Here is a 1,131,557-nt window from a genome sequence, read left to right as displayed (position 1 = left end):
AATATAATACAATAAAGTTGTTCAATAAACTGTTACAAAATATTAAGGTGATTCCCATAAAAACTTTTAAAAGAGTGATAAAGAATATGCCAAATCAAAAAGCCTTTTATGTTAAAACTGAATTTTTAAATTTTGACATTTATAAATTCTATTTGAAAGTTTAAATTGTGTTGTTTTCATTCATTGCATTATTTCATAATTTTAAACGTCGGTCCGTTAATTCTTGCATGTTATACATGTAATATATGTTTTTTGGCATTAGTAAATAATAATGATAATAATTACTGTCGGCTGAATTATCCAAGTTCTAGACATCGTACATCAAATTATACGAGAAGTACGAAATGTTCATTTTCCTAGAAACAAAATATTTATTATACCCAGCTATCAGAAAGAGAAAACTACATAAGACAAGGCGCTCTTATTCAAAAATAACCATCCTAAATAAAACGCTAAATTGTATCTCGCATCCTAAGAAAACCATTAAGAGAGCAAAAATGGCACTCTGAAATACATTTCGCTGGTATAAATTTTGTGGCAGGAAATAATCAACGCTGACAATAAATTTTATATATTACGAGAGTAGTTTGTTATAGTGCAATAGGGAGAGCTTTAACAGAGTGCTTTGAATAGACCTACTATACATATTGAACTCTTCCTATAAATTGTTTGATAAATATGATGCATTTTCATTAATTCTCAATTTATTTGTGGTATTCTTTTAGGCCATTAAAATGTTTTAATGATTATCAGAGATATTTATAGAAAATTGTTACTAGTCTAAAAAAAATCCTAATTTTTTTAAATTTTATGTTCTCCTGTAACTACAGCCTCTTTTAGTTATTAAATAGTTTAACAATAGATTAAAAATATTTTAACACTGTAAAAGGTTTAACAAAAATCTAAATATTTTAAAAACTCATGCTTCAATTTCAGTTTTGTATTAAAGCTAATCTGTTATAATAATACTTTAAGAACACATCATTTCACGAGAAAGGGAGATGCCTAAAAATAAAATTCTATAGAAATGATTACGAAAATACGACAATTTTTCCGGAAATATTTGGATTTTTCTTAATCTTTAGACAAGATTTTAATAAGCATGAAATGATGCAACTTTTTTATAATTTAACCGATCTTCTTTCTTTTATAGTTTTCCAGACCTGAATGATTACCATTGACACATGACTTTGACATCTTGTGCATGCACGCTTTTGCATTAGAAATACCTAGTTATAACAGAGTGCTTTAACTTAAACATTTAATAATGATAGGCGATATTTACTTAAACAAGTTTATCTATGGTCATATAACTATTTCCATCCTATTATTTTTAGGACACTATTTATATAATTAGTTTTAGTACCTTCTAATCAATTTTAAATGGATTTATTTAAAACCGTTGCTGTGGAAAGCGCAGACAAAAATATATTTTTATTAGTTTATTTCAAATATTTTTCTATCAATAAATAAATATACATTAGTAGAGAAACAAAATTGTCACTTCTTAGCGCTATATAAGTGCATCATAATACATTTTTAAGGTTTTTAAAGTTCTTTTTGTTGTTCTTTAATTTTATTTTCCATGATTAATATACTAATTAGCTTGTAATTTAAATTTAAGGATTACCAACTGCTAATCCTTTAAATTACCTTGAAATAGCGCATCAACTGACACGCAGTTGAACAGAATATATAGATCTCGGTTCAAATTAAAGACATTTATGCCTGGACCTAATCCACCAACTTTAAACTGGATTAATTAAAACGAGGATTATCCGTATGGGCCCCGGAAAGTTTTAAACTGCTCCGCAACCACACGGGTATTTTCCATCGGCGACAAATTGGTTTACTAATTAGTAAGTCCGATGACCACATGTGGTGAGTTTAATTAGCTGACTTAATAACGATTTACTGCATTTGTAAATCGGTTTTGTGATCGTCTATTAATTTGTTTAATAAGATTTTATTTTGTTTGGTTTTTTTAAATATTTAAATATATTTATAGCAACTTTAACAATCTAGAGAACAAACGTTGATAAATACTTTAAGTTAAATAAAAAATTAAGGTACTATATTACGCTCGTTGCATAATACCCTTATGCAAGCTAAAAAAATTTTTTCTCTACTATTTTTTTTGTGCTTAATGCATATTATGTTCAATGCGTTATATGAAACTAGAAGCGTTACATATTTTCTTCATTGTGATATATAATCTTTTTGTTTTATAGCATATGCTAGTTAACTAAATCTATATTCTATTCTGGTTTATTTATCTTCTCTTATTATTTATATATTGGTCATAAAAATAATCATTTTAATATCCATTATAGATTTAACAGTTTCTTTTATAACAGCTGAGCTAGAGAGGTTGCGTAATCGATAAATGAATCATGAACCAGCAAACAAACAAACCAGCTGTAAACCAGTTTTAAATGTATGAATATGGAAATTTCATGATACAAAACATTAGCAGGACAAATATTTTAATACTATACTTTGGAGATCATAAAACTAAACAAGTCTCATTATGAAGATACCACTAGGAAAAGGCTACTGGTTATTGAGTAGTCGTGTTTCTGTTTATTAAAGATGTTTTAAATGAACTGCTAAAATTTCTAGTTAGTTCAGGAATCCATCGGTATCCATCGTTGATTGCTACTTAGGCTTTTAGTTCTAGTTATTGTGCAGCAGAGTATAAACTTTAAATGGGCCTTAGTGTTGACCCTTAAACAGTAATAGTCTCGTCTATCATAAGATAGAAAGCTTATGATAGACTACTTAATATTTAACTGTAGTATCCGGAAAATCAGGTTCTGATAATACCTAAGTTATTACTATCTCTACAAATGTCCAATGAGTGAGCTTAATATGCTGAAACTGAAAGGATGCTAAGGCTCACGAAATGGAATTATATCGGAATATTTTTGCTCTAACCATGAAAGCAAAGGATCACGAGTATTCTGACCAGAAGAACCGCATAGATGTTGAGCAACGCTTTTAGTTTAGTTGGATAAGCATAACATTAATATATGTTCTTTAATGTTATAAAACTAATTAATTAATTATAAACTAAACACAATAAAATAGTAAAAACATAGGAATATATTGAAAATAGAGAAACGTTAATTGAATATGAATGCTTATCGGGTCTACAGCTTTGCATTCGGATGAGGTTAGTAACCCTGATTTAAAAAATTAATTTAATTAAGCGGGTTAACCAGACATCGCTGAGTGAATAAATTGGAAAAAAATAATCATAAAAAAACAAAAAGGTCTATTAAAGATGTATTCAAATTATTAATAGACTTTAGTATTAATAATTTGAACACATGGCATAAGCTTTATATTTTATTTCCTTCCAACACTGTGATCAGCTATTCTTATACAGATATAATTTAAGCTTAAGCGACTTACCTGTAAGGAACTTCCCTCGTAATTATACGACTGGTCCGTTCCGTATAGAACACCCTGTAGTTACTGCAAAGCGCTGACAGTACACTAAGTTTAAAGAGAGAGAGAGAGAAGAAATGCGACACCATCTTCGGCGGCCACCCAGCCGTTTATTACGCTTCGTATAAATCAGAAAATCGCAGAAAAGGGTGGGAAATTTTTCAATTCTTGTAACAGTAGTAAGTGGAGGGTATGTTCTATATGGAACGGACAACAATTAGCTATTATATGAGTATCAAAATCAGACAAAAAATTATCCTGTTACAATTTTCACAATTACATATTTATCAATCATTTATCACCGTCTTTATTAATAGAAATATCCTGACTCCATACTTTTCATAATTGCATAATAGAAATTGTCCTATATATCCTTTTCTTAATATTGTTTTACTTACCTTTCATCATTTCTACTTCAGTTCTTCAACTTTTATATATTTTTTTCATTGCTGTTTTTTCTACTAGATCTTTCCTCTTTTACTTTAACCAACTGACTCCTGGTCGGTAATTATATATCACAATGAATATTCTCCGCTGTTCCTTTAAATTGTGATAATTCAAAGAAACAGCAAAACTGTGAAACTCTTAAAAGTGCCAACTCTTAAATTGTGATACATTTAGGATCATAATTATGCCCATTCACTTAAAACCCGTAAGTCAATATCTTGCTTTAAAATTATTGCATAATTATATTGTGGCTAATATTTACTTTTTTCTTTCGTAAATCTATGATTCCTATTAAATAAATAGTTTCTTTTTGTGTATATATTTAATCTTGCGTTAATTTATCAAATCCTAACAAAATGTAAAAATACTCAAACGACCAATGAATTTTATATTCAGAATTAAATTTTCGCAGATACATATTAAATAAAAATGTAAAATTCCAAATAAGCTACGGTTTGCAAAACACAATCTGATTTAGATAATACAGAATTCAAATATTCAGCTTCGCATTAAGTCCACTTTGCAAATTTCAAGCCATAAATGTCCACCTACATCGGTATGCAATAGGATGTGCTCAGGCAAGCATAAAACTAGATAGGAAATTAGATCAGCCTTCGGACCTTATTTGAAACATTTTAGGTAAATTCCTTTTTTTTTCAGGAGAAATGGGTTCTTAAAATTGGGTAAATAAAATTTGTATAACTTTAATATATTCAAGTAATAAAATTATATTTTTTATGCAATCATAAAGGTAAAATATTATACATTTTATTTATTTCTTAATTCAAACTTCACCCTGATACCGTCTCTCGATCTTATAATCATATCTTGACAGAGTGTTATGGTTTCGGGCGTATCCACTGGTTGCAATATAAACTTTCGTAAGACGCCACAGAAAAATGATTTCATTTCTAGCATGGCGAAACGTTGACCTAAAAATAAAAAAAAAATATTTTAATACTGGATTTATTTTGTAAACCTTTTACTTTTGATAAACGATGCAAACTAATTAAAGAAAATTTAAAAATTACTGAAGAATATGAACTTTGTGACCTTTGATTATTCATATCGTGCTCCAAAGTATATGAAGATAAGAGAATTTACTCAGGGAAATCCAAAAAAAATATGTTAATTTGCGGTGCAATAATTAGGTGATTTTTCAAACATAAATAATTTAGTAATTATACTAATTACACAAAATATAGTAAATATGGTCATTAACGAAAATAAATAAAAATATATATTTTATGAACTATATATGGCTATTGGCTTAGCTTAAAAATCTCCAAGAACCATAAATCAAAATTATTAATTAAATAACAATTTTCTTTTTTAATTTTATTATTTTAATTATTTTTACCGTAATTTTGAATATTAATTAAATAATAATTTTCGGTCTGTTGGTACCGAAGTTGAAACTTACTTTTTAGCTTATATAGCCATTTAAATCAAATTAAGGTTAAGGTACAATGAAAATCCTACACTTATTTATTAAACATTTAGTTATTTAAAATTCCCTACATGCTTTGGACATAGTGGTGTATCTATCATCAGGGTATAAAAGGTTTAAAATTGGTATTAGATAAACCTTTAAACATTTTATCCCGTGATGTTGGACACCACTGTGTCCGAAACATGTAGGGATTTTTAAATAACTAAATGGTTAATTAATAAGTGGAGGAAGACTGCAGGATTTTCATTTTACCTTAACCTACGACTCCACTGCAAGTATAGACTATTTCTTCACATCGCAAGTTAAGGTTATTACAAAAGATTTTAAAAAATTATCTTAAATAGCTAGCAACATAAATTTAATTGCCTTGTTCTCTATAGACTAACATTGTCTAAGTATGCCTATTTGTATCGAAAATTTCAATATATTTATATTATATTAATAGAATATGTCAATATAGTTTGTAATAATATAAAACAGTTAATTTGCAAAAAAGCTTGCCCTAGGCTAACTTAGAGAACAAAATTAGTAATGTGGCTGCTAATTTTCCTTTTAAAAATCTTAAATTAGGACTAATTTTACTTCATAACAAATAACCGTAATAACTTCTTTTGAATAAAATGTTTTATAAGCAGGAAGTAGTATTAGATGCTTATTTATTAAATCCATATCATACCTAAACTTAATTTTCTGATAAAGGTAATCAGGGCATTTTTTAAAGATAATTTTATTGAGGACAACCAGGCGACGAAGTTACCTCTTTTTTGTCATATTTAACCACTACATTGCGCTTATTTCACTAATTTCACCTTTGTCAATTTTTTTTTATTCCATTTATAAATCTTACGCAACCGCATTAAATACACTGAACTCTGAGTCTTGGATACTGAGTCTTGAATCACTTGCTAAGAGGCACGGACCATAAAAAACATTACAATAAGTAAAATGAGTATTACACATAAAACTTTTCTTGGATCTTTATTTTTTATTAAGGAGCAGCTTTTTACTATACAGATTGGCGAATGAATCACTACACAAGTTCCCAACAGGCGAGATGTTGCGACGCCGCTGGTGCGACAATACGAGGTTCGAGCTCGATTGTTTTAAATTTTATTTTAGTAAGCGTCTGACGTCGGTGGGGGCTGTATCTCTTGTAGCAAAATTTAAAATAATATTACGCAGCATTGGTATAATATTTTTCTAATGCAGGAATTACATAGGTAAAACTGGCATAAATTCTTAATTACAATTTTTTATGAGCTGCATTGCATATTGAAAATAAAAGTGTTGTTCTTATTAAAATAAAATATAAACTTTAATAAAAACAGAATGAAACATTATAAAAAAACTAAAAATAATAAACCTAACAAATAACTCTTTAAATAAGAGGCTCATAAAGACCTCCTTCTTTTGCTAAACAAAATGTTAGCCTATAGTAAAAGCTATTTCGAAGTTTTACTTCCAAATGAGTTTGATGTAAAACGGAATTGACAAATTCCAAAGCGAGAAGCTGTATTGCCATTTATAATGCCTATGTGTAGTCTTCTATTTGCAAATCTATATAGTAGTTTCAGGGTTAATAACGGTTTCTTTATACATTTATCAATAGGTTCACTAAATCTTATTTTAATTTTCGAAAATATTCCACAATGCTTAGCCACATTCCTAAATTTGATCAGTTGACTACATTAAACCGAAGAAATTTCTCGGAGGTATCCCTGGACTGCATCCTACCAAAAGAAAGAAGCTTATAGTTACTTCGGTTTAAATTTAGGCAAATAATTTAAGCCTTTGCGAATTAGTTAAGGTCACAATAGATATTTTATCATTAGCTTCCACCATGTTCTCAGAATAAAGTAAGAAATAAAATTGAGTATCATGGGTTATAGATGAACCGATGAGTTACTAACATTTTTACATAAATAAATACAGGTAAGACTTAAAGCAAATGATTCCATCCGATTAAGCTTCACTGATTGAGTGCGTCGGTAAAGTATTCTATGATTATGGAACTAGCGCTCACTCTAAACCCTAGACATATCAGTGTTGCCAGTAATAGATAATTTAATATATCAAAAGCCTTGAAATAATCGAGAAATGCCAAAATTACTAACTTAGCCAGATCAAATAGCAGGTAAAATAGCAAACCTATTTACATGTGATGTGATCTAACTCTTTAAGATTCTCTCTAGTATCTTTGAAATGCCAGGGAATATGTTGAAAGAAGTTCTCCATTTTTCAAACAGACCTAAATTCTAAAATCTAAACTACACAAAGTCTTGGTTTCAAAAAAAAAATTGTTTAATCAAAAAGTTGGTTACAAGTATTTCGCTCCTAAGAGCATCATCAGACCTTACAAATTTTTTAGGGTACAAACAATACAAAATGGTTTCAGGTGACATTAAATACACCTTAGTAGCGAAACACGTGTAACCAACTTTTTGAATTAAAAATTATTTTTTGAGACCGAGATTTGGTGTGGTTTAGATTTTAGGTAGAGAAGTACCCGTATGTTGAATGGATTAAGTTCAGACAGTTAATTAAAATCTTTACTATTTACAAAAATTTCAACTAAAATATTTTATTGCAAAAAGAAACAGCAAGAACTTAAAGAATTGTGAAAAAATATAAAACAAAGTTAATGCTTCAAACTATTTTACCAGAAAGTTTGAAACTTTGTAAGTTTGATGTTCCGCAGCGGATACAATTTATTTCAAGTTTGCGGATTTTTGGTAAATATATTACTCTAAAATAATTGGATAGGAAGCTATAATGTTTTTATCGTTTAAAATTTATTAATCCATGGCCATTTTCTTTTACATAATGTTTATTCATGTTGTTTATTTAGCAACTAGAATTTATTCGAGATAGTTTCCAGAAATTATGTTTTTATAAAAATCTTCAATTTAATGGAATGGCTTGTTTTTTTTTACAATCTTCGGAAATAAGTCGAGAGACCCTACGAGATTCCAGCATAAGTTTATGTCTGAAGGCTTATATAATTAGTGTTTATAAACTGAAATAAGACCCTATAATTTTATGTTATATTTTCACAAAAAAGGGAAAAAGATGAAAATTGACAGATACACATCTTTCGAAGTCTTGTATGAGCAAAAACAGATATTATTATTCCATAAAACAAACTATTCGTGCATAAGGTAGCAATAGCCCTAATAAAGGGGACTTATCTTTAAAATTAAAATATATTTTTCATATGTCTTATAAAGAAGGTAATTTGAAATATTCATGACATAATTTCAAAACGTACATCAAGGAAAAAACAGTAAGTCTTAGACTAAATATTGCCTATTACGCTCAAATATACTGGTACAGCTTTATATCATGGAAATGGCATACTTATTAAAATTAGTAGGGCCTAGCAGCAAATACTAAACTTGATTTATTAACAGTTTGCTGAAAAACCATCTGTCCCTACGAATTAATCGACAATTTCTGTTCTTCGCATTATTCATTTAATTTGCTAAGAGAAATAGGTTTTTATGATACTAAGACCATTCAGGAAAAAAACATGAAAGGAAAGAAGTGAGGCTGCTGAAATATATGATTTGGCAAATAAATTAAAATTTTAAAAGCTATATTTTAAGTATACATAGCAGTCACTCTCATGAAATAAATAAAAAGTGATTCTTATATGATTTATATTAAAAGACATCTATATATAGCGGGTAACATAACTAATGACTTTAATTTTAAGCGGTGATTTCTTGTTACTTTTTTAGTAAAAAATTCATATAAACATATGTCCAGAGATGCTTCTATTTCGAGATGTAGAGTGTTTACATTTTTGTGAATAAAACAATTAAAAATTGAACTGTTTTGACCCTTAAATTGTCTACATATCCTACTTCACTTAGAGAAAATAGTTGAAAATCATATCTGAGCACGTCCCTGGCCTCCATAAAAAAATTAAATGCTTGAAAATTGTTCTTATTTTGAATAATATGTACATGTATAAAAATAGTTGTGATAAGAAAATTCCGATGTTTCTACATTAACCTTTACCAGTTACTGCTAGGTGAAAGTGATTTAGTATGCAGATAACTATGAATAATGTTCAAGTGCATTTTATTTATAGGCTTCCAGATAGAAATGCTCTAGAAGTAGAAGTACGGCGACATTACCACGAATGCTTTCCCTATAGATTAATTCTATCAGAAAGGACTTTCAAAAGACTCCATGCTCGACTGGATCTCTAACTGCTAATGCTGATCGCGTTGGTAGACCGAGAATAATATTGACTCGGCAATTAGAAGAAGCAATTGTGCAAGCAGTGGAAGACGATCCGACAACTAGTACGCCAAGCTTATCTTTACAATTTGACATTAGCCACCAATGTCTTTGAAGGGTTTCGCACTCAAATTTACTTTAGAGTGCAATCACTGTTGCCAAGAGATTTACCTGCACGATTAAAGTTTTGCCTGTGGTTTTTTTTAAAAAGATCCGCAGAGTCCAAATTTAACGCCTCAAATTCTATTTACAGATGAATAGAATTAGGGTAAGTTTTTCATAAGAAGCCTTTAGAAACTACCACAATAATAATTTTTGGGACTACGAAAATTCCCATTCCATTTGAGAAAGTGAATTTTAACAGCAGTTTTCGATGAATGTGTGAGCAGAGATTCTTAGTGATCATTTTATTGGACCGCATTTTCTTTCTCCATGGTGACACTAGAAAAAACATTGCCAGGTCATAGGTATAAATGACCCCAGTCTGTTAGAAGAAGTACCACTAGCATCAAGAATTACAATGTGGTTTATGCACAACGGTACACCTGCTCATTTTAGTCTTGTCGCTCGAAACTATCTTAATAACACTTTTCCTCAGCAATGGATTGGTCGGGGAGGACCTCTGCTATGGCCAGCACGATCCCCAGACCTGAAACCTCTGGATTATTTCTTTTGGAGATATCTGGTTTATCCGACGGCAGTTGTGAATAGAAATGATTTAAGAAACAGAATTGAAGATTCTTCTAATGTCATTTGCAATATTCCAGGAATATTCCAACGTGGCGATAATCGATGGGAAGAAAATCGCATGCTTGTATTGATAATCGTGGTTCTCATTTTCAGCATTTGATTTATTAAAAATTTGATGATATTTTTAACTAGAGAAAGAAATATGAGAAAATAGAGAGAAAAAATATGGTAAATGTGTTTTGATAGATATTAATGAAAAATCGATTCAACAAAGAGTTTAACATCTTGCATCTCGAAAATGAAGCGTCTTCGGACATATGTTTATATGAACTTTTTTAATTGAAACATTATAAGGAATCATGCTTTAAAATTAAAGGTATCGGTTATGTTACACCATGTATATAAAGTATATACTAAATTAAAGCCACACTCAAATGCTTAAGTAAGTTTTCTTTTAAAACTAAATTATTAATTGTTCAATATCAATTATTAATAATTAATTATCAAATATTCGATTTGATGTAATCGGTCAGCAGTTGCAGTGAGCAGGTAATTAGGACATGAAGGCAATATAGACGACTATGTAAAAACTCAATTGTAACATGGGTGTCCATCAATATTAATAGATGATTAAATGGCTTAAAAACTTTTAGAGGTATAGACCTTTGGTTTTAGATCTAGAGCTAATTTTTTGAGATTTTTATTATATTTCAGAAGTAAGGCATAAACATACTGCTTATATTGTGCAAAAAGTGTTTCAGTAATATAGGTATAAAAAGATCAGCCTTGGTGATCCTTTAAGTACACATCATGGAGGTGTGGAACTGCAATGTACTACTATAAGAGGCAACATATGTAAAATCTCACAAATTTTAAATATAAAATATGCTATATGCACTTTGAAGCGCCCAACCAGATTCAGCCAACAGAAATCCTGCATATTGTTCAAAATATTGGAGAATTTTTGTAGCTCATATGCATATATTTTCTGTATACCAATTGTCATTGTCTATTGGTTTATTGTAAACCAGCATAATATAGCCACCTGGAAACAATCTAGAATACATAGATCTGGGGAACTAGATGGCCATGATTGAATCAGACGTATGTTCCTTATGCAGCATTTATCTGAAGAGACATATTATCCTCTTGTCATAAAGCGGGCTAATAAACCAGATCGCAGTAAAAATGATAAATCGAGCAAGTCGGTAAATTTTTAGTTTAGTTCATCTGGTTAAGTAGTCTCTATGTTTATATAGGACCTAATTTTGTTACTTGCATTATTTAATACGTATTATTACCCTATCATCAGTTTATCATCGAACAGTGGGTTAATTATAGTTTTTTATTATTAAGCGTTAGTTATTTAATAAATTAGTTGTGTCAATGAATGGACCTTTGGGACTAATAAATTATTATATAGATCATTAATATAATTATGGTTAATTAAATTTTATCAATATTATAGTAATAAGTGAATAAAAAATTAATAATGTCTCTCTCTTGCACACATAATATCTGAATTTATTTGGGAACTTACCTATACAATTCCTTGGTCCAGCACTAAATGGAATATACGAAAACGGATGCCTTCCTTTCGAATTTTCCGGTAAATGTCTGGAGGGATCAAATGTATCTGGATCTGGCCAGTGGTCGGGATTCCTATGAACATCATATACATGTGTAAACACGTATGCATCTTTAGGAATAATTCCGTATTTTGTTTCAATATCTTCGCTTGCCTTTCGTGCGATTAGTGGTACTGGAGGGTACAATCTAAGACCTTCCTTTATACACCTATATATTTAAAGTTAAACAATATTAATTTGAAATTGAATTTATATTCAATAATTAATAATACCTTTCTAATAAATGTAGTTGTTGTAGGTCAGAGTAGGAAGGCAAATTGTTCAAGTCTGGTCCCAAGATGCTAACAATTTCCTGATAAACTTCTTCCTGAATTTCCCTATGACAGGCCAATAACATTGTGGTAAAGTTAAGACACATTGCTGTGGTATCATGTCCCTAAAATATTTAATTATAGACCCAAATTTGTTAAATAAATTTAAAACTTACTTCAAACATAAATGTGTTAACTTCCTCTCTGATTCCCTGTTCATCTATGTTGTCCTTATTTTTAACGAAAGCATTTAACAGGACATCTAAAAGGGGGTGTTTCCTTTTTATAAAACTATTACCGAACTCCTCATTGAAAGTCTTAAAGTTTTCAGATCTTTTTTTAATAATTTGATTCGTAAAGTTATGTAAAGTTTTAACGGCAGAATATTCTTGTTTTCTGAATGACGTAAGGTCGAATATTGCATTATGCCACAACCAGGGAGATATTATTCTATAGTATAAAATAGATCCTAAGCTTGCTATCGCATTTTTGTACTTAAGACCCTCTTGGTGCTCCTCAAGCCTAGTGCCCATTGAAGTTTCTAAAATTAGTTTGATAATTTGGATATTCAATATAAGTACAATAACTTACCACTCATGGTCAATAGAGTAAAGTCAGAGATAAGAGGGACAATATTTACAGGCTGATTTAAATATTTGCTCTCAATTTGGTTAAGAAATTTATTAGTTTCGCTATTAAAAGTATCAACGAAATCCAGAAGAATGGAAAAATGAAAAGCTGGAGTTAATATTTTTCTTCTTTTCTGCCATTTAGATCCTATAAAGATAAAAAAATTGTTTAAGCGAAAACAGTAGAAAGTGAATTACTACACATACCCGAACTAGTTAAAAGTCCTTGTTCTAGCCATCGATGTAAAAAGTGGTATCCCTTAGACTTTTCCATGTGTTTCATTGACCCTATTACTTGCTATTAAAAAAAAGCGCCTTAAGATTAAATACACAAAAAACCAAAATTGACTTACCTCTAATTCGACTGGTCCAATTACAGCAACAAATACAGAAGCTGGTCCAAGGAACATAGTATACACTGGAGGTGCTTTTTGGCTCCATTCCCGGGCCATATTAAACCCTTCCTCTAAAATTACATTTTATTAACTTTAAAATAATCGTAGTATTTCAAGAATGTAATAATTGTTTTAAAGTATTTTCAATTTTAGCTGCACTTTGACTAGACGATCAAATATAACCACAACTGGTGTATCTTGAGACTGAATAGACTGGTGAATACGTTGAATTTGAGATAAGTGGAATAGGGTAAATTGTATCATCATCAGAGATTTTATCTTTATCCTTTTGATCTTCATCATCATGAATTTAAACTACTAAAGATAGAGAAGCGTCAATGACATTATTGTCAACCGAGAATAAAACTAAGTCATCACAAGTATTTCATAATGTCTCGATCAGAATTATTTCAGATGAACAATCAAATATATTAACATAAAAAGACCACAACTGAGGTATTTTGCGACTGAAGAAGGTGGCAAATATATTGACTCTGATGTGGATGGAAAAGAGATGAGTTGCGTCATCAGATATTTCATATATATTCTCATTGTTCTTGAACTACAGAAGATACTAGCAAAGCAATAACGGAATTATCATCATTTTCTTCTATTTCTTTATAATTTTAACACATATGAATATCATCAGATATTAAACTCATAAAAATACATAAAATATGATACCCAAAAATTATTGTATTGCTTTTTTGCCTTTCCTTTTTAGTGATGTACCCACTGTTGATTTACTTAATTCCATTTTCGTACAACCTCGTTCCAATCTTAAAAAATTACATCTCGGAAAATTTTACGAATATACCAAAAGATAAAGTTTGTCTGTGCGAAAGCGTAAAAGTTATAGCGCATTAATTTTATGCGAATACAATTACTTAATAGGACCTTGGTTTGTACTATTAGCTTTACTTAAAAAGTTAAAAAAATATTATATTAAATTTCAGTTTCACCAAATTACTAAAAAATAAATACTTAAGTACTAGAAAATAGATAAAAATATTTTCTAAAAACTAGAAACTCGTCCTCTTACAAAATGGATATGTAACATATATGTTATAATATTATAGTTGTACAAATAACAGTTATTTATTTGACCCATATATTTAAGAAAATCGTCTCATACGAGAAAACTGCTTATTTTTTAGGGAAATGAGTTAAAGGCATTATTAGAAGTTCCTGTAAACACTCCCGCACATTTCACTTGTTAGATCAAGTTATATTTGGACGAAGAGTTTTTAGGACTATGGATTGGTCGCGGTGATCCTATTAGTTGGCCTACAAGATCTGCAGACCTCACACCACTAGACTATTGTTGATGGGGCTAAAATGAGTTGTACCAGGTGAAAGTCGACACTCAGTTTTTATCAAAGAAAGACATGAATCACTGAATAGCAACCAGGGTTTTTTTTGCAGGCGAAGTAACATATGTTTAGAGGTTACCGAGAATCGCATAAGAATATATGAGTTTTTTTTTTAATTATTCTTGCGTGTACAATACTCATTTGGAGTTTGGTGCGTTCCTCCCGACTCACCCTATATATTAAAAAAATATATTAATAATACTAAAAAAATATCCAGAAATTTCTGATAACCCGAAGGATAAGGTTATTATCTAAATAAAATGCTTTGTGTAGATAAGAGTGTTTAAAAAACTAAGCAAATTAAATAATATTTATAAACAAAAATGTACTGATCACAATTTTAATTTTTGCTTAACATTTGACCATGATAATTATCGTTTAATGATAATAAGTGCAGGATTTCATTAATAAAATTAAAACCACTATTTGAAATTAAGTTTTTTGACAAATCTAAAAACTAAAGTTAACTATTGAATATAGCGAAACTAAGACAAACGTAATAAGGGCCATTGAATAAAGCGTTTAAGGGTTTGATTTGACCTAAACTATTAGTTGGATTTTTGGCAGGGCGTTCCTAATACATTATTATTATATACAGGGTGATTGATGACTGATGATACGTTAGACATATGGAAAAAAGAAGAAATAATTTATCCGCAAATTTTTTGCTTAAACTATGTACTTACCAAATATCAAAAAAAGTGAAATACTTTTAATTTTATATTTTGTTTTCATCTTTATTCAACTTTGTAAATTGTTGCAAAATAGCTATATAAAATAATATTATAGCTAAATTAAATAATGCGTGACTCTTGAATGAAGAAAAAAAGTTTTTTGTAATTTCATATTTATAAGCAGTTTTCAATACAAATTTAATCCCAATTGACGTCTCAATAAATAAAATTAAAGGCAATAACTTTCGAAAAATAAAATATTTTAAATGTCCTGGCGTATTTTCGGAGTATACGCAAACTTCTATTGGGAAAGCAATGGTAGATTTAGAATTACCATATTAGTTAAACATATTATATATTCTAACTTTAATGACTTTGACTGATTCTAATATTGTAAAAAAGATATAATTTGGAGAAACGAAGTATTAATTGTAGAAACAACCAATTTTAAATCAACACTGTTTTCTGACAAGTAGGTGGTTTAGAGGCATAGGACCATGGTTTGGGCCTACAAGATCGTCCGTTTCGACACAAATAATAACACATGAGACAAATTAAAGAAGATTAACATCAACAAGTTATTAATTGCAATAAAGAACTAGATACCAATTAGATCCAGTCCAGAATTTTATTTTGTTTGTACAAAGTTTGTGTTTAGTTAACAAGAAAATATTCATTGCATCTTGATCTTACTATTTGCCAATAGTAACATCAAATCTTCTACATAACGCTGAATGAAGATCTTGTAGATCAGTACTGTTATCCCAAGAGGGATAGCTGAAATTATCAATATTTGAGAGATATATTAAGAAAAGAAGAAAGCAAAAGAATGAGCTAAAGCCACAACCTTTATAACTGTAGAACTAAATAAATAAACTTTCATCTTTAGCCGTAATCATGATGTCAATTATCACATTCTATACATCTATTCAGCATAGAACAGGTTGTCCTTGGGACTACCCCACTTTAACCGGCAAATAAAATACACTATATGCCATATCCAACAAAGTAACTAGAAAAACTTTGATATCGTAATAATTATTTAGAATTTTAGTAAATTGTCCTAATTTGTATAAGCCTCTAAATATTATTCTGTTTTAGCTCAATCAAAGTTTTTTTCAATCTTTAGGTCTGAGTCCTTCAATAAGTAGTTTAAGTTAGTAGATTTAGTAGTAGTAGTAGTATTCAGTAATAATTAATTTTATTCAGGTTAAATCCGGAGCAAACAACTTTAAATCTAAAAAATCACAAGACACATTTTTGTTTCTGTTTCACCGAAAGTAGTTATAGCTTTGATATCCATGAAGTGTAAACAGGCAAAAAAAATATTTGATTTTTAAATAGCCGCCTTATATGGATAACATCTGCAGTGAGTAAAAATTTGTTTGAAAAACATACTTTTTGAATTATTGACGCTATTTTATAAGTAAAAGAACAGTAGATAATTTGGTTGAAATGCGAAAAAGTTATTAATTAGGAAAAGTATATAGAAAATATAATAAATTTATTTTTTAGGCTCAATCTCTTCATCCTTAATATCTAGCATTAATGCCCATGCTTTAAAGTTTGAAACTAAAAGGAGGAAACATACAAAGAACACTTGTTCGCATAAGAAAGGTTTAATGTTTAAAAACATTTTTATTTATCCTCAATAAAGAAAGCGTTTATAGTTCTAAGTTAAACAAACATTTTTTTGGATCCTGTAGAAAATAGACAGAAATATGACAATTACATAAAAGTTTTTAGCAAAAATTTCTAAAAGCACATTTTGTTATAAATAAGATTTTTTTTCAATAAAACTTGATATATTTAATATAATATAAGTAGCCTATTTCAATCTAAATTGCAAATTAATCAAATATTACCTACCTGGACGTTTCATAAAAAGTCTACCAGCATGTCCAAAGAAAAACTGCCTTCCATGTCCGGTAGGAAGTTTGTAAATAAGAATCCAGTATCTTACGAACTGTTTCAAAGACTTAAATAAATAAAAAAACAATATGAGTAAAAATACTATGATAAGAGCAGGTAGGAACAATGTTTCCGAATTTCGTAGATCCATCGTGAAATACGAAAATATTACTACTGCGTGCGATATGCGAATTGGTATTATTCTTATTTTTTAACAATTAGTAACCAAGAAAAAAGATAACAATGGTTATCATAATCCAGGGTCGAATCTGAGTTAATCGCAAATAAAGTGACCAATAATATTACTTAATTTGAACGAACCAAAGAAACATATTTTATGTACTTAAATTTATATTCGTAAGAATGTTATTCATTAAACCTCTAAAAATATTTCTTTATTCACCTTTGGCCTATAAGATTTCAGAATTATTTCGAAATTTTTTTAAAGTATAATTGACGTCCCCAAGCGTTTACGTATTTTAAATACTATTGATTTATGTTATAATAATTGAAATTTATAGGGTGTTTCAAATTGACAGGAATAATTTAACTAAAATGAAATAATTATAAGGAATGCAATTTCGGTTTGTTTTTGCCAAGATAAATTTCTAGCTCCATTAATTTTAGTAGCTAGTTTTGACGCCGTCATTGTACCTATGAATTTTAGCAACTTCTACACCTTGCTACATTTCCATAATTCTTGACTATGTAAGCTTTATTGCTGTAATATTAGACGGCATCTTCGAGTTTCCCTTTCAGATTTGCTGCATATTCTGCAATAATTCCAATGTGCCAATTTTGCTCCTATGGGAATTTTTGAAGATGCGAGTACCAATTTAGCGGCTTAAAGCAAGTGATATAGTTTTACTCTTAATTAGAGAAGGCTGAATTCATCTAGATTTTCCTTCTGGATGGGAAGATTACTATTTTTTGCGAATTAAGGGACATTTCGGACCATATCAGCCATCCAGCACCTTTTGGATGATTGACTTTTAGAAGCAAAATGAGGGTATCAAATATAATGAAAGACTGCACAGTTTTTTAGTGATCGAACGTAAGTATTCATTGGGTTTAATGGAAAAAGTTGATAAGTAATGAAGTTTTTATTCCCTTAGGGTATCTCGCCATTTTAGCATGCACGTTAGTACAACCTAGATTAGTTGTTATACTCCAGAAATAGCATTACATTCCCTGCATAATTTTAGACGTAAATATCAGATCTGTATCATGGTATCGCATGCCGGTGGCCATTTTAATATCAAATTGAAATTCACTTAGCGTCGTGTCCCCATGGCTTATCGACAGAGCTTCTGCTTTGGTATCAGATGCGGGTTACATTACAAAATTATCTTTTACATCCCAATCAATAAGTGTAGCGTGAGAAATAATATTCTGTGTAATATAATATTAGGGTTAATGATAAAAATTAAAAACAAAGCATTATCTATTAAAGTTTTAAAAACCTGGTTTTGTAATCATATATCCCCCATAAGTTTTTCTATTTTTTAACAACGTAAAGTCTTTAAAAAAAGGTGAGTTTAAAATAATTTATATTCCTTATAAATAAGGTAATTCTGTTTAAAGAGATAAAACACATGATGCATAATTTAAATGGACATTATTCATTCCGGTTTAAAACCTTAAGAATGTGGAATAAAAAATATGTTGTTTTACATTTGTAGCGTATGTGAGGTTTAAAAGAGTTGAGAATATTTTGTTTGGTTGTAAAAAAAAGCTTAAGGTATTCGGTTCAAAAAAAAATGTCGTATTTTGTATTTAGAACATTCCTTCGAAGAATATGTTGGAAAAATGTCCAAATAATTTTTGGGCGTAATTATTTTTGAATTTGTCTTTTACTTTATGCATACCATCTATTTACGCCGATATTTATAGTATTTGGCAAGGAGTGAATATTATGTTCTTTTTTTTCATTGTATTTATTTTTTTTAAAAAAGTTATAGTAAGGTATTGGTCCCATATTAGTATATACATTTATATATTATATTAAAAAAATTAAGTTGTTTTATTTTAATATTTTCTTACATTCTTTACTAATTTGCAAAAAAACGCTACCTAAAAATACACGACGAACAGACACCATTTTCTCATTATCATCAATAAATTCTACCTAATACAAGTCGAGCGCACTATGAACTACATAGTTTTCTACAAGGTCTATGCAAAGTAAAATACTAACCTGATCCTATCCTAAGTGAATTAACTGAACAGTATACCAACAATATGAACTTTCATGTTTTATGACGCATCTTATCCGCGCTTTGCCGCAAAAATTAAGTACACTCTAAACTTCTCTCTCTTTTCAGATATGGAATAATAATAAACAAAACAAAAATTATGTTTTTAGGTATTAAATTTGACATACACCACAAGCTGAGATATTTATTCTTGAGAAAGGTTACCTTTATATTTGTCAGATTTTTTGTCAGATGTAAGCTTAGAAAATAAGCACTAGAATAATCTTAGCTTCATTGAATAGTCGTTTACACAATTATTAACTATATCAGATTGTCCAGCAGTTTCACCCTCAATTATATTACGTATTTTAAGTAAAATAAGCTTTTAATAAATTTAAAGTTTTATCTTTAAACAACTTTTTTAAAATCTTTAGGTTCTCACTGCACGTACTTACGGCTGATTTTCTTAATCCCTCTTTCAACCAAACTTCGCTTTGTTTCTCACTTCATTGGAATCTTTTGATGTCATATTTACTATCTAGACCAAATGGTTTACGTGTTTTCCCTAAAATTACTTTACTTAAGATATGGAGGAATCCCTTATTTTCTTAGTAAAATATCCTGTCAAGTTAGTTATGACCGAAAAAATTATGGTAAAATATAAAGTTTCTTTTATACGAAAGTTATAATTGAGTTTGTTTTATGCGACAAAATTTACATGGTTTAATAAGACTTTGTTCCTGGTCTCGACTGATTCGCTTTAAACGAGGTTAGCCTCGTTAAACAAGAATAATTTTTTGTTTTTATAAGGAATTAATAATTCATAATAAATGCAGACAATTTATAATATTTTATGTTTAAAAATAGATGATTCTCGCAAAACTAAAATATTTATGAATAATTATTACATTTTCAATTTCATTGCAGTAGTTTTCATTCAGTTGCTGCATCAATTAAGAATCTTGTATTATAGCTTTTTAACATGAGCTACAATCACGTAAAATGACATGTTTCTTAACTTAAACACTAGAATCAAATTCATTGATATTTATCATTAAAAACTAATTAATTTATTATATTTGTTTGGTATAAAGCCCTAAGAATTAGGTTAAGTTCTCTCACAGGATAATAAATATATGAATTATATAAAAATAATGTTTCCCTAATTTTCTTTTTAGATTATTTTTCTGAATTCAGTATCATGCATTCTGCAGTCTATTTTTATATAAATCATTATTTATTTCTTAGATGATGCAACGCTTTTTAAACTAAAAAAAGGTTAAAGTCCAACCTATGTCTACTATGAAAAAAATCAACAAATAACAACATTAAAATATTAATTATGGTTTCACTTTAACTCATAATTATGTATTACCATATTTCGTTTATTGTTTTCCTTGAACTATGTGCCTCTTCATTATATGTGTAGAAGCAAGAATCGCCTTTAACCTGCGCAACTTTAAGATTAATTGTTTATATTTATATTTATATTTATTAGTCGCAAAATATTTAATCATGTTCCATTTTCGATTAGGACTGTTACAGACCTTAAAAAGTTTAGGAGAGAACTAAAGAAATTAATCTTACCAAAAGCTTACTGCAGCATTGAAGAGTATTTTAATGACTTATTTTAATATTTAAAATTAATTATATATCTGTTGATCAGATTTTTTTTATTATTCTTTTTTTATGTTGGTTCTTGCCTTTTCTTTTCTTATTTTTTGGTTTTTTCTTTGATTATATAAAATATGCTGCTATGTACAATCAAAATCGATTCTGTATTCTGTTTTTATTCTGTATCCTGTATAACCAAATAAATACTAGTATTATAAATTCTAGGATTAGGAAGCTTTTAGCACAAGTTTGTAAACTTAGCAAATAAAGTATTTGACATTTTTGACATTTGACATTAATTTTTTAAGTTTTTTTTTGATACACTGAGATCGTTGACTTGAGAAATATCTGAAGTGTGCAATACAATGGCTAAATTCACCATCCCAAGAAAACTCATCCAGATTACGAAAACATGTATGGAAGGCAAAAAAAACCTAGAGTGCGAATAAATAATAGTCTTTCGGATAGTTTTGGGATACGTAGCGGATTAAGACAGGGAAACGCCTTGTCATCTCTACTCTTTAATATAGCCCTAGAGAAAGCTACCAAGTCGGCAGAAATTCAAAGAGAACTCCTTAATTCCCGCGGACCGAAACTATTATTAGCATATGCAGATGACATTGACATCATTCGAGACTTCACACCCATAGTAAAAAAGGTCTTTAATTGCATAGAAAAAGCTACTCAAAGAGAAATAGGACTGAAAATGAATGAGAAGACCTATATTCACATATATTGTGAATAAATAGACATGGGCACAGCACTATCTCAAGAACCTTAAAGGTGAAAATATAAAACATCATTATACAGGTTGGCGAATAGAAGACTACACATAGGCATTTTTAATGGCAACACTGCTTCTCGCGTACTTTCTGATTAATAAGCGGCGCAGTGAATTCCGATCGTATGATTTGCTACTTTGGGCATGGCACAATCAGCAGACCTTATTTTGCTGTATGATCGGCAGTACAATGCAGGGATTTGTTCTCCGTAAATTTTTAAACTTGACCGCTTTCTTGTGCTAAAACTATTTTAAATATCAAATTTTGAGACATATTTTTGCCTCCAAGAGAATGTAGAAATTGTCACATGAAAGCTTATTAAAAAGGTCAAGGAGAACGGCGGGAAGCAGTGTTGCAGAGCAGAAGTGTTGGAGAGGAACTGGATATGCTCCGTAAAACTGTGACGAGTATTTGAAAGAAACATGAATACAAATGTTTTATGTATTCCAAAACTTAGGAGGTGTTTCCTGAAGACCAGTGGCGAAGAATGGCATATGTGAAATCATGATGGAAAACTAAAATTTCTTTGAAAATATTTTTTTGTTAGATCAATCCTCTTTTACATTGCATGGTAAATATAATAATTCTTTCTTTGTTTGTTACTGGTCTCACGAAAACGGGCACAGAAGTTTTTAGTTACGTACTTAGTACCCTCGAAAGTTAAATTTTTGGGCTGATATTTTAGGCGATCATATTATTGGGCCATTTTTCATTAATTCTTGATGGTACTATTGCATCAAAACAATGAACGTCAAAAAATACCTTAAGTTGTTACAAAACCAAGTTCTTACTGCCGTTCAACTCCTCCCTGATATAGACCTGGGATCAGTCTATTTTTAACAAGATGGAGCACCTGTTCATATTGTAGTTAGAGTAAAAGTATTTTTAACAAATAATTGTCCTAACCGCCTTATTAGTGGGACTGACAATATTAAATGGCCTCCAAGATTTCCCGATTTGTCACCAAATGACTTTTATTTGTAGGGTTATCTTAAGGAGAATATGTAGTTATAAACATCATAAAAGTAGGCCAACGAATTTAGAGGAGTTGAGAAACCAAATGTGCCAATTTAATTTTACCTAAAGCTCTTTTGGAAGTAAGAAACAGCTTTTACGGTACTGTTTAGCTAAAGAAGGAGTTATTTTTAAGCCTTTTATTTAATTATTTATTTGTTGAGTTTATTATTTTGAGAGTTTTATGTTCTGTTTTTTTATAATATTTATATTCGAGTTTATATTTTATTTTGATAAAAACAATGCTTTTACACATGTAATTCCTGCATTAGAAAAATATTATACCAATGCCGTGTAATATTTTTAAAAATGTTGCCGCAAGAGATACAGCTCCACCATCGCTTAGTAAAATAAAATTTAAAATAATCGAGCTCGAATCGAGCTCAAACCTCGAATACCAGCGTACCGTCGCGGCGGCGGCGTTGCAACATCTTACCAATTAGGAACTTTATATATATAGTGATTCATTCGCCAATCTGTATATAAAAGCATTATAAGGCCAATAATCAATTAGGGGTGCGATACATGGAGAATGTCTAAGGCTAATGAAGAAAAATACAGAAAGATATGAGTCAGATTTTTGGCGAAGGTAATATTGTCAAATAAGTCAACCTAAGATTGTACGGACATGTTCATAGACTACGAGATGACAGACATGAGAATGTGGAAATGGAGGGACAACATCAAGGCAGATCTCACAAAAATGAATAAGTATCACTTTGGACATGAATCTGATGGAGAACAAATGGAGTCAGCCAAGACCCACCGTGGGTTGTAAGCTACCTTGCATGTATGTATGCAAGGTAGTGTGGTCAATTTATCGAATAATCTGATATTTAAAAATTAACTAGAATTTAATATGAAGAAATTAATTATTTACTCTTATATTATTACTCATAATTTTTCCTGAAACAATTTTTCTAGTTATTTCTAAAAAAAGAACTTTTTAAGCCTTTTCAATTACTGTAATATATCCTACGAGATAAGCTGGAAGTGTCCGGAAACGCAAATTATTTACCACTGCGAATGTTCGTAATTTAAATTAAAACCCTTCAGCTCAACAAAAAATTATGGCTTTTTGAAAAAGGTTTTTGGAACACGTCCAGAATATTTATAAAAGCTTTGGCTATTCGTTTATATTAATAGCGGTAATATAATTTTTTTGGGATCTATAATTTAATGTCGGTCTACAAAAAAAAGAAAAAAAAAATCGTTTGAAATATGATGAGATGCATTGGGAGGCAGAAATGTCAAATTTGTTTATATAGAAAAACGTGTAACTATACTTATCTTTACCATTTTTCTCTTTAATAAATTTTATATAAAAAAATAGTCATTGCCGCAAAATTTGTGAAGAAATTTCTGATGGATAGGCTACCCAGGTACTCAAATACCAATAACCCTAAAAAGTTTAAAGCTCTAGTATAAGTAAAACCAACTTACGCACTCCTAAGGGGGATTATTAACAGGGCAGTTTTACCTTCGAGAACATCATAGAAAATTAAAAAAAAAATCAGGGAATGCAGTTTCTTCATGAAGGAAGGTTAAGCTCCGGAACATTTAGCTAGCTGAAAAACTAGGTGACAAACTGCTGAAAAATGTTTTAACAACTATGAAGCTCTAGAGAGGGATATGCTAGTCTTGGAACTATCGCAACATCTATCCTTTATTAAGATACTTGTACGAGGACTGTACGAGGTATTATAACTTAAAACTCTTGACTAAGAATTCAAAAAGTATCTTAAACCTGCCCATTACCTAAAATTAAAACTAGTAATAAAATAATGTCGAATACCATTAAACACTTCAATATAATAGCATTGCGGAGAAAAGTTATCAAAAAAAGGCGATAAATTCATGAGCCTTTGTCGGATTCCAGGCATCTTTGCCGTGTGAGCATAGTATATTGCAGCCAAAACAATCGAATGCCGGATAAACTGGATACCTTTGACTGCAGAACAATATTTTAACCGACGATTTTCTATTTTCTGGTCAGAACGCTTTAATCTTGTTAAGACGAATATACTTAATATTTATAAAATCAACGAGTGCTTGTAGCAATGCAGTTCTTTCTTAGATACCGGAAAATAATAGGGAAAGCCTTTTCGAGAGAGAACGGCAGTGCTTCAGCAATTTTCCGATTTATCACTTGGGATTACCGCTGAAACGGAAAGTTCAATACGTCGGTCTGAGCCACATTTAATTTGGGTCAAACACTAGTTGATAGAGAAGGAATCAAAAAAGAAATCGAAAAAAACAATGAAACGCTACCGTTCTCTTTTTAAGTTGTAATTTAGATTTGATATTGCAAGTTAATGTATTGGTTTTTGCACTCAAGACCTAAGTTAACCATCTTTCATTTAAAATCAACCAGCCATAAGAAAAGCCTGCCTAACCATTTCCGGTATTCAACAGTCACACAAGTGTGTATTTTTTTTGCATTTGCATAATATCTGCTAGGCTACTATTATAAATGTGATTATTTATTGGCGTCAATCAATATTATCGACAGCAATATTACAGCAATATTTTCGAGTAGTTAGGGCTTGATAATGTTTATTGTTCCTGTGTTTCCTAGTGTCCTTGTGTGTTTGTATGTTAATGTCCCAGTTATGTTTTGATTTTGTATCCGATTCGGTGCTCTAGGTTTTTCTAAGGAGGTCCAAGTTATGGGATTTGTTTACGTGTTTATATTCCGCAGTGATAATTCCGCATGAGTGGGTGCCTAGCGCGTTTAATGCTGCCGAACTCTATTAAAATTAAATCTTTAAATATTTTAGCAGCAGATTCCTTTTTAAAAAAAATTAAGTTAACTTAAGTTTACAATGTTTTTTTTTTAATTTTGACCATAAATTTAGCATTTACTTTTCGTTTTTAATAAAATTTGGACAATTTTTTTTTGTTTTATATGGAAAGATTTAAAATTGAACTTTTTTTTAAATTATGTCATAAAGGGCGTCTCCAGTAATATTTTGATTTTTTGAAAATTCCGTAATTTTTTTAGGCCTGGCATAATTTTATTTTTTATTTGAAATATATATTCCGCAAATAGTTTTGCTTAAAAAAGGTAGACTTTAAAAAGCTCGCTACGATTAACCATTTTCGAGATATTTAAATTCAAAGTTTTCAATTATAAATTATAGTTAAATAAAATTAAATTTTCCTACTTCAGGTTAAAATATTTGGTTAGTAGGCTGTGCCTGACAAGACGAATTATGAAAGATGTATTCGGAGGAGAAACTGCTGCTTGGCTTCTTCCCCAAATAGAGGAGGACACAATTGTTTAATTGTGCCACTGGAGAGTACTAGTGGACTGTACTTGTTTATTTTGTATGTTTATCGAAGGACCACAGCTTATTGACGATGAACCAATTAACTTAATAAATGAAACAAAACTTTACCAAAACAAAATATGCTTATTTATTAGATCCGAAGACAGGAAAATGGAACAGTTATTCATTAAAGTAGTTGTAAACTATGCATTTGTTCATATTGTGTTCATGTTCGTCTTTGCTGTCTTTGTGTATACTTAATTTTCCCTTATTTACGCTCACTTTGCTTTTTAGCAGGTAATCTCACTTAACTACTAACTATAACACTTAACTTACTAACTATTAACAATGGTGCTTTTACTCTAATTACAATGGGTTAATTACTTTAACCTATTGTATCAACACACGACGACCGAACTCATAACTAGCGACAATAATACAGGTAGTTTTAACTGGTTTTAAAGTATAAGGGTGCTTACGGACCTTTCTAGGTCACTAAAGGTGTAAAGAGAGAGAGAGAGAGAGAGAGAGCGAGAAAAAAGAGAAAAACCCGTCTTAGGTATTAGGGGTAATAGAGATAATAATGAAAACTTCCGTGAGCAACTTCTCACTCCGATCGCGACTACGACTCGCGACTCGATTCACACACTTCTTCTCGATGACAGTGCCTCAACTCGACTGTACACTGCAACTATTGGACTAGTATTTAGCCATCAAGAGTCTGGAGAGAGAGAGACCCATATTAGGATTTAAAGAGTAAAGGGTATACGGATAACTCGTGACTCAACCTGATTTCTACAACAACTCAGATCGACTGTATAACTTTTGACCGTGCGACCTTTTTTACCAGCTTGTGTTACTTAGTGGGTGTAAAGATGTGCAATAAGTGCATCTTTCATTAACAAGGGATGTGAAAACGGGCTTAAGACCAAAGAGTCTGATAGTTTTATGGCAATTTATGGGTATATTTGTTTTCTTTAAAAGTTTGAAACGTTTAAAAGTAACCACTTTGATTATTTTCTGACCTGTGGGAACCTTCTAGGAAACGATGATATCCTTAAAATTATGAACATAGACCAATTAAAAAATAAATACATCTCGATGACAGAAAAGGGTGTTGTTGGGTTATTTCCCAATAATTAGTATCAGGGTTTATGTTCTTGTCAGTTATTTTGAAAAGTGGTTATAAAAAATCAAAACACCTACAATTAGTAAGATTATCTATTACCTTTTATTGCATTTTTCTTGTTAGTTCTGTTAACTATTGTTACTTGTTGGGTATGACGTGGAAGTCGAAAACCTTAACCCGCACGTCGCCCAGAGTTAAACCCATTGGATTTTTTATATGGGGATAAAATTAATTGTTTACGAAAATAAACTCCCGGACAAAATTATCGCACCACTTGATTTTTAGAGATTTTTTTTAATAAAGATAAAAAAATAAGCAAACTTATAAGCACTGTTAACTATGCATTATTAATTAACAAAAACAATTATATACTATTTAACAAAACGAGATTTAAGTAACTAAATTCAATACAAGGAAAAGCATCGATTTTCACTAACTTCAATTTTGATACAAAAATAAAACAATAGACCCATAATGAATTCTTAATAACGTGTATTGCCACCTCTAGCTGCAATGACCGCTTGAACTCTTCGCAGCATTCCTCGTATCAAATTATGAAAACTTTCCTGCGGATGTATTCTCACTCCTCACGAGCAGCATGTTCCATGATAAAGCATAAACATAGTTTTTGTCCAGTTCTGCTTTTTATACGAGAAAAGATATTATAACTGTTTTAACTGATATTTATTTTTATTTAAATTTTCTTGACAAAATAATTAGTGGTGCGATAATTTTGTCCAGGAGTTTATATTCCGCAACTAGTTTTGCTTAAAAAAGGTATACTTTTAAAATCTCGCTACGATTAACCATTTTCGAGATATTTACATTTAAAATTTTCAACTCGTTTGAAGTAAAATTAAATTTTCCTACTTCAGGTTAAAATATTTGCTCAGTAGCCTGTACCTGACAAGACGAATTATTATAAATGTCATTATTAGTGCCAGGGTATATGTTCTTGTCAGTTATTTTGAAAAGTGGTTATAAAAAATCAAAACACGTACAATTAGTAACATTATCTATTACCTTTTATTGCATTTTGCTTGTTAGTTCTGTTAACTTTTGTTACTTGTTGCGTATGACGTGGAAGTCGGAACCCGCACGAAGTCCAGACTTTAACACATTGGATTTTTTATATGGGGATAAAATTAATTGCTTACGAAAATAAAATAGTCACAAGAAAGCAGTTAATAGTAAAAATATTAACTGTTACTGAGTCATTTCGAACTGAGCAATTATTTAGTAAGATTCGGCGATTTTTCAGAATTCTAAAATGTATTAAGACTAATAAAGATCGGGTCGGTCATTTACTGGCAAATATTCATAAGTTTTATTTTTTAACATTTTATCATTCACTTGAAGTGTAATAAAGCAATTTAAATAATTTATGAATGTCGTTTTTGTTGAGTTAATCGTAGCTCGATTTTTGAAGTGTACCTTTTCTAAGCAAAATTGTTTGAACAATACATATTTAAAAAAAAAATTAATTGGACCAAGCCTAAAAAAATTACGAAATTAAAAAAAAAATCAAAATATTGCTGGTGGCACCCTCTATGACATAATTAAAAAAAAAAGTTAATTTTTGTTAAAAATTAACAATAAATGCTAAATTTATGTCTAAAATTTAAAAAAAAATACGTTAAGTTTATCACCTTGTATCCGTTGCCTTTGACTTTCGGACTAGGAAAATTTAACTTAACCTCTTTTTTTTTCAAAAGAAATCTGCTGTTAAAATATTTACCATTATTGATAATACACCTTGTTTATTAATAATGGAAGATGCTGTATTTATAGAAACACTCAATTCTGGAAAACCGGGATTGTGTGGAACTAATAAATAAAAAATATATTTATGAAAACGTAAAATACCTTGTAGTTTAAATTATTTAGTTATGCTTATTTAGGGTTCTACTTACATTAAGTTTATTATTTTTACCTATTGTGTCTAGTTTTTAGTAGTTTATCTAGCTTGAGATTTACCAAATAGGTTGTTTAGATTATTTTATTCTAAATCCTTGTAGTTTAAATTATAGTACTCTCTTGGAATTATTCGTCTCTATCAGCAAAAACAATGTAGAAAATTGTAAACATTTCTAAATTGTTTCATGGATATTTAGAGATATAGACGACGGTCAACGCGAGTCAGGTTGACGTTGTTAATAAAAAGTGTGTTCCTGACACAAGAAAGTAAGTATTCCTGAAGTAAGTGTGCTCCAGAATTACAATAGAATATTATGTAGAAGAAATTTATTAATAAATTATCAAAAAATTATAAAACGAGGTTAAATTACATAATGCAAAAGCATCGTCTACTCTTGAAAGTAATGAAAAAAACTAATTTAATATTTTAAAAGTTTAACAAAATCAATATAATCAAGTTTCTAAATTTAAAAAAAAATAATATTTTTAAAATGTATAATAAATACTTAAACGGAAAAATAACTATGAGTGTTATTGATTATATATCATAATATCGGGTACTGGATAAGTTTAATTTAATTTTATTAATCCATACATTACAAATCATTATATAACTCTATATGTTTCAATAAGTTCATTTTCCTTATAAGTTGCAGCTAGATGTGGACATTCATAAGTGCCAACAGATAAGGAGTCTAACATAAAGAAATAATATTTTCTTACATTTTTTTCCTATACTATTTAGGAGGTTGTAACATTTAGGATCCAGATAAGTAACACATTGATGCAATTGATGCAAGCCTTAGATTACTGAAGGACACAAAGGTCTTATATACAGTGTTCGAATATGATAAATATTTTCGTAACAGAATAACAGATTAGTAGGGTAAAGTCCATTTTTCTAAATTGTATTTTTAGAATTGCTTTTTAAATAACATTAATTTACTGCAATAAATTGTTGCGCAGACCACCCCAGATTAAAAACCATAATTTAGTAAGGAATTTTTTATTTAGAAATTCTCGTAGCTGATAAAATGTATGTATAAAAGCTCTAACTTTTTTTGTTATAAGCAATGCGTATTCTTTTCATTTCAAGTGTTCGTCTATGAAAATTAATATTTTTGACGGCTGCTCTTTCTTCTTCAAAATTTTCTATTTTTGTACATAAATAATTTTTTTTTATATTTAGAGAGAGTTTCAGGGATTCTTATTTTGATTGTACTAATTCTCAATTTTCAAACTAGAATAAACCATGGAGAAAGACTACTATATCGCCAGCATATGATATAATTATACCGTTAAGGACAAAGTTCTGTGAGACAATTATTGTAAAGATTAAACGAAAGAGGTCCTAATGGTGCCTTGGGGTAATCGCTTCGCTCATCACATTACCTTTGCGAAAGTAATGGTACCGGCCTATAAAATAGCTTTTGAACACCTAAAAGAGATCCCTCAATATTCAATCTATTTAATATTTTAAGCAAACTATTGTGTCTGTGATATGTTGACACCGTATCAAAAAGCTTGCTCTTTCGCTAAGTCGAGGAAAACCGCTACATGACCGACACTTATCACCATTATTAAGCTTATATGTAACATTTTTTATTAATTCATATATAGAATCATTAGTACTGCGCTCAGCAATGAGACCAAATTGGGATGAGTCTATCCTTTATACATTTCTCCAGGTTATTTGAAAAGTGCATACGACTTATTGGTGGATATTATTTTTCTTATTTGCTCCTTTATGAATGTGCACCACGATACATTTTCAGAATTCGTTCGACCCACCAATTCCCAAAAAATTTATGAGTTGGTGAATGAGTAATTTACCAACTTTGCCCTTTTTTTTAACAATAACTAGAACAAATGGGACAAAAAGACATTATCGGTAAACTACATTTCCCACAACGCGAAATAAGTTTTAGCGCGCTTTTATTTCGCGTGTTTGGTGAAACATTTATTTTACCCACGTCACGTTTTAGCTCTTTCGTTTTATTCAGAATGCGTTAGGGGTAAGTTGTCGGAGACAGTTTGCGACACTTACGGGTTACTGAATTTTTATACTTCGTGATTTATAGCAGTATATTTTTAAATATTTTTCTAGATGAAAGCAAGATTTAATGCCGATTTGATTTGATTTTGTACATGTATGTCCAACACAATTTATACATTAAATGTAGTAAATCTTTAAATATGGTGTGTGCTATTTTGATGTATACTGACTTGAATTTTTTAATTAAATTTTATAGAAATAAAAGGGAAAATAATGCGGAGAGAAGTAATATATTGAAAGTAGATTTTGGCGTTAAGCTGCGGGGAATATTTAAATGAAAATCAGTCGTTGAACTAAAAAAATGCAAGAAAGTGATCAAAGCTTGTATATTCTTTGTAAACATCGTCATTTAAAACATTTAAGACAAGGATATTTAAATATTTAAACAGGTTGATCTTTTTATTGAAAAGAATTTAAAAGTTTGTTGTTTACTATACCAATATTATCACTATAATAGGTAGGTAAAAGTTTGTGACGGTATTATTCTCCTATAAATTGACTTTCTATAATAACATAGTAATAGAAATTACTATTATAGTAAGAAATTAGAAAAAAGTAAAAATGCTTGCTGTAGATTTTTTTGGAAAATAGAAAATATATAGATTAAAATAGATCTGTTAGGAAAAGACAAACTGCATCATTGACCCAAATATACACGTTGCTTTAGGGTAGAGCTAGCTTTGCAGCTTACAATAAGATCTTTAAAAAATGAAATGCTTTAGTAGGAAATAATCAAGTTCAGTTTGCTTATATACTTATCGTGTTTGTTTATTTATTTGATATAATTTTATGGTTATGTCAAATAACAAATAATGATGTCCAGCCAGACTTAACTTCGCCATGGTTTTTTCTAAAAAAATAAAGATATTAAATTCATTAATAATAATATTTTAAATATTAACATTACAGGTATGCTTTCCCCAATAGAATAAATTACTAACACAAGTTGGTCAGACAAAAATTGGTAATTAAGAAAATGTGTATTATGAAATAATTCTTGCAGCAATTGTCGACCTATGGTTTATCAAACACAAATACTGTTCAGACTATAGATTTTCAAATAAATAATAAATATATTTCATGTTAGTAGTTTCCTTTCTTTCTCAGTAAACGTTTATCTTCTTGCAGAAAAAGACCTTAATAATATAACAGTGGAAAAGCCTGGATTAAGAGATGATTTAATTACTTACCCTGTGACTTCCCAATTATATACTACATAAATCAGGTCAGCTAAAAATTGCAGAGTCTGCTTTTCTATTCTTCTACTAGAATCTAGATCAACACCAACATTTTTTACAACTTGTCCTTTAGTAACCCATATATGTTAATCAACAATGAGTGCTATTAAAAATGTTTTAATTATATACTCATAACGTTTATTGCCCATATCCACTTAACCGAAAATCGACAATTTTTTTTTATTCAGGCGCATTTACTTATACCATCGTGTTCATAACAATATCCAATATACAGGGTGTCCGGAAAAAAAGGGGGGCCAATCGGCCGGCCACATATAGGGTGGACCAAAATAATGCGACTTTCGTTATGCCATTTTTTAATTGGACGCTCGGTATTCAATATACAGGGCGCCAAACTGAGAATTATAAATCGTTTTTTTTAAGTAAGTCGATTGTTTCATAGCATTTAATACAATTAACATTTGGTGTGAGGGGGTTTTTTGGAACGCGAAATTAAAATCCTTCAACGGATTCGCTATACCTTGCAGAGCGCGGTGGCATATTGTAGCATATACCTGTGGCATATTGTATGTGTTAAAAATACCAAAGCTTTTTTGTACCCCTATATAATAAAGTTTTAGTAAAAAATTCTAATTATCGAATTTTTTCTTGTGAAAAAAGTATTCTTAGTAAACTTCGGTCTGAGAATCCATTTATTAGATATCGTAATTTTAAAATCTAAAAAATGGCATAATGAAAGAAAGTCGCATTAATTTGGTCCACCCTATATGTGGGTTAATAATAGACAAAAAAATATGTAAAAATAACTTCAAAACAGACATATCTAAATGATCCTTTTATCCCGCAAGCTCGGTTAATATAGACTTTTTTTCGTAAAACTCTTGGACATTTAGCCCCCAGCTGTGCTAACAAAAATGTGTGTGCTAATTCTTTTGTCTCGCTTGGTGGATTTAGTGGATTTGAAAACAATGGCGAAATTTACGGCGAGTGGAACTGAGCCAGCATAGAGATTAGAGTTTATATACACTGATAGCGTCAAGCTACAAATAGCTTATTTGCTCTTTGTGTAATTTTGTATTAGGCTCCCCTTATATTTTAAGTAATTGAAAAACTATAGTGATACATGCCACCACTATACCAAAAGAAAATATAAATGAATAAATAATAAAGTAAAAAAAGAAAAAACTAGAATGGGTTTTTTACTTCTTTTTTCCAGAGGGTCCAATTTTGTATGTAATATTTTTTCATCGACACCACTCTTGAATTACCTTCAAGACAAAAATGTAAATATTTTAATTCAAGAAAATGACGGCAGAGAGTTGGTTTCACTATTATGTATATAAACAATGTGACCTTCACAAGTTTGAAGCAGTATTTATATTAACTATCCTACTGTGTAGGAGAAAATATTCGCGAGTTCTCCTAAACCATAGATGTTTGGTTCCAGAAGCACTCTATTATCATGTAGTAAATACGAATGGGGTTAAACGTTATAATCATCAACTAAAAAGAGCCTCTCTGACCTTTAAACTACAAGGCAAATACTCTTTATTAGTCCATTATGTTCAACTACAAAAAATTAATATACAATAGATAGCCAATTTTGGACATCTAATGAATTACTGGTTTAGGACACCCATTTGTATTCCTATTGTTATCCTACGGAGAAACAATTTTGTATTTATTTCAAAATTTCAAAAAGAACTCAATGTAAACGCAGAAATAAGAGTTGCGAAAATATTTCTACTCTTATTAACTTATAGCTAACATTGAGGGACCATACCCTGTTATAATAGACCGACAAATATCGGACCACTCCTTTATGTCAATACTAAATGTAATTTGGAAATATCATTTACTTCATACGTCTTGCCGTTATAATATTGATTACTCGGTGGATGTTAAGAATTTGCATTTGGGATTGTTAAGAACATTGTCCGACTTTGTTTTACTGACTATTACTTTATTTATCTATGGGTGTATTTCCTGATTAACTCCTAAAAGTGAATTATAGTCGTATTAGTGAAAAGTGTGCCTAAATGCGAAAGGAACAGGCATAAAAAGGAATTCATTAATTCATAACAATTCAATCATCCAATATCTAATATAACTATGACCCAATAGTGTAAATAGCAAAATAAAGACTTAAATAATACATAAAAACCTTGAACCATTATTATGTTAACTCTAATTTCAACATGTATTCAATAAACCTTTATCGTATATTTTGTGCAAGATTTTTTTTGGTCAAATCACTTTTGAGAATTAAAACAATTTTTTATAATTATATGATCTAATATTATCATTGTTTTTTCAATTGGAATTGAAGATCTGCCTAACCAAAATAATAAAAGCAGTGATTAGGATCCTAGCATTTGTCAGCTCATAGGCCAACTAATGTAAAAGGGAAATTTAAGTTCACATGTTCGCTCTTTTAAGATAAAAATTGACAAATCCGTACAACTGTTTAAACCTTAACCTCATTTCAGGTGATTTTGCGCTCATATAGTAACTAAACTTTAATTGCCTCTGCATTATCCAAAAAAAGTAAAACAAAAAATCTAATGTTGTTGTTTTATTTTTCTAAAATATTTTTTTTTGCAATTTTTTTTATATTACCATTTTTTTATTTTACACAATATAGGTTTTTACTTATTGAGCTTTTATCTGATTTAAGTTTTTTTTTAGCTGCCTCTGAATAGCAAAGTGAACCGACAGTAAGGGCCGACAGAAAGCTAGCCGAGACAGCCATTTGAAAATATCGTCGACGCACTAATAAAAGATACCATTTAAAAAACGAATAATAATAAAGAATAAATTTGTTTTAGATATATATGTTTTTTAATATGGCAGCCCATTTATTTTCCCAGTTTTGGAGCCATTAAGAAAATGTCCCTTAAACTGATACAAATAAATGTCCATTATAGAATAAACAATGGATTCCAAATTAACGTCCAAGAGTGTGTCGTTCGATTGTCCTGAAAAACTTTTGCAGGTTCAAAAACCTGCGAATAACTTTTTTACTTCTATTTCAATTTTCAGGAAAGTGTATTTTTAGTCCTGCAGGTATAATACTGAATTTAAAGCTTTCTGCAAATATTTTACCTAAAGTGCTTTCATATTCGTCTCTCAAGTGACTACATATTGTAATATTTGTTTTCTATAAAGAACATGTAATGCGTCATTTTGTTTTTAATGCGGCATAAATTATATTTTTTAAATTCATAGTATGATTCCTAGTTGTGCAGGCATATTCTAGTAAACTTCTTATGTAGGCACAGTACAGCTGCCTCAAACCTTTATGATTTGTTTGTTAATTAATTATAATGAAGTATAAATGTTAATTAATTATCAAAAACTACTCGCAAATCAGTTACCTAATTGACGCGTTTACGCAATACTTTATTTAATTTATTTGAGTACATAGTACTATCTATTTTTTTGATAATATGAAATTATTATACATTTACCTATATTAAAGTATATTCTCAATTGACCAATTACTAGCACTATCTAAAACTTTTTGTAAATCCATCTTGCGTTCTTTTAAGGCGATGGAAATTTGAGAGCAAGTTTGATTTGAACCTTGTATTATGTGAGTGATTATTAGAGTATCATACATTCTAATTTTAATTTTTTTTACATATAATACATTTTCTTAGACGCAGATAGATGGTTATGTAAGAACTCGAAGATTAATGAAAAGCTCCTTTTAATCTCTATAGTCAGTCGAATGATTCGTATCGATATTCTCTGTAACTTAAAAGTTTCATCACCATGGGTGGCCCAAGTATCAAAATAGCATATAACAGTCTACTGCGAATAGGACAAAATAAGTTGATCTTAACATCCCCTTGATACACAAGTACTACCTGAGCCTATCTTAATAATCCTAAACCTAGATGAATTCCCAAAAATTCACAAACATTGTTTTGTGTGTTGATGTTATTTAGATCTCTAACTGTAAATATTATTTTACTTGTTTTGTTTTGATTTAAGTCAATGTCATTTGCTGCAAATCAAAAATTGGCTCTCTCCTACAGAGGTAGCCATAGCTTCGACTGCAGAACATGCAGAGGCTAAGATGGTGGTGTTATCGGCAAAAAATATAAGTTTTACAGTAGCATGTAATAATACATTCATAAAAATTAATAATAATAAGGGTCCAAGCACAGATCTCTGTATGCCCTCTTGCCGATGTATCAAATTTAAATTTTTTATTCATGTTATTAACTACAAAAGTAATGTACATACGTCAAAAATGTAAAACAAAAATCAGCTAAGACTAAAAACATGTTTACAATAAAAAACAGAAAATGTTAACATTACATACTATTATAATTAAAATAGGTCCATTTGCCACTCACATACATATACTTTAGGCACTGGACAATTTAAATAAAACATATTTTGACTACAACACATTTCAAAATATTCCTTATTTGAACAACATACATTATTTATCAAAAAGCGTTTATTTTTTCCCTTAAATCTATTTTCTTCTAAGAGTTTTATTTCATTTGGCAAGGAATTAAAATATTTAATTGCTCAGAAATCTGGACTATTCTGACACCTCTTCAAATGCCAGAAAGCCAGCATCAAGTTATTTTTATTTCGGGTTTAATGATTATGTAAATGAACATGAGAGGCAAATTTATTTAACTTGTTTCTGACAAACAATAGGCATTTCAGGATAAAGAGGGATGGTAATGTTAGTATTTCCAAATTTCGAAATACAGCTCTACAATCTTCCCTGAACCCCAGTCTACTCAAGATCCTAAGTGCCTTTCTGGCTATCCACTCAATGTGAAGATCCCATTGTACCTTTGCATTCATAATAGCACCAAGGAATTTAATCTGGGATACATGAGCATTAAGGCCATCAACACTCCTCAGATAAGAAACCATTCTCTCAATCTTGATCACGATCAACATCAGCCTGTTAAAAATGAACCACTTTTCTGCCACCTCCTGCGCTTCTAGGGAACCCAATAGAGAAGCTTCTAGTGTAGTCGAGATTGTAGTGTCATCGGTAAAGTGTGTATATTTTACATTTGGATCCACTAGTGGCAAATCATTAATATAAATTAAAAATAAAATTGACCCTAGAATTGAGCCCTGTGGGATATCAATTTTTATTTCCTGGTTTATGAACACTGCTCCCCTGCACCAGACTCTCTGGTACCTGCCTGTCAAGTATGATTCTAAAAATTTATTATGCTATTGTTATTAAAGTTATACGGTCGAAGCTTCCCTAAAAGGATTCAATGGTCAACATAGTCGAAGGCCTTGCTGAGATCACAAAACAATACTGTATCATAGCATCGCTCATTAAAAGCATCCATGACATAAATTATCATATTTAGTATACCCAGTGTTGTGCTTTTGTCCTTCCTGAACCTAAATTGACTCTTCCTGAATAGGTTATTTTCCTCAAAATACTAAATCTGATCTGACAGACCTTTTTCCAAAATTTTGGACATGATCGGAAGAAGAGAACTGGGTCTATAATTCCCAGCATCAATTGATTTTTTTTTAACATGGAAACTGCTAAAGCCTCTTTCATGCACTCTGAAAAACAGTTTTCTTTAATACAGGCATTTGTTATTTTTATCAAAGAAATGACAATTAAATCCTAAATAGATTTAAATATTTTACATTAAAGCCATACATGTCTCTGCTGATTTTATTTTTAAGCTGACTTATGACATCCCTAACTGTGGTAAAACTAACTTCTTTGGTGCTAAAATTTTCTAAAATATTAAGAGTGCTAGGAATCAACAAAGAATTTATTTCTGACTCAGGCATGCTTTGAACAATACTATCCGCCGCATTCAGAAAATAATCATTGAATTAATCTAAGGTAAGGTTATTTGATTTAGTTCCCTTATTTTTAGAATTTGCTGTGTTTTTATTTATAATCTGCCACATGCTTCTCATGGGATTACTAGAAGAAGCTATAATAGCATCATTTGCCGCAATTTTTGATTGACTTATGGCTTTTTTATATTAGAGATAGTAAAAATTATTTGCAACTGTATTGTATTGCTTACTAATACTACCTAACAACCTTGTGTTCGCTTAAGTGCTCCCGCATAAAGCGAAGTTCTGGACCAAACCATCCTATGTTATTTTTAGATTTCATGATGTACTGTTTCACAGGAAACCATTCAATATAACATTCATTTAAGACACTCATAAACCTCTCACATTTTTCATCTGCTGTTAAGTTTGGAAACCGTAAGAAATCTCATGTTACTTCAGAAACAGCACCATAAAACAATTATTAACACCCATAAAGCAACTTCATTAAACGATGCTAAAATGTATGAAGTAAGGTCAGTGTCAGCTATTACCAGACTGGTGCTCATAACCCTTCCAAAGCCAAATTCACATTGTAAGGTAATTCGTGTTAAAATAAGAAACAATTTGAGCGACAATCCTTTTTTTAATAATTTCAAGAAAATTGGTAACAGAGATATCGTTCTGTAATTCTCGAAAAGATTTACCAAAGAATATCTCTTTTAAAGATGGATGAAGATGTTGAAGGAAGTATGTTTTAAAAAATTAAATTATTAATACAATCATTTAATAGCTTCTTTAATAGGGTTGGAGCAATGGAAATTTGGTTTTTAACCGAATTTGTTTAAGCTACATTAAGTTCAAAGATCTTCTTACCGTTTTCGTTTTTAAGACTGTCAATAATATTCCTTACCTCATTAAAAGATACTTCTCTAAAAAGAAAAGTTTCCAAACGCAAAAGAGCAGGAATCAGATTGACTGGGCTTAAGTTAAGAGATTAATAAGTGTCATAGATGCTATAACTTCATAATTATTTGTATATTTTTTTCTCTCTATTTCATTTCACTGGTATTATTACGCTACTTTTTAACATAGCACAGAAAATATTTTAAAAATGTCATTATGGTTTTAATAGAGAGCAATTGTCGTTTTTGAGTCCAGGCCATATATATTATTTTCCTCCCTTATTTCCATTTTAAAAGCTTGGTATTTGCATTTATATCTGCTATTGTGAAACAAAGATCAGTAGAAAGGAATTTGCATTTTCTTTTAATTGCGTTAAAACACTGCTCGGAATAATAGTTGCAACTTACCTTTTATTTTAATAAAAAAAATTATTAAACTTATCATTAAATTTTAATAAAAGATCCGGTATCTCAAGTATATATTATTTTTTTTAAACTATAGTAAATGAAACTATTTTAGAATTGACTGAAATAAAAACAAAACCATTTAAGGTAAAATGAAATCTTTCACTGGATCAAAAAATTAGGACTTTGGAAAAGGATCATTTAAGAATTAAAAATGTAAATTCCAATTTTATCCCTTTTAAAATAGCGGCAAACTTTAATGCGACAAAAAAATTACCACCTCATATTTCGATAGAAATTTAACGTGTCTTTTCAACTTAAAAATAATCTTAATAAATGTTTACATAACTTGAACCTAATGATATAAAATAACCGGTTATTATTGCAGAAACTAAATCCTGTTTACTTTGTACTTAAACCGATAAAAATTATTTTTATATCAAAGTTGTTTATATTTGGATAACGACCTCTATATTATGGAAAAAAAATTAAATAGTGATTCATTGTTCGGTCATGAGTACCAAAAGATTATTTCACTGATCTTACCAAATATTAATAGCAGTTAAGATATGCTTTATAAAATATTTAAAATAATTTAACTATACTTTTAAATAAAGACAATTCATTCTTAAAGATAAGTATATTGCATTATAATATATGATAAGTAAAAATAAAAAGAAGATATTTGGTGGTACATCAGTGCTGTATGGAGCATGATATAACGTTTTAGCCAGTCCAACAGGGTAGTTGTTTCAGTTAATATGTAAGAGCTTGAACTGTCATGATGTCCAGATTAATCCTTCGTTGCCGCTATTTTTCCCATAATTCTTCAAGCACTTCATTATCTGCTTCGATAGGCTTAGCTGTCCAAGAATAACTTTTGTCGGATTTGGTTTCTTTTGAAAAAGGGTCTTCTAATGGTAAAATGATCATGGTGCCGCGGTACATTTCATTGATAGTTACATCTTCTCCTATCGTGTAAGATTTTTTTATAATTTTTAACCAATTTATGATAGATGGATGAACTTGCAATCAGCATAACTTGACTTTGTTAGGTTCATGATCAAAAATAGAAGAATACAACCGTCTACTATTCCTTATTTTTTTATCTTACTTTGGGATTATATGTCTCAATACTTGTTCTATAATAGAATTAGTTGTAGCCTTAAAATTCTAAAGCATATGCTGAAGGATTCCGATGAGTTGAGCTTTTAAAATATTTTTGCTTTCCTTTTCCCTTGTCTCATAAGCATCTATGATCCATTTATTATTACTATTTTTACCATATTAATTAAGATATTTTGCCTTACACCAAATAAATTTTCTAAAAAGTTATCACTAGAATTATGTTCAAATTCGCTCTTTGATTCGTGATACGTATACACTTCAACGTTCTTGTTTTCACTCCCGCTTTCACCAGCTTTTAAATATTCAACTCAACGTTCCCGCAAATTCTCCCAGTTTTCTACCAGTTATTGTAAGTCAGTTATAGCAGAAGGAGTGCGCAAATTTTCAAAATGATATTTGGCTATTTTTTTTTAATTGTAAACTTTGTGCTGAATAAATAGCAAATAATCAATATTTTCAAAAAAAAAAAAAAATTCTTAAATTCTTGTACGAATTTGGCAAAATGCTAAAATAGGTGTCCAACGAAATTGTCCATAGATTATGTGCACAAATTTTCCAACTAATATCTGGTTAATTTTCTGAGTTATGAACTTTATGTCGAATTAATAGAAAAAAAATTCTCAAATTCTTGTACGAATTTGGTAGAAAGCTAAAATAGGTATCCAAGGAACTTGTCCATGGATTATGTATTAAAAATTCCAAAATGATATCTGGTCAATTTTTTGAGTTATGAACTTTGTGTCGAATAAATAGAAAAAAAAATTAATAGTTTCTAAAAATATATATTTTTCTCAAATTCTTGTACGAATTGGGTAAAAAGCTGAAATAGTATCCAAAAAAATTATGCAGTTATTATATGTTTCAATTTTCAAAATGATATCTGGGTAGTCTTTTAAGTTATAAACTTTGTGCCAAATAAATATTTAAAAAAATTATTTTCGAAAAAAAAAATTCTCATTTTTGTACGAATTAGATAAAATGCAGAAATAGGTATCCAACGAAATTGTCCAAAAAATATGTATATAAATTTTCAGAATGATTTGTGGTAAATTTTTGAAGTTACGAATTTTTTTCTTAAATTCTTGTACGAATTAGGTGTTCAACAAAATTATCCGTAAATTATGTGAGGAAATTTTCAAAATGGCATCTGGTAAATTTTTTAAGTTATCAACTTTGTGTCGAATAAATAAAAAAAAATCAATATTTAATAGCAGAATATGGATGATTCTAAAAAAAAACACACATAAAAGAATAATTATCGATTATAAAATAAAAACTACTCAAATAAGCTTGATGCTACGGCTTAAAATAATACAATAAAATATATAATAGTCCAAAAAATGCCGTTAATTGTACTCTGGTAGTTTCACAAACAAAAGCAGAAAAATATCACAATCTACTAGAGTATAGTAAAAGTTATTATTAGCCTGCAAGATTCTAAAGCAGATACTGGAAAACTTTAAATTACTAAATGTTTTAATCTTTCGCTTTCGTTATTGGTGCTATTTATGATCACAATCATTGCCATGCAAAACCAATGCCGCCTTTACGAATAATTAACGCATGGTGAAAGTTTGACTTTCACCAGATGAATTTTCCAAAAGCCTATCACGAGACTCATAATAAATATTACTCCTTGATACATTAGCAATTAACATTTAAACGTTCTTTTCTTAAATGTCACTCTCATCAGTCATTCAAAAAATTTGATTATATGCATTCAGCTTCAAATTCCTTTACAATTTGATGTAAAATCGTAGCAGAGTTTTTATAGCTCTTTTATACCTACTTAAATAATAATCCTTTGTAGCGCCTACTAATACATAGCATCCGTCACATCAATATATTAATAGTCTTATGGTTGAAGCCTTTAATGCGATTGGTCAAATCTTGTTTGTGATTTAAACAAATATAATATTTTTTGCAACATATAGTAAATTTATATACCCTTTCTACCCTAAAATATTTGAACTAAAGAAACCCTGTTTCAATATCAAAAAAAAATAGGGCTGCGAGCAAAAAAATTAAATCAAATATATTCTTATGCTATATTAAAAGCAATATTTACTTAGGATTTCATCGCTAGATTTAACTCGGAATCAACTAAATTAAAAGCAGACTTCGGCCAAACCTTATTCTCAGATATAAATTGGGGATCAAGAAACTTTCACTGGAGAGCAAATGTTATTTCAAGAGGTTTCTCGATCATAAAAGCCATATAAATTTTAATAATAAACGCGACCACCCGTTTGCATTTATAGAGTGTATTATTTAGCTTTATATAATGCTGAAAAGCTTAAGTGGATAGTGTCAAGAAATGAGTTTATATAGACTGTAATAAAAAATTTTAAAAAGTACATACAGTACAGGGTGTCCCATTTTCGTATGTTTCATGGGGTTTCTTGCTTATGAAAAGAGATAGAAAGATACGGTTTTTCGCGACACTATGTTTATTTTTAATGAAACCGAAGATGCACCAATCAAATTTGCCATAGCTATCGTAGTTTTATGCTACAGGGTGATTTTAGAAAAAGAGAATTTTTAGTTATTTCTTGTAACTCTATTATTTTTAGACATATGAGAATAGTGAAAACTTGTTTTTATAAATTTTTGTATAGAATTCGGTAGTGTACTCAAACTTTCTTTAAAGGTCATATTTTTTCAGATATTGACATGACTTTTTTTTGAGATGAGGCCAAGAGCTTTTGAAAAATATAGCATAGTCTATATTTATTTCTATAAATAACGTAACAAAATGATTTTTTTTTATAATTTACATTGATAATAGTAGATAACCGTGGAAATCCATGGTGATGTAAAAAAATAAAATGACTAACGTTCTACCAATACTAAGGTATTTTATTTCGGAAAATTTTAAATAAATTACAAAAGACAAATAGCTAATACTCGTTTAGTAAATTTATTAAATTTACTAAAATTTATTACATTTTTTCAAGGATTATTTGCGTAATAGAGACAGTTGTGTTATGGTGGTTCGGCAGTCTGAAAAGCATTACTCAGAATTTACACCTTTTAACCAGGGAGTACCTCAAGGCTCTATAGTATCGCCGTTACTTTTCTCTATTTACGTGGCTGATATGTACAAAGTAATAAAACACGCCACTTTGCAACAATATGCCAATAATTCCCAAGTTTATATTCCAATTCACCTTAATAATATAAATCTATTCTATCAAAATTTTAATAGTGATTTAATTAGTCTACATAAATACGCAGAAAATCATAATCTTAAGCTTAATGCCACAAAATCTAAAATTCTTATTATGTGCTCCAACTTTAATATAAGGCAAAGGCTCGAACACAACTTATCCTTAAATCCTATATCTATTGATAATACTTCAATTCCTGTTGTTTCCGAGGCAAAAAATTTAGGCGTTATATTTGACAGCTCTCTCTCTTTTGAATTACACATAAAAAATAAAACGAAAACTGCTTATTTACGTTTAAAAAAACTTTTTAAGTTTAAGCGAAATTTATCGGCAAAACAAAAGTACTTATTGTGCGATAGTCTTATTTTGTCATTGTTTGATTATGGTGACGTAGTCTATGGAAATTCTTTATCTTCACAAAATAAAAAAAATATACAAAAAGTCCAAAATTCCTGTATGAGATTCTCTTATAGTATCCCCTACAGAAACCATATATCGCCTTATCTCAATAATAATAAAATATTAAATATGAACAATAGAAGAAAGCTACATATGTATAATTTTGTATATCGCATAGTAAATAATAATCAACCATTTAATTTAAGAAGTCAGTTTCAAGAATTCGAACATGCGCATGCCACACGAAATAACGTTTTTATCGTACCATTGCATAGAAGCGCAGCATTTCAACGTTCTTTTAAGTATGTAGCTGTTCAAATGTGGAATGGCTTAAACAATGACATAAAGCAAATGCCCTTGGGAGCTTTCTCTGGTCAAATAAAATCTAAACTACTTATGGAACAAATAATTGGCAATTAATTCAAGTAGGGTGATATATAAAATGTGATAATGCGTATAATAACATAATACAAGAAATAGTAACATGTAACAGAAGATATACATGTGTATATAATATGCTAATTTTCAGTGGAATGTTCGGAGATTATATTTTAAAATCCCGTTTTTAGTTTTATTCTTTCTTTTTCCGCAACATACATACGTATATTTTTTAATAGCCTAGGCCGATGCACGCATCTTGGGGTTATTTTTTGGGGTCTTTTTTCGCCTCGTCTGTCCTCTCTCCTTGCGCTCGTCCGTTGTCACACTGCCGCTGCCTGTCTTAAAATCTTAGGTTAATTAATTCTATATCTTACTTTGCATTCCTATATAAAAACGTTATTTTTATTTTTGTAAAATTGTTTCTGTAAATTGTAAAGGGCTTTTTCATCCCTTCTTTGCTTGTGCTAACAAGGGAAAACGGTTTTATAATCGAGAGAATAGTCCTATTTGTCAATGTAATTTTTTTTTCTTTGTAATTTTTATTGACCTATAAAACTGTACATTTTGACAAATAAACCATTTTTGATTTGATTTGATTTGATTTGATTAAAATATAACAAAAGACTATATAAATGTAAAAATCTTATATGGGAAAAACAATTTTGTAGCAACTTAATTTTTAAAAAATCACAAGTATTCTTCAAGTTGCAGACCGTTATATCTACGTAGATAGTTAAATATCTACCGATAGTTTAATTGGCTTTAGAGTAGGTAATAAAAATTACCAGCGTTCCTTTCATACAATTTAAGGGGTGTAAGTAAGCCAGATTTAGAACACTATCACTAATAATTGCTACAGGTCTTTATCAGGTTGTTTCTGCCTCAAGAGTACGCATATAGTTAAAAACAATTTTTAGAATTTCGATAGTTTCTTTTTTCACGTATAGCATTCATTGTATTTTTTATTGTGCCTTGCACTTGCCAGCGGTCTTAAACTCAATTCAGGAGTATGCTTTAATGTCGTATCAAACTCATACTATAACATTGCACTTTGGTGATCAAATTTAATAATTGTTTGTATCAGGCAGGGATGATACAAAGTTTTTAAGAGTTTTTCTCTATTTTTATCGCTCTTTAATTACTGCTTTTTAACATCTGACTTTAAATTGTCATCTTTGATTGTTTTAATCACATCAGCTTGTTCTCTGTGTAGTTCATTATTTTAATTTTTAATGTCGTTTTTTAGTTTTTATTAGAAATTTTTATTTTGAATTAGAAATTTTAATTGAAATTTTTGCTTTTTCTTTCTTGTTTTGCTTCTTTTTCCTGTTTCTCAAACTTTTTAAGCAGGACTTATTTTTTATCAGTCTCGATCTTATCCTGATTTGTGGTTAAAAGCATTTACTAAACTGAGCTATATGTCTAGATATTTTTTACCTTTAATATCAAATGTAATGCAGCTCTGCCTAAAGGAATACTATTATCAAAAACATAGTCTTTTATTATTAACTTCAATAGGTTATCACTTTCTACCCGTTAAATTGTTATCAAGATAAACAATAAAACTGTTTTAAACTATAAAACTGGAAAGATTTTATGAATTTACATAATATTCTCTCAGTGTAGTAGAGACACTTCCTCTTTGCCTATTTAAAAATGCAAAAGGCATAAACGATATAATTTGTGCCTTTTTTAGATATCTGCACAGATACGACCCTTTAATTTTCTTCCTTATTTATCGTCGAATATTAAATTTATAATTTATTATTTGAGAATATAATAATGTTTATATAAGACATCAGACTTAGAAGTACTGTAATATACAAATTTTTTGAATAAGAGGCTTGCAATAGTGAATGTACCCACTTCTACAAATATTTCTTTATTTCTTTATATCTTTATCACCACTTTCCTTTGTCGTGAAAAGGGAATACAAGGAGCTTCCTTTATGAAACTCTATGAAAGTGAATTTTTATATTTATTAAGATACATTTTTATATAAACTGGATCGATTGAAAAGAAACCTACACAAACTGAGAAATAGGCAGTGATATTCTTTGGAATGAAAAAATTGAGAAGTTAATGAGAGAAGTACTAATATTTAATGATAAGTATTTGAGCAAAAAATTATAAATAATAAGAGAGTTATGATTTGAAATAAGGTTAAGGTTGATCATGATAAGCTCCAATGAATTTTCAAATTGTCTTATGCTAATTTAAACTAAAACAATATATGTATATGTGGCGAGATTACGCATAGCTACATAATATATTATTTGTTAAATTAAACTGTTGCAATGGAAAAATTGAATCAGTTTATAAAATGAAGAAACAACCTTAATTTTAATAACCATGAATTAATAGACCTCTTGAGGTTTACCACTGCTGATTCCAACATAGTAACTGGCCATATTAAACTATAATACAGTGACCGCCTAAAGTTCCGCATAAATTCGATAAAAATTAGAGACATGTTTTTTTGAGAAAACGCTCGGACCCGTCGATTTTTATTTTAAGTTGCGCATTATTTCACATAAATTTTTGTATACAGGGTGGAACAAAAAGAAAAGATATGACGTCATCGGTAATTTTTTTAAATGGAAAGCTATATTTTTTATTGCATTCATGAAATAAAGGCGAAATTTTCGTATAACAAACCTTATCTCAAAAATCAACTGTTTCGGAAATATTTACATTTAAATAACAAGAAAACAAATAAGTACGTCTATTTACAAATTAAGCTAAAATCGAGGATAAAAATAATGTTATAAACACTGCCAATTGTTTCTATTTCCATGGTTGCACTTGTAAAGAATCTCCATTTTCGAATGTCACTATCAGAATAAATTAAGGCTAATTTAACGGAAATCCAACGAATTGAAATTTTGATGATGCTACGGTATGGGGATCGAGTGCGCACGCAAAAAGAAGTAAGTAAACTTTTTAATGCCAAATATACAAACCATCCTAGTTCTCAGTCAACAGTTAATAGAATAGAGCACAAAGTCATAACTTCAGGTCATGTTAGGGATTTGCCAAGATCAGATCATCCAAAAATTTCTGAAGAAACAAAATTAAACGTTCTGCTCTTCGTCGAAGAAAATCCAAATAATACAATTTCACAAATTTCAGTTCATAATAATATAGCCGGAATGTCAGTAAGACGTATCTTAAAAGCAAATGAATACCACCCTTATAACATTAGACTAATACATGAATTAGATGAGGACGATCCTGATCGAAGAAACCAATTTTGCGAGCAAATGATGAACATTTGCAATAATAATCGTCAGTTTTATGTTATGAGTTTTGTTTTTGGATAAAGCAAATGTTTGTTTAAACGGTGTCGTAAATCGGCAAAATTGTCGGTACTGGTCAGTGTCAAATCCACACTGGGCAACTGAGGCTCATACACAGTGCCGTAAATCTATTAATGTTTGGGCTGGTATCGTGGAAAATAAAGTAATAGGGCCATACTTTTTCGAAGAAAACTTAACAGGACAGCGCTATTTCAATTTTTTTCAAGGAGATCTTATCCTTGGTTGGGTGCCCTATACCCAGACGAACAAGATCCTGCTGTCCCAACAGATAATTTGTGGTTTCAGCAAGACGGCGCACCGCCACATTTCTTTCGAGATGTCCATAATTCCTTGGATACAGTAATCCCAGGAAGATGGATAGGACGAAGAGGGTTAATAGAGTAGCCGGCCAGGTCACCAAACCTAAATTCCTGCGACTATTTTCTATAGGGGTACCTGAAAAGTAAAGTTTATATTGAGAAGCCAAACAACGTAGAAGATTTGAAAAATAGAATTAGATATGAAATTAGACGTATCATATATATCACCCGAAATAATTGATAGTGTTTTACATGAGTTTGTAAACCGTCTTTCTGCTAAAAATAAATGGGGATCAGTTTGAACACTTGATACATTAATAAGAGTTTTCACAATTTATAACATTTTATCCTCCATTTTATCTTAGTTTGTGAATAGACGTACTTACTTGCTTTCTTGTTGGTTAAATGTAAATATTTCTGAAACAGTTGAGTTTTGAGATAAGGTGTGTTATACGAAACTTGCTTGGAATTTCGTCTATATTTCATAAATGCAATAAAAAATATAGCATTCCATAATAAAAAAATGACGGATGACGTCATATCTTTTTTTGTTCCACACTGTATACAAAAATTTATGTGAAATAATGCGCAACTTTAAATAAAAATCGAGTCTGAGTGTCTCGATTTTTATTTAAAGTCCGAGCGTTTTCTCAAAAAATCATATCTCACTCGGTCACTCACTGTATATATATAATTACTGTTAAAAAATAGACCAAACAATCGCAAAATTTTAATAACAATTTTTGTAATTTAGGTTTAATTTTCTTTCATTGTGATATAATTGTTGAAATTATTGTGATATTAAGTCATTAGTTTTATTAAATTTTTTATTTTCGTTTTTGTTTCATATTTTTATGGAGTCAGAATGTGTGCAAATGGCAAATCAAAGAAAAAAAACTTAAAGGGAATTTTTTGTTGAAAACTTAATAAGGATTCTAGAAATAGCTTTTGATACTAGAAAAAGCAGTGGCGCTTTTTTTTTAATTAAAATTTTCCAATGCTTTCCTATGCACGCCACTGGCTCTGGTGGTAGTAAAATAATAATTTTTGCATAAAAGGATGTGTCTTAATTATCTAACCAAACGTGCCAAATTTCATTTAAATATCTAAAGTAATTTTAAAAATATAATGAAATTTAAATATTTTAATTAAAACTTTTACATTTTGTATTTTTTGTAACGAAGCATTTTTCGAACTTAGTTTACATTACAAACTGATATTATTTTGAGATTTTCTATCTGCCATTTAAGTTTCCGCTTTCGAAACTAGACCACCCTGTATAAAGGGGATGTAAGCCATTATAATATTTAATCACAATAATTTTCTCGGTTTTTTTTGCATGCCTAAAATTTTCTTAGGAATTTTACTAAGAAAATATATTAACGACCTTTAAAATCCACATTGTCAAATTTTGCATTAATTTAAATAAAGTAACTGCTTAGCAGTTCAAATATAACATTTTAATGATGCAATTTTCCTTAAAATTATTTTCTAAAAATTCAAAATGAATAAAAAGAAATATCTTTTCTTCTCTTATAGAAAGGACTATATAATTCAGAAGTTTTGTACTTTTTCAAATAAATAATTACGCCATTTTCCCATATGCAGGTAAGAGATATATCTCTATTTAAGAACGTTTCTGGGACAGGACCTCTCGTCAATGTGAATTATTTAAACGGCCTTTCCAGATGCTTTTCTATTTTAGACGCTGCTGCATTTGTGAAAATTTAACTTCTTTCCTTTCTGATTTATAGTTAATCGATCTTTTATCACCTCAGCTCTCGGATGTTCGAGTACCATTTATTACTATTGAAAATGAAAAATTATTGATGGCAGCGTCGAGATAAATCAGTGTGATAAATTTTCCGTATTTTCCGTATGTAATATAATGGATTTAATATTAAATAAAAAGATTTTGGTATATGTTCAATCAATTTAATTGTTGATAGTGTATTTGGGCTTTAATAAACGCCTAATCTTTTTTTTCAATTACATCCATAAAATAATGCATCTTTTGTTAAGGGACGAGAAATTGTGTAAATTATTAACAGATAAGTATTCTTCAAGTACTATTTTTTAAATCTATTTGATGCCTTAAAAATGTATCAAATCTTGTTGATACTTAATAATTCTTATTTATTAATATGAAAAATAGAAAATTTAAACTCATCTGCATTGGAAAAGCATTACAGTATACTATTTTGTCTGTGGCTAAATACTTACCATCCTTTTGTATATATAAGTAGATTCTCTTGAAGTATATCAGCGTATTAGACCTAGCTACGTAAGCATATTATAATAACTTAGTATTAAAAACACGAAAAATTTATTCTTGCTTAATTATTATTTATTCGTATAAAGAATATATACAGAAATTGTTGCTAGAAAAGATAAATTTTGAATGAACTTACTAAGTGAGCAACATTAATCATTCAGTGATTAAAAAAGCTTCTTTTGTTCTTGCTTAAACGAGTGTGAAAGTTCAGTTCTTTTTGGTTTAGCTTAATATCCTGAATTATTTTAGTAGTTGTCTAATCAGATCAATTTAGATTAAATGTTAAGTTAAAAAGTCAGGCTTAGGTTAGATTTTGCTCTGCATGTGACATCGATACTAAATCACTCTGCTGTTGTTTATTTCAAATCTAATAATGTCAATTATATACAGGAAGGAGCCTGCTAAAAAATTAATATTATAAAGGACAAGTTTTCGGGGTTTCGAATCCGCTCACGTGTTTGGCTTCTTTAAGGCACAATAATCAGGAAACCAAAAGAAAAAAGGGGAAAACATACATAATACATGATACAGGATTTAATCAAATTTTTACACTTTTAAAACTATGTATCCTGAAATGTTTAATTTTTTTTTGGGCCGAGGGTAAAAATCTTTAAAAGAAAGAAGCCGATTTTATTTATAATTATATTTTAGCACTCGATATTTAATCGAGTGCTAAAATTTGCTTTGGTTTTAATTATTGCTTATTATTATATATTATTTACTATTTATTATACGCAGTGTGTGTCTGTGTTTGTCATTTTTCATGTCTGTGTTTTGTCATTTTTCAATAATCATTTACTGTAACAAATAAGGAAAATTGAATCCCTTTACTACTCAATTATTAATAAAAATTTAGTCTATGACGCAGGGTGAAATAATGGTGATCCTAGTAGCGAAGTTCGTCGGAGAAAATTTTATTTTCTTTGACAACACGGCTCAGATATTTATCTAAAAAATAATTCTCCGCCATTTTAGAAGCATTATCGTTTCAGACCTTCATAGTAGAAGGCTTAAGTCAGAGTTAGAAAAATACTTCAAACATATTATGTATTATTCTGGTAAACCACCTGTACTATTATCTACTCTCGGACATTTACATTTTATTACTCTCTACCTATTTGAAATATAGTATAATAAAAGATTTTTCAAAGAAAGATATAAGGCAATGATTTCCTATTATGTCAAGTAGGAATTTGGTCGGTAACACTATTAGAAAATCTATAAAATCAACATATTTTCATTTAAGGATAAGCAATAAAGAAATTTTACTCAGCATCTTAAGTTAGTATCATCTCTCCGCTCTTTAAAAAGTATATGAGAATATGTATTGATTAGCATTCTGATCTTTTACTTTAGTCAGAATCACAAAAGGCTCTGGTCCTGGTTGGTTGAAAAGTGCCGTTCCTGTTCCAAAGAATGGGCGGCCGAATTACCCTCAATATGGTTGTATTTCTTGATCCAGCGAACTCTTACTTTGTTTTGAAAAGAAGCTTTCTAAGTTTAATCTGAAGGGTTCTGAACAAGAACATACATGCCGTGCACCAAAACCTGCGAACCAACAAATCTCACATTTCAGCTGTATCAGAGACGGAAGTGAACTCGGAAACAACCTAGGTTGATGTAATGTATCCTGGATACGATCTCCACATCCGATTTAGGAACCACTTCGCTTCTTAGGTCCGTCTAACACCCTCACTAACTTGTACTGATTTACAAAATACATTGATATTAATTAGCCAACGTCTAATCACGTACAACAGCTCTCTCTTCTTTCTATCTTTCAAAGCGACTTGGTTGACTGACAGCCTAGGACACATCAGATCACAAATTAATAACCGCAACATGTGAACAAGAAATGCGAACACAGGATACATTTATGCCGCATAGAGTATAACATTATACATAGATCAGCCAATTGGAGACATCTAAAGCAGAACCTTTCTTTGTCTCCTCGAAATGATATCTGTTTTAGGACCAATGATCCTTCAGCATGTACGCGCAAGAGATTTTAGGGGTGATTTTACCAGATAAGGAAGCATATATTTCGAACACTTTGAAAAGCTCTTCAGACAGCAAACCGTGGTTCAATAAGAGTTGCACCAAGGCATTCAACAATAAAAATGTTGGTTTTCAATTGCCCAATCGGATAAAGATTCTCAATTAATTCCAGAGATAGTCTTATGTCACAGAGATCTTAAAAAAGTTCTCAACCGATAATGAAAAAATGGAAAAAAATGTTGCGTATTCATTACCGTCAGATTGCTTTAGTCCCGGCAATCGGCAAGGTAATAAAGATTTGTAAACCAGAAAATTTTCAAATTTCTAGAGTCAAAGAGCATCATTAGTGACCGTCACTATGGCTTTCGAAAACACAGGTCTACTGGCGATTTGTTGACTTATGTCCCGTAGGTTTAAACCGTGCCTATTGAGAAATATGAAAAACCTCGTACAATAGCTTTGGATATTTCAAAGGCATTTGATAAGGTCTGATATCATCACCTCCTAAACAAACGGTATTCTTATGGTTTGCCACCAACTCTCGTTAATTGGTTTGAAAGCTTCCTCAGGAACCGATCTATTCAGGTTGTCATGGATGGACACACCTTGCAGAGATTTCAAGTTAACACTGGTGTCCCTTAATGATACATCTGCCTGTTATATATCAACGACCTAGTCGACAATACTTTTAATCCAATTTACAGCTTTGCTGATGACAGTACATGAGTGTCTTTCTTTCAGTCGCCCAACAACATAGCTTCAGCCAAAACCCAGTGCCATAGGCTTTGCTAGGTAACAACTATTAATGCCAACTTTAACATAATCTTGAAGTAGGGTGAGTGTAATTGCAGTTCAGGCTGCTGCATTTACAAAGAAGGTTGCCTCTGCCGTTTCAAGTCTTATATGGAGTTCTGTACCTAAATACACCTTGAAACTGGTTTACTCCATCCAGAAGAGAGCCATACGTCTTATAAAAGATCCAGAGAAACCTAGAAGTTTGGACAAGTTGGCGCATTGAAGGAAGGTGGCGGACAGGAAGTCTGTGAAATTAATTTCTAAAGCACGACTTTCATAAACAATATAACTTACAGAATTTTAAGAAGCACTGGCTTTATAGCACTGGCGTTACTCGTGATACTCGAGTACCATATACTTTGTCCTTTTCTGCCAAAGTATTCCGAAAAAAAAAGGGTGCGGTGGCATTGCTGCAGTAATTTTGACGTATCTAGGCAGTGAACAAACTTTCTGTGAATCTTCTGTGTAAATATACACCGGTTTTCTGGTTAGGAGTAGTAGTAGTAGTACTAGTTGTAAGAATCACCCATCCTTACGCTTCCACTCCCAATGCACGGTCTTTACTGTGTCGGGTCCGTCTTCTTAATAAGACTTGCACGTTGTTCCAGTCCAAATCTTTAAGACCTTCCCGTTGGAGTGTCGTTGCTCCTAAAATTTTCCTTCTTAGTCGACTCATCTCACCATTTATCGCAAATACTTAATATGTGGTATGAAGTATCGTCCCACGTACCACAATTCGGAAAAAGCGGACTTTCTCTTATTCCAACAAGTTTAGATGCCTGTTTAGGCAGTTATACCTAATTAGGAGTCCTTTACTTTACAACCGTCATGATGTGGTATCATCTTCTTGGCCTGTCTACGTCCTTTTATCTATCTTGAAATTATCCTTGTTTTTTCTTCCAGACCAAATGATTAAGTTCTTACCTAATGGAAACTTGTCTTGCCAGTTCGTCAGCCCGTTTATTGCCCTCGACATCCTGATGTTCTGGGTCCCACCGTAGTCTTACTTCCTTGGAGCGTTGAGCTTGCTCTAGCTTTTTAGATCGCCTTAAGGGTAGCTTGACTATGAGTGTAAAAACAAATTTCCTTATTATCTGCCAATGCTTCCCGTTTATTTGCTACTTGAAGTATAGCAACACCTTTGCTTGGAAAACTGTGGTGTGTTTCTCTAACGGAAAGAACTGTGTTGGCTTCCATCCTGCACACTCCGGCTAAAATGGTGCTTTCACCCAAAAGCCTTTTTTTAGCCTTAGTTTACCACTCACTGTACTACATGGACTACTGGACGCTAGAATTGCTATGTTCTTACACAATCTGTAAGCGATCATCATATGGCCTTGTCCAGTTTGCTGCTTACTTTATAGGTGATTAATTGTTCTGCCGCTAGCGTTGTGCCACATATTTCTGGTAAAGAATAGGATACTTCCTCAGAAGGAAGTCTTTGATGAACAATCTTTTACTTTAATTCTAAGAAAGCATAAGCGAATTATTGTAAGTAAGATGACCTCATTGACATAGATATCCAATGGCATCACAAGGGCATAACAACGATAATTAAAATTTAAAACACCTATATCTGTCTAAAATTGAATAATTTAATACTTATGTGTCAATTTAAATTATCAAATTTTTAATACCTCCCGTCACTCTTTTTTATCTACCTTATACAGTACAACTCAAGCTAAGAGTTAAAATCCAGACTTTAATCAGAAATTTCAATTTCTGCCTCCTAATTAAGCTACCAAATCTGATATTTAAAGTAAAACTACGTGAAAATAGGTCCTACCGCCAACCCCTAATATCCCCAATTACTGATTCAATTATTCAGCAAGCACCAGAAGGAGCCTATCCCCTTGAAAGGGGTTTTACCATCCGACAGAGTGAAACAGATCCTCTCCTTACTCCCGTTCCGCTGAACTAGTGAACTTCAATCCTGCGGGCAATATGCGCGCAGTCTGGCTCTGTCGTTCGTCCGTGACGTTTGGAATTTTCGCGACTTTCGGGGAAACTCTTTCGTAATGAAGTTTTGTACATTTTGAAACGTTTTTTACAGAACTCAAGTCAGACCAAAAGTTAAAAGTTATTTATTTTTTTATTAATATTTTAGAGAGAATTTGTTTTAATTTAAATGTATAGGTATTAGATGTAAATAGGTCTCAACTACACGCTGGTACGAGGGTAACTATCCTAAAATTGATTTTCTTGTTGCTGCATATCTTAAGAGTGGTAAGTTTTGTAACACTTAATCATAGCTTCTAGGGTTATTTAGAAATTCTTATTATTTTTTAAGAATCATGTGTAATAAGAATATTATAAATTTTTTGTTTTGGTATTTAGAAGAACTAAATTTAAATTTAGATAGCTGTAAAATACCTACATAATTAATTTATGTTATTTCACATTAGAAAAATTATAAAATTTTACAAAAATAACATAAAAATATACATTGAAGATGATGTGGATGAATTGCCAAACCTCCTCTGCGGAAGCAAAAGTTTTTGGTGACATCTCCTTATCTAGCAAAATCATCTGAAATCAGTAACTCAAATTGCTCGAACGAATTTCCGAAATATTACAATTCCACAAAATGGCAGCACTTCAAAGTCAAAATATCGAATTATCCGTAAAAAAGTGGGACATTGTCTTTTTTTAAAAAGTTTTTGTTTAATCAAAAATCGTTCGATGAAGTACACAAGAATTATGTGTAGAATAATCCCTATAAATTTGAAATCGATTAGTACAATAGTTTTCGAATTATGTTTGTCACCAATTTGATAAGTATCGTTTCGAGAAAAACAAGTTTAAAGATAAAAGTACATTTGACTCAGAAAAAATTATTTCTTAAACTTACATCGAATCATCTATTTCTGACCCTTATGGAGATCCTTCTGAGGTGAAGGCCTTTTCGAAAAAAAATATCCGTTTTCAGCTGTCGTTTTATCTCTACTGCTTGGATCCGCTTCTTGTCCTCTGTGTCCACGAAGTCGCTAGCTAAATGAGCTGATTCTAGGACTCATTGGCATTTTGCGTAAAGCCATCATTACATCGTTCCACTAGAAAATCCTTGCTCAAATCCTCGTAAATAGGCCTTATTGCTGTTAGAATGTCTGGTGGTAATGGTGAATAATCAAGTTTGAATGACTCTAATTCGTATGATGTGTAAGCAAGCTGCCAAGCGCACTACGAGTCAGCTCTACTACAGTGATTATATATAGCCCATATTGTATTGAAATTTTCAAAGAATATTCTTAACCCATATAACCCTAAAACTTTTTTTGATTAAATACATAATTTTTTTGGCAAATTATTTTTAAGTAATTAAAATCATATACAATACAATAATATACATCGTATATAATAATCATATACAATAATTTCTTAATTTCTTTTTGTTTAAAGATAAGGGTTATATAGGGCGGGTTTTTAAATGAACGGTAGGTTCATATACTACTTTTTTTTTTAAATATAAACTTTATTTTCAAGGAAAGAGCATATTTTGATCAAGTTAGTAATTTACAAAATAACTAAGCTGTATAAAAATTAATAAAACAATTTTTTGGATGGAGACCAACATCACATTTTCTACAAACAAAATTTGAATATATAAAATGATCAATCTGATCATAGCGAGAAAATCCATGCAAATTTCTGGGGGGGTTTTGAGGGTCCTCTTTTAGCACTTCGACTAAGTGTTTCCAGCAACTCTGATGCCACTGACGTTCGAAAATTTAACTGATATACGGTTGTGCTGAGTACCATATGTATTGGTAAAATGCAGAATTTAGTCTATGACATCCAGATCGAAAAAAAATCGAAAAGTTCTTGCAGGCGAAAGATTGTTACGAATAATTTCAACTGGTTGTTTTTATTTCTTTTGATTTTTGCTCTACAAAGGCCAAAGGAGGTTTTTCGTCATCACTATTCCAATCTTCTGTCGATGGCTCTGGTACCGTTGGCTTTACCTCTACTGTTTTATATATATCTTATTTTATTATTCTGAGCTAAGGCCCGGGCATTTTATGTACATTCACTTCGTTTTTATCCCCTAAATCTTCGTCACCATCTCCGTTGGTATTTTCGAACGGGAAAATTGCTATGCTTTTTGGAATATCAGCGTCTTACTCAATGAGTTCAAGTAATTTAATCAAACTATTAAGCAGGAATTATTAAATATTGGACTGACTAATGATTATAATTAAAGAAAAGACCTCCGACGCGTCTACCCACAAGTCGCTTACATTAAAGTTTTTCCGGCTTTTTAAAAGGACGGCGTACCTTTTGCCACGTACTAATTAAAAAACAACAGAAAAGTAAGGTTATATATATAAATGGCGAAACAAAGGTTTATACTAAATAAAAAATGCATAAAAACTAAGAAAATATATTTGGTATAACGAACAAACTAACCTTCAATTATCCATTACAATTTCGTACCAACGAAATAACACCAAAAAGAGTAAAAAAAGCCACTTCCAAACTAAAAGAATTGCAAATCGCCGGCTGTTTCTGAACAGTACAGGTAGTCAAGTTTTATTGGCGCCATTTAGTTATTAATATTTCATAAAATGTTTTATTTTTTGTTAGAATGGTAGGTTTAAATGGGGTTAAACAGTACACATTAAAAATATATGATTTTTGAAAAATCGAAAATTTTAAGTTATGTTGAACAATTCGGTAACAAACTTGTAATCTCTCCTGCACTCCCTGTGAAATTTTGTTCTGTTTTTTATTATTGTGCAAAGAAGGTTACATATTTTTAAAAAATTAATTTATACTTTTAAGATTGATCGGAATGCTTAAATTTGCTCTAGCTCTTGATCTATATATGAACAAATTGTTGTGATTTTTAATGACCTTAAGTTAGTTATTTCCTCTATAAATATTAGATCAGTCGGATACAGCTTTGGCCTTTTTAAAGATAGTTTTTAGAAGATATTTATGAACAATATTAAGTTTATTCGGAGCATTAGAATATGAAACTGCCAAACCAATAAACCATACTTTAAAATAGATGCTACTAACAATTTACAGATAATACTAAGTTGTTTAATCTTTAAAAATGTTCTTCAACGTAAGGTTTGTATATTAGTTTTTTCAGTCGGGTGGCCAAATAATCAGTGTGTGCCTACCTACCATACCTACCATATTCTATACGCCATTTCATATTTTAATCAAAGAATATTCCTAGGTATTCTGTTTGTAATATATCCTTTATACAGTAGTTACTATCAATCGGAATATTCGTAAAATTAGGTTTAGGGGCTTGTGTAAGCCAATCAGCTTAGCAGCAAGTGTTTTCAGCTAATTGAGAGATCGATCAGCTGCATTAAATGCCTTGGCTAGGTCCCTAAACACCCCAAGACATTTTTTTACTGTTGCTTAGATTATTTGTGACTGCCGATATAAGTTTGTGTAAAGCGCCCTTAGTGCTACATCTTGGAACAAGCCCATATTGATTTTTTTATAGAATTTTTTTTCTTAATAAAAAGTTTAATAATCTATCTTTTAGAGATTTTTTCAAGATCTGTAATTCAAGCTGATTGATCAATAAGTACCTACGATGTTTTTAGGTCCTGCTTTATGGATAGAGCTAATTAAAAATTATATTGGCTAATTAAAAGCTAAAAGGTATTTTTTCTAATTCGTAGCTAGACAAGATTTTTTACATTTCATTTCTATTTAAATATTTAAAATTTATTCGCATAACTTAAATTGATAAGATTGTCATTTCTTTATTAGTGTAGAGCAGGCTCGAGAATGTCTACATGGTTGTCTTTAATTAGTTTCACAGATATACCGTCTTTACCAGTAGATTTTTTTAAAGCATGAATATATTTTATTAAATCGAATTTTTTTCGTCATCTCAATATCAATATTTTCTGTACAATGAACAAGTTAAGAAACATTTTTATTTTAGATGTATATAAGCCTTGTATAAAGGCGTCTAAGTTATAGTCATTGGAAAGAGGTACATCCAATCAAATTATAATTGGAGTAACATCATGGTTTTTTTTATTTTGTTAGCAATTTAAAAACAGTATTAGACACAAAAAACTTAGAGCTAAACATGGTCGTATTTAATACAATTTTATTTTTAAGCTGCGCTTACTTTTTTAGGTACGAGATAAAAAATAGGAAAATTCAGGGGAACACTTGAAGTTTTTCCAAAAGTTAATATTACTGAACTGTGTTTATATAAACTTTAAAAAAAAATCACTAGAAGCTACTGATAAAGTATTTATTGCACACTGTTTTCCAAATAACCTATATAAAATATGTTAAATGTCTTATAAATCCTCTTTTGTAATTTAAAAATAAAACTTTGGTATGTATATCCATATTTCTTACAAACTTCTTACTATATTTTCTCTCTAAACTTACCACAGCATGATAACGCGGAAACGATTACATATCAAATTTATACGATTTATAATAATGATAGTAATAAAACCGCAGGAAAATGTCAAACATTACTTTATCCATAAATAACTAACCAGCGCTTTCATAAACCACTGAAGTTTTTTAAAATTGTTTAAGCTCCGAGGAATTTATAAATAGTGCGTTCATATTAATCTTCTATACATTTATTGAAGGAATTGGGTTATCCTGTTAAAAGATTAATTTTTGGAAGTTAGTATAAATAGTAGCTATTTCATGAATAATTATTTGTAATGACTCGACTGCTGTTTAGTATTCATTTAAAAAAAATTATATATTTTTACGGACTTGGGCTCATAATATTTAAAGGATAAAGGAATAACTATGAAAAAGTATGAAAATTTTATTGATTTTACATTTTTTTAACATCAAAGGTACAACGTTACAATTACTAGTAGGAATAATATACAGATCAAAATAGTCTAAGGGAAAAACCATTTTATTTTTAGGCGAAAAAATTTGTTTTTAAGATAAACTGTGATATTCGCGGCGTTGTCAATATCACAGTATGATGAGGGTGGTATGAACATTTTAAAAAAGCACTATAGAAAGGCTGTGGTAGAAACTTAAAGAGACAAGTGATATAAGAGAAAGACATACCGGTCCCGCAAGAGCAAGAGAACTTATACAGGAAATGTTTATTCGCCCTCAGGCATTGTAAGACCTCAATATGCCTTACTCAAACAATTGTTCGGTGACATGAAAGTAACGATAGACGTCCCGTTAGAGCTCTAGTATTATTCCGTGGAAATTGCACAAGTAGATCAGTTGCTCAATGACCGAAGAACATTGGCAAGAGCGTGATGCATTTTCTCTAATGATTAATCAATGTTGGGTTTGCGTCCTGATTCAAGAACCTTGAGGTCTAGCGAACACCTGGCCATGCACCTCGTTTGCAAATCATTCCAGGGGCCGTATTTTTAAAACCATTCGACTTTGATTCGCATATGTAATTAGAGAATTTCGCACGAAAAATCGATATTCGTATTTTTGACCGCTTCGTATGCGAACATTTTCGCATGCGGTGTCTCGAATGGGTATATACTATTCGAATTTCAAAGTTCGTGTGCGATTTTCAATTTGATTCTGCCGCTTGTCTTGTTTTAATTTTAAACTAGCTGTATTTTTTTTTTAATTTGTGTGAGTTGGTTAAGTATTTTCGTAATGTTTTTTTGTTGTAACAATAATCAAATGGCAAGATTAAACAATCTTGTGCAAAGAAACGTCGTCGATGCACTGGAAGAGACTAAAACTCTGGCAGATAGAAGGAATAGGATGTACCTACTCTTCATTTCTTGACCCATTTGAAATGTATTCAGATGCTTAATTTAATAAATTATATAGATTAAGCAAGCCTGTTACGCTAGAATTGATGTGCTCTTTAAGTGCTGCAGACACTATATAATCTGTCCGCTACTTTTATCCATAAGGATTGTGCAGTTTTAGCTGAAAAATCTTGAGTGAATTTGCCCGACTTTAATTCTGGATGCTCTTCCGTAAATGAAGAAATTAGTTCTTTTTTTTGCTCACTCGAGACAAAACCGCAATATTTTTTATTTTTTGAATCTATCTTAATAAAAGTCAATTCGAAAAACCCAAGAAACTCCATGAAAAAACTTCAAAGTTCCCTGATGTTTTTAAACTTAAATTTTAGGTTAGGTTAAAAAATCTTTATCGTCTTCATCCCGTTTGACATGGCTTCCGATAGCACTCGATTTTGCTACGTTGCCATTACATTTCATGTTTGTATGCAAATGAAATTTCGAATGCTGTTCAAAAATGCACTTTTTAATTCGTATGCGAATTTTGCCGCTCGACTTTGTTCGCATTCGAAGATTTTCGCATGGTTTCGAAAATACGGCCCCAGAAGTTAATAGGAACCAAAACGGAACTTTGAAGGTTTGAGTCGGAGCTTCGATAGGGTTTAGGACTAATCTGATTCCTATTGAAGAGATTTTAACAGAAAATGAATGTCAGGATTAAATTCTGGAACTCATTGTTCATCCACGCCCTACAGAATTGTGTTATTATGTTCGCATATTGCAAGAACCGCTAGAAAATTTTTTGAAGCAGCACAATATTTAGATAATGCCATGACCTGCTCAAACCTCTGACTTAAATTCTATCAAAGACGTTAGGTATATGTTAAAAACACCTGTTTTAAGTTAAAGAATGGTGTTTAAGATAAGAGAGGAGTTTTTGAACTGTCTGCAAGCGCAATATCCAAACAAGTGTCAACCTTATTAACAACAGTTGAAAGGTTTATATGAACATGGATCAGCAACGGCTTTGTTTTCAAGAATATATTAACAGTAAAAGAATGATGATATTTTAAAGAATTGTAAAAGAATGGAACGTATTTTATTTTAATTACGTATAGCCTGTGATCAGACACCATGATTTACAGTCGATTTTAAGCGCTCCAGAAGCGTAGTTATGGAAAATGTTATCCAGCATTTTTTGAAAAAATAGCATGACATTGATGTGTTTTGATTATAAAATTTTTAGCATTGTACTTATTTATGAATTTAAGGCGTACGTGAAAACAATGGAATTAATTTACTTTACAACAGTTGTCAAATATTTGTTTTTCTCTGCTCTGATTGTAAGACTATTAAGAAAATGAAGCAATGATATAGAAAATAGTGGAAAAGTCGAATTCTCATTTATATATCACTATCTCAGTTTAAAAATTAGAAGAGGATTGGAATAAAGTGATGTTTTTCGAATATGATTGAATACATAACAGGAGAAAAACATTATTTCCAGGCGATCCAAACACTAATAAGAGAATGAAACAATGATATAGAAAAAGGTGAAAAAGTCGAATTCTCATTTATATATCCCTATATCAGTTTAAAAAATAAACGAGAATAGGAATAAAGTGATGTTTTTCGAGTATAATTAGACACTTTACGCTAGAAGAACACTAGTTCCAATCGATTTAAACACCATTAAGAAAATGAAACGATGATATAGAAAATAGTGGAAAAGTCGAATTCTCATTTATTATTGTACACAAACACAATTACAATTACAAAACACATTTATATTCTTAGTTTAAAAATTAAAAGAGGATGGATATAAAAGTATAGTTTTCGAGTATGATTAGACACTCTACGGGAGGAAAACACTATTGCCAGGCAATCCAAAAACTATTAAAAAAGTGAAACGATGATATAGATAATAGTGGAAAAGTCGAATTCTTATTTATATATCCCTATCTCAGTTTAAAAATTAGGAGAGGATGGCACAAAAGTAATGTTTTTTGAGTATGATTGGACACGTTACGGGAGAAAAACACTATTTATAGGCGATCCAAAGACTATTAAGAAAACAAAACGGTGATATAGAAAATAAAGGAAAACTCGAATTCTCATTTAAATCACTATCTTAGTTTAAAAATTAGAAGAAGATGGGAATAAAGTGATAGTTTTCTAGTATAATAAGACTCTTGATGCCAAAAAAACACTATTTTCAGTCGATCCAAATACTAGTAAGAAAATAAAATAATGATATAGAAAAAGGTGAAAAAGTCGAATTCTCATTCATATAATATCACTATCTTAATTTAAGAATTAGAAGAAGATGGAAAGAAAGTGATGTTTTTCGAGTATGATTAGACACTTATTGCCTCGAGATTTTGCTATAAGAGTTGTTTTTTGCAACTGGTTACGTGAAAAAATACCATTAAATAGAAATTGTCCATGTCGAATACTATTATCGGAGATAAAGCATGTTTTTTGTTAACAGCAAAAATCAATTTACATAAAAACCATGTGTAGTCTGAAAAAAATCGACAATACAACTTTTTGATAAATCATTTCATGATTCAGAAATTTCATTTCCTTCCTTTCAGACTTAGCGGCTAATTATTATTTTCATCCATTTTCATATTCAGCCTCAGAAACTTGGAAAACATGCAATATCGATTATAGGTTATATCTACTGTCCAATAAATACGTTTCATTAATATGGACGTACCTAGAACGTTACTCGCATTTCTTTATTGATAGTGCTCGTACTCAAAAACAACACTGTAAGTGACCCATATTCATATGAACATTTCTTGAAACTGACTAAGGATTTGAAATTTGTCTACATATTTTATTAACATCCTGTTTTTTACTAATAAATAATTAAAAAGAAAACACATAGCATACTTGTAAAGATTTACGTTTTTTAGTTTTACAAAAAATACATTTCAACATATAAATTACAAAAATTCGATAAAGTTACACACTGTTTCCCCAATCCATGTACTTTTTAAAGCTTCTTTCTAAAGTCCTTCACTGGAGTCTTTGATTCGGTTTTTCTTTGATAACATATGATAAACTCACGGCACTGCGACATAAAACCTTCAATTGTTATCGTGTCGATGCAGTCTTCTATAGGCGGAGTTAAACTGTTCCAAAAATATAAACGTTAGCACAGTGTGTGGGCCCAATCTGAAGTAATAGGGCATAAATCCCTTCCAGAGGGCTAAAATTCCTTCATCTTTGATAATAACAGTAAGTACGTCGAATAAGGCAGGTTGTTTTTGTCCTGCGGCGGCTTTGGCGTTTTGAATTCTGGTTTTGATTATGTCGACTGGTAAACTGGCTGCGGTGGTAATTAAACCTAGAACAATAATTACTTGTATTAAGTTGTATCTAAAAAGAAATTATTTGTAACATGCACGAATATTGATAAGATACATATTTTTATCTTAAATATGGTATTGGCATTTCATTTTTAATTTTACTCCTAGTTTGCATTGACAATACTCAATATCATACGACTTAATTTAAATATACGGAATATTTTATGTATTTTATTATTTAGCTAATTTTAATATTATATATGCTAATTACATACCGAGGACCAAAAGATAGTAATTTGCTCTTGAATAATTCAGTAGATCATCTTTCGATAGTAAGATTAAGTATATTAAAAAAAAAAGTAGTACTCGTAAAAGTAAAAGTTAGTCTCTCTTTTTCTATCTCTACTAACTCATATCTCTTTCTCAACTACCGTTCGCCTCGCCCGGTCACACTTTTCGTAACGCATTCACCAGCTTACTCTTATTTAAAATTAATTTTTAATTTGACAAATTTAATGTCTAGTAATATTTTAACATTAGCGGTAACTTTTTTCTTATACAACGGATATTTTTCACATTTATTTATTTTTCCTAATTCGAAAATATCCTTCAATCTCGCCATTTGATTGCTCTTTAACTAGTCCTATGGTTGGAGCCCTTGGTGTGACAGTTAAATCATAAAGTAATTTTATCACTAATCAAAACTTTTTATTTAATCCTCGACACGTATTTGGCTAATGATATTAGTATCTTCAGTTACAGTTATGATATTTGCTGCCATTGACAACATTACAAGTAAATATTATACACTCAATGTGTTTTAAAATTTTATATCTGAACAACATACTATCATATGAGATCAGTATGGGAAATAAAGAATAAAAGCCATTTTGTTTAAAATAAAGAAACCCTAAGAACCTTTTCTGAATCTTTTCTATTTCATTATCAAAATATTCTCTATGGTCTTCATATTCTAGGTGTGTTGTCAGAAAAGTATTAAAAGAGTTTTATAAGAATGGAAATTTGTCTAACATTTTTATTAAAAAAGGAATAATAAAACCTGAAACCCTTAAGCCACTTTAGTTATATGTGAATAGTGCAGTGTGACTCCAAGATGCAAACAGTTATCCCTAATTGCAAGTTGGTGATTTTCAATGTGGTGAGAATAACTAATTGAAATCAGAAGACCTGTGACAGTAATGAAAAAATACTTTTTTAAATTGACATTTCACCACATTGTTTAAGTCATTCTGAAGTTCTATGTTGTCATCTTCATAGAAGTACATTCTAAAATTTTTAAATTCATCAGGAAATAAGAGACCGTTAATACCGATAGGCAAATAATTAATAAAGATAAAAAAGGAGTGCTATATCGCTACCAGTTGATCCTCAAGTAAGCATCAAGTTAATATTTGTTGTACAAACCATGCTGCAGTAACCATTAATTAGCTACTGTAAAAGTACCTTTCATGAGGAATTGCTGATGTAAGATTTAATTATCTAAAGTGGTTTTGATTACTTGACAAATGATAAGTACTTTGGCTCAAGTGATTCAACAGATAAATAGGCCCACAATTCTCTAGCAAATTGTCTTGCCCTTTTGATGTAACAATAGAAGCCTTTAACTTATCGAGAAGTTTGCCCGATATTAAACAAAAATTAAAAAGAACCATAAATGATGAAATAGATATGAAAGGATGTAATCAGTAACAACTGACTTTTTAAATTTTCGTTCGTGTTCTCCTACATCATATCCTCAGTAATCTCAAGAAAATTAAAATGACACTGATTATCACAATAGAATTCGTTGAAAGAAAAAGTTTTTAAACTATCAAACTCATCAAAAACACTTTTAAAAAAGGAAAAAAAAAGTAATGGCCTTTAAGTTCACCTATGTAAGTTTTATCATTATACATAACCTCATTTCGGATTCCGTTCTTTTTAGTATTTATAAAGGCCCAAAAGCTAAAAAAATTAAGGTTGGCATTGTTTTCAACAGCTAATTGATAATTTATTTATATATTCCCTTTTTGTTTATTTTCGAATATCTTTAATTTTATTAAGTTACTTTAAGGTGGTCATTGGAGTGCTGTACAATATACTGAACCCAGTTTCTAATTTTATAGTTATGGCTTTGTTAAGACAGATAAGATAATCGGTTTAGAAAATTAAATTTTAAAAACGACAAAACATATTTTGGTTTTTAAGCTTTCGTCATTGACTATTAATGGACAGAAAACAGGACCTACATGGACTTTGTCAACTTACATCATTACAGATATTCTAAGGTTAATTTTGTTTTCTTGAAAAAAAGTTTCCTATACTAAGCGTTTTCCAAGTTAAATAATATAATATACGTATTTTTTTACCCTATTTTTAACGGGTTTACAAAAAATAATGTATATTATCATTTCTAATTCAATCCAATGGCTTATATTAATGGTCAAATAAGCAAAGGAAAGATTTAATTCAATTCAAAAATCATACACTTTATAAAAATAAAAGCTTTGTAAAAATATTTGATATAAGAGATCTTGAAGTTTGTGTATTTTTGGAGCAAGTTTAAAAAAAGTTTAATTTCCTTTTTCTTCAAAACATCTGGAAAACAGTCAGCAATGAGACAAAAACCTTTCATATAATGAAAGTTAGCTTCTTTTTCGGTATCAAATAACTACTATTTTATTTTTCTAAAATTCACTGTTTTTCAAATATAAAGCTTTCTCGAAATAAATGAAGCACCCTGAATATAAATAACATGATTTGAATTATTATACAGGGTGATTTTCAACCTATGCGCATAAACTTCGGAAATAATAGCTGATGAGTAATAATGAGTAATAACGAAAAAAAAATTAGTAAAATATTTTTAGTTTTGGAGATATTCTAATTTTAAAAAAAAAAACGTGTATTTTTTAACGTGTTTAATTTAAACTAATTTAAAGCAACTGTTCGAAGTTGTTTCCATTATTTTCGATACAGACTTGAGCTCGTCGAATCCATGAAGACGTACATGCACGGGCCAAACCAGGCTGTAGGCGAATTGCGTCACTGGCAGCGTTTATGCGATATCGTAGCTCTTGCTCAGTATCAACTTCGTTTACATACACCATTGTTTTCATATGACCCCACAAATAAAAGTCTAATGGATTAAGGTCAGGCGAGTGAGGGGGCCACCCAACTGGACCATCACGGCCTATCCATCGTCCGGGAAGCGTATTTACATACTATACTACAGCACAGAGCACCATAAAACTCGGCAGCTCTGCACTGCAGTATAATATGTAGTTGAGAAATGCTCTTATTTATCACTACATACTATATTACGCTACAGAGCATTAGAAAGAAAAATGTTTTTATGTAATTTGCTTGGTGCTGTAAAATTGGTAGTAACACAGTAAATAAATGTGAAATTATTTATATTATTATTTTTGGTTCTTTCATTTTTATTGGTGATTTTAATATACAAGCAGAGGCATGTTAAAATATTTAATGAATAAAATGCTACTTCATAAATTTACAAACAATGTTGGAAAGGTGTGTTGTATTCTGGGTTTTAGAATTTTGATAGTGCTTTGTTTATGTAATTGTTAAATTTTAATAAGGTGCTACCTATTTAGTTTAAATTTGAAATTTAAAGGGCCTAATGAATAAAAATAAAGCAATTAATTTTGCTTAAAATATGAAAGCAAAACCTCAAGATATTGCGGATTAGAAATGGTAGAATTAGAAGCATATATATACACCATTACACCACTGGTAATTAGTAAGAAAAAGCTGTAAGAATATCATCAATATTTTATTAGATCTATTTTATATAAAAAAAATATAAGAAATGATACCTAGTACTCATAACAAAAAGATTAAATTCAAATAATATAAGGATAAGATTCAAATAATATTTAAATTAGATAAAATTAAATTACGCGTACGTATTTAAAAGTTATATTTACGTACCTTTCAAAGCCCATAAGCTACTAATAAAATGTTTAAAATACAACACACCTTCACAACATTAAGTATTTATTTTTCCTATTTTTCAGTCGAATCATATTCATTAAATATTTAAACATCCTTTATCTTTTATATCGAAATCGCCAGCAAAAAAAAACAAAATTTAATAAAAACAACATAAATAATAACATAAGAATTAAATGTGTTACTACCAATTTTACAGTTACCAAACAAATCACATAAAACATTTTTTTTCTTCTTTAATCCTCTGTAGCGTAGTATAGTATGTAGTGATAAATAAGCGCATTTCTCAACTACATATTATACTGCAGTGCAGAGCTGCCGAGTTCTATGGTGCGCTGTGCTGTAGTATAATATGTAAATACGCGTCCGGGAAACACACGATCTAAATGTTGTCGCACTGGTCGTGAAAAATGTGGTGGAGCACCATCATGAAGAAACCACATGTTCCGCCTAACGTTGAGATTCACATTTTCAAGGAGCACTGGTAAATTGTTGCGCAAAAATTCTAAATACCGAGCACCAGTCAAACGATTTTCCAGAATAAAAGCTCCGATGAGCATCCCGTTCAGAATTCCAGCTCATACATTTACAGAAAAACGTTGTTGAAAGTATGTTTTCCGTGTAATATGCGGATTTTCCAAAGCCCAGTAATGAGTGTTATGAAAGTTGAAAATTCTATTGCGCGCAAAATTTCCCTAATCCGTAACTAAAATGTTCATGACAAAGTTTGGGCTTGACTGCTGGTGATGAAACAACCACTCACAAAAGTGTACTCGAAGCGGCAAATCTCTTGGAAGTAGAGCTTGTACCCTCTGCACATGAAATGGGTACTCGTACCTTAAAATTTGCCAACTTGTAGATTGCATATTCCAAATCGCGCTGCAATTGTCCTAGTGCTAATTCCAGGTTGTTCTTCGATAACTTTTAAAATATCCTCCTCCAAATTTAGAATGTGCCTAGGTCTAATAGCTCCTCCATCTTATCCTGGCCGCGGCCGCAAATTGCCAGTTTCTCTACCCCGCTGAATAACACGTAAGAAAGCCCCACGTCTCGGGTGATATCTTCAGGGAAATCTTTGGGCATACAGATCAACTGCTGCCACTGCATTCTGATGCGTTTCTCCGTAAACCAAAACCATGTCGATAAGTTCTTCGTTTGTAAAAATGTGCGCCATTACATTTGACGCTTTTATTTTGTTCGTGTGAAAATAACGATCGAAAACGATCACAGCCACCAACAAACTAATTGCTGCTAAAGATTCCAAACAACAAATTCCAAACATTATGACTTGTTTACTATCAGTTATTAATGAACAAAATAAGTTCGTCTGATACACGTTCTGTTGACATTTGTTTAACTTTACTTCGGAAACCAAAAATATTTTACTACATTTTTTTCTCGTTATTACTCATTATTGATCTTCATTTACCATTTTCCAAGTTTATGCGCATAGGTTGAAAATCACAATTCTTAACGTAAACTTTCTTTTAAAATTATGTTTTTTTTAATAAACAGCAGGAATAATTTTCTCGTTACAGTATACATAATTTTATCCTTATATATTATAATGACTCTAAGAACCATCGAATGAAAATACCCGAAGAGCAAATATACTCGTAATAAGATATTGTTAGTCTTATTAAAACATATTTTGAGAATAAAAATATCTGACTCTAAAAAAGTGTATGGTCTAAATATGCACAATTATATGGAATTTCAATACCTAAAGAAACTGAGCTTTCATTAAAACCCCTTTTATTAAGGGACTTTAAATACTAAATCCAAAATTTAATATATATTAACGGCTTAAGCTCAAAAAGGGTTCTGAGAATATTATTAAAAAGCGGATCCCTAACTGTATAAAAGAACTAATTAAATTTATATTAAAAATGAAATTAAATATACCCGACATTTTTATTAAAAATTAATATTAATTTTACCTGCAATCATAGAGGCAAAAAAATGGCAAATTATTCCCTCTTGAAAATGACCAGTTCCTATTAACCACTGCTTTGTTTGAGAGTAAGTTGCGAGTTGTGCTGCATTTACTACCTTAAAAGAAAATTAAAAATAATAGCAAATCAAAACGAATTATTTATAATATAAAAAAAGGCACCGATCATTGCTACTTCTAGTTAAACATACCGATCTATAATTTAATGTAAATCGGATTTTTGAAATTTTATGCAGATAACCACTTGTTTTACTGCAGTTTAAAAAGTTTTTATTGAAAATTCGTGTATTATATCGCTTTGTACAATGTTTTAATGTCATTTTAAAATTACACACAACCGCAATGTCTAGGGATATTTTGAATAAATTTGTATATATATTTTTTAATATGATCTTTTTTTTTAAATTTATTTGCAAGTTTAAGAGTAGTTTATAAGGTAATAAAAAAACCCAAAAAATTTTAAATAATTTATATTTTTTCTAAAAAAATGCAAAAAAATTAAAGTTGTTGAGAAACTAGGTTTTACAAAAATTTAATTCTTAATTTTAAATTAACAAAAAATAAACAAAAACAATATTCAATAACTTGTATGACCTCCACGACTGTTCACAACTGCTTGACATCGTCTGGGCATGCTTAGAATTAAATGATCAATATCATCTTGGGGTATCTCATTCCAGGCTTCTTGAAGTGTCAGAAACAAAGTTCTTCTATTGTCTCTTGGTCTTTCCATACGAAGAACTCTTCTTTGAAGCATATCCCACATGTGTTCAATGGGGTTTAGGTCCGGGGATTGAGGTGGCCATGGTAAGACATCGATATTATTCATTTCTAGAAACTCTCTAGCAACCCTTGAAGTGTGTGGTCTGGCATTGTCGTGCATGTAAACAAAGGTTTGACCAATTGCTGCTGCATACGGAATAACAACAGGTGCCAGTATCTGATCCACGTATAATCTGCCAGTTAAAAAGTTTTCTAATAAAATGAGGTCTGTTCTTCCTCCAATACTAATGCCTCCCCAAACCATGATGGTTCCGCCACGAAAAGAATGCACTTCCTGGACATTGCACAGGCGGTTTGCGTTTCCAGGCTCTCTCCACATGCGAACTCTTCTTGAGTCGGGGTAAATTCCAAACCGAGACTCATCAGTGAACAGCACATTTGCCCAACTTTCATTTTGCCACAACAAATGTTCTTCCGCCCACAAAAGTCGTACTCCTCGATTACCCCAGGACAACGGTTGCACCCTTAAAGGCCGACGACTACGTAGGTTGTTTTCATGCAAACGTCGGCGTACAGTATCGGCTGAAACCTCAACGTTATGCACTTGCTGTAGCATGATTTGCAATTCTGGTGCTGTTACAGTGGGGCGTCTTCGAGCATTTAAGTGTAAAAAGCGGTCCTGTAGAGGGGTTGTAATACGTAAGCGACCTCTATGCCTTTCCGCCACATCGCCTTCTTCTCGATACCGTGCATATAAGCGTGAAATTACGCTTTGAGTAGTGCCCATGTTCACTGCAACCTGTGCTTGCGTCATACCACCATCTAAAAGGCCCACCGCTCGTATCATTTCTTCTCTCGTTAAATGTCTGCGCTGCATGGTTAGCAAGAACTATACTGAGCTCTATGAACAAACTTTTTTCCAAAAAAACGCAAACACTTTTTTTTGGTAAAAGAATTCAAGACAATAAATAACGATATGTGTATTTGTTTATTTATTTGAGATAAATAAATTAAGTAGAAAAATGTACAGTGTGGTTTAAGCAGTCTAAAATAAGGATAAAGTCTAGATATTTTTATATTTATAGCAAGTAAATAAAATTTTAACAAATTAAAAAAAAAATTAAGAAAATTCTAAATTATCCCTAGACATTGCGGTTGTGTGTATATGAATATAATGTGAGAAGAAAATAGATTTGCTGTATAGAACTAAAAATATGTTTACCAAAATCTGCATATATGTTTTCAATATTAAGAGTATTTTGTGATCAAACCAATAATTAACCACATAAGTCTTTATCTCTTTCTGGAAGAAACTGTACATTTTGCTCTTCATTCCTTGGTTGTTAACTATCGGTTTTTTTCGATATTCGATTAAAAATCGTTCGAAAAAGTTTTTAAATAATGTAAAAAATACCAAGAGTTTACAAACTGCGAAGCTACTATTAATTAACTAAATTTCAAAGTCGGATTATTGGCTTGCCACGAAATTGTTAAAAAATTAATTGTTAGGCAACTTTGTAAAGAATTAACCTAAAATAATGACAAAGTAAAAAAAAGTATTGGACATTTAATTCAGATATCGATATCATATTTCAAAACTAATAGGAAACATTTTTTGGGAAAAAATGCCCCATAGAATTAGGTTGCATTCAACTTTTTTAATATCGACCAAAGTACTTCTCCTTACCTTCCTCTTAGCTCAGAGCTAGTTAGAGGAAGTTTTTCCAGTACTTGGTCTGATTAGCTCCCTCAATCTTCATCATGCTTTTTTAAAAATCTCCTCCAAGACCAAGGTAAACAATTTGCGAGAGATAGTATGTGCTTGTCTTACCTCTCTCTGTGTTGACCTGATTTGTTATTACATCATCAATTTTTACATGCAAGCTGAAGTGCTCATTATGTTCTTAATAATAAGAGTGTATTAAGAGTGTATCGAAACGTCTTTTGATAGTCGACAATGGCCAAAGGGAGCAACATACATACAACTGGGGTCTTCTCAATCAAATTTCACATAGTATATAAGTGATCCATTGTACCATATCCTTTTCTGAATCTAGCCTGTTCATTTGACATTGGTTACCCGTCTAGTTTTTGTGTTAACCTGTTAGTAATAACTCTTGTTAGAAGTTCGTATAAATGCGATGGCAGGCTAAGAGGACGATGTAGTTTTGGATATTTTTAAGGTCGCCCTTTTTAAATAGTAAGACTACTTCCCCGTTCTTATATGCGATCGGTATTCTTCCTTCTGAGGAGATATTGTTCAGAAGTATTTTTATCCTCTAGTATCCTTTTGCCTGTTGAACATGAGATCTTCCCCGGGGTCTTTGTTATTTTTTTATTTGTTTTAATGCGTATCTTATTAAGCCTGACGTAATTTCTGGTTTGTATTCCGATACTACGCTGAGAATGCATGTCGGCGACAAGATGTGGTCTAGTCTGCTTGAGGTTTATACATCCTGATAGAAACCTAGAATTTTTGACTAAATTTGTTGTCAATCTGATATAATTGATCCGTTACATCTAAAACAAATTAACAAATAAATAAATAAGAGGAAAAATTAAATGGCAATGGACAGGCCATATAGCAAGAACTGACATATTTAGATGGACATTAATACTAACTAGATGAAGACCAAGACAAACGAACAAAGAAACGCGTAGGGTAGATCTCAGAAGAGATTGCCTGATAAAGTAAAGAAAATTGCGGGTAGAAATTGGTTACAGATAGCATAGGACAGAAAGACATGAAAGAAAGTTGAAGAGGTTCAGAAGAAGAATTAATATAATGTTGATAAACGATTATTAATCCCTTACATACATTTTTATTATTATTATTTAATTGTTTACCTCAATACATCTTTTCATTTAATTTAAGTGAATCAAAGAATGTAATTTATATCAGATAAACTAAAATTTTGTCGTATAAGTAAATTTTGGATTTTTGTTAATTTTAAAGCCTTAGCTTGCAATCAAATATTGATCTCTTCTAAAAATATTTAACGTAAATATTTATTTAACTAGAGTAACTATTGATACATATTAATGTGTTTTGCATTTGTAGAATATTTTGGTTAAAGGTAAATATTTAAAATCCGGCAACGCTGTATATGTTACGTGCTTCGAAGTTAATTTATTATGAACTATGTTCAATAATATTTTATCACATTTTATTTTTTTTTTAATAAATATGTGTAATATTCATTTTATTTTAATTATTTTTTTAATTCTGAATATGTATACAGGGTGTTCCGAAATATAGTATCCACACTTTTACAGTGCATCTTGTATTTAAAATAAGCCTTAATTTTCTTTATAAATATATATCCAGAAAGACTCCGTTTTTGAAATACAGAGTGTTAAAATTTTGAGAAAAAAAATATTTTTTAGTCATAACTTTATTGTTGCTTAAAATTTGATGTACTACTTTGGGCTAGCAAAAGGCAATTTTTGACTTTAAAAAATTTTTATATTTTTAATTAGTGGTGTCCGTCCAGGATTTTTGATTGAATATTTTTGACAAAAATTCGGTACGCGGCTGTTTTTTCCTAAAAAAAAAATTAGTTCTATGTCTCTACTTAGTTTAAAGAAAATTTAATAATCTTTTTTTGTACAATAAAAACTATGTGTGTTATGCAAGGAAACTCTTTATTCTCTTCAGAGAAGGTTGATGTAAGCTTAAGCTCTTTACACCTAGTCCAAAACGTAAAGCCAAGATGACTCATTAGTATTTCCAAGTTCTGAGGCTCTACAGACGTGGAACCAAAGTGACTTATTTATCTTTTTAAGATCTTTTGTTTTTTATAATTCTTGGTGTGACTCCAAAAATCTATTAAGATTCTTAAGTGAATTTCTGGCCCTGTCAGTATCGATGAAATCCATTCATTAATCAGTCGTTTTTGGTGAAGGAACCCTGAGTTTCCTAGATTGCCTTTCAGGATTTTATTCAAGTTAGAATTTCCTTCGAGTTTGGATATTCTGTATGTAAATTCTTCATTCAATTTAGGGAAGGATGAGGGGAGTTATACATCCTATCGAATGAAATTAAAAATGTGAGGTTAGGTCATGAAATTTTTCTTTTTCTTATAACTCATTAAATATGACAGCTATGTAAAAATTTTATTAAGGAAAAAAAATAGTTTTTCGATTTTCTACCCGAAAGTTTTCAAGGATTTTTTTGTCAAAAATATACAGGGTGAGATATTAAATAAATAAAGTTAATTTTTCATATAATTTACCCTATATATATTTTAGTTAAAAAGCTTATAGGACCTTTCTGATAGAAAATTTAAAACTACGTTTTTTTTATCTCTTGTAAAACTTCCCTAGGATCATTATTTAAGGAGTTATTAAGCAAATTAAAAATGTGAGGTTAGGTCATAAAATTTTTCTTTTTCTTATAACTTATTAAATATGAGTGCTATGCAAAAATTTTATTAATAAAAAAAATTAGTTTTTTGATTCTCTACCAGAAAGCTTTTAAAGATTTTTTTGTCAAAAATATACAGGGTGATATATTTAACAAATAAAAATCATTTTTCACATAACTCACCTTTTTTGCGTAAAAATGATTAACAAATTAATTTCTTTGCCCAAAAATATAATACAGGGTTGTAAAAATAGTCATGAGCCTTCGAAAGTCATAAAACACACAATTTTTTGATTCCAGAGAGTTGAACTGTCCCATTTGCCTGGAATTCCAGGAAATTCATTTTCGAATTCCAGGACGTGGGAATTTCAATTGCTTGAAACTCTTGATACATGATTTTATTTTATTTATTTTATTAGATTCCCACTCCCTGGAATTCTCGATCCATGATCTCGTTTTATTTTATTCAATGATTCCAGGCAGTTGAATTGAACTCATTCGGTTGCCTGGAATTCCAGGATTCTTTTGTTAATTCCAAGCATTTGAGGTTATTCCGGAAACTGCCTGGAATTTTCGAATTCTATGATTTTGTTTTATTTTAATTTTTACCAATTTCCATACTCAAAAATCGGTATTATTTAGGAAATTATGCAGAAAGAAATATAAATCTTTGACACCGCGTATCTTGAAAACCAAGCATTTTAGACCGCACATGTTAAAGTAAAATAACCCTGTGAAACATTAGACACTTATTAAATAACACCCTGTATATAATGAAACGGCGATTTAGTTAATAATATATTGTTGTTAGGAGTCTTGCAGTAAAACGTACTATTTAAGTATATTAATGTACAAACACACAAGCTTGAATCGATCTTCTGAACATATGCCAATAATTACAAATTTTCTTTAATTAGTCTCTAAATCGTTGATGTAAACTTGATAAATTGGACCCCAAATACTAACGCAAATTTTTTTTTCGTGAAGCAAATTTCAATTGGTCATATCTCGGAAACCGTTTATCTGAAAATAATAATTTTGATGATTTTCGGTAGCTAATCATCCAGTCTTTATCTTTATTCATAATGGTCTTTACTATAGGTGGACTTTCAGAAGAGATATCAAAAATATTTGTCTCATGTCCTCATTAAGACATTTTGTATATCAACAAAAAATCTCTAGTAATATTTAGTTTAGAGCTTTAGCACTTGTAATAAAGATTTTAAAATAGATAACTATGAATCAAATGAAGTAATTTCTGTGATTTTACCTCAAAATCTATTTACGCTTTATAGCTCTGTTAAGGATAGGACATTTACAAGACAAGGACATTTCATTGGCTTTTCTTTAACTATTTTAGTGAAATTCCAGTGATCCATCATGAGTCTTTATGTAAGATGTTTTACATTTTGGTCCAAAGAGTACTTATCCTTTGATTTTTATTTTTATTACAAATGATTAAGGCCTTTAAATACAGCTAAAAATTCCAACATATCTAAGACATCCAGGAATTTTTTAAAATTCAGCTGGCTTCAGTAAAATTATAATAATTATTCCGATATTCAACCGTTTTCGCTTTGGTACAATCTTATAATGGATATAATTCATAATTGTTTTTAACAGTGTGAATTATGAGTTTTAGTCCCAGGATCATGAATACTATGCATTTCATCTCCAGTAATATTTTTCTCTGGGTAATGTAGATCTGCTGCAAAAAAACTCTGCATTTATATGTAAACTGACATAGAACCTGTAGGAGATTTTTATTTTTTTACTTGAAAACCTTGCATTGTACAAAAAAAGGTAGGGAATCAAATTTGCTTTAAACTAAGTGGGAATTCGAGAAATAGTTTTTGTTTTTAGAAGAAGCAAATCAAGAATAGAAACCACTGATAGAACTTTTTTCAAATCCTTTTTAATGTCAAAAACTGCTCTTTGTTACTCCAAAATAGTGGACAAATTGCATAAAAATATTTCAAGTAATAAAAAAAGTTACTACTAAAAAGCATTGATTTCATTAAAACTTTAACGTGTTTCGAAAACGAAGCGTTTATTTTTAATTAAGGCTTATTTTAAACACAAAGTCTCTGTTGAGGTTTAAACACTGCAATTCAAGACACCACAGTATTAAAATAATAGTAAGATTTTAGAAAATGTAGATGAAAAAATAGAAGATTCGACTTTGTTGTACCTTAAGTATACACTTTACACCTTGAATGGTGGATTAGCTTATCAATCATTTAATTTTCTTTACGCTTTGCTTTTTATTTAATAACTATTACTTACCAATGCTCTACCCATAGTAGGTACAGCACCTTTCCACCATGTAGTTATTCCCTCCTCTTTCCAGATTCGTAGCAAAGCATCAATTACGCTTTTGTAATTTCTTCGCTTATCAGGTGGAAGTCTACCATCAGAGGTCATTCTAATTAGGGCTACTTCTGCCGGGGTTCCTACAAAAGCTCCACACACTCCAGCTATCATTCCTATGGAAGCTTTTATTGCAAAATTTGGTGGTTTGCCATCAAATGTAAATAAATCGAATAGCCAAGTATAGATACCTAAAGGAATAAAGTTTTTTCTTTTGTATAATTGTAATTAATATTATGTACCAAGACGAGTTGTGGTATAAGTAGCTTGTCTTAATAGTCCAGCTGATAATCCATTATAAAGAGTAAAAACGCCTTCTTTTTGAATGATCGAGATTAATGCCTGTACGGATGAATTATATTCTTTTGCTTTTCCGCCTGCTCCGCTCATTTGCATACGATTTTTAAGAAGATCAAGAGGTTGTACAAAACAAGTAGCCATCATACCTAACATATATAGTTAATTTATTAATTTTTATCCTAATTAGAGTAATTTAACTATATTAATGTAGCCATTAATTACCTGCAGTTCCACCAAATAAGAACTTATAGCCATTGGGAATTGGTATAACTTTTTCAGCTTTATCTTGAGCCATTCTGGCGAAGGCTGTTCACTTGTAAATTTGGATATTATTTATTTGTATTTATTTTATAAAGGCATAGTTAGAATTTTGTTACTTTAATTTTGGTTTATAATGGATGATTTATTTTTTGAAATTTATGTTGTTCCTGAAATGATTGACAATTAATGTCAAACACTTTCAAAATATTCTTGACAAAATGGCACCTGTAGTGCACCTTTAAAAGGGTGTCCCAAAATACAGAATTTCTTAGAGTCTATTTTCAGATATCAGAGAGGAGACCGCCTTCATCTAAACTCTAAAGCTGAGCCTCCATGGTAGAGGAATAACGATTATGCACGTTTTGTTAAGCAACTATATGCTTTAAGCCTTCAGTAGGGGTTTCGTTATATCTAGACTCTGTCTTAGAGCCATCTGGCAATGCAATGGCTCTAGAATGAACGATAAGACTTGTGGTAGCCTCTGGGGGAGGTCACCTAAGACCAGAAGAGCTTAAACGCTAAGGGGACATGTTACATTTTTTCAAACTAATGAAAGCATTGTCTGTAAATACTTCTAGGAAATCTTAAATCGCAAACACCTTTACATCGTCGTCAATATCTACTCTGTCATCAAAGCTGAAGTGCTGTTTATAAATGTTCTACCTAGATGAACTGGTGAAGCAAATTTTGCAGTTTGCTCAGCGACAATAAACTACCTAAGTAGTGCCTTATGGCCCATAACTGCCACTGTACAACTTAAGCCATAAAAGTTTAGAGTGCACTGACACTTAAAAAAACGTCTTAATATTCATTTAAGAAGAGCTGCTCCGTCTTTTGCATTTAGATAAAATAATTGAAAAATTTGCGACAAGAAACTCGTGCAACGTTAAATTTGCAATCTTACTATTAAGATGTAAATCTTCTTAAAAACCTTTTCTAGTTATAAGTTTAATTTTTTGTTACTACCCAAGCTTAATGTAATATAATTACAAGTGAATATTATGCAAAGAAGTAATCTAAATTATTGAATTAGTCACAAGTGGCATGCAGAAAATACTTATAGCAAGTTAAAACCTTGCTAAGACTATATAAAAATATTATGCCCTTAGAAACATTTATTAACTATTAACTAAACCTAAATTCCTTAAGCTTTTCTCACTGTTCACTTGATTCACTGCTCCTAGATTATTGAAATATTTGTCCATATATGCTGTTCGTTTAGGTCTGAAATAAAACACTTGGTACACAAAAATAGTCAAATAATTTATTACACATGTATTCACTAAACACAATAACTTAAGACTACTAGAAATATTTATTTACACTGTATGTATTGCCAACTATTCATTTCGATTTAAAAATTGCGCCAATATTCGTACTTAAACTGGAACTGGCCTCCTCTCGGCCAGAGCTCCTTAAGGAGAGCGCCCACTGAATCGGATCGGCTCGGTCGGTTCGGCACGTTTGGTCCGTTCAGTCGGTAACGTTCGACGATTCGAGCATATAGAAGTATTGTGATTAAGCTCCCGTTTAAGCCTTTTTAAAAAAAAATTAGCAGTTCCTCAGATTCTGAAGAGGATATTATGATTGCAGTAGCCTATGCTGAAGTAGAAGCGGTAGAAAAGCGTAGGAGATTTTGGATTTTTTTTAAAGAAGATGGTTGTATCATTAAGTGAACTGCGCCTCAACGTTGGTATACTGTCAAATTTTAAAAATTTCTGAACTCTACTTTACGAGATATAGATAGCCGGCATTCGTTGTGGGACACAATGTATAGAGTCAAATAAAATAAATGATAAGATAACATTCCAACGTGTTTTTTGTGTATTTTTGTAAAAATATAAATTATATTCAAAGCAAGAGTTGTACACCACTTAACACTAAAACAAGAACTTTCACACTCGCATATTTCGCCGACCAAGTTGGCATCCTCAGATAATTAAAACTGACTTTTAAAATCTCCTGATGATGCCAACTTAATAAACAGTAAGTAACGAAAACACCGATTTAAGATATAATAAATGACACTTACCAGAATATCCAGTTAATTTGGATACCTCCTCCCAAGCGTTTTCTTTCCTTAAATTATCATGATAATATGTGTTTTGTTTGTCATACAATATTCTAAAACTGCGAACAGCTTCGATTAAAATTTCGTTTGACATATTTATTAAATCAACGGTTTTTAAAATTCTTTGAAACAGTTCCTCACTCTTTGCGAAAAAATGCTAAAATAGTCGCAGGCTTTCGATGCAATCGGCAAAAGTTGCCCTCCCCACAATATGAGATCGTCGCCGGAGAAAACCGAACCGACCGAACGTACCAAACCGATTCAGTGTGCGCGGCCTCATTTAAATACAGGTGAAGCAAATCCGGCCGATTGTACCAACCGTGCCGAGACGGTCGATGCCGATTCAGTGGGCACCGTGCTAGACCACTGTTATAGAACATTCGTCAAGTTTCGACGTATGTCCCGAAATGCCGCGAGGTGTGTTTGCCGCTCACGTCATCCTTATTGCACCTCTGGGTCTAGGCGAAGAGATGACACGAGGTACTTTCGCGGCTCTTTAAATCATTAAACTACTAAAAGAAAAGAGTTCAGATTGTGGTAAAGGTAAAGGATTACTTGCAACATTTATTTAAAATCTGGAGTGTTCAAACTACAGAATTTATAGTAATTTACTATAAAATAACCCAAACTGGGGTTCAAAAGGAGCCCTTAAACAAGGTAAACACTAGACTATAAAACAAACTAAATAGTAGACTATAAAACTAGGCGTAAGTTAAACTTTAAATATAAATTAGTTTTTTTTATCAATAAACAGGTCCCTATAAGAGGCAACTAATTCTTAGTGGAATTTTATGTGATGATGTGGAATTTCGCTTGCAAGTTTCACAATATTGTTTTTACACTAGACTTTAATATTTGCAAACATTATATATTTTTTAATTTCTGTTCTGATAAAATAAATTAAACGGCTGGCTGGAAAGGCGGGCCTCTGAGGAGCTCCATGAACACCTTGTAACAGAATGGTTTGAACTGAGTAGCCATAACGTCCAAGCTTCCGTAGCAGTATATAGGTCTTAATACTAAGTCATTCAAACGCTTTTGTCAAATCACAGAATACAGCCTCAGATATTTTTATATTAATCGTATATATGTATAAAATACATATAAGTATATAACACGAACACAAATTAGTTCAGGTTGACAAACGTCAATTGAATCATAAGTTGCCATTGAAAGAAAGTCATCGAAATAACCCTCATATGCCGTATTCGGATATTCCATCACCTTGTGTTGTACGCTTAGAACATTGAAAGGCTAGAAGTAGCATGCCGTGGAACTATGGGCAGGTTTGTTTGCTTGCAACATCTCTGATGCAATGATGCCAAATGCTTATAGAGAAATGGCAAAAATCACTTTATAATAGCATAAAAATTTTCAGTTGTTTCCGAAGGCACAAAACAATACTACTGCTCCCCTTTAATAAAATATCAAGCATTTATTTAAAATAAATTTGATAAGATATCGAATATATTGAAGTCAATATACGTTAAATAAATGAAAATAAAGTACGAAGAAACGAAAAAACGGTAATGGCATCGCAACGCCGCTCGATCGCATTGTTGATGTCACCGATACAAGCACTCTTTACCAGTGACGTCGTTAACAAATATTTACCTGATAAATTTTTATTAATTATTAAAGAGTTTGACTATAAGTAATATTACCATTTATGAGCTATTTATGTGTTTTTTTTTAACGGACTTCATTAGAGGAAGGTCCTAATAAAAGGCAGCATTTTTGTCAAAGCATTTTTATGGAAATTAAATATTTTATTAATATAATATTATAGATTTCTTAATAAATCATGTTTTAAGACACATATTTTTAACTTTTTGCAAAATTTTATTGTTATTGTTATATTGGACAAAACTCAGTTTTACATCACTTACTTATATAACATAATATATACTTCTATGGTGCTGACTTTTTCAAAGAGACAGTATTGCTTCAGCGGAAAAAGTTAAAACTACAAGGATGTTCAAATTGTGAAGGAGTTGCAGGTTTTTTGTAGGTTATAAGATTTTTATTATGAGTATTTAGCCTGTATAATGGTTTTGAGACATTTAATAGTGACCTATATAATACCTAATACCAATTATTATATTATATTAATTTATACTAAAAAACAAAGCTTACCTAAGAATAAAGACTATGTACAATAGATTAGATAGTTTATTAGTAGTAATATACAAACAAGTACTTTTACAAGTCAAATAAAATATGAAGTATGTTGCCCAACATTTTTCGAAAATCATGTTATTATTTCTTAAGTATTGACTTGAGATCTAATTCAATTTCTTTGGCGCAAATTTGTTTGTTGCAAGCTTCGAATTTTAATTTTCTTTATTTTTTTTTCTATAATTTGGTGACAAGTGATTTAGCTTTTAAAACGGTGGAATCATCAGTGCTTAGGTCCTCAGGATATCATTTTGATTTTACCCTAGAATAATATACATAAAAATATAGTATTACCAAAATTAAAAAAATGTATTATGATAATCCAATTGATCAATAAAATGTATGTTATTATAAAGAATCTTTGTAATATCATACATTTAATTAATATTAAATATTTTAATATTAAACAAATATAACACAATAAAATACTATATCACTTTTAAATAAGATATATAGAATAGGATAATACATGGCAAAAAACTAGTAGTCTATTTTGAGTGTATTTTTACCTTTTTCTTGGCAGAGTCAGGGAATGTGTACCAGTTAAACAAAAACGGCTTTGATGAGAAATAGTAATTGTTGACCTAGACCCCACGATTACTGTAGAACTATTAATCTCAGATGCAGTTATTGTTGATGATGAATGATCAGATCTGTAATTATACAAACTCTTCAGGAAAGCTGCCTCTGCAGCTTTGAAGGATAAATCACTTGGTAAATTAACTGAATTATCCGCTGCTGTGTTTTTAACCAGTGCATCAGAAATCCTAGTAAAAAAATAGTTTTACACACTTACCTAATTTAATTAGTATTAGTTATAAATAAAGCTTATATGAGTAACACTAATCCTTTTTGTGATGATTTTTTTATACTAGAAAAATATATTTAAAAAAAATTATCTTTGAGGTAGAGCTGATTTGTTTTATAGTCTGGCTAATGATAATATTATCTTCCTTATATAAGAAATCACTTCTAAGGATTTGATTTGAACAAACAAATATGTTCTGTTTAATTGTATTGATTTCCATTAATGAAATCCATTGTTCCCTTTGGGCATATATTAGGCAGTCTATAATAAGTATTTGATATTTAATCAAAAAGCAAAAAAAATTACAGTAATGAATTAATATGTGGTGCCAATTACTATATATATTATTGTAAGTTGCAATATGGTAAAACAAAAAAAAAATTATCGACCAAATTTTAGGGAAAGACAAAATTAACTTTATACATAGATATCAATATCTAAATAAATTTCAAAATTCTTTAAAGGCAATAAAAAATTAGTAATTTCATCTATCTACCTAATGTCTATATTAAAAAAACATAACTATACATAGATAGGTACATGGGTATTAGGTATGCCTTCTTTCTGCCAAAACAACAAAAAAGAACATAAAATCCTGCAATAAAACCAGGGACAAAATTCTAGTTTTATATTTTTTATAGCCTATTGATAGATGAATATGTTCAAAAAAATATTTAGATTTAAAAATATAAATATTTTGGTATTTTACGCACATTTTCACATTCAAGTTTTTATTAGGTTTATATCTATAAGATCCCCTATTCTACGTTTATGATGATGGTTACACCATGATGTGATGTTATGAAAGTATCGGTACTTACTTGTGAAAAGATCGGCTTGAATCACCTTTTCATCATGATGCGGCACAAGTGACACAAGTTTTTCCCATCCTAGCAATTTAAAAAAACACTAAAATGTGGCCTTTTTCTTTTTGAAACCGAAAATTAAAGAAAATACACGAATCCCGAAAATAAACAAAAAACCGTTTGACAGATGACACTACGCGTATGGCTCAGGCGCTTAAGCTCCGGTGTTGTCGCTTCAAATTTTTTAGAAGCAGTTTTAGGGATAAGAATGTTAATAATTTTGTTTTTTTTTTGCTTAAGGATATTATATTTATTCTTAAAATAGGTTAATTGTAGTACTTATACTTTTTATTTTAAATTTTCCTATAAAATACAACACAAATAAATTAAATTAACGTTATAATGGTTGTTAAAATATAGCTAAAAATTTCCTCCGTTGGAAATTTGCGTCGACTTGACAACAGAGAATCGGCAAATATGTTTGTAAACAAAACACCCCTCTTGCCCCTGTGCACATGTTGGACTCAAACAAAGATGTTGTTTACTAATTCTAGCCTTTCAATGTTCTAAGGTTGTACGGTTTGCTTTTCTGCCTTGTATTTACAACTTGTAAATTGCGCATATCCTGCATTGAGAGAAGCAGTTATCTGTTTATTTTTGCTCCTTGTAGTCTATTGGATTAAACTCCGTGGTGCGCGTTTCTTTAGCCGTTCTTATGATTGTAGTTTTGGATCGTACTCTGTTTCTGCATGATTTATCCGTATCCTGGTGTATGGGAAAGCTCGGATCGCCTTGTACCCGTTTATATTCTTGATGAAGAGCTGCTTTGAATTGGATATTTGGAGGGATTATATGGAACAGTATTAGCAGTTAGTTGGTGGGTATCAATCTTGGCATTCCGCTAACTATCCTCATAGTCTCATTCAGTTATATGTTCAATTTTTATTGTGGTGTGGCGTATTTTGCAGTTGGGTAAACCAGCCCAAGTACTGAGGTTCGTAAAATTTCAGCGGTAGAGCCTCAGGTAGTGCCGCGTAGCTTCTGAAGAATGTTATTCCGAGTTACACTTTCGCAGCCGTATTCTTATACGTAACTCTTATAGATTAGTATCCTGTTAGAGTGCCCCAAGATACTTCAAGTGTGTGTTGTGGTAAAGTACGGTATTCTTAAAGTAGACCTGGAGCTGCCTATTCGCTGTTCTTTTGGAAACATAAAAGCACGCCGTTTCTCTTTTATTGGGATTTGGCTTCAATCTCCATTTGCGGAAACATATTGCTAAGCTCGCCAAGTTTGAACAAAGGGCTCCTTTTGTTTCTTTGAAGAAATAGAAGCAATGTTGCGTGGCTAGTATTGAAGTTCCGAGATTTAGTTTCAGGCAAGTCAGAATAGTAGAGGTTGAACAATAGTAGGGGCAGGACAGACTCCTGAGGCAGAATGTCATTAGACGTTCCTAAACAACTCGTTTTGCAACTCAGTCTCACCCCAAATACTCTCCCTGTAAGCATGTTGCATGTTATACATGATGCAGAGTTTGTTTGCATGGAACTGATTAATAAAACTTATATAGTAATTCATGTCTTTAAACAGTGTCATAAGCTGCAGTGAGATCTATGTCGGATCAATGGACCATCTAGATCCCTGAGAAATGTCTTTAGGTGATTTTGAAAGACTTGTTTGATATGGGTCGTGAGTAACATAATCTGGTTTGTGCAGCTTCTCTCTGATCTAAAACCAGTCTACTCGATGGGACCGCTCTCCGGCATTTTGTTTCAAGTAGCTTATAAATTTTACTTAGCAGCACTATTAAACGGTAACTTTTCGGATCATCATTCGGCTTTCTCGGGTTTAAGGATACGGTGACTCTGGATTTTTCTTTTGCGCTCGGGGTAGTTCCCTTTTTCATGACGTTTGTGAAAAATTAACTTCTCCTCTAAAACTTCAGCAGTGAATCGCCACGAAAAACTCGGTTTCTTCCTAACTATTGGCTTTTAGGGCTTTAAGTTCCTGTTTAACGCGAGTTAAGCAAGCTTTATTCCAAAGTACTTTTGATGTAAACACAACGTGAAAAGCAATCCTATCTGGATGTACTTACATCATTTTTTGGGTCTTTGCCGAGTTTTCTTAAGAGTGGCGCTTTTCACCTAGATTTTTTTAAATTATAGGTTGTTGATTATTTCTGTTTACCGCCTTTGGACACGCTATATCCAGTTTGTGCAATAGTTCAACAGCTATTTCTCTGTATCCGCTCTCAAGAACTGTATTTTACTATTCCTGGCCCTCGTTATTCCAGCCCGATATGTATGTATCTTGGCCGTGGAAAGGATGTTATCAGTGGAATACTTATGTCTATCAAATTTAATATCCAGTCGGTATTGACTGTGAGGGAAATCTGCCAGAATTATGCAGGTTGCTCATACTCGTAGTAGTGTATCATCACTATGGCGCTAATAAACCAGACATCAGGGTTATATTCCTAATTCCAGACTGCTGATATAAAGAATCCTCCCTATTTAGCATCAAACACTAAGTATGTATTATTATGCCCTGCCGAGTTCATTTATAATTTGCTGTTCTTGTCTGTGTTCATGGATTTTTTAAGCGTGTGATGGTTGTTGAAGTCCACCCTATTCCACATGTACAATTGGGTGGGTTGAGGTGGGCAGACTATCACGTGACCAGAAGGTAACGGGAAGTTTATATATATTGCTAATGTTTTTGTTGTTTGAGCCAGATGTTTCGTTCAATCGTTGATCAAGCGTAAGTTGCGATTCCGTAGGCGTGGTTATGTGTTGCCCTAATAATTAGGTCTTTATTAGTTAGGCCTGGTTAGTTTTTTATCGTTATCCAGGATGCACGCTAACATTGTACCCCAATGCACAGCGGCAGAGATTAGCATAGATGTCCACTAAAACAATAGAATTCGAGTTTCTTTTGTTCAAACTTTGTTTCTAGTTTTTCCATAATCAATTTTTAAATTGAATAATTTTTTTTTAAATTGAGCTTGTGGTAAAATATTAAGTTTATAAAAAAATAATAAAAATTATTTTTACAATTTTCTATTATCTTGAAGTTTTTATAATGACTGTAAGCTTTCCTTTAAAGCCGCACTGTGATAAAGAATTTTATTTTTAAATTATAAGCAGGGCAGTGGAAACGTTGGAAATATAAATCACCGTATCTGGAAATAAATTTACTTCGTGACCTAAAGCATTTCAGATTGTGTAATGTTGGTTTACTCGTAATTTCATTAAAAAATCAATAAAACACACAGTGGCATATAAGCTAAAAGCTAAAATTAAAATAAAAAACAGTTAAATATAATAAATAATCTTAGAAAATATGTTTTTCATTTATTATCATTATACAAAAATAAACTTCTACTTTTAAAGTGAAATGTCTAACGTGAAATTTATAATTAATGATAATAAGCTTCTTGTACATAATGAGACCTACTTTTGAGAAGTCTAGAAAACAATTTAATTCATTTCAGCGTATGAACAAAATAGCTTTTGAAATGCATGAGCACATACGAGTTTTAAGCAAGGAGAGCACTTAACTTTCTCAACCTACTTGAGCTGAATTAATTAGCATTTTTGAATAAAAATTAAAATTCTATTCCGAACTTTTAATTTGATTTTAGTTTTCAAGTGGCAGTTGCCGGAGATAATAACTTTGACTGAATACCAATTTTATTGATAAAGTAGGCCACTGGAAATATTCATTGTTAGCGTACTACAAGTAATATAATATTTACTTGTATCTTATCCCGAACTTTTAATTTGATATGATAATATATTTAAAATTTGAATTAAGAATTTAAAAAAGCACAATAATTTAACTTTTTTTATTTTTAATTCAAGATGATTGAATGTTTGAATGAACTATGGCAAAATTTTACTTTATCCAGAATCAAATTTAATTTATTTATATTTTTTGGGAAAATGTAAATAACTGATCATAAATCAATTTTTATCTAGAACTAGCTATAAAATAGTCAAAAATTTGGAAAATTTTGAAAGTGCTTCCAGTATTGGCTTACTTATATTAACAGTTCATTTTGTACATACATAAATTATCCATTTCTATTATGTAATGAATCGTTTAGTTTTTTGCTACTTTTTTTTTATATACAGTGTGGACCAAATTGGGTGTACATGTATGGGTATCTTGGAAACTATAAGAGATAAAAAATTGGTTAAATGGGGAAAGTTATAGGGCATTTAGTTACCAATTAAATGCCGCTTTCAGAACTATTTTATCTTTTTCCGATTTTAAAATATTTGGAAAAAATCAAAAAGTTGCATTTTTGAAAAAGGGCTGTATTTTTTTATTTCAACGTATTTTTAAAATCTGTAAAAACATTATTAGGACAACTTTTTAAGGACAACGCAACAGACAACAGATGATGACTCAGATGATTCATTATGTATTGGCGAAAATTGTGAAAAAGTTCCGGATGTTTCTGATAATCCAGAGTGTTTGTTTTGTGGTGGAAAGCTTTTGGAAAGCAAAAAATCCTAGACAGTAGATACATAACAGTGGATACAGTGCAAATCCTGCAACTCATGGTGTCATTTGTAATGTACCTCATATGTATCTGGCATTTATATTTGCGATTTCTGCCAATAGATTTAGTATTTAGTTTAGTTTTCTAAATATTCCATATTTGTGACCCTATTTTTAAAAAAGGGAAATATTAATATTTTAGTTTTTTTATTACAATTTTTGAAACGTTTTTATTTTTTACAAATACAAGTTATAATAGCGCAATATAACATGCTTTTTAATTACTTTTAATATTTTTGTGTTAAAAAAATAAAAAAGTTCTCATAATTTTGCAGTTTAAAAAAAAAGTATTCCATATTTGTCGCCCTTACTCTAATAGTATGATGCCGCCCAAAACGAGAAAAATGTGCTGAACATCCGTCCAATTGGAAATGCATGGTCCACCTCACTTCCAATGTCAAATCTTCTATTAAAAAAGGCAAAATGTTTATTGAAAAATAAACAAAAGCATTACCGGTTAATGTGCCGTCAAAAAAATAAGGACCAATAAATTTCATTCCGATAATCCCACACTTCCAACTGAGATTTTCAGCCGAGCAATAATGCCTATCATACCTGACTTACCATCGCTACTAAAAGTAGCTTCATCGGTCCACAGAATCGGTGACACAAAATCCCTGTTTTCCCGAATCATTTCTAGCATCCGTTGACAAAAATCAATTCTGTTCTCAAAATCATGTTCGTTGCATGGTGTAGGATTAGGTATATACATGGTAGGGATCTAGCCTTAAAATAAAAAGAAATGTCTGTATACCTATTTGAGGAGAGATTGATATTAAAAAGGTGTATTAAAAAGTGTGTATATTTTTGGGATTCTTGTGGTGCCCCTGGTTGGGCTAAGATATTCCCAATATCGGATTAATAAAAAGGCTACTCAATTCTACAGTTTGCCTTTAATGGAAATGGTTTGAGTTACATGTTTGATTGTTTGTTATTCTTAAACTTAAGCGAACTAAAAAATACTTTTTCACAGCCTCTTCAGCCTCCCGTCGACTCGTCGCGATCGCGCAGGTTAAAGCGGAGAGCTTCGATTGGCCTGCCCGGTCACGTGACGCAAAAGTAGAGTACATATTGTCTCGTGTCCTTGTTTCTCGCATTATGCAATAAAGGATCGAGTAACGCAGGAATGATAAATTAAATTTAGTTTTTATACAGTGTCGCACCATTAAACAAATAACTTAAATTAAATAAAACTAATCATACCGCCACCCTTGAAAGTACCCGGAGTACCTTTCAATAAGCTAAAGCTCGAAATTTAATTAAAGAAAATGAATAAGTATAAGTTAAATTTAACAAATTAAACTAAGATATGACTTAAAGTTAAGATTCACAAGTTCAGTTAGAACAAACTAACAAAGGGTTTAGTCGGAAATTGGAAGAGGGCATACCTTAACGATACTTCGTTTTAAAATGTTTCCATTAGAAATCCGCACACTCACCACACGCACCACTCCATCCTTTCCGGGGTGAATATCAGTGATTCGACCAGCGGTCCACTTGGAAGGGGGGTTGCTGTCATCCTTGAGCAAAACCAATGCGCCAAGAAGGTTGGGACTTTCGCTTTTGAAGCGCCACTTGTGTCTCTCATGGAGGGTGTGGAGGTACTGCTCCGACCATCTCCGCCAGAAATGTTGAACCATAGACTGGAGCATTTGATATCTAGTAAGCCGATTCATTGGGGTCTCCTTGAAGTCAGCATCGGGAACCATATTGAGCGCATGTCCAATAAGGAAATGCCCGGGAGTTAAGGATTCAAGGTCTAGAGGATCGTTGCTGAGGGGCAGAATAGGACGGGAGTTCAATATTGCTTCTACCTGAACCACAAAGGTATAAAACTCTTCATAGGTTAAATGGTTATCCTCAGATAAAATACGCCGCAAATGGTGTTTAAATGATTTTACTACACCCTCCCATAAACCCCCAAAATGTGGTGATCTAGCAGGGTTAAAGTGAAAATTAATCATATTGTTTTTAAAATAAGCCTGAAACTCAGAAGTATCATAAAATTTGAATATTTCTTGTAATTCACTCTGTGCTCCAACGAAATTCGTTCCATTGTCAGAGTACAAATGTTTACACAACCCTCGTCTTGACACAAACCGTTTAAGCATAGCTATAAAGCCTTGAGAGGTTAGATCGCTGACTACCTCTAAGTGTACAGCCTTGGTAGCTAGACAGACAAAGACGCATAAGTAGGCCTTTATAAATCTGCGGTTTCTTAACTTCGATTCCTTCATAAGAAAAAATCCAGCATAATCTACGCCGGTGTGGAGGAATGGTTTAGAAGGGGTAACTCGGGGTTCAGGTAAGTCCCCATGAGGGTAGCTAAGGGCTTGGGATTTACTTTATAGCAAACTACGCATTTTCGAAGAATAGATTTTACGGCTGATTTTTCATGAAGAGGTCAAAAGGATTGCCTGACAAACGATAGTGTTGATTGTACTCCTGGGTGAAAGTTTCTTTTATGCTCATGAGTGATAATCAAACGGGTCAAAGGGTGATATTGTGGTAACAACATAGGATGTTTGGTTTGGTAATCGAGCAAAGAATTTTTTAATCGTCCACCGACACGCAGAATACCTTGACTATCTATAAATGGGTTCAAGGATTTTAGTTTACTTTGAGGTTTTACATTTCCCTTAACTTTAAGGTTTCGAATGTCGTCAGAAAAACATTCAACTTGGGCCATGATGACTAGAGTATTTAATGCATTCTGACGCTCTGTGGGCGTTAAATGTCCAATTTGACGAATGGTCTTGGGTGATTTTATATTCTGAACAAATCTAAGGCAATAGGCGGTTACGTTGACTAGCTTGTTGTAGTCTGAAAATTTGTCAAACAAAGAATTTCTTTCTATATGAGCTGAAGTAAGGATTATGGACTTTGGGTTCAATTCTAGGATGCCAGGATCGGGTGGTTTACGTTTAAAAATTCAAAATATTGGTATTCTTTGGCCAAAATTCTGTAAGCTTCGAAAGAAATGAAGGTCCATGCCACCATAAGGAACAAGATTTCAGATCTTGAGGATTGGTGCCTCTAGATATTATGTCTGCTGGATTTTCTGTTGAAGATATGTGGTGCCAACTGTTTATATTGGTAAGTTGCTGAATTTCAGAAACTCAGTTGCACACATAAGTCTTTAACTGGCGAGGTTCCAAAGAAATCCAACAGAGAACTATGGTAGAGTCGGTATAAAAATTTATTTTGTCTGGGTTGCAATCTAGGGCATTTAGAGCCTTCTTCATCAATCGTGATAAAACTAGAGCTCCGCAAAGCTCGAGATGGGGTAAGGTTGCAGCCTTTAGGGGAGCTACTCGACTTTTAGCACATAAGAGGTTGACTGCAATGTTGCCAAGTGGGTCGATTAAACGCACATAGATAGATGCTCCAAAGGCATTTATTGAGGAGTCACAAAATCCATGGAGCTCTAAGAAAATTGCATTTTTGATGGTTACTTGTCGAGGAATTCGAAAGTAGTCTACTAAAGATAGATGATAAGTAAAATTTTTCCAAGTTCGAAAAACATCTGTGGGAACAGGATCGTCCCAATCGACCTTGAGAAGCCATAACTTTTGTAAGAGCAGCTTTATTTGAACTATCATGGGACCTAAGAGGCCCAACGGGTCAAATATTTGAGAAATTAAGGAAAGAATGGTTCTTTTTGTTACTGGTTTAGAATTGGAGTTTATGGTTGAAGTGTATATAAATAAATCTTGTCTGGGATTCCAGGATATCCCAAGGGTTTTTGTACTATGCTCATCATTCAGAATAAAATGTGTGTCAAGAGATGCATTTGGGCTTAACTCTGATAACACTTCGGGGTCATTTGAGCAAAACTTTCTTAAGTCAAATCCAAATTTCTTAAGAAGAGCAACAAGATTCTTTCCAAGGACGATAAGCTCTTCTTTGGTATCAGTTCCTGACGCGATATCGTCAACGTAGCAGTCCGTACGTAACACTTGACTTTCATGGGGGTAGTTGTTTTTAGAACGATTAGAAATTTCCTTGAGACAGCGAGTAGCTAAATAGGAGGAACTTGCCATACCATAAGTGACAGTATTTAAGGTAAAATGTCGAATATTTTCGTTGGGGTTGTCCCGCCATATTATACGCTGAAGGTTGCGTTGACATGGTTCTAGTAAAACCTGGCGATACATCTTGGCGATGTCACCGATAAGAACATAATTGTGTTTACGGAATTTCACAATGATGGAGAACAAATCGTTTTGAATATTAGGACCTATTTTAAGGGTGTCGTTCAGGGATAGGCCCGTGCTTGAGACGCAAGAGGCATCAAAGACTACTCTTAAACGGGTTGTGGTGCTATCAACTTTTTCGACACAGTGGTGTGGAAGATAATAGCATGGATACTTAGAATCAATTGATTGATTAGGTTGTATTTCAGACATGTGGCCCAAAGAGATATATTCTTTAATAAAATCTATGTATAATTTTTTAATTTCTGGGTGCTTGTTAAATTTCTGCTCCAGAGAATAGAATCTCTTTAAAGCAGGCTGCAGAGAGTCACCTAGATTAAAAACATTGGGTTTAGTAGGTAATTTTACTATGAAGCGACCTGTTAAGTCCTGATGAGTGGTTTCTTGAAAATGATCTTCACATTCGAGCTCTTCTTTAGAGAGGACATGGGGTACTTGCTGAGTGGTTTCTTCTGTCAACCAAAATTTTTCAAGACAGCCTTGGAGGTCATTGGTGCAAAACAATGATTGGCTATGGGTTTTATACGATGATGCATAGGAAACATTTGCCAGTAAAGAAAGTGGTCCGCTTACTGCCCATCCAAGCTGGGTCTCCTGTAGAATGGGATTGCCATTGCCAGTTTTTATTTGCCTAGAGCAAAGTATATTATAAAATAAACCAGCTCCTATCAGAAGATGAACCTCCGAAGGGGTGTGAAAGCTTGAATCAGCAAGAATGATGTCAGCGGGTAGTTTTATGCTAGAAATGTCAATGGGAATTTGAGGTGTAAGCTCTGTGATTTTATTAATCACCAAAGCTGGGATTTTAGCCGAAAAATTATTGACCATGGACTTTATTTGTAACTGGACTCGTTTAGTGAGGTTTGTGACGTCAGGGCCTATGCCAGAGACTGACATATTCACAGATTGGTATGGTATATTTAATAGCTTGAATAATTTTTCACTAATAAAGTTTGATTGGCTACCATTATCCAAAATGGCTTTGCAAATAATGGGTTTGTGGTTTTTGTCATAAATACATAAGGATGCTGTAGAAAGAAGAACAAATGAGTTGGGATTTTGGCTGGCACAATACAGGTTTTGGGTTGCTTGGCTTGTACTGGGTAAATCTGAATACCCCGAATTATGGGAGAGGGGTACATTTGGGGTTTCACACATAAGACTATGATTGATTGTATTTTGTTGTTGGCTACCAGGACTAAAGGGTGCATGCTTCGATGCGGTTACATGAGATTGATGATTGGCGTTATTGCCTTGCATCATATGCTGTCCAGAATTGAAAGTACTTGTATAATTTGAGTTTGTTTCTCGTTTAGGCTGTAAAAGGTTAGGTTGCATATATCTTGATTGGGATTGATGAGGTTTACCAGTTAAGTGGATATTAGAATCGTAATTAGGATCCTGATTAGATTCTCTATGTAAGAGGGTATGATGCCTCGCTTGACATCTTCTACAACTGTTTGTTGAATGACATTCTCTATGTCTGTGGCCTGGACGCAAGCAGTTTGTGCATAGATTTGCTTTCCTTGCCTCAAAAAACCTACTTGATACAGACAACTCTAAAAACTTTTTGCATGAATAGATAAAATGTGTATCTTTACACATGGGACACACTACATTAGGGCATGAGCGTAGAGCATTTTGGGTTATTAAAGTTTTACGTTCATAGGATTTTTCAAACTTACTAGGAAACTTTTTATTATTTAGTTTAAAATCCAAAGATTCTAAAAAGCAACATCGCTGAGATAAGAATGTTAAAAAATCCTGGATTGTTGGGATTTCAATATCTTTAGTGAAAGTTTCCCATTCCTTTCGGGTTGAAAAATCTAGTTTTGAGTTCAACAGATATATGACAGGCGTGCACCATTGTTTTACTGTTTCCCCGAGGTTTTGTAAAGATTTAAAGTGGGTTTGGAATAGGTCTAAGAATTTTCGTAGCTGAATGTGGGATTCGTCTTTGATAACAGGCAATTCAAAAATGCATTTAATGTGGGAATGTATGATTGCCTTTTTATTTTCATATCTTTCTTGCAATAAAGACCATGCTGTAGCATAACTATGCTCGGTAGCTGCCAATGAGCTAATGATTTGAGCTGCCTCTCCCTGTAGGGTAGACTGTAAATAATAAAATTTTTCCACATTGTTAATTTGTGTACTTTTATCTATTAAAGAGAGAAATGTGTCCTTAAAGTTGGTCCATGCCTCATAAGAACCATTAAATTTAGGTAGGGGTATAGGGGGCAAACGAGGACCATATGGATATATTGATTGAAAGGTGGGTAAATGTGGGATTGAGCTTAAGTCTGGCTGCACACTTGCATTAATAATTTTATCAACTCTTTCTAGAGTTGCTTTGGCATTGGATACAGTTCCATAAAATAAATTTTCAAATTCAGTACGCTCTTGCTCTTGGCTATCTGATTCTTCGAAATCATTAGCCAAGCACAATTGCTCAATTTTTAGCTGAATAATTTTAAATTCACTAAGAATGGGCTCAATATTAGTTAAACGGGTGCTCAAATCTATTTTTAATATAGGGTTATCTCGAGGATTGTCTAAATCTATACATTTATTCTCTAAAAATGTTTGAAATCTACTTATTTCATTTGTTAGTGCATCGCGTTGAGCTACAAGAATATTATATTCCTCTACCTGAGCTTTAGACCGCTCCTGGGATGAGTCATTTAGACCGACATTACTTCTTTGCTTTTTGTTTGTCATTTTTATTATCTATGGTAGGCTTAATGAGGTTAATCAGAAAGGTAAAGGCTAGTAAACCAAAGAAGAAAAATATAAGTATTAAATTAAGTGAGTAAATCAGTTAATTGGATAGACTTAAGGCCTGTCTAAGGCGGGTTATAGGCAGCTATGCTTTATATTGTTTGAATTAAATAACATAACACATACCTAAACACTAAACTAGTAACATACCTCACTCGGTAGATTTGTTATTAAATAGTGGATCAGAATAAAACAAATAGGTATAAATTAAAAGAGGTGGTTCAAATGGTATTAATATTGCATTAAGGATAAGTGGGATGATGGAAAATGGACTAACCTTATTTTTCCTGGCTCTGAATTCGTCAGCTTCAATTGTATCAATTATTACAACATATTTCACAATGCAATGCTTCGCATTTTCGGGTTTTCACGGCGGCCATGTTTCCCGTTTGCAACTGGATCACTGGTTTACATGGCGGCTGCCGGCGTTATTTCTTGGTTATATCCGTCTACGAAGGACCATGTATATTTTTGGGATTCTTGTGGTGCCCCTGGTTGGGCTAAGATATTCCCAATATCGGATTAATAAAAAGGCTACTCAATTTTACAGTTTGCCTTTAATGGTAATGGTTTGAGTTACATGTTTGATTGTTTGTTATTCTTAAACTTAAGCGAACTAAAAAATACTTTTTCACAGCCTCTTCCCTTCGATTCTCCCGTCGACTCGTCGCGATCGCGCAGGTTAAAGCGGAGAGCTTCGATTGGCCTGCCCGGTCACGTGATGCAAAAGTAGAGTACATATTGTCTCGTGTCCTTGTTTCTCGCATTATGCAATAAAGGATCGAGTAACGCAGGAATGATAAATTAAATTTAGTTTTTATACAGTGTCGCACCATTAAACAAATAACTTAAATTAAATAAAACTAATCAAAGTGTCTATGGTCTTTTAGTATATTTCGAACAGTAGTTACATCTATTTCCAAATCTAAAGATAATGCTCGATTTCCAACATGCCTATTAAATTCTACGTAGGCCGTATAACGCCGTAATAATGTTTTCTTCCGTTCTTCCAGTAGAGCGATGGCTTCTAAATCTGAGCCCAATAAAACTCTCAATATCCTGTAGTCACTGTACCAAGTGCGGAAACATTCTTCTGCCATAATGACGGCGATCTGGATACCAAGTGGCATACTGTTTTTCAGCTATTGCTGCATTTTGAAGGAACTCAAAAAAACCGCAATCATATTAACAGCTTGATCATTTTTGTAAAGAGTATTTTACAAAAAATCGAGCAAAAGATATTCAGAAACCAAAATGACAAATAAACTAGGTCTAATGAATATGTGACGCTTCCTAACAGTATTATTTAAAAGTTTCTTTTGTTTTTGCTGCTTACTGTACGTTAATTAGACATTCTAAGGCCGAACGGTAGATGGCGGTACAGAAGTTTTAACTCGGTGCGTAATTAAACTTTAATTCGTTGTAACTTTATAACGAGCAAATATATTATCGTTTGGTTTTATTAGTACAGTAAATCTGTCGAAAAAAAAGGTCGTTTTAACGAAAAAGTACCTACACACTTTTTTTTGCGGAAATCGTTAAAAGAGCATTCAAAAAGCTTAACCTGAAATTTATGACCTCGACGCGTACCGGGCTTTTGAAAAAATTCAAAAGTTTTTTGGAGTTTATTTATCTCGAGAATGGTAGGTTTTTGGAAAAATTTTTAAGGACAAAAAGTGTCGGGGACATCATTTTCTACAACTTTTCTGCCTGAGTTCACTTGCTGCGATAAAAATTACAAAATTACAACAAAAGTTGATAGCGTCAAAGTACCCAAAAAGCGTTTTTTCGAGAAAAATTATTTATCGCAGCATTGTCAATGAAAAAGTTATTCGTCTCAAAAAAACCTACAAAATTCATTTAAAAAATTTTCTTAACGAATAAACCGTTCCTTAGTTATAGCGTCTCAAACCTGTCCCCGTAGAATTTCTATTGTAATCGAGTAACGGTAAATTTTTATTTTATTTTAATTTAACTACTATGTATTATTATCGCAAAAGGGTGATTTACATGTCAATGTATTTAATGAATAAATAAATAATTAAATAAACAATTGCACCTATTGTAAATGTGTGAAATAGTTAACAACATTTTTTTTCGTTATCCTTATCAAAGTGAGCAAGCATAATAATTTAAAAGTAAAAATTACAAACAACTTTAATTATCAAACATGAATTAATAAGTAATGACAGTTAATTTCACTGTAAATATAACCACATAATAGTGATAAGCGCAACAAACTGATAGAACAAGGATTAATGTAAGTACAAAACATTTTAAACGAAGATTATCATAAAAGAAACAACTTTCATCGAATTCTTTCACAGTTTACTAACAAGGAATATTTTAACAAAATAATTTATATTTTTTTTTTATTATGTTGTAATGTTATACGACTGCGCATGAAAATTTTTTTATATCTCTTTTGACCAATGAAGTTAATATTCATATACTATTTTCTTAAATAATCATATAATATTTTTCATTTTCTTATTATTGTTCATTATTTTTATTAATAATTTTCGAATTAAAAATATTTTTTCGTATTGTAAATATGGAAGAACATTTTTAAATATTTTGAGTATGAAAAAACTTAATTTCATCATACAAAGCAAAATGGCCGTAATTGTACACGGTATAACTAGGGAACGGTTTATCGTCCAAGAAAATTTTTTAAATGTATGTAGTTTTTTTTGAGATGAACAACATTTTCTTCAACATTGACAATGTTGCAATAAATAAATTTTTTCTACCCCAAAAAGCGAAAAAACACTTTTTTGGGTCATCTACTTTTTGTAATTTTCATCGCAGAAGTTTCATTGAAGAAGATGATGTCCCCGACATTTTTTGTTCTTACAAATTTTTTCAAAAACCATTCCCGAGATAAACGAAATCCAAAAAACTATTGAGTTTTTTCAAAAACCCGGTACGCGTTGAGGTCACAAATTTTAAGTTAAGCCTTTTGTATGCTCTTTTAACGATTTCCGCAAAAAAAGTGTATGGGTAATTTTTCGTCACAAATTTGACAGATTTACTGTACTATGTAATATTTTGCAAGATGTCAAGAATATACCGTTTAATTTCGACTTTTAGAGTAAGTTAAAAAAAAAGAATTATTACAGATTGAGACCTCCAGATCTTTTATTAGGAGCCATAGAGCAGTAATAAGATATGGACATTGTTACAGCTACATTGATCTTTTTGAAATTTTGAATTGCTAAAATCGAATAAGTGGTTTAGAAGTTACACCGATTTTAATGATTACACTTTCAATAGCTTTCCCCACTACTACAATCGTTCGTAGGGCTGATGAGCCTTAAACCAAAATAATAGGGAATTTTTAAGATTTTCTAACAATATTATTAAAAGTATAGATTAATGCATTTTATTTAACCCTTAGTCTCCCATGACCTTCAAATTGTTTATAACATTTACCAGGTGACGGTACTTTAAAGTCCCATGTTTATAAAAGCCCATAAAACCTCTTTACATGTAAAAAATGCTTTTAAATTCTAACGATCCTTTTAAGTACCTATTGGTAAATACAAAATTTAGGTTGCCACTACTTGCTTTGACATTTCATGCTTTCAGTTAGCAGCTGACCGTGACAGTGCGTGGTGTGATAAAATACTAATGTATTTTTAGGTCCATTAGCAGATGTATTTTCCAGTGACAATTCTGATAATCAAGCTGAAGAAATTTTACAAGATACAAATAAGATGATGAATAGTGAACAAAAAGAAGTTACAGAAGAGATAGACAGTGAAATCGATCTAGAAAATATAAATGACAATGAAACTGAAGGTGATCAAGAGGAAAACGACAAAAATGGCGAATCAACAATACAAAGAAAATGGGAAAGAAGATTAGCAACAGCCCCTGATTTGTCAGAATATAATCAACCAGCAGGAATTAATGAAAACGAGTTTATTGAATGTGATACGGCTCTTGGCGTTTTTCTAAAATTATTAGGTCCAGCTGTAGAAAAAATTGTTTTTCAGTCAAACCTTTATGCTGTGCAAAAAGGGAAGTCATTAAATTTAACAGAAAATGAATTTTTGTGCTTTCTTGGAATAAATTTCTTGATAAGCTACCATCAACTGCCCAGCCTATCATGTTACTGGAATACTAGTAGAGATCTCCATGTTGCTTTGGTAAGTGAGGCAATGTCAAGAAACCGCTTTCAAGAAATATTATCTTTCTTGCATGTTAATGACAACAGCCTTTTATCTAAGGAAAACAAAGATAAAGTGTATAAAGTCAGACCATTATTCAAAATTTTGAATAATCAATTTAAATTTCTTTATTATGGAAGTCGGGAGTTATCATTGGATGAATCTATTGTCAAATTTAAGGAGAGGAGCGTGCTAAAGTAGTATAACCCCATGAAACCAGTCAAACGTGGATATAAGCTTTGGTGCCTGTCAGATCAATATGGATTTATTAAAAAATTTGACATATACCAGGGAAAAAATTAGATAATACAGACAAAATATAAAGACTACACTTTGGGTGAGAGGGTAGTCTTACATATGACCGAGGAGGAAAGAGGTAAAAAAAAGTTGGTTTACTTCGATAACTATTAAACCACGATAAAGTTGTTGGATATCTTACGTGGTCAAGATATATTTGCGTGTGATACAATTAGAAATAATAGAAAGGATTACCTAAAAATATGAAGTCTGATAAGATGTTGGAACGAGGAGCAGCAGATATGATGGTATCTAATACCGATATCACATATTTTAAATGGAAGGATAATCGTGTTGTCCATGCGGCCTCAAATTTTCATGGCACAGAAGAAACCATCATACAGAGAAAAGATAAAACTGGAAAAAAATGTGAGATAAGTGCACCATGTGCAATAAAGGATTATAACAAATATATGGGAGGGGTTGATCATGCAGATCGATTGCGGTACTGTTATTCAATTGACAGACGATCAAAAAAATGGTGGCACCGTTTATTTTGGGCTATGTTTGAAATTACATTTGTTAACAGCTACAATGTATCTAAGCACTTTTTAGATTTAGGTTCTAGCAAAGATTTGCTCACATTTAGGAGAGATTTAACTATGGAGCTAATAAACATGTCTCTTTCACAAAAAATCAGGAAAAGATTGTCTGATGGATCATTAAATCCTACAAAAAGAAGAAAGTACAACTACAGTGTACCAGACAGTGTAAGGCTTGAAAACCTTGGTCGTCATTGGGTGCAGTTTCAAACAGGCCGTGGAAGATGTGAACAATGCAGTTCAAGAGGTATTCAATGAAAACCCTATTCGATTTGTTCAGCATGTAAAGTTTTCTTGTGTTGCAACGAAAAAAAACAATGTTTTACTTAATATCATGAAATTACTTGGCAATCAAATTTATTTTATTTTGACAACTGGAGTTTTTTTATTGTGGTAAATATCCCAACGGTACTTCTATGTACCACTAAAAAAAAATTAATAAGAAAATACAATTTTGCAAAAACTCATTTTGATAAGTGATAGCACTATATTTTTAAATCAGAATTACAAAAAACATTTAGTAAATCTAATAGATTTCTGGTCTTGGGATTTGAAGGTACCAGAATTTAGTGGTACTTACAAGTGCCGTGAGTAGATTAAGGCTTAATGCAAGTTTTCGGAAACTTAAAAATAATTTTCAGAATTTTCTCATAGCCACTTTTATAATTATAAAAAAAAATCCACTGTTGCCAGATGTATAGATCCTGTGATACAGCCGCTTATCTCGGTTATTCGCCCAACCTGTACAAACCTATACACGATAGAAGTCCAGTGGGTTAAAAGTGAAGCTGGACCTGAAAGAGTCTCCTGCGTATTAAAAAATAAGCGATCTTCACATTACTGTGAAGTAATGTGTACTCAAGACTCTTCCATCCACGATTCTAAGTTAAACATTCACTTTTTGTGAAAGTTAACTTTTATATTATTAAAGGAAACATTAGAAAAATAGCAGTTTAATTTTTTTTATTACAAATTAGTATTTAATTCAAGTTTACTTAGCAACTAATAAAGACAGAAATTAATATTAACTTTTTTCATGCAAATTTATTTTACTTTTCGAGTTAAAATTCTTCAGAAAAGAATTAAAAATGGAGGGTAGTTCAAATACCGCCCTTCAGCGAGGGCCACGAATGAAAATCAATATGGCTCCGCCATTATTTGCTTTCAACTACCAAACTTTCTTTCGTTAAATGAAACTGAGTTTATCAAATTCGTTTTATCGTTCATAGTCAATTTTGAGTTTTATGCGGATGATGTGGCATTTTATGTCAAGTTATTTAGATACACATCAAAATAGTTTTTAAAGGAAAAGTTATAAAGAAATCCGAAAAATATTTAGATGTACAGAACAGTTGCATTAACTGCATTAATATTAATATTTATTTATATATATAATTAGAGACAATTATTAAAAATTTGAGGCAATATATCATAACTTTCTTAGTACATAAATTAATATTTTTATAATATACAATAATATTATATTTATTGAACTATTTTAAATACTTAATTCCAAGCCATGCTCCCCCTTCAATTGACGCGAATATATCTTTGGTGAGTATTGGTGGAGTCATAGTTTTCTGGATTGTAACTATCTCACAATTTAGAAGAAGATAGAAAAACATTAATTTTACTTCTGTAAGTGACAAGCGATTTCCTATACAAATTCTGGGACCAATACCAAACGGTAAATATGAGTAAGGTACAATATTTTTTGCATTTTTTTCTGAAAACCTTTCAGGATCAAACTTTTGTGGATTTGGAAAATATTTTGGGTCATTTTGAATTGCACATGCCGGTATTTGTACTTCCTGGTGGAGTAATATAGGAATATCCTTTGAGTTTTTATCTAAGGCTTTAATTGTGTATGGTTTGGTACAAATGCGGTCGGTGACTGGAAAAGGCGGCCATTTTCTTAAGATTTCTAAAAAAATCAACCATGACATAATATATATTTTTTAAATCTTCGATAGTTTTACCAGATATCACCATATCCATGTATTTCATTTCCTGCAGGGTTTCGTAGCTCACTTTACCATCATTTGACACATTAGTTTTTATTTCTTCACGAAGTTTATCTTGAACATCTCTATTTGTTGCTAATTCATAAGCTCCAAAGGTCATGACATTAGCTACAGTTTCAAATCCACCAAAGAAAAATATACAAGCCTGGGACGTTATGTCTAAGTTTGTTATTGGATTACCTATAATAAATTTATAAAAGAAGTATTTTGTTGTATAGGATAATAAATCCATGGGCTGGGATATTATTTGCAGTCTAATCCATCATACAGATTAAACTGTTTGTTTAAAGTCTGATGACATTAACAGAAAACTTTATTTTAAATTTTTAAATATTTGTTAATACGCTTACCATCTATACTTTCTTGTTTCTTTCTTGCTTCAAGAAGAAGATCAATCATGTCATGCCTTTTTATTTGATTATTTTCCCTTTGTTTAACAGATTCATCTATAACTTCTGAGAAGAATTCTGCACTTTTGGCGTTAATAACTCGGAATCCACAAGCCTGTTAAAAACCAGGTTAAAAATTTAAAATGTTTGGAAAAAAACTTTACCTTACTTTAGCAAATTTAGGTAAAATTTGTCCAATTAAAAACCGGAATATATTTAAAAAACCTGAGAAATCGGTCATTTTCTTACCCATTAGGTAAAATGTATTATTAGGCTCTCTTACTGAATCTACTTGAACCCCAAATGCCGTGGTTGCAATTATATCATTGGTAAATCTAAAAATATTAATTTAAAGCAAATATGTTGTTTTGTTAAAAAAAAATTTTTAGATATTTTTTTTTTTTATTTTTCTCATGAAAGCGGCTCAATTCGTACCTAGTAAAAATATCTTTTACTTCTAGCTCAATAATACCTTCGTCTTTTCTTTCTTTAAAATAGGTAGCAAAATTCCTTGCAGCCTCTTCCATTGTAACGTAAATGGCCTTTATTTTGCTGCTTGTAAATGTAGGACTTAATAGACGCCTCATCTCTCTCCATTTGGCACCTTAAGTTACTTTCTGTTAATCATTTATTAAAAAAATATTGTAAAGAGTTAAACTTACCACTGAGGGATAAGAGATTTTTTGACCACAAAGGGTCTGCTTCTGGATCAATTAAGGGTGGATGATCAGCAAAATGTTCAAAATCTTTAATACCAATTTGTTTAATTAGCTCTGGATCTCTGAGTAATAACGTTGGCATAGTAAAGTTATAAAATCCTACAACCCTAAAGAATTATTTTAAATAATGAATTGGCGGAAAGTTGTGAAAGTATTTAAATTTAAATGAAAATTAATATTATGTAAAAAATACAAAGTGCAGATTACGACCAAATGAACAAACAATTTTAATGTTGTCAAGAAAATTGATTTTTTTTTTAAATAGTGTAATAATTCCAAATTAAATCTAGATATTACTAATTTAGCCCTACATTTACCTGGAACTGGTCCTAGACTTAAGATCTAACTAATGATTAATTGTTTTATTAAATTTCCATGGTTTCCATTTGTTTCAAATTCAAATTCAAATTCAAAAACTTTTTATTTTCCCAAAATAAATTACACTTCACTTTTAAATATAACAATTATCTCGGTTGATGATAAATAAAGGACTACCCTGCGATTAATAAACCGATTCACAAGTCTGGAACTTATTTTCAGAAATGTGTAGAGCGCCCCAAAAACTAAAACCTATTAAAAACTAAAACCTAAAGAAAAAAAAAATCACTATTTATACTTAACAATAAAGTTAATAATTTTCAGTTTATGACAATAATTTTGGTATCCGGTCAAGCACAAGAACCCCCCATAGGTCACTAGAAGAATAGCACTAATAATTCATTATTATTTATAAATTGGACTGACAGAGAACGCACAGATCTAGCCACAAATAGTCAGATAAATTCAACATTTTCTCACATTTTCATTAAATTGTACGTTGCTCTTGCAAAAGTTTATTTTTAATGTGTTTTGAAAATGTAGATATTGCTAAAGTTTTTTTTTCAATTGGAATATTGTTCCATATTTGAGGTGCAACAAAAGCAAAGGATTTTTGGAATTTTGCAGAACGGTTGCGATACAAGAAAATTGCCAGTATAGCGAGTTTGGTGATAGTTATAGTGATCTCTAGATATGAAAAGTTGATATAAATATGGCGGTTGCTTGGATTTTAAAACTCTATAAATAAAATTGGTTAAATGTAGCGTACGTCGATTAGCCATAGATAATATTGAGTGTTTATTTAAGTGTGGAGTAATATGATCTCTATACAAAATATTATATGAAAATCGCAGACACGCATTTTGCAACTTCTGAATAGATTTAGAAATTCTGTTAGTCAAAGAGCTGTGATAAATGATGTCACCATAATCCAACAAAGATAAAACAAGAGAGTTACATAAATAGTATTTTATTGTTGAGGGTAAAAATCTGCTTACTTGATATATTTTCTTCAATCTTAAATAGGCAATGCAAAGTTTCTTTTTTATATGCGTTTCGAAAGTTAATCTTGTGTTAAGGTAAACACCTAAATTCTTGACTTCTCTGACAACAGGCAACCTTTCATTATCTATCATAATATTTAAATGTTGATTAATATTTGCTATTCTGGCTTTGTTCTCTCTTAACAATATTACACATGATTTTGCAGCATTTAGCTTAAGATTATAATTATTTGCAAAACTTCGAATTTTTTTTAGGTCATCATTAAGATTTTTCTGAAAATGCTGCAATAGATCTTGATTAAATGAAATGTACAGTTGGGAATCATCAGCAAACTGTTGTATTTTGGAATTTATAACCTCTTTGTTCATATCTGCAACGTATAATGAAAACAATAATGGCCCTAATATCGACCCCTGTGGGACGCCCGTTGTCACCGGCATGTAATCAGATTTAATTAAAAGTCCTAATTAATTAAATATTTAATTAGAAGTCCAGATTGGCTAGACGGAATTATTTTTTTAGATTCGACAAATGAAACAATCTGTTGATAAATGTGCTTTTCCAAAATTTTTGATATAGCCGGCAAAATACTTATGGGTCGAAGTTCTTTAAAATCTCCTGGATTTGAAACTTTTGGTAATGGTAAAATAATAGATTTTTTCCATAAGTTCGGATAACTATTTTCTAGAATACAAGTATTAATAATATTTATTAAAGCATATTTACAATAAGGAAAGCATAATTTAATATCTCTTATTGATATATCGTCTTCGCCTGTGGCATTAGTGCTAATAGAATTTAAAATTTGGATTAATGCTTCTTCGTCTATCAGACCAAACCTTAACTCCTCGGTAAATGATTGATGCCTATTTTGTTTATAAAAATTAATCTTTTCATCTGAGGTAGTATATGTACTTGAATTAGAATTTACAAAATAATTATTTATTGCAGATGGATCTGGAATAGCTGAAAAATGTCATTGGTATTTTGAGTTTTGGTCAGATTTAACTTTTCAGCAGATTTCCAAAAATCCCTTCCAGACTTTGTAGAAAGAGATTGAAAGTAAGCTATTTTCTCACGGGCTATGGCATGTTTAGTCGTATTTCGAAGTTCCCTATAGTATTGCAGTTTGGCGTCGTTCTATGCTGTAGATATTTCTTGTGGGCCTTATCTCTTAATTTCATTAGCAACTTAATGTTATTCGTAATCCATGGTGTATATGGCTTATCCTTTTTTTTGTTTCAAGGGAGCATGCTTGTTAAGTAAAAACATGATAAACGAATTAAAAATGTTTAATTTATTATTAATATTAGTTATATAATAAATAATATCCCAATTTAGTGCTGGAGCGTCCCTCTCAAAGTCACCCACTGTAATATCGTTTTAATTTCTAAAAGAAACAAATTTTTGAAATGGCTTGTTTGAAATCAAATTAAAGCATGCAAAAGTTAAACAGTGATCAGATACACTTTCTGAAATAGGTACCATCTCACAACTTTCAGGGATGAATGTTTTACTTGTTATAATTTGATCTAATAAACTCGAGTTATCTCCAGTGTGACTAAGCCGAGTAGGGTTTTTAACATATTTCGATATCGGATAATATTAAATGATTATTTGTTTCCAATTATTCCACCCACAAATCAGTATAATCCCAGACTCGAAAAAAATTTTCATAGAATCCACTTCTGTGATCTCGAGAAAGTAATCTCAGACAAATTACATGAGTGGCCAATATTCGTTCGTTTTTATTTAGATTTAGTAAGCATAACCTATATTAATATCATTCGGGTGATGATTTAATTAACTATTTACTTGAATGCAATCAATCTAAACAGTTATAAATCAAATAGTAAATAGCTTACGTAAATTGGTTCGTTTTTCATTTTCAAACATTTCATTTAACTAGTATGGAATTTCATTTAGTACTATTTAAGCAATTAGAGGTTTAAAAGTATTTAAATGATTATCCAGTAAGATGTTATCATTGGACGCCGTGTGATTTTTATCGACAATTTAGCCTTAAGTAAGGCTTTAAAAATTAATATAAGATACATATTTTTTATATTAAAATAATTTGTTATAGAAACGAAATGTTATATAGAAATTCCTAAGGAACATTTCATTATTACCTTTCCGTGGGGTACAAATTGTATATGAATTCAACAAAATCCTTGGTATTCATAGTTCGAAATAATATTCTCCAACTATCACCAAAAAGTGGTATTGGATTAGTTTGTACAACTCCAAGCCTTTTCCAATACTGCATGGGTTTAAGTAAAAAATACCATATTAATAGGCCTAGAAATGCTGTTCCTAGTAATAACATCATCTTTTACTGTTCTGTTTATAGAGCTAAAAAAAATCATTTAAGAAAGCTTTTTGGAAATATTCTGTGGGATCTATGAAGTTCCTTGAAGTTTTGTGTAACCGACATTATTTCTAAAAAATCATCGTATAAATTATATGCATGACTTAATTTTAGTTTGTGTGTTTCTTGAGAATAACTTTTAAGAATAAATTACGAGATTATTCCTTATATCAATCAACCAAAATATTAATAGAGGTAAGTACACGTTAATTCCCAAATTTATTTTATATGAATTACTTGAAATATTTGTAAATAACTTTCTAAATGCAACACAAAAAAAACAATATAAAATAAAAGGTTACACAACATATATAAAACTAATATGATTCATAAACATTACTTACCCAAAAAAATTAATATTTCTACATCCACAATCACCACCAATTTAATAATATTATGTGAATCTAAAACGAAATTGTAGAGCATATAAATAAATCATTCTTATATATATTCCTTATATTGAATTAAGTTATTTATAACATAGATAATATAAGATAAGTCCTGCAGCGATGATTTATTTTTATTTCATACGTACTACATTTATTAATGATATTTTTGAATTCAGAAAAGTTTAATTTCAAGAAATTTCTTAAAAGCAAAATATTTGTTTAATTATAATTTTTTTAAATAGATCTGTATAAAAAATGCAACCCCATTAAACACAAGCTTAGGAAATCCAAGTGGTGGAATATGCACAATAAAAAGTTTTTTAAAATAATTAACCTAAGAACACCACCCTTATATATAGTATAACACGCAGACGTTTGAAATATTACTATTTGGTATAAAGAAAGGCACACCTCCTCTTCAGTTAATCGACACTTTCATTCAGATTTTTTCTTACCAGATTTCAAAAGTTATCTCTTACGCTACCCAATGTCACAATTGTGACTTCCTTATTTACTAGTGTTATAAGGATCAAAAAATGTTTAATCTGGGTAGAGAACCATGCGACATGATTGTGAATAGTGCATTTTATAGGTGTGCACACGCAAATCGTTTATTTTGCCGGGAGTGCATTCTTGTCATAACCTGAAAAGTTTCAGATTATTTTCAACAATGGCTCGTGCAGGTAAGTTATTATTTATTTATAGAATTTAGGGAAAAAAAGAAGTGCTTAACATTAAAAAGATATAATAAACTTCAATTAAGTGTATTGTTTTTAGAGATTGAAAAAAATCTTTAAAATTGTTGATTCCAAGAATGGTTTTGTTATGTATATCACAATTGTGAGCCATGGGAGTTAACGTGGTTTAGTTTTAATTAAGTTGGATACAATTAATCTTTTGTTACAGGAAGAAGTAAGGAAATTATTGATTTGGACCATCTAAGGGATGACGAGGAGGCATTGTTTCAACTTCTAGACGAAGTTGGGTCAGATTTAGAATCCGAGGATGAAGAAGATGAGTCTGAAATTTACGAAAAGATCCTAATTGTAGCACCAAATGAAGCTGATAGCTCTTCAGATTCAGAACATGATTTACCCCTCATATATTTCCAGACTCTCCAGTAGAAGCATGGAAACTTTAGAAGCAAGGATTTTCCTGTAAAAGAGGATTATACTCCATCCATCGTAAAAACTCCAAACGAATATTTTGCTAAATATTTGGATGATGATTTTTTTGAGTCAGCCGCAAATTTCACTTCGCAGTATTTCTTGCAACAAAATGCAAAAGAAAACAACTTTACCTCTCAACAAATAAAGAAATTTTTTAAAATGAATGCTTTGATGTGATGTATTAATCTTCCAAGAATACATATGTATTGAAATGAAATACATATATATGAAAATATAAGTTCCCATTAATTGATGGGCTCATGACCCGACAAAGGTTTTACATGATACGTGTAAATTTACATGTCGTTGACAATCTTAGCGTATCAGAAGAGGAACAAAAAAAGAATAGATTGTGGAGAATACAGCCGGTAATTGATTTGGTTCGCAATAGATGTAAAGCCATTGAAAGAAAAAAAGATAGCTTTTTCTCTTGACGAACAAATGATTTCTTTTTTGGAAAGATGTCCAGTTCGACAATTTGTTAAAAATAAACCAAGACCAGTGGGACTGAAAAATTTCGTTCTTACAACATCCGACGGCTGGTATTGGATTTTGAAATCTACCAGGGCAACACTATCCCACTAAAAGATAGGGACTTAGGCTTGGGACCCTCAATAATATTGCGTCTAGCAGAATCATTACCTCAAAATAGTTACCTGTATTTTGACAGATACTTTTCAACTATTGCTTTGATGAACAAATTGGCGAGTTTGAATATAGATGCAACTGCTACAATTATGTCCAACAGAGTAAAAGGGTTTGATTTTAAAAAATACAGTTTAATGAATAGAAGAGAGTCAGAAGAAGTTGTTAGAACCGATAATAAACTTTGCATTACAAAGTGGAAAGATAATAAATCTGTTTTAATGATATCCACACCTTTTGGAAGACAGCCGGAAACTGAGGTGCAAAGATGTGTTGAAATAAAAATGTTGGCTCCCTAGACACACAATTGTGTACTCTATCCCTCCCTTAACCCTTTCGAATATTTTTTAAAATAATTTTCGGTACCTTTTGACCCAACTTTATCGGCGTAAAATAAATATAAACCCCAAACTCAATTTTTTTTTTATCTCGGTACTGTAAGGGATATAAATAGCTTTCAAACTAATACCTAAAATACTTTAAACATTTGTTCTTTTAAAAAATGCAGTTTTAAGAAATTACTGCAATAACAATAAAACATTATTTGCTAGACGTTTCTTTGTAGGGCTTTGGAGATGATGAGAAAAGTTAATATAATAAACATTGGTAGTATAACATGGATGCGTATAACATGGCTGTATTGATCTTTTTGCTTTGTGATGTGTTTTGTTTTTGAAGTTTTATTTATTTATTTATTTATTTATTTCTTATGTAAACATAAATCCTTTCATTTATAAAGTTTTTATATCATTGCTCTATTATATTATAATCCTTAAGAGTTAAACCTACAAGTCATTTTCATACTTGATTGCACACTATATAAATAGGATTAAAGTAAATGATTTTACATTAACAGAAAAAACTTTTAAAGTAAACATTAAGCTGCTTCTCCTTGGTTAATTATGTGTATGAGTGAATTTTTTTAACGTTTTTGTCTATAATATTGTTCATAATTTTGTTCCTGAAAGGCTTTGAACGTTGCCATAAATCGTTATATAATTTTCCTTATCTTCCCTTTGCCTCATATTTTTTTTCATATCCTGATCCTCTTCCCATGCTCCCGTTAGATATGTTCTTTCTTTTTTCAGAAGAATATTTATTATTACATTTTTAAATTATTGTTTTTTAAAATTTTTTTTTTGGCCTCAACAGAATTCAGGGAGCCTTTTGTGTAAGGGATATCTCTGTAAATCTGCATATTATGGCCTATTGGTCATCTTGCTTTATTAGCTTTTTTTATTTAGTTACAAATTCTTCGATTTTTTTTTGTTATTGGTAAATGATGAAATACTCAATATTTAGTGGAATTTTGTAAAAGTTAGTATACCTACCTATTAGTTTTCTTTGTGCTTAATTGCTGTAATTTCTTGGTGACTAATAATAACATCAGAACAAGATTCTACTGGTTTAACCAAAAAACCCTTATGTTGGTTTGCTGATTGCTGAATAAAAATAAAATAAATATTTAATAGAAAACATAACAAAAACATTAAAATTTACATTTAAAATTTAAACGGATTCAAATTACTTCAACGTGGCGAGAATAAAAAACTAAACCAAAAAGTTGCATGAGAAAATGTTTCTATAAACATGGGTCCGGAAATGCACAGTTTTCAAGATACAGGGTGATGAATTTTTTTTTTTAATATAATTTTTTATTAATATATATTTATTTTAATATTTACTCGATTCTTTTGAAGTTTGGAAGTATTACTTGTTGTATTAAGAGGCTAATTTAGATTAAAATTATAAGGTCCAGTGGCGTCCCGGGAGACATATTATTGGAAAAAAATGTACGCCACTGCCTTTTTTTCAACTTTAGTATTAGTTGTTTGATTAAGCATTTAAAAATACAAATTTTTTGCCTGTTGTATTTTTTTTGTTTGTATCTCACTTCGTTTCCGACAAAAAAAAAAAATTAATACGGTTTTATTGCATGCCACTGGACAAAATTAGTTTATTCATTTTTGATAAAAAAATCACAGGTGCCTTGGAAAACAAAAAATCATTCCTGCATAAAGGTTTGATAATAAAAAGTGTCAGTTCTCCTAGAAAAATAATTAATATTAATAAAAAATTAATATTTGAAAAAAATGTATCACATTTCCGGACCCATGTTTTTAGAAACTTTTTCTCATATTTTTTAATAAGGAATCACCCATTTAAATATCTACGTCTATTTTTCGAACACCCTGTATATTAATTCACATTTCTTTTACTTATATAATTTTAAATCAATTAATTTTTTTATTCGTGATTGTGGTCCAGATACAAAGAAAAATTTGTAAATTTGTTTTATTACGAATACGTTTTGTCATCGCGGTAACTTTCATCAGATTTTTTTTGGTTAGCTTTTGTCAACGGACAAACATTTAAAACAGTTGCTATATAATAAATAAAAAACCACAAATTTTTGCTATGCTATTGAGCGACATTGGCTATTATTGGAAAAATAAAATTACGACTATAAAATAGACATTTGCAAATCTTAACCCAGATACCCCTACCGTCCGTTATAACAATCACCTAATAGTTCGCTGCAGATTTGAAACTCTGTCACTCCGCGTTAGGTTATTCGTTGTTAGAAACGCGTCTTTTAGCAAAATTTTATTTTCTAACCTCTTAAAGGGAGAGTTCTGTATGCGAGAAAGTGTTTGGAATAACAGGTGCTTAGTTTCTTATAAACAGTGGATAATTATAGGTAAATATACTGATAAACTATTCATATTATTTTTCCATCTTGTGAATAGGTAATTTTAGAAAACATCAACCTTATACTTGTAAACAAATAAGTTAAACATTTTCATCTCACCGGCAAAAATATAAGCTGAAATACCGATGTCCTTTATAACGGACAGTAATAAAATCCGGTATTATTCGATTTTTTTCCTTATATTTGCAGTTATTGGAAGCGGCTCTTGAAACTTCATGAACTCATGGCAGAAATTGAAAACCTTGATGACAATGAGTTGATTCCTGATGGTATTGTCGTTCTACCGCCAGTTAACGCAAATGAATATAACACTGATGAAGATTCCGGCGACGAAAATGAAGTGGATATAAACAACCTCTCTGGAAGTTAGCTGATGACTGAAGTTGATGTAATATTTGAAAACAAGGGATCTAACCAAACTACAGTTAAGAGTGATTTTGACAGCGACGATGACCTACCTTTGTCTACCTTTCTTACGAAAAAACGACCAAAATTATCGACCTCAAAACCAAATTACTCTTGGAAAAAAGGTGACAGCAACCAAGATTTTCCAGAATAAGTAAACGCAAGTGGTCCAAAAAATTCTTTTTCTTCTTTAGAACTATTTTTTCAGTTTATAGATGACGAAATTATTGGCTTGGTTGTAAAATATTCCAATTTGTATGCTATTCAGCATAATAGCCAAGGTGATATACATTCCAGCGAAATAAAATGTTTCGTTGGTGTTTTACTGCTCTCTGGATACAACTCATTTCCTCGACGGTCAATGTATTGGGAAAATAACAGTGACGCAGGAAATAAGTTAGTCTATTCGGCGATTTCTCGAGATCGCTTTAGTTTTATAATGCAGAATTTGCACCTGAATGATAACAACAATCTTGAAAATACCGATAAGTTTTCGAAACTGAGGCCTTTGTTTTCTACTCTGAATGAGAAATTTCAGTCATTTGCACCCCATTGAAGAGTGCCATAGCGTAGACGAGTCGATGGTACCCTATTACGGCGGTCATGGATCAAAACAGTTCATCCGAGGAAAGCCCATTCGTTGGGGTTATAAGGTATGGGTGAGAACAACTAAAAAGGGGTACATTGAATGGTTTGAGCCGTATCAAGGGTCCACAACTATTATTTCTGAAAAATATCGTCCTCTTGGCTTAGGGGCTAGTGTTGTACTTCAGTTTGCTGATATTATTCAGTCTCAATGTGACAAAGCTCCTTTCCATATCTTTTGTGACAATTTTTTTACGTCATTACGTCTGTTGGCTGAGCTGACCTCCAGGGGGCTCAAATGTACAGGAACTCTGCGAGAAAACAGACTATCAGATTGCCCGCTTGAAAAATCCAGTATGTTCAAGAAAAAATCCCGTGGTAGTTTTAATTATCTTTTAGAGGAGATCCAAAATAATACTGTATGTAAATGGAATGACAATAGTGTTGTTACAATCGCCTCAAATGTAACATCTCCTTTTCCAACACAACAAGTCAAACGCTTCTCTCAGAAAGAAAAGAAAATGATAACGAAAACATGGGCGGTGTTGATAGGGCTGACCAAAATATAAGCCTTTACCGCGTATGAATCAGAGGAAAGAAGTCGTATTTTTGCTTGTTTTCACATGCTTTGGATATGGCAGAACAAAATGCATGGCAACTTCATAAACATTCTGGCGAAAAAATGGACCATTTGCAGTTTAGGAGGTGTATTGCTGCGGCATTATTAGAAACATATAAGAAAGGAACAAAACGGGGGCCATCTAAACCAGGCAAATACCTGCATTATGAGTCCAGATATGATCGGATGGATCATCTTGTGAATTATCAGGAAAAGCAAACCTGCTGCGCATTTTGCCACAAACAAGCAGCATTCAGATGCCAGAAGTGTGATGTTGCACTTCATCCAAAAATGTGTTTTTTAAGTTACCATACTAAAAACTAATCAATTATTATTCGTTAAAAAAAATCTCGTTTCTAAATAAAGGTTTATAAGTTTATAAGAATAATTGAGTTTTAGTACCTTATATTGCTACTGTATGTTTAAACCGACGGCTTTTACAGAAAAACCTAAAAGCGGAACTAAAAAATTTTACAAGAAAAATATGTTTATTTTAACCCAATAAGTAGATTTACAAAAGTATATAACAAAAAACAAACGTTAAGAGTTTCAGGGTATCTGGGTTAAGTAAAGCTAAAAAGGCACTAGAAAATAAAATTCTATAGCTTTAGGTTAGTATTGGGCTCGCTCATATAAAATTAACAGTTTTAATTTTTATTTTCTAGTTAAAAACATACATTAATTTTCTTTGTAATACACAATATTATGATATCTATTAATCTATTTTAAATACTTAATTCCAAGCCATGTTCCACCTTTAATTGACACGAATAAATCTTTGGTGAGTATTGGTGGCGTTATAGTTTTCTGGACTGGAACTATCTCACAATTTAAAAGAAGATAGAAAAACATTAATTTTACTTCTGTAAGTGACAAGCGATTTCCTATACAAATTCTGGGACCAATACCAAAGGGCAAATATGAGTAAGGTACAATATTTTTCACATTTTCTTCTGAAAACCTTTCAGGGTCAAATTTTTCTGGATTTGGAAAATACTTTGGGTCATTTTGTATTGCACTTGTCGGTATTTGTAGTTTCTGGTGAAGTAATATCGGAATATCGTTTGAGTTTTTATCTAAAGCTTTAATTGTGTATGGTTTGGTACAAATGCGATCGGTTATTGGAAAAGGTGGCCATTTTATAAGAATTTCTACAAAAATAAATGATTAAATAACATATATTTTTAAATCATAGATTTTTTTACCAGATACCACCATATCCATGTACTTCATTTCCTGCAGGGTTTCGTAGCTCACTTTACCATCACTTGATACGTTAGCTTTTATTTCTTCACGAAGTTTATCTTGAACATATTTATTTATTGCTAGTTCATAAGCTCCAAAGGACATGACAGTGGCTATCGTTTCAAATCCACCAAAGAAAAATATAAAAGCCTGGGCAGTTATGTCTAAGTTTGTTATTTGATTACCTATAATAAATTTATAAAAGAAGTACTTGTAGTTAAGGATATTGATTTTATGTTAATATAAGAATAACATTTGCAGTCTAATCCATCTTTATTGTACATTTTTAAATAATTTAAAATACCCTTGCTATTTGTACTTGCTTGTTTCTTTCTTCCTTCAAGAAGACCGTCAATCATGTCCTGCCTTTTTATGTTATTCTTTTCCCTTTGCTTGAGGGTGTCATCTATGACTTTTGCGAAATATTCTGCGCTCTTGGCGTCGATGATTCGAATTCCACATGCCTGTTAGACACCAGGTTAAAAATTTAAAATATTTGAAGCAAAACGTACTTTAGCAAGTTTAGGAAAAATTTGTCCCATAAAGAACCGGAAGATATTTGAAAAACCTGTAACATCGGTCATTTTTTTACCCATTAAGTAAAAAGTATTATTGGACTCTCTTAGTGAATCCACTTGTATCCCAAATGCTGTGGTTGCAATAATATCATTGGTAAATCTGAAAATATTTATCACTTTTAAACATTTTATTTATTTTTTCTGGTTAATGAAAATGATTGGTTCTTACCTGGTAAAAAGATCTTTTACTTCTAACTCAATAATACCCTCTTCTTGTTTTTCCTTAAAATATGTAACAAAATTACGTGCAGCCTCTTCTATTGTAAGGTATATGGACTTTATTTTGCTACTTGTAAATGTAGGACTTAATAGACGCCTCATCTCTCTCCATTTGTCACCTAGAATAATTTGTCGTTAATTAATTGTTAAAGGATCTTGTAAAAGGTAAAACTGACCACTGAGTGATAAAAGATTTCTTGACCACAAAGGGTCTGCTTCTGGATCAATTAAGGGTGCATGATCAACAAAATGTTCAAAATCCTTAATACCGATTTGCTTAATTATCTCTGGATCTCTGAGGAATAAGGTTGGCACGCTAAAGTTATAGGATCCTACAACCCTATAAAAGTTTTTTAAAATATTTAGTTGGATATTAGACTCTAGCTAGAACGTTGTGAAATTATTAAAATTCAAATTTAAACTAATAAAGGATACCTAGCGCAGATTAGGGTATAGTTAATAATTCTTTAATAATTCGAGATTACATTGTGTAAGAATTTTTAAAAATTTCGAAGTTGTAAAAGTGTTAAACCGGTCCAAAAACTAAATCTAACTAAGAATTAATTATTTTATTGGATTGCAATGGCTTGTTTCGATATCAGATGTTAAACGAATAATTCTTTTCAATTCTCCCATACACAAATTTCTCTTACGCATGCGAAAGTCTAGTAAAAAAGAATCACAGACCCTACTTTTGTGACCTCAAAAAAAAAGAGTTTCAGACAAACAACATAATTGACATGTAGTACAAAATTATTTAATTAACTATTCATTTAATATCATATTTTTAATAAATTATATAGATACTGATGATTCTCATACGTAGAATCCAGTTACATATAGTAATGAATACAGATGCATAACGAAATAATAGCTTAATCTCTGTAAATGGGCGATTAGAGTGTTTAAATGATTATCTCCTAGATTATCCAAATAGGTCTTAAGATTTGACATCGTGTCATTCTTGTCGACGATTCGGCTTTAAATGAGGCTTTAAAAATTAACATATCGAAAATCTAATTCTAGATTAAAACAAAAAAAACAACTGCATCTAAATTTGTTGTGTTAATATACTTAAAATTAAGCAATAACGAATATAAATAAATTATTAAAAATCATTTTTCATTACCTTTCCTGGGGATATAAATTGTAAATATATTCAGCAAATTTCTTATTACTCATAGTCCGAAATAATATTCTCCAACTATCACCAAAAAGGGGGATTGGATTAGTTTGAAGAACGCCAAGCCTCTTCCAATACTGCATGGGTTTAAGAATAGAATACCATATTAATAGACCTAGAAGAGCTAGCTGTTCCTAGTATTAATATCATCTTATATTATTTTGTTTTAAGACCTAGAAGAAAAAAAAATTAAAAATGACAAGATAATAACACAGAAGAATTTACTAATTAAAATTTTAAGAAAGCCCCTTTAGGGCCTATCGGAAAGTGAAAGATTTTTAAATATTCGTTATGTGGTCCAAAATATGTATTTACCAGTAACGTTGGTAGCTTTGGAGCTAATCGATTGCGCTGAATTTCACTTATTAATTTTTTTATTATTTTCATTTATTATAATTTTGGCACCTTTAACCATTATAATTTTGGATGTAAAGTCGCGCACCCAAAAGGAAAACTATATAAAAATAAATTATATTCACTTAGGCTCATACACCTATAATGATAACACTAACTATAACTAAGTATAAACCAAATTACTCGTCTCATTTATACTAGTCATTGGAATTTAGAAAATCTAATTTTGTTGTTATGGCAACACTGTGTTGCTTATATTTCGTTAATGTCACAATATAGACATAGGCGTAGATGACTTTTTTCTAATACTTTTTCTGACTTTAAGTTTCGTACACAAATTTTCTTGTACGAACATCCGATATGCAAACTTGCTCATTTTTGATAAACGAAAGCCTTGTGGTGATTTAAATTTTACATTCAGAATCTTGTATAATTATTTGGGCTGGGATCTAAACGAACTATTTGAAAGAAATCGGGATATTAGACTTCGCGGTCACACTTTAAAATTAAAAAAAACAGATGTATAAAACAAAAACACGTCAAATGTAAATTTTGCCTAATAAAGTGTTTGATGTTTGGAATTAGTTACCCGTAGATGTCATAACTGCTCCTTCTGTAAACTATTTCAAGAATTGTCTGGATAGATTGGACATGTTTAGTGTTTAAATTTGAAAGCTGACATTTGAAGATTTATTCAAATATACATTGTATTGTAATGTCTACTTAGTTCATAGAGCTATACAGAATGTAAATTCTTGGCTTTTATCTAATAAAATAATAATAATATTAATAATATAAATAGCTGCGTCGTCTCGATTCGTTTTCGAGAAAATTAGAAAAATCTTTGTTTATCTTAATTTGTTCAGATAGAAAACAAAAACATAAAAATATCAAAATTCAAAATTGTCAAAATTGTTGCTGCCACTGGTATTTCATTAGGCTCTGTTCACACAGTTACCAAACTTTATAAATTTCATCCATTCAAAATGAAAATATTGCAAGAGTTAACCGAAGACGATTTCGATAGGCTAGTTGAGTTTTGTGAAAAAATTACTGAAGCGATTAATGATAATATTATTCATGTAAAGAATATCTGCTTCAGCGATGAATGCAAATTTTATCTAAATGGATTTGTTAATAAGCATAACTGTAGATATTGGAGCAATGAAAATCCTCATGCATTTGTAGAAGGGCATACCCAGTACCCTCAAAACATTAATGTATGGGCAGGCATTTTAGGAAATAAAGTGATTGGGCCCTTATTTATTAACGGAAATTTAAATGGAGACATTTATTTGGATATGTTGGAAAATACCATCAATCCGCTTATCACTGAATCCATTGAAAACCAAATCGATGATGATGGAAGCCCTATACTTGATGAGGCTGAAATATATATCCAGCAAGACGGCGCTCCTTCTCACTATGTTCTTCCCGTTCGGCAATGGCTAGACGACGAGTTTCCAGATAAATGGATAGGGCGAAGGGAGCCTATAGAATGGCCTGCTAGATCTCCTGATATAACGCCGTTAGACTTTTTTCTATGGGGTCATTTGAAATCTATTGTGTTTACTCCCCAACCTAAAAGTTTGGATGAACTTCGTCAACGCATCATCGACAGCTGACATGAGATCCCACAACATGTTTTTGAAAATGTGCGTCAGGAATTTGAGCATCGCCTATATCATTGTTTGGCCAAAAACGGGCAACATTTTATACACTTATTGAAATAAAAACTGATATTTTCATGTTTTTGTTTTCTATCTGAACAAATTAAGATAAACCAGGATTTTTCTAATTTTCTCGAAAACAAATCGACCGATTTAAAAAAATCAGACGTCAAAATAAAAACCTTATACTTCGATACCCCTTGCCATTTAAAATTTTTAAGAGAATGACCCTGGGGGGTAATGGGTGAAATGGGGTGAAGTCATTTTAGGTTAGAAAGTTGTCCTCCTTGACAAACCTTTTGACGTATTTCGGCGTTTTTTTTTAAACAGTGGTTTTCGATAAATTCGTAGTGGGAAGTTTTCAAATGAACACCCTGTATATATTTGTGTGTATGATTTTGTTTTATGTAAAAATGCTAAGTCCATCCTTGGTTATAAGCCTATATAGGTTCAATATTATAAGGTTATATAGGTTCGATATTTTTTCCGTACGATTTACAGTTTATCCAGAAAATCAATTTTGAGTTTCACAAAGAATGGCAAGGTAGAGCAATTTATATGTTTTGATAAGTTTTAAATTTTATAGTATATAAGTACATCTTATTTCATACATAGTCTTAGCAGGTTATTTTCTATTATGCATTTCTATGATATTTTCTTTAATCCTATACTTATCCCTGTCTCATGCATTTAAAAACCCGAAATTTTTAAAAAAGCACGACATCAAAAAATTATAATTTTCTTCTTCGCGTCGATTGTTTTGTAAAATTCTCATTTAATCAAAATAATTTCTTTATATCTTATTTTCTCTCAAAATAATATATTTACATGTAGTTTTTAAAGCTACGCTACGCAGTAACATCATAACTCACCAAATGGTACACTAAAGATTCACGTACTTTAATTGTATTTGAAACATCGTTCACACACGAATGCTTCCTACCAATATTTTGTACTAAAATAAAATCATACTAGCAAAAAGAAGCGACGGAGACAAAAATCGTTTAAGTTATTATTATGACCTGTTGGCGGTAATTACAACAATTATTTATTACATACGAGTATTATGCAACATAAAAACGTTATCTATTACCGCTTAGAACCGATTTAAAGCAAATTCAGATAGATAAAAATAGGTGCATATTATTCCTATTTGGTGATAGGTAGAGTCTATTCAATAAAAAATTTAAAAAATTGTTTACTATAAATAAATTATTTAATTGTAGATTTTTGTAACCGACATTACTTCTAAGAAAAATGGTATTGTTTATATACAGTAGTTAAGTTATTTTACTTAATTCATGAAAACTAGTGGTCATAATATAATAAAAAATAAATAGAATAAATAACGAAATCAAAGTAAGTATTAGTTATTCCTTATATCAAGCATCCAAAATAACATTTATGAACAAATAAGTACATTTATGAACTTACCAATAACTTGAAAAGTTTCTAAATAACTTTTTGTAAGTCAAAAAATGCACACAATATAGAATAGAAAAGTACACAAAATATATAAAGTTAATTTGAGTCATAAACTTACTTACACAATAAAATTATTATTCCGGCATTCACAGTAACCACTAATTTAATATGTATTACCATGTGTATACAAAATGGAATTGTAAGAAACTAAGTAAACCAGTCTTATATACTACTTATATTTAATTAAGTTGTTGTTAATCTATATTATTATAGTTAATAAAAGATAAGAACTGCGGTGATGAAGTATTTTTATTTCATACATGAAGTATAGAAAAAAATTTAAAGATTTTGAGTTTTATTGTGTAACTATTTTTTTTAATAGATAGTGGTTCTTGTGTTTAGAAAATGTTATTTGCTTTTTGTTGCCTTAATAAAATTATACCTAGATATAAGTATATATAACCCTAATTCATTAAGTTCTGTGAAGAAACTACCAATGCATATATGACATTTTCCTTTATTTGCAAATTAAAACCTTCTCCTATTAATTTAAGGACCAGTATAGCGGCTCCCCCATAAGGTTATTTAATGGTAAATTACCATCAATCAATAAATAATTCCGAAAACTTAATATGAATACACAGGTTGGGGAATCGATCATTACGCAGAGAGAGGTGCCTAAAGGCGAAATAAATAAATGAAACTATTACTTGTTTGCTTCTGCTATGTATTGCATAACGAAAATTAGGGCATTATTCTTACACAAAAAAAACTTTAAAAAATAAAGTTAACAAACATTTTTAGTTTTTTAAGTAAAAGACTCAAACACACCTCCTTTTTTGTGTTAATAAAATGTGTTAAAAAACCAGTAAGTTAGTCTAATAATGAGTTAATCTAAGAGTTTTTTGTCAAATTGAATTGGCACATTCAACAAATTTCTCTCATATACCTCCTTTAAATTTGATGACCTACTGAATACGTGTAATTTTTATTCTTAATAGTCTCCTTATATAACCCCAAAAATCAAAGTTATTTAAGGACAAATCTGGAGATCTAGGAGGCCATTTAATGTCGCCAGACCCACCAATAAAACAGTTTGAAAAAATATTTGTTAAAAATTCTTTTACTCTAACCGTAATAATAAAAGACCGATCCCAGATCTAGATCAAGAAAGATTTAAATAGCTGAAAGAACCTATACGGATTTATATAAAGCAATTCAAGATATTTTTGGGCCTTTAAAAGAGTATCAATAAACAATCTCCCTATAATGTAGTCGCCTAAAAATTTAATCTTTGGGGATACTTCGTACGGAATTAAAAACTTCTGTGCTTGTTTTTTTCAAACCAATATCAACAACATAAGGATTGTATTTTTCGTATAATGGAATAAAAGACTCATCTGAAAATTGAATCATTTGTAAAAAAACCTCATTTTCGTTTGCTTTTTCCATCATGGTTTTACAGAATTCCATTCCTCGCATTTGGTTTTCAAGAAATATCTCCTAAAATTGGAAATATTTGAAATATTTTTGTACCCATGTTTTTTATAAGGACCGGAAACAGTTTTATGACCAGACCCAGTTCCTCTCCAACACTTCTATTTGGTCATGTTGAATACGCTTCTAACCAGAGGAGCACAGATCTGTATTTTGTACGTACTTTTGTTGGGCGGAAGAATTTGTTTGGGAGAAAAAACAAAAATTTACAAGCAAAACACACGTATGTGTATAACACAAAAAAAGCAAAATTTAGATTAAAAAAAAACTTTTTAAACCAAATCTACGAACTGTTTTTATTTATTCTGTCATTTGTTCTTCACAGGCATTATGAAAAACATTTTTCAATATGGTTTGCACTTCCAATACCTTGCTTGTTAAAAAGTTAGATATTTTAATGTACTTGCTTATTAATTCACAGGAGTGCTGCTGAAAGAAGCACGGGAAAGCTGACTGAAAGAAGGATGTTCATTCTCATGTCTGTCGTTTGTCTCTAAAACTATCATCAATGTCAACTTTATGAAATCCATCATGTTGCCAATTACTTATTTAATAGTCAGTAGGGATAGCAAAAACACTGCATTGGTTTTGCGACCGATCTTGATCAATTATCATGATATACTCTCATTATCTATAGTTTTTAGATGTTCTGTAAATCATATAATTACTTTTCTACCATATCAACGTGTAAATTAACTGAACTATAGGTTATGTTAGTCCTTTGAAGAGCACCTCGATTTGGCAGTTTCACTCCATGCAAAGAAACATGAATATAGTGTTTCTCTGTTTATCCTAGTGAAATTGGGAATATTGAAAGTAGAACACGAGGTATCTAACAACGCGTATATCTAAAAAAAATCTTTCCTGGCATATCGGTTTGCTTGTTTTTTTTTGTGACCCCAAAATCTTTTATGCTTTGCTAAGTGAGTTGGAACTAGGTCAAATAAAACACAGCTAAAAGGTTTTTGATTTTAATACTGCTGACGTTTTGGCCTATATTAGGTCATCCTCAGGACGATAAAAAGTAAAAACCTTTTTAAGGGTGTTTTTTACGGAGACATTTAAATATCTCCCCACCACTTTATTTTAAGAAATACAGTAAAAACTGTCGAACAAAAAAGGTTCAGATTGTTCTCTACTTAAAAGATCAAGTACTTTTTTGTAAGGTTAATATATTCACAAAAAGTTTACTTTTTCAGATTGAAGATCGCAGTTACGCCGCCTACCGATCATTTTAGAAACTAAAAAAATATATTCCAGGTTTTTCTCTTGGCTGTTTTAGTAATATTATTTTTTAACACAAGCCTTTGATATGAGTACGTTCCGAGATACAGTACCTCGCATTCTTAGTTGGCCACCCTGTACATCTTAAGCAATGCTTGATGATGTGCATTGAATTTTATTTGGTTTAGTCTGTACAGTAATGGTGAGGTGTTAGTTGATACTTGATAACAATTTTAAACAAAACAATGCAAGTCCGGCAAAATCTAAATGTAACTAGTTGGTTAAAAACGATACCGTTGCAGAGGAAGTAAAGAACTCTTCGATTCATTCATAATTCATAGTATATGGCTTTAAACCACAAATTATCGTCCTGATCTAAAAAAATTCCAACCTAAGTGATATACTTGACCTTGCTGTAAAATCGGAAATTGTTTACTTTATTTAAAGATCGATTGATATAAATAGCGTAAATAAAGGGTCCAGGATTACAAAGCATTTCTTTTAAATTATTTAATGCATATCGCTGGTATTATGCGCTCTGTCTGCTATATATTGGGTTTGTGGCCACGTTGTTGAGGATAACAAAGGTACTGATGAGAAATTATTTCCTAGCATAACTAATATAGAAACATTCATAAATGAAACATTATTTTTACTTTATTTAAATATATTTATTATTGTTTCACTAGACTGGAAATAAAACCATTTTTATTCAAAGGTTATACTAAAAGTGCCTACGATAAAATTAATAAAAAGTAATTTTTTTTAATAATAAAAAGTAAAGTTTTACTGTTTTAATGAATGTGTATATTTTAAAGCATGTGCTATAATAAGTTTACTCACATCTGGACCATTGAAAGTATTATTATTTTGAATTAAATTTTTTTTACTCGATGTACTTTGTGAGTCAGTTATTTAATTATATAATTACTGCATTTTTTATTTTTAAATTCTGTTATATTCGGTAATTTTTTTTTTGTTTTCACTGCTTCTAAATACATAGTTTAGCCATAAAAATAGCATTTATATATAAGATCTATTTTTACAGTAATTTAATTAGTAAAACTATATCTCTATTTAACAAGGAACATACTTTCTTGAAGGGAAGTGTGTTCTCTTTAAAATAAATTGCCAATCTGGTTATAAGAATAATTTATTTAGATGAGAAAATATTTGTAATTAAAATAGAAATCAATTTAAAAGATCAGTACAAAATTTAAATTCTTTAAAAACACACCAACACTTTTTTCTGATTACAATCAATCAAAAACAAATATTAAAATTACGCAGAAGGTGCTGACATCTAATAATTTATATTTATACTGGCTAATCTTATACATTATTAAGGTAAAAGGGTTCCTACAGAGGAGCAGCTATTAAGCAATGAAACTCGAACCACTGGCGACTAATTAAATTCTATTAAGAAGGGAGGATTAAATGAAATCAAAATTAAAGGATTATGTTTTAGAGGAAAAGTCTTAAATTTAAGTATGCGATTGAGGGTTCAAAGAACTGAAAGAGTTAAAAACAATTATTTTCGAACATAATTTGTTCATTTATACAAATATAGTCATGTGATTTTATTGCCTTATTAATTTCCAGAATTTTCAAAAAATCCAATCCCAACCTCTTTCGACAAACATGCATTACCTCAAAATCCACTTTAAATTCAAACTATAGATGAATAATATGATTAGCGAAAGGAGCAGAAGTATTAGTAGTAAACCCATTTAAGTCGCAGGACCCACCGAAGATGGACTGAGTCCCCTGGTATGAGACAGGCCAAAGCGCACATAGGTGGGCTCTCTGCCTGTCTCACCAAAAATCTACTACGCCTAAAAAGACGCGAAATTCGGCTAGTGACAGGTCTCTTAACCGGTCACTGGCTCTTAAGAAGCCATCTCCATACTATCGGTATTGCGGACAACCCGGAATGCCGATGGTGCTGTGAGGAGGATGAAACCATTGACCATGTAGTCGGGGAGTGCCCAGCACTCACGCACGCCAGGTTCAAATACTTGGGTAACACTTTCAGTGTACCGAGTGACTTTAAGTCCTTCAGACCAGAGAGCCTTATCGGTTTCTCTAAGGCCGTTGGGCTCTGGTAAACCCCGGTGGGGCATGACGGGTCCATCAGGAGACCTATATGCACAACTGTCTTGGCAGCCCACTGTTTCGACAATCCAACCCATTTAAGTTGTTTTCCATTGATTTAGTATGTTCTTTTACACGAGTTTCAATTTTTCTTCCGCTTTTACCGATGTAGCACAAATTACAGTCAGAATGAGAACATTTTAGTCTGTAAACTTCAGATCTGTGAGTAACAGGAATCTTGTGTTTGGTATTGATAAGATGCTTTGACTCCAATACCCGTTTAATTTTCGACTATAATTTCTCTAAAAGCTTTTAGTCACATGATTAGATATTTCATCAAAAAACTTGATACTTTAGAGGCATTAGTGTCCCTGCTTAGACAATAATAAAAAGATAATAAAAAAAACAATCTTTACGCCAGACGTATTCCGTATCCCGCGGAAATCACGCAAGGCGATTCTAATGGGCCGAAGAATATCAGGATTGGCAAGAGCGTATATAAGCATCCATTTTTTATACCGGTAAACCAAGATTTCGCTTATTTCAGTTTTGAGTTAAAGCTGAGGATTTTCGTTTATTCAAATGACAGTTTCCTAAATATGTACTTACAAAATAGCCTTTGCTTAAAAAAAGTTAAAGCCCGCTACTTATTATATGCAACGATTTGTAAATCTGCATGCATAATGTCTTTAATGCGATGCGCCAATGCGATTTCTTGTGCGGCGATTTGGATGTAATATAAATCGGTTTTTGGGCGAACCATCAAAGAAAACATGGCAAATTGACGAATGGGTTTTAGATCTTACTTGTTATTAGTTTAATGATGTGAAAGTGCTGTGGGAAAGATAAATATAAAAACGTGCGTATGTACCTATTTTTTATTTAAGGCATAGACAACCCAGTTTAATTATTATTATGTTATAGTTGTTAATTTTAAGTTGTTTTAATTTAAATATTGTAGAATCGAGTAGAGCGATGAAAATATTTTAAATTTAAATAGAAAATTCAGTTATATCTATGCTTATGGAATCGTAGTAATAGAAATAGAAAAAGCAGACATAACGTGCTTGACGCCTTTAAAATTATAGCTGAAAAAATAAATACCAAGGATGTTATTGAACTAACGGAGGAAAAAGAAAACGTATTTCAAACATTCAACTTTCAACTACCGCAGGACAGTATTTCGTAAAAGTCTTTTTCTGACTCCATCTTAGAACTTACTGAAGTTTTATGACTACATCGTGGAGTAATCTATGAACTCATTAACAAATTGCATACAACTTGAAAAATAACATACAACTTATTTCTTAAACCCTACCACATTAATGAAGTTTTAGTTTTATATTTTTGTTCAAACAAAGTAGTTCTAAATAGAAATTACCGGGTCTACTCAACCGCGTACTAATGAAGCGATAAAAAATGTCGCCATCCTTTCCACTTTGTAAAAAATGTAAATCTAATTGCTTTGTGGTCTGCCCTTTTCTAATTTCTAGTTTGACATTTTATTCAATTTAATTTGGATTGGATTTGTTAGAGTTACATAACATAAATTTGAAAAAGCATTTGAAATGTAAAATAAAATTAAATTAGTTACGCTTATATTAATAGTGTCTTTTTTTTCAGGTAAGCCGTATGAACTACTGAAACTGAAAATTATTGGTAATGTATATAACTATTATCATTGCTATTTACTGTTTTGTTTCCTAAAACCCTCAAGAAGCTTTAGTCGTACGAACCCCCGGTATAATAATAACTTGCATAAAAAAATATCGTAGAAGTTCCAATGATGAAGTGAGATGACTTCTATTAATAATATTAAATACTATAAGCAAAAAATATAAAATCTTCCAAAGTGCAGCAAATATTGCATGTTTTTGCCTATGTACTTGGAAAATTTAAGAAACAGTAAGGTTAGATTAAGATATAAATTAAGATAAGCTAAGTCATTTTATCTCGATCTTTACTTGTGAAAAAGAAGGCAATTAACCAAAAACGTTTCGTGGCAACCACTACCATCATTTATCAAGTTTTGATAACGTCCTATTTTATTCTAGCTCTATCTCACTTAGAGTTTTTTAGACCCAAACTTGTACTTCGTAAATATGTAACTTAAAACTTGAAAAAAAAATGTCCCTAATAATATTTGTGTTAACTGAAAGGCATAGTAACAGCAATCAGTATTATTGCATTTACTTTATTTTAAATATTTTGAATTGATTAAAAACATAAAGAAAATATATTTTTACTCGAAAAATATCATATAAAGCATATTCTAATTAATAATTGATAACTAGTATAGTATACAGATGGATTGTAGGTAAATATTGAAACAGAAGCTGAAATATAAGTATTGAATATAAGATTCAAAAAATTTACATTAATAGAGCAAAAGGTCACAGTATTTGAAGGCAAGATTCATATAGTACAAAATTGCTCATGAAAACTTCACGAGAGGCTACATCACTACTGGATTTGTGCAGTCATTTAAATGCTCTTCTTATTCATTTGTTTATAATTGCTGCAACAGAAGCACTGCTGTAGGCAACAATATTGGAGGCTTTATTGCACTATTTAAATTAAATGACTATAAAAAACAATTCTAGTCTGTAACCTGTTATTTATATGACGAAATTCTCGGTGCATGGGTTCTTGACAAAGTTTGTTCTTAGGAAATGCATGGAAATAACAAGACTCAGCAAGAAAAAATTCAAAACAGTGACAAGATTACTAATCGGGCACTATACAGTGCATCCCAAAAAATTAATTGTACAAGATGAGTGTGTACCACAAAAAACCACTGTATAAACTCTACAAATAGAAATATGAGTCAGGAAAGAGCCACAGAAAAAAAAGATTTTTTATGAAATAAAAATGGAAATTATATACTGTGCTAGTAAATTCCTTAGTTGTACAATATAATTTAATTTTATATAATTTTGAACATATATTATTTTAGATGTAAGCGTAGTCAGATGATACTAGAATCTATTATAATTTTGATATTTAAATTAATCCCCTTACTGTAAAAAAATGTAAGAACCCCGATTGCGAAATTTATATTTGAGAACTATTTTAAATTATTTTAAAAGAAACTCGCTTTTAATTTGGGTCTCAAATTATAATTCGGCAACAAAACGAACCTGATTTAAAAAAAAAATTATTTTGGCACACGAGGCTAAATTTGCCATCTTAGAAATATTTAACAGCTAGAGAATTTCTCTTCAATAACATATCTATACCTGATCCATAGTACCATTTTTCTTTCATTAAATTAAAGCCATTTTAGAAGAATTTTCCTAAAAGAAAATCGAAATTTAATTTGGAAATGAAATCTCCTCCACATGTCACTAACGCTATAATAAATGGTTAGGAAATCAGTGCTTGGCCAGCCAATAGCCTTGATCTTTCAGACAATAGCCTGGTCAGAAATAAAAATAATCATTAAACTAGAGAAAATTGTTATTAAAATTAATAGAATTAATTAAAAAAACGAAATTATAACTAAGTCTAGAAAGGGATACCAAAGTTAGTTTGACAATATTAGACGATATATTTAAAGTATTATAAAATGATACTAGAAAACTTACCTTGTTGAAAATATTGCTGCAATATTATACGTGCTGGAACTTGACTATCACTTGTCATACAAAATGTTTATTCTTAGATATGACAACAACATAAAACCTATATTTTGGAGAAACGTGAGTTGTAAAGATTTCATCGATATATATATAAAATATGTATTTCGAAAATTTGTTGGTATTGTCAGAAAATATCAATAGCAGATATTCCAAAAATATTTCGTTTTGTCAACTAGGCACATTCACCCAAAATTCGGAATGTTCAAAAACTGATAAAATATTGGGTCAGTACTACCAGGGACTAACGTTACAGGAGAGACAAAAAGGATATAGCTGGAAATTTAGAGATTACTAAAAATTTACCCTTTTGCAAAGATAATCAATTATTTAACAAAAAATTATCAATTCAAGGCAAAATAGGAACCAGTATGATGGTCAAATATAATTCTATCTATATATATTCTATATAAACATTATTAATCAAGAATGAATATTATTAAATATCGTACCTTTTAAAATTTAACTTTGTATCTTTGTTTTCTCGTTGTGTTCTTGTTCATTTTAATGCCAATGCTTAGTAAGATGGTAAGATGGCCTTAATGTAATTAAATTATTTTTTTTTATAGAATGAAAATTAAGTCTAAATTATTTACTTTAAATTATTTGATAACTATTATAATATATTTTTAAATCCAAAATTAAAATATCCTTTAGGTTAACATCTTTTATTGTCAAACTTAATTTTGCTAATTAGATTCTCTATTAAACTACAAACGATTTTTGCGGTTATTATTATCACTGTGCGGGTCTGAAACCTCAACTTAATTAGAAAGTTTAAACTTCATCAAAGTTATGGTCTGGGATCTCGTCTCCCTCATATCAAATTTCATATAGAGCTCTATTTGCCAATGGGTTATGGATAACGAGTTTTAGCTGCGGGCTATAAAATAGGTGATCGATCGCATTGTTAGGTAAATTTTAAAAGATGAAACTGTAGTATAAAAAAGTTTGGAAACAAAAAGCAAATTCAAATTGCATTTTGCAATTATCCAATTAATGCAGCACGCATAACTGACTATAAACAAAACAATTATGCACTCTATTGCAAGCCGCTTTGCGGACATTGTTAAATAAAGCCCATTTTACTAGATGCAGGATGAAACTTATAATATTGATTTAAGCTACTATTATTGCATTGCAATCAGTAATTAAATTAAGCGTTTAAAGCGGGTTTGTTTAAGTTCCTTGTTTTTATTTTTTTTTAATAGCAAAATCAACTCTGGAACTATTGTTTAATTTGTTATAATACTTTTATATATGTACGTATGTATGCCATACATATTTACACACACAGGTTTTAAATCTAGATGCAATAATTTTTTTTTAGAACATTATCTTAAGAATTTACCTGAACATAATTATTCGTATAAATGGACTATCAGGTACTATCAAAAGTATTTAGGTATTAAACTTAACAGAAAATCCTATATCTAATTTTAAGTATGTATATGTATTTCTACTGGGAGTTTTAAAAAGTAAAAAAAAAAATTAATTGTAATAATTTTTTTTTATTAATTGAACTTAAAATTTTATCTTTATAGGTATCCAACATGATAGGATGCTTACTTCTAAAATGTGCAATCCCCCAAGCGGTTAACAGGTTAGCATAGAATTTTGATTTTAGATGTATATATCAAGGGGTGATAAATCGGGTAATTTCGGGGCGCTTCTTCTCCTCCTAATTCATTTATTACGAAACATTTTATCCTAGAACTCCTGGAAAAATTTATGCAGAATATAGAGGCGTTTTGTTGGTTTCTTCACGATAATCCTGGTTGTTTTCTCATATTCCGTTTGAATTTCTCAGTAAGAAAAGTTTTGGTGATATACTGTTATACTGTATTTCAAAAACGTAGAGAGTAATAAAATTTAAATATCCGAAAGTTTTATGGCCACCCATAGGCATAGGTAAATTTAGTACCTAGTTAATGAATTAAGGGAGAAAAAAAAGGTAGGGTTCGAACGGTATTAAAAGGGTATAGGTAGCTGCGATTTTTAAATATAACCCAGATTAGCATAGTATTTAATATACTAATGTGGCAGGTAATACAAACTTCATTCTGCTTTCGCCAGATGATCTGGCGGAAAAGAAAAACATAGAGTGTAAATATTACTTCAAAATTGTTTAACATGGTAGTATTTGCTGTTATACCGTAGAGTTATATATAACTTACAGATATATATAACACAGAAAAAATATGTAAAATTGGTCAGACGTTTACTCTAACAAAAAAAAAAAGTTCTAATAATACATTTACTACTCCTACTCCTTCATTGTCAGTCAATGAAAAAGTGATTGTTTTAAATGTGCATGATTGTGTAAAACACGACCACCCTAGTTTTACTGCAGATGAAGTTGGACATGAATGTTCCTGGAATAGGAACTACTATTTAAAGATTATTGCCGAAAAAGAAAAGAAAGACAAGTAGAATCTCCAAAGCATAGTACAGGAAGATCAGCCACAGTCTTTAATTAAGACCTTCAATGTGCAGTTAAAAGAAAAATTCGTTCTTTATATTTCAAAAAAGAAATACCAACTTTGGACAAACATTTAATGAAGTCTGCTCAGACGTAGATCAATTCTATTAAAAAGCAATGAAATTGACTAAATGAAATGACGAAAAAAAAACAATTTTTTAACGATTAAAAACATAATATGTATAATTATTTATATTTTTAAAAACTTTCAATAAAATTATAATACCTTATACTTGGTTTCATTTATGCAATAGTGGAAATGGCATGCATCATTGGAAGGTCACCCTGTACTCTTTTGGCATACTTAATAAGGTTTTTATTGCTCTCTAACTATTTAAAATAGACTATAGCTACGAACTTCATGGTAGAGAAATAAAATATCTAAAACGGCGCCTGAAAAAAAAAATTGGCTCACCACAACTTCAATATCAGACCACAAAAAATACACTGTATAAAAGCAACGCTTTCTCAGCTATCTAACATAAAAAAGACTAATATATTATTTAAAAGAAAATAAAAGCGGCTATTTTAAAACTTTATAAATGGGTAATAACTGTTAGGCAAATTAAATTATAAACTGTTAAGCGCTATTAAGCACATTATATAATAAAGTTTTAAACGTGCAAATGAGAAAGTACCTTTCTTTCTCTGTTTTAAATTTGTGATAATACTTGTCACTTATATTATATTATTAGGCTGCTTTCTTTTCACATATAATAAAGGCGCAAATAGAAATATCCCTTATATTCAAATTAATAATTCTTAGTCTGTTTAAAATTTAAGCTATTCGTGAATTGTTTTATTTTATCTACATATTATCACGCTCTGTAATATTTAAAAGTAGATAAAATAAAAACATTAAAAAAAAATTGCAAATATTCCTGGCGCAAAATTTAATTCTTTCATAATTAGCAATCAGTACATTTACTACCACGATTTATTCCAACTACATTAATGCAATTATGTCAAGCATATACCCATGACTCTAATTACACTGGAACCTTCCATAAAATATAGGGCCGTGCCAAAATATATTGACCAATTTGGAACGTTATTCACCCGATAATAATTGCGGTTTATCCGTAGTTGTTTGTTCAACACTTCCACGATGGAAATTTTAGAAATATAATTCAAGGAAAAAATTATTTTTCAATCTATGAAAAGTAGAATTTAGAATAATATTTTAAATATTAGAGAATATCTCCCTTTTTTTAAATTTTCATTTTTTTTACTTATTTATTTGATATAATAGTATTAATGTTTTCTCAATATGCTGATATGTATAAATTATCTCATGTATAGACTTGCATTTAATGTAATGCTTGGCACGCCATCTAATAGTCGTGCTTTAAAATATAAATTAAGGTTTCTAGAACCAAAAAAGTAAACTGAAAAAATGTATTACATAACTAGGCAGCAACGTTTAGTCCTATAAAAATTTAAAATTAAAAAATTAAATATGAATATATTGTATTTTAACAAATCGCATAATTACATAACGAACAAATGAAACCGTTGATGATGATGTGCCCTTTCAACTCATGCCATATATTCCCTTTATCTAAAATAATAAGGTTACCTCGCGTAGGGCAATACAAGTAATTATAAAATAAGAGCCTTTTATATAATAGACTTGACAAATTGTTTGCAATAGAATATAAACATTGCTAAAAAAATTAAAATATCTTTGTGTGCTATAGTATAACTTCATTTTAGAAATGCTTTTGTCACTTATTAATAAAATACAAAAATTCAAATAAAAGAAAGAATAAGCTTTCCTAGTAATGAACCTTTTATTGCTTCAGCGACTAGTTTCTTTCTACTACTAGTGTCAGTAAAATATAACCCATTCTAAGATATCATTAGTTAATGTCAAATTGATGTATTTGGTGTTTGCCTTCTTAACTATTGCTGTCAAAAGGCCCACTATTAACCTTAAGGGTTTGCACAAATAATGATCCCGAAAATTTATGTGTAAGGTAAAATAGCTTTCTCTTCACCAAATCATTCATTATAAACCGAATCATCAATGTAAAATTTATGGCTTTATGGAAATAGCAAGTAATTGGTTGAGGCTTTTACGACTTTCCTAAAATAGAAATCCCAGAAAAATTATTTTAATTTTTATTAACTTATTATTATTATCATTTAATACTACCTGGTATTATTTTACAATTTTATAATGAGACTAAAGTCATGAGCCGTATTCACTTACTGGGACATATGGAGTGCATCTTGGCTAAGGAATCTTCTTACGATGTTCCATCGTGATTTTTCAGAATTAGTTATTCTGAAAACATGTAACTGTATGTTTTCGTTTATCTGTTGTCAATGTTTGTATGCTTTAATATAGTGGTTATCAGTATGATTCCTACTACTGATGTTACATACTCCTTTTATTTCTTGGGCTAGTGGTAGATATTTCTGCATTTTTTAAGTATTTAACACGTAAATTTTCAATATTTGCTACAGCTATGTCTACAAGGTAGGTTTGATTTGTTTGATTTGTTTGATTTGTATAGGTTGTTTTGTATTAATACTTTGTGTAGTCTATTAGCTATTACTATTTTATCCATTAGTATTGATCTGTCATAGTACAGTGGCTGACTTTTGTTGGTGGATGTAATATGGTTTGTCCCTCGGCTCCAGTTTGCTCAGATATCAGATCGGTGGATGATCTACGCGACGTTTTTGTGTCTGTATATTGGGTGGCAGCAATTAGCTTACACCTAGATGTGATGTAGTCAATGGTCTCTGTAAATAGGTGATATATTCTGCATTTGTCTGTTGTTGTTATTATCTGGTATTTTATTTCCTGTAATTAAAAGTGCTGTATCTGTTCGGCGCGATGACTATAGTATATTTCTAAATACTTACTATTACGCACATAGCAATTAACAAAGCAATTAATGTCCTGTATAGCGAGTAGAAATATTTCTGTCTCTGGGTTTAGGCTTTTTTGTTGCAGCCATTTATAGCTGAGATCCATGTTAACGTCATCCTGGTGAATCATGTTATAGTGTCTGTCGTGTAGTTCCTTCCTGAATCAGCAGACTTCTTTTTCTCTTACTACTGTGTCTAAGTTAAGTGGGTTATTCGTCTACAGTACATATGGCAGTAGCAAGCAGTAAAGTAGAGTTTTTCTAATATTATTTAAATTAGTAGTTGTATGTCAATGAGACCTGCTCCTCCTCTTTTTGCTGATTGTGTTTCTTTCTGTGTATGAGTTTGGATGCAGCTTTATGTGATGTGTGAATTGTGTGCGGGTGAGTCTATTGATTGTTGTGTCCGTGTCCAGCATACCTACTATTCCAAACGAGTGTACTGTGTTTCGAGAAATGAGTTTTAATTGAACTATTACCTCCAGCCTTTTTTTATTGTGTTTCAACCTGTTATTTTCCTATTTAACGACCGATTCTTTATTTTGATTAATACCGAGGTATTTGTATGGTATGTCTTGGACTATCGTGGGTTCTGCTATTTCTTTGCTGCTTAAGACTCTATTTTTTTATGTCTGTCTATTTTTCTTTTTCTATGTGCACGCTTATGCATTTATGCAATTACTGAACAAGAGCCTGGGCAATAATCTCAAATCTCAAACAATCTTGGTGCAATGACAATCAGTATTTAAAAGACATTTTGGTCTACACTAAGGATTATACGCTACTTCGGGTCCTAAACAAGGATCACGTATGGATGACCTGTCTGAGTGCCATAATTGCTTTATTCCATACAACTACAAGGAGAAGAAGTGCAAGATTGAGTTCTTACGTTAGTGTAGGTGGGTATTGATACTGGTAGAGAATGAATAGATTGTAAAAATGGATCTCCCAGAAATCCTTTAATCAAGAAGCAGTGTAGTCACAAACTTGACATACAATATTTAAACAACAAAAATAACCTTGGACGCAAGGATCTTTGCAATGCGTGTCTAAGCACGCTTTGTTCAATTTATTGTTGGACAATTTATTAAGCATTCTAATTGATAACCAGCTTGAGAATTTCCATGGAAGTCAAGAATTCAATAGAAGGCAAGAACATGCGGCCCTAGTGCTAATCACTTAGCATAAGGTGTTTAATCCACAGGGGTTTGGCATTCGTATTAAGGAAGTTCAAAAGGAATTTATAATCATCCTATAATAGGCGTTCCAGTTAGGCTATGCCGACTGGTACACATGCGATGGTGCTTCTCTACTTTATAAACGGCGTTTAATCCGCAAGATCCTGGACAAAAATCCCTGCAACTATCTGCTATGCAGGCCTGGGGATCTTCATAGCTCTCGTCTATCATACATTCATATCTGGAAGACCCTCAAGGTCCCGTAGGATCTCCTCCTATACCATCCTACAAGAAGTAGGTAGAGCTTGATGTTTGTTGTGAATTCTACAGCAAGTATTGGAGTCTCCTATAAATCTTGAGCTACCCAAACATTGCTTTTCGTTGTTAGTATTGTAGCAGTCAGCGTTAGATCCGCAAGGACCAGGACTATATAAGCGCAGTGATTTGGAAATCTTTGCTAAAGGTTTCTATAATGTGGATGAGCTGTTGAAGTTGTGAGTTTGCACATATTTTTATGCTACTCATATAAGTGGTTTATTGTGAGTTTATCGCCTGAATGCTTGAGGGTGAATCCATATTTAGTGTCGTTTAGAGTATTTGATAATGGGTTTAGGCATAGACAAACCCACAGCGCACCGAGGGAATCACCTTGGAATAATACACTGTTAATGTTGATTTCTTTAGTTTATCAAGGTTTTGCATGGTGTATTATATAAAGTGAATTAGGGTGTCACTTATTTTGTATATTTTAAGGACCTGGATGAGCCAAGTATGTGGTACGGAGTCAAATGTCTTCTATGTAACAGACGTCGATGCTCTTTTCATTTTGCGGCTTAATATATGTTATTTTAGCGAGGAGCGTCAGTATCTTTTTTCGGTAAGATGGTGAGTATATATGTAACTATTTAGCTTTTTCTTCGATAATCTAGTTTGCAGATTTGGTTAGTATCTATATCTCAGGTTATCTATTTACCTTCTAACCATATGCTTTGCCAAAAATTATGTTATTTTTTCTTTACAGGATAGTTTTTTACTTTCTTCTACTTTTTGTTCTCTGTAGAATTCTTCCTAATTTTTGTTGAATGTTCTGTTTTCTATTTTTCTTCTTTCTGATTCACTGTATCTTTTTAATCTCGCTGAGTAAACTGCTAACTTTTACCTTAATTTATTGAAATATTTTTTTAGTGTTTTAGAATTTGTGTTTTTCTTTCCAGTCTTATCTTCCAGGTTTAATTTTTGACTTTTTTTTAATTTATTTTGCGTTTAGTGATTTGTTACCATGGTTACTATTTTTACACAGTAAACAAGTATTTGTACATCTTTTACTTTTGTGTGATTTCTACGCTTATTATTATTTAATAATATTAAAAGAAATTCTTAGTATAATTTTAATTTTCTAGATGCTTTTTTTCACTTACGCTCCTTAAATTTCAAATGATCTGGATAAACAACATTGTAAAGCTTTTAGCGTCCCTTTTAACATGAAAACTCTAAATCCCTCGATCCGCATGTGAACTTTCCAATCGCATCATTGACCGATCAAATGTGGTCTATTTATTTTTCCAATTTGGCCAAATGCATTAGTCACAATCGAACGGATAAAAATGTAATTATGGGGCAAATACGAAGAGCGATTTTAGCGAAAACTTGCAAAATTTAATTTTCTTTTCGATTTAATGTAGGACTGGGTGAAATTGCTTATTGAATTGAAGTCTTAAGTCTTGAAGGTACGTTTAAAAATAACTTATGGAATTTTATCGGAAGCACTAAAATCGTTGTTGCAATTATATTTAAAATACACCTTAGAAGTTGCATAAAATATTCTTAACTTTCGTAGTAATTTTCGTTTCATTTTTAAGTCCTAAAAGATAAAATTTTAAGTTTTTTTTTCATTTTTTAATAAATGTTTATTAAATAATTTAATTTCATAGCATCAGTTTCAGCGAATACTGGTCTTTCAGCCTCACTAATATTAATACGAAGTTTACTTTTACATCGCGTTTCATATTAATTATAATCAGAATTATTCTTATAGCTGGATATGTAATGACGACCGATTTTAAAATGCATTAAGCAAGCTAGTAATTGCTCTGATGCAGTACTTTGGATTCCGGGGATAACTGAAACATTAGTTGCGTAACATAAGACGCCATAAGAAGTGTGAGTAAAAATTGCCTTGGTAGGCAGAAAGGAAAGGAATAGAGTCTTCTTAAGTATATGGCTTTCGAATTACTAATTACAAAGGTCACACGTATATTTTATAATTTAAAAGCCTACAAATTTCATTTTTAAAAACTCCTTCATTAGTCTTTCGGTGAAACAGAGTCTCTGAAGTTTATTGACAGAAAATCGGATAATTATAGACGCCGTAAGACCAATCATTATTTTTAGCTGTATTCTGTACTGGTCTCATCTGCAAATATTTATATCTTTAAAATATCGGAAATAGTAAGGGAAATTAAACTGATCTTTGGGACTTCAAGTTTACCCCATGTTGATTTTTTCTTTTTACTGATCGGTTGTTTAGTTATAAAAGATACTGATAACGGTCCGAAAGAATTTTCTATTAAAACTGAACTAGTAGAATATAATAGAATATATTGAAAAGAGTTTGCAATAAATTTAAATAAAAATTTATTAAATTTGCTGATGATAAATTATACTTTCAAAGACATTTAACCTATATCTGAGCTGCAACCATTTTTTACAGGTAACTGTCAAATATGTCCGTTGAAGGAAACTATTACTATTTGAATATTTGCATTATATGTAAAGTCTGTACTTTTAAATATTATTTGTTTCGGATACTGTAACATTAATTAGTAACGGAGAGATGTCACGATTATTTATAATAAAAGCAGCCACTCTATAGTTAGAATTAGTTTTGCTAGAACCAGAATTAATGAAAGAATCGCTAACTACAATGATTACTACCATATTATAGTAAGGGACTTAAATATCATATTTATCTGCTTCTCTGAAGGTCTTGGTCAATGAACTATATCCGTTGTCATTGTTGAATTGCATCTTGGCATAAAAATTAAAGTTAACAGACGAAAAAGAGTTAATTCATATAATTAAAATTATGAAAATTGAAATTATCAATAACTAAAACTTTAGACATCCCAAGTATCATTTAAAATTTATAAAAAAAGAAATTTATCATCTGATAAATTTTTTACAACCTGATACTTTCCTATAGCACTAATTAATAATGTTTGCTTAAAAGTGGTTCTCATCATCTAAGCCTATTAGAGATTAAGACAGGCTATATCTTAGAAACAACAAGTTGTAGAAGTTCTTAAACATTTTAAGTAAAATGGCCATAAAAAAATATACTTTTGCATTTCGTATTTCGCTGCTATAATAGGGGATAATTGTAACTAAACCAATGAAAAGGAAACCAGCTCAAAGTGGCTTTCATCCAAGAATCCCTTTGAGTCGAGTTTATTACGGTTTTAAGTTTTGATGTAGATGGGCTATGTTAACTGAAATGGAAAAAGTCTGGCCGCAGGAAAATCGATGATTGGCAGGCGGTGATTAGGTTTTCACATTATCCCAGTTCCTTAATTTCGTGACAAGGTAATTTTCATCGCTACCCTCCTCTCTGCCTGGCCTACATACTATTCACATACTTTACCGCTTATACTTTTCCACAATCTATCTATTTTATTTTTTCTTTTAAATAATGGGTAATTAACGTAGTGGCTATTGTAAAAGCGATTTATGTGGTAATGGTATTAAAACTTTTAGAGAACTAATCGCTAGAGAAAGTAAGGCACTAATGAAAGCTGGGCTGTTTAACTTCATTTGTATTTAATTAGAAATTTAAAATACATTCCAGCATAATTTTTCATTTATCCATTACAACATGCAATTCCAATGCCTATATTTAGTTCTTTTATAACAAATTGATACGGTTTACTCGAGTTTAAGTACACAGAAGATATAAGAGAAAATTTGGTTAATATTATAAAACCAGTTTCAGAACCTATTTTATTTATTATTAGACTCGGTTCTAGTAACTTAATCAATGATAGTTCGGTATCGCACTCCAGTCAGTACTTTCACAGTATAATTAAAACTAAGCCAACGAATAGTTATTAATAACACTAAACATTTTTAGCAGTTGCAATATCTTGACTAATAAAAACAAAGGATCACTCGTTCATATTATTAGTTTAATTATTAATTCCGTTCATTCACTTTAAATATGCAGTATGGACATTTACTTTACCAGTTAATAAAGATGTAGAATCGTCAATCTACATCTTATTATACTTGTTTCGCTAGCCATGATAGTTCATTTGGCATATTTCTCTGAACTAGTGTATATTTCAGACATATTTAGCTATAGTAAATTTTTTTCACCTCACCATATTTGACATGTAAACCTTTAAACCTTTAAACTTATTATTAATTATTGATTTTATAGTTTTTAATATACATATATTTTTGGGTACAATAATAGCAATTTAACTCATAGATCCTTGATTTCTCTTAATTTAAAAGATCTTTTAGTTTAGCTAAGCTTTGATAGACCATTCTTATAACTCCATTGCACAAAAGCCTGTTGTTACAGGCGGATGGAGTTATTGGTTACGTGTCAAATTCCAATATATTTTATTATTGATTAAAAACGTATCTAAGAATAGTAGTTTATTGTTACTTAATATTTGATATAAAGGTCTGTCTAGTTCACATTTATTTTTATCAAAAACATCAACTAGCTATCGAGGCCTAACTGTTTGGAGTGTATTTGTTGTTTCCAATAAAGTGTTCACGAATTTTTAAGGTTTTCAACTCAAGTAGAACTTAAAAAACTTAAAATTTAAAAGTTTTACCTATTAAGTAATCATCAGTTCAAGTAAAGGCTGCCCTTTAAAACCTTGTAGTTGGTATTTTTTGTGATGAAATACTATTAACACAGTAGGAGCAACATTTTAAAAATCTTAATTTTTTAAAAAAATTATCAGTTGCATTATTGAAAAAAAAGGCACTAGATTAGTAAAAGTAGATAATTATAAATAATCTCCAACAAAGGATTTCAAACAAAAGACATCGGATAATGATGAACGGTAAATACAAATAATGTAAAAGTTTTTTTGCTCATAAAAAGCTATAGTTAATTCAAAAACAAATAAGTTCTTTAAGCACTTGATTAAGATAAGTAAAAGGGGCAGAAAAGTTGACGATATATATTATTTTAGAAGTTATTATAAAATATTCCGCTATCATAAATAATTTAAAAAAGAGAATGGAATTAGCAGCAGATATATTAAATGCTTTAGAAACAGAAGGTTGTATTTCAGTGCAATGGTATTTCTCTGATATTTAAATGAAGAGCATTTTGCCATATTATTGAGTATTAGTTGCCATTTTTCTATCTTATTTAGTAGTCGTTTTTGATGCAAGTCCGTGTGCAACTTCAGGATAAGATTAAAATCTAGTTTATACTGATGTATATAATTTGTTGATCATGCAAGGCTTTGGAGAGAATGTAAAAAAATGCTTATATTAAAAATTTAAAGAACTTGTTTATCGCTCTTTGGAAAGAGTTTGAAACAGCCTCGTGAAAAAAACTTTCAAGAAGCTAAGTATACAATAAGAGAAACACCTTTAAAAGTATTAGCTCTAAAAGAATATCACATTTATATCTCAAAAACTTACTAAACTCTGGTTATAAGAGAATATTCCTGAATTGTCTTAGGAATCAAACACAATTTAACGATAAAATAAGTGCTTTTTGGGCCAAATCAAACTAATTTTTTCAAACATAACCCGCCCACCAAAGTGGCGTGGCATGTAACATGGCAGTGACATAGCGCGGGTATGGCACTGGCGTGGCAGGTAGCGCACACTAAAGTAGCATGACATTAAAAAGGTTAGTTAAATTCAAAATGCGTCCTCTGAGGATGAAGTTATGCTAACGCTTTTAAACGTGAACAATATGAACAAAACTCGTCCGCAACGTCAGTTTTGTGTACACCCTTATTGGAAAGAGATGCAAGGACATAGTGGATTTAATGTATTTAAAGAATTAAATATGTATCCGGCGAAATTCCAATCCTTCTACAGAATGAGAAGAGAAACTTTTAAGCTATTACTGACAAAAATTGGTCCAATAATTTTTCGGACTTGTGTTGTCATAGATGCCTGGAAATTTCTCAATTAATGAAACAAAACGAATGTTAAATTATGGACAGTCTTCCATATTTAAATTTGGCAACAAACACACATACAAAATGCAAGTAGCACGTGGCAAAAAGTAGAACAAGCTCTATTTTTACCGACGTGGCGTAGCAAGCTGCATGATGCCACTGCCACTGTCATTTTGGTGTGCTCTGAATCATTCGTTGTCATGGGTTTCAGTTAAAGTAACATGCTAGACGCGCGCTACTTGCTACTTGTCACTTGTCACGTCACTTTGGTGGGCGCTCTCCCTTAGAGGACGACATTTTGAATTTAACTAACCTTTTTAATGTCATGCTACTTTAGTGTGCGCTACCTGCCACGCCAGTGCCATACCCGTGCTATGTCACTGCCATGTTACATACCACGCCACTTTGGCGGGCGCTCTCCCTTACACTAACAGTTACGCTGTAAAACGTGAATTAAGGTATCTATAGCCGAGAAGGTAAACTATTCTAATAAATATGAATTTTAAAGAAAATTAAACAAAACTAAATTGATAGTCGTATAAAAAGTACAATAGATAGCATAAATAAAGCGGAATTGGAAATTCTGTACTCACCGTTCCCTTCGCCTAATAACTCGGGCAACAAACCCCTCTACTCGTTTATAATTTTGATTAATCTACACGTGTTATAGAATTTATTATTTTACATTTCAAAGGATAAGCCCAATGACGTTACCCCATCCTATTAAACAAAATGTGTTCGTAAAAGAAATTATTCTGTTATAGAAACGGTTCTGTGACAAGCTAAGTTTTGGTTATTTAACTAGTTAATTTCTCATAGTTTTTTAAGATATTTCAAAAAATTTTGACAAACCGTTTGAGTATAAAATTTATAAATTTATTTGTACTATACATCCATGTGGGTAATCACAAATTTATTTTCCATAAAACCACAACTCTTTTGGATCCTTATGGAAAAGGCAATCTCTGTAATTTATCTTCACAAGTGGTATTATTTTATTTTCCAATGGTAATTTTGCGGGATATTTTAGACCTTCTACAGCCTTCCTATTTTTCTTTTTTGTTAAATTCGCACTGTTGAAATGGTCCAAGCTTTTACGATATTTTTGTGCGCTCAATTTTATACTACGTACCAAAAGTCAATTTTCATTTTTAAGCTGATTTACCGAAGAAAGATTAGTGCTGAAACCTGGCGCACAAATAGCTTTCAGCACAACAATGTCATGGGGCTTTTTTTTTTTTTCTTGACAAGGTGTTTGTGGTAAAACCCTTTTTGGAAAAACTCTGAATTTGGATTTCTGGCTAAACAGTAAGCCGTATACAAAAATGTATGAAATAAAATTAAGATAATTTTTAATTGGCCTTCTGAAAGGAAAGCTATATAATTAACGGGAACAAAAATATAAGGCGCCAATGTTGAAAAAAGTGAAAATCTATAAAAATGAGATTTAAACACAGGAAGAAATTTAAACACACAAAAAAACACCAACACTAATGACCAAGTTATTTTGCTGATTTTGATGCCCTCAAAATTATTACTCTCGGTTGTAAAAGTTCACATCTGAAAGGTAAATTGTAGAGCATTTAATTATCTTCACTTTTTAGTTTACAATTTTTTCTGTACAATTTTGTAAAGATGATGCATATGAAAGTGTTGTAAATCCTATTGCATTACATATAGCTAGTAACTAAGACCTGTCGATATACAGATTTTAGGTATCAAAAAAATTACGCACTAGCAAGCAAAAATTTGACACATCTTTTCAGACTACACTTTTTCTTTATTTTAATCAATTTTTTTAAAATTAATTCGTATCGTAAACTATGACTATTAGATAGCGGCGCCACGGTATAAAAGTAAAAGTCTAAAATTCTAAAAATAATTTAAAAAATAAAATATAATAAATATTGTGCTAATTATCCACATTTCATTTACTCTCCAGAAAAAAGCGGTTGATAATTTTTCCATTACTCTTGCTAATATTTACAGTATATCGAATAAAGAAAACTCAATCCTAATCCGTTAATAGTTCAATGAAGGAAAAATATCCTTTCATTATTACTACATTTTATACTATTTACTATTAAAATATACAAACTACATTCTATTATCGTATTTTTGAGCTTGGGAGTAAATCCAAATTATTAGCTTTTCTTATTCCACCTTTAAATTAAAAAATAAACACTTTACAAATTTGAATTCTGATTTATAACCAAGTTACCAATGAACAATATATAATTAAGCATTTTTGTCATATAAATTTACCAAGATCTGAAAATCTACAGCCATTGTTAATATCTCAAATATTCGGTAAAAGCCAAAAAAAAACATTTAGGTCCCCTTTTAACCTGTCAAACACAAACGCTGATACTCCGGCTTTCTACTGAACATTACGAATGGTCATTAGGAAAAGTGATATTTCCCTTGTAAACGATCGTTTTGTTGGAAACTCGAATTTTCTTTTTGTATTTTTCCCAAACAGTATATTTGTATTTAGGTCACTTTTGTCACAAAAGAAAATTTAATTCTTATGATACCGTTGATTGAAATATTTAAAGTGTAATGTTTCATTAAGCGATAAAATTAAATGTTGATCAGAATCATTGATTAGATATTCAGGGTGTCTTACGGCGACATATGTTTCTATAAATCTGTACCAGTTTTAAAAATTTTTTACTTGTTTTTCAATGTATTATACCCTACAAGTCTGGTCAACTTAGGTCTTAGGTGTGGAATTACATGTGATAACTTGCAATGGCAAGTCTAAGTCACCAGTTAAAAAGAAAACGACGGCATATTTCAAAGGTCACTTACTAAATTAGAATTCGACCTAAATTATATGTAGAGATTAAGCTAGAATTTTGTCGTGTGCGATTTTTACTACGCAGAAATACATTTTTCCTCTCAATGACCAGGGTAAACGGGAAAATCGAAAAAACGTCATGTCATCTCTTACTTAAGGATTTGCATATGATTTTTTGTTGCATGGGTATTTCGGCACTTAAAAAAAATTAAGACAGTCTTATGAACTTTATGAATAATTGATTAAGTAAAGTCAATTAATAATAAAGAAAACAAGCATAAATTGTCCCAATTTCTTTCATAGAGATTTGAGTTCCCCAGTCCGCCATAAGAGCCAAAAATGAATCTTAACTGTATATTTCTCGAAAGTAAGATTCTTCCACTTTTTCTATATTTTAAACCTAATATTTATATTTTGTCTTCCTTTTAATTTTAATTATTATTTCTTTTATTGGTATTAAATAATAATTACCAATTTGTCGTCACTTGTCAGAGCTACTTTCTACACTGTAACATTTGCGTTACGTGTAATATGCGAGTTACCTTTAATAGGCCATAAAGTCTGTATCGTTTATCGGAGTGTCACTAGATTAGTCATTAGCAGTTAATTGCGGACTTTTTATCTTATTTCCTTATTAATGTACCTTAATTTTCTACTGTATTAACATAACTTTTAAATGTTATCTTAGTCAGTTGTTCGTATTTCCATTAAAATTGCAAGCCCTATTTTCTATAGTTTCATTAAAGTTATGTTATTGTATAAGCCAATTTCAAAAAGTACTTGATTTTTTTCCAGTTGATTTTTTTCCAGGGAACAAATTAAATTTTTGTATATTTTATCATTTTTACCCGTTCGTTAGGTGTCAATTAAAACACTTGATGCATAAAAATAGTCAACTGATTTTTTTTTCACTAGCTGAATGCCCGCGGCGTTGCTCGCGTGAATATTAAAAAAAAGTCGAAGAAGGCCTCCAATAATAGGAAATGCAACCCACAATACACAAAAATAAAATCCGAAGCCTCGGCTCAATGATTGTACATGCAACCCACAATACACAAAAATAAAATCCAAAGCCTCGCCTCATTGATAGTACATGCAACCCACAATTACCACGCCGTTTTTCTTGAGGTCAAGGGGCGCGATTAATATAATATAATTATTATAAAACCAAGACACAAATAATCTTAAAAATGATTCGTTAGATGCAGAGCGAGCGGTAAGACTGAGTCAAGTCACCTCTCGGGTATCAGTCTCGCATGGACCCGCCTTGTAGTTATGTCTACCAACATACCATACATAGTCTACAGTTCTTATCCGGTGCCTACATTATAAAAGGAACCCGTTGCAAAATTTCACGTCTCTAGCTATTGTAGTTTGGGCTCTGCGATGATGAGTCAGTCAGTCAGGACAAACTCTTTTATATGTATAGATGAACCCGCTAAAGACAATTACTTAGGGAAAGACACATCACTACTAGAAATATGTATTTATACTGTACTTATTTACTATTAAATAATAAATAAATAAAGGTTTATTATGCAACAACAAAATATTACATAAAAGGTAACATTCACATAATGTGTTCTTCTATGCTACCTAAAAAATACAGTATTAGTGGGCAGTTTCAATACAATACTACTTTATACTAAACTCGTTTCTTAAAATTACTTAATATTACAATAAATGTATATGTGAATCTAACAAAAAAGCCTTGTATTTCTTCTTGAAAGTGAAAAGTGAGCATGAGCTTATTAAGTTGTATACTTCAGAGTTAAACAAAAATACACCCTGGTAGGCAAATGAGTTTTTAAAACCCTCAGTTCTATGCACTGGTATTTGAAATCTTATAATGTTTCTTAGGCGGTGTCTATGTAAATCTTGTCTTGCTGTGAAATAATCTGAAAGATATTTAGGGTACTTCGACTTGTAAATTCTATAAACAAACTGGCCAAAATGTAAAGCTGCTCTCCTTTCATATTTTAGTATTTTATTGTCAACTTATGTTGGTGTTAGGTGATCAAATTTTTGTATGTTGAAAACAAATCTCATAATTGTAATAAACAACATTGCAGTAATCTAGCTGTGACCAAACAAGAGCCTCCACAAGCATTAATTTGTACCTGAAAAATTAGGACGTCATCAAAAATGACACCAAGATTTTTTGCTGATGCTGAACAAGGAGGGACACTATTATTTATATGCAAAGTAATGAAATTAGATTGAAGAAATTATTATTTTTTTAATGTATTAGAATCTATGAGTAAGTATGTGCTCTTTTTAGCATTCAAAATCATCCCATGCTGCCTTGACCATTTAAATTTTGAGTTTAAGTCCTCATTAATTTTCTGCATACATTGACATGCATTATGAGGAGGAAATCCGGATAACAGCTGTGTCTCATCTGCATAAAAATTTACAGAACAAAACCGAATTTGACTTATTTTTGTCAAAGGCCTTACTGAAATCTAATAATACCAGGCAAGAAACACAAGAGGAGTCCATATTGGTTGGCATATTTCTCATATCTATTATTTATATCGATTTTAAAAGTCGCGCCAATATTCTGACTTAAACTGAACCTTTGGCGGTGCAGGCTCCTTACATACTTGCTAGACCATGGTTCCGGATAATTCGCCAATCTTTCACGTGTCTCCAGAGATGTCGTGCGGTCTTCGCCATGATTCTGATCGAAATAACGAGGAACAGCTGATATTTGCGGCGTTGCCAATATCGTTACAATATTTTGTCGGATTATTCATGCTAAGAAAGATATAAATGTCTATTAGCCCTCTGAAAAAAGCTATAATTTTCCTTTCAGCTCGATTGTGCGATTAATTTCGTTAATCAGTAATAAATCAAACATCTGGTTAAGATATTGTGTGGGATGTAGTAATGCATGTAGATTTTTAAAAGAAAAATTTTCAATTTTTTTAAGCAGGCAATTAGTGGTTGCTGTTCAAGCTAATTTTTTGAGTCATACCTGACAATTTACACAATAATAAATAGTGGCAAAGTGTTATAGAACAAAGTTTAATTAATCTGTAATAAAACGTATACTACGTCGGCCAACCGGTTATGGTTGTAATAGTTAAGTGCACCCATCTCATTACTTCAAGTAAATTAGTTTTTTTTTTGAGTTAACTACTAACAACTACAACTATTATGGAACTTTTAAAAATTGAAAACCACATATCAACTGCCTTGCACGTCAAATCATATAACTTTAGACAATGAACTGCGAATTGTACAAGTGGGTACACTTAGGTCACACACGTTGTAGTCACATACTGAAGGTTAATAGCTTTGGTGAAGTGGAAGAGGCGCTTTAGTCTAAAAAAATGAATATTGCTAGGCAAACTCTAAGTATTGTTGCACACTCTCCGATGACGTGGTCTGCAGTTTCTTTACCTATGTGTTCCTTAGCCTCTCCAATAGCAGGTGCTTCTGTCCATCTGATCAGACTCTTCTTTGATACGGCAGCTACATATTATTAACTCATCTAAACATCTCCAAAACTATGCCGATAGTTTTGGAGATTTAAGTCTAGCGAGAGAGTCCAGTTCCTTATTACCAGCATTGCCTAAGAAATGTCGTCGTTCAAGAAAATCGAGAGAAGAAGTCCTTAAATATATAATATTTATTTTATATTATTTGTAGTTTTTCAGTCCGTTCGTGTTACTCCCATATGTGAATAAGAAATAGCGGTCCACACCAGCAAAGCCGTAAATCGAGGGTAGAAAGGAGAAGAAAAAGAAAGCAAAAACATCTAAGAAAAGTGGAAGAAAGGTGTTATTCTTGTCCAAAAATCAAAACCATCATTTCTGAGGAGCTCTTCGTGCAAATTCATCAAATTAACCTAGAGAAGTATTGCAGTCCAATGCCGATTAAAGACCAGACAATCTCCTTAATCGTATTGTATACAACACCAATGAAGAAGATCTAAATAAATGACAGCATTATTTAGATCTTCATCTATCTTTCGTCTGAAATAATTTTATATAAATTTTGGGGTTGTGCTTTAAATAGCCTATTTTTGGTTTAAAAAACGAGGTCAAAAATGACTTTTTGAGAATTTTTTAAAATTCTTCTATTCCCTTAGTTCTTACATGAAAAAAATCTTTTATTTTTAAAAAATTTTTGATGAAAAAATTCGGTACGGTAAGCTATACGCAAAGGCCAAAGTTCAGAGGCCGATATCCCAGCTTCTGTGGGCACTACCGGGGAAATTCCAGCGGTTTTGACTTTGTTTCATTCTTCTGAATCCAGCGAGATTATCTACAAGGTCTTAGCTCACATATTAGCCAAGATCTCGCATTTTTAGGGCCCATTTTTGGTTTAAAAAACGAGGTCAAAAATTACTTTTTCCTAATTTTCAAAGTGCTCTTATTCTTTTTGTTGTACTAGAATTCCATTATATCGCGGTGTTTTCGTGATGTAGGTGGTGGGAACAAGCCGCTGGTATAGTTAGTTCGACTTTGAAAAAAATCAATTTTTGATGCAAAAGTTTCATCATTTTGAAATTTTCACACTTTTGAAATAAATTAAAATATTAATCTATAAGGTTTGGTCGTGTTCGATTTATATTTTTACTAAATAATAATGATGACTTAAGATTGATGAAGATTTCAACTTATATCCAAATTCTCAAGTTTTCATATTACATCATACGTAAAAAAACAGGAAAAAGGTAAAAAATTATTTACGACTGTATAGTTAAGTGTTATTTCTGCATTGTAAATACGTTATTAAAGTCGAAATATTGTCTCACTTTAAACAAAAAAATATTCAAAAGTTCGTTTTATTTTTACGCTTGAACTTTTTAAGTTATCTTTTTACAATATTACTGACTTTCCGAACCCAGCTCAACTCAATTGCTCTTTGCCTTTAAAGTTAAATTTTAATTATGTTGAGTTAAAGTTAATTTTTAATTATGCTAAGGTACTTATAATTTCAAAGTGCTAATTATTAAAATAAACTGAAAAAATTATGAAGCAAAAAAATTGTATAAATACGATGTGTGAGCAAGGTTCAAATTTTAAAAAAGTTCAATAAAACACTCACTTTTAGGTTTACGATATTTTCCAGCAATTTCGTTTCTTATAATATAATTGAAAAGCAGGGGACTTTTCTATCCCTGGCTTTTTATGGCTCTTATGAATCGACATTTTATTTCTCGCATAGAAACCGAAGGAGGGTCGAATGAAAACAAGGCAAGCAAATTCCAGTAAATTAAATCTTAAGGGTTTTAATTTATAATATTTTGATGAGGTCAAGGTTAAAATTTAAAAAAAAAACTAAAATTTATTTCTAAAACTTTAAAAAAGTTTTTAAAGTTTAAAAAATAGTCTATATAGTCAAATTACTATACTACTGAGTCAAAATTTTAAATTTTATAATTTTGTTTACTGCCTAAGAAGTGATAAAAATCAACTTCGATAAGTTTCCTATAAAAATCCTATTACATCTAATTTAAACTTCTCGTGGACGTAAACTTATTTTAATTTTATTACAAGGAAACTATGTATTCAAAATTGTTGGGCCAACTACACCACGGGCAATGCAAGTGGCGCATCTTAAATTAATGATTTTAAAGTTATAAATTTACTCAACTCACTAACTAGTAAGGTGTAAACATCATTCATAACCCAACACCTCTTTTGAAAAAGTTGTTGAGTTATTCAGCTTTTATTTGTGTAAGGATTTTAAGGCATTGTTTAGTGTAGAATTTCTGCTTCCGCGTTTTTATCCAGGCCAAGCTTTTTTTTTAATTTAAAGTGGACTCTTCGAATACAGCAGTCAGCATTTCTAAGTACCTCAATGTACTTCACTTAATTTTTTACTTCTTTTTCTCAGAGTATAACTTTAGCAACTGCAACCCGGAACAATTCAATTCACGTCATATTCATTCTTTATCGCAACTTTTTTTCAAGCATGAAATCGCTTCTTGTGCCTGTTTTCTTTTTTCCGTCTGTTTTTTCTTAAATTAGTTCCAACTCTTTGTAATTTTTTTAAACTTGCTATTCATTTTTTTTCGTAGGGTTTAAAGCCTTGATGTTGGTAGTTTGGCTTGTCAAAAAAATTGTATGGCTATCAGCATCCTACGGTAGCACCATATTTCAAAGGTCTCTAGTGTGCTTTGTATGATTTTTGTTAGCATCCACCTTTCCACATCATAAAGCAATGTACTTAAAAACTAGCAACTAATAACAGGTAGCTTAGTTTTCAGATTGAGTGTGAGATTAGCCAGCACCTTACGCATGTTATTAAATAATGCTTCCGCCTTTTCTATTCCAGCCTTCAGTTCAGCCGAATGAGCCTAACTATAATTGTCTTCGTAGCTCAGACATGTCATTTTCCTTATTTTTTTAGTGTTTCCGTTTAAAGTTATTTCATCGCTAACGTTTGAGTTTTTAATGATTATCATTATTTTAGTTTTATTTATATTATGTTTTCTGTCATATTCTTTGCAGACGATAACTTCTCGTATCATCTGCATATTACAAATTATTCAGACATTCGCAACTGATAATAACCCCATCTGTTGTCCAGTACAATTTTAAATATTTTCTCAGAATAAACATTAAATAGTAGAAGTGACAGGATTAGGGGCATAGGGAGAGCGTCAAATTTGTTGAACATAAAAATGCCGAATTTGAATTACTTCAACAGATCTCTGACTATATGAATTGTGACTGGGTAAAAGTGTGGTCATAGTGAAAGCTAAAACTATGTTGAGTCTTTTATAGTTGATATGCTATAATCTTTCAAATAACTTCCGAATATTGTCGGCATTTTCAGATTCATGATTTCATAAGAATTCACTGAATGCCAGACCAAAACCAAAAACTAGAAATAAATTGATAACATTACATTCCAATTTTCGACTTTTTTTAAAATTGTTAAGAATTTTGGAATGCATTTGAAGTAGCCGATTCTGTATTTGAGTTGCCCAATTTTAGAGTAAAAATCCTATAATTGCTGACTGTTTGGGGAGTATCACACCCGTACACCCCCCATGCATCCTTTTTTTGATATTGATATTGTCAGTTGTATTGTTAACTACTATATAGTACTTATATACTGTATAGTACTTAATTCTTACTTTGGTAGTTTGATTCCAATATAAGTTTAAGATGATGTAAAGATCAGTGCTTCACGAGGTCTTCTCGGTATCTTTCAATAAGTACTTGTAGAGCAAACAAAGATTCTTATGTATATAATCCCTTTTAAAAACCAAACTGAGCGTAACCTATAAGTTCCTCCAATTCATTATATATTCATCATGGTTCTTTTCGTTAATTGTTCTGTATTCCTCGCATTTTTTGAGCTAAGCTTTTTTGGCAACGAATTAAAAAAATATGTTAACGAGTCCTGTGGTATTACACTTGTATTGTATATAGTCTTAAACATGTTTTGTATTTTCTAACCTTAGCTGGAATATCATCTTCCCCGTTTGCTTTTTTGTTCTTTAGCTGCTTTGTTGCATTAATAATTTCCTCCTTTGTAACCTGCACTATATATCTTTGCTTTCCTATTATCGTCTCGTTGGTCCTGTCATACATTTTTTTAACGTATTCCTTTCATCTGTGAAGTTGAACTCCTACGTCTGTTAATGGTTTCTCCAGTTCTTCGATTTCGTCACATTTGTGAATAAACATTGCTTCTTTCACTTTTTTTCGCCTTCCTTTTTGATCTTCCGATGAATTATCTTGTATTTTTGAACTCCTCTCTTTTTCATCAATTTAAGGATGTCGTCCGTAATTCATGCCTATTTCTTTTACTTTGTCCCTTCTGGTATGCTGTTGTCGATGGTATTCTTCAGAATTATTTCAATATTTTCTCATTTTTCTTCCGATATTCTTGGGTCTCTAATTTTCACGGTGTTTCTTTGAATGTTTATTTCTGTTATTATACGCGACCTTGTTGGTTCTGCATTGACTGCTTTGAGATCGGTTCTAATTTTCTTTTCCTTTGTGTCAATTCTTCTCAGCCTGAGTTCTTTTATTGCCAGAAGGAGATTATAATCGGGTGGTATTTCTGCTCTAGGATATGCTTTGGCTGATTTTTTAGAATTTTTTACACAAAATTTAATAAACTTTCTTTAATTCGTGTTTATTTACATTATAGTAATATATATAAAATGGCTGGTAAGATCACTATGGCACAAGTTTTCTAGGCATGTGTAACAAAACAGTCCAAAAGTATTAATTATAGCTATACTACAAAAGATTAATAATAGCTATAGTTTAATAATTACAATAATTAACTAATATTTATTTTGACACCTAGTGTTAACCCAAAATAATTGAGTAAGGTAAGTGAATAACCCAAATTTTTCAACTTTTTTTTAGTCTTAGAAATATTTTACCAAAATATGTGGAGCTAGTATTTTATTTTTATAATTTTTTATAGATAAAAAAGTTCTATGCCATAATTTATAATAATAAAATTATAATGAAAGATATTCCTAAAATAAGAAATATGAATATATTAAAAAATACTCTCATATGGATGTATTAATGAAGAATTAAAAATAGTAAGCTTAATAATAAATGTACCAAAAAACGTTATTAAAAATGTAAGTACTCTTTTTATAAGGAAAGCTTATGTCTTATCACTCATTTTAACTATGGAATAAGGTAAGTACGAAAATGCATAATCTAAATAGCTGCAATATTATACCAGTAATTTATTATATCAGTAATGATATGTGCTGATTGTTTTATACCATTTGTAAATTCAATCTACTTATATTCCTTAAAAGATTTAGGAAGCAAATCTCCGTAAGCAATGTTATCCATAAAGCTTAAATTATATCCATTAATCACGATTTTCGAATGGCTTAAAATAAAATTATTTGAGTTAAAATTTAGGGACAACTTTTCGAACTACTGTTGAAGGATTAGGGTTGGTGATGTAAATTGTTTCAGGAAGGGCAAGCCTTTTCTGATTAGTATTCCTGGAGTTTGAGTTTAGAAACTGGTAATATTTTTAAAATTAACTTTATAACTCTCAAACATCAAGATCAGTTAGTAATTTAAATAAAGGTGTAAAATCTAAAGTTTCCCCCTAACATGCAACAAAACTAAATTAAACTATATAATAATTATTATTGTTCAGCATGTATAATATTAAACATGTATTATATTAAACACGTATTATGTAATTAAACTGAAGTAGCAATTTCGGACAGCATAAATCCGGATTTTGCTGTTAGTATTGAAAACGTGACCTAATATTCCAGATCAGAGGTCCCAAATATTTTCTTCAGAAACTCCTAATGTCAATAAAAAAACAAATTTATGATTTAAAAAAGATTTAGAATGATACCCATAAAAATTGAGAATTGAAAGACTTTGAACTATTCGATTAAAAGCTTTGTCAGTTTTCAAGGAAACGGAATAAATTAATTTCAATGAAATATTCAGTATCAAAACCATACTGCTCTGGAATAATTTTATCTTTTCCAACTTTTATTTTTATCTTCACAGCAAATTATTTCGCAAGCAAACTTTGAAATGGTTCTATAATTTAAATATCAGTATTTGTCCCCCGTTTTTAGTTAGTTACAATGTTGTTAGTTGTTTGGGAAACAAGATCGTGGCAACCGAGGGGAGAATGTCTAATGAACTGTTTCCAGTAAAATAAATACAGAGTGAATAACTTTTTAATAAAATAAATATATAAACCAGAATTCAAAGAACTAAAAATTATAACTTGGAGGTGCTGGCTTTATTAATGACAAATGATTGAACCGCTAAGATCGCAGAAATGAAAAAAAATATTTTAGGAAAAGCCCTGGCTTACTGCTTAAAAATTATTTTAATTAAAACAACATTTGTAAACCCACCGATTTTAAAACTCAAGGGATTGGAATCAAATATTTTTATTTCTTTAAAAAAAAATTATCGCCCCGTGATTCTGTAAATTCTTTCTAAGGGGAATTAGATAAAAGTTAAAAAACAATTTCAATTAACGGAAGCTTGTTTAACGCGGATTACCAGAAAGCACACAAAACGAATTAATCGATAGTGGATGTGATTTACCTATAATTCAAAGGCTATTGTCAATATATTCAATGTCTATTTAGTTGCTCCTAAGCCTATCGATTTTAAGCAAATTATGCAAAATAGTGATTACGATAATGAATTTTCACTGAACTAAGATATCAAACTTGTAAATTCAAATTTTTTGTCGGATATTTAGAGGTCCGGCTTAATACTGATGACACTCCAGTTTGAGTAGGTATGGATCTTTTAAGCATTGCAAAAAATCTACAGGCTTTCATTTTATAATACAATTATAAAATAAAACAATAAACTATTTCAAATGACGATTCTACTATTCGAATGACGAGTCAGTCCTGCTGGAAAAATAACATATCACTTAATGGATCTTGATAATAAAGAGTCATAACAGCTGAAATATGGTTAACAAGCTCGAGTTATATTTTTCATTCATTGAAGTATGGGTCTAGAACTCTCGCGTCCACTATACCATATAATCGTTGATTAATTATTACACCTTTTAATTTTATTAGAACCTCCTTTTAATTATGTATTTGTTATCAAAATTCAATTTATAATATCTAGCTGAACTTTATATTTGTAATAGGGCATATTTGTCCACAAGCAAGAAAACATAGTAACAATTTAATTCTTTATTTTCATTATTGCCCATCTAATTATGTTTGTGCAGATTGTGAGTATTGTCAGCTAGATGTGATGTGATGGACGGTTTCAGTTTTTTGACAGCATTTCCTAACGACACTTTAAGCGTTTTAGTCTCCTCGATCACCATCTAGTCCTACCTCTTACTAGTTCTTCTCAATTTCGTATTTCCAACATATTGGTGTCTCTACTTTATCTTTCCACCTTTGTCTGGGTCATTCCTGGCGTTCTTCTAGCGTTCAGTCTGCCTTTATACAGTCTGGCTAATTTTTCTGCGGCTACGAAAGGAATGCAGTATGGCACGTTGCAATTGGTTAACGTTTCGTTGTTGAGATGTTCCGGTTGCGATTGAGCAAAGGCTGGCAGAGTAATACCGTTTCCGGAGTCATTAGTAATATATCATGATATCATCTAAAGGGAAGGAATAATATAATTAATTAAAGTAAATATTTTGCTATATTATGTGGCCGTGGAATATAATTTGTAATATTTATAATGATGTTTTATATCACCGAATTTGAAACAAAATTTTAGGTCCACTCATAGTTGTACATGCAGGTTCTGAAAATGCTTTATTAAAAATGCCTGTTTAATATTCAAAGCTGGAGTTGCTACGGGTGATTATCATGGACAGATGAATAGGGAAAATTTTACTCGATGGTTTACTGAAAAAATCCTTCCTAACATTCCTGCCAACTCGGTTATTGTCTTGGATAATTAAATGCTCCCTATCATTCTGTTCAGGAAGATAGACTCCAACCAAATCAGCTCTAAATCAAAATATAGTGAATTGGCTTACAAAGAAAGGTTATTAATTGAATTGATATTTTGGTATATGCAGCATGTTTTGTACAAAATATAATACCATAAATCTTAATTTGTAGTCAAATAAGTCTAACTTTAATTTGAATATTGAGGTATGGGTCCTGAGAAAAAAATACTCTATTTTAGACATTTTATGTAACAACTTTACGATATAAATATTTCTTACAGGCATAAATCATGACCCAAAAGCCAGGAAAGTCGATCTCTTTGATCTTGTTGTCCTCCATAGACCCCCCACTGATCAAAAAAATTATGTGAATAATAAGATTATCAAGTCACATGGACATACCCCACTTAGGACACCACCTTATATGTGTGAACTAAATCCTATAGAATTGGCATGGGCAAAGGTTAAATATATCATAAGAAGCAGAAATATCACGGGAAATTTTTCCTTAACCACCTTAAAACAAATTACTGAGGAAGCAATTTTATTAATTTCTAGGGAAGATTGGCAAAAATTTTCCCAACATGTTAGAGGTGTTGAAGATAAATTTTGGCAAACAGAGGAGATTATGGAGGAAATTGAACTTATAATAATTACTTTATCCGCTAGTGATGACGATACCGATGACAGTGACGATGATGACGATGATATAAGTGAAGAGGAAGATGATTTTAAAAATTAATAAACAGTGTATTTTTTTTTAGTTTTTTTTCGTTTCAACTCATTGAAACGAAAAAAAACTAAGAAAAAAAAGTTGAGGGGTTGATAATATCAAATTAATTTGCTCCCTAGACCGCATTAGCGACAAAACGGGGGTGCCTATTTCGCATTGGATCATCCTGTATATCATGATCTCAAAATACCTATATGTATTGTAAAATACATACATCAAATACAAAAAAAAATATTATAATTTTACGGAATCATTTTTTTAACTTTCAATACTTTATAAAATTTTGGGCACGCCACTGGGCATTTGATGAATGAAATCAGCCATGTTTTATTTACGGCGGCGTTCCCCTTACCGATGCCCCGTAGCCGCAGAAAGAATAGCCAGACAGTAAACGGTCCCAATATTCCTATTTTCGGTTACATGATCTGCCCATGCAAGCCTTCTGGGTCTTATTATGATCGTTGATTGAATATTTGGGAAGATACGCAATCCTGTGTTAAAAAGTGTACCCGGTCGACTATCGGATTGCCGTTCAGTTTCGTGCACCGTGTGGTGCTGCCGCGAAGCGTCATATCTAGGAACGATTTATTTTAGCTGTGTGGACTTGGCTTTTGGCTTCTTTGAGTCAGGTTTTCAACGACGCTGGAATCTCCGGTTACGCGGCCGTGTTGGATATTTTTTTAAGATATGGGATGATGCTGCCAATTATGTTTTTATTATTTTTTTTTGAACATACAACACGGTGTCATTTATGTGGTGGTCAAGTGATAAGTGATATACTTAAGGCTGGAGGCATATTGAAATTTCTTAAAAGTTAAATTTTATAAACAAATAATTACTTACCAAAATATGTTTTTGAGACAAAAATTAATACAAAAATATATATAAAAAGCTATTTTTACAAAATTACCAACAAAGTTTAATACAAGTTATAATTCCAACAAACATTGTTTCCTTCATTTTGTGTTCAAGAGGGTCAAGTTTTTAAATAAAAAGCCCGTTGCACTTAATTAACTAAAAACTAATATACAAAAAATATGTGGAACAAATTTTAAGATATAAGTAGGTTTCACGTAAATATTATAAAGAATAATTGAAATAATTCATAAGACTTAATACCGATCATAATATAACTTCTTGATCAATAATTTTTTGTAAAAAGTAACCCATTTTGTCATGTGATTCAATATCTGAAAAATTGTGCAGCGTAGTGACATCTGTAAAGTAAGGGGTTGTGAGTGAGGATGTTAATAGAAATTGAAAATAGGCCACATTTTAAGTTTTAAGCGACACAGGAAAATTCTCAATTACCAGTTGTTACAACTATACTTAAAACTATAAAAAGATACCTAGTAACAAAAAAAAAACATTTTGTTTAAAGACCCCGCATCACGGTTATACAGGACGTCAATAGAGGTGGTATAATTAGAGAAAAGTTGAGCAATATAGTGTCCTTTTATAATAAATTCTAAATACTTCCTAAATTTTGCAAAAAACTGAAATTTGGCAAAATCATTTTATTTTTTTCTGGTGTTATTTCAAAATATATGACAAAAGTATTTATTAAGTGAATAAATTATTGTGACCACTTTTTCTCGCCTATACGATGACACCTTTAAAATTTAAAATACGACGTTCTGTCTTTAAAGAGCCATCATCAACTTTGTTTTTCTTTGTCGGTGCTATATTGACCATTTGCAGTTTAACGACGCGGGAATCTTTGGGCGCCCGGCCGTTTTGTTATTTTTTTAAGACAAGGGCGATGATGATAACAGCGCTTTTATTTATTTTGTTATTGCCGATATTTAAATGCGCTGTGATCTCGCATAAATAACTAGATAAATGTGGTGGTTAAGTAATGTATGAATGTTTGAATAAGGGTTGAAATGTTTTGAATAAGGGTGTAACAACACTATAAAATATCGAAAATAGGCCACACTTTAATTTGCAATACAGGGAAACACTTAATTACTAATTCTTAAAACTAGAAAAAGTTAACAAGAAAAAAAACAAATATTTTGTTTAACAGTATGAAGGGTCTCATCGCGATTATAGGAGGATGTCCAAAATAAGGATGAGCAGTAAATGGTTTAATTAGGCGAAAGTTGCGCAATATAAATGCAATGATTGAATAAATGCAATCTAAAAATTGGAAAAATGCCAAATACTTCCTAATATTCAGGAAAAAGTTGAAATTTGGCAAAATGGTTTTTTTATTTTTTTCTGGCGTTATTTGAAAATATAAAATAAAATCATTTATACATTGTTGTAAACGCTTTCTCTCATTTACAAGTTAACTTCTTTAACTTTTAAATACGACGTTTAATAACTCTTAAATCCTTCTTTAGAGTCATAATCAACTTTTTTTCTTCTTGTCGACTCCATGTTGGCCACTTGCAGTTTTGAATAACCCTTTTACAACAAGAATTACTTTTTCAACGAGGTAATTTCTAGTGAGTAGTTGGAATCATCCCTATTAAATATTATATACCTCTCTCTCTTTTAAATACAATTTCGAATTTCAAAAAATTCAAAACATACTTTATTCATAAATACATGGTACCTACTTGTTGACATGGTACTTCTATGATATAAAATAGGCACATTAATCGACATATTACTAACACATAATTTAAAAACAATACACAATAGTGGGTTCAACATACTAGTATAAACACAAAATGTATTTTCAATTTCAAAGCAAGACGATTTAAAAATTTTTTAGAGTAACATCACAAATTCTAACCTTTACATCTTTACTAAAAACTAATTATATACGATTGGCCTGTTCCTAACTATCTTAAAAAAATTCTAATGCTATAAAAATACTTGCTTTTAAGAAGTTTCGTTAAGAACTTTTTAAAGCGAGGAGAACTTCTAGAGACTTTTATGACATTTAGAAAATGATTAAAAATTTTTATGCTCAAGTAAATAAGAGAATTCTAAGTTCATTTTTCGGGATGGGCATTGGAATATTGTATTATTTTCTGATATTATAATGTTTTAAGGAGCCATTATTTTGAAGATACAATTTATATTTTTTATATATTAGGCAAGCAGACTCAACAACAAACAAGCAACACAAGGAAAGTATCTTTAAATAGGGGTCTGCATGTCCTGTGGAGATTTATGACACATATATTTAATGGCTCGTTTTTTAAAAACAAACATTGTATTGTTACATGAAACTTGTTCCAATACTGGCCTGGCTGCTTCAGTATCGAAATCGAAGATCCAGCCTTTGCCAAAATGCTGGTTTAGTTAGTGGACTGTATATTTGAATTGCAATAAAACTCTTGACTCGTAAAAAACCCCGTATATTCTTCGAGGACAGATTACACTGATTTTTACAAGAAAAGACACGAATTGAGACTTAAACGTAATGAATAAAATGTGGATATCAAGGCGCGGGGGCAAAACCGACTGTCAACAAAAAAGCCGAAACATCAAACGTAAAACCGGCGCGGCGAATGAAACTGCCATACTCGTCTCGTCTCGGTGCTAAATTGGGACTAACTCTCAAACTATCGAACCAATTCAGGCGGGATTTGTTCCTTTGGGGACGATCGATACCTACGCACTCGCGGCACTGCCTTTTCATGCAAATTACTAGGAAATACCGACGCGGCGATATCTTTGTACAGTTCTTGGAATTTATTATGTTTATTTTACCTTTTAAGCCGCAAAGAAATATAAAATAATGTTTTATATTTTAGAAGTCTTAACATGGCCCCCGCGTTGAAACTTGATTTCAACAAAGAAACTTATTCTAGATAACAAAGGAAACCATGCAACTTAACCTAACCTTAACTAGTACATGGGCCGTAGGCCGACAGAACACCATAAATCCTTAATCTAGCCTAGCTAAAGGTACAACCTTAATCTACAGGTAAACGCGCGAGCTTAACTACGGCACGCTTAATGATACCCGTTTTGGTTTTTACACTCGCGACTCGCACGATTTTATCCTTCCCGGGATGTACATCACAAATGCGACCAAGTCGCCACTGAAAAGACGGTAAGTCATTGTCATGCACTAAAACTAGATCACCCACACAAAGGTTCGGGTTTGAGACCTTCCATTTGGTTCTCTGTTGCAAGGACGTCACATATTCCGTGGACCACCGGTCCCAGAAATGTTGCCGAATTTTCTCAAGCTGCTCCAACTCATTTAGGCGATTAGTTGGAGTCTCTCGACAGTCTGTATATGGCAAATAACCTGACGTGCGTCCAATCAGAAATTGGGAAGGGGTTAACGCGCTCAGATCATTCGGATCTGCCGTTAAAGGCGTTAAAGGTCTCGAATTGAGAATGTTTTCTACCTGAGTGATTATCGTATAAAGACTTTCAAAGGTTAAATTAGAAAGGTTATTTGATAAAACCTTTAACAAATGCCGCTTTGCTGCTTTTACAGCAGCCTCCCATATGCCACCATGATGTGGGGAGTAGGCTGCTATGAAATGCCAATTTATGTTTAGATTGGCACCACATTCCCTTATAATGTCATTTTTATTAGACTTCAAGAATTGGCCCAGTTCCTTTAAATGATTACTGGCGCCAATGAAATTAGTGCCGTTATCTGAGTAAATGTTGGCTGGCTTGCCTCTGCGAGCAATGAATCTTTGAAATGCCTCAAGAAACTTATTTGTGCTCAGGTCGGTAACTAACTCCAAATGTACGGCTTTTACGGTAAGACAGACAAAAACACAAAGATAACATTTAAATGTTCTGCATCCACGACCCTTACGATCTTTGTAAAGAAAAGGACCTGCGTAATCGACCCCGACATCCACAAACGGACCCTTTGCAGACACGCGAGTTTTTGGTAAGTCTCCCATCAAATGACTGATAAAACGCGGTTTAAATTTGAAGCAGAGAATGCACTCTCTCACCACCTTTTTTGCAATATTCCTTCCAGATACCGGCCAGAACTTTTCTCGAACTCTGGCTAATAATAATTGAGGGCTGCAATGAAAAGAATTGAAATGCTCATGTTTAAAGACCAAATAGGTAAAATGATGCTTCGACGGTAACAGCATAGGATGTTTCTTGTCCATAGAATAACAAGAATGGCGAAGCCTGCCACCAACTCTTATGATACCATCTACTAGGATAGGCGTGAGACTCAAAATGTTACTTTTATTGTTAACACAATTATTTTTCTTTAAAGAGTTTAAATCTTCAAGAAATGCTTCTTGCTGAACCAGCCCTACCAGCTTTATTGTGGCTATATGCAACTCGTTTGCGGTGAATTCATCGACGATTCTGTCGGATTTAGCGGACTTACAATTGCGTATGAATCTGATGCAATAAGCTACGACTCGAATGGTTTTGGAAAATGAGGAAAATCTTTCATAAGGAAAGGCGAGAAGTTCTTGTGAGTTGCACCTTAAAGTACATATGACTTCTGGTAATTCAGAGAGATCATATGGCCTCGAAATGGAAATGTCAACTGGCCAGAAAGAAGACGATTTGTACAACCACGATGGGCCGTGAACCCATTCTTTATTTGTTGCTAGGGCACTAGGTGATATGCCTCTGGACAGCATATCTGCCGGGTTTTCCTTCGTGCTAACGTATCTCCACAGTTCTGGTGGAGCCACCTTCTGAATTTGTGCAACTCGATTTGCCACAAACACCTTGAAATGGCACGAAGAAGAATGAATCCATGCCAGGGCAACTGTCGAGTCGCACCAAAATTGTACGTCATTAACTTGGATTGTTAAAGAAGATAAAACCTTGGAATAAAGTTGTGCTAAAAGAAGCGCCGCACATAACTCCAATCTAGGAATGCTGACTTGCTTTAAGGGAGCAACGCGAGTTTTAGCTATAAGAAGATGCACATGCACTTGGTTTTCCGTGTCTATGGTGCGCAAATAGATACATGCCCCATATGCTTGCTGAGAAGCATCTGAGAATCCATGCAACTCGATTCTAGTTACATTTTTAAAAGTGGCTTGCCTCGGAATTTTCAAGCCATTGAGGACTGGAAGCTCTTCACGGAAAACCTTCCATTTATTCGAAAGTTCACACGGCAATTCGTCATCCCACGATACCTTCAGGGACCATAATTTTTGTAGAAAGATTTTTGCAGTGATTACTACCGGACTAATCAAGCCTAGGGGATCGAAAATCCTTGCGGTCTCTGATAGGATGAATCTCTTGGTCAGTTTATTTTTTAATGGCGATAATTTAATGTCATAGGAAAATATATCATCCGTACTTGTCCACAGCATACCGAGAGTTTTACATGTCGTTGACTGATTAAAATAGAATTTGTCGTCAGAATTATTTGAATCTTGTAGATTTTCTAGAATATCTGGATTATTGGATCTCCATTTGCGTAACTTAAAATGGGCGGAACCTAATATAGAAGTTACTTGCTTGCTAAGTTCAATGACCTCAGTGGCCGAACTGGCTCCCCACAACCAATCATCAATATAGAAATTTCGCCTAATCGCCTCTGAAACTTGAGGATGCGATTGTTGGTTGTCAATGGAAAGCTGTAACAGACACCTTGTAGCGAGAAATGGGGCACTAGCTGTGCCATACACAACCGTGTTTAATGAGTAGGATTGGAGCTCCTTCTCTGGGCTGGATCGCCAATAAATCAATTGTAGAGGCTTAAAATCCTCAGCTACACGAATTTGTCGGTACATTTTACAAATATCCGCAGAAACTACATACGAATGCTGACGGAAACGTAATAAAATTGAGACAAGGTCTTCTTGAATCGTTGGACCTACTAGTTGAAGGGAATTGTAAGAATAACCACTTGAGGAAATGTAAGAGCTGTTAAAAACCACACGTAACTTTGTGGTGGCACTCTCTTCACGCAAAACGCCATGATGAGGTGAATAGAAGCATGTGTCATTTGATGATGGTTCAAAGGGTGACATGTGGTCTAAGTGAATGTACTCTTGCATGAAATCTGTGTACATTTCTTTAAGTTTTGGGTTGGAGGCGAGCTTTTTCTCCAATGAAAGAAACTGTTTTGTAGCACCAGATCTTGTCTCGCCAAGACATGAAATAGATTCCTTTAATGGGATGGAAACAATGAACCTTCCATCAGAATCTCTTTGGAACGTTTTTTGAAAATGCTCTTCTGCTTGCTGCTCTTCCTGTATGAAGGGTTTTTCCACAGAAACTTCCTCAATCTCCCAGAATTTGGTTAAGGAAGCCTCCAGATCTGTGGTTCTAGAATGGTTACAGATAACCTTATCTTGTTGACTTGGACTCAGAGGCCCAGATATATACCATCCAAGATGGCTTTCTTGGAGAACAGGCATATTTGGCCCTAAATGTCTTACCCCTTTACGGAGAAGCCTCCAAAAGATAGCAGCACCCAGGAGCATATCAATTCTACTTGACTCGAAGAACTTTGGATCTGCAAGTTTAATGAAAGATGGAATTTCCAAGAAACCTGGACTAATGGAATGTGTAGGTAAACTATCAGTAATGTCTGGAATAATCAGACACTGGACATTAGTTTTAAAAGGAGAATTGGAAGACTTTAAATATATAACACATGATTTGGAAACATGAGTATGGCCTTGATTAATGCCATTAACGGAAATGTCCACTGAATCTTGTGGAACCATTAGTTTCTCGGCCATATCTCTAGTAATGAAACTTGACATGGAGCCGCTGTCTAACAGTGCTCTGCATGTATGTAATTTGCCATTTATGTCTGAAACTTGGACTAATGCAGTGGCCAACAAGACTTGACCTTGGACCGAAACGCTGCAACTAGTCGTCTGATTAGGAATATTGGCAACTTGATTGTCGAGGAACAATGTCTCAGATTCTGGTAAAGTCATGATATTAGATCTAGAACAATGCCTTGCTGAACTATTTGCATTATTAGTGAAAGAACAATTGAAAACATGCAACAACGAATTATGTTTCTCCTTGCAATGCCTACAGGACCCAGCATTACAAGTCGAAAGGTCATGGCCTTTTTTTAAACAATTCATACATATCCTCAATGCCTTTAATCTGTTTTCCTTTTCTATTACTGACAACTTATGAAAAGCCTCACATTTGTAAATAGAATGAGGTTTGTCACAGTGATAGCAAGAAAATGAGTTACTTCGGTTAGTTAGAGTTGGATTGGGATCTCTATTGGTCGTAGTATTCCCAGAAAACCGTTTACCAGACATGGTTTTAGATTTAAAATCATGTTGACCCGATTTAAAATTCTCGTTTGGCTTATGAAGGCCAATTTTGTATAGAAAGTCTGCTCTAGCCGTTAAAAAATCTTTTAAACAAGAAATTGTAGGTGAATCCACCTTTGAAATACATTGTTCCCACTCTTTAATTGTGTCTTTATCGAATTTACTAGAAACCATGTAAATTATAAGTGGATCCCAATTTTGTGTTTTCACCCCGCAGCATTCTAGAGAATTCAAGTTTTTCGACAGTAAATCAACAAAATTTCGAAAAGACTGAGGAGAGCTTGAATTGATCTCTGGAATACTAAACAAAGACTTGATATGATTGTGAATGATTAATTTCTTATTGTCATAGCGCTGACATAAGATGTCCCAAGCCAACTCATAATTGCTCGCAGAAATCTCCAAGCATTGTATACACTGAGCAGCTGAACCTTCTAACGAGGCCTTAAGATAGTGATATTTCTGGATTTGATCAAGATTGCTAACACTGTGAACTAGAGAAACATATAGTTCTTTAAACTCGAGCCATTTATCAAAAGCACCTGAAAACTTGGGCAATTCAATGACCGGCAATTTGACATGTAAATTATTTGAACTAGATGTAGTATTTGAGGCACTAGATGGAGTATTATTTTTACTAGATAAATCAAAAATTAGTTCTTTGGCCATAGAAATGGTACTATAATAAGTATCTTCAAATGAACTATCATGATACCTATCATAGTCTATGCCCTCTAAAGAAAACTGAACTTCATTGTAATCGTTTAACAAATGACCTTCTAAATCTTTTAATCTAGTATCAAGCTCTATTAGTTTCGAGCCACTTGGACTTTCTTGAACTGCATCTAAGAATCTACTAAACCGCTCTAGTTTGGCTGTCAAAATATCCTGCTTTCTGACTAAATTGTCAGCCACATCGCTTTGACTAGAGGTTTCAACCGCAGATCCAGTATTCCTTTTTCCCATTTTAATTTATTATTGGGAATATAAATGTAAAATTGTCAAATGTAAAAGAAATAATATAAATGAAAGCAGAAAATATAGGCAGATGTTAAAGTATGGCTAGGTACCTAGTACAACGGAGAACTAAGTACTCAATGAAAGCCTTTTACAAATTGTATACCTAAACCCGACCTAAATTCCTACTTAAAATTAAGCATGCAGTTTCCTAAAAATAGTGCTTAGAAACTAGCTTAATTGCGCTTTATATAACGAACGCCACTGTATAATAATAAGTTTATTTGCCAACGGTAAAAATGTCCCACTGGAGGGGAGCAACTTGAGAATTATAACAACATATAACAACAGCTGGAACGGCAGGAACAGGAACCATCTAGGACAGGAACCCCCAAATGATCTGGAACCTCAGGAACCCTCTAGAACAGGCCTACAGGAACGCAGCAACACCGGAACCAGGAACGTAAACAAAGGCGACCATGCAGGCATTTGGCACCCAGGCACACCCAGTAACAGGAGACAGGAACCTCACAGCGACTTGAAACTGCACTGCAGGCTGTAGGTCTCTCCAATGGACAGTAAATAGAACATGCACATTTACCTTATTTGTATGCTGCCATTGCACACACTTGACACTCGAATCGAATCTCGTCGTTTTGCCCGTAACGAAAAATGTAAATATCCGAAACACCTTATATATAGCGAACCACAAATTATCCGGCCGAAGGATCAAAAAATGTATTGTTACATGAAACTTGTTCCAATACTGGCCTGGCTGCTTCAGTATCGAAATCGAAGATCCAGCCTTTGCCAAAATGCTGGTTTAGTTAGTGGACTGTATATTTGAATTGCAATAAAACTCTTGACTCGTAAAAAACCCCGTATATTCTTCGAGGACAGATTACACTGATTTTTACAAGAAAAGACACGAATTGAGACTTAAACGTAATGAATAAAATGTGGATATCAAGGCGCGGGGGCAAAACCGACTGTCAACAAAAAAGCCGAAACATCAAACGTAAAACCGGCGCGGCGAATGAAACTGCCATACTCGTCTCGTCTCGGTGCTAAATTGGGACTAACTCTCAAACTATCGAACCAATTCAGGCGGGATTTGTTCCTTTGGGGACGATCGATACCTACGCACTCGCGGCACTGCCTTTTCATGCAAATTACTAGGAAATACCGACGCGGCGATATCTTTGTACAGTTCTTGGAATTTATTATGTTTATTTTACCTTTTAAGCCGCAAAGAAATATAAAATAATGTTTTATATTTTAGAAGTCTTAACAAACATCGAGTTAAAAAGCCGTTTACTAATGCAACTCCAAAATGTTATTCTATACTGTAGGTATTTTTGTATGAAAGTAAGTTACAACTTTCGACAAAAAAAAATAGACCGTTTTTGCAGATATCAATATCAGTTCATTTAAAACCACTCTAACAGCATAACATCGTCTAGCCAGTTTTTGCCTCCTGACATATCTCCATAAAACTTACGTTTATGATCGATAACAATTCGAAGAAATCTGTTAAAATTATTCACTTTCAATTCTTTCTTGTGAATCATAAACTGCTCTGAACATAAAAACTTAATTAGTTAAAACTTAACTTAATTTAGTCTTATCTATGTTTAAAGACAACAAATTAGCATCAAATCACTGTTTAATCATTAATAAATCTTTAGAAATTGTTTTTGTTAATGTGCTTTTATTATTGTCTGCCCATAAGATAGTGGTGTCATCTGCAAAAATAGTGAAGAATCCTCTTATCTGGAGAAGCGCTAGGTCATTTATATACAATAGAAATAAAATAGTACCGAGAAACGAACCCTGCTTACTACACAAAGTTCAGACAAACTGCCATTTGGCCAAACAAACTTTTTTCTGTCTAACAAAACAAAATTTTAACCATTCTAGAGCAACTCCCCTAAACCCATATCTAGAAAGCTTACCGAGCAATATTCCATGGTTGACACAGTCAAAGTCTTTAGAGAAGTCGCAGAATACCGCTGCAGCAAAGTGACCTTCTTCAAGCTCAAATATTTTTCATGAATGAATTTCATCATGAAAACAATTATTGAAAATACTTAAAACACTAAAGACCATAAACATAATATATTGATTTAAAATTTTCTTAAAGTAAAAAAAAGAAAAAGAGAAAATGGCTCTCATAGACATGAAGAGACAGTATTTTTAAGAGTTCGGATTGATTTTTGTAGATAAAATAGATAATTTTCTGTGAGGTTTATAATTAGATTTTTTTAAAGATTTTCTAATAAGATTTTGAGATTCCCATATTAGGTTGTTATAAATCAAAGTCTTAATTAATATACGCACACTGATTAATTTTGCCTAAAGGAGCCATCGTCTCACAAACTAAACACATTTACATATATCTATCTATTTGTGATTATGATATCCAAGAAAAATTTTTAACAACTACCAAATTGCAATACGGGAAACACGAACCTGTGCAAAAACTCTCCCACACGACTCGGATGATCGGCCGATTACTAATGAGAAGCGACGGACGAAATTATTTTCGCGCATACTGGAGAGAATCGCCATCTATTTTTCACGCATATTTGCGGTCACGCTTTAGCCCATAAGGTTGCGTATCTTCCCAAATATTCAATCAACGTTATGATAATGATCTATGGCTGTTTAGTAATTTCCGTACCATACGTGCGTTTCCTTCACTGGGTTGTTACTGGATGTTATACGGGTTTGAGTGTTTTCCTTAAAATTTTATTCTCGAAGGAGACTTTCTTGTTTCCTAATAGTCATGGTCCACGCCTCACACCCATACAGGTCCACAGCAATATTTTATTGTATATCTTCAGTTTGACTTTTCTTGGTAGATTTTTCGGTCAAAGCAAATTGCTCAAAGCAACTACGACCCTATTTCCGCTATGTATTCGACACCGTATTTTCTTTCTAACATCATTTGTTTCGTTTATCTGTGAGCCCAGGTTCAGGCCCACTCTTTCACAAAACCCATTATCTGTTGTTGTCCTATTAGAGATTACTTGAACACTTTTTCATTAAGTAACTTTTATGATCTTTTAGAACATTTATTCAATGCCTCTTTTTGTAGCAGGGAATTAACCTTGTTATGAACTAGTTCTTAAGGTTTAACTGTTTAACTACCTGAAGTTCAGACATGTATGCCTATAATTTAAATGAATGTGTATAGGAGTTTGGATTAGACAGATACCCACCCACCTGAAGAATATTTGCCCTATTGACGGCTTTAATGAGGTAGCCAGCATTCATGTTGGAAATTATAGGTGTTTTAATTCGTTGATATTTAAGTCAAGTGTATAGCCATAAGCTGCCTTAAGGTATTGATAAGAATTTTGTTCAACATCTATAAGTTATAACGTCCATCTAAGTTAAATACTACTCAATTATCTATGCGATAAATGCTATACATTCTTAAATTTACACGGAATTACAGTTTCACTTTTCTGATAAAGTATTAAACTTTTACTCTTACTTTAACCATTTAGATACTTTTGGTGGAAGAGGTTTCTCCGTTTCTTCCTGTACCTTTCTACTTTGTACCTTTCAACAAAGTATTTTAATTACTGAAAGGTATATAAAACACATTTTGCAAAAGTATGTTATCTCTTTTTCCCCTTTTGATATGCTCAACCACATACAGGCCGCATAGTAATGAGGTACGGTAAAAGATCAGCTAGGTCGCCAGACCTCAATCCTATAGAACACATGTGATATTCACTCGGAAGGACTGTTAGAAGCAGATTTTCATGTAAATAAAAGTAAATTTAAAATAAATAAAAAGTATGCAATATTAATTTGAGTAATGCTTTTTGCCTGAGTCACAATATTAACAAAATACAATAAACTTATCTTTTAATGATTAAAAAAAACAAATATAAATTATTGCATAGGTCATATGTTAACCAACGTAGACTGTAATAACCTTTCTCTTATTTCGAAAGTCCAATATATTTGGCATAAAAGATATGATTATAATTAAAACCACTAAACCTCGTCTGGCTTAAATCCTTGCGGAATTTCTGAAGCTAACGGTCGTGTGGTCTTAGACACCAGGCCATAAACAATTTAATAGGCTGTTAGTTAGAGTTGAGATAACAACTCTAGCCTATGTCTGGTGAGATTTACCGTATATATCTAAGGAAATAGGTTTCTTTGTATAAAATAGTTGGCTTAGTTTTACTCGTAGGATAGAATATGAACCTAAATAGAAATTTAAAATTGTTATAAATAAGAAATATTTTCAGCCCAATGAGTCTTGTATTTTCAAGTCATATTTTCTCGTAAGCCTTATAGTTTTTTTGAAGTTTGCTTTTAATAAGGGAAACTCTATTTCATTATAATTTAATTTTATCCTCAAATAATTACCTTTAACGTTTTCACGGCTTATTATAAACCGATTTCAAAGTGCTTAAGCCTCTTAAAGTTAATAACTTCCAAGAAGTAGATTAGACACGTTTACTTCGGAGTTTGCTTTTGAAAGTCACCTAGTAACTCCCTGCTTCACATTCGCAGTTCCACATACCCTAATTTAAAACTTTTTAGCAACTGATAAAGTTTCCATTGTGAATTGTTGTGTATAATTTAGTCTTGGTTCGTACTAATATATTTGATTCCAGAAATTGTTTGACCCAGTCTAACGGACTTTATTTAATTTTATGAAGTTGATGTAAAAAATGTACAATAATAAAATGTAAAGTTCATAAATGTAAAAAAAAATATTAACAAATATAAAGCATTTAAGAAGGTTTTTGTTTATCATTAGCTCGATTATGCATTCCGCATGAGTTAATATTATTGTAGGTGTAATTTCATGTAATTTATAAAACTTTTTATGTTTTGCCGACAATTTCAATAATTTAAATTAAATGTGACAAAGCTGTTGCAACTGGCGCCCTCAACGTGTATTGATGATAATCCGTTTGAATCAAGTGGACTACTCAATCGTAAGGTCATAACATTTAGTATTTTTTTTAATTTGAGTCCCCCTTAGAATTCTAATTTCTCGCGCTTTATTGATTTCAAATTTGGTGCCGGATTTGACCACGCTTTCTTTAAAATCTAATTGGTTAGACCGGTTGACAATAGATACGGCTCACAAATATCAAAATTAGTTCGAATTATTGCATCTTCAGTAGAGGGCCAAAATTTTTTAGCGTTAACAAGGCAACTCGCATTTATTTTAATCCATATTTTGTGTTCTGTGAAAAGGACGATGACGGTATGTGTAAGACGTAAAAGGGTGTAAGTATAAAAGACGAGTCATATTAAGACGATATTTGTGTAACAGGACTAGTATATTATTTAATTGTGAGCTATTTTCTTGTGTTCGACTTTCATGGGAAACCCTAGAAAATAATGAAAATCCTACATTATTATAGTGGTGCATTTTAGTAACTATTTATGTTTTATCAGAAATATACGCCAGAAGCATTTCTATTCATGATTATATATTGCCAACTTTAGGGCCACGCCATATAAATACTCAATTTACATTAAAGCCAGCTGGCTAACTTTTACTGCTCAGCTTGGGGGATGTAAAATCCCTTCATGCCCGAGGTTGTGTTAGCAGGTTTTTTACCGTTATTGGCAAGGCAGGGAAAGGTGCTAAAAAGGACGCCACACACGAGTAAATGAAAAGTGAGGGCTCACTAGCGGCCTGGTAATATACCCACGTGTATATGGACAATCGAGAAAATAAAACTCCAGTATTAGATTAAATATGTTTATAGACGTATTATGGTGTTACGTAAAAAACCAACAGAAAATATATCCACTCTATATTTCGGTCTCTTATAAAGAATCTAAAAATATTTAAAACCCTATTGAACTATTTAAAAAGCAAACTTTATGGGCTTGTTTTCAACGGAATAATCTTTTTTTTTCAATCCTTTAGTGAAGGCAAAACATACGCAAAAATTTTAAATGAATTTTATAAATGCCTTCATTTTAAATATCTTTCTCTTTGGATAGCTTTTGTCGATTATGAAAAAGCGTTCGAGTGGAAAAATGGCTGAAAAACATGGGCTGGTAAAATGCTCTAAGTAACTGCCTAGTATACGACCGATACACAACTTGAAGAATACTTGAACCACCTTCGTTTCGCGGACGATATCGTTCTGTGCGCACCAAGTCTAGATCTGCAGTAAATAATAACAGAGCTAAATCGGAATTCAAAGATCTTGGAAAAATAGTTGAATAGTAAATATAATAAAGAAGCATATTATTCAGTTAACAATTTATCATACAAAGAATATCATTTACCTAAACTAATACGTATACGGTAGTCGTAAAGATCATTTAACGTAGAAAAACAGCCAGAAAAACAAAAGGCATAGTATTCATTCTATTATTATCGACATTATTGTAGAACTTTTGCGAATGAATGGAGCTTACACTTCAATAAAAAACTGAACTTAATATTATTTATAAGTTATATCGAAGATGTATAAGGAAAACGACAGCAATGTGATATCTCAATTGTAATTTAATTAATAAATTTATCCGAAGGTGTAGTAAAAATGATGATTGCATTATTATAAAAAATAGTGGTCATAAAGTAGCACAAATGGAATCTTCAGCCATATTTTCTGCAGAAACCTACAGATGCCTACGCATTATAGTAAACTATGAATATCTCATGAAACAGTAAGAAAAGCCTTCCAGTTTGTACCTAACTTGTTTGGATATTTCATCTATATAATAATATCAATAATAATTTTAATAGCAATTACAGTAGTAGGAATAATTTTAAAAAATACCAAAGAAATTGTGATCAGTAAACAAACTAATACAGCCCTTCTTATTAATATATAAATCCCAAACAACTCCACGTGAAAGTAAACTTAAAAATAAAAAGTATATAACGAACTAAACAGAATTATGGAAGCTGCAAGAAGAAAAGTTATTTTCCGGTTATTTTCTTTTGTATGGGGTTAATTCCCAAAAAACAAAAAGACTTTCTTAAAGAAATTGATATTCCTGATACGACATAATGATTGATGCAAAAATCAGAGATTAAGATCACCCTGATATGAGACAAAAAAAATACAAAATTATCTAAGGCCATTAAACTAGACATTACGTTGAAAGGCTAAGTAAAAAAGCCTGATATTAGATGTTTTCTTTCCTTAAGAATATATTACATCATCAAAAAAAAGGCAGAAATATATAAATCTACTACTAGAAAATGAGAGAATTTATCTCGATGGTTACAGGAGCAACAGAATTCATATACACGTTCAATCATAATAATATCTATTCATTATATTCAATTAATATTAATAATAATAATGATAATAATAACAATATTAATAAAGAAAAAAATCTTCACGCAAAGAAGGTGGAAACAGACTTGTTCACAACAAAAGAATGTGCCTTAAGAGAACATGATTCTGGAAAGGTTTCTGGCATTTAGTGATTAATTGATGAGGGAGGTTGCTAATAAAAATAATTGCTATTCATTACTGAGACTTGTTCAGGCTAAATGCAGACTGGACATGCCATTGAAAGAAGAAAAACTTAGAAATTGGAGAGAATCCAGGCCCCTTCGATGACATGGATCCATGCCATCCTTCCGACAATTTTGTACAGTGAATGAATAGATATAAATAAGTCAGTAATTTAAATAAAGGCAAACCAGCTATACTCAGAAACAAAAGGATTCATAATGGCAATTCAGGACATGGTAACCGCAGCTAACAACTACAAGCGACACTGCTTAAAAGATGTGCCGGAAACATGTAATGTTCTATTGTCTCTGGTGGATGTCCAGTATTGTCGGACAATGCATACCTCGGGAGAACTATCTGGTAAAATAGAACCCTTCACCATACTAGAAATCTTAGCCGCAGTGAGAAGTGGAGTCAGAGGATAACTTATTATATTATAGGTCAATAATTATAGATAATACTACAATAATAGATAATACTACAACAGATCTGATATTCTGTTTAAAAATAGGAAATAAAGATTGGGTATCATCATTGATATAGCAGTCCCACTTTCTCATAATATTATCAAGACTGCGAGAGAGAAGATACAAAAGTACGGGAATGTGGGATATGATTTGAAGAACACGTGGAAATTGAAACATAACTCGATTATATTAATAATAAGTACAGGGATCCAGAACACCAGATACGAAGGCAATGAGAAATAGGAGAAGTGCGGACAATCCCAATTATTGTGACTAAATAATAGATTTATTGACTTGAGGTGAATTGATAAAAAAACGAATAATAGACTGGCTATCACGATCACCCAACTTATCTAGATTTTATCCTATGGACGCCTTTCGAATCAATTATTTATAAAAATTAGCCTAGAGATTTCAAATATTAAAAAAAAAAGAATAACAGTGGTATGTAGAGAACTTGAGACATAAGTTTTTCGGAAACTTAGAGGATAGTTTAAGAGCAGATTTCATCTCTTTAGTAAATTATAGACAGCATTTCAGTTAATATACAAATGACAAATGAGCCTCCATTTAATTTGCTTTACAAATGCCAATCAACTTCTGCAAGAAACGTGATGTAGACTCAAGTAGGAAAGAAAAATGTGAATTTATAAAAAGTGTATCAGATTCAAATAACCTATATTATCAAATGCTTCAAATATAAGCCGTTATTGGCGAGACAATAATAAAGATTGTTGAATTTTAACGTAAATTTGCTTAGTAATACTTTTGTATTTTACTAAAAGTCTATTTTTAGATTTTAGAATAGTTGTAGATAATACTTTATATATTCTAGTTTTTATATAATAACCATGCGATTGAAAACTGTTCCTTTTAAACTAGTAAAGCGAGAGCAATATTATATTTTCTAAGCCTATTTTTTAATGTTTAACTACACTTAAGTCGCCGATTCATAACAATATCTTTATCGATATGCCCGGAAGTTAATCTTTTTTGGAACATAAATATGACTTTTTTGAAACAGTTCCTAATTTGTATTATTCCAATATGGGGATAATATAGACAGGTTATCTGTAAATCATAGATATTTCAGCAAAAAAGTCAATTCGTCAGTAATGTAGTTATTAGTTTTATCAACTAATGAGTTCATCATTTCCCAATTACATAAAGTAATCCCAAGAAAAATCCTGAGATACAATTCTCTGGAAAAGGCCGTATATACATATATTATAGATTTAGATACAGTGAAATTTATCTCTCTACTAGAGATTCATATACATATATTTTTTAAACTTGGCATAATTTTGTTCTAATTTTTTTCCTTCTGATAAAAAGTGTCATGTAAGTATATAATGTACTATTTATTTCCCAAGAAGCAACTTCAACATAAATTCAACATAAATCAGGAATATATAATCTATTCTCAAGAGATTTTTTTGCTTTCAATAAATTTCCATCGTCTAAGCATTTTCATGCATATGTAAAAAAAGTAACGCTCAGAATTTCCCTTCGAGGAAAAATTTTATCTTTTCTTTGGCGTAAAAATTAAGTGTAAGGGATATGTAAAAAACTGAAAAAAAGGAAGCGAAATCTATGGAGATTTAACATAAATATATAATATTCTCTATAGGCTTCGCCGAGGTGTTTGGTATATATGTATGAGTTTCGTTGAAAAAAAATATGATAAATTATTATGAAATGTTTTTTGTTTATAAATTAGAATAATGCTATTATAAAAAAAACTTTTTGGAAGATATATCTAAAGACAAAACTTTTCTTAGTAATTCAACAAAATTAAAACTTGAATACCCTGTTTTATTTTTACGGCAAATTTCTTACCCAACTCTTTCACTAAAGTTTTTGAGTTGCTTAACAACAACGCAATTTCGGGCTTAATAAACTTTTACAAACTTTTATTGGCTCCGCTACTTGCCGATTTCATTTTTAAGGAAAATTTAATACGATTTTGGCTCATTGAGGCTTTATAAATTGATATCGTTTGTAGCTTGTGGTTTTTACATCATCTCTCAGTTATTTTAAATTAAAGAGCAATTTATCACTTTCAATTTATAAGTAAATATATAGCTGGTTATTTTCAACGGTCCGCACTTATAAGAAATATAAAAATTTATAAATTTATTTTTTATATACCGAATAAGTTTCTTATTTATAATTTTTAGCAACTCCAAATGTCACAGAAATAATAAAGAAGTATAACAGACTGCATTGATGCATTTGACTACTATGAAGTAAAAATAATGCCGTATCCAAATTCATTTATCTTAAAAGAAGTTTATTTTGGATCATTTTACTTAAATCAGAATTTAAAAAAATATATACCTACTATTACCATTAAAAGTTTTACACATATAATATAATGGAGATCCAGTTTAATGCCTTAGATACTTAAAAAATATTTTTCCTTTACAATAATCCTAATATCATCCAAACAGACAAGCTTAAATCAATCAAGAAATAATCTTTGTGAAGTATCTTCTTCTGGATATTTGCCATCCTGTTTAAAGGCTAAATATTCTATGAATCTTCTTTGAATAGACTTGTGAATCGTTGATATAAGCTTGGTAAATTGGATGCTAAATAACTATTGCATATTGATATGTAATTTCGATCTACTAAATGATGAAAACAGCAGTTTTTGATTTATATGATACAACCAATGGCTTTGATGCTGATAAAATTATATTCTGCAAATACTTATTAACTCAGTAAATGTAACACAATTTATTTCACAGTTATAGTTATTAATTGATTTTTTCTTAAATTTAATGAAAAGCAGCCGACAAAACAATAGTTAAAGTGAAAATCTTTCGTGGATTTAAATCTTTCGTGAACGTGATGTAAAGTGGGTATAAAATACATTAAAAATTCAACAATATTAAAACACAAAAAAAAACAATCTGAAACTATAAGTAAGTCTAGTACCAAAAACCAAAAGAATTGTCTCTTATGTATTCGTTTTTTTTTAATTTTTGAATATTAAACTTGAAGTCTGTAAGATATATGTATAAAGAACAAAGTGTTAAAGTTTTATATTTTGCAAAAAGTGGAGGACAAGACTCATGATATCTTATTATAGTCAGAAAGTAAATTGCCATTTTTTGAAGAATAGGCAATGAGTCAAACCTATTTTGAGCATATGAGCTTCAGTACATATGCCATAGGTCAAGTGTGACTTCACAAGAGTATAATAAGTACTTTTTGCTATGTCAAAGTCTAAACTGTAAGGGTATAGCAACCGGAAGATACCTTATAATATACCTTAGTAATATGGTCTTGAAATTTAAGCCCATTATAGAATACCTTATCCATAGAACACTTAAAACTCAACATACTCGTATTCGTTTTCGAGAAGTTAAAACAAAGATTATTATCAGTGTTCACAGTCATTTCGAGATGTGTCAAATTCCTCACATGTCATGATATGGGGGTGTCGTCAGCAAACATTGTCACCTTGCCTTTTATTGGTAGAAGTGGAAAGTCATTAATAGGTATATAACAGGAATAGTAGTTGTCCCAAGACATAACCTTGGGGAACTCCAGCGGAAACTTCCTCATAGGAAGTTCAAGTTTATGAAGTAAATAATAAAATTGATCTCGTGAACACGACGTTACAAGCAGGATCTGAACCATTCCAAGGATGAGCCTCGAAAGCCACATCTCAACAGCAGTATTCTGTGATCCACACAATCAAATGTTTTGGTTACGTCACAGAACACCCCTGCTGCTACATCACCCGCATTGAGACTGGTAAAGATAAGTTCAAGAAGAGTAAACATAGCATTTCCTGTTCATTTTTCTTCCTGGAATCCAAACTGGTTAGTAATTAAACCATTATTTTTTTTTACCAATCTGTCAACAACTTTGCACATAACAGACAAAAGAGCCAAAATTAGACGGATTTTTGTGGTCACTATCTTTGTGCAAAGAAGCAATCTTAATCCATCTTTTCATACTTTTTTGGACTAAAGAAAAATGTATAGGTTAGTAGTAAATATAAATTTAGTTGGAAGGGCATTATACCTTTCTCTGAGCTCATTTACAATATGCTAGGATTCCTTAGATTTATTAATACAGGCACTTAAATATTATCTTTTAGAAAGTAAAATAATATTTCCATAGAAAGATGCTCCTATAATAATTCAAATAACTTAGAAATGCTTCATCATTCATTGAAAATTTCCTAATAAAATCAGGCATCTTATATTTTTCCCTGATGTTTTTAGCCCCTTTATGTACTACGGTGTCTACAAGTTTCCCTTTAAGAAAATAACCAAATTTGTTAACAGGCAAAAAGGTGTGTTTAGAAAAAAAGTCATCATACTTTAATACAACAGTATTTTTATGACAAAATTTACTTCGACAAAATTTTGAGAGAATTAAGTAATCAGTCAAATAAATATTAGCTCACTTGGCCTTAACCAATATCCAGTCACTAATAGGATAACATATCGGGAAAACCCGCAGACTCAATGAATAGTACCAACTCATCTATTTTATTTACAAGTGACAGTATGTTTAACAATATTATGTTAATATCACCTCCTCCTGCCCCCATTTAAAACATTATTAGTATTACAATTCTCCAAAGAATTGGAGTAAAAATTGCCTGTACATTAAAATCTATAGGTTCTTAAGCACGTTCCTCCTGGAAAATAAATACATCCATCTAGAAAGGAATAAAACAGAGGAATGGTATTTCTTATTATACTTGTTGGTATGAATAACTCTTATACTACAGGCATTTAACTTTCAAAATTCATTAATAGTGTGGTTAATATGTTTATAAGTATACAGTGCGAGTCTGTAACTTGGAATAAATTCCTTAAAATATTGTAAGTTGCGCATTTTTTACAATAAAAAGTTTTTTATACAGGGTGTGCCATGTAGGCGGGGCTAAAACCAACTTTCTTATTTTAAATATTACACCATATATGTCTATATGTTATTATATTTTTGGATTCTCCACAAAATTTCAAACATTTTGATGTATCACATGCCATACCTTTGTTCGATTGTTTTTAAGATACAGGGCGTTAAAGAAAACGTATTTTATAAACTTAAAGAGGGTTCTTTTAAATCTTTTTCTTTACTAAGTGTTCAAAATGTAAACCATATACTATTTGGCAATACCCGTACTACAAATTCATTTTGAACGTTTCTTATGCATTCTGGTGAAATGTTTCGACACTCTTGCCTTATTCTAGTTATCAGCTTGTCAATATTTGCCGGCTTGGTCACATAAACTTTGGATTTTAAATATCCCCATAAGAAAAAATCCCACGGGGTCAAATTAAGCGATCTTGGTGGCCATTCAAAAGGTCCTCTCCTGCCAATTGATCTGCCTGGAAAAATAGTATCCAGATAGGTTCGAACAGGTTTTGCAAAATGGAGAGGCGCACCATCTTGCTGAAACTAGAGGTTTCTATTCGGCATATCAGCTTCTATTGGATCAGGGAATAGAACAGCTAGATTTGGAATTAGTTCTTCTTGTAAAAACTGTAAGTACCTTGCTCCATTTAAATTTTCTTTGAAGAAAATTGGGCCTATAACTTGCTGACCTAGAATTCCTGCACAAACATTTACTTTTTCTGGGTGTTAAGTGTAGCCTTGCCTCATCCGACATGGATTTTCTTATGCCCAATAACGGCAATTTTGACGATTTACTTCTCCGTTCAGCATAAATGTCGACTTATCGGAAAAGAGAATGTTTTCTGTAATAAGACTATTATTCTGCATTATTTCCATAAATTGTTCACAAAATTCAATTCTTCCATCTCCGTACCCAATAATCATTAAGAAAGATTTCAATCTTGTGCTTTTCACATAAATAGCCAATTTCGTAAAAAAATTCAAAGAAACTTAAATCTGATTATCCGACAGTAAAGGCACATCTTGTAGCAATGTCAATATTTATAAAATATCAACATTATAAAAATGCCACATTTTTATAGGACATTCATAAAATACATTACGAAAAAAAAAACCATTTACTGAAAAGCATATTTTTTGAATTTAAAACATTTTTAAAATAAAAAATCAAAACATAAAACAGGTGAATAAAGGTATGGCATGTAATACATGAAAATGTTTGGAATTTTGTGCAAAATCCAAAAATGTAATAGCATATAGGGTTTCCCATTTAAAATAAGAAAGTTGGTATTAGCCCCGCCTACATGGCACACCCTGTATAAAAACTTTTTATTGTAAAAAATGCGCAACTTACAATCTCAATTGACGTGTTCGAGCGTTTTTCCGAATACACTTGCATTTATTTATTATCGAATTTATTCCAAGTTACAGACTGGCACTGTAGAGAGTAGAATGAAAAGTTGCACCACAAAACTAAAATTAAAGTGACCTATGATTAATAATTTCTGTAATTATAATAAGATAAGCGAAAAATGTAATTTCTGAGATATTCTTCTTTATAGATAGATATTCTTATATTATTAGAGTGCAGTTGCAGAAAACAGTATACTTACGCAACAGATATCAAAAAATTTCTTTTTGTAGCAATCTGTGGGTTACACACCTGCTTCCCACAACTACACTTTAATTTTTTCCATATTAGTGGAATTTGATAATTCCCTCATTAAAGAAACTATTGGCGTAAAAAATGACGTTAAAGTATTGATTTTATTGAGGCTTGGAAAAGTTTGTGGTAAATTTAGCTTTGATATATCGTCTTTAAGTCTAGAAATTTTATTGCGGTAACATTTATTATTCGTTTCCAATATATAAATCGTGGAAAACATATGTTCTAAGCTACTATTAGTGTACAATAAATCCACGATCAGATCAGATGATTTTCGACTGGTTGATAAATTTATAAGTACAGACCTTCGATATTCCAAATCATTTAACTGTTGCTTAGGTCCCAGTACTCCTTTCGTTTTAGTTTTTGAAGAGTTTGTTGATTTTTTTTCTGCCAAAATGACCTCTTCGTCAAAGTTCTCAGTTACACGGCGCTGTTTTCAGTCAAGACTCTAGTTTTGCTATTTTCGATTTATTATCATGTTCACTAGCACAAAGCTCAATGATTTCTCAACTACGTCTTTTTCAACCAAGACTTCAAATGCAGAACATTTTTTTGAACAAATTATCTTTTCCTCTTCTAATTTAACATAGCGTTTAAAATCTCTTTCCAGGCTATGAATGATGTAAAAGATTGTTACACCCAATAAAAATAAAATAAGCATATTTTTTAGTTGCGCAATACCTAAATTTAAATAACAGATACAAATTATCTTAAACATAGGAAATTTTAAACTATTCACTACTCTAGAATAATATAGTACTATAAAAATATTATAATAAATTTTGTTGCTTACAAGATCGCACACAACAATGCTGAGATGATTTCAAACCATGACAAGGGCTACACTGTATTCATCCTTTGGACAAAAAACTGGCCCTAAATCCACAAAAAACGTGAAGCACGAGTTATATAGCTATGTTCCACTCTATGAAGCACGGCCATTCCTCGGAAGCCCACTTTAACTATTTTCACAGAAACCATCGAATCAGCAGATAATAATACGTAGATTACCGAACCTATAAATACATGTAAATTCCTTAGTTTTAGCATTTTTACTTGTTCATTGTAGTTGTTAGTAGTAAATCTTTTCTTTGTATACTTCTTTAAATGAAATGAAACGTTTTTTAAGAAGTTGTTTCGGTCAGTAAAAGTATTCTAAGTTATACTACTAATAGCAATAATTAAAGTTTAAACTTAACGAAAAACTTGTTGAAATAGCAAAATTGACCAGATACACACATCGAATACACTTTCGTTTTTTTGTTACTGGAAAAAAAGCGGATGTAAAAAAATGGAGAAAATATACATTTTCACTAACTCCTATAATAAAATTTTATCACTTTTTACCCTAAAATAAGAGAGAGAAAGAATGAAGCTTTTTTAACGAGAATGTTATAAAGAAAAGTTTATTTTTTTAACAAAGAGTGTACACATTTAGCAGCATTTTGTATCTTTGTGATTAACATATGATGATTAAATTAACATATGGTGATTAAATATGAACTAAAACCGTAATTTTTTTGTGGTAAGGGTAATAATAGTAATGTATTTCTTAATATTTATTATTCAATTAGCCGCTCTTAAAAAGTAAATTTACATAATGTAATGTAAGACACAACCCTTTTTTTTTAGATAAAATCTTGTTCGTTCACGATGACAGATGACCATTATGAAAGTGCTGCCTCTTTAATTTTATGAAATAATATTAACTACAGCCTCATTGTTGACCTAAGTCAGATAATTTTAAGGCAATCCGTCTTAAAAATCTTACCAGGTTCATTTGAATTTGAGAACTAAATTAGGCTTTATTTTTATATATACATAGCTCGCATAAAATTCCTCATCTTTTTACTTTTTTTATGTATCAAAGCGTTTTTTATAAAGAAATAAAGTTATGTGAGCATAAAGTAATGAAAAAAGTTACATCTCTTATAAAGAAGATACACCCACACGTCACATTTACATATATATTAAAAAAATGGTTAATTCGGAGAGAATATGTAGGCTTTAATGATGTTTATAATGAAAATACAGTCTATTTTCTCATCAATTTAAAGTTAAAAATTATGTCTTTTATTTTACATTCCGTTTTAGGTTGCTCCTTTTATTAAATCAGATAAAAACCATTAAAATGAATTTCCTTTTTGTAAAGTCTGAATTAAAGTAGATTATCTCGGATGTCATAAAATTCGAGATAGGCTTTCCAAGCGTTTTTATTCATGGATGTATTTTTGGTTGATTTCCCATGAGCTTTTGCGTGTTTTTATGGATTATAAAAGAATTTGAACTCTTGTGTTTAATTAAATAAAAGACCCTTAGAGCATTGAAAGGCCTTTCAATATTTAAGAGAAGATCAAATTTACATAATATATATTACCAAAGTTAATAAAAGTAAATATTGTAGAGTTTTTCTCATTTGTTGGGTGCAAATTAAAACAATCAAAAATAGTCAACTAATTTATTTACACACTTCACTATGAGAACACCATCAGTCACGACTACTAAACATATTAATTTTTACTGTATTTATTTACAACTCAGTTCCGAACTTCACTTTGCTAAACTGACAACTATCGGCAATGCGGCTCTTCATATACTCGGCAGAACGCTGTTCCGGAAGATTCTCGCTAACCTTCGAGACGGCGTGCGGTGTGCCACTTGTGTCATTTCGGAATGACAGAGAATCGGCTGGTTTCTCGGCGTTTACAATATCGCTACAATATATAGATTCGAAAACTTTGACAATCGCAATATCTCAGTTAAGGGGGATATATTAAAGTTTGTTAACTGTATGAATATTTAAAATATTCAACATTAAAAAATAATTTATACTTCGAAAGCCTGCAATCATTATATTACTGATTGTGATTGCCTTTTTTTGTCATTTGTTTTAATCCATCCATTTACTAATAAACGACTAACAAACCTGTTGGTTTTTATTTGCGTTTGACCGGTTTATTAATCACGAAGTGGACTTAACTCGTCGAGGGTGTTATCCCATATTTTTTGTCTGACGAGAAAAAGTAGTAAAAAATCGAGGCTGGATTAAAACGAATGGCTCTGGCTTGTCGCAATAATTCGTTTCAAAATATTTCGATTTGGATTTTAAATTGTTTGTCCAACGTTTATAGGAAACACGTGCAAACAACGGAAGCCAGATCTTAATTGTCTGCACAAGGACGAAATTAATGTTCAGTTAAGTTTTGCTATCAAGTTAAATAACCAGAACAAAATTCGATTTTCTTGTCAAATCGTTAAATATTTCAATTTAACTTTGAACACTTTTTACCCTTTGTTATAAATCTTTTACCAACCAAATGAAATTAGTTTTTGTGAAAACTATTTTTTTTACGAATTAGAACATAAATGAATTTTAGTATTAACTTATTATCATCCAGTTTAATACTAAATATTGCAATAGAATGTATTAATTTTAAATATTAAGATTAAACTCTTACTTATTTACTATGAGATTATATAAATAATTAATAGATTTATTTTCTTAAAGACTGAAACTTTTTCGAAACAGTGCGTCTTAGCAGAAAAATTTATTTGTAATTACAAGTAAAAAAGTCAATAGTAAAATAAAAAAAATTGTTACAATTTAAAAAATAAAGTTAACTTAAAACGCCTTCAAAAAAAATGCAAGATTAAAAATAAAGTTCACCATTTCTTTTCTACCGTAATATCAAGAAGCTTTTCCAAAAAACGTGCGGTTTTCGATCACTAAGCTTGCTCAAGTTAAATATACCAAAATGCTTACCTTACTAGCGATTTGATGAAAAATCATACAATAAATGAGAATAAATAAAATATAAATACAATTTTCATTTTTGGCATGCATCCAGAAATACTCCTTTAAAGCAATCTACTAAGTGAATCTATGATCGGGTGAGGAAGATATTTTGTTTTAATGCCGCAATTACGTATTCTTAATATTAATTTAAGATGGAAGCAATTGCATTTATTTGCCATAATCATATTTTTTATTTTTTATTTATTTTCATTTTTTTAAACTTAGATTTATACCATAGATAAAGACAAAAAAAGATTTATTTTCAAATGTAAGTGATTGTATTTTAGTACTGTTAAATTTTATGGAATTTTTTAACCTTACCCAGTGTAATGTAATAAAAAATGTAACCATCGAATTTTAAAATTAATATCGGTAAACTTTATTGCTCGTGTGAATGTGTTAATAACTCATACAAGGAGATAGTCAAAATAGATTTAAAATTAAAAAATGGGCAAACCTATAATCACAGGAACGACTTTGCGATAAATTTTAAAAATATTTACAACTTTCGTAAAGCAAATTTTCATGTGTTATACAACTTACTTTTGCAGCAGGATTGGTCGTATTTAATAGGTCAAGACACTGTGGAGGATGCCGCACATATTTTATAATAAATTCAATTCTATACTTGACTCAGCTGGTCCGCAATATCCCAAAGTTTCAGAGAGAAAATACCCTGCTTGGTTTTGAACTACCATAATAAAAAACACAAAGAGAAAAGCAAAGCTGCATAGAAAGTAAAGCATGGAAATACAAAGGCATTTACTGACTTTAAACTGCTTAGAAATGAAATTAAAGTGATAGAAATTTAAGCTACCGAAATGGTATCTCAAAAATTAAAACTAATATTAAAAGTGAACCAAAGAATTTTTGAAATTTTGTTAAAAGGTAAACAAGACAGCAGGTATTTTAAATGAAAGTTCAGATTTTCTTAGGTTGTCTCACTCAATTCCCATAACATCTGTAAATCTTTTTTTCATCTTTTGCTACCACCATTGATAACATACACATAAACAGCATAGCAAAAAGAGATATTTTATTTATAATTAATCCAATATATTATACAGGGTGATTTTTAAGTTGATACTTTTTTTTAACTGTGTATAAAACTCGGTAAAATATAAATTTTTTCAAATAACTTTTTTCGATACACTCAAAAACAAGGGACATACAGAATAAAAAAGTGAATATGAGTTTGTTTTTCATCGTCTGTTTATGTTTAGTTTTTGCTCGAATTTTTGTATTATCGATCACGCATTGTACCGATCAGTTAGTCTTAGACACTTTTGGTTTATTATTGTTAATTTTAAATTTGCAAAGCCTAAAAATGGCACATCGTTATGAAAACAATGAACTTGTGGATATGTTGCTTATTTATGGAGAGGGTCTTCAAAGTGCTGCTGCTGCTTCGGTATTATACGCAGACCGTTTTCCTTTGCGGAATCATCCTACACCCAGAAGTTTCATAAATCTTATTGAACGGGCTAGGGATACTGGCGATTTATGGGAACATCGTGGAGGGCATGCAGGAAGAGGAAGGAGACTTGAAAATGTTCATAGGGAAGAACAAATTTTAAAACTCATCGAAAAAGATCCAACAACAAGTACTCAAGTTGTTGCAGGGCAGGTCGGATTAAGTCAAACAAAAGTATGGAAAACATCGCGCGAGAATCAATTTAATCCCTTTCACGTTCAACGTGTCCAACGCAGAGTTCAGTTTTGTGAATGGTTCCTACAACAACATGGAAATGATCAAAATTTTTCGAACAAAATTTTAGCCATGGACGAGGCAACATTCACCCGAAACCGAAACAACTTTCGAAATACGCATGTTTGGTCTGTTGATAATCCCCATGCAATTCGCACAACCAATTTTCAACACCGCTTTTCTGCTAATGTGTGGGCAGAAATTGTGAATGGGATACTTGTTGGACCATTTGTCTTATCAGACCGTTTGACGGGCGATGTTTATTTGGACTTTTTGCAAAATAATCTGCCTGTTCTGTTAGAAGACGTGCCACTGAATATCAGGCAAGCTATGTGGCTCCTGCAGGATGAAGCACCTGCCCATTTTAGACGAGAAGTGAACGAATTTTTGGATATAAGTTACCCAAATCGGTGGATTGGCCGAAATGGACCAGTTGCATGGCCACCAAGGTCGCCAGACCTAAATCCATGTAACTTTTTTTTTGGGGGTATATGAAAAGTTTAATTTTCAAGACGCCTATCAACACACAAGAAGAACTAATAGCACGTATTGAGCAGGCTGCGGCAACAGTTATTCAAAAACCGATTTCTCTATTGCGTGCCGTTACGGAACAGTGGTTACGTCGAGCAAATCGTTGTGTTAAAGTTAATGGTGACAACTTTGAACAACTTATTTAAATTAGAGAGGACCGTATTGGACTCATTTTATAACATTTTGGCAATGCAATTTTTTTATTTTTCGGTTTTTTGAATAAAGTTATTTGAAATTTTTTTTATTTTACCGAGTTCTATACACAGTTAAAAAAAAGTATCAACTTAAAAATCACCCTGTATAATCAAAACCAGCTCCTGCTCCTGAATTAATTCCAGCATTCTTAATTCGTGATTGCTTTTTTGTTCTTGTAAAGTCACTCAAAATACTATTTAACATATGCCTTAAATCTGCAAAACTACCTAGTTTGTGGAGAAAATTCATAGTGTATCCCACATTTAAAAAAGAAGACAAATCAGAAATATAATATAAAAACTATAGGCCAATCTCAATTATTTGCAAATTTACAAGATTTTTGTTTTTTGTTTATTGAAGTTGAAAATAAATTAGTGACAAAATCAGCATAGGTTTTTTAGGGACCGTTGAACAACATCCAACTTGATCCTTAAAACTCAATGCATTGAAGAGTCTATATATCTTGATTTCTCATTTAACACAAGCATTTAATAGGCTTGATTATGGAATCCTTTTAATTAAATTATCTAATTTTGGTTTTTCTGAATCGCTTTCGAATCTTTTTAAATACTCCCTTTTAGACCGTTGTCAGTATGTTGCAATGAATGGTTGTCATTCTAGAGAATATTTAGCAAGCTCAAGTGCTCTACAAAGCACGGTGTTAGATCCTTTGCGTCTTACGGAGTATCCCGATAAACATATTCTTTTGATGTACAGGAATTATTATTTCATCTACAAATTGCATAGACCGTGTTTAAATGTATAGTTAATAAAATAAAAGTTAACACTTAAAATTTAAATAAAAATTATGCGGTTTGTCTACAACCTCTTTTCCATGCGTCATCCATGCGGTTTATTTAAGACTACCATCATAAGCCATAGAAATAGACTGGCGTTTTTAATAATAATTAATCTTTTTTTATTTGCAAAAATATAATATACATATTTAAAACTGAAATGCAAAACTATATATGCAAATAAACGCCGGCAAATTCAAATTTCTGCAGCGCAGATTCTAGTCTTCAACATTGTGGCCTGTAAAAAAGGACCATTTCATAGTATATAATTCAATTTTTATACATTTCAAGCATTAACATATATCTACTACTAAACCTGCACAAGCTAAAAGAATACATAATCTTTAATACTAAATATAATTTAAAAACATAATAAGCCCCACAAAAAGAGAAAAAAATACATATAATATAACTACATATAAATTAAATATTCCTTTAACATTATTAATAATACTATTTGAAAAAGATACAAAATTTCACTGATTACTTATTAGAATTAACGTAGTTTTCGTATGAAAAGTATCACTAGAAAAAATTTGAAGATTTAGACATATAGAATTAATTTGAGAAGCAACATTATATGAAATACTTTAAGTATTTTAGTTTTATGTCTAGGTATAAAAACATAGCTTTTCCTTAAATTTATATGCTGTATGTCTGTTCGGAATGTTATTTTCTCGTAAAAATAAGGTGGACAACGGTGCATTAGAATTTTATAGATCACATCTAAGCGATGTGATCTCGAAGACGTATACGAGGGTTTTGGAGATTTTATAATCTACTTTTATCATTGCAATCCAAGCAATAATTATAAACCCATAACTATCACAATAATTACACTGTGGAAACCCCAATAATTTTTAAGCTTCTTGTTGTAGACAATGCCTGTGTAGATATATTAATTAATGAGCAAAATACGCTTACTTTTTATGAATATCAGATACGTTAGAACCTAAAATCCAGCTGAGTATTAATCTACAGACGTAAATTCTTGCAATTATCTATAACATTAATTTCAATTAAAAAAGGAGGTATATTCTTGTTTACAGATTTACCTATATGGTACACGTCATCGAAAACGCTGATTATATTAATTTATCAGTTATTTGTCTCTGTCCCCTCCAGAGCATATATTACTAATTTATATTTTTTCATTATATCCTCAACCTTTATCAACTGTCCCCTTTAGTTACTTACCTTTTTTTAAAAACTTGTTTTGTTCTATGCGTTTATCTTACTTTTTATATTTCAATAAAAATAACAGTCCTATTCTGTATTAATTCAACTTATAAGTAAAACAGGACCGACTTAAAAATTGTTTTATCCGAGAGCCAACTCACAAAACTGACGAAAGCCAAGTCAACTTTAAAATATACGGATTGCAATAATTACCTTTAAAGGAGTTATGAAAAGTGAAGAAAATACCAGTATGTTTGCATATAATGAACTGCCTTTTTAATCTTTTTTTGACATGTAGTACAAAGATAAACAAAAATGTTCTTCTATTATTAACTTTGCATTGTAATGATAAAAGTATATGCTGAAACAGGTGAAGCTTGCAACAACGAAATTATTACAGCTACAATTTTACGAAGGAATGTCTAAACGTTGTCACTAAAAAGAGAGCTGAAGATTCAATGAAGAAAATTTAGCAACAGATGATATATACTCTATTTTGTAGTCTTTTAAATATGTTAACCATTAACAACTAAATAATATATCGAGAAAATACAAATAGTTTTAATACTAGATGATAGTTTTCAGATTCCAAGCATATCTTACTTAATCAAGAAAATAAAAAATATAACCGCACGATGAAATATAAAACCCGTCCCAAATAAGGATCATCAACTCAAAGTATAGTATGAATTTTATCCGTCCAAGTAAACAAATTTACTCAACGTACGAGTTATTGTTTAACCTGTCAGTTACCAATATGTAGGGAATACAAACCAGTAACTATACTGACGTGAATGCTTTGTACATGGCAAAAACGTATGTACTTGTTTTGTTAAAGTATTACAAAAACGTTTTGTATATGGATCTTACCAACTCAAATTTTGGGTGCAACAGAAAAGCATATAAGCAACGTTTTAAGTTCATAAGAACGGCAACGCTTCAAAAATTCAATATTTCGTAATTTCCTGGAGAGAAGAAATGTATTTTTTCGCAGTGAACGCTAGGGTCAATGTGCCATTCGGGGTTTAGTCGTTTAGTAACAACTGAATAGGGTTAATATTTGTCGTATTGATGCCTTGTATTTGCGACGTTTTCATTATGTGAACATTAACTGCCAATTAGCCTTAACCCTAAGGAAAAAAATGGAGTTCTTAAAGAACAATAATCTTCAATTAAAATTAATAATTAAAATCATAAGCATATTTTCTTGTCGGGCTTTACAATAAGTGAACCGTCTAATAAAAAAATTATATATAAAACTTCAATTCTCACATTCGTTAATCCCCGGTATTATGCTATTAGAAAAACGAAATATACTTGCCCTCAACAGTATATTTTCAGGTAAAAGTGTTTAAATCGTTTGACTTATAAAGACACTTCTTCACCTGGATACTTTTAAAAAAATCTCTTAATTCTCCATACTGTCATCGATAACATTTGCGATTTTTCTCATTTTACCCAATTTAGGGATCCTTGGTTTTGTTCATAGAATAATCCGAGTAATAGGATAATAATAAATAGGTTTAAGGTTAGAGAGAATCTAATTCAATTAGAGATTTTTACACTTAATATTTCTCCCTATTTACGGCAAAAGTACAAAAGACTAAATAAGTAAATATACAACATGTTAGCATTTAGCATAAATTAAACCGTGCGTAATACATCCAATATTCATCACTTCGTCTCTCGGTTCTCTTTCGGTTTAATTTGGGTCACGTTAATATTGGGAAAAGTAGAAGAATATTTTTTTACCTTTCATCATCTAAATTTGCCGGATCGGTATATCATAATTTTCTTTCAAATGTTCTTTCTAGATTTGCTTTTAGTTCTAAGGCTTTCTTATAGATATTTCCATAGATGAACGCGTTTTAGAAAGTTTAGGTATTGACGTTTGTGAGGTTAATCTGTTACACTATCATTATTCTGTTATCATCATGATACCTAACTGCTGTCGTTGAAATGTAAGATGAAACTAACATAAGGGTATTTTAATGTGATCATATATACCAGTTTCCATAATAAAGGATTTATTCCTACAAGTCAGCCGATATAAGCCATCCATTTGTTCAAAGGAGCTTGAGAATACGGGAAAATATTCCTGATTCAATCAGTTAAGTTATTCTAAGCAACGCGGTCTATTTCCCTTTAAGTGACTTCGTGAATAAATAAAATTTTAGAATTCCGGGACCCGAAAACTCTAGAGTTATTATTGGAAAATCTCTTTATCTAGAACGAGTTTCAGTTATTGTGGCTGTTGGCCCGTGGCGGTTGTTGATCTGGTCTTTTTATTGTCCATATTTTCTCAAGAGTAACAAGGGCAAGAATATTACATCATTTGGAGGTATTAGCGAATAATGTTTACAATGGATAACTCAAAAATATAGTCAATAAAATGTCCTAACGTCATTTCGTTTTAAAAGGTCCAAACAGTTTATTTTTAAATTAGATGCAAATGAAATATACGCAAGCAATGATATATTTTTTTTACGTTTTTGCTAATAAATGTTTTTAGTGTGAATTTAGATTATCCTTAAGTTTTTTTTTGTAATTTTTCCCATAACTTTGTTTTGAATGAAACTACTAAGTATTATAGTATTATAGAGAATATCAACTTAAAACGAAATTCCTATCATACTCCCTAAAATGGGATTTGGAGTAAGTTTGTCCTATAAATAGCGAGTCTTTTTCGCTCACATCAAATAATTTAATATATTTGCATAAAAAATATTTTTTATAAAAAGTGAACAGATCGAAAGCAACCTCAAAAACGCGCCCCTTAATAGCACTTTGCGGTTTTATCACTCTTAGGGGTTTACCGAACAGGCCCAAACAAATAATGTTTTAGTCCCTTTTATCCTTGTTTTTTTTATATAGTTATTACATTTACATAAATAGAAATAACGTGTTATAAAAACATTATTCTTCACATTTCCATTAAATTTATATAACATAAAATTATTCCTGCGTCTATTAAGCATATTTGTAATACTATAATGGGGCACAATCCAAAAATATTGTAAATAATAGGAGAATCATTTGTAGAATATAATTTTACTAAAAAAGTTTAGGAAAATCTAGTCAAATCTGGTGTCAAATTTAAATTTAATGAAGCGCGAGAAAATGAAATTCTAAGACAACCCAAATTGAAAGTGTTCTCAATCGCATTATTCTACGGGGGCCTGAGTTAAATAAAAGAGTAAATATAAACATTTATTTTTAGCAATAAGTTTTTTTTATTTTGTTAATTTTATTATTCTTAGAGTATTATACAAGAAAGTGTACATATAAAATTAAGATGTGCAACTTCAATTCAACTCTTAGATTTTTGATAGTCATTAATCTACCTAGAGTAACTTCTTATAAATTCACTATTTTTTAAACATTTTTATTGTAAAATTTATTATATTTCAGAAACATCAAATAATATGATTTGAGTTTTTTTTAATCCTTTTGTTTTTACTGAATAAATCAATTTTTTTCATCTTATTATATCTACTCATAAGAAAAAAATTTAAAAATATTAGTGTATATAAAATATAAAATTGTTTATTCTTTCTTATTTGAGTTAGTATTGTAACGATATTTGGAACGCCGTTAATACCAGCTGTTCTTCGTCATTCTAAAACGATGTGGGTTCATCGCATGACATCTCGTGAGGTGCGTGGAAGGTTAGCGAATTTTCCGGAACAGTGGTCTGTTGAGTATATACGGAGCCGCATCGCCGCCGGGAAGCCCGTTAATAGTTGAGTTCAAGTTTAGTTCGGAGTATTGGCGCGATATTCAAATCGAACATAAATAGTGGTAAATAAATAGGATGTAAATAAATATGTCTCATAGTCTTAAGGGATCGTATTTAGTAGTGTAAGTGTGTAAATAAATCAGTTGACTGTTTTAGTGCATCGAGTATTTTAATTAATACCTTTAATTCAAAAAATAGTGAACTAAAATAAATCGAATAAAAAGGTGTGAAAATGCCAGAGCAGTTGGGTATATAAGTTGCTGAGCTAAGAAGGGAGTTGAAAGTAAGGCACCGCGATACGACGAGAAATAAAGCGGAATTGCGGGATTCCTTAAATAATACGTTGCGGCTTCGTAACGTATTATTTAAAGAAGGAGATGATCCGGATAACTTTTTTCTGCTGGTGCAAGCACTATTGGTCAAATGTTGTAAGGTCTGGAAGCTAAGTTATTAAAAAGATTCCGCCAACCTGGAAGTGAAGTTGCAAAAAAACTCAACCTGGATAACTGGATAAACTCAACCTCATACAAAAATGGAAAGGAAGAACTGGATGAAAACTGTGCGGCACTAAGAGAAAATTATGGCAGGTTGGAAGAAAAGGTTCTGAAAAATAATGCTAATTTGAAAGAAGAATTAACAGAAGCCACTCAAAGAGAATCTTTGTTACCAAAAAAGCTGATGCTCTCACAGAATCCAAGAAGTTCAAAACAGAATCGCACCATTGAACGGCACAATTATCGATGAGCTACCCTTTAGAGCAGTGGACAGCAAGAGTAAAGTTTGTGCCAATACGGAATCCGCTGGGCTGATGGACCTAAAATCGCCTTAATTTGATGGCACTACATCATGAAATATTTATCAGCGTTAATTTAAAGCGATATTTAAAGGCCATCCAGGGAGAAGGCTACTGCCCTTACATTACGTCTTGAGAGGAGATGCTGCTGCCATCCTGCAAAAAATGTCTCTTAGTGAGGCATCATGGCCATTCACACCTGGAAAATATCTACTACACAAGTTGAAAAACTCAGTATCCTTACAAATATTTTAAGCTGATATTGCACGTTCGGTTCGACTGGCATATCTAGATTTCTTGGAAAGAATCATGAAACGTTTAGCAGTTCAAGCATATCTGGATGAATTCACATAGACCCTTGAATTCGAAGCTACCAAGAACACGAATAATAGTCAAAATGATGTTCGGCAAGTGATTCCAGGAGAGGACGACTTTGGGAAATCGGTCAAGCGGTTGATTAGGAGAGCTATTGGGGGACGTAGCCACCAGAATCAAAGTTGGAGTGTTGGAAATGTGAGAAAGCACTATAGTTTAACTTCTATCAAACTATGGAAGGTCAAAGTGAAAAGGCGTTTGTTAGCTACAGCAAGCCATAGCAGCAAGAAGAGCCGGGAGTCCGGGAGATTGCAAGCATTTTCAGCAGGTAGAGGAGAAAAATGCTCAGTTGTTAGAAATCGGCCTTGTCGATGATTCTTGGCAAAGAGACGCTTTACTGAAACAATGAATAAAACGAGGACTACTGCATAATGATGTCCGCGATCGAATAAAAGACAAATATGATCTCAATGCCAAAGACCAGAAGTACAATAACGGTTTGGTTTAGCTTTACGACCCTTAGAGATGAAAGGGCCTGTCACCAAGACTTTAAATATCCTGAGTTTGCCCATATAAAGCTCTGGAAGCCACCAACAATGTTCTTTGCAGAATGCAACAGCCGCCGAGGTTCACTTTAACCGACTGGCTTCTTATTATGGAAACCACGAAGACTCTGAGCTGCGGCAAATCTCACCAGAGTCGGATTTGACATTCGATGAATTCATTGATTATTATTCTAATGGCCAAGAGTCCGGCGTTTACTGGTCCAGCTGAATATGCTCTAGCACAATGTGTGGCTAAGGATTTACAAATATTTGGAGGAATAGTTGAGGTTTTCCTTCGAAAGTTCGGAAAAATAAACGAGCTGCGTTGGTCTAACTCTAGAGTAAAGCAGTTAAGATTACCGATAAGGAAACGGGTGGAAAGATCTTCTACCTAGTTATGAAAGAGGTGCTATTTCAGAACTATTTTTACAAGAAGTCCAGTTGCAAGAGGGAAACCTTCTGCCATTATCGACATAAATCATTTTGTATTTATTTTAATATATAAATCATTTGGATTTATTTGAGAATGAAATGAGTTTACGAGAAAAAGCAGTGTAACGATATTAGCACAGCTGCAAATACCAGCTGTTCTTCGTCATTCTGGAATGACGCAATTGGGCACCCCGCGCGAAATCTCTGGAGACGCGTGGAAGGTTAGCGAATCGTTCGAAACAATGGTCTACCGAGTCTATAAACGGCCGGGTTGCCGCTGTGAGGACAGTTAAGTTCAAGTTCAGTTCGAAATATTGGCGCGATATTCAAATCGGACATAAGTAGTAGTAAATAAATACGATATAAATAAATATGCTTTGTAGTATTAATTTATGCTGTTTAGTAGTGTAAATATGGAAATAAATCAGTTGACTATTTTTGGGCATCGAGTGTTTTAATCCACATCTTGATGAACAATAACAACCGCTACAGTATTTTTTAATTTTAATCATCGTATATTTTATTTGTTTATTTAAATTGACAATTAAGGAACTGTAAAAACTGAATAGCTCTACGGGTTTTGCTTGCTTAACATAGATTTGTATGGTTCAATTTTTATTAATATAAAAAATCAGTAAATAAGGGTAAACCTCTTTTAAATCGAAAGAGATAGAAAACAACTAAATACGTGAAAAAATTTCCATTTACGTTTACATACAAAATTTAACTTGACATAAATATAACATACACAGTTTTCGTTCACTAATAAGTATAATCAAAAATGCGTTGATATGCTCTACATATTTCGAGCATAAAGATGTTCAGATTATAAATCCGTCTATGGAGGTTGTTGCTTAACAAGGAGCTATATTTTGAAAAAAAGATTCCATTGTATCTATTATTAATAATACCTATTATTTAGACAAAATTTGGTACGAATTCCATTGCTTTATGTGCCATAAAATATGCGCCCTCTACTAGCGATTATAAAACTTTAAAAATATGTTCTGGCCAGTTTTATCGCCTCTTTGAGGTGAAACAATCAATCAAAAGTAAAAAATTAAATGTGAATCCCAATACAAATATACTAGGAGTTTAAAATCATACAATCTCAGCTCCTACATTCAAATGTGTTACGTATTATCTATTACCTCTGTCATGTCTTAATATTATGTCAAGATGACCAGTAAAATTGCTTAGTTGTTGAAGTTCATTTTTACCTACGGCAGCAATATTACCATTTTAACGAGCTCAAGGAAAATGCTGGGGCCTTTTACGATGTTCCATCAATCAAGTCGGTTTAAGTCGTTGTTCTATTCACCGAATTTTCGACTACTACAAATATTTTATTGCTACACTTTGGGGGGAATTTTATGTAACGTTTTTAATACCACGATCAAAATTCACAGTTTTATTGGCAAAATAAAAAGATGAATGCTTCGACAGTAAAAACTTTAAAAAATAAAAAAAAAATCGTAACATTTAAAAAATAGGCTTAATAAATAAAATAGATTTATGGACAATAACAATTCGGCAAAAAAAAAACAATTTTAAAAACAACAATGTATCAGGGTAATTTAACTTTATTTATTTTGCTGAGGGTGGCATTTTATTGGCTTGTCACTTACAAAGCATTTTTTTTACATATTTTATTAACACAGCTAAACTAATTTTATACAATAAATAAACCTTAAAGTTATTACTAAAGGGGTTATTAAAAAAATTTAAACATTTTATATAATAAAAAGTATAAAAAAGTAATTAATTACCAATTTTATAATTTAGATTAAAAAAAATTAAACGTATTATATAATTATAAAGTTCCGAAAGATTAAATTTTTTTACTAGTTATGTATTTTGTTGGGAACAACGTCACCATTTAAATATCAATTTAGGAAATACTGCTTCGTACGCTCATCATTAAAAAGAAAACGAAAAATTCAGCTCAGCTATTGAGTGTATTAGAGTATTTTCTAAATTAATATTTATTTAAATAGCGACGTAATACCCAACAAAATAGGCAATTAATTATGAGTTTATCACAATAGAGATAGATTTTATTTTTTTTATTTTTTACGCACTATAAGTTGGCGAATATGAATTTTTCTCAAAACAAATTATTTAGATTTGCCGTATTAGCATAAGAATGTTGTATTGTAGATAAATAATATATATTTATTATATGATCAACAATATGGCCAGTGCTTCTAAAGTTAATCAAAATTCTATTGAGAATTTGAAATGCGAATATATTTGATGAACTCTATGTCCATAGAGAAGTGTCCTGGACTTTGAAGGACTTGATCTTGCTTTGGTTTAGTAAATAAATATTCTGAATCCATATTTTTAAAGATGGTCTTAAGTGGTGAACTACAAAAATATTTTAAAAAATTAAAGAACAATAAATCTTCAAGACACCATAATATAAAAAGTGGATTAATTAAGCAAATTACACCTTTCACACTTGAACAAAAACATTTGAATTCTAGAACTTTCTAAATTAAAAATAATACTGTAGTAATTCAAATCAAATTAAATCAAATCAAACTTCTTTATTTGCCCAATATATACATATACAAATTATACACAATCAATTTTACAACTACATATACTATATAACCCGAGGACAAAAAGGACTACAGCGCGACCATAGTGGCCGATAACACAAAATACACAAATCATGTGAATTTGTGCGCGGTAAACCTGTATCACCTAAACTATACATAAATAAGTAAATAAGTCAATAAGATTTTCATTGGAACAGCAAGTGGCAGAAAAAAAAGGGCGAAAGGCGTGCGCGAGACAAAACAAGGGCAGCTAAGTAATTATAAACCTATTAGTATAAAATTTTATAAAATATTTCGAAACAATATATAAAAATCGATTATCTTTGTCTCTAAAAATATAATGTGTATAATAATATATAGTTATGTGTATGTTAATATATCATGTATGACTTTATAAATACATACATGTGATGCATTAGCGGCACTAACATACAAACTAGATAGGCTGATATAGGGCTCTTGATAAGCTGAAAACGATAGCCGTATTTATAAACCTCGCTAAAGCATTCTATACAGTTGACCACAATATTTTAATACAGAAACTATAAAATGTTGGTATAAGAGGAATTGCATTTAAGCTTTTTACCTGTCAAAAAAAAAACAATACGTTAAGATAAATGATTCTACTAGTAAAGTGAGAGAAATGAGTCGCATTGCATCCCAATATACAATATTAGGACCCTTGCTTTTCTGTATTTATATTATTAATTTGTGAAATTTAAAATTTAATGAGATCATAGATACAAAACGCAAAATAGAGGAAGTAACTTATAAGTTAAAACAAATTGGGCATCTAAAGCTATAGGTCAGAAACTAAGAGAAAGAAATTGATTAAAAGTATTTAGAAAATAATTTCATGAATTGGTTTTAAGGAGATGACACTTGAAAAGGCAATTGGAACTATATTTTTAGATTTATAAAGATATAATCCTGAATGATCTGTGTTTTACTGCTAGTGTAAGCATTAAAACTCAAAATAGGTACATATTTTGAAATTTAATATTTTGAAGTGTTAAAGCTGGAATGTATGGAATTTTAATGACATTTTCATCCTCTCCTGACTGCGTGCCAGTGCCATCTTAAAAAGTATTGATCGGAAGGGATTGTACGTAATATTAGTCTACACTTAGGGTTAAGTGAAACTTATTTATTCAGCATTCCGAATAATTTGTTAAAAGATAATGACAATATAAAATTCAATATAATACATGAAGATGATTAAGTATGTTTCTCATTAATCCCATCCGTGGGCATAATACACTTTTCATTAGCCTTTAAATGATAGCTAATCCAATAAAATATCCAGAATATACTTGTATTAGTAGATTCTAGTAGGTAATATATTACTGATAGAACTCTTTAACCATATAAACGTCTTTTTTTTTAAATTATAGTAACCGTCTTTTTATTATCAGAAAGATTTACAAAAAATACCCAACTTCATTATAGCGAGGTCTAGCATAGGTATTCTACCAAACTACTATTGAAAAAAAATGAAGGATAATATTATAATACAATAAGTGAACAGTACAGGCGACTTTTTAATAGTATAATATTTTAGTGCTTAATACTAACATAATAAAATATGAATATTAAAGTTAAATTAAATGCACATATAAACCATTTTAATTATAAGATAATAGAGGAAAAATGAGATATACAGTTAGCAGTAGTAAAGATATATTTTACAATTTAGAATTTAACAAAAAAACGACAGCGATGTGATATTGTAGCGAGCTTCTTTAAGAAACAATACATTTATTAACTTTTTAAAAAAATTAAAATTTTAAATTTTTTTTAACAGACATAACTTGTTGAAACATGGCACTCTTATATTCTGGAACTGTATAAAACTTTCTGCTTCGGGTAGCACGCTAATATGTATCACTTCCCTTGACTAACTTAGAATGTGGATAACTTGGACACTTCGTCCTGTTAATTTTGAAAACCATTATAGCCATATACACCCTAAACCTTTTCATTAAGTCAACCAGATTCGCGTAATAAAGGTGTTATGTGATCAAATTTTCTACGAGATAGTAGGCAAGAGCCTTTGCAAAGTGGCTTTACAGATTTCAGTAAGTGCAAGCGAATACTAAGTAAGTACAACCAATATTGCCATAGGTTAAGTAAGAAAGTACCAAGGAGTTAGTTCATTAATTATATCCTTAGTAAAGTATTCTTTGTAGAATTGTAGATATATAGCAACCGCAAGTTGGCGAAAGATGTCTGGAGCAGATGTAACACATGATATTCAAATTAAAGGTTATTACCAAGGTAGATTCCTAAGTTCTTAGCATACACTGAATCATCAAGAGACTTCTGATTTATTTTAATAAAAAAGTTGTGATTAATCTCAATGGCTTTTTTATTTCTTCCAAAAATAGCTATTTTAGTTTTTTAAGTATTAAAATTGAGACCATGGGCTTTTGAAATTTTAAAAATTTAAGTCATGGTTTATGAGTTGAGAAGCATGACCAATATTATCAAAGTGAATCGAATAGTAAATCTGCACGACGTCTGCGTACTGATGCGACTTATAATTTTTGATACGATTAGGGAATTAGAAGTATATGCTAAGAATAACAAAGGGCCTAAGACAATATTTGGAGGACGCCTCTAGCATTAATTATTGACACAAATATTTAGAACCTCTATGTACTACTTGCTGACTTCTTTCACTAAGATAGTTTTTTATAAAGGCAGGCGCATTACTATTCAGATAAGTTGTAAAACGTAAAATAATTTACTATAGTCGAGGAGTACTAAGCAGCTCGTATTGCCTTTATTGGCAGCTCTAGCTTAATCATCTGTTACACCGAGTAAAGCAGTTGTTGTACTATAACCAGTATGACAGCCAGACTGAGTAGAATGTATATATAACAACTAAATCAGATAAATGTTGACCAAGTTGATCATATATAATAGTTTCTAAAAATTTTAAACAGGGGCACAACATACTGATGGGTTGAAAGTGTGAGCCTTCCTAAAACGTCAGAAGGATTTGACTGTTAAGGAACCAGCATTATAATTGATTTTTTTCATAGTGAACGATATTGATTGTTAGATAAACCTTTATTCATAATGTGAGTAATATGAGATAAAGGAGAAGGGAAGATCAAAGAAATTTTAAGCTTTGCTTTTTTTTAGTTTTAATTTTAGACATGTTTCCGACCACTGCCTCCTCCGTTCCTGGTCTAAAATTAAATTTAGCTTAAACGAAAGGGTTTGTCTTGTAGGCACATAAGTCTAAAATAAAGTCAGGATCTGGATCTGGTACACAATTGGGCATCACCATCAGCATCATCAATAAAATAAAATTCAGAAATTTCAGAAACCACAAAAATCACAAATTTATGATATTGCAGTTTTCTGTATTTTTTGATATTATATAGGTATACGCACTTAAAGGTAAACAAAAACCCCAAAGCTCTTTATATTTACATACATTTAATACCAGTTGAAACTTTCATATTTTGCAGAAACACCAAATTCCAGGGATTTTGGTGTTTCTGAAATATAACGAAATATATGTTTTTGACATGACAGGAGGTTTTAAGTTTTTGAGGTTAGGCAGATTATTTGTGATCTTCACAAATGTTGTTTGTTGTTATTACAATAATAATTAAAAATAAATTAAGTTATGGAAGTTGAATACGATTATTCCACGGGCAAAAGAAAGCGTGGAATATGCAATATCAGTGAATATTAAAGAGAAGTTATTAAAAATTCTAGAGTTAAAGTACGCTGGCGTGGTGCCTTGGCACCTGAAGTGAACCAGGAACCTGACTGCAAGTAAGCCTTAATCCTTTGGAATATTGCTTACTAGCTAAACAGTATCTATTATGTTTTTTTATAGTAATTTTATTGGTACTTTTTTAGATCTCGCCAAAAATGCTTTTTACGAATTTATGAACCAACACGCGTTCAATTATTCCGAAACTTCAGGAGCATCAACACCAAGAACGAACAAGATTATTTGCTATAGTCGCTTATTTCAGTCTATAAAGTTGCACAGCCGATATTTTCTGCAAGCCAGATAGACAAGCTTCTTTTAAATATATACAGTTCAGGGACGAACAGGTTCACATAAAATCTGTATAAAGCCATTTATTGCTATTTTTGCTATTACCAATGATAGGTTGCGTCGCTTAACCACGCTAAGACGAGAGTGGCAAGTTCCTATATATAAACGAGGTAAAAATCAATCCGAAAATGCAATATCACGACTTGTTATAGATTCGTTTCCGGTCAAAACTGCCCACTATACTAGTAGAGAATATAGATATCTAAATGAAAAATTAAATATTTTTTTATTGTATATTTAAAGAGGTTCACCCAGAACATAATAATGTTAAGTATTTATATTACAAAGACTTTTAAAGAACGGTTTTCTTTATCTTTCGGTCGTCCACAAGTCGTCACCTGCTCTATATATGAAGAGTTGGAAACGAAAATTAAAAGCAAATTCTTAAACGAAACGACCAAGAAAGTAGCACTAGTGGAGAAAACGGTTCATAAAAACAGGTCAAACAAATTTTATAACAAACTTTAATTGAAATAATTTTTATTACATTTTTTGACGACAATCCAGAATTCAAAAATTATAAACATTTTCACTTTTTTTCTGATGCATGTGTTGCTCAGAACAAGAATCATATAATAATTAGACTTTTTTCTGCATTAGTTTCAGCCAATAGATTCAAAAAGATTGCACAATATTATCCCATACATTCATTTCTACCATAACTTGGGAAATGAACGTGTGATTTTTCCATTCTAAAAAGGAAAATTGAAAAATCAGACAGGATTTACATGTTAAAGAGTATGAGATTATCATATGATATAACAAAAGTGTGAACCGATTTACTGTAGCTTTGCCGAATTCTGATGACATATTGAATTTTTAAGCCTGGTGGCCCACTTATTTTCAAAAAGACGTTGCTCTCTAATGAATCTTTGGGCAGAAACATTCGAAGAGATCAAAAGATTGCTTTTGACATAATTAACTTTCGACACTTTATTCATTCGAGGGAACACGATGGAATTATTGTTGCAAAAGAGTACATAGACGGGTTGCAAAATCATTCTTTTCGGCTACGAAATAGCAACAAGGATGCCATTATTTTCTCTAAAGATAAAACATTATCTATTATTCTAAGATAAAACATATTCCTATAAATATTAAGAAGATGCATGATTTGAGAAAACTCGAAAAGTCAATCAAAGATTTTTACAGTAAAATTTTTAATTTCCCTACATGCGAGGGAAATTCAAATGAAACAATACAACCTGATGAGTGATTACTACTTATATATTATTATGTGAGCTCACATTTTTGAATAAATGTTTATATAAAACTTGTTTTTTTTTTTTAATTTTTAATCCTTGAAAAGTTTGTGTATTTCAGAAACCCTAAAAATATATCAAATTAAATAAAAATAAAAGATATATGAAGCTAAATTTCAGTACTTTTCTGATTTAACAACATTAATCTTTATTATTTTATTCCAATAGAACAGGTTTTTTAAAATATTTCATGAAATAAGGTTATTTCTAATATCTGAACATTTTGTAGAAACGGGTTTATAGGGTTTCTGGCAATACGTGATTTATTTAATAAATGCATAAGCATAAAAATTATTAACACGACTCGATGCTATCCATTTTGACTAAAATTTGAAATTCAAAAAAGCATCTTTTTTATTTCTTATTGCATTTGTGGTAAAGTTTCTAAGTTCTTTATATTTGTTGCTAGACATCTTTGTTTTTTTTTTATATTTATATAGTGCCTGCTGTCTTCCGCAGCTTTATTAATATCTTAGTTAAAGTGCCTTAGTAAATCTTGATGTCTTTATAGGCGCATGTATGTTTAGTCAATTTTCGACATTTAAATTTAAAAATAAATATTGTTTAATATTTTATGCAATCAATTGGTCGAATTAGTTTTTCCCAAGATTTTAAAACTCATAAGGTTATCTTACGCTAAGGATTTAAGGCGAGAAAAATGCGATGTGCACTACGGAATACGCACCAACTCTCATTTTATACCTCGACGTAGGATATTCACCAATACGTCGTAGTTAAGCTGATCCTTAGCAAATTTGTTTTTCTTTTTTGCTTCCTTTGTTAGATATCAAGGTTTTCTCACAATTGCAAATATCTTCTGTTTCGCTCCTTTATTAAAGTCTGATTTTAAATTAATGTCTTAATTTTGCTCTATATAAATTGCTAAATATAAATATTAATTTTGCTCTTTATTTTGCTTCTCCTAGTCAATTTTGACTGTCTTTTCCGGTGGTTCTTCTCTTGTTCAACTTGCTTTTTTCATTCTGCTCCTCAAATCTTTTTAATAAATTCTCTATTAACTTGTCGGTCATATTTTTGTCTGACCTTTTTTAAAGATATCTTGTACTTTTTATAACAAATATAACGGGAAAAAATAATAGAATCAATAAAATTCAATATTCAAGCTGATCAAACAATGTACACAAGCCCTTATTAACTTAGTGAAGTTTACTGCAAAAATAAGTATAAAAGTTATTAAAAAATAACTGATATTTTACTTCAAATAATCATCAAACCATCCCCTAAGACCAAAAGAAAATTCAAAAACCATCAAGCTGAAAAGAACCTAAATTAATTCAAAATATTTCGGTGAGATATTTTAGATACTTTTCTAAGAAATGCAAATTTTTCGATTCCCTATTGAGTAAACAGCTTCCAGAACAGAAACCGTTTGGCATAAATTGAATTCTCATGAAAATCGCTCAACAAAAGCGTTAACGCTCAAGATCCACTATTTACATATAATACCAAAATTTTATTTTGAAAGCGATTCGCCCATAGAATAAATGTTTGGTAAAATATTATTTCCATGAAAAAAAAAACATTCATCGACATTGGATAAATAAAAATGTAGATTAAAATTTAAGCGTTAAAATATAACAAAGGATTGTAATGATCTTTATTTATGTTAGATTTTAAAAATTCTGTTTTTTTTTTATTTGCATGTAAAAATATACAGAGAGAAAAGGAAATTAAGAAAGAGTGAATTGATTATTTCGTACTCAATTATGTTAACAAATAAATAGATTATATATATATAATTTTTTTTATATATTACATATAATTTATTAATGTATTAAAAGCAGTAAAGCATAGTTATCTTAAAAATAATTCAATTTGCCAGTTATTTGTTTTATTTGACTAAATTGCCATCTTTTATAGAAATCTATTATTTAAAATATGGCAATTTTAAAATAAAATTTATGGTAAATTTTACAGAGTAGAGTTTTCGCAAATATCTTTAATCCTATTTCTGATAGGATTAATTTTGCAAGATTTTTATTTAAGTTCTAATATTTTAAAGTTTTTCAAACGTATTAAAATTTAAGAAAAGTACAACTTAATATATAGTACTAGACAAGTATTTAAAAATGTGTGAGTATTAATAATTTGCATCGTTTCGTGTCTAATTATTAATACTCACACATATACTAATAAAGCAAAATTTATTGTGGAGATCTAGCAAAATTTGATCTTTATTAAGAAATTTGTTGACTGAAATTTCTACTAATTTATTAACTGTTACACCTATTTGACAAAGTTTATCATTGTCAAAAGTAAACATGATATTCCTCATAGAACTTAAACGTAGAAATAACTTATTTTTTAAATTTAAATATGAAATGTCAAGTATTTTATAAACTGCAAATAATCAAAATAGATAACTTACTGTGAATAATTAATAGTAATATAAGTATGAACTTACCTTTATTTTTGTACAAACAAAATTATGGAAATAAGGTTCAGCAGTTCCTATTTAAAAAAAAAAAATACTTATACTACATATCTAAATCATAAATAAGTCGATCCTCTTCTTTAAGAAATCAAATCTAAATTTAATAACAGAAATCGAATCCGAAATAAGATTTTTCAGCCACTAGCAAAAGTAATTTCTTATATTGAATTTGTAATATCTCAAAAACACTTTGATTTAAGTATAGGAAATTATTATACTTGAGATGCTCTTTGATTTTCACATGGAACTTAAAATTGTATTAATATACATATAGAATATTCCATTGAAATCGGCAACTACTTTTAATATAATAGTAAATGCCAAAACTATTAAAATAATTTAGTTATGTATCTTCCAATGACCTTGCTGCCAAATTTTCAATATTTTTTTATAATCTAGTTTCCGTTGAGGTACGCCTTGTATAGCCCCTAAAATAGTATCAAAACGACTAACATTCGTATTTATATTTTTCTTCTGTTTCGTTCTTTGAAGATTATTAAATCGTTTAAATAAACTCAAACTGTTATATACAACTCAAACAATATTTAATATTTCTTATATCATAATCTATTATTGAATGCAGATACTAATTAAGATATTAAAACTAAAGGATGATTTTTTTAAAATAAATAAGTAGCAATCAAAAATAACTAATAAAACTCTACACAAAGTAAGTGACAATAAAATCATTGGACGTTTCACTTAGCAGATATCGATCTTATGGGAGTTTCCCCTTCGTTGTAGTTCATCTTTAAATTGGTAATTTAAAAAAAGTAAAACTAATGATTTTCATTATTCTTAATATGGTAATCTACATTTTTGTGATTTTACAATGAATGCAATATAATAAATAACAAATAAATAGTTAGATTAGAAAATATTTAGAGTGATTTGTATACAGAGTTTTTATATACAATACTTTTAATACAATATTTGAAATACAATATTTTGACTAAGGTGGTTGTATCTACCTTTTAAATCTTATATTTGTTTTGCATCTGCTTACTAATTATGCATTAAAACTTTAAAACTCTGAAATAGTCATCTAAATGAACATTATAAATGATTAAAAAAATATTGTTTTTGACAATATTTATTTAGTCATATGAATATGTATCTTATTTTTTAATACGTGTTTAGGTCTCAGATATAAATGCCTTATATTAATTTCTTATTGATAACTTCTGTAGCTTTCTCTAAAATATCAATATGAATAATTTTTTTCCTAGTCAATCATAATAAATTTTTTTTTAGATTAGTATCATATATTAGTAAAATATATATAGGTAATTTTATCTTAAGTGTTGATTATATTGATGAATAAGTAATTAAATGATTTTATTTACACTGATTTGTGCACAGAGTTCTCAAACATGTGGAACTTAACAATTATTTATCATTTTATATTGCAATAAATTTCTTTGATGATTAAATGGTTTAAAATTACTTAGATTTAAATGAGTATAATATCGTAATAATACCGGATTCTTAAAAACCTCTACAAAAGAGGTATTAAATCTAGGAAGTTGTACTTAAGGAAGTATTGATAAAGTAGTATATTACTTTTTTTTCTAAATTAATATATAAAAAATTCATATTTTCTTTCAGATAAATATTTTTTGCTATATAAAACTTAATTTTGTATTTAGGTCTTTATGAGTTTGTGTCATGGTAACCATTATTTTAAACTGCTTAATATTTAAGGCATCGACAGCCTTTAAGTAAATTTTTTCTTAAATGTTTAATAACATGAAATAAAAATATTTGCAAAATCAGAACAGCTCTTAAAATTTCAATTTGTGTAATTTTAAGATAGTTAAAAAGATAATTTAAATTTATACTTCAAAGTATTTCTATAAAGATTAAAAAGTATAATTCTTTTTTTTGGACAAAAATATCTGTAGTATCTCTTTATTGTAATCTTTTAGTCTTTTTTTTAAATTATTAAGTATATGATACACCTTTATTTTAATTTTGTAATAACAATTCTTTAGGAGATCTTTACATAATTTTTTAATAGATTTAATTAACTCTTTAGTTTTTTAGTTGGTAACATCTTCGTTACAAATATGATACTAGTTGATATATTTTACCTACATTGACATTTTATTGCATTCCTATTTTAACTTCAAATAATATTTCATAACCCCATTATATACAGGGTGTGCGGAAGCTAGATGCAATCCTTTAAGGGGGTGATAGCTGACTTAATTTCAAACATTTTAAGCTAAATATGTTTAGGTCGAAATTTGTTTATAAATTTTTTATGGCAATTTTTGCATTTTTCTCAAGAAATACCAAAAATTCACACTTCCACACAAACAGTATTGTAAAATGGAATTTATCAACCAAGAGTACGCTGACATTGTCTTCAGATATGGACGCGCCAACGGTAATGGAGCTTTGGCACGACGCTTGTATCCAGATCGGAGGTTACCAAACTTCAGAATGTTTCAAAACACCTTTCGCCATCTTACTGAAGTTAGCATTGGGAATAATCCGGCACGTGGAGTCAACCCTGGCCATAATAATGTAGAGATTGAGGAGCAAATACTGGAAGCTTTTATCGCAGACCCTACTGCAAGCGTCAGAAAAGTAGCTGAAGACTTTGGCCTTTCTAGATGGAAGGTGTGGACGACCATGAAGAAAGATGGACAGTATACCTTTCATGGTAGAGGGGTGCAGGGCTTACAAGAAGAAGACCCTGCAAGACGAATTCAGACAATTCTTGTTGGGCCACATTTTCTGCCAGAGAATTTAAATGGTGCCAACTATTTAGATTTTCTACAAAATGATATCCCCGTTCTTCTAGACGAAGCTGGATTATTGGAACAAGAAAGACCGATAATCTTTCAGCAAGATGGTTGTCCAGCGCATTGGTCATTGGCTGTCAGGAATTACTTAGACGACTGTTTTCCGGACGGTTGGATCGGTAGAGGCGGAACCTTTCCTTGGCCTCCTCAATTACCTGACCTAACTCCGTTAGATTTTTTCATATGGGGCCGGGCAAAGGAGCTTGTATACACCACCGAAATAAGAATAAGAGAAGAGTTGATTCGCAAAATAAATGAAGCATTTGACAGGATGAAAGAAGATATGACCATAAGAGTATCCACCACCGAAGTAACAAAAAGGGCTCGTGCCTGTATTAGGAATAATGGATTGCATTTTGAACATGAACAATAAATAGTTTAAACAAAATTGTGTTTTATTTAACATAAAAACCTAAAATAACCCCACAATCGGGGCTCTAATGCTTAGTAGGCTTATGAGAGGTCTCAGTCTAATAATTTTTGTTTACATGACCTGCCGCACAAAAGAGGCCATAATTCTGAGAATTGGCCAGGCATCGGCATGAGTGATATCTAAAAATAAAGGGCGTTTCAATGTCTCTATTTTTTCTATAAGTTTACACAGAAGCTTGGAATTGATCGTATTTTTATTAATACACATTAGACAAAACAAAATAAATTTTGAAACTCCGATACTAATTGTAACTTGCGCTTTATTACTATTTAAGTGTAAAATTTTCGTATTTCTTGAAAAAAATGCAAAAATTGCCATAAAAAATTTATAAACAAATTTCGACCTACACATATTTAGCTTAAAATGTTAAATTAAGTCAGCTATCACCCCCTTAAGGGATTGCATCTAGCTTCCGGACACCCTGTATATATACAGTGCTTTTCTTTGAAGTCCCCCCCCCATTTATTTCTTGCCTGGGCGTTTTTTATCCCGGACAGTACCAGTAGTTGTAAATTTATTTACCCTTGCCGTAAATATTTAAGTTCCCTTAAATATTTACGGCAAATAGGACGATCAGGAAAACGTTCGTTGAAAACCCTTTCAGTCTCATGAAAATTACGCGTTGCTCCATAAATAAAAATTGCTTCTACTTTTTCCTCCAATGGACGAGAATTAACCATTTTGAAAAAACAATAAATTCAAACTGCCAAACACACTAAACAATATCTAACAATGACCGATACAAGAGTAATTTACCGGTTAAGGAAAAATATCTTAAATTTTTTTTTTCGAGTTTTTTTAATAGCTATTTGGTTTTTGGAATGTCTAAATAATGTTCAATAACCTTTAACGTGAAATGTGACATACGAGGGCGGTTCAGTAAGTCTTTAGAAACCAAAAAGTTAATCTTTAAATACAAAATTCAAAAATTATAAATTATTTGTATATTATTATTAAAAACGTTAATAAAATCGCAACAGTGTATTTTTTTGGCTGTTACTTTTAGACAGGTCAAAACGGAGTCCACCGAGTCCATGTAATAAATATTAAAAGTACTTAATAAACCCTTTTAAATGAGGTAACACAAGATTTCTATTTAATGCATTTATTGAAGATGGCGCTTATGTGTTATTTTGACATTTAGAACTGTCGTTTTTATGTCAAAATAAAATAGTGGCGCATTTATTTTCGTACACTGATTTTTACCTATTCAAAAATCATAAAAATGTAAAACGTTAAAATAAAAAAAAATACTTTTTTATTAGGCCGCCATTTTGAAACGAGTTAAGATATATAACCCTTTTAAATGAGGTAACACAAGATTTCTATTTAATGCATTTATTGAAGATGGCGCTTATGTGTTATTTTGACATTTAGAACTGTCGTTTTTATGTCAAAATAAAATAGTGGCGCATTTATTTTCGTACACTGATTTTTACCTATTCAAAAATCATAAAAATGTAAAACGTTAAAATAAAAAAAAATACTTTTTTATTAGGCCGCCATTTTGAAACGAGTTAAGATATATAACCCTTTTAAATGAGGTAACACAAGATTTCTATTTAATGCATTTATTGAAGATGGCGCTTATGTGTTATTTTGACATTTAGAACTGTCGTTTTTATGTCAAAATAAAATAGTGGCGCATTTATTTTCGTACACTGATTTTTACCTATTCAAAAATCATAAAAATGTAAAACGTTAAAATAAAAAAAAATACTTTTTTATTAGGCCGCCATTTTGAAACGAGTTAGGATATGGGTCTAATATTTTAGGGTTATAAAGTACTCATTGAGACCTTTAAAATGAGGTACCACACGACCCCCCTTTCTATTTAAAATTTTTTCTCAAGATGTCGCCCAGCCGCAATCTTGGAATTTACAACTACCTAGTTTACAGTGAAAAATAGTATCTATAGACCAATTTACTTATGCCAAGTTTCAAAAATTTTTTTTGACCCGTTCAAAAAATAAATGGGGGGGGGACTTCAAAGAAAAGCATGGTATATGAAATGTAATTAGGACGGCTTACCCATACATATTATTGGCGTTTATTCAATTGTATTGTTATCATTTCCTCTCTTTATAAAAATTAACTCCTTAAGTCCATTTTTCCTGATTGTTCCAAAACTAGACTTTTTTAAATCTCATATGAAGTTCCGATGGTATTATTTCCACTAACGTAATTGGCATTGCCTTCGTTCGGATTACAATTAGTAGGAAATTTAATTTTCGCAAATGCTTGCTGAACACTATTTACCCTTTAAAAATCAGAATTAAAATTAAATCCTTTTTTTTAATAAAGGAGGATTTTCAATTCATTGTATTGAAAATAAGTTAGCAAATATTTTGTGATGAATGAATGATGATGACTCGAGGTTAATATTTAGCTTGAATTATACACTGAGTTCTTTAGCATAATAAATTTGGAGGATAATCTAAGAAATAACTTAAAGTAAGATAGGCATTTTATGAATATTTATATATATGCTTTCCGTAAGAAAGTAAAAATGAGTTAAAAGTGATAAAATCGCGAATTCGCTCCACTAAATTTTATTGCTTTTCAGCGGAAACTCTTAAATTTTAAATTATCTTTTTAAATTCTTTTTTATTTATGAGTTTTTATGCAAAAAAATAGCTTTTTTCTTTAAATTACTTTATTTAAATTAAATTTGTTTAAAAGCGTTAGCAATTATTGTAATTTGTAGTATTAAATAACTTTAAATATTAACATTTGTAATACGAAAAGTTTAATAAAAATTTAAACAGTTTAAAGTTTCAATTTATATATAATTAGAATATTTTAGCAAAATCTAAAAGATGATTGTTTCGGATTTCAAATATAAATAATTTCAAAACCATATTGTTTTTTCCAATATTTGAACTAATTAAAGTATTATTTTTACATTTATAACCTTCCAGAAATAAACTTTCTTCGTTTACTTTTATTCGGAATTTTAAACGAAAACTTTATATCCTGGCTCACTGAAAGTTTCTGTGGTATTGTATCCATTAAATTAATTGCAATTTTCTTGTCCATTAGGATTGCAGTTAGTAGAAAATTCAATCGAGCAAATTCTTTTTAACGTTTTAAATGAAAAAACTTTATCCGCTAAACTTATGATATTAGCAAATAAAAATAAAATAACATAGGATAGCACACCTATAAAGAGATGCTATAACAAGTGAATTTCCAGAAAAAGTAAATATTAAGAGTAATCAAAGTTAAAGTAAACTCTCAAGTATTTAAGAAATATAGAAGAGAATCTTAGCCTTTTGACCCTAATGACCTCTATCTTCTAACGGATTTACTGCTATGAAAAGCAACAATTTTGCGATAAAATAATTCAAAATACCTTAATTTCAAGCGCAGTTTCATACCATCTAAAATTATTTTAGTTATCCGCAGATCTATTTTTTTTCACAACCTATATAAATATTTATTATAAAACGAAAGCAAATCTGCAAAAATTATTTGTTACATAGAAAACAATTTAAGCTGAATTAAAAGACTATCCTTAATGCCTGTGATATTCAAATTCCTTCCATGAATGGATATTTTGAAGCAACGTGGAAAAGGCAAGAATAAGTATTTACAGAAAACGGAGAGCATTTTAATTTATTACAAAGCATTTATTAAATTTTCCTTTTGTTGAACTATACAATCAGAATCTAGCAATTATTAAGTTTAATGCTATACAAAATAATGGTCTTATTAATATTTTGTTCGTCGTCAAAGGAATTGTAATTTATTCTTTATATCATATTAGTTACAAGAGACGTTTTGCTAGTGAATGTCTAGCGAGAAAGGCAAAGGGTTCAGCTTTGACTTTTGATGTAAATTAATAAAGACCCTATTGAGGCAGATTTAATATTTTGCAATTATTCACATAGCTTTGTTTGTGCTTCTAATAATAGGCGTCTTTTAATGATATACCGGGTGTCTTAGGAAAGTGGTTCGCCCCTATAACTTTTTTAATTTTCTAAAGTTAAAAAAATGAAATTTGTTAAATGGGTGTAGCATCCAAATTGGGATTAGCTGACGTATTCAGTTGTTTTCTGTCACTTTCGGTTTAACCGGAAATAATCCTAACTTTCTTATTTTAAATTAGACCCTCCAATTTTTTTAACATATTTTGATAGGCAATTACAATCTTAGAAAAATTACACCTTATATGTCAACTTTTGACATCTAACCTTTAAATTATTTATTTTTTTAAATTTAAATTTAAATAGAGTGCCATGAATAATTTAAAGATGCGTCTAAATTTTGCAAAATCGTATTTTTGGCTATAACTAATTTTTTTTCAAAAAGAACCAGGGTAGAAAGTCAGTTTAAGATATGTGTGATTCTCTGTAACCTCGTAATCGGCTGTCCCCTCCCCGATTTTTTTACAAAAGGTAATTTAATTATTTTAAGTCAATCACTCCTAATGAAACTTTAACTATGAAACTTTATGGGCCCATTGTTTTTAAAACCATAATTATTTTAATTTTTTTTTCTAGACGTGATAAAGCTCTCAAAATACAGTCCCCTGGCTGTCCCCAGCACTATATTCCCGCCTAACAGTTAAAATTACGAAGAAGTTATTGAAACTAAATACATTTGGCAGTTAATATCACAAAGAAAAATAATTAAGTTATAATATTTTCGTAAAACATGGTCTAATTACGAATTTTATCATATTTAATAATCACCTGGAAGTTTGTCCCCAGAATTTTCACACAGTCCCCTGCCAAAAATTTAAATGCGTGATAAAAAAAAACTGTAATATTTACTAACCCTTTCTTAGTGAAACGAATCGCAAACTGGTGTGAAGTTAGTAACATTGCCGAATTCATTGGTTATTGTTTTTATGTATTTTTATGTAAATCTATCCGCTAGTCTGTTTTATAGTGTAAGAATCATCAAAGTATAATTGTTTCGCATTATTATTTTCCTTTATAAACTTTATATTGTTTTACACAGGGCGATCGAACACACATGATATGGCTCCTAAGAAAAAGTTATCCCGAGAGGAATTACTACTGAAAAAGAGAGAAGCAGAGCGACTACGATACCAAAGACGAACAAATGACCCTCAAAAAAAAAGAACTGAGAGAAAAGGAGAAGTTAAAGTATCAAAAGAAGAAAGAAAAAGGTTTGCGAAAGTTAGTAAATAACATGACCCCTCGTGAGCACAGATCTGCCCTAAAGAAGTGGAAAGAACATTGTACCGTATACCGAGCCAAAAGACTAAGACTGAAAAACGTCACTAATACTTTTGTACGAGAAAATACGCCGTTATCAGAAGCAGAAGCAGATACTCCGCCTACAAGACCCGCCACTCCAGTTCCGGTTTAAATATCTCCAGCTCTAAGCACAGCAGTTTCCAGTGCTACTCTATAGCAAAGAAAAAAAGAAGCCACAAAGCGACCACAAAGAAGTTTAACAAGGAAAGAAATGAAACGATCGCACGTTTAGAGAAAAAACTTGAGAAGTACAAAAAAAGATTTTGTACTTTTGTACGTAAAAAAAAGATTAGCTAGATTAAAAAATAAAAATAAAAAGAACGTTAAGGATGCTCCTCAAACAAAGATATTGAAAATGTTAGAGGAGCCTGAACAAAGAAAAGAAGTAGTCAAGAAAGCGTTGTTTGGCAACGTCATTAGTATGCAGTTGAAAGAAAAATATTCCACTTTGAAACGTACCAAAGAGAAACAAATCTTTAAAAAAGTTGTTACTGGCAGTATTATTAAAAAGTACAGGTACTTGACATGTAAAGAAATAAAGTCGTTGTCTAGACTTGGAAAAAAAATTAGTCTCAATGGTTTAGATGTACATGTAGCTAAACGATGTAAAATACTTGACAGTTATAAAAGAGAAGTTCAGAATTTCTTTGAAGATGACAGTAATAGCCATATGGGAGCCGGTTAAAAATAATTTATAACTAGAAAATCTGTGAAGAAACAGAAGAGATATCTTCTTGGCACACTTTTTAATCTTTACAAAAAATGTTTGACTGGGAATTTAAAAATTACCTACCAAACATTTTGCCGACTCATGAAGCTCAGCGCACTTCATACTGCTAACATATTGACGTACAACAATCACCAGAAGTTGCTGGAAGATCTATGTTGCGACCGGTATAATGTGAATTGTTTAGTTAGATCATGTATACTTGCCTTGATAAAAACCCGAAATATAAAGAATTTGATAACAAAAATGTCATAAAATATAAAATGTGGTTTTCCGAAAGGCAACAAATCCAAGATTTTAAGAATAAGTCAGATTTTAAGCAGAAAGATTTACACACCTTTTTGGATCACCAGCGAAATATTGTTTACCAATATAAAGCCATGAGTGATTTGAAGTCAAACCTACAAGATGTTGAAGTCCTGATTCACGTAGATTTCAGCGAGAATTATTGCACTAAGTACGCAGAAGAAATACAGGCCTTTTATTTCGGTGGATCTCGAGCACAACTGAGTCTGCATACCGTAGTAGTTTATCTATGAAATTCCATCCTATCTTTTTGCACAGTCTCCGAGAACATAGCCCATTCGCCTGGTGCCATTTGGACACATTTACGACCAGTTTTCAAAACTCTTTCAAGTGTCATTAAACGAGTGCATTTCTTGAGCCATGGCCCTGTAACGCAGTATCGTAATAAAACTATGTTTTTTTTAATGGCTACCAAACTCTCTGAAGAAATTACCGATATTGAAAACTTAACATGGAATTACACCGAAAAGGTGCAACGGATGGTATCGGAACAACGTGGAAAAGAACAGCTCATTTTTTTTTAATTCAGGAGGCGACATCAATATTATTGATCAGTTTGTTAAAGTAATCCGAGAGCGATGTCTTAGCATCACATGTGCCATAATCGACGGTAAAGACGTCCAGGCAATGGTCGCTAAAGTTGAAGACGAAACGGCCGATCAGAAGGGTTTTAAAGGCACTTTAAATGTACATCAGGTCACAGGTATTTATTCCAGCTTCATCCTCGGCCTTCCCACTAAAAGTAAAACACTTACAATAAAAAGTCTCAGCTGCTTTTGCAACAGCGGATCTTGTGAGCATTATAAGATAGGCAGTATCAAATTTGCTCAAAAACCTAGATGGACAGTAGAAGAAGTATTTACAGAGTCCGAACCGGAAGATCTTGAATCTGCTAAGCCTGAATTGACACCTACGCCAAACAAGTCTCCTCGAAGTTTGGATGATGATATAGCAGGAACGAGTGGCATTCAGAATTTATTTTACAATACTGGGAATTACGTTCTTGTGAAATATCCAGCTAAAAAAGTAGAATATCGTTATGCTGCCGTAATTAATGAGATTGATGATGATGAAAATGACTTACGTATAACTTTCCTCAAGATTTGTGACCAAAAAGTACAGATCTTTAGATCAGATGATAATGATATTGCAGAAGTGTCATTTGATCAAGTTGTCCAAAAGTTGGATAACCCTAACCTGATTTTAAAGGGAAAGAGAATATTTTATCAGTTTCCTACTCAATTAGACATTTTCGAGTGCTAACTTCTTAAAATGTTAAATTCATTATTATCTTTATGTACATTATTTGATTTAGAAAAATCCTTAGGATTTGATTGGAGATCTCAGTAAAAATATTATGCCTATATTTGAGATATAAAAGACTGTTCTAATAATTATATTATTATTAGAAAGTATTCCAATATACTGCTTAAAGCATTTAATGATTAATATTACAATAATAAGACTTTATGTTGATTTTTTTGTAAACAGCCCCCTGTCACAGTTAAAACAGGCCTCAAACAGTCCCCTGTCATATTTTTTTGGAAAATCGCTAATAACTCGGAAAATTTGTATAAATTCAGTGGGCCTCCTTATGGAACTAAAATAATAGGTAATTTTCTTCGAAATAGTTAACAGTTTTTTGGCGAATGTTAAAAATGCTTACCAGGACAGCATTTGTATGGGAGGACCCATACAAATGCTGTACGAGCTTAGCGAGAAATGCCCATATTCATAAATAATTAATTTGTATACTTCAGCCATGTCAATTATGGTATACTGGAAAGTAGTTATCATATTTATCACCTGAAAAGTCATAAAGAGGTAAAATTGAGAATAAAAGGAGATTGAAAGAGTAGTTTAATAATTTTATTAAAAGTATGATATTATTATTATATTTACATTTTAGTGTTCTGATTGTGAGTAAGATTGTCTTTGCTACTTTTATATTTAAATGCATTCGACAACATTTGTTGATTCGATCTTCTTAATGGAATCAATGGTAAGGCGTTTAAATGACTTTGGTCAGTATCACAAATTATATTAAACCCGGTCAATTTTCCTCATATATACCAGCAGTTCTAGTATCCATTTTTATTGCCGTATTCCATATTTTAAAATTAAGATTGAAACAATAACTAATACAAAACCAAGTTGAATAAATACTTAGAAACTTCTATTTATTTCATTAAATTGTCTTAGGACTTAAGCGTTTAGGAGATAATTCACTAATTACAAAAACTAAAAATAAACGATATCGCGGAAGAAAATCAAATCGACCTTGTATTTAATGAAGTCAGTCGGCTGGTAAATATCCAGAAGCGAGCGAATTATAGAACCATAAATATAGCAACGTTAACAGGGTAAAATTCAGCGCTTAGCAAAACTTTCAAACTCAAAGCCAATACTGCATTTTAGGAAATATCCCGGAAAACTTCGACGCTGTGACGTCGTGCAAATTAGATTTTAAAATGTATTATAAAACAGCACGGTATGGCACGATAGATTTTATCAAACAAACTTTATAGCTATGCAGAATTTTATCGATATATAAATTAGTAAATAAATTAATATTGGAATTATGAATGCTTACTATAAAATTTGATTTAAATTTTTCATTGTGTCCTACTATTTAATCTCAGTGAATAACGAACAGCTCTCTTTTGTAGTTTAAATATACGCTCAATTTGAGCCGTACAATACATTACCCATAATGGAAGGGCGTATCGGAGATGCAACTCAAAGAGGGTGTAATGGACTAGTCTAGACGTTGCCAAGTTTAACTTCCTGGAAACCGATCTAAGATTAAAATATGCAAAGATCGATTCTTTGTATAAAGCATCGATGTGCAAGTTCTATTTTAAGGACTTGTTTTTAATGGATCCTAAAATAAAAAAGATTCCAATTTATTTTTAATATGATATGCGTAATTTCAGATACGTTAGAGCAAGGAAAATAAGAATCTCATAAAATTTAAGGGTGACTAGATCATTTGTTACAGTTCTATAAAGTGCCTTAATATCCAGATTGCTCCAACATCATTTCAATTTCATATCAATTTCTTGTACAATCTCAAAAATATCTAGACTAGCGATATCATTTGTAAACAGTAAAAACCCTCAATGTCCTAGAACTGGACATTGACGACCATTTTATTGGCTTGTAAGAAGACCTTTTTAACAACTCTTACAAGCTGACTTCTGCTTAAATTCTTGTGAATCCGTTAATATTATGATTTACACAGTCGCAAGCTTTAGAGAAATCGCAGAAAATATTTACAGATAAGCTCATTTGTTCCAGATAATTTTATTACTCTAAGATCTGCTAATACTATGGGCATAAAATGAAACTACTTACATGAATTCTCTTACGTAAAAAAATACATTTTATTGTCGTTCTCTGAGGCAATTATTGTCTTAAATATTTATTATACCATTTTTGGTAGCAGCCCTTAACTTGCTTTGTAGCTTTTTAATTACCTATTATAAATTTTACCTTCCTTTTTGAGGAAAAGTCCTTTGGTTTATAATATAAACGCGGCTTAAATAGAGAATAACTAATCAATGTTCCTTGTAACACTCAGGGAAAAGAAGAGGTGAATATTCCCTTTTCTGGCAGGAATTTGATTACACCGTAGCAAATTAAAATATCGACGACTAGTTTAAATTTAGTTTAGAAGTCCTTCATCGGCTTTTTCTTTTGATCAAAAAAAATCTGAAAGTGTACTCCCACGGAGCATATGAAACTAATATGCAAGCTTCCTCATAAAAGTAATTAAAAAAAACTAAAATTTTAAAAAATAATAAAATATCTTTGAAATATAAATTTGCATATAACATGAACACACACAACACTGAGTTACAATTCGTCGAACTTGCACCCTGGGTGTTTATGTTGATTCCCAATTAGGATTTAGTGATTACGAAGAACAGTAAAGTTAAGGAAAGCAATTAAATTAAAAATTAACGTTAATTATTCTCCTAGTTTTTGTGCAATTTTATTAGTATTCTGTAGCTAAAGTTGATTCGTAGGGTTTCTTTAGGGTTCTACTTACGTTTGGTTTATTATTTTCGTCTATAGTGTTTAGTTTTTAAGTACTTCATCTTGTTCGAGAGCCCCATTTTGGCCCCAATTTAGGTTATTAAGGTTATATTATTGTAAATCCCTGTAGTTCTAATTTTCTAGAATTTGTATACTTGCTTGCTTTGACTGTCAGTATTCTCCTAAAATTATTGGTCTCTTTGGGCAAAAACAATGAAGATAATTCTAAATATTTCGAAACTGTTCCATCGGGTTTTAAAAAGGACGCGCTTGGTGACAATTAATTCAGTTTTAATTGTTTTGTTAGTTTTTACCTTGGAAACAATTAAACGACAGTCAAGGCGAGTTAGGTTAGTGCTTTTGACGTTGACAATAAAAGTGTGTTCCCGAATTTTTTTACAATTGGTGTCAGAAGTAAAGGATATTTGGAAGCTCATTTTAGTGGATGCCTTTAAGAAGAAGTCAGGCCAAGATGGAGACTGAGAAATTGATGGAGCTGCTATTAAGGAAGTTTGAAGAGCAAAAAGTAGAACAAGAAGAACGAGACCGCAAACAAGAAGAGCGAGACAAGAAACAGGAAGATTTACTAAAGACAATTAAATCTGACCTGAAGAAAGAAAATGAAGACCTGATAAGGACCATGAAAGATGACCTAAAGAAAGAAAATGAAGACCTGATTCGAACCATGAAAGATGGCTTACTTAATTTAAAAGATAATCTTAAAAAGGAGCAGGAGGAACGAGACAGAAAACAAGAGGAACGAGTTTTACAACTTAAAGAAGATCTGGAGAAGAATCAGAAACAATTAATAACTAACTTTGAAGCAACGGTAGAAGAAGAATTGGGGCAAGTACAAAAAAAGATCCAAGAACTAGAGATGAAAGTAAAACGGACTCCTCTTCATCCCGATCCTGGAATGCAAACAATAATGAAATTAAATTCGACGGCAAAGAAGCATGGAGTACCTATTTGAATCAATTTGAGGCCGCTGCTAGGGGAAATCGCTGGGATAACGAAGAAAAGACATATCTGACAGTCCTTCCTCGAAAACGGATTCCGGAAGTTCTTGAAGCTGTTCATGGCGGTGTCGGCGGAGGACATTTCGGAGTTAGTAAGACCTTGGCAAAAATGAGAGAACGGTTTTACTGGCTGAACAGTCATCAAGATGTTAAACGCTGGTGCCGACAGTGTGAGCAGTGTTCGTCAAGCAAGGGCCCAAGAACCCGGACAAGAGGAAAGATGATGCAGTATCTTGTTGGTGCACCCTTTGAACGAATTGCCATAGACGTAGGAGGACCCTTTCCTACTAGTAGCTCCGGAAACCGATATGCTCTTGTTGCTATGGATTACTTTAGTAAGTGGCCCGAGGTTTATCCGCTTCCAAACCAAGAAGCAACGACAGTAGCTGAAGTGCTGTTCCAGAACTGGATTTGTCGATTTGGTGTACCCAGAGAGATACATTCAGACCAAGGAAGGAACTTTGAGTCACAAATATTCCAACAAGTATGCCAGTTGCTGGGAATCAATAAGACCCGTACAACCCCACTACACCCTCAGTCTGATGGAATGGTTGAAAGATTTAACCGCACATTTGAAACCTATTTGAGGATGGTGGTAAACTCTAAGCAAACCGACTGGGATACCTGTATACAACCATTCCTATTGGCATATCGTTCTTCTATTCACAAGTCAACTGGAAAGAGCCCGGCAAAAGTTGTCTACGGTGATGAACTTCGTTTACCTTTGGACATTATTACTGGAAGACCCCATAAGTCTGAAACCCTTGAGGAGTACTTCGACCATTTACAAGAGCGTTTACAAATTGTTCACGAACAAGCACGGGATAAACTTTATCTAGAAAGTAACAGAATGAAATCACGTTATTCTACTGGTTTTAATCCTGGGGATAAAGTCTGGTTATACAATCCGCGGAGGACGAAGGGCAAGTCACCAAAGCTCCAGAAGGATTGGGAAGGTCCATTCAATGTGGTCACCAGAATCAACGACGTGGTGTACCGTATCCAGCGACATCCGACAGCGAAGATGAAAATTGTAAACATCGTCCGGCTAGCGCCCTATCATGACTCAGGTGGTCCCATGTTTGATCGGGACGATCAAACTTGAGAGGAGAGCAGTATTATGAAAATGTAAATACGTTAATTATTCTCCTAGTTTTTGTACAATTTTATTAGTATTCTGTAGTTAAAGTTGATTCGTAGGGTTTCTTTAGGGTTCTACTTACGTGTGTTCCCGAATTTTGTTACAATATATTACTTGTCCTTGTCAATCCAAATCATTCGAAATGATTGTTCTTGTTAAATTTTTCCCTTAGAAACATGATGATACCTCTCAAAAAATTATGATTTTTGAACATAAAACAGATGAAAATATTATTTATTTAATTTGATGCAGAAACTTTATATATAAGTTACACCATATAAATAATGATTTTTCTTTTTTCCAGATACAAATCGTGTAGACTCATAAAATTAGGGTAAGTGCGAAATATGAGATATAGATATATTCATCTTAATTTAAATTAAATTCTGTTTACAAAAAAAAGCAATTAAAGTATTTATTTTGTTTTTAAATAAAAGTGGAAGCAATTAAAAAATATATTTTAACGCAACTTGTACTACATGACAGTAAATCTAAATAACAATTCGAATATTATACGCTGAGAAAATGTGATATAAATATATAGCTTACAATAACTGGGCAAAATTTATGGCCTAATAAAACTTTCAAACTCAAAACAAATGCTGCATTTTTGGCAAGATTGTGGAAAACTTCTGGAATTTTGACGCCGTGTAAATTTCATTTTAAAATGTAAGGTATAGCAACTTTTACGGGGCAAAATTGATGGCCGGGCTAAATTCGGTCGATATACAAATTGTTAGGCAAATTAACGCTGACAGTTTCGACACTAACCACAACAAATTGCTTCTGCACTTGCAAGACATATTGCAACGTTTGAACAAAGGAGTAGACGGATTTGATAAGGATTAAATATGAAGTTTTCCCTTATTTATTATTCGAGTAAAAGATTTTTATACACTGTTTTGTTCAATTCTTCTTGTTGGGTTAAATTTATATTTGAGACTGCCACTACTTTTTTTTTATGTAATTTTACTAAATGTCAGATAAAATGATAGTCTTGCTTACATAAATTAATTTTGGCATTCAAAGAGTGTATTGTCTTTTAGCCAGGTAAACATATGCCATTGATTTATCTCGGCCCATATCTATTATATTCCGTTAACATTAATTAAACCATTCAAAGCACTGATTTGAACAGGGCTGAAACCACTACTGACGGGGTAACATTTAACATTCAGTGTTGACCTTCGAATTTCATGTTATCCAATATAGAGTGTCTTTAAAAGGTTTTTAAAATGACTTACTAGATATACTGTGTGTCCCAGGATGAGCGAATTTATATGTAAAAACGACAAAAAATTTTTTAGTTGAATTTGAAAGTTTGGCACCCAGCCCTGCTTGATTAAAAAATAAAATTTTGCATATATTTATTTTGTTTAAATCAAGCATCCCTTGATACGAACATTTTTTAAATTTTATGAGTTGGTAAAGTAGTATTTTTAGGCCAGATATAAAAAAAGTTTATAAGAAAAAGTTGTTTAGAATGCAAAATTATGCCTGAGTACCAAATTTCATAACCATAGGCCTACTTTGATTTTTACATTTTATGTACCAATTAATTTTTTTATTCATATTTAATTATTAGAGAAAAACTAACTAATTTATTTATCTAATAGTTAAATCACTGATCTAAGAGTTACAAACCATCCTCAAAAATTCTAAGTACGTTTAATTTAACAAGAAAATTTAATTTTATTTTCTTATTTTAAATTTATTCGATGTCAAAATATTTTTCAATATCTTTCCTAAACATTTTAAAAGAATTTCTAATTTCTTCAATGGAAATTGAATTACAAGCGTTTCAAATTTTTTGTTTTAGTAATTCTTTTATTTTAATTATTTTTTTTTATTTTCTTTATTTTAGTTTCCTGTCATTTGGTAATAGCTCGGAATAAACAATTTGCTTGAACCGGTCCCATAATAGGAATCAGAAATGGTTAAATCAGGTGACCTTGGCGGCCACTCAATTGGGTTGCGCCTTCCAATTCATCCATTCGGAAAAGTTTTATTCAACCATTCTGCTACTCAAATAGTGGAGTGCGCTGAAAATAAAAGATTTATTCTTTGATCAACTGGTAAAGGTTCTAAGTATTCTTCAAAAAATTATTCCAAAATTTGAAGATATGTTTCTTGATTAAGAGATCATTCAATAAAGTATGGTCCAATAATACCTAAATGATAAGATATGGCGCCACTAACGTTAAAAAGATTTCCTGTTGCCATGGATTACAAATTTTGGCGTTTCATTCAACCAAAATCGACAATTTCGGGATGAAATTACACCATTTGTCGTGAAAGTAGATTTTTCCGCGAATATTTTTTTTATCGCTAATCAAGTAGAAAATAATAAACGGTGCGCTTCATCCCCCTCTTCTAAAGTATGCAAGTACCTTAGTTTGAGTGCTTTAATATTGTTGGCATGATAATGGCTAAAAGTTCTTTGTAATTCAGATTTGCTTATGTTCAGCACCGCCGATAACTTTGCAATAAGATGATATAAGTACGTTTTTTGTACATAACTTTGACAGTGACAATGTTTTATAGTGGTCATTTAGCTGCGTCATTTAATTGAGAATGTTTATATTTTAAAAAGTTCGACAAAAACTCATAAATTCGGTAAAAAAGAGTCCAATATAATAAGGGGCATGCATTTCACGAGCAAAAAATTCGTACCGATCGTAAACAGAATTAGTCCAAGGGCAATAATTTTCACTATTTTAACTATTAACATTTATTTAATTTTTGTTTAAACTTTTAATAAAGAGAGAATAAATAATTAATAAATTATTTAAACGTAGAAATCAAAGTAGGCCTTTGGTTATGAAATTCGGTATTCGGACATAATATTGCATTCCAAACAACTTTTTTTCATAAACTTTTTTTACATCTTGCCTAGAAATACTACTTTACCTACTCATAAAATTTTAAAAATGCTCGTAGCAAGGCATGCTTGATTTAAAAAAAAATAAAAATATGCTAAATTTTATTTTTTAATCAAGCAGGGCTGGATGCCAAACAGTCAAATTTCAACCCCAAAATTTTTCGTCATTTTTACGTATAAATTCGCTCATCCTGGGACACACTGTACTTATAGAGTAACCCAAAGAAAGAGCTTTATTTGCCTTTCATCAACAGTTTATTAATATTAAACTTACATCTTTTCATTATCTTAGTTTATTAAACTTATTTTATTTCATAAAATATATAATTGTGCAAATTCTAATTTATATCTCGTGTTGGTGAATGCTTTATTTTATAAGAAACTATTAACTTTACATTTTTTAAACGGATTGAATCGAATTTTGATTATAAGCTAGAATGAGTGGTTTAATATTGAAAAAAAGGATGTTATTTATTGAAATAGCTGAAAGAATACGTTCTATAAATTAAAATACAGTATCCGAAATATAAATAGGGAGTATTATTGGGTCAGCATAAATCACTATACGGGTAAGTATAGGGAACTCCAATAGCATGCAAATTCTAAATAATAATTGAATCATATACTCAACAGTATTTTCCCAAAAAGCACACACCAAATCTTAAATAAATTTATGATTAAAACTCTATCAGTCAATGCATATATCTGTGTACATTATAGCTTTCTTAAATTAATTTAACAACCTATATACAATCTTTAAAAATTTTTATATTATCCAAATATATAGGAATTATCAAGACAATTATTAAATGAATATTGTGTCTTTGTTTTAATGATGCCAAAGATTTACAATGAGCATTTCTTATTACTATTAGTAATTAGTTCTTATTGATTAGAAGAAGAGGACTAATAAATAGTTAGGGAATACAACATACACTCTCAATATTTACACCTATAATTAAACCATAATTAAAAAATTAAACACTTTAAAAGGGGCTTTAAACACATTTTCTTGTCTTTCTCAAAATATGAAAATGTCACTTAAGTCTTTTAAGAAACAATCGAATATGTAAAAATCTATATACATTATTAAGCTGTACATGTCCCGGTTTAAAAAAATGTATATAGTACAACTCAACCATATTCAAGTGGCCGATGAGATGCGCAGACGAAATAGTGAAAGATTCAGTGTGCAGTGTTTTCAGGGATAGAAAACGATTAATTTAATACAAAATGGTAAATTCCCATGTTTGAATGAGTTTACACTCGGCATATTTTAGCAGTGAAATATACGAATTTTTATTAATATTTAAAAATAAATAGAGTATCTATTGTAGTAAATTAAATTTAAAGGTTTTATAATTTTTATCCTTTTTTAAAATCTTGATTTTTCTAGGCGTCAAAAATAAACAATTATTACTAATTTTTTTAAGAAAATAAAGCGGTAAAATAATAAGTCAATAGATATAAGATATGCTAAAAATAAAAAGTTTTTATTTAAAATGCTTATTTTTAAAAAATCTCAAAAATATTCTAGAATTCCTTTATCTAGGATGGATGTGTACACAGCTCATTTTATTGTATAAAAAAAAACATTATTAATTCCTCTTTTGGCATATACCTGACACAATCCTGATTTTCCTGAAGATACAAGTATTACATCAATACGAAAAGAGTAAAAAACCTAAACTGCTATTGACAATAGAAATTAGAAAAGCTTTTAAGATATATTGTGTCTCGTTGGGTTTTATACTACCAAATTATTTCTTTATTTTATAACTCTTTTGAGTGGAAATGTTAGTCATTTATGCTTTATTCATGATGCCTTGGCGGCACAATATAAAAAATATGTTTATTTATTTAGCGTCAAGATCCAGTTTCCCACCTAGATAAGTCCAGCATCATTCTGATTGCATTTGTAAGTGAGTCCATATTTTTCCCTCAGAATTATTTAAAAAAATTTCTTAGAACATTGAAAGGCTAGAAGTAAGATGCAATGATGCCAAATGCTTACGTAGAAATTGCAAAAAAAAACACTTTATAATATCATAAAAACTTGCCACTTATATTGACAGACACAAAACAATACTACTGTTCTTCCTCAATAAAATATCAAACATTTTTTTTTAATAAACTATGAGAAGATACTCTTTATACAGGGTGATTTAAAAGTAAGCGGCATCCTTTCAGGGGCGTAATCCTTGTATGAAAATAAGGCAAAAAGTTCTTATTATTATGGGTTCGAAATTGCTTCCTAAGGGAGCTACGCCCCTTTGAATAGGACCCCTTGAAGACAATTTTTTCTCTATAACTTTAAAACCCTTTAGAATTAAATTTTGAAAATTGGTGTACTGCATAAGCATTTTGTTGTGAATAAGATTCTAAATTTAAATTTTTTAAATTTTATTCAGGTGCGTAACATGCAGGGGTTGGTAAGGGTAAAACATCCCTTTTTCTTTTACTCTTTAGGTCATTGTGATTTTGTTTGTAGAGTCTTATACGTAAAAAAGGTACTCTTAGTTCAATTCGATAGAGCGTACCATTTACGAGAAAATCGACTTTGAAAATTTTCTGATTGCGTATGCTTAATACATAATAAAATTACTGGATACGCATTTAGAAGTTGGCGGTTGTTTTTTGGTTTTTGGCATTTAAATGACTGATAAATGTCATTGTAAAATACAATTTACTTTGTCAAAGTAAAATTAGTTTCATAGAGTGTTTTACAAATTACTATTTATTATTAATAAGAAGGGGTACTTTGTGTTTTTAAGTTTAAAAAGCAAACATGGATTTTACATATCAAGAACAAGCTGATATTCACATTATGTTTGGAAGAGCATTTGGTAATTGTGTTGAAGCAAGGCGATTGTATCATGAGGCATTTCCTAATCGACGAGTGCCACACCGTACGGTTTTCGCAAGAGTAGATCGTAATTTAAGGGAAACAGGTAAATTCAAAAATAAGGGTAATATCACATAATATCTACTTAAATTTTACTTAAGGAACATTTCAAAGACAGGAAGTTGTTGGGCGACCAAGAAATGCCAGAAGCCTAGCATTAGAAGAACGCATGCTAGATCGTATTGAAGAAGATCCATCTTTGAGCACTCGCATTATCGCAAATCAAGAAGGGTCCTCTCAGTCAACCGTATGGAGAATTTTGCACAATATGTTACTCTACCCTTATCATATTCAACGGGTTCAGGCTTTGGAAGAGCGAGATTTCCTTCCTCGTGTACACTTCTGTAATTGGCTAGAAGAAAACCGCGTTGCTTTTGAAAATTTTGAGAACAAAATTTTATTTACTTCACAAGAAACGGAATTTTCAATTTCCACAACAACCACCTGCTACGGTACAGAAGGCACATCAGCAGCAGTGTAGTTTAAATGTGTGGGCGGGAATAATCTACCACTTCAATTACGAGCACAAATGTGGTTTATGCACGATGGTGCTCCACATTTTAGCATTCTCGCTAGAGAACATTTAAATGATGCCTATCAAAACCGCTGGATAGGTCATGGAGGTCCAGTGCCATGGCCACCACGGTCTCCTGACCTAAACCCTAAAACAACTAAAACAACTAGTTTATTCCCGCCCTATACCCAATATTGATGTTCTCAGGCAAAGAATAGAGGAAGGAGTTCAGACAATTAAAAACAATCCAAGAATTCTACCACGTGTGAACCATAATCTAATAAAAAGATTAAGAGCTTGCCGTGACGCGAATGGTAATAATTTTGAACACTTTCTATAAATTGTTAAATAAAATGTGAGTAAAAAGTGTCTTTTTTGTCGATCGTAATGCGAATTAATTTTCATCAATAAACATACGCGATCAGAACATTTTCAAAGTCGCTTTTCTCGTAAATGGTACGCTCTATCGAATTGAACTAAGAGTACCTTTTTTACGTATAAGACTCTAAAATTTTATAATTTTCAAACAAAATCACAATAACCTAAAGAGTAAAAGAAAAAGGGATTTTTTTGCCCTTACCAACCCCCGCATGTGACGCACCTGAATAAAATTTTTAAAAATTGAATTTAGAATCTTATTCACAACGAAATGTTTATGCAGTACACCAATTTTCAAAATTTAATTCTAAAGGGTTTTAAAGTTATAGAGAAAAAATTGTCTTCAAGGGGTCCTATTCAAAGGGGCGTAGCTCCCTTAGGAAGCAATTTCGGACCCATATTAATATGCACTTTTTGCTTTATTTTCATACAAGGATTACGCCCCTGAAAGAATGCCGCTTACTTTTGAATCACCCTGTATACTTTAACAAAGTCTATATTCAACGTTAAATGAATGTAGATAGTGTATTTTAGAAAAAGGTAATGACATGGCAACGCCGCTCGATCCCATTCTTAATGGCGGGGACACAAGGAATCACTACCAGTGACGTCGTCAAATCATATTTATTAATAATAGAGTAAGTTTATAAACTATTTATGTGTTTTATCACATAGTTCATTAGACTAAAGGTAAGAAGCATTTTTATGTCAATTAGATATTTAATAGATTTCTTAATAATTGATTTTTTAGGATACAAATTTTTAACATTTTTCATAATTTTATTGTATTAAACAAATATCAGTTTTACATCACTTATTTTATATCGCATCAGATAATATATACAGGGTGCGACTTCTTTAAAGGGATAGTGTTGCTATATCGGAAACTAATATACCTAATATCTTTATTGAAAATACATAATATTTATAGAAAGGTGTATACATTTAGCAACACAGAATCGGTAATTATATTTGTAAACAAAACACCCCCTTGCCCTTGACTACATTTTGAATTTAAACAAAGTTCTGGTTTACTGATTCTAGTCCTTGTTGTCAAAATATTAATGCAGCCCACTAAATAACATTTTTCTCTTCCAGAAAGTAAACTTTTAATCATAATGAATGTACATATACATTCCTTGACATTTATTAAAAATAATTATTTAATGATGCTTGCTCATTAAATAATCTGTTTATTTTTTATTTAGTTTTTCGTCTTTAATATAAATCCGTCTTTCTTAAAATATCTTTAATTTACGTTCTGTTTGCGTCTCAAGGTCTAAGTATAAAATTACAAGCGTGCTTTATCTTAAGGGAATATTCAGATCTCTAATAAAATATTAAAATGGTAAGTAGAATTACGAAGAACGTCTTAAATGAATTTTTTGCGGCTCTGTCTGCTTTTATTAATTGTCTAAAAACATTCTAAGTACAGAAAAAAACCGAGAAAGTTTATGACTGTCGGGTCCTCTAAATATAAAGAACTCATAAACTGGAATTTAATTTTAATTTAGACCCAAGGCCCTCGCTTACTGGATTTAATTTTTTAAATTGGTAAATATGTTGATTGATCCAACATAAAATTTCACGGATTTCACTTGGGTGATTTTATTACAATTTGCATTTTTTGATTTGATGTGCTCTTGGACAAATTGCTTTTTGAGTATAAAAGCTTTTAAAACTTTTCAGCTAGAGTGGAAAACGTTGTTAAAGTAAAAATGCTATTTTTAGTAAAAGATTGTTGTTTCATAACTCTATAAATAATGTTAGTATTAGGACACTAACTAATTAACGATGCCTCACCATCAGAGTATCCTATTTCAACGTAGTTTTTTGCACAGCGTTCTGTATTTTTTAGTAGGTTGCTTCGGAACTCTTAAACATTGACATTTTCAAGTTTAAGAAATATTTATTACTTAAGCAGAATGGTTTTTAATAAGTACTTTGTTTTTCTTCTATCGTGTTGTTTTCTTTTCTATACTTATTTTTTTGTATAATATGTGGATTAGATTCAATTCATGTAGGTACCATTGTCATGTTTTTTTAGTTTAGAGCTGTTTTATTTAATTTTTGTTTATTTGGTCTTGTAGCAAATAGTCTAAATAAAATGAATATCAACGAACTCAACTACAAAATCTCCAATGATATCACAGCTAAGAAAGCTTGCGTAAAATCAAAAACCAAAATATATATAAAAATACCTCCAGATACACGGAAACTTATGAAGAAAAAGAGATTCCCCAGAATATCATGCACTTAACAAAAGAATCCATAAAGAAGTGAGGGAAGGCATTCGAGCATATAACACCAAAGCTATTGAAAATGCCATAGAGGACAATGCAAACATGCGGATTTTAAGGTCGAAATTGTTTCCAGAAAAACACAAGATTACCAAAATAAAATAACAGCAGGAGTATTGCCGAACATATTAAGGAATTCTACACCTATCCTTACACCTCTATCAGACATGATCCAAAAACTCCTTTAGTCACTATATGCAATGTGGGCTCTGAAGACATCCCAGAGATATCCAGAGGGCGGCCTGTACGCCCTTAAGAAATTAAAATAGGAGCCCAGGTAAACATAGAATTACATCCCAAATGCTAAAAATAGGAGGAGCCGTCATTGAAAAACCTCTGAAAATTCTATTAAATAAATATCTGCAAAAAGGCAAAATTCCAGACGCGTAGCAAAAAGAGATACCAACCAAAAGATTGACCAACAACTTTAACGCATAACAACCAGTAGAGCAAATGAGGGTTTGATAGTGGTTCAGTATCATCGACCACCTACATACGAACGTGAATAGAAAAACAACAGAATACAATGTATACTGTGTCCCATTTTGGATGAGACTGCAGGGTATCTCTGTCATTTTTTAAGATAGAGCTTTGCGGTTTTCGCGACCCTGTATCACTTTTTTGTAAAACTTTTAAAGCCACAAACAGAAATATTCTAACTACTTTTGTTCCTGAAATACAGGGTGAAAACGAAAAGGTTTACTTTTGGAGATGTTATTATTTCTCAGGCCCTGTATAAGATAGAATAAAAATGAAAACTGCTTGTAATAGATATTTTTACATAAAAGTCAGTGGCGTATTTAATTTTTTTTTTCTAATGCACTGTTTTTAAGATTGGGCACAAACTTGGTATTTTTTAAATGCTCCCTGTAACACCCTGTATATTTTAACGTCAAATTTTTGCATTTTTTTTTCTGAATACATTGATGTATCACAACCTATTCTTTAGTAAATTTTAGCTTCAAAAATCAGAAAAATCCATATTTATTTTTGTTTTTAATAGTAGGCCATGAATTCTTACACACATGCATTTAATTATTACTTTTTTAAAACGCCATGTGATTTAAACCTGTTTATTTAACTATATTTTAAACATTAACTTAAAATATTAATATAAACATAAAAATGTTAAAAACAAAAAAAATATATCCGACCAGGTTTAACATTAAAAACTAATTAGTAATTACAAGAATCAAATTAGAAAATTAATTACAAAAACCAAAAAAAAAACAACAAATATAAATTTAATAAAACTGTTCAAACTGCTGTCCATTTTGTCTTATACAAAAACCACATACAGTGTGTATTCGTCTTAAGGCATTTAAAATTATAAAGGGTTGCCTTTGTAAGTTTATGAATGCTTCTTCAGTTGTCGCTCGGAGTTCATTTATATTATTATGCCGATTTGCATACATTTTATTTTTTAAGTACGACCATACAAAAAAGTCCAAAACACTTAAGTCCGGTGACCTCGGGGGCCATCTGATTGGCCCGTGTGTGCCAATCCAACGTCTATCAAAATGGGCACTTAAATATTCTCTAACTACCCTTGAATTATGAGCGGGCGCTCCATCTTGCTGGAAATATATTTGATGTCGCTGGGCTAAAGGTATGTCCTCCAGCAACTCTGGCAAATTATTTTGCAATATATTTAGATATCGTTGGGCAGTTAAGCTACCCTCAAAAATTGTATATACAATTTTAGTGCCCAATACAAAACAGGAAACACTAAAACCAAATCGGCCTTGTTGCTGTCGTTCAAAAGTAATATGTTGGTTTTCTTGATACCAATGTCTGGTATTTTGCCTATTAAATATGCCACTACTGCTTATATGGGATTCGTCAGACCATATTACCTTTTTTACAAAATCCGGATCTTCATTAGTTTTGGTTAAAAACCAATTAGAAAATTCCAGTCGCTTAAACGGATCGTCAGGATGCAATTCTTGAATAATATTTATCTTATACGGTTTAAATTTATGCTTTTTTTTAATTTTTTGCACTTTTGTTTTGGAAACTCCTATCTCTTCCTCTATCTTTCTACAGGAAATTTGGGGTCTTGCTTCCACACACGCTAGAACATTAATTTCGCCAGCTTCATTTCTATCAACATGGGGTTGCCTAGGTTTTGAATAGCAGCCATAATTTAAAAGATTAGATTTTAACCGGAATACTATAGCCCGAGATGGCTGACGTCTTTCTGGAAACCTAATAAGATCTTTTTTATTTTTTGAATTTTGTAACAAAATAAAATAAGCTAGAGCTTTACCTATTTAAATATAATTGCTGCGCCGCTTCGACATTTTCGTTAGAAAGGTTTAAACATTTTATAATATCATACTTTTCAAAATTTTGGAATTCCATATTTTCACCGTCAGCCATCATTATTGATATGTATTGAGTCTGTTTGTGACTTAGTTTCCATGAATGCAATAAACAAAACATTTTCTTATGCATGTGTCAAAGAATTCATGGCCTACTATTAAAAAAATAAACATAAATATGGATTTTTCTAATTCTTTGAGCTAAAATTTATGAAAGATTAGGTTGTTATACATCAATGTATTCAGAAAAAAAAATGCAAAAATTTGACGTTAAAATATACAGGGTGTTCCATTTAAAAAATACCAAGTTTGTGCCCAATCTTAAAAACAGTGCATTGGGAAAAAAAAATTAAATACGCCACTGACTTTTATGTAAAAATATCTATTATAAGCAGTTTTCACTTTTATTCTATCTTATACAGGGCCTGAGAAATAATAACATCTCCAAAAGTGAACATTTTCGTTTTCGCCCTGTATTTCAGGAACAAAAGTAGTTAGAATATTTCTGTTTGTGGCTTTAAAAGTTTTACAAAAAAGTGATACAGGGTCGCGAAAACCGCAAAGCTCTATCTTAAAAAATGACAGAGATACCCTGCAGTCTCATCCAAAATGGGACACAGTGTACCTCTCCACCTGGCATTTATAGACTCTCATAACGCGTTTGATTCAATTGAGACGTGGGCATTTACCCAAGCAATAAATGATGCAAGAATAAATTTTCGTTATACAAGCCTATTAAAAAATATATACAGTGACCGCCTAAAGTTATATATAAATTCGATAAAAATTAGAGACATGATTTTTTAAGAAAACGGTCGGACCCGTCGATTTTTAGTTGCGCATTATTTCATATATATTTTTTTGTACACAGGGTGGAACAAAAAAAATATGACGTTATCAATAATTTTTTTAAATGGAATGCTATATTTTTTATTGCATTTATGAAATATAGGCGAAATTCCAAGCAAGTTTCGTATAACACACCTTATCTCAAAACTCAACTGTTTCAGAAATATTTACATTTAACCAACAATAAAGCAAGTAAGTACATCTATTTACAAATTAAGATAAAATGGAGAATAAAATGTTATAAACTGTAAAAACTCTTATTAATGTATCAAGTGTTCAAACTGATCCCCATTTACTTCTTGGCAGAAAACAAGACGGTTTACAAACTCCTGTAAAACACTATCAATTATTTCGGGTGATATACGTCTAATTTCATATCTAATTCTATTTTTCAAATCTTCTACGTTGTTTGGCTTCTCAATATAAACTTTACTTTTCAGGTACCCCCATACAAAATAGTAGCAGGGATTTAGGTCTGGTGACCTGGCCGGCCACTCTATTGGCCCTCTTCGTCCTATCCATCTTCCTGGGAACACTGTATCCAAGTAATTATGGACATCTCGAAAGAAATGTGGCGGTGCGCCGTCTTGCTGAAACCGCAAATTATCTGTCGGGACAGCAGGGTCTTGTTCGTCTGGGTATAGGGCAGCCAAAGCAGGGATAAGATCTTCTTGAAGAAAATTCAAATAGCGTTGTCCTATTAAGTTTTCTTAGAAAAAGTATGGCCCTATTACTTTATTTTCCACGATACTAGCCCAAACATTAATAGATTTACGGTACTGTGTATGAGCCTCAGTTGCCCAGTGTGGATTTGACACTGACCAGTACCGACAATTTTGCTGATTTACGACACCCTTTAAACAAAAAGTTGCTTCATCCGAAAACAAAACTCGTAACACAAACTGACTGGTATTATTGCAAATGTTCATCATGCTCGCAAAATTGGTTTCTTCGATCAGGATCGTCCTCATTTAATTCGTGTATTAGTCTAATTTTATAAGGGTGGTATTCATTTGCTTTTAAGATGCGTCTTACTGACGTTCCGGCTATATTATTATCAACTGAAATTTGTGAAGTTGCATTGTTTGGATTTTCTTCGACGAAGAGCAGAACGTTTAATTTTGTTTCTTCAGAAATTTTTGGACGACCTGATCTTGGCAAATCCCTAAAATGACCTGAAGTTATGAATTTGTGCTCTATTCTACTGTTGACTGAGAAATAGGATGGTTTGGGTATTTGGCATTAAACAGTTCACTTACTTCTTTTCGTGCGCACTCGATCCCCGTACCCTAGCATCATTAAAATTTCAATTCGTTGGGTTTCCGTTAAAGTAGCCATAATTTATTCTGATAAAAACTATTAATTTTCGAACTGACAGTGACATTCGAAAATAGAGATTCTTTACAAGTGCAACCATGGTAGTAGAAACAATTGGCAGTGTTTATAACATAATTTTTATCCTTGATTTTACCTTAATTTGTAAATAGACGTACTTATTTGTTTTCTTGTTGGTTAAATGTAAATATTTCTGAAACAGTTGAGTTTTGAGATAAGGTGGTTATACGAAACTTGCTTGGAATTTCGCCAATATTTCATAAATACAATAAAAAATATAGCATTCCATTTAAAAAAATGACCGATTACGTCATATAATTTTTTTGTTCCACCCTGTATACAAAAATGTATGTGAAATAATGCGCAACTTAAAATAAAAATCGACGTTTCCGAGCGTTTCCTCAAAAAATCATGTCTCTAATTTTTATCGATTTTATGCGGAACTTTAGGCGGTCATAAAATGATGATACATATTAATAACATCAATGAGGATCTACAAACAGATGAAATCAAAATAAATAGAAGAGTATATCAAGGCGATATCTTATCCCCAAAACTATTCATCTTGGCACTGGAAAATGCCTTTAAATCACTTTAATGTAGACATCTAACTATAACTGAAGACGTAAATATTAACGGGTCCTTTTTGAACATCTCCGATTTGCCGATGACATCATCCTAATAAGCAGCAATATGCAAGAACTGAGTGGTATGCTGGAAGAATTTAATGATGAGTCGAAGAATGTCGGATTAAAAATGAAGAAGGACAGGCAAGCAAAATCACGCAGCCAAGATAATATGAAGAGTACGACTAACTTAAAAGGCTTTCGGGAAGATAAATTCCAATAAAAATAAGGAAATATAAAGGAATTATAAACTTATAGGAATATAAGAAGAAGAGAAATTCCTATAAATCATAAGAGGAAAGTTTTTGACACTTGTATACTGTTAATAGCGACATAATATGGCCTGGAAACCATATCACTAACAAAAAAAAAACACAAACCAGCTAAAGGTAATGCAAGGAGCTATGAAGCAAACGATGCTTGGCATCAGTTTTAAGGACAGGAAAAGGAATGAGGAAATCCGACAATAAAGTAAAATCATACGTATTGCTTGAGGCCTACATCTAGGAGTAGACAAAATAAAATGGTTCAAAAAAGAAGAAAAAAAAAGATTTTTTCTATTAATACTAATCCTAGCAATAGTATCAGTTTTTAGTATATACATAAAAAAGAGAAAAACAATTTATACATAGTACAAGGTTAAAAACGCTAGATTTGCTAGGTATTAAAATTGTCATTAAAATATTTTTCATATGTTTGAAAAGCATTTTCTATTTGGTAGTTCTTGACTGTATTCTGAATGGAAACAAAGGGTTCATTTGTCAAGTTCATGGGAATAGCAGTAAAAAACTTCATACACAATATCTTGGTTATTCTTGACACCTTTCAAGTCACCAGTATGAATGTGGCAGATCTTGCCTATTTCGGGTCTAATAATAATGGACAAACCTCTGGATGTTTCGTTCACACATAACACTTATACACAAGTACGCAGGTCACAGTCGTCAACATGCACTCCACAAATACATGCCCACAGTCTTCCCTGTACCCCAGACCCACCATCACTTATTAATTAATCTCTACTCTTAAGCTAAAATATTTGGGACATTTACTTCCATCATAGAGAACAGGATTTGTTTGGGAGTTAAAGCGCATGTTGTAAAGTAAGTCAACAATATTAGAAACCAAATCCAGTATTGCATGACTATCATTTCTCCATTTTCTAAAACCAAATTGGTTGTGAGTGTATAGGTTGTTCGATTCAGTTCGGATCTTTATTAGTTCTAGATCCAGGATCTTTTATAGAAAAAAAGTTCGAATTTTAAAAAGTGAGATATCGAAGCAAATTATCTTAAAGCAAATTCATCACAATAAAGTAATTCCAAAGCTAAAAAAAAATATTTTGGTGATTTTGACGCCCCCTAACCTTGTCCCCTTTAGTTCTACAGCTTTACTCCTCAAAGATAAATTGTAGAGAATTTAATTATCTTTATTGTTCATGCAATTAATTTTTCTGTATAACTATGATTTAGCTAGAACGGTTTATTTTAAGTTGTCCTCATGACCACTAACGACTGGCAAAAAAACAACGGCTGCAAGGGTTTTTTAGACTTACTTTTTGGATATTTTGGATGTCAGATTGGCTGCTTACAAATTTTAACTTAATAAATTAGTTTAAAATACATTAACTTAAAATGTTTTACAAAATTCAATAATATCATTAATACAAAAGTCGTTAAAAAATCTGTACAGAGATATTTTTGCTGAACATTTTCTCCAGGTAGTGTTGACAGTTTCCTCAAGTATTTTTTAAGGTTAGGGAAATTCAATGATGACCTTTAAGATTACTTTAAGGTTAGCCTTGCTTCCTTCAATAGGAAAAACTTACTAACAATAACTATTACGAAATATTTGTATTGCGATATAGTTTTTAATAAAGCAATAACGTCAGTCTGTAATCAGTGCCAAAATATTAATTTCCGCCGTTGTTTCAGCATGAGTACCTATGCCGCCATTCTTGAAATGATGAATTAAGGTCGCTGGAGATGAATTGATAGTCGTGTAAAAAGTATGGTCTATAATATGTGCGGAATTCAATGTCGAAATAGTCAAAAATCTATTTAATACTGGATGAATTGTAAACAGATGTGCTGAACATCATCTCTAGGACTTACAACAAACTACCAATGTTTAATGGTAGAAAAAGATTGCCGTTTGATTTTATCGCGCAATCTGTAAAAAATAACTGATACATAAAGGTGTATTAACTGATAAAAAAAAGTGTGTCAATTATTCTTGTAATGCTTAATTAATTAACCTTAGTATGAACATGAAACCTTCAAGTTACTCTACTGTTTAAGTACATACAACGAGTTCAATTCAACGAAACAAAGCTTCATTATTTATTATAGCAATGCCTTTAGAATAATATAGTATTTGTACAACCCTCCTTCGTTGACATCGACACGAAGAGTAATCGGTTTGGTAGTGGAAATAAATTGCTTTTCTTGGTAATAATTCCTTAGTTTCTTTCTACAAATACATGTAATATATCTTCGCAGAGCCAGCGATTTGACATAATTCCTCTTTCCTATTATCACATTTTAAATTCGGCTTTCTCTATAATTAATAATTGAAACTTGTAATTAAAATCCAATTATATCTGTATGATATATGAGATATGTCAATAGCAGCTGGCTTTAACGCCCCAACGAAAAAAAAAAAGAAAAACAGTTTAGCACGAAAATACAGACGGGATTTAATTTTAACGCCAAAAAAGGTCTGGTTTTTATGGCCCTTTTACTCACGAAATACCTTCGCTGTGTGTTAAATGGCTCGAATAGAAACAATTTTAAAGCCGTGAAATGGGTCAAAATGTAAGTCTACATCCGACATTTTTGGAGAGGGTTAAAAAATGTGAAATTCCTGAGTTTGATAAAAAGGTCATATGGCTCCTTTACCTTTTTTAAATTAAATTTTCAATTTTTATGTTAAATTTTTTATAGGGTATTTGGGTTTTATTCAACGAATCAAGGAATTTTGAGCCAATCTGGAAGTAGTTTTATTTTCACCGGCGTATATCAGAAATAGAAAAGAGGTGGAAGAAAAGAAGCGTAAGGTGCTAGAGTTAATCAAAAAGTCAAAGATACCAAAGAAGCCTAAACGGTTGGAAATTGGTGAAAAAAACACAGTAGTCTCTTCTTCAGAGTCCGATGACATGATTTAAGATGATTTTTCTAGTGAAGAAGAGTGTTTCAGTGATATGGAAAATGAATGCGTTGGATGTAACAAAGACTATCGACAAACGAAGAAGAAGGACGACTGGATCAAGTGCGTTCTTTATGCAAGATGTCTGCACGATAGTTGCACGTCTTATAGCAACGTTTGTTAAAATTGTGGTCCAAAAATCAGTGCTACAAAAAAAAAGTTATAAAATTCAAGTTTCATCTATCCTACCAAGTAATGTCCAACTCTCCTAGCGAGTAGAATAGACGGACTGATTTCTAGTTTCAGTTTTTAGTTTTAGTTTGTATTTTTTTAAATATACAAACATATAATGTAATGATATTTTATGATTTGTAAAACGTGTGCCATCTCTCCTCGCTTCACCCTAAAACATGATAATTAGCATATTTTTTAACCTTCTATTTTTACCCCAAAAACGTACTATAAAAAATAGCAAATTTCCATGATCCATAGTTATTGTGCCGGAAATAAGATAAATCCGCTACGAAAACTCATATAATCTTTGGTCATAAATTGCGAAGACCTCGGCAAGAATAGCAAACAGCAACGGTTTCATCTGGGATACAAAAGATGCTCGAAACTTTTCAATTTCCATTCCGCCGAGGATTTTGTTTCCGGCCGAAACGCGTCTGTCCCTTGTCCCGGAAGTATTGTTTATAAAAATACAAGGGAATGTAACATGCCATGGAAAAATAGTAGTTTGCTTCTCTTATGTGTGGAAAAGTATAGTTTAAATCTTAAAAATTAAAAGTTTTTGCAAGGCATTGTTAGAAATGTCTCTAAAAGATCTGTACAAAATCTTAGCATATTCCTCGGGTTATGAACAGTTTTGAAGCTTCATGGAAATTAACTTTCTTACTAAATTAAGGCTAGTTAAGTTACAAAATTAGCATCATTTTTTTCTGAAGACTAATAGTCTTTTACTAAAGCTGTTTGCAGAAAACTCTTCGCATTGGATTTCTGGTAATACTGAGTACTATATGATAGTGTAGATTATTTCGAACATTTACAAAATACGCATTTAGATTTATTAGAACTAGTGGGTTATGATAGTCCCCAAATAGATTATACTCTAATATCCGCAAATATTGGCACCAACCTCAGTTGCCCAAACATTTAAATCGGATAAGGGTCTTCTATACTCTATGAAATTGGATTTAACTCCCTTGAATTATTTTTTTTCTATAAGTAAACCGAACGAGCCAGTTTTAGTTATCAAAAATTGACTAAGAGGGCTGTTAAGATTATTGAAAAAAAAATGTGAAGCAGTTTATTAAAGGCTTCACTTCTCTCAGCCTTTGAAAATATCGCGAAAAATTAATGCTTCAGAGAATTGTAATAAAAGACTTCAGAATCGGATGGAACGCTCCGATCATGCATTATCTTGCACAAAGTCACCAGACCCACTACATCTTCCCTTAGGACATTATAAAGGCTAGAAGTAGCATTCCGTGGAGCTATGGGCAGTTTTCTGATATGATAAAAATTTGTCATTTATTTTGACAGACACAAAAAATACTACAGTTCTCCCTTAATAAAAAATCCAAACATTTTTTTAAATAAACTATGATAAAATACCCTTTAATAAAATTGACATTCAACGTTAAATGAATGTAGATAATTTATTTTAGAGAAAGAAGTAATGACATGGCAACGCCGCTTGATCCCATTGTTGATGCCACCAACATAATGAATCACTACCAGTGGCGTCGTTAAAAAATATTTACATCATAAATATTTATTATTAATAGAGTGTGCTTTAAATATAATTAATATTACCGTTTATAAACTATTTATGTGTGTTTTTAATGCACTTCATTAGAGTAGAAGTACCTAGCTAATAATAAACATTTCTATGCAAATTAAATATTATATAGATTTTTTAATTATTCATGCTTTAATATTTTTAACATTTTGCATAATTTTATTGTATTAACCCTTAACCCGTAATATTGGTCTAATAGACCAAGCACGTAGACTTTCTGCTAATTACAACAACGCTGTAGGCTCCACATGCACATCTTTCCACATACCTTCCCGCTAGCCTATGCTAAGCATGTCACAGTATAAAGAACAAGAGTTTATAGTTCTAGTTTATGTTCGGTGGCATAGTGTTATACTATCTCTTCGACTCTTGTAGCAGTTGAGTCGCATTAAGGCCGAATTTTAAAAAGTACAGTTGTTACGAATTACGTAGTTTTTATAGAAGGTCTTCCAGACCAACTGTAACAGATGCCTACTCACAAAAATTAGGTATTTTGTATTTTGCGTATAAAATACTTAACTTATTACTAATAATCTTTCATTTTAAAGGAAAGATGGATATAGGTCTGGTCTTAGTGGTACGGGTCGGAGTAAATGCGTAAATCTGGCTGACCCAGATTTTGCTGAAAAAATACAAACAATGTTGCGTTTCGAAAATTTAAATCTATACTTATCTGCCCAAGAGTCTGAAGATGTTGCAGATAATTCGGACGAAGATTCAGATTGTTTTATTCAAGAAAGTGATGACTTGAGCGATGAAGATTGAGATTGCGTTCAGACAGTGAACTTTTAGAGCTAGAAATGAACATATTCCAGGAAAAACATGATTTTTAATGGCAAGCGAACGTAAAAAAAAACTTGAAGACATAACATTATCAAAGGATTTCCAGGTCTAACGCCATACGGCAGGAGTCTGGGAAATAAACAGACTAAAAATCAAACATGTGGAATTTTTCAGTAGATAATGAAATGCTTCAAAAAATTGTAACTTAGAAAAATATAAAAATTACTTCTATGAGAGAAAATTTGGTCAATTTTAATAACTCAAGTTACAGAAACACTAATATAGTCGACCTAAAAGCTTTGCTTGGACTCATGCTATCTTCAATCATGAAATCTTTGTATGAAGATATGCCTCAACTATTTTCTAAACATTCATCGCCCAATATTTAGAATGATAATGTCTTTGAATCATCAAGTAATGAAGTTTTCTTTTTTAATTTCAATTTTTATGTGTCCTGGTCCAATAGACCATAGATATGTTTCAAATTATATTCAAATTTTCACATTACGGGTTAAGAGTTAAACAATTATCAATCTTAAATCACCTAATTTATACTATAATGTATACAGGCTACGACTTCTGCAAAGGGACAGTATTGCTATATCGGAAACTAATTTACCTAATGTCTTTATTAAAAATATATAATAACTACAGAAGTATCTATAGTACATATTATGTCATTTTTCTGCCAAGACAACAACAAAACATGAAATAATTAAGTATTCTTTTAGATTTAAAAATATAGTCGTATGTCACAGACACATTCACATCCAAGTTTATTTAGACTTATTTCTAAGATCCTCTATCCTACGTTTATGAAGACAGTTCCTCCAGGTGTGATGTTATGAAGGTATCGGTATTTACTTGTGAAAAAATAGGTTTTAATTGCCTTTTGCTCATGATGCGGAACGAGTTTTTACCATCGTGACAGTTCACAAAAACACTCACAACAGACCTCTATTCTTTTACAACCAGAAAGAAATAAAAAAACACAGAACCTCACAAATTTCTAATGTAAACACAAAGCCGTCTGACTTTGACAAGATGACATTTCGCTTATGAATGCGGTGTTGCCCTTTCACATTTTTTTTAAAGCGTTAGGAATAAAAATGTTAGTAATTTTTTTTTGGTTTAAAGATTTCTATCTTTTTTTTGTAATCCAAAATCCAATATAAATAATTTATTTATATTATGTGTTAATATATAGCTAAACATTTTCTTCTTATCAAAATATGTGTAAACTTGATAACAGACAAACGGTAATATTCTTTTAAACAAACCACCCCTATACCCCTGAGCACGTTATTGTTTACTGATTCTAGTTTTTCAATGTTCTAAGCATCTTCCAGTCAAAGCCTTTATAAGATATATAGCACTTGATAAAATTTGATATTATAACTTAATAAGCAATTGAAATTCCCAAACTTTGAAGTTCGATATCTCGGGCTCAATCAAGATAATTCCAACGGTTTTCTCTTAGCTTCGTCCGTAGAATTCGAATGAGACTACCCGCAAGATCGCAGCTCTTTTAATTGCTGAGATCTAACCTTTTTGGAGGCGAATTTTGGGCTCAAAAAAATCGTCAAAAGTAACATATTTGGCAATTTTCAAAAGTGCTCCCATTCCCTTGTTTCTGCTCGTAGACCCCCATAACCCGGTATTTTCGGGATTACTGGGACGAGAACAAGATGTTATCGTTGTTAGTTCGAATTCGAAAAAAAATTTTTTTTTGGTGAAAAAATCGATACGGGGGGAGGTACCCAAAAATTACAACTAGCGAAACTCTTTGGAACGAAATCTTTTACATCTCCACTGATAAACATTTTTCCATACCTCTCCAGACTGTAGCAGAAGCTTCACCAAACTATCGCTCCTTTCACCCCTCTTACGCAACATCTAGATGTCCGAACTCCCTATAAAGAGAAGAACAAGATATTCCAGTTCCAGGCACAGCCATGACAACTTCCGCTACAAGAAGAAACTGGCTTGGTTGGGTTAGCAAAGCCATTTAAATAAGCTAGTGACGTGGATGGATCAACGCAGACAATACATGAACGACACAAGTGGTCACGTTTACCGAAACTCGTAAATCACCTTTAAAAGAGATGTACAATTGATAAATGTATCACTTGCTTGGGCCAAACTTGTCAAATACATGGGCATTTATCTTAACCAGTTTCTGGCATAGCCACAAGACCCACAGAAACGCGCTCAACGCCACTTATGCAACACTGTGGTAATTACTAGAGACTATGCTCAGTATTTACAGGGTGAATTACAGATCAATATTTTCTTTCGCTATTGCTTCCTGGGCAAGTATAATCAACAGACACTTCATATGACTTAAAGCTAGTGAGAACAGCACATTTCATACCAAATTATATCCTTAAAATAAATAACAATTTTTAGACTCTTAAAACAACTGTTTAATTGTTTGTTAGTGCAGATCGTGAGATTGGAATAGTTACCATTGCTGTGAGCTTCGTGTACAGTTGGGATTATTGGATCTTATGAATGTTTAAATTCAGCATGAAATGAACAAGTATTTGTAACACATTTTTTACTTGAAAGAAATAAAGGCCTACGTGACTGACATCTATTTGATCCACACACAAACCTTAAATCTCTTTTCTGAAGTACTAAAAGTATCTGAATGAGTCCATGATGCATGTACAACCATATTCAAAACAAACAGCATATCTCATATGGGATTCAACCAAAGCAAAGTAAATATCCTTAGAGAACCTTTCACCCAACTCATGAGCCAGAACTCTCACTGCATGATAACCCTGTGCAACCTCTTTGGCTATCTGTGAGACTCATGCACATCTAGAGGATCAGAATTTGAAAGACATTAACTGCTAACAAATTTGCCTTACACCAGCTTCTAAGAGCGTTCGAATCAGAAGAAATTATTAAGTACAGCAGTAGGCCTAATGCAGAGCTCTAGGGTCTGGCAGAATTTGTTGAGCGAACTCGGGATGAAGTACTATTTAAAACAACTGACTGACTCCTGTTAGATAGATAGCCAGTATTTCATGATTGACACAATCAAACGCTTTAGTCAAGTCACAAAACACTGCCGCGGGGACATTCTCCTTATTGAGATTGTTTTTTTGGCAAATTGACTTGCAGACAATAAGTTATGCCTGTCCAAATTATACAATTCTCTTCTAAACAAGTCTTTTAACGAGTTTTGACATGGTTGATTTGATTTCATTGAATTTTTGTTATTTAAAACTCTATTATAATGAGCTTTTATTTTTTATGAATAATAATTCACTCTTTATGTTCAGAACCCCTGAACATGAACCCGTGTAAAGTCTGTAAGGAGAAAATAAAATAAGAATCATAGGAGGCTCCAAAAATTATAGAGGATCAATATACGAAGAACTTCGATCAGTTATGATATTAGCCTTAGACCAAGATCTATTAGATGAATCTACAAGATCTATCGTAAAAATCCTTTTATTATACTTGTTAAAGTATGACATGAATAATGGAGAATTCGGAAAGTATTTCCTGAGTGATCCAAGGTTTGGCAGACTTGGGATTTCTTTTCTCTGGAAATGCTGATAAAAGTTTTAAAATTATGAGCTGTAAACGATCTGTTCTTTGCCTTTATGTTCACGTTACGTCCATTAAAAACTACACCAAAAGTTTATAAAACGGCCTCAAAGTCAGAGAGAGTAGGATTTACAGCTTGGTATGAAATGAAAAATACGTGCTGAAATTGTTATTGTTCTACAGACGTTTTAGAGAGACGCTGTCTAAGAGTACGTGGCAAGTAAATCCGGTTAAATTACTTTACAAAAGCAATTTATCCGAGAATTGTTATCTGCAATAGTCAAACGTAAATTCAAAGCATTCCGCTTGCTCTCGCTTTGCAATAAACACTTCGTGTTAATTCAACAATTCCATTGCTACTCGGTTTAAAATAAGACAGATCCATTACGGGGTCCTGGAGTTGTCTGCGATATAAATCGAGGTGGTAGCGAGAATAGAAAAGATCCCAAGAAATTTTGTCCGATATACAAAGGTGCTTGAGACTTTCCAATTTCCAATCTACTGGGTTTCTTTGTTCATTTGATATTCAGTCGGAACGATTTTTTGAAGGGTCAATTTGCGGTGTTTGGGAAAAAGGTTCTTTTATTTCCCGGGAATTCGTTAATAAATGTTTTTTGATTTTTATTTAATAGAAAAGTTATATGTTAACATTTTACTTTTTATTTCACCATACAGTAAATATTTTTTAAATCGTGTCAAAAATGTCTATGTACATTATAATCCTATAAAAAAATACTAAAATATGGATATACATTTAACCTATAAAAGTAAAATAATTTATTTCAAATTTAATTAGCGATATGGACTTTTTAAAAAAGTAAATGCCATATCCATTTAGGTTATGCTATTTTAAAATTTATAGCTTCAGTAATCCTGCAATGGAAACATCAATGACTTGAATAAAAATTTATTAAAGCTCTATTTTTAAGACATTAAAAACAATTTATTAGTAGACATGAAGTTTTTAATATTAATATTAAACAAGTGTGGTTAGACAATTTGTATAAATTACTGTTTTGCTTTTGTTGCGTAGTGTGAGCTTACTAATTAATATATCTTATTGTTTTATTGATGTTGGTTGTAGGGACCAGTTTCTATATTTACTACTTACAGCCAACCAGCTACAGCCGATCTACATTTATTGGTTCATATCCCTTATATAACAGGTTAATGGAAGATCTTTAATAAGACAACCTGCGTTATTTTTATTTCCGGATAACGTATATTTAATCAATCTAGTAGTATGGCGAGAGTCTAATATTTTTTTACGAATTTCATTAAAATAATCTAATTAATATATTAATCTGTTTATTATTATATATTAAAGAAAAAGTGTATCGAAAAATCTGAAAATATTATTTCCAAAGTAGTAATATAAGCTTTATAAAAATAGTAACATATACATTTAAATAGAGTAAAAAAAAACAAAAATTATCGTTAAAATTAGAAAAGAAAATCAACTTAAATTGACTAGTGTAACAAATGATTTTAGTTCTCTCTGAACCGAATTTATAACTATTAATTGAATAGCGGACAGATTGGAGACACTTAGTGTTAACCGTTGTACCAATATACCCTGCTTTGTATTAAATGAATAACATTCATAAAGCCCACAGCTTAATAGAAGGCTAATAGGATTTGCATGTTTATCTCCTTGCAGTCCTGAGATCTTAGATCCCGCAGCATAAAGTGCTTCAGTATATATTTTTTATAATATCTCAATTCGCTGTGTCTAGTTAAAAGATTTACAAAAACAAAGCGATCATAGTTTTCTTCATATTCATAATTTCCATGACTCGATTTTTAAGGTGCCGATCTAGTAATTCCTTGAACTACCTGCGAGCTTGTGAATTTACCCAGATTAATCATTGTTTCTCATCGTGAAGGTTTGCTTACGACACTGCAACCTTTTTGTTATAGCATTGGAACCTCGTGCTCTGCTTCATTCTGCTCTTTTCTTGGCAAGTTTTAGTTTATTCAAAGTATGTTTAGCGTTAGCTTTCTCAACTAGAGCTAACCCTAATAATCGGGTTCTTCAATCAATTTGATGATGCCTGTTTGATATGCAGATACGTATTCCATATTCCTCTGCATCATATCTCGTGCACACGTTTCAATGGCAACCATTTCCGTCTGAAACATTTTTTTTTAGGCTATGAGTCGAATCTCAACTTTATTTGGATCTATATGCTTATATGCGTTTTAAATCCATTAGTAAGTCGATACCGATAAAGATTACAAAATGGGGAAGTCTTTATCTCCAAGAAAAATGCATGTAGGTCACTTAGGTAAATGTATTATGCATTTCAGCTGTGTAAACAGCCATCATCAGCTACAGAACATTACAAAAAACATACACGTTCATCAATAATACAGTTCGCAATAGTGATATTTAAGATAATAAAGAAGAAACGCGGGAATGTCAAGAATGAATTTGGAGTGACATTTATTCCTCTTCTCTCCCTAATATTCTCTTGTATCTTTTACGATAATTAAAGCAGCTTCCAGACAGTTGAGTTGCAGTCCCTTTTCTTTCTCTGTCATATTGTGTTGAATATATTCAACTGCCTTTAGAATAATAAAAAGCTTATTTTCTCTCTTTGTTACATTGCTTTCTCTTTATCAGTCCCTTTTCTCGGTTACGTAACAGAGCGAGAAAAGAGAGTCCAGAGTGTGACAAAAAAAGCAGCCTGAGAGAAAAAAAAATTCTTCCAGGAAGTTGAGTTGGAGTTTGTTTTCTCTTTCTGTTACAATGTTGAAAGTAATCAACTAACTGAGAGAAATAAAACGATTCTTCCAGAACATGGCTTCTTGTTGTTCAGTATTGTTCAGTGTGATCAGTCTTAAAGTTAGAAGATATTTTTTCTGTGCTAACATAATGCTTTATTAAAAAAAACATATTTTTTAAGTTTATAAATATATTTTTATCCTTTACCGGGGATTGAAATAAACAAACAGAGAGCGTCACAGGATTAGAAGAATGCTGCCCAGAATTAAAAATTATATTTTTCTTCCAGGCACTTGATAGAGAGAGAGACAGAAAGAACTATGTCAAAAAGCATAAAACCATCTAGTTGTATTTTTTCTTTGAAATATCACAGAGGATTGATCAACTGCCTGGAATTGGTTAATAATTATTTATTTCTTTCAGGCACTTGAGAGAGAGAGAGAGAGAGAGCGAGAGAGAGAGAGAGAGAGAGAGAAAGAGATGCAAAGAGCACTGTGTCTAACAGCATAAAATCCTGTTGTCTTTCTATTTGGAAAAATCTGGAATCTATGGAATCTATCTCCCTGGAAATGTCAAAAAGGATTAAAAGAATGACTTGATCAATTGCCTGGGATTAGTAAAATATTTCTAACGCTTACTTACAGGGAATTGAAACAGACAGAGAGAGTATCACAGCATTGGAAGAGTGACTCTATCTGACTGAAAGGATTTTTTTATTTTTCTTAGGTACTTGAATTTATTCTACAATGAAACAGGGAGAGAAAAGAGACTGCAACCGCGAGGAAGATTTTTTTTATTATTTAAAGGCAGTTGAATCTATTTAGGTATGTGATAAAAAGAAAAAAGAGACTCCAGCTCGACTTCCTGGAAGAATCGTTTTATTTCTCTCAGTTAGTTGATTACATTCAACATTGTAGCAGAGAGAAAAAACAGACTCCAACTCAACGGCCTGGAAGCTGTTTTAATTACGGTAAAAGATACAAGAGAATATCAGGGAGACAAGAGGAAGAACTGTCACTTCAAATTCATTCTTGACATTCACGCGTTTCTTCTTCATTATCTTAAATATCACTATTGCGGGCTGTATTAGCCATTGAATGTCTAATTTAAATATCCCGCCTTTTTCTCGACGTGACTTGTAGCAACCGGCAATATCGACTATTTTACTGCGAAGAGTGCGCTATGGTCTGTTGCGTACTTTGCTCAATTTTTTCAGTGAGTCCTTTTTCTTTGGAACTTCCAGCGGGAAATAGAACGACAAAGGGGTTCTATGCCTTTAAATCTCTGTCTCTCTCGCTCTCCTTCAACTGCTTGGAAGAAATACATCATTATTGACTAATTTCAGACAGTGGATAAAATACCTTTTTTAATCTAATAAATTTATTTATTGGTTGGAATAATAAAATACAAATCTATAGCTCGACTGCCTAGAATTCAAATACAAATTGATATACTTAAGTCTGAAAAAAAATCATAAATACCAAGAGGCAACCTTGTGCAACTACTGTAAGCAGTCACCTATGTATTATGGCATAATTTTACTTAAATTAAGCTAATACTATTTAGGTTTTTTAACCAGAAGGTCATGTGAGACACAATCAAAGGCCTTGCTCAGGTCACAGAAGGTACTATTAACCCCTAAAAACATCAGGATTATTTGCTATTGGAAGCAGTTTACAGTTTTTCTGATATAAAGGTGTCTTAGATAAGGTTTTGAATAAGCTATGCCAGAATAAATCCTTAAATCAAATCTTTACCGTAAAATTAAAAGCAAAAAAAATCACTAAATTATAATCATATTTATTTATAAAATTTGCTTGTTACAGTCCTGGATTAATATGCCACCTCTAATTTGTCATGGACAATGTTTAAACCGCGGAATGTTAATTCCACATAATCCACGAAAGGCAGAAATTTGTAATCCCCTTTTCCGAGAAATTTGACAAATATAAAGTGTGTCAGGCTTCTCGCTGCTAGGGCCTCGTAAAACCACGTAAACTATCCATCAAGCTTTACGTAGTTTTACAGAACATTTAAATGCGCTATACTCCGAATTGTAAAATGAATAGTTAAATTGTATATACAACTTACCCACTAGGGTAGAAATGCCATAAAGCAGATAATATATGTGTAAGAACTAAAAAATTGTTTAAAAGTTTAAAGTGAGACTTTGAAAGAGGTACTAATATGTGCTCACCACCCTTTACTACATTAAAGCTAAAATCCATCTTGTCAGACAAAGGGAAAGTAGTTGCTTTGTAATACGTATCTGAAAAATCTTACCTTAAAGAATGATTAAAGACAGAAAAGGAGAAGAATACTCTTTGATCTTTTTGGATGATTGCACTTTCATTACTTAGTCTTCTATAGGATATTTGGAATTAAAACGAAATTTTTCAAAGGTTTATAAAAGGTGCCTTCATTTTGTTTAATCATTTGCCTTAAAGAGGTTATTAAATACATGTGTTGTTTTTGTAAATCTATATACCGTTTTTTTCTTAAATCTGTAAACATTTTTAAAGTAGCTTTAAAAAATGGTGATTATTGAAGCAAAAAGAAACTATACTTTATATAATTATATAAATATTGATAAAATGTGAAGGCATTGTATTTAAAAAAAAAATTACCAGACATAAATAAAAATAAATTTCTCTAATAGCTAGAATTATTAAGTTCAGGAGAACTTATGTCATATAAAAAAGATATTTCATAAAATTGTTTATTTTTAATTTCTACACTTGACGTCATTTACGTGATTTTGGAATGAAAAATCAAGTTTCAGCTGCCTGGAAGAATTTACATGTTTCTATTGTGTTCAGACAGTTAAATTCGTTTCTTGGTTTTTCCAGGCATTTAAAGCAAGTAAGTATCCATATTTTTCTTGTTTTTCTCTTGAAGATTTATTGTTCTCTTCCAGTTGATCCCAAGATCTTTTTTATCCTAATTTTACGCATTTGACGTAATTTTTGCGTTTCTAGACTAAAAAATCTGGTGTTAACTCCCTGGAAGAGTTTAAATGTTTCATTTTTGTTTAGACATTTAAAGAAATTTCTGGGTTCTTTTAGGTAGTTGCAGCTGGGAAATATCCACATATTTCTTGTTTTTTGAAGAATGATTTGTCTCCTCCAAAATGTTGATCCCAAGATTGTTTTTCTTAATTTTACACATTTAACGTAATTTCTGTGTTTTTGAAATGAAAAATCTGATGTCAAGTGCGTGGAAAAAATGTTAATGTTTCTTTTCTGTTCCGACAGTTAAAGTAGCAGTATTATATGAAATATGATACATTTTAATGTGTTTACACTAAAATATATCGCATAACTGAAATAAATAAGGAGATTCCATTTCTATCTTAATTTTAATTTTTTACCTGAGTGTGTTAGATCATTGAACTTATTTTTTTTGTCAACTATGGCCAAGATCTATAAACGTTTATGGTCGCTCATATAAGTTTAGAGATCGTGTGATATTGCGGCCATAAAAAAGAAAACTAAACCATATAGAAAACTAACTAGTAATATTCTGGTTAAAAATTTGCTTTATAAATGTAATATAAAGTAAGTACTGTAGGTTTTTAAAATTTCCATATTTGTATTTTTTTACATATATCAAAAACTTAAACAGATAAAACCCTGATTAAACCAACTGAAACTTACTAAAAGAATGACTAACTATTGTACAATTAAAGTTCTATAAAGTATCTGAGAGTCTAGAGAGTACCAAAATTTATTCATATGGTATAAATGTTTATTATTTGTAATTTTACTAGTACCAATTTCAGGATTTCTTAATTTCTGTTTTCCAGTTATTGAATTCGGGTAGTATAATGGTTTGCTTCTAATTGACTGGATTTTTGGCATCAAAGAATAATTTTCGGGAAATATTTCATGTAATTTTAAAATGATGATAACAACAGTCTCTTGAAATGAAGCATAATAATTTTTTGAAAATAGTTTATTTACTACATATAGTTTATTTACGATATTCGTGTGTGACTGATCGATGTCCGGTGTATTCCTGGCATAAATTTGTTTTTGATCGGACTTTTATCCTAATCAAAAAATTCGTTAATATTGATTTATTAGCAAATAAAACACTAATATTAACATAATCTTTTATCAAACTACATAGTTTTCTCTGCTTTGGAAAACACTGGTGTACGACTCTATATAGAACCCTCTACTCATAAATAACATTTTTAATAACGTAGAAGTAAATAGCTAATTATACTTTATCTAATGATTTACCAGTAAAGAATTGAATATGACACCCTCCTTTACGGGAGTAAGACCTAAGTAGTTATAAAATGATCGGTTCCGTATCAGAAACTTTCTAATGTGACATATATCTCTAACATTAAACTCTTCTACTTTTCTTATATACCTTGAATTTTGGAATAGTTATTGGAATCTATTTTGAAATTTAAGTATGGTTGCCACATTATGAGAACCATATTCAAGAGCTTGCCACTATGCAGCACACATTTCTTTACATTAAATGCAACGAAGTATACCCGGAAATCAGCTTCTTACATGACCGTTTGGTTGAAAGATCTCACGTAAAAACTTTACAGAAAAGACGGGATTCAGCACATTTTATAATTGATATTTAAATATAAATTAATTAATAAATTAGTACACTCGCGAGTTTTGCAACTTCCAAAATTACACATTCCCCATCTGTCAGCTTACAGCTTAAATCTTGCAACTACAACTCTATACATTGTTCATGTATAGAATTGTTGTAATATATCTTTGGTTAGAGGTAATAGGGGATTAAGTCAAAAAATATAGTTTTTCAGAAAACGAATTTGAAAATTTAAAAAATTGCTGTAAATCCGATTATTAATTTAAAGCCTAAAGTTTTTGATATTAGTCAGAGTATTTAATTCTTTTTTAGATAAATTTTTATTCATTATCTACAAAAGTATTTTTTCCAAAATTTGAACGACTTAAGTCTTTATGAACAAAAAAAAAGTTTTTTTTAGCTTACTGCTTTTTAATAAAGGACTTTATGTCAGAATGGAGTAACCTTTAATAAGGCAAATAGTATGAAAATACATGTTTTAAAAAACACAAACTAACTTTTTTCGCTTAGAAACTAATTGATTCATTTAGCCTAAGTAAGTATTTAATTTTCTTCTTGTTCTACTGCTTCATCCACTAGATCTGGGTCATTATCAATAACTTTAGTATCGGTAGCTAAATTTTGATAAAATTGGTGAAACACTGGTGGCACCAAAGAAAGAAGCGAACGCAAGTCTTTCTTTTTCTCCTTTGATATTGGAAGTAACCCTTTAGTATACAGTTCCTTAACTACCAAATCTTTTAGGTTTTGACTTTTGCCCCGTCTCAGAAAGCTTATAATTTTAAAATCTTTAGTATCAGATATACCTTGTAGAACTTTTGTAACGTACCATACCGCCATTATTATATTGTAGTCATTGCACATTATGCCAATAAAACTGTTCGCCTAATATATTTTTCTTTCTGTTGACCATTACTGATTTTAGTAAGCCGGAAACATCCAAGAATTCATTTTGCTCCATTTCATTGACTTTAAATTGTCTTTTTCTTCAAGTTGTTCTCACCAACTGGTACCAATCGTGTGGATGATATACTGGAACTTCCATTTTCTTTTTTTCGCTTTTCTATCATGGAATGATCAACATCACATTCCATATGTGTATGCCCAGATATTAAGAACTTGTGGTTTATCGTCAAATTGGGATTTTTACTTTGAGCCTTTATAACATAGCAGTGACATGACTGTTTCGACTTTATCCACCACATGTGTCGGTGTAAAAAGTTATATTATTTACATCATTGGGCAAATTTTTAATGTGAGTGTACAAGCAGGAAGCAATTTTATTACCTTCCCGAGCAGCCAATGCTTCATGCCACATGTAATGCGTCGATTCTCCATTGCTATCATGCACTGTTAAATTATACGTCCAGAGCTGACGTTTATAGAATGCTACTGAAGAAGTTATAAAGGGTGTTGGAAGGCACTGCTCGAGATCAAAACTAAAGCATTTTTTATGGGGATTTATTTTAGCTTTCGTCTTATCTTTAGTTTTTGCTTCGAATGCAGCATTAGCTTGGTTGTGATGCAATTCCAGCTCCTTTTGTAAACGAATTTCATCTTCTTTATTTCCTGATTTAGAAGCAGCCTGTATTTGCATACTAAGAGTGTCGCATTTATAGCAGGTATCAACATATGGGTTTTTAAACGATAGTTTTAATTTGTGAAATTCTTTTTCATTTATCGTTCTTCCCACGGGATTTTGCCTTCCTTCTTTGTACAGACCGTACATAATTCGCAGATTAGGTGCAATGGTAAATACCTTTTATCATTTATACGTCTTGTATAATGACTCTCGTGAGAAGGCAATGATTTAATATGTGTACGCAATTCATTTAATTCCTGTTCAGATTTTTTATTTACGGAAGGTATTATACCTCTTTGATCTTTAACAGTAATGCCAGAAGTGCTTTGCATTTTGTTTTTTAAAACCACTTTTATAAACTTTTCCTTTTCATCCAAAGTCTTACAAAAACAATCTTTGCATACAGATATTCTTTTTCCATTTATTTCAAAAAAATATTCGTTAAAGTTACTTCTCTGTTTTTTGAAGAGTCGCGTTTTCTTTTACGACTTACTTGGGTATCTTTGGAATTAATTAGATTTGCAATAACTGTTACCCTTTTGCTATGGGATCCTAAGGACCAATATTCATCAAAAAATTTTTTTCGAACGTCTTCATTTAGTGTTTGTGAGCATTTTTTTCTACAATCTTTAAAAGGCTTTATATGTCTTGCATTTACCATTTTACCGCTTATATTCACGTAACTTTGTCCAGAATGAATTTTTTCAGTTTTCTCTTTTCTTACAACTCGGGACCACTTTTTTAATGGTTTATCTATATGAACTTTTGCCTTTTCTGCTCCAATTATTGTCAAGGAAGCACTAGGTCCAGCTTGATCAGTTATGTTCAATTTTTCTTGTGATTCTAAAATTTAAAAAATATAACGATCTAAAAACTTAACATACTACTTTGAATATTAGTAGGTACTTACTTTGAATATTAGTAGCGGAAATATTAGCCTTTGAACGACTTATTTTTCTCTGAATGGACAATAAATCAATGTTGTCGTCACTGATTTCACTTTCAGATTGTCCAGGTAAATAGTCCTTATCTGCATAACTGTCATCTGAATTTAAGATAGCTGTTAAATCTGCCGTCAGTGAAGGGGCTGGCGATGATGTTACAGACCCTATATCTGGGATCTGATCTTCTGTTAGCGACACAGCTCAACTTTTATTTATTGTACGCCGATAACTATTGTACGCAAAAATGGTTCTTTTACTCTACCGTTTTAAAAGCATTCACCTTTATTACTTGCTGTATCCAACTGTATATAATTTTCACCCAAAGAATTCTCATCAACGTCCAAAATATTTTAAAAATCCGAATTAACAGTTGGAGAAGGCCTTAAAATTTTGTAACTTGGGTGATCAGTATTAGGCATTTCTTCGTGATCATTATCCGGTGTATGGGAGTGTGAAATAACTGGAATTAATAATTTATATTCTTGTAAATTTATAATGAGGTTATGTTATGTCGTATTAAAATACTTTACTAATAATAAACATAAGACAGTTTTAAAAATTAGAACAATGATATTTACCTGTTTCTTCACATTTTCTTGCCAATTGCAAAATAAGTTTACTTCTTGCACTCATGTTAACTCAACGATTTTAAATTTAAAAATAACGTTTTGATATAAAGGACTTAAATTGACTTAAGTCATTATGACACTACTTTCCTTTTACAATGTTTTGGTACGAAGGTCTTATGTAAACTTAAGACTCTATTACCAGACCAGAATTTTTTTTTTTTTACTTAAGTCTTTTGTATCAATTTATGGGGCCTAAATAAAAACGGTACGACTTAAGTCTCTAATATCACCAGAACGAGCAAAAAATTTTGACTTAAGACCTACATTTTTCGGGATTTCGTCAAAAAGTGACTTAAGACCTTTGTACCTAACATCAAAGATATTCAATGCCAGATAGGCAGAAATCAAAGAAATTTGATAATTTTAGATCTTTTCTCTATTAAGTGATGCAAATAAAATAAAATATAATAGTTTCATCCCAAAAACCTTACTTTACGCCCCATTTAAGAGGCTTAAGATAAATCTCAAGAGAAAGCAGGCTCGGCTAGGGCAATATCTCACTGTTTGGCTTATTAATGGTCTTTTTCAAAGTCCGTTGTTTCCTAGTTATATGTATACTCTTCTTACTATCAGATTATTTTCTTTGCTATTACACTAGTGCTTGTCTTTTTTCCAGTCAGTTGATTTGCTTTTATGGTTTCTCCTAATAAGCTGACCTAGTTTCTGTTCTATCCTCAGCAATGGGTGAACACCACGTAGGTGAACGTGAAAATGTATAAATTCCTCGATCCTATTACATACATTTATCTGTCAATGTGTGCAATGGACACACCATCATCAGATTTTGATCTAAATTTAACTTACCGACTTTTTATTATAATAGTCCTCCACATTGTATTGAGTTAATGCTTCTAGTAATTCCCAAGCTTGAGTAAACAATAAAAAAACTTTTTTTTTTCAATCCGAAGATTAAACATTCCAGATGAACTGCAAATTTTTTATTTTCTTATTTTTGATACTATACCGGTTACTCGGGATAAAGGGAATACTATAATTTATTTGCTTTTCAAGTAAAATTAATAAAATTTGGCATGTAGGTATGGTACGCAAAATGCCAATTTTTGACCTATTCAATTATTTTTTGTTACTTCTGGCTTAACGGGAATTTTTTTTATTTTTTTTTATTTGCATTGCGATACCCGTACATATTTACATTATTTTGATTAATAATTATATTCTTAAAACAATGATGTCTCATTTTTGACACATACAACAAGAACGAATATAATTTTTTAAAAAGAGTGCTGTGTATAATTTAAATTTACGTCAAATAACCATCGAAAAATAAATTTGAACATTTTTTCTGTGCTCTACATGAATATTCAAAATAGGATTTCCATATTTATGTATTTTACCTTTAGATGATATTTCTTTAGGAAAAAATAAATTATGTATTTCTTAGGACGAGATTTTAACTACTACGACCTTCTTATTATTTACAATAAAATGGATCCCCCCTTTTAACACTTACTATTATATGAAATATAGTTCCTGAAATGTTCGAATGTATGTATATGATAGCAGCCTAATAAATCGTTAATGGTAATAGATGAAATTGATATAACGTTTATCACTTTTTATGGTAGGCAATAAAGAGGTTCTGTCATGTTTAAGTATAAATCTGTTAAAAGAGTTTTTTTTTGATAATTGACTTACCGCTATTATCTTAATTTATTACTAAACTTAGTTGTGCATAACCTAAAAGTATCTAGGATTTGCCATTTATTTTATTATAAATAGTGATGCCGTTATTATATTTGCTACATATTTTATTCATCAGCTCCAGCAACTCCTTCAGTAAGTATTATTTGTTTAGATGAACTTATGCTTATTAAATAAATTATTTTTTACTTTAGCAAGTTTTGATATAACGGTGAAAATTGTAAATGGTACTGGCGCAACATTTATAGAATATTCGACTATCCAGAGCTACCCAGTCTGCAAAGCCACAAATATTACAAATGTTGCAGCTAGCTTAACAGGCCATATAAAGCAAAGAACATTATCAAAAATAGAAAATAAAGAGTATTCTCAGGTACACCAACATTTAAAATACGACGTAGTTGCTGTAATTTTAATTTTTCTATTTGTTTTTGATGAGACTGCTTCATAGGATTTAAAAATTATGAAAAAGGGTCTTATTAAAGAAAAAGATAAAAATGGATTACTACTATATGTATGTCTTTTCCGCGATGAATTGTTTTAAATGTGTTATAAAAATTTTTTAGTATAAATATAATGTTATTGTTTATTTATTTATTAACCGCAGACCTTTCACAGCAAATGTGATTTAATAGGATATAAATATTATTTACGTAACATAAGAAAATACTAAAACATAACTCAATAATTTGACATAGAACAGCTGTTCATAATTATAGTCTTTATAACATTGAATATAATAATTTTTATTATAGTTTTTTCCAATAGTTGCTCTTAGAAAGTCTAATTTGGAAAGAAACCTTAGCACAACCACTAATTAAAGACAGGCAAAGAAAAGCCGCATCGGATCAAGTCACATTCAGATTCCTGTCATGTTACTAATAACCAGATTTAAGAGGTGACTGTTGAAAAAAATAGTCCCTAACCTCTGAAGCCATGTTCAGACATTTCCGTTTTAATATCTAGTGATTTGTGACCCAAATATGCAAAGTTAATGGGGTCTCTTTGTCACGTGGGTTATAGCTTCTAGAATAACTCGATCTACATTATCACCAGAAGCCAAGTTCTACCAAAAATAAGCTTAATCAAAAACATAGCCCCAACAACATTTGTTTACTTGTAGATTTTACATAATATACTTACTAAAACTACATAATATACTTACTAAAGATTATACAACATATATCAAAATCTTGTAAAGATATGGTTATTTTAGCCCTTCAAATATTCAAAGGATCTAAAGATATTAAAGTAATCAAAAGAATGAATATCAACCAAACTCTTACGGATATGAGCTATTTTCTTGAGTTTGTTGTATAAATTCTATATTAATTTTTCATATGCTTCATTTCTTAATTCTCTATCCTTAGTCGATAATGTTTAGTCCTAAAAAAGTAGTGTCAGATAGTTCAATTTTCCAGTATCACTTTCTATAACATCTGATGATTAAATCAGTTTTAAAGTATAAACATGTTTACAGGCTGTGTATTTTTTAAATAGGTTGAAAAAAATACAAATTCTCCAATATTGCATTAGAGATCAAAAGCACAAGGTATGGATGAAAAGCAAAATAATTTAAAAAATACGGAAAAATTCACAAATTATCATAAACATTACTATGTTTATGATATCTATTAATTGGCTGGCCACTCCTAAGAAGAATGATTTATATTTATAAGCTCGACCAGTAAACGAATTCTATTTTACTCTGCTTGTTGTTTCTTTACTCTTGAGCCTTTCGGAGGCACAGCAGTAGTAGCAATTACTTTACTTACTTTACTGGTAGTAGCAATAATAAAAGAAACCACCAAGTAGACTATTGGTGGAGGGAACCATAAATAATATGTTGAAGCATATCCAAAGGGTGAAATGTATAAAATGTAGTAAATGTTCATGCTTTAAGTATGTACTACATTTTTGAAGTTTTATCTACATCTACAAATCATTTATTATCCTTCATAGTATATTCTACATTCTGCGAAATACATAGAAGAATGGACTACGCTCTAGTATTTGGTTAAGTATTTGGTTTCATAGTAGTATTTGCTCTAAGTAAAGTTAGTGTATTAGTAGTCAGAAAGTCTGGTGGAACGATGCGATTGAAGAATTGGTATATTAAAAAAAGACAGGGACAAATACTTAGAAATTAAAGGAACAACCAGAAAAACTATAAATATAGCTTAGAAAGAGAGGTGGAAAAAATATGGAGAAAAATTAACACCTATATAGCTGGAAAGAAGTGCTCAGAATCCTAGAATTTCATGAAAAAAATAGGGCCACTGTCCAATTTATACCAACAAAGAAATGAATTGATCATTATCAAAAGCTGTTGACCAAAAACAGAGAAGAATATTTGTTAAATGCACCTACGCATGTGATAGTAGAGGGTGATACAATTATGCTCAATATTGACCAAATCAAGAATGCAGTACGAAATTTGAAAAGTGGTCGAGCGGCAGATCGAGGAGGTATTCCGACTAAACTAATCAAATGTAGTGCAGAAAAACAACAACTCACTTGGTGAATCCATTAATACCTAAATGGGAATCCTGCTCCTGCAGAATGGCAAGAGGCATATACAAAGATATCTTTCATCCATAAAAGAGGACTAAATTGGAATATTCAAACTACAGAGGTATATCTGTAATCACTACCATGAGTCATCTGTATGGAAGAATGATCTGAGAACTCATTGAATAGGAATATATGAACAAAGAAAAAGAAGAAGAACAGTCAGGATTTCGAGCTGGAAGAACGTGTACCGATAACTCTCATTAAAAGCAGTTTAACCAATAAACAGATACATGGAGATTAACTGAACAAAATTTAAAAAAACTGGAAGCGACTGAAATTAATGTTTTTCAGATATAACTGGATGTATCAAGAAGAATGCGCAAATACATAGTTCGATAATGACATAGAACAAAAACGGTTAATATGGTACAGACATGACAAAATTGCAATGAAATTGGTACAACCAAATCGCAGAAAATGAGACAGACTAAAGAAAGCTTGGAAGGCATAAAGAGACCTGAAAGAGGAACAGTGGGACAACAAAAGAGTGTAGTATAGTCAATATAGCATTTGAAAATGAAAAAAATGGTCCCTGATCTCATATTTTCGCAGTCGAAAGTGGTCCTTCCATTTTTGAGAAACTCCAAATATTTTTTGATTCAATTTTCTAGCCAAACTGCCATACACTTTCACAAAAAATTTTATGGAAAAAAAAATTAAGAAAATTTAATTTTTTAGAATTTTGGTCTTGTGTCATAAAGCTGTAAAGCCTACAGGAACAAAGTTAAAAAGCGCCAAAGTCGCCAAAGCGGAGTTTTTTGCAGATCTTTTCATTTTTCAGGGGAAATTAAATTCTTTTTTACTGTCGCTATTCTTTTTAAACGAAATAATAAGTTTTTTTAAATCGATAACCGACAATAATGCACTACATATTACCTTCGCGATATTGTAAATCGTAATAACATGCTATAAATTGATCTTTTAAAAACTTGTGATGGAGGCTTATCAAAATCATCGTCGTCCATTATGACAACAGACAAGGCAGGAAAATCCGGTTTTTCTGCATCCACAGGCTGATCCACAGTCATTTGTCTAAGATTTGCAGGAAATGACGTTTAAAATTCTTTCAGGAGCCGGGCCATGGTGGTCATCGCAGGTTTCCTCTGTCTGCCTTTTTCCAAGCCCACTCCAAGGAATCTAAAGTATTGCCCAGCCACGACTGTACCTGCAAAAAACTCTCCTGCTGTGCTAGTTTGCAGCATTGACAGACGGTGATAGCGCTGCTAAATTCAGGTTGTTATTTTTTTGAAACTTATACTAATGCGGTGTATTGCAGTCAATCTTTCACGGTAATTCCATTTTCTAAGGCCACAAGAATTATTTGGTTGACGGCATATATGTATTTAACGTGAGATTTCAGATTCTTGACAACTTCTGAATTCCCTCTGGCGATTTCATCAGTATGCGGACCAACTTTTTTGGAGGCATGAGCGAATAGCAAATGCGATTTAGCAGTGTCTAACTTGAAACTTGACAAAAATCATCACCAAATCGGTCGAAACTCATTAGTGAATAAAATATTCTATATAAATGTTTCATTCCGATTTGCACGTTTCATTCGGTTTGGTTCATCCCCAAGAAAAAGTTTTTTGGGTTGTTTGCAACTTATGAGATTAAAATTTATTAGGCAAAAACTATTTGAGGTGAATATCAAGTTTTTCAGAAATTTGAGTACTATTATAGAGAAAGTTAACTTCGACTAAAATATCAGCAGCAATTTCTCAGCAATTTTCTTCCATTTTTCGAACATGTTGTTCCATGTTTACATTCATGTATTTCCTATGTTTGGCGCTTTTGTAGTACTATACCAGTATAGTACTGCATTCCAGTCAATCGGCAGAAAAGTTTAGTATTTAATATTTCTCGAGTAGGTATTTACCCAAGTAATGTTTGTTATACCAGCGATCCTCTAAAAAGGGAGGAAAATATCAAAAGGACCATTTTGTTGACTGATATTGCTTTATGGCCTTAATAGAATCTAGCTTACAAAAATGTTAAGACCCTAAAATCGTACTAATTGTATTAACTTTTTTTCTTTTAATACCCTATATACTATTTAAAATAAGCCCATAGCACTACTTAAAAATATACAAGCCAATCAAAATATTTTTTCCCTGCCTACGTCATAATCATAATCGTAAAATGTCATGTTATCATTTTTTATTATAAATATTAAATAGTATTAGTAAATACCTAAACATAGTTATTTAATACCTAAAATGAATACACCTGAGATTACTCATATATATTATCTAATTAACCATATGTTTTTAACGATATCATATTGACTGCAATAAAAGAGATTAAAGTGACATATACCTTACTAATTTACTAATTTAAATACGAGAAACTATTGAGTTTCAAGGTTGAATTTTGGCTCGTGGACAAAACTATTTAGGAAGTATAATGAAGATTTACTATGAGAAATGTAAAAGTTGATTATTTCTACTATTCTAGTATATGTTTTTTATTTTGTTGCTTAAAAAAATATTTTTCTTAACAGTTTCTTACAGTATTTTTCTGTCTCACCTTAGATCTTCAATTTAACAAATTTATAGTCCTATAAGTCCTGAGTTTTATTTTACGCACTTATAAAAATCTCTGTGTGGAAATCTGATATAAGAGGTTATGTGGTTTTTCTGTTGCATTTTGACTTTATAATCTCGCTTTCTTAATGGACTTAAAATAAGATAATATATGATGATTGTTAAATTTGACCAACTTACTTAGAAGTAGTTGTAGTCGATTGATCTACGATATGCGTGTTTAGGCTTTTGAATTGTTAGGTGAATTGTTCAGGTAACTCAGGTAAAATTTTGTCTCCATATAAGAGTACCTAAATCAATTTTTCTATTTATCCAACGCTAGTAACAGACATACATTTCGTTATAGTACGTATTGAAAAAACCTAAATTGAAGTATAGGTAATTTTCTTTTCGCATTTCAAAATCATATTAAAGGTTTGTATAGTATGATTAAAAAATACATTACCTTAGTAGTAAACTTGATATTAAGTAATTTTTTTTCTTGAAACTTATTATCGAATATTAGGGAGTTGTTCATATATATAAAAGTCTTAAAATATACCGACGACATGGCGCTAGTGATCACATCAGAAGGAAATCCAAAATTCCTGGTTAGTCAACATAATGTATTTCTTAGTAATCTTATCGTAGAACTCATAAAACACGATATGAAACCACAACAATTCTCTTCAGCTACAAAAGATGAAACAACCCTTTTACCCCACTAATCAACAGCGAGCAAATAGGATGAAGACATTTAGTTAAATAGGTAGGTGCCATTATGGACAAACACGTAAAATAGACAGATCACAAATCCATAATAGGATATAAACATCATGAGATGCTGTGCCAAAACTTGGTGGGCGAATCCTAAAATCATAACTATGCACTACAATGCCATTGTCATCTACACCACTGGTCCAACTTGCTTTTGCTTGGGAGATGCTCGAAAGAGAATTTAGATCGTATATAACTTCAGGCTCTAAGAATCGCCTTGAGAATGATAAAGTCAACGCCCACTAATATATTCTCTTAAATATAGAAGATCATCATTGATATCAAAGACTCTCGTATAACAACTCAGCGACCGCAGCCACCATTGCTCTATATACATCCTTTAATGAAAGTCCACAGTTTTGGCAAAAATGTTCTCCATTAGTAGAAGCGTTATTAGTGAAAGTGTTTGACCTCTGACACGCCAACTATACTCGACTGTAACCATGCTTTCTTCACAGACCAGCAATCCAAGTAAAAGATCTCCAGGTTCATCTAATAAATTCATCTTGGGAAAGACTCCAAGAACAACAGAGAATTCATTAACCCAGCAAGAGGTAGGTGGGACCAGGATTTCACGTTTTTTTTATACGATGGTTCGGGTGTGAGCCTATAGATTGGTAGTAGTGGGAGTTTATTGTGGGATATTGGGCGGCATATAAAAAATTGTCGAAATTAAATTAATCGAGCACTGAACTGCATAGAATCATCACAGGTTCAAGCAACTGTCATAATCTCGAATTTTAGAAGTGCGCTTAAACAGAACTGTCAGAAGCCACCCTTGTCAGTAACAATGAGGTCATAACATTAATAGTTAGGAGTCGGCTTATTAGCAGTCCCCGGAACCAGTCTAGTCACACTAGTATATATGGTAATAATAGAGTCGACCATTTACCCAATGAAGCCAAGAAATACCCAACTCTTTCCAATAACTTAAGAATAGAGCTAAAAACCACATTACCAGAGATCGACAATGTAGTGTCGCGTAGTCTATATAGAATTGAAGTCAAGCAGGGTGAATCCTTCTCCTATTGTGAGAGGGAGACTATTCGGCACATACATATGATTTGAATGTCGAATACAAGACATCCACATTAATGACCTGCACATAAAAGTTTCCTTATATTAATGCATGATTTCAAGTTTAATGCTAGAGTGTTAGAAGTAAAACTGATGTATTTATAACATAAAGTTAAAATGAGGCATATATTCTTACAAGCTTGTGGCATAAAGTTGTAAGGCATCGCACCGTACTACATCAAACGTCACACTCCCTGAAGACTGTGATATTTCCTTTAAAGCAGATTATCAATTGAGAAAGCAAAAGCAAGACTAGTTATATCCAGACTGACTTTTAACAGAGATAAACCAGAAACCCCTAACATCCAGTAAATACTTGACTCATAGTTGGAAAAGAAAAAGTAGTAACCAATGAACTGCACATTCCAGAGGCAGATACAGAAGGTTAGAATAGTTGGTTCATGGTCCACCTAGAGTCCTCTCGTATAACAACGGTGGAGTGAACACCAGGAAGAATTAATGAACAAATTATGTTGATTTGTTCGCTTCATGCGCACAGCCGATTGCCAAAATAAAAAAATATTAATGTTTTGTAAGGCATTGACCTATAAATAAGCTGTTAAATTAACTGAATTTTCAGCTTAATTTAAACTAATATTTAACATCGAAAAGCACAAAAACGAGGTCAACTAAGGAATTGCTTTAAAAATATTGTTATTTTAAGAGGGATTTTTCCAGAATTTATAGAATTGGTAAGCCTATTTGAACAAATTAAAAATAAATATTTGTTGTAGATTGTAAAAAAAGCTGTATTCAAAATTTAATTGTTCAAAAGTATTATGCATATTTCGTATTTAAGTAAACTTAATCTAATGTTTGCTAGAGGAAATGTGTTTCATGCAAACTCTGTGTATTTAGCTTATAATTATATTAAACAACAGAATTTTTCTTTTCCTAGAATAATTTACGCAAATATTTTAATGCTTACTAAGAATTATATATGTATATATATATGTATATGTATATGTATATATATATATATATATATATATATATATATATATATATATGTATATATATATGTATATATATATATACAGATAAGCTGAATCTAATGCAGAATAGTTCTATGTCCAGGTCTTCATATTTAAAAAATTAGAAAACATTATTACATAACATGCTATGCTATAGTAAATATAGTCTAAAATAATCAAATTATTCAACTAATAAGTCCAGTTTAACTAGAATATGTAGGATAACGAATGAAAGTGCTTTCATCCTTAGCCAGACAATTACAGCAGCGGAAAAATTCAACCTTACATTGAAGTTTAGAAAATAACAACCAATAAAGTCTCAAATAATTGGAAATCAATTAATGGTGTAATCATTTATGAAATGAATACAACCAGGCTCAAGTATGAACACTACGCAAACAAATAAAGATTTTCAATACTTTTGTATGTATGCAAAAAGTCTAACAGCATGCATGCAAGTATCTTCAGAAATATTCACTTGAGCGACCTTAATACAGTATACTATTTTTACAAAAAAAAAATAGGTTAACCAGCTTTGATAGTTTTGGTAATAGAAAAGCAGAAAAAAACAAATTTGAAGACAAGATATATCGTTTTTAACGCCCTTTAGTACCACTAGTCACACCAAAACTGTTAAAAAGATTTGACAAAACAAAGACAACCAAACAACCCAAATGATGACAAAGCATCCCAATATCATATTAACTAAGAACAAACTTTCTCTCTTATTCTGCCTTTTCTGTTTTATTTAATGAGTTCCCTTAATAGTTCGGCAAATTTCATTTATTAATTTTTATTCATTAGAAAAAGCAAAAAGCCTTAACAAACATTTCATTAGAAAACCTTTACGAGTTCTTCGTAAATATTGCTAATACCATTTTATCAAATATTCCAAGGGAATTAATCGATTACATTATTTGCAACTTTCAAATGTAGACGTTCCTTTTAGAGTTTCTCTTTCAGACAGTTTTCCAGGGTTATATCCTCGGCTCACTCCTATTCCTGATTTATATAAAGGACATCAAAACATGTCTAAAAAACTGGCTCTGTTTGTGGACGTCACAACTATTCTTGAAAAAAAATGCGAATGAACAAACTGAGGTCTCTGGTAAATCAAATAGATCGTGCCTTGCGGTTAATCCAAACTTGGTTTAACAATAACAAGTTGTCCTTAAATGTAAACAAAGCCGGGAAAATTATATTCGCTCCCGAGGGGGATAAATCTCGTATATGATATAAACGAACTTAATTCTCGGTTAAATAAACTTTTATGCGTATATATAGAGAAAGCATTAATATTAGAAAAAGATAAAGACCAACTTGCTAAAAAACTGAATTCGTCCATCTATCTTTTAAGTAGCTTCGGTATGTTTATAGAGGAAAGACAGTTATTGTCAATATATGATATATCCTTGAAAAAAAATTAATTAAAAAATATTTGCTCTTCAGAGAAGGGAACCATGTAAGGAGGTCTTTTATTGACCTTAAGGTTTTATTATTGTCTTGAATCTATACTTGGTCAGTAAAAGTGTAAAGAGAGAGAAAGCGAGAAACTCGGTTCGGGTATCAGAAAAAGTAGGGAAAACTTCGTGAGCAACACTGTGACTGCGACTATAATTTGCAACTCAACTCACACATTTTCTTTGACAACGACTCAACTCGATTGTGTAATGCAACACAACGCAGACCTGTAATTGTTTACCAAGAGTCTCGAGACCCATGTTAGAGTTTAATGAGTAATGGGGAATAAGGTAACTCGTGAGCAACTTCTCATTTCGACCTCTATGACGACTTGCGACTGAACTTCCTTACTACATCTCAGTGATAGTGACTAACAACGTGTGACTTTTTCCCAGTTTAATTACTCACTTGATTTAAAAGTGCTCATTGAGTACATATTTCATCAAAAAATAAATAAGAGAAACAGTTGATAGCGAGATAGTTTAATGGGAATTTATAGGTTTTACTTATGGGTACTAGTGTCTAAGAGTTATCAAATGAAATTGATTATTTTAAGACCCTGGCAACTTCTAGGGATCGATAATGTACTTAAAATTATGGACATAAATCCAATAAGAATAAATACATTTTGCTGACAGAGAAGTAGCTTACCAATATTTGAGAATATTTGTGTCAACATGTAGCTGAGATATAATTTGATTCCCTAATAAAATTCCATCAAAAAAATATTTTCTTAAAAAACTAACACCCTGTATAGTTAAATAACTGATATATGAGTAATTGAAATCTTATCGTGTTAATCAGATGAAATGTCGAGTGCCTATCTATGTACTAGAATCTATTGTGCAAAGCAATATGAAGTTTTGTGTTGTAGAACCACTAGGTTTGAATAAGTGATGTGTTATTCGCGTTATTTACTCGAATTTATGGTTTTAAGTTCAGTTTTATGTAAGTATAAATGGCTCAAATAAGCCTCTTAGTTGAATTATTTATTTATTTTCAGCAATAGAAGCGAATCTAAATATAAACAATGAAACTACGATTCCTTACTACCCATTGACAGCTTCTAAGATTATCCAAAGAACCTCTGTGCATAATGCGTCAGTTCAGAGAGTAATTGTAGAATCCGAAAGTAAAACAATTCCAGTAGAGTCAAAAAGCTCATATGAAACATACTGTAACGATTATGTTCATTTAAAATATGATATAGCGTTTATAACTGTTATTTTCTTATTTGTTTATTAATTAGACTCTAATACTTTTTAAATAATTATAATATTAAACTATGTTTCAACTCGAATGTAATGTCTTGAGCACTATTAGGGACATAGTAAAATTGTATTCTTCTTGAGTCTCAAGAAAATAATGATCTTGATATAATTTATTGTACAGTTTTTATAAAACTTATATTTTAAATAAATTCTATAATTTTTTCTATTGGTGTGTCCTAAATAGTTTTTGTTTCCTAAAAATAAAATGATTAGACAAACTATTGATACGACTATTACTCATTGAACGTATCTTATCTGCTATATCCGGATAAATACTTTTGCGGCTTATCATGTCGGTTTCTTTAAATTTATAATCCGTTAGTGATTCCGGTTATTCAGGTTTAAAAGTAAACTTGGGGATTTAGACACTGATATATTTCGAGAGAATTTTATTGGGAATTTATCAGGAAAGCGTTTCGCCCTGAACATCGTCAGCTGTGCCAGAACTGCATGTCGCTTTTACAGGTAAGAAAGTATGTGCATGGAAAGCAAAATAATATTGGAATAATACGTCTCTTTAAAGTATATGGTACCTGAGGCAATTTTATAATTATATATTAATAATGACTTGAAGTGTACCTAACAAAATTATTTTAATTTAAATAAATTAACAAGGGAAGAAATAAATAATAATAAATGAAGAATTTTAGGAGACAAAAATGCCGGCTCATTATCATTAAGCGAAACGATCTTTTGTATTTCTCTTTTTTTAAAATTGTGTTTTAAATAATGAAATGAATAATGGTTTAAATTTTAAGTTCATTAAGTTACCAATTATACTTAAAAAGTCTTCATTTATTACAAAATAGAAATAATAAAAACTACCACCTGAAGAATTAAACACGAATAAATAATTTGAAATCCCTGGAGGATAATAAGAAATAAGATTGTTCATATATTAAAAACATAAAAAGTTGCTAAATTGTTAAAAGATATATTTAACTAGGACGCCTGGGCAAAAAAGTTTGTCTATATCCCGTTAAGTAGATATACATATAGATTAGATAGATTAGATTAAGGTTATTGCTAAATGTACTATGTGCAAAGACAATATATTTATTTATTTTACTTCATATATCCACATGCATGAATATAATGCATAACATAGACATACAAAATTACGAATTATGCACCTAGATAACTGAATATCTGCATGTGCTTCTAATCATTTTTACGAAAAAAAAATTTTAGTAAAATGTACACTAACCATTACAAAAAAAACACAATAACAAAACATCATCCTACCCCCAGCCCTAATTCACTTTCACAAAAATCTAACCTAGATGAAGAGTTTTTTAAGTTTTGTTCTATTTTCGAAAATAAAGTTTTTATATGATTTTTTAAATGTTTCGAACTTATAAACACTCTTGATGTTGTTTGGAGTTAAATTAAACATTTTTGGTGCAAGATAGTTCAAAGATCTCTTGTTCTTGTTTTTTTTTAATAAAGCAGTATACCTCTAACACATAGATTAATCAAACATCAAAAATATCGCTGGAGGTAACAAATTTGAGAAGAGCTTATTTTTTTTAAACACAACTTTTAATATATAGTTCTGCACTACGTTTAAGGAATTTAAAGAGTTTTTATACAGATCTCCCCATACAACAATACCATATCTGATAATTAACTTCACCAAGGATTTATGTACGGATAATAATAAATGTTTGCATAAAATTTACCTTAAGACAGTGTTACTCAAACTTTTAAAAAATGAAATTTTTAACGGAACCTTAAACTCTAAATTAAAAGCAAAAGTTATACGTGAATTGTTAAATAATCATATAAAAAAGGATAGATACAACATTCAAAGCTTCCATGGCAAGTTGTGGATATTCATCACGAACCACATGATTCCATGCTTGTATCCGATGTCATTTCTAGAAATAATTCATAGATCTGATTTGACATATTATCAGGCTTCTGCAATTTAGATGAAAAAGGGTTTTGAATCCATGAGTTTATTTTCAGTTTTGTATTCTGTTCTTCAGGAAAGTGAGAGATAAAAGTCCCTTACAGATCATTGAGGTATTGCACCAATTCAACAAATATTTCATTTTGAAATATTTCTCTATCACTAAGACTATGGTGACTAAGGAACTCACTTAGCAATGAAAAGCTTTCGATTTCTCTCTAACCAAAACAAGTCATACAAAAATCTAATTTTCTTTTAAAGGCAGTTATTTTATTGTTAGCATTGAAAACTGTTGTCTGTTTTCCTTGTAGTGACAGGTTTAATACGATTAGTTTTCCAAACATGTCTGCTAAAAATGCTAGTCTAAATAACCTGCTTTTATCGGACAAATGGTCTTTTAAATTAAAAGGAACATCTGTAAGAAAACCTTCTAATTCTGTTCTTAGTTCAAAAAGCCTTGTCAAAGTTTTACCCCGAGACAACCATCTGACTTCAGTATGGAGCAATAGTGTTTTATGATCACTACCATAATCTTTACATAATATTGAGAACAATCGGGATTGTAGTGGACGTGACTTTACGTGAGTAAAAATAATTAATTTTGAACAAAATTAACTATTTTTACTTACTCATCAAGCACCAATTTTAGATTTGATGGCATTTTCTTAACCGCGAGTGATTGTCTATGCAGGATGCAGTGGCTGGAACTACAATTATGTTATATGTTAACTGTGTTAAAAATTTCTTCGCCGGTTGTGTTAGTAGGCAACGATGAGCAAATCGAGTGAATGCTTGTATCGATATTGCACAATTACTAGCAAGATGGCCAGTCCAGCAACATCAGTCGACTCATCCATTTGCATGACGAATTTGTTATTTTGAAGCCGTGAAACCAAAAACCATCTTGTTTTATGTTTGCTGCGATATCCCCAATTCGGCGCGTAACTGTATCGTTCGAAAGAGGCACTGTAGAAAGATGCTTTACAGATTTTTCGTCGAGCATACATTTTGTTTTGTCTACCACACATGGTTTTATTAGCTTTTCATCGATAGTGTGCGCTTCTCCTGCTTGGGCAATTCATTAACTAACCAAATACAATGCCTCCGTGGCCTTTTCATTTACAGTCTGAGTCGCATACGTCATAGTTTTTTGGCTTCTTAATAATTGTTCTTTTTTACATAGAAAAAATTCTTTACTTTTGTAAGTCGGGATGTACAGTTTCTTAATGTCGGCGCATCTTAGCAGGCACCATCGAACTATTAGGAAGGAGTTTGCTGCACAACGTACAAAGAGGTGAGCCGTTGGAATCAACAAATCCGAGATTAATGTATGATTCGTCATACTTTCGTTTTTTCACCAGTGTGTCATTAGATGTCTTGCTACTTGAATTTGAAACCATAAAATTAGAACTTGACGCTTAATAGGTTGGGCATTTACTTAATAATACATATATTAAATTTTCGTATATGTACCAGTAATATCTGTAAGTAGGCATTTCGTTTTGGTTGTTAATTTTTATCTTAGGTAACTTTATTCTTATAGGGTCCACTTTAATACATGCATTCATTTATTATGACTGCTGGCGGAGCCCTATCGGAGGTTTCGCAGAGCACACTTTGAGTAACGCTGCCTTAAGATATAAAATGCTCGTAATAGCTTTTGAATATTCTTAGTTAGATTTAAAATATGCTCGCACATTTACTGTATTTACTGTACCACCCAAATATTTAGTAAAAGAAATCTCTTTAATTACATCTTTATGTTAAGTATCGTAACCTACATCTAAAGAATGGAATGTTGGGCAGTTTGCCTCACTTAAAGAAAATGCAATATAATGTGTTTTAGATATGTTGAGTGAGAGCTTAAATGTGTCTAAGCATATTTTTATTTTACGCATGCCCATAATTGTGCTTCTCCTTACTTCATCCTAAGTGTTATCTGAAAAAATGACTGCCGTGTCGTCCGCATAAGATATTACAAATCCGTTTACAATTTTTAGATCTGTTAGTGAATTAATATATAAAATGAAGAGTTATGGGCCCAGTATGGTTCCTTGAGGAATCCCAATCTACACTTTCAGGGGATCACTTAAAATATTTTCTATTTTCACAAATTGTTGTCTACTTGTTAAATAGTTTCTCAATAAATTTAAGACCGTGCCCCTCATGCCGGACTTGGACAACACAAGAATTGGGTCATCGGGTACGGCATCAAAGGACTTTGCCAAATCTAAGAATACCCCAATACACTTTTTATTATTGTTGAGTGAATTTGTAATTTGTTTAGTAAGCTGATAGAGGGTTGTATAAAGTAATGTAAATTGTATAAAGGTTGTATTTATGGCAGATTTAGTTTTAAAACATAGTGCCTTAGAACATTGAAAGGCTAGAAGTAGCATGCCGTGGAGCTATGGGCAGGTTTGTTTGCTTGCAACATCTCTGATGCAATGATGCCAAATGCTTATATAGTTTTTTTTTCTTTAAATATGTTAATAATCTGTCTTTAAGGCACTTTTCAAAGATTTTTAAAAAAATATTTATTACGCTAATAGGAGATAATTGCTGATATTTGCCTTGTCTCCGGATTTAAAAATAGGCGAAACAACTGAAACTTTAAATTATTCAGGGACTTTACCTGCGGCAAAAGTTAGGTTAATAATGTGAACCAGGGGACGAGTTAAAGCTTGATGTGCCTTTTTAATAAATCTAGATGTAAAATTATCAATACCTGGAGAACTATCATTTTTAAGACTATTTATTTGTATAATTCCTTCGTTTTCATTAACTGGATTTCAAAATAATGAATCAACTAATCGAACAGGATCTTCCAAGAACATATTTTGAGTTGGCTTAATTTTTCTGTAAATATCTAACACTACGTTAATTAAATATTCATTGCAATAATTTGCTAGTTTTGTGGGGTCATTAAAAAGTTCATTTCCGATCTTATTTAAAATTGGTAAAGAATTTGTTTGCTTTTTTGATTGACCATTAGTTGCTCCAGTTATACATTTATATATTTCTTTTTTGATGGTTGTGAATGTTTCATCATAGACAACTACTAACATATGCGCAACTTTGATATTAGTGAGGTTTTTCCTATAAATATACGAATAAGAGAAATCAAACATAAAAGGACATACATATATCAAAAATCATATTTTTTTATTTTTCAAACTTAGAATCATGCAAATTTAATGAAAATTATGTAGTAATAAAAAAATACTTTACATAAAAAAAATAAAAAAATTACTTTTTTTTATCCGATAATACTGTACACGCAGAGGGAGCGGCGATTTACTAATGTTTCTAAATCGATAAGATAATTGACAAACCTAAAGATAAAAAGGCCATAAATACTTTTACAATTATTCATTGAACAATTATTCATATAATAATTTTAAGAATTACATTTTTTCGTTACGTTTTATCTCTCTCTGAATCGAAATGATTCAAAAGTTTAATTCAATAAGTAGCCATCCTAAATTACTTTAGAATCGCTACTTAGTTTACATGATAAGTAAGACAATAAATATGTCCAATTAATTTTAATTGAAGATCTACTGAGAATAGATTTTTAATCCTAATGTGAGATAGAGAACTCAAGTGATTTTAATGATTATTTGATTGATAGTATTCATTTTTCTCTCTTAACGAATTGATTTATATGAAGTTTTGCATTTTCTAAAGTTGGCTATAAAAATGTTTCTCAGTTAGTGTAATTTGGTTAATATCCATAAACTTTTTCCTGATTTCACTCACTGCTTTCAATTTCCACCGCTAACCGGGCCCATAACCTTTTACTTTTAAAAATGTGGCACATGAAAAAGTTAAAGTAAAATTATGAAAAATCGGGAAATATACTGAAACACGTCTTCATATCTTTCATTTTGTCTTCTTATCATCATGTTCTTTTTAAATTTACATAATTAAAACGACCCTTAATTAAAAAAACCCTTGACATTACAAGTGTCAACACATTGAATTAACATTTCTACACAAATATTTACATTGTCGCATAAGTAAGTTGACTAAGTAGTTATTGAATTACTAATTATTTATTCACTAGGAAACAGACCATCTGAAATTAAAAAAATAAATCAATCATATGGATCGAAATTAAAATTGCATTTGACTCTGCATCTCCATCTTAGATTAGATACGTAAAAAATATACCCAGTCATCATGAATACACTAAAACATATTATACAATCTATCTCTCACTAAGTGTGCTACATTCACATTCGCTCTAATCGTATGCAGTCAACCCTGAATACCTTAAGGCAAATATTTAGCCTATACTCTACGTAGCACTTAAGGGCAAACACCAGAATAATTAATTGTACAGAGGATGTATTTATGGCAGATTTAGTTTCAAAACATGGTGCTATGCCAAAAAGATTTCAGCGATAAAATTTGGTGTTTAATTACTTGTGTCTGTACATTCTGTATTATTTTTTTTTATTATGCACATGATCAGCTACTTATAAAGATTATTGATTTTGATAAACATTCCTAGAAAGAACTGAGCTAAATACAGACTTTTATTTGTAAATACTTGCCTTTTTTGCAGGAAGATTCTTCAGAGAATCAGAAAAAAATCATGAAAATGACAGCTATAAAAGTTATTGAGACAACGGAGTATAATAGACCTTATATAATTGTTTTTTATAAAATACTAAGAAAACCTTAATCATCTACATAACAATTACATTTGATAAAAATATATGTAGAACAAGAGGTGAAATATCCCCTAAGCTGGACAGAAAATTAAGCATAGTAGCTAGCACTAGTAATTAAGCACTTTAACTAGAATTTTTATAGCATCATTAATACTTACCGGCAATAATTCGCTTTAAGGTCACGACAGTGGGTTTTTGTTAACAATGACATTGTTAACAAAAAAATCAAATCAAATTCATCGAAAATAGCCTTGTTGATAACCATCTTAGCCATAATCTAAAACAATAGCTATAAATAGCTAACATTTTAGCACGCATAAAATTCATCATAATATTTCTAATATTGTCTTAGGAAACACATCATTACTGGCAGTTCTGATTATTATTATCTACTGGTAAAATCAGTAATCCGGAAGTGACCAAAACATGATCAACATAATTTTGCTGAGTTAATGGCGTGTTAACGTTACCTTTGCATGTATTACATGCTTATTTGGCTTTACGTTAAATGCATACTCAGGATGGCTGGCAAGCGGCAAATGCATCTGACGGATAAACATTAATTCTCCGACTATATAATTGGAATTTAATGCATTGTAATCTCTTCAGGGAATAATTGGAAAATTACTTTTAGTATGTTACACAATTTAATTACAAAACTGCATTATATCTTTTTATTGTTTCAGATTTTTAATCGCATATCAATGGTTAGAAATGTCTAGTGCAGCGAACGTGACAGTCAACCAAGTTCCGACTCATCATGCGCAGTCGCACAATAAAAGGCCGGTTATTATTATATATCCCACAGGTAAGCATACATTTTTTTAAGTAAGGCTCATTTGGTTAAAAGTAGTTATTTATTAAAATTATAAGTGTTTAGTTAAACTACATATATTGGTTAACGAGCAGCCAGTATTTGTTTAAATTTATCCCCATTAAATAATGGACAGCCAAGGGACTACGAAGATCAATAAAGGAGCATTTTATGCATTTAATTAAATATGACCTAATACTTAATTAGGCAGGCATACTAAAATATTAAAAAGAAAAAGCAATTCGGAAACTTGAAGCAATATTGTTTCATAATTATTAAAAGCGATTTTTTTAAGAGAATTACTTAAATATTTTCGAAGATAACGAAGATAAACCGTCGCGTCATCTTGCAGATTTCAAATAATGTCAATTATTTTGCTTTTCGCTAGGATATAACTGTATTAAAAGTACTACATAACATTAAGTATGTAATAGTCAATTTATTATTTGTAAGCAGAATATCCAGTCCATATACAGAAGTATATTTTTGAGAAAAAGATTTTCTTTAAGGTTGTTTGAATAAAAGGACTAAAATAGATAAAAAAGACATACTAGCTCCGTTAAAATTTAAGAAAAAAATTCTGCTTGAAAATTTTCCAGCCTTCACTATTAATTTTTATACTTAATTTTGGCTATTTGTTTTATTTTTAAATTTTGAGTTCGTATTTAATACGAACAATGTAAGTTCAAAGAAATATTCTTAAGTTCCAGGTATTTTAAATTATTATATATTTAAGACTTATTACACATATACTAAAATAATTATTCATTAAACTTCTTCGTGGTTTTTAAGCTCATTAAATTTAAATTTCTTTTCTTCTGATTATTGAGACATTTCTAGTAATTTAAAATAATTAATTTTTACAGAGCATTTCTAAATATCATGTACAAAAGAAGAGGGACGAAAGAAAAAGACGGGATGACCCTTTAACATTAAAGTTTGCTATAAACATAGGTCCACAAATGCTTCCTTACTGAAAGGCGAGATGTTGAATTAAAAAAACACAATAGGTTTCAATTTAATATAATAAACAATCAAAGTATATATATAGACGAGCTTCGCTGGCCTTTCCATTTGCAACATACACCAAAATACACTCCGCCAAGAGAGTATCGCAACATCAATGAAATATAAAATCCTGCCTGTAAAAAAATCATTCTTTAATTTTCTTGATCTTTATTATGTACATTACTACCTTTTGTTCAAAATAATGTAACAATATTGTAAACACCTGAAACCAAATGATTCTCCGCATGTTTTCTCAAAGGTCAACGACCGTAAAAAATATTGTAAATGCATCATTAGCTGTAAGTAAGTAAACAGATTTTTTTTAAAATACGATGTAGAGTTACGTTCTAGTTTTTATTTAGTTCGCTATGTGTGAAAGTGAACCGTTTCGCCATCAATGGAAGATGTCTTTGCGACTCATTAAGACAACGACCTGAAGCATACATTTCATCTTGTGCAGGAGTGGTTTCAAAAGAACAATATCTAATTCCTCAATGGCCGGCACAATCACCGGATTTAAACCCTATTGAGAACCTGCTGGCAGAGGTTGAGCGTTAAATCCGTACCACCATATTTCCAAACAAACCGACTTTAATTAATAAAATCAACGATGTTTGGTGTAATATGTTTTTTTTACTATATAAAATATAATTATATCGATGACAAAAGTCATAGCCAATAATTGATATCACATTACGTATTTAGTTAAAATGGTCTATTTCGTATTTTTTTATTGATAAATGAATTAAAATTTTGATTTCATAAATTTAATTCAGTAAAACTCGAGGTTCTTTGATATTTGATGACAATTATATTTATCCTGTCAGTGCATCAAGCATTAATATAATTATATATACATATATGTTGTTTTACTTTTGCCTGATAGTGTAGGGACAATAATTAAAAGTATGCTACAACATCATCGGGATGTGATATGATGATGTGATTTTTTAAATTCAAAAGTAGTTTTTCTCTCATATTGTAATTTTTGATTAATATCCCAATTTAAAAAGTTTATCAAAGAGAACCACTGTGTATGTATCTTTTATTTTTACTCATTAAATCAATAAAAATTTATTAAACTACCTGAAAACATAAAAATCTAAAAAAAAAATTATAGATTATCCGAATAAAATCATAGCCTACCAGAGCATCTCAAAGAAATTGGTTTCTTCTAGCCAATTAAAGAAAATTGTTCTTAATTTTTTTTACCTTTCTTTTTATTTTCTTATATTTTTATTTCACAATAATTGCAATTAATGTTCATTTATTTAGTGTAATATTGATTTTAATGTACTTTTTTATTTGGTTATATTTTATTCGATTTTATGTCCATCTAAATCTAGTTCATGCCGAAAGATATAAAACTTCATATTTGTTCAGTTTCACGCCGAAATCTAAAGTGCATCATGGAATTCCATTATCTTATTTCCGAAGTTGTAGTGTGTAGAATTCAACATATGTTAATAGTATAATAGGAACCATAGGCAAGTTGTCAAACATTCAACAGCAGAAACTTACAAAAAATAAGCGGAATGCTTTTACTTTCTTTAATAAACAGTAATACTTATACAGTGCTTTTCTTTGAAGCCCCCCCCCATTTATTTTTTGAACGGGTCAAAAAAAAATTTTGAAACTTGGCATAAGTAAATTGGTCTATAGATACTATTTTCCACTGTAAACTAGGTAGTTGTAAATTCCAAGATGGCGGCTGGGCGACATATTAAGAAAAAATTTTAAATAGAAAGGGGGGTCGTGTGGTACCTCATTTTAAAGGTCTCAATGAGTACTTTATAACCCTGAAATATTAGACCCATATCTTAACTCGTTTCAAAATGGCGACCTAATAAAAAAGTATTTTTTTTATTTTAACGTTTTACATTTTTATGATTTTTGAATAGGTAAAAATCAGTGTACGAAAATAAATGCGTCACTATTTTATTTTGACATAAAAACGACAGTTCTAAATGTCAAAATAACACATAAGCGCCATCTTGAATAAATGCATTAAATAGAAATCTTGTGTTACCTCATTTAAAAGGTTTTATTGAGTACTTTTAATATTTATTACATGGACTGTAATAAATATTAAAGTATTTATGTAAATACTTTAATATTTATTTAGAATTGTCGTTTTTATGTCAAAATAAAATAGTGACGCATTTATTTTCGTACACTGATTTTTACCTATTCAAAAATCATAAAAATGTAAAACGTTAAAATAAAAAAAAATACTTTTTTATTAGGTCGCCATTTTGAAACGAGTTAAGATATGGGTCTAATATTTCAGGGTTATAAAGTACTCATTGAGACCTTTAAAATGAGGTACCACACGACCCCCCTTTCTATTTAAAATTTTTTCTCAAGATGTCGCCCAGCCGCCATCTTGGAATTTACAAGTACCTAGTTTACAGTGAAAAATAGTATCTATAGACCAATTTACTTATGCCAAGTTTCAAAAATTTTTTTTGACCCGTTCAAAAAATAAATGGGGGGGGGGACTTCAAAGAAAAGCACTGTATATATCTTATAATAACTTAGTTAATACATATTTAACATTCTGGAGATAATATGTTAGAAAAAGACAATATTGCCCGTTAATGTCGCAATGTGCCTATCCGAAAATGTTATATCTTTTTTTAGGGCAATTGTAATGTTATTGGTAGTAAATATAGTTGTTCCAAAAAATTTTAGACTACAGTCAAAAAATAATAATATTGACAATATTTACTTAATTCTATTATTATTTATTAAATATTACCTTGCTTAAATAAGAAAAAATAAATTTTTGTTTCTGAAACTTATTCTCACTATATTTGCAGTATCTCCAGAGACGGTTGTCATCCCAATTGTATCCTGTATATTCGGCTTCCCTCTGCTGGCACTGCTGGTAATTTGCTGTCTGCGCAGAAGGGCCAAGTTGGCGCGCGAACAAGCGCGCAGAAGAAATGTGGACTTTGATCACGGTACTTTCTCTATTGTCAGATTCAGCTCTTTACACTATTTAGGTAACTACTGCGCTCTATCTTTTTGTTTCATATAGTTTTTTTTTCAGTTTCGCTTTTTATACTTATATTTTCAGTTTTATTTTATTTACTTTTTCGAATATTGATTTGGGAACGTAAACAATTAGATTTTTTTTTTTATTAACAGAATAAAATAATATATTTAATGGTGTAAATATTAATTTAATAAACATTTTAATATACCTCTATCGGAAACAAAAACAACAGCACAAAGTTCTAATTAAAATTATTTTATAATTAAAGTGATTTATTATGTGAATAATTTCAGACGGTAACCAAAAAAACATTTTATATTAAATAATAAATTAGACATACATTTTTGGTTCTGACAGCTTGCGATATTGTGTTTAATAATTTCAATGGCAAACCAAACATGTAATATGTAACAACAGTATGTATTTAAAACTTGTAGACCGTACGTGTAAGAAGTGATAGAGCAAGTCAAAAAACACTGAAAATGTTAAGTCTTTACACATTTAAAAGAAGTATTTAATTTCTATTCTAGCTAATTTTAGTTAGCTATCTTACAAGTTTCTTTTCATTTAACGCCTTATAAAAAAAAATTAATTAACGATTTCACTTAAAAAAAAATAGTTTAACAAGGCAAAATATAAAAGGCATTTTTGCACGAAGGCAAATATTTAACATCAATACCTTGCAGCAGCAATTGATAACAGTTAAAATACGAGCTCAGAAAAGAAGCTGACACAAATGCCTCGCTGACTTTTTATACTGCTAGTATTGACTTCTCATTAGGAATTCATTAATTCTTCCACTTGGGTTAAACGTCCATAATGTCAACTTAAGTACAAAGAAAGTAATACTTAGCATTGTAAGTCCTTGTGTATCAAAAGAGATGTAATATTACATCCATCATGTTTTCGTTTTAAATTTGTGATTGATGAATATCATATTTTTGGTTATTTTATTATTACAATATACATATCCATTATTACAATAGACAAATATTTATTCAGTTTGACGTAATGTTAAACAATACTAAATATGTTTCTATATCCGTACCTTTTCTTCTCAATCTTTTTCTTAGATCTTGTCCTACCCCTATAGGAGAAACATGGGAAGCACCCTACTGCACACACTGTAGAAAAAAAGTGATTCCTCAGTCTATAGACTAGAGACGAAAGTATATACCAGCCACGATGGCACACAAGTTAGTTTAAACAGCCTTAAGCATCAGCACCAGCTAAGACGAAAACAACCCTAAAGAACCTCGAGAGATACAAATTTAGGGAGCCGATCTCCAGAAGAACGGCTTAAACTAAGACGTAATGAACAGAAATTAATAAATTTAATATTATTAAAAAATCCTGAATTGTATGTGTACATACAGCCGAAAATCACAAACAATACCTTAACAATTCCTCACTTGCGCTTGCCACTAGAAGAGGAAATGCAATACGCCTCATATCACGTCTGTCTACATTAAGTTCTATATAATTATATTTTAAGACGCTTGTAATTTAGGCTTGTTATTGCAAGGTAATACTATAGTTTCCGCACTCAAGAGTTAAGCTGGCCAGACTTGTATATGATGACGCGCATCAACTTGGTTGTAGCAAAATGAAGCTGCGTTAGAGGTACCGAGTCGAATATTTGAGCTGTGGTTTACGTCTAATATATCATGGTTATTCGTCTTGGCGTTTGTGTATTAGGTACCAGAAGTGATGAAATATTAACAAATGCAGATACGTTTAAATTTCTGGAAAATTACAGATTATATAATATTTTTCTTATCTTATTAATAACACAAATATAATTGATGTTTATAATGTTTGGACATATAAACAGTGAGAGGTTTCATTAGAAATGGGCCTAAAAATCAGCAAAGATGAGTTAAACAAGAAAAAAAGACTCGTTTATGACCACATTTCGTAATTGCAAGAATAATCTAAATAAGCACTAGAAGTATTAGGCTACTCGTCAAGCAGCTCATAGTAGATAATCTAGGTCTCTCTACGTTAAGTTATACAACATTTATTTCTCCGTCATTATCCTTTAGATTTGTTATTGTAAGTTAATACTATAATTTCCGCACTCGAGAGTTGAGCTGGCCAGACTTGTATATGATGACGCGCATTAACTCGGTTGTAGCAAAATGAAGCTGCGTTAGAGGTACCGAGTCGAATATTTGAGCAGTGGTTTACGTCTAATATATCATGGTTATTCGTCTTGGCGTTTATGTATTAGGTACCAGAAGTGATGAAATATTAACAAATGCAGATACGTTTAAATTTCTGGAAAATTACAGATTATATAATATTTTTCTTATCTTATTAATAACACAAATATAATTGATGTTTATAATGTTTGGACATATAAACAGTGAGAGGTTTCATTAGAAATGGGCCTAAAAATCAGCAAAGATGAATTAAACAAGAAAAAAAGACTCGTTTATGACCACGTTTCGTAATTGCAAGAATAATCTAAATAAGCACTAGAAGTATTAGGCTACTCGTCGAGCAGCTCATAGTAGATCGTCTAGGTCTCTCTGCATTAAGTTCTACATCATTCATTTCTCCATCATTATCCTTTAGATTTGTTATTCCAAATTAATACTGTAATATTTGCACTCGAGAGTTGAGCTGGCCAGACTTGTATATGATGACGCGCTTCAACTTGTAGCAAAATGAAGATGCGTTAGAGGTGCCGAGTCGAATAGTTGACCAGTGGTTTACACGTTTATATATTAGGTACCGACAGTAATTACATATTAACAAATGCAGATGACAGATTTCTGATTAATTATAAGGAACTTAGCTACTCGTCAAGCAGCTCATATTAGGTCGCCTTAAGAGAATTTCAAGGAAATCTTAAAAATCGCCATTACACTATATATGATAAAAAAAATTTATCCAAAAACGTAAAAAAGAGAAGATTTATTAAAATCTGTGTTGCCATTGTCTGGCTCGCCAAACTGCGGCAATGGCGCATCGATAACAGGGACGAAGTTGTAAATAAGACATGGCTGTTTTATTCATAAAATACCCACCACCATGTTCAATTTTCAGTGCCGGATTTAGTAAAAATGCCACCTTGTGCGCCATGAAAAATGCCTTCTTAATTTTTCAAACTTGTATGTTTCTGTGTGTGTGTTTCTAATATTGAAAACACAATTTAAATTAAAAGCATTTCACGTAATCGTCATAATTTATTGATAAATGACAGGAAAATAATAATTATATTATTTAAATTATATTCCTTTAAAAAATCAAGTTCAAGTATCAAGATTTAGTGCTCAGAAAATGTGACAAACATTAAAGTGTTTACTATTATTTTATTAAGGACATAAATAAACGAAGACAATAGAAAAACTGAAGGTTGAGTTCTTATCTTTTCCGGAATGTTCGAGATAAGTTTTAATGCATCAGAAACGCGAAGATGTTTGAATTTTTGTGCTGCAAACTGGTGAATCAAGTTGTCACCACCCCAGCCTTCAAGTAAATACAACTCCATGCATAGAAGAGCCAAACTATTCAAACGAAGCAATGATACTTATACAATATGCTATTTTCACATTCGGGAACTCTTTATATAACATGTTTGTCCGCAATAGTTTTAATAAGAGCAATGACGAGTTACGTTCCAACTTTTGAAAGGGAACCATTTTATCATCGAATAAGATTTCAAGGTCTGAAGTATAAGTTTTCCTTAAATGTTTCGACTTTTTACGAATTTCACAGGGATCAATGTTGCCCGAAAGATAAGTGAAACTTTATAGTAGATATTTTCATATGCCTTTTTCTTAATTCAAAATCGACGTTGTCAAGGATGATGTTAAAAGTATTCATCCGAAAATTATCACTACCTAACAACTGAAATTCTCCATCTCGTGATTCGTCAGCCTATAACTTTCTTTTTCTTCTTCCGGACATAGTCATCTTGACTGACTAAAATGTTCAACGCTTTCTCTTCATAAACTTCAAATTTCAATCGTGAATCAGCTACCACTTTAATCAGTCCACGATAGTCGTTTATCACATCAGCTATACTGATGTCAACTTTCTAACATCTTTTATTAATAGCATGAAATCTTAAAGGTGGAAAATGCAAAAGGATTCGCATGAATGCTGTTTGGAGTCGCGCTAACTGAGCTCCAAATTATCTAGCTTCTTATCGCAATTTGCAAATTCAGTTACATCTTCCTTAAATAAGATCAAAGTTTTAATGATTTTGCCATAGTGTTCACGAAGAATTTTTACTATGTCCTGTCGCGCTACCATGTATCTTGTTGCTTGTAAGCTGCTTCGATACAACTTTTAACAAATTTCGAATTCTCTCTTGGGACGATCACGGAACATTTTTCTGGAAATTATACTTTTAATCGCGAATCGAATTTCTCCATAGCGACCATCCAATTAAATGTGATTAGACGACATCAACACCTCTCTTTCAGGTGATGTTGCCAGTTAATTCGATCTTTGAAATAATATGAACTTTAAATTATTACCAGTAGTAGGAAAATTTAGGCATTAAATAAAACGATCATTTTAATAGTAAATAAAAACAACTTCTTAGGCGGTAAATGAAAATAACCGCCCAGCCCAATTCCTCTCTTGCAACTAAGTTCTCGGCAACATCGAAAATGCTTGTCCGAAATCCTTTCGTTGCCGCAGGTTCGATAGCCAACTATACAAAACCAACATTTCGGCACTAATTTATATCATCTTCAGGGCCAACAACTTTTAGTTTGACGGAAACTTCGAAGGTTCTTGCAAGAAACTCATAAAGTTTAAATGTTATAGACAAAACAAATCACTTACACAGATACGAGGCTTACTGAAAATTAAATTTTTGGTCTATTGTTTACTTCGAATTTAATGAATTTTGATCAAATAAGATTGAAAACAGTTAACGATTCACAAAATGTTGGCTTACATTATGCAGAGTATACGGTTTAAAATGATGTATATTGAGATGTTGGAAATCGCTTAAGATACAAGGTGAAAAGGTTGCACAATGAAGTGGCTATAGTCAATCTGTAATTTACTTCTTTGAACTCAGAATAGCAACGGACAGCAGGAAAAAAAAACAAAAAAGTGCGTTTTATAAAATCCTTTATATCTTGTTTATAAAAAAATGCAATTTGTATAATGAAATTTTCAGTTATTTATTTAATTATAGTAAATATAGGTATACCTAAACTGACAATTTCAATATATGAAAATAATTCATTTGTTGTGACTAAAAAATGAGCAAGAATTTGAAATTGAAATTAAAAAATAATCTAGACAACAAGTACAACGTACAACGAACACTGCAAACAAATAAGAAAACGCTATGTAAAAAAAGCAATCGGTGTTATGTCAGGGGATCTCGCAGGCCATCTTACTGGTCGTAGATTGCTTAACTACTTGTTGAGAAATTCGTTATTTAAAAATTTTGTGATAATACGTTCAATATATGGCGATTCATATTTATGGTTTGTTTTTTTAACAAGACGGTGCTCTTGCTAAAAAGTTACCATAAGTACTTCCACTATGTTAGCTATAAGAGGTTCAAATATCTCTGGGAATTTAAGTTCTTATTATATAAAAGACCCAATCATGTAGGTACCCATAATACTTAATCAGACGTTAAATTCGAACCTAACTTGGTGCACCAGTTGACGAACTAGCTGTGGATTAACCACTGACAAAATACTATTCTTTTAACCGCATCGTCATTCTGGAGTCTCTGACAGGTCAGTTGATGATAAAAGAAAGCAATTCTTTATTTGCATCTGGAAGTTAGTTTTTCTTTACCTTAGTAAAACTCCCGTAAGCTACAAGGTTATCTTTCAGACGTCTAAACATAGCTCTACCATGTTGCCATATTTCTAGATATATATTTAGATACATCTGTTCAGCTTTTGCTTCATTACGACGACAGATAATAACACACTGCAATATATCGTATTTTTCATAATTTTAAAAAAGTTATTTATTTTGAAACTCTTAATTACTTACACATACTTGACACTGGTGATAAATTCTACTATGACAGTTCCCTAGGTAATTAAAACAGACTACAAATATCACTATGGGGAATTTCGGGAGAAATAACAAAGCCTGCTACCATAAAATCTTTTTTTAAATTATTCATTTATAATTACCAAACATAAATATGTTATACATGGTTGAAAAGCATTTCTAAAGAGGAATTTGAAAATGCAAGAATTCAATACAGCATCATAAGAAAACTAAAGGTTGACTTTTGCATCATTCAACATTTAGTTGGCTTAGATTATTTCTACATTATTTTCAAATTCACGCTCATTTCTTTCCCCTGCCCTGAAAATTTCGTAATTAATCTAACTTAATTAATACATAAACAAAATACAAAGAATTTTACAAAACACAAATTTTTGTTGTTTTTTCTGTATATACGCTATTCTGAGTTCAAAGAAAGAGGTGATTAATACGATTAATTACGAAAATTTTTTCGAATGGTTTTCAAACTGGATTTTGACTAGCTTGGTCGACTTCTAGGATACCCTGAAATGCGAGGGTCTATTTAATAGTAACTTACTGCATGAAAATTTAAAATAATGTTTGTCAAATGTTTATTACATTATATAACGGTATACCCGCAAGCTGCACTAAAAAAAATTATCTCTCGTTTTAAGATTTATTTATTTTTCAATATTTATTAATTAATTAAGCATTATATTTTAAGCAATTTTAATGGTATTCTTACGTTCCCAAATAAGCCTTTAAAAGTTCATATATGGTACATTATTTTTTTTATTTTTGCTTCTTTAGTTACAGTAGCAATCTTTTAGGACCACCCGAGTACTTCAACCTAGTTAAACACAAATCAACACACCTTAGAGTAAGAATGTATTATTTTGGTTGAATTTTAGTTTCGTGCTTGATCAAAGCAGATTATGGGACATCTGTAAGTAATTCATCTAGATTCATAATTTTAAGTTTAATTAGGATAATTATTTCCGCTCATTTTTTTTAAATGCTAAAGTTCAATATATAAGTTAATATTTTTGTAGAGCCTCGATATAAAAAAACTATTCAAGGACTTAAATAATTATCCTATACCTATCGGTATATTTCCGGTATAACGGGACTAATATTCAATTGTTTTTTTTATAGAAAATATGTGTTTTTAAATTTTCACTTCAAAAAACAAATAAGTAACGCACTAGCGAATGATTTCGTCGTCACTCGGTACAATATTTTTTACATTTATCGAGTTTTTTTTCTAGGTTTACAAAGTTCTTGTACTATAATCCGTCAATTTCTATAGAACAAGTTTAAACTTATTAAATAATATATAAAGAATTAAAAAAATATAATTCATTACCCTTTTAATTAGAAAAGACATAAGAATATTGGACTTTACATTCTGAGTCATACAGCTCTCGAACAACAAAACTATTATGCGTTACTTTTTTTCCAAGGAGCCTTTTTTACATTTACCTTTTACATCACAAGATAATAGTAGTGCCTCAATTCGTTTATTGAAAGTTTTAATCAAAAAAATTTAAAAGCTATAAATAAAAGCAGTGAGTAAATTTCTATAATGGATTGTTGTACTTTACTTAGGATTCCATTAAATTGTGTGCAAGAATCTAAAAAAATATTTGACAAAAAAAATTACTTGCAGATATTCACTACGTTTTAAAAAAATCTATATCCAGCCAACTCTATCGTAATTCCCTAACCTAAAGTAGATCTCGGTGTCTTTGTTCGACAATTTATCTGCCTATAACAGTCACAACGGTTTGAATTTATAGTTTGAAATCCTCCTCAGTTCTTAATCAAAACTGGATTAAGACGTTTTAGGAAGAGTTTTGCGATTTGTGTCTCCGTTTCTTTAAATTAATTTTACCCACGGTTTTTAACAGAAATTAAAATTTGATTAGGATGGAAGGATATCGATTTTTTTTACATACTGGCAGGCCTTCTTTATGCCTTTTTCAAAAATAAAAAAAGAGGAGCAGTTAAATAATATTGTTCTATTTTCGTGGTTGGTAAAACAAAGTTAGATAATATAAAGCAAGTGCATTTGGATCGATAAATAAGCATAAAAATATCATATTTTGCTGTAATGCTTATTTGACTCATAAAATTAATTGTTTCCTATGCAAATTTTAAAGAATCGGAAGTATGTACATATATTTCTAATTCTATTAACTGTTTAGCATTTTACTAATATCTGTCAAAAAAATCCAACTTCATTGAATTTATTAAAACACGAAACCGATTGAATTTAATCAATTTGGAATTTAGCCAATTTAATATTGTCTGAGAGAAAAACCAATTTGGAATTTCAATTTAAAATGGTATTGTTTGTACTTCTAAAAATGTCGAAAATTTATCATATCATCTTGTTATTCGAAGGCAAATTTTATCAAGGATCTTTATAATAAATTTATCTTGTAAATCTGCATCTAATAATGAAATATAAAAAAGTTTTTTTTAGTGTGATGACTTATAAAAGGAAAGCTGTAAAAAAATATAAACAAAAATGTATCCTAAATTATAGAAATATCTTGTTAATTATATTTTTTGTCAACAGGTCGTTCCAAAGCAATTAGCCTCAGGTCAGAACGAGCGATGAGTCGAGGATTCCCGTCATTAGAGCTGGATACGGTCATAGAAGAACGATCTGAGCCGGAGGTGGATCAAACCGTTGTAGAGATGATGACTCCTGAGGGTGATAAGAACCCTATTGAGCAAGAAAGATAGCAGGAACCTAAGCCTGACGTATGTTCTGAAAGGCGAGTTTATATTACTTAAAATATTATGGTAAATTTTCCAGGGAGACTTTAACTATTAAAATATATACTTTTGTGTCTAATAAAAGCTTTCTCTAAATTGAACTTATTTGTGTGTCATCAAATGTGCATGCTTTAAAAAAAATGTGTTCATTTAACTCACTAAAATAAGACTGATTTACTTAAGACATTAAATCATCGGATACAAGATAATATTATACTTTCTTCAGTTCTTTCTCGGTTTTTAAATAACTAAAATTGATAATGAGCTCTCTAAAATGACACATCTGATATAAGAAGAACTTAATGTAGTACTTTAAAATGCCAACGAGAAATTGGATTTTGTAAGTTTGTCCAAAAATACATTAAAATTATAGGTTCCTTAAAATTCAACAAAAGCTGGCTTAACTTTACCTTATTTGCTTAATTTAACGTAACCTGTATGAGACACCCAGATCCGAATGAAATAATGAGATTACACAATTTACTGAAAAAACTGGGCTTTGTACGTTCCGTTCCGAAAAATAATTTTTATCTTAAGAGACTTAAAATTTGCCCATAAATAAAACTTTTATTAATTTTTTTTATATAGCTCTCAAAAGCCCTAAAAATTAAGATCTTAATCCTCTGATTAAACTTAACCAAATTAAGTAAGGGTGGGTGTCCTCGTCGTATTTAGGTAATGTAATTTATCTCGTTCCTTGGAGAGGTATTTCTGAATAAGTGTAAGCGATAATAACCATCGAGTTATAGTTGAGGGAGAAAATATTGATAATACAAAATTTTTCTTTGTTCGACGTTTCATGTTCTTAGTATCATCAGGCACTTATTTTTGCTCATAGATACTTTATTAAATTATTTTTTAATTCAGTTAGTCTGTTTAATTACTATTTCAAGGGTTTATATTAATTTCATTATTTTTAACCCTGGTACTGCTCCCATACTTAGTAAATGTAAAAATATTTTGAGTCTTATTATTAAAACATAAAATAATATACAAGATCTAGGCAAGTGAGTTAATTATTTATTAAATTAGAATTTAAACAAATGTTCTATTTTTTGTTTTATTTTTGCTCTGCAATTGAAATCCAGTAATCAGTTAATCAGTTGACATTATGCTAATGACCGTTCCAAATTATTTTCTTAGAAACTTTTAGAAAATCTATGACTGTATAAAAAATATTTTTAATTCTATAACATAGTTTACCCCATACAGAAGTTTAGTCTGGAGGTATTTCAAAGATCAATATTTTGGTATTCTATGCCAAGAATGTGTATTTATTTTAATAATATAGAGTTTTCGTAGGATAACTCTGGAGTAATGACCTTAGGACTTTAAAAAATTCATTCACAATATATCTATACCAATTTCCCACCTAATGAATGTTTCTCTTGAATGTATGAAGTTCCCTTCTAATTTAAAAAAATCTATTGTAATATCAGTTTTGAAAAAAAAGTGATAAAGAGCTCTTATCAAATTACAGGCTTGCAATCATCTTTCTAAAAAAATTTTGGAAAAGGAAAGTATAACAGACTGGCTAGTTTCTGTCCATTGACACTGCTATACAGGATTTTATTGAACGAGTGTGGAATACTTTAAAGCGGGAATTTTGTGGAATGAACCTCTTTAAGGCATTTGACAGCCTAAATCATATGTATTATTAAAAAAATGCAATGGTATAAGAGACAAGGCGTATAAATCTTAATTAAAAGGCAAGACTCAAGTTGTTAAAATTAAAAACATTCCAAAAGAAGTTTTCTCAGGGATGCAAATTTCCGAACAAAGTATTCCCCCAAGTGTTATTTGGCACTCAGAGTCTAGTACTAACTACCTTCCTATTTCATAAAAGTACCATTTTAAATATTTCGAAAACTGGTTCACCTGTAGGATGAGCATACATTTTTAAAAAACTAATTGTATTTTTTTTCAAGACAAATAAAAATGATATGCCTAATAGCATTACAGTGTAAAATTGCCATATTCTTGCTAGCAATAGCTGTAAACTATTAGGCATATTTTGTGATGAAAACTTAAATTTTGAAAATCATATCCTTTATTTACAAAACAGGCTTAATAATAAAAAATTGATACTAACGACTTGCATATTTTACTCACACCTAAAATACGGATTTATATTTTGGAGAAGTCCCTCAAATCTAAAAACAATTTTTAAAAATTAAAAATTGCTTAAGGATAATAACAAAAATGTATCCACTGTGTAGCTGCAGAGGTATTTTTAAATCAAATAATTTTCTTGCTTTACCTGTCATATCAATTCGAAAGAAATTTATTCATAAAACGAAATTGTCAAATATTTAACACATTTCTAAGCCATGACCATAGTACTCGGGGTCTAAGTATCTTGTACAATATTCCTATGCATCGTCTTACAATGGCAAAAAATTGCCTTTATTCTTGTATTAAAATTATGCAACCATTTGTCAAGGAAATTGAAGGGAATTACCAACTTCCAAGAGTTTAAAAAGAGCTTCTACAAATTCTTATGACAGCTAGAACCTTAAAGCATGGAAGATTTTTACACTAACTTAAGGTAGAAAGTGTGAAATTTCGTAATTTATTATTATAGATTTAAGCTAATCATAGCCATACATATACATTTTCTTCTAGACCTGTTCTAGTTGCAATATGTTATCTATGTATCTTATCTATTCCTGAGATATTCTAACTATCCAGTTGTAGTTTTTTTATCGCTTGTTAAGGTGTGAATTGACACATTCGATGCACAAAAACACCTTTGGATTTTTTTGTGGGGCTATGCGAAAGATCGTGTCTACGCCAATAACCCTCAAACTCTTCAACAACCTTAAGCCAACATTCGTGAAGTTCTAGCCGAGATATCACCTGAAATGTGCCAAAAAGTGATTGAAATTTTTTTTTTAGGATTGAAGTTTGTCAGAGGTCCCGCGGTGGACATTTAAATGATATTGTGTTTCACATATAAGGGAATGATTCAGTCTTTAAAACAAAATAAAAATTTCGTCTCCATCTGAATATCTTGTGTGTTTTATTTAACTTTACTTTCCCAAGCATAAAATGGATAACCCTGTAGTACTGCAACCCTCATTGATTCGATTCTTTTTTTATTTAAATATTAAAGTTAAAAAAATGGTTCCTAAATCTGTCTCTTTAACTCTTTATCATATCGGTTTTTGATTTGCATGTTCCACTGGCTCAGGGAAAAGTCTCCAACCGACTCTAGCTAGCTAAAAATTTATGGAAGAGGGCAATATGCCATTATATAAATTTAAATAGAAATCTTGAACTTATTACAATAATATAGGTCGGTTAAACTTAACGCAAAATTTTCTTAAAAATATATGTAAGTATTTACCCAATGGAATATTGAATATTGTTTTCGAAGTTCGGAATTTTCTGAGTAAGCAACTTGATTATTTTTAGAACTTTACCTATATTCTAGAAAAACAAAATCATTTTGTTTTTGTTGATGGTACGGATCTTATAGACGTGCATACTTTTCATTAAACTAGGTTTACAAAGTATTTACTGAAATTTGATATTTTTCGATATATTTTTATAAGAATTTGCTTTACTATTTTTAAGGACTATAGTCTTACAGATTACATATTGAAAACTGAATTTCACTAACCTATCTATTACGACATGAGCTTTGGCTTTTTTATACATTGGTGGTAGATTAAATAGTAGAAACAAAAATGAAACACACAAAAATTAAAGCTTTGATATTAAATTTTTCATATTTTTGTAATGCTTAAGAAGCAATTTTAGAGCCTTGCGTAAAAATGTACATACCCAGCTATTGTCTTCCATGTAAGCCCAATAAATCGCAGATATAAATTTTGTTAAATTATTTAATGTATATTAATGAAATTAAGGTAACTTGACATCACCGTAAGCAATTTAAAGTTGACAGTCAGCTTAGAAAAGGGAGATAATAAAAATTTGCACCAGGTTGTTGTTTCTGATCTGCTGCAAAGAAAGGATGCGTCTTTTATTTACTGCGAATCACGTTTCTTAATATTTTTTTTACGATGAAATAAATAAATACCCAAATAATAAATACTGACATTTGATTTCTATAAAATTGCGGTAAACATTTGTATATGGCTAATAATATTTGATTTTTCGGTAAATATTTATACTAATAATGTTTTACTATATTTCAGATCACCACTGTGGAGTGCATTAACCCACGCCCATTCGTTTACTATAGAAGTGGACGTTAGCTGACAGGCGGACACGGATCAGTTTCAAGCTGATCCGGTTATTCCACAGATCGTTCCGTTACCGTTTATTAAAGGACATTAAAATATTATTCACTTATGATTTTTTTAATTAACAAATACATATAGTTTACAGTAAATATCCTTTTTCCACTTTAGTCGATTACAATATAAGGTGATGGTCCTCCCAATTCCAAAATTAAAACGATCGATTGTAGACAAAATAGATTTGTCAAAAATTTTAATCTTTTGCTTAAATAGAAGAAGAACTTAAGAGTAAATTATTTTGAATTTATTAGATTCTGCATAAGAATATAAAAAACGTTGATTTTGCTTTGACAAAACTTTAGTTGTAAAATTTAGAAGCCGCCACTTGAGATACTTTACGTAAAAACGAAATAACTTTAATTAATCAAATAAATGAGCTTCGCGGTGTTCACTTTGTAATTAAAAAATCTTTTTTCTCGAACGTGTTAAAATTTAAAAAAATATATCTGTTAAGGAATAATTTGAGCAAGGATATTTGAGATATAAAGGAGTTAAATAAATACTCAAAGTCCTTTATTTCTTCAATTGTAACCGCTTTGCCATACTATCTTAAAAAGTCCGTTCTAATATATTTCCTTAATTCATAGCCTAAGCTACCCAAGACTTTTGCCTAGAGAGAAGTTGCCTATAAGTAGTAATCATTGAGGTCATCTTAGGGCAGTGGCGCAATTTAAAAAAAAATGCCTTCCCTAATTTAAATTTTAGTGTGTGTGAGCGTTTTTTTATATGTAGTTAAAAATCGGAGAGTGTTAAATCAAGGGTTGGAAAGAATTTTTTCTCAAAGTCGAAGAACAAGATTTAACGCAAACAGTAAAGCAAGCATCCCTATACGTTGCTGATTACTTCTTGGAGATCTCTTCAAATTTTTGGAAAATATGGAGCTTAAAACACCAAGAATACGTTTGATGTCAAATGAATAGACGGTATCTTGATTAACTAAAAATGAATTAAAACTCAAATAAATGCTGAAACTGCTGTTCGCCAACCTTCATAAGTAACACAGGATATCTTCGTTGTTCAGGAAATCGTTGTCGAAAATTTGTGGTTTCACTTTGTCACATGCATCAATGATTCATGTTTGCAGAACTTCCAACGAGTACTGCTTTTTATGTATACCGACAAAAAATCCAGAGTACTTAAGTCTGGTGGCCGAGGAAGCCACTTAATTGCACCCCTTTCAGCATCCTGGAAAAGTGTGATTTAAATTATTGCGCACATTTAATAAATAACGCAAAGGGACTCCGTTTTGTTGGAAATCAGTTCTTATTCATTGAAGACAGGGTTGTTCTCTATGATATTTTTTAAGTCCAAATGCATACACCTATTAAATTTTCAGAAAAAACCTTCTGGAGGTGTTGGGTATGTGTTTTTCTATTCGTTATAAATAGAAATTTTGTCGCAATATGTAGCCACTTATTGTACTCAGGGGATCATTTAACCCTCATTCCCATTTGAAAAAAATTGGGAGATGACTCACGCACTTGGAGGGTTCAGGATTTTGCTGTTTTTTGCTTCCAAATTTACTCCGCTCCGTATTATTTCTTTGCTTTTCTTATCACAGTTAATATCTTAGTGTATCTATTTTGTATTTTGTAACGCGTTTGACTTGTGTAAACCATGGCTTCTGAAAAATTCCAACAATACAACTTTTGTCAAAGTATAAAATTCTAATCCAATATGAGAAAACTGATTATATCACGAAAATATGATTTAGTCTGTAAGCAAGTGTTCTGGGGTGTTATTGGGGAGAAATATTACTTAGGGTTAACTTTTATTACATTCTTGTACTACTTTCAAGATATATTAATGATCTTACAACCCTAGAATCAAATGCAAACTTCACACTTTCTATCCATGACAGAGGGATTCTCTTAAGGATTTCATGTTGGCACAGTCCACCCTCAAAGACTTATTTTACAGATGGTTATGGTAAATAAATTCTTACCTAATAAAACAAAGACACCCAGGGTTGTTTTTTCTATCAAGGATACTCTGGCTAATAATGATAGTAGTGGAGTACAGTCGAACTCTATAAACCTCAATGCGATTAACATATTGACTAACTTAGTAGAAAAATATCCAAACATCTATATCTAGTTAGGAATCTGATATCACATGAGATTTTGCAAACGGCAACTTACTAACCAGTTTTTCACTCACCATCATACGCAATTTAGGTCTGGGGCATTTGGTAGGGACGCCAAGGTTTGCAACAGTAGGGTAAGAGAAATTTTGCAAAACTTGGATACATTGCATTTATGACTCTAAGAGTTTTGACTGTACTTTCCTTGAATATTATTGATAATCTTATCTTCGTCAAGCAGAGTGGGAAGTACTTTGGACCCACAGAGACATTCATCTTGATAGCAGGCATAAGATTGATCTTGTTCTAGCTTACTGAGAACTGAAGAGGTGTCAAACTTTATAAAAGACGAGCAGAACCTCAAATTTGATAATTATTTTTAATGGTTTAATATAACATTTTATATTTAAATTTAAAATATGAATGTTGTTTTATGAACTTACTATCTTACTAGATCTTTTCGCTGTAATACTTGCAAATGATAAAAAATAAAAATAAGCAAATTATGTATAAGTTTTCATAAAACTGTATTTTTTTAACAAGATATGAGTAAACTCTCTAAGAGACATGGACTCTAACATCTTTCTATATAGTGTTTATATCAAACATTTCATATTGTAACGAAAAATAGTTGTTGATTGCATTAAGATATCTTAATGTACCCAATTGTAACTCACCACAATATCATCTACAAACCACACTTCTCTTTAAAGTCCCAAGGAAAATCCGATATTTTGATTTGTAGATGTTGCACATAATTTTCGCCATTTGATCAAGAAGTTTAAATGATAGAACGAATTGTAATAGGATCTGTAAGACTTTTAAATATTAATTTTGAGGCAACTCATAATCGGTCAGTAATGGTTTACTTTAGTCGCATTAAGATTATTTTCAATATAGACATTCATAATGCAATTTATGTTTCTGTTTTCAGATTATTCGGCAGAAATTTTATCGGGACTTTAAAATTATAGAGTAAATGATTTTTTTTCACTTGCAACCAATTATTTGTTGGTTACATTCTTTTTTCGTGTCTGTAACTGCAGAGAGTAGTGCAAACACCACTGAACTTAGGCCTTAGTAAGCCCATTGTGCGCCATGACTCTCTGATTTTTGTTGTATTAAATAATATTTTTTTAGATAAAATATAATAAGGAATAAGCAATATTGATCAAAACAAGTCTTATATTTTTAATCACACAAGTATTGCAGGTGGAGTATCTTTAAATTTAATTGCATTAAAAATTAGATCAAACTTTTCAACCATTTTTACAATAGAAGTATATAAAAATGGTAATTTTTAAAAACCACAACATGCTCGTATAAGATTATTCATATAACCCAAAATTCTCTGAAATACCCAGAAAATATTTATACATCCTCTATCCAACGAAGCATGCTAACAAATTTTACAATTATTGGGTATTATGGCATTGCATATTCGATCGATTTAGTTCCGAATGTATTACCTTTTATCAATGAGTCAAAAAAATTTAATTTAATTTAAGAACACTTGTTAGTTTTAATTAATGGAACCATAGTTTATCACATTTTTGATCTTAATATATTCATTAATTGAATAAGTTACTGTATTAACCTTAAATTATTAAATCAATGATTTTCTGTACATATTGTACTATAATTCTGTTTAAACTTTATTTATAAGATTAGGGGCACCAACTAATTCTTATCAAGTTAAAAATCTCCACAAGAAGGGCTTTCAAAAATGTGTATAGTTCATCTTTTATAGCTTTAATGCGATTAACTCGCATACCGGGTGGGCTACGAATAACTTATTGTAAGGCAAAACTGCCAGAAATTTTTTCATTACCGAACATTCCGTATCGTATTTAAAATGGAATTTATTGCATTAATTAAGGTATTGTGAGATACCGCATTTTAGATTTTAAAATATTTTTATATTGTTTTTAAGTCAAAAGTTGGTCTCCTGGAAGTTATGCCTTGCGATACGTTTTCGGTAGGCCACACTTTATATTATTGCAAATAATTATTTCGATGTAGGAAATATTTTATAATTTTGTTAGTAATCAGATTTATTGTTAAATAGGTTTCCAAAAAGCTTTTCTAATAAAAAGTCTGGCTTGAATTATAGAAGATAAGTGATATTTTTAAGATTTTTTTCTACCATTTTTTGGGTTTGCAAGCATAAAAGTATAGTATGTAAGACTCCTTTTAGTAAAAACATGTCCACTTACAATAAGATTTATTGTTATTTTAGAATATTCGACCAAATTTAGAGTGTAAAGCAGCAATAACACCTTGTAAGATACCTTTAAAAAAAACGCTTTAATAAATAATTTGAATATCAAAAAAAAATAAAAATTGTCAAAAATAAATTAATTTTAAATGTGAATAGTTAGATAATTTTTTTGCAAAAATAATTTTCTTGATGTTGTTTAAATGGTGTAATATGGATAATTTAGAAAATAAAATTTATTAATTAATGCCAATTGTTTTTGTACTTAAAGCCCAATCCTAACTACGCTCCATCTCAAAAAGTAGCCCTCAAAAACGGTTAATTTGGTGTTTTTGTTGTCACTTCTATTGAGCTTGTCAGAATCTTAGATCAACGATTTGTTCTTAGATTCGTTCGAGTTAATAATTAGTTGCAACGGTTAGCAAGCAGCTTTAAATTTTATTCTTTTTTATTTGCCCTTCAATTTTGTTCGGAAATTATTAAAATGCTGAGATAAAATTAGAAAAGGAACACAATGAACAAGATTTTAAAAAGTTAAACCTACTTAAGACATTTTGTAATGCCGATATTGTTTGATCTGGACTAGATTATGAGATTGAAAGAGAGGCCTTAGCACTGAATATTGAGATCTCTATCAAAAAAGCAAAAACAACCACCTGAATCAATTATGCAAAGGAATAAGGAACACAAAAACAAACTTAAGAGATGTTTAAGATAATGAAGCGGATAAATTGTTCCTTCGCACCAAACTATAATGCCATCAAAGATGAGAAAGGGGTCCTACTCACAGCTAAACAATAGATAAATTGAATAGATGGAGGTAAACTGCGAAAATCTGATGACGGAGGAGGATGCGGAGGAATCACCAACACAAGTGAAACACAGTTTTGAAAAAGAAACTTACATACTTAGAAGTGAACTTCAAATAGGAATAAGAAGACGAAGGCCATAAAGCCACTGGTACAAATAATATACCCATTAAAATTATTTGGGCTCTAGGTGACATCGGAAAGGATATAATGCACCAGCTCTCTCACTGGACAAGATCAAGATATATTCCACTTCAAAAAAAAGGAGCAAGGGACTTATGCAGCTACTACTGTACAATATAACTAAATAACATATTATAGTAAAATCATCTTATAAAAAATACTAGTAAGGATAAAACCACTTCTACTACCTGAAATTCCAGAAGACAAGCAGGTTTAGTCCCAGGGCGCGGCACTAGATACTGTATTATACTGTATTATACTAGAATAAATATTGAACATTAGACAGATCACAGAAAAATTTTGAGAATTTAATATCACGACATGCATGTGCTTTATCGATTATATCAAAGCCTTTGATCTGGTAAATTGGAGGAAATTGTGGCAAATTCATATATACAGCGAATGGATTATGCGAAAGGCCACTGATAGATGGAATAGCGGTATCACTATTGGCGGAAGGAAGATTTTCAATCTGAGATATGCAGATGACACAACAAGTTTCGCTTAGTCTGAAGAGAAGCTACTAGATACAATAGAAAACATAACATAGAGGTAGATCTCAAAACAAACAGAACAAGGACAAGGTTCATGGCAATAGATAGAGGCAACAACCAAAACCAACTAACGGAAATAAATAATATAAATTTTCCTTTATGCGGGGGAGTGTTGGACTCTGGAAACTGACAAAAAGAGCATAAATGTTTCGATGGAGACGTAGGCTCAGAATTCCTTGGCCAGCTCGCAGAACAAATATGTCAATATTAGAACAATTGAATATTAAGAAAATACTATGAACCTAAGTAACAACCCGAGCAAATAATAGGCTATTTTGACGAGACTGGTAAAAATGGAGAGACATTGGCAAGACAAATTCATGATATTACTTACAATACCTGTGGCAGAGTAGCGACTAAGAAGAAGACGCCGATGTGGCACGGTCCGCTCCGATTCGCCCTATGCGTTTTCCTTTCATTTCTCTTTTCTTTTGATATGGATGACAAACCTTTATTGTCAACTATCGCATAAGGACTGTATATAGTCGCTTCGCAATGGAACGACGCTTCTGCGCGACTTGCGACTAAATGTTTGCATGGCAAGTCTCACCAGCACACAGTTTGTCAAGGATATTTTCTATACATAGTTCTCATGACGTCGAAAAATTCACGGCAGGAAGGTTAAACAAAGTCTTAAGGGAGAAGAGGTTAACCGGTAGAACTGAAGGCCCACAGCCCAGAAATGGGCTTCCTATTCCTGATATCTACATGGTCAGACCAGGATAGTTTAGAATCCAATGTGATACCTAGAAAATGTCTCAGAGTATTTCAGCAGAGAGATTCCCATTGATACAATGAGTGCTTTTTATAGACAGATGAGTAAATATGATTAGAGTATTGCTATTTTTCTGTGACAGGTCCACCCTGGATCCGTTTAGCTCCTTCTTTTTCCTTTTCTTCTTATTTTTGCTTTCCCTTAGTGTAATTCCTTATTTTACTTTTGCGACTTAATCTAATCTTTTTTGATTTTGCGAAGTAATCTAATATTACTAAGTAAATACCTATAGACACTATTAAATAAAAGTTTAGTATATAGATAAATTTAGATACTAATATTAGTACACAAAGTAAATTCAGTGGATAAGGTGATTGTCATTGTACTGTTTGCTTTGAGGTGAATACTACTAAATTTGAATGGAACTAAAAGAATAAGCAAAAAAATATTACAAAAGTTCTTGTAAATTAAATTACAGTATTTTTTTTTTATTAAAACTACTTTGGTAAAAGTAATTTATTAGTTATTTATTGTTTAAAGAAAAGTACATATGTAACCATAAATTTAAATGAAGCACACTATACTTTCTAGAATATTGGCAAGATTATAGGAAAAAGATCTTTTATAAAGTTCCATTCTGTGGCGCAGAATGATAAACGCGCTCATACAAGGTAATGTAAAATTAAACCGTGCTTACATGATAGCAAATATGAAATGAAGCTGTTCAAATAAACGATTCACATTTACTTGCTTGTACAGTGCCAGTTTTAGAAGTCGGCAACGACTGCAGCACTAGTAGTTTGTTGTATATTGTAATTAGTAATTGAGAGTAAAATGATTAATCGTTGGATGTTGACTAATAGTTAGCATTCCAACATTAATTTTTAGATCAGCCAATGTTTTAATTTTCTAGAATTTGCTTCAGAGCAAGTAGGAGATGATTTAATAGCATTTATTCCTAAATATTCATTTTTGACAACTTCACAAATTCTAAGTTTTATAGGAAATAAATAGTAGCTGGGTATCATTACAGTAAAAATGATATTAGGAGCTTTTCATGCACCTAGCATATTACGCAGTATAAGTCTACATAGTGGTCTACATAAATTTTATATTTTATTATATCACATGGATGATTAATCTTTTTACTCTGATAAAAATGACCAAAGTAAAGACAGAGTCGGAGAGAATATGATATTAAGGTATTAGACTAAGGCCTTTGATAGATGATAAGTTTTTCATTACGTATTTATTAGATAGACCGCAAATTGGAAGTTAGTGGGTTCACATCATCTACCTACATTATCTCAATTAGTGCCTCCCAGGAAAGCAATCTTGCCCTATTTTTGTTTTTGATTTTTATCAATGATATTTCCACGAGTATTGTAGTAAGTTTCTACTGTTTGCCGATTACACGAAGGTTTTTCGTTCGTCATAACAGCATGCAACTGCAAGCAGATCTTAATGAGTTTTATAAATGATGTCAAGTTAACTAACAGAAGTTAACTTAGAAATGCACTGTTTTTCATCAATCTGCTGTTTGTGGAAGTTTAGTGTTTTTCTATTTCAAATATGCAACAATCAGATTGATGCTCTAGATATCTTATTTGTATTGAATTTTACTGTTTTCGTACAAGAAGACACAATGTATTTCTTAACACTTATGGCACCAGTTTGGCCAAAACAGAGGCCATATATAGAGCAAGCAATTAATTAAATGATGTTCAGTTACAGTTTAATGTTGACCTGTTTGGCATGACTTTAAATAATTTTAATTTGAACGGACAAATCTTATGTGAATTTAAAAAGTTGTTTAAAAATTTAGTATTTCTAAGAGTATGAAAAAAACTGCTTACTGACCAAAGTTCTTATAGAGGATTTTTTTTTTAAAGTGGCCAAATGATTCCAGGTTTTGGGAATGTATACATTTCTTTACATTCATGTGTAAAAAGGTATTTTTGCTGTCAAATTGGTGTCAAAACAAATATGAGACATAATGCTTAAAGTTATTCATAAATGACTTCGGTAAACATATTTAAAAAATGTACAAGCCCATAAACGTTTCTTTATTTACTCGAATCTACTTGGAAACTGAATTTTCATATCAGCAATAACATAAGCAACCGAAGCCCAAACTGCCAATGCTTTATCCATTTGATCAGAATCAATAACATCTAGCGTATCAGCTTGAGTGTGTTGAAACCAAAACCATTTTCCATTTTCATTTAATAAACTTGTCCCGGGAATAAGAGATTTTGTCCATAAGGATATGTCCGAGCCAACGTTCTCTACATAATCTGCCCGGGTCGCATTTAGTGGTAATAATAACCTTAAAATGAATATCCGCTAATAATGCTAATATAATATGGATATTTTGTTTTCAAAACTTACTTCAGGATTTCTTTTAAGACACATCCTCCCATTGGACCAGCTGTATAGTTCAACCCCAAAGGATTCCATACGCCTTCATCATTTTCCATCACAAAAATGAAATTTTCTAAATCCGACGCATGTTTGTCGTTATACTCGTTAACTCCACAATAACATTGCTCTTCACCAGTGAAAATTAATGATCTGAAATATGTTTAGTAGAAAAGCAAACTATTATTTGTAATTTAAAAAAATTGCGTACCTAACAGTTCTTCTTGGTTTTAATCCAAGCTCTTTTAGAACTTTTAAGGCATAAAGAGACATGAATATACCACCTCCGTCGTCCATTGAACCGGTTCCAGCATCCCAGCTATCCGAGTGAGCTGTGACAGCGACAATTTTATCAGGATACTCAGCACCTGTCAAATCTGCTATTACATTTCGCGATGTTGAGTTACTCAGAGTTTCCGTTGAAACATTAAGGTGAATAATTATTTTATTTCCCCGATCCTAATAAAACAGTATAAAATTTTAAAAAACTTGTATCAAAAATGCTTAAGACCGCAAGACGGGTCTTATAGAATATGTATAGACATGATCTTGGTCACTTAAAGTGTAAAGATAGAGAAAAAGAGGTTTTGGGGTAATGTATCAGCGATTGCTTACTTTGACCGCGACTACGACTACGACGTATTACATTTCTGTCAACTCAACTATGACAGTAACCTACCTATAATAACTTCTAACAAAGTCGACTGTTATTGACTACTTTATTAACTTGACTTCAGAAGAAAAGAGTGGTAGCATAAACCAAAGGTTTTGCATTGGTCCTTAGTAATCAATTCCAAAAATAACTTTGAAAAATCGACGGGTTGGAAAAACCTTCTCCAGAAAATATTTGAAGAATGATTAATAAGGTCTTAATAGAGCTTTAGGGCGATAAAATGCGGTGTGTGGTGCGGAAACAACATCGACTCCCCTTAGCTAAGTTCTTTAAGCGTCGTGTTTTTTTTTTGTTAACATTAATATTTTATTATATTTTACGATCAGTTAAAATCAGCTCTTCTCCAAAGCAAATAATGATTCATCTCTTTATAGTAGTAATTTTATAATTATTTTAAGTGGTGTTCAATTTACAAACATAATGGCAGACGTTGGTCGACGATCACTCGAGATAAAAAAAGGTAACGAGGGTAAGAAAGACTATGGTCAATTGCAGTTATTTTGGCATTGAGAGCAGATGTCATTGGGCAGTCGCCCAATGACAACGGGGTGAGGTGAGGGCTGCGGAAACTTGAAGTGTGTTTAAAAAAAAACTTTCATTTTAAGAATCTAAATAAAATTGGCGATTCACTAGACTTCATCATAAGTATTTTCCACTAGGTTGCGCGCCAGGTGGAGTTTTCTACAAAAAAAAAACCAGATGGTGGACAAATCATATTGTAATGACTAATAGACACAGAATACACATAGATCTAAAATGTTATTACTTCTACTAAACAGGCTTAATTTGCTTGGCTTAGTTTAGCCTACGTGTGGTCTTAAAACTGAATAGTACTGCTTGAGTTATTCAGATTTATCTAAAGATAGTTATGTTTAAAATATTTCAGAGCAGAATCTGAAAACTGATTAAATTATTATAGTAAATTTTAAAAAACCCTGACGCGAGGAAAATTCTGTTATTTTTACTATATTTTACTATATTTCAAATTGCCCCGATTATTTTTCGAAAAATCTACCTGTTCGGAAAAGTAAGGCTGATAATATTTGGACAAAGTCTATTTGTTTCAACTATATAGACTTTGATATGGAAGTTATGTATTGCCACATATTTCTATAATTTTAAAGGTGAAAGAATGAAAATTCACATATTGTATCTCCTGATAAATTTGCATTTTTATATACACTGCTAAATGGTATGCATCACTCGCTCAGGCCTTTCTATAGGAGGTGTTGGTTTATGTTAACAACCGGCATAGCTTAATTTAATATTTTTCAACGTAATTTTATTTCAATTTATAGATTGATCGGGTGATATATTATTGTGTACATTTTTTATGTTGGGGTATCGGTTTTTGTGCTATGAATAAAAAATTAAAGAAATGGCACCTGTTTAACTAACTTTTGACAGGATATTTGCCGGAAATCAAAATACGACAGAGCACGAAAGACAGGTATAAAATATCTCAAATCCAAAAAATAATTTATTTTTTTTAAATATGTTTGAATAATAAAAAATAAAATGTATGAATATATATTGTATGCTATGTCGTACGTCTGCCATTGATTATATCGCGTTTTTTTTCATTTAATTAAAATCAATTAATGCAAATAATTTAAAAATCAATAATTTATTACCTGCATGCGTTGTAGCATATGAGCATCTTCTACAGAAATACAAAGTGCAGGAATTTTCGTGACATTATTACGATAAGTTTGTTGGCCTGTATATAGAGTTCTCATCGAAAAGGGGGTTAAGGATCTTACTAGTGAGGCGACAGCGCCTTTTTTTGATGCCTCGGTCGCTCCTTTGCTTCTATAATCATAATCGTGGTCATAGTTAACCCAATCCTAAAATATTATGAATGATAAGGAGTGTGAAATTTCGCGAAGAAGCATAGTGAATTTCACACATCAATAGTCAATACAACCCAATTTTTTTAATAGTGAAGAAATAGTCCATACTTGCAATGGAGTCGTAGTTTAAGGTAAAACGAAAATACTGCAGTCTCCCTCCACTTATTTATTAAACATTCAGTTATTAAAAATTCTCGACATGTTTCGGACACAGTGGTGTCCATCATCAGGGGATACTAAACGGAAATAGTTCCGAACAAAAGACAAGCAAACACACAAAAAACTTTAAAAATTAATATAAGGTACACTTACAAAGGTTTAAAATTCGTATCAGATATACGCCCCATAGTCTTATTGTTTTTTCCCTTTATTATTGTTTTATTAATTCTATTTTACGCACAAATTTTTTATTTTGTGCGTAAAATATCGAAGTAGTAGAATACTTAATGCCAAAATAGAACCATGGGGAATATTTATTTAAAGCATAAATGAGGCACCCTGCAGCATCAGGGTTCTAATGTTATAAAATTATGGAGTGTGATAAAATTAAAATTATGATTAATATGACAAAAATTCAAGACTACGTGGGAATGCTCATAAGAAAGAATTTTGTCTCGTTATCTGAAGACGTCACTTTTCGTAAACAGCTACTTGCCATTATTCAACTATGGAAGGTTGAAGTCCCGATATATGCGCTAATTATGGTAATTATAATTGTGGCTTTCGGAAGTCCAGAGGGTGCACAGACAACATTTTTACACTAATGATGTCTGCTCAGTTCCATCTGCGTCTTAGAGGCAAAAAGTTTATGCACTTTTTATTGATTTTAAAACAGCCTCTCACTCACTTTCACATGATTTTTTGTGGCAGAAACTTTACACGTTTGGGTTGTCAGCATCAGTTATTTCCATTCCATTCAGTTGATTGTGACAATTTTTGGGTAAAAAGTAGCAACAAGCTTACCAGGGAGTTTCCGGTGTCGGTAGGAGTTCTACAGGGGGAAACTTTAAGCCTTTTTATTCTTACTATTTTTAAGTGACTTTGAACAATTTTCTGGAGGTTGGGGACTCAATAGTATTGATATTGATAGTATTTCTGACATCCTTGTTTTACTATACTGCAATGATGCAGTTATGCTATCCCACTCTGAAGTAGACGCAAAGCGAAAATTACTGGTTCTTGAAGATTACACAAATCAAAACCGGCTTACTGTAAATTTAAATAAAACCAGAATAATTATGTATTTTGCTATTTATGGTGGAGGACACCGCACTTAAAGGTAAACAAGCTATTCGGGGTATTATGGCCAAGTCCACCAGTTGGTCGGCAAAGATGACACTCTATAATTTACTTGTTCTAAGTGTCCTACTTAGTAATGCTGAATTTGGAGTTTGCGCTACATTGAGGTTTTGGAACGTGCACAGGTCAGTTTTTTCAAAAAATTCTTTTTTCTGCCTGCTAATACACCTGATAGCATTGTGTGTCTAGAATTTCGAGTAACACGCCTTTCTTTATTTATTTTTAAATTAGCTATTAATTGGCTAATCAAACTTTTATCTATGAAACCCTCCAGATACCCACAAAAATGCTATAAGAGATAGGTGGAACTTGAAAACGCTGACCTTTCGTGTAATTGGATTCAGCAAATAAAGAATTTATTTTTTTCAAAAATTGATTTTGGCTTGCCATTCATATCATTACCGAGTACCTACCTAAAAAAGAATAGTTTTGTTTTTGGATTAAGTTAAACAGGTTTGTGTTCAAAAAGACCTTAAGTTTGGATCTGCTTCAGCATTTCCCCTTTTTTATAGCTGTTTTTTAAACGTCCAGAAGCCAAAAACCTATTTACAATTTAAGGGAAGTATTTAAAGTTTTTCTGCCAAGTCCGAACTGCCAATTGCGGTTTTTTTAAGGCTACTTTTGATGGATTTTGACAATGTGTGCACTATATGTAACGCAAATGTATAGCAGACCTTTCAGCGCATATTTTTTGAGTACATCACTCTTTGTCAGGGTCTAGTTTAACAACATAATACCTCAAAAAGTTAAAGCTATTGTACACTACTTCTTAAATATTCTCCGACTTAGAGGCTTTATAATTAATGACTAACTTTGTTTTTTTGGCATTGATTTATTGGTGTTAGTGCGTAAGTTGTATTATTTTTCTCCTGACTAAAACTTATATGATCAATAAGTATTATTTTGTTTTCCTTATGATAAATGTAATATGGTTTGGGTTTATGTTATTATATACTGTTGTATAATTAGGTTAACGATTAGTTTTATAGCTTATGACTATAGCCAATTTTTTACCTTACCGTTTTAGTTTTTTATATTATGTAATTCTGCGTCATTATCTATTTTATGACTGTAAATTTTGTAACGGTTTTCTTTGTAATGCCTATACTCTATTGCTATAAGTATATTTGTATTACTTTAGAAGAAATAAAATTCTATTGTCTATTGTCAACCAAAAAAGATAATCTTATTAATCAGATGCCAAGGGAATAAAGGTTTGTCCATCTGCAAAAAATTGTAATTACGCGCTGCATGTCAAAATAACAGAGAAAAATTTTTCAAAATATTAGTATTTTTTTTGTATAATTAATAATTTCTAACATGATTCACGAGGTCATCTAAATGAAGTTAATCTCTGTTGAACTATGTCTATGTGGACTACTATAAAGAACTACCAATGATGTATCACTTAAAATACAATAACTCAGCATCTAGTAGACCAATTTGACTGAGAGTACGAAGCACATTTGGCTATTAACGCCACTCGAAGCGATTATTTTAAATAGAGCATGTTTACTGCGAAACATACTTTGCATATCGTCCATCAGAAGGGAAAAAAAACTATGTGAGCTCAAACCACCTTAAAGGTGACAATATTTTATTTGCGAGAGATATGAGATATTATTTTTATTACTTAATAGTTTTCTTAACTCGTGTCTTTCCAAACCAATCCGAACTTTACACCAGATACTTTAAATAAATACGTGCACCTTTAAGTGAAGAATATCCACCAACAAGTGCTATAGAAGTGTTACTTTATTAAAATCCTTTGTATATCTACCTACGGATTGAGAAACTGAACACCATATTTAGGCTGTAATACATAGGCATCTAATAGCATTTTACCTAGAATTATGATAAGGATAGAATCAACACAGGTAGATATTGAACAAAAGATGGATGTCCTTCCAGATCAATAAGTTTGCTCTGTAAGAATAGCATCTCAAAAACCATTAAAATCAATGACTAATTAACGAATTTACTTCAAATTTAACCTACTCAAATAGGTACCTGATTATAGACAATGATTTTTCCTTCAACCTCTCCTCTACTTTTATTGTTTAGTTCGTCAAAAGATTTAACGACCATAACTTCTGCTGTTATTCCATTTTTTCCCGTACCTACAGAACTGCCCAAAGCTACTACTGGAAGTTCGGCATTCCTCGGAGATAATAGTTCACCATATTCCTTTAGCCTTTAAAACAATTTTTATATGTAACTCAGAATTATACGTAAGTGCTCATAAATACCTTCTCCACCTTGGTACAGTGACATTTTCAGCATGTACATTATGCATTTCATATTGGTTCATCAAATTTAATAAATAGTCAATGGAATGTTCTAAGTTTTCTGTGCCCGTTAACCTAGATCCAAATGTATCAGTAAATAGTGCTAAATCTTGAAATACTTTTCCCTTAAAACATGTTTTCATAATGAGTTCAATGCGAATTTTTTATAAAATTTATATTACCTTAAATTCTCCTTTGGTAATAAAATCGATAATGGAATTTACAACATTTTGGTACGATTGAATGTCTCGAATAATTTCTTGATTTAAATTGCATTCTTGAATGGTCTCCCTATTAGGGGCTGTAGTTGCTGTATTAAAAAAACCCAAAACCAAGGCAAGAATAAAATAACAGTATACCGACTGCATTGTAAGAGATTTACAATGTAAAATGATAAGTAATTATCGACTTTTATGATAATTCTTGATATTATTGTATCAGTACTTAACTTAATAACCAGCACTTCAAATAATTGTAATCATAGATATAAATGTATATACTTAATTTTTATTTAAGAAAAGTTTGCAGTATCAGTCAGTGCTGATTAACTGATAAAAAGTATATTAAATTATTTTCTTAAGCCCATCCCGTTTAAAAAGTTAGGATAGGTATATGTTAAATAATAATAGTAATCTTTCACTTTCCAAGGGCATTTCTTCCTAATGCCTTGAAGATACAAAAAATGACTTCGAAAGCTTGGTAAACATAAAATATCATTTTGAATCATAAGAGAAAATTAACTTGTTTAAGTTAAGGTAGCTCCTATACAATTAATAATAATTTGCTAAATATTAAAGATCTAAGAATGTTTAAAAAATATTAATTTATAATATTTAATGTTAAAGAAAAGAAGCTTCTCAATGATATTTACTTAAATACATACTACTGTAAATAATCAATATAGGTACATGTAAATTGCTTTTAAAGACTATACCTATCAATCAGACTTCAAGCCGCTCCTATTTTATTGATTGTAACACATCTAATAAAATTAAATTATAATAAATCTATGGTAAAGAAAATCATCAGCTTTTATAATATGAAACTAAAAGCAATAAAATCGTTTGTTAAGTTTCAAAATATAATATATTTTTGCAAAGCTTCAATCTTCTGGTCAAAGACAGTTAATATAAACAATAGCAATCAAACTTTTATTTATGAAACCCTCCAGACACCCACAAATCTGCTATAAGAGATAGCTGGAACTTGAAAGCTCTGACCTTTCGTGTAATTGCATTCAGCAAATAAAGAATTTTTTTTTTTCAAAAATTGATTTTGGCTTGCCATTTATATCATTACCGAGTACCTACCTAAAAAAGAATAGTTTTGTTTTTGGATTAAGTTAAACAGGTTTGTGTTCAAAAAGACCTTAAGTTTGGATCTGCTTCAGCATTTCCTCTTTTTTATAGCTGTTTTTTAAACGTCCAGAAGCCAAAAACCTATTTACAATTTAAGGGAAGTATTTAAAGTTTCTCTGCCAAGTCCGAACTGCCAATTGCGGTTTTTTTAAGGCTACTTTTGATGGATTTTGACAATGTGTGCACTATATGTAACGCAAATGTATAGCAGACCTTTCAGCACATATTTTTTGAGCGCATCACTCTTTGTCAGGGTCTAGTTTAACAACATAATACCTCAAAAGTTAAAGCTGTTGTACACTACTTCTTAAATATTCTCCGACTTAGAGGCTTTATAATTATTGACTAACTTTGTTTTTTTGGCATTGATTTATTGGTGTTAGTGCGTAAGTTGTATTATTTTTCTCCTGACTAAAACTTATATGATCAATAATTATTATTTTGTTTTTCTTATGATAAATGTAATATGGTTTGGGTTTATGTTATTATATACTGTTGTATAATTAGGTTAACGATTAGTTTTATAGCTTATGACTATAGCCAATTTTTTACCTTACTGTTTTAGTTTTTTATATTATGTAATTCTGCGTCATTATCTATTTTATGACTGTAAATTTTTTTAACGGTTTTCCTTGTAATGCCTGTACTCTATTGCTATAAGTATATTTGTATTACTTTAGAAGAAATAAAATTCTATTGTCTATTGTCAACCAAAAAAGATAATATAAATAAAATCTTATTAATCAGATGCCAAGGGAATAAATATTTGTCCATCTGCAAAAAATTGTAATTATGCGCTGCATGTCAAAATAATAAAGAAAAATTTTCCAAAATATTAGTATTTTTTTTGTATAATTAATAATTTCTAACATGATTCACGAGGTCATCTAAATGAAGTTAATCTCTGTTGATCTATGTCTATGTGGACTACTATAAAGAACTGCCAATGATGTATCACTTAATATACAATAACTCAGCATCTAGTAGACTAATTTGACTGAGAGTATGGAGCACATTTGGCTATTAACGCCACTCGAAGCAATTATATTAAATAGAGCATGTTTACTGAGAAACATACTTTGCATATCGTCCATCAGAAGGAAAAAAAAAACTATGTGAGGTCAAACCACCTTAAAGGTGACAATATTTTCCTTGCGAGAGATATGAGATATTATTTTTATTACTCCATAGTTTTCTTAACTCGCGTCTTTCTAAACCAAATCCAAACTTTACACCAGAAACTTTGAATTAATACGTGCACCTTTAAGTGAAGAATATCCACCAACAAGTGCTATAGAAGTGTTACTTTATTAAAATCCCTTGTATATCTACCTAAGGATTGAGAAACTGAAAACCATATTTAGGCTGTAATACATAGGCATCTAATAGCATTTTACCTAGAATTATGATAAGGATAGAATCAACACAGGTAGATATTGAACAAAAGATGGATGTCCTTCGAGCTCAATAAGGTTGCTCTGTAAGAATAACATCCCAGAAACCAATTAAATGACTAATTAACGAATTTACTTGAAATTTAACCTACTCAAATAGGTACCTGATTATAGACAATGATTTTTCCTTCAACCTCTCCTCTACTTTTATTGTTTAGTTCGTCAAAAGATTTAACGACCATTACTTCTGCTGTTATTCCATTTTTTCCCGTACCTACAGAACTGCCCAAAGCTACTACTGGAAGTTCGGCATTCCTCGGAGATAATAGTTCACCATATTCCTTTAGCCTTTAAAACAATTTTTATATGTAACTCAGAATTATACGTAAGTGCTCATAAATACCTTCTCCACCTTGGTACAGTGACATTTTCAGCATGTACATTATGCATTTCATATTGGTTCATCAAATTTAATAAATAGTCAATGGAGTGTTCTAAGTTTTCTGTGCCCGTTAACCTAGATCCAAATGTATCAGTAAATAGTGCTAAATCTTGAAATACTTTTCCCTTAAAACATGTTTTCATAATGAGTTCAATGCGAATTTTTTATAAAATTTATATTACCTTAAATTCTCCTTTGGTAATAAAATCGATAATAGACTTTACAACATTTTGGTACGATTGAATGTCTCGAATAATTTCTTGATTTAAATTGCATTCTTGAATGGTCTCCCTATTAGGGGCTGTAGTTGCTGTATTAAAAAAACCCAAAACCAAGGCAAGAATAAAATAACAGTATACCGACTGCATTGTAAGAGATTTACAATGTAAAATGATAAGTAATTATCGACTTTTATGATAATTCTTGATATTATTGTATCAGTACTTAACTTAATAACCAGCACTTCAAATAATTGTAAGCATAGATATAAATGTATAGACTTAATTTTTATTTAAGAAAAGTTTGCAGTATCAGTCAGTGCTGATTAACTGATAAAAATTATATTATTTTCCTAAGCCTATCCCGTTTAAGAAGTTAGGATAGGTATATGTTAAATAATAATAGTAATCTTTCACTTTCCAAGGACATTTCTTCCTAATGCCTTGAAGAGACAAAAAATTACTTCAAAAGCTTGGTAAACATAAAAGATCATTTCGAATCATAAGAGAAACTTAACTTGTTTAAGTTAAGGTAGCTCCTATACAATTAATAATAATTTGCTAAATATTAAAGATCTAAGAATGTTTAAAAAATATTAATTTATAATATTTAATGTTAAAGAAAGAAAGCTTTTTAATTATATTTAGATACATACTACTGTAAATAATCAATATAGGTAAATTGCTTTTAAAGACTATACCTATCATCATTATCAGACTTCAAGCCGCTCCTATTTTATTGATTGGAACACATCTAATAAAATTAAATTTTAATAAATCTATGGTGAAGAAAAACATCAGCTTAAGCTTTTTTTAAAGCAATAAAATCGTTTGATGAGTTTCAAAATATTAACATTTTTGCAAAGCTTCAATTTCCTGAGCAAGGGCAGTTAATATAAACAATAGCAATCAGACAACTAGAAAATAAAGAAAGATCTGTTACATAGACTGCTCAAGGATCAATCAAAGCTCAAAGACAAACTTGGATAAAATTATGGTACAGTGTTCCAGGCAGAAGTTGACGCCATTCAACATTATGCCTATGGTAAGTATGATAAAATATGCTAAAACACGAGATCTGAAAAAAAAGTCTTTTTTCGTACACGGTGTGCCTGCTTTTTTTGCTCGTTTTACGCTTTTTGAATTTTAATTTCTAATATCCAGAGATTTCCTATTTAAACTAAAGAAAACACAATATTAGAACCAACATAATATATCAAATCTTATTGCATAGTTTAGTGTAGAGTTGCAGTTGTGGATGTGTTTATAACTGTGTTTTTTTGAGAAAAATATCATCTAAGCAAACTTATATATTACCATTTTAGGAGTTATTATATGTTTCTTCTTAAAATTATGTGCTCTGTTCGATTTACATAAAAAATTATTTAACTCTGTTATAAAATACACAAATTAAAATATAGGGACCAGAAAATAGTATATACAGTTAATCAATAATAATTTGAATAATGTATTGTCCTCACCACCAATACTGAAACATCCAGTATAATCATTTTTGGTGGTAGAATTAAATAGGTAAAATACTTAATAAATCATTGAGAGATTATCATAAAATATATTGGTAATAAATATGAAGCATATTACCAACAGTAGAATACTTATTTAAATGTTTATGATTGAAAAATATCAATGGAAAACAGTCAGGATATTAAAATATGTTGAATAGTGCTCAAAAACTGAATGGAAAATTAGGAAAAAATTACCTCAAATATCAGGAAGTAATGAAAATTTATTTTAAGACCTTAAGACTGCTGAAAACTGCTTCAATTGCCTGGAAAATTAGAAAAAATCACCCGAGTAGCGTAAACTAAATAAAAATGTATTCCAGGAGCTTGAGGAAGGTGAAAAACCACTTCAATTACCTGGAAAACTGAGGAAAATACCCGAAATACCTGAAAGAAATAAAAATTTGTGCCAGGATCTTAAAGCACGTGAAAAACCTCTTCAACTATGTGGAAACTGAAAAAAATAACGGCAACTACCCGGAAAAAATGAAAATCTATTCTAGGAACTTGAAACGCCTCAAAAACCACTTCAATTGTCGCGAAAATTGGGAAAAAATACCCAAATTCTGTGAAATAAATACAATTTTATTCTATGAGCATAGGAAACTCAAAAGATAAAATAAAGACCAAGGAAAAGTCTGGGATTCAATTTTCCACCTTTGATATACAAGGAGTTCACTGAACAAAATTTTAACTTAAACTGTATTACATTATTAGAAAATAAGATTATTTTTTCAGAAATATTATGTTGCAAAAACTTAGTTATATATACAGTTAAAAATGTAGAACGTACATCCCCATGTTAGATCTACTTTTCCTGTAATCCAAAGCATATTCAACACAATTGAGTTTTAAAACTGTTCCTGGATGCTTAACATTATTGCATGAAGGAATTCAATCCCTCACAAGCCCTCTAACGTCGTATCTCATTATATTTGATTCTAGAATATCATGATCATAGTTAAAGTAATCGTGCTTTTTTCTAAGCCAAGAGATTTAATCAATAATCTCATAAGCAAAACTGACAACTTGGAAGGGTAAAAAAAATCCAATAGTTAATTAAATATGTTTGTTAAATGCTCATTAAAATATGAGTCTGTGTTTCTATGGCTTTCTGCAATTTTTCTAAAGCCTTTTTTTACATACCCTGCAATAAACTTTTAAGTACCTGTATACTGTATGTAACATGAATAATTATGTGCAAAATTTGATAATCGAAAATGAAGATTTACTTCTTGACACACTCTGTATTAAATATTCCTGAAAAGAAAGCTGCACTTTGTATAGATAGATTTGATAGATATCTGACAAAGTTTTAAAGTTTATTTATAATTTATTTAAGTAGGTAACATTGATAAAAGTTATCTTAAAATAATTTAATATTCCCCAATATCACTATTCTGCCGTCCTAAGAAAGAAGGTCGTATCTGACAATTTTATCAAAATTAGGTTTATACAATATTTAGGATTGATATATAATTTTCTACCTATTGCACTAGAAACAATAGTCGTATATTGCAAATTAATGGCTAAAATTTCCTTATGAAATTTGTCGTAATTGCAAAGTTTCCACGGTTCCTAGTGAATCTTGTTGGTTCTAGCTAATGCTAAGAAAAACTGTCATATTCGCACATATACGTCTGTTCCTTTTAGGACTAGTAAAACAAAAAAAAAATTGTGTCCTTATTAAGTTAGTCGTATATGGCAGATAGTAACAAAAATTGTCGTATATTACAATTTCGCCGTGAGCTCGCGAATGTGCAACCAACATAACCTAAATGTGTCTGCCTCGTTTGAATCGTAAATTAAACAGTAAGATAAGAATCGATGTTTTTTAAATATTTAGTGGTTTGATTACTGTTTTATTCTTCGAGAAATATTGACGATAAATAGATAAAGGTAAGTAGGTTAAGTAGTAAGTGTTACAAACCTAAAAACTTGCTACTACTAACTAGAATTTGTTTTAATTTGTTGTGCTAATTTCACTGTATATTTTTTATTTTTGAAACAAAGTTATTTTGTATATTTTATAATTGTATTAAATTTAGTACTGAAAAGTATGAAAAATTAGTCTCGGGTCTAAGCCTCTAATACGTTGTTTCATCATTTTAGCATGAATAGCAAATTTCAAAAAATCATGCAACTTGCCACAAAATCTACCATGGAAAAAAGTGAGCTAACTAGTTCGTCGGAATCGTTTGCTAATTTTTCGGAAGATTGTGATGATTCTGATAAAGACCGAGACTTTGTCTTATCAGACTTTGAAAAGGACGCGGATTTGGTCAGTAGTTTATCGGAAGATGACATAAATGAATTCTTAGATTTAGAAGAAGGCGACCTTCCTTTGCCCATCTTAAAAAAGACATTCGAAAAGAAATTTAAAAAATGCTAGATTCTATGATTGAAGAAGTTTCAAAAAATTTGGATGGTGCTGTTTCTACAAAAAAAGGTACAATAAGGAAAAGGAAAAAGTATGATACTTCTCCTGCAACACGAAAAAAAATAGACTTAACATGTTGTTTTCTCATAATATTCATAAATTTCAAATATTCATGTGTAAAAGAAAACTGTGGTGAAAAGTGTACAAAGAAATGTATTACAAAAATCGGTATGCGACGGCAGAATCCGATTAATCAGAAATATTGGGACTTGGAGGAAAAAGAAAGGCGAGCCTTTATATTGCATAAAACTAGCACCACTGGTGTTAAAAGAAGATCAATAATTTTAGCTGCTGAAGGATCCCGAAGAAATAGATCTGTTCAGTATAATTTACCTGATGAGAATGGCTGCAATCAAAAAGTTTGCAAAAAAATTTTTTTGGCAACATTAGGGTATGAACTAAAAAATGACCGTGTTCTTAGAAATGTTACTTTAATAAATGAAAGGACATCTTATTGCTCCAAAACCAGATAATAGAGGTAGAAAACAAAAAGAAAATAAATTTGATGAAACATTGATTGAACAAAATGTTGAAAGCTTTCAACCCACAATTTCGCATTACAAACGGGAGTACGCCCCACTACGAAGATCCTTGCCAAGCGATATTACAATAAGGGCAATGCATCAAGATTTTTTATTGAAGCTTAATGCTAAAATTTCTTATGAAATGTATAGAAAAGTTGTTGCCAAAATGAATATATCGTTTTCAAATTTAGGTCATGAGGAGTTTTTTGACTGTGAATAATTTAGATTACATTGTATCTCGACCAAACATGAAAAAGAAAATATCTGCCAAACTTGTGAAATATGTACATCATTCAAGAAACATCAAGATGCATATTGGAAAGCAAGTGAGAAGTATAAACAGGATAGTGCTGCGAAAGATGGTTTATACTTTTCAGCTCACCTCCAGAAGGTACCTTTCAATTTAATATTAAATATCTAAAATTAAATAATTAATTTTTTTACTGTTACAGGTTATTATGCTTCCTAGATGCGAAATGTTTAAAAAAATTATGTTTATGCCGAGATTTATTGCATTCAACGAAACATTTGTGCCAATAGGGAAATCTCAAGAAAACCCGTTTGCCTTTATTTGGCATAAAGCTGTATCGGGAAGATCCAGAGACGACATTATTTCAACTTTTTATAATTTTTTATTAGCCGTGAGAGATGCTCCAAATATGACCACATGGCTGGACAACTGTGCGGCCCAAAATAAAAACTGGGTATTATTTTCTTTTTTAACATATATAATTAATTCGAACGAAATCAACCTAAAAACTTTGAATTTAAAATATTTTCAGCCTGGGCACACTTTTATGTCTAGTGATGCTTTTTATCATCAAGTTGAATTTGCCTTAAAGAGAAAAAAAAAGTGTATAATTTCGGATTTAACCTCCCAATATAAACTAAAGAAAATTAACCCCAGACCCTATTTACAAGATATGGTTTTTGTTCAGTTCGAAAGAGAAAAAAGATCTTTGAATTATAAATCTTTTTCAGAAGATTTTCAGTCCTTGAATTACCTATTAGCCAAATATGAAACAGGGCCCTTACCTCACCCTAATCAAAAAATTTGTGAAAGGGGTATATCCAAAGAAAGAAAAAGTAACATTTTAACTAAAATTCAAGGGTTGATTCCAGAAAACCGTTTACCATTCTGGAAAAATCTCGTAGAACCTGAAACAGAAGTAGCTCTAGATTGACTCAAATTAAAGAAAATACTATGTTTCAAAGAATAATATTTTTTTTGTAATAAAATATGTTATTTTTAATACGATTGATATTTGATAGATACGATTGTTTTTCTTAGCGATTATAACTAAAATTATCTAAAAGAAATGGTGTATCTGACTTATCCTAACTGTAAGTTTTTAAACATATTCCACATAATTTAAAAAAATTATACTTCTTAAGTACCTATTTCATTTTATAACTTTAAAGAATGTGACTAAAATAGTACAAAAAAAATTTATATTTTTATAAAAATTACCCTCGTGTAAAAATATAAGAAGTGCAGATACGACCTTCTTCTTAGGATGGCAGTATTGTAGCCCTAAAAAAAAATTATCAAATCTTGATTTTAAAACCAGACTTTGAGAAAAATGACAAAAAGCTACCCCAAAGAGATATTACTGGGCATCCATTATCAAATAAAACTGTGACTTCATTCTGATTTAGTAATCTAATTTACCATTATTATGGAACAACATACAAATATTAAACAAATAACTTAAACTGGAGTGCTAATAATTTCAGAATATTTCTTAATCTTGCTGGCAACAGACATATCTACGTATCTGTCTCCAATTGCTACAACCATTCCACCAATGATTGAAGGGTCAACTTTGGTGGTCAACAAGATGGATTGACCTGCTTTCAGGAATGACTTCAATACTCCTTGCAGCTTAGTTTTTTGTTCAGCATCAAGCTCTTTAGCTGTAGTTACCTCGCAGACCACCTAATAAAAATTTAATTAATTTTTTTTGAACACAAATGTTAATAAATTAAAAGAAAATTACTTACTTCTCCTCGGTGGGCAGCCATGATAGTCCTGAAAGCAGTGATTACTCCCTCTAAATTTTTTAGGCGTCCATTTTCAGCCAAAGCCTGAAGAAGATTAGCGGACTCAGGTTTTAATGAAACCTTTGAAGAAACTGCTTTAAGTGCTTCAGACTTAAGAGACCTAAATCACATTGATGGAATATTGTTTGCATTCAATTGTATTTTTTCAATAAGAACATGTGAGAATTTAGAGGGATGAAGGTTTTAGAAGTTCAGGGTTGTAGTAGATGTGTATAGTTGTGTGTTTACTTATGATAGTCTATGGTAGTGAGGTCTTACCTTTTAATGGTGGGATTCATTATGAAGGCTTTAAACTTGGCATCAGTTTTCAAAGACTGTTGTAGACCAAGCAAGTCCTTTTCGACTGCTTCAAGTGATTTCTGTTTGCTGGCTGCAGAGTACAAAGCAGTGGCATATCTACCCTCGATTCCAAAGATTTGAACGGGGGGCTTGACCATCTGACCGGCAACATTACTAGTGCTGAATTTTCTCAGCTGAAAAAATAAATTGGGATTTATAAGCCAAAGAAATGATATAACCTCTTAGTATTATGTAATCGTGACAAAATAATAAACATAAATAAGCTGGAAAAGAGTAGCTGAATAAATAGCTATTACACCAAGTTACTTACAGCAAAGGAAAGTTTTTGAGATGCCATTTTAAGGAGCCCTTTGGGGGAAATTAGTATTTTTTATATAATTAGGAAACTCCTGCCAGTCAAATTGATCAAATCGCAGGTCCACTTGATGACACTGACATTTGACAGAAATGCGTAATTCTTCTTCTCCTTCTTGTCTGCCTAGGGCTTCTACTCCAATGGCCAAATTTAAGGCTCTAATTATATAGACCGAAAAATTTACGCAGCGGAATAAAGCCTACGAAAAAGAAGATAAATATTTTTACGTTGTACCTATATATAACTGATATATAATGCCTCTTTTTTAACTAAATATGTATATATTGTGCAAAAAGCCGCAAAGCTTCCTAATAATTTGCTAAATAAATTCGTCCTTGCATCAAAAAGGGTTTCAAATAAAGTTTATTCACATCTTCTAGTTCTATTTTATAACAATATTGTTACAGGTATAGGTAGCGTCAAGGCGAAGATCTATAGATAAGGAAAGCGATATATACGCATTTACGCATAGAGAGGTGCGTAAAAGCAAAATATAAGAGCGCAACAATCTGTTAATGAAATTCAAGTTGCATGTTCTGAGACTGTAGGCACTAGTCATATTGTCCATTTAAATTGTCGACCATCAGAAAGCCCTTGTTAATAATATTGCGATATATTTTATTGATAAATATTCATTTCTCTCAGAAAATAGAGGAGGGATTTTTGCAAAGAGTAGTCTTTCAAAATAGCTTAACTCCTGAGCAAGAAATTATGTATAATGTCCATTAATCTACTATGAGAAAGTTATCTAAATTGAGGTTACTTCTGAAAAATAAAAGAGCACTTACTACTTATTTAAAGTCTCTTTATTATATTGGAAATTTTAAGATTATAGAAGAGAATCTTCATGAAGTAACTGAAGGATTCATTAACTTTTAATTGCTAAATGCAAATCGTCCACGTTCTGGACAGGTGGTCAGTGAAAGACAAAGCCTTTGCCCTCTCAATTCTTATATCTACAGTGCATTTTTTTAATCTCGGGTCATAGGGTTTTACGTGTAATATTTTCAACCCCATGTTAGAACCTGTTCTATTTAATCGATCGCATTGAAACTTGGAACAAGTGAAGTTTAAGTTAACAGACTTTCAAAAATCCCATTATTTTGCAAAAAAATTTGCGAGACACCTATTTAAAATACGTTTTTCTGATGAAAAAGTTTGCTTTTTCTGCACCTCGTAACCTTCATTACCTTTACACTTCAAAGCAGGTAGACAAATATCTGGCAGTGACACAAAATAATTTTTATTTTCACTACGGAGGAACGTATTGAGATGGTTTCAAACTACATTAGAGGAATGTCGGCGCAAGAAGTGGTAGATAATTTTGCCGTGTATTATCCTAATCGTCCCGACCCGTCTAGATCAATTGTACAACGGTTTCATGAAAAATTTATTACGATTGGATGCATCGCCAGTTCTCACTTAAAACGAAAAAGAACCGAAACTGTAGTAGACGAAGAATTTAAAATGGAGGTATGCTTGGCCGTTGAAGAAAATCCAACAAATAGTCTTACTCAGGTTGCTGAAGTTACCGGAAAAAGTAAGAGTAGTTGCTATAAGGCAATCAAAAAAAAATACATATTTTTTAAAGTTAGAACTGCTCAAGAACTCTTGCCTAATGATTATTTTCTTAGAATGCAGTTTTGTGAACAGTGGATGGAACAAATTAACAACGACCCCACAATTACAAACAAAATACTATTTTCAGACGAAAGTAATTTCTGTACAAATGGTACAGTCAACAAACAAAATACTCGAATATGGGCGCGAGAAAATCCTCACGTCATCCAGGAAACGCATACCCAAACAAGACAGAAACTTAACGTGTGGGCAGGAATTCTTGGAGATCGAATAATTGGACAATTTTTCATAGAGGGTATCCTGAATACTGCAAAATATTTAGAATTATTTGGACAACCGTCATGGTCAACTAATCAACAATCCTTGAGCCGTGTACAACTATACGGCTTTTAACATTAGGCCAAATTTAAACTGTCAATATTTAGGAAACTATCAATTTTTGGACTAGATAACCTTAAATAAAGTTAACCTTATTTTATATTATCTTTATGAAAAAATTATAAAAATAAGGGGTTTCCATTTAAAAAAATTGACTTTTAATGATTTTTTTATTTTAATTTTTAATGCTAGTTTTTGACCCCCCTATATCTTTAAAGCCAAATATTAAAATAGTCTTTTAAAGTGGTCCTTCCTTTAAAATAAAACCGAAACTAACCAATAAATAAAGGCTACTAAAAGGGAGTAATCGATAATTATGTTAGGGCTTATAAACATAATTTTTCACATGAAATTAAAAATATCTCAAAAACGGTTACACTTAGGTATAGGACATTATATACAAAATATACCTAGAATTTCACGTGGAAGCCAAAAATGTAAAAATATATAGGGTGTTCTTTTAAAAATAACGAAGTTGACACCTACTTCCGGTATAACCGAAAACGTCACAACTGTCAAAACATTTTAGTTGTGTGGCCCCCATCGATTGTGCTATGTTGCTAAATTTTCAAAATTTAAAAAAAATTGGTTTCTGAGATATCGATCGCGTCTATTCGTCGTGAGACACCCTGTATAATATATATAACACTTATATATAACACTAATCTATATTTTAATTTAGTGGAACACTCAAAGGATGTGACATTGAGTAGTTTTCTCAAGTTAGGCGGGCTTAGAATTCGAATTCTATTTGGCGCCGAATTTGATTACGCTTTCTTTTAAATCTGATTGTTTAAACGTGTTGCCAATAAAGTTACATCTTATAAATGTCAAAATGAGTTCAAATTGTTGCATCTTCCAGTAGAGGGCCAGATAATTCCGGTTAAGAAGGCAACCCTCATTACTCTATATTTTTGTGTTAGTAATCGTCTGATTCTGTTCGAGTTAACTGTTATATTTGCAATAAAATTTCACAAAGTTTATGCGAAAGTTGAAGCATTTCTATTATATTTTTCTGACAGGCTTTAAATCCCAAAATGTTGTGCATAATGAAAATGAAAGTGTTATTCTAATAAAAATAAAATATAAACTCTAATAAAAGTAAAAAAATTTAAACACTATAGAAAACTAAAATTAAAACTCTTAAAAATAAACTTGGCAGATTTAACACTTTTCTTTCGCAATACTCCTGTAAATTTGTTAAAAACGTAAAAAAAATAAAAGTCATTTAGGCACAAATCTAGAGATCTAGGAGGCCCTTTAATATCGATAGAACCAGTTGTTAGTTTAGTTCATTTGCTTTTTTTATCATGGTTTCACAAAATGCCATTCTTCGCCACTGGTCTTCGGGAAATATCTTTTCAGTTTTGGAATATTTGAAACACGTGTACCCATGTTTTTTCCAAATACTAGTAATAGTTTTATAGCCCATATCCAGTTCTTCTCCAATACTTCTATTTCATAGAAACAAATAAAACACTCAGTCACGGTCTTAAACGGGCCACACACGGTACGATTTATCGTACAACATGTTGTACAATTCAAGTCGATTAGACCGTTGGAACGACCGTTGGATCATTAGTGGGGTTGTAGTTCGACTAAACCGTGTCATATGGAAGTATAGCTTGGCTAAAAATCTGTCGTACAACGCGGCAGTACATGCGACAAATCTGATCATTTGTGTGCTCAACAATCGGAACGATTCCTTTTTTTTAATTGTTTAGGCACGTTTTACGCATTGCCTAGTTAAATTAATAGATAAATATGGATAATGAAAGATTTTGGGCGGAATTTATTAAAATATAGTAACTTGTATTCAAACTGGTTGTACGGCAGATCGTATCCGTATGTGGCCAAAAATAGCATCAATCTATTGTTCAATTTTGTAGTACAAGTTATCGTACGACTTGTCGTCCTACGTGTACTATCGTGTGTGGCCCGTTTTAGAGTTTACTGTGTCTTTCCTTCGTTTTCGTCAATTTCGTATGTTGGTATTTTTGAAAAGAATGAATGAGATTTTTGTATCTAATTGATCGTGGTAAATCTAATATCGTGGTCATTCTAATATTCTAATGCACTATAAGCCATTTCTTTCAGTCGTTCTTGCTTCTGGATTTTTTGTATTTCAGTGTGGCATTTATGACAATCTTGAAGACAAAAGGGTGTATGAAAATTCGAAACCACGTTTAAAATTGTTTTTCGCAAGGTATCGGTCTATTTTTAAATGCATCTCAAAACAAATCCATATATTGTACTGCTGAATTGCCTCTATAAAACGTGGAAGAGAAGGAAGAGTATAAACAGCCATAAGAGAGTTGAAAAAAAATAATACTGCTTAAAAATTTAACAGTGCAGCGTGCACTCACACAGCAATAAAACAGTACAGAATCTATGTAATTAATTATAACTTTCTTATATTGTTATAACGCTATATTTATTCAAATCTATTCAATTAAAAAAAATCTGCTCTCTTTAACTGAAAAACCTTATTTATTCCGTTACGCTTTTATAGTAAATTGAGCTTAATACTCTTCCTGCATTTTTGACAATTGTCAACTAGATGACAATTTATCTAACTAACCTAACCTTCAATACTTTTTATTTTTTATGCCACACAGAAGGAAAAAACTTAAATATAAAATATAGAATAAATAAATAAAAATGGGGATTTTGTCTGTTATTGATAGGCTGGACGATCAAGCTGTACGGAATATAATACTTTTTCTGCTATGGGCCGATTATCTTTGGGAAACTTACCTTTCTATACGACAAGTAAGAATTTTGTTCAAATTTTCTAGAGATAAAAGCATATTTTATGTACTAGAATATTAGTATTATAATGGAATTAGATAAGTTATAGGGTATTTTTTCAGTATGTCTGTATAATTTTTATCTCTATCATTTTAATGGTGGTATAATTTCTTAACTTGATCAGCCACAAAATTTGAAAATTGGTGGCCGAAGTTTGGTTGAACATGTTTTAAATACAGGCTACTTTGGAGGAATAGATAATTTAAAATTATTAAAACCAGTTAGTAACAATCGAAAATTAGGCATATGAAAGCTTAGCCATGTTTAAAAATCAAAAAACCATTCTTATAGGAGTAAAGTCTAATCCGGTAAAGTCAATTGAATAGTTTTTTTAGTGTTTACATTTTATTCAGCCATTGGATTTTTTCCTCTATTAACTACATCTTAGTATAAAAGACTTCTTGTAAGTAATTTTAATTTAGTTTTAATCTTTTCTCGAAGATGCTAAATTAGTAAATGCTTAGCGATGTGTCAAAAATAACATAACATGTTTTAGTTAGTGGTAACACATTTTTGCAATTTGAGTGCCATACCAAAGGATCTAATCATAGAACTAAGTATTGAGGTGTTAATCTAAGAATCAAACTTAGTAGTACCTTATATCGTTGAATATGTTTTTTTGTATTCTATAATACAGTAAATTTAAGAATCAAGCCTTTAATTTTGAATGAATTAAAATAAAATTTAATAGTCAAAGTCAAAATATACTTTATTTGCTAAGTTTACAAACTTGTGCTAAAATCTTCCTAATCCTAGAATTTATAATACTAGTATTTATTTGGTTATACAGGATACAGGACAAAAACAGACTATAGAATCGATTTTGATTGCACATAGAAGCATATTTTTTATAATCAAAGAAAAAACCAAAAAAAAAGAAAAGAAAAGGCGAGAACCAACATAAACAACTGTACAAGAATAATAAAAACAAAAAAAATCTGATCAACAGATATATAATTAATTTTAAATATTAAAATGAGTCGTTAAAATACTCTTCAATGCTGTAGTAAGCTTTTGGGAAGATTAATTTCTTTAGTTCTCTCCTAAACTTTTTAAGGTCTGTAACAGTCCTAATTGAAAAAGGAACATGATTTAATATTTTATGACTAATAAATATAAGAGAGTTTCTCATAAGTGAGGAGGTGGGGATTGGAAGAGGTAAGTTGCCCACTTGACGAGTAGTATGACTGGTGCAAGATGGTAGACTTATGGACTTATGTATGAGTGTTGCAGTTTCCAATATAAAGAGTGAGAAAACTGTTAAAATTCTTTCAGCTACAAAAAGAGGTTTACAAGAGACTCTCAGACCAACACCACACAGATACCTTAAAGCTTTTTTCTGAATAGTAAAAATTATGTTAAGGAGTCCCTTGGAGCACAAACCCCAAAATGGCAACCCATAACGGATATGAGAGTCTATTAAGGGGAAATAAACTGAATGAGCAAACCAACCCCCCAACTCATGCCTGGCAACCCTGACTGCAAAACAACCAGAAGAAAGTTTAGGAGCGAGGCCCAAAACGTGGTTGTCAAACCTTAAACTCTCATCAATGAAGAGGCCAAGAAATCGACAATAATCCCTACCATGTTGTGGGCTCTGCTCATCAAACAAAAATAACATAATAATAATAATAATACTTCATAAGTTTTATTTTTAAGGAAAGTATATTCTTTACACCATTTTGTTTTTATTTAAAATAAAATTATTTTTTACAGTTGCCAACTTTAGCTCAAATACTGTGTAAAAGTTTAAAAATTAAGAAAAACAAATCTTTAATTAATAAAATGAAGCAGTGCATTCAGTGCTATAACTAAAGAGTAAAAATTGCTGGGGGTGCCAATTACAGCATAGCTTATTGTGCAGCAAGTGGTTGCCATAAACATCTAGTTTCTACTAATCTAAATTTAAAGGTCATAGTAAGACTTTGTTTTAAATAAAGGATTAAACCTATACAGGTTTAGTTGAGAATGAGATTTAAAATGTAAATGTTTTTTATCCAATATTTTACTTCATAGCCAAACTCCAAATGACAACATTCAATGAAATGAAGGAATAAATTATTCTTAGATTACTCACTTGTAATTTTAAAGTTTCACTTTTATAAATCTCTTGAGATTGGTAAAATGTAGTCAGAGTGCTTCATATATATGCAATGTTATATTATCCCACATTGCCATTAACTAAAATGATTATTTTTTATTCTAAAGTTAATTTCTTTTGCTTTTGAATTTTATAGTTTGACAATCACAAATACTTGAACAATTGGCTTTTTAGATTAGACTTCAAAAATTCAATTGATTTTTACATCTACAAATTTTAAGAAGAAATACTAAAGACATTTTTATTAGAGGATATAAAAATTATTTGATATATAAGAGCAGATAAATATAAGAAACTTCTCTTCATGTAATTTTGGTACCAACATGAACACTTTGCTATCTCCAACCATAAGAGCTGTAAATTCAACTTTAACCCCAAAAAATTTTTTAAACAATAATGTATGATACATTTTGTATTTATATAAAATATAGATATGTATACAGTGAAACTGCCTATAGTCAAATTAAAGCGTGTTGTATAAGATCCTACTAGAAATTATGTATAAGCGTCTTAATGTCTGTTTTAATAATTAATATGTAGAGGTGATCTACTTAACCTGAGAAGACAAATAAGGTTTCAAATTTATATTTATTTTCATTACAATTATAGTTCTTATAGTATGTAAGAAAAAACAAAGAAAATGATCATGATTTGAATGAATTCTTATTTTTTTTCATAATTTTTTCAAAATATTTGTTACCTACTATTAGACTGTTTGCCCATTTGCTGCATTGCTAATAATATTTACATACAACTAAAAGAGATTTAATCAAAATTCTACAGACACTAATTTTTCCTTTTCGTTTTTAGTACCGAGTTGCAACCAAAGCTCAACAAATCCCCAACCAGCTAAAAGATGTAATGAAAAAGGAAGAATATGACAAAGCCAGAGAATACAGCCTAGCGAAACTGAAATTCGGATTTGTCAAAGACGCAGAATCGATTATAGTTAACACAATAGTTTTACACCAAGCATTTTTGGCGACTGTGTGGAATTTTACAGAGGATTTAAACCCTTTCTCTGATGAGGTATCAACCAGTTGTATATGGCTTATATTGCTACAGCTTTTCTCAACTATAATTGATTTGCCTTTTAATATCTATTATACATTTGTTATAGAAGAAAAGTTTGGCTTTAACAAGCAGACTCCTGGTTTCTTTATTTGGGATAAAATAAAGCAGTTTCTGGTATTTCAAGTGATCACTGCCATGATAGCTTCCATTGTAATTGTGGTGATTAAAAATGGTGGAGACTATTTCTTCATCTGGTTATGGGCAGTAGTTGGAGTCATTACTTTAATACTACTGACAATTTATCCTGCTGTCATTGCACCTCTGTTTGATAAATACACACCCCTACCTGAAGGAGCTCTCAGAACCGATATAGAGAAATTAGCATCAAGTCTAAAATTTCCTCTGTCAGAATTATATGTAGTTGAAGGGTCTAAAAGGTCATCTCATAGCAACGCCTATTTCTACGGCCTATTTAAATCAAAAAGAATTGTCCTCTTTGACACCTTACTTGCCAAAGATGATGGCAGTGGTTGCAAGGATGATGAAATTTTAGCCGTATTATCTCATGAGCTTGGTCACTGGAGTAGAAACCACACCATTAAGAACTTAATCATAGTACAAATAAATTTGTTCCTATTGTTTAGTGTATTTGGAGCTATATTTAAATACCCAAAGTTATATACATCTTTGGGTTTCTATAAGAGCAAACCTGTTCTTGTAGGCATGTTTGTAGTTTTGCAATATGTCATGATGCCATACAATACAGTATTATCGTTTCTGATGACAGTGTTATCCAGGAAATTTGAGTTTGAAGCTGACGACTTTGCTGTTCAACTAGGAAAAGGCGCTGCTTTAGAAAGATCTCTGCTTAAACTTAATAAGGATAATTCAGGATTTCCTGTTCACGATTGGTTATATTCTGTATGGCACTACTCCCACCCTCCATTGCTGCAAAGAATTGAAGCTTTACGGGAGGGAGTAAAAAGATTTGAAGGAAAGAAAAAATAAAATTAACCATTAGTTTAATTTATTATACTTGAAGTATCTTAGGTATTTATATATTAATTACGATTATGATATATGAATGCGAATGCTTTTTGTGTATATTTCTGGTCAATAAACTTCGTATGTACGTCAGGTTCATGAAATTTGAATAGCATTTTTATTATTAGCCTTTAACTCAACGCCAACTTACTACAAAATACATAACAAAAATATCAGCACTAGAATATATGGGTCGGACCACCTTAGGTCCTTTATTATTGTTTATCGGATTGCTGTCTTGTGACGCTTTCACAGACTCGTCATGTTAAACATGTCGAAATAACTGGAAATCTTTAAAAAAGTCATGTAACATTCATAAAAAACATAGTATTTATTCAAGAAGCATTTACTTCATCAAATCTTTTATTCTCCTTTCAATTGGTGACTTAAATAGTGCCAGACGTATATTTAACTAAAATATTTAGATACAACTGAACCACATATCAATTATTCAGTAAAAAATGGATATAAACACGTAAGTGCTTTTAAAGTTATTATAAAGAGATAGTCAATCAATACGCCAAGATTATGGAAAGCCATTTTTTCAGTGAACATATTATTTTCTCCTTTTTTAAAATTAAAAAAAAAATGTTTTAGGATATAATAGAACATGTGTAAAAAGAAATTTAAAGTCTAAAGGAAGCATTCGTATTAAAGAAATTTATTCATTAAAAATTGTAGTCAATACTTTAGAGGATATGGTACGTATTAATTTACTATATAATTAAAATTAAACATTGATACTTGTTATTTTCCTAGGCGCGATTACAGTATGATTTTTGACACCCTAATTAAATAAGAATCAGAAGTTGCATATCTAAAAACATGGATGAATTAAAGGTCTCCTATCTGGTACTTTTATTAACCATATGACATAGCATTTGACCTTTTTAACTATAATATGCTGATTGCTAAACTGCACTTTTTGGGTTTTCTGATCAAGCTTGTGCCTGGTTCTCATCATATCTAAACCATAGAAGGCAAGTTATGGATCTTGATGGGACTAGGTCTGACATTCAATATCTTCAACGTGGAGTGCCTCAGAAGTCCATTCTTGGTTCCATACTTTTTGCCCTTTTTACTGCTGATGACACTCAGCTTCTATCATCATTTTGTCCTAAAGATTCTTGCGGGGGATTTGCTGGTGTCAATCTTGATCTGGACAATATCTCTGACTGGTCTTCTGGGCATGGTTTGTTGCTTAATGCCAACAAAAGTGTACACCTGATTATTGGGTCCGAGGCCGTCAGGACTAAGTTCATTAGGTTCAATTTTACAACCTTTCATATAAAAGGAGTAATTGTCCCGTCTGTTGAATATGCTAGAAATCTGGGGCTTGCAATGGATGTTGCGATGAATTTTCGGTTGTATTTTTTGAAGAAGCTGTGCTCTGTTTACTTAAAATTGAAAATCCTTTATTATTTTAAATATGTACTTTCCGATCATATTAAATAGGTACCTCTTGGTGGAATCCTTAATCCTGCAACAGCTAGACTACTGTAAGTTGGTTTACTACAGCTACCTCACAGAAGAGTATAAAAATAAAATACAATTGGCTCAAAATATGTAAATTTAACCACATCACTCCATTATATGTCAATAATAAACATTTAAAATACAATTTTCGTGTTGACCTTCACTTTGCTATGTTTGTATATCGAATTGTAAAACACAGGATTCCATCTCATCTTGCTGGTGGCTGGTTCTGATCATTATTCTTTTAAAAATCAATACTTTACATTAGTTTTTATGATTTCGCATGTTAGATTTGCTCTGACGTAAGCGCCTATACCACCTCCAGCTCTATTCTCTCTATCTCACCTGTAACATCTGTAACCTGGCAGTGATAACATATCAGAAGATACATTACTTTTTAACCATGTTTTGGTTACACAAATAATATCATATTCATAAGTGTGCAAAATATCCTAAGGTAATTTACTATATGTATTGAACGTATATTTTATAAACACCCTGTATTCGTTTAAAAGTGTCTCAACCGCCCGAGAATAATCTTACATCCTTGAAAATCTATACCCTAAACATAAATAATAATATAACCAGAGATTGAGAGAGACCCAAAAAAACGTAAACGAGGCAGCACTTCGACTCATAAAGAGCCATGTATATAGAGCGGTCATAGTTTACCAGGTGTGGTGGTGTTTGTCCACTAGGTGCGGATATTAGAATGGTTGTGATTGTTTTGTGCACAGGTAAATCATGTCGACATGTGAGTAACATTTTATATTGTTGTTGTATAAGTCCATGGCTAGAGTTTTATGGTATACCAGAGTTTGTCGCTGTTTAGCGAGGTATTACCAGGTTGTGGTCGATTGTGTAGCAATCGACAGGGATGCCCTCTGAGCACGCAGTTCCTTCGAGTTGGTCTTGTGAGTTATAGAGGGCCCTCACTTGTCTTCTCGATTGACACATTTGGATTTTAAGATCTCGGTATATGTTATCTTAGTCGGTTATTTATCGGTTATGTTATTGGCTTCCCTGTACATTTTATAGAAAAAATGTAAGATAACTTTTTGAAGAGACCAATCTGGCAAAACCTCGTGCAAAGTTTCAACAAATTTTAATAATTGCAAAATTACCAAATTTTCGGTTCTTAACCAGATACCAGCCACCAGCAAACAATTTGTTATAAGGCTTTGTCAAATCTGACGTACAGCCGAATACAAGAAATGTTTTTTTTTTCGTTTTATCAATCTCACAACCATACATTCAAAGTAAGACACGTTAATATTAGTTTTTTATCTAAACTTTTATTTAATATAACGATAAAGTTAAACTAATAACAATTATTATTATCGATTATTAAAAAAATAATTTTATCATACTTAGAATTTAATTAAACCAATAGCATTATCTGAAAGATTTTCAATTTATTTTCCCATCAAGCCTATCTGGTTCATTTCAACCATTAAACCTATTGTTAGTAAATTCGAGTCCAAAGACATTGCAATAAATAATTGTAAATCTTTAACTCAGAAGATCGAAAAAAAGAGAGAACAGAACTCTTAATATTTTACTAAGTGTGGAAAAATAAAATAAAATACAATAACTTTTTTAAAAATAATAGAGAATTACACAAAAACATCAATTAATCAAATGTTCAAACAACCCCCCATTAACAGCTAAACAATATCCTAACCGATCATAAAATTCATTTCCAACGTTACTAAGTTGATATTGGGAAATTTTATTACATTCTAACGAAATAGCGTTTTGTAACTGGTTTAGATTCTCAAATTTTACACTTTTATAAATGACACTTTTTAAATGACCCCACAAAAAGAAGTCATTCGGTAAAAGATCAGGTGACCTGGCTGGCCAAAGTATCCAATAATATTGCCGTTAAATGCATTTTCCAAGCACTCTCTAACCATACGGGCATTATGGCCGGGCAACCATCCATTTTGGTACCCGATCATTTGATCTTTCTGAACAACTTCTTCCAAGGCGGGTCCAATCTGATTTTGAAATAAGTCCAAATAGGTTTCAGCTGTTAGGTTATAGTCCATAAAAAAGGGTCCAATGATATGGTGTCCGATAATTCCCACGAATTGTTGAGGGTAAATGTACATTCATCGGTAAAACAAATATTTCTTAAAAAATTCCTATCATTATTTGCTCTTTCTATCATTTCAAAACAAAATGCCATTCTTCGCTCTTTATCTCCTTCCTACAGCTCTTGATATTTTTCGAATTTATACGAATAATATTTGTGTTTTTTTAAAGTGCGCAATATATTCGTTGTATGATATTTATTTACCTCTTGCCCAAGAACCCTCGTACTAACCATCTTGTTTTCCTCCACACTCATTAGAATATTAAGATCTCTGTTCTCTATTTCTTCGGCTCTATTTTCGATATCCTGAGTTAAACATTTACAATTATTTATTACGGTACCTTTGAACTCGAACTTATTGACAATATGTTTAATAGTTGAAATGGACGGAATGGGCTTGGTGGGGAAATAAACTGAAAACATTTCAGATACTACCTACTCTAAAACTGTTTCCCGCATAATGCCACTTAATAATGGCTATTTTTTCGTCGATTGAATAATTATATTTGTTTTCAAATATCGACTCTCATTGATTTATTGACACTTTTCCTCAGGTTAGTGACAATATTCATTATACTGGTGCCCGTTGGTTTTACCTGAACCGAAAATTTGCTAATTTTGCAATTACATTTAATTGAGTAATTCAAGATTCGCTTATTAAAATTTATTGAAACTTTGCACGAGGGCTTGCCAGATTGGTCGGTATATGTAAATTATTCGCAAACCTAAAGTAACTATATTGATGGTTGCTGGCATGACTGAATCAAGGGGACCGAGGTTCCCCGGTGAGTAAACTTAATCTTTATTACATGGGTCAGTAGAGTAAATCGCAAACATATTTTGTTTCATGGTACTCAATCTCTTGCTGTATATACATAGTAGAGCTCCCTGAATGAATTGCATCGTCAATACTCACGTAAGTTTCATTTTAAAATACCTAAATTTTACAAGTGTTAAAAACTAATTGAGAAAAACTTGGTATACGAAGTTTTTATTCTGGTAGCCTTTTTTTTCCTCAGTGTGTATATGCTGGTTTTGACTTTTTCGGTATTCTCTCGATCGTCCAAGCTTTCAAGGCCCTGGTTTAACTTGAAAAAAACAGGATCCACCCAGTCATCGACATGGGAGTCCCGAGTTTTTTTGATCGTCCGTCGGGAGGTCGATCCGATCGCCTCCGACAGCGAAGCGTGTGCCCACCCGAGCAACCGACGACTACGAGACCCGCGAAACGTGCAAACTCGGTTGAATCGCCGCCGCTCGCCCGTTGCTGGCTGATGGTGCAGCTGCTAAAATGGAAAATCTTTACGTCGCGAGTCGCGCGTGTAGTCGAGATTTTTGAATTTTTCTACGTTTCGTAAATTATGTGCAATTTATAATAATTAATTCATTTTTAAATATCTACCATAGGAAAGCGAGCATATAAGTGCGTTTAGGAAAATATACCTGTTAGTGTAGTTTGGTTTTGTCACAAAAAAAAATATATAAAATATATACAAAATAGTGTGAAAAAAAATAGAAAATTATTAGTATTAATATGGCATACAAGTGCAGAGAAGAGTTAGTGGGAAAAAGGTTTTTAAGTATAGCTAGTGGATTACCAAATAAAGTAAAAGGGAAAGCCAGAGATTGGAACTGGAGGGCGGGAGTTGTACGAGCTGCCACTCATAGGGACCATTCCAATCAAGAGTTACAGGTAATTATTCAAATCTCATTTTAATACTAGAATTGTAAACGAAAATTATAGAAAGTTAATACATATACCACTTTAAAGGACCTAACATCATTAATTAACACTATAGTAAGAAAATAAGGCCATTACAGATTATTTATGAATACAATGTCATGTCCATTTCACTAAATCCCATTTAAATTAATTAAATATATTGCATAGCCTGAAAAGGGGGTGTGTCACTTGCTATGTAAACACAATATACCTATTTAATGGGTATAGTTAATCAGTTGAATCAGCTGTGTTCAGTACCACTGAAGTTGAGACGTTCTTAACTTTTAGGGAATGTTTATGGGATGTTTGATATTTTCTGAACAAGGTATGTTCTGGATTTATGAAAATGAGAAGACGCAGCATATTAATATGATTTCAGTTTATAATGACCTGAATCTTTCAATCCAATTGCAAGCATTTGAGAAAAAAAGCATAAATATTCACTAGTTTAATTATATATTCAAATCTAACCTGGTACATGAGCCATAAATCGATTTTTTAATTTAGCTGGTTGAGCTCTTTAATTCCATGTAGTTGAGCCATAGATTTTTCCAAAAAGTACCTACCATAATAAGTTACATTTAAGTCATAAATTGATTTGTTTTCCTACAAGTTGAGCATCATTTTTTCTTAATTCTATGCAGCTGAGAACCAATTTATTTTATTTTTTTTCAGATCTTGTGTAATTATAACCACTTTTAAAGATAAAATAATTATGCAGCCATTAGATGACAATCACCATTATTATAGGGAGTCTCCAAATGTCACTTTTCTTATGTTAGGTCCACTACAGACGATGAATACCATTTCACTGCAGTCGTACACAATTTATGGAAATCAGATGAAGAAGACCAAAAAGTGGGGAAAATTGCCATTTTTTGAGCTTTCACCTCATTTTTATTTCTCAGGCTCATACTAAATAGCTTCGAAATGTCACTTTTTTATACTAGAATGCCCATTATAGACAATGAACGTCATTTCATACTGATCGTCCACAATTCATCTGCCTCAGAGGAAGAAAAGAGCAATAAATAGGTAAAAATGCCCATCACTATTTAAGTTTTCAGATACATCCTAAATCACCTTGAAATTTTACTTTTTCTATGTACCTTCCTTTGCAAAGAATAGACGTTGGTTCAAGTTATCGTTAACGGTTTGTAACTCTTAGTTGCATAAAAAGACCAAAAAGTAGATAAAATGGCCATTTTTGGATTTCTAAGGTAGTTATTTAATTTTTTTTTATTTTAATACCTATTCTAGTATATGAGGTACTTATAAAGTACTTTCATTTAAAAATTATTATTTATATCAGCTGATGCTTATCACCTTAAAGGAATACATTAATTAACACTTAAGTAAGAAAATAAGGCAATTACAGATGATTTATAGTTACATATGTAATGTCATGTCCAATTTACTAAATCCTATTTAGATTAATTAAATGTATTAAATAACCTGAAAAGGGGGTGTGTCACCTGCTATGTAGACACAATTTATTTAATGGGTATACCTAGTTAATCAGTTGAATCAGCTGTTTTCAGTGAACATACCACTGAAGGTAAGCAGTGCTTAACTTTCATGGGATGTTCGATATTTTTTGCGCATACAAGGACTGTTTTGGATTTCTGAATATGAGAAGATATTACCGCAGCATATTTAGATGATTTTAGTTTATAATGAACTGCATCTTTCCATCGAAATACAAGCGTCTAAGAAAAGTTCAATTGTATATTTAATTCTAACCTGGTACATGTGCCATGAATTTTCCCAAAAAGTCCCATCATAAGTTACAATATTAAGTCATAAATTGATTTGTTTTTCTAGAAGTTGAGCATATTTTTTTTTAATTCCAAGCATCAATTTATTTTATAATTTCCTATTGAGATCTTGTGTAATTATAACCACTTTCAAACATAAACGTTATTTTATAGCGATCGTGTACGATTCCTGGGACTGAAAGAGATAAAAATACCATGTGGGTCATGATAAATGAAAATTTTTTGAGTTTTCACATTTTATTTGTCAGGCACGTCCTAACTCTACTTAACATGTTACTTTTCTTAAGCCAAATAATATTTTTCTGATTTCCACCTCACCCTAAATGGTGTCCAAATGTCACTCTTCTTATTATATGTCCACTACAGATGAAGAATACACTGCGATCGTACTCGATTAATGGAAATCAGATAAAGAAGAAGAGCAAAAAGTGGAGAAAATTGCCATTTTTTTAAGTTTCCACCTCATTTTATTTTTCAGGCTCATCATAAATCGCTTCGAAATATCACTTTTTTTATACTAGTGTAAAATCAAATGTAAAATGTAGTTTATTACCTGTTAAAGTTGCTCTAAGTCAATGGGTGTCTGCAATTGCAAACTCACTCAACAGACCTCCTCATCTTACAGTCACACAAAAACTCGATCATATAAAAATAACACAAACAATTACTGTTCTGTTAACTTTTGGAATATTAAAATATACTCACCGGGGAACCTCGATCCCCTTGCAGTATCTCAGTTTTTATCAATGAACACAATGTTACATTCCAATATTTAGATATGCGGCAATAGGATTTCTCTTTGTTTGACGACTAGCTAAACTAGTAAGGGTTTCCCCAGACGCTCCACTGTCGCTAAACAGTAAGCATCTCAACAAATTAGATAGAGGATATATTTCTATTATAATCTCATATTCATTTGTGTCAATCGAGCACCAGGTAAGGCCCCTAGTCTTACCAGCCAGCACTCGAGGAATTGCGCATTCGTTCCTAATTGAACAGAAGCTCTCCTAACTGACACCTAATTGTGCGAACACCAAAAGTGCGCAATATAAAACAGATCTGTACAAACTCACTCATAATGGCAATACTTCTAAAAATCAACTATTTCTCTTATATCCACCACTATTAAATTCAGCACCTCTTTTACACACTTCTTTCAAAGGTTACTTTCTGACTGACGCACTCGTAAACCTTCTTTGTGTATCCTCTGGACCAATTGTTGCAGAGCTTTAGTCATATACACTTTATTAAATATATAAAGTTATTTATTGATTAGAGAATCTATTGACATAGAATAAATATAGATTTAAAGAGTTTTAAAATGGCAAACACATGTATATTAAAAATTGAAAATAAAAAGGAAATAATAATATAATTAAATAGGTTTTACACCAGTATGCCCATTATACACGATGACGATGACATTTCATACTGATTGTCCATGATTCATGTGCCTCAGATAAAGAAAAAGACCATAAATTCAGTAAAATGGCCATTTTCTAATTCTATTTATTGTCCATTTTACTAAATCCTATTTGTATTAATTAAAAGTATTATATAGCCTGAAAGGGGGTGTGTCACCTGCTATGTAGACACAATATAAGTTGTATCAGTTGAATTAATCAGTTGAATCAGCTGTGTTCAGTGATCATACCACCGAAGTTCAGAACATTTAAAGTGTTCTTAACTTTTTATGTTTTAGAATTTTCATGGGATGTTTGATATTTTCTGAACATACAAGGAATGTGTTCTGAATATGACAAGATATTAACGCAGCATATTAATATGATTTCAGTTTATAATGAACTGCATCTTTTCATCAAATTGCAAACGTCTAAGAAAAAAACAGAAATACTTTCAAGTTCAATTGTATATTCAATTCTACCTGGTACATGAGCCATGAATCGATTTCTTATCTTGTAAAGTGGATTTTTTCTTTTGTAAATCTTGTTCAGCTGATTGAGCTCTTTAATTCCAGATTGAGCTCTTTAAGTCATAAATTGATTTGTTTTCCTAGAAGTTGAGCATAAAGTTTTTCTTTTAATTCCAAGCAGTCAAGTACCAATTTATTTTATAATTTCCTATTGGGATATTGTGTGATTAAATGTATGTAACCACTTGTGAGACTAAAAATACCATACGAACTGGGTCATGATAAATAAAAATTTTTTGAGTTTTCACCGGATTTTATTTTTCAGACACGTCCTAAATCTACTTAAAATGTCATAAGCAATTATGCAGCCTTCAGACGAAAAACATTACATTATAGAGATTCACGAGCCTGTGAGGGTCAGACGATGAACGTCACTTCATATAGCGATCGTCTACGATTCATATAGGCATCAGATGAAGAAAAGGACCAAAAAGTGGGTAAAGTGGCCATTTTTAGGTTTCTACCTATTGTCGTTGTTCATGCAGATCCTAAATAGCTTTGAAATGCCACTTATTTTATATAATTATGCCTGCTTTACAAGATAAACGTTATTTTATAGACTCGTGGGATTGCGATGGTGAAAAAGATCAAAAAGTGGGTCAAATTTTTAAAAACACTTTTACGCACGCATTTTGTTTTGCAGACGAATTGCGATCTAAGTTGCCTCAAAATGTTACTTTTCTGACGTAGTTAGGACCACTATAAACGATAATCGCCATTTTATAGCGATGGTCTTCAATTCCTATAGAGAAAAAAATTAATTAATGCGTAAAATGGCCATTGTTAGGGTTTCTAGTGCATTACATTTTTTATTGAGATCCTAAATCGCCTTGAAATACCACTTGTCTATTGCCCAAGCCTATCTTGTGTAGTGCCAATTTTAAAAGATAAACGTTATTTTGGACTTGCAACTGAGAAAGAGAAAAGGATTACAAAGTGGGTCATAATAAATAGCAATTTCTTTTCCACCGCATTTTATTTGTCAGGCACGTGTTGAATGTCTATGAACCTGAGAAGGATAAAGACACCAAAAACTGGGTAAAATGACAACTTTTGGGGTTTTTACCGAAATTCATTTTTCATGTAGCTTCTAAATCGCTTTGAAATGTCACTTATCTTGTCTAATTATGCCTACTTTACAAGATAAACGTTATTTTTTAGCGATCATCCACGGCTTGTGGACTGCGATGAAGAAAAAGACCAAAAAGTAAGTCAAATGACCATTTCTTGAGTTTCCACCGCATTTTGTGTTCTAGACGCGATCTAAATCGCTTTAAAATATAACCTTTTTTTATGCATTATCATCCGTTTAGAGAATGAATGCTAGTTTTTACCGATCGTGGACCTTATAGATGCATCAGAGTACCAAAAACTGAGTTAAATAGCGATTCTTAGGCATTCTTCCACATTTTATTTTTCATAAAGATCCTAGATCGCCTGAAAATGTCACTTATCTTGTGTAATTATGTCTACAAAAATTGTTCAAAATTGTCCTCATTTGTTCGATCAACACACAATTTTGCACGGCGAATCCACGTCTCCTTACAAGCTTCGAAATTAAAATCCTGGTGCCAACGAATTAAATCAAAAAAATTTTCAATGCGCTTTTGAAATGCTTGCAGAATATTTACTGCTCCATCATGATAGACCAACTCTTTCAAATAGCCTTACAGAAAAAAGTCGCAAGGCGTTAAATCTGGGGAGCGAGGAGGCCAAGAAATGGGTCCATTCTGCACTATTCATCTATTCGCAAACTCATGATTTAGATGTTCATGAACTTCTTGTTTAAAATGTAGTAGAGCCCCATCATGTAGGAACCACCTATTCTATCTCACATTTAGAGGAACATCTTTTAATAATTGGGGCAGATTGTGTCAAATCTTAATAAATTTCATTGGTCAGTCGAGGTGGAAAAAAGTAGGGTTCAATAAGCATGCCATTTACAACATCATTCAAACCCGCATGCTGCTCAAACATGATTGGTGTGGAAATTTTGCACTCCATCTCGTGTAAATGCAAGGCCACATTTATTTTTGTACACAAAATTAATTTTGTAAAATATTAATTTCTGCCAAACTGTTTTAAAAGCCACATGCAAAGGATGTTCTTCAGATTGTATCGCTTATACCCGTTGATAATCATATGAATAATACCGTTCTTGTCGTATTGTATTCCACACTAAGAGAAACTTCAATTTAAACTGCTATGACTCTAGTACTCTAATTGTTGGGTGGTCTTCTACCATTTCTAAAATGTGTTCTTTAATTTTCAACATTCCATGTTGAGTAGCTCTTCCAGCATGGCCTTTTTAATACCCTGTGAACTTAAAAAACTGATACAACGGATCGTACCAAAGATTAATACTGAAAAGCATACTATGATTACATTTTGATAAATGGTAAGAGCAATAAACTAAAAACGGTTAAAATTTACAAGGCATTCGCCGAAAATATCAAATAATTTGTTTATAAACATTCTAATTTCTTCAAAGTTTGAAAGAAAAGAACATTGAAAGAGAAAATTTTCAAAAGAGGAAATTTTCTGACCGTAGTACCGCAAATACTAACTCTTTCAACTCTGATGAAAACCAATATAGACATTTTTCAATACATAAATACATATCGTTCAAAGCTAAATTCGTTAACAATGTATCCCAGTCAAACTGCGATAGGATATCCAAAATCGCATCCCAGTCGACTGAATGGAAGTCCTTATAGGAACCACAGCCAGTCAGTTTACTAGAATTTCTGTTAAGACCACACTCCACATAACAGTACACTGAGGAGGGTTATGATTGTTGGAAGTAATGCAAAATCTGCCATGGAAACAGTTACATCTGAGGAAGGTGTCAATACCAAGTCCAGAATTGAGCCAGTATCGTTTGAAATATGGCTGACCTGAAATAAATTATATGCAATACACAAATCATTTTGCAAAGAAGACAGTTTCTAAATAAAAACGCTTTGAAAATAGCTGCGTCGAATTTGTTCTCTTGTCACAAACATTTATAGAAACCAAAAATATTATATTTGAAATGAAATTTCAATTACCACTTAAATAAATTCTTACATATATCATGTTCTGGCGCGTGGGGCCAACTTCACTGAGATAGGGCTCGTATGTCTGTGCTGTACAAACAATTTTTTTTTAATATGATTAGGACTTGATTTCGGTTTATTGGGTCACCTAGCTCTTCGGCTGTTTTTATACCTGTCTGCTGTACAAAGAACTTTTTATGATTAGGACTTGATTTGTTTATTGGGTCACCTCTTCATCTGTTTTTTTGAACGATTCAAGTTGTCTACAAAAGGACATGAAAAGAATTTTCGTTATCCACCTTACTCTTGTTGGCTCTTCAGGTAAAAGATTCTGACAATATCATACCGTAGCCTCAACGAAAAACAAGTCAAAGGCCGACCGAAAAAGAAGCACAACAGGTAGATATATACAACACACATTATTCTACAGAATGTACTACGGTACCGTGGCCTTCTTACCGCAAGCGAATCAAGACCAAAGCCAAAGCGCCCGCCGAGTAAAGTCGGCGTTTTTTTTCTCCTCGAAGAAGAGAAGAAGACCGGCGTCTTCGTGGTTGGAGAATCGGGAACGTCGGAGATTCGAGCCTATCCTACATTATAGTCGGTCGAAACTTTGAACTTAAAGCCGGTGCAACACTGGCACACGATGGCAGTGCATTGACCCGCCCCGCGTGGCACGATGGCCTTTGGGAACATCGGCAGACTTGGTCTGTTTTTATTTTATGCCTTTTAATGACTTTTGATCTGCGTGTCTGTGTATGTGTGTAAGCGGGAACTTGACGTTATTGTTTTCGATACACCGGTGACGATACCCCTTTTTTGATATCAACGAACCCGAAATAGTTAGTCCTAATAGGGGATTTACTAAACTAAGAACTATATTACTAACAAGTATTTTTCAGGGTTTTTCGACAATTTAAGGTGTTTTATTGGTGTCAGGTTAAAATAATTAAAACTAGGATTGAATAATAATTATATTAAAAAACTATTTCACAGAACACAAAAACATATAGAGAAATGCGTGTTGCCTAATGATTAGACTGAAATTCCATCGACAGCTCTATTGGCGTTAATGACAAGGACGGCGGCGATCACTTCGGGTAGCGTGTGGCGGGAAATTTAAACCTGATCTATTGCGCGATATTTAATTTGAATTTGAAGCCATTAAGCCGCAGAATTACAGTAAAGTTGTTTTGAAATTGAAAGAAAAATAAATGTTAATATTGCATATCTCAGATATCCCTCATCACTTTCTTTCAGAATAAACACATCAGCTAAAATATTATTTGACCTCTCAAGAAATTGCTTATTTAGGACATTCAAATCTGGACTTTGAAGATATGTCGATATAAATACTTACCAATAATTAATTGAGGCGTATAGAATCAAACCCCGCTAACTCCAAAATGCAAAATTTTACAGGAATTGAGAAAAACCGTTAGCTAGATTATTTTTTGATATTTGATTGCCAAATATTTTTAATTTAAATTTTCTATATAAAAATATCTAAGTATTGGTAAAAAATCCACCATGGCTTTAAGTTTTAGGCTAAATATTTAGGTTTTTGTTTGGAGTTAGCGGCTTTTGATTGTGAAAAATGGATATAGCGGGTTTTGATTCTGATTCAGGGTCCGAAATACGCAGCAAATAGGTAGAGCTTCTTTAGTTACTTTTTTAACTTACTTCACTATAAAAATAAAAACGTAGTATGTCTTAAATCATGTTTATTTTAATTAACAGAAATTGTAATTCTATAAATTTTAACGGAAACATTTTTGAACAAACGGATTTGATTTGCTTATTTTTCTTCGTAACACTTCTAGGATTGCCTAATTCAGTTCTGTAGTTTACTTCACCTTGAACTTTCGTAATTCGATTTTTGTCAAGAGTTATTTTAAACCGTTTCGAAGGATTAAATTTAAAGTGCCATGCTCCAGGTGGCTTTAGTATATTTTGGGATTCCTTCTTCCAATCCAAAACAGGGACATCGTCACCCATTTTTAATACTGTGGCATATTGTCTTATGTGTTCAATATATTGCTGTGGGGTCGTAATTATCTCTTTTTTTCTTATAGCTTTCTCGATATTTCCAAACACCCTGTCGGGTGGTATAAAACTGTGTCCAACTACAGGAAAAATTATCTCAAGTTTCTTAATATTTGGTGGCGCATAACATTCCAGCCAATTTGAACACATTCCCATCATGGTGGTGTTTTTGTTTTGGCCACCACAACCATCAGCAAAAAGTCTAATGTGCGTTTTACCCTCCAAATTCATGTTTATGAGCCGATGGAAAACAGCACTAGCAATTTCATTAAAGCTTTTCGGCCGAACAGTTTCATTCCAACAATAACAAAACACGTTTTCTGAAGTTAACGTGGTCTTGGAACTACCCCAGACAATAGTAAAATTGTAGAAGTTATATTGCTTTGAAAAATATGCCTGTTGGTCTGGAAGTTTTGGAACTGGCAAATTCTTTTGGCAGTCAAATGATAATGTTATCATTTCAGGCTTTTCTTCCTTTAGTAATGCAAAAAAAGCTCGTGCCTTAAGTTTATGCACTGTTTTTTCAGCCATCAGTGTAGCTTTTCTAGGAGGATCATCTCTCGCCAGCTTTATTTTTTCACTTATCTGAATGCATGTGGAACATACATCAGTCCTCGGAGAACCGAAGCCAATGTTATATTTTGTACAAAATTCACGTCTAAAAAATGATTCTTTAACACTGACATTGTCAAGTGCTGAATTTGAATACATTTGGTACAGTTTTCTGATGTTTAGTTCTGACGGCAAATATACACGACAAGAACTCTTTGACCTGCAATAATGTGAATCCTGACATTTGAAAGATTCCAAAAAGAACTGAATTGTCTCTCGTCTACATTGATATTTCTTGCTTTTATGATCTCCACCCCGGTTTTCATGTGCCATTTGCCCACTTTCAAAATGTCTTTTTAAAACTCCATAAACTCTATCTTTATTAATATCCAGTATACTCAGAAACGCAGGTTTGCAAACTGGAATTATTTTTCCGCTTCTATTCCTTACAAAAAATTTGTAACTTAATTTTCTCACTTGCCTCGAACTATTCTTTGGGCGCTTCCGCTTTGGCAATTGAACGTTGGTATACTTCACAATATAATTATCTTGATCAATTTTTGCAGGAGTAGCATAAAACTTTGAGTGAAAATCAGATATGTCAAATTTGGTTAGAGTGCTGCATCGGAAGCTCTTCGTTGCATGATTACAGCTTGGGACACCCGGTGGTCTTTTAGGCTTGTATCTAAAAATAAGTTGAAAGTGACATATTATTGAGATTACAACGAACCGGCTTTTCATTTTACTTACAAATTATACAAAATTAAACTTATACATTCTTATTTTAACAAATTTTAATGTGCCCCTAATTGTAGTTATCAAAGTAGCAATTAACAATTTTAAAAAATGTCCTAGTTTAGATTTTCGACAAAAAAACGCTTACTTGCAAAAAGATCCTGACTTGAGTATATAAAAATACACTTAGAAACACATTTTTACCAAAATTACACAATAGGACTTACCTCTCAATCTTTTGCTTCTCTGATTTTCGGTTGGATTTGTTTACTAAACATTTTCGGGCTTTGTTCGGTGTACATTTTTGTACGGGTTTATTATACTCATCCATATTTATATTTAAAACTTATTTATAAAAATCACTAAAAGCAATAACTCAGATCCTGCACGATAGAAATCTAAACATCAACTGATGCAATGATACATAAACATGTGCTCGTATCTAATAGAGCAACGTCATTGGTCAAAATGGAGTTGGCGGGATTTGATTGTAACATGTGCAGGGAGTTAGCGGGTTTTGAAAATAAACGCGATGTTTTTGCCATATTTTAGACCTCTTTTAGCGTGTTTTGAAAGTTAAGATTCACACGACCAGATTCATTGGCAAATTAGCTGTGAAATTAAATCAAAATATCATTTTTGGACAAAAGTGGAGTTAGCGGGGTTTGATTCTATACGCCTCAATTATAAATTAGCACCATAGGTATGGAAGCAAATTTTAAATAAAAAAAACAAGACAAATTAATTCTTTTAAATATTTGATTTTAAGATGAATTGAAACAAATTTATCAAAGGGCTTTGAAACCCATAAAAATAGTTACAATACATTCTAAATTAAGTACTGTAAACTGTAAACATGGTATTAATTAGACTTTTTAAATATGGAATAAAAATTTTGAAATTTTATATGGACTTGTTGTAGGCATAAAGCATATTTTTCTGAACTGGAACAAACACACCTAAATAAAAAAAATTAAAACGTATAGATTATTTAACCATATTTATAATTTTATAATCATAACAAAATAATATATATCCACATTTTATGCAAAACAAAATATAAATTCTTGAAAACAGAAAAACGGAAATTGTACCTATTTGTTAAAATAAATGTATCTTCTTATGGTGAATAAATTAATTAATATGCATGTTTTTTTTGTTTTTTAATTTTTTTTTCACGAAAGCAAATAAAATCCTAATAATAATTCTAAAAAAAATAAATAGAATAATTATTTCTAAATGCAACTTTAGAAGTTTGCATTATTGTCAAATTCCTACAGGGTGGTTTTGATTAATCACTCTAGGGTAAAGATGTCACATGTTAGCGAGATTGTCTCCAGTAGTAACTATGGAACATAAAACATATTAAGCCCCTTTTTATTCTCAAGAGAATAATTTTTATCAGAGTTGGAGGATATTGGCGTACTATACAGATTCACAGTGTCAGCCAAGTGACATTTTTGATGAGTTAGAACTTGTAAGATTTGTAACCATGCTTTTTGAAGATTTTTGTTCTTGATGAGCTTCTTCATTAACTTAATAAAGATGTTCTCTCTCAATTTGAGCGACATCAAAGTATACATCTTGAGACACATTTTGGGATTGGGTTGCAAATAGGCCTTTTTTGCATTATGAGTGATTATGCTCATTTTACATTTCATGTGGTGACCATGGTACAGCGTACCACGTAAGTTACACAGAATTATTAGGGTTATTAAAATTCTAACCAGAAAAGTGTTGGGAAGGATGGATTCGATGGAAATTTTAAAAATCTATGATTTCTGTTGACCAATAATAATAATTGCATAAAATAATAATTGCCCAGACTGTCTATGAATGTCTGGGCAATTATTAATGTGCATAAAGGATATTTGTAGAAATATCTTATCTAAAACCTACATGAAGACAAGGAAATAGAAATACATGATATTTGGATCGGTAGATTGTGGAGATCTAAGAATTAGAATTGAATTATAAAAATTGGGAACTGTGACATAGATATGTCCTAAATAGGATTGAATCTACAATTATATCTTAGAAAATGATAATACATCCAAAATGCACCTCAACATTATTAGAAAACACATAGTCATGTCATAATTGAAAAATTTACCTGTTCTCTGCTCTGTGTTGCTCTGCAATGATTGGATGTGTGCATGCTTGTAAAATTATTTATCAACCCATGATATATCGAAAAATCACAAAAAAAAACTTTAAATTAGAAGAAAATCATGAGGCTTGGCTTGTTTTCGACCCAAAGGAAGCATATTGTTATTAGACGTCCTTATCTTGCACACTGTATATTCAATCGGTTTTTCTTAACAACAATACCACTAGACATTTTTATTTTATAAACTCTAAGTCTTTATCTAGGTCCAATAATTTGATCAGTTTGACCATTTTGTGTACTGGATCTCTGACATGAACAACCTCTTCTTTTTCGAACTCTAGGTTTTGTACGATTTCTCTGGTATCTTTTGTACTCTTCCTGTCATTTTTCTAAATAAAATCCAACAGAACTATTGATAACGTCTTAATTACCAACCTTTTTAATACCAAAATCTTTAGGTATTGGTAATTCACCTGGCGACCAAAAACTGAATCTGATGGTGATTTGTTTATTTTCGAATCTATAGAAGTAATACGATACTCTATTAAAGCAATATAAGAGGTATATCAATATATCAGGCACTTTTTCGAAACTTGGCCACCCCTCTATAATATATTTAATAATTAATAGCAAATCTGGGTCATTTATTTATTATTAATTTTCACGTTCAAAAATATGTCTTTTCCTCTCAGAAGCAGGTAAGTCATCAATTATAAAACAAGCATGTTCATTAACTTCTACGTCTACATCAGATAAAAGTTCATCTTTAATTGTCTTTAAGTATGAGCGTGACCGGCAATCAGCCAGTAGAAGATCTTTACCATGTTTATATTTAACAATAAAATCATATGGTTGTAATGTTAACCCTAACCTAAAGGCATATCTATTAAAGATTTTCTGAAAATATTCTCTAATGGCTTATGATCTGACTCAACAGCAACAGTTTAACGATAAACATATTGATGGAACCTCTCTCAGCCATGGACTATATCCCTCAAGTCTTTTTCAATTTGAGCCCAGGACTGTTGAGTAGGAGTCAATGCTTAAGAAGCATATGCTACAGGCAAATTTTTCTGCAAAAGAACAGCTCCTAACCCTTTGCTGCTACTATCTACTGACAAAACATTTTTTTCACTCTGATCATAAAATTTATATATTAATACTGGAGTGTTTGTCCATACATTTTTAAGTTAAGCATAATCAACTCTGTGGTTCTCAGACCAATTAAATTGTACATTATTTTTTAACAGTTGTCTTAAAGAATAAGTTACATCTGACAATTTTGGTACCAAATTTACTCACACAAATGACCATCCCTAAGATTGTTTGTAGCTGTTTTTTGTCCTCTGGCTCCTGCATTTCGAATATAGCACTTATTTTGTCTAGATCAGTCTTCACTTCTGGAAGGCTAAGTTTACATTTATTCTTGTTCAACCGCGCAGTCTTTTCCAATGTTCTTCTTCATTCCAATAATATATGCCCTGGAACACTTCCTTAAACTTCCTATGGAATACCTTTAGAGCGGAGCAAATATAAGTATTAGGTATATATACTTGCAGGCATACCGACTTTCCTCTGCCAGCTTGATTTGATAGAAGCTCATTTTTCCATCTAATATAGAGAATATCGATGCACCAGCCATCTTTAAAGCTAACTCTTCAAATGTTGGTATAGTTGATACCTTTCTCTATGGATTTAACTCTCGAAGACTTATGGAAATCTTCCTTGGCGGGTGGCAAACTGGCTCAGCATTCTTTTTTACGTTGATAGTGTAGGCACCTTGGAGCTCACCTCACTGACTTCAGCACCTGCGCATTTGAATTGAAAGCATCCATGTTAACTTAACGCAGCAAGTCAACCTTTTTAATACATGGAAGTCCTACTATACATATAGCATTGTACCTTATCACTTGAAATTCCGCTTTATGCCAGTTCCTTCAACTTGACACTAAACTACAGTTTTGCCCAATGCAGCTATCTCAGAACCGTTGTAGCTCTTCAGTTTAACATTTGTGGGTTGAAAAGGTACTGTACAGAGTCACAGCTGGCGTTGTTCATAACAATGACGGAATTTTTAGGAATTGACTTACATTTCGGCAAAATATCTAAAAACCACCTTTGGCATCGCTGCCAATATGTGTAATTAGTAACCTGCGATCCTTATTGGAAGGAATTTTCAAGCCAGTTGATAAGCCTTTTAAAATGTCTAAAGTTCGGCGAGGGCTTTCGACATTTTTGTCGTCCCAAAATTTGCTCAGGATGTTCTTACTCAGGTTTCATCTAAATAAAAAAATATTGCTCTTTTCCCTTCGTTACTCTCTAACTTGCCTTAACTATAGATTACTTTTCCTGTATCTATTTGCTTTATACTAGCTATTATAGCTTTTTCTTATTACTTTCAAAATTATATTTATTGTTGGGATCTCATTCTTAAAATAAAATGACTGTACTGACCTTCTGATTGTCGCTGTTTGGTCAACTTCGAACGACATTCTACCACGGTCTTACATTCAGTCAAGTTCACACTGTTTCCACCCTTTCTTTCAGTCAAAAGTCTGGGAATTGCCGATTTTCTGATTTCTCTCATATTGGCACATGTGGAAACCATACTTCTAATAGTACTTAAGGGTGTTTGAGAGACAAGTGTATGTATCATGTACGTTTTAGTCCTTGCTTTCAAATCTAAAACACCTTAATACCCTAAGCTAAATTTTGACGACATTCTGATTTAACAAAAGCGCTTCATTTCATTTTTAGGATATATGTATATTATATACCAAATGAGATAACTACCTAATTATATTAAGGATTGCACAATATCTACATTTATACCTAGAATGGAATACTTTGTGACCGCCTAGTTGTCAAAACTTTAATTGTTTATTACTCGAGTACCTTCAGGAGTACCTAGAATAACTAGTGAATACCACAATGTAAAATAATGTAATTACTTACTAATAATAATATGATACTTGCCTAACTTTTGCACTATTAAATAAACTCAACAAATGAAACCATTTAGGTCTTTACCAAAAAATGTAACGCCAATGATTTATTGCCGCTTTATGCAATAGCAAATGGATATTAAAAATGTAATTATAAAAAGTTATTTCATTCTATGAAAATTCAACATCAGGGAATCTGTGTTACCCAATGTAATATTCCTGAGACACTCTAGGTATAGTAACATTCACTGAATATCAATTTTTCGCATTCACACCTCATTCGAAATTTGTGATTGATGAATATCAAGTTTTCATTAAAGAAAATCCTTAATTTATAACCACGTTTTTCTCATCAGAAATTTCTCTGTATAACCTGTTTTTTACTTCCTTTAAGATGTCCTTATTGAGACGTATTTTCAAAGGCTACGTCATTTTAAATTTGCTTATAGATTTCTATATACATTTTAATACAATGTTATATTTAATACAAATGTGTCTGACCCTGACAACAGAATTTCGTGCTTGCTCTTTGTCACCATTTTACCTTTAATAAATTATTAATAGTTCCACTCGATTCTGCGTTTTGTTTTCGGAAATTTCATAATATTGATAATATGATCTCTTTTATGCGTAATATTGACAGTAAGTATATCAGGAATACTATGTATAGTATGATGGATATTCACAGTAAGGTGAATTTCTTAGCCAGTCATATTTTAGCTGTTTTTGACCTGCATGCCTCCTTAAAAGTTATTTCAGGTAAAGAAAAGCCATATTAACAGTGATGGATTACAGACATCAATATACGCCTAATGCAGAAGCTTTGTAATAATGCTCGAAATAAATATGGAGAAACCAGAAATTAGACAGATTAGAAGTACTACCAACAGTTACGTAATTTTACTGCATCGGTCGTAAGATTAGAAAAGAAAGCCTATTTAAATACTAAATTACATTGCACAAGAAAAAGAAAAATTACGAGAAGCTAAAAAATTAACAAAACAAAATGAACCATTCCTAAGTCATTCAAAAGAGTAGATAAATGAAATAAATATGTCCTGTAGATACTTTAAAAAATCCTTTCAATCCTGATCTGAACTTGATTTACTTCTATAATAATACTCGGTCAACCGATGACCGAATCTACGTTTGAGTTGTTTCTCGTAACGGAAGATATTGTAGCGTTTTTCCCGTTCGTTAGGTGTGAATGAAAACAATCGAAAATAGTCAACTCATTTATTTACACACTTCGCTATGAAAGCACGATCACTCACGGCTACTAAAGATGTTTGTTTTTACTGTATTTATTTATAACTATTTAAATTTCGTGCCAATATTCAGAACTTTACTTCACTGAACCACAGTATAAAGAACAAGATCTAGTTTATGTGTTAGAAAAGATCTAGTTTATGTTCGGTGACTGAACTGACAACTATCGGCGATGCGATTCCTTATATACTCGGATGAACGCTGTTCCGTAATTTTCACCAACCCTCTAGACGTCGTATGTCTTGTCATTCCGGAATGATGGAGAATCAGCTGGTTTCTCGGTGTTTACAATATTGTATTTAAAATTCTTTCAACATAAAAAGAAAAGCTATTGGTCATGAGAAATTTAATATTGCTTAACTACCCAATAACACTGAGACCGCTTACACGAGCTAATGATGTGCCACTTTTAAAAGTTAGTAATTCAAATCACTTTGTTTCTATATTACCAACTCTTACTAAAGTTTTAGAAAAAAAATTGTGAAACACATATTTTCGAATACTTAAATTTAAATGGCTTATTGCCTGAAAAACAATCTGGCTTCAGAAAGAATCATAGTTGTGAAACAGCATTGGCTTGGTTAACTGATGATACTCTCCAGAGTCTGGATAAAAGCCTAATAAATGTTTTGGTGTTGTTGGATTTTACTAAGTCGTTTGGTATAGTGAACCATGAAATCTTAATATATATTTTATACTATTTTGGTAAGGAGTTCTTCTATTGAATTGGTTTCTTTGTTTCTTACTAATAGAACACAATAGGTTTTTTTTTCATGGTATGGTATCTTGATGTGATGATTACAGGTGTATCTTGGAGAGTATACTTGGGCCTTTGCTCTCTATGTTAAATAACTCTAAAATATTGTACCTATATTTTTCTTTCTTCTAAGCCCTTTCAAATTCTGGAGGCTAGTGTCAAATTAATTCTGATTTAGAAAATCTGTTTCAAGCAGCTACCAATCATATGCTAAAAATGAATCCAGCAAAATGGGTTGTATTAGTATTCGTTACTTTCATCTTGTATGGCTTAATAATTTATTGATGATCCAATGAAAAAGATCTACTCATATAGGCATTAAATAAATGATTTTTTTTCCAAAATAAGCCCAACCCTTCAACCCTTTAAATTTGTCAGTACACAAGTGATCCGGTCGACTGTACCCCCGGTGAATGGGTCGATTTCGAAACGAGGCTTTCGCAAAACCGGGCTCTGGATTGTAGATTTCGAGGCGAAAGGGCGGTAATACAAGCGAAGGCTTCGCATGGAGTAGTAAAAAGGGACTATAAGGGCCCCGGTGTTTCGTTTTAATGTGCTTCGGGCTGCCGGTCTCGAATGGCCTCCGTTTCGCGTTTAAAAGGACGAGACAGGGTATGTTTTTGTCCAAATACGTCTAGCTGCACTGAGAATTTTTTTTCACTTTTATTGATAATATTCTTGTGTTTCTCTGTCTTTATTGTTAACCTGTGCTTCATTCTATATCCTGTGTATCTTCGCCAATTTCAAATATTCCGGATACTACAACAGAATAGGTAACTATTAATCTTTATTGTGTCATATCGTAATCGTGGCAAAATTTAAAGAAGCAGTTATTATGGATAAGCCAGGATGGATAACATTATTTTCTGGTATGTGTGCAACATCAGCTTCGTGGTGGCTTCGTCCAATTAATACCCAAAGGGCAGCCCAGAAAGATTTCAACCATCTCTTTGAAGAAATCAAAGAAGATATAGATGTCTTCTTCAAATATACAAGGATGACAGTGCAACTATTTTAAAACACCAATTTGTTGGGTGCAGAGATTGGCAATACCTTTGAGGTAGGTATACTGTTTTATTCTAAAAACTATTTAACCACAGGAAATCAAATATATTCAATTGCCCTGGCATACAGAGTTGGAGAATCAGCTGCTCGACAGATTACCAAGGAGTGATGTTTGGCTAGAAGTGATGTTTGTTTAAGGACCAAAATATCTAGCTATCCCAACCAAAAGCAAATGGATTCAAGCTCCACCTAATTCAGGAGCATTATTTTTCAATTACAAAAAAACTTTTAGTGTGGTGCTCACGCGTGCAAAATTATTGCTTTTCAGTAGCCGATGTAGGGACTTATGGATCAGTAAATGACTTAGCACTTCTTAGTCGTTTATGGATAGAAGAAGCTTTAGATTCAGGACGATTAAACATACCTAGAGAAAGTGCTGAATTGTCTGGAGTCTTTATTATTTTGTGTCTGATATAGTGCCTTTAAGAGGTCAGTGAATGTAATGAGGCCTTGTGCTGGAACAACATGACAAACAAAAGGTTTTCATGTATGTGTAGGAACAACTAGAGCTAGACGAACGATTGAAACCGCTTTTAAAATTCTCAGTTCTAGGTGACTGGTGCTGGGAAGAACCTGAAGTTGTTTCCTTCAAGTAGAAAATGTTGTTTGGGTAGTCAATTTATGCTTGTAATTATAATTTCTTAAAATTGATAGATCAGAACACAGTATATTGCCCTATAAACTTTGTTGATCAGGAAGATGAACAAGGAATTATAATATTGGGAAAATAAAGAATTGAGGATGTCATATATATAAGAGACTGAGATAAATATAATTTTGTTTTATTTCCTAACAAAATTATTACCTATTATTCACAACAAGAAATAAAACTTCAAAAGTTCAAAAATTAAGTTAAAAGTTCTATATTTATATTTATCTCTACTTAATAAATATAAAACTGTTAGCACATGGTTAGATCAGAAAAACAATTTATTATTACTAACTTTAATTATTAGACTTATATAAAAATATGATTCTAATAATTTTTTCTTTACTTTTTTCTTCTCAGTACGATTTATTTGGGAAACGTTTACATTTACTAAAATTCACATGGTAAAAAAGTGAGTTTAAGTCAAACGTTATTCAGACAAATGATACGTGACAGGCGAGCACTATCACCCAACTAAAGCATCTATTACACAGGGCGAGATTACTATAGCCAGACGCCGGCGAATTTACTTGCTGCTATAAAATTCGCCAAATGTAATCGCGGCTGCTAGTAAACTCGCGGCTCGCTTTTTCCCAGCGAGTAAAGTTGAACACTGGCCCACTTTTCTCGCTACTCGCTCGTGATTTCTCTCTCTGGCGAGTGAAAACGCTATGTGTAATTTAAAACAGGACTAGTACTAGTAGGATAAAATGGCGGATATAGTGCCTGCAGGAATTGTTGTTGTGAGCCTTTTAATTCGGAAAAAACTTCAATAAAAGTTAAACCAGAAAAAAAGAAAAGCAAGACGGGAGTGGGTCAGGAATTGGATTTCAAAACGAGACACATATGGGGCTTATAATATTTTATTGAAACAATTGAAGGATAAAGATCCTGTAGCGTACAATAGAATGTTTTGATAATGAGCAATGAACAGTTTCAACGCCAAGTATTTTATGGAAGAAAATCCTTTACCGTGGCAATGGAAAGTGGGATTGGAATTAACTTGAATAATATTTTTTTATATTTTTAAGTAAATACAATTTATTATTTTCCAATGTAATTTTGCCCAAAACGTATGAGAAAATTCAACTTTATTTGTTATGCACAATTTACTTATGTAAAAATAAAAAATATCTAGCTCTAAAATCTACTCACGTTTGAATTACTATGTCTTGTTGACAAAACTTCTGCGAAAAAATAGGCAGCCTCAAACCATGTTAACTGTGGAGTGTAAATGTCTTCTGTTCCACAGCCACTTTTTTTGCTTCGTTCTATTTTGGCCAGTTCTTGATGAAACACAGCTTTCAAATTTTTAATTTTGTTTTTCAATTGTTTTTCATCCATTCCTTTTAGAAGCCCTTTATCATCTAATTTTTCACACATGTTCTTAAATAATACGTCTTTCAGTTTAATATTTAGATAATCTTTGTGTTTAATATTCCATACTACTGGAAATTGTTCATAAATTTTTAAAAACTCTATAATTTGATTGTTATTCCATTTAACAGACATTTTGAATTTTCGAACGAAAAATACAAAACAACTTCCAAAAATTCAATACCCTGCGAGTAAAGCGACTTAACTAGCCCTGTGTAGTTTGCGCTCGCTGAGCGTGTTCTAACTCGCTCACTCGCTTTAAATTTTACTCGCCAGCGACTGGCTAGTAATCTCGCCCTGTGTAATAGATGCTTAACTAAAGTTGCCAAATCGTTTTTATTTTAGTTAGATTATTGATCAGATCGTAACTGTATGTCTCCTACTTTAATATTATTTTTGAATAATACTGTTTTTATTGAGCAAACATGAGGGTATTTGCTGCAAAAATAAAAACGTGAGGTTAGGTTAAATGTCACTTAAAAAAGTTAAATGACAGATTAGTGTAAAGGAATCGTACGTAACTGTGACGCTGTTCAATTGCTTTTTGTATGGAAATATTTTTCAATTCATTCAATAAACAGTTTTAAATGGGGAATCTTCCTTGTTTTACTTGCCCTTAGTACCCGGCTATTACATTAGCATTAGTCAACCAACGTTACCATATCGATTACATCATTATTATTGGTTACTGTACAGTGGCGTATCCAGGGGGGGGCAAAGGGGGCAATTGCCCCCCCAGAAAAGCTAGGGAGAAAAAACATAAAAAACATATATTGAGTTCTGCTAATAACGCAACATATTTAAGTAGTACAATACAAAACGAAATAATAAATGCATGTAGTACAAATATTTTACAAAAAATAATAGCAGAAGTAAAATCTGCAAAATATTATGCAATCTTGGCAGATGGGACAACTGATATTGCCAAAATAGAGCAGTTTGTTCTTTGCGTTCGGTACGTATGCGATAATTTATCTATTAAAGAGTCCTTTCTTCAATTTATTCCGGTAACTTCAACCACTGGGCATAATTTAACAAAAACAATTATCGAAAATTTGACAAACTGGGGTTTAGATTTAAATAATCTTAAAGGCCAGGGTTACGATGGGGCAGCGGCAATGAGTGATCAGTTTTCGTGGGGTACAGGCTATTATAAGAAAGGAATATCCTACAGCTTTATATGTTCATTGCGTCTCACACTCCCTTAACCTTGCTATATCCGATGCATGTTCTGTCCAGGCTGTACGAAATTGCATGGGTGTTATTGAAAATGCTTACAATTTTTTTAATACTCCCAAACGTCAAAAAATTTTAACTAAAAAAGTAAATGAAATGCCGGATAATAAGAGATCAAGACGAGACAGATTAAAACAACTTTGTGTTACTAGATGGGTTCAAAGACAAGATTCAGTAAGCGTAATGAGAGAGCTTTCAAATTCTGTGGTATTGGCTTTAGAAGAAATAGCTGAGTGGCCGGACAAAGAAACGTCTACTTGTAGCAAGTTGTTACTAAACACCTTAAGTACATCAGAATTCCTCATTACTCTTTATGTAATTGAACATGCTTTTGCATTTACCACTCCGTTATCAAAGTTGCTGCAATCAGTTAATATTGATTTAGGCAAAGCAATATTACTGGCTGAAGATTGCTTAAAAGAGCTTAAAGATTTACGTCATAAAGCAGATAATAGTTTTGCAACTATTTTTGCAGAGGCAAAAAAAATATAAACAATTTATTTGGTTTAGAAATAACAAAACCACGCAGACAAAAAAATAGGGCAAATTTTGAAACTAACACAACTGAAGAATATTTCAGAATATCAATATTTATTCCGTTTTTAGATTGCGTCTTATTAAAATTAGAAGAGAGATTTGTTAAACATAAAGATATATTACAATCATTTAACTGTCTGATTCCATCAGTAAATAAGAAGCTTGATAATCAACTTCAAAGTCTTAAGTATTTGGTAAATTTTTATAAAAATGATTTAGAAAATTGTTCATTTACTATGGTTTCTGCTGAACTCAAACTTTGGTATAGAAAATTTGAAGCCTGTGCACCAGAAAAATATCCGAGCTCCGCTCTCGATGCCCTAGTAATGTGTGATTAGGATATATTTTCCAATATATTTATACTGTTAAAGATTTTTTGTACTTTACCTGTAAGCACAGCAACCCCTGAAAGAAAACTTTCTACACTTAAATTGTTAAAAACTTACTTACGAAATACAATAAGTGAAGACAGATTAAATGGTTTAACTCTTCTGTATGTATATCCAGAAATCTCAGTTAGTGCCGAGGAAGTACTTAACGAAATGGAGCTTAAATCGAGGAAACTTGATATTGTTATTTAGTTTTATTTGGCTTTTTTTGGTGTTTTATATAGATACCTAATTGAGTTTTGATCTTGTTTAGTTTTTTTAGGAGTCAATTTGTTTTTGTTACTTTAGAATAATTTTTTGTTTCCCTTGTGTCTGTTTTACTATCCATATATCATATTAGTATCTTTTATTTTTCTTTATTTTTGGAGCTTTTAAATTAATAAAAGCATTTCAAAAACATGGTAATTATTTCTCCCTTCCTGATGAATAATACCATATCTCCGATAATAGGCCAAAAAAATTAAGTAACATACACATACATACATATGTAAGTATATTGTATATTAAATGGTGACAAACCATGTTGCCCCCCCCCAGGAATGAATCCTGGATACGCCACTGTTACTGTATATATCTTCTACTTTGATGGTGATTTTTGGGGAAAAATCATTATTTTATTAACACACATGCTTACACTCTCAGTAAAAATACACACAAGGAAGTGAATTTCTTTTGATTGTAAAGTTTTTTTATAAATAATCATGTGTTTATTAAGAAAATGTTTCTTGGCAAAAATTAAAACAAAGAAACGAGATTAAGTTTAACGTCACTGAGACAAGGCAAGTGACCCATAGGCTACTCACCAAACTAACCGATATTGCCAGATTGTTCCTGTCTTATATTCCGATTTCACCATTGTATATGCTGCTACTTTGAAGGTTATTTTTTGTGAATAGTAACAGTTCATATTCTCGCAAAATTAAAAATAAAGAACTGAGGTTTGGTTAAACGTTACTGAGACAAGACACCTGAAAAACATAGGTTACTCATCAAATAAACCAACGTTTCCAGATTGTTTGTACCTTAGCTTAATCGTTATTACTGTGAATATTTCATTGAGAACATTTTTATATTATCGGCAAAATAAAAACAAAGAAGTGAGGTTGCCAGATCTTGAAATTCGGACATTCATTAGTCCTATAAGAATATCTCGCCTGAGTAATAGTTAGTTGGGTTTACATTAAATTAACGACAAAAATTATTTGAAAAAAAACGTTTACCATTTTCCTGAATATTCAATTTCGACACCAGCAACCTCGTTCTTGAAGAATTATACACGCGCGGGTCATTCACACCACTTGAAGAAACTTTCTCCTACAATCATGCTCGAATGTTTTTAATCCATCCCAGTGTCGGTTTTCCTATTTACTGACCACCACAGTCAAACATACTTACATGAGAAATTCATTCAATTAACTAATAAATTATTACTTTCAAAATAAATATATTACAGCTACAAGTGAGCCTGCAATGAGGTTAGAATAAAGGTCGTTACTTTTTCATTTAAAGCCTCTATTAATCTGGAGATTCAACGATCAATATGACAAAGAGAAAAAAGTAAGTCTTATATTCTAGTACTTAAAAAAAAATAAAAAAGCTAATTACAAATATGCAAATAAGAAAACAAGTTATAAATGAACAGACTTCAGCAGAAGTTGTTTCATTTTACGTTTGGACATATTAGGAGACATATCTTCAAATTGATCTATATTGTATTGCTTTAGAAGTTTGACTGAAGTATAGGAAAATGAGCTTTGAGTCATGATTTTATTTATTTTTGGTATTTCATAGAGTAAATTTAAGTGTGTTCTACGAGAGTAAATCAGATTTTTCTGAGATAATTTTTAATCAGATATGGAGAGGTTTCACACCAAAATTTTTATATTTCTCAACAACTAGTAATTGTCACACCGACCATTACTATGACCAAGTCTTGAAACGCCCAACCTTTAGCTGGCCAAAGTAGATTATGGCTGATTTATTGGGATTAATTTTGAACCCTTGATTAAAAGAGTATTTAAAAACTGACTCTAAGCATTCATTAAAATTCTTAGCCGCCTCAATTGCATTGGACCTGGCAAAAGAAAGCTGATAATAAGCACGAAAGCGCTCCGACATATCAGTGAAAATCCGGTAAAACTGATGAAAAACAAAGGATCCGAAAGTGATCCTTGAGGGATTCCTCTATCCACATACAATGGCTTGCATTTAAGCCTAACAACTGTGACCCACTGCGATCTGTCATCCAAATAACTGCGAACAATATAAATAGTTTTAAGTTTAATGCCATAGTAGAAAAGTTTTGCGTACAGCAGTGCATGGTTCATCATATCGAAGGCCTTGCTAAAGTCTAACAATACTAACCTCGAAGTTTTACCCGTGTCTGCAGCCAAAAGAATCTCATCTAAAACCTAAATAGTGCCGAGGCAGTACTAAATCCTTTACGGAATCCAAATTGCAACTTAGGTAATAAATTATTATCAGTGAAGTAACTCTTGATTTGCCTATAAATAAGCTTTTCAAATACTTTAGAAAGCACTTAGGACGCGTTCTTAGGACTGCTAACTTTTAGTAGGAAAAATACTCCTTTGTATGCAGGAATTAAAAATATCAACAAATGGACAAAATTGTTGGACAATACAGCCTCATCATTTCAAGGCTAATTCTGTCTACACCAGAGGCGTATCCAATCTCCGACACTGCCCGAGAGAAACTTGTTAATGAAAACGTTAGTTTCATTAATTCGTTTCAGTTGAAATTCCGCGGTTGTACCTTTGGTACTAAAATATTTAGAAATATAATTTGCCTCAACAGTGGTAGGTATTTGTCGCACCGAGGCTATAAAATATTGATTAGTTAAATTTGGGTTTTTTTTATAGTTAGGAATTTCTACATTTTTTTTAGATCTGTTATAGATATTAACTTGGTCAAGGGATTTCCACTTGCCTTAATGCGACTGATAAATCAATATACGGTCTCCTTTCGTATAGCACAGCTGATATAAAAATATTCCTTATTTCTTTGTAGGATTCCCAATCCCGTAACTTTTTAGTACGTTTGTATTTATAAAAAAGATAGTTAAGGCGATTTTTCATCGTACGTAACACATCTGTAAACAACGGGAAAGGTGGCCTGGGAACTTTTTGTTCATATATTGACGCATGAGAATCAAAGAGACCCAGTATCATATCTGAGAGCATTGTAATTCTTGGTCAAGATTATCGCAGTCAACAACCTGGTAACAGTTTCTTTAATAATAATTCTACTATTATTAAAGATTGTAGCATTATATGATGAACGCGGCTATCTGGCAACCATATTTAATAATTTAAGGTCTGCGTCTCTCTAATGTTCTATAGCTTGAACATTATTTGAAAAAAAATTACTTTCTGAAAAATTTAAATATTTCTCTATTTTCCCCTATTCAAAATTATAATACCTATAAATCTTAACCTGTGAATGATGTATTAATTATTATTAGTGAATAATGTATCAATTATTACCTGGAGACTGAATTCGAACATGTGTGCAGTCAATATTTTCAATTTTAAATGTTCCAATAATCCTGGGGCAACTTGCTTTCTCAAAAAAGTGGCATTAATTGATTTCATAGGAAAATTCTGCCATTTTACTAATGCATGAGAGGTGGGTTCCAGTTTCCAGAAATTTTAAGAATATGAGTAGAAGATTGATTCGACCTAAGTTATTGTTCCTAAAAGAAGTATGTACTAAAATTTAGGGCGCAGTTTATTTATTTCACAACATGGAGTGGAAAAGGGATATGCCCAGCAAGAATGTTATACAAAGAGTCTTTGCTTTTTTCTTTTGACATTTATTTCGTCCTATATACTTAAACCATTACACACAGAACACAAATATATAGAGAAGTGGTGGTTGCATACAAACTGAAAGAAATTCTTCTGACAAATCAGCTAGCGGCCTCTCGCTTGGCAGCGGAAACTGTTGTAACTAACTTGACAGTTTGACGTGTCTAATTGGACCAATCGAAATGGTAGAAAAGCGTGGCCAAATTAAGGCGGGAAATCACATTTTATTTAATCTGACAATCTTATCATTTAATCGTAATATCTAAAGCAAACGCCTAATCAAAAAGGTTACTCATAGAGAAAAGAGCCTTTTTGTTTAGGTGTTAGCATCAGATATTGATCTGAATAAAAATAAAACTTTTCAGCTTTAATTTACATATCTTAAATAGGTTAATTTACTGCAATAATCTACGAAAGTGTACTAACAATAGTGTACGACATATCACCAATTGGACAAATGGAAATAAAATAATGTTTTTTTTGCTTTAATACATTTATTAGGTATTTAATTTTCCTGGAAAAAAAAATTACTTAAAATGATATACATAATATTCAATAATTCATTATAACAGACATTATATAAATTATAATTTATCTAAAAATGTTTAAAATTATTTTGTTAGCACTGAACTACCCTAATTTTATACAGATTAGAAAAGGTTGTCAACATTTTCGTGCTATTTTCTCATAATACATCTAAACGCATTCCCATTATAAGGTTATAGGTTAATAATTAATAGTAGGCATTATAGGTTAATAATATCCTCATTTTATTAACACATAGAGTCAATAGAGGATGAATTATTCTTATTTAATATTTACTTGTATCTGTTTCCTAAAGAAAAATTAAACAGATTTTAAAATAATTTAAATTATAATCTATATTATCGAAAGAAGCAATATATCCATGGACAAAACAAAATAAACTCTTTGAAAATAAAAACAACTTTTTAGTATAAACAAAGATCACTTACGAGTACATAGTATATATTTGTTGGTCTCTTATAATACTAACAACATATCTTGGAACTATAATATTACTAAAAACTTAATTCAAGGATAGATGTTTACATAAAATAAAAAGAAACTCTTAAAAAAACAAGTTGTAAGAAAAACATTAATTCTGATCCATTCCTGGTGCTCAGGTCTCTTAGCCGCTATACCTATGTCTTGTCTCAGTGAACACAGGAAGTGGTATGATACAAGCAGGAAATAAAATAAAAAAATAGACAGTGCAAACCTTATAAATCAATTTACTAAATGATTCATGTAAAAAAAAAAGACAAAATAAATGTTTAAAAAAATATGTATTGCAGTGTAAAGCCAGGGGTATCAGCATTATTAAAATTTGTGGAGAACTGATCAGAAAAAATTCTATAGCTCAAAGTGTTAATAATATTTCCACTGCATATCCCTCTCTATGTTTTTCTTGTAATATGAACTGAAGGAAATTAAAAAAATCTTTTATTACTGTTTCTCAGAAACATTTAAAATATACATACTCTTACATCAAGGTCAGGAAAATTTCAATCAGTTTTTAATTGTTGAATAGAAAATGAGAGGCCAGACATTTTGTAATATGTATTTATAATAATCAAGTTAAAAATTAAATACTTGAAAAGTGAAACTTCTTCATTGAAATCAACTGAATTTGATTTTATTAAAGACTAAAGAATGACAATACAAAAACATAATAGTAATAAATAAAATCAGATTTTTTTACCAGAAACCTGGAATTGCTTGCCGCAAATTAATTAAAACACTACTCCCAATATTGAAAGGGAACTTTTTAGAAAAAAAGTCATAAATTTAAAATAACATCCAAATAGCATATTAAAATAAATTAATTTTAACATATTAAAATAAATAATTTTAAATAAATACATTAATTTTAACAAATAGCAAACTCAACACACGCTGGCATTCATTGAAAATATTAAAATGAAAAACAAACTCAAATGGTATGACAATGGCAAATGATGTTCTATCAGTCAATGTCAACAACTGTCTCTCAGCTCCCTGTCAATTTTGCCAAGCAAGATGGCCGATATACGATTCCGATTTTCACCATACAAGTTTCATCCATGTGCCATTACAATCAATATAAATCTTAAATAATGTAACGATATTGGAAACGCCGAGAATATCACCTGTTCTCCATCATTGCGAAATGACACAAGTGGCACACCGCACAACGTCTCTGGAGACGCGTGGAAGGTCAGCGAATCATTCGGAATCATGGTCAGCCGAGCATCTAAGGAGCCGCGTCGCCACTGTTCAGTTGACAGTTCAGTGCAGTGAAGTTCGGAATATTGACGCGATATTTAAATCGGATATAAATAGTAGTAAATAAATATAGTGAAAATAAATATTTCTAGTAGTTGTAAGTTATCGTTTTTAGTAGTGTAAGTGTGTAAAGAAAATAGTTGACTATTTTCGTGCATCGATTGTTTAATTCACACCTTGACGAACGGTAAAAACGGTATACCAAGATATAATATAAGAATAGTTGTATTTATGTCGGGTTTTACAGTATGTTACTATAGTTAGATATCATGAAGGAACTATTTCATAAAGCAGTGGGTTTGATAATATGAAATCGTTGGAAAAAATATAAATCGTCGCAGAACTCTGAAAATAATCGGCTCATTCGTAGATTTGTCTAGGAACAATCACATCATATTTTTTTGTCTTTGAATAATAAATCATTGTTTAAAACATTCAGCAAAGCAAATTTACAAGATCTTGATTGAAGTGCTACAAGCTACTATCTTTAAAAACTCTAGGGCTAATGGCAGAGATTTTGATATTTATTGTACAGTGTATGAGCTGATGATCGGAATGCTGATGCAAATCATGATGATGGACGTTGTCACTTAAGAGATGATCATTGGAAAGAATGATGACATCAATTAAACTGGCCTTGACTCAATGAAATCAAATTAACAATGGATTATTCCAGTTGGCGCAAAGTAGTATTACGTAATATATAACAATCAATTTGTCAACAAAATTCACTTTGGATAATGTTAATGGCACGATATTAATAAACCATAACCAAGATAAATATGTGTTCGCATCCTTAAAAATAAGGAAAACTATCGAAATATGCAAATTGTAGTCAACGGATTTTCCTTAAACGGAAATCCCTCTTCTATCCATAAAATATCCGTCCTTGTAGGCTGCCCTTTAGGTCTCCCTTAACACGCCCGCATCAACTCGTAGAGTTCGCCTGCGGGAATCCGCATCGCACCACCAATCGGCAACGAGGCGATCCATAGTTTAAAGGGGATGGAACGGGACGCCTTTTCCAGATACAGAGAAGGGACGTTCGCCCTTTAAGGGAATTTTATTCGAGAATTTTAATGTAGTTCTTAAAGGGGATATGTTTGTATAATTACATATTATCTCTTTAAGAATTTTTGAATATTTGTGCATGGCAGGGAAACTTTTGACGTTAAAATGACAGTTCAGTGTTTAAAATGGCGGAATTATTTGACATTTGCATGGATGTGTAAACCTAATTTAATTTTTCTTTTGACAGTTCGGGAAAACCCGACATAACAATACCAGATGGCTAAACCTACTTGATGAACGGCGCTTTTCAAGTTCCTCTTTTAGGTTATCTAAGCTTTGTTCGGCAAGTTGTCTAGCCACTCATATGATTAGACAAAAATTAGACAACCAGCTTGACTATAGTTACTAGTTTAATTCTTTACGATCGCTTTACACGATAATTGCTGATGCGCGTTCGTAATCGGCAGAGATGTGCCCTTACTTAGAAAAGGTCTTTTTATTAAAAAATGATACTTCAAACATTCAAAATGGCGAATCGGTTTCATCATGAAAAACAAAGGAGTTGAAAATTGTATTAAAATTGTAGTAAATATCTAAAATAATGAAAGGATTTTATGAGTTTTTTTGTCTAAGGTTCGTTCGAAAAACTGCTTACCCAATCATAGCCAAAGTCACGTCAAAGTTAAAGTAAAGAAATATTGTTAACAAAGCGGTCTTGATAAAAAATAAAACTACCTATTAATATAATATTAAACTTACACATATTACATATGAACAATTTGATCTATAGACATAAAAATAACGGTCAATATAAAAATAATGGATATACAAATGAAACTGGTATAATAACTGGGTAATATTAATTAATCTCTTAAGTAGCACTTACATGTATAAGCCAGAACCAAAAATTAAACTTAAAAATAGTCCAAGTAGTATAGCGGAGTACTCCTACTAGTACTGTAGAGGTACTGTTCTGGAATACTTCTCCTTTCACAACTAACATCTTTCTTACCTCTCTCCTAAATAACTTGTAAAAAACAGTCTTGTGAAGAGTCCGTGGAAGATCGTTATATATTTTTTTACTCTTGTAAAAAATTGAATTTTTGGTTAAAGAAAATGTAGAGATTGGTAAATTTATATTATATGAGGTCCGAGTATTATTTACTTTTTCATATTAGATAATTAAAAAATACTTCTTATACAAAAAACAAACAATCTACAGTATAAATAAGGATAGAAGAGTTAGAATGTTCTGGATAATAAAATGAAGTTTGCAGGACCCATGATAGGGCATGTGCAAAAGCATGCACAAACACGGAAATAAATTTGCGGGTGCGTATTCCCAAAAACAAATGCAATGGCGGGAATAAGATTTTATCATTGAAAAAGATTAAATTGCTTACAATGACGATTAAATTGCTTCTAACTGTCTACAGAGCATAACAACCAGATGCCAACCTAGAACTACTCAATGCGATTTTCAAACTTTAATCTACTGTCAATAAGTGAACTTTAGAACTTAAACTTATTACTAGCAACATTTTGTGAACATAAAGAAATATTTAAGATACATTTAAAATTGAAAATATTGGTATTTGAAACGTTAAATGATAATAAGTTGCTGTCACACCATCTCTTAATCCCAGCTAAATCCTCGTTCACTATTCCTCTGAGGCTAGTGACAAAAAAAAGTGGTATCATTAGCAAAAAATTTGCATTTTTCATGCTTTACTGTAGATGGTAAGTGATTTACATAGATGACAAGTAGTAGTGGACAAAGAACAGAGACATCTCTGATTCAGAACCATTTAAACGAACCCTTTGACACCTATCAAACAAAAACGGCGTTAATCATTTTAAAATCGGGCCATTAAATCCGTACATTTCTGATTTTTGCGGCAGTATTTTATGTGACACACATAAAATAGCGTGAGACACACACCTCTACGAGATCTAAATACCTTACTGCGGCAGCATCTCCATTGCTCAGATAAAGCTTCTCCAACAGATGCAAAACAGCATTACTTGTATTCTTGGCACACCGAAAATCAAATTGGGCCTTATTTAAGACAGATTTTTTTTCTCAGAATACATTCATCCAAGCAACTTTTCCACTGAATGTAGCAGGTGCCTCTCATTGCTTAAAAATGGGAATTAAGATAGCTTGCTTTAACAGAGCCGGAAAGTCACCATCCAAATTAATGCATGCAGCCAATAATAACATGAAGGCAAATCTGCTAGAAATTTTATTGAATTGCCGTCCGAACCTGAAGAACCTTTAGTTTTTGATTTCTCTTTGAAAGTTTCCATGATTTCTTCAGCTGTGATATAGATAAAGTAAAAAGACTCGCCAGGCGTTTGTATCTTTTCTACTTTTTAACCATATAACAATTATCTAGGTGTTTTTTGGATTATTTAAATAAAACCCGAATTTGCAAAGGCGCCTGATTTATTTTGGCTCTGCCTTCCTTCTTTCTTGCGTACACTTTGACGGTGGACCCTTTGGACTGTGGAGCTAGGCCAATGCGTCCATGTACAGTTCTTCTCGCTGTAGTCTGCGCTGCAGTGTAGGTTTTCTTTCTTTTCAGGGATTCATTTTTTTTTATGTTCACACACGCCCCATTGTAAACTATGGTTAAGGGTTCTCAATTTCAGGTCGTAGTCTGCTTCTCCCACGATGCATCTGGCATGATCTGGTCTGGTTACCAGCCTGAATGGGATCAGCAAACCATCGACTAGGGATGGGAAGTACTCTGAGAGAAAAGGAAAGGACCAAAGAACCAACCGGTCTGCCTAACTTTATCTGTCAGATGTCAATCACAACCTCCGGCCAGGTTTGCGACAGCGACAGTTGGCTAGCATTACGAATCCAGGATTGTTATATATTACAAAATTATGTATTTCCTTCACACTGCAAAAGTACAAAAGGCAAACATACAAGAGGCAGTGGGAAGGGAAAAAAACGGAAAAATCGATGTGGGGTATCTAGGCGTAAACCAAAGGCATGAGCCGTAATAAGGGACAATTTCCACCTGCCTGGCTTCCATTCCATAATTCATAATATCGGATTCGTGTATCGTGTCGTGTTAAAAATGCCAGGCCCGAGGGAACGGGGCAAAAATTCCTTCTCGCCTGACAGTCGAGAGAGCGGGACCGAGGCCCCCCCGACAAATTATCTAACGTGCCATTACCCACGCCTAATGGCATTTTAATTTCGCTTTTCGTTTTTCGAGTAAATGGCGACACTGCGCCACCGTCCGAGCCATAATAGATACCCGAATGGTGCATTATATAAATTTCAATATAAAAATACCCATAGTGTGGGTGGTGGGAGGCTTGTATAGGGAGCAGGGAGATCCAATGTTTAATTATAGAGTATGTCTTTGGCTTTGATGTACATACTACCAGATTCACTAACCACAGCTACGTGAGTTATTTTTACGTAGGAAATTATTTACATATTTAGGAATTTCTGTTTGGATCTTTACAATATATGAGACCCAACCGATGCTTAACCCAACCTAATTATACAATCTTCGACACCTGTATGATGGGTTGCCTAGACAAAATTGACGTGGCAACACTGAAATTATTTACGCTACATTTAGAGGCTCCTGAAATTCAATTAATAGCGAATGCAGATTTATCTGAAACCAAATCTTTTCTTTTTGTTGTTGGCTAGTAACTGTCATTAGTGGTTTCCGATTTCGATAATTTCTACAGCATTGGATCAAACAGGGAGCCTTGTAAAAATTTAAGAGGGTTTAAAACGCAAAAAAAATCATAAAAGTGAAAAGAACCTAAAGAACTGAAATCAATATAGCCACAGAGATCTAACACTAGAAAAGAGACTCGAAACCAAAATAAACAAAAATCCCTGCAAGAATCATAGGCAATAAAATAGTTATTAACAAGGACGAATCCTCCTGAAACTTTGAAAACCATTGAAAAAGAAGCATTCTTGGAGCCGATCGTCGATAAATCAACTTTATTTTCCAACACCACCCAATGTGGATCACAGAACTATGAATGACTAAAAATGCTAAGAACGGAGATAATTTCGAACCTAATGTCTTGAAAGAAGCAGGTCACCAACATAGTCTAGGGAGTTGATAGATGGGCAGAAAATTTGTTTTTTTCTATTAAAGCACCCACCGGACAAGTAAACGCTGAATCTGAGACACCAGTATGAAGTACCACAAAAATTAAGCCAACCGCTCATTTTATGAACACTTAAAAAAAATTATAAGATAAAAAAAAAATTACAATCCGTATAATGAAAGCGACAAATAATAAGTTTAGCTGTTAGTCTTAAAGTAGATTAAAACAAAACTCTAGTTAAAATAGAATCTAGTTTAAAACTAGTTAATGTATTTTGTTTTAAAATATATTATTAATAAAATTATACAAATAATCCTTACAACAAAAACAAAGAAAAAAAAATTACCAAAAGTTTCCAGAACCATAGATCAGTTAAACGGTAAGAATAGGTTCAATTTCTTAGACCAAATTAAAAATTAATATGACATTATTTTGTTGAACTCATTTAATAAATTATAGACACTCATTTAACTTAGAAGTTTATAATTCTTTGTATAATGACTTGTGAATGATGTAGACCTTTCTTGTAGCTTTATCGGATATGTTAAATTTAATGAGTCCAGTTAATAATTGGCAAAAATCAAAATAATTCCTTGTTATATTTTAACGTTTTTCCCGTTCGTTAGGTGTGAATTAAAACAATCGAAAATAGTCAACTAATTTATTTACACATTTCATTACGAAAACAGGATCACTCACTACAAGATATATATTTTTACTGTATTTATTTACCACTATTTAAATTTCGCGCCAATATTTCTAAATTTATTTCACTGAACTGACAACTATCAGCGATGCGGCTCCTTATATACTTGGCTGAACACTGTTCCGGACGATTTTTGCCATCCTTCTAGACGTCGCGTCGTGCGGTGTGCCACTTGTCATTCCAAAATGACGGAGTATCAGTTGGTTTCTCGGTGTTTACAATATGTATATATAGATCTGCAATTCAAGAAAACGTATTTGTAGATAACTTATGTGAGTATTTAGATACAAAAAAAGACATGACAAAAGACACATTATTACCAGTGAGACAAATCTTGAACTTTAAAAAAAAAAATTAAAAAGACTACAAAAGTATCTTGGCGGTATATAGATTTACGTCTTATAAACTATTTTTTTCACGAGACCATTAACAAAAACTTGCCTTGATCACTTTTTTATAAAAAGAGAAAATGAGCACAACTTTAAAAGTCCAGAATCCTATACAGTAAGTGATTAATTAATCATGTATAGTGGTTTATAAGATAACTGCTCACTCGCTCATTGTTTTAACATTTGAAAGAAAAACTGCACATGTGCAGACAAATAATAATGTATATAGCATATCAAAAGATTTACAAGAAATCAAGCATAAATCTACACAAAATTTAAGAAAACTGGGTAACCAAAAAAGTCCTACAAACAATAAAAAAAAAAGAAATTTGCAACAAATGTATGCGAGATCCCGATAATGATCAAATAAAAACATCGTATAAAAAACTCAAAAATCCATTAGTTAAAACTATTAAAAACTCCACACATGCGATTATGCACAAAAAATTAATCATAGAAAACCAAAATAAACTTTTCGTTTTCCCAGACTGTCTCAAGTTAGGTGAAGTTAAGGCGTTATTTAAAAACGGACCAAATACAAAAATGGGTAATTATATAAACCTATATTTGCGAATATATAAACTTATACGTTGCGTGACATTTCTTTGAAAAAATATCACGCAACGCGTCGTATATTTTTTAGAAAAACACAACATCTTATCGTTAAAGTATATGGTTTTAGAATCTATGAAAAATCTACTGAAGATGCGGATCTTGACTTAACATCCAATATCTGTCAAAGCTTGGATAAAAAAAACAATCATGTCTGTGTGTTTTTATAGATCTTACTAAAGCTTTCGACAAGGTATGTCCTGATAAATTTACTAAGAAGCTTGACCAGGCTGGTTTTAGGGGGAATATGTTGAATTTATTTAAGTTAGTCTGATTGAGTTATTTATACAATAGACGGCAGTATGTAGAGATAGTTGATTAGATGATACAGTGAGCTTAGGGCCGTAACTTGTGGGGCTTCACAGGGAACGGTGTTGGCACCATTGCTTTTTAACATTTATATAAAAAATCTCTTATTGCAAAAACGAGCAAGAGGAGGAGGAAAACAAAGTGTGGTAATAAGTTTTGCAAAACAATTAAAATTAAGTAAAAAATAAAGCTGAAAAGGATTTATGTGTTCTATTTAAATGACTTCAAGTTAACGCCTAACAAAAATAAAACAAAATTTGTAACGTTTTCTTCGTATGCAAGCAATCTGCCCAACTTTCGTTTTCTTAACATCTCCGACAACGTATTTATTTCTCGAACCGACTCAATTAAATACTTAAAAGTAATAATCGATCAGCATTTGAGATGGGAAAACAAATAAATTTCAAAAACTGAATCTTACCTTAAATGAATATCCAGTTAAAAATTCTCTATTATGCATTAGTACGGTCTCAAATTAACTATGGAATTGTAAGCTGGAATTGTGTAAGGGATTGATACTTAAATCATCTTGAAGTATAATTCAAAAATGGATTTTAAAAATAATTTTTATTAGACAAAACTTACCCCAGCATTCTTTTATATAAAAAAACAAATGTTTTTCATGTAAGACTATTTTTTAAAGTAATTGTGTTGATAAAGAAAATAAAAATAGATCTACATACCGTGATACACAAAAAAAAATAGATTGCGAAATAACTGTATGATGGTCCCTGCTAGTAAGAAGGAGGGCAATAGAATAGGGCATAGTTCAAGCGAGTGCCCCAAAATTTATAATTTTTTGTCGAGAGTTAAAAGAAATTATAATATTTATAAACCGTTTAGATGTAAATTTAAAAAAGTTATTACAAATAGACAGGACTATTATACAGAGTTTGTTTGCATAAAGAATTATTTTAGACATAGATAAAAAATAATACTGTAAATTAAAAATCTAGATAATAGTGTTTTAAAATTATTATAATATGAAAAGTTTGTCCACTAAGACAAGTGACAGAGAACATGAAGTGTGACAAAAAATGTTTACTCCTTACAAGTATAAGTTACTTATGCTTGTGGGTAACTTGTTAATGTGCAATTAATTAGGAAGGTTGTACTATGAGAAATAATTTTGTAAATTGGCAAATAAACAATATTTATTTATGTATTTAGTACAGCGACAAGTAAACATCATGTGATTTACTGCTTCAGAATCTGACAATTTGTCATGCACTCCATCTGGTTGTGTTATGACTGACAGATGTTTCATCATCTGACACTGTCAGACATAATCATTTATCCACACTGTCCGCTTGAAAATTTCTATAATCTTCGCTCTCTCAAATGTCTCAGAGACATTTTGTCAATTGATAAAAACTCTCCAAAAAGTGTTGACTTCGAAAACACAACAGAATATTTTAAGTTCTCCATGGGATCTCGTTAAAGTTCATGAACCTTTTTGCACTTTTTGTCTCGAATCTTGGTAAATTGATGCACTGTCTCATCTCAGGTGACAAAACCACTCACCCGTTTCGAAAAAAGATACGAAAGCACGGTTCCCCTCACTCTGTCACTTACTAATAAGATGGTGCAGCGCATACACTACCAGATTTTTCTGATAAGAAATATTCAAAGATTTTGCTAAACCTTAATGACGATACCTACTTAGGTAGAGTTGCGTAGGATTTTTTCAGAACACCTAAAGCCCAGGATGGCTGAATATACAATATTGATTAAAAAATCTCAATGATTCCTATAATGAAAAACCACCAAAATGTATAGCTGTACTCATGCTTGTTATTGTCTGACAGGCTTTCAAGAGTCCCATTATTCAACACCCTTTTGTAATATTCGCATACAGGTGCATTGCACCCTTCTGAAATAACAGGATCTATCAGCACTTGTCACGTAAAAAGGAAACTGATGGATGGAGTCACCCTCTCAAAATATTGGGGCGTAAAATGAGGGGTGAGCCACTAGGGGAGAAGAATGTAGGTTAATGGGTCTTTTGGTTATTATGGTTGGTATACTATTAAGTAAGTCCTTATATAATAAACAAATACTATATAAAAGAAAAAAAAATACTATATACAAATTTGTACTTGTATGACGTCCACTCGATGAACAGGTTCAAATGGGTTTAAATAATTTGCACTTTTTGCACGCATTGCGCAGACTCGTACAATAATATTTGTGTTATAAATTGCTTAAGTTAGTAAATGAGTAAACTAGTCAATTAATGATAAATAATTAGTTTCAACTTTCAAGCAATAATTGCTGGTACCTTATTAAAATTGATATTTTTGGGTATACTCATACTTCGTACATTCTAAATAATCGCTGTCCAACTTTGACAGTTTTGTTCTTGAATATTCGGTACAAGTTTAAAAGTACCTTGTTGCAACGTTGCCAATATGCCTAAAATGTCCTTTATGGATTCATTGTTTTTTCTATCTTCCTTTATATAGTTTTCTCAGGAATTTCGTAAGTACATCTATTATCAAGGACGTGTAATGCAATTGAAATTTACACATCCGGGGCTCATAAAGTTGCGCTTATCAAATTGTTCCGCGTTATCCCAGACAATAATATGTCACCTTATCTATTATTAAAGTGTTTCAGGTTTATGTGACCTTATGTCGATAAACTAGATGTGCGTTATCGGCAATAATAGTCAAATTACGCATTTATCAGTTTAATTGCATAATGGCATGAGAATTGTGTGTTGCTAATCAAAGTTGCCATTATCGCATTATCGTTATCGTATATAGCACTTTATGTAAATATATACACACTATAGTCGATTATTTTCTGCTATAGTTTTACTATGCGAGCATATATATTACCTCATCATATAAGTTCCAAGATGTTTATAAAGCATAATAAATCAGTTTCGATATAAATAAGTTATGAACATTTCATGATTATGTGATTAACTTACATTTTATACTGAGTAGGTAACTGATTTTTTTTTATGTATTTTATAAGTACGATCCTGTTACAAGGGTCATAAAATTAAAATTCTCTAAATTTTAAATCACATTTTTGTGTATTTCTTTCAGATGATTTTTGGCTTTTTTTTATAATAAAAAATGTATGGTTAAAGGGGTTTAAGCATAATTTTAGAAACCAATTTCCTCAGAGGTCGAAGTTATTGACGTATTTTTGTAAAAATAATAATGTATTGTGCAATGTTTGGCATTTCCTGGTTAAACGGACTGGAGTGTGACAGGTTTAGGACCTCAAATAAACCTGATGTTGTTCCAGAAGAAATGCCGACGTATCTAGTTTTATCTTCAGGGCTCTAAATAGCACGTTACCATTTACAGTTGCACAATTCGTAAAGTATATTTTTTCTGTAGTATTTTAACCCAGGAAATTAAAGGTGAAGTAATTATTTCTTGTTGTTCAAGAAATTTATCTAAGCCTGAGCTTAACTATACTGTTACAAAAAGAGAACTTTTGGTACTATTGATTTCTTTTGAGAAATTTAGGATGTACGTAGAAGGAGCTCAATTTAAAGTCATCACTGATCATCATAGTTTGTTATGGCTAAACAATCCTAATGACCCTTCACTTCGATTGGCTAGGTAGTATGTAAAACTTAAACAGTTTGCTTTCAAGTTGATTCATAGCAAACGGAAATCTTACTATATTCCCGATACACCCTCTAGAATTTATTCTAATTTAGCAACTGAAACCAGGAAATAGCAACTGTACGTTTTTGTACATTTATTGTATTTGGTATTCTACAAAGGAAGTCACAAAAACGTTTCAATTCTGAAATCCTCAGTCGAAACTTGATAATGACATCCTTTATACACATAACTTACCTCTAAATAGCAATCTTAATTAAAAGAAAAGGGAAAAAAGTGGTCTCAAAACAAATTAAAAACAAAGTAAACTAAGAAATTAAATCAATGAATAAATAAAAAACACTCTAAAAACAGACAGTATTATTTTTTTAAGATGTTACTCCTATATTTTATATACTTTAACTTTTAAAAGGGGATAAAACATGTATTTGAATCCCGAATATGTACAGCAAAATGATACTGTTAAAATGTACATACCTATTTTTGTTCAAAAGTGCAGTTGATCTCCAATGATAAAAAAACATAAAGACAAAAATGAACAACTCGTAGATGTACTCAAATACACACAGAGATAGCTGCTCTTCAAATTTTTCAATTTATGCACCAATAGTACCGATAATCTACGAATCTTAGCGAAGATTCGTAGATTATCGAGATTCTTTAAGATGGTAAATAGCAAATTTTGTTTATTTATATTATTGACGATTATGATTATTATGTAATAAGAATTATTGGTGGTCGTTAATATATAAGTATAATAGCATTTCATTGCGGTTGAAACAATTAACTTTTACATCCAAGATCAGGAAAATTTAAGAAAATCAAAATTGAGACCCAATGACCAATGATGCTGTGCCAAAGCCGTATTATCACTTTTGTCTGCATTGATGATGCTTATTCTGCTCTTAGAGTATTGTCTAGTTTGTCCAACATAACTCTTCAGAATTACAATAAATGGAATCTTGTAAATTAAATTAGATGAGAGAAGGCATGAGAAGACGGATATTTAATGACCCTCCCAGAAGTAGTATACCTATGCCTTCGAAAAAATTATACCAGTAGTGTTATGAATGATCATAATGTTTAAAAATTGAATTTTCTTATTCTGCGCTAACTTGAAGTGAACATTTTCTTGGGACTATAGCTTTATAAATTATAATATAAATCGCAGAGACTTCAATACTTTTGACTGAATATCCTATCACTGAGCGATCGAGTTGAACGTAATACTCGCCATTAAATGGGAAATAACTAGTTTCAGATATATTACATACTCTGCTCAAAAATCAAAATATTGTGATATTCAATTAAAAAGTTGAAGTAACTTGTGACCGAATAGAATAGTAAATCTAGTTAGCTGGTAAGCAGTTGCGTTAATGCAACTTAAAACAAGGTTTTTCTTAGACCATACAACTTTAGTCACACTATTGTGTACCGTAAATTCCTATTAGCAGACACGCCTATGTATTTACATGCTAATAATCTCTCAATAAGACTATTGATCCTTGCTTAAAATTTAGAAGTTGGATCAGACTTTATAGATTTGTCTGTACTCATAAGTAAATTATTAAAATCTGTGCCATTTAAGTTGGAACTTATATAGCTATTTATGGATGAAACAATTTTAGCCTATCCCCAAAAAAATTTCTTCACCTTACTATAGAGTTCACAACATAATTGGTACCCTTTCTAAGAAGTGATATAACAAACTTATTGCTTCTGAGAGGTTTATTAACTCTGCCTTCTCATTTCACAGTCCACAAGTCTCCAAAGGTGTACTTTACAAATCATATCATATTAGTAGTCCAGAATTTCAAGAAGGCCATAAGATAATAATTAATTTTTTACTCATGCAAAATAATTATTCTTCTTTCCGCCATAGATGTAATAGGTGCCTGAATAATGATTTCTTATCTCGTCATTTGATATAAGTTGCTTTTTTAAATAAAAATTGGTATATACGTTTTAATACTATCCTTTTGCTGCACATATTCGGGATTGAAACAGGTATTTAGTCCCCTTTCTAAAATTAAAATCTATAAAAATATGATGTAAACAAAACTAAGTGACAAAACAGTAATTAATATAAAAGTAACATTAGTGTTTTTAATTAATCATTAAATTTATTTAGTTGTGAAATTGCAAAGTGCAACGTGTCATTTCCAGCCCTGAAGGTGTGCTAAATAACAGCCGAAACATCAACATTTCTTCTGGAACAAAAATAGTTTTATCTGAGGTCCTAAACCTGCTAAACTGTCTCTCTATTTAATATTTATGACGTTAAACTTTAATAATTGATAAACACGCTTTTTTGTACAAATTTAAGCAATAATTTCTTTAGGGGCGGAGAAAATCACTAAAGGTTTATTTTGCAGCCTGTGCGTATTTTTTTTTGTATTTGGGTGGAAATTTTGGTAAAATTTGGAATATTTTTAAAATAAATAAATATTTTTGATGATTCTTTACTTAAGGGGTATTTCATAGTATACATTTTTGAGAATTTGAGAGCAATTTTTTGGAAATTAATAGATATTTTTTCAGGGCCTCAAGCCTTTTTTTACAAAATATGGGGCGTTTCTATAGTTAAATGGACTTGTATTAAGACAGTTTTCGAAACCATTAAAAAGTATCACCGGTAACCACTAATTGACATGTATGACATTTGAAGTGTCATTTATCGTATTTCCCTACCGACACCCTCCGCTATCTTACGGACGTTAGGTATAGCCATAAACATAGCGAAACACATGCGCATTAATGTTGTTCACATTATTATTAAATAATAATAATTAATAATGCAAGTTTATTTAGTCTCCTTTTGTCTGCAACAGTAAAAACCAACAGAACAACCTAAAAATAAATTCCAGTGTCTTGACAAAATTCAAGAGGTGTAGGATCAGATTTAATGATGATAACAAATTCTTCTAATAGACATCCTAGCAAATAATCCCTTTGTTAATCCAGCAAAATGAAACGCCATACATAATAAATTGTGGTCTGATTCGAGAGCTGCAAAATCCTCAATCATATTGTAACTCTAGGTACTTTCCAATTTTTAAAAAAGGCTACCTAATATTAATAAAATATCTACAGTTTGTTTAATATCCAATAAACGTGAGGTTAGAAAATGTAAGGAATAATAATATAATCACAAAGAAAACAATGAAAACGAATTTTTTGGGAATAAAGTTTTTTGCTATCGTTAGGTTAGCGGTAAACTTGTCATCTATTTCGAAAACACTTTTTGGGGAGCTGTCAAACAGCGGCTAAGATAACGTTTATGTCTATGTTAAGCGTCAAAACATATGCATCTTCAAAAACTGTCTATTATACACATTTTGGGCAATAATGTCGTCAGAGGAAAAATTACTGAGGTGTTTTTTTATGGCTATTTGACAAAAAGTTTTCGTAAAATCGGCAATTTTCTCTAAATTTAAGAACGTAATTTCCCCAGAGAATGTTTGAAATTACTCCAGGACTCTCCAATAAGGTTTTTTAGGTATTTGAGTGTATTTTTTTATAAAATTGGATATTTAAAAAAAAATAAAAATTTTCTGCTATTGTTGAATATCTTTACTTAATAAAAAGTATTTTATAGTATAAATTTTGGAAAGTAATAACCCCAGAGAGGAAATCACTAAGGTACAATCTATGAGCGGTTATTGAATATTGCAGAGGATTTTTTAAACTTCTTTTTTTTACAAAAACATTGTTTCACAGTGGGATTTTTGGTACTTACTTTTTTTCAAAAAATGGTTTTTGGAAACAGCTTAACCCAAAAGGATTTATTTTTATTTACAATCATAAAACAAAATAAACCAGTTTCCCTCTTTACCTAGCGCAACTTCCTAGACTAAATGCCTCATAGAATCGTATGAAAGGGATGAACAGGACCATAATGGGACTCTTATTTTCAATATCTAATAATTAAAAAAAAATACGCACATTGGTCCTCCTTCGCAGGTAGATATTTTCACATGATGATTAGACCTTAGTTAGCGATCTTGGACCTGATGTTTCAGTATATCAACGTGGAAAATTGGGGGACCCCCGGGTCTGACGTTCAGAACCGAAAGCAATTTTGGTGAATGTTATTGTTGGACTGGAAGGCCTGCCGAGGCGAGTCTCGCCTTCGGGTGCCATTTACGAAGCTGAAATGAGGCCAACTTAAATTGCGCCCGCTTCTGAAGCGGACGGCCGTCAGTCAACTGTCCTTGTTTTTTTTTTTAGTATTTTTAATTTTTTCCAGGTGGAATCTTTGGCAACTACAGAGAATGTAAATAACAATATAGAGTTTTTTTATTATTTTTTTCCTAAGAAGTACCTAATATATTTCTATATACAGGGTGTCCCGAAATTACATCGCAATATTTTACCAGCTGCATCTTTGTCTAAAAATAAGACAAAAACTTCATATACAGGAATCTTGAAAAGTGAATCGTTGTCATGTTACAGGATGTTTTATAATTCCTATTGAAGATAGTTTTTTGTTAATATTTTCGAAACGCCTGGTCGTCATTTTTCGAAATATTTATCGTATTCTACTGTTATTGTTACTGATTTTATAACATTTTATGCTAAAATGTATACAGGATCGCTTAAAATTAGTGGTCAGCAAAGATAAAATTGTCATAAGTTTTTCTGATTACTTATTAATTATTTGGGTAGTAAAATTTGAAAAAAAAAACATTTTTACATAAAAAAGGTACTCTTGTCTTATTTAAGCCTCTGGTTTCAAGAAATTTTTTGTTTTGTTTGGTATTTTCAGTTTTTTTTCTTAGCTGATAAGTTAATTGTTTTAATTTTTCTCAATTATTTAAACATTATTTACAATTTTAAAATAAAATTTTTAACAAACAAAGCAGTTTTTAATCTTAAAATTAAGTATTTGTAATATTCCTACGTCATGTTGATACCTGATGATCAAAAATACTTTATGAGTGTAGGTTGCAAAAGATTTATGTCTGATAATTTCAAAAACGGGCGCTCATATCGAAATAAGATAAGAGTACCTGTTTTATGTAAAAATGTTGGTTCTTTTTAATTTTATTATTCACATACTTAAAAAGCAACCAGAAAAAAAGTGATGACTTTTTAATCGCCCCCATTTTAGCATAAAATGTTATAACATCAGTTAGTAACAGTAATATACGACAAAAATTTCGAAAAATAACGATTAGGCGTCTCGAAAATAATAAGAAAAAACCATCTTCCTGTATATGGTCTTATACGGAATTTGTTAAACTTGTGGCTCTTCTAGGAGGCGTGGATAATTTTGTCATTTAATAATTTTGTGCTAGAATTGTGATCCAACATGAAGAAAATGTGAAAAAATCGGTTTTTATTCATTTTAGGGCTGAATTGATAATAAACTTTTTTAAAGATCTCTTAAAGTCGTATGAAACACGGAAATAAAAGTCTTAATTTTCCCAAGAGGTCCGCGTATAATTTGACGTTTATGTTATATTTTATATTCTGTTACACGCGGTGTTATGGTCTCGTTTATTTAGTATGTTTCGTTATACATATACAATGTACATATTGTGTATATCATAATAAAATCATGATAGGATCAAAAATGTACAGGCATTTCTTGTAGATTTTACAGGGTGTCCCATTAATAATGATAAATATTTTAACAGCAGATTTCTCTTATAAAAATAATGAGGTTAGGTTAAATTTTCCTAGTCCGAAAATGAAATGCAACCAAGATACAGGGTGAGGAACATTAAGTATTTTTTTTGAATTTTGTCTATAACTTTAGCAGTTTTTTTGTTTCTAATTAAATTTGGCATTTGGAGGTTTTTTTTTATATGCCAAATCTAATTTTATTAGTTTTTTTAATTATCTCATAGAGGGCGCCCCCAGCCACATTTTAGTGGTTTTTTGAACTCCATAGCTTTCTTACGCCCTGTATAATTTTATTTTTTATTTTAAATATGCATTTTGCAAGCATTTTTGCTTACAAAAGGTATACCTTCAAAATTTCTCTAGGATTACTCTTTTTCTAGATACTTACATTTAAGGATTTTAAAGACATCCATGAAAACCATATTTTAAACTATTTACATTGCTATATTACACTTTAAATAAATGATTGATAAATAAAAATATAAAACCTAAATAATTATTTAAAAATAAAAATTATCAATATTTGCCAGCAAATGTTCCACATGGCCTCCATTGGTCTCAAGACATTTTAAAATTCTTTTATTAAAAGACCGCCGAATCTTAAAAAATAATTGCTCATTTCGAAATGACTCAGCAGCTGCTTGAATTTTTTCTAATAATTGTTCTCATGTGTTTATTTGATTTTCGTAAACAATGGATTCCATGTGTCCCCATACGCAAAAATCCAATGGGTTGAAATCAGGACTTCGTGCGGGCCAACGTCTTTGACTTCCACGTCCTATCTAGTTGAAATTAGCATTAAGATATTCTCTCACAAGGCTAGCAAAATGCGCCATCTGGGCATAAAAATCATATCTCGGCGCAGATTTAAAGGCAACTCTTCTAAATAATCAATGAGTTTTGTTTCTAAAAAGTTTAAATATAATTCTCCGTTTAGATTTGAAGGTAACTCGTCCTGAAAAAATTGTCTAACACCACAGCAAATATTAACTTTAAATTCGGGTCGAAAGTGTCTTTCAGTAATGAGATTTGGATTTGCAATATCCCATGAATGTTTGTTTCTAAAATTAAAAATTCCCCGTCGGGTAAAAATCGCTTCATCCGTTAACATAATTTTATTAATAAATAGGGGATCTTGATTTTGTTGTTCCTGGATATAGCGGGCGAAATCTAATCTCACTGGAAGATCTGTCTCCAAAAGATTTTGTACTGGCATAAAATCGTATGGATAAAGACGCTCACTATGAAAAATTCTTAAAACTGAGGACTTACTAATCCACTTATAAAATCCAGTTCTTGCCGCCATGCGCCTTATTTCTGGATCTTCAGCATGTCGCATTTCCGAATTAGAAAAATATTGATGTCTAGGCATCTTAACCTTATTTATTAAACTCTTAATAATAATATCATTTCATTGGTGATTGTCCATAAGAAAATAAGAACTGGCCCAGAAATACTGCATCTTGTCCCGGTGATTTTTCTTGTATATTATGTATATGTTTGTGTGCCTGTCCCTTCTTTGGTACTTCTTTAGGTCCACTAGGTCTAAACTGGTATCAAAGTCTAAAAGCTACCTTATTTTACTTTGTTTTCCTCAGTGTTTAGATCTAGTTTTGGGAGTTTGAATTGGTGGTTCATGTTGACTTTTTGATTTATTAGTTCTTGCTCTTTGTACAGTTTCTATCTGGAAAGGCCTGAGAAATCACTTGACAGCATCTTCTTAAGGATTATGAATTGCTGTTTATTTTAAGTCCTTGAGAAATAGCTATTTGTTTATTTTTAATATGGAAAGAAATGCCATATATAGAGCATACCATCCGAGCTGTGCTTTTTTAGTTCACATCCCATTACAGAAGGAACTCTCTTATTGGAAATCGTGGTTTTCTGCGAAGGGATTTTCTGTGGAGCATAAACAGCAATATTAATTGTTTATTTTTGAGTTGGTGGCCGAAGTGATAGTCAACCGCTGGATCTTTGTTACCAGTTGTACCTTTGCCAGAACTGCTTTCCATTCTTTTTCTCCTGTAAATGTTCTATTGATGAGAATTTTGTTCTGGCATTTGCGTTATTTGTTCACTTCAATATTCTATACGGGTTTTTCGCTTTTTTTTTTGGAGGAAGACGATTCTAGATCATTCTTAGTCGGCTGGAGGTTGTAGGTATGACTGCACGTTGTCTCGGGAATTTTTGGATATTTTACCCTTTATAGGAGATCAAAGTGCTTCAATTATATTTAAAATTTCGGTATAGTTGTACTCATTTTTAGAAACCGTAATTTTGCCCAGGAGGGCATTTCATAACAACCTCTAGGGGTTTATTTAAGACCCACTGCATCACATTTCTTAGTGGCACGTTTTTGCACCTCATCGTTTTGCGAGGTAAGACTTATGATTTCTACTTAATCCTATTTTAATAGAGGATAGTTCTTTTAACATTTTTTTCTTCTTTCTGTTTTTAGTTTTCTCCTAGTTTCTTTTCTTGGTTTCCGATTTATCCTGGACTCCGAAACTTGTGATTGTGACGAACTGACGGAACATCGTATCCCTGTTTATTTGACCAATCAGTTGTAGAAACCAACTAATTGGTTTAGTATTCTTTTTTGTTTTAAATTTAATATTGGTGACTACATTTAAATCTCTCCTTAGTTGATTACTCACCTTCCAGAGTTTTGCTTTATTAAGTGGACTTTTAAATTGAGTAAGTTGTTGGTACTACCTGTAAAGTTCGTACGATCATACTTACAATACCATGCAAGGGCGCAAAATAAAGTAATATTTAATCATTGCCGTTTGACTAAAAATAAAAAAATAAAATTTCAAACGCTTTAGTTAACCTCTGTTTAACCAAAATTTAGATAAACCGGTAAAATTCAAAACAAACAAACTCACCCCTGAGTAGAGTTAAATATTTAGTGGCTGACTTTCTAATTTAGTTAGGACACAAGAACCACCTTCTAGATCTTTAAGATTTTTATTTGCTTTTTAAAAATCATAACCCTCAAACCTATTTAGTTATTGAAATATCTTGAACTAAATAACTTTAATATTTAACTATCAGATATTCAAGCGGACTGTAGCTACTGGAATTTAAGATAACTGTTCAGCTTGATTAAAATTTGTCTTGCTTAAATTTAAGGGTATAACAAATGGCACTCAATGATTTTCTTTTATTTGTACTTAGGTAAGCCATAAGTAACAACCGATACCTTTGATTACTCCCCGTAACTTTTATTGACTCAAAAGTGTTTGTATTTGGAGTACAGCTCTGTACTTTCTATTTTTAGGATCCCTAAAGGCAACGACGTATTAGAACTATTAATAACGTTATAATTTCTTAAAAAAGAAGACAAAAATATTTGCTGACATGCTTTTTTTTGTCTTACATATTGCTATTGACATAAATCTGCCTTTCTTTAATACATCTTTTAATTACAAGTACCAAAATAATTATCAATTTAAATATTTTTTAAATCTTAATTTAAATGTATTAGTGCTAGTAAACTCTAACATTCAAATAACCATGAATTATTTATTTTGATATTTTTTTATCAGAGGAAGACAAACTTATCTCAATAAATATATGTTAGATAAAGGCGGGTATATCCGAAAATGATCATGTCTCTAAAAGCAACATTAATCTGAGAATAATTGTTTTGGTGCTCTTGTTTGACTAACACATTATTATTGAGTGACATCCGTCTTTCTCTTACACATTACAAATACTGAAAAACTACTGAAAAAAAATCGGTAATTCCACCATTTGAACAATTGGATGTTTTATTTTGTACATTTTGAGTAGAAATATGAGAAAATTCTTTACTTAACCAAATTCCAAATTTTACTGTTAGTCCAATTGACTCACAATCGTGATATCAGCACTTGTGGGCGTGGGTCGCTCGTCTGTGAAATTAGGTCAGACGAGACGGGACGTATTTAAATGGACGATCCCGCATTCGTCCTTATCTTAGAGAAAAATCCCGGGACACGTATGTCTTCTCTTTTTATTATTTTTATAGAATTCAACATAAATGCACCATCTCATGTGAGTGCATGCAATTAGCCGTTTATTCATCCAAGCAAACGTGATTAAATTGTACACAAAAATTTACAAAGATAAATTTTGTGATGTACAAACCATGAATTTGTCACAAGCAAATTACGCTAATGCTAAACTGAGGACCCCTTATCTCACTACACAGTGGGACATGAGGGAAATTTATTGGAAAAGAATCTTGATTGAGGAGGTCCAATGAAACACTTCTCAAGTTCTATACTTTTAACATAGTTAATTAACTAAAATTACAAGAACTTATAAAAAGTTAATTTGGTACGACATATAGGTACGCCATTTTTGAAGCATGAGTCACACGTCACACCTATTCGAAATTGGCTGCGCTTATTCACAGACCCAATTCTTAAGCTGACTTTACATAATAATAATTTTGATTGCTACATGTTACCCTTCCATCCTGTAATTATTATTAACAACATTTATTTGATCTCTAAAATATTTAAACTTTACAGTTGGAAGAGCTTTAGTTAACTTATCTGAAATTTGATCAGCTGAATGTACTGTAAGGAAATGAAATTTTTAAGAAACTAAATCTCTTAAAAAACTATGTCCTACATCTATATATTTTGTATGTTTCGTTTTAAGTGTCCTGGCCATTTTTCAAACATGAGTCTATTATCTTCAAAAAATTGAATTGGATACACATTAGCATTCAAAATTTCACCAATCAAATATGAAACAAAAATACACTCCGTAGTACGACATAGAAAGAGATATTTATATTCAGCCTCTGCCCTTGGTAATGAAATGTATTTTGTTTTATAGTTTTCCAATAAATGACATTTTTATAAACATGTTATAAAAAATCCAGGTGCATTTTCTATCGTACAATTTGCAAAATCTGCATTGGCACATGATTAGATAATAAACATTATAATTTATAATCATATAGGATTTGACATATTTCAAATGTCTAAGCACTTGCTTTAAGAATATCCAATACTCTTTTTAAAAATTATTTGGAAATTGACTAAAGTAGGTAATACTAAAACATAAAAACCAACTGCTCTACTACCTAGCTACAATGCGAAACTACCTACATGATAAGACCAATCAATTCCCTATATGGATAACACTCATTACCTTTGTTACTGTTATTTGACTTTAAGTCAATTTTAGGTTGTATTCGAATTTTTATTATTCATATTTTCTTATATTTTATTATGAATTTTTTTTTTAAATAATTTTTTTGTGAATAAAATATGTATATATATATATGATGTATAGATATGACCCTTCTTTATGATATTGAAACCTAAGAATTTCAAATGAACGTTACTTTTTGATATATTGGTATATAAATTCCTCATTTCAACGGTCATTTAGTCTTTCTAAAGACCTAGACAATATAACTAAATCATCAACGTGAACTACATAGAAATCATATCCATTATATTGTTCCATCTTTTAGTTCACCATTTAAAAAAGCACACTTTACGTTCAATTGTGACTATCATCTGACCATTGGTGAGTATATTTCGTACTTACTGTCACGTTGTTTAATGCCTCTTGCTACTAGTTGATCTTTCTTCACCCTTTGTCCATTGATATCCTTCTCCTTGAAAATCCACCTTGAATCACTGATAGTTTGATTGGTTAGATATGGCAGAATTTCTCAAGTGTTATTCTTCACCAAGGCATCCATTTCACTATGTACCTATTGCTTCCTTCGATCCATGACCAACTGCTACAGCTTCTTCATAAGTTTCTGGTAAATTCAAATTAGGAGACAGTTTTACCACTAACCAAAACTCTTTATTTTACTCTTAACACGTGTTTCGCTAACGATGTTAGCATCTTCGGGAGAAGATTAAAACTAATTTGTTTTAATTTGAGTGTCACACCAAAGGTTACAACCATAGTACTATTTTGGTAAATTATCTATATTGAAACAACAGTCCTTTTTGAACTTTTCGCTCCTTCTGGTGTAGGATTGACATCTAACTCATTATCGTCAAAATCTTCATCTTGGTTAGGCACATTGGAATCTTCATGATTATGTTCGCCATTCAACTTTTCATGATTATCATCTTCCTCCTCTTGAATATAATTTATATTCTAATTTATCAAAATATCTTTTATATTTCTCTTATTCGACAACTAATCAAATACTATATTTCTTGCAGATAAAATATTTTTATCGATAAGGTTCTATGATCGATACATTTTTTGGCTTCTCGCATCCAATTTGCAATGGCGGTTTTCCACTGGAATAAGAATATATCAAGGGCACCCAAAAACTTTAATTTTAGCTAGGTTGGGCTTGAGACCATACCAAAGTTCAGCTGGTGTGATATTGTTTGCAAGAGTAAAAGTGGGTGTCCTGTTTGTAAGCTATGCTGCAGTTGACACAGCTTCTTTCTAAAATTAAAAAAAAAATCGTCCAACGTACCTTATCAAACAAAGTGCGATTGTAGCTCTCAGATAGGCTATTTTACTCAGGAGTTCTAGGAATTGTAAATTCTAATTTTATACCCTTTTGTTTACATGAGTTTTTAAATTCATGAGGAACATATTTTCCTCCATTATCACATCGAACTCTCTCAGGAAAAAGATTAAATTTATTCTTTACCAAGTCCAAAAAAACTCTTTAAATTGATCAAGTGCTTGATTTTGAATATTCATGAACTATACAATAGCAACGTAAGAAAAATCATCAATAAAAGTATTGAAGTATCTTTTACTATCAACACTCTCTGGTTTCATTGGTCCACGGAGCTTTTAGCTCTGGTGGTAGTGCTTTGAAAGCCTGTCTTAACTGTCTCTCTTTTGGACAAATTTCACAGAGTTTGGAGTATGGATACTTTGATGAATGCCCCATTCTTTTATGTAGGGGATCCCCTTGTACTCTTGTGAGATTTACATCAATGTTTTCTTTAAAATAAAATGTTATTATATACATATTTACCTTTGCCAGTTCCATATCATTTATGCCTCTGATACTGATGGTCCCTCCCTCAAAAACAACTTTAGAACCTCCTGCCTCTATCTTCTTCACAGACAGCAGATTGTGTGTCAACTTTTTACAAATTTATCAATGATACATTTTTCAATCTAAATTTCTGTCCACTTTGAGCTTTCGGATGCAAATTGCCCTCCATGTGTGCTTGTACTGCTTAACTTTTCTTTACAACCCTTATAGAATGACATACTCTCTTTTTGCTTAAATTCACCTGTACTTTGTACAACCAATTCCACAAAGAGTCCACAATAAAGTTAATATGAGAACTGTTTGAAAAATGACACGCATTGCATAATTTTCTTGAGATGTCAGGAAATCGATTTCATTAACCTTTTTCTAACATATTACATACTCTATTTTGGTTACCTCTCCAATTCTTATTGACATTATGACATGCACTTTGTCTTAATTTTGGGCAGTAGTATTCTTACGCCTCTTTAACCCGCAATTAAATGGAAATTTATCTTTATTAAGTTTAATACCTTTATTTCTTTAATTATTTATTAAATTTCTTCTGAGTCGCAAAAGCATACCTTGGTTCTTGGCATCCTTTAGTCCCACTTCTTCTTTCTTTATCTTATAAAAGTCCCGAGTTGTGACGTAAAATCCAAGGTAACTGTTGTTGAATTTTTAACAAAAGACAATATGTGTATAGCGGTCACCACATTTTGGTAACTTTCAGGCTTAATGGGCTTTGTAGTAATTTTAGTTTCAATCATGGTTCCACCACCGTTTTTTAAATCGGTGACAGTTTTCTGAAAATCTTGAATACATTTATTTAGTGAATTTTAGCCACATATCCCAGATTTCTAAGTTTTGTTTGCAGCTGTATTTGGGTACCAGCCCACTCTTTTTATAAATTCTTTCTAAAGTTTCCATAAAGTCCTTCGCTATCACTATTGTTTTGACTATTTCTAAAATATTATCAGTCAGCCTGGCGTTAATGTCTTACTTTTTCTACTTGCCAATAATTGTTTGATCTGTGGGTGGTTGCTTGTAACTAACATTTAAAATATAATTGTGTTCAATTTTATCTTTAACTCCCAATTTTCAAATCCTACCTCATCAAACGGCCTAAGTGATGTTTGATTAGCCAATCCGGACATTTTCATTAAGTCTTCTGTTACGATTTCACAAAGGTTCAAATACAAAAGGTATGATGCTAGTATATACCACATCACACAATTTTATACTTTTTCCCAAAAAAAACCTTAGAACAAAAAAAACTGGCACTTTTTATACATACAAGGGGACATTTTTGGGTTCTTTTTGGTCTTTTTGACATTTTAATGATAATATTAGATATTGTCGCAATATTAGATTACCCATTTTGAATTTTAAAAAGTTTATGTACGTAAAACTCAATAATATAAAAAATTACATAGACTTCTTACGCTCTAAATGACTATTCGTTTAATGTTTAACCTTAGAACTATACAAAACATTTCGTAATTCAAAAAAGAGAAAGTCCGTTTGATATTATCGTTGCCGAAGAAGTTCCAAACCAATAACTTCGCTACAGTACAGCAACAATAACAAAGATTTTTTTCAGTTTCTACATGCAGTACCACCAGTTTAAGCAACGCATCTGATTTAATATTCCATCCAATCCCTTGGTATCTCCTCGATCTACAATACTTACCACAAGGTGACGTAACAGTTCCAACCAACGACCAGTTCTAGTTACCAAACAGACAAACAAACCCATTTTCTAGCAAACTCTCGTAAACGCGACCATTAAAACGTAGCGGGTACCGATAAAAGTACCGCAGAGGCAGAAATATGTGGCGCATGCACGTTCTGGTGACCTTGTGTAACTATTGTAAAACGGTACGTTGTAAATGAATAGGTTATTCATTTTTCAATAGATATGCCGTGACGTAACGCAAGTATAACGTTCGTCAAGGTTGAACGTGTTAATTAAGAAATTATTGGGTACTACTAGCGCGCTCTTTGTGCTTCTTATGCTGTTCTTTTGTGATGGGAATTTTATGTTGGCGGGAATAAAATGGTCGGTTTATTTCAATTTTCTATGAAACAATAAGAGAGAATAATGCTAGTTAATTGCTATAAAGGAAAAGTACTATTGAACCACTCACTCCAGGTGAGCGCAATAATTATACATTGCTTTTCTTCACTATAATAGAATTAATAATTCAATTTTTTCGCTAAATCATCTTAATGTGGATGATGATAACCTATCGTAGGGTGTGGTCAGAAAATATTCACATTTCTAGTATTCTGGATGGACTAATTGAAGTGAAAATCAGCTGATTTATGTCAAGTGAAATGATTAACCAGCTGTCAAGTTTTAGGAATTATTCAAATTGTCAAAGGTCTCTAATAAACCCTTTTGAAGGTTAAATAATAATGGACCGCATCCTAACTGTCACTTGTCAGATATTAAAACAGAATGTAAGATACATAGGACTAGATATTGAGATACTCAGTATAATTAGTATAGTTAAAAAAAATCATAAAAAATCAAAAAAAACTTTTATTTGCTCAAACTGCAACTTTACTGTGGACTGAAGACGGATCCTTATGGTATACCAGAAGTTATATAAGAAGTATTTGATTGAGCTTGATTTTATAAGACCACCAGCTGCTTCCTTTAAGAAAGATAAGACCTATGGAAGTTTAATGAATTATTATCGAATACTAGACCATTTTTGCTGAAAGCAGGCTGTGATCCAACGTATCGAAAGCTTTAGAAAAGTCAAGCAATACAAGTGCTGTAGTGTCACCCCTATTCAAAGCCTTAATGATTTCTTGAGTAACTCTTAACAAGATGCATGTTGCACTGTGCTACTTTCAGAAGCCAAACTGACCCCTCCGAAAATATGTTATTCCTGATAAAAAAATATATAAATTTGTGGTTTGAATAAACTTTTCTAAAACTTTTGAAATTACTGGAATAATTGATAGCGGTCTAAGGTTGCAGTATACTGATTTTGGCCAAGCACATTATAAGAGAAGTCTTCCAAACATCAGGAAAATAATTTTAATATTTCCAAACAGCAGTTTCTAGTATGTGAGTTAAGTGAGGAGCAGGATGTTAAATACGCCATGGAAGTTAGCAACAGAATCAGAAACGAAAATCAAATTTTTACAGTCGCCCAGATAAGTTCTGCACGCAATGTATTTTTTTGCATATTTAAGAATTAAATCTGATTTTAAACGTCTAAAAAAAAATGTGAGGAAAACTTTAATTACATATAAACAAAAAGGGTGTAGATTTGATTTTTTTTCGGCATACTAGATAAATGTTTGTAAAATATTAAATAACTTAAAAAATCATAGAAATTAGTAATAATTTTGTTACACCTTCAAACTTGGTGTATAAATAAGAGATTATAAAATACACCATATATCACCCTTACACCCCTTCATCCCCTGAAAAAACGTGTACCTTTGAGATATATCGTGTATTTTATTATCTTTTAATTATACACCAAGTTTAAAGGTGTATCAAAGTTCTTACTAATTTCTATGATTTTTAAGTTATTTGGGGGTGGCTTACACCCCTTCATCCCCTGAAAAAACATGTGCCTTTGAGATATATCGTGTATTTTATTATCTTTTATTTATACCCCAAGTTTGAAGGTGTAACATTTTTAACAATGACTGTGATTTTTTAAGTTACTTATTTATTATTCTACATATATCTTTTATGCTGAAAAAAAAATCAAATCTACACCCTTTTTGTCTATATTTAATTATAGTTTTTCTCTTAACTTTATTTTAGATTTTTAAAATCAGATTTAATCCTTAAATATGCAAAAAAATACATTGCGTGCAGAGCTTATCTGGGCGACTGTAAAAATTTGATTTTCGTTTCTGATTCTGTTGCTAACTTCCATGGCGTATTTAACATCCTGCTCCTCACTTAACTCACATACTAGAAACTGCTGATAGAGGAAGCCATTTCTATGGCTTTCTTTTTATCAAAATTTATGTTTTTTGTTAAGTCTAATGGCGAATATTGAATTGAATCCTGTTAATAATTTTCGCCAAATTATCCGATTTCTGATCAAATCAGGAATCAAATCATTTATCTAGAAAGTCAATCCTGTTGGTGTTTAATAATGAACCACATCCTACCTGTCAAGAGGGTGGCTGATGTGGATTGATATTTATAATTTGCAATACTATGCGATAAGGTAAGATAGGATTAAAATATTAAGGTTAGAGAAAGTCGAAACCTCGAGCCTAGTTAACCATAATATGGCATGTCTTTTTAACCTGGAAGTTGTTCAATACATTTTTATCGTCTTCTATCTCATGGATTTCTGACATGTCAAGTTCGTTTGCTGCCAGGTTATATGGGTGAGACTGAGACGGACAATTATTAGACGTCAAAATCAACCATTTATAAACGCGGTTTTATGGTACAAAAAAGCGTTTTTATCATCTCTTAATTAGGTATATACAAGGAAAGCCAAATTTGGTTTTTGCCTTACATCCCCGTTTTTCCAGAAATAAATTCAGTTCAATTAACTTTAAGACCGGTTTGAAATTAGAACCTATCGTCCCGATAAGAATGTCACGCTTCAAACTTTGATAGCTGATTTCCCAATTTATGTTTTACAATGGGTGGGACAAAGATGGGTATAATGTATCTACAGTCTCATTTTCTAAGGTCATTCAACTATTTTCCTAAATAGTTTGGGAATAAAATGCATTTAACCTTCACTTCCATACTTTATCATTACCTTTCAATGAATACTTAAGTTACATTCGTGTTAACTATGAATATGAATTGCCACGTTTTGGTTAATCAATTATTTTATTCTTACACATTGGGTTTTCGCGGAATAAAACCTAAAGGTCATGGTCAAGGCTGCGCGATCTACGATAAAAATAATTTCGTTTGTGCAGGTCGTGACTACAACCGAACAGAACAAAAAGTTTGCAAGGTCAATAATTATGTTTGAAATTTTTAATTGTTTAATAACTTATACGAGATACGAAATACGAAAATAAAGTTAATAATCAAAATAAATATATCAAAAAAAAAACCTTTTCAGGGGTGATATCGTATTCTCTTCGTACCTTATAATAGGTATAGTCTAACCTTTAAAAATACCTAATTAATCTTTATCGTAAATCGTGGCGTAACCTTGACCGGGACTTTATTATTTTCAACGGCAATTAAATTTGCAATTTTAATAATCAGACGGTAGGTCAGGCAGGTGTCAGTAACACAATAGATCAAACAAAATTTTAAATTAGGTGATAATCGAACAATTAATGCAAATTTAGCCTGTAAAAATACGAAATTTTATCTGAATTTTGAAAGGGTCAAGGACAAGTGAAATATGAATCGCAATTACACACTTAAATTCTTATTTTGACTTTGTAAGGAAACTTTTAATAATACAAATATTTATGTTATATTTAGTTCTTTCAACTCATTTCGAAATTCCAAGTATACCTATGAACCAAAGCCTATTATGTGCTAATACAGGTCAACATCCGTAAGCTTTCAAAGATATGCATCATTAAGATAAAAGGATTTAGGGATAATACCATTTCAACATAATACATACTGACAAAGAGGGTCAAACACCGGGACTTATAAATCAAATGTCTCTAAGATCCAGATTCCAGGTCAACTTTTTCCTTGTATAAACTTACCCAAGCGACTGTTTTTACCACTTAACTCTTAAAAGAAATAATTGGTTCTTAGAGATTTCTTCTTGCCTTCAAAATTCAATTCAATAGGGACCACATCTTCAGAAAATGTGATTATTGACTTTTTATTTATTTCGATTCTGGAACCTTATTCCAGGTTCTATGGAAATGGAATTCTATAGGAAGAATCCACAGTTTTATAGTAAATCGTTAATACATATAAATCGTATTTCATTTTACGATGGTTTTCTTTTTTCTGGCACAGAGTTTGTTCTTAAAGAAAGAGGAAGCACTAATGTAATATGGTAATTATGATCGGATCTGAGTATAGCTTTGGATTACCTTTTTTCATACGATACGTCGATGACATTATTACTAGCGTGCCTGCTAACCAAATTGATGTTCGTCTTAAAACATTTTTTATTCAAAACTGCAATTTACGATTAAAATAGAGTCGTAGCAACTCAATCCCTTTCCTTGACATTTTATTTATTAGAACTTACTAAAATATAAGAAAACAGATTGGCATCAAAAGCCAACATTCTCAGAAAGATTTTTAAATTATTGCTCTAATCACTCTTTCAAACAAAAAATTAATAGTATAGAAAATTGTTAAAATAAAGCATTACAATTGTCTGTTATTGACTATCACAAAAACAATCTTCTTAAAATGAAAACTTTTTTAGACTATCCACATAAATTAATTATTAAAATATTGTTTCAAACTAACCAAACAACTCAAAACAGTTAAAAAAAAAACTTTAAAATACCCTATGTCAGTAATCACTGAAAAGATTGCAACTTATTGACGATAATATTAACTGCTTTAAAGAATGAAAACACTACCAAAGGGTTCTTTTGAAAATTAAAACCACAAAAGACACAAAAGGACTTGAATATAATGCAATAGGTATATAAAATTCCCTATTGTGAAGTTAGCATCGATCAGACGTCAAAATGTTTTAGAGCTAGAATTTCTGAACATAAAAGAAGTACAAAGCTTCATATATATTAATAGTAATTCAAAAACTGCTATTGCTGAACAATTTGAAAAGTTTCAACATTCATTAGATTTTGAAAAAACAGAAATTATATCTAGACAGCAAAATAATAAAAAGAGAATCTTTAATGAAATGATTGAAATTAAAAAAACACGTCAAGTGACATGAATCAAAAACAGGATGTTGACAATCTAAGTAATGTAATGTAAGTCAACTTAATTAGCAATATAAAAAAATATTAAGAACACCCTGTAGATAGCATAAGATCCTATATGTGACTGGCCAGGTATAGTTATCCTAACAGTTTATAGCAATATATTGCTTGTCACTGTTTTCCCTTTTTTTCTATGAAGATTTGATAAGAGGATTAGCTGCTTGAAAGACCATTATTTCACAGCTGTTGTCCCAAATCATCTCCCAATGTGGATGGTTAACATTTAACGACAAAATTAAAAAAACTCTAGACCACAAAAATCTTATAAATCTTTGTACTTATTCTGGTCTTACAATTATTATTATTAACGAATCGACGATCTACGATGTATAGAAGTTTTAAATGCACATAATCTTTTCATTTTGAAAGAATATTTCTCATGTTATCTGTTGTTACCTTTTACAGTTTAGAAATTGTATTAAATGCTAGTTTTTTTTTAATTTTCAATTCTTCAAAATAATTATTTTTATGGAAACTACTTAAATTGTATGTATTACATATACTAACTTTTCTTTCTCACAACCAGTTACTAATAAACCTGAAACACCTAAAACAATTAAAATCAATAGTAAAATTAGAAAAAGAAAACCTTGGTCAATTAATGAACGGGATAGAATGAAACGAAATTTGCAAAAAAATTATTTATTAGGAAACACATTAGAAATACATTAAATAAAATCTGTAAAAAGGCTGAGATGAGTTATTAAAAAATGAAACATTATTTAACTCTTAAAATAACTATAAGAGAATTTGCAACATAATAAATGAGGTCACGAAATCGAAAGGAAATTACTTGAATAGTTAGTTATAGCCAGTAAACTAAAGTGGAGCTTATAAAACATATCTCAGCACTAAAGAACTTTTCATCACCTTGCTATGATAAAATCTCTGATATTATTAAACACAGACATATTTAAATTTTAAAACTTTTATTGTATGTAATAAATTTCACTTTTGACCGGACTTTTTATCATCGGACTGGAAAGCATCTATTGAAACTCCTATTTTTAAAACTGGAAATAAGCCACATATGAAAAAATATAGACCTACCTATATCGTTAATAAACAAATTTCGAAAAATACTCTAAGCAGAGATTAGTTTAGCTTTTTAAATAGGTACTTACAATTTACGTCATGAGAAACAATATAGCTTTAGAAGTCAAAAAAGTACAGAGTCTGCAATTTATGAACTAAATATTAATTTAAATTATCAAAATAAACAAAAAAATTGCAGTTTTTATATACTTATTTAAAACCTTTGACACCGTCGCGCATGATATTTTATACCAAAACCACAGATTTACAGAATAGTACTCTACAATAGTACAGAACAGTATTCTGTAAATCTGTGCCAAAACTTGAAGAAATTGGAGTTCGAAATGGACCTAAAAAATATCCTTGTTCAAATCAATGCTTAGATATTGTAGGTATTATCCTTTGTACCAGTTTATACAATTCTAATCTAAGATAGCTATATCTACTTGTCAAAATGCCATTTTAAAAAATCTGTTGAATAAGAGGACTTTAGATACTCTAGCAACCTTTTGTTTTTTGAAAATAATATTTTAAATATAAGAAATTTATATTCCAACTGCATACCTATTAAATTATACTTTAAATCGACAAAATGCACGTAAAATGAACAAAAATAAAAAATGTACACCGATAAAAAGCACATTGTAAATTTCGATAATATTACGTTGGCAATTTTGTTACCATAACATTAAGTAAAATTTCATTGTAAATTTCAATATATACATAATAGGCTATGTAAAATATCTATGTCAATATACTGTATAGGTTATGTAATTTTTACATAGTATATTCAGTAGAATTCCCAAGTAAACTCACAAGAAGGATAATGTAATATAAATATGTAAATTTACCGAGATTTCTATGTAAAAGTAAGTTGTAAAATGTAACTTTTCTTGGAAAATAATGTTATGTAAAATTAACTTGATCTTGTAATAACAGGTTAAAAAAAAGCAGAAAATACTTAAAGATTATTATTTTCCAGGTTTTTTTTTAGGAAATTAACAGGTATGTTAACAAAAACTTCAAATTTAAAAATTTTAACCTAACAAAACTTAAACTGAAAATTGTACATATAAATTATACCTACTTATAAATTATAAGATATAACATAAATATTTCAATGTTGTAAAAACATGAAAAAATTTACCTAAATTTAAGGATATACCTACAAAAAAAAATCAATATCAAGTCATCATCAGTTATTTAAAAGTATGTCCAAAGCTGTCAAATGGTTCAATATTCAATTTCAATTCAATTTTCATTTCTTTCAGGTGTTTTAAAGTCATTTCACCTAACCAATTGAAGCAATTTCTTATCTTTTCACAGGCATTTAAAGTTGTTTTTTAATTTATTTTAGACAATCAACAAATTTCAGTCACTTAAAGCCATTAATTTTTTTATTTCTACCAGGCATTCCAAGTCTTTATTTCTATTAATTTACGACCCTTAAAGCCTTTAGGTTTCTCTACGTAACTCTACGTAGTTAAAGCAATTAAAAAAACAAATTTCAGGCACTTAAAGAGTTAAAGCTGTTAAATTTTTCAGTTCTTCCAGGCATTTGAAGTCATGTTATTTGAATTTTATAAAGCAATTTCTTAGTTTTTCACAGGCCTTTCAAGTCGTTTTTTAATTAATTTTAGACACTCATGAGTACTCATGACCATTAGATTTATCATTTTTCTAGGCATTTTAAGTCATTTATGTTTAATTCTAAGCAGTTGAAGCAATTGAGAAACAAATTTCAGGCACTTAAAGCTGTTAAATTTTTTATTTTTACTAGGCACTTGAAAGGCACTTTTTTAAATTTTAAACAGTTAAACCAATTTCTTAGTTTTTCACAGGCATTCCAAGTTAATTTTTAATTAATTTTAGATACTTAAAACCATTAGATTTATCAGTTTTTCAAGCTTGAATTGAAGTCATTTTCTTTTAATTTTAGGCAGTTGAAGCTATTGAAAAAAAATCCAAACACTTAATGCCATTAAATTTTTCATTTCTACCAGGCATTTGAAGTCATTTTATTTCAATTTTAAATAGTTAAAGCAATTTCTTAGTTTTTCACAGGCATTTGAAGTCGTTTTTGAAATAATTTCAGACACTATGTTTCATGTAAAAAGAGTACATAATAATATAACTTACTTATAAAGAACATAATAAAACCTGTAATTTTTAATACATTATTTGGTATGTGAATTATTTATTCACATAGTTTATACGGGAAAATTTAACTTTAAGATGTAGTTTTTAAATGTAAAATATAAAATACACAATATCAATTGTAAAACCGGAGATTCTAAAAATTTTACCTAATATATCAAATAACAATATTATTACTTAAGATATTATGTAAAGTGTACATGACTAATTAGTTAATATTACTACCATTTTTATCAATGTAACGATTACATAACAGTTTATGTCTATTTCTTTAGGTAAATAAAATATAGTTCAGCAATCCCACGATAATCCTATTAATCGTTGTCCTAATTATGGTTGTACAATTATTATTATTAACGAAGACGATCTACGATATCTGTAGATGTACATGCAGTTGTTTCATTTTGATAGAATGCTTCTCATATTATCTGTTGATACCTTTTGGCGTATGAATTTTAGTTGTCATTTAAGCCTTAATCATCTATTCGTCAAAAAAATTAATTTTATGTAAAATACTTAAATTAGACTGAAGAAAGCTTACAGTTTGTAGGTCGTTATTTTTGCTTGTCTTTTTTTTCGGCATTTCATTTTTGAATATGGTCTATTTTCGGTTTTTATGGCAGCATATGGCAGAAGTAGAGAAACAAATCATCTCATACCTAGATATACCTATTTTCAGGTTTATTCAGTTAAGCTGTTAATGCGCCCAAAAGTGACAGACCGGGAAAAACGACACCTAGAATAGATAAAACATAAAAATTTAGCAGTTCAAAATCAGTTTAACACTGCTATTATTTCATTAAACCACAACAGTCAAAAAAGCCTTTATTTCACAAAAAATAGAAATGCGCTTCTTCGATTTGCATAATATGATCATTTGGATTGGATTGGAAAACCGTTTTGTTTTCCGATGTTTAAAACTTGGTTTAATTTAAGCTTGTCGGATGGTATTTTGTTTCTACGACGTCCAAAGAACAAATGAATAAATGGTATAAGTAAATAAGGTGTAGGTACACCTTATTTACTGTGAAGCATGGAGGCGGATTTGGCATGGGATGGGCTCCATTTATAAAATAGATGATATACCTACCTAATTGACAAATTTAAATACATAGAGATTTTATCTAACGTCATGTAAAGTTCATGTCATGTTCCATTTGTAAGGGAGAATATGTCACTAAAATGGAGATATCAGTATGACATTGATCCTAAGCACACTGACCAAATAGTAAAACAATTTTTAGTAAACATAAGATTGAAGTGATTAAGTGGTCAGTGGAACGAGTACCGAGATATGGAATTGTGACAGCGGTATCCAGAAAAATTTAAAAATTCTGATGAGCTGTTTGAGGCAACTCAAAAAAATCTTGAATTCCATACCACGTTCGATAATTGAGAATCTATGAAAAAAGATGCCAGGGCGTAATAATAAATAATGGTTATCCACCTAAATATTGACCTTGCTAGAATACATTTTTTTTGTTTCTCTACTTTGGCTCCTGTAAAATTATTATAATGTAATCTGTGTTTTTAGAGATATGCCAATATATGATTCGACGTGGGTAGGAAGTGTAAAATGGACATACCTTATATTTTATTAATTATATTATAGAATTATATTTTTTTTAAAACTGGTAAGTGTTCCTCCTTTTGCTCCGTATTGTATACCTACTACCTAGTTTGTCTGACTTACAGCCAGTTACTAATAATAAAGATTATTAATGTTTTTTTTTTGATAAGAGTAAGGAGAAGGAAATCTACAATTAAGTACCTTTTGTAATGAAAAAAGACATTTTAAACGTATTACGACGTAATTTAATACGGCGAGAAAATGCACGTAAAAGGAACAAAAATGAAAAATGTAATGATTACATAACAGTTTATATATTACAGTTTCTATACAACCTTTAAGGCTCACATAGTATCTATTTTAATAGTATATACCTAGATTGCAAAGTAAAAAATGCCTAATGTAGCTATAAAAAATATTCCTTTTGGTGAATAAAATATAGTGCAGCAATCGCAATCATTATAACGAAAGAAATAAATAATATACCTACTTTAATCCCTACATTTATTAACACAAACATTAATTAATCAATTATAATTCAAGTTTGGTACATAAAGGCACAAACACATAGTTGAAAAAGCACCCAATACAAACACTCACTGAGTCATGCCCTTAAAAAAGGACTGAAAGAGACGAAAAAACAATAAAACAGCGAGACAACACCTGTAACCGACGAACCTCGCCCCACACGTCACATTTGAAATCCGGACAAGTTAAAAAATTACCAAAAAAAAAAATTCCAACCGGATTTGAAAGCCGCCACCGCCGCGTTTTTCACTTGTTTACCGGTCGAACCCATTTTCATCTGTCAAACGATAGTGACGCCACGCGCCCGACTCTTTCTACATCACGACGACGCGCGCATTGCGCAACTCCAAGATGGCCGACCGATCGTCACCGTGGAAACCCTTAATACATGCACCCGCGTCGTCTTTTCATTGGTCGAAAAGCACATGGACAGTGTTCGGGGGGGCGGAGCCAAGCTGACGGCCATTTTGAATCGCATGACGACGGGGCGTTGCTGTGCGGTGGCGTGCTCTGACGGTGATCGGAGAAAGTTGTCGCACAGGGACACGCGATATTTGTTGTTGATTGGGTGAATTGTAGATGGCGCTACGGATTTTATCAAAGTTATTTATTTAGTTATGACTGTTATGAGTATTTACGTCCGTTTGCACCGATTTTTTCTTATGAGACCCTTTAGCTAATTGTCCCTTAAAGCACCGTTAGCGATTTTAACGCTTTGCACCACCTTTTGTATCCTATGTATCCTTTAAAGCGTCTTTAGTTAAGTTTCCAAATTTGGTCACTTAAACCTTCCTTAACGGTGTTTTAAGATTTTGTTTTACCATTTTGGGCATTTTCAAATAAGTAAAAAGTTAAAATTGAAAAAAAAAATAGTGACAGTGTTTGTACACATCTTATACCAGAAGACATACATGAAGAGCAATTAATTTATTTAATTGAAACCCAGCAAATTGAAATGGAGCAATAAGAGGGTAGGATAGTAAACAGGTTTCAAAATGAAATACCTACATAATTCGGTATTTTAATCAGTCAGTTGCCATAGTTTTTTATTTTTTCGTTTTTAATTATTCTTTTAAAGCCCCTAACTTATTATATACTCACAATGTTTTTTATAAAGGATTTTAGGTAGGGGAACACGGGGTACAATGAAACACAAATTTAATTTTAATTGTTTCTCTTTTTCGATATAAGTCTATTAGGTTTAAATGTGTTTTAAAAAATGTCCTTCGGTACTAGGAGTACATGTATAGAAGTATCAAGAGCCTTATAACTACCTATTTTGTCCAACAAACTATTGAAATTTAGGAAAAAAATGTTTCATTGTGCCCCACCACTGGGGCACAATGGAACAAATATAGGGGCACAATGCAACATACCTAGAGTACTATATAACAATGAAATCGCTTTAGAAGTATTCCCAATAAAAGACCTAAATATTTTTAGAATTTTATTTCAGTAAAAAAAATGGAATATAAGTACAGCTAAAGAGCGAAATAATTAAAACGTTGAATATAATCATTAGCCAATATTTATATTGGTAAAGTCGATTCCGAAAGAAATATATTGTTTTTGGCGTTGGGTTGATCCTGCAAAAACTGGGTTCCCTAAAACCATCTTAATGCTATTTTCAGCGACTAGTGATACGTCTGGAACTGATGGCTCTACAAATTTGTTATATCCTTTTTTTCTAAAAAAATTTATCTCGTAATCTCCATTTGTATCTTTTCCTTTTGTAACAATTCCAACGTAGAACTTATTATTGTGTCGGTTTAATTTAAATTCCACCAGTACATAATCATTTGGCAGAGGTGACCTATCCAGATTTACGAAATGATCTTCAGTCACGATGAAAAGGCCTTCATCGTCGTCTAAGTCGTCATCAGTCTCAGTGTAGACTACATCTTCTTCTTCAGATGCTGAGTGATCCTCTTCGATTTTTTTAAATTTCTTTCTAGCATCTTTGTCAAAATCCGTTATTTTTCTTTTGGCAGTTTCTTTCTTTGATGCTGATACCGCAATTTTATTGCCAAGTGCGGTCATTTCCGGGGTACTGGTTGCAATCATACTTTTTCCTTTTGCTCGAGCCTTTCTGTTGTTTTTTCTATTGCCTGCCTTGGGAAATCCCCTAAAATCTTCAGGTCCACATAAAGTATCTCCGTTATTACTGTTGCAAGTAGAAGTACTGGGGTTTTCAAAGTCGTTATTGAAGCTTGAGGTATTATTGGCAGATGCTTCGATTTCCATTGCTGAGTTGTTTGTTTTTTTAGCAGGAGTATTACTTGGCGAAGAATAATGCTCTTTTTCTTGACTAGAAGTAGTTGGTAATTCGACCATTGGTCGGTCGGTAACATAATTACATAAATAATCGGCATCGGTAAAAACATGTCTATCGTATGGGTAAATTCCTGTTTTCTTAAAGGCCGCGGTGATGTTTGATGCAGTCATTCCTCTCTCGTGAGCAATTTTTACAGAGCCAGCAACATTGTAGATAGTTGCTGTTTGGCCAGGATGCTGCATCATCCAAGTATCTATTGCAGCATTGTAATACGTTTTAAATGGCTTAAACACACCCACGTCTAACGGTTGCAATTTATTGGTGGAATGTGGGGGAAAAGTTAACATAGTCACTCCATTTTGTTTGCACAAATTAAGTGCCTCTAACGACAAATGACTCTCGTGATTGTCGCATAAAATTAGAGTGGGCGATTGCATGCTACTTTTTGTATGGTGTATAAAATGTTTTATAACTTCAACAAATAATACTGAAGTCATCCAGCCGGACGGATTTGCCAAACCAAGAGTACCAGTAGGGGCTTCCTGCACCATGTGAGGCTTAAAGTGTACGCGAGGAAATATCATAACGGGGGGAATAAAGTTTCCACTTGCTGAGATGAATCAACAGGTTGTGACGTTAGTACCCTTTTCAGCACTAGTGCACTTACTAACTTGCTTGGATCCTTTTTCGGCAATTATTTTTTGGGGTTTTTGAACTGTGCATGTACCTGTTTCATCCAGATTAAATACTCGTGTTCCATCTGCAAAGTGAGGATTTGCGTAAACCTTTAGCAAATTATCAAAAAATGCATCTACATTTGCTTTTGTGAAAGATGTAGCCCGGGACAAGCTACATCCCTCAGGCGTTCGTTGACTAAGCGATGGATTTCTTTTTAAAAACATAAAACCAATCTTGTCCTGCTGATTTGTTAACGTCCCATGATTTTGGATGTTTTATTTTATTTATCACAGCCATTTCATAAGCCACCTTCTTGCATTCAGTTACTGGGAGACCATAAAACATTTTGGAACACATTAGCAAATATTCCTTTAGTTTATTTTCTTGTTCCACATTAAACACTTGTCTAACATTGTAGTTCGGAACAAACTTTAAATTTGTATCACTCTCATTGTTTTTTTTCTTTTTCACATACCTGGATAATGTTACGAAGTTAACGTTTTTTAGTTCTGCTGCCCGTCTGATGGAGTGACCTTGACAAACTAGCTCGACTGCAGCTTTCATGTCATTCTCAAGAAACGAACCTTTATTGGTTTTTCTTTGACGATTTCGAACCATACTGGAATAAAATAGAAAAATATTCGTAGAAAAAGAAAAATAATTACACGATTTAAATGTTATGGGGCACCTTGAAACGTTTCAAAGAGCCCCGTCGAGTAATGTTTCATTGAACCCCAAACGTCCATATTGTTTATTTTATGCCAAAATAAAAAAATACAAAAGGATTAGAAAAAGGAAAATACATAAAAGTAAATAAAAAATATAAACGTTTCGAATTAAGCTACCCAACTAAGTAAAAAATTGCAATTACTTACCTTAAAATCAAAATATGCTCCTACGTAAAAATTTAGTTTTAGCACCAAGAAATACTTCTCTCGACAGCGTCCGAACTACTACTGCGGTTTTAAGGAAATAAAGATGACGAGAGCTGGTAGCGATCGAAGCGCCACTGACAGTAACAGATTCTCTTTTAGCCGCGAAAATTTAAAATGAGAACAATGTTTCAAGGTGCCCCGTGTTCCCCTATAATAAATTGCAATTTTATTTAAGTCCAAAAACGCATTCAACAAACTATAATTTGGCAGTTATTACCTAAATCAGGTAAGGTTAATGCAGCTTACTAATAAAAAACCATAGGTTCCATTGATTTGAAATAAAATGATCTTACCGCTATAATAGTTAAAAATTAAAAAATACTTAAGAAAATAGTATATTTCCCGAGTACAGAATATATACATATTTTAATTATAAATTATTATAATGTCTTTATTGTATATACACCACGATTTCACTCTCCTATTACTCAACGTGTCTAGCTTATACCAATTTTAAACTGAAACTCCCCTTATGATGGACCCGCTGTGTCCGAAACATGTCGGGAATTTTAAAACTGAATGATGTTTAATAAACAAGTGGAGGCAAATGGAAAATTGAAGCAAAACAAAAAAAAAATAATTGAAGCAAACCTTTGATATAAACATTGAAAGCGTAATATTCATGTTAACGAACAATGAACAAACCGGTGGACTTGCGCATGCTCCATTTGTGAGTATTGTGGCTCCACCTATCAACGTAAGCGCAAATCAATGACACCAAATTATACATATTATTTAAGTACTTAGAAAGATAGCGCTAATATCTTCATTTCTCGACTTACGCAGTTTTCATAATATGACGGTGCCGATTAAAAAAAAAAAAACATTATCCACATTTTATTAAAAACGAAGAATAAATGTTAAATTTAATAGCCAAAAATCAGAAAAAATATATTATTAAGTGTATCCGCCTGTATCTTGGTTGTCTTTGACTTTTGAACTTAAAAAACTCAACTTAACCCATTTTTTTTAAAGGAATCTGCTGTTAAAATATTACGCTGTTATATATTTTCTGCTATTTTACTACTATCAGAAATTTTTTCTATATAGGCCTTTTCTAGTGTCTTTATAGAACACAAAACTGTCGGCGGTGCTTTAAAAAAAGTATTTTTTTTTTACCCTGGAAGGTAAATTAACTATAAAATAGAACAGCATCTGTACTACATACTAAATACAAAAAGTAGCTACAGGGTGTTTTTTAACAAAATGAAGGTCAAAAAACCCTAAAAAAAAAACAAAATCATCTGCACATTTTTTCAAAATCTACAATGCAAACACTCCACAACAAATGAAACTTGTTTTCTCCTTATTAACTGACTTATGGCGATGTTGCCATATTGACATACAAGTAGGCAAAATACTAAAAGTTATTTTTATATGGAAAAAAATATTGAGGCTCTGCAGGTTATATTTGTTTAAATTTTGTATAACTATTTTATTGAGATATACAATATAAATCCCAACGGACTTTTGCCACAATCGAATCATTGGACCCATTAAGTAATATCATATAATATTTTCCAAATTTTCCTCCGATTTATTCCTTTAAAATATGCTAAAATCGGGGGTCTAATCTAGACTCTAGAGAATATTATGTTGCCATTGATAATTACATTGTGAAACTTGGAAGGCTTATCTTCCCATCATATCCCATCCCATCCCACCTGTTAAGCACACGGGGGCTTAAAATATTTTTTTACTATTTTGAGTTTTTTTTTAACTGCCTTTTTTTCTAATGTGACAATATTCTTAAAAGTTCCAAAAGAGACATGGCAACCGCACTTTTTAACGAAGTAGGATTTAGAATCATTTAGCCATGTAATCTAAGACATACGTGATTACCCCTTTTTTCCCGATTTTTTTGGAGCTTTTTGTTTTTCTACATGTTGCTAGGGTATTTGTGAAAGTAATACCTAACATTTTAAGAAAAACGGAGAAAATATGTCGCCATTTAGTGAATTAGTGTCCAAAAATTTGATTTTAAGTCACTCAATAGTGCCATTTACTTTAAATGACGTAAGTTTTGGTAGTTCTTTTTCCATAAAAAAAAGACTTTCATTTGAAAAAAAAGAAAGAGCAAATTCGTGTTTCCGCCAGCACATCTCTAAACTTTATACTCAACACAAAGTGCCTAAACCAGAAATAGATATCCCGTTTATTGGTAAAAAAGCTGAAAACCGTTTTGTAAATAATTACCAAAAGTTTTAATTAAATTACGAGACAGTTTTGGTTTTTACCACTAACCATCAAAACTCTTTATTTTTATTCTCGCCACGTGTTTCGCTAACGATGTTAGCATCTTTGGGAGAAGATTAAAACTCAGTCAGTCAGGTTAGTGGTAAAAGTGTCTCGTAATTTGAGCATCACACCAAAGGTTCCAACCATAGGACTACCAAAAACCTCTATAAAACCAAAAGTTTTAATAGAAAAATCGTAGGATTTATTCCAAATCTGCGGAAAACGATAAGTATAATACAGGGAGGTCAAAAAGTTATTAAAAAAGAAAAACTTGCTGTCTTTAAGCTGAAGTATTCTATATATTTTTCTAGGATAAATTAAAAGATTCTTTTTTTCTGATTTCAAAAATATATATATGTTGACATTTGGTAACACATATTAATATAGGATTCATTCATCACTATGGTTAAAAATATTATTATTATATTATAACTATTCAATTATTAAGAAAATATTGTTATGACAAACAGTTAATCTATATTTGCAATATACAACAAATCAAGCTTTCAGAAAATGTATGTTTCTGTGGTACCTACAATTTACCATGCGGTAGAAAAATACAGCAGACTCTACCTCCCATAAATTGGAGATACCAAATTGTTGTTATTTACTACTGCATGCTTTCTACAAAAAAAGCAGTTGCTACCATACATAAATAGTTAAATAACATTATAGAACTAAATACTATATGCAACTAAATTAATTGATAAGACTTACCTGTAATCTCACAAAGATTCAGTGATTCTAAAGATATTCTTCCTTAAATCTGAAAGATGTTTAGCACCCTTTCAAACATTCAAATAGAAGTTTATCCTGATCGTAGGCGAGTGTGAACTCTTCGTTTTCTTTATGTGCACTTCTTCTTTTTATATCTTTTGAAATTCGACTGGGTCGAAAATGCTCCTCCTTTTCATCCCACAAGATAATGAAGAAAATATGTTTTTGTGTTTACTGCCGAAAATTATAAATGTATAAGGCAATAATCAATGTAAACAAGGCATATTAAATTATGTATAAGGGACAACAGCAGGCAGCGAGCTGACGTTCAAAATTCAGCCAAGCTAACCCGAAAAAAAGAGGAAAAAATGAAATTAAATTGCAACCTTCCCATATCCCCGTAGCTCCGGACCAGACCTTACCCGGAGCGATTTGCGCATTTTTGCCGCTCCGCATGCCGGAGCATTAAAATTCAACGTTGCTGTATAAAATATAACCTCAATTTGCATAACAGGATGGGATGGGTGCGCCGGAAACCAGGCTTCCCCAGTCTAGAGCTTTTCATTTTCTATATCGTCTATTGTCTTTGGTTTTGTATCGTGGATAAGCCGAAATGAGGAATTATTTGGGAGAACGAGGGTTGGATGTTAGTTTTGATAACAATGGATTGTGGATTTGGAAGGTTTTGTAATTAATTAGGCGAAGAATACACAGCGTAAAAGGCACTATAATTGTATTTTTTCTTAAGAATATCAAAGATTGTTTGGGACAACTGTGCATAACGTAATAAGAAAAGACATAAGAACAGAATTGCAAATGGAATAGTCAATGAGGGTATTTTTTTTGAGAGAACTTCTTAGAGTGTATAAATACACGAATGATCAAAATGTTTTGCTGCGACCATTTATGAATGTAAAAAAGAATACAATACACATTTGCTTTTGAACAATTCTAAAAATACACATTTTGACAGAATATTAAAAATGAAACAATTGCAAATACTAAGTTCGATGATCTACCGAAATTTTTTGTAATGGAATGGATGAAACTTTTATTTGTAGATTCAGTTAATAAGCTTACTTTTGAATTAGATAATAAGGATAATTATATTGCTGAGAATGAGAAAATAAATAATAGTTACTTTTTGGGACCCTATTCACAAACAAATAATTTTGTCCGTCTCATCTACGCATTCGGCAGGTTTTGATGAAATACCATGTTCTGTTATGAATCATAGATTATGTTGTTAATCCCTTAACCATAATCCAACTCAACATGCAACTGTTGCACTATATAATAAAATATTAATAAATATAGGCGAATGTAAACATACTGCTTGCCTGTTTTTTAATAAAAAAAGAGCTTTTGACTTAAAATTAATAAAAAAGACTTTTTGATTTATAAATATTAATTTACCTGTCTTTAAATTTTAAATTAGGTATACGAAGAAATTCCTCCAAATGACAGAGATTTCTTAAGCAACCGCTCACAGACAGCAGTAATAAACAAACACAATATCAGATTTCTATCAGACTATTTGGTCGTTTCTAGTGGAGTTCCTCAGGGTAGCTTGCTGAGACTATCCTTGTTTATAAATTTTGTAAATTGCATTTGTTCTATTGGCCTTGAAAAATGTCTGTCGATCTTTGCGGATGACACGTCTGAAGTGTCATTGAGGGTCGATATAGCCGATGCGATCTGAGAAAAATGCAAGTCTGGCCGTCAACAGAATAAAATATTACTGTATACTAGAAATGAACTGGTACTCATATTAAATTTTTTCCTACTATATTACTACTCCTACACCCATTCATGTCCTAACTACACTATTCTGGCTTGGGGTACTGTGCTAGATCTAATGAAATTCTAATTCAGCAGAAGAAGGTTATTTGCACAATGCGCACATAGAATGTCATCCTGAAAGAGACTGGTTACTCAGCTGAACGTGATAACATTTCCTTTACTTTTTATTTTAAAGAGCGTAAATTTTATTAAGGCTGATTCTCACCTTCTAGGCTTTAACCGTAATGACAATGGTTATTATAATTTAAGAAGCGATTTTAGTATTAATATTCTACCCCATAGTTTGAGCCGTGTAACAAATAGTACTCTAGGAGTGCCCAAAAGTTACCAGTGATCTAAAGACTACCATTAAAGAAGCAATTAAAGATTTCCTTAGTGATGACGATTTCATAGATAAATTGTTATCGAGGGTCATGGATACGATAAATTCCTTACAAAAAACTGTAAGCGAGCAAGGTATGTCCATCGAACAATTGCCGCAGGCAGGAAAAATGAAAAATATCTGCATATACAATTGAGACGAGGAGATTAAGCTTGTTTAACACTAAAATGAGATGAACATTAAGGAAGAGGATATGGTAAACGCTTATAGGATTGGAGAAAAGACGGAAAGAACTATTCAAAAGAATTTTGAAGAACTAATTATTTATTTAAACCAAACAAAATTTGATAATATAGATGTTATAGTGCTGTTTGAAACTTTTAAGGTGGAAAATTTGAATGATTTTGAGATTGGGGGATTTGATGCTTTTTACAATGAATCATCAAATAATAAAAACGATGGATTAATATTGTATATAAGAGAAAATATTTATGTTGAATGTAATATCTTTAAAGTATGTGAAACAAATATAGTGAGATGTCTTTTAAGACTTAATGAAGACTGTACATATGGAATAATAGCTTGATATAGATCACCAAGTTCAAATGTAAATGCTTTTTTAGAGGAGCTTCAGAATTTCTTTGATGATTTGGTTTGGCAAAAAACGGAGATTTTTGTGGGGGACTTAAATATAAATGTAAAAGATGATAGGGATTTTAATGTTAATATTTACTTAAATATTTTAGCTGAAAAGGGATTTTTTTCATGCATTAAAAATCCTACGAGAGAAAGTGAAACCTCCTCGACTATAATAGATCATTTATTTTTCAAAACGGTAAATATTGAAAATCAAAAAAGTTTTATAAAGTCTTTTGTCATACAAGCAGCAATCACTGATCACTACTCTATTGGCTTAAGCATTGAATCATTGAAAAAACAAAAAATACCATGAACATAAAGCTCAAACAAAAAAAGAAATTAACCATAAAAAATTAACTAATTTATTAATTTTATATGTTTGTACCTGACAATATCCCATATATTTATTTGTTTATTATTTATAATTTTCAAAAAATTGGATGTTCACAACATTATGCGCTCTTGAACGACATTTTGATTGCACCATACTATCAGACATATCAATTTAAAAAAATATCCCTTTTACAATTAAACAGATATTATTAAAATTGTGGAAATTTCAATCAAAATGTTGATCTGGTTGTCTATATTTTAAGCAGGTTAAACTGTAAATACGAAATCGTAAATTTTGCTAATACAAAACTAATAGCGTTGATTGAATATTTCGGGAATATTCCCAAATATTCAATCAACGCTAATAGTTTGTACAGACAACCAAAAACTGCGGTTGTCTTCCTTTTACAGATCACCGTCTATTAGTGAGGTAGACTTCAATCAGAGTCTTTATTTATATTTAAATGAAATACAGAAAGAAAAGCCTAGAAAATCTATCAGCAAAAATACTTGCATCGATCACATATTTATAAAACGCGAAAAAAACTGAGGCTGCTTTGAACGCATGCTATCATTCGACTATTACTCACAAGTGTCACTTCAGCTGAAAACAAAATAGGGAAAAAAACCAGTACTTAAAAAATATCTTGACAAAAAAAAATTAAATAATATATTGAGTAAAACAAACTGTGTTGCAATTTATAATAAAGCGGCCTTGAATGATTACTTTAAATCTTATGTCTAGGAAAAAAACAACTGAATCATGTACAGAACAAACAAAAATAAAAGATCAGAAGTTCAAAGATAAGATTGGATTTCTTTTGCCTTATTTAGGTCAACTGAAAGAAAAAATTACTTTTTTGAAAAACTAAAAAAAAATCGTGACAATATACAGCTTAAATCAGATTTTTCTAACATACCAGAACAATTTAACTCACTAAATTTACTTAAATAAGCAAAAATACATTTTTTATGAAAAGCAGCTGAAAGACAATAACAATTGTATCAATAAATTATGGAACTGCCTAAAAACAATAAATAACAAAAATAACACAAAAACAAATAGTACAAAGCGAATTAAAAATCACAGTGGCTGCTTAATACAGAATGAATATGCAATTGAAAATCACTTTTTTTTGTAATGTAGGCAACAATTATTCAAGAAATATGACAAAGGGACATAGACCTCTAATTTGACGAAATGAGAATAGGTACTAAGATTAATTTAAAAAATACAAATCGTATACAAGTAGCAAAAACAATTCAAATACTTCAAAATAAAAAAATCATGCGATTTAGATGGATTTACAGCTGAGATCCTTAAAGATATTGCTGAACCCAAAACAAAGCAATAAATGATAGACAATTTTCCACACCTTTGGAACAAAAAATTGTAAAACCTTTATTTAAATCTGGTGAAAAAACTAATGTAACAAATTATAAATCTATAGCAATTTTTCAAAAGTTTTTGAACGAGTTTTGGCACACATATAGAACCACATAATATTTTGTTGGAACACCAATATACTTTTAGAAAAGGAGTTCAACTGAGGACGTAGTAGCGGACTTTGTTTCAAAAGTATGCGACTCTCTCAACAATTCAGTTCCATCCATCTGCGTTTTTGTTGATCTCGTGAAACCATTCGACATAGTTTCATATCCCTTGAAGAACTTGAAAATATTGACTTTACATGAAAAAAACTCTCTTCAAACGCTATATATCTGAGAGCAGGGTTCAAGAACGTTGATGTTAATGGTGATCCCTTGTAGTTAACGCGTGGACTTGAATCTTTCATATTTGTAATATACATAAATGATCTTTTTAATGTTATAGGTGACGCTAATGCTACGGCATTTGCTGATGTTGCGAATTTTTTATTTTAAAGGAGTTAAAAAATAAAGTGGAAACTAATTTTAATAAATATTTTGTGGTTAATAATATAAGTGGTTTAATAATAACTTATTGAGTATTACTTTTATAAAAACATTTTTTACAGCAATAATTTACATCGTTGACAGACATCTCAAATGGCAACACCATAATGAATATATGTCGAAAAAACTAAGATCTTATACTTCATATACATTACGTACATTCCATGAACTTATTTTAAAGAATTAAAAATTATCTACTATGCACTTGCGCAGTCGCATCTTAGTTATGGAATACTGGCTTGGAGAGGGGTTACAAATACATATCTGGAAATTCTCAATGTTTCGCAAAATTGGGTTCTTAGAAGTAATTTTTAAAAAGAACGGGCTTTATCCACCAAGTTTACTCTTTGACGAATCTAAAATTTTTGATATTAGATAACTTCACTTTCATTTTGCATATTGCACGTCTTATGATCTTCTGCATGCATAATATTGCACTAGAATTAAGACCAACTTAGTGTCGTATAAGCCTAGAGTTAAAAAAACTATGTCCACGCTCGTTTACGTATTTATCGTCCTCTGTTTATGAAAGAAGATATAGCTTTGTACTGCTAATGCCTACATAAGAAATGAGATATCAAGGAATGAACTACATTGTCTAATTGATGTCAAAAATAATTAAGGAGATTTTCTTTTTTTTTCTTTGTTGTGCTTAATATTGCATGGGGGCTGTACATTCCCCACGTGCGAGGTTCTTCTTGTGGGTGTGAATCTGTGTGTATTATTATAATTGGGTTACAGTATGTTTACTTTTCTAAGGTTTACGCTCTTTTTTATATAAATATAATTTTGTGCTTGCAATATACTTAAAGTAAGTCATTTCGATTTATGATTTTTATTGTAAGAAAAAAATTCCTTTTCATAGTAAATGCTATTTAATAATAACAATGCTTTAAAAGCCAAGTATTTGATGAGATACAATTAGAAAATGCATAACTTAATTGGATTTGATGTCCATTTTTTTATCTCTTTATCCTGCATAAGAAATAAAGACATAAAACTCACTTTGTTACCAGAAGATTACAAAAAAAAATCAAAAACATTCTTACCCATTTTCTTAATCAGTAAAGCCCTAAAGCTCTTCGAACCGACCATTCTCAACGTTTTTGCACGCGATCCCTGGCATTTAGCTGAAACAAAGACCAATTACACGCCGGGAAAAACGAAGAAAATAAATAAAAAAGAAAAAAAAACGGCCAAGACGAAAGTATCGCCAGGGGCGCCATTATCGGGGGAAAAATTTCCAAATCATGCGAATTGCCGCAATTAAAATTGAATAAGCGCCGGTTTTATATCGTTTACCGGGAAACATTTCGTGCAGACACCAGGGGTATTTGAAAGCACAAAAAAATGTTTTTTTTTATATACAGCTTGGATTTTAACTGATTGTGTGTGGAAGTGAAAAAAATACCGTATATTATGGGCAATAGATTTAATTCTTATAAATAAATAGTGTATTTTTAACAAGTTGTGTTTTTTTTTCTTGTATGTAATTTAAATGGTAAAAATGGTAAAATTTTAGTAACATTGTATATGATCATGATGCTAATATTGTTCCTTAATACAATTATTATGAAAACTACAGTGATACTTGCAAATAACGTAAATGAATTTTGCATGCTTTAAAATTATCGTTTACATTGTATGTACATCGTTCTAGAAAACCAAAATTTTTTATCAGAAATTTCGTTAGTTTCATCGAACGATTCTTCACTTTTGTTGAGCTTTTTTTCAATGTACCTATATTCATCAGTATTATTTAAGATGGCTGTAATAATATAACTGAAAATTATTTAAAAAAATACAAAATAGGCTCTTGATATTTTTAAAGGGTGGTTAAAGAATAATTACTAAGAAAGAACAAATATATTATCTGGCATTTTGTGATTTTTGGGAAAAAATATGCATAACTTAATGGCATTTGATGACATGATTTTATTTAAATTAAAAAAGAAGATATTTTACGAGTTGCCTCTTAAAGATTTAAACTTATTCTTCTCTTCCAGGTTTTAGTCGAATACGATGATGTTGAATGGCAAAGAAGAGAATGGATAAGCGTATATAAGGACAATCTTTTCCAAATGTTTTTAATCGAGCAGGCACTTGTTTGGACTGAAAGAAGAGATCCTTACAGTTATGGTACTGTTCTTTGGCCAGCGTTGGTAAGTAATTAATAGTTAAAGGTTAGCTGGAAATCAATTAAATATTCAAATTGGATCATGGAGATAGTTTTTTGAATCATTTAAATTTTTTAAAGTAAGATTCTATTAAAGCTTTATGGCACAAAAATTTACTAGGAATATTCTTATTTCAGATTCTGCATATTCTAGACTTATTTTTTGTGTTGTCAAAATGGACATTCCTGCGAAGTTATTATTTCCTTTTTTTCGTATTTGAAATTAATTTCGGAAGTAAAATGTACTAATCTACAGTATAATTTATCTAGTTTTTTTTTAAAAATAGGTATACATATCTATATATTTCGGTTCGCTAACATTTTATCAAAAATCAAGAGAGATTAGGAGATGTTTCATCAAAATATACATAAATTATTGTTAAAAATATGCATAACTTAAAGGGATTTTATTACCATCCGTCTTTTATATCATATTTAGGTTTAAAATAAGTGATTTTCTTCACATAATTGACATTTCTTGGGAAAAGTTTTGTTTTATATTAAAGCATCTATCAATAAATTATAACATAAAAAATTAAAATGTTGATATAGGGTCTTATCTTAAGGTCACACTGTCCTGATACTTTTCCAAAATGTTTATTCGATTAAAAATGTTTTAACCAAAGCTTTCCTTACAAATTACTAAAATTATAGGACTTTTTATATTTTAAAAACTTATTAATTTTTTTTATGATTAAACTGCTAATAATATTAGTAATTTATAATTCATTAATTTATTAGAAAATAATTATATGTAGAACTGTTAATAATATTAATGAATAATATTTAATTAATTTAAAAAAAATATGTTAAAATTAAAAACAAAAAGTCTGTTGAAAAAAGAAAGTGGGTACGGCAAATCTTATAAACATAAAATTACAAAAAAAAACTTATTCTGGGTCTAAAATATAAAAATTAAATTTATAAAATAGATAATAAAATATATAAAGTTAAAATAATGAAATATAAAATTAATAAAACTGAAATAACGGTTAAACTGATGCACACTGGATACAATACGTTAAACAACCTTTCTCAAAAGTTTATGACATAGTTTTTAATGTAGGGGAATGAACGAGTATAATATTATGTTTACTAGTGGCGAACAAAAGTATGTAAACATAAAATTTTTTAAATATTTCTGTAATTACTTAATCTACGACCAAAAAGGCATTCTGTATATGTTTGTTAAGCCTTAGTAATTTTAGTGATAAAGCATAAAAAACGCTAATTTTTTTGCGGATTGTAGCATTTTGTTATTCACAAAAGTATGTACACAGTTTACATACTCTTCTATAAAATTTACTTTAGCATTAATAATTTTTGGCTTATTGAACTATTACCAAGTACAATTCCAAGTACTACACCGCTGACTTCAAACAGAAAATAGTTGCATTATACCAAAAAGAAGTGAAGCAAATTGACTTTTTTTAAAAGTCTTGACATGACTTGGTACTGTATATAAAACTGATAAGCATTTTTAACAACGAGGAACTGTAGAACCTGCACTTAAAAGTTGGAAGCAATTTTAATAAAATTCAGACGTGAATAACTCATCCAAACGTAAAGCTCTCTGACATGATTGCTAGGATGTCTCCTTATAATGGGAAATCTTCAAAGGCATAGAGTCGCTTAATTAAAGTTTGCTAGAGATTACGAAGACAGGACACAAAATCAGTGGGCCTTAGTATTTTTCAGCGATGAAAGTAAGTTTGGTTTATTCGGGAGTTATTCTACAGGATATGTAAGAAGGCGTCCTAGTCAAATTGCGACAAAGATTGGAGGCAAAGTATTTGATTTTAATTGTCCAATATGGTGGAGAAAATCTGATGGTGTGGGTGTCTTAGGCGATCTGAGATTGATCGACTGATCAGAATTGATAAGCGTATGAAGGCTCAAAAGTATGTTGCCATATGAATAGGATCTGGCATTTTCATCGATTTTCCAACAAATGACTTGCTAAGAGTTGACTTTTAAATGAAAAAATTAGTAACTCTATATATATTTGGCAAGACTTGGAAAGTCAAATTACAAAATGAAACATTAAAAATCCAGAAGATCTAGGGCTTGTTTTGCAGCAAAAATGGAATACATTTTGGGAATCCATACAATGGGAAGGCGATGCTAAACAGTCATTAAGACCAAAGGGTGGGAACTACATATTAAAAAAATTATTGAATGAATAGTGGCTTTTCTTGTGTATACTTTAAAAATGTTTTTATACTTTTGTTCATATTTTTTTTGAATAGATTTTTTTTTGCGAAATATCTTTGAGCGTATATCTACTTATTGTTTGCCATTTTGCTCGCTTTACACAAAAATGTTATTTAATTTTTAAAAATCGTAATAGTATGTAGAATAAAAAAAATTTATTAAAAGTTTCCATATTTTGCTTGCCACCTTATTAAATTTATTATTTCAACGGATCTCTTAACAAATAATAAAAATCATAATATTCGACAAGTAAATGTAATTTGCTTATGGATTTTTTTTGATAATCTATATATAGAGTGGTTCATATCTAATGATAATGATGATCATAACCTTCAGTTTAGAAATATTTCAAATATATATATCTTCAGAAAAAGCATGAAATTTAATAATTTCTTAAGTAAACTGAATAAGAAATTTAATAATTCTAAGTACTTTCCATAGTGTCTTTATTGTCATTTCTGATTCATCTGTGCAATCTCTTATGATAAGCTTAAATAGCGAGCCACTGCATAAAGATCCCATATTAAAATTTTTACACGTAAACACTTCTTTAAATTACCTAATTAACAGCCTATCTAGTAACATTTTAAACGACAAAATTAATGCATATTTATATAAAAAAGGTTGACCGGCCTTAAAACATAACAAGCCGTAATCATCTAAAATAACAAACCTTAATTATTCCGAACGAAACGGGCAATAAACAAGTCCGCCGCGATTGCCGTCGAGTCAATTATCCCGTTGACCCGTTTTATTTATTTTTTATTATTTTTTTTGTTCGTTTTATTTTCCGTTGGCCAAGGCCAGCCTACGCTCATGAATAATTCAAAACACGATGTTCCTCCGAGGCTCCGCTCCGAATAAATTCCATCGGAATTTTAATTTCGTTTCATCAGCAACAAACCGATTTGAAAAATGCGCGTCTATTTTTAGTTTTTCTTTTTTTTTTTTTTAATTTCCGCTATGACACACCACTGCTCTCTGCCATGCCCTTTCATCACTGACTTTTGTTTTGTCATGATTTTTTTGTAAACAATCGAAAATTGGAAACTCTTGTTTGTGTTTTTTCGCTCCCTCCTGGAAAATATCGGAATTTTGAATGATGGATTCGTTTATTTGTTATGAGATTGTTGTTGTTGTTTTTAACCTAAATATGGCCTCACTTAATTATTTGTTAGGGATAATATTCCAGAAATTACAGTTTGCAGGGTTATTTTTTATTTTTATATCTACATCCAATCAAATATTAAGTAATACATTACACAACATGTGTTTGCACAAGTCAAAATGTATATCTAACGACTAGAAATAGCTATAAAGAAGTAGAAAATTATATTATTACATATTACTAAAATTCAAACAGAATATAATAAACAGAACTCCTAAAAAATCAGACCTTGATTCAGAATCAGCAAATAAATGCAGATAATCTAAAATCTAAAAATAGACACAGTTAGAGTTTCATTCAAAATCATCAGTCAAAGAAAATTGAAAATACCAAGTATTCAACAACAGAATAAAAAGCACCATTTACTAAATAAAATTTAATTTTCTTAAAAAATATGTTGGCTTCAAGATTGCTTCTATGGAATGAAATAACATTAAAGAACTAGATAAAATAGTAGTTAGAGCCTCGTCTGGTTCGAAAGAACTTGCGAAAGTTTGTGAAAACGTTTCTACTATGCCTGCTTTTGTAATGGTGTATATATCAAGTTCTAAACTTGTTCTTTTTACGCCGTCTCACGAAGGTTGGCGATCCATATGGCTAACATTATGCTGGATATAGCTCTACATAGCTCTACAAATCTCAGTCGAAGTCCACCTAAACCATGATCTTCCCTGAATCTTTCCTTTAATTATTAGCCTCAGTAATTCTTATTTTTTGCCTCTGATGATATGGCCTATGTATATTGTTGTTCTCTCCTTTGCCTCTTCCAATAATTTTAATACCTTTTCGTTTGTAACTCGGTGAATCCATGAGACACGAAGCATGTGGCGATATACATGAATCTCTAAAGCCTTGATCCTTCTCTCAGTTATCGGCTCGAGACTCCAGTCTGTACAACCATACAGTAATACAATAATCAAGATATAGCACCTGACCATGCGCATTCTGAACCCCAAGCTCAAATCAAGACTGAGATGAATGGCTTCATTCTGATAAAACATTTTTCTATCTTGGTCTTTTCTAGAACGTATCTCCTGCTTCGGGTTGCCTGATTAATTATGGTGCCAAAATATTTCTGTCATTGATCAAAAGCATTTTGGTGATATGTACTTTTGAGGAAACGATGAATTTTGTCTTGGAGGTGTTCATTTGTAGTCCGAATCGTTTACGAGTGTAATCTGATCCATAATTTTTTGCAAGTTTGATTTGTTATCTGATAGGATCACGGTGTCGTCTGCCTATTTTATATTAGTGATGCGGGTTCCATTCACTTTAATACCTTCCATATCTTCTATTAGAGCTTCTCTGAAAAACAACTAAATGTTAAACAGAAGATATTCGAAGTCCCTTCTCGCCTGCACAGTTTGGTTCGAGTAGAGCTGTATTATGATTGTAATGTCTCTCTTGTCAACTCTGGTTGCTGATAATATCTCTAGCATCTTCTGATACCTAACGCAATCAAATGCTTTACGATAGTGAATGAGATCACAATCTCTGACTTGTCAGGCCTATATTCAGAAAAAAGAGGGCTGCTCGAGTGCCGATTCTGCTCTGAAATCCGAATTGAGTGTTATTTATTTTTTCTTCGCATTTCTTATAAATCCGTGTACGGATTATTCTTTGGAAGATTTCGACGACGTGGGACATCAGACTAATTATGCGGTAGTCATCACACTGAGATGAGTTTGGCTTTTTTGGAATCGCCACGAAGGTAGACTTAAGCCATTCGGAAGAGATTTTTCCTGCACTATAGATAGTGTTGAATAATCCAACTATAAGCACTTTGCCTTCTTGGTTTGCAATAATTTTAAGCACCGCTGCATGTACTTTATCTGATTCTGTGGCTTTTCTGTTTTGCTAAATTTTTATTGCATAGATGACTTTGCTCTTTGTAATATAGTTCCTCTACGTAGATCTTCCAAATTTTTAATTTTTCTTTACTCCCATTTATGATCTCATTATTCGTATTTCTGATGATTCATACCTGCTTTTTCTCTCCATGCCTGTCAGTTCTTTTACCTTCTGGTGCTCATTGAAGGAATCATGTTTTTTCCTAAATTAACTCAATTTCTCTGCATTTCTCGGACAGATACTTTTGCTTTTCTACACTTCCTTCTCACGGTCCTGTTTATCTTCTTATACTTCAGCGGTAATCCCTTGCACTTCCTTCTCCCCGTCATTAGTTCCAGAATTTCCTCCGTCATCCATTTCTTTATCTTTTCGTTTTCCTTAAACCCAATGTCCTGTTCCTCAATTTTCACTGTGATATCCTTTATTTCATCACACGTATCCTCTGTGTCTAGTTGCTCTAGTGTGGCAATTTCTTCTTACATTTAAGGCCTACTCTCATTTGGAATTTTATGGCCTTAAGTTTCTCTAAATCTATTTGTTTATTTAAAGCGTTGTGGTTCACTTAAAGAGTATTGGAGGTGAAAAAATTATAGTCATCACAAAACTGCACGAACCTCTAGAGTTTCTCTCACCGAGCCGAAATCCCCAACAGCCCGCTATATGCACCACATCCAATTTTAGCATATATTATCGTAATTTCACCTTTTTTAGTGAGTTTCATTACTTTATCCACTTTGCTTTAAAAGTCTTCAATGTCTGCATCTGACTTGTCAGTGGTTGACGCGTATAATTGAATGACGTTCATAGTTCAATGAGATATCTGAGGTTTCATTGGTATAATCGGATCATTAAGAGATATACAATCCATAACGGCCCCACTATCTCTTCGTGTTTTTTAGCTAATCCTGTTAATTTTTCTCTCCACGTTCGGCATATTCGCAAGTTGTCCTGCTATGATGAGACTGCGTATGTTCCATGTTGCCAAACAGATCATTTACATGTTTTTTTCATGTTAATTTAGCATATAAAGTAACTTCTAGAAATTTTGTATGTGAGACCCTAGAAAAAACTTAACTTGTTGGTTTTCGATGCATTTAGGGAAAGTCTATTGGCCAAAAACCATTCATGGATATTTTTATTGCTATATCACCTATCATGTCTAACATAGGATCATAAGCGATGTACTGAATAACATTACTAGTTTCATCTGCAAAAAGGGTAAGTTTTAAATGTTGAACATTTGGAAGAAGAATAGCAGAGGATAATGAATAGAACCTTGTGGAAATCCATGATTTATGTTTCTCACAAAAAAAAAAATTCCTTAATTTAAGCCTGTTTATTTCCCTTTAAAGTAATCCTGACTTTGATATATTTCTATGAAATATTTCTTTACATCAAAATTTTTATTTCTTTAACTTTATAGACATCATCAAGTATTCTTTTTTTTTATAGAAAGATAAATAAACTATTATTTGAAAATCTCCAGATAATTGTCTTGAGAGATACTTTTAGTTTATCAAGTATACAAAGTTATTATTTGTAAAGACTAAGTTTATTCGATTAAGGTAAATATATTATTTCTTTAAGATGCGGATACCATATTACAAAATACGGAATTATTAAAGTGATTTAAAACTGATCTTGAATTAGGGACTTTAGTATTTAACATTATTACTCAAGAGATTCAATATAAAGAACTTAAGTTCTTGGATTAATTATTATTTAGGTTTTAAGTAAGACTGTATTTAATTGCCCTAAGAGTATGTTGTGCTTAATTTAAAACTATAAATCATTTATGTAAGTTTGCAGTTGTTTCATTTGTGGTCCAAAAAGTTCTTGATTTAAGCTATTCTAGAATTAGTATCAAATATCGGAGTCGTTAACAATAATTGAGACGATTCATCTTAGAAATTAGCTGCTCCACAATGCATTTGGATTCGTCTTAATTATTGTTAATGACTTAGTTGTATAATAAATTATCTGTCTGATTCAAATTCTAAGTTTCTTTAAAATATTGTAGACATCGTTTTCATTTTTCATACTGTTTTTTATTTAAGGTATTGTAGCATAGAAATTATTTTCCCGAATTTTCGAAAATTTATTTTAAGTAATTTTATTTAAAAAAAATCTATTTTCTATATCTTTTGGAAAGCTTTTGTTTAAGAAGTTTTATAAAAGGGAACCCTCTTTGTTTCTTAAGTTATTCAATTAACAGTACTAAGAAGATTTTAATAATAAATAAAATTACTTACTTTTTAAGAATAAAGTTCTATATATGCTGAACAGTAATTTTGACTAGGGCATTTGTTTAACATTTTGTTGGTTTCATAGTATTTTAAAATACTTTTTCCAAATGGGGATGTGGTTAAAAGGGTTTTTAGGTCAAAATCGGGTAAAAGTCTTTGAATAATGGCAAATCAAGATTAATAATGTTTATAGGAGTATTTTCATTTACCAGGAAATGGTACTTTCCACATTGGATTCATTATTTAAATTCACAGCTTCAGGTTGTTTCCCTTGTGTGTCCTCTTCAAAGGCAAAATCACCTAGGCTTTGGGATGTTATAGTAATTGTTGTCGCATTCTGTATCTCCTAATAATACATTATTTATTATTTCCAAATGGAATATGCCTAAATTTAACGTACTTACACCTATTTTATCTGAGATCCAGTTTTTTAAGTGCATTTCAAATTGTAAACGTTTGCCAACTTGTGGAATTAATTCTTTCAACAAGTCTGCTCTTCCATGCAAACTTGATAATGTTTCTATTGCTATTTCATTTTCTAAAATGTTGAACAATAAATCTCCAAGTTAATTTTTTCACTTATTGAGTATTAATTTAACAAAAACATAATATATGACCTATAATATATAGGTAGTACTCAAATTGTACAATAAAAATGATTTGGGTCATAAAAACTGAAAAATTAGGCTGACTACGCATACGCGCGATCCTGCAATATCAATGCCCACAGGATGCCTTAGTGCCGCCATTATTATCAAATAATAATATGATTTTACAGGATTGTTTAGCTTACCTCTGAATGCTTCAGTAATATTTTCATCCATTTCCAAAGTTTTCAACAGATCATTCATTGCTAAATTATTAAAAAAAACCCTTCCAACTGGTTTGGCACAATAAAAATAAGGAAACACACTTTACACAAGAACAACGCAAAAAGGTAGTGGATTAAGACTTCGGAGTAATCAGAGAAGAACGTCATCAGACAGTCAGTACCTGGTCTCTTGTTTTAAAGATTCCGTGTCTTGGGGTAATATGCTCGCGTTCATAATTTAATATCTTCATCTGTTCATAATTTGAAGACTTCATATTATTGAATTAAGAACAGGCATTTTTGAAATAATGCTATTTCTTTATTTCTATAATATATTTTAAAGATATTAATCTATTTAAATAATGAAATGTAAGAAATTGTTTTGAGGAAAATGACTTATGTCAATTATCCACTTCATTAAATTAAAATCAAATACACAAAAGAACCTTTTTCCTTGTACTAAGGAATTATTTTTATGTATATGTCTGTACACACTGTTCATAAAACTAACATACCCTGAAGGTATTAGCTATTAACATTCAGATGGCATAGTTTTAATTTCTGGATAAGGATCCCGTGAAAAGCAAAATTAAATGCTTTTGTGAGGTCATAAAAAAGCATATGAACCCATAGCCCATTCCCATTCACATTCTTCCTTGATATTTTGGGAATCTATCTATTGCCAATGTTGTAGAGTTGGTATTTTTAAAATGAAATTAGGTGTCTGTAAATAGATTGTTTTTTTTTTCAAAATAGATGGGTATTTGATCCTTTAGAATTGACTCAAATATTTTAGATTTAAGTATGAGAAGAGGTAATTTGTAAATAAGTTCATCCTGAGCTCCCTTAAGCTTACATCAATGTATTATAATCAGGAAATGAACTTGCTGAAGTAGACTCACTATTAAGAATGTTATCTGCAATAAATGAAAAGAACGAATTAAAAGATTCTGCATTTAATGTGTTTGTACTATTACTTAAAACTTGTATATCTGAGACCTGAGTTCTGTTTCATTATTTTTCACATTTAAACTGGTTTGTTATTGGAATTGTTTATATAAGATTCATAGGCATTTTTTTTGCTTGACAAACTGCTTGAAAAGGCTTTTATAATTGTTTTATTGTTCCCTTTTAGTGACTAAAATAAGATTACATATATAGATGTTATACAGGGTGTGTAAAATATCACGCCTTCCTACTTGCTTCTTATAAAACCATTTAATTTTTTGTCACCATTACTTCAACCATTCGGATTTTAAGAGGAAAAAATTCTTCAGCATTATTAGTTAAAGCAGTTTTAAATAAAGAAAATTGGTCACTTGCATTACTATTGGAATTATTTCCAGCTAAAATATCCCACTAAAATAGGTCTTCCTTGATTTAGTGTGTTTTGTATTCAGGCATTTGAAATACAAATTATGGACCTGTAAAATTAACTATCTTGTGTAGGGCAAAGGATAACATATTAGATTGGTTAGTATAAGACTATCAGGGGCTTCCAAATGTACATTAAAACCTCCTGTAATTATTGACTTTAGAGAAAGATTTAGGTTCGCGAAAACAATCCCAACAATGGTAATTTGTAAAAATAATTACCTGGGTAGAAAACTGATCCAACAGCATCTCCGAGGCCTCATATAACTAATTTTCAAAATATTAGAAATATTCATATCCCTAAACACAATATTCTCTTTAACATAAATAACCATTCCATAATTACATCTCACAGTCCTACAAAAATTAGCAGCTATCCTAAAACCACTAAGGTGACGTGCTTTCATATCATTGGATCCAAGCCAATACTCATTAATACAAGCACACTGTATATTTTATTGTTTAAATATGAATTCTAAATTACTTCTAACTCTAACTAAAAAATTCCAAATTAATTCTAAATCATTTTCCGCTTATTATATTTTAATGAAAGATAACCAGCCCTTTATTTGACAATTTGACGTTTTTGTAATTTGTTTTGTTTTTAGATTTTGAACCTATTATGTAATTTCCATTTGGGTCGCGATGTCCAAAAAATTGCGACTTTCATCTACATTTTTATCAGGAGATAAGATTGGTGCACTAGTTTACAATAACAACACTATTCTCTCAAGAATTAGACAAAAACATGCGCATGAACAATTTTACTAGTGCGAATATGAATTAAGTTAGTTAATTTGCAAACCTAATTTCATAAACTTTACAATGACTTCGAAACTACGTGATGGGTCATTTGCAACTTATCTCTACAGATTTCATAAAAAACAATTTTAATTATGTTTAGTATACCTACCAACGAGTTAAATTTAAAAGTTTTACGAATTTTTTAAATTTATGTGTAAATTTTGTAACATTTACTGTATTTTTATTAGTAATTACAGGACAGGAATATATTATTCGTATTTAAACATTGCTGAATTCTAGTATATTTACCTAAGGAGAGATCAATCGCTCTACAAGATAAAAAAGCATAGTCACTAATTTTCAATAACATTTAACCATTTAATTAGGGATTGAATATAAAATGAGCTTCCAACTAACTTAGGTTAGGATTTATCTAAGCTTTTTACACTTTTAGAGCTGCTTCAACAAATTTTCTAACTTTTTCCAGACTTTTCTGCCATTGGTCTCCAACTTGGAAATCGCCAATAACCTGCAACCGGTGGAGTTTCTTCTAGACAGAGAACTAACCTTCAAAGAAAATAAAAGCTTAAAGCCGTATATTGTAAGTACTTTTCATCATTTAAGTTTAATTCGCACTATTTTTTTAGTTTTATTAAATTTCTACTACTTAATTACTCAATTTACCTAGGAAACAGCTTTAGAAAAACCCTTTTTAACAAACACTTCAAAGACCGTTTACCTTCCATAATGTTTACGTAAATTTCCCGAGCATTATTTCTCGATTCGACGGTGACATTTACGTAATTACGAACTGAAGAGTCCGAGGTCTCGATGCGGAAAAACACGAAAAATAAAACGACTCTTAAAAGGAGAGACGGGGCCCAAAGCGAAATTGAATAATTTATAAATATAACGGAAATACCAGACCCCGGGAAAAGGATAATCGATAACCGAAGAGGTTTTGCGAGGTCGGAGGTAATTTGAAGTCTTATTTAAACATAACTACACCAAATCCATTAAAAAAATCAAATTCAAAGGTGACGCCCTAAACATGTGAAAAAGTTCATTATTCATTCTTATATGGCCATCTTCTACCTAAACCGCGAAAAGCAAAACTAAAAATTGCGACATATAACATAAGAAAAATAGAAACACAAGAACTATTGTGGCTCAGATTAAGTGGGACATACCAGGACTGTAAGAAACTACCAGGCGAAAACTGTTACACCTTACAATCTGGATATGTACCTACTATACAGTAGGAACCCAGACCAAGAATCACATCATGGAGAGGTGCCCATCCCCATTAACAAATAAAGAAAACACCTGAATATGAAATTTTGTACCATCTTAAACCGGGTAACATACATCATAATGAAATTATCTAGAACATATACTATACAGACCATTTAAGTGTACGGCCCTACAAGTGCAGCAGAGGAATAACTCGTGGAGGACTTCTACGAAGACAAGAAAAACATCAGCAAGTTGTTCTTGGCAGCAAAATCAATCGTCCTTAAAGACTCTCTAACTTTATTGCATGAACACCAGTAGTGACCACAGTGAGTGTTAAGGGCTTCAATATCAATGAATGTAAAATTCGGTGCAAACTTATTCACAAGAAACTCTTTCAAAAGAAAAATAGAGACGAACAAACAAGTACTAGATCACAAAATCACATCACCTAATGCTCTAGAATATTGCAAAAGATCACAAATGATTTACAAACTGAATTGAAAAATGTTGCTACCCTAATAAAATCACAAGAAACGGAAATAACTAAGAAACAAAACAGCTAATAAACTTGAGACGAAACTTGAACAGGAACTCTAATTAATATAGATAGGTTAACAAAACTATAAAACGGGAATTCAGAATAAACAATAGAAACCACAATAATAATATAAGAATAATAAAGAAGAACACTATCAAGAGGATAACAACGTATACATCGAATAAAGATGGAAAACTGATTACGAAAATCACAGATATCTCAAAAGTCATCGAAGATTTTTATACTGATCTGTAGGAGTCAAAAAGAAATACAAAATGTCAACTTTGAAGAAATACCTCATCAGTATTCATAAAGTACACATGACTACAACAAATGAAACATGGTCATTGCCCAGGAAAAGACCGAATAATAGCAGAAATGTTAAAAATTGGTGAAGGCCTATTACTTAAAGCCATTCAAGTAAAGTCTAGTTCAGAGATCTATTAGAATCTTTAATGTGCTGCCAATAGTCCGTGTGCCAGTGTTGCTTGTATTGTCACAAGGCATGCATGTTTAAATAGCAAAATTTTATGTGGAAAGAGGCAAAGTAATATTCTAAGCGATATTTAATAAAATTTTAAATAAATAAATGATTTAAAATTTTTTTTTTAAATGTATACATTTGATTCCTAAAATTTGACTACAGACGCCCACGTACTATTTTGTTAGACGTCTGACCTCAGTCCCAGCCACTCAAAAGTGAAAAGTTGCACAGGTCCGGCTTAAAATTTATTTCTATTTAAAATTTTATTATTCGGGATTTTTGGGTTTAGTTTTATAAAGTTAGAAATTCAGGATAGTTGATAGCAAGATAATATTTAATTTAAAGATAAGATTTAATTACGCTAAATCAGTTTAACTAAAAATTTTAATTCAATAGTTTAGTTTTTAGCGCCATCAGTGGGGTGTTTACATAATAAGTGATGAAAGAATACGTGGTACAAATTACTTAGGCCCATTTATTCTCTGGATTAAGGCATTAAAGATTTATTTTTTGACACAAAAGGGTAAAATGTTTTGGTTTGTCTTCAAATTTTATATATTTCCTTTTTTTGGTATTATACGTTAGCGCAACACTTGTCGAGATTAAAAATAAAGAGTTTTGGTTGTGGTAAAATTGTTTCGTAATTTAAGCATCACACCAAAGGTTCCAACCATAGGATTACCACTTTCCCAGGGTCGAAGCATTTTAAAGTCTTTAGGTATAATACCAAAACAAATCCATAAACACAAATAAAAAAACACACTTCCGCACAGTAAAAACTGCAAAAAATTTAGACGAATGAAGGCCAAATTCTAAATTCTTCACTTTCATAAACGTGTAACAATGTATCTGGGTACGGCCCCTTAATCCTCAAAATCAGTGGGATAGAGAGAGATACACAATCACTTGCACAGCATAAAGAAGGAATCGCCAGAACGCAGGTGTTTTATCTTTGTTTAATAGACTGGCTAAAAAGAGCTGAGAAGGCTGTGAGTGCTGGGAGTGTCTAAAATATTTTGTATGATGCTTGGATTTTAGTCCGCGGTCAATTTTTTGATATTATTTTCTTGTGATATTATCTTTCTAAAAATGCACATTTTCGAAAGAAAAATAGAAAATAGTGTAAAACATGGGGCTTTACGTATATTTAAAATTATTTCATAAATAAATTATATAAAATTTTGCCATTTAAACATGTATATCATGCGACAATAAATACGACATAGGCGCACGGACTATTTAGTGCGGCATCTGCGACACATCAAAGATTCTAATAGATCTCTGAACTGGACTTTACTATTCAATCAATGTATCATTAAAGGCAGAATACCAATAAATTGGAAAATGCAGAAGTAATAATACTGTTTAAAAAGGCGATACCGCTGCCATAGAGAACTATAGACCAGTCTGTCTATTATCCCATGTAAATAAGCTATTCACAAATAGACTCACTAATAAAATAGACTTTTACCAACTTGTTGAACAATCAGGATTACGAAAGGGATTTAGTACTATTAACCAACTACAGACCCTATGAAGATTAATCAAAAAATGCAAGGAATACAACATACATCTAAGATTTGTAGACTTTAAAAAGGCTTTCGACTTCGTAGAATTCTGGTTCTTATTTGAGGGCTAAACAACGCAAAAATAAATTCCCGGTGCACCACTCTATTAAAAGGTATCTACAGAAATGCCATCATGCGTGTTAAAATAGACGAAACAACGTAGACTAGAAAAATACCACTAGAAAGTATGAGACATGGTGACACTATCTCTCCCAACCTTTTCGCATTGGCACAGGCAAATGTATTTGAAACATTGAAATGGAAAGAAAAGAGAATAAATATAGATGTCATTTACCCCAACCTTCTGCGCTTTGCAGCCAACATAGTCAAAGATAAATGGAAGCAAAATTGAACTCGAACAAATGCTGACCGATCTCACCTGAGCTCACCTCAAAGTTCAATAAAACGATAAAGAAAAAGAAAAATTATGTCATGCAGCCAACTACAATTTCTAATACAAGTTCAACGTATAGAAAACGTACAAGAATACATTTATCTCGGCGAGCTTATCAAACTAGAAAAGCCCAGTCAAACTGCCGAGATAACAACGTGGGTTAAGCTTGGATGGACAGCTTACAGAATATTAAATCACGTACTCAGAAATCGAAAAACACCGATTAGCCTTAAGAGAACGGTATGTGAAGCATGTATTGTTGGTACTGACGTACTGAACACAGACGATGGCACTAACTCAAAAAACGTAACCAAGCTCAGAACAATACAGAGATCTAAGGAACGGTCAATGCTTGGCATAAGTATCAGGGATCGAATAAGAAACACAGAAATTAGACGTCGCACAAAGGCCATCTAAATCATGGACAGATTTGCAAATCAAAAATGGAGATGGGCCGGATATACCGCGAGAAAAACCCGGAACAGTGTGTAAGCAGTCTATACGATGGCAACCTAGAATATCAAAAAGAAGTATAGGCCATCCACAGATTGTCAGAAAGGGAAACAGCCGGTAAAAATTGGCTACAGGTTGCACAGGATAAAAAGATTTGCCATAACCTAAAGGAGGCTTGTGCTTAGCAGTAGAAGAGAGAAGGCTAAAAGAAGGAGAAGAAAGAAGGTGAAAAAGATCTGTAAAGAATGTTTTGTGTGCTTTCAGAAGTAATTATGCATGATCTACTTCTTTGGGTCCCATCTCCTATCGAAGGTTGGCTATCATCATTTCTTCTTACTTTATTTGCCGCCACTCTGAAAAGTTCTATTGAGCTACAGTTAAACCAATCCCTTAAATTTTCCAACCAAGAAATTCTCCTTCTACCAATGCTTCCGTCTTCCCTTTACCTTTCCTTGCATAATTAATCTAAATATCTCATACTCGCTGTCATTATATGTCCTAAATATTATAACTTTTTTGCCTCCATTCATATTCTTTACCCATTAATCGAAGTATTTCCATGTTTGTTGTTCCTTCTGTCCATGATATCCTGAGCATCTTTCTATAACACTAAATTTCGAATGACCGCAATTTGTTTATGCGTTTTTGTTCATGTGTTTACCTTTCCAGACCTACCTCATAATATAGTATAGAAAATACATAGCACCTTAATGTTCTCACTCTTAGTTCTATTGTGAGGTCTCTGGAACAGATGATTGTTTTCACTGTTACAAATGTTCTTGCTGTTTCTATTCTAGTTCTTATTTCTGTTGTTTGGTCACTATTTTCTGTAATCCAGGTAGCCAGGTATTTGTATTTTCACACTGTTTCTATCTGTCGATAGTAAATTTATGTTTGATTGATGTTTGGCTTCTTTGTTATTACCATATTTTTACTCTTTTTTATTTTTAATCCATACTGTTCGCAAAATATAGTGATTCTATTTAATAGTCTTTGAAGTTCTTCGGCGCAGCTTGCCATAATCACTGTGTCATCCGCAAATCTTATAATGTTTATTACTTTTTTATTTAATATTGTTCCTTCATTCAAAAATTTATCCACTGAAACATTGAAGAGAAGGGGTGACGTTACCAATCCCTGTCTCACTCCTCTCCTTTTTCCTATTTCTCTGATTTTATTTATTACCCACTATTATATAGGTATATGAAAAACACAATTTCTTGAAGATTCAGACAGCAATTAACAAATTAAACGGTGATATAGTAAAAAAGAGGAAAAGCTCTATTTATGAAAAATCGATAAAACAACGATACTCCGTACTATTTTCAAGTAACAAACATATTTCCAGGATTGGGACACATCTCTACGTGGCGTAAAAGATTATCCGGATTTACGCTTAGCTGCAAAACGATGGACCGAACAACAAGACGGTCAAAAGATCCTTTTGACCACCCCGAGTGTCCTCATGGGTTACAGGGTGGAGGTTTATAGGGCCGAGGGCACCACGCAATGGTACACCGCTGTGATAATTGGCTACAACGAAGCTACACGGGTAAATACACCGGATTCTTTTTATTCAATCACCATGGATTCAATGATTTTTATTTTTTTTTAGGACCTGACACTTACAGATGATACTGTGCTTGAGGAGCATAACGAGGATCCTTCGTTGGTCCAGATGCGTCTTATTGGAGATGGAGGTAGTCATATGGAATTTTTACTGTAGTTTTTAATAAAAAATAATTTTATTTTAGTTGTGGAATCGATTATGAGAGGTGAAAATGTTGGTATTACGCCGAGAAGGTCAAGATCTTCTTTGCTGCATCAGCAGAATAATCAGCTTCTTCAAGTAAGTGTTTCGCTCTTCTATTTGGCCTTCAAAATATAATAATGGTTATTTCTGTTGAACCACAATAAACTAAAAGAGAGAGAGCGAGAGAGAAAAAATATGAGCCATTAAATAGCTCAACAGTTCTGTAAAGAAAGTTTTACCGTTTTAAAAATAAACAGACGAATGCAGAAGTGGCTGCGAACGGAGTAACGGAAACGCAGTGTAAACGTAAACGAGCCCATAAATCGGTGAATAAATTGGGTTTATCTCCTACTAGTTCTTTATGGGTTTTTAATGTTAAATAAAATAGGAATTAAATGGTTAAATAGGATCTTGGTTATGGCTTTTTTTCTTTTTTATAGTGATCTTTGATTTATGAATAGATGAATTTTAGCAAAATAGACTTGACATTTCTTACGGAAATTACATATGTCTCTACTCTTACCTGGCCTACAATTGAGTAGAAAAAAATTATATTTTTTTTAGTTTCTTTTTTCAATTTATATAGTGTGTGTCGCGAAATGAAGAGTCTAAATAAAAACACATATTATTTTGCCAAAAAACTTTTATCGTTAAAGCATTCATAATATTAAAAAAATAAATTAAATTTTAACAAAATAATTAGGGACTTAAGTTCAGTCTATTTAGATTTAGATTGTAAAAAAAGGAATAAATAGAAAAACTGTGGTAAATAATCGCAATTAATTTCATTAATAAATTATAAAGTATAATAACTAAAATGTGCATAAATATTCTTCAGTATAATTGTGTCATCTATTTTAGTATTTCCAAAAAAAATTTACCGGATGTCAACATTTTTATTTTAGGACAATAAAACAAAATGATGAAAATAATAAATATATACATATTTTTCTTTTATTGTCCAATAATTAGGCCAATAATATTAATTAATTAAATCCAATAATAAAACCAGATCTGGAAAATTTGAACAAACATTTTTCAGTAGAAGGAATTCTACACCTATTTCAGTGTTTTACAAAAGATTAACAGGGTAAATAATAGTTTCTCATCATACGAAACATAAGTTAATAAATAAGTAATTAATAAAATTAATAGATGATTAATAAATTCATAAAAAAATAAGATAATTGGAATTAGTAATTGAATAAGAATAATTTACAATTTTATAAAGCAAATAGACGATCGTAGTATCAATTAGGAGAAATTTTAATAATCATAAAAATGTAAGAAAAAAAATATATAAATTGCCAATATTGGGTAAATATTTGACCAATATAAAAATATTTTACTAGTATAGACTAATACAGATTATAAAAATTAGCAAATAATAATAACTCCTTAAAATAATGAATTAATGACTAATGACAACAAAGAGCAAATTCATTAACAAAAATTAAATAAATGCAAATAATAATCTGATCTGAGGAATTTCAGAACTTGGTTTGATAATAACCTCAAATCAGTTAGCACTCATCTGCACCTATGAAATTATTAGATTTATCGACAGTACAGTGATACGAATATTAAAAATAAATTGAAAAACACAAAACATATATATACAGAAAGCAAAAATCGGACAAATAATAATTTTGCCTCTTCAGCTCACAATCCAACTGAATCTGTATAGCAGGAGTAATGTAGAAACGTAATGTCAAATCAAAAGATTCTCATGAATGTTCTATAACCACATGTAAGTTTAATAATTTATTTTCATGTATTGCCCATGGTACTGTTAGAAATATTCCTTTATCGAGGAGTGATCCGGTTGTGGCTCTGTCTAGTTTAGGTATGTCGGAGGATGTATTTTCTTTTTCTCCTCCGTCATTCATGGAAATAAGACATTGTTGATAGACTAAAAAATAAGACTAGCCATGATATTTATGGTTTGAATGTCAAATTGATTGGGTTTGTCGAGGATGTTCTCATTTTTTCTCCTTACTTAATTAATCAATCGATGTTTGAAGAAGAGCAAGTATTCAAATGTGCTTGGATCGGCCATTTCCATTATCCAGAGGAAGATCCTGAGAGACCCGAGTAATAGACAGCCCCATAATCTCGAAAATCTTTGGAAATGTATCATTTTTTGAAGAAAATAATCTCTTCACATCCGGTCAGTTTTAAAAAGGGTAGAAGTACTGATATATTTTAGACCTAGTTGACTTTTTGTTGAACTCTTTTAACACCTTACAGTTTGGCAGTGTCTTGTTCTGCGATCTGAATAAGGAATTTGATTGTGTTTCCCATATATACTCTTGAGGAACTTTAACTTAAAAAACATCAAACTTCATACTTGACTAATAGGTATCAGATAGTGAGCGTAGGTAGAGTATCATCAGCACAAAGCAAGGTAACTCCAGAGATCTATTTTGTGACATATACTTTTTTTGATTTATACTAATGACTTGCTAATAATAGAACCTTAAGGTAAATTGACCACCAAAGATTCTCTTGAGGTAGTGGAGTAAAAAATTAATATTTCGCAGGGTGGAATTCAAGAGTGGTTCAACATGAATCGATTGCATCTTAACGCAGAAGAGAAAAATAAAGTTCTTCACTGACAACTCAAGGGATGTCTTTATTAAGTTTCTAGGATTCTGTTTGGATTCTCTTCGTCAAAGGTAGTCCCACATTGATGTTGTTGCTGGGAAGCTGAAAATTTTTGTATATCGATACCTTCGACATCTTTTTTCTCTGAGGCTGCCTTTCTTCTATCTGTTTTTATCCACATACAAAAAATTGTTTTTACTGCAAAGAAATTCAATCAAAATATTGAGTAGGTTGGGCTAGAGGGAGGACTGTAGATCAATTTTCTCCAGAATGGGTATACTTCATCAGTAAATATACTGGAGAACCTTTTGTGATTGCATAGGAATAAGGATCAATATAAAGTACATGGAGATATACCCAATTATGGAACTAGAAGTATAAACAGGTTGGTTCCAATCTATCAGCGCTTGACAAGGTTAATATTAAGTTATGCATGGTGAATAAATTTATCTCCTAAATATAATTAAACTCCCTATCAGTTATTTGGATTTAGAGTATCCTAGTTTCAGGCATAAAATTAAACAAATCTTAATTTCAAATGCCCTTTATATACATGAAGGATATTTTAATTTATCTCTGTCTCTGTGATATTAGTACCTGTATATAAGTGTTGTATATAATTTTAGAATAATAATTATTGTATATAACTTCTTATTTTAATATGTTGTTTATAGTGTTTTAGTTTATGGATAATTTTAATGATAATATGTTACCCTTATGTATTTAACTTTGTTGCGTGCTAACATAAATATATGAATTTTAATTTGAAGGTTATCAGGAATAAGACCCACATTTTATTTCTATAGAATTTAAAAAGCTTCAAAATACTTTATAACATACAAGAATAATTAATAAAAAATATGAAGAATAATAAATTTAATTAGTAAAATAAATAATTAAATAAAAAAAAACTGACAAAATGAATGGTCAACATTATTTTAATTAAGAATTTAACTATTATATTATCTTAAGTGTAAACATATAATTTAAATAATATCAAAGCAATTGCACTATAACTTATACTTTCGTATATCGTAATTATGAGAGATAACGAGAAATTTAGAGGAATGATAGATAATTCATGATTAATTCAATGATGGATGAATTAACTAAAGTGGACACATTTAAAAAAAAATGCAAAATTAAAGGAGGTGAATTAAAATTCTTTGTAATACAAAGTATTTACAATTTAATTTTTTTTTAAATTTGCATTTAAATTGGTCTATACGACTTTATTGCAAATATACAGGGTGGTTTTGCATAGCATTGATTAATAAAAAGCACCTGTAGCTTCGTCAATAATTAGTATTTAAATGATTATTTCCCTTTAAAAAAAAATACATCCTGTAGATTTTTTGTTGGTATTTGTTTAAACTGTTTTTAAAACTAAAATAAATTATGAACGAAATAAGATTAAAAAATAATTTGCATGTCCGCAGAACTTGGTGAACAAAAAATATAAATTGACTGTTATATAACTTTTTTTGCATTTAACTCATATTGTATATACTTATAATGTATGTATGTAAAATAATACGTTTTATATTGCAATAAACTGGTTAATATACAGTACAAAAAAGTGGTTTAATTATATCAGGTTTGGACTTTTTTTGGAAATCTGGAAAAAGTTTTACAATGATAATTTTTTAGACATAACATTTAATTATTTCTTAAAAAATTCATATAAAGTAATGTTTGCATCAATTTTATTATTTCAATTTTTAAATTTTTTTTCAAACATTTAACTATTCAGTAAATTCAAACAAATAATTATGACCAACCCCTTACAAATAAAATAAACAATGTGGATACAGTAAGAGTAAAAAAATATCAAAAATATGTTAAAGTAAATTTGCAAAATAAATTCCACCCGCATTTATACATTTTTAGCACTTTTATGCAAATTTAAAATGGAATGTGATTTTGTAAAGATTTATGTTTTTTGATAATTACTCTGAATTAAGAGAAAAAAATGTTATTTATATTTTTTAATTATTAACTAAGCTACGAGCTTTTATAAGGAAATATCGAAAGAATTATTTCTCGAGGTGACATGTCTTGATGAAAAATCAAAATAACTTGAGATTTTTTAAATTTGTATACAGAACTATTTTTGAGAAAGAAAATATTTTTCTTTTTGTGAAATTTTATATTACTATTTAGATATTATTAGCAATTAAAAAAATATATTTTTTTTAGTTTCACAAATCAAAGCAATATTATAAACAAAAAATTAAATTTACACACTAGAATAATGAGATTTTCACATAAATAGATGCATTGTCAATATTCCTACAAATTACAGAATATCTATATGCAAAATTTAACTATCCATTGTTGCTTCACCCAAATTTCATATTTTTTCATAGCATTCTATTTCGAAATTAAAAATGCTTGTTTTCTACAGGCAGCAATTATATTTTAATGTATTACTTGATGTTTTTCACTATTTTATTTTAATGTTATTTTTTAAAAGAAAAATAACAAAAAATAGTTTACTGGGTTTAAGTCGGGGGATCTCGGCGGCCAACCACGTCCGATCCAAAGATTTGAAAACTAATTGTCTAAATGTTCCCTTACATCCACACCAAAATGTACTAGAGCACCATCTTGGAAATACATTACTCGTAAACCAGGCAAAAGATTTCGTAAAAAGTTCAAATAAACAGCACTATTTAAGTATCGCTAAAATACATAGAGATCAATAAAGGAAATATTAATAAGATACACCATATCGGGTAAATTGGACCTCATCAGTGAACAAAATTCGAGAAAACGTTCTTCTATGTGCTTGTATCCCTTGCGAAAAAGCAACTCTAGATACCCGGGTCTCCCTTTTGCAATTTTCGTACCTGTTGGATATAATGTGGGTATAAATTTTCTTTGTGAAGCACACGCCATATACGTGTTGCTGGTAATTTTAATTGAACACCTATTCTTCTAACTCTTGGCTTAGGATTTTTATGCACAATTTCTAAAACGTTTTCTTCTAAAGGTTTTTCATCTGGAGTTATCTCAACGTAAATATTAATCAGTAGAGGTAAACCGATCGTTTTCTCTTGGATAATTAAAAACTTTAACAAAAGTTTGCTGCTTTGGTATACTTCGTCGTGGAAGACGCTTCTTATATTCCTGGACCGACGCTGTTCCATTATCATCACAATATCCGTAAACAACAATAATATCTGTAAAATTTGGGTATTTTTAAAATTAAACTTACGCGAGTATTGACAATGCAATTCATTCAGCGAGCTCCACCATGTATACAGCAAGAGATTGACAGTACCATGAAACAAAAATGTTTACGATTTACTGTACTGACCCATCTAATAAAGATTAAGTTTACTCACCGGGGATCCTCGGTCCCCTTGATTCCTTGATTCAGTCATGCCAACAACCATCAATATAGTTACTTTATGTTTGCTAATAATTTACATATATATCTTCTTTCTTCGACGACTAGCTAGTGTCCCCTAAAATAGTTAAGGCTACCCCAGACGCTCCACTGCGCGCTCAGAGGGCATCCCTGTCGATTGCTACACAATCGACCACAACCTGGTAATACCTCGCTAAACAGCGACAAACTCTGGTATACCATAAAACTCTAGCCATGGACTTATACAACAACAATATAAAATATTACTCACATGTCGACATGATTAACCTGTGCACAAAACAATCACAACCATTCTAATATCCACCTTGTGGACAAACACCACCACACCTGGTCAACTATGACCACTCTATATACAAGGCTCTTTATAAGGCGAAGTGCTAGCACTCACTGACTCTTTTACTTCCTTCGGACTCTCTCAATCTCTGCTTATATTATTATTTATGTTTAGGGTATAGATTTTCAAGGATGTACGATAATTCTCGGGGTTGAGACACTTATAAATGAATACAGGGTGTTTATAAAATATACGTTTATTAAATATAATTAATTACTTTAGGATATTTTACATATCTGCATTGCAAATATTTAGGGTATTTTTTTACAAGGGCATCAAATATTTAAATATTTCAGAATTACATTTTCGTATATACACTTTAATTTAAATTGTCTGCTATCACCACCTTAAGTATTTATAGTGGATCCTGGCCCAACCTATATATGTATCTACTTAGAAGATAAGAATAATTATAAACGAAATAATAAATTAAATAGATGAACTGAACCTGACAAACAATGAAAAATAATCATGTCAAAAAATTCTTAACCTTAAACCTTATTGTTCTGGCTTATTAAACCGTGGAATCGTTTCCAATGTCATCCTACATGACCCTGTAAGTACTTGCACGAATAAATAATCGTCTCGTCATTCTTTACGACCCGAAAATCATACCCGAATTGAAACTGAAATTTTTTTGTGTCGTTTTGCCGCCCACTCATCAGGATGCCAAATGATTCCCCATCCCAATTTGTATCATTGCCCCGGCCGTTTTTCTCAACTGGCTCGCCCGTCATCTTTATTATAATGAAGTGCTATTCACATTCTCAATTTGCCTCATTAAATGCGACAGCGAACAACAGGAAGTGCCCGGCCAGTCTGCTGTCCATTAAAAACCTGTTCTCACTCGGTATCGGAAAGATTAACTTTGTATAACTCCTAAAGGCGCCATTTTTTTTTTAACAATCTGTATATAGTTTGACGTTAACGAGTTGCTTTTAATGGAAACGTGTATTACGTTCCGAGGGGAGAAAAATTGTAATTTTCGCTTGAAAGGGACCGAATAACCAACTTTTCATTTAACTTTTTTGGTTTTCTGTCCAGGCATTATACTCGATCGTAGACGCAAGAAAACCTTCAAAATTGGGGTATTGAAGAAAAATTGAAAATAATTTCTAAAAGTCTGGATATATGATTTCTTTTTAATTCGGGACAGAAATATTAACTTTGTTCGCGGTTACAGTTCTGAACGCATCCCGGATCAGTCTGGAAATCTCTTCATCCTTTAAGAATATGCGCATGCGTGATTCATAACCGGTTCGGAGTTTATTTCAGCCGCGAACGATCCACGGACGTTTGAGTTAGTATGGCTTATATTTGTGTTTTGTGTAGTATACGTTGTTTTTCGATTGTTTTGTTTAGGAAGGAGTTTTTTTTTCTTTAAAGACAAATGGCCCAGAAATACTGTAATACATTTTAATGGAGTGAATTTTTCTGAGTCTCCTTCCTGTTTTTTATAATATGGAGATACAGCAAATCGATCTTCCAGTTCATCAGTCAGTGCTGAGCTCATTCGAAAATATTGAAAATACAGGTTATCATCAAATTGTGAGACAATGTTTTTCAAATATCCAACCCCATTTTTGGAAACTTCTAAGAGGTTCTCCAAGTCCTCGTCACTGGAACTTAAATGATCAGACTTGGTAATTTTATCATGAACAACTAAACTAGAACAAAATCAATTTAATTAAAGCACGAATTGCTGCTTAAGCAACAAACTATCCATAAAACTAATAAAAAGCAGCAGGGCAAGCAATTATTATTTGTAACAGAAACTATTATTGGTTTTTAATTTAAAGCAGGATTTCAAACTAGAAGTTCAGGACTGGTCACCGCGAACGCTCTTTTTAACAATGCGCATGCGAAGTAACTCTGAACTTGTCCAGGACTGTCACCGCGAACAAAGCTAATAACAATTCCTTAAATTATATCATATCTGATATTTCTGTTTAATATCAGAATGTGCGAGGCTTGAGAGGCAAATCAAATGCACTTTTTCATTCAGTAATATTTTTGCTATATTTATTTACACCTACTTAAAGTTCGCGCCAATATTACTTTACTTCACTGAACTGACCACCATCGGCGATGCGGCTCTTTATATACTCGGCAGAACGCTGTTCCGGAAGATTCTCGCTAACATTCGAGATATCGTGCGGTGTGCTACTTCTGTCATTTCGGAATGATGGAGAATCAGCTGGTTTTTCGGTGTTTACAATAAGTTAAAATAATATAAATAACGAGCTCATTGATTATCTACGGTATACAGATACTCTACGGTATAACGGATGGATAGAACTTTACTCATTTGGGTGTTGATCACGGCGGGAAAGTATTGTTGGTAATAAAGAATATGGTTCGTCTCTCAGTTGAGAAAATTAATAATATTCTGGATTGTATTGATATTATGGGAGCTAAGATATCACTAAATAGTTATATTTTTTATTTGTTTGTAACTCATATACCGCTTTTAAGGATTATGAAAATTTATTTGATGAAATCAGTATATGCGATTTTCTCTATAATTCGGAATTTTTGTTTTTGGGTGATTTCAATTTGCCCAGTTTTATAACTTCTTCACTTAATCGCAATATAGATGATAAATCTCTATCCGTCAAACTTCTGGCAACTTAACAATTCGAAAAAAAATAAGAAAAATCTACATGAGACTGCCTATATTACGTCAACACCAACTCAGGTTTCATTTGCTTCAGAGAATAATGTCTCCTCTGTGAGAATAATGTGACTGAGGTTGAAGTATTTGACTGCAAGTTTGAAGTGTAATGGCAATACCATTTTCTATTCTTTTCAATGAATGAAATTTCCAGTCATTCCTGTATTTAAAAAAAGAAGATAAACATAGAAAAGTATCGTCCTGGGAGTATACTACAGTTTTGAGCTGTTCATGCATACAGAATGATCTTTTTTGTTTTAGACTGTGTATGGTGGATATTTTAGATCAAGGATTGCGAGTGGAAACAGATCTTTCAAGCGCTTGGATCATAATATTTTGCTTGAAAAGCTTCATTCTTTTGGATTTTCAGGCAGGATAATCGTATTTCTAAAATTATATATCTGCTGGTCGAATTTGGTGGTCAGCTAACTACAAAAATTTTTGCAACTTCGGGAATCCCCCAAGGATTTATACTTGTTTAATATATTTATTAATACTAAATAAATAAATTAATGATGTCTTTATTATACCAAAATGTACAAAGGCGAAGTCTAGCCTAGGGCTAATCAATTTAACCTCTAATTACATGAACAAAAATATATACCAAGTTACATAGATAGCAGTTATCGAAGGAAGATAATAGAAAACCCGTGAAATCTATAAAATCTATCTTGAGTTGGAAGAAAAAAAAATTTACACATCTTCCCTTTAAATTATAAGTAACGTGAGAAAATGCGACCTTGATTTTTACTTTAAAACCAGCAATGGACCTGCACATCTGTGAAATAAGGCAGAATGAAACCGAGGAGCCGATAATTTACTTATATATCTTAGATAGACGTCGTGCACATCTCTTCGAAGTATATTACGATATATAGATATATTACATACTATTATAGCGTTTTTTCCGTTCGTTAGATGTGAATTAAAGCAATCGAAAATACTCAACTAATTTATTTACACTCTTCACCCCGAATCAACACGATCACTCACGATTACTAGAGATATCTATTATTACTGTATTTATTTACAATTATTTAAATTTCGTGCCAATATTAACTTGACTTCACTGAACTGACAACTATCGGCGATGCGGCTGCTTATATACTCGGCTCAACGCCCGAGTATATCAGGACGACGATTCTCGCCAACCTTCGAGAAGAACGCTGTAATAATTGTTCCCTATTTGCCCTAATTTAGGCTCTATCTTGATTAAGCTAATAATTCTGCAATTGTATTAATAAATGGCTAACGCTTCAATGCTTAAATTACTTTACTACCCATTTCTCAGATCCAAACTTGAATACACTTCTGTAAAGTAGTCTACTTACCAAATTCACATTGATAAATTGGAAAGAGTTCAGCTCCTATTTTTAAATTATCTAAGTTTTAGAACTGATGCTCAATCTCCAGATATCAGTTATCTATAACTAGATTTGGATATAAGCCTTAATTTTAACAATTTACTATGACATATATTTTTTAAAGTTTTTGTTAACCCATTTAATAATTGATTTTGTACTGTGATTTGCCTTCAAATGAATAAATAATAATGACAGATGCCTGGAATGAAATAGGGTGATAAGCGACTTTGAAAATTAAAGACAAATTATTGAAGGTTAAGAAAAAGAAAAATCACTTGCAACATCCGAAAGAAATAAAACATTAACTGAAATGTTTAGAATAAAATGCCTAAAAAACGTGCTTAAATTTAAAATGCGTTGAAAAAAAATTTAATTAGAAGACATTAAAACTGATATTTAATATAATCTGTATAATTTCATATTTTATTTCAATCTTTTTTTATCTATTTGTTTGCATTGCTATATTAAATTTGTGTATCATGGGCTTTTTCTGTTTTAATTTTATCCTTAAATTTTGTCACAATTTTTCTTCTGCTGTTTTGTTCTTTCCATTCCGTGTTCAACTAATTTTTCAGAAAACCTGCTTAAAATTTTTGAAAATCAAAAATAAACTTTTTAGGAAAATTAAATTGTCTCGCTCTTAGTCTATAGTATCCAGCACCTCAAATTCTAATACAGAGAAGAAAGCTCCTTAATTGAAATTCTAAGAGCATTAAAGTAAAACTCTCTTTAAACTATTTTTGATAGAAACTTTCCTGCAGAATAACCGCCTATATAACGTGTCAAAACAAGTTTTAACAACGTTTTCAATGCTAAAACTGCCCAGAATACATAAACGTTCATCGGCTTGCCAAACAGGCCCCGCTCCATTATGCAGGAAAGTTGTCTTTCTCATCGGATAATTTATGCATTAAAGGCGTTAGTCATACCCGCTTCCTCGAAGTTAGAATGTTTGTCGGTGTGTATTATTTTATATACTCGATAGGAGCGGAAGGCCGTAAAGTACATACATACATATACGGGGATTTTATTTAAATAACAGATGGTGCCCTGTATATTGACTTGAATGGAACTATCATGTAAATTCTAATCCTCTTCTGGTAAAATATGACGAATCTGGTGTTAAAGTTATGTAGAAATGACACATTGAAAATGACATTTTCAGAATAAGAATTTAAAAAGATGGTCAAATATATGTCCTATCTTAAAGGAACTTAACAAAGGTTATATAAACAGCAAATGAACTTGAGCTGAATTTCTGGTGTAAATAGTTTATAATTAGAAATGATTTAAGTGACCTTTTGTCATATTTAATTTACATAAAAAACTAAAGCAAGTTAGCGCCAATAATCAACTGACTCTAACTCACTATTGAAAAGGCCAAGATGGAAACGAAATAAGAGGTATCGAGCTACAACTTTATAGATGAAAAGAATATATTGGGGAACTTTTTGATGATGAAAGATCTGGATGTGATCTGCGTGCTAGATTAGGACCAACAATCTATTCAAAGAAAATATTCAATAAGAAAATTCATTCCCATCGTCTTTTAATTTTCGGATTGAAATAGGGATATATAAATAAGAATTCGATTTTTCCACCTTTTCTATATCATCGTTTCATTTTTTAAATAGTTTTTGGATTGTCTGGAAATACTGTTTTTTTCCCATAATGTGTCTAATTAGATCCGAAAAACATCATTTTTTTCCCATCCTCTTCTAATTTTTAGACTAATATAGGGATATGTAAATGAGAATTCGATTTTTCCACGTTTTTCTATATCATCGTTTCATTTTCTAAATAGTGCTTTGAACCACTGGAAATAGTGTTTTTTCCCGTAATGTGTCTAAACATACCCGATTCATTCCCATCCTCTTATAATTTTGGGACTCTAATTATACCTGAAAAACATTATTTTATTCCCATCCTATTCTAATTTTTAGATTGAGGTAGGGATATATAAATGAGAATTCGATTTTTCCACCTTTTTCTATATCATCATAATCTCGAAGGCTACGTAGATTATGAGATCTAGCTCAGCATTAATATAACTCAAATATTTCCGTCATTCTACACCATTATTACTCATGCAGCAATGCATCATCAAAATGGCCCGTTCTGTATTTTAAATATTTAAAGGCTTCTTAATTTTTTATCCTAAGGCTTAGTTATAGCTATTATTTACTTAGATTCTGATAGATATATTTTATGAACATTTTGGATGTCAAATTATCTAAAATAAAATTGATGATAATATGACGTTTTGTCTCTTAGCATGCATGACTTTTTTTTTTAATTATTATATTTTATTGGCTAATATCAGGTTTAAATAGTACTTTTTATTATCTGCTTACTTTTTTTTTTTCTATGGAAGAAATTAATAAAAAAATATATAGAAAATGACAGAAAGTTCCTGAAATAAAATGAAAAATTACTTGAAATAAAATTATATTTCGAGTATTTGATATATAAACATTTCTCATGTCAGAATCATAAACTTCGTACATTATACATTATTTATAAATAAAAAAAACATTTATATTCATGACGGCGCTAATAAGATAATCCATACCAAATTAAAATCTCCTAATAAAATTGTAGTAATTACGTAATGGAGGAATTATTAGTTAAAACAGAGATTTAAACAATTAACAAGAATAGTAAGAAATTATATGTGAAGAAATCTTACAACAAAAACTCCCCAATGCTGTAGAAAGCATTTTCTAGCAAAACCTTTTTTATGGCGTTGCTATAACCTGGTAGCTCCAAGGTCTTTACATGTTTGAGCAATTTGTTGTAAAAAAGTCGAGAGTAATAGTTTACGGACAAATGACTCCTCTGCAATCTCAAGTCAATTCTATCATCACCACCAGTGATAACTAGTGGTGTAGTTATGGCTAATTGTTTCTATTATATCTCAACATTCCTGTAGACAAAGAGAAGGCATTCAAATATATACCTCGACGGCATCGTGAGTACCTCACGCTCAGCGCAAAACTCCTCCCTGCAACCTCACGGTACCCCAACCCTGTAACAATCCGAAGACCCCGTCTTTGGAGAAGGAAAACACGAGCCGACTGGCTGAAACGCTATTCGGTAATGGACTGGCAGATAGCATGAAAGGCCTGGAGCAAAGTACAAAATATTACCAGGAACTTATTCGCGTTCTGATTACCCTCTGAAATAGCTCTTACTCCAAAAGTTTTATTTTGGTTTAGGGACAACCTATTACTCCTCAAGCACTTCGTCAGCCGATGTGTCTCCCTCTGCACTGAAACCATCAATGCCTCAAGGTGATTCAATTCTATTTTACCAGGGTAGTGTCATTATTAAACATCCACAAGTCAGATGCTAATGAGACATATTTAACGTCAATAATGTCAATCAAAAACAAGAGAGATCCCAGTACTGACCTCTAGGGAACTCCATGATCCATACCAACAATATCTGATGTTTTATGGTTGTATGGTTGCTGTCTGAGGCCCGTCAGATTCAAGGTAACTCCATTTACACTATAGAATCCTAGTTTATCCACCAGAATCCGATGGGAGACACTATAATGCCTTCGACACACAGAGAGATCACAAAAAACTGCAGCAGCATAATTCTTCTTCTCAAAAGCGCTCACCAGGTACTCTAACACATCCCCCAAGGCAAGGATTGTTGATCTATGTTTGGAAGCCAAATTGCCAAGTGGCAAAGAGACCATTTTTTTTAAAATGTTTACCTATCAGTTGATTTTTCACTATGGGCTCATAGATTTTCCAAGAGACGGAATTAATGAGATAAGCCTGTAATTGCCCAGATCAGATCTTGACTTCTTCTTAAAATTAGGCAACGTTGGAAACCTTTAGACAAGATGGAGCTTCCTGTCGAGACACTTTAAAGTCTTGTTATGGATAAATAAGTTATTTTTTTACCAATGTTTCTGCTTGGTTTATTTTTTAGAGAATCTATAGCATACCTCACCTATTTCCAGCTTACTTGTTCAAAGTTAAATTTAGGACTATTTGGAATATTCTGCCGCAGAAATTGCCTATGATCTCACCACCGCAGGCAAATATATCTGCCTAGCCACCTCGGCAAAGAGGGTATTCAATTGACTGGCATTAATAGTTTCTATAGTTACGTTTACAACGCGCGGATCTATTAGGTCCATGGATCAAATGATAATAATATGATAGTTTTTATTTAGTACAGCCTTGTTTGCAAGGATTGATTTTGAGGGTTAAATTAGACCAGGATTATCTCTAGGATCCAAATGTCAGTTGAAGTGAGTTTAGACGAAGAATTATAGGACATAACCTTTAAATCTTTAAACGTGTTATTGTTTAAAGATAATAAAAACAAACTAATAATTTCTTTTTCAAGGTATCCTCTGCATTTTCTTCTTTATTTTTATCTACAAAAAAAAACCCTCGTAAGCTAACATGCAATAAAATGTCAAACTTGTCATTTTGGTACTTCAAAATAGGTCCTAGGTGTTTACACCGAAAAAAACTAAATTTAATCTACCCTGTTTGGGAAGCATCAAATTTTAGTACGCTGCCGTTTACACCGAAAAAATAGTCCTCGTGACTTCATTTGATCCAAGTATTAAATATTTGTTACTCGCGTTGTAAACGTAGCTATTGTAACTCGAGTTTGACTTTGAGTTGCGAAAAGAATGTATGACCTCCCAGGAGGAATGGTCCAGTTATTTGGGTTTAAAGTTAATGTAGTGCTTCTTGTTTGTAGTTGTGATTTGTATTGTTTTTCAAATTGTTTCAATTTTATCTCTAAGACCTTCAGTTGGGCTCTTGTTATAGAGTAGGTCCAGAAAGCGTTGGCTCTCTCTCATACTTTTACGCTTTTCATCAAACCAGTTGACACACGCAGAATGTCCATCTGCATGCTTCTTAAGAGTCAGTAAAGCCAGTGCAATCTGTGTTTACTGTACCCTGACAAACCAATCAAAGACAGCACCACACTGTCCCTCTCACTACAGAATAATGAAGTTTAATCACAACATTCCAAGAACTAACAGAGCTTTGTCATGCTAGATCTTGTGATTAGATACTGCACAAGGTATTTGGTTGACCTCCCTACTCTTAGTATCAAGACCTTATTGTCAATAGCAGAATGATCGGACAAGAAAGGGTCAAAAACATTTGTTGTGTAGGTATATTCTAATTCCCTATAAAAGTTTACATTGTGTATAAAGTTCATTACGTTTGCTAGAAATACCTGTCTCTCCAGGTTTATAGCCTCTAAGTCTGTCAAGTCGTTTTTTCGTTTTTGAAAAAAAAAAACCAAATCAAATACAAAAGCTGAAAATTACCGATTACTTAAAACGATTTTTTTTTCGACAAAAAAAAAACACTAAAAATCTCCATTTTAAATTAAAAAATAAATTTAAACCCTTGCACCCCACCTGATTTACATTCCCGCCCCCCAAAAAAAAATCACTCACCCTCTTTCCAACATTTATTTACCCTCACCTCGAACCCTTTTCAACGCAGCATTTCCACGGAAACAAAAACATTTTAAAATCAAATTATTGTGTGCAGTGGCAAAAGTAAAAAAAAAAAACCAAAAATAAAATAAAGTTTCAAACATTATTCCTCCCCGCGCCTCCCTCCCGTTGGCTCTATTCCGGAGCGTGCGCAGACGCAATAAGCCCGGAGCCGGTTCGGTGAAGGCGAGACGGGCTTTCGCGTGTCCCCCTCTGGCCCTCCGGACCCCCCTTTTCGCCCCACCCCTCGTACTTCCCCGGTCAGGAGCAGCAGGACCGCCATCGTTCATACTGCAAACGAGCGTTTCTTTCACAGGATTCGACCGCCATTAAATCTCTCGTTTCTTTTGTGGGGGTTTTTCTGCGAAAAACGCGAATTCGAATTATTAAGTACAATATACACGAGGGGCGAAAGTATTCCTTTTCTTTTTCTACCATCCAGGATTTGCTGCATGTTAACAATAATTATTGAGAGCGACGCGAGCGCGTGTGGGTGGGATCGATACCATCAGGGCAGGACCCCAGTGGAAGTCCTGGATGTGTGTTACTAAGGAGAGCAGGATAATTTTTTTTAAGGACTTTTTGTTGTAAAATGTGACTCGCGAGTGAGAGTTCGGCTGGTGATTTATTTTGGTTTAGGTGAGTAGATGGGGGTTTTAAAGTGAGTCCCCCACCTCTGTTTTGGGGAGGGGGGTCGCGGGAGGAGGGACCTACTTTTTTCTTTTGTTGTAAGAGAGATTGACCCAGCATGTGTTTAGTATAGGTTATATTCAAATATAAAATGAAACGAATGAATATGTGCCAAAAAAGTGAGACATAACTTTAGGAGTTTGTAAAAAAAAAATCAACTTGAGTTGGCACCCCTTCTTCCCTTGCTAGTCTTTGATCCTACTAGCTTAGGCTTAAAAATGATCTGGTGGAAGCTCCAATGGACAAAAGGAATGTGTGTATAAAAATTCTTTTTGCCCTAAATATGTAGGAGTTAATACATTTGATTCTAGAAAATAAGGATTTTTTTAATAATTTACGTAATCAACTAGGCCAGCAAAGAGAAGGTTATTACTGATGATTAATTCCAACAAAAATTGTAATTCGTCAGAAAGTAGGTTAGATAGTAATGATAATTTGTATATAGGTCATGTAAGCATTACTTCCCTTAGCCCTTCTTTTTCTGAGGTATCTGTGTTGCAGCAGCATGAACAATGTCACTTATTTGGGACAAGTGAAACATGACTAACACCAGCACTTCCTGGTATACAGTTACACATTATATAGGACAGATAGAGCATCAAGGGGTGGGAGTGTGTGATTATACAGTGTGTATCAGCTAAATGAAATAAATTCAATAATAAATAATCAAGGACATTTTCGAAAAAAACGCTCAGACACGTTTATTAGTATTTTTACTTCTGATTTATTGCAAAAATTAACATTAAAACAAAGAAAACTATTTGGTTACATAAATTCAGTACACTCAAAAACTAATAAGTAATAGTGTTTATCTCTTAATTAAACAACAAAAAAACAATAATATCAATGTAGAAGATCCTAGCAACATCCTAATCTTAAATACTGATTACTGATTTATTTGGTCATTTGATACTACATATACAATAGAATAAGACAAGTCAGAAGAAAGAAACTGATAATCCTAATTAATTTATTTAAAAGAGTAAAACTATTATAAAGAAAAAACTAATTACACACATCTAAAACTTAGAAACTATAATAACCACAAAAGTACCAACAAACAGTACAAAGTACAGACACTGACTAGTCAGGAGTGACTTTCAGCATGTTGCTAAATTCGTTGATATTATAGACGACAAAACTTATAATAAGCCGTTTTAGTCTATTTTTAAATATAACGAAGCAGGGAGTTGATTAAATAAACTAATTCCTTCACAAATAATTATAAATGTAAACATAATAATAATAATAAATAATAAAAAAATAATAATAATAAATGTAAAAATATTATATTTTTTTAATGTTTCACGGCAGCTCTCATTATATTTCAAACCAAAAATCAGTCTCATAAATCTTTGCTGAAATACAAATACGCTTTGTACCTCTGATCTATGACCCCGAACAGCAACATGTGAGGTCAAGAGAGGGTACACTATACTATAGTATATACTCAGTAGACCCTTGATTCCTAGATGCCTTTTAAGGGTAAACAATGAAAAATACAGTCTAGATAGTTTGCTGCATATCTCGTCAATTTGAGAAAGAAAAGATAGGTATTGGTCTATTATGCATCCCAAAAACTTAACTGACGATTCGCAGACAATTGAAACAGTATCCAAAACCACAGAAAAGCTCTGAGCCTCCAACACATTCTTTGAGAAACTTATGCATTAGTCTTTTCCAAATTTATTATAAGGTGATTTCCCTCACACCAATCGTTAAACTTTTTTATAATAGAGCAGGCTTTGAATTCGATTTCCTCCATACTTTCTCCTGTAACTACAATAGTAGTATCGTCTGCGTACATGAACAATTTAACATCGCCAATGAATTCTGAGAGATCGTTTATAGTAGGAAAAGCAACGGCCCCAATAGAAATTTCTTCTAACGCGTTACTCAACATCTCAGGCGTAGCTGAACTAATCGCAACCGTAATTTGTCTATTTGTCTTTTTAAATCAGCTAAGTCAAGAGGTTTAGTTTTGTAGATAAAATTTTTGACGTATCCCCATGCTGGCCATTCCATTGGCCCTCATCCAAATCCACGGATTTCGAAATATTTGATTGAGGTACTGCCAAACATTGATTTGGTAATGGCACCCCATCTTGCTGAAACCATATGATATTAGCTGGAACTTGTGGGTTTACTGGATCAGGATATATGTTTGTTAGAGTTGAAACGACACTATTTTCGAGCAGTGTTTAATAATTATCAGCATTCAAATTTCCATGGATGAACAAGGGATTAATGATATAATCTCCAACAATTCCTGCCTAAACATTGACCTTTTCAGAGAGTTGGGTATGTTGTTCTCTTTCAGTAAGGATTTTCTTTAGACCAATAAATTTTGTCGATTAGCATGATCATGAAGTGTAAAGGTGCACTCATCAGAAAAAAAAACATGCTCGTCAACAAAAATCGTCGTCCGTGAGTTCTTGAGTTAGTATCAATTTATAGGGATGCATTTAATTTTCTTTCAATGTTCGAATAATCGCTGAATGGCTTACATCGAACATTGGCGCTGCTTTTAGACCAGAAGTATGAGACTGATAACTATTGCTGAGAGATAATTTCCAAGAACAAGCATCTTAAACCAAAGTGAAGAACACAATTTCATTTTTTTTTAATCTTATATCAATAAGCAATCTCGAAATGGTTTATTTTTACTTTCCTTTTATCAAAACTGAAATGCTTGATGTGATTGCAGGAGTACCTCAGGGAAGTATCCTTGGACCTTTTCTCTATATGTTACATACCTCTGAGTTCTTTAAATTATTAAAATATTGTAACCATCATTTGTATGCAAACGATACTAAGTGTCTTTTTCTTTTAAGCTCTCTTAAATTCTGAGACCCATTGTTCAATTTAATTCTGATTTAATTCGAAATTTATTTTAAGCAGTTACTAAGTATATGCTAAAAATAAATCCAGCAAAATCGGTTGCATTAGTATTCTGTAATAAAAGGATAAGAACTAATGTTCTTGAAAACCTTAACATAGAGCTTATTCTAATTTAATATCAATAAAAAACTGTGCTAAAAATGTAGGCTTGATTATTGAGAATAAAATGAGTATGAAGAGCATAATAGTTATTTAGTCTAAAGTTATTTAGCCTTAAGAGTGTCATATCCACATAGGAACCCACTAAATCAAAATACAAAAAAAACCTTTGCGAAAGCGTAGTGCTTTCATTTATGCATTTCTGTGATAATATCTGTGGGTTTTGTTCGGACTTTTCGGATATTCAAAAATATCAAAAGTTGTAGAATTCATGTTTACGACTTATATTTGGAGTGCTGCATAGAAAGAGAGTTTTCCATAAACTGAAAGAAGTAAATTGTCTAAATATGTTATGTTTTTTTTTCAAAATATTAAAATACAAAACTTTATCCTATTTAGCTAACAAAATTGTTTATAGAATGAAGATGATGAATAATTGAAAAGATGTTTTCCTTTCATGAAAAAGATATTTTAAAAACATCCTTTTCATAAAATATCGATATATTTTCATAAATATTAAATTACGGATTTCTTTGTTTAACCCAAAATATTTAAGACAGCAGTCCCTTACTTACTTCACTACTACTCTTATACTTATTGCGTCTAAGTCCATAATTAACTCACGTATGTAATTCGGATATTCCTTACTCATCAACGGGTTTTCAGATTATTTAGTTAAAAATTTAATTTTTTTACTGTAAGACTTTATAGACTGAAAAGTATTTAACCAAGAGTTTTTAACTCTTATAATTTTTCATCTAAACTTATGAAGACCTATCAGCTGACGCGAAATTTATGTAAGCCAAAGAAAAAAAATAAAGTTTTTTTTTCGAAAAACGTTTTTTCATAGGTTTAATAAAATCAAAGAAAATAAATTCGATAAAGTTCAACATCAAAAGCTTATTAAAATCCTTACTAAATTAAATATTGACAGCAGAGACATAAAAATTATAGAAATCTTTACTGGAAATAGACAGCAACCGTTAAAATCGATAATCAGAGGAAATAGAGATTTTACGTTGTGTTCGCCAAGACTGTATACTTTCCCCAATACTATTTAATTTACCATCGATTAAAAAAGAACCTAAAAAAACGAGATTTATGATTCATATGAAAAAGAGAAAATGTCCAAGGTAATCTTGTAATTGGCAATACCCCAATAGAGCCAGTGCAGAAATACAAATATCTGGGGAGCTAGATTAGTTGCCAGAAATTAGATCGCGAATAGAAATAGCAAGAACGGCTTTTGTTAAGATCCAAAAGTTGGTATGTAGTAGGAACATCAATTTAAAACTCAGAATGCTACGATGCTATGTATTTTGAACACTTCTCTATGGATCGGAAGCTTGGACGCTGAAGAAGGTCGAAATGGATAAGCTTAAGGTATGTAAAAGATGGTGATATCGGCGTTTACTGAAAATATCATGGACCAAAAAAGGGAAAACTTGAATACTTTTGACATGTACAGAGGACCTAAATACGTGATACTCCTGAATATCATGGAAGGAAAAATTAAAGGAAAAAGAAGCCAAGGAAGGAGAAGAACATCGTGGTTAAGAAGTTAAGAGACTGTTTTGGATTAACATCAAATCAATTATTTAGAACCGCTGTAATTAAAGTACGAATTGCCTTGATGATTTCCAACCTCCGACAAGAAGACAAGAAGTGAAGAGGAAGCAAAAAAATTTAATTTCTACACTCTGTATATAATTCAATAAAATATATATTGTCCACTATATTAGTAATATATACAGTCCTTATATCTCCTATTCAATTAAACGTAAATCCCCATGAAAAAATCTCAAGGAAATAAAAGGAAAACCTAAATGAAAGGCGGTCCCCAAAGAGCCGATGCGAGGTCCGGGGCAGTGATTCATACCGGAGTTCTCGGAAAACGTATCCCGGAGCGCCGCGCTCTATAACAAAAACGATCGTGGAAATTTCAGGGCACGTTTCCAGCGCTCCGGAAAATGCCCCCGGAATAAAAAGCGAGAAAACCGAGAGAGAAGGACAGAGAGAAACTCCGAAATACGAGGAAAAAACGAACGAAAAATCGGCGCGCCATAAAATTGGCAAAAGATAAAAGTGGTGTACGTGAAAGAATGGCTGCGAGGGTATTTTTATAGGGGAAACAATGCCTCGGTTTTAGTTTGTTTGAAATTTAAGGGTTTTTTTCGGTCTTTTTGGGCTAAAGATAGAGTGGATAGTAGGGCGTTAAAGGGTGATCCTTACTGAATGATTAAATGATGAAGTTTTCACCTAAATTCAATTATCTTCTTAAATACAACAAATAGTTAAATAAAAGTAATTGTTAGACACAGAACTGTGAAAGGTATTCTTAGTTATTTCTTTGTAAACTTCATACTTTCTTCCAGTTATTCCAGTTTTAGACTCACTAGGAATAAGGTAATTCTTCACCTAAAAATCCATTATCTTTTTAACTATAAAAGATATTTAAATAAAATAAATCGTAATAAATTTTGGAAACATTTCTTTGAAAACTTCTTTTTGTGCCCAAGTGTTCAAGAAAATGAATGCAGAACTTTCCAAGTTATTCTCAGCTTATTCGTCAATTGACTCAACAGGAATGACTTCGTTATTTAATTAAAAGTTTATTATTTGCAAGCTTAATAACAAAGGTACTTAAATCAAATCAATTGCAACTTATTCAGGATTCACTCCTTTGCAAACTTCATTAGAAGTTCAATGAACTTTCAATATTTTCTGAAATGCAGATCAAACAACAAGCAATGGTTCAACCTGAATTGCAAAAAGGCAGTAAACACTAAAAACGCAGCATATCGCAAATGGCGTCAACATCCTTCCACCGAAAATTGGAGGAACTTTTTAACCTCCAGAAATAGCTGCAAGCGAATTATTGATGAATGCAAAGAGAGTCACAACAACAGGATCAAAAACAAATTGCTAAACTGCCCAAATGGAACAAGATCTTTCTGGTCGGTATCGAAAGCCGTTAGTCAAGGATTTGCTAAGTCGGCCTTGCTACCCCTAACAGCAGATGATGGTTCTATCGCGGTAACAGCAAGGGAAAAAGCCAACTTACTGGGTAAACTCTTCGCGTCCAATTCTACTCTGCACTCGCAAGGCAAAACACCGCCATATTTGCCAAGGGTGAATTCATCGATGGGAGAAATTTCGTTTCCCCAACGAATTATAAACAAAATTCTTAAAAGCGTAGACACCAACAAAGCTTCTGGACCCGATGAGATTCCAGCCCTAGTACTAAAACGTTGTGCAGACGAATTGACTCCTCCCTTATGTAGACTGTTCACGGCATCGTATAAGCAGGGCTCATTTCCAATAAGCTGGAAAACCGCTCAAGTGCAAGCTGTACCCAAAAGGGTAAGAAGACGATGCCCTCCAATTACCGCCCGATTGCACTAGTTCCAGTAATATCGAAGATTATGGAGAAAGCAGTCAACCAACAACTGTTAAGATATCTAGAATCATCTGGACTAATCAGCGATCATCAATAAGGCTTCCGAAAGCTTAGATCCACCGGCGATCTTCTGGCTTACGTCGCATACTTGTGGACGGAGGCCATGGAGAAGCACGGCGAGTGCCGCTCAGTCGCTCTTGACATTTCCAAGGCATTTGACAGAGTGTGGCATGAGGGACTACTAACCAAGCTCTCCTCAATCGGCATACAAAACTCATTATTGAATTGGATCAAAAGTTTTCTTGAGCAACGAACAATCCAAGTAGCCGTCGATGGACACCTCTTCGACAAATTTAACATTAACGCTGGAGTCCCTCAAGGATGCATTCTATCCCCCACCCTTTTCTTGATATATATCAACGATTTGCTAGGAACCACTGTCAATCCAATCTACAGCTTTGCGGACGATAGCACACTTATTTCCACATTTAAATCCGCCAAACCAACGACAGCCGCAACTTCTCAGAATCTTAGGCAGCAACAAGTAGCTTCAACCAACAACGATATTAGAGCAATCTTGGAGTGGGGCGGTAACAATCTGGTCAATTTTAACGCTAAAAAAACGCAGGCTGCAGTATTTACGATGAAGACTAACCTTGGTGGCCCGGAGCTGGGTATGGCAGGGAAAACATTATCAATGAAATCATCTTTACATCTTCTAGGAGTCGAAGTCACCAATAGTGTCCTGGCATGACCACGTTGCCGAAATCGCCAGGGCAGCTTCCAAAAAACTCGGAGTGCTTTTCAAAACGAAAAACTGTATACATCAGAACAGCTGCTGACTCTTTATAAGGCTCAAATACGCCCTTCCCTCGAGTATTGCTCGCATGTCTGGAGCTGTGCACCCAAGCATAGTTTAAAGCTGGTATAGATTCTATACAGAAGAGAGCTATTCGTCTTATCGACAAACCAGAACTGACAAAGAGTCTGGATAGTCTGGAGCACAGGAGAAAGGTGGCTGATCTCTGTTTATTCTACCGTTATTATCATGGTAAGTGCTCCTCTGAGCTGGCAGGCCTGATTACACCCAGGGCTGTTCCAGCAAGAAGGACGCGTCTACCAGTTGCGGCTCATCAACATCGAGTTCACCTGCCTACCCCAAGGACGTCGCTGTATCGGGACTCATTCATCTGGAGAACATCTTCTTTGTGGAACGGGCTTCCACCTCACATATTTCCCGACGCATACAACCTGCAGCGATTCAAGATAAATGCCCACAAATATCTTCGCTCAAGCACCACTCCAAGAGTGACATAGGACTTTCCTCTTGTGCTTGTGTTTACCATTAAAAAAAAAAAAAGATATGTTAGTTTTAGACTCACTAAAAATAAATTAATCCTTCACCTAAAAATTCATTACCGTTTCATTTTAGTATATATTAGATAGAGATATAGATATAGAGTTTTAACTATATAAGGGCTTTAACTAGATCTACGTTAGGTTAATTCGTTAACTTTAAGGCTTTTTCACAGTATACCAGACTTTTTCGGATATTTAAGTTATTCCAGTTCTTTGTAAAAGAGAAAGTTTTCCCTTATATGACTAACTATAAACGTAATTTATAGTAGCAAGATTGTATTTTAATCGCTTATTACGAATCCGAAAGAAATGATAAGTTTAGACCCGTAAAACCATTAATAATATACTTATCTATTGTCTATCTATACGGCAAACGAGAGTAGCTCAGAACCAGCGGCCAATAAAATTATTATTCATTATGCGATACGCCCGCGGGCGCTAACGAAACTTCATTTGCTTTTCCTTTCCGATCGCAGCCTTTTATTTGGTTTCCCCCCGGGCGGCTCTGTTGAATAATAAATTCTTAGAAGTATCTAAAATGCAGAGGATGACTCGCTACATCCAGAGAAACAAGGGCGTGGCGCACCTCGAGAGCCTTTTCGCAAACCCCCCATTTTAAATTCATTCATTACGCCTTATTGTAAATTACAGAGAAGGACGGCGTAATCAGGAGTTTCTTTTTTTAATTATTTATGTATTTTACATAAAGATCTGTGAAGTTGAAGAGATAAAATGTGCTTGCTTTGTATTCCAGGACAAAAGGGCAAAATGAGTAATTAAAACGAGCTTTTTATCTTTTTTAAAAGGGAATAAAAGAACTTGTGAAATATAGAGACTTTGAGGGATAAATAGATTACAAAAGGCTGTTTTATAAGTTTTTTGTTTTGTGACAAAAGAGATTTTTGAAAGTCAGGATTGAGTAGTAAAAATCGCAGTTTTTTGACAGTATAACAAATGATTAACGTTGGCTATTACATACTTTACTGGTATTTCCTTATTTTGTGACTTGTATATAAAGAACAATATGTAGAGATCAAATTGGAAAAATAAGCCAATAAAAACCATTAGTACCTGCCTATCTAATAAAAATCAGCTGATTTGTATTGTCCGGGGTCTAACCCGATAGATGCTTATTAACAAACCACACCTTCACTTAGTTAAGAAAAGAAATGACAATGTTGACTTTGACATCGTTGACAGGTTTTTACTGTCGTGTTTTCTATCGATAAATTCTTGTATTTAGTCCAGTTGTGACGCAGCATAGTGTTCGCCTCTGCTGACTTTAGAAGTTTGTGATCTCTGTGTCTCTATCAACAAAAATCAGCTGATTTGTATTGTCAAATGCTTAACATGCTGCCCACGAGAGGCCAATTCTTCTTGTAATTTCAGAAGATTGATTTTCTTTGCCAAGCTGAATTTTGTGACCGAACTAAATATATTCTGAGACAACTTCTAGGGGTTGGTCGTTAACAGTTACCTGGATATCTTCTGCACTCAGGATATTTGTTTTGTTTAAGTTCAATTTGTAAAGATGTTCGATGAAGTTCCTGAACCATGTTTTTGAAGCTCTTTGCCTGTGTTGGCGATAATATCGTCGGCAAATCACAAATGGTTTAGACGCTCTCCATCAATATTAATCCCGTGTTCTTACCAGTCAAGAATTTTGAAGACATCCTCCAAGTCAAGGTTAAAGTTTTGGTGAGTTGGTATCTCCCAGGCTCATTCCTCTTTTGATTAGAATTTTGACTGTTTTTAAATCAGCATCTATTTTTATATGAGCGGAAGTGTCTATATAAGAAAGGATGTGAGTGGATCCTTGTGTTGCTCAGGAAATGCCGAATTGTCCCAGTTTCGGTAGTCGATAAAGGATAGATTGAGTGCTACCTATATTAAACTCTGTGGCTTTTTCAATATGAGTACGAAGTGTCTGTAGGTGGTTGATAGTGCTAAATTCCTTACAAAATCCCGCTTGTTCGATTGGTTGGTATAAGGCCATCTTATTCGTCAATCGATTGGTTATTATTTTTGTAAGCAGTTATGATGATAGGTTGATAATTATCTATGCTATTTCCGTCTTTTTTCTTGTTGACTTCTGCACTGCTTTTTCCCACTTATTAATCGTACATGATCAGCATCTCAGCTTCTATTTTAATAATTTCGCTCGTTATTTCTGGGACCTCGTTGGAACCTACATTTTGTATTATTTTCCTCTGATATTGACGGCCCTGGACTTTAGTCTTGAACTGCAGTCGCCATCTTCCTACGATCGCTAACTATAATACCCTCATTGTTTTTCACCACTTCTTCTTCGATTATTATCTTAATTAGCTTATTATTGTCATGGTTTCTTAAATCTTTTTGGATGTTCCTGTTGATTTCTTTCTTAAGATTCTTATATCCTTGGTTTTCTCGATCTATTTCTTTTGTTGATTTTATTAGATTTTTTTTGTGTGGGATGATTTTGCTCAAATTCTCCCTTGGCGATTCACCTAGTTTAGAATTTAAAATATCTTGAAAAGTAGCTTTGTTCCAACATAAAGCTTTAACTGTTGAGTATTTTAGTTGCTACAGCAAGTTTACTCGCTTAGCATCTTGTATTTATTTTCATGGTTGTTCGGACTGAAAAAGCGGTGGCCACTGCGAGTATCAAATCGGTTTAAAACTGTGACATCCTCGAATATATCATTTCTGTTCGTCAGGATATAATCAATTACATTCTTAACTTTGCCGTATGGGCTACTCCAAGTCCATCTTCTCTGTAGAGGCTTTCGAACAAAAAAGTTCATGCTGTTTATGTATAGAGTTTCACTTCAGGATTATTTGTTAATTTGGATGATTACTATGAGAGTTTGCCATATTCTCAGTATGTATGTGATAAGTTATTTATGAGTTTATATAATTGATGACTTTAGAAGAAGTATGTGCCGTCTGTTTGTCTGTCTAAGAAAAATCAGAAGATGCATATTAACAATTCTCAATCGATAATTAGTTAATTTGCACGTAATTTTATGAGAATTCTATGTTTTTATAGATAACTTGACATATTCACAGTTCTCCCCTGATCGCACAGATAATAACAGACCACACCTTCAGCCAGTAAAGGTGACAAATGACAATTTTAGCTTTGACATCATTGAAGGTAGTGACTGCCGTCGTATTATGTCTATACAATCAAATACCATGAAGAGAAATGAAGAAGTTAATTTAAGTCACTTAAGGTTTTGACTTTGACACTGTTAACATGATGACAGCTATCGTGTTTTGTTCTTAAAATCAATTGTCATAAAGATGCATATTGATAACTTTCGATCATTTGGTATTTTGGACGAAATTTTATGAGAACTCTATGTTTTGTAACTTCCATGTTCTCAGATCGCACTATTAAAACACAAAAACAGGTTATGGTTTTTTTAAAGGTTATTTTAGTGAGTTTGTATATTTGATGGTTATAGACGTATGTGCACCCTGTCAAATGTCTAATTAAGGTGTCAAAATCCAGTTAAAGTGACAAAAAACACTTTTTTGACTTTGAAATCCTTGACAGTAATGATAACCGTCGTGTTTTGTCTAGACAATTAAATACCACGAAGAGAAATGAAGAAGTTAATTTGTAGTTGCGACATTTTATAAGTATTATCTATTTTTAACGATAAATTCGGGTATTTAGTGCAGTTTTAATGTAATTGTAATATACTATTTGCCTCTACTCTTACGGTGAATTCACAGAAGTCCAGATAGGATTTTTAAAAGGTTATTTAAGTGAATTTATAGATTTGATAACTTTAGAAAAAATATGCGCCCTCTGTGCCTATCAACAAAAATCACCTGATTTGTTTGTCAAGAGCTTAACCCAACAAAATACGAACCACACCCTGAGTCACTTAAGGTGACAAATGACAGTTTTGAAACTGGTAATAGCAATGGCAGTTGTCGTGTTTTGTTTTTAAATTCAATTGCCATAAAGATGCATATAAATAACTATCGATTCTTCGTTAATTTGGATGAATTTTGTGAGAATTCTACGTTTTTACAGATAATTTTTCGTATTCTCAGTTCTGACATATTGTGACACACTGTTTGCTACTTTGACAGTGAATACACAGAAGACCAGGTTAGGATTTTTTTAAAGGTTGTTTAAGTGATTTGATAGATTTGACGACTTTAAAAGAGCTATGTGGGTCAAACGAGTACGTGCGTCCAAAGGAAGGTTTGTGGTGGAAGGTTGTTAAAATGGTTAACAAGGCACCACACTCCAAGACCGTGACAAATGACAGCCTTGTGAAACAAGCTGTATTCAGCAACATCTTTTGATAAGCGACCTGGTTTCACTCTTCTTTACTGAAGTTCATCATACATTATCAATTAACTTAAAAAAAAAATAAAAGAGCTCGAGAAACTTTCCCAATAACATCGTATAACTTCTAACATTATTAACTTCGACTTTTTTCACAAACAAACTTCCTCAAACGCTATATATACGAAAACTTCCGCGATCGATAAAAATAATTTATAAAGTTTTCCCTAGTTTAAGGGAACTTTTATAAAACTTCCGGGCGGGCGGAAAACCGAGTCAAGGCGATGAAACTCTTTGGCAATAATCAGTCCGTGACTGTGCGTTTCTTGGGAAATTTGGAGAAGTTTTACGGGAAAGTTTCTCTCAGGAATGAAGTTTCTTGATTAATTATGTCGAATACTGTGTGTATAAAAGTAATATTTTAGTATTTCTTTGGATTTTGCTTTATATAATATGTCTCAGTAAGAGTTACAAGGTCAGAGTTAGTAGTCCAGGTCCAAAAGCACCCGATTCCCGTCACCATTCGGCTATCTCCGACTGTCCCATTCGGATATTTAAATATTATGTGAATGGCGGGAAGCAGCGGTTTCTGGCAATGAGAATTAATGTAAATAATAATTAATGGAATAATAATTTAATTAGAATAAAAAATTGCCTTTCTGGAATAATAATAATTATTGATTCTTTAAATAAATTAAATATAAATAAAGGATACAAACAAGAAAATTGAATTATTAATTTTATACATAATACCCTAATGTAAGTATCAAAAAAATGCAGTTTGGTTGAACGATCCAATGGAATGGAAAATGAATTATTTTTTTTGAATAAATATTTTTAAAAATTTCTTTGGACAGACATGAATTTATTTGATTTTGGATATTATTTAAAATTACTATAGTTTATTTTTGAGAAAGTGTTATTTGAAAATTTTATTTTTTTACTACCTTATAAGAAAATTTTAAATTTTATTTCCCTGCCTACTTGAATTTTTTAATTTGACTATATCTTGCTTATTATTTTTTATAAAATTAATTTTTTACATTAAATTGTGCTTATTAATAAGAATGAAAGTAGAAAACATTATATGAATACTGTAGGAGCAGTGTCATTTCCTCACTGTGGATGCTTTTACTGGATCAAACTTCATCCACGTAAGGAAATTATGCACTTTGCTCCTTTTTGTTATACAAATAACTATTATTTTTTCAAGTTCTCTATATGTGGACATATCAAAAGGAAAAGCCCAACTTAAATAATAGGGTATTGTATATTTAGAAAAAATAAATAAATGGAAAACAAAATTTATAAAATATTTTAGTATTGTACTTTAATTTTAAATATATAAATGTTATTAATCTTTTTGAAATAAGTACATATTTTTTTAAATAACTTTTAGATCTAGGTAGAGAGGTAATTTTGGTAAGTGAAAACACAATGCATTTAATTAGTTATACTGTTATATAAATGTACCATATATTAAAAGTTTTATTTTATAAATGCTGCAAAGACATGTATATGACTGATTTGAAAAGAAACTTAATTATTTTATGCTAAAATATTAATTTACAATTCGCAGTTTCAATTAATACTCATAAGAAGAAACTGCAAGAAACTTATGAGATAGGTAATGTTTTTACAAATATTTTCCTAAAACTTACATAAAAAATTATAATACACATATAGATATATACTTAAACCTATAAAAATATACCTACTATTATATAAAGAAAATACTGATAAATAGAAAAAAATATACAATTTATTATTTTTATTTACTGCTCCTTCTTCTTCTTCTTCTTCTTCTTCTTCTTCTTCTTCTTCTTCTTCTTCTTCTTCTACTTCTTCTTCTTCTTCTTCTTCATCTTTGATGGAAAATAAACTTGTTTGTCCATTTTTAGTTTACCTGTATTTGTCTTATTTACCTGTTCCATCATTGATGTCAGTTGTCTCATGCACCTAGACATTCACAGGTATATGTTAATACATCTTATAATAATTTTATAAAAAGATAACTTACTTATCATAAGTTTCATCATTTAAAGATCTTAAAAAGTTTGATACACTCTCAATTTCAATTTCTCTTGTTGATTGCTTGTTCAATCGTTGTTCTGCTACTTGTTGATTTTCAGTCGTCTTCTCATTAACAAATGTTTCAATTTCTACACTATGGCTAGCTTCAATATTATTGAAAGAACATTCCTCAAGGTGTTCACCTAAAACAGAATCGCTTCCCTTCCTTTACTCACACACCATAAAGACAATACAAAAATAAGGCTTACAGCCATGCTACTGGTGATCATCCAGGCCTGTTGTGTGGATACCCTAAAGGACTATATAATGTTATCTGAACCATAAATCTTGACATTTAAACGAGAAGGACATACACCATTCATTTTAATGGAACCACTACATTTTATTGTTCCCTTACTACATTTGCTTTCAAATCCTAGAAACAGCTATACATTAAGTACATGTTTAACAATCTTTCACTAAATAGTACAATGAATATGTACAGTATGTAATAAATACTTTAGAATTGAAATTGCTACAAATTTACCTCTAAAATCGCTTCGATTGCAACAATATACTTTTTCAATCTTGTCTTCAATTTTCCTTGTGCAAACAAGTGCATAGTTTGTGCTTATTTTATGCTCTCTTAACCATTCCTCAAATCTTTCTTCGCTGGAAAAATGGAAAGTTGAGGACTCTATTTTGATATCATGACTTACCTGTAAATGAGCTTCAAGTTTTTGATCACAGGACTGAAAGTCTCACAGGAATACTTAGTCTTTTTGCACAAGGGACAAGAAATGTGTCACTTTGGGTTATCTGGGAGCTGCTGCTTATGAATAATCTTAATATGTTTGTTCTTAGCTGAAATGGAAGAAAACATTTTACTGCATAAGTGGCACATATTTTTGTTGATAGTTTGGCCCTGATTCTGATGGTTTTAAGTAGGGCCGTCCATCTTTACAGCTAAAATCGCCGAATTGGAATTAATACAGCTTTTCTGGTATTATTTTAAAACACTATAAGCAACAATATGGTCAATATTTCACAAAGAAACAAGGGAAAATTCAGTATAATCGCAATAATCGATCAAATTAGTTAGAGCTTTTTTACGAAAGTAAACAACCAACAAACGCAAAAAAAGCGGGAACATTCGTGTCGTTATTCTTGTCATTCACGTCAAACGACCGAATTTTTCTCCGAACATACACGATCACCGGCGGGAATCGGGTGCTTTTTAGTGGCGTCTAGTAATGACAGGGCCAAAATCTTGATACTGTCAGAGGCTTTACAAAAATGTTAACTCAGTTTTATGTAATATCTGATTGGTTTTCTCAGCAAAAAGGTCCTAACAAGTCTCTTTATAAACACCATTATTTTTGAGTAGTTTTTAAATAAATTGGAAACATTTTGATGCTATCAAAGGACTTACAAAAATGTAAATATTTTGAAAACACATGTAACAATTTTATTGATTTTAGTTTTATCTAAAACCTGATGAGTTTTTTAGACAAAAGGTCGTCACACGTGTCCTCGTACTTATATACCGTTTTGAAGTTTGAGTAATTTTTCAATAGATTCAAAAATATCTTTATGGTGTCAAAGGCTTTACAAAAATCTAGATATTTATTGAAAATTCATGTAACAATCTCATCGATTTTAGTTTTATATGAAAGCTGCTGAATTTCTTTAATAAAAAGGTCCTTGCAAGTTTCTTTGTAGATGCAACCATTTTAAAGTTATTGAGTAGTTTTTGATTGGATTGAAAAAATCTTGATGCTGTCAAAGGCTTTATAAAAATCTTAATTTTTTAAAAACTCTTGTAACAATTTATTAATTTTAGTTTTATTTGAAAGCTGATGAGACTCTTTAGCAAAAAGGTTCTTACAAGTTTTCAGGCTTTACAGCTTTCAAGGCCTTACAGAAACCAAAAAATTTGGAAACTCATGTAACAATTTATTGATTTTAATTTTATACAAAAGCTGATGAGTTTCTTTAACAAAAAGGTTGCTACAAGTTTCCCTGTAAATGCAATCGTTTTGGAGTTATTAAGTAGTTTTTGATTGGATTGAAAAAACCCTGATGCTATCAAATGCCTTACAGAAATCAAAATAATTTGAAAACTTATGTAACAATTTTATTGATTTTAATTTTATACAAAAGCTGATGAGTTTCCTTAACAAAAAGGTTCCTACAAGTTCCCCCTGTAAATGCAACCGTTTTGGAGTTATTAAGTAGTTTTTGATTGGATTGAAAAGATCTTGATGCTGTCAACGGCTTTAAAAAAATCAATTTTTTTTTTAAAACTCGTCTTAAACAATTTTATTAATTTTGGTTTTATATGAAAGTTGATTTGTTTTTTTATCAAAAAAGACCTTTCAAGTTTCCTTGTGGATACAAGCGTCTTGGATTTATTAAGTACTTTTTTATTAGATTAAGAAAAACTTGATTCTATCTGGTTTTATATGAAAGCTGGTGAGTTTGTTTAGCAAAAAGGTCATTACAAGTTTCCTTGTAGATGGAACAATTCATACAATGAATTTGGAGTTATTGAGTAGCTTTTCAATCAGTTGTAATATATAACTTCTTGCATTAATAACTTCCCTTTTTTTCCACAACATTAGTTTGGGAAGTTTCCGAAGTTATACAAGAAAGAAAATGGTTCGTGATGGCTAAATTTTATTGATACTGTCATAGGTTTTACAAAAATGTAAACTAAGTTTTATGTAAATGCTGAAAAGTTTCCTCCAGCAAGTTAAGGTATTAGGTATACCTTAAAATTATATAATTATTATTTGATATAAACTGATTACTTTTTCGGCCAAAAAGGCCCTTACAAGTTTTCTCGTAAATGCAAACTTTTGAAGTTATGAATGGTTTTTGATTGGATTTAAAAAATCTTAATGCTCTCAATGGCTTTATAAACATTAAAACATTTTAAAAACTCATGCAATAATTTTATTCCTTTTAGTCTAATATACGACGAGTTCAATGATGTGTTTCTTTAGTAAAAAGTCCTTACGAGTTTCCTTGTTAATACAATCATTTTGGAGTTATTGTGCAGTTTTTTAATGGATTGAAAAAGCTTCATTTTGTCAAACTTATTTAATTTTTTAAAATCGTTTTTAATACTACTGTTCCGCGGCAATTTTTTATATTTTAGTCACTAAATTCCCATTTTCTCCTAATTTTTTCAATCTCCAAAGCCATTACCATCGATTTAGAATGATGCAGCGCAACTACGTCTACGTAATAACTTGCCAAAGAACGTTGTCTGCCAAGTGAGTAATGACCTCCTGCTTAATGATCTGTGTTTAAATCCGCCGTAATCGTTATATACTGAGTATGAAAACACATAAATAAGAATTTAAAGTTGCTCTTATATAAACCTTTTAAAGCTTAATCTGCTAGTTATATGATTATGCTTGCATTAAAAATGTGGGTAAGTGGGTACTTTACGCACGCCAGTGAAAAAACAATATTCATTTAAATTTATTTATTACAGAACCATCGACTCTACCGCGGATTGACAGGCGTGAACCACGGATGTCACTCAAACCTAACAGGTCGCAGACCAAGACAAGTGAGAGCCGGACAATCGCCAGAACCACCCGATAAAGGTAAGTTCACTTACCCAAAGAGGGAACTCGACGCTATGCCCAAAAAAAGGCAGATAAAATCGCAAATTGTAGACCCATTAATTCCGAACTGTGGGCCCGTTCCGTGACTCGGACTTTTATTATTTAATTCACGACTCACGGGCAAAAGTAATGGCGGGGCATGATGCCGATTATTGCTCGCTTGTACACCGCTTTTCTTTCATGAATAAAATTAATGTGGACGGTTATTATCGTGAATACAAAAAAAAATTGTATAATAGCGGTTGACCTTGGCTTTGAATGTTACGGGACGTGCCCGTAAGAAAGTTTATTTTACTGGAAAAATTATGGTTAATGATGAGGAAAGTGTATAGGTTTTTGCGTAAGGAAGCTCTTCAACTTCAAGGTCTCTTAAACATATTTACATTTGAACGAAAACTTTGGAATATTGTATAAAAATATCTGATTCATTGGTAAAACTAACATCATGATTTAGCTCTTTTGGTTCTTTTGATTAATTATTTATACACTGCAAAAAATGCGTAAGAATAAACGCTACAATTGGACCGATTTTCCTTACAAAAAGATTAGGATAAGAAATTATAAAAAAAAATTTTTATAAATTGAAATGTCCTTAAAATTTTGATTTAAAGTTTTACATTTTGATAATAAATTACTTAAATTGATATATTAAAGGGTGGAGATACTGTTACAAAATTGAATACTCAACGATCACACGAAAAGTATAAAAGTTTACAGCAATTGTGAGTTGCTAAATCTTACGAGAAGAAAGTTTAATTTTAAGCTGATTTAGGGTTTTTTTCAGTAAAATTCCCATTACCTTTCTCTATACTTTATCTATTTGCAAAATAGACTCCCATTTTGAAAATAATTTAATTTTTTAATTTAAATTAAATGCTTACAGTATTTATTATTATTCAGCTTGTCAATAAATAAATTAGTAGACACTATAGTATACGAGTATATTATTTAAATAAAATTATTTGATTTCTTTTACCTTTTTTTTTTGCGGGTTAAATAAAGTACGAGTTCTAGGTAACTAAAAATGAATCGTCTTATTGAATATAAATATGAGTGTTTATGTCTTTATTCGTTTATATAAGAAACATTTAATTGCAGTGTATAATCGTTGCGATTAAATGTAAGCCCTTTTGAATATGATGAATGTATTAATCTTAAAAACCATACAAATGTTAACAATATGCAGATAAATCAACTAACTGAATTTTTTCAGTAATCTACTGATGCAAGCCATATAATAATGAAAAAAATTGTAAAAATTATTTAAAAAAGTCTGGTTCATTACGATCGTCACTTTTTTTTCCAGGGTATCTTAATAACCAAAAATCTTCGATGGTACCTTTAAATTACTAGAAACTGTAGCCCATATACAAAATATTTTAATATAGAAAACCTATGTCAAATATTTACATGAATTCCCAAAAAGTCTATCAATTTCTTGACTTTTATAAAATGTAAAAAAAATTACGATGAGCTTATGAGGTCTATATTTTGGCAAACCGGTATTATTTTTTTCAATATCACCAATTTTTGGCAATACTCTATTTAATATAAATAAAGTATTGCCAAATTCTTCTTTTATCTATTTAATATAAATAAAAAGCCTCACACCAATTATTATATTTTTAGATTCTAAATAAAATGCATGAATTTTGATACAACATATATGTATGTATGTTATACTGAGTTTAAGTGATTTTTAGATATAACTATCACCGTTTTCTGCATAAATTTTGTATTGTCTATGTTATGACTTATACAGTGAGAGCCAAAAGTCCGGAATAAATTCATTTAAAATTCAGGGGTATGTTCAAAAAAAAAAAAACGCTCGGACACGTCGATTTTTATTTTTAACTGCGGGTTTTCTTACTATAATTTTATGTATACAGGGTGGTCCAAAAATAAGTTACGACCATCAACTTCAATTTTTGAAATGGTAATACCTATTTTTTATTCTGTATTCTAAACACATAAACAAACAGAAAATTCTAGACATATTTCATGTACAATGTCCTATACCTATCTTCATTTGTTTTTGAGTTATTGACAGTTGAAGATCGGCATATTTGCACTTTTGACATGTTATAAAATCCAAACGGTTTGACATAGACAAATGCGGTTTGCACTTTTAATCGAAGCTTTTTTAAAACCATCTCTTGACACTAGCTAGTAAGTGTCAACAGGTACTGAGATATTTACGGTTGAATTTCTAAAAAAACATTCAAAATATTATTGCATTTAATCAAAAGTATTGTATAAACGTTGAACAAAAAGAAACTATTCTAATCTATACCGAATTAAATGTTCAAATTGAGCCCCATGAACTTCTTGACAGTAAGCGAGTCTTGATTCGAATTCTCTCAGAACGTTGCGTATCATTTCTTGAGGTATTCGTTGAATCTCATTTCTTATATTATTTCTCAATTCTTCTAAATTGTTGGGTTTATTTACATACACTCTATGCTTTAAATAACCCCACAAAAAGAAGTCCAAAGGAGTCAAGTCGGGGGACCTAGCAGGCCACTCCAATTGACCCCTTCGCCCAATCGACCGGGAAATACCTCACTTAAATATTGGCGCACGGCTCTGCTGAAGTCTGGCGGCGCGCCATCTTGCTGGAACCAAATTGAAGCTTCTGGAATATTGGGATTATTTGCATTTGGAAACATCAAACATAAAGCGGGAATCAGTTCGTTCCTTAAGAATTCCAAATAACGTTGACCTGTTAAGGTACCTTCGAAGAAAAATGGACCTATGACTCTGTCATTGATAATGCCGGCCCAAACATTCACAGATTGAGGATATTGGGTATGAGCTTCTATCACCCAATTTGGATTAGAGGAAGACCAGTAACGGCAGTTCTGTCTGTTGTACCATTGAGGCAGAAGGTCGACTCGTCAGAAAACAATATTCTACGAGTAAAAAGATGGTCGTTATGGCAGACGATCTGTATCATCTTCGTTAAGTTCGTGGATTAATTTTAATTTATAGGGATGATATTTTGTCTTTTTCAAAATCCTTCTTAAAGATGTTTTTCCAACATCGTTATCTAGTGCTGCCTGTCTTGTCGGTGTATGAGGATTTTCTTCAATGGACAAAACAACATTTAACTTCTTTTCCTCGGAAATTGAGGGACGACCCGATCTGGGTCGATCTCTGACGTGACCTAATTCCCTAAATTTTCTTTCTAGTTTGCTAACGGTAGACTGAGATATTGTCTTATCAGGATACTTGGTATTAAACATTTCACAAATCTGGTGTTGGGTCCTAATGCGATCACCACATCCTATCATAATTAGTATTTCTATTCTCTCAGTTTTACTTAACTTATTCATCTTTTCAGGCAATATTAAATTTTACAATAAACAAGGATAAGACTGCTTGATACCTGTCACTTCAAAAAATGATGACAACATCATTGTAACAATGGATGAAAAAACACAAAAAACAAGGTTACCTTAGTAAGGGTGTTATATACATAGTTGCATGAATTATTGTATGTTCAGAAATTCAACCGTAAATTTCTCAGTACCTGTTGACACTAACTAGCTAGTGTCAACAGATGGTTTTAAAAAAGCTTCGATAAAAAGTGCAAACCGCATTTGTCTATGTCTAACCGTTTGGATTTTATAACATGTCAAAAGTGCAAATATGCCGATCTTCAACTGTCAATAACTCAAAAAAAAATGAAGATAGGTATAGGACATTGTACATGAAATATGTCTAGAATTTTCTGTTCTTTAAGAATACAGAATTAAAAATAGGTATTACCATTTCAAAAATTGAAGTTGATGGTCGTAACTTATTTTTGGACCACCCTGTATACATAAAATTATAGTAAGAAAACCCGCAGTTAAAAATAAAAATCGACGTGTCCGAGCGTTTTTTTTTGAACATACCCTTGAATTTTAAATGAATTTATTCCGGACTTTTGGCTCTCACTGTATGTATAGTAAGTATACTGAACTGTCAAAAATTTTGACAGTCGACATGTACATCAAACGATAGTCATTAAAATGCTTAGAGTTTTATGTTTTAGTGGACAATCATGTGAAAAAATATCATAAATTTCAAAATTTTATTGAAATAAAATATTCTAATATATATCATATTAAACAAATAACCTTTTAATTTTTTTTTAATTAATTCCTTATTATAACAGCCACTAATTTGTTTCATAGGAGCTCCTTCCGCTTGCCTTAACTGGCTTTGATCAATTTCCTTTTGTCAGTTGCATTTATATGCAAGATATATAATTGTTGGAATTATGATTTTTTAAATGATCAGATATATAATTTCTAGTTATAAAATTCTACAGACTATAAATTATTTTTTATTATACATTTTAAAGAAGTGCTTAGATAACAACTGATTATGAGAACTTCTTGAAACTTACTGCTCCTCTATTGACACGTTGTTAAAAAACCGCCACAAGGTTGTCATAAATAAAAATGGGTAAAAATAGGTTGTCATAAACAATATTACTATTTTTGAAGCTTTTTCTATACATTGTTAGATAATTTTTAAAGAGTAGAGTTAACGTATTTAAAGCAATAACTCTAAATATTTTACTCACTATTGGACTATTCGCCACTCGACGGGTTTAGAATGCTGTTAGATTTGCTTTAATCTGCCCCTAGGGTTTCTTGCTATAAAGAAGACAAAATTTATTACATTTTTTGATAAAAATAACCGCGCAACATTGTAGTAAAAAATACAAAGCCATTTTTTACAGTGTAGTCTTCATAGCTATAAGCCTGAAAAGTGCAATTTGATTTCAGTTTATAAGGAATTAACGAAATACGTTAGAAATGAAAAAAATATTTTCTAAACTTATAAAATTCAATAATTTGTCTATACTCAGACATAATTCCATCTCAGACCCATGCGTCATAAAAGATCGTAATGATATGATGCTTGTGGTATATAGTGAAATAAATGACGTTTTAAAACTGCAATGTTAAGATGTTTTAGTATTTTCAGATTCATAAATCCATTTTTGACAAATATGTCATAAAGGATTGTAATAAAATAATGCTTGTCATATATGGTTAAATAAATTACGTCCGAAACTTGGAATTTTAAGTTGATTCAGATTGTAATGGAATACGTTAAACGTGAAAGAAAGTAAAAAAATTCAATATTTTTTCTATTTTCTGACATATAAACCGATCTCAGACAGAAGTGTCATAGAGGATCTTAATGAAAAGTAGCTTGTTGTGTGTAGTGAAATAATTCACATCCGAAGACAGCAATCTTAAGATATTTCAACTTATTATGGATTAATGAAATACGTTTGAAACGTAAAAATAGTCAATATCTTTTTTATTTTCAGATATATAAACTCATCTTAAACATAAGTATCATAGAAGATCGTAATGAAATGATGCTCGTCGTATAGAGTGAAATAAATTGCATCTGAAAACTGAAATTTTAAGATGAGAACTGTAATCAATTAATGAAATACATTCTTCTTCTTGAAATGCCTATTCGATCACTTTGTTCACGGCTGCTTTAAATAGTTTAGTAGTAGTTTTTGAGAACATTGCTCTTAAGTTGTTAAGCCGTGATATTCTCCTGGTGGTCTCCTGCCATAAACTTACTCTGGGAGAACAGGTCTAAAAAAGGTCTTTAAAAGGTGAAATTTGCTTTCGGTCCTGATCTGTCTGAGGTACTCAAGCGTTCTTCTCTTGATGGTTTTCATTCCTTCCAAGTCCTTCTTCATTCTCTCCATTATTGCCTTCTTGGTCACTTTATCTCGGTTAATGTCGATGACTCCATTCTAGAGAAAGGAACCGAACATATAGCATTGGAGACGTTTAATTTTGAGCTCGATGTTGAGGTTGTGAGTTTAAGACAGTTTAGCCATTTGGTTGAAGGCTGCCTTTGCTTTCTATATTCTACACCTGATGTCCTGTGAGTGGCTCCAATTATTATTGATCATAGTTCCCAGATAGGTGAACTATGTTATTCTGTCTATTGGTGTGTTGTTGATCGTTAAGGCTTTTCTTCCATAAATAAAAAACAACACTTAATCCTGAATTTTCGACGATAATCAATTATTCCCATCAGCTATTACAAGCCAAACACACATTCCGATTGATGAGTGTTGGCCTTGTATAAATAAAACTGGATCATTTCGGGATGAAGGAAAATAAACAGGTATACCAAATTTACACGCGCCATACTCTAATTATTTACATTTTTTCTTAAATTTTTGTTTTTCCTCGAGATCCGGGTTAAATTCCTTATAAATTGTTAATTTGGTCCGGATTGGCGGGCATCCAGGTGTACGCCCACGCCTTGTTTATTTTGGCCCTGGACCAAGAGTTCACTATAAATAAATCGTTTGCTTGCATATTATCCAGGTAAATAATTGCTCGATGACCTGGGCTTTATACAGTTTATGACCTTAAAAAAATAATAAATATTTGAAGATAATCCGAGATCTATGAAGTGCAATGAAATATGTATACGCTTCATAATGTTATCATTCAAATTTATATACACGCACGCACGCACAAACGCATCAGCGATAAATTTGAATTTATCGTGGAAATGACATGAATGGGGGTGGAGGGTTTAATCGAATAGGGGATGGTGTGTATCGTAGAACGGAAAGGGGTTGATTAATCACAAATATTAGGAGTGACAAGTTGCGTTAAACGGCATATTGTTTTCAGAGTTGATGCATTACTTAACTGGAAACGATCAGTCTGGATGGTAATTTTGGTGTCGGATTAATATTTAATCGAGTTTTTCAGGTTTCTGGTTATTAGTGAAAAGATTAATCTTGACCTTAGAGGATGCGATGCTCATAATTCCAATAGGTTTTCTACATTCTTGGCTGTAGTTTTGGACATTACAGGTACATCCTTAAATCAAGTTTTCGGAAAAAAAATAATTAAATTATGATTGTATCTAGATAAGTTGGGCGTGGCTTTTGGCAACTATTCTAAATTTTAAAATGGTAGATGGGCGGTATTTATCTTATTTATATTTTATGCTATTTAGCGCTATCTAAAAAATATCCCAGGGAGGCCAACAACATGAACAAAAATTCTCTCTTTTTCTCTCTTGAGGTCTTAGGAATGAGGGTTCTTTCAGTCAGTCCAGATTATTACACACAATTCGTCTAGAAATATCATGCCCCAGATTTAAAATTTAACCTGGTATCAATGAACAGTTCCAAAAACTTATTGGAATATTAAGTGGGTTGCTTATTGGAACATTGTGTAAGGCTACATTTGTAACTGAAAATTTAAAATTCAGGATATTGGTACCACTTCATTATTACTTTAACATCATGATTGATAGTATTCGTTAATATTTTGTAATAAGACAAAGAAAAAGTAGCTATGATCAACAAAGTGAATGATCCATGTCAAGAGAGGCCAGAGCATTTATATAAAAAAGACATAAAAATTAAATAAACACTGAGCCTTGGGGAACTCCATTCTCAATGCTCTGGCTTACCGATAGATCAGTCAGTCCCCTAACGATTTGTTGTCCGATTAGTCAAATATGATTGTAGCGAGTTTAAACTGACTCACAGTCAAAAGCCTTGGAGAAATCACAAAACACCGCATCAGCCATCTCTCCATTACTTAGACCGATGTATAGTTTCTCTAAAAAATTAAATATTGCACGCATTTGTATTAGTTGGGAATCCAAATTGCCTAACATTCAACAATTTATGCTTCTGAAGAAAATCCATCATTCTTTTTTTTACAACTTTTTTTCTATTATTGACAAAGTTAGGAGACGTGAATTAGTATTACCCTTAAATAGAGGTCTCATCAAAGGTGCCTTTAAAGTATCCGCACTAAATATGCCTCTGTCAACAGATATATTTAGTGCGGCAGCTAGAACCTTATTACAATCAGGTAAGCTGTTTAATACTTTTATAGAGCTATTATCAATACCTTTTTTTTATTTAGTGCCAATACATTTTTTATATTATTAATATCAGTGTGAAAAAGGCAGAATGAGTCGGGAACAGAAATATGTTTTAAATAAGTGATAGGATCAGGACCAGGTGTGATCTGCTCTCTTAATTTCTTTGGATTATGCAATAAAATCATTTAAATTACTAACATTAATATTTATATCATAGGCAGAATTACCATTGATACCCCTTAAGTTATTAATTGTATACCAGCCATGTTTAGATTTGTTTTTTGCCTGAATTCTGCTACATAGTAGTAGAATTTGTTTGACATTTTTTATCACTCTGTGATGATCATTTTGTATGTGTTACAAGGTAGGGGAGAAGGGGGCACGTTGTTACAAAATTCATTTCCGTAACTTATTTTTTTAATAGTGTATCTTTCAGACAAAGCTTATTACTTAGTTGAGTTAGTATACATATTTGCTCTTTCTGATTTAATCGGCGTGTCTGTAAAAATTGCAGAAACTCTTTTCTTCCGACCTCCTTTCAATTTTCTTGCCATTGCTTTTGGGTAAGGTTTGAGTTCTTCGGGCGTTAAATAAGCTATTTCTGTGTCAAAAGGTCTATATATCACTGGGTTACAGGCGGAGCTTGTAGAAGGCTGTGGAGATGGCGTCCTGTGTTTTTTTGATTTGAGTTTCTGCAGTTGTTGTAGGTTCCAATTTCACTATTGTGTTATTAATTTCCGGCAATGGCCTGTTTGTTACTTCTGCTAGCAAGAATTCATCGTCTTGAAATACGTCTGTGTTGTAGGGCCAAATTTCAGTTACATTAAACCCCTTCTGTATGTTGTGAGGTGAAACACCAAGGGAAAACGAATCTTTTCAAACGGTAGGTATATCATAGATGCTCATGACTTTACCTGGGTTAGATCTTAACCATCCTTCTGCAGCACTATTAAAATATCTTTTAACTGGGCCAAACACAATCCTATCAAGGGGCTGAAGCTTATGGGATGTATGTGGCGGGAAACTGACAAGGACGACCCCATTTGCTTTGCAAAAATTCAATACGGGGATTGACAAATGGGAGTCATGATTATCTAAGACCATCATTACAGGTTTCTCTTTGCTGCATCGGACAAACTGGACGAAATGTTTCATAAACAATAAAAAAATTTCGCAAGCCATCTATCCGGAGGAATGTGATGCGCCAACGCAACCTGGAGGCCCATTTGCTACCATAAAATCCTTGAATTTCTTCCGTGGGAATATTAAAAACGGAGGAACAAAGTTGCCACTTGCGTTGACTGCTAATGCCATGGTTACAAGTTGACCTCTTTCCCCAGAAGTGATGGCCCCTACTTGCTTAGTTCCTTTTTTTGCTATGATTTTTGTAGGCCTTTGGACAGTAGTAAGTCCAGTCTCGTCCATATTATAGACATCTTGAAGCTGGAATTTATATTTATCGTAAACTTGGCCAAGGTTATTGAAAAATTGTAACACATTATGGCGATTAAAGGAAGTAGCACGGCCTATGCTAGTAGCCTCTGGTGTCCTGACTGACAAGGTCTGGTGCCTTTTTAAAAACCCAAATAGCCAGTCCTTTGACGCTATATTCTTTTCCTTCTAGTTATCGGGAATAGATATATTATTTGCCGTTGTAAACTGGAAAGCTTCCGTAAATCAGATGTAGTGAGCCCATAATAAAATTTAGCAGAATGCTCGGTGTATTCCGCAAGTTCTTTTTCCTCCGCATCGTTGAATATTTTTCTGTGTTTAGCGTAACCGACTAAGCGTTTATTACTGTCGGTATTAATGGTAGTTACCGCAGACTTTCTTTTAATATAACGATGTAAAGTCATAAAATTTACTGCATATCGAGCAGCGGCGTCCCTAATTGACACTTTTTCCTGTAACACCAATTGTGCCGCCCTCTCAAATTGTTCGGTTGGAATATCCCCTCTCGTGGTTTTCTTGACATACGTGCGCACCATATTTACATATCTGAAAACAACAAAAAACCATTTATAGAGAAATGTAAATATTTAATTCCCCTTTAAAAATAAATGGGACAATTTGTCACAGTAACAACCTGCTCCTCGGTAATTGTAACAACTATCCCCACGAGAACAAAATGAGGTTAGATCCACAATTTTTGGTAAATATCGGGAATAAGTTAAAAGCAAATATGCACGAATTAGGAGAAATATATAGGCTTTGAATCTGTATAATAATCATATTTATACTACTTACCAATTTTGCACAATTAAGCACAAAAGTAGGCACACACCCGTACAATTTTGCATCCAAAAACACATTAAACACATTATCAACGTAAAGCCTGTGACGCCCAAGTATCCACGTTGTCACGTAAATGGCGGGTCGGTAGGGCCAAGATCCAGCAAAATATAGTCAATATTCTAGCCAAATATCTACTTCTCACTGTCTTAACAATCAATTATTGTCATTCATTTAACTTCTTGTACGTCACTTTAGTAGTATTGCCATGATGTCATAGATGTCTAATTCAAAATGACAGATGGGCGCCATCTTAATGAATGCAACTTACGTACCTAAAATGTGTGTTAATTCATAACTGTTTCGGTTTAATCCCGTAGGTAAATTACAGTTATTTTACGCATAAATTATAAAATTATTCACGGTCTATTCTGTAAAAGGCGAAACTAAATTACAGCGGACGCGTAACGGGTATTAAAAATAAAAGCCCGGGGGACCAAAAAGAAAAGAGAAAGTATAACATTAAAACGTAATAATATTGACAACGGATATGTTGCCTATAGTCTAGCAACGATCAGTTATTATCGTTAGAGATCTTTTACAATCATTTTAATGTAAAAGTGAATGACTCAGATCGAGATCAAGTTATTATGGACTCAGTGTATAGCGCACTGACCTCGTACTATATATATGTACGTTCGATTTAATGATCCAGTAGCACCAACCAATTGGTTACACTTGCTCGGTATTAATTTATTACTAACATTATGAATATTATGGGTTTGGAAAGTAGTTCTCACTGAACGGTGTTGAGTATAAGCAGCATTTAAAAATTTGCAAACTGTTAAAATCTGCGAACTTATTTTTCTGATTGAAAACCTTTAAGAGATTTTGACATAAGAGTATTTTCATAAAGACATTCGTAGACATTAAACGTTTCATATTTTGAATTTTGACATAAAAGATTTTATTGACCTCACAAATGAAAAATTATTTGATTTTCCTTATTGGGTTAGACATTATTTTAATAGTTATCGATATATTTAATAATTATAACATTTTTAATTATTGTGAATAATTGCAAAAATTTAATTTTCTTGATTTTGGAGCTTATTTTATATTTATGATTATGCCAAATCAGATTTCAAACTTTTTTATGATTTAATAAAAAAATGTAAATTAGGGTGATTTGGACGGTAAGACAGATACTTATTGCTGTCTGGATGTCTTATATGATAGAATTTATTTCTGTTCTCAAAAAATCCACTAGAGTAAGGAGCAATAGACATAATCTTCCTGTTTGGTTCTCAAAGGATCTCAGTAGTAACATAAAAAAGAAAAACCGTTACCATGTTTTAATAAAGAAGTGTAGGGCTGAGGCCGAGCGGTCGACTTTCAACTAGGATGAATTGAACTTGTATTAGGGGCTGTAAAATCATGTTAAACACATAATTATGTAAAATAAAAGAAATTATAATGTATCTAAAATATTTAAAGAAATCAGATATATACGTAACAAAAACATTGCATATAAACGTCACACATTTCTATAAGTATAGTATATAGGCCTGTTGAATAGTTATTGTAGTGTACGCTTGGTAACGGTTGGAGATACTTCCCGACTACAACTTCGTACTAAATTTAAAAAAGCGACAATAATTCAACAATAAGTTTGAAAATGTCACTTTACTACCAATGTCTTCCACTTTCAAATTACAAGAAGGTTTGAGGTTTGTTGTTTTAGGAAATTAATTTTTCCTTAATTACATTATTTTTTTTTCAAATCAAACAATCATCAAACCATCTGTTAAAATAGTAATAGTAAAAAAATTACTTATTTTAGTCACCTTAGAGCTCATTTTTCTTATCCAAAAAAGTTTATAGTTGTCTCAGATATGCTACAGATATTAATTTTGACATTGACTTTAATATAAGAGTATTTCAAATGGATACTTCTATCATCACTTAACAGGTTGGATGCAATGAAATAATTTTTTTTAGTGATATTTTGAGTTTTAAGATGTTCTGAGTGTCGACCCCACCAATGAAAAATTATTCGATTTTCCTTATCGTCTTGGAAATTATTTAATAATTATCTAAGATAATTATTGTGAATAATTGCAAAAAATCAATTTACCCGATTTTGGAGCTTATTTTTGTTGATCCCAAACTTTGAAGATCTCTCAGATGTGCTATCAAAACTTATTTTGACATTGACAGATCACAGATGAAAGTTCTAGTCGAAATTTCTCTTGAGAGTTTTCTTTTTTCTTATTCTGCCAAAGTTCACTTGGGGAGAGGGAGGGGCAGTAACAACGTAAATAAATCTAGATTTTGTCGAAAGTTTCTAAAACTTTGCTGTAGGTATTGAAAGTTGAATGGGGCTATAAAAAGGGTATTTTTAGCAGTGGCGTATCCAACATTAGTTCATTCAGTTTTGCTCCAGGAAAATAATCAAACAATCGGTTAATTGTTTTTTTCCAGAAAGTCATGGAATTCGATTTCCAAGATCCAGAGCTGTTTATCTCAAGTACCAAGGTTCGAAGGTTGACGCTTTTAAATACATTCTGTTGCAGGAAACTAAATATATTAACATCAATTAGTAAATTATATGATAGGGAAATCATTGGAAATGTCGGTTTGGAAATTATTAAATAATTATCTAAGATACTCAACTATTGTGAATAATTGCAAAAAATTCAATTTTTCTGATTTTGAAGCTTTTTTTGCGAATCCTAAATTTCGTACCTCTTTCAGATGTGCTTCAAATCACAGGGAAAGTTTCCGTGCTATAACAAAATTTCACTCGCAATTTCTCTCAAGTTTTTTCTTTTTTTTTTTAATTTAAATTTTTCCACCGTTTTCTTCCAGAGTCATGGAATTCTATTTCCAAGATCCATGTTTTTTCAAATGCCAAGAAGATTCGAGTTCGTATAATTAGAATACAGTCAATACAGAAAACTAATTAATTTTTTTCGCAAAAAACTGCACGCCAATTGTCAAGATAGTAATAGTAAAGAAATAAACTATTTTAGTGATCTCTTTTCTGATCGAAAAATCTTATTGCTATCTCGGTTGTGCCACAAAGTGATAGCTTAATTTGGTATTGATATAGAGTCTGTTAAAATTAATTTCTGTGGACACTTAGCCGCTTTGATTACCGACCGATTACGAAAAATTTCCAACCTGCGAAAGTTTTCTGACAACAAAGTGAAGGTAAACCTTGTCAAAGGCTTTGGAGAAATCGGTATAAATTAAATCAACCTGCTATCTCCAAAGCCTCCGTCATAACACAATAGGGTTATAACGTCCCTTATGAAACCATGCTGTTTATCTACAATAATATACAATGATGTCTTTGATATAGAAAGATAATTTTCGACATTTCACCTATTTCCATTTTGAAAGTTGGTGTAACATAGGTTTTTTCCAAAATTCTGGAAAAATTTCCCTATTTAATAATAGACTTAAAACATTACATAAAACTTGGACAATCACTAAATTATATCACATTACATTACATCTAGGTCAGAATCAACACTCGGCTTTAACTCACTATGAAGATATATAATGATATCAGTAACAGGAACCTGGAGTACACCCAGACTTACAGAATTTTCACAAGAAATATCCGGGGAGTTTTGTGACCTCTGACCGTGAGTAAACAGCAAAATGTTGGTTGAAAAAGTTTGAAATTTTCAATGGATCATTCGGATCAATATTGTTATAAATCATAGTTTGGGGATATTCAGCATTTTCTCGTTTTGAATCCAGTTAATTTACTTTTGAGATTTCTCGGATATTTTCTGTGTTATCTTTCGATCTTGCCTCAAATCAGGATGAGTTCTAGGTAGATTTTGGACGAATCTAACTATAAGTGCCTCGCCTTTTTGAATTATTTCAATGGAATTAAACAGCAGGGAATATGAAAAATCTGTTGGAATCATAAGGAATACTACTCAGTCTTTCCACAATTTGAGAATTTCTAATTTGTTGGTCTTGAGATCGGTTTCTTAATTTCTGAAGATTGCCACTTATGACACGGCCACGCCAGAAAAGAAGTGCTAAGTAGAGGAATGTGCAAAAAATTAGGCCTTATAAGGATAGTGATTATTAAGTAGGCGACGCCGACGTGTGAAACTTGGATAGTGGAGATCTTCAAAGGCACAACTAGATCATACAGATAATACAACGAACTTATGTAAGCAACATAATGATTTAAAAATATTCTTTAGTAGAGCAATTTGAAATCGAAACTCGAAGAAAAATCTAGGGTATATAAGGCTATAGACTACCAAGAAAATGCATCTCCTACAGTGTTTCCCGAAGAGTTTGTGGACAAACCTTTAAGCTTCCTGCTAATACCTCTTGAACTTGAGTTAAGAGATGACTTAATGATGATTAGAAAAGATTTTAATCATTTATCGATCCCACTAATAAAAAATTATTTGATTTTCGTTATCAGGTTAGAAATTATGAAATTATCTAAGATAGTAATTATCAAAAAAAATCATTTCATCAATCATATTCCGATTTTGGACATTGAGCTTCCATGAATCATTAAAAATTGTTTTCTGATTTTTCAACCGACTGTCAAGAAATAATAGACAACAATCAGTCATTTTCCTGTTCCAAAACTTGACACTAAGGACACATTGGCTTGATGAGATACTTTTACACAAGTGTCAACAGAACCTAGATTAATTAGATTTAATTTTTAGATAAGAAACGTAAATTTTTATCTTATTCTCAGTAATAACTCATGCTAACTACTCTAGTATGTATTTTTACAGTTTTTTATGACTTATAATTTCACTGTATTAAAGTGTTCATATTTTATGCAGAAAATTATAATATAAAATTCTTGGTAAATTAGGTTTTCATTACATCAAAAATGCCATTCCTTCCCTTAATTCGAAAATTCCAAGTCAGATCGTAGCGGGAGTGATGGGGAAAAAAATTAATTATGTACATTTTTCGAATAACTGACACGTTAATATATTAAATTACACATTTTTGTATAATTTTTCAAATAATTTTATAACAATTAGATATTAATTAATATAATATCTATAATTAAATAATCGTTTTGTAATTTTATTAAAATCATAATACCGTTTAAAGTGAAAAAAAAATCAATTAAAATACCACAATAAAAATTCTCAAAGTTACGTATACTCTTTCAACTGATGGTAAATTTTAACGAGCTTTTGTTGGTAAAAACGTTGGAAAAACTGCCGGCATTGTATCACGGAGAACAATGCACAACCAGGGGGGGTGACCTGATAAAATCGACTCTTTCAAATTAATATTGTTTTATACGTCGATAATTAAAATTATGAAAAACCTTTTCGGTATTGTTTAGCTCGTATTTTCTCGTTTCTGTTACAGTTTATTAGAATGGCGTGATTTGGAATTGTATTGTTTCAGTTTAAATTGATCGGAATAAACGGTTATGGGTTATTAATCAGTATTTGGAAAATCTAATACTACTGTATCCTAACTATCGAACCTTTAGCACTTTTACTGAGAAACGTATTGGATAACTGGGAATTACTGTTATTTTTTCTGTTTACAAAAATTAAATTCTCTAGTTTCATGATTTTCGGAAAAAAACAGCTAAAATGCATCTGCATTTTATGATGAGCTGTAAAGAAAATCACTAAAGCTATTTGACCTAATGTTGGACCCGCCACTACTAAAAACGCCCGTTCAACTTTCAGTGCTAACATCAAAGTTTTAGAAACTTTCAACAAAATCAAAATTCCTATACCCAGTTACTGCCTCACTCCTCTCCCACGAGAATGGTATGCGAGAAAACTTTGGCTGACTAACAAAAAAAAAAAGAAAACTCTCGAGAGGAATTCCGAGCGCAACTTTGTAATCGCACGGAAACTTTCCCCATGATCCAGTAAAACCGCGAATCGGGTACGGTTTAGTCCCCAAATTCGTAACACAAAATGGATTTTAGGTGGGACTTTCGGACCTTCTTCATGCTGTTAACCGACTTAGTTAAATCAGGGAGGAAGTTTGGCATACGGGCTTGGATTTATATTGATTTTAACTTTACTCCTACAAGATGTCAACTTAGGTCACTATATGGCACTCACTGGAGAAAATTATTGGGAGATATTACGAATTTAACGTTCTTGAGAATCCTTGGATATCCTGATATCCTTCTGTATAAGTATATGGGGCTACAGATGAATTATTGAAAAACGAAATTGAAAAGGCAATGATCCTGTATGCAATGGGACTACTTATAAAAAATTTGAAAAAAAAAACGTTACTTATATCCACTTAAGTTATGCCTTGAAGTGTATGCAAAAAGTGATATTACGAATTTTAGACTTTTGAGAATATATAGAATTCCGAAAGAAAAACTTTCAGGAAAATAGTTAAACAATCATTTAAATTCTTTCTTCCAGAAAGTCATGGATTTCGATTCTCAAGTACCAAGAAGGTTCGAAGCTTGATAAGTAGAAAACAGTTTATTCTGGAAATACAATTTTATATCAATTTCATTATTTGTTTTACAGTTGCTGAAAAAAGAATTACTTATTTGAGTTATCTTGGAGGAGATGAATTAGGATTGGTTTTTACGCGGAGAGATGTTGAAACTGCAGATAATCATGTTTGGCATGCAAAGTTTCTCGGGGTTTTTATTGACCCAAAAGTACAGTGGGATATACATATTGAGGCTGTAGCCTTAAAACTAAACAGAAATTTGTATCTGCTACGTCGCCTTGCAGATAATATATCCCTTAAGGAACTAAGAACATCTTAGTGTGCTCTTGAGTACAGGAATGACTGCAGAGCAGTTTTTAAGGAGCTAGGAATATTTACGTTGCCATCTCTGTACATATTGGAGAACTTGCTCTATGTGAGAATAAATTTCTGTCTATTTGCTAATCACAGGGATCTATACGACAAGAAATAGTGATAATCTAACACCAGCTTTCTGGCGACTGAAAAGGAGACAGAATGGCCAAGACTACTGGTCCATAACATTTTTTATTGCTTTACACATTGAAATTAGAGAATTACCGATAGAGAAATTTAAGGAAAAGGCAAAACAAATATTAATTCCAAAAGCATTTTATTCAAATGAATATTTTAACTACTGTCAGCGTTTATAGAGTCTATATGTCATCAATGTTTTGTTTAAACTCTAACATTTTCAGTGCCTATATGTATTTTGGTGTTACTATAGTGTTATTCTTTTTATCTATGAATTTGCATTGAGGTGTATGCAAAAAGTGGGATTCCGAATTTAAGACTTTCGAGAATCCATAGGATCGTGAAGGCTTCCCTGTAAAGTAGACTGTAGATTTAATATTGAAACGCAAAAGAAAAGAAAATGTCAATTATGTCCACTTAAGTTATGCATTGAAATGCATGCAAACTTATTTTCCCATTTATCATTTTTGAGAATCCCTGGAAAGCTCCATAAAATATCCCTTTAACTCCAGGCAATAGTCTATATAGATGAGGCTCTAGGTAAAACATTCAAAGGTCCTTTGAGGACATACCTAGTGACTAAATACATTAAATGTATTTGTTTTATTTTACATTATAAGGTGCAAAAATTAGAGAATGTGTCTCGTATCCACTTGAGTTATGCATCAAAATTGTCTACATCTGAATTTATTTTAGAAATAATGGAATTAATTAAAGGTTTAAGGTTTTTGACAATGGTTAAAAAAATCCATAGGATATCCCTAAGACCTACCTCCCTAACTGTAGATGATAATATTTATAAACAAGGCTGTAGATAACACATTAAAAGGGCAGATGAGAAGAACATAATCGCCCTTTGAAGACATATGTAGTCAATAAATAAATTGAGATTTTTTGGTTACATTTTACACTATTAATTGTAAAAAATATTAAAAAATATGCCTCATATTCACGTAAGTTATGCATTAAAAGTAACTAAACCTGCCTTTGAGAAATGTCATTTGTCAGTAACGCCGTCTATGTATTTAGTTATGCAAACTAGGAGTAGTTAACAACAAAAGAAACATTTGAAATAAAGCACGTACGGAGTATGTAAGAGCCATTTTTTATTTACCCCATGCGTGTTAAGTTTTTTTCTTGTTTTTCGGGCATTTTAAAAAAAAAATTATTTTCTGTCTCCAAAAAGAATAAAATAATCGTTATTCATTCTCTAGGTAATAATCTAACTAAAACTAGTACTAAAACAAATACAAATTTGGCATTTTCTGATTCATTTATAGTTTATTCCACGTACATATTTGCGGCCATTTTTTATTTCAATTGAAACAAGCTATACATATGCCAGATCCATAAAGTTATGTTTCAGATTTTTGAGGTCAGTTTTGATTTCTTTAATGTATTTAACGTCATTTTAATTCCCTTTCTTGACATTCAACCGAATTTTCGAGTCCCTATGAATTATTGAAGTAAACTTTTAACACATATGTCTTGTATATTCCGGATAATTGGGGCCATTTTTAATTTTATTCCAGGTATTTTCATGACAAGTTTCTTCCTAGATTCTTAAATGATTTTCTTAATTGCTTTCAAGGCAGCTACCAATAATAATAAAAGGAGAAGATTTAAATGAGAAAAAAATTAAAACAAATTAGGAAGCGGCATTTTAACAAGCACATAAGTACATAGATAGCTCTTATATCTCAAATATTTTGGTTAAATTCAAAAATCAAATATATTTCAATGCAAAATAATAATTTTACAAAACTCACAAAAGTAAAAATAAATGTACACCTAGATTAGAATCTGTGTGTGTACAAAAGAAAAGTATTTAAGAAAAGAATATATCTAATTCACAATTCACTTAAAGTTATATACTATATACCAAATATACTATATTATACTATATACTAACCATATTAAAACCAACGAATGAACTAAAATAATGATTAAATAAACTAATGATTTAAAACGCTCTAGTTAGAATCTTTACTATAAATATACTGATAAAATTGTATATACTTTATATTTAATTTGCAAATGAAGAATTATCTAAGCAACACCGTAGCAAAAACTTGTCATCTAACAATATTGATCGAACTTCAATATAGTAAGGCGATCCCTATTTTTAAGTAATTATAAAAGCAATTTTAAAATGGTGTTTCTATTTAAAATTAACAAACTAATTACATATTATGAAGATTAAGCAATTTTATTTTCATTTTAAGTAATGTACAGGTTATTTTGTCAGAGCCTGAAGAGTTAGAAAATTAATAATGTATTCTATTTCTATCCCTCTGAAAGGTACAATATTTACCTTATCTCAAATTTGTGGCTAAGAGTTTTTAAATCCTTTTTGGATTCTAATAATGATAGTGTACAGGGTGAGTTTTTCAAAGCGCGGAGTAGTATTATGCATTGATGATATTATTTATCGATGACGTGCTCCTGGACTATTATTTGGTTAAGCATTCTTCACATTTTAAAAATATTTTGGACTATACAGAGTGCTCCGAAAAAGCAGGGCACTACAAAAGTTAATTTTTTTAAATGGAACACCCTGTATTGCAAAACATTTTTGAATTCTTTGCGTAATTACCAATCTTTTTTGATAATGGTTTAATATGCCAAAAACTAATAGTTTAGGAGATAAATCAAATTTTGTTAAAAATTTAGAATTTGCACGCATCTCTTTAATATTAAAATTTAGCACCTAAATTTTGAATACAGACTTAATTTTTATCATCAGAAGTAAAATAAAGTTACTTTGATATGCGTGCTATGTAAAATTATTCATTTTGTTATACAGGGTGTTTTTTTTGAAAGGCCAAACTTGCCTAACTTTAAATATAAAAATCTCTCTTATTTTAAATGAAACACCCTGTATATTTTCATGTCATCTAATAGCTTACTTAAGAGCCTATAAATTTTATTAATAATATTCTATCCCTATCTCTAACAGTTTTTGAAATATACTTATATTTCTTCATTTCGTGTTATTTTTTTCTTATAAAATGAAACAAATTTATGGACGTTTCTTTTTATTAAATTCACTTATTTTTATATAATAAAAGTTCATTTCTGTTCAACAAATGTTCAAAGATATGTCCTCCTTGTTCGATACAAATATTAATTCTTTTAATTATATTTTGTCGAACATGGTATAACATTCCTGGTGTTACGGTTTGACAGGCATCCCTAATTCTAATAATCATATCCTCCCTTGTAGTTGGTTTTGTTGCATAGACTTTATCTTTGAGATAACCCCACAGAAAGAAATCTAGCGGCGTAAGATCGCAAGACCTTGGCGGCCATGCAACAAATTCTCCGCGACCAATCCATCTTTGAGAATATTCTTGATCCAAATATTCCCTTACTGCACGATGAAAATGGGGAGGCGCACCATCTTGTTGAAACCACATACTTTGCCGTTCCTGGAGATTGACTTCTTCTAATAATTCAGGCAATTGCTGCTGTAAAAATACTCGATATGAATGCCCATTCAAAGGTTCATTAAAAAAATATGGTCCAATTATACGGTTATTATGGATGCCGCACCATACATTAAGGGACCAATGATTCTGGTGCTGAACCTCACGTACCCAATGAGGGTTCTCTGTTGCATAATAGTGCATATTATGCCTATTGACAGCACCATTGCTTTTAAATGTCGCCTCGTCGGAATACATAATATAGTTAACAAAATTTGGATTAATTTCAATTTTGCGAAGTAACCATTCACAAAAAGTTACACGTAGCTGAAAATCTTGATTGTGAAGTTCTTGATGCAACTTAATGTGATATGGGTGGTATTTATATTTCCGTGTTGTCCGGTTTACCGTTGTCTGCGAAACATCAGAAAGTAAGGCTAACCTACGGCTACCAATGTGGGGATCCTCCTCAATTTGCAAAAGAATTTCAAGTTCTTTACCTTCATTTGCCACCCCATTAGCAACATTACGTTTTGGCAGATCCACGCTACCAGTCGTCATAAATCGGTCCATAACAACGCGAAAACTGCGGGAATCGGGTGTGCGCCGTTGAGGATATTTTTCTCTATATAGCCTTTGAGCTGGCAGACAATTTTTATTTGCTTCACCCCAGTTGGGTTGCCCAACCCAACCACGAGGTGCTTCAAAACTTTAAGTCGGCATTGTCAGTTTTTACAGGAGAAAAACAGAAAAATCCATGATATCTTAAAAACTGTTAGATATAGAGATAGGACATTATTAATAAAATTTATAGGCTCTTAAGTAAGCTATTAGATGACATAAAAATATACAGGGTGTTTCATTTAAAATAAGAGAGATTTTTATATTTAAAGTTGGGCAAGTTTGGCTTTTCAAAAAAAACACCCTGTATAACAAAATAAATAATTTTACATAGCACGCATATCAAAGTAACTTTATTTTACTTCTGATGATAAAAATTAAGTCTGTGTTCAAAATTTAGGTGCTAAATTTTAATATTAAAGAGATGCGTGCAAATTCTAAATTTTTAACAAAATTTGATTTATCTCCTAAACTATTAATTTTTGGCATATTAAACCATTATCAAAAAAGATTGGTAATTACGCAAAGAATTCAAAAATGTTTTGCAATACAGGGTGTTCCATTTAAAAAAATTAACTTTTGTAGTGCCCTGCTTTTTCGGAACACCCTGTATAGTTCAAAATATTTTTAAAATGTGAAGAATGCTTAACCAAATAATAGTCCAGGAGCACGTCATCGATAAATAATATCATCAATGCATAATACTACTCCGCGCTTTGAAAAACTCACCCTGTATATAATGTTTTAATAGTATAACCTTTTTGAGGTCAGTTTTTTATTAACCCATTTTATTTTAGTAGGCGACTCGCTATATTTGGCTCGAAGGACCAAATGAAAATTAATGGAAGATCTTCATCACTTGGTTTGTTTTTACCGGGTACTTAAAGGCATTTGAACGTAGTTTAAGTTGTTTTCTGGTATTCGAAGTCAATTTCCGCGTTTTTGGGACAATTTTTTCTTGTTGTCTTCGATTCTTTAAATAATTTTTAATTTTTTTTAGGCAATAAGGCATTTTCATATTATTCGAGAAGTTTGAAAGCATTTTATGTTTCTTCCTGGCATGTGAGACCAAGACACTTTTTTTTGGGACTTGTGGGATACTTTTTATATTCCTGGACTTTAAAATTATTTATTAATTTTTTTAGATATTTGCAGTCATTTTTCATTCTATTCCAGGCACTTGAACCTACTTTTAGTTTCCTTCCTGGTATCCGAAGCCAATAATTTTTTTTTCTGGACTTTTTCTGGATACTTCTTGTGTTTCAGGATTCTCAAAGTCTCAAAGTTATTTTTCAGTTCATTTCAGGCATTTCCATTCATTTCTTGTATGCCTGGACTTTGAACGTCAATTTTTATTCTAAGCACTTGAAGTCAATGTAAGTTTCTTTCTAGCTTTAGAGGCCAATTGATGGTTTTTAGGACGTCTATCCTAGACTATTCAATGAATTTTTTTTTCGAGCATTCGAAGGCATTTTCTTTATTATTCCAGGAAGTTGCAGATATTTTTTCCTGGATTCTTGGGATATTTCTTAAATTCCTAGGCTTCTGAAATGATTTAATAAATTTTCCAAATATTTATTAGTTTATTCCAGGCATCCAATGCTGCATTTGAATCCAATCCTAAACTACTAAAACGCAGAGGGAGACTGCGAGCATCCATTCTAAACTCTATTTTTCGAAATTCATTTTGATTTATGTAATGACAGTGAAAAGTGTTCATGTGTTTAACATGAATTTTATACTTTTTGAATTCTTCTAAATTTAAAATCTCGTTTATGACGAGATTAAAAAGAACTGGGCTGGAAGGAATCACCCTGTGTCATTCCTGTTAGGGTTGGCGTGTCTTTTGTTGATTGATCGTTTATTCTTGTAGTGTTGCCTATATTGATATTTCTGATTATGTTTATCAGTGATGTTGGGTATCATTGGAATGAAGACATGTTTCCAACAATGTGGAAAATAGCCTATCTACTTACCTACTTGTGGCTCCTATATTTAAAAATAAGTAGAGGACCAGATTTCATCCCCAGCGTGTTTTTCTCCTCCTCCTCCTCCTCCTAAGAACCAAGACTTATCATAAGGTAAATAACCTAAACTTTCTATACGGGTAGTACGGGTTTTCTCTAGGTGGTTATCACATCATATATCTCTTATATACGCCGGAGTAACCATCATCATCATCATCATCGAAGATGGTCGTAATAACCGTTTTGGTTCGAGCACGAACACGCGGCGTAAATTTCCTGAAAACGGCACGTAATAATCGGGTTCGAAGTAAACGAGCCAGTTTATCTGAAAAACGAGCGGCTTCGGACCTTGTCTCGCTTGTCCGATCACTTGGTACCCGCGAAGATCGCTATCTTAATATCTTTGACCGCAATTGCTTTAGTATGATCTCTGCACATGTACAAGATGGTTCAAAAAGAGAATCCAATCCTTAGGCTATTTTAAAAAGAGTAGTCACAATAGACCCATTTGCCTTAACCTCTTCACTTTTAAGCTACAGGGCAGCTTATAACGGAAAATATATACATTCATCATTAAATTATGTAATACCTTAATTTGGCTGAGTAAATTATTAAGTTGGTAATTAATGTAAACCCTCAGCAATACACAAATCAGTATTAAAAGAAAGGATAAGCTCACCAAAGGAACACCTCTCAACCTCGTAGCTTAGTGCAACTCAGCCGGACATGAGAAACTCCACCAAACTCCAGGTTCATTAGACGCAGCCAATAATACAACTTGCTAATAAATTTCAAAACAATAACTAGTTATATTTTACAAGAAAGGTTGGCAAACAGTACGCGAATGATAGACCCTGATAATAGCAGATGGACTGGAAATCAATAACTCAAAGATTCAAGTATTGATTGTAGACCGTGTTAATAACAACAGTCCTGATATTACAAATGTCGCCGGTTATCAAGGGTTTTCAATCACTTTGAATATCTTCGATCTGAAACCACCAATACTGAAGATTGCGAAACTGAAGTTCGTAGGCGTATAGCCATGATACGAAACTCAACAGTGAAACTCATTCATTTTTGGACGGAAACATCCATCACAATTAACACCGAAATCAGGCTTATACGAACTCTCATATTGCCCATAGAGACTTATGCAGCACAGACGTGGACATGGCAGTGAAAATGGCAGGACACTGAAAATGACAAGCGTCGCAGATTTAACACTCTAAAAATGTAGTGCTATCGAAGAATGCTCCGAATCCGAAGGATAGCACACCGCACCAACGAATCAATTCTGAGACTGCGAATTAAAACCAGAGTACCCACTTATGTCAACCAGCAGTATTTAAAAGACTTTGGACACATTACCAGGAGCTTAGAGGTAATGGAGAAGCTGATTATAAAAGGAAAAATAAATGGACGAAGACCAAGAGGACGTTTACCGTCGCGATGGGTAGATCAAATGGAAAACCTAAAACGAGAGAGCCTGCAAGATGTAATACGCCGCCTCCAAGAGAGAGAATCCTGGAGTAAACAATTGATGGACTTACTACATGATGCCACCACACCCATCCAAGGGAATTTTGAACGACGACCAAATATTCTTACCCTCAAGTCTCTTGATAAGTTACTTTTAGCCGGTAAGGTAAATGAATGAAAACCAAGCTCTGTCAGAATGGGGTTCTCTAATTACCTTTTTCAGAATTTATAGGAGACCTTAAGAAGGATTGCAATAATATTATTACCATATAGTACTGAAATATATTAATTTAATATTGATTGAAATTATATTTACAACTTTCAACTACTTATAGCCATTACGGAAAGCTTACAAATTACTTAATATATTTTCTTTACAATGAAATAAACGTAGCACACTAAATTTTTAATTTCAAGTGCAAGAATCATACACCTCAAATAAATGAAGTTACATAGACTAAAAGGAGCTGCAGAATTACAAGAATTGTCTAACATTATCTGGACAAAAATAAATTCTAAAAATATTGCATGTAAAATGACACAAAAGGCAAGAGGAAATGGATAACTTGTAACGGAGAAACAGGTAAAAGCTTCAGGACCAGAACATGTGATTAAAAAAGAAACCTATCAAGCACTGAATATTGCGATAAAGCGACTCGGTCAAAAGGGCAAAAACAGCTACCTGAGTCAATTATGCAAAGAAATCACAAGAAAACAAAGCAGATAACTCGTTCCTTCGCATCATAAGTCAAAACCATAAGTCAAAGATGAAAACGGAAAATAGATGGAGGAAATACTGCGAAAATCTGATGATGTAGGAGGATGTAGAGGAATCACCAACACAAGTGAAACACAATTTTGAAAAAGAGCCTGGCATATTCAGAAATAGCAATAAGAGGACAAAAGAGCCATAAAGCCACTGGTATAGATAATATACCGATCGAAATCATTTTGGCCCGAGATGAGATCGGAGTTGATATAATGCACCAAATCTGCCAAAAAATATGGAAGACATGCACCTAACCTCAGGACTGGATAACATTAATATATATACCACTTCATAAAAAAGGAGCAAGGGACTTATGGCTCAACTACCGCATAATAGCACTGATTACACATTGCAGTAAAATCATGTTACAAATAATACTAGCAAGGATAAAATAATTTCTACTACCTGAAATTCCAGAAGAACACTGAATATTGGTGTTTCTCGTCCCAGGACGCGGGTATTGGACATAGTGTTATATCTGGAACTTTTGTTTCCATAAATTCCAGTTTTGATTGTCATATTCAGTTAAAGGAAGTGGTGGTTTGAAAAACCCTTCCATGCTGCTTCTTATCTTTTTGTTGTTTAAACCGAAATTTATTAGCTTAAAGCTTTAAACAAAGTAGAAGGCACCCTTTCTGCGTTGTTTACGATATTGCTAACCTCGGTTGCTTCAACCCCACACCTGATACCATGTTATATCTGTGGAAGCACACAACATTAAATTAAACTATCAATCCACTTTGTTTGTAACTATATATTATAATTTTAATTACAAAACGTTACTAAAATGTTTGCTGTTTTTTTTTAATGTTTTTTTGCATGCTGGTTTTTTCCGTGGTTCTCAGGTTACGAACGACCTGTCTTCTGTATGACAGCTGACACAACCTAGCAGTGATTTTTTGATCATAACGTAAACGTAATTAGAACATAATATTATTTCTAAGTATAAATACATAACAGGCAGATCAGAAAAAAATCCAGGGAATATAACCTCACGACATACATGTGCTTTATCGATTATAGCAAAGCCTTTGATCTAGTGAATGTTATGGCCAGTTCTCTCCAAAATAGGAGTGCTATTGCACTTGATTCTACTTATCAGAAATCTATATAGCGATGGCTGCGCTCGGGTCAGAATGAAGTTAACTGGTCGGGAGCTAACTGGAAATATCTATGTTACTAAAGGAGTAAAGCAAAGCTGCATACTGAGGCTGCGTCTGAGATATGCAAATGACACCTCCATTATCGCTAAGTCTGAAGAGGGATTGTGTCAACTATTAGATGGAATATATCAGCATAGGGGTAGGTGTCAAAATAAACATAACAAAGACAAGGATTATGGTAATCGATAGACAATCACCAAAACCAACTAACGGAAATAAATAACCGATACTGGCGAATGCACTGAGGAAATTAAACGTGGATCAGTTATTGCAAAATATGCAATCGCTAATTGACTAAAATCTAGAAGACATAAAATCACCGTAGCGACCAAAATAAGACTGGTCCGATGCCTAATCTTCTCAATTTTCCTTTATGCGGCTTAGTGTTGACTCTGTTTGATTACAGAGACTCGTTAAGTTTTTGTACTAGAAAGTCTATTCAGAGGATTCAGAATTCCTGGTTGCTTATACCTTATTGCCTGGTTGCGTATTCTGTAGAAAAATCATATTTCTGGAGAAGTTTTGCTGGAGAGGTATGCTTTCCTGGACAGCTCACAAAATAAATGTGTCAATATTAGAACAATTGAATATTAAGAAAAGACTGAGAACGCAGGTTGCAAAGCAAATAATTGGCTATTTTGGACATGTCTTTCGAAGAAACGGTCTTACGAAGCTTCCGATATAGGGAGGCGTGGAAGGTAAAGAAGGCCGAGGCAGATCTTTCACAAAATACACCACATTGTCGCAATTAGTGTTCCAGTATCAGAATGTGCAGGCTTGATTGAAGACCGGGAAAAATGGAGAGGCATCAGCAAGTCCAATTCATGATAATACGGTACCTGTCTCGGGTTAGCGACTAAGAAGAAGATGAAGTAGAAGACTGCCGATACCAACCTTTATGCCCACGACACCCAATTATATGCATCGTTTCACCCTAACTCAGTGGCAGATGTGACTGATCAGATCAATAGTGACTTGGTTATTATATTAAAATAAACACTTACTCAAAATAAATCCTGACAAATTTTGTGCTATTCTTTTTTTCAATGAAAATTCTAGAACCCATTTGCAGAAAGCCATAAAAATTAAATTTGTCGACAATTTTATCCCATTTAAGAAATTAGTAAAGAACCTAGGTCTTGTTGTGGATTGCAAGTTAAAATGTAAGGAGCATGTTACTTAGTAAAGAAAGCATATTCGATGCTTAAGCTAATTTACTCGCATATAGACACTATTGGTTACAGAAACTAAGGCTATGCTTTGCGATGCATAAGTACTCTCCTATGTTAATTTTGCTGGCAGCAGGATATAAGGCAAATCTAAAAATCACAAAGTTCTTGTCTGCGACTTATCTTCGGCATTAGACATTTTAATAGAATATGAATTTAAATGGATTAATATGACAATATGATAATATAATAAGATGACTTAATATTGATATAATGACTGACCGACGTACTGACAGGCGTATTTTTTTTATAAAATGTAAATATTCGTAGACTCCACTCTTCTTATATTACCTATTCAAAGAGTCATTTAAAAAATCATTTTGTTATCAAACACCTTTTAAATAAATATAGTCATGGACTTTTCTCTATCAGTAGCTTGTTTCAAAAAGAAAATTAAAGAAATATTTCGCCAAAACTGCTAACAAATTTGAACTCTGTTATATCTTTTTTCTTCTCCTCGTTTTTTTTTCTTATGCTTTTTATCTACGCTTTTTATTACCTTTTTATGTACGTATCTATTATAAAATAATATTACTTCTCATAAAATTATAGTTTTTCTTACTTGGTAGAATATTATAGTTATTATTTTATGGTTAATGATTTATACATATTTGCATTACTATTTTTGTTTATTATAATATTTAACATTGTTTTTTTTTAATTAAAGAAATAAACCTCTCATTATTATTATCACTATCATAACATCATTACAATTTTCACAATGAGCTTGTTGATTGCATATTCTCAGAAATATGATTTAGAATTTCCTATAGCTCCATGGTAATTCTTTTGTTGACCTACCTTAACCTCTAACTGATTCTACACTGCCAATATCAACCACTTAGTTGCTGATGTAATGGTTATAATCAAGGATGAATTGCGGACAATCCGTGACTCGACTTAAGTGTTTTATTTTGGTCTTTTTTTTTTTTAATAAAATAACATGATTTGAAGAGTTTTTGTGCAATTCCTTATACAGAGTGGCCCAAACTTTATCATCGTTATTGATTATTAGTCTAAAATGTCATTATTTTTAGCATATCTTTGAAGATCTTCCAACTCGTTTATATACTTTATACATAATTTAAAATTCAAATTAATCTACTATAAGCTCGTCACAAACCACAAATTTCATTATGATGCCCTATTTCATCCATTAAACCGCATTCTACGTACGTTAAACCGAGAGCCGGCTAACCAAAACAAACTGCCGCTCCGGGATCCTCTCGATTTTCAAAATCGCCCGTAATTATCCCCGAATTCCCGGTAATTCGAGATCAAAACGCGCATTTTCCGTTTTAAAGGGCGCCAGCACCCAGATAAAGGGCTCGGCCCTAATTAATTTCAAGCCACCCAGGGGCCTCCCCTCGTCCATTTGTCTTCATTAAGTCAAAATGATCGGTTCGATCGATCACGTGCACGCTCTCCCGAACTCATTATTCGATCGAGCACAAACGACCGGGTTGGTTTAGGCAGGTTTGCGTTTGTCAATCCGATGAATGACATATTGATGAAAACGTGAACCTTTTTGGTCGAATAATGGTTTAATAAAAGGCCAGAGCGCTATCGGATTATTAGTATATTACGTAACAAAGGGCGGAAATCCGTGAATACCTTTGGTCGAAAATTCGAATCTTTTTAGCTTAAGGGATAGTGGATCCTTATTAGTTCCATACGAATTAGCTGAGGTGTGAAAATTCAGATTTTTTCAACAGAGTCGTACTGAAAGAATCTTTCTTTAAAGTTCAATATTTAAAAAACCAATACTGATATTCTTATAAAATGAAAAGCATGTTATTTAAAGGAATATTCTCTGCCAATTTTGCTTAGGGTTCAAAGTAATCAAAGCAAAAATTTCAGATTTTTTTTGGTTTTGAAGGTGCCCTTGTACTTTAAAGCTCAAAATCTCTAAAACTAGTAATATTCTTTACAAATGTTCTTTAAGATATAAACTATTAAAAAAAAATAACCCAACATTTTGAATAACGATCTCTTGTCATATAATAACGCATAAAAAAATGATTTTTTTCCTAGATTCTATGTTTAAAATTTCTCAATTGCACACTTTTATTCCAAAAAAAAAACACAAAAGTAACTCACCGATTCATCATGCAGTTATTTCCAAGCGATCAAACAAAAACCGCAAAATCACTATAAAAAAAAACACTATTTGGCACACATCAGAAGTGTTTGTTTTTACTGAAACTAACATTAGCCACGTCTAAAATTAACTTAAAGAAAATTCGAAAATGTAAACTGATACCTCGCAGTCTGCCACTGGAATTTCCTCTGAGACCGAGAAAATCTGGCTAGGTGCCAGGACGACAATTTACTGCCTTTATAACTTTTGTATAAATATATCCTGTTCTGGTTATATTTAGAGATGCGAATTACCACAAGACTGGCATTTATATTTGGAATCGTTGCGAGAGAGATTTTTTCTCATCAATTTAAAGTTTTCATTCATGTGTCCTTGATCACTATATGTCCGGAGATTATAATGAAACTATTCGAACTCTAAAACACATCATACCCAAGCTCCCTTCTTCTCCCGGACCTCATATTTTTTGTTAAGAGTAGTCACCAGAAGTTAAAAGTTTTTGTTTGTTATGCAAATATATTACAAATTAAGAAAATGGATATAACAGCCATTAAAGTTATGAACATTTCACGGCCTAATGAAGTCAAATACCTTAGCCTAATTTTTTACTAAAAACTCCTTAGCACATCCAATGTCTTTATTTCTCATCAGCACTCATCAGAGCCTTTCCAAGCTTTCTTTTACTCCCAAACCTTGCCATTTTAGCCAAGAGGAGTCTAGGTCCTAAATACTATATTATATTTTCTAGCTTTCTCACAAAACATATAAATTTATTGTTAGCTTCTTTAATGAATAAAATGGCTTCATATCCATTCAAGTTATGCTATATTTTATGTGCTGCAATAAGGTCAAATACTTGGGTTTAATTTTTTACTAAAAATTGACCACGCCCAACTCACTCATTTTACTCATCAGAGATCTCTTAACATCCTTTCCTCCTAATCCTCACCCTTTTAGTCAAGGTCTTTCGTAAGAGTTTTTTTTTTCACAAAAAAAATTATTGTGAATTTCATAATTAATAAAAAAGGTGTATCCTATCAGTTGAACTCTCAGATTTTACGTTTTACATTGCTTATTAAGGGCTAAAAATAGATAATTATTACATAAGATTTCACTACATCCAGTCAGCCGAATCAGTCCATGTATTAAAACGTACTAATGAGGATAAATGCCTCGATCTAATTTTTCAATCTACTCATTTGTCTCATCACTGATCTCCCAAGCTCTATTTTCTTTTCAAACTTTATCGTTTTAACCAAGAAAAGTCAAGGTCGTTGGTTAGAGTTCACTTAAGAGTTTATTTTGTAGTTTTCTCACAAAATATATAAATGTATTTTAAGTTTCGTAAATAAAGAAAAGGGCGTCATATACATTAAACTTATGCAATATTTTATGTTTTGTAACGAGATCTCGGCCTAATTTTTTAGTAAAACTCACGACACCCAGTTTACTTATTTTCCTCATTAAAGACTTCCCGAGTTCTCTCTTACTCCTAAACCTTACCCTTTTAGACAAGAGGAGTCAAGGTTCTTGGTTAAAGTTCACAAAAGAGTTTATTTTGTAGTTTCTTAAAAATGATATATAAATTGTAAATTTGGTAATTAAAACAAGGGATATCCTATCCAATAATTTATATATCAGTATGTAGTATGTCATATCTCGCAATGATTTTAAAAAAGATGGTACCCTTCCATGTTTATGTTTAAATTGTGTTAAAAGACAGGAAACAACCTAAAACAGCCTTACGGATACTAATATCTTCCCATTTTTCAAATATTGTAGGTACTTCTACATTTAGAAGTGTATAATTTTTACATGTTTTTAACTGTTATTTTAATTTGTGGTATTGTTTTTTTTCCCACTATGTGGAACTCCTGTGCGTAACTGACAATTAACATTACTGATGGCTCATACGCCGCGCTCTGGTAAGATATTAATAAACACTTTGCTCCAAATATATCTGATTTGATTATTTCCCAGTATCCTGAGAGCAACACAGCCACTTCCCTTTTCTAATAAGGAAAAGGGTATCATATTCATTAAAGTTGTGCAATATTTCATTTTTGTACTTCGGTCACGTCAAAAACTCACGACGCCCAATTTACTTATATCCTTCATCAGAGATCTCTTAAGTCTTCTTGTCCTCTTAAATCTTACTCTTTTAGACTAGTAAAGTCAAGGTCCTTGTGAGTTTGTTTTGTAGTCTCCTCACAAAATAAGTATAAATGAACTGTAAATTTCATAACTAAAAATAAGGCATCCATATTCATTAAAGTTATGTGATGAAGTCAAATACTTCGGTTTATTTTTGACTAAAAACTGACCCTTTTAGTCAAGGTCTTTGGTTAGAATTTACTAAAAAGTTTACCTTTTGGTTTCCTCACAAAAAAATATAAAAATATATTGTTAATTTCGTAATTAAATAAAGGGCATGATATGCATTAAAGTTATGCACATTTTACATTTTGCAATGCTTAATGAGGTCTAAACAGATAATTCTTTAGTAAAATTTCACCTCATCTCACACTGGTGAGTCCACTCAATTCCCTCATCAGAGACCCTCTAAACCTTCCTCTCAAGGCCTCACTATTTTATTCAAGAGGTTTCAGAGTCTTAGTTAGAGTTCACAAGACAGTAATTAAAAAGGGGGCATCATATGATTTTAAGTTATCCACGTTTAACTTTGTTTTGCGATGATTTTAGTTGCAAGGGAATTTATGATTTTAAAATTTTCTTCGCGATATGTTTGGTAGCTTCTGGGTCTGTAATAAAATTAATTAGTTATTTGGAACACACGAAAAATAAAATTTTTAATAAACAGTTGGTAACTGATATCGCATAAAGACTATATGATTGATGAATGATAAAGCACTAACCCAGCAAACTATCGATCGTTACCAACCACATTAAGTATCAAGGAAGAATAGGGACCGAAAAAGAGCAAAATAACATCACAATGAATAATCTCTCATTCTCCCGAGTTGGCACGGTCGTACAAAAGAGTCTACCACATTATTATCCTCCTATACCATCTTGGGTTTAACGGTCAACCATACATGGGCGTACGCCTTCATACTTCAATCCATCTATTGCTTGCCGCACGACATGGCCTGCATGCATGCATATGCAATGCCGTTCCTGACCCGACCAGAATTCAAATGAGAATTTTAAAAAAATGGGCTCGGTTTCATTTTTTTTTCGTATTTATTAGGGTTTACAGAGGCGTAGATTTGAGAAATAACGTAATTTAATTAATAAAATTTAGTAGATTTACCCAGTCGACAAAGGTGCATTCATTCATATATGTATATTTTCGTTAACAGGAGATTTTTAATACCCGTATGCATCGTATGAACTTGATCTCGATTAGGGGTTTAATCCCGTCTTAGTTCGAAAATTTACGATGCACGGCGCTAAAATTGTGGCTCGGTCTTTTGATTACATTATCTACCAAACAGCAGGGTTTAATCGAACGATTAGGTGAATTTCTAATCTAACTTTTTTTGAGTTTAAGGTAAAGATGTGTTTTTATTGTCTTGTCAATAAAAAATTAATTATTTAGGTTTTATTATTTCCTTATCATCATGGGCTTTGATTGAGAGATTTGATTTTGAGGCTATAGTCTATGGTTATATTTATCATCAATTTTCATCGAATCATTGACTATGGACCCCATGAGAGGAGTGAATATTTTGTTAATGAAGTTAGATTAGTAAAGCTGGCTATTCATATTATCTAAGTCAAACTCAGAATAAAATCGTTTTACAATTTTTTTTTCTTTAGCATAAAAAAAACAAAGAGTTTTGGTTAGTCGTAATATTGTTTTGTGATTTGAGGATCACATCAAAGATTTCAATAATAGGACTATCATTCACTGTTAAATACGATTGATGCATTGATAAATTCCATCATTTGGCAGAGTTCACCAAAGCAAAAACGGTTGAATATTCGAAAAATTATTAGTATAATTTTAGTGAGGCCAGCTGAATTGTGAAGAATTCCTGGATATCATAGATATGTGGGAACCTTTAGCTCTATTCAAAGGTCTAAATCAATAGAAAAAAAAAACAATTAAAGGTAATGTACTCTGGGGAACAAAATGTGAAACACCTTACACGAGATTGAAAGTTCATTGACGTAAAGCGTAAATAGATGCTGAGGTGAATTGACTCACATGAATCAGAAGTTTACATAAGTATCTTGATGAATTTTTGAAGCCTCACCCATATTATGAGTGGCCAAAGAAATGGCAATAAATCATCTTAATCGTATCATCGTGTCTTCGATTAGGTCTAAAGATCTTGAGCTTGATTCATCATTCTCTTAATTAAACTAAGAATTGTCTTACAGAATATTCAAACTTCTCGAAGGAAATTCTAATTAGAGCTGATATTGTCAATCTATGAAACTCAGAGTTCGCTCTCGAAAAACTACTGGTTAATGAATGAATTGCGTTTATTGGAACTACTGATGGGGCTGACTTACGAATTTTGATGGATTTCTGGACCCAAGAGTTATCAAAAGCCAAAAAACTTGAGAAAGTCAACCTTGATTCCACGTCTGTAGATTATGTGTAAAGGTGTTAACTTATCTCATCCTTCTCTTAATCAAATGAAGAATTTCCTTGCAAAATATTCAAACTTTTCAAAGGAAATTCTAACTAAAACTGAGATTCGTGGTCATAAATAAGATTCTAAGAGGCAAGCTAGAAAACTTAGAGTTCACTCTCTAAAATCAACTGATTAACGAATGAATTCTGTCCATTGAATGTACTGACAGGAATCAGAAGTTAGTACACATAAGGATCCTGATGGATTTCTAGAGCCTCAATCCGAGTTATCAAATGCCAAAGAACTTCCACATACTGAAGAAAAAAAATAGTTTTACATCAAACCAAGACACTATCGCTTGAGTTGAAAATAATCCAACTGATAACTGAAAGTAAATGGATTCTTCTTACAACTCTACATTTCATGGTATTTCAAATTAATTATCTATTTTGCACAATAGCAAGAAGCCATTAATATCATTTTGCAGCAACTGACAATCTGAAGGTAACTTTATGACTCTTAAAATTTTTACATCATCTGCAAAAATCAGAAATGAAGAAAATGATGTAGCTGAAAAGTCATACTTAATATCATTGATGAAATAATTTTAAAAAAATCAGATAGATGCCTACCCTGAGGAACACTTGATGTAATCACAACTTTTGAAGAAAATAATTTTTTTATTTTAACTGCTTCTTCTCCTTAAGGAAGTCGCGTGTTTACATGTTTCACATTGATATCTCTTTTTTTTCTGCCAACTTTTTTTGAATATTTTTTATTTTCATACAATTTTTAGCCAAAGGTACTATAAAACACAAAAAATTTAATTTTTATTTACTTTAATTAAATTTATTTTTAATTTTTGTTTGAAAGTTGGAGCACATTAGAAAAAAAATATATTTTTCTTACAAATATTTAGAGTAATTTGCTTAACTTTATTGAATCGACAGGTAAAACAGCGTTGCCAAATCCTTAATCCAGATTACAAGATCCGAGTACGGTGCATTAGAAAGGGAGCAGATGGATGTCATACAACAAAAAGCGTAGTTTTATTGTCCAATAAGGCGACAAATGAGAGTTTTGATGTGGACATTGAACAAACGGACGAAAAACGACCTTTTACGCATTCAAATTAGTTATGCAGTAACCTTCAAAAAATTCCTTTTGTAGAACAGAATCTTTTTTTTCCAAAGAAAATTTTGTTGAATTAATTTAAAAATTAATAAAAAAAATACACAATTTAGGAATATAATCCCATATTTTTGGCGTCTTAAAGAAAACGTATTCGAATTCACTAAAATTATGCATTAAAGATTACCAGAAAATTATTTACAGACTGGCACATCGAAAACGAAACAGACGTTAACTGGCAGTTTATTTTTCAGACCCGTTGATTTTGTTTTCGAGGGTATACAAGTTTGGTGAAAAATCATAATAATACGTGCAGCCCCCCGGGGCGGGAGTGATACCACCCCTAAAATATTAAATGGAAAGGAGGGAACTGATACCTTATTTTAAAGGTCTTTCAATGTCCTTTATAATGATGTATATTTAATGTACTTCAATTCAGTAATTTTGGAGATTTATTGTTTTAAAGCTGAAATAAAACTAATACATTATCATTAGAGAAGAATAATATATTTGAAAGGGAAGTAGTTTAAAAATGACGAATGAACTGACCCGCTAGGCAACCAAATGTTGGAAATGACCACCGTGACTCCATGCAGTAATAAAGATTTTGTTCCAAACGTTGTCGCACATTTTGCAATATTTGAGGACCAATTTCAAGGCACTCATTCACAATTCTTTGTCGCTAATCTTCTAACGATGTTGGTTGAGTAGCAGAAATTTTGCTTTTTAAATGACCACAGAAAAAGGAATTGGAAAGTGATAAATCTGGCAATCTTGGGGGTTAAATATTGTCAACACGTAATGTGTAATATGCACATATCGCCGATCATTCTGATTTTCAATTATGGCAGTTAATACAAGATCTATGACGTTTAGTAATTCCAAATACATTTCACCGGTCAAATTTTCAAGTAAGAAAAGGGACCAATTAAATGATCGCAAAAATACTAGCCCGAACATTTAATTTTTTGTGATTGCAGTATGTACATCATGATCAGTTCTGGGAGTAGAATCGGACCAATATCGGCAATTATTATTATGACAATTTACTACGCTATTTGGGAAAAAGGAACATTCGTCGGTAAAACAAGTGTTGAATAGTAAATATTCATAATTTGTTCACACATATCTTCACCAAATTGTAATCAGCGATCAAAAAATCGTGTTCATTAAGTTCTTATACCTTGAAAAAGGTGAATTTTATACGGATGAAAACTATGGGCCTTTAGAATCGGTTGGATACTTCGTCATCTAACACTACACACAATATCCAATTTGCGGGTACTTAGGATCTACATAGTACGTAGCATCTACATAAACTTGCCCTAAAGCCACCACTTCTATTGTTTTGTTCCTTATGGGATTTTAAATGTTGCATTTTTTATTAGCGGCTGATCCAGTTTTCCGAAATTTAGCTACCAGTTCTAGAACATATTTTCGATGCACGTTACTGTTCTCATGTCGTTCATTAAATAGTTGTGCTGTTTTAGCGCACTGATTGATTATTTCCGAAAAATATTTCGATGATTTCAATCCTGTCTGCCGTGGAATATACCATGGTTAATTTACATATGTATAAAGCGTTAAAAGGTATTTTAGCAACAAAGTTTGGGCGAATCAATCACAAACTGTGTACCAAATTCCTATTTCAAATAAATACAAGACATTCCCTTTTTATGTTTTTTCAATAAACAATTTTTTTTTGCAACAAAAAACGCTCCAATCGCTATTTTCAACAACAAAATGATAAACAAACCATTACATGAATTTTACATCATTTTAAAGAGAATTGAAAGACCTTTAATATAAGGTATCACTCGACCCCGTCGTTTTGTGGTGTCACCCACGCTTAGTCTAAGCGTTTTTCTAAAAAAAAACGGCCACTAAAGCCTCTATTCCCTTTTAGATTTATCACCTGTATAACTCACTTCTATATAGTTTTTGTGAAGAAAATGTGTTAAAATTGGGTCAAAAATTTACGGGAAAAAATACGGAAATGGAGAATTTGATCCTATGTTTTTGCCGTTTTAAAGAAAATGTAGTCGTATCCATTAAAGATATACACAAAAATGCCACTATGTTGTTTTTAGTTCGAAAATTTGGTTACATAAGTTCGAAAATTTACGAAAAAAAATACGAAGAATGTGAATATGGTCACAAATTTTTTGCCGTCTAAAGAAATGTTTACTGCGTTAAAGGATTATTCTTCGACGATGTCTCTTCAATCCGAAATAAAAAAAGAAAACCACTAACAAGAAAAAAGTACAAACCAGTCATTACCGGGGCGGGCCGGCAGCGGCGCTGCGAGCCTTACAACGGCCCCCATTTCACAAAACGTTGCGTGGGTTATTTAGAAAAAAAAATGAGCGTGTTGTTTGTTTTTGTTACGAAAAACCAGTCTGGCTTTCTGGAAAAAGGCCATTAAAATGCTATGCGCTGCACGAGGTCTCTCACTCGATACGCGGAGAACCGGATCCCCGCTGACAAGCCAGTGGCGGACGAAAATGGGTCAATATTAAATTTGACTTTACCGATATATCATTATTTTGTTGTACAAATTTTTTTTAACCAAAAATTAAATTCTCCTTTTAACTCAGTTTTCAGATGCAACCAATGTTAATAGAAAAGCGATTTTTTGCTCTAATCAAATATGATGTTAGACTTTAATAAGTAATAAAGAAAAAAATAAAGAAAGAAAATGTGCTATATTACGTAAGAATAATCTTGTGTACAAGCATCCTACAAGCTAAAAAATTAAACAAAAATACAATTTCAAAAATTGACAAAACAATGAACAAAATTAAACACAAGAAGACTAAACTTTTTGAACATACTTGAATTAAAGATAACTAAATAAAACAATCAATAACTAAATAAAGGTAAACTTGTTGACAAAACTAGAGAAAAAAAACTTTCCAATATGTCCAAGGTTAAAACCTATCATTAAAAAAGTCATCCAGGTTATAATATGCCTTAGCCAATAAAAGCGTCTTTAATTCTCTTTTAAATTTCTTAACATCCGATATATGTCTAACACATAGAGGAACATGATTGTAAATTTTTTTACTTATGTAAATTAATGAGTTTTTGGTAAGGGAAGATGTAGGAATAGGTAGGGGAACATCATTTACACGACGAGTCAAATGGCCAGTGTCAGAGGGTAGTTTGGGAATTTTGTGAATAAGAGCAGCTGTTTCTAAGATAAAGAGTGAAAAAAGAGTTAGGATTTTTTCAGAAATGAAGAGCGGTTTGCAAGAATCTTTTAACTTAGCAGAACACAGGCTAACTTTTTTTTGAATAACAAAGACAATGTTAAGTAGCCCCTTATTGGTTAAACCCCAAAAAGGCAAGCCATACCGAAAATGAGATTCATTAAGTGAAAAGTACACTGAACGTGCAACCACCCCTCCCAGCTTTTGTTTTGCCATTCTTACTGCAAAACATCCAGAAGATAATTTCCCAGCTAAATGTAAAATATGATCTTCAAACCGAAGGCGACCATCAATGGTAATTCCTAGGAACTTGCAGCACTCTTTATTCTGCAAGAGGGAATTTTCGTCAAACATCAGACCCTGAACATCGCACTTAAACCCCATAATAGACGCCTTTCTTACATTAAACACGAGCCTGTTGGAAGCACACCACCCTGATAAAATCTGAAGGTCTTCAAGGATACGAGTCTTAATATAATCAGAATTTTTATGGCTCCATAGTATGGTGGTATAATCAGCAAACTGAACCACCTTGCCCTGCAGTTTCAATGAACTCAAGTCCCAACATTGAACCCTGGGGAACGCCGCATTTTAGGGATCTAGAAGCAGACAAACGCCGAGACACTGTAACCTTCTGAGTACGATTTGATAGATAGGACTCAAGCCATCGCAACGCTATGCCCCTAAAACCATATTTATCGAGCTTAGATAACAGTATTCCATGATTCACACAGTCAAATGCTTTCGATAGATCACAAAACACTGCCGCCGATGACTCCCCAGAATTCAAGGACACATAGACGCTCTCCAAAAAGCTAAAAACAGCATCATGAGTCCCTTTACCGGCTTGAAATCCAAACTGATTTGCAGACAAAATGCCATTATGATGTAAAAAGGACAAAATTCTGCTTTTTGCAAGTTTTTTAACTAGCTTAGAGAGGGTAGACAAAATAGAAATGGGACGGAAATTACAAGGCTGATCCAAATCTCCACCCTTGTGAAGAGGGATAACCACTGCCTCTTTTAAACATGAAGGAAAAATGTCAATATGTAAAGAATTGTTTATGGCAGAAACTAAAGCATTTAAGGCTGAATCAGGCAAAAAGAGTAACAATTTCGAAGATATCCCATCAGCTCCAGATGATTTATGGGTTTTTAGGCATTTGATTTCATTTTTTACTTCGGTAAGATCGACAGGATGAAAGAAAAATGAATGCTCAACCGACACTTGTTGAAGATAGTGTAAGGGATCAATGTTACTACGAATGCCCTTGAGCAAGATATTAGGTATATCACAATAATAGTCGTTTAAAATGTCAGGTCTTAACTCCGGTTTAGATACTTTTCTATGGCAATGTCTAAAATCATTAATAATCGCCCAACACTCTCTTTGCCTATTTGATGACATATTTAAGCGATCCCTATAATAATTAGATTTCGCTGCTTTAATTGTCTTTCTGTACAGACTACGGTATTTCTGATGATATACAAGGATATTTTCATTTGTGGTATATTTGCATAATTTAGTCAAAAAACTGAGGTTTTTAGCTGAAATTCTAAGGCCTCTTGTAACCCATGGTTTTCGTTTCTTAGTTTTAAGCCTCATTTTAGGAAAGCACTGATTGATCTTATTACACAGAATTTGAAAAAATAAAGTAAGTGGATCAGAAGCCGTTTCAAGTGCATTCCAATTTACCGAAGCTGAAGCAGCAGAAAAAGCATTGAAATTTCTCCTGCTGAAAATTCTTCCCATATAATGAGATGAAGATATTACAGTATTATATGGCATTTCAGCAAAAATAGCTTCATGGTGGGAAATACCAGATGGGAGTACTGGGCATAAAACGTCATCAAAATTTCTACAGAAATAGTCAATTGTAGTTGCAGTTGAAGAAGTTATTCGACTTCGTCCTATCAACCTTTACAAGCTGATTTCTGTAACTGAGATTCGATTTAAACCACTCAAGGGTCGTTCCTCTGAACCCATAGTGATTCAATTTGTCAATTAAGATGTTATGGTTTACACAATCAAAAGCCTTGGAGAAATCACAAAAAATTGTTGCTGTTGAATGATTATTACTTATAGTGGTGTAAACACATTTTTGAATTTATTTTATTATTATTTAATAAAATGGCTACCTATATATTGGCATGTCTATTAAGTATTCTAAACATGTCAAGGTATTATAGGAACTACATTTCGTGAATCAGTAAGAAAGGTGCTTAATTTTCATAAGTTTTATCCCTGTAAACTGCAGAAACTTGGTGACGACGACCCGGACAGAAGAACCCAGTTTTGTGCAATAATCGCAGAAACTGCACTAGTTAAAAATATTTGCTTCAATGATGAGTGTACCTTTTATTTAAATGGGCATTAGAATGACGAGAACCAACAGGTATTTAAAAAAGGGCATTCTTAATCTCCCAGAAAATTACTGTTTGGGCTGGTATATTGATTGATTGGTGATATGTATGCTCAAATGCTACTGAGAACTATCGAACCACTAATAGTGCGAGGATTAGAAAATCAGAGAGACATACACAGTTCTAACAGCATGACGCACCTTACAATGTAGTTCACGTTAGGCAATGGTTGGATGATCATTATCCTAACCAGTCGATTGGAAGAGGAGGTTCTATTGAATGGCGACCTAGATCCCTGGACTTAACAGCTCTTGACTCATTTTTATGGGATCATCTAAAATATGTTACTAGAACTTTAAACTCCAGCATAGAAGAGTTCAGGAATGCCGTGATATATCCAGAGAAACATTTGTGAACGTAGATGAAGAATTTGAAAGTAGGCCTCAATATTGTCGTTAAAATAACGGAAATCATTTTTAACACTTAAATTAATAATAATAAAAATTTTAAAATAGCGTTTTTATTTATTGCTTTCCTTAATAAATGAGAGATAATATGCTTGTTTTCCTTAATAAATGAGAGATAATATGCTTATTTTGCTTTGTTGAGAGATAATATCTTCGTTTTTTTATTTAGTTTTTCGTCCTTAACATATGGCTGTTTAAGTTTTTAAATTGTCACCCTGTATGTTCATTCCATAACAGCTTTGATTATTTTAACCCCCAAAAATATTACTGTTTCATTGGGATAATAATGTAGTAATAATTTATATTTTTCAAATTAAAATATAACGTTTTGGATTTTTTATGCACTCATTTTTGTAGTAAATAAAATTTGCGACATTCATCTACCTATAGTATTAAGTCAGTAATATCAAGCAAAAGCAGTGATTCTAGCACTGATCCATGAGTACACTGTATTGCAAGTCAGACTGAAAGAAATCTTAACTGCTTAATATGTATTCATAGCTTATGTCCATGCGATTCTTTAATCATAATTTCATTGAATGGAAATTATAGTTTCTATTAGGAACTACCCCCTGTTTTAACGGAACCTATAAACAATTATTAATAATAGGAAGTGCCGCAATTTTTTAATAAGAACAAGCTTAATATATTTGTACGTCACTCTCTATGCGTAACATCTTCAGTTAATTTTATTATTAATGCTATCTTTGACCTATTAGAGCAACCTACCTATCCTACCCAACTTACTATTTCTAATTAGGATAAAATTATAAGAATTTATTCATTAAATGTTACGGGGGAGGGGGATGAGGCAGGAATACCGGAATTACAAAAGTAATTAATAAATAATTTAATGAAATATATGCAGATTTAGAGGCAATAAGTATCTCGGAACACCACGACACCAGATCACTGACTTCAGTTACCACTTAATTGACTTAGTGAAAGAATTCCAGGGCCCTCGTATATCTGTTTTTTAGTTATTTGCTAGTTTTATTCTAGTTTTTGTAATTTTATTGATCTACAAAAACTATAAATTTTCTAAGAACGTGGGTGTTATACGCCTTTAAGTTATGCATAAACATAGCACCATTTTAAAAATAAAATTACGCAAATAGTTTAAAAGGTCATTTATAGTGTAAGAGACAACGTTATCGTATCCATTAAAGTTATGCATGAAAATGCCGAAATATAGAACTCTGGTCAACTCAGGTCTTGGATGCGGAAATCAATGTATTGCCTTACAATAACAAATCTAAGTCGCAAGTTAAAAGGAGAACAATATAAAAAAATAATGTTAAGGTCTGTAAGCTTAAAAATTCCAAAATAAATCAAACTGTTGGTTTCAAAACATAAGATTTATTGAGGATATTTTTTATGAGTGTTACACGCCTTTAAGTTATGCGTAAACACAACAGTATTTCAAAAATAGAATTATGGAAAAATTTCTAAGCATATTTAAACTTTAATTATTAAATCAATATTCACCGTTTTATGCTTTAGCACTTAAAAGTAATAAAATTAACGTTTCGCACTGGTAATAGCTGGTATTATTATGTAAAATAAAATAGTAAATAAATTAATAAAATTTCACAGAAATACAAAAAATTTCCACGACAGAATTATGGTTTTTGGCTGCCAAGTCAGACAATAGTACGCAGCTAGTCGAGTCGTAAAACATGTTAAATCGCAAGTTGGCGATCTGAATTTAATTTCTTTTAGATTTATTTCATGGTTTTCTAGAAAGAATTTGTCCTTGTCTGGGTCAATTTAACTACACCAAGAAAGAATAGTTTCCAGATAATCCAGATAAAAATGAAAAAATGACATAGGGATATAAAAGAGTGGATAAGTTTAATATTCATTTTTATATCGTTATCTAATGTTATGGAAATTATGTTTTTTTTATTTGTGTTTGAATGCATGTTATCTAGAAGATCCACATATTTATTTCTTAAACTGTGATATAGAAAAAACCGAGTCTAAACCTCGCCAGAAAAACACAATTTACAGATAGGAAAAATGTTGGTAATAACAGCAGACTTATTGGATAATATGTACAAAAGTTCAATATGCTGATAATAAATTAAAATAATTTATAATAGGATAGGTTAATAATACCATTTTACGGTGATAAAGCTCTGAACAATTATAAGTTATTTATTGCTCATAGATTAAATTATCTCCTATTTTAAAAATTTAAACAAAATTAATGAACAAACGAAAGTACTCAACTATACAGAACGTCATGATAATAATCTCAATCTAAACAAATATTCTTTGAACACATTCATGACATGATAAATGGTGTCTGTTTTTCCCATTTGTATTATTTTTTTATTTGTTATCATGCCTCAGAAGCCAAGGTGATATTTACGATTATATTAACAAATAAATGAATAAAAATGTTATCAATTTATAATATTATGAACTAAAATATAAATAACTTAACTAATAACTAATTTCCTGTTTTATATTTCTGGAAAATTATTCTTAGAAAATATTTATAATGTTCGTTCGTCGTGGTGTTAATTGTCATCAACCCACTTAGAATAACTTTAACTGTCCGTGGGCGTACAAGGGTTTTTGTATCAAATAATTGATTCGTTTTTTATTTGGAGAAAAAGTTAATTGGGAAATATGGATACAAAATAAGTGCCAAAAAAAACTTCGAGTTTCTTAATTTTTTTCTGTTTTTCCAAATTCATTCAACCTGACATTTTCTTAATACTAAAAATGGAAAAACGCTTGAACATATAATAAAAAGTCAATTTTAGGGGTACTTTTTATGATCCAATAAAATACTCCCAACATCTTAAAATCCCATTAAAAATCCCTATTTTATCCAGAAAAATGGCCAATAAAAATAAAATCTCTAGACTTGACCCTTACGAGGATAATAAAACATTAAATAAAAGAAATGTTCAATCGTAAAACGTTTAATTCATGATAAAACTGTTTTTACGTTTGTCTGTGGTAATAAATGACTGGTAGGCAGCTTACCATCGTCTATTTAGTTTTGAACAGTTTTGTAGTTTTGTTTAAATTTTTAATTATTGTTAATTTGTATTGGACTTTATCTTTCTAAGCCATTAATTTTAAGTACCTATTTATTTATTTTACGATAGCTCACAAGCGTTACTTTTATTACTCTACCATATAAACATAAATATTTTTAATGTTATGACCTAAAGGCATTTTCCCTTCGTGGTAAAAAAATTAAAAATTTTGATGCATAACTTAAATGACTTTGACGCTCACATTCATTAAAAGACATAAAGACTACAATAAGAAGTTCTCGTTCTACATAAAAAGTAAATATTTCAAAAGTTATGACTAAAGGCAAACTTTCTCAATAAAAACTCACTATTCCATTAAACCGATCGTTCTGATCTAAAGTTTCCATTCCAAAAACTCTCCCCGAAAGAGTATTTTTATCACCCCGTTTTTTAACCAGATTCCCCACCCCCCAATAACGGTAAAGTTTCCCGAGCCGGGAGTTCCCTGTAATTTAGTCGGCGAGTTAAAGTTGCGCAAAGTTTTCCTATTAGATAACGAGAATTTATATGGGGGAAAGTTCGCCCGGAAAAGTTTCACCGCTCCGTCACAACTTTTAATAGCTTATCGAGCTTTCGGCGTTTCTCTGTCTACGCCCGCTTTTGTTTGTCTGAATATTTTAATAAATTTCGATAATAAAATAGATTTGTTCATTGGAATTAATTTATACTATAATTCATACTAATTATTGATAATTAAAATTCATTATCCTGTAGAATGTCATCAGTGTACGATGCATAACTTAAATGGTCACGACTTTCTTTGTAAATTAAAAAAAAAAACGTTTTGGCCTATATTAGATCCTCTTCAGTGCACTACAGTGATCATTTTATTGATCAAAGGTACAAACATACAAATAGTTCCTATATGAATGGCAGAGACTCTCTCTTCCTTAATAGATCATAAACAACGAAAATGTTTTCTCCGTTTCGGCCTATAAATGGACTATCTTCAGGGATGACTACAATAATGATTCTCTCGTAATAGGCTGAATGGTTCATTCAATTATAAATCTTCGCCTTATATACCGTATATAATGACTATATAAAAAGAAACCTAGATACCGTGTTAATCAAAGCAAATTTACGCACGACCTGGTTGCATGTGGTTGCAACCGAGAACGATGATGATGCCGCCGTTCGATTATGATTAACGTGGTCGAGGTCGTGGGTTTTATTTTCTAGATTTTACGGGATGATTACGGTCATATTTTCGTGCAGTTTTACGCCGGTTTCCTGGTTATAAATTGCCACGCGATCTATACGGGTATTGACGTAAGGAGTTATTTTTGATGTGTGGGGTTGAGTGGACGCCCACGAGGTTTTACTTAATAAAGGAGATTGTTATCGCTCGATTTTTTAAGTATTATAACGGAATAATATTTTTCTGATGCAGGTGGTGCAGACTGTGCCAGAAAAACACATTTTCCAGAAAATTGTGACGATAATTAGGAAATGAAACTCCGTTTTTATATTTATATCCTTAACTTAGTTTAAAGAATATTATAGAATGTCAATAATGTAAATAAATCGAGTTATAGAACTTAACTAAGGTTAGCTCAAAATCTTACATTGATTTATCAGTGTGCCTCACTGATTCTAAGGGAGGCACAAATTCGGCAAAAAAAAGATACCCAACAACCAACACATATTTTCAAAAAGAAACTCATGATTGCTACTTATAATGTCCGAACGCTAATGGTCCAAGAACCTATGGAATGACTGGAACAAGAATTGCAATGCATAAACTGGGATGTCCTAGGTCTTAGTGAAACTAGACTTAAGGGAGAATTAACTACCACCGTCAAATTTGGATACTTATTATATCAGAACAATTTAGAAAAAAACCATCAAGTAGGGGATAATGCTTTAATAATAAACAGACGCCTAACAACCCGATTAACAAACATGCGATCCATTTCACCCCGAGTTATGTACATCATGTTGAAAGTCAACAACAGTTTAAACATAGTGCAGGTGTATGGCCCACCTAGTACCTCTAATGTTGAAGATATCGAACAGTATAAAGAATTAAAAAATAGTGAGAAAGCCAAGTATGTTATAATTATGGGAGATTTTAATGCTAAGATCGGCCAAAACACCAGTAAGAAGATCTGAAGTGTGGGTAAGTTTGACCTTAGTCATAGAAACGAAAGAGATGTGCTAGTAAACTACTGTAGAAATGAAAACTTATATTACGTGAATTCCTTTTTTTTACAAGTTTCTATAAAGAAGTTGGAATTGGAGAAGCGCATGCGGTAAAGTTAAGAATAAAATTGATTATATCCTGACATATAATAGACAGGATATATTCCATAATGTTACAATGTTTAATCGATTTGACCACCGTATGTATAGTCGTAGCAACCATAAAAATAAATACAAGATTCGAAAGAACTAGTGCAGCAACAAAAATACTCAACAGTGGAAGCTTTGAGTCGGAACAAGCTACTTTTCAATGTATTTTACATTTAAGCTAAGTAAACCACCAACGCACATACTAGAACTAGTAGAACGTTGCAATAATATTTTAAATAGTATTTAATTAAATTTAACAAGAAGTATATGCTTTAAGCAAAGGGGGAATTTAAGCAACATTTGAGCAACACACAAAAAATCTAATAAAATCAAGGAAATAAATAAATCGAGAAAACCAAAGATATAAGAATCTTGACAAAGAAATAAATAGGAACATCCAAAAAGATTTAAGAAACCATAACAATGAGTTAATTAAGAATACAATCTAAGAGAATAAAAGTATAAAGGTTTGTTATGTTTAGCAGAAGGAAAAATCTCAACTAAGTAGCAAATATTGTTATTCAAAAAAGGATACAGAAACAACATAGATAATTATCGACCTATCACCTTATATAAACTGCTTACAAAAATCATAACCAACTGGTTATCGAACAAGAAGGACTCATACCAACCAGTGGCACAAGGGGGTTTCCATAGGTGATTTAGCACTATCGACCACCTACAGACACTTTGTACTTTTATAAAAAAGGCACAGATTATAATACAATACTCCATATTCATCTTTCGTCGATTACCAGAAGGCTTTTGACTCTGTCAAAACTTGGGCAATTCTGGAATTCCTAGACAACGTAAGGATTAGATACAGAAGATATTCAGGTAACTGATGTCGACCAATCCCTAGAAGTTGTCTCAAAATATCTTTACTTAGGCCACGAAATTCAGCTTGGCAAAGAAAATCTGAGTATGCCGCTCCTGGTCGCTTTTGGCAAACTAGGATTTGTCCTTAAATCTCTTGAACTATCCTTTAATCTCGTGTTTGACTCCTATATGATGCCGGTGGTCATATATGGACTCGAGACAATGGCAATTACCCCCGCAAATTGGTCAAAAGGCTGCAAACCACCCAATGAATAATGGAGAGGGCTATGATAGGAATCACTTTGAGGGATACAGTTAGCAACCAGGACATTCGTACAAGAACTACAGTGATAGATAGTGATAACCTCCATTATAGGTGTGCTACACCTATAATGGAGATGGGCTGGTCATATAGCAAGGCAGGATGACCACATGCCCATCTTTATATATAGGATATTCATTTGGTGCGCAAGAGAGACCAAACTAAGCATCCGTAGACCCCGTAGAGGATGGCGAGACGATATCCAGAATGTTGCAGGGATGAGTTGAATTCGGACTGCTAGGGATAGAGGAACAACAAAGATTTGGAAGAGGCATACATCCAGGAGTAAATAAACACACGTGTAATTGAAGGGGGACTGAGCCATCGCACCCAATCAAAAATTACCAAGAGTGCCAGAGGCCAATATCCTTGGAGAAACCAATCTCCACCTAGTGACTTTAAGTCTTTTAAGGTACTCTGGTTTAAAAGACTTAATTTCGAGTAGGTGTTACCCAGATATTTAGAGTTAAATACTAAAATATGAATAGACTAAAATTAATAAAATTATTAATACTACCTTAACAGTATACAAATACTAACGAACAAAAATTTTTGGCAGGTTGAAAATATAAAATAACTTTATTTTCCGTTACCAAACATTTTAAGTTTGCTCTTAAAGTGGTTAAACAATTTAAGTTCTCTGATCATCGTTGGTTGTATATTTTGATACAGGCATAGTAGGAAGACTTTTCATAGTGTCAAGTTTTATGTCTTAGCAAAACAAGGACATTGAAATTTATTGTACTATTGTGCAGTTCGTTATTCTTAGTGAACTTAGTGAATTCTTAGTGTGTTTTTAAATACCTAGAGCCAGCACTTGTTCGTATTTTTAAATGTCAACATCATTTATGTTCCTTGAAAACTTCAAGACAGAATTCTTGTTATTTAACACCATACAGCAGTCAAATGATTATTTTTTGAGATACAAATACTCTATCTATGTTGAAGGCTTATTCCCATACCATCCTGTTGTAAGGTAGGTAGTAGTGATATGCCATCTCATAGTAAACATGAAGTAAAATAGAAAGTACACCATCTTTTTAAATTTTAAAATGGCATAGCACGCTTTCTCCAATTCTGAGCAAATGTGGTTTAGCTGTGCGTTCCAATTTGTCTTACTATCCGCATATGTGCCTCAGAACTTTTCCATGTTAGAGCATTTATTAGATTAGTCTTAGAAACATTCTCGTAGAAATGTATTTAAACATTTGTCTTTTTTTCATTTAGGATGAGTTGGTTAGTTAAGAACCAATATTTTCACATACTGCATTAAGTTTGAGTCTCGTCATCACTGGCAGGTATTCCCACTAAAATATTATCGGCAAACTTTAAGGTTATACCAGCTAAGTCATTAGGATTAGTAGGAATAATAGTGGTGTAAGTATGGATCCTTGCGGAAAACCTATATTGACATTACCACATTGAACTCCATTTAGGTTTACCAGCATTTTCCTTTCGTAAAATCGGTAAACAATTTTCCTTAGTTCCCAAATGATGTAGTTTGGCTTCAAGCAATGTCGGATTCAGGGTATCAAACGCCCTGGACGGTCAAAAAATATACCAGCAACAATTTGTCTAGCCTTAAATTTCTCCCTTATAAAGTTTACAAGCTCAACGGCTACTGATTCAATAGATTTTCCTATAGAAAGGCTATACTTAGTGAAAAGTTTTAGTTTAGAGCACTTTTTCAACAATCTTGAAAGAATAAGCTGAAAATTGATGTTGACCTGTAGTTTTCAACAATAGTTGCCAGCAGTTCAGCCATTTCATTTACCACGCTTTTAATGACCTTCATTGATATGAAGTCAGTGCTAATAGATGTCTTATTTTTAAGATTCTCTATTATTCCTAATACTTCACCTCTATTAGTTTGATCCACGAATATGGATTAAGATTGGAACGAGCATGTGGTTGAGGTCGGTAGCAAATTGTTAGCAAAGTGACTTTTAATTTAGGTTTGAACTACTGTTGAGAAGTAGCATCCAAATGTATCTGCCAGTTTTTGTTGGTCAGATACTTCATTTCGATTAATGGACAGATCAACTGGCTTCAAAATTTTTTTTTGCCGATTTCATCATTAACTCTACTCTAAACCTGTTTCACTGTGTTTTTGGATTTAAAGACTTTTTCCGCATTATAATTTATGTTTGACAATTTTACTAGTTTTTTATATTTGTCTTGTATAATTTTATATCGCGTGCTGCCAGTTAACATGCACTCATAAATAAGCCTTTCTAAAGCGATCATTAATTCGCTACTATGCCAAGGATCCTTTTTGATATTGAAAGGTCATAGGCAGACTCAATATTGTACTAACTTTCAAAGCGAAGTTTTAACCTTATTTATTTAAGATTTTTCTCAATTAATGGCTTTATTTCTTTGATAGTTACGGCTTCATTCTCAGGTTCAGTGGGTTCGATGCATATTTTTAGCCCTTGTAGTAGATGGTTAGATAGATGTGGTTCAGAGTATATATAACAAAACGGTTTTTAATATTTTGTTGCCATATAATCAATGGACAATCCGGTGTTGTCGTCGCTATACTTGTTGGACTTGAGAAATTTAGTAGGTTAGATACGTATTTGGTCTTCTGATCTGTTGGCTTAAAACAATCTACACTTAAATGCCACACAAGCATTAAGCCCTAAAGTTGAACTAATTCACTCGACAACCTGAGAAACTCATTTTTAGAAAAAATAAAGTGTTTTTCGTTACGTTGTCATCAACGTTCAGATAATTAAGACGCTAATAAAAAATAAGTCTAAATGAGAATATTCCATCTTGATTACCATATGGCGTTCCATAGGCAGCTCCGCGCGTAATAGATACGAAAATGAATAATGTATCGTGTTTATGCGTGTCGGGTATAAATTTCGTTTTTTTTTTTAAATTATTTGTATACGAAGTAGCACCGGTCGTACCGTTAGGTCGGTGCCGATGGTGCCTCGAGTCGATTCGCAGAGGTTATTTGAAAGTCACGGTGAAAGAGAATCAACCGACGAGAGAAGAAGAGGACTGGTTCTTCAATACAACATCCACTTATAATGTTGTTACGCAACTGATTTATTGACTCTTTGTTGGTACGCGTTGCTGATTTTAATTGAGTTTCGTGGGCAGGATGTCCGGCTGATACTCGACGTTAATAAAGATGTATTTGGTCATATTAATGAACGTTTATTTGGGTATTAGGAATCGTTGTTGAATTTTTGTGAAATTGTCTTTGGGACCTACGACTACGGAAGATTCCATTGGAATGCTACTGAAAATAAAATAAATTTGTTTTTTTTTAAATTAAGTATTGTTTTCTCGCATAATTACACATTCTAAAAAATGCAGCTTCTATTTGTTACGCGTTTTCGCCACCCTTTAATGAATATTTTGAATGTACTTCCAGTCAGGCTTCACATATCCAAACATACAGAAAGAACCTAATTGCATGGAAGAGTTTACTGATGAACATTTGATTTCTTCAGCATTGCTTACTATTTCAGCTAGTTCCAAAGTATACACTTTTAAGTGCAAATCACATGCTAGAGCTTCTACTACGACAGTGAAGAAAGCTCAGACCATTTGGATCAAAAAAATAAATAAAAAGCCATTATAAAAACTTAAATGCTGTTAGTTCGAAGATTAAGTTTCTCTATTTATCTCTAACCTCTGTGATATCTTTTTTAGAGTTGTGCCTTTTAGACGTAAGATTTAGGGACAAGGTTGAGTCATTTGGGTGTAAAACTTTGAGGAGGTTGGGTGAAAAAATATCCACTCTTGCATCAAAAGTTGACACAATTGAGGCAAAATAATTTACCTGAGTTTCAAAGGAACTTGGGTTGTAATGCACATTTTAATTTCTAAATATTTTTGAATTTGTCTCATTTTTAAAATCTTTTGAATCACAATTTAAAATTTAGGTTTTCGCATTTTTTTATATTTTAAAATTTTTGCAAACTATAAGCCGTAAACTTAGCGAGGCAAGGATAATAAACTACGTTACAATAGTTCAGAATGTCAAGACTAAATATTCATAGGACTTTTTTCTGAACTTACAATTTATTATGCATTATGTTCATATAGAGAGGTCTTAATGCGAAATATGCTTTTTTAAGAACTGACGAAATACGAAATTTTATGTCTTTTTTAAAAAAAGAGATCTAGATTTTTTTGCTTTCTGTGTAAATTGTAGTTCTATTAAAGCAATATAAAATTGAAGTTTTTCTCGAACATAAGGCAAAATCTCTTTTTTTGTCCAAAACACATAACAGAACACGGACGCATTAAGTTTTAAGCTATTTTGCTGCGCGTTTTTATATATTGCTTTAAGATCATTGTTAAGTTCCATTGCAGCTTCTTACAGCCGTAATTGTGTATCATTCGCAAAGCTTTGTATTTTACAAGTTTTTACAACATCGAACATATCAGAAATATTTACCAAGAAAAGAATTGGCACATGGACTGAACCTTGGGGTACACCTGAAGTAATTTCACGATCATGTGAAAACTCCATGTTATCCCTCAGCAGCATCTGTTTTTTTTTAATGTATGCTTGAAAAAACATGACTGCAGTCTGATCGAATCCATAGTACTCTAGCTTTCCACACATAACGTCGTGATTGAATTGATCTGTGTATCACAGGTTATTGCTTTGATTAAATCTATTATAGATTTCTAATTAATACAATACAAATTGCGTGCATCTACGGTTTCTTTTACTTTTTAAGTGAAATAATTTAAGAGAACTGATTACTCCGTGTGTTCATACATATAAAAGTTTTTAGGATTTTATTTTGTTTTATTGTAAATCTAGGTTTAGGTTTAGGTTTTATGTAGACTTAGGTTTTAATTTATATAAGTATAAGATTTTTATATTATAATATATTATAGACACTTTTATATTGCTAAAAATAGTATATTTATACTTTTAACGGGTAGCATCCCGCAGATATTTCGACATCTTTGAGTGTATCGGTGTTTTATAATCGCAATGCTTTCCTTATTTGTCCTTTTTCGAAGAATTGATAAGATTATTTCTGTATTACTTGCCGTATTTTATGTATATATTTTGGACAAATAAAAAGGATTTTTTTTTGATCCAAGGTATCAAACGCTTTGGAAAAGTTCAGCAGTACCAGGATAATATATTGCCCTTCTCAATATAAGTTATTATATCATCTGTTATATTAGCTAACACCGAAGTAGTACTATGATTCTTGCGAAAACTAGATGGCCAATTGGAAATTATTTAGATGTAATGATTTTATTTATGCCGATGTAAATATTTTTTTTTTGATAAATTTGGAATATTTAAGATAGGTCTATGCTCTGAATAATTTTCAGGTTTACTAACCTTAGACCGGCGTCTTATCAAAGCATATTTCCATATGTCTGGAAAATACCCAATTTCCAAACAGCAATTTATGATATGAGGAGTAATATGACTTGAAATAAAATGGGCTGAATATTGAATTTCAGCTGAAATACCATCACAACCGTACACATTTGATTTAAAGTCATTTATCATTATTAAAATTTCATTCACTGTTGCCAATTTAAATGAGAAACAAACTATTGCAAAATTTGGAATTTTTATAATAAATTGCAGTTGCAGGACAATTATTTAAATGACTATATACTGAAAAGTAAATATTTATGGCATTTAGATTTTTTAAATCTTTATGAATTAAGCAAATATTTCTATTTTTTAAATGTAAATTATTTATTGCTTTCCATAGTTTTTCTTATGTTTATTTCTATATTTTTTATGTTTCTTTCTATATTTCTCTCATTTTTACGCTGAGTTGATTCCAAAAAAGATTTCTTTCCAACTCGTATACTGTTTATAACAGTATTTTTCATTGTTTTGTACAAACTAAATTTTGCCCCACGTTTTACCTAGCGCTTTATCCGTTTCCTTCATAAATACATAGTTTAATATTTGGGGTAATCCAGGGTGCAAATAGTTCTGATATTTTTATTAAAATTAGCGGTGCATGAAAGTTAAATAAATTTAAAATATTTTTATTTAAAAATTTAACTTTTTGTTCTATATTGTTAACATAATAAATAAAATTTATAGCTTTAACATCTCTGTCAAATGTTGGATTATTGATATAACAAAAATCTCTATAAAAAAATATTTTTGGTGAGGGTTTTATAATCTTAATGTTAATTTCACACCTTATAGCTTTATGATCGGATGTAAGGCAAGCATCTAGTATTGAACAATCGACAACAGGTGACGGTTGGTTATAATATATGATATCAATAATTTTTTTACAGATATTTGGAATGCGTGTTGGTTCAGTTGGTTCAGTACCCATTGAGTAAAATTATAACCAGCAAAATATTCAAGCAATAAATTATTATGAAAATTATATTTACATCTCCTAGAACTAAAATTTTTTCATAATGAGAAGTAAAATAGGAAAGCAAGTTATCAAAGTGTTCTATGCAAGTTGTTAAAACTGTTTTGTTTTGGATAGAACATCAATAAGAATATATTATTTTTTAAAATTTTAATTCCAGGCCAGGTACTTCGTCAAAATTAATGATAGAACAATAGAAAATATCACAAAGAAACGCTTCAAACCTTTGTTCTGAAACGCACATAATATCAACTTTTGAGCTATAAAGCAAACTCTGAAAATGATCAAATCTCGTTGCTAAAGATATATATTAAATGGTCAACTTTTAAAGTATTCTCAGTATTAATATATGGATAAATGAAATGATAAGACTATAAACTATAAATGAATATGTTACTTCAATGTCCTTTACAACCCGGTTTAGCGACAAGATTGGTGCTTTGAAGTTTGGATCCGAAGGTCCCGTGGTTCGATGACCATTCAGTTTTAAAAAATTTGCTTCTTAAAGTAAAACTAGTCAAGGTACCGGTTTTTAGTAATATTCTGTGTTTTAAGGTTCATATCTTAGCCAATGACGATACACGATGGTGTAGATAGTATTTTTATTTTAACTATATGGTACCACTAGTGGATTTTGATGTGTGTCATTGTTGTACTTAAATGAGGTATGTTTTTTATGTAAATTAGGGCTTTACCATAACTACTTGTTTTTAATGTAAGTCTGATGATGCCATAAGGCGAAACGCGTAACCCAATAAATAGACGCTGCATTAACGAGACTTCAATTTTCTCTTTGTCGCATAACTTTAATGGTTGCGATAGACATCTTATTGTATTTTATTTATTTGTATTATGTATAGAAAAACCGTTTTATTATCTCACAAATGAATAAACAGAACACAACGGAAATGATTCGAGATCAGAGATCAAATCTCAACATATTTAATGGTTATTAATGTAATAATACATTGAAGTCCATGTATCAATTTGATCATTCTAATAATAAACAAGAGACGTAAAAAAAATCAGACAATGCATGACCAACATTCATGGCTATTGCATCGACATCTAATCATGCATGACCGCGATAAATCATTTAAACCATCAATAATGAAAAACAGCATTGTTGTAAGACAACCCAATTGATTGTGAAACAAGACAAGAAGGTCAACAAACGATCGCACCGAGATAACTCCGAATAAGCGAAACTATAAATAACGAAAATATAAATGTCATTTGCGTCACCGCCTCCAGTCTGAATTCGTTAAAATGTTTGTTCCATATCGGCCCAATTCATTACGAACGAATAAATAAATCTCTCGCTCTCTCTCTCTCGGGTCGTAGCAGACAACAACAATACAATAGCCGACGTCTGACGTCCGCCTGCTCGACCCGCATTAAAAAATAAAATAAAAGAAAAAATACAAATAAAACCTTGACGAGAGATAAAAAGAAACATTTTGCGATGCCCGAGCGTTGCCAAGAATTTATCGCCGATTTATAGCCGGGAGATATGTGGATGAAATCCAAGTAGACAGGTATTTTGGTTACCTACATAACTTGTTTTTTTGGAATTTATGATGGGAATTTTAAACATTCTTACGTTTTCTAAATTGTCGTGGTTATGCAACATTTTTTACTGGAATATGTGGTGAAAATTTCCTGGTTGGCATGATCCTTACTACATTACTATAATAACTTGTTAAGCTTTTACTTTAGAAACCTACTTAAAGTAATTGAAAGTAGTCGTCCATTTTCCTCCGACTACAAGATTGGTCAAAAGTCTCGAACTTTACACGCGTTTCGCCCAGAGACATAATCAGACCTGATCAACAGATTATGAAAATCACATTCTTAAAAAACAGAAACTTTAACATTATACCCGCACTTAATGCAGATAGATTATGGATACTCTTTTATATTTATTTAAGTAGCTTTTCTTTTTTTTTAGAGTTATGTACCTGTAATCTATCCGTAGTGTGTACATACATCTCAAAGTTCTTCTTGATGCCTCTAGGAAGGAAACACGTGTAACATTTTTTCAATCTAAATATAAGTTCAAAATTTTTGTCCAAACTTGTAGTTTTTTCTACTTAAAGTAAACATAGGTTAAAAATTGTTATAATTTTCCTGCATAACCATAATGGATATGATAGACGCTTTCCTATATTTTGTTTTAAAAAGATATATTATACAATTTTTACATTTTATTTATTTACCAACGGGCATTAAACCCAATATACAATAAAATTAAAGTAAAATATTTGTATAGTATATTAAATTAATCTAATCTACACTAGAAGGAACAAAACAGAACCATTATATCAAGTATTATCACAATCAATAATTGGTATAGCAATATAATTTAAAATAAGATTATTGGAAAAATCCAAGTTACACAGAAGTCTGTACCCAAACAGTCCAAGTCTATCCAATAGCCTTCCAAAGGTTTTCTTTTTTTTCAAATATGAATGTCCAATGGATAACCGTTTAATTTCTATAAAAAAATTATTGAATGTCCATAGGCTTATATAAATATCACAAACTTTGCCGGCCATAAGACCTTTAAATAAAGTTGTCTACTGGAGAGATAATTTGTTGATGCAAAGGAATATGTCAAATAGAAAGTCCAATGAATATATCCAAATAACTATGAAACAAAAAATGGATGGAGGTTTACTGATGACTGAAGTTTGAGTTGCAAAATAGGTGTGTTAAACGGTATTTAATGTGTTTATTTTATGTGTTAACATTTATTAGAATTGTCTACTGTCCAATGACCTTTTGCTATTACTTCGATATAACGTCGTGTTTTATTAAAGCCATAAGATTAAAAATTTCGCAAATCCATAAGGCTTCCAATAATATTCATTAAAATGAAAATACAGTTTTCGACAAAAAAGGGATGTCTAATGAATCTACAAAAATAGGAGTCCAGTGACTTTTCATTTCTGTTTGTCCAAGGGCTTGGGATTTTCCTAAATCCATAGTATGTCCTATACATTTTTTAAGAAAAGATGAACGTCTGATGGATCTATAAAAATGTGAGTTCAATGGCTTTTCATTAGTTCGTTAGTATTTGTCAAATGATTTATAATTTTTTTAAGCCCTAAAATTCATTTCCTAAATCGTCCAATAGCTTCTCTTTTTCTTTTTCAAACATCTTTTGGAAGGCCAATGAAACTTTTTTGGATAAAGATAATTTAAGATCCATTGGCTTGTACAAAATTATCATCCAGAGGATGTCCATAATTAATCCATTGACATTTCGAGCTAGTTGGACCAATATAGGACATCCATTGGAGAATGTGTGCTGTTTGGCTAGGCTGAGTACTGGTTTGCAAGTTTACTTACCCTAGTGAAAAAAAATTATTTCCATAATTAGTCCTATGAAAGGAATGTATTTATAAAAAGGATGTACCCGTCCTTTAAGGGTTTGTCTGGGTGGTACATTTAATCCAATCCAGCTAAGAAGGACTATGAGAATGTAGAATCGTAAAAAACGCTCATGGTACCTCGTAAGAGTTTCTAAAATAGTAAGTTTTAGATAAATTATAGGAAATGTAATATTTCTTTTAAAATCAATGTACCTTAGGAACTAGTGTTGCACCAGCTCAATTAGTTAGATATAGTTGTCATACTGGGGGCACCATATTCATGATCCATATTCAAAATAAGAACGAACTTCACGAAGGTTCAGTAGAGACGCTTAATGGAATAAACACTTTTATGCTTCTTTTTATACAACCCAGCATTTGTAGAGAGAAGAAAAACTAAATTTGGAATTTAATATAACTCCCAGATTCCTCACCCTAGGTACACCCTCAAGAGGACTGTCAATAATAGCCATTATTTATATGATTTACAACACGACTACAAGTTATAACCTTTTTTATTATTGAAGTCCATATTGCTGTTGATACACCAAGCTGCAAGCAGAGGTTGTGACACTCAAGAGTAAAATGAAGAGATTTGGTTAGTTGTAAAAGGTGTTTTATGGTTTGAAAACCATTGCCAGTTAAACAAGTGAAATTCTCCTAAAAGACCTTACTGGAGACTGCATTATTCCTTTTTTTTTGAGCATAGAAACTTTCTTGAGATTATGGTTAAGGGATTGTTCAGTGAAAAGAACATACTCATCATAACATGACTTCTTTAACCGTTTGTATTTGGATCTAATTTCAGAAAAAACATTATAATTAATAGTTGAATGAGATTTGGTATATTTCTTATATGCCTTTTTCTTTAAAAATTATTACATAGTTCTAGTGGTAACCTGAAAGAATATAATGTCATAGAAATGGCTACCAACAAAAATAATGGTTATTATTTGATTTCGGATTGCTATATGATTTTTTGCATGACCTTAATGCATACGATAGGAACTTTTTTATATTTTATTCAAAAAAATATATTAGATCTTAAATTTCTTAGACTTACGCCGAATTTTTTTTTTTTAATTTATGTGCATGTCATAATATTTTATGACATATTTTGAATTAAATAAAGTGCTTTGAACTTTCTAAAGAATCTGAATTTTTTTTTTTTTTTTTGGAATTTATGATGAGAATGTAGAACATGTTTTTTTATAGGGAACCTCCTTAATACTTCACAATTACTTGTCATTAGCTTGTATGTACTTTGGAAATTTCTAATAATTATCCATATTTTTTTAAAAATCTGTTAGAAATTGAATAGATTAGAAGATTGAAACTTAAATATTGCATAATTATAAATTATTTTAAGATTTTTCAGAAACCCAAGATTATTTTTTTAGTTGTTTATGTTATTGGTAAAAACCAATAATCTGATAAAAGGATTTCAGTAAAGATGTCTGTGTAATACTTCTATTGGCTCCAGTTAAACAATTTAAACAATTTGCTATTAATTTTTTTTCTACTAATATATTTTTTAAATAGAGTTTTAATTACTGGTTTTAATTGATAAACAAAATTTGTCCGTTCATTTTTTAAAAAATTTTTTGCTACTAGAAAGTTTAAAATTTGAAAAACAAATTAAGATTAAAATTTCTTAAATTAGGTTATTCATTTATTAAATATTCTTCTTAATTTTTCTTCAATAGCACTGTTTCAAAATTATTTTTTTTACTTAGAAAGTATACTTCTTTAAGTAATTTTATGCTTTTATTATATTCGATTTTGCCTTTCTGCCTTTAATATTTGTCTAAACAGTTCCAAATTCAAAAAATGAATTTTTTTAATAAACTTTTTAATAAAGCACCTTTTTGTGAACATAACGTACATATTAGGTGGAGTGTCCCATCCTTTTATATTATGCGATTAAAATCAAATTCACTGGAATGGTTAGCTTAAAAAAAATAAAATTTTAGCAGGGATTAGACTGAACCTAAATATCTGGAAGAACCAAAATATCTGGAAAAATCAAAAAACTAATTGACCAACTGACGATTGCCCCAAACCAGAGGATTAATTGGTTATTAATTCTAGTTGAAACTCTGTATTTTTCAACGAATTCTAAACTCAGAAACTTAACAAAATATTTGTATATAAGAACAGAATTATAATAATTTTTATTATATTATTATAAAAAAGTTCTGTTATATGTGAAGGTTCCATTAAAGTAATGTGAGGAAACACTTTAAGTACATTGGTTTTATATTTCCTTACAGTTTGTTATATAATAATGTTTAGACTCCTATAAAAAATAAATAACTTCCAACATTTCAATTTAAGTGTTGACACTACTATGTTTTTTTAAATAGTTGTTAACACCCACGTACACTGAAATACCGGTTCTCGGTAGCGATAAAGTGAAACTCTTTATATAAACTTTTAATTATGCCGTTTAAAAATCTATTTATTTATTCATTACGCTGCCGATCCTCCATTTTCCAATAGCGATACCCCCGCCAAAGAAACAGACGTGCATAGTAATTTTCTTTCGTCAGACAAAGACCCCACGGCCCAACTGTCATGAATAATTTACGCCACTAATTATTTATGTAAGCAACATTTCAAACGTTAAGTGGCTTACAATTTTTGTTTGTTTCCTTTTCTTTTGCTCACTTGATTATAAAATTTTATGTAAAATCTTTAAAACATTTTTATTTCCTTGTTTATTTGTTTATATGGTGGCTTAACTCAGCTCGCTGTCAGTATTAGGAAATCGATTTTAATTTATTTAATACAAATGACTGTTATTATGTACTGGCGTAATTTGTTGGCTATAAAATGAGTCATAGATATTATTATTTACTGGGGCTATGTAATTTATTGCACAATTTTAAATGGTATTTAGTTGATTATTTTTAAGCCAATTGTTTTTAATTAGATGTGAAATATCGAATTTTTGTAAAACTTGAAAAATAAATTAGTGATAACCCATAATTCCGTGCTAAATATTATGCTTTTTGTTTCATAAGAATGCTTTCATTATCTTGTTAAATTTTGAACTTATATCTTTTGAATGAGTGAAACAAAAACGAGGACATATGTATATAGTGGACCAATTAAAGATTGCCATTAATCAGAGGGTTAATTCGCCATTGATTCTTAGTTGGACCACTGAATCTTTCAGGTTTTTAAGTTATTTTGAATATAGTTTGATATATGGGACAAAATTAGGATACAAAAATTTTTTATTAACGTCCATATTAAACATTAAAGTAGGAGAAACCATATTTTTGTTGTTTTTTCCGATATAATTTCTAGCTATTTTTCAAGTATGCTATAAATAAAACCAATTAAACTAAAAATAGTTGTTTTCATCCGCATGGAATAAATTTATGAACCGCACGCCGTGCCGCCCACACAAGGAAATGGAATAATAAAAACTAAAAATTAATTAAAAACAAGCATTTCGTAAAGCATACATACAGCGAAACCCACTCGTATGGAGACCAATGACGTTAAAGCAAACAATTTCATTTGGCTGCGCTATGAACGTTTTGGTGTTATCGAGGGCGCATTCATATTGAGCCCATGTAATAACACGATTTTCAACGAATTTATTTAATTTCAAAGATTTTAATCGGACTCGGATTCACAGGTAAAATATTCATCTTTCCAGTTAAAGTGTAAGTAATTAAAGTGTATTGTCCATTTGATGACTATCGTGGATGCTTAACTAATGAAACGGTGATATAGAAAAATGGAGAAAGAGCTGTATTTTACGAGCTAGATATTCCCTCTTAGCCTAAAGAGTATGAGGAGAATGATATTTTTTAAAGGCAGTTATATAAACTATATTAGAAAAATATATGTTTTTAGAAGATCCACAGAATAACTTAGAAATGAAACGGTGATGATGATTAAAAAATTCCATGCTGATATTTTCTATTCCCATCTCAATCTAAGGAATCTTAAAGATGCTGTTTTAGGGATGTAATTGTGTAAACTATGCCAGAAGAAATACGTTAAAAATTTCCAGAAGATGCACAATGTAAGAAAGGGATGTGTGATATCAACAGTCTCTAGTTTTGGTCCATATAATATGGTTTCTTATGGTTTTTCTCATCAATATTATTTCTCCGAGTTCAGTGGTATTTAGAACGATTAAGGCTCTCTCCTTTGTAGGTCTTTTGGAAATGCCGCTGTAAATATTACTATAGGAACAGTGAATACGTTGAAGAGGCTCCACATCCTTTTTATTTCATCCCAGAGTTTGCTGTATTTCTGTTTTATCTCGGTGATGGTCTGCATGATGTTTCTTCGTTTGATATTTTATCCCTTACTATAATTCCAAGCTTACTTTGGGTCAATATTTGGGTATTTATAATAATAAAAATATTTTATATTTTTGTAAATGCAGAAGCAAAAAGAATATAAATATTATAAAATAACAGATATACAACTTACATAGGGTGAAGTTTAGCTGATCATGACTTTCTCACCTGGCACTCAGCTATTCTTTCACTTAATAACAATACATCCGTCATGGTAGATTGTGATTACCTTGTCTCAAAAATTCATACTTTTTGTAATTTGGCAAACAAGTCCTGAATGATAACAGCCCTGACTTTACGCTTACCAGCCAAGTATCAAATCCTATCTGTTCTAAGAACATGATAGTGGAATGGCAATGTAGTTACTATCGATGTCTTCCGGAGTTCTATTACTGTGGGCCAAGGTAGTTAAGATTTTAGTTCAGCACCAGTTTGATTAACGATATGACTACAGTTATAATAGTCACTTCTTCTCGACACCGTAGATTTTTTATTTTTATTGCTAAATTAGCATAATTCGTAAGCTCGTTCATGGATCATGGATGTTAGTGGAGTTAGGCACATCTCTTTTAATTAGGAAAGCTCTGTTTGTCGAGTCTGTGAGAATTCAGTTACAAATATATTCCAGCAGAGTTTCAATATGTGATTCTATACCACCGCTCTAGGTTCATATGTGTAATAAGAAGTGTTGTCTTCATTTAGATTATATAATTTGGCTGCAGATGGATTATTTTTGCCACACACGTGGTGACGGTGTAGATAATCATTATCTGACGAGAATGTACATCCACCGATTGTATGCTGGGATACGTAATAATTTATCTATCATATTATACTTTTCATTCCCTTACAAGATACTTCAGGTAGTGCTTGGTAGCTATGAAATCACGAATCCTTTTCTCTTATCGAATATGTCACCATTGCCAGTAAGTGAATGTTACCCAATGTATATATTGTTATAGTGCCTTTGGTTTTATCCTTCGAAGATTGAGGTGGGCTGTTCCTTAGCTACTGTCTGAAAAAGTGGCGAGACTGCACTTGTGTGCACGAAACACTTAAGAAGACTATTTACAACCCTTTGGTGAAGAAAACAGATAGAGTACTCCGCTTCCTCTTGGTACGGTAAATCTTTCAACAGCAGCTTTTGAAGAGTGAGCTCTATATCTAGTAACGGTTATCCTTATCTTTCTGTCGATGTCTGAAAAGTGTAGTGAATACCGCCATAGGTATTTATAGCTTTCACCATCAGATTTAATGTAAGCCACTTATCCCACATATCTCAGATATCAAAAGGATGAAGCTCTTAGTCCTTTCCATGTTATCGGACTCTTTTTTTACCTTTATTAACAAATAATATACTAAGACTAAAAGTACATAATATGTTTTTTAAACTAATTGATGTTATCTGCGTTTCCAATGAACTTTTTGACGATTCGAGATGTGGATAATAGCGTCGACTTTTGAGTCTTAGCCTCGACATCAGCTTATGGATGCTTTCCTTAAGGTTTATTATTATTACTATTGAAAAAAGATTTTAAACTAAACAAAGAATTAGATGAACCATATTTTTTACTAAAAACCGTCATTTTCAAATCATTGCAATTCAAAAACACAATTTTTTTCACGGATCTTCAGCAGCGTTGCCATACTTGACAAAATTCGATTGTTTCGAGGTTTTTTACTTTAAAAGTCTCTTATTGATGGTTGATCATGCGCTACCTGCCTGTTCATGATTGTAAAAACATCTGGTATTTTTACATGTATGATATTAGTGTAATTATTGTATAATGTATACGTAAATATATGGTTTAGTTGAAAGCAGAAGTTACTAATACTTATGTTAATTTAGGTTAGGGCTTAAAGCGTATCGTAATGTATTCTTGTTGTTGAAGAAACTGAATGGCTGGAACTCTATAGGGCTCATTATTGAGTAAATATTATTAATAATTTATTTTAGTGAAACATTAAATAAATAAATGAAGTGAGATGGCGACACAATTTATTATGAAGTACTTGTATCAGAAAAAAAATCGAGAGCGAAGTAAAACTTCAACTAAAAAGATCCTCTGATCAGAAACCTTCATGTGCTAAGATTAGGCTAGGAAAGAACCCGTAAAAGATATAGCTGTACTATCTGGCAACGTTGTAGCTATTAGTTTGATTCTCCTGAATATATTATGTCAATAATTTAACAAATAAAAAAGTGTGAATTTTTTTGTTGTTTCATTTAATTAATGTATGTAGGTATAAAAAAAATTAAATGGACATAAAAGTCATTAGCACATGTTAATACCATAATATATTTTTGTTTCCATTAGTAAATAGCAGCATAGCAATAACGTCGACGTACATTTTCAGGTTTTTTTAAATGCTTTATTTTGAATGTATCTAAAAATACCCAAAACTAAAATAAATCGATGGGTCTTATATTGCCCAATCAACCCCAAAATTATAAAATACTTACTTGCTTATTCTGTATACTGTCACTCAAAAACGAAATTATGTATAACTAAAACGGACATGACACACGCTTGCCTCAAAAAAGACTATAAAAGTGCCTTTTAAAAAAACGTAAGTGTCAACACTTTTACGTCAATGGTAAAAAATCAGGAATTTCTACTTTTAAGGCGGCAGTTTTTTGGCGCCCAACAAATCTTATACTAACATTCTTAAAATATAATGAGATGCATTTAATGACGAAAACAGTCATTGTAAAAGGAAAATTATCGAATATGTTATAAATAAATTAAATTAAAAGACCATAATACAATCACAAAGAAAAGCTCGAAAATCGTACCTGTCAGGCAAATGAAGTAATTTGGTCTTGCTGACGGCTCTACTTAAGCCGTAAGCAAGACCAAATTAAAAATGTAGCTTTTACAACCTTGGGTGGTCTTAACTGACTTTAGGATTTGCTTTCATTGCTTTCTGTCTATCATAAGCATGTTCGGTATTGGTAATATTTAGGTTGTCTTGGGATATTTAAGATAAGTCTTCCGACAGTTTATCTCTCCAGCGCATTTAGTAGATTCTATAAAATTAGTAATCTCACCACTCGTTCGTCATATTGTCTTTTAATGTATCCGGCCCATATTAGTCAGCATTAATCGTTTTGAGGATATTTGGTTGACTGTATATGTTTTCCAGTATTCTGTTGTTTCTGATCAGGTACTGCTATGAGTTTTGGTCTTTCACTGACTCATATATACTCTCAGGGATTTTTATTTCTGCTATTCTTAGTCGGTTTTCATTTTGTTTTGTCATGGCCCACCTTTCGCATCCATATATCATAATGGCTTTGATAATCCTGTGGTAGATGTTTCATGTTATAATTTGCTATTATTGTAGCTCCCAAATATTTAAGGTGGTTCACTTGCTCGAAATTATATGTATCTATCTTGTCCAATTTGATCTCGCTAACTGGATCTTACCATTGGCATATATTTAGTTTAAGACTGATTAGTTTTTAAACCGACTTCTTTTGCGCAGCATTTTCTAATTTAAAGAAATCTTTTTTTTTGTGTCTATGGTTGCATTTGTTACTGTCTATCTAGTCCGCAAAGGCTAGAATAAGTGAGAGGCCTTGATTTATGAACTGAAGTGTATTTTTTGTTTCCTATTCTTACGACTTTCTCTAATACTATATTAAACAGCAGGGGCGACAACTTGAAACCAATTGAAACATCAGATTTAATTTATATACAATTTGATAGTTGGTCCAAAGTATCACAAAATCGTACTCTCCAAGACAGTTTTTTGGCGCCCAACAGATGTTACAGTAAACTTGTTAATGCGCCTAAGATTATATTAGAATGACAATAATTATATTTATATTGTAAGAAGAAGGATGAAAAATTGTCAAATAAACAACGTTATCTTCAGTGCAACAAAAACCAAATTTTGTCGTCTTTAAAAAAAAAAGCAAATCGAAACCAGCTGTCAGTTTAACGTCAAAGTGGCTTAATTTAAGAAAATGATTCAATTTTACTTAAAAACTACATTGCTCAAACGTGCAAAATACTCATTCACTTACTTCTGCAAAAAGGCACTCAAAAACGAAATTATGCATAACCAAAACACACATGATCCTCAGTCTACTGTTCTTCGTTCATTCGTTCAGGTGCATACAATAATAAATTATAAAAAAAGAAACTCCGAGCGGCCCCAATTCTGACCTCTTTATTAATAAAAACAATTTAACGTAACGACAACGATTTAACGTAAACCGTGCGAAAACGATGCAACGCGATCACGTATTAACTGCGATTGTACGGAACAGTAATTGGTTTTAAAGGGGATCTACCAGAACGGATTTAAAAACGATCTATCCGCTTTAACGGCGAGTAGAAAGGTTTGACTTTCAAATGACCTTTGCGTTCGCTGGTGGTTGTAACTACGGTTCGGAGCGGATATGGGTACTGCGGGTTCTTTTTTTTTTGTCTTTTTCTTCCCCGTTTGTACCCGCTTAAAGGACGGTTATTATGAAGTTATTTACGAGTTAGGGACCGTATGTGTTTACTATGAAGTTATTTGCGAAAGATCCAGAGGTTGATTTACGAGGCGGTTAAGTGGAAAATGAATTTTGAAGCATGATTGAGTGTATAAATTTACTGTTAAAGTTGAACAAGCTGGTGTTTATCAATTGAACCTTAAAGAAATAAGTTTGGTTGCCAAAATGTTTGAGATTATCTTGAAATTGTTTTGAAACAGAACTTTAGGGTACAAATTGAATAAACCATTTTACTTTCAGTGAACCCATGTCTCATGGTATTTTTTTATTTAATTAGACTTTATATTGCCATTGGAAACGTTTTTGAGGTTTTATGGTAATTTGTATTTGAAATAGCAAACAAACATTTCTAGGAATTCCTTTGAGTAACGATTAAAAAAGTCAATAATTCTGTTTCATGACAAATTGTTATTTTAAAATTGAGCTTGAATGTAATATATTGGTTGCCACTGGAAAAACTATTTAGGATTTAAAATCTTAGATGTTCCCAAAATTCTTTGAAAAGTGTCAAAAAGCATCTCTAAGAATGAGTAAAAAATTAATGAACTATATCACTTTTTAACTTCAGTGACACGTTTTGGTTGGCACTGGAACAGTATTCAGTTCTTGTAAAATAACACAAAAGGCTCCCTTATGATGAACTTCAGGCAAAAAACAGAATTTTAACGTAAAAGTTATATGAGCACCAGCATGTGCATCACTTGTGCTGGAGTAACGTTTCATTATAAATTTTCATTTGAAAATTCAGCTTCAAGGACACACTTTTCGTTGCCACTGGAAAACTATTTAATACTGTTACAAAATTCATTCAAAAGAGCAAAAAGCATCTTCAATAGGATTAATTTAAGACAAAAATTTAAATTTTCGGCTAAAAATATTAAATTAGCTACATCGTGTTGTATACTGTATACTAGTAAGTTTTTCTTTAAAAATTCATCTTCAAAGGACACCTTTGGTTACTACTAGAGGACAAAGAAAAAACCCTAAGCATGTATTAATAAGTCGCCGGAATTAATAATTGATTATATTTTTTTTCTAATCTTGAAGAAATGTAAATTTAAAGAAATATATTGAAAATTTGTTTTTGCACAAAAATTCTAAGGAAACCTCAAATTCCTTATACAAATCTCGCAACTGAACTTTAACCTTGCTATTCCAAGAAGCAATTATTCATAAATTCTAAGAGAATACCCATAAAACCGCCCTTATGAAAACGAAATTGTGCAATTTTTTTTTTATTTTTGAGTCCCTACGAAATTCAGCTAAATATTGAAATTGAACTGCTCAACTGAAATTTGGAAATTATTTTAAATTCGTAGCAGTCCAGTTGCAGAGCAAGTAAATTTTATATTTATTTCTTGTTTAGATTTGCGTGATTACTCTTGAGTTTATCTGTGGTGAATCTAAAAGGTTAAGGACTCAATCAACATGCACATAATTTAGATTTTTCTGTGCAAATAAAAGAAAAAAATTCGGAAAAACTAAAAAATGATGAAAAGCACTGTAAAATAGCAAAAGACCTAAATTTAAATAAATCAGTATTATTCAGAACCATTTCTAATTTTAATAGAAGAGGTACCTGGGAAGGAGTTCCAAGAAGTGGCATAAAAAGAAAAATTAATAGTGTGATGGATAGAAATATTAAGAGCTTGGTTGTGCAAGATCCATTCATTAGTGCTGCTAAGTTAAACAACAGTTGGGGCATGTTTCAATATCGGTAAGCACTATAAAATGATGACTTAAGGACGCTGGATATACGGTAGAAAGTCAGCGAAAAAACCCTTCATCTCAATGAAGAACAGAGAGGCCAGACTTCGATTCGCCAAAGAACATCTCAACTGGTTTTATGAAAAATGAAAAACAATAGTGTTTTCAGATGAAAGTAATTTTAAACTGATTAAGAGACCAGATTTAATCCAAAATATACGCGACACATAATAAAACACGGTGATGGTGGTGTCATGGTTTGGGGTTACTTTGGAGGGTTTGGTATAAGTCCGTTAGTCAAAATCATCGAAGACATTATGAATCGTTTTGTCTACCAAAACATATTACAAAAGGAGATGCTACCTTGGGCAAAATACAACATGTAGTTAAGATGTGTTTTTCAGCATCACAAAGACCCGAAGCCTATGTCAAAACTAGTTAAAAATTGGTTAAGTGCTAATAAAGTTGACGTTATGCTTTTTCCTGTACAAAGCCCGAATCTTAACCCAATCGAGAATTTGTGGGATGAAATTGATAAGAGAATCCATCAAAAACATCTCTTTAATGTTAACGAACTATATCAAAAAAGTCCAAACGTATGGAAATTAATTCCTCAAGTCTATATTGAAAAACTTTTAAAATCAAAATAAAAATAAAAATAAAAGCTATGTTGCCAGATATTAAATAAATATTATATTTTAAAATGAATTAAGAATATGTTTATAATTTAAATTACTTTACTTTTGAGCCATATATTTTGCAAAATATTATATTTTTAGTAAATGGTATTGGAAATTCGAGTTCTCAATAAAGTTTTATTATGAAATTATAGCAAACTTATTTGTGAATTAAAAAGAGAGAAAAAATAGATTTTTGAAAAGTAACAGGAAAATGTGTTTTCTTTTTTTCTTAACTTGTCTCATGAAGGATAAGTAGTTTCTGCTTTTAACAAAAATAGTCTAATAAAATAATTAATCTGAGGGGTGAGATTTGGCTTTATGGGAAGTAATTTTATTTGATAATTTTTTTTTTTGGAAACTAATTATTTTATTTTATTTCAGGTAAGTCAACAGTGACAGTAATAACCAACTTGATCATAAGAAGTAAGTATTTTTTCTCAGATTTTCATTTTGACAATGGTGGTACTAAATAAAAAGGGTCAAAAACATTTTGAAAATTCTATATTCCAATGTGGATTTTATTTAAGATTCTGGGAAGACATATGTTTTATTTAATCATTCATTCTCAAATTTTTATAAAATTATACCTGATGTCAATCCGGTTTTAGCACAACACTATTGCCTTGTGGGTCTTGTGAATGACATTAAGCGTTATAAAGAACAAAAACAATTAAAAACTTTATGTTTATTGAATTTTAGTAAGGCATCGCCACTCTAAATCAGGATATGCTGCTAGCTAATTTTTTATATTTTTTTCTGGTTTTTCCAATAGTTCAATTACGTTGCTGAGATCCTACCTGTCGGGCAGATTTTAATGCGTAAAGGTTGATTCTGACCCTTTATAATCACAATCTTTTCCAAATAATTTGTTAGTATTACCATTTGATTTAATGTCGAAATTTACGATAAATGACTTTTTTTCAAATCTCGTTGTTTAAGCCTACAATTTCAAAAAAAGCGTTTTCTAAATTCATCGTTTCAGTGCCTTTAACTCTCCTAATATGCATTTTCCGCCCTATACTTATAGGAACTTTTTTACGATTTTTAAGAGTACTATCACCCCCTGAATTTTTTTACACCATTTCAATGACATCTTGTATACTATACTATTTCATTAACCCCTTGTCCCTTTATCAAATTTCAATCCAAACAGAAACATTAATACCTCAGAAAGAGAGACAAACACCATCCATTACACACCCAACAATACAAAACATATACATTATTATTACCTACAATGCATGACGTCACCAGACAAAGAGGTGAATCTCTCCAGCTAAACTGCTGCCACCACGAGGGCGGAAGGGGGTCGCTATGGCAACATCGCGCGCCGCTCTGCTGCAGCAGACGGATTCATTTTCGGAGAGGGGGTCGACTGCTGACTATCCCCCCTTTCCCCTTCCCACTCCTCATACCGCTCCTCATCCACCTGCTACCCTCCCTCTACTCTTTACCCGGGGATCCCCCGCAACTGTTCCCCGGGGACGCCTTTTGATGTAATCATGTCATCGAAAGGCATCGGGGCTGTCCCTGCAAAAGTTATAAGCGACGTTGCCGATTAGTGACGGGGCATATGCAGGGTGAATATATACGAGTGGTATTTTGATAGCAGGGCCCTTTTTACTCCGTATTCTCTTCTCTGTCGTTTTTGATGTTAATGCGGAGCGGAGTAATTGAAAGTTTTGTTGTGGATGGTGGGGTAAATGAGTTGGTTGTTGTTGGAAGTTCTGGAACAAGTTTCAAACGTATTTGTTGAGTGGTGTTGTTGTTTTAGCTGTCAGGGGTTGTTAGTCGTTAGGGGACGAAATAACCATTATACAAAGTGGTTCAGATCTTAAACAAAAAATGTGAAGCACGCATTCTACGTCAAAAATAAGCCCTAGTTTATATAAATATATGTCAAGAAATACTTCCTCTCCGAGATACAGGATGTTAAGAGATGTTAACTTTCACAGTAGTTGAAATATTTCTATAAAATTTGGGACATTGAGGTTTTAAACATCAAGGAGCACTTTTTGCCTAGTGGTTTCCTAACAAAAACCAAAAATTTGTAGATTATTTGACGTGACTAGAGGATAAAGCTTTTTGAAAAATCTGACGTTAGCAAGCTCAGTATATTTCTCTTAAAAGGATTTGACTCAAGACATTAGACATGTGAGATGTAGAATGCCATATAATGGATTTTTGGCATGGAAACTCATCTGACACCCAGGAACCATTGACGATCGCAATGAATTGATGATCCACGTCTGTGATCAGTTAAATACGAAAAGTAATATTTTAAGATAATTCCAGGCATAATAGAGTTGTGAGATGCGGTAGAATGCCAATAAATGGATTTTTGCCGCTTTTTTGGCATGGAAACCTATTTGACACCCAGAAAACATTGACAATCGTAATGAATTGATGGTTTACGTCTGTGATGGGTTCAAATACATACGAAAAGTAATATTTCAAGATGATTCAAGGCATATTAGATAGGTGAGATGCGGTAGAATGCCAATTAATGGACTTTTGACCTCTTTTTTTGGCAGAAAACCCATCTGGCACCAAGGAATCATTGACGATCGCATTGAATTGATGGTTTACGTCTGGGATCGGTTAAATTACATACGAAAAGTAATATTTCAAGATAATTCAAGGCATATTAGATAGGAGAGATGCGGTAGAATGCCAAATAATGGACTTTTGATCCCTTTTTTGGCATGAAAACCCATCTGACACCCAGGAATCATTGACGATCGTAATAAATTGATGGTTCACGTCTGTAATCGGATAAATTAGATAAGAAAAGTAATATTTTAAGATAATTCCAGGCATAATAGAGTTGTGAGATGCGGTAGAATGCCAATAAATGGATTTTTGGCCGCTTTTTGGCATGAAAACCTATTTGACACCCAGAAAACATTGACAATCGTAATGAATTGATGGTTTACGTCTGTGATGGGTTCAAATACATACGAAAAGTAATATTTCAAGATGATTCAAGGCATATTAGATAGGTGAGATGCGGTAGAATGCCAATTAATGGACTTTTGACCTCTTTTTTTGGCAGAAAACCCATCTGGCACCAAGGAATCATTGACGATCGCATTGAATTGATGGTTTACGTCTGGGATCGGTTAAATTACATACGAAAAGTAATATTTCAAGATAATTCAAGGCATATTAGATAGGAGAGATGCGGTAGAATGCCAAATAATGGACTTTTGATCCCTTTTTTGGCATGAAAACCCATCTGACACCCAGGAATCATTGACGATCGTAATAAATTGATGGTTCACGTCTGTAATCGGATAAATTAGATAAGAAGAGTAATATTTTAAGATAATTCCAGGCATAATAGAGTTGTGAGATGCGGTAGAATGCCAATAAATGGATTTTTGGCCGCTTTTTGGCATGAAAACCCATCTGAAACCCAGGGATCATTGACCATCGTAATGAATTGATGCTTTTTGTCTGTGATCGATTGAATTACATACGAAAAATAATATTTAAAGATGATTCAAGGCATAATAGAGACGTGAGATGCGGTAAAATCCCAAATAATGGACTTTTGACCCCTTTTTTGGCCTGAAAACCCATCTGACACCTAGGAATCATTGACGATCGCAATGAATTGATGGTTCACGTCTGTGATCAGTTAAATTACATAGGAAAAGTAATATTTCAAGAAGATTCAAGGCATATTAGATAAATGAGATGCGGTAGAATGCCAAATAATTTACTTTTGACCTCTTTTTTGGCATGAAAACCCATCTGACACCCAGAAATCATTGACGATCGTAATGAATTGATAGTTTATGCCTGTGATCGGTTCAATTACATACGAAAAGTAATATTTCAAGATGATTAAAGGCATATATGAGATGCGGTACAATGCCGAATAATTGAATTTTAACCCCTTTTTGCCAAAAAACCCATCTGACACCAGGAAATCATTGATGATCGTAATGAATTAATGGTTTACGTCTGTGATCGGTTCAATAGATTCTGCGTTCAATTGAGCAAAATAGAGTGTTTTTAAATACCATGAATATATAACCTAAGAATATGAACCGAACAAGTTAATTGTGAATATTTTTTGCAATTTGCTTATGTCGAAAATGTTCCACCAGAATTAAGAATAGCGGCTTGGTTTTAACTTGACATTTATCCAGCCCACTTTCATAGAAATGTTAAGAACTGGTTGTATAAAAATTTTTCAGAAAAATTGATTGGACGTAATGGGCCAGTCAGTTGGCCTCCGGAGAGTTTTTGAAAGAAATCGTATATGTGACTCCTGTGAACTTAAGGAAAGAACGTATTGACCGCATTTAAAATGCTTGCAAGGAATTAAGAAATTGAAATTTAGCTGCTGCTACGGGATCTATTAAACGTCAATCTAAACCATGTGTTTAGCAAAATGGTTCATACATCTTTCATCTTTTTTAAATTTGTATTTGAGTGCGGCTGTTAACGCATTTTTTAAGTACATGTTTCGTTTACAAGGATAGTCTTATTATTGTATCCCATATCAAATTTTATTTCGATTTCTTCGTGCATGAAAATTTGTCACTTATTTACCCGGAAACGGTGCATCATACATAACAAAATCAAGAAACCGAATTTGCTCCAAATTAAATGAAGATTTCAAAAGTAATTTTTATCTTAGAAAACCAGTGACGTATCATTTGTTTGTCTAAAAATATTCAGTGTGGAAAAAAAAGTAATTATGCAAAAAAATGCTCCTTGATGCTTAAAAGCTAGGTCCCAAATTTCATAGAAATATGTCAAGCATTTTTTTTCTTATAATTTTAACACCCTGTATCTCATAGAGGAAGCATTTCTCTATATACAGGGTGTCCCGAAAGTAATGACATAGAACAACAGTAGATTTCTTACGTCAGAATAATGTGATTGTCTTGCATGCCGTCCATTAAAATTTACTTGCGCGTAAACACAAAGCATATCACGAATCTCCAAATTGGTAAACAAATTATGCCTAGGCATTACTTAAAATGATTAAACTTTTGAAAAATGGTGATTATGTCAAAAATGGTTGCTCCTAGCGAATTTAATAAGGTATATATTTTTTATATAAGATTAAAAAAGGAATTTATTTTGATACTTTTTAAACCGATATACGCGTCAGAAAAAACGTTAGGGATTTTTAAAAAAGTAAAAACTACCGCAACACCCTTCTACCGAAAACACGAAAACTGTATATAAAATTTAATTTTTTTTAAAAACTTCTATGTTTTAAATTTCATGCCAGTATGTCAGTTGGTTCAAGACCTATAAGAAAAAAACGATAAATCAAATAATACTTTGACACCCTGTATTTCAGTTACTATTAAAGTGAGGATAAGACAAATTGACCTCAATCACATTATTTTGACGTAAGCAATCTACTGTTGTTCTATGTCTCATTACTTTCGGGACACCCTGTATAACAAACTAGGGCTTATTTTTGACATAGAATACGTAGTTAAAATTTCTTGATTGGGATCTGGTCCACCCTGTATATGAGTGGCATTTTGATAGCAACCTCTTTTTACTCCATATTCTCTTTTCCGTCGTTTTTGTGTTATGTTAATGCGGAGAGGAGTAATTGAAAGTTTTGTTGTGGATAGTGGGGTAAATGAGTTGGTTGTTGTTGGAAGTTCTGGAACAAGTTTCAAACGTATTTGTTGAGTGGTGTTGTTGTTTTAGCTATCAAGGGTAGTTAGTCGTTAGGGGACAAAATAACAATTTTATAATCATATTTTCAAAAAATCCACATAAATTATATACAATAATGATCGAAAACGGTTGAATACACTCATTAATCACCCAAGCGATTACGATGGATATTTCTAGTGGAAAAAACAAACAATTGCCATTTATCACGGAATATTACACTTAGGCAGGCAATTAAAAATGTATTATAATAATTGTGATTCCGTGAATTTTATAAAAAAAATATTACAGTATACCCATTGTCTGAAGCTAAATAGCGTCACATTATTTTTTTCGTTGTTTGGGGACAATCGTAAATATGGATCTTATCATTAACACATGCAACTTTAACGGTTTTTTTTTAATGATAATATAAAGAAATGTTACATTTTGGTCCTTCGATTCGGATATAGTCGTATAATATTATAGTGATATATTATATAATTATATATATAATATATATAATATATAACTAAATTATATAATAACATCTGTTACATGTAGTACGATGTATGGGCCTTATTCTAAAAAATATTGTAAATTCAATGTTTACTTTAACGTCAACAATTTTTATCTGGTTTTCCAACTTCTTCAAGCTTTTCCTGAACTGCTCATCACAGGACTTTTTAATTTGAAGAAGCAACCTAAGAAAATTTTGTCGACATTCATATATGAAGGATCTTTATGTTAAAACATTATTTGGAATTCGTAACGTTATTCTAGTTAGTCTGGTAATTCTATGCCATCTTAAGGGTAACATAAATAAATAAGTAAACCCTTTATTAAACCAGAATGTTATTTTTTTTAGTAAATAATACCAATATTCTAATCAAACGAAAAAACGATAGGGATTAATATTATTATCAATAAAATTTAAAAAAATGATAACAAGAACAAATACTAAATTTTTATTATTTCTTACTATGTGGTCGATGCAGGTATATTTGAAGGTTTAGAATTTACTTTTGCCAACGTTTAAGGATAGAAGTTCAAGAAGTATCACACCACGGCTTAATATTAGTCTTTGGATACATTTCTTATTAGTGATTACTGTACCGTCAGAAAATACTGTAAAGTGTCCCTTAATTTCCAAAGAAGTCCAGTTATTGATGTATAGAACTAATAATATAGGGCCAAGCACAGAACCCGGTAGAAATTCTGGTCTAATGAGCAGACACTTTATTTTCTACTTAATGAGAAAAAACCATTCCAGGGCAAGACGTCTAAAACCATAGTCAAGCCACCCACCAGCAATAGTGATCAGTCTTCTGTAGGTTTATCACTTGGAATGACTGTATCGTCGGCATATCTTATCGTATTTATATATTCTCCATTGATTTGTGCTTCCATTTTCTGTTCTTGAGTAGCCGCCCAAAAGGTTTTGTCTGAATATATGTTAAAAAGAAGAATGGTTTTTGTAAGCTTTCTCATTAGTCATACTGCTGCTTTTTGTCTCCAGTAAAAATGTTTGATAATTTTAATGACCTTGCTGTCTATTTCCATGTCAATAAACTTTCTGTATACTCTGTCGAAGTCCTTCTCGTAATGCACAAAAACATCATTGCGCTGGTAACAGCATTTTTTTAGTGTTCAGAGCAAACAGTGCGTCCCTAGTTTCCAAATCGTTTCTAAATCCAATTTCAGGCAGATTTGAAAGAAACCCAAGTCTGTCTCACTGCAGTGTTTTGCTCATTATTTTGTTGGAATTGGTATGAATATGTATTTCAATCCAATTTGTATATTTCAATATTTTGAAATGCCTCGAGTGGTATACACCGCATTAAACAGTTTGACCAAGATTTTCCTCTTGGTTTCATTCATTGTTTTCCTCTTTTACTATTTGTAACAGCTCCGTTGGGATGTCATCAGGTTCGGTGATTTTTTTGGTTTTTGCATATTTCATTGCGAATAGAACCTCTTTATCTTAAGAATTTTTTGCCTTTAGTGTCATACTACTCTAATGTATATTTTATATAAACCGAACACCTTATTTCTGTATTATAAACAGCATTTTAAGTAGGTACTGACTAGCTGAGTAGATTTCCCCACTATATCCCACTAGATATCTCGAGTGATACTCAAACAATAAAAAATACCATGATCTCGCCATGTCCCTCAAGTGTTCTTTTAAGTGAGCTGTCTGGCTTAGCTATTTAATTATTTGATACTGGATACATAGATATTACCCTTCGATTATTATATTCCTCTTTTTTTGGTACGCAATACACATAACTAATACAATACACAAAATAAAAGTGCTATGATCACCCTTGGTCACTTCTGCCTGTCTTTAGAGAACCCGAGGTTGCTGCCAATTAACCACAATAAAGGCAATAAAGTTCTACGATTTAAATGCTTCGATAATATTGATGTGTATTTTCGTTATTATATAAATATGTTCGCTGTTATATAAATATGTTAATCAAACCTTAATGTACTATGAATATGAATACCCAAAAATGTATTCTTTACTTGGCTCAGCAGAGGTATTTTTAGAGGACGATTGGCCTTACACCAATTCTTTATTTTTAACAGATCTTCAGGAATTTAATCTTCAATATTTATATTTTTATGATGCCAGACAATATGAAGCGTCATCGGCAAATAAGATAAATTGTCTTATAAACGTGTTAGAAATATATAGAGGGTGTTTTTTTAATATTGCGACAAAATTCAGAGGCATGTTTCTTGGACAAAATAAGGCCAAAAAGTTCCTATGAACATATGTCCTAAATGTCTTTTAGATTAGATAGAAAATTTTACACTACAGGGTGGTGAAGTTGAAAGAAAAAAACTTACTTTTTGCGATAGATTTGATACATTTATTTCAAGGTTTTACCGGAGAAACTTTAAAAAAATGCTGAAAATAAAGTTATAAAAGTAATACTAAATTAAGATAATCTGATTTAGGCGTTACGGACACCACAATAATGGCTTTTATTTTTTTATGCAAAAACCGTGCATCGAGCAAAAAATTACCTAGAGACCAGATATGCGCTAAAAGAACTAAAGAATTAAAAAATATTTTTTTATTACCAGAAAAACCAGTAGCGTACCCTTGTCTTTTAAAATAATATTCACTTCAAAGCCTACATAAACGCGCGAGTGGCGAGTATAAAAATGTAAATTGTCTATAGGAAAATGCTTAGAAACTTCGAACCATTTTCAGAAAAATATCTACAGGGGCATCAAATTTATAAAACAAAGAATCAAATTTATAAACAAAAAAAATTTATAAAAAAAAGTATTTTTTTTTCTTTTAACTTCACTTCTCTATAGTGGAAAATTTAAGACATTTAGGACATATATTCAAAGGAACTTTTTTGCTTGATTTCGTCCAAAGAACACGCCCCTTAATTTTGTCGCAATATTAAAAAAAAACCCTGTATATTTTTTAATTATACTTAAATATATACACTTTAGTAAACTCTTGGTGATGCGCATCATGCATCATCAAGGTGTAGTAAAGTTTTCAGTAGTTTTCATTTCACTTATTTTCAAAATTGTTTATTTCATGTTTTTCGATTCTCGATCTAAATATTGAACTATATACATTAACTTTCTGTTTAATTTTAAACATTTGCTTGGTATCTTCTTTCCGTTCTCCTTAAAAAAAAAACCTGTATTCAGCACTGTAGTTTCCCTTGAGCATCTCCATCTATAAAGATATGAGTTTCTGTTATAAAATTGTTATCGTCTTTTGCGCTCTTTACTGTTGTGATCTACCACTTGTGTTAAGAAATAAATAAAAAAATATTGTTTTTATTGGCTTATTTATTGTTCATAAGTTGTTTTATGTACAATTATAAAAATGAAACCTCTACTAGTAAAGGATATATGATGTTGAGCTTTGGATGATTTAAAAATATTTACTAAAAACGCCTTCATACCATTTTTAATTTTAACCAACTTAATTTTTTTTTCTGAAACAACTGAGAAATTCTTAGCGATGCGTAGCCTCTGTCTTCATCCATCAGTATTTTTAATAATGAAAAGTATATTCTTGAATAGCAGTAAAAAGATGACAAAATTTTGTACTATTAACCAGTACTAAAAAGTACATATTATGCATTTTTTAAAATATTTAAACGAAGATAAAGTAGAAAAAATCCTTATTGTTAGTCTTCCTAATCAGATATTGAAGAAAATTAGAATATCTTAGTGTGATATCTTATTTTATAAATACTTTATTTTGGTCCTTCGAGCCAGATATGTTGCCTAGACATGCAAAAACATTACACTTCGAACGTTTCCTACTAAAGAATTCAACCCTTGTGCCCAGCAAAGCGAGGTAAACGTGACAACGTGGCCCGAGACCCTTTTGCAATTTTTCTAGGTTAGTTGGTGTTTACGCTTGGCGAAAAATTCCGCAATTCATCCATTTATACCCGTCCGTCCACCCATCCCCTTTAGGAGCCTACGAACGGGGGATAAAGCGGCAACGAGGGATGGCACGAAGAGCAGTTGCCTTTAAAGCGAGGGTTTAAAGGAAGTCCCACACAGTAATAAATTGCCCCGAAAGACGGTGTGGAGCAGGTGTCCGGGGCATTTTCTATAGAGAAAAGGTTTGATGATTTGATGTATCTTTACCTTTTTTTTAGTTTTCTTTACCCTAAAAGATGACTGTGAGGTAAAAGTGAATTAAAAATGATTCAATAAAATATCTCGTTCTTCATCTGACCTCTATAATACGTGAGTGGGACAACGGCTGACATTTTGCAACTATTAAAAATAATGTAGTAAATAGACCATTCATTTATTTATCGAGTGTTGAAATAATCTAATCTGTACGGCATGTTTACTCACATTTTATATCGGATTACGTATTTGTTCAAGGACCCCAACCCTGATTTTTGTTGTTTTTGTTTGCTAGTATGGCAGGTGTGGGCCGACCGGTTTTATCGCTTTCTATTATAAACTTAATTAATATTGAGTTTTTTTCTTTAGTTATCATTAAAGGGATTCTTGTTTCATGGAATGCACCATATATGGACGCATCTTTTTATTATACACAGGTGTAAAGAGATGGACTTGCTCTAACTCTTACAACACGCACCTTAAATGGTTTCTTTCATCACTCACCAGCAGTTTGACAAAGGTACATTGACAGTCATAAGTTTCCACTTAGTCTACTCGGTTCTCCTAGAGCTTTCCCAAGCTTTATGCTTCTTTTTCTAGTGCCTCTTTTACTACGGCATATTACCCTTTTAACTGATCATTGTCTTACTATAGGTACATTTCTTGAAGACAAGCCAGACGATTTTCGACCAATTAGCATTCTACATGTACTCTAAAATGCTTGAGAAGTTTGTAGCTAAACAATTCCTTCAAAAATTTCCTTTTTGATAGGAATAATATTCTACCCCTTGTCAGTCTAGTTTTCGTAAGAATCACAGCACTACTACAGATTTACTTCAGGTATCTGATGACAACTTTAGGGCTTGAGATGCAAACTTACTTGCCTTATGAATTTAATTAAAGCGTTCGATATCATAGAAGATCTTTTAGTTACTTGATGGTGTTGGGATGCCGCTCTACGATTCTTTAAGTTGTGATATTTCTTTAACTGTGATATTAAATGGCTTAAACTCTGAACTATAATAAATTAAGGTGTCCTCTAGGGTAGTATTCTAGGTTCTCTTCTATGTTGTATATATACAGTAGACTTTTCCTAATTCCTGCAATAATTTAAGAGCCATCAATTTGCGGATGATACACAACTCTATTACTGTTTCAATCCTAATAATATCTTTGGCATGTAGGGATATGAACTCTGGTTTGCAAATCATCCATAATGTTTCTATAGCTCGTAGACTCATCCTTAATGAAAGCAAAACTCAATTCATTTTGTTTGGTAAATCTAAAGAAACTATTTTGAATGATCACCATTTTTAATGCAAGTTGTAAGAATTTGCTATGTACAAAAGTTTTGGAAAACTTAGATTAAAGGAGCCTTTAATAGACCAACTAGGCTCAGTTTATGTGATTCATTAGTTCTATTCCATTTGCTTTACGGTAATTTTATTTATATACCTTGTTTAACTCAGCGTATAATCATTTGTCTTTGCAGAAACTTCAAAATGCATGCCTAAAGTTTGGGAATCCGGCTGTCTCACTGTAAGAGAAAGATACTGGTTACATATTTTGTGTTTGGTCTTGAAAGTCAGACAAACTCATCTCCCAGACTACCTATTCCGGAAACTAAACACTCTTTCTAATTTCACTTCTCATGGTGGTCGGTACTGTAGACACAACAATGAATTATTTAAAAGATGTTCCAGCTATTCAGCAACTCATGCATTTAATTCGCTGCCTTCTAACATTACCAGAACATTATCTTCATTTAGTTTCCGTAGAAAGACTATGGATTTCTTACTATCCGTCCATATCAGTTAGTGGGTACTAGCAAAACTAATTTAATAAATATTAGATTTAGTGACTATTGGATTATATTTGATAATTATTTTATATGTGTATTACTTAAATAATATTAAACTTAAGTCATTACCATTGCATTCAGCAAATTTATGAATAAGGTATTAGGATGGTTGTATGATCAGTTTCATCTGGACAGCACCACCCCATTTGACTTCCTCAGCTTTGTACTATTTTCTGTATAATTAAATAAAGCCATTTATTATTATTATTATACCAACCAAACTCCTGGGTTTATAGAACTTTTTTACATCCAATTTTAGTCATCAGTAGACTTCACTTAATATTCCCCTTCATTCGTCTGATACACGTTTCCATTAAGTCTACAAAGTTTTCTTAAGGTTCATTGACATCCAAAATCCTTTTAACTGATTTGTGTGTAGTATTGCTGGTTCTCACTGGCTTAGATTGGAGTATCATGTAGATGTGATGGTTTGCTGTAGAATTCAAAGAGAATGAATCAATTCAGCGAGAATTTTCTGGGCTAGGAAAAGTTGATTCACGAATGGTGGGTGTGTGGAGAGTTTCACTAAGGGCGTATAGATTTTGGTGGTTATTGAAGTATCAAATGCAAATCAAAAGACCTTTGAATTTTAATGTAAAGAACCATTTTTTTTGTCAGTTTTTAGCCCACTAGTGAGTATTTAAACCTGTTTATAAATATATTTTTTGCTTAGAATTAAAAATTGTTTCTTACCAGATCATTTTTATGAATATCGTTTGAAAATTACATAAATTATTTCGATCCTGGAAAATTGGCTGTGCTTGTATAGTCTTCACTTAAAGAATGGAGATCGTTTGCAAATCACCTTTGACACACCTCTCGATTAAAACATGGTTCATCTAATTGGAAATGTTTTTTTTTAAATGTTCTCTATAAACATTTTTTGGTTACCCAAGCTTACGTAAATTGGTCTCTTAAACTTAAAAATAATTGAAATGAACCCCAGTTCCACCCTGAAATGAACTCCAATTGTGTAAACTCAATAACCATACATTCATCCATCATGGCCCATTTGAGGCTCCGAGTTTCACTATTCTAAACAATTAGCCTGGCGGCGGTACAACTTCCATTCGAACTTTCCTATTAATGGCCAACTACGGAATTTCAACGATCTTAATTGCTATTGGCTTCGGGAGGGAATTAAACTCTCCCAGTTGCCCCCAACTGCGATACTAATAATAATAGTTTGGAAAGTTCTGTTTGCTGGTTTAATTAGAAAACACTCCTTTTGGTTACCAGTTAGTTTAGAGGTATTCCTGAATAACATAGAGTTTCTATCCAGGATTAAAATAGAATTATTATAAATAAACCGCCTCACAGTCCGAATTGAATTTAAAAAAACTACTTGAGAACTAAAGCTATATTTCAGTATATAATACTAAGCATCAAACAAAAGTTTTTTTGTTGAGTTTCTATAGAATAATATATTATGAAAGCTGCCTTTTAATCTTGAAAGATTAGATAATTTTTATTATAATTGGCGCTAAAAGATCCTTTAATATTAATGGTCAATATTACGCAACGTTACGTTTTTTTACGAATTTAATTGTTCTACATACAACGTCGACAAAGAGCGACTATTAACCTATAAATCCTTACTGATGTTTTCGAAAGTTTTTATTTATCTTAGAGGAGCCATAGCCACTAGAAACAAATATTCATCAAATTTAATGTTTTTCATTCATTTAAGTCGAAGGTCTTAAAAATACTTATCGTGGTTTCCTAAATAAGCTCTTGCAAATCGACTTCTCCAGAGGTTTCTGTAGCAGTAAATTCAGATAGGAATTTCTAAGTTAGTTAATGGCATAGAAATTTGGGAATAAATCTTTATGTACTTCATTTAAAACGGTTCCTAAGAGATTGTATTTATTTTCAGTTAAATCTAAATGGAGTGCTAACGCTGTTTCTATGAAAAGACCTGATGTTTTCGTTGTGGAAGATTTTTCTGGGCTTCTATTATTAATAATATCTGAGACTCGATTTTTGCCTTGCATGCTCAAAATCACTTTGAGGTCTTCCTCTTCTTGAAAAGACTATATGACTCTGGGAGCTTAATTTTGCTTTGTAGCCAAGAATTTTTTTTTAATCTTTGTTTATTTACATCAGTTAAAGTAAAAAAATACACAAAGTGATTGCCAGCTTTATTGCATTAATTTCAACCTAGTATTTAAAATTATTTGTATTGTCTAAACAAACAAAACAAAAAAACAAGTCAATTTAAAAATCAATTTAACTTAAATATTAAAACATGTCTCAAGAACAATATACCTAATTGCATTATTTTGTGTTATAACTTAATAAAAATTACAATTAACCACTGGGTCGCAGCTAAATTAGATTTGATTTAAAAATATGTAGTTCCAGCTTTAATCTAAACTGTCCAACGTTGGTTTAATATTTCAATCTTAAAATAAAAACGATTTACCTTATTACCGGCTTATAAGCATCTTCATCTATTTCTGAGCACTGTATCGAATCTGTTCTGAAGAAGGTTTTTTAAAATATTTTAGTCGATCAACAACACGGATTTATCAGTGGTCATTTAGTTGATACCAATCTTTTCATATTTACTAACTTTATTTTTAGTTCATTCCATAAAGGCAATGAGGTACATTTATACAGATTTTAGTAAAGCGTTTGACAAGCTTAACCATTCTATTTTAATTCATCAACTATCAAAGCTTGTCATTACTGGCGCCTTATTATCTTGGATTAGCAAGTGAGCAGCAAATTAAAATTGATGGTGGTGTTGTCTCGATATTTTTATAAAGGAGTTCCGTACGGTTTGCATCTCAGCCTCCCCTGTTTATTCTACTTATTAATGATCTTTTTCTTCTTCTGAAGTTCAAATGTCTCCTATTTGCTGACGATAATACAGCAAGTTTGCTCTCTGCTATATATTGAAATTTCGCAAAATGACAATAATATAATATTTTTTTGGGGCCAAATAAATGGCACGTCTCTTAACATTAATAAATATTGCTTTATCAGATTCAGTTAGTAGAAAGAGCAGTCTGTATTTAGTAAAAGTACATGTTGATTTGGTAAAGTATCTTGGTATCTATTTGGACCCTAAGCTTCGTTTTTCTTATCACGGGATTATGGAAGGATTTCATTATTTTCGTCTAATCTAATCTTGAGTTTACTAGTGTAAAGTGGCATCCAACTATCAGATAAACATCAATACGATTGAAAATGTTCAGCACAAAGTTGTCAGCTTTATGAGATTTATCCTTTCAGGAGATCAGGTACGTTTCTTCCTACTTGTCAAATTATGTCATATCTATCACTAAATCCGTTGTCAAGTAAAATAAGTACCATCATACATCATAGTAAAGTTTTGCTTTTAAGGTTCATTTAAGTTAATAACAAAATGTTCTGACTACCTTGCTCTCTTCTCAATCCATGTTTCACTTTACTCGAAATCATCTACTGCTCCAAGTCCGTTTCTGCCGAACAACATATTATTTACAGAATGTGTTGTTCAATGTAGATTTGGTGTGTCTGTAATAATTTTTAACCATGAGTCGAAAGTCATGCTAATTGAAAAACATGCTCCACCTCAATCGACACAAACTGCGTTCGACAACTTTAGAATTAACAATAAAATCTCTTAAGTTTCCATAACCGTCACATCAGGAGCCATAACTATATTTCAATTTGACCGGGCTAAGGTACCATCTAAGGAAATTCTGCGATGCGACGAGGCATGTAATTAAATTATATCTATTTCTAGTATCACGATGAGCGGACTTCACTGTGTGTTTTATAAACTTGCTTGATTCTTTTTAACAAAGATTATATAGTTAAGAACAGATATGTAGCGAAATGTTAGTAGTTCCAGTTTTACAATTACTTCAACATCAGCCATTCTATCTTAGACCAGATAAAATAGATGATTTGTGGTTAAAAATTGTGATAATAAACGAGATCAGCGTTATCAAAAAGTGATATCAATCATCTTTCTTAATTTTAGTAAAACACTCATTGTTTGTTTTAAATGTAATGCAGCAGATATACCTCTAAGTCCTTTCCTAAATGTACTAAGTTTCTTAAAACATTAACTAACTAAAAAGTAAACATCGAGAATGATTTATAATTATAATTACTAAATAGAAAATGCTCATATTAGGGTCAGCAACTGGCAGGTACAGTTTACTTTTCAGTATTTTTGGCTGTTATTATGATATCATAGTACGTCTTTCTGTGTTGCTAATCAAGCTAATATTCTATTTATACTTTTCGAAGTTTCGAAGTATTATTGCAAGCCATCAGAGAGGATCTATTTTTATTTTCGAGGTTTCAATTCTTTAGTTTAAAAACCGTGCGAGGCATCAAAGTTCTACCACCGAGCATGAGACTTTTTTGCTTACCCTTAATTTGCTCTTGTTTTTTCTAACAACTTTAATTTCGACGAAATTATTGTAAAAAAAGTAGATTCTCGTCGATTTTCATTTAGGCACTAGAACTGATAAACAACCAAATTTTTCAAAATTTCTCTTTACATCCAAAAATTATAAAACACAAACTAAATAATGATGCCTCTATCAAACATCCATATAATTCCTTAACGACACCCCCTTAAATCAAACCAAAACACCCTCTTCGGATGACACACTTGCACCCCCGTACTATGATTAAATTTACCAGCAAAGCTTTCCTGAAGGACGTCCCTTATTGCAGACATACATATCAGCAGGCGAGCACAGGCAATACAGGTTTCCCGGGCAACAGTTAGCGCTGTACGATCCCGACGAGGTCACAACGGCGTTATTCGGGATCCAGAACCGGTAGAGGGGACTCCCCCAGGAGGGCGAAGGGTGCAGGGAGGGTAGTGGAGGGCTGCGGAGAGGGCGAAGCGAAATTCCCGCCGTCGGCACGTGTATGATGTGGGAGGCTCGGGGGAGGGTGGAAGGGGCGGCCGAGGGTTTAAACTATGGGGGGGCGGCGTTGCCAAGTGGCGGTTTGTTGTTTTTCGTGATTGGAATTGGACCCTCTAAATGATTTATGTTGTTTTGTTCGGACGGGTGATTATATATTGTTGGGTAATTAGGTGGAATGTAGGGGGAGGCGCACAGTGCCGCGAACAATGGACAAAAATTAACAATTTTTTTTCGGCATATTTTGCTGCATATAGGGCATGCATCGAGGTGATAAAAATGACAGCTGGTTTTGGTTCTGGTTGCCATGGGTCAGGATGACAATTAAATAGATTTGGGTGTCGAGTTATCTGACAGTGCTTGTTTATTAGGTTTATTGCATGGGTCAAAATATTTATAAAGTTTAGTCATTAAGCTACAAGCTATTTTCAAACGTTGTAAATATAGATAGAATTACTGAGGGTGAAACCTACTACAGTACCCACTAACAATATTAACATATATGTCTTAAGCAATAATTATTTAGTAATTATACAAATAAAGTTATAATTTAAAGTGCATAATGATAATTTACTATAAAAGAAAAATCAAGAAAAAAATATATAACTTAGTGATATATTACAAAGGCACTTACAAACTATATGCGTATGAGAAAAATACAATGAGTGAACAAAAAACCCTTGACAAAAAATGTATTTTCAATGTAACCTTTAGCTGCTTTTGAGTGTTAGAAAACAGATCTGTTTAAATTTTCATAGCAAGAATTTGAAAATCTCATCATTCTGCATAAAGGAGATGACAGACAGCTATTATTGGTGTTTCCTAAAAGGTAAATGAAAAAGGTTGCCGTGCCTTAATTGGCGTGGTGGAATATTGATTGTTAGACATGGGATTAAATTAGAACCATCAAGCTTATTATTTGATAGTCTGTGAAGAAAAAGAAGATCTGAAACCTGTCTTCTATTTTCTAGAGTAAGTATACCGAAATAATTGCGTAGCAGATTTAGCTCATTGGAGACGAAGATTTTAGTATTTTTGCTTGTCTATTAACAAATCCTAGCATTTGATATGAGCTTATAACTAAATTATTCATATGTTTGTCAAAAAGATAATTTTTCGTCAAACGTAACACCCCGATCTTTAACTTCTTGAACTCTTTTTAAGAGCAACACCATCAACTCTATAGTCATATTATTTAATCTCTAATTCGTTTTTACTAAATAAAATGAAATTACATTTACCTGTAGATATTTAAAAATAAACAATTAACTTGACAATATTTATCAAATCGTTCTATACCTTCCAGAATGAGATGACAATCCTAAATTGATTTATAGATTTTAAGATCGTCTGCATAACGCAAAAATTTCGAATTTTTAAAAGATTGAGAAATATCATGTATGTAACTGATAAAAAATAGAGGCTTCAATGTGATCCTTGAGCCAGTCCAGACGTAACGTCTACTATTTAAGAGCTTATACCATTAATGCAAACTTTAAATTTTCTATTAGTATAATATCAATATAAAAAAAAGTTCGCAAAACACCTCGTTCTTTTATTTTATAAAATAAATTAATTTTATTTTATAAATTTTTAATAAAGGAATATCACTTGGTAAAAGTGCTGTTTGTAAATGGTACGGATATAAGAGTTCCCCCTTTACTATTCTGGAGACTGTCGATTGACCAATATTTAGTGTTGTAGCAATCTTTCTTGCACCCATTGTAGAATCGTCCTCATTTTGGTATAACACCGCTTTTACGGTTTTAACTGTACGAGGTCGTTCATTGAGGCAAATAAACATTTGAGTATGTGAAATATGTGGAATTCGGGAGTCTTTCTTTGTAAATATGCCTTGCTTTGTAGGCATTGCCGGTCGCAATACCATACACAAAATGCATATCACATATTTCTCTGTTACTTAGATGTACTTAAAGTCATACTTAAAGTTACTGTGAATTTCAATGCAGGTATGGGTCACCTACTAGCATTTAACAAAATAATATTTCATTTACTGGAAATAATTACAAAAATACAACAATATCAATACCAAAAACTGGAAGGTACAATGTATTTACATTTTGAGCAACAACGAGCGATGCATAGATTTCAATTTTTTTTTTGACAACAAAAGTTCCCATATTTGAAGTCAAATTTTTGTTTTTTTCGGCATTTTATAAGTATTTTCGGATATAGGTTTATAGAAAGCTTTTTCAATATTTTGATTAAGGAATACGACCTTAAATTTTCGTCTAATATTAATGACTCGCACCCTCTATATTTATTAGGACCGTGACTTGGAGTTTCTTACCTGTTTTTTGTTTGGTCTCTTGGAGAAAATGGATGATATATTTCTAAATCTACATTGGTTCTATAATTTACATAACAATAGAGAGTTCCGAGTTAGAGGTTGCTAAAAATAGTGATGTCAGGCTGAAGAATAAATTATTAAAGAAAGAAATTGAATGTTTACAAAGAGAACCTCAACTGTTATGACAATTTCTTTCAAACACTGAATATATTGTTGATTCTTCAAAAAGCCACAATGACTAACTATGAGTCCAAATTCTAAAGTCAAAAAGATTTAGTACTATTTGTATTATCAATTGTGTAATTCAGTACCTATTTTGTCAACAAATTTTCCAAAAACCACATATGTGTGCTGTCAAAATAAGATTCTTCAGACTTAGTTTATCCAGCTCAAATAAATGCATGTATAAATAATACTTTTAAAATTCGAGGTTGAGCAATTCACTATCAGGATGGTAAGTAGAAAGGTAGAAAATTTAGATAAGGTAGAAAGAAACTATAGTATAAATGAGGGTCGCGAATATGATCTTAAGTTAATAGTTAGGAATGTACAACTTGAAGGTTTGGATATCTCTGAAGAAATCATTAATAATATTATTAAGCTAAATAACATTACGGAATTTGATTCTTCTGACATAAAGGTTTCTCCTGAAGTACACGAAATTTTGCTGCAAAAGGGTTCCGTTTGTGGGTTGGAGAAAATCAATTATTAGTAATTATATTCGTCTTAAATGGTTTACCTAAGTGGTGTGTTTTCGCTAATGTGGAAAAAGATTGTAAGGAAGAAAACATAACTTGTTCCAAATATTGTAGTAATTATAATCTTATAGAATGTCTAATGAACTCTTTGCCTACTGAAATATATAAATATTAGTGTCTAACTTTTAAGATGGTTCTCGCTAGTTTAGTAATTTTTTCTCAATTAGTAGCTTACACTATTATTTATTTGTGTAATGGAAACATGGTTAAAAAAGTAATGTATCTTCTGATATGTTGTCGTTACCAGAGTACAGATTTTACGTGGCATAGGCGTTTACATCAGAGCAAACCTAACATGCAAAATCATTAAAACTAATGTAAATATAACATATATCAAATATAATAAATTCTTGTTTAGAATCAGGATACTTTCCACAGCCATGGCGTGAGTCAATTAAGTGCCTATACCCAAAATGTCTAATCTCGATTGCAGGATTTGCGTCATATAAGCTTAGTTGTTTATCCACAGTTGCCATTTTTTCTTATTGGTAATAGCATACTGCCAACTTAATAGTATAGCTTTAGGGAAGGCTTGGATACAGCTAGCATCCTTTTGAACATCATGGATAATATAATAAAAGCTCCCGATAAAAAGTTACTGTAATTTCAGTTTTCTTAGATTATTCTAAGGCTTTCGATGTAATCGATCATGAGTTGTTTGGAATGAAGTTAAATTTTATAGTTGCAACGACTACTTGTCGGTAACAATTTCTGTAGTTCCTCAGTGATTGATCCTAGGACCTATGTTATTCTTGCTATATACTTCAGATCTTCCTCTAGTCGTAGTGAGCTCTGAGGTACACCAGTATGCTGAAGATACTCGGTTAATTTATTATTTCGATTCAGATGATATAAAACAGGCTTCTGAAATTGTAAATATCGATCAAAACTTAATCTTGCGCTACTCGAAAGAACACAATCATAATACTATTGCCAATAAAACTCTGCTACAAAAAATCGTAGTGCTAATATTGAAACCAATATCTACATTCTATTCAAGTTTTCCTATTGATTCAATTTTAAGATTTCAAGGACACATTATTGCTGTCCTTCAGAGGTGTTATTTACGTATACGCTTGTTCTATGCTAAGAAACGTCTTTGTTTTTTGTCAGCTATATAGGCAGAAAGTCATTAATAGAGGAACAGGGGGTAAAACTTTGATATATTCGAGGATTTGGTCCAGCGAGCCGGAAAAATATAAACTTTTCACTGTAATTTATTTACCTTCAAATAAACTTATTTTATTAGTTTTCCCACTATGAAAATCTAGATGATGGCACCACACAATATTTTTTTATACCCTTTTGTTCTTCGAACAATTTTCCTAATATAAACAATGAAAATTCTTTGACTGGAAACTCTATCCTATTTTGCCCCAGCTTCTCATATTTGCAACGTGGAATTTATTAACTGTATAGCCAAGAAGTCATTGATAGAGGAACGAGAATTGAAATTTTGATATATTAGGGGATTTGATCATACGAGCCAGAAAAATTATTGACTTTTCTTTATACTTCGTTTAATTTCTAATAAACTTATTTTAATCATTTTTCTACTATGAAAATCTAGCCAAAGTCACCACAAAATATTTTATTCTATTTAATATACTTTTGGTCCTTCGAACAATTTTCCTATTATGTAACTATAATGAGTAAAATATTGATGTATTACAGAATTTTTTTTCACTTATTTTTTAATGAACTTACTTAAATAATTTTTCCACTCTGACAATATAGCCAAAAACTCTGTAGAAACTTTAGCTTCATATGTTATACCTTTTGGTCCTTCGAACAATTTTCTCAACATGCGAAATGAAACTCTTTTACCTTAAATACTTGGTGTTGGTTTTTTTTCTACGGATTTACAAATGTATTTAATTCATTTATTTTTATTTTCTATTAATTTATTGTTTAGTTAATTGTTATATTCCTACTTGTCCGTGAAAACATTTTCAAATTATTATTAAAGCCTTTTGGGCAAATATAGTGTAACGTGCATTTGATCCGAAATAAAGACATATTTGCATGCAACCTATACATAAATACCACTTACCCTTGTCACTCGAGGGCAACTCGATTCATTAGTCATTAGTCCTTATTAATTATTATACCAAATATAATCACCTCTAACCACTTTGAGCAACAGTAATCCTTACTTACAATATAAATCCATAAACAAGTTAAAAATGAAAAATGGAGCGACCTCCCCAGACCCTAATAAGAATTTAAAATCGTTTTACCTGGAACTATTTCATATGCGGTAGAGCAGGTAGCTCGGAGTCTGACGGCTAATCTCGTAATTATAGTGTCTCCAGGGCAAGAAAAGGGTTCTCCCTCAGATTACCGAGAAGGAGTTAGACACACCCGAGACGGTCTGATGTGTTACTTATACCTGAGTGTCGACCATTTAAATCAGTTTTTTTCTTTGTTTGGGTAAATTGAATATAAAGAGGTCAAGGCTCTTACATATATTATTGTGCATAATTTAAGCGAATAGGGATTTGCATGTGTGTGTTTGAATATAAACAGTTTATTAAGGCGAGATTTGTGAAGCTTAAGATTTCTCACAAATATGTTTCACCCAAAGTACAAAAATATGACAACTTAGAATTTAAAAGATTTCTAGGAGTTACAAGTTAAGTCTCTCATTACACAAAAGATTGAAATAAATTGTTATTGTGCATTATTATTAATTATATGTAATAATTTCAGTTCAAATGAATACGACTTGCATATTTGTGAACTAGATGCCAGTTAAACATAGTTTTTCTACGTGGCTGTTATTAGTAATAAATCCCTTGAAAAAATCTTAATTTTTGTGTTTTTCAAGGTCGTTTAGTGTTTTTCTTTTAATTCTTCAACTGACTGAAAAATTACAAAAACTACGACTTTTTTCCAGGCAGTAGAATTGTAGATTAAAAATGCAATTTCTACAAAAACTGTTAAAGCATTTAAGAAACTTTGCAACTGTCTGAAAATAGCTTGTCTATTACCAGTTATAAAATTAAACAAAAACTTAAACTGCCTTGCGAAAAACTATGAAATGAAAAAAATATGTAAATCTTTTTAAATGTATACTTCAACGGCTTGAAAAATTACAAAAATGACGATTTTTCTTCCAGGCAATTGAATTCTGGATAAAAACTACAATTTTGACAGGAATTTCCCGAAGGAGAAATCTTTATTTCTGCCTTTGTTCAGGCAGCTAAAGAATTTGAAAAAACAACAGTAACTGTCTTGAAAAACACAAATATTAAGATTCTTTCTAAGCAGTTGAATCCCGGAAAGGGAATTCTTTAGTTCTGCCGTTGTTCAGGCAGTTGCAGAATTTAAAATAAAACTTTAACTGGCTGGAAAAAGCAAAAAATTAGGATATTTCTTCTAGGTAGTTGAGTCCTGGATAAAAAATACAATTTTCACAACAACTGCCTAAAAGAGAAATTTTTATTTCTACCTTTGTTTAGGCAGTTGAAGAATTTGAAATAAAAAAACTTGAACTGTCTTGAAAAAAGCAACTATTCAGATATTTTCCAGGCAGTTGGATTTTTTTTAATTACATACTTCAACTGCCTGGAAAACCCCAAAAAATTACGATTTTTCTTCCAAGAAGTTAAACTCTGGATAAGAAACACAATTTTCACTAGAACTGCCTAGAACAGAATTCTTTATTTCTGTCTTTGTTCAGGCAGTTAAAGAATTTGAGAAAAAAAACTTCAACTGCCTTTAAAGAAATAAATAATAAGATTTTCTCCAGGCAATTGAATTTTTTTCAAATACATACTGCACCTGCCTGGCAAAAGACAAATATTACGATTTTTCTTTCAGAAAATCTTTATTTTTAATTTATTTTCATTTTTGTTCAGGAAGTTAAAGAATTAAAAATAAACTTAAACTGTCTTAAAAAATATAAAATTAAGTGTTTTCCAGACAGTTCAATTTTTTTTCAAATATATCCTCCATGACCTAGAAAAAACAAAAATTACGATATTTCATCCAGGCAGTTAAATATTAAATAAAAAATCCAATTTTCACAAGAACTGCCTGAAAGAGAATTTTTTATTGCTGTCTTTGTTTTAGCAGTTGAAGAATTTGAAAAGAAATCCTTTAATATTTTTTGCAGGCAGTCATTTTTTTTTTAAATACCTACTTCAAATGCCTGGAAAAGGACAAAAAGTACGATTTTTCTTTCAGGCAATTAAATCCTGAGTAAAAAATACAATTTTTACAAGAACTACCTGAAAAAAATCTTTGTATTTGTTTTAGTCCAAACAGTTAAAGAATTTAAAAAAAAACACACAAAAATAAGGATTTTTTTTCCAGGAAGTTCAATTTTTTTTCTCAAATACTTCAAATGACTGACAATAAACTTAATTAAAAATAAACTTAAACTGTCTTAAAAAAATAAAATTATGATTTTTCTTCCAGGCAGTTGAATTTTAAATAAAAAATATAATTTTCACAAGAATTGGCTAAAAAAAAATTTGTATTTCTGCCTGTATTAGGCAGTTGAAGAATTTCAAAAAAAAAATTTCAACCGCCTTGAAAAAAACAAATAATAATTTGTTTCCAGGCAGTTCAATTTTTTTTCAAATTTTTATTTCTATTATCGGGCGAAACCCAAAAATGACGTTTTTTCTTCCAGGCAATTGGAAAGAATGATAATGATAATGGGTATCCAAATATCGATATTGTATTGGGTATTTTTTCAATATCACCGTTTTATGTGTTTATTAATTTATATGGACCTTAGTATATTGTATTTTCTGGCATAGTTTGCACAATTAGGTCAAATAATATAATTTCATTTACTAATTTTTAAAATACTTTAGGCCGGGACTGGAGATATAAATATGAAAGTTCTACTTTTCCTCTTTATTTTTTATATCACTGTTTAATTTCTTTATTACTGTCTACGTAATTTGGACACAACAAAATATTAGATATATTACACTCATAGCTTCTCCATAAGTTATGACAGTTAAAAAATCCCTAAATTTATTTTAATAGTAAAAAGATCCACCTGCTTTCGAAACATCTGGAGCATCACCTGCCTGACTGGTATTCAAAATTAGTTGCCAGAAGGCAGATGTGCATAACCCACCTGTAGAATTGCGTAATAATTCATTCAAAAATTTGCAGCAATTAATAAAAATTCGATAAAATTTCCAATAAATTGTTTGAAAAATCCATGACAGCCTAAGCTGACATTTAAATGTAGAATGCATTCTAGGAAAAATTATTATTGGTGGTTTGGAGATATTTGTAAGTAATAATTTCTTACATATATAAAGGAGCAATTAAATTGTTGTAATTGAAATAGAAGAATGTTTATCTGCAGTAATATACCCTTGACATCCGGGGTATAAACCCACCGGGTCGTTAAACCGTAACAAAATATATTACAACAACAATTTTGCGCAATTCAGAAAAAAAAACAGATAAAAACTAGTCCGACACAGAAATCCGCGAACTAATTAAACCGCTCTCGTAGAAAGTCGCGCATATCTTAACGTATATAACGCACAAATTACCGAGTTAATTACGTGTAATTGCGCATATGGTTGCATTTACTTAAAAATTGGCGTTAAAATGTTAATGAGCCTTTTTGTATGGCGTACCGGTTTCGAATTAATTTCCTAAAACCTGTTTTTCGTTAATAACATATCGAACATATACGATAAGTTGTTCAATCGCGCATAATTAGGATTAAATGTCACGATAATTGTAAAGGGTTACACTTTCTGCATAATCTTTGAATATTTATAACTTTTAATAAGGTTAAGAGAAACCACACCATTAAGTAATGGTTTTATAGTTATTAATATGGAAACCACTTGAATGACATTAAGAAGTACTTGAAAAAAAGTGGAATCATTTAAAGGCGTTTTCCGTTTCATATGTACGTATAATCCCATCTCAGTCTCATTCTTTCAGTGGAAACTCTGTACTATTTTGCTCCAACTTCCCATAATTGAAGGTGGTTTTTGTCAGCTATATGGGCAAAAAGTCATTGATAGAGGAACAGGGGGTACAACTTTGATATATTCGAGGATCTGATCCAGCGAACCGGGAAATTAATAACTTTTCTTATTAATTAGTCTTCCCACTATGAAAATCAAGCTAATGGCAACACACAATATTTTTTTGTCCCCTTTTGTTCTTCGAACAATTTTCCTAATATGAACAATGAAAATTCTTTCACTGGAAACTCTATCCTATTTTGCCCCAGCTTCTCATATTTACAAAGTGGAATTTGTTAACTGTAGAGCCAAGAAGTCATTGATAGAGAAACGAGAATTGAAATTTTGATAAATTAGGCGATTTGATCATATGAGCCAGAAAAATTATTGGCTTTTCCCTATACTTTGTTTAATTTCTAATAAATTTATTTTAATCATTTTTCGACTATGGAAATCTAGCCAAAGGCACCACAAAAATTTTATTTTATTTAATATACTTTTGGTCCTTCGAACAATTTTCCTATTATGTAACTATAATGAGTAAAATTTTGATGTATTAGAGAATTTGGTTCAGCGATCTGGAAAAATTATTGACTTTTCATTTTTTTTCACCTATTTTTTCATAAACTTACTTAAATAATTTTTCCACTCTGACAACATAGCGAGAAACTGTAAAATCTTTAGCTTCATATATACTTTTTGGTCCTTCGAACAATTTTCCCAACATGCGAAATGAAACTCTTTTACCGGAAACTTTGTCCTCTTTTGCCCCAACTTCCCTTATTTGCAATCTGTTATTAGGCAAAAACTTTGATATCTTAGGGGAATTAGTTCTGCCAATCAGAAAAATTATAATAATGATTTAGGAAATGGAGGAAAAAGTCGATTTTCATTCATATCCGCATTTTAGTCCAAAGTATTAAGATTTTTGGATGTAATTATGGACACTACGCCAGAATAAATATAATTTCAAAAGATATAGACAATAATTAGAAATTAAAAGGTGATGTAAAAAAAGAAGGATAAAATTTCACCTCAAGTCAATTTCACCTCAGTCTAAAGAATCTTAAACAATGTTCAGAGAATGATATTTTTTGAATATAATTGTACCAACAACGCGAGCGAAAGATTGGTGAAATGCCAAAGGACTAAAAATTGCAATAGTGCGGCTAATTTTCAAATAAGGTGATCCTGACCATGTATTAAATGACCGTCATTTATTGGTTCCTTTTGCATGCTCAAAAATATTTAAGAAAATTATTAATGAAAAACTTCATTTAAATGCTCTGCTGCTATTCATTAATGGATATTTGCGATCACTTCTGACCATTTTTCTCGATCTCTGGTGGTGTGAATTTATTCTACGGTAGTTTCTATTCCTGTCCAATATTTGATATTTCGGTAGAAAGAGGCTGCTCTTTCTACCTAAACCCCTTCTTTCCCCCAATTTTTACTTCTATTAATAGTTAATTCACGGAGTAAATTCGCGTTCTCCTCCTATAGTCCTCAAACTTTCATTATTTCTTGCTATCCATAGAACTTTTAAGTTTCTTCAATAGATACACATTTTAAATGCTATATAATCTAATTTGCGGGTGATTCCTGCCATTTTTTTTATGTTGATGTTAATTGCCATAAGTCGTGCATTTCAACTATGTCCATCTGCATACCATATATTGTTGATCCATATGCCATATACTTCAGTGCCTAGTTGTTGTCCTTCGAGAGTTTCTTGGAATATGTTTTCAGAGTAAATGCTAAAGAGTTGTAAGAAAAAAGTGACAAAGCATTTGTATACTGGGTGTTCTTGGATTTGTGCAAAGCCCTTAATACGGTAGACCATAATACTCTTTTATTAAAGTTGGAAGAGCCTTAACAGATTAACAGATATCCAGTTTGTTAATGTCAATGACATGCTAAGTTGTGTGGGGTTCCTATATTTTATAATATTATATATATTATATTTATATAATATTTATATATATTTATAATATTTTAAGGATATTAATAAATTAAGCGACAGTCAACTGGGCATAGTAATGTAATCAAATAAGAAATTGGCAATCCAGACCAACAAACAAAAAAATTGATGAATGGGCTAATTAGACCATATTTATAAAATCAATTAATTTCTTTACAAATTATGATTTTAGAAGACATTGGTCGGGTATACCTATTTTTAAAATTTATTTTCGTTTCAAGCATCGGGACGGAGGTCAAAGAAAATCCAGGTCAAATAGACAGATGTAATATTTCAATAGTCAAATGCAATAATCACTTCCAGAAATGTAGACTACTTTTTTAATAAAAATCCTTTGGATAGTAAAACTAGTAATGGACCTTGACAAAAAATATGAGTAAAGGGCAAAAGTAAATTCATGAATTTATGACCATTTAAATAGGTCAACCAAATCAAGCTAAATTCTGTAATATTTATTCCTTGGTCCCTTAAAGGTACATGAATAAATTCCCCCTGTTTATCATTATGATGCTATATAAGTTATATGATAATTTACACCGTCATTTTTAGTCAGATAACAAAATTGTGGAGTTATGCACTTTTTTCGTGTTGGCTACATATAAATATTTACCCTTCTTTCTGTATTTAAAGTAAGGGAGTTCCTAGGATAAGATCATTTATAGAACACGCATCTCTTTGAAAACAATAAAAAAAAATATAGAAAGAAGACTTAAAAATCCCATTTTCATATTTATACCCATCTCAGTCCAAGGAATCGATTTTTTTTGCATGCAGTAAAATGCCATTTTCAGAAGATCCATACACTGAAAACTGCTGCCAAATTCCAATCAAAGAGGTAATAAATCAAAAAGGTAACAAATAAATTAAAATTTATTTTACATTTAAAAACTTAGTATATTTTTTACAAGTACATCCTAATTATTAAACATGTCTACGTAAGTTTCAAAAATCCAGTATAAGTATTTTACATAAATATCTCAGGAAAGCCTCTACAGAATATTCTCGGGCTATTTCAAAGTCAATCCAATTTCAAGTGTATATTTCTGGTATATCTTTTCGCTGTTAGAACAAATTTAGAAAATTTTCAAAAGGACACTTTAGTAACATTTCTTACTAAGTACATACATGTAAAGCCACGGTGAATAACAAGTAAAGAATTTGCCTTGAATAAAATTAATATCAAACACAAATACCAGATCTAAATTTCTCCACAAAGATTAATTATTCACTTTATCTGATTTAAAAAAAATTTACTTGTCATCATAATACATGAATGAAATATAAATATATTTATCATTCCAGATATTCAAGCCAAGTCCGCCCACCAGTTCCAGACGAAATGGTATATTAGTAGGCGTCAAGTGGTCTGCCTGGAAAAGTAACATTTGCAACCGAATGAAAAATTCAATTTCCATTTGATTTATACATTTTTCTATGGTTTGATTAATGTTATTTTTCTAGGAACTCAATTGTCATCAAATTTTCTTTGTTTTATTACTGTTACTATCCGAATTTTTATTAAATTAATTTTTTAAACAGGAGTTACTAATAACTTTATTACCATATAAAAAAAAACGTATATCAATAAAATATATTTTGACTTGCTTCTGACTAATACAGGGTAATTCTTAAATTTTTGTGCACGTTAAAATGACCTCTTGGAAATTTTAAGTCGAGCAATACAAACAAAATACCAGGATCCCATTTACAATTCAAATTCGTTATAATGCGGTTCGTAAAAATAACGAAAAATCGCCTGAATTTTATTCCAGTCACGAGTTTCCTAGTCGGTGGGGCTCGATTCATTGTTATTTACTCATGCCGTTACACGTGTTGCATCGATACGGGCATATTACGAAAGAATTTTCTAATAATGTTTATTTAAATGGTTTTCTTTGCAATTTTTCGCTACAGATTGTAAAAAAAAATACAACTTAACAGAGAAAGAAAAGTATAAATTTAAAATTTAAAAAAAACGCTTCATAGGCCGAGAAAATTTAAAGATTATTTAAAATATCTTAAAAAAACACTTCACGCCTGGCGCATCTAAGAAATGGATTTGCCAAGGACATAGGCTTTCAAATACCAAGTAGAAACTTAAAATGCCTTTAAATGCCTGGAAGAGAGAATTTGTTTGAATAAGTCAAATACAACGCAGGTTTTAAATTTTAATACTGCCGACGTTTCGGCCTATATTAGTTCATCCTCAGGGCGAGGTAAAGCAAAAACCTATTTTCCATAAACACTATACTTGACAGTCACAAAAAGCGTAGTGAACCTTAAAAAATGCTTGTAATATGCAATGTTCTTTTTGCTTCAGTCTAAAAGGAAGTATAACCAACTAATAGTGAATCATTTCTAGAGTTTTATTTGACCCCAGATTCAACTTACTTAGCAAGAAACATAAAAGATTTTAGGGTCACAAAAAAAACAACAATTATTTCAATATCCTGGAAGAAATATACACTGTAGTTTAATCTGCGTATTCTTCACAAATAAGGAAAAATTGAAAAACGGCTTCAAATACCTGGAATAATAATAATGTGTAATCACGACCTGAAAAATAATACTTCTAAAATAAAACATCAAATTATTCTTATAAATTCCCCCTTCGAGATTCAACAGATTAAAAAATTATAATTAAAAAATAAATCATAAAAATTGCATTTCGGTGTTTGCAGCTTACTTGCCATGGTAAATACTAAAAGTAGAAACCCCAATTATTCGTAAATAAAAGATTTCTATGTAAACAATCAAAAAAAAAAACTACATAAGTAGGTTTACTTTTATTTACGTGAAAGCGGATAAATATATATTATAGATATGTTTTCCAAAAAAGTTTTGGTCACTTTGGCCTGTGTTATGCATGGGTCTTCAACCATTTTTTTAATTTTCTGATGTACTCTGCGCAAGTTCAAAGTGTCTACAAGGTTTGAAGTTTTTCGTTGCTCCAAATAGTCTAGAAGAACAATGGTAGGTGTCTTAGCCTTCTGGCTAGTTACTCTTTTGATTGGTAAAGGCCTTAGAGAATATCGTCGTTGCTTAATAACCTGGCTCATGTTTATCACACTGTCTCATCAGAGTCGCGGTACTTAATGTAATTAGTTAAGCCATGGTAGTTTCTTCGTAATCAGATTTCATGATGTCTTTATCTTCCTCTAACGTCATTATTTTGTAAAAAGCTCTTTCTAAAAACTTCATCGGATCAACTTCATTCAACTTTAGAGCCACTTCGTTGTTTCAACGACACCTTGATTCATTGATTGAACATTTTTTCAATTTGGACTGGTTGGACTATAAACAAAAACTACAGTGTATAGGATGTGTAACAATTGTGAGGATCGATTGCAAATAAAGGAAATAATTATTGGTCTCCTTTGAGATTTGACGTGATCTCAATGAAGCCGAAACAAAATGACACCTTTTATGGTGGTTCAACAAAGAAGCCATTACCCGCATAAAATCAGCATTAACAAGTCAGTCCGATCAGTACGTTTACGAAATGCTGATCGCGTCCAGGTTAAGCGGCAACTCCGCCAAACCGTCGTCGTCGACGTCGTCGTGATTCAGAGGGAAACAAAACCGACCCGGTTATTTATAGCCCCCCGATATAACTGGGAAAACGTCCGCGTACTCGGTATATTGCCGTCCATTACGTTAAATTTATGACGGTTTCTCCCGCATACCGAAAACTACATTTCGGCCGTTCCTCCCTTTTGAACCGGGCGAACGTAAATACGGCATTCGAGCCCCGGGGCGACACCATTGTTTTCTTCTTCTTGTTGTTTTTATTTTTTTTCGTTCGTTTCTCCCGGCCTCTTGTTTATTTTCGCTATAAAATTATACATTGTAGACGACATTATGGTGGGTTTATGCGCTTATGCCCGAGAACTTAAATGCCCTCTTTCGACTCTGGAACATTAAAAGGACTTTGTTGTCAAAATTGCCGAAAGTAATTAGGCGCTTTGTTACTATTTTATTTCAAGTAAAAATATAAAAAAAGCACTAAAAACTTGAAAGAATTCTATGCAACTCAAGCGGTCTTCATAAAAATTTGCAATTAAGTTTCTTTCACCCTAGGGATCAAAGGTTATTTGTATAAGTGTTTTTTTATTTTCAGCGAGGAAAAATTACAAAAATTTAATAACAATTACCTTTTTATTGAAATAAAATAAAAATACAGGATTATACAATTAGACGCTAATTAATTATACAGCTACTCTAATATACAACCTATATGTCTGCAAAGAAATTAAGTTTCAAAAAATTCAATTATAAGTGAAAGAAAAAACAAAACAATGTGAAAATTAAATTCAAATTAAAAAAAAAATCAAAAGCCAATAAATCCAAAATATTAACAAAAGTAGCATTTTTGTACAGAATCTATACTCTATAGAGAGTTCTGCGCCGTGAGAGTTCCATCAACAGTGCATGTCAATAATATGCACAACTAGACAATTAAGAACTGTATTCAATCAGTGCAAAAAAAAACAAAAAAATCCATTTATAATAAAAAATACATAATGCTTCAAAGTACCCAGAGGTTCAGACATAAATTAAAAATTGGTTTCCGGAAATTTTATTTTTAATAATAATATCGTTTATTTAGCATAATAGCTATATACAAAAAACTGGCATCAAAACAAGTATATAAAATATACAAACTACAAAATATATAAGGCTGCAAAAATACAAAAACCTTGAGAAGCGCGTAAAAAGTGAACGAAACATTAAAAAGTGATAAAAACTAACCTAGACTAAAAATGGTAAAGATAAAAAAGTTTAAAATTGTAAATATAAAATTGTGAGCCTAAAATGAAAGTTAAAATTTTACATATACAATGGCTACAGAATATTACAACAAAACTCACGAAGACAAAAATAAAATAAATTTCACAATATTTCAACATTTATTAAAAACAAATCATCTCAGGTGACGCTTGAACTGGTTCAAATTATCACAACTTTTGATGTCATTTGGTAGCTTCTTAAACTCATCTATCTACCAGAATAAAATCTGTACGATTTCTTGTACTGTAGTCATGTACATCTGCGAATACTGCGAATTTTTGACAAATATATTCGGGTAGTAGACGTTTCTTTATTTTAAAGATAAACAAGTACACATTAAACATAATTCTTTGTTTTACATATAACATATTTAGAACATTTAACATAGACACATCAGGAGTATAACGATCACATTTCAATACTAATCTCATTGCTCTGTTTTGTATTAGTTCCAGTTGGTCTACTTTAGGCAAACCAAACAGCAGTGCAGAACAGAACTGTAAATGGGGAAGTGCAAGGTCGTTGTATAGCTGTAATTTTGCTTGCATAAACAAAAGTTATAATATGAAATAAATGCTAACCTATGCTAAAGATAACAAAATACTTAGCTTCAACTACACGGTCTGGCGGGGTAGTTAAATTGGTAGATCGTCATCGGGTTAATTGCTTCCAAGGCCAGTGGTCTTGGATGAGTCGCATCTTGCTTTCAACTTCTTGTAGACTTAGGGTTGTCCAAATGTGGTTGTGGATTATTTGGGTACGGATTTGTCGAATCCATCCAATTTAATATCTTTAGTGTGCATACTTAAGTTTAGAACAGGTAGGATAGGAATGGTTTGATTAATTTTAGGGAACAATATTGGTTGATTGTTATCCCTTGATGATAGATGATTAGTGATAACGATTTCCTGGTTAAACATTATTTGGCAGTTATTGAACCTTGTAATTTCACGAATTCTTCTTGGTCGTTACATTTCAAGTGGAGAGTTTCTTCAATAGGTAAAATTCCAGCATACTTATTGGAGTCGTCTTATTGGGTGAAAATAGGTTCAGAGATTCCTACTGCAATTTATTGACAGGTAGCTGGTTGATTGTGACCCTCTACTAACTGCACTGCGCAGGGATTGTTTGGAGATATTTCTTGTAGTTCCATTTTATCACAGAAGAAAAGCTTTCCAACTATTTCTTGGCATTGCGTAGCTCAGTATGCGAAATGCAACTCATTTTTTAATAAATATTTATTTTTTGGAATTATTACCTTAAACATGCTCTGTTTTTTTATGGGAATTGAATAGAGATGAAAACTAAATTCTTTTGGGAAAACATTTACAAGACCAGTGGGAAATCTGTTATTATTATTATTATTGAATTAGTGATTTTGATTAGGATATCTGTTAACGTTTTGGATGTTTTGTTGAGAACTAAACCTATGTGCTTGGTGTCTAATTTGGTTATTGTTTCTCGTCGAATTTTGTGGATTGTTCATGTGTCTATTTTGGACATATTTTATGTTATTTCCCAGCAGTGGCAATTGTATTGCCTCTGCTAAATCTAAGGGTCTCATAGATCTAATCGTATTATCTAAAGGCTCTCTTAAACCTGATATAAATGTAGTTAGGGCTAATTTTTGATACATTTTCCTTTTTACAGGGGCTGTAACTGCGGCCTCATGTGCATCTACATAACTACACAGGAGATTTAAAATCTCTAGTACTCTGTCATACAAATTTTGCGAAGATTCATTACTTTATTGTCTTAGCATCACTAAATCTCGATTTAAACAGGTTTCATCTCTCCTATCTGCAAAGTTTCTATAAACAGTATTTTTAACGTCGTCATAGGTGAAGACCTTTTGAACATTTACAACTAATCAGGCATTCCCGATAGTTTACCTATCAAGCTATTTAAAATATAAGTATTCTGAAAAATTACAATATTATTTACATCGTAAAAATCGATTATAGATTTGCAAACAGCAATATATCTATTTAACTCAGATGGATTTCTATCAGATATTGGTACGCAATTGAAATATTGTGGCTTAAATTGTGCGATTTTAGAATTACATTTTATTCTTTTTTAAATTTATGTTTTGAAAAATTAAAAATTGACTTTATTATCTTCTTTTCTTCTTGATTTATTAAATTAGAACTTAATTTTAATATTTCTTCGTTTGAAGTGAAGCTGGGTCAGGTTCAATATTCAGTTTATTCAAAGAATCACTCAAGTTCAACTTGGTTCAAGTGGGGTTTTTCGTTTTTTTTCATGTTGGTGGATGGTCATTTCAACTCCTGAAATAAACGAATTAAAAAAAATCAAATGTAATTTAATAAGCATCAAATTAAGACAACATTGACCTAATTGAACCGAACTGGTGATTTTTGAGAGCCCAAAGGTAATCCTCGGCTTTGTGACCACCTGTATACAGAGTGGTTCAAATTCGACCCTTAACATGGAGATCTCGGAATCTATAAAAGATACGGAGATGGTTAAATTGCGGCAAAGTTGAGAACTTTTGAGCTTAACAATATCCCGTTCAAGAAATTTAAAAATTTCGAATGGTTCAAATTTTTTTCTGAGCTTGTTTCTTATCCGATTTTAAAATAGTTTGCACTTTTGCATTGCCACTTTTTTCGTGCTATTTGTTGTTATTCGTTGTTATTTCAAATAATAAGGGTGTAACTCTGAAGTAATGTCTGTGCACTACGACGGGATTGCATTGCTAGTATTTCTGTCTAACGTGTAATATTCGTTGACAGTTTAAATATTGTCTTGTTAGTTTATGCACAGCCTACTGCGACAAATTTAGTTTTTTTTAAATTTAGGTTTTTAAAAATTAAACATATTACTTGTAATACATCATTAAAAAGAAAATTTTGCAAAGATTTTAAAAATGCAGAAACCAAACATAGCGCCTGTGACAGGAAATAAAGTTGATTATGATTGACAAAAGACGAAAAGTCGTATTAAAAAACTAAAAACACTATCACGTAGCATAAAAAAATGGCAATGCAAATGTGCAAATTATTTTAAAAACAGATAAGAAGTAACCTGAGAAAAAACCAAAATCCATTTTTCAAAATTTTGTATTTTTCGAATATCTTCGGAATTTGTAATTTTTTTCAAATTGCATATTGTTGCAGGCTCAAAAATTCTTAATTTTGCCCAATTTAACCATCTTCGTATCTCTTATACATTTCGAGATCTCCATGTTAAGGGTCGAATTTGCAACACTCTGCATACATACATAACTTTTTATGTCGATTAAAAACAAATGATTATTTCATTTTAATCAGAAATTTATTACTTTCTATGCTACACACTTCAAATCACGATCGTTTTCAAACTTTTTGAGAGTACTTCAATAAATATGTATATAGGATATTTTCCTTGATAATGTGAATAACTTTCTGAGTTATTTTAAATTAAATTTGGTTACCTGTAAAAAAGAGGTTATGTTCATACAGCCATATATCAGCCCTTTTTCACTTACATAAATGAAAGAATTTTTTTTTTGAGAGGCTTCATTTGCTCCTAAACACTTTTTTTGTAGGAGTTCAATTTTCCACGTTATTTGAGAGAAACTGATAAAAAATGTGTTTTTTATTCGAGCAAATATTATTGATTCACTATCTACTATATACTATTGATCATATTATTGATCACGCATCCTGAATTTTTCTCTTTTAATATATGCTTACGTAAGAATTTCGCATAAGAATTGATCTTTTTATCGTTTTTTGTCGGATTTTTACAATTTTATTTTTCCTCCCACTATCTAAATATATAACAAGCAGGTTCTATGTAACACATAACATATTTTCTACCTTCTGTCCTGCAAACACATTTATTGGATAGGTTTTTGAAATTTCGATAGATATATGAAGATAGAGTTCCATATAATACGTGAGGGTTATTTTGCCAAAAAGGCCTAGTATTCATCATAGCTTTAGTGGTTATAAAGCAAAGTATATCGTATTCTTCATCTAGTGAATATAGTATCTGATATAACTTCTGAGAGTCTCTCTATAGTTTTAGGATTCATTCGCACCAAAACATAGCTAGAAACTGAAATGCTGGAAAGAACCAATTATACAAGAAGCCTCAAATTTTCTGTTAGCTGCTGGTAGACATTTATTATTCAAAAAGTAACATCTATTCAGAAAATAATGAATGATTTCCTCTTCCTTTGAAGTATCCTATACGTGGTTTCTCCTTCAGTTAGGATTATAATAATGATAAAGAAAATATTGTAAATATTTCCAAACGAAAGTGCAAAACGAATTTGACCTCATCATTTAACAACAATAATATCATTAAAGCTAATCGTTTTCGATGAAACAAACATAAACTAAACGATTTAACCTCTTTGTCCTTTTATAGGCGAACACGTATTTATATATACATAATAGAGATAAAGGAAAAAACGAAACCGCGCGGCAGCCGCCGATATTAATATTAATGTCGTAAATAAAACAATCGATTCATACATAAATAAATTTGAATTCCAGAATGGCGATTGCTAAATTAATACGTATGCGAGGTTGGCAGATTATTGATCGTTGCGCGCCGATATACGCTCAAGGTTTTATGCAAAATCGCTCGTGATGTGCATAAATATCTCCCTCATGCATAAATGTTTTCTCAGAAGTGTTATGTTTACGCAACTTTTTTTTTCGCGTGATGCTTAACATATAAATGCGAATAAATCCGAAAGCGTGAACGTTCTACTTGGAACTTGATTGAGTGGAATTTTATTTTGCAGAAGTAGAATTTATAGAAGAAATAGTTCATTATAGACATTTTTTATTATCATCTTTAAAGTCACACTTTCAGGAGCCATTTCACGAACTTTTTTAAAATTTATGGCTTTGAGTAACGAAAGTTACTAATTTAAGACGGTCATCCAGTCAAGGAGCCCCATTAGAGCAAGTAAGAGCCCTAAGGATCTTTAGAATAGATGATTGTTTGAGTTCGTCTTGATTCTAATTCATAATTCCTCTAAGCCTCCAGAATAGATAAAAGTCTGCTTGGTTTGTAAAATTATTTTCTAATATCAGCAAATTTAGAGAAAATTAGAGCCTTAAGAGCCGCTAAAATAGACGATTTCTACGACGAGAACCAACCCACTTCCAAGAAATATACTCTTATATTCGAGCTCAGAAATTTTTAGTGCCATGAAATCAGAAGCAAGTAAGTGCCCTAAGGAGACCTAAAATCGACAAATGACTGGAAGTTGCTTTGTACTTATGACTCAAAATCATAATTCCCTAATGCCATGGAATTTTAGAGTAAGTCAGAGACCTAAAATAGACAATGCCTTTGAAGAAGCTTGATTCTTTTAACTGAAAAGCATAATTCCCTAATGCTATCGAAGTCAGGAGCCTAACCACCCTCAGAAATGTCTGATGTTCTGAATGTAAGTCCTAAAAAAGACGATTTCCTGGCAGTTGGTTGTTTATTATGGTCGACATTGTGACATACGTTGATTGGTTCTTATGACTGAAGATCATAATTATCTAATGCCATAAAATTTTAGAACAAGTCAGAGATCTGAGGGCCCCTAGAATGCCTAGTTAGTTTTTATGCTTGAGACCATGATTTCTCTAGTGCCATGAAATTCAGACCAAGTAGAAGCCCCATAGTAGATAAAGGCCTGGAAGTTGGTTGATTGTTATGCTCGAGGTCATAATTCCCTAATTCTATGACACTTAGACCTAGAGAAGTAAATTGAAGGTTACTTGGTTCCTATTACTGAAGATCATAGTTTTCTGAGGCAATGGAATTTTACCTGGAAGTTGCTTGCATCTTTTTACAAAAGGCCACAATTCCCTAATGCTGTAGAATTTTATTATTTTTTAAGGGTTAGATTGATTTAGGGGAAAAGCTTGAATTTTAATTGACCACTTAATAAGCTTAACCCTTAAAAATTAACAAAATTAAACTGGATCACTAAAACAACACACAAAATAGAATTTTATAACAAGTGAGGACCCTAACGACATCTAGAATATCGGAAATTAGCCCTAAGAACCGCTGATCTAAACGATTTTCTGAAAGTTTGTTGGTTGATATGCTTGAAGTCAAAATTGATTTAAATAATTAATTATGATCATAATAACTTAAAACAAGTAAAAGCCCTAGGATAAACGAATGCATGCAAGTTGCTTGGTTCTTATAACTGAAGGTCAAAGTTCCCTAATTCTAAAATTAGAGTCATCGAACTGCTGAAATTTGATATTGAATTCTATGAAATTTGATAGTAAATTAAGGCCCTAAGCACACCTAAAATGTCTAAAATTAGATTCTTAGGACCTGTTGACATAGACGATATCCTGGAAAATGGTTGGTTGTTATGCTTGAGATCATAATTCCCCAATCCAATAGCATTTAGACCGAGTCAAAATCCTATAATAGACAAACGCCTGCAAGTTGCCTGATTCTTACTACTGAAGGTTATAATTCCCTAATACTATAAAATTTTATAGCAAATCAAATTATATTATTTTTATAGCAAAAAAAATTAGTCTTAAGAACCGCTGAAATAGATGATTTCCTGAAAGTTTGTTGGTTGATATTCTCGAGGTCATAATTCCCTATTACCATAACATTTATTATAGCAAATTCATACTCTAAGTACCCCCAGAATGTTTGGAAGTTAGTTGGCTCTTATGCTTGAGTCCATGATTTCCCTAATGCTATGAAATTCAGACCAAGTAAGAGCCCTAGAATAGACGAAAGCCTTGAAGTTGCTTGGTTTTTATAACGGAAGGTCATAATTCCCTAATGCTTGAGAATTGTATAGCTAGTCAGGACTCTAACGACACCTAGAATGTCTGATATTAGAGTCCTAGGACTCGCTGAACTAAACAATTTTCTGAAAGATGGGTTGGTTGTTATGCTCGAGGTCCTAATTACATAATGCCATAACATTTAGACAAAGTAAGAGCCCTAAAATAGACAAATGCCTGGAAGTTGGTTGGTTTTTATATCTGAAGATCATAATTCCCTAATGCCATGAAATTTTAGAGCAAGTCAGAGCTCTAAGGGCTCCTAGAATACCTGGAAGTTATTCGTGAGAGCTTAATTCTCAAATACCATGGAATTAAGAGTAAGTGAGAGCCCAAGGACACTTGCAATAGATGAATGCCTGGAAGTTGGTTGGTTCTTATGACTCAACGTTATTATCTTCTAATATTATTGAGTTTAGAGCAAATTAAAATATTGAGAACCATTCAAATAGACCATTTCTAGGAAGTTGGTTGGTTGTTATGCTCGAGGTCATAAATCCCTAATGCCATGGAATTGAGACCAAGTCAGAGTCGTAGAATAGACGAATGTCTGGAAGTTTGTTAGTTCCTATATCCAACGGTCATAATTCTCTAATGCTATAGAATTTTATAGCAAGTCAGGACCATAGGAAACCCCTAGATAGAATAAACAAATTCCTGGGTTGCTTGGTTCTTGGTTTTCAAGGTCATCATATAAAATCTCTTATATAATTGAATTTTAAAGCAAATAAAAGCCCTAAAGACTCATGGACTACACAATAGCCTCACTAAAGGGCGTGGATCTTTAGTACCACAGCTTTTAGATTTTATAAGGAGTCATTAGATTAGCCGATGGACTGATTGACCGATAGCTAACTACATAATTGATGGTCCAGTTTTATGAAACGATTAAGATGACTTTCGTTAATCAAGGTGATGTTTCTTTAATATTAGGCTCATTCTTTACCATCTGAAATTCATTTTTTAGTCATAATTTCGGGATCCTTTATTTTGACAAAGTCAGTAAGCAGAACTTATCATCCTTTAATAAAATATCCTTTTTAGAAAATATCCCGATAGACTTCCTTCCTCCTATAAATAGCGTATCTAATGCAATTCCTTCTATTACAATAATCCCATTAGACAAACCGTCTTTCACCTTTCAAAACGGACGTAATAATCATCACAATCATTATGGTTCTGGTTCAAACAATGATCAGTGAACCTTCAAAGGCAACGTGAAATAATAACTAACGGTACCGCAAACTTGAGTTGCACAAGAACCGAGACGGCCAAAGAAATAAGAAGAAGGAAGAAGAAGGCAGAAAATGGTCGTATCGTGTAGGTTCTTAACCTCTCCTCTCTTTTCTTACTATCGTTTCTTCGGACGTGATTGATGCACTCGATGCAGATGGTACCTGCCTTTCTCCTTTCTGAATGTCAAACCGATAAAAACGGGCATTAGAGATGCCATAAATGTTGTATAACGATTACCTGAAACGGCCGTTTCGCTCTTTTATGTTTTTGACCTTCAAATGATCTTGAGAGTTACTAGACGGAGCTTTATGCTCGCTATTGCTAATTTTTTTATAATTTCAGGTGTTAATAAAACACCTGCACACGTATATTTTATTAAAAAATAAAAATTCTAATAAACGACTTCGTTATTGTGTAACCGGCCATATCAATCATTGTTTAACAAAAGAACATTAACAATGCTCATTGTCTTACCGGTGTGCATAATACCATAATAAACCGAGCGGTATTGTGTGGCAGCAATTTGTGAGTCATATACATAATTTACATTATATACTATAATTTTTTTTATTAAAAAGAAGGATGCAGTGGATATTGCTATTTCACTCTAATGAGGCATATTTATGCTTGTTAACACACTCGAGGTGAGTGGCATTTGATATGCAACAATTGAATATGGAATACTTCAATTAGTTCTGTTAGGAGATTACACGTTTAAGCTTTAAAGATTTGATATCGGGGTTTCTCGCTTATAACACTTAGGCTTTCTTTTGGAGATAATATTAAAAAAAAAACTGTAATTCTGTATTAAATTATGTCACCTCACTTCCCAAATTATATGAGACCTTAGAGGCGTTCAAATAGCATCAATAAATCAGTATGGCAGATTTCACCCTAATCAACCTCGAACGAACTAAAGCATTGGCCTCCCAAACACAGAGCTTTAACCAATTTAATTCGAAAATGTGGCAACGGGGTCGTCCCCAAAAGCGATTCGAGCTGGAAATCGTTTTGTTTTACGACCAGATCCTTTATGCACAGATCCTTAAATGGCTGTTTACTTTGTAGATGTTTCTGTTCTATATCTTCATTTCCTTGCTTCCGCATCATAAAACTACGGTTTCCCGAGGGAAAGGTTGGAAAAAGTGAATAGCAATGGTCTAATAAAACTGGGATGTACGGAAAAACACCCTTTCGCCTTAGTTTCCAGAGAATTCTGCTGGAAACTGAAAAGAAAACAACTAGTTGCGCACTTAATTAAAAAATCGTTAAAATTAATTAATCCTAACAGTGAAACGTCCTCTTTCTTTTATTTTTTTCGGGCGATTTTATTGTTTTTTTTCTTTTTCCATCGGGCTCGATTCACAGAAGTTATTAAAAAGTTTTAAATTAGTTTTTATAAAGTTTCGCCAACTCCGAGGAAAGTTTCGGCGAGCGCGCTCATGTTTTTGCTCCATTTTGAATAAACTGCGGCGTAATGCGAAAAGTTAACCCAAACAGTTAACTTTTCCGGAAAACTTTCAAGTCTTTGTTTTCTCGAAAAAGTTTCCGAAACTTTCCGGCACTTTCGGTGTAACTTTCTTTAATAGACAAGCAGGTTTATGCGACCAGATAAATAAGGTCTCTTTGTATTACAATTAAGATTTATTTTTTATGACACAAATCGGATTACTGCATACCATTTTGGTTGTAAGTAAGTGCAGGAAATTCGTAATTGTGCGTAATATTAAACCTATTCCAGCTTTCCATTTTTCTGTCCCTACTTTTAGCGTCTTAGAGAAATGGTTACCTTCTTTTGTTTGTGAGATACAGGTTGAAAATGAAAAGGGTTAGTTTTAAGGGTGATATCATTATATAATTGTCCTTTCTATAATCCAAAATCTCAAAAAGTAACAGGAATATTTCTATAAAACAAAAAGCAAAATATGCTCAAAACTGTTGTCCACAAATGTTGTTTTGAATCCAAATAAATTTTTCGAATAATTATTGGAAATTAACATTTTGCCTATATGTATAAAAATTGCTTTTTTATTAAAATAAATAAAAATTGTAGCGTTCTTGCCGTTCGTTAAGTGTAAATTACAACAATCGATGTAAAATACATCAATCAACAAAAATAGTCAATAATTTATTTACACACTTACACTACGAAACACGATCACTTACGACTACTAGAAATATTTATTTTCATTGTATTTATTTACAAAATTTATGTCTGATTTAAATCTCGCGCGAGTATTCCGAACTTGACTGCACTGAACTGACAACTGACTCCCAGCAGACCCAGCGGCGACGCGGCTCCTTATATATTCGACTGACCATGATTCCGGAAGATTCGCTTTCCTTCTAGAGACGTCATGCAGTGTGCCACTTGTGTCATTCCGGAATGACGGAGAATCAGCTGGTTTTTTGCCGTTTCCAATATCGTTACATTATAATCTGATAATTCGTAAGTTTAGATCATAAATTAATTAGACTTGCTCGAAATATTTATCTCTTATTTTCTTTCTAACGTTCGGAGCATATTAATTTAAATGCAGAAATTCAGATAACGTGTAAAATTGTGATGAGTTGTTTTTAATATTAATTTTTAAATAGTCTATAGTTCTATTATTATTTTATACTCTTTGTCACCTAGTTTTATTTAAAAATTGTACTAGAAAGCTCTTATGTGTGGCCAGAGACCTTGCATCCCTAGGAATATCCCAATTTGTACTAATTAAAAATCACAAATTGGAAATATAGAAAGAATATAATGGTGATGCGAGGCCTCTAGCCATTGTGAACGATTACAACTTTTCGGTACGGCCTTGTATTATATTTTAAAGTAAATTGAATAATTCTTTTGTCATTTTTCTATCTGTTAAAAGTTGATATGAGCAACAATTTTTTGAAATATTCGATTTAAAAAAGTTACGACACATCCGATTTTATTATAGCAAAATTTAAAAAAATTAAATAAAATGTATAACTAAACAACATGTATTTTAATTTTCAATAAATAAATTGTTTAATAAATAATTGTTCTTAAATTAGGTTTTATAATTTTCAAGAATTCCACCGTTTACTTCTAAGCTCTGTGGTGAATAACTAATTTATTTAAAAAATAGAAAAATTAAATAATAACTTTAACACCCTGTATTTCGGAAACGAAGACCTTGCGTAACCATATTTGTTTAGACTTTTATGTTTATTTTTGGGTCCTGGATACATACCTAAAGTATTGACATTTCTTCGTGAATCATCCTGTAGATCATTTTAACCAAAAAAATAATGTTCCTTTTAAAAAATTTTCTTCAGAGAACCGACCTATTTTTTTCGTACTACACCACTAAACTCTACGTAAAAATATTTATAAGTATATATTTAATAGCAACATAGTTTCAATAAAAGTGTGACACTGTTTCAGTTTTCAATCTTCTAAAGATATTAACGTGGTTATAGCGAAACGCGTAGAAATTTAAATTAATTTTTTCGTTAAAATGTAACTTTTTCTCAACTAATATTGGGATTGTCAAATTAGACTTTTAAAATGATTTCCCTGCATAATATAATTTAATGAGTTGGCCACATGCAGCTACAACATGAAACTATTTTTTAGCCCTCCTGCGGCCTGTTTATACGCTCGATTCTACTATAACAGATGACAAGAAAATTAACAATCGCTTTGTTTTACGTTTTCTATAAATTCTTTGTTGAAATAAAATCCCCTTTTACTCATTGAGCCACGGGTGGCCGAGAATCTAAAGAAACACACTGCGTTGGTCTAATTCTCTATTGTTAATGATAAGAATATCTAAAAGTATGATTTAAAAGTATCTAATTAACATAAGATTATTAATTTTTAAAAAAGAGTGTGATGAGTATTTCCCTAAACTATAACAGGAAGACAGATCCAAGTTCCAAGAACAGGAACAATAAAATATCCAAGTAATAGAATCCCCAATAGAATTACTCTAACGTGACGTCAAAAAAGCAATCTTTGAAAAATGGAAAAGCGCAAGAGCTTGGAAATATCTTGGCAGAATTAATCCAAAATGGAACGAAATTATTGTACTATGATTGAAAACATCATTAATATCAACAATGCATAAAAAGGGAAAGAGAGATGATTGCAATAACTATAGAGATCGCCGTTATTACGGACGTTGAAGATGAAGAACAGGCAGGATTCTGGGCGGGAAGATCCACTACAAACCTTTTCTTTTGCATTTCTTAGTTGATCGAAAAAAGCTCGTATTCGATCAGAAATAAAATAAAATAATATTTTGAGTATTTCATATACAATCACTTGGATTCAAAATTATTCCATTTACATCATAGAATCCTAGTTTGTCCACCAGGATCCGATGAGAAACACAGCCAATGCGTTTGAGAGATCACAAAACACTGCAGCAACATAATGCTCCTACTCAAATGCGCTAACTAGATACTCCAACGCATCCACCAAGGCTCGGAAGCCATATTGACGTAACGAAGAGACCATTTCCCTCAAAATACCTGTACAGTTGATTTTTCAATATGTACTTCGCAAAAGTGGGATTCATTGCGAGAGTCTGTAATTACCCGCATCAGACCTTGAATCTTTGTTGAAAATAGGTAGATATTTAGGAACCTTTAAACAAGGTGAAACGTGTCCTGTCTAGATACTTTTATTAATAAGGTTTGTTATAGGATAAATAAGCTTTTTAATACTGGTTACATTGATACCGTATCTATCTCTCTATATCGTCAGGAAATACATCTTCTATATGTGAATATTAAAAAGACCTACGATACCTTTCAAACAGACAAATATTAGATCGACCCCTATAGAACCGGTGAAAAATCTCTAACATGAGAGCATGGCACATGTCAAAATGGAAATGCAAATCTCACATGGATTCAGCGCTTAAATCATGGAGAAGAACCACATTAAAAAGAAGAGAATTTCACTAAACAAGTATATATTCTATGGTTCGTTGATGATTAAATGATGGTATCCCAAAAATATCACGGATATCAGACAATTGGTCTTAACGCTCCTTTAAATTAACAACCAGGCAGTCCGTTAAATATCTTGGAGCCCTCATCTACAAGAACTAAGACCACAAAATCAGATCAAGAATAGAACAGGCCAGAAGGATTTTTATCTCCATGAATAATCTTCAATCAATGGAGAACCGCATTAACGTCTTCGAGATCTACTTATATCAGCATATACCGCGTATTTCCTAGGTAGCTAGGTAGGCATATAATAGATAATCAAGGAGGAAGCGTTAAAAAGAATAGGTAAAGATACATATACAATACGAAATAATACAATACGAACTGCTGACAACCATCCCTTGAAAGAGAGAACCAACCGTCAATGATTTGGACGAACGTGTATAGAGATTTTCAGAGATGCGGTTTCATATAGCTTTATAGCAAGTTGAATCGCCAACCTTCGTAGGGAGACGGCGTCCTAAGACGAAGAAAGAATATGACTACCTAGACTTTAGAATATATGACAAGGAAGCTGTTCTTGTTGTCACCTCAATTTCACTTTATTGATTAGTTTAATACTTAGTTTGATTTAGTTTAGTTATATTCTTAAGTGCATTCAAAGTATCGCTTCTTGCTGTTAATATTTTTTTGTTTTACATAATGAATGTTGAGATTTGCCTTATTTCCTCGCCTCTCCCTATAATATTTCCTTACTTGCTATTCTTTACTTTTACTACAAACCTGGTATATACCCAAATAATACATCACACGCACGTAACCGAAAAGACTGACGCGGGGAATCGAGGTGAAAAACACTCGGTACTAGATCGTCTTACTGTTAATAACCATTTTTACGACCAGGGTTCGCGCGGCCTTCCGCAAAAACCTCCTGTGTTATCCTGATCCTGACTGACCCCTAGGTAAGTCTTTTTACTTTTAATTTAATTCAATCACTTTTATATTTTTCGTGCTAAGTCAGCAGGCTGTGGTGTAAAACCGTCAAAGGTACATGAACCATCGCAACCTATAAATTTTACAGTCTACAGGGCCTCAATTGATTAGAACCCTTTTCTAATCAATGGCACCCTATTAAACAGAAGCTAATAGGGGAATATGGATAGTGGGTCTTGGAAGTCAACATGATTAAAACATATTACATGTGTATCGGGGGCCGATAGCAAGAAAAGAAACCTTCAAGGAAGGAAAGCCACACTATGATGAATGGAATACTCTGTGACCAACATGTATCAAAACCTAAAAAGCAGAGAATATTTAAAACGATTGTCAAGTATTGTCACGTACGGTAGTGAGGTTGCGCAGATCTAGGAAAGAAACGAACGACAACTAAGAGCCACGGAAATGAACTATTGGAGGCATGCAGCAGGCAAATCAAGAATGGATAATATGAAACAAATTATGGGGGTTTCACATGACTATATAAGGAGTTAATTAAAATTAAAATGCTATGTCCACGTACAGAGGATGTTTGAAGAACGACTCCCCAAGCAGATATTAGAGTGGACACCCTAGGGAAGACAAAAGCGAGAAAGACCAAGGAAAAGCTGGAGACAGGGAATCAGGGAGATCAGGACAAGGTTACGTAGCTCTAAAAAATTAAAAAATAAAACTTATTTTCTGATAGAAACAGAATTGTATGCATTTATAAACTTGCAAGAGCCAATAAAGTTTTAACGTTTGACGCTCGCCGTCGTAACTTTATAAATCCGCCCATTTTCTTCCTTAAAGCCATCAAGGTGTAAACGAATCTTAAAAAAAACATTCCTAAGGCTTCCTAATTTAATAAGATCATTACATTTCCAGCCAAAGTAAACTACTTAAAAATGAATTACCGTCGACGAGGAGCGCGAAGTTCCACATAATGTAAACACGTAACGTAATTCGAGAAAGGGTCTTCTGAAAGGGAGGGTGAGAGGTGCGGAGGGCGGCATCCGTAATTTTAGCCCCTATAAAGTTTCGGGGTCCGTTTGTTGTTGGTGGGTGCATGCGGCGAACGAGGCCCGGGATTCCGTGCAATGTCAAACGAAGGTCATTCGTGTGCCGTCGCCGGATTTAGGATCCGGGTTTAAAGGGAACACATCGTTAAGTGGGTTTTGTTGTTAGATAAGAGGTCTTTACGTTTGATTAAGATTTAATGGGCGGATTTATTATCAATATAGTGTACGTTTCCATTTCTAAACATTGAATTGATTAGGTCACGCTGTGATCTGTGACACAAATAGAAATTCTTTTCCCTTCATTCATCGCTTCCCTTTTACTTTTAGATTCGATATTTTTTTAAATTGGGCATTATTTTAACGTTTTATAATATCATTTGTATTATTTTCATTTTCTTTTCCGGTCTATGCCTGAGAAAGTATAGTTACAGTGAACGATAGTTATATTTTATTTGATTTAAGGCCGCCATAGTCACTTATGACCTTTTAATGTTATATACATGGTGGTGCAGATGTTAACCAAGAAATTTTAGCTACGTATTCTACGTCAAAAATAAACCCATTTACTCTTAATATTTTACTGGCAATATCTTCTTTTTCTATTTTCCGTTTGTACTGATATAACATGAATTTCTTTCTGTGCTTATTTCCAATGTGTGTTCGTTTTTCTTTAATTTTGGCAAGGTTCTTTTCCAAAGCTTATTCAAGTCTTTAATCCATTTCTATTAGTAATGCATCAATATGCTTTGATTTCATCATAGTATCATCATTATATTTCTTTTGTACTTCATTCAATTGAATTTCACTTAAGATTACTGTTTTTTTGATAAGCTGTGGAAGTTCTTTTCTCTCTAGTTCAAACTTTTTATAATATTTTCACATATTTCTTTCCCAGGCGACTTCAATTGCCAAATTTTGCTTTACAAGCAAGCTCCTTTTACTTTCTAGTTCCAATTTATCTTTAATACTCATTTCTAAAGGTTCCAGAATTTGTTTTTTTTCTTGACAAACTTTTTTCAGTTTATTGCTACTTAAATCCAAGAAATTACGAGCAACAGTTTTTTCTTCTTTCACTGATTACAATTCATTTGCAATATCCTAACGTTTGCTTCAGTGTGACCTAGTTGAGCAAAAGCCTCGTCTAAGGATGGTATAAGTATTCGCCTTTCTTCTTCCACACTTTGTACATTTGTTAATAATTTGTCAATCTATTTTTAAGGGATATCTTAAGTTTGTCATTTTTAATTAGGCTTTTTGTAAATTCTGCGATAATTTAATTTCCTATAATATTTCGAGTTCATGCATAAATCGTTTATTTTTTACTAATGTTTCTTGTATAGATCTTCTATTGCCATTGATAATTCTTTTTGGCTTTTAAGCGAGTTTGTACAAGTAATTTCAAATTTTGCTGACCATTCATTTACTTGTTTATCCAAAAATTCGTTTTCTTGGCGCTCAAGTTGGTGATTTCTATTAGATCTATGGGTAGATTCTGCTAAAAAATCTACAACATCTATGTGTTTATTTTTGAGAACTTCTTTAGCTTTCAAAGTAGTACAGAGAGAAATTTTTTTTTGGTTTTCGTTTGTTCACTTTTGGTTAAATCATATATCATTATGTTATTATTATTATAATGAATTATATATCAATACATCTTTAAGGTAAAATTTAACCATTTAACCATTCAGCTTATCTCGATTTTTCTTATAAAAGCTCTTGTAATTCTTCCAAATTTTTACTTTCTTAATTTATAGATTTTCTTTTATTAAAAAATTAGATTCTTTTCCTACATTTCTCAATTCTTCTAGCTGCTTAATAAATTCAGTTTGAATCAAGTGTCATCTCTTCTAGAGCCCGTTGTGTGCACTTTAATGCCTCTTCCATTGCGGCAAGGTTTTCTTTAACTCTTCAGCAATTGAAGCACTATATGATTTTAATTCCTTTAGTTCTCTGGTGGTATCATCTAGGCATCCACACGTATCAGTCTCTTTCAGATTAGTTTTTTCTAAAGTAACTTTGCGAAGTGCATTTTCCATAGATTTTAAAGTATCTTTGTTCTCATGAAGCATTTTCAAAGGAATAGATAATTCGTCAGAAGCATTGTTCTTTACCCAAAAGTCATATCATGAAGTTGCGAATTATCCATGTTTAACTTAGTTTCAGATGGTTGAAGTTGGCTTAAAGTAGCAGTCAACTCTTTTCACATTTTTTTGGTATTTCAATAAGCTATTTTCACTTAAAATTTCATTTAAAAGTTCAAATTCCGATTTTTTTAGGGCATCTTCGGCGGATTGGAGCATTTTTAAAGTGGAGTTTAAGTCTACAGTTGTATATTTATTTCTGATAAAATGTTTCTCTATACTGAGTTTTTCAAGGTTACTCCTTAACACCAAAATGGCGAGATCAATTGATTTTTAAAGAAAATGAGACAATAAGTAGGTCTTGTGCCACCTCATTTTAAAGTAACTATAACTGGAATCCGAAGCAAAATGACGATGAAACGTATAATAATTATATAATAAACCAGCAAATTAAGCTTCGAGTGCCCTTTAATACACCAATTGTAATGAAAAAAAACACCCTAAAATTTCCCGATAAAAAGCGGAATTTATTCCGCCCTAGTCAGCTGTTTTAATTTGACTGATTCGGTCCCAAGGGTGGCGTCTTCGTAACAGCTGACTGTATCGTATAAAAATCCAAAAAGGGGCCATGGATGATTGTATATACCCTTACGAAATTTCGTCCGCTCGTTATTGACGTTATAGCTCGGAATTTCTGATCGATATAGTAACGCTTTCCACCCTAATGGGATTTCGGGGGAGGTTTGTACTTTCTAGAGGGTTATATGAGTTCATTATTTGTCTGCTGTAATGCGCCACCGTTTTAACTGAGGGGCTGCTGTTCACTGACCTTTTGGAAAATTCGGTTATTGCGATTTGAAAGGGTTGTTGTATGGAGCTTCTTTAATAACAATTATATTTCTGTCCCTTGGATAGGTTCACATATTTCTTAAGGTTTTGGTTTTATTAATCCACATCCTACGGCATCTCACCTTTAATTACAAGAATTTTTCGTGTACTTATAGGGACTTAGAACATTTTCAGAATGTTCACTAGGGAGGGAAATTTAAAAAGTGTATATTAAGGATTATTTTTGGAACAATTTATTAGAATAGTCCATCAATATAATTAGAAAGTTTTTTCTTAAATGAACGACTTAAAAGTTGCATACTGGATATTAAAACCCTCCACATCGACAAACATTTGTTTTTAATATGTACTGTTTATTTTTCTGCAGTAGTTTTAATAATTTGAGTTTTTTAGACAGCTTTAACCTCAAAGTAGTGTATTTTTATTAGGAGGTAGGTTCTGGAAGCTTATATACATATTTGGTTAGGCTTACGTTTGCAATTTTATTAGCTTAGTTTTAGACCTGATGATGTTTTGATACAGTGCAAAACACGTGTAACTTTGTATTTTTATTTTGTTTTGTATTTTATGCACTTAAAGAACATGGACTATTTAATCATGAATGTTACAAGTACAAGTACACTAGAACGTCCTAAAGCAAAAAGCTCCATACTTTAAAGAATATTCCTGAAATATTTTTTCAAATAAGTGCTGGCATGTTCTTGGGAAGTCGATTTTATTTTATTTAATATTTGTTTTTTTTTATTTATATATGTTATTTTTAATAATATATTAAAAAATATTACACGGTTATTAAACTCATTCATTGAAGATGGAAAGGATTCAATAATTAAGTCCTACGATATCCTAAAAGGAACGTTTCCAAAATGTTTGATATATTATTAAAAATATTAATAAATATTAAAAAAAATGAGTGTATCAAGTATTTAATAATTAAATCCTTTAATATTCCAGAATAAACATTTCTGAGATTTTCTAATTAATAACTAGGGTGTCCTAGGACTAAAAACTTTGTTTTAGAGAATATTTGTGTAGTATTTTAGTCCCGGAATATACGTAAAGATGTTTTTTTTAATTATTAGTTTTTTTAAGTATAACTTTGTTAATGAATTTATTTGAAGGTTTCCTTAAACATATTTCAAAAGAATAATAATACTGTGTCGAAAAAAAAGGAACTATATGAAGAATCCTAACCCTCACTAAGTCAATGCTGTTCCAAAAGTTTTTAAATTTATTTGTGAGCAAATTCCAGAAAGATCCTTAGTAAACGTCGCAGGGTGGTCTTTGATGTACCTGGAATATTCCCAATATGTAATACCCTTGAAATAAAAAAGTATGCTATTAAGGTTTGGGTTTCATAGCCTGAGATATTAACTTTGGCGAATTAAAAATTTTAATAAAAATTTAACTTAAAATATTGCTTAAATTAATTTTTTTGTCTTATTACAGGTAAGCCATACGAAATGTTGATATCGGTAAGTAGTGTTTTTTTAAATCTTTTTCGAAGTAATATTTGCATATTCCAATAAAAATACCTCCAAATACCAGGTATGACTATGCATAAATTTAATGCACACGCCAGTCACTTTCTCTTCAAACGTACTTAGAACCTTATAATTCAAGATTTAACAGCAAAAACCTGAAAATTTGTCCCAATTTTATTATTGATTTATCACAAGACGTAGATACAGAATCTTTTGTTACCGCAAGAGGCAATCAAGCGATATGATCCAAAGTAGGTTAGTGAAAACGCCGAAACCCGTATTAATGATGTAAGGTCTCGAAAGTCAATATTTATCAGAAAAAGCTTATAAATTAACGTTGCGACATAACGTTTGTTTTATTTGTAAATTCACTGTTTTTTTCAGTATTTATACATAATAAATAACATTGTACTTGACAAGTGAGTGATTAGATAACCCTTGTCTTTGATGCTTCAGCATAAATAACTGGAACAATATGGTATTTTGGCTAAATTTTAAATAAAAAAAATTTCCCTATTACAGCAATTTAATTCCCATTAATCATCACTTTTATATTTAAACTAAATGATCGCATATAAAACTAAATAATCTTTCAGTTTCAGCACCGCGTTGGCCGGCATTCAATATTCGATCTATTACGACCTATTTATAGTTGGAAATAATTATGTATAGTTTAATAGTCAGACCGTTAACCCCGCCGCTACTAGAGGTTGCGTCCCAGTTTATAAACTGTCCGCTAACGTATTACGAGTGGGTAATTGGCAACTTAAAAAATTAACATGTTTGGCAGCTTAATATGTGTGTGTGTTCGTTTGCATTTCGTCGCGAAATTGCGCCTTTTTATAACTCGGTTCGTTGTTTGTGACTTGGTTGGGAAATTAGTTGGGAATTTCCTACGGGTTGAGGTAGTATCACGTTTTGTGATACCTGCCTGAGACAGAGATGGGAATATTTTTTTTTAAGTTACATACGAAAATTGCTATTCTAATACGCAAGATTGCAATATAGGCTGTTTCGTTCTAAATAAATCTTCTGGATGTTCTGCTCTTCCCACGTAGTTCCTCAATTTACATACGAAAATCATTATTCTGTTACCCCCTTAGTTATACGTCAGACTGAGATCGGGACCTATACTTTTTGTCTACACTATCGCTTTCACCCCACACATTTCGTATTTGGACGTAACTTTCTTAAAGTCCTTGAAAATTGCTTGCCACCAAGAATGTCAAGTCCCTGAAAAGTAAAAATTATGAAAAAAAGCAACGACACTAATATTGCTTGGAAATGCTTACAATAGGGTGACCACGACAGAGAAAGCTTTAGACGGATTAATTAAAACACCGGAATATTTCCCATCAATCGTGATTCGTTTTCTGAGGAATATTTTGTACCTATTCATGAAGATAAAAAATTGCAGGAAAATACATCAGGGAAGATTTTAGAAACCATAGAACCCTCACAGAAGACTCCTTAGAACCAAAACCAAGTAGCTTTAGTTGAACTGTTCCAGGAAAATTCAGTAGCTTACGTAATACTGGATTGTCATCACTTTCGTCTGATTCTGAATCCAGTTTGGAAGAAGCTGTGGAGGATAGTCTGAGCGGTGATAAAACCTTGAAAGTTAAAGGAAAACTGAAAACTACATCTTTTCAAAATCACAGGTAATAAGGAGGGGAAATAATAAGATTAAGAAGGTCACAAGAAAAATTACAGGTATAGTGGAAACTAATAAAAAAATATTTTAATAGATAAAGTAACAAACATTATCAAACATCACTCATAAGTCATCACTCATCACTAAAGCAAGAATGTATACTATCATTGCTAATTAATCTTTATTTAAAAGAAATTATTCAGAGATTACAGGAAACAACAGTGGGAGTAAAGGTTAATGGAATACCCGTTAACAATATCCGGTATGCAGACGACACCATACTTATTGTTGGAACAATAGAAGGTTTACAGAGCTGTTGATCAAGTAGTGATGAGCAGTCAGGAGAGTGGACTTATCTTAAATATTAAAAAGATCAAATTTATCACCTTTACAAAATCAGTTCAACAACAGGAAAACTTAGGAACAACAGTCAATGGAACTAATTAGTACACTGAGGGAATTAAATCAAGTATTAGACAAGCCAGAACCATATTTAACAGAATGAGAAATGTGTTATGCAGTAGAGATCGAAACTTATAATTTAGAGTGAGAATACTGAAATGCTACGTTTTCTCCTTGATAGGATGGAATTCTGGACGTGAAAGAAAAATAAAAGTGATCCACTGGAAGCCTTGGAGATATGGTCATTTAGGATCTATAGGAAGAATAAGTTGGGCAAACATGATAACAAATGAAGAGGTCTAGAATGAGAAAGGGAAAGAAAATATTAAACACAATTAAAATAAGGAAGCTGCACTATCTGGACCATGTAATGAGCGGAGAGAAATATATATTGTTGTAGAATATTATAAAGGGAAAAAGAATTAGAGGAAGAAAACACATTTCCTAGTTAAATAACTTGAGAAAATGCTGCAGGGTCAAAAATTAGAATAGCTATGATGATAACCAACCAAAATAGAAAGATTATAAGAATACTCATTAAAAAGAACAAAAGAGGAGATGGCACTTGAAAGAGAAAAAAAGATAAAACTATTTTTACATCAGCTTTTAATACTTTTATTGACATTTCGACGACCCAAGAATCCCAAAACTATTATTATTATTATTCCAACCGAGTCCGTTAAAACCCCAACGAATTAATTCGAGTCCTTCCCTGTCAAAACAAGTAATTCACTTAAAATGTCCCTCTTTGCCCTCGGTCTCCTGTTCCGTTAGTGTTTATAGAGCAAGCAATTTTGCATCGAGCCCGTTGGCCCTTTGCCAGAACGAATTTAGAACGGGGAATAAATAGGAAAGAGTTAAAATGGATGGATGGGATCCACGATGCCTGACCCGGGGGTTATGTGTTGACTCGAAATAGACGAGAATTTTCGCATTTAGAAATCGCGTTTATTCACTGAACATTGACACGGATTGATTTGACGTTGTGATGTGCTTTTTCCAGAAAGCCTAATTGAAGCATGATGATGGCTTAAAATATTCGGGGTATTTTTTAACTAGTGAGTCTGCTCCTAAACTGAAGGTTGGGCCTTATTGTAATGTCATAAATCCGTACTCTTGAGAAAAAAACATATCTTCAACTATATAAATGGATGATGGGCATGATGAATCGATAAAAAATATTTTAGTTCGTCCTTGGAGAGATTTATATTGTCTTGAAAGTAAAATACGGGAAAGAAATTAAATGTCTTTGTACGATCAGAACTCAAATATAAAAATTTTCGGATGATTATTAAAAAAGGACGGTGATGTGCTGTATAACTTTTGGAGAAGATCGGTGCACAGGGTGTGATATTATCAGCAAATTTTGTTTGCGTTATCTAATATAAACTTACGAGTCAATGAAGAGTTAACTCAGTGTAATGACATACAAAACAAGCAAAAACCCGATGACAACACAACGCTACCTAGGAGTCTGGTTGCATCAGAATCTAAAGACAGCAATTTTATGCAAGAGGTGCTTGGACATCAGAAACGCATAAACAATGTTATGCTATTTAACATGAAATTATTGCCCAATGAGGCTGAAGCTACTCGAGTATCCAACCTATTAAACGAAGTTACTGGTAGACAAATACAAGTCACCGAAGTAATCAAGCTGAGTAAACCTATTAGTAACGAGCGTAAATGCATTAAGATAGTGTTAGCCAGTCATCTTGAAGTTTTAAATATCGTAAGTAGTCGGAAGAAATTCGGTTCAACTAGGAGAGTATACGTAGAAGCCGATTTGACTCCGGCCCAAAGAAATGATTTTCGGAAAGTCAAGGATGAGTTGGATCAGCGGCGATCCAATGGTGAAGCAAATTTAATAATTTAGTATAAGCATGGTAGGAAACATGGCTCCAGCCCGACATTTCAGACTCTGAGCTCTTTCCTGAAGCATATACTGTATTTAGAGCTGACAAGCAGCAAGGGAAAGTAGTAACCTCGTATGGAGGTGAATCCTTGGTGGCGATTTCCAACTCCATTAAATCGGAGTGTACCGTGTTCCGAACATAAATGGCAGGTTTCTTGATTTGGTCTTTGCAAATGTTAACTTGGAAGTCAGCGAAAATGAGGTTCTACCATCAAATAAGGACTTGTATCATCCTGCCTTGATGGTCTCTGTGCAAGCTACTCTACCTTAATTCAAATACCACAATACAGACAAACAATGTTTCTCAATTTAACTTTAGGAAGGCCAACTTTCTACTTACGTATAATGTATTCTGACTGGTCCGCGGTTTTATGTTTTAATCATGTTAATGCATGCTGTAGTGAATATTATAAAATCCTTTTATAAAATCCTTAACATCTTTGCTGCATCAACTCCTTTGAAGTATCAGCGATGTAAGCGGTTTTCTGGGTGGTTTTCCAAAAATATCATAAATAATATTTTTTAAAAAGAGAAAGCATACCGGGATTTTAAATGTTATCGTACTAATAGCTATCGCCTCAAATTACCTTTTTACGTCAAACAATAGAATATCAACCTCAAGGGGCCTTCAAAACCTATGTCATTAGAATAGAGGAAGCAGAATCTCTAAGGATCCTTGCTCTTTTTGTTCCTTTATTAAGGCAAGGCAGGGGCCAGTCTTTGGGACCAGTAAGTGTTTACGATTCTTTTTGAAGGAGCTTTGAGTGTACTGCTAGTATTGTCTCAGCAATTGCATTTTTTTTTTCAGACTATATTTAAAAATTCTGACCGAGCAGATAAAACCTATTCTTACTCTTGTTTCTCAGATTATGTTGAAGTTTCCTTGTCAATTTCTGCTGATAAAATTGCAGCTGCAGGTAGAACAATAAAAAACAAAATTACCGCTGGCCTGGAATTCCCTGTTTCATAGCTAAAGATTGTACATTTATTTTGTGTAACCCCTTATGTCATCTTTTTGGAACAATGAAAATTATCGTCCCATATCCCTTTTCCGAAACTTCCAAAATGCTTGAATTGCTTAAATGTTTGACCAGGCACAGACAATGCGACAAGGATTCTTCACTGCTTCAAAGGGGATTGATCTCAGGATAAACTTTTATAAAACACAAATCATGACCAACAACGTTGACAACCTGAGTAACAGACGCTGTTGTAAGGATAACCACCCTAAAGTGGAACTGGGCTGACCATGTAACGAGAACAAAACGAACAAACAGGGGATGGCCTCCAACAAGAGACACTGATTACATAAAAAAATGGTTAATTCCTTATTTCCTCAATAGAAACTATCGACAGATCAACAGGGTTTCTTTCCCAAAAGATTTCCCAACTGATTTCTCTCGTCTGCCCTTGATGAACAGGCCAAGTTGATGTGATATATATGGACTTCAGCAAAGCATTTGACGAAATAGACCACTACATCTTGGTAGAAAAGTTGAAGAAGATGTTTAATTTTTCTGAAAAACTTACAGCTTTGTTATCCTTTTATTTATTGGTCGTCAATAATTTGTTTAAATTAAAGGCTTCAACTCAAAATCCTTTTTGCCTACCTCTGGAGTTCCACAGAGATCCAATCTAGGTCCACTACTATTCAACTTGTATGTCAATGTCGTGATTTCAAGTATCTCTTGAGCTCCAAACTAGCTTATGCTGACGATCTGAAAATCTTCTAACTTATCACGGACGAGATGGATTGCTTATTGCTGAAAAGCAATGTCAACCTGGTCAAGAATTGGTGTGATCACAATCATCTAAATCATAACACTTCTAAATACTGTGTTATATCTTATCATAGAATCAGAACCCCAATAATATTTAACTATATTATTGCCAATTTCACTTTATCCAGAACGAAATTGTTTAAGGACCTAGGAATTATTTTTGATGATAGACTTACATTATTTCCTCATATTGATTATATAGTAAGTTTCTCAAGACTATTGAGGTTTAATATTCGGAATTCCTCTCTTTCTCTATGGTTCGATCCAAGCTTGAATATTGGTTCTCTCAAATATGGTTATGGTTTGGTATCCATCTTGTGAATGCCATATTAACTCCCTTGGATACATCCAAAGGCGCAAATCTTATATTTAAAGATGATGGTGCCTATCCAGTTAGAGGTTCTATTCGCAATCATCTATTTTCCCGGTTTAACTTAGAAGCTCTTGTTTTAAGGGGAGATACTCACTCTGTAGCATTCTTGTGGAAATAGCTTTTTTCAATTCTTCTTGGTCACATTAACTTGCAGGTGCCGTGCCCTTCCTCCAGAACAAATGTTACTTTTGCTCTTGATCGTGCCAATTTAACATTAAATATTAAGATCCTAGTTTTATCATTTGCAAAAACTTCAACAATTTTGCTTCCACTTGTGATATCTTTCAAGGCTCTCTGAGGCACCTAGTTTCACAGGTGATTTTGAGGATTGATACCCAGTAAGTTGGGCTGTCGCTGGAAGATGGGTTGACTTTTTCTGTTTCTGGTTTGTATGTATCTTTTTTTTCAATATTACTGAGAATTTTATTTTGACTTTCTGTTATATTTTATAATTTAATTCAACTCTGGCTCTGTTGAATACCTTAGTCCATAGTTTTTTTTAGATAGTTTTCAGTACTTGTACTTTATGTGTTATATTTTTACATTGCGATTTTTGATTTTCCTGTAATTGAGCTCTGGAAATAATCGTGGGCCTGTTGGAAAATTAAGATAAATAAATAAATACCCAAAAAATTAAAAAATCCCAAACTTCAAGATCTTCAGCAAAGTCGTAGCTCTCATTAGAGGCTCGTCAAATTTCAAACTGCTCTCATTCCCAGAGTTCTGCTCAGGTCCCGTTATAACCCGGTGTTTTCGTGATTTAGGGGATGAGGACAAGAGACTGGTATGGTTAGTTCGGTAACGCAGAACTTTTTTTTCGATAATTTGGCGATAATATGGCACTTTTAGATTAGAGCATTCTTCACTCTTATCAGTCAGAGATTCGTATTACTTTGATAGCAAAAATGGTAACTGTCATCACTGCTTTCAAAAACAATATTAAACTACAATCAATATGCGGTAAACACGGTTATTATGTCTACCAAGTATGTAACCGATACCATGAACCTTTCCCCATAAATACGACCAAAACATAACATATACACATCAGACGTCTATAAAACCTGAAACCCCTGGGGGGCTCCGGAGGCCGAACAAAAGAATGTAATTTTATTTTAGACCCAGGCATTCGGCCGTGTCGAAATTCGAACCGGAGAAGCTCTTCTGAAAAGCTCAAGGACGCGTAGAGGTGAAAACCTGTCGTTCGAATTTTGATGCCATGTATATGCTAAAAATGTTCGGCGAGCAAGTTGACACGGTATTTTTAGTTCCTTATTTGTTTTAAACATGTTTACGTTTAGCAGTCAACCGGTTGGGCATTGTGTAACGATATTATTTTTATATGTATATCTTTTAGGTGTTTTTGCCAATTGTTTGTTGTTGTTATTAAATGTCAGTTAAGTATATTTGATAAGACGTTAAAAATACTTAAACATTTTAAATATCAACATACAGTTATAGTATGTTTGGTTTCTGTCTATTATATATTTATGTAACCTACACATATTTTAAATAGAAGTGAACGTTATATTTATTTATTTTTTAAACAAAATTATTTTTGTTGAGATTTTTTCGTTTAAATATTAAGGAAATTTGTAGGATATTCTTTTGCATCTAAGACTGCCTGGCATCTTCTAGGTATAGTGTCAACCAATTTTTGGAAAGTGTCTAGGGAAATTTGTGACCATCTTATTATATTATATTGAACAGTTCATGTTGATTGTATCAGAATAGGTCTACGACGTTCCAAAGATCTTCAATGGGATTTAAATCTAGGAATTGAGATGGCTATTCAAGTACAGTTATGTTTTTCTCATCAAACCAATCTTGAAAGAATGTTTCGGGTCATTGTGCTATTGAAAAATCAATTGCAATGGCATATCCTCTTCTGCAAATGGTAGTATTCTATTTTCCAAAATTTATTTGTATTGAAAGCGATCCATTTTTCCCTGGTCCGGTCCCAGATCGAGAGGAACATCCCCAGATCATTATATTCCCTCCTCCGTGCTTCACAGTAGGAATTTGATACTTTTCTTTAAGTCTTGCACCATCACTCCACAGAACGGTATTCTATTTTTCTTGAGACCAAGTAATCTGAGCTCTAGCAAACTCTTATAAGATTTTGATTATTGGGAATCACAATATTTATTCGTTTAGAAAACAGAAAATATAGAGGTTTTAACTGTCGCTCTTTTTCTAAAATCGCAATTTTTTTTTGACTATTTCATAAAGATGTTCTTCATTTCTTAAGTAAAACATAAAAAGAATTTAAAATTGAGATTCAAAATATGCATTGGTTTATAAAATAGGGGTTTTTACAGGTGGTCCTGTAATAAAAATCTAATTTTCTTAACTATTTCACAAAGATGTTCATGATTTCATGATTTAAGTAACATTTTAAAATCGTAAAAATTTGAAATTCTAACATTTTGATTATTGGGATTCAAAATATTCACTGGTATTTAAAATAGGAATGTTTTGGATTCTTATAGGTGCTCCTGTAAAAACAATATAATTTTCTTGAACGTTTTTCAATGAAAAAATCGTTTTTCTTAGATAAAAGTTGCATTTTAACAGCAATTTTTCCATTAAGACCACCATCAAGTAGATGGTTTCTTATGGTTTACTGTTCATACTTCACCAAATTTCTCCTGAGAGATCTTGATGATTTCGCTTGTAATTTGCCTGGACGTTTTTCTGGGATCCAGTTTTGAGATCTTTATAATAGTTTTAGAGAAATAGTTTTATAAGGTCTTTCGGACTTCGGGGCATTCCTTACATCATCACGACTATAATATTTTATATTATTTTCATTGCAGCACTTTTAGAAAAATTAAGAGATTTTGCAATCAATGCTCTTTTTCCCACTTTAAATAAATCCACAACTTTTTGTTTTAAATCACATGAGAAATAACGCAACAAAAAATAAACAACACGAGTTCGTTAATTAAACGTATTTTACATATCAAAATGTTATAACATTTCAATCGTATAAATAATATACGTTTTTCATATTATATAACCAATCAGGTCGCGTATTAGACTTGTTTGCAAATTGACAGGATAGGTAGTTCAATTTATAAAAGAGATGCCACGCTATGTAGATATGGTTCCCATCAATATCACAAATATGAAAGATTTGTTTGTTTTGATTCAGAAAATAAATATCGCCATCTCAGTCTTCACACCAAAGTTTAAGGTATTATTACTGTGTCCTTGTAATATTCGTAAATACAACGTGCTATATGGGTATGGAGCTAAGCAATTTTTCCTCCGTCAATATGGCATTAGAACACTCTAAATGAAAAGTAACAAATTTTCATTTATTTTCATAAAAATGTAATATATGTATGTATGCAGGTATGTACATCTGTTTATTATGTACTTGAAGTGACTTGGAAAATTATTTTGAATGTTAAGTTTATTTATACTATACTTTATATGGTTTAGAACGTTGAGTATAGGTATATTGTATACTATTTAGATCCTTAACTGAAATATGTATAATTTTACGTACAGGGTGGCCCAAACTCTAGACTAATGGGATTTCAAAATTCTTAAAAGGTAACAATATCGATTGGTTAACTTCCTGCAATGTTGCAGAATTTTGTGGGTTAACAGGGTGTAACATAAGTGATGACTTTAATTTTAAGGTGTGATTTATCAATATGTCCAATATAGTAATTTAATTAATATAAGATAATTAATATAATTATAGATAGTATTAATTTTTTCATAGAATATGCTATTTTTTACTTGCTATCTTATTTTGACGAATGCTATGAAAAAAAATGTACTCGGTCAAATTTTAATAAATATTCATTTTTTTTTCCATAAATCTCTTGCGGGGTTCTTTGGGCATAGAAACTGTGTTTTTATTTTTGTAATTTTAGTAATTTTTAATTTTTTTTATCAAAATAATAAATACATCCTTTAAAAAGTGTGTCTAGAATTCTAGATCGATATATTGTGATCTTCGCAAATATAAGAGTTAGAGACATGGTTGAATTAAAATAACTTTTTCAAAAATTACAAAAAAATTTAAAACTTTTTGTAGTTTTTGAAAAATTTGGTAAACAATAACAACACTATGCATTATTGATTTATCATTTTTTTGTATTATTTTCGTTACCGCGCTTTTAGAAATAGTTAGAGATATTGCAATCAACGACCTTTTTCTTCCCATTTTAAATAAATCCAACTTTTTTGTTTAAATCACAATAAAAATAACGGTATGTCTTGGCATGGTAAACTAAATGAGTTAATTCGTGAACATGATATTTGCTCTGTAGAACTAAGACAAAATTCTTTAGAGTCCCGAATATAAATAGTTTCCCTACTTTTTTCCACTACTGTATATATATATGGTTGTAAACTATTCTTGTAATAGACCTACTTAATTCAGTAAGTATTTTTTTATGAAAATTAAAAAAGATACTTCATATTCAATTAAGTTATGCTTGATAATCCTGCAAATTACAAATTACTTTTGCAATAGAAAATGCTTGTATCTAATTTACTGGGAAGAAAGGGTCAGATCTGATTAATTGCAGAGGATTTTAATGTAAAAAAATATATTGTAATATAATGTTCTTTTTTAATTAAAAAATATACCAGTTATTAATTGCATCTACTTGTATTTTTAATCGAAGTGATTAAATAATCAGAATAATGATCTTTTTAATTAGAGTAATTAATTAAGTCGTTTTTTTAATTATATATGTACAGGACAAATCTGTCGTTTTGTCCTGTTAAACTGTACATTTTTCTAAATTACAGAAAACGGGAAATTCGCGTTCAAAAGTAATTATTTACGCTTAAAATTTATTATTTAGTCATAAGACGAAATTTTGAATGGCCCCAATAATTGAATAATCACTTCACTTCTTTGAAGTTATTCTCATTTACTTTGTTATGCATTTAATTTTATTTTATTTTATTATCATTACAATTTTAGTTATTGTTTTTTGGTAACTGTTTCAATTTATGTTATTAATTAAATGGGAAAATTTTAGTTACTTTTACTTTCTAATTACCTTTGATTTTTTATGTTTCTACAATAATTGTTTTTAATTCTCAAATTTAAAAGAAAAGTAAAGTATTAAAGGAATTTTTAAATCAGGATAGGTAATTAACTCATTAAAGTGAAACATCCCATTTAACTCATCATATAAATCTAGAAAAGAGGATGCCAGTTAGTACAAGTTAGTTTAGATAAAATATGAATAGAGATATATAATTATTTTTTTAATTTGTACTTAATGTTTTAGGATTAAACTGGCAAAAAGTTCTTTATAGAACAACAAAATTGAGTTTAAATTAACGTTCCAACTATTTACTTAATCTCTAAAATACTTACTTTGTTAAAACATCCAAATTTACAAAAGTCGTTCTCTATTTAATGATAATCTTAGTGTATAGTATATATTCTCTATAGCATCCCAGTAGGTAGAAAATTTATAAAAATCTAAAAACAGCCGCACTAGGTGTTGGGTTGGATATAAAAAGATTTTTTAAATTTTAAATGAATCACGTAAAATAAAATACTCGTAAACATTTTATCTGCTTAAAGGAAACGACTTAAGATAACAGGAAGATATGAAAATTATATCATTTACACACCAAAGAAGAACTTCAAAACGGAGAACACATTTAAAGTTACTTCAAATGTCTGAAAGATCCAAAACAATACAGCAAAAACCTGTGTTACAAGGATATCTGAAAATAATAACAGCTCTTATTCCCACTACATAGAAGAAATTATTTAGGTACAAATTACAAAAACTAAATACAAAAACTCCCCTTTTGGACGTCCAGTTGTTAAAGTTCAATTTGTAACAAATGACCTCGAGTAAACCTACTTTTAGATAATGGGACTGATATGTAAAGAATATTCCTAATTCCTTGATATTAAGATAAATCCTTAAACTGCATATATTGTATGTGCGTTCTAATTAAAATATAAAAGCAAACAATACTTAACGAGCCACAACAATAAATTGTCTAACGTTCGGTCTCATGATAAATAAGCGATTAAATAGCACATTGTATGTTAGAGATAACAAAGGTCGCATTTAATGTTTTTATAACCCGTTATCTTGTATTATCATGCGAGAGGCTCAAGTGGGTCAACAGCATAATTGAACGATAATTCCACATGGCGCGTATGACTAAACTAAATAACGTGAGTGTATGTACGTTACTTGTTTTTCTGCCAACAATTTTATTATTTATTTTTTGTATTAAGATGGTTAGGATGACTCTACAATTAGGATGTTAACCTTCCAAGGTCTCAGTAATCCTTAAATGACTTTACAAATACCCAGGATAATTTACTCCATTTAAGAATAACTAAAGGATCTCCAACAACCCATTAGCAACCAATCAAAAAAACTTGAAAGGACTTCAAATGCTCGACAATCATAAAAACTTGCCTCAGTCAGGAATACATAAAAAATACACTTTATATATCTGAAAGAAATAAACCATGATTTAATTTGCCTCAAATGAATTACTTCAATTACCTGGAAGATATATAAAATGTATAATAAATACTTCAAATACTTTAAATGCGTAAAATAGAATGGAGAACAGGAGCCTATAAAAACCAAAAAAAGGGAGTCAAATTGTATTCATATGTCTGGAAACTTAAAAAATTGATCTGAAAAAAATGCATAAAAAATGGATTCAAAATCTCTATGAATAAAAACAATGTACTCAAAAAATTATTAAAATATGAAAATAGTTTATAATTTTGAAATCGATTGTGGAATAAACTGAAGCTTAAATACTTTTATGTAAAAAATATTTAATTCTCCTTAAAGTCTATAATAACATAATAATCTCTTTCAATCTAGTTAGGGGATAAAACAGTTCTTTTCTGATTCCTAGTCGAATATCTTGGTGAAATCATGAATTTATTACGTGAAATTAGATTATAGAAAAATCTTGAAAATCTTATATGAGATAAATAATATATTCCTTCCAAGGCGATAGATAATATCTGATGTTCAAACTCTGCTAAAATAAATAACTTAAATCACGTCTATGATAAATCACCACCGAGGTAAATATTTCATCGCTGAAAGGCGATAAAACGCTGCCGTTATAAATATTTTAAAAATCAATACTGTGATAAGCATCTTATCGCCAAGCCTTACTTCAAGCCAGTAAGTCCTTAACTCACCATCAGAATAAAAATCAATGTTGTGATAAATATTATATCCCTTCCAATCCAGTTAAGGAACAAAACAGTTCTCTCCTGATTCCGAGTCAAAAATTCGATATGGGAACAAAAAAATTTCTTCCTATTTCTGGTTTGACAATTTCTGTGAGATCACTTTTATTACCTCAAATTAGATCATTAACAAAACAATTAAACACTGATGAGATAAAAAGCTTATACTTAGAATGCTATAGTGAACGACATTTTTTTTAAATCACTATGAAGGGAAATAATTTTTTTAACTTTAAAACCGATGGGCAAGTAAAAGATCTAGTGTTTAAACACTGCTAAAATAAATAGTTTAAGTCACATCTGTGATTAATATTTTATGGTTTTCGAGCCTTTAATAGGAATGGGATCGATTTCGGATCAACAAGGTTTTAGTTCCAGGTAGAAAAAGTTTTAAAATCACTACCGGGCTAAAGATTTTATCCCTTAAAGCCTATAGAACAATGTTGTGACAAACATTTTATTTCTCATACTATATTTAACATTACCGCCAACCTTAGCTCAAATCAGTAATTCCCTTACTAGCTACTACCTAACGGAATAGAAATCACGGTTGTGGTAAATATAATATCGCTTCCAATTCATTTATAACTATACTTATTTGATTATATTATTATAGAGAACAAAAAAGTTTTTTTCCTAATTCTAGGTAGATAATCTCTGCGAGGTCACTATTTGATAATCTGATATTAGAATATAAAAAAAAACGAATAAAATCACTGAGAAGATAGTTTATTCTTAGAAGGCCACAAGGTAACAAAATTCCTTACAAAGTTTTAAGTAATTAGGGATTTTTTTAAATAAATCACTATTAAGGGAAATAATTTTAATTTAAAAACCAATAAGTGAATACAATACCTTGCGTTCAAAGACTGCTAAAATAAATATCTTAAAATCACACCTGTTATAAATATGTTATGGTTTCCAAGCCCTTAATAAGATCGGATCAACAAAGTTCCAGTTTCAGGTAGAAAAACTTTTAAAATCACTACCAAGATAAATATTTCAGCGCTAAAAGGCGATAAAACGCCGCCGTTATAAAAATTTTAAAAATTATTGCTTTGATAAGGATTTCATCGCCAGGCCTAAATTCAAATCAGTTATTCCCTTACTGGCCATTCCCTAACAGAATAAAAATCACTGTTGAGAAAAATATTATATTTTTCAATCTATTTAAAGAACAAACCAATTCTTTCCTGATTCAAGTGAATAAAATACCTCGTATTCAAACAATGCTAGAATAAATAATTTAAAATCATATATGTGATAAATATTTCATAGTTTTCAAGCCCTTGATGGGGTGGGATCACTATAAAACATTGCTGTGATAAACATTTTATCACGAAGCATTAGTTCAAATCAGTAATTCCTTTACTGGCTATTCCTTAACAGAATAAAAATCAATATTGTGATAAATAATATATCGCTCGCAACTACACTAGAGACTTTGTTCTGATTCTGGGTCGATAATCTCTCTCTCTTTGAGATCACTATTTATAACCTAGAATTAATTACAAAAAAAAATTAAAATCACTAATGAAATAGATAGTTTAAGCTTAAAAGGCCACAGGGTAATAAAATCGATTACAAAGCTTCCCATAATTTTAATTATAAAATCGATAAGCAAATAAAATGCCTTGTATTCAAACACTGCTAAAATAAATATTTTAATATCACATCTGTAATAAATATTTTATGGTTTTTAAGCTCGTAATGAGATGGGATCGATTTCGGATGGACACAGTTTCAGTTCCAGGTAAAGAAATTGAAAAAGCTACGATCGTGATAAATATTTTATCGCTTAAAGGCGTTAAAATATTGTTGTTATGAATATTTTGAAAATCATGACAGTTTATCGCTAATTCTGAGCTGAAGCCACTAAGTCCCGTACTGGCTTACTGACTATTCCCTGCCAGAATAAAAATTACTGTTGGGATCATTATTATAACCCTTCTTATCCCTTATAGGACAACAGAGCTCTTTTTTGATTGGGTTGAAAATCTGTGAGATCACTAATTTATTGTTCTAAGTCAGAATATAATTAAATCATTAAAATCACAATAAATAGTTTATTGCTTCCAAGGCGACAGGGTAATAAAATTGCTTAATATAGTCAAGGATTTTTTTAAAAATCACTATCAATGGAAATAATTTTATTTTTAAAACTGATGAATACTTCATCTCATAGAGGGGTTAAAAAACTTCTGTTATTAATTGTTTGAAGATCTTTACAGTGATATGCATTATATTCCTATATATTTGATAAGTAACCCTAATAAATTGGCATACACAAATAATGTTAAAAGCCTGACAGAAATAAACCATAATTTCTTCTGCCTGAAGGAATAGTCTCAGATTCCAGGAATTCTTGTAAGGCATAAAATATTATATATTAAACAACTTTAAATACATGAAACGATATGAAAAGTTATTTGAAATATTTGACTGCCGGCGCACAAGAAATGTCCAAGCGAACCAACCATGAAGAAATGGCTTAAATACCAGGAAGAAACTCCATAAACCATGATTCTTATCGCAACTCTAACGATTAGATTTTCTTCAATTTTCACTGGAACTGTGAATTATCGTGACTAATAACCGTTAATCTTACTAAATCAAAATAATCATAACATTATGTCAAAAATACCTAGGAACTTATTTCCAAAATAACTACTTATGAAAGCACATTGGTACTGTCATACGGGTCCAATTATCATAATGAACATATCGAATGTACCGTTCGAGTCTGGCACCGACCGTCGGTCGGAAAATATTCTTGTTATTCCGATGGCAATAAGGCAATTTTAAATTTTAACGGTATTCCTTTGCATCGTTTCCGCAATACGATCGAACGGAGGCGCCTAACGCGCTCGTTATGATCAAATGAGATCAAAAATTCAACGTTCAACCGTAAGTGGACTGTAAAATATTGACGCAAACTGGCATGAGTTAATGCCAAGCTAAGGTAAATGTATTAGTGACCGCTATTTGTATAAACAGGGTGTTTGTTAAATAGAGGTTGAATTTTTGAGTAAGTATACAACATAAAGGTTCTTATGAATATGGTTTCTCTGCACGAGTTTGATTCTTGAAAAATACGCCTTTTTATTCAGTTTTTCGTGGTGAATTTAGAAATTAATTGGGGACATCGTGTATCATATAAACATTGAGGACGAACCCAAGCAAACCATTTCAAGGTTTCATTTCAAATTTGAGAGAACCAAGAAAAACCGTCTTAAATTATTTGATGTTTCTTGTCTGCCTCACTCGCATTCATGTGCTCTAAAAACTTTAAATTATAAGAAAGTTAGAAGGTGGTGTTTTGTGGGTAAATTGATTAAATGCTGAAAAAAACCAATTTGTTTCTTGCCAACGTTTCGAATTACATTTAATTCATCTTCAAGACTCTACAACAGATAGAGTTAAATGGTGTTTAATTTTTATTTATTTTTTTTATATTCGTTAAAGAAAATATAAGTTAGTATGTAAAATAGTATGTACATATTATATATAGATAAAGTTACGTGAGAAAATTACCACTTCAGTAAGTATTTTTGATTTTTAGTGTTTTGCTTGCTTCCGTCTTGAAATTCTATGATATCCGTACATTAACATACAAAAATTGTATTTTATTTTTATTAACGGATACATTTTCTGAGTCCCAAATTATATACAGTTATGGCCAATAGGAGTAAAGTAGTTTTTCATGTATAATTTTAAAAAAACTTGTGGAAACGAAAGTGGGCATCTAGGCTCAAAATATAATCATTTTATCAGCGTAAAATATTCTGTTTAAATAACATAAATATAAAAAAAATAAGAGTAACAAAAATATAAATCAAATTGGTATTAGAGGTAGCGTATATAATTTGTTTTAAAGCTATTTAACAGGTAGAGTACAATACGTCAAATTAGACGAAGTAAAGAGTGATGTTAAACCTATTGCGTGTGGAGTATCCCAGGGTACTATTTTGGGACCACTCTTATTTACTATCTATATCAATAATTTACTTATGAGCGATTGGAGGAGGCAGGTTGTTAGCTTTGCGGATGATACAGCGATTTTCTATACTGGAAAAACTTGGTCTCATGTAAGGAAGTTGACTGAATCGGATCTCAATAATACATTTAATTAGTTTTAAATTGATAAATTAACATTGAATCAAAGCAAAACAAAATATATTCCCTTTGCATCGTATTCCGATGGCTTACCTAAGTTTCAGAAAAGCGTGATATCAAAATAAGATATTTGATATCACGCCTTTTTTGTTGAAATTTTTTTCGACTCTTGCACAACATAAAGACCTATATGATGCGTTAATTTATTCTCATATAAATTGTAGGTTGGGAAACAGTACGCCAGAATTACATTCAAAAACTAGAAGTAATTAAAAAATGGGTTCTAAAGATTATTTTAGATAAACCAAAATTATTTTCAACAGAACTACTATACAGTGAAGCAAAAATATTTGATATTACGTAACTATATTTTTTTTTAATTTTAATTCTTATAAATAAACGAAAAATAAATCTACAACCAATATTGCATCAGCAAAATATTAGGTTTGAGAAAAACTGTATGATAGTTCCCTTAACAAAAAAGAAATCCAATGGGCACAAATCCAAAAACTATTTGGCGCCAAGATTCTTTAATTCCTTACTTAATGACATAGAAGATATTGTTTATGAGAAAACATTCCGATATAAATTAAAAATGTGGCTATTTCAAAAAATCAGAGAAGATATTCATGTTTTTTCTTAAAAATCAACAATTAAACATTTTATAAATACCATTAGTATTTACTAGCATAGCCCTTGTTTTTCAAAACGGAAGTACACCTAAGCATAGAGTCAATTAACTTTCGCCATTCTTTTTCGGTGATAAAGTTTTTAATTTCCTCCCCTAGAACCTTTTTGTTTGAACTTTTCTTGCCCGCAACTCGATTTTTGAGCTCTCTCCAAAGGTCCTCAATTGGATTTAAATCAGGCAATTGAGATGGCCAATTTAAAAGTGTAAGATTTTTACTGGTAAACCACTGCTTTACGATCTTTGCAGCGAGTTTAAAGTAGTTTTTTTTTCTAAATTTTTTTTGCAAAGGATAGCATGATCGTTTCTAAAATGTCTAGGCAGATTTCTTTGGTCATAATTTCCTTCACATGAAAAATTGGACCCACACCATTTTAAAAAAACAACCCAGTAATTTTTTTATATTTTTATTATTCTATGTTTAGAATCATATTTTTGATTTTTACTACGTTTTACAAATTGTCTTCTATCTGATCCAAATAAATTAATATTGGTTTTATTCGAAAAAAGAACGTTTTTCCTAGTTAGCACGATCTATATTTTCTCTAGCAAATGTTATTCTTTATTGAAAATTTTTGTTTGCTTAAAAAGGGTACTCTTCTTGCAAACCGAAAATTAATGGAAGACGTCTTCTTATAGTGCTCGTACTAATATCTCTATTCAAATTTCTTTTTATTCTAAAAGAAGTCAAAAATGGCCCTTTGTGTGTCTCACGTGTAATAATTTTTTAAAGTTTTTTAGTAGTTTGATGATTTTTTCATACAAATTCTAACAGATAGTCTCAATGGACTTAAATGATAGCATACAATATAATTACTTTACCTTATTTTAATTACTAATTTTCATTAAAAGCATATAAATTCAAGAACTTTAACAAAATAAAGTAATGCGAAATGTTCTTAACTGTAATAAATATACACCTATCAATCAGATGCTTTAGCAGAAGTAGAATATTAAAACAATAGAGCACGGATTTATGCCATCATATCTGCAGACACTTTTAGAGAAAAGATCATATATCAAGAATTACACCAGCTTTATTAGAGAAATCATTGTTTTTTGAAGGATTGCAAATTTTTAACTCTCTTCCATTAGAAATCAAAAACGCAAGTAATCTAAAGTTATTTAGTAATAGTGTTTTGTGATATACAGTGAATATATTACAAGTATTACACATCTAGGTTTTACTTATTTTTATAATGCTAAATTTAGTAAATTGTATTTAATTGTTCAATTATATTTAAAAAATATTTAATTTTTATATTTTCCATTTGGAAAACTTCGAATATAGAAAACTATGCATGGTACAAAAAATGAGACGATTTTTACATTTTGACGCCATTTATCGAACAAAAAAAATTAAATAATACGAGCCGCCACTGTGTAATAATTAACCTCATCAAATCACGAAAACCTAACAAAAATAGTAAAACTCTGGGCGTGTAAAAATAACTTACCAAAAAACAAACCAGATCCCGACTCAATAAATAATTCCGTTTTAATCACCTCGAGAGACCCTGACAGATTTTGATTACGTACGAGCGAAAATTGGCAAAGAATTCGGATTGCCCGAGGGTTTGATTTCTGTACGAATTTTTTTCTTTACCTGTTTTTTGCTCGCCGGTCTAACATCATGGGACCGGCAGGTGTAAATTGTTATTTTAACTAATCATTCGGCAACCTTGGGACCTCTCTTTATTTCTCAGGTAGGTCCGCGTGAGCTTTCGAGATTAATGGAGTGGAAAAAATTACCAAGGTGCCTTTTTTTTTCGTCTTTCGATGTGGTTTGTTATTATCAGAACTTTGAAACTAAACAGAAGACTTCATTTATGATACTGATGGTGTAAAGGGTAGAAATGCCACTTGTACCTTTAGTAGATCATTTAATCAATCAAGATTGTCATGTTTAGTAAATTCTTAGGTACGTACTTGTTGTGTTTTAAAAATCAAGAACAATTAATATGTGATTCTTGTAGGTAATTAGTAGAAATAGAAATAAAAAAGTGATGAAAAAATTGAAAATACTTAAAAAAACATATACTTAATATCACATCAACTTAATAGCCACTTTTATAGTTTGCTGGGCCAGATTACAAAGTCAGATAGATAGAATATTCTATCTGAATGTTTTGTGGTTTAAGTCAGAATTAATCAGACATATTCCTATTGCAAAAACGTATTTTTAGGTGTTTACTTAAATTTTATATGTTTTCTCAAAATATGCAGTTTCGATTTCAGGGAATCAGTCTGTTTCAACTATTTTAACTACACTATTGTAATTTTAGACTCCTCTTCCATAATTTGCTTGTAACAGTGGGCTTAAATAAGAAAGAAAAATATACTCTATATATAAGAGAGATATTATTATTAGTTAGCCAGTTATAATCCTAGGCATGATCGAACAATGTTACAAGTTTTTAGAATGATCGTCTTCTAAATTTGATGATGGATCTATGGATTAAGGTTTGCACATAGATTTTGATCATTTTGGTGCATTTATGCATTCCATCGTTAAATTGAGCACCACAGTAAGCTTATGACCATGGTAATAAAAAAAAATTAAGAATCTGATGTGGATTTGAGCACCGATAACCATCATTACTAATTTCTTACAAAGAGAATATTTTTCATGCATAAATCAAATTTTCTTGAGTGCCAAACTAAATGACATATTAACATTATTGGTGTATTGAATTGGGCACCTTAGTAAACTAGTGAAACTTGATCAGATATAGAGGCGTGCTGAACGCGATAACGAACTGCTAAATAATAAAATTGAAAAGAAAACGTGAGAAAATACAAACTGAAAATACCAATTCTTAAAATATTAATTAAAGAAAAATCAGCCAATTACAAAAAAATTTACCTCTACCCAAACTATCATTTCCACGAGAATTTAAATATTTTCGGCCAATAAGCGTACTTAGTAATAAATATACAGCTTAGTGAGTATGTTAAAAAATACTGCCGAAAAAATAGTCTGAATGTATCTGATGAGATCTTTAAGTTTATTGACTATAATATAGTATTAGATTTCATGAAAGCTTTCGACACTGTGATTTTTAATATATTATTAGCAATTGATTATTATATTGCTCTGTCACGCACTATCTGCAGTTCACTATTTTACAAGCTTCTTGGTGTCTGTATAAATAGAAGTTATTAGTTCAAGCCCACTTAACATCCAAACTAAGTCTACTAGGTCTTTGCAGCCGAGAGCATTGGAAAAGTGTCCTATACAGTTCTACAGTGACGACACTTAATACGATAGATGACTGTGATAATGACGACGATACTTGACTCACTGATGAGAGTTGAAGGATTACCTTGCAGCTTATTAATTTGAATAAGTTTTCTCATCAGCAGAATTATTTCTCATCTATTTCGGTAATTCTTAGTAGCGAATTTATATAGGGTATAAATAACAATGGGCTCGGACTTGAGAAACTACCAATTTAATAGTAAATGTGTCACTAAATATATTATTCATCTTTGGTATTTGCTTTCTTTCCATAAAGTACTTTTTAAATATTTTATAGGCAAGAATTGGCTAGGTCACTTGTATATGAATTAGGCAGACCTCCAAATTGTTTATAACTCAAAATGTTGTAAAGGTTTAAATAATCATAAAGCTTTACTGTTAAAAATTTAATTTTTTTTTAAACTCGTAAACATGTCGGCCTATAATTCTGAATAAAGCCTTGATTTCTTTGCTTTATTAAAGCTTTTATTTTTGTTTAAATATGGGACTTACAATTGATACATTAAAAGGATGTGGTATTTTTCCTGTGGAAAATATAAGGTTGATAATATGGATTGATGGTATAAGAAGAGATTAATGGAATTTTTTGATAAATGTAGAGGAGATCCCATCTATACATATATTTTTTAAACTGGAAATATATTGAATTTCATTTTTCCCAACGGGTCTCAGCAAAGTGTGTTTACTATATTAGATAATGGTATTAAATCTTCTTTAATGCTTGATGACATCGTTTTTTAAAATTGATTCTAAATGTAATGATTTTTATTTTGATAATTTTTACTTGGACTAGCTTAAACTTATTTAAAACAGAATTTATGAAGAATGTATCTATGAATATGATGCTTAAAAAAATACGTGTTGCAGTTTTATTGATTTTAAAGTTTTAAGTCGAAGAGAGCCACCTTAAATATTAAACATTGTTCGTGGACTCCACTACACAAAAATCTCATACTTTAAAACGTTTTGCTTACACACGTTTCACGCACTTTACACGTTTTTGCTTGAACTTATTTGAACATTTAACTTAAAAATTGTAGATTATATATTTTTTTATTCCTTTTGTGCGATAAGAATACTCCTTATAATTCTTTAAATCTTGTTTCAAATGGGAAGCTTGGTTAATTTTTTGTGTTGGAAATAAGTAAGAAAAGAACTTCTTCAGACGATCGACGTTTCGATCTCTATCAGATCATCCTCATAACTCTAAAAGAGACACGAAAACAAAAATACAAATCTTAAATTTTCGCACAGAGTAAAAGTAATAATTACGGCAATGAAGAGTGTGCACATACACTTACATATATCGTAGGTTGTGTTCGTTAATAATAATAATAATTGTAATACCATAAATTGCTTGCAAAATTAATTGCGAAACTTGGTACTAAAATTTGATATTTCTTTTGGGTTCACAGCATGTGTCCAACTGTATACATAAGGCAATTGTTAGACTACAATTATTATACGGTCATTATATTTCAACAAAAATTAAAATATTATGCGATTCTTTTGTTCCCTCCATCTTCAACGTTACGACAAGTGTCTTACAGCTGCTGACTCACGTAGAGTTCACTTTATTTAAATATCTAAATGAAAACATATAAGCTGAATACAATTGGTTGAATATAAAGGAGTAGACTCTTCACCTAAATGGCCGGAACAACGCTTCACAGTCATGACGACTGTGACTTTTTATGTGTCGGTGAACATTGGAAATCAGATGAGCAATTAAAAAATTTGACAATAAACAATTTCCGTTTAGTGTCGATGTTCTGCAGCAAAGAAGAAAAAATTGAGGTACAACAGTATACTGTATAAGAATGAACTTAGAAGGCAAGAATAAAACTAAATAACTCATCAGTCAGTGGAGTGTTAGAATGTATTTTTACAAAACTTAATATTATAATTATTTGTGTATATAGACTTCTATCAGCATGCTTAATCAGTAACAAATGCATATTAACAGAAAAAAAATTATTAGGTAGTGCACAACAATATGACAGTCGTATAAAAACTTCTATCATTAGAGTTAGATGCATGTGGTCCATTTGCAAAGAAATAAAACGCGCTAAGTTGAAGGAGAATCTGAATCCATCTTGATACTAGATTTATTGCATTCATTAATTAAAAATCCATTTAAGAGCAACACGAGTGTTTAATGTTTTCAAGACCGGTTACACCAGAAGAACTTTGAGAAATAGCAGAAAAATGGAAAAATAAAAATAGTGACAGTATAGACGAAATACCCACTTCTTTTTCTTCTTCTTCCGGTGCTATCTATTAATGGATGCTTGCTATACCTTCTGACCATTTTTCCCCATCTCTGCATAGCAGTGTAAATTAATTTTCTGGTGGTTCCTATTTTGTCCAATGTTTGAGATTTTGATGCCACAACAATCTTTTTCTGCCTAAACGACTTCTTCCCTCTATTTTCCTTCTATTAATAGGTGGAGCAAATGGTACTTTTCGTTGCGAAACACATATCTAAGGTACGATGTTTTCCTGCGTTTTATATTGCCAGCAATCCGCATTCTCTTTCTATCATCTTCAAGATTTTCTCGTCGGATTTCCTTGTTGTTCATGGGACTTTTCCAATGCTTCCAGCCTATTTACTGTGCTAAGCTTTAATATCCTTCCATTTCATACAACAGTATGGACCATACGTAATATTTTGTGAATTTTATTCTGAGATTGAGGTTAAAGTCAGAGTTCGTAATAACTCTCTTGAATCTTATGAATGAACTCCTCGCTTTTTTTATCTGGCATTTGATTTGACGTCTGAAGATCAGTATTCACATAACCCAGATAATTTTTTTTTACTCATTCTATGTCTTTAGTATTTATGAGAGTTTTGCATTCTGAAACTTATCTTATTTGCTCGTGATTACTAGATATTTTGTCTTTTTTATGATAATGTGAATGCTTATTTTAAAAAACCCTTAATATTATAAAAATAGCACCAGTTTCATTAATAATTAATAAATCTTTTAAATGAGGAATATTCTCAGAGAACCCAAACCGCTATTTTTCCATTTGGTGGTCAGATTCTTGAACACCTTAAAAATGTTGAACTTGCTCTTGGATTTGTCCAAAGCATCATGCTTGGATAGAAATTTGCTGATCCAAAACACAGAAACAAGAAAAATTGGTTACTCCGAATTTGTCTAATGATGTAGGAATTGCACAAGATAGTATACTGGGCACAGTCTTGTTCTTTGATTTTTTAAAGATTCTGTTATTGAATTTATCCAGCCAAAATATGGAAAATATGCTGATCATAAAAACCTAATAATTGGCAGTAAAGCTTATTTTCAATTAATACTGGGCTACCATAAAGGACAATTAAAAAATTCAATTTTATTTACTATGGTATTAGAGTACTAAGCAAATATAATATGAATGAAAGTTCACTGACGATTCTATGCTTTTCAAATGTCGAATATCTCCATTAGGAGATTTAAATTCTATATTAAAATAATATTGGTTTCAGAACCATATTGTTTGTAAGATTTTTATATTTGTAATATTTAGTACCAGTGTGAATTCTTGACGTCATTCTATTTCATGTACTTTCTTATGTAATCTAAAACAAAGAGCTTTATTATTTATTATAAATATACTCTCTCACCTAACATCTAAGACTAATTACAAAAAATTATTGATGTTTTTTGTGTATGTAAATACCATAATAATTATTACTTTATTGATATTATTTGAATTCAATATCATACTAAAACTACCAGACAACTTACTATAAATTATTATGCGGTTAAGTTGGATAGGAGGTGTTAAAGCCTCATTTGAACTATAAACAGAATAAATGTGTTTTACTGTAGGTTTTCAAGTATTTCATTCAATGTATTTAATAGTTTGAAATACAGATGTTTTAAAAGTTCCAGACAGTGCTATAGAAATAAAATAGTAGAATACAAAAAAAATTCCAAATCTCAATTAATTTTGAATTAGTCAGTGCAAATAAACCCAATTCAATGATTAACTTGAAAGTTACGATCAAGTATTTTTTATTTCCCCATTACCGGCACGTAATGAGGGAAATGAATGCAACTGGTATGTTAATAAAAAGCATTTAATCGACTACTTCGGGACTAATAATACAAATTTAAACAGTAGTTAATCGTTACGCGTGATGGCAACCGTAACATCAAGGCCAACAAGGAGAATCGGTGCTAGATTTTGTTATATCGTTGGTGTTTCTGAGATTTCAGAACGATAACATTTACGCTCTATTGGCTTAGAAATAATAATAATTATTATTATTATGTTTTTTTTTTGTTTTGCGGGTATTAACCAAGTTTTTTTTGTTGTATAACCTTCTTAGTTATTTTTTTCTGTTTATAAGAAAGTTATTTAATTATTGCTACAAGTTTAGTTTGTCACTTGATCGACCAAGAGTAGTAGAAATTTATATTAAGTTTCAATGAGATATTATTTGTTATTTTTGTATTTGCACAATCTAATTCAATACGAGCTGTTGTTTCTATTTGAATGAGTTTATATATTCATTTAAGGAAAAATCAGACAAAAAATATTAATGAATTTAAAAAAAGTTTTTTTTGTGTTTCGTGATTTTGGAATATTAAAAGCATCAACAGTTTTTTCAAAAGTTCTGCTGTAAATCTAAGATTTTTTCTTGTATAATTGTATAGGCTCCTTAGTCACTTTGCATGCGAGACGCTGAGATGGGACGGTTTTTTAAAGAATTTTGCAATAAATTGTGAAACTGCACTGAAATTACATCTGCATTTTTGAAACGGATATAATTCAGTTTCTATGACGACGTAATAAAAATGCAGTAACATCAGATATCATTTATGTATGATCCCAAATGGCTTTCACAATGTTTGAATTAAACCCTTCTCAATAAAAGCAGCTTTTCAACCCAAAAGCATCAAAATAAATAAAAAAAAAATGTTTCACGGTTTGTGCCTGTAAATTTCCGTCGATTTCGGCCCGGACAACATCTGCCGGCCTTCTCACAAATAAAATGAACGTACACACCACCAGCTGTTTTTCTCTCGCCGATGCATAATGCAACAATAATTTTACTGGGAACAAGTTACTATGCAATGTGTAATTATTTTCACTAAAACTGAAGTTAATTGGTTTTATTTAGAAAAGTGACAATAATTAAATAAATATTTATCTCGGTTTCCTGGAAACATTTATATTGTTTTTTTTGTAAAAAATGTGGATTTTCTTAGGAATGATTTATGTACATATTTATATTTCTAATTTGTTACTTTATTATTAAACTGGAGATGCTACCTCCTTGAATTAATTTTAAATAAATATTTTATGATATTTCCTGTAACTGAGCTATTAGACCTTGGAAAACCATCAATTAATAAATAAATACACGCTTTTTTTCACGAAAATAATTTTTTTTAAATAAATCACTTTTTCCCTTTTCCGCATTAAAAGATAGACACTTTAACGGAAAATGTAGGTTGCCTCAAAAAAAGGCAGTGCAAATATCTGCAAAATAGAAATCTTTTATAAAAAGATATTTAATGGCAAAAATAGGTTAAAATCATATTATAAACATGCCATTGGTACATACCAAGGTCAGATTTGAATTTATTGTATTAATAAACTCTAATCTACTTAATTTTATTACATTTATTACATAAGTGTAAACCTTAAAACCCTTATATCTTCGTTCAGTTGTTGGAATGGAAAAATTATTAAAATAAAAAAATGTTTCTCGTATCCATTTTGGTTATGCATTGCATACAAAAATCTTAATGAAGATATCTGCAAAAGAGAAGTTTTTGAAGGCAAAAATAAGGAAATCATATTTTACATTAAAATCACATTACCAAATTTTGCTTTTAATTTCATATATTAATAAATTCTTATATCGATACCAATATTCCAATTCCAGGGCGTATCCCACAATTTTTTGGACTATTTTGCGCCTATTCTAATATGTCAGCATATAACAGCTGATTTTTTAGGTGAGTATTGACTGTTATAGTTTGTTGCATTAGAATAATCAAAAGGTGTATTTAAAGTGTCTATTTTTTCAAGATGTTGGTTAAGGAGGTAAGTGATATTTTAATATCAATTATTTTCTTTAATGATGTTAATTTATCCATAATGATAAATAATAGTAAAACGTTTTTGCCTTTGAAATAATCAATTCATATACATATTGTAATTTCGAATAAAATGTTGGATACGACATATTTCTAAAACTATTCGACTGTTTAATACGACATAGCATACTAATTTATGTTGTGGGTTATCGTACTAGAACAAGAGAGATAGATGTAGTTTCTTACAAGTAATTATTATTAGCATTTTATTTAATTATTCAGTACGACATATCGTAAGAATTAGAAGTCATTAACGAAGATGGAAGCAATTTTTTTCAAGATCATAGCATTTAATGGTGACTTGTTATCCGGTGATGTCATTTATGAAATTCTGCCAATAGTTAATACCATTGGATTATTATGTGAAAGTTGCGAGGCTATAGCAGATTTGGAAAATGAACAGAGAATACTCAAGAGGTTATTCTTTACTAATTAAAGATTATTAAGATTTACTAACAAAAAAATTTAGCAGAGCCTGAAAATAGTTCTGATATTATTATTATGATTTTTATATATTATTATGATTCTGACTTTATACCACCCGAAAATGAAATTAATAAAAATGAGAATGAAAAAAAAATTAATATAACCCAAGTAGAGTACAGTTTTTATAAATACGAGAATAACTGAAAGAATAAAGCCAATAGCGAATTATGGGATAAAAACATTAACAAAATAAAGAGCATGATCGGAGAAGAGTACGTTGGATACACAAGATTTAAAGACGGGACGATTAAACACGAAGCAATAAGAAACAAAAGAATTCTCGAACCTAAATGTAATTTAATTTTTTGTAAAAAAACAGCAAATCGTTTCTGCCACCTGCTGTCTGAAGGAAACTGACAAATAATTTTTGAGAAATTTTGGAGTATGTCCTGGAAACAAAAAAGACTCTATGATTTACACATTACTAGCTACACTGAAAGGAAAAGAAGCTACACAAAAAGTCCATCCACAAGAAAGGGAAATTCATTACTGCTGCAAAAAGTCAAATAATTTATATTTAAAGGAAGATTTCAAATCTAAAATTGGTATATTTGAACCGTGTAGAAAAAAATGTGTAGACGCAGATGAACTGCCCTTGTCAATCATCACCTTTCTAAAAGAGTCTTGGGCTATTCAAGCTTAGAAAAGATCAGTGCGATTTATGCTGTGAACACAAAATGCAATAAGTCAAAGAAATTGTCTACCAGAACAATATTTTAGCAAAAGACCAAGCTCGTCAAAAAAATTACTTGTACTAGAAGAAAGGACAAAATCAAATAAATTATGTTTTCAATTACAAGCAAGTTTGCACAATTTTACAATCTAGAACTTGTCAACTCATGCATGTAAACTTTTTCTAGGGAACAAAAGTGAAGAAGCACTATATTGTTCACTATATTGTTCTGTCGACATACTATATAAATATTATAAAAAGCACCAGGACACCAAAGCCTTTAAAAGTGTAATATTTGGACCATTCGTACTTTCTTAATTTTGAAAACCCAAACCTGGTGAGATATAACTCAATTCGTACGGGAAAATTAAATAGCCCATTAAAGGTAATGGACTTAAAATGCCTAAAATATTAATATATCCAGAAGGTATGGAGGTATTGTTTTAACACTAAATACGACGATCCATATGAAATCTTATCACAAAGACAAAAAGAAGCCACTATATAACAAAGAGTTTTTTCAAAGACATTTAAAAAGAAATGACAGTGGCTTGACCTATAACAGCCAAAAACAGTTATTCCAAAACATACACATTACTTGTATGACTTGAGAAAAAAAATAAATTATAAAACCAAAAAAAGAAATGACAATAAAGCGTTATGCAAATAAGCCTGTCAAAGATAAAACAAAAATAAATAATAAGAAAACGAATTAGAACCTTATTTTTTATATTAGTTTTTGTATTCAAACATATATTCAAAGTTTTGTGTCTCTCAAAAATTAATTAAAAAAGTAATTTCTTGATAAATAAAATTTATTATTTTAATTATAATCATTGTGTAATTTGTCTTAACCGACAATAATTATGATACTAATATGACACACTACAAAAAATATGTCGTATCCAATAGTGTCATTTAGTTAAATAGGTCACAGAAAAAACAATGTAATTAAAAATCATATTTTTTTAAGGAATATGCACTTAAAAAACCTAACATCTTTCGAACATTTAAAACAATATACGTTTTTTTCGCCTTCTGTAAAATTTTAGATTTGTGGGATACGTCCTTTTAGTATAATGATATCGTTAATTTTTTTTATTAAATTGCTTAAATTATTTTGAAAGTGATACCGTAAATAAATATACTTTAAAACCAACCAATTTTATCACACTACTTTGAAGTAATTAAAAAATAGTAATAAAATTAAAAATAGAAAAAATGTTGCTCACAGTAAAAAATGTAGTTCGTTCCTTTTCGACTGGGATTCCAAACTTTTTTTTTATTTTTTAATAAAATTGGAAATAAAAACAGTTTTTTGAAAAAAATCGCTTTATCAAATGGTGTAATATAAGGTGCGTTTTAAAACCAGAAGTAATATTTGATTTTTTTTAATCAACAACATAAATCTCAGGGAACCATTGAGCACTCCAAGCTTCAAAATTATTCTTACTTAAAAAACAAATAAATGACGTCCTGGTCTAGCCAATAATTTCGTGATCCTGGTATAATGGTAAATAAACTTTTATTTTTTTTATTTTATACGTATTAAGGTTCATGACACTATTTGGCTAATCATGTCAATCCCGAAAACACATTTTATAACACCATTCATGAGATAAACACTATATTTCTGAACGCTATTTAGGCACGAATCGGTTTTCCAAACAAACTTTTTCCCAGATTTCTACGCATGTTTATTTTCACATTTGAGCCATTATTTACCGTAAAACGCGTTGAAATATTTACCGACTGGCTAATGGGTGAGTGCAAATCGTGTCGAATTTATTTTTTTAGATTTTTTCTTTACATTAAATAATACAACAAAAAATATCGGCATCGTATGTGCTAATTATGTGCAAACAAGCGATATGGATGTTTGCGTGTTTATTTGGGATTCAAATAATTATCGGGGATTGTTAAATAAAGTGACTAATTTTATCGTAAAATAAATACTTTTTCCATTACGTCTGTGTACCTGTCGCTCGGCAAATATTAGACAAATATTTGTAACGAGGCCGCAGGTATTTTTGTGGCGCATTTGAATATTTAGCACAGGCTAATTGCAACAATTTAAATTGAGAAAAATTTTTTTTATTCAAGGCTGTGTAACGGTTGGCTATGGTAGAGAACCTTATGATAAACAAAAAAAAATAATTCTCCACCTAGGTAGTGGGAGGTAGTTTTGGGGAGTAGAGTGAAAAACAAAAACCAGAAAAAGCCTCAATTTTTTGCATTTAATTCAGTAATAGTCAATAGCAGGCGGTTAAACCGATGAACCTATTGGTGGTTTAAACATTGTTGTTTGGAAATTAGGATCCACTATAGTGCCTAGTACACCACTGTTTTTAAGATCCATGTCAATGTGATTCTTAAAAGCATTGATAGTTGTGATACTCACAGTTCGGATACGGTGTTCCATGGCTATATACTTTCTCCTTTTCCAATGTTTTTGAGAGCCTACGAAGATGCCGGCCTTGATTCTGCTTTAGAATATTTCTAATTTGGAAATTATAATGTCCGTTTAAGATTTTAAAAGTCTCTATACATCCTCCCGAAGTCTCCTTTCTTTCAATGTTGATAGCTGCCACCTCTGCAGCCTGTCCGGATAAGGGAGGTCTTTTAATTCAGGAGGGATTCTTGTTACTCTTCTTTGTACTTTAAAATTACTATATCTTTAATATAATATGGGTTCCATACTGTAACTGCATACTCAATGTTTGGCCTTATATAATTTTTATATAGAGCTTTATTATGATTATCTTTAAGTGGTCTTAAAATGCTTGTTTTATGAGGTAAATAAAAGAGTTGGCTGAAAATTTTGCAATTTTTACAATATGATTTTCCTATTTCAAATGTGTTGGAACTGTTGCTGCTCATCAAGTCATTCTGTTCAGAAACAGCTGCTACAGTCCTATTGTTTAACCTGTACTCTGTGTTTAGGTTGTTTGGTCCTATTCTAAGTACTGTGCATTTGGATTTAATAAATGTAATTTCCCATATAATTTTACTGGTTGAAGATCTATTTTTAGCTGCTCTGCATGAGCAAACGATTTGCATATACTTTACTATCATAAGCAAAAAAGTTTAACTGTTGCGTATATGAGGTCTACAAAGTCAAGAAGATATAGGACAAACAGTAATGGTCCCAACAGTGACCCCTGGATAAATTCGCTTTTTACAAGATGTTTCTCTGACATGATTCCATTTACTTTTATTTGGAGCATCTGTTTGTTAACATATCAGAAGTCTTGTTCAGTAGGTTTCATCTAAGTCCAAAGTGTTCGAGTTTTATAAATAACAAGTTGCCTAGGCCTTTATCAAATGCCTTCTTGTAGTCTAAGTAAATAGTGTCTGTTGGCTGACTGCTATCATTATTTTTAGTCCAATTATTTAGATATTCTATTAAATTTGCGGTATTAAAATTGCGGTGATTAGATTATTCTCTAGAAGGTTGCTAATTCTTGGATAACTATATTTGCCATGCATTTAAGAGGATTACAACATAGACTGATTAGAGGGTAATTTTCTGGTTTATGTCTGTTTCCCTTTTTTCCTTCCAAGCTCTATACTCCATCTGGTCCTGGACTTGATGCTTTCTTCATTTTTTTGAGTGCTTTGTTCACTTTTTCTTCAGTAAAATTTATGGTAGTAATAAAAGCCTAAACCTGAAGGTAAATGGTCATTATTTGGTACTTGGGAATAAGATTTGTCAAACTTATTTGCAAATCCTTCTTCCTAGGTTCATCCTCTGCAAGCCTCATGTAAATTTTGCTATAAAATGTTATTGTGTATTGTACAAGTCTCATAATTTCTTTCAGTCTTATTGATTTTATATTTGTCTCATAGTTTATATTTTTTATCTATTAGTTTAAAATTTCTTTCATTGATTCATGGCTTAGAATTAACTCAGAACAGATTTGGTGTTCTATAGCATTTTAAAGATGGTCAAAATGTTCAAATTTGCAACTATCTCTATTGGTTATCTGCTGCATAACTTAACTATTTATCTGTTGATAATCAGCAAAATAAAAGTTTCCTCTTAAAACTTTGTTGGTCTGGGAGGTTAAGTTTTATTTGAGCTTTTGCAGCTAGAATAACATGGTCACTTTTTCTTATGGATGGCTCTGAGTACAGGTCAAAAACACTTTTGTGGTCACTGCATAAAAGCGCATCTAATAAATACCTTTGTCGATTTTTATAACGAGTTGGAGAAGTAACTGGTTGGTGAATATTACTATAAATAATACAATTTTATCATTAATCAAATATTTCTTTTCCAGGCAATTGAGGTACAATAAAAAGTTACTGTTTCAATAATCCACTGCCTAAAACAAAACATTTCCAGACAGTTATAGATCAGCATAATATCTTTACTGTCAAGTCTTCAATTGCCTGGAAGAAATAGTTTTTTTTTTTCCAGGCAGTTGAAGTGCACCAACCGAGTTACTGCCTGGAGTTTCAACTGCCTGGAGGTAATCAAATATTTATTTTCCAGGCAGTTGAGGGTTAGCATGAGATTCTTTATTCCAGGCAGTTACTGTCAACACTTTTGTTTTAGACTCTAATTGTCTAAATTCCAAGCAGTTGAGGTACAAAGTTACTGTTTCAGTAATCAACTATCTGATAACAATCATTTTTAGGCAGTTATAGGTTAGCATAATATCTTCACTGTCAAGTCTTCAATTGCCTGAATTGAGAACACTTTTTCTCAATGAGTTACTGTCAACATTTCTTTTAGACTTTAACTTAAAAATATACTATGTCTTGATACATTTGATGGAATAATCCCCAGGATATCCCAATTTATGTTGGAGTAATTGAAATCTCTTTAAATAAATGTTGATATTCTTATGCTAGAGGTCTTCAACATCAATCTAGTTGATCATTTGTGTGTTAACTTGGTCTATGGAGATATATCCTGGCCTATAAATGCATGCGATTTGAAAATTAGCATTATTTACTTAAATATCCAATCACACAGTAACTTTAAGGAGTGGTGCAGCTTATACTATAAATATTTACTTTGTTTAAGACGAGGATACATGTCCCTGCTCCTCATTGTTGGAAGCGATCTACTCGATAAATGCTATACCCATCTAGACTTATTAGGCCCGATCAGTATAATCACTAAGTATGTTTTTGTAAGAATGATTATTGTTGAACTTGTTGCCAAAATGCTAACTTTTCACTTATCCATTTTATTGAGTATAGAACTTAAAGTTGGTATACCAGAAAGTAAATTGTGCTTCTAAATTTAGAAATTTCACTGATATATTTTATAATCAAATTTTAGTTTTCTTGTCTCTCTTGCGCATCCAGCTTCATTAAAACATGCTTTAAATATTTCCTTTTGATATGAGTTTGGTCGGATTTAACAATTTCTAGTTTTTTCTCGTCTAGTTTCATTTTCTTTTAAGCCTTTTAAGCCTTCATCTTTGTTTGAAAGGATGACTTTTATTGGCTTCTTTATATGAGGGCTTTCGGTGTCCAATTTGAAAACTCTTTCGGTCTGTGGCAAGATCAACTCAATTTTGCTGGATAATGAATTAATGGTTTCTGTGTCATCTTTCAATTTGTCTGCCTGCTCTGATTTCGGAATTCTACAGAAGATTATTGATTGATTAATAGTTTAACTTTATGAGTTAAGTTATTTCAACATCTTGGTCTGGTTGCTTTCTTTCTGTTGTACATTTTATTGTTTCGACTTTTTCCTTTAATTTTTTTTAAATACATATGCTAAAAAGCTATGTTTTTTAGGAATTTTTTAATCGACCTGTTTAATTTCCCATTTTATTATGATCTCTCCCTTTAATGACTCATTTTCCTTGCGTCTCTACCTGTTCCATCAAATTGGCTAAGTTGTTTGCTGTTTTATTACTTTATTGATGGGTTTTATGCATTTGGTTCTGAATGTCTGGTATCTTTTTAATACTGTTTTTACAACAGGAACACAAATTGAGTGTTGCTTGATAAACTCATGTCACTCACTCACAAACACTCACTCTATGCGTTTTTCTCCTGCGTATGCTCCTGTACATTAACTACATATAATGCCTTTACTAAAATTACTCTCTTATCACATAAGATTTTTTGTGCACTTATAACAGTCCTGCTGCGACATCGTGACCAGACTCCAAAAACCTTTGGATCTCAGGAAAAACTAGAGCGCGTTATTTACAAACAAAACAAAAACGACGTGGTATTTTTAGTTTAGTTTCACAATTTTCCGATAAATATAATCCTTGATTATACAATTAATAAATACCTCGGATTATGCCTTGAGATACTATTTACGAAAATCGCGACTAATTTAACGTAACAATATTGAGGTGTACAACAACAAGCGATGTTGTCGCAGTTGTACAAGGCACTTTTACGGCTAGTTTAAGAAAGGTCAAGTTACTCTTATAAAATGTATAGATTTTTATATTAGATCCTTTTCATTTTAACGCCAAATTTTACCAGAAAAGTATGATTTTTCACCCTTTTTTACCATACCATTACCAAAATAGGAATTCATGTTTTTTTTCTCAGGTATTATCTTTTATCTAGAATCCAGGGATATCAATAAAAATATATTTTTATTTTAAATTCAACTTTACATATTTTAGAAATAAACTATTTCTATATATGGTATAGTTTTTGGGTGTAGAGCTGTAAGAGGCTAAAGCTGATGTTCAAAGCTCTATTTCTACTAGACGTAAATAATCAAGACCAGGGTACTGTTTAATAAGTGAACCCCATTGCAAAATAAAGAAAATTTCAAACTCCTAGATTTTTATAAGACGCTTTGTTTGGGAGAACCCTCAGTCACCAATGAAACCTTCCTTGATGGATTTATGTTGTAGAATGTGGGAAACCCGAAGAACATTTTTTTTTGCATTCAAATTTGCAGTATCAGCGAGTGCTTCACTTTTATGTCTTTAAAAAAAAACAATAATCTTTAGAAATAAAAACATTTTATTGTTCGAAAAATTACCCTTCGATATTCTAGGAAACTGAAAAATCTTTTTCGGGGCAAAAATCTGCTATTTTAAAGTTTTACGACCCCCTTTCGGTTTATAAACCTCTCGAATTTCCAAACAAAATATAACATTCCAAGGGTGGAAAGAAACCTGCCTTAACTAAATAGAAGCAGATGGAGGTCAATCGACCCCTACTGTCTAACATATGGTAGCTTTAAAAAGGTTTCTCATCGATATTTAAAGTGCATAAATAAAGCGCTTTTTTAATGCATTTTTTATTAATCTTAAAATAGTATCAGATGAACAAAGGGTTTACGTCATATTTAAAATAAATCATCGGGAAAACATCTGGCACGTGTGCACCGTCTCTTCGCGGTGGAGTAGGATGAAATTCTTTTTATTATTATGATTATTGTCGGCGTGGTATTTAGAGCCACGTTTTCTTCCAGAAATTAAACGTTTGCAGGTGGTGTCTCTCATTTAGAAAAACGCACATTGTATCCAGATTGGGCTCGTTTATTTTTATAATCTTTTTATAGGTTAGCGCTTTTTACGTTTCACTTGTTCAAGTGTATTTTGAAGATCTTCTACTAAATTTTTTTATTGCTTCTTCTAAAAAAGTGATTTAAATTGATCAAGTGAGTATACTAATTAGATTCTATTAAGGAGGGAGGATTAAATAAAATATAAAGGATTATAATTTAATGCAAAAGTTTCCAATTTAAGTATGAGAATTAGGTAATTTTATTGCCTTATTAATTTCCAGAACTTTCTCCAAAAAATCTAACCACAGTCCACAACCCCTTCCGCCAAAACATCCAGCACCTCAGTATTCGCTTTAGGATGAAACTTATATCCAGCATCAATAATGTCATTACCGAAAAGAGAAGAAGGATATCCGTTATTTCTAGCTATGCGATAAATCGTGTTAAGAAAGTTGTCTAAAGAAAAAGAAATGTTAAAAAGTTTGTGAAACAATTAATAAAATGCAGCAAATTTCTGGTTAAAAGGATGGTTGGAAGAAAAGTGAATTATACTATTAGTTACTGTAGGTTTTCTACAAATTTCAAATTCGAATGAATTGATACTTGAGCTTCTAAGCAATAAATCAAAAAAGGGGTAATGAACCGTCATTTTCTTTTTCATATGCAAATTTAATAAAACTGTAAAGCTGTTAAATTTTGTTTTTAAACCTGCAAGTCATCCTTAGATCCGGTAAATGTTGTACAAATATCATCCCCGTATCTGTATCAACAGTTGATGAACTTTTTAAAAGAAAGGCATTCTGAGATCTTTTTCTCAAGATAGAACCTGAAAACTTCTGGATTTGGAATAAATTTTATCTTAAAACAATATCTATTAAAGAGCAAATTTCTATAATAATATCGGTAGTTAAACTGAAATCTAAATAGAGCAATTCACGGTAATGGATAAACAATCTTGAGAAGGAATGCTATGAAAAAGGTTAGAAACATCCAATAAAACGAGTAAAGAGTAAGGAGATATTGTCGTACTAGATTGGTTATGGGTTAGTGCAAATGTGTTATTTATAAAAAAGGTATAATAAAAAAGTAATAGAGTCGCTGAGTTTATGGGAATGAGTTTATAGAACTGTACAGAAAACTGTTCAAATGTTAAGGGACAAGTTTTAAAAAACTTTTTGATATTATTTAGGTGACTTTCATCTTCTTAATTTAATATGATCACGTATTAATGGCAACGTTTTGTTTCCTAGCAATGCCACTGACTCATGTAGTAAATGTTTTGTAGACTTTTATTATTTTAATAATTTAAAACAATTTAATAAAATGTTTAGTGTGAGAAATAGGATTCTAGATCTTGTAGTAACTAATTTCTCTAAATAGTCGGGTAATTCAATGTAATAATCCTTTGGTGCTTGAGGATATTCATTATGGAGGTAGATTGATTTTTCTAAAGCAAATTATCAGAATATAAATGAGAAAGTTGATTGGTTTCAGTGGAATAACTTGTTATTGCGGTGATGTAAATCAGAACCTAAAATGCTTTTATTATACATTGAAAGACGTTGTTGATTCACATATGTTAAAAGTAAATATTAGAAGAAGCCAATATCCTATATGGTTTTCCAGGCATATGTTTTTCTAACTCTTTTAGCAGTATGTTTGAGCCATCTGATACTCCTTGACTTATAAATCTAACTCCTTCTCAATAATGTTATACTGTAAATCAAATTAATCCATTAATAATAAAAAAGATCCTGAACCGGATGGTTTTCCTTCTATATTTTTAAAATTAGGTCCCTTTCTCTGCGAGGCCTTATATTCAATTTATAACCAATGTATTCCCACTGGTAAATACCCTAAGTTTTGGAAGATGGCTGAGGTGGTCCCCATATATAAGTCGGGTGATAAAAAATTTAAAATTATTGTCCGATATCTCTCCGGAGCCACTTTGGCAAAATATTTTAAAAAACTCATCTAGAGCAACTGTTGAAGTTAAGGGTTCCATTGATATAAATCAGCATAATATTCTTTCAGAAAAGGTCAGTAACTAACTAACTAATCTGTTACCAATCCTAAATTTACTGAGCGAAAATGTAGAAAAGGGCACTGAGGTATATGCTATGTACACTGATTTTTCCAAGGCGTTTGATAAAGTTCGTGTTTTTAAAGGTGTGCACGGTGCATTGCTTAGGGTCCGTAAAAGTTACTAAAGTAAAAGAGCTCAATGTATTGTTGTAAACGAGGTTAGATCCGGGTATATAGCCTTTACTTCAGGGGTCGCACCTAGGTTCTTTACGGTTTTCTATTTTGCTATATTATATAGAACAGTGTTTTCCAATTAGTACATACAGTTTATACGCAGATGACATTAGAATTTCAAAGTAAAATAAACTTTGCTGCCGATTTTTCGCTCTAACAGCAACTGTTATTTCTTCTTAAATTGTGTATTTATTAATCAATAAAAATGCAAATGTATTTTGTTATCTAAAAAATCTTTACAGCGCTAACTGAAATGTAATCTATATTTCAATAACTTTAAGCTAGTATTTCCTGACTGTATAAATGATCTGGGTGTAGCGTTTGATTGTAAGATTGTCTTTGAAAGTTATATTGAAAACGTTTTACAAAAGGCTCTTAGAACTCTTTGTTTTATTTTTGGAGTAACCAAGTGATTCAGCAAGGTTCAATCTCTAATAATAATGTTCATACGCTTATACTACCAGTAGTTAAAATTTGCTACAACGATCTGGAACACAATATAGTTTAAGCATATTGACCAACTTAAGAGTGTACAGCGCAAATTTATAAATATTAGTCTACAGGAAGATGATTATGAGTTTTCTGGTTTAAGAAGTGAATATAAGAGGCATACTAGACTGACTGACAGAAAATATTTTCTTATTAACTGAATCAATCAATCAAATTTTGGGCAAGCAAATTTTGGTATTTAGCAAACTTTAAACGAAAGTTGCCTGTCATAGAAGTCAGCCTCAATGGCTTGATAGGCATTGAAGTTGCAAATCTATTTTCAGAGTATTTTTCTAGTATCTATTGTGGAAGGCCCTGTGGCTTGTCCAATATAAAGTTAGCGATTATTAAGAGCAACGTCCAATCTCTAACAACATTGTTCAATAGGCTTGTACAAGCAGTAGTTAAATATGCTACAACGATCTGAAACATAGTATAGTTTAAATATATTGATTAACTTGAGAGTTGATCATCTTACCCTTCAGTTAATTTAATTAATTAATTAATTTATCGATCGTTGGAACTAAGCCTAAAATAAGATATCCGGTTGTAATATTTGTAAAAAGGATTTATTCATTTCAGAGGTATTATAAATGCATACCTACGTGACATTTAAAATGGTTAAGTGTTTGGTTTAGGTTTCTTTGGTCATCAAAAATATTTATAAACTTTGGCAAGCACAGGTTCATTGGGTATACGTTGACTTCCCAAAAGCGTGAAGCGACAAAGTGATTCAGGAGTTAAAGAAGGACATATATATATGGAATGGTCAGTGCTAGACAGGATATGTAATCCGAAAATCCAAATCAAATACTTGACAAATAGGGCGAAATATTTATTAACAAAGCTCACCTTAACCGCCTCTCTTTTCTCCCAGTTTTCTGATGCACTCGACTTCCTCGCAACGAGTTTCGGTTTTAAAAAAATTAAACAGTTTCCCATTATCCTTATTAGGACTGCCACGATTAATAAATTCTTTTTTATTTACACTGACACACAGGGTAACCTAGTCTGTCTAGTTGCACGGACGGCCAGCAGAATTTTTCTTAATTGTACGTTAAATTCATTGTATTTTCTATTTATCAAAATAGTATACTTTTTCAGTTAACATTCATTTTATCGATTTTAATAATAAAGTTAAAATCGATAGAGTATAAAAAGTTTAAATATGCCACCGCCCCTGAAAGCATCCAGGTAAAGAGATGCTTTGAACAAAATAGTAAATAATAGTTAAAAAAAACTAAAAAAAAACACGCTTTTATTGCTAATCGAACTAAAAAGTAGAAAACAATTGTTAATTACATAGAGTTTTTATTACAGAAGTAGAAGGTCGGACATTCAATCATAATTAATTACGTCAAATAATAATCATAATAAAATTTAAGTTATTAACAGAATAATTCAAATCAGAGTAAAAAGCGTGGGGTGCCCGATATATTAAATATGACCATTATTCTATTGGCAACTATCTATGAGAGGCGAGTTATGAAAATGAAGTAAAATGCACCTCACACTTTTTACTTTGATTTGAATTATTCTGTTAATAACTAAATTTTATTATGATTTTTATTTGAGGTAATTATAATTATGATTGATGATCCGACCTTCTCCTAGTGTAATAAAAACTCTATGTAATTAACAATTGTTTTCTACTTTTTAGTTCGATTAGCAATAAAAGCGTGTTCTTTTAGTTTTTTAAACTATTATTTATTTTATTTACCTTAGTAAGTAAACGTTTGTTTATTGGGTCACCCTGTATTATATATAATATTTTATAGATTTAATATAGGCAACAGTATTTTATAACTTATTATGATAACCTATAAGGATTTAATATGCAGTCTTTTGAACTTCGTAGGAGAAACTTTGATTTAATATTGCAGCTATGTTTGTCCGTTAAGAGAGCCTCGTTTATAAATAAATAAATAAATATAATAGATATATCCAGAATTTGGGTTATGCTTGGTTTTTCAGAATTGGTTATGGGTAATCATCTGAATTGAGAAGTTTGTGGACTTTTTCATAATTTCATTAACTCATCGAAATGCATCACGCTTGAAACAAGATTAGTATTTTATTTTGTGGAGAAAAGACTACTTTCTAAAAAAGTATCTTCCTTATTTTAAAAAATCTTAATTCTTATTTCATAAAATACAAAAAGGCACTACTACTACAAACCCAAACCTAAATCAGCAAAACCGAAAAAAAAGATCTTAAACTATAAAAATAAACATCTGCCGTAACATTACATTTCCGGTGATTATGCACGAGATAAAATAATGGGTTCGCTTTCGGAAAGTAGGTGAATGCATAAAGAGACGTGGAGAACACGCAGGGGGGGTAGAGCGGTAAGGGGCGAGGGCCGAGGGGGCCCCCAAGAAGGGACCCCGTAATTGTAGAGGCGAGAGCCGGTGCAGTTTCGTGACTGGAAAGAAAACAGATTGCCCGTTTGCCGTGGCACGACTTTGAAACGTTGTAATGAATCACGGATGTTGATGGGCTCTTGTTTCTGCTCTTCTTCGTGCCCGGTCGTTGTATCGTTTTAAATTATTATAAGAAAATAGGTGTTTGTATTAACTGTTTTCCGATACAGTAAGGGGTTAACATATTTATTTATTTATTTTTATCAAACACATTTTACATAGCGTATTAATGTACTTACATGAATGAAGGAAGCCAAGTAACAAGGAATAAAATACACCTATAAATAGGTCTAAAAATTACTAATAGAAGAACAAAAGTGACAAAAACAAAACAAAAGCCATTACCTATCCTACCCTATGAGCGATTGAGGCAGAACCAGGCAAGACCTTATTCCTCGAACGTTAATGCCAACAAGGTCAACATTATTGTTAATCAAAAATAGATTACATTCTCTCATTATATTGTTTATTGGAGAGCAATCTACCTTACTGACTCTGTAATTTAACTTAAATTGATCTTAGGAAGAAGGAACTTAATATAATTAATCAGTGAAATAGCTTTGTACTTGATGCTATTTGCAATAAAGTATATAAAAAAAATGGTTGAAATATTGGGGCACCATAGGAGACTGCATTACCCCTAAGCGACTTAGGTATTGCTTAAAGCAGGACCAATAATATCCTTCCACATAGTTAGTGAATACACCTGTTACCGAATCAAAAAATTTGTTGAATGGTTTACCGTTCTATGTATGTAGGGAGAAACACCCTCTAAATTTGTTAATCTCGCATATCCCTTCCACAGATCCGTCCAAATTTCTGTGCCAGGCAACACATGTTTTTCAATTAGGCCCTCTAAAGTTGCTGATGCACAATTGGGAATGTACATTATCAATCCCTTTTGGCGTGTACATTATATATTTCCAAAATTCAGCGTTCTCTTACAAGTCGGCCTCCGTTGAATTTTCTTCTAGCAATTACCGACTCGTCAATTTGGACGACTTGACCTGGACTACCTAATATTTAGGTATAGAAAAGAAAACGATTAAATTAAATAAAACCTAATTACATATTATGCCACTTTACCGAAACGGAATAAATTGTTATTTTGTAATAATTGCCAAGAACAAATATCTCTAAAATAGCAGTATTGCTGGATTGCATTTTTTCGCGAATTTTGTTCAAATTGAAAATCGCGAATTTTGTTCAATGTTCAAGAGACATGTTTCTGTAAGAAACCAAATATAGGTAAGCTTTTTGTTTTCTAACAAACGAGTACCCCAAATATTTTTTCTGTACTTTTTTAATAAGATCTATATTAACTTATGCCTGTGGTGCCCAAATAATAGAAGCATACTCAACCAAGGAGTTATACAATCTGACTATACTATTTAACTGTTTAAAATGCTTTATATTCCTAATTATAAATCCCAAAATTGTATATACTTTATTAAGCATTAGTTAAAAGGCCAAATTTACCCATGCAAGGGACAATGATTAACCTTATCAAACGCTTTTGCATAATCTCTGAAAATTACATCAATTTGTTTTTTAGAATGAATGGCCTCAGCAGCAATTTGAGAGAAGACCCATAAATTTGTAACTGCAGTCCTATCGAGTAGGAAACCATGCCGATGATGAGGAAAAATGAATTATGTTGTAATCAAAAATTATATAAAATAGATTCAAAAATTTTGGCCAGAGTATTTAATATACTTATAGCCCTGTAATTTCGTATATAATTAATATTATTAGATGTAACAGCAATGCTTTCGTTTAATTTATTAAGGATTGTATTAGTTTTTAGGGTTATATTTAATATTATGTGTAAAGGTGTGATGAAATACCTTTATAAATATATGAAGGTAAATGGTCCTTTCCATTTCTTAGGTTTGAGACGCTTAGCACTGGCTCTAATGTCATCTTCGGGCACCTCAGGATATTCCAAAATGCCGCTGGATTTCAGCATAGTTACATTAAATAATATGCTATAAACTAACTTAAATAAGAGTTGCTAATATCCTCTGAGAACCTGTTTGAATATTATTATCAAACTGCATCTCCAAGGATAAGCCCCTAGAACTACCTCTCAAAAGTATAAATGTCTCATAGCTTTTTATATATTCACATATTGTTTGTACCTTAATGGATTTTCTAAGAGAGCTATAATCAATTATAATCTCTAAGATTGTTCGTCCACTCCGGACCAATTTGTACAGCTTCTTTTAATTTTTCTAATTACATTCTGTGAAAAATACTTAATTAGTTGTTACATACCCTCCAGTAAATTTCATCTGCTTGGGTACTGGTTCCTCTACATATGAAAGATGTTATCATAAAATGCTTGTATACCATCATTTTTATCCCTAACATGTTTTAAATCCGCCCTATTTAATGATTTGATTAGATTATAAGAAGTTTGCTATAGAATAATCGAATTCATAATTCAAGTATACTTTACGTTTATTATTGGGACCTATTAGTTGCACCACAAGCTCATAAATGGATAATAACTAACCTCATGAAGAAGAGGCTCGTAACTTCTGGTGCAAACAACATCAACATTAGTAGCCGACCAGACCAAGTTTAACTTTTTATCCATAAAGTTAATGACTGAATTTATTTGGTGGAAATCACAAATATTCAGGAACTGATTCAGCCTCAAACTATTATCAGATTTTTTAATCATCTCCTATAATAAATACTCCAAAATATTATCCAAATAATAATTCTTTCAACATGGTCTAAAAATGACTGAAAAACTACATCGGGTATGGTGTACATATGGTGCAGATGGTGGTACATACACGCAAAATATCAAAAAGTCCTTTTTGTGATTCTTTATTTGGACTGGCAAACGTTCAATTTCATTGCCAATGCTAAAATCCCCGCCCTGTGGTGTCAGCCTACTACTTGAGGGCCCATCTATTGTGTTGGTAACCTCTGGTTTTTCTAGAAAAGATCACACACAACCGCTCCATTAGGCTATGCCTCCCTATTTTCCATGCATTTTTCAGGTCATCATACTTGATTATTACCTCTACTGATGTGAATAAACCTTGACATCCGCTTACCATTTTCTCCTTTATAATCTGATTTCTCAAGGTTTATAATTTCATTCAACTTATTTGACGTTTGCGCCTGCAAAAGTAAAGCATTTACATGCTGCCAAGTTACTTTACTTTTTTGGTTTATATCTTTAGGATTCTCACTGAGGTCCACATTACCACTATTAAGGTTCCGCTCGGTCCAAGAACCATTTGGGTTAATGTATTTGGGGAATTTTTATTTTTATTTTCGTCAGCACTGTCACTGACAGAGCCACTAGCAAAATAATTTCTGTTACCAACACTGTCAGTGTTGCAAACAGGTGCTAAAAAAAATTCCCTAGGTGATCGAAAACCTTTGATTGGTTGACATTAAGCGGCCACCGTTTTTCTCCTGCTATATACGTTGGTGACATTGATTTTGGATAGAAATGTGCCGGCAGCTGGTTTTCCGACTTCTACTCCGACGTTACCAGATTTGGTTTAAAATTTAAGCTTAAAACCCTTAATAATCTTTTTCTGAAACATCTGAAGTTTGACCTGCTTCATCTGTTACACATTCAGTAGAACAGCGTTTAACTAAATTATTTTCCAATAACAATTAATCCTGGAATCCGCGATGCACAGGATCTATGAAACAGTGAATGCAGTATTTGCATTTATAAATAGATGCATTTTTTTATTTGTCATGTCATGTTACCGGCTCGATGAATCTGTTTCTTATTTTAGCTGCTTACCGTCATCACATTAAGATAATAATTTAATAAAAGTTATGGTGACCAATTTTCAATATCTCATTTCAGTTTCTAAGGACTTTTTTAAGAAAAACATTAGTTCTACATTTGTATGGAGTATTTGTTCATCAGTCTAAGGAGAAATGCGGCATAAAAAAAACTCGAAATTTTTGCTCTTCTCAGTCTTATATCCGGGACCTAGTCTCAGTTTTTGACTTTCCCCGTATTTTTCAAAAAGTTGAAGAAGTATTTAGCTCAAAAAATTTGAAAATCTTAATAAAAAAATTGCATAAAAAACAAAAAAAAATGACTCTAATATAGTACCCTTATTAAAAACACGTAGAATTCACCACAGATTGCAACAATATAAAGGTAATAATAAATATACTCCACTTGAAAAACGGAACTTAAATATCGTTAGATTTTGTTTGTTTGTTGTGCAATTGTTATGTTATTACGATGTTACAATACATCGATTGGCTATGTTGATTAAACGGAATACCCTGTACATAAATTATATGTATCAGGTATTTATATATATACAAGGTTTTTAAACGAAAAGTTTATCACCCACATACGTGGGCCCTAAAATACTTGGTTCTTAAGGTGTTAAAGTTTTAGTTTATTTTCAGGATTTAATACTTTTTTTAGCAACAAGCATCCAAAACGGCCCTTATTTAAATTTAGTAATAGGTACACTGTATAAATAATATAAATTACATTAATAATACAATGTATGTATTATCATATACTTAAAAATATTTTATCTCATTCTAGTAATAATAGTTTAGTCATAAAAAAATTAAATAAAAACTACATATTTCCTTTGATAAGGGACTTTTTACTTATTATGTTGACAATCTTTTTAAGTGGTTATAAAACGATGACATACGAGCGTATTCGCGTAAATAGTCAATATTTGAGTTGCCTTAAATGAGACAGATAAGATATAATCAGATAATCCCTATTAAACTCTGAAATGTAAATACTTGTACGATTATGTAGCATATAAATAAATGAGTGAGGGGGAAAAATTTCATGTTTGTCTGATTAAATGTGCTTGACTTTCATTTATCCTTTAGTCTAACTAAACGTGGAAAAAAAATAAAATTACCAGAAATATTCATATTATTTAATTGTTGTGTGTATATGTTACTACTAAAGGTCAACGTCCAGAGGGCCATCAGATTTTAGTTATTTTTTACAATTTATTTAATTGATTATAAGCCAATATAAGTTCAATTTTTAAACCTATACTCCAATCAAGAAAAGCTAAATATTCATACGTAGTAATGTCAACTATATAAGATAAAAATAATTTAAACAATATAATATAGAAAAACAGTAGAAAATTGCTACTTTTATTATATCGCCATCTCGGTCTGTAGTTTTTCATGTTTAATTGGGTAAACTGCATGAGAAAAACATAAAATCCAGAAAGTAAAAATAAGTGCATGGTCTTTATACGTTTCAAACTTCATCCTCTATGAATAAAACCACGGATATGGCTAATTAAGGCGTGGTCTAAACATTTTTTAACTCAATTTTTAAACTCCGTAGAAGCAATAAATCGACACATAATCCATCCATCAAGTATGAAAAAATCCCGATGATAATCAACACAACCACAACACATGACTCCGGATTCAGATTATGTATGTAAATCAGCTTAACAGTACTACGAAATCCTTAAATGTCAAGCGAAGCAGGCGGCTTCATAAATAATTAGCCCGTTCAGTATGTTATTATGTTAAGCGCACCCACATGTATTCAGTTTTATATACCAGCAACGCCATCATACCAGTCAGACCGGCTTTTGGCATTGTGTAGAAAGAGCGAGAAGGATAACGAAGACATTGTTGTATTATGTATTATATAACGCGTCCATTAGCATATCGTGAGTAATAGAAATTACATATGGCGTGACTTGACGGCTTTTCATTTAAAATAGAATGAACTAGATTATAATTTCGTGTGGCCGACGTGTTGTCTACTGATATTTACCATACAAATACCATTTAAATCCTGTTATTTTTTAAGTTAAAACTCTCTTGGGAACATTCGTAGAGAACTAAAGTTTTGGAAATAAGTCATAATTTATTTCTTCTAGGTTCAAGCAATTACAATAATTTTAAAATTGCCTGAAAGCTATTGATAATTTTGGAGTTTAATCAAGAACGAGGTGAAAGACTAATGCACTCTTTAGATAGAGAAAAAATATCCTGTATGATAAGATATAATTATATAATGATAAAATTATATAAGATATAATAATATAACTTTGTCAAAAGACAAACAAAAAAAAGATGTACATGGATCAGCACCGATTCAAATACTAAAAATGAAATTGGCTTTACACTAATTAATCAAAAACACGCAGTAAGAGATGTATCAGTCTTAAATCACTTTATCACCGGTAGCGACGACAGATTAATGAGAGCAAAAAATGAAATTAACTCTTAATCAAAAAGCAAAGGTTTCCTGTAGAGGAAACAATTTAAAAAAATATTTTAAAATACCAAATTTACCTGAAAAGTAGGTTGTCTAAGAAAGAAATATTAAACCAGATGAACAAATAAGATTGGATATGAAAACATAACGAAAAAATAAGATTGGATATGAAAACAGCCATGAAAAAGAATGTTCCACATCTAGAAAACCTAAACAAACAAAAATTTGTAAATAAATGAAAGACATTATGGTCAAAAGAACACCCCTGAACATAACCAGCTAAATAAAATTATAAACATGAAAACCAGAGAAGATTTGAGACATTACAACGCAAAACTAGTAAAAACAATTATTGAAAACAACAAAAATATGAAAGTTCTTAAGACTATTAATACAAGAGGGCCACTCCAATTAGAAAACACTAACGGAAACACAGAAGAAGAAAGTGAGGTAACAAATATTACCGAAAATTTTTATAATACTTACCACCAAACTAGATGATTACCAATCTCCTAAACAGGATGAATTCCGTGAAGGCTGTAGTACAATTGAACATATTCAGTCAGTATGATCATTAGTAGAAAAATGCAATGAATATAATGAACCCACTACACCTTGTTTTCGTTGACTATAATAAAGCATTCGATTCCGTAGAACTGTGGATTATCTTCGAAGCCCTAAACAATACAAGAGTTGATTCGAAATATAAAGCATTAATATATCTGTATAAATGTCGGTCAGATCAGATGGTGTATTATTTTGAGGATAATCTTTGTTCAATAATTTGTTCAATGAAAATCAATTTGAAAATAATGGAAATATTGAGTGTGGTAGCTGATGCATTGAATGTTTTTGATGAGCAATGCTATGATATGGTTTTCTCAGCAGGGCTTTCGATTGTGTCAACCATCGAATCCTCTTAGAAAAGCTTCGGTCTTATAACTCTAATAACAATACTATCAAATTTTTAAAATCAGTAGACACCAAAGAGTCTGGTACAGAGGTGTAGTGCCGGCAAAGCAGGAGATAAAGATTGATGTACCCCTGTAATGTATTGATGTAAGATTAAATTCTGAGCCCAATATTATTTTTGGTTTATATTAATAATTTGCCACTTGTGAACCCTTATGTAAATTTTACAGTTTTTGCCGATGATACTTTCTGGTGTGATTGTTCTTAGTTACTGAGAACACACTTGAGACTTCTCTGTTCAGTTCCCTTGAAACATAAGAGCTGGCAGAAAGGTGGTTTCATTCAACTAGGCTGATGTTGAAAAGAAGCAAGACTGAAAGAATGATTTTGGCTCTGAGAAGCGTTTATGGCTTCATGAACATGTATCCCATACCAAATTTCTTGATATAATTATGGATCCAACAGCACAATACACAATTGTACATTGAATGGGTGGCCTCAAAACCTAAAAAAACCCTTTATCTCGTCCTTCGTTTGGCAGACAGTGTATTTGTAGCAGTTTTCAAAAATGCATACTATGCAAATCTTCAGCATACTATTCAAAAATTTTCATCATAGATTTAGTATGCTGTGCTTAGATGGAGCCATGCTCCTGCTGCCCAACGACTCTTTGGACTGCAGAGAAGGGCAGTCAGGGTTTTAAATCGGCTGGATTAGTTAGAGTTAGAGTACTGTCGAGCTGTGTTCCGAAGCTTGGAATTCTTTACACTTCCATCCCTCTATATTCTGAAGTGCCTGCTGTATGTCAGAAATAGCTTAACTAAATTTATTTCTCCTGGTGAAATGCAACCCGAAATGGAGATGATCTGGTGTTGGCTCGTTGGCGAGTGAAAAGGTGTCAGAATGGTCCAGATTTCTCATATCCAACAGTGGTTTATTCTACTGCAGAGAGAGTTGAGATGATGGTGCCAAGAACAGTACAACAGGAAATACGTTCTGGAATTAGTGAAAAAATTTAGGAAAACTGGCACTGTGTTAAATAAAAAGCGTCAGGTTCAACATGCTGTTGTTACTAATGAAGCAATGCAAATAGCTGTCCTAGGTCAACTTCATGTCGAACCAGGAATAAATGTTAGAAAATTGGCGATGAGTACCGGAGCAAGCAAAATTTGCATTCATAGGATACTTAAGCAAAAGAAATCCATCCTTACAAAATTTATCTGGTGCAAGAACTAAATGAGGACTATTATGACAGACGAGTGCAATTTTGTGAAACCCTAAGTGAGTTGATCATTGTTGATCTGCGCCTTATTTACAACATTTACTTATCAGATGAATATATATTTTTTTGCTTAATAGAAAAGTAAATGATCATAACTGTAGCTACTAGTCAAATGCCGATACTGGACGCTTTCGCGAAGTTCATACCCAGTTCCCTGAGAAGTTAAATGTTTGGGCGGACTCAATTTAAGTGATGAAATGTATCAAGATCTCTTGGAAAATGCGATCAATCCAGGAATAATGGAAATAATTGAAGGCGGAAACAATTATGAAGAAGATCAAGTAGTTTTTCAACAAGATGAAGCAGAGCACCTCCACACTATGCTGTTAATGTGAGGCAATATCTTGATGAGATATTTCCTGATCGTTGGATTGAAAGGAGGGGACCCTTTTAGGGAATGGCCAGCTAGGTTGCCTGATTTGACGTCACTCGAATTTTTTTATAAGGGCATTTAAAACTAAAGTTCACGCTACCTAACCCACAAAAACCCTAAAAGACTTAAATCATAAATAAGTGTCAGATGATAACACCTAAAGTTCTAGGAAATGTCCGTCTTCGTTTTGAGCAAAACCTTTATTCTTGTATGGAAGTAGGCGAGGCTCAATTGAAGTAGAAGAAGTAGTCCATACTTGCAGTGGAGTTAATAAGTCAAAGGTTAACTAAAATTGTTTCTGTCTTCCTCCACTAAATTTATTTAAAAATCATTTACCTATATATATATATATATATATATATATATATATATAATATATAATATATAATATATATATATATATATATATATACATATATATATTATATATAAAATTTTTAATACCTTTTATTTCAACACTTTTTATCCTTAGCTTATAAGTTTCCTCGGTTCTTTACAGATCCCTGAAGATGGACATCTTATATGTTCGAAATAATATGTAGGATGATTTTTAAATAAATTTAGTGGAGGATGACAGAAACAATTTTAGTTACCCTTTTCAATTGAAGTAGTTAATAAATTGACCTAATTTAATAAACTCGTTTTATTTAAACGATATAAGTATAGGTATTTCTTATCTATCTACTTTTCACTGGGAGTAGGCAGGTATTTCTTGTTTTTTTTGTACATTTATTATGAATTAGGATCAATTAATCTTCTCAGAATTTTAACAAGCTGCTATCATTAAAAAAGGCATTTTAAAGTATTTAGTTGCTTAGGTTGTTAGTTGTAATGTGATCTGTGCCTGATGATGCTCCAATGGGAGCGAAACACATAACTTTTTTTTAGCAAAACACGTAAAAAATTATATGGATTTAAAGAGACCGTGACTTTGTGTCCTTACCTTTGTTTTGTATTTAGTAATATAAGGAAAAAAAAAAAAATTAAAATTAGGTGACACGCGGTTTTTGCCGATTATAGTAACTATACTTAATTAATACATTTTAGGGGTTATTTCATTCCCTCGTAGGGGTTGTAGGGCTAAAGGTGATTATTTTATAAATAGGCTCCTCTTTGGAAAATTCAAAGTGCCCGTGTTTTATTTTTTGCTATTTTCAGAATTTTGAAAAAAAATATTTTTCACACTGTAAATGCCTCTGTGTCGTTTTCACTGCGACACCCTGTAGATGCATGTATAGTGCCCGTGTATGAATGTAGGGCCCTAACTTCATCTTATATTTTATTGATGATATTGTATGTACATTACTATATTTGTAGTCTTAACATGAATTCACGATCTGATTTGATTTGAAAGATCTATTGACAAATATATATGTATAAAAACGCAACGTCAATAATATAAATAGCAGAAGATATAAAAAGTAATAAAATTCCAATAAAAAGGGCAAGTTAGGCAAGATCACACCATCCCCCAAAGTTGTTCACTTTTGCATTAGAAAATGTTTTCAAGATACTGGAATGGGACAGAAAGAGCATAAAAATTCACAGGAAATATCTAAACTAGCTACGCTTTGCGGATGATGTTGGGTTTATTAGTCAGAATAGCATGTGAATTACAGGAAATGCTGGAAGAGCTTAACATTGCATCAGAATAAATAGGGCTAACCATGACCCTAACTAAAACAAAAATCAGAACTGCAGTTGATATTGTTATGCGCCTCAGCAATCAGTTAATAGAAAAAAATCGAAAATTGGGTAAGGAAAATTAAACCGCAATCAAAATTGACAGACGAGTCTGACAAACATAGGAAGCTACAGGTAAACTGTCACATATATTAAAGGATACAAATATACCAATTATCTTGCAAGGATAAGTGTTCAATACCTGAAAGCAACTACTTTTACCATCAAATTACACTTAGAATAACGCAAAGGGTCTTCGAACGAATTATTTTAGATGCAGAATCAACCAAGATGGACAAAAGGCATGATAAAATGGAGACCACGACTGCACAAAAGAAATGTTGACAAAAACGTTGGCTTGATGATGTCAAACAGACATGATGCACACATGATGCACAAGACAAAGAAACATGGAAACTGACAAACATATGTCCAGAAGTGGAATGTGAAGGGCTATTGAAAAAAGAAGAGTTAATGTGCTTAAAAACAGATAAAAATAACTTTAGCAGTCGGGAAAATGGAAAAGTATTTGCCTGGACAAATGGGCTGGAAATGATATTCAACTGGAAAAAATTTTTAATTTTTTTTTTGTGCTTTTGGTGATTCAAGTGATTTTGATTAACTATCCTTTCTTATTTTCAGCTTATAACGAAGAACAGCATCAGGTATCTTAGTCTTCTTGTCACTTTCTCGTTACTCTAGTATTTTTAAAGAATTTTTCCTAGATTTGAGCAACTCCTAATAAGCAACCTCCTACATAAAACCACCACTCCTCTATATGCATATATTTAATTCACACTGGATTTAGGTCTCCTGCATGGTAAATCCGCAAAATTTGTATATACACGTAAGTTCAATGCACCGTTGCCTTACCGCCAACGTTCTCCCGTTGAATACATTAATATACAAGGCAGCACCGCCAGCTTATTTACAATACGAATATACAACCCGGGCCTGACATACACATGCACACATATGTACATGCACACATGCATTCCTGGTCCTCACCGAGGATGTATAGGGGCGTGGCGAGGGATTTTTTTTTCTTTAGGTGCTTGTATAAGTGATTATATCTGCCAGGATGGCTAAAATACGCACGGTGTATATCGGCAAAAGAGATAAATACTATGTGAGGAAATATGTTGCACTTTTTCCTTTTATTTCTTGGATTTCCTGATACACGATCCAGAAAGTGCAAGCAAAACTAGAGATGATTATTTTTTTATTCGCAGGAAGTCAAAATCTAAATTTTTCAGGCATTACTAAATTGCTTATTTCAGGCAATCAAAAACCTGATAAAGTGGCCAAAAAGTAGATTTTTTTTTCTGAAACTTTCAATTTTTCATAGCATAAATGATTACTTTAAAATCTTTCGAAAAAAAAATCTTCCTCTTTTTTTAGGTAGCTTAAATGATTCTTTTTCAGAAGATTCGATTTTTTTTGCAAAACTTTCATTGGCAAAAAAACAAACGATTACTTCAACTGTCTGCAAATTGTTTTCTTTGGATTTCCTGGTTTTATTGATCCAAGGACCAAGAAGTACCTAAAAAAACAATATTTTAACTTTTTCCACGGACATAATATTTTTACTTTTCTTTATTTCCAGAGAGTCAACATCTAATTTCTCTAGGCCCTACGTATTTGGACAGTAAATCTTCATTTGCCTGGAATTTTTTTCTATTTTTTATTTTGTATTTTAAATTTGAAAAGTTTCTAAAACTCTTTAATAATATTGTTTTCCTATTTTTCCAGGGAGTCGATATTTCTTAAAATATTCGAGCTGTCCAATTTAATTGCTTGAAAAAATATTCACTTGTTTATTTTGAAAACAACAAAAGATCACTTCAGTTTCCTGAAAAACGTTTCTTAAATATCCTTTATTCCCGATCCAAAAACCAAAAACGAATTTTATTTGCATTACTTTTCACTTTTTCAAAAAACTAGAAATTTTGATTAGGGACGTAAAATAATTTTTTCATTTCCAGGGCAAAATAGTTTGGGCAGTCGAGCAATAAATAAGGTTCAATTGCCTGCAAACTATATATGACTCTTCATTTTCCTGGTTTAATTATTTAATACTAGAAAGTTGCCAAAATCTTTATTTAAAACAAATGATCTTAACCACAAACAAATTTTAATCAGAATCGAGATCTGACAATGATTTTTGTTTCAATAATTAAAGATAGCAGTTTCAGAGCATTAAATACCATATCACGGTTGACATTTAATTTCAAAAAAATGCAAATTTGAACGTTTTTCGACTGATTGGCCGCCTCACAGCTGCGAGTACATTCATTTTTAAATGAGGTAGCTTTTTTACGACTTTTATAAATTTGCAAAAAGCAGGTGAAGCAACAAACGTTAATTTATGGGTAAAAACTGATCTGGGTATAACTATTAAAGGCCTTCCCCAGTAATAAAATACGTGAACACTTATGACTGATTACATGCGGGTAATTTAATGGCGTATACAGGGTGTTTTTATCGTGTTACTTTAACACCTGATTTTTAATTGATGGCTTTTTTGAGGCATACCAATAAATTAAAGGGTTTTGGGGTGAGAAGAATGAGCTTAGTCTGAAAATATGTTGCTAATGTACAAAATAGGAATATAGGAAAACAAGGAAGAAACGGCAGAATGTCAGAAAAATTTAAAAAACTGACTCTGAAAGTTTGGAACTTATGAAAAACCTGATCTCATATGGATTGAAGAGGGAACTTCAAATACCAACAATATTATTAAAATTGCTTCAAATGCCTGGAAGACTTAAGATGGCTCAAAAAGTCCCGAATATATGAAAATAATATTTTAAATATGTGGAAGAAATAAATAATTATGATTTCTTCTGTCTTGAAGGAAGTGCTTTAAATACAACCCAAATATATAAAAAATATTTAATCGGAAAATTAAAATGGCTGCAATTTAAAATTCCACGAATAACTATTCGCAAAGTTACAACTGTCCAAAATAAATCCACCATGACATGACTTTAAATTTCTGGAAGAAACTTGAAATGGCCATAAGTGCTTACAAGACATGAAAAATTTTAAATAAATTTAAATGATTAGAATAAATGGAAACGACCTTAAATTCCCAATAACGCTTTTTGGCCCTATGTGGAAAACTGTGTGTAATGGTGATATATGGGATTTACTAGAGGATCCGTATGTAACATAATTCGTACATATCCTGAAGATGTTTAAAAATAAAACGAAACATTGATAATCATGATGGTTGGTTGTCAAGGTCAATGTCCTATTTAATTATACCAAAAAAAATTTTTTTTAGGTAATTTAAATAATGAAAATATACTTATCGTAGACTAAAAAAAAATACATAAATTAAGAAATAAAAAACAAAAACGACTATTCCAATAAATTTTTTTAATTAATAAGAATAAATAATAAAATAAATTTTTTTAAAAAGCTTCAGTTTTCAAGCAGAGTTTTTATTTAATATAAAATGATGAAAAGTATGACAGTAATGATAAATTGACTAAATACCTAAAGACTTGTGCAATTCTTAAGTTGTAATATTTGTACATTTTTCTTGAAAGAAACAAACGAGTACTTCAACTGCCTGGAAATTATTTTTCTTGTTTTTCCTGATTTTTCTGATCCAGCCATGGGATTTTTTGATTTCCAGTGAGTCAAAATCCAATTTTTCCAAGCACTGCCAATTTCGGTCGAACGAAAACCTCCACTTGCCTGAACAAAATTGATAGCTGTAAATTTTTAATTTTTGAATTTTGTAATTTAAAACTGGAGCGTTGCCAAAATCTTTTAAGAAAATGATGTTCCTATTCTTCCAGGAAGTCAAAACAAAATTATTTTCTTTAAGTTAATTTATATAATAAAAATCTACCCACAGTAAATCTAAAAAAAGACACAAATTATAAAATAAAAAACAAAAATTATTAAATAATCTTCTAATTCATTTAATTAAAAATAAGAAAACTGTCAGTAAAATCAATGTTAAATATCTTGTTGTTCAGCATTCGTAAATTTTATTAGGAACTAACACTTTATTTAATTTATGAACTGTACCGTTGTATTTGCAAGCAGCATACAAGAAGTCAATTTTGTAATGATTTTCGGCTTTCTAAAGATACAACATTAAAATCTTAAAACATTCTTCTCTATGAAACCATATATGGATAAATTTTATGCTTGTTGATGTATAGGTACCTAAGAAATCTTTTTTGTACCTTTTCTATTAGGTTTTTGCTTGTGGTGACCACGCAACAGAAGCATACTCAAGATGAGGTCTTACAAAAGCATTATACAATGATGTAATATAAAAAAGCCAAGTATCTGTTAAGCTTTATTTACAGTATGATCATAATGAACATTAAATTTAAGACCATTCACATAGTAAACACCTATCCTAGGTCCTTGCAATAAGATTTTCTAGTAAACGTTGTCACAGAACACTTATCAATATTCAAATACAATTTGATCATTTGATCAGGCAAGCTGTATCCAAATCACAGTGAAGTTTGTTACAATCATCCAAAGAGGAAACAGACCCAAACATTTTAAAATTATCAGTAAACATGAGACATGATGAGTAAATTATAAATAGAAGAGGTACCCTAGACGTTGCAGATATTTCATAACCCTTCACTTTCTATCTGTAAAGTAAAACTTCATATACTGAATGCTCCAAGAATCCAAGCATACCTAACCTGTCAATTAATCGTTTGTGACTTACTTTATCAAATGCCTTCGCACAGTCAGTTATGACTGTATCAAGCTGACGTCTGTTATTTCTTGCTTCTGCTGAGTAGATTGGTAGTTGTCGACCTGTCTGCTAAAAAGCAAGCCATGCTGCTGTGGGGAAAATTCTGATTGAAATTGATTAAATATATTGCCATGAATTATTGATTCAAACATATTAGCTAAGGAATTTAAAATACTTATTGGTCTGTAATTTCAAACAGATCTTTTAAGAACATTGGGGAAAACTTCACTATTAATTGATTTATTGAAAACATAAGTTACAGTCTATACAAGAAAGTCAACAGAGCATTTATATATTATATGAGAGAGTATTATCACCTTTAGTATATCTTTTGGGTTTTAATTTTTTAATACTTTCCCTAACAGAACCTTCTGACATTTCAGAGAAATTAATGTTACCAGTTATATATTTGATGTTTCATTAAGATATATAGAGCTAAAGTACTGTGCAAAGGAGTCTGCTATAGTTTTTGAATCAGTTTTAAAATTGCCGTTAAGGTACTTAGTTTAGGCCTTAGGGTATATCATTTTGTTTACTTTTTGCATGAATAAAAGATCAAAAACTGCCTTGATTCTCACTTTCATTATTTTCAAGTGATTTATGATATTTTTGATATTCTAGTCCAGTTTGATCATTCACTTCGTTCAATTGAAAAGAATTTAAGGTACTCAAATTTTCTTTCGCACCTAACTATTTTTTCAGGTATTGCTATGTCAATGCAAGAGTACAGCTTTTCATAAAAAAGTTGGAATGGAATCGTAGAGTTACACAATTATAAAGTAAAGTTTGAGGAGGGATATTATAATCATCTTCTTTTACCAAAGGCATACAAAAATCTTACATTATACTATTGCTAAATTAATAACTAACAAATATATAAAAATTATAACTAATTAGTTCTTAAAATATAATTCTTATTACAAAAAAAACATATAATGGTTTTCTCACCTTGGGGAATTGACCTTAAGTGCCTGGACGATATAAAAAATCCCTTCAATATTATACTTGTAGATCAATAAAATGCCAACGAACCTTACAACAACAACAATGACGAAGTCATGAACTTTACTAGTAATTAAGGTTATATGATTCATATATTCTTTGAGGTATATCGAAAGTAAAAGGCACTGTAACTCGGCGAATTCTCTATTCCATCAATAAAATAATGATTCCATAATAAATGAGTTCTGAGATCCGCGCCGTTTTCTTCCAATCCCCAAGTCGATAAATCGACCCATTCTCGAATGGCGAGCCACGATGAACGAGGCCCCATAAAACAGTTTTCTCCTTTTTTGTATCCGCGATTAAAGGAGTTTTGTTTCAAAAGACGAACTTGCCGTTACCAAAGCGAGCGGAGAATCGTATGGGGAATTTCATTGCCTTAACTCGAAACTGGTTCTTTTTTATGGGAATTCTTCGACCACTCGCTCCAAAAACAGTCATGCAATGTGTAACTTCACGTTCGGTATGTCTTCTGTATGTGTACTGGATTTTTCGCGTGATGACGACCGTGTTGCACCGGTTTTTCTGGGTTTTATATCGGTACCATCAATGCCAATTACGTTGGATATTGCTTGTAGGCCATTATTGCTTTTGTAGACTTTTAAAATAAGGTTAAAGGCTTAGTTAATTAAGAATCTGTTTTTATCGCTTGTTTTTCAATGGGTGATATAATTAAAATCTTAATGACTTTTAAAAGTTAAAACAAAAAGAATAAAAAATTCAAATAAGGAAAATTATTAATTTGTTTCAGATACTTGAAGTTGTTTGAAAACATATTACAAGTGAAAAAATAAAAAGCTTGAAATGTTCAAAAGAGAAACAAATAAGAATATATATTTTTAATTGTCTGTAAGAAAACCAACATTTTTAATGAGTTCTTAGTTAATTAATAAAAAAGGTCAAAAAACTTTGTTTTTATAATTTAAAAAAATTATCTTAATTACCTAAAAAAAGACTTTGTAGTTCGGCTGTGAAAATTCAAAAATTACTTTGATCTCTTAAAAACTAAAAAAAACGTCATGTTTAGCTAATTTACACCAATTAAAAAGATAAAGAGACCAAGATAAAAAATTATTTCCCCTGACTAAATAAAGACAAGTTTTGTATTTATGATCTGTATTTTTTAAATTATTTTTTTATATTTTCCTAATTAAAAGTTTTCTTGTGTGTATTAAAGACGGGGTTAGTTTTCAGAAAACTGTATACTAAGTTTAATAATAATAATAATAATAATAATAATAATAATAATAATAATAATAATAATAATAATAATAATAATAATAATAATAATAATAATAATAATAATAATGAACGATGTTAATAAACATGATTCTGCAAAATACCGCCCAATTACCTGCTTACCAACGATGTATAAGATTCTTACTTCGTGTATTGCCCAGAGGATCTACGAGCATTGCGAACTGGGCCAAATTATTGCAAATGAGCAAAAGGGGTGTACGAAGAATGCTATAGGATGCAAAGAGCAACTGATAATTGACTCCATTTAATTTAAAAAAAAGTTACTCTTGCAAAATTATGATTTAACTTACTGTTCCTTAAATATCTTACTTTAATTGTTCAGAAATACCTGCTAAAATGTTGCAAAAATTTATAAAAAAAAAGGAAATTGGACTTGGATTTTTAAAAAATCATGTTATAATTTAAATAATTTGTTAAATATAAAAGATTATCAAAAGCTACCTTAAGTCATTATTTTATTTGACAAGTTTAATTTAACATTTAAGCCTAATTTTCTTTTTTTTTTAGTTTTTGCAGCATTTTAACTGGCGCTTCTGTACAATTAAACTCAGATATTTTAAAAACAGTGCCTTAAATCATAATTTTGCAAGAGTAACTTTTTTTTCCAAATTAAATGGAGAATTTAACAGTTGACTTCTTATAAAAAGAAAAAATATTTTATCACCTCGCGGATTTGAGACAAAAAAGGATCAAGTCCCTCCGTATGTTACACCACTGGCAATTTTTTTTTAAATTGGGTTCATCAGTAATTAATAATTCACTACAGTAACCACCATGCAAAATTTAATTAAAGATTTAGCTGGTAGTTTAAAAGTTATGATAAATAAACAATTAATTATTCTTAACTTTAACACCCTGTATCTTTGTTATTAAACATTTCTGAGAAAAAATTAATGATGAAAGTCTATTTCTTTTTAAATTCTCTATCACGTATTAAAATTAATGACGTTTAAACTGGACCACCCTGTATAAATAAATGTTTAAAGCACGCAATCTCAATATGGTATATGCACAGTTCAAAACTCACAGATTCCACAGAAAAATTAATGTACCGAAGTCCAGATTTTCCAAATCCTTAAAATTGTACGAATTATCATTCACGATTTGTACTTAAACTATATGTTTATACTAAACTGTTAATAATAATAATAAAAATAATCATAATAATAAAGTCAATTTTCTTAAACTTAGGTCTCTAAGCAAGTCCTACTTTTTATCCTTCATTAGACTTAAATGCCAATAGAGAATGATGATAAAGAAAAAAAAATCAAATACGACTAACTTGCAAGAGTGACTGTGTACACGTAGATCTAAAAAAATGTGAGAAAAGATTTGTACAACGTGTATATATTTTTCATCCACTAATAGCAAAGCGCTTTCGACTAATAAATAGCCATCATTAGTGCTACCAAAACTACCAAAAACTTCAGAACTTCACTAAAATGATCAAACTTACGGGTCAAAATTTAACAAAAAACTCTCTCCCTAAAGGGGTCAAAACATAAAATATTATGAAAAAACTTTTTACAAACAAATTTAGACAATCGTCACAATTTAAAATTAACAAAATTTATATAACTTAAAAGTTCAAACGTAGAAGACAATAACCATCAATGAAAAGACTTTATACGTATACAGACAGAACGGTTAATAAAATTATGTGTTTCAGATCAGATTAAATATTCAATAGTTTTATGAATTTTGACAATTAAAGCTTGGATTTTATTTTATATAATGCACTTGATTACATTTATATTTATGCAATAATATTTTTTTAAATTAATTAATTTATTTATTTATTTATTACGCTCTCACAAACACATTGGAAATGTAATTACATGTTAACAGTGCTTACTAAGCCAGTAAAGGCGAGAAAAAGAAAGACTCCAACTAAAATCTACTAACTAAACAAATTAACAATATAAAAAAAATATAAAAAACATACAAATACATATAGCAGGTTCTAAAACAAATATGTGTACCACTTATACTTTGAACTACCTAAAACCACAGATCTAATTTGTCCTACAGAACTATTAAAGAAATCTATATCACATTTTTGTATATATTCATTACTTTGGTACATCATTCGATTTATAGGTGAACTACTTGGAGTTAAACATTGGAACAGCTTTTTATTTCTTATTCTTAAATTCACAAAAGTTACGTTGTTAATTAAGGAACATTTCTTATACTTTAAATTGTTGACAATATTATATATAAATAGTACATCATTTAAACTTCGTCTAATACTTAATCTAATCATACTAAATTCAGCATACTTTCATAAGAAATCATATAGAGACAGGTATATGAGTTCTTAAGTATAGATACCTTAAAAACCTCTTTTGCACTTTTTCAATCATATCGATATGCACCAATGACTGTGGTGACCAAATAACAGAGGCATATTCTAAATGGGGTCTAACCAATGTATTGTATAACATTATGATTGATTTTATTTGTTTAAAGTTTTTAGTGTTTCTAATTAGAAATCCAAAATTTATTGACAATAGCTTCATAGTGCTGGTTAAATTTAAAGTTTGACTGCATGTACACACCAAGGTCCCTACATTCACTTTTCCTGCTTAGTGACAAATTATCAATCATGTAATTAAACTTGGTACATTCCACTTTTCGTGTAAAAGTTAAAACATGACATTTACCAACATTTAATAACATTCTATTGACCTTAAACCACTCAGACACTGAGTCTAAATCACTCTGCAACTCATCACAATCTTTAATAGATGATATATGTTTAAATAACTTAAAGTCATCTGCAAACACGACACACTCAGAACATTCTACAGAATCTGTCAAGTCATTAATAAAAATCACAAACAGTAATGGACCAAGGTTACTGCCCTGTGGCACTCCAGACACTGCCATGTACTGCACAGATAAGTCTCTACCCATCTTAACCCGTTGAATTTTTTTCTTTACATTTTAGATTAAACAGAAACCTTTACTTGTCTGAAAAAAATTAATAACTTCAAATTTTTATTTTTGAGTTTTGTAATTTAAAACTGGAGCGTTGGCAAAATATCTTAAGAAAATTATGTTCCTTGTCTTCCAGGAAGTCAAAATAAATGTATTTTCTTTTAGCTAATTTATATATTAAAAATATAAAAAGTCAGAAAATGCCATATTTAGGTAATTCAAGTTTCCCAAGATAAAAAAAAAATAAAAAAATAACTTCTGCGGTCTAAATAAAGACATATTTATTATATTGATAAATTTTCATAACTTGAGCTTTTTTTGTAATTAAAAACGTTTCCAGTCAACTTTATACTAAAATTATACTTATACTAATAATAATATAATAAGAATAATAATAATAATGGTATTTTTCTCTTCTTTAGTTGTTCAAATATAATCCCGACTACAAGATTCAGATTTTTCCTGGCAAATTCTTGGAAAAAACATTTCAACTGTCTGGAAATTTGTTTTCTTTTATTTCAGGCATATATGTCGGTTGTTCCTTTTTTCAGGCACCTGGAATAATTTTTCATTTTTTTTCAGGTGATTTTTAGTTTTATTCCAGGCATTTCATGATTGTATATCATCCAGGTAATTTAATTATGGCTTTAGTACTTCTAATAATTTTTTTATTACAGGAACATACTCATCATTTAGGAAATTTTAAATATTTTTTTTTTACTTTATTCCAGGCTTTTTTACTTAATAATTGCTTATTTCAGGTACCTCATTTTCAATCTGACTTTCAAACAAAATTTCAAAGTGTAACTGTGATGAATTTAAAGTTCCACACATATTTTCACAAAAAAATCACTCTATGCGAAAAATCACTCTTTTTAAAAAAACCCAAAACTTATATAATTTTGCTAAAGTATTTAAGAAATACCTTAAGGAGAGGTTAATATCGTTTTCGCAAAGTAAACATTTATTTTATAGACAACACGATTTTCTTTATGCTGTAAGTACAACAGATATAATATATATTATGATATGATATATCTGTAATCCGCTAAACAAACAACAGATAAACTGAAAAAGAACGAAAAATGTATTACAATATTTTTAGATTTGGCAAACGCCTTGGATACTGTGCCTATGATCGACTGTTATCGTATTAATATATATATCGGACGTATTATCTTTAAATAGAGTAAAAGGCCCAGTTTTGATAACTTTTGAAAAATGATCTGACAAAAAAAAAACAAAAATTTTTAAAAATTGAGGATACGTTAAATGAATCATTAAAAATAAAAATAGAAATACACTTTACTAATTATCAAATATATTAACTCACTCGCGGAATTGGAAATCAGATGATGACAATAATTTTTTCTGGAAAGAGTTTGGAATGTATAAGACAGTGCAACAATTGGAATGAGTAAGATAAGGAACTGGCTAGACCCGTTTAAATTATCACTTAACATATAAAAAATACATAGTCTATTTATTAACTCAAGCAAACCTCCTACATTTGATTCCCTTGATATATAAAAAATGCTCAATAGAATGTTATTAAGAGGGTTTCCTTTACCAAGTATTTGGATGTTATAATGTCGATAAATATGTAGAATGGAATCACCACACTTTAAATCTAACCGAAAATATCTGAAACCTTTAAATGTGGTATAAAATTATATTTTAAAAATCCTATTTGGCAAAATAATAATATTTAACCAATGTATTATACTTTTGTGATATTTTTGATTTCCAATCAGTTTATCTCTTGAAAGTTTGTTACTTTGTTCATAAAAACCTCAAACTAAATAATGCTGTAACGCATTCTCATAATACTCGCAATATCACAAATGATCACTTAGAAATTCCCAAGAGTAATACAAATTTAAATAAGCGCTTTATAAATTATCTTGCACCAAAAATACTCAATTTAGTTCTAAAAGATGTACGAAAAATAATAAACAGAAAAAAATTAATAAACTAGTGGCTAGGATAACAAGTTTAAATTCATTAAGGATAAAAAACTCTTATTAATAAATACATCCAGGTTTTAAGTTACGTAAGTGACTATGAATATATTCCTAGATCCATGAAATTTATATTTGTATTGATGTATGAATTAAATAACAAATAATAATGAAGGCATATACCCGTACCGGAAGTCCGCCATATACATTTTATTCACATATGCGAACGTTATCTACCGCCTTAATATCTAACATTATATAACTATATCAAATACTATAATATATGACTAATTTAAATAAACGTGCAGCAGAACCATTTAAATTATGCATTAACCCTTTTCGCCACGTTAATAACCAACTTATTATTACTAAATCGTTATAAATAGCGAGTTTCAGACCCAGATCGAATAGAAAGTTGTTAATACCAGAATGCATAATCGAACGCCGGCCTTGGAACATTGCCAAGCTCGTAAATGCATTTTTTACTTGATAATAAGCTTAAAATAATATCGTAAAAAGGCAGGAAATATTGGGCTTTTGTTAGAGTTTTGTTGGATTCTTACTAAGTTGGATGGCGGCCAGCTAATGGAGCTAAAAACCCTTATTTTTGCCCCTAGTGCAGAAAAATATTAAAATGTTTCATTCAATAAATTTTCACATTTTACTGGAGTACTGGATTTTATATTTTTGGGCATATAAGTGTGTCCTTGAAACGCTGAAATAATCAAAAAAACATTGTGCAACGCGGTTTTCATTAAAATTTATTTAAATTTCGCTAGCACATGACAACAGATTAATGGCGTATATGTATAGTACGTACGCAAATCGAGCTATTGCTATCTGAACAGACGCCCACTTAACGTGTAAATTGTTTCGACATATTGACATTTTTAACGGGCATGAGAGCTTTTCGTGATAAGCTTCTAATAGAAAAAATATCAGTTATTGGTTCGTTTTTAGTACGCACGTGATATGGTGATTATTTTTTTTTATTGATCGCCTATCAGATATTTTTAGAAACGTTAATCATTACAGGTAAGTGTGTTTTTTCCCAAGTTTTAATTGGACTCATTCAGTTAGATATAAATTTCAATTAATATTTACACATGTTTATTAAGTATAAATTACATTAAAGCAGATATTTAAATTCCAAGGTGTTACGTAAAAGTCAATTAATACTGTAGACATGAACAGGTTATATTTCAATAAATGAATTGGTTTTTTAATAAATATTTATTCTTGGCTGTCGGGATTTTTAATATTACATATTTTAAACGAACAATAAAGTAATAATTATTAACTGACTGAAATTTTATCTAAATTTTTATGATACTTACTATTAATAATCTTCGGGCTTTTCTTATCGGTTTAATAAAGATTCTAAATCCTCTTTCGTCAAACGTTCCCGTATTTCATTAGGATTTTTTGCCTTCTGTTAAATAGTTCTCTTAAATATTTTAAGAATTTTTCTTATTTTTAAATTATTAGGATACATTTTATGTACGGCACTTTTTATTAGATAACAAAAGAAATCAGCATTTTCTTTTTTATTATTCATAATTTTAATGGATGTGTCATAATTGCGTTTAAGTTTGGAGTATAATTTTATATTATAGGAATATAATTTCACATGATAAAAATGAACGGCTTATTAAAATCACAATTTATATGGAATTGATTCTTAGAGAGTGCTGAGTCATTTTGGAAAGATTTTTTCTTACGTAATTGTATTCAAAAAACATTATTTTATTATGGTCGTCCAAGATTCCTAGTTCTAAAATGGCTTTTAAGGTCGCAAATTGGGTACAAAATTGGTTTCTATCGCACTTTATTCTTTCATTATATCAATTACATTACACAAATATTACTTCATTAAGATAATACTCCATTATTTGAAAATTTAATTTAAAAATCTTTCTTTGTCTTTGTAATTATTTATACCATACAGGAAACATTTTACCAACTTTTGTTGTGACTAAAACAACAAAAGAAAAACACATTCTGTCAAATTTTTATGTATTAATTACAGATTCATCAACATAACCACACTACGGATTCTCCCAATTATTGGCGTTAAATAATATATAAATTTGATGAAAATTTGCCTTTTTTGAACTAAGTGTAGTGTGTTTTTATTAGTTGGCATTCTTCAAATTTATGACTGAGATTAATCTCAACAGTGAGAACACGATAACAAGGATTCACTGGCAACAATGGATCATCACTGATTTTTGCTATGGAGCCCTGTAAACGGTGGCTAACTATAACTAAATTTAATAACGTTAAAAATAATAAGTGCATTAATAATTTGAAGAAAATTTGTAAATAATAAAAAAAATTCAAAATCTCATATAGACGTACAGTGGACATCGAAAACAAGGTCACGAAGTTTAAAATCACCTAAAATTAAACACACGTTTACAAAGAAAAAAATTGTAATTTTCTACCTGGTGCCATACAAGCCATGATATACGAATTAGTCAAAATTAATAAGAATCAAAGCCCTGTAACTAGCTTCAGGTACGTTCCAACATTTGCTTAACCCAACCCAATGATATATTTATCAGCTTTGATATGGAATCAGCAACTTATTTATAGGAATCTGGAACAATCTGGACTAATGGAGGAAGGTCTCCTACTTTCATACTTCTTTCATGGATCGAGAGAGATTCAAGCCTAAATGTTCTTATGAATAATTGCAACTAAAGAACGTCGGTTTAGTCTCCAGCTAACCGAGTATCATATACGACTTGAGGATGACATAGTAATAAATGAAAATAAATCTTTTTGTTGGACCCAAATCCAATAAGATCTCATGAGAGAAATATATGGATCTAAAATATATGTTTATGTCAAAAATAAAGCAAAAAAAATATAGTATTTTTCAGCTTCTACCGCATTTCATTTTTCCATTATGTCTGGAATCGACTTAAAATGTTATGTCTCTTTTGTATATATATTCTCTATAGATGAGAAGCTTTGATTCATTACGATCATTGCAGATTCTTAAATCTAAAATGTGTTTCTAGCTCAAAAAATGGGTACAAAGTCGATTTTTTAAGTTGCTACCAAATCTCATTTTTTCATTACATCGTAATTTGCTTGAAAATATAATTTTTCTTACGTAATTATGATCCCCACAGGCGAGGAAGATAAGAAGACAGAGATTTTATTGCAATCGTCTGAGACTCTTGGATATAAAATGGATTTTTACGTCAAAAAAAATAGAGTAAAAAGTATTTTTTTTCGAGTTTTACCGTATTCAATACGTAAAATTTAAATGAATAAATTTAACTTTTTGTTAAAAATAAACTGATTTAAATAAAACTCGTTAGATAGATTTTAAAGTATTCGGGTTAGATTAGCAATACACATTTTTGATAATAAAAATCAATCAAAAAAGCCTTATTTGGTTTTTCTGTATGTTAATACATAATTTAAATGACTATTGGACCCATTTGTTGAATAGTCATTTATTAATTATCAATTATCCCGCTAAAATAGTAAAACAAAAATTTTTAGGAAAGTAAAGGTGGGACAACAATATGCCACAAAACTAACTTATTAAAAAAAAGCACATTATGTATATTAAATGTGGGTAGCGTAAATTATGATTTAATAAAGGCTCGAACCGCCATACTATTAAATATTCATAAATTCCAACCATTATATTAATAAAAATTCGCATGTCCTATTATATTTAATTGCCACAGTATGATAATTAACCTAACAACTTTATTCATAAACCTTCCATGACGAAACAGCTATTTTTACCGTGTCTATGCCTACTCATCTAAAACTATTATTATCATTATTATTATTATTCTAGCTAATCGGTTATATATACTTGACCTTTGAAGCCTTCTCGCGCTATAAAAATAATCTAGAGTAAAGAGAGAGAAAAAAAGAAAAAAAAATGATTGATATAATAGTCAACTTGTATGTAAATGCCTTGTTTACCTTGTAACATAATTACGCTTACGTTAGCAAAATGTTTTTCATATGTACGTAAGTGGCGCGATAATACGAAAAATTATCAGTTAAATGGTGGAAATTCTCACTTGAATTTCAAGTTTTATAACGATCACGACCTTTCTAAATGTCACTGTGGCGGTTGTTAAATTTTATGCACGATAAACAAAATAAATATTAGAGTTTTTATTGTCAATTTTCTTTGCAAAAACATGTTTCTTAAACTCTACATGAGTTGGGTAAAACAAGGTGTCATATTTGGGCCAAAAAGTAGCCAGAAATGGTTGTTATTTACCGATCGTAGTTGGTCAAATGATTATTTTAGTCGGATAAGGTTTTTATCGCTTTTGTGTGACAAATTTTTGATTAGATCCCAGTAACCATTAGGCTCCTATTTTTTTATCAAAGCTATATTTCTTGAGCCACTTTATGCCCATTATTTGCTCTACGATTAAGTCAAACTGTAGCCGTTAAAATTAGTTTAATAAAAGAAAATAAAATGAGCATACGTGTTTGTTTGTTTTGTTTGTCTATTTTAAGGTTGCTTAAGTGAGGAATAAGTATAAAAACTTTTATGGCTATTTTCTAATAAAAACCCAGAAGCCGTAAATCTTTTATGACCCACCCCTTAATGTTTATTTTGATCGAACTTAAGATATGTTTTTGTCCATTTTGTGCCCGTTATTTGACCAAAACTAAGCCTGACGGAAAATGACCACTATCAAAGATCTAACAAGATAAGTCTTGTTAAAGCTGTGCTCTTATATAACCAATTTAAAGCTGATGTTAAAAGATTAATAAGCTTAATAGGTTTGTTCTTAAAGCCCTAATTTAACCTTAAAAGGGTAATTGGTTATTTTTTTCAAATGCTAAATTAATATTTGCTATCTTATGGCTAGTTAGGCATATTTATGCCAAAAATGGTTAATTAGTTACGTTTAAGGCTAATTAGTCGCCGAATTCTTACTTTGGCAACTCATTACACTCGTTCTTATTTTGGCACGAAAACGAGTTTAACTAGAAAATAAAAATTGGTAATTAATATTTGCCAGTTGAGCTTTTACTAATTACTAAGGCTTTAGTTAATTTCAATGAGCAAGATGAGCAATGTATATGCTAAATCTTATTTTCCAACAAGTTTTGATGAAGATTTTCCGCGAAGATGGTTCGGAAAAAGAGGTTATATTGACTGACCTGCCAGAACTCCTGAGATGTCGCCATTTGACTTTTTTTTATAAACATTTAAAATCCAAAATTTAGATTTGCTGCAATAAATAGTAGACGCGTGCTGTCAAGTTATACCAGAAATGCTACATTATGTAAGCCAGCATTTCGAACAGTGTCCTTACTATTTGAAATATTAAGAAAACAGGTGGGCGGTGTAGCTAGAATTGTCAACTTTAACCGTATCATAATCTGTGTAACCATTATTATGATCAATCGAAAAAAATTGAAAAATAGCATCAAATTTAAAAACTCTTGCTATGGTTATTTTTATGTTGAAACCAATTTGATCATTGGCAGAAGAACTTACTAAACTAAAAGATGAGTTAAATAGACTTATAGGTGTAAAGAATAAAAAGCTATAAACTACGTAAAAGAAATTCCAGTGATCTTTGGAAATATAATGCAAGATCCTTCTCTTATTAGTTCAACTACAGTAAGATGGAAATGGGGAATATGGGGAAACTCGTGAGCAACTTCTCACTACGACTCGTGACTTAAGTCACACATTATATCTCAGCGATACTGACTCTTAAATCGGGACCTTGATTCGGACAGCGACTAAGACCGACTGTAACAACTAAACTTTGACTGTATGACTTTACGCCAGTTTGTTTACTTATAATTTGGCAGTTTTTTAGCAAAAAAGAAAGAGTTTAAATACGATTAAAAATTCCATTATTTTAAAACAGTGGAATGGTTTTAGGAGAATTGTATATTTTTATATTGAATGAATGAAAAAGTGGCTACTGAAACAGCCCAAACATTAGGACAGAAACATGGTGCGAATGCTTTATAATTGTTTCTTTGACCATTAAACCCTTAACAGAATATTTTCAGATGTTAAATATTATTTAGTACTTAATGTCCTAAGATAATTAGAGTATAAAGTGACCCTTAATTTAGTTTTTGGTTTAATCGGTAAAGTCAGCAATGTAGGCGATTTAGTCACCATATATTAAATAAAACTAGCAGTACAACTATGTTTTGTAACAAACTTTTCAAACAGTACTTACGTGCCTAAATTCTTCCTAAAATTATGTATTTACGTATCTAAACAGGTTTTTTAATTTCATGCATGAAAATATGATTTTTTTATTAACATATGAATTGAGCAAATGAAACCATTATGCATAACTTAATAAGCCACGATACGTCAAAAAAAAGCCTTAAATTGCAGCCTGCCTTTAATTGCAGTCACTCAATAGAACTATTTTATAAAAGTAAAAATTAAAAAGTAAAATTCTCTCGCATTTTCTCGGCCTATTAAACGTTTTTTGGCCAGATGCCAAAATGATGCGGTCCTTTGATAAACACTTCTGTGAAAATCTAACTAAAGAAATTACATTTTTATTTTTAGACTTTCGTTTATTTTCTTTTTTGTCAATTTTTCCCGAGAGTTTTTTTTGTTTATTTTATAGATCACAACCCGCCGATTTAAGGTTCGGCGAGATTATGGTTTATTTTTTGTTATTTTTTTGGTGTAAAAATAGACACTTTGAATTTTATAGCAAATTCCAGGAAAGCTGCTATTTCGTTGACTTATTTTGAAATTTATGTTTTTTTTTCAGGTAAATGCAAAAGAAACCATCCACGTAATGCTCAGAAAGGTTGTGGTAAGTAATAATTCTAATTTTGCATTATAAAAAAAAATAAAAATAATAATTGGGTGCTATTTTGAAAATCTGCTTTTCTGATTGTTCAGAGAATCTATTTTCAGTTTGAAAATTTTCCGTTGGAATATTCCTAGAATTTTTATTTCAAAATATTTATAATGTTTTATATCCATTGAACACCCCATGAATGTTTAAATTTTCTGAATAAATATCTTAGATGCATTCAGAATACCTGATGACATGATGATGGATATTTTTAGGCATAACTTTACCTTTCGAGAAGTCCTACAAGTAGTTAAAATAAATAACTCAACTTTAAAAAAAAACACCCCGTATATATTTCTTTAGTCCGAAATAACGGCATTCCTGAGGATGGGTTTGGGGGCTGCCGAACGTGGTCGAGAGTTAAGAATTTGTGTTAGTTAGGACGGCTTAGGGTGGGGTAGTTTCTATATATCCTAACGTTGTATACGCAACTTATTATTCCCTTAAAGTCCCTGCAAAGGTATTTTAAAATACCATTTGTGGTTTGGAATGCGAGTTTGTTTTCCATGATATGGCGTATATCCGCCTTAGTGGTAACTTGAAGGAAGCTTTCTTGACTGGCTCACTTTACATACAGGGTATCAATTTGAAAACTTTCAATGCAAATAGAAAGCGCAATTTCGTACAAATGATATACAGGTAGGGAGAACTACAACCATCAAATTTTGGTTATAGGAGCGATGCACCCCAACTTCAAAATTAAATGGCACCACCCCTTTTGTGATTAAAGAGCTTTTGGAGTAGTACTGCATATTCTGACCTGCAAAAGAATTTTTCCTAAATTCTATTCAGGGTCTAATTAAGCAAAGTATTAATTTTATTTAATTAGATGCTTAAAATGCATTCCATTTTGAGTTAAACGAAAGTATAATCTATTTTTAAACCTATTTCTCATATTTTTAAACGCTTCTCTTGGAATGGATGCACATTCTGTAATAATCCGTTGCCGAAGATCATCGAGTGAAACTGGTTGCATTTTAAACCCGACAGGTTTTAAGTAACCTCAGAGAAAAAAGTCGAGGGGTTAGATCTGGTGATCTCGCCGGCCATTCCATTGGACCTCTCCTTTCAATCTACTTATCTCGAAACTCATCATGTAAAAATGGCCTTACAGGAAGAACAAAGTGGGGTGGCGCTCCATCTTGTTGAAAATATAAACAATTTTCTATTTCTTCAACAATTAGGTTGAATCGTGGATTCCAACATTTCCAAGTAATTTTCGTTATTAAGGTTACCATTAATTAATAGGAGCCCCTTAATAGTATCACCCAATTAATATTCCCGCCCACACATTGTTTTTTCTGGATACTGTGTGCGTCCTTCCCTAAAAATATGCGGATTTTCATCACTCCAGAATTTACAGTTGTGTTTATTTACAGAACCATAAAAAAAAACGTGCATTCGTCGCTTAAACAAATATTTTTTAGCAACTCACGAGTAATACGTGATTTTTCTATTATTTCCTCGCAAAATTCTATTCCTCGGTCAAGGTCGTCTTGACGCAATTCTTCAAGAATTTGCATTTTGTATAGATGGAAATGACTTAATATAAGTACCTGACGTATAGATTCATGACAAATTTCTGTTATCGCTGAAGCTTGATGTAGAGGTAGGATTGATAGCAAAATGTCCTAATACCTGTGTTGCTTCATCAATTACTCTACGCTAACTTCTTTTTTTGTTTTCCACCGATCCTGTTTATTCGAGTTTGAGAATTAGTTGTCTCACATTAGTACACGTTTAATTTTTTTCCAGGATCTCTTTCGTTAAATGACGCAGCAGTCCTTAAAGTACAATGATTTTGAGAACCATAAATGTAAATTATTTCAATTCTTTCAGTTATACTGTAAAACATTATGTGAAGTATTTGAGTGAGTCTGTGAAAAGTTACAAGCGATATACAACGTAAAATATTTTTAAAAGTAGGTCCAAACATCTATTTTCTGGTACGACCCTACTTTCATACTTCCTAACCTGCTAAACCTAAAACCTGCATTGCAATTAAAAAATTATTGTTACTTCTGAATTTTTTGACTGTGAAACACAATCTGACACTTTACTTAAATTGGATATTGATCAGTAGCAAACAAGAAAAAACAGTTCAGCGTAGAATACTTGATTATCTTTGGCAACGGATTTATTACAAAGAGTGAATCTATTCCAAGGGAAGGCTTTCGGATTGTAAGAAAAGAGTTTAAAAAATATTATTATTTTTGTTTAGTCCAAAATGAAGCTTTATGAAGCAGAGTTTATTTTATTTAACTTATTCTTTTCTTTGACCCTGTATAAAATAGGAAAAATTCTTATGCAGGCAAAAGACCTTGGAGTAGTGGTGGTACTATTTAAAATGTTGGTGTTGAGGTGCATCGGGCCCACCCTATAACCAAAATATGGTGGTTGTAGTTTCCCCTACCTGTTTTGTACCAAATTGCGCATTTCTAACTTCTTTAGTTTCAGACTTATTTGCTTTGAAAGTGTTCAAATTGACACCCTGTATATTTACATGTGTGTAATTTCTTAACAAATTAAATACATAAAATACACTGTAAAATACGCTTTAAAATGTGGTTTATTACCTGTCATAGTTGTTCTTAGCCAATGGGTCTCTACAATGCAAATTCACTCAACAGTCATCATTCTCATATTGTTAGACATAAACTCGAACATCACATAAAAATAATAAAAAAAACAATATTTACTGTTCTGTCAACTTTTGGCAATAATAAAATATACTCACCGGGGAACTTCCGTTCCCTTGCATCATCTCAGTCAACATCAATTTACACAATGTCACATTTCAATATATACATATGTCAAACATGTTATCTTCCTTTATTTGACGACTAGCTAGTGTCACCTAAAATAGTATGGGCTTCCCCAGACGCTCCACTGCCGCTAAACAGTAAGCATCTCAACGAATTAGACAAAGGATATATTTTTACTATATCCTTCTGTTTATTCGTGTCAATCGAGCCCCAGGTAAGGCCCCCAGTCTTACCAGACAGCACTCGAGGAATTGCGCATTCGTTCCTAATTGAACAGAGGCTTTCACACCTACTTGTGCGGGCATCTTCAAGATGCGCAAACAGATCTGTACAAACTTCTCATAATGGCCACATATCTACTCAAGATCAACTATTTCTCACATATTCACCACTATTAAATTTAGCAGCCTGGTTTAACCAGTAAAACACGACTCTTTTCCCAACACACCAACTTACACACATTTCTCTCAAACGTTGCTTTCTGACTGACTCGCCAATTAATATTTTTGGGTGTCCCCTTAACTCAATGAATATTAGAGATGTTTAGCAATATACGTTATTTTAAATATATCAAGTTATTAATTGATTATGGAATTAATTAAATTGAGATAGAATTATTATAGATCATTAAAAGAGTTTTGTTTTAAATGAGAATACATATATTAAAATATAAAATAAACAAATATATAATATAATAAAATGATAAAAATCAAATATGTTTTACAACACCAACAAACAATTCTTTTTGGGTCATAAACTCCATCACCATTAGTTCTTCTGATAACAAAAAAAATTCCAAGCTGAGGGAAAACGATGACCCTTACAAAACAGATTAACTCGACGCAAATAAAAGAAATGCTCTTTCCTAATCTAAAAATACCCGCTGGCCATTAAAACGCGTACTAAAAAAAACTGGTTTAACGTCAATAAATACGACCCAAAATGGCGACACTATTATTAATCCAACAACTGTCGTGTCGTAAGTAATAAAATATTACCCAATTCGGATTAAATTACGACCTAAAAGGAGTTGGCAACGTCGCAGCCGGAGCTGCTATAGTTGGGGCTTGGCGGAATAGGTCGGTGGTTATTATCATCCTACGTGGAATTTCGACGATGACGGGGAATAATAATAAAGCAGCCGCCGATAAGGAAGAAACCCGCGAATAAATACCGGTTTTATAGCGCAAGAGAGAGAAAGAGAGAGGCAGAGAGAAGGCGAGAGCGTGGAGGATTTGGCGAATTTAAACTTGCCCGTCGTGTTGATGTATTGCATAGGGAGCCCTAGACTGGGGAAATCGTGAATCATCAATATTAAAATTTCATCGATTTATTATTATGGATGAATTATGTAGGGCACTTTTATTTCTCGGATGGTCCATGATCAATTGATGGTTTTCTGATAGGATAGTTAAAAAAATTAAAAGTGCTTTCTAAAGACGCTATGCGAGATTAGCAACAAATAAATTCCTAAAACTTTTAAAATTAAAAAACCTATAGCAGCACTGCATTCAGTTCGACTCTTGTCATCGTTCACCAGTGTCATCTGTCAATAAAGATCATTTATTTCGCGGATGACAGGTCAATAAAAAATGGAGTTTTGTAAAGTTTTCAAGTCAAATTAATAATTTTCTTAGAATACTCTATGGGGGTATAAATTCATCTAAACGTGAACGTCAGCAGTGTGACATATTATCACGGCTATGTGTTCGAACTCTCACGTGTCAACGCTAATAGCTGTCAAAGCTATGGCAATAAAAAAACATTTCATAAATAGTAATAATTTCAAAAAAATATATATTTTTATCAAGATTTGAATTAAAATAAATAATTCTCTTAAACTAATCAACTCTGAAAAACAATAGAAATTTGAAGGGGATGTCACAACGTCCCTTCAAATTTCTTTTACCTCCTGCATTAACGTCCACTCTGACGTTTAATTGACGGGTGGTTTCGATTTGCTTTTCTTTTAGAGACGACAATCTAGTTGCTATTGCACGGAAGATAAATTTATTTCTTTGACGGATGTCACTTTAGATTTTTTAACTATTCCACCATTTTTATATAATTTTTTTCATCTTAATATACTTTTAAGATGCTTTAATAACTTTAAATCTAAAAAAAAAAACAATAACAATAAATCGAGGTTTTTTTAACATGGAATCAAACCCTGGGGCGTATATCTAATACCAATTTTAAACCTTTTATCCCCTGATGATGGACACCACTGTGTCCGAAACATGTCGGAAATTTTAAATAACTTAATGTTTAATCAATAAGTGAAGAGAGACTGCAGGATTTTCATTTTACCTAACTTTAAATCTGTTGGGCGCCAAAAAATTGTCTTGAAGAGTAAAAAGTTCACGTAAAAGTATGACATAATATTTTATTTATTTATTTTTAGTTTAATTTATTTACAACAGTAGTAGCAAAAAATACAATAACAACTTAAACTTAACTAATAAACTTAGCTATAAAATTCAAATTTTGAATATCTCTAATAATACTGCAGCTAAACATGTCACACTGGTCCTGTGCAGAATTATATAGATTTCTAACTCTGTACAAGAAAAAAAAGAACATTTAGAAATGATAGTTCTGGTTGAATAGAAGGTAGTAGGATATCTTGTTGAAGCTCATAAGAGATGAAAGCTTAAAACTCCCCACAAGTGCACAAGTCGATTAGATTATTTACTAATTTGTATAAAAACTTCTGAGCAGCTGAATTACGTTGGTCATTGAGCAATTGTATAGAAAATCCGTTGAGTAAAATTTGGTGTGAAAAATCGATGTCCGGATAAACTCTCTTGCATTTAAACCATAGATATTTTAAAAAATGACGTTATACATTTTCGATATCTAAGATATCTTGAATATAACACTGATAGAAAGGCGACTAGTGAAAAATCCAATGTTTTTAGAGTAGATATATTTTTAAAATGCTGAGTATTACGAATAACAAAACCTAATGTTTTATAACTACGGCTTACCACATATCTATATGTACATGTACGCTGTATCATGTATCTGTATATGTATGACAGTCAGATATGTTTTTTTGTAATATAATTTATAATCATTATCAAATAATAGGCTTTTTAGTTAAATGTGTTTATAAATATTATTATATATAAATGATTAAAAAAAAATAATGGTCCCAAAATTGAACTATTTTTAAAATGTAATTATTTTTACCGAGCTATGACCATAGGAAATGAAAAAATTGTTTAGGAAATGATCAAGAATATTTATGGGAATTGAATGATCAAGCCTGTTAAAAGAGAAATGAATTCTGTGATAGTAACTAATATTCGTAGTAGTTGACCTACCGTTCATGAATCCGTGTTAAGTCAATTATATTTTTCATGCGGGGATAGAATGAAGAACTCGTTCAAAAGACTTAAAAGAATATTGATAATGGTTATTGGGCGGTAGCTTCCAATTTTATTCCTATCATTCTTTTTATGTACAGGACTACTTAGTTTTGAAAGAGTACTGTTAGGGGCTTGGCAAGTACATGTACGTGTGCAAAGTCAGAAACAATAAATGCTGGAATTTTATCAGGAATACTATGACTTTAGGTTTGATTATTTTTAAAGTACGCAACACTGCTTCTTCTGTAAACATTTTTAAGTTGATTGTGTCCGTGTAACTATTTTTGTTATTTTTATTTTTGGTACTGAGTGTATGTGTGGCTGTGTGCGTCAGCTATATCTTGGTTTAGATAAAAAATTTCCATTAGTATGAATCATATTTTATGGTAGTTCATTTGCTTAACAGGTATCTTTTTCGAGCATTTCTTTGTCTTTGTATTTTGTTTTTTTAATTTATTTATAAAGTATTTGATATTTTTTTAATGGTTGTTTTTATTATATTTTTTTTTAATGCATCTTGTTATATTTTTAGATTTTTAGTATAAAATTTGTTGGGTGTCAAAAACACTACTGCGCTAAAAGTAGAATTTCTTGATTTTTAGACCATTGACGTAAAATTAATTTTTAAATATCGTTGACATTATCAATTTGAAATCTGACATTGATATATACGTTTTCTTAGTAAGCGCTCTCGATTTGCTTTAGAAACGACAGTCTGGTTAACATCGTACTTTAGATGACGTCATATGTTTGACAGGGGTCACTTTTCTTTTCTTTTTGTTTACGTTCATAGTTTTAAGAACCGGCTGCAAAATTAGCAGTGTATCCCTCAGTGAATCATTCACATTGATGCACAAATAAGAATTTAAAAAAACAGGTGACAATTTATTGATTTTTTTATATATATTGTAATATTTTTAACTATTGTTTACTTTGGTATTAATAATTATTATCACTGTGACGTCCCACACTGCCTGAATAGGTAGGATGTAGCATCGTTATAGACATGTAGCATATATAGACATATTCGAACAGGAGATTTTCGGAAGAATTCAATGGTCCCTTTTAGAATTTTACTTTTCGAAAATACAGTATCTGAAAAGGCTATATGAATGTACAATTTTTCAGCTTTGTGAATAGTACCGTGTCTACATTGTTTTTGGCAAATTGTCTCTTTAACTTGATGACATCTGGAGAGACACACACACTGAAGTATATTCCCGGTGCCGCGTCTTCTTAACAACCGCATCACAAAAAATGCAACACCGTTGATATTTGCTGTTTCTACTCTGGAATCTTTTGTTTCCTCGTATTCATCTAAAAGCTTTGATCTGAATGGAATTACCTTAATCAATTGAGCATTTGGAAATGCTGGCTTCCACACAAATATACCGATACTAACCATACAAGTATTTTGTGAGATCAGTGTTAATAATTATTAATACTAAAATAAACAATAATTAAAAATGTTACAGTATATAAAAATTATCAATAAATTAGTAAGGAATAGTGGAATATTATCTCGTACGAGCTGAACGTTCTATGATTGCCGCCACGGTAGCGCTCGACTTTCCAGGCTCGCCAGCCCATAGACAAGACTATGGGATTGGTGGCAGCCGGATGTTTTCCTCCTTATTTGTCACATCGAGTACTATATTTTCCAGTAAGAAAGATTCACTGAGGAATACCCTGATAATTTTGTAGTCGACGCTCCTCCTATTATGGTACATATTCAACAATTTTTGAACCGTTTTTCATGCCAAAATTTATTTCAGCATGATTTTGCAATTTTATTGTGAAATGTGTTGGGCGCCAAAAACCTGCCATTAGAATTTATATAATCGATTTAGTTATTTTCTTAATAATTGATTGCTCATACGCTTTTAATAAATATTTTCTGGTATTTAATGTTTATATCAGATACACCTCACAAATGTTTTAGATAATTCTATCCACGTAATCTTTTAATCTCTAATTAAAGTCTCTAAACCAAATATTATGCCCGAAAAAATTAAAACCCACGTCTATATTATTATTATGATTATTATTAGCAGTGCAATTAATTAAATTAAAAACAGATATCAAGGCAACGTTGCCGCGGCATAGGGCCCATCAATTAAAAATGGCTTTTATTAAAAATTTATTTTCCTAATAGGTACTTATCAGTTTGCAAGCTTTTTTTGTGTATTTATGTATTTGATAATTTTCCTCTTATAATTACTGTTTTCGTCATCAAATTCTTTTAATGCATCTGATGATGACAGATGTGGCTTTTTGAAGTTTCTTTTTGCTTACTTTTCTGGTAAACTAAAGGTATATTAAAACTTGTATGTTAAGGTGTCAAAAATGCTTAAAAAATAACTATTTTTTTCTGAGCAGATTATGTTTTTTAATAAGGAAGGTTTAGGTTAAGAAGTCTCAGGATCCAAGATAAGAAAATATCAATATCAGTGGTTATTTCTACTCCTTTCAACCAGGTTGAACTGGTATTATGAGGTATAAAAAGCAATTCAAATGGCTTAAGTGGAGCTTTAATAGGGTATGTTGGACAATTGTATTGTAAAAAAAATTTCTCTGTATCCCATTCTTTTTGAAACGTTAAATACCAGTTACAGAAGAAATGGTTTGAATAAGTTTAACGAACGCTTTTACTGTTTGTATCAATTTAGAAAATTTATAGTCCCTTGATTTGAGAAAACGTTCATTCGGCGATCTCTGTATGTTTAATTATCCGTTAAAAAAACTGAATCCTGAAATCTGTTCAAAACTTTGAAATAAATCATTATAATATGAACATTTTAAAACTTATTATTGAAAAAACTACAATTTTTTTAAGTTTATTTTAAAACCAGGAAATCTTCATTTTCTAACGATCAAAATAATATTCTAACATTTTGAAACCGTCAAATTTATGGGCTATACTCGTTAAAAAATTTAAACTCCTAATTTAAAAATTTTGAATTTTATCATATTAAATGTTAGTTAACCTTTTACATTCGATAATTCTAAGGCTTGCAATGAAGTTTCAAGTCCTGAGTTTTGTCATAAATCCTTGAAATGGCGATCATCTATTCTTTATTAATCAACCTTGGTTAAAAATATAAAAACCATGAAATTTTTCTTAAATCCTTGGAGTTTTAATATTTTACAGTCTGAAAAATCTCTACATTTATATAAAAATTGAGGATCTTGAAATTTATCTAAGAACCTTGAAATCTCCCACGTTGATAAATATTAAGTCTTAAATCGGAAATTGAAAATCTCGTAATTTATCCCAATGCTTAAAATATTAGTCGTTTAAGATTGAGCAATCTTGACGGTTAAAAAGAATATTGAAAATATTGAAATTTATCGTAAATCCTTGAATTTCTGAAAAAGCCTTAATCGTCAAGAAATTAAATTGAAACACTTGAGCTTTATCTTAAATGTGTGCATTATATAAAACACGTGTGTATTATTATTCCCTTAATCTCCTATCCTTGCAAACCCTTATAGGTAAAAATGAATACTATATATCTTGGAATTAATCTTAAATTATCATATTTAAATTTTTTCTTATTGTTATTTTTTCTTATATTAAGTTGTTTCTCTGGCTTTTACTTGCGCACTTTTTCTGTTTCTGTTGGTGAATAAGGTGATGTGAATTAATTTTCTTATGGGCTGGAAAAGCCTTTTTGCCGATTAATTTGTCCAACTGTGGCTCTGAAGAAAAACGTTTTCCGACGCCGATTTAATTATGATATTTAACCATTTTTCATATTAAAATGTTTTTAGCATGATCTAGCAATTTTATTGTGAAATCTGTTGGGCGCCAAAATGCTGCCATTAGAATTTATACAATAATCAATGTAGTATTTTATTATTAATTGGTTACTCATAAGCTTCTAATAGATCTTTGCTAGTATTTAATAGCTTATATCATAGCACCTCGCAATTGTTTCACACAGTTCCATCCACGTTATCCGTTAATTAAGCTCGTTAAATCAGGTACTATGCCAGAAAAAATTAAAACCCACGTTTATATTATTATTCCCTTAGTCCTTTAATCTCTATGCTTGCAAACCCTTATAGGTAAAAATGAATACTTCATATATTGAAATTAATCCTAAATTATCATTGAAAAATCTTGAAACAAGTTGTTTCTCTGGCTTTTACTTGCGCACTTTTTCTTATTTCTGTTGGTGAATAAGGTCATGTGAAGGAATTCTCTTACGAGCTGGAAAAGCCTTTTTGTCGATTAATTTGTCTAACTGTGGCTCTGAGGAAAAACGTTTTCCTACGCCGATTTAATTATGATATTTAACCATTTTTCATATCAAAATGTTTTTAGCATGATCTTGCAATTTTATTGTGAAATGTGGTGGGCGCCAAAAAGCTGCCATTAGAATTTAGTATTTTATTATTAATTGGTTAATCATAAGCTTCTAATAGATATTTGCTAGTATTTAATAGCTTATATCAGAGCACCTCGCAATTGTTTCACACAGTTCCATCCACGTTATCCGTTAATTAAGCTCGTTAAATCAAGTACTATGCCAGAAAAAATTAAAACCCACGTCTGTATTATTATTATGATTATTATTAGCAGTGCAATTAATTAAATTAGAAACAAATATCGCGTCGACGTTACTATAGGGGCCATCAATTATAGACATTAAAAATGGCCACCGGGGCCGTCGAATCTATCAAGAAACAGAAATAAATGATCTTCACTTGTTGCACGTTTTTGTTTGATCAAATCGACTTCGCTTTCGTACCCTGGCGGGTCGCTCCCCCCCGGCAGCCCACCGCCCCCCGGCCCGTTTTTCTGCTGCTGCCGCTACCGCCGCCGCTTCCTCGTCTCCCCCCTTCACCCCCCCGCCATCTTTTGCTCGCCCCGAACGGCTCATTCGCGTTCGGGCAAGTTCGGGACCGCGCGATCCCCCGTCGACCGCACCCGAACGCCGTTCAGTCATCAACCGGCCGTTACAGAGTGTGTTTGTGCCAGTTCACGTCGTGCCTGGTTTCAAGGACATATCATTATATTGTAGAACTTTTCATTTTATTTTTCTTCGATTTTTTTTAGTGTGAGTGCTTTTACCTGGATTGTTTTCTTGGATTATATACTCGTCCGGTTTTAGTGCAATATTGGATTATAGTTTTTTTTTGTGTTCATTTTGGTAAGTTTTGTGCCCGATTAGTAATACGTAACACGTTCCACGTTGACGTACTGATGGAGAAATAGGGAAAATTTCCTGGCTAAGAGCTTTAATCGTGCTTAACCTGAACTACTTATACAGAAAAACCTGAAGAGTGTGAAGACCAATGCTCTCGGGTCTCAACCCTTTCATTTCTCAAACTGTTTCAAATCAACAACTTCATATTATCAACCAAATGATCTTTTAAGAGCTTCTACCGCTTTATACAACCCTTTATCAATAAATAACCTTAGCAATAACCGTCAATCAATTGAACCATATAAAACCTTCTCCGATAATTAATTGGAACCCGTCATCATCATCAATTCCGAATCCGTTTGATGTGTAATGAGGCGAACGAGCGCAGCGGAGAATAATTGTCGATTTTCCTTTGTCTATTCATTCGGCCATGGCTGCCGCACGTTAACTGAAATAGTTGCCCCGTCCGTCCGCCAGTTGGCGCCACCTACTTGGCTCTACTGTGCGAAAGGTGCACTGACCCTAGGGGCGCTCTCACTTCTATATGCTCACGTATGTATGTAACGTATATCTGGGCTTTTTGTCCCACACACACACAACTTTGTCGCTTTTAACGCATGGATAATTGATTTGATTTAATCGGAAATGCTTGCATTTAATTTTATTGATTTGCCTGCAATGGAATTAATGGCCTCCCTTGATTTGCACAATTAAGGATTTAGTCAAGGGTGGCTTTGGACACTGCCTTATTTTCACTCTCCAAGAATTTTTGAAATGTGCACTAACGAGAACAGATGTGTTCGTTTTAGGGTGAAGTTTTATGGTAAAGACTTGTCCAAGGCCCCTGATACTCTGGATCACCCTCTTCTATTAGATAAACTGAAATATTATTCAGAAAAAAAAAACATAAGGGATCAGGAACAGGAGCCAACAACCAATTTGTGTAATCAGCTCTATTAACTCCAGTGTTGGAGGAAAAATACAGCATTCACACTAAGGAAGCATAAGCGACCTGTGTGATACTAGCTTAAGCCAAGCCGATAGAATTTCAAACTTTTTTTTCTACACTTTTTCTTTTGGTTTTCTAGTTGCCTTGCCCTGAAGACAGGAACCATCGTTAACTATCATCTGATGGAGTATCCCGATAAGCCTATTCTTTTGCTATTTAACTCTCCATGCTAGCTTTCATTCTTTGAAATATTATGGTTTTAACATGGGTTCAAGATGGTCTATAACAATATCATGTTGGATGCCTTGGATATTCTGTCGGGTGTGCCATAAGAAGCTCTTTTATCACCCTTTCCCTTTATCATTTATACTAGGTATTGATATAATTCTTTCTGATCGATATTAAAATTTATATCCAGCCCCAAAAATTGTGGTAATCGTTGAAAAACAATGTGATTCATTATTCATTAGTGCTCTCACATTTTAATTTTGATGACTTTATATATGGTCTATGTCTTATAACTCTCGATAAACAGAAAATACAAAGGGTACAGAATAGATGCTATTAAATAATGTATGAAATTGTGGAATCTAACTGCTCAATATGGAAAATCAGAGAAAATGGCATATCTCAAATTTTGTGCATAAGCTTCTCAATATAACTAATAATCTTAAAAATAAATTGCTAGGACAAGCCTAGGACAAGAATTCATAGACAGAATGTTAGAAACAAAAATAAATTTACCATCCCATTATATAAAACATATATATGTACAAATATCCTGTTCATATAATGCAATCATCTTATATAATTTCATACCTGATAATTTTAAAACATTGAATATCTATAAATTTAAATATAAAGCTCAAATCACTAACTGTAACTAAGGATTTTTTTTAAATTAAAGAGAAAAAGACACTTAAAATAAACATATTAATGCAATACTTAATATAAAACAATAGCCAAGAAAAGCATATTGAACTTTTGTAATAAACCAACCCTACAACATGTTTGAGGAACTCTTAAACAGGTATAATAGGTATAGGACTAGGTTTTGAAATTCCTAATCTCTACCTACTACTGCATAAGGCTGTTAAATTATTTTCTTTTGTATTGCACAGTACATCATGAAGTTAATCATTCTATAAGTACCTTTTTTTCTACTCTATATATATGCATACCTACCTTTAAAGAGTTATTTGCTTGAAGAGTGATGGATAACTTCCTTCGTGGCCTCCAAAATGAAATCTGCATAGTTTATCTCGATGACATAATAATATTTAGCACATCCCTTAAAGAATATCTTTCTTGTCTAAAACAAGTTTTTTCACGACTTCGTGAATCGAATTTTAAAGTTCAACTGGACAAATGCGAGTTTCTCAGGAAAGAAATCCAATATCTCAGACATGTCGTTACATCCAATGGAGTCAAACCAAATCCAGATAAAATATCTGCTATCCAGAAATTTCCAATTCCTAAAAGTCCAAAAGAAATTAAAGCCTTTTTAGGTCTTCTAGGCTATTACAGACGTTTTATCAAAGACTTTGCAAAAATAACTAAGCCCATGACAGCTTTAATTTTTAATAAAACACATAATAATATTTTGTTTTTTTAGAGGGATTAGTCCTGTGAAGTCATTAAGGCTCTATAATCTTTTGTCCTATACACACACCCACGGAAACAAACTTTGTTGTTTAGTTGTATTGATTCATGTGCAATGGAATTAATGGCCTTCCTTGATTTCCACACATATAGATTTAGACAAGGGTCAAGGGTGGCTTTGGATATGATTTCAGTTAATATGGTAATGTCATTATGTCATGGCTACATAGCAAACTAGTGAGAACAGCTGTGCTAGTTTTTAGTGTGAAGTTTCATGAGCCATCACTTTGAAGTCGCACATCTTTTGTTCCACATACACACACACACACACTTTGTTATGTTTTAATGCATGGATAATTGATTTGGGAATATTTTAAACAAATCAGAAATTAAACAAACATTGTTTTAGCTCATGAAAAAACAAAGTTTAGAACACACTATAAATTAACCTATGGCAGACTCTCAGTTATTATGGAGGAAAATATGTGAAAAAGTATAAGCACACACGTTTTGCAGTTCTCTACAAATAATGCACCACCAGATCAACAATTAAATGAGTTTTATTCAAATCAGAAGGAAACATACACTTTTACTTTGTCATAACTTTAACTTTGTCATACACTTTTATATTAAAACTGTCACTATAGCAGGTGTTAAAAAAGTTCTTTTTGAGGTAAAACCAATGGGAACTGATCCCAATTCCATTAATCTTGAAATGTTGTATCTGTGTTATCTAGTGATTTTGCCCTATGGAATAAATATAATTAATTCATGGATACTAAATTCATTATTTCCAGAGACCTGGAAGATCTCGCATTTTATACCCATTCCAAAAGGAAACCTAGCTTTAGTAATGACTTAAGACCTATAGGTATTCTTACAAGTTTGTCAAAAGTTCTAAAAAAACAATCTAGGTTTTTGCATAGTTTTGGTTGTGCTACAGCTACTTAGGTTAAACATAACTGATGATATAATTTATACCATGGATGACAAAAAATGTACAGCTCTAATCTGATTGGACAGTAAGGCATTTCTCACCATAAACCACAAACTTCTCTCATCAATTTTAAATTTTGTAGGCTTCTCGGAGGATACAGTTCTGCTTCTGAAGTTTTCTTTCTAGTAGATCCCAATTTACTGAAATTTTCAGGGGTAAATCAGACATTGATGGAGTAAGCTGTGGTGTCCCGTAAGGATCTATACTAGGCACTTTGCTTTTCAATACATGTATATAGGTACAATCTTCTATATTGCTTAAAAATTTGTAAGTCACCTCAATATGCTGTATGATTCCTTCTATCTGTATAATCTAGCCAATCTATCAAGGTATTACCATAAGCAGCTTTTGAAGAAGATTCAAGATGTTTACTTCATTTCTCAAAATGTCATAATTTGCACATGAATCATCTAAATCAAAACTTCTGCCTTTTAGCAAGAATAAAGAGTATTTTGAATTGGTGCTTAATATTACCATGAGGACTGAAATACTTTCTTGGGAGAGGGTTTTGATATTCTTTTATTTCCACAGGACTAAACTTTTTTTAAATAATTTTAAAAAAATATTGTTTTTGGCTCCTTTGTGGAAATTGTATATGACATTTTCCTTTTAGTCAGTTTCTCAGTCTATATCTGTAAATTTGCAAAATCAACACATTATTTTTATATTGAATAGGAATTAAATATCAATACTTGAGTTTATTGATTTGCCTGCAGATGAAACTAATAGCCTCCCTCTTAGTATTTTGAACTTAAGATCATAGATCTTATATATAATATATCATCATTCTTATTCATTAAATGCCTGTGAATGGCTTCCCTTGATTTTTATTTATAAGGATCTAGATGATGGTCAAGTCTATTAAATTATTTCGTTATTCAGATATTAAGGTTATCTAACTCTGGCACTCTGCTATATATCATGAAGAAACTATATCAAAAAAATGGGAGAACTCAATATAAACAGTATATTACTGAATATTAACTATAAACTCAGTTGCTGTGAAACTAAATAAGAAAACTTTTGCAAGATGCACTGGTTTATGGGAAGTTAGAACATTTTTAAAGATATTTGACTTTTATTTAGACATTCGCCATCTCTCAATGAAGCTATTTGGGATATTTGTACTCATTAAGTTTTTACATTATTAGCATTGCTTTAATGCTTCATTATCCAGACAGCAATAAGGCCAGACACCCTTAAAAAATATTTATAGAAATACATAAGTACCTACATAATACAAGAGACACATTAAACCTAATTTAAATTCACAAATTTAATTCAATATTCCGGTGCCTTAAACCCGTTCCATTTCCAGCCACCAATAAAATAAAAACTAAACCCACTCGTTTCGAAAACGAGAAACACCAGCTCCCTGGTTCTTGCATTATGCATGAACGGTCGCTCGACTCGCCTTATTTCTCTTTACCTCTACAAGAAAAGAGAAGAGAAACAAAAAAGATACCAAACCTGTTTCAAGAGACGTGGTTTGTCGTCTTAAGTAGTCTCCGGACGTCTATTGCTCCCCTTTTTTTTATGGATAAACTTGTTAGAATTATGATGTCGAATTTGCGCGACGAGAAAAACGGGGTTTTTTTAACAGGTTTTGGTATTGTGAGAACGGATTTTGCCTTTGTCAATCAGTTTTAAAAAAAGGGTGTTATTCCTTTGCTCTTTATCTTGTTTTGTTTTAATTCCTTCATAAGTATCATTATCATAAGTTCAATTGGTTCATCATTGGCTTAAACATAAGACTCTTCTAGACTTTTGGTGGTGAATCAGTTTGAGCCTTTTTCTTAAATTCTCTGAATACATAAATTTCCAGAATGTCAATAAATGATTGATATAAAGCATTTTATATTCACTAAACAATATCCAGATTATCTTCATGTTATCAAAGTCAAATAATACTTGACGCATTAAACGATAACCTTCCTGGTAAACCACAAAGTCCACTAATGACCATTTCCAGGAATGTTTTCAAAAGCAATTATGCACTTATCATGGTGTTTATCATTATACAGCAAAGTTATTAATAAAACATAAATGTCGAGGTCATTGGGGTTCAACTCTCAACGATAATGATTATGTTTTAATAAACCGTGGTGTATGTTAAATCGCAAAATGCCCGGCGAAAATAAAAACATAAATTGAAGACCTACTTTTTTAATTTAACCTTGCGCAGAACGAGTTTTTATAATGTCGGACCATATAAGTAGATAAATATGGCAAGTCATTTATATTATTATGTTTTAACTGTCGGCTAGATTGATCACGTAAGCTTATAATATAAAAATGCCCCTCAGGTAGAATTTTCAATGACACTTCAATAAATCTTATTAATCTTGCAGTTATCGTGTTGCGCAATTCAGAATAATGATTCATTTGTTGCTTTAACATTACATTTTATAGATATGATGCAAGTATGACCTTCCTACATTCTTTTTCTTATTTGATATGGTCAACAGAGCGATTAGTTTAACGACCACACGCTTTAGCTTGTTTAGATGATAATATCTTAGTGGAATTTGTTGAATATTATTATAAAAAATTACTTATAATAATGAAAAATACTTAAGAGGTTGATTGATAGTTGCTCTCTTCATTTTTTCATCACATAATAAAACACCAGAAGAAAACAGAATTGAAATTGGGAAGCATTTTATGGCAATTTGGCGCCATCTGGTTGAAGGTCTTTATTCGTCCTAGAATAAGATGGCGCAATATCATTACAGGTTTTTATTAAAAATACTTATTTATATCAAAGATAAGTAATTTTAAAAAGGTTGCTTTGGCTCATAAAAACCAGTTTAATAAGTAATTTTTCATATTTGGAGATGGGAAAATTCTTTAATTTAAATGAGGGTTATGTTAATTCACGAAATTCATTAAACAAAGAAATATCATAGTGTTAATTCCTGTTTACCCAATTAATTCCAATTACTGTAACCAGGACTTTCTTAATAGTGTTATAATTGCTTAAGCGGTTAACGATCCAAATCTCATAAAACAACACGTTTTATTATACATTATATAATAGAACCGCAGTAAGGGCAGCCAAAGGAACAAAAATCATGAAATTTAATATAGAAATCGTATGAACTCTATTTGACCTTTGGATATTAACTATATAATAATCATAGGTTACGCTTACGAACATAGTGGTTTCCGTTTCTGGGAAATGTGTAATTAAAGTGAGCTCATTAAAATGTTGTTTTAATGTGTTTGTTACCACATCGATAGTTAACGGCTATTTTATTTATTAATTCGGGTTTTTTTTCACTAAAAATGTATTAATTACCACTTATATCTATGGCTATTAATAATTAATAAAAACGTCTACATTTTATTAATAGATTATCGTTTGAATATTGATTGTGTGGCGCCCAACATGGTGAGTGGGACAATTCGCAATCATAGGATATCATTTCAAAAGTTATCAAGTTATTATTGGTAGCAAATGTATATGTATCGACATGGCCAAAAGGTTGGGTAGCATTAACAAATTGCATTATACAGTGTGAATGTACTGTCGTTTATATCCAAAAGTATCGCCATTATTTTTTGAGCAGGGAAGATGGAATTTTTTAGAATAAATTAACAATTTATTTTTAATAGCATCAGAATTTGTAAAGAGTAAATATGGGAAAAAAAAGAGTTTTTGCTAAAAAAGGGTATTATTTGAGAAAAAAGTACAGGCTAAAAAATATGAGTTTTTGAGTAAAATTGGAAGCTCTTTGGGATAAAATAAAAGATTTTTTGCCTTTTTAATAGAAATTTTGGGCAGTTTTATAGAAAAAAGTTATTTATCTATCTTGAAAAAATCCTTCATATTTCAGGAGATTTTTTGGTAAAATTGGGAAAACAACCAGGAATTTGAAACTCCTTTATCTATCATAAATTTAACGAAAAACAGGGACTTTTGAAAATGTATTATATTTTGTGTGCCTTTTAATTAGCATTTTATTTTCTTTTAGAAAGGTGTTGTTCACGAAAAACTAGTGTTAATTAATTTAAATGTTGACAAAAATTCAGCACCAGTAGCAGTTTGGAATAAAAATTTTAAAAAAGCTGACAAAATACTTGGAACTAAATGATTTTTATTCAAAAACGACATAAAACATAACTTATTGAAACCATAATATTATAATTAATATTTGGTATGGTAAGCCTTAGCATTAATTACTGCCTGCATTCTTCTGGGCATTGATTCAATCAAATTTTCAATTATTTGTCTGTCAATGTGAGTCCAGGCTTCAACAAGCTTATGAAATCATCAGCATTTTTGACTGTTCCAGATGCCCGAATTTTGCGATCCAGATGTTCCCATAAATTTTCAATCGGGTTTAAGTCTGGACTCTGGGCCGGCCACTTTAAAACTGTGATCTTTTCTTGGTCCAACCATTCTTTTACCAATTTTAACCAATGTGTTGAATCGTTATCATGCTAGAATACAAAATTTACTGGCATAGACTCAAATGTGTAAGGCTCCATTATATTTCGCAAAATATCCCGATACATAAATCGATCCATTTTCCCCACAATTTTATGTATTGGCCCAGTACCATACCAAGAAAAGCATCCCCATACTATCACATTACCACCTCCATGTTTAACCGTAGGTCGGATAAACTTTTTCTTGAGTCTTTCACCTTTGGGTCGTCTTACATGAAGTATTCCATCACTGGAAAACAGATTGATCTTAGATTCGTCACTGAATAGCACTTTTTTCCAATCTTGTACAGTCCAGTTAAGATGATCCATTGCAAATTGTAGGCGTAACTTGACATTTTTCTTCCGCAGCAAAGGCTTTTTAGCAGGTTTGTAGCTGTTAAGTCCACCAAAACACAATCGCCTTCTTACCGTTCTTGCAGAGATATTAGAAGAAGGCTCACCTTCATTTAATTTTTGTAAAATTTTGGAGGATGACAAAAACGGGTCATTCTGGGAAATATTTAAAATTCGCCTATCTACACGGGCAGTCGTGGCTTTAGGTGTTCCAGTGCTTTTACCCGGTACCACATTTTCAAATATACGATACTTCTTAATTATCCGTGACACGGTGTTCTTGGGAACGTTTAGTCTTTGAGCAATATAATATTACGCTGCCTAACACCCTGATTGTAAAAATCTAAAATTCTTTCGCGAATGTCGCTGGAATGCAAGGGATTTTCCAATAGTTACACAAAATAAAATAAATAAAAAGAACCCACTTGCACACTGGTGTCTCAAAGACTGCTGAAAAATTTTAAATTTTTAAAAGTTCCAACTTTTATGGCCAATACTGTACATCCCACAGAGACATTAATAAGTCTAATCTAACATACCCGGAGGGGTTAAAAAACCTGAATTATGACTTAAAACTGGTTTACTTCCCTTGTCCTGTTTCTCGACATTCCAATCTGCATAATAAAATGCCGGAGAGTCTCTTCTCAATAAATACATAAATGTCAGGCTCTTCTGTGAAAGTAGACCGGTTTTTGAACCTGTGCCTTAATGCGGAGAGCCGATTACACAAAACCGGTTACATTGTATACCAAGCAGTATAATTATGTACTACCTTATCGACCATTTTATACAGTTTCGTGCTTGTAATAACCTCAAGCTCCTTTTGTTTTCGTTTTTTTCTTCTTCGCGAACGATAAATTGATTTGAGGCTTTGTCCAAGTGACATTTAAGGCCTTAGAAACTTAATTATAAAAAAAACAGGAATAAAAACAGGTCTGATACGATAATTAAGCGAATCGAATTGCGCAACCGTGTCTTAGTGAAAGCTGTACGCGCTCCGGAGTGACATTCGCGAACTTTCTACTGCGTTAAAAATGACTTAAAGTTGGCCGGAGGCAAATGATATTTTGTAACCGAATGTAACTATTATAATGATTACGTTAATGACACGTTTTAATGTCTTTTTTACGATACTAATTTCGTGGATTGGGATGTTTTAATTGCTGAATTTATTGCGAAACGTAAATAGAACAGCGGTGTTAAAAAGTAAGTAAAAATTAATTGATGCATTACTAGTATTTTTGGCAAAACCGCAGAGTTATTCACCATTTTTTTAAAAATAAAGGTGATATTTTGTTTTTCTATATACAGGGATTCAAATGATTTTTTTCAGGCTGTTGTAAAACTATAGGTAAACTCTCTTTGAGGTAAAAGCCTCTTTCTTTGACTGTTCTAAAATGTGATTTTCTTCTTCCAGGTATATAGAATCCTTTTTTGTATTTTCTTTCAGGCAGTTGAAGATTCTGTTATTATTTCTTCTTTCTCTATCTAGAAGAAATACAAATAAAATAACTTCTTTAACTGTCTCATATAATCTCCTCTCTTCTCTCCTATCATCCATTTGAAAAGAACAGTTGTTGGTCTTTCGGGCAGCATTTTAGCTTTTTTCAGTTTTTCGAGTCATTTATTATTCTACCATGCAAAAAGTTAGTATTTTACTTTTTTTGGATTATTAGGACTTAGTTCATTAATAATTACAGAAAAAAAATGAAAACATAATTTTCTTCATTAGCATAATTGAACCATCCAAGCCTGGACTAATATGACTAGTGAACTTAATAACATATGAGCCTAATTCTAATATAAAAGAAAAATAAAAAAAAGACTCAAAGATTTTTGGTCAACTTCTCTAATTGCATTTGGAAGGTAAATAAAAAGCTTTATGGTTCAGTACGCTGGATCAGTTTGGCATTGTTCTTGGCATCGTTATAGCTTCTAATATGCTAGAATTATGCCATGTCTGTTTCTGGTTTCAAAACTATGAGAATATTCGTGAGTTTTAAATAAATACATATTTTTCTTGATATACCGGGAATTTTCAATAATATACCGCCAGGACTGTCAGTATTTGTAAAGGCTTGCCGACAAGCAACTCTGAAACCAAGATTCAAATGGCATTGCGTTGAAAGGGCAAAAATATGTCCTACCTACATCTGCAATGCTGGAAATATGATAATCGAATAGAGAGAAGTAAGCAGTTATCAAGACATTTGGGGAGATTTAGTTTGAAAGGTTTCTTCGAAGGAAAATGCTTTTGCTCAGCTTTAAGCTCAATTGACCTATGTGGAGCCCCCAAAGAAGTCGTGGATCCAAATTAAGACCCAATAATCTTATATCATTTTCATCCAAACAATCATTCAAATTGGAAGAGGTCCTTTAGGGAAACTACAATCCTTTTAGCCTTGTCAGTATTTAGCAAAAGTTTATTTGCTGCAAACTATTTTTCTGATCTAGCTTGTGACTCTGGGGAGGCCTTCAAAACCCCGTCTATGCCTTGGATTGGATGTTGAAGATGTTGTGATGTCATCTGTGATATTCAGTTTTTTAGGCAAGTCAGGGAGATTAATTAATCTGAGTGACGTATCGAAGGAGTCTTGATGGTAGCAGGCTTATTGGAAGCCTCATTGATTGATGTGTGAGATCGGATAGTACTCAAACGAATAATTAACTAAGATTACCACAGATTTCTCCATCAGGGTGAAGTACCATTATGCAAGAAACGCGTCGGGATTTTTGAAATAAAAATTGTGTAAACAGGACCTTTCGCCTATTATTTTGCTTTGAATAATTAACTATTTACTACAGTTATATAGGAATTTTAAATTTGGGAGAAAGAGAATATTAATTTTAGGATTACTGGATCAAATTATACATTTTTTCTTGATTTTTTTTACCTTTAAACTTATATTCCAGGTTCCAGCTGCCTGGAAAGAATATAAAAAAATTGCCTTTTATATATTGTAGCTTCCAGGCTAAAATGCATTTGAAACCCTCTGCATATAGTAAATTTAAAAAACATACCAGGCATTTAAATGTTCAGCTGCTTGAAAGTACTAAAAAATTAATTTTTGTAAATTTGGCTTCCTGGTTAAAATATGTTTAAGAACTAAAAGTAAATTCATAACAAAAAATATTGCAGGTTTTAAGCAACTAACAAGCGGTGTATCGAAGTAAAGCAAAATTTGCTACAAAACCTAACAAAATTGTTATGATTGAGCATGAAAAACAAAATTCCACAACTTCTCATCAGAACATTGAACCAGGATGGTAGAAATAGATTCCGAATCTTAGCACGAGAACTCATCTTTTTCAGATCCAAACACCATTATTTGCTGTTAAGAAGAAAATCCCATTTTTTTTATCTTGTTTAACCAAAGAAATTTATATTTTTCTATTGTCTTTGTATTTTCTATATATTAAAAACACTGTTGTTTTTTCTCATAATTTTGTGTATAATTTCATGATTCTTAATATACCCTATTTCATTCCTGAATTGTATTTCTAAGCTCGTTAAAAGGGTTTATTCCCAAAAAAATTAAATATTCTCTGATTGTTTATTTTCTAGAATTTTCCACTAGCCATGAAGAAAGGTAAAAATAGCAAGTCTTCTGACTTATAGAAAGGTGCCAGTGTTTTTTAAATTATTTAGAAGTCCTTAATTAATTATGGAAAAAAAGACAAAAAAATCCTTCTTTATAAGCTTAGTTGAACCATCCAAGCCTCGGCGAGTTTATTAGTCTAAAAAAATATGGATACTAACATGAATGTTCCAGACACGCGGTTCCTAACAAACTTCTTAAATGACTTTGAATGGCTTCATTTTTTTGGGTGAATCAGGGAGATTATTCTGATAGAATTGCCCAAGAGGTCTTGATGGTTTCTTAGGATCTTTATTGATGTGTGAATTAGAATAGTACTCAAATGATTGATTAACTAGTTACCATAGTAATTCTGAATCTGGGAAAAAGAGGAAAATACTTTTAGGGAAGATACTGAAAGATATACATTTTTTCTCTTTTATGGCCTGCTTAACAAAATATTTACGTTGGATGAAAGTTGCCATTTTTATCACTAAACTTGTATTCCAGGCAATTTGGGTTTCAAATGCCTGGAAAGAATATAAAAAATTGCCTTTTATAGATGTTTATAGAAGTTATAACATTTAAACCAACAAAAATTCCTGCAGTTCAGTCTTCAACTTCCTGAAAGTACTAAAAAATCACCTTTTGTAGATTTGGCTCCCTGACTAAAATGCATTTGAGAACTGAAAGTAATTTATGAGAAAAAATTATTTGGGTAGTGTAGACAATTTTTCTGAATATTTTGATGATATCGTGTGGTCTGAAGCCTTTGATCTTTTATGGTATGCTTAAGAAAATTCCTTGTTAGAGTACCGTGAATGTCGCAATTTTAATCTTTAAGGAATTTTATCTGGCCATTTTTATTAAGAAAGAATATAAAAATGCCTTAAAAAATATAAAAGTTTCCAGACTAAAATGCATGTTGATAGCTTTGCATCCTGACTAAAATAAACTTGAGCATGTAAAAGAAAATTAATAACAAAAAATGTTAGTCAAAGGGCCAGGTAGTCAAAGTTTTAAAGCAACTTTTCTGGATATTCTGGTATCTACTGTGTGTAAAGCCTGAATTGATCTTCTGTGGCATACTCAAGAAAATATGCATATATGTAGGTATATAGCGCGTTCCAGGTTAGAGAACCTATAGAAGAAAGTCAGCACTGTTCCTAACTTGGCCGCCGAAATGTTGATTGTCACGCTTCGTGATTTCTTAGATAATTTAAATTTAATGGATAGACAATAGATCTACTTCCAAGCCCATGATATTCGCCAGAATAATACTCTATTAGACAATCTTTTTGATGACCGTTTTTTATTAATTAACGCCCTATCCGCCTCGATCACCTGACATAACGCCTATGGACTTTTTCATTTGAGGCTATTAAAAAGCTGTTGTGTTTAAGATGGGGTATAATACTCTTGAAGATCTTTAGCATAATTGATGCAATAAATAATAATCATCGCTGAATTCTTGCCAGAGCCACTAGAAGCGTTTACAAGCGGGATCAAAAATGCTTGGAGCAAGGGGGTGATGTTTTTGAGCATTTAATTTAAAATGTATTAGTAAAGTTAAATAAAGGATACGTTACATACTAGATATTTTTTTACCTTTCTCTTTAATGATCACGCAATATTATATATAACCCCAATAAATCTTTCATAGAGAATCAAATTCTTCACAATTGATCCATACCATAAGAGCTTATAAAATTCTTTATCGATCATGAAGAGTTGTATTAGCAATTTCTAAAATAATGAGTGGAATAAAATGTTAAACAACTTCAGTATGCTAGAGCTTTTATCAATTAGGAATTACAAAAGGCAGTAACTCAGGAGAGTTCACGTGAAAAGAGGTGTGACATTTTGTGAAAAAGCAAACATCAGCTATCTGTCATATTGTAAATAATGTTGACAAACTCAAAGCCTTAGAAAAATGTGTATCCTTTGCTGATTTAGCTACAAGGATGAGCTACTACTATATAGAATTTTCATAAAACCTTTTTTTTTTAATTCCTTACAATAAATGTCATAAGATGGAAAATAAAAACACTAATTTTTCAGGGCACAGTAGTTTATGGTTATACCATTTAATGAATAATCAATAAAATTTTTAACTAATGACATCAATCTAGTCCTATTCAGGTTCTTTGACCTAAGTTCCTGTGCAATACATCTGAAAACTGTTATGCCATCTGCGTTATCAGGAATTTGCAATGTTTAAGATTTGGGACAAGGTGCACTGAGTAGATTGGAACAATTGTTAGTCTGCCATGAGATTATTGAGGTACTTTTTGGATAATATCAATGACTTCAGATACTATTTATTCGAGTGCCTTAACAAATCCAGCTTTTCTAATAGGTTACATAATAAATTATGACTGACCATCAAAAGCCTCTGAAAAAACCAAGTATGGATTGCCAATCTATTTACTTCTCTCCATTGATAATAATCTCTTATGAAACTGTATTCTTTTTAACTCAAAATATAACAACTAACTAAGCCACCTTGAGGATTTTAAAAATGAATCAATTGCTTTTTAAATTTTGATTTTAAGGTGAAAGGTCGTATAACAACTTTTGTTTATAATTCAATTGTACCTAAATTATATACATATCCATATCCCATTAAAAAAAAAGAACTTTTTGACATAACTCGCGAACGCGTTGTTCGATTTTTATTTAATTTTCACTGTCGTAATAAGCGGAAAAAATATTACTAGTTTGTCTATTTAGCTTCGACTTCGTAGCTCCAATGATAACGAAGTTAGCAATAGTCCCGACTTAACTTTGAAACCCTTGTATAGTAGTATACAACTAGATATTATTTAAAAAATAGAGTCACGTTTACACGTGAAACAAAAGCACATTAAACATTGTCAATGCCATTGATAACATCCTCTCACGTTATCCACGCACGCAATTCCTACATAAACAATAACTCATATTTAAAAAAATAAAAAGAACAACAAAATTTACACGATACGGAAAAAAATGCACCATTATAAAGTCAAATTAGTCGAGATGATCTCTAAGGCCGATAAGCCGGAATTAAACCAGGTCACATGCTTATAATGAAAAAAATTAAAAAAAGAGAACATCGTGCTCGCCGACATCATTGTGTTGAGTAATGGGCCGATTATCGGAACAATAGGCAACCGTACCATTACCCCGCGACATGTGAATTTTTTCCGCTAGGAAATGAAAACATCTCGCATTCCATAATGGTTCGTTCCGTTTGTTTTTCCTTAAAGAATGTTTTCCGGTCATGGCTAAATTTGGTTGGTTTGATCATTGTTGTTTCGTTACCTTGAATTTACATGATGGTAGTAATTATTTATTAATTTAAACAGGATTTTTTAAACGCTAGAGAGACTTCTCACTAGCGATTTTTTTTCAATTATCCTTGAAATTTGATTTTTTATTTTATTTATTTATGAACAAAAAAAGTATTTCAGGGAGTAGACACTTAAAGTGCTGGAAATAATATAAACTTTAATTAAAATGCATTTTGATAAGTAATATTTCTCTGCATATAGTCAATATTTGAAAAAAATTAATTCCAGTATTACAGTTAAATTATCTTTTATAGGTTTGGTGCCCTGACTAAAACACGTTTTATAAATTTATGAAAAAACTTTGCTCCAGACAGTTTAGGCTTTAATTGCCTGGAAATATTACAAAACTTAGCTAAGTCTTAGGTTGACGTTCTCGATTTTCAAAAAGCTTTTGATAGGACTGAACACTATATTTTGTTGAATAATTTGTTTCATTCGTACCTACTTGCTAGATCGCAGTTTATGGAGTAATAGAGGGCTATAAGTCCAATCTTTAATCATACCTCGGGTGTACCTTAAGATTCAAACCTGGGTCCGTTGTTATTTACTTTGCTTATCAACAATTTAGTTAGCTCACTCAACTGCCATAGATTCGCTCTTGCCTATCCTATGACTTAAAGTTATTCTTTATTATAGACAGTATAGTAATGACTGCTTATTTCTTCAGAATTGTCTGGATTCCTTGGAGACTTAGTGTGAAGTATAGCGTTGTCAGTTATTCAATATCAAAGATCCCCATTAAGGGATTTTGGTATCACCTTCGATTCTGACTGAGTTTATCTTCATACCACATTTTAATAGTGTTGTGATGAAGAAACTTGGATTATTATTAATGGATTATTAGAAATTCTCAGAGCTTTATATATGGCTTAATATTTATATAATCCAATTTACCAGTGCTACATTGATTTGATTGAGTCTGTTCACCGCAGGTTTGCTAAGTTGTATAACATGAGAGGATGTTATCAATGGCATTGACAATGTTTAATGTGCTTTTGTTTTACGTGTAAACGTGATTGTTTCTTTTAATAATATTTAGTTATGTACTACGACGTATTTTTCTCTATATTATATAATCATTTACCCACTAATAGGTGGGTAAAGATAAAGGTGACTTTATTTAGGTTCTTTAACCTCGAATGCACTATACATATGGGCGTATTTTGTTGAGCATGCCACAGAAGATCAATATCAGGCTTTACATTAGATTCCAAAATATCCAGAAAAGGAAAGTTGCTCAAAAAATTTGGCCACCTGAAACGTTTTTTGCCATAAAATTACTTTTATATGTTGCAGAGTTTAAATTTATTTTATTAAGGAAGCCAAACCTATAAAATGTTTTCACCATTTTAGTCTAGGAATTTTTATGTTATTTCCAGGTAGTTCAAAGATTACCTGAAATACAATTTTATAGATATATATGATAAAATTAGCTACTTTCAAGGTGCTCTAACCTGGAATTTTCCTTAAAGCTTAAAGATCACACCAGATATCAGCAAAATATCCAAAAAAGTTGTCATAAATTTACTTTCAATTCTCAAATGCATTTTAGTCGGGGTGCTACACCTATAAAACGCAATTTTTATATTCTTTCCGAGCAGTTGAAACCTGGAATACAAGTGTAGATATAAAAATGGCAACTTTCACGCAGGGAAATATTTTCTTAAGCATTAAAGTAAGAAAAAAAATTTATGATTATCGGTAATCCTGAAACTTTTTTTCTGTATTAATAGGTATGTTTTCTTAGAATTACTATATAACTAAGTAATTAATCAATCATTTTAGTATTATCTTATTTCACACATTAAACATTGATGGTTCCAGAATTAATCAGAGAAAGAAATAGAATTAATCCCCTGACTTACTGAATGTAACAGATTTCTCATGTCAAAAAACCCCAATTTTCGTTCGGAAATGGGCATTATTTAGGAAATTATGCAGAAAAAAAATTAAAATAAAGCTTAACACCCTGTATTTTGAAAACCAAACATTTCAGACCACACATGTGTAGGAACTTTTTACCTTAAAAATATTTAAAAAATCACCCTATGAAATATCAGACGCTTATTAAATAACATCTTGTATATTGTTGTTCCAGTTTTTACTTTTGTTTTGATTTATTGATTGTTTCAGTTAAGTTTAGTTTAATTATTATTTCAATTAACATGTAAACAATTTCGTATTTTTATGTTGGACATAAAGGCTTAAATAAATAAAATAAAAACAAATTTTCTTTTATAGGTTTGGCTCTCCAACTAAAATGTATTTAAGACTCTAGAATAAACAAATTATTATATATTTGGTAGTTGAGGGTTTCATTTGTCTGAAAGGATATTACAAAAGTCGACTTCTGTAAATTTGAGCTTCTGACTAAAATGCATTTGATGTATTTCAGTCAGTCCTCATTCAACTGCCTGTAAGTATTACTAAAATCATCTTTTCTAAGTTTTGCTCCCTGACTAAAATGTATTTGGTATTCTCTGCATATAGTAAATTTATGACAAAAATATATTTCAGGCTTCAATTGCCTTTATAAGTTTGGATCTCTGACTAAAAATCTATCTGAGGACTCCTGCATATAAAAGTAAATTTATGAGAATAAATTTTGCAAGCAATCCATATTTTCAAGAAACTTTTCCAACTTTCCGGAATATTTTAGCATTTAGCATGGTATTGGTAAAGATCCTCCTTAGAACTCGGGTCTAATTGAAAATAAATATGCAAACCCTCATACTTCAATGTCCTTTGTTTGTTCTAAAACAAAATAAATGTCTCGTGTTTCTCTCGGTAGTCGGTAAACATTCTCAAATTTCCCGGTAATGCTGTCCTTGCTTACGTGACAAAAAATTAAAATGGTTAAATAATTGTTTTTAATAAACGAGCACATTTCGCAGAAGATAAGGATCGAAAAAAGTCAGCAGAAAAGTGTGAAACTTCAAGCATGTCAGGAAACTGACTCGGCAACTTTTTTCCGTAATGTGTTGAATAAGCTTAAGTAAGCGAGAAGGTAGAATAACATCATCGCCACACGATCGATCGATTTTCGCCGGGCTTGCAATTTCGGTCGGATTTTATTCGCTTACCACCGACTTGGTCTGAAGGAAGTGCGGGGGGGGGAGAGACAGACCGGACCCCCCTCACCCTCCAAAGGGCTCTTTGCTGAATTCACTTAATCGGATGCCGCCCCTTTTTGTCCGGTCAGCGGTTTCGAAATTGCAATTCGCTTGCTGAACTCACTGCTAGTGGAATATGAAACGGGAATCGTCAGGTTTTTTTGCGGTATTTGTTTTTTTGACGGATTAGTTACATGTAACTAAAGGAAAAAGTACTTGTACTAAAAAAGTACTATTGCGAGTTAAATTGTACTAAACTGAATTATTTAGCCAATTATATATCAAAATGGTACTATTAAGGTCAATTAGTGGGAGAAAAATTAGCAGAATAGAGTAAAATTGGCGCCCAACTGTGGGATTTTTAATTTGCATTTTTTGTGGCCAATTTGTGAGAGCAATCAAGGCAAAAGTTGGATCTAAGTATGGGACCTTAAGTTTCACCAATAAGTTTTGTTTACTCTTTTATGGTTTGGATATATACAATTACAAACTAAAAAGTACTTTAGAAAGAGAATTCTAGTAATGTGGGTCCTTTGGTACAAAAGTCTACTTCTTCTTTGGGTGCCATCTCCTATCGGAGGTTGGATATCATCATTGATAGTTTTACTTTATATGCCGCCACTCTGAAAAGTTCAAGAAGATTGAGCTACAGTTAAACTAATCCCTTAAATTTCTCAACCATGCAATTCTCCTTCTACAATTGCTTCTTCTCCCCTTTATCTTTTCTTGCATAATTAGCTTACGCATTTTATACCACTTTCCTCTCAATATATATCCGAGATATTGTAACTTCCTTGCTTTTATGGTGCTAATTATTTCATATTCTGTACTTATTCCTCCAAGTATTTCCATGTCTGTTTTTCTTTCTGTTCATCATATCCTAAGCATCCGTCTATAACACCACTTTTCGACCGACAGTTTAGGAGTTTATGTGTCCATCGTTCCAGTACATAATATAGTATTGAAAACACATAGCTCCTTGATATTCTCGCTCTAGTGTGAGGTTTCTGGAACAGAGGATTGTTTTTAGTTTTATAAATGCATTTCTTGCCGTTTCCTCTATTTGTCGATCTGGTAAATTTATGTTTGATTGTTATTTCCCATATTTTTAGTCTTTTTTATGTTTATTGTTAATCCATACTGTTCACAAAATGTACTGGTTCTATTTAATAGTCTTTGAAGATCTTCCGCGGAGCTTGCCATAATCACTGTGTCATCCGAAAATCTTACATTACTTATTACTTTTCTATTTTTATTTCTTTTATAATCAGATAGCAATGCCTCTTCGAAAACTGATACATTAAAGAGCAGGAGTGAGACATCCCTGTCTCACTCCTCTCCTTACTTCTATTTCTGGGCTTTGTTCATTGTCCACTAATATTTGTGGTCGTCGATTCCAGTAAATAATTGTTATTATTTTTAAGTCTCTGTTGTCTATGTTCTTTGTTCTAATAATTTTGACTAGTTTTTCGTGTTTTACCTTATCAAGACATGCATATGTCTCTCTCTAATCATATCTAGACACCCCTGTGCTAACACATTTAGTGCAAAAAACGCCTCTTTGGTATCTAGTGGGTTTCTGAACCCAAATTAACTGTCATCTATTCCTTTTTACATCTTTTTATTAATTCGTCCATGTATTAGTTTTTAAAAAAACTTGAATGCGTGAATGCGAAATTGATCTGTCAAAACAATCTTTAGCGTTTGTGGCTTTTGACATTCGCAGAAGGTGGAGATTAACCATTATTCTGGTATATGTCCTATTTTGTATACTTCGTTAAATAAATCCAGTTGCGTATAGCGTCGTTCAAGCATTTTAATGTTTCAACTGGTATGATCTGTAAACTCTCTATTTTCCAATCCAGTTTCCATTTGTCCTGTTCTATTGTGTCCAAACCACTCATTAAAATATCCTGTCTATTTTCTTAGTTTTTGATTTGTGCCCAAGATTAACTTCCCGTTTGCATTTTTTAATTATCTGGTTTTCTTTATTTATTAGTATGAGTCATCTCTTTTATTTTTTGTGAGAATTAAAATTGTCATGTTTTTGCTGATATTCCTCTATTTCTTCACATTGTTCTTTTAGCTACTTTTCCTTTGTTTAATTTTATTTGCTTGTTTATTTCTCTATATTTCATCTCGTCTCTGTTTTGCAACTATCGTTCATTAACACCAGCCCTAACACTTCCTTTTCGACTTTTAGTTATTTTTGTACTCATCAGAAACCATTGATTTTCTCTATCAGTGTTTTGAACATTTTCTTCTTTCCTCTGTCAAACGTTGTTTTGTTTTTGTATCTCTTAGTCTGGTAATATCGACTCGAGTATTTTCTGATCTTACTATTTGTTTACTACGGGATTATCATCTGACTCTATGTCAATGATTTGCCGACATTGCGTTTTTGTACCTTTGTCTAATCAACACAGTCAGTTTTGTTTCTTACGATCTATCTCCTTTATCTAATAGCGATCTCTATGTGTAAAGTCTGCGTTTGAATTTAAATAATGTATTAGTTATTAGAAAATATTGTTTTCAAACGTTGAAATGTTTGTTTACCATTTAGTGGGAGAGCTAATTAAATCAAATCAAATCAAACTTCTTTATTTGCCCAATATATACATATAGAAATTATACACAATCAATTTTACAACTATATACTATATAACCCGAGGACAAAAAGGACTACAGCGCGACCATAGTGGCCGATAACACAAAATACACAAATCATGTGAATTTGTGCGCGGTAACCCTGTATCACCTAAACTATACATAAATAAGTAAAAAAGTCAATAAGATTTTCAATGGAACAGCAAATGGCAGAAAAAAAAGAGCGAAAGGCGTGCGCGAGACAAAACAAGGGAAGCTAACAGTAAATGTATTAATTTTACAGGATATCTTATCTATCTTATTTTATTTTATTTTTGCGGGAAAATCTGACAACAGCACAGCACGCATGGTTTGGAAGAAATGTAGGTTATTTTTGCTCAGTAATAAGAAATTGCTTAGCGTATTTTAGGAATCTTTTATAAGTAAATTCCTTTACTTCATCTGGTAAATCATTCCACAATTTAATCCCTATAAATATAAAAGATTTCTGAAAAGCTGCAGTGCGATGTTAAGAGATGTTGAGGTACGCTGTATTTACTAACAAATCTTGTATGATGTCGATGTAAAAATGGATTAAATAACACTGCAAGGTATGAGGGTTGTCCAGTTTTTAAGATTCTATGTAAAAAAGTATAAAAATTAAGTTTTCTACGGTAACTCATATTAAGGATATTTTTATTATTTAAATGAGGTTTAATATGTTCTCTAAATGGAATATTGTAAGAAAAACGCATATAGCTGTTTTGTATTTGGTGTGCTAATTGCATCGTCAAAGATGAACCATAAACCACATCACCGTAGTCGAATAGCAATAATATTAAACTGTCACATAATTGATACTTTATTTTGGATGGTAGCCATTTTTTAAAATAATTAAGTTTTTTCAATCTTATATAAGCAATTTTTAATTTATTATGAATATGTGCTTGAAATGTTAGCGAATCATCAAAACATATCTAGACACCCAATCAGTAGAATAGAGTATTTGGCACCCAACTGTGGAGCTTTTTTTTTAAATTAGAACTAAACTTGTTTTTTTGTCGGACTTTTTATGAGGAAAATTGACGCCTGGATTATTAAAATTACGATTCTTCATAATATTGAAGAATCGTAATTTCTTCGAATTTGTGGCTGTGGTGAATTATTGTAAGAAAATATTGCATTTTTGCTAATAAATAAATGTAATATTTTATTCGGGTCCTGTTTAATGTGACCTGAAAAATAAATTTAAATTAAAATTCCCTGGAATATTTAAAAAAATGAGTTTTATCAGCATTTTTTTAAAACACATTAAAATTTCTTCAAAAACTTCTTTCAGATAAGCTTTCGCAAAAAAAAAACCACTACATCTGCCTGCAAAAAATCACATATTTTAAAAAACGTTAAAAAATATATTAAAAATTAACAAAAAAATACTACAGTGGCGTGAAAAAACAAAACTTCCTGGAAAATAACAGTTAGATCCTATCCTATTAAAAAAGTGCATTTTAGCAAACATATTTCGAAAACGTATCTATAATTTTATTATTTTTTTAAATTCTTTAAAAAAAACTAAAATTAAGCATTTGCTAATACAATGTACATCTTTTTTGCATTAATTTCTACAACTCTTAAAAATATGCAAAACACACTTTTAAATTTTTAAGTGAACAAAAGACAACAAAAGTGACCTCTATTAATTTCTATTGGTACATAAGCTACGCCTTAAATGTATAATTTAACGCGCACCTACTTAACTACACTAATGGAATAACTAATTATATTCGAAAACCCACCAATTTCATGTTTATCAATTCATAAAACATTTTTTTTCTGTAAGGAAACGTTTGGAATATTAACGAGTATAACGGGAAATATATAAATAAATCATGTACGTGCGTCATTTTCACTATTAATATTTAATACTTATAGCATAAAAAAATTGATAAATGCCAAAGGTTCAAGGACTTTCTTGAGAAAAAGAAATTGTTTTTTTTTTTTCTCAGAAACTGGTTAATTATCAGTGACGTTTGCTCTTATCTTATGGAAGAAGGGTCTTTTTTTCCGAAGAAAATTCCCTTTTTTGAATTCTTTAACTTATAAATGTTCAGGAACATTTTGTCTTATCTCTAGGAAGATGCAACTTCTCCGGAACTTCTTCATTTAACTTTCAGAAAGTTGTTTCCCCGAATAAATTCATGGAAAAATTCTAAGTATTTGTCAAAGTTAAAGAGAGGGATGAGCAAATTTTTGATACTTTTTTCGAGAAAGTGTAAGAAAAAAACTCTGAAAATACTAAACACGTTTTTTATTCCAGGGAATTGATTATCTATTTAATAATTTGAACAAAACTTTCCATAAAAATACACAATTAAAATAATTATATGTCTGTCCCAAACAATATTGACTTCAAAATTTGCCTCTGTCCTATGCAATATTAAGCAGTTGAGTGATATTATTTTTTTTATTTCAGGCTGTTTTATTTAATGTTTAAAAAAAACATGTGCCTATAAAACACCTAATTAAAGTAATGATAGGTCTCCAGGCTTATCTACTTTTTAGGTCAAAAAGTATCTTAAACATTTTTCATTAAAAGTCGAAGGAGGCGACTCTTCTGTACTTTTCTAAATCGACATTTTTGACTAGGTTTAAAGGAATAAGAAAACTTGCACTTTTTCAAACTTTTTCGAGAATATCTTTAAGAAAAATCTTGACAATATTTTTGACAGCGTTTCGAGTTAAAAGGTGATTTAAAGGATCAAAGTGCCACAGGGTTGTACAACCTTTTGTACTTTTTTAAAACCTTTCTCGAACAGTTTTCGAAAAAAAATAATTTTTTATTCAGTGTAAGGCTTATGTAATCAGTGTCTCGAGTTTTTCGATTTTTTTTTCGAAAATCTTATTAGTATTCTTAAGGTCCAAAAAATGTGTTTCAAATATTTTTCAGCAAATTAGCCAATTAATATGGGAAGAGAAGTTTTTTATTAATAGATTAGGAGAGCACTTTTTTTTTGCACTTTTTCGAAAAAAATCAAATTTTTTTCTTCCCAAGACAAAATACAAGTTTTGAAAATCTCAAGTTTTGTATCAAAACTGATAAAGCATAGGATTTTGATTATACTTTAGCGAAAAAAAATATAGAATAACTGTTCAGCCCTGAGCGTCAACAGATTTTTTTAAATCTTCCAAACTTTCCCCGGAAAGTCAGAAAATCTTGGAAAAAAAAGGTTTTGCATACCATTTTGGTACTCTCAGGATAAAAAACGCGCAAATGTTAAAAAAACATCATGTATTTACAAGATATAGAGGGAGAGAACTTTTTAGACAAGAAATTATATCACCAAATAATCAGGCTTCTACTAATTATACTTTTCATAGAATCCAAGTTTAACATGACTCTTTTTTAATTCATAGACAAAAAATCCGAAAACTTTTTTAACAATTTCTTATACACCCAATATCTAAAACTCTTCCTTTTTTTTTCCAGGTCAATCAACAAAAACCCAAAAACGTAAAGCCTGCAACAGCGACCCCCCATCCGAACCAACAAAGCCCCGCTACCCAAACTGCGTAAAAGAAGATTTAGAAAACAAACAACAATCTCGCAGAAAAAACCACAAACTCAAGAAGAAAGTCCTTGAGGAGGCAAACAATTCGAAACTCCGAGAGATCGAGGTCGTTGTTGAGGACTGTTTACAAAACGGAAGTTACAGGATCGAAAACGATCCTGAGACTGTAACTAATGCGGTAAATAAAGAAGTAGAAGAGAAAGCAAATTGTGATAACTTAATAGATCAAAACAGTGTGCAAGATAGTATAGTTAGTAGTGAAGCGACAGAAGTAGTGCAATCTTCGATAGGTGATGGTAACGATGTTTGTGATAAGGCTAGTGATCAGTGTGATGATGATGATGACGACGAGCGAGAGTCATCAGTAGATGATACGGAACTCGAAGTGCCTGGTAAAGTGAATAGTAGTGACGAAGGGAATCATTTTAGTGTCGCAAGGGAAGAGGATAGTGCGATAGTGGCGAATCAAGATAGAGAAGAGATTGTAGGGAGTGCGAGCGCCGTCACGGAGGTTATATTTAGTAATTTGAGTAAGGAAGGTGATCGAGAAACGGATTGCTCAATTAGAGGTAAGTCTTTTTAATGATCAATAACTCATAACCCGACGCCTAAGCATCTTCTTTTTTGCCAATAAAATTTAAATGAAAGCGTAGGTTTTTACGATGATTTCCATTTTTAAATCATTTTTTCCCTGCAGAATAATAAATATTGATTTAGTCTCCCCCAGTGTGATTCATTAAACGTTCTGTTTGCGTCGTTCTTTATTTGCTCTCTGCCCCTGTTTTTGTATTTTAATAATAAGGCAACATTTAATGGAATACGTGGATTAACAGATATTTTGAATCGGATCCGATGGGAATTGTTTAAATTTTTAATTAGGCAAAGCGTTGTTCGATCAAAATTTTCAAATGTTTTATGATTTTTTAAGTTCACGATTTCTTTATGTCCGTGACATATAACTTACATATTGAAAAAATGATGAATGCGCCATGAAAAATGGCTTGGCTTTCAAGGCAACTCAAGAAGTTAAATTTTTTTCGGACAACAAAAGCTGTAGCCGTTGATTCATTTTTTTAGCCAGTTAAAGTAATGGGTTCGTTCTTTCAAGCAATTAAAATATTTTTTTAATCCTATTTAATTTTCTGTTGAGGCAGCAGGATAACTGGCAGTAGTAGTTATGTTGTTGTTCCTTTCAGGCAGTTAAGATTTTTTTCCTATTTATTCAAGACAGTTAAAGTCAATTTTCTGGTTCTTTTAGCCAGTTGGAACTAATTTTTTATTAATTTTAATTAGTTAGGTATTTCAGAGAGTTTTTTTGTCTTTTCAGGTGTTAGATATTACTGACATTGTAAATACCAAAATCAAATACCAAAGACAAAAATAAATAATAATTGTAAATACCAAAGACAAACATTATGCATTTTAATTGCGTACTAGAACCAGTCATTTTAGATGATAATGAAATCACTTGCAGTGAAGTTTCTAAATTTCTTGGTATCCTAAAAGATAAAAACTTAACTTTCAAAAGCCACACATAACAAATCCACTAGGTAAATTATCATCAGGCTGTTATGCATTCAGTATTGCCTCTAAAAACCTGGATTTTGCAACCGCCTGCATGGCTTACTTTATCAAGTCTCACTTACAGTATGGTATAGTTTTTTGGGGATGCACCTATCATTTCACTCCATATTTGTATTGCAAAAGAGAGCTGTCAGGAGAATATGTGGTGTGCATCCAACAGAATCCTGCAAACCCCTATTTTTAAAACACAAGTTACTGACATTACCTTCTCTTTTTATTCTTGAAACATCCGGTTTATTATACAAAAAGTCCAGACATCTAGCATCCACTGTAAACAATACAAGGCAGAAAGGCTGTTTACTAACACTCATTCCTCACTTGCTTCTCAAAAATTCCATTTTATACAATGCCAGGAAGATCTATAATCATCTGGCAAAAACTTTTAATCTAACTGTTTTATACAATTTTAAAGAGTAAACTTCAAAATATTCTCTTAAGCAAATCCTACTATACTGTGAGCAAATTTTTGCAAGACAGAACTTAATTCCTCGGCACTTTGGTTTTTCTTCCCTGCTTTCCTAAATATATTAACTAGTACTATATTGAAGATCTTAAATTCTTTTTTTAAAACTTGTCTGTCCTCAGCCTATAACTTATCCTTTTAATGTCCGATGATTTATTTATGTTTTGTTTTGTAATTTGTTAAAAATTTTTTTCAGGGTTTCATCTGGATTTTAGCTTATATTTAAATGCCTTAAAATATTTATTATTTTTTTATTTGACTCTATTTTTAGTATAGCTTTGTCAACAGAATTGTAATGTTCTATGATAATAAAGCATATTTGGAACTTGAACTTGTCTTGTACAGGCAGTTGAAGTGATTCTCATTTTTCTTAGATAAGGATTTTAACTTCTAGGCAACTTAAATAATTTTTACTGTGCAAGGCTGACTATGTAGAAGAAACAATGATGCAAAAAAAATTAATTTCATAAACTGTCTGAAATAAATAACAAAATATGTTCATTGCCTGATAAAACTGCAATTGTTTAGCAAATAACTTCAATTCAAGAGCTTCAAAATGACTTTAACTGTCAGGAAAATAGTACAAAACTTCTTCAACTCTCACTTGCCTGGAAAAATTTTATTTACCTCAACTGCTTAGAAATAAACAGATCTCTTTAACTACCTGGAATTAAAGTTTTTGTTTCTTATAACTTCAATTAAATTGCAAGGGACAAACCTAGAACAACTTCAATAATAATATTTTGGCATAAGCATATTCGAAATCAGGTAGTGTACGGACCGCTATAAAACCTCCTATACACAGCAAATTCTTGAAATTTATTAAACAGTTTGGGGCAAAAAAACAACAAAATAAGTCAGTCGAAGTTTTGAGTCTTTTTGTAAGCAAGCAGTCAGGTAAACAGTTTTTTGTGCCATTGAAGATTTTATTTATTACCTGACCCAAATGTTTTTTATTCAATTGTGGTGAGAAAGGTGAGACTTACCATGTTTACCCGATAATCGTAATACGCATTTCAATTAAATTCCTGTACCTAATTCTATGCAGTCAGATCTTAGTTCCTATTAGTCACGTGTTTGTTTTCAGTGCTGCGTATTAACAAAATAATCTAATTGTTCCACTGATATGGAAGCTAAAAACAAAAATATTTGAAATATTTCAAGATTGGCAATATTTATCAGTTCAGATCCAAATAATCGTATTTCCACCAAATCCCCTAGGGGGGCTAATAAGAGTTAAGCCTGAGCGTAAATATAGTTATTGTACGTTTGTAAAATTACCCTAATTTCAACATCATTTGGGCTTTTTCAATTGGGTCTAGATCAGGTAATTGTGAGGGCCATTAATTAATAAATCATCAATTAGATAGTCAAGCATGAACTATTTTATTAAAAAACATTTGCCTCAGGTGACGATGACGGTCCACTGTGTTCGTCCTCGCCCCTCAGCAGTAGGATGGACTTCAACGAAACCCCAAATTCGCTCCGTTTTGCAGACGACCGTAGCGACTCTGGTGTAAGCTCACTCCGTTCAGGCAGTGGGGATGAACGCTCTGGATCCAGGTTAGTAGTAAAATCCTTTTCAAGAATAATCTTTTAGGGAAAAAATAATTAATTTGGCAACGCTATTAGCAGGCCTATCTTTCCTAAGAAAGAAAATATCCGGGGTACAAAAAAGGCCCTTTCAGTATTTGGCTGCCCTTATGCAGTAATTGGCATATTTCATGTTTTTGCTTAATTTAAAACACGTGCCTTAATCACTATAATCTCAAACTAATAAATCGCTATCCCATGACATTGCATTCACCTTGAGATAAACCGATTAATACTGGCTATATTTAGACGAAAAAACAATTTAAAACATAAAAACGGGGTAATGAACGTGAATACTTGTGTGGGTTTTTTTCAGTCAAAAGGAATTCTCATTGTGGCGATATTGTGATTGTAAATTTGAAGGTCGAATTAAGGTCATTTAGTTACTCATAAGTTTTAATGTTTGTTTTTGATTATATAGTTGTCATAAAATGATGTATTTAGCGTTAAATTATAGTGGAAGGAGCAGAGAAACCGAATAAATAAAAAAAAATTTATAATAATTAGACACTCTGTCTCACGTCAGCGCCATCTTTGGGTAGATAATGTGACAGCGTTTGGACGCTTATAACAAATTGTTGTAGCATTGTTCACAGTTGATGTATCATTAAATATGGCCGCCATAGACCATATGATCATGCTGTTTTTTTACTATTGTAATGTCTTGTCAAATTTTTCCGTGAATTTTGTTCTGTTTTCTATGTAATTACATAGAAATTGTAACATCAGCAAGTTATTCTAAATCGTTATATCAAACCGGAAAGCCTTTAAAATATATATTCACCTTGTGAGTTACTTACTTATTTTAGCTTTATTTGTTTCAATGCTTACAAAAAAACATAACAAAAAAACTGTCCAGAAGGAAGTAGAGCAATGTCACAATGTGAAACTATATTATTTAAAAAATTGCCTAGATATTACAAGTAAACTTATACAATCTACAGTCACTGTATAGTCACGCTTAATACGTTACATCACAAGTATTATAAATATTAAAAGATTTTTACAGGCACTAATTTTTGGTTTTATTTTTGGCCGATTTTAACATAGCATAAAAAAAGTAAAAACAGAAAACAGGTACGGCAACATATGTTTTTGTATATACTTGTGCCTATTAAATTTATTTAAAGATTGTTGATTATTGAAGATAGTCCTATCTTGATCATTGTAAAATTTACTGACCCTAAAAAACTACTGACTATGAAATGCTTTATTAAGTAGGTATTTATAGTTCTCACGTAAACTGAATCCTTTAACTAATTGAAAACTTTACCTTTTTTTTCAACATAATGCTAATGAAGTCAAATTAAATGTTTATTTATTTTGCTCTTGGCTAATCACATCAAATTTTAATATATACACAGTAATAACTTAAACTATATAGTACAGTATTATTTATCGTTTTTTAATTAATCCGGTCCTGCGTTATATGAACGACAACCTTTATAAAAAATACCTACTCTTCTGCAATGCAGTTGTTACTGCCCTAGCAATATTAAAATGGTAATCTGATCTTACATTATATGTATGAAAATGTAATCTTTGCTCTACGTAGATTATGACCGATTTTATAAATTAAAACTAAACTTAGCCCATAATCATACTGTTTTTAATTTATTTTCACATAACCATTCATGTAATATTGCCAATGCATCATTTAAAATCGTCGCAGCTAATTAAATTTTTTTAGCCGAGACTGATATTAGAATGTCATTGACAAAGAAATTTAGATGTTAGAAACGCAATCTTGTGTGAATAATGTGAATAGCATTAATAGATTAGGTATATGATAAACAATAAGGGATTTATTACACTGGCCTGAGGTACCCCCCATTTGTCCTTTCGCTTAGTTGACGAAACGTATTTTTTTTTTTAATTTGGATTGATTAAATCTTTGACTCCATATTTTAAAAGTAACTTTGTTAATAAAATAGCCCTATTAATAGTTTTGAATGCTCATTTTAGGACAATAAAAACACTTACAGTTATTTTTGCTTTTCTCCAAACTACATTTATCTTCATTAATGCACGTCGTTGTTTTAAGTGTAAATTACTACTGCTACCATCTAAAGTAAAAAAATACGTTGTAAAAACAGCAGAGTTTTACAACAGTTGCGACACAGGTGCAGTACGTCGTCTTGCTCGAAAATAAACGTCGTTGCAAAACCAACTAAATTTTGCACTGAAAACAACGTTGCAACTAGTGAAAATGAGAGTAATCTCAACTTAAGACTTTAAATTATTACTTGGGCAGAGACCTAATAGTTTCTAAATTGTGATTAACACGCTGTGTTGCATCAGCAAAATTGGTGGCATAAAAGTTATATACTTACCAGTTGCGTATCGTCAGTCAATTAGAATAATTAAAGTAATAATTTTTTTAATCTGTTTTCTAGGTCCAGCGCGTTAAGTTCATCCGACGAGCCGAACAACTCGACGCTCGGCGGCGGTCACAATAATCAGGGGCCGCCCCAATTGCCGCCCGCCACCCGTTCGCCCCTGTACGTCCCGGCCGGCGGAGGAGGAGCAGCCGCCTCCGCCGCCCCTGCCGCCGTGCCGGTGCGCGTCTGGCGCGACCCCGGCCTGCTCCTACAGGTAAAGCGAAAATCCTACAAATATACATTCATTTAATTAATTACTTTTTTAACTTAAAACACTTTTCAACTCTTTTTTTTTTCGCTTTTTTAAAGGAGGAGCCCCACGTCCGGCACGTGCATAGCGTGCAGCATCAGACCCTGCTAATGTCGCACCCGCAGGTTCCCTCAACTGGCCCACAGCCGCCTACTTCGGCGCCCACCAGCCTCCCGGCAGCTCTCTATCCCCCCGTGCCCTCCATGGCTCCCCATCCGCTTGCCCCCCATGGTTTACCCAGTGGTACGTATTAGTTTTTTAAATTTTATTTATTGCACTTTACAGAATAGTCTTCTTTACAAAATCCTATTACAAATCACATCCGTAAATAATAAAAACGGCTCGCCAGGCAGGCATTGCACATAAAATAAACAAAAAATGCGCTGGATTATCTTTCTGAGAGATCAAATGTATGTCAATACAAAGGAGACTTTTGGCACTACGATGCGCTACATGTAAGGAGTTTCTGGGAAAGAGACCTGACATGGTCAATATGATAAATGAAATGAAGCAGGAACTTAAAATAGATTTAAAATATGAAGTAACCAGATTTAGAAAAAATCAATGAGAACAAAAAACAGCAAACACCTAGTTATTCTGAGACTACGATAAAAGCTATACAGCAAAAATTAATAACAGGCTCTGGAAAGACATTGCAAATAATTCAGGAGAAAAGTAGTCCAAATGTTCATAGCACTAAAAGTGGGAACGTGATTATAAAATGTAATGCAAAAGAAGAAATAGAAATAGAAAAAAAAACAGAATAAGGGAACAAAACAAATTGGATAGAAGAAAAAGACGAATTTAAAGTAATTTACATTAAAAAGAACAAGGAACGAAAATAGCTGAGATAACTGGCTAAGATAGTTGTGATCTTCTTAGAGTGTTATCCAGGAACATCCTGGAAAATAATTAATTCAAGAATTGTTTGTATTGGATGAAATCGGTGTGCTATACTTACAAAGATAAAATACAATCCCAAATAGTGTATGGACCATGCAGCTACGGATACCAAATATCCATCAACAACATATGTTCTCGAACTAGCTTAAAAAATATTGATTTTGGGGTATATTGGCTATTGTTAACTATGATAAAATCTTTAACAACATGGGAAATGATGATGATATATTTACATTGAAGTAAGTGTATAGAGACCAATATGTTTAATCTGATACATCTTAATATTAAAAGTATAAAAACACTTTGACAACACAATTTATTTTATTAGAAAACTTTAAATTGAAGTGAAACTTTTTAGACATGTTCTTGTGATAATTTTTATATTTAAAGTTATAAAACTTTCTGCAATGATGATAAATATGACAAAAATGATGGTATATTAATTCTTGTGAAATCAAAATTAAAACCAATATTCTCCAAAGGAGTGCTATCTAAATCACAGGCCACTGCTAGACTAGTATCTCATGTAAAGAGAGTTACCATAGGAATAACTGCATAATACAAACCACTTTCGCGAAAAAAATACTCAGGTTTTAGAGGAATTATTAGTTAATAGTCAATAGTTGCAATATGCACTGGAGATGTAAACAGAAATCTATTGAATTTGTCAGATACTAGTATAATTCATTATACAACAGTATTGTTTTAATTGGGTTATCGGTCTTATGAAAATAAGACCATTATCCTATTGTAAAAGCTTTTGTTTTGGATAGTTGTGTAATAGATCATTTCTTTTTTCAGGCTCAAATTTAAAGAAAAATTACTTGCAAGTAAACCTAAATAATAGGGAAAATAGGGACTTTTAGCTAGGCAAGACTGGTCAATCATCAAATATATTGCTAACTCTGACATGGCAATGCAAGCTTTTATGAATATCTGTAACAGGCACATTAAAACTTCAGAAAAGAACCATACTTTATACAAAAGAATATACAAAGATTAATAAATAGATTAGAAATTGAATAATATCTCTATGTAACATGTTAAAGCTCAAATTGAAGGTAAAAAAAAAAGAATATTAAAATAAAAAATGTTAATGCGGATAATTTTCAAAACGACTATGAAATAGGACTTCTGTAATAATTATTTCGCTGATATTCAAAATAACAGTTCTCTGGGCTTTGACGGAATATCAGCTCAACTAGTTATAGACTACTGGGCAATCTTAGAACCACTTCTTTATATAATAAATAAAACTATGAAAAAGGACAAGTACCATCTAAATTGGCAGTGGCTCCCCTATACATAAAACAGCCACACCGATGACAAAACACTATTTTTAACCTTGCTGTAGAAAATTATCTACTTTATTTTATTTTTTAAAAATGTAATAGGATAATCTAAAATAATCAATTTTTAATAGTTGCCAGCCACCCCCATTTGCCCCTGTTGCACCCCCCATTTTCGGAAATGATTTGGAAGCAACAACAATACGCCGCGGTTCCTACCCATCTTTTAGGTGGACAACAGCCCTCCCACGCCCAAGAAGATATGGAAAGGGAAAGGTTGATGCAAGACAGACATACTGAAAGAATGATTAGGTGATTAAATATATAATATAATATAATTAATAATTTTATATGACATGATGACACTTTTTCCACCAAGATCGCTGAGAGTTTTTTTCTGCTGATAATCGTTTTCCGAGTCTGAGGCGTTTTAACGAATTTGATTGGCCTCAAAACCATATTCTAGGGTAATAACGCCTATTAATTTTACAGACAAGAACAGCAACACAGAGAAAAAGAACGTTTAGAAAGGGAACGACAGGAGAGAGAAAAAATGGAACGGGAAAGAGAAAAACAACAGCGGGAGGAAAAGGAGAGGCAAGAACAGGCGCAGGCTCTGCATAACCATTTCGAGAAGTCGTTGAGGAGGGCGGAGCAGCAGAAGAGGGTGCAGCAACAGCAACAACAGCAGCAGCAACAGCAACAATGGAATTCTATGAGTAAGTTTTAAAATTGGTAATGTTAATGTAACTTTCACATACCTTTCAAGTTGGTTTTTAGTAAATTTCAAGTCAGAATGTTTTTGAGGTACAAGAATCGTTTTTATATGGAAGCAATAGAAAAGAAATGCTCGTTTTTTTATTAAAATCCTTAAGAATATTCCAGTTTAAATTTCCTATGAAAATTAACAAAGGAGCCTCTATCCAAACAGCCTCATTTACCGAAACATTTAACCTAGAACCACATTTTTATCCTTTAAAATTGTTTCTCAAGAATTTTTAATATAATTTATAAACGATTTTTTTAAATCGTTTCTCAGGAATTCAATATAAAGATTGAAAAAATATGTGAACACTCAAATTTAGTTATTTAAGATCTAATTTAAAGAACAAATGTGCGTCTAATTCAAAAAGTTTTTGAAGTACAAAGATCTTTGTTATATGAAATTATTTGGAAAGAAATGCTCTTTCTTTGACTAAAACCTTTTTGAGAATATTTTAATTATTTCATGAAAATTTTCTTAAAAATTATTAGAAGAAAACTAGGCATTTGCTGGTTTGTTCTTCGAATAATCTGTATTTTCAACTAATTTACGGTATTAGAAGTGAAAATATAAACTCCATAATCTTTTTTTTGCTTAAAACAATATTTTAAGAAATTCGGCAGCATTATCTTTGCTTAAGAGTAAAGTTAACAGATATCTGAAGGTACAGTATAGAAAAACATGGTTTAATGATTATTTGTTGAAAATTTTTATATTTTAATGTATTTACCTCAATATTCCTGAACATCCCTAAGAGGTTGAGATTCAATAACAATTTATTAAGACTTCGCCTATTTGAGGACCTCTTGACGATTTTACGGATATCCATTACTTTTACTGAAATGACTCAAAATCCTTGAAAAATGTACCTTAAATTATTTAATATTAAGTTGATTTACATGGTTCCATATTAACTTTTTTTTAAATTACAGATAGTAGGCCACCTCAGATGCGAACGACAAACTTGGCTGAGGAGGATAGAAAACAAAACGAATTGCACCAAAGGGAAAGGCATTTAACTGTGAGGGCTAGTGAACCTAATCATAGGTACGTAATTAATGATTTCTTCAAATATATAATTTTTTTTTTGGTATAAGGCTATTTTATGATGACATTTTTTCCACCAAGATCGCTGAAAGAAACCCTGTCGATGAACTTTTCTGTGTCTGATGTTAATATTTCTTTAACAATATTAGCGTTTGAGTATGTATCGGCGAGAATTCATAAAAATGTGGTATTTTAGGTCTTATTATGCTACGGTACCACCGAAAGCAAGTATATCATCCAAAGGAGAGTACCCACCCCCGCCTGCGCACAGTAGACTCCAGCCAGGCAAAACGACTGATAAGTTGACGAACATTCATCCGTCAATGATACCAAAAAGTAAGTTACATTTTTTCTGTATTAAGAATTTATAAAAAGTATGTTATAAAACATTTTTTAAACTAGTATGATATAAATTCAGACTTTGGATTCTTTCTTAAAAATTCTCAACACAAGAGCAAAATTATCATTTTTTTTTATATTGGAATTGGAGTAAAATTGCACTTATTTACTTACAATACTTGGTCACAATATTTGGTAAATGTAATTTTTTTCCTAAAAATCATTACCAAGTGCTCATAACTCAAGAACTGACAAACCTACATATTTGAAATTTAACACACAGATTGTTTAATTAATTTAATGTGATACTGATTTGATTAGCATACAGGATGTCGAGAAACACCAAAATATTTGGTAAAGGTTTTTCCTAAAAATGTTCAAAAATTGCTCATACCTCGGAAATACGTTAAATTCTTGGACGCACTTGAAATTTTGTACATACATTGTTCAAATAATTTTATGAGATACTTAATTTGGCATTTTCTTACTAATATAGGGGGTGTCGAGAAAAAGGTCAAGGGTCTTTTTGTCTTTGATGACATTATTTAATTATTTCAACAGTCTGAATCTCAAGGGGTTGAACTTGGCCTTAAATTAATAAAACTATCTAAAGCCTTGTACAATTGAATCAAACTGTATTTTCTCTATTTTAGTACCTGATGTGCTTTTTTTTTAACATTAGCCTTACGCATTCTGTTTTAGCGACTAAATATTTGCATAGGTATTATATATTATATAAATTAAAGGCATTTTTATATATTAGTGACAGATTAAAAAAAACACTATGGTAAATCAAAAAGCGGGCAAAACATACCACTCGAATTTATTTATAGGTTTCTAAAAAATTGTGAATTTTACAATATTGATTTATCATTGAGTGCCAAAAGAGATTGCATGTTATAAGCAGCCGGAATATCTTTGATATAAAGGAATTCAAAAGAGGACACTTAGAAAGAATGTGATTAATATCACCATATTCTCCGCAAGAACAGCTTGGGTTATCTAAAATTTCCATTTTGTTCAAATGGGTCGGAAACCTGCCATGAATAAACTTTATACTAATCAGTGATATTTTACTATCAGTGTTTTGCCAGTATATTTTTGTGAATTTGATAATACTGTGTGTGTGTCTGAGAATTGCGGGAAAAATAGATTTTTTTTCAATTATGAATATACATAATAATAGTTAATTAATAGTTATATAATAAATAGTTAATAATTAATAATATAATTAAGTTTATATAATAGTTAATAATTAATAATATAATAATAGTTTACTGAGGATACCCAAAACGCCCCAGAATTTTATCACAATTTGTTCCATCAGTAAATATTTTCACCCTAGAAAGAGAATCCAATTTTCTCTTAAAATCTGAGAATATCCCCCTTCAGAAGAGTATTGCGGAACTATTATATCAGGATTCAATAGTTTTGTTTTATATTCAAGTTCCAGTAAGTTTCTGATTCTAGCTCTTCCATTGCCAAGTGCATAATTATTCATAGTTACATAATTCATATGCATTAGATACAAATGACGGTCAGTTTTTTTTTGGCAATATTTTTCTATGAGAGATAAAATGCAGAGTTGGTATATTTTAGATATTAATTGTTTTTCTGACAATTGTAACTTGATCAAGAATTTTGCTGTTAAATATTTCCTCCGATATCATAGTGGTTGTTCCACACTTTCGATCAATACCGCGGGACTAGGGGATGAATTCATTACTCCTAGACATATTTTTATATTATTATATTCTGTCAATTTTTAATAAATTAATTGTACAAGTTGTTCCCTAAAAAATAGATCTATAGTTAATTATCGAGCGAACAAAAGATCTATAAAATATTAGGCATATTTTTTGATAGACACCCCAATACCCAGATATTTGAGACATTTGTTGGAAGTAAATTTGTGCTCTTCTCTGTTTGTTTTATTATATTGTTAACATGTTCCGTCCATAACAATTTTCTAGCAAGAATAATACCTTGCGTCTAGAATAAGTCTTGAAAATTAATTTTGTTTAATGTAATGTGATTAATTTGCGGTAATCTTTTTCTTGTATAGAAAACTACTGCCGATTTATTGCTTGAAATTATCAAACCATTATCTAAACAATAGAGTTGCGACCCATAAGATTTAGAATTTAGCTTGCTAATGCAAACGTCATGGGATTTATCACGGACATAAAAAACAAGAACATCAGCATATTGCACACGAGATTTCCTTATTCAAAATATCATGTAAATCGACAGTATAAAGACTAAAAATTAATGGACAAAACTAAGTCTTTCTAATAAATCTGAAATGCATAATACTTTAAATTATTGATATGCATAATATTAAAAAAGAAATTTCCAAATTTTTTTAGCAAGTGACTTGGCAATGTACAACTACCAAGTCCACGCCTCCCCAAACGCCTTCTACGAACCAAAGAAATCCTCAGACATCCTCAAAACGACCCCGAGCGGCCTCGTCGTCTCCAAAACCAACGTGGACAACCGCGACCTGCCCAATCCGCCGCCCTTAATGAACGAAGGCAAAAGTTCTGTGATCGTAAAACACGACCCGAAAACTCACCATCCCGAGTCGCGGGTCTCGATAGCACTTAGTCCCGGACCGAAATTACGTAACGAACTGATGGGCCATTATATTACCGCCTCCGGTGGGGTGGGACAGAAAAGTATGTACGAATACCGCAGTCCCACGCAGAGTCCCCACGTGTTAAACCCGCATTCGGCAAGTCCGCATCACCATATGGATACCGGGAAATCGGGAGGTCATAGAGGGGGCGGCGGTCAATTGCCGAGTCCCCATCACCAAAGACAGTCTCCACATGGTGGTGTGGTGCATCCCCATGCGCAGCAACATGCCACGTCGTCTGAATTGGCGCGATATCGTCAAGAGGCAACGGCGGCTGCTGCCGCCGCTGCTGCTGCCGGGCAAGCGATGATTTATCCTAATAGTGGTAAGTTTAAATTTAAACTTAAAAGAGATTTGTGCCCCACTGTACTTTTATTAGCTCCTATTCAATCAAAAACTCCTTAGAATTTGCTAACCTTGAAGATAATACAAAATTCAATTTTGCACTTAACAGCTGTTTTGGAACAAAGCTTTTCATGGTTAATGGCAATTTCTTTAGACAGGTACAACAGGTCTGGCCATGGGCTATTGTTTATCACCATTCTTGAGTGAGTTCTTTATGCACAATCTACAGAGTCGAATAATGAAAAGTTCTTTTGCCCCTGTCTTTTTATAAAAGATGTGATGACATATGTATCAATTGGAATGAAGGCAAAGATAAGTTAAAAGGTTTCCTGAATTTTGTTAATTCTATATACCAAAATATTTTTTTTTAACATTTGAGAAAGAAAATTACAGAAAATTCCTGTTTTTTGATCTTTTATTAATCAGAACACAAAGCAAGATTCTTTTTGAAATGCACCGAAAACACTTGATAACAGATAATGTAATTCAAATTTCCTCAAATTCTCTCTACACACACAAGTTCATCTTTTGTTTAAAATCCCTATCTCAGATCGGGCTTTCCGGAAGGAATAAATGGATACCAAAAAATTAATTGCAACAAACAATGACTTTTATTTAAGCACAATTAATAAAAACACTGGACAACTTTGTACCAAAGTGGTAAGAGAAATTATCCATTTCAGTTCATATCAAATATTATAAAATACGTAAAGTTATAAAAATAAAATAAAAAAATACGTTAACATTGACGATTTAGATGCTTTTAAACTATTTCGAAGTACACATACATATGTGTAAAAAGTATATTTGAAAAGCGCATTTTCTTTATGCAGGGTGTCCGATAAATAATAATAAATAATTCAACAGCAGATTTTTTTTAAATTAGGTTAAGTTAAATTTTTCTAGTCCGAAAATCAAAAGCAACCAAAATACAGGCTGATAAACTTTATGTAATTTTTTTGAATCTTGGCAATAAATTTCCTTATTTTAACAGAATTTGTACAATGTTTAATTTTATATGGTAGACTTGGCATAATTTATTTTTTTATTTAAAATATGCATTGTGCAAACAATATTACTACAAAAATGTATATTTTAAAAATTTCACTTCAACTCGCCGTTGAGGGAGGTTGAATTTTTACAACCACTTATGAAAGTAACTGACAAAAACATAAAGCCTGACAGTCACAATGGCATTAATTCATCTTGTCAGGCACAGACTACTTAACAAATATCTCAACCTGAAGTAGAAAAATAATACTTTATTCCAAGCGCATTGAAATATTTGTAATGTATCTAAATATCTCAAAAAGGGTTAATCGTAGCGAGATTTTTGATGTATACCTTTTTTAAGCAAAACTATTTGAACAATGCATATTTTAAATCAAAAATTAAATTATGTCAAGTCAAAAAAAAAATAAAAAAAAAATTAATAGTTGTTGGTGGCGCCCTCTATAACATCATTTTAAAAAATGGTTAATTTTAGGATTTGCCATATAAAAAAAATATTCAAAAGTTTGTTAAAAACTAAGAATAAATGAAAAATATAGATGTCAAACGGCTTTATTTTAAGAAACACTAGAGATTTTAAGAATGTAGAAGCTGAAAAGTATAAGTGTAATTGAGTGCACGTACCTTAGAGCTCTTTACATGAAGATTTACTTGGATTTACTAAGATAATTGCTCTTCTGCGTCTATTTATTTTTTTCAAAAATACATATATTGCTCAGAGTTATCATCAAAATTGAACATTTTCATCTTTCTATATCTGTAATATTTACAATAATGGGGCTCATTTGGATATTTTTAATATTACAAAATCTGTCATCATATGCCGTGTTCTTGATCATTAGGAGAAGCTATTTCTGGGGGATCGGAATTGGTCCTACTCGGAATTTGTCCTACGTTTCCGAATCCGGCCGAACGGTTAAAAACAGTGTTGTCAGAACTCTAAAATATTCTTAGCAATGTGACCGAAATTCAGTGTTCAGTTCAGGGAGGGGGATACTGTGTGAAATTGAATGTGATACTAACCATACAACAACTACAGCGAATAAGGCCGTTCAGCCTAGAACTTGTTGTTGTGTGTGTGTGTGTGTTGCAAAGATGGAAGGATTTGGTAATCAAAGATTTTTTGATCAAGAATTTATTAATGAAGCCAGAAGGTATGAAACTTTTAATAAAATTTAAATTTGAAATTAAATCAGTTTTATACTTATACAAATTATTATAAAATAGACAATATAATTATGAGGAAAATCGAAGTTTTATGACCAATATGCTCATTTTTTTTTTTTTAAATATATGAAACCTGATCCAACCTTGGGCCAACCTAACTCGCCCTAACTTTGTCTAATCAAATGATAACGACTGGACATCAATTTAAGCATTATTAAAATTAATTGGCTACACAACGTCCTGGTGACTTGGGTTGGCCCAAGGTTGGGTTAGGTTTTGAATATTTTAAGAAAATAGAGAATATTGGTCATAAAACTTCGATTTACCTCATATATTGCCTATTTTACTTGGATCGTTACGTTATTGCCCGGCCATTATCGTTAATGTGCCAATTTTTATCATTGACCGTAACATATACACTATACAGAATACCCCATATTTCCATATAAGTTAATAATATAGTTGCCGCCCGCGTGCGCCATCTAGCTATTAACAGTTGCGACACAGACAATCCATCGCATCGGTCGCTATTTAGCTGCCGAAATTCGTAAATACGGCGTTGTCAAATATAAATACCTCCTATCCTTGCTTCTATATCGAAATACAAACCCAGGATTTTCGAGAAAAAGCCGAACCGTTCCGATCGACCGTAGGACAAAATCTGAGTAGGACTAATTCCGCCTTCTCCTATTTCTGTGTGCGGTAACTCATTTTGTTAGGTTTTCTGTATTTTGTTTTGTTTGCCTTTTATTTAAGTTGCTTTTCCATTATATATTTGCTTATTTCCTGCCTTGTAGATGGGTCTGTATGACCTGTAAGGCCGTTATTGTAAAATAAATAAATAACACGTTTATGCTTATTCCAGCCAAAGGTAGCTACACGTTTATGCCCTCGTCGACGGCGGCATTTACTATGGCCTCGACGCCGAGTCCATCCGGGTCTAAGCCGAAAGTGTCTTCGCCGGCGCCCCATCAATTTTATGGGAAACCGACGGCGGTGAGCGTGGTGCCGGTAACGAGGCCCCACGAGGCACAACCGCCCCCGCCTTCGATCCATAAACCGCCGCCGATCGGGGCGAGCATATCGCCGTCCCCGTATCAACAGGTGTCGCAGTACCATCCGCCCGCCATGGCGGCTTCGCCGGCAGTCAATACGTGTCCGCCTCCGGCCCATAGTAGTAAAACAACGTCGACCATGAAGTGAGTACATACTTTATTTATGACATAAACATGCTTTATTATTCAAGAACATCAAATGTTTTATTGTTGGTTACGCCACCTTGGAGGCCGTAAAATGAGATTTAGATTCGCACTTTTTTCCAAAACAAACCACTGAAAGCAATTGTATTCTGGTATTTTATTTATGATACATTGAAGTGTAAATTGTAGATTTTCAGTGTGAATAACTGCAAAAATGAACGCACTGCAGCTTATTTAATACAGCACTTTTCCGAAACAGGCACAACTGGTTCCGGGTGTAGTTCGTCGAATCTTTATTCCACTGCAGAGAAAAAAATTACAGTGTTTTATGGCATATTATCTATGACATGTTGGAGAGATTTGCTTTCGAATTACAAACTTTTTTAGAGAAAATGCATAATTTATCTATGTTTTTGTTGATGCGAATTATTAAAAAACAAAATCTAATAAATATTTAGAAAATCCTACGATAAGTTTTAAAGGGCTGTTTTACCAAAGTTTTGGTGTAAAAATTATGGAGATCGGTAAAAAATTGTGAAGATACAGCTGGAGCCGTTTTAAAAAATTTGAACGAAAAACGCTCATTAACGTTTGGCACAAGTTTTTTAATACTGAATTATCGTGTACACTTACTATTATTTTGAAAGTCCAAAGATGGCGTACTTCTTTAACATAAACAGTAGATCTAAGGAATACACTTGATATCCTGAAAAGATTTGACACTCAGATTAAAAAAAGAAGTCTAGATAATAAGAATTACAAGGACGCATTAGGTAGGATTTGAAATAAACAGAAATATTAAAATTAGTAAGAAAAGTGAAGATGATATCTAAATCTAGTATTGACCAAAAGGAAGGCAACTTTTGAAAAATCTTGTGTAATTGTTAATTATGAAACTTATGAGAACAGCTTTTTTTTAATATAATTATTGCTTTTTATATAATACATAATTTTAAAAAATTTGAAAAAAAGCAACTTTTTATTCAATACATATTTCTGAAATATAGAAATAACTTTAATATGAATGAAGCTAATAATTATTAAGTAAAGCTTGCATTATTTTTAATTACTGAATAGGCTTTTGTTCGTATTTTCTTATCCAAAATTTCCTATACATTTTCTATTGGATTTAAGTCTGAGGACTGCGACGGACTTCAAAACCTCTATTTTTTCTTGCCTAAACTAAACATTGCAGGTAATTGGACGAATGTTTGGGATCATTATTTTGTTAGAAATAACGCTTTTAATGCATTATTTCTTTAGAATCTGGTGCCATGTGTTTCTCTGAAATGTCTCTAAATAAAGCGATCCATAGTACCAACTGTTGAATGTAATGGATCTAAAAACGTCTCAAACCATAACGAAGCCACTACCATGCATTACAGTTGGAATAGTTTACTTCTTTAAGTCTTTTGAAACCAGTCACGTATGTTTTTTCAAGAGCAATGGTTTTTTGGTCGGTCGTCTAGTCTACGTCACATGTTGGGAGTTTTGAACTAATTCCTGTTCTTTCACAAAAAGAATACAGAACTATATTTAGAATAAATGAGTGCATTGTATGTTTTTCATTTGGTCTTAACTTATAACTCCACTGCAACTATGGACTACTTTTTTACTATAAAGTCCATGTGTTTGAAAATTTCGGGATACGGATTTAACGTTTAATCTCTTCCCATACGTTTTCAATAGGGTCTAAATCCGGTGATTGTACCGGCCATTGTAGGTCTTGGATATTGTCCTCTTGAAACCACTCCTGGACAAGAAGAGATGCATGTTTCGGGACGTTGTTTTGCTAAAGGACAAATTGCAAGGGCATCTCCCACTCAGCATAAGGCAACATAACATTTTGGAATATGTCCCTGTATACCAATCGATCCATAATCCCATCTATGGAGTGCAATGGACCTTCAGAAAAAGCACCCGATATAAACTCACTACCCATTCCATGATTTATTGTTGGTATTGTGTACTTTTGTTGGAACCTCGTATTCACCTTATGCCTCATTCTATCGGAATTGAAAATTTTATAACAAGGTTCGTCGCTAAATTATGTTTTTTTTTCCAATCTTGAACTATCTAAGTGACCGTGTGCAAACTCAAGCTTCGCACGACGATTTCTCTCGGAAACTAGCTGTTTCTTAGCTGGACCCCTGCTATAATGCTTTGATTTCACTAATGGATTATTGTACTGTTGGACAGCTAGTTCAGGAACTCCAGCGATTATTCTTGGTTCTGACTACCACAGATCTCTTTGGTCGTCAGGACTTTATTTTTTCCACATGTTCATTGTACCGTTTAGTTATTCTATACACACTGTATTTTGGCAGAAGAAACTACCTGGAAATATCAACTAAGCGCTGGCCTTCCAGAAATGCATCTACCACCATTTGCTTCAACTCTAGGCAAATTAGTTTACTTTTATCGCGTTAATAAAGTGTATCATTTACACTAATTATGACATACTAGTTTGTTTTCCATTTGAAAGCGATCTCATTTGGCCTGTGACCGCAGATGGTGTTTTATCGTGCCAATCACTAGTACCAATTTAATTTTAAAAAAGTAAATAATTTATATTTTCTAATAAGAGTTGCTTTACTGCTGTCAACGTTTAGGCAACAGATAGCCTAAACGTTTTATCTTATACATGATATGTAAACTCCAATTAAGGTATCTGCAGAATTCTAAAAAAAATCATATTATTAATGATTCTGATAGCGTACTTCTGAACTAGAAATACCTTTGAAGTTAGAAAACTTCCCAGTAGCCAATGCCTTATCGCATGAAAGAACACAAATTGGTGTAATATAACATTAAAAGGCCTTCCCTACCACAGTGCTGAGAGAAAGAAATTATAAGGCATAGAGACTAGTTTTTAGTTTATTTTCAGATATTTGGGGATTCCATTGTACGTCATAGCAAAAAGTAATTCTCTATAGCTTAGATTGATGACGGCAACTCTTCCTATTGTGCGAGATTCACTTTTATACATGAACTTATTGTAAATTACGATTTTTTTATAGTTACGAAAGACCGCCTTATTCCACCGCTGTGATGCCACCCGCAAGCCTATCGGTAAAACTACTTAACCAACCGGGAACCTCTCCGCCCACCGCCGCTTCCGCCCCCCTAAGCATCGCTCGATCTTACCCAACCTACAGCATATCGCCCGGTCCGTCCGCGGTCGGTATGCAACAAGTTCAAACGCAACCCTTGGACTTGGGTGTTAGTTCGAATAAGTCCAGGTATGTCTCTAAACCAGTTGGCCGAATGCTTTTAAACAAAAGCCACGTTTTTCCTTTTCAGTGATAATCAACCCACGTCACCCAAACGCAAGAATACGCAAGCAATAGGTTCGCCGGTGTGTTTAGAAGTTAAAAAACGCCGATTGGATACCCCTCCGGGTATTCCGCCGGGGATGCCGCAAAGTTTTAAGACATATAACAACAGCGTCCCGCCAACGTTGGGTATGAACTTGTCGAGTATGCCGGGACAACTGCAATTGGCACGGGTTAGTGAGCCCAGTCCCTTGATCGCTAACGCTGCCACTACATTGGTGAACAATGCGGCATACAGGTAAGAAATATCAAAATTTTGTATTATATCTATAAACTGATGTATTTTAACGATATATAGAGTATTAGGGTAACTTAAGTCGTAACTTTACTTCTAGTCCTCAGTTTGATTTTTATTTTAAAAATTTCTTAAGTGTTCTTTACATTTTATCAAAAGATCGCGAATTTATACAAATTTTTGGTTTCAGGTAACTTGAGGTGACAACTTCTAGTGCTCTGATCGCTTTCATTTTTATTTTTAACGTTTTTCAATACACTTCCTTTTTATTTTTTATGTGTCCAACTTTTAGCAAATAATAAACAACGTGAATTCAAAATTTCTGTATTTATCTTTCTTTTCTATGTAAATTGTTTTTAATTTTTGTTTCAAAGGCTATTAGCGTTCTAAATACTATTAGCGGTTAGTTTCTAGTTTATATTTTTTAATTTAGGCTAGTGATGACATGCTACAACACACAGTAACTTCTGTCAACTGTTAAATATAAAATTAAAACACAAATACCTCTTATATTATACTTTTATAGAACTATTTACACTAAACTTATTTATTAAGAGTTGACGTTTCCGCCTTTATGTCATATTTGCGTTAAAAAAAAAACAATCATGAAAAGATTAATTTTCTTTCGAGCGATCGAATAATCAGCAACAAAACGGTTTTACATCCGTTACAACGTAAGAATTTTAAGAAGATAAAAAAATTACCCACCTTGGGGTTAAAGAACTAAAATTTGGCAATATATCCTTACTAAATCATTATTGTTCGTCATTTGAAAATTATTGACTTAATGAGTCTTGTGGTTTCAAAACCCCAAAATTTACCAGAGAAACAAAAAAATGGAAAAAGAGAAGAAATGGAGAATCTACTAAGCAGCAAGAAAAAAATTGAAAATTATTGTAACTTCTTGAAAAACTTTGAAAAGTGAGCCTTAGCTACCTGGAAAAATTTTAAAAATTACATGAACATAAAATTCGATTTTATATTTGCTTATTTTAATACATAAGTTTGATACCTGAATTACCTAAAATCTACTAATCTTAAAAGTCTTGGAAAAAGACGCGAAATAAAGGATTTAGCTGAGGCACAAGATCTAAAAAACTGAAAATTTTCGTATGATCCTTTAAAATATGTTATGAAAGAATGGATCTAGTCTTCTCTTATCTTTTTTTTTTTGTAAATTTAAGCCTATAATACTGGTAAATAGTACTTGAAAATTGGCCTACATCTATACTAAATATATTGGTAAATTATTTAAAATTTAAAAATGTAATTCAACAGAAGACTACAAATATTTTATGTTCAATTATTCACTCACCGAAAATGTGGGTCAAACAAGCTTCAATTTTTTATGACTAATTATGTTTTGACTGTTTTGTCTGGTAAAAGGCGAAAAGAGCGGAGAGACACAGTTTAGCTTCATCAGTGTGGAACGAGAGCAGCTTTGTTTCAATCAAACTACTGATTCAGAAGTGTTATAATCAATGCCAAGATGTCTTTGTATGTTTCATAGATTATCAGAAAGCTTTCGACAACGTCAAACACGGCGTTCTCCTAAATAGACTCTAACGAAGTTACAAGATTTTGTTATTATTTTATAGAAATATTGGTTAGCCCAGGCAGTACCAATAAACTTGGCACCGTTATTATTTAATTCCAGAATGTATACTTTATCTAAAAGTGATGTGTATTTTAAGCTTGGGCTATGGGCTTGTAATTGTAAACATACCTAGATTAACTAACTTAAGAGGTTCCTAGACCGGATAATACCCAGTATAGGTTAGATTTCTAATGAGTTGTACCCAGTTCTATGTTAACTGTGTTGTGATCCCTGGTCTTCGTTATTTGCAGTCCTGGTTGTTCTTATGACATTGAGGAGCACTGCATGCCTAGAACCGATAGTTTTTCATCACTAAAGTTTATGTTTTCCAGTTATTTTCATTTACATCATCTTTTATATAAGTTCTAAAGCTTACATACGTTAGAAAGACCTCCTAAAAGAAAGGACATGACCTGTTATGCAATAATCATGATAAGCTATGTTACAGTTTCCAATAGTTTTCGTGTTGCCATAGTTATAGTATTCAAGATAGTAATAGACGCCAAAGACAGCAGAATCATACATAAACTATATTGAAACCACACCGCGGAGATAAGAGTTAACAAAAAATTATCCACAGATACATTCCATGTATGTAAAAGAGTTCGCTAAGGCTATATATGAGTATTGTGACCAATTTTTCAATTGTATACGTGGAAAAAGTCTTTTAAATAGCCCTCGAAGGAGAAAGTGGAGGCATTAAGATTACCGGAATTCAAATTAACAAGATACGCAGCAACTTTGGAGTAAGACACCAATAAGTCGCCAGCCTATTACCATAAGGTTGAAACATTACAGAGCGAGTATCACGGGTTAAATAACTGAGTGCCATAATCAATAAACCAGATGGGACTGCAATTAAGAAGTTATACTTGGAAGAACAAATTACGTAAAAGCAACATTTTTAAAAACTTCCTATTAGATCGAAGTCTCCCGCTAGCACCGAAACTACGGGTAGTATGTGTTAAATATGGCCGGTCTTATTATGCGGCGCAGAAACGTGGTCTCCCTAATTTAGAACCCTGAACAGCATCTGGGCGTTTATAAAGTGGATTCTCTGGAGCCTCTGGCACATGCTATGAATGAACAAATTCAAAGAATTGCAGGGTACAAACGAAAACGACTTAACATTGTTACGGAAAAGAAAGTTTCCTACCTCAGAATATCCTTAGAGGAGGCAAATATTGTTTTCGTAAACTAATTCTACAAGGAAAATAGAGGAACGTCGAGACGCAGAAAAATATCAACACTCCTGGCTAAGAAATATACGGGACTAGTGTAATGTCAGCGATGCAGCAACTATATTTCAAAGAGCTGAAAACGGAACTACATATTTTATGAACAGTCCAGACAGAAGAAGAACTTTGGGTTAAGTATGGCGAAACAACTATAATAAATAAACAGGCAGAGTTTATTTATTATAGTTATTTATTATAGGACAATTTGTATTATAGAATAATTCTTATATGTTAGAACAGTTCATGCAATGTGTTCGCTCCCAATTTCTTAATCTGGTGTATTTAACGGAACGCCGATATGCGTTTTTTTATTTCGAAGTTTTATCTCGCAGTTCAAATATATTACCGCTTCTAAATTACAGTTTATTCCACAGAACGTCATACTCAAAGTAATTTTTTTTTATAAATAGCTAAACATTCTCCGTTTTTACTTCCACCACCGTTTCGTGGATGGAACCGTAGGCACCATAATTCCTTATTTTAACTATTAAATGTTTTATATCCAATGATTTTATTATATATTTAAAAAGAAAATTTAATTCCAGATCCCCAGTAACAACCATAAGCGGTATCCAGTCGCCCACCTCCTTGACCGAAAACCTGCCCGACTTGAGTGTAACGGCGGTAACGGTGGAGGTACCCCGCCCCGCCAGCACAGATTCCACGCATTCCATTCCATTGATTAAACCCGGTACTCCCTTGGGACCGCCGCCCAGTTCTAGTCCCGCCCCCGCCAGGAACACCAGTACGCCCAACAGTTTGCCGCCCAAACCGATAACACCCAGTCCGAGTCCGTTATCGGGCGGGAACAGTACGATCGGAATCAGTAATAGTGCCCCGAATACTCCCGGTGGTGGTGTGACGCAAAATAGTGAGGAATTAATTACGGCCGCGGTCGGTGAGGAGAGTCCGCGTACTCCGATTAAAACTAGTGGTAGTGTACCGCCGAGTGTCGTGGACTCTGAGAAAAGTAATAGTCCGGGTCCGCAGAAGGGTGGTTCTGCCAGTGGCGGTACTACTTTGGGAACCGTTAGACATCTAAAAAAGGTAAGGCCTTAAAAAGACTATGGATTAATAGTACCTAAAGGGGACAGGATTTTAATTAGGGCCCACTAAGATTAAGCCTATTATATTATATGTTTCAATAGTGTGATGGTGATGGGTGATTATAATGGTCATATGTCAAGAATTATCAGGGTCTTTACCTAGTTACATAAGATCTCATAAGGAAACTTTATTGTGCCCCTACATTGCTTATTTGGGACTATCTCTGTATAATAGTTGAAACATATCATCCATTCTTTTTCCAAGAGACCACACAAAAAAAAACTCCCAAGTCAGGGTCTCAATAAACATAGGTATATATAATTTCTTAAAAAGCTAGACATGTTTTGCTATAGGAGCATCAACAGGCCTAGACATACACCTACACAGATCACATTACAATTAACAACAATAGTATATTAAATGAGCATCTTGCAATTATTCTGGGTATGTGCTTTGCAAACTTTAATATTGTGTCAATCAATAAATGTTTAGGATTAGTAAACTGTGCCTTGTACTATCCGGCATTGTAGATAATTCTAGGATCTAAACCTACAAGTACTTAGATTATTCAAACACATACTTTTACGACTTTAATTCTGCTGGCTTTAATAGTATAAACAACTACTTTTTATCTGTCAATTGGTCTCATATTATGCATAATAACTTAGAAATAACTGTAACTTTTATAATGTTCTTTTTGAGTGTTAATTTAAACTCTTTTCTGAGTTAAATAAAAGCTATTATAACCAATAATATTTTTTTGATTTTTTAATTTATGAAGTGTTTCTTCCATTGTTGTGTGTGTTGTTAATTTATTAACAAGAATTATCGATAAATATGGATTTAAACTATATACGATATCTCAAAGATAGAAAAAATATACAGGACTAATATCAGGATATTATATAGGGTGACTCATTATTGGCTTATATATTTTTTGCATTTGATTAGGCTATTAAACGTCCAAGATGTTGATCGACACACTGTAAGGTATCGTTTTGAGAATTGATTTTCATAATTCTTTTCAAGATCAGTCTTTAAAGTAAGGGAGCAAAGCAACAAAGAAGAATATGAAATAGGCTTCATGTCACTTGTCAATACGTTTTAATGAGTGTCATTTGTTTTTCTTATAGGTTACTAGAATAATATTTCGAGTTTACGTTACGATGCCCAAATTTGTACTGTACGAAATTCGATAGAGGGCCATTAAAAGATGTTAAATCCAAATTTGCAGCACCAACATAACTTTTTGTGTCAAATTGTGCAGAAAAGCGTTTTTTTACATATTTTCACGAATATCTTGGCTCCTATTTATCACACAAGCAAATGACATTATCATTCTCTTCTTTATGGAATTACATTCATTTTTTATACATATTAGTTTTTTGTTACATTGATTAAAAAAAAACATGTAGTTTAGTGAGGTTTAAATTTAAAAATTTGTGTTTCAAATACGGTTTTTGCACATTATTTCTTTTTGCATTTTAACGCTGGAAAACCCTGGTCTAGTGTTTTCAAGAACAACAAGTCATTTACCTGTGCAGTAGTAGGCCAATCTTGAAAATCCAATAATTCAGTCTCCGGCAATCTACGCGCAAACGTGCCTGTCGGTGCTGTACAATTTTGAATTGACGAATTCGTCAACGAGGCAAAACCCTCATGAAATATTGAGCATTTGATTTAATTTAGATGCAATACTACAATAATTAGTTTTCTTTCCTCTTGTTTGTCTAGTTTTTTAGAATTATAAAGGGATTTTGAAAGTATTTCGTAGCCAGCACTTCAAAAGCATACTGTTGGTTTTCACATCGTTCTTTTTTTAACCGATTCAAACCTCTTTGAGGAAGTTCACCTTTAATTTTTGATATTAAAGTGTTCTGAGCAAATGAAACATGAGCATTCTTTTTGGTTTTTTGTACCGCCATTTCTTGCTATAAATTTTCCAGCAGGGTGCGTGCATTTTAATGCTGCTCTTCCCTTGGAAAACTCATGATCCTTACGTTTATCGATAATGCTATTCTTAATCAGTCTTGATGCACTCAATTGTACCTCCTTGACTTTGCCTGAACTTTTTCCACAAAATAAAAGCAATTATTCATTTTCACTCATGTGCTGTGGAATGCAACAGGAATAGCAATGACGAAAACAACAGGAACGAGCGAAGATTCTTGGCGAATTTTCATGTTTCGACATGGACCACGAGGAAAGGATTAACTGATCGTTTAATTAGTCATGGTTGCAAGAAGTTTCACGAAGCCTGTAAGCACCGGGAAAACCTGCACTGACGGATCTCAATATACCACAACACTTACTTTCATGAATACAATTCCCCTTACACTAAAATTCTACTTACAAGATATAAAAAAAAATCAACGAGAAAAAAACCGGATGAAATACCAATGTTTGCGCGTGGATTACCGGAGACTCGTTTATCGGATTTTCATGATTGACCAATGAACGTAACGATAATTAAATGTCCTTCAAAAAAGTACTGAGGCTTTTTGGCGCTAAAATTGTAAAGAAAATTTGCATTTTGCAAAAAAAACGTATACGACATACAAAAGTTTAACTTTAAATCTTGATATTTTTATTAATTATGTAACAAAAAAATTATGTGTATAAAAATTTAGGTAATTCCATAAAGAAGAGAATGATACGTCACATGCTTATGTGCGGAAAATCGGAGCAAAGTATTCGTCAAAATATGGAAAAAAAAACGTTGCATAATTTCGCAAAAAAAAAATTTGCACGGCGTCTTTTCCACACCACATACCGCATTTTCCCAGTCATAAAGTCAAGTAGGTACTATTTTTTTTGTGGGAAATATGTAAAAGGAGCAGGGAAACGAGAATAAGTAAAACTAAAGACACCAAAATCCTAAAACAGATTTAAGCATAAATTAACATCAGCCTAATGACCCATCGGGAGATTGTTTGGATTTCATAATTCGCGTATTCATGTAGCGCAAGCCTTAGCGCCAAACAGGAAAAAGATTATGTAAGGTTTTCACTAGTGTCAAATGTCAATGAAAGTGCTGTCAAGTGTCATTTTCTATTCGTTTTGGGTTGTTAACGTGGGAGTAGTACGTAGTGTGAACTAAAAAAACGCAAATTAATAATTTGTACCAAATCTCAAAACAGCAGACAAAGAAGTGTTCGGAAAGTCTTTGAAATGGTAACGTAAAGGTTTTATTATATTCAGTGTTTCCGTAAGCCCCTATGACATCTTTGTTTTGAATAATTTTACATTAATTTTGGAAACCCTGTACATATGAGCCAATACTCCAAATAAATCCCTTTAAGTATTAGGAGGAGCTTTTAACTTTAAATAAATAAATTCGAGCATTTTACTCACAAAGCACTTTTGAGTTTTTTATTTGATTTCATTGATGAATAATAGCCTCCCCACAAAGTTTTCGATTGTGTGTAACAAATAATTTACCTTTGAGCTTTACGGCTAACCTTTGTTATGATACTATATGAAAGTGCCTGTTATTGCTCGACTACTCTTCATAAGGATTGAATTTATAACAGAATACCTATAGAGCGAGAGCCTCTAGTAAGATTGCCATGTTTCATATAGACTCTTCTTATTTAAAGCAATTTATATTTCTTTGTACAAAAAAAGACGTTTAAATTTCATTTTATTACACTTAGATTTCCAGTCTTATGAACTAAATCTGGGTAAGGTGAAATACTTCATAAAGATATATTCTTAGGGTGCCACAAACGGTGCACCCCAAAGTATAAACTTTGAAGGTATCAAGGCAATTTTAATATATATAATAAATAATAATAAAAACAATATATAAATAATAAAACAATATATTTTCTCTCTATTTCACAACTAGTATTTAGTGGTCAAACATTAAATTTAAAGTCCCATTTTACTGGGGTAATCAAATGGATATGATTATTAGCTTTGTCAAACCCATTCAATGTTATAATATTCAAGCATATTTGATTTGATATATACTGATTTCTTGTAGGCCTTTAACAAGGTTGACATATGGTCCATTGGCTTCCTTTGAAACTTGACTGAGCAGGTTTGTAGGGCAATGCCAGATGATGTAACTTTAATGTGTGCTCCGGAGTTCCCCAGGGTGGTCACTGCATACCTCTGCTGTTTCTTATCTTTGTTAGTGGCATTACCTCATACTTTGAAAATAGTTATTATATCTATTCTGTTATTCACTGATGATTTGAACTTCTATAGAATGGTTCTTTCTGTTCTGACCAAACTTTACTTCAAAGTGACTTAAGTATACTAAATGAGCGATAGTGAAGAAAATCCATATTTGCCATGGAGTTGTAAGTTAAGGCAAAATGAAAAACATACAGTCTCCATCCAGCCATTTATATTAAATATTGTTCGGTACTCTTTTTGTTAAAGAATAGGAACTGGTTTAAAACTCCCAACATGTTTCGGACACAGAATTAGAAACATGTTGTAGAATAAAAGAGTGGAGGGAGACAGTATGTTATTCATTTTGCCTTAAATGAATAACATACTTAATTTTGCCTTAAATGAATGATGTGTTAGTCACAATTTCTTTCTTAATATAAGTAAATGTAATTACATAAATGTTTAAAGAATATTTTTAAAAAATTTATCATATAGCCTCGCTTTAATATGGTCATGTAATAAAAGATTGTTGGTAAAATAAATTTTAATATTCCCTCTAGAATTCCTTTAGGAAAAAGATAACAACATTCCATAGTACCAATTATCTGAGTCTCTCCCCTGTTGAAAGGACATTTTTTATATAATAATAGGGATATTGAAATTATGAGCCTTACCTTATTTAGATTTTGGAGGTAAATTGGAATATATTGGTTTCTTGGTAATATATGATATTTAGTATGGCATATATTTTATTTTATGTTCAATATTTGTATACTTGATACATGCATTTAAAATAAATTAATGTTCATATTTATATCTAATCGGTCTATCAATTGGTCTTTTTAAATATAATTATTCTTGCCTTATGCCACAATTTGATTTATTCCATTGCGGTTTGAAGCTCCTCAAGTCCAACAATCCTTCTTTTCACTATAATACTGAGGGGTTTCAATACTAAACATAATACCCTAAGAGTATTTTTTCAGCAAAATCAACATACATACCTTTATTTCATTGAGATACATCTTTAAAACTTTACTGAAACTACAATCTTTTTTATTTTACTTAAATACATATAAAACAATAAAAAATCCTCAAAAGGCCGACCCAATTAATGAAAAAAAAGAGAAATAGAATAGACATTTTATTTAAAACAGAAATAATGATTAGTTCAAAATAAATTATTCTTACTAAAATAGATAAATTGTCTCACCAGTTAAACTCGACTGATACATAGTTGTTTCATTATTCAAAAATAGAATTTTACATTCTTAGAAAATATTTGCTTGCTATTGGGCTATTATATATTTAAATAGGGGAATTCAAGGCTGAACATCTTTTTACCTGTATTTAAAACCGGTTGGTCGTTAGTTAGACGAAAGACATTGCCAAAGTTTCTATTTTATGTATAACACCATTTGAATCCTCCTTGCAATTGGTTTTACTTTAGTGATTTTAATTTAATGTGGAATTTCGACACATATGTTTAACCTGATTATCATGATAATCCGATAAGAATATTTTCAAGGTAAATGCAACTAAAATAGGTATTTATTTAGACTGAAAAGTGAATATAAAAGTAGCAACTAGGGAGTGTTTAAAATAAATTTTGTTTTCAATATAAATGGTACGTGTCTTGTAGTTGTTTTCTAGAAAAAACAATATTTAAAAAATATATATATCTGGTTAATTTAGAGGAATTTCTGACCTTGCCTTGTATAAATTATGAAGGTTTCCACCAAAATAATTTAAACATCTCCGATTAAGATTGATTCAACTTATTACCATATATAGTTATGTATATGGATCTAATGTTTAAGATATCTATTAAGCAAGTCAGAAGGGTATAGACTATTTTTAAAATGAATTCTACCTGTTTTTTAATTATCCCATACCCCCAAACTTCCTAATATCATTTTACTAAATTGTCTCATTTGATTTCCAGGCTTGGCTACAAAGGCACACAGGTGAAGATCTCGAAGATACCACAGGTTTAGTAGGATCCGGTACGTGTGTGACCCTACCGCTCAACATCGACACCCCCAGTCCGCCACCGCAAAAAAACGAGAATCCTGTTAATTCCATTCATTCGATCGGCAGCATGGCCGTAAACAGCATAAACAAAAGCAAGAGTTTCCAATCGAAACCGGGAAATCGAAAACTAAAGGAGAACGTGAACGGGCATCCGACCCCGTCGGGAAAGAACGGCGATGATTCGTCGAGTAGCGATCAGGAGAGAGGCGGCAGGAAGAGTCCGCCCAAGAGGAAACCACCGAAGGTCAAGAGGAAAAAGGGAGCGCCCTCGTTGAATAAGAAAGTGGCGGAGGAGAAGAAGAAGAAGGGTGATAAATTGGTAAGATTTTTTGGACATTTACTAGTTAGAATCTTAGGGAGTTCACAGTAAGTTAAACTTACTTGAATCTAAATTTAAACCAAATTTTATGCAAAGAAAGAGCATTTCTTGTCCCACAATTTTATATAAAAATGACTTTAAATATTGCCATATTTTATATACGTTAATATAGAAGAGTGCCTGATGGATTTAATGATGAAAACGTGATTCTAGGTAAAGGTGTTGCGATAGTTAGGACAGTTTTTGTGGATAATATTCTAAGCAAATGTTTACCATTCTTGATAATATTTTCTGAAAGTATTAGGAATATTCTTAAGGATTCCAAAAAAGGGTTATTTCTTGTTGAATAATTCCATATAAGAACGTTTCTTGTACCCAGAATACTTTTTGAATTAAAAATCACTTTCTCAAACGAGCTCCAAAGGCTAAGAATCACGATTTTTATTTATTGACACACATAATTTGACATAACTTCAGAACCCCTCAAAGTATTTTCATAATTTTGTTTATACCAAATAAAGGAATTCCTGAGGATGGGTTTGAAGATAAAAACGTGATCGGGAGAAATAGATTTATTATACTTTTTTTGGCTAATTTTAACGACGAAACATCAAATTAGCTTAATAGGCCTTATATTCCTTGTACAAATATTGCACTACATGATGTCTATAACAAAACTTATTTTATTTTATAGGGCATTGCACATGGAAATGTAAATAGCGTAATAAATCGTGCTTTTTCTGTTTAAATGTTGCCTATTTTTTCGTTTTACATCTTTTTGTCGTGCATTATTATTTCGCTTTACAATAGTCTCCTTGCACATATACTCAAAGTTTTTTTTTTAAATTTTAAATCAAATTTGAGTTTACAACTCAGCTTTTTTCACAAATAAATCACAAATTGGTCTTTTCTTACAATCATTTTTAATGGCTACTAGTTTTTGGTCTACTAGTTACACTCCATCATCAGGCCGCCTAAGGCTACAATAAGACGTGTACAAATATAAATTTACGTAGTATTACTGACACTTATAAAATAAGAAAATTCAATGATTTTAATATAATATTACAATACAAAACTCTTATTTGTTTATTGGGTATATTGTATTGTAAATATGTAAGTGCTATTGTTAATATTTAGAAATCCTAGTAATAATAATATATCTGTCATATATCACAATAAGTTAAATAGCTGTGAGGTTTAGTGTTGAAAGTCTTATTTAAATTTTGATTTAGATAAATAAAATTCTGTAACCTAACTTGCTGTTTTACGTAGTTCATGGACCAATTCGGATGTATAACCTTTTTTTATTGCAATCTGATAAATTACATTAAGTTTAATATGGCAGCATGTCAAACAGATTAACAAATATTTTAAAACTTTTCATGAATGTATCATTTAAATCTTCAAATTCCTTAAGTAAGCAAATTGTCAATAATAAAGATCCCATAGACAAAATGGAAAGAAATGGGATGTATCAATGAACTTGTGAAATTTGTTCTGTAAAATATATTGGTAGAAATTATAGAATAGAAATTTTAAAATTAGAACAAATGAACATTTAAAAGGTTTTAACAAACCTAACACTAATTCATCACAATTTACTACAAATTTGATAGATTGCAATGATTATTATGACCCTAACAGTTATTTTAAAAATCAACATTTTGCCAACAAAGGACCTTAAAATAATTTAGAACTTATGGGAATTCACCCATCGTTTTTACAGGTCTTATATATTTAAATAAATAAAAAAGCAAAAAATCATCTTTAATATACGATACGTCATCTAAATATTAACAGTAGTACTTACTTATTTACAATTCAATACACCCAATAAACAAATAAAAAAGTTCTGCATTGTCTGGTTATTGTTGATTGCTTCTCACGGCATCTTTTTATAGAATTAAAACCATAAAATATGGTCGAGGTTATTTAATTTGTATTTTAACTTGTTACATGTTATTAGTCAGTCCAGTTTTGTTACCGAAAACTTTGGTTGTTAAATTTGTTACTAAAACTTAACTGTTAAAAAAAATTATATAATAACCAATATTTTTAATAATCGTTGAATCTCCTTTTTATTTCATATAAAGTGTCAGGAATACTGCATAAATTTATATTTTTACACATCTTATTGTAGCTAGGCGGCCTGATGAAGGATGTAACTAGTAGCCATGAAAAAATCGTGTCACATTTATCCACCATTCAACGTTTCAGTATTAATTGATCAATTATTTTAAAATTTTTAAATGCTTGATTTACTGTTAAAATTATTAGTTATTGGCTTTTTAAAAGTAAATATAAATCAAATATTTCTACACCAAAATATTGATTATGTATCGCCTAATAATAGAAAATACTGATTATTAATCTAAATTGTAAACATAGGTATACAACAGTAAAAAATAATATATGTAGGTATGGAGTCAGCAAATGGAATATCCTATTATTCTTAATCAAATGTTCTAACTGTTCTAAATCTTCTGGATGTTTAATGAAAACTAACATATTTTGGGCATATTCAGAAAATGTTAATAAAAAATATCCCAGAAACAATAAGTGACAGCATCAAATTTTTATAATTCTCTTCCATCCTTTTCTGGCCTTAATCAGTATTTTTATTTGAGCCATCCAATAGATTGGAAATCTTCTCCTAGGCTTTTCTGCTTAAACTCTATCTTCAATTATGACCTTTTTCATTCTACCTGTTCTTCTGGCAAAGTGTTCAAAATACTGCAAAACTCTTTGTTGTATTTGTTTACGAAGTTTATCATTTACTTTCAGTTGTTATAGTATTGCTACATTCGATGTTCAACGAAAGACAAGAATGTTAAGATATTCTTAACATGCGGCGGTATACCCACATCTCAAAAATCGGAAAAATAAGTGCTCTTACCAGCCTTAATTTTGTGTGTATTGTTGTATTCGAATTTTTCCAAAAATTTATTGGTTTCATCATTGCAGTTCTTGCAATAGTAAGTCTTCTATGTATCCTTCTGTCGCATCCTTCTTAGTTTGTTATGATCCCAGGTATATGAAAGCCTCCTTACCTAATTTTTCCGTTATTAAAAGAACAGTAATATTTGGCTATAATGTACAAAATATCTCGCTTTATAAAAACTCGCAGTTCAGTTAATGTTTTTGTAAATTTCAGCCGCCACAAAGCGAAAGCGGCAGCGACAGCGAAAAAGAGTCGGACAGCGCGAAAGACAGCGACTCGGGGGCGAGCACCACCGTGTCCGGAAATGGGAAGAAACCGGGCGGAAAAGAGCCACGTAAACGAGGCAGAAGACCGAAGGGTTCAAAAAACGACAAGGGCGAGGAGCCGCGCGCGAAAAAACCTAAAGAAGAACCCCCGCGCGACCCCTTTCGCAAACCACCAGTGGGCGTTCTCAGGAAGACCGGCGAGAGTTTTTTACAAGACGGACCCTGTTTTGAGGTAAGAATTTTTCCTAAGAATAAAGAAATTATCATACCAGAGGATATTTTCAGTAGTTTTAATAAATAAACTATTTTTTTTTAATTGAAATTTCATTGTTCTTCAAATGTCAAAGTCAAAAAAGTTTATTACCAAAAAAAAATAGTTATAAATATAATTACATGAGAAAAGAAGAATTTGACAATTTTTTGGTAAAAGGAACTGCTTTGCCATTATACAGGGTGTCCCAAAAGTTAACGATAAGCCGAAAAAGGGCAATAGACCAGGTGCTCAGGGATTCAAATAAAATACTAAAAAAAATCTATCTTGAGTACTTTTAAAATTATAGGCATTCATAGAAAAGCCGAAAAAAATTGACATCCCCTGTTGATATTTTTAGTACCGTGGCTACAAATTTTTGAATTTCTTAAAAAAATTTATTTTGATGTAACCCTGAATAACCCGCGATAAATTACAAAACGAAATTTAAACAAAACTGTTCACATTTTTATGAAATCATCAGATTTTTGTGCAACTTGTGTTGAAAATTGTGTCTTTTGACCACTATTTCCCAAATTTAACTAACTGTTCTGGGGAAAAGAAAATTACTTCACTGTTTGGCAAGTGATTTCAAAAGTTGGCGTATCTAATCTAGATTTCAAAATGGTAAGATACTTGCTAGATTTTTTCTTCAATAGGTGTGTATTTTTATTTTTTTTAGTACATAGTCAAATGTACGCCGCTGCTATACGCTAAGTTAATTTTATAGTCAAAATAAATAATGGAACAAAATCAAAGTAAATGAAACAAAACTTTATTAGAGTTACAATAAATTCTTTAAATTTGCCTACTTTATGGGAACAATAATTAAGAAAAAGTGTGCACTAATCCAATTTAAAACGTCGTATCAGAAATGGAGGCAGACAATTTGAACATTTGTTGCGACTTAAATAATCTTTTATTTCATTTATTTTGACTGTAAAATTAACTTAGCTTAGAGTAGCGGCATACATTTGACTATGTACTAAAAAAAATAAAAATACACACCTATTGAAGCAATAATCACTTGCCAAGCAGTCAAGTAATTTTCTTTTCCAGGACAGTTAGTTAAATTTGAGAAATGATGGTCAAAAGACACAATTTTCAACACAAATTGCGCAAAAATCTGATAATTTCTTAAAAATGTGAACAGTTGTGTTTGAATTTAGTTTTGTAATATATCGAAAGGTTATTTAGTGTTACATTAAAAAAAAATTGCTAAGAAATTCGAAAATTTGTAGCCACAGTACTAAAAAGGTCAACAGGGGGTGTCAATTTTTTTCGGTTTTTCTATGAATGCCTATAATTTTAAAAGTACTCAAGATTTTTTTTAGTATTTTTTTTGAATCCCTGAGCACCTGGTCTATTGCCCTTTATCGGCTTATCGTTGACTGTTGAGACACCCTGTATATAAAACCGATAGCGCAAGTTGCGTGAAACAGGCCCTAACAAAAAAATGACATTACAAACCATCATATTAAAACTGAAAAGGTTATAAATAAACACAAAAAAACTCCTAACTAAGATCAAAACTAAAGCAATTTTATCCAACTATTAAGTAATTCAAATACTCTCTCATCTTCAAGGTGTATTAAAAATGAATTAAAGCTCCAATTTTTTACTAAAATACGGCATTAAACATTATTAAACCACTCTTATCACTTTATAATCTTTCTCTTAGAACTGTGGAGTGGAAAACAGCAATGCTGGTGCCAGTATTTAAGAACCGGCCAAAAAAAAGATGTTACAAATTATCGACTAATCAGCAAAATGCTAGTGGTTGCTAAGCTTTTTAAAAAGCTAATTTAGGAATATTTATTCAACTGAACAACTAAAAACATTATATGCACCGAGCAGCACGGATTTTACAAGGGCCGATCCATCGATACGAATTTGTTTAGCTTTACAGAATATTTTCACGGGAACATGGATGATCGGGTTCAGGTGGATGATCCATCTACACGGACAAAGTTTCAATTTGGCGTGCCTTGACAATTTTTTTCTAATTCTTGTAATAAATTAATTTTTTTTTAATTTTTCTCATCAGCATGAAAATTCAGATTGGCATCAAAAATTGTTTCCAAATATTTAATTTCTTCATTATACATAATACTTTCTGCATTTACAGAAATCTGTATATTGCCTATAGAACTTAATCTACAGTTTAGAGGTAGTTTATATATAGAATTTTTACTGGCATGAATGAAATATTACATATAGAATATTTATTAAAATATTTAACTTAATATTTTTTTAATCTGTATTTTGATTTTTTATTTTAAAGGTTCACTGTTTTGCTATTTTTCCATTGCAAAGCTTTACTTTTTCATTTTGATTTATTTTAATAACTTAAACTTTCAGATAAGATGAATAATTATAATTGTCATCATCAGTGTCAAGATTTATATTCTTGTCAATAACTTTGATGAGTGGTTTATAAGGTTATAAGGCTTTCAACAAAATAAGTCACAACATACTTTTAAAACTAAAAGCCAAGGTGGGTGCATGTGGTGTACTCCTGGGGCTGTGTGAAGAAGAGTCATACTCACCAACATCAGACGTCCCTCAGGGGTCTCATTTATGACCCTTATTATAATTTATGCAAATGAAATTAAATATTGTTTTGAGATTTGTTAGTTTCTTTGATTCGCAGACGACTTGAAGTGTTATTGCCTGTTGTCGAATGTTACCAGGTCCAGAGTAATCTTGACGGGGTCGCTATTTTCTGCGACCAGAATAATTTATTTTTAAATATTAAAATATGTCAAATATTTTTGTTTACTAAAAATAAACATATCGTTAATTTTAATCGCAAAATAAACAATTCCTCTTCCGAAAGTGGAACATATGCGAGATCTGAGTATAACACTCAACACAAAACTGGTTTTTGATATTGGTTTCACTGGATACTGGTTTCAGCAAATGTGCTATTTTCAAATATTGAGGCAATTATTTGCCTGTATAATTCAATTGTTCTCAGTCGACTTTACTTTGGAAGCATGATGGGTTCCATCTATCTAAGATATGATGTCTATATTAACCATATAGAAAGAATACAAAATAACTTTTAACTAAATCCATTAAGGATCATTTTGATTTTCGAGAAAACGGTGCAAAAGTTGCTCGAAGTCACTTTAGTGTATTGTCACTTTCTGGCATATGGCAATTAATAGAGGCGGTGTTGCTTTATCGATTGGTTAATGCTTATTATAATGTTGTTGAATTTCTCTATGAATGTTCCTCAAATTAATTTAAGATCAAATGACGCCTTTTTTTTATTCCATTTAGGAAAACAAATTGTTCACAGAATTCCCCATTGTGCAGAATAATAAAAAATTGGAAACACGTTTTACAATTAAGTAGGGTTCTTTAATTTGTCTCTTTCTGGTTATAAAACAAACGTCAAAAATATTTTATTACGCCGAAACTAATTTTACTTTAATTGTTCCCTTATTCTGTAGTTTTTCTCGCGATTTTTTTGTTAGGTTAGTTGGAGTACCTATATTCTTAAATTAATTTAGCCAATACTATTTTGGGTGTTTAAACCTGTATGTATTCCTATGTTCACCAAATAAATAAATAGTTAATGTTCAAATTTCAGGTTGCACCAAGATTAGCAAAGTGCAGGGAGTGTCGTTGGACCCCGAACCAGCGAATCCGTAATATGCCAAACATCTTTTGCCGTTTCTACGCGTTCAGAAAACTAAAGTACAACAAAAACGGCCAGTTGGCCATCGCGGGATTCAGTTCACCGAAGGATGCGCTCGAGGACGACGTGAAATTGTGGATTCCCAACGTGGAAACTCCGCCGGCCGATTTGGATTTGGACACCTCAAAGTTCCTCTTGACGCAAGTCGGTGATCATTTTTGTGATTTGTTAGTGCAGGAGAAGGAGGCTCAGGAAGAACTGATGGCCGAAGGTGAGATTTTTATGTTTTTTTTAGTGTGAAGATTGGATTATATTTTGTAAATTGACGGTATGTAATATTTCCTCCCTAAAGTGTAAATACTTCTTTATTTTTGGATTTTTTCTTCCTTGAAACTTGTAATTGGGGTAAAGGAAACTTTTTTGGGCTCTAAAAGTTTAAAATCAACTTTGATGACAAAAAAACACCTTTTTAGCTGTACCACATTTTATTTCTCTAATTGTCTAATAATTTGAGTCCCTATAGACAAAAATCGCCAAGATCCTCCATGATATTTGAGCCTTAAATAGACAGTAGGAAAAATATTGAATATGCTTAAAATTACGTTTTCTTTTATTTTCGACATACACCACATTAACAATCTACATGCTGTTTCACTCTTCATATTTACTGCCATTCGTTTTTCTACATCAGCCCAAATCCCTTTGAAAATTGATTTTTCTTTAGAGACCAACAACCCAGAAAAAAATAAAAACATGTCTTCAAATACCAGGGACAAAATTAAATTTAGGTTAAAATACTGCAACGTATAACACTAAATTTAAACGATTTCGATTGCTTTAACGGAATTGCTTCAAATACCGGGAAGAAACTTAAAATTACTTACTAGTGTTTGAAATAATTTTGAAAATAAGTTTTAAGCAAACTATTTAGAATAACTGGAAGAAATAATAGTTTATATATAGGCCGAAACATTCAATTAACTTATCAAGAAGCATTAAAAAAATATCTGGGTCACAAAAAACAACAAATAAATAATAGTTTGTTTACAGCAAACCATACATAGAAAATAAATAAGAGAGTATTGTAAAACTACAGCAGAGAAATATTTTTAAGTAAACAAAATAATGAGGCGATATTTATCTTATTTATTTATCTTTAATATGTTTATCCCTGATTACTTATAGTTGTATAGAATAAAGCATATACAATAAAAAGACTCAAAGACTGATATAAATATAAAAAACTAATATAAAAAACTAATGTTGGAATTTAGGACAAAATAAAACAGGGAAACTGAACTGTTTGTGTGCATGTATTTATTTATTTTGATGGTATTCTATGGTAACACTCTAATAGGTAGTAATAATTAAGGTATTGAAATATTGGTACTAGATTTTTAAATTTTGAGCATTGTATTATACAAAGCTCAAAAAAGTTAAAGGGTGTCTTTATTGATTATAAAAGACATGATTATGTCAATATTGTTTTGCTCAATATATGGCTTGTTCCCCTAAAAACATAATTTTTTTAAAAATTTACTATTTATTTAAGGTTATGAGATAATGCTTATCTCATAGTTTATTAATTTTACTGGTTTATCCAAGTATTTATTATTTTTTAAGACTATGCTTTTTTTTGTTCTACATCTTTACAGATATTTTTTCTTATGTTCCAGGCTTTTGGAGTCTTTTTTAATAAAAGAGGAAAGAGGATTGTTGGATAGGGCTTAATTCATATGTCAACCTTTTGAGCTTTATAAAGTGATCCTCAGGACCCACATGTTACACTTGTTTTTTCTGCATTACAGCAAAAAAGATTTAGGGTTCCTATAGTTGCCCAGTTGCTGATTAATGTGTGCCCATTTCTTTATATGTCTTCATAACCTTCCTGTCTGTAATTATTGCGTATGTTTTCCAGAAAGCCCGTAGCTTTGATGTTCCAATCTAGGCTATTGCCCACATCAAGGCTAAGGTCTCTCTGATTAACATATGCAACAATTATGGACCGAAAGCTTATGAAAACCTAAAGAAATGGCAAACATTAACAAGCAATTGGTCAACTATAGCAACTATAAAAATCTTTTTTGCTGCAATGCAGAACAAACAAGTGTCCTGAGGATGACTTCATAAAGGTTTAAGCGGCGGCATATAAATTAAAGAAGCTTTAGTTTTATTGAATCCCTATCCAACAAAAGTTTTTCAGTCATTTGAACTCGTTTTAAGTTTCTCCTGGTGTTCCTAGTTGTCTAGTAGATACACTTTTAAACAAATTATAACAATTTTCTTTGAAGGGCTTTTGGCAATAAAACCCTTGAAATTTTTCTTAAATTTAATTAACCTATATATTGTTTTTTTTTCCACTGTTTATTAATGTTTACCTCCTCATTTGCAGAAAAAACCATAGCATGGAAACGAGTGGTCCAGGGAGTCCGAGAAATGTGCGACGTATGCGAAACCACCTTATTCAACTTCCATTGGGCATGCGGAAAATGCGGATTCGTCGTATGTCTCGATTGCTACAAGAGTCGCAAAAATGGCACGATTAAGTCGTCAAACGATCCCGGTAAAGACCGCGATGAATTCATGTGGCTACTATGCACCAATCGGTCGTCGCACGAGCACGAAAAACTGATGCTCACCCAAATAATCGCGGACGATTGTTTATTGAAACTCGGCAGGATGGTGCACGAGATGCGCGATTTATGGAATATCGAGCAGTTTTGCGCGTGTCCCATCTCCAAAGAAGCGAAAATTAACAATCCCGATTGCCGTGAAGCGGTGAAGATGATCCTATCGGAAAAGATGAACGGGGTGAAAAAGGAGCCGAAAGAAGAATCGAAACCTGCGTTAAACGGCGTCAAAGACGAGAAATCTTCGCTAAATTGGCTGGCGGACGTCGCTTTATCGAAAACCGAGGAGCCGACAGTGAAAAAAGATACGAAAGACGAGGGTTCGAGCAGTGAGGAGGAGGGAAACTTTTCCACTTTGAGGGAGTTGCTTATAAGACCCAGTCATAAAGCCAACGGTTCATCGAGGGCGGCCTCGCCGGTATCGAAAACCGATAAGAAAAAGTGCAAATCGGAAAGCAATCCGGAATCCGACGTGGTAGTGACGACGGATGCCCCGGTTAAAGTTGAAAAAGAAGACGCGGAAGAAAAAATGGAACTGAAGCATTTCTTGAGGCGCTACAATTGGCTCCATAAGGGCAGGCAACAGTTGCCGATTAGGATAATGACGTTGACGGAGAGTAAGATCCTGTATCCTACTGTACCGCATTCGTGGCTGTGTGATGGAAAGCTTTTGAGACTGAGCGATCCTACTTGTATAGACAACGAAAAAATATTTAAGGTATGTCAATTCTGTTAGTTTTTTTTTACTTACTTTTATTGATTTACAATTGAAAATCTTTTGTAAACACCAGAGTTCTTTAATTATTTCGGTATTTTTAAACATGATATTAAAAACATAAAAAAACTTGCAAGCAGTTTCGTGGCCTATGATAAAGACGGTTTACAAATAGGGTAAAATAGATACTTTTGTTATTTATTTTTACAACAACTAGAAATTTTTTTAGGCGTTCTAAACCTAGAATAAAAAGACGATACTAAGACTGAAGTTAAAATTTTTTTAAATTTTACACAAAAAAATTAATTTATGAAAAATAATTTTTCTAGTCTTCGAGTACAGTACATAGTGCTTAAACATAAAGTCCTTACTTCTGTTTTTATTCACAGTTTTTTTAATAGTTAGTATTGCTAGGGCTCACAGTGTTTCATCATTCATAGAACTTCGCAAAAAAGTCTTTATTCTCTTCAATGTAGAAAAGCATCTTTGACCTTTGGCAGTTGTGACTGGTATGGTTACAATTTTTTGTAAAAATATCAAGGTGGCAGAAAAAATGCCCTGAATATTATTTTCTAGAAAAAACTTTACTAAACTAGCAGCACCACCTATATTTCTGAAATCAGATCTTTGGTAAATTAATTATAATTCAATATGAAGGTGACTATCTAAAAACGAATATGCTTCTACTATATTTTCTAAGTTTTGCAATGGAAAATGCTTTTTAAAATGTGAAAAATGTTCGAATGAAAAAAGAATGGCTGCATTTAAATGATTTGTAAAAGAAAATCTGTCTCTTACCTGTGTAATTAGGATATCACAAACTTCCTTGGCTGCTACCATTTTGCAAATATGCGGGTTTTTCTTTGTATGGCATGGCGCCATTTAGTTTAAGTCGTAGTTGAATTTGTATCGTCAAAAATTTAATTTTCATTTTGTTTTCAAACTGTCTCTCTTTTCAGATGCACTTTTCAAAACACTTTATGAATGTGTGTATTTGTACTGGGTCAGTCACTTAGAATCCTGTAATATACGGCGTTATACCAGTAGCTTGATAAATAGTAACAGTTCGTTTTCAAGTAGCTTTCTATTTTTTCCACGCATTCTATTAATAATTCGCGATATTCATATACTGTATTCCTCTTTTAAAATTCCATCTTGTAGCAGACCATATAGGAACTTATACACCAACAATTTTATCCAAAACTGCAACTTGTGGAGAGTGAGAGAAAAGATTTGAAATATCACTTAAATTTTAAAAAAATACCCGCTTTTTTGATTTTGGCTAGTAGCTTGAGATAAAATCAAGTTTAGTTGGTGGGCATAAAAGCGAACTAAAAAAGCATAAATATAATCACGCTGAATTAATAGTCCTATTGTTGGAACCTTAAATCGCATAACAATTTTAGCACTAATCAAAACTGGGCCAATGGCTGCCATATATCTATTTTTCCCAAAAGCAGTTGCACATTGATCTGAAATGAGCTTGAGTTTTTTAGTATTTTCAAGCTTCTTAATCTTTTGTGCTAAATGTCCCAAGTCAGCTATTTAGTCTTTTGTTCAGGCGGACTCTAAAACCGCGCGACCAAACAACAGCAAATTAAACTGTTCGAGTTTTAATCTTCCCCCGAAGATGTTAACATCGTTAGCGAAACACGTGTCGAGAGTAAAAAATAAAGAGTTTTGGTTAATGGTAAAACTGTCTCGTAATTTGAGTCAAACTATTCATTAAACATAAAAATTCGAACACAATTACAATATAATGTTCGCGCATGAACGGCCAATATTAGCTAACACACAATAAAAGTCTGCGACTTTTCCACGTATAATTGCAATAGACCCGATATACCCCGCATCAAGAATAGTGAAAAAAAGTTACACGTCATGCCGACATGATCGCATATACGATTTTTACTACATTTGACTGGTTTCACAATATGGGATAAAATATTAGTGAGACTGAGACTTCATTTCAGAAATAATGGTAAAATGGATATTTTTTATTATCTACTTTGGGGATGCACATGCTCATGTGCTCCTACAATAGAACCGCCACTGCATGCAAGGCGAGATTTGTGGAGAGGCATTTCTTATGGTTACCTAAAATATCTTTAATAAACAAATCGATCCCTAATTGCATCAATTCTCACTAAAAGGCCTAGTGCCATACTGAGTAAAGTATCTCCACACATTGTGCTTCCTGCTGTGTATTAGATATTTACCATAGATAAACAGTTTATAGGGGTTAATAGAATGGAAACTTCCATATAAACGAACGTGCCAACAAAATTAAGACGAGACTAGCGGCATCTCTCGAGAGTGAAAAAGGTAAAAGCATATGAACGCGTGTGAACAGTAGAAACCTCCTTAAAATTAAAGCTTCAACTATTTAACTACTATTTCAATTTTTCGATACTAGATGGCGCACGACACCCATTTTGGCGGGATTTTTAATAGATTGATATCTTTTACAAAAATGATACTACATTACATAAATAAAACGAAAATTATATTTTCCGGAATACATACTTTATTGCTTAAAAAATACAACATTATATTTATACATAAATATACACTATCGGACAAAAGTAGAGAAACTTTTTAAATTTGCGTTTTATTTGAATACTTCAAAACTAATGCAGTTCTACACATAATAAAAATCAACAATAATTGTTAAGACTTAATTTGTATAAAGTAAAATAAATTGTAGAAGAAAATCCTAAGATTTAATTTAATTAAACAAAATATTTATGAGACAAAAGTAGAGAAACTAAATTTTATTCCAAAAGTACAAGTTATTTCTTATTTCTATCTTAAAAAAATTAATAGTAAGTAGAGTATCCCTTATTGGCAATCACCTCGCGGCATCGATTTGGCATGGATTCCAACAGTTTCATAATGGTTTCCTCTCCAATAGAATTCCAGGAATCTTGTAAAACTTTTATAAGATCATTTTTATTACTGATCTGATGTTGCCTTACACGCCGGTCTAGTTCCTCCCAGAGGTTTTCAATCGGGTTAAGATCGGGACTTTGCGCAGGAAAGTCCATAACCCTAATATTTTCCGATAAAAACCAATCTTTGACAACCTTTGATTTATGTTTGGGGTCGTTATCTTGTAGGAATATCCAAGTCAAAGGTAAATTATCCTCAGCAAAGGGTAGCATTACATTTTGTAGGATGTCTAAATACACAAATCGATCCATGATACCCTCAATGATGTGTAATGGTCCTGTACCGAACCCAGAGAAGCAACCCCATACCATGCAGGAGCCACCACCATGCTTTACCGTAGGCTGTGTATATCTTGGATCGAATCTTTTGCCTTGTGGTCGATGTACCCATGAGATTCCATCGGACCCAAACAAATTGAACTTACTTTCATCAGTAAAAAGAACTTTTTTCCAGTCGTTGGTTGTTCAATGCAAATATTTTTGTGCAAAGTTGAGTCGGGCCTTCTGATTCTTCTTGCTAATAAACGGCTTTTTAGCGGCTCTTCTACTAAATAATCCTCCTTCCCTCAGTCGTCTTTGTATGGTCTTAGAACTAACATTAACACCAGGTAATTCACTTAAAATTTTATTTGCTGATTTGTGAGGATCAGACTGGGCAATTCTTTTTATCATCATTTCCATGTGTTTGGTTGTTTTTCTTGGGCGGCCACTTTTTTTAATGCTTTTTGTTGAATTTCGTGTTTTAAAATTAGAAATTGTCTTGCTAACAACGGACTTATGCAAATTAAGCGTTTTACTAATGTCCACTTGTCGTATACCACTCTTGTGTGCATCAACTATTTTTCTACGAAGGTCTTCAGACAAATATCTTCCGCGAGGCATGTTGATTAAAAAAACTATGCAAAACTATCAACAGAACTCACGTAAAGCGAACTAAATACTAAATTTGGACGATTGATATTTAGGTTTCTCTACTTATGTCCATCCGAAAATATTTGAATTCTTTTATTGTAAATAAACAACTGATAAGAGGTTTGTAAAATGCAGTAAAAAAACGCAGTTGTTGAGAACTACAATATTTGTAGTAAATATTTAATTTAAATACATGGTTTCCGTAAATCAAAGAATTTTTAGAAGTTTCTCTACTTTTGTCCGATAGTGTAGGTATCAACAAGTAAATGGTAGTAGAGAGCGCTCTTAGATTTTCGTTCATGATAAAGCCATTTTAATTTTTTTGCAAAACATTTTTATAAAAAATAATAATTATGTTCCTAGCAAGTAAAATACATGTAATTTTATGTATGAACAAAATTTTGCAAAATTAGATACTGCAAGCAACTAAAATTTTTTTAAAAGCAAAAATCAAAACCATATATTATAATAAGTATAGTTGCCTTCATCGATATTTTATTTTGGTCACCTGTTAAAAAACTTGTAAAACAATGCGAATTATCTACTATAACATTGTTTGAAAAATTTTATTTTTAATTTCTTCATCATATAAACAGTCAGTCAGACAGATCCTACTATTTAAAGTTTTCAATGTGTAAGGTACTTGTTTTTTTCTATGAAAATCTCTATTGAAAATATATTTTATTAAAGCTATAGCATTTTTATTTTATCCAAAAATTCAGAATTAACATACTTTAAATGTTTTTGTCCTTTAATATACTCTTTTGCTTTTAAAAAAATTTCGCTTTCTGCGTCATCAGAGGTATGTTTTAGGAAAATTGATTTACATATGCATTTCATTTTTGCACTGCCTATTTTTTTCACGAAATACCCAGGAACATATCTAAGTGCCTGTACCTCAATGGGCCGTATGTTGTTCGATGGCAACTTATCTGGTACGCTACAAAATTCGGTTCGGGCCTCATCCTTTTGATCAGCTTCGTCCTCTGGCAGACCCTAATATAAAGAAAAAAAAGTAAATTATTACGATTTATGTAAAATTAATTATGTAAATTTCTATAGTAACTCCCTTTTCATATTAGATTTATGGTCAAATATTTTATTGGTATTTTTTATGACATATATTTTTTACTCACCTGCGAAACTAGTCTTTTAAATCATATTAGTGCAATTTTTAAATTTTTTTTGACATTGGAATCTTAATCAGCATCATCACAAACCCCCTGTATGCAAATTTTGAGCTCTCTAATGTACACGGTGTTTTAATGAAATTTCCATAAATTTAATAAAAAGTTGTTGATTTGATCCATATATCGGACCACCCTGTATAAGGTATTGATATTTTTGAACTTAAAATTATTATATTGTTAGAGGGTGATTCGATATAGGGGTCTAATTATCGATTTTTATAAAAATTTATGAACATTTTATTAAAACACCCCTGTATAGTAAAGAGCTAAAAATTCGTATAAGGGGGTTTCAGTGATTCTGATTAAGATTCCATTGCCACAAAAATTCTAAAAATTGCCCTAATTTTTAGAATTTTTGAAATTTGACTCCCCCTAATTACCCAAAAGTATGACCCTGAAACAAGGTTTGCTTATTATATGTACGAAAAGAAATTCGTCGCGACATATCAACCAAAAAAATAAATAAATGAAAATCGGTTAAAAAACAAAAATTTTACAGGGGTGGGGATACTTTAGGGTGGACACACTGTAGATAGGTAATAAAATATTCATGAAAATCAAAATTTTTATATATGTATTGTGAAAGAAAAATAAAATTACATAATTGAGAATTACAATAAATTTCATTTCATTTTGCTATAATTATTATACCTTTAAAAATAATATGATACTGTAGGTATTATAATATAAGAAAATTATTATAATAAAAGAAAATTAATTCATAAAAGAAATTGATCCTAAGAATTTAAGAGGTACCTATCTAATTTACCCAAATTTTTGTTTGTACCTGATTATTTATAACTGAAATAAGAAAATTCCCAGTAACCCAGGCCATCTATAATCCTTATAGGATTATAGGAATAATTATAAAATAATTTGCATTCAAGGTACCTAGGAAATTATTGAATTCTTTTTCTACTTTTAGACTGAAATTTGGTGATAAATTTCTATTACCTACATATAAATATATAAAATGCACTCACAGATAAAAATATTGCTTTTTTTATTTTGAGTTTTTTTTTAAAGATAGGTATATTTTTTTCCATTTCAAAATTATTTGTTCCATTTTTTTTATTTCTAATAAATTGTAATATACGTAAAACGTTTTAGCATAACAATAAAAAACACAACATTTCAAAGAAAAAAAGATAAATACAAAATAGTGATTGTGATGAAAATAGTGATAGGCAATATTTTTGTCTGTGAGTGTATATACTATCTTCTAGCATCTAGAAAAAAATATTAAAATAATGTTTTTTTTAAATATTATATGTTAAACTGTAATAAAATAAAAAAACGAAAATAATTAAGTAGGTTCTGTATAATGGCTGAAGAAATTTTTTCATAATTTTTATGTACTTATGAATTTATGTATGTATGAGAAGATTTGGATTTTTGCATTCGAGCAGGGGGCATAGAGTCAACATTTTGGGTCATAAATTGTCTTTATTACCGAAATTCTTTTTGCCATTGTATCTTAGAAACGAAGCACCCAAAATCAAAAAGCATTAAAGACAAAATATTTTCAGAGCAGTTCAGAGAATAACCCCTTTGAAATTTTGCCCCATGTTTAACAAACACCCTGTATTTTATATAGGCAAATTTATAAATGTTAAAATATATTAATTAATACATTTATGGAATGGATATTATATAAAAATAATAAATATGGAAAAAGGAAAAGCATTCTACTTACATTTAAATCTCCAATTGCAGTGGCAAATAACAGTACTATAAGTCTTATAAAGTTCTTGAGAAACAGAGCAAAATTGTCACTAAATAAACTAAACAAACACAAAATGAAGCACAAAAGTAGCGGCGAACTCGAACGTAGCGTAGCAAAATAAACAAAATGTAATGTATGTGAATCACAACCATAGAATCATATCGATCGGAGTTTTATATTCGTCATCAGGTAGTAAAGGTACGCGAGGGTTGCCTGACTTCTACCTTCATACTACCGCCATCTAGGGAGATTGAAGAAAGCTTTATATGAATTCATTTTGGTAATCCGAGATCGCAGGGTATGATACTTACCTTCGACATTAAAAAGTACAGTATTCTTTTTTGGAAAGGTGACCATGTTAAATGCTTCATTCCTAGAAAACTAACTAGTTCGTCAGTGTATTTTCTTTCCAATTTCTTGACGGAAGCTGTAAATCCTAATTCCGAAATATGTTCTTGGTGATCAGATTATTATCATCGATTTGCTTGAAAATGACCATGTTTCTCCGTGGGAAAATCCTTTTTTTTAGTATTGTTTTCCTCGTACTTTTAGTCCTAAATCCAATATTTGTAACTGTATTTCTAAATGATTTTTCTCTTTATTTGCAGGATCAATGGAAACGTGGTCAACCTGTGATAGTATCGGACGTCTGCAAGACGATCGACAGAGATCTCTGGAGCCCGGAAGCGTTCGCTCGCGATTTCGGCGACGAAAAGAACGATCTGATCAACTGCATGACCGGCAACCTGGTCCCGAACCAGCCGATGCGCAAATTCTGGGAAGGTTTCGAGGACGCGTCGAAACGACTTAAAGACGACCGAGGCCAACCGATGCTGCTTAAGTTGAAAGACTGGCCGCCGGGCGAAGATTTCGCCGACATGCTCCCCACGAGATTCAAAGATTTAATGGCGGCGTTGCCGTTACAAGACTATACCCAGAGGAGCGGACGCCTTAATTTGGCCTCACGGTTGCCGGATTGTTTCGTAAAACCGGACTTGGGACCTAAAATGTATAACGCTTACGGTTCCGCGTTGCACCCGAACAAAGGAACGACCAATCTCCATTTGGATGTTAGCGATGCGGTTAACGTGATGGTTTATGTGGGCATACCGAAAGATGGCGACACCGACGAGCATATTAAAGAAGCTTTTCGGGCCATCGACGAAGCTGGATGTGATATTTTAACGAGGCGACGGGTGCGGGACAAGGGTGAACTGCCGGGAGCATTGTGGCACATTTACAACGCCCGGGACGCCGATAAAATCCGGGATTTATTGAATAAAGTGACCGTGGAACGGGGAGGAAGGCTGGAGCCGCATAACGATCCGATTCATGATCAAAGCGGTTACCTGGACGGGCCTTTACGAGAAAGACTTTATAAAGAATATGGGGTCGAGGGTTACGCAATAGTTCAGTGTCTCGGAGATGCGGTTTTCATACCGGCCGGTGCTCCCCACCAGGTGCGAAATCTTCACAATTGCATTAAGGTTGCCGAGGATTTCGTTAGTCCGGAGAACGTGGCGCACTGTTTCCACTTGACTCAAGAGTTTCGCGGTCTGAGCGACACTCACACCAACCACGAGGACAAACTGCAGATTAAGAATATTATTTATCATGCCGTGAAAGACGCTTTGGGCACTTTGGGGTCGATTGTGAACAATCGGCTCGGTAGACGAGCTGTGGCGGTCGATAATCCCGACTCGTCGGCCGAATGCGATTCCGTGTAATAATAATTAAATTTTGTGTAAATTGGATGTAAATACGCCGATCCCGTTTCCACCCTATATAGGGTGTGCAGGTTTTTTATAACAGGAGTTTAGTAGGTTCTAGAAAAAACTCATTTGAAGACAAAACGCTCATAGAAACATAAATGGCAATGGGTGTGCAGTTTAAAATTTGGTCTAATTATTAAATAGTCCAGAAGCACAATACAACATCAGATATTACCTTTGCACGTTAGTTTTTGAGGTTTAGGGTGACAGAGTTTCAGGAACAAAAATATTTAGAATGAATATTACTTTTAGGTGTTTTTAACTTTCGGGCATGTTTGCTTTTAATAATAATACACAGTGACGTCAATCCTATTACAATTAAAGCAAATTAAATTATTATTGTATTATTATCCTAAACAAACATCATTTAAAAAACTCAGTACTTTTTGTGTTATGATAAAAACAACACTTTTTTTCGTAAACTTGTAAACTGAAAAATTGCGCATATATGTTTATAAAGACTTTTTGTCTTTAAATCATTTATTCTGAAACCTATTAAGTCCCACTTTAAAAACCCATGGCTACCCCGTATAATGTACATACTGGTAGACGACCCTGTACAAAGCAGACTTTAAATTTGGTTGCAAGTTGCACGGTAAAACTTCCTGTTGTAGATTTTTGTGTCTGTTCTGACACGCAGACCTTGTATTTAGCCTGTTTACACTTTTTGTATGTTGTGGCCGGAGGGGTCAGTTTTCGTTTAAAACTTGCCGAAGAGCACTATTTTTTTTTTTCTGTAAATTAACGCACTTCCTGAGGGTTAATTTGGTTTTTTAGTGTTCACGGTGGGTTGTATTATCTATTTATGTCAAGTACCAGTGTTATTTTTAAGAACGTGTAATACTGTGCCTGTTGAAAAAATTATTATAATATAAATGGATATTTAAAATTTACTTTTATTATAAACACCTCTGCTAATGAATATTGTGTCTTTAATGGAAAAGTAAAACACGAAAGTGCTATTTAAAAGTGCCAATCGAACTTTTTCCTTTTGTTTTCTCGACAAATCAAATAGAATTTTCCCTTATTTGTTCGTTTTTGCTACGGGGCAATTTCGATTATTCATACAGACAGCATTGTTATTGAAAAGTGATCTCGATTTTTTTTTGTTAATAAAACGGTTGACGTTTTAATTCCTTACATTAAGCCGTGAGGCTTTTATGGAAATTTTTGTATAGTTTAGTTTATAACTTATAAATATGTATATTGTTTCTAAAAAAACAGTAATTTATTTGCTTACAAGTTATATTGTACAGTTTGTAGGTTTGTAAGTTTTGTACAGAAAGTGTTTTCCTTTTTCATCCCTCTCGAGGGATATAATTTTTTTGTACTATGTATATTATGTAAGAATATAGGTTTGAATAAAAAATGTTTATTACATCTACTTGTGTGTTATTCATTAATACCCAAAAACGTGCACATCAGTTTACTGTGTCAACTTTTAATGTTTTGTCAACAATTTAAAAGGACAAATGGAACCACTTCAAGTGCTTCTCTAAGAATAAAAATGACGGTTGTACGATGCACGTCATTAGTCTGCTGGGTTTTTCTGAGAATAAAAACGACGGTTGTACGATGCACGTCATTAGTCTGAGGTATTTTTCTGAGAATAAAAACGACGGTTGTACGATGCACGTCATTAGTCTGCTGTATTTTTCTGAGAATAAAAACGACGGTTGTACGATGCACGTCATTAGTCTGCTGTATTTTTCTGAGAATAAAAACGACGGTTGTACGATGCACGTCATTAGTCTGCTGTATTTTTCTGAGAATAAAAACGACGGTTGTACGATGCACGTCATTAGTCTGCTGTATTTTTCTGAGAATAAAAACGACGGTTGTACGATGCACGTCATTAGTCTGCTGTATTTTTCTGAGAATAAAAACGACGGTTGTACGATGCACGTCATTAGTCTGCTGTATTTTTCTGAGAATAAAAACGACGGTTGTACGATGCACGTCATTAGTCTGCTGTGTTTTTCTGAGAATAAAAAGGATGGCTGTACGATGCACGTCATTAGTTTGCTGTGTTTTTCTGAGAATAAAAACGACGGTTGTACGATGCACGTGATTAGTCTGCTGTGTTTTTCTGAGAATAAAAACGACGGTTGTACGATGCACGTCATTAGTCTGCTGTGTTTTTCTGAGGATAAAAACGACGGTTGTACGATGCACGTCATTAGTCTGCTGTGTTTTTCTGAGGATAAAAACGACGGTTGTACGATGCACGTCATTAGTCTGCTGGGTTTTTCTGAGAATAAAAACGACGGTTGTACGATGCACGTCATTAGTCTGCTGTATTTTTCTGAGAATAAAAACGACGGTTGTACGATGCACGTCATTAGTCTGCTGGGTTTTTCTGAGAATAAAAACGACGGTTGTACGATGCACGTCATTAGTCTGCTGTATTTTTCTGAGAATAAAAACGACGGTTGTACGATGCACGTCATGAGTCTGCTGTATTTTTCTGAGAATAAAAACGACGGTTGTACGATGCACGTCATTAGTCTGCTGGGTTTTTCTGAGAATAAAAACGACGGTTGTACGATGCACGTCATTAGTCTGCTGTATTTTTCTGAGAATAAAAACGACGGTTGTACGATGCACGTCATTAGTCTGCTGTATTTTTCTGAGAATAAAAACGACGGTTGTACGATGCACGTCATTAGTCTGCTGTGTTTTTCTGAGAATAAAAAGGATGGCTGTACGATGCACGTCATTAGTCTGCTGTGTTTTTCTGAGAATAAAAACGACGGTTGTACGATGCACGTCATTAGTCTGCTGTGTTTTTCTGAGAATAAAAACGACGGTTGTACGATGCACGTCATTAGTCTGCTGTATTTTTCTGAGAATAAAAACGACGGTTGTACGATGCACGTCATTAGTCTGCTGGGTTTTTCTGAGAATAAAAACGACGGTTGTACGATGCACGTCATTAGTCTGCTGTATTTTTCTGAGAATAAAAACGGCGGTTGTACGATGCACGTCATGAGTCTGCTGTATTTTTCTGAGAATAAAAACGACGGTTGTACGATGCACGTCATTAGTCTGCTGGGTTTTTCTGAGAATAAAAACGACGGTTGTACGATGCACGTCATTAGTCTGCTGTATTTTTCTGAGAATAAAAACGACGGTTGTACGATGCACGTCATTAGTCTGCTGGGTTTTTCTGAGAATAAAAACGACGGTTGTACGATGCACGTCATTAGTCTGCTGTATTTTTCTGAGAATAAAAACGACGGTTGTACGATGCACGTCATGAGTCTGCTGTATTTTTCTGAGAATAAAAACGACGGTTGTACGATGCACGTCATTAGTCTGCTGGGTTTTTCTGAGAATAAAAACGACGGTTGTACGATGCACGTCATTAGTCTGCTGGGTTTTTCTGAGAATAAAAACGACGGTTGTACGATGCACGTCATTAGTCTGCTGGGTTTTTCTGAGAATAAAAACGACGGTTGTACGATGCACGTCATTAGTCTGCTGGGTTTTTCTGAGAATAAAAACGACGGTTGTACGATGCACGTCATTAGTCTGCTGTGTTTTTCTGAGGATAAAAACGACGGTTGTACGATGCACGTCATTAGTCTGCTGTGTTTTTCTGAGGATAAAAACGACGGTTGTACGATGCACGTCATTAGTCTGCTGTGTTTTTCTGAGGATAAAAACGACGGTTGTACGATGCACGTCATTAGTCTGCTTTTCTGAGAATAAAACGGATAGCTGTACGATGCACGTCGGCAATCTGTTGTTTTTCTGCGAATAATATTGACGGCTGTATGATTTACGTCGACAGTCTGCTCTATTTTTTCTACGATAAAAATGAGGGCTATACTGGGGCACTATGTTAGACTTTCGACATATTTTAATACTTACCCAACAATAAAACTAATCCACCAATCTTGTATGGAAAAAAATAAAACAATGAAATTTCTTTTCTGATGTATTTATCATTACGATTTTTACATAATATAACTAAAAATCCAAAAGAGTTCTCTGCATACGAAACAGATCACAATTAAATTATCTTAAGGTTTACTTTTACCTCGTGACAAGGCTAAGTTAAGGCATATATTGATAGTTATCCAGTAAATACAAGCAATTAAACTATTTCTTAAACATTTAGATATCCAAACATTTTAAGAGAAATAGCTTATCGTCATATCGTACTGGTTCCAACAAAGTAACTCTATAGAAAAAATATGTTGAACATATTATGAGAAAATTCGCCTTTACATTTCAAATTAAGAATCGATCTCGTTCTTACAAATAACCACAACCAAAAGTTTTACTTGATTTGAATTTACTCTATTGAATTACCGGTAAGATGTAATTATTCGGCTTAACTTTTACAGTTATTTGTCATAAAGGAAAATAACTAAACGTTTGGTTATGGCTCAACTAAAATATGCACATCTTGTAAATGTGATACAAAATTTAAGGCTTATGCGGTAAAATTACAAATTTATCCACCTAAAGTCATATGGCTTAATACTAAGGTTAGAAAATAAAATAATATATTCGATTAATATACAGGTGTTAAACAGTGCTATGGGCGATCGAAATTTCCCAGTGTTAACGGATTTACTAATGTTAGCTAGATTTTTAGTTGCATGCCATACGCACTGTATAATATTCGTATTTATTTAAGAGGAATATATTTTTTTACAACTAATAATAGTTTAAATTTAAATAAAAGAAAGTTCACTAACAACAGATTTACAATAGGAGAAATAAATATATATTTACCCAAGGCATTAGAAGTTAATACAGGGTGTGCATCACCATATTTATTTATTCATTTAAACATAATTTATTGTAAATATTTCCATTAGCAGCTGGATGAAAAAATGAAGTTGTGAGTATTGTCAATATTTCTAAAGTTTCCTAGATTCCAACTCGTGTAAACACGGTCTATATACAGGATGTCCCAATAAGGGGGAGTATAATCATTAAATTTTGACCAATTCCTTAGGTTTTCTGGATTTAAACTCATGTAAGCATTTACTATTTACATATACAGGATATCCCATAAAAATCGTCTAATGGTCACACTTGAACATATTTCTTAATTTTTCTAGATTTAAAATCTTGTGAGCACCCTATAAACAGGATGTTCAAATAAGGTGGGTCTAATGGTCAAAGTGGGACCAATTTTTTTAAGTTTTCTAGATATAAACTTATGTAAAGACTTTCTATACATACAGGATGTCCTAATAAGGTGGATGATCTTAAATTTTCTAGATTGAAACTCGTGTAAACAGACACTACAGAACTTTCCTATAAAGTGGGTCTAATGGTCAAATTTTGACCAATAGTTTTCTAGATTAAAACTTGTGTACACGTTCTATACATAGGATGTCCACGAAAATTAAGTTTTATGGTCAAGCTTTGACCATTTCCCTAAACTTTCTAAATTTAAACGCGCGTAAACACTCTATTTACAGGATGTCCCAATAAAGTTAATGTTATGGTCAAATTTGGACCAGTTCCTTAAGTTTTCTAGACTTTAACTCGTGTAGATACTCTATATACAGGATATCTCAATAAGGAGGGTTTAATGGTCAAATTTTGACCAATTCCTTAGATTTCCGAGATAGAACTTTGTGTAAACACTTTATTTACAGGATTTTCCAATAAGGTCATGTGTGACCCCATCCCATAATGGACCAATAGCTTAAGCTTTGTAAAAAGCCTGTGTACACACGCTATATACAGGATGTGCCAATAAAGAACGTCTTATGTTAAACTTTTATCCATCCCTTAAGTTTTTTAGATTAAAACTTGTGTAATAAGGCGGATCAGACTCATTTCTTAAGTTTTTTTTTGTGAACGAACCTCTATGCCCTTCTAGGGCATTTATTTTGACTAAATTCCTGAATTGCCAGGCACACCCTGTTTATTTCCATTGATAAAAAAATATATTAGTGAACTTTTTATTATAAACTAATCGGTTGAACGTCCGTCAAATGATCGTTCAATCAGTCGTAAAAATATATCGACGGACGCTCAATAATCTTAGAAAAAAAATCTATTTTACAAACACCCACTTACTCCAACGAAACGTACATGCACACACATTCAAACTTTTTTTTACTTTTTATTATTTTTTTTTCTTTTTTCATTTTTTTTCAATGACAATTTAATTTTAGCTGCCCATCGCTGATCGAATGTTTTGTAATTATTTAGGGCAAAGATAACCTAAAGCTATATAGACATTTTTTGTATTATTTTTTTTTAAATAATTTTTATTATTTTTTTTATTTGATTTTTTTTATCTGTAAACTGTACAACAGCGGCAACGCACAGAAACTTCCTTATGCGGTCACAAAAGAACATAGAATACGGATGTAAAACTAAACCATCAAACGCATTATTATTATTTAATTTTCTTTTCGGCGTATTGGCCTGATGATCGATAATATATAAAGAAAAAATATAATAAACACTAACTGTAAAAACGCTAATGTAGGTCCGCCTGTTTAAGTTGCACATTTTTTACAGTGTGTTTAAAGATAACTTATAGCCTTTTTGGGCTATACTTTTTTTTTAGTGCGGCAGACCTAAATATGTTGTATTTATTATAAATATAACAAAAAAAAACTTTCATAAAACAACAAAAACGGGTGAGGACTAGAGATAAAAGTGATGTCTCTACTAAAAAAAAAAAAAATTAACAAAATATTATAACATGATATTGAAGTATTCCACTCAATCTAGACAGAAATCTGGATTTTTCCGCGTATCAATTTATTACCAGCCGATTTCTTATGATAACAAAATTTAATGAGTAGAAAATTGTTAAAGAATTAAATAAACACGTAAATTAGTAGCATATTTTTAGGCAAATCATTAAAATAGAAAATTACCTTAAAGGAAACTGGATTTAAATAACAAGAAAAAGATAAAAATATATATTTGTTAATCTGAAAATATCAGTTTTTGACAAAGAAAATGGAATCTATATTGCTTTAAGAAATCCATAAATAGTTACCTGTTTTGCTGGGTATAAGTAATAATCATTGAGTTCATATTTCTTTGAATACATGAATAATTTTATTTGCTTCCTATTTTCAATATTTAGTATAGGGTCCCTCAGAAATATTTTCGTTTTTAAGTCAGGCCGCTGGTAGAATACGCATGTTCCGGAGAAACGAGAGAGTTGACAAACGTTTGGCAACATTGTTAAATTTTAGTTGCGATGTAGCGTTTTACAGGGACATAACGTGCTCTTTGTTTTCGTGAGTTAAAAAAAAAACAATGATTCTTATGTCCTTGTACGTCGTTTGTACAGAAATCATTATAATATAGCAAAAATTAGACATATTGGGTAAGGAAGTTCAAGAGCACTGGAAACAGGAATATTAATTAATAAACCGTCTTGACGCCCAAGGTGAAGGCGCGTCGGGCGTCTCTAACTTTGCATAAGTCAACTGTTCATCGCATTATTCGCAACGATTTGCATTTTCGCCCACACAGGATTATTGTTACACAACAATTAAAAGTTCAATATCCCGCTAATCGATTAGCGTTCTGTAGAAAAATGAGAGAGAGTTTGAACAATTGCAACATCATATGGTTTTCTGATGAATCGAATTTTCACATTAACGGCTAATGTTAATGAACAGAACTGCCGATATTGGTTAGAGGAGAATCCACAAAATCTTAATGAGGCGCAATTATACTCGCCTAAAGTTATCGTCTGGGCTGCGATGGTCCGTATTTTTTTAAAGACAATCGTGGCCAAACTCAAACTGTAACATCAGACCCTATTGCCACTAGATTAGGACCTTTTTAGCTTCTGCGAACCCTGGTGGCTACAATAGAAACACGTTTTTCCAGCAAAAATGAGAGATTTCTCATGTCACGAATAATTTCTTGGATGCTCTTTATCAGTTGTTCCCAAGGAGGGTCATCAGTCAGAGGAGACATTAACTGGCCACCGAGATGTCCCGATTTAATACCAGCAGATTTTTTCTTATGGGGGATACCTCATAAGAAAAGAGGGGGAAGAGTAAATTATATACTCCATCGTCACGAAATTTGTAAGAACTGAAGCAAGAAATAACAGATGAAATCAACGCTATTCCTCGAGCAATGCCTTGGAGAGTGATCGAAAACCACAGTTCGAGATTAAGAGAATGTGAAAACATGAAAGATGCATCATTTATCCAATACTCTTTTCAATAAATAAAAATAATGCTTAGTCTTTCGTTTGGCAATATCTTTATATTTGTAAAAATATTTTAAGTATTTTTAGTTATTGCATAATAAAACCAAATATTTAAGAGACACCTATATGAGATATGTACTCAGATGAAAAAAAATGCAACAGAGCAAATTTTCTACAAATTTAAATTTTTTTTTAAACGTTTAGCCCTATGTTGATGATTTTTTCAGCATACTGTATATTATTATATGATTTTTAATTCATATACTTAGTTTTGAGAACCTCATATTGAATTGGTGTTTATTGACTGCACATCGATATATTGAGGAGATATTAGCGAATTACGTAGTACCCTTTTCTCGATATATGCTGTGTCACGCAATACCTACAAGAAGTTGATATCAACAAAACGGACTGGCCAGCGTGTTCGCCAGATCTTACTCTTATAGAACAAGTTTGGGGCATGTTCGGTAAGAGGATTAGAGGTCGCGAAGTAGCACCGGCTTTAAAAAAACTGAATTGCGCTTGGCTCTTGAAGAGGAATGGCAAAACATCCCTCAAGATGCTAGTTGCAACCCCATGACAGCATAACAGATGTGTATAAGCAGTTATAGCAGCCAAGGGAGGCAATACAAAGTATTATGATATTTTTTAAGAGTTTTTTTTTGTTATTTGCATACTTAGGTTACAGTTTGGATGTTTTTTGATGTCTGTTTTTATTATCATTGTTAATTAAAACCAATTTCCGATCGTTGCTTTTTAACATTTTTAATCATTTTTTCACATTTCAATTTTTAACATTTTAACATCACAACGAAATTATTCCACAGGGTGTTTCAAAGTTAGGGTAAAGAAACCATCCTTTAATTAACCCCGCAGAAGTCAAATAGAAAATTTTATTAAAAAACTGAGTGTACCAATTAAGATTCATCTAATTATATATACAGTCTGCTAAAAAAATCATCAGAATAGGGTAAAAAAATAATAAAAAACATAAAATACTTTAAACTTGACGAAAATTGATATTTACTAAAAAAAATCGAATAAATTACGCTTTTCTTTATTCAGTTTCATTTTCATATTTTTCAGCCTCTAGAAAAACTGAATATACACTTTAAAGTTCTAGATTAAAATGAAAAATTAATTCAAATGCCTTGAAGTTATGAAATTTATGTCAATTAATTTTTTTCTAATTTGCTGATTAACAATGTTAAAATAATTAGTTTAATTAATTTTCTCTAAAAAACAACAACATTTCTTCTTATTCAAACTGTCATTTGAATAAAACTTTATATTCCTAGAAGAAATAGTAATCAATTTTCCAAATAAATGGGAAAAATTCATTGCTCGTCAAAGTGAGACAGAAATCCAGAAATTCAGCTTGTAACCTAAAAGCCTAGATTGAGTGTATTAACCAGAAAATTTTAAAAATATTTGAATAATGAGCTTGAATAATGAAAACAAAAATTTTAATAGGCGAAACAAAACAAAATGGGCACAAAATAAAAATCGTTCCCACGAGGTTTCTTTTAAACATTGTTTTTTTTTTGTTACGTGTTTCCACACGATTTTTTTTTAAATAATTTTTAACAAAAATAATAAGAATGAATTTGAAATCAAATTTTAAGAAACCTCAAGGAACTGTCTACATACTACTTATGTACATTATACACGGCGCGTACGCTGGTACATAATGATTGCGGCGTTTATCAAACTTTCGCGCGCACCTTTGATTTCATTTTCAATTTTTTTTGTTGTTTTTTTTTTTAATTTATTTAATTTTTTTGTTTTTTGGTTAGCACTATTTAGCTCATAGAATGAATTTCCGGACGACCGTATTCAAATAGGAAACAAAACCAACAAACTCTCTATACGGCCCCAATATTAAATAATAATAAAATCCTAACTTTAGAAATTAACATTTTTACAACAAAATTACCGCAGAGAGAGACCCCTCGGCAACATTTACATTTACAATATATATAACAAAATAATTTTTAATAAGCGCGGGATTTGCATAATTATAAGGGGGATGAGTTTTTATTTTTTTTTAACGCCATAGATTTTACACACTTTACCACCACATAAAAATTCGTGGGTTGAGTTGCACTTGGCAAAACTAATGGTTACATTCATTATTATTTGTTTTTTTGCAAAACTGATGAATTTTCATGAGATTTGTTGTTGAAGATATTGATAGACAACGTAATCCTTAGATAAACTTGTTTCTTGTAGAAAGATAAAGAACAGTTTACTGCCATAAAAAAATCATGAGTGTAGAACTAGTTATATTTATAAAGATTGTTAGCAATCGCAAATTAAAAAAATGAGACAAAGCCTCAAAAGCAAAAAGAAAGTTAGTTGAGAAGGTTTACGGTTCCACAACTCTACTGAAATAGAAAAGTTATAATAAAAAAAAGACTAATGGACAATAACTTTCACTGCCTTTAATTTTTCAGTGAAAATTTTTAAGGAAATTAGTAGTTTTTTTCTTAAAAACAGTTACCAAAAAATTGATACTAAATAACTACTAAAAAGAAAACGACTACTGGAGAAATTTGATCTTAAAAGTCATTTTCGATGCCTGCCCGTGGGTTTTTAGTAAATAATGAATTAACGCCAAGGAAAAGGTAGTTTTTCATAAACCAAATATTGAGATTTGAGAAGTTATTAAAAGAAGAAATTACCGCGGAAACGCTCTATATTAAGAGTCAATATTTATGACATTACCGTTTTAACAAAAAATTAATTAGTATCAAAAAAAAATAATAAAATTTTTACCCTTCTTAGACTTAGAAGAAACAGGTCGTCATTTTCAAAAATATGACAAGCAAAATAAATTTGTAGTAAATGTATGAATAAATGTATAAAATAATTGGTTGGGATATGAAACCATGATCATGATTTTACTTTTACGCCTAAATTGTTTTACAGAAACTTTCTGTTTTATGTACCTGAAAGGATTTTAAAGATGAAAGCAGGTAATAACTACAAATTCTTCTCAAAATAAAATAAAATAAAATATTAGCTTTACAAGAAATGTATCATCTCATGTCCTTTGATACTTCTCAAAAAGAATCTCAATATTGAACTGCTAAATATTTTAATAGCAGTAATAGTAAGGGTCACAGAGCTAGAGCTCGGCAAGTAGGCCTAAAAGTCCCTTTTCGCCATTATTATTTTAATAAATACTATTCTTTTCTTATACCAATGCTCGTTCATCTTATTTGGCACGACACTTTGTTACCATATTTGGATTCATCGAATCGATAACCTTCTGAAAAGTGTAGTCAGGTGTAAATATTTTTCCATTTTAAATGAAAAGGGTTTTATTAAAGAATATATATTAAAGAGGAAAAAAGTTTTTAAAAGGAAATTACCATGGAAACGCCTTATAAGGACTAACTTCAAAGGCAATTAATTTTTAGCAAAAGTTAATTAGCACCAAGGAAAATGACAATTTTAAGCTGATTAACATTTTTTAGATAGTTTTTATACCTACATTTGTGAAGCACAACTGAATCCTTTTTTATCAGAATAAACAAATTAATTTTTAGTAAATTTATGAATAAATACACAAAATAATTGGATGGGATATGAAACCATGACCTGATTACTTTTATGGCTAAATTCTAATAGTTCATTCGCCGACATTTTGCAGTTATAAGTTTACAAATTTTCTTATACATCTGGAATATCTTGAGTCACTTTTTAACAAACAAGTCATATTTTGTATCAGGCATATGCGAATTAAAAAATCATCTCAGCGATTAAAAAAGATATTTGAGTAGACTCAACGTCATTTCAGACAGGAAAACTTGTACTTTACAACCCTAAGTGATCTTTTTCTGAAAAAATAACTTGCCTTAAAAACATTATCCTAAAATAGTACTACAATTGCGTTTTTTCTCCGTCTAAGTTAAGAATAATTAAAATCCTGACATTATAGAGATATTTAGCGATCAGATTTCGATTCAGTGAAGGAAAAAGTATACTCCGTCATAAATGTTTAATTTTTTATATTCAAAAAAGTACTGTTTAAAACGAATTACTGCAAAATGGACCAAAATAATTTATTTCTAAAATTTCGTTAAAAAAAAACCAAAAAACTCATCCTCCATAAAAATATGCAAAAAAGCAAATAATGTGTGTGTATAGTGTGGACCAAGACAGATCTTCTTTTATTTTTATCTTGCGTGACTGTTCTCCCTCCCCAAAAAAAAAAGAGAGGACATTTTTAACTGCACTAAAACTAATGTGGCAGTTGTCAGTTCGTCTCTCCGACCGTTTAAGACGTGGAGAGCCAAACGAATCTGTCGGTCCAGTGAAGCACCTAAATACTACTGTCCGTGTGCCTAATTTGTTACAATATCATTTAAAAAATTTACTATTTAAAAAAAACAATAAGGCATTTAAATGTAATAAACGCCCTAAAGCCTAAAACAGGATTACACGACAGTAATATATTATATAGGAAGTGCAAAACCAATAGGAAAAAATTTACAATCCTTATCTGTAAAGGTAATTTTTTTAACGACGTATTGTTCGTCTTTTGTCAAGTTCCTATTGGTTTTGCCATAGTTCTCGTTACATTACAAACAAAAGTTTTCTATCTATATTATGTGGTGTTAAGATTTACCTATTTTTCATAATCGGTTAGTTTATAAAGTTACGGAGCGCCTGCCGGGGTGAGTGGGAAGGTTGAGGCAGCAGTCCTCTTTTAAGTTAGAGGTCAAATTCCAGATGGAACATTTGCTTGGCGAAGAGCTGGAAGTTTAAAAGTGTATTTAAGTAAATTTTAACGATATTTATTTAAGTCTTAAATGGACTGCTTTACTTGTGAATCATAGAAGTTTAGTGAGTTATTTTTTTTTTACAATTTAAAACTAATTTTCACGAAGAAATAAGCAGCAATATTTAATGTTTAAAATATTTCTGTTTTTATCTTTTCAGACTTTAAGGATAGTTTCTAGATGAGAATTATTTAGCATGGTCTCAGTTTGTAGGCTTGCTTAATTGTTTGTGATGGTTTAAAAAAACTACTTAGACGACCGATTTACATATTTTGGTCGACGTTTCAATCTCTGTGAGATCATCCTCAGGACTATACAAGGTGTCTACTATAAAAACCGCCAAACTTTAAGAGGTGATTAAACAAGTCATTTGCAACAAAAAAGTCGTATAACATTTTTTCGAAAAGTTGTTAGTTCTTCTGGTATTCAACATTTTTTGATTTTATCAAATTTCTTTGTTTTTTTTCATATAAACAAGAATATCTCCGTTATTCTTACCACCACATAAAATTTAGATATACCATCTGAAAGAGAATTAAATTTACTGTAAGATGGATATATTTAAGTTTTTGAGTAATTTTTTATACCGGGTATTATCAGAAGTTAAATGTAACATTTGGGAAATGTGCAAAATTAGTGGTATTTTCTTCGTTGTCGTTTTTCTAAAATTTAGTAAATAGGGACGTTTTTTTTCAGCAAAAACTACTGCATTTAATATGCTTTCCAATGATATACTTACTTTTGTGATAGCTATTTGTTTTCACAGCAATATCATGGGCAAAAGAAAGAAAACCACAAAAATTAAAAATTTTCAAATTTTATATTTCTTAATTGACCAAAATTAAAGAATCAAAATTTCATTAAACAAACCTAAAATTATAACAAATGTCCAAAATGTCTTCCCTCTTGTTCAATACATTTGATGCATCTTCTTCTGACACTATCAACAACCCGTTCAAGTTCAACGCGTTTTTGTCGCATTTCATTGCGACTCAATCAAGGTCATTATTTAATAAATTTAAACTCATTGGAATTGAGCCGATCAGGAAGTATTACAGGCACGAAAAGGGTATTCAAGTACCACCTACAAAATTGAAGCCTCACCTCACCATTCACTGGCAATAAATCCTGGACTTTTTTCAAATGAAACGGATGCAAATTATTTTTTTTAAGAACTCTATGTACAGTGGAATGGTGAATCCTTAATGCAACACCAATGCGGCGAGTACTTCTAGATCTATCTTCTGTAACAGCTCTCATAATCGCAGGTTCTTGGTTCTTGTCTCCAGCGTTCTCTAATCCGAAAACCTCGAAAGGAACCAGTTTCCCCACAGCGTCTGAACACTTCTGCAAATGTACTTCTATGGGGTTGCCGTCTATTAGGAAAACAAAGCGCATATACTTGCTGCCTCCCGCGAGTTTCCATTTCCGACACCGTAAATAAATAAGATGTCCCGATATTCAATGTTTGTGAAACTAGGCATTACTTTTTTAAGCACGTTTAAATCAAATTACTTAATTAATTACTTTAAGTCGAAGTGAAAACTTAATGACAGTTCTTGTCAAATTGTAAATATCTATGCTTTTGTTTTAAAATCAAGTAATACATGGTTTGTGAATTTCCTTCTTTTGCGGATTCATTGCTATTTACAAAAGAAGGAAAACCTGCCTTTTTTCTTAAAGAATGAATATCGGGATATGTTATTTGTTTACGGCTTTTCTAACGGAAATTTGTCGAGTTGTTGTGTTAGGAAATATAAAATTTGAAAATTTTCAATTTTTGTGGTTTTCTTTCTTTTGCCCATGATATTGCTGTGAAAACAAATAGCTATCACAAAAGTAAGTATATCATTGGAAAGCATATTAAATGCAGTAGTTTATGCTGAAAAAAAAACATGTCTCTATTTACCAAATTTTAGAAAAACGACAACGAAGAAGATTAAAAATTTTGCACATTTCCCAAATGTTACATTTAACTTCTGATAACACCCGGTATAAAAAACTACTAAAAAACTTAAATATACACATCTTATAGCAAATTTAATTCTCTTTCAGATGGTATATCTAAATTTTATGTGGTGGTAAGAATAACGGAGATATTCTTGTTTTTATGAAAAAAAAAACAAAGAAATTTGATAAAATCAAAAAATGTTAAATACCAGAAGAAACAACTTTTCGAAAAAATACTATACGACTTTTTTGTTGCAAATGACTTGTATAATCACCTCTTAAAGTTTGGCGGTTTTTATAGTAGACACCGTGTATATCGTAGATCGTCTTTGTTAATCATAATAATAATTGTGAAATTATAATAAGTACAAAGAACTGTAAGAAGTTCGAGGTCTAGAGTTTAAAAAAAAATTTTTTTTTTACATTTGTCCAACTTAATCTCCTAAAATAGATTAAACTATGATATATAATTAAGACGATCTACAATACAGTACTGAGTAAAAGTTAAAAAAATTTCGATTTTTTAACAAATTTTCTACGTTATAACAAATATTAAAAAAAAAAACGCTTTAATACTATACCAAATTAGATAATAAAAAATAAAACAAAAAAAGATAACTCTACTTGTTATAAAGTCATCCAGTAATTTAATTTAAAAACCCAGTGAGCAAAAATAGAGAAACATGAAAATATATTTAAAACTAAAAATTAATATTTACTTGCATATCCCTTATTTTTAATAACTACTTTTTAATACTATCCATAATCCCGTTAATTTTGACGATAGGATCATTTCAATACCAAACTTTATGGCTTGGACTGATATAGCGACCGACCGATTTAATCATAACTGCTTGGGAATTATCCTTTGTTTATCACCCAATTGAAATTTTAATACTATTAAGTGTTTTACGCATAACGGATAAGTAATACATCAGGGCCTCTTTACAGGCTATGCTTCATTAAACTAACTAAATATTATTGTCTGTCAATATATTCTATGGACTTTATAAATGTTCTAATTTTGCTTTTTTTTTTAATAAAAATTAACCATATACTTTTTTATGGCAAGAATTTTAAAATACCAAAGATATTTTTGCATTTCTCTGAACCAAAATAAAGAATGTGACGATTTATTTATGAGCAATAATCAACCAGTCTGGATTTTTATTTAATAAATAAGATGTTTCTCCACTTTTACTCGGTACTGTATATACTCCTGAGGATGATCTCAGAGATCGAAACATCAATCAATATATATAAATCGTCGATCGTCTGAATTCGTTTTTTTTTTACCTATACCCCATAAAAAAATTAAGCAAGCATAGTTTCTAGAACTAAAAAAAATTGAAATGCTAAAGTTAAAACATCATAGTATTTTTTAAATTATACCAACTATAATTAATTTTTATTACAAGAAACTAATTGCAGTGGTGGCCTCGTGGTTCGTTTCAAGAAATGTTTATAAGCACTTAAATTATGATGTGTTAATAGATTTCACAGCAAGATATCAAAAGTTCAAAAAATTCAGGAAATATTGAGGGCCTCAGAATGCCACTTTCTTCCACATATTTGAAGTAACTTTATATTCCTTCCTGATACTTGCCCAAATATTTTAAAGTTTAAAGTTACCTAGGTAAGGTTTACCAATCCAGTTCTTAATCCATCTCGGATACACACTGGCATAAATTTAAAATTTTGAGCAAAAATTTTTTGAAAATAAAGCCTGGACTAAAAAGTTAAACTCGGTGAATATAGGTAAAGTAGAAAGAACATAACAATCACAAAATGTTTTCAAAAAATTGTAAAATGTAGATTTCTCATTAAATTCTTGCGATGCAGAATATATTACTATGTTATCGTGTATTATTGTGTAGATTTATGGATAAATAGAATCCTGGTGTTGCTACTCTTATTGCCCACTTCGGTCAAACCGATAGTTATAACAATTATTTTAGATTAAGTAAGAAATCACCTTGTGTAGGTCTAATAAATATCTACCTTAATTTGCGAAAACTTTTAATATAAAAAAATTGTTCTGAAGAAAACGTAAAACAAACATCGGTTACATTAGGCAATTTAACCCTGAGGTTTGATTTACTGATTACTGCCAAAATATCAACCATCTTTAGAAGGACCATAGATTGAAGAATTTAGATCTTTTTGTCGAGTTTAAGTTCTTAGGTCCATTTCTTAGAAATCTGTAAAGTGATGTTCAATTTTTTGTTTTAAAGTTGACCAATTTTTTTATAATTTCAATGCAAAACCCGCCAAATCATTTAAAACTGGTTAGAGTTCAAATAAATTATCTCCAGAACCCTCTAAAAAAAAATTAAGAAGGTTAAAAGTGACTTGGCGGAATTTACATCGATACAACTTATAATTTGTAATTCTGATTAATAAATATGTGATTACCTATGGCGGCGTTTTATCTCCAGATCCCCATCCCTCTTAATCTTAGACGATAGCGCCGATTTAAATTCGTAAAATTCAGAACAAGACAACTGGAAAACGTTCAAGTCAGAGAACAGATTGTCCGCCTCCGCTTTACATTCCTCCCGTAATTTTGTGGTAACCTCGGTAAAAGTGGTCGGTATTGCCTTGTGCTTGCTCCAAGGCCAAATTGTCCAATTCTTTACAATAGAAAACAAATGTTAATAATAAATTTAATAAGAAAAAAAGAAGGAAAGAAGATGCATGGAAAGTTAAATGATAAAAGGATAAGTTGGTCGGGATACTCCGTAAGATAGGAATTATAAATTAATTAATAATAAAAATACAATTGACGGGAAAATTTAAGTTTTAATGTTTTTTTTAATCACTCCAGGTAGCTGACTTCAGTATTTTAAATTTGTGTTCTTTCTAGAGAAGCAGGGTTAGTCTTTAGACAGTTTTATAGCTGTTTGTAATGAAAAAATCTAATTAATAAAGAATAAACTTTTAAAACTTACGCATTTTTGTTTGATCCCAAATTCCATCAATTTAAAAAAAAAAAAACAAATTACTTTATTCTTGTGTACTTTGTATCACATTTACAGAATTTCTTTGCAACCTGTTTTTGAAAAACATTAACATGTGTCTCCCACCACATTTCTAGAGCTTTTTTGTAGGTACCTAGTTATGATACTCTTCAAGACCTTTTCTTAGTCTTCCTTAGATATTTTTCAACAGCATATAATTCTAGAAATGTTCAGTGTTTCAATTAAAATATTAGATCTTCTTACGTATTCAACATCTTATAACTTGTGGGCATTTTTTGGAAGTCATATTTTAAATTTTCCAGACATTTGAAGTCTCTTTATTTCTGTTACGTCTTCCAAGTTCTTCTGGGATATTTCGATAATTTAAGCAAAAATATTTATTTTTTTTGAAAATAGTGCCTGGACTAAAAAAGTTCTCTTGGTTTTTTAGTTTAACTTGGCGATTAATAGTAATGCCAATTAAACGAACAAACATAGTTGGCATTCTAAAAACTTGGATAATCTTTCCCAGCAGTCACTTAAAAGGAAGTTAAAAATTGCTTTACTTAGGCAATATTTATAGTATAACAATCGGATAGCTAGTGTATCTATCATTCTTCCATAGATTGCTTTTGTTGTTTGTTTCTTCCTATGTTTCTTCACCTTGGTACTTAAAGTTCTAAGTCCACATTTTTTTTTTAAATATAACGCTAGTAAATAATTTTCCACCTTAACTTTAGAGAGACATTAACATTCATTTTTTAGAGGTTCCAGGCAATTAAAATAATTTCTTATTATGTGATTTCTTCATATGTGCTCTGGTGTAATTAATTTTCTTTTCCGAGGATTGGAAAAGGTTTTTACTTTTAAGTACTAAGTTGCAAATCCTTCTAAGATACTCAATGATTCTCAAATCTTAGAAATTATTTCTTTCAAAATAAAGCGTGGACTAAAAAATTTTCCAGTTTAACTTTACAATTAAACACATAAATATTAACTTTTTATATCTTCCAGGATTTTAGGGTAACTCACAATTTCTTTCCAGACATTTAAAGTCTGTTCATATTTCTTGCTGGTTCTTGAAGTTTCAAACCCTTCTCAGATGCTCATTAATTCTCAAATCTTAGCAGAAATTATTTTTTTTTAGACTAAAGCCTGGACTTAATTTTTTAAATCTAAAGCATTTAAAGTAACTTCTTAATCTTCCAGGCTTTTAGGGTGATTCACAATTTTTTACCAGACATTTAAAGTCTAATTATGATTCTTCTTGGTACTTGTCCCAAAGTCCCAAATCCTTCTAGAATACTTGACAATTCTCAAACCTTAGCAAAAATTGTTGTTTGAAAATAACGGCTGCACTAAGCAATTTTGACGAATAAAGACCTAAATACTCATTTTTTATATCTTCAAATACCTGGAAGTAATTCCTTGGATCTTCCAGACTTTTACAGAACTCACTTTTTTTCCAGACATTTAAATTATATTTGAGTTTGTTCCTAGTATTTGAAGTTTCAAATCCTACTCTAAATTATAGAGTTTTATCAGAAATAATTTTTTCAAAATAAAACGTGGAAAAAACAACAAGCTTCCAGTTTAACTTGACGATTCAAGATATAAACATTAATTTTTTATTTTTCAGGCTTTCAGGTTAATTCACAAATTTTCCCAGGCATTTAAAGTATTTTTAAGATTCTTCTTAAGCTCATAATAATTACATAATATTGAAAAAAAAATAGCAAAAAGATAAGATTTCACTCTATAAAAGACTTACCCAAATTTCCTCAATCCTGGGTTCGTCTTCCCAAATGTCTGCACAGTTGGCCTCTGCGTTGTTACGGCAATTGGAACGATTTTTGCTGTTTTTAGGAATAGGACCCCAAGAGATCTCGTCATGTTCGCATAAACTATCCGGACGGTCTACTTCATCTTCCGTAAGAAAAATATTACGATGGCCAATTTCAAAATCTCCCAAGAAGCGTTCTTTAGTATCCAAGTGGTGTTCATCGAAAATATGCGCCAAATTTAGGTCGACTGACTTCTCGACTTCTTCTGACAGTAAATTGTTATATTCCTCTTCTGGCTCATCAACTGTTTGGCAAGACTGGATATTCAGAAAAAAAGATAATGTAGTTTTAAGATTTCTTTTCTTACTCAAAATTTTACTCACTTTATCATTAGAAGAGTGTACAGGGAATTTAATGGTGAATTGTTTAGCTGACTCAGTGGAAAAGTAGGACTGTGTAAAAGAATCATCGTTTGGCGTTTTGTATTCAAGGTACCGTTTCACTTCGCCGCCTTCTGATCGAAGCAGTAAGGAATCATCGTTCGTTTTGAGAAATTCGACCTAAAATAAAAGATGTTATTTAATACAGTTGGTTGGACTCAATATTGATCATAAGTTGAAAGAGTGCAAACAAATTAGGACTGTGAAATATCGTTTTAAAAGAGCCAACTTTGATCAGATGTATTTGTGACTCCAGGCCACTAATTTGGGACTCCCTTTATAACTGTTGTTGTGTTGATACATCTGCTGCTATGGAATTCAATAGAAGTATTGATGATGTTTTCGTGCAGTGCGTTCCACTTTTAACCCCAAGTTAATAGGGTATTTCCAGTATGGTACAATGTTGAAATACTTAAGCTAATTAAAGCAAGGAAATAGGTTTTAAGGATGTTTAAAAAAACGAAGATAACTTTTTAATAAGTAAATGATCTTAGGGTAAATTCAAAGCAAAACTGAAAATAATTTATGATGAATATTTAAGACGAGCATAGCCATAACAAGTAATCGAACATTTTTCTGGTCTTTTATTTGAAATCAAAGAAATAATACGGAAATTTCTGGACAAGTTTACTATGATACTCACATCGCAACTGGAGCTAAAAATAGTACCGACTACTAATTTGTTGACTGACGTTCCTATAGAAAAAGAAAAATTTCCATACAAAAAATTATTTTTGCAACTGAACTTTTGACGAAAATTAAATACAGTGGTCGCCAACAAATTAGAAACGATTTAAAAAAAAAACTTTATTCAATGTTTCAGTTCTTTAAAATAAATTAAAACCAACTTGTTGTAAAATTTTGATTATTTATCACAACAGCAATATATAATTTATTTATAGACATTCCACTAAGAAATTTGTAAGGAATGCAGAATATAAACAAAATTTATAGATAACACAGTTGGCCATCTACTTAAAAACGACGAAAATAAACGCGCGTATAGTTTATTTCAAACCTTTGTACTGGTAACAATTTGTGTTTTTTGTATCTACAAGCCTTGTCTTTGTGTCTTCCACAGTTTAAAATGGGTAGAAAAAAAAATTGTGATCCGTCAATGCGTAAAATAATTTTTAGGCTAAGGGAAAGAGGTTGGACTTATAGTAAAATAGCTGACCACCTAAAATGTTCAAAAAAAATAATGGTTTTCTATGCACTCAAACACATAAAAGAACATAAAACGTACGAAAATATTCCACGCAAGAGAAGATCTAAAAAAACCAGCCAACGAACTGATGAAACTATTGTTCGAATGGCTAAAATGAATCCATTTTTAACCTCCAACCAGATTAAAGAAGAACTTTCTCCAGCTATCGCGATATCATCACGAACTATAAGACGACGACTTAATGAGGCCAACCTATTTGGACGAGTATCCAGCAAGAAACCACTGCTAAAGAAGAAAAATCGCCAGGCTAGATTAAAATTCGCTAAGGACCATATTAATTGGACCATAAAAGAGTGGAAAAAAGTATTATGGTCTGATGAGACAAAAATAAATCGCATTGGTAGTGATGGTAGAATATTTGTGACAAGACCAAGGCGTGCGGAAAATTATCCGAAGTATACAACTAGCACAGTCAAACATGGAGGTGGAAATATAAAATTATGGGGATATTTTTCGTGGCGTGGTGTTGGTCCATTAGTGAAAATTGACGGTATTTTTGATCAAGAAAAATATAAAGATATTATGGAGAATCACATGTTGCCGTTTGATGAAACTTTGCCGGTGTCTTGGGTTTTGCAACAAGACAATGATCCCAAGCACACGGCTAAGTCTGTAAAAAAATGGTTTGACGATAACCATGTTGATGTAGTTGATTGGCCCTCATGTAGTCCGGATCTCAATCCCATTGAGAATCTTTGGAGAGACCTAAAAAAAACTTTTAGAACATAAACATATTAAAAACCTTAAAGATCTGGCGGAAGAAGCAGAGCAGGCGTGGAAATCGATACCACTAGCGAGATGTCAACATCTGGTGGAGTCAATGCCCAGGAGATGTAGAGCTGTCATTGAAAATAAGGGATTTGCTACAAAATATTGATTTATTTAGGGTTTAGAGTTCTTATTTTGTTTTTTTAAATTGATAATTCTTTGGTTTCTAATTAGTTGTCCAATTAATATTTGTATAAAAAATAAACTTTTTTAAGTTTATATGTGAAGACAAATCCACTAAATTTATGGTAATATTAAAGGTAAATGTTAGTTACGACAATGGGCGAGAAATTTAAGAATAAACAATTTTATTTACAAAAGATTTATGATTTTTATTAATTTATTCACACTGTTTCTAATTAGTTGGCCACCACTGTATATGATGCTGTTAAAAAATTAAAAGGCAATAAAATTTCTGGCCCTGAGGGATTATCAGGATATGTAAGAAAAGGCTGTAATATTTTTTTTAAGACCCCTTTATTACCACTTTAATCTTAGTTTAGGGTCTTCAGTTTATCCCACAACCTGCCGTATGCCTATAGGTATACCCCCTATTTAAGAAACGTGCTAAATAGAAATCAATAAACTACCGATCTGCTCAAATTCTTAGTGCTGTATCCTAGGTTTTTGAAACAGCTTTATTTAATAAACTCTACAATCAAGTCAAATACAATATATGTATCGGCACAGGAATATGGATTATTACCAAATAGGTCCACAATGACAAACCTTATTAAACTTTTGTCGACTTGTTCATGATGCTTTAACTTAAAAAAAAATCAAATTGATGTATTTTACACTAATTTATTGTAAAAGCCAGGTCTGATTTTTACACTAGTAGCTCTGGAGCGCCTTAGGGATCTAATTTAGGACATCTATTATTTTTCATAGTTATCATTGACATATGCTCAGTGAGAGGTAACTCCAAAGTATTACTTTTGCCAGATGATCTTAAGATATAGTTATATAGAAATTAGTTCTGAGAAAGAGTGTGCCAGTTTACAGAGAAATTTCAATAATATTAATAATGTTAACAGGATACAGAATCGATTTTGATTGTACATAGAAGAATATTTTATATAATCAAAGAAAAAACTAAAAAAGAAGAAAAGAAAAAGCAAGAACCAACATAAAACAAGAATAATAAAAAAAATCTGATCAACAGATATATAATTAATTTTAAATATTAAAATGAGTCGTTAAAATACTCTTCAATGCTGTAGTAAGCTTTTGGTAAGATTAATTTCTTTAGTTCTCTCCTAAACCTTTTAAGGTCTGTAACAGTCCTAATCGAAAAAGGAACATAATTAAATATTTTACGACTAATAAATATAAGACAGTTTCTCGTAAGTGAGGAGGTGGGGATTAGAAGAGATAAGTTGTTTACTTGATGAGTATTATGACTGGTGCAGGATGGTGGACTAACGGACTTATGTATGAGTGTTGCAGTTTCCAATATAAAGAGTGAGAAAACTGTTAAAATTCTTTCAGCTACAAAAAGAAGTTTACAAGAGACTCTCAGACCAACACCACACAGATACCTTAATGCTTTTTTCTGAATAGTAAAAATGATGTTAAGGAGTCCCTTGGAGCACAAACCCCAAAATGGCAACCCATAACGGATATGAGAGTCTATTAAGGCAAAATAAACTGAACGAGCAAACAACCCCCCCAACTCATGCCTGGCAACCCTGACTGCAAAACAACCAGAAGAAAGTTTAGCAGCGAGGCCCAAAACGTGGTTGTTAAACCTTAAATTCTCATCAATGAAGAGGACGAGAAATCGACAATAATCCCCATCATATAGTGGGTTCTGCTCATCAAACAAAAAACCCTCTACATTACACTTAAAGCCCAGAACAAAAGTTTTAAATACAAGCATTTGATTGATCAATATTGAATACAAGCTAATTGCAGATGCACCACTCTTTAATTTTGTAAAGGTCCTCTACTATGAGAGATCTGACTACTTTTTGATCTTTGTCATGCCACAGAATTGTAGTATCATCAGCAAACTGAACCACTAGTCCATGCAGTGATAGAGAGCTTAAGTCATTAACGTATAATAAAAATAAAATAGGACCTAACACTGACCCTTGAGGTACAGTATGAGGCACACATAACAATGGGCTTAATTATTAGATCAACTAAAAATTTTAATGTTAGCTGTTGTTTAAAACTTTTTTGGCTGTTGTTTGACAGGTTGGTGCCTCCAAGGTTGGAGTCTAATATGGTCTCCCCAAAATAAAGTTTACAGCAAAACAATAGAAAGGGTGTAACGTGAATATATAATAAAAAGTATATGTTTTTTTTTTCAAGTTTGGGTATTATCCAGTGCGAGGTTGTGACCATAAACCACTCGCTGTTGCGGCTATTTATTAGATTATCTTTGGAAGACCGGCGTATTAATATTGGCTTGATATTCTTGTATAATGTTTCATCAAATAAAAGTGATTCCCCAGAAAAGATTTCAATGCTTCTATTTTTTGTAACTATTGGTAATTACCAGACTGAGAAAGACGTTTGATTTAAGCTTTCCTAGGACTAATGTGTATAAAAACTCGCGTATTTACAAAACGTGCAATTATTATATTTTTGCTGGTGAGTTGGATCTTGATATATTGGACTTGCAAGACAAAAATAATTATGGAGGGGCTTAGGCTTTAGTATTTTTGCTCGTAATGTAATTATTTTTAAGTATATTATGCTCATATATAACTACCTATATTGGTTGATTTTTATTTTATCCTGTTGTTATATTGTAGCTCTAGTTGTAGATATTGCATTTTATATATTAAATTGTGTATTATTATTATAGTGCCTGTAATTGGCCTCTTGGCTGTTGATCCTGTAAATATAAAGAAATAAAATAAATAAATATTTCATTTATTCAATAATTGTCAAACATAATATATTAATTGAAATAATATCAACAAAGGAAACGTAACTATCTATCAGACAAACGTAAAATTGTAAGATTTAGCATATATTCTTCCCAAAACTCTCTTAAAAGATTATCAAAACCATAGTTTGTCTCTTAACCTCAAAAACTTTACTATGTCTTGTTCTATGCACTCTATTAATATTTATGGTACTAAGAGCTTTGAGACAAGACACATAATCCTTTAAAAATGTAAAGGGAAAGAGCATGTGAGGAAATTCCGTTCCTGTGTTGTTGTCCTTTCCATAATTTACATGACTTTTATAAGCTAAAGATCTTTCACTGAACACTCTCAATTTAAATAATTTGCCTTTTTGAAACGATGTCGACCAAATAACAAAACAATGAGCAATACAATACAACAAATAACTGATCTACCTAAATATGAAGCAAAATCCCGGTAATTATTTCCTTACTAAAATGAGCAAAATAAAATGTAAATAATTTACAAATTAACACCGATTTTTTCTAATCAAAATAGTAAGTTTTAGTCAAATTAAATGGATTTTTGAACTTTTTTTCAAACTATCGTTTTATTTCAAACTATAATGTATAAGGATTTAAAAGCCATTTTCAATAATGTATCAGATTTCAAGGGTCAGTACAATTTAAAAGATGAAAAATAAAAATATCCAAAAAGCAGCAACACAAGGAGAAGTGTCAAAACCAACATTTGAACCAACACTATTTTTACTTATGCATTCTCAAATGGACACCTGGAGTAATATAATGCACCACGAATTATTACAAAACCAAGATCATGACAGTCCGGCAAAAACCAATTTCTATGACATCGAGAAAGCGGTTTCAGAAACTGCCTAGATGGAGTGTATTCCAGCCTGGAAAAAGATGCAGACAAACCTTATAGATGTAAAGTATCATTTTTAACAATTAAAGTAATTCGTATATCTAATAAAACATTATATCTTTTTTAAAGTTCTGGAAATCTAACAAAAAAACTGAAACGTTTTCACTAACCTACTAGAGAATTTACTTCTAAATCCTTAAAACTATAGGGAAAAATCTTTTAAAATTCCGTCAGGTTTTAAATTTTAATTACTATTCGTTGACAAGTTATTGGCATTTTAATTCACTTAATTTTAAGAAGATATGCACGCAAAAAGGGTAATTTTCTCTTTTGGCTCCAATCATCAACTTTTATCTAGATTAAGGTGAGTTTTTAAGAATAAAAAAACCGTTTATTTCAATTTCGGGAAAAACTACAAGTCCTATGGAACAAAATTGTAGGTAATAAAAAGATCTAGTGGTATAGTAGTTTTACCGGAAATGGGAATAAACCCTTTTTTTACCGCTAAAACCTCACCTCCTTCTACATCCCGAGCTCAGATTGCCCGTAAATTATTTTTCCCTTAATTTTTATTATATTCTCTACCTTTTGTACCTGCTATTGGATTTTTCATTTGTACCAATTTTAAAGGCTTCAGCACTGGTCTATATAGTGTATATAGATCAGAAATAGCAGAAATTTCCTCGGACAGTTAATTACATATAGAAATATAAACACCTTTAAAAAATATTTAATATAATCTCAATAGAAATTGAAAAAAGAAACTTTCGGAGAATTTCCACGAACTAGTTTATAAAATATCTCTAGATATTCCTTTAAAATTATTTACATTTCAAATAAGTACTTACTACTTTACTTGACAATGATATTCGTGTCTTTCTTTCTCTCATGTAGCAAGTATAAAACATCGCTCAGAGGCTAATTAAAACGAGCATGTTAATACTCTTATTAAAAACAAAATGAATTATATGTACGCCTAAGGACGAAACGTCGTACTGTAAATCTAAGCACATATCATTATGAAGCATAATTATATAAAAGTTAATTTAGTTTTCTGATTGGCATATTCTTATAAATAACTTTATCCCATTTATGGCCAGTGATGCGTATACGCAACACTGCACTAATGATTTATTTACAAAAAAATAGTGCTTTTTTCGCCTGAAATATGGGCTGGTACCATTGACGCACGGTTAAACAAAAGTGACAGAATTAAATTCTAACCATTTTTTTTATTTGCTTTCTTGTACGAATTTTTTAAAAAGCCGAATTTTTTCTTATATATGGCCGCACATTTTTAAAAATCATATACTCCTATTTAATGTTTTTATTTTCAAAGTTTTGTATTTTTTTAACACTAATTACATTCCAAACTACACCATAAAATTAAATACCGGGGCCTAGTTGAACCAGGGTTTTCCTAATTAGGTCATAAATTATGCTGTTGCGTTCTCGCATCACCGGCCGAATAACTGAAATTGCCTGTCACAAGTGTGTCTAGACAAGTTTTTTAGGGCAGTCGACTACTATGTTTTATTTATACAATATTTAATCTGAGTCTGCATCTAATCGAGTGCCTGTTATTTGTAATAAGAGTTGTTTGTTGAAAAAAACTGAGAAAATTTCTTACGCAAAAGCAGTTAGAATTGGCCTTGGAGGAGGTTGTAAATGAGCTTGAAAATGAAGTTGGTAAGTATTTTTGTACCTTTTTTTCGCCTTTTTTTTTAAATTATACATACAATATTATACACACAACAATAATTTGAGATTTTTAGAACAAGTCGACGCTGTCTACATTCCACCCGAGGTAGATCAACTCACAGACGAGGAAGAATTTTACGAGGACCCGGAAAATATCGAAAATAGCCAGAATGGAGATATAGCGAAAACTTTCGAGATCCACACCGTTCGAGACGAGATTTACGATGAATCTGACGAAGAAGACTTGGAGATCTGGATCATTCATACACAAGAATTTACCTTTATCCAAAGAAGACGAACACATTCAAGAACTTAGGGGTGAATTGGAGGGTTTGTCACCGTTGGACATTTTTTTCAAATTTGTCGATGAGAATCTTATGGATTTGATTATCCATTTGTCTGGATATCACAGCTTACCCCAGACAGATATGTATTGGTCTTTAGATGAGGACAAAACTGTGCATATTGTCAGAGACTGCATGAATAGGAATAAATTCAGATCGATAAAGTGAAATCTACACTTGAGTGATAATAATAATCTGGATAAAGGAGACAAGTACACAAAACTCGAAGCCACCGTAATATAGAAAGCCAGAAACATCATCCCACTCTCCAGCAGCTACGTCACGTCGAACGTCTATTGCCCGAACGACTCGACTTCCTCGCCCGGCCCGGGATTAGGTATGCGCTTGGTAGGAAGGCATTAGGAAGTATTAATAATAACTTTTAACATCTTTAAATCTCTAATATCGGACAGATATGAAGAAAATTATTTAAAATGCTCATCTCAGAGAGCCGTCCTCACCAAGCTTGCTGTTGGAATTATTTTCGACAATTCAGATAACAATCCTGAAATAACATGATGTGACTGTGGAATTCTTATGTCAGATCTTGTAAAAAATGCGGTCCAAACTAAAAAAAATTATAGAGAGAAAAGAAAAACAAAATGTGTCCAAATCAAAAGATGAAAACCAAAAACCAGAATCAAAGACTAGAAAATATAAAAAACTTTCCAGTTCATAAAATTAATTTATTGTGTTTTTATCGAGTTTTTTTATCTAGTTATTTGAGTTTTATTTCTGTTGGTGTTTTATTAAATTTGTGTTAAACCAACTTTCATATTATTATATTTATTATTTTATTATAATTATATTTATTTTTTTAAGAGTTTTGTATTTATGTTTTAATTTATTATAATTATATATTTCCGGAGGTATTAAAAGCTTGTATGGGTTATTTGCCTTATATTTATACCTTATTAAAGAATGTTATATTTTTTTATGATATTTTTGTTTTAATAAAAAAATATGTTTTTATTATTTGTACTTCTTTCTACTATCACACTATTAATTTTATTAAACAATATTATCATTTAAACGATACACAATGATAATATTATGATTTTAACAGCGGTAGTATTGAATAAATACGGTTATAACATACGAACGACACGGGATACTCAGACGTTCGACGTGACGTCACGACTCGAGGGTTCTGGCTTTCTATATTACGGTGGCTTCGACAAAACTCCGCCCTTTTTTTAATACAATGAATGAAAAATTCTTACAGTTTGGCATTTTTTCCTTCAACTTATCTATTGATGAGCAAATGGTTCCCTATTTTGGACGCCATTCTTGTAAGATGTTTATAAAAGGCAAGCCTGTGCGTTTTGGTTTCAAGCTTTGGTGCATTTGTTCTTCGAGTGGATACCTCTACAAGTTCATTCCTTATGCGGGAGCAGCAGAGAAGAACAGTGATATTGGACTTGGTGCAACTGTAGTTGTTGAACTTTGGTCAATTGTGAAAAATCCGCAAAATCATAACGTCTTTTTTGATAACTTTTTTTCATCCTACAAGCTCTTATCTCTTTTGAAAACCAAAGGCTATTTTGCCACAGGAACGATTTGCGAAAACAGAACCAGTCATTGTCGTTTGGTTGATAATAAAGTCATTTCAAAAAAAGAAAGAGGCACCTATGATTCCCAATTTGATGAATCCACACGAATTTCATTGGTAAAATGGAACGATAATTTTATTGTCACGGCAATTAATACCCATTATCATGTAGAACCTCTTACTTCTGCTAAAAGATCTAATAGAAAATCGAAAAAAGAAGTGTAAATCCCACAACCAGCTGTAATTTCAAGATATAATAAATACATGGGAGGAGTAGATTTGCATGATAATGGCGTGGCAAATTATAGAATCGGTGTGATGGGTAAGAAACGGTGTTGGCCACTATTTAAAAATGCAATAGACAGTACTCTTCTCAATTCCTGAAAACTCTACAACACGATAAATCACAATAAAATGTCACAACTAAATTTTAAATCATTCATCGCCGTACGCTTATTAAAAACAAAGAACTTTGTCGCTAGACCACTTCCATTAGAACCACCCAGTGAAGTGAGGGTTGATCACTCTGGACATGTAATCAGTAGGACTGACCCCCAAAGAAGATGTCGTGTATGTAGAAGTCAAACAATTTATATTTGTGAGCGTTGCACTATTTATTTACACGCTGACTGTTTTCGGCAATATCACTTAACACTATAGGCCGTTGATGCGTTTATGCAACACCACTTATTTCAGAAAGTAGCAGATTTATTTCTTATTTGATTTCACATATGTGTTTTCATAATTAAAATATATAATTTAAAAATTTTAAGATTTATTTCTATCCTTGGCCGTAAATCGGTTAACTTAATTTATAAATGAGAAACTTTTTCTTAATTCAACCATCTCCGTATCTCCTAAAACGACCGAAAACCCACTCTAAAAGGTAATCAGAACAGAAAAATTTCATTGGGCCTATTCTATAAAAATCCTGTTCCTTAGACACCACTTAGTATAAAAGTAAAGCAATATTAAAAGAAAAACAACATTATCTAAACTCCTTACCTTATTGGGACTTCCTCTAATAGCGAAAGTTGTTCCATCCTCAAACTTCAGCCCAACATCCTCCTCGTGAACGATCGGGTCTTCAACGGGTTTAATGGGCTCGAAATACATTTCGGGAGCGGCATCGGGTTTCGCATCTGCCATTTTTTCAAGTCCGGCCGAATTTACTGGGAGCGACGAAAGTTTCGGAGGTTGAAAAGTGGCAGTTGAGAAACAGTTTGTGGTGGTGATGGTAGGGCGGACGTATTCGCAAAACGCACTATTTCCCTAAAAAATAACTTCATTAACAAAAAAAACTTTTACCAACTGATGGCTGTAAAACATGTTACTTTGTCATGATTAACCATCTTTAAACTGACAACTTTTGCTTTAATCAGACCCTCAACCATGGGATTTTGAAAGGGTTCCAACCACCATGCTTTACTCACCGGGACGCATTTCATTAATGTTGGAACGTTTTCCCAGTTTTCCACCCGTTTATTGGAGTTGTTTGAAAATAAGGAAATTTGATTATCTGAAAAAAAAAAGAGATTTGTAGAATTTTTTAATGACATTTTTGGCGAATGTTTGCGCATATGATTGACTCAGACTTTTATAAGATTTCGACACGGTTCTTCGGCGATCTTGGTGGAAAAAGGTCATCATATTAATAATGAATTCGAGAAGCTTTTACAGTATACACACAACCCAATTTATATGGAATCACCCGGTATTAATTTGAAATATTCGTTTAATTTTCTTTTTTTGTTATGAGCAATGAAAAAGTACACGTGTTTACTAACAAGAATAGGTAGATAAACAAAATAATTGTCCGGGCACTATCAATTTTAGCTCATAAGGTCGCATTGACTTTATAATTAGTTAATTGTCGCACATTTAAACAAAAATGCCGTACGTGGGGTTATCGAAAATCCAGAAGGGAAGAATCATTAGGGTTACACAACAAGTTGTTTCAAAAAACCTATTTAAGGTTTCTGGAACAGGAAACACTAAAGAATAGACTGAGGAGAAGTCGTGGAAGAGTCACTACAGAAGGGCAGGATCGCTTTGTAGCTCAAATAGCACGAAGAAATCCTACAACATCTCATTCCGAGCTACAAATGCAAGTTTTGCAGCTACAGGTATTAGTGTTTCTGTCGATATTGTGAGAAGAAGACTTTGCGCTCGGGAATTATTTAGCAGAAGACATTTAAGAGTTTCAGAAGTTTTAAGACAAATTAAAACCAACCGTTTTAATTAATGTTTGGAGCATGAAACTTCGACAAGTCTGATTTTGGTATGATGACCGGTAAATTCGCATTTTCAGATGTCGAGAAAGACAAGCTGGGTTCTGTGCTGCCAAATCCATTCCGAAATACAAAGGAGGTACTGTAATATTTTAGGGTGGAATTGTAAAAGAACTCCTTTAATTTCCATTTGACAACCATCCCAAGTTGCAAAATGTTTCTTAAAAGGTGAAGGTGTTGCAGTTTTGGAGTGGCCTTCTTGCTCACCAGATCTTAATCATGAAAAGAGATCAAAAGGAAGATTAGAGCTCTTCAAAATAATCCTGATAACATAGAACAACTTATACAGACGGTTTTAGATGAATGGACAAATGTTCCCCAAGAAAAAATTAAAAACTTGATAGATGTGGCAATACAGATTATAAAAATTATTTCTTTTTTTGATTTTTATTTTAATAAAATTGTAATAATTTTTATTTATTTTTGTAATTAGCAAAATCTGAAAATTTTAAAAAGAAGAAAGAAAAGAAAGAAAATTTAAAAAATAAGAAAATTTTTAAAGTAAGGCTTTATAATCATTTAAAACTCTACAATATTTTAATACTAAACAGTTTGGGTTTCTGTTTAAAATAGTCAAATTATCTTTCTAAAGGTTAAAAATTTTAAGTAGGGGATAAATATGTTGCTACAGTTTTTAATACACTTTGATACAGTCCTACATCAAAAATTACTTCATTGAGAGGTCTAAGGCCTATGGAATATTTAAAGACTACTTTATGGAAAAAATACTCAAGAGGATTAATGTACTTAGTGACACATTAACTAATGAAAGACAATTTCTACAAGGAGATTTCGCTACTAAAAATTACCAAAATTGATGGAGAAATAATTTCATATGCAGATGACACAGTATGTCTGTTTAGGAAAACACCTAGAAAGCTGCAAAAGAGAAAGCAGAGAGAGGACTAGCAAAAATCAAAATTTGGCTGGATACTACTTTATTATTGACCAAAAATAAAGTATCTCGAAACACTGATTGTGGGGAGGTTTTTTTACTGCCCCAATCACTTGTAGCGCTCTCCTATGTAAGGAGAGACCTTACTTACAATTTTTAAGGTTTTAAGAAGAACTGCTCCACCATGGGGGCCGATTACTGCTTCACTCAACCGCCTTCAATTTCTGCAGCGGTTTTTTGTTGTAAAGTTAAATTAATTCAAGAGAAAACAACAAAGTTCAATTTTGATTTGCTGCGAGCGTGTCTTCCATCTTACAACTGGACGGAGACGATACCGCGAGACGGCTCAACGGCGACTCGCTGAGAGGTGACGAGCGACTGCCACAAAGACGCCGCGCGGGTGGCGGTTATTTATAGAACATCAAAAGGCTGGTAGCGGCATGGTAGAAAAGCGACGTTGCAGCGGATTCACTTATTTTAAATTGTGTTGAATTTATAGTTTTTATCTGTTGTAGAATTACAACACTGATAAAACCACTTTTATTGTTTTTTCACTAAATAATTCAAATAGGCCAGATATAAATAGTAACCTAGTTAGGAGTACAAATTGTCAAGAACCTTAAGTGGCATGATCAAGCTGTGGATCTCAGTAAAAGGCTTATATGCTTTATTTATAAATTTTATGAGCTGCGAAAATTTCTAAATAATAATCAACTTTTTATGATCTACAGAAACATTGGTTGAATCAATAATTAATTAGATATAGTATTCTTGATTGGGATGTATTACCCGATAATGCTCTTCACGCACTAAGTGTAATGCAAAATTACATATTGAGGATCATATTTAGGAAGTAAGATTTATTTCCACTGAACGTTTATATTGTGACACTATTTTAACTTAAATTAAACACAATTTTAAATGTACCTCTGCTTTCTTTTCATGTTTTTCTTCCATTTTTTTTACAATAAGAATCCTCAGCTTAAAATAATTTCGAATTGTACTCCCAACACAAGACAAATAAATCTAAATGAACCACTTCAACATATAACAGAAAGTAAAAGTTTTCCAACTTATATAAGGCCAAAAGTAATGAATATGCTTCCAACTTTAAATAGAAATATTAAAAACTGTAAAATGTTTTCAAGTAAGAACAATTTTTATTGCAAAAATGACAGCAAGTCTCCACACTCTTCTCTACAAACAGATTTACAGCAATTAAAAATATGATTTGAATGGAATCTCATATCGTTAAATGTAGATAAAATGAAGGTTATGAGCGTTCTTATCGTCACGAGTATCTAAATCCTGGAAGTGGTTAGCATCTCATACAAACATTATCATACATTCATCGCAGAAAATCCTAGCTACATGACACGTCAAGTAAACAACTTGCATCTGCCTATTCGTACATCTACCTTAACGATATGCAGGCGATCTATGCAGGCCTCACCTACCACACAACATTAAAGAGGCAATGTCAATGAATATTTTTAGACAACAACTTTTGTGGTGTTGAATTTGCGGACAAAAAATTTATTAATAATGTTTGTATATTCTCTCATTTGTAGAGTGCTGTCTGTTTTATTGTTTTTGGGTAAAGTAGGTATTTTTAAAAAATTTTTAACAACTTATTGTTTGAAACAAATAAAGCACATTTTGAAATTGAATTATTAGTGTCACTATTGTAGATGCCGCTCTCATATCCTACATTATGTATATAATTGTTTTTCTTTGTATCATATAAGAGATTTTGGCTAATAAGTTACTGCTTATACATGGATGTTTGTATAGATATAGAGAGACATTTTCTTTTACACCTGTCTTACTAGTACTAAATTGTAGTGACACATACAGGATTTCGTTTTCCTAGGTGTATGCTACCTCTCCTATTTACTAATGTAATTTTATTCAAATTAATGTAATATTATTTATTATATTAGAAAGAAAGAAAGAAAGAAAATGTGTTATATTACGTAAAAATAATCTTGTGTACAAGCATCCTACAAGCTAAAAAAACAAAACACAAATACAATTTCAAAAATTGACAAAACAATGAACAAAATTAAACACAAGAAGACAAAACTTTTTGAACATACTTTATAAAACAAATATGTACGTACATTTGTATTGACAGGATTCTAAATAAATAAATTACATAAAGTTTGGTTGTGTGTATGTGTGGACAAAGTTCAAGGGATTATTATGTAAAAATATGATTTTATGGAAATTTAGCATGGCTTCATTTTCCTGAAAAGGAAATGACTTCCCTGGGACAAAAAAATTATCAAAAACCTATTTTCTTTAATACCTATATTATTTAAAATTGTGTTTTAGAAACAATAGTTTTATTTTTCTAAGTTGTATTCCAAATTTATAAGTTTCTTAAGAAACTAATTTCCAATGTTTATGAGACAAACCCTATTTTAACTTTGAAAATTCGGGTTATTTCGTTTAGTTTGAACAAATATAGTACGAATCTTTGTAAGTCTCCCAATATTAAAAAATCCACAATTTATTACAGTTTTTTAGAGGAAAGTTTGTTCAAACTTTATCCCCCTGTACTTCAAACACAATAAGTAATCATCTTTCTCATTTTAATCAAAATACCATATAAATAAAAGACAAAAAATCACGATTTACTTACCTTGCCGCTTTTCAAACTCGGTCCCAGGAGAAAGCAATCCAAAATCATAAATATCTTTTTGAATTTGACTGGGACTAAGCAAACTGCCATCCGACAAAATGGTTCCCCCAATAATTTCATCATAAGTATCAATTTTGCCCGCTCTACCAGCAAGCTCCCTGTTATACTCTTCTTTTAAAGCACTCTCTACCTCCAGTTTAGCCTGCTTGGGACGATGTTGGTATTCTTGACGGATTGCGCTTTCTTCCTCTTCTTCCTCCTCCGAGTTATAGTTAGGCCAAGTTGATCTTCTCTCCTCGGTTTTATCGGAGGTTATTCCGTTAGACCAAATGCTATCAGGATATAAGGAGAGATAGTTGGGTTTCTCCTCTACAGTTTCATTTCTCTTGACAAGATTATCCTTAAAAAATAAAAAAAAAATTAAATAGCGAGAACTAATGTTGTACAAACAAACTCACCAGAAGCCATTGGGCATTATTCTCGGAGTCAGTGTTTTTAAGCCAAAGTGTCATGCGAGAGGTGGGTGAGTCGTTTTGCACCTGTTGGTTAAACTCCACAGGAAATCCATTGAAATCCAAGCATCGCTCTACATTTCTGTAGTTATCCTCATTAGAAATAAATTCCCAGTTTGCTAAATTATCCTTGCTTAAATGTGTGCCAAAATGATTTCGTTTAAATCCTGTTCTGGGGCTACCATCCGTTTGGTAGATGGACTTCATACTGTCAGAAAACAGCCTTTTTGGTTTCAGTTTAGTGTTTTTCGGAGATTCTGGAACAAGTTGATTAAATGAATACTTTGCATATGCGCGGGCTGTTTTAATAATAGTGAAAAAACTTGCGTTTTTGCGTCCTGGCACTGCATATTTTATCGTCAAAGCATAAATGGAAGAAAACAACACTAGTCATCCAATTTTAGATATTTTATAAACATTTTTGCTGAGAAAACATGAATATTTACCTGTGAAATATTCGGTGGTGAAAAAATCAAAGGGATCGTAGTTGTTATTATTGGAAGGCCATTTCTCGGCTACTAAGTTGCCGCTTGGAAAGTAAAAATTGTCCTGGTTTAAGTCTAGTTGTAAAGGCGAGAAGGCTTGAAAGTATCTTAAAAGAAAAAGGATCATAATAGTTATTGAAAAGAAGAAAAAAAGAAAGAATTATAAATTAAACACTTAAAAGTTATCAGATTTTATCTGGCTACTCCTAAGCTCCTTCTTTTCAACTTTTAACATGAAATTTTACTTAAGTATAAATTCAGGTGCATTTTATGAAATCAAAACTTACTTTTCTTCTGGATTCAAAGTGCTTTTTTCGAAAGGTTTACGGACTGTTGCTACTGGGGGCAAATCGTTGGAAGAACTGGTGGCCATTTCCGAATTGACCTCTTTGAACTTCTCGCAGAGCTCGTCTATAAGAGACTCTGCCTCGCAATTCTGTATGAACATAAAAGAGAATTTAAGTTTTGTGGAATTCTAGCTTGACTTTTTTAATCATCATACATAATGTTAAATAATGTTATTAATAAGTGATATAAAGCAATGGGGATGAAAAATGTTAATAAGTGACTTGTTAAAAATCGAAAACATGAGAATGTCTTATTTTGAGTATGTTCTGTGAAGGTCCTAAGTAAAAGGTATGATCTAGTTATATTGTGAGTATTTTCCCTTGTTTTATTAATGATTGATGAACCATTGACTTTTCAGCACAAATAATTCTTTTGTGAGGCTAATAATTTCTTATAGCCCAAAAACTTTTGAAACTATCCACAACAAGAGTAAATATCGTATCTGTGAATCAATTAATGTATAGTAGGCAGCTCTGGCCTCTGATGAGTTTAATCTAAAAAACCTGATGCTAGATTTGAGCAGAGCTGATCAATATGCTTATTGAACCTTAATCTATTATTAAGCCTAAAAAGTTATTATAGTTCATCAAAGGAACAGGGTGATTACCCAAGTATACATCATTCAAGGCACGTTTAAAATTTAAAAGTTTAAGAGTTCTGACTTAGGTTTCTAAATATGTTTTTCCTCTTGGACATGATATACAAAAACTTGGATAAAGAAGCTTCTAATGTATGGATTTTGATAATTTTTTTGAATAAAGAAGATTCCAATGAAAGTTTTCAAACAAAAATCAATCCAATCTGAGCACTAGAAGCGGAATTCTGACAAGTTACCTAAAACTATCTTTCCTCTCGGAAATAATGTCAAAAACTTCATCTGAGCAATATTTTTTTTCAATGAAAAAGGCGTTAGACGCAAGTTTGTCAAAGAAAGCATTTTACAACATTAGAGGTATTTATTCAGCAGCTCAGCAGTAACTTGAGGGTGCAATCATGGTCGTAAATTAAACGACATTCATTTAACGCACGCCACACATCATAGCTTATTCACAAACCCTTCACCAGGTACCAAAACTATTACATGATAAAACAAAACGCTAACTTACAAATCCTTACAAATTTCGTGTAATTCTTATTTTCAGATAAAAGCTTCTTCAGAAATTTGGCAAATTTGATATTTATCAATTAGAACCGCGTCTATAGATCCGACATGTTAAGGTGCAATAGTGGTAGAACCTGTGAGAATATTCCTTTCTCTCATTTCTCTAAGTTCAATCTTGGCAAGGAAGGTTGAGAACTATCATGGAAATTCTGACTTTGAAAGCAGTTGCTCTGACCAAATTTACAGAAGCATGTCCAAACCACTTTGAAGCCTGTTAGTCTCCTTTCAACACTTATTGCCTTGAATGTTATTTATTACAAGCTTTACAAGTAAAACCCAATTACAAAGCAGGAAAAAACATGCAAACTATAAAATTCAAATCAAACAAGCTAAATGAAAAAAAAACAATAAAAACATAGAGTAGACTTAAAATTACCTACATATAATAATGAAATTTACCAAAAAAAAATTAGCCTATAACAAATAAGATATGACATATCAGGTCACAACTTAAAAAATTTTCACAAGGAAGAACAAGATAAGGAAAAAATGGGAACACAATTGCTAATTGTCTGTAGGAACAGGGAAGATTGTGTTATAGTGTTTTCTAATTTTCAGATTTCAGGTGCTAAAGAGGTCGAGTGCATCTTTATGGGTATTATATTCACATTACGTGAATTGGCGAAGAACATAATTTATTTGGGCTTGTAAGGTGTAATTATGACCAGAAAATTTATATTATTTAAAAGAGTAGGGCGGCAAATTATCTTCTGGAAATCCCTGGGGTGGATAAAAACCATGCGATTTAAAATACAGGAGATTTAGAAATCTTCTTTGGAGTCTTTCGAGTATGATACTTCAAAGACCAGACAACTGAAGCCTACTCTAAGTAAAAAGAATAATGTTTTCAGTGTCTCTATTTTTTAATTAAACACGCGAGTAAGTCTCGCAAAGAAACCAAGGGTTGTTGTTTCACCAATCATTGTTTCGTACCGCTTTGTGAATGTTAATTTGAAATCAATGATCATGCCCAAGTCACAGAGGGAGTCGCATCTAGTTAGCGCCGTGTAACTCATAGAGTAGTTAAAAAGAATTGGATTAGTATTTGATGAAGAATAAAGATAGGAAAGTACTTAATATTTATTGATATTCATTTTCAGATTGATTGTATTGCTCCACGTAATTCGAGTACCAAGATCTTCTTGAAGGGAAGACTTCACGTGGGAGAAATTAATGCGGAGAAGTTTGAGGTGATCAGCATTCAATAATACCATCGAATTAAGTTTCTTACACACATCATGACTTTAAAATAAATTTCTACTTCAACTGCCTGGAATTTAAAAATAAAAACTTAGTCCAGGCAGTTGAGGAAAAAATTGATGAGACTTCAAATTCAAGGAACAACTGAACATCATACTTTAACCTGAACATGGAAAACAAAAGTTTAACTACCTGGAAGTTCAAATTTGGTTCAGGCAGTTGGAAGAGGAAAAACAACTTTAAACTGCCAGGTATTAAAAATTACTACTTAGTCCAGGCTGTTGGAAAAAACTAAATTCCTGTTTCAACTGTTTGCCTGGAAGTTCTAAGGAAATGTTAGATATTATGATGTCGAACAAAAGTGGATCAACGTTGAGAGATAGTCGCTTAAAAAAAACATCATTTACACATACATACTGAAATCGTCCTGAAAGCCATGACTTTTTTAGAAATTTAAGAAGATCTATAATCGGTGTATCGATGACAGCCATTTTGTCAGATTTTTTGTAAATGGAAACCTCTCTTGAATGGTTCTAGATATTGTGAATACATTGACTTGACAAACAAAGATTAAAAACAAAAGTAAGTAGCTTGGAAAGTATAGGTACAAGTAAGTTATCCGACTTGTCATTTTATTTTTCATGATTTTAAAGTGGGAAAACTTTTTGAAAAAGATTGGATATCAGTAGTACTATAAATTGTTCTTGACTTTTAAATAACATTGTTTGTGTTGGAGTTACTTTTTGTATTACAAGACTGCTGAAAGAAATCTGCAAAAGTATTTACAATTTCTATTGTGGAGAAATCTGAGTGTTGAATCTGTATATGTTGAGTGTGTATATAAGTCCAAAATTTGTTCGGATTAAGGCTTACTTGCTCTTGAGTTTGATTAATATATTCCTTGTGTACTGCTATGATATCATTTTTTATTTTAGCCCTTAATGTAGAAAACTCATAGAAAGATCACGCATTATCCGAATTTATTTTTTTTTATTATTTCATTATTATACCAAGGAGGATGAACATTTTTACACTTTGGGAGTATACTTGGGAACTCATTTATTTACTGTTCTACAAAGACGATCTATTTATATATTGCATCGTCTTATCGAGTCTATGAGGTGTGATCAAAAAGTAAGGTGAATTTTCAAATTTAGCGGACGACCTCCGTTCGATCTTAGATTATTTTATTTGGTTATGTTGGTACACTTGTCTGGAGCAAATGTCTGAAATTTCAGCTGTATAGCATGTTTTGTTTGTTTATAGGAGGAATAAAGACTCCAAAACAGTTGAAATGTTAAAAGTGGCATACAGTGAGTCTACTTTAAGCCAAAAAAAATTTTACAAGTATTATAAACCCAAGAAGGCCGAGAAAACACTAATGACGAACCTCGCTCTGGACGCCCCAACACGTCAACAACTGATTGAAGAAGTGAAAAAATAGTGTTGGGAAATGGTCGAATTACCATTAGAGAAATTGTTGATGATATCGGCATCTCGTTTGTTTCGTGCCAAGCAATTTTAACGCGTGTTTTGGGCATGAGACGTTACTGTCAGCAAAGTTTGTTCCGAAATTGCTCAATTTCGACCAAAAGAACAGCCAATTGAGCATCGCTCAAGAGTTATTGAATGATGTCAACGACGATCCAGACTTACTCAAAAGAGTGATGAAACATGGGTATGCGGTTATGACGTCGGAACTAAGACTCAATCGTCTCAGTGGAGGCATTCTGGATCATCAAGACCAAAAAAGGCATGACAAGTTCGGTCAAATCTGAAGATATTGCTTACAGTTTTTTTCGGTTGCAGAGGCATGGTGCATCATGAGTGCATCACTGCCTTAGAGTAAAACAGTAAATAAGGAATATTACCTGCAATTTGCGAGAAGCAATTCGCCCGAAACACGAATTTTTTGCTAAAGCCAACACACTAATGATGTCGCAGGTACCGTATTCCCCAGACCTGACCCCCTGTGACTTCTGGTTCTCGAAACTGAAGAGGCCCATGAAAGGACAGCGTTTTACAACGATTGAGGAGATAAAGACGGCATCGAATAAGGACCTGAACAAGATCCCAAAAAATGATTTTTTGATATGCAGCGAGGATTGAAAAAAGCGTTGGCACAAGTGTATAATATCTCAAGGAGATTATTTTGAATGAGACAAAATAGAAATTGATGAATCAATATTTTTTGGAAAAAATACAAATTCACCTTATTTTTTGATCACACCTTGTATATCTGTGGAACTAATAGAAAAACCAATCAGTATACAATAACTATATAGCTCATAATAATTTTTTGCTTTTTTGATGTTGAAAATAGATAATTTAAGGATTCAGTATTTTTAGGTTTAGTGAGTTTTTTTCTGAACAAACACTAATATTGAGAGGTGGGTGATGTGAGATCTCTTTGCTGATCAAGACATCACAGTGATCAACAGCCGATTGTTTTAATTTTTGTCTACATTGTATTGCTTAAGGTCACAGGTATTGAAGATAGTAAGAGTGCTTATCTTGCTACAATTAAATTTTACCTTGCATATAACAATGTTCCAGAAAGACTTAAATTGCTGGCACAGATCATTCCCTAAATGGTCCTGGAAAGTTCACGGATATTTTCTAGAGCATGCATAGAATGTTTATGAAATACTGTGCTATAAGAATTACGATTATTACACCATAACCTACTAAATCTTTTATTATACGCTGCTACGAGTAAAAAATGGGTGCAAACAAAAAACCAAAAAAGAAAACATAAGCGTGTCTTGAAGATCAGAAGCACATCCGTTACCTGCTCAACTGCTGACATTAGACACTCAACAGCGGCGGAACGTTTGATCCGCTGAGCGTTGGTATCGGCGTGGCGCTTCCATAGACGAGTACGGGCGCGACGCCCCCGCTTTTGCTTTTTACCATTCTATTTTTAACAAAATCATATTTCAACCAAAAAAACAAAATTATAAAAAGGTCACTGCTCTAAACAGTTAAGGTGTTTCTGACATTTTTTACTGTGGAAACTGACATGACACTTTACCAGAAGAGCGTTCAAACATATAATTCTACCTTAACTGTCTATTGTTAAATGGTATGGTAAAAATGTGTTAACTAACCGGTTTAAGTTCTTCATACATAAATTCGTCCCCAGGTTGAAACATTTCGTTGTTATCGGCGTAAAAAAGGTTCATAATGTAGCGACTGTAGTATGTGGATTCGATTCCTCTGATTTCAAGTTGTTCCTCTAGCCAATCTGATATGGATAAAGGCATCTTCACCAGCTGTAGGTATTAAAAATGTTTATAAGCATGTTTATATGCAGTCAAATTTTCTATGGTTTATTTAAGTATGACTATCAAATAAAAATGAACATTAATCAATAGAAAGCCAAAACCAAGTTAACCACTTACAGAGCCATTTTTAGATTAATAATTTCCTGTTAAAATAACATTAATTTAACATTTATATTTACTTAGAAAGATTATTATTGCATGTTTATTGCGGATTTCTATTAACCATGAAAATATTTCTAATTAATTATTTTTTTATGCAATTGCAGCAAAACCTAAAAAAATGGATTTTTATACCTACATTAACAAAAGGGAAATGCAAAGGTCCTTGTTCTGTGCCTAATTGTTGTTTTCCACACCCAAAGGTGAACATCTATTGGATTTGGCGGAGCCAAAATCCATTTTAGTTTAGAAGGTCCATGGTCCGTAGCCTAAAATTATTTTGAAAATTTAGATCCAAGTCTTTATTACAATCATAATGAGTTCTATTTTATATCCATACAGATACAAAATTATATAGGAAATACCGTCAGCAAAATTAATATGAGCAACTAGCAATGATGCACATTTAATGGATGATTAAGCAGGAATCTATGTTTAAATACAGGTATTTAATTCATAAAAACCGGCATAATGCACATAGTAATGTGATATGCTATTTTTTAACATTAAACCTAAGTTCTTGCAGAGTATCTTCATTTCCATTGCTGAGCTGCTCACCATCCACCTCTGATCTGGTTATAATTATTGCTCCAAAACAGATTCTTAAACGAATGCACTCTCTTTATCTACTTCAATCTTTTTATCAGTGAAATGTGGAAAGTTTCTGGAACATTAGAAGTTACGAAATATGTGTTGCATCTATTAATCTGGCAATAACAATTTAGTCTCAAACAACTATTATATTTCAAAACTTTTTGAACATTGTGTAGAAGCATTTTTGAGATATTTTTACCAGGAAATGATTGGAGATAGCTTTATTAAAGTGCATTCAGTTGATTGATCTTTCTCCAATTGTATTTATAACACATTTTATGATGTCAAAGAATCACATGCTATTTACATTGATTTAAGCAAAAATTTTGACAAAGTAAACTTACTTCTTGTCTGCCTAAGCCAAATATCTCTGATGCTTTGTTGACCTGAATTGATTCTTACTTTTAAAGAACATGCTAAAATAATAAGTTATGAATCTAACCTCAGGAGATCCCAAGGGTACACACTGCTTTTTAATAAGCTTTTATTAGCTCAAGTTATATCGATGTATGTATGTACTGGAATCTTTAACCATAATTTTCACTGGTTTCTTAAAGTCTCATCAACTTGAAACTTTACACATTTATCAAGGACAGATGAAAATGCAATAATTTGATAACAGTTTCCCGTTATCCTTATTAGGACTGCCAGGATTAATAGATTCTATTTTTTTAGATCCTCTGTAGGAGAGAAAGAGAGATAGAGCTAGCGCGCGATATGCGAATACCTGTACTTATTTCATAACTCGTCTCTCATAGATAGTTGCCAATAGAATAATTGTCATATTTTATACATCGAGCACTTCATGCTTTTTATCCTGATATGAATTATTCTGTTAATAACTTAAATTTTATTATGATTTTTATTTGATTGTCTGACCTTCTACTACTCTAATGAAAGTGTGCTAGTTTAGTGTTTTTAAACATATATTTATTAGTTTATTTACCAATGATCTTAGATGTCTCTTGGAGTCTGATTTTCTATTCTTTGATGATCTGAAGGTGTATAGACAAACTGTCTCTTCAAATAAAATTGTTGCTCTACAGAAAGACATTAATAAAATTTCTTCCTGATGTCAACTAAATAAGATGGTGCTTAATATCAGCAAGTGCTGCTTTATATGAGTTAGCTGACAAAGGATGTCAGCTATTCAAACATCAAAATATCGCAAGTTCTTATAAATTATTAGTTAGTTATTATAATAGAGGATCTTCATTTGCAATAACTAGAATAAATTATAATGAGTTGGTTGGTATTAGGTTCATTCTCATGGCTAGCTTTTTTTGATGGTTAATATTAGTTTAGCTTAGAATTTGTACTGTACTAATGCTACAAATGATTCTTGTAAATGTTGATTAATAAACAAAAAACATTATCTGTTTGCTTTTACATCTTGGAAGTGTACAGGGCAAAAAGTAACAACACATAATTGACCCTTATGGTACACCAGAAGATAGTTGCCTTGTGGCACAGATGTTGTTTGATTTAAATCCTTTGACAATGACCTTGTAAATAACTCATAAATTACAAGAATTTTCCTTGTACCCTAAATATTATACACTTATTATGAATATCTCTATATTCTTAGTTACTTACTTGAGTAATGTTTTAGATAATCCGTTGATAAAAATCATTGGTTTAGAAAGACTTGTTGGTAAGGGCCATCGCAAGTCTGAAAGAAAAAAATGTCTGTTAAATCCATAGAAATTGTTATCTATTGGCTATACACCTGCAAAATTTAAAAAAAAATTGACATAAAACTTAATTCTTAGGTAGTGTATTCTAAACATTTAATTTAGTCTGTGAACTCATTACAGATCACCCAATAAAAATATTAACTAATCTTAAAGTAGTAATTAGGTTTAATTATGATAAGAAAATAAATATTAAATTGAGGTGCATGATAAATTATTGCCTAATATTGACTAAAATTGACATTTGTTTCCTTGTCTTGGACTTTATACTTGGAATTATTTTCATTTTAAAATAATTTTTTCTGGATTTTTTGTCTTAAAGAAAGATAACAAGGTGATATTGATTTTATGTAAATATTTATGAACATAAATAGATAAGATTTTTATGGTCAAAATATAATTATTACATATTTTAAAAATGCTTGTTGAGAAAAAATGAATTCACCAACAATTTTTGAAAACTTCTATTAATACCGCTGACCCCTCTTTTAAGGAGTATTACCTCTGATAACGCCTATCTACTAAAGTTTACCAATAACCAATACCAAAACCTGTCTAAGACATGCCATGAACCACAATAATGGACACAATTTCTAACTCTTAATCTCCAGGAATTATTATAAAAGGTTATTGGGTTTTGTAATTTATAATCATCTCTATAGGCAGTTCCAGCAATGACTCATACTGCTCTACTCTGCAAACCAAACAGTCTTGCCACACGTGCAGAATGGTCCCAGACAAGTACACAGAGCTGAATGCAATGCAAGGGAATAATAGGCTACCAGTATAACCCTCTGCTCTAATTCTTTGAGCTAAATTTCTCAAAAGAATTTTATCAGGTCTGTTTAGAGATTCAGTGTGTCGTAATGTGATAATCATGTTTTTAGTTTTATTTATAATTAGGTTAGGAGAATTTGCCCCAAACCAATCATTCAGAGGATTTATACAATGAGGCACAGCTTCTTTTATGACTTCAACATCAAACTGATATCACCTGCACAAATTTAAAAAATAGCCTAGTAGAGCTGTTATTTTTCATTTGTATAGATGAAAGACAGTTTTTACTGACTTTACAAGTCAATGCTCAGATCATAGACATTTTTGCTGTGTTTTGCCTTGAAGGTGTCCATGGCCTCTCTCAGATTGAAACTCACCTCAGAAAAAGAAAATGGGTTATTCCTGAGGTTTTGCTTATTCAGATACTTATTAAAGGGGATACCAGCAGCTTATTTACCACAGATAAAAAAAAATAAAATTTCTTAGGGTCAATATTGATATTCTATTTTGGTGAAAATTTTTTTTCTTCTAGAGTTTATAATCTCTGAGAATGAGAGTAACATATCCCAATTTGAAATATAGTTTGAGTTAGCCCTTATTTTTGCAATAGTTATTTCCTCTCTATATTGTTCCTTTAGTTCTTTTCTTGAAGACGGTTCAATTTTCTACATATTTTTCACACAATATAGAGCTCATCTCCCATCAACTCCAACTCAAGGCCAAACCACTCCACCACCAATCCATGCTTGTTTTCAAGGTTTTTTTAGGCCTCAGGGCTCAAGTTCTAAGGTTTTTTTTTTTTCTTAGGTTTTCCAAAACTAAAACACATTTGACATATGTATGTATTTTATTTAAATTAAATGTAGAACTCTAAAACAACTTTGAAATTTCTGGTTGTGCTCAAAAGATTTTCAATATGACATTCAATTACTACAAAAAAAAATTGACAACTGCAAAGCAAAGTTTTAGGATGACACATTAGCTACTATAACAAATTATATGGTTATAATTTGTAGATTTGTGAAAATGGAAATTTTTTAAATATAAAACATAATTTTTTTGTGAAAAAAAGTTTATACAATATTTTACAGTTTGATTTCATTCTACTTTTTTAGGACTTTAAATAAAACTGACTTTATTTCAGAAGAATTGCCGACGTTACGTCCTTTATTTGGACCATATTCAGGGCTATTTCTGCTTAAAATAGAAACATAGTCTGTCATTTTGACAAAAAATAATTGGACTTAGCTTTGGTTTTAGCTTAAAAATTTTATCAAATACTAATTCAAGTGACAAATTTACATTGGGAATGACTGTATTATTTACCCTGGTCTGATTTCAAGCACTAAGATTATGTGGGCTATTCTGTTCATATACAGTGGAAAAAAATTGAGCAAAACCTTCTGCAATTTCCTCACATCCCAAGAATTCATTAAATTAGGTACTCAATTTACCTCTCTATCCTTATTTAGATTAAACCACAAACTTTTAGGGTCAGTATAAATAAAACTGCTGATCCAACTTCAAAAGGTGATTTTGATAGCAAATATCACTCAAAGTTTTCCATCTCACTCTAAGATTAGAAAAACTTACAATAGTTAGTTGCTCCATTACTGGTCCTGTAACACATATGAGCCCCTTTCTTTAATTTAACCAATAATCTCAATTAAGCTGAAAACTAAGAAGGAAACTTAGTTTTCAGCTTAATTGAGATTAGCTCAGCTTAAGGAAGGAAGGATGTTTGAGTGCTATAGCCATTCCTAAAATATGATAAAATTGAGAGACTATGACATTAATATCATTTGACACCAATACTGCCCCTAAATAATTATTGATACCATAATCGGCTATTTTAAAATCATAGTAAAAATCAACAAATTTAATGCTTTCCCTATCAGCACTAGCAGAGACTATTGAAAAACAATATGTTTTATGATGAATAGACTCATTAAAAAGATAACTAGTAGCCTCATTAACTAAAAGATTAGATATATTAAAGAAAATCAGATCTAAAAAGACCAGACTATTTTAGGAATTATCAGCTGATAAAAATTTAGGTATGAGTAAAATTGAAAAAGAAACCCTTAGTCACCATTCATCCAGCCAGCTTCAGGTATATTAAAATCTTCAACAATATAAAAATCAGTTCCTGAATACTCCTGCCTAAGGATGTTGACTGAGTGGCAGTGCCCTTCATACAAACTCACCTCTGAATTTGGTCGAATATATACCCCACCAAGTACAAAACTACTACCACCTAATTTACATAATATTTTTATATAATGTTCAAAAAAATCATCAAGCTTTGTAACAAAGTCATTAAATAAATTAAAACTCCACCTCCACAACTTTTGTCGCTTGTAATGCTAGACCTGTCACAATGGAACAAATTGAAGGACTTCCAAAAAAACTTTTGACAAACAATTTTAGTTTAGGAATTGTAATCTTGCTTTGTAAAAAACATTTTGTTCTATCAAAAAACTTTAAAGTTTCTGGGTTAGTTTGAAAGAGTTTTAATAACATTATATTATCACAGACAAATAAATTGACAACTCTAAAGGAAATTTTCATGATAAGGCATTAGCAAAACTACTGTAACAAAATGTGAGGTTACATTATTTAAGTTTCTGAAATCAATGACTTTTTAAATATTTTGTCATTTGTTAGTTTAGGGGAGGAGGAATGCGCGTTGATTGCTAATTATCTTAGAGATAGGTATTAAGCTGTTTCTTATAATGGGGTAGATTCTGGTTTTATACAGATTTCTTCTGGCGTGCCCCAGGGCTTCATACTTGGGCCAATCCTTTTTTCAATTTATGTATCAAACATGGCAAAAATATACATATCATGTAAACAGCACTATTATGCTGATGATACTCAAATATATCTCTCATTTGAAGCAGGTGAAAGTTCCCAAGCAGTGGCTGCCATTAATTATGACCTTGCTAATGTTTACAAGTTTTCTAAAAATCATTGCTTAAAATTAAATTCTATGAAATCAGCATTTATGCTGTTTGGGGGCAAGGGTAGCCATAAGAGTTTTTTACAGTATTGTGAGGACTTAATTTACATCAATAATGAGCCTATAAAACACGTCGAGCACTGCAAGAGCTTGGGTTTGATTCTGGATAGTGACCTGGGATTCATGCAGCACATAAATTCTTTTATGTTCTAAAATTTGTTGTTCTAGTTTATACATAAACAGTTCGGCTAAAAGAGGCGACAAATTAGAGCCCATTGCTAGTCCAGTTTTTCGTTTCGAAAAAATTATTGTCAAATTGAAAAAAGTTTCGAAGGGGCACACGATTGACTAGAGAACACAAATCCAAAATGAAATGCCTGGGTAAATTAGTGTTAGTATAAAGTAATCACTCGGAGGTAAGCTCGGAAACAAGTTAGTAACATCAAAAGAGATAAGCCAGGATTGGGGTGGTATCTGGATAGGAAATAAATGTTCAGTTAATTTTATTAAAAAGAATTTTTTATAGAAAAAGGATTGTTGAAGTTTAACTTAGAAGGTGAAATAGAAGATAACCAAGAAGAAAGTCTGGAAGCAGGAGAATTCATGTAGGCAACTACTGGACAAACAGGGTAGTTAGCTTTACGTATTTTCGGTAGGCAGTAAAGGAGAGGAGTGGAGGGATTGATTCATGGGAATGAGTTTTCTTTTGGAGATGGAAAAATAATCAAGAGTCAACTGGCTTTGTTTAAGAGTAAACTTTAATAGGGCTATAAACTTGTTCATGGGGTTGTTAGTTAGGTTGCAAAAATTATTGGAATTGAGTAACCTTAGATAAATAATCTGGTTTGTTCATTATAACAATACAGTTTCCCTTGTCGGTCAGATTGTATCTTTTGCTTTGTGATGTGTTTTGTTTGTGGGGTTAAATTGGATTCTTTTTCCTTGTGTATATGTGTATATGCTGTCAGATTTTCTTTCTTTTTTGCTGGTTGATGTACTCTTTATAATTTATAGTGTTTATATTATTCCTACCTTGAAAATTAGTATAGTATAGATAATTAGGTTAGATGGAAGAACAGGCATTTAGATATCTGAATCTTTGTGCACTGAATCTTGCTTTTCAACTATTAACTTTGTAATTGCATTTTTTTCCTAAATAAAAAGACTTGACATAAGACATAAGTTTCTAACAAGAAATTTATGTTTTACGTATGCCTGTTTACATTATATTACAAAAAAGAAATTGACAACCAGAAATCAAATTTTAATGATAAAACCACAATAACAAAATGTGAGGTTATGCGTCATGAATAAAATGTATGTTTTTGGGAGGGTAAAGGAAGTTAAAAGCAAGTTTTTAGGATAAAACATTAGCTAATGTACATCCTGAAAAGGCTATTTTTGTAAAATATACCTGAATGTCATCCATCACTCACACTTGGGTTCAATAAACTACTAAATACCCAAACAAAAAAAAACAAAAATGGGGTACTCCCCCAATTTTATTTTAACTGCCAGTTCAAGCAACTTCAGTGCATTACAACTCACCAGACAGCAAAAAAAAAGATGCATCTGCTATAAATAGCCACAAAGGAATTTTTGAACGAAAGTACATTGATATCTACGTCGCTTATCGAGACAAGTTTTTACGCGGAAACATTTGTCTTTTGATAAATAGGTACAGCATTTGCAAACCGTGACATTCTAACACCTTTGACAACCGTGACCTAGAAAAGCGGAAAATGCATCCTAGATCAGGCAAATTTCCATTTAAAAGATCACTTAAAAAATAATGACGTATTACGCCAAATTCCAAGTAAAATATTATTGGATTGCAGTAGCTTTAATGGCTAAATCATATTATTATAATGTACCTTTAAACTATTTACGCTGTGATTCATCCACAGTGGGGATTTAAATGACATGCACTACAGTCACCATCACTTTTAAAAATTGCAAATAAATGCACAATAATATAAACTAAAATGACAAGTAAAGTAATGGGCGAAGGACGCGAGGATAACAAATTTGCGAAAAGTCCAAATAATAAATGAACAAACCTTGTAGAAGTATACGCCATTCTATTGGTCGAATTGCACAACACAAACATAAACGTGGAAAGCGAATAAATTATCGAACCTCGGTTGATCGCGCGATAGCGATTCCGGAACTGATTTATTCGGACAAAGTAACTCATCTACATAAATTAATAAAAGTGGACGTACCTTTTGATTTAAATGGTGTTTCTGTAGGACAATTTTTCTAACACACCCCACAGGTTTCATGCACAGGGCTGGACGGCGCAATGGGCCTTACCAATCAAACGACAGTCCATAATTTGCGACGTTGTCACGTTGTGCTTCACCGTTTTTCCTTGATTTTAGGTCTATACGGGGGGTATAGGATATATGCCTCCATAGCGACAAATAAATATAGAAATGTATTTTTCCGAAAATCGATAAGAAATAATAACATTTTTGACAACATATTTGAAAGAAAAAGTCAATATTTCCTACAACTTGATTGTTGCCTGGCAACCGAAAATAACAGTAAGGAAATATTCATTTCTGTACTGTAAGGAAATGTTATTTCCATACAGTAAACTTTAGAACATAAATGCGAACAGGTTTTTTCCTAAACCATTTTATTTTTAAAACTTTCAGCACAAACGAGGTTAACATTATATTTTAAAATTATTACTTATTATTTGTTATATTTACTGTTATTTGACAATTAGTACAAATATTGAAAACTGGAAGAACTTGGGAACTAAAAGCATTATTTTGTTGAATATTTTCCAAACTAATAATTTTATTTGTATGACAATAACTAATATTGGGCGTTACTGCAGTATTAGAAATATTAGATTTACTTTCTTGATTTTTCTCTGCTGTGAAAATTTTATTTGCCACTTCTTCCTTATTAGTAAGAGAGTCTTCTATATATCCTTCAGTGACATTTGTTGATTTCCATCCACCCAGTCTCTTTAAACTAGTAATATCTCCACCAGAATCAACAAGCATTGTGGCAGAAGACCCACGAAAACAGTGGCCGGTATATTCTTTCGAGTTTGGCAAATTCAAATAACTGGCCACTATTTTAGGCATGTTTCTAAATTGGTGAATTCCTACTACTTTTCTACAACCTTTTTCATTTTGGTACTTAAAAAAAACCGAGTGGTATTCATGTCTCTTGGTCTTAAAGAGACATACTTGCGGTATAGATTTAAGTACATTTCGTTTACTATAAATGATCTTGATGTATTGGTTTTTGAATCCGGTATGGTAACTAAAAGTTTAGATAGTAGGTCTTGTATATCTTGTACAGTCATTTTAACCAGCTCGTCCATTGTGCAAGCTCCGGAAATTCCAAATATTACAGCTACCTACAACAATAAATAAGCATGTAAAGAATCCAATTATAATTTGAAGCTTTGTAAGTTACCTTAATCATTAAATATTCCTTATCTGGAGCTTCCTGAATAAATTTGTTTATTTCTTCTTTAGTTAAAATCTTGGATTTTTTTGGCTTATAGGCATGTGCTTGCCGTTTCAGGAAGTTTTGAATATTTAGATATATCCACATCATGTCTAATTGCAAGGGTTGCCTTCAGCATTGAATAATTGGCCCATAAAGTTGAAGATTTCATCTTGGAACCAAGCTCCAAGAAGTATGCCATTACAACATTTTCCGAGAAAGAAGTTACATTTTTATTCGTACGGTAGTTTATGAAGCGGTTGTATGCATAGTTATACTTATTTCTAGATTTTACTGGTAACAATTCCAATGATGCAGCATTCACTGCCTCCGTGAGTTCTGGGGGGGTTCCAGAAATGGAGCAGTCATCATCACTCATCATTTTACACGTTACTTTGGCTTTTTAAAACGTTAAAAAATCAACACTTTGGAAAGACGCCACAAATAAACTTTTCACTCGTCAAGTTTGACAATTTAAAATTATGTACTTCGTTTCCGTAGTTGCGAAACATGGCTTCTGTTATTTAAGGGAAAAAAAATAATGTCAATTTGAAATTTTTAACATGATTAGTAATAATTCACCGTAATTTTAATGATTCCCGATTTTCGGAAAAATAGTATGTAGACCTCGTATAGGAAAAGTCACATTCCCGGACTCCGTATTGCCATTGAATTTTTACGATCGCCCGGGAATGTTAAGCTTTTCCTACTAGGTATACAATACATAATTACTTTTCTTTTTAAAATGAAATAATATTTTGATTTAAACATAATTTTATCTATATTTGGGTACGTACATACATAGCCGCGCTCTTTCCCTATTTATTGGTCTCCATCTCCTGGGTTTTCTAACGTTCTTTTGAAGTTTTTAATATAGCTCCTGTTGTAATAATTACAACAGAAAGACATAGAGAAGCATTATTATCATTATTTACATCAATTTTATGATTTTATTAACGCAAATCCTTATAAGATAGAAAAGAAAAAAAGGGGTAAAGGTAAAGGGACGTCTAAAAACCGATTTTTTTTGAAAATTTTTACAAGAATATTGAGTGTGGTCAAAATATTAATAAAAAAGGGAGGATGATTGGAAAAAAAAAACAAAACTTTGGAAATTATGAAGGTTTTTCTACATACGTTAAATACGTAATTATTGCCGGCTTGTACAAGGTTTTTTAGCTCTTGATTTTGCTATAATTAAAAAATATATATATTGGGGCAATTTTGGAACTTTTTGGGGGCAATTATTGTAAATTTATAGCATTTTTTATCACTTTGTACCCCTTTTAATTACATATTTTGTAATTTACACACAAGAAAAATAAAACAACAACCTTATTGGCAAAAATTACAGTGGCTTCACTATATGTCCCCAGTAGTATTTTTTGGTTTTGTCTGGAACACTTTTTAGTTAGATGGGTCGGTTGTGGAATTTTAGTTAATAAAGGCATAATATAGTTAGATTTTACATTACATGAACAGGTGTTGATCAAGTTACAAACTTCTAGGGCAGATAGAAAACGTCAAAAGAAAAACAAAAGTTCATATAAACATGGGTCCGGAAAAGCTTCCTCAGGGAGCTAGAGTTCTTTGAAAATAACCTTTAAAAACTAGTTTTTTTAATAGCTCCGGAACTACTTTAGCTACCGCAACCAATTTTGGGAGGTAAATTATTGTTATACTCTATTTCAGAAGTGTGTAGAGCAATAAAACCTCATTAGGTATGCAAAAGTGGTACCTGTTGATCCACCAATATTTTATGCCACTACCTTAGTTGGGTATTAGTTTCAATGTAAAATTCTTTCTTTTCGTTGATTGCAGGTAGTGCCACCCGGTTTTGGGTCAATTTATGAGTTTTGCCCATTGTTACCCACTGATAAACATTGAAAACGGTTCGCCAAAGGCGTGCAACTGGGACTTGTTTTTTACCTTATAATTAATGTACTTAAATGCTATTTTATTTTAGAAAGTTACTTTTGTTTAAATGGAATAATATATTTTTTTCACAAATTTATTGAACATAATATGTAGAGTAAAACAGTTGAAAATGTCACTTTTGGATCTGGCACTTTTTGAACAGTGTATAACAACTTTAAATTATAATAGATTGTAGTCTTCTTCGTCATCTGACGAACTGTCGTCACCTCTTGACATTATAATTAAAGGATCGACTGTCTGATCGATGAGGTTGTCAAGATCCCACATTTTGTCCTCTTGCTTAATTACATGCTGGACTGCTTTTCGCCAATTCTCTGGTGTCGCTTCCGTAATGGCTTGATCAAACAGTAGCTTAACATCTTTCATTTTAAAAGTCGTGTTTTGTCTTGCTACAAATCCTTTTACCTGCGCCCATATCAGTTCTATAGGATTTAGTTCGCAATGATATGGCGGTAAGCGCAGTACAGTTATATTATATTTTTCGGCTATATCTTCCACGGCGTATTTCATGAAACGAGTTTTGTGTAAGTTTGCTATTGCCAGCAGTTCTTTTTTTATCAAATTTGCTTCAAACGCAATACCTTTTGCAGTCAGCCAATCGATAATTTCTTGCTTTCTCCAACTTGAAGTTGGCGTCTTCTCTATTCGCCGTGAATGATTGCGTTATCCATAACCACCACCGAATTAGCCGGAAGAAATTTTATCATTTCACCAAAATAGTCCTCGAAAACGTCTGAGTTCATGTCTTCATGGTAATCTCCTGTGCGAGTCGACTCAAAGGTTAGCAGACCTTCTTTTAAAAATCCCTCTTCGCTTCCAATATGTGTGATTATAAGTCTTTTTCCTTTTCCCGAAGGTACTTTAATACCCGTAGACAGGCCTTCTATGAAAGCTTGGCGAGCACTGGTTATATTTTTGTCTTGCCACATTTTTTGGACTATATAACCTTCGTTAATCCACGTCTCATCAAGATAAAAAACTTTCTTTTGCTCCCTGCGGTACTGCTTGATACTTCTCAAGTATTGTCGTCTCCAACAAACAATTTCGTCGCTCTTCAGTAAAAGTGCTTTGCGGTTATGCTTTTCCCAGGCAAAATCCATATTTTTTAAAGTTTTCCATAAAAGTTTTCTACTTATCAACGGAATACTGTCATCTTGGCCAAGCTCCATTAAAATTTTGTCTAGGGTGGGTATTTCCTTTTTAAAATAAAAAGAGTGAACTTTTCTTCGAATTATACATTTAGCATTTTCATCAAGGACTTTTGTAGGTCGTCCTGGCTTTTGCTTGGGAGATTCCACTTGACCTGCTACTTTTCTTTCCCGCAACAATTTGAAAATGGTGGACTTTCCAATTCCACTCATTCGAGAACATTTTTCAACAATTTCTTGCACAGTAAAACTAGGGTAATCGTGTTTTATGCAATCATGTACATTTAAAATAATAACTTTTTCACTCAGCGATAGTGGAGAATTTTTAGTACATCTTTTCGTTGGACTGAATACCTCCATTTTTTAAATATTGGGATAATAATATTGTGATTACACTACAGCGTAGCAGTGACTACTAACGTTTAAAATATGATTTAAAAGTATTTATAGTCTGTATATATTACCTGACCCCATTTTTGCATGTTACAAAGCGTTAAAAGATAGGTACCTATACAAAAGGATTAAAAGTATTTATTTAGTATTTAATCTCTTTCAAAATAAAGGCATTTAATCCGTGAAAATTAAATTCATAAATAACATAAGTACCTGCGCCTATGAACTACCGCGAAATGTAGCCAAACAGAACGGAATTCCCCAGTTTATTGCTCTATACACTTCTGAAATAGAGTATAGTACGTTTATTCTTTTGAACCTACTAAATAAAAAAAATATTTACCAGGGGCTTCAGAATCAGGAGGGAGAATCAGGGAAAAATGGTGCTGTTAGTAAAAGTCGTCAAATAGGTCAAGAAATGTTAACAAACTTTTCTTGACCCACGAGCCGACGTGACGCCTTCCCAAAACTAACAGGCCTGGTTATAGTACAAAAACGTTCCTGTTCACGTTCCGGTTAATATCATATTAGAATGTCTATGTTATTGTCTAGGAACTTAAATAAAAATAAATGTTTTTTCACATTTGCTATAAACCCCTATGATAAATAAATCTTGGATGGAGGTATGCAAGTGAGTTCATTAAAGGTTTGCAATAACTTTAAATTTTGTTTCAACCCTTTTGCTGCCTCAAATTATAATAACTCTGATGTTCCCTCTGAGTTAAGGCTTTGGTTTTGATGCAATCCCATTGTCTTCGTCAAAGTCTCTTAGAATACAGTAATTCTTCATTTTTTCCCAAACCAAGAAAATCATTTTCAGATGACTAATTTATTAATAATAAAATTCAAGTTGCAAGTTCAAAGACTGTAGACAATAGTGATAAAGTCCAGTTCAAAGATCTATTAGTATCTTTGATGTGTTATTTTTCTTTCGAAAATATCTATTATAGAGAGAAAATAATATCAAAAAATTGACCGCAGACTAAAATCCATTCCATCCATTTTACAAAATATTTTAAACTCAAACTCAAACTCAAAAATGCTTTATTGTCAATATAAACATAGAAGTTGTAGACAAAGCCAATAGACTGTACATTAAAGAAATAAAAACGAGAAACTAATTTAAAATAAAATAAAATTATATAAAACTTTGAAAAATACTTAAATGCTAATCATTAAAAAATTCACCTAAACTATAGTACGCTTTACTAGCAAGGAATATTTTCGTCCTTGTACGTAGACTTTTTTCAGTCTTAAGTTGTCTTATTTCTAGTGGAAGTTTATTAAACAGCTTTCTACCTCCATATATGATAGAGCTACGGACAAGTTCAAAATGAGGAATGGGTAGCCTCAACAAATAGTTTTGTCGCGTATTATAGTGGAGTTCCTGTTTATATTTTCTAAAAACTAAGCAAACTGTTTCCAAAATAAAAATATAACACAGGGTTAAAATATTATGACTTACAAAAAGCGGGCGACATGAGTCACGAGACTTGGCCCCACATAGATATTTAATGGCCCTTTTCTGGAGTACAAACACTGAACTAAAAACTGAATTTGAACATGAACCCCAAAAGCAAATTCCATATCGAAGGTGCGACTCGATAATCGCGAAGTATGCAGATCTGGCGATGGAGAAATTAAGACTGGTGGCAATAACCCTTAGGGCGTAGCAGCCTGATGAGACTTTTCTACATACATTCACAATATGGTCTTCAAATTTAAGGAACTTGTCTATGGAAAGACCCAAAAACTTACTGAACGGTGGCGTGGTGATGGCTTCATTATTTAAATATATATTATTTGTATTACATTTAAAATTAAGGATATTTGTTTTGGAAACATTAAATGTCAAAAAATTTGTATCACACCAGTCTTTTATTTTTAACAAATCTGCACGTATATTGGCCTCCATTTGAGAGCACTCACATACTTCTCACCTCTTTTTAGCCAGTCTATTAAACAAAGATAAAAAACCTGCGTTCTCGTGATTCCTACTTTGGGCTGTGCAAGTGATTGTGTATCTCTCTCTATTCCACTAATTTTGATTTAATTCCCGTATTTTGAGGATTACGGAACAATACCCAGATAAATTTTGGGCTGTTTTTGTGTTACTTTCGTCGTGTTTTTAAAGAGATCTTTGAGGATGGGTATATCACCTTTAATAGTTGGCAGAGGAAGATATAGAATAATTGGTCATGTGAGGTTCTTATTATTTGATGGGTTTTGCCGGTTTTGCTTTTATGTCCACTTCAACTATCTTATTAGGTAATGTCCACTCAAATTGCTCACCATCCAGAAAAGGCATTCTTGCTAAGGCTGATCTTTCAAACGATAACTTAACTCCTGGGTAGGAAATTGTTATTATACATTCAAAAGCAATATTATATATCGCTATCCACGATAAGCAAGTTACCTAAATATTGAGGTTACTTCTAAAAATGATGTGCTCTCATTGCTTCTTCCAGGTCTCTTCATAATAATGATAGGTTTCAGTTTATAGAAGAGAATCTGAGAAGAGAATGAAGTAACTCAAAAATTCATTAACTCTCAATTGCTAAATGCAAATTTTCCACCTTCTGGTCGCAGGGGGTCAATGAAAAAGCCTTTGCCCTCTCAATTCTTAAATACAGTCTATGGCTTTATAAGTTTAGTATTTAAGGCATTTTTTACCATCTCCAGGAACTCTTCAAGCTATACTCTCCAATATACCTTTGAATTGTAGACAAATCAAATCAATTTTGGAACACCTTAGAGGTTAAAACAAAGGTTTTAAAAACCTTAATAAATAGATGCATTAAAAACTTCCAGTCGATTGTGATGAAGCTCTATGCAACTTTTTGTAATCAAGGTAGTACTAATGTAGCCAGACAACAAGCCAACTCACATAACTTTTTTGTTAATGTAAAATCTATTGCTTTAAAATATAATGTTGTTAAACAACTAAATTCCTATGTATAGTGTCTTTTACAATTCCATCTTTTTTTTTCATGTACTTACAACTTGCCAGCTTTCTTTTATATCTTCAATTTTTTGGCCCGAACTAATACAGACTATACCATCAACTTATTAATGGGCCGTGTCCTCTATATGAATTTTATATTTTCATTTTAATTATTGTTGATCTATATATTTCTTTTATGCAGACTTTATGTCAGTCATATAAATACTATAGCTTTTATATATATTTTTATTTATAAAGTGTTTTGAAGTATATTTTGTTTTGGTCTTAGAGTTTATATTTTGTCTTCCTGCTATAGTGTAACAATTATGTCTTTCGTTATTTATTGTTACTATATGTTAGTTGTTTTTAAAGAGTTTTAGGTTTTATTTTATATATCATTATTTTATTTTATATTATTAAAATACATTTCTCTTAACATTTTTTCTATATTTAACTCAAAAAGAAAAAATTTAAATATTATACTATTAGCTTTCCAATTGCAGTCGTTATCATATTGACATGTAGGATATTATAATTACACATTTATATAGAATTTTGGGTTTCATACTCTTTGTTCAATCAAGAAGTTTACTATTTTTAAACTTTTTTATTATTGAACTAGTTAATTATTTATTGCAGTAGTTTGTTTATTGCACGATTATTATGATATTACAATTTGTTTCGTATTATAAATGAACAGTATTAATTATATATTGTATTAGAATATTTATAATCTTGTATTTTTATTTTTCAGATGAATAAATGATCTAATTTTGTTTACATAAAATCATAAAGTTGTGTGTGTTTTTTTTTATACCTGTACTTTAAATAAACAATATTTCTGATGAAATATTCTTTTGTGCATATGACATAATATTATATGTGTCAATATTACCAAATGACTTTTTTAAAGTACGAAAAGTGTAAAACTGTAATGGTACAAAAATATTTTTAATTGTTTTGGTTCCAAAAGTTAAATTTACAAGTTATATTCTATACATATTTACCCAATTTAGGAAACTACATTAAATAGCACAGTCAACCGGTGTTCTGCTTGGTTAAAATAGATTTATACTTATAAGAGAAATGTTTTTTTTTATATACAAATTCTTTTTATATATTTTGTAACATTAATAAGTGGAGGGAGACTGCAGGATTTTCATTTTACCCTTATCTACGACTCCACTGCAAGTATGGACTATTTCTTCACTATTAAGCATTGATAACATTATATTTTAGTCATGTTAAATTGGTTGTAACATTTAGTAGTTTTCTCAAGTTAGGTCCGTTTTGGAATTCCAATTTCTCGCTGTTAATTGAAAGGGCACTGGTTTTGGCGACGGCTTCTTACTAATTTGATTAGTTAGATGGGTTGCAAATAGATATGGCTTACAAATGTCAAATATCAATAGATATGGCTTGTAAAATTAGTTCGAATTATTGCACCTTCAGTAGAGGGCCAATATTTCTCTGGGTTAACAAGGCAACCCGCATTTCTCTATAATTGTATTCTGTGCGTGACATGAATTTAAAGTAAGCGCATAATGCAAAATACAGCAAAAATGCAACATGTGTTTAGGCAATAATTTATTGATAAATTACTTAGGTTGAAATTTGCAAATAAATCCTTATTTATGATGCCTTTTTAATCCTGCTTTATGGTTCTGTTTATAAAATAAAGGTTCTAAAATTATGGGTCTTCTTGGAAAAAAACCCTCCTAAAGGTTACTTGGGTACCTTCAAATTATAAAAATGATCGTCAAATAATGGTTTTTGAATAAAATATTGGTAGGATTACTGAAGGGCAAACCCTCTTTGGTCATGTTTTGAAAGCGATAAGACTGTTGTAGTTATAAGTAATGATTTGTAAACCCTAAATCCGTATTTATGCCTTTCTAATCCTGCTTTATAGTTCTGTTTATGAAATTTAGGAACTAATTAAGGGCAACTGCTAGGCAAAAACCGACTTAAAAAATATTGTTAAATAATGATTTTTTAATGAAATAATAATAAGATTACCGACGACCAATCCTCTGCGTTAATGATGCTTTAAAAGAGATAAGACCGTCCTTTAATAAGTAAAAGTAAAATAAAGGCAATTAGTTAAAAACGCGGACAAAAAGCCCTTTTTGAACATAATAACTAAACGACTATTTATGATGGCATGTAAATGAAATATATACAGAGGGTACATTTGTCTAGCTTCATTATGGCGTCATTATAAACAAATCAGTTAATTAATTAAAATGGAGCAAATCTGGGTTAATTCAGTAATTATCTGAATGACAATTTGGCGTCAAGATATTTGAAACAGGTTTTACATTTGATTTAAGTAATTCCTAATTCCTCTTTTTGAAAATAGCCAAATGAAATTAAATTTAAAAATAGAGGAATCTTTTTTCAAAATGTCATTGACTTTTTTTTAGATTATTTAAGAAGAAAATTAAAAACAAATAAATGGCAGAATTGAAGTTTTCCTCTACAAAATGACGTTATTAAATTTAAGATTCTATCTTTCGTCTTTCAATACATTAATCATCAACTTTGGGCAAATGGTATGTTCATAGAATATAAAATGTGTTCATAAAAAAAGTTGATAATGTACCAAAAAACTAAATATCAAATCTTAAATTTAGTGGAATTATTATACAGGGGGGCGTCAATAAAGTGCCATTTATTTTTTCAGTATCCGTCTTAAATAAAAACGCAATTTCGAAAAAAGAATTTTTGTTACAATATTTATGCTTTTGTTTAACATTATGTTTACTTTGGATAAAAAATGGTCTCATTTTTTAAATTTTGTCTAAGACAATGGGTTGGATAAAGACAGGTTTATGGTTAAAATAGTGAATAAGACCCTGGCACTTTATTGACGCCCCCCTGTATAAAATAATGCCACTAAATTTAAGATTTGATATTTAGTTTTTTGGTACATTATCAACTTTTTTTATGAACACATTTTATATTATATGAACATTCCATTTGCCCAAAGTTGATGATTAATGTATTGAAAGACGAAAGATGGAATCTTAAATTTAATAACGTCATTTTGTAAAGATGGGTAGTGAAACCCTTATAATGCAGTCGTCAATTCAATATGTAATTATTTATTTTAATATTTTCAGGTAACTAAAAAGGATTTTGACAAAGATTTATTTTGAATATATTGATCTAAAACAAATATGTTGAACCAAAGACAGACTTAAGGATTAAAATCATGTTCTAAAAAGAGGTACAGGACAAGTGCCATTTATTTTTAATTATGCTTAATTAAAAAAACTTAGGATTAAAATAGTGTATTAAAAATAGAGGGGTAATTTTTAATTTAGTAATTTTTAACGTAAAATTTGACCATAAAATTAAGTTTATTAATATATGATAACATTTTCGAAAGACCAAAGGCTCTAAAAATCCGAAATAAGAAATATAGGTCTATTTATATTTTAAGTATCTATCCTAACCCTTGAAAGCATGAATTTTTTCTTTTAAGTTAATTTATGTGTAATAATGTTCTTAAGGATCAAAGAGGCCAGGAAAATTAATAAAAAAAAGATTATTTTTATTTTGAAAAAACTGATTGTTGGCAAATGGCTACATTATGACTTAAGTGCTAAATTTATTCATTACGACATTTTTTGAAACAATTGTTTTATTTAGGCATAAAGCGACACCACATTTTTCACATTTTGTGCGGGTAAAGCCTTTACAGTTAGGGTACTTGCATCTCATTTTTAGATTTTCAATGACGGGCCAATGAGCAACTTGATCTGTGCGTACTTCTTTTGGAGGCACATGTTGTGTTGGTCCTCGACTGCGCTTCGCCGCTATTTCATTTTCGACACTACTGCTTGGCCTTCCACGCTTATTAGGTGCAGCCTTCCCTACATTGCATAAACATTTTGCAATCTCGGCCCTAAAGTCTGCCTGATTTAGAGTTTTTTTCCTTTTTCTTGGTATATCCTTTTGTACAAAAGCCAAGCATTTACAATGGTCAAATCCAAGAAATGATAAAATATTCTTATGTACCATTTTCGACTTTTTCTTTGTATTTTATATCGTCCCATCATGCTGTCTAATAAATCTACCCCGCCCATGTGCCTGTTATATTCTCGAATTACATATGGGCAGTCTACTTCAATTATTTTCTTCTCTTTTCTGTCATATCTGTTGACTTTTGTTAAGGGTTCTTTCCCTGCAAAGGAAGAGATCAGAGCCACATACTTATTGTCTTTCCATATTACGTTGGAAACATCAACTCCATCAATGGTTGAAATATATTTCTCACTTGTACCCCGGGGGGACTTTTTTAGAGCGGCTTCCGTAGAAAGTTTGTAGTCCGTTACCCTATTGCGCCTAACTGTACCCAATGAATAAATACCTTCCTTGGCAAGATATACCATAAGCGGAATGCTGGTGTAGTAGTTGTCATGATATAAGCGAAAGTTTTGTTGTCGTGGTATAATTCTTGATAATCTGACCACAATATTACCAGTAGAATCCAGATCAGGTTCGTTATTCTGCCTTTGTAAGTTATCCTGACCTGTGTAGATTTCAAATCTAAATGCATAGCCTGAGATCCCCGCCAATACGAAAAATTTGAAGCCCCATTTATGAGGCTTCATAGGCATATATTGCTTCATATAATGCCTTACTTTGGTAGAGCACATTTGCTCATCAGTACTACGATGCTGCTCTAGTGATACAGAGGAAAATTTTTCATTCAAATAATCACATAAAGGTCTTATTTTGTGAAGTCGGTCATGCCCAGGTTGATCTCCAGGTACAAAGCTTTGATTGTCATTGAAATGAATGTATTGGCGAATCTGTTCAAATTTATTTACACTCATGACATTTCTCACTTGTGGAAATTCTAAATCTTCACTCCAGAATGACCGGGAATTAGGCATATGGACTAAAGACATATATACTAGTATTCCTACATACTGCCGGATGTCAACATCTGTAAATGTCGGAGGCCTTTCTGGTTTTGCTTGAAAACTATAAAGATTCGTTTGTTGTATAATCTTGTTTATTAGATCTTCAGAAAAAAAATTGCTAAAAAATTGATACGGGGTGTCCAGCTGCATGATGTTATCATCAAGTTTTGTATTTCCGTGAAAGCGTAACTGATCCTCATTCAGCTCCAAACACTTTATGTTTTACACCTTTTACTGGTTTTTTATTAGTGGATCTTGCTGCTTGGAGCAAGATGGCAAGCTGAAATTATAATTGATTTATACCCATATCTCTTTAATACACTATTTTTGCAACATTTACTTTACATTACTTTAGATAAGACAGACAACATTTTGCAAGATAAAAACACTATTAAATATGTGCATGCATCCCAGAAACACAAACCTTAAATGAGATTCAATTAAAGAAAAAATAAACATTTCTCACCAAAATCAAGCTCTTCTTCTACCACTATAGAACCCCACCATTTCTTGATTTTAACAATATCGGTGTTAACAGTGGTATTTAGATTTATTGCATTTGTGTCATGCCAGAAAACTTACATCAATATAACTTAGTTTTCTAAACAAATTTTACGATAAAAATGCATAAATCTGTCCCATGCGTTTTTAATTCATTTTTTAACCATGTTGGTTCAACATATTTGTCTTCGGTAAATATATTCTTTGTCAAAATCCGTTTTGGTTACCTGAAAATATTGAAATTAGCAATTATATATTGAATTCATTATAATTGCTTAATTATCAATCTCTATCGAATACACTAATTTTTCTAAAATCTGCCTTCGCTCAACCCATTGCCTTATGCAACCTAATTTAATACAAAAATTGTTCCATACTACCCAAAGTATAAACATCAAGAGACAATATGCTAAACAAATGCAAACCTTTTAATAAATTGGTGTAATAAAGAGAGGTGAGTAAATTATATTAATTTATTGAGCGTACATGTTTCAAATGGTATGTAAACGCCACAACAATGAATCATAATTTCTTATCTTTTGCTTAATGTTCTTTTGATTGATTTAGAGACCAAAATAAATATTTGATCAAACAAGCCTCAATCTCACATTATATTATCTTTTCCTTTATCAAATTATTTACCCAGTATCCGCGAACCTCATTAATAGGTTACATACGGTGAACGTCATTGATGCTTGGTAAATTTTATAATTTTAGGTAAGTAACCTAACCGTTTTAAAGCGATTAAAAAAAAATTGTTTAATCTCCCTGTCCAAAAGATAAAAGTCACAATCCGACAACGCCGCACAGGTTTCTTAGTGTGCGCACGTGCGTCGTAAGAAACGAAGCGTCTGCGCGTACAACTTCGATTAGATACAAAATGCAATTAAAAGACATTCTTGGAATTCTTGAAGAATTTTACTTTCTTGCCGCCTAAACTCGCTTGCATCGGTCGTAAAGACCCCGTTTCGGAGAACGGAATTTTGCGTTTCACCTCGGGGCAATCGGATGACGCCTTTACGATCGATGATCGTTTTGCCGCCAAAATTATTTGTTTCGTACCTAATTACTTACTATATTATGTATCGTCTATAACTATGTTTTATTAATTATCACTTTTTTATTACATCATTAAAATGGCATTAAATCAGTTTTAATAATATTAAAACTGATTCAAAAAAAAAGTTTGTCTTAGGGAGGTTTCGATCTACGGCACTTTGATTGGCGATAATTTAGTTAGCTGAATGCCGATCGAATGGTTCCACGACCTCGGATCGATTCCGCGTTTAACCAAAAACTTTTTCTTTATCTTGAAAACAAAAAGAATATATAGGATGTAATTAATATATACATAATATCATATGAATGAGAAACAGAATTAGAGAATACATACCTATCGTGTGTTAAAAAAATCCCGACGACCCTAATAATTCGTGAATGCCCTCTTTTATCAAAAAATGTCCTAAATAAAAATTATAAATCTGTTTCAGATCTACATTAGGAAGATAACTTTGCATATACAGAAAGCTTCCCAATAGTAGTAGATACCGAAGCTACCTTTTTTTAAATGAAATGGTATATTTATTTATTTATTTATCTATCTACGCCAAACCATCTACAATAGATACTGTGTATTAATTATATAAATCAAGATCAACTGCAGATAAAACATGTAATAAAAGTCTGCATATTAGTAAAAATTGCCTAATGAAATGGGCTCATTGACGCCATAGCTAGTCCGATAGAATGGAACAAAACAACTATCGCTTCGTCTATTTCCAGAGGGTCTCTCCAACTTAATCCGAGCCAACAAGAGAACAGTATAACCTCTTAAATGTAAATATTGAAAAATCGATTGAAAATCTTTGGATGAATCTTAATAGCTCCATTTCTTCATAATTTCGTTTAGAAAGAAACCTTCCCAGTTTTACCATCTAGGTTCCACATGTTATATTATAATCATAGATCCAGGAAAGAAAAGGATCCAAAACACCCAAAGCATTAAGTTTGCCACGACGCATCCCATGAGTGACCCGGCACGGAAAAAAACTCCACTATAACTAAGACTAATAATCTTGACTAAAGATAAGCTTAGATTCATATTTCCGCAATGAAAACTAATTTTATTCCAGAAAACGTATTGGTGTTAATCCAATGCAAAAATTACATTTTATTTAAATATTAATAATATTTGTCTTAGTATAGCAATACTCGGCAGAACACGTTTGCGAATATTATTACAATAGGATAAAAGCTTTATTTAAGAATAGTAATCTTTTGATACAATTTTTTAATTGTATTGTTAGTTAGAAGTAACTAAATTTGAAATAAGCATCTTCAAACAAAACGGTAGGGTTTTCATTACAAAGAATAGTTAGTAGTATGGTTGTATATTTTAATAAGAATATAAAATTTGCTGTATCATCGAAGTTGAAAAATGCGCAGATACAATTTAAAAAAAGAACTACTTTCGCCTACTAGCTAATTTTCAACAGTTCTTCAATAGATTGATTAATGAATTAGATTAGGTAAAAAGAACCTCAAATCTTATGAGATTTATTTAAGTTTTTTTGTCAACAAATCATTAATACAGATGATAATGTTAGCCGTAATTTATAATTTAGGTAATTTGGTTAATTATAATTTAATTTTACTCTATAATTTGGTCTCCATCCGTACATTAATATAATAACATGTAGGTCAAGCTTCTTATTTCATTATGGAATAAAAGCATATGTAAGTCTAGGTAACAAAAACTCATATTAACGTTAAAAAAATATTTATTCTTTTTTATACAGTAGGTATACCATATAATATATGTGGACTGAATAATTCATAAAAAAATGTTATTCTATTCTAGGGTCTTGATAATGAATTTGCATTAAAACATTTTAAAGTGACACCTCCCATGAGGCATTCACATGCAGCAAAGAGAATTTAAAAATGACAAACAATTTTTTTTCAATTAACAACTTTCCAATTAATAAAGAATTTAAATTCCAAATCAAAAAATATTTAAAATTCCAGAACACCCGGTATTTTTCTAACAAACTCATTTTATCAAAATAATAGTACCTACGCACTTGCTATTAAATAGTGGACTTACATATATGAAACACAATTAAAATATCCTCAATTTTGATTGATAGCAATCGCAGCCATGCAACGTGTATACCCGACACCGGTGTATGGATCACTAAGCCCTTTGAACAGAGAACCAGAATAATGTAAACGGAGAAATCAAAACTGGGTTCATTTTTATCACATACCTTGAAGGATCAATTCCATTGATGGGATCAAATAACACTCGTGGAAATCACAAATCACAAACTACGTTTAAGGCAAATCATTAAACGAACAATTTGAAAGGGAAAATGAGAATCTATCGAATCGATCCTAAATGAAATTTACTCGCCTCTGCTATTGGTCGAAGTTCGAAGCAAGTGATACAACGTGATGTTTCTGTGGTACTTTTAACTGGATCCAAGCATAGCAAATATCTGTTGGGCATTTCAGGAAAGGTAAATTACTCCCGCTTGAAAAAATTAAATTATCGATTTAAGTAAAATAAATATTTGTGTGAAGGCACTGAAAATATATTTGTGAGGACATTATATGTAATTATAATAACAGGAACTTACAGTTGATTTAACTACAATATTTTCCCTAATATTAAATATAGCTTGTTCTTGAACCATTACAAATTTATTTTGATTTAAAATAAGGTTTACTTTAAATTTTAAGACAATCATATACATTTGAAAATAAAATTAAGGTGTTCTTATCTCAATGTTGTTACATTAGATTTAAACATAATTACAGTAGCTTTAGTTTTAGATATAGAATAGGATTTTTTTGCGTCGATCAAGTGCTTTAACAAAATCCGAATAGACCGAATCAACCTGAGACCCCCTTTCCAAATAAAAGCAAGTTCGTATCAGTAGATCTTCTCAACAAAGCCGAACTACTCTAGATTAATAAGATTTCGCAACGACCAAGAAAGTCTTTTACTGACTAAGAAAGAAGTCGAGTAATTTAGGTATCTCTGAGTGATTACAAACTGCTTGGTAGTAACCTCCTCCCTAGAACCAGATTTATATATTGTTTTTAAAAAGCTTCTCTTCCAAAAGATTGGAAAACAACCTGTGTCCAGAGAGTTGTTGAATATCAGAGAGAAGGGTGGGGTTGGTACGCAGATACACTGATGGAATAAAAATGCAGGAATTCCAACTGCTCCAGTACTGATCTTCGCCTTGCAGCCCTCAATGAACTCAAAAACTTCCTCCAATGTCAAGTGAATTTTGCCCAAATCTACGGAAATTTGAAAAATTAAAGTTGGCAACTCATCCCCTAAATCATGCACATAACCGGAAGAGAAATACGTAGCAAAGTAATTTGCTACACTTGCTTGGCTGTCACCAGCTCTATCTATCTGTATAATATATTCTCTGGGGAAAATCATTCTACGATTAATGCATGACCAGAAATTTAATAACGAGGGTTGTCATACAAGTTATTTTCAATTTTATTTATACGTTGGTGATGACAAGCCTTATATACCTTCTCACATTGTTACCTTAGGTTTGAAAAATGAAGATATTCAGCTTGATTTTTATTTTCTTTAAAATTTTTTTACACAGTACAAGAATGTGCTGTCAAGTGTGTGGATGGCTTCCAAAGGCCTGATGATACTCTAACTAGAGCGAAACACGTGTAGCCCATTAAATTACATGTTGTGAGACCGTGACTTTGTGTTTTTATTTGTTTTTCGTTAATTTTGTATGTTGGTCTCTTAGAGAAGAATGGATGAGATTTTTGGATTTGAAGAGTGAAGACGCCACGTTGTTTAGTATTTGTTTGGCAGCCATCAATAGTGAACGTTTTCAGTGAATTTGTGAAAATGGAGAAAATTGGTCATCGTTATGTGATACAATACTTTTATTTGAAAGGCCTCAGCCCAACCAATATAAAAGCTGAACTGGATTCTACTCTGGGTGAGTCTGCTCCTTCGTTAACAACAGTAAAATATTGGGTAGCAGAGTTTAAACGAGGCCGTACGAGCTGCCAAGACGAGCATCGCAGTGGTCGACCAAATGAGCAGACGACTCCAGAAATTTTAAAGAAAATTCACGAAGTGGTACTGGATGATCGTCGACTGAAAGTGCGCGAGCTAGCGGACATAGTAGGCATTTCAAAAAGTGCGGTACATCGCATATTAACTGAAAATTTTGACATGAGAAAGCTGTGTGAAAGATGGGTGCCGCGTTTGCTTACACTCGAGCAAAAACAGTGTCGTAAAGATGTTTCAATTGAGTGTTTAGCGTATTAGGAACAAAGCAGAATTTTTGCGTCGTTTCATAACCATGGGTCCATCAGTTCACACCTGAGACAAAAGAATAATGAAAACAATGGACTCAAAAGGGAGAACCGGCTCCAAAGAAGGCGAAAACCGTTTCATCTGCAGGCAAGGTCATGGCGTCGGATTTTTGGGATGCGCGAGGGATAATTTTCATTGACTATCTTGAAAAAGGTAAAACTATCAACGGCGAGTATTATGCGAACTTATTGCAACGTTTGAGTGAAGAAATGAAGCAAAAGGTTAAGAAGAAAGTGTTGTTTCATCAAGACAATGCACCAGCTCACAAATCCGTTATTGCAATGGCCAAAATTAACGAATTAAAGTTTGAATTGCTACCTCATGCACCCTATTTGCCAGATTTAGCCCCCCAGATTATTTTCTATTTCCAAACTTAAAAAAACTGGCTCAGTGATCAAAGATTTTCCAACGATGAAGAAGTGATGTCTGCAGTTAATGGGCTATTTCGAGGCGTAAGACACTTCTTATTATAAAAAGGGTATCGAACTTATAAAACATCGCTGGGAAAAGTGTATATAGTAGAGCCGCATAGGGCGAAAAAAGTGGTTCGCGTGCCAAACGGTGATGAAAGCAAACAACATATAGAGGTTAGTTAGTATTAAGTTACTGATTACAAAAAATAATGTTGCCCTCCCCCACCCCCGCGTCTCTCATCCCCCAACCCCCAAAATGTATTTTTTTTAAATTGTTAATATCTCGGATATCAATAGAGATAGAATAAAAAAAAATTCTCTGTTATTTTCACAAGTACGAGGGGCATAACAAATGTTGATGACCAAATCAATATCTCGAAAACTAAATGAGATATATAAAAATATAGTGTACGATTATTTATTACACATTTTTCTTTTGTAAATATTTTGAAAACAAGTGACCTCGGAAAAAAGGTTAAAATAAAAGTTTTTGCAAATTTCATAAGCTTTTTAGAAATGTGTATTAATGGGGGTAAAATCACTTCCTCCCCTAAAAATTTAGGTAGTTTTGTATTCAACATCAACATTTATAATATTGTTATAATTGATGGCATGGCAGAACTTCATCTTTTGCAAAAACCTAAAAGCATGAGGACCTGTTTAAATTTGGCCAACCATTTTATATCTGTCCTTTGGAATAAATATGGAAAATATGACGAAATACATTTAGTTTTTGACAGATACGATGATTCTTCTGTCAAACAAAATACTAGAAGTAAAAGGTATGAACAGAGCACCAAACAGTTTACTATTGGAGACCCTCTTAATATATCAAATGTTCAAATCAGAGATTTGTTGTCAAGCAATAGAACAAAAAACGAATTATCAGAATATTTGTCAAAAAAATGCCTGGACTCAGATTCGTTCAACAACAAAAAACTTTTTGCATCTTGGAACAGAAGCTGCATGACCAAAAGTGAAAATATTGAAGATTTTGCATCCAGCCAGGAAGAAGCTGATACCAAAATCATTTTACATGCTACATATGCTGCCAATCATGCTGAAAAAAAAAGAAGAAACATGTATTACTGTGTGCTCTCCGGGTATGAATTTACTACACGAAATATGTATGTATTAAAATATTTGTACATTTATTATTATATTTTTTAGACACCGATATATTTATTCTTCTCTTGAAGTACAGCGTAATCTTTGGTTGCCAACTGCAGTTTCAGACTGGAACAGGAGCAAAAAAGAGAAATGTTGATATAAACAAAAAAAAGGCCAACAGCTCACGTACCTACAGAAAGAGGCTTTACCCGCGTTTCATGCGCTATCAGGCTGCGATGTCACAGGAGGTTTTGCAAAAAAAGGTAAGAAAATATTAATGATTAAAACTTATAAAAATAAAACAATGTTTTTCTGCTAGGTTACATTGTCTTATTCTTTTAGGCAAACTGAAGTTTTTTAAAGCGTTTCAAGCTGCAGATGATCAAATATTAGCTTCTTTAATCGATCTTGGCAATATTGAAATAAAAGTGGAGAAAATATCAAATCAGCTAGAAAAATTTATTTGCATGGTGTATAACCTAAAAGCCAATATAACGACACTGGCGGAGTTACGCTGGTGGGGATTTTCCAAACAGCAGCTGGAAAGTGAGCAGAGCTCCCTCTAACCCAAAGTTCACTATTACCAGCTTTACGAAGAGCCCGATTACAGGCATATATTTGGATAAATGTCCATAAAAAAAACTCAAGTAGAACCAACCGAGTATCGCTGGCGAAAAGAAGAGAATGTGTTTCTACCAGTTCTCTCTGATCTACCAAATGTTGCGCCAAATGAAATTTTAAATTTAATCTCATGTGCCTGCAAAAAAATAGATGCACCACAAAACAGTGCAAGTGTGTTCAAAATAAACTTCAATGCACGGAGAGTTGTATGTGTGTGGACGAACTCTGTGAGAACCACAACTCTTTTGAAAATGAGAGTTCTGATGATGAATAATTTCTTTTTAACCTGTAAAGTAATTTTTAGTTTTTTATGTGCAATTTATTATACCAATCTGTACTTATTAAAGTAATAAATAAATGTGTTTTTTTCTATTTAAAAAAAAAGAGTCGGGGGGAGGTGGTATTAGTTTGGGTTAAAGAGGAGTTAGGTTTCTCGGTTTCTAATTCAACCACAAAAAAAATAAATCGCTAACATCAATAGTTTCCGAGATTTAAAAAGTTTACCCCTTAGGAGTGGAAGTGACTCAAACGTGGATGGAGGGGAAAATATGTATTAATTATTATATTTTTACTATCCTAAATAATAAATAAACAAAATTTCTATAAAAAGGTCGGTACATTATACTAAGTATTTTGTTAAATCTAGTGTGTGAATATATTTTTTTTTGGTTTTATGATTGATTTTATTTTTTTTTGAGGGGAGGGGTTAACGTAATCCAAACAATATGCACCTTTTTAAAAAGCTTAAAAAATTTGCATAATAAAATAGTTGAAGTTTTTTTTGTAGGATGAAATGTTAAAAAAATATTTGAAAAAAACTTAAATTTCCAACAAAAAAATATACAAATTTGAATATAGCTCCTTTAGTTTTTGAGATATGAAAATATTTCTAATGACCTTTATCTTTCTACTTCTTTCTACAAGTACTTGTGAATTTAACAGTAAAAAAGTGGACCGCTAGCATTATTAGTTTTCGAGATACAGCGATTTAAAAATTTTACCCTTTAAAGAGGGGTTGTGGGTGACTGACGCGGGGGTGGGGGGGGGGCAACATCGATTTTTATAATCAGTAACTTAATACCATCTAACCTATATAGGTTGTTTGCTTTCATCACAGTTTGGCACGCGAAATGCCCTATGCGGCTCTACTATCCACATAGCAAACATATATTATATGTAAATGCTATGTATATTCATAATATCCTGACGTATATACATACAATGTCTATTTTTAATGCTCTGTTTATTTTATGGATATGAAATAAATATACATTTGTCACACATTAGGTAATACATGGAATATACTATTAGTACGTACTGTGAATATCCTGAATATACTAGATATTTAAACTATATTCAAGAGTTATATTCTATGGATGTCTCATAAACATCTATTATATTCTATGTATCTGTTACATGTATCTTTATAGAATATACAAATACAATTTTTAATATTCCAGGATTTATAAAAAATAGCATAAGTAACTTTAAGGTCTTAAACTAGTTTGTGAGGAATTGAATATTGAGAATACATATTTTTACTTAAATTCCAAATATATATTTATTTATTCATTTGAAAGTATGACAAAATAAAGCAGATATTCGTTGGTCAAGAAAACTCTAAAAAAGGAGGAAGGCAAATAGGAGGAAACATTCAGCACAAAAATACTGCATTACATTCACTACATCTTTTAATTTTAATAAAAGGAAGTTCGCGCCGATGTTTGCCATGTTTTTCTGTATTTTTTTTTATTTATAAACAAAATTAGATCAAGATGTAAACGCTGTATAAAATAACACTTTTTTGTATATAAACGGTATATTTCGGGCGGCAGAACATTACAAATAGAAGTAAATATTACAATTACATTAGAACCAATGTAGTTTTTTACATACCTACACTTATAAAACAAATATTTAAAATTATCTATTGTTCTTAAGGCATTCTAAAAGAAATTAATGATTTTATTGTTTAACTTAAAATTAAATCAAATAACAAAATGTGAAAAGGATGATTCCCTTTGCCAAACGGAGTTTGGAGAGTGTCAACATAGACTGCAACTGAAAAAGGCTATAAAAAAAAATTGTTTTATTGCACAATATGGCCGCCCACTTTGTCCATGAATACATGGCAGATGCAAGTGAAAATATTCATTAAAAAAAATTCTTGTCTATATTTGAACTCTTAAAATATTAAATAATATACCTCATCTAATCCAATATGGAATTTTCTTAAGATGATAAGTAGGTTCAACACCCAAAATGTGAAACAAACATTACACAATACGCCTTTGCCCGGGATCACCTGCACCGTATTTACTGTACAGCAAATTGTTGTTGTTGTAACAAAACAAAAGTTGTTGTACAGCAAATACTGTGCAGGTGATCTTTGGTTGAATTCTCGACATTGTCTGTTCTTTTTTATTAAAAACATCAAAGTGACTTTCCTAAAATGACGCCAAGAGACGTCATTGTCGATGTATGTATCAAAGGTATAGGCGACGGTAATGTTCACAAAATATATACATTTATTATTTATACTTGAACATAAAAAAATTAAGTTAATCTCAATGTGTAATATATATACATAGAACATACACGATATTTTTTGCACTTTCTGGACTTTATAGGTATATACAGTGGATATCACATGCTATGTGGGTAATAGAGCTGAAAGGAGATTATGTTGAATTATGAAAAATAAATACATTTTTTTCCAAAATTTTCGTGTTTTCTTTCTTGGGTCGGGTACTTCTGGGACCACCCTCGTATCTTACTCCACTAGCAGGGATAGTTTAAAAAAGTACTTTATTAATTACTTTTTAAAAATCATTGTTTTTTATTATGAATCGACATTTATGCGCAATGGCACAGTGAATCGACATAATTGCAGGTAGTTTTCGAAGATGCATAAACGTAAGACGTAAACGTTATCTTAGTCGCTGTTTGACAGCTCTCCAAAAAGTGTTTTCGAAATACGTTTACTGCTAACCTAACGATAGCAAAAAGCTTTATTTCCAACAAACTTGTTTTTTATTGTTTTCTTGGTGATTATAATTCCTTAAATTTTCTAACCTCATTTTTATTTAATACTTAATACTAAACCAACTTTAAATATCTTATTAATATTTGGTCTAATATTATATCTAATTAGGTAGCGTTATTTAAATATTGGAAAGTACCTAAAGCTACAATATGATTGAAGATTTTGAAGCTCTAGAATCAGACAAAAATTATTGTGTATGATGTTCTATTTTGCTGGATCAACATGGGGATTATTTGCTAAGATGTCAATATTATGCAAAATTAAAACAAAAATAAATTTCTTTTTACTGTTTCAGACAAAAGGAGACTTAATAAACTTAAATTACGAATTATTATTATTTGACAATAATGTAAACAACATTAATGCACATGCGTTCCGCTAGGTTTAAGGCTATGCCTATCGTCCGTAAGATAGCGGAGGGTGCCGATAGGGATATACGATAAATGACACTTCAAATGTCATACATGTCAATTTGTGGTTACCAGTAATACTTTTTAATGGTTTCGAAAACTGTCTGTTGGTCAGATGAAAATCCGCACTGGATGCGTGAAACACATACCCAAAATGCTGAAAAGGTAAATGTTAGGGCAGGTATATTTGATAATATGATAATATATCCATTTTTTATTAAGGATAATTTAAATGCTAATTTGCTGGAAAATCAGATATCGGGTGGATCAGAAAACGATATGAGACAGAAAGATATAATAACAGAAATAAGACTTGCTAATAATAATTTTCATCAAATATGGTTTCAACAAGATGGTATCCCTCCTCATTTTGAAGTTAATGTAAGAAGATTTTTAGATACGACTTTTCCAAATTGTTGGATTGGCAGAAGAGGTGAAATTGAACGGCCAGCAAGAAGCCTTGATCTTAAACCCTTAGACTACTTTCTCTGGGGGCATTTAAAAAATAAAGTTTAGGCGACAAAGACGGAAACAATTAACGTATTACAAGACAGCATTAGAACAAAATGTGAATTGATAACTCCCGATATATTAGAAAACGTAGCAAATGTGTTTTGCTACATATTTATGGTTTAAATACTTTTTTGTATGTTTTTTGCATGCTATATTTATAATAAATTTAACATAATAATTTAAACCATTATATCTTTTAATGTTTTAAAGTTAGGTATAGCATATTTTTATTGTGTTAAAATTTTGCGTAGAATCGAAAAATGCTAGAAAAAATTTAGGACCATTCCAATTAAAAAAAAGGTAACTTTCGTCTCTACTACAGTAGTGATGCCTTCTGTATATGCAAAGTTAATTTCCTAATGTAGATCTGAAAGAGATCTATAATTTTTATTTGGGACACTTGTTGATAAAAGGGCGCGTTAAAAAATTATCAAGGGGTCAGGGATTTTTTTTACACAAGGTACAATGAAGGTTGTCGTCAAACTGACATAATATTCAACTAAAAGTCGTTATTTGGACCTTTTTAGGGGTTACTAAATGTATGGCAAATAAGATATTTTTTTTAACGTCAAGAAATTGTATCAATAATGAAAAGTTGACGGGTGATTCCATGGGGTTCTTTTTGATAGCTGGAGAGTCGCTGTAATCAAGCAAAAACAATGTACATATAAAGCTAAATGGATGATTGTAATTTCCAATAAAACTATCTTTATTATTTATCAGATAAATTTGTCACTGTTGATTTAATATTGATTAATTATTGTAGTTAAACTATGTGACAAAATAATTACATCAACAGACACATAGAATTTATGTACAAAAATGCAATTAAAAATAAAATTAATGAATGCATAGTTAAATTTTGATAAGGTAAACATATTTTTATAATTTTTTCTATTGTTTTCCTTTTGGTAAAAATAGATTCTTATGGAAGGAAAAGGTATTATGTACCACTGAGAAACAGCAACATCGTCAAGATAACATTTAAAAAAATTATATGTAATTACAAATGAAATTAATGAATGAATAATTAAATTTTGAATAAGATAAATATATTTTTATACTTTTTTCTGTTGCATTCCTTTTGGTAAAAAAAAAAACTTATGGAAGGAAAATGTATTATGTACTACTGAGAAGCAACAGCATCGTATAAGTCAACACACCAAAAATTTTATGTAAAAAACTATGCATCGTAATATTTTTTTTCTAATTATACGAAGAAAATATTTGTCTAATCCATTTTAAAGAAAATCAAAATTATTACGAGATTGCTTCCATTTTGAATGTTATATGGAATAAGAAGATTAATACAAGGGGGAAACAATAAAAAACAGCAGATTCTCATAATTTAATTCTTTTACTGAAAGATATGAAAATTATGACTCAGTGTGCATATCAAGATCCTTGGTTTGACTTTGCTATGCAAAATTTTGCCTTTTTTTACTTTATAAATCTCCATAAAGTTTATTTTCATTCTGAATATCTTACAACTTATAAAATCTACATCTCTGTATAACGCAGAGCAAGAATCCTGATTTTCCTGTTTTTACATATTATGAAATTCACTTAATTCATAAAATATTTTTTTTAAGTATCTGAAGACAAGTTTGTAAAGTCAGTGGTTACGTTTTAGGTAAATTCCACCTAACAGATTTTACATACCAAGTGAGTATGCCTAAATAGATAAATTGAAAGAAAAACTCAAGGAAAAATCCTAAAAATTATTAAAAAGATATAAAAATATGGTGACAATGTGATTTATTTCGAAGAATTACTGTTTTAGGGTCTAAATGTTTAAATGAATATAAATCTTTTAGTGCATGGTTTATCTTAAGTTGAAACATTGGTATAAGAGCAAGAGATTGCTATCGTTTGGACACATTTAAGGGTGGCATCTAACCTAAATAATGTTTCTTTTTTTGCTTTGTGAGACAATGTGGGATTATTTTTTTGGCATCTAATTTTGATACTGGTATGTGTTTTTTGGGTCTAATTAGTAATTATCTCAAATAAGTAAATTATTATACATCATTATAATTTCATTTACTCCACGGGTAAATGTTTAATTTTTAATTAAGTTATTATTCAAATCTCAAGGATAAGTTTATAGTACTTAAGTAGGAGTATAACATACGTATTAGAATAATTAAATAATACTATAGGACCATTTTAATAATACACATCATTGTAATTGGTAAAAGCTCTAGTGAAAATATTAATTATATTATTGTATCGGGGGAATATACGTTTAAGGTATTACTAATAATTGAAGGATATCTGCATAATAATAAATAAACTAAAACATACAGTTTTAAATATATATTCAAAAAAAAAGTATTTTTTTTTTGTAAATTTAAGAGTTTATTTAATTCCCGTCTCTTATTTTAAATTAAAATTTAGTTTTAGATAACTTTAGTATATTTATTTTAAATATTATTCTAATATATCGAATTCGAAAAAATGTTCCTATTATATGAATCCTGTGTTAAATGAAATCACTTTTTTTTACCCTCCACTGTAATCATATCACCCCAATTTAAATTGGGGGCACTTTTAAGGTTTTCTAACCTTAATTCTCCACCCCTGAGTTGTTCATATGAATTTACGTAACGTTTTTTTAATTCTTTTACGTCTCTTTATAGTACAGGTTAGACAGTTCGTGATGCACGTAAAACTTCATTTTAACTTAATTACATTAAGCTTTACGTAGGTAAGTTTGGCAATAATTTGTATAACACTTTGTATGTTTATAAAATGCTTCCCTAATATTTTAATTTTACTATTATCATCCAATAATTTATTATCGATGCAGTTATGTCATGTAATAAAAGCTCATAATGGGTATTATAAGATAAGATATATAACTTAATGAACTACTTTTTATTATCCTAACTATTAGTATAGATTTGTTATAGAAATCAATTGTACCGATAGTAGTATTTACAATGGACTTTTTTAAATTTATGTCACTACTTGGTAAGTTAAATTGAAAATAAATTATTTAATAGATAAAAAAATTCCATTCATTTTTGATGCATATATTTTAATCTGCGGTGATTTAAATTTCTATACTATTAATTGGATACCGAGAGAAACTTACTATGTAGCTGAAAATCATAACCCTACCTAAATTTAATACTTTTTATGACATGCTTAACTTCTTTGGTCTTTTCCAAATGAATAATCTCAAAAACCAAAATAACCGAATACTTGATTTAATTTTAACCAACGTTTTAGTGTTTTGTCAAAACATTAAGCACTGTCAGCTCCCTTTGGTCCAAGAGGACCCCCATCATAAATCTATGGAATCTGATATTTGCCTTTCACCTGTGGATAAACTTAATTGCAAGTATAACACTAATGTCCATAATTTTAAAAAAGGTGATTACGATGCTCTAAATTTGCATTTTGATAATTTTGATTGGGAAGACATTTTTAAAGATCATAACATAGATTTATGTATAAGTAAATTCTATGAAATTGTAGGTAAACCATGCAAGCAATAAATAATTTTGTACCTTTAAAACAAATTAATAAAAATTTTCCACTTTATTTTAGTAAAAAAACTATTGATAAAATTTTGCAAAAGAATCGAGCTCATAAAAAATGGAAAAGATCAAACTCTGAAATTCATCATCGCGTATTTAGTGAGTTACGTCGACAAAGTAAAACAATAATACATTCGGATTATGTTAATTATGTAAAATCTGTTGATAATGATATTTCAAAGAATAAAAAGAAATTCTGGCAATTGATCTCGGTTAACAACAAAAGTAGTGGAATACCCCTATATACCTTGATCAGAAAGCTGCTCAGGGATCTCAGGTCAGCCAACTTTTCTCAGATTTTTTTAGGGAAGCTTTTCAACCCTATGTACAGTCAGTAAATCATAATAATTCACCCATATTTGATGCAATTATTCCTAATGCATTCTTTTTAGATTCAGAGGAAGTATGGAGAGCTCTGTCCGACTTGGACGAGAGTAAGGGTGGCGGGCCTGAATGTATACCGTCTTTTTTAGTAAAAAATTGTGCACATTCGCTATATAAACCATTGTCTATTATTTATAACTTATCTCTTAAGCAATGTATATTCCCTTGCAAGTGGAAGATGGCTAATGTGGTGCCAATTTATAAAAGTGGTGACAAATCTAGTGTGAAAAATTATAGACCAATAAGTAAACTTGATATCTTCGGAAAAATTTTTGAATCATTAATTCATAATAAATTGATACATTTTCTAAAACCTATAATTATCGATGAGCAGCACGGTTTTTTTCCCAAACGATCAATTGATTCCAACTTAGTTGTTTACTCGGAATATATACTCTGTTTAATGGATTGTCAGACGCAGGTAGACTCTGTGTACACCGACTTCAGCAAAGCATTTGACAAAATTGATCATAACACTTTATTACAGAAACTTGCTGAAGTGGGAGTTCATGGAGATCTCCTGCGGTGGTTAGCGTCGTACATTTTTAATCGATCCCAGTATGTCACTGCACATGGCCACCAGTCCTCCACGTATCCAGTTACCTCAGGAGTACCTCAAGGTTCCCATTTGGGGCTCTTACTATTTATAATCTATCTTACAAAATGATTTGGACAGATTTTATGAGTATTGTCAGAGAAATAAACTTTACCTTAATTATGATAAATGCGCATTCATTAGTTTTACATGTAATACTAACTTATTATTTCAATTCGACTATAATTTTAATGGAATTCTGCTTAAGAGGACTGACAAAGTGCGGGATCTGGGCTAACAGATTGGAAACAATACAAAATAAATTTTTAAGATTTTTAGACTATAAAAATACTGGTATATTTAACCTACATGCAAATTTAATAGAACTTAGAGTTAAATATCAATTATATTCACTTGAAACACGGCGCTCTCACACAGACATGTTCTTTCTCTATAAAATAATTAACTATCAGATTGACTCGAGTTATCTAATATCCCAAATACCTTTCCATATACCTCAGCGAAATTTTCGAAATTCTTATTTGTTTCCAGTCTGTTTGTATAGAACCAATGTAGCAAGAAATTCGCCGTTAAGTCATATGCTTTCCTTACATAATTCCAAATTTTTTTCTGTAGATTTATTTTGCCGCTCTCTTTCTATGTTTAAAAAGAGAATCAGAGATCCTTGTTCTAATAAAAAAAAAAACTCAAAATTAGAAACTTAGCACTTTACTGTATTTCTGCCCTTATATTATTTTTTAATTTTGTATTAGTTAAGTACACCTGAAACACTTGGTAATTTGTGGATGTTCCTTTGGGTTTCGGCCTGTTAACATCCTATTTGTTTTTGATAAATAAATAAATAAATAAATAAATATAGAGTACAAATTATTATATAATTATATAAGAATTTTTTTAAATATAATTTATAGAAAAGTATATTTTGAAAAACCTTGAAATAGTGAAACTATAATCAGAATATTTGGGTTATGTATATTTTTTGTTAAGTTTACAATATTTTTTTTGTCCAATTCCAAATTTTTTGTCTTAATTAAAAAATTGAATATAAATGAATACTACAGACACTAAATCAATTGAATCAAAATTTTCTGTAATATTGGAGCTGCCTAAAGCTAACCTAAAACTGTTTTAATTTTTGAATTAGAAGCAATAACAACATTTTGGAACATAAAAAACACCCTATATATGGGTTAATAGTACATAGTTGCAACAAAATTATGATTCTATAATTACAAAAAAAAAAATGAAAATTTCATGTCATTTTCTTATTATGCATCGGAAATAATGCCATACTTCCGATTTTACCGGAAATAAAAGTCATTAAGTATAAACTTTTTCAATAATGAGGTTAGAATGTTTCTTCAATTTAATAAAAAATACTTGCATTAAATTAATCTTATTACATCAAACCCGTGTAATTAAAAATATTCCTTCATATTCATTGCGCATTTGCATTCAGTGCAGATTTTTTTAGTTTAAAGAAAACTAAAGCCGATGGCAAACTTTAATTAAAATATAAATAATTATTTTCACACTGCTCAAATAAATTATAGAATTATAAAAAAAAAGATTTTTTTTTTACATCATTTAAACGATTATCGACGTCATGCCATTTAATTAAGTTAAGCCGCAGTTAATTAACGTAATTTTCTTAATGATGAATTCTTCTTGAGGCCTTTGAGCAATTTCCCCATAAAGCCGATTAGCTTATCATCAATCAATAAAACTAATGAATTTTGGTTATTTTTGACTCCTACGACGTCATTTTCAATCTCTTAAAACAGACTTTATATTAATTTTAATAGACATTAATTACCAATAATTAAAACTAAAAAATTAATGATTTAATTTTTCCATTCTAATTTAAATAATGATTCAATATACTAAAAACTTACTTTCCGGTACGAAAAACTGAGCACTTAACATTTTATATTGTATAATTTCTTTTTAAATGTTTTGCGATGTTGTATTGTTCTACTAACTTACACACAAATAAAACAACATGTTCTGAATAACTTCTTTTCATTTATTTGAAAAAAAAATCTATTTTATTACAACACTATCAAAACAGATAAATTAGTAGTTTGCTTAAATTACTAAAAAGTTAAACGAATTACGAACAAAAACATTTTTAATATCAAGTTGCCCTCACGAGCCCAAAGGATTGCTTCCATTCTTTTTGGCATATGTAAAATCAAGTGACGAAGATCCCATTCCTCTGAAACAACGTATTATAATTCATTTAAGGTTTAAGGAGCAAGAATAAAACTTGGTAGTCTTCGCCCAAGCATGTCCCAAGCATGTTTAATTGAGTTCGCATCTGGACTTAAGGTTGGCCACTCCAAGACAGGAATCTCTACGGCTCGTTTAATTATTCTTGAGTAACTTTCGCGTTGTTGACGTTATCATGCATCAGAATAAAATTATTTTCAATAAAAGGAATAATAAAATCTTGCAGACTTTCATGTGTGTACCTGACAGCACTTAAAGGGCTCTTGAAATGACCTATAACTCTGTATGTGCTTCTAGAGAAATTACAGCACATACCTTAAGTGAACTACCTTGGTAGCCTACCCTAGGATTAAAGGTGCATTCTGCATACATACTGCTTCAAAACGTTATAGTGATTTTCGCATCATCTTTTTACAACTATCGGAAAACCTAGGCTAAACCTCGACTTACAAGTAGACAGAAGGCACTGCATCTCTTCTATTTCACCCCAGTGTTCATGATTACGGCAAACTGAAGTTGCATAAGACGATGACGTCTAAGAAGCTCTGGAAACCTATTCGGGTCTATGATTAGCTGTAGCATCGGAGACAATGTAAGATGATAAACTGATCATCAAGAGCGTTAGTTCTTCATTGGAGGCATTAGTTCCAAATCGTCGTGCTATTTGATACGGGATGATAACGTTGAGCAATAAAAAACTCACTTTTTTGGTCTTAAATCAACGTAACCAAAGCATTAGCTGGTTTAGGCAATAGCAAGGCATTTTTACCTCAAATAAATTTAGCAAAGCTTTTAAACGAGTTGCTAAACACAACAAAACTTTAGAAAAAATGTCGCATTTTTTATTTTTCTATTTTAAGATGAATTGGCTCAAAATCAATAAATAAAAGTTCTGTCCATTGACTTCTGTCGTGTAATTCTTAAAATAGGTTTAATTTACAATTTACTGGCGTTCTTGTGAAAGATTAGCAAATATTAAAATTTGTAAATTCTTTCGTCATCATCATCATTGCCAGCTAGTCGCCCATCGTTGGACATACAGCTCCCCTAATCGTTGCAACTCTTCACGGATTTGTGCTCTCCTCATCCAGCTGTTTCCAATAAATCTCTTGACATCTGATCTGGGTCGTCCTTTGTTTTTCTTACTAGTCCACGGTCTCTACTGAACACAAGCAATGAACACATACGTTCCACGACATCTGTCACTTTAGATCTATGCCGAATTTTTTCGTTGCTTATTCGGTCTACAAGAGTTACATCTACCATTCTCCTTTCCATTGCGTATGCTCATTGCACAGCTTGTCAAATTCAAACAAATCCTAATAATAAGACCATTATTGAAATATCGACAGATAATATAATAAATTCAGTAATGCAACAAATAACAATATCAAACTCATTAACTGGTGCAATATAAAACTAATCGTAGGTGTTACATTGAATACTTAAACAACTAACAATCTAATTCTATCTGAAATAACAGATTTGAAATGATTCAAGGTCATACCAAACAGACCAAAATCAATCCTTAGCTGAACATGGCCTCTTTCTAGGCCAAAGTCGTGTCATAAATATTAAGATAAAATGCACTGTGCCTTCTTGTGTATGTAGGGAATAGCAAAATTCAAAGCTAATAGGAGATCTGAAGCATCAATTTGATTGTTACATATTTTAAACAGAAACACCAAACTCTCACAAACAGCAGATTGCTGTGATTCAAACCTTGAAAGCAATAACTGTTGACTAAAACTCCTATCAGGGTATACACCATACAACTTAATAGTTAATATCACATCCAAGACTAATATATTTGTAAAATTTTCGTTAAACAGATTCCTGCCTGTGAATGTGCACTGCATAATTAGGAAAGCATACTAGAGAGTCATACAGCAGGCGTAATTTTACTAGGGAGTTAAACAAAATTGTCCTGCTTGAAGTATTAGAAAATAGTTCTGTTGATCTATTTTCTGTAATGAACACTAGGGTTTTAAAAGAAGATCTTATGATGTTATCTATATGAACATTGAAGGAAAACTTTTTATTAACACAGTTGTAATCTATACATAATTTCTTTGCTAATCACAAATAAAAAGTTGGGAATGTACATACTGATCGTGCTTTAAGAGTGTTTGAGAGATCTGAATAAAACACATCTTTAAGTCTTCCAAAAGTTGCCAACGATATCCTTCAAGATAAATCTGTTTTTAAAATACCTTTTGATAATTCTATTCTTTGACCTAAGTATATATGCGTCTGTTCGTTTTAGCTATATGTCATTGATTTCGATATTTGTATTTTCGTTTACCATGTATTTAGTTTTTTCGGTTTTTATGTTAAAACCTACGTTCTTTGAATTCCGATTCAGCTCTGTTATCATTTCTCGCAGAACGCATAAAGAAAACTGGTTCAAGTATTCTTCATTTATCTATATTCCTTTGATATTTCAATCAGTTTTCTTAAGCATATCCTCTAACGCAAGCCTAAACAATTTTGGTGAGATGGATTCGCCCTGTCTGACTCGCGTTAGTTCTACTTAGCGCATTTAGCACAGCCCATGTTTTTATGGAGTCGAATGCTTTTTTTTAATCGACAAAAGCTAACCAAAGGGAAAGGTTGTATTCGTTTGTCCTTTCTATAATTTTTCTTATAAGTTGCAGATGATCCAAGGTGCTAAATCCTTTTTTGAAATCGGCTTGCTCATTGGGCTCAGCTGTCGATTTTTTGATTAGTATTTCTGTTATTATTTTTATAAACACTTTATACATGACAAATAGCTATATCAATGCACTTTTTCAGTTCTCAGATACGTCACCCTCTTGAAGGCACTTATTATAAAGTATGTTCAGGAGATCATAGTGTCTTCTCCCTATATCAAAATTTCCAATATAATCCTATCTTCTCCACTTTTAGATAAAAACAAATAATGTGATTTAATTGCTTCAAGTCTACAGACTAAGATTGTCTAGGTGTACTTATTTTTATACCAAATTTCAATATGCTTATAATATAATATAATATTTCCATATAGTCTGAAATAACAGAAACCAGTAAATCCGCAAAAAGCCTGTCTTGTGTCTAACAGCGATCAGTAATGTAGCTGCTAATTTTTCTTTTGAATAAAGGAGGTGGAATACATCTTAAACCAGGACGAATTTTATTATATAATAAATAAATTCAATATGTTAAAATAAATGCGTTATGATAAAGATAATCGGGACATTTTTTGAAGATGATTGGACTATGCAATAACCTCCTTTTAGTGATATTTAACCACATTGTGCGCACTTCACTACTCACACCTTAATCAACTTTTCTCATTCCATTTATAAATCTTACGCAACAGTTTTCGATATACTAAACCCGTCCTAAATCACTTGCTAGAAAGCACGGACCATATACAACATCACAATAAGTAAAACACAAAACATAAAACTTTTCTCAGATCTTTATTATTAAGGAGCTGCTGACTATAAACTAGTTTATAATAAAGGTCTTCTTTATATAATATGCTCGTTAAAGCTTAATTTAACATTCAAGATTTTTAGCCACATTACTACATTTCATGTAATTAGATGACCATTATTAATTCGAATACATTTCTCAAAGGTGTTTCTATACTGTATCTTACAAAAGAGAAGGAGCTTAGATTTACTTGGATTTAAATTTCAGCTGTGGCTACTTGAAGCCTTTGCGAGTTTGTTGAGGCCATAAAATATCTTATCACTAGGTTCCAAGATTTGTGGAGTTGTTGAGAAATAAATTTCTTCATCTACTGAGTACACCCTTTTAAGTATTCTCTGATTAGAGACGGAGCGCTTTCTCCAAAACCTAGAAATTTCAGTATTGTCAGAAATATATAGTGATCTAATTTATCAAAGGCCTTGGAATAATCGAGGAGGGCCAGGATTGTCAACTCGTTGCGATCAGCGATCTGTAAGATATTGTCTGTTACTTTTAAGAGAACAGCTGAATTCCTTCCGGAAACCAGATTGAATGTACACGTATGCTCTGATCTGACTCTTCAAAACACTCTCTAGTAGCTTTGAAATGGCCAGGAGAATGCTGATTAGCTGTTAACACAGTTTATTCGATGAAACAACTTTAGGTATAGGAAAAAGGTATAAAGATGATGTTGACATGATTTTGGAAAAGTTGTCGCTTCAATACAACAGTTATTGGGATGTACTAAATAAGGGAAAATTTAAGAACAGCAATGGAACAGCATCGATACGGCAATGCTATCCGTACCAACGGCTTCAGATTTAATCACAAATAAAGCAACCTCAGGATTAGGAGTTTCGGAAGGAGCAACACTTACAAAAAACCTGTTTCGGGTTCCCATGAAATATACTTTTTGGGCATGCAGAGCATGTTAAGCTCACGCATCTTCCGGTTATTTTTGGAGCCACCTTCACGTAATGTATCTATGATATAGCGCTTCTTTTCTTTTTCAACTGCTACTGTTACTTAGTTTCGAAGCTGCCTATAGTCTTCCCAATTAATTTCAGTTTTTAACTTTTTTGTATTTTGATAAAGCCTTACTCCTCAGAGAAATTAGGTACTTGATATTGTGACCCAAGGACTTTTTCTCTTTGTTATCCGAGCTGTTTTAAATGGCGCATATTTATTAAAAAGATAAAGTATACAATCAATAAATCAATCAACTTTAGCAATAATATTATTCCTCATATAAAATAAGTCATCTTATCCCCAAGTAACAATTTACAGTCACCTAAGTTGAGATTACTATTATTTTCACTAGTTGCAACGTTGTTTCAGTGCAAAATTTAGTTTTCGACCAAACTTTGACGTACTGCGTCTGTATCGCAACTGTTGTAAACTCTGCTGTATTTTTTTACTATAGATGGTAGCAGTAGTAATTTACACTTAAAACAACGACGTGCAGACGTGTACATGTTTTCGAATCAAAAACCCAGTAAGAACAGCGTTTCCTCATCGTTAGCGAATGGGTATTACATTGCCTGATCGTCTGTGTTGAGCATTTTTCGCTGTAGAGGGTGCTTTTTGACATGTCTTGAAGAGTTTAAGGAAAAAGATGAAAAACAAAGGTAGAGAGAATAAGAGAAAATATTCAATTCAACATAACCTACTAAATCTATATTTTTATAATTCATTTTTTGCTTGGAATAATTGGGATTTATTATTTTCGTTTTGCTTTGAAAAATTAAAAGATATAAAGACTTTAAATATTCTGCAACTTACTACAGACGCAAAAAAAAGACTTGCAATGGATGCAAAAATGCCTACAACTAGCTTACCTGAAGTTGATATGGATTATGTAGAACCAATGAAAGAAGCGGAAGATAGCAGTGAAAAGGTTTGCATTAAATTTTACATGTGGACTACTTTAAAATGTCCTTCCATTCTTTCGGAGTATATATTTTTCGAAGAGCTTATGATTTTTTTTGTAGAAGTTAAAGTTTTTGTTTATTAAAGTTTATAAAACGTGCTGCATACGCGCAACAAACTGCAAACAATAATTGAAATATTAAAATTTTAGGTGAGGTCCATCCGTTCATCCTCTTGCTCGAGGCCAACCAGGGACAACGACAGCGGGTATTTTATGTAACCAATAAAAAAAATTACTTATTTTTTTTTCAAAATCCGTTATAAATTCAAGGCGCGCGTGTTATTTGTGGCTGAAATAACATCTTTTCACAGTAAACTATGTTCCGTTTATAAATCTTTCAAAACGGGTATTTTACCCGTACAATTCACTATATTAAACTATATACAAAACAAATATTAATAAGGACTGTTCAAAAGATGGATTAACAAGGTTGTATTTTTGGAGTAGCTGCTTGATCTATTAGCTTATTGTTAAAAAAGTAATTAATTTTTCTGTCGTTATGGCGTCCATCCGTCCAAAAATCAGTAACTCTAAAAACGTTGCAAAAGCGTTTAGAAAGTTAACGGGTAGTCACTGCGTAACGTTGAGACAACCAAAAAAATCTCTTTCCAATTGGTGTAAAACGGGGTTGTCTCTACGGTTAAGACAACGTAACAATGCAACGTTGTATTGCAATTTGCAACGTTGTCGCGTCGAAAAATTGCTAATTGGGTCGGATATTCAATAATTAAGTCAATATAAAGGGTGGAGGTTTGGAAACCATAAATCGTAGTTTAACATGAAATGAATGAGAAAATAGTCTGAACTAGAAAATTGACTTTAACAATATTATTTACTATAAAATGTGCATTAAAGCAAATAATTAGATTTAAAAAGGAAGCATTTCCGCCAAGGCCGGGCCTTGTAGGTTCATTGACAATTTGAGTCAAGCTGTAAACCTGAAGCAGAAAAAAAACCTTTCGAGTTAAATGTTTATATTGAAATTGCCAAGACAAAGAAGATTGTAGGTAAAAGATATCTGCTAATATTACATCTAAATCCAAGAAAAAATTTATTTGGTAAAACACAGTGGTCTATAAAATATCCCTGCGGTGTTTAGAATACCACTCATTTTAAACCGTATCTATATTTGTTTAGCAAAATTGCATTAGAAGTCATCTTAAACAGAATGTTTTAGTATATCCGTTATACAGTGACCGCCTAAAGTTCTGCATAAATTCGATAAAAATTAGAGACATAATTTTTTGAGAAAACGCTCGGACCCGTCGATTTTTATTTTAAGTTGTGCATTATTTCACATACATTTTTGTATACAGGGTGGAACAAAAAAAAGATATGAGGTCATCGGTCATTTTTTTAAATAGAATGCTATATTTTTTATTGCATTTATGAAATATAGGCGAAATTCCAAGCAAGTTTCATATAACATACCTTATCTTAAAACTTAACTGTTTCAGAAATATTTACATTTAACCAACAAGAAAGCAAGTAAGTACGTCTATTTACAAATTAAGATAAAATGGAGGATAAAATATTATAAACTGTGAAAACTCTTATTAATGTATGAAGTGTTCAAACTAATCCCCATTTACTTCTTGGCAGAAAGCAAGACGGTTTACAAACTCATGTAAAACACTATGAATTATTTCGGGTGATATACGTCTAATTTCATATCTAATTCTATTTTTTAAATCTTCTACGTTGTTTATAGTCACAGGGATTTAGGTCTGGTGACCTGGCCGGCCACTCTATTGGCCCTCTTCGTCCTATCCATCTTCCTGGGAATACTGCATCCAAGTAATTACGGACATCTCGAAAGAAATGTGGCGGTTCGCCGTCTTGCTGAAACCACAAATTATCTGTCGGGACAGCAGGGTCTTGTTCGTCTGGGTATAGGGCAGCCAAAGTAGGGATAAGATCTTCTTGAAGAAAATTCAAATAGCGTTGTCCTGTTAAGTTTTCTTCGAAAAAGTATGGCCCTATTACTTCATTTTCCACGATACCAGCCCAAACATTAATAGATTTACGGTACTGTGTATGAGTCTCAGTTGCCCAGTGTGGATTTGACACTGACCAGTATCGACAATTTTGCCGATTTACGACACCGTTTAAACAAAAAGTTGCTTCATCCGAAACCAAAACTCGTAACACAAACTGACGGTTATTATTGCAAATGTTCATCATTTGCTCGCAAAATTGGTTTCTTCGATCAGGATCGTCATTTAATTCGTGTATTATAAGTTTATTCGTGTATTATACTTTAATTCGTGTTTTATAGCCTAATTTTTATAAGGGCAATATTCATTTGCTTTTAAAATGCGCCTTACTGACGTTCCGGCTATATTATTATCAACTGAAATTTATAAAGTTGCATTGTTTGGATTTTGTTCGACGAAGAGCAGAACGTTTAATTTTGTTTCTTCAGAAATTTTTGGACGACCTGATCTTGGCAAATCCCTAACATGACCTGAAGTTATAAATTTGTGCTCTGTTCTACTAACTGTTGACTGAGAAATAGGATGGTTTGGGTATTAAGTATTTAGTATTATTTATGAGGTATTTAGTATTGGGCATTAAACAGTTCACTTACTTCTTTTTGCGTGCGCACTCGATCCCCGTACCTTAGCATCATCAAAATTTCAATTCGTTGGGCTTCCGTTAAATTAGCCAGAATTTATTCTGATAAAAACTATTAATTTTCGAACACAGTGACATTCGAAAATGGAGATTCTTTACAAGTGCAACCATGGAAATAGAAACAATTGGCAATGTTTATAACATTAATTATATATCCTCGATTTCACCTTAATTTGTAAATATAATATAATTATAGACGTACTTACTTGTTTTCTTGTTATTTAAATGTAAATATTTCGAAAAAAGTTGAGCTTTGAGATAAGGTGTGTTTTATACGAAACGTGCTTAGAATTTCGCCTATATTTCATAAATGCAATAAAAAATATAGCATTCTATTTAAAAAAATGACCGGTAACGTCATATCTTTTTTTTGTTCCACCCTGTATACAAAAATTTATGTGAAACAATGTGCAACTTAAAGTAAAAATCGACGGGTCCGAGCGTTTTCTCAAAAAATCATGTCTTTAATTTTTATTGAATTTATACGGAACTTTAGGCGGTCACTGTATACACCAGAATTGCGCCTCCTCTACCTTCAGGGAGATCGCACATAGCTAAACGAAAATTTTTAATTTGTAGCACCTCATCATCAATAAAACCTAATACTAATTTCATTTCATTTCCCATATTTCTGGAATGGATTTTTTGGATTTTTTGCTCAATTATACTACAGAAAAACGTTATTTTTTACTGTTCTTTATGATATCTCACAGTGAATTACTGTCTGGATCTTCTGAAAATTTTTTTTTTCATGTTTTTATTGCATGTTAAGCAAAGTTGGTTATATTTATGCGTATATATATATGCATTATAATCATACATTATATATATATGCATTATAATCGCCTTTTATTAGTTATAAGATGAATTGAGACAGCCGTAACTTATAAGAAAAATATTAAAAAATGAATTAAAAATAAATATTCAAATTTTCATTGTTTTCGTCGAGCAGTTTATACAATTAAAAAAAAATTTGAATCTCACACTGAAACACTATTTGGGCCTCGACGTTATTGACAAAAAGTGCCGCCCAGTTATTTTTACACCTGGGCTGGTGAACAGCACAAAGTTTAAATGTTAAAACGCCGAGTTAATACGTTGCTCATACCCATTATTTTGTTTACCACTGAAAAAACTACATACAATGTAGTAGGTACGCGTATCTGTAATTTCATGTGACGATTTTTATTTAATTTTCATTCCGTTTTGCCATTTTAACAACAGTTTAATAATGAGTAATAAGTTGGCCTATTAGATCGTGTTTTAATTTTTTTCCGCTTAAGTTTAAATAGGATATTTTTTGTTATTAGTTTATTAATTGTGGTGTTATGGTAGTGTTTTAAACACGCTTTGAATGTATGTGAATTTAGAAAGAAATATTTGGAGTAAGGGATAAGTAGAGTAAGTATAATATAAAAAAAAATTTTCTTGAATTAATTTTTGGAATATTAAAATTAATATTTTTAATTAGATTTTTTTAAGAAGCTTTTTCAATTAACATGTATAAAAAGAATTAAATTAAATTGATTTAAAATTCTATGTAGGTCTGCAAAAAAATCATAGAAGTTCCGGATTGTAATATAAAAATGAAAATTGGACTTGAATGAAAAGTCAAAGCATATTCTTTTAGTTAAAGTGTTAGTTCTTATAGTCTGAGATATCTTAAAGAATGTCATAAAATGCTGGTGTCTCACTCACATTGGGTGATTTCATCTCAGAAAACGCCATTTCCAGGAGAGAATATGGGGGTTTTTATTTAAAAATATCCCCGTTAAGGTCAAAAGTCAATGCCCAATTTTATATCGCAATTTCAAAAATCTTTGAATCGATTAACTGTTAATTATTGACACCACTTTTTATACTCTCTAATCTCGCTCTTTCGCTTTTATATTATTAGTTTTTTTGACTATTGGGAATTAGTTTTATGCCCTTTAATATGATGTATTATAATGTATTACACTTTAGGGTAATTGTTTACATAGTAAAGTTAAGATAGATGTATATGACGTGTGTATTAGCTAATTGCAATAAATTCTATAATAAATAAGAGGAGGCATTATCGAGAAAGGGTTCAAATACTAGTACGTCGATTGGTATTTTTATTTGCCTATTTTTTCAATAAAAAAATATTATAAGGGTGTGTCATGTAGTAGTGGCCAATATTAGCTTTCTTATTTTAAATGTGACACCCTGTATAGTATTTAATTTTTACATTTTTGTAACAGGCTCTTATTTTTTTTGGGTTTTGAATTTTTTTTATGAAATTTTGGATATTTGCATATGCTATGATTGTGCTTAATTTACATAAAAAATATTTTTTTTAACTTCCAATTAAACTGAACATACCTAAAACTTTATTATTTTTTATGAAACTCTATTTGCTGTACATTAGAATGTTTTTGGACATCGCATTTGCTAAAACAATAGCTAAATCAAAATGAGGTTAGCTGAAGGTTAGGATATGATTGACAGAACTTAATTAAATGCAAAATGAAATTTCTCCCTAAATCATAATATTAACTTTTTTTTTAAATAAATTATTAATATAATTTTTAAGGGTGGTTTCGAAAGAAAGCCACCGTTGATAGATATGGATAGGTTGTTGCAAAAGTACTTGTTTTTATGTAACAAAAAATAACCCTTATAGCAGACTTATGTATATACCTACTTGTTATTTAATTGCCACAAAACCATTATGTTTATTAGCTATTATAATTATCATAAAATGAGTATATTTCAACTCCCATTAATGATTATTATTTAATTTTTGCCCCATATTCGTATTTAATTTATTTATTTTGCATATTTTTAATGTATATGGTCTGCAAGGTGGGGAAGACGAATAAATAAGCAAATTAATTAAGAAAAAACTATAAGTAGTTAGCACCTTAACCTGTGAAATTACATTTGAGCTATCAAAGACAAGGAATTTCCTTTTCCGCGTACAATAATTGCATTTGGTATCTAATTAATTAAAAAAACTAGTTATAATTATATTTTCAATTTGTTTAAACCTGGCCTTTTTACTCATTATTTTTCTTAGTTATTACAAATAGAATATTCTTTAAAGTTAAATTAACAAATTTGGAAAATGTTCTGTTTTAGTAATTTTTCTTTATCGTCCTAATTAAACTTGTCAATGACAGTAAAATTGTGATAATTTTTGGTCGACTTGTGCATAAAACTTGAAGAAAATTCATTCAAGTAAGTAAAAAAAATATATATGATATTATAATTACTTTTTGGGAAAACGATCACCAGGATTTTACAAAAAATTAAAAGGTTTTTTGAATAATCTTCAAGATTATTGATTTTCCTCAGAAAACCTCTACTATGCAGCCCATTTTTTTAATTCGAAAAATTAAATTGAGGGTCTTAAAGTTATTTATTTAAATACCAGGTACTACCTGCTCAACTGACCTTCTATATTATGAGAAAACATTCAGGTACTGCCAGTTCCTAAGTTTGAAGATTTAATAGTAAAAATAAATAAGAAATATTGAATTTTCTGATCATATGGGGTATTGAGTTAAAATTCTGAATCTTTGCTATTTAAAATCGAAGATACTACCATCCCAAAGTTCAAAAATGGTTATTCTTCTATTAGAAATCTTCAGTTCAACCACCTTTAAAAGGCTTATGGAAATTGTGTTACATGGAATGACTCGGGAATCATATTTAGTTTATGGGGATGATGTCATAATACTGGGAAAGACATTCGAAAATCATTTAAAGAATATTCAAGAGGTATCCGTTAAGCTCCGAGTTAAACCCTAAGAAATGTGGTTTGTTACAAAATGGATTTCTTGAAAAAAATGCTTATTATTATGCAGAGATGTTTTTTTCCATACATCTCCTATTAAGAATCTTGAACTATTAATCATTTTATTGATCTTAAAACTCTAATAAAACCTCAGGCAAATTCAATTACTTCCAATAATTTTTTTCCAATATTTTCTATTAATACCTTTCTATCAAATGTAAATCTTTAATTATCTCACTTTTACAGATAACTGAAAAACCCCATTTCTTTCCCTTAAATTATCTTTTAATTATTCCGTTTTCACAGACTATATTCCGTTTTAAAGACACAGTTTGTTTTTTTCTTTACTATAAAATATATATTAAATATAAAATAATAAATAAGTATATATTATTTTTGATTATAGTTTGATATTTTATATTTGATATTTTATAGTTTGATATTTTAATTGTTAATTGTAAAAAAAATGTCAGATGGATGAAGTTTTAATATCAGCAGGTTCTATAATTTCTGTTTCCCTTTTATTGATTTATATTGTTTACTTACATCTTATAACGATTTAAATGGTGCATTTCATAGAATTTTCCAGACGAACGATGACTTTAATCAGCCGGTGTAGACATTTTACAAAAATACTTTGTTTTTACTCTTTTCACTACAAAATCACTCCTATAACGGTTATATAGATAACTCTATTCAGTATTCTATGATGTACACAATCAATAGCCATGAATAGATCACAGAACAGTGCATGGAGAAGATTTATCAAATTTGTATCCCAGAATCTCTGTAAATGGTGGACCATGAATATAATATAGTGTCTATAAATTAAAAAAACTTTCTAAATGCGTAATTTAAACTGAATAAACATTTTATTATCATAATAATCATAATAACATAACAAGCAATTTAAGAAATGCATTCATCGCAAAAATCTTGTTTACTTAAAACATCCGCTGAATTTTTTTTTTAGAAAAAGAAACCCAAAATTGAACATGAACTTTACAGTCACCTCCTTGTCTTAATGTGCCTGTTTGCATCGATTGCCTCATTAACAATCATCAATAATAAAGAGCAATTACTGATTAACAAAAACCATTAAAAACGAATAATTCAGGTCAACTCTAATAACCTTTTTCTGCATTTATTTAAACAGTTCAGTTCATTTAAAACCTCTCTCCCACTCTCATCCTTAGTAATTAACTTTCTTAATTATTCATTCAGTTCAACTATTTTTCTTTTCAGGTTAATTTATTCATCATGTATCCGAGAAAACACGTAAGAAGATGCGCCCTGTTTTGTGGTTTTTCAGCCCTACTCGTCGTATTGGGAATCGTGATTATCTGTTTTAGAACGTTTATTTATAAGTCGATTTTAAGTAAAATTTTCGTGTTGAATCCGGGCAGTTATATTTATGATGTCTGGAGGAAGAATCCCATTCCTATGAGCCTGGATTTGTATCTTTTTAACTGGACCAATCCAGAAGATGTTTTAAATGGGTAAGTTAATTAAATTATACTACGATGATAATAATAAATGAACATATTTAATTAGGCTATATGAAATTTGACCATCTGATACACATTCTCTTAAAAAAGAATTCTACATATATACAGGTTGGGGGATGGGAAATTACGCATTACGCAAAACGGCTTTCTCTCGTCGACGCACTATTATGTTTTTCTCCACCCATTATTTCTGTTTATACTTCTTTAGAAAAAGTTTAAATTATTTAACGGTTTTATGAAAGCACTACATCAGTACAATGAAGGCATTTATTTTCTATTACTTTTGAAAATAGACCGATTCCCTGGAAAAAAAAAATTAAATGTGGTTTCGAATTTTGTTACACCTTTTTGCCTTCAATATTACCTTAATTGTCACACTAAAGCAAGAACCTTCTATCGAAAGCGTCCAGGAGCAAGAACGATTGGAAGAAAATGGTTTGTAGTACTTTAGAAGTGGATCGAACACGATCAAATAGAAGTGTGGGAGCGGAATTGGTAAGAACCATAAAACTGTTACCAGTGTTAAAAATCTGGGGACACATGTTTTAAATATTCCAAAATTTAGGAGATATTTCCCGAAGACCAGCGGCGAACAATGCAATTTTGTGAAACCCTGATGAAATAAGCAATTAAAAATGAAAATTTTTTGTGAAATATTCTATCTTTAGTTGAATCTTAATATCCATTACATGGGAATCATAATCCTTCGGTTGTTCGATATTGGTCTCGGCAAAATGAACACAGAAGTTTTCAATTCCATGCTCAGTTAAAACGCCCAAAAATACCTTGAGTTTCTTAGGGAGATTATTTTTAACCCCAAATTTAATAGGCTAGCGTCATTTTTCCTTGCCAAACTATACCCTATGCTTCTAAGCTCCTTTGCTTTCTTAAATAACTTGTAGTTTTGATGTGTTCTGATAGCCAAAATATAGATTATATAGGGTAAGGTATATAGCAAAGCCTTTATTCTTATTACTTTTTTATACTTCATGTATTTACCACAACTTTAATTGTTCCATAATGCTAATATAATTGTATTATCATGTAGCAACATGTATAATCTGCAACATAGTATACCTCATTATATAGTTGTAAAGTGTCAGTTTTTCTGTTCTAATAAGTTTTTTTCCAAATAATAGAAAATTTATTTTCGTGTTCTTTAAATTACGCCTGTTTTCCGTGTACCGATTAAATTCAAATTTAAAACCTTTTTTTACATACAATTTTACTTATTAGGTTATTGAGAAAATAGGAAAATAATTGTAAAACACTACAATTTACAAATCTATAAACGATATAGATAAGAGAATGAAAAGTTACATATAAATCAACTAAAAAAGATTAACTTTATTTGTTACACCTAAATCAAAACAAAGGAACAAAAATATTTTTATGAAAGTATGTCTAAAGGAGAAAGAGAAGAGAAATGTGTTGTGAAATGACCAAGCAAACTGGGACAATAGACATCACATTAGTTCAAAAGTGACAATATTGACGATCTAAGTCGTTTTAGCCTAGTGTTTATGTCTAATATGAGAATGATCCTGTAAATAGATACTTCAGCATAACAAATGTAGAACATTATTAATTTCAGCTGCAAATGTTAAACCTTGATAAAACGTAACTTCAAGTTTGTTCCACTCGGCCTTAACAGGAAGTATCTCCTAGAAACAACCTATTTCTTTATTCTTTTTAAAATTATAATAAAGGACGAAGACTTAAGAAAAGAGCCAAATGATAAGTAGATTTGGAATGGATATGTTGAGAATTTTGGACATTACCTATATAAGAGATCTATAACTTAAGCCATAAGAAAGTCCATAAAATTTTAGACTAGAAAGACTTGGAGATTAAGAGTAACAGTATTAAGTAATAGTTATTGCCCGTAGGAGGTCATTGATCAAATCTGACACAGCTATCCTATACTGTGCTGATACTTTACCATTCACTACATATGTTAGCATTGTGTCAACATTTGTAAACTTTTAAACCAATAAGAGTTTTTAAAAAAAATAATTTTTTTTCGTAAATCATTCTAAGTACTCAGTACAAATACTGGGTCCCAGCTCAGTAAGTTCGGCTATAACTATAGAAGGGTAGGGGTATTTATAATAGTTCCCACATGAAAATATCCCATCATACCATATTAAAGTAAATAAGAAGTATATCTTAGGGATATATCAAGGGACTGAATAGATAAAAAATTATTCCTCTTTTTGGCATTTTATAATATTCCTTATCTCCCTGACTTATACCGACAAAATAGCAATCACAAATCGCTAATTTTTTGAATTTATATTTTTACATTATTTTTAAAAGTAAAAATTTGACCATTTTTCCTAATAAGAAAAACTTTTCCTTGAAATGTTTCTGATCTAGTAAGTAAACTAAGAAACCGTACTAGAACTGGGTGAAATCATAACACAATTATACCATTAACTAAAACCTTTAATTTTACTCCCGACAGGTGTTTCGCTGATGTTAGCATCTTCGGGAGAAGATTGAAGCCAAATGTGCCAACCATAAGACTTAAACTGAGTAACTTTTGCCCGCTTGATAAAGCCCAATATGATGACATGTTTTAAAACCTTTTTTGGAATAGAGATGTCCATTTTATTAGCAATTAAAGTAAAGAGTTGCATCAGAAGTTGTTCATGGTTGCTGATACCATAGACTCTCAAGCTATTTAGTCGGGTTGATTTATGCTTTTCGGCCATGCTTGCAATCACTTCTGGCTATTTTACCCATGTCTCAGGTATTGTAAATTAAATTCTCCTGTGGTTGCTATTCCTGTTAAATATTTAATATCTGAGAGCCACGAAATCCTGTTCCTGTCTCTATTTTTCGTTCTATTAATAGTTGATGCTGTTTTTCTGCGTTTTATCCTTCCTATCGTCCTCAAAATTTCCTCGTTGATTTTTCTTGCTCTCCACCTGACTTTCAAGCTTATTGGATACATCCACATTTCACATGCTTTCAGCCTATTAATTGTGCAATGTTCAGACTTCCATATTTAAATGTCATAAATGAGCTCCTCGCTTTTCCTATTCAGCATTTGATTTCTACGTCTAAAGACCCTTGATAGTGAAGTTTTCTTACGTATTCTATGTCTTCACTATCATGTAAGAGTTTCGTATACTAAAACTAATATAGTTTGCAGATGATTACTAGGTGCTTAAGGTAGTTTGTATTTTTTATGTTGACGTTAATTCTCCTAAGTCGGACGTGGATTCTAACTAGGTATAGGAGCTTTTGGAGGTCATTCATCTCTAACATCTTTAATATATGCTATCTTCTTTGATGCCTAATTATTATCCTTCGGGAGCTTCTGGAAAAATGTTTCCTGAAGTAAATGTTAAACAGAAGTGGGGAGATAACACATCCCTGTTTTACACCTCTAAGGGTCTTCTGTGCCTTCGTAACTTCGTTGTCAAATTTAACTGTAGCTAATTGGTTCTAGTACAAGATTTCAATACAGACTATAGGTCAAGTCGCCTAGGCATTTGAACTAGTTTATGATGTTGCACTCTATCAAATATTTTTTCGTAATCTATAAAACACAGCTTTGCTTTGATCTTAAAGCCGCAATTATACTTCCAGGAGTCAGATGGTAGGTGGCAGGTGACATGTGGCAGGTGACAGGTCATCTATATTTAATTTGCTTAAATTTCAATGTTGTCGTTTATACTTGATCCGGGTGGCAGGAGATAACGCGGTGATGTCCGCTACCATTCCCACCCAGCGCTCACGGTATTCTCGCGCAGTATATTTTAATTTTTTCAAGTATATACATCATAATAATCGAAAAATTACTTATAATTTAGTTTTAATAATAATTTATATTGGCAAAATAGGCAATATCTAAAGAAGATCGCAAAATCTTAATCAGTGGAGTGCACACATGATCTGCAATTTGGAACGATGCTCACCCTAACCACAAGAACGTGACATCTTAAAGCATAATCACATTATCACTTAACACCTGCAACTTGTCACCTGTCACCTGATACCTATCGCCTGATGCATAGGAAGTATAATTGCGACCTTAGATTACTAATTAAAATTATTAGCGTTAGAAAGCAAATCACTGCCATTTTTGGCAATATCACACCACTTACTAATAAAGTTGTATTATCTGCAAAACTTGAGATACTTGATCTAAATGGTATATAGGTTGTTTACATAAATTATAAATAATAAAGGTCGTGCAATATTTCTCTGTACTCTTCCTATATTATTTACCTTAAAATAAGAAAAATATCCTTTCCCACAGATTGTTATAGCAAGTTTTTCCCAAGTCCCATTTCTCTCTGAGAAATGGGACTGGAATAACTTTACATCAATCCCTCGAACTTCATACAAATGTGATTTTCTCAAAAGAAGCTCCCTATTTATACACTCATATGATTTTGAGAAATTTAAGCAAATTCCCAATGCGAGTTAATTTCTTTCTAGATTTCCTAGGAGTTGCATTTAAAAAAATTGTGGTTTTGGTGGATATTCCCGATAAGTTCCAGTGCTGATGACTAATTTTCCTATAACTGCAGATTGCCCTTTTTAGATAGCGGTTTTATCAGGTAGTACAGTCGTGCTGTATGAGAATGACCATTTCTAATGACAGCACGACTGTACTAAGTGCAATCGTTGGACGGTCAAGAAACATTTCTGCGTTGAAAAGAGTTGTTAACAAGAAAACAACACAAGACTAATATGAGGCACTAGTTGTTTTAAATAGAATGTCATCAGTTTTTATTATGATGAATATTACTATTATACTGCCTTGTTTTTAAATTACTTAACAATTCAGGAATAATGGATATGATGTAGTGATTTCCATCATTTGGTCATTCACTGGAATTAACTTAAATGAAGACATTTTCAATAAAGGAACATAAGCTTGCGGACCTGAAATACTATTATAACTCATAATTAAATGACTAATATTATAATGATGAAGTTGTTTGGTATGGTATTTTCCATTCTCAAAACGACTCAGTAACCCACATATTATTTTAATGACGAATGCTAGTTGCACCTATTTATCTATAACATAAAAGCAAAAGCAGATCTCTATGCTTTATAATCTTCATCTAAATACTGAAATAACAGTTAAGCTCTTACTTTTAGAACATCTAAACCAATTTTACAAGAACTAGGCCCTTACTCCTTCGATGAAACCAAAGAAAAAGTCAATTTAACATGGAACTCAAATAACACTGTCTCCTTCTACCATTTGAAGAAGTGGTGGTTTAACTCAGAAAGAAGCAACGGCACTCTGCATGATCCAGTGACGTCCGTTAACCCTATTGCTTTGGTAAGAATTAACCCTATTGCTCTGATAGAAGAAAAAAACCTTTTTTTAAATAGTATTTTTGTAGTCCACTGCTCTGGCAGCAAAATCCTGGCACGCAGTAATCAAGAGAGGCATCAATATATTTTTTCGATCACTAGATGTTAATGTCTATGGCACCCATACAGCAGGAGAATGTTTGTTTGATGGTAAATTGTTTTTTTTTCAATCATATTCAAGTTTAAGGAGTTTATTTTATAGGATACAAGGATCCGTTGCTTAGTATGGCTAACCATCTACCTGTTCAGTTGAGCAATGCGCCCAATTATGATAAATTTGGGTGGTTTTATACAGTAAGTCAGTTTTATTAGTTGAATATGAAATGTTTATCAACACTCCTTCGAAACATTCCGTAAGAAAGATGGTTTTTTAATGCAAATACTTTCCTCAACCGCCTGAATCTAAGCTCTTTATTAAATTTCATCATCTTTCTGATAAAGACAAAGAAATGAACTCCTGCTCCTTCAGGGCAATTCATGGCAAGTATAGTATTAGTAGTTTAATCCGTCAATGTAGACTTTCTTTGATAAAAAGGTAAAAATTTCACAATATTTCCCAATGCAGACATGGAAAAAGTCTTTTAAAGTTAAAGGGGTCAGTCACACAATCCAACTTCCTTGATTAATCGTTACCTCAAGCATTAATACAATAAAACTTAGATCGATTAATTTAAACTTTGAAACATAAAGTTTGTCAACAAGAACTCAAATCTTTTTGTATTGAAATTGATATTTAGGTCTGTAATAAAAAGCACGTCATTTGGTTGGTATACGCCTAACAATTGCTTATTTCTTAGTTCAGCAAAAGAATTCGCAAATGACCTTATGTTACTCGGACAAACCGATGCACGATGACAATCACAAGGAATTAAAGATGAGCAGATGAGAATTACATAATGCAAATTGCTATACTAAATGCAACATCAAACAAAATTTAAATGAAAATGGAATCCAAACAAAATCAAATTATTCTCTGCTGGTTGCTGGTGCATTTGACCGAAAAATTATCATAAATTAACAGTTTCAAGTCAAAACTGATTTACATAGGATGTGGTTCTACTAAAAAATAGTGAGACTACTTTGAGATGCATTTACCAAATCTTCTTCTTTAACTTTCGTTTCTTTTGAATATTACACAAGGAATTGACTTAATAGTTAATTGCAAGAATCTCTATTTCAAGAAGTGTTTCAACGTATCTATAGTACTTACAATACCCCCCAAAAAGCTGATCATATAAATGCTGATGTTGATCATAAAATGCTTGGTAGTAATCCACTGAAGATGACCACAAGGAACTTGAACATGAATCTCTTTATGACCAGAATACCCAAAATAAAGCAAAAATTTGCACACATGCTAGAAATGAAGAAATTTCCTACTACTTCTTGGTGTTTTTTTTAGAGAAACAACTCAGAAAAATTCGAAGGCCAATTTAACATGGACACTGGACACACGGGCCAACTGGGAGAACTATACTCCTGGAAGTTTATGAACCAAACCCCATATTTCTCAAATAAATGTGGAAAAGTGGGTGGATCGGCGGGTGAATTCTTCCCATCCGACCTAAGAAAGGAAAGTCTAATAAAATTCTTTTCTGCTGACTTATGCAGATTCGTTCAGTTAGAATTTGAAAAGGAAGTCATTGTCAGTGGAGTTGTGGGGTATAAATATACTGCTCAGGACAGATTTCTGGATAATGGTATGTATATTCATTTATGCCATTCTATACTAATGAACACTCCATTTTAGGTACAAAAATTCCGGAAAACAAATGTTTTTGTGGTAATGAACAATGTCAGCCATATGGCGTTTTGGATATCTCAGCGTGCAGATATGGCTCTCCAGCGTATGTTTCACTACCTCATTTTAATAAGGCTGATCCGTACTATACCAGTTTGTTAGAGGGTGTGAAGCCAGTAAAAGATAGGCATGATTTCTTTATGATTTTTGAGCCGGTAAGGGTTGTTTTATGGTATAAGTTCTTGATGTAACTATTGAAATTGTAGAAAACTGGTTTGCCTTTGCAAGTGTCTGCACGTCTGCAAGTGAATCTTCTTATGCAATCGGTGCCAGGTGTTGGGTAAGTCTGTCATTCCCTTGAATGGAGGGTAAGGAGGTTAATGATTCCATTAATGAAAAAAGGATGTTTTAAAAATATTGTCTTATTTTTTTTAAGTCCAATAATAAGATCAATAAACTCCATACAAAATTAAATTTTTGTGTAAAAGCTTCTTGTAAAAACAGAAATTTACATCTGGAATTTTTTATTTATTTATTTTTTCATACAGTAAAAGAGAATATTGAGAAAGAACAAATTTTGGTCAAAATGTATAAGAAACTTAATTTTTTAGGATCGGAAAGCCTTCTTCTTTTTTCCTTTTGATAAAACTCTGTCCTGTTTTTTTCAACTATTTATTTGATGTCTTATGTCCAGGAGTCAGTCTATCTTTTAGAAGGTCTTTCTAAGGTTCCGGTCGTGTTCATTTTGATTTGTCCCATTCTGTATCCATCTTGTCTTATATTTGTCATCTGGTTTATGATGCAGTCCGTAACCAGGTTGGCGAATATCGGACTCAGGCTTGTTGCCTGATACCTATCGATACTTCCTCTGTGGTTGAGGTAACTGACTGTATTCTTGTACATACTATACTGTTGTTGCTGGTGAGTTGCTTTATTAATTGGATTATATTATGGTTGACTCCTCGTTCTTGCAGGATTTTTAGCACATTCTTTACTTGCACTCCATTAATTGCTTGATGTCAAGAAAATAGAGGAATGCAGGTTTGTTAAATTCTATGAACTTTTTGATGATTCTTTACAGTATGAATATATCGTCGATTATTGATCTATTCTATCTAAGAACGTTCATTGATGTTGACTGTATTTGATGTTAGGGATACTGAACAGGCATTTGGCTTCGAAAGTTTTGTGGGTCTTTCTTATCTCCCTTCTTATAGATAGGGATTGTAATTTAGATATCCATTCCTAGGGTAATTTAGTAGTGTAGTGTAGTGTAGTGTACTAGTTCTACTTCTCCTATCATCAGCTATCACTTCCATATTTGAGAATTTAGTTTATTATTGTATCTGAACTTGATGATTATCTGTTGTTGAATTTGTCGGTTGTTTTTTTGACTTCTATTTTCTTATAATGCAGTTATCGATGCTTTTGGGCATGGAGAATTTTTCCCAATAGTCTTTTTCTATTTGTGTTATTTTTGCAATGGCTCTGTTTCTTACAGCGAAGTATTACTGACGTTGTTCTTCTGGTTTGTTACTGAGGTACTTGATATAGGCTGCTATTTTCTCAGCAGAGTGAGTTTTTATTTCTGGAGTAAACTGGAGTTATATTAATATATATTTTGGACCAAGATCAATTGTATCCCCAGCTGTTATTCGAGTTTTTATTTTTTTTCCTTTAATCGTGATTTGTATAAATTCTGGGTGCTGTCGTTGTCAAAGGAATCTATGTTGAATTTTTCTTGGATTACTGGTGGTTTGTTACCAATTAGATGCATTCCTGGTCTCATCTTATATAGCACCAGTCTGTGTCCAGCTCCCATGTCTGGAGAGGGATTGGATGGTTCTTTTTATTGGTTCTGATTGGTTGTTTATTTGTTCGTTTTTATACTATATACCGGGCTGTTAATGAGCTGAAAAAAGATGGACTACGTTATCTTGTGGGTATAGAATGTGTTATTTATTCATAATTCTAATTGACTGCAACTAGAATAGAAGTTCATAATTTTCATTTAAAGCATTTCAATAAATATGTTTGTTATGTGTATCCATATGATGAGAAAAATCCGCTGGTATAGTCAGTTCGAATTCGAAAAAAAAATTTTCTGAAAAAAATCGAAGCGGGGAGGGTATACCCGAAAAATGAAAAAACCCAAACTTTGAAGGCCGATATCTCGGCTTCTATGGGAGCTATCGGGAAAATTCCAACGGTTTTGTCTTAGTTTCATCCTTCTGAATCCAAAGAAACCATCCGGAAGATCGTAGCTTTTACGATAGCCGAGATATGGCATTTTTAATGCCCATTTTTGGCCTCAAAAACCAGGTCAAAAAGTGACAATTTCCGAATTTTCAAAGTGCTCTCATTCCCTTATTTCTGATCGAATCCTGTTATAACCCGGTATTTTCGTGATGTACTTGATAAGAACAATCCGCTGGTATAGTTAGTTCGAATTCGAAAAAAAAAAATTTTCTGAAAAAAATCGAAACGGGGGGGTATACCCGAAAAATGAAAAAACCCAAACTTTGAAGGCCGATATCTCGGCTTCTATATGAGTTATCGGGAAAGTTTCAACGGGTTTGTCTTAGTTTCGTCCTTTTGAATCGAACTAGACCATCCCCAAGGTCGTAGCTTTTACGATAGCCGAGATATGGCATTTTTGATGCCCATTTTTGGCCTCAAAAACGAGGTCAAAAAGTGACATCTTCCGAATTTTCAAAGTGCTCTCATTCCCTTATTTCTGATCGAATCCTATTATAACCCGGTATTTTCGTGATGTACTTGATGAGAGCAATTCGCTGGTATAGTTAGTTCAAATTCGAAAAAAAAAAATTTTTCTGAAAAAAATCGAAACGGGGGGGTATACCCGAAACATGAAAAAACCCAAACTTTGAAGGCCGATATCTTGGCTTCTAAGGGAGCTATCGGAAAAATTCCAACGGTTTTATCTTAGTTTCGTCCTTCTGAATCCAACAAGACCATCCACAAGGTCGTAGCTTTTACGATAGCCGAGATATGGCATTTTGATGCCCATTTTTGGCCTCAAAAACGAGATCAAAAAGTGACAATTTCCAAATTTTTAAAGTGCTCTCATTCCCTTATTTCTGATCGAATCCTGTTATAACCCGGTATTTTCGTGATGTACTTAATAAAGATAGATAAGAATAATCCGCTGGTATAGTTAGTTCGAATTCGAAAAAAAAAATTTTTCTGAAAAAAATCGAAACGGTCGAAATGAAATCGAAATGAAATGAAATCGAAATGAAAAAACCCAAACTTTGAAGGCCGATATCTCGGCTTCTATAGGAGTTATCGAAAAGTTTCAACGGTTTTGTCTTAGTTTCGTCCTTCTGAATCCAACAAGACCATCCGCAAGGTCATAGCTTTTACGATAGCCGAGATATGGCATTTTTGATGCCCATTTTTGGCCTCAAAAACGAGGTCAAAAAGTGACATCTTCCGAATTTTCAAAGTGCTCTCATTCTCTTATTTCTGATCGAATCCTATTATAACCCGGTATTTTCGTGATGTACTTGATGAGGACAATTCGCTGGTATAGTTAGTTCAAATTCGAAAAAAAAAAATTTTCTGAAAAAAATCGAAACGGGCTTCTATGGGAGCTATCGGGAAAGTTTCAACGGTTTTGTCTTAGTTTCGTCCTTCTGAATCCAACAAGACCATCCGCAAGGTCATAGCTTTTACGATAGCCGAGATATGGCATTTTTGATGCCCATTTTTGGCCTCAAAAACGAGGTCAAAAAGTGACAATTTCCGAATTTTCAAAGTGCTCTCATTCCCTTATTTCTGATCGAATCCTGTTATAACCCGGTATTTTCGTGATGTACATGATAAGAACAATCCGCTGGTATAGTTAGTTCGAATTCGAAAAAAAAAAAATTTCTGAAAAAAATCGAAACGGGGGGGTGTACCCGAAAAATGAAAAAACCCAAACTTTAAAGGCCGATATCTCGGCTTTTATAGGAGTTATCGGGAAAGTTTCAACGGGTTTGTCTTAGTTTCGTCCTTTTGAATCGAACGAGACCATCCGCAAGATCGTAGCTTTTACGATAGCCGAGATATGGCATTTTTGATGCCCATTTTTGGCCTCAAAAACGAGGTCAAAAAGTGACATCTTCCGAATTTTCAAAGTGCTCTCATTCCCTTATTTCTGATCGAATCCTGTTATAACCCGGTATTTTCGTGATGTACATGATAAGAACAATCCGCTGGTATAGTTCGAATTCGAAAAAAAAAAAATTCTTAAAAACATCGAAACGGGGGGGTATACCCAAAAAATAAAAAATTCCAAATTTTGAAGGCCGATATCTCGGCTTCTATTGGAGCTATCGGGAAAATTCCAACAGTTTTGTCTTAGTTTAGTCCTTCTGAATCCAACAAGACCATCCGCAAGGTCGTAGCTTTTACGATAGCCGAGATATGGCATTTTTGATGCCCATTTTTGGCCTCAAAAACGAGGTCAAAAAGTGACAATTTCCAAATTTTCAAAGTGCTCTCATTCCCTTATTTCTGATCGAAAAAATTCAAAAAAATCGAAACGGGGAGGTCAAAAAGTGACAATTTCCGAATTTTCAAAGTGCTCTCATTCCCTTATTTCTAATCGAATCCTGTTATAACCCGGTATTTTCGTGATGTACTTGATAAGAATAATCCGATGGTATAGTTAGTTCGAATTTGAAAAAAAATGTTTTTCTGAAAAAAATCGAAACGGGGGGGTATACCGGGTCCGTTACAGTAGCCCCCCCCAGTTGTTTAAGAGCATTAATTTTTTAGCACCCTATAGCTCTCACCTAGCACTACCTAGCACCCAACTTACAGAGCTAGCACCACACCCCCCAGCGAATTATAGAATATTTTCACCGGGGGGGGGCTAATGTAACGCGAACCCCCCCCCGTTTGTGCTATTTCCCCAAAATTTTAGCACCCAATAGCCCTTACCTAGCACTACCTAGCACCCAACTAAGAACGCTAGCACCACCTCCCCTAGCGAATTACAGAACATTTTTACCGGGGGGGGCTAATGTAACGCGAGCCCCCCCCGTTTGTGGTATTTCCCCAAAATTTTAGCACCTGATAGCCCTCAGCTAGCACTACCTAGCATCCAACTTAGAAAGCTAGCACCTCCTCCCCTAGTGAATTACAAAATATTTGAACATTTTTAGCGGTAGGGGGGAGGGGGTTCGGGTAGGGTTAATTGGCTATATCGATCGACGCTGTGCGTCTTTCGAAATGCGTTTCGAAATGGCGTGCGTCGAATTTAAATCAACAGAGGTTTTTTAAATTTTGCCTTCATTATTGGATTTATAATCTAAATATTTTTTTGACAATATTGTTTTTCTTACTCAGTGACCTTGGTTAATATATTATTTTACAAATTATGTACAGGATGGCCCAAATTCTAATTAATAATAATTTGATGCTTAAGAAAATGACGTTAGGAAATTAAAAAAACATATATTAGCTTTTTAATTTGCAGATATAGGCAGGTCTACCAAAAACGAATATCTGTTAAAAATATAACCTTGCAAACAAAACTATCTATATTATTGTTCAGAATTTTCACTTTAAAGAAAATTTAATTAAAATCGTTTCCTCTGAAAAAATCAAGGAAAAAATCAATCCAGAATCAAAAATATAATTAACAGTAATAATATAATTTATTGAATATTAAGTATATACGTTGGTATTTAAGCCGCCAATTTTCTAATTTTTATTAATTCTTATAAATTATTGCTTAATTTTATTATATTTAAATTTTTCAATTTTATATTTCAAAATTATAGTTCGTTAAATAGATCATAACAAATTTTGTAACTGTACCAAATTTTATTTAAAAATTTTCACGTGTTTCGAAAATATTTACAAAAAACCGCCATCACCTCTTCATCTTTAACACCCTGTATCTTAAAAGCTAAGACGTTTTGGACCCCACTGTATATGAAATTTTAACCTTATTTTGGGCCATAAAATACGTGGTTAAAAGATTGACGTCTAATTTCGGGACATCCTGTATAGGCAGTATAGATTAGACTTTAAGGCTAAACGGAGCGCTGGGTTCTTTTTAATTAAATAACGTAAAATTGGCCAGGTTTTTTTATTTAACTCACCTAAGGCAATACAACAAGTGGCGCACAAGTGGTTGCGTAAAAGTGCGTGGTTCGCGCAAAACACTATTTTAGTGGAAAGTTGATATTACTAGTACATTTAAATAGGTACATATTCCATAATAATCATATTAAATATTTAATTAAACTACATTGATTAACACTATTATTATTACTATTTTTTTTTAACACCTGTAAAAAAATTGTTTAAAAGTGTATGAAGCGTGAGTTGGACAATAATAAATTGGGGTTGTTTTAGTTTAAAAATATTAAAAAAAAATTCATCAGCATTTAATCAATTCTATATTTTCTACTAAAACTAAAATAGCTAAGAATATTGGTTAGTTTATAAACTAACCAAGTAAACACTTTAATCATAACATATACATATATTTTTAATCAGACCTTTTTTGTGGGGATTTTAATTTTCTAATAACGTCAGTTGAGTCAGTTGAGTATCATAACTATTTTATACAGTATTTTTTTTGTATTGTAAGCATAATATATTATCACAGATTAGGTATTTAATAATAAGCAAAGCAATACAGAGCGTCAACGCATCTATTAGACTAGTCAACTTCTATAGAATATTAGGATTATCAAAATGAGATTTGATATAAAGGGAGGGCCGATTTAAAGTAAGTAAGTTAGGTGCTAGTTAGTGCTAGTAGTATGTTAAACCGTGTTAAAGTTTTGGAGAAATATAGAAACGGGGGGCTCGCGTTACATTAGCTCTCCCCGGTAAAAATATTCTGTAATTCCCTAGGGAAGGTGGTGCTAGCTTTCTAAGTTAGGTGCTAGGTAGTGCTAGCCGAGGGCTATCGGGTACTAAAATTTTGTGTAAATAACACAAACGGGGGGGGGGGGGGGAGGGGCTCGCGTTACATTAGCCCCCCGGTAAAAATGTTCTGTAATTCGCTAGGGGAGGTGGTGCTAGCGTTCTAAGTTGGGTGCTAGGTAGTGCTACGTAAGGGCTATCGGGTGTTAAAATTTTGGGAAAATAACACAAACGGGGGGGGTTCGCGTTACATTAGCCCCTCCCGGTAAACATATTCTATAACTCGCTGGGGGGTGTGGTGCTAGCTCTGTAAGTTGGGTGCTAGGTAGTGCTAGGTGAGAGCTATAGGGTGCAAAAAAATTAATGCTCGTAAACAACTGGGGGGGGGGGGCTACTGTAACGGACCCCTTAGGGAGCATCGTAGGTAATAAGTTTGTTACATTTGTCCTACACATGATCAAAAAAGGTGCATCCAGAAGTACGTATAACAAAAGAGCAGAGTGCTTTTTAACATGGCCTAGAACAGAGCTTGCTCAAGGTCTGACTAAAATAAATGGCGAGGCTACAATCTCTGAGGTCCTAGATTATTTTTTTAATGGAAGTATGTTTTCGGCAGAATATATAAAAAACTGCAAAAATTGTAGCTTTATGTCAATAATGAAAAAATCTTATATACCTTGTAGTTTAAACTTTAATGATTTAGAGCAGGAAATTAGCAATACTATTCCTAAAGAAAAAACTTGTATACAGTGCAAAACTGATACCATACGTAATAAAATATCCATAAATCCACACCTTCTAATTTTGGAACCGTTTGATGTCTTGAATAAAACAGCAGAATGTTCATTAAATAGTATTAATCAAACATTATATATTTTTGACAAAACTTATCAACTTCGTGGAATAGTATCACATATTGGTTCAAACGTAGGGCATTTTAGAGCTTGCTGTGTCCGTCATAACAAGCGTTTTGAACTTTATGATGACCTACAAAAAAAGAAAATTGATGTATCGCCCACCACTGTCATTAATATTCAAGTTTTAATTTATACTTCGTAGCTTCAGTTGCAGTGAACTAGATTAAATTCAAATTAATGCATTCTTCATTAAAATTTGATACAATACAAAAAATGTAAATATGGTTCTTATTTCTGTTTTTTTTTTTTGTTAAATAAGGATATTTTCTCAAATAACCTGTATAACTACACCATTTGTACCATTTATTTTAGTTACCAAGAATGTTAAGTTTGTTGTACCTACATTTGTTATTTGTTCGAATATTTTAATTCTTTTATTTTTAGCCAATTAGAAGGCTACTTTTTTTGAAGCTTTACTAGTAAAGTAACTTAAATAAACAAAATTAAAAAGTGATAATTTTTGTGTCAAACATAATGTGCATTAAATAACTACTACTGAAACCAACTTGTTATTTTAACACATTTTTGTAATATTAAAAATTTGTCTTTAGTTAAATGTGAAATAAGAATATTTATATTTCACTCTGAAAAATAAAATATTTTTACGCATTAACGTGTTATCTTTTTTCATTTTTAGCACGAAAATTCATCCCTTGTTTTTTTCGGAAGCATTACATTACCTACATTGTCTACTCCCCACCCTCCATGCAGTAAATTTGTTCTCTAAAATTCGGTAGGGGATGAGGTGCTAGCTTTGTAAGTTGGGTGTTAGTTAGTGCTAGTAGTATGTTAAACCGTGTTAAAGTTTTGGAGAAATATAGAAACGGGGGGGCTCGCGTTACATTAGCTCTCCCCGGTAAAAATATGCTATAATTCGCGGGGGGGTGCGGTGCTAGCTCTGCAAGTTGGGTGCTAGGTAGTGCTAGGTAAGGGCTATCGGGTGCTACAATTTTGGGGAAATACCACAAACGGGGGGGGCTCGCGTTACATTAGCCCCCCCCGGTAAAAATATGCTATAATTCGCGGGGGGTGCGGTGCTAGCTCTGCAAGTTGGGTGCTAGGTAGTGCTAGGTAAGGGCTATCGGGTGCTACAATTTTGGGGAAATACCACAAACGGGGGGGGCTCGCGTTACATTAGCCCCCCCCAGTAAAAATATTCTATAATTCGCTGGGGGGTGTGGTGCTAGCTCTGTAAGTTGGGTGCTAGATAGTGCTAGGTGAGAGCTATAGGGTGCTAAAAAAATAATGCTCTTGAACAACTGGGGGGGGCTACTGTAACGGACCCGGGTATACCCGAAAAATGAAAAAACCAAAACTTTGAAGGCCGATATCTCGGCTTCTATAGGAGTTATCGGGAAAGTTTCAACGGTTTTGTCTTAGTTTCGTCCTTCTAAATCCAACAAGACCATCCGCAAGGTCGTAGCTTTTACGATAGCCGAGATATGGCATTTTTGATGCCCATTTTTGGCATGAAAAACGAGGTCAAAAAGTGACAATTTCCAAATTTTTAATGTGATCTCATTCCCTTATTTCTGATCGAAAAAATTTTAAAAAATCGAAACGGGGAGGTCAAAAAGTGACAATTTCCGAATTTTCAAAGTGCTCTCATTCCCTTATTTCTAATCGAATCCTGTTATAACCCGGTATTTTCGTGATGTACTTGATAAGAATAATCCGATGGTATAGTTAGTTCGAATTCGAAAAAAAAAAAATTCTGAAAAAAATCGAAACGGGGGGGTATACCCAAAAAATAAAAAATTCCAAATTTTGAAGGCCGATATCTCGGCTTCTATTGGCGCTATCGGGAAAATTCCAACAGTTTTGTCTTAGTTTCGTCCTTCTGAATCCAACAAGACCATCCGCAAGGTCGTAGCTATTACGATAGCCGAGATATGGCATTCATGATGCCCATTTTTGGCCTCAAAAACGAGGTCAAAAAGTGACATCTTCCGAATTTTCAAAGTGCTCTCATTCCCTTATTTCTGATCGAATCCTGTTATAACCCGGTATTTTCGTGATGTACTTCATAAGAACAATCCGCTGGTATAGTTAGTTCAATTTCTAAAAAAAAAAATTTTTCTGAAAAAAATCGAAACGGGGGGGTATACCCGAAAAATGAAAAAACCCAAACTTTGAAGGCCGACATCTCGGTTTCTATGGGAGCTATCGGAAAAATTACAACGGTTTTGTCTTTGTTTCGTCCTTCTGAATCCAACGAGACCATCCGCAAGGTCGTAGCTTTTACGATAGCCGATTTATGGCATTTTTGATGCCCATTTTTGGCCTCAAAATCGAGATCAAAAAGTGACATCTTCCGAATTTTCAAAGTGCTCTCATTCCCTTATTTCTGATCGAATCCTGTTATAACCCGGTATTTTCGTAATGTACTTGGCAAGGTCCCACACCAGATTTGGCTCTTTCGTTTATTTCTTTTTCACTATAGATAAGTATATAGTTGTCGCATTTTTTTGTTCCGTCCCCCTTTTTTTTACTTCAGATTTTGCACAACAGGAGTCTGAAGTTAATTGAGGATCAATAGGAAAGCCGAAACAATTTTAAAAGAAGTATTCAATTCTGATGTGAGCCTGCTTTTAAAATTTCTAAAAAATTATCAGATTCGAGTTTCTACACATTTTTACAAAAAATAACATTTTAGCTGCTTGATTTTCTTTTTGATTTTATTTTCAAGCTTATTTTTATCTAGAACAAAATTAAAATTTTGAGACAAAATTATTTAGGAACCACTAAGATTAAGGTAATCTGAAAAAAGTTGGGTTTGAGGTTGGTATGAGGTATGATGCCATTAGTATAGATTAAGAAAAGCAAAGAGCTCAATTTGATCTCTACTAAAGGGTCGGTAAATAGTTATAGCTGTCAACTTGAGCTTTAGGCTATATTTGAAACATATTTTGATAAATTTTCCCCAAAAATAGACACGAAAGAAATTTTAAGTTGCCTTTTTGAGCTGGTACAAATAAAAAGTATAATATTTCTAAAATATTATTAATAATTAAATAAGTGCCATTTTTGTACAATTTTAGAAAAAGTACACTATTTCTTTGTGCATTTTTCTTCCAGTTGCTAAATTAGCTGATATGTGCAACTTAAAAAAATCTAAAGGCCTTAAAAAGCTATTTTCATTTCCTATAGAAGATCAGCAAAAACTTCATAATTTATTCCCAAAACTTTGGAAACTTAATGAATGACAATTATCATTAAACAACCATTCGTGTCCACTGCTGAACATAGGCACAGAATAAACGATCTCGCAGAAGCGAAGGCTAGCCCTTTTTACCGTACCGGTTTTTCGTTTAGGCTCCTCCCATTTACCCCCATTCTAACGGCTGTACCCGTTGGCCTCAAAAACGAGGTCAAAAAGTGACAATTTCCAACTTTTTAATGTGCTCTCATTCCCTTATTTCTGATCGAATCCTGTAATAACCCGGTGTTTTCGTGATGTACTTGATAAGAACAATCCGCTGGTATAGTTAGTTCGAATTCGAAAAAAAAAATTTCTGAAAAAAATCGATTATACGTTTACAGAAATATTTGATTTGAAAACTTTTTTTTAGTTTTAAAATTTTTCCGAATGCTGCCCATCCCAAGCCTTTTCTCCTTTTCAGCTCGCAGGTTTAATTATCTCGGCCAATTCTGTTCTCATGTTCCAGATACTTATATGAGGTAACATTTTCGATACTCTTCAATACTCTACTGAGATATTCTCGCTCATGACAAGATTGGTCATAAGTTGTATCTTCGTAAATTTTATTTTTAAGCCGACTTTGTTGCACTCTTCATGAAGGCTCTTTAACATAGTCTGTGCCTGGTCAATACTGTCGGCAGTTATGACAATATAATCAGAGAACGTCAAGTGCTTTAAGAACTCTACCTCGATATTTATGCCAATTTCTTCCCAGTTTACTCTCTTAAAGGCATTTGATTATGATTGTAGTAAATAGTTTCGCATATATTGAGTCGCCCTGACGAACTCTTACCATTTGAAGATTATTTGTATCTACATGTAACCTTACATAGCCTGTTTATATACTTTTTTTTAATAGAGAATTATGTCGGTGTTGATTTACGCGGTTGAATGCCTTTTTGAAATCTATGAATAGATGTCGCTTATCATACTCGATGCAGTTTCTATTAGAGTCTTAATAAATTGCGAGTGGTCATTCGTTCCATACCCTACTCTAAATCCCGCCTATTTACGTGGCTGGTATAAATTTAATTTAGAAATCAGATGATCAGCTTAGCTACAATATTCATAAAGAGTTTGTAGACATGCGACAATAAGCTCATCGGTCTATGTTGTTCTCTTTAAAAGACATGCATTGAAAAATCAGCCTATATTCTTAAGCAATATGTTTCCTCTTGCTTTAACAGACTCAATAAGAATTTCGTCTTCGCTTGGGGCTTTATTGTCTTTCATTTCTTTCAGTGACCCTCTTATCTGATCCAGAGTAATATGAGGAATATTCTCTAAAGCTTGGTTTTGAATATGAGGCAATTTCTGAGGCAGATTATGTTTCCTTTCTTTGTATAATTCTGTATAAAAGTCCTCATCCAACTTTAAAATTTCTTTCTTGCTTGAACTTGTATAGCCTGCTCCATTCTCCAGCTTACATATGTTATTGGTACCAGAGAAGAAGTTTTGTTATTTTCAATAACCTTTTCTATTTCTTCAAATTTGAACTGTCTTATATCCCTCCTGACGCCCATTGAGATTGCGCATACTCTCGTTTTGTGTGGATGGGCACCCTCGCTCTTACCATTACTGAATGAAAATTGATTCAGTATGTTGACATCTTGCACAATATTGTGATCTTGCACAATATCAGTGATCAAATTTTTGATAATTTCATGTGGGCTTGGTCACGTTCAGCACTCCTATTAACTCTTCATAATTCAAAGTGTGCCAGGAAGTCAAGGAACGTATTTTTTTCTTCCACTGCCACTGCGGGGTTGTAGAGAGTCTTACTGTAGAGAGCTACATTTCCTTAACCTCGGTATTACGGTTACACCGCAGTGAACGGATCGTCAGAGCCTCGTTTATGAGAGAAGAATGCACCACGCGCAAGTGTGGTAAAGATTAAGTAGGTTAAATGAGTCACATCACTACCCGATTTTTATTACTCAGACCAATATCTCCTGAAAACGCACCCGAATGAATATGATGACATGTAATATTTTAAAAAATTTCTTTCAATCCAATTTGTCAGTAACCACTATGTGGAAAGACTCATTTTTGAGAAAGAGACAGACAAATATATTATTTTATTTAAAAGTCTGGATTTTTCTTGGCACAGATTGTAAAAAAACCTCATTTACTCTAGGAAGTAAAAGTCATTTTAGTTTTTACAGTAATTCTAAGAATATTCTTATATATTTTCTTAAAAATCTAATTGGAATATCCTTAGAACATTTATTTCTAATCAAACTTCCTCACCGAAATTATTTCCTTTCCAGCGTATTCTCCAAAGTACCAAGAGTCTACATGCCAATCCTTTGGTTTGAACAAAACGTACTCATTCCTGAGGACTTGATCTTCTACCTCAGAATCCTCAGCAATTTTGAAAATATTTGCCTGGCAGTCGGCATAATTTGCATCCTCTCATCTATACTGTTGGAAAGTTGTTACTGTTACAGAATATGTACTACAAAAGTAATTAATAGGAAGCAACATGTGATAACCAGAGGGGATCCTATCGAGGAGATTCCTTTGAAGCATAAAGAGAAAAATGGATTTTTGTGAAGTGGAAGAGAGTGAAATTTTAAGAAATTTATATGGATAATTAAAACTGTTTTATGGTGGTTTTAAATACGTTTGCCCTGTGATTTTAGTCTAAGAGATACATTTATGGGGCATGTTGTCCCAATACTATTGGTATTTTTAAATATGATTCCATAATTTATAAGTCCTACAGACACATAATAATCTCTTTTAGGTTATTTACACATGTTATAGCGAATAAACTAGTGCAGTTGGCAATATTAAAAATAATTTTTTTCATGTTTTTGTTTGCGTGATAAGGACTCGTTTATATCTGTATTTGGAATATAATTTTTTACTGTTTGTCTTGTTTTATTTATTTATTTATTATTATCTCAGGAAGTAGCTAATCATAAATAAACTTGGAAATATTTGTTTAATTTGTGAAAACTTTGAAAAATATAGTTTTTTTCTGCATCACTGGAAGAAACTTGATTTTGCCTATTTAGGTTTTTAACAAAACCGTTGTGATATTCAAATGGTTTATTGAAATTGGAAACTCTAAAAGAACATAAAGTCAGGGTTCTAAAAACATAAGGTTTTATCTTAGGTGAATTGTTCTGGATTAGAGAAATATTTCCAAAATGTACACACTCGTAATTTCCATTATCTGAAGTTGACCTACTCCCTTTTTTTTAACAGCCAACCCTTTAAAGTTTCTCAAATAAATCGGGAAATATGATAATAAAATAGCAGCAGTATTAAAAACGTGATTATTGTCTTCTTCTTTCATCTTAACAGTTTGTTTTTTAATAGTTACAAGATTATTTCTTATGTAAATCTAAATGATACTTTTATTTATTATTTTATTTGACAATTTCAATTTTATAAATAAGAAAAGCGAGAAAAAATAAATAATTACATTGAGTAAGTAAAAAATTATATGAACATAAGAAAATATAACTTCTTTCTAAAACCTTAGAAAAGAATTAAAAAATAAATTTAAATTAAAGAAATTGGTTGAAAACCTAATTTAAAAAAAATAGTTTCAATAAAACATTAAAAATTCAAAAATCAAAATAAATTTTAACTTTTCTTGAGATACGTACTGTTTAGCACATAGTTTCCATGTAAATGTTAACAAGTTAAAAGAAAATATGCATGGAAAAATCACAACCTTTAAATACAAAAATATTATGATTTAATCAGACTTAGATACCTACATCCAAAAGTTGAGTTACAAGCTGGTATGTTTGAATTCCACAAAATTTGCCATTTGTTGTTTTTTAAGGACGAAAAATCGTACTGATGCTGTATGTGATTTTTTTTCGAAATTTATTAAGTCACAATATTATTAGGTCAATCGAGGAGATGCACTTGTTGCTTAGTTTTTGGAAATATAAGGGCATAGTTGTTGATGAACAATGATTCTTCTTTAAATACTAAAGTGCATTTAAAAAGGGGTGCCCAACTCGATGTAATTTACATGTCAAAGGCATTCGATAAACTTATTCACACGTTATTGTTGACTAAGTTGCAATCATATGGATAGGGAATTATATCATGAAATGTTTAACGAGTTTTCTTACCAGTAGAAAACAGAGTGTGAGTATCAAAACATTTATTACTCATTAAGTTATTGTCAATTGAGGGTAAAAGTATTCATTCACTCATTCACTTGAAAGTATTTATACTGATCCTGCTGTAATAATAATAATAATAATAATAATAATAATAATAATAATAATAATAATAATAATAAATATTTTGTATTTGCAAACTCATCATAACTACATAAAAAAAATACATATTTATTATTTTATGCAAATAAAAGGCCAACAAATTCAGAATTTTGCCAAGGCAGATTCTGGTCTTTAACATTGTGCCCAAAACTTAAAAACACTAACTAAAAAAAAATATAGAAACGCGTGTAACAGACTAAGTTTAATTATACACACCTACCCAAAAAATGTAGAACATTAACATAGTACCTCACAAAAAAAAACACAGTAAACACAGATTTTTAGTTTTCACCCATACCCAAACTAACAATATTGACGCTTCAATATTTTACGCAGATAGCTGCTGACTCATCAGATGCACCATCATTCCTCTGCGAAAAGTCTGAACAGACACCAAACCCAACTCAAAATGTATGCCCAAAGAGTTCATCTGATATGCAAAATTATAGGAAAAGGACCTTTTAAATAATTGAGTCTTATGTTTTGGAATATGAATTGTGTTTCTTCTTAAGCCCAAATGGTGAACATCATTTCTAAAAGTAATCTTAAGGTATAGGTAAGGTGGACTACGGTATTTAAGAATTTTATAAAAAAAAGTAAGTGAATGTAAGTCTAGGCACCAACCGTAAACAACATCGCAATAATTGCATTGTGATAGCACTAAAGAGTCACACAACATTTTTTTAATATCTTCACTTAGATAATGCCTATGTAAGTAAATAAATTTTAATGCAAAATACCCTTTTTTTAGAACATTAGAAACGTGTTGATGAACTCGCAAATCACTATCCACTATTAAGCCCAAACTTTTGCAATTATCTACAACAGGAATATTAGCATCACCCATCTTAATATTAATAGTATTGCTGTTTAAAATATGGTTAATTTTTTGCTTATTACCAATACAGACGATTACAGACGACTTAGAAGGATTTAATTTTAGCTTGTAAGTCTTGATTAATTTTTGCTTTCGCATTTTTAGCATCTTCTGGCAGAAAAGAGTGATACAACTGAGCATCGTCAGCGTAAAAATGGTAAAGGCATGTACTTAAATGGAATGTGTTTTAATATTGATAAGCTTATTGTATATCTTTTGCTAAATCTAAATTTTCATTTACATATAATTATAGTACTGATGATGAGTTAGTAAGAATGGTGAAAGTGGTAAAGGATCTTAAAGTACTATTAGATTCTAAATTATGTTTTTGTGACCATAGAAGTATTCAACGTGCTTATATAAACTTAGACTTCATATTAGTTGATTAAGTCCTGGTTTTTCATGCAATGATTTTAAGGTTTTGTATTTTTATCGTATGTCCGCTCTATCCTGAAAAAGCAGGTGGCCAAGTCGACTCTGTATATACTAATTTCTTCAGCGCCTTTCACAGAGTGCTCTACAATCTTTAAAATTGTGACAAAGTTAAAGGTTTTGGGGGTCGTGGGTTGAGTTTGCTAATTGGCTGCATATTTTTAAGTTAAATTTTGTAATTTCCTGACAAGATCCATTAATATTTCATCAGGAGCGCCACAAGGATCCCATGGTAGACCGATGGTTGATGTGAAAAAGTTGTTAGCAAAGTTAGGGCCCTTGGTATTGTATTGGATAATAACCAGTCATTTAAAGGACATATGTCAAATATTTAAATATTGTTTCTGGCTCTTAGAATACTCAGTTTCTTAATAAAATCTACAAAAACTTCTGAATTTTCAAGATTAAAAAATTCTATTGTGCAATTGTTTAGAATTCTTGACAACTGTTCCAATATCTGGAACCCTAGTTATATACCTTATATTAATTTAATAGAACGCGTCCAAATCAAGTTTTTAAGACTTATTGGTTATAATAGAGATGAATATTATTATGGTAAATTAAAATCACTATACTCAATGTCGCCATATTGGAAAGGAGAAGAGTAATTCTTAAAATGACTTTTTGACAGTTAAGTGTTTTAAATTATTGCAAAGTTCACCTTTTTTTTTCTAAAGCTTTTTCTAAAACTACTTTGTTTTTCTACTTTCTACTTCTTTACTTGTGGATCGATGCCTTTGTTCTATTTGATACCTACCTCTATGTTAACGTTTTCTATTCTATGCAATAGTTGACATAAATCCTCTTCAAGCTTGGGGCAAATGGTTTTGTCATCTATATATCTCATATTAAAAATCTTCCTTCCGCCAATAGTAATACCACAGATGTAAATAGCTCCGCACGAGCTATTTACATCTGTGGTAATACCGCCATTCCACCCATCATTGACTTTTCGCATAAAGCATTCGTCTTATGTATCGAACAGGATTGGACCCAGTATGCAGTCTTGCACTCTGACCCAAACACAGCCATCGTTATACAGTGTGTGTCAGCCAAATGGAATAAATTAGCTAATAAATAGACGAAAGCCTGTTGGAAAAAAACGCTCGAACACGTCGATTGGTTTTTATAGTTGCGCATTTTTTCTCATAAAAACTTTTTATACAGGGAGTATCAGATAACGGTGGCCAATACCAACTTGCTTAGTTTAAACATAATACCCTGTATGTTAATTAATTTTTAGATTCCTCAGATCATTTTAGACATATTTTGTATACAATGTCCTATACCTATCTTTGACTGTTTCGGAAATATTAAGTAAAATTCAAAAAATTACATTTAGAAAAGAAAATTATTTATTTGCCGAAAATTATTACAACATATTCAAAAACTTATATATAATACAAATCTAAACAATAATGTCAATGTAGGAGATGTTCAAAATGCTCGCCACGAACGTCTTGGCAACACCCTCCCGTAAATAGAAATTTATTCTAACGTTACTCAACATCTCAGGTGTGATCGATCTAATTACCAGGGTTATTCGTCTTCGTAAGTCAGTGGGTTTAGTTTTGTATACAATAGTTTTCACATATCCTCATAAGAAAAAGTCTAATGGCGTCAGATCGGGAGACCGTGCTGGCCATTCCATCGATCCTCGCCTCCCTACTGCCTGTTGAGGTACTGCCGGACATTTATTTGGTAGTGGGGTGGTGCTCTATTTGTTGAACCCATATCATATTCGCTGGAACTTGTGGGTTTTCCTGGATCAGGATACAAGTTGGCCAACGTTAGCACTCCATTATTTTGAAGCAATTCTAAATAATTATCGCCATTCAAATTGTCCTCAATAAAAAAGGAACCTATGATCTGATCTTCAATAATTCCTGCCCACACGTTAATCTTTTCAGGGTATTAAGAATTGTTTTCTCTCGTCCAGCGAGGATTTTCCCTGGACCAATAGCGGCAATTTTAACGATTGGCATGACCGTGAAGAGTAAAGGTGCACTCATCAGAAAACATAACATGTTCTAATTGGATCACATTGCTGTCTGACATTATTTGTTCACCAAAATACATTCTCCTGATAAAATCGTCTTCCGTGAGCTCCTGGGTGGGTATAATTTTATAGGGATGCATTTTGTTTTTCCTCAAACTCAAGCATAACAGCTAATTTGGTATCCTCACTTATTGCATTGGCAGCTGCTTTTTTTACCTGCCTAACATGACCCAGCTCGATTCCTTTTCTGTTTTACTAATTGTCCCTTGGGTTAAAGGCGGCAAATTTGGAAATTTTTCGTGAAATAAGCGAGCTACTTCCATTTGCGTCCGTGTATTATCTCCATAGCCAATCATCTGTAGAATTGTTATTTTGTGCATTTCTGTTAAATGAACCATTTTTCTGGCTTGTAGTTAATAAAAATTCAAACGACTATAGCATTGTAATAGACTAAAAGTTTTTATGAAAAAAAATGCACAACTATAAAAACCAATCGACGACGTGTTCGAGCGTTTTTTCCCACACGCTCCCGTATATTTATTAGCTAATTTATTCCATTTGGCTAACACACACTGTATAGATTTTTGATAAGTAGAATCAGGTGGAATTACACTACTATTTCAAAGAGAATTTGCCCAATTTACCAGATCAAAAACTTTGCTATAATCGATAAATCACATGCATCTTGTGATGTTAAATTTCCGATAAGTGATAGTTGCTGCATAACTCTTTGACTCCTTTTTTAAGATTTTGTCCAGTCCTCTGGCTACGTGCATATCTCCTATTTTTTTGGGCAGATTCGGTGCACTCTGATGTCATCTAGGGCCCAAATCATTTCAATGGGTATATTATCTATATCAATGGCTTTATAGCTCATTTCAACTTTATTTTTAAGTATGTCGGGTTTTGTTTCAAAATTGTGTTTCACTTGTCTCGGTGATTCCTTCTTCATCATCAGATTTTCGCAGTATTTCCTCCATCTAGTTAATATGTCTTGTCTGGCTGTCGGTAGGACCTCGTTTTTATTTTTGATGGCATTATGGTTTGGCGTGAAGCAATGAGTTATCTAATTTATTATTTTAAATATGTCTTTAGGTTTAGTTTTGTTTTCGTAATCTTCTATTTGTTTGCATAATTGATTTAGGTAACTGTGTTTGTCTTTTTAACCCAGTCACTTGATCTCAATATTCAGTGCTTCATAGGACTCTCTTTCAATCTCATGTTCTAGTCCTGAAGCTTTTAGTTGTTTCCTTACTTGTATTCTGTCTCAAGTAACATTTGCATTTGTGATGCCTTTAGCAGCAAATATATTTATTTAATATGGATTTTGTTTCTATCCAGATAATTTTAGGTGATCTTTGTGTATGTGTCATGTTTTCTTAGGTACCATCTAGGACGTTCGTTTATTGTTTCGTGATTAGTTCCGCTGATAGAAATTGATGATCGCTGTTGCAATCCATACCCGGATAGGTCGTAATATTGTAGTTTTCGAGCGAGATTTTATAAGAATGTATTCTATCTAATTCGCATATCTGTCAGGTTTGTCATGTGATATCCAGGTATATAAACGTCTAGGATGTTGCTGAAATCCTGTGTTACCGATAAATAAGTTGTTCGTAGTGCAGAAGCAGGAGGCATGCTCTCCTCTAGCATTTATTTCTTCGAGTTTTTCGCATTAACCTTCTTTAGTAGCACCAATCTCATTTGAAATTGAAATTGATTTCAGCATTAAAATCACCCAAAACTATCAAGATTTCTCTATTTATTCGTTTTTTTGCGTGCCTTCGAATTTATTATAGAACGCATTAATTTCTTCTTCTTTTGCTTCGCTTGTTGGAGCTTATATTTGAACCACATTTAGATTTACTGGACTGGCCTTGAAACATACAATCAGTGACTGTAGGTACTCTTCTTCACTATGTTTAATATCATTTTTAACTAGCAATGCCACGCCATTTCTTGAGTAATTATAATTTCCAGAAAAATAAATGCCATTGTGGTTCTTCTAGATACAGTTCTTTTGTCGGTCTGATGTGTCTCTCATAAACCTATGATTCCATATGATTTTATTTCCTTTTCTACTACAAAAAATTAATGCTATTAATAATTATGTAGTATCCCTTACAGTACCGAGATAAAAAAAATTGAGTTTGGGGTTTATATTTATTTTACGCCGATAAAGTTGGATCAAAAGGTACGGAAAATTATTTTAAAAAATATTCGAAAGGGTTAAGGGAGGGATTTAGGGAGTACACAATTGTGTGTCTAGGGAGCCAACATTAGAAAAGCACAATTGTGAAACAAAATCTATTACTTTGTATGGAATGAAATAAAACAGTTTTTATCTTTGGTTAAACAAAGAAAAACATTACATTTTAAGCAACGCATTCTGGACTGACTTTTGCACCCTTCTAACCTGCATTTAACTGGGTTCTTCATTTCTTCATTATTTGGCCAGTGTTCAAAACCATAAAAGCGTTTGTCTGCACAGGGCAAACTGGAGGGCATTCTTTTCTTTTTTATTTCATTTCCTTCAACGCTAGTCTCTTCCTCTATATTTTCTTGGCATTCTGTTTCCTCCAATACACGCTTCTTAGTACCGGCAATCAGATATTCCCCAAGATTAAGTCTAAATTAACTCTAAACTCTTCTGATACGCTAAGATTGTCAACGACATATCATGACCCCATCAATTAATGAGAACTTATATTTTCCATTCCAATACAGATGTATCCTTGGAAGATGAATACATCCCATCAAAGCATTCATTCCGAAAAATTTCTTTATTTCTTGAGAGGTAAAGTTGTTTTCATTTGCATTTTGTTGCAAGAAATACTGGGAAGTGAAATTTGCGGCTGACTCAAAAAAATCATCATCCAAATATTTAGCAAAATATTCGTTTGGAGTTTTTACGATGGATGGAGTATAGTCCTCTTTTACAGCAAAATCCTTTCCATGCTTCCACTGGAGAGTCTGGAAATGTATGAGGGGTAAGTCATCTTCAGAATCTGAAGAGCTATCAGCTTCATTTGGTGCTACAATTGGGATCTTTTCGTGAATTTCAAACTCATCTTCTTCATCCTCGGACTCTAAATCCGACCCAACTTCATCTAGAAGTTGGAACAATGCCTCCTCGTCATCCCTTAGGTGGTCCAAATCAATAATTTCCTTACTTCTTCCTGTAACAAAGAATTAATTGTATCCAACTTAATTAAAACCAAACCACGTTAACTCCCGTGGCTCACAATTGTGATATACATAACAAAACCATTCTTGGAATCAATAATTTTAAAGATATTTTCAATCTCTAAAAACAATACACTTAATTGAAGTTTATTATACCTATTTAATATTAAGCACTTCTTTTTTCCACTAAATTCTATAAATAAATAATAACTTACCTGCACGAGCCATTGTTGAAAATAATCTGAAACTTTTCAGGTTATGACAAGAATGCACTCCAGGCAAAATAAACGATTTGCGCGTGCACACCTATAAAATGCACTATTCACAATCATGTCGCACGGTTCTCTACCCAGATTAAACATTTTTTGATCCTTATAACACTAGTAAATAAGGAAGTCACAATTGTGACATCGGGTAGCGTAAGGGGTATACCTTCCTTATGCAAAAAAATATGAAAAAGATTCAAAACTTAAAAATACCGAGGCACAAAAAATTGTTACCTGACCGCGAGTTTTTTCAAAAAACGTTAAATTTTTTTCGAAATTATCAGTTAAAACTAAAAATAAATATTAAACTTCACCACCATATATCACAAGTACCATCAACGTTTGGATATACATAAGTATGGTTAAATCATAATATTTTTACATAAGGAGACTGTGATGTTTCCATGTACCATTAATTAGAGTACACCCTGTAAATAAAACTTGCATCTTTCAATTTATTTTCTCATTCTAACAAAGTCAAGATTTAATCTTTAGGAAAAAATAATCCTCCTAATACAAATAATCCTCTTAAAGAAATATCGTTTTATTTAAGTAGATATAGTTAAGTAAATAATAAACAATTATTTTTAATTTCCTGAAGATCGCGAGCACTTATTTTATCTACATCGAGGGGTCAGTGTTATTAGTGCGATAACAAAATGTGATTCCGATATCTCATTTTCTTGCTTAATTTACAATTTTATTATTTTCTAGTTTGTACAAAATTATAATTATTTCTATATTAATGCCAGTTTTTACAGCTGCTTACCTTTTTCATGCACTAGATAAGATTCGTATTGTAGGTGTAAGATAAGTAGCTTAAATCTGCGATAAGAATGAGGTAAGTAAATATTATTATTTTATTGTTTACAACTAATATTATGCTTTTAAGGACAAAAACAAAAAATGGTTGTCTTAGACAGTGCGGTGAAGTAAGCATGCTAATATGCGGCATATGCCTTACTGCCATGGGACTGGGAATATTTTTATTTTTGGAGAATATCTATGACCTAATTATAAATGACGCCTTGAAATTTACAAACAACTCGGGTAAGTCCCAATAACATACAAAATAAATAATTTTAATTAAACATATTGATTTTTAGAGGCATTTAAGGCGTGGAAAAGCAGTGATCCTCCGTTGGACTTGGACCTTTATTTATTTAATTGGACCAACGTTGATAAAGTATTGGATCCGAATGTAAAGCCTCATTTTGAAGAATGTGGGCCATACAGGTAAATAACCTTAAAAAAAATTAAAATAGTAGTATAAAACCTATTTAAAACTTTTATCATGTTTAAGTTTGATTATGTAGGGTGTTTTAGAAACGTTAGGTTAATCTTTTACCGGGGATACAGGGTGTGATTTTATTGATGAATATGAATAATGTACTTTTCGATGCGCAAAATTAAATAAAAGTTAGTTTTTTATAAAAAAATATGTATATAAAATAGAAATTTTTCACAACAGTCGATAGAAACAACTTTTGGGATATTTCCATTTTAAAGCAAATGGTTTATACATAAAACTATTCATAATGGTAACTTATTATTACCATAAATTAATTAACCAAAATAAACTAACCCAAACTATCTGGTCTAATATGACTTATCTAAAGAAACCTAATTTTCCAATTTTCTGGATAATTTGGAAATTTAAAGTATTAAAATTTTAAACTAAAAGAAATATATTAAACTAATAAAGAAAAAAGGTTGGATTTTAAAACAAAATCTAATTTTAAAGAAATTATACATAGAAAAATACAAAAAAACTTTTACGCTTTGTCAATATTGATAGTTTTTCCTTTACTTTTAAATGGAATAAGGTTTCAAATTTTATGTAAAATTATGCTTAATTTTTTTTTACTTTGGAATTTGAAAAATGCTTGAAAATAATTAATGTCAGGTATAATTTTATTGAAAAAGAAATAAAATAAATATTATAAGATAATTTGTATTAAAAATTGCTTTTAAAAGTATAAATTAAAAGAATATATTTGGAAAAAAATTGAACAAGAAACGTCTTAAATCCTAAAATCGTCTCTAAAAATTTTTAATAAATATTAATTAATTTATTTGACAATATTATTTTTTTGTAAATAAATCGTATTTTAATCTTTTTTTTTAATTTTTGTTTGAAAGAATGTAAATTGAAAAGAACATATTAAAGGAAGAAATTAAGAAAAAATAATTAAAAAACCTCCTAGGAAGAAAAAAATTTTTAAAAATAAAAGTTTTTTAATTGACAAAAGACAGTTTAGTAATGTCATAAAATTAAGAAAAAATCTTCATACTTTGCTTATAATTATAACAGTTAATAAAACATTTAAAAATTCAATAAATAATTTACCAAATTTTAGCAGACTACGAGAAAAAAATGCTTTCTTTTAATTAATGTTTAACATAAACGACTTAGAATGTGACTATTAAATCTGGAAATACGAAATACACATTTTTTTTTTTAATTTAGATACAGAAATTATTTACAAATTTATAATATATCTGCAGTTCCTTAAAAAAATTATCTAATTTCATTAATTAATTAAAAACAATTTCTTAAAATTGTGTTTTTTTTTAATTGTTTAACAAAAACGACTTGGAACTATGACATCAACAGGAAAAAAAATCTTAACTCATTATTTACAAATTAATAAACGTAAGCAAATGCATTAAAAAAAATGAAATGAATTCCTAAAAAGCAAAGAAGTTATCAAGACGCATTCTTAAGAAAAAAAAATTACCTAATATTTATCATTTATTTAATTATTCCAGGGTGAAAGAAGTAACAGAAAAAACCAATTTAATATGGAACAGCAATAACACCATAACATACCAAAAAAAGAAAATTTACTTTTACGACGACGACTACAGCCCCAAGAAGCTCAATGAGGTCATCAAAACCATCAATCCAGTAGCATTAGTAAGAATTTTTCCTTTTATTAAAATTTAATTCTTACTAGAATAAAATGTAATAATATTATACGTAAAGTAAAAAAACTCATCTCTTCCATTAGTATCATGACCGTTCAACGATCATTGGCCATCATCTTCACAACTATTGTTTTATTGTCATTTACTCAGAAAAGTTGGACTGTAGATTTTCCGTATCATTGCCTCAAATTCTTTAAGCACGATGTCCTTCTTCGTCCTAGACTACGCTTGCCTAGGGTTTTTCCTTCTATAATAAGATGCAAGATCTCATATTTCTCCAGGGTCTTATGATAAGATATAATATTCTAGTTTCCATCGTTTGATAGATAGTTTTTAACTACTTCCAATCTTTGCCATGCGATTGAGAGCTATGTTGTTAATAAGTCTGTCTAACCAACTGATTTTTAGTAATCTCCAGTACACCCACATCTCGAAAGATTCAAGACGTTTGAGCACTCTCTCGTTGAGTATCCATGATTCCAAGAGAACTGGAAAAACATACAGCGTATCGTCTTCATTCGCAACTTTAGCGTCAATTTGTGACTAGTTAACACTCTTTTTATCTTCACAAAGGCGGATCGTGCTTTTTTCAGATTTGGGTCCTACTAATCACTGACGTTACCTAGATAGACTAACCTATGAACTCTGCATATATACAGATCTACAAGCAAAGGAAAACCGCTACATTAAAGATCCTATGGCTTAGTCCTAGAAGAAATCATCATCTATGACAATACTCAGAACGAAATATTATGATTCCGGAGTAAGTCTCCTATTCGTATCTCTACTGGAGACAGTTATGAGTGACCGTAAAAAAGAAACAGTATATACAACCAAAATGTGTTAAAATTGGAACGTTAAAACCATGGCAAAAGCAGGAAAAATAGACAACGCCATCCAAGAAATGAAGAGAATGGAAATCACATAATGGGAATAAGCGAGATGAGATATCCAGGGGTAGGAAATATAGACAAAGAAAAAATCACAGTATTTTATTCAGGAACATCAGATTAAAAGCTGGGATGGGAATAGTAGTTGCAAGACGTATTGGCCGATGTGTGTATAATTTTAAACCAATATTCGACAGAGCAATGCTACTCCGAGTAAAAGCTCATCCTGTAAATATGAACATAGTCCGAATATGCGCCACCATTGGAGACAAAGAAGAAGAGGAAGTCGAAAGCATAGAAAACGTTACAAAATCACTCTCAAAGCACGTACTAAATATCTTAATGGACGATTTTATTACCAAATTGGAAGTGGGATTGAAAACAGCTTTCATTGGACCGGATTTGGATAAAGAAATTAAAGAGACAGGCTTAAACACATTCTACAAATTGCCAAAGAAAAAACTCTATACATGGAAGTAGCCAGCCAATACACCTGGTAATATTTTCAGCCAAGGTTCCAATCAAATTAACTATATGTTAGTTAACAAGAGGATCAGAAACTGCTTTAATTCAGTTAAAACGTATAATGGGCCAGACATCGAATCAGATCATATACTTATAGTAGGAGTTATAAGAGTGAGTAACTAAAGAAAGTTAAGAAAAAAATTATTCGCCAATATGACATGAAGGCTTTACCTTCACCTCTAATGAAACAAAAAGCAAGCGAATAAGTCAACGTAAAGGTAAAATAATTAAAAGAGGTGAGTGACATGCAGGCGAAGATTAACGGAAAGAAATTACAATAAAAATAGTTTTTAAAACCAGAAAAGGAAACCAAAAAGAAATCTTGGATGACCAGTGAAATTTTAAAACTAATGAAACAAAGTTACAACACATAAAAATAATGAGAAAGAGTATAAAAAGATCCAGATAGAGATTAAGAGAAACCAAAGAAAAAAAAGCAACAGAAAGATACGCAGAAATACGTCTAAATACTGCAAGACATCAGATACAGAATAAAAGAGGTAACTGGAATCTTTAAAAAGCGAGTTATGAATTGAAATAAAACACAAATTAAAAAATTATCATTAACAAAAATGATCTGTAAAAATCAAAGGCCGGAGGTCAAGTACTCACTGTCCAAAGAAGGTATAGGCCCACCCATACTGATCGACAGAGTAGAAACAGCAATAAAACAAATAAATTACGCACGCCCTTAATGAACATAGGGGCTAAATTGTTGGATGATAAAAGAATAGCCTGGATTACCGGCATATTCAACAGAATCTATAACTCTGGAAATATCCCCGAAAATTGCCTGCAGAATTCATAGCGTTTCTCAAAAAAACATGGAGCAAAGAAATGCGAGGGATATGAGACCATAATATGATGCTAAAGTTGTACCTAAAAACATCTACAAAAGAATATACAACAAATCCGAAGAACAGATATCCGAAGAACAGATATCCGAAAAATAAGTTGATTTTATAAATACAGTCAGAACCAGAGAGACACTCTTTGTTCAAGTCCTAATTCAGAAATGCAGAGACGTCAACTGTGATATATCGCATATCGATTATGAAGAAGCATTTAATCGATAAAGAACTTGATTGATAAAGATTGAACGGAATAGGTGAGAATACAACGTGGGATCAGACAGGGATGTTTATTTCAGGCAATTTATATTCAGAAAAAATGTTCAATGAAGTCCTTAACGGAGTAGAAGAAAGCATCCTTTTGAATGGAGACAGAGTAAATAATATTCGATACGCCGACGATATCATGGTGATATTAGATATCCTAAAAGTACTGCATTAATTAATGGACCTTATCGCGCAGTACAATCAATAATATGGTCTAAATATCAGCGTAAAGGAAACGAACCAAGTGATTATCAGCAAAAGAGATATAGATGTAGATCACCTATTTGTCAACGGAACTCGAATTGAACGTGTTCGACAATATTGATACCTTGGAACCACAAGAAATAAAATATCGTATAGGAAAAGCAAGGAAGGTATATTTTATAAAACGGGTGCCATCTTCAAAAGTCTCAACATATCTCTTAAAACGAAAGTAATGCGAAGAAGATGTGAATCTCGAAGTATTTGAGATGTTATTATATAGGAGAATGCTCAGAATACCATGGAAAGCTCACATTACAAACATAAAAGTGGTAAGAGAAATGAAACAAGTTCTAGAAGTTATGCACATAAATAAAAAAAGAAAACTAGAATACCTGAGACATGTTATGATAGGTAAAGATACTCCCTACTTTAAACTATAATACAAGGAAAGGTATTGGGTAAAAGAGGGCTAGGAGGAAAAAATATCAAGGTTGTGAAACCTGGTTGTCCATGGTTATGAACTTGGTTTGGAAAAAGCTTACTAGAATGGTTTCAAGTTTTTACAAAAAAAGTTATAAATGCCAACATGATTGCCAATATCCTAAACTGGTATAAAGCTGTAGAAAGTTCACAGCTTTATGCCATTGACCGTGCTACCATCATCGCCAATATTAGGTTCTTTTCTAATTATCATATATTTGGTTTTGCTGGTATTGAGTTTTTAGCTTAACTGATTATCTAGTTTCTTTTGTAGATCTTCTTCATTATCAGTGACAATAAGTGTATTCATCGGCGTATTTGATAATATTTACGTTGATCTCATTAATATTAATTTTGTCAGCGACATCAGTAAGAGTCTCATTGAATTTTTCCTCTGAATAGAGTTTGAAAATTAAGGGTAACAGAATGCATTCCTGCCGTACTCCTCTAATTACCAGTACAAATTGGCAATTATATAAATATCTTTGCCATATATTGTTTTTAGAATTGTTTTTAGAAATCAAAAGCCTTCTCGACATCGATTAAAACAAGGAACACGCCATGGTTAACATCACGATATCTTTGGATCAGCACATTAACAACAAACAACACCTTCCTAGTTCTTAGACCGCTCCAAAAACCGAACTAACTGTTTCCGGTCTTTTTCTCGACTTAATACCCTACTTATACCATGCGATGTATCACTCTCAAAAATATCTTAAAGGCTCATTAGATTAATTATTGGTAATTAATCATAAGCTTTACATTTGGTTGCTTTATTCTTTTTGGAGATCATGACAAATGTTGATTTCAGCCCATCTGTCAGTATTATTCTTTACTGGCTAACATTTTCAAAATTCCAGTGTTCACTTGATCAGGTCTAGTTGCCTTCCCATTTTTCACGAATTGCTTTCCCATGGCATGCGTTGCTTACCATTGGGTTGAAATTTAGAACATTGAAAGGCCTTTCAATGTTCTAAGGGTTCAAATCCTCCAAATCACGAGGAAATCATAATTATTTATTAAAAAATTCATATTCTTCAAAATTATTAAGAAAATCTTACAAGTTTCTTGAGCAAAAGTAAAAGTTTTCCCCTCTCCACCCCTAGGGAACTATAATAAATAATTTTTCTTTTCAGACAGTAGCGTATAAAGCAAGAGAACTATGGGCCGGTGCAAAACTAACAGTATCCTTTATGCTGGCGGCAAAGTTGGGTACAGATATAAGTATAACCACCACAGCAAGAAAAATTATCCTTGACGGCTATGAAGATAAAATTCTCGATTCTCTAAGCTCGATTCCTGTCATTAATATTAACAAAAAGTTTGGATATTTTCATGGGGTACGTGTTAATCATGACAAAAATCCAAAATTTTCAGTTTTCTTTTTGCAGAGAAACAACACAGTAGCAAAAGGTACTTACAGTATGTACACGAAAAACGATGAAAATTTTGGAAAGCAAATGGAGTGGGACTACAAAAACACCACAAACTTCTATGAAGGCCGTTGCAACGAGATCAAAGGTTCCGCCACCGAGTTTTATCCTTTGAACATAAAGAAATCGGAAAAGTTGGTGTTTTATTCGCCTGAGTTGTGCAAATATGCCGAATTGGAGTTTGTGAGGGAAGAAACGATTAAAGGAGTACTAGGGTATAGATTTAGTGCTAATAATATTTTTGATAATGGTAAGTCATGGAGAAATTAAGTATGTAGTATGATGTAGTCATTATTTAACTGGCTCAATAACATGGAAGTTTTATGTCCTTAACGAAGGTTTTGGTCCTATCAGATACTCTTACAGTAGTTTTTCTTAAATTTTCTAGGTCTCCAGTTATTTTTTTATATCTCTGTCAAATCTATTGAATGAAATGTCAATCTAGTTTTTTCCACCCTACGGAAATTAAGCCTGACTTAACTACCTTGCTATTCGGACAAGGATATTAATTTGAATCAATGGTCATGATTTAATACTCCACCAAAACTTGCCTCACCTTAGCAGTATAGGCCAGGCTGCCAATAACGCTCTCTGCTGTTCTCTGGAGGGCAAATATTCCCAAAGCATACTGAAAATGACTAAGAGGTTATAAGTAGTAAGAGACAGGAACAGATCATGATAACTCTAGACCAGGGATGATCGAGGCAATACTTTTTAAAGTAAAACGTCTTTACACATGCTTGAGTTGAGAAGTAACCTGGCGATGCATTACGATAAGTGTGATCGGGCGAGGCGAACAGTAGTTAAGAAGAAGATATGAGTTAGTGGAGATAGATAGAGTTATGATTCGTATATTACTATAGGAGCAAGAGAGAGTATATACATACATATATTAAGGAAAGGAGCTAAAGAAGTTTTACTTCAGTCGTGTAGTCTCAAGCGCACTAATTTTTTAAATTTTTTTTCAAAGAAATTTTATTTTTGGTAAACGACTAGCAGGCATATCGATGTGCTTATCAAACTTTAAAGTGGGATCAAACTACATTGCCAAGAACTTATACTCATCTGTCATATAATATCCTTTAACCAAAAGGTCATACTCCCAGCCACTCTTTAATATATATAGTGCAAGTTTGTTTTGGCCTAAACCATATCCTTCAGATAGTTATTCAATCTGCGAACCTGTTTTACTACTAAGGTTCTCTTGATTCTAATCTCTGAAGGTAAAGGCAGTGTCTGTAGAAGATAATACATCCCTGAGAGACTTCATACGTAAACTTTGTGTTATCAAAGTTATAATATTAAAAGTAGTTTCCTGCTTACGGTCACTCAGATAACTGCTGAGTAACTGCACAATTGCGTCCATAATTCCATAAGTCATCAGCTTCTCAAGATCAGGAGGATCTGATGGGATACACAGTCGAAAGCCTTTGAAAAATCACAGCATCTGGTATTTGCATACTGTAGTCATCTTGGAACCCATCTTGTATTTTTTCTTTATTTTAAGTTCGTTTATTTGCATGTCTGAGAATAGGGAAAATACTGATTTTTTCTTAAATTTTCTACATCTCTAATTCATTTTCCTAAGGGATAAGGGATTTGGGAAATTTTGACAATTTTAAAACTTTTCAATATCTGTAGTTTACTTCTTTATTTCATTTAACTTCTTTCATATAGTCAAAAATGTATTTTGTTATAAAAATTCTAAAAAAGATGGCTGGACTCCTTTCAAGTTTCTTAGACAATTTTCCGTACTACGTCCAATAGCCTTTAGAAGAATAATAAGAGAGTCAATAGGAGACTTTTACTAGCAATTCAAATAGACAAAAATGAAGTACATTCTGACTTTATTGTTTTTTAGGTACTCTTTATCCAGAAAACCGCTGCTTTTGTGGCGAACATTGTTACCCTTCTGGTGTACTTGACGTCTCAAAATGCAGGGATAACTCACCAACTTTTCTCTCGTTTCCACACTTTTACGCAGCAGATCCTTACTACACAAATCTTATCAGTGGAATGAAACCTGATGCAAAGAAACACGAGTTCTATCTTATCATTGAACCAGTAAGTTTAACTTTTAGTTCTAATCGTAAAAATAATTTCTTCTTTTTGTAGAAAACAGGTATAATAATGAATCTTCAAGCCAACATGCAGGTGAACATGCTTCTTCAGCCGATAAATAGAATTCGGTAAGCAGTCTTTTCTCACTTACCTCAATGTTAGTATTATTTCTACGACCATATTTCATTTTCCACATATCAGTGTACTGAATATTGGTCATAATTTTCAGTTTCGTGTTTGTGACCCAATATCTTCAATATTGCGGAGGGTCGTTGGGTGGGGTCAGAAATAAAACAGAAACCTGTTTACTTAAATGTCCACGTTTCGACTTATATTAAGTCATCCTTAGGACACTGAAATGGATTTAAGTTATCACAAAGATGCAACAAAGTAATTTCAAATACATAAAAAACACTATTAAAGCAAATTTTTTACGCGTACAAAAATTAAAACAACAAAAAAAACACAAAAGCCACGACACAATTAACATTACATTCAGGTACAATCCGTAAAAAAAAATTTTTTTAATACAAAAAATATAAAATTTATTTCTTATACATTGCACCTCTTACCTAAGTCTAGGTTTCTTTTGTTATAATTAAAACACATTTATAATAGGACAGTAGAATTATTTTTAACATGGGTTAAATTGTAGGTCATATTGTGGACAAACTAGAATCAACAATAAGCCAAGAAACAAATGTTTTTATTTTTTCGAGCGTTTATTTATTTAATTTTTATGATTCAATGTTATGTTGATAAGTTAAGGATTAGTAGTTTCAGTAAGGATTAGCAGTTTCATTAGTTTCAGTTTTATCTTTTTGGTAGTAAATTAATTAAATTATAGTAACTCACACTCAGATCATCGGTGTCTTGTTTTCTGTTAATATTTTCTTTATACTTTTTTATATTAACCGTTTCTAGTAAATTTCTTTTTTTGTAATTTGATTCTCTGCCAATGATCTGAGTGCTGTTAAAATCAAATTGGTGTTGTAGATTGAAGGAGTGTAATGTATAAAAAATAAATTTTATATCTTTTTATTAAATTTTTTTTTAACGGATTGTACCTGAATGTAATTTTAATTGTGTCGTGGCTTTTGTGTTTTTTTGTTTTTTAAATTTTTGTACACGTAAAAAACATTTATTTTAATAGTGCTTTTTATGTAATTGAAATTACTTTGTTTCATCTCTGTGATTACTTAAATCCAGTTCAGTGTCCTGAGGATGACTTAATTGTAAGATTAATTTATATTAAAATGCCAAAATAAACTTTCAACATTATGTAAACCACCAAAATTTTATAAATAAGACACGAGTGCTCACAACAAATATATGTATATTCCAGACTACTGAGCTTTTTCTTTTTAAAATACATTATAGCAGATCTAAAGTTTGTCCAAACAGTTGGATAACAGATGTGGGTAGATTCCCACCATAGTTCGAAGACTCATTAGTATTCTTATCACGTCCCAGCCTAGGGTTGTTTTTAGTACCATGTGGTCTCATGTTGGGCCCGGTACTTTTCCGTAGATTACACAATGGACCCCTTGTCTTTGTAAAATCTGCCCATCAATACATGTATTTTATTATTTTTGCTACATTCGGTCATCCTGGCCTAACCGCCTGTCCTCAGGTGGGGTTAACCTGCAAAAAACAATCGCCTTAGCCTTATAAGTAATTGCCGAGGTCCTTTGACCTCAAGTATTATTTCTTTGATCCGTCGATCTCAAATATAAATTTGTGATCTTAACTCATACGCATAGATCCTTTGATCTATGGAGATCCGTTGATCTCAACTAAAATCCGTTGATCTTAGTTCGTATAGACATAGATCCTTTGCTCTATGGAAATCCGTTGACTTCAATTAAGACACAATATTTACAACTTACACACATAGATCCGTTGATCTATGGAGATCCGTTGATCTAGGGAGATCGTTTGACCTTAATTCGTAAATATAGATCCGTTGATCTAGAGAGATCCGTTGATCTCTACTTCAGAATGGTTAATCATAACTCATACGCATAGATCCTTTGATCTATGGAGATCCGTTGATCTCAACTAAGATCCTTTGACCTTAGTTCGTATGCATAAATCCGTTGACTTATGGAGATCCGTTGATCTCAGTTAAGATTAATTTTTTTTTCTCAATTCGTATCGTATTGGTCCTTTGACCTTACCTTGTAAGTATGCGTCTTATACTCACCATTCATCGTCTTGAAAAGTATTCCATTTCTTAATCAAATCAGGAGACACCACCATCGGTCTGCTAACTCGTTTGGCTCCCTCTCGTAAGTCCTGGACCTCATAGCGATCATTAATTAACACTTTTGTTATGCGGAATGGCTCTCTGAACTTCGGTAAGTTTTCGGCTTGACCCCGTTGGAACCTCACTGACTATTCGCACCATCTTCTTCTTGATACTTCGTAGCCTCTTTTCTGGTCTTGTCATATCTTTCTTTTTGGTTTCGTTGATCTTCGGTTATGTGTTGGGAAATGCTCTCTCGAAACTCATGTCCAATCTTTCAATTTGAACTTGCACTTCGTTCAAAATCCATGCTTCTGAATCCATCCATTCTTTGATTTGCAACCGATTAAACATTCCATTGGTGTGGCATTTATAGCTCGATTAAATGAAGTATTTAGTGAGCATTGTATTTTTTTGATAAACTGGTCCCAGTTGTCAGCTTCTTTTTCTACTGCTGTCGCAGCCAAAGCGTTAACAATAGTCTTATTATACCTTTCACATTGGCCGTTGGCTCTCGGAGTAGCAACAGCATTTAACACATGTTTTATCCCATAAGTCTTGCAAAAGTTATCAAACGTTTTCGAAGTAAAAGCTGTTCCCCTATCACTTATAATACGATTGGGAACACCAAAAAGATAAATTAGGTTCATGAAAGCGTTAACAACATGTTTACTTTTTTGATCACGTACAGGTTCCAATACACAAAACTTAGTAAAACCATCTACAATCACCAACAGAAATTTATTATTTTTCTTGCTTGTAACAAATGGGCCCACGTGATCGATGTGAAGTGTATGAAATGGAACTGCTATTTTTTCGATTTGATGTAGATTACCTTGTTTGATTACGTCCGTTTTCTTATAAAAGGCACAGTGTAATCAAGCCTTGATATACTTTGTGACAAATCGCCTCATTTGTGAAAACCAATAATTTTCACAAATGCGGTTTATGGTTTTATCAAGGCCCAAATGACCAGAATTATCATGACACAGTCTACATATCTGCATTCTTGCCATTCGAGAAACTACCCATGCTAGTTTCCCATCTTTTAACTTCTTATATAATTTATTATCTTTCAGCTTATATTCCTCAAAATACTGCTTCGTTTCTCGATTTTCTTGACGTAATTCTAAAATTTTTCTTATACGGTTGATGGGAAGATTTTCAATTTGTGCTGCTACTATAATATATCCATTCAGCTTATGTTATATCTACCTGGTGTACTTCTACATTGATTGGATTTCGACTTAACGTATCGACGTGTGCCAGCTCTATACTTGATTTCAAATGTGAACTCTGATACTTCCAACCACCAATTACCGCATCTGTTAAAAATTCGTCAGGAATTGTCAATTACAATGCTCTTAACTTCGTAAGCTTTTGAAAGCAATAATCTCCCAAATTTTGACTAGATTGAGCTTCATAATTAGCGGCTTCACGAAGTAAACACACAAATGGAATGGACTTATCAAAATGTTGTGCCATACTTATCTTCAACTTACTCCAAGAAATATCACATTTTTCATGCTTGTCAAAAAATTGTCTTGCATTCCCACATGAACGATCAAAACCACTAAACGCATTATTGCATCACGGTCCCAACGATACCTTTCTGCCACTTTATCAACACGCTTAATCCACATTTCAACACTAATGTCGTCCTTCTGTGGATCAAACAATGGAATCAGGAACGCATCATTCGCGCTAACACCCGCGGACGTAGATGGTCGATTCCGTAACTTTTTCACTTCCGACTGAAGTCTTTTTACAGTTCTTTTTAACTCGCGGCTATCCGCACTACTACTACTACTAGTCGTAGACGAAGAACTCGAACTTGACGAACTTCGCGTACGTTTTACCCGTTTCTGGCTTGGTTTTCCTATTTTAAAGTTGTTTAAACAAAAGTCAAAAATCAAAAAAACCGTGCCGGTTTATATTTTATAGTTTTTTAACTTAAAACGTATAAAAGTACACAGTACAGTCCACTTATTTGAGCCGATCCCACTTCTGACTATTTGTAAGATTAATTTATATTAAAACGCCAAAACAAACTTTCAACATTATGTAAACCACCAAAATTTTATAAATAAGACACGAGTGCTCACAACAAATATATGTATATTCCAGACTACTGGGCTTTTTCTTTTTAAAATACATTCTAGCAGATCTAAAGCTTGTCCAAACAGTTGGATAACAGATGTGGGTAGATTCCCACCATAGTTCGAAGGCTCATTAGTATTCTTATCACGTCCCAGCCTAGGGTTGCTTTTAGCACCATGTGGTCTCATTTTGGGCCCGGTACTTTTCCGTAGATTACACAATGGACCCCTTGTCTTTGTAAAATCTGCACATCGATACATGTATTTTATTATTTTTGCTACATAATATAAGTCGAAACGTCGACATTTAAGTAAACAGGTTTCTGTTTTATTTCTGACCCCACCCAACAACCTTCCGCAATATTGGTCATAATTTCCATAGCTGTGATAAAAAATTCATTTCACATCTGGGTAAGAATGAAATGAATTTTTTAGAGAATTCCTAATCATGCGACCTTTATTTTTGATCATAAGGAGCTTATGATCGTAGGAAAAATACTAATTTCTTGAACAATTAAGAGAGTCTGCTCTTTCCACACTAGTAACGTAATATATTAATAATTCTGTTCCAGGCTGTTCAGTAAAGTTCCCAAGATATTCGTTCCGATGTTCTACTTTTCCCAATTTGTAGACCTGGATGACAATTTGGCCGCCAACCTGAAGTTACTTCAAAGGTTGCCAGACTTATTGAATTATGTTTCCCTAATTTGCATTGGTTTAGGGCTAATAGTAATTGTATGGGGGGCGTGTGTAATTTTTAAAGTCTGTAAGCCCAAAGCCCCTAAGCAGAAAAGCTTTGAGGAAGAGTTTATGGAGGAGATTCCTATTAATGAGAAAAATGTTAAAATATGTCGATAGGAAATTTGTATGATATGTAAAGTAATTATTTTTAAATAGATTTTTAGATTTTTCATTTGTTTTATTGGAATATTCTGAAAATCTTTTACATATTCACAAAATCTGTCAAATATTTCTTGATCTTATATAGGGGTCAAATTAACTAACTAAGAACTAGAAAAGAAGCAATGAAAACAAGTGAAATGCCAAAAAAAGTAGGAGACAATTCACAGTCAGAAAAACAGGAATACGCAGAAAAGAAGAAGTAACAACTAATGAAAATGAGAAGAAGTAAAAAGTTCAATCTAGAAAAGAAAATGAGCCAGAAACTAACTAGAAAGAAGAAGGAGGCAAGATATTGTAAAAAGAAGAAGAAGATCTAGGTAATGAAGTAAATGTTAAAAGAAACAAAAGAATATAATGTGGAAACGAACAGCAACTGTTTAATTATTCCTAACTCAAAGAGAAAAGCTCCCTAGAATCTAACCCAATCCAACTTATTTATTAGCGTAATAAGCCATATAACGTATATTTATTATGGCGGGGTTCAAAGTAAAGAGGTAAAGGTATACAAATAAAAGTAAACAATATAAGGTAAAGGGTTTTGTAGAACTATACAAATTTTGGAAATAAGAGTCAAGAGGGTTGATGTTTTGAAAGTTTCTTCTATAAAAATAATTAGGTACTTATTTCCGCATTTATTAAAACAGATTATTTTAGTCATATACAAATAAAGAAAATTTTAAGGGACCACTGAAAAAAGTTACAGAAATGCCTTTAAATTGCAGTGCTTTTGATGGTTTATACACAGATTAATCATAAATATCGCTTAGATTCCTAATTCAGTCCTCTTTATAAAATATACCGAAAAACAAAAAAAAATGAAACGACATGGTTATTTCTTAAAAAACTGACCGAAATACCAATCACTTAAAAACTAAGACAGTTAAGCTCTTGAAAATTGATATACAGGAATATGTATTGGTACAGGTGGTCATACAAAATCCTGAAATACCTAATTTAATATTTCTATTTAAAAATATACAGGGGAATAAAAATACAAATTAACAAAATGACTTTTACTCAAGATAAGGCTGTTTACACATGTTTAAAAACATGTAATACAAAATTTTTAGAAATTTATGCTAGCACATTTTGAAAGATATAGAAGGGGATGAAAAAAATTTTGACTATCGCTGATTAAAAAAGTATATTAAAATAATAACGTCATTTTAAGTAAGATAATCGTTAATTAATGTATATAACGTCAACCGACAATGCTTGGACGTTTAAGCAGCTTATAAAACACAAGTGTTATGAATATAAAATCAAATTTTTAGGACTACGGTTTTTTTTGAATATCAAAACATCTGTATTTTTCAACAAAACAATAGTTTTCCTAGGTAGGTTTTTTCTATCCTTCAATTGATATTATAAGACTTAATTTTTCTTTTGGAACTAGTAGAACAAAAACAATATACTGATTAGATTTTGGGCTATTTTATTGATATTTTATGAGCGAGTTTACTTTTGTAGGTTATGTATGGAATTTACTGTTGAATTTAATTTTGTACTGTAACCATATATACATATATATACCCATATACATATATATACCATATATATACCCCCTCAATATTATTCTATGACTGTAACTTAAGTTCTGATTAAGAAAAAAAAATTAAATAATAACGTCATTTTAAGTAAGATAATCTTCAACAAATGTATATAAAGTTAACCGACAATCCTTCGATGTTTCAGCAGCTTATAAAACACGAGGGGTATGAAAATAAAATAAAATTTTTGGGACAACAGTTTTTCTTGATTATCAAAACATCTGCATCTCAATAACTAAAGTGGTATTCACAATGGGTATGTACACTGAGTGAACCGAAAATATTGATACATATTTTAGCACCGATAAAAAATATACTGGGTGATTTAGCAATCTCTTGTCACTAAATTTTAAATTGCCTTTTTGGTAATTGGTATTGGTAAGAAAATAATAAAATGCCCCTAACTCAAGAGATAAGACAGAGACTTTTAGACAGAGAAAATGTGTGACTACACAAATGATTTATAAGCAAGCTTTCAGTACATTTTAGAAATTATAGAGGAGAGTGAAAAAATTAAAAATTTGAACGCCACTGATATTTTTTCCAAAAAAATACCTTAATTTTATATTTAAGACAGTCCTCAAAATATGTACATATATAGGGTGAACCAAATAAATCGCTAGATACCCAGTTTAGCACCCATAAAAAATATACAGGGTGATAAAAAAATTAAAATTTGTAAAGACTTTTTCGTCAAGGAATTGCCAAAATATAATCTGTTTTAGTACTTCTTAAAACGCCTTTAACTTAAAAGATATGATAGGAACCTTTCAAAATGTGTCATTACACATAATATTTAGAAACTTATTTCAGTGCATTTTAAAAAATATACGAGGGGATAAAAAAGGCAAAATTTTAAACGCCTTTGAACATGCAGTTTTTGTAAACAAAGTTGAAACGCAATTTTTGTCATTTTTGTGCATTTTTCAACAAATGAATCATTTTCCTATGTAAGTTTTTTCTATCCTTCATTTGATATTATAAGCTTTAATTTTTCTTTTGGCACTAGTAGAAAAAAAACAATCTACTGATCAGATTTTGGGCTATTTTATTGACATTTTATGAGCGAGTTTACTTTTGTAGGTTATGTATGGAATTCACAGTTGAATTTAATTTTGTATTGCGGCTTAAGTTTCACCTTCAGACAGCATGGTTGTTCTACAATCAGACGCTGTCTGATCGTGGAACATAAGTCGTGCCATTAAAAAAGTGAATGTTTTTGAAAACATTTTAATTATATTCCACAACGAAACGTCAAAACCCGAGAACGTAAGCGAAAAAGCACTAAAGGCCTATTTGATGAACAATCCTTGAGAGCTGCTGTTAGAGCAGTCACCGAAAAGACGATATCTCTAAGACAAGCAGTTGAAAGATACGACTTAAAATTCCGAACGATTTTCCAACAGAATCCCAACAGGAATATTAAAATGGCATCAGATTATGTATCTAGAAAGAACTTTTCTGAAAAACAAGAAAAAGTCTAGCTGATTACTTATTAAATTGCTCAAAAAAGTGTTATGGGACCGTTTGTCCATATCATAGAACAAAACTGCCTTATAAAATGGCAATAATAATTAATTGTAAAATTCCTGGCAAATAAACAAGGAATGGTTTTTGGCATTTATGCCCAGAAATGCAGAATGGAGTCTTCGTCAGCCAGAAGAATGTAACTTCTCCAGAGCGACAGCATTCGACAAGCACAATGTTGGACTTTTTTTCAACAATTTTGCAAAAGTGTTCGAGACGAATGAACATTTTTATATCGGTACAAGAATGTATAGTTAGATGAAACTGCAACTATAACCGTCCACAAACCAAAAAAAGATTATTGCCTAGAAAAAGGCCAAGAGAGCCTCTTCTTGCACGAGTGCCGAACGAGGTGTACTGGTCACCACTTGTGTTATATCAGCATCCGGGAATTCGCCAAAAAAAAAGTTTAATACTCGAATAATAATAATACTAAGAGATATAAGAATATTATTCATTACCCTTAACAATATAATTTTTTACACACATAGTAATAATTTATACCTACATGCATAGTAATAAGCATATTAATAATGCATAGTAATGGAAGTGAGTGACCAATAAGTCATTATATTCGGACTTTCAGGGGTGACTTTCAAGAAGTGCCCCCAAATTCTGTTGAGGCCTTAGAATTTAAAAATCATATGCAAAAAAATAAACAGGAACATATACCTAAAAAAGGAATGGGATAGAAAGAGGAAAGGGGAAGGTTAAACTATAATATCAATTTTAAATTATATCTTTGTATATAATATTAAAAAAAAAACTTTTTTTATTTTATTATAAAATATTAATTTGCACATTAATATGCATAGTTATTTTTAATTATTTCAGAAAGAGAAAATGTATGCGTTGAATAAATGCCCCTTAAGTTTTGCTTTAAATGCGTTCTCGGACATCAAAAACTCTAATATTTTAAATTTATTTACATTACATACTATTACATACGAAAATGACTTTTTAAAAATTTCTTTGTTGTGAGAGGGAACAGTTAATAATTTTTTTCTTTTTATATTTAAATTGTGTACATCTTTTCAATAGGTCACCTTTTCTTAATGGTGGAGTTTCCCATTTATGCACCTTATAAAAAAAAACAGAATGCAGCAAAGATATATGCTCTCTTCTTGTTATGCCAAATATAAACCTAAGGCAAGAATTTTGGAGTTTCTGTATTCTATATGAGTCATAATAATGAAGACAGGGCCCATAGATGGTATCGCAAAAGTTTGTTGGTGATATACTTTATTTGTGCTGAATACGTCCAGCACAAAAGAATATCCATCTGACGATAGAAGGAATAAATCTAGCAAAGGAAAATGGAGTGATCATTTTGACCTTACCACCGCATACTTCCAACAAGCTGCAGCCATTAGATGTCTCGGTGTTTTTTTCGTTGAAATCATTTTACAAACGTCGCTTTTAGAACACCCTCGGATACGAATTTCGAAAAACTGAGATTTATCCTTTTAATAAATTCATATTTACAGATGACAACTTTGTAATTATATGAATATGGATATGAATATGGATCCAAACAATAAAGAAGCCCGGCCATTTATAGATCCAAATGTTATGTCAGTCTCCTTACTTTTAGCATTAGTTAATTTACACATAATTCCCACACAAAAACTTTCTTCAAAAGTTGAAGAACGAAAAAATCAGAGAAAAAGTTAAAAGTTTTATCGCCATGGACACTCCATAAAAAATCGCCCTGGAAGCTAGTGGAGAGTGAAAGAAAAAAAAATTGGAGAAGAAAAATATCGTGAAAAGAAAAGTAGGATTTGATGAAGACTCAATAGACGAAGAAAATGAGAACCCAGCGATGCTTGTAAGGTTCTAATTATGATATTGATTTTGTAGGAGAAATCGACCCACCACGTCTTTTGAACATGTTTAATAAAGAGCCAGAAGTTGCCCATTTCATATTAATACAATTCTTAGACAAAAAGAAAAAAATTATTACATAGCTGAAGTATAATGTAAAAGAGAAGGAATGCGAGATTAAATTTCTGAGAAAGTCCGTTAGGCATGCGACAATCATATTTGAAGTTTGTTGAAACCATATTTCATGTTCTACCATAGCAACTTATGCTCAACCTGAATTTGTATAAGTGACAATCATATTCTGGTTTGTTTAATAAATAAGGTCAACACTTAGCAAAACCTATTTTATGTCTATTTGTGGAATAATCTTCCCCGTACAGGATGAGCCGAATAAATCGGTATACATCCATTTTAGCACTCATCATAACAGGGAGATAAAAATATTAAAATATGTAGACGATTTTTTTTGTCAAGCAATTACTAAAATGCCTTAAACATCTATTTTAGTACTTTAAGAATATACAGGGTGGTAGAAAAAAAATAAGGATCGCTGGTTTTTTTAAAAAAGTAACAAAACGGCTTTAACTTAAAAGATAAGAGAAGGGACTTCTGTAAATTTAATGTGTGATTTCAGAAAATATTTGGAAATATTTTGAAAAATATACGAGAGAATGAAAAAAATTAAATTTCACGCGCCACTGATTTTTTTTCGAAAAAATACCAAAATTCTTTTAATTGAATAACTAAGATAATTTTCAATAAATGTATACAGAGTAAGCTGAATAAATCAGTAGACACCCATTTTAGCACTCATAAAAAAATATCCAAGCGAAGAGAAAAATTATATTTTTCATGACTAACAGTATGAACCATGAGTAATCAAAAGTAACGAGATATGAGATCTAGTTAACCTCAAATTGCCTCTAAAGCCTTCAATTTTACCCCGAAAAGTATAAAAATCAACTGGACTTCGCTCCATATCTCTATTGAAAACTAATAAATTGCACTTTTTGTCCATTCAGTCTGCACATGCAAGAACGACCAAGATAACAAAACCTAAATCTGTCAAGTCCACTGCCTTCACAGCATCTAATCTACGGAAAAAATGCAATTATTAATGAACAACAGATTTAGGTTACTCCGTATTAAATTAACAAAACAAAAGGGTGACGCGATTTTCTGCTGGGTTTCATCAGCCGAAAATACTAAAATTCGAAAAAAATTCCAAAATAAATCGAGCGATAGCAAAACTAGGAAGTCAAAGGTCCTATTCTCAGAAAACTTTGTAACAAATAAGGTTTTGTGCTCTTTGGAAAATGGTTTTTCCCATCGCGGATCAGTCTGCGAATGTTAATGGCAGATCATTCGTTTTTTTTTGTTTTATTTAGCATATGCTACAAGAAAAACGAAATAAAAATCAAAGAGACCTTAAGCAATAAGAAGAAGAAGAACAAAAGGAAATGGGCAAATTAATGTAAGAACGAAACGAGAATTAAAGAGAATAAGAGGATGAACGATTAAAACATTAAGGAAACGAAGAAGGTGATAATGCACACAGTCAGAAAAACAAGAATATCTGAGCTAAAGGTCGCCTAAAAGCAGAATATTTTTTCTATAATGCCCAACCTTATCTGTAGATCAAAATTTAAAATCAAAAGAGTGCTATCAAAGAAATCTTAGGATCAAAGGGAACAAAAATATCAAGAAGAAACAAATAGAACGAGACAATGACAAAAAAAAATTTAAAATAGAGAAAAAAGGAGACAATATACAGTAAAAATTATACAAAAATAGGTAATAAAAAGGAAATAGGCGAAAAAAAACGAGAAGGAAAGAATACACAACATATAGAGGCAGACAAGATATGATGAGAGAAACAAAGAAGAAGATATATAACAAAACCTTTAAATAAAAAAATGGCAGTCAATAAAAATGCAATAGTAAATGAAGGAAGACCAAGGCGATAAATAAAAACTATAAACAAAATGCATTTAGCTCTAAAAGACTTAGAAGAAGAATAATTTATAATTTTATTAAGTGACATTGACAAGGAAAAGGTATAGTACGAACATCAAATAACGAAGAAAAAATATAAGCAAAAAGTAAAATAAGGTGTGAATATTGAGAATAGTGACATATAAAACAACGAGAGCAAAAGTTCAAGACAAATGAAATATAAGTTCTAGTGATAAGAATATCGAGTCAACGGAGAAGAGGGTAAATAAGAAAGACGACTTAAAGAAAGAAGAATGTTTCCAAAGCAAATCAAAGAAACAAAAGTAAGGCGATTGAGAGAATACACAATTTCAAGAGATAAATATACATTTCACGCACAATATAGTGTTCTAACGCATTTTTCCTTAATTATTCTATATTAGATACAGATTTAACGTTTCCCAATAGTTGGATAGGTCGCGGGGGTCTACAACCGTGACCTCCGCGCGGTCTTCCGATCTAAATCCGTTAGATTTTTTCCTCTTTGGGACGACCAAGGAAAGCTAGTTTAAATACGATAAAGCTCGGATTATTGAATGTTACGAAACCAGTTAAAATAATGGAGAAATCCTTAAATGCGTTTTAAGTTTGGAAAGTTATAGAAGAAGCAAGGATTAAAAAATAATAAATTAGAAATGAAATAAAAACATATTTAACTTTATTGGACGGACTATTCATTCAATATTCAAGCTCTGGCGGATGATTTTACGCTCTTTGTATCATCTTTAGAGCTAAATTAGCCAACAAACTAGATGGATGATTTAAAAACTTTGAATACTGTAGGATAATGAATTGATTTTAATGGAATAAATGGAGTTGATTTATTTACTTTCTTTATTTGTAAGTTTTGTTTTGTTTATGGTTTAAATTATTTCAGGCAAAAATATAGGATATATTCCTCATTCCTAGAATGACCCTTTACTGGAAAGTTTAAAATGTGAAAAATTAATAGAGTAATGAAGCAAAAAGCATGGTATCTATGAATATTCACTACGGTTCAAATCAGTACAACAAAAAATTTAAGAAATATTGGCATGTTTACTCACATTACGTATCTGCGAACAATTTCTGGTCTGTAAGGTGGCAATTCACAAGAAAGTCTGAGATCTCAAAGAATAATGGGATGATTCGCATAAAATAAAAAAAAGGATTCATATTCACAAGACTATTTTCTAAAAATCTTGCTTAAGGATTAAATTAATCCAGGCAAAAATTTAAGAAATATTGGCATATTATTATAGTATGTCCTGAAAGTAACGACTTACTTGAGTCCAAAATATGAAAAATTAACTAGAATTCTTGTGAATTTGTGACCAGAGATTGTGTATTAGAAGTAGTATTTTGTGGGTGTATTGGTTAATTATTGTTAAAGAAAAGTATTTGTTTCTAGCCAACTTTTCGAATTATATTTAATATATCTTAAGGGCTCTTCAATAGATAGAAACCAATGGTGTTTAACATGTTTAACATTTTTCTTCCATTTTCTACAAACATAAACATAAAATGACTACAGTAAGTACAAGCAAACATTTGGGTATTGGTATATTTATCTATCTTAGAGTGATCAGTCTCAAGGTGCCCAATCACTTAAGGTCAATTATTAGCGAGATTATTCTCAAAAAAGAAAAAGCATAATATTAGGATATATTAGGATTTTATCAACAATAGGATATTTTCTAATATTCTTGCTTAAGAATCAAATTTTTATTAGGAAATATTGACATATCTATGCACATTGTTCTATTAATGTAGTATTGCTTAGTATTGCTTTACAATGCGGCTCTTAATTGTCCCCTTCCCCCTCTTATCTTTTGAATACGTTTATATAAAAATTTGAAATGGATCACACATCATTAGCAACCTAAATAGTACTTTTTGGTCCCTAGCTCATTTTGCAAAACTTAAAAATGGCGGCGGGACGCAGCATTTCAAAATCGCATTTTTATTTTCTTCACTGCGTAATGGCGCATTGTGTAATGGCGGCGGGACGCCATTTTGAAGATTTTTTTCACGGTTGCTAATGTCTGGCAAATTTCAAAATAAACGCACTCAAAAGATAAGAGGGGAGGAGAAGACAATTAAGAGCCACACTGTATACTGATACCTGATCAGGGTAACGATAAACTTGACATAAACTAATCAGACTATTTGCACAACACAAAAAATCCTATATTTAGCAGAATTCTCTATAAAATTCTTTCTTAAATGCATCACCCTGTATACCAAAGATAAATAAACCAATTTCTACTGTGGTCAACATCAAGTACATCTAACAAGTAGATCTTTTACATAATTATCGAACAGTTAGTTTACAAACTAAAATATTTATTTTTTTTTAACCAAAATATCAATGAGTTAGATAAAATCCTGCAATGTGTATACGCGTGTGATTAAATTCAACTTTATCAAACGCAAGAAAGGTCATTCAAAGAAAAAAACCTTGTACCATACTATTAAGTTCTACAGTTCAGATTTGCCAGACAGTATATAAATCTCGAATACTCACCATAACACGCTTAAACGTAGAAAGTTCAGAGCATCGTAGAAATCACATTTAGCAAATATGACTTTCGTAGTAAAGTTTTTTGTACTTTTATCAGTGTTTCTTATACACAGCGCTTCTACGAAACCTCTGGATCTGACGAAGAGTTTCTATGATATTACTGAACCAGAGTATGCAGGCATAAAAAACTCCATAGAGTTGGAAATGGTGTTGAAACCTAACAGTAAAGAACCGAGTGAAGATGGGGTGAGTCACGAGAGAGCCATGGCGAAGTACTTTGAAATCGAAGAGAAAAAGCAGGAGAGAAAAGTGACTTGTGTGGGTTCTGTGACACTTATGGCGATTTGTTTTTAGTGAGGAGGAGCAAATGTATCAAAGAAAAGTGACTTAGTAAAATAATGTTTATGTTTAAAGGTACTTATTTTTTTTAAAGGTTACTATTATGCCTTTTTTGTGATTATGAATAACCATTTTTTTCTGCCCAGTAAAAAACTTTAAATAAAATTTATGTAAATATTCATGTCTTTTTATGAAAGTATTATTTTTTTTGTTAAGGTATTTAATTATTTTTGTATATTTGGTAAATAAATATGCTAAAAATTAAAAAAAAAATATATGTGAAATTCTCAAATTTATATTTATTTATGTTTAAGGTAGGATTAAATTTATTTAATTTTAAGGATTAAATGTATTATTTTTTTTAGTGCTATTTGGAAAATGCAAAATTTGTTCTAATTAAAAGTAAATTTAATTTAAAAACAAGGAAGTATGTTTTATTTTAAAATCTAATAAGATTTTTTTAATTATAGAGGGTGTCTTAGAAAAATAACATTACTTAGGGCTTTTTTTCTTTAAATTTTTTAATTAACTTCAAAATTCACTACAATCATAATTTTTCCCAAAAATTATATAATATTTCTCGAGAAACTCTCATATTCACATTAAGATAATATAAAAAAAAAGTGAACTCATAGGACATAACTCTATATACACAAGCCCTATGTACAAGCATATTATTGATTAATAATCATTTTTTTACATTAAGATTTATTGATAAAACTTTTGTATAAAGGGTGCTAATTTTAAAATAAACGATTTTTTTTTAAAGATTATTTTGAATTAAAGGTTTTTTTGAGTAATTGGTTGTTGAAAAGTTCTTGGAAAACTTATTTGTTTTTTTTTATAATATTTTTTTATATTTTATAATATTAAACTCTTGAGAACGGGTTTCGAATGACTAATATAAATCCTAACACTATTTTTTATTATTTATTTTATTTATAATTTTCTCCTACAAAATTATTAAATATTTTCCTAAAAAACTGTGACTCTAATTAAATAAAAGTTGATTTTTTGATGAATAATTTCAAAAAGTTTTAACTAATCCAGTTCGCTAATATGTATTTAAAATAATTCAACTGAATTTACTTGTGAATAATATTTTAATAATTAAAAAAAAATTAGTTTTGACACAGTTTTTAAGTGTAGATTACTTATTTAACTATTAATAACATATTTTTTTTATATTTTAAATTAATTAAGTTTTTATATATATGCTTTTAATATTTTCCTTAAAAGTGTGACTTTAATTTTTTTAAGTAATAACAATAATTTTTTAAAGTATTGTTAATTAAAACAATTAATAAAGTTTTAGTAATTTTGTCTTCTTTGCGCTGTATACACAAGTTATAAGATATATGGATGGATATCTGGTGTGTTGGAACAAAGTATCTCAACACGTTCATTCATTGCCTTTAAAACGACACCGATAGCTGCCATAGAGCTGCAAGTCGGTTTAATTCTTTCTTTATTCTTCTTCAAAGCCTTTCAATACAAAATATACATATAGGTGACGTTACACATTAAAAAATAAATAAAACGCAAAAAAACTTATGTATAAATTCTATATGCTAAGACAATACAAGCATACTAAATAAATATAAAGGCTTAGTAGAATCGATTATTAACCATGGCCTTGTATTTTAGGGGTTGCCAATAAGACTTTCTTGAATCCTTTTGAAAAATATAATGCATGCTTCCATGTTATTATTCCAGAAATGTATATTATTTAACTGTATATTACCAAATATATTTAAAATCAATAATTAGACTCCTTCGTAACCAAAAAATTAACATTATTACATTAATGCACTCAATAGCAACTAGATTTGCACAAAATAAATTAATGATTTTATCAACTCTAATGCTGCAGTTCAAAAAAGGATAGTCTTCTTAGCTCCTAAAATATGTAATCGGTTGCCTGGGAACTAAGAAATCAGAAATTCTCTAAAATTAAATGAAAACTTAGCTCGTGGCTACTAAACCTTCAAGAAGATATTTTTCTGAAACTTTTTTTTTCTTTTTCATTGATGATTTTATAGACACACGCACTTTCAAAAATTATTGTATGTCTAGTCTGAAGCTAGTGTTATGTCTTATATTTTTATAAAATAATAAGATTATTTATTTATTATTAAAGTAAATATAATAAAATTGAGGCGTGTCTTACAAAAAACACATATGTCCAAAATCCAAAATTTTCAGGAAATAAAAAAAACATTTTGTTTTAAACCAAATTCATTTCTTCATATTTTTTTATTAATTACGGCGTATATTAAGCTAATATATTTAATTCTTGTTTTAAAAAAAAATAATTCTAATATATTTGTCAAAAATTCGAAAAAACTGTTAGACATAAGTTGTTTTTGCAAGAAAAAAAAGTTAAATAAGAAAAAACATACGTTTTATTTAACAAATTTAAACATAAAATAAATTCTAAACAAGGATTAGTTTAATAGTTTGTAGTAAATTAATCTTCACATCCACTACTATTATCATCTTCTTCATTAATGTCCATGTTATCAGGGTAAGTATTATCCAGAATACATTCATAGTAGTTTTTATTGGCTACAAGACGTCGTAACGGCAACAGTGATCTTAAATTCTCAGCTTTATTTGAAGCAAACGGAAGAGGTTCCTTGTAAAGCCTTTCCAGTTGGATGTTGCATGATAAATTTGCTTTGGCCACAATACTGCTTTTGAATGGGCCACTGTATGAATCCTTAAAAAAAAGTAAAGATGTTTGGTTAGTTATTTTCATAATCCTAATTTTTTTAATGTTGATAGCTGGCTTTGGAGTTTTTAGGAAAAAGTTGCAGGTCGCAGTTTTTATATCAAAAAAATCGTATTGCTTCATTTTTATCAAATTAAATTGGTTAGGTTTCATTCTGGCATTTAAAATGATATTATCCCAATCCTCTGGTCTCTCGGCTCTCTCCAGGCGTCTTTTCTTTTTCTCTATCAGGGCAAAATCCGAATCGTTTGGCAAAAAGGAATGACCCATCATTGGAAATATGTATTCTACTGAATCAACGATTTTTAGAATATTGACCAAGGTGTACAAAAAATGAGCCATTACGTAATTTTTATTTTGCCCTGGGCAACCGTCACTAAAAATAACCAAACTGCGGTCATGGATGTGGTTTTTAAGGAAATGCAGTAACATCGAAGTGACTTCATTGGCACCCTTTTTGGCTTCATTTTCAAGATAAGTGTACATCCAAACATTATCAGTTCCAAGGTCATGTATACCAAAAACATAATATCAAAGTTGACGGCTATAAAAAACAGGGTTAGATGGTATGTGAGGAAGGGGCAAATTTTGCATAAAATCAAAACTAATACACATTACTTCTCCAGCTTTTGCTTTGATTTTAAATTTTCGTTATAGGTCAAAAAAAGCTTTAGCTTTACGAAGGTGTATCTCCTTTTCTAATTCTAATCTATTTCGTTCTTCTATGCTAAGATCTGTACGGTTTAGTTGCTGAGCAAGTTTGTCACATTCTGAACAAGTGTCAGATCTTGGAAATCCAAATTTAATGTTAAAATATGTCTTAAATACTTTCCAGTAACTTTTATATGGTATGTTTATATTATAACTTTGTAGGAACATTCTATGCATATCCCTTAACATAAAAGATTCTGGTAAATAGGAACAGTTTGGATTTTTACGACGTGAGTAATGCGAGCGTCTAGCGGAAAATGATTTTTGATATGGATTTTAATAAGTCATGTAATGTGATCTGGAGTTTTTGTTGGCCTATTTCTATGTATACCTCTTTTGTCGTTGGGAGAAACTCCAGTAGTCATAAGGGAATCTCGAGTTCGCCTTAAACGAACATCTTTAATGCCATATAGGCTGAGAAAAGCTTTCTTACACACTTTTATTTCAGATTCATCCACCCTTATTTTGTAAGTAAAAACTCACAGCAACCGTGAGTTTTTTTATTTATTTCAGATCGGGGACGTCTTCTAATAATATGGTCCATTGATATGAGACCAGTTAAATGAGAATCTTGATTATTTTTGTCAGTATGTTATTAAACTGGGTAAGAATGGCAATTCTTTTTTCTTCAGCAACTTGGGAAAAACAGGAATTTTTGCAACTATAAAAAAATATTTTTTTTATTGAAAAACCCACCCTTAAAAAATATACCCTCTAACATACCTGCATGCTTCGCCAGTTTTACGCGCTAAAACACATTTGCCATTGTGATTTATGTGCTCTTCACCACGAACTTTTAACTTAAGTATAATTTTTGAGCAAGAAAACGCAAATTCTAACCTCCAGTCAAAAATCACAAGAACACGTCTGGTTTATAGACAAAACAATTACAAACTGACTAATAATTCGAGCGCTTCAGCGAGATTTTACGACAAAAAGCACACATGTCCTATCCTGTCGCACGGACTAATGCTGTATTTGGTGGAAAAACAATGGACATGTGTGTTTTTTGCAGAATTATCGAATTTTCAATTAGCTCTATCTTAGTACTTGTGCCGTTTTTGTAGAATCTTATTTTAGGATTTTAAAAACATCATATTTTTAAACTAGATGGTGCCACTAGCTCAATTTCGTTGATTTTGGACATGTGCGGTTTTTGTAAAACACGCCTTAATTGAACTACCATAATTTACACAAGACATAATTATGTTCAATTAAACTTATAATGCAACACGGGAAAACTTAAAAACAAACTGGGCAAGCTGAGCGCACGCAGATCATCATCAGAAAAATAAGTAGTCACTTTGTGAATACAGAACATTTTTAAGTACTAAGATAGATACTTAAGTACTAAGACTACCTTTTTGTAAAAATTGAAATGACTAATTTTTTTGATGTAAGGTGGAAGTGAGATTATAAGCTTTAATTCCCTATATATCGGGGAGTTTTCCGGGCATTTATTATGCAGTTTTCAATAATTTGTTCTGATAAGATAGGATTTAGGATTACGGTAGGCCATAGGAGAATTAAATGATTTAATGAGTGCTGACTTTTGAGCGTTAAGAATTTTTTAGAGTGCGTCTATAAGATTTTTCTTTTTCAGAAGAGAAACTGTAAGGAGTGTCATCAGCAAATTGGTTGATTTTATGTCGGCTCGATTTACTTAAGTATTAAGACAAATTATTGCAAAATAAGAAAAAAAGGAACAGTGATAGTAGTATTCCGTATCTAAAAACTTGAGTGGTTGACCAACATTTCTTATTGACAATCCAGACTAGATAAAATCTGAACAAATTGCGACATGTTTGTTACATAAGAGATAATCCAGTTTTTCCAATAGAAAGATAATTATTTGGATCTTTTTTGTTTCCTTTTTTTGTAAATTGGCATAACTTTGGCACATTTTAAGAGATAAGGAAATTTTCCTTGCTCAAACGATTTACTAATTTTTTCCAATGTAGTAGAAATTATATCTGCCAAATGTAAATTATGTATCTCACTTTGCATTAACCTCATTTACAAAGTGGTTGTTAAGAATATTGCAAATGACTCGAGGACCTTTTATCATATCACCGCAACTCACGTGCCTTGTAATATTTTGTGAATTTTCAAGGTTTTTATTGTTAAAATCGAGTTTTGATTTTTTATTAAAGTTATATAATTTTTCCCACACTATTTTGTTGAATTTCCAACTACAAAGATAAGGCTTGAACATACCTATACTGTTTCATGCATCAAATGGCAACTTACGACAACTTATCTCGTACATATATTTTAATACTAAAAGTATTTTATATATATAAACTAATTAAATTTAAAAAAAATAAAGCTACAATTTACTGATATTTTATTTGGTATAAAATAGGTACAATTCTAACAACGATTCTTACAATCACTTTTACTAAAACATGTGTATATCATAATATATAAACGAAATTAGGAATAAAGTTCGTTGACTCAATAACTTATTACTAAATGTATAATAAAAATAAAAACTATGTGTTTTGAGATTATATAAACATTATTAAAATATATATATATATAAAATAGGTAAAAATGGTTATACAATCATACTCAGAATTTAATTTTGTTAAAAAATACATTAATGCATATCACATACCTACACAACCCTGTAATATCTCTCCTCAGATGTTACTATTTTAACTATACGAATAGATATGCAAATGTAACATAATAAACCATAATTTTATAGGGCAGTATAATAGTGTAAATATCATAAAGTCTAATAAAAAAAACAATATAAAGAGCAACAATTATACATTAGGTCTCCATTTTAAGTGATACTAGTATAACTATAAAATTTGTCAATTATTGTCGAATTGTATTTCCTAGACAGAGGGGAAAACTTATTTTAATTTATTTAACATAACACTTAAATGCCGAAAATATAACAGATTTTAATCAAAAATTTAGAATGTATCTAATTACTGTTCTTAACCTTAATAAGGTGAAATATGAATTTTTTTGTACATAATTTTTAAAGTTAAACAGTAATACCGTACCTTACATGTACATACAGTATCGGACAAAAATTAAGCGACGCTATAATATTCCTAAAAAACTTGACTGTACCTGTACTGGAACAATTTTGTAGTATCAGTACATACCTTTGTTAATCGTATTTAAATATTCTTTGCCTCTTGTGATGAATAGCAAGAGTAGTAAATTGTTGTATGTTTTTATACATTTTTTCATGGACAAAAATAAAGCGACTTAATCGATATTGTTCATACCATTAGTAGATAAACATCGGTTTTGGTCGGTATCAAATCTATATTTTGTTTAAAAATGCCTCGTGGTAAAAGTTTTTTAGGTAAAGTTGGTTGTAAAGGTTGGTTTTTCTATTGATCTTAAAGACAGAATTATTGCATCTTATAATATGGGAACACCACAATACGTAATAAAACAAGAACTAAGGGTTTCAAAATCTGTTGTGTCGAGGACCATTCAGAACTATCGAATTGGAGGAAAAGTAGTTAACACGTTGACTGCCGGGCGTATATCAGAACTTGGGTCAGGTGCGCCGGGAGTGTTTTATTAATTTTGTTTTCTAATAAGTAGATTTTAGATCCAAATATAGTAGCAAGAGACACTTTTTTTTGTATTTGACCTTGTTTAGAAGCATGTATAATATGTATACACGCGGCGCAGTATTATTTTTTATCAATCTGTGCCGTGTGTGTAAATACTATACACAACCGCTAAAATTTATACATATGCCTGTCCAGGTAAACCACCAATATCTGTTGAATGTTTTTTTGTAATTCATAAAGCCAAATTAAAGTAATAAAGGGGTTTTCCATATTTTTATCAATTATGCCACTTTTTCCACAATGTTTTAAATATTTGGTGTATTTTTCCATTTGTTTAGAAATAATTTTTAGTTATCACCTTCTATTTTTTTTTAATAAAACGTTTTCCAATTTACTTTATGTTACATTTCCTAACCTAAAATGCGGTATTTTCTTACTAAAAAACAAAGAAAATCCTATCCAACTTAGACCCGCATTATTGGGCACCTTTTTGCAATACAAAATTTAAAACAGCTATATTTTCAAAAAATAGAAAAATATTTTCACGCCAATCACATTATATGTTATAATTATAGTCCTACGCCAAATAGAGAACCCATAAGAAATACACGTAATGTGTGTTTGTACACACGTAATTTAATTTCTTCCATGCCTCAAAGGTGCCGCCAGGTAATGGCAAATAAAGGCTTGTGGACTAAATATTAAGAGTGCAATCTGATAATGTTTTCTTTTATTTTTATTGTAAGCGTCGCTTAATTTTAGTCGTATAGAAATATTTAACTTTTCTTTTTATGATCTTGTTTATACGGAAGAATTTTGGTATGTTATGTAATAAATATATGTTTATTAATGAGTGTATTTGTTTTATTGAGTTTTAATTCTTCTTGCGTTTTTGCTTTTTTAATAAAAGAAAAAAACTGTATCGTCGCTCTATTTTTGTCCGATGCTGTAGGTCCGTTTTATAAAATAAAATGTTGTTCATACCTCAATTCTACGTCAAAAGAAAGTTTTTGGCAAATGTTTTCACTTGTATCTGGAAAATGACACAAAATTTATAAATTATAGCTCTAAGGAGCCTAAAAATTATCTCTCTTATTTTATAAAGCTAATTTTTTCTAATTTAACATTAGTATCGCTTAAAAAGGACACCCTGGAAATAGGAATGTCCATAAATACCGAGTGAGTAAAACAATACTGGGTGATGTCTATTATTCTACAAACAATATCTAAATTAGATGCTAAAATAGCTTTTCTTCATACTATACAGGGTTAAACCTTAAAAAAGAGATTATTAAAATAGAATTACATTAAAAATTGTAACAATTTTTGTATAAAGATATTGAAACATCACTTGTGTAACTTTAATCATAATTCCGCACAACATGGAAAAACAACATTTTTAAATAAAAACAACAAATAGATAGTTGCCAAAAGGAGATCATTGAATGATTTTACAAGAATAATTAAACTTTGGTCTCATATATCATACATTCTTTATAATTCAATGATAAGTTTTAGCTTTTTCTAAAAAATTATATATTTTCTGTTAGTTTCATTGTAATAAAGTCACAAATATTTTTTTATTGATCATTTATCAGGCCACTGTATTTACCACTCATACTTTTCCAAATCAACCAATTTACAGAGAAATAATTTAATTTTTTTTAACACCCTGTATGTATAAGAAAAACTCAGTATTTGTGAGTACTAAAAGCAATAATTAGTAACATACATAGACTATGAAAACATTTCGAGGCACCTTATAATATCACTATTATTCGTTAAAGGTTTTGGACCTAAGTAGTTTTTCCGGGGCCATTCGGGAAAAATCCCGAACTACGTCGTTGAACATATCGTCTCCGGAAATCCCGGATTCCGCATTCGTCATTTCTTCGTTGAGTCGACCCAATCGCAATCTATGCATTAAAACAGGGAATAATTAATTTATGTATTATGTTTAAATTTGTGTTTAGTTTTATTTGATGACGAAATAGATAAATTTAAGAAAAATAATTTTATTACAAATTGGATTAATATAGAAAAACTATTAAAAGATTATAAAAAGAATAAAAATTAATCAACTATTGAAAAAACAATAAAAAAAAATTTACTTATATAATGAAAGTTCAAAATATGAGTTTCTGATATATTTTAAACTACAGTATACTCGCGGTAACGTGAACTTACGATTTTATGAACAACTCATTAATGTGAACACCAATATTTTTTTATGTTAATTCTATAGTGTGAACAAACCCATATTTCGATAATGTGAATTTTAAGAAATCTTTAGTAATCCTGTGTAGACTTGTCTAGGCTTGTTAGTGGATATTGGGTTTATGCATTTGAAACGTTGTTTGGTCATTTAGTTGATGTTTATTAGATAAGAGAGAGTGTCGCATCTTGCGCAGTGGCCTTTTAAAATGGTTAAAATTAATAAGTGTTTAACTCTTTATGAGAAATCAAAAATTTTGGAAGAGCACAAAAATGGTATGAGTGTTACTGCACTAGCAAAGAAATATCAAATAGCAAATTCAACAATTTGTGCAATTAAAAATAAAGAAGAAAAAATTCTAAAAGTTATTGGAGAGAGTTTAAGACCTAATAAAATAAAAAATTTACTTTAAAAAGTGCAGAAAACCCCAAGATGGAAACTTTGCTGTATAAATGGTTTACCAAACAGCCTGAACGAAATTTGCCAGTTACGGGTCATTTGCTTAAAGAAAAGGCTCTAGATTTACATAGAAAATTAAAACTCAACGATAAATTTAATGCAAGCGATGGATGGCTTCAAAAATTTAAATAGCGGTATAAGGCTGCTTAAAATTGCAGGTGAAAAGTTGTCCTCGCAGCCTCACCTTGTAAATCCCTTTATTGAAGGCTTAAGAAAAAAGATGAAGCAGCTTAATCTTAGTGAAGATCAAATTTATAATGCAGATGAGACAGGTTTATATTGGAAGTTATTGACAGATAAAATCTAAGTTGCAATTTTTGAAAAAACCGCGACTGGTCTAAAAATAGCTAAACAAAGAATAACTCTTTTGGGGTGCACAAATGCTACAGGATCACACAAACTAACGTCTTTAGTACTAGGAAAAGCAAATTCACCCAGATGTTTTAAAGGATTTGATAATCCAGTCATCTATAAAAGCACTAAAAATGCCTGGATGATGCAGGAAATTTTTAAAAATTGGTTTTTTAAGCATTTTGTTGCAGAGGTAAGTGAAAGTTTCGTTTGCTTTTTAATTTTTTTAAGACTAAATTGGATTTTTAGGTTAAATCATTTTTACAAAGCAAAAACCTTCCTTTAAAAGCCGTTCTCCTGTTAGACAATGCCCCTTCGCATCCACCGGCAGAAGAATTAAAAACGTCTGATGGACACATTTTTGTTGTCTACATGCCCCCAAATGTTACACCATTAATTCAACCATTAGACCAAAATGTTTTGCGAATAACCAAACTATTTTACAGAAAAGGCCTATTAAGTTCAATTCTATCAAAGCGTCAAGGAGTAGCTGAGGTGCTAAAAGTTATAACTTTAAGAGCTGCTATTATGCAATTGCATATGGCCTGGCAAAAAATAGAGCCTTCAGTAATTTTAAAATGTTGGAATATTATTTTGGGAAAAAATTTGGAGGAGGATGACCTACCTTTAGCTCGACTAAAAGAGATGTGGGAAAATGATGTTAGAGCAGCTGCAGTTAATGAAACCATTACATTGCTTCAAACAATTGAACAGGTATTATTTAGTGCTAGTTACTCCTTTTAATTTTCGATTTTTGGAAATTAAAAGAAGAAAGTCTGTAATAGTTTTAGAATTTTATTGAGATATGATTGTTTTTAGATTGATTATAATCCCAAAGACATTGAGGAATGGAATACAGACGCAGTGGAGGAAAATCTCGATAGCAATGATTCAGAAGATAGTGACTGCGAGATATTAACTTTTGAAGAAAAAAAGTTACGCATTTGGAGGCTCTTTCAGCCTTGAAAATTGTCACACAATGGGCGAATCAAAACTATGTCGACATAAAGGACATTATAACACTAAAAGGTTTAGAAGAAAAGGCTGTAGCCTTAAACCTGTCGCAAAAAAAAGTGCAAACAAAAATTACATCTTTTTTTAAATAAAACTTTTGTATAATGCTTAAAACTGTAATAAATAAATTTATAAATAAATACAAACATAAATAAAGTACAATGTAGTTCCCTTTTATTTTAATTTTGGCTATTTTTAATATAATCTCCATAATGTGAACATTTCAGTAATGCGGACTAAGTCGAAATTTTTTGAGTTCACATTAACGCGAGCCTACTATATTTCAAAACGCTCTTAAAAAGTTATTTTATACAAACTTGATATCATTATATTGTTTTATAATTTATCACTTAAATTTTAATTACCTTATTTGCATTCATAATTTTCTATTATTAATATAGTTAAGTACTGATTTTATAATTATTATCAGAACAATTTTTGAATTTCCACCATTTTTTTTAATCACAAATAATACCTACATAGTTGATAATATATAAAGCATTAATAACAGTGTTGCAAAGTATATGAAAATAGTCCCTAGATATTTAAAAAATAACAGCAGGAAAATAATTGAAAAACAGTTATTAATTAAATTAAGAAATTTAAAACAAGAAATTTTAAGAGATTAGAAGTTAGACGAACAAAAATCGATAAATTAACGAAAATTAAAAAAAGAACATTTCTGGAAATCAACATTTAGTATTTAAAAAATATAATGTTGATATAAAAAATATTTATTGGTGTTTGGTTTTTCTGCCTCATAATTGAAACAAAAGCAAATAAACAAATAAAAGCCATTACAATTTTACAGTATCGTCAAATACCGTCAAGTGAAAGAATAGATGAATAACTTGCTACAATAAAAACTAACAAAAATGCGTTTTTTAATGGTAAAATAGTTAACAAAAGGAATAAGAACAAAGCTAAAACAGCTGCCACACCAAATTAAAAAAAATGTTTTGAAATTTATTTGTTAAATTCTGAATTTAGTCCTTGTCCATATTTTAATTAATTTTTAAAGTTTTACTTAAAAATCCTAAAAATTACATATCTTATAATAAACATATAAAATCTTTATTGCTATTGACAAAGTGTCATTATTTTTCGTGAAAAAATTCAGTTAAGGTAAGTGAAATAAATATATCATAATATAAGTGAAATAATAATTTTTAATTGATTTTATCCATGGCTAGTTCCATTTCAATTTTTTTTCGCTATTTTACATTTTAATTTTAAACATCAATATTTTTTACTTGAAGCCATCACTAAACTTTATAAACCTCTACACATCTTTATTGGGTGATCGTGTGTTGCACATTTGTTTGCCTGGTCAAGTTTGTAAATTAATTAATACTTATATAATCGTCATTTATATTTAAAAAGCCTTTCATCGGATAGCCCATTATGTACTGTTAAATAAATTGAGTCTTGAGTGTGACCTTTCTGTTGGGTTTATGGGTTTGTTTCATTTATATTTGCCTAATATATGCCAGTTTGTCGAGTATGAAAGTTTCAAATCGAAATATTATATTGCTACCTCAGGTGTAATATATTATATAAATTGTACTAAGGATTGCTTATTTCTTCAAAGCTGTCTGAACTTCTTGGAGGATTGGTGTGCTAAAAAACCGACCGGGAATAAATGCTGCTAATTGTAGTTTGTTATGTCAGATCAAAGATCTCCATAACCTATATTAAGCAGCCTGCTTGATCACATTATTAATTTGGCATAAGATAAATATATATATATATATAAATTTACCTTCGTACCGCATATTAACAGTATTGCTATCAGCTTTAAAGCGGTATGGTTTCATACTTAGAAAGTTTCACTTTGGAATTTATATTTAGACTACTGTTTTGTTACCTTATCAGATCGAAATTGCTGTATGAAATCTTTTTTGTCAGTGTCACATTGATCGGGTAGCATCTGATTATCGCAAGTTTGCTGGCTTACTTAAAATATATTTTCTCAGCAAGCTGCAACTCAAATTTAAAAATAACTAAATAATTTATAAATTTTAAAATACACAATTGATAATAATAATAAATACTTTATTTTCACAATCTAACAAATTATTGTATATTTTAAACATAATTATACTATGTTGCAAAAAAAGGTTAAGTTCAGATGTAGATGTCCTTTACAAATAAGTTATATACCGTAAAGTAGGGCTACTTTGTGACATTGCCACTTTTAACTAAAATTATTTTTTTTACCAGGTCGCTAAAAACGATAGAACGATTTAAATTTCATATAACAATAGTGTACCGGGTGCGCCATCTAGGTCAATATGACAAAAGCCGGTAGCAAAACATCGCTCCTCATACCAGAGCAGAGTTGAAAATTAGGCAAACAGGTGTTTTTCGATTTATGTGTAAACTTTCTATTGAGCGTAAAAAACCATGAAAGATTTTTTAACTAAGGTAAGTTTATATTAAAGTATATTATGTTTGCTTGCTTTACTGTAAAAATTGTATACTTTCGAGTTTTTTTTTAATTTGTTTTTTGATTTTTACGAAAAAAGTACAAAACGAGGAGCGACTTTGTGACAAAAAAAATGTCACAAAGTAGCCCCTTACCTGTTAAACAAAGACCAAAAAAACTGTTTTCTTTTAGATACAATGCCAAGGGCGTACAAAAAAAAATTGGCTGCCGCAGCTACAAAAACTATACAGAAGAAACGTTAGCTGAAGCTCTTAATGATATAAAAAATAAACGAATATCATTACGCGGTGCTGCGGAAAAATATCGAAATACTTTATGGCTGAAAATTAAAGAACGGACAAAAATAGGCCTGGACAACAAAAAGTATTTACCGACCAAGAAGAAGATGCCTTTGCCGCCCATATTATCACTGTGTCAACTTTTGGTTTTCCCGTAAGCACATTTGATCCTAGATGTATAGTTAAATCGTATATAGAACGTCAAGGCAAAAAAGTTAAGCCTTTTAAAAACAATATGCCAGGACCTGATTGGGTCAAGTCCTTTTTGAAGCGACAACCGCAGCTTTCACAGAGAATCGCGCAGAATATTACACATGCTAGGGCTGCTACTGATGAAGAAACTGTAAAAAATTTCTTTGATAATTTGGAGGCTGAGTTAGAAGGAATTCCTGCAGAAAATATATGGAATTATGACGAAACAAACCTTGTTGATGACCCAGGCCAGACAAAAATAATAACCAAAAGGGGAACAAAGTACCCTGAGCGAATCAGAAACTCTTCCAAAGCCTGTACTTCTCTAATGGTATGCGGAAATGCCGAGGGTCAATTAGCTCCACTTTATATTGATTATAAATCTCAAAAATTATGGAATACATGGATTGAAAATGGACCCGCAAACGCGCAATATAATAGAACGGCTTCGGGATGGTTTGACTACCAAGTTTTTGAGGATTGGTTTTTAAATCTTATGCTGCCAATATTAAAACGGCAAGAAGGGCGAAATGCCCTTATAGGAGATAATCTTAGCTCGCATTTAAATCAGCAGGTCATTCAAGCATGTGAAGCTAATAATATTCGCTTTATACCTTTACCTCCTAATACAACGCATCTACTACCACTTGACGTGGCCTTTTTCCGCCCAATGAAGGAAAAATGGCGCAAAATTTTAAACGAGTGGAAGGCAAGCAACTACGGCAGCAGAGTCTCTTCCATACCAAAGGATAAATTTCCAAGCCTTTTAAAAAAGCTGATGAGTCAGTTAGAGGAAAGAGGACCTGATAGCCTAAGATCTAGTTTTAGAAAGACAGGCATTTATCCTTTAGATCGAAACGAGGTCATGGACCGTTTATGCACTCGTATTGTAACAGCAGATACCGAAATAGCTGAGGTTGTGGGTAATAGTTTTGTTCAACACCTTACCAATGTAAGGCCTGACACAACCAAAGGGAGGCAGATCAAAAGAAGAAAGCGCCTAAACGTTCCACCAGGTAAAAGCATAAGTAGTAGTGATTTTAATATCCCATCTGCTCCCATTTCTGCTGAGAATACGCAAAACAACGATGACCCTCAACCTGGACCCTCCGGCATCCAACAAAAGAAACGCCTAAAAAGCGGTCGAGATAATGGATCAACATCAGATAGTTCCAGTGAAAATCAGGACCAAATTAAATACATGGAAAGTGATGACAGTCCATGGGATAAACATTTTTCCAGTAATGAAGATGAACGGGAAAAGAACTGTAGCCCAAAAAGCAGAAAAGTCAGAGGGAAAGTACGTCGTTATTAAATTTGAAGGAAAGTATTTTACAGGTCAAGATACGACTGTATACAGCATAGGAGCGACAGTAAATATGATGGAACGTGTTGGAAAGCAGTGGAAGTAGCCTCAAAAGAAAGACGAGATATTTTATAGATACAAGGAAATTATTATGGGCATAAATGCCCCAATTCAACGTGGAAGAAGAGCGTTATTTGACATTCCAGAGTTAAGTGATTTTGTTGTGTAATCACAGGTGTATCATATATTATTTACCACCAGTTTTATTACTTAGTTTTCTTTTGTTTAAAGTTACCTACACATTAATAAACATTTTGTTAATATTTTGCATAAGAGCATTTAGACATGTAAAATAAAGGTTATTTTGTAATTATTTATGTGTTTTTATCTATCAAATATCCCTATTTAAAATTTTAATATTATATATTTTTTGTATATAAATAGAGCATGGGTGTTACTTTGTGCCAAAATGTATTTCACGTTAAATATCAAACAAAATGATCCATGTCACAAAGAAACCCCGACCCATGGGGTGACAAAGAACAAATATGAAACGATAAGTTGGTATATCTAAAATAATATTATTTGCAAGTTTACATGATTTATCATCAAAAAACCTAAAAAATTGTCACAAAGTAGCCCCGCTTTATGGTATCTACCCTGCTCTACTCAACCTTAGACATTTATAGTATGCCTTCATTTTTATACTCAAGACTTTTTCCATATTACTTTAATTAAATTTTATACAAATTATTTGTCAAAAAAATCTCAAAAAAAAAATTATATATTATCAATAGCTCAAAGATAAATGTAAAAAAACTCCGTTTATAAATAGATGTTCGATGTGGAGGAGGTGTTATCAATCTTTTAAATTTAATAATGATATTATGTACATGGGATCTATAAATTAATTTACTGTATATATAGGTGTCTTATTATACACAGTACGCTTGGTTTCCACGTTAAGCCATTTTGTTGCATAGAAGAAATTCTTTTATATCTACAAATTCAGGAGTTCTGTACTCTGTATAAAATTTTTTTAAATTTGTGACAAGCAGTGGCATATACAAATACAGAAAGAACGAAAGAATAAAATCTTTTTTAAAGCTTGCAATAGAATGTGTCGAATGTTGCAAAATAATTTACGTCTAAGAAGAGATTTTTGGATACAATGAGATGCAAATAGCATTTGACTGTCAAAAATAAGACCCATATTTTTTTCGTTTTCCTTTCTTTCTACAGACACGCTAACACTTATTTGAATATTTATAGTTTGCACGTCTTTTTAGGAGCAAATATTGAGAAACAACACTTGCTTGGATTTAGATAAAGAGAATGCTGTAGGCAAGTAGATCTTAATGTGTATTATTAAATCCAATGAATGAAATTAAACATGTTTTTATAACTTCATTATTGTTTGATGTATAAATGGCAAACGAGTATAATATTATAACCGACTGTTGAGGGAAATGCTGTCAACTAGATAATATTCTATCAATTCTAATACGCCAACTTCTTCTTGTCAAATAATGTTTAAAAAAGGAATACTTACAAAGTAACAATATCAGCATGCTCTTTGGTTTCAGCCATGGCCAAAGGCACTTTTCCATTCTCATCTTCCAAATGCTGATCAGCCTTATATTTAAGAAACAAACAAACTTGCGCCGTGTGACCCTCTTCGGTGGCTAAATGCAATGGCGTATGTCCGCATTTGTCTTGCGCGTTGATTTTCGACCCGTTCAGGAGCAAATAGGCGCAAGCCATGACAGAACCCTTCAAAAAAAAAAAGAACAGAAAATTTCAAGGGTTTTGAGACATCAAACATCATCTTTAGCTTTATAAATTAAGAGGTTTATTTTGGCTTAGAACGTAATTTATTTTTAGGCCACACAATTAGTCTAGTAGCTCTAGAAATATTGGGGCAAGCAATTATTGTTTTACCGATTTTTGTAATCTACGAGATTTGTAATCTACGAGCCCTGTTTTCAAACTAAAATGTTGTGGGGAACATCCTTAATTTTTAATTTAATTAGTTTTTTTAATTATTTTAGCAATTTTTTTATATACAGGATGTCCAAGCTCCGAATATTTTCGGAAAAAATTTTTTTCCTTCGTTTTGAGGCCTTGTGCTTGTCACACTTGTTCCACTTTAGGAACATATTCATAACAAAAAAGGTTGCTAATATAGCATTTAACCAATTATACTATTGGGTAGTAAAAAATTCTATTAAAAATTCATGGAACGATTTTATTGATGTTAATTTAGTATAAAAACTGGTAAGTTTCATCACTAAAAAGAACATTACAAGGTTCCTTGTAGATATAACAGTTTTGGAGTTATTGAGCAGCTTTTTCATGGATTAAAGACATCTTAGGCTTTATACGGCTTTAAGAGTAATGATTTTATCGATTGAAAGCATTGAATTTTCCCAACCTTTCTTCATTTCTACCTTATTTAAACTATTCTTTTCAAGTTTTATAAATATGGCAAAAATAAGTCAACCATTCTGCAAAAGAGATTTTTTTAAAAAATATTCCTGACATTTGAGATCCTATGTGAAATGAGAAGAACTAAACTGCTTTCAAAGCATTAAAAATAAAAATACTTAAACTTCTTGGGACAAAAACTGACTCCAGCAAATTAAAAAAAACAAACAGATTTTCAATTGCTTGGAAAAATTTAATTCTGACTACATATGTACAGCCTGAATTTTAATTACGAGTTACTAATACCAAAAAATCGAAATGAAAAAGTGCCGTCAATTGCCTGGAAAAAATAGACCAAAATAAATTTCGATTGCCTGGAACAAAGAAAATTTTTACTTTCTAGAAAAAAAAAGGAAAAATCCTGAATTTTTCATCACGAAAATGGAAAATCCATGTAGAAATTTATGTGCATTAGGATGTGATATCAGAAAATCTTATATAAATTATATGAAAGTAGACACTTTTATTCCCTTTTACTAATTTCCTACAAATCAGAAAAGTTAAAGAAATCACTTCAACTGCCTTGAAAAATAGAATAAAAATCAATCGCGTGATCCTGGTTTTCTTGAAGATTAGTTAACGTGAAAACACTTACTGATCTGGTCGACGATTCGATTTGGTTTTAACCATCTTCACTCATTCTTCTTTCTTACTATACCTCGGAATTTTCCTACGATTTATTTTCTTGCTTTTCCAGGCAGTTTAATTATTATTTCTTAATTTTTTTCCCGGGTAGTAAGGGCTATTATGAGTTTTTTCCAGGCTCTTAAAATAATTTTAAAATGTCTTTTAAGCAGCTGACATCACTTTTATGGATATATTTTTTTGGTAGAATTTATATTTGTTCAGACATTTATTCTCATTTTTAAAATTTCCAGGTAATGCAACATTATTTTTTTATACATCTTTCCATAAAAGTAGGATTTTCTTCCGAATTTTTGTAATTTTTCTGCGGAATGAAAATCGCTTTAAAATCTAATTTTCTGTTTCTTCCAGGCAGTTGAGATCAATATTTTTTTTTCGGGAGATTTGGGATAATTTTTATTCTCCGAAAAGCAGTTTCTTTCTAAAGTCTCTTCTAAGTAACAGAAAATAGGTATCTGCTTTAAAAATGCTGATAAATGACTCTTCTACTTTATTTAATATATTTTGCAATTTAGTTTAAAAGCTGATAAGTTTCTTGATCAAAAAGGTTATTACAAGTTTTCTTGTAAATATAACCGTTTTGGTGTTATTAAGTAGTTTTTTCATGGACTAAAAAAACACAATACTGCCAAAAACCATACAAAAATTTAAATATATTGACAATTCATGTACGATCTCATTAATATTAATTTAGTATAAAAGATGATAAGTTTCTTTCCCAAAAAGTTAATTACAAGCTCCCTTGTAAATATAACGTTTTTGGAGTTATTGAGTAGTTGTTCCATGGATTTCGTAGAAAGTCTTAATACTGTCAAAGGCCTTAAAAGAGTCGAAATATAACGAAAATTCATGTAAAGAATTTATTTTTATGTTAATTGAGTATAAAACCTGATAAACTTATTCGTTAAAAAGGTCATTACAAGCTTCCTTGTAAATATTTAGAGTTATTAATAGTTTTTTCACGGATTAAAAAACTTTTATATTGCCATATAGACTTTACAAACACCTAAATATAAAAGCTGATTATTATTATTTGGCCTTTGGTCATATTGCTACAAATATTCAACATATATTCCATATTACACAAAGAATATAGAAAATGTAATTATTTTATATAGTCATAACAAACTATATCGAGAGTTAAAGATGCAGAGCAGCAAAATTTTAAATAAACAATATAACGGAATCAAAAATTAAATTACTACACACTCAAATATAATTCGTTTACCTACAGACTGATCTGTATATCTGATAAATTGTACGTCAAAAATGGCAAAGATCATAAATGATAAAAATGTTCTTCACCACATTTTTTAATCTAGAAAAAAGGCGTCAAAACGTTCTTACATCCCAATTATTTCGTGAATAATTAGGTTCACTGGGCAACTATAAAAAAATCAAAATATTCTACTTACACTTAACACTGCAGCATGTAAAGGTGTCCTGTCTTTATCTTTCGGGTTTGTCCAATTAATGTTTGCCCCTAAGGCGTATGCTTGACACATCACTGGCAAGTTGTGAACGGCTGCTGCTTTATATAGTAAAAGGTCAAAATCGAGATTTTCTATCTCTTCTACACCTAAAAACGCATAAACAAATTATGGGGAAAAATCAGGGGAGCTGAGATTAGCTTACCTGCATAACCATTTTCGTCACCCTCAGTACTCTCCTGATCACTCAAGTCAATAGTACTAACGGTTTCCTCGTCCAAATCATTACCAAATAAGAGAATATCGCTTCCAACTTCCTCGTTTTTTTCGGATGAGTTTTCCCCCGGAAGTTCCATTTCGTCTTTTTCCTTTTCATCGAGATTTTCTTTCAGTTGTTCTTTTTTTACGGCTTTTTTGTTGGTGTACCTGCATGACCTGCGGATCTTTTTCACGGTCCACTTTTTTAGTTCGGTAGGGTTCTCGCTCGAACCTTGTTCTGCTTCGAATTGGGATAATTTTCTTACGAACGCTTTATCAACGTATTTCGATTTGATCCATTCTTCTCTAACAATACTAAAAAGTATAGGCTTTTAAAACTTTTTTTATAAATAAAGCCAGAATTACTTTGGAGTCCAAAAATCACCAACCCACTAAACATAATCACGTTATAACTATGCTCTGTAAATATATTGTTCGGAATTTGCTTATTATATTCTCAGAACAAACTTGGAGGAAAATATGTTAAGAATATGACATTAATATTTATGTACAGGGTGTAACATAAGTGATGACTTTAATTTTAAGGGGTGATTCCTCGTAAATATTTAAGTAAAAACATTCATACAAAAGTATGTCCGAAGATACGCTTCATTTTCGAGAAATTTAACGATGTGTGAGAAGTTTAGGCACCATCTTTGCGTAGATTATTCGCATGTTTAATTTCTCATTAACATCTTGCGAACAGTTTCTTTGTTGATGTTTAACTTTTATAACTATTATGTTTAACTGTTTAACAACGCACGAATACTTAGGCGCCGGTCATTCGTGATAAGCGCGCGCAAACGGTCGATATTCGCGTCGGTACGAGAGGTGACGGGAGCTCCTTTATATGGATCGTCATCTACCGATTCACGCTCCCTCTTTGAACCGTTTTAACCATTTAAATACTCGCGTTTTCGATATGCAGTCCTCTCCATAAACCACCTGCAATTTTCAGAGGATTTCCGAGGGTTTTTCGCCATATTTCACTAAAAAGATTGTGTTTGTAATGTGAGTCACTCATTTTCACGACGCCACTAACAAAGTTACATTCGAAAAACACCCATAAAATACAAACCAAACGTGCTATCGACTTCAAAGTTCGACTGGAACTAAAGCAAGGTTCCTTCTTTCCAGGCATATGCTTACAAATGACGCAATGTTACCAGTTCCCGAGTTGTAACTAAATTTCTGGAACCTAATTGCCACACCTCGTACTATCAGAATCATTTTTCTTTTCCACCCATAGAATAGGACTTGCGTAAGAAGAGCTGGGTCGAATAATATTAACCTATAATAAAAATTCTGAAACCTTGGAACAACCAATTTCACCCTCAACTGGTGGCAAACGATAAGGTTTTGGATGATGAGTTTTTTTAGAATTGCTTGAATCAGTACCAATTTGTTCAATATTAGCATCATTCATTTTGTAAGTCAAGACACACGGGTTATAATCAAACCTTTCGTGCTAAAACAAATATTAATGTTTTGATTTATCAACTCTCTTCCAATAAAACCTCAAAGGAAATGTAATCATCAGGCACAATAAATAAATCAAGTTCAAGAAAAATCTTGAATTCAAACCAATACTATAATTTGTAAATTATACATATAGTCAAAACCTGACTTAAACAGAAATGGTACAATTTTACCATTTTTGATTTTCATTTATCCTTGCGGCAATACCTGCACCTCCACCAAATTGCTCTGCCTTTCTTTATATTTGCTAGTAGAAGTTTTCCTTTATTAGAACAACTAGTTGAAATATTCCTTGGTTTCTACAAGCAAAACACATAACAGACACATAACACCATAAGCCTCATGTTCAATTTTGCAAAGACACAACACTTGCTTATAAATGGTTGTTCCTTTTTGTCTGGCTTAGTAAAGGCTCGACGCTTCGAACTAATTTGATGATTATTTGAAAATAGCGTCGACCGTTTAAAGCCTTTTAACGCAATGCAAAATCCCGAAACTTTTGCATCTAACCAAACTCATCCACCAATACATCCTTCCGGATCTGTTATATTTGCTTCTATTTTTATTTCATCCGTCAGAATGTTTTAAGTCAATTCTGGATGGGCTGATCCCACTTCTGATGTCGGTGAATCTTTATTATTTATTTTTAGACCAAATTTTAACACAAGGAAATAGTAAAGTGAGGCTTTTCCAATAAAATAGTTCCAAATTATCGACCCATAAAGATAAGGATCTGCAGTGCGTAGCCGATTACTAATCTCGACCAATTATCTGTAAAAACTATTGGTCCTTGCCCCTAAACTCAATAATAACCTTTTTCATAAATACTGTATTTATTCCCGGCTACGTTTTACTCTTTCCTATATTTATTTCTTAACATCGTTAAATACTTAAACAGTATTAAATTAGAAGCCAGACTGACAAAGTCACTTAGAAACTAATATAAACAAATACTCAAATTTCAATCAAAATAATATTGAAAGTGTCTAGAGTTGACCTATACATAGAAATTTTAGCACTACAAACATTCATTTTTTCCGGAATATCTATGAGGCATACAATATTTCCAAAGAGACCAGAATTTATAGTCAATCAAAATACGACTTACCTAATACAAGGTGTTACAGAATAAGATGCTAATCCTTAACGGTGTTATCCATGGGGGACTTTCAGAAGAAAAGTTGAAATACAACATGTCCTAAACCCCTTAACTTTTGAGCAACAAGGTGTTAAAAACTTAGGAAAAAAATCGTTTCTTCATCATAACTTTATTAACTCCCTAGATATGTTTATAAAATTTAGCACACACAAACAGCGCAAACAGTCTGTGGGTGTGTTTTTTGTTGTAGGAGATTTTTTTAAAGCTTAGCCAGTGGCTTCCGTACACGCCAATGCTTTCACGTAAAATAAAGACTATTTTTATAGTTCCTATTCATTCATTCAGGGCAAATTTGCTTATTTGACTTTTTTTCGTCCGATATGAGATTACCACGGAAAAAAAATTAATTACATGGTCAATTTATTAGTAAAAAAAAATAAATTTATTTAAAAAAAATATGTACATTATTTTACCATTCAATTATAGCAACTCTAATTATAGAAGTCTAGCGGTACTTTAACATTACATAATTATATTAAAAAAAATCATACAGGGTCTTCCAAATTTGATTAAAAAGATGACAACTTCCAACACTTTGTAGCTCAAAAGTTAAGGAGTTTAGGACATAGCTTTATTTGAACTTTTCTTCCTAAAATCACCTAAGAATTAACACCCTTAACAATCAGCATCTTATTCTGTAACACAATGTATTTAGAAATGGTAAAATAACTTCTGCAAAGACATATTACTCCCTTAATAAGTACTATGAGAAATCTTTGGTTTGTGGCGAGACGTTCATTTTATATAGTTTTCTGTGTTCTCTGTTAATCTAGTGCTTTCAGTGTACTTATATTAACTGATTTCAGAATAAAGGAATATTTGTCTCTTGAACTTTCAATGTTGTTCTTCTATTAAATGGGAAGTACTATAGATATAAACAAAAATAGACTTACCCTGTACAGTTTTCGGATGCCCTCTGAAACCCTTCCGGTACATTGGCTTCATAGATTTTATTGACAACATCATTGCCAAGTTCGGCCATCACTTTCACCGCTTCCGGTTCCCAATCGTCCAGAGTCAAGGATCTCACTTTGCTGTAGTGTACCCCCAGACTCCTGTGAACTCCGGAACATTCTGCACGGTATAATATCAATAAATTACTTACTATCTTTAAAATATGGTTTGGTTTACCTATACACAATGTTATTCCTAAGTTTCTGCTAGCCCAACGGGGATTTGGACTCTTACAGTCGGCACAAAAATTGTTTCCGGGGATTTTTATTATTTTTTCCCATATTCTAAAATAAGGAACTAATAGTTAATCCAAAAAAATCGATATAATTCCATAAAGATATTAGCATGTTTTGTGCCATTTACTAAAGGTCCGAATTTATAAATATTTTTTGTAGATTTTTGTCTATATCTTACCGTATCTTTTGAACTTTTTTGTTATTATTAACAGACTGGTTCAAACCAGTACTATTTAAATATTGATTTTCTTCACTACTTTTCTCCTGAGAATCGATACTTTGAACTCGTTGAATTGCCGCACCAATACATTTTTGCAAAGTTTCTATCCAGAGATGATACATTTCCTCAGAGTCTGCTTGTAGCATATGACTTCTAAAACCAAAAAAATAAGACTGGATCAACAGTACAGAGAAAATAACTTTTCTATACTAAAATGTATTTTAAGGCTAAATTGGCCAAATGCTAAATAAAAGACTATTATAGAGCTAATAGGACATACCCTTAAAGACATGGTTTCACACAGTATATTGAATATATCACAACTGTTAAGACATTGGTTTTACTGAACTTAAACAACTAAGTTTTATTTAATGAAGAAAATGAAAATTTTGACATTCTGTATCTCAGAAGAAAAACATTGTGGAACTATATTCATGAAGCTTTTTTCGTTTTTCCATGAAAGGAACTGAGTACATTAATGAATCACCTGATATTTTTCTAATTAACCATTAGATGGAATAAATATACTGATTACTTAAAAAAAACTGCTCAATGCTGTCAGAAAACAACCAAAAATTAATAAAAGAGTATCATACTTACTTTGAGGGAGACACTATTTCAAAACAAAACCTTCTTTCCCCTTCAGTGACAGGTTTAACTGTGCACAGCCTCAAATCCTCTTCCATTACTGTGTCAGCATCATCTCCTGACCTTTTCCTATAAATAAAAAATATAATAAAATATTTAATTTCATACAAAAAAATAAATAAATTCTCACCTATAAACGAGCCTATTATCATATAAATAAAACCATCGACGATTCCAGGTTTTAAATGCATTAGAGGTCCTTTTAAACAGATAACCTTCTAATTTAGGGGATTTTCTGTCGTTTGAAACTGAAATAGGTTGGCTTTCTGGTTGTGAGACCAAGCTATGAGAGTTTTCGACCTCTTTTTCAATTTTTCTGGTTTCATAACTCATATTGCTAATCTAAAAACCAACTTAAAATATAAAATGCAATTAGCTTACTTAGCTAACTCTTACCTCATTTGCTAGCCTTTTAAAAAATGGTTGTAAGTCTTCGCACAGATCTTCACCTTGATGAAAGTAAGCAGTACATGCATGCATATAAGACAAGAGCTACACAAAAAATTAATTAAAACTTAAATTATTATTGTTTATTAATTTATTTACTTACAGTACTGAGAATTTCATGTCTCTTTTTAGCTTGTAAAACATAAATGCTATTAACATAGTTTAATGCTTGGTGACCAAAGCATGACCTCACAGCCACTAAGACGTTTTGAACTTCTTCAACTTCTTGCGGTTTGTTTTTGGAAATGTGTGAGTTTCTTAGGAGAATGTTGTCATAATCATTAGAGTATTTCTCAAAGTGATGTTTGTAATCTTTTACAGCCTTAATATCACTGAAAAATATATGATTTGTTAGGACATGTATAATGATTGTATAAAACCTTATACCTTTTAATAAAAGTACTTATATTTTTTACTATACTCCTTGAAGCTTGATCAAGTAACGTTGTATGGAACTTATTCATTTCTTGTAAGCTATGAATCAATTTATTTAAGGCACTAAGAACATCTGGGTCTTCTTTAAAATGCAAACTGAGGTCCCAAAGACTATTTGCAAATAGACTGAAAAACAAAAGAAATTGACCTTTTTAGTATTGATAGGTTTAATCAATTGTTCAAATTATCCAGAACATATTATAAACTGCAGTCAGACCATGAGACAGTGATTTAAAGGTTTCTGATTTAAAGTGATTCTAAGGTTTCTCCACTCATTAAGAAAGTTTACAGATTGCCCTATTGTTATCAATATTTTGATTAATTTCTTTATACCATGACTAAGCTTAAAGAAATAATACTCTTGATAGAAAAATAATTTTGTTGTACGTTGTGGGTACTTTACTTATACTTCCTTTGATCTGTTTGTTCCGGTTAAAGTATTTAAGGCATCTCATAAATTCCCACAGCCTTGTAGACTTGCCAATAGGCTAAGCAAATACAAGCATGGAGGAGTTAAGATATTTTGTGAGATAAAAATTGATTTACAAGATTGCCTAAAAGACATTTTAAAGATTAACCTTAGAGTCTGTTTCTGTAAAATAATTATTAAAGAAAAACTGGTTGTACTACAATAACCCCAGAATACTATTTTATATGCAATGTGAGATTCAACTAAGGAGAAGTAAATAGATCTCAGTTCAAGTGGGAATTAAGAATTTCATTTATCAGAACTTCAGCAACTTGAGAAAACAGTGTTATCAGTTATCGGAATATTGCTTTGAACTTTTGACACATAATACTAATACATATACAATAATAATAATAATAATAATAATAATAATAATAATAATAATAATAATAATAATAATTTATTAACTAAGTATGCATAAGTGGCGCAGTCTAGCTGTATTAGCTACTCTACTGAACCACATACGCACACAGTAAATGAGTTGAAGACAACTAGCGTGATAAAAATAAAAGAAGTATCTTAATTAAAATTACAGAGAAGAGCTCAATACAAAAAATAAAAAAAATAGAAAACAACATTATTCAAAGCACAAAGAATGGAGATCCAATTAACAATTTGAATTTAAAAAGTCTAAGATTTGATATATTATAAAGTTTAAAAAAAAAATATATTAATGACTATCTAGGCGGAAATATACAACCACTATCTTGCAAGTCAAAAAGGTAGGTTTTTAACTTTAGTTTACACAACTGAACATTTTTTAAATTCATTGTCTTGAGAGGCACTGGAAGTGCGTTATAACATTTTACAAAATTATAAGTAAAAGAGCGTTGAAAAATTGCACTTTGATGATGTGGCATAGACAATCTATCTGAAAATCGCACGTTGACATTGTGGACATCATGACGAAAAACAACTCGTTCTTTAAGGGAACTAGGTGAGTCGATATAATTAACTATTTTTAAACAAAAAATGCAAAAATGTAAGACTCTCCTATAATCCATTTTAAGCCAGTTTAAAGCAGTATACAATGGAGAAATGTGTTCAAATTTGCGCATGCCATATATAAGTCGAACACAAGAATTTTGCACTTTTTGTATCCTATATTTACTACTAACATCTAAACAAAATCCGTATATATAATCACAATAATTAAAATTAGACAGAACAAGTGACTCGCATAACATTTTTCTTAAATTAAAATTTAAAATATGTCTATTACTATAAAGTATTTTTAATGCTATATAAGACTTCTGAATAAGTTTCTTGACATGTTCTCTAAATCCAAGTTCACTATCCAATATCAATCCCAGATTCTTAGCAGAGTCGACAAAAGATAATTTATTATCATCTAAAAAAATATTTAGATTATTCTTTAAAGAAAATGCTTTACTTTTATTGCCAAATATCATAAGATGTGATTTAACAGGATTTATTTTTAAATTATGTTGTTTACAAAAATCACTCAAGGTATGTAAGTCTTCATTGACAATTTTTCAAAAACCGCAGAATCATTAGCCCTAAAAGAACAATAAATGCGGGTATCATCTGCAAATGCCTGTATTTTACAATATTTAGTTGCTTTAAGAATATCAGATGTGTAAACCAAAAATAATAGTGGGCCTAAAATTGACCCCTGTGGAACACCTGATAAAATTTTTACTTCTTCTGAATAAGTATTATCTGAATTAATTTTCTGAAACCTGTTATCCAAATATGATTCTATAATTGAGGATGAATGGAAATCAAACCCATAAAACTGTAATTTAGATACAAGAAGCCGATGATTGATTGTATCAAATGCCTTAGAAAAATCTAGAAGTACAAGCAGGCTATTCTTTTGCTTGTCTGAGGCGCGGAATAAGTCATCAGTGACATTGGCCAAAGCCACAGAGGTACTAAACCCCTTTCTAAACCCACGTTGACTGCTGGGAATAACATAACGCTGAAAATTCTGTAAACCGCAATCCTAAAAACTTTTGGAAATTTGTATTCTCTAAATGTAATTCTGACACGTTATGCATTTTATAGATGTTACAGCTATGTAGTCTAAATAATATATGCATGAGAGTCTTGATGTAATAAACATAAGTGCCTTTGAAGTAGAAAATGTATTAAGCTCTCTAGATCTAAACAAGGGAAAAGGACGCGATGGAATCCTTAACAGTTAAAGTTCTGCTTCCATACTCTCTATTACCCTTTATATTTCATATATAACAAATCCCTGCAATCTGGCTATTTCCCTGACTGATACATTACATCCATTCATAAAAATAGAGAGAAAAACAATGTCAGAAGCTGTAGACCTATAAATATTCAATCAGCAATTCCAAAGGTTTTTGACCAGTGTGTTATGTTGGTTTTGTCAGCCAATTTTGAAGAAAAAATATTGCCTAAGCAACATGGTTTTATGCTTGGACGTTCTGTTGTACAAACTTATCTATTTTTACTAACTCTATCTTTGAAAACTCTGAAAAGGGTCATGAAACTCATGCAATATTCATCGACTTCAGTAAGGGCACTGGCAATTATTCACCTGGGGTTACTCAAACCTAGATGCTTTGCTCACAAGTGGATTCTTAATACTCGCAGATGTTCTAGGTGCAAAATTAATAGACTTTCATATTGAAAAGTCTAGAAAGATGTCAATTTCTTTGATGAAAAATTAAATTGGCTTCGACTATACATTAAATGGTACAATACTTTCTAACTGTGATTTGGCTGTCACTATTGACAAGAAGCTTAATTTTTGCAATCATAAGTAACATCATAAACTCATGTTTAAAATCTCTTGGTTTTATTATAAGAACTACATCAGACTTCATTAATATATCAAGTAGAATCATCTTATTTACTTCCTTAGTAAAATTGCGAATACTTTATGCATCTCCAATCTGGTATCCAAACTATACTGTTCACCTTATTAGACTTAAATCTATTCAGTGTAAATTTCTGAATCATATTGCTTTTAAAATTGATGGAGTTTACCCTGATCAGCACTTGTTACTCAGCAGATTCAATATGCTTTCCCTTCATCTGGAAACCATTTATGCAGGTTTGCTTTTTCTTTTCAAATTATGTAATGGCCATATGAACTACCTGGAATGGCTAGCAGCTACACACTTTGTTGTGCCTTACATTAATACTAGAAGACAAAACATTTTTACTTACAAACATAAAGCACCAATTTAGCAAACAAATACAGAGTTATATAGAGCATGCTCTTGGTTTAACTTGGTCCATTTGAGTATGGATGTCAATCTCTTTAATCTATCTTCTTCTCATTTAAAAAAAATTATTGTCAAATAATATTCTAAAAATATTTAGTTAAGGTACCTCTTGTACTTTTTTTTCTCATACATATTATATGATTATCTATTAGTTATGTTCTTATATATGATTATTATTATTTTTCATGATATATGCATTATTATTACTTATATTTTCATATATTGTCTTAGTGATTAGGATTAGATTCTTGTTAGACAATAAATATATTTGAATTTGTTAGGTCTATACTGCAGGTTAAAACTGTTATATGGTGTCCTTACAATCAAATACATATTGTGAGAATTAATATGGTTCAAAATAAGTTTCTGAAATACTCTAAATTTCTATCGAAATCAGGAATCAATCTTTACAATGAGTCGACAATGTCCAATCTTGGCTTAAATCCATCAACTGACAGAAGGGACTATTATGATGTAAGTTTTGCATATAAGATTTTGAATAACTGTATTAAGTCCGTCATGTACCGGCTTTCTACCCTTGCAACTAATTTCTCTTGCATATTCTGTATTCAAACTCAAACAATGCTTTATGTCAATAAACACAGAAGTTGTAGACAAAGCCAAGTATTGTAGAACATCTTATTTATTTCACTGCCCAGTCATTAGAATCTGAACTGAATTTTATGGCACTAAATAAATTTAAATTAGCTGCAAAGAAAATTGTAATTTTTACATTTAAATTTATTATTATGGTAAATTAGATTAAAGCTTTACTGTGTAAAATCTATTTTCCCATAATGAATTAAAAAAAAGTGGGCATGCTTGATGAACCATCAAACTTTAGAGCCAATGTCACACTATCAGAAATGATTAAAAATTATAAAAAGATGGTTCAAAATCTTATAATGTTAAACACAATAGAAAAAAAGTACTTGTGTGCATGTTTAATGTTTAGTTTGAGATTCAGGGACCACATAAGTCCCAAAATTAAAGAACTTACTGTTGAAAAGAGACAAAAGTTGCATTTTTCCTGCTTCTTGAATAAACTTTTAACAGCAAACACCATCAGTATATATTGGATAAGCTTACACAGAGACAAGGCAAAATCTCAGTACAAGTAACAAGAGTCAACTGCAAATACCGAAACAGTCTTTTTAAATGCTGTTTGCTACCAGGACAGCAAGGAGGACATTTTTAAGAAGAAATATAACAACTATTTATTGCCCGTCTCAAATTAATTAAAATTGTTTGCTTTTTTTAATGTGTTAGTGAGGTGAAATACCCTATTTAGTAAATTATTTTTATTCCTATATATTATTGTTTTCAGGGTTATGCTGTTGTTTTTATCTGGGTTATTTTCCAAAAATCCTGACATGTGGACACTTTAAATTTTTTTTGAAAAATGTCCTATTTTGTAATTTACTTTAATTTATAATATTTAATCACAGTAACAATCTCAAATCATGGTTAAGCTTAATCTTTATCTTACTTATATCTGCCTTGTCAGTTAATTTAAATTACACAATGAAATTAAATTTATATTTAGTTTTAGAAATGGCTTTTTAATTCTGGTTTGCATATATGGAATTTAATTTTCTATATACTTGGTTAAAAGCAGCTATGCCGAGATTGTTATAAATACAATTCTACTTATTCAACAAAGCAAGTTTGAATTTAGTTGAATAATAATTTATATTGATTGCTTACCTCTGTTGTCCAACATAGGTTTTCCCTGCTTCAATCATTGTAGAAGATATTTTTAAAATTTTTTCCAATCGATGTTCCAATTGTTCAATACTTTGTTCCTCTTCTTCCAGCAGAGTCCTAGGAAAAGTCATTGAAATAGGCCTCCAAAACTAAATATTTACAGTTGATTTTTACCTGAACTTGGGAGAATCCCTTAGGCACTCGAGCGGCTCAATTTTCGCTTCCATTGTTGGAATATAAACGATTTAAAAAGGATATAAAGAAAACTGGCTTGTTAAAACTTTGGGGCCCTCTGACAAATAATAACTAATTAAAAACAGAAACAACCTTGTTTGGAACCGCGACTCACGAATCACACGTTTCTCAGAACACGTAAAATTTATTCAAATATGTTACCATTCCATAATAATATTTAGGAAATGAATAATTAGTAAAACAAATTAATATTTACGATTGTTGTGTTTTGTTGATGAGTCAATGACATATGATTGCCAGTCCAGGGGATTGACGTAAGCCAATCGGGAATGTGTCAAAAATAGTAAAGTGACATGTGACAGCCAGAGTTACAAATGGTAGAAGTGTTTAGTAGAGATGTGCTTGAAGTGTGCGGGAACAGGATGGCGGATTTCGTAAGTAGGATGGCGGCAAAATTTGAACCATAAAATTCGAGAACAATGTTTAATCGCTTAAGAGAATTTTCCTAGAGATTTACTGAATAAAAGTAATCAATTTTACAATCATTATCATAAGATGTGTACGAAATTAACGTCCAATTTGATTTAAAAAAAAATAGATGCAATTCATTTGACCGTTTTAAGTAATATGAACACGTGAATTAAACACCGATAAATGTAATGAAAAACATTTTCAAAATTTAGATCTATGGATCTTGGAAGTGTTTTCACTTATTTTTTTTATATGAAATGTAAAAGTATTAATAATAATATTAATAGTATCGTTAATTTCCTCAGTACAAAGAACATATACATATATAAAGTTCTTAAACTGAAGAAAAATCATAATAAAAAAGGAAAAAAAATACAAATAATACAAATATTATTAAAACATCCTACATCAATATACATACATACATATACATATATTTAAAGCTCCAATTTAGAAATACAACTAATTATCTAGATCCAGAAAATTACCCACCAATACAAACATTTGCTGGTAAAGATTTCAATAAAAGAAATCATCGAGCGAGTAGCAGCTTTTCTCGACCTTTTTGAGCCTTTTCTTAAAAATAAATATATTTGGGACATTGTTTATGTTATGGTGCAAGTGATTATTAATCTTACAAGCATTAGAAATAATATTTTTTTGATAAAATGCTGTTTGGTGAATATCTGATAATAAAAGGTATCGCCTACGAGCATTTTTGGACTGATCTATTTGCTTGGAAAATTGGTTTATTCTTAAACACATAAGTACTTATTTCAACAATGTAAACTCCAAACATTGTAAGAATTTTATCCTCTTTACAGTGCGCCTTGCATAAGTCTCTAAATTTAATATTACTAATGATCCTGATAGCATACTTCTGAATAAAAAATACCCTTGAAGCTAGAGGACTCAGTGCCCAGTTCACAATTGCATGAAGGAATGGAAATAAGCATATTATAAAGTTAAAAGAGCTGCTTTACCACAATGCTTTGAAAGACATTTTAATACATAGTAACAAGTTTTAAAAAAAATTATTATAGATCTCATCAAAACCTGCAGCATTTGAACACTTTAGACTATTGATTAAAGATACAACATCTGCGGAACAAACTGTTGGTATTATTTCTAAAAGAACGTTTGAATGATCATTCTAAGAGAGAATTAGAAATTTGTTGAAAGTTGTACCAAAACAGGTATTTTTTAAGACAATTTAAGCTTTGTACTATATTCATTTAATGCAACTACGAATCGCTTGACTTGGCAAAAATCCTGTCAAAACATCTTTGACGTCAACATGATGGCAACTTGTCAGGATACATTATAAAAACTTTATGAACACTATGATAAAATCATCGACACTTTTATCTTATTTAAGGAAAATATAACTGAAAATGCGATTATAAGAAGCTAGAGGCCTTCGATTTCAGTTAAAGCGGCTCAAAACAACATTCATGCAGTAAACAAAATATTGTAAAAATAGTTGATATTAGCATAGCTAATGTGATAAGCAACTAACGTGGATTGACGACTGACAGATCAGGACTAAAGCGGTAGCTGATGCACGAATGGAGAAGATAAGGCATTGGACATTCCAGAGAGTCAATGTCGACTGTTAAAAAGTTGCCAGGCTGAGAAATCAAGAGATGGGAGAAGAGAATACTTTTTAAAGTCATCCTCATCAACTTCTAGCGTGCCTAGCATATGAAAAGATCTACAGTACATTTTCACCCATTATTGAATTTGGCAACATCAATTTAAGTGAAATTCGTAAAAGTTTGACTCTTCTATGCATTAGGTCGGACTTATTACTTGACTAGTTTGCATGATGAAACTTCAGACGTGTTTGCAGTTGAAGTGATGCATTAAAACTTAATCTTGTTCACATATCTCGCCTCACAAATTTTTTCCTATCTTGTTTCTTCTATACGTTAATGACTTCTTTCTCTTGACATTCGGCAGCATTTCAAGTATTTGTTGATTATACCATAATTCTATGGTCTCATGTTAAAAAGGAATAATTGATGAGTGTTTTTTTTATTCGAAAGATCTATTTATAAGGTGAATCGGTTGTTTGATGCTAATCTTTCGTCCTTAAACGTCCAAAAAAAAAGAAATTGCTTAGTATTAAATTTCTATGTATAATTTATCATTAATAATGAACTTATTATTGATGATAAAAGATTGAAAATAAAAATCTGTCTCTTGTATATAATAGCTACTGGGTATTACTTCTCGGGGCTATTGTAATCAATGTCTGTTGAGTTCTGTTTTTGTGTTGCAAGATATGAGTGTCATCTAAAGCCAAGATAGGGTAAGGTTTATTAAGGAGTTAAAAAGTGTAACTTTTTTTAGTTTCTTTAGTTGAAACCAGCTATCTACTTATATATAAGAACTCTAAGATGTATAGTTAATGATGAAAACCATCACTATATAGGACCAGGCAAAACTATAATATTTCAAAGCCAATTTCGAAAAGGGAGCTGACAAGAAATTCTTTCATTTATTTAAGTATAAATTTATATAGAAATATTTAATTAATAGATTAGAAATATTATTTAAATAGAAATAAATACTTCTTGTGACATTGTGTCTTAAGACATCAGCTGACTATTTTTGTGTATCCAGTGTTTTAATTTACTCCTAAACAAACCTTAAAAATGCTACTATAATTAAGCAGCTGAAACTCTCATTTATTAAAGTTTTAAAAATTGAGGTGCTTTCATAATTTAGAGGAATATTTTCCAGATCAATGTTGTAGTTTTCCCATTTCTTGGGTTTTATTGAAAATTCTTATTTCTCTTAAAATATAATCGTTTGTATTATATTGTACCTCATTTGCTTATTTTAATAGTTTTCAATTTTTTAACCAATATTAACGTAAATATACATTTTCATTGTTCATAGAATAGAATGTAAAACGGCTTCGTCGACAAATATTTTTAATAATGAAGCATTAATATGAATTCGAATTAATTTGAAACATATTATAGAGAATTCATGTCGTTAACATACGGGTTTACAAACCTAACTGACTTAGACATTAAGTTAATCTACGTATGCAAATACACGATAAATTTATTCATATATAGTCGTTAGAGTAATAACCTGTGATCTTTCAATTCCTATGAATAAATAAGCCAATATTATAGATCGATTGTAAAATCTTTTAAGAACCTTGGATAGCCAGATAAAACTTCTTTAATTTAAGTCCTACTGTAATAGTGATAGTTGTTTGGAAGAACGTACTTATTGGAATGAATTAAAAAATCTTACTAATACTACCTTAAGGCATTGGTTTAATAAGCATCTTATTATTGGGAGGCCCTTCTGTGAGGTAATTTCATATAGAGATAAAAAAACATTTTGTTCTTATATATGGGAATATGTCATATACTCAAAATATAAAGTGAATTTACTGTTACCAGACACAGATTTTATCAAAATAAAAATACTCTCGATAATAAATATGGTCTTAAAATTAGTCGTGTAAGATTTCTACATTCAGTAATTTTTAATTAATCAAGAATAATTTGAAAAATTATATCGTCTGTATGATTTATTATACGTTACAACAAGTGGCTTCTGTAAGCTTCAATAATATGGTGAGTAGGTTTCTGTAAGCTGAATTTGCTTAATATAATCCTTCAAGGAAATTATACTTACTGCGTATTGGATGTGTATACCATAGTCAACGTGTTTTCTATCCAGCTTATTATTTATACTATATTTTTTACAGCAGGTTTTTTGATAATTTAATCTAATAACAGTATTTACAAGATAGAGGATGTACATAAATCACGAAAAAGTTCAAATTCTATAAATATAGGATTTAAAATATGGCATCAGAATTTCAGAATATTGTACGATGACAACTTAGATCCAAAACAAGATTGCTGCCTGTCAAAAAAAATTAATTCTGAAAAATACCGCCATGTATTGAAAGTTGCAATTGTCATTTTTTAATTTATTCATTGCCACTTACATAAATTATGAATAAAAACAATTTATGTACTTAATTAAACCAATCATACTTAAGTAGATATAAATCACATATTTTCATCTAATTTAGAAATTATTTAGCCTTAGTTGCTTGAAAAATAAAATTTGTATAATTTAAACATATTAGAAGTGAATTAATAGCCATCAAAAACATAAGGTTGTCACTTTTAATCTTAGAATTTTCGCTAAATAAGCCTTGACTTAGTTTAAAAGATTATTATAATTATAATATAATTATTATTAAACTAGTTTCTATATAAATAAGTATTTTTTGGGGATGTAAATATTGTAATTAAAAAGCCAATACATTAAGTGGTATTGAGGCAATAATATGGCGAATTAAAAAACCGATTAAAAAATTCACACCTATAAAAGAACAGTCTCGAATAAACAAGGTTATAACAGAAAAAAATTAACAAAAAAATTAAATTATCTCATCATCTTTTAATGTGTAACGAACTACTCGGGATTAGCTTTGCGTTAAAGGTCACACTTAAAGGCGCCAATTAAATTTCAAAAATTAATTGCTCGTTGTTTTAAAATAAAATAACTTTTGGATCAAGGTTTCTTGTATATATACTTTAATAATTGTGTAAGAATTTGTCTTTAGCGTTTTCTTTAATCCTAATTGGATATTTAGGGGACAAATGTTTTCACTTTAGAAGAACTTAAAAAGACTAATTCTTTTTTATCAGAGAGGGAAAAAACATATATGTATATGTTCATATTCTTATAGCCAACTATGAGGATAAGGTAAGTGTATGAGAGGTTTGCTTCTTGGCAACGTTGCACATTGTAGAGTACCATCGATTTATGAAATATAATTCGCAGGTGAAGTTTTTTGAAGAATTTCTCTTTCTGTTAGAGTTTATGGTTGCAGTGTGACTAACTTTTTTATTTTTTTTGTAATAAATATTTACCAGCTTATTCGTTAATATGATTAGGTTTCAAAATGACAAATTATTTCATATGCAATAAATCATATAATTTTACGTTAAAATTTTATCACTAGGAAAATAGGTAGGGGAAGCTGTCCTAAAATGACATACTTTTTATTTAAATCTTGTTTATGCAAAAACCAATTAAGATAAATAACTCAAAATAATACACCACGTTGCTTTAAATAAACTTTATTGACAAACATACACAAAAATATTTCAACTCTATTTGAAACTTGTAAGAAAATGCATTTTAAAAAACGTTACACTATGTCGTTTTACAAACATGTATATTGTAAAATGACACAGTCGTGGGGTATAAAATAACATATACTTAAAACAAGTGATAACACAAATAGAACTTATAAAATATAGTTAAAGAAAGTAAGCTAATAAGGAATTAGTCTTGGCAAATCTCGTAAATAAACTTTTTGACTTTTGGAGAAACTCCAGCACATTCGCAATGTGCCCAATTGTGGCACTTCATACAACTAATCCAAGACTCCCTGGATCGAGAATTTTTGAATAGATCGTTGCAATACAGGCATGCCACTTCATCCTCATAATCCTCGGCTGCAAAAAAAATCTTCTTCACTTTCGCTTCGTGCAACAAAACTTGTCTCACCTGAAAGGTTCTTTTTAAATTGACGCACATTTTTTCGCAATTTCTTTTCTTCCTTTAGCTTTAACTCTTCTAAATTGGGAGTAGTTGTTAAGACTCCGGTTATAGTTTGTCTGGTCTTTCTTTTTTTGGTTCCTCTTGCTACAGGCACTGGCGAAATTTCCTGTAGAGAAAACCTTTTCCTTAATGGTTGATTTTGTTTTATATTGCTTTCTGTCTGATCACCTCTCGGTTCATTTTCTTTATCGACACTTTTGCTTTGTTTTTGTCGCATTGCTTCTTCTGTAACACCAATTACTGTTATTCATTGCTTGTTGATGGTTGTTCTGGGCGATGGGATGCTCCCTCTTCTATGGTCGGTTCTAATAATCTATTTGTTGTCTCGGCCGGCTCAAAAAACTCGTCTGGGAAAATATGTAGATTAAATGGATAAATTTCCGTATTTACAAATGCGCTTGTGGCATTTTTAATTGTAGCTGCTTTCCCGTAAGCGGACGTAAACAGTTCACCAATTTGATGTAGTGTTATTACTCTCCCTGGATGGTTTTTCAACCAAAGTGCACATTCCTGGTTATAAAATGTCTTTAGTGGACCATAGAAGCTGACATCCAGGGGCTGCATACGATGGGCACAGTGGGCAGGAAAGCATAAAGGGATTATTCCATTTCTTCTGGCAAACGTCAAGGCATTTAATGATTTGTGGCTAGTATGCCCATCCAGAAGTAATAAAACTTTTGAGTCGGGAGAAGCTTTAACAAAAGTCTGAAAATGCTTTAACCATAAAGCAAAGGAATCAGATGTCATCCATCCAGTCTCGTTAAATAATCCTAAAGAACCTGGAGGTAAAGCATCTAAAAGTTCCTCCTTTCTATTTTTCCTAGGGAAAATCAAAGCAGGTGGCACAAAATTACCTACACTATTCATGCAGCAAACACACGTTACATGCTGACCTCTTTCAGCACTGGTTAATGATCCTACTTGTTTTCTTCCAGTTTTGGCATAAATTTTTGAAGGCCTTTGCACTGTGGACTAACCACTTTCGTCCATATTGTAAATCCGATGCACATCAATTTTTTCTTTTTTTAGGGTATTTTCCAACGTATTAAAAAATTTGTACTTGTGGCCTATTAAATGCCATGGCTCTAGCCGCAGACACAGCTTCAGGCAGCCTTAGAGATATTTCAGGATGTCGCATACGAAATCCTCTCAGCCACTCTCGTCCAGCGCTACGATCTGTAAATCTATTTGGGATGCCATTTTTAGTGGGAAACTCATACGCAAGTTTCTTTATATCTGTTGTTGTTATCCCGAACAATCTAGACTGAAGTAATAGTGTATACTCAACTAACCCTCTTTCTTCGTCTTCATTAAATGTGGTTGGAAACCGACCCAAAACTTTCTGACAGCCCTTAGCTCTTTTGTTTGTGTCATTTGCTCTTCGCCTTAATGTGGCTTGGGAGACATTTCGATTGCAATTCGAGAACAATTTCGATGCTTTCAGCCACCTCATTTGGCCACCTTTTACAGCGTTAATTGCACTTAGCATTGCTTGTTCATCCCAGGATTTTCTAGTTGATGTTCTTTCACGTTTTCCCACTATAATGTAGCTAAAAATAAACAAAAAATACAATATTCCTTAAATTTAAATTAATTTGATGTTTGTTTGTAAAATGACATAGTATGCCATTTTACCTTCATGCCTATCTGTGTCGGTTTACCCGCAGTAACAGATAGTCCCTTGTTAATGCAGAATAATCTTATTTCATATTAAACGACATTTCCGCGCACGTGAATCTGAAGTATACACTTACATTTAAATACTAACCCTGGTTTTACTTTAAAATCAGCACAATTTCGTAATAAAAACAGAATTTAAAACAGCACATGCAAAATTTCTACAGATTAGCCAATTCGTACATGCTTGGTATTGGCTCATCGCCCCCCTGATGTCAAGTCATAGTTCCTTTATTTCCAATAGATGGCAAGACAAGTACTGCAGACCTTTCACTTAGTATTGTTATTTAAAAAATGTATGTTTTATGGTCCAAGGTGAATTCACGAAATCTGAAAGTTGAATTTTTATTACGAGTTCCTTCAAAATTACACTTATTTATAAAAATTAAGTGTGTGTGTGAAAACTCAGTGACATCTTATTTTTTTCAGATAATTTTCGGCAACCTAAAGTGGCAAAGTTGATTTTTTGTTACCATCAACGGTAATCCAAAAATTACACACTTTTTCACAAAAATCAGGATACACGCATTCACATGATGCTCCTTTTCAGTAAATTTTTACGCATGCCCCTAGGTAACCGAAAAATGAGTCTCAAATTTTGACTTCAATATCTCCCATAGGCTTCACCGCCATAATGCCAATGGGTTTTTTCTTAGTTTCACCCTTCAGATTTCGACCAGATCATCTGCATGGTCGGAGTTCTCTTAATAACCGAGATCTCGCATTTTTAGAGGCCAAAATAAACCTAAAAAAATTGTAAAAAATTGGCATTTTTGCAAATTTTTAGTCAAAGTGCTCTCATTCCCTTGGATCTGCTTATATCCCATTATAATTAAGTATTTTTGTGATGTAATAAATTAGAAGAAAGTGCTTTCATTCTTTCATTCTCTTTCTAATTTTCAGCTAATCAGCGATAAAATTGTTTTTTTGTTACCATTAACGGTTCTCCCAAAATTAAAATATTTTTCTTAAAAATAGAGAGTAGTAGAGATAGCACTGATTTATTTCTTAAAACCATTTAAAAAACTATACGGCGTATTAAATATTAAATTGTATTCTAAGTGTGTATTCTAGAAGACATTGTAGAATTTTTCTCGTTCATTAAGTATGAATTAAGACATTTGAAAATAGTCAACTAATTTATTCACACACGTCACTACGAAAAAACTATAACTCACGACTACTATAAATATTTATTTTTACCGTATTTATTAACTATTTCAATCTCGCGTCAATATTGCAAATTTTCTTCAGTGTACTGACAACTGATAACTATTAGCGATGCGGCCCCTTATATACTCGGCATACCGTTGTTCCAAAAGACTCCCGATAACTTTCGAGACGTCGTGTGATGTAGCACTTGTCTCATTTCGGAATGATAGAGAAATACCTAGTTTCTTGGTGTTTACAATATTACATCTATAAATAATTTATAGTTTCGTACCTTTCAAAATTCTTAAGCAAACTGTTTTAACTGTTTTAATAAAAAAATATTTATTATAATATACCGATTGGATTATTAATGTATAGGTAATCTACATTAATCATCTACGTGAAAAGCTACTGTATTATTAATATATTATATAAATGACCGATTTGTTAGCATTTTAATAACTATACCCTTGTATACATTATACATATGCTAATATAAGAGAAAATAATATGCTGTAATTAATAATATTAACAAAAAAAATATGAAAAACAAAAAAGAACCCCTGTTTCTGCTTTTTTATACCGATAAATACGATATAATTTCTCTATTTATTTCTTTTAATTGGATTGAAAAAACCATATAAAAACTACAATAGTAGGTGTAGTATAAATAAATAATAATTCTGTACCTTTCATAATTATTAAGCAAACTGTTTTTAATTTTTAAAATGAATGTGTAATTATTTTATTATATAAATTAGCTTATTAATGCATAGGTAAACTGTTAATTTAAATAATTCCTATTCAACCTATAACTGCTAGAAAACATTTGTTCATTATAGATAATTGTACTTTTTAATTAAGATGATCCGCAGGCAAAGAACAATTTTACTGATACATTTCACAATAGAGAACTCTAATTATAGCATTCGCATAATTATAGCAAGTACCGGTATAATAACCAATAAGCATGAAATCACTTAAGGGAAAAAAATATTTAAAAATTAATATGCTATTTCGCAAGAAAACCACCTTAACGGGACAATAAATGTTACTAGAAATGTCTACTAAAGGTTATAATTTGGATTCAAATAATATTGATATAACATTCATAAATGTAGCCAATAAACGCCTAAAAATTATAATGAAAATAATTGTGACTAAGCATAAAAGTGATTTAAAGGACTCATTGATCTGTAAACAAAGATAGAAACTGGTATAAATGACAAAATAAAAATTGTAAAATCATCATTACAATTTAATGATCATAATCATTATTTTAATGACCCATAAACTAGTTAATCGGTCAATAAATATTGATGAAAAGTGATGTAGATTATTGGGCTAAAGATGATAATATAATGAATATTAATTTAGTCACGTTTTTTGAAGTAACATTCACCTGTGAACAATGACACAAAAACTGTGTAATTGAGAAAATACGCGTTGAGCCTAAAATTGGTAAAAAAATTAATACAGTGATTTTAATGAGCCCTTAAGGAGATAATCTGTCTATAAATAATGAAAAAGATTGAGGAGATTTATTGGCTTAAAAATGATAAAATAATAAATACTTATACTTGTTGATTTTGATGGATCATCGGCCTGTAAATAATGAATGAAATAAAAATAAAACTCTAATGTTTAATAAGATCTAATCTCACCAGGATTGAGATTCATCAGTTAAATCTTTTTATACGTAATAAAATTCTCGTATCCGTATAACAAGAAATTACAGCAAATTAGCAAAGCAAGACGTTTCATTTACTTAAAGTAATTGAAAATTAGTGCTTTCGGTGTAAAACACCCCCGAAGATATATATACATGTGCCGACCGGAGTAATTGTTTCCCTCTAGAAAAGTTTAAATCTCCGTCGAGAATTTCCTTTAGAGGGTTAATTGTGACTATCCTCTGATTCGTTTTATGGAGGGTTAATAATTTAACTTAAGGTATTTAGGGCGGTGGCGTTTTAGTAGAGTAGAGTTAGAAAGTCTGACTAAAAGTGAAACAAAAAATTAGAATTAGTCTTACTTGCAAAATTAAGATAAAAACGAAATATATTGACAACGAATTTTTAAAATATGTTAAAATTTTTTCGACAACTTTTATACCTATATCGTCATGTTAGCTTCTCAGTCTGGTACATCAATAATAATAGTTCTAAAATTGACGTTAATGCCTATGCCATTAAGTAAACAAGAAAAAGGTGATTTTTCAAAAGATTTTACTTTTAATTCTAAGACACTTAATAGAAAATGTGATATTCCTTTTGACTATTAGTTATAACAAGGTTACAGGAAACTAAAGGCAAATGTGCTTTTCTAATAGAAACCTAACTTTCACCAAGAACTTAATATATTTGTATAACAAACAATAGCAAGAAACATATTTTCCAAACTCCAGCAATAAAGACTGAAGTGCCACAGGGTTCAATTCTTGGCCTATCCTCTTTTTGTTGAACATGAATACTCAGACCTCTGTATTTTTAACTGGTCTGGTCTCCCAGTACGTTGCTGACACATCTGGCTTGCCTCTTTCTCCTGATCTTTCAATAACTTGCTCAATAGTTGCTGAAGAAATAACGCACCCTTGGAACCCGTATAAGCCTAAACTCAAGAAAACGAAACTTGCCTACTTTACCATCCAAATAAATAAAAATAATCTTTATGTGCACGTCAGTTCCGGAAGTTAAGGCAGTGGATTTCAGTCAAGTTAAGGTAGTACACTCTGTTGGAGTGCACATCTTTAGCGACTGATTTCCAGGCTTTCTAGCAATTATGCATTGTACGTTGAGGAACATATTGTCAATAAACTCAATAGATGAATTTGCACACCTGTTTTGTTTTAGAAAAAATTATCATATGCATTGGATGTGTTTAAAGATTAAAAGCGAATGAATAGACCGATGTATCTCTGGATTCCAACCTAGAGTGTCTTGTCAGACATCACTTTTTGCATTAATGGTTCCTGACTGTATGTTCTTTAAATTTTATATGCATTGTAATGTTATAAACATTAGGATTCTTAGGGGCTTTCCAGCATAACTATAATAATTTTCATAATATGACTTTTAACTTATTACCATCTCTTATAAGGACAATAGAAAAACATTTCAAAAAAATCTTCAAAAATTAGGATTTATGACTGATTTATGAGGCAAATACTAACTTTCTACAAATATGGTATATCGATTTGGTTTTTAATATAGCTTGTAGGTATAAGTAAGAGTTATTACTTGCAAGAGTGGCTGTACACGTAGATAAATAGTAGACAATAATAAAAGCGATTTGTATAACGTGCATATATTTTCTACTGGCTTTTTAGATAAGATTTATTACTATTAGCTTTATTTCAGGTAAGTCACTGATCTTTATAGCATTTGCCATCAGGAGTACTCACTGATGGACCAACTGAGTACTCCTGGAGCTACCATTGAGAAAGTACCTCATAATGCTCGTCGTTGTCTGGAGGATTATTGCTTTTTACATTTGCACGTCGGTCTTCTAAAGTATTTTTATTTCAGAAAGTTCATCTTTAATGTTTTTAGGCATGTACAATGCCAACGATTCAGATACTTACTACAAGAGTGTCAGCTCTATCGGTTTCCTATAATTATCGGATTTCTTGCGCCAGTGGTTCATATCCTTGGATTTTTTCTTCGTACTTTGGTTATTTGGGGGCTACGTCGATCATGTAAATTGTTTTATTGTTTTTGTCAATTAATGTTAGGTCTGGCCTGTTGTGTTGAATTGTTTTATTTGTTAGCGTGCCCTTGTCCCGATACATTTTAATGTTAAGACTTCGTTCATTTACAAAATTGGGTTTATATTGGTATAATGTGTCTTCGTTTTGGATTAGGTACGATTTATAAGTCTTCTGATGGGTGTACGATACTTGCTACTTGGTCATGTCTTTCCATGTATTTTGTTTCACTCCATCTGTTGTGTTTTAAGTAAACAGCACAACGATTTTAATATGTATTTACTTTTAGGAAAATAGGCTAACATCGTAAAACTATTCTTACAAAAAAGACTGCCAAAACTAAACGTGCTCGAATTCTATTTTAACATAGATTAAGTTGTTACGGAGTGCCTAGCGTCATAGCAAATGTAAGGTCCAGGGCCTTCAAAGCTCGGGCGATTTACGGAACACTGAAAAAGCTTCTACTCCTTGACATAAAGATGGCGGTAAGAGCAATTTCAGCAGTTTCAATGCATGAGCATTTTTGGATTCTATACAAATCTTGGAGTCCTTCATTACTAATTTATTGATTGTTATTTAATTTATAATATTTACTAAGGAACATTACTGGTGAATTGAGTACGCTGTAATTTCTTGGTGATTTAATTAAATTTTTATTGACCTTTTTTACACATTCATTATAACCTTTTATATTACCCTGAACAAATCCTACTTTACAAAGTTTGTTCTTCATACAACCAAGTTCCTATAATTAAATGAAGGTGTAACTTTATAGATTATGCAATTTGGAAGAATTTTTATATTTAGTTACTGTTTTAACAAGCTCATTACAGTTCATTTTTATTGTATAATTTGTAAATTTTTTGCTACAATATTTTTTTCTAATATAATAAGAAATTTTGTGATTATTTCTTGTTCAATTTCTGAAATCTAAACCTATGTATCTAGTAGGAAATGTATGGGTCTTTCAGAAATTTTAGTATGTAAATAGAAAAAGTGCCAAATTGAGGACTTTATTTAATATGGTAACAAGAAAAAAGCCCTAATCTAACATTTTTTTAATTTGCCTACTATAATTTCCAAGAAACCTAAAATTTCCCACTAAGTGCCCGGCATAGTGAAGCAAAATTCAAATTTGGCGCCGTAATCAAATTTAAATTACCCGCTATTATGACGTCACAAACCCACTTTCAATTCCAGTTAGTACTACTCCTCGACATTCATAGGGCGCAACAGTCAATCAACGTTCAGTTTTCTATTGGTTCTTATGGCAATTTCTTATTTAAGAAGTATTAATCTATGGCAAGGCCTTGCATATGGTGTACGTTCGGGTTTAACTAATCTAAAGCTACAATTCTAAATACATGACACATCTTGATGTTATATCATCCCTGGTTTTGAGTTTTTCACCACATTACCTACATCCAATAATTCCAATACCAAGTAGTATTTGGCATTTCTTTTTCTTATATTGATCGAATTAAGGAAAGATCCTATTATATTGCATGTTTTAGGGATAACAGACTTCTATATGTTTGTATTAATGTTTTGATTGATACCAAGTTATTTAAGATGGGTATTGAAGATATGTGGGGTGATGCCGGTCGTTAAAATAATGGGTGGTATAATAATTACTTTTTTCGGTTTCCAAAGTCTCTGAGCTTCTGTGGCTAACTCCATATACTTTTTTTCATTATATTTGGTTTAAATGTTGCGGTCAAATTTTGATAGATCTGTGAGATAGGTGATTTGTTATTTTTTGTTTTGGAAAACGATGTCTAGTCATTCGTGGATGAAAAATATTTGTAATATACTAATTATTCTTCTTTGATGAGCCTATATGTCTTTGCGAGTGCCTGATGAATAATTTTTCCTGCTATGTTGTGTCTCTCGGTGTATTCTTTGCCTGCTAAGATTTTACATATGTACATCGGTTTGTATGTCCGGATCTTTGCTTTATAAAAAAGCAGAGATATACAATAATATACATATCCGATGAATGACTGGCTGATGATGCATAAAGAGATCTGCAATTTTTGTCAGCTTTACAGACTTCCCGGTGAAGGAATGTTTCTTTACAAAGGAAGAATTTCCAAAATTGCTTGATCTATTTTGTATAGTGCTTTGGTATCTAGTATCCTTCTTCCTCCTTGTTTTCTGTTTATTGTAACTTTTTACAAGAATTAAGATGGTGTTTTCTATATTTCGTGAGCTCGAGATCTCATGAGTATATTTTCTAGGTAAGCTTCTGTCCATCCAAATGAGTATGTGAGTATTGGGATTCCAAATGTGTTAATGGCTTTGAAGAGGTTACGAGAATAAAGTGTTCCTTTAATGGTGACTTTATTTCTGTGTGATTTATCTTGGTATTTTGTTAGAAACCAAGATATTTGTAAGATTAGGTTTCTGTCATATTATCTTATATTTTATCGTTTATGGTTTCTCCGTTCCCACTTTCATTCCACTTGCCCTTTTTGATATGTTATATTTTACATTTATTTATACCGATTTTCATTTGTATATATATTAGTATTATTATTATTAGAGAAATAAAATGAAGATATTTAAGCAAAAAACTTTAAAAAATCAATATTTTTTTTACTTTTAGCTAATTAATTATATTAACTAAACTATATTACTTTGTTTAATCTAGTAAATAATAATAGTTAGTAAATAATATTTAAAAATTTCCAACATAGTAAGCGTCCCAAAAATATGATAGCTCACTTGATGTAAAATAATATCGAGTATTATATCAGTAAAGTATGTATATATTTATAAAAAATTGCAAAATATATAAAACAATTTAACGTGGAAAAAAAACAACATATTTCATTTTTTGCTGATATCTCGTAAACTATCAATATTTAAGAAATTTTAAAAAAACATCTATAAAATGCAGGAAAGTTTCGATACAAAACTTTTGACTACAGAAATTCGTCACGTCCATTATTTAAAATTTTAAATGCTTGATTACGTTGTACTAAATAAAGAGTATTATTTATAAATTTAAAAATTCGAAAAAATTGTGGTGTATTGCGAACACTTTAAAGAATTAGAAATTTTTTTCTAAAATTAATTTTTCAAGATATTGTTGCATTTTTATTGAAAAATTGTTTCACTTCGTGAATGCCTTAAAAACAAATAAATTTATAAAAACAAAAAGTTAAAAAAGTTGTTACACACAAAAATACAATAAGAATGCAGGCAAAAAAATCTTTCTTTTAATCTTTTATTCTTGCCTTAGTAGCCATTCCAGCCTGAGGTTCACTAAAACTAAATACTAAAATAACAATTTTCATAACACAATTTTAAAAGAGATAAAATTTTAATATATTCAATGAAGAAATTCAATATTTCTTACTCTTTATTAATAAACATCCATATCTTCAATTTAATTGCAAGCATCCTATATACGGTAGCAAATATAATAAAATTGATAAATTAATGAGGATTTAAGCAATTATCCAATTAGGCAACCCGATTGTGCCTCCATTAAGCTCTGATTTAATTTAATATGTTTTAATTGAAAAATTGTTTAACGTATATTATTAGCGAGTGCCGCGTTCATATTGTGGCGTAGAAAAGTCAACTTCTTAAACGGTCTTCAAGAGTTAACTAATTAAAAAAAAAAAGATTTAGAAACCAAAATGTGTTTTCGACATAGCTTTTATTCAAAAAAAAAAAAGAAAAAACCCAGAAAACAATGAGTTAGCACATTTATCAAATAGTGCAAAGAATGAATAATTTTCTTCGATAATTTAATTTCCCGCTAGCCGCTACCGACGACTACTACTAAAAAGCGGAATTTCCCAACACGACGATGACCATTATTTCTCCTAAACGGTTACGTATGGGAGACCCCTCGACTCGATAAATTAAAAAAGAATGAAAGAACTGACCTGGTGTGACTGAGACGTTTACAATTTATATATGGTGGCCCAATAAAAAAAATACTGAAAGTCACGTCATTTATTACCTAAGCCTTATAACAACAATGTAAATGCAGACCTGACTACAAGGCCAAAAAAAAGCAAAGAACAATATAAAAATCGTTTTACGACATTACAATTAAAAAGATTGTATTAGCGATAGAAATGCAATAGAAATAGTACTGTTAAAACACAAGATAACGAGAAACAAGTAGCATTAAGAAGACAACATTAAGATGCTGGCTATTTTAGTATGATGTTTTTTTTTTAATATTTTAATTTGAAGTTTACGTTTTCAAGATGAAAAAAAAAATGAGCAAGTAAGTTGGTTTAAGATGCAATTTCCTTGTCTGACTTTTTTCTTTTTCTCTTTCTTTTTTTAAGTCGTTTCTTCTGCTTGTTCTGTCAATCACGTCCTCACCTTCAGTTAACTTCACTTTGATCTCTCAAATAGGAACCTCCCCCCTCCATCGTATGACACAAGAGTAGGCAAAAATGTGTGTTCATAATGAATATTTTTCGACCTTAAACATTGGTAAGTCAAATGGCTATTATGATCATCATTTTAAAGGGCATATAATCTGCTGGCTTTTACAGTATCAAAAAATATTGAAGTTAAATTACCAACAAAAAATTAGGCTGTAAAAGAGGTGTAAAATAAACAGTTAATTCAGACCAAGGAATTATTTAAACTGGAAGTCTTATGGTCCCCAGACTTAACCTTATTAGACTTTTTTCTTTCTGATTGGCAGAGCCTTACAATATCTGCCTATCAATTTTCTACTTATCTATACTCTATTTCAGAAGTGTATAGAGCAATAAACTGGGGAATTCCGTTCTGTTTGGCTACATTTCGTGGTAGTTCATAGGCGCAGGTACTTATAATATTTATGAATTTAATTTTCACGGATTAAATGCGTTTATTTTGAAAGAGATTAAATACTAAATAAATACTTTTAATCCTTTTGTATAGGTACCTATCTTTTAACGCTTTGTAACTGAATAACAAAAATTTGACAAAAAAATGGCCTTTTTCTGTTTTTGACATGACTGTGCGTCTTAGAATGGCAATAAAATTATGCTCTTTATTTGGAGTTAATTTAACTACGTAAGAACGTAAAGAAATTTATATTTCGGGATTATTTAACCTATAACTAAACCTGATAGAAACACAAAAAATATGGATAAAAAATTTTGATATTTAATTCATTTTTAGGCATATTTATATTATTTATCCCAGTGGCATTAACAATCGTTAATAAAGTGATGCTTAACTACGTAGGAAATATGATAATTATTCTAGACCATTAAAGCTGTAAGTAAAAATTTTATTGCAGTAGAAATTGATTTTAACTAATTTTTGGATAGATGTGATTTATTAGTCTAAGATGTACCCATTTTAGACCCATTATAAATGATGAAAATGTTTTTTCAGTTATATTTCGCATTATTGTTCCAAATTCACCTATCATACTTTTTTTGCTAATAAGGCAGAATAAAAATCAATGTAAATCAGTAACATTGTTTATCTTCAGCGATCCAAGCAAATGTTGCTGAATAACAAAAAAGTACATAATTATCTAGTTTGTAACAACCCTGAATTAATAAATAATTGAAATTCATATTAAATTAACATTGTTATAGCCCTGGTTGTGTCACATTGATAGTCACCTTATAACAACAATGTAAATGCAGACCTGACTACAAGGCCAAAAAAAGCAAAGAACAATATAAAAATCGTTTTACGACATTACAATTAAAAAGATTGTATTAGCGATAGAAATGCAATAGAAATAGTACTGTTAAAACACAAGATAACGAGAAACAAGTAGCATTAAGAAGACAAGTACAATGGGTTTCACATTGCCTAGTCATGCTGGCTATTTTAGTATGATGTTTTTTTTTAATATTTTAATTTGAAGTTTACGTTTTCAAGATGAAAAAAAATGAGCAAGTAAGTTGGTTTAAGATGCAATTTCCTTGTCTGACTTTTACTTTTTCTCTTTCTTTTTTTAAGTCGTTTCTTCTGCTTGTTCTGTCAATCACGTCCTCACCTTCAGTTAACTTCACTTTGATCTCTCAAATAGGAACCTCCCCCCTCCATCGTATGACACAAGAGTAGGCAAAAATGTGTGTTCATAATGAATATTTTTCGACCTTAAACATTGGTAAGTCAAATGGCTATTATGATCATCATTTTAAAGGGCATATAATCTGCTGGCTTTTACGGTATCAAAAAATATTGAAGTTAAATTACCAACAAAAAATTAGGCTGTAAAAGAGGTGTAAAATAAACAGTTAATTCAGACCAAGGAATTATTTAAACTGGAAGTCTTATGGTCCCCAGACTTAACCTTATTAGACTTTTTTCTTTCTGATTGGCAGAGCCTTACAATATCTGCCTATCAATTTTCTACTTATCTTATAATTTTATTATTGATATATGATGATATCGATGTTTATAAGGCTTTCGAACGAATAGAATAGGCTTCTAATTAAAATATTCTAATAAAAAAATTAGCAGAAAATTAACACTTGATTAATTTTTAGTCGATATTGTAGCGTCTTTACTATTCGTTTAAGTGAGTATGATTTTGAAGAATCCCCAACCCAAACCTTCAATACTTATTGCATAATAATATTGAGCGTTCACGCGTCAATATTTGGCATTTGTGCAAGACCTCCCTTATAGAGCATATTGATAGTGTTCCAATTGGAAAATTGAAATTGTCTAACCAATATTTGGAGGCAGCTGTTGGATATGATAGTGAAAGTTAATTAAACTCAAAAAGCAAAAACGTTGCTGATCTAAGGAATGGTTCCATAAAAATCAAAGTTCTGTGAGTATATTACTCACAAAAATCTTTTAAAAGACTTAGCATTAACTGACGTAAATGACTTTAAGAATTTACTAAATGACTTAACAAAGTTTTATGTATTAGTGGACTTGGTTACACTGTTGATTGAAAATTCGATCATCGAATCATTTTCAGGCTTCAAATTTCACAGAGTATTTCGTAACAGTCTGACAGCTTTAATATTCTTTCTGTGGGGTGCTATCAAAAATAAAGTTTATAAAACCGTCTATGAACATTAGAAGATTTGAAAACTTGAAGAAGACTTGAAATGTGTGAACAAAATTCTAGAAAATAATTTCCAAACGTTTGCTTAAGAATTTATGAAAGAAAAGATGTTGTTTTAGTTTTTTTTTTTATCCACTGGCATCGTAAGCATGTACATACTTAAAAAAATTATAATAATAATGTATTATTTTAATGACACATCTTGTATCAATATTTATCAAAATTAGAACCTAAATATCTTAAGTAAGGAGAATTCAATGTAATTAAATAGATTTGAAATCAATAGTGTCCTATAGGTAGTTTTATCTTGAATCGAAAAATATCAAACTCCATTAAAACGTACGTCTATGAGGTATCGGATTTTTTACCCTTTATAACCATACAGCCTCCTACCTAAATGAAAAAAATCGCTTAACAAACAACCAAGATATTAGTTTGTATTAATCTTAAGTGGGACACCCTTTATATTAGATGGATGGATCATTGTTCCGAAACATTCGCCAAATACCTATATATGCTCGCTTTATCCTTTTTTCTTCCTTTATTCTTTTTTTTTCACTCTATATAGGGGCACATTTTGAAAACACTTTTTGCGTATGTTGAACATATTTGTGAAGTATGTACGTATAAAATAGGGTGGTCACAGGAAAAATATTTCATAGGGAACAGTTTATCCGTCGTTTTTAAGTTGTTAATATTTTTAGTATCAGCAAGAATTTTACCGCTTTTAGTAGAAATTACGTATTTTATATAAGAATAAAAAAAGTTGTAATATTTTCCAAATTGGCCAATAAACAATTTAAAAAAAATCAAACAAGCCGTTTCTATCTCAGATAGTTCTGACTCTATCTATAGCTCAAAGTATATCGTGTTATCCATTAAACTTTTTTAGAATTTTACATAGAATCTAAATATCTAATATTAGATTCAATATTGAAAGAATATTTTGTATTTATGAAGGATCGAAATTAAATGATACTCGTTCCTAATGAGTCTAAGAAAAATAAAATTTCATGACATTTTTAGTCTATGATTAAAAACATAAAATATGATAGAAATTGAAAGAATAACAAAAATTTGACAAAAAAAATGGCCTTTTTCGGTTTTTGACATGACTGTGCGTCTTAGAATGGCAATAAAATTATGCTCTCTATTTGGAGTTAATTTAACTACGTAAGAACGTAAAGAAATTTATATTTCGGGATTATTTAACCTATAATTAAACCTGATAGAAACACAAAAAATATGGATAAACAATTTTGATATTTAATTCATTTTTAGGCATATTTATATTATTTATCCCAGTGCGTAACAATCGTAAATAAAGTGATGCTCAACTACGTAGAAAATATGATAATTATTCTAGACCATTAAACCTGTTGTTAAAAATTTTAATGCAGTAGAAATTGATTTTAAATAATTCTTAGATACATGTGATTTATTAGTCTAAGATGTACCCATTTTAGACCCATTATAAATGATGAAAATGTTTTTTCAGTTATATTTCGCATTATTGTTTCAAATGCACCTATCATACTTTTTGCTAATAAAGCAGACTGATTAATGCGCTAGAAGCTGAGAAAATTTAACTTGAAGCTGATCTTAAAATATATAAGAAAATTATTATTTGCATAAAGGTACATGAAGAAGAAAACTACATAAAAATTAATGTAAATCAGTAACATTGTTTATCTTCAGCGATCCAAGCAAATGTTGCGGAATAACAAAATAAGTACATAATTATCTAGTTTGTAACAACCCTGAATTAATAAATAATTGAAATTCATATTAAATTAACATTGTTATAGCCCTGGTTGTGTCACATTGATAGTCATTGGTCTCTTGTCAAAAAAATACCCCTGCGCAATTAATGCAATTTTAATTTTTGCACATTTTGTGATTTATTGTGATTGTGACTTATATAAAAAATACTTTTGTTAAATTATTAAATAAAAAATAAGCCTTTTTTGGTACACCATATAGAACCATGCGTACATTAAAATCATAACTCGCGCCGTGTACCAATAAACGACGGTAAAGACAAACGTATAATGTACTTTTTGTTTTTCTCTGTTGCACCTAATGGTGTCCCGCCGAGTGGGAAAGAGAACCGTAAAGATTTAAAAAGAATTAAATGTGAGTTCCTGAAGAAATAAGTGGTTTGGATAATTCGCGGTTGGCGTTATTTTGATTTGGGTTCTCGGCGCAAGAAGTGGCACAACTGATTGTTATTGTGGGTTTTGTTGTTATTTTTATTTTTGGTTTTTATATTTTGATTTTAGAAGGTAAGTTTATTTTCTTATATGATTTATTAAGGTTGTTTTAAAACAAGCATTCTTGTTTTTTTCATTATGGTAATGAAAGTATTATTAAATAAATAATTTATTGTCATTAACCTTGATTAGTTTTTAAAAAAGAAATTCAGGAAATTCTCTTTTTTCTTTCAATTCCCCACTTACTGTAAAAAATATGTCATCTAAAAAAGATATGTAGTGTCGTAAATTCCCCTTCGTTTTTAAGATATAGGGAAAAATCTTTTCCACCCTGCATAAAAAGTGTTTTTTTCACTATAAATTATTTTCCCTGAGACACTCAATAGAATAATAATTGGAAAGGTACTGAACAATAAAACGTATATTTCTCAAAAATTAAAAACTTGCTATTTTTTTCAGTTTAAATTTCTTCAAAATATTAAAGAAATTTCCATCAATAATCAATATTATACGTTTTATGCATTGATTATTTTATGAATATTTCGGTGGCTTCTTCTTCAATTTATTAAAAATTTTGCATCAATATTTTACGCTTAACTGTTATGACTTATAATGAGTGCATTCTTCTTCTTTTTTAAATATTTTCCGAATAATCAAACAACCTATTTCTAAAACAATTAAAGGATTTATGCTTTTTTAAGTGGATCTATTTTTTACAATTATTTTTAACATTTACAATGATGCTGTAGAAGCGTAAAAAATATTATTAAAAATTAATAAAATTATAGATATTTTTTTCTAGGATACTCAACAGAAAAATTGAATAATCAAATAATATATTTTTCAAAACAATTGATATTTGTAAAACATCAGTGCCTTAAAAGTTATACAGAATTTTGTATTAATAATCAATACTATATGCTCCTCGATATGCTCAATATATATATAATGCTTTATTGTTAAAAAATTTTACAATTTGTAGCCAAAGCCTAAGTAAAAATAAAAAAATACAACAAAAAATACACATAGAATATATAAGAAAACAAACATACAAAAGTTTATACAATTTAACAAAATTGTATGAGGTCAACATACAAACAAAAAATAAATAAATTAATTAGTAAATACCTAAATAAAAAACAAAAATCAATATACATTAAAATGTATACAAAGTCAAGAGGTAAAAAAATTAAGTATAAATAGCAACACAAGGGCGTACAATACAATATTTAAAAAAAAGAAGTTTTTTATTTTCGTATTTTGTTTTAATTAAAAAGTGTGTGGGAAATTAAATTTAAGAATGAATAAAAAATTCGTTTACTGCATATAAGGCTCTCTCCAGTAGGTACGATTTAAAAGCTTTACGAAATGAGGGAAAGGAAGGTATGGACTTTATTTCTAATGGCAGATGATTGTGCATTTTGTTCGAATTATACAGAATCGATTTTTTGACTAGCTGTGAGCGAGGGGTTGAAAGATAAAGATCATGTTCTGCGTGCCTTAGTGAGTAACTGTGAAGTAGCCCCTCTGAAGTAGCTGTAACGTGCTTACGGATTAAACAAATAGATTCAAATATGAATAAGGAAGAAAGTGTTAAAATTTTAAATCTTTTAAAGAAATCCTGGCAGTGGGTTCTACTGTTTAGCTCAAGTCAGTAACGAACAGCTCTTTTGTGAAGTTTGAACGCAACACATATCCCAGAATGGAAGGGCATAACGCAGATGCGATTCAAAAATGGCATAATACACTGCTCTACAGTGGACAAATTCAGTTCCTTAGAAACTGATCTGAGCGCAAAACAGGCAGAGCTTAATTTTTTTGATAAAGCGTCGATATGCAAATCCCATTTTAAGAAGTTATCCACAATAAGTCTCAAGAATCTTACTGAATCAACGACGTCAATAGCGGTGTTATTTAGTATACAAGATTGCAACGTACTTTTAAATAATAAAGCCTTAGTTTTAGAAATGTTAAGGCACAGGAGATTAGAATCGCACCAACACTTTATAGTCAATAAGTCAATAGAAACGATACTATGGAGTGTTGTGTTGTCCGGATTGCAATACATATCATATGCTCACGATTCTTTTGTTATGATATACAGTAAATGCATCTTTTTTCTTATTCTTTAATGGTTTGCAGTTAATAATAATCTTATGTTTTATAATCTATTAGAAGTTTTCTGGTACTGTTTTTCTTAACTTACAATTTTGAGTTTCAAGTTTTCCTATATAAAAAATTACTGAGGAATCCAATAACCTATTCCTCAAAGATGAAAAGAATTGCTTCTCCAAAATATTCAAGAATTTACATCAGTAATCAACCAATATTATTCGCTTAATACATTGATTCTTCTGTAATTAGTTATGGTACATTCTCCAACAATTTCTGAGAAATTAAACCACTTATTTAAGAAAAAAATATGCTTTTAGAATGCCAATGAGTTTGATCCAAATATTTATCAGATATTTACAGCTATTTTACTTATTTTTAAGCCTGTTTTGTTATTTTTTGATAATGTGTTTTTTTAAATTTTATAGTTAGAAATATGTATTGGTTCTTCTATGAATTTTTAATTTTTAATGGTACTTTTTGCACTTTTGAACACTTAATATAGAAAAATTTAATAATCCAACAATATATTCCCTAAAAATCAAAAGAATTGATATTTTTTAAGCCTCAATGCCTTAAAATTTACAAAGAATTTTGCATCACTAATCAAGATTTTACGATTAATAACTAAGGATTGATGGTTTTTAAATCCAAATGTCTCTAAAATAATCGAGGATTTTACATCGATAATCAATATTATTATCACTTTATGCATTGATTATAATATGAATTATTGAGTGGTTTCTTCTTGTTCAGTGGGACACTCAATAAAATTGTTTTTAATAATTTCTGTTTACTTGTTAATTGGTTTGTATTAATCTGTGCTCTTCGTTTTTTAGATGGTTAACTAGGCCTATTTTAAAGCTTTTTAATAAATAAATTAAAGAATTACTTTATTGTTCAAAAATTATAATAATTAATATTTTTTAAACATCAATGACTTAAAATTTATCAAGAATCCTTAATTAATAATCAATATTTTATGCTCTGAGTTATTTGTTCTTTAATAACTTTCTGTTTATCACAGCCTTATTATAATTTATTAAAAGCTTTCTAATACTGTTTTACTTAACTTGCTTAATTTAACAAGTTTATTTAGTTTTCTTATGTAAAAAAAATACTTTACTAAATTTTAATAAATACCTACTTATGGTTAATACATTCTTTTTCTTTTTCTTTAGTGATTTCAGAGTAATTAAACCACTTTTTAAAAAAAGAGAATTAATGGTTGTTGAGTCCTATTAAGTTTAATCCAAATATTGAAAGAAAGAAAGAAAGAAAATGTGCTATATTACATAAGAATAATCTTGTGTACAAGCATCCTACAAGCTAAAAAAAAAAACAAAACAAAAATACAATTTCAAAAATTGACAAAACAATGAACAAAATTAAACACAAGAAGACAAAACTTTTTGAACATACTTGAATTAAAGATAACTAAATAAAACAATCAATTACTAAATAAAGGTAAACTTGTTGACAAAACTAAAGAAGAAAAAGGAAAAAAAAACTTTCCAACATGTCCAAGGTTAAAACCTATCATTAAAAAAGTCATTCAGGTTATAATATGCCTTAGCCAATAAAAGCGTTTTTAATTCTCTTTTAAATTTCTTAACATCCTATATATGTCTAACTAGAGGAACATGATTGTAAATTTTTTTACTTATGTAAATTAATGAGTTTTTGGTAAGGGAAGACGTAGGAATAGGTAGGGGAACATCATTTACACGACGAGTCAAATGGCCAATGTCAGAGGGTAGTTTGGGAATTTTGTGAATAAGAGCAGCTGTTTCTAGATAAAGAGTGAAAAAAGAGTTTTCAGAAATGAAGAGGGGTTTGCAAGAATCTCTTAACTTAGCAGAACACAGGTATCTAACTTCTTTTTTTCGAATAACAAAGACAATGTTAAGTAGCCCCTTATTGGTTAAACCCCAAAAAGGCAAGCCATACCGAATATGAGATTCAATAAGTGAAAAGTACACTGAACGTACAACCACCCCTCCCAGCTCTTGTTTTGCCATTCTTACTGCAAAACATCCACAAGATAATTTCCCAGCTAAATGTAAAATATGATCTTTAAACCGAAGGATATGGTATTTGCATCACTAATCAATATTACAAGTTTTAGGCATATTATGATTATTTGAGCGAGTTCTTCTTCTTTAATCTTTTCCGAATCATTACAGTGTTATGTTTTATAACCATAAAAGGTCTTACTTTTTTTTATAAGAAGTGTTTTCTTCTCTGAAACATTCAACAAAAATATTAAATAATCAAGCAATATATTACTAAAAAAGAAAAAGAATTGATATTTTTTAAACATTAATGTCTTATAATTTATTGAAAATTTGCATTCGCATCATTAATTAATATTTCCCATTATTTTTTTGTAACTTTTTTTTCTTCTTCCAAATCCAAATGGCTTCAAAGTAATCAAGAGTTTCGTATCTTTAATTAACATTAAACATTTTGCATTGATTAATTTATGGTTAATTAATTTATTTTTATAAATAATTGCCGATTATTGTAGTTTTATGCATTATAATTATAAAAAGTCTTACTTTAATTATAAGTATTTTTTCCTAAAACACTAAACAAAAAATTAAATAAAAAAATTAAAATTGATATTTTTTTAATGTTAATGCCGATAAAATTATTAAGAATTTTGCATCAATAATCAATAGTATACGCTCAACGCATTGATTTATTTGTTATAACTAATTGTGAATGTATTTTTTTCGTGTTAAAATCGATGAACTCGATTCGGTCGTAGCCTTGTATTTTAAAACCAATTAAAAGTCTTAAAATACTGCTTTTATATATGTTTACATTTTTGTTATATACTAACATTTGAAAAGGTTCTGAAGAATCAAACAACCTATTCCTTAACAATTTAATAATTGACATTTATTGGACCTCAATGTTTCTCAAATAATCAAGAATTTTACATCAGTAATCATTATTCTTTTCAAATTATTTAAGCATTTTCAAATATGTTTTCATATGTAATTTGAAAAGCTACTGGCGAATCAAATAACTATTGTTCCTTAAAGATGAAAAGAATTTAAAAAAAATCAATAATTTTGCAGCAGTAATCAATATTATACTCTTTCTGGATTAATTCTTTTGTGCAATGCATTCTTCTTGTTTTTCATCCTCAATGATTTGGTTATTAAGACACCCATTACTAAAATATTTAAAGGATTAATGCTTTTTAAATACCAATGAGTTTAATCTAAATATTGATAAGAATTTTCCATCAATAATCAATAACGGATGTTTGATGCATTGATTATTTTATGCTTATTTGAGCCGTTTCTTCTTCCACAATTTATGAATCATTAAAGTTTTATGCTTTATGGCCAGTGAAAGTCTTACTTTGAATATAAGTAATTTTTTTGTTTCATTAACACTTAACAAAAAAATTAAATAATCAAAGAATAGATTCCTTAGAAATCAAAAGAATTGATTATTTTAAACCTTTATCAAATGTATTAAGAATTTCGCATACACTCAATGTAATGATTCATTTGTTATGATTAATGTTAATGTCATTTTTTTTTCGTTCTTGAATGATTTCCATGCCCCCACAGTTTTTAAAAGATGTTTCAGCAACTCACGCATTCAATTAGGTACTTTCTAGCATTACCAGAACTTTACCTACATTTAATTTCCGTATAAAAATTCGCTAAAAACAAAGTTAACTTAGTAAAGAGTAAAATTAACTTAGTGAAATTCAGTGACTATTGGATTATACTTTTAATTGTTTCATATGCGTATTACTTACATACTATTAAACTTAAGTCCCTATTATCGAATTAAGCAAAAGAAAAGCCTTATTTTATTTAGTAATTTTTTTTTCCTCAGACAGTCAAAAAAAAATTTAAAAAGGACTGTATAATCAATCACCATATTCCTTAACAATTAAAGAATAAATTCTTTTTGAATCTCAATAACTCCAAAATAATCAACGATTTGAAATCTATAATTATTATAATTATTTGTTTCTTATTATTAATAATTATGGTGTTCTTTTTTCATTTTTATTTTCAAATCTTGAAAGTTTTAGTACGATTTTTAATCAATATTATACATTTAATGCATTGATTTTTCTGTCATGCGTTCTTATTTTTCTTTAATGATTTTTCAGTGATCACAGTGCTATGCTTTATAGGCCAATATAAGTATCTCTTTTCTCTGTATAATAAACGAAAAAGTGCTAAAGAATCAAATAACTTATTTCTAAAACGATAAAAGAATTATAATTTTTACTCGTAAATTCTAATGGGTCCAAGATAATCAAGAATTTTAAACCAATATTCAATCTTTCATGCATCGATTCCTGCTTTATAAATTCTTTACTGATTTGCAACCCATCATAATCTTATACTTTATCATTCTGTAAAAGATTTTTAATTTATTTAAAAAAAAATTTTTTAAAAGAATTTTTTTAAGGTTCATAAGATACTAAGGAATCAAATAACCTATTCCCTAATACAAAAAGATGGTTCTTGAACCTCAATGCCTTGAAAATAATCAACAATTTTGCGTCAATAATCAATATTACACCTACATTAAACGCATCTGTTATAATTAGTGGTGAACGCAATGATTGATGATTCCCAAGGCATTAAAGTGTTTTATAAAAAAAAATTAATAACCGTTACCTTAAGTCTCACCTGTGCAGGTAGGAAATAAAACTTACTGTTACTATATTAGGATTTTAATGACCTTCGCTCATAAGAATTACTTTGCACACTTTTATCTTAATAATAGTACTATTCCATTATTTAATCAATAATTATACATAATTTATTTCTTATATGTTCTCACAGATTTTTTTAGAAAATATATATTGTTTTTTTAAGTGTTCAATTCAATAACACACCATAAATTAAAAAATAAGGAACTAGTTAATATTGTTACAGAGAAACAGTAAAAAAATCACAGTTATAAGAATAAAAACTAACAAGGGTTGCAAAAGGTTAAGCAAAAAAAAGGAACAATTTTTAGATCAATATCATAAATTGTCTCTTCTAAATAACTCATCCAGGCTTGCTGTGCATTCTAGGAACAAGTGGTTTATAAATTTAAAAAAAAACATTCGATTGTTTTATAACTTTCGTTCTATAACTTCTTTATTTCTAATGCTTTCCTAAGAATAACATTAAACAACTTTGTGTAACAATTTTTTAAATCTCTCAATTAACATACTACACATTAACTGATCTCCATATATTCATATAAGTTCAATGAAAATAGAGCCAATGAAGCAAATTATCCGCATTTACGAATGCATTTCGAGTGTCGGCATTGTCACGATTTAGCAATCAAGTTAAACGAATACCGCCATAAAATTTTGTTTGTATTAGGTCATGGCTGAGACGGTGATTGGAAGAAAAATATTTATTAATATCCATTAAATGTATGGTTAAGCATTTTGGAAGAAACCTGTTTTTTTAAATTTAAAACGTTTTCCTATTATCTTTGATATAAATCGTAATGACCGCGCTCTAGTTGTGTTTATATGGAGAAACGAGGTGACATTACGCCCAATTTATTGGTTGAAATTGAAAATTGATTTCTAAGAAAAAAGAATTATGGTTCAGCTTGTAGCGGATTAGATTCAATAGGACCGTTTAGGGAGAAACTAGGAAAGAACATGCTTAATGTCTTAAAAGATCAATTGGTAGGAACATTTAAGGAATTCAATGGGAATTTTATTTAATTTCTTCACAACGGCATCATGTTATAGGTTTTTTCGAATTTCTTAATTGTAAAAATCCTTGAAGACTCAAGATTTAATATCGTTTATTAGTTTTACCCGAATAAGTCAAAAATTGCTAAACAAATTTAAAATCAGAATAGTCCTAACATTAAATCAAATTCAAGTTAAGTTAAATTAAAAAAATCATTGACATGATTTAAAAAACTAACACTTCAGATATAATAAGACAAATTGTCTCCCTATACCTGTGCTAACGCTAGCTTAAGAATTTAAACTAAATATAATAAAAAAAGAGATAAAAAACTACAGCACATTCCGATAAACAGCTTACAGAAAAGAATAGGTTTTCGAAAGGCCTTCTGCCTTTCTGCTCTAAAACTTACATAAGGCAGATCCTATATAACTATTGATAATTTATAGAAAAGTTTAATACCTTAATATCCTGGGCATTTTTGAAATCTCGACAACTTTTGAAATACGAGCATTAATTTGTATCTAAATCAGTTAAAATTGTCGTATTTATGTGACCCTCTGCATGAGTATCAAAACTTTGACGATTTCGGTAAAAATATATTACATTTTACAATATATATGTACTTTAATGAAACAGTCATTAAACTAAACATTTTTGAAGTTTTCCTACAACAGACTCTCTTGTGTACATCTTTTAGAATTGCCTTTATCCATATTCCATGCTTGCTCCAGTATAGTACTTCATATTTTGACTAGTAAAAACTTGACTTTTAAAACTTTATTCACTCCATCAGATTTTTGCCATTGTTAACTGGTAAGAAAATCTCCAAAAGCGAATACCTCCAGGCATGAATATACTGCACTCAAACATCTAAAAAGGGATACCAACATCAAGATCCGACCAGCGAACAAGGGCAAACTACAACAAAGTTGAAGAAGTCCTGATTAAACGTATATATAAACTTATAAGCAAAAATGCTACATAAACAGAAGAGGGAAGATTTTACAGGGCTCTTAAGATTAAGACCCATTACTAGATCCAGGACTTCGTCAATATCGAAACTTGCCAAATTCCTGTTAATTATTTAGCCATAAGAGAATACGGACTCCTTTGTACGAAACTCAGCTTATTTTGTCGAACTCCAAAATAGATATTTCTGTTAATTTAAAGATTTTATGCCTAGGACGAAGGATTTTTAACGGGCTCACCGATATCTGAAGTGGTGGCTAAGATATACATGGAGTTGTTTTATAAGGAGAGCTCAATGCAAACCCAAGCCGTGACTTCGATGTCGATTGCACATTTATTATTTAGGATAAAAGCGATTCAAATGGCTGGCAAATTTTTTGGAGCCCATCAATAACATAAGGCGAATCATCAAGTTCACCATGGAGTTAGACACTGAATTAGCACTGCCCTTCTCAGTCGTCCTTGTAAAGAATTAACAACAATGGATGCCTAAGGAAATCGGTATATCCTAAACCAATATACATAGAACAAACCTCATCATGGTTTAACAAAGATAGGAATCATTAAAATCCTTCCTAGGAGGGCTGCAATAATATGCAGCAACAATGTTGACCTCAATAGAAAAATAGAAAACATCAAAGACTTAGCAACTGGAGCCATGGTAAATGAAGGATCCTACAGACTTTTTAACAACAAGGAAACTTGTCGAGAATTGCCAGAAAATTCAACATTAAGACTACCTGCACTTCAAGGTTTATTTTTGAAGACCAAACCAGAATGCCTACTGGACCCAAGAACTATACTATACCAAATCTGCTGTGAATGTTAAGGATCGTACATAAACAAGACATAGCGATTACTATAATTATAGAAATTAGGACAAGAGAGCATCGAAACTGCACCTGAATAGAGTGTATATATTTCATCTTGTCTATATTTCCACTTGACTATATTTTACTTTACTTAAACTTAGTACTTATATTTTACTTATAAGTTATTAAAAGCCTTGGAAAATTAGACTTTACCAATGTCTACCACTGTCAAAAACAGCTATCCAAAAATAAAAGTCAAGCTAATTAAGGTCAGGTGAACGGGGAGGCCATCCAACTGAACCACTTCGGCCGATCCATCGTTCGGCAAATATTTGCTCTCGCACTGGTTGCGCAAAATGTGGTAAGGCACCATCATGAAAAAACCACTAATGCTGTCTAACGTTAAAAGGAATCTCTTCAAGGAGTATCAGTAAATTATGTCTCAATAATGCGTGTTGTGAAAATTGTGAATACTGTTGCGTTTAAAAATTGCTTCATCCGTAATGAAAATGTTCAGGCTTAAGTTTGGGTTAAACTGCTGCTGTTGTAACAGACACTCGCAAAAGTTTATTACTCAAGGCCCACAATCCCTTAGAAGTAAAGCGTGTACACGTGAAATGGATACAGTAATTTGTACCTTAAAATTCGCCAAACTGTGGCTTGTGATATTCCAAATTGCCTTGCAATTGTTCTAGTGCTTATGTTAGGCTGCTCTTCGATAACATTTAAAATCCCTTTCTCCTCATTCAAAATGTGCTAAGGTTTAATGGCTCCCCCATATTACTCTTGCAATTCCCAGTATGTCAGTAAAATGTCCATAATTTCTACATTTGAAAGCTTATGTGGCATAATTTCAATTTTTTTAATCACGTAAAAAAACAAAATACGATCAGAACTGATAGCAAAGTACTACTAGAAATAACAAACATCATTCGGACTTGTTTACTTGTTAGCTTGTAAACAAAATTTCACCTGATAAAACTTTATGTGTAAAGATTAAGAATCATCCCGTATATACCTAAAACAAAATGGATCTCAAGACAAAGCCTCGAGGAACACCAATATTGAGGAATCTATGATGTAAGGAGACTTTTATGATGTTCCTACTTCTATAGTCATCGGAACTATAAAAGTAGGGTTGTGGGAACCACATACGAATAAAAAAGTGCAGGTACACTAATGCTTGAGGGACAGTAAAGAAATACAAACGATTTTTTTATTTATACAAAATGTACAATTTATTTAGTATCTGTTTTTGGTGTTCTGCCTTCTGGTGAGACAAACATTAGCCAAACATCAGCACTTCTCTGCCAATTACTCGATACTCGATCGCCTGGTCAAGTGGTTCAGTCAATTAAGTTACAATTTGTGAAAATAATAACAGTAATAGCAATAACTTAGGTAAATAAATAGTAGTAGTAGTAGTAGTAGTAGTAGTTTTAACGCCTTTCACACTATGATGCAGAAGGGAAACGGAAGTCCCACAGTATCATTGTATTAATTCAATATGGCTGAAACAAATAAATAAACACACCAGAGTCGATGCGGGAGGTTAAACATTATCACGCAGAGGTATTCTGCCGTCCTCAATTAAAAAGCCGTATCTGCAAAAAAATCAAAAATTAACTTTTTGCTATATGTGGGTTCCTTGTAGGTTTATTTATTTACCTACAACGTCTTAAAGCCGTATCTGGTTTTTTACTCCTAAAATAAAATAATTTTAATATGCCGTATGTGAAAAACGGCAATAGATGCTCAGTCAAAAAGCGGTAAGTGCAGTATGCTTAATTAAAAAGCGGTATGTGCATGTGCTACCGCATTTTGATTGAGCATGACGCATTTACCGCGTTTTTACTGAGGCTCGCGTGGCAAATTCGCTCATTTGCGTTTGCAGTACGTTTGGGAACGGATGGATTCTTAAGATTTGATTTCAATTTGGCGCTTATTATGTTTACTTTCTTAGTTAAAATGATAAACTCTAACGAAATACAAGCCAACAAAATAACTTTCAACTACTTTGAACCGGGACATACTTTTATGTCCGCTAATAGTTTTCATCACCAAATCGAACTATCTATGAAGAGGAAACAAAAAATCTATGATTTCAGCGACTTTCTTGATGCAGTTGGTAGCAGTTGCAAGGGCAATGTGGATGTAAAAGCGATGAATTTTAATGACTTTTATGTTTGGAAGGATATGACATCACAAACTAAGTTAAAAAAAGATTTAGAAAACCGACCATACCTTTCAGATATGGTTCAGGTTGTGGCTGAGCGCGGTCAGTACACTTTAAAATATAAAAAAAGTTTTACCGGAGAGTTTTATGTTTTGGATTTCCTAATGAATAAAGCTATGAAAAAAAAAGAACTTCATTAGCCTACACCATCTTTACAACAACCCAGAGGATTCCCAAAAGAAAAACGAGATAACATTCTCAAGCGATTAGGTACTATATTCCCAGATAATAAAAAACTGTTTTGGGAAAATTTGCCTGACATAAAAAAGATGATGGTAGCGATGAGGAAGAAAAAACATAATTATGTGTTTTTAATAATTAGCTTTATTAGTTAAAGAGTTTTTTTTTGTAGAATGTGTCCATGAACGAACTGCTTTCTGATCCAGAAGAAGCGATTTCTCAGAAACGAAACGTCGGATATAATTTTTTTTTGTTAAATTTATAATCGAACGTTACATCTCTGAGGAATCGCTTTATCCATATCAGAAAGCAGTTTATTCTTATCTCTGACCACACTTTATATCATTTTGTAATGTGCACATTCGTATATTTAAATTATAAAAATTTATAAAAAAATACAAATTATTTATTTTCCTTTTTTGGAGACTGTAGTTACTTGTAAAATATCCTATTCGTAAATTAAAATGCAGATACGGCAATATTCCTGTTCCAATAAAATATCCGCTGCACAATAAAAACGCGGTATCTGACTTTTAACCTATAATAAAGATAAAAACGTGATTTTTTTTCGAAGGTTATATTTCCAGTATAAGTCCAACTATCATTATACATTTTTTTTATCAAGAAGATAAAAAGGCATATGGAGTTCAGAGAAAAAACTTTGATGGCCGATTTCTCGAATTCATGTTGGCTGTACATACCGCGTTTTAATAGAGGACGGCAGTATTAGCATTACACTGCAGATAATAGGATAGAGGTCATATCATCCGAAGAAACAGAAATCAGAAGAGGTGTTAGACACGGGTGTATCTTGTCCCTTTTCCCCTATAATATATACTTGAAGGCAATTTTCCGGGGGGCATTGGAGAATGTGAAAGAGGGCATTTAAATCAATGACACTCTCATTAATAACACACGATTTGCCGACGACACGATTGTGGTCACCGACAACCTCCCACAACTGCAGAATATGTTGGGTCTCATCATTGAGGATCTCAACCACTTAGTTTGGTCTAGACATAAACGTTGCCACGACCAAGGTGGTTATGTTATTCAAGGCACCAAGACGTACGATTCTTTAAATTAATAATCTGGCTGTGGAACAAATGCCGTTCATTAAATATCTTAACACCTCATTAATGAGAACTCTAAAATGGAAATTAAATTAAGGATAACACAGGCCTTCCTCTCCATGAAGAACCTCTTCACGAGTAGAGACCCAAACCTACGGCTTCGCATACGTATAATGCGCTGGTATATCTTTCCAGTGCTACTTTATGCCTCCGATAGCTGAACATTTTGCGAATTAATGAAAAGCCGAAGAAACGCCTTCGAAATGTACTTGTATCACCGCGTATATCACTGCGTATGTCTTAAATAGACAAGATAACCAACGAGGAAGTGCTAAGGAGAATAGGTAAAGATAAAGAACTGCTGACAATCATCAGAGAACGACAGCTCAGAGAGTAGATGATCATCATTATCATTAGATCAGACGTCAGAACTCATACCTGGGGTATGCGTCTGTATATCAGACGATCATCTATAGAGATTTTCAGAGATGCGGTTTCACGTACCATTATAGCCAGTTCGATCGCCAACCTTCGTAGGGAGACAGCGTCCTAAGATGAAGAAGATAAATAATTAAGGCATTTATTTATACAAGACAAATATTTAATCATTCTAAATATGCAAGACAATCAATGCTATATTACTTAACCGGTCATACATATAATATATGTATCATGGGGGAAGAGGGGAAGAAAAATAAAGTTTTGCAGATGACATACCTACCGGTACTGAGATATCAACTATATAACAAAGAAATGTGTTTTGAGTTCAAGTTCAATTTTATTAACGTTCTGCAATCGATATTAATCGGGATCTGAGTTGGGTAAGTTAATTGCATCAAACACAATATATCTAATATAAAATCTTGTACGAAGACTAGGTATAGATATAGAATACTTTATCTTATGTGTAAATTTCATATAAGATAAACTAATTCATGCATGGGAAAACGTGCCGTAAATATATTACGCAAGATATTTAAAATTGCGATCACGATTACTTAAAAGTTCATGGATGAAATTCTATAAATGACATTTCCATTTATTTCTATTACAAAGCAATTCCAAATAAATATTTTTTGAGAGATTTCATCACGTTTTTTTAATCCAAAAATTAAATAAGCACACAAATATTCTGCATTATCTTCTGTATCACAATTTAATGAAATAGGTTATGCTTAAATAGCTTAGCTTAGTTTTGCCTTGCGGTTGACGAACTCAAAAAGCAAATCAGCACATGCTCTAGGAAAAATGTCTGACTTAAAACTGAAAATTACACCAAATAAACTATAATAAATTTAGAACAATAGAAGGAAATAAATTGATCATTACAAGAGCACTCATTTCGATAATAGACGATGTCTTCTCACAATAAGAAATTTAAGTGGATAAAAATATAAAACTAAAAACCAACTAGTAACTGGACTGGTCGACCGTTAAGATTAGAAGAACTTAAAATGTGTTCACCAATTTGTGAGTAAAGAGAGAACATCTAAATTGTTGCACTTATACCGTTGATTGAATATTTGAGTAATGTTAAATACCCAAATATTCAATCAACGCTATTACCTTATTAATCCTCACAAATTGTATTCTATTTTGTAGATGACTATGGGTATATTTTCATTTAAACAATCGGAATTTTTCAAGCAATACTCTGTGTGCTCCATAATCAAATGCCGTACTCAAGTCACAGAATCAGTCACATTTTAAAGAGTTTGCAATATAGCGTATAAGGTCTAAAATTGCCGTCAATGTAGTTTATTTACAATCATATTACGTAATACACGTAAATCGGTTATTAGTAGTCGTGTATTTATTTTCATCTCTTCCTTTTAGAATAAAAACCTACCAAAATGTAAGTATAACAAATATAAAAAAAATATAAGATGTCAAGTATACGATATAATTACAAAAAATATATAAAATCAATTATTAATATCCCACATACTAATCTGCGCAATTGACACTATATCAATAATAAAATACTCGACTCTATAAGAATATAACTTACAATGTTAGAGTTTTAGCAACATAAATATATTACAAACCAAATATTTTACTAATTATATTATTAAATACTTACAGGGTGTTACAAAATTCGGTGAAATATTTTAAGAGCGTATTGTTAGATTCAAAATAAGACTTTTTTTCTATGTCTAAAATATATCCCCTCAGAGCAGGTTTCTTAAAAAAATCGATTAATTGGAACACTAACAGTTGGGTCTACACCATTTTTAGGACAATGCAAGGAAAATGTCAAGAGTATCAAAAAAAATAGACACTTGCCAATTTTCAATTTTCAGAAGATTTGACACATAATTGTACTCAATTTTCAAAATAATTGATTCTCTTTAAGAAATTTGCGCGTGCTATAGACACATGTTCATAAGAAAAAAAAGTATTATTTTAACTCCAACAATACAGTCTTAAAATATTTGCAACGAATTTTGTAACACCCTGTATATACATGAATATTCATGCAGTTTAATAGTGTTTTAAAAATGAAAAATTAATTATCATTCCTCATAGATCAATAATATAACTACATAATCTTGGAGATCTTTAGTTTCAGATCGTTTTTCACGTACTAGGCAATTCATTGCATTCATTGCCTTAAGCAACTTTTAAGAATGCGTACTTTAGTATAGTTGTAAGTTATTTATTATACTTGAACCTTAGATCAACTTCACGAATTTCTGACTTAGTTTTATCGTATTTTTTAATTGTAAAAATATTTTCTACATCCATGAGGAAAGAAAATCCATTTCACTTATAAGATATCATATTAAATGAAACTTGTATGTGAAAACTACATTCATTAAAATTTTAATGTATAAAAGAATTTTGTTAAATCTAATGTCTTCTTAATGACATTTGTTTAAAATTTAGGCCTGATGATGCTCTGATAGGAGCGAAATACGTGTAGCTTATAAAATTATATATATTTAATATGACCGTTACTTTGTGTTTTTATCTTTGTTTTAATTAATAAATAAATTCTTCGTGTAATTTAATCATCCTGGCATAGCATGAAATGCAAGAAATGAAATTGCAAACTTTCTAATGCCACGCCGTCATAGCAACTAACATAATTTAGAAACCGTATTCGTAGATAGAAAAACATTGCAAATATTGCAAGTTCCGTCTTATATAAAGTTTCCCTTATTTTTATTACTTAATAAGATTAAAATATAAAAATAGGAGGTTTCCTTTTAAAAAAAATAACTTTAGATGATTTATTAAATTTTCTTTATTTTCATTTACTTCATTTACAAGCCTGTATAAATAATTTTCCAAACGTCTAGTAAAATTGGCTCTTCTCTGTTTCCTAAAAGAACCATAATAATATTTATTATAGGAAAAATTGATAATTATTATATGATGTGCCAACGTCATTTTTGACACAAACTCAGACTTAAACTTAACAACAGTTAGACTCAATTATTGGACATTATCCATAAACATTATTTAGTTTCCAATGTACAAACCAAAATAGAGTATTCCATTTAAAATAACAAAGTTAACACTCACCTTCCGGTATAACCGGAAGTGCCACCATCTTGAAAATAATTTAACTGAGTTTCCCCTATTGACTCCCCCTGTATAATCGTAAAGGTTATATGTAAGAATAATAATTGTTGTATAAATATTCCACTTATATCTACATTTTCTTATTGGTCAGTAAGAATTTAATAAAGAATATAAATCCTACATTAAATTCCGCAAAGTGGGGTTGTACTTTTCTTTAAACAAATATAAATGTATACTGGGAGGTTTATTAATCAATCAGTAGCTAACAAGACCTTGTTATAAAGAAAGCGAGTACTCAAATGTATACATTTTTCCATTAATTAACAGTCTTTACTTTTGTTTGAGATTTTTTTGAAGTACTTCTGCAACAAAGTTAAAAAAAAAAACAAAAATAAAAAGGAATTTGGAGTGTCAGTTTTTTATAATGGAACAGCAGGTAAAATTATAGTATTAATAGTTCTGTTCTTATATATCTTTGTCACTTGGTGTAAAAATTATTAAGTTATTAACTAATAATTATAGTGGCTATCCTTGTAAAATTTTTAGAAAAAAAAATATTTTTATATACCAGTAAAACAATCCTATTCCTTATTAGGAATAAAATTAGAATATTCATTAAAGTATAACATATTTATTCATAATACTCTAATTAAAATATTACAGAGAAATTTCGCTAGTTAATGACAATACGATTTCCTATTGATTAATTAAATTCTGAGAAATCTTTTAATAATATGGCATTAATTTGAGGTACTTACGAAGGATTTATGTTTCTATTTTTTTAAATTTCTTAATCGCCTGTTCCTTATAATTAAATTATAAATATTTCTTTAATTTAACACCTGATTGTGTACTAAAGAAACATTTATATATTAACAAAATATTATTGCATAATAATTTTTAATAAATTCTTATCTAATTTAAACAAACTTGTTAATATATAAGAATGATTTTGTTCAAGTTGGCTGTAAATTTTTTTAAATGTTTCAAGAGTACAACAGTAACTTTAATTTTAAGGGATTTTTATTAAGACAATTGTTTTATTTAGTTAAATAATTTACTTAAGTCATCTGAAAGCTAAGCAACTAATCATAGGTTTATTATTTTAAATGAAAAAATATCTTCTATATCATTAATGTTTTTATTATTTGAATCATTTTTATTGCAATGATTGTTTTAACTTTTTTTTTTTTAATATTTTGCACTGTTTTAAGTAGTTATTAAATTTAAATTAAATTATTATGTGTCAATAATTTCCCCTTTTTTTCTTTATATCATTTTTTCATTTGCACATATTTTAATATATTTAATATATATTTATGGCGCTATTTAATTTAATTAATAAATATTGATTTGCATAGTCTCTCAGTCCGAGAAATTACTATACGAATAATTTTATTAAAATGATGACATTCAGTCTTTTATCGTATCATATAGTATTCATCATATGTATTCAGATAAAAAACTTACAACAGAATTTGCTGTAAAAAAAATTTACAAATTTATTACAGACACTATAGTAACCCGGAAGAACACAATAAATTACCAATTTAAAGTGATAGGATGACTGTCCGAAGAACTAATTTGTCAATGGCCTTATTACCATTACATGTCTTAATATGTTTGACATTGAATAACGCGTTAGTCTCTTAATATAAAAAAAAATACCAAAAAATCCTCTTGTTCACTCTTCTGTATAAAAACCACACAAAATCTTCCCTTGACCCAGTTTGGAAAGTAATTAAATATACTCTTACATTCACAAATTAAATTTCGATGAATATTTAGAAGCAAGGACAATTTAAAAAATCATTAAAATAATCCGTTTTTATTATAGATGGGGTCGCTCCCGCAGCTTTCTATATTAAAAGGGCCAACAAGGCCCTTACAGCCCACCTCGATAAATAATTTGTTCGAAAAGGTCGCTTCTGGTAATCTGAAGAGTAATACTGCATTGATTTTCAAAGGTATAGACATGGAAAATGCGTTTTTTTTAAAATTAATATTTATAATAATATTTTTAGATAATGAGCAAACCAGAAAACATACATTTGAGCAAATAAATAAGTTATCAAACAAAATTGCCAGGACCATTCAGCAAAGCATCGTTGAAAATAAATTAGTTAAAAATCAAGATGGGGATTATATTGTGGCTGTAAATATGCATCCAAGTGACAAGTACTGTCTCATAGACGACTTTGAATAATAATTTAAAATTATAAAATCTTAATTTTCAGTTTGGTAATAACTCTTCTTTCCATATGGAAAGCTGGATGTGCCTATTTGCCCTTGGATCATGCATTTCCTGGACCCAGGATCGAGCATATCATTAGAGAAGCAAAGCCTGTGATGGTCATTTATGATGAAGGTAAGAAATTGTGAAATATTTTATTCCCACTATAAGTTTCGTATTTAATTTATAAGTTTTTAATTGGTATTAAAATTCAGTTAAACATTAAAAAAAATAACTGTTCAATTATATTTGTCTTGTTTCTATTTAAAATGTATTAATCTACTTTTCAAGTAAAATTTAATACTTAAGTCTAAGTAGAGAAAAAAAAACAGATTAAAAATAAGCAAATTATAGTGACAAACAGATGGATAGATTACAATCAAAAACGAAAATATCAAAGAGATTTGAAACACCACGCAATGACAGGTAATCAAGAAAATAAAAAAAGAAGTTTTTAATTTCTAAATTCCATTTATTTATTCGATCAAATCAATATCAAAAGTTTCGGATTTATTTAGAAAAAAATTGTTTAAAATTGATAACGTTAAATTTTTTGAAACAAAAATTTATATTTGTAGTTCAAGGCCAAAATTTGAAATTTTTAAAAGGCTTAAGCAGAGAAACGAATTTACGAACTACAAAATCTTAAAAAGTACATCAAATGTTTGTATTTAATTAGAAACAAAATTACTGAAAAAACAAACAAAATAAAAACGTTATACAAATAAATATTTTATATTAAAATAATACCTCTTTGTATGTATGTACCATAGTCCACACGACATTCTAATCTTCATTGAAGCATGCGATACTTAATAATAACTTCCATTAAAACGGTGAACTTGACTTTGACAGAGAATGAAATGTTACAAAACCGATGCAATTACAGTAAAGATTTATAGTTTGAAAAAAAAACCGCTAATAAAAATCAAAGTTCTTTGTTAAGACCGGTAGAGATATTATTAATTATTAATATGAAAAGTTGCGGTAAGGTAATTGCTGACATTCATCAAGATATTTATTGTACAACTCGGAAATTGTAATTATTAGAATCTAACTGTTATTCTTTTTTTAGCATTTCCTTGAATAGGAAAGTAAGATAGTGAGTCAATATTTTAATTAATAATAATGATCGAACCATGGCCTCACTTCCTCTTCTTCAAGTGCCAAGTATCTCCTCATAAACGGTTGGCTACAATCATAGCTTTTCTCACATTTGGTACTGCAGCTCTAAACAACTCAATGGAACTATAGTTGTACTATTTTCTAAGGTTACTTAGTTTGAAAATGTGTCTTTTGCCCTGTATCTTTCCTTGCATAATATTTAGATAAAATACATATTTATTCCTCTCGTCACGTAGTTCAAATATTGCAGCTGCCTTATCTTAATTATTTTAAATATTTTCTTTGATTTTCTCATCCTCTTCACTACCTCCTCATTTGTTACCCATATCCAGTCAACTTATTCTTAACATCTCAAATGCTTCCAGTCGGTCACTTATGTTCTTTGCAAGCATTTAGGATTTTATCCCATATAGCAATATCGAGAAAACGTAGTATCTCATTATTCCAACTGTAAGTTGTTTTTAACGAAAAACAAATAAAAACACAAAGTCACGGTCTCTCACGGTCTTTGTGTTTTTATTTGTTTTTCGTTAATTTTGTATGTTGGTCTCTTAGACAAGAATGGATGAGATTTTTAAATGTAAGTTGTAAGTTATGATCTTTACTGCACAGCACATTTTTCATTCTATTAAATATGGTTCTGGCTTGTTCAATTCACTATTTAATTTCGTCATATACTCATTACCATCATTGACCGTTGTTGCTAAGTATTTATATTTACCGACTTTCTCTACTATGTAGTTCTGCGTTGATCTATAGGTTTTCCTGTTGCTGAACTGATTTTGTAATGGTCATAAATTTGGTCTTTTTGGTATTTAAGGTAAGTCCGCTCTACTCGCTGCTCGTTACTACTTGATCACACATTGTGTTATCTGCATACCAGTTTTATTAACCTTTACTCTCATTGTTGTTTCCTTCAGTGCTCTTTGAATGATTTCTTTCAAATAAAGATTAAATAATAGCGGCGATAGTACACATCCTTGCCTTAGACCACGTTTTTTTTTTTTTTTTTTGAGACACTCGTACATCGATTAACTGAGGGCCATGCATCTTTGAGTCAATACATTAAAAACTAACAAAGCTTGTCTTGTTTCCATTGCATTTCTTAAACCAAATTGGGCTTCGCTAATATTTTGTTCTAAAAATTATGATGTATTATCTTTCGGAATATTTTAAAAGAGTGAATCATTAAGCTAATAATTCAATAGTCGGTACATACTTTTGCGTTAACCTCGTTTTTAGTCTCACTAAAACATCTCTATTTCTGCTTAAATGCAGCAATGTCATAATCGAGGACAAGCAAACCGATAATAAGCAGAAGAGTTATTTTACTACTTTCAGGTTAACAAGCCTTTTAAATCATTGTTAAGATAAAAACATCACACCATTTTTTTAATTAGTTTTAGTTCATCGAACTTCTAAAATTACTAATAAGATAAATATATTATTACATTCCTGCTAATAAGAGAATAAGGTATACCATTTTAACTTATGTAAGATCAAATAGCTCCTTAAGCCATTGTTGAGATAAATGGATTTTCACATTCGTCTTGAACATTTAAAACAGTTGAATTTTTGAATAAAATATGCTGGTTCTTTTAATTTTTTTGATGCAACTGTGTCTATATCCGTACAGTTAAAATATGTGATATTCATTAAGTAATCTTTCATGAACTTCATCAAATTTTTTGTCTCTCTCGTCATCTTCTTTCTTTAGGTCGTCTTTCATTATCTTAATCTGGTCTGTCTTTTCTTTTTTCTAGTCCGCCTTTTATGTTCTTAAAACTTAATTAATTAAGAGTTGATTTTCCTAAAAAGTTTTTAAGGAAATCAGGTGATTGACGTCATCAATTGCCTGGAATAAAGGAAAAATTCGTCCAGGCAGTCGGAATATTTTTTCCTTTAAAGTTTGTGAGGAAATCGGGTGATTGAGTAATTAAAAAATAACTCCGACTGTCTGGATGAATTTTCTCTTTATTCCAAGCAGTTGAGGACGTCAATCACCTAATTTCCTTCCTGAACATTTAAAGGAAAAATAACTCTGACTGCCTGGACGATTTTTTTCCTTATTCCAGACAGTTAAAACGTTAATCACTTGATTCACTCAAAAACGTTAAAGGAAAAATAACTTTAATTGTCCGAACGAATTTTCGTTTTACTCTAGGTAATTGATGACGTTAATCACCTGATTTTCTCAGCAGCTTTAAAGGAAAAATAACTTCGATTGCCTGGACAAGTAACAGCCTTAAATAAGTAACAAAGAGGAAAATAAGGACAACAATGATTTTACAATATGTGACGTTCATCAGGTATTCTTTAATAGTTTTCATGATGTTTTCTTATCTTCTGTTTCTTTCTTAATATTACAGGTCAGCTGTTTTTCGTCTGATTCCTTTTGTTCTTCTCTTTATTGCTTACAAGTAAGAAGTTTAATTGAGCGACAAAGAAAAAAAATAAACAAGACAAGAAACAGTCAATACTTGCATCAATTGCATGAAAGGAACGAGACAAGAAATAGTCAATTCTACATCATTTGTTCAAGTTTATCTCAGTTTATGTATTCGGTCCTAGATGATCGGGGTCAAGTAGATGTCGTCTATACGGATTTTTGGAAAGCATTTGATCAGATCAATTTATATATGCTTTCACATAAATTAGAACAGTTAGGGTTCTTTGAAGGGGTGCTAAAACTTATGGAATCGAATTTGTTACAGAGACTCCCATTTGTTGAAGGTTTAGATCATCAAAATATATTGCAAAGTCAGGAGTTCCGTGAAGTTCAAATTTGGAAGCCTTGCTATTTTTACTGTTTTTTAATGACCTTGCGGAATGTTTAAAAGATCTCAAATTATTTTTTTGCTGATGATCTTAAGTAATACTGGCAAATATGTATAGTATTAAGCTGCCTTCAATCACAACACGATCTTAACGTTCTAAATGAATGGTGTGAAATAATAACTTGAAAAACTTCAAAATGATTTGTCGTTTCATCTTCATTTATTTATTTATTTATTTAAGTACAAGGCTCTCCTACAGATAGACTAAGCAATCCAATAACAGGAAAGCACAAAGTATCTTATGAATTTAAATACAAGTAAGCGCTTTGCCAAACATTACATTTTCACCAAACTCAACAAATACACCAAGCAATATAAACCTAACTAACTTATTTAATAGTATCTCTTATAAACAATAAAGAAGCATATATACATATGAATAATGACAATAGGGAAAAAAAGGACAATATTTATCGTTCTTTGCGAAATTAGGTAGAATTTTTTAAGTATCGCTTAAATGAAGCCATACTGGAGAAAAATATATCACCATTCAAATTAGTTTCTTGAAAATTATTAAAACTACGGGCGCATCTGAACAATGGAGAGTTAGAAAAATAGTTTGAAGAATATCTTGAGATACTATTACGCAAAATATAAGGATTAACGTTGATATGTAAATTTTCCAGACAGAAAGGGCAGTCTATTAAATTATTAATAATTTTATAAATCAATATTAAATCAAAATTGTTTCTACGATTCTCTAAGGGCTTTAAACCATAAAATTTTAAGTTATCATACATAGTAAGTAAAAAAATGTCTTTGTCTATTAAAGCGAAAATTTACTATATTTACAAACTTGCGTTGAACTCTTTCAATCTGGTCAATATATTTGTGATACATCGGATTCCAAGCCACTGTCGCATATTCTATAGTAGGTCTAACGAAGGCATTATATAATAATATTAAAGATGATTGATTACTAAAACCCTTTATAATTCGATATATAAAACCTAGATTTTTTAGAGCTTTCTGAACATTGTTTTCTATATGAACGTCGAAGAGCAGTCTGGAATCCAACGTCACACCTAAATCCTTAATAAACTCCACATACTTAAAGATAGTGCCCCTGAGATAGATATCACATTTGTTTTGTGTCTGAGATGGTTTTCTGCTAAAAAGTATGGAATGACGTTTTTCTGGATTAATAAATAATTTATTTAAGGTACAGTACCTTTCAAAACTTGCAAGATCAGATTGCAGGGCACGAAAATCTGATACCTTCTCAATTGTTGTAAAGATTTTTAGGTCATCTGCATATGCAAGATATCTACAGGTAGAGAAACATTGACTAATGTCATTTAAAAAAATTGAAAACAAAATCGGTCCCAAATGAGAACCTTGCGGTACTTCTGAAGTTACGGTTGTACAAGAAGACTTTACTCCATTTATGACAACGTACTGAGAGCGATTTGTTAGATAACTTTTAATGAGTTTGAGCAGGGCCCCGTGCACACCGAAATTCTCCAACTCCACGAAAAGTTAGGATGATGTACCTTATCAAAAGCCTTGGAAAAGTCGGTGTACACGGCACAAGTTTCCAGGCCACTATCCATACTTTCGTTTATACTCTGAATAAATGGTATTAAGTTGGTTATTACCGATCTTTTTTGGAAAAAGCCATGTTGGTTAACATCAATAGCTTTTTTGACCTTAAAGAATAATTGTTTTAACAGCAAAGATTCAAAAAGTTTACCAAAGTGACTAAGTAGGGAAATAGGCCTGTAATTCCGTACATAAGTTTTTTCTCCAGATTTAAATACTGGCACAATTTGAGCTGTTTTACAAATATGAGGAAAAATGCCGCTGGATAAACATTGATTATACAAAATATGCAAAGGCTCGCACAAGCTAGGACAAGACTTCAAAAACAATGAAGAAAAACCGTCTGGGCCAGGTCCCTTTTTAGGATCCATAGAGATAAGTTGGTGTATCAGAAGGTTCATATACTCCACTAAAATACTTAGAAAAGAGTTCACTAATGTCAACACAATTCGAAGCTTCCTGATCATTAAATTTCATTTTTATTGCTAAGCCTTTAGTGTTTTTTTTCTTGTGAAAAAATGACCAGAAATATTTAACGTCTTTGACAATCATTGCGTATATTAATCTTTACTGTTTTGCGTAAATTTGAAAAGTTGTCGTAATCAGATTATCTTCGGTACAGTTTCCACATTTTATGTGCTTTTAATTTATTTTTAATTAGATTGATTGTGTGTTTAGAAAACCATAGATGGTATTGTCCCTTATTGATCTTAATTCTAGGGATGTGGTTAATAACAATGTTATCTAAAACTGTATAAAAACATGCAATTCATAAACAAAATATTTTAAATCGTCGTATGAACTAAATTTAGAGAAACTTGGCAGACTTAGGATAGTCGAAGAGTTGCGCGTTAACTTTAATGAATCATTTAATTTAATATTTATGATCATATTTTAAAAACTATACTTTTTTTCATCAAAATCATTGGGTCTTATTTTTGAGTTTTGTTTTATAAGAAATGCCAAAACTTTAAAAATTTTATTTAATTCGTTTGTTAGATCTAAGTTAGAATATGCTGTATTTATTTGGCAATTTTTCTATCAAGATTTCACTAAACGTCTTCATAACACTTTCTTATTTTCTGTTTTTCTTTTTATTTTGTTTTTTTATTCTTCTGTTTATTGCTAGTAAGTAACACGCTTAAATAAGTAACAAGGAGAACAAGACAAGAACCAATATAACTGCAAAAAGAGGATCAATAAGCACAAGATAGGGAAATGTAAACGTTAAAAAATTAGCAGAAAATTTTAAAAAATGAGGAAATTTGACAATATTGTTAGAGGAAATAGACAACTAAAATGTCGTAAAAAATGTCAATAGGCATAGAAAATTATCATTTTTTGCCATATTTCCTCCATTTTGTCTAATATTAAAATCACGTAAGCAACATATAGTCAATATTACCTTAATATACTGAATATTCAAATTCAAAATGGTTTTATTATGCAAAGATACAAAAATCTTAATAACATTTAAACAAACTTTACATAAACTAAAATGAAAATAGATTAAACACAAATTACACAGAAATCCAATATAATAAAAAAGACTTTATTTGTCAGTTTTATAATCAAGTTCCAATATTCGTAATTGGTAAAATGAAACATAAAACACAGACAACTTCAATATAAATATAAAAACAAAAAACACAAATCAACAGGTAACAATAAGAAAACAAATACATTTAAATAGTGTAGTCATTAAAAAATTATTCAACACATTTTGATAAGACAAAGCCTTTACTCTACATCTGAATAAGGATCTATAGGATATTATCTTTATCTCTGTGGGTAAACGAATAAATAGTTGACGATCATTGAAGACTGTAGAGTCACGAATTTGGGTAGATTTAAGTATAGGAATGGACAGGTTATAGGTTTGTCTTTTATTATGAGCATTCAAGTTTTGAACTAAAGTATATTTTTGTGGATCAGTGATATAGTTCCTAATATAAATAATGAAGGCAGAGTTATGTTTAAATAAATTGTTTGCAAAAAACATAGGTCGACATGATTCTCCGAATTTAGCCTTATTTATATATCTTATAGCACTTTGATGCAACATGAATACTGTATGCATTAGCCGCTTAGCACAAAAACCTCAGAAACATATGTCATAACGTAAATTACATTCTATTAATGGAAAATATGCTTAGCGTAATATATTTTTATCTAGGTCATTCGAAATCACTTTTAAGGCAAAATAGATCGATCCATGAATACCATCGTATTCAAATTTAAGTTTGTTGTTAATAAGTAAACCCAAAAATGTATTTTTTTTGGTATTTATTAATAAGTATAAATCTCCATATTCTGTACAAAAAGCAGTTTTAAAAGTCATGATACTTGTAACATAGTTAGGCTCCATTTGTATGACTACTTGTAATATAGTTAGACTCCGTTTGTATAACTCCCACCATTCTTTTAATAAAACTAGATCATGGTTAATGATGCCTTTAAGCTAGTTTTCCTGTAATATCTAAAATTATAAAATTGCTTAAATTAAACAGAAACAGAATAGGGATTAACACTAAACCCTGAGGCACATATAAAACCGATTGAGTTCTATTAATAGGATAGAACCTTAACCATTTTTAAAGATCTTCTCTAAACCCACATACCACTAGCTTGTGCAACAGTATTCCATGATTCCCCCAGTCGAAAGCCCTTGTTATATTAAAAAATATAGCATTTCGCGATCATTCGTCTTTAAGTAAAGTATTCCTGGAAAATTAAAAATAGCATCATTTGTTGATTTACCTTATCAAAAGACACACGTACTGCATTGAACTTATGATAGCGATTCTTTTTATAAAGTTTTTACACTGCCTATTTTAAGGATTTATTTAGACTCATTCTGTTTCTATAGTATAATTGCTTTACAGCTCTAACAATTCTGCGAAAAATGGACCTATATGAAGAACAATAATTTACCAAAAAGTCATTAAAAATGTTAAATTTTTTATATAATGTAAGGATCTTCAAGGAAATGAAACACTGACAATTGATCTTTAGTGTTCAGTAAAGAACTACAGTCCTCCATGGCTGATTATAAAAAGTCTACCCAGTTTTCTGGTTCTCTTCCTGTTTTTTTCTTCTATAGAGAAACAACACACCACTGCTTCGTGATATGAAGGGGCGCTATTAGTAATATTACATTTCATCACTACTATAGTTAGAAAATACATATTTCAAAAGCGTTTCAGACTGGGGCATCACACGAGTGGAAAAATCACGAAATTTTTAAGCATTTGTGTATTTGGATTAGTTAGCTCATGTGCATTTATATTAAAATCTCCACACTTTCTAATTTAGTTTAAAATGTAGATACACTGGTTGATAGATTATGATAAACAATATTAGTGCAATACGTCGTTAAAAAACCGTTTCTTTTACAGATTCAAAATTCTACCTGAACACTTTCAAACAGTCATTCGACGAAATCATCCAACGCAGCGCCAACCAACCGGACACTTCGTTAACATCGCAGGAAAAACTGCGTCACACGAAAGATGACTTGGCCATTGTAATGTACACCTCGGGCAGTACCGGCGTACCAAAAGGAGTGAGACTACCACACAAAGTGATCCAAAACAGACTTCAGTGGCAATTCAAAAAGTTTCCCTACAGTCCTACGGAAAAAGTTTGCGTGTTTAAAACCGCCCTGACGTTTGTCGATAGTGTATCGGAGATTTGGGGACCTCTCGTTAACGGTATTGCCGTTTTGGTGGTACCGAAAAATTTAACCAAAGATCCTGAAAAGTTGGTCAATTTGATCGATGAATATCAGGTAAGTGTTTGATTTCAATTAACTGGTTATTTATATATAATTTTAATTAGGTGAACATGTGTGTAAGTCCATATATAAATTAATTATTTATAAGATCATGGTCAGCCACACTGGGAAATTTTACAAATAAATTTTTTTTTAGCTGCATATTTTTAAGATAAACTTTTAAATTTATTAATTAAGAAAAACTATACATAACAACTTTTTGCCACTCTTTCTATTTACTATGAATGTATATTAAAATTGAAAACATTAAGAATGCATTATTCTTACTAACCTTCTCGCATGCAATGCACTTAGTTAATTATTTAAAGCTTTTGTTTCTTTTTCTGTAACTATTAAACAATAAATATATGGTAATAGTTTAATTAGTATAAATTAGTACTTTATTTAAGGCAATTATAAAAAAAATAGATTTAATTGGCAAGTGTATACAGACTCTCGTTTTTTTCACAATTTTGGATATGTGTATAGGTAATGACTCTGCTTAATTTACCTTTACTGTTTTGATACTTCTGATAACAGGCTACAACTAAATGCCGCTTATGCATATTAAATAAAATATTTCAGCTTTATCCTAGTTCTTAAAGAAACAAAATTGATATTTGAAAAAAATAACATTGAAGTAAAAACAGTTAACGGTTATTGACAACAAAAAAATGGTCTACACGCATACTCACAATTTCTAAATACCACCTTAGTTAGCTATAGGTAGGGTTAATATAGTGGAGTAATTAAGCAGAACTTGGCTTATACACATACGCAAAGTTCAAAAAAATTAAAACTCAAAAAATAGATCCTGCTATAACATGGTTGCTGTTTCTTCCGGTATAGATATCCTTAATAAGTCTTAACAAATAAGAAAAGTAGAAATTCCCTAGTAACCATCTGACTTCAATAAATCTGCCCGGTTGGCCTTGTAAAAAACGTTAAAAATCTTTTAATTTCCCACTTATTCAGAACTTGTAATACCATTCCTGATGAGAATTATTAAAAAGGTTTTGCAAATATATTATACATTTATTAGCATAGAAACTTGTTGCATCGAGTATTTATAAATGTCGTTTATCGTTAATCGGTGCTTAAATTACAATTTTGCAATTCAAGGTATGATTTGAAATCACCGACTTGATTTTCGAGATTCTTTTCTTATTCGGTTTTCCTTTTCCAAAGTGGTAACGGAGATTAAAACGTTCTTTTCATTTGTTTGGTATTGATGAAGCTTTAAAATCATTGCTATGATTTTTCCCCTGTCACAAATAATCTTATTATAACTGTTGGACGCCTTATTTGAGTCGGCTTCAGTTTACATGTTCATTGGTTTTTTGTTTCTCTCTTCTTTTACTTATTAACAAATTCGATAGATCCAAGCAGTATTATAGCGACATTGCAGTTTTCTTTTTTAATTATCAAATTTTCTTTGTTAATTAACCACCCTTTCTAAAACAATGTTTTGCCGTTTGTCGCATTTTTTTCTTATCTACTTTCTGTTTAGTCACTTTACCTTATTTGCATTTAAATATGTTTTCTTCATTTATAATATGATTTTTTTTGCTTTCCCTATTTCTTTTTTTATTTTTCATTATAATACGGTAAAGGAAGAAATAGAAAAATTAAATTAAAGTTATGAAAAAATAAAAAAGGATTAATAAAATCAATATTATAATGAAACAACTGCAGATTTATGAATATTTACAAGGGTTAAAGTACATACTTTAAAAAGGTAAAAAAGTTCAATGCTTATATTTAAAAAAAATAATACACATTTTTTAATAGATGAAACCATAAAAAGCTTCAGCTAAGAATTTTCTACATAAAAATAAATTGAAAAAAGTAAATTCAGGTTCATTTGATTATTTGGAAGAAATTAGTTTAAATAATTATGGAATATTATCCTGAAGATCAAGGTTCTTTAGTTTGTTATAAAATAATTCTCCAACTAACATACTATAACCAAAATATGTCTTAAAATTGTTATGAAATTAAATCATAATTGTGATTTCAAGTTCATGGATCCATAAAATAGTAAAACCAATTTTCTCAGTAATCAATCAAAGTAATGACTTTAATTATTAACGATGTGAATGGTTTTAAAAACTAGAACAAATTTAATTTACTTCAATTCAGTAGTCAGGGTGAACAAAATTTATCGACCAAAAACTTTAAATTGAATATTTTTCATTATCAGCTTGTGTAAATCAATTGTATTAGTAGTGATACAAAAAGTTCAAGGATATAGAAACATTGACGAGAAAGAGATTTTAAAGGATCATCGACCCAAAATCAGTAAAAAATGTGTTCCTTTAACGAGCTGTAAATAATAATATATTGGTTTAAAAACTTAAGAGTTCATTAAAACAAAAGCTGTAAAAACCTGTTTTATAGGATCCTATTACCAAAAAACAGTAAATAATTTATTTATTTTAAAAGAGTGATTTTAAGGGTTTGTAGATCCAAAATACTTACAGCGAAAAGATGGTGCTTTCAATCTGCACAAAAAAATAAAGAAAATATCTTGAACAAATAAGCGACAAGCCCCATAAAGACTGTTTGATAATAACCACCAACATGCAACAGACACGTCCAAGGAAAAAATCATCCGAGATTTATTTGCAGACTTACGAGAAGTGCAATCTACCAGCAATATTAACAGAAGTTCATAATTAAATGCGAACTTGAACGTCCTATGAATCAACTGAAGAACATTAAGAGCCCAGGACCAGACATTTATCCAAAAGTTATTAAGTTAAATGATGAAGAAAACTTAGATATCTTCCTAAAGGTACTAAGCCAAATATATAACTCTGATAAAATTCCAACAGAATGGATTCATTCCCATTTTTAAAAAGCCGAGTTTTTAGTTGATTAGTCTAATTAGCAATGCCCTAAAGGTCCTTCTCAGAATCGAATGCGGGAGAGAATAAACAGGTTGAATCCGTCAACAGTATATTTAGTCTATAATTGTGTGTGATAAGGGTATTAACTTTTTGTTGAATATAAAGGAAATTTTCTTGCTCAATTACGAGAGACATTGTAGTGTTTTTGAAGGTTTTCAAGATTTCTAATTCTAATATTATTTTGTAGAGTTCCTGTTAGACCTCTTATAGAAGTTTTTAAGGCTAAATCGTCATAGCTTTTAGTTCTAATTTCTTTGTCTGTCGTTTTTAAATTTAAGGTGTTTAATTTGTTAAAAAGACTAAGATCGTGCATCTTGGCAATGCATACCAAAGTTATATAGTGTTTTGTTCTTATTTGGAGCTTATATAACTAAATTCTGAACTAAACATTTCAAGATTTCTCTGATCACTAAAGCTTAATTCTAAAGCGATTTCTATATTTTCCCATGTTTCAAATTCGTCATTTTACATTAGCCTGACTAGTTGTCCTATTTCCTAAATTAAAAGCGAGTTTATTTTTATTTATGAAATTGAATAGACTGTATTTCGTAATTAATTCTTGTAGTGAGACGTTAGAATCGTGGAATCAGACATTACGAAATGGAAATTATGGTACTACCTAACTTCAGCAATATACTTTACTCGTGAAGTACACGTTAGCCTACAAATGTAAGCTTAGAAATGTATGGTTAGAAATGTATAGCTTAGAAATGTATTTATTAAGGAATCTTTATTGCCATTAAATGGCAAAAATAAGAATAAAGAATACGCTACATCTGCTAAAATATAGATTTGTAAAGGAATGCGACAGGGATGCATATTGTCGCTGGTCCTTTTTAATATTTTCTCGGAGGAGCTGTTTAAATCCACACTAGAGAAGATCTGCACTACTTTAGATGAAATCAAAATAAATGGGGAAACATCGAGAACAACAACAGTGCCTTTGAAATTTGGTGCTAAAAATAAATGCTGAGGCTTCCTTAGACGAAGAGAAATTCTAACAAAGAAGTACTTCAGAGAATAGGTGGTAATCGAGAGCTACTGGCATGAAAAGTACGAGTTACTCTAACTGAAGATACTATAGACAGTGAAATGCAATCATATTAAGAAAAACTTACTTTTGATAATGCGTCTATAAGGGAAATAAGTCAAAGGTGGACTTTAAAGTTAATAAAATGTCAAAATACATTGTCCAAAAATCCTATTTACTTAAGAACTCATGTCTCACATCTGTTTGTAGCTAAATTATTTAACATTTTTCTGGGTGTCAAATTCAATAGCAGAATGTCAAAATGCTACGAGTATTTCGGGCGGCACAATTTTCTGATCCAGGGTTAAATAATTGACAAAATATTATTTTCTTTACAGAATGTTGGGGTTTCTACCAAAATAAAATGTTAATCTCACCCGAAAACTAATGGTCCCCATTTTAACCCATTTTAATCCTAAAAAACGGTGTCCAATGCTATTAAATGCTTCTTTCTACCTTCTGAATAATTCCTAATTAGCTTGCAAGAGTAGTCGTCATGAGTCAACTTAAATTTTCCTTTTTGGCATTTCGTGACAACTTTAGAAATTACATAATTTATAACCCGAACATCATCATCATCATCAACCGGTCAACTATATCAGAAGCTCATACATACTTACATCTACATTACTACATTACAGACTACATTAATTTTGGGAAAGTGTTGAAAAATTTGGCACGAGCTTTTGAGTTTCCCTTATTCTTGATTGCTTGTCCTTGTCAGGCAAGATGAGATTACTGCAACAAGAATAATCCAAGAAATCTTTAGTGATCGTGGTCAAGTTGGGATTGAGGAATTATTTCTGCATTGAGATTTAAGAAGAAAAATGACGTTGAAGGATAATTTCAGGAGTGACTGGAAAGTGAATGTAGGGAAAGTGGGAAGGAAACAGGGATTAGGAAGAAAGCGACTGTCCGCGATGCAAAACATCAGAGTCTGGACCGGTCTGAACTTCGAGCAAGTCCTCAGAAGGGAACTGTCTCTCTTGACACGCATTTGTCAATGTTTTCGGCAACCTTCATTGCAGACGATATAAACAGAAGAAGGATCCAAAAACCGTTTTGTTTTTTTTTTAAATATCAATTTATTAATATTTTTTCAATTTTTAAATATTAAAATAATTTTAGTAAATAAATAGTTGATATGTGTCCTAAATTTCTTCCTTAAAGTTACAAAACCTAAAAACTAAATTTGCAACATTAGTTTAATTAAACCCATTTTTAGTATAAAAATTTAACTCTTTCCCAAGATACCTGAAAATGCAATACTATATAAAATAAAAATATTTTTAAAATTGCAGATTGAACGACTTATAGTAGTACCATCACTCTTAAGAAGCATATTACTATACCTGGGTTTACAGGTAAGCAAGACACTAAAAAAAAAATATAAATCAAAAAAAAATATTTTTCTCTAGGGTAACAAAACCGCTCTTTCATCACTAAAAACGTGGATATGCTCCGGAGAAACTTTAGTATCATCCCTTGTCGATGAATTTTTCAACTACTTCAGCTCAAATACACATAAATTGTGTAATTTTTATGGTAGTACTGAAATCATGGGGGATGTCACCTATCATGTTATAGAAAACGCCGATCAGGCCAAAAGTTATCGGAAAATACCAATAGGTAAGTCACAAAATAAGTAAAAATCCAAAAATTGTATTTTCGAAAAAAATAATTAAGTTTTATTGATTTTTTCATTAATAGGCTATAAGGCTGTAAAACTGAAAAACTTTTATTTAATAATCACTACTTCCATTATGATTTTCAATTAAGTACAGAGCAATAATAATTAAAACTGAATTTAGTAACTAATTAATCTTGATTTATCTTATTTAAATGATGCCTTAACAAGGGCAATTAAATTAAAGCGTTTAAGTAACTAATTTTAATTTACTATTTACTTATTAATTAATTTGTCACAATTTACACCTAACAAGGAAAAGATCATTCAGCATATAACAAAACCAGAAAAAGTATAAAATGAACAATTTATTTAAAAAAATACGGATTTTTATGCAAAATATTAGTTTTTAAGCAATAGTTAATTTTAATTACTTAATTTTACCTAATATATATATTCCCGAAAATATAATAATAGCTACACTTTTCTATGAGAGTGCTTATATAGTACTTTATGAACAGCACATAAATAAGTCAAACTCAATAACTAATAAATTTTGATTTATCTTATTTAATTCTATATCCATGAATAGAATTTAAGGACAGATACATTAAAGCATTTGACAACGAATTAAGTTTTGATTTATTAACTAATTAATTTCGATTTGCGCGCCAACAAGGACAAGGTAAAATAAGAAAATTACCAGAAAAAGTCTAAAATACAAACGCCTATGGCACGAGCGTGTTAAAACTATTAAAAAATAAAACGTACGAAGATTGGACGAGAGCAGCGAACCATTTAAACATATTAAGAACCATTACAAATTATAATATTTTTAAATCGGGGTTAAGGCAAAATCTACCATTATTTCTACATTTATGGTACCTTATAACTCACAACAGCTTAAGATTTATGTGTGTAATTATGCATTCAAATTGCTAATATTAGTAATTATGTGGTTGGGTTCGTTAATTTGGCTTATATTGGTTATAATGACAATGGTTTTTATGCAAAAGTGGGTTTCGTATTTAAAAAATCTGTTTTAGTATTTATAGGGTTTGTTTTATAATTTCTTATTGGACGTGAAGTAATATCTTCTTATTCAGATTTGAAAAATGTTTTTTAAGTGTTATTTAGATAATTTTAATTCATAAATTAATGACTGGAGTAAAAGTTAAAAAAAAAACAATTAAATGTACAATATACAAACCCTTTAATCAGAGGCAACAATTCGACTAAAAATACATTTTAACATTAAGAGAGAAAAAAAAATAACATTAAGGGTAAGAAAAAATATGATATCCACCTAAATAGCATTACATTATTTGGGAAACCATCAGGAAAAAATTTACCTATAAGCAGTAATATGAATAAAATAGGCATAGATAAATAGATTGACAATACCGTTTTAGCATTAAAAGAAGCAGAAAAGAATTGTTGTCCGAGGTTTAAGAAGAAAAATAAAAAACTGAGTCAAAGTACAAAATATCTACTACAAAAAAAAAGGAAATATAGAGAAGAACGAAATTGTAACATATATGAGCTAGAAATCCCAAACAGGGACGAAGGAAATATTAAAAGTAATAGAAGAAAACAAAATTTTGAAAATGCTCAGACAGAACACGTCTATTGGAAAAAAATATGTTTACAAACTAAGAAATGAACAGGAACAAATTGCTGAAAAAAAACCAAAATAATGAGCACCATATGGTGGAACAATGATTTGTGGAAATATAAGCCATAATGCCAAACGAAGTTTGAAACTGTACTTCGAAAAGCAGTACAACAGATAAAAAATAGGTAATTTGCTGGAGACGATGGCGTAGTGGCAAATGCTTTAAAAATTGCTGAAAAAAGACTGTGGCAGACTCTTCCCAAACTTTTTACTAGATGCCTACGCGAAGCAGTAACACCAACCCAGAGGCATATTGCAGAAATTATTTTACATCATAAAAAGTGTTACATTGAACAAAATTAGTATTCAGCATCAGAGAACAGACGAGTTTTAGAAAAGGCTTTAGAACAAACGATAATCTGTTTTCATAATAAAGAATCTAAATAAATATTGTGTCGAATATAACAAACCAATATTTGTAGACTATGAAAAGGCCTTTGACACCATAAGCTAACAAAAAATACTAGAAGGGCTGACAGAATGCCCAAATAAAATCAAACATATATATCAAAATGCCACAGCTAGTGTTAATACAGGATAGAAGCAAACCCAGAAATTCCAAATAAAAACGAATACGTATGTAATCCATTTGTAAAAGAATGGCTAATCTCACCGACATGAGAATTAATAAAAATGAAGAAAAGCTCTAAGGTCTAGGATCTAAGGTATGCAGATGATACTATTCACAATTTCGGCGAAAATTCGACGGTTCTAGACACTCCGAAACAGAGAGTTAGCATCCATACCTGTCCACTCTCTATATTCTTCAACCAAGAATACTTCAGAATCCTCTTCTTTCTACACAGCTTTTAAGGGTCCAAGTCGCGGACTTTTCCAATTTAAGAGACTTCCGTTTGGTCTACATGTTGTTGAGTGCGATAGCTCTAGTTATGGTTTTGGTGCTGTTCTAGTTCAGCCTTATCCTGATAGTACTGAGCAGGTTATCATTTAGATAAGTAGAAGTCTGACGAAACAAGAGCCAAACTTCTCCACGACCGAGACGGAGTACCTTGTAGTTATCTAGTCCCTTCAACAATTTCCTCCTTAATTAGAAATTTTTAAGTTTTCAATGATTACTAACCTTTATGCTCTAGTTTGGTTGCAAAATATGCAACAACCTATAGGTCAATTAACCAGTTAGCAAGTTCAACTCCAGCAGTATAATTTTATTTTAATTCATCGTAAGGACAAAGAACATGTTGTCCCTGATATGGTTTCTAGGACCATGCCTAAATTGGATGTTCTATATCCTGTCACTCCAAGACCTTCTGTTATTAAAATATGGTATCGTGGAGTGGTAGAAAAGGTTAAATCTCATCCTCAAGTTCTCTGGTTGGAGGGAAAGTAATGATGGGCTGTGGGAATATGTATACTGTTCCTATCCAGGCTTAAGTGCAGAGGCTGATAATTGAAAAGAGGTGATTCCGAAGAAGGAGAGGTAAAAAAAAATATTGCTGAAATTCACGAACCGCCAACTTATAGTCGTACAGGAAGCGCACAGCAGAGTAATTTTGTTAACTGAAAATGCGGTGTAATATAGGTAGATTCACAAAACTGAAATTGAGTTACCAAAGGTGAGGAGGGTAAGTCATTTTAAGCCCCAAAGACCTTAGGAAGTAGTTTCTAAAGTAGGTCCTCTCCCAAGAGGACCAACAAGATCTTTTCCAAATCCAATTCTTTCCATGTCTCTTTCAAGAGACATTTTTGTGAACACCTTTTTTCTTGATGTGACCGATAACTTAAGTTTGTACTTTTTTATCCCCTTCGTATAGTCAGCCGCTTCATGGAAAATCATGTGTTTTACTATTTGGCTTTCCTTTCACCATTCTTTGTGATAATAGTTCTCAATATCATGGTACGCCATTCAGAAAGTTGCCTGAGAGTCTAGTGTTTCTTTGAGAGACAGGATCACAAAGCGTAAAATAACATGAAGGTCAAAAGTAGCTGATGCTGCTGAGACAATTCTTCTTTTCAGGGTACCGTATTTATAAATGAAGGTTGGCAGCAATCTTGGCGAAGATCCAATGGTCCTGGGCACTCCAAAATAAAGAGTGAGCATCCATACCTGTCCAGTCTCTAATGTTCTTCAACCAAGGATTCTCCTTCCTACCCATGCTCCTCTTGCCCTCAATCTTCCCTTACATTGATGTGAATGCAAAGTAATGAGGGAAATCTATGTTTAGAAGTGGACACGAGAAGATTGCGTTATGATGATAATGAATTGTTTAGAATACAAATCTTTAAAATATTAAAATCCCAGACCGTGTGACCCATGTACGTATTACGCAACTTTAAAACTATGTACCATTCCTATGTTACAGCAACTACATAAGCCGATTTTCAGAATGGAATGTTTATTCATTAGTAAGAACCGCGATTATTCTTTTGCTTCACCACTTTGATAGGAAATTGAAAGAACTCGTTCATTATCTCAAAGAGACCTACGTAAGTAGAGAAAAAATAAAAAACCCTCGGTCTCAAAATATTTTTTATGTCCCGAAGGTTACATGTTTCGCTTAAAATAAAGCATCATCAGACCTTATAAACTAGTAATAACTCTCACGAGATGACTCGCTTAGTACTGATAGTAGAAAAGGTGACGCATTGTTCCCTCACCGCTTAAAAATTATGATCTAAACAATTAGTCACTGAAATAATTTGGTCATTAGCAATCAAAAAGTTAATGTTGTTTATGTTATTTGTCTTTTTTGTTTATTGCCGATATTTTTTTATCTTATATATTTGATTTTCCAGAGCTTGGATCACGCTTCGCTCTCGAATAAATTGCGGTACCATACAAGTACCGAAATTTATTCAAGATTTAAAATAAATAATGAATAATGCCATATAAATTTGCTTGGGTAAAGCTATAAATACATTATTGGAAAATTTAACAAAATAAATCAGAATAATAAATTAAACTTTCTTTTAGTAAGTAACATTACTTTGTTAATGCTATGCTATGCAATAACGTACTATTAAGTAAATTAATTCCTTAACGTCAACTTCTTCTCTTTAATAATTTAAAGCTAATTGGCATTCCATTTTCTTCATTTGAAAAGTCGCACACCATTCCGCAACTTTTAACTTTCTAATTACAACCTTTTTCTGGACTGTATTATCAAAAGAGTATTTGGATATGGGCAAAGCCCAGTAATAATTGCTAAATACCAAACGTTAATCAGCTGATTCTTCGATTTTGGTTAAGGAATAACATGTCAACTAAGAATCTGAAAAACTGGCTATATTCGAGTTTAGAATTGATCAGCATATAAGTGGATTTCAAATGTAAATCAAAAATATAATAAAAAAATACACTAAGAAAAGAAAAGTAAGGTAATTCTTAAAAAAAATACCTTTGCTGTCTATTATTCTTTATATACTAATCCAATTTTTAACGTTTTTTCAAACCCATTTTGTAATTTTTTCAACGTTTCCGCGTTGTTAGTAACCCAACTTAGCACTTTATTGTATTTTTGCTCTTTGTAATTTGTGGATGATTCTTTGGCTTTCGGTCTATTAACATCCGATTTGTTTTTGATAAATAAATAAACCTACACTAGCTGAATAAACCCAAAAATAAAGATTGTCCCAAATGACTATAATTTTAATGATAATTTTTTTAGAAGATGTATTATTAAATAATAATTAATAACACATTTTAATCGTTTACTCAAAAATCATCCTAAGAGATAATATTTAATATCTATTGTTCTAAATCTTTTTGTTAAAGTTTCTCGGTCAACGTCGATTTGTATAATGATGATAGAGTTTTAATCAATTTCTTTGTGAGCAAGCTGTAAAGATTGTTTAAACAAAAAAAATTTATAACAAGATATAAAATCAGATCATAATAAAGGAACTTAAAAATCAATTTTTCATTCGAGGTGTTACTTTCATATATTCCTGTTCAAATATTTGCCAACGTCTCGCCATCCTAAGTGACTTTTCAATACATTTTTCCATATTTGTTTGGCACTAGACCCCTCTCAGACACCTCATACTATACAGGACCTATACAGATAGAAAATTTTATTTCCTTAATAAAAATGCCTCCGCTTTATCATGTACTTTGCTTATTTACCTCGTAAAATCAGTAAAATTTCATTGTCAGGTCTTCCTTTGGATAACACAATGATCTACTTGCTGGACAAAGAGTTTCGACCGGTTAAAGCAGGAGACGTGGGTGAACTTTTTGTAGCAGGTCTAAATCTTGCCGCCGGATACGTAAATGGTAAAATTTTAATAATTATACAACGTAAAAATATAAAATTTATATAATTTTTAGGACGGGATCCGGAAAAGTTCGTGGAAAATCCCCTGGCAATTGACCCGACGTACTCGAAACTTTATCGCACCGGAGACTATGCCAAGATTGAAAAGGGAACTTTGCTTTATGAGGGCAGAACTGATTCCCAAATTAAGATTAGGGGACATAGGGTGGATATGTCCGAGGTGGAGAAGGCACTTAATTCATTGGAAGCGGTAAGAGAGAAAATAATTTTAATTTTAGGTTAGTAAGAAATATCTTAATATTTCTGGAAAGTTCTTCATGCTAAATAGTTCAAATAAGAAATAGCTTAAATTTCTTGGAAGAAATGATAAAATTTTCAAAATTCAAATTAAAAAAAAGGGAATTAATTGCAAAAATGGGCTTCATACATTTTAAGAAAATTGCTTATTTTTAAATAGGCGTTTTATGAGATTTTTTCTTACTATATAAGGAATATCATCGAAATTGCTTTTTTCAAATGTAATTTTATCTAAAGCAGCTTTTTTATCCTATATAATTTTTGATTTTTTTTATTTATGAAAAATATTTCTAAAACGGTTTTTTATGAATATTTTTCCCGATTATTATGAGAAACCGAAACTATTTTGAGAAAGGAATTACAATTTTCGAAATTCTCACTAAATTTTAATGGTCTTAATTATCGGCAAAAAAATGTTGGTCCCAGGTTCTATTCTTTTTCTTATTTTTAAATTTCTCTTTTATAAATATTTAACAAAAAAAAATTAATAAAAGAAACTGATTTTATTGATTTTTTGACAAATTTTCAAAATTTCGGTGATCACAAGCACTTATGGAAATTATAATTTTCTTTTTTTTCCTGCTTGTTTTAGATGTCTTTTCTTTTCAAGACTAAAGAAAAATTGTATAATTTTTATGAAAGCCTTGTTTTAGAAATGTTTGTGTTATAAAAATAATATTTATATTTATAAATATTTTTTTTTATCCTATATCAAAAAATTAAGATTTATAACTTCTCACTGTTTAATTACTCATTATGCTTATTAAGAAAAGCAATTTTTTTGAAAGTGAAAAAAAAGTTAAATAATACGTTTATAAAAATAAATGTAGAATGTTTGTTCTGGTGAATGTTTAGATAGTATCCAAAATGCCGGTGACCACAATTAAAATTTATATAATTTTTCTGAAAATGTTTTAAAAGCTCCATGTTATGAAAAATCTAATCTATTCTTTTACACTTTTTTTGGCTTTTCTATCGATTACTAGATTTATGACCTCGAATTGTTATATTTATGTTTAATAAGAAAATAGGACTTTTTTTATTTGACACGTTTTTACAAATTTTGAAATCCGTTCTGGTGGATTTTAAAAAAAATTCCTAAATTTCGGTGACCACAAGTTCTTGAATGAAAATTATAAATTGTAATTTTTTTCTTGGCTTTCATAGAAACTTAAACTTTTGTTTCTTTTCATTGTTATAGAATTCTTATTCTTTTTCATATTTTTTGGCTTTCTTGTAAAAATCAAATCAAATATATTACGTAATAAAATTTCAGTGCAATTTTCTTAAAAGTAATAAATACAATATTAATAAAAGAGCATTATAGGGGGAAAAAAAGTTTGTATCAACCCATATTTCTATTTAACTTACCCATCTTTAGGACTCACTCACACTTTTCTTCACTTAAACCCATTAAATAAATATATTATTTTTTGGAAATACTTAATGAAAATGTATCTTTTTTACAGTTTCCTGCTCATTTCTTTCCTCTGCTTTTGGTTCCTAAATGCCCTTATACCTTGTGTTTTTCTGTGGCCTTATCCTTTTTTTTTTTCTTGCATTTCTTCTTGTTACTACTCTTCTTTCTCTTATTGCTTTTTCTATTTGCGTTTTATTTTTTATTTCTTGTTTAATAGTAGATATTTTTGTTGATCTCTTGACTTATATTTACGGTATCATGGATCTTAAATTTAAAGCCTTTTTTAATGCCAATATTTGAAATTCTAACATACTTATAATAAACTATTTATTCCAGATCGAGAAGGCAGTGGTCTTATGCTACAAACCAGGTGAAATCAATCAAGCCCTACTAGCATTCGTCACAACCAAAGAACTAATGAGCGAACATCAAATTGAAACTCTGCTTGGAGACAAATTGACCAACTACATGATTCCACAAGTGGTTTTAGTAGAAAACATTCCACTGTTGGTAAATGGAAAAGTTGATAGACAAGAGCTGTTAAAAATGTATGAAAACACCAATAATAATGGTAAGTGATTAACTGATCACCAATAAGTTAAACATTTTGGCTTAACTATAACAAAAAATAAAATTTCCACAGATGATTCAGAATTGGAAACTGAAATAAGTTATGAGGGTGTACCTGCTCATCAACAAAAAGCTGCCCATGACCTTTTTGAAACTGTCGCAGCTGTACTGGGTCGTTCAGCAAGAAATGTGATATCAGTGAATACCAATTTTTATGAAATCGGTGGCAATTCCCTTAATTCTATTTTTACCATCTCAAGGTTAACTGAGAAGGGTTATCACATAAGTAAGTCGATACACGCTGTGCACATATTTTTTTAAAATTGGTTTGATGTGTCTTAGATATTGGAGACTTCATATCAGCTATTGACTTTGGAGAAATACTACAGAGGATGACTGAGGATACCATTATAACGAAACAACCCCCTAGTTTTACCGCTGAACTATTAAGATCTGAACATAAAAAAGTCGTTTCAGAGTAAGTTGGAGCAAATTTAAAGGTAATGGTTTTAAATGTTTGTTTTTAGTATGATTACTACAAGTTTTTACGAAAAAGCTGACCTAGAACGCTGGATAATCTCTGAAATATCAATAAAAGACTACGAGGATATCATCAATGCTATTTGGGAACCTCTAGTAGAAAAAGGCTTTAGTTTCATAGCTCGTAATGAAACTGGAAAAATCTGCGGAGTTTCATTAAATTTTGATGCGCATGACGAGCCAGAAGTGGAAATTACCAGTAAATTGACTGTAGTATTTGATTTTCTGGAAAGTATTGAAGGGCCTATAAGGTAAGAAATCTTGTTTTTTTTTCTGACTAAGTTTTTTAAATATCTTTATGATTTTTTAGAGATAATCAATTGCCAACGGGTAAAGGGAAAATAGTTCATTCGTTCATGATGGCTACACATTCGTCTTTGACTCCCAAGGAGAATGTGGCGGTGATGCAGTTTATGGAGAGTGAAATTTTAAAATTGGCGAGACAGAGAGGATTTATTGGTGTTATGACCACTAATACCAGTCCTTTAACTCAAGTAGGTATATTTTAAGTAAATTCAATGAAAGAGTTCATGTAGTATTTGGGATATGAAAAAGTTTTAATGAATACATTTATTTTTTATAATCATCTTAAAAATATTTTGCTTTACGTAATTTGGCTTCGTATATATGAAAAAAAAATTAAATTATTTGCTTAAATCTTAAGCCTGAAGATGGCCTAATATGGCTAAAAGCACGAATCACAAATATTTAATTTGAAAAATTATCCTAATTTTTAATGCATTTTAGCTCTCTATTACATAGGTACTAAATCATATTAAGATTGTATTTTTCTTTGGCACATTTGGTTATTTGGTAATTATGTATTTGGTTCATTACATACACAAATCATCATTTTATTATGGCTTCTCTTGACAGCAAAGTATGAGATGATTGATCATAAAAAAAAAAATATTAAATTTTGTTACTTTTTAAACTCTATCTTATTGAATTTCTTTTTAACTTCCTGGGACATCTTAAAATTGCCTTTTTTATGAAATATGCCAAAATTCGTTATTTTTTTGTGATTTTTTTCGAGATTTCAATAACAGCTGACTTTCCATAAAATTATCATTTCGTGAATATTATAATATAATAAAAAAATTATTTACATTCTCTAGTTTATTAATCACTAAATACAAACATCAATTAGTTCCAATTTTCCATAAAATATCATAAGAATAAGAAATGTATTATTTTTCAACTTCTATTCGTCTCTACCACATTTGATTTTTCTATTTGTCTATTTTTTGTTTTATACTCGCTTACGCTCTATCTATCTTCACCTACCCCCTTCAATATGTTTGTTCTTTTTTTCCCTTCATTGCATCCATATTCTTTCAGTTTCTCCTTGCCTCTTATACTCTTGTTTTCTTTTCCTCTATTTTTCCTTTATGTTTGATCTGTTAAATTTTTTTGTTTAAATATTTTATGTTCGAGAAAAAAAATTAAACACTACTTTTTTCTGTGCTACTATTTTTTTTCTTGACACTCTTATCCCTTTTATTTTTCTCTTGGCGTTATTGCCTTATTTCTCTTTGTTAATACTTTGTCTCTATTAGCCTCATACTTTTCTGGGTGCCGATCGTGTGTTTCGTTACTAAATCATCTTGAAAACATGAATAAACATAAAGAAATTTTAAGCATAATTCTAGAAAAATCAATTATCTGTAGAAGAAAATACCAAATACTTCTAAAACTCAGGGAAAAGAAGCTATAAATTCCTTTTTTTATAAAACTTAATTTCTTTGCTTTTCTGAATGTGTAGTTTTATGTTTTATTTTATGATTCCTTATTAACCATCTTCATTTTAATACTTTATTTAAGTGAGATTTTTCCAACAGGACTGGTTTACTCTAAATCTTTTCTTTTAAGTTTTCTTTATATGTAATTTTGATTATATTTTTATTTACTTTTTACCGAACATTGATATTTAAATATTTTATTTTTTTTTCATATTTTATATCCAAATCCTATAATAACCCACAAAACTTATATAATTTAGCTCATTATAAGGAATCTTTTTTTATTATCTGTTAGGATTTATGATTTTTTAAGTTTCATAATTTTAATTTATATTAATATTATTTTGGTTTAACTCCTTCATTACTCCTCTCCAACATTAAGCTTACTCCTTTCTCAATTTTTTACGCATTTAACATTTAAGAATAAAAATAAATTTAAGGCATTATGAATTTTACCTTTCAAAAAGAGGCTAAAAATTACATTGCCAAGAGTAATTTTACCTTAGAATTTTGTTTTTTCTTTCGCTTGGTGTTTAGATACATTTAAAAAAAAATATTTTTTTTCGGTATAAATTCATTTGTTCTTTATAGATACTATGCATGAAGGAAGGAATGTAATGAAGGTATTTTTTAAGTAGCTTAGCCGAATTTATATTACATTATATTCCTAGTTTTTAATTAATTGTATTTTAAAAGTTGGTAAGAGGTTTGAGATTATTATTGATACCTCAGACAACAGCCAATATCCGTGGAATATGTCACCTATATTTCATTAAACGAAATATATTGCAATATGCTTAGAATATCATAGAAATATGGTATATATCGTATATGCAAAAACAAATTTCCTGGCATATGTTTAACAGATATTTAGAGAATATTGAATTACCATTTCTGCTAGATATTCCAGTAACCAGCGATCTAAAATAAATGAAACTTTTTTGTTATTGTAAATAAGCAAATGCAAAATTTCTTTTGTATTTGGAGGGTAGTGTCTAAATTTATTCGAATATATATTTTATTTTTGCCCTCAATAAAACAGTTAAACATATTGGGATGGGGTGCTTAGGGATGACTCCCACTTGACACAAATATGGTGGTTCTAGTTTTTGCAACCCTTATTGTTGTGGCCGGTTCTTGAAATAATGGACTGTATTTTTAATATTTACACTATTTACATTTTATTTACAACTTCTTTAAAGGGAATTACAAAGTTTTATAGGGACGCTTATAAGGACGCGTCCTTGCCTTGAGGCTTAACCAATGTAACTCACCTGGTGACAGGTGACATATAGACTCACTGACATGATTGACACGATTTGTTGCAGTGTTGCCACATAACTGACTAAAAATGGCTTTACACATGCAAACTTATTTTGTTCATTCAGCACGTACCGTGCATTTTTGTTGGGCTAACAAAACTTTTCCCAACACTTATGACTGTTCTATACCGCATTTTTCCAACTCTAATATTGTGCAAAATTTTCAAATTAAAACTTTTCAAATTGGCACCCTGTATAATTATCAATTATTTTTCGATTTTTTTAATTAATTCTATGTAAATTTAATTTTTTTGCAAATATTCTAAGTTTGCAAATCTTTGTCAAAACTTTATGGTTTTTAATTAATTTTTAATATCTTATCTAAAATATTTAAATCCTTAATAAATAAATTCAGTTTTTTTTCTTAATACTAATAACTTTTATTTTCGATTTAATGTCTGAATTGGCCTGACGTTTTATGAATATCCTGCATCATACTTGGGTTTGCAGAAAATTAACTGCTTGCCTATTAGTAATATAGCAATATCCTTTAAGGGGTAATTTATTAATAAAGTAAAATACATGAATTGTGTTTTTCAGCAATTGGGCTCCGACGTCTACAAATACAAATGCCTTCTAGATTACCAAGTGAACCAATATATAGCACGTGATGGTACCAAACCCTTTGGTCTTGCCCCCGATGACCAAAGAGCCATTGTACACTACAAACCATTAAATTAATTTAATATTAATAATTTATTTAAAAAAAAGTGCAATAATTAGATTTAAGTACCCTTGTAAATGTGATAAAGAGTCTTTGAGAATTCCTAAATTAAATTATCACAAAATAACAGCACAAAGGTGTGGTGGTTACAAATAGTATTTATGTGTATATTTATTTATTTAAATATGTTTTGTAATATAGTAAGTAATGTTCTGATGCACAGAAAAGACAAAAATCAGTATTTATATATAGAATTTGTATCGATTTTGATGAAAATACATTTATCAGTATTCTATGATTAAGCCCTTTTATTTTTCCCATTTTATGCTTTCCTGCACAAGTTTATAGGTTTAAGGGAATGTTTACGAGCGTGTCCTATTATGGGATAGTAAAAAAAGTAGATTTGAAAGTTAGAAAATGAAGATATATATAGAGTTTGTGTTGGTATAAAGTCTCAGTTATTCAAGTAGAAAAACACTTTTTTTGATATATTTATGTCTGATATATTTCGTTTTTGTATTGCGGTCTTAATCTTTTAAAAATTCTGTTTTCTTAAGTGATTTATCCAATTACATACGAGCTTATCATTTTAGGAAAATAAATTTTCATATCACAGATTGGCAAAAAAATTAGGGTAATACATCCATATCTTTTTACAACTATTTTAATCTTCTGGAAACGATGTTTTTCTTAAGTAGTTTGTCCGATTAAATACCAAAATTATATATAGATTTATTAACATGATTTATAAATTCAAAGGGCGTAACAATATCAGTCTCTTTCCACTTAGCCTCAACTCTACTGATACTTAAATTGACTTCTAGGTTCTCTATTAGGATATTTATTGTTTAAAAATATTCAATTATTCTGGTTTCCTCACCACAGCCAAGCATAATTAATATTAAGATTCATTCTCAGTTAAATGCAGTGTAAATAATTTAAATTAACAATACAGTAAAAATTCTCAGATAATTTCAGCTGAAATACAATTCCTTAAGGTTTTAATTTGGTCCAAATGTTAACAATTATTTTTTAAGTTTTGGTCGAAATTTCTTTTTGTTTGGATTACTCGAATAAATAAAAAAATGGGAAATTTATATAACAAAGAAGGAGCTATCAAATATACCACATGAAAACTAAAACCGCTTTTGTGGACAAATTTGCGACAGCGTTCTTTGAAAACATTAATCCCAGTTTCTTTATTCCAGTTTGCAATTACTTCTCGTAATGAAGGTATTTCTTCTTCCTGACTTACATATTCTAAATAAATGTCTTAAATTCCTTTAATAAATTACTCTGGATTAAATACTCTTTACCTCGATCATCAATATTGACAGTTTGGGTCATATTTCTTAATTATATTAAAAATAGTTATAACATTATATAATATAAATGTAAAAATAATTCCATACGTCAAAAAATATGCTGTACCATTTCATATTTGAGGCCTAAGCCCGAAATACATAAAATGAGAAAACCGACTCTGACGTTTTTAAATATCTTCATATTTTAATGATATAAGTATTAAAAGTGTGCAATATCTTTAAGAAACAGACATGCAATTTTAAATAGTTTTATCAAGCATTTATTAAAATATAATAAATCTCAATTTCGTTTTGGAAAAAAATGTTAGGCCACTTTCATTTTTCTATTTTGAGAAGGTCTATGTTAGTAAGACGGGTTTAACCCATTAGTATTTAGTTAAAGAAACTTTAACTGACCTTAAATTTGGAAATTACGCAGTTACTAAGCCAAAAGCTTTTATTAACAATTTACTAGAAATGTAGATCTTGCATAAAATTTACACATTGCGGTTTACATAAATACTATGATGAATGGGTGATAGATATTAATTGGCTTAGTTCTATGAGGTCTGCTTTCGGGTGATATTTTCTTTTCTAGATGTCAAAACTACATCAGACTAATCTTCAGGGATGTAAATTTCTTTGTAGTATTTTTCTCTTCTTCAATAAGTTTAAAGGCCTCGTTACTTAGGACCCGAGTGACCTAGAATCGCCTAATAAGAAATTTGTGGTCAATTACTTCCACAAGGAAAGAAGTAGATGTAAGAACATAAAAAGGAAACATTATCACTCTTTTCATTGTTGCAGAATTTCTGATAAAGGACTTTAAAAATGACGTAACTTAGCCTTGTGCCACGCAGACATGTATGTTCTATGGAACTTAAATTATGTACAGCTAAACAATAGGTCAACACCTGGCGGTTATAGTAGCAGATACCTGTTGTACAAATAGGTATTAAAAGTGTCTTTATTATATCGAATCCTGTTGCTATTTACTGATCTTTGTGTCAGATTTCAAACTATTTCTGGCATTAAATTGGAAAATTTAGAGTTAAACTAAAATCATTCCGGTTCATAAAAAAATCATAAAAATCTTAGTGATATTTATCGGCCAGTTACATTAATTAACAACTTTTCTAAAGCTTTTGAGCGCGTCCTAAACGCCATGGCTTCATGAAGGGCAGATCCACTACTTCTAAACTTATTACAATCACGGAATTGATATCAAAATATATAAATAATAATTCTCCAGTTGATGTAGTCTGTACGACCATCTTGATTATTCCTTTTTACATCAAATCTAACTTGGGTTTTCATCTCGTTTAGCTACTCTTATCCTACTAAACGTCCTTAACATCGCAAATGCTTTAGACACAGCTTAAGTGAAATAATAATTATTTCAGGTGTACTGCATACTTCTACTTTTCAACTTATTTAATAATACCATTTTTAAGGACCTAGAAATAAACAGCTTATTATACTGCAATTACAAAATATTATACTGTAGAACTGTTACTATTGAGGACTACTTAAAAAAAACTGTGTTCCTCACCAGTACAAAATCCATAATGTGCCACTACCAAGACTGACTTACTTTAAAGACTTGGGGTCATTTTTGATCGCTCACTTTTATTAAATTTCAATATCGAAGATATCATAAAAAAATATAAAATGCTGAGTTTTGTTGTCAGGAACTCTCTATTCTCTAGCATTAAACTCCGAAGTCTAGTCGCCAGAAATTTGAATATATACAGCAAAAATTTCATAAATTCCTTTGCTTCAAATGCGAAAGAGTGTACCCAGAAATCGGCTTCTCATATGATCGTTTGCTTGAAAGATTGCTGGTAAAATCTTTACAGAAAAGAAGGGATTTAGCAGATCTACAATTCCTATATAAATTAATTAATGGTTCAACTGACTCGCCAGAGATCTTGCAACTTCTAAATTTACACACTCCTTGGCTGTCAGCTTGCAGTCCTTAAACTTTTTACCTTGTAATACCTATAGCAATATTACAAAATTTTCGACTCTACGTAGAAGCTGCAATACATACAACTCTATATAGGATTAATGCGATATATTTAACTGCAACCTAGCTGAAATTAAAATAATTGGCTTAGTTTAGATAATTTCAATAGCTTTCTTTTTGAATTATTAAATAATAATTTGTTATATCTATATTATTTATTTTATTTTGATAAGATGATTTCACTTTTATATGTATTTTTATCACTCTAATATTATAGTTTCTCTGTTGAGTAATATAAATAAAATAAATTATCATCTCTACTCTCATGAAGTTCACGCTTTCTCATTATTAAGCCGCCGCAACAATTCTGAATAATTTGTTTGTTGACTTCACCTGCATATCAAACTTATGACTTCTTTTATAGGAATCAGACAGGGCAGCATGGAATCGTAGATTAAACTCCTTGTAAGAAATAGTTCTCGAAATCTAATTAGAAACAGAAGAATGAATTTTCTCTGTGTATAAATTATACAGTTTTGATAAGATCTTCCCTTAGGATTCTTTTTTTTTGAATAGTGTGATTGGTACAATGGAAATCAATTATAAAAAATTCATTAATCTTATTCATAATCAATTATAACGAATTCATAACTTCTTTAACTCTGTTAATTTTTTCCTCCGAAGTTTTATTCCAAGGATATGTTTTCCACTCCTATCTACCAGTGAAGTACCTCCAATAGCTTAATTTTTTAGCGCTTGAGTAATACGACTGTCAAAGATTTGCTGAATACATTTTTAAAGAAAACTTTGCATATTTAATTTTATTTCAATTTTCTAGTGGTAACTAATATAAACATTTTTTGGTAACGAGATTTGAAACTTCTCTAAAAGAATAAATATTTGCAGTTTGAAAATCAAATGATGCTAAACTATAGAACTCCTTTATTATAGTTTTTTGATGTTCTTCAGTAATATTAATATGGATTTTATTGGACAATTGCAAAAAAAGGTAGAAAGTTTTAAAAGGTTGTGGCAGCAATATAATACCTTGCGTTTTAGCATATTTTTCTTCTACTGCGTTAAGTGTTTTATTGGAACAGAAATCTTCTTGGTCACTAGGTTACTATTTAGAACCAAATTCTGCAAGCAGGTAGAAGACCCTGTATCAGACATATAGATATATAAAAATAAAAGAAGTAGTTTTGACTCATTCGCAATTCGTCATCAAGCAATAGTCTTATTTAAAAATTCACTTATCAATGTTTTCTGCTATTTTCCACCACTAACACACCTTAATACGATACGGCACATTAAAACTTTGCACAGTATTTAGGTAAAGAAACTAGAACCTAAAAATGAACTTTGAGCTCCTTTTCTTAATTTTCTAAAAGAGAAATTTCTTTCTAGTTTTTTTGGCAAGCTTACAAGAAGTTGAAAATTTATATAAATAATAATATAATAATTTATATCCAAAAAATAAATCTTGTACAAACATTAATAAGAAACCTTAGGCGTAAAATAATATTTTTCTTGTTTACCGGGAAGAAAGTGACGCATTTCCTCCCTAAGTTAAAAGTAATTCACTATATATATTCTACACGATTTTTTTTCTTAATAACTGAACTGGCGATAATGTTTTTTTGTTTCCGTAAATCGCTTCCTTCTTGGGCGTTTGTTACACAACTGCGGAATTTCTCGGCCGGGATACCGAGAAGTAGTTTTACTGCTGCGACTGAAAAGTAAATAAAAACCAAAGACCAAAGAGTAAATAATTGTTTTCCTCGAGATCGATTCTGTTTTACAGAAATGGAGAGGCAAGATTTAAAAGGTTTACGACTTCTTTTTTTTTCAGTTTTAGATACGCTAAAAGGTTTCTTAGTTTCGAACGAAAATGTTGGCTTTTTGTTTTTTTTGGGGAGGAAACTAAATAGTTTTCATTGGATTACAAATATTAGTCACTAATTTAGTATCTTTACTAAAAGTGTATAGTTCTGGCATCCTAGCTTTAAAATTTATTCATTTTATGGTAACTATTCCTATATTATTGTTATTAACTTTCCATAATTTAAGGCAAATAATAAAGTAAATAAAGAATTTTAATTTCATTTTTGATGATTCTGTTCTTAATGCTGATTAAATCGGACTAAAGGAAGTTAATCAGAATGGTCTCTTAAAGTGATGTTTAAAATTTGAGCTTAAATGGCTGAGAAATAAACAATTAGTTATCATTAGCACCTCAAAAAGACAATGATTTACAAGAAAGAAAGCACAAAATTTTCACTCATTTTCACACTCATTCTCACACACTATGGTGATGTGTGTTTCCTCTTCTCACAGCTTCACGAGTAAAACTAAAGATATTATAAAGGAATAGAAAAGTCAGGCAACTTTCACAAAAGACAATTTACTTTCCATATATCATATAATTCATTTGTTGAAGAAAAATACAACGAATTATAATCAAAAACATATTTTTATCCATTTTATAATAGTGCATGTTTTCTCTCACTCTCACAGATTCACGAGTGAAATAAGAGATATTATGAAGGAGTAGAAAGATCAGCTAATTCCCCAAAAAGACAATTTACTTTTCATATATTATATACTTTATTTCTTGAAAAAAAAAGACAATGAACTACGATAAAAAACATATTTTCCACCCATTTTATCATAGTGTATGTTTTCTCTTACTCTCACAGATTCACGGCTGAAATAAGAAATGACTGAAAAAAAGACAATTTACTTCCGCTATATTATATGTTCTATTATATCTTATATTAATTCTCTAATTTATAACCTATTTTGTAATGCAAATTTATTCTTCAATTTTAATAACCTGCTAGAGAAAAAGTGATTTGAATTTAGAATAGGTCATTCAAGGACAAATAGCTTATATATCATTTATGTGAATAAGTCTCCTATTTTTGATATTTCTGTGTTCCTTCATAAACTAGATATTCTTTTATCTTCCTAGTTCCTATAACTTCCTATAACTTTATCTGTGATACTTTTAGGAGATTTTAATCTCTATTTTATAATGCAAAGTTAATTGCAACAATTAGTTTGGTTAATCTTTTAAAATATTTTAATTTACAAATTCATAGATCCTACACGCATTTTACAACTTTCATCCACTTTAATTGATTATGTTTGTTTAAGTGAATTCAACTCTGTTCAGTGTTTCGTGGTAAATGCGGCATTGTCTAAATAAGTCTGATCATAATGCGATTTTTTGCAATCTTAATGCAATTAAAGACTCATATATTTATGGTACAACTGTTTGATAGTCTTCCCAATTAGAACATTTAGGAGAATTACAAACCATGGTTCACCAAAGTATGACTCTTCCTTATAAAAGAAAATTTGCAAATATTATGATGATTTCAATCTTACTTTAATAAATACAAGTCATTATATAGAAAGCTCATAAGGGAAGCCAACATTTTATATTATCGAAATCGTTTTATAAATTTGATAAACAAATAAAAAGAAATTTGGTCTATTGTAAATGACATACGTTGAAATATTATCTATCTTCCAAAATTAATAAAACCGATTTAGCACCAAACTTAATCAATACATTTTTACTGCTTTATAGCTCAAGACCTTACAAAAGATATTATTCAAAATTCCAATCTTGTAGAAGTTTAAAAAGTAACACAAGGATTGATATTTTTTTTATTTACACCTACAGATCTCACTGAATTAAAAGTATATATGTCATGTATTAAAAATAAAAAATTTTTTGGAGATGATGGTCAAGCATTAAAAATTTCTCAAAAAATCACTTGATAGAGTTCTTGAGATCGTAGTATTTACCATAAATTACTCTTGGGAATCGAACATTTTGTCTGAAGCTGCCAAAGATCAAACCTCTTTATAAAGACAGTGACCTAGAAAATCCATCTAATTTTAGGTCAATTTTACTATTATTCCTTCTCTCTAAAATTATTGAAAAATTAGTAAAAAAAACAAATGTGTTCCTTCTTGGATAGTCACAAGATGTTGTGTATTCAACAATTTGGATTCCAACCAAACTGCAACACAAATGATGCCATTTTAAATTTATTGGAGAGCTTTAAGTATTTATAGAAGGGAGGCTGCTGCAGCACTTTTCTGTGATCTTTTAAAGGCATGTGTTTGTGTAAAACATGAAATTTTCTTCTAGAAACTTTCTCGTTAGCGGTTTAAGGGAGCAGCTTTGGAATGTCACTGAGTCTGATATCTTAATAAATACCCTTGTTCTGTTTATGTCCCTTGTTCTGTTTTAATTTTCTTAAACGACTTAGCCTCCTTGGACACCTCAGGTCATTTTACATTATTTGCTGGCGATACCGCAATCCTGTGACAGCAAAGATGATAGCTTGCAGGAGACAGTTCTATCAAATATCATGAAGGTGATATCTTAATGTAATGTAAATCTTGTACTTAAATATACCAAAACCAATATTGTAACCTTTGGATCACACCGGCCTTTTTATATTTTTTTTAATAATATTTCTATTGCGAATAGATTTACATCGAAGTTTTTAGATTTAACTATTAAGAGTGAGTTAAGTTTTGATCCACATGTTGTTGCACTTAAAAAAATAATTCTTCTGATTGCCCTGCTGTTGGAGTTACTCTTAGTGAACTGGGAAAGTCCATGGGAAAAATTGTGTATTATGCCCTTGTTGAATCTAGACTTTACAGCCAGTATATTTTTAATTTCATATTTTTAATGCAAAAACGTGCCTTTAGATATTTATGTGGTGCTAGTAGTATAAATTATTGTCGAGCTCTATTTAAACAAAAGCAAATGTTAACCCTGTATTGTTTTTTTATTATAGAAATAGATGAAAATTATTCACAAAAATCGTGACGAACTAAAATCTAGCAATATTATCCATACAACAAAACAAATATACAACTTAACTCTTCCATTTCCCCACTCGTCATCAATTTCAAGTTTAGGCACGGGTAGTTGATGTGATATGTTTTTCCGTGACTTAGTATTTATCGTTTTTTGCTATTTAAACTTCTTATAAATATATAAATGTTTGTTTGGTACAAAATATTCTATACTCAAATTTTATGAACGACTTTTCATATTTTCCAATTTTATTTTAATGAAATTTATTTTATTTTATATGTGTTTTTAATTAGTTAAGGCGGTTAGTGACTATTTATTGAACTATATATTTAATATGTTTTTATTGATAGTATTTTGCTTTATCAACGGGATTTATTTATTTTTGATAATAAAGCCTTTTTACACTTTAGTTTTGACTTTACTTCATTTCTTAAAAAAATAATGAAATATGACCAAAAAAACACGTTTTTCTTTACTTATTCCTCACTAAAGACAAAACCAACTAAAACGGCACATATTTGAAACAAAAACAAATCAAAAGCTATCACACCTGGATTTCACCTAATTTTAAGTTATTAAAGAAAATACGATCGTTTTAAAATAAACAGGAAAAAGCTCGTGTCTCGTTGAAAACCCATTTTCTATTCCGGTTGAAAATATGACCGAAGTGCTCGCAGGAATATAAAAATAGTTAATATTTGAAGTTCTTGCTGAAGTTTGAGACTTCTGCTATACAAATAGGAAAAGCCAGATATGTCACCTACGCAGATTTATACTGTATGAGGATTTAAGCTGTGAATATACTTGCCATGATATAATATCGTGACTTGACTAAAAAACACTAAAAACCTTGTTTGATTTCAGCATACGAAATTGTAGGGCAATCACCAATCACAAACTGTATGAATATAAAAAATATATATATTTTGGTAAAAGATAAATGATGTGTAGGATAATTTAATGGTTCCTAAATAATTCATACTCTTATAAAATAGTTTTCAAATAAAAACTAAAGTATCAGGTACAACTATATAATTTACTATATTATCGCTGTATATATAAAACAAGATCAACTTGGTTTTATATTGCTCAATCAATCAACCGGTATTTATCCAATCCCGATTTATACGAGAACTTAATCGACATGTCAGCTTAAGTAAACCAATAATATATTCGTTAGCTATAATTATGTTTTATGTATTCATTGGAAAATGACCGCAAGTGACTTCCTGTATGGGACTTTTTTGCATATAGATGTTTTTTTTTCCAATATTATAAGTAAATAAAATTAAATAAGAAGTAGAAGACGTAGAAGAAGATTCTGAAAAAGAACTAATTTTTATTTAGGAAGAATCAAGTGCAAAAGAAAAATTGATAAAACTAACAAGAATAGGATAAAAGCATTAGGAAAAAAAACAGTTGCTAGCATAAAGCACATGTAACAATAAGAAACTCATAAAAGAAGTACCTTATTTAACACAATCAAGATATAACACAAGTATAAATAAGAAATTAATTATTACCTAATGCATTACATTAAATGAAAGAAAGTCTCTGCATTTAACAACAAGAATCTCTGGTAAATGGTAGTAATGTATATCGCAATCAACAGTGACACAATTAATTTTTTTACACATAATAAACATGGAATCATTCTAAAGAATATTGGATCTAATCTGATCAAGAGCAAAACATAAAAAGATAGTTGTGCTGTTGTGTTAAAAGAAATATCCTATCTATTTTGTCATTACCAATCTTCAAAAAAAAACTGATTGAGTGAAGCATTCTACTAATAGCCAGAGATGCAACACCAGACCCTGACATAAGAATAGCCTGAGGTAAATTCCAACCTCTTAGTAAGCCAAACATATAAGAAATTTTCTATGTATCCCCTCCAAAACACTTATGACATTAATACTGAGGATTTTAAACAATAGAACCATATTCAAGCTTCGATCTATCAAAATTATAAGAAAGAAGTTTAATGGCTCTAAGATCATTAAATAGACGGTAATTCTTTATCACAACGCCCAACAATCTGAAATCTTGTCAGATAACTTTCTCGATATGGGGAATAAATGTGAAAGGTTGAAAAGAAATGGGCCAAGATTAGAACCCTAAGGTTCATTAGAAATTGGGATGAAGATGTGTGTTTTAAATTCATCCATTTCTATAAATTGCCTTTAATTAATCAGATATAAGTGAAGCAATTTCAACAGAGTGCACGTAAATGCAAAAAGATTAACGAGTTTTTGTAGTAATATATGATGATTAATTTAATCAAAGGCTTTGCTAAAGTCAGGGTAAATAGCATCCAATTAATCTCTTTCATATAGAACTTTGCAAACTTAATGAGAAAAAGAGCAAGGATTAGTTACTCAAGAGGAACTAGACTTGAACTTAGTTACTTGAAGAACCTCAAGAAAAACCTTCTATTCAGAGAAGAACCAATGCTGATCAACTGCGATTTAGGAAAAAAAGCTTAAACATACTCGAACATACCTGATGTAGCGATTCAGTCATTCTTACTAAAGAGAATCTGATATTATTATTATCTGATATTAAGTATGTTTATTATAAGTCTTAAGGTAGTGAGACTAAGATGAAACCTAGATAATAGTAACATCGAGTGGTGATGGGATAATGGGTAATGGGTGAAATGATGAGTTGCAACGACTAGGCTCTACAAGTTCCTGGAAAACTCTAGAACTATGACTTAGTCTTACTAAGAATCTCTTGCGACTATAAGTTATTGGTCTTAAAAAGTTTACAAAATTGGCAAAGAATTGATATAGGTCGATAATTTTCAATTAGGCTGGAATCTCATTTCTTATAAACCGGACATACCCTGGCAATCTTTTACCTGTAAGGAAACACTCAATTTTAAATATCACATTAAAAATATGACACAAAGGAATAAAAGTGTCTAAGCATAATTCTTTACAACAAAGCTAGGAATGCCGTCAGGACCAGCAGTGGATTTATTTTTTAAAAGACTTGCTTGCTGTGATAATATCATCAGAATTAATTGTAAATGCTGTTGAAATTGGCGTCACAAGTTGTATTAAAGTAATGAGATAGTAAAATCACCGAGTCAAGAGAAACGCTGTGAAAAAATAGAGCAAATGCTAATGCTATTTACTGCGGACGTTGATAGGTACCAAATTCATCCCTTATCATAGCAGAAACTCTTGATTGCATTCTTTTGTTCTGAGTAAATGACCAAAATGTTAAACGATTCGAGTGGACATTCTCCTGGGCCCGAGGAACATGCTGTCTTTAAGCTGCGTCTACTTGAGATTTTACAAGTTGAAGTTCGTAAACTCCAGATCTAAAAATCTTAGTTGGGTATATTGTTATATTGCCTAAGAGTCATTATTTCACAAAAATATAAAACACTTTGATGCTTTGCACTAGGTCGGGCATTAGTACCATCCGAGGAAATGTTAAAATCTCCCAAAATGATAATATTCTTATTAAATAAACACTAGGTGAAGAAAAAGATTGAATGAAAGTAATGGCATCTAAATCACAAGCAGTACAGGGATATAAATTGCAAATATATAACTTAAAAAATAATTAACATTAAATTTACAACCAATGATATTTATAAGTGAGCTTTACAAGTTATATTTAAGTCTAGGGTTTATTATATGAAAGAACAAGTAAAGAGTTTCTAATATGTCACTACGAGAGAAGAATCAAGAATTAAAAACAACAAGCAAAAAGATTAGTCAAAAATAATAAACCATAAATACACAAAAAAAGATAAATCAGTATAGTCCAGGCTCTCCTGTCAGAAAAATCTAAATAATGCATGGTTTTCTAATTGTATTTTAATGATTTATTTAGCTGTAGTAAATAAAGACTACAAGGAACTCCAGTTATTAAAAATCATATCTTTTTAAAGCTTTGGTATAAAGTTATTTACTAATTTATTGAATGATATTGTATAGTCTAGGCTCTCCTGTAAGAAAAATCTAAATAAATCATGTTTTTCTGTCCAGATTTTTATGACTTTCTTGTGCAACAGTTGTAGAAAGCTTTACGGAATTCCAACTATTAAGAATCACATCTTCTTGAATCTTTGGAGTGAATTTATGCACTTATTTATAAAAGGAAACGTAAATTTGTATAGTCCAGGCTCTTCTGTAAGAAAAATCTAAATAATTACTCTTTTTTTGTCTGGATTTAAATTATTTGATTAATAGTAGCAAAAGAAGAAGACAAGGAACTGCAATTATCAAGAATCATATCTTTTTAGAACTTTGGAAAGTAGTGATTCAGTGATTCACTTATTTATTAAAGGGAAAAGTAACGCTTTATAGTCCAGAGTCTCCTGTAAGATAAATTCAAATCACTTATGTTTTTCTGCCAAGGTTTTAATGATTTTTCAAACATAGTTAAAGAAGACTTAAAAAAAATTCAAAGTATTCACTAATTTGCAAAAGAAGCAATGTTATATAGTCCAGGCTCTCCTGTAAGAAAAATTTAAATAAGTAATTTTTTTCTGTCAGAATTTTAATAATTTTTTTGTTCGCAGTTAAAGAAGGCTTTAGAGAATCCCAATTATTAAGGTCACGCCTATTCTTAACTTTGAAGTGAAGTTATATAGTAATTCACAAACAGAAAAGATAATGTTTTATTGTCCAGGCTCTCCTGTAAGAAAAATATAATTAATTTAGGTTTTTCTGCCTGGATTTTAACGATTTCTTTCACTGCAGTAAAGACAGATTACAATTCCAACCTCCAAATATTAAGACATAAATTTTTTTTTGCCTTTGGAGAAGTCTATTTCATTTATTTACAACATTAGGAGTGATGTTGTATAGTCCAAGCTATCCTGCAAGAAAAATGCAAATCACTTTTTTTTTGGGTTTAGATATTGCACTTATTAAGTTTTTAACATATTTTCACATATTTTTGAAGGTTTGAATCATGATAATTTTTTGTTATCTATTACTAATGTACGAGGAGTCTATTGTTGTCATTTATGTCTCTAATATCTAAAAATGAGATAGAGTCATTATCTTGAAGTTCTATATAGTAAACTCTAGTCTTACATATGTGAAACGAATTAAAAACTTGAAGAATCACCGTCCGTAGGTATAGAAGTCAGGACATACCTTTAAAAAAATGGGACAGAAAAAGATACTTTACTCAAAAAAAGTATTTTGTAATTCAGACATCAATATATCTGAACAAATCGGTGACATACAATAACCTATTCCATGTCCAAAAGTTTGTTTTTATTGAATTTGAAATCACTACTTTCAATACAAAAATCAAACATTGTCAGAAAGTCACTCAAGCATAATGTGGTATTAGATGAAATTATTGACCATCGTTTAATGATAATATCTCTAATCAGACCAATAGAGATATCACAAATGGTCTCTATTTACAAATATCTCTATTGAATAGACATTTAAGAAGGGAAAAACAAGTGCATTAAAGTCAAAAGGTAACTGCTAATTCTAAAACAATTGACTAAGAATCAATGAAAGGAAAATCACAAATACAAATCAAAAATAAGAAGAGCATTTAAGGCTAATATAATACAAACAGATCAAGTAGACAATTGATCAAGCAAAATAAGAAAAATAATAAAAAAACATTGAAGGCAAGAAGTCCTAAATCGAATAATTTACTAATAAACCTAGAATATAAAGAAAAATTAAATTAAATCTTTCCAGTACTGCCTAACTAAAAATTCCAAAAATAAACCTTAAATAAATAATTCATAATAACCTAATCACGTATATAAATCGGAATTTTTATTTTTGTTTCTTAATTCCGCAAACCAAATGACCGCTTGTATATTTTTGTCTCAATGAGCATCAATTTAGCAAAACAGATCGACAGGGACAAGCAGCCTGACATTATTTATTAATAGCAAATTAAACTCTGCTCTATTTATTTAGGATTTCACTTCATTGCTTGCTTATGTCGCATATTTCAATTAAAACTCGCAATAAAATTTAAATATTATCCATTGGGCAGGTCACAGACCTCACATTTTATACTAGATATTATATATAAAATTATTGTTTGTAGGTGTAACTTGAAATAGTAGATTTTACAGAATAAGAAAGTAATGAGTTTTTGTAAATTAATGTAGGGTAATTCTAGTAACTAAAACTTTAAAAATGGATTAAAGGTTGAACCTGCGTTAACATTTCCTAACTCTGCATTACAAATTGGATTCTAAGAGTTCGTTTGTCAATATAGTTGGGATTAGTTGAAACTTTGGCTTAAATAACTACAATTGTGTTATATAATTCGAGAATTTTAACATTAAATAGTAATAAAGCTTTTGGCAGAAATAGTAAAAAATCAATAGGGTCAATTCCATAACTTTTACATGGAAGTGTGAGTTACATAGGCCCTGACGAATTGTAAATTAAACTAATCGAACTTTGAATTAAAAAACCGGTTTTGAGGGTCATCTGTTCAATTGAGGTCGGGTTGATTTAACTTTTAGTTAAGAAAGAACGAATTTGGCTTGATTCAACTTTTGATTAAGGAATTTATTTATTAACCAAAAAATAATATCCATGATACATGAATCAATGCGTTAACGTGTCGTTACTTTGCATTGCAAATTTGGTTCTAACAAGTCGTTTATCAATATAGTTTGGCTTCAATCAATACACTTGTATATATAAGTTGGTGAGTAAATTTTGATATAATTCGAGAATTGTAACGTAATATAGCTTTTAACAGAGAAGGTAAATTAACCGCAAAATTTTTGGATTAACTTATGGTTAATCCGGTAATTTTCACTTGGAATTGTGAGTTATATTAACCATTACTAACCCGAATACTGAATTGAAAAATCGGTCATAAGGGATAAGGGTCAGTTAATCAATAAAGTTCAGGTTCATTTATATTTTAGTTAAGGAAGCGCAGATTTATTTATTATGTGGACCAAAAACTATAACATTGAGAAAAATCGTTTAAATTAACATTTTTAGATTTGTTGTTTTAAAAATGGTTAATTAAACAAAAAAAACTTCTTGAAAGAACCTATATTTGAGCATTAGCCAAGCTGAAAAAAACATATTAACATTTATTTATTGTGTCAACATTTAAAGCTTTATTTTAACAAAGCATAAGTAAATGTTTTATGCATATTTTCATTCAAAATTTAAGAAAAAATTTTTCAAACAATATTGATTTTGTATTTGATATCTTACTACATCAGATCAACTATGAGTCGTAGTGGCTATTTTATGTTAACCAGAGAGGACATGCTAGGCCGTAATGTTAAAGGTACTGTGAGCTTGTCTATGGATATTGATTTTAATTTGTTTCTATATATAATCACTTGCATCTTGGAAATCATCAATTAAAATTGCAAAAGGTTCAGGTATATCATTTTTAATTTTGATTTTAATATAATTTTCAATACAAATAATCATAGAAAAACCACCTCTGTCGATCTCGTGGGAAGGTACAACTTACATCAGTAAATTTTAAAAAATACAAATAAAGGCAACTGTATTGATAATACTGCTCTCTCTGACCACCTCGCTGTAGATTTCCAGGTTCAGCTTTCTTTGCAAGGTACCAAAGTTGAACCTTCTTTTAAAACCCACTAATAGACGAGGTCTAAACAGACTATGAGACATTAAAATACCAAGATTGCACTTTCCTGAATTTTTAGGTAGATAGTGTTGAAAGCATTTTTAATCGTTCTCTTCCCAACATATTAAGTTATTCCAAGAAAAACATAAATAAAAAAAATAATATTGAGTGCTTTAATTATGAAGTTAGAAATATGAGGGAAACCTTAAATTTCATAAGCGACTTGTACTTAAATAATCCATCTGAACAACTCAAACCAGCTCTAAATTGTTACAGGAAAATAATGGAGAAAAAAAGTTTATCTATACAAACTATACTCTTGGCTCAGACAACATGGTCAAAACTTCCTGGAAAGTTGGGACATTTTGTAAGGGGATCAAATGAAAGCAGTTTGATACCTGAGTACTTTGACAAGGTTTTCTCCAACAAATTTTTTTTGTTATGAATGGAATAAGCTAACTCTATGGCTTGAATTATTTCAGATGTTTTTCTAAACGTTTCTGTTAAATATTTTTGCTAGTAACAGACAAGCAATTATGTTAACAAATTAGTTTTTTAAGGATTTTCCCAACTCTCAAACAAGAGATAATTTTTATTTATAGTCTTTCTACCACTGCAAATATTCAACAAAAATAATTATTATTTGAAAAACATATCCGGACATTTATATATTCTCTGTGAATTGATTAAATACGCTCAACTGCCTGGAAGATATCAAATTATTCATCCAGGCAACTGAAGTGGAAACTGTTATTATCCTTTTTTTCTGGTTGAGGGTCCAATGCACACAAGTTCCTCAAAAAAAAACAAAAAAACCTACAGAGAGTTGACTTGCAGCCAGACACATTTTCTCTTTGCTCTCTGTGAAATGATTGAATTCATGCAGCTACCTGGAAGAAATTAAAATATTTTTCCAGGCAGTTGAGCTAGTTACTCCCTTTCTCCATGCTGAGATAATTTGATTCACTTAAGTGCCTAGGAGAAATAAAAATATTATTCCAGATAGTTGAGTCAGTTAATCTCCTTCTTCAATGTGGGATGATTTAATTAATTACACTGCCTGGAAGTAATTAAAGTATTTGCTTAGGCAGTTAAGTCAATTACTCTCGTTGCTCGCCTTGAGATGATTGAATTCACTCAGCTGCTTGAAAGTAATCAAAATATTCATTCAGGCAGTTGAGTCAATTACTTTTTTTCTTCACTGTGAGATGACTGAATTCATTAGACTACCTGGAAGTAATCAAAACATTCGTCCAGGCAGTTGAGTTAATTACTTTTTGTCTACACTGTGAGATGATTGAAATTGTTTAATTGCCTGGAAGTAATTAAAATATCCGTCTTGGCAGTTGAGTCAATTACTCTCTTTGCTCGATGTGAGATGATTAAATCCATTCAACTGCCTGGAAAAATTAAAATATTTGTTCAGGCAGTTGAGTCAATTACTCTCTTGGCTCATGGCGAGATGACTGAATTTACTTATTTGTCTGGAAAAAATTAAAATATTAGTCTAGGCAATTAAGTCAGTTACTCTCTTTCTTCACTGTGACATGATTAAATTCATTCAACTGCCTGGAAGTAATCAAGATATTCGTCCAGGGATTTGAGACAGTTATTCTCTTTGCTCAGTTACTTTCTTTTTTCATTGTGAGATGATTGGATTCACTTAACTGCCTAGAATAAATTAAAATATTATTTTGTCAATTAAGTCAGTTACTCTTTTTCTTCACTATAAGATGATTCAATTGCTTGGAAGAGATTAAAATATTATTCCAGATAGCTGAGTCATTATTTTCTTTGTTCGCTGACAAAATGATTCAATGCACTAAACTGCCTCGAAGAGGTAAAAATATTCGCCCAGGCAGTTGAGGCAATTACTCTCTTTCTTCACTGTGAGATGATTAAATTCATCCAGCTATCTGGAAGTAATCAAAATATTCTTTTTGAAAATTTTTCAACAAAAATTGCATCTATTTTGGAGCATTTTTCAAAATTACAAAAAAGGTATCATTTTCAGCTATGGCTTGAATTATTTTGGATATTTTTTTACATAAACGTTTTTGTTGAATATTTTCCTATTCCAGGCAGTTGAGCCAGTTACGCTCTTTTTTCATTGTGAGATGATTGGATTCACCTAGCTGCCTAGAATAAATTAATATATTATTTTTGTCAATTGAGTCAGTTCCTCTTTTTCTTCACTAAGAGATGATTCAATTCATTCAATTGCTTGGAAGAGATTAAAATATTATTCCAGATAGCTGAGTCATTATTTTCTTTGTTCGCTGACAAAATGATTGAATGCACTAAACTGCCTTGAAGAGATAAAAATATTCGCCCTGGCAGTTGAATCAGTTACTCTCGTTCTTCACTGTGAGATGATTGAATTCATCCAGCTATCTGGAAGTAATCAAAATATTTTTTTTGAAAATTTTTCAAAAAAAAATGCATCTATTTTGGAGCATTTTTCAAAATTATAGAAAAGGTATCATTTTCAGCTATGGCTTGAATTATTTCGGATATTTTTTTACATAAACGTTTTTGTTGAATATTTTCAAAGTCACCTGAAATAAATGAGGTTCAAGTAAAATGCCGAAAAAACCATCTGTAATAGATATTTTTTCGCAATTCATGGGTCCTATAATTTTTTGGGTGATATAGCTTCTAAATTGCCAACTTCAAACCTACTAGTCATAATATTCGTGGTAGATAACCTGGTTGAATCTAATACGGGAAAAAAACTTTTTTAAATTTAACGGACGATTCTTCAGACAACTTACAGAATTGACTATGGAACTTTGTTTATCTGAAGGACATACATTAACATGTGAAAGATCTTCTAGAAAAATTAAAAATAACAAAAGCCAAGAAAAGTCCAGTTCTCAACTGTGTGAATAACATTTTAATTACTTTAACTTTAACTTTATTTGATTTTCAGCAATTCGTAAAGCTTTTTATTCCTGTTTCTTTCTTATAGTAGATCTGATGATCTTGCCTAGTACAGGCGAAAGACGTGTAATACTTTGACCTTATATTTCAATATATTTGAGACCTATGAGCTATATTTAATTAATTTTAAATGTTGATCTAAGTGTTAATATTTGGTTCATTGAAGAGTTTCACACTGTTAAACGAATTATTTTTATTTTACATTTTTTACTATTTCGTCAAATATTTTACATTCATTGAACTTATTTAACGTTTAAAAAGTGTTCATTTAACAGTTTAGCGTTTTTTTTATTTGAGTGAAGTATTCTCAAAAAAATTGTAATTAGTTTCAATATTTATACTGAAGTGGACATTTTAATCATAAGTTCAGGATTACCCCTGGGTTAGCATATACTAACTCTGCCTTGCAAAGATAGGTCTAAAATTAGTTTATCATTGGAATTCATTGATAGTTGTCTTTGACCAGTATACCAGTAGGATTTTAGGAAATTCTGATAACGTTCTTCCATACTCTCGGGTAAAAATGTCAGTTATATTACCCCCGGATTAATCTAATCTCCCTAAATTAAAAAATTTAGGGTCAGTTTATAGATTGAATTATAATTAAGAAAGCACACATTAGTTTAAAAACTTATTAATTAAAAAATACATAATTTTTATTTTTTTTTATTTCTATACAAAAGTAAAAACTTTAAGCATGGATTAATACCGTTAACTATGATGGCTGTTAGTATAATAGTTAGTATAATATAACTTGTGTTGTGTTTTGAAAAATAATATTTATTTTAAGTCAGTGTGGCAACATCCAAATTTATTACTTTTAAAACCCGCCACTACGTGGCGCTCGAAGCATGGGTTGCTAAAAAATGATATGTCAGTTCTCACTCTCTCTCTCTCTCTCTCTCTAGTAAGGTAAGAAATGGTTTTGTAAAGAGGTGTCTTGTTTCTCCCTGAATATAAGTTTGGTTTTTAGCCTAAGGTGTTTTAATAACAAAAAAATTTTAACAACAAACATCTGAAGCTTAGAAAACTCTCCTAACAATGGCTCCTATATTAAAATATACTGTGCATAGAAAATATGGCTGTAAGGATGGGCGTATCACTTTATTTGGCATTAAATAAAGTTGGAACCAGTATAGTTTTCTAAAGAAATCCTGATATAACTGGAGGATCGTAATATGAATATAGTAATAAAGGGTTTGACAAAGGAAGTAAAATACACAAAAAAATTTTGGATTAACTAACTGAGGTTCAATCCCCGGTATCTTGACTTAAGTGCTGACCTTGAATTTAACTAACCCGACCCTGTACTGAAAATCTAGCCCCGATACATCTCGATCAAAAACGCGTATTTTTCATAATATATTAACTAGATACAGCGTTCAAAATGCCATATTTACTTCTGCGCCTTTAATATTTAATATTTATGGAAACCAGCGGTAAATGTAGAAATTTAAATATAAAACGGGATATAAATAATTCACAATTTTCCTTTTATCGGATGCCGAATAGAGCCGTTATTAAGCCGTGATTTTGCAACTAAAAAAAAAATACAATTCTTCTTTAATTTTGCTAAAAAAAAAATAGTAATTAAAACGTCCCCTCAGTTGTCTTTTTTACCAACGATAAAACGTTTTAGGTTAAAACAAAAGCTTCGTCAATTAACCCTGCAGGGATGTTTCACTCTGTAAAGGGTTGCTAGCAGGACATTGGCAATAGAGATTCAAACACAGTGGGAGGATGGGAGAGGGGATTAAATATATTTCTTTGTTTAGTCGGTTTTAGAAGAACAAACGTTTCCAGTATTATTTTCTATTTATAAACATGATTTTTAGTGAAAATATAATCCCTTAAAATTTTACTAATTAAATACAATAAAAAATGCCCTTACTTCCAAGCTACCGACAATATCCCCAAACTTTCCACAGCAACCCCCCAAACTCTTTTGTTTGTTCCTAATAAACCCTCCGCGAGTCACACGATTTAACTGGAAAAGCATCTTGAAACTTTGCCACAAGTGTTCCTCTTCCTTATCGTTTTCATATATCTTGAACGAGAACCCCAATTTCCTTATATACTTTGACTTTTCGCCCTTTTGACGTCATCATAAAAGAGCGGTATAGCTTGTGTGTGGGTTCATTTTATTTAAATTTTAGAATAATTTGTTTTATATTACTGGAAAATATTTACTTAATTAACTGTGTTTCGCGAATACTTGTTGTATTTCATACTTACATTACATTACTTGTTTATTTTCATAAATGGAAAGTAATTTGTTAAGAAAGGTAATTAAGCCTCTGTCTTAGTTTCTTGGTATAGTCATTAAAAATGGAAGAAAGTAATTTAAGAAGTGGGGTTTAAAGGTCAACATCGTACACTGGCTATACAGGGTGTTCGAAAAATAGACAGAGATATTTCAATGGGTGATTCATTGTAAAAAAAAATGCATAGTTTTCAAGATACAGGGTGATAAATTTTGATTTGAATTGATGATTAATTTTTTATTAATATTAAACAAAATATTTACTCGAATCTTTTGAAATTTGGCAGTATTACTTGTTGTATTAAGAGGCTAATTTAGCTCTAATTAGATTAAAATTGTAAGATCCAGTGACGTCCCGGGGGACACTTAGCAAATATTATTGGAAAAAAAAATTACGCCACTGCCTTTTTTTCAACTTTAATATTTGTTGTTTGATTAAGCATTTAAAAGTACAACTTTTTCGCCTCTTGTATTTTTTTCGTATCTCATTTCGTTTTCGACATAAGAATTTCACTAATCTATATTGGAATCCACGACCTTCTGTTTAGGTGAAGAACTATATATCGGTCAGGAAGGGCTCCGTACTTTCTCCATTACTGTTTAATATGTATTCTGAATCTATTTTGTACAAAAAAGGAATTTATACCAATATATATCATCTGGTTAGCTCATGATACAGTATTGTTGAGCAGTTCTTCTGAGGATCTGCAATGGCTACTAACAATAATTACCCAGGTTACTAATGCCAGTGGTTTAACAGCAAATTTAAAGAAGATCAAATTTATGATACCTAGTAAGCAAAATATTGGAAATATACAACTGTGTATAAATATACAAGTGTAAGTCGGTCAAGAAATAATAGAAAGAATCACTATGAATGCCTCAGATGTAACCTATAAAACAGTGAATGAGACATTGGACAGGAAATGCGTATCCGCCTGAAAAAATCCGGAAGTCCAGTTATTCCAGTAAGATAAGTTTAAGACTACGCCTGGCCAAATGCTACATATTTCCCATTTTGCTTTATGGACTAGAATGGTCTCTGTTGTATCGACATTGCAAAAAGATTGAAGCCTTTAAAGTTTGGGTTTATCGTCGCATGCTCAGGATTTCCTGGACTGATAGAGTATGGAATGCTGATGTCTTGCTACGTCTAACTACAATGACCGAACTCTTAAACGCAGTGAAGCGATGAAAACTGGAATACTTCGGATATGTAATGAAGGACAAAAGATACTGATTCATTCGTACTTTATCCAGTAGTCTTTACAGAAAGACAATTAAAGCAGCAAATGCTAAATATTATAATGACCGCTTAAATGTGTTCAATCAAATAGGCAGAGAGAGTGTTGGTCAATTATAAATAAGTTTTAACATTCCCATAACCAAAATACTCAACTATAGGAGGGACCAAATATTTTAAACAAATATTATTGTAATATTTCTCATTTCTTGCTTAAGGATGTAAGTAATAATATTGATCTCCTTCAGTCAAGACAACAGCCTTTTTTCTTTCATCCTGTCGATCTCACCGAAGTTGAGGATGCAATTCAAAGCTTAAAAACGATAAATCATCTGGAGCTGATGAAATATCATCAAAAGTTACTACTTTGTTTGCCTGACTCAGCATTGGGTGCCTTAGTTTCTGCCATAAACAATTTCTGGCATAATGGCATTTTTCCTTTATGTTAAAAAGAGGGAGTGGTTATCCCTCTTCATAAGGGTAGTAATCTGAATAAGCCCTATAATTATCATCCAATTTCAATTTTATCTTGAACCTCTTGAAGATAGTTGAAAAACTTGCAAAAAGCAGATTTTTTTTCTTTTTACAACATAATAGCATTCTATCTGCAAATCAATTTGGATTTCAAACTCATACAGAGACTCGTGATGCTATTGAAAATCGATAATCATCAGTGTCATCCTTTATTAATAAAATGTTGTAGCAACGTAGAAGTATTTTGTAGACCGCATTGCAACTGCTCAGTGTAATATTAAGGACAAATAAATACCCAGATATTGTTTCAAGAAAAAGGGTTGTTTTATTTGGTTCCACCGGACACCCCATTGGCTTTTTTCGCTTTTTGAAAGGTGTCCTTGAATTCTGAAGAGTCGGCGGCGGCAGTGTTTTGTGATCTATTCAAGGTTGTATGAATCAGAGAATACTGTTGTCTAAGCTCAATAAATATGGTTTGAGGGGTGTAGCATTGCAATGGCTGGAATCCTATCTATCAAATCCTACTCTGAGAGTTATAGTGTCTAGATATTTGTCTGATTCTGGATGCATTAAATCTGGCATACCTCAAGGTTCAGTGTTAGGACTACTTTTATCTTTGCTGTATGTAAATGATTTAGGCTCATTGAGACTTGCCCTGCAAAGAAATTATTCAGTTTGCTATTGATACTACCATATTGTGGAGTTATAAAGATTCTAATTACATTAGAGCTCAGATTTTCGAGATTTCTTAAGATTTTAGATGGGTGGTGTGGTTCAAACAGGCTTGTGTTTAATGTGGGTAAGACCTTTATTATGAGATTTACGTGTGACGCCTAGGGCATGATGCTTAGTGAAGAGTCCCTCTTGTAAAACTAAGAAAACTGCAAGTTCCTTGGCATTACCATTGATGGTCGTCTTCCTAAATCTTGCATCAAAATTATCCGCTGGACGCTTTGCAGTAGGAATGGCAAGACATGAGCTGGGAGGAGTTGTTGCACGTTCAGTGTAAGTAGTTTGAGTAGTTCAGTGTTCGGGCTTAAGCAACAAGAGCTTAGTAAAATTATATTTTTGATAAAAAAAGCAGTTAGATTCTTATGTTCTGCTGGGTTCTTATAAACCACTATTTCTTGTAAACCACTGTTCACATCTCAAAAAATCTTTACTCTATTTTCTCTTTTTATCTTGAAAACACCTACTCTTATTTATAAATGTTCTAAATCTTCCTACTACCAACTTCCTCTACCAATTCCTACATCCTCCCTTACCAGACACTCGCTCATATATTTTAGTAAAAAAATTTACAATCGTTTTCCTCTAACTAGACAAACGTTAGATATTAAAAGTTTAAATGCAAGTATATTTACTGAAACATGTTATAGCCCTGATGAATTTTTTAACGATACCTTTTGACTATTGCTCTAACATCATTTTCATATTTTAAATTACCTTTTGTTTTGTTCTATTATTGTTTACTTTATCTCATTTAATTACTATTTTTGGCAACAGTTTTATTTATTTTTAAATCTCTTTTGTTATTTTTTGATAATGTGTTTTTTTTTAATTTTATAGTAAAAATATGTATTGGTTTTTCTATGAATTTGTAATTTTTTATTTTTTAGGAACTTTGTACGCAAGATTTTGTCTTACGTAATATAGCACATTTTTCTTCTTTTCTTCTTTCATTTAATTAATAATACAGGGAAAAATGGAAAGGCGACGAGTACCGAGACGAAGACGAACATCGTGGCTTAAGAACTTAAGAGAGTGGTATGAAAGAAGTTTAGATCCTCATTTTACGCAGCGGTCTACAAAAAAGAATGATTGTCAATCTGCAGTAGAAAACAGCATCAGAAAAAGAAGAAGTAGGATTCAGTTAAAAACAGGCAATTTCCTCGAGAATTTTCCAAGCATAGAAAGTAGGTTTTTAACTAACTGTGGATTTTAGAATATTTTTTTAATTTGAAATGTTGGGTGACCAACTCACATCTGGAACAGCTAGAAATTTTATAAATTGATTTATTACCTAAGCCTAAATTAATAAATTAGATAAATGAAAAAGTAATAAAAACATCTTGTTAAGAAATGTATTTAGTAAGTTGTAAAGAAAAATATAAAATTCCAAAAAGTATCCAAGTATTTATAAATAAAAACCCTTGTGTGATGATTCTAGTTTAAATATGCATGTTCCAAGAATATTGCAAAAATATTAAAAGCGTAAAGAAAAAATGATTAGAAAGTTAATTAATATTAACGGAAAATAAAAGAATTGCTGCTAAAAATAAAAAAATAACTTAAATGTTGATATAAAAATCCTATTTTTTGTGTGAGTTGAAGTATTCCTTTATGAATTTTATGCTAAAAATAAAAGAGAGTTTTACAAAATTGAAAAAAACTTTTATTGGACATCTCAAACGATCAAAACGACAAAAAGATCTTTAGGTTTTAAAAGGCTTTAGATGTATTTCTTCTCATACAAATTCTGATCCCAAATAGAGACTTCTAATCCTCCTAGCCCTTCCTCCTTTTTCAACAAAATTAAATCGCTGTCCTTTTCCATCTTTCGCTAAAAAAAAAAGAAAGAAAACAAGGACTCTTATGCCTTCCTCTTACTCACAAAACAAAACCGGCAAATCCTGAATGAAAATTTCGAAACGCGCGCGGATTTAAGCGGACAGTTTGTTTTTACCGGCCGTCGAGCTCGCTACTTCCTGAAAGACGCTCTTACGACGCCGAGCGTCGCGACGTATTTAAAATATTTACGCGCGAAAAAAACTATATATAAAAATAAACTCATTTTAGTTTTTTTTTTCGGTTGGTTTTAATGTTTTATGTACTTTTTCGACTGTCAAGCGATTTTTTCGAAGAACGTGTGATTGCTCAAAAATATGGAATTTGATAATGTTTTTTTGATGTAAGTCTATTAAAGTTTGTTTTTTTTAAGGTTTATATTTAAAAAGATTAAAAAAAGGCAATTTTATGTTTTTATATAATATTTTAACTTTTTTTAAGCATTTAACTGTGTTTTATTAAATCAAAAATAGTGTTTTTAGGCGCCCAACTTATTTATTTTAAAGAAAATCATAAAAGGTAATCAAATTATTATAAAGAAAATTATTATTTATGGATTTTCAACATTTAATTTTTAAAGTGTATATCTCTGTGTTTATATTTTTTATAAAATTGAACATCAGGTACATAAAAATATTAAAAATTTAAATTATTAATTAATCGAAAGTAAGAAATTAAGGAAAAATTAATCAAAAAACATTTAATCCATCAAGAACCTAAAGAAATTCTAAAAATGCCAATTTATGAGATTTTTATTACATAATGAAAAAATCAAAGTAGAAATTTAAAAAAATACTGCAACTTTATCATCGTATTTAAAAACAAAAGCATCAAAGTTAACTAATTTTTTGACCCGTTTTATGGGTATTACTATTGATTGTATATGCTAATATATGTTTCTACCTATTGACCTAAGCAAAAGTTTTAAAAACCTCATCAATGCAAAAAAAACAATTAATCTAATAGTAATTTAAGGTCATTTTTCTTTATTTTTTTCCTAAAAAATGTAAAATAACTGACTGACAATGACTGAATTATAGCATTTATTTAAATCCTAATTGTGCGACTAAAATTATTACTTTTCTTTTATACGTTTAAAACCAAAAGATAAAGCTATATTTTATCATAATAAAATTTATGTGACTATAAATTGGTGATTTTAATATTTATTAATAAAAATCTAACATTTTATCTTAGTACTGAGGACAAGCTTATTACCCCAAACGAGGAATTAAAATCGTATTTTTTATCCCTTTATGACCTTTTCGATCGCTTTATCCCACATTCTTACCAAGATATTGCTTCAAGGAGCAACTGGAGAACCTCATTTTGATTAAATTTGAATTTCTTTAAAAAAAAAGCCTGCATTTTGGAACCAAAATGATGAGCCAATATGTCTAATCATTCCGTGGTCATTTTACAACCAAAGTAAAGCCACCATTAATCTTCTATTACACATTTTATGACAGAAAAATAAAGCTAGATTTCAAACATAAAAACAAAAAATACATAAAATAAGAAGGCAATGAATAAACAAAAGCCCATAAAAAGTTACCCTTGTTAGTGGAAGATTTAATATAACCTAAAGAATAAAAAATATAATAAAATAAAATAAAGAGAAATAATAAAATTAATAAATAACTATATCTAACTAACTATCTAATCTATAACTAATTACAATTACAAAATAATGGCAAAAATTGACAGAATGATTACTTGCGTTTAATTTTTCTTGTTCTTTATTTTAAGGTCATAACTTAATACTTACTTACTTAGCCATTATTAAAGTTTTGTCTTTAGTAAATAGATTGAATTTATTGTTAGGAAATCTGGGGGAAGTGAAGCATGGAGTTTTGGGCTTATATTCATATACTTACGTTGTCCTTTTAATTCGTGTTGGATGTGTATGGGCTATGGTATTTACTGCATCATGTTAAAGAAAAATTGCCTTAAATCCATAACTTTATATTCTTTAAAAATAGAGTGAGAGACATAATAGGTATCTTTAGATCTATATCTCTAGATATATTCTTAATATCCCCTTTTGCATAATTTCTAGTGGTCTAATCTGCGTTCTTAGATGAGAATGTCATATGTTAGATATGGCTGATTTAGGGCTGTGTATCTGTTGCTTAAGAAAGGGAACATCAAAATACTTTTTCAATTTTTTAAATTTACTAATGCATGATCGTAATTGGTTCATTACATACTTATATATGAGATATCATTATCCCATTTTCGAAGTTGATCGAGTATTATACCTGAATATTTGATCTTAGATGACGATGGAATGTCTGGTAACGGGATGGTTAGTTCAGTAAATTGTAGCGATGAGTCTGCATAACATCCGAATGGCATGAAAAACAGTCTTGTCATAAGTTTTTGATTAGTTAGCCTTTTAAATAAATTAAGTAATTTTCAACTTTTCGTTTTAAAGCCACCCAAGACTTGCATAATAAATGATCTCCTGAGGACTGGATGTGAAAAATACTATTTATATATAAATTCAACAAAACCGGTCCTAAAACTTAAGGAACTCTCATTTTTACAGATGATTCCGTACTAAAAAATTACCAATTTTCACACTTTACGTATCCGTATCAAAGGCTTTGGCCAAGTCCATAAACACACACAATACTTTCTCACCGCTATCCACAGAAGAGTAAGGTGTTTGCGTAAGATTCGCCAATATGTCTTCAGTCTAACACCACTCTTTGAAACCATATAATTTGATATTACCGTTTCCTTTCCTGATTTATACATGTAGTGGATTGACTACTGCAACGTTCAAAAGCTTGGGTACTTCTTGTATTTTCCTTTTAAGATATAACCATCATTTTGTGGCCACTTTATGACAGTCAAAAAAACATGTTTTTATCGAAATTTGTCTCTTTATGGCAGTTATTTATTAGTTGCATTTTGTTTTTTCCTATAATTAAAGAAAAAAAATTTACACAAATCAGGAAATATAAGGAAATACACATATTAGGAATTATTAAACGTTATTAATATTATTATTATTTTTATTATATATAAATTTATCACAATTAATACGAAATAAATGGCAATAAAAAGAAGTTTAATTTAATAAAAATATAATGCAAAATATAATACAGGGTGATTCATTTAAGATTTAGAATTTAAATCGGTAGTGGAAAATATTGAATGAAACTAGTGAATTTTTTTTCAAAATTTTGGGTTTATTAAAAATATAGGATTTTCTTATTTGAGAAGCCTTACAATAGCCCATTTGATCAACTCAATTTTCCAGTGCTTTTTCGATTGTTTTTGCTTGAATCTCAAGCCAATTGCGATTTCGCGTTTTAAGTCTTCAATTATCTCTGGATGGTTGTAGTAACATTTACCCTTAATGGCTCCCCAGAAAAAATTTTCCAACGAGCTCAATTCGCAGCTCCGAGGCTACCAAATGACTTCGGAATTGCGGCTAATTATTCGATTTTTAAAGACGAAGCCCAAAAGTTCAACTGCTACATTGGCTGTATGTCATCCATGTCATACTCTTCAATTTTTGGCCTAAAAAACTCGTTAAGCATGGCTCAGTAACGCTCGCCATAGACGGTAACGGCGGCTCTTTGGAAATTTTTGAAGAAAAAGGTTGCCGATGATGTCGTCAGACCAAAATCCCACAGGCAAATAGTGTCTCGTTTTAGATGTATTGGCTTTTCAATGGTCACGTGTGGATGTTTCATGATTCGGATGCCCCAAATCCGACAATTCTGTTTTTTGACATAGCCTCCGACGTGAAAATGCGCTTCGTCGGAAAATTTGATTTTTCGATAAAAATGCTCATCTTTGGTCAAACGATCTTGAGCCTATTTGCCAAACGGTAAAAAAGTCAGTTCTTGGACTAATTGCATTTTGTGGGGAAGTACAAGAAAAAATCAGTACTTGAAAACGATGACGAGTTGAGGTGGATGGAGGTTTACGCACATTTTGAGCAACAGCAGTAACATTATTGGCTCTGTGCCCAGACAAGAGCAAAACGTGTTATTTCATCCACTAGTGAACCAATTTCACGAAGTCCTTTCACAACTCTTAAGTCTCATAAAAAAGAGAATTTCTCTAGTAAGAGTAGAGTAGAGTAAATTTGAAGGTATGTACAAAAGACAATTTTAGCGAAAATAATTTTCGGATGTTCTTTAAACAATTTTCATAAAAAAAAATTGTTATATTGTAAATACCTTTTTATACATAAATTCTTACTCATACTCCGTTAACGTCCTACTGATTCAAAGCAGATTCAGTTTATATTGCCCATTGTTTAACAAAAAAGCAGAAAGCTTCGCGAATGTATTTTTATTTTTTCCATTTGATGTATACCGGGCAAAAAAGTGACAAATCTTACCAGTAACCGCATTAACTCTTGTTGTTTTAAACTTGAGTTTATTTTCGCAAGGCTTCTTTTTATTATAAATAGTCATTGTTGCGGCTTTTCTTGCCGTTTTCCAATTTTAATTTTAAATTTAAGGCGCCTTCGGCCAGTTAAGACATCGAGAAATCGATTTAAATTATTGACAACGGGCGTGTGACGAATATAAAATTTATGTAAATCGTTAAAGAAATGGAGTGTTAGTGTGATTATTAGGTAATGATATATTTAGTGCCAAAATTTACGAATATTATTCATAAAAATGGGTAATTTGTTAGAAAAACAATATAATTAAGATATATGATCTTAAAATAAAAAATTTTGAAGAGATCTTGACAATTTATTACATATTATTTTTTTTTTAGTTTAAATTTTAAAACTACGCAAAGAATGAAATATTAAAAAGATATTAAGAAAATAAAATATTGAATTAGACATTAAATAAAATATAATTAATGCAAGAATGTTTAATTATACCTAAAAAAAATGAACATTAAAACACCATATTTTTTTCCTTATTTACGAACATTTTCTTATCCCTTGAAAGAGAAAGGGTCATAATTTAAAAAATAAATTACTGACGTGACCTGAGAGAGAATACTTACCCCAAATTTAATTTTGGCTCTTTATTTGGTTAAAGGGGTATGACTTTTTGTTCTTTTGCGATAAAAAGTGTGATAAATGGTTTTTGAATTTTGGATTGTCACTGGTATTTTAGGGTTATTAGGGGACTATTTTATTGGCTAATCTCTATTATTTTACTCCATATTAACAAATGAGAAGAGAGACATATAATTACTACAGTTTCATTTTAATTTTCTTTGGTATACCTATTTATTAGTTATATTTATAGCATTTTATTTCCTCCTATAATTAGCTAAAATATTAGAATTGAAAGTAACTTACAGGATTTGATGGATTGAAATTAATTAGAAGCAATGATTTAATTTATAATTATCTTAGTATTAATCAGATATGTATTTTGGCAGACCTTTTATACACTTGACGTGACACCTGATCTGCAACCAATAAATAAATCAGGTCACAATGTTATTAGTCACATTATGCTCTCGAAGTGCGATGTCCACATTATCATAAAATTCATAGAGTTCTTCTTCTTCCCAGCTTAATGTAGCAGCGTTTAATTTAAGGTATATAACGTCGAGCTCGTATCTGCAGTTTAATTTTAAAATCAGGTAGATGACTCTGGGGCTTATTGTTTGTAGTTTTTTATCGTTCGTTAACGTGTGTAATTTATTTATATACTTACACTACTAAGCATGATCACTTCTTTATTTTCAATGTTTTATTTACAACTATTTATATCTGATTGAAATCTTGCGCCAATATACCGAACTTTACATCGTTGAACTAAGAATTGACTTTAGGCGGCGACACGGCTCCATATATACTCGGCTCACCATAATTCCGAAAGATTCGCTGACCTTAGAGACGTCGTGCGGTATGCCACTTATGTCGTTTCGGAATAGCAGAGAATCAGCTGGTTTCTCGGCGTTTACAAAATTGTTACAATATCTGTTTTTAGTTATTACAAATCCTATTCCTTTATCTAATCTGTTCTTAGGACCGTTTAAGTGAAAAAGGCGTCCGGACTGTAATGTTAATTGTCTTTCTGCTTTTCGCCGCACCTCACTCAGACTTACTATATCCTGTTTTATATTATAGGAAGCTATACAGGGGTATATATACAGGGTGGCTAAATGAAAACGAAATGCCGGCCATGTCGGGCTCATAAAGATTTTAAAAAGAAAACGTCCGGACACGTCAATTAGATTACCAGGAAGAAATATTTTCAAAGTATAATTAAACCACCCCCATCTGTCATCCCTTAGCCAGGGACGAAGTAACCTCAAAAATTTTAAATGAAATAGTAGGTCGAGTTATATTTTGTTTGAAAGGTTTTTCGATTCTCTTTACGACTATACCTATTTTAAACGATTTTACTACAGCGGTTCTCAAACTATTGACTATTTTAACATTTAATACAGTTTTTTGGAAAATAATCGTAAACTTTGGCAAACCATTAATTTAAAACAATCATACATAAACATTCGTCCAACAAATGCTGAAAATGGCCACCGTTAACCTCCATGCAATAATGTAGATTTTGTTTAAGCCGACGTCGCACATTTCGTAGCATATCAGGAGTTATCTGTTGGTATCCAACTAATCCTTTCACGCAATTCTTTTATTGAAGCTGGTTGGGTAGCATAGATTTTACTCTTTAGGTGATGCCACAGAAAAAAATCTAGAGGTGAAAGTTCAGGCAACCGCGCGGGCCATTCAACAGAGCCTCTCCATTCAATCCAACGCCCAGGATAGTTTTCATTTAAATAATTACGAACAGCTATTGGGTAATGAGAGGACGCACCATCCTGCTGAAACATCACCTCGCCCTTAACGTATTGATTGTTATAGTCATTTTCAATAATGTTCGTTATTGCCGATTCTATAGCTTCTTGTAATAACCTGAGATATATATCCCCATCAAGATTACCTTATAAAAATTGGTCCAATAATATGATCGCCATAAATGCCACACCAAACGTCGTTTAACCACCCTGTATATCTTTTCTTGTAAATTCGATAGATAATTTTTTCCTTCCCCATATCTAGTATGGCAGCCCTCCATACAGATGGGACAAAAAGTAACACCTCTAAGACTTAAGTGATGACAAACCTAGTAATTGGCAGCAGAATATATTTCAACTAAAAAAAATTAAGGAAACAACTAACTACCAGTATAAACACATGGGTCAGGAAATACGTTTAAGTTGCAACAAACAAACATGCGAACTTACTAAATGCATGGGGCTAACATGGACCGCCAATGGACGCCGTAGACATATTTTTAAATGTGTACACCGATATGTTTGAAGAAAATGGTAGTTAGTCAGTGCGTACTGTCTATGCGGAAACCTTACATTAACGAAGCAAACGGCGAATAAGATAAGAATTACTCACCAACCAATGGGAAGATCAATGTTGGGGTTATTTCTCTAATCAATGTTGGGGCTATCTGGAGACAAAGTACCAAATAACAGAATAGAGACGAAGGCAACATGCATTTAGAATTAGAGGTTGTACTCTGACCATATAGCATTACGACTTAAGACGTATCCACACTAACTGGATGCAGATTGCTCAGGATGGGGAGATGTGGAAGCAAACAAGGGAGGCTTTTGTCTAGTAGTAGACTTAACAGCTAGTTGTTAATGATGATGATGATGATGATGATGATGAATTTAAAAGAAAACAATATGTTTATCTCCTATTTATTTAGATATGATTTAGAAGTAAATATTTTTGCTTTCATAATTTTGAATGCTTTAATGCATTTGATATACAAAAAAAATATCATTATCATATCGACTTTGACGCTATAATACGCTGCGAGTCTCTAACTTGGAATAAATTCACTAAATCAAAGATGTCCTTTTTTTGGAAATTTGTTCGGACACATCGATTATTATTTTGATTTACCCCTATTATAATGTAAAAAATGTTTATACAGGGTTTCAATGTGAAATATGAAGTCATGAAGTAATTTTTCAAATGGCAACAGTATTTATTTGAGGACTATTATTAAGGAGTTTGATAAGTTTCCGAATTTTAATTTTTTACTCCTTGTGTCTTGAAAGATATTTAATAAATATTATCTAATCTGAAAAATTAATTCAATTTAATAGTCTTTCTTTAATAAATGCTTGGAATTATCATATGAACCATTGACATTGTGATGATAAATACATAAGTTATAAAAACAAGTAAGAAGAAGTTATCTATTTAATCTCTCAGAGAAAATATCCATGTATGCACTAAGCACACAGGTAAGGAAGTCGAAATTAGCCAGTCTTTACTGAAAGAGTTCTTAAAGCAGAAAAATTTCATTTTTATAAAATAATAATTCCCCAGGATCTAACATACTTTATCTAGGTCCTACAAATAGAAAACATCCTATTTTATGATGACTCAATGTTTATGTTGAATGGTGAAGTAAATCGTCAAAATAGTCGTTGTTGGTGAACAAGTTAATAAAAGTTAAACCAAAATGTTAAAAGTTTAAGTTAAACCAAACCAGAAAATATCCAAGGTAACCTTATCATAGACAATACACCTATAGAGAGAGTAAAGATTTATCTGTGTAGCTGGATAACGGAAAAGTTAAATAAGTCAATTGAAATAAGATCCCGAATAGAGATAGAATTGATCAAATTACAAAAATTTCTATGTAGCAAGAATATCAATTTAAAACTTAAAATACGAATGTTAAAATGCTAAGTATTTTCGACTATACTTTATGGAGCTGAGGCTTGGACTCTCAAAAACGCCGATATGGATAAACTTGATGCCTTTGAAAGGTGGTGCTATCGTCGCATATTAGAAATATCCTGAAAAGATAAAGTCACGAACATGAAACTGCGTCTAAGAATTTAAAAGAAGAAGGAAGTAGCTAACACGTTGAAAAGAAGAAAACTTGAATACTTTCCGAAAAAATTTAAGGGGACCTAAATATGCGTTACTACAAAACATAATGCAGGGGAAAATAAAAAAGAAAGGAAGACAGGGAAGAAGAAGAACATCTTGGCTCAGAAACTAAAGAAATTGGTTTGGACTAACATAAAACGAACTATTTAGAGCAGCTGTCAGTAAAATAAGAATTGCCCTGATGATATCCAACCTCTGACGAGGAGAAGGAACTTGAAGAGGAAGAAGGTGATCGAGTAATAGGACCGCTTTTCTTTGAAGAAAATTATAATGGAGCAAGATACTTAGGTTTATTTATTCTCTTGCCCTATAGGAACTGACTTCCCCAATAGAAACATTTAGTTTCAAAAGGACGGCACGCTTCTTCATTTTACGAGACCTGTCCGTGAGTACCTGATAATGTATTTTCAGGTAGAGGGATTGGCAGAAAAGGATCCTTTGAATGGCCACCCAGACCTCCGGATATAACACCTTTGGACTTTTTCTTATAAGGTTACTTGAAGAGCAAAGTTATTAAGATCAAACCGGCAATTATTTAGGATTTGAAAGACCGAATAAGACAGGAGTGTAGGCTAATTTTCGGCGAAGTAATTAGAAATGTTTAAAACGAGTTTCAGTTCTGTTTAGGGTCTTAGTAAAAGGACAATATTTTGGATGTTTAATAAATAAAGATTATTCATTTTTCAAATTAGATAATGTATGTTAAATATCTTTAAAAAATCAAGGAGTAAAAAATTGAAATTTGTCACGCATGTTTAATTTATTAAACCCTTGAATAACAATTATTATAAAGAATAGGGTTGCCTTTTAAATAAATAATCGATGACGTCTTATTTGAGACACCCATCACATTTAAGACAAGAATTCTTTACATTAAAATAAAGGCAATTTAAAATACTAATCGACATGTTTAAGCATATTTCCAAAAAAAAGAACATCTTTGATTTATTATTCCCAGTTAGAGACTGGCAGTGTATATTCATCATAAGAATAACTATGTAAATGATTAAATAATACAAAAAACAAACAAAAGTATTTTATTTATGATCAGTTTAAATACGATAAAACATTCATCTTAACAGTGAATTTACACAAATTGACAAAAAACCTTACAGTTGCTTACACATAACAGAAGCTGTTCCGCAGCTCATTTAACCCGAGTTCTTTTTAGAGTACAGACATCGTTAAGACACCGGGGATTACGCTGCTGCTGGGGTGTACGTATGTTGGCTTTAAAGGATCTGCCATTAAAATTCTTAAGAGAGTCATTATACCAAGAGAGAAGTTTTAAGATTATTGTTACCTTTTTTATTAGTTAATTATTTTTAATTAATTTTAGTTAATTAATAGATCGACAGGTTTTAATATAGTATCTAGAGTTTTTAGTTTATAATGGCAAATGGTCTTTCAAATAAAACACTCTGTATATTTATTAATTTTGGATATTGTAATATATAAAAATAAAAGGATTTTTGATAGACAAACCTGCAGAAATCGTTGCCAAATTTCAAATTAACCGGTGTTGCAGTACCTACAAAAAAATAATATTTCACACAATCAATGGTCGCTGAACCCATAACACTGTTCATTTATATAACTATAAAGTTCAAACGAAACATGATTAATTAATTAATTTTATCTGATTAATAAATTGTTTCTATTTAATTAACAGTCACGTGTTCTTTCAATAAAAATTATAATTTGTAAATTTAGAAAAGAATCTAAATTTAAATACTAAACCGACGATTTTTTTCCCGAAATGAATTATTCACCGGTGTCACCATAACCTAGAAAAATGCAAGTTTGCCAAATTTTTAGTCTGTTTCGCGAAGTGATTAACACGTTAACATGGAAAAACATGACGGCTCGGTGATTTGTTATTAAGGATTTTCGCTTCGGGTGAATTTTTTTTTTAATTTAAATATAGATACGGCCTGACATTAAAAAAAATTATAAAAAAGTATTTTTGTCGCGATATTTAGTATATATCCTCTCTGTTTTTAGGATTTCTTGATGCTTTAGACCCTAATTAAGTAGTCTAGTTTAAGTAAATATTTGCAATTTTCAAACATATTAAAGCGAGATAAGATAGTTAATATAAAAGGTGTCCCGAATTGCAGTGTCCAAACTTTAACAGTGAATTCTGTGTTCAGAATAAGCATTAATTTTCTTTATAATTATACATCGAGGAATTCCTCGTTTCCGAGATACAGTGAATTAATATTTTAAGGAACGAATAGTAAATTTGCCTGTCATCCGCGTACTAACTGATACGACTTACATTTTTTGATATTAGTAGGTAAATCAGAAGTATATACTAAAAATAACAAAGGACCTAAGATACTCCCTTTGGACGTGTCTCTAGCAGATTGTCATGGTGTAAAAGTCAAATGCTTCACTATAGTCGATGAGTAATGAGGAGCTGGTATTGTCTTCATCAGTAGCTCTAAGTAAATCATCTATTACATCCAGTAAGGCAGTAGTTGTACTATAACCAGTATGAAAGCTTAACTGACTAAAGGATATCAACAACTGAATCAGATAAATGTTGACTAAGTTTTAGGCAGCTGTTCCAGGGTTTCTGGTGAGTTTAGCTGCTTCTTACAGTCCTTCCGAGTGCAACTCATATGTTTTCTCTTGGATTCAGGTCTAGTGACCTTAGCTGGCCAATCGATTAGATTAAAATCCGTATCCTGCAAAAAAATCATTACTATGCGGGCTGTATGTAATCGAGCATTTTTGAGTCCACCAAAAGCATCTAACTGACGAATATTGGTTTCTTATGCGAAAACTGGTCGATCATTTGTCGAGAGTAAATTTTGACTTGTTCTAGAATAGTAAAGCCATTACAGTCCAGATACCAAACGGTCATTAGCGGTCCAGTTAATGTGCTCTCTGATAAATGCTAATCTGGCAGCACGGTGTTAGCCGGTAAGCCGTGGACCAGTTGTTGCTCTACTTGGTCTTAGACTGTTTCTAACTGTTTGATCACTAATCCTTATCTGATGAGCTCGTGTCAGCTGATTTTGTCTCTAGTAATTACTGCAGGATTTCTCAAATTTTGCAAGTACAAAAATTGATCCTGTGCCGCTGTTGTTCCTCTTGAACGGCTTTGACCTGGACGTCTGGTAAATGCTAGAGTATCCCTGTACCGTCTTAAGATCCTACTGATTGACGATTAAGCAACATGTAGAATAAGTTCAATTCATTCTTGATTAAGTCCTGCATTTTTAAAATCTTGGGACTACATTAAGTATCAGCCCCTGATTTCTTGAAGTTGCGGAGCGTATTTCGATTCTAAACTAATACACATGAATTCATGATTACTTTTCGGTACTACATTGTACACTCTTAAAAAGAAGTACTTGACATGTTTTAGGATTAAGTTCCAGATAATGAGTAATAGAAATATTCTTTAGGATATTTAGATCACTTTTAGGTTAGACATTGGCTTCTAAAATATTTTCTGGATGAAAAGTTATATAGTCCTGGGTGGTATCGGCATAATAGTGAACGGAGACTTGTTTAAGTTTAGTGTTCAAGCCCTCCGAAACCACATCAGTAGGCTTAACTGATCGTGACCTACCTAACTGATAACTATTAATAAACTGAGTAGCATTGGCTCCAAAACCAAGATAACCAAAAAGAGTCAAGAGCATGATTTATTTAGTCAAAGGTTTTGTAGTAGTCCAAAAGTACAAATGCTGTCTGTCACTTTTAAAAGCACCAGATCTTTCTGCATGCATTACGCTCAGCATACTCACGAATTTCTCAAATAAATTTCCTAAACTTTCTTCTTACGTAAATACGACTGAAATTGTTTTAGGGAACACAGCCACAGCCCTCATATAAGAGTCATAGAAGATCTACTCCTCGACTTAAAAAAAAAAGAGACAACAAAGATAACAATAACTATTTCCTTCCAGATTTTTTACCAAGAATCTCTGCCTTCCGTAAAACAGACTGCGCAAGCCCCATAACGATGACATGATTGCGCACGTCCAGGCGCTGACCACGTCCTTGACCTTGAACGTCAGCGCCATCGTAACGGATGTAAACGCAACTACGACGACTAATTACAACTCGTATACGAGCGTCACACCGGATATTCTCAGCAATCTCAGCGCGGGCAGCTACAATAATACCAACGGCAGCTACAATGGAAGCGCCGATTTTAATCTGGTTTTTCCTGGATATATTAGGACAACTTCTATGGTAAATATGATGACATTCCAAGTAATAATTTTTTATTAATTTATATGTTGCTTATAGGTGTTTTGCATATTGATAATGTGTCTGGGAGTAATCGGGAACGTGATGGTGCCAATAGTGATATTTAAAACGAAAGACATGCGTAACAGCACGAATATTTTTCTGGTGAATTTGAGCGTTGCTGATTTGATGGTGTTGCTGGTATGTACGCCGACGGTTTTGGTTGAGGTCAACACTAGACCTGAGACGTGGGTGCTTGGAAGGGAAATGTGTAAGTATCCGTAATTTTTTGTAATAGTTGGACAATTGTAACAATTTTGGATGAATTTTACATTCTGAATTAATCCTTACAAACCTGAGATGAATCAGGTAAAAAAAATATCATGCTAAGTTATTGATAAGTTTTCACTAGTATATTAGGGATATGAACTATAAAAAAAATATTATTTTCAATGTTGCAATTTTTTACAGATAAATTGTATAAAATTATTTTCCAATGATCTGTGGACTTAACACCTTTGGGGGGTGAATGCACCAAAAAAATATGAGCAATAACATATTAAACAATTATTCAATTGCGCTATTTAATGAGTTAAAGACTGATACACATGAAAATCAATTTAACATATAATTCCTTTCAGCGTAAATCTGTGATCATGAAGCTCGACTTTACAATCAGCTTTTTTCATAAAAATTTTAAAATTAAAATTGATTTAAGATTCACCTAGTTCAACAACTTTAAGGATCTGTGATCAAATATTTACGGTTTTCATAAAAATCATATTTCTCAAGATCGAAGTCATAGAACTAGCTAATATCAATCTAAAATAATGATTTGTTGTAATATATACACGACTGCCCAATTTCTTTCTTAATGCATTAATATGCAAGAGAAAATTAATGAAAAGCGTATTTCTTAAGACAGAAGTCATAGGACTGCCTAGTATTAATCTTACTCTTTTACAAAGAAATTTAATTTTTGGGAAAAGTTGGCATGAATTATAAAATGATCATAAATATAATATAAATCGTATAGATTTCTTTATGTAGATGATGCAAATATTGCTGTTCTTCTGGGCAGTTGATCACTTTTGTCAAACCCAATTGCCTTGTAGATATTTTTCAGTTTTTGCAAAAGTAATGAAGATCTTAAAGGCAGTTAAAGACTTAAATGCAACTGTCTGAAAAACAAATTGAATTTTTGTGATGAATAGGCAGGAATTTCATAGAAACTCTATGGATTTTTTTCATGAAGATGATGCAAATATTGCTTTTCATCCACACAGTTGATCACCCTTGGCAAACCCATGTGCCTGGAAGATACTTTTTAATCTTTAGGAAAAAATAATGAAGACCTTAGAGGCAGTTAATAACTTAAATTTCTGCTGGATAAGTATCCATTCAATTCTACCCAACTGCCTGAAAGACAAATTCAATTTTAATGAAAAATTGGCAGGAATTTCATAGAAATTATACGGATTTTCTCATGTAGATGATGCAACTATTATTTTTCTTCCAGGCAGTTGAACTGCCCTAGCAAATTCAACTATCTGAAAGATTTTTTCAAATTTTTTAGAAAAATAATAAAGACATTAAAAGGAAAATAGTTCAAGTAGAACTAGAGAAGTTTCTAGTCAATTACACCAAAAATGTAGAGACCAAGACATAGAAATCATATGGATTTCTTCATGTATATGATGAAAATATTGTTTTTCTTCCACGTAATTAAACGCCCCTGGCAAACCAACTGACTTTTTAGATCAGTCACAGAATATCTATAATAAAAAAATCCATTTAAGGAAAACTAAATTGCGTCGAATCAATTTTCAAAGAATTATGGGCTTAAGACCCTTTCACCCTCAAGGGTTGGCCTGTTGGACAATGGGGTAAACCAAAGGAAAAATATTAAGAGCAATAAAAACTTATGTATTTAATATAATATAATTATAAAATAAAAAAGTTTCTCACATCTTATAATGTGAATTGTTGCAATATATACACGACTACCCAATTTCTTTCTTGCCGCGTTAATATGCAATGCCAGTCATCTCTTTTCTGGTTCAATTTGGGTCGAATTCTAATTAAAAAAAGGGAACAGGAGAAACGCTATTGTTCTCCTTTGCACTTGTCACTTGTTATTACTAGTGAATACATTGATTTTCACACTCAGGACCGCAATTGACCATACCTGTATATTGCCGTTAGATTAATACGAGCCTTATTAGATCTTTCTTGAGCATGGCACACTGAAATATCTTTGTTGGAAAAATTGATTCAATTGCCGGTTGAAAATTGAGAAATGAATTCAAATGATTGGAATAAATGAGAAATTACTTCCTGGTAGTTGAGAAATCAAATTTTTCACTGCTTGGAAAAAACGAGAAATGAGCTCAACTATCTAAATGTAATGAAAAATGGATTTAACTGCCTGGAATAAATGAGAAATAATCTCAATTGGTTGTAATAGATGAGAAACTACTTCCACGCAGGTGATATAGGAAATTTTACTGTTTTGTCAAATAAAATCTTAGTCTGTATTTAAATTAAGTGGGTGATGGAAGGGTTTGAAGAATCCGGGGCCGTTAATATTCATGAAATAAGAGAAAATGATAAGTAGTGCATTTCATATATTTACATCATAACAGTCATAAGTTTGGATTGTTATAACAGTAAATCATAACAATCCAAAATAAATAAAAGAAAATTTGATTAAAGGAAAATAATGAAAAGTTTTATAATATGAAGAATTACTAGTGACATATAATTTTATTTTCAGTATCCACAAAAACCCTTTTATGCACCTAAAATCTGGATTATTGTCAAAGCTATCTTGAGGTATATGCTCCCAAGAAACTAATACATATGTCTATTTATAATATTGACAAACAAAAATGCTCAAAGCCGAAATCACATTCAATAAATTATATTGATTACTTGCACTTCCCTTAACTTAAGAGCATCATCGGATTTACAAAAATATCGAAACCAATGTAACAAAAATAAAATATTGGCTCTAGTTGAAACGAGTCTTATCTACATCCGATGATGTTCTTTAATTGAGCGAAACCCGTGTAATCAACCTGATAAATTGGTTTGTGATTTTGACCTTTTTGGTTTCTAGTTCTATCTAATCACTATTTCTATGAATTATATTAAAATAGATAAAGTTTTTTAATCTATCATTACACAAAAATTATTGTAAAGTTTTTATTTCTTCTCTCTTTTTTTCCCTTATAGAACTTATCGCTGTAAATATCCTACAACACAATGTCCTGGATACATTCTTAGAAGCAGGTGTATGGCTCATTTAGACAACTAATATTTACAACTCGCCTGTGACTAAAATCTTTATTAAGCCTCGTTTTTAGTTTTTTTGCCGTTTTAGTCAAGCGTAATGAGACATACGCAACATCTCTTCAGTTTGATTATGTTGGTCGAGTGCCAATATTTCAAATTTATATGTACGCGACAACGTTTAAAAGCGACGATTAAATATCCACGTTTTTGTTTTAATGTCGTTTGTCTTTTTTATTTTGACACCTGTATGGACACTGTTAATACTGTGTAGAAATAAAATTGTTTTTAAAACCTAAACACCCATCAAGTAAGTCGACAGTCGACACAATATTTTGCACATCATATTTAAATCCCAAAATTATCAATATTAAAGACAAGTACAAAAAGTTTAATTTCCATTACTCACATGCTAATTTATTGTTAATCACCGAGATAAATCTTTACATGGAAAAAGTGATTTTTTTTCCAAATTCTCACTATATACTCAATCCGTTATCGGCATTAGACAAATTGAAAATTTAAATGCAAAAAACTTGTTCGGCGACCGGTATGCAAATAAATACAACAATTAACAACCACAGTTTATTATACGCCTTTGACAGATAACATTACCGCCGTATTTGCATTCTCTCTGCCCCGGTAATTGTTTTGTTAATGTTAATATTTTGATTATTATGAAACTAGAACAGTTGATATTACTCATAAGTTAATAAAAAAAAATATAGAGTTTGACACATGTTGATATTTTTCTGGCCTTTATATGAAAATCAATAGGGGATCCGACGTGATTTTATTAATGGCCTTTTTAATGATTAATGGCCTATGGGGGGTTAAGGTTCAAGTTGGCCTTTATCAAACTTTTGGGATGTTTTAATAAACCGCCCAGTCGTGAGTAAGGATCAACTTAAGTGAGAGAAGTAATCCCAGATTACCATTTGAATCAGTGAAAGGTTTTCGTTATTTTCAGGCTAGATTTTGTTGCCAATTTAATTTTTAGTTTATTTATCCATATTTTTGGCATATACTCTGCTCAAACTGGCTCAATATTAAAAATACATTTTTCATTTCATATGTTTCTATTTATCTATATTTACCTAAGGAATAACTGAATATAAAAGAGAGCTAAATAAAATAAAATTATAAAAACAAAATTTTAAATAAATTACTAAGAACAAGAATAACTAATACAATTTTAAGAAAAGTACTATTTCCATATAATCCAGAACATAATTATGAAACGAAATAATGATGTATAGAAAGATCGAAAAAGTTCCCAGCCAAGTAAGTGCCAGGGAATGCCGTTGCTTAACCCTATTTTAACAAATTAAAATAAGTTATATAACTAGCATTGTAGTATTTGCAGTGTTTGAGTATGCTTGTAATGTTTTTTAAATGTTTTGTATGTATGTAATGTTTTTTAAAAATTCAGAAGATTTTATTAATAAAATCGTTCACAAAGAATAAAAAAGATTTTTTTATACAAATTCTTTTAGAGTTAAAATCACTATTATTACTAATAAATGAAAAATAGAATTACGCAAAAGATTATTTCCAATTTCTTAAAAAAATAATAAAATGATATCACGTGCCTGGAATAGAATTAAAAATTACTGCAAATGCATTTCAAGATAATTATGACAAATAATTTTCAATTTCTAGAAGATATAAAAATGATGCCCAATGTATGAAGTAAAAGAAAAAATTGCTTCTAGAAGTTTCCATAATTACCCTGAAACTCAAAATTGCTTTTACTATCTAGAAGATGGTTTAAAAAATATTCTTCCAGGCATACATTTTTTTAACTCAAAAATTACTTTAAATGCACTATTACAAAATCACTTACTACTGTAGTCACTTGTTACTGTAGAAAACTGGAAGATGCAAAAAAGATGTTCCTAATTTCTCAAAGACATAAAGTCTTCTCTTAAAGCCTGGAAAAAGTTTATTCAATTCCTAAAAGACGAAAATAATATCCAAACAAAACATAAGAAGGATAAACGAAATCTTTGCATTTTATCTAAATAGGCTCCGAACTCAAAGGAATCCGTCTGTCGATTTATTGTTCTATTGTCACCATCATTGAACTCAACGGATAAAAAAAACATTCTTCCAATGAGTAAAAAATATCATGCAGAAGCAAAAAAATAACCAGTCAAAAGAAGAGAGAAAAACAACAGCTATAGCATAGCCAGCAGGAATAAACTTGAATGAATCATAACACCACCACAAGTTTTAGGAAGTCGAAGCTAAAGAAAACAGAGATTTCACACAGAACTGAAAGACATGTTTTAGAAACTTCGAAAAACAATTTTATAAGCGACACCCAATCTTACTAATTTCTAAGACTACTGGAGCTCTATATAGTCAAACGAAGCTTACTATAAGATGAAGTATGATGTAAGAATATATAACAAATATCCAACAATGAGTATTGCATATTTGAGAAATGCTTGTGAATGAGTTTGCAGCATAGGAAGTTTCTCAGACCATCAGAAATCGCTTATACATTTTCGGCTCGAGATATCTTCCAATATGCTTTTCAAGTTTGGCTCATTGTTTTACAGAAGCTCTAGATGCTTTTACAAGGTTTCCTAATTTTTTTTTTAAGGAGAACATCTATATGCTGCTCAAGAATTATGATCCTAAGATCCCAAGCAACTATATGCCTATCAATTGTATACAAACTTTTTCAGTTCCTTCTCAACAACATATTATATAAGCAGTGTACTTCCAACAATATTCTAAGAACAAATATATTTTATCCAAAGGTTAGCTGCGTACAAGCCCCAACCCTCTTTGATGCAGTGAGAGATAAAAGTGCAGAGCAAAGAGAAATCTCAATGTATGCTACTTTGATTCTCGCAAGGCCTTTGATTCTGTTATTTGTAACTGGCTACTGAAAATACTGGAAATCTATCCAAGAGGCCCAAAGTAAGAGAGGTGCTACATTACCTTCTAGGCACTTTAAGAAGCAACATTCTTCTCAATAACAGTAACGCGGACAAAGTAATAATTTTCGGAATCTTCCAAGGAGATTTTTTGTTACCGCAATTTTTCTGCCTAGCATTGAGGCCTCTATCGACAATCCTTAAGAATACAAATAGTGGATACAGGCTTAATAAAGTAACAATTACAAGTTATCCCAAGTTGTAGGTTAATGATTTTAAACTTAACGGAGGGTCCGAGCGGACTATGCTTTTTAACTAACACCGCTAAATATTCAGCAGTCACATATGCATGTCATTTGGACTTGTTAAGCGTGCTATTGTAAACATTAAGAAAGGCGCAGTGGAGAACCAAATAGACCAATTTCAGGACATTAAAAATCTCAGCCAGAAGGTACCTATAAATGTTTGGGAATGCCGCAAGACCAACGTATTGACCACGTGCAATTTAAGAGAAATTTTTTCCGAAAAATGTAAGAAAAAAGTAGTTAAAATTTTAAATGCCAAACTTTTCGGTAGAAATCAAATCGGCCCCCTAGGCACTTGATATACCTACCCTGAACTACACTTTCTGGATTTTAAAATACTTCAATACTAATCTAAATGAGCTAGACGGAATGGCACGTTGAATGCTGACCAAGTTTCAATATCTACACACAAATGCATTAACGAAAAGACTTTATCTCCCTCATGTAATTTGTCAAGAAACGGTGAATATCTACAAGTTATTTAGAATCCAAGACGAAAGTTTGACACATCGACTCTTAGAATTCAACGATTGGCAGCCCATGAAGACTCCTATCCAGACCTCTAAGTCTGCAATGCAGATATCTTACATTTAACATAAACTCAGCCTAATAAGAACTGCATGGATAAAGCTCTACATGGTAAGTGCCCAAAAAGTCTACAGTCGAATAACGTTGACAAATCGTTTTCATGGCGTAGAGCTGGTTACCACTTTCCAGAGAACAAGGGTTACTACTCGAACACGAAATCATAAAATCACGAGAAACACTGCCTTCAACTTGAAGTCAAAGATGGATGCAGAAAATGTAATACAGTGGGCGAGTCGATAGACCACATCATTTTAGGTTGCTGACAACTTGCAGACAACTGGCTTTCATAAATGGTCTTCTTGAGACCTGTACAGGGTGTCCTAAATTCGAGGCTGACCATTGAGATCTCGGAAACCGTAAGAGTTACGGAGTCAGTTAAATAAAGGCAAAGTTGCGCAATTTGGGGCTTAATAAAATGACGTTTAAAAAATTTTAAAATTCCGGGTACTTCCGGAGTTATTCAAAAAAAAAACGAAATTTGTCAAAATCAATGTCAAAATTATTTAAAGAGATATCAGAAAACTAAAAACAGTTTTTCATTGCCACTTTTTATGCTCTACAACATGACGAAAAAAAATAAAAAATGAGGTATCGCACTTGAATGTCCGATTACTCCTTGTAGTACTTCCCAAGAACTCAATGGAATTATATCAATGGGATTTGTTAACAAGTTTATCTGGGAAATTATCAACTCTGTTTTATATATGAACCAAAGTTATGAAATACCCTGTATTCCATTGATACATTTTCATTAAATTGGCTTTAAAAAACAATATCAAATAGAGAGTATTCATTTTAAAGGCATTTGAAAATACTTTTTAAAAATAAAAAAATCCAATATGGCGCTCATAAGAAAAAATAAAGTTGATGATGATCGAAAAAAAACGAAACGTCGGATTAATTTTTTTTTGCGTCATGTTGTAGGACATAAAAAGTGGCAATGAAAAACTGTTTTTAGTTCTCCAATGTCTGTTTAAATAAAGTTGGTAGAAGGTAAAAATGACAATTTTTGATTTTCTTCGGATAACTCCAGAAGTATCCGGAATTTTACAATTTTTTAAATGTCATTTTGTTAAGCTCTAAATTGCGCAACTTTGTCTCCATTTAACCGACCCTATAACTCTTACGGTTTCCGAGATTCCAATGGTCACCCTCGAATTTGGGACACCACCCTGTACAGTATTTTATAAATACGAGCACAGATTTAACTAGCTAACGCAAGTTAGCTTGCGTTACTAGCTAACTTGCTTAGCTAAATTGCTAACTAGCTTGCGTTAGCTAGTTAAATCTGTGATACGAGCCATAAGCAGTTTTAGAAACGTCTTCAATGGTGCTATACTGGGATCGACTCATAACGACGGATAGGCTGCCTATACAACATATCTGCCTCAGTCATTACCGACTAAAACAGGAAAACTGGCCATCACCGTAGCAGTGCCATTAACTCACAACCTCAGCAAAACTGAAATGGAACAAATTACAAAATATGAAAAATCTAGCAATTAAACAAAGTCTCTACAATTCCACTTGTTTTCCAATTCACAAGTGATGTTATTTCGCCTGTGACAGCAGCGTTCCATGCACTTTTAATCTAAATAGTGTTGTATCTTAACACCAATTTAATTTATAATAATTAAATAGTTCATAGGCATTTTTCATATTTTCATTTTTCATTCATATTTTCGTTAAAGTTGCATTACTTTTGTCCGATAGTATATGTAAATGTTGAGCAGAAACAGAAATCTTTAAAGGTGGTAACCTACTCTAATTAAAAAAAGAGAAATTTGAACCTTTAAATAAATACAACGTAAATATATGTTTTTGTCTGCTGATCAGAAACTTTTTATATTATTTTTTAAATAATTTTTCATTTAAAGCTTTACATTTTAGTGATAATGAGATTAAAAATTTAATGCTGAAACATAACAGTTCGATGCTAAGGCATTGTAATTATATTGCAATTTCGAATATTTACTAAACGAATTCTATCGCGAAAAACAAATTTATTTTTAATTTTAGAGGTCAAGGATGTGTTAGTGATTATTTTTATTGAAAAAAAAATCCTAAATGAAGCAATTTACTTTCTGTTTTTAACCAATGCAGATTATTAAATATATAGAATATTATGATTATATTTTCTTTATAAGAGTTTATTATATTTATTTATTCTTGAGTTTATTGATGAAGCGACAGCAAGTATTTAGGATTTTTTTTAAATACGTTATTTAATGTAACATCTTAACATAGACCATAAAGAAAATCACAATAATTTAGGTTAGATAACACAAGTAATTCGCTAAGCATTTTGCGCTAAAGTAAATTTTATAATAGAAAGAAATTACTTAAAAATAATAGCGGCAGCTGTACAAAATTTCTAAAAAAGAATTATATTTTTTTGAAGTATAGATCAAAATCTAAAATAATAGCTAAAGTTAGTACAGAATTGGCTATAGGAAGTTTAGTATTATTAATATTAAAATTTAAAATTAGAAAATCATTATTGATTTTAGGTCCAAAATCCATTAGAATCAACTTTGACTGATTTAGTTTAAAATTGTGTTCAGCAGAAATTTCATAAATCAGTTTTAATTCCTGAATGATAATATTTGATGTATTTATATAATAATAATAATAATAATAATAATAATAATAAATGTTTTTTATTTGCAAAAAAAAATAACAAGTACAAAGCAAAAAGTAACAAAAAACCTTTTAATTCCTAATGACACATGGCGCTCAAATTAATATAATAACTTACATTCACCTAAATTAAATATATATTGTATAGGATTCTTGAATCTCCTTAAACGAAATAAAAATTTACACACTAATCAAACAATAAAGAAAAAATTAAAAATAATGTATCCAAAAAGTAAATAAAAAACAAAAAAAAAGAAAGTTTGACTTCTACTTTTAATCACTGCTGACTCACTAAAATTGTCACCATTTTCGAAAGCGCTCATGGATAGCAAAAGCATACCATGCATCGATTCTATTGATTTGCGAGGCAATGTTGTACGAGAAAGATCGTTTAAAAGCTGCGTTTTGTGTCTAGGAATATTGATAGTATTCCTTCGTAAGTTTAAATGGTGAACATCACTTCTAAAATTAATTTGGTTATACAAATATGGAGCTCTATGGTTTTTAAGTTATGGCTTTTTAAAAAAAGAACATTGGAGAATGGAGGTGTTTTTGATTTTGCATATTTATCCATCCAAGTTCCTTAAGCTTATGAGAAGCGTGGTTTTGCCTGCGAATGCCAAAGATAAGGCGTATACATGAGTTTTGGAGGCTTTGAAGTCTGTCCTTATTATCATTATCGAAGCACCAAGCATACACTATATCACAATAATTGCATTGTGAAAGAACTAATGAGTTTTAATATCTGGATCTAAATAATGCTTATGGAGGCATATTAATTTAAGAGCAAGATATATCTTTTTAAGAGCATTGGACACCTGATATTTAAAACGTAGTTCACTTTGGCACTATTGGCATTTTATTATACCTCACTTTGATTTCCATATTTCCATTTAAAATATTCATGTTATTAAAGTTCTCAATAAACATGACAGTTGATTTTGAGGGATTCATTTTTAATAATTGCTCCGAGGAAACATCACAAATCTCTTGCAAATCTTGATTTATTTTATCCTTAGGAATTTTATATTCCCCTGGAAAAATTAAAAATAAAATTGAGTGTCATCCGCGTGCAAATGGTAAGAACAATGTTTTCATTTGAAATACAATCCCGCTGTATATTTAAAAAATACAAGGTCCCGAAATACTTCTCTAAGGCATCCAATTTTGGGTCTCAATCTAATGAGCCAGATAGATTATTATCTATTTTTACTTGCTGAACAAAATCGAATGCCTTTGTGTAAACCAACAAAATCAATGCTGTAATCTTACCATCATCATGAGCCCTTATGATGTCATTAATTACATCAGTCATTGCGATGGCACAACTAAAATCTCTTCTAAACCCCGATTGCTTTGGTGGTATCCACTATTTGGGAAGGTCACTTTTCGTTGCGCACTCATTGATTATACTGTGCTTTTATTTCAAAACGAAGCACACTTAGTAACATAAATATAAAAAAACCAAAAAAAACTTCTTAAAAAAATCACGTAAAATTAGATATACAAAGGGAAGTTTCATTTTATGTTTGAGAAAAAATTAAATCGGTTGACGTATAAGCGAATAGTAAGCAAAAATGTGGGGTACTAAAAGATATTTTATCAACTTAAGGAAGGTCAAATGGTTGCCTCATATTGTTACATATTATTGTAAATGGCAAATCATTTTTCATCTTACTTCGTCAAAAAAATTGATGCAGGTTGAAGCGATTTACCAGTAAAAATGTATGGTAATAAATATCAATAAAGTGTTTATAAACTTGTTGAACAGTTTCCAGGGATGTGAATTGGCGGGCGTATTGCAATTGAATAGCTTGCACAATCGCCAGATTTAACGCCACTAGATTTTTTCTTTTGGGGATATTTAAAAAGCAAATTTTATAAAACCGCACCTGAAAATATTAATGATTTAAAGGATCAAATTACTTGCGAAAGTTTATTGCGGAAAACTTGCCAATGTTCGTGAGGAATTTCAAAACAGACTTCATTATTATCTCGCGAATAACGGAGCATAATAACATAAATTCTGTGAACTGATTAAATAGTTTATTTTTTAAACCCCTTTTTACACAAGCCTTTTTTTGCTCTAATAGACGTAATAGTATAATTCCTAAGTTGTTTGTAATAATCTTATTTAGATGGCTGCTTAAATGCCTTAAAATCTTTGAGTGCCTTTCCTGTCCGTTAGTTTTTCCAAAAGTTTAATTTTCTCTGTTAACCATGGTCATTTTTTTCTTGTGCACATTTATTAAACAGATTCGACAAATTTAAGTTTAATGCAATAATACCTGTTTTTAAAACACTAGCATAAATTTTAAAAGTAAAGTCTATTATAGAACTTGAATTATTGGTTATAAATATTTAGTCCCATAAGGTTTGTCATTCACATAAGTTTTACCTCTACAATGATTTATGACGATTTTAGTATGTTAGCAGATTATGTGACCAAAAAATAAGGGTCCCAGGATTGTTAATTTTGATGTTCAGTCAAAATATAGTTAATATAATATTATATTGTAACGAAATTCGGGAACACACTTTTATTGTCAACGTCAAAAACACTGACCTGACTCGTCTTGACTGTCGTTTAATAGTTTCCAAGGTAAAAACTGACTAAAAAATTAAAACTGAATGAAATGTCACGAAGCGCGTCCTTTTTAAAGCCCGATAGAACACTTTCGAAATATTTAGAATTATCTTCACTGTTTTTGCCGAAAGAGACTAATAATTTTAGGAGAATACTGACAGTCAAAGCAAGCAAGTATACAATTTCTAGAAAATTAAAACTACAGGGATTTACAATAATATAACCTAAATAACCTAAATTGGGGCCAAAATGGGGCTCTCAAACAAGATGAACTACTTAAAAACTAAACATTATAGATAAAAATAATAAACCAAACGTAAGTAGAACTCTAAATAAACCCTACGAATCAACTTTAACTACAGAATACTAATAAAATAGTATAAGAACTAGGAAAATAATTAACGTATTTACATTTTCATAATAATATTATACTGTATTTCAGCCTATACTATGTTATTAATATAAGCAATATACTGATAATTCGAAGATCATTTAACGTTATATTTTTTACTTTAGATAAAGGTTTACCTACAAACGCCTTCCACTAATTTAGAAATCTTATCGATTCTAGGTCCAAAAACTAATAGGGTCTACTTTGACAGATTTAGTTTAATGGTGTTCAGCAGAAAGTTGATAAATCAATTGTAATTCTTGAGTGGTAATATTTGATCCCTTCAAATATGCTGTTCATATAAGCATTGGTATTCACACCAAGCCTTAGATTTACAGTGATTTAAGAATTTCAATTTGTCAGGAAATTATATCATAAAAAAGAATGATCCCAATATTGTGGATGTTCAGTGAAAATACTGTTAATAATCTGTCTGCAATATCTTTTGATGTCTGTTTGCGAAGTATTAACAAATTAAAGTTAGTAATTGCCTAAAAAATCCATAATTCCCTAATTTAGCCATTAAGACAGATGTGCTTAGTTTCTCATCTTTTGCAGAAATTAGGTTATCAATAACTAATGTCTACCAATGCAAGGAATAGTGTTATTTTCGATGACAAACAAATAAATTTGTTAGTATCAAATTACTAATTCGAAAATCATTTAATATTAGAGGAATTTTACTTTAGATAATGGTTACCCACAAGTCTTTTCACTAATTTGGAAATCTATTTATGTTTTTTTTTACCTTTATAATGCTTATCTTTACTTACACTCTAAATATTTTATCTGGTTAAGATTAATAAATGCCTAATGAAATAACATTTCGTGAGTATAGTAAAAATAAAAAATTTACTTTTTCGAGTGGGCTTATTTTATCACATCCCGTTGCGTAGCTCTTATGATTTCCTGTCCTTTGATATAAAAAAATGTAATATAAAAAAATGTGTTTTTATGCCCGATGAAACCACCTCTCGTACTCTAGCAAGCATAAAAACGTATTGAAAACCCAAAATAAATAGGATCTTTTCAACTGGAAACCATTTCCGAAATGATATAGGTAACTTCCAAATCGATTTCCGAAAGTTTGTTTTTTATTTCAATATATATTTTATCTTAAGTTATATTTGCCAATTTGATTGACGTGCAATTCCTGATGGTTATGCGTAAGGGAAAACCTAAATTATGGTATATTCTATATTTTATGTATCTGTTTACATAATAAAAACCCTAAAGACCAATATAGCACTAAAGGTTACATGTTTAGCTACTTTTTATTATTGGTGTTTTTTCGAAAGATAATATTATGCACCCTTCTACCGATTATCGTTAAAAATAATGTTTATTAATGTAGTATAACCAGATTATCTGCCGTCCTATTTTCACTATAGTTTGACATTATGGTCGTTATATGTTACAAATATTGCATATTATCGTTAGTTTATTGTTATTGCCAAGAGGTGGGGCCAATATTTTTGGGGAATTTTTGGTGTTATGTTAATTGGTTTTTCTAGTCTAATTCATTTACTAGCCATAAAAGGAGATTATATAATTTATGATTATATTCATGGGCTTTTTGAGGAATCTTGTAAATGATTAGATTAATAGAGCCAATTGATTCAAATAAAGCCTAAAAGAATCTTAAGCGACACAAGTCATTTGATAAAAAATTCCCAAATGAAGCCGTTTACGAAGATCATAAAAACAAATTCCAAAGCGATGCAATTTTTATTTTTCGTTTCTTCTGTGTTACTATTTACTATAACGATTCGTCTTAATCGGTTTTGAAAGCCTTATAAGTCGAGCAATGCAGTTGCGAGTTGGGTTTTACAAAAATGGCGAAGAAAGTTTTTTTTTCTTGGTATTATATTGAAAGAATTGATAGTGAAGTAGATATTTTGTCTACGTACGATTGTATAATAGAAGAACATCGAAGAATTTTTACAACAAATATTTCAAAATGAATAATAGACTGATGAGATCCAATATGAATCGAAACTATAAATGAAAAAATGATTTTAAGTAACATGTAGGATATTTCTGGTCTAGCAGAATTGATAATTGATGACAATTTGGGGTAATCCTAGACTAGTTTTTTTAAGTTTTTGCAGACCACCAGCATAGACTTGAGCTTGAAAGGCCTAAATTGAAAATATATTTCTATTTTTGGACTTTACTTGAAACTTAGGGCATTTCAATACTAGCAGAATTGATTTACCACAAAAGATGTAAAATTTGGGTTATAGCTAAATTATTGATATTTATTTGGATTTAAAAAAACTAAAAATCTAGCTAATTCTCACTGATTTGGCTTTCAGAAAATAGTAGAAAATATAGGATATTTAAATACTGGAAAAATTAATTTAATTTTAAGAGCAATAGTATATTAGTTTGATATAAATGAATCTAAAACTAATTTTAAGCTCTTATTATTGAGTTGAACTTAAAAAACTTAAAATTTATGTAATTCTTATAGATGGGATATTCAAAAAATCAACAAAGGAGTATTTTAATATAGGGTACTAATATTAGTTTTTTTAGGTACTATTATATAGCTTAGTATTATTTTCCATGCAGGTATAATTAATTTTTACAGTATTAATTTAATATTGAAATTAGAGGTATTAAATTATGTGTGGTTTAAAACTATTAGTAATTAACTGAACTTAAACAGGTAGAAATTTCTTAACTAAGAATGTTGATTATTCTTCCAAATCAATACTCTCACTAGCAATTTAGCCTAAAATGTCTTTTTCATCGTATACTATTTTATACATTGGATTATTCATGCATTAGAAGGGGCTGGCAAGCTAATTTGGATTTAAAATTTAGGGGTAATGCATTACCGGTAATTTTAAACTTTTATTATTTAGTTGCACTTACAATGCTAAGAATCCTCAACTTTCATACTAAAAAAATGCAATAGTGTTTCAATGCTTGATTTCCTCTTAGAATAATAGTATTAATTTGATCTTGAAATTAAAAGTAATTTTAAACTATTATTATCTAGTTGCGCTAAAATGACCGAAAATTGGTTACTCCACAGTATTAATTTGACCTAAAATCCTTTTAATATTATGAATTTTTTTTGGTTTTATGTTTTTTATATAGTATCAGTACTAAATTATTTAGACACTAGAATATTTCTAGATTGGCAAATAAATTTGAAGAGTCAGGGGGAAGAACGATGAAAGTCCACATTTAACGAAAAATAAAGTATTCAATGCAAAACGATGCTTATAGCCTCTATTTTGTCGGGTTACAGTATAAGAAGAAACAAAGATGACAGTCCAAAGTTATAATCGAAATAAAATTAGATGTACTAGGAAAGAACGCTGAAAGTCCATGGGACAGCGGAAAAAACGCTGAGAGTCCCATATGGATTGAATGGCGCCTTTAAATTTTTTGGCGCCTATTACTTCATAATATTATAAAAATATCACTTTTAAATCAGTTCAACTGTGTTGTTGTGAGTGATAACTGATAAATATTGTAAACACGTGCATTTTTGAGGTTATGGAGAACAGTTTGCCTAGCGCTCTGACGAAAAAACGAAGGAAAGATGGACGTATTTGTGATGCTTCAAAGAAACTTCGCTTGAAATCTAATGAGACTGGCAGTGATTGTAAGTGTAAGAATTTGAAATGTTTTTCTATTGTAAACAAAGAAACGCGTCGTATAATTTTGCGTGAATTCAATAATTCTTTATCATCATACAATGAGCAGAACTCGTATCTTGCCGGACTAATTTCCGTAGTGCCCATTCAGCGACGACGACCCCGTAAACCGTAAAATGAAGTCACTAAGTTTAATCAGTCATCATACAAATATAGAGTTTGAGTCTTGGGGCAAGACGGTGTCACTTCTGACGTTCAGATATGCTTCAAAGCGTTCTTGTCAATTCACGGAATAAGTGGGCGGCGTGTCCAAACAATTCAAAGGTCATTAAAAATGACAGGTGTTTCTCCAGTTGACAACAGAGGTAAGCACAGAAATAGAAAGCATGCTCTGTCCAAGGAAACAATTGCGTGTGTAAAGCAGCACATCTTGTCTTTCAAATCTCGTAGCAGCCATTACAGCTTAAGTAAGTCCAAGAAAACGTATCTATATCTAACTGTTTAAACAAAAACATCATGATATGAAATTGTCTTGCGACAGCTATCGAGACATTTTTAACAAGAACTTCAACATTAGTTTTGGGTACCCTCGTTCAGATACCTGTTCTTTCTGTGACGAGATAAACGTCAAAATACAAAATCTTCAATCAAAACTCTCAAAGACGGAAAAAAGTACTGCTGAAATTCTCAGAGAACTAAAGAAACTGCAACTGGATAAAGATATTCATTTGAGGAAAGCAGATACCTTTTACAAAAGGAAAATAGCTGCGAAGAATGAGAGTGGAAAGACAATGGAAATGGAATCAATATGCATCGACTATGCCAAGAACTTGCCAGTTCCAAACATTTCCACAAATGACGTGTATTATTGCCATCAATTGTCAATTTACACATTTATTATTCACATTTTATCGGATAATCAAGCTATTTTCTATACGTATCCAGAAGTAATAGGCAAAAAGGGAAGCTCGGATGTTTGTTCGTTATTGCATAATATGCTGTACAATCATCTAAATCAGCAAACGAGGAAACTAATCACTTTCTGTGACTCATGCCCAGGACAAAATAAAAACTGGACTATGTTTAGATACTTGCATTATGTTATACATTTCCAGAAAAGTTTGGACTTTATTCAAATGACATTTCCGATTTGAGGCCATTTATATATGGAGTGCGACAAGGACTTCGCCGCAGTGAATCAAAAGCATAGAGCAGAAATACCGCAAGACTGGATAGAGGATTTCAAGTCAAGTCGGAATAAGCCATCGCCCTTTAAAACTGAAAATGTTCAACAACACTTTTTCCGGCAATGGGAAGTGCTAAATACATTTTCCAAAAAAAAATATTCCTTTCCAACTAGAGTTATTAGGGAAATAAAATTTTCAAAGGAAAATTGTGTATCTCCGGACAACATTCAACGGGGAGTGGCAGTCAGCTGATATCGTCGGAAAACTATTGGTGCCAAACAATAGGGGGGAGTTTGAATTACCTGGAATTTCTTACGAAGGTATAAATTTGTATGCATTTTCCGATGAGATTTTACCTTACCCAGTTTGTCTTGTTTCAGGTCTACTCCCTTTATCAGGTGCTAATTTTAAAGATCTAACTAAGCTTGCAAGATTTTGTGGAGAATCGGCACAGGAGTACATTTGCAGCCTGCCACACAATTGAGAATTTCTATTTTATTTCGTAGTCTCCATTTTGTCACCAAACAATAAAGATTTATTTTGTAAAATTGAGCTTTTATTCAAAAACCGTATAAGTTCTTGATAATAAGAGGAAATATCGATGAAAGTCACTGAACCCTCATCTTTCTTTCTCAGTTTTTTGCGATCTCTACTAGAATTTTTTGTTTTTTATTGTTCTAGAGCCTTAAAATTTTTTTTCAGGTGGTAACGCCGTTGAACTACCCAATAGTACATATTTATTCATTGAATAGTTTTTACGCTAAATATAGAAGGGTTTCAAACTTAATTTTATCGATATTCCTGGCTCTTCATTTGGACTTACAATGTAGGGTACTTTAGTACTAGCAGAATTGATTTGGGCTTAAAAAAGTAAAACTCTTTTTTTTTCGGTAATATTATTGATTTGCCGGCAATAATAATGTAATATTTTAATATCTTCAATATTTTATAATATTTTTATTTTGTCAGGATTGATTTGATTTTAAAATATATTACTTAATTTTTGTGCGTGTAGAATTGATTTACCTTAAAAAATTTGGAAAATAAGGATTTTTTCATCATTAATGATCATTTACTCTTAAATATGTGAGTACGAGTATGTTAATGATTGTAGAATTGATTGTAGGATAACAGTATTGGTTAGATATTAAAATTCAGAAAGAATTAATTTAATTTTAAGAGCAATAGTAAAAATAATTAATATGAATGAATCAAAAACTAATTTTAAACTCTTATTATTGAGTTAAACTAAAAAAACTCAAAATTTATGCAATTCTTATACATGTGGCATTCAAAAAATCAATAAAGGGGTATTTTAATATAGGGTATATTAGTTTTTTTTAAGTTTTAGTATATAGCTTAGTATTATTTTCCATGCCGGTAGAATTGTTGTTAGGTAGAATTAAATTTTACAGCATTAATTTAATATTGAAATTAGGGGTATTAAATTAGGTGTGACTTAAAACTGTTAGAAATTAACTGAACTTAAACGGGTAGAAATTAGTGATGGGAAAAATTGCATTATTTCGATAATCGGATTATTAGGTTATGAATGAATTCAATAACTGGATTATAATCCGAATTAAAAATCGCTCCTGTGTATATATTGCAACATCGCAAATCACAAGACATATATCAGCTGATTAATTTGTGACAAATAATTTTGTATTTTTTTGTTCCTTGATCATTAAACTGTTGCTGTTTCTTAAAGAAGTATATTTCGAATCTTAATATTTTTAACTTTAAATTATTGATAAACTGTAAGAAGGAAGTATTTCTGTAAATAGTAAATGATGATTACAATGAGATCCGGAATTTAAAAAAAAATCAGTAGTTTGGAATTATTTTAACAAACTCGATGCAAGACAAGCCGTTTGCCACATGTGCAAGAAAATGTTAAAATATTCTTAGAATAATTTTATATAACCATTATTTACTAAATAAAATATGTTTATTTCTATAAAAAAAATAAAAGATTTTAAAAGAACTTAAAGAATTAATTATTTTATATTTACTTTTAGGTAAATTACAATCTTAAATTGTATCTAAAAGGTGCATACTTTCGTCCTACAGTATTTAATACCAAAAAATAATTATAAACATAATTATTTTTTGGTTATTATTAAACATTGAATATTTTATAGAAAAAAAATAAATAAAATCTATTACTATCAATCATAAAAAAAATGAAAAAGAAAAGACATGGCAACGACTTGCGAGTGAACAAGACGTATGACGATTATATTTCATTTTTTAATGTGATTGATTTTCCGGCAATGATAATGTCTTCAATATTTTATAGTATTTCTAGCTGGGCAGCATTGATTTACTTTTAAAATATATTATTATGAAAATGTAAATACGTTAATTATTCTGCTAGTTTTTGTACAATTTTATTAGTATTCTGTAGTTAAAGTTGATTCGTAGGGTTTCTTTAGGGTTCTACTTACGTTTGGTTTATTATTTTCATCTATAGTGTTTAGTTTTTAAGTAGTTCATCTTGTTTGAGAGCCCCATTTTGGCCCCAATTTAGGTTATTTAGGTTATATTATTGTAAATCCCTGTAGTTCTAATTTTCTAGAATTTGTATACTTGCTTGCTTTGACTGTCAGTATTCTCCTAAAATTATTGGTCTCTTTGGGCAAAAACAATGAAGATAATTCTAAATATTTCGAAACTGTTCTATCGGGTTTTAAAAAGGACGCGCTTCGTGACAAATCATTCAGTTTTAATTGTTTAGTCAGTTTTTACCTTGGAAACAATTAAACGACAGTCAAGGCGAGTTAGGTTAGTGTTTTTGACGTTGACAATAAAAGTGTGTTCCGGAATTTCGTTACAATTGGTGTCAGAAGTAAAGGATATTTGGAAGCTCATTTTAGTGGATGCCTTTAACAAGAACTCAGGCCAAGATGGAGACTGAGAAATTGATGGAGCTGCTATTGAGGAAGTTTGACGAGCAAAAAGTAGAACAAGAAGAACGAGAGCGTAAGCAGAGGAAAGAACAAGAAGAACGAGACCGCAAACAAGAAGAAAGAGATCGTAAACAGAAAGAAGAACAAGAAGAACGAGACCGCAAGCAAGAAGAACGAGACCGTAAACAGAAGGAAGAACAAGAAGAACGAGACCGCAAACAAGAAGAAAGAGACCGTAAACAAAAGGAAGAACAAGAAGAACGAGACCGTAAACAAGAAGAACGAGACCGTAAACAGAGGGAAGAACAGGAAGAGCGAGATAAGAAACAGGAAGATTTACTTAAGACAATTAAATCTGACCTGAAGAAAGAAAATGAAGACCTGATTCGAACCATGAAAGATGACTTACTGAATTTAAAAGATAATCTTAAAAAGGAGCAGGAAGAACGAGACAGAAAACAAGAGGAACGAGTTTTACAACTTAAAGAAGATCTGGAGAAGAATCAGAAACAATTAATGACTAACTTTGAAGCAATAGTAGAAGAAGAATTGGGACAAGTACAAAAAAAGATCCAAGAACTAGAGATGAAAGTAAAACAGACCCCTCTTTATCCCGATCCTAGAATGCAAACAATGATGAAAGTAAAGCCACCAAAATTCGACGGCAAAGAAGCATGGAGTACCTATTTAAATCAATTTGAGGCCGCTGCTAGGGGAAATCGCTGGGATAACGAAGAAAAGGCAATCAATCTTAAGCTAAGCCTTAGAGGAGAAGCTACAGAAATATTAAGAATGGTGCCATCTGAGGATCAGCTCAATTTCGACGTACTGGTGCGTACCTTAGAGATGAGATACGGTGAAGCCCATCTACAACAAGTGTACCAGGCTCAATTGAAATCTAGAAGACAACAACCCGAGGAAGGACTTCAACAGTTTGAGGCCGATGTTGCTCGATTAGTAAATCTGGCTTACCCTTCAGCCCCAACAGAGTTCCGAGAACAAATTTCTATAAATTATTTTATTGACGGAGTTCGAGATCCAGATACTAACCACGCCCTAAGGATGGCTCATCATAAAAGTATTTCAGAAGCTTTGGCCCATGGACTAGAGTATGAGGCAGCTTTTCAAGCAACTAGAAGGCAGACACGAATAAGACAAATCAGAACTCCGGAAAGTGATCTCGAAGATCGCCTAAAGAAGATTGAATCATTATTAGCGAGGAAACCTAAAAGACCATTGCAATGCTGGAATTGTAATGAGGAGGGGCACCTTAAACGTCAATGCCCCAAGCCTTTAAGAGATGGGTGCTACCAAGCCCCACGTATAAGACTAAACCGGCTGCCACATCCTGGAGAGAGCTTGGTAGTACCGGGAAAAATATGCGGCCGTGAATGTGAGATGGTAGTGGATACAGGATCAAGTCATACTATCGTGAAGCCGAACATCGTAGCACACTGTAGGCTTTCAGCACCACCCAATTTAATTCTGGAGTCTGCAAATGGAAAAAGGATCCCGATTCTTGGATTGCATGAAGCTACAGTCACCATTGGCTTAACAACATTTCAACAGCCAGTATTAGTGGCAGAAATCATGGATGATGTCATATTAGGATTAGATGTTATGAATGCTCAGCAGTTTAAAATGGATGTATATAACCGGATATTGACGACGAGAAATGAAGAGATTTTTATGCACCACCTATATGAAGATAAAGTAAATACCAGAGTCGTTAAGTTATTCAAGGATATTACCATACCAGCAAATTCAGAGGTGGTGATTAATGCTACAACTGGAGGAAAAGAGGGAGAAACTGTTTTGATTGAGCCCATGGAAAACTGCAAACTATATGGTAAAGGAATTTTTCCAGCCAAGACTTTATCTACGCAGAAGAAATCTACTGTTTTGGTTCGAATGGTAAATTTAAAAGGATATGATCAACACCTGAAACAAGGAGAGAACATTGGCGTATGCTCTGAAGTAGTGGCAGTCATGAAAAATGCTGATAGAAGTCGTTATTCAAACAGACCTTTTCCTGTATGTTTACAAAACCTATTTGAAGAATCATCTGCCAATTTAACCATGGACCAGTGTAGTAAATTGCGACGTCTTCTTGAAGAAAATCAAGATGTGTTTTCCTTGCACGATAATGACCTGGGAAGAACTGATTTGGTGCAGCATCGAATTAACACTGGAGACAATGCTCCGATTAAACAAGCACCTCGAAGAATTCCGATAGCTAAACAAGGAGAAGTTTCCTCAATGCTTCAAGAAATGAGGACACAAGGAGTGATAGAACCTTCTCAGAGTCCTTGGACATCTCCAGTTGTGCTAGTAAAGAAAAAGGATGGATCCACTAGATTTTGTGTAGACTATCGGCGACTGAATGACATTACCAAGAAAGACAGTTATCCCCTACCAAGAATTGACGACACCCTGGACACGTTATCAGGTTCACAATGGTTCTCAACACTCGATCTAAAGAGTGGATACTGGCAGGTAAAGATGCATCCAGAAGATAAAGAAAAGACCGCATTCTCGACTGGAACGGGACTTTGGCAGTTTACAGTAATGCCCTTTGGACTCTGCAATGCTCCAGCTACGTTTGAGAGACTTATGGAAACAGTTTTACGTGGAATGACTTGGGAATCATGTTTGGTTTATCTGGATGACGTCATCATACTGGGAAAAACATTTGAAGATCATTTAAAGAATATTCAAGAGGTATTTGTTAAACTGCGAGAGGCCAACCTGAAGCTAAGTCCTAAAAAATGTTGCTTATTTCAAAAAGAAGTTCGATACCTTGGCCAGGTAATATCAGAAAAAGGTGTCAAGACTGATCCAGATAAAGTAGAGGCAATCGAAAATTGGCCACGACCCACTGATAAACACCAGTTAAGAAGCTTTCTGGGCCTTTGTACCTATTACAGAAGATTTGTAAGAAATTTCGCTAATCTTGCAAAGCCTCTACATAAGCTCACGGAGGACAAAATGGTATTTAGTTGGTCAACAGACTGTGAAGAAGCATTTCAACGGTTAAAAAGAGCACTATGCACATCTCCAATTTTAACATATCCGATTCCTGGACAACCTTTTATTTTGGATACCGATGCGAGTAATGTTGGAATTGGGGCCGTTCTATCACAAAAATATGAAGATGGCGAGCACGTGATAGCTTATTTCAGTAAAACGTTATCAAAACCAGAAAGAAACTATTGTGTCACCAGACGAGAGCTATTGTCAGCAGTAAAAGCTATTGAACATTTCCATAAATATTTGTATGGTCAACGATTTATCCTTAGAACCGACCATGCTTCGTTGAAATGGCTGTTTCAGTTTAAAAATCCCGAAGGACAAATAGCAAGGTGGCTTCAACGATTACAAGAGTATGACTTTACAATAGAACATAGGAAAGGCGCATATCACCAAAATGCCGATGCTTTATCGAGAAGACCCTGTATTGAAACATGTCAACATTGTTTTAAAAAGGAATCAAAACAGCATCCAGAGATATTTACTTGTAATCGTCTTGGCCTTCACAGTTCTAAAGAGTGGGATGTAGCTAGTTTAATCCAAGATCAGTGTGATGACCCAGTATTTGGTCTTATTTACGAACTGAAATCTCGAGAAATTTCAAAACCAGAATGGAAAGACATTTCTGACAAATCTCCAGAACTTAAAGCTTATTGGTCTCAATGGAATTCATTGGTTATAAAAGATGGATTATTAAAAAGAGTCTGGGAGAGCGTAGATGGAAAAGAAAAGACATATCTGACAGTCCTTCCTCGAAAACGTATTCCGGAAGTCCTTGAAGCTGTTCATGGCGGTGTCGGCGGAGGACATTTTGGAGTTAGTAAGACCTTGGCAAAAGTGAGAGAACGGTTTTACTGGCTGAACAGTCATCAAGATGTTGAACGCTGGTGCCGAGAGTGTGAGCAGTGTTCGTCAAGCAAGGGCCCAAAAACCCGGACAAGAGGAAAGATGATGCAGTATCTTGTTGGTGCACCCTTTGAACGAATTGCCATAGACGTAGCAGGACCCTTTCCTACTAGTAGCTCCGGAAACCGATATGCTCTTGTTGCTATGGATTACTTTAGTAAGTGGCCCGAGGTGTATCCGATTCCAAACCAAGAAGCAACGACAGTAGCTGAAGTGCTGTTCCAGAACTGGATTTGTCGATTTGGTGTACCCAGAGAAATACATTCAGACCAAGGAAGGAACTTTGAGTCACAAATATTCCAACAAGTATGCCAGTTGCTGGGAATCAATAAGACCCGTACAACCCCACTACACCCTCAGTCTGATGGAATGGTTGAAAGATTTAACCGCACATTTGAAACCTATTTAAAGATGGTAGTAAACTCTAAGCAAACCGACTGGGATACCTGTATACAACCATTCCTATTGGCATATCGTTCTTCTATCCACAAGTCAACTGGAAAAAGCCCGGCAAAAGTTGTCTACGGTGATGAACTTCGTTTACCTTTGGACATTATTACTGGAAGACCCCATAAGTCTGAAACCCTTGAGGAGTACGTCGACCATTTACAAGAGCGTTTACAAATTGTTCACGAACAAGCACGGGATAAACTTCATCTAGAAAGTAACAGAATGAAATCACGTTATGACATAAAGGCAAATTCTACCGGTTTTAATCCTGGGGATAAAGTCTGGTTATACAATCCACGGAGGACGAAGGGCAAGTCACCAAAGCTCCAGAAGGATTGGGAAGGTCCATTCAATGTGGTCACCAGAATCAACGACGTGGTGTACCGTATCCAACGACATCCGACAGCGAAGATGAAAATTGTAAACATCGTCCGGCTAGCGCCCTATCATGACTCAGGTGGTCCCATGTTTGATCGGGACGATCAAACTTGAGAGGGGAGCAGTATTATGAAAATGTAAATACGTTAATTATTCTGCTAGTTTTTGTACAATTTTATTAGTATTCTGTAGTTAAAGTTGATTCGTAGGGTTTCTTTAGGGTTCTACTTACGTTTGGTTTATTATTTTCATCTATAGTGTTTAGTTTTTAAGTAGTTCATCTTGTTTGAGAGCCCCATTTTGGCCCCAATTTAGGTTATTTAGGTTATATTATTGTAAATCCCTGTAGTTCTAATTTTCTAGAATTTGTATACTTGCTTGCTTTGACTGTCAGTATTCTCCTAAAATTATTGGTCTCTTTGGGCAAAAACAATGAAGATAATTCTAAATATTTCGAAACTGTTCCATCGGGTTTTAAAAAGGACGCGCTTCGTGACAAATCATTCAGTTTTAATTGTTTAGTCAGTTTTTACCTTGGAAACAATTAAACGACAGTCAAGGCGAGTTAGGTTAGTGTTTTTGACGTTGACAATAAAAGTGTGTTCCGGAATTTCGTTACAATATTATATAATTTTTGTAAGTATAGAATTGATTTACTTTAAAAATTTGGAAAATAAGGATTCATTTACTCTTGAATATGTAAGTATGAGTATTTTAATGATTGCAGAATTGATTGTAGGATAACAGCATTGGTTAGATATTAAAATTGACGGCAATTTTAAACTATCATTATTTAGTTATTTAAAGAGCTTAAAAAGTATTTGGCTAAAACAAGATGAGATTCAAGATACTCTTAAGCAATCAGTATTGATTTGATGTTGGAAAGTATTTTTTTATCTGAAAAATTAATTAAGGCTTAAAAACTTAAAATTTATGATATTCTTACGCTAACAATATTGACTTTGTATGAGTTTATTTATTATTTAAGGTATTTTAATACTGAAAGAATTAATTTACTATTAAAATTTTCAAAATTGGGTATATATCTAGGTATTTATCTGGTACTATCCCCCTATTTTTATTTAGATAACACATTTAAATATAAAAATATACTAACTTAGGGTATTTTTACAGTATCCATTTGGGCTTGATAGACTTTATGTTATGGGTATTTAATTGCTGGTAGACTCGATTAATACTTAAAAGGTGTCTTATTTGAGAGCTTGTAAAATTAATTATTATTCAATCCTAAGGTCGCTCAATCACTCTAAATTATGATATTTCAAGGCTAATAATATTGATTTGATCTTAAAACCTTCTAAATTTTTAGATAGAAAGAAAATTCTGCCAGGATTAATTTGGATAGGCTCAAAATGACATGCACTAAATATACAGTATTGATTTGGCATTGAAAGACTTAAAATTTGAGGGTATTCGATGTTAGCAGAATTGATTCATTCTTGAAAGGATTAAAATTTTGTATTTTTTTGCTGGCAACATTAATTTAATAGAATTTAAAAATTTTTAAGGCTCACAGTATAATCTTGATATTTCATGTGTTTCTCTACTTGCAAAATAAAGTATTTATTTCTATGTTAGGTAGAATAAATGTTCAGTTTAAAAGCTCCAAAATTCATTCAAGATTTTTGCCTACTAAATTTGATATAGTCTTCTGAAAATTCAAAGTCAGAACAATTTAGCCTTAAAAACTTAAAGTTTAAGGTATTTTTTAGGTGCCTAATTTTAAAAATCTGTTAATATTTTAAATATAAAAACCACACTATACAGTCAATTGTACTTCAAAGATACCTAATTTAATTCTAACAGTATTAACCTATTTACTGGCTAAAATATGTACCCACCATCCTAACTTATAGGCCAATTTGTTTGACACTTCATACCCTTAAATGTAAAATACTGTTTTAATAAAAAGGGATATATGGGGCTTTAGGGCACGGCCCTTAATCATGCCCTTTTGGTGGCAACAAACTTTCAAACGAAAAATAGCGGATTTCTCCACTAAGCAGTGTTAAGTTGTAAAAAAAAAGAACTGTTACAAGAAGAACAAATTCCACCGAGACGTATAAGCTCTCCATTTATGTTTAGGCATCACCTGTCTTACTTAAAAGTCTTGTAAGTCTTGTCATGTTAACTTGTTTCCTGTATAAAATTAGGTACAAATCGGTTGGTGTTCATTTGTATGCGTGCCTTCGCTTTTGTATAATCATCGTTTAGATTTATTTGTTTAATAGCAATTTATTTATAATAGGTGGGAGGAAATGATAATATTCGGTGTATTGTATATTTAATTACGTGTGATAATACTTTGTTGATTAGAAAGCATCGTATATTGAATAAATTACATTGGAATTTATGAAATATTGTCTGATATCTATGTGAGTTGTTCTTTTAGTCCAAAGGTCGAAAATTTATGGTTGAACAGCGATTATATTAAATTGAGGCATAACTTAAATGGAGTTGGTCCACATTTTCATAAGAATGCAAAACATGATATAATAGAGAACTTTCACGTAATCATTGTTACAGAAACTAGGATTTTACAACATCATTAATTATAGGGTTATTCCTTTCTATACAGTAAAGGAATATACAATCAAAATTATGGGGTGCTAGAATACATTAAAAATATAAGCAGCTTTAGGTTCGAAATCAAAATAGTCGCAGATATCAATTACGTAAGAATAGAACTCAAAATATCGTAGTAAAACCTGGGGATAACAGGAACTGGGCACATACTTGATAAGACACACATATAAAGACATTAAAATAGTAACGGGAGACATAAATACTAACATCCTTGACAACCCAAAAAGAAGCAATAACTATCTAATTTTATTGCAAGAAAAAGGATTTAAATCTTACATAAATAAATGCACTCGCGAAGTTAACGATTCCAGAATATACATTGATCATACTTTTGTAAAAACAAACAATATTGATTAGAAAAAAAATATTTCGTTAGTTATTCATTCCAAAATATCCGATCAATTTAATTATACTGAAAATACCCATAGAAAATAAAAAAGACTTAGCAAAACATAAATTAACTACGACATAAGTAAAATAAAAATTTAAAAAAAAAATAAACATATAATACTGACCACCCAAAATAAAGATCATTGCACTGAAACACTGACAAATTAGATTTAAAAAAATTGAGTCATGAAACTATATTAAATCAATAAAACGCAGTAAAGAAAAAACCATGTATATTGGTTCTAATTATATAGGCAATACATAATAGAGACAAATTATATCACAAATATAAATAAAATAAAAATCTACATTATTACGAAAAAAAACATATGAATTAACTTAAGTAACTTATAAAAGAAATAAAAGCTCAACACTATAAATATAATAACAACAAAAAGATATAGCAAACAATACATAAATACAATAAATATCAAAAATCTAATAATGGAACAGAAATAAAAAATGAGCGTAAAGAACTAGCAAGACATCCTAAAGAAATTGCAATTATCTTTAATACTCAGAAATAAATCGGCAAATATAGTTTGAAAAGAGTATAGCAACCGAAATTCTGAATAATATTCTGAATGAATATTTGAATAATATCCTAGATATTATTCAAATATTGAATAATAATTATTATATACATATTGTCCTAGACTATTTAAATCAGCTATCATAAAACTTATATTTAACACGTTTTTTTAAATGTTTATAGTAAACTTATATTTACTAAAAATAACATCTTGCCACTCAAACAGTTTGGATTTCGCAAAGATACATCTTCAACATAGCTACAGTATTCATAGACTTAGCAAAGGCTTGTGTGTGATAAAAGCTTTTGTGAAAACTTAAAATTATTGGATTACGGGGAGCTCCTTCCAATTTCATAAAAAGCTACTTACACCAAAATGCAAATTGTACTACTAGAAAACGAATTTACGAAAAAAATGTTTAAGCATTCGAGTTCCATAAGGTATAATACTACAATATTATTCATAATCTACATAAATGACCTAGTAAAATTTGATCTGAATGGCAAAATTGGGTGATTTGCAGACGGCACTATTTGCCACACAAAGATTGTTCCATTCTCTAGCCTCCCAACAAATACCCAAATTACTATTAATTCCTGAACTTAAAAATGACCCAGTCATAATTAAAAGTGTTAATTCAACTAATTATCTAGGAATAAAAAAATATTCTTATCTGAAGTGGGATAAGCACATTCAATCGTGTACAAAAAAGCTGAGATCTTTAATATAACAAGTGGTGCAAAAGTCATGTCATAATTTGAATTTGCTGCCATTTTCGCAGATAGAGTCAAATTTTACTGTGCTTTAATATTTATGATGTAGATATATAGAAAATTAGTTGACACCAAGTAACGGAGTGACCTCAAGCACATGGAATTATTATTACTCCTTATTTGACAAATTTTTAATCAGTTGTTTTAGCGTAGCGTGAATTTCGTCGCCGTTTTCCTTGTTGTTGTGCTTGATATGATCTAATAATCAAACGTAAAAACATTGCTGCTGTTACTAACGACGTCAGAGAGAATCCACAAGCATTAACGAGAGGACGATGCATACAATAAAAAATGTAACAATTGAAAATGTTTCCCTACAAAGCGCAAACTGGAAACTGTTCACGAATTGCTGCCTGGTAATCATCGTAAAAGGCTATTTCCACTTAAGTGGTTATGCTAACAAATAATATTTGAGTTTCTGGGGCATCCGAGAATCCACGTCAAATACCTAATGTAACCGTAACTGGTGGGCGTTACAGGCAGATGCAAAACCAGTTTTTTTTGCAGTAAGCTGCTACATCGGATCTCAATCATTGTTGGTTCCAACAGAACGGAACAGCCAACCGCCCACACAGCTTAGACAACGATGGAGATTTTTCAGGTCGAGTGACCTCCCGTTTTCGAGTTTTGAACTGGACCTCCAGATCGCCAGATCTAACAGCATCTTTCTTTGGGGCCTTTTAAAATCTTACGTTTACCGCAACAACCCACGCAGCTTACAAGCTTTGAAAGCTAAAATTGAAGAAGAGATCGCTAATTTGAACTGAGTTGTTTTGCGAGCAACAATTTAAAATACCATAAAACAAGCACAATTATACATCAGCTCGAAAGGTGGCCATTTGAGCGATATAATTTCTTTTAATTAATGTCATTAATCTGTTAACACTTTGAAATAAAGTTTTTTTGACAACAAAGCACTTTTTTAAGCAAATCATAAGAATAGTAAAGACTCATAAGACAAAAATTGACTCCAGTTCCCTTTATCTTATGTATAATGCTTGAAGCGGGGCATATGATAACATAATAAAACCCTTAAAAGTAGTACATTAAAAAATTCATAAAATCATCTGTAAATTTCCGACACATTATAATAAAAATGAATGTTTCCAGCAAATTAAGGTGTTAGAAATAAAACAAGTCTAGTGAAAAAGTGCACTAATTTTCCTTACGAAAAATAAGTTAACCACTTACCTACACACAACTACCAAACAAGATTTGTTGCATAAAATCAACCTGTTCTTCTAAGGATGTCTAAAATAAAAGGCGCAATAGGACAACAAATATTTAATAGAGTACCACCGGAGTTAAAACATATCACATGAAAGAAAATAAATTTGCATTTTATTAGCATAGCTAATTATTGTAAATTAACACTTAATATATTTCATTAAAAAGAACTATGAACCACAGCCAAGATTTTAACATAGCCTGTATTCCTTTGCCTGAATCTTAGTCTATTCTTGCTGCAGTTCATTTATTATAAGAAGCAACCTTTACATTTGTTTATACTTATAGACCTATCACCTATCTGTAATTATTTTATAAATATTAATACGATGTACATGTTTAAGTGAGCAAAAAATAAAAAATAAATAGACATTGGAGATATTAAAAAGTTTTATAGGAAATAGTGAGCATATTAAAATCTTTATAGGTAAAATTTACTATCAATAAGTAGTTCATGCTATGTAAAATTGCAAATGTAAATACTGCTCTGGCTTGAGACAAATTGCTATTTTCAATTGAATATTTAAAAAATTTTTGCAGGGCATAACTTTAATGGATTGTATTTACCTTTTCATAATTTAAAAATGCATCATCAAAATTACAAAAGCTAGTAAGTGCTTTCAACCCATTAGTTGAAAGCTTTTGGGTTATTAAGGGAAGAAACCTAGGAAATATCTTAGAAAGTATAACTGTGACTGTGAATCTCAAATGCTTATTTAGATTATCTTCAAAAGAAACATTTAATAACTCTAAAACTTCTAATATATTTGACCTGCTTAATCCCAAATTATCCCAATTTAATCCCGGATACCAACCTTTTACCAAAAAAAAAACTCTATTTGCCTCGCCTATTTCCAAATAAAAAATCTCCCGCAATTCCCCGACCTTGTCAGACGAAAAAATCCGTCACCCCCCATCATCCAGAAATTTCGATTAAGGAGGCGTTTGCGTTACAGGAACGACAACTGCGATAAGGTTACTGGATAATGGTCCATAAGATGACCTTGATGGCTTTATGGTAACCTTACTTCTCCCCGCGGGCCAATCCAATTATCGCTTTTATTGATTCGGATCATTTTTTTAAAAGTTACTCGGGGTATCGAAAGTGATCGGTTCGAGTCGTCTGTCTCTGTCTGAGATACATCGAGATTATTTCAGTTTGGAAAAGTTTGAATTGGTCTATGTTTAAATCGTGGAATGGAAGTTATTGGAGATTTTTTCCAATTTGTTTTTAAAATAAACGATCCAACTTTTTTAAAGTAGTGATTAGAGATGGAATAGTGGAATATGTCCAAATAATATTCGAAAAATTCAGTTATTTTATTTTTTCTATATTAAAAAATAACTAATTCTAAGAGACGGCGAGATCTAGCATAGCTACTCTATCTAACGGTCTAACTTAAAATATTTTTCTAATATAATATTTCTAACTTAAAAAAAATAAATTATGAAGAACTATAGAAAAGAGCATTAAAGTTTTAACTACATTACGGCTAAACGATTTTATAAACTTAGCGGTGTTATGTTTAGGAATGACAAGGCTATTGCAGTTACGTGTATGTCGATCAAGTTTATTAAAAAGATATGTGGGAGTTCTTGATAGAACAATTTGTAAGTAGAGAGATGCACTAGATACCTTTCTTCTAGATTTAATTACCTATGAATGCTTCAAATAAAGATATTAAATGGTGAAAATTTCTACCATTGTAATGAAATGTAAGACAAGAATTCTAAACCCTTTCCAAACTCTGTTTATCCTTTTGATTAACTGCAGGTCAGTAGAGTATATTACAATAAGAAAAAGCAGATAAAGCCAAAAAATCACATAATCTTAACTTAACGGTGGATAGGATACCTTCATGTATGTATAATATTTTTAATTTTAGATAAGCACTTTTGAAGTAAATGAGACAGATGATTTTTAAAGTTTAATTTATTGTCAATCCAAACGCCTAAATTTTTTTCATACGCAGAAGGAGCCAAAATCATGCCTTCAACCTTACTTTGATTCGATTGACGGCGTAATGCCGTGACAAACATTCTACTTGATACGTGTAAATTTATATGTTTTAGATAATCTTAGTCTGCCAGAAAATTATTAAAGAAACTACAAATTATGGAAAATACAACGAGTACAAGAAAGAAAAAAGAAAAGTCTTTTCAATAGACGAACAAATGACTCCTTTCTTAGGTAGGTGTCCAGTTCGGCAATCCAAGACCGGTAGGCCTTAAGAATTTTGTGCTTATTGGATTTTGGAATCTCCGAGTACAATACGAGTTAGAACTCGATGCATCAATTTTGCGGCTGGTAGACACTTATAGAATATAGTTACTTCTATTTAGACAGATATTTTTTAACAGTGGGTTTAATGGACAATTTAATATCTTTAAAAATTGATGCAATTGCTAGTAATATATCTAAGAGAGTAAAAGGTTTTAATTAAAAATAAGATAATACCAATAAAAAAAATATTCGAGGAAAGACAGAAATGGCAGTTAGATCTGATGATAAACTTTGAATCACAAAGATAACAAATCTATGTCGATGATCTCAACAGCTTTTGAGAGAGAGTAAGCCTAGCTGTTATCAAATTGAACAGGCATTACTTCCGTAATTTTTAAACTGCCTGATATTTCTATTTTATTTTAGACAGTTAAGATCTAATTTATCCTTTTGTCTAGGTAATTAGATTAGAGGGATTGAGTTGACTTTGTACTGAAAAGTCTTATGTTACCACAACCTGTAAAAATTTATTGTAGAACCTCTTAGTTTAGCAATTTTATGAGGTAGTACTTCGCTTTTTCCAAGTATTTGAGCTCGTTGACTTTAGTTTCTTATTTCTTTGAGGTATTCTCAAATTAGAATTTCTGTTTTCTTTTAGGTAGTTCAAGTCAATTTCCCAAACTTCCAGGCATTCTGTAACTGCCTAGAGTTGAAGCTGCTTCAACTTCTGTGTATTCAAAAAATCTTAAATTGCCTGGGATTGCTCATTTCTTCCAGCCATTTGAGCACATTATATTTAACTTTAGGCAGGTAAAAAAAGCCTCTTTAGTTGCCCCAAATTTCTCACTTCATTGAGGTATTGCAGGTCGTTTTCCTTAATTTTCAGACAATTCAACTAGCTCCTTCGGCGGAATTCATTTTTGAACATGGAAGTAATTTTACATTCATTCGGGGTAGCTAAAGCCAATTCCTTCAACCTATAAGGAGTCAAAAAACAGCAATTCCTAAATTGTCTGGGATTTGTCATTTCTTCCAGTTAATTCAGTTCATTTCCTTTAATTTCCAGGCAGGTAAAAAACCGACTTTTTATCTGCCTAGAATTTTCTACTTTATTGAGATAGTTTAGGTCATTTTTCCTATCTTTCCGGCAATTAATTGAAACTGTTTAAATTGGCTGAAATTTCTGTTTTCTTGCAGGCAGTTAAAGTCAATTTCCTAAATTTTCAGGCAGTTAAAAAGTCATTGTTTAACTGCCTGGAATTTTTCATTTCTTACAAATAGTTGAGGATATTTAATTTTCAAGCAGTTGAAATATTCCACGAAACTGAAGTTATTACCTATTTTTCCAAGAAGTTTCCAGAAAGTTAATTTTTGCAGTGCTTGGAAGTCATTTTAAATTCATTCCGGGCGGTTGAAGCCAATTTCTTTAACTTCTAGTCAAAAAAAAAAGATGCCTAAATTGTTTGGGCTTTTTCATTTCTTCCAGGCAATTCAGCTCGTTTCCTTTGAACTTGCAGGACTTTTACCTGCCTGAAATTTCCGTTACCATTCAGGCAGTTAAAGTCAATTTTCTCTTTTTTTAACTTTTAGGCAGTTAAAAAGTCCTTCGTTAGTTGCCTGGAATATTTCATTTCTTTCAAGTAGTTAAGGATATTTTCTTTAATATTCGGGCCTATTTTTTTTTGAAGAAGTTAAAGTAATTTTCAGCTCCTTCCATGGAATTTGAGCAGCTGAAGCCAAAGTAACTTAGCAGTCAACAAAGAGTAATTCCTTAATTTTCTGTGATTTCTCATTTGCTTTAACTTCAGGCAGATGAAAAATCCATTTTGTTTTATCTGGAATTTCTCATTTCAGATTGTTTTCTTAATTTCCAGGTTATTAAATGAAACTGTTTAAATTGCCTAAAATTTCTATTTTCTTGCAGATGTTCCTCGAATTTTTCATTTCTTCTTGAATTTTCAGGCATTTGAGATCTTCCACGAAATTGAAGTCATTTCCTATTTCCTCCAGTAAGTTTAAGTCACTTCTAGCTTCTTCATTTTTAAATCTCCTTAATTTTTGAACTGCCTGGAAGTGAGTTTACGTTTGTTCCAGGCAGTTGAAGCAAATTCCTTTAACTTCTAAGCAGTCAAAAAGAAATTATTCCCAAAGTGCCTAGGATTTCTCATTTCTTGCAGGAATTTAAGCTCGTTTCCTTGAATTTCTAGACAATTTTAACATTATTATGGAAGAACTTGTGAGCTTTGAATATTTCAGAAATGAATAAGAGTTGATGCACGCCACAGAGTCGACATCTAAGTTAGAAAATAAGAAATAAATTTGAGTGTCATCCGCATATTGATGAGAATGACAATTAACTGAATAACTATGAAAGTCACATATGTATAAAGAAAGTAAGTGGCCCCATTGACCCCTGAGGAACACCTTTTTAGTCTCACCTAAAATATTTAAGCTTCTGGCGGAAAATAGTTATATCTAAAATATAGATTGCTTCACTGTAGTCTAAAAGTATCCACGCTGTTAAACGACCTTTCTCAGTGCCAAACCAGTTTGCTCAATATGCTATTTTATTTGATCAGATATAATTCTCTCAAAAATTTTAGATAAGGATAGAAGAATACCCAATAGTCGGTAATTAATGGCAACACTCAGTTGGATTATTAATTTCCAACGATTTTCACTTGGTTTGACCTAAAAAATTTGGAGATTGAGATGGTTCTTTGTCGTTCGTTGGCACAAGTGTCCTTTAAGGATTTAATGCTATATGACAATCAAATTATGTATGCCAAAAAAGGTTTTGAAATGGTGTCATTTATTAACGGTTACTTTGAAGATTGTGGAGAACCTGTAAGTAGCAAATTAATAAACTGAGAGGCCTTAATGAGCTTAGTGATGTCAGGAGTGTCAATTCTAGTTCCCCTTGAGGTATTATCTTGTTCTACAAAAAAAAACCACAATGTCCTTATTTGAGAGTTTGCTGCTGAATTTTATTAATTCAGAAAACCAAGTCTTTGAAAGGTAGACCATTATGCCATTGGCACTTTATGTCATACTTTTTTATTCGAACTTTTAAAAGTACATATCTTTTCAAAAAATCAAGTTTATGAAGCATTTTAGTAAAAATAAAAATTTTAAGGCAGCATTTTGAAATAAATGGATAATTTCAATATTTACAACAGCCTCTTAAATAATTTTTTAAAAGTAAATTCAATTTTATAAATAGTTCTGATAACAAAGAAATTTTAAAATTAATCATTTAAAAACTCTAAGCAGGCAAAGGTCACAAAACACTAAATAAGTAAAACTTTCGGAAACTAAAGGGACAATGACGGTGTAACCTCGAGAGGGATATTAAAGAAATCGGCGGGAATATGGCCCAGAATAGTGAGGGTCTGACATTTTAGGTGGCGTGATGCGGTTTCATTCTGAGCATTTATATGAGCCCCGTTCCCGTTTAAAGGGCTTTGTACCTTTTTTAAAATATCGCTTTATTTGGGACAACATGGGGGACACTTTGTTATCCCTTAATGTATAATTTATAGATATAAATCATATTTATTTCGAGCTTTTGAAATAAGAGACGATTTAGTGAGTCTGTTGAGAAAGTTTTATATAGATACTATGTAAAAAAAAATCCCTTCGCATATAGAAAAGTGGAAAAATCATTCACCCCAAATGGTTTGGCGATGTTGTACGAGCCGTTTCTAATTTCGAGGCCTTTTCAACGCGGGGAGCATCGGGAAAACCACTTTTCTATATCGCTCAATTTTCTTTTTATTGTCGACTTGCCGTGTTTGCCCCCCTGACGGACAGTTTTTTTTTTCTCGTCAAGAGGATTAATAGAACAGTCAAACTGGAATTTTCAGTTAATAATTTGATAAGAAAACAAACATTGAAAAGTAAGTTTTTCACATAAAAAAGAGAATTTAAAAGTAGGAACTTTTATTTTTGATAGACCATTAAAATCAATAAGCTAATAATTATGGAGCAATCATAACAATTTTCATATTTATTTTTCGTCGAGGAACCTTTATTAGCAATAAATTGAATATTTCATTAATTTATAGCCAATATGTGCGTATCTAAATCAAGATAATTTTGATAAAATCAGGAAAAAATAATCAATTCTCAGCTAAGAAATATACATCAAAATCTAGGAACCTTTACCATCGATTCATAACGATTATTTCATTGATTTTCTACCCTATAGATCTCCCATATATGTTTATGTAAATCAGTATAATTAATTCTTCTCGGATAAATGCATAACAAAATCAAAACATTCTGGATGGGGAACCTTTGCTACTAGTGCACGGAACATTTCATCAATTTGTAGCCGATTAGTCTAAATCTAAATCAAAATTATTTTATTGATTTTCTGCTCAATAAACTTTCAGATTCATTAAGCTGATTATGAAATCACTTTACACCCAATAGGTGCTTACCCAAATCAAGGCAATTTTCATGTTTATTCCTAGTCGTTGAAGCTTTACTTTCAATAAAAATATAATTTAACCAATTGGCGGCCTATGAGGCTTGATCCGAATCATACCAATTGTTTTATTCATTTTATACTTTATAAACCTTCAGATTTATTAAAATGATTATGTGGTCAATTTACAACCAATAGGTACTTACCTAAATCAAAATAATTGTCATGTTTATTCCGAGTCATTGAAGACTTATAATCAATAAAATGATTATTTACTGATCGATGAGGCTTTACTAACAATAACTAGATTATAAGGCTTTTAAAATCAGTAAAATATAATCAATTCTCGCCCGATAAATGCATATAATTTTTTTTTATTTTTTTATGAGTTTTGAAAATCAGTGAAATGATAATTTCTCCAATTCGAAGCCCATTAAGTTTTATGCATTGATTTTCCATTTAAATATTTTATTGATTTTCTGCTCGATGAATCTTTGAACTCATTAAGATTAATATATAATCCAAGATAAAATTAATAGAGACAGATTAATTTAAAAAAAAAAATTGAGAACAAGATTTTCATATTATTTAAGCTTTATTATCAAAAAAATACTAATTTTTTATTGGTTTTTTATTATTATAGATAGGTCTTTTAGAATAAGTAAATTGTAATCAATTCTTACCCGATAAATGCATATCAAACTCAAAACATTATTCTTATTATTCAGTCAATTTATAGTTGAGATGTGCTTATCTAAATCAAGAGTTTTTCATAGTTATTATAATCAATAAAGCTTTACAATCAATAAAATGATTCTTTTATCAATTGGCGACCGATCAGTCTTGATTCGAATCATAACAGTTACTTTGTTGATTTCCTGATTACATAATTTTAAGAATCAGTATAGTGTAATTAATTTTCAGCCGATAAATGCACATCAAAATCAAAATATATTTGTTATTTTTTCTCTGTCTTTATTATTAATTAATTAATGATAATTCCATAATAGTTTTGCAGCCCAGTAAGCTTTATTTAAATCATAACAATTATTTTATTGATTTTCCACTAAAAATTTTATTATGTAGTAATTTAATAGCCAATATGTGTTTAGTTGGATCAGTGTAATTAATCAATTCTAATCTGATAACTGCATACCAAAATCAAAACATTCTGGGTAAAGATACTACTCTACCAGTAAACTGATTACTTCAGCAATTCGCAGTCAATCAAATTTTATGCGAATCATAAGAATTATTTTATTGATTTTCTGCTTGATCAATTTTCAGATTTATTAACATATAATCAATTTATAAAACAAATTTCACATTTTTTTCTGATGATAGGGTTTTTGGAATCAGAAAAGTGTAAACAGTTTGCAGCCGATAACTGCATATTAAAATCAAAGCAATTTGGTTTTTTTTTTTGAATCTTTACTCTAAGTAAAATGATTATTTTTTTTTGTAGCCAATCAACCGATTTTCTATTTAATAAATCTACAGATTACTACGTAGAAAAGATGATGTAGTCAATTAGCAGCCAATATGTGTTTATCTAGATCAGTTTAATCAATTCTTATCCGATAAATGCAAAATAAAAGGCAAACATTCTGAGGAAGGATCCTTTCCTATCAGCAAAATGATTATTTCAGCAATTCGTCAATCAGGTTTCATGCGAATTATAATATTTATTTTATTTATTTTCTACCCGATCAATTAGAAAGATTATGTTATCAATTTAAAAGACAAATTTATTCAATACAATTTTTCTATGATAATCATTCTTGATCGATGAATATTTACTATTAATAAAGTAATTATTTTTATTAGTTTCCTGATTATAGGGCTTCTAAAACCAGTAAAGTGTATCATCAAATTTCACCTGATTAATGCATATCAAAATTAAAACTATTTTCTTATTTATTTTAGATTTCTTAAGATAATTAGGTTGTGAACTAACAGCCAATATTTGCTTATCTAAATCAAGTAATTTTTGGTAGATCAAACTTTTCATCGTCACGTCACAAAAGAATGATTTTATTGATTTTCTGCTTAATAAGCCTATATATTTAATAAACTTATTATGTAGTAACAGCAAGTATATGTTCAACTAGATCAAATTAATCAATTCATATCCGATAAATAAATATTAAAGTTGAAACATCCTAGGCAGGAATCCTTTGCTACCTGACTGATTATTTTAGCGATTTACAGTTTATATAATCAAGTAAGGTTTATATGAATCATAATAATTATTTAATTGATTTTCTGCTTGAAAACCTTAAAATTCAATAAATTAATTATGTAATTAATTTACGAATTTAATCAAGACAATTTTCATATTTATGCCATTAAGCGTTACTAGCAATAAAACAATTATTATTTATTAGTGATTTTTTTATAATTTATTTTTATTTCTCGTCAATGAAGCTTTACAATTATTAATAAAATTCAGCCATAATAATTGTTTTATTAAGAATCAATAAAGTATAGTCAATTATCAGCCGATATATAATAAAATCATAACAATGATTTATTAGGACTCATTAAGTAATTATGTCAAGACAATTTTCATAGTTATTCATGGAAAATGAAGCTTTATTATTAATAAAATATTTTTTTTATCAAATGGCAGCTAATCAATCAATTTTATTGATTTTCTGACTATAGAACTTTGAGAATCAAAGGATTATTTCATTATTTTGTACCCGAGCAACACAATTCATATGAGTCATAATGTTTATTTTTTTGTACATTTTCTTTTTGATAAACCTTCAGAATCGTTAAGATGATTTTATCAAGAATCAATATACAGCCAATAAGTGTTTATCTAAATCACACACAACACAATTATTTCATTTATTTCCTGATTGTAGAACCTTACCAGTACAGTTTAATCAATTTTTACCGGATAAATACATATCAAAATCAAAACAGTTTTGTTCTTTTTTTCTGAAAGTTTATTTCGTAGCCCATCAACCTTTATACGATGGATAACAAATTAATATTTTATCGATTTTTTATTGATAAATCTTTAGATTAATTAAAATGATTATGTAGTCAATCATTTATATATTATATATATTATATAAATATATATTATAGTTATATATTATATAAATGATAAATATATTATTTACATATATTGCCACATATATTATTTATTTTATATGATTGATAATAATTATTTTATTCATTTTCTACTTAATAAACCTTCAGATATATTAAGCGATTATGTAGTCAATTAAAAACCAATATGTGTTTATCTAGATCAATGAATAGAATTTACAGGACAAATTTAATCAAGACAATCTTCATATTTATTTCTGATTGTTAAAGCTTTAATATCAATGAAATGATTATGATATTTTTTATTGATTTCCTGATTATAGGACTTTTAGAATCAGTGAAATGTAATTCATTCTTGCGCTTATTATTTATTTATTTTAGATTTCGTATAAGTTTAAGTTATTTCTGGTCGATAAAGCTTTACAATCACTAAAATCATATTTTTTTTAATTGGCGGCTAAGCAGGCTTAATCCGATTATTTTATTGGTTTCTTGATAATAGAACTTTGCGAACCAGTAAAGTATTATTAGTTCTAAAGTAATAAAATCTCAGATCAAAATAAAAACAATGTTGTTATTTGTTTTGGGCTAGGAACCTTGACCAACAGTTAAACAATTATCTTATAAGTTCGCAGCCGATCAATCTTTATACGATTCAAAACAATTATTTTATTGATTTTCTATTCGATAGGTCATCAAAGTTATTAAAATGATTATGTAGTTAATTCACAGGTAATATGTGATTTTCTACATTAGTGGAATTAATTCTCCTCCGATAAATGCATAACAAAATCAAAATATTCTAGATAATAAATCTTTGCTATTAAATTGATTATTTTATCAATTCGTAGCTAATCATTATATTGCTGAAGAAATGTAACAGCTCTTTTATTGATTTTCTGCTTTATACAGGTTCACTACAATAGGTATGTAATCAATTTACACTTTCTGGTCTTTGAAGCTTTAAAATCTATAAAATGATGATTTTTCCAATTGGCGACTAATCAGGCGTCATCTGAGTCATTACATATATTTTGCTGATTTCCCGATTTTAAAGCTACTAGAGATCAATAGAAAATAGAATAAATACGTATCTTATTTTGTTACTTTTTTCTGGGCTCGGTACTAGTAGGATAATTATTTTATCATTTTACAACCGATCAATCTTTAAACGATTCATAATAATTATTCTATTCATGTTCTATTTGAAAATCTGCAGATTTATTAAGATGGTTATGTAACAGACAATACATGCTTATGTAAATCAGTGAAATCAATTCTCTTCCTATAAATACTTGGTTTCTTTATTATAGAGCTTTCAGAATTCAGAAAAGAAAATTCAGATAAAAATCAAAATAATTTTGTTTTTTTTTCTGAGCTAGGAAGCTCAATCATCCAAAACAATTATTTCACCATTTCGTAGCCGATCAACATTTATATGATTAATAACATCATTATTTCATGGATCTTCTACTTCATATATTTCAAATTTATTAAATTGATTACGTGGTCAATTCACAAAATAGGTGTTTATCTAGATCGGTGTAATCAATTCTCATCCGATAAATGCATATGAAAACTGAAACATTCTAGGCAAGGTTCTTTTGCTCCCAGTAAATGAATTATCTCATTATCTCGCAGTCAGAGTTTATATGAACCATAACATTTATTTTATTGATTTTCTAGTCAATAATGTAATCAATAGGTACTTACCCAAATCAAGACAATTTTTATATTTATTTATGGTCGTTGAAGTTTTACTATGAATAAAATGTTTTTTTTGTTTCCTAATTTTAGAGCTTTTAGAATTACTAAAACATAATCAATTCCTATCTAATAAATGCATATCAAAAAAAAATATTTTGGATGAGGAATCTTTGTTATCAATACAGTAATTATTTAATCAATTCGTACCCAATCAGTATATATCCGAAAAAATATAAAAATTATTTAATTGATTTCCTGCTTAGTAAAACTTACGAATAATAAAGAGAGTAGTTTAATCAATTTACAGACAAAAGCAAGATTCATATTTATTCCTGGTCGTTGAAGCATTACTGCAATAAAATGAAAATTTTTATTGGCATCTTAATTATAAGGCTTTCAGAATTACTAAAATATAATCAACTCTCCTCTGATAAATGCATATCAAAATCAAAACATTTTGAATGAGCAATCTTTGTTACCAGTACACTAATTTATAGCCGATCAGTCTATATATGGTTATAACAATTATTTTCTTGATTTCCTGCTTGATTAATCGTCAAATGAATTAAGACGATTATATAATTAATTTACAGTCAATTAGTGTAAAATCAAGACAATTTTCATATTTAATCTTGATGGTGGTTGAAGCTTTACTATCAATAAAATAATAATTTTTTATTGGTTTCCTGAATATAGGGCTTTTAAAATCAGTAAAGTGTAATATTAATTATTTTATTGATTTTCTATGTGATAAACCTTCAGATTTGTTAAGCTCATCAAGACAATGTTCATATTAATTCCTAGTCAATTAAGCTTCACTATCAATAAAATAATGATAAGAATCATAATAATTTTCTTATTTCATTGTAAAAAGATTAATGCATACATTGATTATCGTAAATTGATTATGGCATAAATTCTCACCTGATGATCGGAGCCATAACATTTTTTTAATGTCCAATAAACTTTGAGATTCATTCGGGTTACTTGATAATAAATTTACAGCCAATAGATGATTACCTAAATCAAGACAATTTTCACATTTATTCCTAGTCGATAAAGCTTTGCTATTAAAATAGAATTATTATTTTTATCAATTGGCGTCAGACTGCGTATCATAGATCTTCTGCTAAAACTCGTCGATAATGTTTTAGCTAAATTATAACAATATATTGTTAAATGCTTGGTTGACAAATCTTTCAGAATTAATAATGTCATTATCAATTCGCAGTAATAGTTATTAATTTCTTGATTAACATTTAGATCATTTACACTCTATCTTAATATAAAAGCACTTTGAAAAACTCTTTGAAAGATTTTATACACCCTGTATATAACATAAAAAACCCCTATAGCAATTTGCCAAATTACCAATTCAGCATCCGAACAAACCGATCATTCGTTGCGCAAACCAGTACAGTATACTCCCGAAAAACCATTATAATTTCCACTTTTTTCCGGTCTTAAATTTTGAAACCTTATCGCGCGAATTATACAACTTTTTGGTCCCTAAAGGTACCCAAAAATTCCTCATCAAAATTCGTCTCGGGTTCGGGAAAAAACTGTAATACTTGTTTCCAAAGTGTGCAGCAGCGTCGCTTCATGTGGCCGATCTTAAATCTCATCGGTAGCAATTGTGTTCTTCAACTGGTTTCTTCGGTGAGTACGATCGTATGTTAAAGATGGAAATGAAGAAATGTTTTTGGGAATTAAAAGGAATAATAATCAAATGAAGAGAATGTCTTGTTCTGATATAGTTTTCTTCAATTCAGAAAAGGATTATTTATTATTAGGATTATTATTCAATACGAAGATTAATATTATCCCAACTTCCTGAAGAACAAAAGTAAACTATTGGGATCTTTATTGATGAAAAAAATATATTTCAGGATAAGAAGTGAGTTGGTGAAAATGAGACAGACTCTTCTTACTCTTGTATATCAATAACAAAGAACTAACTCATTTAGGAAGTGTCCTAAATTGTAAAAAACCCTAAAGTGGATAATGCGTCAATTAGTGAAAAAGATACTAAAATCTTAGCACCTCCTCGTCTAAGAAATGTTCTTGAAGTGATTGATTTAAGTGGTTCTAACCTGTGTGTGTCAATTAAATTCACAGAATATCTCAAATAAGTATTTTAAGAATGAAATTTAGCTCTGTGCCATGGCTATCGTTTAAGTGAATTGTGAACAATGTAATCAATGTGCTAAAATATTTGATTAGATTAAGAAAATCTTTTATAAGTTTTCTCATCAAAGTAAAAGACTAAAGCCACGTATGGCCGTAGACTATTAAAGAAAAAGTGACTCACTTGGAAAACTCTGATAAATGATGATGAAGAACATTTGCACCTTTTCGGACCGCAATTAAATGAAGACATTCTTTTATGACTGTACATAAATGAATCCTCGAATTTTCTCATCATCGATGTTTATTGATGTTCTTCCCCGAATATGCATGATCCATCATATAAAATTTCATTGTCACATTATGGGGTCCCCTCATTTCTGAGATCGATATCTCAAGACGCGTTCATGCATTCAAGCTGCGTTTATAAATTTTATAATGCGCCACAGCGTGTTTGTTCTTTTGTTTTTCATTTTGGTTTCATCGGAGCCACGCACAGATTCTTCGTTTGCAAAACATACGAAACCGTTTTAGCTTATACCATATTTGCCTTTCAGATGCAGATATAACTAATGATCTTTTTGTTCAGAGAGTGCTTTACTGCCGTTTGGAGTTCATATATTGAATTGTGTTTGTTTATTTATTGTACTGATTGCACTAAGAACTGTGAACCGTTAAGGCGATTCATGATATCGCTACTTAATTAGGAATATGTTCCGGATAGCTGCAAACGAAATCGAAATATCAATTGTTTATTGAAGAAAGTATTACGTAAGTTTACGTTCTAAACAAAAAAGATCTTTTTCAAAAGACAGCAGTCAAGCAAACCCCAAAAAGACTAAAATTAGCCCCTAAGTATTAACTAAAGTGCTTTAGGGTCATTAGGCAGTTGTCTAAAGTAAAAAAATACTTAAAAATTAGTTTATATTAATATACAGTATCCCAAAATTACATCGCAATATTTTGCCAGCTGCATTTTTATCTAAAAATAAGACAAAAACTTCATATACCGAAGTCTTGAAAAGTGAATCGTTTTTATGTTACAGAATGTTTTATAATTCCTATTGGAGATGGTTTTTTGTTAATATTTTCAAAACGCCTCGTATACTACTCTTATTATTACTAACTGATTTTATAACATTTTATGCTAAAATCTATACAGGGTCAATTAAAATTAGTGATCAGCAAGGTTAAAAATGTCAAAACATTTTTTCTAGCTACTTTCTAATAATTTTGGTAATAAAATCGAAAAGAATCAATATTTTTAATTAAAAAAGGTGCTCTTGTTTATTATTTCGATAGGAGCGCCCGTTTTTGAAATAATCAGACGTAAATGTTTTGCAACCTAAACCCATAAATTATTTTTGATTACGTTAAATAAAATTAAAAGGTATGTTACAAATCATCAGGTATAATGACATACATGACATAAGATAATTAGAAATACTTAATTTTAAGATCAAAAACTGTTTTTATTGTTTCAAATTTTATTTCAAAATTGTAAATATTTGATAAAAATTCAAACAATTAACTCATTAGCTAAGAAAAAAAACTGAAAATACCAAACAAAACAAACAAACAAAAGAAACCATATTATCATAAATGTTCGAAGTGGTTGCCATTTTGTTGGAGACATAATCTTGCAATACGCCTTATTGCGCGAGTAGCCCTTAAAATAGAAAATGTATTTCGAGAGAATTTACACAAAGCCCTATTTTTTTTTAATGCCAATCAAAACGTCGAACAAAATCCAAGCAATAAACAAATTGTCAACAAGCACTGCCAAATACAATTTTTTATTTTATACATAATTTTCAATACCAAGTCATGAGTTACTTCAAACTTAATAATTATTTTTCTTGAAACCGGAGGCTTCTAACGAAACAGTAGTATACGATAAAAAATTCGAAAAATACCGGCCAGGCGTTTCGAAAATATTAACAAAAAAACATCTTCAATAGGAATTATAAAACACCCTGTAACATGAAATTGATTCACTTTTCAAGATTCCTGTATATAATAACTACATTAAATGTATTGAAAAATCTTATCTGTCCAGGTGCTATTAAATATTTATCTGTGCAGTGATTTTGAAGATTCATTGATCCTAAAATCAAAAAAAAAAGATTTATTTGCTTATCGGTTTGGATGTCACAAACAAGACACTTCTGTTATAGGATCGCGTAAAGAAGAAGGAATGTATGACAGATGAAATCCTTTATAAGATGAAGGAAAGAAGACAGCCTAAATGCAAAAATCAATTCAGTATATAATAAACAAAGATAAAGAAAGCAAAGGAACACTCGCTGAAATAAAGTGCGGTAGAATCTAAGAATATGGCAGAAAATATGATAAAACGAACAGATCATGAATTAACAACTAAAAGGAAAACCAAAAATCCCTACCGAAGACTAATAGATGCAGACGGAAACCTTATAGCAGGCGACTTAAAGCTCATTGACACATGGAAAGATTATGTAGAACGACTTTTTAGCGATAAAAGCAGAGTAACAGAAGACCAAGATGACGACATGACTGGACCAGAAATACTAAGGGCTGAAGGGGAAAAACTCATTTCATCGCTAAAAAATGACAAAACAGACAGGCCCAGATCATAAAACTCTTTGCAAAATTAATGACAATTTCCTTGATTTTCTGACAGGCTAATTTAATACTTTGAAGAATAAGTTGTACACCGTAGAGACGAGATAAGACAACGTTTTTGTATGTTAGTGTAATTTTTAAATACTCTATTCATTAACAGTTAGAGCATCCAAGCAGCTCTGAAGATGGTCTAACCAACCAAAAGCGCTTAGTGTATTATAATAATTAAAAATTACACTGACATACAAAAACGTTGTCTTAATTTAATACCCTTTATGACAAAGGGAAGATTCCGGAGGAATGGCTACGATGAAGCTTTGTAGCCAAAACTGAAACACCAAGCGTAGAACACTGTGATCAATACCGATTAATAGGCTTGATATGTCATATTACCAAAGTTTTCACATAACATATAGCAAATGCGAATCAAATAAATCGTAGTCATAATTTAGACTCCGAAGCGAACCGAAAACAAGAGAAGCGGTCTTCACAGATCTTGCACACACGCACAAGGATGTTCACTTGTCCTTCACTGACTTCTTTAAGGCGTTTGACAATATCAAAGAGAATAAACTCATAGAAATGCTCTAGAAGATGCATAATAATGGCAAGGATTTACACATAATAACCAGTCTTGAAAACCAAAATAAAGATAAAGATAGGCAACTTACATAGTAGGAAGATAAATAATAAAAAAGACATACGACAGGGATGCACCCTTTCGCCGCTTCTTTTCAATATACACTCTGAACAAATCTTCAGAGAACCACCGGCAGAAATTAAGCAGAAAGATAATCAATAGTATTAGATATGATGATGATACAGGTATTATTGCAAATAACTTCAACGAGCTTCAAAGACTCAGACAAAGTATACACACAGCAAGTCAAGAATATAGCCTAGAACTAAATGCAATTAACACTAAATGCATGCTCATTGGCAAAACACAACAACCTCCGATGAAATTGACATTAAACAACCAAAACAGACCTTGGAACTACAGTCAACATAAAACGGGATCATTTAACAGAAATAAGAGAAGAATTAAAAATGCGCGAACCGCGTTCAACAATATGAAAAAGTGATTCACTAGCAAAATCTAAATGGAACTGAGATTAAGACTGCTCAAGCATTCTAGTCTATGCTTTGTTCTATGAAACAGGCATGGATCACAACGAAAGCCACCTTAAAGAAATTAGAATCATTTGAGCTGTGGATATATCGCCGCATTCTTCAGATATCCAAGGCTGACCAAAATACGCTGCACATAATGTAAAGAATAGCAAAAATCAAAGAAATAATCTTCACTGTAAAAAACGAAAGCTTGAATACTTGGGACATATCATAGGTCCAAGGAAGAGTCGACAGTAGGAGGGGACCAGGAAGAAGATAACACTCATGGATGCATAACCTACAACAATGGCTCGGACTAACATTGACCGAACTGTTCAGAGGTGCCGTACACAAAGTCAAAATATTCTTATTTATAGCCAATGTCTGAAATCGATAGGGTAACAGAAGAAGAGGTTGGTTTGTATGCCAAAAATATTTATTTTCGCAGTTTTTTTTGCTGTACCTATTTGGGTGTTATAAAATATTGATCCGGGTAGTCATTTATAGCAATAGCATATTTTTGTCATTACTAGCTTGTATTCTTTAGTATATTTATCACAAAAAAGATTTGAAATGTCCATCGACTAAAAAACCTGTGTTGTTTTCTTTATTGGCTTGAAGGCAATAAAATATTAATCTCGACAGTGAGGTTAAAACTAGTTTACTTTATTTTAGAATCGACAGTTACTTAAATTTTTTCTTATCGGTTATGATGCAATACAACATTTATCTTGGCAGTAATAATATAAGGTGAAATAAAATGATAAAATATATATTATTTTCTTCATTATGGCTCAATAAAAAGTATTTATCTTAGCGAGTTAAGAAATCGGCTCAGGTCCGATAAAATATTAATTTTGATGGTGATTTTAAAAATTCAGTTATCCTAGAACAGTAGAAAAAACATTTTTTTTAGGAGTTTTGATATAAATTACATTTTTCTTAGCAGTGATTTTAAATACAATTTTCTGCTCGAAACCCGTAAAAACTTTTTTTTTTGAACTGCTCGAGATTGATAAAATATTTATTTTTATGCATGATTTTAAAGATTCATTAGTTGAAAAGTATTCAATTTTTTTCCTTATTAGTTTCAATATAAAAATCATTTTTCTCGTCAGTGATTTAAAATGGTATGTTCTTTGGCTAAAATCCAATTAAATATTTTTTTCTTTAACGGCTTACAATCGAATTGATTTATTTTACCAGTGGTTTTAAGGATTCATTAGCCGTTCGTTTTCTCGTTCGTTAGATCTAAATTAAAACAATGGAAAATTGTCAACTCATTTATTTACACACTACTAGACACGAACACTTGCGACTACTAGAAATATTTATTTTCACTGTATTTATTGAAAACGATTTTTTTGATTTAAATCTCGCGCTAATATTCCGAATTTTACTGCACTGAAGTGACAACTGACAACTAGCGGCGATGCGGCTCCTTATATACTCGGCTAATCATTCCGGAAGATTCGCTCGCCTTCGAGACGTCTTGCGGTATGCCACTTGTGTCATTCTGGTATGACGGAGGATCAGCTGGTTTCTCGGTGGTTACAATATCGTTAGAATATAAAAAGTATTTTTCTCCTGCAATGATTTGAAAGACAATTTTTTGCCTAAGAATTTAGTTAAATTTTTTATTGTTAACAAGTTGCGATCATAAAAAACATTTATTTTTATAGTGCTTTTAAAGGATCATATTACTCTATAACTTATATATTTTACAAAAATATATATTTTTACCATATCGGTTTAGGTATAAAAAATAATATTCTTGGTTTTATTGGTATATTTTAAAGGCAGTTTATCGGTTAAAATCCCTTAAAAAAATGTTTGTCTTAATATTGGTGGGATACAGTACTTATTTCGAGTATGTTCTTTCAGGTTATGAACCCTAAATTAATTTTTTAATTTTTTTGTCTTTGTCGATTTGGGTGCAATTAATTATTTATCTTGGCAGTGATTTTAAATACAATTACGCCTTTTAATAATGTTTTTTTTATTATGATTTCGTGCAATAAATAATTTATTTCAGTAGTAATTTTTAATTTTTCTCAAATATAATAAATAGTTTTTTTTGTTATCGGATCAGGTGTGATAAAATATGTATTTTGACGATGACTTTAAAGGGCTATCGGCTATGAACTAGGGACATTTGTTACTTATAAACCTAAATGTGGTAAAAAACAAAAAAGATTATTTATTTTCCTTTGTAATATATTCAATATTTATTCTGACAGTGATTTCTAAATCTTTTTTTCATCTTTAATTTCTAAAGACAATTCAATCAAAAATTCAATTTTTAATTTCTAAACACACAAATTTTAAGTACTGATTAAACCATGAACTTAAAATACTGAATTTTTATTTGATACTGTCAGCGACCGTATAGTGCGAGCAAGTATGGTATAAAAAAAAATACAAGATTTAATGCAAGATAAAGTAAGAAGTATACTAGTGTAGCTAAAGCTACTTTTCAACGTATTTAACCGCCAATACCCACACCACGAATAAACAAACTCTGCAATAACATCTTAAATAATATTCAAATTGCAACAAGAAGTTATGCTTTAAACAAAGAGGGAATTTAAGCAAAATCAGCCTACACACAAAAAGTCTAATAAAATCAAGAAATTAAAGGAATCGAGAAAACCAAGGATCTAAAAATGTTAACAAAGAAATAAGAAGGAACATTAGAAACCACTGCAATAAGCTAAGTAAGAATCGAAGATAATCAAAGTATGAAAGATATAAAATCCAATCTATCAGATGGAAAGTCAAAAATGACCAAAATTAAAAACAAAAAAAAATATTATAGTTAACTGCATAACATCCAGATAAGAGTCTTCCTGTGACCCCTAATGTGAGTACCAAACTTGAGGCTGTCACCAATGATGATACCAAGAAACCTTCTTGCACAAAACACACTCTTGTGCAACTTGTGAACCCACAAGGGTGGCATCTTCTTCAAAACTTTAGTCTTCTGGGCTTTGAGAAAAAGAAGGTTTGAGTGGAACCATTGTTTAATCTGCAAGAGGCCTGTAGTTAAAGTTGTAAGAAGAGACTCATTGTCAGGATAATGCTAGAGAATCGTAGTGTGATGGGCAAATAAGGTAATTTTTTCTCGTATCACCAGGTTTTTCAGGTCATTGTCAAAGGAGGAAAAGTATAGGAGACCAAGGTCAACATATCCATAATCTGAGCTGTTAGAGCCTACAAATAACCGATCTTGACGATCCTTAAGATAAGAGCAGAATTATGGCAACACCAATCCTCTTTTGCCATAATACTGAAGCTTTTGAAGTAAGATATCATAGCTAATGCAGTCAAAATCTTTTAAGAGGTCACACAAAACAGTAGCGGATATATTAAAAATATACAAAAAAAATAGAATTCTTGCCTGCGACTTACTCTTGATCTGTCACGGAGAGGCCAACTTCTAAGAGATGTCTTTGGTCTCAATATGTCTAAGTTCTGTTGTACATAAATTACAAAATTATGTACAGAATTTCTAGAGTATAGAGGTGATACATTTGCTTTTAAAATATACTATCATCACCTTATCGTAGAACAGAATTTTTCAACGGTTTATTTGTATATACCTTAGCAAGAGATTAGCAACCTGCAAAAGTTAAGGTCGTACGGATGGTTGATTTTAAAACTAATGAACAAAACATTACAATGAGTGATAGTACCGTAGTATGGGTTTAAGTCTGGTATGGGATAATAGGTTTCGTATTATTTTTTATGTTTGTTTAGACCATTAAATGTAATTAGAGTTAGCTTTAATATATTTCTTCCATAGGTAGGATCCGTCGAAATATGATTTTTTACTGTAAATAAGTCTTAAAATAAAAATTTCAACATAAAGTAAAAACTATACAAAAAATCTAACTTTAACCTTGATCATTAATCTCAGATGTAAGTAGCCAGCATAATAAATCAATTATGTTCCTGTTAACCCCATTTTTTGTATTCCCAGAATAAGATTGCATATCATCAACATACACGCAAGGACCACATTTTTTATGTAAGTCTCACATTACATGCATAAATTGTAGCTCACGTGCAGAGATTGCGGCAGATTCTAATTTAAAAATTTCAAAAAAAAAAGGTTTTTAATTATACCGACAGAAATTCCAGCCGTCACATTTAATCAAGAAAACTCTTACATTTTAAGTTTTCTAACCAAAAGTTTGAGGATAAAAGCAAATTGAAACCAATTTTCCCTTCTCTTCTTTTGCGTCACAGGAAGTTTTTATTAGGTTCTTTTTTCTGTGGAAATATGTCCTCTGTTTGCTTTATTTATTTATTTTATTATATAAAGAACATGGCCTGAACAAAGAGTAGTTTTTTTTTATACATAAAAGCATACCACAACGGTTATCAAGGCTCCAACATAATTTCATAAAATCTTTATTACGTTATACTATACCTCATTAAAGCAAAGTTTTTTAGGGTAAATGACCCTATATACATTAATATTAGTATTATTATTATTAAGGCAATTTGTTATAAAAGGTTGGCGAAAATTGATGTATTTATAGTATAAAAGAGATTAAGATAAGCCAGATTGTGCAGCAATCAATACGTTTTAAGGCTTGTAAATATATAATTTCGTGAAAGCATGATAATATACATATGTATTATAGTTTTTGTTAAACTTGAAATTCCTGCTGTGATGTCCTGTAGAGGTATATCCTTCAGGCAACTTTAATATAACAAATTATATAAATTATTATTTCATGATTTGTCTTATTTTGGGCGTTTAAACCGTAAATGTTCTTCGGTAGGTGTTTTAATGTACAAGCTAACAACATTTTTTAAAAAGATATATTGCAATTAAGCGAATACGTAGGCGTTAAAACGATAAATTTCATATTAACAAAGGTCAGTCGCATAAGAAAGTTTGCATTTTCATTAGCAAAATGAGTCAAATGGGTTTTTAAATTAACCAAAGGTAGCTTTTGTTGTGTCGCGTAGTGTTTTATGGCTTTTCTTTTGATATTCGTAATAAAAGAACGTGACTTTGGTACTTGATGGGTGTATGAAATTATATAGGGTGGACACTTTATGAATAGGAGAAATAATGATTTTCGTTAAATATTAATTTTTCAAATTTTTTTTTTGTTTCTTTTAAAGTTATCTGACGACTTTAATGAAATGTAAGGCGCACTCAACGATGGATTTTAAATTTATAAAACTATAATTTTGGATTTTGATATTACTAAATAGAATTTGAAAAATGTTCCCTTGGTTTATTTTTCTGCATTCTTGCTACTTTAGAGTTGTCTTACATTTTTTTTTAATTTTTAATTTTGAAGATTATTAAACTGCAAAAATTCTTTTAGCAAAAAACTTCCCACTCGTATCAGTTTTTTTTTTCAAACGCTTTTTTTAACTTTTATATTTAGCAATATTTCTTATTTGTTAATTTAAATTTGACAAAAGTGTAATCTTATCATTTGATCTTGAGAAAAAATATCTATTTGGGTTTTTTTTTTCATTTTTTGATCCATCATTTTATTATCACTCATTCATAAAAATCAAAATCAAAACTTGATGTTGCGACAAAAATGGAATAAAAATATTTAGTATTCTGGATGAATGTGATATGCTTAAATTAGTGAGAAATAACCTGGCACATTTGGAAATTATCAAAGATACAATTGGAAATTATAATAAATGGTGTTATATCACTAAACTCCAGAGCATCCAGGAATTTGGAATAAACTATCCAAAAGACATATTGATTTATTTAACTAAATTATGAATGTAAGATTATTCATGTTTTTATAATGCGGCTTTTGTTTAATGCTAAAACGAACACTATTGTACTTGTAATTATTTTAGGTAACTTTTTATTAACTAGGTAAATTTTTAGGCAGCCCAAATGCTCTTAAAGTATATCTAATTCTATAAAGTATTTAAGAGTAGATGCATACTTTAATTATAGTAAAAGGAACACAGAGAAATTTATATTCAGAATCAATAAAATATTTTTTATTGTAAACAACCCCATTTGGAAAAGAGGACCATGCCTCTCTAAGAATATCTAATGAATATATCTGGAGACTATTTTTAGAGGAAACATTGCATTGTCTTTTAAGATGTTCTGACATTTCACGCAGATCCCTGTATATAACTTCTTCTTTTGTCAAATCAGTTACTACAAGACCGTCTTGAACCTTTTTGTGTCTTTTGTATTTTCGGCAATGTGAATTGGGATTATCTTATATCAACCTTAAATCAATTTTCTAAACATCAGACTTATATTTTTAGATGTAGAAATGTATGGAATAATAATCCTGCTTTCTTGCAATTTAGCACAAGTATTCCAATTTGATTTTGGCTTCAGATCAAATTTATTTACCCACAGGAAATGGTGTTAACAGAACCAGGTGAAGAACTAGGAATTGTATTTTAAGCAAATATGGAATTTAATACCTAGTACCTAGGCTACAATATCATTAATTAGTAAAAAATTTATTAGGTAGCCTTTATTTCACAGTACCAAAAAGTAACTCATACTGATATGCTATAAACATTACCTAAGTGTTACCTCTAAAATTGATTTTGAATGTTAAGGAACACTTCGAATGATATTTAAAATATTAAATACGCAAAAAACGTCTTGTTGATTAATAAATTTCTTAACGCATATACAAATTTTCTATTCATTAGGACTCTCATCCATTAGGCCAAAGACTGAAATCCAAGTATTCCTGTATAGCACAGCAAAAGTTTTTTTTAATGACAGATGCATGTTTTAGCATTGACATTACTGTAATCTGTAAAAATTAATAGAGTTAGAGTTATTGATGGGAAAGTTTAATTAATCATACACACAAAAAAATCTTGTTCTATATTTAAAACTAAAGCCACTCTTGAAAAAATTATCTTGAAATAACTGTAATTGTGTTTAAATCTAATGTAACAACTTTGATATAAAAACACCTTAATCTTATTTTCAAATGTATGCTTGTCTTAAAATTTAAAGTAAATCTTATTTTAAATCAAAATGAATTTGTAATGGTTCAAGAACAAACTATATTTAACATTAGGGAAAGTATTGCAGTTAAATTAACTGTAAGTTTATGTTATTATAATTACATATAATGTTCTCACAAATATATTTTTAGTGCCTTCACGAATATTTATTTTTCTTAAATCAAGAATTCAATTTTTCAAGCGGGAATAATTTCCTTTCTTGAAATGCACAACAGATTAATTAAATTATATCTTCATTCTCTGCAAGATGCCAAATTATTTCACCCGATATTTGCTATACTTGGATCCAGTTAAAGGTACCACCGAAACATCACGTGGTAAGACTTATTTCGAACTTCGACCAATAGCAGAAGCGAGTAAATTTCATTTAAGCTCGATTCGATAGCTTCTCATTTTCCTTTTCAAATTGTTTGTTTAATGATTTGCCTTAAACGTAGTTTGTGATTTGTGATTTCCACGAGTGTTATTTGATCCCATCAATGCAATTATTGATCCTTCAAGGTATGTGATAAAAATGAACCCAGTTTTGATTTCTCCGTTTACATTATTCTGGTTCTCTGTTCAAAGTGCTTAGTGATCCATACAAGGGTGTCGGGTACACGTTGCATGGCTGCGAATGCTATCAATCAAAATGGAGGATATTTTAATTGTGCTTCATATATGTAAGTCCATTATTTAATAGCAAGTATGTAGGTACTATTTTTTTGATAACATCAGTTTGTTGGAAAAATACCGGGTGTTCTGGAATTTTAAATATTTTTTGTTTTGGAATTTAAATTCTTTCTTAATTGGAAAGTTGTTAAATTGGAAAACATTGTTTATTTCATTTTAAATTTTCTTTGTTGCGGGTAAATGCCTTATGGGGGGTGTCACTTTAAAATGTTTTATTGCAAATTCATACTCAAAACTTTTATTTATTAAATCCATACTGGTTTTAAGAATTAAATCCCTCAAAATTTACATGAAAATATTTATAAAACCTCACTTAGGGTATGCATTCTGTTTCATATAAATACAATAAAAAACTAACCTGCTCTGATTCAAAACTGAACAGACAACTTAATTTAAATTTCAGTTTAGGAAATAAAAAGTAATGGATGATTTTGTCTGTTAATTAGGAAGATGTAGACTGACTATAAGTGGTTGTGCATATTTTGCTCTGCCATAATATACCAAAAATTAATAAAACTTGACGTCTTTAAGACGTTATTTCATGAACTATTATTTGTTTTGAAAGAATCATTTAAAAACTTAAAATAGCAACGAAATTATTTAAGTTTTTTGAAAATGACTTGAAACACATAAAAATAGCAAAAATGTGAAATTTTTATTTTTTTTAAAAGCTACTAATTTCTCAGATTTCCTTATTTTTTGCATATTTAGATTTTTTTCAATAAATAAATAGAAACAACTCGCACTAAATAATATAACGTATTGTAACAATTGATATAATTGTCTTTGAAATTCACTATTTATCATTGGCATTCAAACCCTTGTAGCTCATTGAATTCGAGACGATATTTTTTTATATTTATTTATTTATTTATTTATAAAAGGAGACTATATATATATGGCGGCGCTCTATCTATTCCCTTTAAATTGGATGCGCACTGATCTATGCACATTCTACCTTTATCATATTTCTATGACTCCGGTGCTTGAACACCCGTACTCGCCAGATTTAGCACCGTACGACTTTTGTTGTCTTTCTGAAGATAAAATCTGCTTTGAAAGGGACCCAATTTGAGTCGTTGGAAATGGTAAAGCAAAGAACGGCAGAGCTCCTAAAGACCCTCATCAAACCAATACATTACAAACCCCTGAGCAACATCAACATCTAGATCTCGTTCTTCACTACTTTTTCTATTTTTAACAGTAAATTGGTTTCTGCCTTTTTTTGAAAAGTTTCAGTTAAGTTACTTATTTTATTGGGTATTACGTCACTTATAGCAAAAATTAATTTAGACATTTCCTTTTCTTGATATTTTAATTTAAAACAATTTACACAATTCTGAAACTAGAATTTACTGTAAACCAACTCATACTAATAGATATCTTAATTTTAATTCTAAACATCCAATAATGGTAAAAAGAGGAGTGGTAAAAAGCTTATATGATCGTGCAAACATTATTTGTAATAATCAATATTTAACAACTGAAAAATATTTTATTAAAAATATCTTAATACAAAATAATTATCTCAAAGAATTTTTGGAAAATTGCTTTAAAGAGTTTGATAATCCACGTATAAAATTTAATCAGCCAATTTTTACGACAAATCTTACTTTACCATTTATTCCAGGTTTTCCTGATAAGATAAAAAGAATTGCTAAAGAATTTAATATAAGAACTATTTTTAAGTCACAAAACACATTACGATACTTAAAAACTAAACCTTTCAATGAAAATGAATTTAATAAAAATGTAATCTATAAAATTCCTTGTTCTTGTGGTAAATTTTACATAGGTGAAACCTGTAAACCATTACCAAAAAGAATTAATGGACATAGATCTGACATAAAAAACAATGATTTTCAAAAATCCAAAATTACACAACATGCATTCGACAATAACCATAGAATAGACTGGAATGCTTCCTCAATTTTAGCAAAGGAACCAATTTCAAAATTACGTAAACTAAAGGAAAGTGCATTTATAATGTTAAATGAAGATAAATGCTTAGCTACTTGTTCGGCTGATTTTAAAAATACATGGATTCCTTTGCTAAAAAGAGAGGTGGATCAAGGTATTCTCAAAATTATTATTAATGATTCAAAAAAAAAGTGCATCCCAAAAGTTATGTTTAAATTCATTTAAAATTCAGGGGTGTGTTCGAAAAAAAAACGCTCGGACCCGTCGATTTTTATTTCAAGTTGCGCATTTTTGTACGTGAAGTTTGTATTTACAGAGTTGATCAAAAATAAATTACGACCATCAACTTCATTTTTTCAAATGAAAGCACCTTTTTTTTATTTCATCTTTGAATTTCGCGTGGAATTCTACGTATGTTTCATGCATCATGTCCTATACCTAAAGTCAACAGTTATCGAAAAAAAGACGATGCATGTAACAAATAAAAAAAGAACAAAAATTTGGTTAAATGTTCAAAATGGTTGCCATTCACGGCTTGATAATATCCAAGGCCATCAATAAAGTCTCGTTGCACATTTTCAATCATTTCCGGAGTTATGGCACGTACTTCTTTGCGAATTCTCTCTTTCAAGTCGTCTAGATTATTTGGCCTTTTAACAAATACCTTCGACTAAAGGTATTCCCACAAAAAAAAGTCTATTGGTTTTAGGTCAGGCGACCTAGCAGGCCATTCGATGGGTCCTCTTCTTCCTATCCACCGATTGGGAAAGGTTTCATCCAAAAATGTACGCACAGTGGCAGCATAGTGCCGAGGAGCGCCATCTTGCTGGAAAATTAGTTCTTCGTCAGGATAGTCTGAGTCCAATGGATTTGGAAATAAAGCTAGTAATGCTGGAACTAATTCAAATTGGAGAAAATCGAGATACACTTGTCCCGTTAACGTCTGTTCAAAGAAAAAGGGACCTATTACTCTTACCGCGCAGTATTCCACACGACACATTTAGTTTTTGAGGGTACTGGGTGTTTACCTCCATCATCCAATGCGGATTTTCTGTTCCCCAATAACGACAATTTTGTCTGTTCACACTACTATTCAAACAGAACGTGGCTTCATCGGAAAAAATAATATTTATTACTAAATTAGTATTTAGATTGCACATGTTTTGTAAGCGTTCACAAAACTCATTTTGCCTATCGAAATCGTCATCAAATAACTCTTGCACAGGAATAACTTTGTAGGGGTGATATTTGTGCTTTTCAACTATTCGGTGAACTATAGATTTCGGCATGTATAAATTTGCCCCAATCTGCGACAGAGGAGTGCATGGATTTTCTTCCAAAGACAGCAAAACGTAGCTTTTCATCTCGAGCAGGACGACCAGATTTCGGCAGATCTCTAACATGACCGAATTCTCTAAATTTAGCCTCTATTCTACTCACCACCTTTTGACATATCGGAGGACGATCAGAACTTAAATTAAATTAAGTATATCGAACGGTATCATTACAGATTTGAGTTCATATTTCTTTTAAATACGTGAATAAGTCTATTTTCTTCTTCTTTTCAAATTTTTTGAGCGTGTGATATAAAAATTTCTAAATTGATTTTTGCTATAAGTGACGAAATAGCCAATAAAATAAGTAACTCAGTTTGAATTTGTCACAACAATACAGATTTTACTTAAAGTTTCAGTTATTACACGAGATTAATTAACCAATGAGTTGGAAAAGGAAATCAATAGAACAGAAATTCAAAAGAAATTCAAAAATAAATAAATTATTTATAAGACTTTTATATCATATGGAGCAAAGCCACAAAATATTTGTATATTGTTTTTAGCAGTTATCCAAAACACAGACAGTTTTCCCGAAAAACCCTAATAGCTCCACATAATTGAGAAGTAAAAATACATTTTTGTAATCTCTGGATGTATTTTAGGATGACGTGTCAATACAAACTTCTTCAAAGAAGCCATATATCGCATGCATTATTACAAATAACGTAAAAATTTATCTGACAAGTTAATTGAGGCTGTCAGTCGACGGATTAGCATTAAAAAAACGACGACATCGAATCTTAAAAACCGAAAATCACCGCCCGGTCTATTTTTAAATGGAATTCTGTTAATTTTTAAATATTTATTAAACGTTTATCCTGAGAAAGAACGAGCTGTCAACAGTTCATTTTGTGGATATCTCAATTAAGTGAGATTATTTGGCTCCGACATCAATTACATATTTTTTTTAATTTGAAAGGGTATTGATTGGAACTTTGATCGCTTTCATTTAGCCAAAGTTTCTCACTAGTGACAGGACTTGTCAAAATAATCTTTATTTACTTAATTTTCTTTTTTGGACAACATCCTGGACAGTTGGTTTTCCTATTTTTACATTTTTACTTTTGCCCATAATATCAATAGATTTTAATAATTCTTTTTCACGAAAATAATTTTAAGTATCGAGTAACTTCGGCTATAAACGTTAAAAAGAAAACATTTCTTTTTAACATTTTATTTTAACTATCGCGATTTTAGTTGCTTAAAACTGTAAATGTACGTCAAAAAGCAAGTTACTATCCCTTTTTAGTTGCCTGCAAAGAAAAGAAATAATAATAATAAGACGTTTATTAGTTATCCAAAGAAAAGTTACAAAAATACTAATAAAAATAAATAAATACAGTGAGGCAACTTAAAGGCCTTTTAATCAAATTTCCAGGAATCTTCTACAAATGAGGACTTCCTGGGTTCTGTTAAGCCCTGCCAATATTAAAATATAAATTTAATAGTAACTATAGTTAAATTATAATAAATACTTGTTAAACTATAATAAATACACACACTTTATCAAATAAAGAGGAGATTGAAATTTTTGAGAATTTTGTAAAAGAAACAAAGAGAATGCAATATTCGTCTATTGTGCATATTAAACCAGTTAACGCCTGTTAACTTATAAGAAATATGTTCATGTCTCTTTATTTCAAATACAAGTCTCAAACATAAATTCTGAAGTTTTTGAATCTTAAATATGTCAGAGCTGTCCAGGCAAGGCCGTAAATGGTGTCGCAAAAATTGAGTGGCGAAATTACTAAGGCATTGCAAAGCATTCTTTTTATACCTTTGTGAGAAAATTGTTCTGAATGCGGAGTAATCAGAGTAATTAGTTTAAGTATAACGTGTAAAGCTTTAAGCCTACTATAATCTATGGATAAGTCCTAAATATTTTGCAGAGTTTTCAAAAGATATGTAATCATTATTAATATGTAAATTTAAATTATTTAAAAAATTAGCACGAATATTATCTTTACAAAACAGTATTGCTGGTGATTTAGCAGGATTTAGTTTTAAAAGAAGTTTTTGGGTTTTTACATATAATCTATTCAAATCCGCATTAATATAATGAGCGGCCTCAATTGCATCGAACTCTCTAAGTGAAAAATAAAGTTGAGTGTCATCCGCATAACAATGGTGTTTACAATATAATTTTTTTTGTCAATTGCGAGGTTTAAATAATATAAAATAGTAGCCACAAAATGCTACCCTGAGGCACTCTTTATTTACGGTTTGATAAAAAAGATGCAACCAATGACAGCGTAGAATCACCAAATCCCATAAACTGCAACAGAGCTAATAAAATTTTATGATTAACCATGTCTAATGCCTCTATAAAATCCACAAGAATCAACACAGTGGCTTTATCAAGGGCTCTAAATATATCATCTGTGACCTGAGATGATGCACAACCATAACCTTTTCGGAAACCGGACTGATATTCAGGAATTATTCATTTGTTGTAATTTAAAAATTCAACGTTCTGATTCTTCATAATTTTTTCTAAAGCTTTAGAGATAACTTAATTCGATATAGAGGGATTTTTTACTTTTGGCAAAGGAATTACATTTGCTTTTTTCCATTGATTAGGAAAACAATTATTTTCAATGCAAATATGTATGATATGAGTTAACGGATTAAGTATAGCAGGGCATCATAGCAAAATATCAATTATATTTAATTTATCAATTCCAAATGCTTTACTCTTAAAATACTCTATAAATTGATTATCCGTATTATTATTGTTTTTATTTATATTTGTTAAAAAATTATTAAGTTCATCCACGTTCTGCAAAGAGCTGAGAAGTTGAATATTTTGTTTTTCCCCGCCTCTATTTTACTGTAATTTCCAAATATATACGTTAAATATATTTTTTTTTCTTCTAGCACAAATTGTAAAATTCCTGTACTGTTTATGAGTATTCCGGTCAATAACTTCGCATTTCTTTCCCATTTTGCGTATGACTTGATGAAAGTAAAATGTAATGTAAGTCGAATATTTGTATAAAATCCCAAAAAGTCTATTAATTTCTTGACTTTTACGACATTTAAAAAAAAAAATTACGATGGGCTTATGCGGTCAAAAGTCACGAGAACGGGAACCACAAAACACAAAAATATAAAGAATTGGTGGTTGCATACAAGCCGATAGAAATTTCTGTGATAGATTTGGTAGGGACCTTCCGCTTGGCAGCTATTGCAATTAATTTGAGAGTATGGTTGGTTAATTTGAACAATCAGGATGGCAGAAAGGCTAAATTAAAGCAGTAAAATCAAATTTCATTTCACAAGAAATCTCATTAGTATTTTTTAATCGCAATATCTTAAGACCATTAAAAAAAATTGATAAAAAATCATTTTTACCAGTAAATTTTTTGAGAAAAATATGTATCGAATAAAATTAAAAAATGCAGCCTGTTTGTTAAAAATTGTAAAGTCTTGCACGTGTAGTGAGAATTAAAACATATATGTTGTTAAGGAAACCGTCACAGAAGGTTGTCAGAAAAAAATATTACTATTTTTGAAGCTTTTTCTAAAAATGGTTAATTAATTCTGGACAAGGACTAAAAGTAGACTTAATATATTAAAAGCAATAACTCTCTCAACTACTTTCACACATTTCCTGATTTCATTGTAGCAAAATATGCGACTCACTATTGGGCTACTTACCACTCGACGACTTTAGAATAGTGTCAGATTTACTTTGATATGCCTATAGGATTTCTTGCTACAAGTAATAAAAAATTTACTACAATTTGTAAAAAAAAGCCGACGCAATATTGTAGTAAAAAATACAAAGCGATTTACAGTGTAGTGTTTGACCAAAAGATTTAACTAAAGGTTATATAAAGTAACAGATATATCAGATATAGTTACAAAAACAATATTTCTAATGGGGAATTAATATTCAGATCTTAGATTCGATTAGACGAAAACTAATTTCGCCATTTCCAGGGCAGATATCGTGTAAATGGGACAAATTTACACTTATTATTATCTCGCTGGGCGTTCCTGAATATTAAACAAGGGTATAATAAACCTATTTGTAGGTTGTATAATCTCTAAATTATATTCGGGAAGAGCGGAAATAACTTGAGATGTCAGATACTCTATGCGGGCCAACGAAAATTTCTGTTTCTTTCTCACGAATCTTGTTTACATGCTAGAGAAAAATATTCAATTTTCTTAAAATTGTCAGAGATCAAAAGATAATAAAGAAAACACGAATATTGTTCAGGGTTTAGCATAAAAAAGAGGAAATGACTGACGTAAAGTCCGAGGCTTTTGTAAGCAAGTCAAATAGTGAAAAAGAGGAAATTTATTGGAAACACGAAAACAGTGAATTAACATATAAATCTGTTCTTTTACGGACCTTTTTATCCGGCCCGAAAATTCGACACAATGCTTTCACTTTTTATCGTTCAAAAATAGCTTCTGGTACGGAAAAATTGCGTGTCACTTGCAGCACTGTGTTTTATATTCGGCTTTTGATTTTTAACCTTTCAAAAATCATTTTTATTTATTCACGTATATATTCGTTCTGGAAAAAAAACTTAAGACAACATCTTTAACTGATTAGTTTTAAAGAATTAGCAATACATACAGAAGCAGTTACTGCTAACTGTTTTAGTGGTTCTACTCCTAAAACTAAAAATTCAAAAACTATTCTACAAAAAACTTATTTTTAGTATTGAAGATTCGATAACAAAAAGCGAACAACTAACTTTATAACGGTGAAAAATGATAGTTTATACAGCACAAACTGTTATACCAAAACTCATCTTTCAAGAAAAACAACCAAATAAAAAAAAAGAAACAAAAACTGCAAGTTTAATAACACTCTAATGAAAATCCGCATGGATGTTAACCTATATTGGATATAATGGCACACATGTTGTTAAGTACAAGTTTCTGTAAGATATTGGAACATTTCGAGGGTATTAGTATCCAATCTAAGTGCAGTTAAGCGGAAAATATTAGAAGCTAGGATATAAGGATTTAAAAATGATGATTGTTAGAGCATTAATTGCACCGTAATAATCCAGTTTATCTAATTGTAGTATAGAACGAAACTGTCAGTTTTTATTTGAAAATCCACTGATTGATTCTGTAACAAATCGTTTTCAAATACTCTTTTGTTTCGTTCGATTTCACTTATTCAACCCTATTGAAAGCAAGAGAAATTTACAAATTCGGAATTTCGACGCTGATTTATTGAGGCGCTTTCCGAGAGTTTTCCGATTTTATTTTTCTTTAATACCGTTGAAATAAGAAATAAATAGGTTAAAGCAACAGTTTTTTTTTAACTATGGAATGAAATTGCGCTTTTTTTTAATACGGTGGTTTTTCTGTTAAATCTGTGCCACTCGAAGGAACAAGATAACTTTTAAGATTTCTTTTGCAATTTTGCTTGTGAAAATATTAGGTGTGAAATTATAGGTTTTTTTTCCTGATTTTTTTTTTCATAATTTTAAGGAAGTTAGATATAAATGAATTAAGGATTTTAATATCCTTCAAAAGTCTGAATAATCGGCGTAATCAATTATTGTGATGACAACATAAATATTTTTGATTGTATAATGATATTGTGTAATGATTATACTATGATTCTTATATGACCTTTGAAGTTTTTTGTAGCCAGGGTAGGAAAACATGAAAAGACTTAAAACAAAAGTCCAGTAATATAAATAGATTTTGGTAGCCTTCATAGCCTCCTGTTAGAACTACGACCATTTTCTTAAGAATCTTTCTTTGTCTTATTATTTTATTCATTCGGTTTTCATACTGCATACAGCTTTCTTTTTCTGTTGCACGTACAGCAATCTATTTTCCTGCCTTACAATGTATTTTGAAATCGATATAAGTTCTATCAGTTTAAACTCTAATAGAACGATTTGCCAACTTATTCCTTCTCTTTGTTCTTTGGCGTCACCTATGATTAACTGCGCGGACCACGATTTACCTTCTTCTTCTTCTTCTTTCGTGTTCCCTGAATTCCTTGGGTAAAACTCAGGAGACGGTTATGATTTAAGCTGGCATGTATATTCAAGTCAGTTTCTGTGTCATCGTCTTTAGTATATGCATACTGAACGAAGGGTTCTATTTTAATCTTTTACACCCACGCCTCACTATGTAGTGAGGCTAGAAATTCTCAGTTTCGTTTTGTCTGCTTTTCGCACGATGCATCCGGTCTGGATACCGGCGTGAATAAGATAAGCTACCACCAGCTAAGGGAGGGAAGGAGTCTGGGAATTGATTTAAAAGGAAAGGAAAGCTATATATTTGTGTTCTGTGGAGGAAAGTACAAAGAATCACGTGTTAACTGGGTGAAAGGTGACGGGGGAGATCCAACGGTTTACTTTAAGTACTGTGCCTCTGACAGTTCTATAGCTATCTCAAGATGGATCTTCAGATCAGCATTATTTCTAATTCTCCAGTGGGTAACTAAATCTCCAGATGTTATTTTAAAGGTTTTTTCCTAGTAAAAATTTTTATATCTATTAAAATTTCTTCTAAAAATATTAATGCTACACCGAAGCTTTACGAACTTAGGTTATACTTTGGTTTAAGTAACTTCTTCTATTATATCATTATCTATAATGTGGTTGAATGCTTTTCTTCTGGAGTCCTAGGATTCAGATACCAGTTTATAATGCGCTCGTGAACTTTCTGTTGTTTATTGTCTGTGTTGATTGACTGTTTTGAAAAAAACAGTTATTGACATTGTATCAATTTCTAATTTTATCGTTTTATTGCAGTTGCAGGGCGGTCTAACAAGAATCAATATTTTCCAAGTATTTGCCCCAATATCTTATAAAGATGATGGTTAGGAATTCTACCATAGGTTACAGAATGGTTTAAAATACGAAGTAAATATTCCCATAAGAGATTTTAATGCCAAAATGGGTCAGGGAAGACCAGAAGCAGTGATTGGAGTTAGTAACTTAGAGTTATGAGTTGGTAATCGTCTTGTGAAATTCTGTCAAGATAATGAATTAGTAGTCACTCGTCAATCGTCAATCGTTTTCAACTTAATCAACAACCGATTTCAAAATAGCTGTAAATCAGTAAAAACATATCCAGGAGCTGATATCTTCTCCGATTACAGTTTTCTAGTTGCTCAAATAAAGGTTAAATTAAAAGCGTTAAAAAGAATAATTGTACAGTCTCAGAACAACTTAAACAAGAGCTTATAAAAACCAACACCTCAGGATATTTAAATAATTCATGGCTGTAGGCAGACTGTCGCACATATTTTAAATCAATATCTTTCCAGTTCTCAATTCAGACAAAAGAAACAGGAATAGATGATGGATGATATTTTAAACCTAATCGACTAATGCAAAGTATATAAGCTTCATAATCGCGACCGATACAGAGCCATCTGCCATGAATTTCAAAAGTAGTGTATAATCGCAAAAAAAAGGTTAAACAATAAGTGTCAGAAGATGGAAGAATTACAAAGGAATCATAACTCATTCAATCCCTACAAAATAAGAGAGATACTGGAAATGAACAGAAAACGTCCTAATTGCAACTGAATTAGAGACATTAACACCGTCATAACAGATATAAAGGAGAATTTACATACAAACCTGAAAATATTACATAAAGCATCTATTTCAGGAGGAAATCATACAGGCCATCCGTTAGTCAAAACACCGTCAAGCTGCAGGCCCTGACTACGCCTGAATACACCTATGTTAATATGCTTAAACTAACAGAGGATAGTGTCGCCAGAGTTTTTACTGATTTATTAAATACCATATACATCTCAAGAAAAATACCACAGGACTAGTTGAACTTCACTTTTTTCACGCTAAAAAAACTGTTTCAGACACACAGTTTGATTTCAGAAATGGTCTTGGAACAAGAAATGCTTTCTTTAGAATGAGTTCTATTTCATAGATGCATGCGTGTCATAGGTTATAAGAACGCTTTTGATAAAGTACATCATTTTAAAATATTAGAATCAGCGAAATTCTTTCAGGAGGACCATGTATCGAATGAGAAATACAGAGAAGAGTTAGATAGAGCTTCGTACTTTCCCCGTTATTGTGGAACTGTAAACGAAAACTGAATTTACGTAAATGGTGTACCAGTGAATGAAACCCGATATACTGATGATACTGTATTATTAAGCAGTCCTAAGGATTTGTGATGGTTACTTACAAGAATTAACCAGGCTATTAATGCCAGTGGTTTGAAAGTAAATTTAAAGAAGAACAAATTTATGATAGTCAGCAAGTAAAATATTAGAAATGTACAACTGTCAGTTGGTCAAGACATAATAGAAAGAATTGATCACTATGAATACCTAGAATGTTACTGACTGGACAGAAAATACAGATCCGTATTAAAAAATCCAGTGCATTTATCAAAATGAAATAGCTACCACAACTGAATCTCTCCTAAAGGTTTAAGTACAACGACCGAGATCTTAATCACAGTGAAGAGACGAAAACGGGAATACTTCGGATCTGTTGTGACGGGCGAGAAATGCCGCTTTCTTCAACTATAATAAAAGGAAAAATTGAAGAGCGACGAGCTCTATGGCATCGTGGCTTAAGAACTTGAGAGAGTGGTATGGAAGAATATAATGTAAGAACTCACTCTTCAGTTCCACCTTTTTATAATGATTCGTGATACTGAGCAGGAGAATCAACTCAAAAAGTGGCTAAAATCTGTTAATTCGTTTGTTTTTTATAACGTTGGAGATTTCGTACAGCCTTTACTACAGCCGACGATTTTCCTAAACACTAAAAAAAATTTAATTTTCAGGTGCCATTTTTGATTTTGAGTACCGCTGTTATTATTTTTTAATTAATGACCATTTTCAGGATCTAAAGCTGTCAATTTAACGTCAAAAGGCAATTCACCTTTTCTCTTTTTCCGCACATTTCTATGTAGAATTAATTGGAGAACGTCATATGTTATTCGTTCCTCATAATATGGCCTGAGTATGCCAATTTACATTCGTTTCCTATTCTGCGTATGATTTCATTATTTGTGACTCGGCCGATCTAGGGGATTCTTATAATGTGTCTGTTTTGAAATGTACTCATTTTTATAAATGCTGCTGTAGATTTTGCTATACGTTGTCTTATTTCCAAGAAGTGATCCAGTTGTTTAAATTCGTTCTAAGATAAATATGTGTAGCTTTCAACTTTTTCAATTGGCTGTTGGTTGATAATCAGCTGTGTATCTAAGACGTTTCGTAATAACCATATATTTTATTTTTTGTGTGTTTAGATCTTATTCCTAATGATATAGTGTCATCAGTATTTATAGGCATTCCAGGCTGTCTGCGAATATCACTGTGTCGTCTGCGTATCTGATGTTGTTTAAATTAGTATACCTTCATCACATTCCTCTAAGGCTTGCTTGAAGATATGTTCGGAGAAAACTTTAAACACCATGCGAGATACACATTCTTGCCTCACTCCACACTCTATTGAAATTGCTTCTACCAACCGATTGTTTACTCTTATCTTGTTTACTCTCAGATCCTTATCATTTATGCCAATCTATATAAGGTGGTCATGCCTAACTGTATCGAACGCCTTCTGGTACTCTCGGGTACCCAGAGCATCATCAAACCCCACGTACGAGTTATTTGTTCTTGTCATTTTTTATACCTTGTGGATAATTTTTAGGAACGTCTTAAGTAGGTGACCTATAAGGCTTATCATACTTTTTTACATTTGGTTTCTTTGATAAGGTGTTTAATATATATTATAAATGTTAATTCATTTTATTGCAGGTAAAGCAGTTCCCTTCGTAGAACTGACTGTAGCTCACGCCTCGGTACTGACCATCTTAGCCATAAGCTTCGAAAGGTACTACGCCATATGTAAGCCATTAAAAGCGGGCTATATATGTACAAAAACTAGGGCTTCTCTAATTTGCCTTTTGGCATGGTTTATTGCTGCGGTGTTTACCAGGTAAGTTAACTTACTTAAAAATGTATGCTTTTATTGCATGATTTAAAAAAAAAGTTATTGTGGCATAGTGGGCTTGATGCGTTGTAAAATGCTTTTAAGGTGTGCGTGGTATTTAAAAAAAATTACAATTTTTTAGCTCATTATGATTCTTTTTTAAAATAAGAAAAGCCAAAGAAATTACACATTATATTAATTTTTTAGCCTGGGATCTTTTTTAGCCTGAAGCATTACAAGCATCAGTCAATGCGTAAAAAGACCCTTTTAGGCACTACTGCGTAAAAAGTGAATTTTTATAGGCACTGGGAAATGCGTTAAGTGAGTACTTTATGCACGGTATGTAGGTAAAACAATCATACTCACATAACTTAATATGCATTTATATAAAAAATTATTAAAAAAAGGAGCTTATAAGCAGAAAAATAAAGAAAAATTAACTATGACCATCATTAAATTATTAATTCCGCTCCCACAAACCAATATAGCAATAAACTTGACGGTTAAATCCTGTTACCAAACAAGGAAAGTGTTGGTAAAATTAGCATAAAGGACACCATTAAACAACTTGTCAATCAACCGAAGAATTATTACATGACATTAATCAAAATTATGAATATTGTTAGATTGATTGATGGAACAAATTTTAAGATGAAAACGATACTTTTGATATACAGGGAGATACAAAATCAGCTCATTTTAACACTCTGTATAACAGAATTTGTACGAAAAAAAGAGAACAACGTAAGTGCTAAAGAGGACAAAATGCATCAAAATGAAATAACGTTATTTTGTCCCGACTCCCCGCAGGAAATTAGGGAATGACGGCAAGCAATTCGGGCCAATTAGCCGAGACTGAGATTGCAGGAGATAAAATCCTGATAAGTCGTTTCTGTGTTTAAGGGGTTACGGTTGAAAGGGTCAAGAGAAAATGTATAGACTCGTCCGGTGAATTATAGACATTTGGTTTTATGAGAAACTTGTCGGAAATAAAATGACCACTGAGAGAAGGCATGCGTGGGCCTAATTGAGGGCTGAAAATGGTTAATTACATGCCGGGGTGGGAAATAATTCATTTTTGGCTTAAGTTGTTTCATTAGACTAGTTGAAGCGTGGTTTGTTTGTAAGCTGAGTAGATGTGGTAAGAAGATATAAGCATTTTTGAAAAAAAAGGCAGTTTATTATAGTCAGATGTTATTTTCTGTGGAAGATTTTATACTATTATTAGTTATTATCTAAATTTCCATCAAATGTTAGTTTTTTTAGTTGGTTTTACTCACAATGGATTTTTGGCCTTTATCTGCGATTGTTGAATCTAAGATGGATAATTGATTCTAAAAAGTGCTTTAATGTCGATTTTTTCAATTTTTTTTTGATTTTTACCACATTTCACTTTTGTAATAATTGCCTCATTTTCCTCTAAACTTTGCTTTTTTTACATAGTTTTATACATAGCAGATAAAATACGTTTGCTAGGTGTTAGGTTAGCTTAGCTTGGAAATAAAGTTGCAGATTCCAGCATAATTAATAAGATCTCTAGCTTTCCACAAGTTGAATCTAATCTATCTAGTAAAAATATGCCACCATTCGATAAGCAATCCAACATCTTCAGGTTGCTTATCGAACTGCATGATCGATAGAACAAAGCCAACCCTTTTGCTCTTCAATGTTTCTGAGTACAGAAATGATGTAATGTAGGTCCTGTCTCTTCTTCAGAATGTTCTATGTACTGAGTACATATATCTAGAAAATAAGATCAGAATAAGAAAGGAAAATCAGACAGTAGAAATTATAAGAAGAATTGCACTAACGTGGGCTGCATTGGAAAAGACTTATAAACTTGATTAAATGTGAAGAGAAAGGTGTATGACAGCTATATCTTACCAGTGACAACTTACGGGCTAGAAACCTATGACTATCACCAAAAGAACTGCTGAAAATCTCAGAGTTTGTCACAGAGCCATAGAAACTGCAATATTGAGCATCAGTCTAAGGGACAAAATGACAAATAGAAGAATTAGAGGAAGAACGGAGATGATAGATATAGTGAAAATAAGGCCTTAGCTTAAATGGTAATGGCAAGGGCAAGTGACGAGAAGTGACACAGGCAGACATTACAGATAGCACAGAACAGAAAAACATGAAAAGAATTTGGCGAGATCTATTTTCAGGAGTAGAAAAGCAATGGCTGAGAAAGAAGAAAAGAAAGATAAAGTTTTCTTACATATTTATTCTTGGGCTCTTTGGACCTCTAAGATTTCCTTATATTTTTCTTTTCTTATATATTATTATTAAAAACCTGCATCTCTCTAAATCTAAAAAATTAAAGATTTGGACACATGTTTTGTTAATAAGATCAATATATAAAGTCAGTAGAACCCTAATCGGGAATTTTTGTACAGTTATGTCCATATTCTGGGGTTTTGTTAGTAAGGTGCAGGTAAAAAAAGGTCTTACTTCTTCAGAAATTCATAATTTTTATTATTTTGTGACTCCTTGTGAGATTATTGACCTAAACAAGAAACTGAGGGCGAAAAATAAAAACATTATTTCCTCCCATGGTTAAGAAATATTTTCTTTGCTTTGCCAAGAGTTATCATTTTTTCACAGAGCGAACCGGAAGTGCCACTTTTTCCCTCTAAAACCAGAAAAAAAATTATACTTTTCCTCAGAGAAACTACGACACTTTAAGCTCCATGATCCATAACATACAATATTTGCTCATTTTTCCCCACCCCCCAAACTTTTCCTTATCAACGTTTATTGTCTGGAAAAACTTTCGTCCAGACTAAAACGGTAACATCTGCGCTCTTCTGTTCTTTTTTTGGTCGCCGTGTTGCAATAATTTTTTATTTTGTTCCTAAAAATAGATTCGTCATAAACGAGGGGGGAGCATACGGATTACACAATGGGCAATATACGGGAAAAACATGCTTTTTTTTAGCATAAAAAATGCACATAACAATCTCATCCTTCGGGATCTCAAATAAAGCTTTCAGTATATTTTGTAAATAAAGTGCATAATGTGGGAACCTCTTTGAAAGAGCGGTTTATGTATGTTGATTAGAAGCATTTATTATCGGGATATAGTACGTTTTGGAAAAACTGCACGACTTTAATGAAGTTCTTTTATGTAGATGTTCTTTTTTTGTTTAATGTGTCTTAAATTAATTTATTATTGAGTATTTTATTCAATAAACGACAATTATTATAGTACTAGAAGAACAATAGTGTTAAAAGAAGTAATTTAAATAACTTTTGCTCGTCATAATCAATTTTTGAAAATAAATGTTAATAAAAATATATGTTTCTCTTGTAAAATACGTAATTCTCGAAACAATTTAAAAAAAAAGGTATTTTCGAACCTTATATAATCATATTTTTATTTATTTTCTTATTTCTTTTAGGCAGTAATATTTATCCCCCTTTTTTATTTAATTTGAAATAACCGCCTTCGTTAAAAAAACATACAAATTTCCAGGCAGTTAACTGGGCAATTTTAATTATTTAAATTCAATATAATAATTTTTATTTTTTTTTTGCTGCAGACTTATCACAGGCAGTTGATACTTAAATATTTCTAGAAAAAGGATAATTTTAGTTTATAAATTAATATTCTTTTTAAAAAAATAACAACCTAAAATTTAAAACATACATACATACTTCAAAACAGTTAACTAGGCAATTTCTTAAAAAATAATATATGAATATTTAAGCCAGTATTCGATTTTTAATTCTGTGTAGAAAGTAAAAGTTTTTATGTTATTTTAAATTACTACCTGACTTAAAAAAGATTCGTAATAAATAATGCTCTTTGATAAAAACCATTCGGCAACCGTGTAAAATTTTCCACTGTCTATAACTTCGAACCTGACAGATCTAATACTGACTAGCAATTAAATCACACATTCCTATGTGACTATATTGTAAGGATTCATAGTAGGTATTACCAAATGTAAGCAATTTGCCATTTTCTGTCAAAATTTACTTTTTCAAACCTCAAAGAGAGTCTTTTCTTCATTGATTTTAACTGAACTTCTCACTTTTTATTTTCTTTAAACGTGACAGATGGTTGACAATAACAGCTGCCATAGAACACAGTGGTGATTAAATTTACATAAAGATTTTGATGTCGCCATACAACAGATTTACATTCTAAGTTAACTTAAAATTTTGCGTTCAAGAGGCCAGCTGCCAGGGATTTGCCATTTCTAGGAAAAATTATTGTACTATAAAGATGTTGTCCTAAAATTTGTTTAATGGAAATCTTCTAGCATTTCTCAGTATATCATAAATTGGCAACGGTGTCCTGTTTTCTCATTCTGTCACTGTCACTAAGTTCAAACCTGACAGATGGTAGATAGTGTGACGGCTGTCATAGAATATAGCAGAGGCTAAATTTAAACATCCATTCCGATGATGCTATATAACCAATTAACACTTTAAGTTAAGCTTCAATTTTGCTTTCAAGAGGGCCAACTATAAGGCATTATCAATTTCTAGGGAAAAGTTCTATATTAGAGAGAGCAATGTCCTTAAAATTATTTTGTGCAAATTTTTGGGCATTTCCCAGTATATCATAAATTGGCAACGCTGTCTTGTTTTCTTATTCTATCACTCTCACACTAACTTCAAACCTGACAGATGATAGACAGTGACAGTTGTCATAGAATACTGTAACGACTAAATTTACCTATTCATTGTGATGTTGCCATACAACAAATTTACATTTTAAGGTAAGCTCAAATTTTTCTGATTTTTCTGATGATTTTCTATTTCTAGGAAAAAACGACTATAGTATAAAACGCGTTAAGGTAAAATGAAAATCCTGCAGTCTCCCTCCACTTATTTAATAAATAAGTATAACAATAATAAAATTAACCTACGACTCCACTGCAAGTATGGACTATTTCTTCACTATTATAAAAAGCGTTGTTCTGGAAATGGTTATATGGTAATTTTCTAGCGTTTCCCAATAATAAATCGGTAACAATGCCTTGTTTTCTCGCTATGTCGCTATCATTAACTTTAAACCTGACAGATGTTTGACAATGACAGCTGACATTCGATAATCTCCAAGACTAGGCGGCTAAATTTATATACACGTTCCGGTGTTGCCAGTTTTGGAGCACAAATGGAATTCTTAACATAACCTCAAACTTTTCATATTGTAGTCGTTCAGCAGTGTTAGCCAAAGATTTTCCTTTTTTTTCAGGGAAAATTAACTATGTTATAAAGAACGTTGTCCTAAAATTATCATTAACGGAAATCGTATGGAAAACTAGCATTCGTTGATACAGCAATTAACAAAGCTATAATTTTTATAGCCAATAACTAAGAAAGCAAGAATATAAATATTTTTACACAGGTCTTTATCATTTTCAGGCAGTGATTTTTGTACCTATTTTTTTAAATTTATAATAACTGCCTGAATTTAACAAATACATATACATTTTTAGGCAGCTAATTAGGCACTTTTTTAATTAGTTAAATTAAATATAGTGATTTTTGTTTTTTTTTTTTGTTAAATAGAAATATTTAATTATTCCAGGCAGTTGATATTTAAATATTTCAGGCAGTATTCGATTTTTAATTTCTGAAATAAGGACAATTTTTATTCTATAAATTTGTAAGTTCTGAATATAAAAAAGACGGGTAAAAATTACATAACACTCTCTGATTTTAGAATACAGAGAAACGCAAAATTCAAGAAAGAATAGATTAAATAATTTTTAGCCTCAGATATATAATTTTTTTAATTTTAAATAACTGCTTGAACTAAAAAAATACGTACACGTTTCCAGGCAGTTATTTAGGCAACTAACCAAATATTTAAAATAAATAATTTAGTTTTTTTTCGGACAAAAGTATTTAATTATTCCAGACAGCATTCCATTTTTTAAATCTGGAATAAGGATAGTTTTATTAGATTAATTTTTATGTTTTTGTTTTATTTTAAAACAGCTGAATTAAATATAACTCTCCGATTTAGAATACGTACCAAAGCTATAATTGTTACAACTAAAATCTAAAAAAGAAAAATATAAATATTTTTTATAAAATTTCTTATTATTTTCAGGAAGTAATTGTTATTGCTGTTTATTTTTTCTTATTTTAAAACAACTGCCTGAATTAAAAAAATACATACTCATGTTCAGGTGGTTAATTAGGCAACTTCCTAATGGTTCAAATTAAATATAACGATTTTCGTTTTTTTTTGATACAGAAATATTTAATTATTCCCGGCAGTTGATATATAAATATTTCATTCACTAAAGTGGAAGAAAACCCACTTTTAATTTTCAAAATACAAAAACGATAAATACTGAAAAACATTTACAAAGAAACAAAATTTTTTGAAATGATTGAAATCCATAAAAACCCAAATTCTGGACAACAAAAATAAAATAAGCAAATACAGTTTATTATTTATATATTTACGTTCACTTAAGATTTAAAAAATATTTGAGAAGAAAAGCAATATTTATGCAAGAATTATAAATAACGTGTACACTTTTAACCAAGAAAAAAATCATTCTAACCAGATTTCTCTTCAAATTCAATTTCTTCGGTAACGCTTCGTTTACTTTTGTTATTTATACATGTTCATTATATTTGACACACTATTTTATGGTATAAAACAATTACAATTACAAAAAAAAAATCATTTAAGCAAAAAAAAATCTGATGAGGATCACAAGAATGATCAAAAGGTATTTAAAGTTTTTGCGATCATTATGGAAAGCAATTTGTAAAAAAAAACTAATTTATTTAAAACGAATAATATTTTTCTATTTACTATCCAATACTCTCAACATTTTTGAAACGAAGTATATTTCAACATGCATTAATTTTTGCGTACGGATCGACCAATAAGCTCATTGAAGTTTGTTCACCTACATCATCCGGACCATTTCGCGATTTGACGGTTATTAACATGGTCTGGCTGTGAGCCAAATTACATTTTTGCGGGCTAACATACTTAAACTTGTTGATATAATCGCGATGCCTAAGTATAAGGGAGCCTTAAGGATTTTTTTTATTTATTACTTGTGATGATGGATGAGTTTTTTTCGTCTTTTTTTATGGAACCTCATTTAAGTCATTTTCCATGGGGAAAACAAACCAATAATTGACGATGTCGATTATGTTTCAGCCTAAAAAATGCTGATTGCCTTTAACCGACTATAATTCAGTTTTTAGTGCAACAAGATTTGCAGAAATTATGAAGTGTCTAAATTTCACTTTGAAACTTCTTAAATTTTCAGTTTGGCTTGATTTGCAACAACATCATATAAGACTGCACGTATATCTCTGGTATAAGAGTTTTTTTTATCAGTTGCAAATCTCACACAACTTTTTGCTAAAGTATAAAGAATCTCTAAGTATGTGTATCACATATCCGCTAAGTACATCTGAAAACTAAGACTTTAAAGCGCCACCCTTTTAACTTTTTTCTCACTCAGTCTTTCGAGATTTCCATTAAAAAGCGAAACCAGCAGGTGTTCTTCATCCATTGCAAAAATATTCCTTTCCTAAGTAAACTTACATTAGTAAAATGGAACCTGTCTAGACGAACTTTTGAAACAATCCAGTCTACGTCTGTTCTTAATATACCATAACTTCTTTTTTATATACTATCGGAATAATTTTACTCTTGACAAATGAATGAAAAAAAAAGGATAATTGGTAACATGTAAGAAAAGTGGAATTCCGTGTCGCCTCAGTTGGTTTCTTTGCTCTTTTTGTACAATATTTTTCTCAATTTGCCAAAGAAAGTTGGGGCTTTTAAGGAGCTTTTCCGATGCGGAAAAGGACAAGTTATTAGTTAGGCGAGGAGGGAATTTTGGTGACAACGACGTTGTTTGCATATCTTGTTTTTACTTGTCTGAATAGAGCAAGAAAACTAAAAAGTTGTTTGAATTGGGTAGAATTTCAATGTGGGGTTATAGAATAAATTTTAGGAAATTATAATTTAAGTGAGGTTTTTTAGGTTAAATTAGGTTTTTCTTAATGGAAAAAACAGAAAAATTATACTTGAAAATTAATACTACACGGACGTTTTTGTCCCAAAAGAATTGTAATAAAAACCACGTTTTAACGCCGAAACAAATTGTAGTTTGAAATTCGATATATTACTGGCTCACGATACTTAATAAAGGAGAATAAAACGGAGTTGTTGACAAAATTTCTTAATATTTCCCGGCCATTTATTTCCCTTTTGACGTAAGGGGTTACCGAACTTTTCTTCTTTCGCCGCTTTTTTTTCACTTGTTAAGGTCGGCTTCGTTTAGGAGATCGTACACCGTTAGACTTCTCACGGTACAAATTCAAAATTTAAAAAAAAATAGAAATATTTTCGAAATATAAATTTGTCGTTTGATTACTGAAAAATTGTCGTAAATTTAAAAATGTTAAATATTTTTTTTTTAAAGGAATTTTCAATATACATTTGAATATTTAAAAGTCATCATGTTATATGGACATAATTGTACACCATACTCAATTGTGTTATAAATCAGATAATAAGAAACAAAGCGTTAGAAACTTTTTAAATCAATTGCCATGTGAATACAAGTCACTTTAGTACGTTAAATTCCTGTAGAATTTATATGTCTGCTAAGCTTAATGTTATAAAATTACACAACATGTTCTAGAGTCTTCTCAGGAGAACAAAGTTGCATTCAGTATGCTCCAAAGAATTGTTGAATGAATTTTCTAGTGTAGGCTCTGATGTTTGTACTAAATGTACCCATGTAAAATCCATGATCAAAGACGAAGATGATGAAGTAAAGAAGATCGAATTTAGGACAGATTTAATAATACACCAGAAAAGAGCGAATGCTTTTTACGACCTTCTGAAGAAAAAGGTATCAAATAATATTACTTTTTATTTCGATTTCCAGCAGGTCCAACTTCTGCCCAGGACTAATATTATTGATGCATTCTACGCTCACCAGATAAGTGTTTACTTTTTTAGCCACGGACTTAATAAATATACTTGGACTGCCAATTAAATGAATAGTAAATGACCACTACTAGGGGGCAGCCATTTTGCGTGATTGTTTCCTTTCGATGTTGGTCACTCTGACAAATTTCAGTTGTGGTCATTGTAGGGAAACAAAAGAATTAAAGGTCGGTATCTAAGATATTTGCGTTAGATTTGTGATTTTTCTTGTACTTCTTTAAGAATTTTCCTTAAATTTATGAAAGAAAGTAATCCTCACCTAAAATGAGACAAAGTTTCAATTAAATTGGGATAGATGCATACATTTTAAAATATTTGTTTTATTATTCTGATAATCTTAAATCTTATAAATCTAAACTTAAAATTGAATCTTATAAATCCTAATACCATGAAAATGATTATCTTTATTTAAATTTTTGCTTGTATTTACTTAACAAATTAGGTTAAAAACACTTTTATTTTCTTTCTATTTTTACTATTAAGTCTTTTACTTTCCTTCTCTGTAGAGTGTTTCCACATTAATAGGTACAGCCATCTATAGAAATCAAAATATAGATGATTTTATGAGAGTTTGTAATTAGCAAGGGTTTATATAGTAAAAATAAAAAACTCTACACCATTCTATCATAAACAACACAGACAGACAATTCACAATAATTCCGTTTTGAGAAACAGCGAATCAAATTCGTTTAAATAAGGATGGTGATACCACAGCATAAAGAAATAAGTTTCTTTATGCTGTGGTGATACATTATCCATGGGCTAAATAAGGAGGAAGGTACATCGCCTGATGCAGACGATATACCTACCCAAGCATCGTTTACAAATCGCCAAAAACTAGGCAATCCGTCATCAACTTCATTACCGTTATTTAACATATTTTTTGTTGGCAACACTAAAAATGTTCAGAGTGACCAACATCAAAAAGACATAACTACTATAAAAATGGCGGCCACCATGCACTCGATATTTTTGGGTATTGTGACCATATGCATTAGCAGTCCAGGTATATTTATTAAGTTCCTGGTTTTAGCTGAACTCACAAAACACAAATATAGACAAATGCGTGATCAGATAGAAATTCCATTGACGTTGATGACAAGGACGGTGGCGACCATCTTGGGTGGCACGGGGCGGGAAATTTAAACCTGATCTATTGCGTGATATTTATATTTATAGTTATTCGCAGAATTACAGAAATTGGTGCGTTAAGTTAAGAGCGATGAGAGATATATTTAAATAGAATTTTATTTTATTTTAAAATTAACAATATACTTATCAGAGAAAAAATAAAAACTCTCAAAACATCCTTTATATATGTCACGAAGGTTACATGTTTCGCTAAAGCATCATCAGACCTTATAAACTAGATGGCCCAACTGTACAGTTGGTACTGATGTTTTGAGACCGATACTTGGAGTTTTTATTTTTTCTCTACTTACGTAGGTCTCTTTGAGATAATGAACGAGTTCTTTTAATATACTTATCAGTTTAAAAATACCCACATTTTATTAAAGTTGTTAATTTTGAATTTGAAACAAACATAAATCAATAAGTAACTAAAAATATTTCGGTCATCCTCCACTAAATTTATTTAAAAAAATAATAATCCGACATGTTTCGGACATATAACATGTCGATCATCATGGATAACAAATCAAATTAAGGGGTTCTGTCAATACATCTTATAGATCAAGTGCCTCAGACAAGGTTAAAACGAATATTATGTATTACTAGCTGAATGCCCGCGGCGTTGCTCGCGTGAAAATAAAAGAAAAGTCGAAGAAGGCCTCCAATAATAGTAAATGCAACCCACAATACACAAAAATAAAATCAGAAGCCACGGCTCAATGATTGTACATGCAACCCACAATACACAAAAATAAAATCCGAAGCCTCGCCTCATTGATAGTACATGCAACCCACAATTGCCACGCCGTTTTTCTTGAGGTCAAGGGACGCGATTAATATAATATAATTATTATAAAACCAAGACACAAATAATCTGAAAAATGATTCGTTAGGGTACAAACATAGTGGAACGACGAGGCTAGAGGCACAGCGACGAGGTAAGCGACGATATAAGCGACGTGGCAGGAGACATACACATAGTAAGGAGACAGAAGTCGCGATTAATTGCGACTCTTCAAATTCAATTTAGTCAAAATAATGTTTTCCGACAGTGAAGATGAAATTTTATTTGACAATGCCGCGCTTCGCGGACTTATTGTAATGGGAGGTTTAAACAGAACTTGCTCTGTACATCCCATTAATAAATCGCGCAAACGATTTGGGCAGTATCATACACTATTTTTTGAACTCAAGCAGCATCCAGACCGATTTTTCGAGTACTTGAGAATGGATATTGCTACTTTTAACTATATTTTAGAAAAAGTGTCTCCATGTCTACAAATGAATTGGACAAACTACAATAAACAACCCATTGGACCGGAAGAGAGGTTGGTTATTACTTTAAGGTAAGTTGAATGTATATTTTTGTACAAAAAACATAATATTTATTAAGTATTACAACTAAACAGGTCAATTAACATAACATCTTAAACACTGGAAAAAATGAACAAAAATAAACTAAGTAGAAATATTCTTTTCGGTAAAAACATAAAACGAAAGATTCAGTAGGAGTTGGCGTTCTGATTGATCGGATAATCGAAAGGTTCGATTCCTTGATTCTGATTCATTCGATTAGTATAGCCATAAGCATATCTCTGAACCAGATCTTGAACGCCATTTCTAAAATGCAAAATGTTGTTATCCGTAATTTTTCTCACGTGTGGTAGTAGACTCTTAAAAAATGACAGATGATCATCTTCTTTGGTTTCATTTATGTTTGCCCTCTTTGTTCTAATGAACTCCAATTTCTGTTCCTCGATGGTCAATAAAGCGTCAACATTATTTTTTCTTTTACGGAGTCGGCCCTTTAAAACTGTTCGAGGTTCAGCAAAATGACTTGACGTGCCTGTAGATGAATCCTCAGTGTTTTCGGAAGCAACAGAAGCAGGTGCCAATGGCTCGACATTCACGGGATCTTGTACATCGTCTATTGTTTCCGTCTCCACTCTATCGTCATCAGAATTCACATCAGATTGCACGTCCGTAGCAAGCGATTCATCCAAAGAATCTACCAAATTTCCCGTTGCTTGTCGAGGCCTAAATTGATCCTTTAAGAATAACAAACTTTTAAAATAGGGCCAGTGGGATTTAATTGCAATGTCCCCTGGATCACCAGACCGTGGAATGGGAAGTTTTTTCAGTTCTCTTCGGAAATAATCTCGAAAATTTTTCCATTTAGTTTGGGCCCCCTTCACTGCAAAAAAATGGATTTCAGTTACGAATAAGCTATTTTTAACATTGATTTTTGTTTCAGAAGTGGTTTATTCTAGCATTAGTGTTAAAATAAAATAGAACACAGCCTAATCACTGACACTAACTAAAATTTTATTATTTTTTATTGCAGATATTGTGCTACAGGGGAATCTTTCAAAAGCCTATCATTCACTTTTCGCATGGGAGCTACAACAGTTGGATCAATTGTTAAAGAAACTGTTAACGCGGTATGGAATATATTACAGCCAATACACTTGCCAGTTCCAATACAGGATGATTTCATTAAAATCAGTGAAGATTACATGAAAATCTGGAATTTTCCCAATTGCTTAGGTGCATTGGATGGCAAGCACGTAAAAATTAAATGTCCCAGTCATTCAGGAAGCATGTTCTTTAATTATAAAAAATTCTTCTCGATCGTTCTTCAAGCAGTCTGTGATGCAAATTATCGCGTTACTGTAATATAGGTGGGAGGATATGGACGACAATCCGATGGGGGTACTGTTCAAAGTTCGGCTTTCTCTAAACTACTTTCAAAGAAACAATTAAATGTACCAACTGAACAATCTCTACCACATACGCAAATTCGAATGCCATTTGTTTTCATAGCCGATGAAGCATATCCACTACAAGAAAACTTGCTTAAACCCTATAGTAGACAAACTCTGAATCCTGAAAGGCAGTACTTTGACCAGCGATTATCTAGAGCTAGGAAGACGATTGAATGTTCATTTGGTATAATATATGCAAAATGGAGAATATTATCGAAAGCCATAGAAACAAACGAACAACTCGCCGACATTACAATTAAGGCAATTTGTCTTTTACATAATATTATCATGGATAAAGAGGGTTTCGAAAGGCATTTAAAATTGGTCACAGAAAGTCCTGCAAATAATAATTTTACAAGACCCAATTGGAATGCAAGAGGTCGGGTTCCCAATCAAGCAATTTTTATTCGTGACACATTTAAAGATTACCTAAATAATTTCCCTATTCAATATGAGTGACTCTGTATATAAAATAAAGGTATGTACTTAAAATTTACTTGCCTGTTATTCCACATTCTGTAGCTACTTGTGACCAAAGCTCATCTAATACATAAGGGTTTCTATGATCTGGATGAGAAGCATTCCATAATGCACGCCTGTTGAACACGCAGGTTATTATGTTTACTTGCTCAGCCATTGCGTATATGCTGTACCAACAAACAACCTTTTCTAAACCAAAACATGCAAAAACCAATCAAAACCGTCCCGTATCAACGCGACAATAAATGCAAATTTTATCTCGACGTGCACCGCGTCGCTTTTCTCGTCGCCTAGTACCGCGTCGATCTCTTTACTATGTTTGGCTTCATTACAATACACGATGAAATAAAAGCCGCGTCGCTTACCTCGTCGCTGTGCCTCTAGCCTCGTCGTTCCACTATGTTTGTGCCCTTAGATGCAGAGCGAGCGGTAAGACTGAGTCGAGTCACCTCTCGGGTATCAGTCTCGCATGGACCCGCGATATTTATCATATCGCTAACACCCCTTATCGGTGGAATTTCAAAAAGTTCGTTCGTATCCGGGGCCTACATTATAAAAAAACATTGTTGCAGTTAATTTTTTTTTCTTAAGTTGATGCCTGCGACTCGTTCGTGCGGGCAGTCTCCGTTCAAACTCCGAAGCCACGCCCCCTTAGTTCTCGAGGTCACGGGTAACAATTTTCCCATTTTTTACCCCTTATCGGTGGAATTTCGAAAAATCCGTTCTTATCCGGTGCCTATATTATAGAAGGAACCCGTTGGTAAAATTTCACGTTTCTAGCTATTGTAGTTTGGGCTCTCAGTCAGGACAAACTCTTTTATATATATGGAAGAATAAATTCGTTTTAACCCTAAGCAAAAGTACTCATACTGTCCACATGCTGTATTTCTGGATAAGATTTAAAGCTCCAATACACTTAAATTCAGTAAACTTTCCCTGTACGAGGTTATTCTTTTGTACCTGCAGACAGAACCTTTGGCAGAGTAGGAAAGTTGCTCTGAAAGTATGCCACTTTGACTTTTTATTGGTAAATATAAAATTATTTATGAGAATATTGAAGAAGAAAAAGAATTCGGCACTAACTGGTGATTATTTGAGGTAAATGAATTTCTAGAAATCCAAAAGAAGTAAAAGGAATTTCCAACGTAAAAATATGTTTCAAGAGATTTGGAAAAGGAATGAATATGAAAATATGTGTTGCTTTCCAAATTGCAGATTCTTTACTGTCAGGAAGAATTCAAAACACTTTTTTCCGAAGTAACTTTGAATCATGGGATACAGGAAAAAAACCAAAGTCCAGCAATTCGGCAGTAACTGGGAGAAAATCCACAGGTTACAGTAGTACAAAACTCTTTTAAATGGAGTAGGGTTTAGCAAAATAATAAGGAGGAAACTACGTGGAAACTTCGTGGAAATACCGTCGAGGAGGAGCAGTCCGTATTTATGTAATTTGAAAAAAACCACGTTTGTCATAAAGCCGTTGCCTTTTTATTTTTTTGTAGTAAATATGAGATAATTTTGAGTTAGTCTTTGACTAATAAATAATTGCAATAAACAATATTACTGTTTTTTTTTGTCAAAAGTAGCATTAAACTCTAATTTTAAAGCAAAATCAGTGAACATTGTAGAGATATTGAGGACAAGAATTGTTTGCCTTACAAGCATCAAATCTAACTTTTCCAGACATGTTTATAACAACAACAGTATTAATCCAGCTACTGATTCAAAGTTTTTACATCTCTGTCACAAAAGCACTAAACTTCATCTATTGAAAATACTGGATATAAATAAAACTACACCAAACAATAACCATTACTGTGTTAAGGATCAAATACATAATTTTGTTACTCACTTTTTAAGTCATTGTGTTTTAACACTTCAGAGTCTTTAAGTATATCATTCTTACCTTTTACAATTTCCTCTTTTTTAATGCTTATTTCTTTCCTTCATAATTTACTAATAATTACATTAGCCGTGCGATTTATTATGTTCTCCGTGAACCTTCTACTTTTCTTGTCTTCACCAAAAATTTCGACAAATTTCAAACACACCATCCGGTACCCCGATGCCTTTAGGATTTTTCAACATAGATGTAATCTAGGTTTGACTTTAGTATTTTCTTTAACATACTGTTCATTCCAATAATTGACGCCTCAATTCATCTTTGTTAACAATAGAATAAAAATATAAATAAATACAAGATTTTTATTGACATAAGCTCAAACCCTGGTGTGTGTGCTTGTGCCATTTTTAGCATTTGTAAGTTCGACTGTACATTAATTTTAAAATCTTTTCTCTGTCTTTTTGTTTCTTGTTTCTTTGTTTAACCAATTTCCTTCAGTATCTCGGATCTCGGATCATGGATACCGCTGTGTCAGAAACAAATTGGAAATTTTAAACTATATGTTAAATAAACGAGTAGAGGGAGACTGTGTGTTTTTTAATTTACTTTAAACTACGACTCCACTGCAAGTATGGATTATTTCTTGATAATTAAATGCTGTTTTTTCATTGTAATTGAAAAAACACCCTGTCCAGAAAATCCAAACAGGGATTTAGAAATAAAATGGTGATATAGAAAAAAAGAGTGATTGTTCATTCTTATATCCCCATCTTAGTCTCAGGTATCACAAAAAATTGTGTAATATTATGTTTTCTCATTCTAATCGAGTAAATTATAAGAGCCAGATAATAATTTAGAAATGAAATGTTGTTTCCAGGCGTATACAGCCAATAAAGTGCCTGAAAAAAACTTCTGCTAATTTTTAATGGGACTTAAATGACTTTTGCTTTGTTTGTTTTATTTTTTTTTTTTTGAAGGTTCGTTGATTAATGTTGAACTTATTTATAAAATGCTTCCAATACAACCAATATCTAAACGTCTCAAAGGCATTTCCGTAGAAAATATACACAAACGGGGTCAATAAATAGTATTCATTGCATTCAGCAATAACGACGGATTCCGGCCGGAAACATTTCCGTGACATTCCGGCATATATATCTCAGATTTTCCCAGGACATTTCCTAAGGGAAACGTTTTATCTGTGCAAGAAGCAGCGAGCCGCCTTTCTTCGACGTGCATTCACACCGGATGACCCCAATCGAGAATAGAGATGCCGATAATTTTTCTGGTTCAAGGGATTTAGAGGATTTCCTTATTATTTTATACCCTTCTGTTACTAGAAATTTTGATAAAATAATAAATAGCGAAGAATATCGAGGCTTAACTAAAAAATATTAATCCGGCTAAAGGGCAAAAAAGCGGGACATTTTCGCACATTTATAACTTCCGGATACGATCTCCGGAAAGTTTGAGCGAAAAAAATTTTTTTGGCAGCCAGGAAGCTCCGGATAAAACTAAACCTTTTATATTTGTTTAATATGTTGAAGTAGATAGCATCTTATTTGGATCAGGGGGTATATACACTAAGAGATTTTTAAAAGTTCATCCGGGATCTGTTCCAGAAACTGTGAGATGGGAGAAGCAACAGCTAACAGGAAAACAATTTGGTTAAAAAATAATAGATTTTTGAATATGAATTTTAATCTACAAAATTTAATTGTAGGTTTTCTTTATTGAATTTGGAATTTTTAATCAAGGTAGAAAAGACTGGAAAATTTGAATTTTTTGATAGAATTATTTTGAATGTTTATTACATTGCTAGTGTAGTACAGTATAATTCCTCTTAACCGGCTTCGCATTAACCGGTCGACGGATTAACCGGCCTGTTTACAACAGCCGAACGCCCCGTTATTACGGGGAGATCCCTATGAACTGAACTATAAACGATGTTGGATAGGATTATTTTGTCGTTTTGATCAGTTTGGTTTGTTCTTGCTATGGGTACGTACAAAACATAACTATTTCCTTAACAATGAGTGCAAAGCGCAAAAGAATTGTGGTTTCGATGGATACACGTTTAAAAGTGGTAAAGCGAATTGATAATGGTGAATCTGTGGCGAAAATCTGTGCAGAATTTAATGTTGGAAAAAGCACTGTAAATGACTGGTGAAGAGATGGGCATTCGATTGAGGAGTTTTGTTCGAAAATGGAATCAGATAAGAATCTGGGCAGTCGTTGTACGAGAAAAAAACCGATTTGCCGAGGTCGTCGATGAAGCTTTGTGGATCTGGTTTCTTCAGGAACGTCGAAGAGGTACACCGATTGGCGGCTTAATTTTTAAAGAAAAAGCTCTGGCTATCCACCAGAAGATTAATAATGGAGGCGAATTTGTGGCAAGTGATGGTTGGCTTAATCGATGGAAAAAGCGACACGGAATTCATTTCGCACATGTAAGTGGAGAAAAACTGTCTGCTGATACTTCAGGTGCGACATAATTCAAGACTAAGTTTGGTGAAATGGTTAAAACAGAGGCATTATCTCCAGAACAAGTTTATAGTATGGACGAGACCGGGCTAAACACTAAAATGTTAGCAGAAAAAACTTTTCTAGGTAGTCATGAACAGTCAGCCTCTGGCTTTAAAAAGAACAAAGAACGTATTACAGTGGCCGTTTGTTCGAATGCAGCGGGAACTCAAAGAATTCCTCTTTTCGTTATTGGCAAGTCTGCTAAACCACGGGCATTCAAAAACTTGAATCCATCGTCCCTTCCGGTCTATTATAAGTCACAAGAGAAAATCAGCGTGGATGAATTCAGACCTGTTTAAAGAGTGGTTTAATTTAGAGTTTGTTCCAAGAGTTAAAAAACATTTAAAAAGTGTTAACTTGCCTAGCAAAGCAGTTCTAGTGTTAGATAACGCTCCAACCCATCCTCATGACTGCGATGTAGATGACATAAAATTAGTTTATCTTCCTCCTAATGTGACAAGCTTAGTGCAACCAATGGACTAAGGAGTGATCGAAAGCTTAAAAAGACGACACAGGCGTAAACTTGTATCTGAAATTCTGCAACACTCGGAGAGTGAAGACAAAGGTCTTTTAGAAGTCATCAAAAAGATCAATATCAAGGACGTTATCTATATGTTAGCTACAGCATTTCAAGAAATGCCCTCTTTAACGTTTATTAAATCTTGGAGAAAACTTTGGCCAGATGTTGACAATCTAGTTGCGATCTCGAATATTGCAGGGACTGAAGAAGAAGAAAAGAAATCCACTCTACAAGACCTTCAAAAGTTAACGGGTAACGAAGCATTGCAACCAGAAGATGTGGAAAATTGGATGATAAGTTTTGACGATCACCTTGAAAATGAATTTTTGAATGATGAAGAAATCATAGATTTAGCAACCAAAAAACCAGAGGAATATGATGAGAGTAGTGACATTGAAGAGGAAAAAACGATTTCTCATGAAGAAGCCAAAAATGTAATGGAACTTGCATTAAAATATATTGAGCAGCAACATGAGTCAACAGCATTAGACGTTTTGGTGATTAGAAAATGGAGGGATATTGCATTCAGAAATTCACTGAAGGTTAAAAAACAAAAGAAATTCACAGACTTTTTCAAAAAATAATTACATATTAAACTTACATACATATATGTATATTTGTTGATGTAGCACCTTCATGTATGTAAATATGAAATACATAACTATATAAAGAATATTTCTCCATTATTTTATATTTATTATGTTCATATATATGTGTAATACTCTCTTCAATACATATACATATGTACATAACATAGATAATGAACATAATATAATATGTATTATGTACCCATATATAAGTACACTTCGGCCAAAACGGCAACCGGCCAGGTATGCAGTCCCAAGGTGACCGGTTAAGAGGAATTCTACTGTAGTGAGGAGTTGGAGGAGTAAAACTAAAAAGGTTAAGAAAGGTTGTCGTTCTTTTCACAATAAAATGCAAAACATCTTTAAACTAATGTGTTTTGAATCTTGGCTATTATAATAGCTATCATCAGATACTAAGAAAAAACATACAAATCGTAAACTTATAATCCTATTACTATATAAAACACATCACAAAAGTCTTAAAATTCAGATAAACACTAACAAAAATGAAAAATATTATAAAACATACATATGGAGGCATCCATGTTAATTACATGCAAAATTTACTTCGATACAGGTCAGACTTAGATATCTAAAATTTATGTAAAATAGAATAAAGAGCGATAAGGAACTCTTACATACGTGTATTGATAAAGGAAAATACATTTTTGATGAAGAGAGAAAAATAATATATTAATTATTATTATTTATTCATTTACGAGCGCTAATTAAATTAAAAAATCGCAAGCTGTCAAAGTTAGTCTCTTTATTGTCGCAAATAAAACTAGGAGATCTAATTGGTCAATTTATTTTAAAAGCCTCCAATAAGTCCAATTTCAATCTTTCAGTTTCAACTTTCAAGCTTTAAACAGACCTGAAGCGCTTATTTTCTTCTTGTTGTATTGCTCATGAAGTTTTGACTATTTACTATATTGGTGATATATTCTGATGTCTCAGTAAAAAATTTGAAAATAATAAAATTTTTGAGAAAAACTTGAATTTGATTTTGTTGAACTTAGATCATGAAACTCTGACAAAGATTAAAAAAAACGAAATTAAAAAAAAATCAAAAATGTTAGAACATAAAATAATGCAACTATATCTCATGCAGATTTGAATCTTTGGGATATTCTTATTACCCATTAAATAAATTTTCATTTAAACAAATTGAACTTTAACTTTTTTATTTCTAAGAAATCATGATTAAAAAAAAGTCAAAATATTTACATCTTTACGTCTGGGTAAAAAAAATGTGTAAAATATTAAAATTAATAAATATAAGTTTTGATAAAAACTTGAATTGAACTGAATTTTTGAACTTTGGAAATCATGGCAAAAATTAAAAAAGAAAAAATTGAAAATGTAAAAATATGGAATAATGCAGCAGAATGCATGCAGATTTCTAATGCAGATTTGATATTTTAGGATATTGTGATTCTTTATTAAATAAATTTTAATTAAAACAAATTGAGTTTTAATTTTGACAAGTGTGAGGGAATTTCCAGAAAATTAAGATATTTAGGTCTTTACAACTGGGTAAATAAAATATAAAATATTAAAACTTTTAAATACATTTTTAATAATAACTTGATTTGAAGTCTTTATTAAATATTTTTTTGTTAAATGTCTAACATGGAACTTTGGAAATCATGGCAAATATTAAAAAAAAGTCAAGAAATTAGAGAAAAAATCGAAAATATTAGAACATGAAATAAAGCAATAATGTCTGACGTAGAGATTTTCTGATTCTCTATTAGATAAATTTCAATATAAGCAAACTGAATATTAAATATAGTAATTGTAAGAGATCGTGAATTTCAAAAAAAAATATTTTTACTTTAAAAAACAATATTTTTTTAAATAAATAGTGAATTATAGAAGGAATCGAAAATAAATAATAAAAAACGTAATTTCCAAAGTCTAAAAGAAAAAAGGAATAAATTATTTATTAAAAAAAAAGATAAAAAACAAATAACAAATTCTTTTGGAACCTAGTTTGGTTTTTAAAATTTTTTTCATCACCCAAAACATTATTATTATTATTATTATTATTATTATTATTATTATTATTATTATTATTATTATTATTATTATTATTATTATTATTATTATTATTATTATTATTATTATTATTATTATTATTATTATTATTATTATTATTATTATTATTATTATTATTGTTACTAATATTATTTTAATTGTAATTTGACCTAAAGCAAATCTATTATTTTCCTATTTTTTAGGCAATTGAGTCCATATTTTTAAAGTAACTGTAGCGCAATAAAAATTGCGAACAAAAATAAAAGGTGTTTACGATGACTGAGAGATAAAATAATGAAGTGTGGTAGAGATAAAGTGTTGTTAATTCAGAGCATCATTAGGTATTAAAAACAGTTCCATATTTCTCCTGCTCAATATGAACGAACAATTAAGATGTTCAATATCGATTGAATTATTAAAATTTTAAATATAAAAAAACAATTGATTGATTTGTTGATAATAAGCGTGAAAAGACTGAAGCAGTTCTTAAGACCTGATGATGGTTTTAAATAAGCAAAACGTCTGTAGCCATGCTATGAAATTTATGGAAATTAATGTTAATCGTTGTTGTCAAAAATATTTGTTCTTTTTTTTTTAAAAATAATTGACAAAAAAATGTGAAATTATTTTTACACTTTATTTTAAGATTTTTGTACAGAAAATTCTATTATATGTATATTATATACAGAAAATGTTATTTATATACAATGAGCAGCTAAAAAATAGAGTATTACAAAATATAAATAAACAAGGTTTCACAGTAAATTTTTATAAATGGAACAAAATATTTTAAATCTGGAATTAATTTTGTAATATTTATTTAACAGTTATAAGACAAATATTACATTGAAAAAATCCATAAGTATAAGATACTGGATCTTGCTGACCATCCTTTAAGTCTTTGGTTAGCAATTAACTCCGTAAAAAAATTTCAAAAAGTTTAAGAAATTTTTAACTTTATTATTGGAGTTTTATACTATAAATAATGTAATAGAGAAATAGCGACTTGCCTTTAAAACTGATTTTAATACTAAGAATTAGAATAGTATTCATAAGAACCTTAAACCAGTTGGTATTTTTCAAGATCTACGTAAGGCCTTCGATACTGTCGCACATCATATTTTTTTTTCATAGACTTGAAACAACTGGCATTAGAAATAAAATTCTAAATCTTTTAAAATCTTATTTGTCTGACAGATATAAAAAAATCAAAGTAATAATGTCTTTTGAAGTTTAACACATGTAGATTTTGGTGTGCTATAGGTTTCTGTATATTAACAGTATTTCTATTCCGATGACACAATGTTATTAGTAAGAAGTACTAGTTAGCAAAAAGCTTTTAAAAAAGCTGAGTCTGCGTTATTTTGAGTAAAAAAAATGGTTAGATGCCAGTCTATGATCTCTGAAATCCTCCTAACTTTTTTATTAAATAGTAGAGGTCTTACCAAAAAAAAAAATTAGTTTTTCATAACTCAGACTATAATTTGAAAATGACAATTGACAATTCTTCATTGATTATAACTTTATAACACAACGAAAGTCTAAATTTATTTATAAATACTATGAATTAACATAATTTGTAAATAAAAAACTAATTAAAAGTGTTTCCAATTCATTAGTTGAATTAATCATCAATTATGGTATCTTAATTTAGGGGGCTGCATGCAAGACAGCAATACAACCTTTGAAAAAAATTGAAAAGTATATTATGAGATGCTATTTAGACCCAAGATATTAAAAAAAAATAATTGAATTTCTTTCATATTTTCCTTAACCATAACCCTCCTTTTCTTCCCTCTCTAATTCATTTTTCTATGTAGTGAAACCTCATCCTCTGTGATCGTGCTCGTGAACATGTTTGACTCTTGTGTCTAGTGATCGTACCAAACTAACCCCCAGCTTGTGTGACTTGTGACTAACTTTATCTCCTTTTTTGTATTGGGTTAGCATAAGACAAAAATTAATAAAAATTAAATTTTCCTTTACAGCCCGATATTAAGCATAGCCGAATACAAGCTACTAGACGACGACGGAACGCTAGTACCAGCCTGTCATACCTCGGCCAACACTATCTGGTCCGCCCTGTATTTTTTGGGCAGCATTTTCCTATTTTTCATAGTTCCTCTTGTAGTGCTTATCGTACTTTATTGCATTATTGCTAAAAATTTAATATTTAACGGGACTAGTTTCCTAGTAAATAAACATATTGATAGTTATTCGATGCGTGCTAGAAAACAGGTTATGTTAATGCTTGGTACTGTTGTACTAAGCTTTTTCCTATGCCTGATACCTTTTAGAATCTTTATCATATATATTATAGTGGTACCAGCAGAAAGCCTGGTGAATTTAAGTGATTTCAGCTACTATAACATACTGTTCTTCTGTAGAATTATGGTATACTTAAACTCAGCAATCAACCCTATTTTATATAACTTGATGAGCTCGAAATTTCGTACTGGATTCATTATATGCTCAGCTACAGGTAGAAGATCTTTATGGCACAAAAGTAGTCCAAATAACCATTCTAGCTCTAGAAGTAGCACTTTTCGGACCAGTCACGAGGGCTACAGAGTGTGCTATAAACCAAAAAACTGCTCAGTCCTTATTAAGGCTTCTACAGATTCCTCAGATACAAGAAGTATTGACTCTGAAAAGGACAAAGAGCAGATTTGTAAAAGTAGAGGGGACGTGAATATATTTACTGAAAAGGTGGTAATTTGCCATTCAAACGGAAATGGTCGTGATGGTGATGATATTGGTGAGGAGTTCCTGACGAAAACAAATAGGCAGCTTGAAGAAGAAACCTTCGTTTAGATTTTTAGAATTGGGTTTGGGATTATATAAGTAAATTATAAATTATGGAAATTTTATTTCGGGGAGTTTTTTGTATCTACCTCATTGCGTCAATGAAGATTTTTTTTTAATATTTTCTCTTTGTCTGGTGCTTTAGAATAGACTAATCTAATTAAAACTCTCTAAGTTATATTTAAAAAAATGGAATTTTGAAGAAAAAGGGCAGTAAAAGAGAACTTTATCAAGAGTAAAAAATAATTTTAAACGAAATTATGAAAAGTTCATCAAAGTTAGTGGTCAATAAATCATGCCTTTTAAAGGTAAAAGAATTAGGAGTAGCTTATTGCACTAGGTCAACTATAAGAAGGGGTAAAAATGTCCATGCTCGCTAGTGATATAAAATTACCGGTAATTTAACACTCGGTAATATTACCGTAAAATTGAAAATCCATAAAACAGCTTTTTAATTTTTTTTTATTTTAAAACTGTAAAACCATTATGAAACACGACAGGAACGTTTTTTTTTAACTAAAAAAAAAGAATCAGAATAGACTACGTAATAGAGTAGATAATGGTAAATAATCATCATCATCATCATCCTCAACTTCGTCATCTGATTGATTCTTCTTTCTCTTTCCTTAATTCAGTCAAGTCCAAAACCGATTTCTTCTTTTTCTATTTCTTGCTCGTCAGCTTCTATTATTCTTAAATGATCTTTTTTATTTAGTTAATTATAATTATAGGCAATATAAGTTAGTGTTCTGGACCTTTCTACGGTAAGTCTGTTTCTTCATTGCCGATGAATTAATCCATGAGTACTAAAGCTTCTTGCTGATGTGGGTGTTGACGATGGTAAATTTAAAATGTCTACTTAGTTTTGAACTGGAGCAAATTTCTGAGCACTAGGCCCGGACATATTTCGCTGGAAATGTTTTTGATAAGAATTTCTCATCAATAATATTATCATCTCTAATTTTGTGCTGTGCGAGTAATAAGATCTACTTGTGAAGAACACTTCGGATAACGCCTTGCAGTTTCATAGATGAACTCCATTGCAGTTAAATTTTTAATTTCAGGTAAATTCTCGCCGTTAGTTTAGTTCTAATAAATAAGAAACATTTGTTCTCTCATTTTTCAAAAATTAAACACCTGGTTTTTCTGGTTATCAACCATAATAGCAGATAAATTTAATACTTGTCACGTAAAATTTATATATTTATAAAGTTTACGGGTAACCCCATTTTTACAAAGTATAAATTCATTAAATACTATAAAAAACATTTTACAAGTTGGTATCGATAGCATACCCATTACCCATACCTAAATGGTAAAATAATAACATGTCCTAATCCTAAAACTTTAATATAATTACAAGAAAAATATTAATAAATTACCTAAATCTAACCCGTTTATTGGATTTTTAAAACCACACAAAATGCATCTGAAAATATCTATATTAATATTATTTAGAACGCGCAGTAATCTATCAATAGGGAAATGCTGTCCATAGTTAGCTGAGTGAATTAGAATGTGAAAAAGAAAGTGATGGCAAAGATTACGGCGGGGTACATTAAAATAAACCTTGGATAAGAGTCTAGGATAATACATCAAACCATTGAGCAATTTAAAAACAAAACATAAATCAAATCGCATACGTCGTGTCTCTAGTCAATTCAGTTTCAATGTATCAAGCATATTAGATCTATGGTAGTTTTCTACCATACAAAGAAATTTATTTTGAATACATTCCAGACAAATAGTGTGAATCCGATAATGTAGTGACCAAATGATAGTCTAATATTCCAGATAGCTTCTTACTAGTAAAGTGTACAGTAACTTAATAGCCTCCCAAGATAGTCTCTAGGAATTACGAATAACAAATCCCATAACTTTTGTACTCTTTATGCTAATCTTTGAGATATACACAGAAAATGACAATTTCTTATCAAACCAGACTCCAAGATCTTTGATTAATGGACAGACTGTAAAGTATCATTATTCATTTTATATCCAGTATTATATTTCTTTGACGTCTTGAAGAAATACAAAAAAAAAAAGTTATACAAAAACATTTTTACCACATTTAGCGAAAGATTATTAGATACTGACCACTTCCATATAGCATCGAAATCACTGAAGCTTCAATGAGTCCATTCCATTGCTCAATATTCCTGTCAAAATTTAAATCATCTGCAAACATACTGCAAGTAGAACATTTTATAAAACTCATCAAATCATTGACAAATAAATTAAACAGAAGGGCTGCATAATGTGATTCGTGCGGAACCCCTAAAGGAACCTCAAACTGAAATGAAATAAAATTATTAATTTTAACTCTCTGTATTCTTTCTGTAAGAAAACTCTCAAGCCAAGCAAGAAGTGAGTGGTGAAATCCCATGGGCTCCAATTTTTGAAGTAGTAATTTGTTATTTACTTCATCAAAGTCCTTCGAGAAATTGACTATTATTTTCGAAAGCCTCCAATAAATCGATCTTATATAACACAAGATTATGCGAGGTTCACCTTACCTTACAAAAGCCAAACTTGTCTTTACTAATCATTTCACTTTCATGCTAACTGATCATAAATGATGCTGTCAAATAACTTAGCAATAGCACATTGATTACAGACATTTACAGTCATTATGGCTTCCAGGCTTAAAAATTAAGGCAATGAAACTGCAAATTTAGGAAATGTGGAAAGTTGACAATGACAAGATAACAGCACATGGAGAGGTTTAGTCAAGGTAAATATCCAGTTTTTTAAAAAGATGGAATATAATCAGGAACTTTATTTATTTTGGTAAATATTTCCGAAATAGAAATTTCTTGAAGTAATATAGAGTCTGAGATCTGAATATTAAAATCAGAGCACGAAGAAGTAGATTTTTAAGAAAATACCCATATCGCTCATTAGGAATATCATTTACTTGTACCATATTGAGATATGAGTATGGCTCTGCCAGGGAGCATACAGGACACACTTCAGGACAGTCGACATTTATTCCATTATCCTCAATAAACTATCTGGCCTCAGGAGGGTTAAAATCTTCAGAAACCATGAAATAGAGTCGTGGTGCCGCTCAGCAGCATCCAGACAATGTTGCTCATGTTTGCTGGCAACAGAGGAATGTATACACCACCAGTAATAATAGATTCATTATTGACCTTATTTCAAAAAAGGTAAACACTTTTGACATTATTGTCCCGATAGCTTCAAAAAACGTTATTCACTTAGAGATTGCCTGAAACGAGTCCTACGTTCTATTTGTAACCAAAATTCGTTTTAAAAAAGAAGTTTTGCTGTATTTATTGAAAGAACATCAGAAATATCTGGGCTATCATTAACTGCTCAAATTTTCATTGAAGAAGTTTTGCTGTATTTAATGAAAAAACATCAGAAATAACTGGGTTATCATCAACTGCTCAAATTTTTAATGAATGCTTAGTATCCAAAAAGCTTTTAAGATAAGAAATAAAGGAACCTAATCATCTTTTCACTGGCAATAGCTAGAAAATGTGAAGCTCCGAATTCGTCCAACAGTTTTTCAGTTTCTAAGGTCACAAAAGTTGCTATATGTGCATTATATTCGGTATGTATTGATTGATAAAATAACAGAAGAGGTTTATTTATAACACAATTGATACAGAATCATTTGGGCAATTTGACCATCTATCCATTTGTAAGTTTAAGGTTGGTGCTTCTTGACGAAACAGTAGTTTTTACTATAGTGTCCTCGAATTCGAGGAGTGGATTTGCCTGGTACTCTTGATAAATGAAAGTGCATTTTCACAGTTCATCTACAATCATAAAAGAATCTAAAACACAGTGCTTATTGTTGCATTTGTCTCCTTCCTAAAATATAATGAAATTGAAAAAAAACAACAAGTAAAATACAAATGAGATGTGATGTATTTCGATGACTTATTACTCAATTATAAAGAGCTTTGGTCTTCTTTGTTAAAAAATTAAAAAAAAAAACCAACATAATTAATTCACCATTTCGTTTCACATTTTATGCAAGGAATATGTTTTTACTCAATAATAATAATTTCACAATTTTGCTCACTTATTTTTGTACTTATAATTACTGAATTCAACATTATTTTAATCATAAAAAGACTAAGACATCCTCAAAACATTCAAAAGCCGTATGTGTAATAATACCTAAATCTGTATTTTGTTTTAATACTTAAAAACACACTAATCTTGTACTGACTTGGCGTTAGCTGGTAACGAGAGGATGGTTTGTATGCGCACCTCATTGTTTTGAGTACTCTATCCATACTTTTTTCGTTGTCATATGTAAGGAAGCTCCTAAGACATAACTATGACCCTCACGAGTATTTCAATACTTACGAGTATATCAATCTTGTTGTTTTCCTGAGAGGACATGTTATCAAAATACAAACAAATTGTACCCTGTTATCCTTTAAAAGTATTTTAAAATTATCCTTGACTAATAAAGCAATTTCTGAGTCGATAAATTCTCCCTGCTGAGAGGTTCTATATCACTAGTATCACTATCTTCTAATATTTCGGTTGGCGTGGTGTTATGGTTACTACTGGAAACATTTATTACAGGCAATTTCCCTATTTTGCAACATTTTAGCAAAAGTTTAAAATTTTTGATAGAATTTCTTTTAAATGAGGTTTAACAATATTGATAGGGACAGTTATTTTTAGGAATAGTCTCTAACATCACTCTTCGGCGTAACGATATTATCCCAAGTACAAAATAAACATCATGCATTGACATCATAACATAGTAACATCATAAACATCATTTATTCAAAATATTAATACTTACCTGTTTAAATACCACGTAGCAAGGCAAAACAATTATAGTTATTTAATAAAAATCGCACTAAGACAGAATAGAGATAACAAATATATAAGAAACTATAGAGAGGAACAAAAAACAATATTTCCAATGCTACCTATCTTGCGGTACTATTACCAAAATTAGCGGTAAAAAACCTAAGTAATATTACCCTTTACATCACTAACCTTGGCTCTATAAACCGCTCCCAATAAGAAAAATGAACTTTTTTGGCATTATTGGACCTTTTTCATAAAGTGAGTTAAGAGCTTAACTCACAGATTTACACGAACTAATGACTAAAGATAAAGGACGGACTGCTTTTACACTTTTTTTCGAAAAATTAAAAATAATTTCTCAAGACGACTCGTCAAAAAGTATTTTAAATAATTTGTTTTCTATGAGTTAAAAGCTTTAGTATTTTAATTTTCAAATTTGAAAAAGAATTTAGGTTACACTGTTTCGAAACGTTTTTTCAGAAAATTTAAATAATGAGTCCCTGGTCAAAAAATCTTTTGTCCATGTTCTCTTTTTTTTTGCAAAATCTAAAGCAGTTTTTAAAACATCAGTGAATTAATATTAATTAATTTTTTTAAATTTAATATTTTAAAGAGGGAACTTTTTACTTTTTTTAAATTACTTTTTAAAAAAATCAAAAATTTGGTGAAAACAATTAAAAGAGAAGGAAACATATGTTGCCGTTTTTGCAGGAAAGACTTGAATCTTTTGATGAATTTTGGATTTTTTTCAAATCAAAATTTAGCATATTTTAAAATTATTATAAAAACGTATACGTATTTAATCCGTCTTTAATACAGGGTGGACCACTTATATGGCAATTACACGTATTTGGGAAACTATAAAATATTGAAAAGTGGATATAGTTTGAAAGCGTCCTTTAAAAACTTTTAATTTCTCTCTTTTTTTTTATTTTTCTCTACTTTCTCCACTTTCGCTGGACTGAAAAGTGTCATTTTCAGTCCAGCATTTTGGTAATCCCAATAAAGAGCACGCATATAGAAGCCATCCTATATATGAAATATTAAACTTATTAGATAAGACATACACGACATTGTTTTTTATATTTAAATTTTAAGCTGAGTGATTTTAGTTTATATAATTAAAATTTCTATATTACAAATTAAATAACTTATAACCATTTATTATTATATACATAAGTGACTATATCCGTATGTTGTTGCATTTACCTAAATTTTATGGTGCTTTTTGCGAATTTTGTATGGTGTATCGTCCCGTATGTGTTTTCAAATTTTGTAAAATTTTTGACCAAAGAATATAAATGCTTTATTTTTAGACACTTAATAAAATAATTATAACTACATGGTTTTTGATTTCATTAATTTATGTTTAATTTAACCCAAAATCCGTACTACGGTCCTGTCATCTAGAAGTCAAACGACTAAGCTTTTTATTAAATATGATGCTGCAGGACCGTCCTTACAACCATAAAGGGCCTGGTTAATTAAATTTTTACAATTTAAATATACTTTTAATTATGAAATTACTTTTGGTCATTTTATCTTAAATTTACCCTATGCTTAACCTCTCCTTCATTTTTTTACCATAACCAAGTGTCTAGCATCCATTTGTGGCCGTCAATCTATCTCGCATTCACCCCGTTAATACCATCAAGAATTAACCTCCAGCTATATATGTAAGTACCTTTAGGCTATATATGTTAAAAAAATAAAATTATTAAAAGAGCTTTTGTGCTAGTGTGCTGTAGACGCATAAGTAGATAATTGCAAAGAAACAATTGTTTTAAGTGCCATAAAATTAATTATTAATATTTTTTAGTCCTATCCTGGCGATCACCCAATACGGTGCCGAAGACTACTATGACGGCTCCCTGGTGTTCGTCTGCTTTAGTAAAGTGGTTGATGTTCTGCCCTGCGTGTTTTTCATCGGTTCCATTGTGATATTTTTTATTTTTCCGTTGGTCATACTGATTTGCGTCTACGTTTTGATCGCTCGCACCCTTATGTCGCATCCAACAAACCTGGTAAGAAATTTATTTTGCCACTTATTTATAATATTTTCGAAGATATAAATAGGGATTTACAGTTTTATTATCGAAGATATATAGTTTTTAGAACTTTTTTGACGAAAATTTCTAAAAAAAAAATCAAGTTTTTGTCAAAATCTCTGGATACCCAAACAGCATCGTACGTCCTGGATACGTAATTTTTATGTCATATTTATGTCCATACGTCCATTGTTATAAAAATAACGTATTTAGTACGTACTTTTGGATACGTAGTACATACGTCCATTAGTTACGTCTCGCGGACGTACATATAAATTTTTAGAAAATGTCTTAGCTCCTATGGATTATAGAAGAATAAAAAAAAACATATACATTTTTGTTACAAATACACAAACCTATATGCCAGGAAAGAATTTTTTTTCAAATATACGTAGTTTTAAATACATTCTAAGTTTTATTCCTAATATTTTTAATTTTAGTAGGGTAAACAAAAAAAAATTATTTGCATGTTTCTTTACTTTGATAAAAAAAGTCAACGAATTCGGTATAAATTAGACAACTGTCAAATCGACATTCCCTCTTGCCAAAGGACTAACACACCCTATAAATTTAGTTAATTTACATGTTGATCTGGTCGAAAAGTAATTAGTTATAGGATTGATTGATTGTGATAGGATAGGACAAAACATCTAAAAAGTATAGATAATAGAATATTTGTCATAATAATATATCAAAATTATCAAAATCGGTCGCAAAAGCAAACCAGCATTTTTGTTGAACCCACTGATTGTCAAATAAGTAATTGGCAACATGAGGGAGTTAACAGTGTTTAAGACAAATGACAGATGCGAGAACGAACGCCCTGCTTTCAGACTTCTTGGCAATATTGGCGTGATAACGTGGGTTATCCCTTTGTGATAAAAGTTTACACACATTTCCTTACTACATTTGAATTTAGTCTTAGTGATAGGAAGGATCTATTATGGTAAGTAAGAGCATATTTATTCATTTTAGTAGTAATGAATTACTTATTTGATAATTTGCTTATTTTAAAATATAATATTAAGGTGCGGCACTACAAGCAGGGATTGGATGCACAAAGATAATGGAAGACTATATTTCAAAATAGTTGCGCAGAACAAATGTTTTTCTTTGTATTTTCTTAAACGTTTACTTTTTGTTTCGTTTTTTAGACATATACATGTTTTGTTTTATATTTTTATGTATTTTTTGTATAATCAATACATTTGCAGTTTTTTATAAATGAGTTATTTTTTCTCCCAAATACATTTTACCACGCAAAAAAGGAGTCATCTAAACATCACGACATAACAACGAACGAACATCTAGACATAACATTACGTAAAATGTCCTAAAAGTACGTACATATGACGTAGAATCCTGCGGAAAGTGGACGTCCTATATACGTCCATATATCACGTAATACGTCTTTTGGGGTACATACTGTGTACGTATCAAGTGGAGTACAAACAAAATATGTCTTTAGTACGTATCTGTGCTGTTTGGGTAAATAGTATTTAAAGTATTTTTTTCTTAAATTAGCCAATTAATAATAATAAGATCGTAATATTTATTTAGCATCAGCTACAAAGGTATACCTAATAAATAAATCATAGAATAGTAGTATTTAATTAAGAATACTATAATATTTTTTAAATTTAAAATTAATATCGATAATAGACAAAATTTCTGCAGTACAAAAGAAGACAAGGAAATATATTTGACTTTTCATGACTAAAAATGGTACATGTTTAAAAATAATTAAAAAATTCTTAAGAAAAGCGTGTGCTCGTAAGTGCTCATGTAAAATATAACAAATGAAATTAGATGTTTAGCACTGATAAATTTTCTGAAGAGGGCCTTGATCTGTGATAACCTAAAGTGATTTAAATCATCACAGATCTTGATTTCAGCTGGCAACTTATTACATTCAATAACCCTCTTATAGAGTACAGAATTTAGCATTTGTATAGTGCTGCATCTATCAAGGATAATGTCTGTATTATTTCTAGTATTATTAATTTCTCTTATTTTATCACAGATATAGGTGGGCCGTAGACGTTGATTCAATTTAAAAATAATTACATACACAACATAATCCTTTTTTTCACAGACAATATACCTAAAACACCTAACATACCAATAACAGGAGTGTATCGATTACGGATCAATCTCTTTTGAATTACTTCAAACTGTTTTACTTGATATTAAGGTAGATTGAATAAGGAAGAGCAATGGCATGACAAGTTTTTCCCAACTATGTACTATATTAGTAAACCCAACTTTCTTGGAAAATATTCTTATTGCGTAATCTGCAAGTGTGAGACAATTTAAATTTGTATTAAAAATTGTACCCAAGTGCTTTATTTCTTATTTATAAAACATGCTCTCTCCATTTACACTGACGTTTATATTGTCAATATTTAACTGATTATTTTGGAAAGAACCCACAAACTTAGATTTACTTGTATTTAAACATAATTTTTTGATACAAAGTCAAATAAAAATGTTGGTTAAGTCATTATTCTTATCAGATTTGATCAACATTGTTTTCCATTATATAAATAATTGTGTCATCTGCAAACTATAATAATATTTGACTAATACTTATCCTAACCGGTGGATTGGTCGTCGAGGACCTACCGAGTGGCCAGCCAGATTGCCCGATCTTACAGCTCTCGACTATTTTTTATGGAGCTACTTGAAACAAAAATTCTATGTCACTCAGCCAGAATCTATCTTCGATCTACGTCAAAGAATAATGGATGCATGTCGCAATATTGACAATTCTCCAATAGATTATTTTATGTCTTTAAGTTAATGGTGCACATTTTCAACAGCTTTTTTTTTGTGAAATAATTAATAAATAAACTTTCTAAAAATTAGAATTTTTTGAGTTTTAGGTGAAATATTAAAAAAGAAACACAGAATTAAGGTTAAAGGATCTTTTTTTGAAAAAAAATCCAAAAAAATTTAAAAAGTTTTATAATTAAAGAAATAATTCTTGTACGAGTAATATAGGGTTATGAAGTTTTCGAGAGAAAATTTTTTTTAAACAATTTTTTTAGATTTTTTTTTTAAATAAGTGTCTATCGCGGGCTAAGAAGTCAGTGAATGCAATTGAAAAAAATCAGGAAATTTGCAATGAAATAGCTTCCAAGAGGGAAAAAAACTATAGAAAAATACTCTTTTTATAATAATTTTCTAAAAACAATGGGAACTCAAATCAAAAATTCTTCTAAATAACTTTTTCTTAGAGAGCTATGAGAATTGTTCTCAATTGTAATCGCTATACTCCTGTCTCATTTATGTTGTGTGTATTAGGGATGTATTCTGTGACCCAAAGAAATATGTTTATTGTGTATGTGTTTATTTTTAAAGTCAAACAATGTTTATTACCTGCGTATAACTGTGATAAAAAAGAATATTGGGAGATGTTCACAATTATAGTCCTATAAACCATACAAATTTTGTCTATGATAGATGTACCACTAGTCAAATGTTGAACTCTATTCTTTGCAGAGGATAAATTGAATTTAATAGTTTACCGGCTAATATTAAGGATTGTGATGGTTTGAACCGGTTGAAAAAATGTGTTTCATCGGATCTGTGATTGCCTGATTTAATTTTTATTCCTAAAGCTTGATTTTTATCATGTTTTATTGTTTATTTTTAAATTTACAGTTTTACACTTTAATTTTATTTAATTTTAAGTTTTATTTTTACACTTTTAACATGCCTCCTATTTTCATTTTTATTTGTTTCATTGTTTTTATTTTAAATTTAGAATTAAGTTTTATTATGTAATTAATTACTACATTATAATAACCTTTGTAGCTTGTGCTAAATAAAGTACAGTATTATTAGATCAAGTAATCTCAGAAAGACATAAAGAGAAAGAAAGAGAGAAATCAGGTTTATTTCGTGAGAATAAGGAAGAATTAGGAGATCAAAATTTTTTGTTACTATTTTTTGGAAAATTTCAAAAAGTTCAAAGCACTTCTCAACTAAATCAACTAAATATCAAACTAAAAAGTTAGGCAGCCAAAAGTCTTAAAGAGTTTTGAGAAACAAATATCAGGCAGTATTTTCTAAGAAAATTTAAAAAAAGTTAGACTAAATTTTTGACAGCTTATGTCAATTTATTTAACGAATTCAAAGATCCTTTAGCTCTAAAAGTCAAAAATAATTTCTTATTAAAAACGAACTTTTTTGGAAAAATGAATAAGAGGCCTATTCACCTATAAAACATATACACTTTATTTATCGTACTTAATTAAACACAAAAAAAATCATTTTAATATATAAACTTCTAACGTTTATTCCAGGTAGGAGTACAAGGAAAAAGTGTAACGGTACCAACTCAAAGCGTTATAAAATACAGGAAACAAGTTATGATTATGCTGGCTACAGTGGTAACAGCATTTTTCATTTGTCTTCTACCATTTCGAGCTTTGACACTTTGGATCATCATCAGTTCTCCAGGATCAACCTTCCAAATAGGTGAAATATTTTCTGTTTATCCACACATTTGTATACAAAAGCCTCTAAAGCTTTTTTTTCCGCATATTAGATAGGGCATTTCTACCTGGAAGATGTAAGAAAACATCTTAAGTTAACTTTGTGTCCCAAACAAATTACGTTTACAGTGCTATCAAATAATGTAAAAATTTCTTTCGTTTTTTGATTTTAGGTTTTGAAACGTACTACAACATTCTCTACTTCTCCCGGATTATGTTTCACATAAACTCGGCAATTAATCCGATTTTATACAACATAATGAGCTCCAAATTTCGGGGAGGCTTCTTTAGACTGTGCGGGGTGAGACGAATAAGACGGCAATTTAGAAAGACTGAAATAATTAGGTAAAATAAATTACTATTTTCCTTGTTTCTGTATTTAATTGTTCACAAATATTTGTAGAAAAAGCACTACTAGTTCTACAACCCCTAGCACTCAGCCGACATCTGACGGAGGCCAAAGAAGTAGTCGTAGCAGGTTTGTTATAATATTTATATAACCTTTTGTATATTTTTTATATTTTTAATTATAGGTTTTCCAGTGGTTTAAAAGAAGTAAAAGAAGACCCTAAAGAAGAAGAACGATCCGCTGAGCCAATAAATAAATCCAATTTAATAAAAAATGTGTATATAAGGGCCCCCTTGCAAATCGCAGGTGCTGTTAGTTGTAATAAGATCAGTACAGGGGCGGAAATTTATGTATAATCGCAAGAACTAGGGTGCATTTTACGGACCAAAGCAGTTTAGTTATATATACTAATTGTAGAAAAAATCAAAAGCTTTAGTTATTTTTTAGTAATTTTTTTTAGGAAAAAATGACCCATCAGTATTTTTCAAAACGTTATTAGCTGACAATAAAAAGTATACTTCAACGCCTATAAAAGACGCCTATAGAACAAAATGTTATTCTTTTAAATATTATTGTAATGTGTAAATAAATTAGTATTAAAATAGTGTAAATTAATAATGAGCTTTTATATTTAAAGAAACTAAAAAGTATTACAAACACTGCCACATGAAAAACCTTATGCAGTATTATGTCAACATTGCGAAAAGTCATATCTAATACAACTTAAAAAATGCTATAAAACATAAAGACATTCGCAGTACCTCTAGTCAATTTATTTATTAAAAAGATAAATATATATTTAGGTTGTCCATTTATACAATTATAAAATAAAATGTTTAGAATTTTTATGTATTGCTGTTTTATTGAAGTATCGCGGCTTATATATTATTTCAAGTCCTACAAGAGCAAGTTTGAAAGAAAGTAAAATAAATAATAAAGTATGTATTATGTATTTTGCCAATTGCCTTGCATTGTTGATTTAAAGCCGTTATAGATAAAACTTCTTTTAAACAAAGTTGTCTGATGGCGTAGTATAGTAAAAGAATGAATACTATGAATAGAACGTGTGTGTATCGTAGTCCTCAAAATAAATTTATCCTTCAACGCATATAAGCAGCATTGTTGTATGTCAGTAACTTTTGAAAAAAAAATGCCAATGTGACAAACTCTTCGATTTTCCATTCTCAGCCATCCCAACTCCCCGATTTTACCACTAACACGATCATGTTTTCTTAAGCCAAATATAAGCCTTGTACGGGAATTTTGAACTTTCTAGATTCTATATAAATATTGTGTTCATATATCTAAACAAGGGCCATACACAAAATCAGAGTAATTAAAATTCGATAATACCAACGAATCTCACAAGGTTTTTGGAATTTGTTTGCTTAAGATGTGTCTACTAGAATATAAGAGCTTTAAGGAAAGATACGCTTTCTGAGTAATTTTGACAACGTGGTGTTCTGGATCGCATCTCAGTGTACAACCACACCCAAGTTTTTTGAAGTCTCGATAGCAAGAATTTTTTATACCTTTAACATGTATGTTTAAATGTTTTTTTTATAAAATTACTCCGCGCTTTTGGGCCTAATATTAGTTAGGAATATTTTGACGTATTGTATTTAGTTTTTAACAGTAATACTGAGTTACTATTTTCAACAATAATATACAAAATTCGAAAAATAAAATATTTTGAGGGTGTGTCCAAAAAAAGGATGTTTACGATTGTTTAGGGTTTATGGAAGGAAATATACCTGCAGCCCTGCAAAAATATTTTATCTAAATTTTGATTACAAATTGTAAAAGAAAATGTGACGGCAGTTTTATCCCGGAAGATTTTAATAAACAAAGTAGATTTGTACGTGGCATGGTTTATCGAGAATTGAAGAGCGCCCTAGGTATATTTTAGGACATCCACTTTTGAATACTAGATACGTATTAAAAATTGCAATAAAACTATGTGCAAAAAGTGTTATCTGATACAAATCAGCTTTGGACGGCTGTATCGTTATTTAATTAAAGAAGAGGTTTTTGCGGTCACGGATATCCGGAGAAAGAATATCCTAACAAATAAAACTGATGACTCTGATGATGTTGTTGCGCCCATATAAAATCATTTCCATCATATCAATGTTACTACAGCAGAATAAAAGACGATAGCTTGATCTACACTTAAACATAAGGAAAATGCACGATACAAAAGCAAGAAGCGTTCCTCAGTACGATCAACAGAAGGTCTCTTTATTATTAAATTTTCCACATCTATAGCCTACTATAAAAGAGATTTGTACGTTTATAATTTTGGAATACACTGTTTTAATACCAAAACAGGTTTTATGAATGCTTGGAATAAAACTAAGGGTGATTAAAATAGAATTTGGGGTTTTTCATTAGAAGTGTTCCATTTAGAAGTTTAGACAAATTTACTATTTTGAAACTTTTTTATTATTGAACTAATTATTTATTTATTGCACTTTTTGGTACACAAACAGAAAATGTCGCAGACTATTATTATATTACAATTTGCATTGTATTATAAATTAACAATATTAATTATACAGGGTGTTTCAAAATTCATTACATATATTTTAAGGGCGTATTCCTGAGGTCAAAATAAGACTTTTTTTTCCTATAAACATGGGTCCTAAAATGCACCCCCTTCAAGCTACAGCCATCGCAAGAAGTGTACAAAAAATCCATTTTTTAAAACTGTGCCTACAGTTTTGCATCAAATTTAACGAAATTTGGAATACCCCCGTTTCTATTTACTTTTTATCTTAGAAAAGGCGTAAAACTAATTTTAAGGGTTAAACTAAGGAGGTGCACACTTTTGACGGCCAAAATTTTATTTTTGAGGTTTTAGTAGTAGGCTGTGAGTATTTGTTTTAGACATTTTTTAACTT

General features: G+C 31.3%; 18 protein-coding genes and 7 long non-coding RNA genes across 44 annotated transcripts; 12 read left to right on the top strand and 13 right to left on the bottom strand.

Moving 5' to 3' along the window:
- Nucleotides 1-4,612: 4,612 nt before the first annotated feature.
- LOC126734263 (cytochrome P450 4c3-like) lies at nucleotides 4,613-17,431 on the bottom strand. The gene is made up of 8 exons (XM_050437805.1): nucleotides 17,132-17,431; nucleotides 13,174-13,286; nucleotides 13,028-13,118; nucleotides 12,783-12,968; nucleotides 12,368-12,732; nucleotides 12,153-12,316; nucleotides 11,832-12,088; nucleotides 4,613-4,832 (listed from the first exon to the last, which is right to left on the bottom strand). The coding sequence occupies exons 1-8, from the start codon at nucleotides 17,322-17,324 to the stop codon at nucleotides 4,669-4,671; spliced, it is 1,533 nt and encodes a 510-aa protein (XP_050293762.1). The 5' UTR covers nucleotides 17,325-17,431; the 3' UTR covers nucleotides 4,613-4,668.
- Nucleotides 17,432-63,826: 46,395 nt separating this feature from the next.
- Nucleotides 63,827-78,395, bottom strand: LOC126733846 (mitochondrial 2-oxoglutarate/malate carrier protein-like). Its single transcript, XM_050437269.1, has 5 exons — nucleotides 78,159-78,395; nucleotides 77,879-78,082; nucleotides 77,553-77,827; nucleotides 70,164-70,275; nucleotides 63,827-64,286 (listed from the first exon to the last, which is right to left on the bottom strand). The coding sequence occupies exons 1-5, from the start codon at nucleotides 78,229-78,231 to the stop codon at nucleotides 64,027-64,029; spliced, it is 924 nt and encodes a 307-aa protein (XP_050293226.1). The 5' UTR covers nucleotides 78,232-78,395; the 3' UTR covers nucleotides 63,827-64,026.
- A 13,350-nt stretch (nucleotides 78,396-91,745) lies between these two features.
- LOC126734259 (uncharacterized) lies at nucleotides 91,746-95,564 on the bottom strand. The gene has a single exon (XM_050437800.1). The coding sequence runs from the start codon at nucleotides 95,562-95,564 to the stop codon at nucleotides 91,746-91,748; it is 3,819 nt and encodes a 1,272-aa protein (XP_050293757.1).
- Nucleotides 95,565-102,000: 6,436 nt separating this feature from the next.
- LOC126733843 (cytochrome P450 9e2-like) lies at nucleotides 102,001-120,855 on the bottom strand. Of its 7 annotated transcripts, XM_050437262.1 has the most exons (13): nucleotides 120,138-120,252; nucleotides 117,161-117,387; nucleotides 116,208-116,371; nucleotides 115,982-116,150; nucleotides 115,747-115,912; nucleotides 115,539-115,698; nucleotides 115,195-115,419; nucleotides 114,851-115,140; nucleotides 110,999-111,109; nucleotides 108,309-108,496; nucleotides 107,809-107,868; nucleotides 107,226-107,448; nucleotides 106,370-106,483 (listed from the first exon to the last, which is right to left on the bottom strand). In XM_050437262.1, exons 2-9 carry the CDS (start codon nucleotides 117,295-117,297, stop codon nucleotides 111,002-111,004), a joined length of 1,419 nt encoding a protein of 472 aa, XP_050293219.1. In that variant the 5' UTR covers nucleotides 117,298-117,387; nucleotides 120,138-120,252; the 3' UTR covers nucleotides 106,370-106,483; nucleotides 107,226-107,448; nucleotides 107,809-107,868; nucleotides 108,309-108,496; nucleotides 110,999-111,001. The 7 variants fall into 7 exon arrangements, with proteins under 7 accessions (XP_050293214.1, XP_050293219.1, XP_050293220.1 ...); XM_050437263.1 differs by lacking the exon at nucleotides 108,309-108,496; XM_050437257.1 differs by lacking the exons at nucleotides 106,370-106,483; nucleotides 108,309-108,496; nucleotides 110,999-111,109; ... (6 more) ...; nucleotides 117,161-117,387; nucleotides 120,138-120,252 and adding exons at nucleotides 102,001-102,562; nucleotides 102,618-102,842; nucleotides 103,013-103,166; ... (1 more) ...; nucleotides 103,487-103,655; nucleotides 103,714-103,877 and having other exon boundaries at nucleotides 107,809-107,874.
- A 31,907-nt stretch (nucleotides 120,856-152,762) lies between these two features.
- Nucleotides 152,763-156,746, top strand: LOC126734256 (uncharacterized). The gene is made up of 2 exons (XM_050437796.1): nucleotides 152,763-152,769; nucleotides 156,286-156,746. Exons 1-2 carry the CDS (start codon nucleotides 152,763-152,765, stop codon nucleotides 156,744-156,746), a joined length of 468 nt encoding a protein of 155 aa, XP_050293753.1.
- A 3,869-nt stretch (nucleotides 156,747-160,615) lies between these two features.
- On the bottom strand, nucleotides 160,616-165,880 carry LOC126734245 (uncharacterized). Its single transcript, XM_050437781.1, has one exon. The coding sequence runs from the start codon at nucleotides 165,878-165,880 to the stop codon at nucleotides 160,616-160,618; it is 5,265 nt and encodes a 1,754-aa protein (XP_050293738.1).
- Nucleotides 165,881-190,507: 24,627 nt separating this feature from the next.
- On the top strand, nucleotides 190,508-190,978 carry LOC126733851 (uncharacterized). Its single transcript, XR_007659889.1, has 2 exons — nucleotides 190,508-190,691; nucleotides 190,759-190,978. It is a non-coding gene; the product is annotated as an uncharacterized LOC126733851 (long non-coding RNA).
- Nucleotides 190,979-220,218: 29,240 nt separating this feature from the next.
- Nucleotides 220,219-292,270, top strand: LOC126733848 (uncharacterized). 2 transcript variants are annotated; one of them, XM_050437272.1, is made up of 6 exons: nucleotides 220,219-220,474; nucleotides 220,792-220,821; nucleotides 273,975-274,096; nucleotides 277,933-278,118; nucleotides 286,672-286,873; nucleotides 291,038-292,270. In XM_050437272.1, the coding sequence occupies exons 1-5, from the start codon at nucleotides 220,467-220,469 to the stop codon at nucleotides 286,839-286,841; spliced, it is 516 nt and encodes a 171-aa protein (XP_050293229.1). In that variant the 5' UTR covers nucleotides 220,219-220,466; the 3' UTR covers nucleotides 286,842-286,873; nucleotides 291,038-292,270. The 2 variants fall into 2 exon arrangements, with proteins under 2 accessions (XP_050293229.1, XP_050293230.1); XM_050437273.1 differs by having other exon boundaries at nucleotides 220,246-220,474; nucleotides 277,933-278,076; nucleotides 291,038-292,268.
- LOC126733849 (uncharacterized) lies at nucleotides 266,229-266,857 on the top strand. Its single transcript, XR_007659886.1, has 2 exons — nucleotides 266,229-266,368; nucleotides 266,424-266,857. It is a non-coding gene; the product is annotated as an uncharacterized LOC126733849 (long non-coding RNA).
- A 7,484-nt stretch (nucleotides 292,271-299,754) lies between the features above and the next one.
- LOC126733844 (carboxypeptidase Q-like) lies at nucleotides 299,755-309,833 on the bottom strand. Of its 4 annotated transcripts, none has more exons than XM_050437267.1 (7): nucleotides 309,615-309,833; nucleotides 306,200-306,363; nucleotides 305,961-306,144; nucleotides 302,433-302,645; nucleotides 300,337-300,584; nucleotides 300,096-300,278; nucleotides 299,755-300,033 (listed from the first exon to the last, which is right to left on the bottom strand). In XM_050437267.1, exons 1-7 carry the CDS (start codon nucleotides 309,798-309,800, stop codon nucleotides 299,775-299,777), a joined length of 1,437 nt encoding a protein of 478 aa, XP_050293224.1. In that variant the 5' UTR covers nucleotides 309,801-309,833; the 3' UTR covers nucleotides 299,755-299,774. The 4 variants fall into 4 exon arrangements, with proteins under 4 accessions (XP_050293224.1, XP_050293222.1, XP_050293221.1 ...); XM_050437265.1 differs by lacking the exon at nucleotides 306,200-306,363 and adding an exon at nucleotides 309,394-309,557 and having other exon boundaries at nucleotides 309,615-309,832; XM_050437264.1 differs by lacking the exons at nucleotides 305,961-306,144; nucleotides 306,200-306,363 and adding exons at nucleotides 309,155-309,338; nucleotides 309,394-309,557 and having other exon boundaries at nucleotides 309,615-309,831.
- A 5,948-nt stretch (nucleotides 309,834-315,781) lies between these two features.
- On the bottom strand, nucleotides 315,782-316,978 carry LOC126733847 (ATP synthase subunit O, mitochondrial). Its single transcript, XM_050437271.1, has 4 exons — nucleotides 316,812-316,978; nucleotides 316,460-316,674; nucleotides 316,142-316,301; nucleotides 315,782-316,076 (listed from the first exon to the last, which is right to left on the bottom strand). Exons 1-4 carry the CDS (start codon nucleotides 316,836-316,838, stop codon nucleotides 315,849-315,851), a joined length of 630 nt encoding a protein of 209 aa, XP_050293228.1. The 5' UTR covers nucleotides 316,839-316,978; the 3' UTR covers nucleotides 315,782-315,848.
- Nucleotides 316,979-321,393: 4,415 nt separating this feature from the next.
- On the top strand, nucleotides 321,394-325,895 carry LOC126733845 (CAAX prenyl protease 1 homolog). Its single transcript, XM_050437268.1, has 2 exons — nucleotides 321,394-321,587; nucleotides 324,538-325,895. The coding sequence occupies exons 1-2, from the start codon at nucleotides 321,477-321,479 to the stop codon at nucleotides 325,747-325,749; spliced, it is 1,323 nt and encodes a 440-aa protein (XP_050293225.1). The 5' UTR covers nucleotides 321,394-321,476; the 3' UTR covers nucleotides 325,750-325,895.
- A 4,732-nt stretch (nucleotides 325,896-330,627) lies between these two features.
- On the top strand, nucleotides 330,628-739,189 carry LOC126733842 (probable JmjC domain-containing histone demethylation protein 2C). Of its 2 annotated transcripts, XM_050437254.1 has the most exons (26): nucleotides 330,628-331,055; nucleotides 409,023-409,178; nucleotides 420,088-420,201; nucleotides 425,622-425,825; nucleotides 425,889-425,973; nucleotides 426,028-426,122; nucleotides 460,158-460,272; nucleotides 651,998-652,042; nucleotides 687,818-688,468; nucleotides 691,356-691,509; nucleotides 693,936-694,134; nucleotides 694,230-694,413; nucleotides 696,497-696,674; nucleotides 696,855-697,081; nucleotides 698,058-698,172; nucleotides 698,369-698,508; nucleotides 700,881-701,477; nucleotides 704,541-704,874; nucleotides 707,895-708,116; nucleotides 708,178-708,447; nucleotides 711,825-712,326; nucleotides 718,397-718,804; nucleotides 721,962-722,246; nucleotides 725,866-726,184; nucleotides 728,306-729,261; nucleotides 736,646-739,189. In XM_050437254.1, exons 1-26 carry the CDS (start codon nucleotides 330,897-330,899, stop codon nucleotides 737,762-737,764), a joined length of 7,833 nt encoding a protein of 2,610 aa, XP_050293211.1. In that variant the 5' UTR covers nucleotides 330,628-330,896; the 3' UTR covers nucleotides 737,765-739,189. The 2 variants fall into 2 exon arrangements, with proteins under 2 accessions (XP_050293211.1, XP_050293212.1); XM_050437255.1 differs by lacking the exon at nucleotides 651,998-652,042 and having other exon boundaries at nucleotides 330,629-331,055.
- On the bottom strand, nucleotides 365,374-385,441 carry LOC126733850 (uncharacterized). Its single transcript, XR_007659888.1, has 2 exons — nucleotides 384,642-385,441; nucleotides 365,374-365,668 (listed from the first exon to the last, which is right to left on the bottom strand). It is a non-coding gene; the product is annotated as an uncharacterized LOC126733850 (long non-coding RNA).
- On the bottom strand, nucleotides 637,772-654,737 carry LOC126733852 (uncharacterized). Its single transcript, XR_007659890.1, has 3 exons — nucleotides 654,664-654,737; nucleotides 638,035-638,150; nucleotides 637,772-637,954 (listed from the first exon to the last, which is right to left on the bottom strand). It is a non-coding gene; the product is annotated as an uncharacterized LOC126733852 (long non-coding RNA).
- A 2,550-nt stretch (nucleotides 739,190-741,739) lies between the features above and the next one.
- Nucleotides 741,740-788,604, bottom strand: LOC126733754 (uncharacterized). Of its 6 annotated transcripts, none has more exons than XM_050437142.1 (15): nucleotides 788,487-788,604; nucleotides 782,425-782,500; nucleotides 780,374-780,503; nucleotides 779,899-780,063; nucleotides 779,580-779,705; nucleotides 774,366-774,514; nucleotides 774,040-774,185; nucleotides 773,540-773,850; nucleotides 773,082-773,481; nucleotides 768,583-768,767; nucleotides 768,254-768,520; nucleotides 757,850-758,026; nucleotides 757,454-757,783; nucleotides 755,138-755,355; nucleotides 741,740-750,746 (listed from the first exon to the last, which is right to left on the bottom strand). In XM_050437142.1, exons 3-15 carry the CDS (start codon nucleotides 780,443-780,445, stop codon nucleotides 750,641-750,643), a joined length of 2,652 nt encoding a protein of 883 aa, XP_050293099.1. In that variant the 5' UTR covers nucleotides 780,446-780,503; nucleotides 782,425-782,500; nucleotides 788,487-788,604; the 3' UTR covers nucleotides 741,740-750,640. The 6 variants fall into 6 exon arrangements, with proteins under 6 accessions (XP_050293099.1, XP_050293103.1, XP_050293101.1 ...); XM_050437146.1 differs by having other exon boundaries at nucleotides 768,682-768,767; XM_050437144.1 differs by lacking the exon at nucleotides 788,487-788,604 and adding an exon at nucleotides 788,322-788,432.
- A 19,679-nt stretch (nucleotides 788,605-808,283) lies between these two features.
- LOC126734572 (uncharacterized) lies at nucleotides 808,284-809,435 on the top strand. Its single transcript, XR_007660087.1, has 3 exons — nucleotides 808,284-808,492; nucleotides 808,560-808,762; nucleotides 808,842-809,435. It is a non-coding gene; the product is annotated as an uncharacterized LOC126734572 (long non-coding RNA).
- Nucleotides 809,436-823,236: 13,801 nt separating this feature from the next.
- On the bottom strand, nucleotides 823,237-825,123 carry LOC126734581 (uncharacterized). The gene is made up of 2 exons (XR_007660089.1): nucleotides 825,089-825,123; nucleotides 823,237-823,637 (listed from the first exon to the last, which is right to left on the bottom strand). It is a non-coding gene; the product is annotated as an uncharacterized LOC126734581 (long non-coding RNA).
- A 3,882-nt stretch (nucleotides 825,124-829,005) lies between these two features.
- LOC126734243 (uncharacterized) lies at nucleotides 829,006-877,112 on the top strand. Its single transcript, XM_050437779.1, has 17 exons — nucleotides 829,006-829,218; nucleotides 832,826-833,079; nucleotides 838,216-838,402; nucleotides 838,467-838,587; nucleotides 838,640-838,731; nucleotides 839,840-840,137; nucleotides 840,188-840,393; nucleotides 840,445-840,518; nucleotides 853,465-853,746; nucleotides 863,103-863,260; nucleotides 863,317-863,446; nucleotides 864,983-865,130; nucleotides 869,498-869,701; nucleotides 869,753-870,044; nucleotides 871,656-871,858; nucleotides 871,910-871,983; nucleotides 876,775-877,112. The coding sequence occupies exons 2-17, from the start codon at nucleotides 832,841-832,843 to the stop codon at nucleotides 877,058-877,060; spliced, it is 2,994 nt and encodes a 997-aa protein (XP_050293736.1). The 5' UTR covers nucleotides 829,006-829,218; nucleotides 832,826-832,840; the 3' UTR covers nucleotides 877,061-877,112.
- LOC126734580 (uncharacterized) lies at nucleotides 842,873-850,282 on the top strand. The gene is made up of 3 exons (XR_007660088.1): nucleotides 842,873-843,928; nucleotides 844,293-844,651; nucleotides 849,924-850,282. It is a non-coding gene; the product is annotated as an uncharacterized LOC126734580 (long non-coding RNA).
- Nucleotides 877,113-892,671: 15,559 nt separating the features above from the next.
- LOC126734576 (arf-GAP with coiled-coil, ANK repeat and PH domain-containing protein 2) lies at nucleotides 892,672-918,403 on the bottom strand. Its single transcript, XM_050438266.1, has 15 exons — nucleotides 918,260-918,403; nucleotides 918,085-918,202; nucleotides 917,911-918,027; nucleotides 912,457-912,630; nucleotides 912,173-912,401; nucleotides 912,019-912,114; nucleotides 911,753-911,964; nucleotides 911,575-911,691; nucleotides 910,933-911,127; nucleotides 910,696-910,802; nucleotides 910,458-910,638; nucleotides 906,874-907,241; nucleotides 906,654-906,817; nucleotides 903,659-903,879; nucleotides 892,672-895,758 (listed from the first exon to the last, which is right to left on the bottom strand). Exons 2-15 carry the CDS (start codon nucleotides 918,135-918,137, stop codon nucleotides 895,617-895,619), a joined length of 2,376 nt encoding a protein of 791 aa, XP_050294223.1. The 5' UTR covers nucleotides 918,138-918,202; nucleotides 918,260-918,403; the 3' UTR covers nucleotides 892,672-895,616.
- On the top strand, nucleotides 897,133-898,043 carry LOC126734578 (tigger transposable element-derived protein 2-like). The gene is made up of 2 exons (XM_050438269.1): nucleotides 897,133-897,581; nucleotides 897,687-898,043. The coding sequence occupies exons 1-2, from the start codon at nucleotides 897,240-897,242 to the stop codon at nucleotides 897,831-897,833; spliced, it is 489 nt and encodes a 162-aa protein (XP_050294226.1). The 5' UTR covers nucleotides 897,133-897,239; the 3' UTR covers nucleotides 897,834-898,043.
- A 5,703-nt stretch (nucleotides 918,404-924,106) lies between the features above and the next one.
- Nucleotides 924,107-931,150, bottom strand: LOC126734577 (uncharacterized). Of its 2 annotated transcripts, none has more exons than XM_050438268.1 (2): nucleotides 930,605-931,150; nucleotides 924,107-925,745 (listed from the first exon to the last, which is right to left on the bottom strand). In XM_050438268.1, the coding sequence occupies exons 1-2, from the start codon at nucleotides 930,664-930,666 to the stop codon at nucleotides 925,241-925,243; spliced, it is 567 nt and encodes a 188-aa protein (XP_050294225.1). In that variant the 5' UTR covers nucleotides 930,667-931,150; the 3' UTR covers nucleotides 924,107-925,240. The 2 variants fall into 2 exon arrangements, with proteins under 2 accessions (XP_050294225.1, XP_050294224.1); XM_050438267.1 differs by having other exon boundaries at nucleotides 930,605-931,132.
- Nucleotides 931,151-956,871: 25,721 nt separating this feature from the next.
- Nucleotides 956,872-986,414, top strand: LOC126734575 (zwittermicin A synthase ZmaJ). 2 transcript variants are annotated; one of them, XM_050438265.1, is made up of 15 exons: nucleotides 956,875-957,006; nucleotides 958,408-958,537; nucleotides 958,595-958,748; nucleotides 958,808-958,938; nucleotides 967,706-968,097; nucleotides 973,326-973,388; nucleotides 973,443-973,653; nucleotides 979,441-979,560; nucleotides 979,615-979,811; nucleotides 981,615-981,849; nucleotides 981,922-982,134; nucleotides 982,191-982,326; nucleotides 982,376-982,639; nucleotides 982,699-982,882; nucleotides 985,993-986,414. In XM_050438265.1, exons 1-15 carry the CDS (start codon nucleotides 956,995-956,997, stop codon nucleotides 986,131-986,133), a joined length of 2,583 nt encoding a protein of 860 aa, XP_050294222.1. In that variant the 5' UTR covers nucleotides 956,875-956,994; the 3' UTR covers nucleotides 986,134-986,414. The 2 variants fall into 2 exon arrangements, with proteins under 2 accessions (XP_050294221.1, XP_050294222.1); XM_050438264.1 differs by having other exon boundaries at nucleotides 956,872-957,006; nucleotides 958,408-958,748.
- Nucleotides 986,415-1,011,446: 25,032 nt separating this feature from the next.
- LOC126733857 (thyrotropin-releasing hormone receptor) lies at nucleotides 1,011,447-1,129,502 on the top strand. 2 transcript variants are annotated; one of them, XM_050437278.1, is made up of 9 exons: nucleotides 1,011,447-1,011,665; nucleotides 1,024,148-1,024,436; nucleotides 1,024,494-1,024,704; nucleotides 1,093,107-1,093,287; nucleotides 1,123,575-1,123,779; nucleotides 1,128,114-1,128,288; nucleotides 1,128,479-1,128,650; nucleotides 1,128,709-1,128,783; nucleotides 1,128,839-1,129,502. In XM_050437278.1, exons 2-9 carry the CDS (start codon nucleotides 1,024,209-1,024,211, stop codon nucleotides 1,129,008-1,129,010), a joined length of 1,419 nt encoding a protein of 472 aa, XP_050293235.1. In that variant the 5' UTR covers nucleotides 1,011,447-1,011,665; nucleotides 1,024,148-1,024,208; the 3' UTR covers nucleotides 1,129,011-1,129,502. The 2 variants fall into 2 exon arrangements, with proteins under 2 accessions (XP_050293235.1, XP_050293234.1); XM_050437277.1 differs by lacking the exons at nucleotides 1,123,575-1,123,779; nucleotides 1,128,114-1,128,288; nucleotides 1,128,479-1,128,650; nucleotides 1,128,709-1,128,783; nucleotides 1,128,839-1,129,502 and adding an exon at nucleotides 1,116,130-1,123,096.
- Nucleotides 1,129,503-1,131,557: the final 2,055 nt, after the last annotated feature.

Source organism: Anthonomus grandis, chromosome 3 (assembly GCF_022605725.1).
Source record: "Anthonomus grandis grandis chromosome 3, icAntGran1.3, whole genome shotgun sequence".
Classification (NCBI taxonomy): Eukaryota; Metazoa; Arthropoda; class Insecta; order Coleoptera; family Curculionidae; genus Anthonomus; species Anthonomus grandis.
This window is presented reverse-complemented; position numbering and strand designations above follow the sequence as displayed.

What these genes read in the sequence shown, in the direction of transcription:
- LOC126734263 (XM_050437805.1), bottom strand. Translation starts at nt 17,324, where the DNA reads ATGGATCTACGAAATTCGGAAACATTGTTCCTACCTGCTCTTATCATA. An exon ending in TTGGACCAGTCGAATTAGAG is followed by an intron (nt 13,119 to 13,173) that starts GTAAGTCAATTT and finishes TTTTTTTAATAG; the next exon opens with CAAGTAATAGGGTCAATGAA. An exon ending in AGGACTTTTAACTAGTTCGG is followed by an intron (nt 12,969 to 13,027) that starts GTATGTGTAGTA and finishes TTATCTTTATAG; the next exon opens with GATCTAAATGGCAGAAAAGA.
- LOC126733846 (XM_050437269.1), bottom strand. Translation starts at nt 78,231, where the DNA reads ATGGCTCAAGATAAAGCTGAAAAAGTTATACCAATTCCCAATGGCTAT. An exon ending in CTTATTTGGTGGAACTGCAG is followed by an intron (nt 78,083 to 78,158) that starts GTAATTAATGGC and finishes TATATATGTTAG; the next exon opens with GTATGATGGCTACTTGTTTT. An exon ending in TTATACCACAACTCGTCTTG is followed by an intron (nt 77,828 to 77,878) that starts GTACATAATATT and finishes TTATTCCTTTAG; the next exon opens with GTATCTATACTTGGCTATTC.
- LOC126734259 (XM_050437800.1), bottom strand. Translation starts at nt 95,564, where the DNA reads ATGACAAACAAAAAGCAAAGAAGTAATGTCGGTCTAAATGACTCATCC.
- LOC126733843 (XM_050437257.1), bottom strand. Translation starts at nt 107,425, where the DNA reads ATGATGTTATTACTAGGAACAGCATTTCTAGGCCTATTAATATGGTAT. An exon ending in TTTTACCTAAATTTGCTAAA is followed by an intron (nt 103,167 to 103,220) that starts GTAAGGTAAAGT and finishes GGTTTTTAACAG; the next exon opens with GCTTGTGGATTCCGAGTTAT. An exon ending in GAAACAAGAAAGTATAGATG is followed by an intron (nt 102,843 to 103,012) that starts GTAAGCGTATTA and finishes AATTTATTATAG; the next exon opens with GTAATCCAATAACAAACTTA.
- LOC126734245 (XM_050437781.1), bottom strand. Translation starts at nt 165,880, where the DNA reads ATGGGAAAAAGGAATACTGGATCTGCGGTTGAAACCTCTAGTCAAAGC.
- LOC126733848 (XM_050437272.1), top strand. An exon ending in TGTAGACTCATAAAATTAGG is followed by an intron (nt 220,822 to 273,974) that starts GTAAGTGCGAAA and finishes TTATTGTTTCAG; the next exon opens with ATTTTTAATCGCATATCAAT. An exon ending in TATTATTATATATCCCACAG is followed by an intron (nt 274,097 to 277,932) that starts GTAAGCATACAT and finishes CTATATTTGCAG; the next exon opens with TATCTCCAGAGACGGTTGTC.
- LOC126733844 (XM_050437267.1), bottom strand. Translation starts at nt 309,800, where the DNA reads ATGCAGTCGGTATACTGTTATTTTATTCTTGCCTTGGTTTTGGGTTTT. An exon ending in TTACCAAAGGAGAATTTAAG is followed by an intron (nt 306,364 to 309,614) that starts GTAATATAAATT and finishes ACATGTTTTAAG; the next exon opens with GGAAAAGTATTTCAAGATTT. An exon ending in ATATGCTACAACGCATGCAG is followed by an intron (nt 300,585 to 302,432) that starts GTAATAAATTAT and finishes CTGTTTTATTAG; the next exon opens with GATCGGGGAAATAAAATAAT.
- LOC126733847 (XM_050437271.1), bottom strand. Translation starts at nt 316,838, where the DNA reads ATGGCATCTCAAAAACTTTCCTTTGCT. An exon ending in CTCAAAAACTTTCCTTTGCT is followed by an intron (nt 316,675 to 316,811) that starts GTAAGTAACTTG and finishes TTATTTTTTCAG; the next exon opens with CTGAGAAAATTCAGCACTAG. An exon ending in ATGAATCCCACCATTAAAAG is followed by an intron (nt 316,302 to 316,459) that starts GTAAGACCTCAC and finishes AATGTGATTTAG; the next exon opens with GTCTCTTAAGTCTGAAGCAC.
- LOC126733845 (XM_050437268.1), top strand. Translation starts at nt 321,477, where the DNA reads ATGGGGATTTTGTCTGTTATTGATAGGCTGGACGATCAAGCTGTACGG. An exon ending in CTTACCTTTCTATACGACAA is followed by an intron (nt 321,588 to 324,537) that starts GTAAGAATTTTG and finishes TTTCGTTTTTAG; the next exon opens with TACCGAGTTGCAACCAAAGC.
- LOC126733842 (XM_050437254.1), top strand. Translation starts at nt 330,897, where the DNA reads ATGGCATACAAGTGCAGAGAAGAGTTAGTGGGAAAAAGGTTTTTAAGT. An exon ending in AACGGATTGCTCAATTAGAG is followed by an intron (nt 688,469 to 691,355) that starts GTAAGTCTTTTT and finishes CATTTGCCTCAG; the next exon opens with GTGACGATGACGGTCCACTG. An exon ending in CCCCCATGGTTTACCCAGTG is followed by an intron (nt 694,414 to 696,496) that starts GTACGTATTAGT and finishes AATTTTTAATAG; the next exon opens with TTGCCAGCCACCCCCATTTG.
- LOC126733754 (XM_050437142.1), bottom strand. Translation starts at nt 780,445, where the DNA reads ATGTTCACCTTTGGGTGTGGAAAACAACAATTAGGCACAGAACAAGGA. An exon ending in ATAATGCCCAATGGCTTCTG is followed by an intron (nt 773,482 to 773,539) that starts GTGAGTTTGTTT and finishes TTATTTTTTAAG; the next exon opens with GATAATCTTGTCAAGAGAAA. An exon ending in GAGATAAAACGCCGCCATAG is followed by an intron (nt 750,747 to 755,137) that starts GTAATCACATAT and finishes TTAAACTTCCAG; the next exon opens with CTCTTCGCCAAGCAAATGTT.
- LOC126734243 (XM_050437779.1), top strand. Translation starts at nt 832,841, where the DNA reads ATGTATCCGAGAAAACACGTAAGAAGATGCGCCCTGTTTTGTGGTTTT. An exon ending in CAATCGGTGCCAGGTGTTGG is followed by an intron (nt 840,519 to 853,464) that starts GTAAGTCTGTCA and finishes TTTCCTTTCCAG; the next exon opens with CGTATTCTCCAAAGTACCAA. An exon ending in CAGCCGATAAATAGAATTCG is followed by an intron (nt 871,984 to 876,774) that starts GTAAGCAGTCTT and finishes ATTCTGTTCCAG; the next exon opens with GCTGTTCAGTAAAGTTCCCA.
- LOC126734578 (XM_050438269.1), top strand. Translation starts at nt 897,240, where the DNA reads ATGCCCCCAAATGTTACACCATTAATTCAACCATTAGACCAAAATGTT. An exon ending in TGCTTCAAACAATTGAACAG is followed by an intron (nt 897,582 to 897,686) that starts GTATTATTTAGT and finishes GATTGTTTTTAG; the next exon opens with ATTGATTATAATCCCAAAGA.
- LOC126734576 (XM_050438266.1), bottom strand. Translation starts at nt 918,137, where the DNA reads ATGGAAGCGAAAATTGAGCCGCTCGAGTGCCTAAGGGATTCTCCCAAG. An exon ending in TGACGAAAATGGTTATGCAG is followed by an intron (nt 906,818 to 906,873) that starts GTAAGCTAATCT and finishes ATGCGTTTTTAG; the next exon opens with GTGTAGAAGAGATAGAAAAT. An exon ending in CATGCTGATATTGTTACTTT is followed by an intron (nt 895,759 to 903,658) that starts GTAAGTATTCCT and finishes TTTAATGCATAG; the next exon opens with ATTGCGATTGGGTCGACTCA.
- LOC126734577 (XM_050438267.1), bottom strand. Translation starts at nt 925,062, where the DNA reads ATGAATAGTGTAGGTAATTTTGTGCCACCTGCTTTGATTTTCCCTAGG.
- LOC126734575 (XM_050438264.1), top strand. An exon ending in ATTTGATCGATGAATATCAG is followed by an intron (nt 968,098 to 973,325) that starts GTAAGTGTTTGA and finishes TTAAAATTGCAG; the next exon opens with ATTGAACGACTTATAGTAGT. An exon ending in CACTTAATTCATTGGAAGCG is followed by an intron (nt 979,812 to 981,614) that starts GTAAGAGAGAAA and finishes TATTTATTCCAG; the next exon opens with ATCGAGAAGGCAGTGGTCTT.
- LOC126733857 (XM_050437277.1), top strand. Translation starts at nt 1,024,209, where the DNA reads ATGATTGCGCACGTCCAGGCGCTGACCACGTCCTTGACCTTGAACGTC. An exon ending in ATATTAGGACAACTTCTATG is followed by an intron (nt 1,024,437 to 1,024,493) that starts GTAAATATGATG and finishes TGTTGCTTATAG; the next exon opens with GTGTTTTGCATATTGATAAT. An exon ending in GGTGCTTGGAAGGGAAATGT is followed by an intron (nt 1,024,705 to 1,093,106) that starts GTAAGTATCCGT and finishes ATTTTATTGCAG; the next exon opens with GTAAAGCAGTTCCCTTCGTA.